At 43.5% G+C, this 1,153,433-nt stretch overlaps 1 protein-coding gene and 2 long non-coding RNA genes across 9 annotated transcripts; 1 reads left to right on the forward strand and 2 right to left on the reverse strand.

Moving 5' to 3' along the window:
- Positions 1–1,773: 1,773 nt before the first annotated feature.
- On the forward strand, positions 1,774–953,183 carry SLC4A10 (solute carrier family 4 member 10). Of its 7 annotated transcripts, XM_085645440.1 has the most exons (26): positions 92,831–93,146; positions 298,506–298,587; positions 380,436–380,582; positions 408,638–408,776; positions 446,676–446,836; positions 499,623–499,811; positions 540,053–540,147; positions 570,711–570,868; positions 575,691–575,778; positions 627,860–628,006; positions 641,971–642,071; positions 644,168–644,342; positions 644,670–644,803; positions 686,400–686,645; positions 692,288–692,393; positions 717,253–717,414; positions 777,199–777,312; positions 791,315–791,476; positions 798,057–798,308; positions 857,825–857,893; positions 863,200–863,373; positions 868,193–868,315; positions 930,227–930,294; positions 940,670–940,786; positions 945,829–945,866; positions 948,206–953,183. In XM_085645440.1, exons 1-25 carry the CDS (start codon positions 93,099–93,101, stop codon positions 945,839–945,841), a joined length of 3,270 nt encoding a protein of 1,089 aa, XP_085501566.1. In that variant the 5' UTR covers positions 92,831–93,098; the 3' UTR covers positions 945,842–945,866; positions 948,206–953,183. The 7 variants fall into 7 exon arrangements, with proteins under 7 accessions (XP_085501563.1, XP_085501562.1, XP_085501568.1 ...); XM_085645437.1 differs by lacking the exons at positions 92,831–93,146; positions 945,829–945,866 and adding an exon at positions 1,774–1,935; XM_085645436.1 differs by lacking the exon at positions 945,829–945,866 and having other exon boundaries at positions 92,830–93,146.
- LOC146861258 (uncharacterized) lies at positions 454,997–607,190 on the reverse strand. The gene is made up of 3 exons (XR_014978932.1): positions 607,079–607,190; positions 494,957–495,111; positions 454,997–457,895 (listed from the first exon to the last, which is right to left on the reverse strand). It is a non-coding gene; the product is annotated as an uncharacterized LOC146861258 (long non-coding RNA).
- A 133,373-nt stretch (positions 953,184–1,086,556) lies between the features above and the next one.
- On the reverse strand, positions 1,086,557–1,087,820 carry LOC146861259 (uncharacterized). The gene is made up of 4 exons (XR_014979238.1): positions 1,087,727–1,087,820; positions 1,087,304–1,087,381; positions 1,087,135–1,087,206; positions 1,086,557–1,087,043 (listed from the first exon to the last, which is right to left on the reverse strand). It is a non-coding gene; the product is annotated as an uncharacterized LOC146861259 (long non-coding RNA).
- Between the last annotated feature and the right edge of the window lie 65,613 nt (positions 1,087,821–1,153,433).

The following is a 1,153,433-nucleotide window of genomic DNA, read 5'->3' on the forward strand; positions in this document are numbered from 1 at the left end:
TATTTTATAAAAAATATTGATTGTTGGGAAGCTGTATGTTTAACTAGACCTTAACTTTAGCAGTGTTTGATGGAAGTGCACACAACTTCTCAGGTGCTGAGCATGTTTAGCTTCCTCTTTGTATTTTTAGATGTGGGCAGATTTGTGGGAGGGACACTCTCAATGTGGTGGTCTTTTGCTGATAACTATGGGTTGTATGATGTTACAACGCATTCCGTTGCAACGCATGCCTTTACCACGCATGCGTTACAACACGAATGCCATTCCCACGCATGACCTTTACCACGAATATTCCTTTACCACGCATACTTTTACAATTATTTTCGTTGTAAATTCATGCATGGTAAGGGCATACTCTTGGTAAAGGTTATTCCCCCACCCCTAAACCCTTCTTACAAATACCACTCCCCTGTCCTTAACCCTAAAACTGCACCCCTTCCTTTTTTTTATTCTAAAACTCCCCTTACCTCTCCACGTCGTCTCATCTGTCGTCTCTTCTCTATGATCTCCCGAGTTCACCTCGCACGTCGTAAAGAAGAAACGGAAGTGCGGTTTCCTCTAACAACGCGCCGATTGCCTCCACATCGCTACTTTATCAGGTGCGGTTTTTGAGGGGGGTGACCCCCCCAAGCCCCCTTTTCTGTTTGCATCCATTTTTGGGGGGGGGGAGACCCCCTAAGCCCCCTTTTTTAATTGTAACCCTTACCACACATGCCTTTACTACGTATCTCATAGTAAATGTATGCGTGGTAAAGGCTAGTCGTGTTAACCACGCATGTGTTGTAATGTATGCGTGGTTAAGGTTATGCGTGGAAACGGCTGCGTTGTAGTGGGCGTTTCCGATAACTATGGAACCAAATCCTCATGAAATTGGCCAGATATTCTGCATGTTTTTTCTTCTGTGGGTCTGGAAAGTTTCGGGTAGATCCAACAAGGTTGGCGGGAAATTTGATAGTAGTGGCACAACTTTTTCATGTGCTAAAAACGTTGATATTCTGTAATGAATCTGCATGAAATTTGGCAAGCTTTAAGCACGTTAACCCAAGTGCGGAACTTTTGTTTTTTGCACAGATCTGAAAATGGGGCAAAGATAAATGGGGTGGGGGCAGAGGGGCCCATAAATCGTTAATGTGCTAATAACTCTGATGCGGTTTTACAGATCCACTAAACACTTGGCAGATACTTATTACATGTAGCGTATTTGTGATACTGTCAGTTACATTCAAACCAATCAAGGGGGGGGGGGGGATACATGTAAAAGTAGCCATTTAATAATACCGCAAAAAAGTTTGTCTATTAAAATGTTTGCTTTTCTTGCTGTATAATTCAGTAAATGCTGTTCCTCCAAAGGCACATAATTAGTGCCCCTTCCACTCTGATATTTTCTAGAACAACATGTCTTGTATTTAGCGTCAGCAAGGACGCGCTGAGGCGCACATCTATTTCAGGGCCAGAGTCTCTTGAATAGACTCGGGAAGAACCGAGGACATATGTCTTGCTCTAAAGCAACACAACCATGCAAAGCCATCCTTCGAGGGGTTCGCCACAGGACTGCATGGCCCTGACATGCGTCTCCTAAGCAAGATGCGACAAGGCACGGCAGAGAATGCAGTGCGAGTCGTTAGCAAGACAGAGAGCGTCTGCTAGAGCACAGGGTTTATAACATGCGTGTATTAGGTCCCGGAGTGCCTGTCCCAGCTCGGCAGTGAGTGCTGGCCATGTGACTGGAACGAGTCTGAGAGTGGGACTGCCCCCTGCTTCAGGGATTCCTCATTCACAAGCTAAGCACCGCAGCTCAGCCGTGCCGCGCGGAAGCCACTGCGGAGAAGGGACACCCAGCGAAAGGTGCAGCCGACTCCAGGGAAGAGAGCGGTTCATCCCGAAAACATGGAGCTCAAGGAGCACGGAGCACAGATGGAGCCGCTGCTTCCCACGGTAGGACCTCTCAGATTATCAAGCAAGATGTCCTGCAAATCCTGTTAGACGATTAATCCCAACTAGGGTACGAAGGAGGCTCTCCTCGTGACAGAAGTGTTCTGTGTATGTGCCGAAGTAACGGGAGAAAGACACAATCTCTATTTTTTTTTATTCTGAGCCTTCGTGTTTCATTGTGTTACTGAAATAAAGGCCAGCGGCTGTCATTGGTTAGCGTGGGAGTTTTGTTTAATTATCAACTCACACGTACTAGGAACATACACACACTCACAGGCGGATTGATCCATTCTCGCAGACCCAGGGTGAGTTTTCTGATATTCGCATCCCGGTGACAGGATTTCTCACTTATGTAGCAGAGAAGCCTGTCGGCCGCCAGGCAGCTGATTCTAAGCAGCGGCTATCGGAAAGTGATTTGCCTTGACATTTTAAAGACAGGAAAATTGAGACAAAACATTGTGCTCGCCCGTCTGGTTATTGAAGTGGAGATGTCAGAGATCATTAGAGCTAATCTGTCGGGTTCTTCGCCCCCCCCCCCCCCCTCCGCTTTGCCTGGGCTATCCGTGTATATTTCTCCCCCGGCTGCATCCCTCTCTTCCGTCTCCTGCACTTATTGATAACGAAGTGAAAGTCGGTAAAATGCATTTGTGTGCCGCGGAGGTTAGAGCGTCTCCGCCGTGACGTCACAGACATAAACGTGATCTCCCTGAACTGCGCAGCTCATTGTACAGCAGACTGCGTCTCCTGCCCTTTGCCCCCATTAAGACAACAGTGGTCCTGGGGGATAGGATGTGTTTTTTAATTATAGATAACGATCTCATCCTCTACGAGTGACTCTCTCTCTGAATTGTCATACCGAAGCGCCAGTGAGCCTAAACTCCATCACATCAAAATAAAACAAACCAAAGGTCGTCGCTTGTGAAATAGTGTGAAATGCAGCGAACCGAACAATGGTAGAAACACATAACTGTTGTTTGCATATCGTGCACGCATGTACCCTTGGTGCAAATGGCACAGCACGTTACAATCACTATGTTAAATACTTTATTCCATGTAGCTGTTGCAAAAGTCATTCGAGGGATCGTCAGCAAAGCCGAGCATCCTTCCCTTGCTCTTTGGCTGCAGATCTTGTGGCATGCTCCAAATGGACCAATGGCAGTGCGTATTCATAAACACCTCATTTTTACCTCACCCTGCCTGAGCCATTCAATGGAATGAGTTAAGATTTCAAAAGTCTCCTTGTCACTACGAAGCGCACTAGATGTAATTGGGTTGATTGATGGTGTTCGGTATAAAACATTATAATTTTTTTTCTTATTGGTACTATTGACGTGGTTTTGCAGAGAGAACAGCTTGCACCCCAGGAGAAGCGCTGAGGAATCCGCATGTGCCCGCCGGCTCGGTTGCCTTAGCCTCTCGCATTCTTTCCTCGCTTAATATAGATTTAAAATGCACTTTGCATCACTGTTGCTGTGAAAATGAAGTGAGCACGGACGAAAAAGGGAGGGCTTTCCTTCTCAGGGAGTCACATTCTTTCCGTGATTATAAAGGTTTAGGATTAATGCTTAAAGTGCTGCTTAAACTGGGTTACAGACATGGATTCTGGAAGTTTGTAGGTGATCATGCATTTTAATGAATTATACAAAAACAGCTCTGCCTTATGACGCTTGAAAGCTCCCCCTATGGATACACCTTGGGTCTTATTACAATAACATAACATGAGTGTTTTCAAGTGCACGTTCAAACAGAAAGATATCTTGGTACTGAATAGCAAAAGTATATTGTGACTCAATTCAATGTATTCATTTTATCGACCTCGCAAGGATGAAATGCTGAGTGGGCCAGCCAGAATGTAAACATGTCACCATAAGATCAAACTGGTCCATCCAATTGTGGGTGCTTTCGTGCAATGAACCACCAAGCATACATTATGTTAGCACTACGGAATTAGCGTTGGTTCTGGACAATTTTGCATTGAATTTTTGTGGCTCATTAATATCCAAAAACCAACATTTGCAACAACTGACAGTGTACACAACATATTTTCCAGTTGACAATAAGAGCACATATCAGTTTAAGACTAATGCAAAATGTACTGTCCCTAGTGCAAAAATGCTCAGGAAAAGTGCGTCATACTGGAGAAATGTATGTGATGCAGAGACCACCTTGAGGTGCCCTACTACTCCTGACAGCGACTGAAACGCTCATGCACTGCAACCCTCGCACCTTCGTATGACCTTGGTGTCCATATTAGAAGCAACAATGGATACTCAGAGTGTATCTTGTTTTTAAGTTTGTGTTTTTTGCTTTTGCAGGCATCACATATGTGCATGGCATAGACTGTAGCATTCCGTAGGGTTATGTTGATGTGTGTGATGTTAGTTTTTACACTTTGTAAACCATTTAAAAGTCCTTTTTAGAACTTGTATGCAGGAGTAACTGTTCCCTTGTGAAGTGCCCAAATACTCTTCTGGGGCTTTTCCGTGCTGTAAAAATGGTCAATTAATAAATAAATATATCTGGCAAATTGACATCATTGTGCTATGGTTGATGTATATGGAGACATTTGTACATTTGTTTTTGTTTTATACAGACAGATTGCATGTAAAATTGAGTTCATTTATAGCAATAGGCAAAATAGACATGTAAAACTCTGCACACTGTCATAGGTCAACAGTTTTAAAGGGCTGTTATGCGGGACACAAGTCGCGGGCAGGCACATCTAGCCACTATTGTAACAGTGTGGACGCCGTCTACCCTTACAAGAGGTTGGGCCCCACAGAAATAGGTTGAATTTGTCCCGGTGTAGTTTTGTAATTTTCAGACACCGGACAATTTCAGCAGTGCCTGCAATTTGTCTGCTTTTGTTCCGAGAGCAAGGTGCAGGCAGGGAAGGGGCTTATGAGATTTCAGCTCATCCATAGCAAAAGCCAAATTTATGGGGTCATCGGGCCTCCTTTTGTTGGAGTATCCTGACTGGGAGCTATGGGAGCCTCACACTTAGATGCACTAAAGGAGAAACATAGGCTCAGAGCTTTTTATCACTTAAGCGAGACATGCGTTTGACTTTGTTCAGTCCCTGTGCATTTGCATGCACTGTAAGAATGTCAGGTGTGTTGGCCTGTCTTGGTATTTACACAAATACCAAATTAAATACCACTATTTTGACTTATTTCTTGTATAGCACTTTAGCACTACGCGTCCCAGTGCAGGGTGTCAGTGCGCTTTACATCACACGTACACTTTATACATTGACAATTAATCATACATGTGTAAATCAATGTACAGAATGTGTTACATAAGACAGTGAGGGTTACAAGGTGTAAGAGCCAGATGGCCTTCATAACTCACTGTGGTATAGTTGTAATGACACCTGCATTGTAAAGGATGTGTTGTAAAGGCATTATGATGTAATGCCTGCGTTGTAATGGATGATTCCCATAGTAGAAGGATTATAATTTATGAACTGCAAGTAACAAAAGGATCACTGTGTTAAAAGCAGTAACCCACTTATTCATTTACATAAAATAGAAATCTGTAATCTGCATGTTACATAATGTGCTTTGCTGGAGACATATTAACCCTCTATGTTACTCTGATTCAAATCTGGGCCTAGAGGAAACATAGATCTCTCCGGTAAATATGTTATCCTCCAGAGTGATCTTACAATATTATTATTCCCTGAGATTTGGCTAGCACGCAAAGATTTCTTCAGCAGGTGCTTTAACCCATAATATATTTCCAAATACAGACTTTGCAACCAATTAAGCTTAACAGATTTACTGCCTCATTCTCCTTGTTGCCAATTTCTTTGTGGAAGGTTTTAAAAAAATAAATGCTTGTTGAGGCCCAGATTTTGCTTTAGTGTTGGGTCAATTTCTTGGCACGACCCCAACGCAAAACCTCTTTTGTTAAAAATTGTAATGCGCTCAAATTTACTCATAATAGAACTGCTTAATATATGTGAGGTTTTAAGATCTGATGTCACTTCCTGGGAGGTCCTGGTTGTGATGCCAGATGCAATGTTACACACCTTGATGTCACGCACTGTAACTCCGGACAATGTCAGCAGCGCCTGCACATTGTCTGCTTTGGTTCTTGCAGCAAGGTGCAGGCGGGGAAGGCTCTTATCAGATTCCAGCTCGTCCATAACAATAGCCACATTTAGGGCCATCAAGCCTCCTTTTGTTGGAGCATCCTGGCTGGGAGCTATGGGAGCCTCACACTTAGATGCAATGGAGGGGATACAAAGGCTCGCAGCTTCTTATCACTTATGAGAAGCATGCATTTGACTTTGTTTAGTCCCTGAATACAAGAGATATGCATGCACTGTAAGAAGGACAGATGTGTTGGTCTATCCCATTGTTTACACAACTAACAATTTGAATATCACTATTTTATTTTATTTCTTTTATAGCACTTTAGCACTGCTCATCTCAATCCCGGGTGTGAGAGCACTTTACAGAACACGTACACATTATACATTGACAATAAATCATACATGTGTAAATCAATTAACAGAATGTGTTACATAAGACCGTGAGGGTTACAAGGTGTAAGAGCCAGATGGCCTTCATAGCTCACTGTGGTATAGTAGAAGGATTACAATTTCTGAACTGCAAGTAACAAAAGGATCTGTGTGTTAAAATCAGTAACTCACTTAACCATTTACATAAAATAAAAATCTGTTATCTGCGTGTTACAAAATGTGCTTTTCAGGTGCGTTATTTACCATCTATGCTACTTTGATTCAAAACTGGGACTAGACAAAACACAGATCTCTCCAGCAAATACGTTATCTTTCAGATTTATCTTACCATTACTATTATTCCCTGAGATTTAGCTGTCACACAAAGATTTCTTCAGCAGGTGCTTTAACCAAATAAGATAATTTCAAATACAGATTTTGCAACCCATTAAGCATAACAGATTTACTGCCAAATCCTCTTTGTTGCCAATCTATTTGTGGAAGTTTATTTTTTTTTTAAATGTGTCAGTGTTGCATCAATTTTTTGGCTCAACCTCAACTAAAAATCTCATTGTAATGCGCTCAAATGTACTCATGATATACCTTCTAAACATATGTGAAGTCTTAAGATCTGATGTCATTTCCTGGGTGGTCATGGTTGTGATGCCACTTCCTGTGATGCCAGGTGCGGTGTCACATACCTTGATCTCAAGCACTGTGATGTCATGCGCCATGACATCACTTGCATACTGCATAACTTGGTTAGTCCTCCCACTTATTTTTTAAGCTTTGCGCCTTGCCATTTTGTGCAAAGAAAAACAAAAAACATCTCTGTTTACTCACTTCTGCATCACTAACAAACACAAATAATAAACGTCCCGAATATTCCTCCCTTTGATGATGTCTGCTTGGGTTTTTGACTTGAGACCTGTTGCTATATCATTCACCAGAAGGCACTGTGAAGATCACTCTAAAATATTTTGCTTAGCTACAGATAAAATGATGCAGTTTATGAATATGGCAATTTGAAGAAAGATGCTTAATGTTCCAGAGTGGGTCCTGTTAAAGGAGCCTGAAAACATGAATAACATCATCAAACATCATACACATATGAGTTCTTTATAAATCCTATGCACATGGGTGTAAAATAAATTTTGTCAGTCAGTAACTTTATTTCGGCCACAAGGACCATAAAAGTACATCATTACAAAAAAATCACACCCGCGTTACGAAAAATAAAAGGCAAATGCACTCACAATCATGTATCTACAATCATTACAGATATAAAATAGTATCATTCCATTTCTTAAAATCAGTTAAAACGCTCGTCGAGTTGATTACAACCTGAAATTATCAGTATGGAAAGCAGTAAATGAAGTGGAAAACTGGGACGAAGATCCCTGTTAGCTAAACCCACGTATTGCCTATTAAATTAACATTTCATGGTACAACCCACAATTCATTTACACATTTACAATTGTTATATTTTCACAGACGTTTACATTTAAAAGTATGACTTCCCCGTCATATGTGGTGGTACCTTTTATTTCACCGATGTAAATGTTATAGTGTGCAAGATTCTAGTTTCTCCACTACGCATGCCCTTCTTCAGACAGTACCATCTGAAGAAGAAACTTGTCTCCTATGGAAGCTAATGCGTTACAGCATTTTTGGACACTTGTGATCGGTCAAATTTGAAGAATCTTTCAACAATAAATAAGCTGAATTAATTTCTCTGCTGGCACGTTGACACAGCATCTTTTGTGGTCCGTTAAACAAGTGTATCAATCCTGTTGTACTTATAATACAAACGTAGATGTCATTAAGTGTGTCTTGTGCATTAACACTACTGCTTGACGTCACTCTGTGCACTTTGCTTGAGAATGTGCACACTACTGACAGTTCTATGGCACACTAGCCTCACTAACTGATGTTCTGCTGATAACATATTGTAGAAATGGAAACTGCAAACCCATAGCAGGTTCAAGTGTACTTTGGAGTTCAAGGCTAGCCCTGCTATCTCTCATTCAGTTATTTTGATATGCTGCTTAGAGCCACTGCACTCATTGAAAGGAAGAGCTTGTGCCCTTATTAAAGGTTATTCATTCATGGGTGTGTCCTTGACGGTGTTTTCTTTGATAAAATGTTCCAATTTGTCATAGAATGATGTCTGTCGGTAGGCTCAAGTTTCTCAACTTCTGAATTAAATCACTTGTGCTCTGAGGCAGCCCCCAAGGCACTGTAGTTTCACACTCGCACATCATGTAAATGTGCAAGTGCAACCATGCGGTGGGGATACAGAAGGCGTTACACACCCGACACCATTCTCAGGGGCATATTATCAAGCACGGTGTTAGAATTATCGCCGCTTTAGCGGCAGAAAACTGCCGCTGAAGCGGCGATAATGGGCTTGATAATATGCTGCAGAGGATTCCAATAGAAGCCCATATTGACACCAGAACATGGGCTTCTATGGGAATTCTCTGCTGCATATTATCAAGCCCATTATCGCCACTTTAGCGGCAGAAAAAAAGCAGCGATAATTTTAATGCCGTTTCTTGATAATATGCCCCTCAGTTCTCAGTTGCAGAAGAAAGTCACGGCTCTCAGTGACAGATTTATCTACACTTTGTGCTGGTGGAAAGTCACACAAAGTAACATGAAGTTTTGCCAAGTCTTTGAAGATTATATTTTTTCAGCACAAAAGGTATTTTGCATTGGAATTGAGCTGTTTTCCCAGCACAGACAGAACTTTCCACTGCTTTGCACCACTTTACGTTAAAGAGGCATTACACGGGTGTAACTTGGGCAGGTTATCACAACCTACCATTCACAAAAAGCCTGATTTACCAGCATTGGCAAACAGGGCTTTGCATAAAAAATAACATCTCCTTGAAGCAGGTGCTAACTTGGAGAAATGGCTCTCTTTTTCCAAACATTTCACATAGTACATACGTGCTACACTATGCAGCGCATAGTGTAATGTTTAAAATGTGCCTAGGCATAGGATTTTGACTAGGAGGATCTATTTCCAGTACATATCTTATGCTAGACAGCACTCACACACCTCTGCACCATGGTACAAATGCTGTGCGTGGCAGTAGGCAGCTTGCTTGAACCCAGCACAGGGGATTAGAGCAGCAGCAGGACATTTTTTAATAAATATGGCTCTATGCTGCTTTCTTTCCCTTGTGCAACTCAGCAACTTTGGATTCCGATCTGCGTGGCACCGCTCAGTGTTTTCAGATTCCTCGGCTGAGCAAGCCAGCTCATATCAAAAATCCAAATAAAATAATCTTTTCGATGTCATAAAAACAATTTACAGTTTGTAGAAACAGCTGTGATGTTTTCATCCTAGACCTCAGACTTCTCCCCAATATTACAGCCACTTTATTACCCAGCGTCCATTTTACAGTATCAATAAAGCTTAATATTGCATAGCATGGCCTCACTGACTCTTGGGTTTGAGAGCTTGTACATTTAAATTGCTATTGGATGTAAATACAGATGGATTACCTATAGATTGTCCTCATTTGGTGCAATAAATTTGAAACATGCATATTTTCTTATTTGTTTTCAATTGCTATATTATATGAATTTGCTCATAGATGGATTGTGGGCAACCTCTAACAGTTTCTAAGTTGTATTTAATGCATACACTCATTAACAGGAACCTTTTTGCCTAGAGCTAAACTGACAGCAGTAAAATGTCTGAAAGTCAAACTGGCCATCAAAGAATCACTCACAGTTTAATAATCGCACATTTCTATTACTTCTCTGTTGTAATAGTGGTGCTTTTACATTAACTTGTGTACAGAAATGAAGTGCCCTCAAACCATAAATCATGCGATTATTTAGATGTGATTTATTATGTAAAAATGTGTTTTTTTATTAGACGTGAGGTAAAAACATTTTTAGAAATGCACGATGTGTTTTCTACTTCTAGTATAAAGATTGTATAGCTTTTCACCACATCGAGTAGTATTTGTGAAAGGGAACTCCTTTACTATGAAAACATTTACACGGTTGAGGCATGCTTGTGATAATGAAGAATTGTTTAGTCAAGCAATGACTCAAGTGAAATGAAAATGAAATACCAGTATTTGCGCAAACAATTACCCCTAAGGGTTTCAAGGCGCTGGGGGCCGTTGGGAAGATTAAGCGAGCTATTGCCCAGAGTCACATGGTGCTAGGCCATCTGCCGCCGGCCTTCGAACCGTGTGCCATACCTCTTCCACAAAGCTTCATATAGACAGAATGAAAGTTATGGACACATTGATGGACAGAACCACTTTTTGACTGATTGACTATCACTGGCATAGGGATTTCTGTTATGAAGATCATTTTCAATAAGTCAAGAATGGTAGCCTTTAGAGGAGATAATAAGGTATAAGGAACCAGTTGAGTAAGACCTTAATTTCTCTATATCAAATTAGTTTGAAATTTGTAGGTCCGCCTATGGTGCGTTCATGCTGAGCGTTTTGACAGTGGGATGAGATGCATGGGTCTTCAGTAGGATGGTGGGTCAATATTTTCTGAGAGGGGAGACCAGAAAAAGGTCAAAGATTCTGGAGAGATAAAGTATGTAATCTTGGAACGGAGTGTAATCAATATTGACTATACCTGAGCCTACCAAAATCACCTCAGTGTGAGATAATGAACTGCAATTGATCTCACTACTTGAAAGGTGTCTACTAGAATAAGGACTATGCATGATAGAACAGCCCCTTCTAAGAACTGGGGAACAGATCATTGTTATTATGGGCCTTTTATTTCAAAGGAGAGTCATATTATGGAAGCCACAGTCTTTCCTTTCTATGTAGTTACAGCTGCTGCCTGGAAGCAGCAGTGGGGTGTGTGGGGGGGTATCACTTAAAAAGAAAATCACTTACCTCCCGGCCAGCCAACTGGCCGGCAGCCGCAGCCTCTCCTGCGTCCTCTTCCTGGCTTCTTGTGAGAAACAGCAAGCACCAGGGCTCCCCCTCTTCCCCCAGCCAATCACAATGCTGCAATGCAGCATTGTGATTGGTCTGAGCGCCGTGACACGATGCTCAGACGGGGGCTGTAGGGTTGGCATGTTCTCCATGCAGGCTGTAATGCGGTCAGCATGGAGAACAGGAAAAGTGCCCATGACTGTTTTGGACAGCCCGAGAGGACCAACCAAACAGTCATTGTACACTTAGGAGGGTTGTACCACTTCTCCCCTGCTCTTCAGCCATGCCCCACCCCCTCACGCAAGCTGCCTCAGCAGCAGGACAAAATAAAATGATTATAATATTAGTTATTATCATTTTATTTTTGCCTTTCTTTTGCTGCTTCGAGGTAGTGGGACGATGCTCCTTCGTCTTAGCGGAGGAGACACCACTGTTTCTATCTTCTCCATAGGACCAGTATTAGGAGCTAAACAATGGACAAACTGATTCACTTTGTTGTGGCTGGGGGCCGGGGCTGGACTACGTACTCCAGTAGCCCTGAAGGAAGTGGGAGCATATTGTAGTGGCAGTCAGGCGCATTTAAGCTCCACTTTCTTCCCACAGCACAAGACGACTTTGTTGTGGCTGGGGGCCGGACTACGTTGCCCAGAAGCCCCAAAGGAGGCGGGGGTATACCGCAGCACATGTCGGGACATTAAAGTTCCACTTTCTTTCTGTAGTGTGGGATGCAAGTGGGACGTGCCCAGGTGCATGCCCAGGTGAAGACTGGGTCAAGAGTGGGCCCGTCGGCACCCATCTGTGGCCGGTCAAGGGTGAGCTGGGCCCAGTCTCTTGGGTCCAAGGCTTGCCATCTAGTACCATGGAGGCGGTTCCTTGACTTGATCATCCGTCAAATCTCCCTGGTTTACTCAGCACAGCACAACACCTTCTTCCTTTTCCTTTGTTCTTTATTCATGTTTGTTTGTAGTCCTTAAATGCCTAGGTGGACAATGGGTAAAAGGAAAAATACAGGGGAGAATGTTATTGCCTCCACTAATCCACCAGGTGGCATAATTTAGGATTTTTTCCTGGCATGTGCAGTTAATGTTGTTTCCAATGAGATCGAACTGGCTGAGAGATGATTTTCAAGGGATTTTGAGGGTGCCTCAGGTGGTCCACTTATTTCTCTAGCAGGTCCATCTATAGACCCCACAACTTTAGCCATCCCAAGTGCCCCGGGTCCACCCTTTGACATAGTTGTGTAACTGAATGCCGCTTCAGCTGTTGATGTATCCATCTGCAAATCTGATGCCTTGTCCCATAGTGACACTGAACCATGTGCTAAATGCAAATATAAAGCTAATCAAGGAGGCCACACAAAACCACAAAGCAGATGCAGGTGAAGTAACAGACACAGAGACTGTGAATCCATTTCCTTTGCTGCCTGGATTAGATCCATCCAAACCCATGAAAGAAAATGGCATATCTTTGCCTATCGACTGGGATGGTACCTTGTACCAATTTATGTCTTTGGTACATACAAATGTGTCACCCCCAGTGGATAAGATTTGCACCCTGGAACTCACAGTTAGCCAATTGGCATCATCTGTAAATTCCCCTTTAGGTCAACAAGCCCCGTTACAATCGCAGCCCACTAATATTGACTGCATTAATCCTTCCCCAATGGCTCCCACTGGGTACCTGGTCAGTGAAAGGCCCGGCCTGCTGCCTCGAGCACTTGGAAACCCCTGCTCCCCACGTCCAGGAGTAAGAGGAGTAATGGTGTCAGGGGGTAGAACGCAGGCCTTAGGGCTATGAATAGGGGGCACAAGCGGGGACTAGTACTCAGGAAAAGGTAAGTCCCGGGGCACGTAAACAAGGTGTCAATCAAGTGACAACATTGGTAATCCCAAAGAAAAGTCAATGTTCATCTCCAGTGTATTGATTCTTGTTTTAATTACTCAATCGAACAAACGAAAACCAGCCGACACGTGTTTCGTCGCAATTGGGAGTAATCCCGCGACTTCCTCAGGGCTGTTGAGTAGCGGTATTAGTCTTGGTGTGAGTGCTCTGCGGTGATAATTCCAACCCGGCTGGTGATGGAGTCTCAAGATGAGAGTGGCTGATAACGGAAATCAAAAACGTGATCTGTAGGTAACAGAGTAATCTTTGTATGAACGAGCTACCGGTGATAATTCCAACCCGGCTGCTGTTGTTCTGTTTATAAGTAAAAGGTCCAGGGAATATGACCAGTACAGTTATATCTACAGCGAGTAAGCTGTGGTATCACCTGGCAGTATCGATGGACATAAAAACACAAAGTTGGGTGTTCCTCGAATATCTGGTACACAAAGTGTAATCTGTGTTACTTCAGCGGATACGCTGAGGTTGTTCCCGACGTTGACGAGGAGCGCACAGGCACTGCCGGAGGCGTGCTGTGAGCCTCGGATGGCAAGGAGAGTCGTCCGTGTCTCTATCAGCGGGTGCGCTGTCGTGGTACACTGCCTTAGTGTGAGCGGATTTTCCCGGGTATCGAAGTACTCAGGAAAAGGCTTTTATTTCTCAGCTGCAGCCCCACTTTAATCTTCCTTCCGATTGCTGCCCTTATGTAGCCGTCTGGTGAAGAATCTCATGCACACCTTAAGAACAAAGTATGTCATTAGCTGTTGTGTCGTACGGAATTTAACTTATCTGTGAATGATGAAATTCTATTGGTAAGGAGGGTGGGCTGGGTGGGGCCTATGCCTAAAAGCATCAGAGGGCACTGTTTGGTTATCAATTGCAGAATGCCCTGGCTTAGCACAGAGGCTGATTAAAAGCAGGGCGAGAGCCTGCATGATTAAAAACTGTATTCGCCTTGTCCCCTTGGGCTTTTTCTATGAACATTTACAACCGAGACATAGGGTGAGCCATGAGCCCTTGCCCCCTAGGGCTGTTGTAGGTGATATGTTTTCAAGCCCTACCTCCAACAGATTCTTTCCCTTATCCACTCTGGATGGTATAGATTGACGGCCAACTTTGCTCGACAGAAACAGTGTTGCTCCGACCACTGGGATTGTAGTAATGCATGACATTGTCAGTCCCAAATCATCCTCTAATAAAGCTGTGCCTTCTCCTACTAACTCCCTATGTTCTGACACTGCCCTCACCTTCTTGAGTACGCTCCCTATTATCTAGTTGGGAAAGGGCCACCCCTTGATCCCACAGTAGCTCTGGGGTTGCATGGCCCGGTGATATTTTTCCCCCTGTCCTCTCACATCAAGGTAGTTTCTTGGAACATAGTGGGTTTAGTGTCTAAACCTTCACGCCCCAGTTGGGGCTTGTTTATAGATGTATTTGATATCTGTCTATTCCAAGACATATGGTCACTTGCCCAGCAATTTTGCGCTAGGTATGTTAACTTTTCTTTGCCTGCCATTACCTCAAGGAAGGGAAGGCGATCAGGGGGTTATCAATCTGAGTGAAGACCACCCTTTGCTGTATGATAAAGGAGACGGATGCGGGCAGTCCAGATATTCCATGTGTTTCCCTTTCCTTTCCTTCTGGCGAGGTGTACTATTTTTACAATGTGTATTGCAGGCCTGGGGGCAAAGATGCCAAACTGCAAGTAATTGATATGTTTGATAATCATTTGGCAGATTTGCACATGGATTCTTTTAAAATAGTAGCAGGTGATTTAATTGCAAATTTGAGCCTTTCTCCGAGGCGGATTGCATTAGCGACGAGGACTATGTCTGGGGTGTTCCTAGTCTTACACTCTCCCATGTCAAAAGGTCATCTGCTGTAGTGTTACAGCTTAATGCATTTACGCTCAGTGATGGCATTAGGGCGTGTAACAGGAGATCCAAATCTGACAAGGAGGAGAGTTACATGTTTAACCACCCCAGTGTTCTAGTCTAACTCTATTTTGCTGGGCATTAGGTAATGGCCAGCATTGGTTGACATGGCTGTTGTCCTTAGGCAAGATACCATCCATAATGCCCCGGGATTAACACTGAGACTCCTGGGTGACATTCTTCAGAAAACTCCTTATGAGCCTTTAGATAGAAAGTTGGTCTCCACCAACAATCAGCATAGACGTCAGTGGAGTGTGGTGGAAGAATCAGCAACAACCTTGGCAAAAGTGTTAGATCTTGTGTCTGTTAGCTTAGACACTCTGGTAGCTGAGAATGTGTTCCCCGACCATCCTGATTCTTTTTTAGTTTGTGTACAATCCACAATTCTATGAATTGTCTCCCTTGGAATTTATTCCTGAAAGAGTCTAAAGGCATCCCAAACAGAAAGAAAGAGGTGTCTTGGTACACAAAATCTTGTAGAGAAGTCAGACGTGCTCTGTCAGCATCCATTGAAGCTGGCTCCAGAGATGCCATTCAGGCTGCTAGGTTGCTTTACAAAACTACAATTCACAATGCAAGAAGAGCTTGGGAATGTACTAAAACGTGCTCAATGTTGACTGCCTCTAAAGGCAAGAACGACCAAACGTGTTGGCGTATCATCGCCAATGGTTACCTCGACAGTCATGCCCCGTTGGACAGCAATATTTCTGCTGCTGTTTGGGTTGAGCATTTCTCCAGCTGTACTCAGGAGATGTAGTACCGGATCTGTCAGAGGTTATGCCCATTGGTCAGGAGATCCAACGGGAGAGAGAGCAATTTTATTGATGTAGCTACTGATGAGCAACCCATTGAATTAGCAACACAAGGGGCTCACCATATATCTAGCGTCAGTGACAGCTCCTCCGCTAAGGCAGAGGGGGTGTCGCCCTACTGCTTTTAGCAGTGAAATAAAAGGAAAAATAAAATGAAAATGACTTGCATTATTATCATTTTATTTGTTCTTGCTGTGGCGTCTCGGCGGGCTGGGGCATATCTGCTCTGCTCTCAGAGCAGCGGGAGGAGTGGTGGGCACTATGTAAGTGTGCATGAATGTTTGACCGGCCCTCTCGGGCCAGCCAAACATTCATGCGCACTTTGCATGTTCTCCACACAAGCTGCATTGTAGTCTGCAGGAAGACATGCACAGGCTCCAATTCCTTGGCTGAGCGCCAAACCACGGAGTTCAGACCAATCACAATCCTTCATTGTAGAGTTGTGATTGGCTATGGGGACACTGGGAGTCCAGGTGGTTCCTGTTTCCACAGAAGAAGCCAGGAAGAGGACGGACGAGAAGTGGCGGTGGCCGGTCAGTCGGCCGTCCGGTAGGTAAGTGATTTTTTTTTTAATTCCCCTCCCTCTCTTCCCCTCTCCCTGCCCCACTGCTGCTTCCCGGGAGCAGCCGCCACTTTCTAGCATGGGAATCTTTAAAGCTCTAGATTTGATTACACTAAATAAGGCACAGGACTGGATAAAGTGCCTGGTGATATTTTTAGGTCATGTAGATAGTGCCTCTTTTATGTTCTGTTATTCAATGCGCCTATGCCAACCACATAGGCCGGGGAGGAGATTAACCCAATTTTCAAGAAGGGCTGTAGGTCTCTACCTTCCAATTACAGACCTATAATCCTCATTTACAGCTCGCAAAAGCTGTTTAGTCAGATAATTTTGAATAGCTTGAGCGAGTGGATGATCGAAATGAGCATTTTGACACCATTGCAAACTGGGTTCAGGGATGGTGCTGGAACAATGGACCAGGGTTTCGCCTACAGCTGTTGAACTGGAAATATGTAACCCTGGCGGTAGGTAGACTTTATGTAATGTTTGTGGACCTTCGGTCCGCTTTGGCCCTCATCCACAGAGAGTCCCAGTGGAAGGTGCTGGCTGTGATGGGGTACCTGCCTACCTCTTAAAAGTTATAATCAGATTACATTCTAACAATTACGCCCAGGTTAGATGCTGCTCTCAGGGCAAGCTAACGGATTCAATCCCTGTAAAACAGGGAGTAAGGCATGGGTGTGTGCTGGTCCCAACTATCTTTCTCCTTTAGATCAATTAATTGATTTCTCAGCTTGAGAAATGTGAGTGTGATGCTCCGTGTTTGGCTGGGGTTAAGATCCCAGCCTTACTGTTCACAGATTTCACACTTTTGCTATCTAAATCCCATATGGGAATCCGGAAGCTTCTGGATTGTTTTGGGTCATTCTGCAGGCAGCAGGGTTTGGAGATTAATCCTGGAAAGACGAAATACATGTTTTTTAATCCCTGTCCAACACCTCGCCCATGCCCGACTCTTAATGGTGTGGCTCTGGCGAGAGTCCAGGTGTTTGACTTTATGGAGGTCACGCATGCTGAACATTTTGTTTGGTCATCCCACACGTAGAAGTGTAGACTCAAACTAGAGCAATATTGTGGGGTATCCTGGGGGCGCAACGTGGCTCTTCCTTCTGCCCAACTACACCAGCTCTTGAGATCTATAATTGTTGCAACTTTGTATGGTGGAGAGTTGTGGGGAGTTCTTGACACTAGAGCCCTTGAGCAAACTGAAAAATTATTCATGAGGAGTTTAAACAATCTTCCTCCTAGTATCCCATTGGTCCACCTTCGACTAGATCATGCCCTTAGATGCATTAGTGATAAAGCGGGGCTAAAACCGCTGTTGTATTTGCAGACTCTGGGCATTCCATGAGCTCATGCTCTTTTCTAGGGCCCTAGAAGATGTATTGGGGCAATCTGGGGCCAGTAAGATTACCTGGCTGCAGTCTATTAAAGATCAATTGAGACAGATTGGGCTTGAGAATCTTTGGTCTTCCCCAGAAGATGCCATTTCAGTTTTGAAGTCAGACTGAAAGCCTAGTGGCACAACATTGACCATCAAACCATTTGGCACACTAGGGCTGGATCCCTAACTACCTACTTTTTGGAGTTTAAAGCTGAATATAATTTGGAAACCTTTATGGAAGAGATAGAACCCCCTTTTGAGAAGTCTTCATACATAAAATTGTGTATGGATACTCTGCCAATCCGCTCCTTTACTGCTTTATGGAAACGTGATGACCCTTACTCCAACAGGTTCTGCCCCAAGATGGTGGAAACGGCTAAGCATGTTTTATTTTTCTGCCCAACATATTAAGGTATTAGAAGGAAGTGGATTCTAACTGCTTGCCGTATCCTGGATTTCAGGAATTACAGGACTGTGCATCGAATTTGTCATTTGGTTCCTGATACACATGTGGAGGGGTAGGCGGAAACAGTTGCTTGCTTGATGGCTTGTGTTTTGTTGCTGTTGCAATTTACAATTCTAATCAGTGATTTTATCTTGTCATTGTTTTATTTGTACAGTTTGGGTTTTTATGTGATGCATTATGCTTGTATTGTTGGTTTATATGAATTGAAAATCACCTTGAAATTGTTTTAAATGATCTTATTAAATTTATTTATATGCATTTTAAAGGCCACTGAGCCTAAATAAAGTTTTTGATGATGTTGATTATTCATAAAGCAATGAATACTTATGACAAGTATGTAAATGTAAGTTCATCATTTGGGCGGCACTAGCCTTTTTAGCTTGGAGATGCACTGACCTATGAACATTTCCGTCCATCCTAATAAATGTTGGAAGATAAAGACAGAATTTGTTGCATTAAGAATAAATCAATTCACACCTTCTGATATACGTGTCACCAATTAGAAATGTATATAGGGTGGAACAGGGTAGAACACTATAAATACCAAGGAACTCCATAACCCCCGATTCATCTGAAGGATTGAAACATGAAGAGAGAACATTAGCACAGCTATCTATATTTCAGGCAAGGAATAGGTAGCATCAAGTCATAACAAATAGTTTGTGGTTAAGGAGAGTAGGCAGATTGTTTAATCAGGAGACTATTAACAGTTTATGCTTCAGTATTGCTGAACTTGACTAAAAGGTGGAAGTCCCTGACTAGGTACAACTTGTATTCCATTTACACACAATATGTCATTTACAAGAAATTTTGGCTATGGTTTCTCAATTGGACTGGTTTATGACTTTTAATGTCCGTGTGTGATACATCAAGACAAAATGGGTATATATCGACCTCATAATTTGGATCATAAATCTGTTTGTATGTTTTTTAACTTGAAAATTAATTAGTTATGGTAATGTCAGGCAGGGCTGACTCATCAAGGTTGGGGTATTTACTTTGGATTTAGTAAACTCTTGTAAGGAACGAACCAGTGATCAAGTCACTTTTAATCCTTCATGATGGCTTATTGAAACCTTCAGAGTCGTTCTAGCTGTCCTGGGTTGCAACTGATATTCGATTGGACATTTGGGAATATTGACACTGCAATAATTAACTGTCAGTTTCAAGACTGTTTCAAGACAAATAACAGGTAATTTATGACTGAAATTGGTAGATTTCCCAAATATGTTTAAAGCTACATGGCTTCAGTTGAATTGCATTTTGAATTCTCAATCGTTCCACGTTGTGAATGGAATTGTTCAGGGACCGATTCACAAAGACAAACTTACACTTCAGTGTAAGTTTATTCTTTTTCTGTATTCACAAATAAATAATTCAATAGTAACTTTCAGATGCAGAAACTCCACAGTCGGGGTGGAGGACTCCCCACATAAAAAGATGAGCCTGTTTTATCTTTTTATGTGCGCAGCTATCTTCAACTTTGCATTAATACTAAGGTACAATATAGCAACGCCATGCAGTGTAGCATGTGTTTGAAGATGTTGTGGTTTACCCATGTGAAGGGACTACATACAACTGTCAATGACATTTTTGTGTAGAAGCATCCCAAGCCTATTTCTAAAGGTTCTCTAATGGATCTCAAGGAAAAATGTTGGGTGTGGGGTTTACCAAGCATTTATCAATATACTGCAAACAATGCAAGATGTAATTTGCACTTACATAGGAAGTAGGAGGCAGGTTTTGCATCCGATTTTTGATTGTGCATTTTGCAGGAGGTATTGTACAATTTTGTTTAGGTGTATTAACAAAACATTCTTATTCAATCTTACGTTTGGCAAAACATTTTTTACATGGGTTATTTGAGTGTGGTAAAATGTATAAAGTATTTAGTTTTTCCTTCTGCTGGCATTATGACTCTATGAACTGTGTCACTGTCGTTCAGTATGTACTCTGTCCCAAAAATCATACTCTAAAAGTGCTTTTACCCAGTTGGGCTATTTATCATTCCTGTAAGAGCTTTGCAAGTTGTCACCGAAATTGCACCAATTGCACCAGTTGTGTGGAAGTGACATGTTATGTGTGGGCTGCAGTGTGTAGTTACAGTTGAACACATATCTGACAAAAGCGAATAGCCCTAGAGAGACCCATTGTGTTCTGGCTGGGCTACAGTTTAAAAAAATCATGTAAAAAAATCGAAAATTTGCATATTAGGTAGTTCAGTACTAAAGTGTCCCTTGTAAGCCCACGGTGTTTGGTGTTTGATATCTAAAAGTCACATTTTGCGGTTCTCTAGGACCTATACAGTTTGAGGTCAACCAAGCTGGAGTAGAGGTAAGGTAATTCAAGCAGACAGCAAAGGTTTCTGTTTCTGATTTTGTCTACCTTTGGAGCTCGAAGACCTGTGGTGGGACAAAGCAATAAGACGAAGATGGCAAGGGTTATGTGTAATCTCATACATCGTCATCAAGCTCGAACTGAAGTTTTAAGTTTTATCACATGATTTTGTAGCCACCAAGGTCACTTCACCATTGGGTTAGATTTTCCTTCTCCTGCTGATACAAGGTTTACTTTTGAATTTAGGGCTTTATTTATAATTTGATGAAGCACAAGCACTTATGTAAATCAGCATTGCCCCCGCCCGTCAAACTCACAGTTCCCCCATACTGTTAAGAGTTGAGTAAAGCATCAGGTTTAAGTCAGCAGAGACTGTGCTGCCTCCATCCCTGTCAACCACAGAATTGGTGACCCATCTGCCAAAGGATGCCAGATCACAGTGAATGTCCTCCTGCCCTAATTAGGACTGGTCAATGGTCACTCATTTACCTTACCCATGTTCCTCGTCTAATGCTTGGCTGATATGAGCAGGGAGAATCGCTTCTGCATACAAGGAGAAAACTTTGCATTTGCTGTGGAAAAACAAATGTCTAATGACCCCTGCATCATAGGAGGTTACTCCTATGTTGCGGCTGTCATTTTCTTTTATGTCGGGTACTTCCAGGCTTGTCCTGGCTGTGATGGACAGAAAGAAATGTATCAGACTACCCTCTCTATGTAGGGCTGGTAGCATGATGCCCTGGATCTGCTGGGCCCTAATTTATTTACCAATCAAAGTAAGTTTTCCAACAAGGGAGCCAGTAGGGGCACTGTCATCGGAAAGATGATGGTCCTGTCTGACTCAAATTAGAGCTGGCAGACCTAAAGTTTGATGGACAGGGTACTCCGTCTGACAAAATCTAAATCAGCCAATAAGTCCCAAATTTCTTCAACTGCTGATACTCCTGTAGTCCTTCTAGTCCCTCTAGTCCTTGTTCTGTCCAGAAGGCCTTTAGATGCGGTAGAAAATGGCAGACTGAATTTCACAGAGAGTGAAGTCGCATTTAAGGAGCTCTATGAAGTGGAGTGTCGTTTTCTTAGCTTAGAGTGCAGCACCCTGGGATTTAATGGGTGATTGCAAAACCTTCTCCCTTCTTTTGTGTGAGGCCCACATACTGGATACAGTAACCAGTGGAAACAAGGACATCTAGGATGTGTGAGTATGTAGAAGGGAGCCATAGTTCTATTACCAAGAACGAGGGTGGTGATGGGCTATGGGGCCTGTGCGGTCTTTAGCATGGATCACTGCAGTGTGTGCATTTATGAGCATGATTTTGTGTGTGTTTTTTATTTTGAGAGGTGTGATGATTAGTGGGATGCATATGAAGGTGGGTATATCTGTTAGCAGGGTGCAGTGAAAGTATTTGTGTGGTTTAGGTTTTCAGGTGATTGTGGAGACAGATAGGATAGGAAAGGTAGAAGATGAAGTTAAATACTGTGGGTCACATGCTTTTATTATTTCTACTAGAAGAGTGTTTGATGTGGATATTGAATATTGGTTAACTGGGGTATGAGCCCGATGAGCCAGAGGCAAGCAGCATCACAATACTATTCAGGGTAAGAAGCAGGTAAATCCTAAATTATTCTGTGCTCACCCTCTGGTCGCTTGGCACAGAGTAGTCAGGCTTAACTTAGAGACAATGTGTAAAGAATATGTCCAACACTTCAAGCAGTAAAACAGTGAAAACACCACACGAAAATATTCCAGACCAGGCTAGAAAAATAGAACTTAGTTTAATAAATAAAACAAAACCAAAATGACACAAACTCAATAGGTAGAACATACGGTATGAATGTTTACAGAATAAACTGTAAAATAGTGCTTAGAAGCAATAAGCGCTTACTTGTGATATCTATTTGCGCTGGACCAGGACACAGTAAAAAGTTCAGGCCAACTGCAATGGAGCATGGGCCGGATATGGAGACCCAGTAAGGCCCACTGAACAAAAGTACCTTGCTCCTGGCTGCGTCGACAATGAAGATGTGGGGTGCAGCTGTAGTGATGCATAAGTGTTGATCCATGCAACAGGGGCGCTGCACCAGTACTGATCTGCACAGCAGCAACCTTGCGTCGGTTCTAGTGAATAAAGAGCTGTGATGGGGAGATCTGTCGGCAATGTCGAGGATGCCATTGACGAAGATGTCGAAACCTTGTACAAAGGTGGTTTCGAAGGTGGTGCGTCGGGGACGATCCACACAATGGAGGTGATGTGCCAGTTCTGGTCAAGTAGCAGGAGTGATGCACTGGTCCCGATCCACGCAACAGGAGCCATGTGTCGGTTGTGATCCACGTAACAAAGGTGATGCGCCGGTTCTGATCCACGCAACAGTTGCAGTTCAACAGAGGATGCGTGGGCTTGGGTGAAGCAAGCACCTTACGTCTCACTTCCAAGGGTCCAGGACTGGAGTGGCACTACTTGGCAGGGCAGACTCACAGATGGGAGAGTCCAGGTGAAAAGCCAGTTAAGTTTGAAGTCTTTTATGTCCCTGATACATCACATCAGGAGGCCAGCCAGCTAGCCCTTGGAGTCACTCAGGGTTCCAGTGTTGAAGGTCCAGTCTGTCTCACCCAGGTAGGGGAAGAGCAGGCAGCAGGGCAGCACTGTAAGGCAGGAGTCCAGCAAAGCAGCAGTCCGGCAGAGTGGAAATACTTCAGCAGAACAGCAGTCCTACTTCCTGGCAGATTCTTCACAGGTTCAGAAGCTTACTTACTGAAGTGGTGGGGTCAGAGGTCCAGTATGTATACCCATTTGTGCCTTTGAATTGAGGGAGACTTGAAAGACATGTCTTTGAAGTGCACAGAGCTCCTTTCTTCCTGCTCTTCCTCCAGGTGCACTACAGGGGGTATGCAGCCCTTTGTGATTGGACAAGACACAGCCTATTCAGGTGTAAGTGAGGCTTGGTACAGCTCCTCCCTCCCATCCTGCCAGGATGGCCCATCAAGCCCCACCTAAGCTTTGTGTGGTAGTCTAGGGGAAATACGCAAAGCCCAGCTAACACCCTTCCCAGATGTGTATCAGAGAGATTCAGCAGGTACCAAATTGCTAAAGTAAGAAAATGCCAACTTTCTAAAAGTGGCATTTTCAGAATTGCAATTTAAAAACTGGCTACACCATATGCTGTGATTTTAAATTGTGATTCCAGAGATACGAAACCTGAAACGTCTAACTCTTTGCAATTGGGAATTAAACTTAAGTCATGTCATAACGTAATCCCGATGTTATCCAATGGGAGAGATAGGTCTTGCAGAAGTGAAAAACGACTTTGGGAGTGTTTCACTACCAGGACATGTAAACCTAAAAAGTACATGTCCTGCCTTTTAAATACATTGCACCCTGCCCTCTGGGTTGTCCAGGTCCTACCTTAGGGGTGACTTACATGTATAAAAAGGGATGTTTGGGCCTGGGAAAAGGTTTATTTTGTTAGGTCAACACATCAGCAGAAAACTGTACATACAGGCTCTGCTGTGGCTGGCTTGGGACATGGTTAAAGGGCTACTTCAGTGGGTGGCACAATCTGTGATGCAAGCCCACTAGTAGCATTTAATGTACAGGCCCTGGGTACTGCTGGGACCACTTTACTAGGGACTTATAAGTAAATTAAACATGACAATTGGTGATGAGCCAATGTTGCTATATTTGGGGGAGAGATCACAAGCACTTTAGCACTGTCTTTCAGTGATAAGGTGCACAGATTCTAAGGCCAGCAAAAACGAGGTCCGAAAAGTTCAGAAGGTAGGCAAAAACTTGGGGGGAAGACGACCCTAAGAATGTCAGGTTTAACAGGATACATCCAGCAGATGTAAAATATTGCAGGATACTGTGACAGTAATGAACTCTCAGATTGGTTCATTAACCTGCTTTAGTAAATGAATTTGCAAACATACTGTGAAATGCACCACAGGTGTGCCATTTTTATAAAGCCACCTTGGAGCGATTATACAGGTACTCCCATTGGAAAGAATTGACATGTTTGCTTTCAATGGTAGCTGATTTAAGGCTGATCTGCAACGCTCAAAATCTGTTTGAAATTAGGTCCATAATTACATTCAGCTCCCGTTTGTGATTAGATATTCATGTCATTTTGGACAACTAGCAGGTACTGTTGCAGCCGCACGAGATTTTCATGTACAGTCTGCTAGCAGTTTGTACCAACAGGAAAGACTTTCATACATTAAGTGAAGATTATGCACTATATTAGTGCTAATTAACAATAATAAAAAAAATAACATTTGCAAATCACCTAGTCCTTAGTCTCATGAATTATCATAAAGTTAATTAAACATCTTGATAGCATTATAGTATCATAATATGTGACTACCTAGAATGTAGATTGTAGGAAATACGCTTTATTCTGTGGGGTCACCTCAGATTGTTTGCCTTTCCTGAACCCTATTGTTGCTGGTTCTTGAACTATGTGCAGTTTATCTCTGCTAACCAGAAGAAAAGTGCCTGTGATCCCCATTTAAACATGGTTAAATTGGCTTACACCTGATTGGCATATTTAACTTGCCTGCAGGTCCCTAGTATATGCTGTAGAATAGTACACATGGCCTGGAAGTTAAATGCCACATGTGGATTGCAGCACCTATTTTACCACCCACTATAATGGCAGTACCAACACAGCTAAATACTTACCCTGTGTAGACTTACTGCTGTAGTGCAAAACCTGGAGTGCGTCCTGTCAAAATAACCCTTTTTGTCAGGTAAACATCTCCCTTTTAAATATAATCAATTCAGCCCGGTGTTAGTCTTGTAGCCCACAAGGCATGGAGAATCAAAAATGAGACAAGTTGAACGTTAATATTATCACAACCCTACATGACAAGGCCCTAAAGGCTATTTTAACTGTGAGAATACTAGCTGTCCTATGTAGAAGGGCAGAGCACAGATTAAAAATGCTAATACTGTATCTGAACAATGGGACCAGCTAGAAAGATAATTAAACAGCTATTTTAATAGTTATTAAACATGCAAATCAATGTTTAAGTGGGAATTTAATAAAAACATTTTTAAAGTTATTTTTTTCCCTGCCTGATGGTCCTAGAGACTAATTTACAATAACTCCCCAGCAATGTGCAGCCTGTCCTCAGCCAGTGAAGACTTATGGAAATGTGTGAAATTACTCCCAGGAGGACACAATAGCCTGATCTAAGTGGACAGAGATGACTTCTCTGAGCTGAATAGAGTATGCAAGTTGGAAGGAATAGGCATTCACTTGACACCACAATGTCAGATCCTGCCTGACAGGTCTGTTAAGCCACATGGAACACTATGATTCATTTGAAAGGGGGAGAACACAATGCCAGCACAATTCTTGTTTATGCCATGTGGTTCTTGAAGGACCCTGCTTTTGTTCTGCCAGACTTCTGTCTACGGGTTTGTTGTGGGTAATGTGCCTGCTTCAAACTAGATTTTGGCGTTAACTGTGGGAGGACACTAGTTATTACCATAGTGCATTCCCCTACACACCCTCAACCATTGGAGTTCAGCTTTAGTGTGGATAAAGGCTTTCCCTAGCTTCAAAATGCCCTGACACATGGTATTTGGGTCTGTTTGCAGTAAGACCTCCCTCATATGATAACATTGGAGTTACCTTATTACATTTAATAAGCTATATTTTCCTATTGGGAGCAGGTAGACAGGTTGATGGTAAAGTCCGATGTTTAGTCACAATTCTGAAAATGCCACTTTTAGAAAGTTGACATTTTCTTGTCCTAACCATTTGGTGCCTGCAGCCTGATCCTGAGTCACATGACTAGCTGTACCTGTCAGCTGGTCTTTGTGTATTGCTCTCAGACAGTGAGACAAAGGGAAGATAGATGTTGGCAGTATGTGCCACTCTGAGGGGGAGGAGCTGTCACCTACCTCACTTGCACTTCACAAATGAAATGTCTGAGAACTTTCACAAAGGTTTTGCCACTGGGCTTTTGTGACTCCAAACAGGCTGGGTCCAGGACAGGGAGGAAGCAAATGCCTGACACCTCAGGGAGGTGGAAATCTCTAGAAGCTTCCTCCATTTCAAAGGGGGCATCAAGTATAAATATTGGACCCTTAGACCCACATCTATAGTACACTCCTGCACTGAGTTTAGTACAGAAGATAAATGGTTGTGCTGCTTTGCTGCCAGAACAGCCACTCTGCCACCCTGCTATTCTGCTGCTCTGCGGCCTGCTGCCCTGCTTGCAGAGAAGGAAGATTACACCCTTGCACCCTACATCCCAGGCTGAAGTGACTCCAAGGGTCAGCCAGCTGACCTCTGCTTCTGAGCTACAGGAACATAAGAAGCTCCAGAGGCTCCCTGTAACTGTCCAGCCAACCTGTTGTCAGGACCCGCAGCAGGACTTGTCTGAGCTCTGCAGGCCCTTGTTGGAGTGAGTTCTGACCCCGAGTGGTGCCCCTCAGTTCCTGGACCATTAGAGTTGATTCAGTTGGGCTCCCATGAAGTTTTTTGGCCCTTTGCGAATGAGAATAGGAACGTTCGTCCCAAGAGCGTGCCACTCACAACAACCGCCAGTGCAAAGTTCCAGAAAAACGCCTCTTTCAGCTACAGTATCGATCGCCGCAGTAACCGCCATGAGATAGTCCAGCCATGACTGTTCTTGGCACCAACAGTGTCTTTGCGCTACAGCAATGACCATCGCTACGCTTGGCCAGCCCTTTACACTAATTCGATGGCCATCCTTGACATGACGGAACTCTTGGAGCTGGACTGAGAGGGTAACTCTTTCAGCGAGACTAACGTAGTCCCTGTATTTGACCCGGGCTCTAATGCGTTCGGCCTGACTTTTTTCTGTTTTCGCACGACCAGATAGCCAGAAGTGGCACTTTGTGCATTTAGGTGCTATTTTCACCTAAATCTTCAAAACTGCATATTTTTGAATCCTTTAATTGGATTTTGTTATTGATTTATTTATTGAATTTTACTCTGTTTTTTTTTTAAATTGGTGTGGGATTTTTCTTATGTTATGTTGTCCCTTTGTTACTGTTTGAAGTGCTGCATCAATACTTTATACATTTCCTCTCAATTAAGCCTGACTGCTTTTTGGCAAGCTACTAGAAGGCTGAGCACAGGATAATTTGAGGTGTGCTTGTGCCTCACCCTCACAAGGATTGTGATTGCTGCATGAATATGGGTTAAGCCCCCTCAACCAGTAACTCAGCGCCAGATGTACTAAGGTATCTGTTTGCTTGTCTTAAATAGCAACTCCGTAGGAATCGCTATTGAAGAAATTAAAAAGGATATGTACAAAATGTGCTACTCCCTAATAGCGATTCCTACAGATTAGGAATCGCTGTTAGGGTTTCGCAAATAGGATATGCCATTGCATTCCCGTCTTTGGGTAAAATAGGAAATGGTTTGCATTTCCTAAATTGCAATTTCCTAATAGGAAATTGCAATTTAAGAAAAGCAAAGCTAAGGATGCCTCTGGGCTTAAGGTCCACATTGGAGGCACCCCTAGTTTCCACATGTAAGTGCACATATGCCCTAGGGGCATATGTGCGCCTCATGTCACAACAAAAAAAATTATATTATGCATTTTATTATTTTGCACATGATTACCAAAAGCTTGAAGTCAATGGTAATTGCATTTCCTAAATGTTCAATTCACATTAGGAAATGCTTTGCACATGTGCTTTAGGAATTGCAAATAGGTCATCCCTATTTGCGATTCCTAAAACACTGTCACAATAAATTGCAACTGTTTTCGCCCCTTAGTCCCTCTCAAAAGGCCATTTAGCATTTCTTACCAGGCAGAAATAGCGATTTGGCCTGTCAGGAAATGCTAAATTGCTTCGTACATCTGGGCCTCAATTTCCTATAGGATTTTTACTGCGTTTGGTTTTGACTTACATATTGCCCTAAGTTACGCCTGTCTGCTCAGTGCCATAGCTATCAGGAGGTTGAACTCAGGTTAGTTTAGTGACTTTAAGTGCTCCTCCTGACAAGAGTTGTGATTATCTCTTGAGGTGGGCAATGTTAATCCTGTTTCCTAGTTACCCCATCTTCCATACTCCTTCTTGGTAAACATATTCATGCACAACAGTTACCCATAGATGTTAAGTTAATCATGTCACCCAATTGATGAGAACATCAAAGTCATTTCCAGGTAAACTTTGTGTCAGGGGTTTATAGACTCTGTCAAAGAGGGGATGGAGCTAACTTTGTGCCAAAAGCTGAAATCATTTACTAAGATATTGTGGATGGAGGTGAGCAACACGTATCATGAGGGTAGATAATTAGTCAATGACGTTATTGGCACGACCCAGTGGTCGGTAGCAGGTGGTGAATTTGACAATATTGCTGTGGAATAGTTTGAATGAGATCCAGAGACCCTTGCAGTGTTTGCTTTGAGTTAATGTCAAACACTTTGTTGACAGTGTTTTTCTGTGTAGTATGTCTATCACTCCCTATTTGCCTCTAAGACTGCATGTGAGAGAGTATGTTTCTGGAACTTGAGTACGTCTCTGCGTCTTAGTTTTTCAGGAAATTGTGTATGTCTACAGTATATGTCTCCAATAACCTTCTGTTAATGATACAGCATTTCAGCAGGAGAACATTTTTATATTGTTTGTATTGTTTTGTATCATTTGTGTGTGTGAATAAGTAATATTATTGTGCTTTCCAGGTGTATTGTAGTCAATTAGGCTCTGTGTCTACTTGGTGTCAATGATCATTGTTTTGTCAGTCATGTTTTTTTGTAATTTCATGAAGGAGCACTGTGAAGTAGTCTCTTCTTACTTTCTGTTTTTGCTACCATCGGCATGCTTTGTCTGGCTTTCTGCACTTTCCGGGCCTTAAAAGATCGAAACTGAAGTCACTAAAGCAGTGTTGCTCTTAGCATCTTTGGTCATTTTCACTAATGGCTGTGCCTGATGTCCTTGGTAAAGGCCTCTGGTGCTATGTGTCACCTGACCGGGAAGGATTTATCTGTCTATTTAGTATCTGTTGATCATGTGGTGCTTTATGCAGTAATATTGCATGCATATCATCCTTCTCATATTATAATTAAGGCTCCCTGTTTTCCGTTTTTAAGGATTTTTACAGATAAATACAGATAAGATACAGATAAATACAAACAGAAAACAATGTGTTTTCTGTGTACATCTATTTTTAAGAGTGGATAAATACAGAAAATTGTGCCTCTTTTAAGTGACTCTGGGGCATATTCTCATGAACTTGTGATAACCATCGCAAATGTAACTTAACGCAACTCTCAACATCGCAGTCTATCGCCGGAAAATTACGCCGTGTTAACTAAGTATTCACAACACGGCGGTACCATGCGATAGTCACCAGATAACGCGTCAAATGTGCGCGTTAAAATCAACGCCACGCCGCAAAAATGAGAAACACGACCGCAAAAAAAGCTGCGATGAGGCCAATCGCGATACAAAAAGCTTTGAAAACCAGCGGCAGGCCTGCAAATTTCAGGCATCTGGCGGGAAAATGCACTATAAAAGCTACAAAAACAACATACCAGAAACAATCCAAAGTGCGTAGCAACATGGATGCACCCTGACCGAGCGCAGAGGCTAACAGGAACCCCACAAGCCCCACAGACCACCAGCAAGGTACAACAGGGTCGGGGAAGGCCAGGGAGAAGAGGGAGAGGAAGACTGGGTGCAGTCCGCAGCAAAACTAGATCAGCGTCACGGAGGTAACAGAACACTACCATCAACTGACCCACAATTAGTCCACCGGGAATGCAGTTGGAGTGTCGAGGAGGCCAATGGAGGAGGCCAAACCAGGCACAAAGCTGCTGCCAACAGGAAGGCAGCAACAGCGCAGAAGGTGGGAGTCCTGTGCCACAGGAGGAGCTGGAAGAAACGGAGCCCACAGTCAACAGTGTGGTGACGGTGCACGGAGTGCGGACACAGCTCGGGAGGACCTGACACAACATCAACAGGTTGATTAAAGACCAGGGACTGGGGGAGCGGGGGGAGATGGGCACAATGGCACACATGCACAACGATGTGTAGCACACTGCACGCCCACAATGACCCTGGATCATGTGCCTCATCCCCGTGGCACACTGCAGCACACACACATAGCAATAACCACACATCCACATTGAAAACAATATGGTGCAATGTGCAACCCCGACACTGCAGAACAGAGGACACAACTGGCTCCGCACACGCACAGAAACAGGCCTACTACATCTGACAGAGCTGGAAACTGTGAAATGGAAATGTACACGTAAAACCTCACATCCGTCATGTAGTCCAAATGTACACTGTCTCACATCTAAATCCTGCAACTCCAAAACAGTCACAATGTACATTGTCATACAGTCTGCATGTAAACAAGAACAATGCGCCCAAATACTTGTCAACATAATGCCACATGCATCTCCCCTTCACATTGCAGAGCACAGAAGACCACACATCAGTGATGCTGGAGAGGACCACCACACCTTCGACACCGACGCCCGACAAGAGCCCATGGACATCCCATGCAACCCACCACCAGGACCAGGGCAGCCAAGCTACTTAGAGGAGAACCCAACCCCTGCAACAGACCACACAGCATGAAGCACCCGCAAGCACGGCTGGCTCACAACACTTCACCGACCCACACATGGCACCCCAATGCCAGGTGTCAGAACGCCAAAAGGAGGTGGCTGAACAGGTGCGGGTGTGGTTCAAAACCATGGAAGGCAAACTAGATCACATACGTGGGTGTCTATTACCCTTCAGGGACCACCTACACCCCATAAAGGAGATCCACACTGCCATAGAGACACATGCAGATGCACATTCCCAGTACAGAACCATGCCCAGGGGCACGCACACCCACGTTGGCTCTGTGTACGATGACCCAGTCCTGTTCCCTTACGAATTGAGTGGGTGACGACAAAGCTACATGTCCAAGCTCTAACCCGCTGCCTGCAGTGACATGTCTGCGTCCGCTGTACACAGCACAATGTAATGTCGTAGGGCCCAGGGCCCTCATGCATACAACAAAACCACAGGGACACATGCAGATATTATGTTGAACAGGCTATGGGCCCCTTTATTGGCAGGGCCACATGTACAGTGATGCCTGTGCTGGATGTGTGTGGGGTGAGTATAAGCCAGCCCGCACGGAGTGCTTGGTGCTGGCAACAACTTGAACAGTGGACACCAGTGCAATGGAAACAGAAAACACCTGCATTACAGAGTCAACTGCGGAGCAACATGGAGGGAGCCGGAGCAAGTACAGAGGTCACCCAACATACAAACAAAAGTGTCCGTGAGTTGCAGTGAACTGAGGTTGGGGCACTAGAGATGAGCGCACCCATGTGAAGAAAATGTCTAGGATTGTGTTCCTTCGGGTTATTCCTGATGCAGATGGAGTGGGGTGTGTTAGACCTGCATCAACGTCCCAGGCTTCCCACACTGCCTGAGGTGACATTGCTGCGCAACCACTCCACAGCACAAAACTCAATCAATAACGGTCCATGGGTTGCGGTGTACTGAGTCAGTGGCACCTGGAGTGCTGAACAGGGGATCAGTCAGATGATGGCATCCACAACAGGTCTGAGCAACTCCGTTAGTCTGCCAGTACTACTATTTTGACTCTGCAAGATGGTGGTTGGAGTTGGCCCTGGCGATGGTGGCGTGTGCCTCCTGCGGTGATGCGACATCCGGGCTGGTCAGGACATGATTTGATGTGTGAGCCCTGGTGGTCCGCAGTTGATTGCGGAGGCAGCGGACAGCGCAGGGCCACATGCACATGGCGTCGATGACCCCAAGACCACCGTCACAGAGGTCATTCAATATTCATTCAGACAGGGTCCCTGACTTGAGTTGCACAGAGTTTGTGGCCACAGATGCACAGCGGCCGGCACAGGCACACCGCAATGGGAGGATGACTTGCTGAGGTAGGGCTACGCAGACTGAGCGGGTCCTCGTCGAAGGTGAATGTGGTGGAGGGTTGCGGGGGACAGAGGAATGTGTCCTCCGGGGCATGATGCAGAGGGCAGAAGATATCTGGAAGCAGCAAATGGAGGAGTGGAAAGCGACAGCCTCGTTGCCACCACCAATTCGTTATCAGCTGCATGAGGATGAAAACTACCCCCAGTCCATGGACTCAGACGCCACCAATGTAGGACCAGAGAGTGTCCATGAATGTCGGGGAACAGACTTAGTGGCACCGGACCTGAGAGGGGATGCAGTCTGCGATGATGCCGGTACACTGTTATGAACTCCGGCATTGCCAAATCAAGACTCTGTGACCTACTGGACCGCAGTGTAGGCCGGAGGCAGCGGTCAGCAGTGGGCCACAGCCACGTGTCTTAGGCTCGTGATGCAGAGTTAGTGACATCAGGGCAGTTATCGGTAATGTTCGATCACCTCCGTAACGATGATCCTTTTTTCCTCCAAAATGCAATGCATCATCCTCTTACGCCTCTCCTTGCGTTCTATGATATGTACTCTGCCTTTGAATAATCGATGTTCAGTTCCAATTCTGTGACCTACTCAGGTGCAGCATAGGCCGAGAGCAGTAGTCCGCGTGGGCCCACAGAATCTTGTGGTTGAGATGTACTACTAAGACCTGGTGGCACCACAGCGAAGGGTGTATAGTGACATACACTCAACCATAATTAATGTGCTCTGCCATGGTGTAATCAAGACTTAGTTCCAAATGTGTGACCTACTTGTCCACTGTGCATGCCGGTGGAGTACATCAACAATAAAGGACTACTGTGGGCCTGTGTTGCGGAGGCTGTGATGGTCTGAGGTGGCTACCAAGGTCGCAGGCCTCTGGCTTAGAGATTGCACCAGCACGTGGTGGGCCCTCTTTGACACATGCTGGTGTCGGCAGGTGGGCATTGAGGCCTGGGTGTGCAGGGGCGGGCAGGACTGGTCCGGGGACCAGCATCCCGGGGTGCAGTAGGCAAAAAGGATCGCTGGCATCACCGCTCACGGCGTCAGCCACGTGGCGGGGTGAGATGCGCCGTCCTGGCAGAGACGTTGGGCATTCCAGAAGAGGACCACGCCCAGAGTTACGTGCCTTTTATTCACACTCCTACGCTGGCCTGGCGTATGCCGGGCCAGCCCACTCCACTCATGCTTATGAGGGGACGTCACAAGCTACACTTCCGCGATCTTCCCCACTGGCTGGGGTGACATGGTTGCGTCCACTGTCCACTACGCTCCAAACACCAGCGGTGTGTGTCGACTTGGATATGTGTGTGGTCTGCATACTGCAGTCTGGCCAGCACATCCACGCCACACTTGGCATTGCGTACAGTCTCATTCTTCAGTCACTTGTCTCCTTCGCACATGTCTGGTCCCCACCTCTTCCGACATTCTGCTATTGTGTGGCTGAGGTGCCATGCCGTTGATGGTTAATGTACATGGCTGGCCCAGGTTCCCATAGTGAGTTGTGCTGTCGTGTCTGGTGGGTGTGCATGTTGTATGTGAGCTTGTGACGTGAGCATTTCCTGTGTTGTGTGTTGCAGGATTGTGGAGTTGAGGTGTGTGGTGTGTGCATTTGGTATTGGCCAACGAGTAGTGCATTTCCATAGGTGGCATCCTGGTGGCGCAGGTTGATGATGGACTGTCAGAAGGTGTAGGAATCATGCATACTGCCTGGGTGGTTTGCGACGGCGTTGGTGGAGATTCCCCAGTGGTCCACTATTGTCTGCACATTGGTGGGAAATGTGCGCTTTCTGCTGCGCTTATTGTGTGCAGTGTTGCCAGGGGGCACTAGTAGGACATGTGTGCAGTCAATTGCCCCCTGATATGTGCGGGAAGCTAGCTGTGGCGTACATGCCTTGCTTGGTCTCTGGCTGTTCCTGCGCAATGTGTGGGAAGTATAGATAGTGGGATACCAAGCTGATGGTGTCATCCATGACCGTTGTGAGGGTCTTGGATTGGCCTGGCTGTGTGACTCCTCCGTCTCAGGCGGATGTTGGTTGGAGGGTAGCAGAGGCCAACACATGCAGCACGACCAGCAGCTTTGTCTGAGGTGGGCTGTTGGTTGTCCGCAGTGTTGGTACCATCAGCCTGTGGGCAATGGTGGTCAGGATTCGGAAGAGGGTTCTCCCTTTGAACATGTAGTGGGCAATGACATTCTCTGGAGTTGGGTCTGTGAGGTTGGTGCATTTTCACGGGTCGCTGTCTTTGTCTGCATTGCCTCAATGTTGGTCCGGGGGGGGAGGTGGGTGTCCAGGGGGTGGGGGTGGTCCTGGGGGTGGCGGCGGTGAGTGTTGGGGCCATCTTGGGTGTCCGGCCCGCATTTTCAGTGACTCCATGGCATCTGTTGTTCTTCAGGTGTGGGTCTGGGCTTGGCTCCCTTTTGTGGTGCAGGCTACCGTCCGACTTTACACGAGTTCAGAGCAGTTGTTAATTTCCTTCTGCTAACACGCCTTATGGCATGTTTCGTGGTCTTTCCGCCGATCTGGCTGGTCATTGAGAATGTTGCGGAGTGGTGTTGTCGCGGCAGGAACGCCTACTCTGAATCTCATTATCGATAGTTGCCAGGGTCATCTGTGGGGATGTTTTTTGTGGCTGCCATCGCGGATAAACTGGTGTTATGGGCTGTTAACACCAGCTTGTGAATGGGGCGATAAATTTATCACAACTTTGGCTGCGATAAAGTGCCGTTAACTTTGCGATAGCTCCTTGAGAATATGCCCCTCTATGTACTATCTTTCGTGAATTGAGCTGAGCAGACGGACAGCATGGGAAATTAAAAAGCAAAATAAGATTTCTTTAAACAATAGCATATGTCAACATACATTTGTGGTATTATGCAAACATTTACTGGATGTATTGTTACGTAATATATGACAGCTTGAATAGCTAAATCACGAAAGAGATCAAAGGATGAGTATGCGTCTATCAGTTAAATAAATATGGAAATGTACAGTTTTACAACTTCATTTATATACAAAATAAATATGGATAAATACAGATAAAATGGCAAAAAAAGAAACATGGATAAATAAAGACGTAAATGTTAAAAAAATAAATACCATAAAACCTGGAGCCCTAATTATAATCCAATCTCTGAGCTCTGGTCATATTACAAACCATTCAGTCTTTGACCATGTGGATAACAAGGCCCTTACCTTTGTAACCTTGCTCAGACCCAGTCACCTGCCTTGCAGACACCTGGCTTAATTGTTCTAACCCAAATGGATCAGTCTGACAACCTATTAAAACTTAAAAGCCTTAATAACAATTCATGACGATGCGTCAAGAAACAATTACGGTTTGTTATGTGAGTAATACAAACAAAATTAACATACACATGGTATGGGACCCAATCATATGACTTATTTTCTTTAAAGATTTGGCTGGTTTGAAAAGTAGGTTGTGTTATTTGTCCTTGGGACTCTCTAGCAACATTCGGATGTAAGTCATAAAAGAAGCTGGACCTCCTTAGAATTGTTTGAGCAGTGCAATCTAAATTATGTCTTAAGATATTTCTAAATAATCGCTGAGGATTTTGAAATTCTACGTTAAATTTTGAAAGATGAGAAAACGCTTCTTTCTGAAATAGATTAATTACTTCTTTGCCATAGTTGTGTGCAATTTCAGTTTGGGCTCCTACCAATTTGAGAAACTGAGGGAGTCTAGGTTGATCTTGAATCATATACATAGGTTTTGATGGATGGAGATGGAATGCATGGAGCACATGTCATTTAGCTGTGTTTATTTACCAAGAAATTGATTGTTGAGACCATTATAGCTGAAGAGCAAAACCCCGGTTGAATGCATAGTGTTTCTAAGGTATTACGACAGTTGACAACAATAAGAACTGTACCCTTCTTAATGTTTTATTACTTGTCTTGTTATCCACTTTAGTCTCAAGCTTTGAAAGAAAAGATAGACTCATGTTATGCTATCATTAAAGATTTTACATCAGGGTCACAACTTTATTATGTATTAGGGCAATGTGTTATTCTCTCTTGGCACCATTGACTCACTGTGCATCAGAAGAATAGATCATAAATGGCTCACCTTGTAATTCATAAACGGGTCGCCACACCACAGTTTTCTGGGATTCACAGACCTAAACACCACCACAACTTCCAGTACTCATACAAAAATCTCTGTCCTTTCTTTCCTACTTTTCTCATTCGACACCATCTTTTTTTGTAATCATATTGCCTCATTTTGCTGTTTATATCACATTTATGCTGATCACACACAAATATTCCACTCCTGTCCCACTCCTACATCAAACCTCCAGTCACATATTTCAGACACTGACTGCTATATAAAACCAGATGTCAGAACAATAAGCTGTTCCAAAATTGAAGTCCCATATTTCCCCTCTCTCTAACACCCATCCCTCCTAAAAACTCTGGATCTGATTTAGATCTTGACGTACTGGTTACTCCGTCACAACGATGATGGATACCCCATCCCCCAAAATATAAATCCCATAGGATAGTATGAGATTTATGTTCCGGTGGATGGGATATTGTTCACTGTTATGACAAGGTAACCCGTCTGCCGAAATCTAAATCAGGTCCTCTTTTCTATTTGCTTCAAACTCTCTGAACTTTGCTTCTTCAACCAGAGACCTAGAAGCTCCTTTTGACCTATTAGAGAAAACAGAAACCTTCATAACCAATGCAGCTACCACTGCATGTTTTCATTTAATCAAAATAGGCAAAATGCATTCACACATCCCATTCAAGTTGTCAAAATAGTTAGCAGTTCATTATTGTTCAGTAGGCTGGACATCCACAATTGACTTCCAGTATGCATCCTCCAAATCCACCTTCATCCTATTTACTGTTTGATAATATCATTAAATTCACCATCAGAAAGCTAAACAGCCTCCCAGGGCTGTAAATTAAAAAACAGGGATTTTTAAAAGCAAGTGAGATTTTTATAGAAATATATAAATTGTCTGGTCCCCAGTCACCTCTCTTACATTTTATCTCAACGCATACCGACCTGGAACCTAAGCCAGCTTTGTTACAGACAAACCATCTTGGGACCCCTCTAAAATCTGGTTACATTGTGAAATGTATTTGTCTAACACAAATGTGCGTTTTTTTCACACAGAAACAACGCGTGTGTCACCTGCTATGTCTCAAAAATATGCTAACGACTGTTCCATCCATATGTCTCTCTTAGCTGTCTATGTAAAATTGTTCTCATTGTTTCCCTTTATTTAGTGTGGAATTGAACGTAAGCAATATTTCATTCATTTTCAACACATCTGAAAGCATTTCTTTTTGACACTCCGATGTCTATTTAAAGCTGAAAAATGTTGCAAGATGCTGTGTAGTTCCACTAAGGTTGCCCTCGTAAAAATATGAAACAGGAAACTATGGACCATGTTTCCACGGAGTGTAGAATTTTCTTCATAAAGTATGATGAACTGCTCCTTGAAGACATGAGTCCTCAGCCCCTTTATAGCTCCTTTATTGTTTAGAGGGTAGGATGTCAAAAGTAATGTTCTGTGGGATGTTCCATATCCTCACTGCAAAGACTAAATAGGCTTTTGTTTGAAATGTTTATTTTACGTTTCTTATTTTTGTCCCAGTTAATTTTTTGTTCCTTGTTTTGTGATGTACAATGGAGATGGTAACCTTCTAGATCAGTTATGATGGTGGACTTTTTATGTAAGTGATGCGTGTCATAAGCCATGTAGAGCAAAGTTGAACAGGGTAACCTAATATGTAAAGCTGTAATGACCAACTGGGTGACCTTTGTGATAATGGTTTTGTAAAGAGGGATGGTTAGGACACATCTATTCAAAGAATAAAAAGTTTGTAAAAACAAAAGCATTATTTACATTAGACCACATATGCAGAAAAATAAGTTATAAAATGTTATGTAAAGAGTTGCACATAAGACATAGGCAGAGAAAAAACTGCGTTCAAATGTAAAAGTGACAACACGGTGCTAGTTATTATAAGAAACGCATATCCAGGGCAGAGTGATTAAAGATAGCCTAACAGCGACAAAGAAAATATACAAAGAAAGAAACGAATCAATAAAGCATGCTTATGGGAGTGAGTTAAAGTTATAATTTATTTTTCTGCATAGGGGGTCTAATTCCAGGTAAATTCTTACCGCAGGATGGGTTTAAGTGAGTAGTTTGCTTAGCTGCCTTTCTGAAAAGCTCGTTTTATCTTCATGAGAGAGTGCTTTCAACAGCTGTTCTTTGCAATGTTCAGCTAAAAATGAACGGTTGATTGGTCGTTAGCTGCTTTTTTATAAAGGTTTCATTGAATGCTCCACAGAGACGCCAATTGTTTTTCCCTCCTACGTCATTCAAAAGAATTCACTTATGGTAACAACAAGACTTTCCAAATGTAAAATGTGGCCACATTAATGTAGCTGTTAAGTTAGGCAAAGATAGCGGAAGTATTTCATACTTTTTAGGAGCAGTGAAATACTACCCCAAAATGATGAGAATGTCATCTCTCATAGGGGAGAGTAGTTGATATATGTCTTTAAAATGACCACCAGAGATTTACAGAATTTCACAGCTTCAGTCCTGAATTGCTGAACTGAAATGAAAGTATACAAATGTGTTCAACCATTACTGAGAAAAAACAGTATTGACAGATGTAGATATTCAAAGGTTAAATGTATGTATATATCAGGCATGCTCATAATAGACCGAAGGGCTCAGAACCATGGGATAGAAATTGTTTTTTTCCTGACCTCCTCTTTTCATCCATATAAGTAATATGTGCAAACAACTTCTCAGCAAATGCATGTATGTATATAAAGATTCCGAAGAAACGTGCTTTGTCATTTGGACTTGTCCTTACATTGATGTCTTTAGCAAATGTTGTGAGGGGATTATACCATTGTGCACCATACAAATAACTGAAATATGTTTATCTTCAAATCAAATACATTTGACTAATTCACTTCACTTATTTTTGTAAATATAAAATGTAATTTAAAATAAGTGTTTCCCAAAAAAGGATGGGAAAGTGGTGAAGATTTGACAAAGCGTCCCATTTTCCTCCTGTTTGTAGCTGTAATACACTCAGAAACCCTCAATTAGTGGTAAAAATGAAAAACTCATGAATAGATAATTCTGTACACAATACTGAATTCCCAGGTGGGTGGGAAGTAGAGGTCACACTCTTGATGAGAGCTGAGACTGAGCACCTGCACAAAATAAACAGAGACCCCTCATTTATCTTTGTCAAAAAACGTCAGACAATTCCTCCCAGAAAGTAATTTCAAAACACTTGATATAACTGGAAGCTGGCACTGCCCTGCTCCACTGCCTCACAGACACCACATAGGGCTCTCATGCCTCATCAAAGGCCTGAGGAAATATGATCCCATCGCCTCCACCCAGATGGAACTTCATCAATTGATCTTGCTGGATGGCACCGTCTTCAAAACCACCTGCATTATCTTTAGAGCCATAACAACTGACACCCCTGTCTGTCTGGCTGACAAGCTCGCCACTTCTGGTGGCTCATGGAACATCCACAAACAGAACAACAGCAGAATGGAAGCAAAGAAGTGAAAAAAAGAAAAAAAAGGCCTTCTTCATCTATTCACAGAGGATCTGAGACAACATCCCCATATCCATCAAGACTGCCCTTCGCCAATTTATGAAAAATCGAAAGACATGCCTGTTTAAAGAACACCGCACCATGACTCAGTAACAGTCCGCTTTCGCTCTTAGAAACCCTGCTACCCCGCCAATGACATGTTCCCTATATTTTTGCCTTTGACTTTGTACAGCGTTCAACAGCCTATCACCTATGTTTTCACAATACAAATAACACAGGTACATATCAGAGTAAACTAGTTCTCCTGTATTGTATCGTTGGCATAGATAAGTGGAACTTAACTTTTTGACTCCTGTGTACTCCCCTTAATCATTACTAGAAGCCAGGGACCCCCACTGAATCATTATTGGAATCCGTAGACCCTCACAGAGTCATTACTGGTAGCGGGGGAGACTGGCTTAAGCATTTTGGTTTTTTTTTCTATGAAACAATACACAAACCTTTTATTTATCAAACAAATATAAAAAGAAATCGACATTTAAATTTTGATGGGAAGTTTGGAGCCTTTCTAAATTTAATCTCGGCCCCTCATCTTCAATACTACATTCTGTTTGATGCATTTGACTGCTTTCACAAATCAATCTGAGGATACAAACTTTATTTTTAGCTACTCCAAACTCAATTGCTTCACATATGCAGAGCATTGTTGAATATTCACCTTTACATTTTGCTTCTTTATTTATATACACTTTACTAATATGTTAATATTATTACATTTTCTAAGCAGTCATGGATCCTTACAGCAGGCTTCGTGAACCCCAAAGTGTCCCCGGACCACAGGTTAATAACCACTGAGTAGCATATCACTCATTGGTACCATAAACCAATATCTGGCCCATGTCATCAAAGATGAGCTCTAGATGGTATGAGTCTTTGAAACCCAAAAAGTTACCAATTTGGGACCCCTCCCGCCTTCTCGTAATAGCAACACTTAAATTGTATTCATAGTAAGCCATTGAGATAGTTTTTCGTGAGACCCTGGGGCAAGCAGACGCTGGGTCGTACCACAATTCTGGTCTACCCAATGACTCGCAAGTATGCTTGATGTATCTTAGCCATGGGATTTGTATATTTTTGCAAAGACGCAGGATCTCTTTCAACTCAGTATGAGAATTAACTTTGTGTAATGCACTTAATTTCACAACAAGCATTGGCAATGGCAACTGATGTGATCTGGCTTTAAATAATGTTTTATGGTAATGTGACGCATTACCAGAAAACAGCAAGGGAACGAATATGTATTTTTGTGGAAGCAAAGAACTGTAGAATAATTTTGGTGTAGGTTAAAAGGTCAGGTGACAGTTGCACTTTCAACCCAGACCTAAACATCCATGTAGTTAATAATTGCCCTCCTCCAATCTGTGCTGCTGCCAAAGAAAAACAATATGTTAGAAGTTTCGGTAGGCACCCTGTTTAAGTAGGGGCCCTTCCTTCTACTCATGGTAAGGGAGTTACACACCCAAGATAACCCCTGCCCACTCCCTTGGTAACTTGGCACGAACAGTCAGGCCTATCTCAGAGGCAACGTGTAAAGCATTTGTTTATAAAACACACAGTGACAAGACTACAAATGTACACCACACCAGTTTCGAAAAATAGCCAATCTTTATCTAAACCAAAGAAGACCAAAATGACAAAAATCCATCATCCATAAGCATAGCTAGCACTTTTTAAAGGTTTAAGAAATTCTGTTCCTAGAACTCTATGCATGCGTTGATTTTAGCACAAAGCATATTTGATGTGTCAAAATCCAAGATGAGAAACAGCAATGCATCGATTCTTGAATACCAAGGGAATGGAGCCGTCAGTTCTGCTGCACGCAGGTGCTGCGCTGAATCCTTACAACAGGACCTTCCAAGTATACCCTGTCTAGTTGTGCCCTCAAAGATGAACATCATTCTCCTCCTGCTATTAGATTTTTTATACATAATTACACACTTCTCCCTTGCTGTCTAGCTAGGTTTGTGCTGTACAATACATGTATATGTAGGTAGCGAAATAGAAAGGACAGTATTATTAAAACAAACCTTATAACGTGATGGTATTGGGCCTGATTTGGGAAACAAAAGCAGCCCTGAAAAAAGGTCCAAGGCAGCCCCATCCTCTCTCTCTCTCTCTCTCTCTCTTTCCCTCTATCGCTCTCTCTCTTTACTTTCTTTCCTAAAGCACCACTGGGCAGCTGCAATTAACCAGGGTAGTAAGAGAAAGAAGGGCCAGCAGAAGCCCTACGCCTTCAAAAACAGCCCCCAAACCTCCATCCCACCAGAGAAATGCCCAATGGAAAACAATTGGCTCTCTGGCACTGAAGGTTATACATCTCTGACAGATCCTAATATCAATCTGGTAGCACAAAGCAATTTGAGGCCAGCATCATTGAAACAGGTGTGGCAAAGAGATTTGAAAGAAATGCCATTTTAAACAGACCACTAGTGGTAGAGGTCGGGTTACCTCAGCTCGAACCGCAACAGATGTAAAATATCCAGAGTTTCAAAGTTCGAAAGCAAAATGTTCATCTGAATTGGAGATAACAGAGGACAGTATATAAACAAAGCATATACCCCTGAACTTTACAGGCCATCCCAATGTAAGTTGGAAGGAAGAATAAGGACACTCCTTGTTCTCTTTCTGTTTAATAGTCTAGCTCTATGTCATGCATAGGTGCTATTGCCCAACTTGTGGAGGTACACAGGCTTAATAATTGCTCCTGATGCCAGTCCAGATGTAGTATATTTATTTCAGTTTAGCTCAGCACTGTGGGAACCACAATGAGGACCTTACTTTCTGAGACAGGAAAACTATTTGTCTTCTCACATGTGGGGACAATATACACCAAAGATTAGTCACAGAGTTCTCACTGGCCCTGAATAACTTCACTTGGGAAAAAAGCCTAAGATTCACCACTGTCAAAGGGGTAGCAGGTGATATGGGCACAAAAGGGGTCATCACTAAAATCCACTTATGTTACTTATCTGAAAAGCCATGCCTGAGGTCACCTCTTGGGAATGGCTAACCCTAGATTGTGAATAGAAATTTCCTTTAAGACAACTCATGTCACTATGAGTCTAAGAGCACTCCGTTGTCCCCAGACTCTCAGCCAATGGATAATTCTGAGTTGTGGCAAGCCTTAAAGAATTCCCAAATAAGTGCTCTCAGCCTTATGCTGGGGGCACCGTAGCTTAGGTACATACACTAGCCAGCCAGAAAGCCCATTTCTAACACACCCCTTTCCACCATTACCGCCTCCAAACCAAGGGGTTTCACCAGGATCTCCAACTCAACCCACTCAGTCTATGCCATGCAGATTATTTTTTTGGACCAGTGTCCTCTTGCCTGCCATATTTGCAGCACAAATAGTCTTTCCAATCCTTAAGTGGTGTCAGTGCTATTTGATGCAGCATCCTTCCTCGCGGGAGCAGGCACCTTCTGGTTCTGTGGCCTCATCACAGGACGACTTGCGTGCCTCTTACCAATTTCTTTGTTCTGGGGTTCTTGAAGCTTGTTCTCCAAGTTAGAAGCTTGAGAGCTCTTCTGGCAGTAATATAGCTACTACCAGTCACATGTCACAACTCAAATTTGGGGGGGAACAACCTTTACAACGCAACTTTTACAACGCACTACCTTTACAACGCATTTTTTACAACGCATAATCCATTACAACGCATGATATTACAACGCAGGACACTACAACGCATTTTTAAAAAATACCTTTACAACGCATTCCATTACAACGCATACTACCATTACAACGCATACCATTACAACGCATAATATTACACTATACTATCCAACACTTACACTACTGATGCACCCCCTGGAGTTAGAATAGTAATTTTTACCCCTATACTATCCAACACTTACACTACTGATGCACCCCCTGGAGTTAGAATAGTAATTTTTACCCCTATACTATCCAACACTTACACTACTGATGCACCCCCTGGAGTTAGAATAGTAATTTTTACCCCTATACTATCCAACACTTACCCTACTGATGCACCCCCTGGAGTTAGAATAGTAATTTTTACCCCTATACTATCCAACACTTACCCTACTGATGCACCCCCTGGAGTTAGAATAGTAATTTTTACCCCTATACTATCCAACACTTACCCTACTGATGCACCCCCTGGAGTTAGAATAGTAATTTTTACCCCTATACTATCCAACACTTACCCTACTGATGCACCCCCTGGAGTTAGAATAGTAATTTTTACCCCTATACTATCCAACACTTACCCTACTGATGCACCCCCTGGAGTTAGAATAGTAATTTTTACCCCTATACTATCCAACACTTACCCTACTGATGCACCCCCTGGAGTTAGAATAGTAATTTTTACCCCTATACTATCCAACACTTACCCTACTGATGCACCCCCTGGAGTTAGAATAGTAATTTTTACCCCTATACTATCCAACACTTTCCCTACTGTTGCACCCCCTGGAGTTAGAATAGTAATTTTTACCCCTACACTATCCAACACTTACCCTACTGTTGCACCCCCTGGAGTTAGAATAGTAATTTTTACCCCTACACTATCCAACACTTACCCTACTGTTGCACCCCCTGGAGTTAGAATAGTAATTTTTACCCCTATACTATCTAATACTTACCTTAAATGTAATTTAATATTATGCGTTGTAATGGTATGCGTTGTAAAGGTAGTATGCGTTGTAATGGTAGTGCGTTGTAAAGGTATTTTTTAAAAATGCGTTGTAGTGTCATGCGTTGTAATGTCATGCGTTGTAATGGATTATGCGTTGTAAAAAATGCGTTGTAAGTGCATGCGTTGTAATAGTGTGCGTTGTAACGTCATACATCCAAATTTGGGAATCAATAACAAGGACATACTCTGCTAGCAGGTCTGGCCATCCTTCTACCCTCCTTTCCATGACTAGGGTAATCAACCAAGCCACCTGGGTAAACTGGAGAGTAAACCACCCTCCTCTTCTCTCCCTTAATTCATGCCCTGAACTAATATTCACCGGACCTATTTTCTTGTTTGTAGACTTCTTTGGTGCTTCATAGGACTGCTATTATACCTTTTTCTGTGTTTGTTGTCTCTAAAATCTCATAATGTCCCTTCATTCATGCCCTGAACTAATATCCACCGGACCTATTTTCTTGTTTGTAGACTTCTCTGGGGCTTCATAGGACTGCTATTATACTTTTTTCTGTGTTTGTTGTCTCTAAAATCTCAAAATGTCCCTCTGTGTTTAAAAATGTTAGTGGCCTTTGATATTGATTTTACCTTTCATCCTAAACCCAGTTAGATTGCTTGGGGTTGTACCTATCCTGGTGGTGGCCTCCCCAGATGGCTTGCTTGAAAATTTTGCAATGTCCAATGTTCAGCTGCCCTACAAAGCTCCCTAAAATCAAAGCGCTTGGTCTCCACCAATTGTTGGAATGACTTGGCACCGTTGGTAGTGAAGTTACACATCATTTTAAACAGAAGATTTGTGGCTGAGGATGGTCAGCAGGCCTCAGACCACAGCAGACATCATATACCCGGAATTCCGAAAAGCAATAACAACTTTGGCATCACCATCGGCAGATAGACACACTTACAGCCAAAATATTTGTGGGTTTAAAAAATTACTTGGAATAGTGTTAAGTAAACAGTGATGTACATTAGCACATCATAGTAGGAACAACTAAATATTGTGGGCATGAAGTTCAACAAGCATTGACAAAGCCAATCAGTCTAGTCTTTCACATAGCTACAATAACTCAAGTGATTACTAGATGCCATTTTTGCATCAGAAGCAACAATGTGAAGTCTTTACCAAGACCGCAGCCCTTCGGAATTTTACCAGATGTCACTCTCAAGTCAAAAGCAAGTGCTTAACAGGATTGTCACAAAGCTGAAATAATTCATGTTGTTGCAAAATGTCCCTCTTGAGGAAGATGCATCTGCTTCAAATGTCCTTCACTAAGTTGAGGGGGAAGGTCTTCAACATAAAAGTGTACATATCCACTTTTGCTACTCTGATAAATTTGGATGCTAATATTGGTATAGTCGTTACCTGAGGTCCCTCTTGTATCAAATGCTAAATCTTCAAACTTTCTGCTTAGAGCAGCAGTTCCTTAAGGCCCTATGAAGTCAAATGCAAAAGCATTTATATTTTTTTGTGAAGGTGCAGTTTCACAAGTCATTACTGGGTGTCCCTCACAAGTCAAATGCAAAAGTATTGAGAGTTCTTAAATGAAGCTGTAGTTCCACTAGTCATTGCTAAGAGTCCTTATTGAGTCAGATGCAAAAGCATTGACATTTTTTCATGAAGCTGCAGTTCCACTAGTCGTTACTTGGTGTCTCTTAGAAGTCAAATGCATTGATAGCCTTTCGTGAAGATGCAGTTCCACAAGTCGTTACTCGTTGTCCTTCAAAAGACAAATGCTAAATCACTGAAATTCATACTTGAAGCTACAGTTCTACTACTGGTCCCTGGGTGATATCTCTAAATTTAAATGCAAATGCATTGATGTTCTTTCATAAATATGCAATTCCACAAGTCGTTACTAGGGGTCACTCAAAAGTCTAACGCATTGAAATTCATTCCTGAAGCTGCAATTTCCAAAAGTCATTACTAGGTGTCCCTTTCCAGTCAAATGCAGAAGCATTGAAATTCTTATATGAAGCTGCAGTTCCACTAGTCTTTATTGGGTGTCCTCATAAGTCAGTTGCAAAAGCATTGAAATATTTTCATGAAGATACAGTTCCACTTGTTGATAATAGAGGTGCTGCTCAAGTCAGAAGCAACTGCCTCAAATGACCTGCACCAGGATAAGGGGTGTGGCTTTAGTATATACATTTGCATACACACTTTTGCTATTTCAATCATTTGCTTTTGTTTTTCATAGAATTATTGCCAAAGCTGGTTCAAAATAATGAGTCAAAATTACAGATGTGAATACTTTTCCTAATTTCTTTTTAATTTTTTGATCACACCCTACTGCTTATTGGAATGTTTATTTACTGGTATGTACAAGTAAATGTATGTAGTTTATTTTGGCTGTTTATGGTTCGGTGGATTCAAGCTTTGTTCTTGAGTTGAGAGTGTTTTCTATATGCTGACAGTGCTGATACAACACTCCAAGGGGGGGAGATGTAGTTCCACAGGTCGTTACGAGCGGACTCTCTCAAGTGATTAAAATGTCAATTGCAAACCTCTAACTACTATAATGACTTGTGATCATTTTCATTAGTGTAAATAAACATACAGAAGCTGGTTTATAGTAAGGAAAGAACATTGCAATTTACAATAAACGTGTTCTAAGTTATTAAAATAGTTGATTTAACCCTACTCTACATAGGGGCTATTCGTTTGTGGGAAATGCACATTTTTAGCTATTTCTTACTTTGGGGAACTGTTTTTATGTGTATGTGTGCATATGCAAGTGAAAAATGTAGTCACTCAAGGTGAAAGCATCTAATTTCTGTAGCGCCTGAATCTGTTAATCTATGCCTTCTACTGGGGTGGGAGGGAGTATAATTTAAGTGACTTGTCAACAAACTAATGGAGAATGACTGTTAATTGGGAGCCCCTATATATGAATGCATTTTTGTGTAATGTTTTTTGGGAAAACATGAGGCTATCAACACAGCCAAGTCTGTTTTTAGTCCAGACATAAACATGACAACCATCAATATCAGTTGTAATGTGCGATAAGGACAGGGGCTCCCCTGGCATGAAGATGTGAAAACCCTGTATGCCCTACTTTCAAAAGTTTCACCACATGATCAAATATCTATAAAAACCAATAACGTTATTTGACATTCCATTCCAATTTTAAAATAACATTTAAGAATTTGTGATGAATACAGGTACACAAATAACTGCAGAACTGGGCCTAAAGTGTGTTTCTGTTTATGGCAAAAAATCATGTACTCGACCAAATTAATGTTTCTTTTATGGTTGCTGTCAATTTATCTTTTTCTCACTTTGTGATGAATTACTTTCACTTTTGTAAGTCGCCAAATTTGCAAGAGGCGATCATTGATAGACAAAGGGGGATATGCACAAGGAAGTGGAGGAGAGATGTGTTAGCCTTCCTGGCTTAATGTCTCTCTCATCCACTTCTGAAACGCAAGGCTGCACCATATTTACAAGAATGTGGTGCAGCCTTGGATTTCCCCCTGTGATGGCGCTAAGTTTAGCACCTTAGCACCAACGCAGGCGCCCTTGCACCAGAGTGCAAGGGTGTCTGCGTGCGGGGGTGGATCTTCTATGTGTAGGAAGGTGTCCCTTCCCGCACATAAACAATTTTAGAAATGCCATCCTGTCACTTTTATGCATGCTGCTTCATGTACCACACATGAAAGTGACAAAATGGCATTTTTTAGAAAGTTTGTTTATATGCAGGACGGTACACCTTCCTACACATAAACAAACAATGGCATTTTTCTTTTTCCATGTGTGCTGCACAAGACATCACTCATGGAAAAAGCAAAAACGAGGAGAAATACTGCATTTCTCCTCGTTTCGCCATCTTAAGACCAGTTTTTACCTGGTTCTTTATTTTGGCGCTGCCTCCTATGTACGCCGTCCTTGTACATAGGAGGCAGCGTTAAATGGAATGGGTGTTACGGGGGAATGACCACCGCAACACCCATTGCCGACCCCTTTCACGCTAACCATAGCGTGAAAGGGATCCTTATGTACAAGGCAACGTTAAGCCACACTGCCTTGTACATAAGGCCCAGCCCCTATCGCCACCACAAGGTCAATATAGGTGACGTTGTGTTGGTGATAGGAGCTTGTACATATGCCCCAAAGTGTTTTGGACTACTAACTCAACCCCTCTCTCTTCATTAGCAATATCTCAGTAATACATGTAAATTTCGTGCTAAGTGACAGATTGATGGTTAAACACATCACTGAACTATCTCTTTGCTATAGGGTGCATAGTGTCACATGCAAATGGTAAAGGTAATAGTGTATAGGACAAATACCGAGTGATATATCATTACATATTGAAAGAATGTAAGCTCGTATGCCATGGCCTGAGCTTGGCTTGTTCATTAACTCACTGTGCAACATATGGATGACCTGGAGTTTATCTGCTATCCAGCATCTACCGGTGTGTGTCCTCTCAAAAGGTAGAGCAATGTTCACTTAATGTATGGCCTACTGTTGTCAAAGAGTAGAATCTTCTTTATATTTCATAGACAGCCAACATCATTTTAATTGTAGATATACTTCAAAGGAAAAATTGGGGTCAACTTTGGTTGAGCTTTAAAAGCAATATTAATTAATGCTAGATGTTGTTTCCTGCCTTTAACAACCCTGCACATTAATATAATGGCATTCAAAACAATGTATTAATATAATGACTTTATAATACCTTCTGCAATCTCGTAATCCCTTGAGAAATACACATGGAAATGTAATCAAATAATACTCTTTTTGTAATCCTCGTGTTGTGTTACCAGGAAGGCATTTTCTCTGCTGGACACCTAATTGGTATTTGCTAGCGCTTTTTTATGTGTAATTGTAAATCTTCATTTGTTGACACAGCATTGTGTGATCATGTGCAAGTTATTCCACGTGCACCTATACCATGATGACCTGTTTTTTGGGTTTGACATAGTGGTGTTTGCACAAATCATGGTACAACAGAGCATGTATGAAAAAGGGTCTGAGGTGGTTGGTTGTTAGAATTGCTTTGTGGTTGGATGATAGCGAGCTAAGCAAATGTCCTGGTTTAGGAATGAGATTTTAATTTCTTGTTTTATTCTAATTAGTTCAATGAAAGTGGAACAAAACTGCAGCACAAAGAATGCATTAGGCTATCACACAAGTGTCCAGGTTTGGAAATAGTGTCTGCAATGACCTGGGAGGAGGCGTCCCAACTCGACATAACAGTGATGTAAATTGAGGTGCATGCAGTCTGGACTTATAATGAAGGGGAATGCAATCACACAAGCATAGCTATGGAGGGCCACATTGGGCCTTTCACAGCACTTCTGTTCTAAAAGGAAGGTATTTTTAGATGTAGATACACATGTGAATTTGGGGTTTGTCAAGCTTAAACTTGGTCACAAATCTGGGAACAAAGAAAGTAGACAGCCAAGGATTCCTGACTTCACCTGTGTTTATCAAGATGAAGGGGCAGATTTACAAACATTTCATGCGATGCAGCAAAGCAACCAACATTTCTGTGCCACGTTGTTCCAAAGCGGAAGAGCAAAACAGGAACATATCTGTTAAGAAATTGTGCTGGTTCCCTCTCGCTCTCTGCTGTCATGATTTTGGCTGTCTTGTGCCACCCACCCACTGGCACCATAGTGCAAGGGTGGGTGTGTGATGTCTAACATAGGTGTTGTAATGGAAGGTTACCCAACCAGTACAAAATAATATGCTTAGACATAGTTTAATATTTTTCCAAGTTTTTATATGTGCTTTACAATATAGCAAATATGCAAAGTTGGAAAACTGTGGAGAATACAAAACTTTTTTCCAGCGTTATGCCTGCCTTTCTTGAGGAGATGTATTACTTTTATTCAAATTCCTGTCTACCAGGGTTAGTAAAGAGTGATTTACATCTAAACCTTTGCGCCACATGGAAAGTCAATCCCAATACAAAACTTTTGTGCCTGTTTGATTCACTTTTGTTACTCAACACCCCGCACAAGCTGTTATTAAATGTAACCCTAAGTTTTACTTTGTACTCCAATTCCTAGCAGCCAGATACCCTATTTATGAAATGGTGAATATCAGTCTGCGCAGTATCAACTGCCCAGGGGGAAGAGTTTTCTGCACTGTCATCAGGGTTGCCATGTGTCCTGCGTTGGATCATGTGAAACCTGAAATACCTGAGCATAGTCCCTTCACTGCTAGTCCTAAAACCCGTCCTCAGAGAATGAACGTGGTTGTGTCCCAGTCACAGCACTGTGTGTCAGGAGGAACACTTTCCCCTCTGTTAAGTAGACCCACATTTTTCACCTTTTTAAAATGTAAACTTTGATAGCTTCACTGTATGTGATGCTGGCAAAGTTCAAAACTGTAGTAGTCTTTCTATTGTACATATTAATGAGCTGTTCAGAACTTACTATGTCACCGCCATGGAAATGGAATGTGATGGTTTGAACTCTCAGGGGCAGTTGTCAGTTGTCCCTGGAAGCTGTGGAGATGGACAGTCAATAGATCAGTTGTTCTCACACTTACCTGCCTCTGTGTGATTACCACAAATTTGGCGACGAGTTGGACTGTCCCTCTCTCCACCCATGTGCGCTGCCTGTGCTGTGTTCGAGTTTCCATTCTTCACATTTCCTGGATTGGATTGCTTTGTTTCCACCTGTCTGCTGTTGGTTTCCAGCTGGCATCTTGCATCTGTTTTGCTGGTTGATGCTGTGGAAGTGTTTGTGGTGTTTCCTTCTTCTGGAGAAACCTGAGTCTCTACTCTAAAGTTTTCTGAAGACTTGTTCCTGTTCTGCGTTCCGCCACTCTACATCTTTGTGCCTATCCTGCACATTTTGTACACCATATCCACTTCGTAGTAGAGTTCTTGCAGTGTTTTGGTACCAAGCTGCTACAACCGTAAGTTAGCTGCCTGCTCTATGTGCCGTGTGACGTCTTGCCTACCGTGGTTTTCAACAGTCGTTTTGCTGAGCTGGAGACTTGTTTGCTAGCCTGCTGTGTGCCGAATGATGAAGCAAAGGAATCTTACAATGGTATCGGTGATTCTGTCGAACGCGTTGTCATCTCTGGGCACTCACCCCCTCAGGTCACAGAAGCGTCATGAAGCGCAAAGTCTACGCATGGTTGATGTGCTTGAACGCGCATCACTTTAAAGGATCGGCATTTCTTCAAACTCCCACACGGGTCACAGCAGCATCAGAAAGCGCCAAGGTTACTTATGGGTGATCCGTTGGTACGCGTAACAATTTGGGAGCGTACAACACGGAGGTGAGAAGTGTGCTCTGTCTTTAGGTTACGCCTTGCTGATTTGCTCGATTGCGCATCGCGTTGGAGCGTACAATATGAAGGTGAGAAGTGTGCTCTGTGTTCATTGGGAGTGCACTTCATCATTTACGTCTTCATTTTTCATTTTTCTGATGAGGAGTGCGAGTATAACATTAACAGTGTCTATTGGGAGTGTTCTTCTTCTTCATCTGTTACGTCTTTGCATCTCTCATTTTCGCATGTGAGGAGTGCAAGTGCTATACGAACATCTACCTAGGTTTTCACCTAGCAACTTTGCAGTGAGTTCCACATTTGCTAAGCATATTTCTGGATGCCTATTCCCTCAGTGTGATTTCAGAACGCCATGCAGTTAACAACGTTGCAGTGAGTTCCATGTTTGTAAAGCATATTTCTGGATTACCATTGCTTCAGTGTGTTTTCAGAACGCTATGCAGTTTCATGGTGAAGCACATCTCAAGATTTAACATTTTCTTTTGACTGCCAGTTTATTTCTTTATTTTTTTTAAAAGAGGAATTACAGTTTAGCAGTATTATCAACATTTATTTTTGGTTGAAAGTCTAACCCATCAGGAAAAGATTACTATTTAGTTAATGCTGTTATAGCCATACTTTATTGTTATAACCTGTAGTAGTGTCTTAACCTATTTTACTCAACAGAACTAAGTTAACTATTTATTTGATTTTTTTTCTGTGTTATTCTCTTACTAAGACTGGGCCAAGATGCAAAATGTATAACCCACCCCCTCCTTTATTACAGCTTCCAGGTGATCCGCCAATCAGGTGGAAGATATGGTACAGGGCTTTTGAGAAATATTTAGGGGTCATGGGGGGTACCAGGTTTAGTGCGGAGATAAAAAAATTATTTTAGAGCACATCTAGGGTTTGAGGGACAAGCTGTCCTAGAACACTTACCTCCTCTTGATGTTGTTGAAGGTGAAGAGGAGTTGAATGTATTTGATCAGACAGTGAAAATGTTAGAAAAGCAATTAGAAAGTAGTCTGGCGGTAGCCAGACACAAGTTCTTTACAAGAGTACAAGACATTGATGAGAGTATTGTATCTTGTGTTGCGGCATTACACATTCTGCCTCTTCATCTCAACTCATTCTGGATCGAAATGTAGTTCACTATATAGACAAGAAAGTTCAAGAAAATGTGTTAACTTTAAAAAACCCTTCTCTACAGGAAACAATCACTATTGTCAAGAGTATAGAATTGTCCCAAAAAGCCTCGAAGGAGCTTAAACCTGGGAAAAATATGGTGAATGTAGTCAAAGAGCGTAAAGTTCAAGGGGATAAACTTCAAGTAGAAAGAGACAAATCACACATTGAACAAAAAGGGGGTAGGTATGCTCCTTTTAGATCTGAGAGAAAAGTAGGGTTTTCAAAAAATATTTGTACTAAATGTTTCCTTCTCATTTTCCTACTTCACAGGTTTGTCCCGCTAAAAATGCTTCTTGTCGGAAGTGTGGTAGACAAGGACACTTTGCAAAGGTGTGCAGTTCCAAAAGTAGGGTCAATGTGGTTTACTCTGAGGAGGATAAGGATGATCCTGTGAGTGAGATTGTGAGTTCCTTAACTGACTTTGTGGTGGTTGTCAAAGATGATTCAGAAAATTGTGTTGATCCAGTTGTCGAAGTCTTGGTTGATGGAAAACCCTTACAATTATTGGTGGATTCTGGTGCACACATGAATATGCTTACAGAAGAATTGTTTGAGGGTGTTTGGGGAGAAAAACACCTCAATCCAACGGACAGAAGTCCTGTTTCTTATGAGGGAAGGAGAATTGAGTTGAAGTTTTTTTTTTAAACTAGTCTTATTTTCAAGGACAGACACATCAATGGGAAGGTCTACGTGGCCAAGAAAGGCCTTAACATACTTGGGTGGTACCATCAAGGTTTGTTTGGCATGACTCCTAGACCTGGTACCACTGAACAAGTCTCAGTGGTTGATGACATCCCTCGTGGTGAAAGTTTGAGTATGTGGTTCAATACATTTCCAAGTGTTTTTGCTGATACCTTGGAGTGTGTTGAAGGTTTTAAACATCTTATCAAAGTTAAGGAGCAAGTTATGCCTGTCAAACACAAGCTACGTAATGTACCTTTTAGTATCAGGGATGATTTGTTGAGTGAGCTTAAAAGAATGTGTGAATCGGGTGTCATCGAACCAATCGAGTCCTCTCATTGGTTGTCTCCCTTGGTAGTCGCTCATAAGAAGAATGGCAGTCTTAGGGTGTGCATTGACTTATTCAGATTAAACAAAGAAATCTGGGTAACCTCCCATCCCCTTCCTTGCATTGATGATATTTTATCAAAATTTGAAGGAGCCAGATTTTTTTCAAAAATCGATCTTGACTCTGCCTACCATCAGGTGGAATTGGATCCAGGGTGTTAACATCTTAATTCTTTTGTCTCTCCTGTGGGGACTTTTCAGTTCAGAAGGATGCCTTTTGGGCTAGCCTCGGCAGCCTCGGTATTTCAATGTGTCATGAGAAAGTCTTGGAGGATGTCTCCGAAACTGTTGTTTTCCAAGATGACATATTGGTTGCAGGAAAGTGCAGGGAATCTCATGACAAAAATCTTGCAATTGTTTTGGAGAGATTACGAGAAAGAGGGATTGTTGCTAATAAACTCAAATGTGTTTTTGGGGTGGAAACAATTGAGTATCTGGGTCATCGAATTTCTGGTGACGGTATTGTACCTAGAGAAGGTCTCAACGAGGCTATTGTGAAAGCTCTGTGTCCCTCTTCAATAGACCAGATTTCATCATTTCTGGGTGTGTGTGAGTTTTACACAAAGTTTATTTCTAATTTCGCGGCGAAAACTGCACATATGCGAAACGTACTGAAAAGAAAAGTCACTTTCATCTGGGATAAATATTGTCAGGATGAGTTTACTAACATTAAGAAAGAACTAGGATCCTGCAAAATACTTGCGCCTTTTGATCCTCATTACCATTGTACTGTGTGTGTGGATGCCAGTTTGGATGGCTTGGGTGAAATTATTTCTCAGATCAAGCAGGGGAAGGAACACACCATTGGGTTTGCCTCACGTGCATTACGTCCCAGTGAAAATAATTACTCTGTAATTGAGCGAGAGTTGCTGGCATGCTGTTCGGCTGTCAAAAGATTTAAATGTTTTCTTTGGGGAAAGACTTTCAAATTATTAACTGATCATAAACCACTTATCCCCATCCTCAATGGCAAACTTTTAAGGATCATACTCCGAGAATTGCAAGGTTAAGTTCAAAATTGCTACAATATGATTTTGAAGTTGCGCATATCCCTGGCAGGAAAAAACACAAGGGCAGATTTTCTTTCAAGATCACCTTTACCTTTGGGAAAACAGGATCTGTGTGATGACGATGCTGATGAAGAATGTCTTATTGCTGCTGTGGATGTATGCAGTCAGGGATGTTTTACTGAACTTGAGTGGTTTTGTGCCATGGAATCGGATGCTGTACTAAAGGCTTCATAGTGTCAGGTTGGCCCAAAGAAAAGCACTTGGATAGTGAGCTTCACCCTTTCGCCAAAATTGCTGACTAACTTTCTTTGGAGGGTGGTGAGATGGTCATGTGGGGGAATACGTTTATTCCTCCTGAGTCTTTGAGGTCTCGCATCGTCGACTTTGGCCATGCGGGTCATCTTGGACAAACTAGCACCAAACGAAGGATCCGATCTGTCTACTGGTGGCCTTCCATGGATCACCTAGTCAGTGATGTTTGTGGAGGGGTGTGTGACTTGTACCCGTGACAAAATCATCAAGGTTGAAGTTCCCCCCTTACAAGAGGTTGATATACCCAATGCTCCTTGGTTGAAGTTAGCCATATATTTTGATGGTCCTTTCAAAGTTATGCCCAGTAAATACAAATTTGCTTTGGTTGTTGCAGACTATTTCAGCAAGTGGTGGGAGGTTCAATTCATGTCTGAGCCAAATCTACAGGAAGTTATTACATTTTTGCAGTGTCTTTTTTCCAGAGATGGTTTCCCAAAGGAGATTGTATCTGATAATGGGGTGCAATTTACCTCCAAGGAGATGTCTGTATTCTTAAGTCAATCTGGGATTTGACATCGTCATGTTGTTCTCTATCACCCACAAGCCAATGGTTTTATTGAGTGCACGAACCGTATTTTAGTGGAGAGTATTCAGTGGGCTGTTTCTTCTAAGTTTGATATCAAGGAAGCTGTTCAAAGTATGTTGTGGGCTCATCGCACCACTCCCAGTCCCATCACAGGTTCCAGCGCTTTTGTTTTGCTTCGTAGAAGGGAGGCCTCTTTTCATATGTGCCCTGTGTACATGAAAAAGTGGGCCACACAGTTTTCTGTCTGGAAATACTCAAACTGTGATCAAGACTCAAGTCCATCCCGTCGTTCATGATGTGGGTGAATTTAAGTCTAGCATTCATGTAGGAGATTGGGTAAGAATTAAATCTCCTATCAATGTGGCAAAAGCACTGTCAAAATATGGTCCTCCTGTTAAAGTGGATGCCACTTCACGCTTTACTGTGAGGGTCAATGGGAGGAATTGCTGGAATTTGTCAAGAATCTACAAAGTTCCCTGGAGAGTCGTGTTGCAGTTGGGTCTAGAGTCTTGAAGTGATCCAGATCGGGTTCAACAAGGTCAGCTGCAAATGTCTCCCAAGTTGTCTCTGGAGTATGTTACTCCTCGCAAGGGTGGAAGGAGAATTCTCCCTCCTAAACGTCTAGATCTATAGTCTTTTACATTTCCTTGCTCTTCCCTCATATTCGATTTTGCATTCTCAGTTCGGCTCTACTTACTCCTTTTTATTTTTTTTTCCTTTTTCTGTTCTTGTTTTATGGAAAGAAAGGAGATGTTGTAGTAGTCTTTCTATTGTACATATTAATGAGCTGTTCAGAACTTACTATGTCACCGCCATGGAAATGGAATGTGATGGTTTGAACTCCGAGGGGCAGTTGTCAGTTGTGCCTGGAAGCTGTGGAGATGGACAGTCAATAAATCAGTTGTTCTTACACTTACCTGCCTCCGTGTGATTACTACAAAAACATTGGATGAAAGTGAAACCTTTTGCCTACACACCTTTACATACCCATAATATAAAGCCTAAAATGGTCTAGCATTCACTTTTATCTTCAAGCTAACTCTCATGCTATCCTAAAGACACCCAGTTACAAAAACTCAGTTTGAACTTTCATCAGCTGTAAAGCCTCTTATACACCTTGTTTGACATTGCACCTATGTCGTGCTTTTCCCCTGTCTTTTTTGCTTCTGACCGCCTGTTTTTGACTGTGTGCTGCATTTTGTTTTTACTAGTTTTAAGACTCTGGGCATTTTACCACTGCTGTCCAGTGCTAAAGTGCAAGTGCTCCCTGTGTAAATTGTGGACCTCATTTACAAGGATTTTGGGCCAATGGGCGTCACTTTTTTGATGCACCGCTGGTGCAGTGTGCCTACCCATACTTGCAAGGCCTCGTAATGTTACCCTGCATGGGACTGACACTCTGCTGGTTGCTTTATTGTGCTGGCCTGCTGCTTGCTGCTTCTGTCCATGGAGCGAAAGGACTGGCCTTTGCTTTCAACATCCAGCTTTCCAAGGTTCTCCAAGGTCTTGTGCAATCTTGCCTCCAAATTAAGAAATCTTAAGGTTATCAAAATTTAATCTGCAGCCCCTGAACTCCTCTGCTGGGAGTTCTGATCTGCCAAGTGGTGCCAATTCCAGTTCTGGGCCATTGGAGGTAGTTTTGCTGCTAAGAAGCAAGACAATCCATTCATCGACTGTCAGAGCCTGCTGTTCCAATGCAGCACAGCCGTGCGGTTTCAAAATCAACGCATTGCCTCTCTGCAGCTGAAGAATTGATGCAGTGCCTGCCATGCGGCTGAAAGATTGCCTCAACCTAAGTCCCAAGCACTGTGTCACCGACATCTGTGGAGCACGCTCTGACTCCGATGTGGGCCCTGCTGTGCAGCTGAAGAAATCAAAGCATCACCTGCTTCTCAGCTGGGAAATCGATGCAGCACCTGTTCTGCCGCATTGACCCAGCATGTTTGGATTTTCAATGCATCGTCTCTGTGCGACAAGTTCCTCATCGATGTTTCCCCACAGAAAGTAACCAAGGCTGCTTGTCAGGAGATTGACGCATCACCTCCCCTGGCAGTAAGGAACCAATGCATCACCTCCCCTGCGCTGCAGTAAGGAACCAATGCATCACCTCCCCTGGCAGTGAGGACCCACTGCATCACCTCCCCCTGGGAGTAAGGAACTGATGCATTGGTTTGCTTTTTTGGCGACCCACCTCCCCTACACCTGTTTTCATTTTGGATTTTGACACTTCCTAAGTACTTTGTCTTAAAAGTGATGCATTCATAGTTTCTCATGGACTGAACTCTTTTGAACCTTTTTGAAGTGATAGCTTCACTTGTGTGTGTTGCAGTTTTGTCATTTTGGTCTTGTTTTATTCAGATAAATATTGGCTATTTTTCTATACTGGTGTGGTGTACTTTTGTAGTTTTTTCACTGTGTTACTGTGTGTGTCTGTACAAAAGCTTTACGCATTGCCTCTGAGATAAGCCTGAGCTCATGTCAAGCTACTCATGGGGTGATCAGGGGTTATCTTAGCTGTGCAATCCCCTTACCCTGACTAGTGTGGGTCTCTATTCGGGCAGGGTGCAAACCACTGCCAACTAGAGACCTCCATTTCTAACATACCTACCAACTGAAATGTACATTTACAAAGAAAAAAACGCAAGGTCTGGCTGGAAAAAACAATTTAAAATTAGCAGCAAGTTGCTGGACGGCATTACATTGGAATTGCATTTATATAGTACTCACTACTTCTGATGAGGTGAGTAGCAAGTATAGAGATTCATTTACAGGTCTCATTATGTCCAGGTACCCACAAAAGAGGAGCTTTTTCATTCTGTCTAAGCCCAAATTATAGACATTTAAGCTGCGCAAAACACATTTTGGATTAGATGTACTAAGACACATTTGCAAAAGGTGGTCGCAATTTGAACACCAAATGTTTGCGAATCCTATGGTATTTTGTGAACCAATCTATGTACTAATAGGTTAGTTCACAAAAAAGAAATCACAGGGACTTGCATTTCAACCTACCTCATGAATGCTAATTAGGTAAGTCACAAATTGTGATCCACAAATATTTGCTGTCGTCACAATATATAGCCCTGCTGAGGCCATCAGACCACTATGTGTGATTGCTTTTAAATAACATCATATTTGTTTCCAATACACGCGGTTCTCTTTAAATGTAAACTGACAGTGTTTTTTTGAAAAAGGAAACATTTTGAAAACTAGATTTTAAGTGTAGTCAGTGGTCCAATGCTTCTCTGGCTACTCATTTGAGAATAGTCACCACTATCTTGCAACAGTGAATAAATCTGACTGTTTTGCCACCATATTTCAATGGCATACTATAAGGAATTTTTATTTAGATTAGAAGCTCTAAACGCTCCCCTTCGAAATAGAGATTCCCTAACGATTTTCTAAATCTTTCTGGCGATTCAGTAAAATGCTACCAAATTACTCAATGGTTTTAGCACATTTCTTTGACACAAATCTTGCAATTTATCCTTTTTTAGGGTTTGCCACTAGAAAATGTGTTCGTGCATCTGGCCCTTTATATCTAAAGCTTGTGTATCACTTTTCAACATTTCAAGAACATACACAAATACACAAGCTTGTATGTCAATGTGGTGCTGTTGTGTGCGGACAGCATTTTGCCATTTGTTTTTTATGCTCACATTAAGCCCATGTTAAAATAATGTCCAAATACCGGCTTCTAAATCAGAAAATAAGAAATGCTGACCTATGTTAACCAACTTTTTCAGTAGTTTTCCTTTTGTCCAAGAGCTGCCATAGCTGGAAGAAGCTGGCGGCAAGGGGATAAGAGCTGGAATCTCCTACCTCCACACCCTGCAGCCCAACATACTCACAGTTTGTTTTATTGTTTTTGGCTTTCCCAACTCTGGTTCCATGTAAGATATCTAAGTCCATGTTTATTATGTGGCAATACCAAGGGGCTTATTTACAAGCCTCTTGCGTCATTTTTGCGTCACTTTTCCCATGTTAAAAGTGACGCAAAAGTGGCGCAAACGGCTTGTAAATCTGCCCCCAAGTATATATGCCAATGTACACTAATATTAGCCTTCCATATAGGACACAATGCAAACAGGGTATGTAGTCTAGTGTAATATCGATTCGAACCCAGTTTATCAATCTCTCATTTAAAAAAAATGAAGTTAAATCTACAACATTTCTGTTATTTGCTTTGACAATTTCATGGGGCTATACGAAGCTGGTGCAAACCTCATCAAACTATTTCAACATCTTATAAACTATTTCATTTGCGACCTGCATATAAATATTAACCCTCTGGACTATATTACATGAATAACAAATCTACGACCTTCGTGTTACAAGCATGCTCAAAGTCAGACACATTGGAACTTCTGAACTGTTTTGCGATGATCAGGCCTGTTACCAGAGATGGCACGCTGATCACTGAAACAATGCAATATCCACCAAAGTTATATTAGCTTTATTATACTCTTAGATTCACTGGATACACAACAGTCTCTGCAGCTGGTGCCCTAACCCCACAAGATAGATTAAAATCCAGAATACATGTCACCATTTAAGCAAGCCAGAACACCGTACTATTAAATTGGACCTACAAGCAGTTTGTACAAATGTGGATGCAGCAAAATAACCCATCATTGACTTTGCTCCTTGTGCCATTCCTGCCCCCATGTGTCGTCAGGCTCAAAGTCCTGCCTTGCCTCCACCATCAGATTACGAATTCCCCGAGTATTTTTTTCCATTTCTTGTACTAGATAGTTATACAGTGTAATAGGAAATAGATCAATGGAGAATTCCATTGTTAAAGACCAGCAGGTGGAGCTAAGTTCAGGATGATGGTGTCAAAATGATGCAATGCAAAGTAGTTGCTCCAGCCTGCCTCTCTTTCTTGTCACTCCCTTCTGCCCTTCCCTCTTTCCCAAATCCTTCCCGACTGCCTGGTCTCTCCCTCCATCTTCATTCTTCTTTCCTCGGACGTGTCCCCAGATTTCAGGTCTATCTCTTTCCATCACAAGTCATATACGATTTTTTTCTTTAATTATCTATCCTTTTTACCTCGTAGCTCGCTATCTGCCCTTCAGGTTGCTAATCCATTTTATTAAAATGTAAAATTAAAATAGTTAAAGAGACGTATGCAATTTTAACGTGCAAGATATTTTGTACTGACACAAAAGTAAAATGTGCAATATTTTAGTACCTAGTTATATCTATTGGCGCAAGGCTCACATTGTTAGAGCAAGCTTCAATATTTTAGCAGCAAAGCTGAATGTGCTGAGACGTGCACAACATGCTTGATAGTTGACCTTACCGTGACATGTTTTGTTTAAGCTTCACACTACACTGAATTAAATAATTTACTTGATTAATAATAATGTTTTGAAATGATTTGCTGGAAACACTTTATAATTGAATAGAATGACTTAATATTATTTTACACCATAAATACAATGCATGAATAGAACATGTTAATAGTTTAACCTATTTCTTTTACAATTTATAATAAAGAAATGTGGTGCTCGGCAAATGTTTCCTTTTCACATGTCTATTGTTTCGCATAACATACATTTTATTTCATTTGAAGGTTAGAACATGTTCACATCCATGGGAAAGGAGGTCTAAGAATTGAAAGGCCTCATATGTAAGTCTAGCTATAAGATTTGTTTAATATTTTAAGGTAATTCTTTGTAAGCCTAGTAAGAAGGAATGTGAGAAAGAAGGGGACAAGATGGTTTTCAAGACTTGAAAGCCCATTGGTTGGAAAAAAGGAAAAGCTGTAGAACGATTTACAACATTACTTTCAGCTATTCATAATAATGCTTATTCCTAGAGTAGGGTAACACTACACACTTTTCCCCTGATTTCTTTCCAGACCCCACTACTGAGACGCTTTATGCTCTTCTTGTTACAAATTGCCCTCTTTGAAGTTAAATGCTAACGACTTTATACTGATAGCTGGATGCAGATTTGCAACTCTACCTGACCTGTTTGCTGATTATAGTCACTGCTGCTTCTGCATGATTATTTTGCTTTTGTGAACCTCTCTTTATGAGAAATATTCAACTGATATTGATTGATTGATTGATTTTGAGTTTCATGCTCACTCTCACTCTTGACTCTTGAACTTGAACACTAACTGGGTTCCTGCAAACACCCATCTTCGACCCATTCTTTAGAATAGGGATTTCTTTCCTTTATGGAGCACGCTGTATTATTTACTTGACTGGTTTTAACCTATATCTTTTACTAACAGTTCTGTAATTAGATAGTTATACAGTGAAATAGGAAATAGATCAATGGAGAATTCCATTTTTAAAGACCAGCAGGTGGAGCTATGCTCTGGATGATGGTGTCAAAATGATGCAATGCAATGTAGTTGTTGCAGCCTGCCCCTCTTTCTAGTTACTCCCTTCTGCCATCCCCTCTCTTAATGAGAACTGTTGATGTCTTTTTGACTAATTGAATAAAATCCTTAGCATATAATCAACAACTCTCTGTATTGCCTGAACTTTGAAGTAGTATTGTGATCGTTGATTTTGTGACGTATGCCTCCTGATCTTCTCATGCATGACGGCAAAGGTCTGTTGCAGAGAAGTGAGATGAAACTCACACGAGTAACAGAAGTGGGGATTTACCCTGTTTTGGGGTGAGAAAGAGGCATTATAAACTGTTTTGTTAAAGTTGATTCTTGTTCCAGTAACATTCTCAACCCTGTACTCTGCCCTTTTAATCTCTTTCTAAATGGTGCCACTCATTACACTCGGTTTCCTCTTTCAGGAAAAAGTCCTTTCAGCATTAGCTTTGAGGAAAGCGTTGTGTTCTATCAGATGGTCTACAGGACTCTGGACTCTGTAGTCTGTCTTTTCTTTACCAGGCACAGCCGATGGTTACCTGGGGCAGGAGGTGCAGAGAATCTGAGTAGATGGGGCTGCATGAGCAGCAGTAGCAGAGTTGGAAGGGTACCCCCTTTTTCTTTTAGCTGCTCCTGTGATAAACTTTGCCATTTGCACACCAACACCACCTACACATCCTTCCAGGAACAAGGGTGTTGCAGATGAAAAGCTTAATGATGTGAGGAATGCAAGCTAGCCTACAATTCAGATAAACTGCATTAGGATCTAATATTATTCATAATCGAATATGACCCCATCTTTAAATCTCTGTGAAACATTATCTTTCTATGTGTCTGATGAGAAAAAAGTTGTAAGCTGTAAAGTTATAATGCAGCAATATAGCACATCAGAAAAAAACAGTTTCTGAGAATAGAACATGTCTTGCAGTATAGTCAGATGCCCAAACACATAGTATCTGATTCAAAGAAAATGGTACTGTGAGAAAGTGGCTTTTTGTGTGGTCACCCCCATTGTGTGCTGTTTGGTATGGTTGGTTTTTTAACTCTGCAAATAGGGGCAACTAATGTCCAGGCCCAAATGCATGTCGTCTGACCCCTAACACATGGTAAAATTGGCTAATCCCCAATTTACATATTAATCTTCACAGTAAGGTCATAATATATAGTGCAATAAGATATTGCAGTGGCATGGTAAGTCAAGTGTCGTATGTGGATTACAGCACTTATTTTGCTATCCACAAAATTGACAAAGAAAACATGGCTCAGGCCAACTTGTGGAAGCTTATTGCTGCAGCTTTTAAACATGCAGGCAAACCTTTCAAAATAACCCTTTGATAGGAATGAATATACTTTTAGATATACAACAAGTCAATCCTTAGTAGGCATTGTAGCCCAGAGTGACTAACCCTCAAAAGCTATTTTCACTGTGAGGGGCTGTAGCTGTTCTATGAGAAAAAACTAAAGCTCAGAATAAATCTATAACTCTGCTATCTTTGGTTTAGGGCAAGCGACTGTAATAATTCAACCACATTTTTAATGTTTATTAAAATTCGAATTCAGTGGTGCAGTAGGATTTTTGAATAAATATTTAGGAAAAGTACATTTCAAAAAGTTAGCCTTTGTACACCTGAGCCTACAGTAAGCTGATTAGCATTACCCTGACAGCAGCTATCAGAGCTCACCTTTAAAGAAGCATACATGAACTGCACCTACAGCAGAAAAGAGGGCTTAGGCCTTTTGGCAAGGAGGTCTGGGTGTGGAGTGTTTGACTCTTTCAGCTCAGGAGTGACAGTTAGGGAGGGCTCAGGAACTTTATTTACTTGAAAGATAGCAGGGTGATGCCTGGATATTCATAGATAAATGTAAAAGAAGACCTGGGGAAGAGAACTGCGTGTTCCTAATGTACACTGGAGCCAGCATGTCATGGGGGAGCAAATACCAGCACTAATTTGGTATCATTGAAGAGGGGACTGCTCATTTAACTAAGCACATCCCTGGCTGGCACACCTACCAATTTCAAGGGTAGAAATTCTGTGACATCTTGAACTTTATTTAGAATGCAAACCTGTGCTATAGTTTTCATTACTCATCAGAACACTCTCTGAAGCTCTCAAAAGAGCAGAAGAAGTCTGTTTGTGCTGTTTGAGACCTGTGTGGAGACCTGAAGGGCTGGGCTTGCACCCACTTGTACTCACGACTACGAAGTGAACTTCAAGGAACAGTTGACTTTTACTGGAAGTGCCAGGCTGACTAGTAGCAACTGGCCCTGGACTGCACCATTCTGGTAGCCTCTGCTGGAGTGAGTCCTGGTCCCTGAGTGCTTTCCCTGAGGTCATCAGAGACTTAGAAGTGACCAAGAGGAGCTGCTTCAGAAACTCTGAAATTTGGGACTTAGAAAATATTTAAAAGTTCAAGAACTCAGCGTGACCTTGTGCCAACAGTAGCCGATTTTGAGATAACTTCGCTGGATACGGCTTCAGACTTGCCCTGCTGGATTTTGAACTCTATCAAAAAATACTACTAAGGTAGAAATCTTTTCTTTTTTTTGTCCTCATCTCACTAATAAGCTTCTACGGATCTTACAAAGCCAATGTATCGATCTGTGTGCCCTTCAGCTTACCGCACTTGCTTAGGTCGCCCAGACCGGCCCCCTTTGATAGGGGCTTGGTGTTTTCATAGGACTGATTATATTAATCTCAAGTTGCGGCCCCAGCTCATAAGGGCCTGCCAGATGTTTATCGAACTTTCCCCTACTCTATCCTGGTCTAAGCGAGCCATAGCAAGTGTGGCTTTAAGCCAATCCTCACTCTTCGGGGGTAGAGTATCTTTCACTTCTGACAGATCTCTCCCCGGGCAAGTAGTACCAAGTATAACAATAACCCACTGTGGGTCTGTGATGCATTCTGGCAGAACAAATCATCATCACCAAAAAACACTAATGACAGGTTGACTTTGATGTTAACTTTAAAAATGCCACAGAGAGTATCACCAACCCTCTTCCAAAAAGTTCTTAATTCAGGACACTCAAAGAAGATATGAAGATCGTTGGCATTGGGGGTCATGCATCTGGGGCATTTTGGGATAGGTAGTGGGGCGAACTTGGCTATCTTGGCTGGCATATAGTAAAGTCTGTTGATGACAAAAAAATGGTTCTTTTTTAGACTTGCTGGTTTAATGAATTTGGATAATAATTTCAGGGAAGGCTCGAACAGGGCATCTATAGAGGGTTCAAGAGGGGATTGATTCCAAACCGAGGATTGTGGTGGGATTTCCAGGTCTTCAGCTTCTAAAATGTTATTACACCACATTGATATCTCTTTCTTAATTGGGAGTACTGACTGAAGAGAATGCTCCATTTCCCAATTTCCTCTTACATCTCCCTTTTCTGCATCAAAACAGGAAACAAGTTGTAAATACTTGAACCTGGAAAACCCTGTGCCGATCTTTGCCCTTAGCAACTCCCAAGGGTAAATCCCCTCTGCATCTAACAGGTCAGACCAGATGTTTATGCCCGCTCTCTTAATGGGTACAGCCAAGCTATCCCTGAGACATAAAGATGTTCTGGGGGAATCCCAAATGGGTGCAAATCCACATTTCTAAGGCTGCCCTAAGGTAGAAATCTTGACCGGGCAAAGGCACAAAAAAATCCCCTTGATGCAAGGACTTTGGTAGGTGTAAAATTTGAATTCATCCCTCCCAGAGCTTCTTGTGCCAAAACCAATGGCACCTGCAGAATCTCATCAAGTAGCTATCTGCATATGAGAGAACTTTCCTGAGTATAGCCAGCAACATTGCACCTCTGGAGAATTTAAACTTTTATTTCAGAGACTAAGCCAGAAGGCAAAATTTTTAGGTAGGTTGAATGTACTTAGAGTATCCAACACCCACACCATCGTGGTTGGCCTGAAATCATGCATAGAACCCAGTCAGCCTAAAGTAGTAACAACTGTTTAGCTGTTTCATTTTTTCTTGCCATTTTTTGTCTTAATTCATATCTCTAGTTCCCCATAATGTATTTCTGTTGTTTTGGTGTCATTTTACTCATCGCATTGTTCTCTGTTTTCATTGTGTTGGGTTTTGACTTTTAACTGCTTTGTTGCTTCTTAATATTTCACACATTTTCCTAAATTAAGCCTGTTTGCTCTGTGCCACAGCTACTATGGGTTTGAGCCCAGTTTAGATTTTTTGAAACAGGGTTTTATCCTGACAATTTGGTGGTCTTTTTCTATGTAGTGAACTCACAATCAGCCAATTAATAACCCTCTTTCTTACAGGCAACATACTATTTCCCTATTCTGCTTTCCATCTCACACAAGCGCACAACCAGAGTGCAAATTACTAGAATGCGGTATTGATATCTCTCTCCCACTGACTATCACACTCGTTCATCCTCACTGACCCATGCAGCTTTGTCACCTACTCCCTCACATATGACCACATTCTCAGGCAATGTCCCTCATGGAGTACCCTTCACAAGAACATGTCAGAGTGCTACGGTACTTCCACCTGCGTGTATTGTCACGGACAAGTACCATCCTCCTAACCCAACACAACAAACATTGTCACCTACCAGCCAGATAGAAGACAATGTACATTCTGGTTTCTCTGGTTTGAGAACTGTGCACTCTGCCTGTGGGGTCTTTATTAGGGAGACCTGGCCAACTGTTCATCTCCAAATACAACGTGCACCATTCCAGCTACTGGCAGTAAATCATATGCATTTATATGTGTAAGTATGTGTTTCCTGTATATCACAGACCTGCCCAAAGCCATTGGAGTACTGTGCAGGGTCAAAGGTAAGGATGCAGTCTGTAATGGGGATATCCAAACACTTACTTTGGGAGCAGACAAGAGAAGACAAGATAGTGCCACCACAACATCAATAAACAGCATTCAGGATAATAAAGGGAAAACAGAGAGGTTAGGCATAGAGAAATGACTACTGTAAAGAGCAGTAGAAAGGAAGGACAGGCTACAGGTGGATGCCATGGATCACCTGGAGAGACAGAAGTCAGGAAAGGTTCAGAACCCATGTAGGTTACAGAGCAGAGTCAACTTTTGAGAAGGATGCTGACAGCCCAGAGAATGAGACGAAGCTGGGACATTAGGAAAGAGGCATGGACAATAATAGGAAAGAGGCAACACAATGAGAACAAGAGACGTACATCCACAGTATAGCCTAATATAGTTTCTGCTAAGAGAGTCTGAAATTAGTGAGCTTTTTGATTATGAGCAGACAGCAAACATTATTCCTACCCCTATAAACCAGCCAGGGCTGACTTTAGCAGTAGCAGTATCTGGTGGGACAACCAATTTCAGTGCCCCTGTGACCTCCTTCTCCATGGATTTCCTCACTGCCACCCTCAAAGAGTGCCCCTCCTCTCCCCATGGCCTCTCTATCACATGCATGTCATTTGTTTTATAGTGCTACTCATCCCAGTGTGAGGTGTCAGAGCACTCTACATCACACACATTATACAGAGACGTTGAATCATACGTGTGTAAATCCGTCTATAGGAAATGTTCCATAGTACAATGAGGGTTAGAAGGTGTAGGAATCACATTTCATCCATATTAGTAGCCAGTACATTTTAGGAGTTTTTGGTCTGGAGAAGCACAAACTCAGGGTTCAAAACATACCACAGTGGTTGGCTTAACTTTACTGATAATAAAATATTTCTACCCTACTAATAAAAATGTATTTCTACCCTAACTAATGTTTTGAGCAACATTAGGATAATAAAAGACTGGGAAAAAACAACATTTACTAACCCATACCATGCAGTTTGCATGCAGCTCTTTGATGACAGTTCATAGGTCATTGTGCTACATTAGGATAGTAACATATAATCTGTGAGTAAAGATCTCTCTGACAAAAGCAGTAACCCACTGAGCTTTCCACATAAAATAGAGTTCTACGCTCTGCATAGTACATATTTTTTCTCTGCACTGCTTTATAATGACACAAAACAGCCACTAGACAAAACTCTGATCTCTCTCCCGCAGGAACATTAATCACCAGAGGTATCTTGATATTGTATTGTTGCCTGAAATCTGCTGGACACACATGGAACTCTGCAGCAGGTGGTTTTAAATATGTACATTATGCATATAATTTCCAAACTCATCGCCCCCGAGGTCAGCGGCAGGTGTGGCTGCACCACCCCAAAGCCAGCCCTGAATCTAGCTCACCAACCTCACCCAGTCAGTAAATGTTTGGTGAGGTAGTTGGTTTCTGAGAGCAAACTACAGAGAAATGTGCAGGTGATCAGATGAATATTCACCAAAGTTATCTTGACATATTTATTGTTCCCTGAAAACTGCTGGACACACAGGGAACTCTGCAGCAGGTGGTTTTAAAGCTGTAAATTATCTATATTATTTCCAAACACAGAGCCCACCTAGATCAGTGCCACCCAAAAGCCAGTCCTGGATCCAGCTCACCAACCTCACACAGTCCGTAAATGACCGGCGAGGTAGTTGGTTTCTGAGATCAAACTACGGAGAAATGTGCAAGCAATCAGCACCTATACTTCGGTGGTGCATAAATGGGTGCTGCACTACAGGGCTCTGATATGCGCCACTTGCTCTACGTTTCCCTGGGTATACGTGTCAGAGCTCCCATGTTAGTTAGTTCCATGCATCAGTAGCTCACCCAGCCCAGGTGTTTTCTTTTCATTCTGGGACTTGTAGCCCCAGTTTTATAATGGATAAATCAGGGCTACAAATCCAATAATGTAATGGACTTAGTGATCTACTTCCGATTCGATCTGGGAAACTCAAGAGCTCCATTTTGTTTTTCTACTGCCTTTCTCTTGACAATCCCATGCTCGGGTTGTCAACAAACTGTTCACTTTGTCCATGATCCACTACAGGGCCTTCCAGGCATCTGATTCCTGCATGTTTTTAATCAAAAAAGATGTGGCAAGCGGTGTGAACCATACAATATGCACTGACCTTTAAAAGCAAGTCACATATAAAAATAAATATATAAAGTAACAAGTAAATAACAATAATGTGAAGTTTGTGATTGCTCGTGTTAATAGTGTTCTCAGTCACACAGCTGCAAATGCACAGACATTTGCAAATCATGACTGTCTGAAGTTGTTCTCCACTTGCAATACACACCTGTTTGTTCGGTAGACACAAACAACTTGTAGTTCAGATAATGCAATGATACAGTTTCACTGTGGCGTAGCTTAAATAGTGGTTACAATTAACTGGCATAAATGAAACAAACATTGGGGCAGATTTCCAAAGAAATAGTGCAATGCAGCGCAGCAATTAAAGTTCTGTGCTGCAGTGCCCTGAGGGAAGAGAGCAGCACCGATGCATATTTACTAAATATGGCCTTCTGCTGCAGTCATCCTCTGCACTGGCACTCTTTTGGGCGGCCTGGTGCCACACACCAAAGATCAAAGGTGTGTGTGTGTGTGCTGTCTGGTAAAGGATTTTTGCACTGGAAGGGTGCCCTTCAGTACAAACTCCTATGCTTAGACATTTTTGTTAACATTTCCCTGTACTGTAACATGAGTGTATCACATTCTGTTGTCACTTATTGTGTTCTTTTTCTATGGAAAAAAAAGAACAATAAAACAAACAAGCATTGGCATAGCCAATAGGTCTCGCCTTTGGGACCTTATAAGTGTTTAGCCATGCAACAGTTGCATAACTAAACACTTATAAGGTCCCAAAAGCGAGACCTATTGGCTATGCCAAGCGGCCGCAAAAGTGAAAGTGATCGCGATCAAACATCAAAGCGAAAGTGAAAGTAATCGCGGTAAAAGAGGCGCGCGCGAACGCGCACATGCACTGTAGCTCTAGGCTGGCCTGGTAGCACTTTTTGGAGCACTCTCAATAAGTCTCGCCAGACCAGCGCATGCGCTGGGTCAGGCGAGACCTAAAAACCTTTCCCACATTGGATGAGTTCCACACAGGCAATCTTTGAAATTTTAGGAGAAATTAAAACATTTCTCTGAGTTTGCTCAAGCAAGTATTATGTTTGGACAATCTTTTGTAGATCTGGATTTCTGTCAAAAACCATGGAGTGAAACATAGGAACATCCAAGAATAACCCGTGGAAAGCCCCTTTGACACAATCGTGCATAAAGCTCTAATTGTGCTACAGAAAGTGCAGGTTTCCAGTGAAGAAAAGGTTTTGAGCTGGAAAGTAAATTTTGATCAAGGCTTTCCACTGCTTTGCATCATTCTGAGGTGGTGCAAAGTATTGATAAATCTGCCCCATTGTGTTTGCTTACCATAAGACATTAAAACTGGACGTATTGCCTTTATCAATGCTTCTAGCGTTTGTTGCTATGGAGTTAGGGAATGGGCAAGATCCTGTCGCAGGCAAAGAAAGAAAATTGATTTCCTCAAAGCTTTTAAATGACTGTGAGTGCTGCACAACCAAAGAAAATTACGTTTTCTGACAGCTTGATGATATGTTATAGGAGAGAAGTGAGAAAAACGACAATTTAAGTATGAAATGTCCTCCCACGACTTTCTGATTGTACCTCAGCTTGATGCAATCAGTCTTGGATATTTGGATTTTGGGAGAAATTAATCAAAGTTAGGAATCACCTTTTGATGAATTAAGAGTTCAAAGTCTTTGAAAAGTTAAGAGTCTACTTATTGATTTCTTTAGCAATGCTACTCTGGAGCTCTGTGAAAGATGCAAACATAAATCTCAACATTTCTCTCTGATTCATGTGCTCTTTGTGTTTGCTCAGTAATATAATATGGGTTGGTATCTGGCTGGTTTCATGTATTTCTTTACCTGCTCTTCGCAGTTTCCCCATTAATACAAAAAGACTGGCAATCATGCTGTTTTGGGTACTTAGCTTCTGGGCAAATGGATTCAGGATGCATGTCCACTTAATCTACACCCCCTTTGGTGACAAAATCAAAGTTTAAGGTACAGAGTGATGTCAATGTCTGTTCCGTTCTTGACCTCTTCTTGCAGAATCACTCTTTAGACCCATTTCGAGTTCCCCTTTATCTTCATATGGCGAGGCCGGGCACGAGGTAACAAACTCAGGGGGTATCTCTCTGTAAAATAATGGAGATTAAAAGTTATTTCCCCTGAAATCGGGCATAGCATGCGGAATGAGTAATAATGGGCCTGTTTCTGCATGTTTTCAGCACGTTTTCCCCTATCTAGGTAAAATAACAGGCCCGAATCCACAACCATTTACATTTTGTAGGTGGTACATTTTACTCTCGTTTTTCTTTTTAGAAGGGAGATTGAAATGGGCCTGAGGGTGACAGGTGGTAACAATTCTAATGCAGGGGTCGGATACCTTGGGAAACGTATACAGGCACATGTATCAAGGTAGGATTTTGCGAGTCCTGAATTGCGATAATTAAGGAATCTCAATTAAGGACTCGCAAAAGCCTATGCATGTAGGAATCACTATAAAAATAGTGATTCCTACACATTCCTGATTTGCGGCTCAAAAATTGAGAGTCGCAAATAAGGAATGGCTTCCCATTCATTCCTATGGGTCTACAGGCCCATAGGAATGAATGGCAAATTGTGCATGCAATTTCAGGGTGCAAGGGTGTCAAAAGGACACCCTGTTGCACCCTTGAAATTGATTTGTGCACATATGTTGCGCGCACACATGCCCTTGTGTGCAACATGAATCAAATGGACAAAAGTGCATTTTTCAAAGTTTTTGCAAATTACCATGAAGTTCAACTTCATGGTAATTTGCACCCCCTATTAGCGAAATCGCTATTCTCAAGTGTTTCTTGCATTGCATTTAAGGAATCGCAAATTGCTATTTTTGAAAGTGCGAGTGGTAAGTTGCATCACAAAAGCTAATTTTGCGATCGCAAACGGCCGATTTTTGGGATTCGCACCGTTTGCAATCGCAAATAGCTTTGATGCATGTGCCTGTTAGTTCCCCAAAGCAGTATCCCCAGTACTGCTCTGGCCACCTCGTAATAGGATCCTTAGTAGCTGACAAAACAATTCAGTCTCCATGTCCACCTACTCATTACCCTCTTTGGAATAATTCAATATTCATATTCCATCCTGGGCCTTTTTGATTATGACCTCACATAGACCTCACATAGACAAAAGTTCAATTCAGTACCCTGATATCTTTCATTAACATTCGACAATTCGAACTATGCGCATTAGTGCAGCTAAAGCAAACATGCACTGAAGGGCTCTGAATGCACTGCTTCTTTAACTGAAAGCCAAGTACCAAAATCCTGGTCCCTGACATTTATGGAGCCTGTTAGCAACACGTCCACTTCCTTTCATAGTCATGCTTTCAAACAATTCATCCTGGCATTTGGCTACAAAATGGAAAAACAACTTAAATGCATCTTGGCATTTTTCAAGAAGATGTAATAAAGCAAATGCCACAAAGGTTACTTCGAATTCTTTTGTTGTGCTAAACGGACATTTTGTGTTTATGATGGGTCATCATTGTATTATTGCTTCCAAGAAAATCAAATGAGTTTTGGAATTTGACAGCTGGATGGTGAAAACATGAAACAGTTTTATATTTCTTTCACTTTGCTGGACTGTCCACAGTTTTTATTTTTTTGTTTATTATTGATTCGATGCAATAAATCATTGCGGTGATGCAAAGGGATTTATTGCGCAGAGATGCACTTTAAAAATAGGGCATTATCATCAGCCTAAAGGCTAATACATGGCTCACATAACTGTAATAGTACTCTCTGTATAAATAGCCCTTTTTTCCTATCTTTGTCAGTGGGTCACCAATGAAAACAACAAATGGTCCACTTCCAGATGTGCTGTTACAGTTAGTTGTATAGTGTTGTTTATTTTATTAGACATTTTGTACTACATAGTATTAGACAGGAAGACATACATATAGCATATATCGGTGGGTCCTACCCTCTGATCCCGCAATATAGTGCAAAGTCCCAAGGCAAAATGATCTAAAAATTCCCTCCACAAACAAACAAGCACTGACAAGTTCAAAAGGTATGGCTTGTTATTTATGATGTATGAAGTAATTGAAGGTTGTACAATATATTTCTGTTGCAATGGAATTATAAATATACGCTCACTTTAGAATATACATATTACTAAGGAGCTGTACAAATTTTGAGTGGAATTGAAAGCAAATGAAGCTCTGGTTTCAAATTAGGTATTACTTAGGTTTCAATTTGCCTGATTAAATTTTGCAAATGTTGTAATTGTGAAGTAGCTCCAAAGTGGTGAAGTAGAAAAAGTTGTGAAACATTATTACTGACATGTGAAATGTGTTAGACAGTTTTGGTTTTTACTTATTTTTCAAAGCATTTTGAAGTATCATCAAGAGTTGAAGTTGATGGACCTGGAATTTTAATTTGTTTAGTATAAATGCATTGAGGTAGAGAGTTGTTGCAAGAGTGTTGCTATTTGCTCGTTGTATAATATTGTGAAATAAATTGGACGTTTTTCTAAAATGTTATGCTTGGTGATATTTAGTTTATAAAATGTTGTGTGAATATTAGCTTTTGTTATAGTGAAAAAAAACATTATGATGTGAAAAGTACAGGATTAGTATGTATGCATTTTGGTAGTTCAACCTCAGCGGTTAATAATTTCCAAGATAGAGCCATTGAAAATTACCATTTCAGAATTAAGAGGTAACTGCTGGTGGCATCATCATTAATGTTATTAATATAACTTGCCCTTGCTTTATAAAGCTTTCACCTCAGGGAAAGGGAAGATACATTAATTTCAGACTTGGAGGTAAGTTAGGTATGGTAGGTAAAATTGGTAGATAAGTGACTTTCATAGGTTAGTTATTGTATGCTATGTGTGGTTGGTGGGTAAGATATAGTGGCTGGTAGGTATCATAAGAAGAATTGATAGGAATGGTAGATAGGTATGATAACCTCGGTATTTTAGGTTGAGTGTGGAAGGTAGGACAGATAGGTATGGTAGTTCTTGCAGGAATTATAGGTTGCTTAGTTAAGATATGTTATGTTTTGTACAGAGGTATGGTAGGTATGATGGGTTAGGTATGATATGCATGGTAGGTTGCGTAAGGATAGATCAGGTATAGTTGGTTAGGTGAGGTAGGCTAGTTATGGTAGGTTATATATAGTATGGTATATATTAGCATCTGTATCTAATCTTTGAAGGCCTGTGCTGTAATTTTTTTCTAACCTTCTTGCTTATATAGCACTGTTAAGTAAAAGCACAAGCATGTTCTGTCATTAATATTAGCCATCACATTTATTTTGCATATTGATGAATATTCTTTATTACTTGATTATGGAAATTTTCTGTCTGCTCCTTACAATGCACAGGATGAAATATAAAAATCAGGTCATGTACAAGAAGAAAATGAATGGTTTATTGATAACATTTTGTGTATGTTCTTTTTATTAACAATAATAGACCAGCTTCGGCAAAGCCAGTGGGTTTGCATGTTGGTAGAGGAAGTGTTTGGTAACAAATGAACACAGACAGTGTCGTGTGCTACAATACAGAAGTTAAGAGCATGCCTATATCCTAACAGACAGCATTAGCACTGTAAAGCTCTATAGTCATAAAAGAGCATACACAGGATAATATTGCATAATAGACACTTTTGACAAAAGGCCACAATTTTTGTTCAATCTATCATAAAGCATATATGTGTGTGCATTGTTACTTTATGATCAAAGGAAAGCTTTAAATCCAAAAGCGTACTCATGACAGCTGAGTAAAACAAATAAATGTGCAATTGTGATTAGTGAATAGCACTTTGTATATAAAATAGTCTAAAGTATCCACACAGCAAGCTCTTCTTGTCCAAAAATCCGTAGAACACCAATTAAAATGTTGTGTAAGCTAAGAACATAAATATTGGAGCACACAGTGCCTCTAGCATTACAGAAAGACTCCTGGATTCCCATCAACAACCTCTAATGGGAACCCAAATGGGACAAGGTAAATGTATGCAAAATGACGTAGCCTTCATCGGCTGTCTATCAACGCACTGGTAATCTAGGAAACTATATAAATACTCATGGCTGAAGGAGGCAGACTGAAAGCCCACTCTTTCATGGGTAGTCCTTAGTTTTGGAAGTATGAAAGACAGGCAGTCTTCTTGGCAGCTAAAGCTATCTGTATCAAGACTTAAAAACAATGCAGCTACCCAGTATGCCCAAATCTTTTGCACAGACTTTGCACCAGTGCACATTTATCCTAAGATGGAGCCCATGAAAAGGAGTTTTTCTTCCTTGCTAAGTTTCTGTATTTTACTTAAATAAGACATGAGGAGATGCTTCTCAGGGACGTTTGGTGAATTGAATGTGCCCTTACTCCTGCCAACCCTGCATTATAAGGAGCTGTTAAGTACTTACTGTGTCATTAGACCTTTGACACAAAAGCATGCAGTGTCTGTCCACAGTCTTGTATTGGAGCACTCACATCGAATTCAAATGGTACACCAGCTGGTGAATATGTTGCGGGTTTAGCACAACGTTTAATATTGTATTGTCCTGTGCGAAGAAATGTTCTGGGTAGGGCCAGACTGGGGAACCAAAGTAGCCCCAGCATAAATGCTCAGTCCAGCCCTGCTCTCTTTGTCCCCTCGTGCAACCTCTCTCTTTCCTTCCATCCATTCTGCCTCCTCTCTTCTCACTCTCTGATGCCTGCTGCAGTAAACCTCGGGGAGTTTGGGAAAGTGGCAGAGGCACCAGGAGCTTTCAAAACTGACCTCCAATGGCTCACGCCAAAAAGTGGGCCTCCCATGTCTCACTGGTGATATTACAACTAATCGAGGACAGGGGATGTCCTAAGGACCTCATGTCTTTAACAGCCGACCAAAAGCCATTCCTGTTGTTTAGCGTAACGGCGCATACAAGATTGTCCCAGCGCTCTTTAACTAGTTCCTCCTTTCTTAGCACGATGACTGCCGTACAGCGTTGTCTAAATGATTTAAAAGCAGCCTGATCTCTGGGATGTTTTGCAAGTGCCCTACGAAGATCTCTGTTAGCTGCAGAGCAGTCGCTATTGAACCATCTATGGCCAGAATATGTTTCCTTAATGGGCCTAGATGACATATGTTTGATACCCTCACATAATTGCGTGAAGGCACCGACTACTACGGAATTATGTTCTTTAAAAGACAAACAAGTGTCCATTAGAACCGAATATTCTCTTACCATCTTGCCAAATAAGACTGTATTATCAATGCCATGCCAGACCAATCTAAGATTATCAGTAGAGGGAAACAGATCCCTTGCACCACACTCTTTACCGTATATTGGCCTGGGGGCAAGTCTCAGAGTTAAGTTAATTGGGTTATGTTCTCATACACCATGGGGATAACCTCAGCTTTTAGCAGACAATCTTCTAATGAGGGGGATATAAACACATAATCGATTGTGGAGGCACTGCCCCAGCCTCTATATGTTGGTATAATAGATACTGCGGTGATCTCCATTACATCATAAGAGGTTGTTGGTGCATAAATAGTCTGTTAATTCAACCCCGCTATTGCATAGTGGTGCCTTACTAGTAGAATGGCTAGCTATATAACTTCCGCTGGATACATGTGCATTAAAATCTCCCCCTAGACAGATCCCTACAAAACTATCAAAACTCTTTGGATTCTGTATGGTAGAAATAAATGTAAACAAATTAATAAAATTCATATTTGGTACATTCTGAAAATCGTTATTAGAAAAATTAATTAAACAAATAGAAATCCCTCTTTTATAAATAATAGCCTGAAATGTATCATTATTAGTGTCAAGGACCCTTAAACTGCCACCTGCAGAGATATTTACCCAGATTGAGAGGCCACCGGACGGGCGGCCTGAGTTTGGGATAGGAACAACAATATTATAACACTCAAACCCCTCAAAAAATAAATCCAGTGTAACCCATCTCTCCTGAAACATTAAGATGTCCTGTTTTTGGACTAGTTCTAACCAGTCTGGTAGATTTAATTTGGATGCCAGACCAGCGGCATTCCAGCTTAGTATTTTTAAGCTGGGATCAGTGGCGGGCACAATTGGGATACAAGGTCCACAAGATAGAGACTCATTTGGTAGAGAAATGGGCTCAGGTAATACAGCACAGATTCCTCAAAAGTGTTCACATCAAAGTTCACCAACTTTGGCATGCACATAGAAACTACACATCCTAAGACTACCTTTAAAGTGGTTGAATTTACCTCATCCTTTTTAGACAAAAACACTTTAACCTTGTTCAAGGCTTCGCTGAGGCGAGGGAGCGTGCAAAACAATGAAGTCACAGCCAGGGAGTTTGCGAAAAATGTAACGTGCTTTGCTCCAAAAATATTACTTATGAACGTCCAGCTGTTTCGGGTTTTAACATACCAAAATGATTTAAGTATTAAATAAAAAGCTGATATTACATCCACTTCTTTAACAATCTCAAACACACGCAACTAAGTCAAGACCATCAGGCCTTTTATGTTGGGCTGGATCCATTGCAGGCTGTTTTAAGGCACAGGGCCACAGTTGAGGTCTGCGCTGCTTTCTTCAGCTCCCCCAGGTGAACTGCTGGATGGACAGTGGGTGCTTTAGGAGAGATAGTAGGCAGAGAGAGTGGAAAGACAAAAAGAGGAAAAGGTGAGCAGAGGAAGGGAGCGAGGGCTGGTTTGAACATTTTTGCCAGTGCTATTTTTGGTTCCCATTCCGGCCCTGGTCAAAACGCTCACTTTAATCAATGTAAATTTCAACAAAAGGATATAGATTTTTTAAACTATCGGATATTTTATTAGGCATAGTAGTTTTAAAAAAATACAATCTCCCCATTAATTTGTGCACTATTGGCACAGCATCATCTTTACTAGAGTTAACTAGACAAGTACACAATGATGGAACATAAAGAAAGTGATATTCTTTCATGAATAATATGCAATTGCATGCATTTGCAGTCCACTTCGGCAGTTTGCTGTTTCCGCCATCTCCGTTGGAGTTATTTGCGGCCATTCCCGGTCCTGCGAGGGGGACCAATTACAATTCCCATCTGCCCTAGCGGCGAGGTTGCCACCAACGGCCCTGGGAAGCGCCAGGAGGCGCTTAATAAGATGCCAGGAGTCCCGCAGTGCAGGGCGCGCTCGGGCATGCCCTGGCTGTTCCCCGGGAAAACCCGGGCCAAGGGTGAGCCCGTTTGCGCCCGTCAGCCACTGGATGAGACTGGGCTGGGCCACCCCTCTTTCGCCTGCTAATTGATTATCCCCATCGAGGTGAGTGCGCATATATTATGTTTTATCCTTGTGCACTCAACATGGGGAAGCAATGGGGGTTACCCCCACAGTGGCCTGCTACATTTAGTATTGCCAATATGCTGGAAAGGGCCATCAGCAATGTGGCCAACAAGATCGAACTAACTGAGAGATGCCTTTCCCTTGGTACTTGGGCTTCCCTGACTGGCCCAACGATAGGGCCAAATTGTGCTATTCCCTTCCCTCCTTGCAACTTGATGGGCATTAACTCGAATGTGCCCTTGCCAAATGGTCCTAACACTAATATTGAGGTCTCCCTCGTTGAGTCAAGTGATGGTGTAAATACAGTAGTACCGCCATAAAAACCCGGTCCCCTCTACAACCTCTGTAGGTTCTGAGGCAGCTCTTGGGGTGAAACATAAGAGAAAGCCCACAAAACCTATCAGCGCCAAGAGGAAACAAGCTACTCGCCCAAGCTTATCTTGTACTGTATTGAGCTCATGGATACATGCTTCTCCCTCCTCCAAGACTCCTGAAGGTCCTGTGCACACTACAAATAAGGAACTTAGTCGCTCTATTGGCACCCAGACTGATATTGGTTCTCTCTTTTCTGAGTGCTGTAATCAAGGGGAATCTTTTATCAATCTTGTTGCGGACACTGTGTATGGACGTATTAGAGACATATTGGACAACAATTTTGCTATTCTGAGGAAACGCCTGGATCATTTAGACATGCTTGGTGTTAATTTAAGTTCTCAGATTAATTCCATCAAGCCTGTTAAGCTTGGGAGGGCAGACCCGAATGTACCAATGAATAATGCCCATACCTCTAACACTGATATTCTGACTAGCGCACCAATATCCACCACATCTACCGGTTCTTGTGTGACTTGCAACAAAGTGAAGGAATGTTTTATACCAGCGTCCTGTAGGGCCCAAAATAATACTTCTGATATTGGTGGTGTTGACAGTCTGTCGGCTAAAAATTCGCATTTGGCCAGCAATCTTCCTAGTGCCTCTATTAGCGCTCTGGCCAGCGTTATTTCTGGGGGCGGCAAATCATGTGAGGGTGATTCAGACTCCGTGTGCACCCTAAACCCTAAGTGTAGTAAGGACACACTGAATTTACCACTGGAAGCCTGTCCTTACGTTGTGGTCTTGGCAGGTGTACCTCCCCTTAAAGCAAACCAAGCTGAAACCTGGGACCGATTACGCAATAAAACTATTGACTGGCTGTCTAAACACAAACGGTTTAGGGCGTCATTTATTAATAACATCATTATGACACTTAGAGTTGGTTGGGTGGGACAGTCTCCAAAGAACATCGAGGGAGACTGTATAGTCATTAATTTCCTTAACCCGTCTTTGGTTAAATCTATAGTAATCGCTCAGGAGACCGACCCCAACATCCCAACACACATTTGGGCTTTGCCCCTGGGCTATTTCTATAAGCCATTCTTGGGGGCTCAAAATACTGACTCTCCTCCCCTTCCTATGCATAATAGGTTCTTGCCATTGTCTGATCTGGAAAATCAGGATTGACTGCCTCGCTCGTTATGATTGCCGGCCACGCGGAGCTTGGGAATAATATGGTGACGGTGCCTAGAAGGCACCACCATAAATATTATGATTGGGGGTTTCACAGGCCTTTCCATGGCGGATTAGCCGCCATGAAAAGGCTGGTGGGAAATTGCTTTGGGCCCCGGGAGGTTGGGGGGCTGCACTTGGGGAGTACCTAGGTACCCCCCCTTCATTGCCATGCACAAGGTGGCAGGCACTGCGCGGTGCCTGCCACATTGTGCATGGCAATGCACAACATGCCTCTTTGGCATTGCGGCAGGTGCTGCTTACAGCAACACCTGCCGCAATGTCAAAGATGCGGAATGTGACCGCCAGGGTGGCGGTCGCATCCTAATTAGTGGTACAGGACCGCCGCATCGCTGGCAGCTGGTCTTAGCACCGCTAGGGTGGCGGGCGGACTAAAGTCCCCCCGCCATCCTAATGGGCCCCTAAGTGTTCAGCAACAACATGGGAATCAAATCTTGATAATTCACCACTTTGAAGAAATAGCATTACAAAGCAGAACTCTACTTTCACCGTTCTTATAGCATAACGCTGGGAAGCATCCAATTGCCCTGCCTGCCCTCACTTACCATGGGGCTCCAGGTTTGTATGGAATGAAGTGGAAGGGTGAATGCTGATCTGCCACCTCAGATTTCACAGAATCAAATTAGATTATTGGATTTTAGATGGTGACTTGTTCTCTTGACCCTCTTCCCTCACATCCCTCCAGTAACCACATGCCAGAGGGATGTTTTGGAATTGCAGTTGCTTCTATAGTGCCACGATCTGCCATCTCCTCTGCATCCTGCAAGTGCAGAGATATAGGGGATGGTAAACTTCAGCTTTGCTCTGCAGCGGCTCTCTGTGACATAGCAGCTGCTGAACTTGGTGCTTATACCTGACCCTGCTCTCAATGCTAGACCAGGAACAGTGGAGTTCAGGGGCATGAAGTGGAGCGGAAGGCGGTGTAGCACTGCAGGGTGCCAAATATTTATGAAATATATGGGAGAAGAAAGGAGGAGGGACTACTTTGGGAGCTATAGGGGAGGGTGATCATGTGAAAGTTTCTTTTAATTTTTTTTTTTTAATATAAGTAGTGGGTGTGGAGGGAGAACATCTAGAGGGAGTTACAACTGGTGGGATGGGCAGCAGGGGCTGTATTACACAAAGTGTCCTGGGGGCTTAAGGGCCATGTGTGCACGCTTTGTGTGTCCAAAGGGCATGGGTGTGTGGCCTCATGTAAATGAAGGAATCTCTTCGCCTCTGTGCCTTGGTCATATTATTGACATGGGCGCAAAGGCAAAGAAGTCACCAGAAAGTACACTGAGAGTGCACCACAAACAGCAGATGTTAATGTAAATGTTAGTACAACCCCTGAGTAAAGCCCTCTGGAGGGGACAGATGGGGTTCCATGAACCCCCCAGGCATTCCCATGCCAGAGGATGCAGTCACTCACTGCACCCACCTACGGATGTATCTATATCTCCTCTCTAGGCGGCTGCTGCCCTCACAGTGAAATATGGAGCAGCTGATTAAAGCAGCTACCCAGTATTTCACTGAATGCACTGCTGCCAGGGCTGCCCTGAGCTCACGGCTGCCATATGGGCATCTCATTCATTGTAAAATTCGGCTCACTGTTCATGTTTGCGCCGAGAGCACCTGCTTAAAGGTGTGCCGTGGGCAAACATGAACAGTGCACCTGATACATAATATAGGCCCTGATATATTTAGTGAGGGTGATATATTTAGTGAGGGATGGAAGAACTGAACCATGTGGGTGAAGGTGGCAAAAGACCCCTTAGCTCTTTTATAAATGTACTGTGGGGATGGACAGGTAGGTCCTGCAAGGGTAAGAGTAGTGGTATCCAGAGGAAACAATATTTTATAAGAGGATGCTTTTTGACAGAGTAACTCATAATTCATATCAACCTCCACAGCTAAACATCATTGTTGGACCCAGCACTCTCTGCAGGGTCACACCCAAAACTTTTTGCCTTCATCCCTCCTGTTTTCTGAACTCATTTTTGTTGCCTTTTAGGACTCTGTGCAAATTAACACTGCTAACCGGTGCTAAAGTACATGTGCTTTTTCTCCTTTAAAAATGGTGAAATCGATTTACACCCAATTGGCACATTTAATTTACTCATAAGTCCCTAGTCAAGTGGTACAACATTTACCTAGGGCCTGCAAATTAAATGCTACTAGTGTTCCTGAAGCACTCATTGTTCCACTCCCTTAAATAGCCCTTTAAACATGTCTCAGGCCTGCCATTGCTGCCTGTGTGTGGAGTTTTAAACTGCCAATTCATTATGACCTGGTAAAATAAATCTCTTGACAGGCCTGAATCTTCCTTTTTCATACATATGTCACTCCTAGGGTAGAACCTAAACAACCCGTAGGACTGGGTGCATTATATTTAATAAGTTGATACATGTACTCTTAAGTTTTACATATCTCGATAATGAAAAACTCTCAAATTCATGTTTTCAATAATGCAAGGCCTACCTCTCCAATAGGATAACATTGGGTTACCTTATCAAATTTAATAAGTGATATCTTTTGTGTGGACACAAGAAGAAATCTCATGTTTGGTGTCTGAGGAATTGTAATTATTTAAATGCATTGTTAATGATAAAGTCACATTTTACGTCATAAATCTGAAAATGGTACTTTTAAAACGTTTGCCCTTTCTTCTCCTAATCATTTGGTGTCCGTAGCCTGTGTCTGGTGTCACATGCCTAGGTTTAGTTGGCAGTTGGTCTTTGTGCATTCTTCCTAGACTGTACCACAGTAGAGGGTCAGAATGTTGGCAGGATAAGCCATCCTGGTTTGATATGGGGCAAAGTTGTCACCTACCACACGTGCACTTCAAAGATACTGACACCGCTGACACACAAAGGACTTCACAATAGCCTATTTTGACCCCAGACACTCTGGAACCGGTGCAGGGAGGCAAGAAATTCCAGATACCTGCATAGGAGGAAAAACTTCAGTAGCTTGTCCCAATTCAAATGTGGCACAAGGTATACAAATGGGACCCACAGACCCACTCTTCAGTACACTCTTTGAGCTGTGGATTCAACTGAAGAATGTCTGCCTTGCTTCCCTGCTACTGGAGGCTTGCTTTGCTGTTTGAGAATGAACACTGGGCCCCTGGACCCCTTTATCCCAGGCTGAAGTGACTCCAAGCATCAACTGGCTGACATTCTGTTATGAGCTACAGGGACACAACAAGTTCCACAGTCCTTTATTCAAGTGCCCAACTGACCTGCTATAGTGAACCTACAAATTGACCTGTCTGAGCCCTGTTGGCCTCAGAGTGAGTTCCTGATCCCCAAGTGGTGCCTCCAGGTTCTCTACCCTTGGTGTGACATCAGCTGAGCTTCCTCTAAAAGAAAAGCAGAATTCCAGAAGTTTTGAGGCTCTTTGTGACAGTTAATGAGCCTGATCGTGCCAAGATCTTGCTGGCCGTGCCTACCGCCAACACAAAGCTCCATTGAACCTGACTCTTCACACTACAGTGACTGCCATCAATGACCAGCAATGCAAGATCTGTACTTCAAGCTACAGCATCGATAGACTGTGGTGATGGCCAGCGCACATCTTAAGCAATGACTGTTTGTGACACCCAACAGTATCTTTGCGCTACAGCAATGACCATGCCCGACACCTGGCCTGCTCTTAGCACTACAGCAACAACCATCCACAACTGTCTCCCTGCTCCTTGTGGCCTCCTTCACCGTGAACTGGACTCTTAGCGCTGGACTTTAAAAGGTAACATTTTCAGTTAGACTAACCAGGTCCCTGTATCTGACCCATGCTCCATCATGGATGGCCTGAACTTGTGACTTTCACCTAGTCTCACTTGGCCAAATAACCATGGTCGCGCTTTGTGCTTTTAGGTTCTTTGTTTACCTTAAATCTTTGAAAATGTATTTCTCTGGTTCTACTTGGTTTGATTTTTGCCATTTTTGAATCACATAATTTATTAAATGTTACTCTATTTTTCTGAATTGGTCTGGGACTTTACTCGTATTCTGTTTTCACACGTTAAACCTGTCAGCCTTGGGGTAATCGTCCCTCAAACTTTGTTCCTGTTCACCTTCTCTTTTTGCTGATTCTTTTTATTGGACTTAGGACTCGGAGCCCTTTTTCACTGCTGACCAGTGCTAAAGTGCATGTCCTTCTCCCCTAAACATGATAACATTGGTTGGTCCACAATTGGCACATTTAATTTACTTGTAATTCCCTAGTACAGTGCACTGCATGTGCCCAGGGTCTGTAAATTACATGCTGCCAGTGGGCCTTCTGCACTGATTGTGCCACCCGCACAAGTAGCACTTTAAAACAGCTTTAGGACACCCCCGCGCCGCACGGCCACCAGCTGCTGCGTGCGCCCCCCGCCTGCCTCGCTGACCCTGCCTGCCGCCGGCTGACCACGCCCCCTGCCGCCGAGCGGCGTGGTCTCCTGCGGTCGGGGCATCTGTTCCTGTGATCGCAGCTCTGTTGCCTTTTCAGGCTTCTGTGCCCCGTGATTCTCCTGCTGTGTGCCCCATTGTTTCTACTGTTTTAGTGTTTTCTTCGCCTGTCCCCCTGTACTTTCTCCCCTCTGCTGCCCCGGTAACCTCCCGCCCCGCTCCCCGCTTCCCGCCTCCGTTGCTTTGCCACGCCCCCTTTTCTTTCTGTGCCCTCCCCGCTCCCGCCTCCCAGCTGCTCCTCCCTCCCTCGCACTTCGCCATAAATGGCGACCTTGCGAACGCGCAGCGGTCACGCGCAGCGGGCGCGCCGATTGCGCGCCTGGACCGCGCCCAGTGCCAGACCCCCTGGCCCTCGCAGTCCCCAGCCCACCCGCCAGACGTACGACGCCGGCACCCTCAACGCACTCAACACCGGCCGACTCCCGGAATGCTACCGAGCCACCCCGAAACGCACCCACGGAACCTTCAGCTGCCGCTCCTGCGAGTTCACCTGCATCCGGACCTGCACTACACCCGCACCCACCAAGACCAAGACGAGCAACAACTGCAGCCACCTGAAGTGCATCCTGCTCAACACCCGCTCCGTCCACAGACACGCCGTCGAGCTCTGGAACCTGCTCGACACCACTTCACCAGACGTCGCCTTCCTCACGGAAACCTGGATGAACGCCTCCTCAGCGCCCGACATCGCCATCACCATCCCAGACGGCTACAAGATCATCCGAAGGGACCGCATCAACCAGACCGGAGGAGGCATCGCCATCATCCACAGGAACACCATCCGCATCACGACCAACGCCGATGACACCCTGACAACCGCCAAACACCTTCACTTCCAGGTCCACATCAACCCCAAGACCACCCTCAGAGGCACCCTCATCTACAGACCCCCGGGACAACGCACACAATTCAGTGAAGACATCGCCGACTTCATCAGCCCGCATGCCCTCCTCTCCGCTGACTACATCCTCCTCGGGGACCTCAACTTCCACCTGGAGAACAACAACGACCGCAACACCACCACCCTGCTGGACAACCTCGCTAACCTCGGTCTCAAGCAGCTGGTGACCACCCCCACCCACTACGCCGGACACACACTCGACCCCGTCTTCTCATCCAGCAAGGACATCGCCTTCAGCCATGCCACCGGACTCCACTGGACGGACCACAGCTGCGTCCACTTCAGCTTCAGAAGGACCACGACCCACCACCACCAACAACAGGCTGCACGCAGAAGCTGGAACAAGATCACAGCCGACCAGCTCGCGACCTCCCTGAGCAAGAACCCACCCACCAGCGCAACGAACCCCAGCCAAGCGGCCACCAACCTCACGAAGTGGATCAGCGACTGCGCTGATGACCTCGCCCCCCTGAGGACCCCGCCCAGCAGACCCGGCAGCAAGAAAGCCCCATGGTTCACCGAAGAACTCAAGAGCTCCAAGAAGAACTGCCGAGCCCTCGAGAGGACCTGGCGCAGAGACCCAACACCGGAAAACATGACGGCCCTCAAGCTCGCCACCCGAAAACACCACCAACTCATCCACGCAACCAAGAAAACTGCATTCAAGGAACGACTGGACAACAACGCACACAACAGCAAGGAACTCTTCAACATCGTTAAAGAGCTCTCCAACCCCAACGCCGGAAACAACGACATCACCCCTTCGCAACACCTCTGCAACTCCCTCGCCTCCTACTTCCACAACAAGATCGCAGACATACACAACAGCTTCAGCACTCAACCGACGCATGCCACGACTGAACCAGCGCCCCCCACCGCCACCCTCCACGCCTGGACCCAGATCAGCACCGAAGACACCGTCCGCACAATGAACTCCATCCACTCCGGATCTCCGACCGACCCGTGCCCTCACCACGTCTTCAACAAGGCCGATGCTGTCATCGCACCCCACCTGCGGGACATCATCAACACCTCCTTCGACACCGCTACCTTCCCGGAGAGCTGGAAGCACGCCGAACTCAACGCTCTACTAAAGAAGCCATCAGCCGACCCCACCGACCTCAAAAACTACCGCCCCATCTCGCTGCTCCCGTTCCCTGCACAAGTCATCGAGAAGACCGTCAACAAGCAGTTGGCCGCCTTCCTCGAGACGAACGGATCCCTAGACCTCTCACAGTCTGGCTTCCGGGCCACCACAGCACCGAGACCGCCCTGATCGCAGCCACCGATGACATCCGAGCCCTGCTTGACAACGGAGAAACAGCAGCCCTCATCCTCCTAGACCTCTCCGCGGCCTTCGACACTGTCTGCCACCGCACACTTGTGCAGCGACTCCGCAACGTCGGAATTCAGGAGAAGGCACTGGAGTGGATCATCTCCTTCCTCGCCGGAAGGACACAGAGAGTTCGCCTCCCCCCGTTCAGATCTGAAGCCACCGAAGTCATCTGCGGCGTTCCTCAAGGCTCCTCGCTCAGTCCAACCCTCTTCAACGTCTACATGAGCCCCCTCGCAGACATCGCACGCCAGCACAACCTCAACATCATCTCCTACGCCGACAACACCCAGCTGATCCTCTCCCTCACCAACGACCCCGCCACCGCCAGAGCCAACCTCCACGAAGGGATGAAAGAGGTAGCCGAATGGATGAAGAACAGTCGCCTGAAACTGAACTCGGACAAGACGGATGTCCTCATCCTGGGATCCTCACCCTCCGCCTGGGACGACTCCTGGTGGTCCCCCGCCCTAGGCAGCGCACCCAAACCAACAGACCACGCACGCAACCTAGGCTTCATCCTGGACTCCTCCCTCTCCATGACCAGACAAGTCAACGCCGTCTCCTCGTCGTGCTTCAACATCCTGCGCATGCTACGAAAGATCTTCCGGTGGATCCCCACCGAGACCAGGAAGACGGTCACCCAGGCCCTCGTCACCAGCCGTCTGGACTACGGCAACTCCCTCTATGCAGGAACCACCGCCAAACTCCAGAAGAGACTACAGCGGATCCAGAACGCCTCAGCACGACTCATCCTGGACATCCCCCGTCGCAGCCACATCTCCGAACACCTGAGAGACCTGCACTGGCTCCCGGTCAACAAGAGAATCACCTTCCGTCTCCTCACCCACGCTCACAAAGCCCTACACAACCAAGGACCAGGATACCTCAACAGCCGCCTCAACTTCTACGCTCCCAAACGCCAGCTTCGATCGACCGCCCACGCCCTCGCCACCGTCCCCCGAATCCGAAGAGCCACCACAGGGGGACGGTCCTTCTCCTACCTCGCCGCCAAGACATGGAACTCCCTCCCGACCCACCTCCGCCTGACCCAGGACCACCTCACCTTCAGGAAGCAGCTCAAGACCTGGCTGTTCGAGCAGTAGCGGACCACCCTCCCCTAGCGCCTTGAGACCCTCTGGGTGAGTAGTGCGCTATATAAATGCAATGATTGATTGATTGATTGAAACATATCTCAGGCCTGACACTGCAGAGCCTGTGTGTGCAGTTTACACTGCCTTGCCAAATTTACATTTAAAATATCTTGTGAAGCCTTAAACACCCCTTTTTTTACATACAAGCCACCCTAAGGTAGCCCTAGGTAGCCCATAGGCAGTTTCGTAGCTAGGGGTGGGGTGTGGGGGCGATCCACCTTGGTCTGCACTTTTTTGGGGGCCGTGGTGAGTGCAAGGTAAGTTTTCTCTCCCATGTTATTGTCTGTGGCCTATCCCCTCTCACCTCCAACGGCCATCTCTGGGTGGCAAACTCTGGGATCGGCACAGGCGCAAAGGCTCTAGCTACGCCACTGCCCATAGTGCAGGGTGCTGTGTAACTAAAAGGTAGGATATGCACTTTTAAGTTTTGCATATCCTGGTAGTGAAAAACACATACATTCGTTTTTCACTACTGTAAGGCCTACTCATCTCATAGGTTAACATTGAGAATTCCATATTACACTTTTAAGCTGTAATTCCTGATTGAGAAGGAGTAGCTCTGTCCTGTTTCATTTCATTGGAAGGATATTGATGAATCCTTTAGAAGATTGGTATTTCTCTTCTCTTTAAGCTCTGTGTGCCTGCAGCCTGTTTCCAATACACATATGGTGTGGGGGACAACTTGACTTTGTGCATTCCCTCTAGACAGCCACACACAAAGGAAGGTTAGTTGTGCCTGACTGCCCATCTGTATCTTGATGGCTCACCCTGGGCAGGATAGGAGGGAGAAGCTGACACACCTAAATGGGCAGTGTTCTGTCCCCACACAAAGGACTGATTACCCCCCTGTAGTGATTCTATAGCAAGGACTAGGATGAAAGGACCTCTGTGTACTTTAAAGACCCCTCTTTGAAGTCACCCCGACTACTATGGCACAAAAAGACATACGTACTGGGTCTCTGACACCACCAAATCAGACATTTCAGGACCTGTAAAGAAACTCTGGCAGAAAGAAAGACTGCTGTGCTGGTACAAGGACTGCCACTCTGATGGACTGCTGCTCTGGAAGAACTGTTTCCGGTGTGCTGCCCTATGACTCTACTGACTAAGTATTTGACTCTGTTTGAACCCAGAATGATCTCCAAGGGCTTGTTGGCTTGCCTTCTGTTTTTGAGACTCAGGGATATCAAAGTTGCACAACCTCCTTGTGTGCCTAGTCCATTTGAAGTGGACTCAGGTGCGTACTTCGGTCGAACTGAAGCATCTCCTGTCTGTGGGAAGCAGAACCGATGCATTGTCGCTGTTGTGGGAGCAGAATTGGTGCATCACACTGAGAACTGCTGCATCACTTCCAGAACAACTGCTTTGTAACCAACTAATTGTCACCACTGCGTGAGAAGATTGACGCATCGCCCCTTCAGCATGAAGTAACTCGGCGCATCTCCTTTGGAACCACCACACTTGGAACTGATGTTTCGCTCAACGGAGCTGATGCATCGCCGCAGTTGAGTGGAGAACTCCTGCGCAACACCCCATGGGGATCATCAACGCATCTGGTGCAGTGACAAGGATTAAGGTATTTTGCTCTGCGTGGGTCCAGTAGCCAGCCTCTTGTAAGAAATTAAAGTACCAGTTTTAAGCATGGAGTTAACATTTTAAAGACGTTGGGCCTTTCTTAGGAATAATCTACAGTTACCGCAATCACACTCTAATAAGAGGCAGTCTAAGTTTTGGCCCATTCACGGATATCCAGCCTCCTCGTATACTTTAAGTCCTTCCTCTAAACTTAAATGTGGCATGCTCTATTCTTAGGTCAGGCCACATTTATGTCAATAAGGCCTCCTTTGGTTCTGTCTTTGTACTTTTTGGAACATTTGTGTTTATCTGATTCCTCTTGTCCTCAACCAGGGTTCAATTATTCATGATTCGTTGTATTTCCAGCTTTTGCTTTACCAAATGACCCTCTGATTTATCTTGAAATTCAGGTGGCTTTGAGCATTCTCTTTCTTGAATAGACATAGTACATAGGCTGTTCTGCCTTCCCGAGTACCACTTATGGCTATTTTAGTTGGATCTATTTGGATAATGCTAGACTGGGTGCCTGGCCTGGACTAATTATCATGTGTTGAAATCAGATGATCTGTGTTGGATGTGCTATTTGCAACTTGTGATTGATTGTCTTGATTTAGTCTTAGATTTAAAGGCTGTATTGAATGTCTGTATGGTTTGCTTCTCCTCAGATGCTTCCAACATTCTAGTCAGCTCTACCCTCTCTTTTTGGAGAATCCAAATACAATGGCTTCAAGGTCCTCTCATCTCTAATTCCTTGCCTCTTATCAACCAAACAATAGCATGATTCTCCTCTCCAGTGGGAAAACTCTTGTTGAGTTTTTCCTAGCTAAATGTCTTCATTTTTGTTCCCACTGGGACTACGGGGGGAGTTTTATGTGAGAGGGTCTGGCCGAGTACTGTAAGGACTGGCTAACAGCTTCTTTGCTCCTGTCTGCTCGCAAGAACTTGTGGGTGAAGATACTCTTGGCATGTGGGAGGTTTTGTTTGTTAACCATGGGATTGTCTCCTTGGGAACAACAAGTGACAAAGCTGTTCCTAAAGGGAATGGGAAAGGATGTACCATGTATGAAGATATCTGTTATGGATATTGGAGCCCTCACACAGCCATCGGGATATTGTGAATCACATACCCTTCAGGATGTAATGTAACATCATCGGGCTGCTCCTACGTCGAGTCGGCTGGTGCAATACCCGACGGGCTCTTGTTTAGAGAGCACTCTTGTGGAGATCTTCTATATTCAAGATAGCCGGTTGTTCAACTGAAAAAAGTGGGGCTTGGTGATAGTGTAGATGAATGTTAAAAAGGGGAGGGAGTACTATCTCAACAGTTTTATTACGATGTCTCCTCACCTGATTAAAAACATGAGGTGAAGTGATAGTAACTCAGGTCTATGTTCTGGGTTATCTACACTGCCTCGTCATGGTCAACATGTTTCTCACTATAACTGAGCTGTACTCAAGTGATTCGTCAGGACCTAGAAATTCTATCTACAGGTCTATCCAAGAAGATTATGTGATAGACAACAAGCGTTTATGTGTATAACTGGTATTGTTACCTGCGGCTCGGTCTACCGGTATGGAAAATGGGAGACCAAAATCGTTAAAAAACGCTCATTCGCAAAACAGTTATCGGACATGGTGCGGGTGGAACGTGCATTTACAGTCAAAGTGCACATTCTGTGTAGGGAGGGGGAGGGGAATTAAAAACACACAAAAAACCACGTGAAGTGATCACTCTTGAGAGAGTTACAACAGCAGTAGTTGAACTTACCCTATCTACTCCATAGGATAAACCACTGCAGTCCCTGGTAGGCTTGCGCAAGGAGTTCCTTGCGTTCTGTATTGGTGTATGGGGGCAGTATTTAAACCGGCTATCTTGGATATAGAAGATCTCCACAAGAGTGCTCTCTAAACAAGAGCCCGTCGGGTATTGCACCAGCCGACTCGACGTAGGAGCAGCCCGATGATGTTACATTACATCCTGAAGGGTATGTGATTCACAATATCCCGATGGCTGTGTGAGGGCTCCAATATCCATAACAGATATCTTCATACATGGTACATCCTTTCCCATTCCCTTTAGGAACAGCTTTGTCACTTGTTGTTTACATACTTTGGGCACACTTAGCTGGACCTTACCAAAAGCCCTTTTGGCCCCCCTCCCTTCTTGTTGATTTATTGTCTCCTTGGGGCCAGGTTGTTTGCTCCTGGCTGCTGGCAGAACCTGGAAGGTGAAGGTCCTCTTGACATGTGGGAGGTTTTGAGTGTTGACCTTGATATTGGCTCCTTGGGGCCAGGATGCTTTCTGCTTCCGCTCAGCGTGGTCATTTCTGAGTGTGCATGTATCGTCTATGACCAGAGTTGGTTTTGGCCACCTAAGTCTTCCAACTGCTGTTGTTCCAGCTTTCACCTTTGGTACTCACACCTTTACAGGGCTCGTGGACCATTCAACAGGACATTGGGAGGTTGAACTAAAGGTCCCTCCTATGTTGCGCTCACACTCCTCTGTCTCACCAAGGCTCGCATTGAATTCTAGTAATAATGCTGTTTGTATATTCTGCACTAGGTTTCATTATATATATATTTGGTGTAAGCCTTTTCAGTGGACCGGGGCAGTCAATACCAGTAGTATTGTGTCATGTGAATGCCGTACGTTTGACAGTGTGTTGCTAGGTGTGGTAGCCGCTGAAGACGAATTAAACAATCAGCAAATACATGTTCCCCTGACCTGCTGACATTTGTTTGAGTACACTTTAACAAAAAGATAAACCGCACTTCAACAAGCCTCGTCATGGCTCATTGTCGTGCTGAATTCTTCCGGAGATCTCTTTGGGTGCTGTAGCATTTGCCGCAGCCCTACTTCCAGCGCCACTGCCAAAGACACAACTCCCAACCCCGTGTTCCTTCCAACGCCTCCGTGTGCACGACTAGTGTGGCGTGGGTTGGCACTTCCGCCTCCCTTTTCGTGGAAACAGCTCACACGCAAAGAGGTAGCGGGGCTTGCGGTGCGTAAGGCAGACCGCGCGCGAGCCATTTATTGGATTAAGGCTCCGCCTGTGAAGTTATCCAATTTAATTGGTTTGAGGAGGGGTCCCTGCGCGCACCTCATCTGGCTACTTGCCGAATATGTCCCTATCCTGCGTGGACCACTTCTCTGAGGGAGTCATCACATGAGTGGGCTGGGGGCGCAAGTGATCACATCCTGCTCCGGAGCTACCTGACGTGAATACTGAGCAGTCTCGGCACACTGGAGGCAGCGCGGGCACAGGCAAGGCGAGAAGGTGCGCGCCGAGGGGCTGCCGGTTCCTTATCGACATGGATTTAAAGGACCAAGGCGCGCAGATGCAGCCGCTGCTGAATCCGGTAAGAGCGTCACAAGGAGTGAGTGTGCTGCTGTGCGCTTGTAGTGGCCATGCAGGCTGCAATGAGAGAGGTGATATCGCTATAGCAGCCATTCCTCCGTATGTCCGTGGTACGTGCATTTTTACAAAACGTGCACGGTGGCTGCAGCAATGGGAACTGATAATAAACAATGCGATGCTCTCTAATAATAAACGAATATGAGATAATAGAAGAACAACGCAACCACAAAGACGATGCTGGCTGTGACTGTGTGACAAAGGAAGCTCTGAACGCGCTCCACATGTCTGCTCTGATGCGGCGTGACATTGAATGTGGATGTGAGAGGATGGGGCCGGCGGAGTGCAATGCCGAAAGCAGTGTGGTTGCAGTGTGGTTGCAGGGAGGCTGCCCTCGCGCTCTGTCCGGATGACTCTCACGATGTGAGGCGCTGCTGCTATTGGTGCGCACTGCGGATGAGCGATTTTTCTTTTCTCCAGACGTTTTCTGTCTCAGAGATGCTCTTTCGGCACCTGACTTTGGCTGTTAGTAGGCAGGCTTGGGGAAAGGGGTGGGCCCCCCCTAAACCTTTTATTTGCTGCAGCTTGGGGGAGGGGGTGCCCCCCCAAACCTTTCATTTGCTGCTGAAAGGCAGAGGAACCCATCCACCTCTACACAGGCTCCTCTATGCTAGGATACGTACAGCTATTTAGGGGGACAGGGCTTCGAGCGCCGTTCTTTGTCTCTGTGACGTCCCGAAGGGGCGTGTCTTTTCCAAGTATTTCTGCGTGCGCTACCGACCCACGACAATGATTGCGAATTACCGCGTATATTGCTGCTTTCCCTGCTGTTCGACATTAAGGAGTGTGTGTGGGGCTGACAATATTTCTCCTTTTCTCTCCTACTGTTAGGCTGTCAGGGAAGCTTGTGAGTGGTGGAGTATTTTGGAGCCATTCTTCATCTTATGTGTACCATGTACACGTCGGGTGGGAGTAGGGGGGCTTCCTCCAGCCATGAATCCTTTCATGTGTGATTATGGAAGCATTTGGAGGGGGATGCTTCGGCGCAGCCAATGACATCTCTCGAAATAGCGCGTCCGGTTGAAAGGAAAGGGTATTCGGGTGGCGGCGCGCACATCTGGAAGTGCACAGATACCTGCATTTTTCTCATTCGGCTCTTTAGTTCAACCCCTTTTCACTGCATTTCCAATAACTTTCAACTGGCATTGTTCGCTCTTCTCTCTTTATTCTAATTTCCCTGAGTCCCCTCTTCCATCCGAAGGCCTTATTACGAGTTGGTATTTTCTATTCCAGGTCCTACCTTACTCCAAGGGTAATGAAAACTGAGATATGGTGTATGCCATGTGGTGTACCACGTTCGCCACTTCCGACAGGGCGGTAACGGAGTAGGGCCATTTGTACATCTCCATTCTGAGGTGCACAAACTCGAAAGGTGTGGTTTTTGCCCGTATGCATTTCTCCTGGTTTTACTTGGAGAGAAATTGTGTGGAAAAACCTCTGGGAATGGCAAATACCGCCAAAGCCCAGACTCCACATTGAGGTACAAACAGGAGTTTTTGCGTAAATGGATATTACCGTGACAAGTGGAATGAGTGCACGAGTCATCTGCCACTGCACACGTCTGTTCCTACATTCTCTCCCATCCCTCTCCAAAGGTACCTTTGTATCCGTCCTCTCTTCCTCCATATCTAACTATCCCTTTCTTTCTTTGTGACTTCTCCATTTAACCATCTCTCCCCTATGCCTGCACGCTTTCCCTTTTCATGCACCCTTGCTATATTCCCTTCCAGCTTCACCTCTCTCTTAGAGCGTGTACAACGAGGAAGTCACAGTACTTTACCACCCACATCACCACCCCATCCCCAAGATGAGTGAGAGACATACTCCAATGGTCTGTTATCACCATGACGTAGCTGCTTAATCAAGCAAAACACCATTAGCAAAGGAAGTGTCAGTCATAAAGTGCTAGATATAAACACAAGGAAACAAGGAAGACCAAACACAGATATAAACCAAAATAAATTTATTCAAGATTCCTCAGTCCAGTGATAAACAGTTCACAAATGTATTTTAGTCAGCAGATTCTTTTCATATGCCTCCTTCGCAGGGACAGGCACCGGACGCCCACAATTGTCATTCCCCTCCAAGGGTTCTTGGACAAATAATGTAATCAACATTCATTTATACAAGCTTTCACCTCTGACTAGGCGAGGTATTAAAGTACACAGAATTAGCTACTTAGCATACATAGGCATAGCATACAACTCCAGGGCACCGCATACTGCACCGTCCCTGCAGAGTACCTATAGCCTGACAGGCCTCCAATCAAAGCCCTCATTCATAATCAACTACAGGCAACCCTGGATAGGGCTGAAAGGTCCAGGACCACCAGCAGGTCAGGCCCCCCTGCAGCCAACCCCATGCCCAACAATATCACTACCCCATCAAGGAGTTAATGCTAGCCAATCAGTCCAATTTCTAAGGTAGAACCCTTCTCCTCTGCTCAAATATCCACCACCGGGTGATGAGGTCACTGGCAAACTGCCCTCTCCCATCCACCCTGCATTTCTTGCCTATAGCCCCCCGAATCGCTCGCAGGAAGACTCACTGTAATAGATCAGTGCTAACACGAGATATAAGTCGGGAGTGCCTGACTCCCTTGGAGGACTTGCCAGTACCCCCGCATGAATTACGAGGATAATTAGAGAATCGTTGACACCCAGCATTTCACGACTTATGCAGGTGACCTAAAGAGGTACTCCAAACATGGGCCGAAATGTCCACAACTAGGCATTTAACACCTGTAGCCGCTTGTTCACCCTCAATCATGGATCAGCAAACTGCTCACTTGTTTTATTAATAAATGAAAGACTTCTTCCGACTCCCTTACAACCATGACTGGTTTTGGACCTCCTCAGCAGTAGACTCATGAACTGTGCACGGCTGACTCGGCCCGTGGGAGCCCTATCTCCCAAGGCTACAGACCCAATCCCATTTCGAAAATGGACACTGCTGCAGAAAGGTGGCTCGCCCTTGCTTCCAGATCACCTCCTAAGATGGGTCCAGTATTGAGAAGCTCAACCACTGAGATCAGTCATGGTCCTGCCCCATGTGTTGCGCCGAATCCTGCTGATAGCCCCCTTTGCAGCAGCTCAGGGCCTTTGCAGGACTATTACGCTGTCATGGACCCTGCACTGCAGAACCCTTCCAATGAAAACCGATTTCCACCTGTAGTAATGCATAACCGATCACTAGGACTGCTATCGGTATCAGTAGTGGCACCCCTATAAGAGAGGGGCTCTATCTGTTTTGAACCCCCACCCATCTGGGTTAGGACTCCATACTGAAAATAACTTGTCTGATGCAACCTAACGCACTGTGTTATGGCAAATGTTTTACCAATATTTGTGCCGCATATGAAGCTTGCCTGAACCAAGTAGGAAGTCTAGCATATAAGCAGTAAACTTCCCATGGACTAGCCTTGCAAGAGTTCCTTATAGTGGGAAGCAAGCTGCCCCATGTCAGGGTCTGTATTACTCCCCTCTTGGATTTTCCCAGAAACCATGCTCCAACCATCACAATAACTAATAATCATGCCCCATTTAAAGACTTCACTACATTGCCGCCTATTGATTGCTTATTAGGTCCCAGTACACCAGTTCGTGGCATAACGCATCCCATTCACAGCTTTCCCAATCGTCAGGCCAAATTGTTGCATTCCACATACCTTGCGGCCTTTGTCCTGAACCCCCAGGTAATTATCTGCTTCATCTCCGCACTCCCATCGGCAAACTTTATTGCGTGGCACCTCACAACATCCTGGAGAAAATGAACACAACAAAGGTTACTAGCCCCCTTCCACCCGAACATGTTATGTTATGTTTGCAAGGGCTTATAAAGTGCACAGCTACTCTGCTGAGTATCCCGGCGCTGAGACAAGAAAGATACAGAGGCCAAAAGGGAGAAAGGGGGGACATCAAACCCAGGGTGCGGGGTCATTATCCCGCTTGTTGGAACGACCATAGCCTGAAGTCCCACTCAGCACAGCTTCGGCGCAGGCCGCGCAGCGCAGCGCTGGTGGTATTCCCAGAGTACGTCTGGGTTCCTGCCCTAGCCCGAAGGTGCTGTGTCACGGTTGCGTCATACCTAGATCCTTAGGCATTAGCAATAGGGATCTGCCGCGACAGGCACTCTGTAGGAACAGTGTCATGTACTAGTATATCCATGCTCAACCAAGGCTTCTCCCCTGGGCCGAAAAATAAACCCTGATGACCCGCTGATCATCTTCATTCGGCAAACAAAAGCACAGCGTCAGAATCAGCACAAAACCGTGTTTAAGCATGTTTTATGCTCTTTGCTACGAGTGCCCACGTCGAGGATGGTCCCACACACAACACTCGCCACCATCTCCGGGCTCACCTTGCGCTCTTTGCTTGGGATGCGGCTCCCGCCGCACAGCCACAGCCTCTGGAGATGCTGACTGTCGTGTGTCTGTGGGACGAAGAGGGAGCGCTCGGGCATCGCGCCTCCTTAACGGCCCTGCTGCTTCCTTCGGAACCCCTGGATGACGTTACACTCGTCGTGGTAAGAAGAGCCACCGAAGACCCCCTGGTGAGCTCCAGGTCGTGGCGCAACTAATGGCGTCCCTCTGCTATGGGCAGGGTGCACCAGCTCATTCTCATTCACACTTCATTCGTGCTTCACCGCTGTCACTCAAGGGAGACCGGCGGGTATCACTTCCGAACCGCATTTCGGACCATGTTCTGAGAATCGTCCCAGATGTTTCCCGGGCAGTATAGTGGCAAGAACTACAGATGTTCTACAGCTTGTAAGGAGGTGGAAGGAGCTAAAGCATTTTTTCATAACACCTTCCTACACCACGATGCCTCACTTAAAGCATTCCTTTTGTCAAAGTTGTGTCACGACCAGGCACAGTTGTTGCCAGTAGAGGGCATGCCAGACATCCCTCCCGATTCAGCAGCCTGCAAGATGCAAATTTATTTGCCGCATAGTAATATGAGTTTATCATTAGCCTTGCTTCCATACAGTTTGTGTCACCTGAAGGCCATATTGTAACAGGAACATCATTCACTAAAATGTGATGAGCATATTAAACACAGCTTATCATATCATTTACCCCTTGAGATATTTAGGCAGAATCGTAGCACGAGGCTTGATGGGCATGCCTCACCAAGTGCTTTAACTAGGAAACAATAAGTGCAGGTACTCATTAAAAGAGAGGCGTGGCAAGTGAACGGGGTTAGGGGCGGGGCTAAGGGCAAGGCATGATGATTCTAAATGACTTCTATATCAGATGCAGCTCATACCAAAACACACGAGAAATGCGTTTATGTGAACAAAACAGGCTAACTCGTTGCTCAAAATGAAAACCAAATAAGATGATATGTTAACATTTCCTTGTTTTGTAATATTTGCAGCTTCTTAATGCCATACTGTTATTTTTTGTTGTTTGGCACAATAGTATATATTCGCAATCATGCACACAATCACAAAGAAAGGAGGAGACATGTACACATAAAGCATTACAAACATTTCCTTTAAAAAATCTCCTAAGAGTGTCCAGATTCTCCCTCTCTTTCTCTCAATTATCTCTCACAGAAAAACAGACACAAACAAGCAGGCAAACAAAAAGACATATGCAGACATTCACACAAAATTCTCAGGTGGGATTAAAGCTATTTAAACCACTTACCTACCATGGCTTTCTTAATTACCGCTGTCAGTGGGCTGCCTCGATTCCTGTGTTTGCACAAATGCACACAACAGTGTGCACATGGCCTAAATGGACCCTCCACAGTCAAACACAGTGTGATGGTGAACTAGTTCAGCAGCGGCTCAGTCCAGGGCCTCATGAGTGGTTTGGCTGTCAGAGACAGGTTCCAACCGCAGCAACTTAGTGCTCACCAGCGCTAGCAGACAATAAACCTACCTTTCTTGATTACCAATACTTTCTTGGCAGTAGAGAAGTGCTGGTACTCAGAGTGATAAAAATAAGAATTACTAGCCGATTTAAAAGCACTGCCTGTATCTCTGCAGTTTGTGCCTTTGCACAAGCTGTTATATTAAAATGCAATCTGTTAGGGGCATACAATGTGACACAAACCCTTATTGTGGCATTTCTCCGTGTTGTCAATAGTTCAGAGGGCAGAGTTTGAAAAACAAGATGCAAGTATATCGAAGGACAGTAGGGGACTATCACTGACTATGTCCCTCATAATTCTGCCCCCTATTTACCAACCCTCTACCAATTTGTAGGTCTTTGAGTAAAGTATGCCCTTTTCCAGCATTGGTTTGCGCCCATCTGGTTCTATCCCTCCCTTCTCCACTACTTCATTGTGAACCTTTGTGCCCCATTTCTTCTTCATTACTTCGCCAACACTCTTTCTCTGGAACTCTTTCTTTCACTTCTCTCTCCTGCCATTTCTGCTCTTATCAGTAGGCTATTTGATCTAGTTAACACTTATGGGGCCATATGCATCAAAGCATTTCTTGAATTGGCAAACGGCCAAGTCACAGAATCGGCCATTTGCAAATGCAAAAAAATGCCATTCTGATGCAGCAAACCTCATTTTGCGATTCGGTAACCTGTTATCGAACCGCAAAATGGGTTTGCAATTTGCTATAAGGAAGGGGCTTGTTTAGGGCGTCCCTTCCTAATACTGAATCGCATCGGTATGCATGAAAGTTTTGCTTCCAAAATGCGATTGCAAAACATTTGTGTTTCACCACCTACTTCTAGTAGGTGGTAACCAATTTGCAAATGAGATGGGGGCCCCAAGGCACCCCTTCCCCTTTGTGAATGTCTGTAAATGCATTTTTTAAGAGCAGGCAGTGGTCCCACGGACCACTGCCTGCTCTTTGAAAATGAAAGGGAAAGTTTTCATTTTCTCTTTTGTAAGGTAGTCCGTTTTCCTTTAAGAAAAACGGGCTGCTTTACAACAAAAAAATTGCATTATTTAAAAGCAATCACGGACATGGTGGTCTGCTGACCCCAGCAGGCCACCATCCCTCGTGATTTTTGCGATTCCTATCAGGTCGCAAATTGCGACCTCCCTCATTAATATTCATGAGGTAGGTCATTTGCGATCCCCTAAGAATTGCCGAAAGTGTTAAACACACTTTCATGCATTCCATTTTGTGATTTTCTAATTGTGAATCGCAAGAATTCGCAATCAGGAAATTGCAAAATGGATTGTTGATGCATCTGGCCCATGGTGACTTATGTTTTCTCTATGTCACTGTGCCTCTCTTCTAGACTGTTGCAGCCCTTCTTTTTTCTCAGTCCAATCTATTTCTTGACTCCCTAACTTTCCAAACACATTACCTCTCACTTAACTCTTTGTCACTGTAGATTCCTCCTTCCGCCACATTTTACTTTTTGTTTCTCACTCAGTCCCACTTAACTCTATTTTTTCTCTCCTTTCGCCTCTACCTCAATCTCTTCTCCTCTCTCTCTTCCACTTTCTCTTTCTCACCCTTATGATTCTCACATCTGATCCAAGGGGTGAAGGAACAGGGAACAATCAGCTTTCCCTTGCATGGAAGTGCGACAAATGTGGGAAGTGCCTGCCTTCCCAATTTAATAGTGGCGAACAGAAGGGCCATGATAGCTCATGGTCTCACTGTCCTGAACCATGTGTAGGAGTGGCAGAGTTCCAAGGGGCATATTAGTAAGGGCTGGCGATATAATTATCGCCGCTTTAGTGTCCGTTTTTGGGCGAAAAGCGGCGATAATTATATCGCAATATCATCAAGGACACGCTAGCGCGTGTTTCCTTGATGTAAAGCCCCTTTTTTCACAGCCTCGCCTCGCATCGCTAATGGGATGCAAAGAAGGCGGGGCAGTGAAAACAACACATGTTAATATCGTGAAGGCAGCTTCGCGATATTAACAAGGAGGTGCAGCGATAAAAAAAATCGCGCTAGCTCAGCCTTAACTCAGGAATTTAACGTCTTTTAAATTCCTGACTAAGGCATACTTTTAATGGGATATGGATTATGCTGATAGACCACAGGGTCCTATCAGCAATGTTATCGCTGTTTTCAATGGTACATTGCTGGAAAACCAGCGATGTTCCATTGAAAACACCGCTATCGCTGAAATATTATCGCCATAGCGCTATGCATTATCATGGCGATAATATTCAGCGATAGCCGGTGATAATATTTCTATCACTAAGTACGGCCAGCGATAATTATCGCTGGCCGTTGATAATATGCCCACAAGTGCGGTTGGGAACTCTAAGGTCTGGCCATTTCCGCAAGGATTGTTGCTGGTCAGGGACTTGAAACCACGCAGAGCCTGCTGCTTGCATTATGTCAGAGTATTTATTGTACTGCTTCTGCATAGATTCTGGATGCTGCAATGATGCTAGATGGCAAGAGACTAGAGAAGCAGTGGTGATGGCGATGACCTCCTCCTGCCAGCCTCCCTATACTCCCAGGGTACAGGCCTGCCATACACGATTGGCCGCTGATGCCACCAAAAATGTGGCAAGGTGAGCAGAACGTGCGAGGTGGCAGAGTTCGAGATTTGCAGAGCTGGGGTGCCGTAGAGTTGCGAGTGCAGTTGTAGCACAAGCAGCTGGTGCTCCCCGGCCTGCTGAGGGAGAAAATGCATTTGTTACAGCTCAGTGAGTGGTTGGCCATACCTATGTGTGTAGCAAGGGCAGGCCTTCAATGGACTGCAGAGGTGCTACCTAGTGCAATTGTGCTACTCCTGCTCCAGAGCATCCCTGCATTAGACCCGTGGAGGACCATGAAGGTTTGATAAACCCCATTTCAGTGTGGTGCATCTGGAGAGAAGCAGGCACTGGACCGCTGCTACAAATGTGATAACCTTCGCCCAGGTCAAATTATGGCGGGCCTATGATCTAGTCACGGGAGATTTGGTAAGGAGGGTCTTATTTGGCGGGAATAAGGAAAGATCTGCTCAGCCGAAGCTGCACAAACCAGTCACTATGGAGATTTTGGAAAAGGAAATAAAATAATTACCTCTTTTCTGTCCCCATAATTTTGAAACTAAAGTGTTTATTTTGCTGATGCTTTGGATGTTCTTCAACACTTTCAGAGTTTCCGGATTAGTTGGCGCAAGGGCAGCTGAGGGACTTGGCCATGATGACATTTTTCGCGAAGGTGGGAGACTGAGAATAAGACTGCATGCATCCAAAATGGACCAAAGAGCAAGAGGTAGATGGAACTGCTTGTGGGCTAGTGATAAGGAACAGATTTCGGCTGAAACCATCTATGAAGCATTAACATCAACACATCTGTAGTTACTCTCAAACAATTGTTAAGATATTGTTTGTTTGTTCTGTGATATCAAAACAAAGTAAAAAATACCATCCACCTGAATGTTTGGAGTTCTGAATGAATTCTTGTGTGTTTGACTACATTGCAGAATTAATAAATGCTCTGTACATTAGGGTGTACAATTAGGCACATCAATGGACTTAGATCAGTACAGTTAGGGGCAGATTTATAAGCCCTGTGCGTCACTTTTGCGCCGCCGTTGCATCACTTCTGTGACGAAGCGGCGGCGCAAAGCCAGCGCCATGCTGCGGCAGATTTACAACGTGACGCATCTAGGGAGATGTGTCACGTTGTAAAGCTTGCGCCACATGTGGGTGTACCTTCACAGGGGGGGGCCGTTCCGGTGCAGGAACGCCTCCGAAAAGTGGCTGAGTGAAATCTACAAGATTTCACTCAGTCACTTTTCCGGCCATGCTGCGTCAAATCCCTGCGCCTGCTTGAAGCAGGCGAAGGGATTGACGCAGCATCTTAGGGATGGGGCACCCCCGAGCCTTGCTGGAGCTGCGTCGCACTTGCGATGCAACTCCAGCAATGCGCCACATTTCCGACTGGAGATGAGTCACGCATCTGCCCATCCGAGTGCCACGGTGCGCCGCATTGTAAATGCGGCGCATCAGTGGTGGCGCACGGGTGGGCAGATGTGTCGCAACTCGTCTTGTGCATCTCTGCTGATTAGCAGAGATGCGGCAGAAGTCATAAATCTGCCCCTTAATGTCTTACGTACACAAGGAGTGCTCCGCTATTTTCTTATTTTGTTTGTGCCTGGGCTGGGAACTTTGTTTTTCTGGTCTAAATACACACATGGTGGCAACTGGTGTGTTATAGTGTTTAGAGCACCGTTGGTGGTCTATCTTTTACTGCTTTAAGGACAGGGATGTGCAACTGATGAGTCAATGCTGCCTTCTTGTAATAAGGTAGGGAACTGATTGACCCATTAAAGAATGGCAGAAATTCCTCATCTGTCCAGGCAAGAGAGGAAATGAAATATTTTGTCATGAAAATGGTTCACGGGTTACACCATTAAATGTTCTGGCAGTTATGAGGTTGGCACTCAACACGTTGAGTTTAAGAGTAGAATTTTTTGGTACTCATTCTTCCAGAATAGGAGCTGTGATGGAGGCATCAAGGTTGGGTTTTTCTTTGCAGAACATCAAGAGAATTGTGAGATGGAGCTCCAGGTGTTGCAAGAGATATGTCAGGAAATAAAGCAAATAGAAGTTAATGCGTTTTTTGCAAGTTGACCATATTTGCTTACTGTTTCTACTATTTTATTTTCTCTATTTCGGTTTGTGTTTGGGGTCTGGACACTGGAAAAGCAGTTACGTGGCTTCTAGGGCATTCATTTGTAAAATGGGCAGCACAGTATGCAGATCAGCAAATCTATGCTCAATCATTGGGACATCCAAGTACAAAGCATGATATTTTGTGATGGGAAAGGAGTGGTATGACAGGGTGACACTTATTTTCTCTAATGCAGAACCTTTTTCGATTGGGGGGGTGCCAACATGTTTCTTATACATTTGGGAGAAAATTATCTTGTCAGGCTGTCAGATTTGACCTTGTTGAAACAAATGAAGGAGGATTTGCTGTTGATCAAAATCATGCGGTCAGTTACCAGCATTACATGGACCGAGTTTGTTCCAAAAAAACATTGGAAGGGAGCATTAAACGGACTGCTATGGATGAGGCTTGGCAGAAGTTGAATGGCGCTATGAAGATTTTCTGTATGGGGAAGGTGAAAAAGAAAATTATATTTTTATAGTGGACGGAGTGTGGCTGGCCTGTGCTGACTACCTGCTGCTGTGTGACACCCTAAAGTGTACTATCCAAGGGCTTGTTGAGCTTGCCCCCTGTTCTTTTGGAGGTCTCAGAGACATCAAAGATCTCCTAAGAGAGACTGACACTGTCTACCTGTGACACCTGAAGCGCAGTGCCCTCTCAAATACCCACATCATCTGCTGGATTCCAACTGGTAGTGCGAAGTTGGCATGGAATTAAGAATTGTGCTTGGAGACCTGATTGCCTTTTGTGGAGCCCCAAAGTCTGGCTCGCATCTAAGGAGCGTGGCCCCTGCATCATGGGACCATAGCATGCATAAGCTTCTCTTTGATGGTAAGTGGACTCACCGGTTGCGGGACCCAGCGTGAACCGCTTCATCGATCGTGCAGCATCTCTCTCGTGCGACACGCCGACTGCATTCTCATTGCGTACGGCACAGATTCCCAGGTAGCAACCCTTGGAGGTGGGGGCGTTACCATAGTAGTGCCTCATTCTACCTCGTGAGGCATTGCTGAACTTGTGCCTGTGTGTGTGACCAGAAGTGTCTGGTGCAACCAATATCGACATGCATCGGACGTTGTGCCTTCTTTCCAGGGAGGTACGGAATTTGCAACTCTTCATTGTGTGCGTGAACGGAGCTGTCTGGTTCAACCAAAATCGATGTTCGCCAGATGTTGTGCCTCATTTCCAAGCAGGAACAGATTTTGCAACTGTTCATTGTGTGTGACCGGAACGGTCTGGTGTAACCCATTTCATCGCACACCCAACGTTAGGCCGGGATTTCCTGGGTGTGACTCTGATCAACGTGTCCCTGACGGGGTGCCTCCTCCTTTGAAGAGTTCCCCTTGCTTCATTCTCCATTCATCTGCTGCTTCCTTACTTGGGCCTCAGCAAGGAGGACCAACTGCCATCTCCTCACCGGTCTTTCCCAATGACACCATATCGCCAGGTAATACTGCCTGGTTTGGGCCTAGGTGGTGAGAGTGATGGCTGGGCTGGAGGAACGCTTCTGAGAATGATCAGAAGTGTGTAAAGAGACTGTGTGACCCCCTGTACTTCACAGAACTGGGCTGTTGCTGGAAGGCCCTTGCAGATCCCTTTGGTGTGACTAACTATTGGCCACGGCCCGTTTCTGCTCTGAATCATGTGGGTGAACTTCTCGAGTGGCTGCCAAAACCCTATTGCCAACTGCCTCCTAGTTGACCTTACTGCCTACCCCCACCTGCTTTTCGTAGGGCACTGACTTAGAGCAACATCAGCCACATGTGGTCTAGTGCCAGGGGGGAATGGGGTGTCTCCAATCCAGTGTTTAGGATAGTCGGGGTGAGTTGGAGGACGGAGGGAGGCTTGGGGCCACGGGGTCTGCAGTGTGTAATTGATTGACCTGCTCGGTATCAGTTGCACCTCATCAGGGTGCTGAGTGCATATGTGTGTAAGCGTTTCCGTACAGACTTGTCTGATATCCATTGCACCTCGTCATGGTGTGGAGTAAGTGTGTGGGATCGACAGTGGGAAACCGCCTGTGATTCACCACACTGGACGGCGGTTTGCTAAATAAGTTGATTTCTTGCCAAAAGAGCATTACGTATGACATTGTTTTTTCCCCGCACGGCCTCGGCCCGCGGTGCTGCTAAAAAAGTGATATATTTCTGTGTATGTACATATTTCTGATATTGTTGTGACCCTAACTGGGTTGTATTGAACTATAATAATTGCTAGGGTGGGCATGGGGTGAACAACGTGTTGCACCACATAAGGGTTCTGGGGGGGGGGGTTTAGAATAGGATCTTGCCCAAGTGTGCATATTGCTGATTTTATTTGATCATGATTGGGCTTAGTCCTGCTAGTAATAATTCTAAGTGTGAATTATGGTAAAAAATACATGATGTTTATGTTGTGTTGATTATTGTGTGTGCTGAATACAAACGTTATTTACATACATCACATGTGAAGTCTCTTTTGCGACGCTCAAGGTATCTTTCATGAGAGGTGCTGTGCCAATGCTTACACATTGCCTCTGTGGTAAGCCTAACTGCTCAGTGCCAAGCTACCCAAGGGTGACCGCAGTGGTGGTCCCAAAGAAGTAAAAAAACGAGTTCCTGGTGAAGGTGAAGCGTTAGCGGCAATCCACGCAGTCGAGGAATGCTTCAGCGTTTAACCACTTTATGATGCAGGCGCTGTGTCGATGTCGAGCCGCGATGTCTGTCTTTGTAAATCGATGCTGTCCGTTGAGGCGATGCTGTCAATTGGCTCCTGCGTCGAAGGGCAATGCATCAGTTCCGATCTGTGCAAAGTCATCACCGCGTCGATTTTGATGATTCTGGACAGCAGAAATCACCTTTCAAGGGCTCAGAACTGCATTGGCACTAGTTGGCCGGGCAGGGCTCATAGATGGCAGAGTCCAGGGGCTGTTGCAGGGTTGAAGGAATTCTTTGAGAGCCTTGAGAATTTCGGAACAGGGGACCAGTCTACAAGCCCTTGGAGTCACTCTGGGCTCAAGTGAGATGGGTCCTGTCCTTGACCTTGGGAGGACAGAGATCAGTAGGCAGCAGGACAGCTCAACAAAGCAGAAAGCAGTTCCTTCAGGGCAGCAGTCAGACAGAGTGCCAATCTTTGTAGCACAGAGTCCTTACTCCTGGAAGAGTTCTTCACACATCCAGTGGTGTACTGTTTTGTTACTTATACCCAAACGTGCCTTTGAAGTGAGGGTGACTTCAAGCAGGCCCTTGAAGTGCACAGGTCCCCTTTCATCCCAACCCCATCTGACAGTCTATCTGTGGGTGGTAATCAGCCCTTTGCGTGGGAAACAATACACTGCCTATTCAAGTGTCAGCTCCCCCTCCCTCTTCTTGCTCATGAAGAGCTATTAGAATGTACATGAATGCAGAGGAGTTCTCTGTCACACCCTTTCTAGATGGAATCCACAAAGTGTAGCTGTCACCCATCCCACACGTGTATTGAAGACAGACTGTATGGCACACAGAGCAGTAAGAGCAAGTAATACTCCACTTTCTAAAAGTGGCATTTTCAAAGCAGTAATGTTAAATCCAACTTTACCAGAAAGGAGCATTTATCATTCCCATTCAAAATATATGAAACATGATGCAGCTTCACCTTTCTAATCAGAAATTACATCTTAAAAGTGCTTTAAGGATTTCCCAATGCTAGCCTATGGAAGGAGTAGTCCGTACATTAGTTAAAAATGAATTTTGCTGTTTGTCACTACCAGGACATGTAAAACTTAAAAGTATTTGTCTTACCTTTTAGTTACACAGCACCCTTTCCTTAGGGCTATCTAGGGCCTACATTAGGGGTGACGTATGTGTAAAATAGGGGAGTTTAAGGCTTGGCAAGTGGTTTAAAATGCCAAGTCAAAATGGCAGTAAACTGCACACACAGGCCTTTTTTAATTTATTTTTTTAAATGTGTTTTATTGAATTTTCATTCCAACAATATACAGTCTGATGCAGGAGTCAAAGGTGCACATCAGTCTACTGATCATCAGTTAGCGTGAAATAGTAACCCATCAATTCTTCCGCACCCCAGAAAAGGGAGCAGGTATAAAGGCCCTCCAGTTCAGATCGCATTATATACATACACTAATCATGATACCGGACCAAATAAGGGTTCATCACTGGTTTTTACCCTAAAGACTCGATTGTGACACTAGATCCATGTATAATGACAGAAAACAAACAAAACCACCCCCTACCTCCCTCCTATCCCACCCGTATCCCCCGGTGCGTCCTATTCTGTAGCTATTCAGTCAAAGTCTGTACAACACTTGTACCAATATTGTGCAACATTAGCTTTTGAGGACCAGTGTTGTCCATCGCTCCCTCAGATGTCTACATTATCAATCCTACGCGAACCACCGCCAAGTCAGTAGCATACATTGAACTCAAGGTGAAACCATTTGTATACCCAGTGATGAGATTTCAGCTGAGTCTGCCCCTGGTGCTTGCAGCAGCCCTACTAGCGCCTCCCAGGCCCTGGTAGCCTCCATTACTTTATCTCCTTGGGCTCGCCTTGCAAGTTGAAACCTGACTGTGCTTCCGCTCGTTGCCCATTTAATCATTTCCGTTTTCCATCTCTGGACACTGGGGCCTCGTGCGGCCTTCCAGTGCGCCGTGATATCCCTCTTGGCCAACAATAACCCCAAATCTAAAAACGTGCTCGTTACTTTCCTCTTGGGCGTGTGAGGGAACCAGTGAAGCAAACAGGTGCCCATATCAGGCATTATCTGATGTTCTGTAACCTCACAAAGCAACGTAACTACATCCTCCCTATGCCCCGGAGAAACCTTTGGCTATGTGCACTGTGTTTCCGCATGGGGGGGATTGGGCCGCTCTATCTGAGTGGGAGACTTTGGGAATACAAGTGCTAGGATACTTATATGAAGATGGCACCCTCCTCCCCTTCCAGGCCTTACAGGACAGATATAGCCTCCCTTGCTGGGATTTCTTGCTTCACTGGGCTCTGGTTTCAGCAATACAATGACACTGGCGGGAGGGGTTACTGCACACACAGGCCTTGCAATGACGGGCCTAAGACATGTTTGAAAGGCTACTTGTGTCGGCAGCACAACTAGTGCTGCAGGCCCAATAGGAGCATTTAAATTGAAGGACCTGGGTATATGGTAAACCACTTTTCAAATAAGCTAAATATGCCAATCATGTATGCAAAAATGTCACCATGTTTAGGGGGGAAACACATGTACTTTAGCACTTCTCAGCAGTGGTAAAGAGCCCAGTCCTAAGGCCAAGGTTTTTATTGATGTCCTATACCCCTAGAAGCCCTCCACTGTTCACCTGTGCAAGACACAGCAAAACATTTGTGAGTGGGTTTTTACCACTGCACTAGGAGCATTCATGTTTATAACAGAAGAATAGCCTTGGACAGAACCATTTGTTGAAATTCCAGCATGCACCTGTGTTGAACAGTTTTCCCCTCCCCCTGTGCAGGGGCGATAAAGAAAGGGCCTATATGTATAGGTAAATCCCTGTGCATGTGATTTGTTGCTGGCGGATGTGTGGATGACATCAACTGAAGTCATTTCTCTGAAACAACATCTCCCCAAGGCTTGTCTGGATTTAGATGAAGCCTTACCCTGAATTCTTCATCATATCTCAACCATGCATATCTACAAAAGTGCATCTGATCTTTGTGAATTATGTCCATATATTTGAATAAAGTAACTGCTCTGTCACCATGTTTCTCACAGTAAATACTGGCAAAATCAAAAAGGCTGATGTCCAATTATCAACTGTGATTGGCACCCTTAGCCTCCTTGCCAATTCCCACTCCTCTTTGTCAGAACCTTCCTAAGCCTGAATGTCTCTGTGGAGTAACTTAAAAACATCTATATATTCATGTTTTCAAGTTCATGTTTTTGTTTTGTCCAAAATGTGTCCCTAGGACCATAGCCAAACTTATATATGGCAACTTTTTTGTATGGTTCGAGCCCTCCTTCTCATCTGCTTTCTTATCTCCACCATTTTCTGTATCTGTTTTGTCATTACGTTGTATATCCTTCTCACACCAAGATACCTCCATTATTTTCTTTGGCCCAACTGTTTGGTCCTCCTTCGTTTTGTCTTATCACCTTATCACATTATCACCCATCCATATTAAGTACATGACCACCAACCCCCACTGAGTTTGTCATAACTTTAACAGGTTCTTCTCTGTTGACATTCCAAACCAACCACCAATAACCCCTACCTTTTGGCAGTTTCTTTCTTTGCTCTGAAGCAATGTCAAGGAGTCACTTACTTCTTTGCTCGCTGACCAGCTCCCTTGTGCCATTCCTCTCCCACCATCCACCCTTGACTTCTGAAATGGACCAAATCTGCCTCCTTCCACCATTAAACTTTGAGTCCCTTCATTCAGCGTCTTCTGCCTCACCTCTCCTTGTTCATCACCAAATTCTTGCAATTCACCTTCCTCCCATTCATCACTGTCATCCTCATAATCCAGTTCCAGCACATCATCTACCTCCCTACCACTCTCTCCACTACCTCCTGATATCACTTCGTCTCCTACACCACCATCATCATATAACCTCCACTCTCTCATCAATATAGGAGGCCGTGTGGCACCTTGCTCCCCCATAGCAGGGACAGCCATCACAGACTCGTGCTGTGCTTTGGACCAACGTCCAGGAGCCGTATTGCGCTCCATTGGTCTCTGCATACTTTTGTCAGACCTACCCACCGGTGTCTGACTTGTCTTATCCCCCAGGCTGCTCAAACCCGAGAGGTCTCCATTGCCAGTGGTTCCTCGTGCTGTAGCAGCTCCTATATTTCCTATCTATCCTTCCTCATGTGGTATCCAATCCCAACTTTTTGTTCAAATCTGTTTTTATTTATTTTTGCTTGCATTACATATCCTTGAAAGGCAACGTAACACATCAAGAACCATCTGTACATTACTCCGTCTATTCATGGTATAAGCATATCATTCAATTTGAGTGTTAAGCCGGATATACATGACTATACCCCCACAGGTGTTGGATCAGGGCTAGTCCTCTCAAGCTGCCCACGGCACGGAGAATGAGAGTTACAGTACAGTAATTGCATGGTCTCATCAGCATGTGTTACAGAGTCTCTCCCGATCTTGCAACAGATACAATTGAACAGTTGTTGTGATCAGAACTATCAAAACTAAACAAACCATGGCAGCATTAACCGGCATCAGTGCAATCGTACCATCCCATGCCCCCCCACCAACCCCTTCGTCCCATCTCCTGACACCAGCCTGACAGAAATTTCCCCTCTATTGGCTGCGGCTATGCCCACCTTGAGCGTTAAGTGGAATATGGCGAGTACCTGATGTTACTACTAACTGTTGGCATGTTATCAAGTCTCCACTGCGTGTTCACATCGAATTTCCGCAGGCTGCCCCCCCCCCAGACTGTCCACCCCGGTCTGTCACAGGGTCTGGAGCAATGCCCCCCACTGGGTAGCTATGGGCTCCTTTCTTAGTCCCATCGTTTCTTCCCTTACTAGGGTAAGTTCTTCTGCTTTGGCCCAAGCTGAAAGCGAGTATCTCCATGCATATATGTGTGGTGGATCACGCGCCTTCCACCGCTTAGTGAGAAGGCGCTTGACAACCACCAATCCCTGGTCAAGGAACCTGGATGCGACTTTTGTTGCCGGGGCTCTGTGGAATTGATGTAGGAGGTAAGCAGGCCATTCAAAGGGGATGTTGCGTCCTGTGCATGTATGCAACCGCTCACTGACTGCCCTCCAATAGGTGTGCAGCCCGGGACAGTCCCAGAGCATATGTATCAATCCTGCATCGGGCTCCGAGCAACGCGGACATACCGCATCCTCGCGGTGGAAGTAGCTGTTAATCACCTCAGGGGTGAGATATGGTCTGTGGACTATAAACAGCTGTATCTGTCGAAATCGCACATTTCTGGGTACGCGGACTGGGCTCTTCAGCGCTTTTTCCCATTCCCTATCTTCCAATCGGCGCCCCAGATCTGTCACCCACTTGTGTCGGAGTCTAGGCTGATCTCTGCATGTGTTCAGAGTGACGCCGCGAACCAGCGGATTAAATGCTGGCCTGTCCCATAACATGAAGGTACTGTATGGTAAAGTGTTGGCTCGGTTCTGTAGTCATGTCCCCCCATTTAGCAGTTAGTGTCGTGATCAACGACCTATGTCTCAGGAATTGCCCTGACGATAGCCCTGTGTTCTCAGCTAGGGATTCAAATGGTATAATTGTCCTGGTACAGATCTCCCAATGTCTGCACATCCGCTGCATGCCAATCCCGGAGCTCTGTACGGGTTAGTACTCCAGGTGCAGTCTGTGGTATCCAAACCCAATGACCCTTTGGCTGATCAATCTTCAACCTACCTGTATCCATCTGTAAGCATCTGGCCCCTGGCAAAGATGGATCAGGATGTATCCTGCTGCATGTTTTTCTCTTTCCTGCTTGTGACATAATTCTCTCCACATTGCCTCCAAATCGGTCAAGCACACAGCCTGTCCTTTGTGTGGTTCACCGCAATTACCTTGTTGTGTCCATGAGGAATCAGAGCTGGTAAATCCTTATTCTCTAAATTTACATGGACTTTGCTATAGGTAACTATGTTTCCCAACATTCCACCCTCAAAAGCCTCATAGTTTCCTGAAAAAAACAACTTGTTCAATACTCAGCATGACCTGCTGCCTAGCAGACATTATGGCATCATTATGAAGCTCCCCACCCGCAGGGTCACCCACCTTCTCAATGCTCCCCAAGCAGCTCCCCAACTTGCAGACTGACTTACGTGATGCTGCTGTTCTGGTGTTCCCGCCTCACCTCCACTTAACTCTGCCCTTCTTCTAAATTCCTGCAGTTGTGTTCATGCTGCAGGTGCAGCCATGGATTCCATGCTCATTTGTGTCCCACACCATTCCTCAGACCAGGTAAGGTCTTTGAGGGAATAAAAAGCTCCACACTCCCACCATCCAGCCTAACACACTTATTGACACACTTAAAATGACTTCTGCCCCTTGGAGGTGAGCATGCCACAATGGCGGCAGCCACCCCGCTTGCTGCCAGTCTTTTGGGCTGAACCCTGCCTATCCAAGCTTGCTGAAGAACACTAGGTCTTATAAGGTCGAACCTCCCAGCTGCACACAACATTCACAAGGCTTCCCTATTGCCACCTCCGCGGAATCCATTTTCAAATATAATACTTCACCCTAACCAAACTGCTACATTTTTTCACTTCAACTAAACTCATCTGTCCACTGGCAAAATGGGGTCTGCAATTTTGTAATAACGGCTTCCTCATCACTACCCTTATTTATCTTCTCCTAGCTAGCCCCGCCCACTGCTTTCACAGCATTATGGATCTGACATCACCTAACCATGCCCCCACGGCCCCATTCCACGTATGATCTCCTACAGTGTGGGGCTGACAAATATTTCTGCAAGGGCTGGTTTTTGTTCCAGTCCGGGCTGACTGTAAGGCTAGGTTTCTCTTGGCTCACAAGAGTGCCTCGGTCTGCTAAGAAGACTCTGCTTGTGTTCAGCAAGCTTCGCACATTTACGCAGCATTTTAAGTTTCAGACAGATGTAGTCCTCTGGCGACTAAAACAAAAGAGTTCTCTGTCTGAAATTAAACACTCCAAGAGAGTGGACCGTGAGAAATGGAAGGGCTAACTGTTTTTTTTATAAACAAAGGTTTATTGGAAACTAGCGGTATTGCGTCACTATTTTCCTAGTGTGAGGACTGGTGTTGCTCTCTGTATCTTTGGACATTTAATATATTTACTTTGTTCTCCACAATGCTGAGAAATACCATCCCACATAACAAGTGAGATAACTGGTCTCCATTCAGCGTGCATCTGGGCGTCAGAAGTCCCAATGGGGTCCTATTTTATGTTTTGTTACAGCGGATCAGGTCTGTCGCACTGAACATATTTGTAATCTCTGGTTTGTTTCGCCAGGGGTGTCAGCCATCCTCGTTTTCTTACCTTTCTTTCCTAGGTGGAGAAATATTTTTTTAAATATAATTTTATTTTCGTTCTCGGGTGCAGATTTTCTTTTTTTGTGTCATGGGATAGAAATGCACAGCCTTTATTTGCAAATTCACAGAATCAGGATTGATTAGCTCACAGAAAGGCAAAAACCCTTAGGTGCCGATCACGATCCGGTAAAAAATGTCCCCGTACGACTCGTATCGGGTCTTTTTACCGTACGAATCGTACAAGTGCCGTACGAACTGGCAATCACGATTCGCATGGTAAAAAGTCCATACGAACCGCACTGGGAATATTTCCCCACACGTCCTCGGGTCGGAAAATGTGTCCGACACGTCCTCGTACGATTCACCGTACAAACGTGAAAGGTGAAGTCCGACCGGGGAATCACGATCCATCCCGGGCGTCCGAATGTACAACCGTATGGTGAAAAGACCGTCCGCACCGAACTCCCATAACAACCATGGAGACGTCCAAACAGGTGCCCGGTACGTGCCGTACCCCCCCCCAGCCCCCGTAGGTACGCACCGACCCCCCCCCCAGCCCCCGTAGGTACGCGCCGACCCCCCCCCCCAGCCCCCGTAGGTACGCGCCGACCCCCCCCCAGCCCCCGTAGGTACGCGCCGACCCCCCCCAGCCCCCGTAGGTACGCGCTGACCCCCCCCAGCCCCCGTAGGTACGCGCCGACCCCCCCCAGCCCCCGTAGGTACACGCCGACCCCCCCTGTGTGTACACCCGTGTACGGTGCGTACCCCCCGTGTACGTTCGAGTCGAACCCCCCCGTGTACGTTCGAGTCGAACCCCCCCCGTGTATGTACGGTGCGTACCCCCGTGTACGTTCGAGTCGTACCCCCACCCGTGTACGTTCGAGTCGAACCCCCCCGTGTATGTACGGTGCGTACCCCCCCGTGTACGTTCGAGTCGTACCCCCACCCGTGTACGTTCGAGTCGAACCCCCTGTGTACGTTCAAGTCGAACCCCCCGTGTACGTTCTAGTCGAACCCCCCCGTGTACGTTCGAGTCGTACCCCCACCCGTGTATGTACGCGCTGGGGGTACGCACCGTACATACACGGGTGGGGGTACGACTCGAACGTACATGGGGGGGTTCGACTCGAACGTACACGGGGGGGTTCGACTCGAACGTACACGGGTGGGGGTACGACTCGAACGTACACGGGGGGGTACGCACCGTACATACATGGGGGGGTACGCACCGTACATACACGGGTGGGGGTTCGACTCGAACGTACACGGGTGGGGGTTCGACTCGAACGTACACGGGGGGGTTCGACTCGAACGTACACGGGTGGGGGTACGACTCGAACGTACACGGGGGGGTACGCACCGTACATACATGGGGGGGTACGCACCGTACATACACGGGTGGGGGTTCGACTCGAACGTACACGGGTGGGGGTTCGACTCGAACGTACACGGGGGGGTTCGACTCGAACGTACACGGGTGGGGGTACGACTCGAACGTACACGGGGGGTACGCACCGTACATACATGGGGGGGTACGCACCGTACATACACGGGTGGGGGTACGACTCGAACGTACACGGGGGGGTTCGACTCGAACGTACACGGGGGGGTTCGACTCGAACGTACACGGGTGGGGGTATGACTCGAACGTACACGGGGGGGTACGCACCGTACATACACGGGTGGGGGTTCGACTCGAACGTACACGGGTGGGGGTTCGACTCGAACGTACACGGGGGGGTTCGACTCGAACGTACACGGGTGGGGGTACGACTCGAACGTACACGGGGGGTACGCACCGTACATACACGGGGGGGTACGCACCGTACATACACGGGTGGGGGTACGACTCGAACGTACACGGGGGGGTACGCACCGTACACGGGTGTACACACAGGGGGGGTCGGCGCGTACCTACGGGGGCTGGGGGGGGTCGGCGCGTACCTACGGGGGCTGGGGGGTGGGTCGGCGCGTACCTACGGGGGCTGGGGGGGGGTCGGCGCGTACCTACGGGGGCTGGGGGGGGGTCGGCGCGTACCTACGGGGGCTGGGGGGGGGGGTCGGCGCGTACCTACGGGGGCTGGGGGGGGGTCGGCGCGTACCTAAGGGGGCTGGGGGGGGGTACGGTGCGTACCGGGCCACCTACTCTGGTCGATTCGCGCCGTACTTCACTTTTGCGGCACTTTTTGGGTGCCGTGAAAATATTGCCGTCCGGACTGCTGTCGGTTCGAATCGTAATTCCTGGTTCGTGAAACGCTGCCTGAAAGCGTCCCGACGTCACGTCGCAGCATTCCCGGATCACATTCGTATGTATATTTTCGTCGGTCGGTGTTTTTTACGATTCGTACGGAAATGGTGTTTCCGTGCGAATCGTAATTCCATGTTTGTAAAGTTTTACGACCGGGTACGAGTCGGACAGGGAATTCGCTCCGACCGACGGTTCGTACGCGGTTTTTACCGGATCGTAATCGGCACCATAGTCCCACAGAATGCTGCTGTTCACCTTTTTGTCATTTGAATTTTCCTTCAAAAAAAGTCTCTGCCTTTCTAAATATGTGTTTCTCACTCAGTTTCTGTGGATCACTAGTGCAGCTATATATACACTTAGGGCGAAGAGCGGGAAGAGAACAACAACCATGTTAGCATACCCTCAAAAAATGAAACCTACCGATGACCATTATGGAGGAAAGGAACAGGGAAGAGCTGCAGCCCCATCTTAATAATTTGAAATTGACTTCAGCAGATCATTTTAATCGAATTTCTTTTATAAAAAAATAGACACAGAAATACTTCAATTGTCATGTTTTATACTCACGTCTCTCATGGATATATATATTTTTTTTTTTAGAAAGACTGGTGAAGTGTACTTATAAATATATTTATTAAATGTCCTTTAATTTATTAGCAAATTCATACCAATATTATGTTTATTAATTCAAAATGTATCTATGTCCTTAAATTCATATGGACACCTTGAGCTTGCTTGACTTTCCCACTTCCTATGAAACAGCTGAACTGACAAGAATCCTTGACCACTTGAAAGAAAGGATATAATATCAGTAATGGCCCTGCCTTGAATTTGGCCCTTTGTCTTCAACCAAAGCCAAACTTATTAGGATCAGCACTTCTTAATCCTAATTAAAAGAATCTTGTGTGGTGTCCGCTGGCACTTTTGGCTGCTTTCATTACTTTTCAACATTGAACAGATAATCATCTCCAGTTCCAACTCCCAGAAAGTTACACACCGATCAACATCTGACTGAAAGATGGATCTTACTAGCAACACAGTTATGGGGAGAGTTATTTTTTTTTCTTCAATGCATAAAGCAATTACATTTCGAGCAGGAAAGAGAAAGCAGCACTGGCGCATATTTATTAAAAAAGACCTACCACTGCTCAATACCCCCGCTGCACTGCTGCACAAACAGACTGCCTTGTGCCACGCACAACCTTTGCACCACGGTGCAGAAGTGTGAGTGTGATGTCTAGCATAGTATTTGTGCAAAAAATATATCCCTCCAGTACAAAATCCGATGCCTGGACACATACACTACATACACTGGCAGTGTGCAATGCACTGAAACAAACATGCAATGTGTGACATGTTTATAGAAAAACAAAGTTTTGTCTAAGTGTCTGCTTTAGGGAGGCGTTTTTTTTAATACAAAGGTTTGTTCTACCAATCTTAGCAGATCAGGCTTTGTGTCAAAAACTATGTATGTTTGCACTGAGCTGACCAAGTTACACTCATCTAACATCCACCATGATGTTTAGTGGAGCAAATCAGCACAGAACACATTTCCAGCGCTAAATACCTTTTGCCCTGGAAAGTAAATACTCTTTCAAAATTTGTACCACTTTGCATCACTTTGAGTTTCTTTGTGCCAGCATGAATCGTTAGTGAATCTTCGCCTCTTACGCCATAAAACATAATGGTCGGATTTCTTGAATTATTCTCGGTTACAGGTAATCACATTGGACTGCGTTAGTCCATCATTCTTCAGCACGTTTGTGCCATTCTAGACAGGGACCATCCATGTGCAATTCAGTCTTCACTCAACTTGCAGGTGACGGTCCAGATCCAACTGCCAAGTCCTCTCTTAAGTGGAACACATGTAACTCATGTCTCCTTGGTGGTCTCCATCACAAGTGTCTGACGGTACAGTTCGGTTCAGCTCGTTTTGGACCCAGTCCTTTGCAAAACACTCCTACTTGGGGATTTTTATGCAGGATAATACAGTCAAGAATGTCCAATTCAAGAGTATTTGGGATAAGCCCCCTCACCATCTCAGAAGGTTCAATTGAGAATGCTCTTTCAACCCACACTTTTCAAAATCAGTAATCCTCCAAACTCTGACAGTGAGCACAGATAATCAAGATCTTCATACTTACCCTGCTTTGCAAGCCTGGCCTAACTCAGATCCAGGAGGGTGGAAGACCAATTGCAGAAGCAAAACATTTATGGTAAAGGTCCCCAGCCCTTGGCATGCTTTCAGCGCTCACCTAAAAGCAATGATCAGTTATCTCTTGTTTAAGAAGACCCTAACAATTGTCAAAGGCATTTGTTTCTCAACCCAGCTAACCAAAACCACCCAGCTACATCAGCCACTCGTTGTACGACATTCCATCAGATCCTGATGGGAACCGATATCCAGAACAATAACCTGATAAGCATTATTCTGCCACTCCTAGGCAAAATGACACTTGCCAGCACATGCAGTATTCAGCTGCTACCCTAAATGTTGTGATGCTGGTACAAGCAGGCGCACGGCCACACAAAACAAATAAATAATGTAGCAGTAAGTGGATCTGATATTAGGTAATGAAAGATGTAGACATTCCCTCTATGAACAAGCACTACCATAACCAATAGGTTTGGCCATTTACAAAGCTGCAGTACTGCAAGTTGCCGCTAGATGTGCCCATTGAGTGAGATGCAAATGCTGGAAAAGTCATTCGAAAAGCTACTGTCCCACATGTTGTTAGTAGAGTCAGATGCAACTGCAGAAAAAGTGTTTCACAAAAGTGCAGTACTCAACTAGATGTCCCTCTAAAATGGTTGTATGACATAATTTCGACAGACAGAAAATCGACCTACAAATATAGCGCAACAAAAATATCGATGTCAAGAATATCGACATCCTATCTACAACATGGTAAGTACAAAAATATCGAAAATTAAATATCGATAGCGTAGGGGTACAAATTACTATTCCCACTCCAGTAAGTGAAACAGTAGGTAAAGCACTGGATAGCGTAGGGGTAAAAATTACTATTCCAACTCCAAAGAGTGCAACAGTAGGGAAAGCGTTGGATAGCGTAGGGGTAAAAATTACTATTCCAACTCCAAAGAGTGCAACAGTAGGGAAAGCGTTGGATAGCGTAGGGGTAAAAATTACTATTCCAACTCCAGAGAGTGCAACAGTAGGGAAAGCGTTGGATAGCGTAGGGGTCCAAATTACTATTCCCACTCCAGTAAGTGAAACAGTAGGGAAAGCGCTGGATAGCGTAGGGGTAAAAATTACTATTCCAACTCCAAAGAGTGCAACACTATGGAAAGCGTTGGATAGCGTAGGGGTAAAAATTACTATTCCAACTCCAGAGAGTGCAATAGTACGGAAAGCATTGGATAGCGTAAGGGTAAAAATTACTATTCCCACTCCAGAGAGTGTAACAGTAGGGAAAGTGTTGGATAGCGTAGGGAAAAGAATTACTATTCCAACTCCAGAGAGTGCAATAGTAGGGAAAACGTTGGATAGCGTAGGAGTTAAAATTACTATTCCCACTCCAGTGAGTCCAACAGTAGGGAAAGCGTTGGATAGCGTAGGGGTAAAAATTACTATTCCCACTCCAGAGAGTGCAACAGTAGTGAAAACGATTGGATAGCGTAGGGGTACAAATTACTATTCCCACTCCAGTAAGTGAAACAGTAGGAAAAGCGCTGGATAGCGTAGGGGTAAAAATTACTATTCCAACTCCAGAGAGTGCAACAGTAGGAAAAGCGGTGGATAGCGTAGGGGTAAAAATTACTATTCCAACTCCAGAGAGTGCAACAGTAGGGAAAGCGTTGGATAGCGTAGGGGTACAAATTACTATTCCCACTCCAGTAAGTGAAACAGTAGGGAAAGCGCTGGATAGCGTGGGGGTAAAAATTACTATTCCAACTCCAAAGAGTGCAACAGTAGGGAAACGTTGGATAGCGTAGGGGTAAAAATTACTATTCCAACTCCAGAGAGTGCAATAGTAGGGAAAGCGTTGGATAGCGTAAGGGTAAAAATTACTATTCCCACTCCAGTGAGTCCAACAGAAGGGAAAGCGTTGGATAGCGTAGGAGTAAAAATTACTATTCCCACTCCAGAGAGTGCAACAGTAGTGAAAACGCTGGATAGCGTAGGGGTACAAATTACTATTCCCACTCCAGTAAGTGAAACAGAAGGGAAAGCGCTGGATAGCGTAGGGTTAAAAATTACTATTCCAACTCCAGATAGTAAAACAGTTGGGAAAGCACTGGATAGCATAGGGATTCTATAAACATAATAACCAAATAAATAATTAGTTATAAAAAAATAGCATATTAATAATTAATTTACAAAATATGTATTATTAAATACCAATTATTTAAAATTAATATTTATATAAATAACTTTAAATTACATCCCACACTATTCCCCCTTTAACACACAACACACTACACATACAAAATACACAATACATTTAAATATCAGTTTATCTATTATTTACAATTAATAATACATTCTTTATAATTAATATACTTATTATTTACAAATGTATACATATTAACTACCAAATTACAATTATTCACAAATTAATTATTAATTAACAATACATTAATTAGCAATAACAACAAATAACATGGAATAATAAGTTATTTATATTTACTATATTTAACGTACTAATAACAATTAAATACCAATTAATAATTAATTAACAATTAATTATTATTAATTACAAATAAATAAAAATTATCAGTAATTATTTGAATTTAATTACATCTCACCCTATTCCCCTATAAACCCACAACCCACTACACATAAAAATTCACATAATTAATGTAATCATCAATTAATCACTTAATAAAATTAAATCACCAATTAATTAGTAATTAACAATTAATTAATTAACAATACCAATAAATAAATATTAATATTAAACTAATTACAACTTATATAATTAACCAATTAATTTACAATTAATAATTAATTAACAATTAATTAATCAATTAATATATTTAATTAACAATTAGTAATTAATTAACAATTAATTAATCATAAATACCAATTAAACAATACATATTAATTAATTAATTATAATAAATTACTTCCCACCCTATTCCCCTATAAACCCACAACCCGCTCAGATACTAAAACGCTAAATTATATTTTAAATAATTATTAATCTCTAAACATTTATTTTTAAATGTATTAAAATACATTACAATAATCTTTAACATACTAATAAAATACATATTAAAATACATTACACTAATAAAATATCGATATTCTTGGCATCGAAATTTTTGATTACGATATTACTTACATCTATATTAATGACTTCGATATTATTAACTTCGATAATACTTACCTTGGGGTCGATATTCTGTCCATCGATATTCTTGACTTCGATATTCTTTACCTACGATATTTACAACTCGATATACTTGTAGTTCGAAATTAAAAACTCGATATTTAGACTGCTCACCCTCTAAAATATGATACAGGTGCTTCCCAGACTCCCCTGCAGTTACTTAAGCTTTCATTTAAGTTCCTCAAGGTGTCCTCCACTGCTCCCTAAATTTCAAGCTATAAGAGAATTATGACGACAACAGACCATTAAATTGCTTTTGTGACTGAAGGTGGGAAGGAACAAGGCACAGAACCCCAAAGAGAGTGAGTGTCTTGAACAGGTTTCTTAGAAATTCAACTTCTCAACATAAATAATATTGGTGCTTGTTTTCTATAAGCTTAACACAAATGGCAGTGCTGGCTTATGATGGTGTCTTCAAGTGCATCTCTTTTATGTTATGGAAGAAGGCGAAGACAACCTAATATAAACAGGCATCATTTGTCGCTGCCAAACAGAAATCTCATTTGTTATGCAAACTAAATATTGCAAGGCATTTCTTCAAACAGCTCTTTAGTTATCAGTGTGTTTGCAACTATAACAGGTAAAAAGCAAAGTGAGAGAGAGGTGTTCCCTTTGAGCCATACGCAAGCATACAAGGTACCAGGCTGCCTTTTTAGGCTGTGATCAAAGGTTCTAGAAGGTCCCATCAGTGAGAGCCTGTGTTTTCAACATATGAATTTACATATTTACTTTTGCTACTCTCCTGACCCATTGCTCCATGCTGTATGATGTGTTGCGGGAAGCAAAACGTGAATGACTCTTGAACACACCAATGGAATTAGAGGGATGATCAATGGCACCTTTATGTTTATAAAGCTGCCAGCCATGGTCCGTGCAGATAAGAGCGGTGAAGCGGTGGGGCCGGGTAAGGGGGGAATTCGACGGACGATGCAGAGGGAAGATTAATTATTTATTTAATTTTCCCTCAGCCCCCTTACCGGGCCCACCGCCCCACCGCTGTTACCTGCACAAACCGCGGCTGAAAGATGCCTTAAGTACAGTCCGAAAAATGCCTCTTGTTTTCTTATTACAGATTAGTCTGGCATCACTATTCATCGTTAATAAAAAATGGCTTTGCTACTCTGCTGTAATAAGTTATTATAATTTAGTTGTGACATCATAAAGCTTGCTACCAAAGCCAGCAGACATTTCGAAAGGCCAAAGACCAGTTTGCAACTGCTATGCAAGCAAAGCAGGCTCTTTAGGCCTATTTCGTTTTTTTTTTCTAAACACTTTAGCCTAAAAATTCATGTTCAATGGATGATGAGGAACCATTTAAGGCATCACATTTTTATGAAGCTGCTGGAGATTGTAAAAACAAAACAATATAATTTTTCTAATTTGTGGGTCATGTATTATCAGGAATAAAGTACCCCAACTATACGTAGAGATGATATTGTATGTCAACCATTGAGTTTTGCTTCAAACATTTACTCTGTTCCAATATACCTTTCCTTACTCGATAGCGTGATAAGCCAAGGTATCTTTAAGTACAATGATTTATGAACCCAGAGTGAATGTTCTATTAATCTTTGATAGGGAACAAGTATAAATAGGCATGTGAAGTTAATTCTAAGGTCCCATTTCTGGTTGCTAAAACAGATAACAGTGCATGTCTATTGTTATGTGATGTCATTTCAACACATTGTGCTGTTAAAGACATACTGATTGCCCAACCTTGCATAAAACAAGAAGAAAGTATCTGCATTCAGTGCTGGTAACTGCATGGTGAGAGGTACACATTGAGAATATTGCAATGGTGTCCATAATCCATTTCTTTATTTTTTGTAATCCTTTATTTTCTCTGCTTTCTTTTCTACAAATGCATCAACAAGAGTCTTGAAGTTAGAAGAAAGATCTTTAACTTTTTATTGCCATTGCAGTTATTATTAAAAGGCAAGCCTTATGAGGTGTAATTGCAAATGTGAACAAATATTAGCACTTTAAAGAGAGGGAAGAAAGACTTCTCCAAGTACGAAAAGGCAATCACATTAGCTCCCACCGGCTATCTTCTTACAAGTGATGATCTAAACTTTGTTGTTTTAACTACTGAACTTAAGAAGTTCATTTTAATGATATGGTTCCTGCTGTAAGTATTCAGACTAATTTTGTTTAAAGTAACTTTGGACAAAGTGTTGTTTGTGATGATGTGAGCCTTAGATCGAGTTCTGATTTGTATAGTGAAGTATTTTACTGGGCCCACTTCACAAGTAGGGGTAGGGGAAATTGCAAATGTGTGTGACTCACAAATATGTAAGAAACATTGTGAGCTTTGCAGCTTTAACAGAGATTTGTGGCAGTGGAAGCCATAACTGCCATTTGCGAGTGGCAACAGGTGAAGCAACTGGCAGCAGTTAGTATCTGTCCTCTGTCCACTTACATACCCACAATGCGGCAGTGTTGTTAAGCACACTGTTGCAAAGTGGATTATCAGTAGTGATAAGTTGTGACTTACCATTAGTAATAAGGCAACAAACACAATAAAAGGGTCAGTCAAGGTCTCAATAAAGTATTCCCTTGGTTAGCCCTTGGTAGCTGCCAATGAGCAGGCAGGCGTAATTTACGAGACAGTGTAAAGCATTTTAAAGCACCAATACATTAAGTAAAACACAACACACAATAACAATTCAACCCCAATTTATAAAAATATATTATGTTTTTATAAACAAATAGACACCAAAATGACAAAATTCCATTGCAGGGAACCGGAGATATGAATTGCTAAAGAATAAACACTTTCTAATGCTTAAAAACAAATAGCATCACTTTGGGACATATGGTCGCGCTTGACTGGGGCAAAGTCAAAGTTTGAGGCGGACCTCAATGGAGCCCTGGTCATATACACTGAGCGAGAGGTCTCAATCAAAATTTTACCTTCACACTTAGAAACTTTTCTGGAGAATTTTTCTCTCGACGCCAAGCAGTCCCATGCAGCAGGCCGATTTCAATGAAATGTCGTCGAATTTCTGCTCTGCGTGGCCCCAGTCTAATCCGGGAAGTCTGGAGCACCCGAACTTTCAGTAGATTGCACCTGAAATCCAGGGCGTGTCACAGTTGAAGGTAGCCAGTTTGACTCTAAACGACAAGTCGGTCACCTTATGGAGCTTTTTACCAAAAATGCTCCAAACTTCTGGAACTTCTTCCTGAAGTTGCTCTTGAGGGTTCACATTTTCCGAAACACAAATACAAGGGTCTGTAATCTCCTAGATGGTCCGTGGGATGTCTGAACTACAATTCCCACACTGCACCTGGCCAAATCCCATAATGTCCACTGGACGCACTCCAGGATGGGGACTCTTGGGGGAGATGATGCAGTTGGGCTCTTTTAACCTGTAGCTTGCAAGGAGTCCACTCCTTAATACTTCTTGAAGCAAGGCCAAGTCCATAGGACTTTAGTACCAGATTGTGCAGCGTGTAATCCTTCAGAATGCAGTCCTTTGCGTGCAGCTCCAGATTCCAGCAAGTCAGTTCTTCTTCTTGTACTTTTAGGCAGCAGATCTGAGGAGCTATGCAGCTCTCCCATATTTATAGATAGTTTCTGCAACAAGCAGGGGGGCAACCCTGACAAATGGCATGCAGGGGGCGCCCAGGTGTATGACCACTTCCTCCAAAGTGTGACATATTCTTGTCCCAAAAAGCACTATTCTTTCAAAATCCAACATGGAGAATTCTTCTTTAGGGTTTGATCTGGCTAAGCCAACCCACTGGTGTGGCAAACTTTTACTAAAACACCCCTTCCAACCCTCTCACTAATCTAGTTACAGGGTCTCCTGTGTGGTTGTGGCGGCACGATGTGAGGGTCATTCTATGTTGTCCTTAAGTGTCATTCTCGCTTTGAAAACCAGTTTGGCAACCCCTCACACCTCCCTACCATCTGCTCTGCAGCTTGTACTTCTCTACCCACTGCAAACTGATTGTTTCTCCAGCAGGGCTTTTCACACCTCATTAGAGCAGCCTGGGCAGAGGCTGGTCAATCATGAGAGAGCAGTCGAAAGGCTGGATTTTGACTCATTGAAAAAAAAGTTTAATAACTTATGTTCTGTCATAGTTATTATGAATCTAACAGTGGCAAGTTTTTGGATTTATCTTAACTAATAATTTGATATCTTGAAGTATATTTTGACATTGCTCCTATAAATATTTATACTTAAATAAAATAAACTATTACAATGTTAGCATATGGAGCCACTTACTACGATGGGGAAAAACAAAATTGACAGTGTTTCCTTCACCAGGCCTTATAAAACATCTTTTATTATGTCCCTGCTTATAGTTACAAGGCAGTCTACCCATGGGGCACCTAGGGGAGACCTTAGGTGAGTAATATGTAAAAATAAGGTAGATGAATACATTGGAAGTACTTTTAAATCCAAAGCCAAATTGGCATATAATTTCAATTTAAAAGCAGATTGCAAGGCAGGGATGGCTTTTAAAAAACAACAGCAGGCACCGCAGTAGTGCACACTCCAGTGCAGTAAATCTACTGGGCCTCTAAACATCCCTGCCCGATTATATACTAGGGACTTATAGGTAATTCAAATCCCCCTTGTCTTATTATATACTAAGGATTTACAGGGGTCTGTCATTGCCAACTGTAATCATACCAAATTACCATGTAATTTGTATACAGAGCAGAGGACCTGAGTCTGGTTAGCGGATCCCAGTGCATAGTCAGAATCATAAAACCAGCATCTACTAGTACAAATGGGGGTAAAATGTGGGGTAGACACTGCAAACAGGTCTTGAGTTCCCACACACACCCTGCCTACTCTGTTCTTGGTTGACCTTCTGACTTGCACAGGACTCTAGATCTGCATCCCCTCACTTGCCCCCACCCTATACAATCACTGTTGTCTCCTGATCAGTATGATACCACTCTCTCCACCACCAGAGCTGCCCCATATTCAGAATGCCTTCCGCCTACACAATCTCCGGAGATATCCGCTGCTTGTCAGTCCCCTACTGACCTGCATGGCCACTGGACTTCATATGGCAGTTGGTCCTTCCCTGGAGCAAACATGCTGATTTAAAATTGATCGCAAAATTCATGACTTTTCCAGACTATACTGGTGAAAATAAACCCATACCCACCTCTAATTACATCAATACCTATGTGTGTCCCATCTGTAGAAGGATATTGGTTGTGCCTATGTATGGTTTGAATTTAAACCAATGTATTTATTTCATGAAAATGCATAAATAAACTACTTACACATGTAATAATTCATCACTGTTACTGCATGTATTCCAAGAAAAATATACTAGTGCACTCCTTACTTCGCATATTTTCCAAGTGACCGAAGTTAGGAAAGTTGAGAAGTTTCACGTTTTTCTTTAGTGTGACGTTTTGTGGAAAAATGTTTTCCTAAGATGCTGCCATTCCAACACGCATCTTAGAATGGACTTTGAATCAGTTCCCTTCAAAGATAGCATTATTTGGGAGATTATTTTTCAGCCATTGGCTTGAGACATCGTCAATCACACCTCAGACTACAATTTCTCTTTCACTGTCATTATATTGGCTGTTGGCACTTGAGTGTTTGCACTCGAATGCATGAGGGACTATATTCCATCTAAAGTACCCTCAAGCATTGCACATTTAGCCACTGCAAATTGCATTTTTGAATGCTTTGTTATGGTTTGACTGTAAAAAGGCTGTCAGTTTATCACATTGGGCAGCCATCTTCAGGTCAGGCCCTTCGATATGACTAACAAAATATGTTATGTGGTATGTGCATGAGATGTGCATATGTTGATATGGGACTATTTGCTCACATCCACCAATACCAGACTACCATCAATACCACCATAACCATTAGTGCTTCTCATTTAAGCATCTATTCCACCTCTGAAACATCTAATTCCACAATCAATACCACCATCATCAATGCCACATCACTGCAAATGATATCACCATCATCACCACCAGTGTTTACACCAATGACACCACCAATATTATCACTATCAAGAATGCCAAACAATTGCTAATACCACCAATACCACTACCAATAACACACCACCACAAACACCAATGTCACCACCATTAAGACCACCACTTCAATGATCTCTGCCATCAACACCACAACCAACAATACCACTACCTCCACTACCACCCCAAGGCCACAGTGAAAATCAACAAAAAGAACACCAATATCACCTCCAATACCACCACTAATACCATTACAAGGAATACCACTCTATTCAATACCACCACCAATAACACCACCATCGACACCTCAGCAGTTTCATTGTTATTGGCAATACCATCATCTGTACCAACAACGATAAAACCAATATCACTATTGCCATACTACCAACACTACTAGTACCACAACCACCACCAGAACTACCCACAAACACTAATACCACTGACAAAATACCAGTAACACCTCAAATGCCATCACAAGTACAACACAGCCTCCACCACTAACATCAACTCTGCCATTTGTGCCAAACACCAATGCTGCTATCATCAATATCACCACCAGCAATACCACAACAATCAATACCATTACCACCAACGCCACTGCCAATATCACACAATCACCACTATCAGTCACACCAGTATGAATACAACTACCAAGAACACACTCACATCAGTGTACGAATATCACCACCAATACCACATACAACCAGAACCATCACCAAAAACATGACATATACAATATCAATACGGCCACCCAAACCAATACAATCACTACCACCACCAGTACCACACCACCAAAAATACAACATGCTACCTGCCAATATCAATAACAACAATACCACTGACTGTAACATATTATCACCACCAACACCAACAATGCTACCATCACTAAAATCAATATCACCACAATGAAAACCACCATGACCAGACACTAACAATACGAGCCCCACCACCAATAGCACCAAAATCACTATAAATACCAAAGCCAATAACGCCATCACCACAAATGCCATATCCAGCACCATCACTATAATTTCCACTACTAATTCCACCACATCAACAACATTTCCAGTGCCTCTGCAGCAATGATACAACCATCGAGAAAATCTATTCAAGAAACAGAAAAGAAGCAGCGCCCACTTGCGCTCATGATAATTTCACAGCGCGGACAATTATCGCAAACAGCATTTTTTCTAACCCACTTCACTGCTTGCGTAGCTCCGCGTAGCACAGCAGAGTTTTTTTTGCAAACTCCACCCAGGCTTATTTAAAACCCTCTTTAATGGTAAAGTTGGATTTTAAGTCACAGTTCTGAAAGTGCCAGTCACAGAAAGTTGGCGTTTTCTTATCCTAAATATTTGGTGCCTGCAGCATGTATCCTGGGTGACATGACTAGGTGTAACTGGCAGTTTCTCTTTGTGTATTGCTCGCAGACAGTGAGACAAAGTGTAAATAGGTGTTGGCAGGATGGACCACTCTGACTTAACGAAGGGGCACAGCTGTCACCTTTCACACTTCACATCAGAAAGGCTCTGCCCAGCACACTCACAAAAGGGTTTGGAACCGGTTTTTATGCCCCTAGACCAGCTGAGGAGGAAGGAAACTTCAAACACCCACCTCTGGGAGTGAACACTTCTAAAAACGTATCCTACTTCAAAGTGGACACCAAGTTGAAATAAAGGATCTCAGAGCCCCAATTCCTTAGTACATATCCGGACCTGTGGAAGACTCAGAAGAAGGGCTGCTGTATTACTTTGTTGCAAGAAGGACTGCCACTTTGCTTCGCTACTGTGCTTCCCTGCAGCCTTCTTGCATCAGTGAGAATGATGGACCCAAGATCACCAGATTAACTCCAGGGGCTAATTGACTGGCCTCCTGTTCAGAGCCTCTGGCACAGAACAGGCTCCAACAACCTTAAACCCAGGACCTGCACTCTGCTGGCCGGCTGTGAGCTCTGCCTTTCCAAGTGTTACCACCTCAGTCCTGGAGCCTTGGAAGCGGGCCTGAAGATGCTCTGCCAACCCATCTGTGGCCCCAGTAGAACAACGCAGTGCGACACATCACCTCTCAAGACTCTGCATTGGAACCACTGTGTGATGCATCCCAAACTCAGGACTTCGTATTGCAGTCTGCAGATCCTCAGAGCCACTATTGCACGATACATCTCCACGCAGAACACATCGTCACCAGAGCTCCTCTGAACCACTGCTGCATGACATATCCCCACGCAAGGACCTCACACCACCACTTCTGCTCCTGGGAACTGATATTGCACGATGCATCTCTATGCAAGGGCCTTGCATCACCTCTGCTGGTGATGCATCCTTGACTCAGGACTTCGAATTGCTCCACAACCAGGATTTAAGGTACCTTGCTCAGCAGTTCAAACGTGGTCCAGTAGCTGGCACATGCTCTACCATGGTTAGCCTGAACGTGAGACTTTGTACTGCTCCGGATCAACCAGATAACCACAGTTGGCACTTTGTGCTTTTTACAGCTACACTCTCTTAATGCTTTAAGATTGCAAATCTCCGGTTCTACTGATTGGATTTTTGTTGTTTTGGTCTTAAATTATTTATCAAAGTTTGCTCTCCTTTTTTAAGTTGATCTTGTATTTTTCCTGTGCTGTGTTTTCATGTTATTTCTGTTTGACGTGCTGCATAAAACTTTACACATTGCCTCCAAGTTAAGTCTGAATGTTTGTGTCAAGCTACCCGAGGGTTAAGCGCAGGTTCATTTGGGGTTAGTTTGTGACTTTACCCTGACAAGGATTGTGTTTGCTGGTTGAGTTGGGATCTGCCCCCCTGTACCAGTAACCCAATTTCTTACTCTTCATGGAAATGGAACTAGATGAGGCAGGTGAGGATATTTTGTCTTTGCAGAGACTATTGCTGGTTTCAGGCTGCTAGCACAACCTGCCTGGTCTCTTTATGCTTTGTCTAACTACACAATTTTCCTTTGTGGTTCAAGAGGATTGAAGGCAGATGACTGGTCCACTCTTTCCCACAACAAAAATCTCTGCTTCTTTGTCATCCGGAGGAGGTAAGGTTACGCTATAGTAAAATACATGTTGGCTAAGTGACTGTGTTATACACTGAAAAATACATCAATAGAAACACGTCTCATCATACTTCTGGCCTGGTGCCAATAACAATTTAGAAGGTCAGGACACTGACGAATTCTCTCATTTCCTATCTGAGAGTAAGAAGCCTGAATCAATATTTAACTGATCTTGCCTTTAAGGTTGGAAAAGTAACTTCTTGAGTTAACCCTGGTTTCTCTGCTTGCTTGTTGCCAATGTAAATGAAGGCCCCCAATATAATTGTAGCTGTGAATACAGAAGCATGAGAGGGCATCCAGAGGCAGCTCTGGTAATTCTTATACATTTGAAAGTTCCTCTACCTCATTGTGTGAGAGGTGTAAGAACGTCAGACTGAAGCACGAAGGCTGTCCTGCCTCACACACTGTGCTAAACGTCCCTGGGCACAGAGGAGATCCTAAAGCTGAAGAACTTAGGACCTGATTTAGATCCCGGCAGATTTGGTACTCCGTCACAAATGTATTAAATATGCCACAGGATATAATACACTTGTATAAGGCGGAGTGGATATCCATCACAATTGTGATGGAGTATCCCATCCTCCAAGATCTAAATCAGGCCTGTAGACACTTTTTTGAAAGTTATAGATGTTCCCTATTTGGCATCTGAAGTGTCAGCGTACAGATTTGAAAGTCTACAACATTGCCACCTTGAACTGCCAACCATCTGCCATTTTTCTAGGAATTCATAAGGAATCACTATTTGAAAGAGCGTATTCAGGGCGTCCATTCCAACCAGGGAATCCTTATGGTATGTATTAATGTTTTACCACCGAATTTCAGCCACAAAACAGTAATACTTTACCACGCCCACAAAAGAGGTGGCAAGCCATTCGCAAACAGGAAGGGTTCCCCAAGGGACTCCTTCCCCTTTGAGAATGTCCCAAAAATATTTTAAGAGTTGCCAGTGGTCTAACAAACCACTGCCTTTTCTTAAACAATTAAAGTCACACTTTTCATTTTTATTTTTAAACACATCCTGTTTTCCGCTAAGGAAAATGGGTTGCATTTAAAAAGAAAAAGATTGCTTTTTCTAAAAGCAGTCACAGACATGGTGGTCCGCTGACCTTGGCAGGCCATCACCATTGAGATGGCACCGATTCCTAGTGGGTCGCAAATATTCTAGACAGCCAGGCTGCAGTCACAGTGGGAAAAAGAACCAGTTTGGGCCCAGTCAGGTGGGAGGAGAGATAATCTAAATAGGGGCAAATAGGACCAACCAAAGAGCAGAAGACGGGCTCGTCTGGTTGCAGAAGGGTTAAACAGGGGCTCTTTGTGAATTTTACAGTAAGGCAAAGAAGAAGCGCTGCAAAAAGAGAAAATAGTTCTCATTGGTTGGCAGGATTTCTCCAATCACTGACTAGTTAGCAGGATGAATCTGGCACATCAACCATCACCCATTTAGGACATACCTGGGCCTAGGAGTACACCACCTGAAGAAGAAGGCCCTACTGAAAGAAAGAATAGTCCTGCAGGAAGATGAGGACTCACTCAAGGACTCCTGACTCCTGCTGGCACCAAGCATTTGCAATGCTTTATCATTGTTGGCTTCCTTTTTGCCTGTTTCAGGGACACAAAAAGCAGAAGGACTTCCAACTTTAAGAGTGTCCATCTGACTGAGTGGAGTGGAGCCTGCAGGAGACCTGGATGACGAGAGATGTGATGTCTGTGAAGTTGCCCTGAGGACCTAGGACTTCAGGAATGACCAGGAGGAATGTTTCCAACCCTTTAAAAAAGTTGGGACATAGTCATGTTTTCCACCTCCAGAGGACTGGAACAAGGCTTTGAGGGTTGCCCAGGGACATTATATCCAAGGTGGGCAGTAAAACCAAGTTCATCCTGCTTGGAGCTTTTTGTCATGCTCAAAACTGGATCAATGAGAACTCATAGTGAAGATATGTAGCCTCTTGGAGCACCTCCCAGATACAGCTTCCAGCCTTGCCCTACCGTACTGTTTTAAACCGTGGCCTAGGATGAGGTGGCAAAAATTAACCAAACTGCAAAGTGATCTCAGCAGCTGTGAATTTCATGTTTGTCCAGCTCGTAGCTTTTGGTGTTAAAACCAATAGCTTCAGCAAGAGTGACTTTTTTAACATAGCCAACATTGAGGGACCCTGACTGGCCACAGCTTTGGACCAGGACACTTGAAGATTTTGACCGCCATTTCAAAGAGTAAGTCCAAAGGTAAACACTTGAACAGGGATGATTTATCAAGCTAGAAGGGGTACCACACTTTCCAGGTAATAAACCCATCCCTTACAGCACCTAAAACTCTGACAATTATTTCATCGGCAAGGATTCTGGAGTTCAACTGCCTAACTATTTACAGTGCATTGTTTAAAAATGTTTAGTTTTTAGCAGTCAGTTATATAAGATGTAGAAAATGAATGATGTCAACTTTATGTCATAGTGACAAAATGAATATTAAACCGGCTGGTAAAATGCAGGTCTGCTTTATCTGGAGTCTAATATTTCTAGACGACACAAACTCTAATTCGTAATTTTATATGCAATAAAGTGGGTGCTGATTGATAACTGGATAAATATAATTGTTAGAAATGGAATTCCTGGTTTGCTCAGATATGCACCCAGGCCAGGCGGAACCCCCACTCTTATCAGTGTAAGCTAGCTGCACATTAAAAGATAACCTGTGCTCATCCTCTTGTAGCTTTCCACAGAGCAGCCAGGATCATCTAAAGAGGTAATGTGTAAAGTATTTGTGCAACACACACAAATTAACACAATTAATACACTGCAAAAAGACTCCACGCAGGTTTGGAAAAATAGAGAATATTTAACCGAGCAAAATGTGACCAAAAGAAGTCCAGATATGAATTTTTAAAGATTAAATTCAAAAATAGTGCTTAGAAGTCACTGGCTGTCAAAATGTTACTTGAGGTCGCGAGGGACTGGTGCAAATCTAAAGTTCAGGCTGACCACAATAGAGGGCAGGCCAATTACAGAACCCACGCAGGGCCAACTGAGAAAGTACCTTGTATGGAGGAAAGCGTTGAGGCTGAGGGCCTGATGCATCGATCTTTTCTACAGAGTTGGGTCACTATGTCATAGTTGAGCAATTCATTGTAGTCAAGCATCACAGAGCAGTGTCATCGGCCCGTTCAGGCTCGAAACATGTTGACCGAATATTGGGGACTGTATACACATAATAGTTATATCTTTTCCCCACTAATTAACCCCCTTTTTTATCCATACCAACTAGGACCGAGAATAAAACTTTAGCTCACTAGCTAGGTATTTTTAACAGCACTTTCACCACTCCACGAACACAGCAATACATATTTCTTCACAAAAAAAGTGCTTCTACGTAGTTCTGCAAGTTGCAGCACGCCCCAAGCAGCAGCTGTATGGAATGGCCCCAATGATGAAGCATGTCACCTAGGGGCAACCCTGGGTGAGTGAGGGGACTCAAGAAAATAATTTTCTTTTCTTTGGACAATGGTCTTGTTTTTTTGCGCATTCAGCGGAATCCCCATTCCCTTGGTTGGGTTTTTTGGATCTGACATTTACAGATTTTTTGTGAACAACCGGAATGTTCTAATAGCCTTATAGCCTTATAGTACTCTGCAGCTGGGATATACTGGCATTAAAGTCCCTTGGGCTCAAGCTTTAAACACTGAAGCAGGCCTTTAATGGTCGGTATAGCCTGCTACAGCTGGCTATAAGACTATATTAGTACATTGGAATGCAAAGAGGTTCATGACAATGGAGTGAAGCAAGGCCGGCTGGTATTGACCCTTGTCTTCTACTCCAATATTTCACTGTTTGCCTTTGTGTTTCTCCTTTGTCTTTTTTACATTAGAACATTATAACCTCAATGGGCGGAAAGTTCTAACAGCCTTCTAGCCCATTCTGCCTCAGGCTATATTGTTTGCTAAATGCCCTCTCCCGTGGCTTGGACCTATAACTTCAGGTCTTTAACAACCGGTGTAGCCTTTTTCAGAGGGCTATAAAGCTGTATTAATGACAATAACAACAACAGCAACAGCAACATTAATGACAACTGATCACTGATAATAATGCTGCTGGTAGCAGTAATAGCAGAAAAAATGAACCAAGGAAAGTTATGTTTCATGCAGGATCTAGAATTGTTCTCTTCCTAAGTTTATGTGTGGTGCACTTTTGTTTCAGACAAAGGAGAGTGTTCGATATAGTTCGATTAGTGATAGTAGCAGTAGAAGTAGTAGTAATGTTAATAGTAGTAGAAATACTACTACTACTATAGTAGTAAGATGATTGTTTCGTAGCATTTTACTAAACAGCTTGATGTAATAGAGTGTAACATTTAACAAAATAAAAGATGACTACTCGTGTTGCTGCGTCCAGATGTGGGTTTATTCTTAGTAACCAGGAATTAATGTACAGGATACAAGCAAGAATGTAATTCAGTAAAGGCCCCACGGGGAGCAGCTGCCCTGCTGCTTAGCCTCAGATATAACTGACAATAGAATCAAACATACACAAAAGGAGCTCTAGGTGACATCACAGATACAGGCTGAGCAGCAGAGAACAAGACACTAAAGAAGGACAGAGAGGGATGAAAAGCAGTATGTAACACAGAGATATCTAGTGATGGCTTCAACAAACCAACATGAGGGACTTGGTAGGTATGTGAGAATAGTAAAAAGCAAACATCGTTTCTCAAGATGATACCAGCTAAATTAAGACCATGCCTTCACTTGAAGGCATGGCCATCGATATGCTAGAAAAATGATTTACATTGATGAAATTGAAGTTGTGAATGTCAGTCAAAATAATGTAATTTCAGTACAGCATGTGTTGTTCCGGAACATGACCTTGAGCAAATGGCTCAAATGATTTTTTGATGACATTTAAGACTAAATTTATCATTATATAAACTTATATTTTCTGTCAAAAAGAAACACTGATCACATGATTATTAATAACCTAGTATCAGTTGTACAGTTGCAGGAGTTTAATACTGTGTATTCAGTTTCCAGAACATTCCTTCTCCATCATTGCAGTTATTCTTACAAGGATTAAGACATGACGATATTAAATGATCTAAAAAGACAAACAGTATAAAGATTGGCATATATACTTTAACACTATTTATATTGTCTCCATTGGGGATATTGAGAAGTATGTTATTTTCAGGAATTAAAAAATCAAATGTACCCTAATTTTCGGACAGCTCTTTATATCTTACTTTAATGTAGATGTGCAGACAATTAATTTTTTCCTTATTTCAGGTACTCGATTTATTAACACATTCATGACAGTTGCAGGAGATTGGCGATTGAAATGGCAAGGGGAAGAGTCAGATGACAAAAAAATAAGCTTACATTTTTCATTCTATCAAATTATGACTAATGCAAAATGTAGGTGCACTGAGGACAGGGGGATTATACTGTAGCACAAACTCAGAGAGTTTACAAAGAAGGAAATCAGTAGCTAGTGGCTTGCAAATTATTCTCTCTGGGATCTCCTCCCTTCCCGGGCAAACGTCTTCCCTTACCTCCCTGTGTTTTGGGCATCTGCACGGCTGCATTCTGGGGAGGGAAGGTTGGGGGGCAGCGGAAAACAGACAGTGGCATGCAGTTCAGCAGAGAGAGACACTCCTGTACCCACAGCCTTTTGCAAGAAGAAAAGTACTAAAATAATAAATACATAAAATACATAGCGAGAGAAGTCTCTATGGGCGCTGAAGTCAAATATGATGAGAGGGGTATAAGAATCAATGTTCGGATAGGCAAAGGAGAGGCCCATTAGATGTTAGGGAGGGGGTGTGAAGTGCAAGGTTTTGACAGATAGTTTGTGCCTGTCCGGAATGCTCCACCAGCAGGGCCGTACTGGGAAGTGAGACCGGCCCTGGCAAACTGCTTGGCCGGCCCCCCTGGGTGTGCTGAGGGGGTGCAGCCGAGCTGTTTGCAAAGGCCGGTTTCGGACGATTTTGTTACAGGGGGCTGTTATTGACGGCCACCGGTGGCAAAAACAGCTACCCAGGGGCCAAAAACCGGCCCCAGGCACCGGGGAAATGACTGGTGCCCGCTACAGCTAGTCCGGCCCTGTCCACCAGAGCTGATAAGCCTTTGCAGTTCCAGGCAGAGGATGCCTTTAGGCTAGTTGGAACTGTTGGGCGGGCAGGTAGGTGCATAGGTTTTGTCCAAAGGCCGAAGCTGAGTGGTGAGGGGCTGTCCGAGATTGGCAAGCCGAGCGAGTTGCTTTGATGAGAATAGATTTCTTTTTCTCTTGATACAAGATAATAAATTGCTTTAGTTGCCATTATGGGCACTTTCGTTTGGTGTTGGCACACCTTTTAATGTTAGCAATGAACAACCATTAGTCACCACACCGTTGAGCAATACTGTTCATTGTTAATATTATATTTTTTGGGTCAGACACTAAATGGCGACAAGTCATTTTCAGTCAATTGGGAATCAAACTCATTTTTAGAACTGTGAGTTATTCGTGCAGTTAAGATAAGAGCACAGTCTGTGCCACCGAAGTGAATTGGAAAGTGTCTTTAGTCAGTGAAGCTCCTCCCACACTAATCAGAGTAATTTTGGGGCATTACTGCTACACACTGGCATAAAGCACATGCTAAAACCCGGAGAGCTCTTGACACAATGCCATAGGGCCATCACATTCACAAACTCAAGAAAACATAAATACAGGGGGAACGTTTCAGTATAAAATCAGTCCTTATAAAAACTTTTTAACACATAAGGCCTGATTTTCAAAAGAATTTGTAAAACGACATCCTTAGGTTTTCACCTACGTGTTAAGATGGATTCCTAGTGAGGCGAGCAGCGAATCAACATAGCAGACGCATTACGGAAGAGTATTGATAAGAGGCGGAGTCCCCGTGCATTGTTGAAGAGACGCCATTAATAGAGATTGCCCTCAATATGATTCAAAATTATTTACAGCGAATACTTCAATACAATGACACGTTCGAATGTAAAGCATATGTATGTAGTAAAATGAGACGAGACAAACTGAGTTATGCTCGTAATGTAATGTAAATTCCCGAAATATTAATTCATTTTCTCCTACGAGACCACAAATCATAAAAACACAATAGATTTGAAATCTTAGCAAATGCATAGCGAGCGTCTGGTGTTTTGTTAAATCTGGGTAGAAAATGTATTTGATTTCCGCTTGGAACACATGCAATGCTGCACATTACATCCTCTAAAAGAAACACCCACCTAACGAGTTGCCTGCTGAAAAAATAATGTTATTGCGTCGGTGCTGTTCTTGTGAAATGTTGTCGACGTTTAAAAATTGACTTGTAGGTGGAAACTGAGGTGCTTGTTATAGCAGAGGGATTTGGTATTTTCTGAACGGCACAGAATGTTCTATTAGTTTTGAACTTTTTGCGGTAGTTAAAAAGCGTTTTTTGTTTCTTTCTCTATAAAGGCCTCTCTTAACCTTTCTGTGGGGAACAAATATTGCGCGCACAGCTTGGCACCTGCGAATTTTGACATTCCCTTCTAAAGTGTCACGGCCAAAGCCCCTCGCTGCGCCCTAGGATTTCTAATCTGCGATTAAGGATAGGGCAAGAATTTACGTTAACCTTGCACGGACCGATTTTTAATATCAGCAATGTTGTAACAACTTGTCTCACTGCCGAGGTCTTTCGCGTCAGCGTTATTTCATGTTTCTGTGCACGCAAGGCCGAGATCCCTGTTTATCACAGCATGCTCATGAGATCTTTCTAAGGCCAGAATGAACTTCAATCACAGCAATAGATTCGCGCAATAAACAGACCCCACCGTGTCTTAAGCGTAAAAGGCCATTTATTAGGACCAGGCTGCACAACAATAAACAATAACCAAACATTCCCTGAATAACAACTTCCCCACAACACTCTATACTCCTTCACTCCTTTCACCCACTCCACACTCCCCTTTTACACCACTCCATGCCCCTGCCGTTCTTCACCATTCCACAAACCTCCTTGCATCCTCTCCGCTCTCATCGGCCATTTCACTCATGCCTTCATTACCCCCACCTCTTTCACTCTTCCCCCCCCGAGGGATGGGTGTGCCCGCTAATGACTCCCCCCACCCCTCCAAAGTACCGCCAACCAAGTAGCCCCTTTTAGGGCGGATACCTGCCCCACCCCCTAGGCTGGGACCACGCAGACACCTCCCCCCCGCTCACACATCCCTGCGACACCAGATTGCCTCATTCCAGAGCTTGCTGACCACATCCCTCATTTCCATCATGTAGTACGCGTTCCCCATTCTGGAAAGATGCACCCCGTCATCCCTAAAAAGTAGAGGTTCCTCCAGTCGCAGTCCCGGGTGACTGATCACCTTAATGTCCTGTTCCCCACAAAAAACGCGCATTGCTCTGTTAAGTTTCCGTCTCGCCTTTTCAATTGCCCCATGCTTAACAGCGCCTCTCCAGATTCTCCTCGGAACAAATTCAGTCCAGGTAATGCAAGTCCCTGCCAGCCTGTGCTTCAGTACCTCCAAGTCTCTTTGCATCAGCTGTAAGAGCGCCAAACCCGACAGCCGAACCAAATCATTCTCCCCCAAATGGACGATCAACAGATCCGGGCAACCCTTCTGTGGGACCATCTTCGCGAGCCAGGGCAGTAGTGCCCCCCATCGCATTCCCCCTTTGCCACACCAGTGCACCTCGTGATGTTGTCCTTTGAGTCCCAGGTTACGGCCGTACACCTGTTGCTCCGCCTATTTCGACGCCCAGTGCACAAAGGAATGCCCCACAATCCATGTGACCGTCTTGGCCCCAGGTCCTCCCACGCAACCTAAGGGAGAAACAGATGTTAGATACACACAGAAAAGAAGCCACTCCCATCCCCCACAGTCTCCATCTCTCCGCAACCAGCCCTATCACTTCCTCACATACCGCTCACAGCACCGCGACCTCCATCTCCCGATCTGCCGAATCCTATCCCAGGACCACCCCAACTGGGCCGCCGCCGTTGCTGCCCCAATCTGAAACGAGTGAGTTCCAAACCCCGCCGGCTCCAAACCCAAACGCACCAATGCCATGCACAGCACTGCCAACAACTGCCCCGCCGTCACCCGTGCCCCTGACCTGTGACAGAAAATCTCCCCTTGCCCTACCTGTGTAGCCAGTACAAATGACCTCCATTCCGCCACCGGGCATACACTCCCATCACCATTCTCATTCAACCACGCCCACTTGCCCCGTCCCAACTGATCTGTCTTGGACCGCCCCAGCCAAATGCCCAGTCGCCCCGCATCCAATCTGATCTCCTCATACCTCCGCCCCTTCCCCGCACCCGTGCCTAACAATTCCGACACCCGAAACGCCCCAAAAAACATCCAAATCATACACAAGCAAAAGATCCGAACCTCAAACTCCTCATAACAACAGAGCGGTAACGCCGCAACCAACCGGACCAACACCTCAAACGTTATGGCCTCCCTCGGAACAGTCCCCCCCGCTCTCTCCCTGCTCCAACCCCGTAGCACCCTACTCACAATTACGCTCTTTGTAGGGTCAAAACCAAAAAACAAACAACAATTAAATGACACTCCTGCCAAATTCCCTGAAATGGTTGCAGCCAACAACCCCTTGTCCATGCAGTGCAATACAAACTGTAACACTCCTCGCTCCACTGTCGCCTGTTCCCCAGAGGCAGCATCCCTGCTCCAGCCCAAAAAAGCTCCAAACTCCGCCCACGCCAGTCTGTAGGTCCGCCTGGTGGTAGCAGCAACAGAATTCTCCACTAGGCCTACCACCCTCACTTCCCCAGGGCCCAAATGCCATCCGGCAGCCCCGTCTTGCACTGATCCGCTCCAGGTGCCAATCGCCGGAATCGCTGCCACTGCGAACGAGACAAAGCATCCGCAATGTCATTATTCGCCCCCGGAACATGCTTGGCTCGAAAAATCACATTCAGACGCAAACACTTCAGCATGAAACTTCCCAACAAACGCAACACCCTCAGGTCCCTTGCCCTCTGTCGGTTGACCAACTCGACCACCGTCATGTTGTCCACATGGAACAACACCGCCCTGTTCTGAAACTCGGGACCCCACACTTCAAGAGCCACCAACAAAGGAAAGAATTCCAAAAACGCAATGCTCCTCCCCTGCTTCATCCAGTGATCCGACCAGGTCTCTGCGCACCACCTCCCATCCCAGAAAATGCCAAAACCAGCCGCCCCAGCCGCATCAGAGTAAATTTGGATTTGTCAAACCGTTCTGTCCTCCGCAAAGTCCAAAGACACCCCATAGAAATCCATCAAGAACAACAGCCATGTCCGCAGATCCGCCCTCACTCCCATGGAGATCCTGACCCTGTGGTGTGGAAGCACTGCCCCCGACATGGCCATGCCGAGCCGCCTGCAGAACGTCCATCCCGCCCTGACCACCCTGCACGCGAAGTTCAAGAACCCCAACAGCCGCTGCACCGCCCTCAACGCGATCCTCTTCTCACCAATCGCCCATTGGAGACACTCCTGAATTTCCACCACCTTTGCGGCTGGGAGGCTCGCTGTCCACTGAATGGAATCCAGCTCAATGCCCAAGAATGTCAACACGCAACACGGCCCACTCGTCTTTTCAGGTGCCAAAGGGACCCCAAATTGCCTCGCCAACTCCTGGAAACCCATCAGAGCCCTGCCACAGTCCCCCGAACGCGCCCTCCCGAGGAACAGGAAATCGTCCAGATAGTGCGTGACATCCCGATGCCTACTCAGTTGCGTAAATGCCCACTGCAGGAAAGTGCTAAACATTTCGAACAGTGCGCATGAAATCGCACACCCCATGGGCAGGACTTTGTCCACGAAGATGGCCCCCCCGAACTGCATTCCGAGGAGCACAAAATCCGCAGGGTGTATAGGCAGCAGGCGGAAAGCCGAGTTCACATCACATTTTGCCAATTCCGCCCCCGGCCCACACACCCGCACAAGGCGGATCGCATCATCCACTGACGCATAAAGCACCCGTGAATCCTCCTCCGCGATGAAATCGTTCACAGACTGTCCCTCTGGCCATGAAAGATGATGAATCATGCGAAACTCACCCTCCTCCTTTTTCGGCACCACCCCCAACGGAGAAATAATCAAATCCTCCATCGGCCAGGCATAAAAGGGGCCGGCAATCCTCCCTTGCTCCACTTCTTTCAAAAGTTTGGCCGCAACCACCCCCGGCAATTCCTTCGCTGATCTGAGATTGTCGGCCCATCTCCGTGATCTGGGACCTTGATAACCGACCCGAAAACCTTCCGTAAAGCCCCACTGAATCTTCAAGGCGGCCTCCCTGTCCGGGTAAAGGGAGAGCCACGGGGCCATCTCCTCCACCTTAACCAGTGTAGGAGCCCTTCTGTCCAGCCTGTCCCCTACCCTTGGAATTCCTCCATTGTTCAGAAGGAGTGGTGAGCGTAAAACATTGCGTAAGGGGTGCTTCCCCCCGCACTTAGAACACTCGTGCTTGAACTTGCACGGATACCTGGAACAATATCCCCGATTGTAGCTCCAACAGGCCCCAGTATTGTAAGTGCCGGGCTTGCTGGCCTGTCCTGCGCCCCCTGTACTTGTTGCGTTCCCTCCCGCCCCACTGTGAGCGGGACGCGACTGAAAAGACCGGTACGTTACTGGCAAACCACTAGCCGTGTGCGTCGATGCTGAGGAATGCGTTGACGCCATCCATTGCATCCATAATTCCTGGTCCACCTCACCCCAATGCTTCTTGGGGTTCGCGCTAACCCGCGCCCTGAACTCCTCATCATAACTCAGCCAGGCGAAACCCCCAAACTGCATTTGAGCCTTCCTAATTATGTCCATATACTTCCATAATGCGATCGCCCTGTCGGGATGTTTCTCGCAATATATGCTTGCATAAATAAGAAAAGCCGAGGTCCAATTCTCCATGGTCACGGGTACCCTCGGCCGCCTAGTCAGCTCCCACTCCTCCTCCTTTGAGCCCTCCTTGGCCTGCACCTCCCTATGCAACAATTTAAACACGTCCACGTATTCGTGTTTCCAGATCTGACCCCTAATCTTCTCGGACAGATGCGACCCCAAGGGCATAGCCAAACCCATGTAGGGCAGGTTTTTGGGGAGCTTAACCCCTGACTTGTCCCCCTTGTCTCCAGGCCCGTCATCCTTCTCCGTCTGCACCCCCGCCGAAGTTACCGCCTTGCCCTCGACCGATGTGTCCCTTTTCGCGAGCCCGCCCTTCGGAGCCTCCCCAACTTCCCTCACTGAACCCTCTCCCACCCCAATCTACCTACAAGCCTTCTTCCTCCCACCTTTTGGGCCACCATCCCACACAGACCACCAAGCCTGCTCACCTGCCAATGTCGTATGTCGCTCGCTGGGCCGTCCTCCGGAAGGGGCCGCTCATCATGTCACTGCCGTCTCTTTGTCCACCGGTCTCTGGGGCACCTGTAACACACCAACCTCTCTGTTGTCCTTGCCCGCGCCCGTCCGGTCACAGTTATCCCTCACCTCCCCGTCCTCAAGCTCCTCACTCTCCTCACCATAATCCAACTCCACCTCTGCCTCCACACCTTTCGGCATCCACAACACCTCTCTCACCGCACTCTTCACACCCTTGCCACTAACAGTGCCAGACACCCGTGACCCTGCCACCCCCGCCTCCGTAGCCCGCTCCCGCACCGGAGGGATGGCCGCTGCGGACCGCCCTACTGCTTCGTGACGGCGACATGGGGCCGTCTTGCGCCCCACCGTACTCCCCCGGACTCTGCCGACAGCTGCCGGCTTGGTTCCCCCCTACCCCTCAGGCCGCTCGAACCTGAGTGGGCCCGGCACCATCGGGCCTCAAAGCCGTCCCGGCCGAACCTGTCTGCCCCCGTGACCCCCTGACACTCCCCCCCACCCGCGACCTAACCCTCTCCGCTCTCAGCAACTCCTCTTGCTCCGCCTACCTCTCTTCTTCGGACGTGGGCCCCTCGACTTCCCTTTCCCACACCGCCCCCACCCTCCCCACGCTCAGGTCCGCCCGCCGCGCTGCGGCCACTTGCGCCAAAATGCGCTGCTCCCGGAGCCTGTCCTCCCACGTCCCAGCGCCCCAACCCGGGAGCGGAGGGGGGGCGGGAGCCCAGAAACCCCCCTCCAGGCGGCCCAAAACCAGACTGTGTAGGCACCACCTGCGTCAAAACACCTCCGGACGGTCCCGAGACAGCCCCTCCTCCCTGGCCCACCGCCCCAGTCCCTGCCAAACAGGGGGTAGAGGCCCGAGACCCCCACGACAGATCAAGAGGCCCATCATCCGCTGCCCCCATGACCCCCCTGCCCCCGCGCCAACCACCGCGCACTCTACGCCCCCGGGAGCCACCACATCTCCCCCTCCCAAAACCGCCACCGCCTCCGCCTCCCCGCCCTCCCCAGCAACCAGCAGAGCATCCCCGGGCCCCATAGTCCCCATGGCCGCCGCCCCTTCCAACACACCAGCCTGACCGACTGCCAAAAATGCTCCCGATGGCAGCTCCTCCGCGGCCGGAGCAGCAGACACGCCCCCTTCAGCCCCGAGGGTATGAAATTCCAGCGGGGGGAAATTCAAATGCGGAGGCAGGCTCCTATGCCGGCCTCCGCGCGCCTGCCACGAGCACCGAGTGCCCCGCACCCTCCCGCATAGACCTGACTGAGACGGTGGTGGCGGCGGCAGCGGCTCCTCCTGATATGCCATTACCGCCGCCGCCACCCCCACCGACGCCGCCCGCGGGGCCCGCTCAAAGCCCACCCACGCCTCCCCTAGCACACCGGGCCGGAGGAGATCCTCCCACCCGGCATGCCCCAAGACCAGCAAAGCCCGCCTCACCTCCTCCGCGATCTCCATCCCGCCGCTTCCTCCGTGTGCCGCTCGCTCCGCAATTCCCGTCCGCACCGACCCGACGCCACTCCCAACCGCCGGACACGACGATCACCGGACCAGGCCCTAGCCCTTCCCTACGTCCCAGCACTCTACCCCTCCTTCGCTAGACCCTCCTGATGGTGCCGAGCGCAGGAAGAGGAAGTCGCCTTCCTCCCCTGCGCTCTTATACCCACCCCCTAACTCCACCCCTTGACCCTACCTGGTCCTCCCCTGCGCGAATGACCCCGGGGGAAGACTAGTCTGCGACTTTGCTTCCCCCGGGGCCCGGCATTCTCAGGTGCACAGAGCAAAGACCTGGTGGGTGTAAATTAATCAATGTAGAGATACCTGATGTGTGATGTCACTTTGATATTTTTCTGGAATTTACAGAAAGTCACAGCCGTACCCTTGGAGGGCACCACATGGTAGACTGTCTTTGTCATTGGTGGACACTTAATATTCATTTTCCAAAGATTAGAGGAAACCTAGGTACTTCCTTCCCGTAGTCCAAGTAAATGAAGTCTTGACAGCTATGATGCCGAACCACATCCAATTTAGAAGATGGAGTTTTCTGGTTCAACAGCTCAAAAATATATAGGTAGTTCCACCGAAGCCAAATCTTCAGGTACATTTCAAGCTACGTCTATGTTTGCTGAGGTCACATTCAACGTCTCAGTTTTGTGGGCCTCTCCTAAGAGGATATTGTAGTTTTCATCACTATTAGCAGTGTTTTAAATGGTCAGTACTCACAGGTACTGAGTACCGTCACTTAGAGAGAATGAACGTTTTTATTTTTGATTGAGACCTCTACAGAGATCAACAAAAAACAAAGAAATTAATACAGATTCAGTACTTTATCTTTCATTCTATGAACAATTTACAAAACAGCTTTTAAAATGAATTTAAGAAGGTTTGGAAAAAATGTATACAAGTTATGACACACAAATTCATCAGGTAGTAATCTTAAAAAATCAAATACATCTCTGACAGTAAATATATTGTATCTAAAACATATAGGTTTTAAAAAACGTCGTCTGGTTTCTGCCAATAATTTATTTGGGCAAATATCTAACACATGGGTTATATCTTGAACTCCTTAACTGCATAATTCGCATAAGCTTGTCTTATCACCAGAGTTACTCCAAGACTTTGTGTAAGCTTTTACAGGTGGAATCCCAAGCGCCGCATAATAATGCCAACACATCTCCCCCCCCACACCCCTAAGAGTACCAAAACTTCTCCATTACCATGACCAGTACCGGTACCCACTGCATCACGTCAGCATTTCAGACTACAAATAGTCATCATGTGAGCATGTATCACATTTCTACACTGTGGCGCATGCTCACATGATGGCCAAACTGGTAGTGACTTGCCACGACAGAGTAAAGTGTGATGTCACCGGCCAGGTAGCTGTTTGGCAGAAAGAAAGGGAAGCCCTTTAAAACGCACAATTTGCTCTGGCCTTCCCTTTCTTCTTTACCAGCACCGGCAGCAGGACGGAAAACAGAGGGCCATAAAATTAAGATGAGGCAGCAAAAAAGAGCCCCTGCAAGAAGCAGGTTTGCCACCAGCGCCAGCAAGATTGACAAACCTAGTAAGGAACATTTTGCAACTCCTAAATAGGTTAGTGCCATGCACTGCCCCTGCCACAAGCACCCCTAAAAGGGAAAGGATGTGGCATAACTGCCAGAGCTGTCAACTTTATGTCATATAACTGGTACTCATATAAAGCACTTTAATTACTTTGGGTCGAGCTCGCGTTTTTATAACACTGCAAAAAAGTACTGTACAGCACCAACCCTGACACCTCTATTTAATTTTTATTGATGCTGTACCAAACTGTATTTAGGTCTCCCCTAGCGTTGCAGCGTGAATGCGCTGCCATCGCTTTGCGAGGCATGCAGTATACACTATAGTGTGGAAGCTTTGTGGAAGATCCGCCCACTCTCCGGCCCATCTTCTTCATTGGCTTAGGTTTTAAATGCTGCCTTCCAATTGGTTTTAAGCTTGTTAGTCCCTCCTCATAACAGCCATGTCAGTCATTTGTGTCCTTCCAAGGCTACTGGCCCCGTCACAACACAGACTACTTTCTTCCTGTGCCCCCCCTCCCGCAGTCCGATGCCTTCTCACCATAGCCCCCTCATGCCTTGTCGCCCGCACGCATTGCTATTTGCAATGCAATAGATCTCGCGTAAATGCGAGTCCTATTGCATTGCCAATGCTTGTTGGTATTACTCTAATCTGTTTCATGCAGTGCTTTAGGGTCACGACATTATATAACCTACCCTGTAGATAAGACAATATCCGCGGTTCAACAATTAGACGAAAGAAAATGTATGCTCTCCGGCTTTCCCTTATTCGCCGCGCCAATGTCAGTGCCGACAGAGCCCACAAGAGGGCAGCAGAGCTCCATACAAAATGACTTTGCAGCAATTTATTTTCAAGACAATCAAAATGTCCATTTCAGAACCATCATTTCAATGTACGCTGCAGAATATGAAAATTCTCCATTTCCATACATGTGGGCTAAGTAAAATTCAGCAATGCAAAACACTTCAGAACTGATTTCAGACATTTTCAATTGTGCGCCCCAGGGAGTTTTGTCCTCTTATTCCGATCACGATATTGCTTCAAGAGGAAAGGTTTATCCATTCGGTAAAAAGAGCGGCTTAAGTGTTTTTTACACTGGAAAATAAACATCCGGGATTTAATTTTTAAAAAAAACGAGATTTAAGTACTTGAACATTCCTTGCTGAGTACGAACGTGTCCCCTACCTCTCCTGGCCTAACCAGTCTCCTGTATGTGACAATCTCTTGGGGCTCCCAAACATTTCCCAGGTCACAGCGCGGGCAAGAAGATGTGCTCTGGCTGAGGAAGAGAGGCTCTGCTGCAGGGTGAACCGTGCACAGCTTGTTCTAAAACCCACGGCATAGCAAATATGCAGTAAGTATGTTTTAAAAATGACTTAAAAGGTTTCTCTTTGCTACAGAGTACATGCAGTTCTCTTAGTTTATTGACTCGTTCAAGTAAGTGAATTGTGTAGCTGTGGTGCGCCAGACCCCTGGACTGCTCACTTCACTGGTGTTACATTTTGAAATAATACAGCCTGCTGTGACCGCTGTGTGTATCTCCCAGCCTCTTCTGAGGCTTGCCCAGCACCATGCTGTCATGACACTGCTAACTGTGCCAGCCGGAGTCCGCGAGTCAGCTGACTCTAATTAATGTACATTATAGGCCCGAGGCAGCTGGGCTCTGTGTTAGGGCCTCTAACACCCTGTTAGGTGGTTCTGCAGTATAAACGCAAGTCCTTGCTCCTTTTAGTGTTAATTCTTAGCGGAGCCATGTGACCTGCTTTCTAGCTGTCCGTTTTTTTAATTTTTTTCCTAGTGGTGACACCTGAGGCTAATATTAGTAGTTACTTCACACGTCTTACTTTCCTGCTTACAGCATTCGCTTATGAATAAGGTGGCCCCTGCAGGGACAGGTTTACCGACTTAGTTCACCCCACTCCAAGTGAAAAACCTTTTCCCATCACATACATTTTTTGCACGGCCTCGCCTTGGACAACAAACACCACCTGGTAAAAGTGATTTGTTTTATTCTCCTTGTTTTACCATGCTCCTTTTCTTTTATTTTTGTCTAATTGGCATTGCTTCTGCCTTTTTATTCTTATTAGTCAATACATTATGCCAACCAAAATTCACAAGTTTATTATATGATCAGCGTTGTACAAGAGAAGCAATAAAATAACAATAGAATAAAACACATACCTCCTATCACTTTTATGAAATATTTAAGTAAACAAGACTCGGTGTCAAGAGCTGAAGTATGGGCATGGTCTTCAATGCTATGTCATTTGAAGTGATGCTCGCCCTATTTCATATCTGCTATGGTTTCAGATTGCTATGTATGATATTTTGATAATTTCGTGGTAATTAGACTCAGCCACCTCATGAATTTGCAACAGTTTTAAGCTCAAATGGGTCAAATTTATGATATTTATGTTTACCTCATCTTTTATTGGTTGATTTTGCTGGCGAGAAAAGTGTCACTCATAGTGGTTCTAACGGCACTCATAATTACACAGAAATTATGAAAATGTCACACATAGAAATCTAAAACCTTGGCAGCTATGCTCTCGGGTAATTTCCACGTTTTCTGCCTCGTACCTCAGCCGCTCGGTGTTTCTCCCACCCGGACACCGGAGCAGTAAACCCCAAGCCCTGCAGTACACAAGAAACTTCACTTCCATTACAGTCCATTAAAGGAACAAGTTGGTCAGAGCACAAGCCCAAAGCACTTCCACACATGGGGTGCGGGAGCCTGCGAGTGGAATGTGAATAGGAAGGCACTGCGCCACAGTGGGATGAGTGCTGTGTGCATCGTCGAAGAAAAAGTATTTTCCAGATGCGTCAGTGCTTAATTTGTCAAATAATGAGAACCGGTGCCCAAAGCTGTGCTCGGAAGCCCTATTAAATAAATGTTGGCTGGCCGAATACCAGGGCTCTCTAGAATTGAAACCACCCCAGGCCTCTTTAATCCAGTGCCTGACACCCTTGGCTCGTTTATTCCTCTTGCTGGTTCCTGCTGTCTCCCTTTGTGACGGTACGTAAGTCTTTCTCATCCTCCTTCTTTCCCCTTTGTGTGTTTAGGTCGAGCCTTCGAGAACTCTTGTATATACTTTACTATATACTTATTATATACTTATATGTGTATGTGCTATGTGGTTTCTGGAGATCAGCCCTAGGACGTGTCTGCTTCGGCTTAAGGACTTTTTTTTTCTTTTCAACTGCCTTTACTTGTCTTGATAGAAAACGACCAGCAGAGGTCAGTAAAATACCAGAATCACTTTAGTATGCTCTAGATTCCAGTCTATAGAAATTGTCTTCCACGAGCACCCGAAGACAAAAATATTTTTTTCAAATCTTGTATATCCAGTGATAGGACCACCGAAGGCCCTGATTTTATATTAAAAACAGAGCTTTGGACTATACCATTTCCCGCTGAAAGGCACTATTTCTCTCCATGTGTTCCCATACTTGGCGTGTCACGCAGTATGGTGCTTACTCTCCCTCCATTTTAAAGAACAGTAGATGTTCAGTACCCAGGCTAATGTGCTGCATAGCTAAATACATATAGGTTCCCAAAGGCGAGACCGATTGCATTGCAAATGCTTGTTTTAACATGCAGTCGAATACCAAATCGTTATACAAGAGCTCAGTCAAAGCCAATGACAGACTCACTTGTTTTTGCAGCTACACCTCCCAGAGTTGATAAACAAGTTATAGAAGCATTTGACAAGTGTGCGTTCCTCAGCTTTGAAGCATGTCCTACTGATACAACGGTGTGTGTAATGCATCAGGCTACTGGCCTCAGTTTGTTAAGCAGCTCACTTATGAACTGAAGTAATAAATGTCACATCTCCCTAGGACCGAGTGGATGGTGTTGCGGCACTGTTCTAAGTCTTTCAGTAAGGATACAGAGGGTTGACCGGCAGAGGCAACACAGGCCCCAGAGGTACCATGGTGCAGAGGTGCAGTACACTGAGGGCACATAGGCAGATTTGCCAGACAGTAGAGATGCAGTGCACTGAGGGCGCAGAAGCAGAGATGTCAGAGGGTAGAGAAGCAGTGCACTGAGGGTGCAGAAGCATTCAAATGTGATTCATGTGCCATTTGTGCAGAGCCAATCTTCATATAGGCAACATTTGAAAGAGAATGTTAATAGTATACTTAATAAATGCAAGGGCACCAACAATACGTTACTGATTAAAGCAATTAGTCATCATGCACACCCAAAAAAATCTTGAGCCCTTTAAATGTTTGTCATTAGCCCCACCCTTGGTCCTGCCTCTAGCCTGCGTCCTTGCCATGCCCCTCAGGCCCTAGCTCATTTTGATAGGTACCTGCACTTTTTTCCCATTTAAATCACTGTCTATTAGGAACCTTGGTGTCTATCTGCCACTACGTATATTAGTTGAGAAAAGGAGATTCAGTAGTTTTCATCACCATTAGCAACGTTGGCATGTGTGTTCTGTTATGATAAGTGCAAATTGCCAAAGCATCTCACAATATAGTAAATCAAAAACTCTTTATTTTATTTGCCAGGGCCATAAAAGCATAATTCATCACAGAGCGACATGCACAATAAAACAATTAAAAATACAACGATTTTCCATAAAATTAAATAGGAATATGTCTATATACAGTTATAAATGGATACTAATAAACAAGACATATCATTAAAAGTGGAGTATTGAAAAAAAAGTAACCGAAAGGACACAAATAAGACAAACTGAGAGTTAAGTCATTAGACAGGTGATTGACCTAAGTCATTCTTGCGTAGCATCCACCTTGCACTCAAAACCTTTGCAACAGAGATGACCAGTGTTATAGGAGAGACTGATCTGAGAATACGGAGGGCATCCTGTAGATTCCGTGCGCCTAGTGATCTACATATCGGTGCCAGCCATTTATGCCGGGTAGATGAAACATAACGTGTGGAAAACTTCCATTTGATGGTCACACGAAGGACGAATGCTACCTCCTTCACCCTTCCAACCTGCTGTGAATGACTTAAGCGGTAGGGTACCTATACGAAACTGGAAATAAAGTTTCCTATGCAATGGGACTGTTACTACCGTTACTACGTCCCAGAATAGCTCACGCCCCTTCCGTATCTTTATGTCCCTTAGTCGCTTGTCAGCTTAGCAGTTGCGGACTTCCGAACGACCATATCAACTACAAGCCACCAGCATTTCATTTTGAACTTGTTTATATACATTACTACTGGTGTCTGTTTGTACCATTAGAGAATAATTGACCAGCCGCAGGTTAGAGGTCTGTACATTGTGGTTCCAGTGTAAATTGCCTTGCTCATATCTCCAGGTTTAGTTAGTTTGAAACAAGCTCCCGGTTCTTTAGATAGAATTACACTGCCAGCCCTAAGAAGACAGATTTCCGCTGCTCTAGTTAGGCGACTGCATAATTTGTTATCAAATAAGACTGAGTATAGTTACATAGCTCACACAGACCACTAATTTGGTGGGTACAACAAAAATGTTCTCCCTATGTTTAAAAAAGGAAAGACAATTATTCTGCTATCACTGTCCACACTATTGCTTTGATGTCAAGACAAAGAGCTGGCTGGCTTACCATTCACTTTAGCCCTGTCATACAATGTAACCTGTGCACATTCACAGAGGTTGTCAAATTCAGCAAACACCTTGAGCAAAACGTGTGGCTTTCTACTTGGCTGCAGATCTGCTATTTGTGCACACAACCTTCCACATTGTCCACTTACATAAGGCAGAGCCAGTCAATGAGGACTGTGGCTTTTGGTGAATGTGGGTTCTGTGGCATACTTCCAATAGGTGAACAGTTCACAATAAGTTATTTTATACTAAAATCAATTGAGAATTTCCACATATCATATAGGATGGAATTCCATTTCTTGAGTTGTGTGTGCTTGTGTTGTGAAATGCTACTAATCATGTTAAATCTCTTCTGTAGCAGCCTATTGTGGACTCACAATGCAGTCCTTCAATGCCTCCTTACAGTGAGCATAGCAGATCTCTAAGGGCACTCATCTCCCTACAGTTGCAAATGTTTCCTCACACACAAGCAGCATTACAGACAGCAAGACTGAAGATCTGAAAATTAACAAACTCAAATCTGTGCCTACTGAATATATATATTTTATATTCACTGAAAAAAAACAAAGGTTACAGGGATGTTATAGTTAGGCTCAGGTTTAACTTGTGCAAAACCAGTAAAATTTAGTAGTTATTGTTAGCTCAGCTAACTCTAACTTGTGCCCCCGCAATGCACTGCTTATGATCTCATAAATTATATCACTCATGACATTGTCAGTGACAGCACTCATGACATCACAGGTGACATCTCAAATGACATCACTGATGACATCATCCAGTGACTGTGAGTGTTTTAAAAAAAGTTTATGAGTGTTAAATAAATATATATGTGTATATATATCTATATATATATATATATCCATCTTGTCAGTTTCACTTAACCTCTGCCTCTTTATCCGGTGAGCCAGCAGCGGGGTAGCGAACCCCTAATATACCACCAATTCTGTCCACAACGGCAGACGTTCCGTTCACGCCGCCACAAAAAGAAAGTGCCGCGGCTCCATATCACCAATGTGATTTATTTGCAAAGAGTAAGCAACAGCAACAGCCTGATGCGTTTCGGAGCCAAGCGCCCCTTTATCACGGTAGGGTTTACAAGTTACTTCCTAATTCTTATAGTGAACTCGTCATGTGATATGTGCCCTTAATAGAAATAGAAAACATCCTTTTTTCTTCTTATTTTACAATCATCAATCGTAAAAAGACCCACATTTTGGAGAGACATTCATTCCTAATGTCTTATCCCAAATTCTATTCAACAATTAATCCAAAATCAATTAATTTGGAAAGTGGGAAACTTATATCACATTCATCAATACAATTTAGCTCCAGTGTGCATTACTTGTTATAACATTTGTGATAGTTGGAATGACCCATAGTAATATTTTCTGTCTAATTCAGTTTGGTGGTTATATGAAACAGTAAGAGATTTTTGTTAACAAAATGTGAAACAAAGTTCAGTACAATTCAGCCCAAGTGGGCAAATACAGGACAAAAATGTTTTACAATTATACCCCAGTGTGGATGTCCTTAATGTAGCCACCTACCAAAAAATCAATTCTGCCCAAGTGGGCCTTGTATAATACAGTATTATACGCAAACCACACAATTTTCCACTCTTCAATTAATATTATGCTATCCTAATTACAAGAACAAAAGGGAAAATAACAATCCTACTGTACAACAGTAGTCCAATATATTAGCTCTCCTGCGTCTTCATGATATCTTCAAATCAGCTGCAAAAAATTAACAAAGGACAATAATTAAAATAAAATATGCAGTTACATATTTCAATTAAAATCATCTGAACCAAAACATCATGCTCTAGAAGAGGGGACTGTTTACCAATTTAATCCTGATCAGCCTAAATGAACCGCCAATTCCTCATTGAGGTTAAGGCCTACAGGGTAAAGAGTATTGTATCTAATAATCGTTTTTGATTCAAGTTTTCTCAACTCTGAAGTTCTATTGCCACCTCTTTCCCTGATTGGAATGCTGTCTAATACACAGAATTTAAGTAAGTTACCATTTTGGTTATGGGAAGTCTTAAAGTGTCTCGCAACTGGATAATTTTTATCATCATTGCGAATCGCCTGCATATGTTCCAATATTTGCTTTTTTGCCTTATGGATGGTGCTTCCAATATAGAACTTATTGCACGGGCATCTAAGAGCATAAATGGCAAATTCAGTGTTGCATGAGATATGTTTTAGAATTTGATGGCCTGGTTATTTTTCAGATAGTTTGACTGTTTTACAGTTTTCACTAAATTTACAGGCCTTGCAGTTTCTACGTTTAAGAAGCCCTTGATGTCACTAGTTTTCTTTTCTGGAGTTACCAGACAGTGTGTCAGTGTATCCTTCAAAGATCATGCTTTTCAAAAGGCAATAGCTGGACTTTCTCCAATAGGTTTAATTAGATCTGAATCTGTTTTTAATATTTCTCAGTATTTTTTAAGGCTTTGCTTCACTTCCCACGATTGGTTTTTAAAAGATGTAATAAACCTTATTTGTTTATCATTAACATTCTGTGGCTTGGTTTTGGGTATAAGGAGATCATTACGTTTCAATTTATCAACCCTAATACTTGCTTGTTGGATATTATTTTTAGATTATCCTCTTTCAACAAATCTTTCTACCATAGCTCTTTTTACTTTCTGGAACCCCTCCTCTGTGCTGCAATTCCTTTTTGTACAGAGTAGCTCACCATAAGGAATACTCCTGATTAAGTTAGTCGGGTGGCAGCTGTTGGCGTGCAACAGACTATTGCCTGCTGTTTCTTTGCGAAACAGTTTGCCTGTAAGTCTGCCTTCAACCACCTCCAGTTTCAGATCCACAGTATCTACAAGCATCGATACCTAAATCGTGTGGAATGCAGGTATCGATACATAGATGACATCTTTTGTATCTGGAGCGGCACTTGTGAACAAGCCCATGAATATGTTGGTCTACTCAATGATAATTAATTAAATTTGTAATTTAGTAGCAATATTGATAATACCAAGATTGAATTTCTGGATCTGAAACTGGAGGTGGTTGAGTGAGTGGATGTGTGAATTGATCTATGAGTCAGTGAGTAGCTGTTTAAGTACTGGTATGGGTGTGTGATTGGGTTTGAGAATGGTAGTGTGGAAGTTGGAGTGGGTGTGTGAAAGGTTATATAGGGGTGTGAGCAGGTGCATCAGAGATTCTGTGGATGATGCCATCAGTGATGTCACTGACCATGTCATGAGTGATGTAATATGTGATGTCATAAACATTGCATTGCCGGGGCAAGGGTTATAGTTAGCTAAGCTGATACAAAGCACATCCAAGCGTGACATAAAACAGTATTGATTACCTGATTACTAGTTTAAAAACCACGAGACAATGCTTTGTCACAAAACCTGTGGCCCATCACAAACTTTCCCATTAAAGGCATTGATATTATTTGACATTTAGCATTAGTGTTGTAGGTATTTTATGGTTAAAAACACACATATAACTGTTCTCTAAGTGTCTTTCCTGAAAGCTTTCACTCATGCAAAAGATGGAAATAAAATATTTGAATTGGAACATTTTATGCAGTCCAGCATTAAAAATAATTCCTTAGCCCTCCTAATGATATTCATTTGGGGTACAAGACTAGCGTGGCATAGGTTTCTAAATGGTTCCCGATCTCTTGTCTAGTGTGGTGCTTTTTTAATGCTGTTGAGCTTGATAATTCTGCGGCACCTTGGTATAGTCTTTGTTAGATCGCACTTTTCTGATGAGGTAAAGGAATATGATAATATACTTGAGTCTGAACAGGCATCGGCGTGGTTGGTGAAAATCTAAGCTGTGCAAGTGCGGTATCCATATCTTTACTATAAAGTCTTTTACTTGTGAATAATGTATGTTGTTCGTTATGAAAATGTTGAAGCCTAGTGTGTTCAATTAAGATTTAACCAATGACTTCTTTGTGCAACACATTTCCGAAGCTGAGCTGTATTCTCATTTTAAAAGGAATTTGTCAGTGGCTGTTTACTTTCAATGTTGTATTTTTATATTGTTAAAATTGTAAAATGATACATCTCAATTTCAATTGGTTTTCCTATTGACCATTTGCTGCATGCGCACAGAAGACTGGCTTATGTTTATATCGTTTCCACAACAGACACTCTCGCTCCCGAACAGATTCCTCTATACAGAAAGTGTTAAATGTGCAGTTTACAGCTACTAACATTATTTATTTGTAGTAGACATCGCACTTATGTTTTATTTTTCAGATTTACTGTAGCTGTATTGCCATCTCACAGTGGCAGCTACTAGGTACAGAATGTTGTGGTGTAGCTCAACTAATCTTTACAATGCTGCTCTATGTGCTGTACATTTTCTCTGTTGAATGAAGATGTGCATGGGTCCTGCAATGCTGTACCTGTCTGTGTTTCTGAAAGCTGGAATAGCCTTATTCTACAAAAGCCAGAATATTGCCTTTATTTAGACAGCGTGATGGCCTTGAAAGTATTGGAGCACTTTATTTGAGCACCAGGTACATTACACAACAACAAATGTATTGTTTTGGTAGGCATGGGGAGATTAGGTGATTTGCCCAGAATCACAGGATGTTAAGCCTACGCTGAGACTCGAACCAGGTTCCTTAGCTCCAAAGTTGGCAGCTCTGGCCATTACACCAGGTCTTACCCATTACACTTTTATTCTAAGCCTTGCTTTCTTCAGCTGTCTGACTGAGGGCACTTTAAGAACATCATGCAGAGGTGTAGCAAGGATGCATGTGCCTACTGGGGGAGGGGTCCATTTCTAAACTTGTGCTGACCTCCAACACTTGTTATACTTGTTAGCACAGTCTGGGCATAGGTCGCAGCTCATTAGTACTGGTTTGTTAGACCTGGTACCATTGGCGTGAGTCTCCCTTCCATTTTTTACTGATTACCTCCTCTGTTTTTGATATGTTTTGCTGGTTTAGATGCTTTGACCACTACTATTCAGTGCCACAGTGCAAGTGCTCCCTATGTTAAATTGATGTATTGATTAGTGACTCCATGATTGGGTTATTTGATTTACTTGTCAGACCCTAGTATAGTGCACCATGTGTGCCCAGGGCTTGTAAATCAAATACTGCTGGTGGGCTTGCAGCACTGGCTGTGCCACCCACAGAAGCAGCTTGTACAGTGTGTCTCCGGCCTGCCATTACAGAGGTTATGTGCAGTCATGTACTGCCATACTGACTTGGTAAGTGCACCCACTTACCAGTCCCTAAACCTTCCCTTTTCTTCATATCAGACACCCCTAAGGTAGGCCCAAGGGCAGGGTGCATTGTAAGTATAAGGTAGGACATGCCCTGGTGTGTGTGGCATGTCCTAATAGTGAATTACAGCCATTTTTGTTTTTCACTATTGCAAGGCTACCAGTCCCCATAGGCCAGAATGGGCAGTTTGATTATAACACCTTATAATCCTAACTGACCCAGGGAACATAGTAGAAATTCGAGTTTAGTATGCCTGTGCTCAGAATGATAAAATACATCTTTTAGTAAAGTTGGTTTTAACATTCTGTGTTTGAAAATACCACTTTTAGAAAGTAGGTATTTTCTTACCTAACCATCCAGCCTGCCTCTGCTAGCTTGTGTATTGTGTGTCTGGTTTTGTGAGTGACAGGGGCTGGGGGATTCCAGGAGACAGGGTGTGTCAGCACAGGGCTGAATAGACCTATCTGCATGTAGAGAGGTGGGAGGAGTCGCACCTGGGTCTGAATAGGGCTGTGCCTGCCTTTCACAATGCTGGCTCCACCTCCTTTGGTGCGTCTGATATCCCTGGCCCACACTGTCAAAGGAAAGAAGGAGTCCTGTAAACTAAGTGCTCCAGGACTGCACAGAACAGGTTTGGACTAGGTACAGGCCCCTCTGCCTTCAGAGGACAAAGTATTTAGTAGTATAAATATGGGGACCCAGACCACAAGACTTTAGATCACTTTTGGAACACCAAGACAAACCTCTGCCAAGGAGAAGAACCAAGGAAGCTGTGGGAGTTGGGCTGCCCCCCTGCCAGTGTGCTGTGTTGCTGGGTTCGTCTACAGTGGTGTCTTCAGTGCCAAGGAGAGGAAAAGGAACTTTCAAAGAACTTTCATCATCTTGCAGAATATTACTCCAAGGGCTTGAACTTGTGCTTGCGTCCTGCTCAAGTGTCAGGGACAAAAGACTTCACCACCAGCTCCCCTCTGAATTTCCTTGCTGGGAAATCAGTCTGCAGAAGCCTGTGTGTCGCTGGGAGCTGGAAGCGTGACTCAACGAGAAGAAGCATGTCGCAGTCACAGCTGTTTCCGTCGCATCACCGGAGATGCGTGTCGCAGCCGCAGAGGTCGCCATCGCCTTCGTCAAAGCTGTTATCCAATGCATCACCGGAGAAGCGTGTTGCACGGCTCCAAAGTTACAGAGTTCGCTGCACGGCCGCCGGGCGTGCACGCATCATCTTCACGTCATCGAATCAAGGGCACCATCTTATCGCATTGCACCGGATTGTCGCATTGCATCGAGGCGCCATCTGGTCGCATCATATCCGGAACCCAGTACGAGAATCAACGCATCACCTCCCCTCCGGTAAGGACCAAGACGCATCCCCTACTCTGCGCAAGCATTGAGGTGTGACGCATCATCTCCCCCGAAGTAAGGAACTGACGCATCTCCATCCCTGCGAACCTTTTGTTTCTTTTGCGTTACGCATCCAGGTACTTTTGTGAGAACTTTGTCGCATTTATCATCAACTTGAACTAAGTGACTTCTACCATCTTTAAGTCTATTTTATGTACAGTATTGTGGATTTTTGCCGTTTGTGGTCTTGTGTTAAGTCTATATAAAGAATACTTATTTTTATAAAACCTGTGTGGTGTCCATCTGTATTGTTTTCACTGTATTACTGTATGTGTTCACAAATGCTTAACACACTGCCTCTGAAATAAGCCTGTCTTCTCGTGCCAAGCTACCAAGGGGGTGAGCAGGGGTTATCCAGTAGTGTAATCCCCTTTCCCTGATTTAGAAGCAAGGGTCCCTATTTGGTCAAAGTTACCTACCTCTGCCAATTAGAGACACCCAGTTCTAACATGGTTCAACACCCAAATATAGCAATAAGCACAGAAAGGTGACCAGTCAACGTTGGCAAAGGGCATTCCACTGCGCTGCAAAACATGTCACTGTGTTTTCAGAAACTTTTAAACTGTTTGGGCTAGAATTATTTTTCATTTTCAATCTGCAGGTTAAGTGGCAAATGCGGCAAATCCATAGTTTTGTGAAATCGTCGTTACTTCACATAATGCCTTTCTCAATAAACAAGTCATAACACTTTTTCAAAGTTACCGTGACTTATTTTGCACAACTGCTCACCAATCTAAAAGTTTAAAACAAAAAAAAGTATTAGTAATCACATAGGTGAAACCTAATGCATTTACAAATGCTTGTTTAAGAAGTAGGTACGTTTGCAGAGTGGTGGTGAAAGGGGGCTGGGCCTCCAACCAGCTCTTAGGAATCCCACTGTGCAGGACTGTGAGATACCAGGAGAGCTTCTTGTCCCCCAAGGTCCCTCAGGAGTAATGTGGACTTAATCCCCCAACCAGTAGTGCACCACAAGCCGCTTTTCCAGAGCGGTGGAGAAAGGTGGAGAAAGGGGGAAGGTGGCTTCCAAAGACCTCTCAGCAATCCTGCTGTGTTGCCCATGAGTGAATAACAGATGGCTATAATTCAGGTTCCCTTACTGCCTGACTTTCATTTCACTCAAATGCAAGCCATAGGTCTTGCCAGTAGGTCTTGCCTTTTCATAGAGTTACACAACCTTTTGGCATTTACAGTACATGTTAAGCAAAAGGGAAAGAAAAAAATGCGTGTTGCCCATGCAGAACAGTGTCTGGCAAAGTAAAAACACTGACAAGGTTTACATGTGCATGAGTTCTCATGTATGGGTCATGCTGCTGCAGCCATTTTTTCCTTTTTTATTAACTAATTAAGTCTCTAAGATGGTGGATGACAATTTTAGATCAGTAAATTAAAATAAAAAGAATGTGCACAAAAGTGCATTAAGAAAAATGAGCGGTCTGGTTGCAGATTGCAGCTGCAAGTCCCTCTAAGAAAAAACAAGCATTTGCAATGCAATCGGTCTATCATTTGAAAGTTTCAGTTGTTGGCATTGTAAATTATATAGTTTTTTATATATGTTTAGTTGTTTGTAGTGCAGTGGATGTATGTTGTTTGTAGTGGAATTATGTGGTTTGAACTTGGATTGTTAGTTGCTGAATTGTGTGGGATTGAATTGTGTAGTCTATTTGTGTATTGTAAATATGTTGTATGGTGAATAGATAGGGGTGGAAGCTATAGAATAGATTGAAAGTAAGAATGAGAGGGAAAAGTAGTTTGTGTATGAAGTGGTGAATGAAGTGCAGATAAAGTAGTATAAACAGTGTGTGTGAAAGAGAGATAGAAGGGGAGAGAATATTAAAGATGTATAAAGAGGCTGTGGTTGTGTATGTAGAACATAGTGAAAGAAGAGGAGGCAAATGCGTGTTTGTTGTTATTTTTTGAAAAAATATGGTATTGAAAGTGTGCCGAACTATATGAAGTGAATTAATATGATAAATGCTGGATTAGTGTGTGAAAGTGAGACAGTGGTGTGAGAGAGAACGAGAGAGAGAGAGTTGTGGGACGGTGATTTGGGGGGAGGTGTGAGGTTGAGCTATACCAAGTACGAGGTTCTAAAGGTTCAGTCCACCTCAAGTGTCACAAAACTCTGCCCATCATTGGTGCCTTTGGCATGCCTTGGCATGTTTTAGGAGAAAGTTGTGTATGCTGTAGTTAGTCCTATTCAGTTATGAGGGTAACAAATCAAATATATTATTTTGGTAGTGGATTATTACATCAAGTAAACAGAAGAGGAAGTTAAAGAACAGATCATGGAAACAAGCACTGGGAGACCCTGAGAATGAATTCTGTGTCCAAAGAAAAATAGGAGACACAAGTGAAAATATTGCAAAGTTTTCTGAACCACGTCACATAGTGATGGATTTTAGAATCAGGTTCACTGCCAGCTGAGGCTGTTTTGCCTGATATTTACCTGATGGTATTATTCACAAGGATTACATTTAGGGGCCGATTCCAATCCGGGTCGGAAAGCACTCCGACCGAGCCGGATCCGGAGTGTTTTCTGACTGAGCCGGAGTCCTGCAGTCCGACAGAGAGAGTACGATGCAGTCGTATGCTGTCGGACTCGGTTCGGTCGGACTTCCATAGAAGTCAAAGGAAGTCAGTCGTACGACGCGTACATGGACTCCCATTGACTGAATGGGTACATCGCGGACAAGTGCACCCCCTACAGTGAGTACACGTCAGTGCCATCCGGACCGTACATGCCTGTGTTAGGGAGACCCACAGTTCTCCCCCTGTGTCTGAGTCGTAGGGCTGCGGGTGACAGGGGTCTGACGCGGACCCCCAAAGGCAACCACCCGAACGATTTGTGGGCCGGACACTCCGGCTCGCACAGGCTGTCCGACGCATGCATCGTACTTGCTCGGTCGTGAATCGCATCCATTGCACGCCACGGTTAGCTTCCGACCGAGACGTTCGGAACGGCTTGGACCCGGAAACGAGTCGGTCGGTGAATTTCATGTAGCTTGCATCGTACTTGCTCGCTCGTACAGCTGTACGAGTCGGGCGGAAAACACACGTATGGCGCGTAGTTTTTCCAGCCAGATCGCGTTCGGTGCCCTTCACACCCGGATCGGAATCGGCCCCTTAATAGTAGTTCCTGTTCTGGTTAGATGGCAACTTAAATAAAGACAAAAGAGTAGCAGGCGGTGTACTGTTGGAATGGGAAAGTAAATGAAACGCACCTGCTGCTTGAAATGCTTTGCATTCCACGCGTGAAGTGAATGTAGTCAGGTGCCATGGTATGTGCACTGAATTACAGCATGGCACGCATCTGTAGATGCAATGCGCATAGATGAAATAACAGTAAAAAGTGGAAATTTATTTATATAAAAAGAAAGGTGTGGCGGTATGCTGGGTGAAATAAATAATTAAATACCGTTCAGTTGTATCTATTAGGTGAATGAATTGTTATGTCATCTGTGCGCATTGCATCTACAGATGCATGCCATGCTGTAACTATGTGCACATACATTGGGAAATAAATACTATCTCTTATCAGCGCCCAGACAACAAAGACAGAGCTCAGTAGGTAAGTGTAGTACTATTTTTGTGTCGTTATTCTGTAGGTTGCATTTAATATTATAGCACTACTTGTAGGAACACGTCATCCTAACAGGGCTTCAAAGGATTAGACATAGACAACAGGAATGCATTCCTCGGACGCATTTTCAAACTTTTCTCCCTTTTAAAAACAAAAAACGCATGTTTTTAGGACAAGCTGATGAGGATTTTTGTTAACAAGTGACAAGAAAGATGTCGGCTTTTTTGGCCGAGTGCTGTGAAATTGTTAGGGCTGAGTTAAAGGGGTTGGTTCTGAGGGGTGTTTTTTGCAGGCAAGCCTTACAGGCGCCTTATTTATTAAATAACAGGGCACTTCAATTACTGCTCGATGCTATTTGGGAGGTGGGAGGGGTGTTCTTCATTATTTAGTATGCACATTTAAAAAACAAGAGAGGCTTGTTGTCAAAGGAAAAAAAGTTGTTCTTACAGGATGCCTACTCACAGCGTGCCGCTTCTTATGCCCTGCAAGACTAAACACCAGCAATGGTTTACTGAAAGACAACATATGGTCGCTCTTTTAGATTAACAACATAGGCGTACGTGAACAATGGCGGCCGCAGCTCCTCCCGCTGCACTTAAATTGAAGCTAAAAAATGCACTGTGCGCCCGTGGTAATCTAAAAGAGCGATTTTGTGGAGGTCTCACTCTAGCAGTAGAAAAAGACACCAGAATCGTCATGTGATGCAAAATTAAACAAACACGAACAAAAAGCATACAAGCGCCTTATTAGATAAGTAACTAAAAGGCCACGGCATCACTGCTTGATGATGTTTGGGAGGTGGGAGTTTTTTGGGTTTTTTTTTGCAGGCAAGCATTATGGGTGCCTTATTAATTAAATAATAGGGCACGGCAAATACTGCTCGATGCTATTTGGGAGGTGGGAGGGGTGTTCTTCATTATTTAGTATGCACATTTAAAAAACAAGCACTCGCACAGCGTCATACAGGCGTTTGGGGCAGCAGACACAGATGCTGAGACTTGGAGAGTGATACTAGGAACGAGGCCTTTTGATATTAGGACAAACATGCAGTGGGACAGGGAGACAGGCGTACTTTGGCAGGGAGACAGGCGTACTTTGGCAGGGGGACACGACCACTGGGACAGGGAGACAGGCGTACTTTGGCAGGGGGACACGACCACTGGGACAGGGAGACAGGCGTACTTTGACAGGGGGACACAACCACTGGGGCAGGGAGACAGGCGTACTTTGGCAGGGGGACACGACCACTGGGACAGGGAGACAGGCGTACTTTGGCAGGGAGAACACTTGGAATCAAAGACAAGATTATTGCCACTGGCGCTTAGAGACACGAACATTGGGACAGAGAGACAGAAACACGATCACTGGGATAGGGGGACAAGCTCATGCACACTGGGAAAGGGAGACACGAATACGACCACTGGGACAGGGAGACACGTGAACTTTGGCAGGGAGAACACTGGGAATGGAAGACAAGATCATTGCCACTGGAGCTCAGAGACACGAACATTGGGACAGGTAGACAGAAACATGGCCACTGGGACAGAGAGACACGCTCATGCACACTGGGACAGGGAGACACGATTACGACCACTGGGACAGGGAGACACGTGTACTTTGGCAGGGAGAACACTAGGAATGGAAGACAAGATCATAGCCACTGGAGCTCCGAGACACGAACAGTAGTAATGGAGACCCCAACCCCATCGACCCCCGAGATTTACGCTTGTAATAGTGTCAACTGACACGCACAGAAGTAAGTTACACGCACCCTTCTACTCCTCCGTAGTGCACCGACATGGCGATCCTCCAGCTGCTGCGGGTGGTGGTGAACGCAGATCATGTGACACACAAGCTGGGTCCATCCAGGGAGGGACGGGAACCCGGAACCAGGCAAGGATGGATGTCCAGGAAAACTACAGCACCACACCGACACAGAAGAAGGACTAGCTGGCACAAAAGAGGCTCCCTGCTGCTGACAAAGGACTAAGATCAGAGTCTCAGCTGCTCACAGCACTTTGGGATGGATAGCACACTGTTGTCAATACTAGCTGGGACAGCAACACGAGGAGTTCCGCGGCTGGAATCCTTGATAAGTGTGGTGGGGATCGGCCGATGGGGTGTCCGTGACTTTCCCCTCCAAAGTTACTGTATACGCCCCCTCCTCCCCTAAAAGTACAATAATAAAGCAAAGTGAACCAACCGCCTTTGAACAGCAGGATGGGCATGTCCCCGCCCCAGACCTCTCTTGCTCTGCCAGGGTACCTCTCCGCAGCTGCCATGACTTGCTCATCCTGAATATGCAACGCAGCCAATGAACGGGCCTGTGATTCCCCTTCAACTCTCCACGATCACTGGTACCGCTGCCGCTGGGAGCTTCAAATTAAATGACAATGCGCATGCGTGCAATGACACGCATGCGCACTAAAAAACACCAGAATAGTATTGAAGACAAAGTGTAGAATGCGCTTACATAGCATGATGGGCATGCGCACACACGCGGTGGGGAGCGCTTATAGACGGGAAGCTGGAAACGACGGAACACTGGCCAGGAACAAAGCACGTTATCACGTGCACGTCAGAAGAAAGTGCGGGGAGTAAAGGGGCCAGTAGCCTTGGACGGATACAAATGATGATATAATTGTCATGAGGAGGGACTAACAAGCCTTAAAGCAATTGGAAGCCAGCATTTACTGACCTAAGCCAATGACAAAGATGGGCGGAAAGTGGGCAGAGCTTCCCCCACTATAGTGTATACAGCATCTCTCATCTAGACAGCACATGCGTTGCCTAGGCGAGACCTAAAAAGTAGTCACTCATGCCCTTCAGTGCAAGTGCACCTTTGGAAGCCGAAAGATGCACCCTAACATGTAGATGCATCTTAACGGATAATAGCAGTTAGGGTGACACAATCTTTCACTTTTCAACTGCCCCCAAGCCCCCCCCACTCCTCCCCCCCGGTTCGATGAACCGTCACCTCTCTGGACACCTTCAAGTCTAAGCTTGAACCTTCTCTTTCAAAGCTATTTGTTGTGAGATCCTGTATGATAGCATCGAGGGTTAAAAAAGACCTTTACTCTCGCTGCAAGATGCTGATATTATAGAGGCTTGCTCTACAGACATTTCAAAGTGGGTCACAAAAGAGTTTGTTAAAATAAAAATGCAGAAAATTTCATTGTATCTTTTAAAAGTCTTAATTCAGTTTTACTCGGGGGCTCCTGTAATTATGTGGCAGTTCAGAACCACAATTATGTAATCGTTCACTGAAATCTGCTGCATGCAAAATACTAATCACTTGGCATAATATGTGAGAAAAGATATATTTTATGGTGTTATCAAGCCATTTCATTATTTTAACATACTTGCATATTTTATGATAAATGCTTCCCAAAACTTAAGAAAATAGGACGGTTTTAAAGAAGGTCCTATGCGTCAATTGAGCGTGTAGCATGCAACTTATTCACTAGCATAATTAAAATAAGATGCAGTTTTTATTCTGACCTTCCCAGGTTTATTTTGCAGCCTACATCCTGGATGCAGGAGTGGACATTTTGTGCCCATGCTGTAGAGTTGCTGAAAGCTTCACTTTATAAGAGATTGTCCTGCATTTTCTTTGTCACATACTTCTAATTTGAGAACATTGCGATGTGAACTTGGATTCACTTCAATGCTGAAACAAATGAGAAGATAATTGATGTCAGTCCCGTATTGGACAACTTGTCAATGTATTTTGATTTTTCTTGGTATCCGTGCTAAACTGTTTTTATAAATGCGTTTTTAAAAATGGATTGTTCTCTCTCACCCTCCTATGTTTTATCACAGTGTTTTTATGTTTTATATATCTTTTTATTGGCTTTTAAGCAAAGAACAATAGCAAAATACAGTGCCGTAGACGAAAGGATTTTGATATATCAGTGAGTAGTCAACTAGTGCACACATTATCAAGAATAATTTCTTCTGCATCATCCAGTCATAGGTAGTAATGTTTGGAAGTGATCCCACCATGGTCTCCAAATCTTGGGTATTTCCGGTGGTATACACTTCCTTTATAAACCGAGTCTTCCATTTTGGCACAATAATCAATGCCCGATGACACTCTGTGAGTAGGGGGAGACCTCCTTTGACCATCAATATTGTGAAGTATCTCTTTTTGAGCTGACTAAATCTATTGCCACCAATGTGCCAGCCACGCTAGGGCCATCCTACCTGTCCATTACCCCCAGTAGCGACAACTTCAGTGTTTTTTATGGCTGAAAACAAAACATTACACTCCCCCTTCTATACCTCAGTGCTCCATGAGCTGCTTTAGGGATTGTAACACTTTATTGAGAGACTCTCTATTACATTCTAAAAATCTGGTAGGCAACCACTTCAGAGTATCAAGAGAAGCCTTACATTTCTTCAAAGTTTTTTCCACTGTAGCCTTCATATGAGCTACATAAATGTTCTGCTGACCTTCCCTACATTGCTCCTCCTGTAAACAGTCTGCCTCTTCACATTGAAAGCACTTCACATTGTTACTGTCCTCTTTGTCCACTTTGCAGAGAGCCACTTTGGCATAGTTGTTTTCTTTTAAGACACACATCTTATGCCAGTTTTGAGGATATTCACACTCTGGTTGTTAGTTAAGGACTCAACCTTGCTCTCTGATCTAAAATTCTTCGAGCCCAAGATGAATTGTGCAATTTAGTGATCTTTGGCTAACAAAAAGGGCATGGGTTGCACTACATTTTTTCATGTGCTGGTAAAAATGCTTTATTTTCCCTTGTGTTCTCTTAATGAAACAGTGCTAGGGTGGTAATGACCTGACACCAAAACCTTTTTAGAAGAGTGAATAGGAATCCTTTTCATGTCCTGATTCTGTTCTGTGGGATTTCTTCTATGAAATCTCTTGGTGTCAGTCCTTTCACTTGGAACGTCCATATACATTTCTTAATTCCTGTGTCTTTAGCTTTGTTCCAGTTATTTGTGAATTTTTTTGAGCATTTAAAAAGCTCAACTTACATAACATGCTTAGGAATGCAGCATTTGTATGCAGGTGAAATGGGTAAAATAGTTAGTACCAAAAAAAAAAGAGGAATGCAGTTATGTAGTGCTGAAGTAAAGGTCTGTGGTGTTGATTAGAACTAGTTAGTCCAGATGAGGTGTATCTTCCTTTTCCAGTAGAAAGAAAGTGGGTGATGCTCTTAAAACTGACACCCACTGAGAAGTTGCGCTCTTTTAAACGTTGTATTTAATGCTGTTACTCCAGACATGTTGGCATTTGACTGGAGTGTATCTGGGTCCCCAGTTTGAGGATATGTGAACTGGCCAAAAACGGGCACTATGCTGCAAGTCTGATTCTAAGAACAATTCTCTTTGCTATAAGCTATGTGTGCTATGTCCAAACTGTAATGCAGAGCAGAAAACGTTTTGACATATTCAATGTCAAAGAACCAGCAGTCAGTAGAGTCGGTATGTGAAGCTGAATAATGTACCGCCATGAGGTATTTCATGTCAGTCGTCATTAAAACTTGTTTGTGTTCAAAGATTTGATGCCAAAATTGCCTAACCCATGGCCCTCATATGTCCAAAGAAATGAGCAAATTCTTATGAGCTTTGCATGTGCTATGGGAAAATGGTTAAATATGACATTTGTGGCTTACTTTGAATAAAACAACTTTTCTTGTTTCATCCAAAACTAGACACTTAATTTGAATATACCTACACGCTGTATGGAAAGTTGCATTAGGACATGTGGAATTAATTCTGTAACTTAATGGGCTAGGATTATATGTCATTTTGTCTCCAGAATTTGTACTATACTTGGATCAGTTGTTGCCCTATCTGTGGTTCAGTATAACTAGATTTAAATTTATGTATGACTGAGGTCATCTCCATTGTAACCCCGTTTTCATAGATTGACAGCATTTCTGTCTGTTTCATACTGCACACAGCATACAACAGTTATGACATATGCAGAGAAACTCCCCTTCCACCATGTTTTTTGATGAGAATTTAGGCTCTGGCCAGCTTCTTTGAGGAGAAGGTTAGTTCCATTTTCCTTACCTTCTCTCATTCCTCCCCTTCCCCCTCCCCTGTGGCATTTCCCAGCAATACTCCTCCCATCTTTTCATCTTTCGACACCATCAATCAGGAACACATTCAACATCTGGTAGCCAGCACCAAATCTGGATCCCCCCTCGACCCATGCCCCCCTGCTATCCTGAATCTTATCCCAGCAGCAATTTCTCCCGTGTTGTCTACTATCTGTAATGCCATGTTCTCAACAGGCATCTACCCATCGGTTTGGAAGGAGGCTATTATTAAGCCTCTCTTAAAAAAGCCAACTCTGGACCCTCTTCTCCCCGCCAGTTATAGACCTATTGCCTGTCTCCCCTTCCCAGCCAAGATTTTCGAAAAAACAATGAACATCCAGCTTTCGAAATTCATCAATGACAACGATCTACTTGACGACACCCAGTTTGGTTTCAGACAGGGACACGGAACGGAGACAGCACTGCTTAAGGCTGCAGACGAAATCAGAGCAACGATGGACAAGGGTGGAGCCGCGGTCCTAATACTTCTGGACCTCTCCGCTGCATTTGACACGGTCGATCATGTCACTCTGATCGACCGTGTCTCGGCTTTAGGAATAAGAGGCAAGGCCAAAGATCTCATTGCTTCATTCTTGGCCAACCGCCCTCAGACAGTCAAGATGGGTAATTTCACCTCCCAGACCTTTTCCCTCCCATGCGGAGTCCCACAGGGCTCCTCGCTAAGTCCGACGCTTTTTAATATCTATGTATCGGACTTGGCGAGGGTGATAAAATCGTATGGAATTGCCCTTACAACGTACGCCGATGATACTCAACTAGTATTATCGGTGCACAATAATGGAACATCGGTCGCAGCCAACTTCCAAGAGGGAATGAAGGCGATAAGCTCCTGGATGTCATCAAATTGCCTCAAATTAAACTCTGATAAAACTGAGGTGATGACATTCGGGAGCTTGCAGCCGGCATGGTCCCCGCAGTGGTGGCCAACTCAGCTGGGTCCTCCCCCCCGACCGGTAGTCAAGGTCCGCAATTTGGGAGTCATTTTTGACAATAAGTTGACTTTCCTCCATCACGCCAACGCTGTGGTATCAGCTGCCTTTTATACCCTAAAAATAATAAAAAAACTACTTCCTTACTTACCACAGTCCGCGGCCAAAACACTTATCAGCACCTTAGTGTTCTCAAGAACAGATTATTGTAACTCCCTTTTTCTGAACGCTCAGGAAAGGGTACTCAATAAACTCCAGACGGTGCAAAACGCCGCGGCCAGAACCCTACTACACATCCCTAAATTCACCTCCACGTCTCCTTACATCAAAGAGCTACACTGGCTCCCTATTAGGAGCCGAATTAAATTTAAGGCTTTGTGTATAGCCTACAAAACTCTGAACAACCCCGGACCACAGTTCCTAAAAAAAGCCCTCTGCCCAGCGGAACAACCCCGGACCTTACGATCGTCCTCAGCCTACTTGTTGAAAGTCCCACGGACAAGAAAGGCCTGCTGGGGAGATAAATGTTTTACTACCGCTACTGCCAAGCTGTGGAATACACTACCACTCCACATCAAAATGGCCCCTACGCTGCTCAAGTTCAGAAAGAGCCTTAAAACATGGCTGTTCTCTGCCTAATTCCCTCCTCATCGCAAGAAGTGTGTTCTGTAATCGATAGCGCCGAGACACCCTTACGGGTAGTTGCGCGCTTTAAAAATTGCATTAAATAAATAAATAAATAAATAAACATGTCATTTGTAATACTGATTTCAGCAGATCACTGGTTTAAGTCTTTCTTAGGTATGGCCTAGGCATCGCATGTGCTGTCTCTTCAAGATATGCTGTATCTACCCTGTGGGCTTATAGCCCGCACATCGCTTTGTATTTGTTGCTTTGTATGTCCTTCACAAAGGCTTACTTCTCTGTGGCCAATGCTTGTTATATGTCCCTCCTTTTTGTGTCTCAACCCCTCCCAGGGAGCTTGTCCTGATTACCTATAGTCTTGTCCTTTTGTGCATGTCGGTTTGTTTAAGCGCACACTTTTTTCATCAAGGATTGCTGTAGTGCTAATAAACTTAAAGGAAAAAAGCTTTGTTATATTGCATTCTAACTGGCGGTGATGCATGACTGGATCGCGGCTCTCAGTGTGGGAGCGCTGTGTGCCCGCTGATGCCCTCATGCTCTGTAGACCGATTGACCCATTTCACTTCTTTATTCCTTCCATTTAATATACACAACAATGGCAACTATCCAAAACAATTCGGACTCATTCTACCCAAATATACCCACGTAGAATCTACACCAATCTACATCACTCCACAGTAAAAAAATCTACACCACACCACGCAAATGACACATAATAAGTAACAATATAAAACACCACAAGCCACACTTAACACAATGCAAAGAATACAAAAAACAATACAGCATACTGCTTTTTACATACTAAAGATAATCAGATTATAACAGCCCTTTAAACACACATTTCATTAAAAAAAAATTACATCCAAAATACATTACTTAATCAGCAAAACATTAAAAACCTATTTTATAAACACACACAACCTACACTTACTATCCACACAACTAATGTAGAACAGAGAAAACAAAAATAGAAGGCCCGTAAACGCAAGAACTATTGCCTTTGCCAATACTTGTTTTGAGGTCTTGGGCCACTACTGGCACCTCTATTACTTTCTCCAGCTCCTGGAGAACGAAAATGGGAGGGGAAAAATGGGAGGGGTAAGCAGGGCCGACTCTAGGGCGGTGCGTTCGGTGCCACCGCACCGGGCGCTGACTTGGGGTGGGGGCGTCATTGTCTCAAGCATATTATTCATTTTAAAAGCACCTGCTGCCCTGTCCTGGCCTCCAGCAATTTTCAGCCATCAATTAAAGTGTCAAGATAACTCCAATGATTAATCGTCTTCTTGGAAAGAGACCTGAGGTTTGTATAGTGAAAGTTTTAACTCGTCCTTAATAACGCAGGGGGTTAAAATACTTGCTGCTAAGAACGTGTACTATATGCAGATTACAAAGTGCAATAATAGGTCATTGGGTTATTGCTTCTGTAAGAGAGCCCTTTTTGTTACTTGTCGTTTATAAGACAAAATCGTAATATAGAACATTAAGTTATTAACTGTCATCAAAGAGCTACATGCAAACTGCAAGGTATATATTTAGAGCTATGAGGTTTTTTTGCCCAGTCTTTCTTTATCCCAATCTTGCCAAAAAGGTTCATTTGGGTAGAAAACAATTCTTATTATTGAAGAGAACTGCTAATAATATTATGTTACGTTTTAAGTTCTGAATTTGCGCTTTTCCAGAATATAGACTCTAAAACTATATTGCCTACCGGTATCATTGACATGTCACTCCTACACTACACCTTGTAGTCCTGTCTGATGTAACATTTCCTATGCACTGATTTACACACATATGATTGTCTCGTTGTAGTGTGTGTGATGTTAAGTGCTCGGACACCTTAAGCTGATATGAGTGGTGCTATAAAACTAAATAAAAACGAGAGACAGTGGTTATGGAGACCTGAGGGGCACTGTTAAAGGGTGCTAGTCGGGGAATCCGTGGCATAGGTGGTCATTTGGGGGGGGGGGGGTGCCAACAAACATTGTCGCACAGGGCGCCACCAATGTTAAAGCAGGCCCTGGGGGAAAGTGTGGGGTGGCTTCACGGGGGTGAGAGAGAGTGAGAAATAGAATGGAATGGCTGGATGGGAGAGGGAGAGAGTAGGAAGGAAACGGAATGGTTTCAACATTTTTTTCTGGGTTGCTTTTGATCTCTAGTCCATCCCTATAAGCACAGCTGCCACGATGATGTTAGGAAATCGACCACACAATTGGGAAGAACTGACTGGTAAATTGTGAGAAAAAACAGAAATGTCGATAACGCAAAAAACGCCTCGTGGGGGATAGTAGGCGCTCTATAATTGTAATTTGAACAAATGAACGTATGGTGCTCCTTTCAGATCCCGCATTTGTAAAAGACACGCTCATCCTCTGTAATGGCTTGCTCGTCCTTGATTTTTTTTGTATTCCACTTTAATTCAAGAAGAGAACTCTGCTGACCTCTAGAGGCTAACATATACATTCAAAATGCCGCCCTGTTTCGCAGGACGCCAATATTTGAGAATCTATTTTGTTTGCTTTTTCTTGAAAATGTATTGAATTCAAAGTATAAGGTAGTGTACCTTGTCGCGCTGACCAGCATAGCATTTACCGCCTCTCTTTTGCAATTTTGGAGACGTTCCCCAAAATTCGAGTCTGTAAGTAGATAAAGTCCTGGGTGAGCTTTACCTTGCTGACAAAGTATTCGTGTTTATGGAGAAAAGAAAAGGCACATAAATATAGATATTGCTTGATCAAACATAAAAAAGTAGCCTGTATTGCAAAGAACACAGGATCATTGTTTCAGAGTTGTTTGATTTGTGTTTTTATGGAATGTCAAAGTGGTCTGGGAATACAGTACACTGAATTAAAATGCCTACGTCAATTTTTATGTAAATGCAGCACTCACATAACTAACTTGAAGAGTACTCTTAACTTAGACCAGTGGTTAATCTGAGGTGATGGTTGCAGTTGGGGCCCATCCGCATTCATTTTGGAGACCGGAATTTATTGTTCCTCATCATGCTTTGACTCAGAGCAAGAAAAAGAAAAATACAAATAGGGTAAAGACGGAGAAAGAGAAGTGCTGAGAAACAGTGACAACGAAAGAAAGCAAAGAATAAAAAGATCTCAAAACAGTGGGATAATGTGGTAGGGAAAAGGGTCAAATGTACAATATTTTGACCTTCTAGCTGCGCTACTCTACATCAAAAGAAAAGGGCAGGAATGTGCCATATCTGCAAGATACTGCTCATTCCTGTCATTTCGCCAGCGCTGGTGCACAAACTGCAGCAATGCGCCAACGCAGGCACCCTTGCACCATGGCGTCCGCATTGTTGGTATGATTGTTTTTGTGCAGGAAGCGACACATTCCTACGCAGAAACAATCAAAGGAGGTATTTTCCTTGTTCCATGTGTGCTGCAGAATGCAGCAGATGTGGAAAGTGGAAAAATTTAGTAGAAATGTAAACATTTCTCTTCATTATGCCTGCTTTGGGAAGGCGTTAGTTTTGGCACTGCCACAAATTTTCTCTATGTTGTAAATCTGGGGCAGTGTCAAAAACCATGGGTGTTGCGTGGAAACACACACAGCAACACCCACGTAGAGTAAGGCCTTGCCTTACTCCATATTTACGAGCCATGAAAAGCCACACATGGTGGCTTTCCATGGCCTTGTAAATATGGGCCGGCACACTGCGCCTCTGGAGTGTCACAAAAGTGACCCTTTGGCAGCGTAAAAGTGCTGCAGGGGCATTGTATATTTGCCCTTGTGTGTGCTGGATTTAGGAGGCATGAGGTGGAAACAAAACACTGCGCCGTTGGTATTCGGCACCCTGACATTAGATAGGGACCGCCATGAGCTTCTGAACATCCTATAGGCTCTCTTGCACTTATTGTTTTACAAATTAAACACTGATTAACCCAACCATATGTTTGAATTCGATTTTCACAGTGTCTCTGTGAAATATGAAATATGCACTTCTGCAACGATGCAATTGTCCTTTGCCTTAGAATCCAGTCTGGATATTGGGAAATGACATTTCATGAATTGGTTTCAAATACACTTAGAAACAAAATCTTATCAAAATCATCTACCCTAGTTTAAAGCTATACCCGCCCTATTTTTCAAGATATTTAGGCTTAAGTGATGTAACTCTATAGTTTGTGTATGAATGCCTACACCCTCAAAATTTACCCTTCCACTCGCATACTTTTTAGGTCTCGCCTGACCCAGCGCATGCGCTGGTCTGGCGAGACTTATTGAGAGGGCTCCAAAAAGTGCTACCAGGCCAGCCTAGAGCTACAGTGCATGTGCGCAGGAGCGCGCACCGTGCTTTACCGCAATTACTTTCACTTTCGGCTGCTTTGATGTTTGATCGTGATCGCGATCACTTTCGCCGCCGCACGGCCGCTCTGCATAGCCAATAGGTCTCGCTTTTGGGACCTTACAAGTATTTAGTTATGCAACTGTTGCATGGCTAAACACTTATAAGGTCCCAAAGGCGAGACCTATTGGCTATGCCAATGCTTGTTTAAATGTTGCTCTTCTATTGCAGAGTACTGTTGCTCTACTTACAATTGTTTGGGCAACAGTTAGTCTTAGAGTTAGAAAATCAGAGACAGAGGTACTCAAAATAATTGCCAAATTCAACATTCAAGCCAACAATTGAAAAATAGGAATTTAAACAATTATTGGCCGAACGTTTATTTTTTTAAAATTGAGGCTAAGACATCTGGCCCTGCAGGTCTTTTCAAATCTATTTAGGTGCTCTCCAGGACATTACATAGCATTACTCCCATTTAATCATTGCTGAATCTTCCACAAGCAAAACAACTGAGCTTGTTTCCACGTCCAACTTGGGTAGGTTAACACTAGCAGCCCACAGGGCTCCAACTAGAAAATTAATATAAAAGAAGCAGTGACAGAGAACACACCCCAGTTGTTCCTTCTGTGTCACAAGGTAACTATAGGTTGCATCACCTGCAATCTTCGAGTGCACCTTGCCATTGCTATCTGATGTTATGCTTTTACTCCAGCCAATACTTCAAAAGCCCATGACCCAGTTCCTCAGTGGTCCATTTGAGCCATCTGAGCCATCTGGTCAGATAAAAAGACATACACCTTTTCAGCCTTTAATGCCGTTTGTGGCGTTGGGGGGATCACATGACCTGTGGCCAATCACACGCCTTGCAAGCATTCTGCTGTGCATAGGGGTGGGTTAGCCAGCCATGTGGGGGTTCGGAGCAGGGTCTCGCCACAGGCTGGGGTTTGGCATAGTTCATGTTATACTCAGTGGTTTTGGGCTGTGTAAGATGCATCGAAGCCAGTCAGAATCCATCGTTCCAAATAAGATGAATATAATACACTTGCTCGATGACCTGTGCTCACCGTCTGGTAGCTTGGCACCGAGCAGTCAGGACTATCCCCAGGGCTCAAGCATAAAGTACTGGCACAAAAACCCTCCCTCACAACACACTGCGTATGCTGCAAAATGACTCCACACCGTATGTATAAAAACACTTGTCTTTGTATTACACACACACATTGAAATCAAAACGAGGTACACATTGTATATACACTCGACAGTTATATGCAATTGTCAAACTTCTCTATCAAAATCAAAACGGGACACATATTGTATATACACTTTACCGTTATATGCAATTGTAAGACTTTCCTATTGCAGAAAGGTCAAACAGTCATCAGTCTGTGACTATGTCTCGTGCCCAGCCCCACAGTCTTTCAACTCCACCAGCCAACAATACATGGTGTCCCGGCTGGCACCCTGTTTACTAGACAGTCAGAACCACCTAATACAGAAAGAAACAGTTTTGTCCATCCGGATTAGACCCTCAAGGCCCGACTGCTCATGCCCAAGTGCTGGATTGCTATCCCCCCCGCATAGAAAAAAAGTTGTGACCCAGGAAGCTGGGGCACTTCCAAGTCTTGTGAAATGTTTTCCCCTCAATCAGAGGTGTGACCTGCCGACAGTCAGCTGCAGATGCCCACAAGGCACACAAAACCCCTCAGGTCTCGTCTCGGTGTGTTCCAAATCAAAGCACCCTGTGGTGTGGGTCCTGGAAGAGGGAGCCAACAACCTTGGACAGAGGCCGCAATGTCAAGCACTGTAGTTCTCTCAATCTGGAGGCCGAAGACAGTCTCAGCTCCTGACTCAGGTTCCCCCAATACCCCTTGGACACCACACGCTTTAGAATGCAAATCCCCTGGTTGCAAGCATGGGTCCCTCAGACTCTGCAAGCTTTCCCTGCACTCCACCAACCCCTCATGGCCCGGCACCTCAGATGGCTGCTGATCTTGCGCACACACTCCTCTTGCCCAGCGAGATGATGGTGTATGTCAGGACTGTCCTTGTCCCAACCACGATCACTTCCACCTGTCTCCGCTGCACCTATTGTGGTCCTTACAATCTTGTGGAGACAGTGAGATCCTTTGTGTCCCTGGGATCTTGTAGATAGGAGGCCAGATCACTGGCCCTTGGAGACCCTTGCCACAACAGCTGGCATTTAGCTGCAGGCTAGCAATGTCCAAGTGATAGTTCCCTACTTAGAGCACGACAAGCTCCAAGTCACCACAGGTCTGTGGATAGTCCATCTGCTGTTTTTCCAGCCCTAATGATTCCTTCTGTTAATGTCCCAGTATCGAACCAGCGTAGTATGGTTCCAAATCCAAAAGTGTCTCTACTTTTGAAGGCAGAAAGCCCCAGTAGTGATACCCACCATGGCCTTTGAAGATACGATCAGTTCAAAAGGCCACTGTTGAAATGCACGGGCTCTCTCTAAATTTTGTCGTTTCTGCCATCCTACCCCAGGAGGTTTTATCTCAATCTTTAGTGAGGCCAAGTACATGGCTCTTGGAATGCAGGTGCCATGTTCACACCCACGTAAATGATCCCAGAAATATCTCTTTGAGTCAGAGATATGCAGTTTCCTGTGAACCCTTCATTTACGGCCCTCTATCAGGAATGCATAGATGTAGCTGCGCCTTTAGCACCCAGTTGTGAATTAGGAGACAGGCCACGAAGCACACTGAGCCCTGAGCATCGAAATGCTTACTTTCTCAAAGTCACAGTTCCAGCACCGTAATGTCGAACCCTCTCCCACTACCCAAGAGGATTCACCATTACGAAGTCATCGATACCAAACACTATACTGTTACTATTCTGCCTGTATGAAATATTGACAGCCTTTCCCTGCACCCCCTCATGCTAATCCAATGCGAGAAGCAGGCCCCATTGTACAGAACACACTATCTGTGTCATTCACGACTCTTGCAGGTAACACATACATACACCTGCCTAACCTGTTCCCAGCACCACACCTTGTCTCCAGGGAGAACACCTAGATAGCAGGAGACATGCAGAACCTTGGCACATAACTTTTTAAAATGCCAAACGGAGTAATAGTAACCCATGCACACAGGCCCCACCTGTGGCACGATCAATGAGCTACCTGTGTGGATGGCACAACCAGTGCGGCAGGCCCACGGAGGTGCATTTGAGATACATGCCCCTGGTATAGGTATTGCCCCAAGACAATTGACTTACATCTAACTCAAATCAGCTAATCATATATACACCGATCCACATTATGTATATCACGAGCACATTGCTTTCACACTGCACAGCAGTGCCAAACACGCTCAAGTTCTAAGGCTAGCAAAACAAGGTCAAAACTTGAGGTCGCAGCCAAAAAGGTTAGGGGTAATCATGCCAACTAAGGTGTGGTAGTTATAGTAATTAAATCTTACTTTACATTAAAAAACTAGAAATTCACTGAAAAAAACAAAGGTGAAAGTGACAATATAGTTATGTAAAAATGTCAATCAAAACATAAAATTTGAAACTAAAACAACGATAATATTCACCAGTTAGAGTTAACCCAACTAAGTATAACTTGTGTCCTTGCCATGCACTGCTTATGACTTCACATATTGCGACACTCATGACATGTTCTATGACATAGTTGATGACATCTCTAATAAGAACTGAAATTACATCATTGATGAGATTACTGTGCATGGTGAGGGTGAAAGTTATAGTGACCCGAGTTAACTAAAGAGATTTACATTATGACATGGCAATTATTCAGATAATTATGTATGGGTTGAGAACAAATCCACATTCAGGAAGTAGGAGCTAAAATTGATGTTACAAATCTTCACCAAAGTCATGTCAAATTCTCAGCTTCATCTCTAGCCACTGAACTCTGACTAATAAATCATACCTGTGCCAGAGTCATCGTGTGGTGCCGATACTGTAATAGTGGTGTTTGAAATTATTTTGAAATTGTGTTTGAACACTGAAAGAGTTTATGAGCCATGTTTTTACTTCACTTGAAATGAGGAATTTTTCCTTTTCTCCTGCATCTGGTCACTGACAATTGAGCACATGTTTTTAGGTTTTTAAGTGATCCTGTGTTCATCATTTTTTCATCAGGAGTGCTGATAGTGCTGATAAACTTCCAACCTGGACAGTAAATTGTCCATAAAAGCACAAACAGAAAGTGTGGTTTCCCTGTTTATCTATAAAGACAGTACTGGAATGACTACCATTGAATCAAAATCAAATTATATTATACGTAAAGGTTTGAATCCAGAAAAATCTTTCTCTGAAAAATCACAATATAAAATCCTCAGTTCCCTGAACGGTGTTGTGGTGCACAAACACCACAGCACTGGAAGAGGTAATGGGCAATTTGAATTGCATGTATGTGATATGTATACAGCTCAATTCAAGCCTAGAGGAAGCAAAGCACTATACACAGAGGGGTAGCTGGTTTCTAAGAGAGAAAGCGGACTTTTATTGTATCATGGTGTATTGTACTTGAAAGATGTGCTCAGGAGGTCTCGATTGATAAGGGGATGCGTACATGGAGAAGGTCTGTTGCCTTGTATTGTTGTGATTGTACTTCATATCCTGTCTGATTGCATCCTGGTGTGCTGGTGCTGAAAGGCACCGGAAACGGTGAGCTTGTCAGCCAGATATTTAGGGCCTGGTCATGAGGTCTTTGAAAGTGATGCAGGTGTGTTTGAGAAAGGTGCAGACCAGGAGTTCCTTCAGACAACATAAAAATTACTTGCAAGGGTATATTCTCTGCCCCATAAGGGCAAAACATGCAGAATTTGGTTTGTTAGTTATTAATTCTACTCATTTCCAAGTGAAAAACATTCATTAGGAGGTAGGTATCACCCCGCTAAAATACCACACCCGAAGGTGAGGGTATTTATTGGGTGTGATAACTAACTCATCTAGGGCAGCGGTGGCCGGCACAAGTAAGCGCAGTGGGTGGTGGATCAGGGTTGGGGCAGGGCAGGGTGGGTGCGGGCGAAGTCGACAGATGACGGAATAGGTATAATTAAATAAATAATACCTATTCTGTCGACTTCCCCCACCCTGCCGCGCCCCACTCCACCTCTCTTACCTGTGCCTGCCGCAGCTGATCTAGGAGTCAATGTCTTTATAGATGTTGTACCTCTCCTTTATCTGAACTACTTGGAATTGGACCTAAGAATTCTATTCCACACAATCACAGTTTTCTCACTTTCTTTAACATTGCAAACTCCAGATAAGTAATTGCTCCTTTTGTCTGGAAAGTAACTTCTGTTGTATATTGCCAGCATGGACCAGAGGTTGATTTAGAGTTCTGATAGCACAGAAGGTCACTGGAAGGTAGATTATTAGCGAACAGGTGAATACCATTAGAGACAGTAGGTTTATGGACTGGGATTGTCAGCTTTAATGCAGTTCATAAACACTCTGTGCTCTTGAGGTACTTCGAGAATCAACCAACAGACCTTAGACTTTTTGATAAGCCTTTAAACCTTGTTGCCAAGCTTTTGTGAGATTTTCAAGTAGAAAAGACAATTATAAGTCATATCCTGGATCATTTATTGGTAGTAATTAGCTCACAGGGCATCTACTTTCACATTAAATTGGCTGTTAAGCCATATTTTTAACTTTAAATCCTCTTTTTATGTGAAAGTATAAGTTTACTCATGTCAAAGTAATGTCACATATCATACCTCGGATAGATAATGTTGCAACTGAAGTTGCACAAGCATAACCTGCAGGAGGTTAAACTTAGGCCTTGGTGAAATTTAAATTACGTCGACATAATTCACATAATTTCAGAAAACTTTACATTATGCTAGCTACATGAAATTCCTGAAATTAGTGCATTACGCCAATTTGCAAAACTATGCACTAAACTTTAACAGTGAATGGCGCAATTTGCAGTGCAAATTTACAGCAAACGCACAGAAACATCAGAGCACAAGCTGCTGTTGTTCCAGCGAATTTCTTTAAATGCATCCATTCTAGCACCAAAATCTGAAGTAAGGATGCATTTTGCACTAAAATGCAGCATGGACTGACAGATTTCCATTTTGTGTAATTATTGGTAACTTCATGTAATTTTGCCACCATTTTGTGTTATTTTGCAAAAGCAAATTACGAGAATTTAGTTAAGACCTAATTAAGTAGATTCATTCAATCACTCCAAAAGTTGAGGGAATTAATGCCAGCTAATTTTCAAATGATTACAACTGCTATTAGTATCACTGAATGATTCAATCTAAGTATGTGTGTCATATGCAAATAGTGACCTTCTAAATGTGTTGGTATCCTTACAAGAAGTAGCCTTTAAAATCTGATTAATGCAACCCTAATATTATTATTTTAATTATTATGACTATCGAATTAGAATATTATATAACTGCATGAGTAACGAGAAAATTAGAAATATGGGTGAGAGATGTGTTTTGCTGAGCTTCGGTGCGTTTTCGCTAGCACATATTGCCAGCAACGGAAACTCTTGGCAAATGTTTCCTGAGCCTCAAGATCTCCCAGATGGTAATTAATTACAATAAAGGCAGCGTGAATCAGACATTCGTTAACCAACTTTTCTATTCCAATTAAATGACACCAGAAAAACCTCTGCTTTGTTTTCATTAAGCGGAGATCACCTATAACATCTTCAGGGGTGATTTTAATGTGGAGAGAGACAGTGTGTGCGTGTGTGTGTGGTGGTTGTACGTGTTTGGCATTAGTGGTCCATCATAGACTGCTGGTCCTGTCCAACCGTGGGCCATTAGTTCAGTAAATTAACAAATGTTGAGATGGAAGAAGTATTATTATATATCCTGTGCAATGTGGTGACAACTAGATCCTTGATAATCCCAAGGAATTTAGAAAATGGTTACCTATCAGACAATGACGCTATACAAATACAATACAGAAGGCAAAAACACATTCAACAGATTTGCCAAGGAGAACAAGTATTGGTAGCAGGTTCACTTCTTTTGAGTTTGCATGTGACATGTATCCACACCAATCCAAAATTCTTTGTACACAAAATCAAAAGTAATACTAAAGGTACAGAATAGGTCAATGTCTATCCATCGGCTCAGCAGTCAGAGGTCAGCTACTGCAAACTGCTAGCTCTGAGTCTGTTACCTTGTTGAATGATTACTTAGATTCATTATTGCTGAGAGAGAATTCAAGAGCATTCAGGATCTGGGGAGGAAGGCGTGTTCTCATTTGCAGCTCTATTTTGTTGAAGGTAGTAGTGATATCTGAGGAGGCAGTGGCTCATTATGCTACTTGATTCTGGCCATCAAAACGTTTCTATAGATGTGTATTGCTTCTCCTCTTAAACAGTTTCCATGTCTTCTATATAATGTATTAGAATATACTCCATTCTGTCAGCAGGGACGTTCACAGAACCTACAGTGGGTAAAGCCAAGCCTCTCTGCCAGCTCGGCATTGGTATTTATTTTTATCGTTATGGGTGGGCTGTAGATTATGCTCTTCACTTGATATAATGAGGGGGAGTAGACATGTGCCACGTGGCTTTCATCCTTGCGGTTGGTAAGCTATTCCCATTTCCTGCTTCCCATTTCCTCCACAGACACCTGTTATTTGTGTGTTATATACTTTCTATCTAGAAACTAAACAACCTGTTGCACTGCAGTGTGGAGCGGAACCTGTGATGCTCCTCTGTTATTCTTATATGTGCATTGCTTTCAAGTGAGCAGCTAACATCTCGATCAGGGTTGTCCAGGACGGCTGGACCCATGCCTGGTATTTGAACTTTTACTTACCTACAATAAATCTAAATGGGGTTCATTCATGTAGCCAATGACTTTCCCCTAAAATCTGGACAAAAACTAGCCTTCCTTTGACCTCTGCTGGACATGTGAGTTCTAGCTGAATGTTCGCTGGATAGATGATTTAAAGCACTGCACGTACCACCAGATATGCTCAAAGTCTGAAAATAGGCTCTCTCTCTCTGTCCCACCCTATAATGTTTGTGAATGGTGCTGTGTTGTGCCAGGTAGCGAAAGCAGGGTGCTGTATGGGGCATGGCCAGGAAGACCACGAAATTAACAGTCTTTTTTGCTAAGTTTTTAACATGTACACTTGATTTGCCTCAAACCTCTCATGTGTCGGCCTTCCATCTGAAATGGGCCCATGAGTTCAAAGAGTTTAACTAACTGAAACTGTCTATAAGACCATACATAAACAAGGCCATTGATGGAAATAAGCAATGGAATATAAAGCTTTTGGTGTAAGGAAGTAATTACTGTAGACACGTTTGTGGTTGAGATATGACAGCTGATTTGTTACTTCATAAATTCTGGTAACTCTTCATACTGGTGGCTTTCTCTCCTACATTTGTATATTGGAGGTGTCCATTAGTCTGCTCTTGACACAATTAACTGTTGGAAGGTTGAAATCATCATTCAATTTGTGGTTGCTTTTGTTCCTCTTTGAGTGGGAACCTGGCTTGGCAGTTCAGTTCGAAAAGTTTTTATTGGATTAGGATCATGGCTGATTTGCATATAGCTTGTAGGAACTTGGGTTACTGGTTGAGAGTGTGCACTGCTACTCAGGCAGCAACCACAATTCTTGTCCGAGTGAAATACAAGTAAACTCCAAATCAACCTGTGCTCAACCCTTTTGGAAGCTTGGCACAAAGCAGTAATGATTAACTTAGAGGCCATTTTTTAAGTATTTATACAGGTGTTCAAACTGCATCAAATTGAAAACACAACACAAGACAAATCCCACACCAATTTAGAAAAATAGAGTAACATTTAATACATTATTTGACACAAAAATGAGAAATATCCAATCAGTAGAACCAGAGATATGCAATTGTAATGATTTAGGTAAAAATAGTGCCTAAAAGACAGAGCATCAACTGTTGTTATCTGGTCATGCCAGACAAGGACAAAGTCACAAGTTCCGGTGGGATGCATTAGAGCACAGCTCGGAAACAGGGGCCAAGTTTGGCCCGCTAAACAAAGTACCTTAAATCCTAGTTTTGGAGCCTTGCGAGATGCTGCGTCAGAGATGCATCAAGCAGAGCATTCACTGACAGAATATCAACACCTAAAATATCCCCATACCAAAATATTGTGTTATAAATATTGATGTAAAAAATGTCTACATACTTTATTTATAATGATAAGTACGAAAAAATAAAAAAAATCAGTCATTAATTTAGTTGTACAAAATATCGTTTTTATGTATATATAAAATAAAATATTGAATATTATATATATTAAATAGTAACATTAATTAAAACAAATTAGATTTAATATACATCTTAACAAATATCACAAATAAACGTAATTTAAAGAAGTTAAACACAAATATAATAATTCATATATATATAAATATATATACATATATTTACTCTCTAAGTTATTAAACTGATCATTTTAATGTATTTTATAATTTAGAAATGATATAAAAATTTAACAAATAAATGTATGTAAAATGCATATGCCAATAACAAAATCTATTAAAAAACTAACCATTCTAATTAAATTGAAACATTCAATTATTTAAAAATCTTTATGTACAGTAAAGATTATTTTTCATATTACAAATAATATTTAGAAATATTATAATTTAAAATAAACAAAACATAAAAATATAAATAGTAACAATACAAAATCAATTATAACATTTAATACACATACTATTCCCACTACAAATTAAACAACACTATGCAAACTATTAAAGTAAATATATTAAAAAAATAACTCTCCCACTTAGTGCAGCACATAAATATTAAGACTGGATAAAAATAAAATTTACTATTCCCACTCCAGTCAGTTCAAAATTAAAAACAATATATCATCAACAAAATACATTTAAAAAACAAAAAAAGTAAACATATAAATGTATTCAATATCAACAATTCTAAAAATAAACATAATATAATGTTTAAAACATATCACAAATACCTACAAATATGATATAAAATAAAATAAATCTCATACAAATAAATATTTTTATTTAGAAATGATTTATTAACAAAAACATTGTGATAAGGAGATCAGTCAACTAGCCCTTGGAGTGACTTTGATGGTCCAGGGCTCAAGATACAGTGCCAGTCCTTCTCACTCAGGCTTCTGGTCAGTAGGGCAGAGTAGCAGCCCTCCTTGCAGCAGTTTTTCTGACTATTCCGTAGCGTGTTTCACTGCTAGAGGTGTTTGGCATTTCCTTCCTCACTGCCCTGGACCCTGCTTGTCCAGGGTGCAAAACACTAGTGTGAAGACCTTTGTGAGTGTGTGGAGGCAGACAACTCTGCCCCCCTATCAAGTCAGAGAAGGCTCACTTGTGGTAGTAATACGTAAAGACCAACTTCCATCTGCATCTAGTCATGTGACCCAGTATGCAGGCTGCAGGCACCAAAAGGTTAGGACAAGACAATGCCACCGTCTTAAAAGTAGCATTTTCAGAATTGTGACTTAATATCTGACTTTACAATTCAAGAGGGTTTTAAATTACAGTTCTTTAGACACCAAACTCAGCCCTCCAACCCGTTCCCAATTGAAAGTTTTTTTCAAATATTTCTTTATTTGTTTTTCTGAAAGTCAAAAACGATCTCTAGATTCTCAATTGAAAGTTATCACGTATTAAATGGAATACGGTAACAAAATGCCATACAATGGGAGAGGCAGCTCTCGAGTAGTGAAAAATGACTGTAAGAGTTTTTCAATCCCTGGGCAGGTAAAAGTTAAAAGTTCATGTCCAACTTTTTAAATACACTGCACCCTGCCATATGGGCTGTTTAGGACCTACCCTATGGCTGACTTATATGTATTAAAAAGGAAGGTTTTGGTCTTGCAAAATGTTTATTTTGCCAGGTTGAAATGGCAAATCAAACTGCATATGCAGACTGCAAAGACAGGCCTGAGACTTGTTTGAAGGGCTACTTAGGTTTGTGGTTGCTGTAGGCCCATTAATAGCATTTAATTTACAGGCCCTGAGTACATGTAGTACCACTTCACTAGGGACATAAACAAGCCAATGGGAGTGCACCCATTTCACCATGTTTAGAGGAATGAGTACAACCACTTTAGCAGTTTTTAGCAGTGGTATAATGCACAGAGTATGAAGGCCAACAAAAACGAATTCAGCAAAATCAGGAAGCGTAAGGCAAAACGTTTGGGGGAAGACCACTCTAAGGCTGACAGGTCTAACATAGTTGGTCTCTGTCTGGATTGGCTTAGTGGACAAGAAATGATTAACTGGAATGTGGCCCAAGTTTTTGCCAGTGGCTGAGATAATTTGCAAGCGCTCAACCCATCACCTTTGAATTTATCTCAAATAATTATGTCAGGGCAAATGAGAACAGTTTCATGACCCTGTACTCATTCTCACTCTATTTTCAAATGGTAATTGAACCATTCACTTAATCACAAGGATCTACATATCATGTAAATGCATGCACTCATTAAGATTGCTACGGTTTGCTATTATCCATAGCTCAAAATAGTTTTATGTAGTTCAAGGCTTAGTGATCAATTTAATTAAATATGGGGTGCTATAGTTAAAGTGACTAAGTCTAGTTGTAACAAAGCCGAACACAAAATTGAAAGATATAACTGGATGGTGTGTCAGACATTTATATAGATCCAAATAAGCAAGAAAGCTGTTACACCTGACATCCTTTGGTTGGTCTTCCCCAAACATTTTGTCTGCTTGCCTCACCTTTTTGCTGATTTCTTTTTGTGTGCCTTAGGACTCTGAGCACTTTACCACTTCTAACCAGTGCTAAAGTGCATGTGCGTCTCCCCTAAAACTTGGTAACATTGACTCATCCACAACTGACATATTTGATTTACTTAAAAGTCACTATTAAAGTGCACTACATGTGCCCAGGGCCTAGAAATAAAATGCTACTTGTGGGCCTGCAGCACTGATTGTGCCACCCGTAACAGTAGCACTTTAAACATGTCTCAGTCCTGCCACTGCAGAGCCTGTATGTGCAGTTTTACTGCCATGTAAAGGCTAGGCAAAACCCCTTGCCTAGCCTTCAGCTCTTCTTTTATTACATATATGTCACCCCTAAGGTAGACCCTGGGTAGGTCATAGGGCAAGGCAGGAAATGTACTGTTAAGCTTTGCATGTCCTGCAAGTGAAAAAAACTAAAATTTGTTTTTCACTATTGTGAGGATTACCCCTCTCATAGGTTAACATTGGGAATTCCTTATTACACTTATAAGCTGTAATTCCTGATCAAGAAGGAGTAGCTCTATCATGTTTCATATAATTGGAATGGTAATGATAAATCCTCTTTGCATGCAAAGTTGAATCCATCATCACTATTTTAGAAATGCCACTTTTAGAAAGATTCTCAAAATAAACAGGGCAACCCAATATTACCCCAGGGAACTGGGTAAGCCAAATGCAAACAACACAATGTTCCTGCAGGAATTATTTATAGATTTATTTTGTGTTGGTCATTCGATCCAACTTTAATATCAATAATTGCAAATAAAGACAAGAAAGCAGAAGCATAAAAAATATATTGATATATTGCAGAGAGCCAAATAAATCAATCAATGACAGAGTTGCCTCCAAATACAAGATCATCCATGAACATAATTTAAATGGCTTAAATCCAGGGATGTTTGAGAGGCGTAGACTCCTTTTAACTTGTACAGGTCCATAACTCCACAAACCATATTATAAGTCCATTTTTATCCAGAATCTTAAGGACTCATTAGCAATATAACGCTAAATGTAAGGTTAAAGAGGAGGAACCGTCGACGTTTTAGTCTCAAGAGGTCACGAGGTCAGCAAGACTATCATCAGGACTCAGTGTTGAAAAAGTAATCAAATCTAAATGAATACGAATGAATACAAATATAAACAAGTACACCATAAGTAAAACAGAAACACATTGTGCACCGCTTCACTTTTAGAAAGATCACATTTCTCTGCTCCTAGCTCTGTGTGGCTGCAGTCTGTCCCCAATACAAGTCTGGTGTGGGTGACAGCTGGGTTATGTGCATTCCCTCTAGACAGCTAAACACAAAGGGAACTTAGGTGTGACTGATGGGCAATCCATATCCTAATGGGTCATTCTGGGCAGGATGGGAGGGAAGAGCTGACACTTACACCTGAATGGGCTGTGTCCTGTCCCCACACAATGCAGTGCTTCACCCTCTGTAGTGAGTCTGGAGCCAGAGCTGGGAGCGAGGATCTCTGTGCAATTCAAAACCCCTCTTTGGAGTCTCCTCCACTTCAAAGGTACAACTGGGTATAAGTACTGAGTCGCTGACCCTGTCAAAACAGTACACCACTGGATCTGGGATGAACTCTGCCAAGAAGAAGTACTGCTATGCTGCTACAAGGACTCCCACTCGGCTGAATTGCTGCTCTGGAAGAACTGCTTTCTTGCTGTGCTGACCTGCTGCTCTCCTTGCCTGGGGAACAAGAACTGAACCTGCAACCTCCATCTTGAACCCAGGATCCCAGATTGGCTCAAAGGACTGCTCTGTTGGCCTCCTGATCTGAGCCTCAGGGTTATAATAGGATCTCCACAGCCCCAAGACCCATTTTAAACAAGCTCCTGACCCCAAGAGGAGTCTCCCAGGTCCTGGGTCCTTGAAAGTGTTTTTTTGGCTCCTGAAATCAATCTCTTGGACTCTTGGTGAATAAGCCCTTTCACTCCAGAACCAGGTCACTTACACGAAGGATCAGGGCAAGTTCATTGCCACGCATGACTGTGAGGCTGTAGCCTTAACATTCCACGGCTCTTCCTACCCCACGGACCACTGCCAGTTACACTCTTCTTGCTCCCACTGCAATTTTCCACCACAAACAGGACTCTTAGCACAATTTTGGAGGAGGTAAAACTTCAGCGGGATTTACCTGGAACTGTATTCGACCCACGCTTCATTGCCGCTGGCCTAAACTTCACTGTGAATATGCCCCTCAATTCCAATGAAAATCTCAGCAGAGAATACTCTTCCAAAGGCTATCCCAGAAAATAACAATTCCCTCTTAGAAAATTAGAAACATCATCAGTAGATGTGGTAAACCTTTAAAACTTATTTCCAGCTAAGCTATAAAATCCACAAGACCATATGAAATTCAGGAAAGTAAATACCTTATTTTTCATGAGCGAAGTGACCACCACAAAGCTCAACAATATCTCAGTTTAGAAAAAAACACTCCTCTCAAAAGTACTCCATGATAGACACAGTAGCAAAGTCAGTTCTAAGATATGTTACACAAACATCTACAAGAGTACCCTATGAAAGTGGACCCTAATCAGTGCAGACCTTGGGCTAGACTTTACTTGTTATCCTAATAATACCTGTCCTGGCTCACTGTAACCAGGGCAAACCTAAGGTTGATTCTCTGCCACGATAGTAGACCAATAGAACATTCACATCATGGAAGCCTACAACCAGGAAGAGCTGTATTACACATTGGTAGACCTGTTCATTTTAATAATTGTATTGTATTTACTACAATGATTCGTAGTCCATCATTGCAGGTCCTGCACTTGTCCCTTCTAACCTCCCAGATAGATATTTGACAGCATTTTAAACTCTCCCTTTACGAACAAAATATAGATGCATACCATATCGAAACACAAAAATATCGGAAAATAAATATTGCTCCCAAAAATATTGCCTTCCTATGCTTAACTAATAAAACCACAAACCTTGAGAACAGAAAAAATCATTGTTAAAAATATCGATTTTTACTTATATCGAAACCGCAAATATCGGGAATAAGATATTGTCACCTTTAAATATACTTAAAATATGGAAAAAAATATCGATTCACACAATATTGAATACAGTAATATCGCCAAAATGTTCATAATTATCATTACTGAATATACAAAAACAGTTTCTACATAAACAATTAAATAAAATAAACATAAAATATTTTATACACATGTTGGAATTAAAAAATAAATATATTACATCCCCAAAATATTTACAAATCACTCCTACAAAATATATAACTATATTCATAACAGTATAACAAAAAATATTTTCCATTAACTGTAAACATTTTAAAACACAACTTCAGTCTTAATATATATATTAATGAATAGAATTATACTCAAGAATATAAAACTATATATCAATACTATACTATAATTTTGAACAAAATTCAAACTAAAACTAAACTGCCCAATACAATCAAACTATAAACAACTTGACCTTGGTCAACCTCACCCAAGGGCTTTATCATCATCAGAGGAAGAAGTTCTCAAATTAGGACTCACCTTTTGCCCTAATAATATGTTTGAATATACTAAGACGAGGATTGACCTCTTAAAATTTGTCCGCAAGTTGAAACTCAATAAATATTTCAAAACCAAACCAACGACTAAGATTAAAAAAAGATCTATCATACTACCAGTAACCAATATTGTTACTGAATGAGATTTGTCAGTATTGGAAACACTGGAAAACTCACATAGAGAAGAAACTGATGAAATTGAGGACATTATAGACATTGCACAAAGATCAGAAAATGTGGGAATTGAACAACAGACTGAAGAAAGTTCTTTCAAACAAGCCTCACAAGTTATTCCGCAGTTGACCTATGATGCTATCGATGTGTTTTCAGAGGCAGTCAATAATGATTTGCTTAAAACAAGAATTAAAAAACATCATAAGAGAGGAACTATGAATATTACGAAGGACCAACAACATGCTTTAAAGAATCATGAAAAGGATAGCACATTGGTATGTACGCTTTCTAACAAAGGCGGAAATTTTGTCCTCCAGACAAAGGAACAATACTGCAATGAAGCTAAGAGACATTTAGCGGACAGTAAAAACTGTGAAAGATCCAGTAAAGAGAAATACAATGAAAGTATTAAGCAAAACCATATATTAATAAAGAAATGGTATGACAAAATCATGTTGGGGACAGAGGAATATTTATTTTTGAGAAATTTAAATCCAATTATACCATCATTTTATCATATTCCAAAACTCAATGTCCTCCGGGTAAGCCTATAATAGCATGCCAAGGGAGTCTCACAGAACACTTGTCTATGTTTATTGATTATTTTCTGTTTCAGGCAGTGTCACAGTTGAAGTCTTATGTGAAGGACACTAAATTTTTTATTAAAATTGCATTGAGGTTTTGGAATGGGATCCATCATATCGACTGGTTGCATTAGATATAACCAGTCTATATACATATATAGGACACTCCAGTGGTCTGAAGGCTATTCAATACTACAAAAAAATAAATGCCCATTGAAATATGCAGAACACAATGTGATGCTGCTAGAATTTACGGAATTCTGTGAGACCAATAATATTTTCCTCTTTCAGGAGGATTATTATAAGCAGATATCAGGAACTGCGATGGGCACTTGCTTCGCTCCCAGCTATGTGAACTTGTCCGTTGGCTGGTGGGAGGAGCAGGTGCCCAGGTCGCATCAGGGAGTTCATGGATCAGAGGAGGTCATTACCTGGAACAGGTACATTGATGACCCGTTCCTGGTTTGGAAAGGGTCAACTGAGTCAGCCTATGAATATATTGCAAGTCTGAATGACAATACTTTGAATCTACACTTTTCGGGAGAGGTCAGTTCAATGGCAGTGAACTACCTTGACCTGAAGGTGTTCATTCAGGATTGTAAAATCAACACTGCCCTACACAGAAAGCCTACGGCTGGGAATTCGACACTTCATGCATCTAGTAGTCACCCTTCTAAACAAGTACAAAGCATTCTATATGGAGAATTTTTGATTCTAAAAAGGAATTGCACGAGGAATTGTGACTTTGAACAGGCAGCACAGGATTGTGGTGCCAGATTTAAAAATAGAGGCTATGATGGGTCACTTTTGGAAAGAACACTGAAAAGGGTACAGCAGATCCCTAGACATAATCTTTTAGGTGACAACACCAGGTGCAAAACCAAAAAAGGTGTAAACAAAAAAGATCTGAATGAAAATAAATTTAGGATGATTACTACCTACACGGATGAAGCTGTGACTTTGAAAAGAATCCTCAAAAGAAATTGGCACATTTTAAAAAATGATGCAACCATTGGCAAAGATATACCCATAGGACCATTAGTGACTTTCAGAAAGGTCAGGGCAATTAAGGACATGCTTGTTCACAGTCACCAAGCAAGAGATTTGCCTAAGGAGGGTACTCTCAAAGAAATGAGGGGGTTCTTTCCATGCGGCAAGTGTAAGGCCTGTAAAACAAGTAAAAGAGTCTTGGGCTACACAGCTACACAATACCAGAAACTAAAATCAGAACAGATATTACCAAGTTTATGACCTGCAATACGGCGTATGTAGTTTATTGCTTAATATGTCCGTGCGGGATATGGTATGTGGGAAGTACCATTCACCCGGTAAAAACTCGTGTTCTTGAACATATGCGGGCAATTGCAAAACAAGATCAAGCATACCCAGTTGCCAGGCATTTTGCAACTGTGCCTAATAGCAAAAAGGTTCTGTTGTCGTTTTTTGGTCCGGATCATGTCCCAGTCAACATCAGAGGGGGGGACTGAACCTTATGGCTGCGCAGATTTGAGTCTCATTTTATCATTGATCTCCAGACAAAAGCTCAGAAAGGTTATAATAGTGGGGAGGAGCTGGCGGTTCATTTGGGGGACTATCCGATACACGGCTGAATAGTGATGCTTGCAACATGTCCACTTATGAATTGTTAGGCATGGTCGAAATTGTTTTATTGAACATTGGATTATAGACAACATTTGGAGCTGCATGTCGACAAATGATGCTAGCAAATGGTTGGTGGCTCTTGTATAAATTTAAATATGCACATGAAAGTCCGATACATTGCGCAAATTATAAGCATATTCAATATTTAACTGATACACGGTATGATGAAATTATGTCCCGTGCAAGCATTACAATGTTTGGTACAGTAAGCTAATATAAAGCAGTAATTATGCTGCTAATAATTTTATAAGTATTATGTTGTCTGTAAAACATATGTACAGTCATGATATTTATCCATTTAAAGATGGCGCTTGCATATTGAAAGTGAGAACATTTTTCCTCTTGCCATGTCTATGAATTTTAAAAGTTTTTTAATTGAAACAACTTTAAAAATGGCTGCCTCCGTCGTGCTAGTAACACCGACGAAGGCGGATGCCGAAACGCGTTTGTTGTTGCTGAAAATAAAATAAAAACTTTACGCAAATTGCCCCGTGAGTGCTGGCTGTGTTCCAAGTGAAGGCAGGAGGAACTTTGAGCTTTGATTTGTTACACGGAATGCCACAGTGTTGCCGGCACCCGCCCGCAAGTGCTCCTGTTTCATAGCGTAGAAAGGAGCTTCGATATATTTATCTATATATAAATTCACTTAAAAAACCATAGGTTTCACACATGTTATAGTTAGGTGGACATTTCACTCGTAAAAAACCAATGAAATTCCCCCGTTATAGTTAGTTCAGATAACTATAACTCGCGCGCCCGCAATCCACTGCTCATGACGTCACATATTACATCACTCATGATGTGGTCAGTGGCATCACTCATGACATCACTGATGACATCACCCTTTTGATAGAGTGGCGTTCGCGCGAGTTATAGTTATCTGAACTAACTATAACGGGGGAATTTCATTGGTTTTTTACGAGAGAAATGTCCACATAACTATAACATGTGTGAAACCTATGGTTTTTTAAGTGAATTTGCAAGGTTTTTTAAATGCTAATTCCTAACTATAACGTGTGTGAAACCTATGGTTTTTTCAGTGAATTTGTACGGTTTTTTAAACGCTAAGTTATGTATTTATTATTATATTTTTTATATATTTATTTTACAATAAACTACGTATTAAAACATTTTTTTTTTTAAATGGTTTTTCACCATGCGCGCACCCCGCGATTATTTAAAAAAAAAAAAATGTTTTTTTCTGCCTTCGTGGTCCTTCAGGGACCCCCTGACAAAGGCCAGGGGGTCAGGAACTCTCTACCCTGCCCCCTTTTCATGTTCGCCACCTTCCTTTTTCACTCTCGCACTCAAAACAAACAAAATGGCGGCCGACACTTCCTGATTTCGACCGATTCGAATGCTGACATGTAACCACCAATCAGAATTATGCTCGCGCACGTTAGGGTGTGCGCACGGTGCGCGGCTATAGTTATTTATGTACTTTAAATGCAAGTTTCTCAGGAACTACTGAACAGATTGACTCCATATATGCAAAAGGCACATCCCTGACCTGAGGACTACCTCTTTGCCAAATTTCAAGTAATTCTGTTCAGCCGTTCGGGCTGTACCTTCGACTAAAGGTCCTATGGGAAAATGCATGGGGAAAACGCGTTTTGGGACCCCCCTTTTTTCTCGGCCCCCACTTGACGAATCCCCCAAGACATTTTCAGGGTAGGAGCTGAGCGGAGCGCCCCATTAGTTTTGAAAATTTCGCGAGGATTCGTCAACCGGCGCCAAAGTTATTCAAAATAGAATTTTGAGATTTCCTATGGAAACACGGTCCTAACTATAACTATCTACTGGCGACCGCCAGTAGATAATATAGATAGATAGATAGATAGATAGATAGATAGATAGATAGATAGATAGATAGATAGATAGATAGATAGATAGATAGATAGATAGATAGATAGATAGTTAGATAGATAGATAGATAGATAGATAGATAGATAGATAGATAGATAGATAGATAGATAGATAGATAGATAGATAGATAGATAGATAGATAGATAGATAGATGTGTGTTTTATTATTAATTATGGTACACTGTGTTTGTATATATATGTATATATTTATATAAACGCAAACACATGTATATGTATATATAAGAGTTTGTGTGGTCATATAAATATATATTTATATAATTTGTATGAACTATTTGTGGAATTTATTTCATGTACATTAAATTAAATTTAGATATTAAAATATTTAACATTTACTACTTTAAAGTCTATTTACATAAAGAAATTGATATTCGTGTATATTTTTGACAATATTAATGTCTATAATACTGTTTTTCTGATGTTTTTGAACTTACTATTATTGGGTTGATTACAAAGTCAGGAGGACTTGCGTCCGACCGACACCGCTGCGGATTGGAGCCGGTCGACCATAGGTTGGCGGTTCCAACCGCACAATTTGGATGCTACTGGAAACATACATTTTTCAATGGAAGCTTGTGAGGCTGGTGGAAAAGGCCTGCAGCACAAGCTGCTATTGAAAAATTGATGTTTGTAAACATCCTAGCACCATGTGGCATGCCCCATAGAAGAGGCCGACGAGGGATGAGGGCCCTGCTAGGGGACCCCAAAGTCACTCTCTGACAGCCTTTCCATGTCGGTAAGGCCAGCATGGAAAGGCTGTCAGAAAGTCACATCATAATCCTGACAGCGGAGCCGAGGCTGGCTTTACCATCATTATGGGACTGTGGTTTTTCCGATGCTTTGCTGGGCTCTTTGAGCCCGTCAGAATAGCAGCGGACGATCCCTCTGCCTGATGTCTCCACCCAACACATCGTAATGCGGGGGCAGACCGCAGGGGCAGATGTCGGGCAGCACGTAACCAACAGTCAGTCATGTTTTGGTAAAAGATATTTTTGACACAATTTTTGTGTCAAACAGTATTCTTTACCTCGATATTGTGTCAGTGATCTGGAACTTCACTTCCCTTGCCAGGCTACATTATGTTTAACACCAGATACATAATATACAAGGGGGTCACGACTGAAAGTGTTGTCTAACTGAATGACAAGCTCATCAACTCCGATCACTCTCAACACACCCGCAGCCAAGACACAATCAGACTGGAGACAAAGAAGTGAAAAAGAGAAAAAATAAGGTGGAGGAGATCTCTCTATGGTATGGTAAAGGGGAAAGTTAAAAAATATATTACATTTGAAAAAAATGTGTAGAAATATTTTCAGTGACATAATTATGTATATTCATTTCATATATTTGTTTTAAATAAATAAAACAGTTTTAAAATAGTAACAGCATTAATAACTTAACTCAAATTTAAATATAATTATTTTGAACATATAAATTAAATATACTTTTTTAATATTTTTTGGTCTCAATTATAAAAAATTGCATCAAAAGTAAGAAATATATATATTATTGTGTAATAATACTTTTTAAAAGTGATGGTTAGAATTAATTTGAACTAATTTAATTAAACATAATAGAAATAATGCATACATTCTTACAATTAAAAAAAGGTTATACAAGTATGTCAAAATAATATATTCTGGAATTTCTCATTAAATTACTTGTATATATATTTTAAACTATTTTAGATCATTTTGTCATTATTAGCATTGTTTCATTTGGGGTTTTATTTTAAGCCCCTCACCTCTATTATTATCTATGGGAGGGTGTTGCAGTTGTTGACCATGTGTGGCACATGACTAACTCCAGCGCTCAACTGGAGAACATTTGCAACATTTTAGGTCATTTTTGATATCATAACATTAGAAGTGCAGTTTGTGAATAGGAATCGGCTTACTCTATTGTGGGTGCATACACATTTCTCCCTAAACCCCTCCTTAACCCTTTCCTAACCCTTCTTTACTGTTCTCTTAACCCCTGCCTTTTAGTAGTAAGTATTCCTCATTTTCCAGCCACTGTTGTGTGTCCCTCCTATATTTGCTACTAAAATGTATACTTACATTTGTGGAGACACCACCTCGGAGGTGGAGATTTCCACCCAGAAAATGATAGGAGAAGCAGAGATGCAGGTTTGTGAATATCATTTAATAGTGGATTAGTAGTGCTATTGTAGTACTACTCATTGTACTACAAAATGTAGATTTTGAATAGGCCCCAAAGCTCTAGTAAGGCTTTGTGATGCTTTGCCTGCAAATAATAACATGAAAAGCAATGGCGTGATATAATTTATAAACCACGGATCACATTGATAGATCTTTGAAAACAGGACCATATATACATTTATATATCATCATATTTAAGTGTTTATACTTTGTAAGGTGGAATTCAGAAAGCACCAAGCATGACAAACTGACTGCTTCAGGGCATCTGAAGACTACTCACTGACAAAGGAAATGAGGGGAAGAGAAAGTGAAGCAGTACTGTAGCACAACTTGAAAACTGGATTATGGTGTGAAGTTGTAACTGTTTTCCTACATTTAAGAAGATTTTGTTCATGATAAACGTCAAGGGCAACATGGTATCATAAGGACCTGCTTCTCACTGATTTACTGAAACAAGAAAAGGTGTTTGCTTGTATGCTTACAAACCTCTGCTAAGTGACTGGGACACACTCCAGTACCAATCAGTTTCCAGTTGTATTGCTCGCTGTATCACTCAAGACTCGGACCAACCACATGCAAATCAGTGTTGGGCTTGGCCTAACAGGAACACTGTTACCCGAACTGCCAGGTCCCTGTACCTTCTGAACGGGAACACATGCAACCCTAGCCTGGTGTGCAAAAAAGATGGAATGGAATGTGACCTTGAAAATGTACCAGAGGCTGAGTTTAACCCAAGCATTCCACATATGAATTTGATTTTTTCCCATTTTTATAGTTTAGATTTTATACTTTTACAGAGATATGATGTGACTTTAAATCTTCTTCGAGGCAGAGGAGGTCTGTGGAGATTTGAGGATTGGTTTGGATCCTATCTTAGGCGATCAGGTGCATTGTTCCAGACTGCCATGTACATATAGCATAAGGACTAGATATTACTTCTTGTTCAGCTCGCAACAGGTGCAATGAATTCTTAATTTCTGGCATGTCCAACATAGGTCTGACAGGGTCAGGTGCATGCTAGAATTTTGGATACCACCCTACAATATATTTGTACACAATGTATGTAAATGGAACTGCATTTCCTCAGTTGTTGGTTATTCTGAAAATCAGGAATGGGTGTTATATTATGTGTTTTGTATAATGCACAACTCACCTGGGAGGGTATCCTATCACTGAAGCAGGGGCTGTGTGGGCTGAACCAGGGTCAAGCTAGGTGAAGAGCCAGGTCCGGACGCGGCCCGTCAAGACCTAAGTTCCCCACCACCGCTGTGTAGCAACTGCGTTCAAGTAGATTTTTTTTGATCAGCCATATCAGATGCTTTTTGATATAAAATCCTTATCTCGTCACATCTGATTATTTTTGATGTGTGAATATGCTAATGTGCGTCAGTTTATTTGCAATTCATTTATTTTGTTGTGTGGAGGCTGTTGTCACGTGGCTGATCCATCCCTCCCCCCACCCCCCTTTGCTGGCCAGAGATTAAAGAGAAATCCATAGAGGCAGCGATAGATTTTGCTGCGCCTGAAGCCGAGGGCTGGGGGATTCAGCTGCTTTGTGCACGGATGAGGCAGAGCCACTTTAAGCAGTGAGCTTAGCGTCTCCCGGCAGCATTAGTGCTGCTCCAGCATGGAAGCTGTGCCAGTATGTGGATTTGGTACCACTGCAAAGAGCTTACGTTTATTTTACTAACATTAAAACATTTGGACGTCGACTTCAAAAGCCCCTGATGGACAGGCCTGGACTGATGTGTTTAACAGACCGGAAGATGCGGAGAGATACGTGCCTTTAAGGTGTATTTTTTCTGCAAAAAAATCCAACCCTGTGTGGTTTGTGGCAAGAGAAGGGTCATGACCATTGAAACCAGCGAGCTATTCCAGCACTTCGTGTACCAGGTAAACTTCCGGGCATTGTACTGTGTCTAACTCCGGCTTTGTTTATTAATCTGTCTGTCCGTATGTGCATGTCTTTAAGCTTTTAAGTGTAATCGGAGCCGGTGACAACAAACCCAGCGACACCACAGCCGTGACCATCTTTGATTTCTTTATTTATGGGGTGTGTTTTGGGCAAAAGGGAACAGATCATTTATTGTGAGAGACGTCTTCGATTTGTCGAGATGCCTAGATGTGATAGAAAATATGGAGGTCTACAAATACAATAGTGAAAAGTACTCTGAAGATTGCATATTCATTGTTTTTATTTTAAATAGTCACATATTCTTATTAAACATGGCAAGAAGGGCTTTAAGTGGTCCTTTTTTCAAGTGTTAGATTTTCCCTTTTAGTTCCTATCAGCTTTCGTTACTATCCTAATTAAACCGTGGCAAATTCATTGTTTTATTATAGGCTCTCTTTCAAAGAATACAGGACGTCTGTGTCCTAGCCAGGTTTAATGTTCATAGTGCTAGGTTAGGTCTTGCGTTATTTACAAATATTTGTTTGTAGGTAGGAGAATGAACGTTGCTGTGCCCTTTTGCTGTGAACATGTTACTACACAGATTATGCCAACATTGCTAACACCGTGGAAAGTATAAGAAAAGGCAACTAAACATTCAGTGTGATAAAATATTCTGTATACATGAAAAGGAATAACATACCATCGGAGTGAATGTCATAAATGAAGAGGGTGAAATTAGGATTTTCACGTCATTCTAGCCTAAGGATGGATCTTTTTTTAAATTTAAGACTACTATGAGCCTGATTTTAGAATTTGCCAGATCATGGATTGTCCGTCACAAACGTATACCGTCCGACATATTATCAGTGCATTATATCCATGGCTTTTGGAATTATGAGGAATGGTAGGGCCACATTATGCATCAAGGTTGAGTAAATTATATGGCAAGAAAAAGCAAATTATGCGGTGTAATGCCGCACATTTTGTAATAGTATTACCTCATTATTTTTGCCTTGTAACACTTGTTAACACTGTCCGGTCATTAGTACCAGTTGAATATACAAATACAGCAATAAGCAACACAAAGGAGACGCATTAACGTTTGCAAAAGGCCTTCCACTGCACAGCAACATGTGCTGCTGCATTTTAGTACCTTCTGAACTGTTTGAGCTACCAACACATTTTTCTGTTAAATCTGCATATTATGCAGCAGATGATGGATTATGTGGAAAATGCGGCAAATCCATAACTAAGCGATGAATGCCGTGCTCTCTCAAACACATAATTCCATTGGCCCTGATTATATCCTAATGCATTCATAATATGGTGGATGGATATTAGCCTCGTTTGTAACAATGTACTCATCAGACACGAACTCAAAGTCAGGCCCGCAGACATTTAACAATGTATACACTTGATGAAATGAGTAACAGTACCAGCCCATTAACTAGATTGCATGCTACGGCAATTTGCTGTATGGCATGGAAACCATCCGTTCAGACAATGCCAACACAACTATCAACACCCAATCAGGAGCTATAGCAGTGCCACAAGGCATTCAATAACTCAGTGGTTAGTTACTGGGGTTGCATAGGGGCATATTGAACTGGAACTTTAAGACTCAAATTACATAAATGAAGTCAGAGAAGGGACTCGCCGCAAATGCATCAGTGACTTTAATAATTCAGAACTGCTCAGGATGACTTCAAAGTCCTCAATATCCTAGAAGGCGTTGTATTTTAGGGTTTCATTCTTGCTATTATTTAGCACAAATTGAAGCGCAATTGGCCATTAAACTGACATTGGCATTCGGTTGGTATGATTTGCTTTTACCACAAAATATATTCAATAGATTACTTTTCAAAGTCCTTAAAACATTCATTATTTTTTTACTATCCACTGCCTTTAAAATGCTATTTGGGTAAATGAAGGCCTTGCAAAAGTTCTAATAATTCATTTTAATTTGGCAAACAGTGACACATGGTGAATTCGCTATATCGGTTTTGGCTAGATGTATTTTGTACAATGGGTTTCTTAGATCCTGTGGCCAGAAAAAAACCAATGCACTTTATTCACTAAAAACATGTACATTTCCTGTTCTGGCCTTCTTCTGGTCAGGATGCCGTCAATAGCAAAATAATCAATGGTCTGATGTATGCCAAGTTCAGTCTTGGCTCTTACAGCTGGAACATGTGTACTCACTAGCATTTTCCCAGGGGCACAAAGTATGGTCTGTAGTGTCCCCAAGGGCCGCATTGATGCCAGCACGGGTGGAGTGTTTTTTATTTTAGGGGCGAGGTTTAGGTGGTCAAAAGGGAAGAAAGTAATGTTCTGGTCAGTGAGTTATTATTATGAGTGCTGCATTCCATACTGTCCTCCAAATGAAGCCCCTAGTCTCTAGTAAGTCGTAGATTTGACAATACTGTATTATGTAGTCTCTGAATCGCTATCCCTTTACCGCACCTTGAGGTAAGCCTTGAGAGAGTCAAGTGTAAAACAGAGTTAGCTTGATTATTGCACTGGAAAGAAATAGAATTACACAATGTGAAACCAAAAACATAGTAGCAATCTTGGCTTTCCCACTTGTCTAACTTGTGTGATCCTAAGCAGATTTCTAATGTAATGTTTCCTCCTTTATCTTTATTACGACATATAAGAGCACCTTGAAATACATGAGTTCAGGATATATGCTGTACAAAACCTTCATAATTGTTTGATTTAATAAACTTTAATGTTGTACATGGGTACTAACAACCAAGGCCACCCACAGGGTGCCATATGACAACATAATTAACTATTGGAATTGTTATCTGGGTTGGAATATGCATGACTAGTTCTACATTCCTTTTTTTAAACTATCAGTTAAAAAAAATCTTCTGAATGCACTGATATATTCTGATGTACTGCGGTGAAAAACTTGTACATGTTAATAAAATACACCTTTTGAATTCTGAAGAAATTGCATTATAATTCTGCACATTTGTTTCAAGATTTCTATAAAAAAAATAGTGTATTCTTCTAATTAAGTGGTCAAGGGCACCGTATTTGCTTCTTCTCTTTTACTTCGGTTAACGTGTAAATAAACGTTTACCAATTTATTTAATATCTTTCGGAATGTTAGTGCTGTCTCAAGTAAACAGCAGTTCAGTGCAGTCCTTTAGATGAGGACCACATGTGAAGGTCAGGAGGGCCGCATGTGGCCCCCGGGCCGTATTGTGAGTATCACTGAATACACAGCTGTAATTATGTTACTTCCACTCCAGTGCATTAGAGCGGAACTAACACCGACCAATGGGTAACATTAATACACCAGTGCCAACGAAAATGTACCAATCTATATAATATTTTTTTAAATGCTGTGCAATGTGTTAGTGCTTAAGAGGGTCCCACCTCTAAAGTAGTTTGCCATCCTGGCTACTATTTTCATCTTAAAACAGGTAAAAATAAAACTTGGAAATATAAAACTGAAAGCAAAAAAAATACAAGATGAAAACCCTTGCAAAGAATTTTAATGCTGTAGGTGGTATTCCTAAATATTTTAAAGCAAACAGAGGTAGAATTACTGTGGTAAAAAGAAACACAGAGGAATCTAGACAAACGTTTATTGTAGTACAATTTCCTGCTCCTTACAGACCCCCCAAAACACGCTCGATTGCCCTGTATTTTTCTCACAGAATTGTGGCAATCCTAGGGCTGAATATCCATCAATAAAAGCAGAATTGGACGCTTCACTAACAGCAAGAGAGGACAGCACATCTTTCGCCGAATGTAGGTCAGTTCAGTGGCCCGGGCTCTGGTTTCACTTTAATTGACCCGGAGCTGTCCAGCGTATTCTGCATACTGAAACCCACTGTAATTTCAATGTTTCCCTCATCTGCTTATCCAGCTTACATGCTTCATAATAGGAAAGGCTGGCATATTCCTAAGCTTGATTGGTTTTAAAACAGTCTCAATATACCTTTCATTGGCCACGGAACCTGCCTAATCTGTTGGTATTTGCTTCCCGCATGTTGCTGTATTAGTCCCTGGGAGTACATTATGTTTCCTGGCATTTATCAGACATTCCTGCTTGTGATGGATTGCATGTTGCTAGATTCTGACGCTGCACCCAATATGCATCAACGAAGCAGTGTGTGGAGCAATTATTAATGCACCAGCACAGAATATCGAACACTAAATGCATAACTGTAATTCTAATTTGTTCTGTTTATATCTTTATGATATGGTTGTGGAGAAAGAAAGGAATATGACGTACACATTTTGAGTTGAGGGAACTATACATAATTTTTAAGTACATTTTCTGTTGTGCATTTCCTTAATTTTGCCCTGATCTGGGCTCAGTTTGTTGTCTGTTGACACCATCCTTTGCTAAGCGCTTGCTTCGCACCCTTCAATCCCTCCAAAACTAGTAAAATACAGTTTAACTGGTAATCACAGGGTGTCTTGGATACTCCTTTGAGATGGGGTGAGTCACAAACGACTGTTTTCTGGATCAATAAAGTTTTGAAGAATTTTCTTAGATGGGCCCATGTTCGTATGTGACATTACATGATGTTGAACTACAAATTCCTTAAGAATCTTTGGTGTGCTACTAACTAGAGTGCGTATTAAACTACCTACTGCTCCCTCGGTTTTGTTCATAGGGTTGGGATACCGCACAGAAGTATCACCCAGTTATAAAGTTTAAAGTTCGATGGATTTGCTCTTCTTTTCCTGAAAAAAGGACAGTGTTTACTTCAGCTCATCCTAGCAACTTTATCGCTGCTTATAAATTAACTTCTGCTTGCATAAAATTGGGACTTCCACTCGTTCCTTGTTGTTTTATGTAGAGATATATTCAATCCCATATTTTTGTTTTACCTTAATCTCACACAGGAGACCATATTCTCTCACCAAAGTCGTCATTTCTTCAAATGCAGATTCCAAGTTTGATGTTAGCACTGCCAAATTGATTGCAAATATGTAATACTGTTTAGGTGCATTCTGCAGCACGCATGGAAAGAGGGAAATGCCTCTCAGGGTTCGTTTAGTGCAGGAGATGCCCCTTCCTGCACAAAAGTAATCCTGCCTACAACGCAGGCCCCTTTGCACCATAACGCAAGGGGCCTGCATTGGCGCTAGGCAGTAAAAAATGCACCAGCAATAGGACAGAAAAGGCATGCACCATATAATGTTTTATACAGCGCATTCCTGCACTTTCACACAGCTTAGCGCAGCAAGGCAGCTTGCTGGGTTGTGCTGTGCTGCATGAAAGATTGATAAATCTGACCCTTAGTCTTATAGCGAAAAATCTTTACACCTGGATTTTATAAACATACCTGCCTTCGTGATGTACATTTTATTTTTATTGTTGTCCACCCAAGAGGGATTTCTGGAATAAGTCTTTAATCTTAATCACCCTTTTCAACCTTCTTTTTAATTTTTACAAGCTCTCCAAAGTCTTTGGGATTCAGTCACCATGGTTATTTTTTCAAAATAGTCTCTGGAATTCCCTCTAATTTGTTGGTTGTATTTAAGCTGATTTCTCTCAAGAATGCCATGCTTGAGTGTTTCTAAACAATGTTATTTTATGGAAATACATTTAAAAAAATGGCTTTGTGTTGGTTTAATACTTTTCATAAGATAGTACAAAATATTGTATAGGAGCGCTGAGGTGCAGAGATAGCCAGGATAGGGCATGACCAGAACATTGAGATCTGATGGGCAACTACTAGATGGTTGAAAAGCCACACAGGCTGCATGTGTGGCACGTAGTTGGTGCAAAAGATTCAATTTATAGAGTGTAACAGCTGTTGTGCTGTCTGGCCAGAGAGATACATTTATAAGTCAGGAGATAATGTTTGAGGCATTTCTCTATCTCAACTTGATTTACCATAGTATGTGGTATAAATGTGGTATACATTTTTTTTTTTTTAAATATTCCTGTGATTGGTGAGAGCATGAAAAACATGAGTGCTGGGGCAAAATGGAGGACAGTAAAGGAAAGAAAGAAACCTGAGCAGTAAGGCAACACTATTATTGAAAGACTGGCAGTAGCATATCATTTTTAAATGGCAACATACACGATGGGGGTTGGGATACATGTCAATTCTGACAAACATGCCAACTGAATTAATCATGATAGCTATAACCTGTTTTAAAGAATGTGTCATACATTAGACGCTCCTGCTGCAGCTCTACCAAAATAGAAAAGCAAATGAAGTTGCTCCAGCCTTTGGCTAACAATGTACTGTCACTGCCATTAAGTTACCTACTCTGGTGGAGGTTGTAACAACATAGGGACAGTAGTGCATTCACTATTTGCAAATGTGTAATTGCACTCAATTCGTGGATAAACTAGCTACTCTCACAGGCGTCCTTAAAATTTGCTGGATGAATAGAAAGCAACATCAAGACAAGGTCATACCTGAGAAGTTGAATAAGGAGTTCCCATCCTGGTGGTAAATGCTGGACAATTTAGCAATGAAGAGATAAACTAAGAGGTAAATTGATGTGGGAGGAGAAACCATCTATAAAACCCATCTAATTGCCCCCGTTATCTATAAAGTGCTTTCATTTAAGTTGTGCTTGCTTCTACCCAAAATATAAACCATATACAATCTATTGATCTTCAGTAATTTAAATGTCTACCCACATTCAAAATAATTCAAAATAGGTAAAAGAATCTTAGGTTACTGATGGACTTGGCCCTCTCTGTCGGGTCACCCCAAATGCTTTGCCTTCACTCCTCCTATTCCACTGAATTCGTTTTTGTTGGCTTTAGGACTTTGTGCACTTTGCAACTGCTAACCAGTGATAACATGCTTGTGCTTTCTTCTTTAAATATTGTAGAATGGGCTTACACCTAATCAGAACATTTAATTTGCTTACAAATCCCTAGTAAAGTGGCTCTGTACCCAGGGACTTAAATTACATCCTACCAGGGGGCCTACAGCACTTATTGTGACACCCACTTCAGTAGCCTTGTAAAACATGCCTTAGGTCTACCATTGGAACCTGTAGATCGATTGTAAAGTGCCATTTTAAGCTGACAAATAATCCTTTTGCCAGGCCTAAACCTTGCTAAGACACACCTAGTGTAGGCCCTACATAGCCCACAGGCCAGGGTTAAGTGGATTTAAAAAGGTGTATATGTACTTTTAAGTTTTACATATCTTGGTAGTGAAACCTCCCTAAACATGGTTTTTACTGCTGTGAGGCCTACAACATTAGGTTATCAGAAACTTACATTTAGTAAGTGATAATGTTTGTTTGGGAGCAGTTAGAAATATCATGTTTGGTGTCTAAGGAATTGCAACTTAAAACTATCTTTAATGGCAAATTAGAATTTTAAGTAACAATTCTGAAATTGCCACTTTTAGAAAGCTGCAATTTTCTTGTCTTAACCTTTTAGTGCTTTCTGCCTGTTTCCTGCGTCACATAACTAGGTGTAATTGAGAGTCAGCCGTGATGCTTTCCTCCGAGACAGCCACTTATTAGGGAGGATGGGTGCTGTCGGGAGTGTTCATCCTGACTTAATTGGAGGGGTGGGGCTTTCACCTACCACAGGTACACTTCAAGGACACTGCCTCCTTTGAACTTCACACTAGACATTTGTGAATCCAGACCCAGTGGAGCCAGGGCAGGGAGGCAGGAAGTTCCAGACACCTTTGTGGGGGGGGGGGGGGTGGGCTCCAGATGTTTCTTCCACTTCAAAGGAGGCACCAGGTGAAAAGCTAGGACTCTCCCACCCACTCTTCAGTACACTCCTGGGCCTGTGGACACGACACAATAAGTACTGCCCTGGAGGCAGCGGACTGTCCTGCTGCCTGAGGCCTTCACTGATGTCTGAGAAATTAGGGGCTTACTGTATAGTTTGGTGAACAGTGTAAAATGGGACAGAGTACACTGCTTGCCAAACCCTTGGTCTGCCCATTTTTCTCAAGTGTTTTTTTCAACACAGCCCCTGTTGGCTCAATTTTTGAAATACTCTTCAATGGAGTGGGTGATGTAGAAAGAAGGACATTACACCACCCTCCCTATCAATGGTGGACGGTGTAATGTCTTTTTTCCCTGTCTATCTCTGCCAAGTAAAACCTGGTGGTGAGGGAAAGGAAGTACAAAATAATAATGCCCACACCCTAGGAGATTACTGTGAGGGTTTTAGATCATTAGTTTGTTCTTGAAAATCAAATCAATTGAACACATTTGCTTTATGGCCACCACAAACTGATAGCGGCCATCCACCTAACATTTCCTACAGTGAAAGGAAATGCTGTGACAACAGTTCCTTTCAATGTACAGGGATGACCCCCAGCGCAAGTGGTGATCTCTTAATTTGGCAGAGCGCGTCCGTTAGGGTGGCAGGGATAATGTCCTCCTCCACCTTGAAAGACTGTACCCCATCTGCCAAACCTTAAATCAGGCTCCAAATCATTATAAAGCACGCTGACACTGCTACAAAGCATCTCCTAAGATTTTGCATCCATTACTCATATTTTTGATCTCTCTTAAATTATTAACTTTCCTATTTGTTTAACTTATGGTGTATGCAGGAACTCTTGAACTTGGACACTATCAATGACTACACTTATTTTTAAATTAAAGCTGAAATAATAGGTAGGAATTGCTTGTCACATGGGATATTTATTTCTCTGTCAATTTGTGTGTGCGTCTCAGCAGCTAAATTTATTATTTGCCAATGTCCAAGTTGTTATGGAAAGGAATTTACTCACCCTTAATTTTCATAGTTATAAAGTAATATGTGCTACTGCAGGATAAAGTGAATTGCAACATTCTGATTTTTTAAAATATGGGAAATGGCTTGGGAGTATGAGAGATAATACTTGGGGCCTTATTACGATATCGGGTGGACTTGTGTCGCCCAACACCATCATGGATGCAGGTCCGACCAACCTCCAGTCGGCAGTCCTGATCACTGAATTATGATGCGACCACACATGGTGTGGTCACAAGTTCCTTTTTCTGTATGGGAGCTTGTGCTGCGGTCAGAAACCAGCCGCAGCACAAGCTCCCATACAGAAAAGGGCATATGTGTTCATCCCTGCACCATGTGGCAGGCACCTCAAGGTGCCAGTCACACTGTGCAGGGATCAACAGGGGGGGCCATAAGTGCTCCCTCAGCCCAAACCGGAGGCCGCAGGAAGAAGGGGATCCTGCCAAAGGCCCCCAAACTGGCTTTCTGATAGGCTTTCCATGTCAGAAATCCCGGCATGAAAAGCCTGTCAGAAACCGAGCATCTTAATCTGTATGGCATAAAACGCTGTCCATAGGGATTACGTGCCAGTTCTGACTGGCAGACAGCCTCCATTGTAATGAGGCTGTCAGTTTTGAAACAGCGATGATGCTCTGAAAGACTCCGAACTCCGTTCGTAGTGTTTCCGAGCCTCCTTGTAATCGGTCCCTTGGTGGTAATGGGGGACTTTACTTTACACCTGACTAATATAGAAAATAGTGTCAGAGAAAAAAGTTGATTGGGTAATATCTGGTCAATTTCTTTCCGAAGTATTCTACTTCATTGTATTGAATCATTGAGTAACAATTTCCTGACTTTCAATAAGCTGAAGAGTTGAGAGCCTGCAGTGGCTGTTTTAATCCAAACAATCCAATGACCTACTATCATAGTTCTGTGGGACTCTTGACTACCTTCAACTACATATATTGTAGTCACTCCTAAGCTTTTCAAAACATTTGAAGTCACACCTTGGTTAGGCAGTTAGAATTTAGTTTCTCTTGGGATATTTGCTGTGGTGACAGTGGAACTCATAGTAATACAATTTTCAGATAAGCACTGGTATGTCAATGTTGACCCAGGCTTCAGGAGGCTGTGGATTTTCATGAGCAAAACATTATCTTAGCCTTAATGATGGATCCTAAAGTAGTCCAGTATAGAATCCCTCAACTTTATGGCTGTTTTATTTGTGACAAGTCAGTCTTTGATTTTGTGGAAAAAGTTGGAGCAAAGACAATGTACGCCTTGTAGCTATTTCACAGTAATGTGTTGGTAAAGGTGGTGTCAGAAACCCTTTCAGAGGGCCACAGGGCACGCAGGGGCTACCAGGCCCAACCATGGTGATTAAGGTCTTTTAATCCTGGTGTCCCAGAGCCTGACCTACTATGGATCATGAACAACTGGGCCAAGTATCCCTTCTGACTCTCAGTGGTAGTTGTGGACGAGCAGTTAAAGCCTCCCTCGGGGGATTGGAGAGAGTGTAGAATCTGGTAGGTGAACATGACTTATAACTCTAAGTGAATACAGTACGAACAATGGGCCCAATTCACAAAGAGCCTTCACAGTCGTGGTGGAGGCTCTTCATTTGTGGCGGGATATCCGCACTGCAGTTCTCATTGCGGAGATTCCACCACAAGTGTGGAGCCTCTGCCATGACTGTAGAGGCTCTTTGCAAATCGGGCCCAATAAATCAAAGTGCAGTGAAAAACATGCTTTTAAATGATATAGAAGAATATTATTTCTAACCCTACATATGCAAAGGAATAACAATACTCATATGCAATAACACATTCCTCTTGAGGTCATGGCTTTAGTAGTTGTCAGGTAAATTCCTACCCCACCCTCTATCTTGTAACATGTTTGGGGTTTAATTCCTATTCACCGGTGGCGTATCCAGGGAATGCATGCTACTTGGCCATATTCAAGAGTTCTCCTTTGACTTTTTGGTTCTTTAGTGCTACAGTACAATTAGCAGCACGCTCCCCCGGGGCCCCACAGTCCCTGTGCCGGTCTTACCTGCTCTGGCAGTATGGAAGTGATCAGCGGTGCAAGATCACCCTCACTCTGGGTGATCTTGACCCCAGATCCTGTTCGCCAAAGACAGGCTGTGTGCAGTTTATGTGGCAGCATACAGCAGGCACAGGCTTTCTCCTTTGAGCCGTGCTGCAGGCTCATCCAGCAACCGGAGCTGCTCTTGCTCAGCCACAACTAGGTAAGTCACTGCTCCCCTCACAGACGGTGTGGGTAACTTTCTGGCTTCCGAAGTTCTGGTGAGGTTGTGACATCTTTGGCAGTGTCCTGTGATCCTCGGTGATGTAGTAAGGTGCAGTTGGCAGACTTTACCCTCCAGTCACAGCAGTAATCTCCTCATCTGGGCCACGACCCAAACATTTGCCACAGGAGTACTGGCAGCTCTTCCTGGCAAACAGGGTTGATATCTTACTCACAAATGGGTGCAGACCCTTACAGTGCAGTCACCTTCATTGCGGCAGCCCCTCATGGCCTATGGGGTCATCGATCTTGGTGGACACAAGTCTCACGCTCTTGGTCCAAGCAAGTTCACTGGTTGGCCACTTTGGCCTACGGAGACACAGTGGTGCATGGTGCTGGCCTGGCACTTCCTGCACAGCACTCTTCAAATGGTTGAGATCACTGTAGCCCTCTCCTGGCATAGGGCCTCACCAAACAGTTCCTGTACATGGGCAATGACCCGATTGGTGTGCAGCTGTTATCTTCACCCCTTGCTCTTGGAGTCATCTCCGTAGGGCTCTCCACTGTACCTCGCTTCCTCCAAATCTCTCCCCACTTTCACAGGGTACACTAGTCTTGGCAAGCTAGCAGGCACCGTTAGTCCAAGCTCCAGGCAGGTGATCTTGGTTTTTCCTGGGTGATGTCCCCTTACCCAGCAGGGAAACTAGCAGGCGTTGACCCCCAGTTCTGGTCACAGCCTGAAGTCTTGCAGGGCTTCCCCTTTTCTTGCAGCCCATCTGGTTGCTTGGAAGATGACCAAATTTGGGGTCTCAACCTCCCGTTCGTATAGTCCATTTCCAGACACCATAACGTAACTTAGAGTCTGAGTTTTTGAAGTTTAATGTTAGGGTCCTGCTTCTTTTGAAGTGGACACTTCTCTTTTCCTTCTTCCCTCAATAAAAGGCTGTCTGTCAAAGCAGGCATGACTCCGAAACTTATTATCCAGCAACACAATTCATGGGAGTGACCAGAGTTCACACATGGAAGTCTACCACAGAGATATGTGCATCAAAAGGGTAATCCGAGATTCCTGGTCCTACTCTTTATTTTTCCCTTATCAGCACCATCTCCCTTCCTGAAGGAGTTATTCCTCCTTTCCTCCAGTGTGTGCACCATCCATCTCACAGGAATGTACAAATCTGTCTGGGGGTATTCCTCTCTCCTCATGTGTCTTCACCAGCTAGGACTCCCAAATGGAACCCAGTGTCCTCCACGTAATGTACCATTGCAGGCACACGTACTGTCCAGCTCTGCTACCTCCATGAATTGTACCATTACAAATACAGATGTATTCAGCACACATTCAGTCTGCACGCACTGCTCAGCACTGAAGCTTTTATATACTGTGCCAGGGTGTGTTATTTCCAGACACACATTCTGCCAGCACACACACGCACCATATGCATGCTGCAAAACACTTCACCCTTCATGTATTGCACTTCATGTAAGTACAGGTGCACACAGCACATACTTTCATTGTGCATGCACTGCACAGCACTACATTTTTCATGCCATGCATTCCTCGCAGGCATACATACATTCAGAACATGTACTAATCCCACATGCACTACACAGAACTGCTCTATCTCTGTACTGTACCCTTCTCAAGCACATATACATCTACCTGATGTAAGCCAAGGGCGAGTTAAGCACACAGCAGTGGAACATTAAAAAAGGTAAGTGAGCCTGTAGGCCTTACTCCAGTGACACAAGGTAAAAAGGTCCTAGTGATCACTACATGGAATGCTGCCACCACCGGGCTCATGTTAAACTCCTGGTTTAGGCAGTAGCCTTCCACTGCGATGAGGGTAGTGCTATGGGCACCCCTGCTGGTCCAACAAGACCACAATCCATGAGACAGGGCTATGTCATCGCGCACAAACATGTTCCATGTTCACCTATGAGAAAGAAATCAGCATTAGGGAGCCAGACAACAGTGCATTGGGCACTCTGGCCAGGGGTACACACCTTTAACTACACACAGTACTTTTCCATATCAAAAGGTGGTGTAGCATAGAACATGCAACAGTGATCAAAAAATTCACACTAACAGAAGCCTGGAACAGGGGCATGCCCATGCTCCTACTTTTTAGCCTACATATCTCTGACTTGCAGGGCCACATGTACAGTCTATCATCTCACCCCACCTGTATGGGGATGTTGGACAATCAAGATTAGAACAAATATTGACAATATTGTTTTTTTGCCCACATTTTCGACATTAGTTGCACTCATCGAAGTACAATGAGTGGGATTCCAGTAAAGACATTACAGCTCATCCACTCCAGGATTGTCTTTGCATTATGGTACTCTTAGTGTTTCTGCTGTTAGATTTTCATGACTAAAAATGCAGAATGCAATGCAAATAGTTTTGGGATGGATATGTGTTGGACCTGGCCTTTTTTCCACGGTCTCTCTTAGATTTTTGTCTTTTGTTGCTGAACCCATTTTGTTGGCATTAGGACTCTATCTATGCACTTTCTCCCTGCTAACCAGTGGTAATGTCCTGGTACTATTTCCTTCAAACATGGTAAAATGGGCATCTACGTGATTGCAAGTCCCTAGTAAACGATTCTACATGTACCGAGGGCATGTAAATTAAATACTACGAGTGGCCATACAGCACTTCTTTTACCAGCCACTAAAGAAGCCTTTTAAAACATGTCTCAAGCCTGCAACTACAGCTTGTAGTGCAGTTTTAAACTGCCATTTTGACCTGGCAAAATAAACCTTTTACCTGGCTAAACCTATCTTTTTAAAACATATAAGCCACCTCTAGGTTAGGCCCTAAAGGTTCATCGGGCAGGGTGCATTGTATTTAAAAAGCAGGACTTGGGTTTAAGTTTTACATGCCCTAGCAGTGAAACATCCTAATGTTATTATTCACTGGTGTAAGGCCTAACTCACCCATTGACTTACACCGGGTTACCTTATTACATTTAATAAGCGGTAAATTTAGATTGTGAGCAGATGGAGATATGGTGTTTACACTCAAAAGAATTCTAATTTAAAGTACTCTTTACAGGTAAAGTCAGATTTAAGTCACAATTCTGAAAGTGCCACTTTTAGAAAGCTGGTATTTTCTTGTGTCAACCATTTGTGACTTGTGCCATTTTCCTGGGTTACATCACTGTGAATGGCTCTGCTGTTGGGTTTGTGTATCCCTTTCAGACAGTGACACAAATGGTGCTTAGATGGGGACAGGATGGGCCATCCTGGCAAAATGACTAGGAGGCGCTGCATCAAGCCCCACTTGCACTTCAAAAGACTCTTCATTCACACTCGCACACAAAGGAATCGGACACCAGGTTTGCCCTTTCGTTTGTCACCTCAGTCCTCTAGGAGCCTTGACAAGGGAAGAACATTTCCCGAAACAGATGTGGGGGTAGGACGGGTTGTCCCCCCACACACAACGGCCGGCACCAGGTATACATATTGGACCTCCAGAGTCACTCATGGAGACACACCTGGACCTGTGGATGTTGCAGAAGAAGGACTGCCGTGTTCCCCAGAAGACTGTCCTGCTGCTTGAAGCCTTCCTTGCTTCCCAGAGGACTATTGTGCTGCTGAGGACTGTCTTGACCCAAGAGGGCTGCCCTGCTGCTTTAGGACTGTCCTACCCTCTGAGAAGGAAGACTGTCCTGCTGCCTTCATCCCAGGCTACCAGAGTGACTTCATGGGTCAGGTGGCTGACCAGTGGCCTTAGCTACAGGGACACAACAAGTTCCAAAGGTCTCCATGCAACTTTTCAGCTGACCTGCTACATTTGACCTGCCTGGAGCTGCAAATGGACATGCCTAAGCCCTGCTGGTGCCATGAAAAGTCCTCAACCATTGGCTGGCATCAGTTGAGCTCCTCCTGTGAAGAAAGTTGAAATACTGGTGTTTTTTAGGCTCTTCGTGACCACTAATGAGCCTATTTACACTGAGACTCATGACAACCGTCAACATGAAGCTAAGGTAAACCCGACACTTCACTCTACAGCGACCACCAGAGACAACCAGCAATGCAAGATCGGTGTGACGTCATGGAGAGTTCTTATTTTCTTTCTTTTTTCTTTCCTGTCTGCAGATGGATTGTTTATTGCCATCAAGTTCTTGATAATACCATTGTGCTGAAGTCCTTGGCTTTCACTTGAATGCTTTAATTGGTGTGTGGATGTTCATATAGTTTTTCTAAAAAATGGTTGAAGTTGTTTAGAATGGTGATTGTTTTGGACATGGAGTTGTGAGAGAAGGGTTTATGCATTTGGTTGGAGAAGTCTTTTAAAGATTTTAAGGATTGTTCTTCTATTTTGTTTTCATTTTGGTTTATTGGTAGAATGCTGAGCAGGGATATAGGTATGGCAAAGTATTCGGTCCAGTAACGGGGGGATTGCGTTGGGTTGTTGGGGATGTTGAGAAGACAAGGTTGAAGATGTGGCATGTGGAGTGTGTTGGTTGTGTGCATGCTGTACCACATCAAATGTATTGATGAATTTGAAGGGGGAACAACCTTTACAACGCAACTTTTACAACGCACTACCATTACAACGAAACTGTTACAACGCAAATGCATTGACAACGCATGCCATTACAACGCAAGTCTTTACATCGACTTGCACTAGATGGCGTGCTAACATTAAAAATAGTGTACTTTACTATCCAAACACCTTCCCTACTGTTACGTGGACTGGAGTTAGAATAGTAAATTATACTTTTTTAATGTTAGCACGCCATCTAGTGCAAGTCGATGTAAAGACTTGCGTTGTAAAGACTTGCGTTGTCACTGCATTTGCGTTGTAAAAATTTCGTTGTAACAGCATGCGTTGTAAAAGCATGCGTTGTAACATCATACATCCAATTTGAAGACGCAGTCTCTTGGTTTTTTTTAGCTTGTTTTGTCTGGCAGATTGAATTCACCCAAAAGGGTAGTGTGGCCATGTCAGATGTCGAACGCGGTGAGAAAAAATGAAAATTCATCAAAAAAGTACTTGCCCTGCCTGGGAGTAAGTAGCATGTCAGCAGATCCTTGGAGATGAGTGTTACTTACCTGAAATGCAAGAGCAGGAGAACTTATAGATGACAGTGAGACCTCCTCCCTTCGTATGTACACTGTCCACACAGTATATGCTGTGGGAAGAGGAATGTTGTGGCTGTGCAAGGATGTTAGGCTACATCTTCTTTCTTTGATGAAGGGGCTGTCAAGCTTGTGATGGGCGTTTAGATCTGTGATGTCTGGCGCACTGGGTGCCTGGGCGGAGCTCGTGGAGTTTCACTCTGTGGAATTCCGTGGAGTTGCCGACAGACTCCTTCGAAATCTGGGGAGTTAATATTGCTCAGCAACCCCTAAGAAAGGCAAACATTGAAATAGGCACTTGCTATTACAGTAAATGTCTGCACAAATGCATTGAAACAACAAGGCAAAGCCCAAAGCTGCTGGTTTATGGTGAAATCTCTCGTAATAATAAAGCTAGTCAGATTCAAAGTGAAAGCATGATTCAGAAAATGAGTCATCTTGGCAATTCAACAGTGGTTGCTGAGGGCGCTGCTTTCATTTTGGGACCGTAGGAGATGGTAGCCAGGGTGTGTATCTGAGGAGGGCTTGCTTGTGAGGGTGTTGATAAATTGTGCACGCTGAGGAAGAAGTGCAAGAGGTAAAGTGAGAAGTGTTATTCCCCTCCATGCTGGCTGCCAGTAGCAGGGGTGAGGAAGAGGGAGCTCATGATGTTTGCCTCACACTTTGTCCCATCCCAGTACCAAAAGAGTCTGAAAGCAAATACTCCAGATGGCTCCACAGCACTGTGCTGCCAAAAAAGAGACTGAATTAGAAAACAATCATTTGGTGAAACATATCGGGGCTCCCCACAAGGGTGTTGGTTCAAGCTAAGAGACAACAGATTTGGGACAGTAATAAGCTGGCTGTCTGTGAGGGTGGGTAGGGGTAAGGAGTGGACAGGGAGTGGTGAGTGCCTAGAAGCAAATAGCAGAGAGAGTATGGGGTTCTTAGCTGTATGAGCTGGGGCGCTGTCGGTCAGCTCTTGCGACCTGCACCCTGCACCCTGCTCCTCTTGGTCTGAAGCGGCCAGACCTCTCTGCCCTAAACTTGGGTTCTGCTCGTGAAAAAGTGCCCGGAGGTGGTAGAAATGGCTGCACAATCTGATGCATTTTCATCAAAACATTTTCTTTTAAACATCACACTTTGGATGCTCATAAATATATCCATATTGCAGAGGCTGTCTCAGAGTTGTATGGTCTGAATTAAAATTAGGCCTTGATAACAGCATGCAAACTAAATATGATGGGTGATAGCTTGCCGAGTAAAGGAAAACATTCTATAAATTACTACTTCAGAACTCCAGTCAGCTTTAGTGGGACATTGTTCATCTGCAAATGCATACACTATAGCATCCACGCCCCACCACTTATTTCTATTTTGCATCTCTGCTTTGTGCACATTTATGTTTCAAAAAGAAATACGTAGCACTTGTTTGATAGACACATTAGGGCCCTCGTCATCAATCCGCACAGCAAAGCTTAGCATAAAATTATAAATTTACCAACCTTCAGGTGCATATTCATTCCATGGCATCCATGCAAAATAGAGAGGGGCAGGGAAGCCTGAAACACGGCAATGAAGTTCCTGAGCCAACCTCCCCAACGACGATGCCACCTCCCCACCAACAGCAGCGGAAACTAGGGTGAGAAACTGACCATCCCAATCTGTGCAAGTCAACCAGTGTGAGGGACAGGACGTCATCCACACAGCTGCCAAGATCAGGCACTAATTGATCAGGATAATTTTTTAATATGTTATACGTGGACACTGGTAAACTCCACCACATGCCTTTAGCGCGTAGTTTTTGTTGAACGCTGTACTCCAAGTGGAGTGCGTAGTGTCAAAACTCCTCAATCTCCCCCAGCAGAACAGAGTTTACTGTCCACACCTACTGCAAAGCAAGGGTTAGTGAGCATGAGTCACAATACATGTTCAGCACTTTGATGGCGTATGGTAGGTAATGGGATGTGCACGAAATTGGGCCTATGTGTTGGGTGAATGCTATGTGAGCGTCTATGACGTCTAGATCTGGGTCTGGTTGTTAAGATTGTCACTATGGGTGCTGGGTAATGCATATATTTTATCTTACTGTAAAGACGATCCAACACATATTTCTTCTTTTATCTCCTTTATTCACATCGCATCCCCACCTCGTATCAACCCTCCTGTCCTCTTTCCCTCATCTCACTCTTTCCCCTACATTCCATATGATGGCACCCGTACATAACTGACATTCCACCCTTCAGAACTCTACATCATCCTCCCCTTATGATGAATAACTAAATAACTAAATATGGTTAAAACTTAAAATCTAAATTCAGTCACAATGTCTGGTAGATTGTCAACCACATACCATTTCAACTGGAAAGATAAATATGTAAAAAGAAAAATGACTGAAGCATGTAACACATTACTTATTACTAATTGAAATGGTCGCACACCTCCATCCACACTAGTTCTTTGCACTTTCTTCACTGAGGTTTGTTGATTTTACACACATTTCCAAAGCTCCACATAATTTCATTTCTCAAAACCACCACATTGCGCTTCCCTTTTTTGATTTTAAGAGGATCAGGATACTTACTCTCACCCTTCCGAACAATTCCTCCCTACCTTACAACCACCCAATCTCCTTCCTTCATCCACAAACTCTTCACATTCCATTTTGTGTTTTAATACTCCTTTGCCTTGTATTGAAGACCACTGACCCTTTCACCTCAGTCAGCCCACACATCTTTTGTTCTATTCAACCAGACAGGGCACTCTTTCCTTCATGGCCCTCTCCCTGTCAGAGACACAAACAGGGAAACACCAGCCACAGAATGGATAGTCATTCTATGTGCCCACACCATTTTCCTCAATTCCTTCATCCATGGTAGACGATTAGCTAATGAGAGCTGTACGTTTTCCATAACCAATCGATTCACCCTCTCCACCAATCCATTAGCTTGTGGTCTGAACATAGCCACCTTCTCATAAATGATTCCCATCTTGGAAAGGTAGTCAGTCATTTCTCTGGAAACATACAGAGACTATAGTCTTAGGAATCCCTTCCTCCATGAAAGTCTTCTCCTAAAATTCAATGATGTTGGCAGTATTTACTTGCTCCAAGGTTTCCACAACAAACCACTTGGCGTGATAGTCAATTATATCAATTGATAGCTAATCTTTTCCATGGTCTTATGAGAAAGTCTACACATTCTAGAGGAGGTTGTCTCACAACTTTAGTTTTGTCACTAAGTGCACACACATGACACATTCTCTCCACTTCCACGATATCTCCATCCATTCTAGGCCAGCAGTACGACAGTTGTGTCTTTCTCTTGGTCATATTTCATCCCAGATGCCCTTCATGTGCAACAGCAAATATTCAGTTCCGAATGCCAGTAGGAGGAACAATCTGATTCCTCCTCAGTACTCTTCCCTCATTAAGACTCAACTCATTTCTCACCTTGTAAAATTCCATCAGTTCCCTATTCATCAAATCCTCCTCACTCCACCCCCGAACAACTTTATTCTCAACATCACTCATTGCAGAATCCTTTTTCCTGGCTTAATCTCATTCAACACCACCTACTTCCGTCTCTCCTTTTCAATTGCCACCGATCTCCTCACACTTCTCCTCTACTTCTTCCCTCCCAGACAGCCTGTACACGCAGTCCATTATAACATCCCTACGACCCCTTACATATTCAACTTCAAAATTGTAATCAAACACTGAAAACATCTACTTCGAAATGCGTCGCGTAACATTACCTTCCAATCCTCTCCATCCTTTAAATAAAAAAGTTAGTGGCATGCCCCACACATAAAATCTAAAATGCTTGATTTCCTACAAGCAGGCCAGGGCTTCTCTCTCAATCACCAAATATGAAGATTCTGCACCTCTCTGTCTCCTAGATGCAAAGCCAATCAAGCGCTCGTCACCATTCACGACTTGCATCAATACTGCAGCCACTCATACACCACTAGCATCAGTAGCGATGTACGTTTTCCCAGATACCTCAAAATGCCCCAAGTTGGCAATTGTGCTATGGTTTTTTTATCTCATCAAAGTACTTCCTCACTCACCATTCCACACAAACACTACAAGCTTTTTCATGATTGATCTTAACGGTTCAACAATTTCTGCAAAGTTTTTGATATACTTGGAGCAGTATTCTGTCAGTCCAAGAAATGACTTCAGTTCATTTTTGTTAGATGGCTCCAGTGTTTTCGCAACCACTTTCACTATGCTTTCATTTGGCTTAATTCCTTTGCCACTTATTTCATGTTCTAAGTGCGTCACCTCTTTCCTCTTCAACTGACATTTTTCTTTCTTTATTGTGAAGCTTGTTTCCCTAACCTTTCCACCACCATTCCGAAAGCTCTGTCAGTTTCTTTCTCATCCTTCTCCACTATGAGTAAGTCTTCTTGAAAGCACAAGACCTACTCCATGTTACCAATTATATTCTTCATTACCCATTGGGTAAAATGGCCTAAATGGAATTCTCCTATATTGAAATGCCCCGAATGGTGTTACAAAAAATGTCAAATGCCTAGACTCTTCTTGTAGGTTCCCTTGGTTGTATGCAGCCAACATACCTGTTGTACTACGCTCTCAAGCGATCTTGCAGCAATTTAGTAGACAGTTGAAGACCTGGCTATTTTTACAATAGGTAACTGAGCAATACCAAAGGTATGACGTTGGACTGATGGCCATCCTTGTTTTGATCTGCTCAGCGCTAAGACACCTTTGGGTATTGCGCACTCTACAAAACTATTTCAGTCATTCATATGCAATACACTAAACATGGATCCGCCCACCATAAAAGCAATCATTTCTAAAATATTGGGAAGCTGTTGTCTGTCTAACCATATGTTTTTGTTTAAGTCTAGTAGACCAATGAAAGCTGAATCTTCCCCCCTTCCTTTGGTGCCACAGGAGCTAGCAGTTCAGGTGCCTCAATTGGCTCAATTATTCCTTGTTCTAACAACTTATCCAACTCCTTGCGTAGTGGCTTCTTCATCATATTAGGGACATTCCTCACCTCATGCACACTTGGTTTGGCCCCTTTCTTCAGTATTATTTTGTGAGAATATCTCGTCAGTAGCCCTAATTCGTCAGTGAACACTTTCAGATACCTTGACATTATGTCACTCTCACTATTAGTTATTGCTTCCACAGTCGCCTTTGTTTCAATTACCATCACTGGTTCCTTAGCATTAGGAATTATGATGATATTCCGATCGCTTTGATGACGCCAACTTAAAACATTTGACCCATAATTGGACAAATAAACTCACCCATGAGCACCCTCTGACTTGAATTTGATAGTCACCAATCCCATTCCCAAAATTTAAATTCTTTTGCCCACAAATCCAACTGCTTTGATGTCAGACTTTTCAATGATGCATTCCTGTTAGTATCTAGTTGGCAATAGTTTGCACCTTAGTCCTAGTAGGGACCCTTCTTCCTAGTCAGGGTAATGAGGGATACACTTCTGAAATAACCCCTGCTCACCCCCTTGGTAGCGTGGCACAAGCAGACAGGCTTATCTCAGAGGCAGTGTTGAAAGCATTTGTGTACACATACAGTGATTAAGTGAAAACACTACAAATGGACACCACACCAGTTTAGAAAAATAAGTAATCTTTAGCTAAACCAAACAAGTCCAAAATTACAAAAATCCACAATACAGTAATCAAAATATGATTTTTTTAAAGGTAGAAACAGTTCTGTCCATAGAAAACTATTTTCAACACAAAGTACCTTCGATGCGTCACAATCACAAACAAAAACATCCGCAGGGAAGAGGATGCGTCGGTTCCTTACACCCAGGGTAGGTGATTCATTGGCTCCTTACTTTAGGGGAGGTAATGCGTCGGTTCCTTCCTGCCACGCAAGGGAGGTTATGCGTTGGTCCCTTACTGTGTAGGGAGGTGATGCATTGGTTTCTTACTGCAGCGCTGGCATTCTTGTAGACTTGGCGCCCCGGTGCGATGTGTGGAGATCGGGGCGTTGGTTCTCGATGTGGTGGAGGCAACAGGGCTGCGTTGGTTTCTTCAGCTGCAATACCACGATGCGTTGGTTTTTGCAGCTGCAGAACAGGGCCTGAGTTGGAATCGGTGCAGTGATCTCGGACTTCATAGATCGTAAACTCGATGCAGCGCGCGGCAATTTCTCGAGCCACGGGAAGGCACTGCGTCGGTTTCTTTGGCGATGCGTTAGAAACAGGTGTGGATGCATTGCGTTTCTCTTAGTTGTATTACTTTTCCAGCTCCCAACAGAAGGAACAGCCACCAGAAGCCAAACACAGTCCCAGGCACCTCTTGGCAGGTCAGAACTCCCAGCAAGTAAGTTATGGGGAGCTGGGGGGGGGAAGACTTTGCATCCCTGAGACTTCAAAACAGGAGACAAGCTCTACTTCAAGCCGTTGGAGATCTTCCTCAAGCAGGAGACAAAGCACACAGCAAAGTCTTTATCCTCTCCTTGGCAGAAACAGCCGTTGCAGGTCAACCCCAGACAGCACACAGTAAAGGGACAGTACTTCTCCTTCAGTTTTCCCAGCTCTTTTCCTTGGCAGATTTTCCTCTTGAATTCCAGAAGTAATCTATAAGTCTGGGGTCTGGGACCCACTTTTTTATAGCACAAATTCCTTTGATCTCTGGTGGTTGAGAAGCTCTTTGCCCAGCCAAAACCTGTTCTGTCCTCTCTGGTGTAGCTTCCCGGCAGCAGGTTGAGACAGCATTGTCCAAGGCAGACCAGGCCCATTCCGGTGTGAGAGAAATCTCCTCCACCCTACTCTGAATGCAGCCCAGGTCTATATCATGGCATGCCACACACATAATGGCAAGTCCTATCTTTCACATACACTGCACCCTGCCCACAGGGCTACCTTGGGCCTACCTTAGGGGTGACTCACATGTAAAAAAAGGGAAGGTTAGGGCCCGGCAAGTGGGTGCACTTGCCAGGTCGACATGGCAGTACTAGACTGCACACAGACACTGCAATGGCAGGCCTGAGACCCTTTTGCCAGGCTGCAAGCACACTATCAGCATTTGGTTTACATGCCCTGGGCACACACAGTGCACTGTACTAGGGACTTAACAGTAAACAAAACAGCCAATTATGGAAACCTTAATCCATGACAACAGTTTACAGAGGGAGCACTTGCACTTTGACACTGAACAGCAGTAGCAAAGTGCCCACAGCATCTAGACCAGCAAAAACAATGCCCAACATGCAGTAAAAACACAGGAGGCAAAGGCAAAAATACAGAGGAGACTCACGCCAAGGCTGCCAGGTCCAACAATTCCCATTTAACCATATTCCTTCATATGTATTTTTAGATAGAAGGGTATAAAGGCTTCCTGAGTCCACAAGCACTTTCAATGGCTTATTATCGATAGTGAACAGACAATGTGGGGTTTCTAATCTGTCAGCACTTTCAGTTTTTACCCTCTGTTCCACTTGCCCTGATAACTTTCCATCATTCACATACTTGGTAGGTTATCACACTCTTCATCTACGGTCAAAACTATCTCTTGGACACTTTCTCTGTTATCATCGATGTCCTGGCTGTTTTCTTGTACTTTCCTCTCTCGTACATTCATTCTACACACCTTAGCAAGGTATCCTCTCCTTCCACAATTTCTGCAAATCATGTTTCTAGCAGCACACATCATGCTAGATGCTATATGGCCCAGTATCCCCACAAAGGAAACACTTTATTTCTTTGGTAGTTTCATCGTGCCATTTCACACCTTCAGTAAAGGTGTCTTAGTTCTGTTTTCAGACACCGCTCTTATTATCTACTGCTTTTCATACATTTTCACCTTCAGTTTACTATCCTTTACTACCTCACTAATCACATTATTTTGGCCACGATTACCATCCTCCATCTCTTTTATTCACAACGCCATGTGTTCCATACTCTTGGCTATCTGTAAAATCTCCTCTAAGGTGTTTTCTTTCATCAAAAGCTTTTCCTTCACACTTTTACTGCTACTAGTGCACCTCACTATTTGGTCCCTGATCAGTGAGTCAGTTAATTGCTCAAAACAACAAGATATTGCCAACCCCTCAAAGTGGCCACATAGGATGCAACATCCTCATCAATTCTTTGCATTCTGGAGAAAAACTTGTGCCGTTCCAGAACCACATTTGTCTTAAGCATGAAATGTAAGTCTAACATCTGCGGTGACATTTCATAAACATTGCAAGGCTGCCCATTACCAAGGATAATTCTGGAAGATCTTCATATAATCTCCTTCCTTCAAAACCCAAGTGATGCAATACCACTAGCTAAAATATACGTTAAAACAATTTCTTCCATTGCTTCCAGGTTACTGAAGGTTCGCCAGGAGTGGGCAAGAATGGTGGGACAAAACAAAACTAAGTTATTAGGCCCCATTTACTTTCCAGCTATTGATACAAGGGTTTAACCTTTGGAAAGACAATATTGGATTAAAATCTATTTGGGGAACAAAAGACTGGCAAGTTGGAGGTAATGCAGCTTTGTTTAGAGCATGTCTACTACCAAGATAAACGATTTTCCCGAACAAAACTATACAACAAACATCCTGCCTGGAATTTGTCAAGATAAAAGATCTGAATACACCGAATATTTCCACATTTTGAAATTCGGCAACAATTTGCAGACTACATAGAGGAAAAAGCTCAACAGCATGCTAAGGAATGGCACATAAAATTCTTCAAATTCCAGTCCTGATGGGTGGCTAGTGACCATTAGATACTAATGGTTGCTATTCACATTTTTTGAACAACACAAAGGGTTTTAGATTAAACAGGCCAGACCCACGTTACGTGCAGACACAACACTCGATGTGGTAACAACGTACAGTGTGGAAAAGTTATGCCTTCAATGGTTATGACTTTCCACGTTAGAGGAGGAGAAAGGTCAGTTGTCTCTCTATTCAGATGACATAGATTTACAAGATGTTTGTTAGGTCCTAGAAAGCCATGTCGTAAATGCTTTTTATATGCTGTGTACAACGAGCTGTGGGAGATGTCACTGCAGGAAGCTGCTGAGCTGATACGTGAGGTTGACAGAGAGAATTTATAAAAGGCTCTAGCAGTAGTTGACAATGGTATGACTACTTTATCCACTTGAATTTATTCTCTAAGTAACATTGTGTCAATGGCTTTTGACATCAAGCAGCGTGACATGTCCCTCTTACAACATGGACAAAGTCAGCATGCATCTATCATTCAATTAAGCTGAACTTTACAAACTCTGAGGAATGGTTGCATGCCCTTAAAGCATTTGAACATAATTGATTTATTCCTGCCATACAATTTAGCACAAGAGCAGAAATTAATGGCAAAGAAGGACGCAACGTACACAATGTTAACATAGTACATGTAGAGAAATTACCATTTACTGTGGCGAAAAGACCATCAGCTGATAATTAATGGATTTATTTCTCTGCCAATTTCAACATTCCACTTTAAGTCCTGTTAAAAACACTTTCAGTTGGGCAGGTGTTAGATATGGGATCTCTGGTTGGCTAAGGCTTGCGCCAAAGCCAGGCAGAGACCACCACTCTAGTCAGGGCAAGGAAGTTACATGCTAACGATAACCCTCTGCTTACCCCCTTGGTAGCTTGGCACAAGCAGTCAGGCTTATCCCAGAGGCAATGTGTAAAGCGGTTGCGCGCGCACACAACAACAACACCCCAGGCACACCACAAAAGGGACTCCACACAAGGTTATATATAAAAATAGCCTTTGTATTATAATAAACACTTTAGATCCTAATCACACAATGTATACTGTGCCAATTGGCACTAGGCAGTATTTACAGGGGACTATTTACACACGACAGGGCCAATGGGGCCACTGTCATAACCATCACAAATCACCAATTGTAAATGAAGCACAACTAGTAAATGTATAGCACAATCAGTAACTACTGGCACAAGAATGACTTCAGCATTAACATCAACACATTATGCACTCTCATTATCTCAGTATCATAGCATGACATTTACGTTAGGAATCACATTAGCATAACCACACTATGCATAAATCACATTGGTCTTAGGCATCACATAAATGACATGGGGCAATAAATCACCTTAGGCCCCAAACCTTATTAGCATAAACGTGTTACACTTTAGGGATCATATTAAGGCCTTGCGCCCTACCACAAAAATTGGACCCCCAGGCCAACTGGCCTTCTCCAGGGCTCAAATGCCCTATGTCCAGAAATGTCAGAGCTCTATTGGACCGTCTACTGGCCCTCCCACCACCAATGCAGTCAACCAATAAAAGGGCCCAGTTCCACAAGCCTAAACGTGGCAGCTGCCCACTAAGTGCTGGGTAGCTGTGAAAATGAGCACAGGCACCGAGGTGCCCCCTGAGCCCCTCTCTGGGACTCTAACTGAAAGACGAATGCCCCAAAGTGTTGCAGCTGCCTGCGCTCTCACAGGACAGCTGGGGAAGCCACAAAACAGGCACTGGCACTACCAGTGCCTCGTGAGCCCCACCTTGGGATCCTGGAAACAATATTGCCGCCACGGTGCAGTGGCCCGCAACTGCGGTGCCACTGTGAAGATTAGCAGACTCTGGCCAGTTGGAGCCCCCCCCGGGGAATCTAAAAATAAACTGTGCCCCCCAACGTTGGAGTCCCGTCCGGGGCTCAGAAATAACCCAGAAAATGGCCAAAGCGTTGCAGCGGCCCGCGACTGCGGTGCTGCTGTGAAGATTACCCCCAACACTGGCACTTAGGATCACTCACCGGTCTCTTCGCGTCGCTCTCCTCAGTGCATGGGAGCCCCGCTGCCTTCACCGATAACAACTGCAGCCTTGCTTCACCTGGTCCCCCTCCTCGGGGCTGGGACTTCATTATGTAGCCCGCGAGGCTCCGGACCACTTCCACCGGGACACGCGGCCCCGCCCACAACCAGGCAGCTTCCGGGCCGCGGCGGTGATTTCCACAGCAGAGATGTGGGGTGGGCACCCGCTCTCTATTTCTCCAAAACCGCGGAGTGGGCACCCGCTAATTAGCACAAATGCGGGGTGGGCACCCGCTTCACTCTCCTCCCTCGGGGGAATCCCCACATCAGGATTTCCTCGGGGAAACCTGCAGCTTTGCGCTGCGGAGCCCTCGTGATCCTGTTCCTCTGGGTCAGTTTGAAAGAAAGTGCTCACAAGGCGCTAGAAACAGCACAAGCTCCAGCAGTGGCCCCACAAAGGCCAGAATAAGGAGTCCTTGGTGTGGGGGGGCCACAGCAGAGCGCAACCAGGCAGGCCAGCACGCAGGGACCCCCGGAAGCAGCAGCTGGGTCCCGCGACGGTTCCTCCTGGCAGATGTCCCCCCCAAAGTAAGAACAAGCACAGCAGAACAAATTCATGGGGTCACAGCCCCTTCTTTTATACACCCCTTTCCTTTGTGACACAGCACAGGGCTGGGGGAAAAACCAGATGCAACTGGTTTGCGGGAGCTTTGGAGCACTTTGTTGTGCTCAGCTCTTCTCTCCTTTGTCAGGTGGGGGCTAGGTGCTCAGACGCACCACAGGGGGCGAAGCCAGCATTGTGGAGGGAAGGCACATCCCTATTCAGGTCCCAAGTGAAACTCCTCCCTCCCATCTAGATGCAGATCTCTCTATTCAGCCTGTGCTGACGCACCCTGTCTCCTGGAATTTCCCAGCCCTCTCAGCTCCTGTCAATCACAAGTCAGACATGCACTCCACATCAGGCAGGCAGACACACAGCACACAGAAATGCCAACTTCTAAAAGTGGCACTTCTCCACTAGTCACAATAAATCTGTGCACACCATTGCGCAGCATTTATTCTCACGAGTACGCACATACTAAACTAGACCCTACACTCCTCTCACATCAGGAATTACCATGGACACACATATCCCCCATGCATTCCTATGGGAAGGCAGGCCAATCTCACCACATGCACTCAGCGCACGCATGCACTTTACACTGGGCCACAGTGCTAAAGTGCGCAGAGGCCAAAAACCACCAACACTACACAGGGAAAAGGATAAGAGACAGGCAAAAAGTTTAGGGGTGAACCTACCAAAAGTCCAACAGCAGACATGAAGCGTTAGGGTAGAGATTTGTACATGAGACATGGGTCCTACTATTCGATTACAGGTGTAGGAATGGCGATAATGAAGTTTTTCTTAGCGGTACAGACCTGTCAGCATTCAGGTTACTTTCCAATGAGAGCTATTTGATGTTGAATGACAAAGATTGCTGTGGGATGTAGCCAGGAGTGTCTGTTTCCAGGGTCGTGACCTGTTGTACAAATGTGCTTTTTCCACTGGCTCATACAGTTAGAGGGGTGATGGTCTGACCTTTAATTCCTATTTTTGATGTGAACTTTGATAGTCTGAGCAGACTGTAAGCCTTACTGTTTCGGGAGGAAGTTTCTTTAACATCCGCAAAAGAGACGTTTGATCTGCAAGTTCCAAGATCTTCTTCTGAAATTCAATAGCTTCTACATACTAACCTCCCACAACCCTTCAGAGAACTTGTACACCGCATATTTAATGCTTCAAATACTGTGGGAGTAGTGCATTTTTTCAAAGCAATTGGGCCTGGGTTTGTTAGCACTTTCCAGGCTGTCTTTGGAGTTATTCCGTCATTCAAACAGTACTTGGTTTCCATTGTCTTTTGAGGCATAGCACTTGTTCTATTGCTGATTGTCCCGATGTTGTTTTTTTTTTGCTGCTCCGCAATAAATGTTCCTCCACACGGGAAAATGGGAATGGCACTGCCACATATGCTAATGTGTTGTGAACGCATGATGCAGTATTTTGACACACCCTTACTTCAGCAACTGAATGACGACTGGTCCTTCTCCTTTCGACCTGTATGGTTACATTATTTACAGCCTGTATTCCACTCTTTGCTGTGCACTTTTGAGTGTGCCTTGGATACATGACTTGGAATGCATTTGGTCCAATCTAAAAATGTGGAATTGCTGATGGGTCCTTTAAAAAATCTATGTGCAAAAATGGCCCCGTGAGTGCTGCACGATTTCCATTGCTCCAAAATGCATATAATGAGCCTTCTCTGGATGCCTCGGCTTCTGGGTTTTCAGATCCTGGCTCACCCACAGCGGATGCATTATGGGCTGTCACACCTTCAGCTGCTGCTGATTGTGTTGGCTACAACCCTGTTTGTTCTTTGGAACTTGTGATTGGAGTGCCAATGGAAACATCATCTGTGGAAGCTCGAAACATTATTGTTTCTACTGACTGTCAGAAAACTTAAAAGTTCATGCATTTTTGAGAACTTTTTAATTTGGTAACTTTTTAGTACAAACTTGATTTTTTTCATACAGATAATACTTGCATGTTTTTAAACTCGTTTTAATGCAATTTGGCATTCTTTATGCTTAGTTATTAAGGTGACTTTTTAGACTTTTAGGTTTCATGAGCAATTTAAACTTTGATTTTAGCATATTTATAGGTTTCATATGAAGCTTTTTAGTCACCTTACAGACAAGGGTAGGGTGTCATGAAGTTAATAGGCCCTGTACACAAACACTTTTATTTTTACATGTTCACATTTAAAGTTCAGATCTTTTTAAACTATGACTTTTAGCACACATTTGCTTGTGTGCCCGTCTGAGATAGTGTGCTCAGAAGAGGTTTGATTATAAATAAATTTCTTCGTAGGCACATTATCATAGCTTAGACCATTTTGGGCCATATGTACAAACACATTTTCCCATAGGCACAGAATGGGTAAAAACCTTTGATACATTTAACCCTTTGTCCAACGACCGGGTACACTGCGCATATTGGCCTTGTTTGTTGTTGTCTGTTCAGCGACAACTCTGGGTGGGCAGCACCAACATTGACAGCCAGACCAGAGCTCAGGCATGGAATGAAGGGGTCTAGTTTTATCATTTAAACTGTACCAAGCCTCTGTTCAGCAGAGTAGCATTTTGATGGATTGTCATGGTCGCCCCATGCTTGAATTCTAGCCCAGTTGAATCCCATCACTATCCTGAGAGGTACAGTGGCCTGCTCTACTGCAAGACTGGTTACCAGGTGACACACACACAAAGGTAAATGTGGAGTTAAATTACACTACAAGTCTCTGGCAGAATCACATCCACCCTTTGCTCTCTAGGATAGGCAGTGCTAGGTAGGAGTACAATTATCGGTATACATATAATCAATGCAACAATTATAATGGTTGCATTATTCATCTACTTCACCATTCTTGTAGGTCTGGTTACTATGCTTTGTTTTCTTCTACTTATAACTGCAGTACAAGCATTTCACACAAGAATCCAATTGCTTTATTAAATGTTTGAAATGGAAATCAATGTATTTCTTGTGTCTCCCTTTGGGCATCCCTGAGTTAGCAATGAAAGGTTAAAACTGTTTCCATAATTTCCTTTGGAGAATTAAGGTTGTAATGTTCTGAGGTTGCAGGCACCATTGGGTACCCTGTAAAATATATGGGTCCAGATGGCGCACTCTGAGCTAGTCAGGCAGTAGGTCACCATAGTCTGATGTTATGCGAGAACTCCTTTCCCATCGTTTTGACCTTTATGTTGCCCAAACACACTGTCTTACTAAATTAATAAGAACCAAACAACACTTTTATTCGAAACCAAAATAAGAGTTTTGGAATGCTAATAGTTTAGGATGTCTGATTATTGTATGTACTCACTGACAAAGTATATACATTTTTGGTCAGAATTATTTTACCCACAATTTTTCATTAATGGTCGCTGTATCCTGAAACTGTATGTATACTTTGAACAAATACAATACATCATTCAGAACCTTGAAATAGGAGGTCTGATGATGGTTACCGTCTACAAGCATTGACCAAACCAATAGGTTTGATTTTATTTTATGTGAAGCCTGACAATGTAAGTTATTAAATCTTTTGGGCCTGCCTCATAAGGTGTGTGGGCAAGTGGTGTTATCCAGTGATTTATGTGGAACCTCACCCTGAATTACCAGTAGAAAGGCCCACTTACTCACCAAAAAAGGATTTAGAATAGAAACAGAGGTGTGGGAGTGATAATTGGTTCATGTCTCTAATAAAGTTTGTTGCACTAATTACAGGTTCTTTAAAACTTCATTAATGGCAAAACGGGCAACAACTGAGTGCAAAGAACATTTTCTCTGTGTATCAGGTATGCATTTGTAAAATGGAGTAGGCTGAAAGTTAAAATACCCGCCCTTGGAACCAAAACTCTAATGACGCCTAGCAAGCGAAGCAAGTGAGCCTCAAACTTTATAGAGGAGTCCCCTTTTCTCTTAAATCCAAGCATCCATATATTCTTCCTTTCATCCTTCCATCTCCCCATTGTAATCAATGATTTCACCTTTACATTTTGCCATATATTCATTCTTTCAAATGTCATTTAATCTTTCACCGTTCCATTCATCCATTGGCCATTTCATCCAATCTTACGCTCACACACCCATCATCTATGCATGCCCCTATATATCATCCATTCACCCATACATCAATCATTTGACTTACCCATCCATCAATAAAGCCTTTTCATCCATCAATTTATCCTTTTTTCCATCCATTCATCTTCCATCCATCCTCTCAGACTCCCATGTACTTCCATTCATGCTCCCAGATTTCCATTTACTATGCAGTACATCCATCCATCCTCTTAGATTTCCATTTACACTGCCTTCCTTACACCCCCACCCATTCATGCCCACATATTTACATTTCTTCTGCTCACCCACCCATCCATCCTCTCAGATTTCTATTTATTCTGCTGCCCTTTCACCTTCTGAAACATCCAGCCATCCTCTCCAGTTTCCATTTACTCTTCCATCCTCTCACCCACCCATCCATCCATTACTCATCTCATATTTCTATTCACTCTGCTGTACTTCCATCCATCCAGGCAGATTTCCATTCACTCTACCATCCTTTCACTCACTCATCCATCCATCCTCTTAGATGTCCATTTACTCTGCCATCTTTTCACCCTACCATCCATCAATCCTCTCATATTTTCATTTACTTTGCCATCCTTTCACCTAAATTCACCCATTCTCCATCCATCCATCCACTAGGTTTTTCATTCCCTCTGCCATCCTTTCATTCACCCATCTACCCATCATCTCACCCAATCATTCACTCAATCATACACCCACTCATTCACCCACAAATCCTCTCACCCACTCATCCAACCATCTTTTACTCACTCATCCCCAACCTTTCATGCACTCATCCGTTCACCAACCCATCCATACATCCTTTTACCCAGCCATGCTTTCAAGGATCCATACATCCTTTTACCAACCCTTACTTTCACTCACCTATCCATCCTTTCTCTCAACCCATCCTGTAATTCACCCATCCATCCTTTTACACCCATCCTTACACCCACTCAGCCATCCATCCATCCATCCATTCATTCACCCACCCATCCTTTCACCCATTCATTCATCCTTTCACCCACTCACTCATCCATCCTTTCATCCCTGCATTCTTTCACCTACTCATTCATACATATTTTCACTCACTCATACATCCACTTGTCCATCCTTCTTTCCCTTGTCTATACACCCATCCTTTTTTCCACTTAGGGGCCAATTCCGATGTCGTTAGAAAACTGTCCCGAACAAATCGGTTCCGGACTAGTTTCCAAATGAATCGGTCCTGTAAGTCCAAATGACCGATTACGATGACTCCCAGCATTGTTCAGTTGGACTCGCACTGACTTCAATGGGAGCCTGTGTCCCGAAAGCAAACACAGGCTCCCATTGATGAAAGGGGTGGTTGGGGAAAACCTTGCACCCTGTGTCGGGCACCCCATGGTGCCTACCACGTTGTATATGGTTAGGAAGAGGGGTCCTGTGGGTACCCCCGCGGGCCACATTCGTACGCCTCCGGGTGAAGGGGGGCCCGCAACGGGCCCCCAAAGTCAGATTCCGGCAGCTGTTTTGTTTCGGGCAAACCGAATCGGAACGCCTGTCCAAATCGGTCATCGTAATCGCTCATCCGGAAACTGTGTCCTTAGAGCTGTACGATTCGGCTCTGAAAGACTCGGGCTGTCCAGATGTCTTTCGAAACCGATTTGTTCCTCTCGAACGGTTTCCGAGCATCGTAATAGGTTGTTGAGAAAACTGTACGGTTCGGTAGGAAGCAAGGGTTCCGAATCGGATTTGACAATACCGATTCCCATCCGGAGCCCTTCCGAACGACATCAGAATCGGCCCCTTAGTGTTAATTATGAGCTTTTATCTGCCAAGCTGTGGATAATAGAGGCCCTAAAAAACACCATTGCTGTTGCTGCTAAAGCGGGGGTGGATTGGGTGGGTTCACAACCCCCCTGCTTTTGTACCTGGTTATTCCTAATATACCTTGTGTACAAAAGATTGTGAAGTAATGAGTGCAAGCAATAGCTTTTGTTTGTATGCATTAAAATTCCCTAGTGTAAAGGATTGCATTGGCAGTTACCACCAAGAAGCACCTTGCTAAAGAGCCCATGCAAACAGAGAAGTGAGCAAATTTTATTCCCAGCTTCAGACTAATGCTAGTGCACCAACTACTGCATCATGTGTTTACACCTATTTTATCATCAGCGCCTGGGTCAAAATGGCCTAACAGATCTAAGTACAGATAGATGTTAAGGTTAATCAATGTATAAAAACACATCTTGGGCTCAAGATGGTGCACTGCCAGTTTGAGAATTCCGGGATTCACCATTTGTTAAGTGGTGAGTGAGTTTGCAACTCAGGAAATGAATCAAAAGGAATATCATGATCTCAGGCGTTGGGAAGGCGTGTGATTTCCAAATGTACAACAGCGTGAAAGAGCTCGCTCCATGGTGTGCTGCAGAGTCTCCAGTTTGGGAGAGGCTATCCGCACAGCAGTGCTTGCTGACTGTCAGTGCATTGCCATTCTTCTGGCACAGCCCAGTTACACCTGCAATGGAGAGGAATCATTGCAAACAACCATGGCTGGAGGTAGGTAGGTGGTCCCACCGCCATCTTAATCAGGCCCTTAGTCCCTGGTGGAGGCAGTGCTTCTGCCAGGTCTAACGTGGTTACTAAGCATAGGTTATGGAACTTAGAGCTAGGTGACACTGCTAATAGTTATTTGTTATCAGTATCTATTTATCTTTTGTCTTTCACTGTAATCAAAAAACATAACATTACCACAATGCAAGAGCACACCTGCAGACCAACGTGTTCCAATTAGTAGGCACATGGACTGACTGAATGGGCCCAGAGGTCTCCAGCCTCCGTCAATCTTAATGTAACTACTTCCACACGCAGAGGCCATTAAATGAGCGAGCAGAGCGAGCCCTGGAGGCTATGGTGCTATTTATGATTGGACACCAATGTACGCATTCTTCCGGATACTTATTGTTCATCCGGTAAATATGGGTAGCACAGGATACGGTTGCACATTTCTTCCGTCTTCCAATGTATGCACTTTTGCGTGGGGCATAATCCCCCGCATGCACACTCAGAATGAACACTGCTTCCTACTATTTTACTTAGGGAAAACGGTGGAGGAAAAAAGCATTGTTTAAACTTGGTTTAATCCCAGCTGGGGTGAAAACATGAGCATGGGTAAGAAAAATGGGATTAGTGCTGCATGAATAATGAGGGGGGCTTTCTCATTGCAGCAGGTAGGACAGGCACGCTTAGCTGCCACACACAATCTTACATCAGCAGCTAAACGTCGAGCAAGACTCCATAATACTCCCACTATAGCATTCTGTTATATAAAGAGGCTACAATAAAAAAAAAGCATTGGCATTGCCAATTATTGTTGAGTGAGGGGAGGGTGAACCTGCAGCGGCTCCAGTGGGGACCAGTGTTCTAAGAACGTGTTATACCTAGGGGCAATGCAGCCAAAAGAAATAGATGCACACGCGTCCTTTTGAGATAAAATGCCAACATGCATCAGCAGAAAGCAAAACATGTTCAGACAGGCTTGACGTGTCCACGCGAAAAGTATTTAAATGGAACAATTTGCGAGAACATTTTTATCTAAATAGCAGCATAGATTGTTAGGTGGAGTCAGGCATGCAGGCGGCAAAGCCAGAACAAAATGTGCACCCCTTTTATACCATGGTTTATTCCCGGGGTGCAGGACACGCCAGCCCGTGATATAGGAGGGGAAACAAACGCATTATGCAAATACCCTATAAGGTTCTGTAATTAATACAAAGATATTGGGTAAAAGAATAGCAATTTCTCTTTTAAAAGGGTAATTCATTATTAATAATTCTCGAGCCATACCCACTATTTCAAAGGCAACCTTGCTAACTGTTTCTTGATTGCTTTTCGTTTTAAGTGTGCCTATTAATTAACAGTCTTGTGAAATATATGCCTGAAGATGATCTTGCTTTATGGATTTGCATCTTCTGTGTTGCTTCAATAAAAAAAATGCAAGTTATAGAAATGGAGCAAAAATACAGCACATGGGGTATAACTTAATGTATACAAAACTGTATACAACAATATACACAACTTTGCGTTAGTGAGTCACCTGCCCATACCAAAGACATATGGTGAGCGAATGAAGTATAATTCTTTAAGACTGCAAGATGTTCATTTAAAAAAAAAAAAAATAATAATGATTTACTATTTTGACAAGGCACAAAATGCATCTTCGGGCTCACTGACTCCAAAATAGCTACTGATTCCTATAGCACTTTCACCTCCCAAAGCTTAGACTTCAGGACAAACCTGTTTCCAGAATGATGTCATTGTATGTGTCTGTGCTTTCCATCAGTACCACTAGCATCATATAGAAATGTCATGTTGGGCCTTTCATCTGCATGTGAGAACTCACTTATCTGTGTTACAATGTTACAAATTAGTAAGTGTAGCTGCACACACGTTTTCGTATATATGTTAATGGTTATTTTAGGAAAACAAATGGCGTGCTCAAGCACTTCATGTGTGCCCTCCATAAGTCCATAAAGGTCTGGATAATCATCCCTGGATGCCCCGATCGCTACTTGTGTGCCTTTTAGCAACTGGTGTGTTCATGGTCTGAGTATGTTTGTACCATTGGCTCACTAAGGTTTCATTCTAATACCCAGATGTTCAACAACATTTTAGTGGCATAATTACTTATGCAATAAACACAGAAGAGTATCTAGCCAGTATACCGAATTGTTAATCATCATAAAGATTTATATAATCCAGAAAATGCGAATATGGTGTTCGGTGGTCACAGCGAATTTATTGTGAAAATAACAATAATAATGTCTGTTGGTGTTTAACGATAAAAAGCACATGACTATGATTTAGAGAGATGTAAAGGCTGAGTACAAAGTTACGGTTACACAGTAAAGTCTCTTAGCTGCACGTGTTTCCCCATCAACACAGACGTGGTAAAACCCCCTGATACATCTGGCCCTAAGTTTGTCGAAGATGTCTCAACATTATGGATCAGTTACAAGGTCATCCTCAGGACAACATCAAGTGTGAGGGCACCTTAGTACTAGTGTCTGGGCTTTGCTATGAATCAAGGGGAAATTAGCAAGACCAGGCTGGTAAAAGTACCAGTTGTGTACAGAAGGGATAAAACAATCACCTTAGCTTTAGGAGAACTGCCTTGGGCATCCCTGGACAGTGACAGTTTGTGCTGTCAAGACGATGTCTTTGCCAGCGGCTGACAGTTACTCTGATGCAATCTATTGTGATGTTAAACCAAGTACAAGGCATGTTTGGTTGCCCTTGTTCCTAATACCATAATGTATGCATAGCTCAATCACTGGTGCTCCATCAGTCTTGAGGACCTGCTTCAGCTGCCAACTGCACGGGTCTGCAGGTTCAGTGTTCTGTTTGCCCAATGACTGAGGCAAAGAGGGACAAAATGAAGATATTGGTCACCTCGGACCTCAGTTCCTATATCTGGCATACATACAGAGAGTCAGTGCTGTAGTATCAGTGGTAAGCTACTACTTGACTATTGAAAGGGAAAAAACCTTGAAGCACATCAATAGCTGATCCCCATTTGTGGAGGCTTCAGAATGCAAGTTCACATCATCTCTCAGCAAAATGGTAAGTGGAGCATCTTTCCTTTACTTGACATGAATCCCACAGTCTTCATAGTGAAATATGGTACTTACAATATTTAGTTAATATGTGAAGTTATCTATAATTCAGTAGGGAATATTTCTGAACTACTCAATTTACCAATTTTACTTATAGTTATTTTTTAAGTTTAAAAAAGCTTTATTGAATATGATAAACATTAAACATAGTAAAACTTCCGTACAAGAAAAATATAGCATTGAACGAAGATTGAAATGGTATTGAGAAAAATCATGTATATATAACTATCCCAAAAAGGGAAATATAAACTATACCTAGGACAAAGAGCTTTTAAGATTTTTTGATTTTAAAGGAGGAAAGGAAAGAGAAGAAGAAGAGAGAGAACATGAAAGAAGAGGGGAGAGAGAGAAAGAGAAAAGAAAGAGAAGGCAACAGACTAAGTAAATGGATAAATCACTAAAAGATGGAAGTTACTGATTTAGAAAGAAGAAAGATAATTGTGAGAGAAAAAAAGAGCTAAAATATGGAATAGTAAGAGGAGAGAGAAAAAAATTCAGATAACATGTCTGGAGAGAAAATTGGTTAAGGGTAACCATAAAAGGTCCTTTTTGATTAGTAAAGGTACAGAGGTGGCAAAAGCATGGTCAAGTCTATGATGGTGACATAGCAGGTTCCACCAGGCAGTATATGAAATATTTGAGGTGTCCTTCCAATTAGTTCCAATAATCTGAAAAGAAATAGCAATATATAAATCTATAAACTTGCGTACATTACATGAAATGTTCCAAAGAGGAACATTTCATGTAATGTACATTTCAAGACATGTACAAGTTCAAAGGGGAAATTAGTGTTTAAAATATCATTAAATTTGGACCAGATGTGAGACCATAGGGATTTAACTGATGGGCAGTGAAAAAACATATGAAGGAGGTCACTATCAACGTGCGGGCATGACCAACATTTCTTGGAGTCAAGCAGTTTAAATTTATGGAGATCGGAAGGGGTGAGAAAAAGTCTATTGTAAAAAAAAATAACATCTGTGTAGTGCTTGCAGAACGGGAAGCAGTATGTATTTTTGACCATATAGAATCCCAAACCTGAAAAGAGAACTCCTGAGCTAGGTCCCTCTCCCATAAGAGTTCTGTTTTAGACTTAGATCTTTCAAAAAATGGGTGGGATAGTAATTTGTAGATAGCAGCAGCTTTGAGGGGAATGGAGAAGTCTGGTGGAGGGACAAGGGATGGAGTGTTGGTGGATGAAGGATTGTATTGAGAAAAAATTAAGGCTAGTGTGTTTGACAATAAGAGGTATTGGGAGGAGTGTGCATTTGAAATATGAAAGGAGTCACAAATGTCTGCAAATTCCCTCAGGGAATTGTCTTTGAGTAAATGGTTGTAAGTGATAATACCTTTACCAATTAATTCCTTCCAAAATAGCGCTTTATTATTGACTTATACTAGCTTATTATACCATATCGGGGTTTGATGATAGGAGTCAATATGTGAGGTGAAAAAACGAGACAGTGAATGGGTAATTGTTTTGGAGAACTTGAGTATGGGAGTAACAAAGCGCTTTGGGGGTTGGGATAAGCGAGTAGCTGTAAGAAATGAAAAGGGCGAAATTTGTGCACGCTCAATTGAGTTCCATGCTGTTGAAGGAGGACAGGAATAAATCGATAAGAAAGGCCTGATTGGTTTTAACGTAAAAGCTGAATGATAACTGGTAAGATTTTGAAAGTTTACCCCACCAAGGTCTTTGGGTTGTTGAAGACGGGAAAGAGAAATCCTAGGTTTGCGATTATTCCATAAAAATTTTATTAAGATGCGGTTAATAGTTCTGAAGAAAAAAAGCGGGAGAGAGATGGGAAGCATTGAAATATAAAAGTTGACTATGGGGAGAAGCATCATTTTAATAGAAGCAAGTCTACCCCACCAGGAAAGGAAAAGAGGGGACCAGCTTCCAATAAGTGTGGATAACTTTTTCAGTATGTCTGCGTGGTTAACCTTGATAGTTTCTCTGATTGTGCTTGTATAAAGTACACCTAGACATTTGATGCTGGTAGGATCCCATTCAAAACCGGAACCACGAAAAATATAAGAGAGGCAACATTTATTTAAAGGTAAAACCTCTGATTTATCAATATTTGAGACAAGAGAATATTCTTGTAGTAGGGAGAAAAGAGCAGGTAAAGAGGTAGAAGGATTAGAAATATATAGTAAAATATCATCAGCGTAAGTGGTATACTTAATGTCAATGTTCTGAAATTTAAAGCCAGTATAAGATGATGAACGCTTAATTTTTTCCAAAAAAGGTTCTAGAGCAAGAATAAAAAGAAGAGGGGAGAGGGGACAGCCTTATCTGGTGCCCCTGTGGAGAGAAAAATAATTATATTGAGAACCATTAACCCAAATGGAGGTAGAAGGGGCTGAGTATAACAGTTGGATATGTTGAATAATGTGGGGACTAAAACCGTGCCATCTCAATGCTCCATACATGAAATCCCAGCTAACCCTATCAAAGGCTTTTTCAGCGTCTAAAGTGATAGCTGCAATTGGAGACTCCAATTTGAAAGCAAGGTGGATGATGTTGAGTAAAGTTCTCGAGTTGTCAGTGATTGATCTGCCCTTGACAAACCCAGATTGATAGATATTGATGAGGTTAGGTATAACTTTGTTAATGCGAATGACAAGAATTTTAGCATAGATTTTACAATCAGTGTTGATTAAGGAGATAGGCCTATAATTTTTGCAAAGTGAGGGATCCTTATCTTTTTTAGGAATCAAGCATAACATTGCCTGAGTAAAGGTTCCATCAGAGCGCCCCTTATTGAGAAAATAATTAATCAGTGAAAGTAAATGGGTTATTAGGATTTGTTTAAAATGAAGATAAAATCTAACAGTGAAGCCATCTGGACCAGGTGTTTTATCTTTGGGTAGTTGAGTGATGACATTAATTATTTCTTTGTCAGTGATATGAGCATCTAGGGAAGTAAGATTTATAGAGTGGTCAGAGGATTTGGGAATAGTTTGAAAGAAAGAATCAATCTGTGCTGAAGAAGGAATGGACTCTGGAGTATATAGAGAAGAGTAATATTGGGCGAAACACTTATTGTTATTTTTAATTTCTATACATATCTAAAATCCAATACTTTATACTGCAATGCCACAATAACTTTAAGATGGTCATATAATGATTTTGTTTTTAGAAGTTCTAACCCTGTCACTTCACAGGAATTTTCACCTTCACTTAACATTGCCTTAAGTATTTTCATGGAACTTCGGGGCATATTATCAAAGACGGAGTTAAAATTATCACCGCTTTAGCGGCAGGAAACTGCCGCTAAAGTGGCGATAATGGGCTTGATAATATGCCGCAGAGAATTCCAATAGAAGCCCATGTTCACACCAGAACATGGTTTTAACGCCGTCCTTGATAATATGCCCCTTCATTTTTTGGATCTAGATTGAAATAGCTTTAGCTTTGTGATAGACCTAATGTCACCAATTATTTAAAAAAGTGCAATGAGAAAGTGTATAGAGGGAGGTGTGGGTTTTCAATCAGCTTCCTTCTGCAGTGCACTTATTTTTTTATGGCTTGCCATTGTTTGAATCAGCTGTTGATAAACCTCATGGCATTTTGTGGATAGTCACATTATCCAAAATGTGTACCCATTAAGGCTTGGTGATAGGACATCCACAGTCATTTTGTTGGATTGCAGCTCGGACTTGGTGAGTAGCTTGTAGGTGAGATTTAATGTGTGTTCTTAGGTATTTTTACTTTGCATATATGATGATATTTTAATTTCTGATTTCTAGATGTTTCCTTAGGGAAATGTTAGCTGACGGTATAACGTTAGCCTGCCATAGAGATACATTTTTTCTCTCTAATAACCTGCGTGCATTTTATCTTACAGTCAAGAGAAAATGTTGGATTTCAGACTTTTTTGTTCACAAGTTAAAATTGTGCACGTTTAAAGGTTTTCTTAAAGATGCACCAAAAATTTAGGTTGTAGAGATCCGGGCTCTCTTGTTGAAACTGTTCACCTTTGAGACTTTGATTTTCAACCTCTGCTGTGATGTGGGAACCCTGTCACTTCATAGGATTTTTCACCTTCTTTTAGCATTGCCTTAAGTGTGTTCACAGAACTTCGGGGCATATTATCAAGCCAGGCGATAAAATTATTGCCGCTTTAGCGGCAGAAAACTGCAGCTAAAACAGCGATAATGGGCTTGATAATATGCTCTATGGAATTCCAATTGAAGACCATGTTAGATGTGAAGGACGTCTAACATGGGCTGCAATTGGAATTCCATAGAGCATATTATCAAGCCCATTATCGCCGTTTTAGCTGCAGTTTTCTGCCGCTAAAGCGGCGATAATTTTATCGCCTGGCTTGATAATATGCCCCTTCATTTTTAGGTCTAGATTGAAATAGCTTTAGCTGTGTGATAGATCTAATGTCACCAATTATTCAAAAAAAGTGGAATTAGAAAGTGTATCGTGGTTTTTCAATTAGCTTCCTTCTGCATTACACTTAATTTTGTATGGTTTGCCTTTGTTAGAATCAGATGTTGATAAATCTCATGGAATTTTGTGGAAAGTCACATTATCCAAAATGTGTACCCACTAAGTCTTGGTGATAGGACATCCAACAGTCGTTTAGTTGGATTGCAGCTCCGACTTGGTGAGTAGCTTGTAGGTGAGATTTAATGTCTGTTCTTTATTAAATTTACTTTATATACATAATTATATTTTAATTTCTGGATTTTCCCTTTAGGGCTAACGTTTGCCTACCATAAAGAGAAATTACGTTAGCCTGCCATAGAGAGAAATCTTTATTCTCTAATAATCTGTGTGCATTTTACCTCACTGTCTAGACAAAATGTTAGATTTCAGACTTTCTTGTTCACAAGTCAAAGTTGTACACATATAATGCTTTTCTTAAAGATGCAACAAAACTACAGGCTGTAGAGATCTGTGCTCTCTTGTTAAACCCCCCAGGTTTTTCACCTTTGAGACTTTGATTTTCAACTTCTGCTGTGATGTGGAAATCCAGTGTGGATTTTCACACCTTGTAATACTCTGTCTAAAACAACTTTGAGCTGAAACCTCCAGCTTCTACCTTTTAAAATAAGGCCTACATGCTGCTGAGGCAAGAGGTTCCAGCAGTGTGCATGTGACATGCTTACTTATGGGCATGCAAGTGAAGGTTGCACAAGGAAGCCTCTAGTCAAGATTGGCATGGCATATTCACAGAGGGAGCACTGTAATAGATTTGCTTTAATTTAACACGGGACTTACAGCAACAACACAATTCCTCTTAGGGAAACTGTGTAGTATGTAGTCTATTACTTTCCACTATGCACACTTTATGCTTTCACTGTAACTTTCGATTTGAAAATGATAACAGGATCAGGGTTGTTGTATAATGTTTAGTTTCCTGGGCCAGGAATCCATATCTCAGCGAATTGTTTAATGTGCTGGTAAAGCCAAATACTCTCAGCCAACCCAAAACAAAATTTGCCCTTTATGTTGCCTAGATGAGGAATGTAAATAGTGTGCTGCCCCACCTGGCAGACAAAAGGTTCCAGTAGACATTAAGCCCATTCCAACGGGATGAAGAGGCTCCTTCCAGAGGTCCATGAGGCTGGCAGGGCAGTCCTTCTTCGGCCCTTCCTCTTCCAGAGATGATCTGAGTATTAGGGTGCCAAGGGTTCCATATTTATACCCAGTAAGTGCCCTAGGGAATGATGTGGGCATTAGCCAATAAGCTACCAGGTTTCTCCCCCCGTGATGATTCTGGCTATGTGTGGGATGTAGAACAACACCCAGAGTGCACTATTCTGCCCACTCTCAAGATGTTTCAACCCTTCCTTGAGTTGTGTGGCTACCAGTAGGCAACACACCCATGGAAAAAATGGTTTGGCAACTAGTTTCCCCTCTCTGTTCCCCTCCATAAGCCCGTCTACCTGAAGAAAGGGACAGCCCTACTCGAAGGTGATCACCATTTGCCCACCAAATGCTGCTTCCCCTTTGAAGAATGCCTTGTGGGAGGGCACCCTGTTTGACTTCCTGCAAGTTGTAGGCAACACCTCCCTCTATGGCAGGCCTCTATTGTTTCTGAGTCATGGAGTCCTTCACACTATTCCCCAGGAGGGCAGATGGTGATCACATTGAACTGAGCATTCTTTGAAAGTTCTCCTGCAATTAGTCCTACCTTTATTTTGTTCTATTGAAACTGCTTCCTTTGAGTTACATGGGTGATATGAAAGAAGTGTTTGCAGTTACCCCTGAAGAAGGGCTCAAGTAGCCCGAAATGCATTGGGTTTTAATAAACACTGCTTTGGATGAATCACGCATCTGTTTTTGTTCTTTATGGAGGTTCGGGTGGGCACATTGGAGCATGGGAAACTTTTGGAAACAGCGTGAAACCCAGCGTATGGATGAGACAAGATGAGAAGTGACTTAAAATTGGAAAAAAAACTTTGAGTACATGGATTAAATATGGATTATTCTGTAACGAATGGTATACTAATTTTCGAGTTGTGCAACAGGGTTTGGGGTGTAATCATACCCCAAATTCCTTTTTTGGTTTAAGAATATATGCCACTGGGGCAAGGCATTCAACCAGTTAGCACGCAAACCTGATCAACATTTGAGGACGAACACGGACCAACTTTGAACTAATTGGTGTGCATCCCATCATTTGTTAAAAAAAACCTTTTGCCAAGCTAAAACCTTTCTTTTTAATACATATATGTCACCCCTAGGATAGGACAGCCCAGAGGGAGGGTGCAGTGTATTTAGAAAAGTTGGATGTGTACTTTTAAGTTTTACATGTTCTGGTAGTGAAGACCCTTAAATTTGTTTTTCACTCCTTCAAGGCCTACCTCTCCCATAGGATAGAATTTGGGTCTGTTTGGACCCTAAGAGAATGCCGGGACTAACAATGAAGGTCTGTACGGGGTGTAAAACAACCCTCCCAGAGCTAGATATCACATATCCAGCCAGGAAACCCTTTAGGATGAGTTTGAATAAAAAGGTTATTCCAGCCTTTAATTGCGTTCTTTTAAACGCACGCTCTTTGGTGAAACACAGTATTGAATGTGCATCTTTAATAGAGGGTAACAATGTTCAAATAGCTTTCATAACAGAAACATGGACTGATGAGGCCTCCGGCCCTGATCTTGTGAAAGCAATCCCTCCTGGATTTTTATGTTACACAGCTAATAGACCTCTAAAAAAAGGTGGAGGACTGGCAGTTATTTATCATAGCTCCATCAAAGCTAGTTTTGATGTAATGTTTAATCCTTTGTTTGAAGCATTATCCTTTTCGCTCAGTCTCTCTGATCACTTCATGTTCAAGGGAACTCTAGTGTATATACCGCCGGGTCCTAGGAATCCGTTCTTAGCTGAGGTCGGCACACTTTTGGAAGCTGGTTTGACCCTTGACTCGTATACTATATTGAGAGATTTTAATTTTTACCTAGAGGACGGGGCAGATAAAGATACGCTAAATCTTTTAGATCTTATGAATAGTGCCGAGTTAAAGCAACTAGTGAAGGGACCTACACATTTAGCTGGGCACACGTTAGATGGGATTTTTTCAATTGCTCTATCTCTCTCTGTCTTAAACATTTCACCCCTACCCTGGTCTGATCACGCTGCAATTATGTTTGAATTGATCATTCAGGGAGGTCGGGGTGGGGACCCCCTCTCTAGGAAATCAAAGGAGATTAGAACTTGCAATAGCGTAGGAGAGAAAGAACTCACTGAGATACTACGTTGGACCCAGGATTCTCTACCCTTGGAGGTATTGATCCTCCTTGATCTCTCCGGGGCCTTTGACACGGTCCACCATGGGGTTCTGATGGATCATTTATGGGGCTGCGGAGTGAGAGATAAAGCTTGGTCTCTCCTTAAATCTTTCCTCTCTGATAGAAGCCAGACTGTCTCACTAGGTGAGTTTGTTTCCAAACCTTTTACTCTTCCTTGTGGAGTGCCTCAGGGGTCTTCCCCGAGCCCAACGCTTTTTAATGTTTATGTCTCCTCTCTGGCCCCATTCATTGAATGTTTCGGCTTTGGTCTAACATCTTACGCCGATGACACTCAAATCGTCATCTCTCTGCAACCAGGTCAGGAAGAGGCAACGGGTGAGAGGCTTCACGATTGCATGGGGGCAGTGGGAGATTGGATGCTGCACAATTGTTTAAAATGGAATGCTGGCAAAACAGAAGAGATTCGGTTCGGGAATAATGTTAATCTTTGGACCCCTGGTTGGTGGCCTGAGGCCATGGGTATTCTCCCTGCACCCTCCAGGAAAGTTAAGAATTTGGGGGTGGTGCTGGATGAACACCTTGATATGCATGATCAAGTAAACACCGTGGTCTCTGCCACCTCGTATACTCTCAGGACCTTGAGGAAATTTCTGCCCCTGTTGCCGGCAGATCACAAGCATACAGTGGTCTCGGCCCTGATTATGTCAAGACTTGATTACTGCAACAGCCTTTACTTAAACATTCATGAACACAGCGTTCAAAAACTTCAGATGCTCCAGAACGCAGCAGCCAGGTTGCTTACGGGGATTCCACAATTCGCTTCCATCTCCAGTACAATCAAAAAACTACACTGGCTGCCAGTAAAAAAACGAATACTTTTTAAATCTCTGTGTTTGGTTTTTCAAGCGCTCCATGATATAGGTCCACTCCATTTGATGCGACAATTTCAATGGTATGTGCCTTGAAAATCTTTACGCTCATTTGGAGCTAAATTCACTGTTGTGCCCACCTCTAAGAGAGTCAGATGGGGAGGCAGAAGCTTTTCCGTTGGGGCAGCTAAGGCCTGGAACAAACTTCCTGTTGGCTTAAGAAACTGTAATGACTTATTTATTTTCAGGAAGGCGCTAAAAACATGGTTGTTCTAACTCTCTTAGTTTTAACTTTAGGAGGACTGTAGCAAGCGCCGGGACACCTTCGGGTAGCTGCGCGCTATATAAGTTTTCTTAACATAACAACATAACATAACATTTCAAAAGCTGTCATCTCCAAATGGGAACAGGTAACACATCTATGGTTTTTGCCTTTTGAATTGCAATGGAAAATCCTAACTTCTGGTGAAATCGGATATTAAATTACAATTTTGAAAATGCTACTTTTCAGGCCCACCCCTGTTTTTTTGTAAACTTTTAGAAAGTTGGCATTTTCTGCTTTACCCATTTGGTGCCAGCAAAATGTCTCTGGGTCACATGACTAGGTGTAGTTGACAGTTGGGCTTTGTGTATTCCTTCCAGACAGCTAAACACAATGGGGAGCTTAGGTGTGCCTGGATGGGCTATCACTGGCAGGATGGGAGATAGTAGCTGGGCCCAGCACTACTTACACTTGAATGGGCTGTGTCCTCTCTCCACACAAGGGGCTGCATAACCCCTGTTGTTAGTCTGGAGCCAGGGCCGGGAAGGCAGGGTATCTTCACACTTAAAGGCCTGCCTCTAGATCTTCTCCCCACCTCAAAGGCATAACTGGGTATAAATACAGGACCCCTAACACCACCACTTCAGTACACTTTTGGACCTGTGGATACTCTGCCAGGAAGAAGGACTGATGTGCTGCCACTTTGACAGACTGCTGTCCTGCTGTGCTGGCCTGCTGCCCTCTTGCCTAGATGAGAAGGACTGGACCTGCACCTCTTAATTCAGAGCCCAGAGTGACTCCAAGGGCTAGTTGGCTGGCCTCATTATCTGAAGTCTCAGGGACACAACAGGCTTTCCACAACCTTGCACCTGCAACTGGACACTGCCATCAGTGAATCTACCATGCCAAGAGGTGCCACCCCACTACTGGACACTTGGAAGTGGGACTAAGGTGCTATGTCAGCCTCTGTGTATCCGATCCAGCGGAACTGATGCATCAGATCTGCTGACCCTTGCAAACCTGAGCTAAACTGACTCATCGCCGCTGCTGCATGTATTGGACCTGTCACAAAGACCCGCATTGCCTCCGTAGCCTCATTGGAACCGCCACTGGGCAATGCATTCTCAGTGCAGGCCCTCACATCCCTTGTTCAGAGCAGCCTTGACGATGAAGCTGGACTCAGCATCACAGCCTCACAGCTCCTCCGAATGACCGATCACCCCGACTGCATGCTGCATTCCCTATGCTGGAATCCATATCACATTTCCCTCTCGACAAGATCCTCGATGACAATGCAGGCGCTTGCATCGCAGCCTTGCTGCACCTCAGAACAAATGCATCGCCTCAGCTGAGCGACGCATCTTTGAACCTGATCCTCGGAATGCTCCGCAAACCATGATTAAGGTACTTTGTTCAGCCGGCCTAACTGGGTCCCTGTAGCCAGCCTGCGGTCCTCTGTGGTCAGCCTAAACTTGTGACTATTTCCTGGTCCAGCGGGACCAGATATCCACAGTTGGCACTTTTCTGCTTTTTGATGCTATTTTCTCTAAAATCTTTAAAATTGCATATCTCCTGTTTTACTGGTTGGATGTTTGTCGTTTTGGTATTGTTTTTTAAAAGTACTCCACATTTCTAAATTGATGTGGGGTCCTTTTTGTGTGTTTTTTTACTTTATAAGTGTTTGAAGTATTGCACAAATACTTTACGAATTGCCTCTATTTTAAGCCTGACTGCAATATGTCAAGCTACGAGAGGGTTGAGCACAGGTTAATTTAGGGTTGGCTTGTACTTCGGCCTGACAAGGACTGTGGTTGCTGCTTGACCAGGGCTCACACCCCAGTCAACCAACAGCTCAATTGTTCACATTTATATTGTTAAGGGAAGTGGATCTTTGTGATTGGTTTAAATTGCAAAGTGAAATTAGAAGATTAAAACTGCTCTTCCAGACTACAGTGGCATGCTGGGAGCAGTTTTGTACACTCAAGGTGGAGCAATCAGTATTGCAGCTCTGGGTGGACACTCTAACCTACATGCCCTGCATACCCTTAGTACCATATACTAGGTTCTTATAAGTAAGTTAGATTATGCCAATTGGGGGTAGCCAATTTAACATTCATTTTGTAAGGGCTTAGATTAATGGCACTGAGGTCTGGTTAGCAGGCCTCGTGCTCTCTCAGGGTTGAAAAACCAGCAGCTAGTCGTCCAAATGGAGGCAAAAAGTGGTGGGGCATGCAAAATACCTGTTTCCTCACAGCACCAATACAGGTATGCCACTCCGCATAGTTGCCTACCATTCATGGTAGAAATATATGGTGAACACATGGTAACAAAGTGGCTGTTGTTCACTGAGGATGGGAGGATGCATTTCACACTAAAACATGGCACAAAATGTCAGATTTGCATTTCATTAAATCTTGTGAATTATGCAAAATTCACACACCCTTAATTTTACATATGAACACACACCCTTAATCATAAACAGTCTGAATGATAAACAATAACTTTTGCATTTGTTTCATCTTCACAACATTTTGCCGGAAGCAATATTAGTAAACAGAAGCACATATATAAGCTTTTTGTGCTGTGCAGTGTTTTGTAAGCACTCTGGCCAACAACCTATATGGATTCTCCTCAGTGGCCCTGACTATGAGTGTGCCAGAGGGTTAGGTGCTATGTATCGGACCCAATAAAATCCCCATCCCTGAGGTTCAGAATGTATTGGGTGCAACAAATAGGACCTACTTTGGGGACTAACATAGATTATGGTAGTAACAGAACTAAAATCCTCATGCCACAGGATAAATCGTAATGTAGAACCCTTTAGAATCCTGGCAGGTTTGTTCTACTGAAATTTAAGGAAGGGTGAGGTATTTAACTGGCTGTGGCAAATACCAACAACTTCTGATGCCTGCTCAAACAGAGGTTTGTGCAAGGTTCAGAAATCATGGATCCACTCACTATCAGGGCCTTAAGGCCTGAGCTAGAGTTTGATGGACAAAGTGAGTACAATCTGTTAAGGTGGCAGGGGACATTACTCCGGCCACACTGACAGACTACCATCTTCCAGATTGAGAGATTACTGCTGGCCTAGCGGTGTTCTTTGTACCTTGATAGGAATTGTTATAATAGCATTATCTGAATAGCTACAAAATGTCTGGTGGATAGCCTCAGTTTGATTTGATAGCCATTCACCAAACTTCACAAGAGTTTTTGGTTTTCAATAACAAGCTCCAAAATTAAGAGTTTGATATTGAAAAACAAATAACTGAAAAGCCCACACTGAGGCAGCCTTTTCTCTCGTTATTTGTTTTTTTCTGTTCCTAAGAGACAGGCTTAACCTGAAGGTGATAGACAAACAAGAAAGGACATCAAACAATCGACCCTAAATAGGGAAGGCCGTGTAATGCCTTTCCTTCGAAGTCCATAACCCGTCGGGCCATCGGAGGAAGGTTTCCATCGATGGGACCATCAGTGCATCCTTTGACAAAAAAAATGGTTATTCTCCCAAACCTAAACTCAGACAGACCATCAGTTTCGCCAGAAGGTGCTACTTCACATTTGTGACAGAGCACCCTGTCCCAAACTCTAAATCCACTCCTTAGGTTTGAAACTTTCACGTAGAGAATTAATTATTGAATTGGTCTTAAAATGCGTTTCTCTATTTATCAAGCCCCAATCAATGCTAGTAATCAAGAATAAAAACCCTAAATCAAAATGCAGTGTATTAGAAATATTGCTGCAGTGAGTTTTGATTCCTGTTGCCTAGTTTGGGCTGAGCAACGATTGACCTGTGTCAGCAGTGCTATAGAGCGCTCTCAACACAGGAACTCCATGTGTGATAAACTCAGAAGGCTGTTCAAAGGGGACTATTATTGTAAACAGATTTACCTGAAAGGCCAGCCAAATCCCACTCCAGATGCGTGTGTGCAGCAGGAGAACATAATCTGACTGGAAACAGCGTAAGTAGGCATTTGATTGACATGTAGGCATAACAATCATAGAAATATATAAAGTGAGATAAGACTCTGTGGCTTGTTTTACCTCACGGATGATTTCCCACACAATAATTGGGGTTTTCAAAGGCCTTATTGCTAGCATGCACAGTTAGCTGAAACCCAAATCTATCTTACTTCACACTGATTTCGCTTTGAACATTGAAGCAGGTGTCTCAACAAAGCAGCTGCGTGTATTAGCAATTGAAAACAGGCACATTTAGCAAAAATGTATCTTCGTTATATCTAAAGCTTGTTTATTTATTTCTACCCCCACACAGAGATTTGTTTCTTGATGGGGCAGAAAAGAATACATCAGAGTTTAGACTGAGAACACCTGTTTGGCTGTGTTTCACACCGCATTACCATCCCCACTTAGACACCGCATGTCATAAAAAAATCTTGTTTCATTTTTTTTGGAGACATGCACATCCCCTACATTGATCCCATGAATTTGACAAATAGCTCTATTTGGAAGCAACTCCGCAATAACTGTCTTTGAAATACATGTATTTTTTATTAAAAGCATGGTGATAAGTACAAGACAATAGGGGAAGCATGATGGGGCTGCGTGCCGCTAAGCAACCGGAAGTGAAGAAGGAAAGCCCGGCAAAATAGCAAGAAAAGAAGGGGACCCCATGATGGAGGACCTAGCACAGGCACACATATCACTCGACACTAGCAAAAGCACTCCATTCACCCTGTGCTCACAAAGGATGCGTATAGACACACTTCCTGTGGCGGGTACCAATAAAAAATGTGGTGAAGCACGATGGCCCAAACTCTCAAGTTCTACTCCCGCCAGTGTTCCAGTTCTATCCCCGATCGTGTCCACGAGCAGGAAAGGAAAGGGAAGCACTCCCCTACTGCTCGTGGAATGCAATTCCAACCAATCCAGGAGCTGCTCACATGATGACAGCAGCTCTAGGATCGGCAGGGGCAGGCTAACCCAGCACTCATTTTGAGGCTGGGGGCCTGTGCCACCAATGCCATGGTTATTTCACAGCCAAGGCATTGCTGAGTCTACACTGCCCATGTTGGGCTGGCCGTAGCAAGAGAGCCAGCCAACCTGACATTTGCACTGCAGGGGCAGCTGTAATCCTACAATGCAGGATTCAGCCCGCCCGCTGCCCTCACATTTGCATGAGCTGATAGATAACAGAAATAAAAGGACATGGCAATAAAATAGCACTGCCATGCCATTTTAATTATTTGTGCTTGCCTGCTATGCTGCAGCAGGTGGGGCGACGCTCCTACACTTCTAACCCTTTGCATTTACAAATATGCTGTTCACTTTGCAGTCCCTCAGACGCACATCCTGCCTGGCAATTACTCACACAGGATCTTCTGTCGCCTAGGACTCACCCAAGCACACAGATCCTAAGTTACTCACACAGGCTCACTGGCCCCCCTGTCTATCCCACATCAACACGGTCACATTGCAGACTATGTGTTCACTGTGGATAAGGGAGAATGCAACCAGCAATGCAGTGTTCAGCAGATGAATGTGGTGAGGGGTCCACCATCCAGAGCCAAAGAGCTGAAAGGATGAGGCAGTTGCCAGCATGAGCTGTGGGTGGTGGACTGTCAGTGTGCCTCCTGAGATCAGCCTTCTGCAGGGGGTTAAGGGGTCCTATGGACCCCCTGACATCTCCTTGCCGGCGGGTGCAGTTACTGAATTCACCTGCCTGCAAGGGGATCTCTATTCTCCTTTAAAAGTACAGGTGGATTGCTGCCTGCACAGTGAAACATGGAGCGGCTTAAAAGCAGCTGCTCAATCTTTCATGTGTATGTGCTGCTCCAAGGACACCCCGAGTTCGTGGCTGCCCCAGGGGCAGCGCATTGCCTGGGGGCAGCGCATTCTCCAAAATGCAGCACATTTTCCTTCATTGCGCCGAGCGTACCTTTTTAAAGGGACGCCCGGAGCAATGAAGGAAAATGCGCCACATGTATAATGCGGCCCTAGCTCTCCTTGTGCCTTCATCAGCTCATTATAACAAGCATGATCTTGTTACTCTAGCTCGTATATACAACCAAAGCTCCCGATGACATCCTCCCAATAGGAGTGTCTCCCCCTAGACACTGAGTCTGACTTGCTTAGTGAGGCTTGGATATTACTTTTCAATAAGCAGGTAGAGAATGGGTTTCACTCCTGTCCCTTACACAATGGTGGTGTGAGACTGGAGTGTACCAGAAACAATTTGTGCCTGACCGGGTTCACCAGATTGCACTATATCTATGCTTTCACTACATTACCTTGCCAGTGAAATCCCATTGCTTCTTTATCTACAGTTTACATTTTCCATCTTCCATAAAGCTTCAGATTCAAAGAAAGACCTTTTTATTTTTTCTCCTCTGCAAACCTACATAGGAGGTTGTCAAGAGAGACAGCACAAAGATGAGGACCAATAACCAATTGAAGGGACTGGTGAGCTAAGACGTGCATGAGGCAGCTCAAGCTGTAGAGTACTTGCATGCTTAGTTAATAACAGTAGTGTCTAGTTGCTATTAGAGAAGGGATCCTACGGCATTTCTACAACACTGCAGAATCACATGATAGCCTAAGAGCATGTAGCTTGCTTGTGTATTCATTCCTACCACTTGTGCGCTGAATTGCCTGTCACCGCAGCCATGATAAGTGAGGGAAAACCCCTCTAGAGCTAATAGGCATGCAGCAAGCACTTTTTTCAAGAGCAAGTACACGATCTCACATAGGGGCATATTATCAAGGACGGCGTTAAAAATGATCGCCGGTTTAGCGGCAGAAAACTGCCGCTAAAGCAGCGATAATGGGCTTGATAATATGCCCTTGAGAATTCCCATAGAAGCCCATGTCCTGGTGTCAACATGGGCTTCTATTGGAATTCTCCAGGGCATAATATCAAGCCCATTATCGCCGGTTTAGCGGCGGTTTTCTGCCGCTAAACTGGTGATAATTGTAACGCCGTCCTTGATAATATGCCCCCAAATGCTCTGCTCAAGGTAAACAATCTCTGGGTTAAGCCAACACCCTTTTTTCAGTAGTGCTTCTTAAAGGTATTTTTTCTGTTGATTAGATAAGGACTGATGATAACTGCTGCCAAGTCAATCTTAAAAGGTAGTTTGCAGGAAGGACCGCGCAATGCCTCTGGTAATACTGAATCTGGCTAAAAGTTGGTGCGTTTCGGAAGAAGAGGGAATAAGTAAATGGTTCATTGCATTTTTTTGTTTGGCCAATTTCTATGTAGATGTTTTCAAGAAGACTTTATGTTAATACTTACTCATGTTTTAGTTGTGTTTGAAGTGTGTTTTAGATCTTCCTATGTGGGGTCTCTTGTTTATGTTGAAGCCTGTAGGCTTAGTTTAATAATTTTAATAAGTATTATTGTAGGAGGTATATCTTTACTTGATATTGAGAACATCGGGCAAATTGTGAGATTATAACTTTTTTATTGTGCAACAGTCAAAGGTGATGTGATTTGTGAGGGGGTTAATATGGTTTTCTATATTAGGGGCTGCAGGCATACAGATTTTCACCTGGTAATGTGTAGACAGTGTGAATTGACAAGAACTTTTAGGCTAGCTGCTCCTTGCGATAAATTCTTATGTACTTGATTTGCACATTGGTTAATGCGCAAGGTCTCCTTTAGGATGGGTTTCAATTTATTGATTCCAATTTCATTTTATATCTATTCTTAATGTTATATGTATCATTTTGTTATGAGTGCTTCAGAAACCATGTCCTGTTTTTTTAAGCAAAGGCACTGTTTGGACATTGACGCATTGACTATTATTGTTGCAAGTCTGCTTAATAACTGGTTTTGAGCACAAGGCATATGCCCATTTCCGCCTCGGATTGCTTCTTCTTGCTATCCCCAAAATCAAATCCTAAAATTCATAGTTTGTCCTCCCTCACCATGACCCGACAGATCACTCCATCGCCTCCACCTGCTTCTACACCCTCCGCATTCTCTGCAAGACCTTCAATGGATCCCCTCAAGGCCAGAAAGACTGTCACCCACACACTCATAACAAGCAGACTGGACTACAGAAACACCCTCTATGCTGGAATCAACAAATCCCTACTACACAAACTCCAGGCCATCCGGAACACAGTGGCCAGACTCGTCCTTGGCATTCCACAGCATGAGCACATCACCCAACACCTGCAAGACCTCCACTGGCTCACCATCGAGAAGAGAGTAACCTTCAAGCTACTCACCCACGCCTACAAATCACTCCACAACAGTGGACCCAAATATCTCAACGAAAGAGTCTCCTTCCACGTACCCAAAAGAAACTTCCCCTTTGCCGCCCTAGCAGAAACCCCGTGGATCTGCAGGGCCAGAGCAGGTGGAAGAGCCTTCTCCTACATCGCAGCCATAGCTTAGAACGAGCACCCAGTCAACATCAGACGCTCCTCCACTCTGCACACCTTCAGGTGGAGCCTTAAGACCTGGGTCTTCGGCTGAACTGGAGCTGCACCCCCCCCCAAAGCGCCTTGAGACCCTCACGGGTGAGTAGCGCGCTTTAAACCCCGTGATTGATTGATTGATTGACTTCATCTTCGGACTTCTTTTTTTATAAAACTCTCCTTTGAAGATGCAGTTAATCTATGCTAATTTCGACTTGTCAGCAAAGGCTCCTACTCTCACCTATGAAACTGTCGTCAGCCAAAATGTTGCTTCAATATGGTATTTTGTTCTAGGACAGTTGGCAATAGATTTAAAATCACCCTACTACTACCAAATATGTCCCCAATGAAAACCTCGACCTACAGGTTTTGCCAATACGTTTTTATTCTAATGTAAACATCTTAGTTCATGTATAGGGGAGACCTTATGATTGTCACTTCCACAGCCCTGCAAGTGAGATGCAGTAGCAAATAAATGGAAAAGTCCCTTGAAAGAGCCTCTTTTCACCTTAACTACTAAGACCTGCATTGAGACCTTAACTGTAGTGGCAGGAGTAGGTTAGCTTTAGAGTGGGCACTGCATTTATGAAAGCAAACACAGATTGCTTTAGCGATTCGTAAGCATGTGAACTGGAAAGCAGCACACCCTTTCAGACTTGTCGCAGAAATTATAATATTTTGCAAAATAGAGGAAGACAACTTGCTGTTCTGCACTGTGTCAAATGGAGAATGCAGGTATGTGCAATATTTATTTACAAATAGCGCATTCCTGCTCTCTCTATGTGCTGGCACACTTGTGAGTGCCAAACACCAACACAGGCACCCTTGTGCCATGGAGCAAGGATGCCTGCATTACAGGCAGGATTATTTTTGTGCTGAAGGGGGCTCTGAGGCATTTTCCTCTTTATATGTCCACTCCAGAATGCGGCACACATAGAAAGGGAAAAAATGAGGAGACCTTGTTACACCTCAATAGAGAAGGTGTAGTATTTTGACTCATTCCCAGGTCTACTGTTGTTAGTAAATCTGAGAACGCACCAAAATCCATGGGTGGATGATGCCTGGAACACCCAAGCTTCACCCATGGAACGCCTCTCAGGGCAGAGTAACGCAAGGTAACGACTTGCACTGCCTTGTGTTGCATAGTAAATCTGACTTAAGGGCTTCCGTTGCCTTGCGTGACGCAACAGTGATGCAAGCCCGTAGTAAATCTGGGCCTGGGTTTCAAGTCAAGATAGAGAATTTGAAGCCTTGGTATAAAAAAGTAACATATTCCCATCGGAGCCTAGTGTGATGCAGAATCTAAAAAAGAAAACTGTATATTGAACGAGAGATGCGGAGAACAGTCAGGCTTTCCGTGAAGTCGGCATCAAGCACTCGGTGTTCTAATTATCAAGACAGACTTCTTGGAAATGTATTTCGGAACAAAGAGTACTGTGCCAGAGAGATGCGCTGTGCATGCGGCCGGGGACAACATGCGTCGTGTCCTTGCCGCTCGAGAGCAGCAAAAATATTAGGCAAGCCTTTCATGTATCTAGTGTGATGGTGTGTAGAAAATACATTATTGCAATTAGCAGTTTGAAAGGTGTGTGTTTTTCAAGGGTCTTCTTGGTTCTGAAATTGTTTCGTTATTAAACGCGTTTTCATCCAAAGAAAATGGAATTGACTATTCATGTCTTGTACACATTAGATTTGCAATGAAAGCTTCGATTTTTCATCCTTTCGTGCATAAATGAGTCATCAAGTGTTTTTCTTTTTTCTATCTCCAGAAAAAAAATGCTCCTTCTGTTTTTCTGTTTTAAGTAAAATGGTAATTCTTAAAAAGGCAGGCAAGGGAATTGTAAGAGCGGCAAAAACTGTAAAAATAAGAAAGGCAGGACAGAAAGCGCGCGCACGGATCCCTGCATTGAAAGGATTGAGGATTAGCCAGCTTTAGCAAAGCCAATAGATCTAGCCTGTTTCTGATTTATTTATAGTTTGATATGAGTGACTGTAATAATGGAAACTCACAAACAGGCACCCAACCACTTGTCCTGTGGCATGCTGTGTGAAGCACAGGATTTTAGTATACAAGTCTTAAGCCACTCCCTAATTACATAGCCAGACATCATTGAAAGGACTCCTAGTCATGCTTCTTTGGCCACTCCACTTTTAGAGAGCTCTCCCACTGAAAACACTGAGACCTGCCATATACAAACTGACTTCAGAAGACGCAAACACTATATTCACAATTGCTAAACACATATGTACTTACTGTGTGCCTCCTTCTCCCTCGCCTCCTCTCCAGCTTCAACTCTCATTTGAGAGGCTGCACTTGCAGTTCTAATTGCAGCTTTAACTCCTGAAAAGAACCCTTACCTCAGCAATGGGTCCTGCCCGTACATCCCCACCAGATGCCCCCTTCCCTGGATCTTAATGTGAGGTGTCTTCCCCGTAATCGTTAGTGCTGCTCCCATTGTCAATGTAAAAGCAGAGAAGGACGAACCTGTGGCTGCCTCTGTCCCCAGGAACTGCTACTGCCAAAATATTTACAGCTGGTGAGTGCTCACCGTGAGCTGCAAAGTGATGGTGTGTACGCTGAGGCCTGGAGAAGAGCAGCAGATGGGTGTTCACACTGAAGGGCCAGCAAAACAACAAGTCTGTGTCATAGTGTGCACTGGTACCAGAGACCGTCCACCTGATTGCACAGCATAGTCAGTGAAACTCCTTCGAAGGGGATGGTAGGCCTTACACATGTAGTTTCTCTTTTCTTTTTACCTTTACCCTTTGTAATTTTGATTTTGTGATGGAATTTGTTTTTGCTGGGTTTTGTACTCTGGGCACTTTGCCACTGCTGATCAGTGCTAAAGTGCAAGTGCTCACTGTGTAAATTGTGATTATGATTGCTTATCCATGATTGGCATATTTGCTTTCATTGGTAAGTCCCTAGTAAAGTGCACTATGTATGCCCAGGGCCTGTATATCAAATGCTACTAGTGGGCTTTCAGCACTGATTGTTCTACCCACACAAGTAGCCTTTTTTCAAATGCGATTCGGACCTGCCACTGCATTGGCAAAGTGCCCAAAACATCTAAGACAGCAAAAACAAAATCCAGCATAGCATAAAAAATACAGGAGGTAGAGGACAAAAGTAAGGGGAAACCACGCCAAGGATGCCAAGCTTAACAGTAGCCCTGTAAACTTGTCTCTGATTAGCCATTGCAGTCTCCGAGTGCAGTTTTATACTGCCATGTCGACCTGGCAAGTGCAACCACTTGCCAGGCTCAACCCTTGTCTTTTACTACATGTAAGGCACTCCTGGGATAGACCCAAGGTACCCGCATGGGCAGGGTGCAGTGTATGTGAAAGGTAGGACATATACTGGTGTGTTTTACATGTCCTGATAGAGAAATACAGCCAATTTTGTTTTCCACTATTGCAAAGGCTATCTCTCCCTTAGGTTATCATTGGAGCTTTGGAACATCTTACAAGTGTAACTTTCCACTGGGAAGAGATAGAGAATTGGAGATTGGGCTCCCTGAGTTCAGAATTCAAAAATACATCGATTAGTGAAGTTGGTTTTTAAACTGTGTGTTTGAAAATGCCACTTTTAGAAACTGGGCATTTTCTTGCTTTACCATCCTCTGCCTCTGCCTTCTGTGGAATCGACATTTGATTTAGACTAACAGCTGGGTTTTTTGTCCATTCACTCTAGACAGTCACACAAAGTGAGCTGGGGTGCGCCCTGCATATCCTGATGGTCCATCACCAGGCTGATGGGCCTTCCTGGGCTAGAGTGGTAGGAAAAGTTGTCACTGACACCTGAATAGGGCTGTACCTGGCCACCCACCTGTAGTGTGTCTCGAGCTAAGGCAGGATCTTGTCAATCAATCAATCAATCAATCAAACATTTGTAGAGCGTGCTACTCACCCGTGAGGGTCTCAAGGCGCTGAGCGGAGGGGGGAGCAGCTACTGGTCGAACAGCCAGGTCTTGAGACGTCTCCTGAAGGTCAGCAGGTCCTCGGTCTGCCGGAGGTGGATGGGGAGGGTGTTCCATGTCTTGGCGGCAAGGTGGGAGAATGATCTTCCGGCGGTCGTTCGGCGGGTGTGTGGGACGGTGGCGAGTGCGAGGTCGGTGGTGCGAAGCTGGCAGTTCGGGGTGTAGAAGGACAGTCGTTTGTTGAGGTATGCTGGTCCGGCGTTGTGGAGTGCTTTGTGAGCATGGGTGAGGACCTTGAAGGTGATCCTCTTGTTGACCGGGAGCCAATGCAGATCTCTCAGGTGGGTGGTGATGAGGCTGTGGCGAGGGAGTCCGAGGATGAGGCATGCAGAGGCATTTTGTATGTGTTGCAGTCTCTTCTGGAGTGTGGCCGTGGTTCCTGCATAGAGGGTGTTGTCGTAGTCTAGCCTGCTGCTGACGAGTGCTTGGGTGACCGTTCTTCTGTTTTCGGTGAGGATCCATCTGTAGATCTTGCGGAGCATGAGGAGGGTGTTGAAGCAGGAGGATGAAACTGTGTTGACTTACTGGGTCATAGAGAGCGTTGAGTCCAGGATGACTCCCAGGTTGTGTGAGTGGTTGGTGGGTGTCGGGGCAGCTCCCAGCATGGCCGGCCACCAGGAGTCATCCCATGCGGAGGGGGTGGAGCCATGGATGAGGACCTCCGTCTTGTCCGAGTTCAGTTTCAGCCGGCTAGTCTACATCCACTCTTTTGGACAACAAAGGCTCTCCTTTGAAGTATGCCTACTTCAGAGGCCAAAAGGGGTATAAATATTGGACCTGTAACTCTACATTTTGAGAACACTACTAGATTGAGGACTCTGCCAAGAAGAAAAGCTGAATAGCTGTTATGAGGAGCATTGCCCCTTTGCTGTGTGTTGCTTTGCTGGGTTGGCGTGCAATTTCTGCTTCTGTCCGTGGGCAGTGAAATAACTGGCCTTTGCTTTTGAATCCTGCTTTTCCAAGTTTATCCAAGGGCTTCTCTGTGTTTAACTCCTGTTCAAAGTGTCAGGGCCATCAAAGACTTCACCTGAAGCATCACCGAACTCCACTGCTGAGAGTTCTGACCTCCCAAGTGGTGCCAAATCCAGTTTGGTACCCTTGGAGGCAGTTCCTGCTGCAAAAGACTGCCATATCAATGCATTCCCCTTCCAGCACCTGTTTTTCTGAAGCAGCATTGCCGTATGGGAGAAATTTCCACACACAGCCACCGAGCAAACCGAAGAATTCAACACATTGTCTGTTTGTGGCCTGAAGAACAGCCACAGCCTGAATCCAACGCACCATATCTCTGAAGCCCAATACCACCGTACGGACTCCGATGCAGGCATTGCTGTGTGGCTGGAAGAATCAACGCATCACCGGTCTGATTCAACACAGCGCCTGTTTGCCGCCACTGCATTGACCCTCAGCACGTCAGGATTTCCACACATCTCACCTGTGCACCTAGTTTCCTACCACATCATCCGCAGACCAGAACCATCTTCGGATTTTGATGCATGGCTTCCCCTTACAGTCCGGAACTGATGAAATACTTTTCCAGCGTGCTGCAGAACTGACGCATCCCTTCCCCAGGGACTCAGGAACCAAAACATCACTGTGTTTTCTGACTCTCCCCTACTCTGCTGCTGTTTTTCCTTTTGGATTTTGACGCATCAAAGGTACTTTGTGTAAAATCATTGCATCCATAGAGTTCAATGGACAGAATTGTTGAAACCTTTAACCTTTAAAAGTGATATCTTGAGTTATGTTTGTTGGATTTTTGTCATATTGGTCTTGTTTGTCTTAGATAAAGTTAGTTGACTTTTCTAATCGGATGTGGTGTCCATTTGTAGTGTTTTCACTATGTTACTGTATGTTCTATGTACAAATGATTTATACCTTGCTTCTGAGATAAGCCTGACTGCATGGGCCAAGCTATAACGAGGGTGAGTAGGGGTCATCTTGGGTGTGTAACTCCCTTACCCTGACTTGAAGGAAGGGTCCCTACTTGGACAGTGGGCAGGTTCAAAGCTCTCCTTTTTAGGGTGATCACACAAGGTCTATCGAAAGCTGTGCGGTCAAACCAGACCTAAAAATAACATACTTCCACATAATGCTAAAAACAGTATCTCCCTCTATCAAAAGGCAGACATTTCACTCTGAGACCTCTGCACTTTGTGTAGTAAAATATTTGAGGCTATTATCATAAAATTGCATTCTGCTTTTTATGTGCCTTTTGATGCTGGACGTCTAGCGTGTAGTGCGGATCTCTTTGAAAAAATTACAGTGTAGTTTTTTTAGGAAAAACTTTTAAACAAAAAAACAAACATTATGAACAGAGTCTTTATTTGAATATATAAGATTCTGTGTCCAGGTTGCGCTTGTGTTTGCTGGTGGTAAGCACCAAAACACATTTTTGGGGGACTTCTATTTATTTTTGATCTTTAGACTTTGGCTAACAGCAAGAGAGAAGAAGGCAAAAAAGAGAGAACAAAGCGGGAGGGCAAAATAAGAAGACAGTGACTAACAGGAAATGGGGTGTTTGAAATTGGGTTACTGGTTGAGGGGGGCGAAACCCTATCCAAGCAGCAACTACAATCTCTGTCAGAGTGAAACACAAGCAATTCTCAATTTAACTTGTGCTTAACCCTCTGGTACCTTGGCAACAATCAGTCAGGATTAACTTAGGTTCAATGTGTAAAGTATTTATGCAGCACCTCAAAGAGTAATTGTTAGATGTGGCATTTCTTGGCGTGGTTACTCATGACGTTTTGCCTCTACCTCCTCTATTTTGATGCTGTGATGGATTGCGTTTTACTGGCTTAGATGCTTTGGGCACTTTGCCACTGCTGATCAGTGTCAAAGTGCAAGTGCTCCCTGTATAAAGTGCTATGGTAATTGGTTGTCCATAATTGGTATGTTTGCCTTACTAGTAAAGTCCCTAGTGAAGTGCACTATGTGTGCCAGGGCTGGTAATGCAAATGCTACTAGTGGGGCTGCAGCACTAATTGTGCCACCCACACAAGTAGCCCTAAAGAGAGAGCTCAGGCCTGCCACTGCAGTGCCTGCGCGCAGTTTGCTAACTGCCATGTTGTCCTAACAAGTGCACCCACTTGCCAGGCCTTACCCTTCCCTTTCCATGCACATCAGACACCCCTATGGTAGGCCTAAGGTACCCCCCTAGGCAGGGTGCAGTGTCTGTGAAAGGTAGGACATGTACTGAGATGCGTACCATGTCCTAACAGTGAAATACTCTCCATTTCGTTTTTCACTGTTGCAAGGCCATCTTGCCCATAGGACAGAATGAGGAAGGCTGTGTAATATGTTTCCAGCCTATCTTCCCATAGGCGTAAGATGGAGAGGTGAAGTTTAGAGTGCCTGAACTCACAATTTAATATCACATATTTTTGTGACGGTGGTTTTTGAATTGTTTGTTTAGAAATCAGGCTTTTAGAAGTGGCTGTTTTTCTTGTTCTAACAATTCTGTGTGTCTCTGCCTGGCTGTGGTTTGACCCCCTGTATTTGAATGTGAAAGGATCTGGGAAATGTCTTGACCCAGGGAAGGAGTAGGTGAGACAGCAACAGGCTGACCTGCATCTGGATTGTAGGGGGGAGGAGTAGCCCCTGGAGGTGAAGAGGCCTGGGCTGCCACCATAAAACAATGACTCCACCTCCTGCTGAGTGTTTGAGAAACCAGACCCCCACTATCAGAGGAAGAAAGTGCCAATGGCAGGAAGACTCCCGGAACTGATTTATACAGGGGTCAGTGCCCCCCTGAACACAAAGACTTCAAAGACATTTAGGGGTATAACTATGAGAGCTGAAACCCCTGAACGTTGGACTGATCAAGATTGAAAAGGATTGAAACTACTTCGTGGTCAAGAGGAACTTCTGCCGAGGAAGAACAGCTGAAGAGACTGAAGAAAAGGACTGCCCTTTGCTGGGGCTGGTCTGCAGTTTGCCGATTTAACTAAGGAGAGACTAAGGGACTTTGCTGTGTGCTGTGTCCCCCTGCTTGAAAGGACTTTGCTCTGTGCTGTGTCCCAAAGTACCTTGTCCCCAAGGGCCCAAGGAGAGCTGGCTCCCTGTTGTGGAAACTCAGAAATATCAAAGTTTCCAAGTGTGTCTCAGCGGCGCTGTGTGCTTGTGCTTTTTGCAGCCTGAGATCTCCGTAAGCATTGCCCCGGGACTGTGTGACCCAAAACCCAACCAAGTCTCAGCTACGCTTTGTGCGTGTGCGTGTGCAGCCTGAGACTGCCGTGGGAGTCCGTGGTGCTAGTGGGAAACTGCCCCATGACTGCAGTGCCCTGCAGCGTGATTCATCGTCCCCGCTGCTGTGTAGCTGTTGTGGCCTGAACCGTCATCGTAATGGGGGCTGAGAATCAAGATCGCCGCTGCCGGCCTGAGCCGCAAAGTGCTGAAGGATTTCGTAAAGCTAAGGAAGTTGTGAGGTAATCATGATCGTTGTTCGCAAGAGGAATCTGCCCAAGATCGTCATCGACGGAAAAGGCAATGCCGTAAACTGTCCTGCTACAGCGTCATCTCCATCGGAGCTGCGTTGACATCGGAAGTGCCCAACAGGACATCCAACGAGCGGGGAGAGAGAGAGAGCGAGGCAGCGCATCCCCCGGTAAGGCTTCGGGAGCCGCAAGCTTTTGTGGCCTGGGGAGGCGCAGGAGGAGTACCGGAGTGCACCCGTCTCTCTCCCGCTGCATCGCGTTAGATGTGTGGAGTCCTCGAGCGGCCCGGACCTGCCCAGCAGTATTGGGGCAGCCCTCGGAAGTTCAGGACTGTTGTCTGTGGTTGGGGCCTTGTGGCGCCCGAGCTAATCGCATAAATTGGCCTGGTGTTATTCCTGCATTATGAACTGCCTTACTACTTGCATTAGGGATTGTATTATTCCTGCATTACGAACTGCTGTATTACTTGCATTGAGGATTGTGTTATTCCTGTATGACGAACTGCCTGATTGCGTGCATTGAGGATTTAATTATTCTCGCATTACGAACTGCCTTATTACTTGCATTAAGGAGTGCGTTATACTTGCATTACAAACTGCCATATTACTTGCATTGAGGATTGCATTATTCTTGCATGATGAACTGCCTGATTACGTGCATTGAGGATTGAATTATTCTCACATTACGAACTGCCTAATTACTTGCATTAAGGAGTGCGTTATACTTGCATTACGATCTGCCTGATTACGTGCATTGAGGATTGCATTATTCTTGCATTAAGAACTGCCTGATTACGTGCATTAAGGATTGCATTATTCTAGCATTACGAACTGCCTGATTACTTGCATTGAGGATGGCATTATTCTTGCATTACGAACTGCATTAGTCTGACGATACGAACTGCATTACGAACTGCATAGCATTGCATTAGGACTGCATTTGAACATTGTGAACTGCTCATTAATACCGCAAAAACCTACAAGTGTTTGTTGGCTTAATAACCGGCAAAGTGAAATATTACGAATACGCATATGTTGGACTTTTATCTTGTGGTCTTACCCTATTTTTCTTCTTGATAAAGATACCGCTATTTTCATACATCAGTGTGGTGTCCATTTGTGGTGTTATCACTGTGTCACTGGGAGCGTGGTTGCAAATACTTTACACATTGCCTTGAAGATAAGCCTGTCCGCTCGTGCCAAGCTACCAGGGGGTGAGCAGGGGTTATCAAAGAGGGTGTTCCTCCTTTCCCTGACAAGAAGCAAGGGTCCCTATTTGGACTAAGGAAACTGCCTCAGCCAACTAGAGACCCCCAGTTCTAACAGTAATAAATTGAAAACACAACATGAGAAAAATCTCACACCAATTAAAAAAAATAGATTCAATTTAATAAATTATTTTGCAAATTATTACCGGAAAAATACAGTTTCAAAATATTTAGAAAAATAGTGCCTGGAAGCACAAAGTGCCAACTCTGGTTATCTGGAAGCGCCGGACCAGGACTAAGTCACAAGTTCTGCCTGACCATGATGAAGTGTGGGCTGGATTCCGGGACTACGTTAGGCACGCTAAACAAAAGTACCTTCATTCCTGGATGTGGAGTATTGCAAAACCCTGTGTCAAGAATGTGTCCTTCAGCTTCTTATCTGAGGAGCTGTGAGGCTGCAATGAAAGATTCTGTGCTTTGGTCGAGGATGCCATTAACAAGGGAATTGTGATGCGAAGTCCTGTGTCAGAGATGCATTGTACTCTGCTGGTTCCAAGGAGGCTGGGGGCTCCAATGTCAGGGATGCATTGCTCTGCAACGATTCTGATGTGGCTGTGAGGAGATGCGATACATCGTGACTCCAAGGGTTCGTTGGCTGGCCTCCTATATGAACAATAAGGATATAACAAGTTCCAGAGACCTTGCACGCTGGCCTCTACAGGAGTGAATCGACTTACAAAAAGTTAGCTCAGTCTGAAATATCTTCACTGGACTTCACTGCTGTTTACAGTGACAGGCTCCTCATCAATGACAACAACCATCTAGGCCTTAATTGTTCTCTTTTTAATGATCAAAAGTAGATGCTAGATGTATGAATCCAAGATTTATAGCTACACATCCAGTAATGTGTGGTTCAAGTACTGTTGCTGTGCAATAAGGCCTTTCTTGAAACCAGATTGCACTACAACTGGGGTTCCTTTCTCCTCGGTCCAACCTTGGATGAGCCTACAGTAAATACTCCAAGTGCTTAAATAATGAGTGAGTACGTTGAATTGGCAATGTCCATCAGGGTTGCCGCTTTCACCCTGTTTAAAAACCATAACAAATAAATGGTGGCATCAATATTGAGAGTGTAAGGTCAAAAGTCTCTAAAGCTGTGCCCACGTCATGTGTCACGAGTCTCCTGACAAGTGCTCTATGTGATATTGGTGGGCTTGTCACTAACATAGGAGTAGACTCTGTTGCTTAGTTGGGGCCTACCCAAGTAGTACTTATTTTTAACATGGTTTACTACTGTCCCATGATCGGAACACTACTAAAATATGGTAGTAACTAATTAGATCAGTGAGGTACAGGCTTTTGTTTTACTTCAACCCCAGTGAGGATACTGACTAATTCAGACAGTGTGTCATTACTTAATCCCTCATTTCCCATAATTTTTTGAGGTTTCTATTGGCACATTAAGGTAACAAAAGGCAGGGTATGCTTGTGCCCCCTTACATTGTGACTTTTAACTTGCAGGGTGCTCTGAAGGATCACTGGAAGGCAAAGTTGTCTATCTTTCTTCTCTTTGCATTTTCCCCTGTGCTGGTCCCCAACTTTCTCTCTTTCTCCAGAATAATTGTAAGTCCAAATGAATTGTCTGGCTTAAATCATCATAAGTGAATAAGGACATTATGTTGCACTGGGCTCAATCTAAGCCAGTTCAAATCAGGTTATAGTGCAACATGGCCATAGCAACATTGGAACAATGAATGTGTTTTGAAAGTGAGGCCAAGGTACATCCTCTCGCGGAGTACCAAAAAGGAGTTGGTGTTGTATTAGGATCACTCTGAAAAAGATTTTCTTAGGACCAAAACTATATGTTTGATGTGAGGGACACCTAATACACCCCTCTATACATCTGTTTCTTGTTTTTAATTGTACCCCTACCCTTGCTTTATTAAATATCAGAGGTGTTGGTTAGGAGGCAATTTTAGATCACTTTTTGATTGGATCCCACAGAGTTTCACCGAACAGGGAGACTGCCTCCTGGTGGAGATATAAAAAAAGACCCGATGATGGCACTACCTGCCATTAGTACATCGATGGCTAAGAACATACCACTGACCGAAAATGGCTGTTGAGGGTCCATGAGAGTTTTCTTCAACGTGATTCTAGTAAGACACCCACTACTTTTTGATACTTTTATTAAAAAAAAAAAAGCCATGGAACTGAGAAAAAAACCCTGCTACTCCTGTTTCTGAAGGGGCCGGAAATAGACCAATTGGCATGGAGATCACTTGTCTTTTGGGTTAGAGACCGATTTCAGCACAAGCATCTTTCCCTAATGAGTCTCTGAGCTACCAAGATCAAGAACATAAGGAATCTATTCAGCTTGGCCTATAAGCTCCTTCATGTGCAGCTGATTCATCCTATATATGAGTAAGAACCTGTAAGCAACAAATGATCATGTGACACCTATGTACCTGTCCACCACATTACCAAATGTCTTCAAGCAACCTTTGAATGTAATTGGCACATGTGCCTATACCCTGAGTTGTTGCATTTCTTTAGTGGAGCTATAATGAGAATCGCATGTCCATCACTCAGCAGCAATCCACAGATGATCACGTGAGACGTATGCCTGTGCACTGCATTGCAGCATTTCTTCAAGTACTTATTGATTACGAGAGGCCTATGTAATTGCACCCGGAACTGCTACTTTTCTTCAAGGAACTGATAGTTGTGGCAAGGTCCATTTCCCGCTTCCTGTACTACCACATTTCTTCAAGAGTTGGGCTATACTGAGGCCTGCTTGCCTCCATCTTGCATTGCCCTGGAGCCCATGTGAACACATGAACTGCACCTTCCTTTAGCAAGTCGAGGATCCTTCTCTTCGGTGCCCCAATCAGCTCACCTCGAGGAAGGAGCTTGTGGAAAAGTCCTGCCACTGCTTTTTCTTCCCTAGATCCCAGACTATTTCTACCATCTCCATGAGAGCAGCAGGCACAGAGCAGTGCAGCGAGTAACCAGAGTGCAAACCCTTGTAAGCTGTTCCTACCAGAACCATTGGGTGCTGAATCAGTACTTCACTGTGCTTTACAAACACTTACAGACACTGCACTTGGCTTTCAGAGTTGGATTTAGCCATGTTATTTTATTCCTCGTCCCATTTGCTTGGATTTAAGGCACAATAAGACTCGTGTCATGCACTGTCACAAGAGAATATGAATAATTTCAACATTCTGAAAGTTACTGAGCATATATTCCTAACATTAATAACACTATTCCATCTTTAACAAAAAGAATAACATTGCTTCGACAGAGTGGACCAGCTTTTGGACTAAATTTAGAAATCAGTTGCATTCTTGGCTTCTGTCACACTCATGTCATAAAGACTTGATGGCAACAGCAATTAACTTGAGGGCCACAGAAAGAGAGATTTGGCATTTGTTAGTAGAACATTTTACAATATTCATTTAAGTATTTTGTAAAGTGGTAAACTGTACATTTGCAATTTATGCACGAGTTTTTATTAAAATGTCCCAGATATGCGACCAAAAGTAGTTGAACAGCTCACAGGATTTACGTTGGTGCTAAAGTCTTCGTTGTTAATGTTACCCAACTCAGACGTTTTTTTTTTTACGTGCTTCAGGGCCCTGTGTGCTTAAGTGTCTACTGGTAATTTTAAGCATCGCAACGGTTCTTGTTTCATGTGCATCAAAGTAGCCATCATCATGCTGTCATTGGGAGTGGATCTGCCCGCCAATCGTTTTTCATTGTGTTCAACCGTTTGTGGTTTATCAGTGGCCAGATGTTAAGAGAGTTGGTTTACCTGTGCTGTATCATTCAAGTCTAATTGCTGGTTAATAGAGTAATTGTCCCATTGCCTACAAGACCTTACTCTTCTTGAGACCTCCATATGGCACAGAATCATGATTATTTGTGGTCAGAAGTGCAAGCCCTACTTTTGGCTCATTCTAAAGGGGCCTCAATGGAGAATCCGTGCCCATTCTTTCTGTCGTTGTCTTTATTTAGACTTAGTGGCAGGAACTTCAGCCTACATTAGTGTGCAAAACACTCCCTAATCATTGCTGATCCTTGTGTTTGTGACAGGACCCAATCTCTGTTTCAACCCTCTGAAGCTGTGGAGGCCCCAAAGAATGCCAATTCAAGAGTCATGCAAGTAAAAGAAATGCGTGCGTGGAAAAAGGCTCCCCCTGTTGAATGTTGCTGCGCCCAATAGGCAATAAAGGGGTAGGGACATTTTGAACCTAGCTCTGAGGGATGCACAATGAGAGGCAGCATCACCAGCGAGTCTTACAGTTCAAAAGAGTGCTTAATTTGATAGATGCGGTTGATGCTGAGCCCTAGAAATGAGTGTTGCCGGCAGTGGCGGCTGGTTACATTGCAAAGTGGTGAGGCATAAGCACATACCTGAATCTGAACCGAGCAAAGCACAACTCTACCAAGGACGGTCCTGGGGGCGAGGGTGGCAGCTGGGGCCAAACACACTGCCTCGGAGGCTGTATTTTTAAAAGGCAATTCTTAAGGGATACTTGATAAATTAAGATGTATAGAGGTCTATTTTTCTAGTTAGGTGGCATGCACTTGGCCAACTGCTAGTGCATGTGTCACTTTAAGCAGATTTGTGTAATGCATTTAGGAGTCCATCATGGTTTCAGATGCAGGATAATTAATACTAAGAAAATGTAACAGAAAATTAAGTTTAGATTGTTTTTTTTTAAATGGGCCCATTTGACTAAAAATTGGTCTGCATGATAAGTGTGCATAACCATACATACATCGAAGTGCAAGCCGAGAGCGAGGTCACATGGAAGGCAACAGAAGCACATATCACGCAGTGGATACTATAAAACAATATGCAACAAGAATACAAGATGTACGAAAAAAAAAAACTGTGATGCATTTTAGGTCATGTAATGCCATGGTGTGCAGAAGATAAATAAAACTATAAGTATATGCAACAACAATGCTGTAACCAGTAAAGTTAACAGTTTTCAGAAGTGATAGGACTTCCCAAAATCCACCTTTATACTATTCCTGCAATCTCAGAGCAATACAGAAACATCTCAACACACAGAAAATGCGTCAATATGTAGGTAGGAGACAAGCCTACAGCCACCACAGCATTATCTAGTCTTCTACAGCATAACAGACTAGTGGGCACTGCTCACTGAGAAGCCACATAATCATCTGCACTCCATGGGAAACAAATCATATCAATCCAGTGCCAGCATGGAAGGGTCTCTGCCGTGAACATTTTCAATTGCACCAAATGAGTAATACCTTAGTCCTAAAACATTGTACATCGAATTCACAGAGTAATCTAGCAAACGTGAAACTTCCTTTTTTAGAAATAAATTGTTGCAAACCTTTCCGTTTATTGATTTCTCCCTCCTACATGTTCTTCACTCCACGAAACTGCTGTTGGCAAATGAAGTCTCCTAACCTCTGAGGCAAAATCACTTGCTTTTGCATTTCAAAACGATTTTACTTTAATGACAGTAAATATATTTTTTAAAGAAGGAAGAAACAAAAAGGGCAGGGGGCGGAGCCCTGGTGCCCTTATGTAGGAACCGCCTCTGCGGGGCAGTGCTGATTCTGACACTGTGGAAGGGACTCCTTAACCTGGCATTAGCGGAAGCTTCTGTTCCTGACAATGCGGTGAGGGTGATCAGGCCTGGAGGGAGGTCGGAGTGCTGAGCCTGAGAACCACAGAGAGTGTTTTCTGAAATGATCACCAGAAGGAGAAGGTGTGAATTGTACAGTTGTTGAATTGAGTGTCTTTTGTCAAATCATCTATGTGAACTGATCACTGTCGTTAAATGAGAAGACTCTTATTGTCAAATTTCACAGCACTGCTGCACCTCCATGTTCCTCAGCCAACAGGGAGTATTTTCAAGTTGCGGTACAAGGACATCCCTCTCAGCAATGGGAGACCAGTTAATCGTTTGCCGACTGTTTAGTGTGGGTGTTGTGAGGGCACGTTTGCAGCAGTGCTATCCAAGCGACCCTCCAGTTGGCACATGGGTCCTTCATCTCAATATGTCTGACAGTACACCTTGATCAACACACACCCAAAAATGCACCCTAACATGCATGAGAGGACAGTTCAATAGAGTAAAATGAAGTTAGAATCTTAAGCCTGTTAAAGAAATGCAGGTAAACATTTTAATAAGGCTGTCTACGGTCATCAAGACATGTCTGCAGTGCTCAATTTGAGCTGGTGGATGTAGGTGGGGACCATCAGCTGCCATTTTTGGGGACCTGCCCTTGTGTTTTATCAACCGATTTTGATCCAAAGCAAGAGATAGAAAAACACAAAAGAAGGAAAGAAGAAGGACGAGAACATCGAAAAACAATGATAAAGGCAGAAATTGGGGTGAAAAAGAATCTACAGGAGTGAGATAAATGACCAGGTAGTGTTTATTGGTGGATTAGAGAGGCATGAGGTGGAATCAAGACTCCGCATCCTTGATTTTCAGCACTCCGACCTTTGATAGAGGCAGGTGCAGGTTTCTGAGCAAACTTTGGGCCAGTGGAGGCTTGTAATCCCTGAAAGTGGTGAAGCATAATACGTGCCACAGGTTCACCTCATTGTTTTTCAAAATTTCCCTTGGATGCCACATTGAACCCACACACATCATCAGTTTCTCACTCACAAACATGCTAGCATACACACACGAACGTTCACAATTACTGACCCTCGCTCACAATTACTTGTGTACAAGGGTTCAGATTTGAACTCCTATAGAGCAGGTGTTCTGTTTTATTAGCATGCAGTTGCACCAGAGCCCATGGGCCTTGGTGCAACTAAACCTGTTGCACCATTGATAGAGACACCTCTAAACTCACTCCCACTCCATCTCTCTCACACTCTCCTGTTCACTCACTCATTCTAACTCCCTAACACTGCTTTATTCACTCCCTTGCTTTCCCTTCTTCATACTCACTCTTACTCACTCATTGATTCTCGCTCACTCTCAATCCCTTTAAACTAAAACTCTGACTCAATCTCATCCTCTCTCAATCACTCACACGTGACTTTCACTCACACATGCAGAAACAACACTGACATATATATTTTACTTGCCTTTCTTCCTTGTCTGGCAACTAAGAGTCTCTGTGGCAGCAAGATCCTGCCACCATAATGCCTAACAAGAGCCAGACAAGACAGGAAATTAGGTTTCAGAAGAAGAGCCATCTCAAGCCCTCTCCCAGCTTCTTGATAGGACTGGAAGCATAATCCTATCAGAAGCTAGAACAGTACTGGGGGTCCTGCCCCTGCTGCTCCTGCCCCTGCTGTTCTATGTGGCTCCTCATTGGCCTCAGGGATGTACTGATGTGTGCGCTCAGCCGCATTTCAAAACATACACTGGGTGCCTGAGGCATGCGCAATATGTCTGCTAAATAAAATGGATGATGCTTGTGTGGGGGGTTCATAGTTGAACAACGCCCCCGAAGACATGCCCAATCCACCTACAGAGAGTTGGGTTTTTAAACAAGCTCACTCGCCTCCCCCCCTGTCATTTTGGAGCCTGGTGGTGAGGCCTAGAGGGCTGACCTGCACACTGCTTTGCTCATGTAAAAACAAAACTTTAGTGTAATAGTGTAATTTAGCAGCGAGAACGCTGCTAAATTACACTATTACATTTACAAGCCTAATAATTTAACTTAGGAGTGGCTCACAATTGGCAGGGCTATGCCCTGAACTCCTGAAGAGGAACCGCCCCAGCTTTGGGCCCTGCCATTCAGGATCTGACTGGGAGCTTAATGAACGGTTCCACCAAACTCCCGGGCCCTTATTATTTTATAAGTTTTGCATTGGAAAACTGCAACATTTTACCCATAGCTCCATTAAAGACGAATTCAGTCTAAACAGAAGGCATTTGCGAGGCACCGGATACAACCGGCTCTGTAACATAGCTTGCAACAAGACCAGCCTGTTGTTTTCTGAACAACAAACACACTCTTTAAAAATAAATCCTAAATGGCATGTGGTTTGTGTCCCTGTGGCGTAGCATTTTTCAGAACTGCTTTAGCGTCCAGCCCTTGGCATTTCTGCCGCTGTACTTTTTTTTTTTTACTGTGGCTACTTAGCGTGGCAGGATGTCTGAAGCAGTGGGGTGCACCTATTGTGTGCTTTAGAATTTCATCTGTAAAATGCTGTAATGGGATTTTTTAGTAAACAACTCAATACCAGGCAAATGAATAGACACGAAAAGTCACTTGTAGATATATAAAGAATGTACATTTCTGCGGTGCTAACAGATTTTCCCACTAAAATCAACTTTACAGAATCTCGGCCTAAATCACCACTGCACCTTGAATGGTCATATTCGACATTTTTCTTTCAATTTTTTTTCTCTGTAATCACTTATGCTGCCTTTCATGTGCACCCTTTTGTTGTCAATATGGTACGTACTCTATCTCTTGCACTGACAACCAATGAAATAGGCAATATTGGTTGACTGAATATTTTATTCCAAAACACATCTTTACATATGTGCATTTCCCAAATGTATCCCTATTGGACAGACCTCATACTTTAGTCTCACCATGGACAGATGCTTTCTTAGACCGAGATGGAAAACTTCATAATACTCAAAGGAACAGCTTGCTCACGACTCCTCCATCATGCGAACTGCAAAGATGACGGCGTGTGTGCTAAAATAGCAATCTATAACCTGTCTTCTCACTGTATTATCAGCCCTCCCTTGAGATGCTGTTTCTGTTTTAAAAGGATAGACTTTTCTTCTTTCAATTTTCCTTAGCGGCAGGGTGTTTGCTTGTTGTCTGCTGTTATTTGCAGGCACTTGGGCAGTATTTTTCAATCCACTGGCTAGGAAGTGCAGCATTGGTTAGGAAAACAATCCAGACCACCTGACGTGTTAAGGCTAGAGCAGGGTTAAGTGACAGGTGCCCTCTTTGGTACTGCTGAAGCGGCGGGGCCGGGTGGGGGGGGATTTCGACAGACAACGACGACCAGTGGAGTAGGAACGGGGTGCGGTGGGTGTGGGCCGCCCTGGGTATCAAAACTGAATGGGGAGACAAAATTGCAAAAATATGTGGTTTTGCCATTTTGTGAAGCCGGGGGTGACAAGAAATTTTCCGCACCGGGTGCCACCTAACCTTGCTACGCCACTGACGACGAGCGAAAATTAATTATTTATTTAATTTTCCCTCGTGGTCGCCTGTCAAGTCCCCCCCAACCCGGCCCACCACTCTTACCTGCACGGGCCGCGGCTGCTGAAGTCTTTACAACTAAGCGTCAGTGTATATGGCCTGGTACTCCCCCAAGTCCCCTCTTTACCTTTGGTACCCACAGTCCTTGTCCAGATGAGGTCTCCCTCCCTCCTTCAAGGCAAATATTGAGACCACACCAATTTTTGGAATTTTTGGATTAGGGGGTGTAACCCCCCGGCCGTATTTATTACAAAATTAAAAAACATTATTTATTAACATTATGTACAATTACGCAGAAAGGCCAAATACATTGTTAGACAGATGATGTCACATGGCTGTCCTTAACTTCTAATACACACGACACTCCTACCGTAGATCTAACAATGCATATATTCACTTTATGCGTGTCCCCTCTAGAGCCTACGGCACGGTCAATGACTGGCAGCCTCCAGATCCCAGCAAACTAGCAAACTACGCGAAATTACTTCGCCGGAGTTGGCTTGCGCAGGGGGTACAGCTTATTGGACGGATACTTTCCCCCGGACCCCCCCCCCCTGCGCCCTGTGCCTTAAACTCCATAACGGGGGCTGCAGAAATTCTGCATACTTGCGCCCTGATGCACATGCGCGTGCGGGGGTGGCCACAGGCCCACTGGAAAGAATGACTCCCCCGGCCCCCACACCCCGACACCCTACCTACCGGCTGTCACTGCCCCTGGAGGTACATGGTTCTGACCGCTAAGGACCGAAGACTATGCTTACCAATCATGACCTTACCGCCTGACCGGAGACACACACAACTAAATACGACATTATTACGTGAAATCAAATAACATGTACTGCCATCTATTTAAACGTTATATTTCAATCACATAACTCTGTATTAACCAATCCTGTACTTGACAAGCTTACTAATAGTGACACTTTTATTATTATAAATTCACCAAGACATCATGTTTTCCTTAACTATCTCCTGAGATACCTGTAATAAAAGGAAAAGAGCCAAGCAAATGCATTACTGCCAAACACATTTAAAGTGTACCTAATCATCAATTTATATTAATTCTATCTTCTGAGATACCTGCAACAAAAGTAAACGAACAAAGCAAATACATTACTGACAAACTCATTTATGATGTACCAAATCATCAAATATCCATTACTCCCATCTCCTGCGATACCTGCAATAAAATCAAAAGAACCAAACAAATACATTGCTGATAAACTCTATTAAATGTACCCAATCATCAAGTTTGCATTAATGCTATCTCCGGAGAATACCTGCAAGGAAAATTTTAAATAGAACAAAACCAAAATATATTCCTGACCAACACAATTAAATTGCCTGCTTTAGGGGATGGTGGGTGGGGAAAATACATTACGGGCCACTGGTGGCCCGGGTGCTGTGCCCGTGGGGAGAGCAGAACAAGAGACTGTTCTGCTCCCCACACCCCCTATTAAAGAAGGGGGGGGCACGGACCAGGCCGGTCTAAACCGGCCGGATCCCCACGCTGGATGCCCGCGTGAACCGGAAGCACTAAAGTGCTTCCGGTTCACGCCCCGCTGACACACCCCTATTGGATGCATAATGGGGAGGTGGGAGTGCTCCCACCTCCTCCTTTCCCCCGTGGACCGGTCCGACCGCCATAATGGCGGCGCACGCTAATTAGCGCTCGTCCTTGTCCAGGACATGTGTTTGGTCTGAGATAAAGCGTCGGTATTTTTTTCTTTTGTGTAACTGTTAGTGGGTCTTTGTGTTCCTTAGACAGTCCTATCAGAAGCTTCGTGATGAAATGCAAAATTCAATGAAATTGAGTTTATCAACGATTTACCCCTGCAATAATTGTGCCCATTCAAACTGAAACACCAGTAATAAATGTGCTGAGGGGATCTTATGTATCCCAAACCAATTAAAGGAAAATTAAAAGATTATGGAGAGTTTCAGGACGAATGACTGGTACTAGATCAGCTACTGCTGCATGGTAAAATATTATATATAAAAGTATCGACAAGCATACATATCATGTCCCTAAACATCATTTACAAAAATATTGTGGAGGAAGATTTTTTATTATTGACTCCAGTGGAGATATATTTTGAAGATGATGTTGAGGAAACAATATTCAGTAAATGATATTCTGATAAATGCCATCAGCTACACTGATAAGAAATGGAAATGATACAGTGATCAGACCACTAGTAGATTCATCATTCCACATCATGAATTTCGGAGGTTAGAATGGAGTTTATATGTGTACAACCCTGTGTGTCCCTATTGATAATCCCCTAAACAAAAAAATACAGGGGCAGATTTACAAGCCCGTTGCGCCACTTTTCCCATGTTAAAAGTGACGCAAAAGTGGCGCAAGGGGCTTGTAAATCTGCCCCACAGTCTCTTACTCGGGAGTCTGAATCGTTGACCCATGAAAGTCAAATCCAAGCCAGATTTTCAGGATATCCACATTGAGGGGCTTTTTTATGAGCCCCTTGCAATGTAGGTGTGTCACGTTTTGTGATGCACCGACGGCGCAACCTGCTGCGTGAAATTTACAAGCACACATAAAGCCACCCTGCGTGGCTTTACGTGTGCTCGTAAATCTCACCCCATTTAATGCAACACGTTGGGTGTTAGGGGCATGACATGGGTGTTGTTGCGGGTGTTACCACTCCACACCCATGTCCACTGATGCATTTTCAGATTTACAGGCAATCGTAAATCTGGAAATGCATCAGGATTTTACGACCCCCCTAGAGGTGGTGTAGCGAGGTGCAACGAGGAGAAATGTTTTCATTTCTCCTTGTTTTTTCCTCTTTCAATGCATGCTGCATTCTACAGCACGCATTTGAAGAGGAAATCACCTCAAGTGGTTGTTTTTGTGCAGGAAGGTGCCCCAAAAACAATTCCCCCATGACACAGGCATCCTTGCACCATGGTGCAAGGGTGCCTGCGCCGGCGCATGCTGGCAGTTTGCGTGCCAGCACAGGGAAAGGCAACATGGTGCTGTACATATGTTGCATACCTGTGCCTAGAAACTAAAGCAGCTTGGCGCAGCAAAAGAACTGGCGGCACAGATCTGCTTTAGTTTCCCATAAATAAGCCCCTGAATATATTCACATAAAATAGGTAAAAAATGTAAATCATGTACATGTTCTATTGTCGTCCATAGAATCCATGGTGGATAAAACCCTCTTATGGAAATGTTGAACTCTGTCTTCATGCATTGTCTGTGTGAAGTACACACAATGACAAAAAAAGGCCTGCACGCTGAATCAACACTAAAATGTGATTGACCGTCATGTTGAGAGCACTCTAAATCAGAATATCTGTGTTTGCATTTCAGATCGATTTTTGTTCCGTTCACAATCCACATTGTCAATCACTAGTAAAAAAAATCAGATCATGCAGCACTCTGTTTCTTTGAACAGCATCAACAGGTCCAGCAGAGAACAGATTTTCAGCTTCACTCTATGGTAAATTACCCTGCATTACTTCCCAATTATGAACGGGAATTTTGTTTAACCCTTACAGAAAATATCCAGTATAGATTGTACTTAACACGCCTTTGATTAGGCTTATTAAATTTCCTCTTAGGGCCTAATTACGAGTCTGGCGGTTTGAGGACCGCCAGGCTCACGGGGGTGCGGTGGTGGTGGTCCAGCCACAGCCGCACTGGCAGTCCGAACGCCATATTACAACTTTGGTGGTTGGACCGCCATCGCACCTCCGCAGCTGCCAGGGAACCGCCATTCCCTGGTGGTGGTGCAGCGGTCAGGGCCTCAGTCATATGCTGCTGCTGCCACTGCGGCACTGCCAGGCATATACGAGTTTCAGGACCGCCAGCGGTGTCACGGACATCTTTCCTCCATGAAAAGGCTGGCGGTCCTGAGACAAAGGGGGCATAGGGCCCCCTGTTGCCCATCTGCATGGGGATACGTGCAGTGGGACACAACATGTGCCCCTATGTGTGCATGCACCCCAGTTTCCGCATGGCATGAACTTTACAGTCCATGCCGTGCAGGACATTTTTGGCATTCCTATTGCGGTGTCCATTTTCAGAGGCATCGCCGTGGGGATACCCAAAAAATCCCGCCAGACACGAGGAAACACATAATCTGGCCAGTAGTGGGCACACGTGTTTGGTGGTGCGGGACTGGGCTGCTGGCATGGAGGTCTGCTTCTACACCACTAAACTCGTAATCAGGCCCATAGCCTTTCCTGAACAGAGACCGTGGTTCCATTACCTCCCAAATTGCACTTGTGATAATTGCTCCAAGCAAAGTACAACCCACTTTATGCTTTTTTGCACTTTATATTGAACATGGCATATATGCTTTCTAGCCCAGGTCTTCATTCTGCAAATATTAGAATGGATAAGAAGGGTATTCTATATTTACAGCACTTAGGATCGGCAGAAGCCTACCATGCATTAATCAGTTTTATTAGATGTTCGTTAAATACGAGAAAACAATTTAAATTCTTTAAAATTGTGATCGTTTTGTGATTGCTGTTGTTACTTCATTCAGTTGCTCATTGAACAGGTCTTAGTATTGCGTGAATGTTTTAACTGTTTATGTGTTATAACTATTCATGAACCATTGATTAGGTTCTATGTATTCTTTGTGCATCACACATGAAACATTATACCAATTTCTTTATTTGTTGCTTATTATTTATGAACGTAATGCTAATGTAGAGATTTGGTTTTTTGTGTGCTTTTATGTTGAGTTTGCCGAATAGAGTTTTATTGACTTGAATTGACTTGAGTACTGCTGCCTCTGCCATTTGTTGTGGCAACACCACTACAACCTCTGGGGAAACTAGGCATCAGGACACATACACCACAGGACTGCTGCAGAGCACGCCACAATATTAATATCCCTTCGCCCAGTCCATCGTGGTCTTTGTCATTGTGTATTACATAATGCATTGTTACCCAATGTGTGGCTCTGAAGCACTGCAGCTTCACACATGGAGATATTACAGTACATGCATGTGTGGATAGGGAGGGTCTTGGATTGTCTGGCCTAAATATTTAGTGACTTATGTCATTTGCTGCCTGGCAAGAGATGATGGAATTGAGAATTGGATTGCAGACAGAATGTAGCAACACAGAGTAGCAGATACATTTGGTAGAAATGGCATAGAGAGACAATAGGCAGGTTGCAATACCATAGCAATGGGGGAGCAGTGTACAATCTGTTAGCATTTGAGTTTGAGTTTGGGTTGTGGCCAATGCATTTAGAGTTGTTCCCCAATCATGGTGCAGCAAATAGTGGCCTAGCTAGGTTGAGGAGTGTACAGGCTTTGAGGATCCCTATAGAGGATGGATCTGCATGTGTGCAACACTGCGGAGTAGGGGCTGTGTGCATATCTAGGTACCGTGAGGGGTGGCTATTCCTGAACATCAGTTGTGGTGCAGCAAGCAACATATGCAGTTAAGAGACAGGAAGGAACATTCAGATACATACGCATTTGGTTAACTAAAGTTCAGATTTATTTGACCAAGGACTTGTCACAGTGAGTGATTGAAAACTTTCAAACCAATTAAGGCACTGAACTACAGACATGTCTTTGTGGTTGGGTGCAGAAAAGGAGAAGGTCTCAGTGCAGAAAAAAGGAAAGCAAGAAGCCATAAATCAGCCAATCATGGATGTTATTAAGGCATTATCAAGTTGTTTGGAGGCTGCTAACTAGATGCTTGAGATCACTAAAGCTATTGGCAAACGTGTGCTGTGGACAAGTAAGCCAGTAGTAAATCCCAAATGAGTGTACAGAATGCACCCAGTTGTGATATTAAGCAGTTCTCTGGATGCACCTAGATGTAGAAAACAGAGAAACAAACAATTCACAAAGTGTATATATATGCTGTACCAAGTTGAAGAGCACAAACTTTCATAGATAACTCAGTTGCAAGGAAGGGAAGGAGGGATGGTGGTAACAGACCAAGATATATGTATTATCTGGTGTGGGCAGACAGAATCCTTGACAGACTCACAATACAGAATTTGTTCTGGCATATCTCAAAGGAGTGGTGTTGGGTTAAGAAAATAAATAAATACACAGAGAATAGGATACTGTACAAGGATGTGCTTGAGGGGAATGATTGACAAGGCTAAGGTGTAGTATGGAGAATAGTACGTGGATTACCAAAGAGGATTATGTGGGGTAGAGGCGAGCAATGGGTTCGGACAGTAGGTCCTTCCTTTCTCTAGAATTGACATTTGTGGAACACTTCACAGGTTGGCAAATACAACATTGCAAGGCTAGGAGTCGCCCCAAAAGTCCCTAAGGCTCCCAGAATTATGTAGGTGTCACACAGTAGAACATGCTTCAAGTTACAACATGGTGCAACAAAATAATGATTTTGAAAAGTTACTGTTGCATGCTGTGCAACTGACCACTAAAATGCACAGGGGTACAATAGCACAGGCCAGAGCATATACTAGATCAGGGGTCTCCAACGAGTAGCTCAGGAGCTACTGGTAGCTCGCCAGTACCCTCAAGGTAGCTCCCAGAGGTGAAGTAATTCCTAGTATCTCATTCAGAGAGTCTATGCGGAGACTCTAAGCATATTAAAAAAGGCAGCACTGCTCATCTGATGATCTTTAGCCAACCAGCCTACAGCAGGGACTCATCTTAACAATCAAACACACACTGTGTCGGCCTACTGAGTCTGCCACATGGCCACCTTTATCCAGTCTCGGCAATGTGGTAGTCCCCTGCTTTATCAATTTCACCATGTGTGTGAACAGTGGGTTATAAATGAAGAGTGGTAGTGGTAGTCTGAGCAGTAATCAGTGTTGACCTACTAAAGTGTGGGACTGCAGGAGTCCGAGTGAAAATGTTTCAGTTGGGTGCACGAGCAGCCAAGGGCTGAGGAAAGCTATAATCCTGAGCAGAGAAAATTAATCATCTGCATTTATTTATGTGTGCGTCCATTATAAACACTATTGCTTCCTGTAAGCTACACGTGGTGTCAAGAACTACCAAATGGGTTTGTCTGTGGCACAATTGTGTCAGTTCATGGCATAATAGTACCAATGACATAATTGTGGCCATCCTGAACTATTTTGGGTATTTTTGGTCTAGGTATGGTATACTGGCAGCCATCAGTGACATATTAACAGCATGACTGCACTCAATTTAGGTGTCCCTGAAATAATTGTGGCTGCGCCTTGCATAATAATGGCCATGACTAATAATATGGTGGTCATCCTGGTCCTCATGGTGTCCAGCCTTGGCACAATTGTATACTGGTGGGCATTATTGGCATTATACAGTCGTCCTCGGTGCTATGGTGCCATGGCTTATGACTAATACCGGAGCATTCCAAGCAGGCTGTCCATGTGAGGCATTTGCACGGGTGAGTGTTCAATTGAAATAACAAGCTGATGTTTGGGGGCCCTGTTTTTCCTAAAAATGAAAATGTGTATTTTAAAGGCATTTTTTTCAAACAAAAATTTTCTTCAGGAAAATGTAGTTTGTTTGCCCAAAATGGAAAGTGGTGATAGAAAAATCTGAGCATTTTCAGAAATTGATATGCTGAAGAAGACAAGTTGCAATTCCAAATACATTCAAAGTTGATACTTGAAAGATAAGTCAAGCTGAATTGAGGAGACTTACTGCTGTGGTTATGTCCTTTGTGCCACAAGGCATGTGAAGATTTGAATGTTACTTTATCAGTCAGGTGGGGGCATTTAATATTGATAAATGTTTCCCTAGCATTTCTTCTGGTACTATCACCTGGAATACTTGGGTGGCACTATGATAATCCTGCTTAGGATGGTCATAGTATAATGTTTACATGTGCTGGCAATATTTTACAGTGATACAATTTGCTAGTAGCTCGACAGGACTTTCCTTGAGCTGAAGTAGCTCTCAAAACAGAAAAGGTTGGAGACCCCTGTACTAGATTAAATATTTTCCTCTTAGAAAACCAACAAATAAGGCACATCTTGGGTCACCTGATATCAAAAACCTCAGCTGAAGTTCGAAAGTGGTTGCTTGTAAGTTTCCAGACAAGAAGGAAACGGACAAGAAATTGACTTTTCATCAATGAAAGGTAATGACAAAATAATCTAAAAACTATACTTTGGGCTGTCCAGTAATCCCAAATGATTTCAATGCATAAACAGGTGGCAAAGGACAGAACATACATCAAGTTAGAATTTATTGCAATACACTTGAGGTTTGACAAATACTTCCAGGATATGCAAGTAGCATATTCCAAAGTACAAGGCAAGTAATCACAATTGATTTTTACCATGAGTTAATGCGATGGCCGCTAGGCTGCAAAGAGAGCTCCCACCAGATTTCTTGCCAAATTTAGTCAGTATAATGTTTGCCCCAAGTCACTAGAGGCCTGATTTAGCTTTTGCAACATCAAGAAGGTGATGGATGGAATGCTTGAATTCATCTCAGCCACTGGCAATCGCTTAAGGCCGCATGCCAATCCATTGTTGTTTACCCACCATGCCAACTCAAGTTTGGACCCAGCTATATGCAAATCAGTCCTGACCCAGCTCCAATGGGAACAATCCTGCCCAAACTGCCAAGTCAGGTCCTTCCTGAACCAGAACACAAGCAACTTAGGACCAATGTACCCAGATAAGGACTCATCAGCTAGGTATAGCTTGATTCTAGTGGGACAGTGAGCATGAGACCCATGTCTGGGCATACCCGTCACACTTAAGGCATGAAATGAGTTAGAGTTTGGCAGACAGCACACTCTGTTGAAAACACAAGAGATTACTCTGTTTGCCAAACCCAAGGACCCTGAAAAAAAAACAATGGATGGAATGCTAGTTACATTAAAAAGTAAGCAAAACATATAATTGTCAAGTGACACTTTTCTGAGGACCAAAGATAATGGGTAAGATTAACCACTGATGCATATCTGACCTAAAGTGTACCTAAATTAGCTGGCCTCAAGCTCTTTTGTTCTGTGGCATGGCTCTGTAAGTGACTTAGGGCCTTATTTAGAGTTTGAATTACAGGGCACTCTGCCACAAACGTGGCAGAGTTCCCGCTCTGCCAAACCCTAGGCCTGCCGCCTCCTTTAGAGACAGGTGAACACTAAGTTTTCCGTATTCGTATCCTCTGTTCGCTCCATTGGTAGAGAGCTTTCTGCAGTGGCCCGCCAGAGTGCAAGCCTTCGGAAGAAGGACATTATTCCACCTGTCTTATTTATGCTGGATGGTGCAATGGGCCTGATTTAAACCTTGATGGACGGTACTCCGTCAGTCGGGATGGTGGAGGACATTACCTCTGTCATTGTGACAGAGTACCCGCTGTCAAATTTGCAGATGACTGCCAGCACAGCGTTCATCTCTGTACATGGAACAGAACCCTCTTGTCTGTACATTGAAAGAAACTGCAATCGTGGAAGTTCCTTTCAATTTACAAAGGTTTGGTGGACAGTTTCACATCAGTTTTGATGGCCAGTCCTCAAACTTTTCCAAAGATTTTGTTTTTCAGAAACAAAGTCTCAAAGTGGGAGTTTGTTTTTGAAAAACTAATGACCTCCACATCCTAGTATTTTTCTCTCAAGGTTTGGGGTCATTATATATTTTTTTCTCCTTCACTGGCAGGTTATTCCTGGCAGACAACACCATCTGCCTGTAAATAAGGTAGGCGGTGCAATGTCCTTCCTCCAAGGGCAACTACTCTGTCGGGCCATCGGAGAAATCTTTCTGTCAATGGAACCCACAGGGGTTTAATCTACAGAAAATGTAAGGCCCTCCCATTTTTAAATGAAGCAGGTGGCCCTAGGGTTCGACAGACAGGGCATACTGTTACATTTGCAATGGACTACCCTTTCTGCCAAACTCTATATCAGCCCTAAACATTGACCCAAATTTACCTATATACATTATTTGAGAGCAACAAGAATAGAAGTCACCCTTTACCTTCAAATGCTAATATTTTAAGAGCCATTGTAATCACCTTAATTGAGGGGGCTGTCCCTGGTGTTGTTATGGAAAGTACATAGACTTTGTAATCTCAAGTAATGCAAATGTTGCTTACTTCTCATAGTTGAATTAACAGAATTGAAATGTTGCCCAAACCTGTAAAGGTTTTGGGCTAATAACAGGTATTTCTGCTTGCTTGTACGTTCTATATTGATAAATGAATCTCCACATTTTCTAAAAAGGGCGCAGTGGCATCAGCTGGTTCTTTAACACCGGTTTTACCCATTTTGCTTTCAAAATGACACAACATACCATTTATTAAACAATAGAGTAGTTGAACTTGCTATTAATACTTGTCACTTGGAAGCTGCAAATCCACAATACATTTTATGTTCTTATTCCATTCCAATCAAGATCCTCACTTGTGGTGCACTCTTGTCAACTGTTAAAAAATCATATTTTGAGACCATCTTTGTGAAGGGGACATAAACAGCACTCTTCTTGTTGGTGATATAACACACTTTCAAACTCTTTAGACATTGGTGATACCTTACTTCTCTCCTCCTAAATGTTCCTTAGTTTTTCACAAGGCTCAAAAATGGAATCCCCAATTGATGATACCCAACATATCCCAAAGTTGGGTGATGTTTCTATGTCTTCTGTTTTTATTCGATCCCCCTATTGATTAAAATAACATAAACAATAATTTATCAAAGTGTTGCGAACCACACATATTTTTAAAGTTTCAGAGGAATGTAGTCGACTAGTCCTCCTGGCACCGCCATAAGTCAGGCGCGTGTGGTATGTAGGGGTGGGTGCAATTCACAGAGTTTCATTCCATGGATTTCCACAAAGTTACATGAAAGCTCCACGAGATTCTGCAGAGTTCCGCAAATGGGTGGAATTTGGCACAGCACACTGCTCATGCTGATTTTTATTGCTGGGAGCTTGTTCCATGCTGAAAAATCAGCGCAAACGGTACCAGAAGGAACTGCTTCTCAAGTTGATTTTGCTGCTGCTCAACTAGATTTTCTACTCCAGCTGTAGCTTTCTGACCGCGAACAGTCGTGACTACCCATGTTTGGGAAATCTCACCGGGTGCCCTCATAGCGATTGACATTCTCAGTAGGTGATGTCAAATCTTGTTTGTGTGCCATCTTACCATGGGTGAGCCGTGCAAGAGAAAAGAAACCACCATGCTGAGGGTTGGTAGAATTTGGCCAGAAGTCCGCTAGCGACCAATACTCTGCCAACTCCGCCGGCAGAGCGAAATTTATCATACACCCCTTGTTGTGTGTTGCATTCGGGATTTATGACCAATGTACTATTTACTGCTCACAGAATACTGGTTGCAATCTGCAATCAGTATATTTGCATCCAATAAATAATTTTTTGGAACGTACACATATACACAATGTACTGATTCAAAATGGGTTGCAATCCGATCTGCCTCATTAATATTTATGAGGTTGGTCCCAGAATGGAGGTCGTCACAGGGATGATGGCCTGCGGAGTCAGTAGACTAATATGTCTTTGATTGCCTTTCAATAAAGTAACCATTTTAGGTCTTGCCTGTAACAATGCATGTGCTAGCACATACCCTCTCACTTGTGAGAGAAATTGTTTTGTACGAGGGTCTTGCAGCCCGCCCATTGCTTCCCATACCTAGGCTTTATTGTTACTCTCATTTGCTACCTACTAAAGTGTGCCGGCTACACTTCCTCTTCTTTCATCTTAAGCATAGACCAAGTACTGATTTCTTCCTCTCGGTTAGGATCCTTCCACTGCTGGCGCTGTGATTGAGGTACTATTTTTGTCTCTATATAGCACGTTCATCCATGTTGCTTCTCCTCTCCCATTCCTCCACCTCCTCTTGTCCATGATGCTTCTTCCCTCCCATCCCCCAGATTCCCATTTTCTGTTTTGCTTCTTCCCTCCCATTGCGCACTGGGGTGGGTGGGTACCGGAGGGAAAGGGTGGGCTGGAACCCTTTCCCTCCGGCACCCACCCTCCCACTGTGCATGTTTTCTCTTTCCTCCCTGGTGTATGTGCTGCCTCCCACCCCACCTGCCATAGGAGCAAGAAATTACTATCATGCAGCCAGCACTGGCTGTGTTTTAGCGCTGCTTTTTTTAGCATCCTGATCCTGTGTCATAGCTCTTTTTTTAAATAACTTTTAGCCATACAGCACAGCACCCACACTGCTCTACAACATTGGTAAAAGATATTGGCAAATCCATAGCTCCCCCATAGGTGAGAACTAATAGCTTTGCGAGTGCTTGATTTTAAATGCAGACCATTTTCCTTAAAGGAATCAGGGTTGTGTTTAATACGAAAAGTTTGCTTTTTTATTTGAGATTAGCGGGGCACTGCCTACTCCCCAACATGCTTTGTTTCACTTCACTAAATGGGCTCCTTGACTTTTATGAATGAATTACCACCCAAAATTGGGCAGGGAAGGTCAGTAAAATGTCCCTGATTTGCAATAGGATATCGGCTGCAAAATACTGATACACGTGATACCGATTTGGTATCTGGAAAAAATGCCTACAATACGCCCCTCCCAAATACCAAATCGGTATCTATTCAGAATCCCACTTTAGGAATTGGAAAACTTTTTCTGACTTCTAAAATGGGATTCGTACACAGCAGAAAGCATTTTAATTGCCCAAATGCTGAATTGAAGCATTCACAACTGTTAAAATACGTTATACATCTGGGCCATTGTTTAGCCAAAGTGTGCCTCCAGCATATGCTTCAAATTCGTAGCAATGTATAGCAAAATATAGATATACAGAGTATTAGTGTGCCCACATGTGCCTACTACTCTACCATCAATTCTTTGGCTCAGACCACATCAGCTTTGCTTAGTTCTAAAAGTAGAATTGATGATATCCTGCTGTACTTGATATTTGTCTCTTAATCTGCACTGGATAGCAGGCTGAAGGGGGAATGTGCTCATGTCAGTGAGATTTGACTTAGAAACATACCCCCGGCCTTTGACAGGACAATTCCTTAATTTGTTTCTGTGTGGAGGCCGAAAGCCAGTAAAGAAATCATGTTATTATTTGGCCTCAACCATTTAGGATGCAAAGTTTTACAATAAGGCAAGGAACACTGCTAGGATTGTAAGGGCTCCAGGAAAAATACCAGTTTACCAATTGGGGTGTTCCTCCTATTTTGAGAAAGACAGTGATTTATTTTGCCACCATTTCATAAAGCCAAGACTAGCACCACCAAGTGGCGTCCAAAAGCTGCTACTTTACCTTTGCCTTAAGGAAACATCCAACTGTGGTCTCTGGCTCATTATGGAAAGAAAGAAGAGTATCTTATGGAACTTTCCATTGGTGTGTGTTTACTTCCCATAAATATATAAATGCAGAAATGCAAGTACTAAAATGTGCCAAAGTATTAACGTTCTACAACCTTGTCATCTCCCACAGCCCAACCGCCCATGCTAAGCCCAAAGTAAAAAGATACATTTATAGCCTATCCTTTTTTAATACCATATAAGTACATTGCCATTATATATGTTGGTAAAAGGGTATCCTTTGAATGAGTATGTGGAAGAGTCTGTAGATGGTATTTCGATGAGGTAAGCAGGGCCGGACTGGGAACAGCAACCAGCCCTCGCAGGTTGCTGCTTGACCGGACCTGGGAACGAGGGGGGGAGGGTGTGCTAGCAACAAGCACTGCTCCTGCTTTTCTTACAGGGGCACGATATTGAAGCACTGCTGCAAAACCAGCCTCCAGTAAGAAAAGCGACCCCCGCAGGCACAAAACCGGCCCCCATCCCTCCGACCCATCGGGGAAATGCCGGTGCCCGCTATGGCCTGTCTGGCCCTGGAGATAAGTGAGGTTATGCTCCATGGCAAGCTGATCCCACTGAGGAAAATATTTATAAAGTTGAAGAAAGTTGTTCGCTTGCTCAGAGCATTGCTCTTCAGTTTTCAAGTGCACGATTAACCGAGACTGTATAAGTGCCAGAAGAATCTCTCTGAGCAGTGAGTAAAGAGGGATCCAGGCTAATACTTTCACACTGTGTCCAGTAATATGACCTATTATAGTTAATAAACAGAGGAGGATGAAGGAAAGCCAAGAGTGGAGGTCAGTCAAGGATACCAGGCAGCATGCCAGGCAGTTTACCCGCCAAGCCATTCCAGTATTCAAGGTAGCTTATTAAATGTAATATGGGAGAGTTAGGCCTTGCAATAGTGAAAACAATTATAGGAGTTTTTCACTACCAGAACATGTAAAAGGTAAAGGTACTTGTCCAACTTATTAAATACACTGCACCCTGCCCAATGGGCTATTTAGGGCCTACACTAGGAGTGACTTACAGGGATAAAAAGGAAGGTTTAGGACAGGCAAAATATTTATTTTCCTACAATAAAATGGCATTTTAAGACTGCACACACAGGCTGCAATTGCAGGCCTGAGAGATGTTAAAAAGGCTACTATATACAAAAAAGTGAGGGATGGACTGATTGATTTAATCTCAGCCACTGGTAATTGCTCAGGGCTGCATGCCAATGCATTGTTATTTTACACACTATGTCATCTCAGCTGAAACCCAGCTGCATGCAAATCAGTCTTCACCCTGCTCCAGTCGGAACAGTCCAGTCCAAACTGCCAAGCCAGGCCCTCCCTGAACCGGAACACAACCAACACATAGTTAAAGGCTCATCAGCCATGTACAGCTTGGTTCCAGTGAGACAGTGTGCATGGGACCCATGCTTGGGCATACTCGGTGATACACTAAAGTATACAAAAAGTGAAGGATGGTATGCTTGAATTAACCATTGGGAATTCCGTGGGGCTGCATCCCAATCCATCGTTATTTTGCACACCATGGCAACTCAGTTTGGACCCAGCTACATGCAAAACACGTTTCAACCACGCTCCAATCGGACCAGTCCAGCCTAGTCCGACTGGTCCAAGATGGGAGCAGCTTAGTCCGCTGGGAGCTCCCCGGGCTAGGAATCGCAGTTCAGAGTAAATCCATGGAAAAGCCTCACCCCCATCAAGCTGGAAATGCTATTACCTTGGAGTGTGGTTCGATGGCCAAACGCTCTCCAAAAGAACTTGGGGTGCATTCAAAGACCAAGTCTGCATCAATCGGGTATGCCATCCGTCACCTCAACCACAATTAGAAAATATCTTGGATAACCGCCTATAAATAACCCCCTATAATCAGTAATTCACTCAAAATGTCTCCCTTCCATTAAAAAGCGGCTTGATGGCATTTACAGATAAACTAGTCAGACAGAACATAATCTAATTAGGAAAACTTTTCATTTGACTAATTCTACCACTTAGATCCACATAAGACTAGAATTTAATTTGCAGCAGCAATCATTAAAACTTAGGCTTCTTTATTTAGTTAGCGGCCACACAAAGCGGAATGCGAGGGAACTTCTTTGAACCCTTTCATTTGGTATGGCCTCTCAGCAAGTCAGTCAAGATGTGCCCTATGGTCAGACTAGTTTAATAATGCACTGAGCACGCTACAATTGCAAACCCTTAGGAATCTACTAACAATGTTGCGAATTTTAAATCTGTGCCTAAGAGAAAGAAAAAATGTTATCTTTCGTAAGAGACTCCGAGGTCCTTAGATCCAAGAAATATTCAGTTTAAAGAGTGGGAAACTTCTGTGAAAACTCACCGCCATATTATCTTTCAGCCTCTATGTTAAAAATAATCAGATGTCATTTTATTCCCATATACTTTTTAGGTGTCCCAAGAATGGAGTTCAGACACTCCTGTCCAGCATTGCTGCTTGTGTGGTTACAAACAGGAATCACTAACCCATGTACTTTGCTTTTGTCCTAAAATTTTGCAGAAAAACGAAATTGGCTCAGACCACTTTTTATTGAAAAGGGATGTCAGGAGGTGAAAGAGGTCTTGAGAAATATCAAACTTATTTAGGCAAATTCATGAATGCGGCTGTGTAATGTTTGTGAACTAATGATGAAAGGTGTCTACAGCATGCTGTTTTAACATGATTGTGACCTTGCATTTTAACCTCCCTCTTAAGAATTATTGGCCCTTCTGATTTTAAGGGCCTGAGTACGACCCTGGCGGTCCATGAAGTGTTGTAATTTTCTGGCAGTCCGACCACCCGCATACCTAGTGGTCGGACTGCTGGATTACAAGCAGGGATGGGGGAACTGTGTCAAGACTGCCACCACCACCACCATTCTTGCGGCAGTGGCAGGAGAGGCAGAGGTGGACAATGGATGCTCCTGTACTGTTGACCACATCAAGACCTGCCTTTCCACTAACCTTTTCATGGTAGTGATACTGCCATGAAATACACGTCAGAAACGCAGGTAATGAGCCCAAAAAAGGGCTCTAGGGCAAAAAAGCCCAAGAGTAATGTGGCTGGTGCAGTGTTGTGCCCTCCAATGCCAACAATGTCAATGGGCACACATTTTTACATGCACAACATGGTTCATGGAAACAGTGGGCCTGACTGGTTGGAGGCACCAGCATGGCTGGCATTGGCTTCCGACTCTTTTTCAGAGTCGAAGCTTGCCACTGCCATGACTGCGCCGCCCACACACTGCCAGCCCCCCCCCCCCCCCCGGGAACATCATTATGCGGCAGTCTGGGTGCCACTAGCATTGTATCGACCGCTGACACTTCGAGCTGACAGTGTGTCTGCCAAACTCAGAATTGGCCCCGGAGTCTTTGAAAGACTTTATATTTCTTGAAAAATATTGCATGGTTTTGATTAATTGACAATAAGTTGAGGAACTTGTCTAGCAGTTGGGTCTGTGAGGCGTTAGATATTTTTGGACAGTCATCACTTCAAGTGACTGCGGATCTGTGGAAGATGCTGGAAAGTCTGGTGTTTGAGTTTGTGGGAGATGCTTTACGGATGGGGATAACTGCATTGGAAGATGTGAAGCAGCTGTACTGTAGGCTGATGGAGAATGTGTGAGAGTTGGAATGTGATGGATTAAAGGAGGAAGCTCAATTAAGTCTTCAAAGCACTGAATGATGGACGGTCAGGGGTCATATCAGATGAGCATTCAGAGCAGAGAAGAAAATATATGTACTTTGGTGTGGAGCTTGTAAGGCCCTGAATGGTACAACTGCTTAAATCTAACCCCAGAATTCGGAACCTGCTTGAGTGTGACAAATACACCAGCGCTTGTTCGAATAAGAGGTTGTTATTCAATTGAAAAATGAACACTTACTGTCACAGCTTGCACAGCACCAAAGCTTCCTTGTATATGGTATGCGCATTTTAGCTGGTGTCAGGGCTGGAGGTGTTTTTGTGCATCATCCCCATGCTGGTACTATAAATGTTGTACTCTACTGCAGGTTATTTACACAACTGGTGCAGCCCTGACCTGGCCCCCCTAAATATGACTGGGAAAGAATGACAAGGTGAACATGAAATCATGGGGCAGGCCACTTATATTTGTTTAGACACCGAACACCACAAACTGTTGCTCCAAGTGATAGAATCTTCTCATCAAGAGAGCCAAACCTCACCAGTATGGTAGAAGAATATTGGAACCAAAATATTGTCTGAAAGAAATGTATTGTCATAAGTATTGTGTACAAAAGACTTACTCCATTGGCGTAATAACAGAAAATCTATACCCAATTAGATAATACTTTTAGAAAAGATATGTCGGACCTGTTAAGATATTTCTGTCAAATGATGTTTCTTCCATTGCTATTCTGACATCTAATCATCTAGCCACAAAATAATCCTCCCACCATCGAGGCTCCAGGCAAAGGCAGTTCCACTGGAACTGGAACAGTGACTGGTTGTCATGGTGAATGTGAGCAATGTCCAGTCTGTGATTTCAATTCACATCTTTGGTAGGAGGAACGAAAGTATCTTCAGTGCGAAAACCAGCTCAAATAATCTGCAGCTGACTGACTACTGTACTAGGGAAAGCACATTCTACTGTGCTTTGCTTCGGGTGAACAACTGTTACAGCACTGATTAGCTGGGCAAAAAACATTGTATTTTACTATGCTTTGGAAAATCATCTCATGCATTGTTCTGCAACTGACAGATGACAACATCATTTCAATAATTATATTCATGTCAGCATATTAAAATATTTACCTACAAATGTTTTAGTAACAGGTTTAAATCTCAACCTCCACCTCTCATATCTTTTCTAAGGGCAGATCTCCATACATGGTTTTCTACTTAGGGGTCGATTCCGATCTGGGTCGGAAAGCTCTCCAACCGAGCCGGATCCGGAGTGTTTTCTGACCGAGCCGGACCCCTGCAATCCGACCGAGAGAGTTCGATGCGGCCGCATGCTGCCAGACTCGTTTCGGTCGGGCTCCCATAGAAGTCAATGGGAGCCGGTCGTACGACGCGTACATGCTCTCCCATTGACTGAATGGGTATGTCTCAGACAAGGGCCCCCTCTACAGTGGGTACACGTCGGTGCCATCCGCACCATACATGCCTGTGCTGGGGAGACTCTTGGGTCTCCCCCTGTGTCCGAGTTGTAAGGCTGCGTGTGATGGGGGTCTTACGCAGACCCCCAATGGCAGCTTCGCGGACATTTTGCAAGCCAGAAACTTCGGCTCGATCCGGCTGTCCGACGCGTACATCGTACTCGCTCGGTTGTGAAACGTCTCTATTGCGTGGTGTGAATCGTGTCCGTATGAGTCAGTTGGAGCGGCTCGGATCAGAAAACGGTTCGGTCAGAACAAACACGTTGGTCGTGAAACATGTGTTGGACCAGTACCTTTTTCCCACCGGATCACGTTCGGAGCCCTTCCAAGCGAGATCAGAATCGACCCCTTAGTAGAAAATGTGGAAAGGACAAGGGGGAGTGCTGGGAAAATTGGGAACTACCATACAAAGGTAGGGGTTTAGGGAGGAGGAAAGAGAAGTATAGGGATGGGTAACGAGGGGCTTAGGGAGGGACATGCAAATAAAAACATCCACCTCCAAAGACTAAGATCATTTGTATTTAAAGACTGCACTTCTCACGCCTCATGGTACAAACTCAGAGAATCTGCTTACCACCCTTCACTTCTGTACCCAATAGCACCATCTGCGGCATCCCTCAAGGTTCATCCCTCAGCCACACCCTGTTCAACACTTAAATGATGCCCCTGGCCAATATCGTCAGAACCAATGGCCTCAACATCCCATCCTATGCTGACGACACTCAGCTCATCATCTTGCTCTAAGAAGACCCCTCCACCACTAGAACCAACTTCCACAATTCCATGATGAGTGTTGCCGACTGAATGAACACCAACTGCTTTAAGATCAAGACGGACAAGACAGAAGTGCTTATTTTTGGAAACACCACCTCCTTGTTGAACGGCACCAGGTGGCGCTCTGAACTTGGACCTACACCCACACCGACAACTCCCGCTACCTTACCATCATCCTGGACAGCTAACTTGCCTTAAAATGCCAGATAAATGCAGTCTCCTCTGCCTGCTTTGACACCCTCTGCATGCTCCAAAAAATCTTCAGATGGCTCCCTGCCAGCACCAGGAAAGCTGCAACACAGAGGACTTCGAAGGATTCCAAACTCTGTGACCCAAGTCTCTCCATATCACCCGTGGACCCAGGGACAACCAAACAGATGCACCCATCGACCACACCTAAACCAGAGCATCCTTTGAGCATCTTTTGCCTGTATCCTAGCATAAGGACCACTCCATTGATGTCTATGACGGTCATCCTGTAAAGTCTGGAACTTGTCTTAAAAACACTCTGTTGCCCAGGTAACTGTCCCACATTTCCTCTCTGGCCCCCTAGACCTTTTTCCTGTTGGATTTGGTCACCGAACCCAGGCTTTAGTACCCGCACTAACTCTTTCAAACTTTTGAAAAGTTTACAAATATTTTGTTGACCAATGCTTGGATGCGATTGCATTTGAAGTGATAAAAACATCTAAAATCTGCGTATCCGGAACCCTCCGATGGATTTTGATGATCACGCTCTCTAAAAATTCATAAAAAATACACCCTACTTTATATACATTGTTGTGTCTCTTTCTAGTTGGTGCTGTTAATTGCTCTACACTAAGGTCCTTTGTCAAGCGTTACTGCTCTCAGCCACAGCTACCCAGGGTTGAGCTAAGGTTTAATAAATGAGACTGACTGGACACAAGACGATATTTGCAAGTGTACACCATGCTAAGGCCCCACAGCCATATCATGCAGTACGTAAAAATCCTCACAATAATTACCTGAAAGCTTATTCCACAACTCACAAATCTGTTCTTTCATGATACAGGAACCACCTTGAAATATTGCAACAGCTTTGAAAATAATTAGCAGAAATGTAGTCCTATCCTATCAGTTGCCAAACTGTGCCAATACCTACTTCAAACACAGCAAGAGGAAAACCTCCTTAAAGACTATGGGCACGCTTAGCAATGTGAGCATGTCTTACTCCACTATATTCAGTAGTAAGTCAAACCTATGCTAGGACTAATACACATCTACTCATGTAAACATTTCTGTGATGGGACTCTAAGGGCACATCATCATTAATTCTTCATTCACCATCGGAACAAAAAGATGAACTGTATGCAGGGAAACTGCTTTAGAGGGCAGTGTATATCATCAGTTATTTTACCAAAAATACAGCCAGAAAGTGTTTTTACTGGCGGTACCACTAAGGCAAACAATCAACATTTTTTTTCTCCAAATGATGTCCTCTACTTACTAACATCCTGTGTTATTTATCAACAACACATATTTCAGTATTTAGGCAGAATACCAGAAACACAAATATCGTGGAATGATATATCATGTAAAAAATATGGAGGACAAAAATATTGTAAAGGTAAGTTTCTATAGGTAAGTATAGTTTTACTATGTATAACTCCACATATATGTGCCTTGACGATTTATATCATCAAGGCATGTGGATGTGGAGTTAAGAAAGGTAAATCTATACTTACCTATTTTCACTTACCTTCTCGATATTTTGGTCCGCGATATTTTTGACGCGTTATTCTGTCCACATGATATTTGGGATTCTGTCAGTGATTTCATGTTCCCATGTCTTTGTGTTTACTTTATTTTTATTGAATATGAGTGTTGAAGAAAGGTAAATGTGGCCATTGAAGAAATGACTCTGGACCGATACATAATACCTTCTCAAAGCGTAAGGTACTCTCATAAGCAGCAATGCAAATAATAGTAGGTGTTCTGAAAATCTACACCCATGAGAAGATGTGCCCAACAAGGTATGATAACTAGCAGCTTGCAAAGTTGCAATGATTTTCTCTAACAATATTCTGATAATTCTACTAAATACTACAATTACTGCCTTCAGTTTGCAGAGTTTTCAGAATTTTCATAGTTTGCAGAGTTTAAGTTGTTTTGAGAAAAAAGTTGCCAACTTCCCTTCAGTTTCAAATTTGATAGGAAAACTATGTTAGAGTTAACAAGTAAGAAAATGGCACATACATTTTCAGCACCAACTATCAGTTGCGAGGTAATATTTTATTTTATTTATTTAATCTGCAAGGGAAAACTAAGCAAGTGCATTGATCAGCAAAGGCTGGCACTTTTAAAAGTGGTGAGGCATGTGCAGCATGTAAAAGTCAAATCATTTTCTAAAATACAGACATGTATAAATTTGTATTGCAGAGGTGATCTGGGCACATTCTATTTATAGGTAAGTTTTATATATATTGAATGTGCACCAATCACCTTTGCAATACAAATTTAAAAGTAATTAAAATAAATAAACATAAAGAAAAATATCCTTACCTTGATGAGCTGATCCTCCGGACTTGCGCTGCCAGACAAAGATGTGCGTACGGTGCAATAGCATCCCAGCCAATCCAAGTACTGCTGTCAAGATGCATTTAGTACCAAACAGCATACGAGCAGTGCCTGGGTTGGCTGGGTCAGGGAAGCAGAACGCTCTGCGGGAGACTGATGGGGCTGTGTCGAAGTTCTTCCAGCTCTCACATAGCACTGATTATAGAAGCCAAAAGTGTGCATGTCAGGCTGGCTGCAGCAAAAACACGGCCAATCTGACATGTGCATCAACACAGCCTCATTCTATCCTCTCCACTTTTCTCTTGAGCTCCGTCCCTTTCCTACAGGAACCAAATGCATCAGGATATGGACAAAGCCTCAGTCATTCCTCCCCACATTTCTCCGTAGCTCCGCCCCTACCCTACAGGAACAAAATGCATCAGGATATGGAGTCTGTCTGGGTGTAGTAGTTTACAGTTGGGAGTCAGCACCCCCAGGCTCCTATGGATGAGCCGACCCTGGCATAGACGAAGGGAAAGCAGAAAAATCCATAGATTAAAGGCAGACCATTAAACAGAAACTATGCAAGACTACATTTGCAAGATCAAGCATTTACATGTGCCTAATGATAACCAGGCTTTATTAAAGCTTGCTAGGCATCCCCTGAGTGTATCAAACCCTTCTTTATTTTTTGCCTTAAGTTTTACGACTCCATGGAAAAATATTTTTGGGTCAAGTGGAGCTAGCAAAATATTTTTATGATATCTAAACGGCAGGGTGCAGCAATATAAATATTGATCTACATAACTTTTGTCAGCTGCATTTGGCATTCCAGAGCAGGGAACAATTTTTGATTTTAGGGAATATTATTTTACAAAGGACTTACTTGCAGGGCTTCTTGTCTATTTGATTTTATAAAAATGAACCTTGTGTATAAAGACATTTTACCATAAAAGTATTGAATAAAGACCTGTGGTTTGATCTCACAGAACAAGAATTTTCATATTGTCAGTTTGTTTGAAGAGTGAGATACTTACATTTAATATTTAAACAAAATAAGTATAAGTCAAAAGTAGATTCAAATTTGAGAAAACATGAGAGGGGATTTGGAGTGCTTGGTATGTGCAACATCATAAAGGTACTTTGTTTTGTAATTGTTTTACTGTCAAATGCAGGTGATTGCTGGGATAGCTTATGACAGGTATTATCAAAAGTAGCTGTTCATACAACTTTCAATAAAATATCTTTAAGAAATGGAGTTGTTGATTGGGGGTTGAAACCCTACTCAAGCAGCAACCACAATACTTGTGTGGCTGAAGGACAAGCCCTAAATGAACCTGTACTGTACTCTCTGGTAGCTTGGCACAGAACAGTCAGGCTTAACTTCAGGACGATGATTAAAGTGTTTGTGCAACATTTCAAACAGTAATAAAGTGAAAACATCACACAAAAAGAATTAGAAAAATAGAGTAATTTTAATGAATAAAACAAGACTTGAATAACAAAAATCCAATCAGTAGAACTGGAGATATGCAATTTTAAAGATTTAAATGAAAATAATGCCAAAAAACACAATGCACCAACTGTGGTTATCTGGTTGTACTGGCCCAGGAGAAAGTCACAAGCTCAGGCCGACCATAAAGAAGTGCGGGCCAGCTACAAGGACCCAGTTAGGCCCACTGAGCAAAGCACTTTAAATCCCGGTTTGCAGAGTGTTGCAAGGGTCTGCGCCAAAGATGCATCACACAGCAGAAGTGATGCTTCAGTTAAGACTTCTGAGGTGCTGTGATGCGAGGTTCTGGATTGTTGTCGAGGATCCATCGGCGAGGCCTTTGGATACAAAGTCCGATGCAGAGGATGTATTACATAGTTGGGGTGAGGTGTCGCTTCAGATGAGGTGTGAGACTGCGATGGGGTGTCCGTCGTTATAACTGCTGTTGATGAGGGCTTCAAGGGCCTACTCCTGGGATGCTTCGCACATCAGCGGTTCGGCAGCGGCTAGGTAGGTGATAAGGGTCTTTACGAAGGGTCCAACCCATGCAGCAGCGGTGATACATTGGTTCTGCTTGGGACTGTGCTGCACAGCAGAGAGATATGTTGGTTCTTCTGGCTCCAAAGAGGCTGACGGAGCACCTTAGGCTCACATCCAAGGGTCCAGGATTTGGGTGGCACCACTTGGCAGAGTAGAGTCACAGAAGGCAGAGACCAGGTGCTGGGTTCGTGGTTATTGAAGCCTTGTCCCTGAGGCTCATGTCAGGAGGCCAGCCACTTGCTCTTGGTTCACTTGGGGTCCTGGGTTTAACAGATGCAGGTCACATCCTTCTCACCCAGGCAAGAAGGTAGCAGGTCAGCACAACAGGGCATCAGTCCTTCAAAGCAGCAGTCCAGCATGGCAGTCCTTTCAGCAGCAAAACAGGTTTTCTTCCTGGCAGAGTATCTACAGGTCCAGAAGTGTACTAAGGAGTTGGGGCCTGAGGTCCAATACTTATATCCAGTTCTGCCTTTGTAGTGGGAGAAGCTTCTAGAGGTTCCCCTTTGAAATGCACAGGTGTTCTGCCTTCCCTATCCTGGTTCCAGACTAACTACAGGGGGTACACAGCCCTATGTGTGGAGGCAGGACACAACCTATTCAAGTGTAAATAGGGCTGTGCTCAGCTCCTCCCTTCCATCCTGCCAGTTGTGGCCCATCCCGGAACACCTAAGCTCTACATTGTGTGTGACTGTTTAGGAGGAATACACAACTTTCAACTACACCCTGGCTTGTGACCCAGAGACAGGCTGCAGGCACCAAATGGCTAAAAGGGGCATTTACATAATTGTACCTTAAAATCTGACTTCACCGTACGGTAGGATTTTTAATTAAAATTCCACTAAAGACACCAAACATGAATGCATCACCTGTTCCCATTTGGAAGTTACAGCTTATTACATGCAATAATGTAACTCCAATGTTATCCTATGGGAAAGGTAGGCCTTGCTGTAGGGAAGATCGAATGTAAGAGTTTTTCACTACCAGAACATGCAAAAACAACAAAGTACATGTCCAACATTTTAAATACACTGCACCTTGCCCTCTGGGCTGTCCAGCACCTGCCCTAGGTGTGACTTATATGTATTAAAAATGATGGTTTGGGTCTGGCAAAAGGTTTATTTTGCCAGGTCAAAATGGCGGTATAAAACTGCACACATAGGCTGCAATGACAGGCATGAGGCATATTTGAAAGGCTACTCAAGTGGGTGGCATAATCAGTGCTGCAGGCCCACAAGTAGAATTTAATTTACAGGCCCTGAGTACATGCGGTACCACTTTACTGGGGACTTATAAGTAAAGGTAATATGACAATTGGGTGTAAGCTAATGATACCATATTTTTTAAGGAGGGACCAGATGTACTTTAGCTCTAGTTACCAGCGGTAAGGTGTGCAGAGTCCTAAGGCCAGCAAAAACGAGATCAGCAAAAAGTGGAGGAGGGAGGCAAAATGTTTGGGGGAAGACCACCCTAAGGGGTTCTAACAGTGTCTAACTTTGAAAAGAGAGCGAATAATGAGTATTCAGGTGATTCCTGGGTAAAAAATGACAGTCTCTTATTTGCATGTTCAGAAATCATTTTATGTGTTGTGCTGTCATTCAGGGGTCATGCTTTATGCATTTGTGAGATCTTACTAATAGGTATGATTTTCTTTCAATTTGCTCATGTATATGACTGACCTGGGGAATTGTACTATATCATGAAGACGCTGTTATTAAATTCTCTGTCCTTCCTCCGTCTTTCAAACAGAATCCATGTCCTGCGGAAATACCTGTCAACCTGTGCATTACAATTCTTTCTACCTTTAACAACCATGTAGGTCATATGCATTCCAGTAAGCAAGTAACAAAAAACCTTTAACTTTATAAAGCAATTATCTTTGTGAATTCATATTTGTTTTATCTTTGCTCTAAAAACAAACAGGTTTTTAGGTCTGCCTAGGCAGTACTCTAGGAACAGCTTGCAGTAATGCACTGACAAATACAATGCTGGTTCTTTGCTCACTACGCAAGCATTTGTAATGCACTTGGTATTGCATTACTGAAAGTATGAGCTATTGGTGTTTATTATTTGCAACGCCAATACCTCAAACTATCAGTAATGCGAGACCTATTGCATTGCAAATGCTTGTTTTAATATAATGTTTCATTATCCTAGGGCACTACAAAACAAAAACAGAGTTATCTTCTAAAGATACCATTTGCACTCCCAAGATTAATGTACTGGGGCTTTTTGTAGAGTTTGGTGGACAGGATATTTCGTTACAAATGTGGGGAATGTCTTGTCCACCGAATTACATGTGAATTATACCCTATAGTACTCAGTGGTGTAATGAAACTTGTGGGGGCCCCCCTTCAAGGTTCATGGAGGGACACGCCTCCGGACTCAACCAGGAGCTCTCAGGCCAGGGTACTGTGCTAAGGGGGATCTATGTTACGCCACTGATGTTACTTGCAATACTGCATACGGGCTATCCATCTTGCTTTTTACATAGTATCTGGTCGCCAAACTCTAAATAAGGTCCCTAATATTAACCATGGGTATTTATCATAATTTGAATTAATCTCACGTAGATCACTTTTAATGGGCTAATGAAAGTGCGTGCAATTTCCTGTTTTAATTACACATGCATCATCCCCTTTTCTTGGTCTCTTGTGAGAGTAATGTAGAGCAGAAATGTCTTGCAATAACAGGAAGTAGAAAACGAAAGATCTGCAAAATAATGTATTCTTACGGACAGCTGGTGAAAGTGGTGATCACTCCTCAAAAACATTGCCAAAATGCTAATTTTAATATGAATGGCCCACCTTGCATAGAAAAGACAATAATATTTAATTGTTTCAAGACTTTTATGTGCTACACAGTAAAAAAAACTGTCTGTCATGGCCCTCCCCAACTTTCCAAGGCTTTCATAAATTCTAATCCTTCCTTTCTGAACTAGGAACAAGGATATCAGACACCTTACAACCACTTTTTATTGAGAAGGTCTGTGGTCCAGCTCTATTAACATTGTCTTCCATAGTGAAGCACAGAATCTACTTGGGTATTGACCAACTTCCTTGGTTTTTTCAAGTATAAAATATGTTTCAACAACTAGATTTAATTTCATTTTTGATATTCAACTGACACTATTTATCGGCATGACTCCACGTTAGTCCCTAATTATGAAAAGAGATGAATAGTTGAATCCAAATTAGATTTCATAATAAAGTCACATTTTAGCATTAAATATTGGGATAATTAAAATGACGTGGGAAGAGAGTACCCTGACTAATTGTACCCCTTGCAGATTGCCTCTGTAATGCCTTGAGCATTGCTAGTGGGATAATGCCTTAGACAATGGCAATTTACCCCTCCTGCCTTTGTTACATTTTGCTATCATGACCAGACAATTGAATCAAAAATTTGCTTTCTTCTATTTTGTCCTGTTAGAAGTGTCTTCAAACACTATAATTATTCCCTTTTTTCAAAAAATGTAAAAAACAGTTTAAACAAAAAGAAATGGAACTATATCTACTTATATTGTTACATAACAGTGTCTTTGCTGTCACAAAATGTACATTTTCCAAGTGGCAGCATAACTATAACTTTCTTCAAGTACAGTAATATCTTGTTTTATCTGAAAAGCAGCCAATGCTGATTTTCAGATGATTTACTGCATTGACATTATGACCTTACCTGATAGGGAGAGTGGTGAACTAGATCAACATTGTGTACCTTACTGCATCGTAATATCCCATTTCACATCTGCCATGTTCTTTACTGTTCTGTTTAAAGAATATTTTCATCAGAATTTGTACAACATTGAGTAACATACATGCCTAATGCTTCATATGACATTTTAGTTTTTGAATATGTGACTAATTTTTTCAACTTTTCATTTTTTTTTAATCTACTGTGATTAAATGGATGTTTTCTGCATTGAGATGTGTTTTCTCAATTTCGTTTAACCCAAATTAGAACATTGGAATGTTGGGAGCTCCATTGTAGACAATGGAGTGCTCCCTGCTTCTACGGGCGGTAAAGGCCCGTAGAGCAACATTCCAATGTTTTACAAAAGCCTCTCGAACCTCGAGGGGATTTAAATCCCCTCGAGCTTCGAGAAGCCTTTGTTTAATTTGTTAGAACATTCTGCCCTCTAGTGACAGAATGTTCTAATAGCCTTATAGCCCTTCGTAGCAGGGCTATACCGCTATTAAAGTCCCGCTGCCTTGTTAAAGTCCCTCGCCTTCGGCTCGGGCCTTTAACACTGCAGCGGGCCTTTAATAGCCGGTATAGCCCGCTACGGCGGGCTATAAGGCTATAGTAAATCATGATATACATTTTAAATAAAAGGTAAGATATGTAGAAACTTTTCTGAAAAATTAACTGTCTCTGACTCTGTTCTTCAAATCATGAAGTTTATTCTATTTCAAATTATGCCAAATGTAAACTTAGAGACCAACAAGATGTTTGTGAAACATGAAGTCATGCAAGGATTAATTTTCTTTTATGAAATAATGCAATCCTAATGATCTGTTTTAATATTGCAGAGAAACGATGAAGAGGCTGTTGTGGACAGAGGAGGGACTCGCTCTCTTCTGAAAACAAACTTTGAGAAGGAAGACTTGGAAGGTGAGGGTACCAGATGGTCAGCTGTATATTATGAGAGCCTTACTTTTCAATTCATCCGGAAGGCCTGGAAGAAAATATGTTTTGATGAAACTAGCTATATAACTTGCATTTTGCAATTTTTCTCTTTCATTTGTCCTACGTTCCACTATGTAATTTTATATTCTCAGTACTTCTCAAAAGCTATTTTGGAGTAAAGTAGTGCTGCTTTACAGTCTCCAAAATGCAATCCATAACATCTTTGACCAGTGAACTCTGCCTACATCTCTCTTCTCTTTTCTGTACAGAGATCTCCACCATTATGAAAAAGATATAGGCACAAGACAAGAGTGGATGGGGAGAAAATGGGGAGTAATTTCTACAAAATATTTGAGGTTAAGGGAAATTAAAGTAGGGATTTAGGAGGTGCCATGTTAATACAAAAATACATCCACATAAGATTAAGACTACTGCAAGTCCAGAAAATAACTTTGAAATCTGCAACAGTAGTAGCATTGACAAGGTAAAAGTAACATTTACTCCATCCCGGCCTTGCAGTAAATCCAGCAACACACATGGCCAACCACTGGTACTGCAACACATTTCCATAGAAATCAAGGGAGGCTGAGAACAACACTATCACATAGAGAAACTTAACACAACTTAAAATAATATTTTAAATAAAACTATATTTACATTAATTTTGCATTTATTAAGAATTCTTTTTTTTAAGTTAAAGCATTCTAAGAGCCTGATTACTAATGGCTCAGGTCACATGCAATAACTATTGGACCCGATAAAAATCCAACACTGGGGTGTTCGGTATTAATCGGATGTTAATAATGATAGCATATTCTGAGATTTCTGGGGGAAAACCTGCAGATGTTTTCGTTTTCCACAAAGTAGCATAACGGACACAGAAAATAAATGATTAAACAAATAGTTCAGTTCCAAGCATTTGTCTCCATAGCTGTACCAAGGTTAGGATTCATTTATATAGGGCATACCCCAATGCACAAGAGTGCCAGACAGCTCTGCAGTGAAGTGGTAGGGATTGGGCTTTGTGTCTCACCAACTAAACAGCCGTGGCCCATGCAGGTAAGAGCAGTGGGGCGGTGGGGCCTGGTGGGGGGGATTTTGATGGACGATGGTGAGGGGAAATTCATTATTTAATTCTTTTTACCTTGTCATTATCTATCAAAATCTCTCGCCCACCGCTCTTGCCTGCATGGGCCACGGCTGCAACTCAACACATTTTGGCCTCTGCACTTCATTTCAAAATGGGCATCTTTGACTTTTGGGCAAAAAAAAAATATGCATCCCTATGGTAGTCTGCAAACCTGTCCATAGTATGACTTTGATGGCATATGGCATAGTTAGACATTGTTAAAAGCTTTCTTCTGAACATCCTGCAGTTCACAAAGGATCCCTGTTGGATCCTTGTGAAAAGGTTGTGAACATAGTTCAATCTGGAGTCAATTTGTTTGCAACCATTTTACTGAATAGTTAATTATCTTGAAAGTATGTGTTACTCTACAACCAAATCTCCCTTCTTATTTGAAAAGAACTGGACTCTCGTATATATGGAAGGTCAGAAGTGCAAAAAAGTTGTTTTAAATGTTTCCTAATAGGAATTGACATGAATTTTGCACATAATGCAATGTTGAATGATTGCATTAGGAATTGATGTTATACTGTATTACTGAAAAGGACCACAAGGATGCTAGTAGGAGGGAACACCCTGGCGCTAACTACATACTTTACAATTAAAAATGTAACCTTAATTATTATTTAAAGCTACATTTGCAGCAATGCAATTTATCAAAGTGCATACACTTATTGACTTGTGCTTTAAATGTGGTGTTACTGTGAGATTCCCAACATTGTTGAAATAGAAGGACTAAAGGGATTAGGCTTCCAGTGCACTATATACAAACTTTAAAACCAATCGCCACGTGCCAAGGTTGAGCATGGAAGAATTTATTAGATTTCTGGGGTAGGAATTAGGCCATGTCCTCTGGTGCGTAACACCAGACGGGGATTGTGCGCATCTTTCTAGTGTCTTCCGTGCATAATTGTCGAGTTAATGCATATTTTGCTGACAGCAGAGCTGGGAAACAAAAATAAATAATTATTGTCCTGTGTTTCCGAGCTCTGCTTACAGCAAAACATGCACAAATGCTGAGATGTTACAAGTTAATGTATGCACTGAAGAAGCCCTAAAGAAACACACAGACGTCTTCTGCACTTGCATAGAAAACAGCATCATGATATGACCCCTGGACTTGAAACTCTAAACACGCCTCTTCATTTCCAGACACTTTCTTCCGGCCTGTATTCTATTTCATTGTTGCAGGATGTGTGTCACGAACGATGCCACATTATTTTGCAGTTGTGCATTGTATAAGTGTAACATAACAGAACAGAACAGACCATCCCTTAGATTTCCTGCTTGTTTGTAATGCCATTTTATTTAGGAGATTATTCTTGTGCACAGGTTAATTTGTACCTGTCAACGTCAAATTATGGTATTAGCAAATGTTAAAATGGAGAGAAAACCCACTAACACTCTCTCATCAGATGCCTGCCACACAGCACAGTTTCCCGCAGGGAGCTAATGATGAAAACCCAGAATTCGAATGATTCACCTGAAGCCGAACTCATTCACACACACTTTCAGGCCCCGCATTACAGCTGAAGTGCCATTAGAGCATTAGAATAACGGATTGACGGTGCTTTCTGCTCTTTCCCAGCCTTGTTATTGGCTGGCAAATCTAGCATTATTATCTTTAATCAGAGGACCAGATGCATACTCTTGAAAACGCAGCTCTGAGGACTGGCAGATGTTTCAGGTTAATGACGAGCACATAATCTCCCACATGTTTTGCTTTTCTCTATTCATGCTAGTTCACTGCGTGCAGTGAGGAGCCATGTTGTGGCCAACATACAAACACACATTCTCTTTCTTGGAAAACATGTTGATACATATTTATCTAACTAATATCTATCTCATAAAAACAGCTGTTGAATCCACAGTGGTTCCAACCTCAGGCCAGAATCTGCACATTTGGCTCAGTTATTCTAAGGCGTTATTTACAGTAGATCTGTTCATTTACATAACATATGAGCATCCACTCGTTTTGCAATGAAGGGTCAATATCCGTCATAAGGCATCTTTTCATTTAGAATGGATACTATAGGAAGACTAGTGTCTCTATTGCGGCCTTATACCCTTTTGCTTCTGCTGACCCTACAATTTACACTCAGCTAGGGTTTGGCACAAGTTGGGGATTTTCAGTAGAGATACATATTCGGTTTCAATTTTAGACAACTCAGAATTATTACTGATGTCTCTGCTGCCACTGAGGCTGTATCCCACAACACCCTATTGGCTTGCTATTTTAATATCAGGATGAGAGTGTGTGCCTTAGAGTCAATTGTCTTACAAATATCCAATGGTTACATTTTCTTAATGGCAAAAACCCTCTGGTGAGGCATTGCACAGGATTCCTCATGGCTCTTTGCTTAGTCTGACTTTGTTGACTATTGTGTGGTCAAGCACTCAGATTATTAGATCATTTGAATTTACTAAGATGTCCTATGTAGTTAATCACTTGAATGTGGAGGATGAGTCATTTGCATTACTTCTGGAATGCAGAGGATGAGAACATCTCACCCATCTCATTCAATGAGAAAATCCATCTGGTGTGAGCATCAGGAGGATTTTGTTTATTTTGGAAAAATGATATTGGGATAGCTGAGAAGAGCTCCACTCACAATTTTATTTTTCTTTAATCAGTGAAATGCGCAGCCATAGGCACCAAATGGTTTCACTTTGATCGGTGTTTGGAGACATATCTCAGCATTCCAGAGCACTGATCAAACTGGGAGAGGTAGCGCTGTAAAGAGGACAATTTCCCATTTCCAGCAGTACATCTCTGTAGGGGGATCCCTGCTTCAGAACCTCAGGACACTGCAGAACCACAATTCCCCAAGCAGGGTCACACCCATTAGATACCAGTGAGGTGGGTAGTGGGCCCCCAAGCATGAGCAACTCCCCCACCCCCCCAAACAAAGTAACACTCTTTCTCCAGAAACAAAGGGAACGTCTTTGTGCCCTCATCCCCTGGGGTGATTGAAATAGTTACTCCAAGCAACTCACAGGAGACAGAAAGTCCACTAGATACCAGAGAGAAAATAAAAAGAAGAGGTGGGGTTGGTGTTGGACTACCCTGGCAATAGGCTGTGCCCCAACCCCAAAAAAAGTCTACCTGCTACTATTGGGGTAGCAGATTGGAGGGTGATCCCAAATGTGCCTCCACTGGGTCAGAAAGTCTAATAGGCAAAAAAGAAAAATGGTCCAAAAGAAGAAGGGGTGGAGCAGCATTCCCAGGGAATAGCCCATGATGGTTCCAGCAGTCTTTCAGCCCCATTTGGCAGATAAATTGGGGGGGGAGGGGTTACTGTGAGTGGCTACATTGTCATTCATTTTGTAATATTTAACAAATTGCCATTCCAAGATGGTTGCAACGAATGTGCACACATTCAGAGCAGCCATCTTGGACTAGCTTTATTAAAATAAAACACAAAACATTCAGTGATGGGCTGCCATGCACACACACATCCATGATGACCACTCTTTCAAATTCTACTATTTAACGAAATGATGTTCCAAGATGGCCACTGAGATGCACGCACGCAGCGGTTGTTTAGGATAATAACAGACAGTGCAAATACAACAAACAGTGGCAAAGCTAAAATGTTTCTCAACCAAGACGTATTGGCTTTGCCAATGCTTGTTAGGTATGGGTTGACTGCATTCTTTGAGTGCACTTCAGGTTTGCACCCCTCAACCTGTGCTTTTTTTATTTAGTATTGAATTAAAACTTTGTCAATCAAATCTTGGCTCAGCCAATCATGATACTGTTGGCTCTAAAATGTATATTTCTGTCTTCAAGTACGTACCTTCACTGAACTGCATGAGAGGCTACTTTCCAAATATATGCATCTCAGTATGCTTTTGTATACTCTCTCCAGTTTGACCTAATCTTTACTTCTGCTACCCAGCATCAGTCACTCTGCCCTCCCTCTCCTTGCTTGCTCCTCTTTCCTTTCCTGCTATCCCTCTTGTTCACCCCTTGAATGTTCCTGTTTTCCCCACTCACTGTGCACTCTCATTCTTCCGTCTTCCCTCATGTGAGCCCCAAAAACCCTACCTCATGTTATCACGTTTTCTTCCAGCCTGCTTTATACTCCAGTGTCTTCTCATTATTGCTGCCACGACTGGGTATTTTTCAGTTCCCTAAAACGAAATATAGTCTATATTGAAGGCTCCTTTGTCTTGAAAATTATCCTCTCTTTGTTAATATGTTGAAAGTTAGGTGTCAAGTTAACGTTATTCTTGGTCCTTCGTATTTAGGTCGCAGAAACTAAGGAACCTCTTAGGTGATCCAGCGCCTGGATACCCCAGGATGTCATCCAGGCGCTTGACCTTATTTGACATAGAAACAAAAGCTGGACTGTATAATAAAAAAGGGGGCAGGATGGCTCTACTTTGTGGAAAGCAGCTTTACCTCTATTTGCAGTGTCCCTTGCCTGGCACTTCCTAATGGTGAATTTAAATGACAAAGTAGAGGTCAATAAAACAATTCTGTCAACGAGTAAGACAATTATGATTTGAAATACTAATTGTTTTAATTCATTGTCTCAAATCATTCCAGAGAAAAGCAAATTCTGTATCGCCTGTGTTAGATATAGGGATAAAACTTCCAATTCTTAAGATATCCAAGCTAATATCCCATGGAAACAAAAAATGCCAACATGTGTTTCGTGACTGTAAGAATATGTTGTTGCTTTCTCAAGGCTTAATAGTGAATTATAATAGGAAGCCTTATTCTCTCATGATCTATGACATTAATCAGCATACAAATCAATATTTTTTTAGGATCCACGCTCAATTCGAACATGTTCGATGGAGTGGCGCCATAAACCCATCCAAGGATACTGTGCATGGTAGCTTGGACAGTATTGAAGACATGGGTGTCTTCAATATAGACCCCAGATGAATTTTTGTCTGGCTTTAATGGCATTACGATGCATGCTTTGGCACATCACACTCAGACTATTAGCTGTGACAGTGCTTGCTACAAACAGCTTTCTTTCATTGGTAATCGGAAACCTGATATAGTACTAATTCAGGACACTCATTCGACCAAACATGAATATGATAAATTGAATATAGAATGGGTGGGTTGGATTTTCTTTGTGTGCCTTGTGAAGCTGAATGACCTAGCACATGCCACGATACTTAGTTATAGAAAAAAAGGTGTAGCGATTCTTTTCCATAGACACTTGCCGTACCGGCTGCATCAAACCTGGGTGGACCCAAACTGTAGATACATCTTTGTCCAATTACAAGTGAGGGAGACGATCGTCTTTGTGGGGTTGGTGTATGCCCCTAAATTGGCCAGTTTAATGAGGTCCTCCGGAAAACCAAGGTGGTGATTAGGGGAGATTGTAATTTTACCCTGGACCCAATTATCAATAGGTCAGGTCCCTAGACCCAAGACATAACATGTACCCAGGTTTTTTATGAGACTTCATCTCTGACTTTGCTCTAGTGGCCCTAGTGGATCCCTGGAGATTGATGCGCCCCGAGAAAGGGACTACAAAGTTACTTCTTGTGTAGAAGGGCAAATACAAAGAGTGATTATTTCCTATCAACGTCAAATGCACTGCAACATGTGCTGGATGACCTAATGATACCCAGGACTGTGGTTGAGCGGCAGTTTCGGATCACTTTTTCAGTCTTCTCAAGAAGTCTGGTTGTGGTCTCATGCATGGCCACAGGTCCCAAGACACCGTCATTCCCAGGTTCTTTTATGGTATAACTCAGAGATTAGATTTGGAAAGGAGGTTGTCAGTTGGAGTGTATGGAAGATTAAAATGTATTCTGTGGTGGACTTGCTCAAGTCTTTCTTGGGCCACTGATGTAGCTCTGGAGCTATATCCAGCTGATGCAGACCCTAAACGGTGTGCTAGGGGTGGCCCCCTATGTGCTGGTGCCTTCTTGCATTCAGGCATACATGTACCTGTGGAAGAACTTTGGGGGCATTATATCAGGTATATAGTCACTTCTCATTGAACATGTCTTCTTTAGCTCCACTGCGACAGATATATGATTATGTCAGTAGACTCATCTTCAAATGCAGTGCGAAATTGAGACCTGAGGGCTGGATGAGCATGACAATTGATTGAGAGAATAAAATACAGTTTTTTAAAATTTTACACCATTGGCACTACCCCACCAAACAGTGTCACCATTCTTGATGGTGGCGATATTTGAAGGACAGTGGAGATATAGTACATCTGTTATGGGAATGTGAAAAGCTAACTGTTTATGGAAACAGCTTTGGGACAAGCTTCAGAGATAATTTGACACGATGCTAGGCTTTAATGCTAGGGTAGCAATTCTACATCTCTCAAGACCACACAGAATTTAAATAAGTTAGAAAGCAAATCAGTGAGTATTGTTTACTCAAAGAACCAATCTTGGCCAAAATAAAGGACTAGGTTTAATAGCTGGAAAGCAAGCGGGGGCTTGAGGAACTTCAAGAAGGCCGCCAGGGTGTCTCTTCCTAGTTCGCATACCAGTGTTGCTAATTTGAAGGCAAGAAACAAATGTACAGAGTCCTTTGCTTATGAGCTGTGCACTTCATCTAAGGGAATTCACCAGTGAGCAGCCTTTCATTGTCTCACCGCGAAAAGTTAGTCAGGGTAGTGGCATCGAGAACTCGGGGATCGTTGTAGTTTTGCTGCATTGTTCCCCATTGCTAAGGTATGTTGTGATTCAGCGTTTTGATATAAGTAGTGTCTCTATTTCTGAGCCTGCCTGTTCTGGAAGAGTGAGGGTAGCATCTCTGTTTCGAGGCAGTGACCAGTCAAGGAGAAGTGTTTCCTTTGAAAGTGAAAGTTAAGCGTCCTTCTGCATAACAGTTTTGACACCAAGTAATCTGTCAACAATGGATTGGTGTGTAGCTAAATTGACTACAGACTTATTGACTTTTGAGAATATTAGAGAAGCGCTAATTCTCTATCCACATTATCACTGAATTTAGCGCCTAGTGATAGACAAACGTTTGCGCTGACGTGACTTTAAATAAAATATTAAAATATAGAAAACAGTTAAAAAATAGATAATCTGAGAAGAGTTCCAACTGAAGAACAAAGAGAAAACTTACCTGAACATATCAAAGGAGTTCTCTTCTTTCTCTTCATGGTTCCAGCTTCTCCGTGGCACATGCAAGTACAAACTAAGAAAAAGAGACAAGTTGTATATTGATATGGGTTAAAGGAAGTGGATGGGAAATTGAACATTGAGGATCAGGAGGGAGTGTTACAATTTAGTAAGAAAGATTTAAAAACGGTTTTGATTGATAAAGGATGGCTGATAGAGATAACAAAGAGTGTTTTAAATTGACTCTGTTGATGTACCTTTCAGGTCCCATACAACCAAGTGTCCAAAGCTACCTTACCCTAGGATCGAACATCCAACATAGATTTTATCTCACAAGATTGTGAATAGACACAACCACTTCTTGGTGGTTTTTCCAAAGATGGGTTTTCGTTCTCAAACCTTACCCAAATGCCCATGCGATGGCAAGTCCAATCAGTCCACAATGCATGTTATACTCTTTTGTAACTTTCAAAGGGACCTGAGGAATCAAATATTGTGACCACTGTTTTCAAAAGATAACATTATTTATCATAAAGATGCTTTACATTTTATCTGTAATCTTGTTAATGTGAACATATGCTACTGAGTCTCTGTTTATGTTTCCTATGCCATCCAAAGAAGGAAACAGCTGCTATGCCTGAATGTTTTAAGATACAAAAATCAATAGCCAAATATACTATGCTCTTAATAGTGCTAATATGTTTCAATTAACTATCTACTATCAATTGCTTCTGATAACGTCTTTATATTTGTTGGCTATTGAGTGGATGCCTAGCCAGGAATCTGGGGTTCCGTGTCTTGTGCATTTAACTTGTTCATGCTATGAGATCATCTTGTACAAGTTTTGAATGTGAATGTATTTATCAAGATTTTTGTACATTCTATCTGTGCAATCATTTTATGCATATTTTAATCTGAATAAAGATGTATTAATTGAATTTATGTGTTTGTAAGAGAACAATTCTTGTTAAGTCTAAATGTGTATGTTAGAAATGGGGTTTCTGGTTGTCTAGAGTATGCACCCACGCCAGGCAGAACCCACCACTCTAGTCAGGGCAAGTAAGTTACACACCACAGACAGCTTGTGCTCACCCTCTGGTAGCTCGATGCAGAGCAGGCAGGCTTATCATCAGAGGCAATGTGTAAGTGCTTGCTCAACACACTCACACTAATGACATAATAAATACACCACAAAAGAGACTCCACACGTTATATAAAATATATTATACATAAACCAAAGACCAAAACATAAAACTGTGATTACCTTGCCAACTGGGAAATTCTAAAACATCACAATGAGGGCAATCAGAGCAAGATTTATATGTTGCAAACACCATGAAATAGCACTATTATGCACCGTATGCAGTCACCCTATATGGTACTTGTAACCCTAAACAAGGCAAGGCTAATATCAGATCATTAAAAGCAGCAGCAAAAACACATGGATCAGCACAATGAAAATGTTCATGCGATCCTGTCAATTTAAGCATCAAAAAGCAATAAGCATTATTATATCAGGACATGAAATGTGCTGTAACCTTCTTGAATGAAAACGCAGGATCATAGTGACACCATAGGGCACAGTGCACTGGTGCTCATATGAAACTTTGTACAGTAACTCCAGAATATCATATAGGGCACAGAAGCGGCTGTGCTCCTTCTATAGGGAATGCGGTAGTTGTGCTTTCACTTGATTAATGCAGTGTTGTCCTCTGTCGAGGACTCAGCCAGAAAGCAGGGAAGAGAAAAAGATGTCCCCAGAGCGAGTCCCAACGGGAGACATGCACAATGCCAGGAGCAGTGGGAAGGCCACGAGGATTCCCCTAGTAAGGAGCAGCCGGAGGCAGCTTCCTGTGAGCAGGCGGTACAGCTGCCAGTCACCCCAAGTGGCTCGTCACAGCCCGGGTGCCTTTAAGGTCTTCCTTTGACCGGGACACCGGCTGCTATGATGGGAGCTATGTCGGAGGGTACAGGAGTGAACAGCATGGTCCCTGCACCCCAGCACCTTCAGGAATAGATGCAGCAACGGGAGGTGAGGCGCACAACAGTCCAGCACAACAACAAAGACTGGAATGGGGCACGCACATCGACATGCTAGCAACCTCGCTCGCAAGACTGGAATCCTCAGTTGGAGAGCGGCAGTCAGGGCATTCACTGTGGCAGATACACTTCCCTCACAGCATCTGCTCTTCACAATGGCCCAGTAGGAAATGCCCAACACGCACGCAATCCTGGGCATGAGGGAGTCCTCAAAATTATCCTAATACATATAATAATATAATTTTGGGGACGGACTAGTCAACAGAGAACACATTTTTGTATGTGTTTTTTAGTGTACTAATTTCGCTTTAGTTCCGAATCTGTACATTCAATGTTTTTTGCAAACTTTACACCTATATGTTAGCAAGTGGGATACACTAGTGAGAGGGGTTCTCTATATCTAAATGAGAAGTAAAGTAACATCTCCAACAGTTGTTGGCATTGAGAGGTACAGAATTTTACATAGCCTCCTTAAAATAGTGGATGCATCCATGGCATTAGGTTTCCCCATGTTTTGTTTTTCTACTTTGAATGATGCCTCCCCTACTCACCTCAACAGGATCTTTTTCGATATACACTTTCTATAAGTGGCATTTCGAAAATAGTAATAAAAAACCCACCTACACCAGTAAGCATGAATTATCACTACTATTCCAAAAATACCAAACATGGTGATGCTACTCCTTTCAGATCAGGAGTTACCACATAAACAAATATAAGGGAATTGTAAGTGCTAGTCTATGAGAGGAGTAGGCCTCACAGAAGTGAGAAACAAAATAGGGTGTGTGTCACTACCAGGATATGCCACTCAATAAAGGCACATGTCCTACCTTTCACTTACATAGCACCCTGCCCATACAGCTACCTAGGGCCTACCTTAAGGGTGATCTCTATATAGTAAAAGGGGAGTTTAAGGCTTAGCACTGCTAACTACTGCTAAAGTGCTTGTGCTTCTCCCCTGAAACATGATGACATTGGGGTATACGTGAGTGGTACATTTTTTATACTGGTAAGTCCCTTGTAAGTGGTAGTCCATATACCCAGAACATGCACTTCAAATGCTACTTGTTGGCCTGCTGCACTCATTGTGCCACCCACAGAAGTAGCCTTTCAAACATTTCTCAGGCCTGCCAATGCAGTGCCTCTGTATGCAGCTTACTGCCACTTCAGCTTGGCATTTAAAACTACTTGCCTAGCCTTAAACTCCCCTTTTATTAATATATATGTCACCCCAAGGTATGCCTAAGTAACCCTAAATGCAGATTGCTATATAAGTAAGAGGTAGGACATGTACCTTTATGTTTTGCATGTCCTGGTAGTGACAAACAGTCTATTTCATGTTTCACTACTATGAGGCCTACTCCTTTCATAGGCTAGCATTGGGAATTCCTCATTATATATTTAAGCTGTAATTCCTGATCAGAGAGGAGTAGCTTTTTCATGTTTAATTTGGTTGGAGTGGTATTTATTAATCCTATTTAACAGTGAGGTTGGATATAACTGTACCATTTTAGAAATGCCACTTTTAGGAAGTGGATCATTCTCTGCACTAACTGCGGTGTGTGCCTGGCATCCTGTCTCCAATACACGTCTGAGTGGCAGCTACACTTTGTGCATTCCCTCTAGACAGCCACAAACATAGAAAGGGCTGGGTATGATTGAGAACTCATCTGCATTCATCATTATTCTGATAGCCTGCCTGGGCAGGAAGGGGCAGAGATGTCTCACACTTACTTCTGAATAGGCTGTGTCTGGTCCTTACACAAAGCACTGATTTACCCCTAAGCTTAGTCTGGCAGACATGACTGGGTTGAAAGGGATCCTTGTGCACTTCAGAGGGTTGCTTTGAAGTCACCACAACATCAAAGGCAGTTTTGGGTATAAGTACTGGGTCTCTGACCAGATCTAATAAAATGCTTTTGGACCTGTAACCAGACATCACTGGCTCTATATCTGAACATTGTCAAAAGGACTGTTGTGCTACCATGAGGGACTGCCACTTTGCTAATTGCTTTGCTGTATTGGCCCGCTGCTTGTTAAGCTGCAGTAGGGACTGACACTTTACTACCTGCCTTATTGTGCGTGTTGGCCTGCTGCCTGCAACCCCTGCATTTGTGCTTTAAATGGTCTCCCCTGTTCCCAAAGTCTCAGCGCCATCAAAGATTTCATTTCTCTGCTTTACGTATTTCTCTTGCTGCAAAAGCCGTCCTGCAAGAACCATAGAGCTCCTAGACCTCCGCTCTGGAGAAGGGAAGGACTTTGTCCCCTGAGATGGAGCGCTACACTTTGCCAACACCCGGCGCTACCTCAAGTCCTGTGACCTGCAAAATTCAGCACCAAGTGCTGGCTACATCCACCGCTGCTGAACCAAAACGCAGAACTACGGGAAGCCCTCCTGATACATTACCATAGCAACCAAGCTTCCCCTTGATGACACGACCGTGCTGCACACCTGCAGGTAGAAATCAGCATGACCCCGTCATCCACTCCAAACTGCCAAGGAAAATCCAGCACGGCCCGGTGCTGCACCACTTTCTTGAGACAGAGGGTCCCCAGTGACACGAGAACCGCTCCGACTACAAAAAGTACTGTGCCCGGGGTCATGACCCACGAGGTTCTCTGGGATCTCACAACCCACACGGTGGCTCGTGGTTGCTCATCCTTGTCTGTTTGCGCCTAACTATTTTGCTGCATACTGGTCCTTCGGGACCTGTGGATAGTTTCTATTTTCGGAGTCTGTGTCCACACGGTACAGAGCCTGTACCTGCCAGGATCCCTGTTTAATCATTTCGGTCTGGTAAGACTAAAATGAAGGCAGCAATCATGAGTGCTTCTTTCCAGCCCTCCCCGTGAACATTACCGTAAACTTCCTAAAGAAAGCAAATGCATTTCCAGCATGGTATTTTCCCTGCCTACTTTTGAAACATTATAACATGAGAACCACTGAGTGAACCGCTATCGTTTTGATCTTGTTTTCGTGTATAATTTGAAGTGTCCAACATGTTTTTATTGTTCTGGTCTTGTTTTGAACCTAATACAAATATCTATTTTCATAAAACCTTTGTGGAGTCTTTTTTCGGTGTATTCATTGAGTTATTGTGTGTGTGTTGCACAAATACTTTACACATTGCCTCTGTTGATAAGCCTTCCTGCTTTGCTCCAAGCTACCAGAGGGTGAGCACAGGTTATATTCCTAATGAATGTAGACTGCCCTGACTAGAGTGGAGGGTTCTGCCTGGCTTGGGTATTTACATTAGCCAACCAAAAACCGGATTTCTAACATAGGGATACTGTGTTTTTGGAAGCTAATGATGGTCCTTACATATAGATAATGGTTAATGGATATACATGACATAGTGCAGTTTGAAAAACTGATTTAAAGAGAGAATCGTAGAGTGACGCTTTTTAAAGAGGCGTGGGGACACATTTTGAAAGTGCAGACCGGCGAGGGGGGATGAAGGGCATCAACCTTTTCAGTTGCTGATGGTGATTTTCCTTTTTTTCCTCTTGGATAAAGAGTGGGCTTTGAAGGTGAGCCAGGTGGTTCGAGAGCAAAATATGCGAATTGATGAATCCGTAAGGAGATGACACTGAGGATGTATAGATCTCATGCTCTCCATGTGGTGTTTTGATTTTTATGTTCGGCCTTTGCCGGTGACTCTTTTAGTTTGTTAAGCCATGTCGGAAAATATTAATCTTGTAACACGTCCCCATACCTGGGGGCAGATTTATGAGCCCCATGCGCCACTTTTGCGTCACTTTCCCCATGTTAAAAGTGACGCAAAAGTGGCGCAAGGGGCTCATAAATCTGCCCCCTGGTGTGTAGAAGCCAATTACCCATTGCATCAATATCGGTCTCACTGTGGGTTTGGGCGGTGATTGAGTGTTTTTTACTTTGCAAGTTTCTATCGATGTAATGATTGTTTGCATACGATCAGTAAAGAAATCTTTTAAAAAAAGACTATCATGTGTATGCCATGACTTCAGTAGCCCTTCCTCACTTTGGGGCAGATTTATGAGCCCCTTGCGCCACTTTTGCGTCACTTTTAACATGGGAAAAGTGACGCAAAAGTGGCGCAAAGGGCTCATAAATCTGCCCCTTTGTCTCAATGCATTATCGCAATAGTAATTATTCCTGCTCTAATCATTTCCTGGCATGTTAATTTGCAGTTACAAATGTTATAGCACTTTTACTAATATAAGCAACTCCACTACAGCATTTTAATTTAAATAAACAACACATCTCAACCACGAGGGTTATTGCTTCATGGATAATTAAGCATTGCAACTCTGTAAAGCTGGTTAATCACCTTCAAAAAGCACAGAATACATAGCTGTGCATTTTAGTAAATTCTCAGCAGGGCCCACATAATGACATTCTTTAGAGATTATATTTGCTTCCAATGGAGACTCTAATTAAATTGAAAATCCTGGGCACAATGCACAGAATTGTTTTTGTAATGCTCCGGGCCTCATAAAACACGCCGAAGGGGATGTTATTTCACACACCTAGATTCCGATCCTCAGCTCTGTCACACTTACAACCTACCACCAGAGCGAGAAAATCTAGAGGCGGATGTTCAATGGTTCGGTTCTCCACGGGTCCACATTCTTGAATAAATTGGTCGAACAACATATTCCTCTTAAAACGAATTCGTTTCTCCTCTGTCTCCTCTGCTCTCACTGCCAATAGACAAGATGGAATCTGCAGCACTGTGGTAGCCCACCCTTACACAAAAGCCAATAAACCACAACAAATAGGCGAAGATACACTGAATTTTCACAAAAACGGTAGGTTGCATATGTATCTGCTATCCAGTCTTTTAAGAAGTGGCCCCGTCCCTACATTCTTGTCTTACTTAGACAGATTGCTAGCGTTCACGCACTCACACGGCGCTCAGTTTGTTTTTTGTATAGTAATGATTTACAATAATGGCCAGATCGGTAATTGTATGGAGGAGAAGAAAATGTTCGGTAATCAGGTTCATGCACATGCTTACCACAATGCCCGGCTAGAGACAGCTCTCGTAATTATGTGAGACGCAGCAGTGAGTCCGGAGCTTCAAAGAGGCCCGTAGGTGTATGGAGCCTAGCTGAGACACTCACTGTCTAGGTCAGATTTGTGGTGAGTAACCTGTTTCCGTGGATCTGAGACGTATCTTGAGTTTGTCCGTTTGCTATGCATAGAGTAATGGAAGAGATGAAGGAAACACGGTGTTGGTCACCACGAACCACAAGTGGGCATCACTAGATCTGGCAGGTGGAGCCCGGTATCATGTACAGGTGCAAAAACAGTGTGCTCTCTCCAGGGAAGACGAAACAGTCTGAATAGGCACCTGCTATAGATAAAGGGTACCCATGATGGCTGGAGCAGCAGTTCAAAGCACTACTCTGTCTCTCTCTGTAAATGGGCCCTGTCTTGCTGTGGAGGAAGATAGGGCATCCCATGTTCAACTACAGTCGGATCACTTTGATATCCCTTAAACCTAACATGCCTCCTCCCAAAGCCGGTCATGGGGTGCACTACTAACACAAGGGTACACATTTCACTTTGCATAGATGAAATAGGACCTTCTGCACAATTAGTTCTGCAGTATGGACAGCCTAGTCATCTGTGGCCCCTTGTGTAATATATAAGTGCCACAAAAAGGGGGTGCAATCAGGTATATTGTAGAAATGTCATGTTAATGAAAGTAATGACTAAGTCTTATCAGGAAAACATATATTTACGTAGGAGTGACAACAGAACTGCATAAGAGTTTAAAGTGCATACACCATTACTATCATGAAAGTATCTGCGTTGATAACCTTGACATGATTTATGTACAATCTGGAAAGTGGCTATGTACACAGTTTCCTTTAAATCACTTGCGTTTTTATGTGGTAAGCAAAGATTCACTGTGTTCCTTGCGCACATTTGTAGACTTGACACAGCTTCAATTTTTAGGCAAAGGAGACATGTATGCCTTTATCAGAGATTATTTCAGTTCCCTTTAAAGTATATGTATGTTCGACCCAGATTCAATTTATGTCGGATTTAGAGCATTGGTTATGTCCAGAATTGAGGTTAGATGTTGTGTGCAGAGTGTTGACCCAGGTTGTAAATTGGAGGTTGAGACTTACCAGGCATAACGTGCACTTCACGCATAGATACTCTCTTCCAAAGATGGCATCTGAGAAGTTGTGTCAGATGAAATTTAAAATGAATGCAGATCACTGATCAGTGCCACTAGAAATGAATAGGGAATCCTTTAGGTGGTACCGCTCACAAAATAGGTTGCTGGTTAGTTGAGTCACTAAACATGCTTAGTACTGAAATAGGGAACCATGGAAGTAAATTCATTCCCAATCCAATGATATGGGTGCAGTATATGTGGACCCTGTTTACTCAAAGGGATCCTAGAATACTTATATCGGCTTTAAGATGTGGTAAAGGAGCTGATGGCTTTGAAGTGTAACATTGCCTCACTTATACTGTAATATATATACATTGACGAACAGCACAACTATTTTAAAGTGACAAATTACGCAAATGATTGAGTTAGTTACCACTTAGTCCAGAAAAGAAAAAACTGGATGATGCATTTATTCAGTCTCTCTTCATATAAGCCTTGTGATAGAGGATTCATGATGTTTGCCCACTCAGAGTAATAGTTATGATAAAAGGTCCCAGGTAACTCACACACTACATGGTAAGTTAACACCCTTTTGTGTTATGGGGTTGAAAAGGTATCATAGTCAAATTAACTTGGGTGCCAGGACACAGGTAGTAAGTATGTCTGTTGACAAGTAATGGTAATTTCAATTGAAAATGTGTTGTCGGTATTTGTAGTATGCTACTACACCATGCATTGTCCATTCTACGCCACTGTACTCTACTCCATTCCATTCTATGCCACTCCACTCTACAACACTCCAACCTACACTACTCTACTTTACTCCACTATATGCCACTCCACTTCACACCAGACAATTTTACAGCACTCCACTCTACAACAGTTCTTTCCACTTATGACACTACTCCACTCTATGACACTCCACTCTATGACACTCTACTCCACTCTACTCCATTCAACTCTGCGGCATTTCACCCTAAGACACTGTACGCTATAATACTCCATTCTACAACACTCTCCTCCACTATACTCAACTCCACTCTATGTAACTCAATGCCCCCCTACTCTATGACACTCCACTCCAATCTATGACCTTCTACTCTACAGCATTCTGCTCTACACCACTTCACTCTACACCACTCCATTCTATGCCGCTCCACTTTATGCCACTCTACCCTACAGCATTCTAGTTTTTTCCACTCTATGACACTCCACGTTACACCCCTCCACTCTGTCACTCCACTCTATGACACTCTACTCCATTCCAGTCTAAAACACTCTACTCCACTGTATGCCCCTCCACCCTCCACCACTCAATACTACTCCACTCTACGCTACTCCACTCTACTCTATGTCTCTCCACTCTATGACACTTCACTCTATTCCACTCTATGTCACACCATTCTATGCCACTCTACACCACTCTACTCTACTTTATTCCACGCTATACTACTTTATGCCACTCCACTCTATGATGCTCCACTCTAGAGCACTCTAATCCACTCCACGCCATTACACTCAATTACACTCTTTGACCAGTCACTCCACAACACTCAAATGAATGACACTCCAAGCCACTCCACTCTATGCCACTCAACGACACTCCACTCTATGGCACTCCACTCCAGTCCACTCTCTTATATGCTACTAACTTTTAGTCATGCTGAACGGCAGCCACGCTGGTGTACAACATGGGCAATGGTGGCGGTGCCTACAAGGCACTGCCATAGGGATTACGATGTACCTTTCCGCCTGCCTTTTCATGGTGGTTAACCTGTCTTGTGGGACCTCCTCAACACCCTCTCGCCCGATGTCACCTTCCTCGCAGAGATCTGGACCAACACTAGCTCCGCACCCGACATCACAACCGCCATGCCCGATGGGTACAAGAGCCTGAAGAAAGACCGTTCAAACACCCTGGAGGTTGACTCTCCATGGGACACAAAAACTCCCTCTGACTCACAATGGCAAGCACAAACTAATCTTTGCCTCCCCCCCCCTTGGAACACCTCCATTTCCAGATCGCGATCAACCCCAGAACGACTCTACGCACATCTCTCGCCTGCAGACCTCACATAACTCGTGCACCGTTCACGAATACCATGCACACCTCATCATGCCCCACGCCCTCACCTCCACGGACTACGCACTTCTTGGGGACCTGGATTTCCTCCTATACAAACTCAGCGACCTCAACTCCACCACCCTCCTGGACAACCTCGCCAACATCTGACTGAAGCAGCCCGTCACCGCCCCTATCCAAAAGGCAGGACACACCCTCAACCCCAACTTCGCAGGAAGAAACAGCATTTGCTTCAGCCACCCCATGCAACCCCTCTGGACGGACCACCACTGCGTCCACTACTCCTCCTCGAAACCCACCGCACACAAACCTATTCAACGCCTGACACAGAAACTGGAGCAAGATCACCGAAGAGCACCTTAACTCCTCCCTAAGCCACATTCAAACAGTACAGATAACAGTTAGGACATACAATTTAAAAAAAATCTTACAGATTCTGTGAAAAAAAACAGGGGCTACCGGGATGTCATAGTTAGCAAATAGCATTAAAAAAACTTAGACATTCACTGAAAAAACAAAGGTTACAGGAATGTTATAGTTAGGCTCAGATTTCACTCGTACAAAACCAGTGAAATTCAGCAATATAGTTACTGAGCGAACTCTAACTTGCACCCCCGCAATACACTGCTTATGACCTCACATATTACAGCACTCATGGCAAGTGACATCACTGATGGCATCTCAAAGGACATCAATAATTACATCATCCACAGAACACTCATGCACCCACTAACACCCCTATACAACCTCTCATACACCCACTCACACACCAAGACAACCATTCACATACCCATTCACTGATCCATACAGGTACTCAACCACTCACTCACCCGCTGGCTGCCAATTTGAGTCACTCACCCATGTTAGAATGTATATTGGCTCGTAATTATATGTCTTAATGAAATGCTACACTTTACTGTGTGTCACAGCCTCAGAAACTGCACTTGTAGCAAAGAACAGGCACTGCTCCCTAAAATAAAATACAAACGGTTATGGCTGTGCAGAGAGCAGGGTGTTACGTTATGGTAAAAGAGGATCCTAAAGCGAAACAAATTTGGGTTCAGCCAATGTCAGCTGAAGTTCAAATAGTCAACACTTCAAGAATATAGAGCAGCAAATAATGGTTCATGGTTTATAATAATATTATGAACACCTAGTGACTTTGGAAGTGATAAACAGAGCCAACAATTAGCAGATGATCTGAAGCCATTGGCTCCTAAATATATTCCTTTTGCGTTGAAAGTAAATTGAATGCAGAAGAAATATAGCTGCCGGGAGATAAAAAGAGGAAAACTTTGATCATTAAGCATACTTTGGATTCAGGACAGAAAAAATAGGAAAAATAAACAAAGCTTCACAGCTAGGGATAATAAATAATAAATCATCTAGGTTTTTGACAAACATATTTCCCTCACACTTTAAAAATACCTCTTTGATCTTTTCTTCACAAGCAATCATCTGTTAGTTTTCTATCATCACAAACACACGTATGGTGTTTATTTCAGAAAGGTAAATTTGTTCTGAGGTGAAATTAATTAAACCAAAAACTAGAAATGCAGCAATTAAAAGGATTTTTTGATGGTTCGATATCAACGGCTCTTTTCTCTAACCTCTTGCGAGGGCAGTAAACCGATGTAGGGTAACTGATCCTTCTACAACCATTTTAGGTTTGGGTTGGAGACACATTTATCTTGGTCACCTGCCTCATGTGATCAAGGTGTAAAAATTAAAAACCCACCACAGAATTCAGCAATGAGTCAGCCCGTGTCATCTACTCGCCTTCTTGCATTGAGAAAGATGGCACAATGACGGCAGGTGTACCAATACATTTTATTTCTTTGCCATTGCTTTTTTCCTTACACTTTTTATACTTTAAAAAATATACTGATGGTTGTTTAAGCTATATTTCAGTTCACAGAAACTCAAAGTCAGTAGTACCTTTTCTTTGTTCCAATAGAATTCATATTGTCAGGTGGGGTTCCTTAAAATTAAAAGAGTTTCTAATACCTCTTTCAAGTACACCACCATGCTACAAAGCACCCACAGTGTTCTAATAAAATTATATACAATGTTTAATTTTATTTAGTTTTTTTATTGCAAGAATATGACCACCACGTTTGACAAAGCCAAACCTGGTGGCTTTGCCGTTAGAGGCAGGGAGCAATTTTGTTCTGGATACTTTCCAAAGTCACTAGGGGGCTTTATTGCACTAGCAAAGGAATATCATCTTTCATTGGGTCCTTGAGGACGCAGCAGAATTAGGAATACCAATATTGTATGATCTTACTTGGTAGTGAATGTGTTATTCTTAACTGTGTTTGTGCACTAGCTAGAACTTACATCACATTATGCTTCATAACTCAGACAATAAGCATGTAGTCATTCATGCCTAGTCTCATTTGTATTTCTACCAGGGAGATCGGATTAGAAGGGAACCAGACCCTGTTCAACATGAAATGTGGGAGCACAGGTTTGGCTAAAACATGGGGTCAGGCCAATGAACACTTTTTATAAAAATCAAGCAAAAAAGGGTTCCCTGTACAAAAGTACACGAAATTCACTCTAAACCCCGATCATGCACAGTAGGGCTTAATTAGCACCAACCTTTCAGAGAATAAAGTACTAATCCTTATAAGTAAACAGCACTGAAACATCAAAACACTGAAAATGTCACATTTCTTGGGAGGTATGCCACTGGGTTAACGTACCCCATGTTGGAAATGTGACTTTAATGATTAGATAGTTCAGGAGAAAGGATGCCCTTTTAGGAAGCACTTCTTCTGAGCTATTAACATTTCAGCCTTTGAACTCCACGTGAAGAATCTCTTGGGAGTTTGCTGATAAATGGCTTGGCTAAAAAAGACAGATATAATGGCAACATCCAAGGGAACCTCTGTGTTAAGATTTGCAGGAGTGGAAATCATTGTGCTGTGTAGCCATGACAGGAAACCGAAAACACACCCATGTGTTCCAATGCTGTATTTTTTCTAATAGTGGTAGCAACAAAATCAGCTGGAAGGCATGCACTAAGGACTCTTGACAATGATATGATAGAGAGTTCATACGCCCGTCTCAACCAGAGGGAATTTACAGGTAAATATTAGTAGCAGCACATTCTGCTATGGTGCCAGTAAGCCACTATAGGAATACTCCACATATTAGACATCTAAATCCACAGTTATGGGCACAGGTAGTATTGCACTGACAAAGGTAAAGCTGGCCTTCTCCCTGCCCAGAAGAGAAACTGCATGTAAAGAAAGGATATTGGACATATGTACTAACCACTTGTGTGGTCTCAAGTGTTCCAATATGAGTTTGCAACTTAAAAAAATTGTTTTCCTATATACAAACCAAATTTATGAGACAACAAAGTTTCACTGATTGCCATAATGGATTTGTGACTGGATATCAAAAAGTAATTTGGAAGGAGTGCTTTGTGGGCGTCCCTTCCAATTAGTGATTCACTGCCATCAATGTTTTGCTACCAGAACACCAGTCGCAAGAAGTTGAAAATGTGCCAATCCCCATTGGGGTGGTGACCTATTTACAAAAGGGAATGGGGTTCCATTTAGGTCCCTTCCTCTTTGTAAATTGGGGTGCAAGTTTTAGGAGGAATAGGAAGTGGTCTAGGGGACTACTGCTAAATCTTACTCAAATGTTTGACAAACAAAAGCTTTTTTTTTCATCAAAAATCTCAGGGATGGTGGTCTCCTGACCCTAACCGGATTGTGGGCAATCACAATGAGTTTCAATTTGCAAATGGCCTAATGAATATTCAGTAGGTAAGTCTGACTGCGACCCACTTTGAATTAGAATTTTGTAACATGACCTAGAAGTATGTATGTTGCTTCACAAAATAAAGATACTATCCGCAATAAGATTGATCAAAATTTTTTACCACTTTTTATGAGCACTATCTTGATACATCTGGCCCTTTGTTTTCTCTCTTTATGTACAAATTGCCCCAGGAATCAGAAATAATAGGGTAATTTACAACTGGGCCAGTACACACCTATATATCATGCCAGCTATTTATCAATTCCAACGAAGAAGGAGGTATGGGTTCAAAACAATACCAATTATTTCTCACATCTTCCATAGGTCTTGCTAATACTACACTTATCTCCAGTAGTTCTGCCTGTGTTTTTTAAGTTAAAGAAGGGTGTTTAGCTCCCCTCTTAAGTAAAAAAAAAAATCAATATCCATCTAGTTTTAAAGCACAATGGAAATATTTTGGTATTAGCTCACAAGACAAGTGCACATCTATTTTCAGCACAAACTGGTTTTCACAAGGAAATATTGCCAGGTTTCATGGAATTACTAGACCAGAGGAAAACAGAGGAAAATCAGTAAACTCCAGTGACTACTTGCCAGCCAATGATCAGGATCTATACTACACTCCATTCACATAATATAAACATAACACACCCCTAATATGTAGCACACTGTATATCAATACAACTGAATTCTTTCTCCAACAGAGAACATTACAAACATCCAATCATGTGGATTGGTAGGTCTTTAATACATGGATTTAGGAAAAACAAGAAACAGAAGGAAATCCATGAAAGGGGGAATTTTATTTTTATTTGAAGATCGGAAAAGTCAGTTGTCTTTCTTAAAAGAGAGGTGTTGCCGGAAGAAAGAAAAATATGACATAACTTCTTTTGGCAACATAGTACAAATTTTAATAAAGCAAGCGGAAGTTCAGACAACTCTGTAGAACTGGAATCTGAGCTTCAGCTTACAATGGACGGCCAGTTTCTTTTATACATTTTTGAGAGTAAACACTTATTGTATATGTAAAATCAATAGCACATCTGCTAAAGCACATTTTATAAAAAGTAATGCTTTCTACAAAAAGCTAATCACGTGCCTATGAAATGCGATATATGTACATGTGTTATTTTGATTACACCTCTACACTACCGCTTGTGCTACCGGTTGTCCTTGACTTGTCTCTTTGAAATTTAGCAATGCTTTACTCCCTACATCTCCACTGCTCTACAAGGCCTAATCTACCACCCATTCTGTGCCTCCGTGCTACCTTTTCTACATATGTTCTCAGATATGTGTTCTCACAATGCAGGCCTGTGTATGTCTTCTTTGTTTTGTGGAATTATGTCTATTCTACTTTAGCTCGTCTCTACTTCCCTCCCCCAGGACCTAACTCCATTTTGTGCTGCTTTTCTATTATTTAATTGCTGATAGCTTAGGCCTGTATTTCTCTTTCAATATGCACACCTGCACATAACTTTTTGCTGATGCTTGCATTGACATGAGCAGGCCTTCTTCATTTTCTACATTTATTATAACAGAGGAATCTATTTTACAGGTATAGACTAATTCAGGGAATGCAGATTAGGGCTCTTATTACACATAGGTTGCACTTTTAAATAGGTGCAGAGAATGCACTGCCCTCAAAGCAGCCACAAACTCCTGTTTCCCTAGGGGTGGTGCATTCAAGTAAAAGATGGAGTGGCTGCTTCAAAGCCGCTTCGTGTTTCACTGTGCAGGCGGCAATCTGCCTGCACTTTGAGGAGGGACTAGAGATCCCTTTGCAGGGGGGTGAAGCAAGTGACATCACTCACCTGTAAGGGAAAGTCTGGTGGTCCATGGGACCCCTTTTCCTCCATCCAGAGGGATTCCATCAGTGGGCCAACTGACAGCGCACCACCTTTTTTTGGCACACTTTTAGTGAACCTTCTAACAGCTTCATTGCGCCTGTATCCATATTATGGCATGGGCACAGAAGCAAAGAGATCCCCTCATTTGCATGGGGCCACACCCTCATGCAAGTGAGGGCATGCCCTCTTGAGATAGAGCTGGCAGTGCACATGAGCCAGTACTATTAGTATTACAGAAGGGGCTGCAAAAGCGTCTGCGTCCCTTTCTGTAATACCAAAGTGCCCTGGGGTGCACAAAGAGGGAGCATATGTCTGTTTTCCTTCCAGGGCACTTTCTGTAATACGGCCCCAGGTGTTAATTGGACTACTCTCTTAGCTTCATAAAGAGATACATCAAACAACATTTCATGTGGAATTTGTAATACTAATTTCCTTTATTAATCAAATCTTTCCTTGTCCTTGCAACTTATAGTTCATTCATGTGTAGGAGCCGTCAACCGTGATTATGCAAAACTACACACATTTTGGTCTATGCATTAGTTTATATGACAAAGTCATTGAAAGGCATCGAATGACATGGCTATGATATAAATTCCATTGAACAGGCCATTTCTTGTTTGCTTTGTCTGAGAAGTCTGGAAAAAAATTGGCGAAATATTAACATGTTAAATTAGATCTGTTAAATTTCATGTAAAATAGTATGCAAATGGTCTAATATGATTACTATGTAGTTGACACTAAGAATAGAATATACAGCACACAGATTGCATCCAGTGGGCTCTGCTGTCAAGTGAGAGGGTGTAGGATGCTGCCAATGATCATGCCACATAAAAGGAGCCTGCTGTCAATAAGGGTGACTGGAATAAAGCAGCAGGGTGAACCAAATTATACAGTGGAGTTGACTAAATTATGAGGCAATAAAAGTCAAATTATGCAACATAAAGGCTCACATTTTGTGATAGTATTGCTTCTTATTTTATCATTTTTACACATGTTAAAACTGTCAGGTCGTGGGTTTCACCTTACCAGTACCAGTGTGACACCTAAATATAATAATAAGCAATGGAAAGGTGATTAGTCAACCTTGGCATAGGCCTTCCCCCTGGGTGGCATCATGTGTCTCGATGAATTTAGCTTTTGATCCGTTTGAGCTAAAAAAAAAAAACTTTTTATGAGAATCTGTATGTTAGGCAGCGGGTGCTGGATTATGTGGCAAATGTTGCAAATCCATAACAATGCAAATAATGCCACTGCGGCAAAACTGCAAAATTCCCATGGCCCTGGGCCAAATGCAGTGTAAACTTGGGAGTACTTGAAATGGGCATTTAACATGGCTGAATATCAATGCCTGTGCCCAAAGGTCACTGTGTATTACCAAAGCACATCTGCAGTGAGTACTGCAGTCAAGATGAGTAGACACAAGGTGTGACCTTCAGCCAAGCTATTCCAATAGACTGAAGCTCGGTACAACAGGCTCTAGCAGTCTATGTGCTAGGTGCATGGCATGGTTAAATGCTTGTGCCGAAGGCTTTTGCTTGTGATGAATGTTACATACTGTGATCTCTGGGTGTTGCGTTTGATGTAGGTCATACACAGGGAGCATTGTGGCCAATGAGATAGTGTTGAGGGCATGGCTGCTGGAGGGGCTCTAGAACCAGGGTCTGATGCAAGAAGCAAAAATTCTCTGTGCCGTAGTTTCTAAGGGTACATGAACAGGAGACAAATTGTATCTGAAGGCCATCACCTGCCTTCAAAGCTGCATTAATTGACTACAGGTCTTGCACTTCAGACTCTCTTGCCAACAGAATTGGCACAAGCCATTGGCAAGAGAGATAGGTCATGCAAAGTTTGCTCTGAAGATACATTAAATTGGCATAAGATATGACAACTCATAGCAGGGTCTAGTCACTGGCGATGGTCTGCAGTCCCAATGTGATCATTCCCTTTAGTGTAAACACCCTCTGTTCATGACCTTAGGTACTGCTCATCAGGCTTGAACACAGAATACTCTATTCATACCCCAGATACAGCAGGTTTGAACCCCAACTTTGTTCTTCATCTCCAAGAAGCTACTGTTGACTGTGCTCTAATGGTTCTGGTCACATGACATGGGAGCGGTGAACAACCTTTACAACGCAACTATTACAACGCACTACACTTACAACGAAATTTTTACAACGCAACATCCACTACAACGCATTCCATTACATCGCATGACACTACAACACATGTTTAAAAACTACCTTTACAACGCATTCCATTACATCGCATACTACCTTTACAACGCATACCATTACAACGCAATCCAACACTTACCCTACTGTTGCACCCCCTGGAGTTAGAATAGTAATTTTTACCCCTATACTATCCAATACTTACCTTAAATGCAATTTAATATTATGCGTTGTAATGGTATGCGTTGTAAAGGTAGTATGCGATGTAATGGAATGCGTTGTAAAGGTAGTTTTTAAACATGCGTTGTAGTGTCATGCTATGTAATGGAATGCGTTGTAGTGGATGTTGCGTTGTAAAAAATGCGTTGTAAGTGCATGCGTTGTAAAAGTGTGCGTTGTAACGACATACATCCCATGGGAGCCTTACATCCCATTACCATTTCCTTCGACTGATGTATAGTGGCCCTGGATGCAAGCTTTGTTTTGGCCATGAGCTCTGCTGATTCTATTTATCCACAGATCCTACTGCAACTTCAACCCTACACAATCAGGGACTGGTTGCAGTAAATGACCTGCAGCTATGCTCAATTTCCACTGTACACAGTCTCTTAAAGTCTCTATGCACAGTTCTTGGCCATGCACAGTGTGCTCGGAGTGCAGGGCGTGACCTATGAACCTGTTGTCTGCCCAACATCTATGCCTCCATATCCTGCTTATATTGGGCTTCAGCAATGTGCAATATACTTTATGTATAGAGAATGGCCTCTAGCAATGTATTTTATGTATAGGGAATGGTCTCTAGCCATACCTTGTGTCCAGTCTCATGCCTCTTGATCGCACTGTATATGACTTTTGACAATGTAGAAGGTTTTTACTCATTTACTCTTCATAAAACAGGGAAGGTAAACTTGTGGCAGATATATCTTAAACAAAAATGTTAATAACGTAGTTTCTTGTTTATAATAGAGTGTGGGACCCCTATGGCCCCTAACGGGCTCTGTAGTCTAGTGACATAAGGGATTGCGTGTGGTTAGGAAAATTCATGACACGGTATGTGTCAGTTAGAGGTTACACTATGAGAAATAAAGATGTGTTGAATACCTAGCTCTGTGTGTGGCATATTTCATTCACATGCTTCCAGGCTGGGGAGGACACTAGAACTGCCAAACAGATAGGGGATAGGCAAGAGACTGCTCTCCCAGAGAGTTTGTGGAGGTTCATAAACTGCTCATGTGTGAGACGTGTGCCTCAGTCGATGTGAAGAGTCAACTGTTGGTGTATGTGGACTCAAAGTCCAGTTAATACATGACCTTCGAAGAAAGTGAACGACTCACAGAATGCTTCATTTATCGTCTGTCAGGAAGTTGCTAATACGACTGAGAAAAGAACTGTAACGCCACAACTTAACACAGAGCTGTCATTCATACAGTGTGGACACATAAAAGGCAGTATCAACCAGGCACAGAAAGCGCAACAAGCAGTGACAGACAGGTGAAAGAAAACGCTGCAAGCATTAGTAGATCAGCACAAAGAAGCACTAAGAGGCAGAGATCAACCGGGTGTAAGGAAGCGCGAAGAAACACCAAGGAGGGTGCACCTCAGATATAAGAACTGGGTATCTACTTACCCTACACATAAATTAAAGATAGTTACCCAACCTCAGCGCCAGGTGCAGAATCCCAAGCGTAAGCATGTAGGTTGGGCTTACAAGGCCATCCAGTCCTTCTAAACCAACAAAAGAGATCATGAGCGGCGGTTGGAATAGTGCAATTTTTCAGCTCCTCCATGGCTGCCAAAGAGTGCACCTGATACGGCATTGCTACTTTCCTAAAACCACCATCCATTTTTGATGTTGCCAAGAAGCAGACTATTGTCACTAGATCGACCGTCTAGATTTAATCTTTCGGTGATTTCATTGATGCGCTCATAGAAGCAGATGACAAAAAGATAATCAAATATCTTAAAAACTTGGCAGGTGACAGAGTGAAAGAAGTGATTAAGAAAATACCAAGGGGCTCATTTGCAAGGAACTGATGCATCAGAATGGATACGTCAGTTTCCTTGCGCCAGCGCCAAATGTCTTTGTGCCACCATGCATGCGCTGTATTTACAATACAGTGCTCCATGGCACAAGGATTAACAGATGCGTCAGAAATTCTGACGCATCTGTTGGCACAAACGTGACGCATTGCTGGAGCTCCTCATAAAGGTAATGCACCTCCAGAACTGCACCAATCAAAAACCCCTGCGTCATTCCTTACGCCTGGTCTTAGCAGGCGTAGGGATTTTGACGCAGTGAAGGCGTAGAGTTTCACTGCATCAGTTTTATATGGATTTTTGCATGGGAACGTTCACCCTGCTAACATTATACCTGATGCAGGTATAATGTGACGCAGGGCTCTACAATGTGATGCATCTCCCTGGATGCATCATGTTGTAAATGGGCCGCAATGTGGCACATTATTTACGCCACTGCCTCTGCATCACAAAATGCGACGCAACAGCAGCACAAAAGTGTCGCGAGGGGCTTGTAAATCTGCCTCTAAGAGGCAAAAAAACTTCATATCTTCAAATTAAAGAAGTGATGAACAATAAATTCAATTTGATGCAGAATGTACGAAAGGTACCTTTTCAATCAGGAGAGACAGAGAAATGGTGAAATGATGGATGAATTTGTTGAGACTTTAAATGCTCATCAAACATTGTAAGTTCAACAAATTCAATAACAAGGAAGTCATTCATTTCAGAGTCATAGATGGTTGCTTCTCTGATTCTTTCAGATGTCGAATGCTGAGAGAGACGCTCAGTGTGGAGTGTATGCTCTTGGCAGCCAGAGCTGAAGAACATGCTGACAAACAATCCACTGACATGGAGGCCAGAGGAGCCCAGAGTGAATCGTAGTTGAGTATGAAAAGCAAGAAAAAACACAAGGTAGAATGTCACAAAGTAATGTCTCCTAGAAAAAAGAAGTTGTATTTTTATGTGGATGTTCCATGCCACATGAAGGTAAATATCTCGCCATTGGGCAGATATGTAATGGCTGCAGAAAAGACCATTTGTAACAGTTTGCAAAGCGAGAAAAAAAGTGAGTACATCGCGGCATGAAGACAAAATGGCTTCAGTGCTACACTTCATGAAGACAAAATGGCTGCCAGAGAGTTCTAGAACTGTTCCAGTTTCATCCACTGACGTAAACAGCAAAATCAGTTGGGGCAAGTAGGAACTGAAAAAGGCTGATTGTTATCTAATTCTTCATCAAGAGGTTCTCCGCCCTTCACTGTTGAGCAACAGTGAAGAAGATGGGTGTGTGATGTCAATGCTGACTACTGAAAGATGTGCACATGTAGTCTTGACTTCCTGCAAGGAAGAATACAAGTTGAAAAGTGAAATCACAAAATTCCCTTGGACACTGTCCCAAAATAAAACTGAAGGTCAGTAGATGCCATACACCATTCATTATAGACAGTGGTACGCCGATAAACATCATGCCACCCAAAAAGTACAAAGAACTGTCTCTGGTACCCCGTCTCACACCATCGAAAACAAAAGTATGCACATGGGAAGTCTCAACACCATTGCAAAGTCAAGGTTCATTCATAGCAACTATGACACATAAAAAGACAAAGGTGAAAGCCTCAATTCATGTCCTTCAGGGTACTTCGTCTAGTGCCTGTCTACTCAGTTTCAGCACTGCTGCTGACATGGGACTCATTTCTGTGAATTACAATGTCAATGACCATCACAAAATAGTGAATCAGTTTCTATCCATAGTTTCATGGATTCGGAAAACTTAGGATCATGAAAGTGCAGCTCCGTATTAATGAGGACATTTATCCTGTTGCCCAACAACATTGTTCAATTTCCTTTCATCTTGATGAGGTTGTTGAAAAAGAAACAGAGACTTTGCTAAAACATGATATTATTAAGCACGCTACTGATCCAACACCATGGTTGTCGCCGATAGTGGTGGTAACTAAAAAGGACAGTGGAGGGTCTGTGTGAATTTGTATTGACATGTATCAAGGAAACTAGGCAATCGAAAAAGAACAACATCCAGGTGCCCACATTGCCAATATGATAACCCAGTTGAACAGTGTCAAAGTCTTTTTGCGTATTGATCTGAACAAAGTATATCATCAGCTTGATTTGGAAGAAAATTCTAGGTACATTACTAACTTTTCAAATCATGATGGTGTATTCAAATGCAAAAGATTGAGTTTCGGAATGTCTCCAGCTACCAAACTTTTCCAAGATGTCATTTGTCACATTATAAAGCCTGTCACGCATGCTTTCAATTACAGTGATGATATACTAGTATTTTGAGCCACCCAAAAAGAAAATGATAGAGCCCTTACAGAAGTGTGCTGCTGATGCAGGTCTCAGGTTGAATGTTGAAAAGTGTGAGTTTCACAAAATAAAACTGAAATTCTTTGAGAACATTTTCTCGTGGGGGGGGGGGGGATGACTCCAGATCCAGCCAACATTCAGACTTTGTCATCTACTCTCATCTAACTATGCTGCATTCTTTTCTTGATATGGCCAGCTACTGTTCCAAATACATCAGTGAATCTGCTACTGTGATTGCCCCATTGAGAGAGTTAACAAAATGGAATGTTTCATTTCAGTGGTCACAGAGGTGTGATCAAAGTTTCAAGACGTTTAAACATGCAATTGAAAATGCTATTGAAATGGCTTACTTTGATTGAAAATTGATAAGAAAGATTGTTTTGGATACCATTCCAGTGGTTTTGGACATGATTCTTACCCAACATAGTGGACATGTAAATGCAAAAAAATGCATTGATATGGCCAGCTACTGTTCCAGGTACATCGGTGACTCTGCTACTGTGATTGCCCCATTGAGAGACTTCACAAAATGGAATGTTTCATTTCAGTGGTCACAGAGGTGTGATCAAAGTTTCAAGACGTTTAAACATGCAATTGAAAATGCTACTAAAATGGCTTACTTTGATCGAAAATTGTTAAGGAAGTTTGTTTTGGATACCAGTCCAATGGTTTTGGGCGGGATTCTTGCCCAAATTAGTGGACATGTAAATGCACAAAGGTGCTTTGTAGTCTTTGCTAGCTGAAGTTTGTCACAGACTGAACAAGCTTACTCTCAACCTTAGAAAGAAAGCCTAGTTGTTGTGTGGGCTTGTAAACAATTTCCCGTGTGTCTGTATAGGAAACATTTTATGTTTGTTACTGATCACCAAGCACTGCTCACTTTGTTTGGCAATCCAAAGGCCAAGATATCCCTTTTCATTGAGAGGTGGGGGCTGGGACTGCAAGACTATGACTACACAAATCCACACCCAACAGGAATAGATCAAAACCCTGCTGACTACTTTTTTTGAGTTATCATACAGTGTCACAGTACCCCTTCTAAAGGGGCTAAGGCCTACGTTAAGTTCATTGCGAGGTCCAGCATACCTGCAGCTGTGTATGTGGAGCAAATAAGAGCTGCTACCAATGCAGCCAGGAATATGTTCATCCTCAAAGACATTAGTATGCATCCATCCTGGAGAACAGATGCTCGATCTCTTGATAACAACAGTGAATATCAGAAATTCAAGAATGTGTGTGATGAACTGTCAGTCACACAAGAAGGGATTATCTTGCGTGGGTTGAGAATTGTTATTCCTGAAAGTCTACGACAGCAAGTCATTAAAGTGGCACATGAGGGATATCGTGGAATTGTCACCACAAAGAGAGCCCTCCTTGAACACGTTTGGTTCCAACATCTAGCTCTATAGTGACTTGAGTTCAAGTCAGTTCTTCATTCTACTCTTCGTGTCTAGAGATCTACCTCTCATTCTACAACCAGATCAAGCGCGTTCACCCTGATGTTCAGGAGAGCAATGGGTATCAAGCTGCCCCAGTGGACCACTGAAAGAATGATTGATACCAAGAAAATTCGATTTTCTGATTCATCTCACAAGTTCAGAATGAAGACTTATGCTGACAAGCATCAATGTGCTCAGGACATTATGTTTCAGAAAGGGGATCGTGTCCTTGTCAGGCAGAGGTGAAAACACAAATCTGATGCTTTTATTTGATGCAGATCCCTTGCAAGATGTGACTAGTATGGGACGCATGGTGACTGCTCACTATCTTGAAAAGTCCATTATGAGGGATTCCTCACCTTTCAAGCACCTGTCTCGGAGTCTGTTGGCTCCAGCGATCCAAAGTGAGACTTTGTGAGCAGAGGGCCAGGAGAACACCAGGACTGAATCAGTGTCTAAATCACCAGTGCCTGCTGCGGTTGTTTCTCCTGTGTTTCCTGAGCCTCAAACAACGAGATCTGGAAGAGTGGTTTGAGCGCCTCGATGACTCATTGAGGGACTATGATGTATTTATGGCTTTTTTGTTTGTGCTTTTTAGTTAACAAAAGGGGCAATGTAGTGTCCTGTGTATTACGGAGCAAGTACCCCTATGGTCCCTAACGGACTCCATTATCTAGTGACGTAAGTGATTGGGTGTGGTTAAAAATTCATGATGCAATACGTGTTAGTTAACGGTTAAACTCTGAGAAATAAAGACGTGTAATACCGATCTCCGTGTGTGGCGTGGTTTATTCACATGCTACCGGGATGAGGAGAATGCTACTAAGACTTGTTCTGAGGGTTTGCAAGGCTGTTCCCTAGATAAAGTTGACATTTTTTTTTTTTTTTTTTTTTTTTTTTTTTAAAAACCTTTATTTGTGCATATTAAAAGAACAAATACGGGCCTACAACCATCAGGCCGGCCACAAAACGGTTAAGCACTGAGACAAACATTACATCCCCTGTGCATCAATGGTCAAGATTAGCAACGACTCAGGAGTTATACACTGGAGAGATCCTTGACACCAGGGGAAGGAGAAGTAAAGGTTAATTTTAAGGTTTTCAAAATAATTTTATCGAGGAAAAAAGTCAGTAGAGGATAGAACCAAGGAGATTCGAGTCCGCAAGATGGCTTCATCACACAGGAGAGCAGCAGCATCATTAGAAACGGCCATAGAAAATCTCAGACAGTGAGGCGTTGCAGTTATATAACAGGATAGTCACATGAGTAAATACGCACCCCTCCAAAGCCGCCCCCACTCAATCCACCCCACACCCGGACCCCGAATCGGAAACAAGGATAGCGCAGAGACATAGAAGAAAAAGGCCCATAGAACTAAAAAGAAACAGTTAATTACCCCCCCACCCTACACCAATGCGGAGGCTACGGCCTGCCCCCCCCCAGCATAGTGCCTGTCGCCCAATGAACCCGAAATATGGACAAGAGAGAAAGTAGGAATAAAGGAAAGAAAATAAGAAAACAAAGAAGAAAGCGGGGAGGAGCCCACGTAACCTCGGAGCGCCCGAAACCACCGGCCAACTACGTCTCCACACACTGAGAACCCACTACACCCAAAGGCGGTCGTGTGAAGATAACGTGTCACAACAATATAAGGAAGGCAGACAAATCGCGACGAGTGCGCACAACCTATGCAGACAGTTCCAGTCCCAGTCCAGCCCATCCGTGAAACCATGGTGATAGAAAGCAATCTAGCCCTGGCCCGATCGCGGGCGTAAGATTAGACTAGCCCCCACATGAAGGCCCCGCAGCCCGTGCAAACAAAGACAATATGGCCGCTTGGGAGAAGATGGAGAAGTAGAGTCACAAAATGGCCGCCGATCATCTATTGAGGTCCCCTTGTGCACCATATAAAATCCAGACCTGGCCTGTAAAGTACAGGAGTTCCACATAAAAGAAGCCGTAGGCCACCGTGAACAGTTCCTCGAGGACGTCAGGTGTCGCTCAGCTGGATACTCTTGCGGGCGCGGTGAGGCAGGCAACAACAAAGCAGGCAGCAATGAACGGGGAAACAAAGTGTCCACAATTGAGCAGGAGATCGATTGATCCTGGGTGCCGGGAAAGCCAGATGCAGACACCAGTGCAGCACGGTTATACCCAGTCGTTGCGTCCCCGCAAGAGGACAGAAGCACTGGCAGACCCACGTCTTGTTGAGAACAAACGGGGCGCTCACGACCCGCAGCCGACAGTATGGAGTCGAACCGCTCACTCAGCGTTTGCAAGCCAACACACAATTGCAGACGAAAGTCCCGCAGGGCAGCCAGAACGGAACCGCATGTCAGCGGAAGCTGCGCCCCCACATCGGCAGCAATCCGGGACGGCACTGTGGAGCTGGAGTCTGGTAGAGGGAGGGCGAAGCAGGCAGCGGGCGAGACCGGAGCATCACCCCCCAGCAGCGAGCAGGCAATCAACGCCATGTTTTACCGCTGAACGGTACAGTGGCCAGGGGGGGGGTCGTAACAAGGAGGCAATTCCCCGCAGGTCTGCGCCGCAACAGGTGAAAGCCAACAGTCGCTTCCCCTCTCTCGGACTCTCTTTGCAGCCGACTAGGCAATAGAAGAAGGGGGTCTGCAGCCTTCCACAGCGCGGGCCACAGAGCGGGGCAGGAGACCCGCCACACCGGGGCTTACCCTATAGCTCCAGCCCGTCAGGTGAAAGGTGAAGGAGGTGTCCGGGCGTCTCTCCCCCGGCTCGTCTGGCGACAGTCCGTGGTGTGAGGCGGGATCGGGGCCGCGGGGCTCTGATTTGCGCCGGGGATCCAGTGACTGCGGAGCTTCCAGGGGGCCGACCAAGGCCACAATGGAGCAGGGGTCCAGCGCGGAGAACAAAGGCACCAAGAGCTCCGGCATCCGGGCGGGCTCAGACTCCGGGAAAGCGGCGGCGCGGTCAGCGCGTCGTCGCGCACGTTGCACCTCGAAAATCGGCGAGGATAGGAATCAGGATGATAGTCCGAGGCCAAGGGCCGGCGGAGCCGGGCGCTCAAGCGTCTGCTCCGGTCGCCATCTTGGCTCCTCCCCTCGATAAAGTGGACATTTAATTGGTATCATCTTACAACTATTTGGTACTGCAGATGCACTAACAAGCAGCTATCACTAAATATCATCAAGTACACCTGAAAAACAGAGTTGCAGCTACAAGAAAACTAAAAAAAACTTCAATCAAGTGAACTTAAACTGTCTCACGAGCCAATTCTGACAATCGTAAGAGCTAAACGTCTTCCATTGTTAGTCAAAGAACTGATTTTTGCTTAACCAAATAATACGAAAAAATGTCTCCACCTAGCTCATTGCTCTGCATTCAGAACCCTGCTTAGGTCTGCACAGTCATCCTCACAGACATACATTCAATCGGATATTCAAATCTGGCGACACACATTGGCCTCTGAGGACCAATGTATACATCTGTCCTTTATAGTTCATTCTTCTGCTTCAGGCTCTTAAAACGTCACATTTGGGGAAGTGTTGTCTGGAGCTAGGAAGCCTGCTAATACATGGTTACCCTTTTGCTGCATCTTCCCTACTAAACTTGGGAATGGGGGATGATTGGCTCAATGATGACTCATATTAGCCATTTTAAGCATATGTATGGTCAAATGGGATATAGAGGTCGTTTCATCTTGATTTTTTTGAGCTCTCTTTGTTGAGTCTGACATGTTTGGAAATTATAATTGATATTTGTATGAATCAATGTTGGCCATGATCAGATGCAAATATGCCCAATTTTGTTGTTGTTGTTGTTTTAACATAATTTAGGAAATATCATAATCAAATCTCCTTTGACAGTGAAGTATTTCTTAGAGACAACATACAGGTACATTTAACTGAAGAGTATATAGATTCACCCAATGTTTATAAATATTTAAGAGTTTCTAGGCTCCAGGATGTGTCCACAATATTAACACGGAGAAAGGGCTTAAACTCTTCCTGGCAAGTCAAAGGCTGCATGCCATGTTAGAATATTACGTTTTTTTAATGTCAATAAAGTGGGCATTTGGTAGGCTGCATTTATTACCCGTTTGCCCATTTTTCTGCTTGACTCAAGATAGTATTTGTGGCCACACCTTTTAAGAACATTAAGTTTATTGTAGTCAAGATTCCATTATTTTAAGGAATGTAACTAAAGGATTAGAAAATTTAAATTGTTCAATTTGATTTAATATGAATGGTTTCCTTTTACCGTTTTGCGATGATGGTTTTATCTGCAATGTAGGATGTTTTTTAAAGGAGTACCTTACAAAATGCAGTAAAACAGATCCAGATTTTTGCTTCTTGAATACTGTTGAAAAAAAGAACAGAAACATATTTTCCGAATTACATATATTGCCAAATGATACAATGTTTTCTTTGTTTTTAATTGGGGTACTGTGGGCAGCCCTTGTGGTCTCAGAACTCGCTGTCTACAGAGTTCAGATGAATTTCATATGAAGCCGGGTTATAGCATGGTGGCCAGGTGAAGGGTGGAATGAGAAGCAACCTTATGCTTATACCAAAGTCTAAAGTAATGCTGGGGTGTCTGCCTGGGCACAAACCATGACTGGAGGCCACACCCTGCACACTGCCCCTACATGCCATGGGGCCATGAGAACTAGGTGCAGGAGGCAATGCTGGATGTTCAAAAGACTGCTACACACTGTGGAAGCAGCTCCTGCTTAGTAGGTTGTAGGCGGCATAGCACACGGCACAGGGCACAGCCAGTCATAAAACACGAAGTGCAAATCCTGTTATGTATGGTAAAAGCTGCCGACAAATGGAACTGGGAGCACACCATTTGCCCATAGTTTGGAGAGCATTGTCAAAGGCACTGTGCAGTGATTTAGAGTGGTGTCAGGTTAGGCAGTGGACATAGCCCCCTTCCATGCCCAATAACCAGACTCCACTGCATTTAAGTGTACTCTGAGATCAGCAGGTTCCAGGGGACTGACAGAATATTGGAAATAAAAACGTATTTAAAAATAGAGTGGCAAAGCGTGTCATTAAGCCAAAAAAGCTAACAACATGCTCTGTCACTTTAAAAATGCAGGGTTGCACCATATTTACAAGAATATGGCGCAGCCTTGCATTTCCCCCTCGGCTGGTGCAGAATTTAGCAGCCTAGCACCAAAGCAGGTGCCCTTGCACCATAGTGCAAGGGTGTCTGCATTGAGGGGAAGATTATTTATGTGCAGGAAGGTGTCCCTTAAACTTCTAAGTGTGCTGCTTAATGCAGCGCACATAAAAGTTACAAAGTGTCATTTTAAAAAAAAGATTGTTTATGGGCAGGAAGGGTCACCTTCCTACACATAAACAATCAATGGCCTTTTGTTGTTTCGATGTGTGCTGCACAACGCGACACACATGAAAACAGCAAAAACGAGGAGAATTAAAGGATTTCTCCTCATTTCGCCTGTCTTAATTTTGGTACTGCCTCCTATTAATGCTGCCCGTGTAAATAGGGGGTAGCGTCAAAATGAATGGGTGTTGCGGTGGAACGCCCACCGCAACACCTATTACCCTCCCCTTTCCTCCTAAGTACAGCATGAAAGGGGGCCTTATTTACAAGGCAGCATTAAGCCACATTAAGTGTCTTATCGCTGCCTTGTAAACAAGGTAAAGCACATATTGCTACAGGAACGTCACTAACAGTGACAATCCTGTGGTGATAGGGGCTTGTAAATATGCCCCATAGTGTGCACAAAATATTGTAACAAACATTTTGCGAACCGGAATATCAAGAATGTAAGTTCAAATAGGTAACTCAATCTACGTAACTTGAAGATATATACATTGTCAAGGTACATGTAAGCGGGGTGACATATAGTAAAACTTTGCTTACCAACAGAAACTTACCTTCACAATATTTTTGTCCTCGATTTTCTTAACACAATATTTTGTTTCACAATATTTTTGTTTCTGATATTCTGTTAAAACAGCTCCGTGGGCATAGTGATAGGCCCAGGGTTGTGATCTTAGATCAAAGCCTGATTCCCATTGCAAAACGCCCTATGCAGTGCTTGCTTGCATTAAAACGTATTTCATTACAAAACCCCACTAATTCACTTAAAGTCGTTGTTAAAGGCAACTTATAGGTAAATACTCGGAAGACGTAGTGTTTGTACACAATCATCATAGACATACCCCATAATTAATATTTTAATGAATATACTTGGAGCTGATTTCAGGCTGATTGAGGGAACTTGTGGAGAAGTGTGGCTCAATGTTTAGAGCAGCAGACCCTGATGCAGAGATCTAGCCTGGGACCAGGGTTCAATTCCCCGCCTCGGTGGGTCTTGGGCTCAAAAATTCCACGGACCTGATAATTCTCGCCTCGGTGCCTATTCCAATCATGGAGTCCCACTCTGCAACTCTGGGCAATAGCTTGCTTAATCTCCACAACGGCCCCCACAACGCTAAGGATGCCTGGCCTCCACCTTGGGGGTGCCCAGGAGTGGACACCTCACAGGGAAAGCCAGGATGGGTTCCACAGCGGTATTCGTACAAGCGCCTTGAGACCCTTGCGGGTGAGTAGTGCGCTATACAAGTATCAAATTTACAATTTTACATTTAACTTGTGCTGCTGACTTTGTTCCTGGCCTGCAGAATGATGTAACAGCTTATGTTGGCCATCAGAAAATGGAAGTCGGCATACAGGAGATTCTTAGTTGCCATGAAATCTCTTGTTGACATTAAAGTGTATGGCATTATAATGTTGTTGTCTAACATAAATCTTAACTGCTAAATACGGTTTACAAAATGATTGCCCATTATCATTAGTTATACACAATATTTATGTCGTACAATATTTATGACACCAATATTCTTACTTAGAACCCAATTTAAACTGACAATTCTCTTTAGTGTATTTATCTTGAACGAGATCAACAGGGTCCACTACTTCAACTTCTTGAGGTATCTCATTATTTGAATCCCCCAACTCCATGTGGAGAGGGAAATTGGAAGATTACCATCCAGTCTCCAATTCCTGTTAGGGAACCAAACAATCTGCATTTTCTTCAAGAGATCATTTTGTCATGAGAATATCTTTCAAAGCGAAGCCACTGATGGGTAAAATGACAGTTAACAAGATTAAAAAAGTATAGGGAGAGAAAAGAATTACTTTGTACTAGTCTGCTAACATGTGTGTGTGTGTGTGTGAATGACAGAGAGAGAATGGAGATTCAAATGAACTACATTTTCCTGAATCATACCTTAGTTTAATGATTACTATATAGTGTTCATCTCTTAGAAAGTTCTCCTTTAAGAATATTTTTTGCCACATTGTTAATGAACTTGATTTCAAAAGGCTGAACAATGTACAGAAGCTCACTATCATGGCATCCTTTGCTTACTCAAATTTCATATATATAGAATCTGCATATTTTAAAATAAAATGACTAGCTTTAATTCTGTAGAATTCATGTGTGATGGATGGTGGAGATAAACCTTCATGTTGCTTGTAAGCATGATGTAGGAAAGTGGGTCATTAAGAAAGTGGGTTATTAGTTCTGAAGGATGGGAGTCCTTCACAAGTAATGTCTGTAACCTTCCTTTTAGTGGGAAACAAATACCCCATTGTAGTGCTTGAATCTCTAAGGTTAGTTAAGCAGAGCAGTACACGTCCTACTTAGGGGAGTTTGTGTGCTAGTAACTCCAGCTCTCTGGTACGCAACAAAAGCACTCAATAAATCATCATCCTCTTTGCTTTTTGTTATAAAAAGGAACAAGTACTTCTACTGTATACACACTGCTAAATACTATGCATTAATTACAAGTATATACAATCAGGTAGAAGGAAATACTTTTGGTGACACCCCTAGTGGGTCTTGAACTCTATAACCGCAACACCCAACTATACTATACGCAACATCACAATATAAAAGGTTGTAATAATCAATGAGCCAGGCCTATGGGCTTTGTTAGGGTGTCACCACATTAGTAAATGTAAAATATATGTTCCAACTCACCATTCGAATCAATGGGGTCAGTATTACAATTCAATACATGTAATAACTCACTATGTAATTCAATGAAAATAGAACAATATTCAGTAGTATTCATTATAATAAAAGACTTTGCATTGTCAATCGCTACCATTCTCAATGAAGCATTAAAGTGAATAAAATCTTTCCAAGAATCTGATTTCTACTTTTACTGTGCTGTTACTGCAGCTTAAGGACCAATCACTTACAGTTCCCAAACACCACAGCCTATGAGCAAAAAGTGCCAGGAGTGCTTTGAACTATAGAAAGCCTCTCTCGAGGTCAGGGATTCAATCATCTGGGCCCTTAGAGTTACTTTTGGGAAACATTCCTTGGGTGGCCTCCTGCAGCTCCCTACAACACCTGAAAAACTGTTTGTGATGCCCCTGCCCCACAGAAGAGGAAATATGCAAATTGAAGCAGTGGCCTTTCAGATTTCCCAAAAATGCTTTCACATATCATCTGCGCCCTTGCGGCTCTCTTTTCCATTATTATTGGTACCACAGTCCCTTTCTGGGCACCCACATGTCAGATTTTATTTTGTTGGGGCAGCACAGGGAGCCAACTCCCACAATGTTCAGATGGCTTCTTCCTCAGCACCCGTTCTCTGTTCTCATGAGCGGTGATAACATCTGAGTGGGCTGTGGGCTGTGTAGCTAGGTGACTCCCACTACGCCCAGACATATGAACGGGGAGCAGGGAAACAGGCACCCAGAAGTGTGGGAGTGTCCTGAGATGATGTGGTACCCTGGGACAGATGACTATTGGGGCAGTGTCCCTGGGGCTAAAATTAACCTGGGGAGGGGATCCCATGCATGTGTCCTCCCCATGTAAATTAAATAGAGAGTGATTAGCTGAACCCTGGAGACTTGGCCCTTCCCAGGGCAAGTCTGAATGACAAGGTGGAGCGTTACACATGCTCAGTCACCTTGGGGGACTGAGCTTTAAAGAATCACATCACCTTCCCCATAGGTCCGATTAGAACATTATTGGGCTAATTGTGCTTCCAGTGGTAAACCTTACCAACCAGGAGCATTTTCTTAATTTACATTTTTATCGGGTAGTCCAGTTTTACAGCTTCCTTGACAGACTTATCCTCTGCCTGGGCTCCTACTGCTCTCTCTTGCTTGGGGGGGTGCCACTAGCCCTGAAGACACCCATCCAAGCCAGCCAGAGTTAAAGTTCTTCAGACAATCCTTCCAGTTGCATCAGGTGTTTGCTCGTTGCAGCTAGGCTTTCTTATGCCGTCATCACTCCCATAGCCAGTGTCCTCTCAGAAATCTCTTCCTTCTGGGGGCGTGGCTTGGACGGCAGCAGTAATGGCTGCCTGATCCCATCGCTCAGCATACAGAGGAGCGATTAAAGTGGAAACCTCACGTCTTTGGCGGCGAAAACCACAGCGGACACCAGATCTCACATCATAAAACAATGAGGAACAAAGTGTGACAAGAAGGGCTCACACCGATCACTCAATCTGTCTGAATCCTAAAGAGATGTGAGCGGGACCCCGGCCAACTCGTTCCTCAGAAAATGGCAGCAATCGGAAAGTTTGGGATACAGTAAGGAACACTGCAAATCAAGGCTGCGCTGTCTCACACTAACTCGAATTGGAGCACTCGCTGACTTGAAGGTGGGTGACCAGTAACAGCGACGCTCGCTTGATTACAATAACTTAATCGGAGAAGCCAGACAACATACTATCAGAATGACTGCCTGACCCTGCAATGGCGCGTTGAGCTGATCGCAATGTGCATCTATGTGCCCTCACACCGCAGCAACTATGAGCGATCCCAGCGATTCCAAAGCGGTCCCATAGTGCAGCGCTTACACGCTTGAGTACAATAACATAATCGGAGATGCCAAACAACGTGCGTTCAGGCCAACTGCCTGACCCTGCAATGACATGTCATACCCTCACACCGCAGCACATATGAGCGATCCCGGTAACTCCAAAGCGGACCCATAGAGCAGCGCTTACACAAGCCCATTCTAGCAGATGACATGATTACCGCAGTCTCTTTTATCTACTCAACGCAACAGCACGAGGTAGAGCAAAAATCATTTCCCAAAATGGCGGATTAGTAGAGCGGGAGGGAGGAGAAGATCGCGCTAAAGCTCACAGCGGGCATAACGAGCCTTCAGGCTTTTTTGCTGAGATGCGCGAAAACCCTCTCTAGACAGGGTTACAAAGTGGAGCTACAATAGTGTATTACAAGTGGAGTAAATAGCGATTGCTAAGGGGTCTGAACCAAGTCTGGGATCTAAGCCAAAATGTAGTGTTGAACCAGAACTGCGACATTGGGTCATAAAGTGGAGCTACTATAGTGGAATACAAGAATATAGTGGAGTAATTGCGATTGCAGAGGGGACTGAGCCAGGTCTAAGAACTGAACCAGATTAAGGTGTAGAGCCAGTACTGAGATGTTGAGCTGGGCTAAGGGTTTGGTCTCCACATAGGCAGGTTACAGGCAGTTTACAGGCTGTTTACAGGCTGCCTCTCTCCTGTATTCATGGAAATAGTGTTTATACAAAAGGACTTTTTACACATAACTCTTCGCCAAGGTGACGGCGATATCTGATCAAAACCAAACAAAAGAGGCGCTACATGCTACACGCTACAAGCTACGACCCACACGCCACACGCTACATCCTGCAAGCAAACACAAGTAAATGCAAGAGGCGCATTTGGGAAAACGCTACACATTATACGTTACACGATTTGCCCTGCACGTAACTCCAACGCTAGCAAAAGGCGCTTTTAGAACAGTGAAATTGCAGTGACTTACCAAAACCAAAAATTACAACATACAATAGTGTTGCCAGTGCGGCCAGCGTTGCTAGTATTGCCACTATTGCCAGCACTGCCTCAATTGCCAGTAGTTCCGCTTCTCTAACACATCACAACACAACACTGTGATAACTCCTAAATCTCATCTAATAATAGCGCCACGTCTCCACAGATCAACCACTAAACCTCAGCACATATCAACCACATCATCTAAGTCGGCCCAGGACCCCTTCAATCAGCACAAGATGGCTGACAAAGAACCCAGAGCCTCTAACAAAAAGCCAAAAGCAGAACCAGCTATCTCGGACTCACCAATCAAAGCCAAATCTGATCTGAATAGCACAATGGACATGATATTAAAAAAACAGGTACATGACCTGTCACAATCCACTAAACAAAATCCCGACTCCATGCAGCTGGAACTCACTGCCATCCGGGCAGACATGAACACAATGAACTCAAAAATCAACGACGCAGAACAAAGAATAAGCGACGTCGAAGATGTGGCTGCCCAGGCCGGTAAAGAAATTAAACACCTCCGGGACACCACAAGTGAGCTTAAAAGACACTTCGCTGAGTTGGAAGACCGGAATAGAAGAGGCAACATACGCATTTTCGTAATTCAAGAGGGATCAGAGGATACTGCGTGCTCCTGCCTGACTTTTCTGGAATCTTGGATACCCATGCTCACCGGGATAAAATTTCACCATGGCTTGCAACTGGACGGAGCACATAGGATTCCGACGTTCAACTCCTCAAACAGAAAAGGTAATCGTCCCATGATATGCAAACCATTACGTTACCAACATACGGAGGCCATCCTAACCTTCGCCAGGAAAAACCATAAAATATCATGGGAAGTGTCTTGGACTTCCGGGTCAGGCATGGAAGGAAGACGACGTGAGGGGGCGGCACGAGTGCACGAGCACTCGGAGCAATTAGTTAAGGAATAAAGACGGGGTTAAACAGGTCCTTTAGTGTCGTGTATAATTTAGCGTGCGCATCGCTTAACTGGCGACGAGGGTGGGATGCTAAGACACCCCCCTCCAACTGCACATGACTAGAAGAGCACCCAGACAACAAGAGAAGGCGCGCTCCAAAGAAACAGGCAAACACTGCAAATCAGCTCAGCCCTGCAGAGCCACAAGGAGTGTCAGGAGGGACAGTGAAGATCGCAGAATATCACCATGTCCACTCGACCTGACTCCACGCAGAATGCAACACCCGGTCCGGCCTCAGCCGCATCACAAGGGCCCATATTAATGGGGGTATTGTTCCTGCACCCCCCCGAACCTCTGATATTGACGTCAGGAAACAGTATGGGCCCCAAGTGGAAAACTGGAAAGAAGATTTTGAAGACTTTATGAAAGGCTCAAGAGTAGATGATCCTGAACATCAACTTATAGCGCTAAACAATTTAGTGGGCAAAGACATTTGACAGCTAATCAAAGAATTGCCCCCAGCAGATACTGCATCATATGCCGACGTGAAGGACGCTCTGGACAGAAAATTTCTCCATAAACGCAACCTAGACTATGAACGCTACACCTTCAATCTCGCGTCCCAAGAATGCGATGAATCAATGGGCGATTTCATCTCACGACTAAAGCGTCTGGCACGATATTGCGAGTTCGACAACTTTAACACTGAGGACACACTTCGCTTATGCATCATCGAAGGATGCCAATCCGAATCACTGCGACGTCGACTCCTTAAAAAACACTACTCGCTTGACGACATTGAAGAACTCACACGCATAAATGACCAAGCCGAAGAGCACGCAAAGAAAATGGAAGCAAGGAAGACAGAAAAGTGGGAACAAGCTCTCCGAGTTCAATCCCAGACGGACACAAGACGTTGGCCGGATCATCGGAGGCCTGACAAACCTACGCGCTTGTCCCACGATGGGACCAGAAGCAGAACAACCAGGAAACAACCGCCGCACTGCTACCGATGTGGCCTGGAATATCCACACACTGGCAAGTGCCCAGCCATGGGCCAACAATGCCATAGATGTGGGAGAGATAATCACTTCGAAGCTATGTGCCAAACCAGGCGTAAAGAAACTAGGCCAGTCAGACGAAGTGCAGGGACACGTCACCATGCGAGGACAGTGCACGGAAGAAGAGACCGATCAACCAGCTCCTCCAGGTCCAGCACCCAGTCCCAGGCATCGTATCGTTCCCACAGGTTGACATCAAGAGAATCGTCCGCACTTACTCCCATATCGCAGGACAGTGACAAATATGTATGCATAGTGGCCGACCCAGACCGGCTGAAGAAATACCCCCGACTAGATATTCGAATGGGAAACTACTCTGCCAAGTTTGTTCTGGACACGGGAGCGTCACTGAACTATATCTGCACAACGGAATATGAAAAGATGTGCCCGAAACCGAAGCTGGAACCAGCTGCAGTGCGTGTCTACACCTGGATGTCCAAGGAACCATTGCCATGACTAGGACGTTTTTCCACAATGCTAACCTACAAGAACAGATCAATTCAAGCTCAAATTTATGTCATAGAAGGCCCTGAAGCGGCTGACTGCCTACTCAGCTTACCCACAGCAGAACGGCTAAGGCTGGTAGAGATCCTATTCAAAGTGGATGACTCGCCTGACATGATCAACAAATTCCCAAAGTTGTTCTCAGGCCTAGGAAAGTTAGCCAACGTCAAAGTCAAATTACACATCAATGAGCAAGTCACGCCAGTGGCCCAGCACCACAGGAAAGTACCATTTCACCTCCGGCAATCGGTCGATGATGAGCTTCATCATAGAACGATCATCTGGACCCACCCCCTGGGTGTCACCAGTGGTAGTAGTGCCCAAACGAGGGCATGAAAACAAAGTACGCCTGTGCGTGGACATGCGCGCCCAAATACAGCCATAGAGCGGGAAAGACATCCTGGACCTCATATTAGCGACATGATTACCCGCCTGAACCGAGCAACAGTCTTTTCAAAATTAGATCTCAACAAAGGATACCACCAGCTCGAACTCCATGAGTAATCGAGATACATTACCAAATTCAACACTCATCAAGGACTCTTCAGATATAAATTCCTCAACTTTTGATTCTCGTCAGCGGCGGAAATCTTTCAAGAAGCCGTTCGGCGGGTGATCCACCTTATTCGCAACTCATTTAACTACAGTGATGACATACTTGTATTTGGCACGACACGTGAAGAACACGACAAAGCCTTAGCTTGTGTGTGCCATGCCCTTCTAAGTGCCAATCTCACACTCAACAGAGACAAGTGTGAATTTCACAAGTCAACCCTCAAGTTCTAAGGCCACATCTTCTCTAAAGATGGCATGGGACCAGACCCAGACAAGGTCGCTGACACACCGCAACCCGGCGATGTCAGTGACGTTCGGTCATTCCTGGGCATGGCCAGTTATTGCGCCAGATACATTAAAGACTATGCAACCATCAGTTACCTACTGCGAGAACTAACAAGACAGGGTCAACCCTTTCACTGGTCAAAGGCATTTGAACATGCTTTCAATAAGATCAAAGGCACGGTGAGATCTACCGCCCATTTGGCCTACTTCAACCCCAAAAGGAAAACAGAAGTCACAGTCAAGTCACAGTTGACGCCAGTCCCATGGGTCTGGGTGCCATTCTTGCCCAGTATGATGACGAAGGAGACCAGCGTCACATCATAGCCTATTCCAGCTGCAGCCTCACCGACATGGAGAAAGCATATTCGCAACCGGAGAAGGAAAGCCTAGCTGTTGTGTGGGCGTGCGAACATTTCCACTTGTTCGTCTACGGGAAGCACTTCACCCTTATTACTGACCATCAGGCTCTAATTACTATCTTCGGCAACCCGCGAGCGAAGATGCCACCAAGGATTGAAAGGAGGGGGATCCCCCTGCAGGACTACACCTACACCATTATCCACAAACCGGGAAAGGCAGAAAATCCAGCGGACTACATTTCACGCCATCCTCAGACATTGACACAGACACGCATTTCGCTGGCTGAGGAATATCTTCACTTTGTTATTGATCAAGCGCGCCCACCTGCCGTTCCACTAGACGCTATTATTGAAGCCACTGCCAAGGATGCCACACTCCAAGATGTTATGCAGCGCATCCGAGCAGACTCATGGAGACATCTGGAGACTTCCCAAGTCATCATTGATATCAACATGCAAGAACTCTCATCCTTCAAACACGTCAAGGATGACCTCACGATCAGTGCAGATGGATTGCTACTGAGGGATAGGAGGATTGTCATTCATCAGCAACTACGACAAGGGACCATCAATCTAGCCCACGAAGGCCACAGAGGTGTAGTGGCCACAAAGAAGGCACTGAGAGAGAGAGTGTGGTTCCCGTCTCTTGACCAGATGGTAGAGGCCATGCTTCAAGACTGCCCGCAATGCCAAATAGTGGGGCGAGAAGAACCACACACCCCATTGCAAATGTCTGATCTCTCGGACGGCGTATGGCAACAAACAGCCGTCGATTTCTTCTGCCCACTAAAATCTAGGAAATATGTCATCGTTGTCATGGACGAATATTCTCGCTTTCCCATTGCACACCAACTACCGTCCACAAGAACATCTGCAGTCATACCCGTCCTTGACGAAATATTCGCAGCATGGGGGATTCCACAGACAGTAAAAACGGACAATGGACCACCTTTCAACGGACATGAGTTTACAGAATTCGCAGACCACCTGAACTTTAGACACCGGAGAATCACCCCCCTTTGGCCTCAAGCCAATGGGATGGTTGAGCGCTTCATGGCCACCCTGAAGAAAACAATACAACAAGCGGAACTGTCCCAGCGGGACATACAACCGGCGCTCAATGAAGTACTGAGAGCCTACCGCACAACACCACACAGTACCACTAACCGGTGCCCTGCTACCCTGATGCTTGGGAGAACTCTGCGCACCAGGATTACGACGTTGGACGCAGTCATACACTCCAGACTCCCGACCACAGATCATGAGACATTAATGAACATTGATAGAGACAAGAAAGCAAAGATGAAAGATTCCGCTGAAAATCGGCGTCATGCAAAGACATCCAACATCCAAGAAGCAGACTGGGTACTAGTGAAGCAGAAACAGAGAACTAAAGCCGACAGCCGATATCATGCTCACCCGCTGCCAGTAGTGAAGAAAAAAGGAACCATGATCACAGCAGCCACCACAACGAAGAGAACCACGAGAAACGTCTCACATTTCAAGAAGTGCAATCCAGCAGCATACCGTCGAGAAGAGGAAATGGACAGAGACACAGACACCACAGACCCAGAAGCAGACAGTCTTGAAGAACGTTTTCATGCAATTAACATGGATGAACCCGAGGAACAGAGACCTCCCCGCCGGCTGCAGAGGATCACGCGAAGGCTGGTCCGACTCATTGAAGAACTTTAAAAACATCGAACCAAGGTAAATGACAATTCACAAAAGGGGGAGATGTTGCGTTGCCATGCCTGACCGAGTCCTGGACTTCCGGGTCAGGCATGGCAGGAAGACGACGGGAGGGGGCAGCGCGAGTGAGCACGCACTCGGAGCAAGTAGTTAAGGAATAAAGATGGGTTTAAACAGCTCCTGCATCCGATTTTCTCAGGGATGGGGAATGGGGGGGAGGGGAAGAGGGGGGAGGAGGGACAGAGGGTAAAAGTATTTGTGGTTGTTTTTCTTTTGTCATATGTAACTACTTCCGATACATGGTCAGTGACAGGGAACTTATGGGCAATGATGTTAAACACCATTTTCAAGTTACCCTCAGTATACCTCTAAAAGTCCACAATGCCGCTTTTAAGGGTAGAGGTGCACACCTATTCTATAGGCTGTCCCATCTCCACAGTGAACACTACATCTGCCGATGACTAAGGCTAAAGATATTGCAGAAGACCTTAATATAGTCTCCCTAAATGTAAAAGGTCTTAATCACCCAGTTAAGCATAGGAAAATCTTCTACCAAGACTAAGGGTGACATCATACTTCTCCAGGAAACAAAACTCTCAGAGGAGGATGTAGGCTTTATTAAACACAACTGGATCTCTAATATCTCCTGCTCACCTGCAGACCATAAGAAAAAAGGAGTTATTACCCTAACAGCCAGAAAATCCAATATCACCGCTATCTCACACACACATGATGATGATGAAGGGAGGATGTTAGTCACACACCTAAAGAGAGGGGATGATTCCATTCATGTTCTCAACATATATGGCCCTAACTCCGATGAGCCCAACTTCTGAGAAAAGATTTCTACCACAATTGAGAGCTTTCCTTAAGATGACCTCATCATAGTAGGTGGTGACTTCAATCTACCTTTAGACCCCATTATTGACCGTCAATCCAAATGTAGATACCAGCCCACACGTTCACACGAGGTTCTCAACAAAATCTGTTCCAAGTTTAATCTTAAAGACTCATGGCGCCTTCAGCACCCAGATACAAGGGATTATACATTTTATTCAGCCCGCACAATTCCTATACCAGGATTGACTACATTTTAATCGCAGGTGCATTTACACACCTTATAGACCAAATGGATATACCCCCTAAAATAGTATCAGACCACTCTTGCATTAACATCAAACTAGCAGGTACTCACTCCAGTCTTCCTCCTAAAAGGTGACGTTTTAGTTATGAAGTACTCTCTGACCCAATAGACAAAGAAAAGATCGAATCTGCTATTTAGGGCTATATTAGCCATAATGATCTCCCAGGCACAGTCACATTATGGGATGCGCTAAAGGCGACTATCAGGAGGGTCATCAATGGAATTAAAGCAAGGATCAATAAAAAGCTAAATTCAGAACTAGATCATTTAGAAAAAGAAATTAAATTCCTAGAATCATCTCATATCGAGGAGTTAGACAACAAAGACATCCTAGACCAACCCGTTAGGAAAAAATATGAATATAACAAAATTGTGAGCAAGTGAGCGGGAGTGTGGATCAACAAATTCAAGGCACTCAAGCTCTGTGAGGGGAATAGAGTTGGTAAACTATTAGCTTCGCACCTCAAACACAAGCAGAGGCAGTTCACTATCTCCTCGATTAAAGACTCCAATAATAATATCCAAACAAAACAAAAGGAGATCCTGTGCACCTTCCACTCTTTCTATGAGGACCTATACAAAAGTAAACAAACAGTAAACTCGGAAGAATGTACCAGTTACCTAGACTCATTAAACCTGCCGAGGCTGTCTGAGTCAGAGAATGCGGAACTAGGGAAACCCATCTCTGGAAAGGAATTGACTAACTCTATCAGATCTCTTAAAAACAACAAAGCCCCAGGCCCAGACGGCTTCACAGCCTCCTTTTATAAGGCGTTCAGTGGGTCCCTTCAACCTACCTTATTAAATGTATTCAATACCATAGATACAGAGGGACGCACATCGAAATCAATGAAAGAAGCCAATATTATTGTAACACCAAAGGAAGGGAAGGACCCTCTTTTACTCAAAAGCTATAGACCAATTTCATTAATCAATGTGGACTGTAAATTGTATGCAAAAATCCTAGCCACAAGACTGAATGAGATTCTCCCCGAATTAATCAGTAACTCCCAGGTTGGCTTCCTCAGACACCGAATGTCTAATGATAACACTAGATTATTGTGCCACATACTTGAGCAGGCAAAGTCGATATCCGTTCCCTCTATCGCCATCACCCAAGACGCTGAAAAAGCGTTTGACAGGGTGTCGTGGTCATTCTTGAGACACTGTATGTCGTCCTTTAATCTAGGGGGTTCGTTCATAGCCATGGTCTTGGCGATGTATTCGGATCCTACCACCTGAATAGCAATCAATGGAGCCTTCTCGGACACCTTCATATTAGAGTAAGGTACCAGACAGGGTTGCCCTCTATCCCCCTCCCTATTTCCCCTAGCCCTGGAACCACTCATTCAGGACATTAAGCGCAGTATCGAGATAACAGGAGTAAACTTTGGGGACTCTTCAGTCAAACTAGCCGCGTATGCGGACGATATTCTCATAGTCACAGAGGAACCAAGATCGTCCATTAAGACCCTGATGCACACAATAGAAGTTTATTCAACCCACTCTGGGTATAAGTTAAACTGGGACAAATCCGAAGTTAAGCCCCTGAACATCCACTGCACCCGAGAGGTACTGGGAGACTCGGGCCTTACATGGCAACCAGGATTGATCAAGTATCTGGGGATAGAATTCAGTAGCAACATCTTAGAGTCACTCCATCGCAATGAAGCTAAGACCCTCGAGAAAATCAAAACTCTCCTCGAGGCATGGTCCCCAAGATTCATCACTTGGTGGGGCAGGGTTGAGACAATCAAGATTATGATTACCCCACTAGTGAACTATTAAATAACCATGCTTCCCCTAATACTGTCAAAGGACTTTCACCACAAATTAGACACCCTGATCTCAAAATTTTTAGGGAAAGGGAAAAGGGACAGAATTGGTCTGAAAAAACTCAGATTAGACAAATCCATGGGGGGAGTCAATTTAGCAGACTTTAAACTTTACCAGACAGCATTCCTAGCAAAACAGGGTTTGTATTGTCTCGTTCCATTGGAGGAATATACTCCAGTCTGGCTTCAAATTGAAAAATCATTACTTAATAACCTTGCCCCAGCAACCCTTCTAACCTCAAACTTCACCAAAGTCACTTGTTCAAAATCCAAATTTAAAAACACAAGATCTGCATTACTGAAAGTGAATAAACAATTAGACGCCAGCATCCAAAGATCCAATCTTGACTCCCTTTGGGATAACCATAACATGTTATACAAAGGAAATACACTGCACAAGGAAACCTGGATTGATAGAGGCATCTTTTTCCCATACCAACTGTTCAACTCAGGGTACCCCTTAACTTTAAAAAAAAGTACAGGCTAGATATAACATAGACCCCCTGGAGTTTTATAACTTCTTAAAAATCAAAGCAGCACTGACAAAAGCTAACCTTTTGCCATTACTACCTTCCCTGCCACAATAAGTGGCGCGAATACATATATTAGGGCATCAGGTTTCTTGGATCTACAAATTAATCCGCCCACAGCAATCTACCCTCAATAAGAGGCTGGTATCCTTCTGGGAGTCACACTCCGCCCCCCCCCCCCAATCTCTGAGGCTGACTGGTTCAAAACTTGGAGTCTGTCTCAAGGAATAAAATATCACCAGCCCTTTCCCAGACAAAGTTTTGGCTTCTACATAAAGCCTACTGGACACCAGCCCGGCTACATTTACAAAAGATTCGTGAAGACCCAAAATGCTGGAATTGTAATGAAGAGATGGGAGACCTAGCCCATCTATTACTTTTCTGCAAGTGTGTTGTACCGTTCTGGGACAGTGTTTTTGGCTTCATATCGAATCTATTCACATGCTCCCTCGAAAGGGAAGTATCCACGCTAACATTTGGCTTCCTCAGGGTAAATTCACTGAATGACAAAGATAGAGCGCTTCTGACCTGCTCCTGACGGCAGCGGTTAAGATCATACTAAACAATTGGAAAGACACACGAAAAGCGTCTTACAAGTGCTGGTTGAACTGGATCTCCAATCTATGGGGAGCCGACAACATTGCCCTCCAGAACTTACCATGGAAACCACCCCTCAGACACATGTGGGATAGCCTAGATCTATACTTTAAATCACATAAACCACCATGAATTACTTTTCTGGGAAGTGTCACACACATTCCACACAAATAAGATGCCCTCATTCTGATCATTGTACTTAAAAAGCTATAAGTACCACAATGCATACCTGGTGCCATCTCTGTACTTGTTTTATTTTCCTTAAATAGTTTATGTTTTTGCTCAATAATGTATTCCAGATGTTAGTTAAGGTGGCTCCCACAGCCCTACATATATTTTAACATATGTCTGTCTCTTTACCCAGAGTGTTTTATCTAGACTTTCATGACGACACCTTAAACTCAATCATTTCTGCATAATGTCTGCACTGAATTCAATTTGGTTACTTTCTTTTCTTTTTATGTCCTATTATTTGTGTTTATTGTGTATTATTGTATGATTTGTTTTGTTTAAAAACAACCAATAAAGATTTTTGAAATTAAAGAAATCTCTTCCTTCTGAAGGGTGACCAGGTGTTCCAGATTTCCCAGGATAGTCACGGTTTTTCACCAGCTGTCCTTGCAGATTTCAACAAATTTGGCTATTGTTCCCAGAGGGGGTCGAATGAAAGAGTGGAAGGCACATTTTTGTGTGTTGCTAAGCAGGACAAGTTATCTACTTTTTATCAGAAACCTATTCAATTAACAGGTATTATCCTGGGTTTAAAAATTCAATGTATTATATTCACTTAGTGCATCATTCTCTGGGTTTCCATCTGGATAAGCTCTGTCATTTAAGTCATTCTGTGTCCCTCTACTGATGTACCATTGTACTCCTTCTTTTTGTGTGATATGTCCTGGTTTTTGGTGTTCAAAATCTGGTCACCCTATCCTTGGGCAGAGGTTGTTAAGTGGGGGTGACCAATCCTAGGGTGCCACGTCATCATTCCACCCCTATCCCAATTCTCCTGCACAAAATTAGAGGACTATTCAACATAGCGACTTCAAGTGGTCCATGAAAAGACCTTCCCTGGGAACAACTGTTCGCCACCAACTGACACAGCTGCCTCATCCCTTCCCAACAAAACTTCAAAGAGGAGGTGCTCCTGTGGTTTGCTCAAGAGATCTTGCCTTCCTTCTGTGTTTCTGTGGGCTTGAGCTTTCCCATCCCAGGTGTAGTGTAAACAGTAAATTAACAGATGCAGATTTTCCCTCACTCCTTCCTTTCTCAGGAACTGATTCAAGCACTGTTAATCACTTTATTGTGTGAAGAGCCTTTGCTGCTCCTGCTGACCAGCAGAGTAATTAACTTGGTCCAGTGGGGGTGGAGGTGGGGGGGGGGGGGGGAGCAGGCAGAGGATTGGAACATGATTATGGCTGAGTCAAGGAAAATTGAAATTTCTTAAAGTGCCATAAGGAGTGTAGCAATGACAAAAGTGACTGTAAATCTATTCCCAAAATGTACCTTTAGATTGGTAACTCACTGAAACCTATAGGCCTAAATGGGGTAAAACCTGCAATGTGTAACTGAGGTAAGAACCACCGACTTTCAGAAAGCACTATAGACCTATACTATGAATGTCCAGTTATATTATAAGGCCTATTCTGGGTCAACACCAATCCTTAAAGGGTCTTTTTGGGCAGGCTACCTGTGTGCAAAGTCCAGGCAGTACAAGATGGTCGACTCACATGCACAGCCAGCACATATTCACACACAGTTGTTCCTACATGTTCACATATAAACAGCCCAGAGCCTCTTACCATAAATGTGAAGCTGAGGACTTTATCTAAAAAAGGCGAACACTGGTGGTTAGAATTCCCAGTCTATTTCCACAAGATTTACAATGAGTGAGACGCAGGTGGTGAGATTCACATACAAGGAGTTCCAAAACTGGATAGTCAAAAGCTAAACATCCAGGGAGATTAAATGGGTGGAATACACTTTGCAACACTTGAAAGCTTCTTTCTTCAAAGCAGCTTCCTCCCTGTCAGTAAATTCCTGCATCTGGGGAGTATTTCTGCCTGCTTGCATCTTCTTGAGTTTTTATGGCAGATGATGTGCGCATGCTGAGCTCTCCATGGAATTATTTTTCATGTGCTTCATTGCCCTCAGTAATTTGACCTTTCTCAGTGATTGACAAAGCAATATTAACAATATATGAGGACTTAACTATCTATTATGACATTACACAGATTGAATAGCACATTTTAATAATATATTCTGCTACAAAATAAGACAATTTGCATCTTCGAGCAGTAATATTTATTCTGAGGGTGTCTACATATACAGAAACCATTGGAAATTGTACTTTTTCATTATCTTCAGAAGTAGGCAGAATTTCTTTTTTTTAAAGGTGTTTCTCTTTTTCTTTCATCTTAGCATCTGTGGCATTAGTGCACCGTCTACACTTATCAATAATATATTTAACAAATATTTTTCAAGTGGACCAACATGTGAAGTCTGGCACAATAAATCATGGGTAGGGGTATGTACAGTTTTACTACACGCATGTGCTTAGATATCAAATATCAGATTTATTACAGAATATAGTTTCATTCTTTTCCTATGAGCAGGTGTTTTGGCAGTTTTTTCCCTGGAAACTGGCAATATTTTCTTGAAGTGTTAATTGGTGCTGAAAATGTATCTCTGAGGAAAACGGTCAGAGATATCTTCATGACCTAGAGATACTACTTGTAGTATTTGTGAGAATCATTGGAAATTCACAGTAGAGCAACTTCGTAACTATTCACCTTTCTAATCATAAGCCATATTGCAAACTATGGCTCTGCGCCAATAATTAGGACAGTATGTCTTCAAATTTATTGCACCTAAACACATTAGCCTTTCAGACCTTGTTTTACAGTCCCTCCTAGAGCAATGAATGCTTCTGTAGAAAACGTTTTTTTTATGTATCCTGTAAGTGAAGCTCTTCCATTTATAGGACGTTGTATACTCCTGTTCCTACAGATTCAGCGTCAAATGTGCCCCGAAGGCACTGCTGTACCAGCAGATAGATAGTCAGCTTGTACCCAAGACACACTTGTGTCCTTGTAGATGCTGGGTCAGAGTGTGTTTTAAACACACTAAGATTTAGAGAGGCAGAAGAAGAGTAAGCAGAGAGAAAAAACAAGGGCGATAGATAAGGCACAAGCACAGAGAGGGGTAGGAAGAGACAGAGACAGACAGAGAGCGATAGAGGCAAAAAGAGAACATTTATAAAATTATGATAGATAGATAGATAGATAGATAGATAGATAGATAGATAGATAGATAGATAGATAGATAGATAGATAGATAGATAGATAGATAGATAGATAGATAGATAGATTTTCTCTCTGTAACTGTATTACCCTATCTCTCTCTGTCTATCTTTGCCTTTCTCTCTTTCCTTGTCTTTCTGTATTTCCCTGTCAGTCCCAGTCTCCCTCTTTCTATTGCAGTGCTTCCTTAATCTTTCTATACCTTTCTCTCTTTTTCCTCTTGTCCTTCACCCTGTATTTATCTTTGTCGCTATCTTTCACTCTCCCCATCTCTCTCCGTCTCTACTGTCTTTCTCTGTCTCTCCTGGTATTTCTGTTTATCCCGTCTTTTGCTCTATGTCGCAATCCTGTCATTTTCTGCCTCACACTGTACTTTAGTTTGTCTTCCACTCGTATATACCCATCGCTCTCTATAAATATCAGTATATCACTAATCTTTCTGTGTCTCACACTGCCTTTGACTTTCCTTTGTCTGCAGTCTTGCTTTATTTCCATCTCCCATGCTTCTTCCTATCTCACTATCTTTTTAAGTTGTTATTTGTCTTTATCTCTTTCTACTTTCTTTCACTTCTTCTAACTGGATCTCTCCACGGCTTTCACCATCTCTTGCTGCCTTTCTTTGTCCCTTTCTGTCTAGCTCTTTCCACTTCTCTTTCACCTTATCTCTCCCTCTTTCTTTCTCTGACGCTCCCTTTCTAGCCTTGTCATTCTCACTCTCTAACCCTGACCTTGTTGCCTGACTCTCCCTGGTTCTATTCTCCCCATTCCTCTATCCATCTATGACTTTGTCACTGCTTATCATTTTCTTTCTCTCCCTTGTACTCTCTCTCCCTCTGTAGCTTCCTCTCCGGCCCAGTAGCATGTGAATGAATTACACCCCACAAGGAGCTCAGTATTACATGTCATTATTTTTGAGAGTTTAACAGATAAAAGGCAGGTACTCCATCATACATTTTATTAACATTACCCAATCACTTATATCACTAGACTATGGACTCCATTTGGGACCATAGGGCTTGATAATGAACCAGACACTACACCTATCCCTTTCTATTATAAAATAACAGATATACACAGGAGAAACAACCGCATAGGGTTCCTGGTCCTCTGATGATAAAGTCTCACTCTGTATGTCTGGAGCCAACAGACACCAAGGCAAGTACTTGAAATGTGAGGATTCCCTCGTAATGGACTTTCCAGGATGGTGCATCACAACTTGCAATGGATTAGTCTTGAATGGAGCATCAGATTTGCATTTTCTCTTCTGCCTGACAAGGACAAGATCCCCTTTCTGAAACGTAATGTCCCAAGCACACCGATGCTTGTCAGCTTAAGTCTTTATTCTGGACTTGTGAGATGAATCAGTGAGTCGATTGTTCTTGGCATCAATAGTTTTTTCAGTTGTCCACTAGGGCAGCTTGGTACCCATGGCACTCCCGAACATCAGGGTGGCCCGGCTTTTTTCAGTTGTAGAATGAGGGGTGGATCTGTAGGCATAAAGAGTAGAATGAAGAACTGATTTGATGTCAAGTCCCTCTAGTGCAGTGCGCTGGACAGCCTTCTTTAGATTGCTCATAAAACGTTGAACAACGCCATTAGTCTGTGGCCATGGAGGTATGCTTTTCTGATGCCTGATATTCAATTGAGTACGAAAGTCTTTAAATTCCAAACCATTGAATGGCAGGCCATTTTCAGATTTTAGAATAGACGGAACACCCCAATCGACAAATATGCCTTCTAGTCTTTCAGATACTCAATTATTAGTGATTGACGGAAGGTCTTCCACTACAGGAAACCAATCCTTTTTATCTATGATTTCCATGAGGTAATGGCCATTTTCAAGGCGTCCAAAGAACTCATTTGCAATCTTCTCTCAGATGTGTTTTGGAAGATCCCACATGTTCAAAGGTTGCTCTGTTGTTTTGGGAGATAAACAGTTCCACAAATGACAAACCTGGAGCTCTCACTCAACTCGCTCATCAAGATGAGGGAAACAAACATGGTCACAGAGGGCTCACTTTTTGCCGATGTTTCCATGATGTCCCTCATGTGCCACTTCAATGACTTGCAAAACTAAATGACTTGCTGTTGTAGACTTTCAGGAATATCAATTCCCAACTCTCTCACGATAACCCCTTCTTGTATAACTGACAGTTCATCATGCACAATCTTAAATTTCCGATATTCACTGTTGTTATTAAGAGGTCGAGCATATGTTCTCCAGGATTGATGCATAACAATGTATTTGAGGATGAGCATATTCCAATCCCCATTGGTAGCATCACCTATTTGCTCCACAGACACTTCTGCAGGAGTGCTGGATCTTGCAATGTAGTTAATGTAGACCTCAGCCATTTTATAAGAGGTACCATGACACTATATGTGCACTCAAGAAAAATAGTCAGCAAGGTTTTGATCTTTTCCCAGCTGGTGTACATTGCTGTAGTCATACTCTTGCAGTCACGGCCCCACCTCTCAATGCAAGGGGCATCTTGGTGTTTGGATTACCAAAACTAGTGAGCAGTGCTTGGTGATCAGTAACAAGCGTAAAATGTTTACTATACAGAAACACATGATAGTGTTTGGAAGCCCACACAACAGCTAGGCTTTCTTTCTCAGGTTGCAAGTAAGCTCGTTCAGTCTGTGACAGACTTAGGCTAGTATAACATACAATATGCTTTTGTGCATTTGCATGTCCAGTATGTTGGGCAAGAATCACACCCAATCCTACTGGGCTGGCATCTACAACAATCTCTGTATGCAATTTAGGATCAAAGTAGGCCATTTCAGCAGCATTTTCTATAGCATGTTTAATCATCTTGAAATCTTGATCTCACTCCAGTGACCACTGAAATTAAACATTCAGTTTCATTAACTCTCTCAAATGGACACTCACAGTGGCAAAGGCACAGATGTACCTGGACCCGTTACTGGCCATACCAAGAAAATATGGCATAATGGTTACATCTGGTGGAGGGGAAGTAGATGACAAAGCATGAACGTTGGCTGGATCTGGAGTCATTCACCCCTCCGGGAAATTAGCCCAAATAATTAGTTGTATTTTGTGAAACTTGCACTTTTCAGCATTTAATGTGAGACCTGCATCATCAAGTAGATGGTGCAATTGTGTAAGGGCTCTAGCATGATCTTTACGTGTGGCTGCAAATACTAGCATATCATCACTGTCATTAAAAGCATGTGTGAAATGCTGTATAATGTAATGAAAGATCTTTTTTTTTTTTTTTAAAGTTCGGCAACTGAAGACACTCCCAAACTCAATCTTTTGCATCTGAACAAACCAACATGAGTTGAAAATGTAGTAATATGCCTGCAATTTTCTTCCAATTCAAGCTGATGATATCCTTTGTTCAGATTAAAGTGCAAAGAGACTTTAGCACCGTTTAACTCGGTTATCATATCAGCAATGTACTGACCTGGATATTGATCTCCTTCGATTGTCTTGTTAACTTGATGCATGTGTCAACACAAATTAACTCAGACCCTCCACTGTCCTTTAGGTACCACCTGGTGTGGGACTAGTAGAACGCTCAATAATATCATGTTTGAGCACAGTCTCAAATTATTTTTCAACAGTCTCTCGTAGATGAAAGGAAATTCAAAAATGTTGTTGAGCAACAGGACGATTGTCCTCATTAATATGGAGCTGCACTTTCATAGTCTTAAGTTTACCCAATCCATGAAACAAGAACAAAAACAGTTTCACTATGTTGTGATGAGCATTATTATTGTAATTTACAGAAATTAGTCTCTTGTCAGCAACAGTGTTGAAACTGAGTAGACAGGCACTTGATGAAGTGCCCTAAAGCACATGAATTGGGGCTTGCACCTTTGTCTTTTTATGTTTTATAGTCGCCATGACTTTGACTTTACAATGGCGTTGAGGCTGCCCCCATGTATACTTTGGTTTTTGATGGTGTGAGATGTGGCACCGGAGACAGTTCATTGTACTTTTTGGCTGCTATGGTGTTTATCAACTCTCCACTGACTATAATGAACTGTATATAGCACCAATTGGCCTTCTGTTTGTTTTTGGGGCAATGTCCAAAGGAAATTCGTGATTTTACTTGGCGATCCATTTTCAGCTTGTAATCTTCTGTGCAGGAAGCCAAACCTTTATGTGCACATCTTTAAGTAATCAGCATTGACATCACATACCCATTGCCTTCACAGTTGCTCGACAGTGACGTTGAAGAACCTCTTGATGAAGAATTTTATGACAATTGGTCTTTTTCAATTTCTACTTGTCTCAACTCATGTTGTCGTTTACTTCCGTGGGTGTGACTGGAATGCTTCTGGCAGCCATTTTGTCTTTAAAACTTGACACACTCACTTTTTCTCTTGCTTTGCAAACTGTTACAAAATTGTTCTTTTTCCCTCATCCCATACATATCTGTTTAATGGTGGGACATCTACCTTCATGTGGAAAGGAAAATCCACATCGAAAATACAGCTTTTTTCGCTTCTTAGACATCACATTGCAGTCTTTTATCTTGTGTTTTTTCTTGCTTTTCATACTCAATGCCAATTCACTCTGGGCTCCTCCTGCCTCCACGTCAGTGTCTTGTTTGCTGGCATGTTCTTCAGCTTTAGTCGTCATGAGCACATGTTCTAAGCTGAGCATCTCTCTCAGCATTCGGCGAATGAAGGAATCGGACAGTTAGCCATCTATGACTCTTAGATGAATGGCTTCTTAGTCATTGAATTTGTTGAACTTACAGTGCTTGATGAGCATTCCAAGTCTTTCAACAAACTCATCCATCGTTTTACCATCTCTCTGTCTCTCCTGACTGAAAATGTACCTTTCATAATCAGCATTCTGCATCAGATTAAACTCGATATTCAATGCCACCATGACATATTGTGTCCACCTGTGCTATCTTCTTTATCACTTCTTTTATTTCTTCTCCTGCTAAGTTCTTAAGATATTTAATGATCTTTTTGCCTTTGGTGATTCTAGTACATTATGAAATCATCAAAAGTTTTGATTCAAGCTGTCCATCGAGTGCCAAGACTCTGCTTTATGGCGGTCTCAAATGAAGATGGCGATTTTAAGAAAACTGTGGCATCATGCTTTGTGCCTGTTTCCTGCAGCTGCTGCTAGGAATATGTGCTGTTCAGGCCACACTTGAACTTCAGTGTCTTCTGGCCCGCTGACTAGTGCTCAGCCCATCGTGTCCAACCGATGGTGGCAAAACACCATCTTCTTCTTTGGCTGTGTGTATCAGTTTTGTCTCTTGCTTTTGATCTACACCACAACCTTTTGCATGGTACCATGTTTTCACTGCCTTTATTGTTCCTTTGCTTTTATCTACTTTCTCTCACAGCGTTCTCTTGCACCTGGCTGTTGCCACTTGTTGCACTCTCTATACCTGGTTGATACTGCCTTTGACGTTTCTGCATTGTCTGTATGATGGCTATGTGTGAAGTTGTGGTGTCGCACTTCTTATCTCAGTCATATTAGCAATTTTCTGACCAACAATAAAGTCAACATTCTGTCGGCCTTTCACTTTCATTGAAAGCCTCATACTGACTGGAGTTGCGATTCGGCTCGAAATATGTCAAGTGTCAATTCTGCACTTCGACTGAGGCTCACGTGGCATGCACAAGCAGTTTTCTGGACCTCGGCAAACTCACTGGGAGAGAACTCTCAACTCTTTGGCTTACAGGGTGTATGTATCCCCAATCTTGTCGCCACCTGTAGTGTCTTCCCCAGCCTGGTAGCATGTGAATGAATTACTCCACACACGGAGCTTGGTACTCCACTTTGTTATATCTCTGAGTGTAACTGTTAAATGCCAAGTACTGCGTCATTCATTTTATTAACCACACCCAATTACTTGCGTCACTAGACTCTGGAGTCCTTTGGAGACCATAGGAGTCCCACAGTCTATAATACACAAAACACTACACTATATACCTGTGGTCTCTCTTGGTCCCCTGCCCTGAGCTGTTCTTAATGTCGTGGACAAAGTACTACAGAAATGTATGTTTCCTGAGTGCTCTGTTGTGTTACTTGTAGGCTGTAAAAACCCTCAGCTCTGAAATGCTGTGAATAACTTGGGCCTTGGCACAGTGAAGCTTTGGGTATTTTTTTTTTATATGTAGATTTAAATTTTTGCTGTGAAATGCTGCCAACAACACCAAGTAACTTTTCAACATTGTTAAGGAATGCTCCAACCCAATTGCCAGTGAAAACAATATCACACCCTCATAGGAACTGTGTGACAAACTTGCTGACTTCTTCCATGACAAGATCGTAAACATATATAGAAACTTCGAACCCCAACCTACAACTATGGACTTCCTCAACAGACCCGCCACCAGCGCAGCCAACACGATCCACAGACTGACCACCTGGAACTTCCTCTCCACCCAGGACACCACTTCCACCATGAAATCCATCCACTCAGGAGCTCCCATGGTCCCATGCTCACACCGTATCTTCAATCTCGGATACCAAAAGATTGGCCAGGAATTCACCACCCTGCTCAACACCTCCATCACCACCGCAACATTTCCTGATGCCTGGAAACATGCCGAAGTCAGACCTTTACTCAAAAAACCCTCTGCTGACCTCAGCAAACTCAAAAACTACTACCCAACCGCCCTGCTTTGATTCCCAGCTAAAGTAATGGGAAAGATCATCAACAAGCAACTCATGACACACCTGGAGTTATACCAGCTACTCAACACCTCCTAATCCAGCTTCCACAGCACTGAGACCGTCCTGATTGCAGCCACCTCATGCATCTGAGCCCTACTTGACCGAGGAGAAACGGCAGCCCTGATCCTCCTCAATCTCTCTGCAGCCTTCAACACCATATCCCACCACAAACCGATCGAACAACACCACATAGGCATACAAGGGGATGCACTCAGATGGATCGCCTCCTTCCTCACCAGAAGAACCCAGAGGATGCAAGTCCTACTTTTCATCTACAAACCCAAGAACATACCTGTGGTGTTCCCCAGTGCTCATCCCTCAGCCCCACGCGTGTCAGTGCATACACAACCCCACTGGCCAACATCATCAGATCCCACAGTCTCAACATCATTTCCTATGCTGACAATACCCCCTCTCACTCACTGACGACCCCACCACCACAAAAAACAACGCTCACAGATGCATGACAGGCATTGCAAACTGGATGAAGAACAACTGCCTGCAACTGAGCAACAACAGCAACACATGGACTGACTCCTGGTGGTCATCAGACTTAGGACTCACACCCACTGCCTCTGACCATGCTTGAAACCTGGGAATCATCATTGACAACAAGTTCACCATGAAATCACATATCAACGCTGTCTCCTCCACCTGCTCCCTCACTTTGCGCATGCTAGGTACGATCCTCAAGTGGCTACCCCTGCAGAGGAGAGGCCCCATAACACAGATCCTCCTCACTAACTGAACTATGGCAATGCTCTCTACGTGGGAACTGCCACACACCACCTACAAAGACTTTATATCTCATAAAACGTCTCAGCCATACTCATCCTCGACCTTCCCAGAAGTAACCACATCACACCCCACCTCGGGGCAACTCCATTGACTCCCTGTATAGAAGAGATGTCAATTCAAACTACTGATACATGTACATAAGGCTCTACACAACCAAGGGCCCGCCTACCATAGTCACAGCCTGAACTTCCACCAACCGCTGAGAAGCCTATGCTCTGACTCCCTTGAACTTGCCCACACTCCCCGCATCTACTGAAGCAGAAGTTGAGGTCGCTCATTTTCCCACATCTCAGCGAAGACCTGGAACAGCCTGCCCACATAACTCCAGACCAGACCATAACCTCACTTCCAGAATCCAGGAGGGCCCTCAAGACCTGGCTGTTTTAATGAGCCTCTGGGACCTTCTAGCACATGAATACCAATATCGGGGGATTAATCGAGGTTTATAAATCCTGATTGTTTGAATGCTGTGAATTGTTCAGCTAGTTTGTTTTGATGATGCCTGTATTTGTGTCACATCCAGTGGCAAGTGTTTGGTGGTACTTGAGAGGGCGATTGTGTTTTTGGGTGCCACATCCTTTACATCGCATGCCATTACAATGCAGCCATTACATCGCATGTCACTACAACGCATGTCATTACAATGCATGTCACTACAACGCATACCATTACAACGCATCGTTTTTACCCCTACACTATCCAACACTTACCCTACTGTTGCACTCACTAGAGTGGGAATAGTAATTTTTACCCCTGCGCTATCCAACACTTACCCCACTGTTGCACTCACTGGAGTGGGAATAGTAATTTTTACCCCAACACTATCCAACACTTACCCGACTGTTGCACTCACTGGAGTGGAGTGGGAATAGTAATTTTTGAGCCTACACTATCCAACACTTACCTTATATGCAATGTAATAGTATGCGTTGTAATGTTATGTGTTGTAATGGTATAATGCGATGTAATGGAATGCGTTATAAATGTAGTTTCTAAAAATGCGTGATGGTATTCGATGTAAAATCATGCGTTGTAATGGACGTTTCGATGTAAAAACTGCGTTGTAAAGGCCTGCATTGTAAATGTATGCGTTGTAACATCATACATTCATCACAGATACGCCTCATACTGCCATTTGTTAGTAGAAAGGTACCTGAGGCCCCTTTCCATTGGTCTATACCAGGCAGAGAATAATGCCACCTTTGAGGGGTTTTCTTGTACCTTTCTCTTTAAATAAAGCAGCACTAATTTTTCTACATAGGGCATCATTATTTTGCCGCATGGTCAGACCGCCGAACACTATTGTGGCGGTCAGGAGACCGACTACTACATTAAAATGTGACTACCATGATGGTGGTAGAAAACCGCTGCATACCACGGCGGTCTGTGCTGCAGCCCTTGAAAAGGACCACAGTACAAGCCACTGTGGTATGGAGCACCTCCTGCACCTGCATGGAATTGTGTAGGGGCATCACATGTGCCCCCAGGACCACTTTACTGTGGGCCACAAGGGATGGGGGGATCCTGTTTAGGGCCCCCAAAAGCTGTTTCTGACAGCCTTATCATGGTGGTCTATTCGACATGAAAGGGCTGTTGGAAAAGTATATCGTAATCGCGACAGAGGTGCCTGCCTCAGCACCACCTCTTGTTGGGACTACGATTCCAAACGCCACCCGGTTGGTATCTGAGATCTTGGCAGAGGCAGTGGTCTTCCCTCCGACAGCTTGTGGTTCAACTGCCAGTATTGTAATCCGGCGATCAGACCGAAGGGCTGTCGGTAGGTTGGACTGCCACCGACTGCCTGTCAGTGGCAGTCTGACCGACTTCGAAATCAGCCCCACAGTCTTTATTTGAAAAAACTTCGGAAAAGTCTTCTCCTACAGTTTAGCAGTCATTTTGTCTGTCCCTCAACCTCAGGTGTTTGTTGAAGGGATGATAAGAAAAAAAATCCCACTGTTCACTATGAATAGGAGGGATGAGTATGATTGGTGTACTCTGACAGCTCCTACTCAGGCTGGCCTTTGGAGGTAGGTTTGCATCGATGGAGCCAACGAGGCTACACCTACAAAAAGCTATCATTCTCTCTATCTCTGAATAAAGTGGGCAGACCATTAGTTTGGCGTGTAGTACCCTGTCCGCCAAACTCAAAATCACGCTCAAAGTCTATAGTCCTGATTGGTTCATCAGAAACCGTTATATCCAATGCCATATGACTGTTGAGTTCATTCTAAAGACATGAGAAAGGCAGTAGGCCTCTCCCAGTCATTACAAAAACCCTATATTAAAACTAATAACTTTAAGGATGGATTTTATTACATTATGTACAACCTATAAATAGCTATTTTGTTACATGGAAGCTCACAGATAACCAAGTAAGTAGCGGTTTGATGTTGGTGAATCATAGGAAAAACCACAGGTGTAGAACATTTGCACTGTAGGAATCCTTTTTAGGCCTTCTTAAGAAGAGTTTGCATATTATTTAATCAATTGAGATTTTGTACATATTTGACATTTTTCTTTTAAATATGCCTAATGCTTTCCTTGCAGGACAGTTTATGCTCAATACAGTAGGCCTGAGTTACTTATTGTGATAGGCCACTGATAAAGGCTATAGGACTGGTTGGTTCATTGGGAAAATGTATGTCAGTTGTCATTGGTCGGATCTGTTTCTTTTTAAATGGTTTGAAACAGGCAGTAGGCCTGACATCTTTATTATGGGAAGCATACAATAATGCCAATGTGGATTTAAGGGTGCTGTGGTATCTCTGTGTGTTAAAGCCTTTAGGAAGGTTTTTTTTTATTAACATACACCCTTATGCATCAAGCCAAAATCCAGTCGGTAAAATACCGATTCCTTATTAGCTCCCGGTATTAAGTAAAAAATACCCAATCCCAATGCATCAACCCAAAAGCAGAAATCGGTATTTAAGGAATCCTTAAATAGCGATTCTTTAAATAGGGATTCCTTAAATACCGATTCCTTAAATAGCGATTGCATTTAAGGAATCCCAAAGTGAGATTCCTTAAATGCAATGCATCAAAGTTAAAAAATTAGCGATTTCGCTAATAAGGGGAGCAAATTACCATGAAGATGAACTGCATGGTAATTTGCAAAAACTTTGAAAAATGCACTTTTGTGCATTTTTCAAAGTGTCATGTTGCGCACACACATGCCCTTAGAGCATGTGTGTGTGCAACATATGTGCACATATCATTTTCAGGGGTGCAACAGGGTGTCCTTTTGACACCCTGGCACCCTTGAAAGTGCTCCAGCTATTAGCGATTCGGTAATACCGAATCGCTAATACAGAATGGCTTTACATTCATTCCTATGGGCCTCCAAGCCCATAGGAATGAATGGGTAGGTATTCCTTATTACCGATTCGGTATTACCGATTCGGTAATAAGGAATGTTAAGGAATCGCTATTTGAATAGCGATTCCTACATGCATAGCCTTTTGCTATTCCTTATTAGCGATTCCTTATTTTTCGCTAATAAGGAATCGCAAATGCTAATGTTGATGCATATGCCCCATAGAATCTAACAGATTGCCATGGTAGGTAGGTGTTTTCTTGTTGGTTACCCCCCCTTGAAAAGCCCTGGGAAATAAAAGATTGGCACTGTGATGGTCGTTATTAGGCTCCCTTAGAAGGAGTTGAATATTTGCTTGCCATCTGTAATTTTGTGCATTTTGTATTTTTATGCTGTTTTGCTTGTGGTTGCTTTGTGGAAAAACAAATACTAAATATTATATGCCTGAGTCGTTTATGGTGGGGAGCCAGTGATAAACAACATAGGCCTGCTCATGGCCATCTGATAAAGCAGGAATGTAAAGGACTGAACCAAAGGAGGTACGTAATTGCCTTATGGGCAGTGAGGTTTTTTTAGCAGGCGTAACTGCCAGATCAGTGGTACGTGCAAGCTGCGTAGAATGCTTAATTAGCTAAATCCAAAGAGCGCTAAAAGTAAAAAACCCTTTATTCTCAATCTTGCTAAAACATTAACACCCTATGTGCTTACAACTCCCTATGGTCTACGGTTGGAATACCTCCATTACCATAGAGAGAATAGACTAAGTGCCTCATTTAAACCTTGACAGAGGGGAGGCCCTCTCTGCCAAACTCTCCATCAGCCCACATGGTTTACAAATGGATGGACTTTCAGTATCTCAAGATATTGACCAAGATAGAGCAATAGCAGACCTATGGATGGCCCAACCTAGTGCCAACCGTCCGAGTTTAAACACTTTGACTGTACTCCTAATTTAGAGTGAGCAGTGGAGTGGAAAGTTTTCACTGTTCATCAATACTGGGTAAAACCTGGTGTTAAGGGACAGTGAAAATGTTTAAATGACACCCAAAACATTGGAGACGTCATTAGTTTTTCATTTTTCAAAAACAAACTCAGGCTTTGAGCAGCACATATGACCTCTGAGTTAAAGCTACTACTTTGGTTTCCTATCCAGAAGAGCTCTGAATGCAAAGGGTCCCAATTATCTTTCCTGTATGACTGTTTCTTGTCACCCATTACATTGTTTATGCTCAGCGGATGTGCTTTCTTTTTCCTTCACCCAAAGTCATGTAATGATATACCTCTCTTTATAAGATTAGAGCGGAAGTTCTTACAGTTTAAACAGAAGTTTAAGACTTCGTTTTCATGCAGGTCTATTTTTCCTTTCTTTTCAAATTTTTAGGCTAATACTGTCAGGGTTGCGTTTAGTGACAGGACACCCTTTTATTGAGCATTAGCATGCATTACCGATTTTTATAAAATAACATACATATAATGACAGAGGTAGGACGGATTAGTCCTCTTCAGCAACTGATCTGTTTGAGTGTCATTCATATTCTCACATGAGAAAATAGGTCATCCTATTTCTACCATCTGTTCTGTTGCCCTTTGTGGAGCAGCACCACATGTTCATATCTGCTTGAAAAGGAGTGATTTTCAGTGTCAGGGCTTGTGTGTTAGTTCTTTAGTGTCCCAAAAGCTTCTTTATAGCTGACGTTTCATTTATTTTCTTGTATTTTTTCTATTTTACAGTGCACAGCAGTTTTCCGGACAGTGCTACCAAGCTACCATCTTGCCTCTCTTTTTAATCTACAATGCACCAAAGCCCAAGCAATAACTGCTTCTACTCCTATTGACAAAATTAGAATGATATTGTCCATATCTTTTCATTGTTTTTCTCTAACGAAATGCCCAATATGTGATTAATTTGGCGCCATATTGGAATTTTAAAACAATGGTACATTATGCACAATACTATTCTAATATCGCCACCTACTGCTATGTTCAGCTTTCTTTACTTATTTTCATTGCAAGCATATTCCCACACATTGAGGTGGTGGCATTTTTTCCTTTTTGTTCTAGTTATTCTTTAAATTGTTATTGATATGGCTGTCAAGTTTGTGTGTGTATTAATGTGGATTGGTGAGTGGGTGAATGAAATGATCAGTCAGTGGGTGGATAAGTGGATGAATGGATGCACGATAATTGACAAAGTACATGTATAAGTGTAGGAAATGAAATTAATTTTTGGGGTTAGAACCTTCCCAACTCAAGGAATAATCCCAACTCCTGTCAAGCTGCACTTTAAAGTCACTAAATTGACCTCAGCTTAACCCTCTGAAACCAATGACACAGAGCAATGTGTGAAGTATTTATGCAATACCAAGCAACATAAAATCAATAAAATCCCAAAATAAATTAGGAAAAAATAGTAAACTGTAATAAATAAAATTACACCAAATATAGTGCCAAAAAGCGTTAAGCCTCAATGATAGTCTATGGTTGCAGTTGACCTAGACATAATTTCATGCAGACCGCGATGGAGCGTGGGTTGAATAAAGCAAGCGGGTTTGTCATCGTCAAATATTTTACCTTTGGATGTACTTTCTTTAAGTCTCAGCTTTTCGGGGTTTATGCAGCTCCTCTGGGTCACCTTTAAAGCTTCCAGGACTTCAAGGGAAATACGTAGGAGTCAGGACTCGTGCAGAGGGCACTAGCAAAGTCCCATGCAAGTTCCAGTTGCCACTGGCCAGCGGGGAATTGTAGGGATAGGTGCCTTGCAGTATATTATGAAACTGTCAACCAGATAATAATGATGACAATGATGATGAAAGCAATCTACAGCGTGCACTGCTACTTCATGGAGTGTCCCAGCACGAGAAGCATAGTTCAGAAAAAGAAAAACAGAGTTAATCCTGCACAAAAAGTCAGGTTTTAAGCTTTTCTTAAAACATTGCAGCATCGTTCAGTGTGCGCAACTCAAGAGGAAGCTGATTCCAAGCAACTGAGTCCAGATACATGAGGGACCTTCTCCCGGTTCTTACACGCTGAATTCTGGGGATCCCTGGCAGAAAATTGTTGACAGATCTTAGCTTTCTGAGAGGATGGTAGAATCCAAATGTGGCTCTGATGTAAGAAGCCCCAGATTGATACAGGGCACCATGCACTAGAGCAAAAGCCTTAAATTCAACTCTCTTCCTGATGGGCAGCCAGTGTAGGGACCGCAGGTAGGGTCGTGTACATTTAACAAAGAGCGGGTGACTGTATTTCAGACCACTTTGAGCCTGTCCAGCAGGTATTCTCGCAGCCCAAAGTAAAAGGTATGGCCGTAGTCGATTCTGGAAGTAATCACATCCTGAGTGACCAATTTTTTATCTGTAAAGGACAGAAATGGAAGAAATGTATTTAGGGCCCATATGATGCCAAAACAGGTCCCTACCAACACTTTAACTTGCGGCTTAAAAGACAGGTTGTTGTCAAATTGTAGCCACAGATGTTTAGCTATGCCACTCTGGGGTCCTGGGGGAGGAACACTGTCAGGCCATAATGTCCGACAGAAACCTGGAGGGATGTTTCCAAAGAAGAGAATTTATGTTTTCTCTTCATTGCATTTGAGGATGATAGTCAGTAGAAGACAGCTTTAAGTAGGTTTTAATGTGTGTGCCCATCAGCTCCTCTCCTTTGCCCCATGAGAATAGCAGTAACATATCGTCTGCATAGGAGAGCACTATGGCTCCCAGGTATTCTGCTAATTGGGCCAGAGGGGTAGGGTAGATGTTACAGAGGGTGGGGCTCAGGGCGGCAGAATCCTGAGGGACTCCCACAGACAATTCGCAAGAAATGGTGCAACAGGGGTGGAGCTAAACTTATTGGCTCCTGTTTGACAGAAAAGATGCTTGCCAGTGGCACATTTATTCCTGGCACTAGCTAGTGGGTGGACCGTGATCCCTAAGCACTCCCTAACCAATGGATTAAAACTTCCTGGGAACAACCCCATCTACGTTTTCAATAGTTCTTGTTTGTTTTGCTGCAAACAGGCCAAAAATGCCATTTATCAGGGCATTTGTCAGATGATGAAATTTTTCGACAACACTAAACTTGGGCTTTGGAGGGTATGGGTGTATAGGGGAGTGCACTATGATAATCGCTGGAGTCTTCCCACACATAACACTAAAATCCAATTTGAAGCAGGCACTGTACCCACAACAAACCCAGAGACAGACATCTGGTAGGACAAAAGCAGGGTTCTCAGCTACCAGACAGAGGATACAGAAGAATTAACCTGACCCTTTCAAGTGTGCCAAAGTGTTACATGTGGCTCAACAGACCTGTCAGGCAGGATTTGACACTGTGGTGTAAAAGCGGATTGTGCAAAACTTGCATAATTTGCTTTCAAGTAATTACTTCGACAAAAAGTGTGTGAACTTACTTGCAATGCAAATCTGTCATTTGACACTATATTTTAGCGCAAAATGAGTCCTTACGTCAATTTCTGGCACAAGGATACATTTAACAAAATCACTGCGAACAACAGCTACTCATGTTCTGTTGCTCATGTGAATTTTCAGTCAATTTTAACTGCAAATGGTATGTTTCACTGTAATTTTGTTATAGTAAATGGTGAGTAATTATGCAAAGTGGTACATTGCTATAATTTGGGAAATTTTACATAACAGGCGTAGCCCGTAATTCCTAAAATCATGGCGGCATAGTTTAAATTTCACTCAGACCTAGTGTCAATAGAATGTCCAAAGCCCTCACGCTGCATATTTCATTGAGCTCAGGGGAGTCATCTCTGCCCATTCAAGTCAGCATATTGCATGCTCCTGAGAGGAATTTCAAACCTCGTTCCAGGCAGAGCTCAGGCTGGGAATTACTGAGGAGTTCATTCATTCAAAAACTTTATTGCAATTGTTTAAAATCATAAAAGAACAGTCTTAATATCACAATTTTCATAATAAATACATATTCCAGTCAATTTGAAGGTACTAATGTCAGTGTATAATAATGAAATAACAATGTGGTTTGGCAGTATGCTAGCCACGCTTGATACCAAGATATCAGTGGATAATATTGCTAGTTAATTTCCTGCGAATTAACCACATTGAAAACAAAAACTTGGAGACTGAAACCACAATAGGTCGGTTTGTGTCGCTTCTCAGAATCCTAAAAAATCAAGGTAGCTCCTAACGCCCAGATTTAAGCATAACTGTATAATCCATTTTTTCCGGATACCAGCATAAGCCGGACAAAAAAGCACAACATGAATCATGGATTCCTGTTCAATTGAACAACCAGGGCATGCATGATGTAATCCAACCGCCCATCGATCAGTAAATGAATATAAGGGGAGGGTTCCGTATCTGAACTGTACATATAGCTTCTTTGCTAAGGTTGGCTGGATAATATCAAGTTCAGGTACAAAGGCATAATATGGCTTAACATCAAGGAAAGCATCAGTCAAACTTGATGGTTTAGCCGAGCTGTAAGCTTTCATTAAAAAATAATCTTTGAGTATTGTGGCAAGATATTTCTTGGTAATGCCTGAGATTGAATCCTCTGGATTGTCCCAGAGGTGTGCAAGACCAATCTGATTAAGTATCTGCCTAACATACTGGAGCCAGGGGATCTTATCGGCTCCTAGTATACCCAGGATTACTTTCAGTTCGTCTCTATAGCATGCCAACTCGGTTGTGCTCCAAATCCTCCTCCAATACATCAAAGGCTTTGAAGCAGCAACCTCTGAAATGGGGCGAATATTTAGATCCAACCTCAATGGCATGAGCGGAGTATTATTTGGAAGGGTTAAGAGTTTCCTAATAAAATTGTTTTCGGTACTGACCATATCATTTGTAGGAGTATGGCCCCATAGTTCAGCCCCATAGAGTGTCGAGGACCAGGATTGCACAGTGTAAATTTCGAGGGGGGCACTTATGATTTTTAAGCTACATTTTTTATGAACTTTAAGGATGCCCCCTATGGCCTGGTTGAGTTTTAGGTTTGCTTTAAGCTTTTGATGGGACCATCCCATTTTATCATTCAAGGTCAGACCTAGGTACTCAAAAGTAGAAACCCGATCCAAAGGGATACCTTCCATCATGGGGTGTGGATAGTTGGAAGGTTTTACGTTAAAGGCCATATATTTTGTTTTATCTATGTTGACCACCAGATTCCTTTTGTTGCAGAAGTTGGTAAACTGGTTCAACACCCGCTGCATGCCCATCGGCGATTTTGACAACAGCAAGGTGTCGTCTGCAAACATAAGTGCAGGATATCTTCGAGAGGCCAATTTTGGGGCATCAATGTCTACAGTTTCCAAAAGTTCATCAATGAGCCCGTTGAGAAAAAGTGAAAATAGAGTTGGGGCAAGGACACAGCCCTGGCGCACACCCTTCTCTACTGGAAAAGGGCCGGTCAGGTGACCATGTTTCCCATAGCGAACTCTGGCATATGTCCCTTCGTGGAGAATCTTCAACTGGTAGCATAGATAAGGTGGAACCCCCATAGCTAGCAATAAATTCCAAAGCTGATTGCGGTCCACCATGTCAAATGCAGATTTCAAATCCACGAAGGTCAGATATAGACTGCCCCCCTCTAATACAACGTGTTTCCAGTAGAGGATCTGGAGCCTAAATAGTTGGTCCATAGTTGATATTTTGGACCTAAATCCCGCTTGAAGTGGGGTTAAGATGTTATTCTCCTCAATCCAATTCTGCAACCGTTGCAGGAGAAGTCTCGAATACATTTTCTGGCTCACATCTATAAGGCTTATAGGCCTATAGTTACCCGGGTCGAGGGGGGATCCCTTTTTAAAAATTGGGATAATTTCCGCACCCAACCAGGTAGGTGGAACCGGTAAGCCCAGTAGAATAGCATTGAAGAGAATTAGGAAGTAGGGTGCCCAAACTGTTCTTTCATCTCTATAAAGGTCCCCAGGAATCCTATCTAGCCCAGGGGCTTTATTTGGTTGAAGATTGTCCAGTGCCAAATCCACTTCCATTATCGTCCATGGAGGAGCATCCCAGGATGGATCCAGAGTCATTAAAATTGCAGGGGGATCATCTCTCCTAGTTGTGTTATTGGAGTAGAGTTTTTTGAAATGCGATGCCCATGCATCTTCGGAAACATTGGGGTCAATCGTGGTTTTACCTTCCGATTTCCCAGTGTGAACAAGGTTCCAAAAGGACCTTGAATCTTTTACCATAAGGGCTGTTCTAATAGCAACCCATCTTCCCTCTTCCCACTCAGATTTGGCACTAAGGATTATCTTTCTATAGGCCCTCCTTACTTCCAGAATATGTTGGCGATTGCCTGCCTTGATGGCCTGTAATAGTTGCTGTTTAACTACCCTACAGCCCTTTGTGAACCACGGGCGTGCACCTACGCGTGTTGCCACACACCTGTGCAAGGTGCTGCAGCCCCATGGGCGGAGCTGCACAGCGCCGTTTGGCAAAGTTCCTAAATCTGACATACTGCTGGAGGTAGACTACACACAAGCCAATGTGGCACGACATGTGACCTTGTTGGTCCCTTCCACCTGCTCAGTGTCAGCAGAGCACACAGTCGGCGCAGTCCGGTGGGAAGCTCCATGCAGATCCCATGGGCTGTGAGTCGTGTCCCCTGACACTGGGCAATGAGCAGACGCCAAACATCACATGACTCGACCAGCAAGGCAAGGTGGGCTGAGACCATTGCCAGCCATAAGGATATGTGTACATGTTTGCCACCCCATTCCATGCACCTCGACATGTTCCCATTCTGCCTGTAAGTGTATTCAGCATTTGTCTGCCTGTTGGGGCCCACCACTTGCCCGTACTGACAGGCACATGCTAAAAACGCCTACGCAACTTCACCAGTGTACAACTGTGATGAGTGGTGACTAGTTTGACAAATTGTGTGTATCAATGAGCATTGTCCATACACAGGGAGGGACAGACTACCTGTGGTACGTATGTGGTGAATCCCTATTGGCAGCTCCACCTCTGTGAGCCACACATTGTGTTTGGGATACTTGCTGGTAGACCTGTGCCCTTACGTGTCTTCAGCAATATGATTATGGTGTTGATTTGTGGATCGATATGATCCATTGAAGCAGACCGTGTACACACTGATGTGTGTGAGTACGTCATGGGAAGAGGAGTTCCGTAGCCACATGCAATGGGGGACACTACTTCAGGCGGGCTACCGATTTTGACATTGACACACACAGCCCTATGTGATACATGGATGTGGGGCTACGTTGGGGATGCAAGATTGTTGTGCATGTGCAATGAGGCCACAGCTAGTTCACACCTTCACAGTAATCCAATTGGCCATGTGGGTCAGGATCAAACTTGCGCATTGCTGACATTTACCAGGGTGTACCTCTTAGTGCAATCAACGTCCCTACATTCATCCATACTTGTTCACGTGGGTGAACATAGACATGACACATCTGTGTGATTTGTAATTTTTTATTCACATTCTGGGGAGTCTCTGAGATGGAGGGGTACATGTCCAGTTCAAGCCAACATTAAGTGGTTGCCCAGTGGTGGGCCAACCAGAGTCCTTGGGGGAATGCAAAGTTGATCTGAAGAGGAAGAGTACAGTCCTCAGCCGGATTGCTGTGTCATTGGTACAAGGGCAAATATGGCAGTCCATGTAGGGGTCCTGGGGAATGTCGCAGAGTGTTCCAGGGGACAGGTGGATGCATTGTACCAGGGCATGATGCCTGGGGCTGAACCATGCAGGGACTGGCCATGTGATGGGTACGGTTGCTACTGCCTCCTTCCTCACAAAGTTATTGCACTCCACATCTTACTCCTCTGAGACGTCTTCTGTGTCCAGTGTGTCAGGTGTGTGTGGTGGTGTTATGGCTGCATCACTGTGGGTCACTGACACATCAGGGTGCGAAGGTGTAAGGGCTGTATCACTGTGAGCCACTGACACATCAGAGGGCGGAGATGTGTTTGCCGAAGTTCCTGCAGCAGTCTTCTGGTACAGGCTGGTGTTCAGCCGTGACAGCCCTACTCCCAGCCTGCATCCGCTCCATGGTCTCCATTGTCCTCCGCATCTATGCCAACTCTGTGCTGTCATCGCTGGAGCCTGTCTGACTAGGCACTTCCTGTATCCGAGTGATGGCCCCAGCGAGGTCAACCAAGGATTGTCGGGGAGCATGGTGCAGACAGTGGGTGCCCGTTAGGGACTTTATGTGGGCCCTGATGGGACTCAGACACCCACCTATGGCATCAAATTTGGCTGCCATGAGGTCGAAACCCACCCGCAGCTGGTCAGCCAACTCATCCTGGCACGCTAACACACGGGGTTGGAATTCAAAGTGTTGGTCATGGGGGTCCTGTGGACCAGCCGTAGTGGTGTGTGCTTCCTGCTGTGTGGGCTGTGCAGGAGGTGGGGTCACCTCGATGCAACTGGGCTGCAGTGCTCCTGGGGGTGGGGTGCTGAGGCTGTCCACGAGCCGTTGGAGGGTGTCTGAGCAGAAGTGCAGAGTGGCCTCTTCATCATCACTGTAGAGATGTGTGGTCTGCTTTGTAGGCGGTGTTGATTGTCCGTCTGCAATGCAAAGGGGAGATTCAGGTTAACAGTGTGTTGCATGTATGATGCCCATTGTACATTTTTACATACAGACTGCATGACAATGTACATTGTGACTGTTTTGGAGGAGCTGCCTATTTGATGGGAGACAGTGGACATTTCGACTACATGATGGATGTGAGGTTGTACTCGTACATCATCATCTCACAGTGTCATACAAAGCCAGATGTGATTGGCCAGTTTCTACGCAGGAGCCGCAACAGTTGTGTCCTCTGTCCTGTGGTGTAAGTGATGCACTTTGTACCACATTGTCGTCATTGTTGATGTGCTGTGCTTGCTATGTGTGTGTGCTGCATTGTTGGCGAGTCGGCCCTGCAGCTCTGATTTGGCGGCATCTCATCCCTATGAGTCGATGTGCCTTTGACTTGTGTGCTTTTCGGATGCTGTGATGTTTGTGGCTTGGGTCATTTGTGCTGTTGGACATATTTTTGTACTCTTGTTCATTGTTTGTCTGCAGATGTGTTTTTGACGTCATGGGTTGTAGGTGCACGTGGATGTGTCAGAGTGTGACCTGCTCCTTTACAGATGTGGTCCACACTCAGCCAGCTCTAAGTCATCTCGTGCACCATGTCATGTATTGTGACTGCAGCCATGCTATCTGCCATGCAATGTCAGTTGCATAGTCCGTGTGGCTCACAGAGCCGCAGCTTTTCTTGCTTCAGCACATGTGCATGTGTAGGTTGTGGCATTGGTGATATGGAGGGGGCCCATTTGTGCACATTGTGGACGGGGGCCTACTTGGTGTTTCTATGAGTGCTGCAGTGTGCCAAGGTTATCATGGACATGTTCCACACTCATTGTGGGTGTTCAGTGTGCTGGGCATGATTGTACATGTGTGCCATTGTGCCCAACTCCATCCGTCACCCCAGGCCCTGGTTATTACTCACCCTGTTGCTGTTGGGTCAGGTCAGATCGTGCTGTGTCCAGACCCCCAACTCCTTGCACCGTCTCCGCACTGATGACTGTAGCCACCATTTCTTCCAGCTCATCAAGCTCCTCCTGTGGCGCAGGAGTCCCACCTCCAGTCGCCTTTGCTGCCTTCCTGTTGGCAGCAAGTTTCTCCCTGGTTAGGCTGTGCACTTCATGCCAGCGCCTCTTGACCTCCTCCATTGACCTCCTCGACACTCCGACTGCATTCACGTTGGTGACGATGGACTGCCATATTTCTGTTTGTGTTGCTAATGGCACAGTGGAGGTGACGAACAGTTGTTGGTAGTGTTCTGTGACCTCCGTGACGATGTACTGGTCTTCTTGCGGACTGAACACCGTCTTCCTCTTCTCCTTGCCCTTCCAGGAGCACGGAGTTCCTGGCTGGTCCTCCATGGGGCTTGTGGGGTTCGGGTTGTGCTCTGCACTCAGTCCGGGTGCATCCAGGGTGCTACGCAGTTTGATTGGGTTTTGGTGTGTTTTTTTAAAGTTCTTTTATAGTGCATTTTTCCGCATGACGCATGGGATTGGCAGGCTTGTGGCTGCTTTTCGCAGATTTTTTTTATCGCGCTTGGCCTCATCGTAGCTATTTTTGCTTTGTTTTTTTCCCATTTTTGCGGCCTCGCATTGACTTCATCGCGGACAATTGATGCGTTATCGTGGGACTATCGCATGGTGCCACCGGCTTGGGAATGCCGCGTTATGAAGGTTTTATTTTCCCGCAATGGACTGCGATGTGGTGAGTTGCGATAAGCTACTCTTGCGGTAGTTATCACACATTCTTGAGAATATGCCCCTATGTGTATGGTCCTTTGTGGATTAGTTAAATATGGAAAAGCACAATTGGTTTTTGGGGGTAGGGAGCAGTCAGGAGCATTTACCTTGAGCCTTATGGCTTCCTGAGGAAGAGATGTATCTATGTTCTAATGCTATCAAGCCTTCTACAAGCTCATGATTTCGCTAACTTCAGCACAATATTTTACAATCATTTTGCGCTTGGTTTGCATCACAAGAGTGACACAAACCAGCACAAAATGTTATTTTAGCAATTTACATTCCATTGCAAGCGTCAAGGGAGCATTCCGTGGTTGGTACATGGGTATTCCCATGTAACCACCCATGCATGGTTTTAACACAAAACCCTATCTACTAACAATAATAGACAGGGTTTTGTGTCAAGAATTAACGCCACTTAAAAGCAGGCGTTAAAAGAAGAAGGGGCATATTATCAAGGGCAATATCGCCGCTTTACCTGCACTTTTTGCCGCTACAGCGGCGATATTTTTATCGCCCTATTAGCAAGCTGTCGCTAACATCTGTTAGCAACATTTAACTGGCAATAGCGCCCGTTTATTTGCCGCTTTGCATGTCAGCGATGAATATCGCTAATGACATGCAAAGTATCGTTCCCTTACATCTCTCCATGGAAATCTGCGCTGACATGGCAGCGCAATATTAGCAAGCCTCGAGCAAACCCGCCAAGCGATAAAATAAACCGTGCTAACCGCGGTTATCGCGGGTTTGCAACGCCTGCTTTGAAACTGACTTAGCCATACTTATCATGGCAGGTGGATTGTACGGCTGAGGCAACAGGGCATATTAGCAAGAAAACGCGATAAATATCGCATTTCCCGATTTGCGCAAAACTGTTTGACGCCACTATCGTAGGATTTGATCGCCGTGGACATATGCGTTGATAATAATGCGATATCTCGGCGATTGAATCCTGCGATATGTGGCGTTTAAGAGAATCGCGCAAAGCAGGAAATGCGATATTTATCGCGTTTCCTTGATAATATGCCCCGAAATGTTTTCATTATTCCTTTCTTTTAGAAACAGTTTTAGTAATGCTTGATGTATGTCAATGAAGATCGAGTTTCATTAGATTTATCTGCTTTTTACACTGGTGGAAAATAATGTTCGCCTATTATTTTTGTATTCACTGGAGCCGCTTTTGGTGTGGACATACTGTAAATGTAAATAAAGAACTTGAACTACAGCTTTGTGAACTGAATTGTGTCTGTGGTGGGAACGAGGACCCATCAAAGGGTCAGAGAATGGATAGTGAGCCTTCACTGTTAAAAGGAGGGACAGGACGTGCCTAGGCAATATGGAGTCTATCAGCACCATCTCGCCAAGCATGCAGGTCCAACACCACAAATGGCAACTGTGAAGACGTACTCCAACCGCCAGAGAGAAAGACAGGGTTTCCTCTGAGACCTCTCGGACCATTTCCATAGACTTTCACAGTTGTATCAGCGGTAGAAATGTTTCACTGCTATTCGAGACTATTTCTGGAGAGTTGCTTTCTTTACCTGTGTTGTGAAACTACATCAGTGAAGTTATGCTCGCGTTTCTTCAACCCACAGTTTGCAGTAATTACCCAGCTGAATTTAGCATCGTTCTATGCGTCAAGGAACGCAGAATATCCCGTGTGACAGACACCATGGCCAGGAAACATAACATCTAAAGATAGCATTCTGCAAAGGATCCTCGTGTTTAACATAATGAGAGTGTTCTGTTCTTGTGAGTGTGTGTAGATAAAACCTTGCTTTTTTGGTACCCTTTTCATTAGAAACATTGGGGCATATTTACAAGGGGCATATCTCCGCTTTTTTGGCTTTTAAAGCCAAAAAAGCGGAGATAAAAATATCGCCGTATTTACAAGAGGGTGCTAACATACATTAGCGCATGTTAGCACCCTTTTTTTCCGACGCCTCCCTTTGCATATTTAATGAGATGCAAAGTGGGCGTCACTGGGCAGTACAACCTTGTAAATATCGCTGCTGTGCACATTGCGAAATTTAGAAGGTGGCCCACGCATTTTAGCACACGTTGGTTTTGGGCGAAAACCAATGTTTTCACCAAAAACTAACATCTGCTAAAATCATGACTAACCCATACCTAACATGGGGGGTGGATTCTTGTGTTACGATCACATGGTCGTATCAACAAGCATATTGCCGTTTTGCAGGGAACATCGAGCGCAAGCATGGCGATAAATTCCAGAGATAGACTGCGATAAATATAAAAGCGCTAGGTGCGCTTTGCGATATTTATCGCCATCTGTTGTAAATATGCCCCATTGTTCTTTGAGTATATAAGGCAATACTTCTCTCCAATCGATACCTCAGGCACATTAAATAACCAACCAGTACTGCTAAAGCGACGTTTCAGGTGCGAATCATGGGTACATTTGATTTATTCTTATTTCAATAACATTCTTTGTGAATGCTGCATCCTATTACGAGGTGTATATGATTATCACGTGTGTAAGTTATTTTCGAGGCCTAATCAAGACTTCGGTCACAGTGCTAAAATAGGTGCAAAGTGCATACGCCTCAGTGCAAGTTGTGTTCGATGGTTGTTTTGTGCTCTCACTTTTAACCTTCAAAGCTCTACGAATAATGAAAAGATAAATACGCTGCTGAGCCGAGTCGACCACTGGTTGGCAGTGTAGAGGATGTGATACAGGGGCCCCCCAATTTATCGGCCAGTGCGCCCAGGCATCTTTCTCAAAGGGGGACTCTGAAGTAGACATGTGTTACCTTTTTGACATTTAATAAAGTTTGTTGCCTGGCTAAAAGCCTCAAACTCCTGAAATAGCCAGAACATTCTGGACCTTTGGGATCCATGTATCCCTTATTCTAATAGTTCTGTCTGTTGTTAGCATAGTGGGGAAACAAAGGAATTCAGCAGTGATTCATGCCTCACAGCAAAATTAAAAATGATGTAAACAGAAGAAGCTTGGAAATCAGTTATATGTGTCACATGCTGTGTTCGGTGTGAATGGTACGATAGCACAGTGTAAAATTCGGCCGTGTGTGTTCCTGGGGTGTGAGATTCTGCTTTGTGTTAAGGGAGGCAGAATCCATGATCTATAGGGCTTCCTGGACTGAAATGAGGTTACCAAGAAGTGAAAAAAGTCAGTGACCTCTAGCCAAAAACTAGAGGGGTTATCTTAGCTGTATGACTCCCTTACCCAGACTAGAGTGAGGGTCCCTACTTGGATAGGGTACAAACCACTGCCAACTAGAGACCCAATTTCTAACATTGATGGTCAGTGGTGAGGATAGGACTTATGTTTGTACTTTGCATACAGTGATTGGTGTACACTACCTCCATATGGCAGACCATTACACAACCACATACTGTTTTTGACTGTTCTCTTCTTTCCAACTCCTGAGTTTTATCCACAATAATGTCTCAGTCTGGTGAGCCATCAATTTTACTTGTGGACTTGGAGTTTAAGGTGGAGCAGTTGGAAACCTATAGGAAAAGTATCTGCTGGGATCTGAAGTGTTCTTTCAAAGGCCTCACTAAAAAGGGGGAGCTGTAAAAGGATCTGCGGGCTTGGTTGGCAGCAAGACAGGCTGGTGAGCCTACAGAGAATGAGGGTAATGAAGTGGAGGTGTGATGGCTGCAATTCCTAATGAGTCGCAAATTGCGACCTACCCCATTAATATGCATGAGATAAATCTATTTGTTATCCACTAGGACTCACCAATGAAACTCAAAAGAGTTTCATACATTAGGAATATTGATTTCCTAATTATGATTCGCAGAGATTCACAATGAGAACATCATTATTCCTAATGTTTGTACAGCTGGCCTTATGTGTACTAAGGTCTGAATTTTGAAAGCTCAAACCTGTCAAAAAAAGGGAAAAGTACAGGAAACAGAACCTACAAATTTTGTGGCATAAAGCACCAAAACCCACATCTTTTACTCCATTGTGAAGGGCTCAACTTGTAATAGGCGGTACATCTGTTTTAATGATTAAGTTAAGAATTGCATGCATCCTTGTAGGCAGTTTGTCGTATTCTTGATATTCAAACTTTTAACTCATTTTTGTTGCCTTTTGTATTAAGAATCTGCATTGCAGTCAGTTAATAACTTGTATTGCACTCCCTAGGTCATCGGACGTTATTCATTGGAGTGCATGTTCCTCTTGGTGGAAGGAAAAGTCACCGGCGTCATAGGCATCGTGGGCACAAGCATCGAAAGAAAGACAAAGAGCCAAATTCAGGATTCGATGATGGACGAGAGTCTCCTACATATGGTAAGGCTAAGCACATAGGTAAACTAAACATTATTTCTTCTGCTGACGTCAGTCGTCACTCAATATTCTCTGTTTTAACAGACTTATAAAAGTCAGATGGTGAAAATAAACTATGTCCAGTGTATAAAATGGGTGTTCCAGACAAAGGTATTCTCCATATACAAAGATGAATGGCTCTCTGGTTTCCTAGGTCCATGTAGTCCTGTTTTTTCTGTACCTTTGTTGACTTGCAGTCCTGTTTATCAATCTGAAAATCAAGTCTACAAATTCAAGAGTTCAAATTATAATCCTCGACTGGATGAGCTAATGGCGCCTGGAGCAGGGAAACGTGAGAGCTCTGAAAATAAATGGAAATCTTTCTTGTCTGAAAGGATTTGTCACAATAAAAAATATCAATGAACTTTTATGAATGACTTTCAGGTTAGAAAACAATATTGTACTAGTTCAATGTTGTAAGATTGAGGGGATACTTGCTAATGGTTGTGTGCGCTCTTGCGTGGCTCTGGGCAATTTCGTGCTAGCATGCAGACTTTTATATTAGTAAATAAATTACCACAATGCTTTTTGTCGTTTTGCACCGCATTGCTCCATGGGGGAGGCCATACAGAACCTTAAAACCCCAGTTCTAAACGACATTGACTTTAGCAAGCAGAAAATACAATTTTCGGACTGGCCGATCGACCCAGGACTGCAACTTCAATGTGCCTCCCATGGAGAAGCATTGGGCCGGCTCACAGAGATGCCAGGACGATTATGGTATCGCCCAGAAGATTCAAAAGGAGCCAGAGCTTGTACTAACATGCCGTGCATGTAAACATGAGCGCACAAGCGAAAAATAATGAGACAAAAGATTAACATCTCGCTTCAGCCTCTAAGGCATTACCTCTGAAGCCAACTATAGGCCAAAGGATGAGGCCACCCTGACAGCGGGTGGGGGATGAGAGCACAGCAATAATACAAATAGACCAATATTGGCAGATTATGGTGCTGTCTCTGGAAGGAGATGCTGCTTTCTGGAACACACACCTTGCAAACAAGTGTTAACTTTTACTTTTTATATGACCACAGTTTCAGTGCTATTAAATCAAGTATTTACATTTATACATTCCACAAAATTGCATACATTCTTCGAGGCATTTTAAGTAAAATTGTTCGGTTTTTGGAAGTTTTTGAGTTTTTTGGGCAATTTGGAGGTCTAGGGCCACATGTACAAACATTAGGAAATTACTATTCCTAATGTAGGAAACTCATTGGGTTTCATTTAGGGATTGCTTGTGGACTGCAAATCGACCTACCTCATGAATATTAATGAGGTAGGTCGCAGTTTGCAACCCACTAACAATCATGGCCATCACAGGGATGAAAGCCTGCTGAGGTCAGTGTCTGTGATGTCTTTTTAATAAAGCAATCTTTTTTTTTTTTTACCAACCCGTTTTCCTTGAAACAAAAAAGGGTTGCATTTAAAAAGAAAAAATTAAACCTTGAAGTTTCATTTTTTAAGAGTAGGAAGTGGTCAGTGGGACCACTGCCTGTTGTTAAAAATATTATTATTTACATCCTTAACCCCTTCGCCGCGGCACGAATTTTCGAATTTTGCCGCGGCACTGGGGGGGTTCGGGGTGAGCGCGGCGCCGCCATGCTCGTGATGGAACCACTCCGTCATGAGCCACGGGCGCGCTGTGCTCATGGCGGAGTGGTTCCGTCACGACTCCGCCCACTTGCATTATTCGCCCGCACAGGCGGGGAATCAGCGCCGCGTGGGCGGAGCGGCCGCAACGGCCGCAGCATGACGGAACCACTCCGTCATGAGCACACGGCGCCCGTGGCTCATGACGGAGTGGTTCCGTCATGAGCAGGCAAGGGGTTAAAGGGGAAGAGGTCCCTTGGGGACTCCTCCCCTTTGCGAATGGGTTACCCCCAGTTTTAAACTGATGCTAAAGTATTAATGTTTTGCGACTGGAATTCGGTTTCAAAACAGTAATACATACTGTACCGATTTGGTATTTGGAAGAGATGCCCTAAACACGCCCCTTCCAAATACTGAATCGCAAATGCAAAATGCGATTTGGGGGCAGAAGTACAAATATTTCATTTTGCGAGTCCCTATTTGCGATTTTTTGTGACTTGTAATTAACAACTCCCAAAATGAAATATACTAATGTGTCTCAGACAAATTAGCGAGTCCCAAATGGGTCGCACGAGATCTGCCTCATCAATATTCATGAGACAGGTCGCAATTTGCGACCCATTGGGAATGGGCATTACCACAGGGATGGTGGCCTGCTGGGGAAAGCAGACCACCATGTCTGTGCTTCCTTTTAGATAAAGCAACTTCTTTTTTTAAATGCAGGCCATTTTTTTTCAAGGAAAATTAGATGCATTTCAAAAAGAAAAGTGAAATTCTTCTGTTTCCTTTTTGAAGGGTAGACAGAGGTCCCAAGGACCAATTCCTGCTCATTAAAAAATGTTTTAGCATGCATTCACAAAGGGGAAGGGGTCCCCTGGGAATCACTTCCTGTTTGTGAGGGCGTTAGCACCAAGTTAAAATTGGTGTTGAAAAGTAAATGTTTTGAGACCGCATTTCAGTTGCAAAACATTCGTACATAGGACTGTGAGTCGCTATTTGGAAAGAATGCCCTGGAGAAAAAAAAAATGCCGTAACACACCCCTACCTAATACCGAATCGCGAACCCATTTTGCTATTTGGTCATAGGTTATCAAATCACAAAATAGGGGTTTGTACGTAGGAAAATAAAAAAAATTTGTGAATCGGGCAGTTTGTGATAAACAAAAAGCTTCGTACATGTGGCTCTATTTCACGAGGAAGTGTCCACTGTGTTGCATTCAATTTAACATTCCTTTGACCCATTTTAGAACTGTAACATTTTGAGAAATCTCTTGCTAAGGATGGCAATCATGTACTGGCTAGTGGAATGTGCAGAGGAGCTGCAACCTGTGTATTTGGTAGAATGCTTTTACATTTTAATCACATAGTACAATAAATGTAGAGTTGATGAAGGCAAGAAGCTTCGTTAATGTGCCTGCTGCATAGTTCTTCTTGTAAACTAAAGGCCACACATTCCAACCTCACTATGATATTTCGGAGCCAGAGCTTCTCGCAAACATCTTTATGTACCTTACAGTATTTATGTGTAATTTCGGCTTTTTACCATTCTTTGTCTGCAAAATTGTGCAGATTTGAATATGAGAATAATAGTTTGTTTTTCATATTTCATGGTTGCATATAAGTATTTGGCATACTACCTGCACTACAACTCTTCAAAAGAGGAAATAATGTCATACAAAAACAAACTTTAAGAAGAAAAAGAAAGCATATACACCTTAGCAAAGTTAATTTTGAGTGAGGACTGTTTCCTAAAGAGTAGCAGGTATTAACAGATATGTGAGGGGCTCTGAACACTTTGCCTTCTTAGCTGCGAATATATAAAAAATCAGGGCTAGCTTTCCATTACATTAAAATATTGTTCAGTCCCACACTCCACCCTCTCAAAAAGCAAAGTAGTATTCATGGATAAGACGGTATCAAAAGCTCTCCCGCACCTTCAAAGAAAGTACATTTAGGCTTTGTGAGTTAAAATATCGACAGGTCCCCAGTAGTAAAACATCACCGAACCATCAGCAGAGTTTTTTTACAAGTAAACAGCTCCAGGGGAAAGTTGTATAAAGCAAAAACAAGCATTTTAAAGTTAATGGGGAACAACACACACGTTTCTGGAGCGCTGCTGACACCAGAACCCAGAACACAGATATTCACCCAAGATTCTGAGCTTCCTGACCATACTACCAACTTTTCTAACTTCCTGGAGGGACCACAAACCAGCCTGTGACTGTAAGCCCCATCGCCAATCTATATCTAAATGTCTTCTGGGCTCTCCCAGCTAAGGACCTCACCCCCAGATAAAAAACACACAGTAAGTGACACAGAATGAAAATAATATACATTGTCCCTCGAGTTTCCGCATAGCCAAACCAATTCTCCAAGCACAAACAGGACCCAACTGCATCTGACAGTGAACCAGCTCAGACCCTCAGAGCTTCGAGTGAGGGAAGTCTGCTTCCTCTGCAAAGGTGGACATCATGCATTTGCAAAGTCAATAGCACTCTACTTTGCGACCTATTGCCTCTGCCAATGCTTTCAGTTCATTCTGTACATCATACTGAATAATAATAGAAAAAGTCATCATTTGCGCATATGCATTTGTATGAAGTGGGTGCCCTTTTTCTTTTCACATCAAAAATGGACTGGTAACATAGCACAAAATCATTTATTTGGTTTAGCAGTAAATTTAAGAAAAAGATTACAGGGGTGAGAACAACTGAAAAGTGGGTGAAAAGAGGTGAAAACGTAGGAAACAAAAAACAGAAAAGATAGAGATTGGAGGAGAACGCACGTGAGAAAGAGTGCTGACACAAGGACTATGTGCTATGATTTTGTTATATGCCAAGAAAATGGAAAAAATAGCATTAATACCCATGTCTATTGTATATGCAAGCAGAGAGCGTTGAAGTAAACTTTAACTCATCTAACAATTAGTGCCTTCATGGTGCCACAGACACCAGAATTAAACGCTATGATAATATGCATCATGCAAATGAAACAAACCGAATGAACGGTGTGCATGAGGGGCCGTAAACAGTAATGAATGGAGGCGACTGCAACGATGAGGAAGCAACCACGGGGGGAGGCAGTGATGTGCATGTACAGGCCAGGTGGCTTAATTCATTTTAAAGAACAAGTAAATCCCCTAATCACCATGTGCTTAGCAAAACAAAATATACAAATGAATGTAACATTGTTTAATGTGTCTCTGCATCGAAATAAATAAATAATAACACAATGCAGAAACCAAAAGTTTAAGCAAATGCCACTGTCGTTACAGAGACAGCCTCCCTCTGGGTGGAGGATGTAGTATCATTTGGAGAACAGGAAACTCAAGTGATAAAGGCCCGCTGATGAAGCTATCCACCAGATCACGCTAGCAGAGATAAACACACACTGCAAGCCATGACGGCGTGGTTGAGGGTCTCAAGAACACTCTTCTTAGAGACTCTGGCATAAAATACATAAGTGGTTCATTCCCCCCTTCCCCATTTGTTTAGTGGTTCATCAAATAATCATGCATCATCCAAGACTGTCTTTCAAAAGAGTAATTTGAATAGGATCTTTAGCTCTGCAAACATTGGAAGTAACTGCTCTTGGGTAATAGTCCTAGACTTGGCATTTCTTGGTGCATCCTCTTAATTTAAGGATGTTGACCACAAAAGGGAATGATTGCTAATTATCTGATATGGAAAATTATTTATTTTATTAGCAATGTTTACATATTGTTTCATTCTGGTAATTATAGAATATTGTAGCCTGAATGGACAATTTCAAAAGGTTCATGAGGGCTTAGACAACAAGGGAAGGGATAGGTGGATTTAAACCGAGGGAGCGGTGATATCTTATGCGGTATCAGACCAAGTGAAGGTCCTTATTCTAGGAGTCAGGGTGGTGCTGATTCCATTTCAGCCACCTTGGCAGTGTGAAAAGTTTGCTATAGTGGTGGGGGGTTTTCTACTTGCGCAGCAGTCTCTGCCATGGAAGCAGCCATCTCATAATTTAAAGTTCATAGCAAAAATTCTGCCATGGCCATATTGAAATTTACCTCAGCAACTGTGAGTACTCGCAATGCACAACCAAAGGAGTGACACATTGCCAGTAAACAAATTGAAATCCTTAGGTTTGACATAGCAAGGCTTTTCCCCCAGCCTTGTGTTCAAAATAGTTTATTAAATTTTTTAGTAAGCAAAGACAAATCAAAAAATAGTACAATAAAAGTACCAATAAGAAATATATGAGGATTATCCATATTAATAAAGTTTGACAGGTACAATATAATATCATATAATGTTACAGAAAATTAAAAAGGGAGGGAGAAGAAACAATTATACATATGTCATCAATAATCCTAAATAGAACTACTAATAAGTAGAAATATGTGTGAATATCAATAAAAAAATAAAAAGATTTAAAAAAACGTAATATATGAAAATACATTCTAAGAAGATAAATATTTATCAATAGGTTTCCAGAACACATGAAAATAATTACAATAATGAATAATACCATTTAAGGATAAATGAGCTCCTCTTCTAGTAAAAATAACCCATGACCACCAACTATGAACAGATAATAACCAAACGTCTTACCAACATGAGGTAATAGATTTTAAGGCTGCTGATAATAAAAAATTAAAAAGCTTACATTCTAAGTCAGTTAATTTATAAGAAAGAACAACAGATTTACAAATGATCAAGTTATACTTTAAATCATCATGAATAGTAAGTATTTTCTTTATAACTTCCCAAACTTCAGTCCAACATTTCCAAAATAGAGGGACAATCAAAAAGCATATGTCTTAATGAACCAGTATGTAAATGACAATGCCAACAATTTGAAGTCGGGAGAAGTTTAGCTTTAAACAAATTCAATGGAGACCATAAACAATTATATAAAATATATGAGTTTGTTTGATGAAGTGAAACAGGCACCCATCCTGAAATACCATTAAGCCAAATAGTTTTCCAGTTTTCATCAGGTAAATATAAAGAAAGCTCATTATTCCGTATTAATATTGTCCCCTTTAAATGTAATCATTTTTTTATACAGTATTGAAACAGCATGAAGCAAGGTAGAAAGGGTTTGGCTATAGATTGATAAATCTGATTTAGCATTAGAAGGAATAACATTGGGAAAAGAATCTAAAATAGAATTGCATAGAAGTTCATATTTGAGTAAATCAGAGAAAGGTAAATTAAATCTCTCTTTTAGGACATCAAAAGAGATAAAAGCATTGTTACAACAAATATCTTTAAGGTAAAAAATACCAGCTTTAATCCATGAATGCCAATATCTAACATTTTTAGTAAGTTTTATATTAGAGTTATACCATAGAGACATATCTTCAGTAATGGATATAGGTGATCGAAAAATTAAATCAAAATCACGAAATATAAATTTAGTGGATTTCAAAATAACAGATTTGTTAACAAATATTGATTTATTGGACATAGTTAATAAAGAAGGTAGGGGGAGTGGATCTATCAAACGTTTTTCGATAGAAAGCCATGTAGGAAGCTTAATCAAATGAGAATGATTAAACCAAAGAGAACTTTGCTTTAATATAAAAGCTTTATGATAACAAAAAAAAATCTGGTATACCAAAACCACCATTACATTTAGACAATTTTAATTTTTGATAACAAATACGAGGTGCCTTATTGTACCAAAGAAATTTAGTAAAAAGCTGATCTATATCTTTATAAAACCTCATAGGAAATTGGACAGGGATCATAGCTAAGGAGAAGTTTTTTTTGGGAGCTATAGTAATTTTAATTGATTCTAATTTCCCCCACCATGAAAGATGAAGAGAAGACCATTTGGATAGTTTATCCTTAATGTAACTTAAAATAGCTTCGCAATTTAATGATACAGTAAATTTTATAGAGGAGGAAAACAAAATGCCTAAGTATTTAAGTTTCTCTCTTTGCCAAATTAAATCTTTCATGGGAAACATGTCTGGATTGCAATGAATGTTAATAGGAAAGGATTCTGTTTTATTAGTGTTTAACTTATAGCCAGAAAGTAGAGAATAAAATGAAATAATCTCAAATAAAGGAGGAAGTGAGGAAATAAGATTACTTATAAATAACAATACATCATCAGCATATGCTAACGTTTTTACATTAACCTCTTTAATTGTTATACCAGTAATATCATTACATTTCCTAATTGAAATAAGCAAAGGTTCAATTACAAGAAGGAATAGGAGTGGGGAAAGGGGGCAACCTTGTCTGGTACCTCTGAAAAGAGAAAAAAGGTTAGAAGTTTAGCCATTAATAAATAAACGAGCTGTAGGACTAGAATAAAGTGCAGATATCATATGAAGAAATATGTCACCAAAGTTAAAGTACAAAATAAAAACTGCCAATGGACTTTATCAAAGGCTTTTTTAGCATCTAATGCTAAAACTCCTATTGGTAAAGATAATTTGGACCCTTGTTCTATAACATGTAATAATGTTCTAGTATTATTGGCGGAATATCTATTTCTCATAAATCCGGATTGATCTGGATGAATGATAGAATCTAATACAGAGGTTAACCTAGTTGCAAGTATTTTAGCATAGAACTTACAATCTTGATTTAATAAGGAAATGGGATGGTAATTTGAAACCAGTGTAGGGTCTTTATTAGGTTTAGGCAATACAACAATTAACGCTTCAGTAAAAGAACCTGAAATAGTCCCTGATGAGCTAAAAAAAGTAAATAATTTAAATAAATGAGGGATACGTTGTAATTGAAATTCTTTGTAAAATTTTGCTGGAATGCCATCCGGACCAGGAGATTTTTTTTGTTTAAGAGATTTAATTGCTAACCGAATTTCATCTTCAGTAATGGGTAAATCCAATTTATTTTTATCTAAAAGAGAAATTTTAGGTAATCCACATGTAGATAAAAAGGAATCAATTAGAGAAGAATCGTCAAAATTAGGTTTATTATATAAAGTAGTGTAATAATTTAAAAATTCATTAACAATATCATTTTGCGAAATGGCAATTTCCCATTGGGACCATGAATCGAATTTATTTGGGATATTTTGAATATGTAGATAGTAGATAGTTAGCTAGAAGCCTTCCGGATCTATTAGCATTAAAACACAATTTGGCTTTAGAATTGGAAAATTGAATACCAGCTCTTCTACTAAGAATAGAATTAAATTCATATTGAAGGTTTTGTAATTTTAATCTATATTGGGGGTCATTAGAGGAAATAAAGAGCCTTTCAAATTTTGCAATTTGTTTTTTCCAAATCTTTAACTTTTGGATTAAAAATTGTATTGTCATGTGCCATGAGAGAAATAGAGGCACCTCTAATATAAGCTTTACATGCATCCCATCTATTCACCATGGAAGTAGAACCATCTGGATTGAGATGGAAATAATCTTGAGTAGTTTCCAATATTTTAAATGTATTTTGTTCATTAAGAACAATATCAGTATTCATTCTCCATCTGGATTGTGATTTAAAATTAGAGTTAAATTGTAAAACAAAAGAAATTAAAGCATGATCTGATATGTCAATATTACCAATGGTAGGAGTAATTGCACAATTAATTAATTGTCTAGAAATTAGTAAATAGTCAAGTCTCGAATGTGAGTTATGCGGATGAGAGAAAAAGGTAAACATTTTTTCCGTAGGGAAATATAATCGCCCAATATCAATTAATTTGGTAGTTTTAAGGAAAGATTTAAAAGTAAAAAAAGCTTTTGGAGGACAAAATTTAGTGAGAGATGTTCTATCCAATAAAGGATCAGATATAACGTTAAAGTCTCCTCCTATTATAAGAGGAACGTTACTTAATTTGAGAACTTCTGTAGTTAAATTAGACCAAAACATAGGATCATCAGCAGTTGGACCATAAATATTAATCAAAAACATAATTGAATCAAAGATTTTAATTTTGACTATGTCAAATCGACCTTCTGAATCTGAAGGTTTACTTAAGGTTTGACAATGCAATCATTTAGAAAAAAGAATAGCAACACCATTTTTCCGACCTTTTGCAGGAGAAGAGACAATAGTATCAACCCATTTTTTTCATATAGTCTAGTATTTTATCTTCAATATGTGTTTCCTGAAGAAAACAAATATCTGCCTTACAACTTCTTAAATAGTCTAAAATCTTTGTGCGCTTTACCGGATGTCTTAAAACTTTTACATTTAAAGAAGTTATTTTAATAGTATGAACATTAGCCATAATAGAAAAGATAAGAAATTAAAATATTTAAGAAGAGGAGAAAATATTGGAGAAAAGTAAAGAAAATAGTAGCTCTAAAACAGTATGATAGGAAAAGAAGGGAAAGGAAAAAAGACAAACAAACATAAAGAAGACATTCACAAATAAACATTAATAACAGATCTAAAACGCACACGCGCTTTACAAGCATGACCGACCCGTTGGAACCCAGCATTACAAGGACTGTAACATTAGTCAGAAATACATATTAAAACAGTATTCAAGTAGCAGAATCATGCGTATCCATAGAATGCTGTTAATGTTGATCCAGGAATATTTTTAAATCTTCTGGCCGTTGGAAGGACTTATAAAAATTATCTTTCCAGATTTGCATCGTTGAAGGATCAAAAAGGCCATATTTGAATCCAAGACTTCTTAGTTGAGGATGCATGTCAGAAAATTCTTTACGAATCCGAACAGTTTCCTTGGCAAAAGCTTGGCGAATAAAGATTTTATTGCCATTAACCATTAAGGATGGAATTTCGCATGCTGCTTTCCTGATCAAGACCAAATGGTGATGACGTAGGACTTTAAAAATCATTTGTCTCGGTTTAGTATGATGAGGATTGCGATGGGATGGAATCCTATGTGCCGTATCAATTTCAAATTTCTCTGAAAATTTAATATTTAAAAGACCAGAAATCAAATTCTCCAAATATAATCTGCAATTAGGACCTTCAACATCCTCTGGTAAATTAAAAATACGCCGGTTGTATTGCCTATTGCGATTTTCCATATCCAGAAGATGAGCTAACAGAGGAGAAATTTTGCCACAAGGGGCGCAAAGGCATTGATTTGAACTTTGTTATCCTAAATTTTAATGGAATTACCAGAAACTTTCATTGACATACTGGACATATCTTTACGTAAGTTTTTAATCTCTGACGCAGTGGTGTCTGTGTTGGTTCGCAGCGTATGAATTTCATCCAGAATTAATGTCAAAGAAGGCTCACTAGATTCCACCACTTTAGATTTTACAGGAGGAGGAGAAACCTGTTGCTTCCTCTTATTATTAGAATTTTGCGCATTTTTAACCTCCATTTTCACACTAGAAAAATTGCCAGGAGTAAATAAATGTAATGTAGAGAGAGATCAAATAAATGCAGCCAAAATGCAGCAAGGAAAATCCAGGTGCAGCAGCTAAGACTGACTGTCAGAGTGGTTAGGCCAACACCAGGCCTTTTCCTGAATGTATGCTCTGCCCCCCTGACAGAAAATCTGGGCAGTACCTCAAGCAGAGCTCTCAGCAGAAGCAGGAGGATGAAAACCACCACCACTGACATTGAAAGGTCGAGGACCACAGCACAAAAGCAAGCTTCACAGAACTGCCAGGGTAATTTTTGATATATTCCGACTGTAATTCGTCGGTAAGAACTGGCTCCTCGTCACGGAGCTCACCAGGAGGCGGCTATTTTGTGCTCACACGCTCGCACGTCTCCGCTTTTCTCCCAGCCTAACAGGGTCACATGAAAGCATGTACTAAGAAATTCATAAAGCATTATATAGCTTTCATTCTTAATGTTAAAGACACAGGAAGTGAAGGCTAGCCCACAATAAATTTGATTTTGACAGTACCAACAAATGACGCACCTGAGGACCATGGCCTGAAGGCCGAGCCACATGAGGTTCCAATAATGACTTGTCTACCTTCTGTTTAAGGACAGTTTAATGCAGAGGTGGAAAAAGAGATATTTTATCTTTTTTATGGCGGATATCCTGTTATTGTTGCCACTAAATGAGATCCTTAGTTCTTTCCTAATGGATAGAAGTGTGCAGCCAGTGGCATAAGAGAGGTAGTTTATTCCAGATAATTTGTATATAGCAAGAGAAGGATTATTTAACTGTTTCTTTCTTTTTTTGCATCTGGGAAATCCTGTTCTTTCAGGTTTATGATGTTTGTGGAGTGACTGTGAGCACACATTTTCAATCTGTATGGTCCTTGTAGAAGGGCTTATAAATGAGACTTGCTAGAAATCCCCACTAGAGATTCATAATTTTACACATTACAATACTAGATTACCTAACTCCATATTGAGCCATATTCTGCCGTTGTGGTGCTGCTTGGTTATTGCAAATAGGATGTTTGAGTGAAAGTCAGTAATTGTAAGCCCTTATGACAAGGAAGAGAAATTAAGCAATTGGTAAAAGATACGTGCTAGCATGGTTGTGTTTTCCCTAGACACAATATAACCGTATAGTGTAAGGAGTGTGCTGACAGAAACTAGGACTCTGTGCTGTGATGATTACCTTTATTTATTCAGAACAATTTCTGAGCAAAGCGTTCATGACAATATTTTCATTAAAACAGTGGGACCTCTTGAAGTCCTTTGGCTGAATATTCAACATTAAATTTAAAATGGTTGCAATTATTCACTTGGGTGTACAGAAATGAAAATGCAATTTTTTCTTTAGGCTAGCTAGCCACAATCGACTGGCCACTCAGTAACAAAGCTAGATCTGCCGCTCAATCTCCCTCTATTGATTGTGCACTCTGCAAAATCATGCTTAAGCTATGTTAAGCGTTATAACTCACCTGCTTACTCAAGCTTTCAAAATGTATCAGTTTTGAGCTTTTCTGTGCAAGAAAGCACATTGGCAAAATCCAGTGCTGTGTATGCATCTGTATTGAAAAGGATCTTCCAACTACCATAATTGAATCATAGAAGGTGCATCCCAACTCACTTTTTAATCAGAAAAACATTGGACATATGGTGGTAGAAAACGTTTTATTGCACATCAAATAGCTGTTAAATAAAATCTTTCTCCTCACTCTTCTTGGACCTTCCAAAGGCCGAGATGATCTATTGTTTCTGCCAGTAGTTCACCATTTTCAACATCAAACAATACAAATGATTCCTCTCCTTTCTTGGTAAACAGCCACCGAATGATAAATCCAGGACTGTGCACTTTCTACTCATGAACTAAACAAATGACAGTCAAAACCTGTAGACAAAAAAATGTGATCCATCCTACTCTATTCAACCGCAGATCAAGGATAGTTTCGCATACATTCTTGCACTTTATTTATTTAGGTTTTTCGAAAGGCAAAAGCATGTGACTGAAGCAACTTCATGGTGTTGTTGACTGTTGAACATAGATTTTGAGGGAAACTATCCCAGCCCCTTTGTCCGCTCCATAGTACCAGCTAGGAGGAAATGGGGTGTGCAGAACCGGGGTTCAATAATAAATGTGTTGTGTTCTTATTTACTGTGTCCCTGTGAGAGGACTGAGTAGTTCTTGAAACATCTTGCAATGTGGAAAAGTCTCTTTGAAGAGACTAGTTTTCACTTTGTCTTGAACTCTGCCAAACTTGTGAGGGTACAGAGGACTGAGCACAGTGAATTCCAGATTTGCATATCCAACACCTATATCGGCCTCTTGTTAAGGATGTATACATGATTTTAATTTCACAAGTAGGCTCTACTCTTTTGCCAGCAGGGATTTGCAAAGCATGTGGGGGATGTCAGGAGAGCAGATTGTGAGTGAGTTTCTGCTCTCCCAAGCTGAAGGATTTGGGCAGAGGCTGGGTGCAACTATTGTCTTCATACCCTAAAGCTCCACAAGGAAAACAAGACGTGACCTCTCTATGCCTGAAATTCACACGCCCAAAGATTTTGGACCTGATAATTCTGATCCGAGCACACCGGGAAAGATGTAGTGCTTGGAGTGGTCCCCTTGGGAATGAAGCTCCAAGCAACTTTTAATGAGACCCTTGATGTTTGATCATCTACCTAAGAGGACACATTAGTGATGAGACTAATCTACTGAGAGGATTTTCTGAAGAGTTGTCTGCTTTCTTTAGTGTCCATCCTCAGAGAAGCTTTTCTGTTGTACTATCTAACATGTACCATTTATTCTAGCCTGCCAGACTCCTGCTGTGCCCATTATTTTCTCCAGTTCACGTGAGCTCATCCCAAGTACTGGAAGTAAAGAGGAGCTCTCCCTCTGAAGTTCTAGTGGGCTGGAACAGTCCTGTGGACACGTGTGTCAGACAAGGTGGCACTTCTACCTTCATGAAGAGAAAACATTCATATCACCCACACTTAGTGATTCTGATGTTTCCTTTTGAGGTTTGTGTAACCCATGCAAGGCATATTTTCTTTTCCCAAGGACACAGCTAAAAGGTAATGGTAGCAATGGGGTTTCTACTTGTCAGAGTATTCACCCTGTACAAGCAGGAACCACCACTGTAGTCAGAGTAGGCTATACACACACTAAATATAACCTGTTCTCTCCCTCTGGTAGCTTTGCACAGAGCAGTCAGGCTTATCTAAAGAAGCAATGTGTAAAATATTTGTGCAACACACACACACAGTATCACAATGAAAACACCACAAAAAGATTCCCCACAGGTTTAGAAAAATAGACAATAATTGTATGAGTAAAACAAGACTAAAAAAACAAAATCAAATAAGGCAAACCGAAGTTCTGAATTTTTAAAGATCAATTCAAAATCGATTGCTTAGAGTCAAATAGTGCTTAGGAGTTACTTGAGGTCACTCTGGACCACGATAAATCCAAAGTTCATACTCACCATGATGGAGGGCAAGCTGGCTACAGAACTCATTATAAAAGAAACAGTGGTCCTTGGAAAGAGAGAGAATATGCACTTAAGATAAATATAGTACAGAATCGAAACTATATTGTATTTTGGGATGTCCAGCCGGACAACCCTATTTAATTCTGAGATGAAAGAATAACAATTACAATGACATACTAATGGTGGGACACAGTCCTGTATCCTATGGGGAAAAAATGAAGAGACAATACAAATAAAACAATTACATACATAGGGGCATTTCAGGCAAGACGTAATGAGCTTTGTTACAAATCCAATGTAAAAGCTTTTAGAGTAACAGCAATTGCACTTTTTTAACACACTGGCTTAATGTGCAAGTTGTTAACATGGGTCGACGACGTTTCGATCCTGTCTAGAATAATAGGATCATCATCAGGACAAGAATAGTTTGCTAGCCTGAGCATAAGAAATTGCCTGTGAAGATAAAAGGAAAAGAATAGATATGAAGGAAGAAGAGAGATTGAGTTTTAGAAACAAGTAGGCATGCCGAACAAAAAGCATGCGACCGGTGGTAAGGAAGCGCCACGAGCGGGGTGCTAGGAAAGAATATAATGACCTGTGCTATGATACCGTATGAACAGAAGGAATATCATGCAGACGATAGAGTGCGTGTGGGATTCAACGCACTATAAGGGGGCATAAAGTGACTAGAATTGGGCCAGCGGCATGCTTGGGGGGCCGGCATCTATGTCGAAATCGATGGAAAAGTGGGAGTAATGCGTGGAGTGAGGTATGATCAAGAGTGATGTGGGATCATTTTAGCAATTAATTATGAGTGCATGGAGCGAGGAGAGAGAGTGATCGCAATTTGTGTATAGAACGCGAGTGCTGCGGCAAGTCAGTGAGAGCTGTGGAGCAGTCAAAAATTACCAAGGGTATCTCAGCAACTGGTCGCAGGGGCAGCGCCAGGTGGCCGGCTGAAGGAGACAGGGCTCATAGGTGGGCAAGGTCAGGGATAACCGACCTGGTATAAATTAAAATGGAGAAGAAAATTAAAACCTTTATAAGAAGATGGAGTAGGAAGGAATACGGAGGGCATGAGGGAAAGGGTACCTGTGTAATGGCAGGTCGGGAGTTCCTGACCTAGGGTGGAGAGTCCAAGGGTTCGAAAAGGGCACACTGGTAGTGCCGGACTACGAAGACAAGCCGCGGAACAAATCCATGATAGGTAATCCACTCGAGGTTAAGCGGCGGGGCAACCGGGCTGAAATTGGCCGGGAGTACCGGTCCGAGGGTAGGGAATTCCGCCGATTAATTGTGGCAGGGTGACAATGCACTGAGGGGAAAAGAGAAAGAAAATTATGCGGAATGGCGGGCGGGATAAGGGGGGGGGGGGTGGTTGGGAAACTAAAACATAGCGGCCGCTTACCTCATGAACTGCCTGGGACCTCCGGAGAATTGGAGTGACAGGGAAGCCGGGCGGTGCAAGGGTATTTGAGGGAACGGAAGTACGTTCGGAGTGGCAGCGTGGGAATGTAGCGCCATCTTGCAATGGGTACTGACAACAGAGAGGAGGGACTGGGGAGTGCACAGTGCAATCGATGTGAGGATGCCGAAAGGGGCGCCATTTTGGAACAGAGTGTATAGCGAGTTGAGTCGATAGGTGCTGTGCATTAAGATAGACTATGACTACCGAAAGTAGGGAGGAATGTAAGAATAAAGAGTACAGAAATGAATGTGAATAAGATATAAACTGGACATCTATGAATGCAGTCCAATTTGAAGTAGAAACTGTACATCAATCAATACATTGTAATTAAGGTATTTAGCCGAAACAGACAATGGAGAGGATAAAAACGAATTATAGTAATTACATGAGAAAATACCATGGGCTAAACATCAAATAGGGTTTTCTACGATTTGAGCAAAATTTGCGATGATATTTGGAACCAAGAAAGCAATGGCAACACAGACTTAAGGGTTCACAGTACAAAGACCAAGTAAAAGGACATACCGAGGGGAAACCCTTATGGAAATAAAGGTGGTCCATACAGTCACAGTATGAAAGAGAAACTAAACACGGGTTCTGCAAGAACGGAGGAGCCAGACATGGCCCCTGTAGTGTGAAGGAAATTATTGTCAAAGTACAATAGATGGTTTAAATGAGATTAGTCCAGTCTTCAACGCGATTCAGGCCATCCCTGATGCTATTGATGAGGATAATGATTTTTAATTCCTCCTTGTTCAAGATTTTGCTGATGTCACCGCCTCTTGGCGGTTGTTTGATAGTTTTGATCACTGTCCATTTGAATTGATCTTCTTTGTGTCCCATTTCCACAAAATGTTCAACCATTGGAGCATTAAGAGTTCTGCATCGTATTCTACTCCTGTGTTGGCCGATGCGCAGTTTGACCTTTTGGGTGGTCTGGCCTACGTACACTTTGTCGCAAGGACATGATATCAAGTAAATGACATTGCTAGTATTGCAATTCGAAAACGTTTTCAATTTGATAGATACATTGTTAAATACAAAATTAGTACCTTCAATGGTTGCGCTGCATACATTACAATTCCCACATTTTACATGTCCAATCAGTGGCTTACGTCCCCACAGTTCGTCCAAAGTGGACATGGATCGGGGAGAGGGGAGGGGAGCTCGCACAAGATGATCTTTCAGGTTGCGGTTCTTTCGAAGGCAAATAAGGGGCGTTCAAGTGAGAGAATGCCTGCATTGATCACTGGCCAGTGATGTAGGATAGATTTGCGGATAGGGTTTGAGGCAGGGGAAAAGGTGGTCACGCAAACAATGCGGTTGGATTTGTTTTTTTCTTTGGGGGATAAGAGGACTTCCCTTGGGCAGTACCAAGCTCTTTTTTGCGCATTCCTCACTAATCTTTTTGGGTAGCCACGTGCTTTGAGTTTGTTGGTAAGGATGAGTGCTTCAGCGAAGTAATCTTCCTTTTCAAAGCAGTTGCGTCTAATGCGCAAGAATTGGGAGTAAGGAAGAGAGTCTCTAAGGGCTCTGGGGTGATTGCTCTCATACCGGAGTAAGGTGTTCCTTTCTGTGCTTTTCCTATAAAGTTTGGTAAGTAATTCTCCATTGGAGTGATATATAGTGAGGTCTAGAAAGGGAATGTGTGACCTGTGGTGTGTATTGGTGAAGGTGAGACCAGAGCAGTTATTGTTCAGCCAATGGGCAAATTGGGAAAGGGTGGTTTAATCTTGGTTCCAAATTAAGAAAATATCATCTATGTAGCGACGCCATAGGATGATAGCCGGGAGGAAAGGGTTAGTGGTGGAGAGGATTGTCCTTACTTCCAGAACTCATGCAGGTTGTGCTGAAAAAGTACCTGGGATGGAGCAAGCCTCGACATCGAGACTCGATGAGCCGGTTCTAATCCGCGCAGGCGATGAAGGCTTCGTCGATGAACCCCTCTACGATGCAGACACAGTGGCGTCGTTGCCCTCTACGATGCAGACACAGTGGCGTCGTTGAGCCACTCTGTCTGCCGAGCAGTCCATTGAAGCGATATCTTCAATCGGCTCCTTTATCAGTTCCAATTGACAAAAAGTCATCACTGCATCAATTTGGATTGCTCTGGACAGTAGAAATCCCCGATCAATGGCCCAGGATTGGATTAGTACTACTTGGCAGGGCAGGACTCACAGATAGCAGAGTTCAGGTGCTGCTGTAAAGTTAAAGGAAGTCGTTGATGGCCCTGAGACTTCTGAAAAGAGGCAAGCCAGCAAGCCCTTGGAGTCACTCTGGGTTCAAGTGAAATGGTCCAGTCCTGGTCCTCAGCAGGGCAGAGATCAGCAGGCAGCAGGGCAGCATAGCAAAGCAGAAAAGCAGTTCCTTCAGAACAAGTAGTTAAGCAGAGTGGCAATCCTTGTGGCAGAGTAATCTTTACTCTTGGCAGAGTTCTTCACAGGTCTAGTAGTGTACTGTCTTGAGAGGGTCAGAGCCTCAGTACTTATACCCAGTTGTGCCTTTGAAGTATGGTTTGAAATCAGCCCTTTGCGTGGGGAACAGGACACTGCCTAGGTGTAAGTGCCAGCTCCCCCTCTTTTCTCCTGCCCACGAACACTTATCAGAACGCAGATTAATGCAGATGAATTCTCTGTCACACCCACCCTTCCTGTGTTTCTGGCTGTCCTTAGAGAATGCACAAAGTGTAGCTGTCACCCACCCCAGATGTGTATTGGAGACAAGCTGCAAAGCACACAGAGCAGTAAGAGCAGAGAAATGTCAACTTTCTAAAATTGGCATTTCTAAAACAGTAAGGATAAATCTAACTTTTCCAATAAAGATGAATATTCATTGCCAATTCAAAGATATGAAACATGATGCAGTTACTCCTTTCTAATCCAGAATTTCAATTTATAAGTATATCACTCAATGCTAGTCTATGAGAGGAGTAGGCCTCACAGTAGTGAAAAATGAATTTGGATGTTTGCCACTACCAAGACATGTAAAACTTAAAAGCACATGTCCTGTCTTTTAGATACACAGAAATCTGCCCTTAGCACTACCTAGGGCCTACGTTACCCATGATTTATGTGTAATAAAAGGGGAATTTAAGGCTTAGCAAGTGACTTTAATTGCTAAGTCGAAGTGGCAATATACTGCACACACAGGCCTTGCAAGGGCCAGACTGAGACAGACTTGAAAAGCTACTTTTGTGGGCTGCACAACCAGTGCTGCACTCCCACTAGTAGCATTTAGATTACATGGGAATATGGTATACCACTTTACAAGGGACCTATAATTAAACAAATATGCCAAATGTGTATACACCAATGTTACCATTTTTAGGGTAGAAACACATACACATTAGTACTGGATAGCAGCGGTAAAGTGAGTGGAGTCCCACGGAAAACAAAAAGATATAGCAATAAGAGGAGGTAAGCAGGCAAAACATTTGGGGGAACACCATCCTGAGGATGACAGGTCCAACGGGTTGTTTATTTCCAGTTGGTTATACAATACAGAGCCTGTGCTGGTGTCACAATACTTTTAGATTGCTTTTCCATAACGTAAAGCTTCATGAGACAGAAGGATGAAGAAACAAAGAAACTAAGAAAAGGAGAACCAGTGGTTAACCCAGCTGGGGCCCACTGCCTGCTCCCAGCAACAGGCCTCATCTTGCACAACACTCACCAAGGTCACTCCCCTCCAGCAATCAGCAAGATGTTCATGAAAAGAAAGGAGGCCATCATTGGCGCCGGTGTTGACACTCCTAAATGGATCCAAATACCTATATAAGTACTCTAGCTACAATAACCATTCTTTTGGCCAACCTCAAAGCAGGAATGACCCTCTAGCATGAGCTGGATAAGGCTGGCCTAAAGGACAATGATATATAAAAAAACAGGACCAATATTGTATGCCCACAAGAAGCAAGGTAATAATACTATAATCCAACACTAGTCCCATGGGACTCATTTATGTTGAGTCTCAGTCTTACTGTCAAAGCAATGAGGGTAAAGAGAAATAAATTGATCAATTAAAGGAGTGCAAGACAATGAACAATTAGGTTTTGAGAAACACCTTATTGTTCTCAATTGATTGGATGCAATTATTTAAATATCCTTATTATTAATGCCTAATAGTTAGTCATCGTGATGTCTTTATTTCATTCTTCACAGTTAATCTAGAGACCTGTTGGACTTGGCCCTTGCCAACCAGAAATACCATTTCTAACAAGACCAATCATTCTGGTTTTTTTATTGTCTCCTGTAGCACTTACCTTTTGTAGTGTTGGATTGGGTTTACAAGCCTGGCTGCAGCTATGAGTTCCATTGACATGTGCAGCTCCTAGCACTACTTCACTATAGTCAATAATTCAAACATGTAAAGCTCCTACCTGTAGCGTCCTCCCCAGCCCGAGTACTCACTAATGATTACGTCACACACGGAGCTTAGTACAACATGTCTTTATTCTTCTGCATGTAACCACAAACTTAACATTCCAACCCTGCATTCACTTCAGTATGCTCTAATGCTAACATCACAGTTCTACAGAGTCCATCAGGAGCCACAAGGGTTCTGTCATTACAAACTCACACAACACTAGATCTCCCCATCTCTTAAATACAAATATATACAAAATCATAGCTATTCAATGAGTTTTCGTTGCACTCTGAACACACGTCTCAACTGTGTCTTCGGAAACAGGGGACAGGCAATAGAAGTGTCCATGACCGGCGTTGAAGATTTAAAAACATCAGCAGTCAGGGGGTCTTCACTTTTCCTTCCAGACCCAGTCTCTACATTGACATCAGTGCCTGATGAGCGATTAGCCACATGTTGGAAATCCAAGGAATCTTGCATAATGGATGTTCCAGAGTGTTAGGAAGTCACCTTGTGTCCTTTGCTGGTCTCAACATGAAATGGTTCAGCACCAAAAGCAGCATTAGATATTCATTTTCTCTGCTGATGAACGAACACACCTCTAGTGGACATAATGTCTTTGCATGTCGATGCTCGTCTTCATAGGCCTTCATTTTACTCTTACTATCTAAGTTATTCATGCAGGTTTGATCCTCAGTGTTTGATCATTTGTTGGTCCATTGAGGTAACTTGGTCATTCTGGCTCTCCCAGACAATAGGGTTGAAGGGCTTTCACTTGTGGTTGTGTGAGGGGTCAAACAGTAAGCTTAAAGAGTCGAATTTAAGACAGTTCAGCTTTTCTAGTACAGCATGTTGGCCAACTTTCTCAAGAGTATTCATGAAACGTTCAACAAGGCCATTGGCGTGTGGCCAGAGACGTGTGCTCTTCTGATGCTTCACATTAAAATGACTGAGAAAGTCTCTGAATTCTCAACTGTTGAAAAGTGGACCATCGTCAGACTTTAGGATCGAAGGAATAGCCCATTTCACAAAGATGCTATCTAATTTCTCAATGACTCATTCTTGAGTCATAGATGAGAGATGTTCTATGAATGGAAATAAAAGTATTCATCAACGATCACCATGGGTGATGGCTGTTGCCAAGAGGATCGAAGAAGCCAACAAGATCACCATCAGGTGATGGCCATTGCCAAGAAGATCAAAGAAGCCAAAAGCATTGTTTCCCATGCATGCGTTTGCATCTCTGACATGTTTAAGGTGTGTTGAGTGGTTTTCAGTGACACGCAGTTGCATAGACAGGCTTTCAATTCTCTTTCTACTCTCTCTTCAAGGTATGGACATCAGACTCGGTCTCAGAGAGCTCGTTTGGTGACAACAATTCCATGATGTCCTTCATGGGCCACTTCTACTATCTGTTGTCACAGACTCTCTGGAATTACAGTTCTTGAACCTCTTAGAATAATATCTTCCTGAGTAACGGACAGTTCATCTTTGGCATTTTGAAATTTCTGGTATTTATTGATGTGGGTAAGAGGGCGAGACTGCTGGTACCAAGATTGATGTGTAATAATGTCCTTCAGTTTTAGCATGTCACTATCTTGAGTCGTGGCAGTGACAATTTGTTCCAACGAAATAGCCGCTGGGGTGCTAGATTTGATAATTAAATTTATGTAGCCATTGGCCATCTTATTATGGGTGCCAGGGTACTCTAGAAGCTCTTGTGAGAAGTGGTCAGCAGGTTTCTGATCTTTCCCTGGATGATGCACAATGATGTAGTTGTATTCTTGTAATTGCAGACCCCATCATTCAATGCGAGGAGGCATTTTTGCCTTTGGGTTGCCAAAGATAATCAACAATGCTTGATGGTCTTCATAAACGTGAACCCATAGCAGAATACTTGGAAAAGTTCACAAGCCCACACCACTGTTAAGCTTTCTTTCTCAGGTTGTGAATCAGCAAATTCAGATTTGGGACAAACTTCGACTTGCATTTGCAACAATACGTCTTTGAGCATTTGGGTGTCTGCTGTGCAAGGTGCCTAACGCAATAGGGCTAACATCAACAACAACCACAGTATGAAGCTTTGGATCAAAGTATGCCATTTCAGTAGCGTTCTCAATAGCTTGTTTGATTTTCTGGAAGCATTTCTTGCATTCATGTGACCAAAGAAAAAAAAAATATTTTTTTTGTCAAGTCTCTTAATGGCATTGGCAAAGTCTTGAATGTATCTAGAGCAGAAGCTGGCCATTCCCAGGATTGAACATAGCATGGAAACATCTTGTGGGGGACAGCAGTAGCTGGATTGGGTGCCATGCCCCCATCAGAAAAGATATGGCCAAAGAATTTTAACTTTTTATTATGGAACACACATGTCTTGACATTCAGCGAGCAAATGACACACTTGTTTGAGAGCTTTGTCGTGCTCCTTGTATGTAGCTCGGAAAACCAATATATCCTTAATATAATTTAATGCATTCATGATAGGCTGATGACATTTCCCCTCAGATGCGTACAGCTCCTTCACTGTCCTTTTTGGGTACTACCACTATGGGAGAAACCCATGGAGTTGGATCAGTGGAAGCTTAATGATATTGTGTTTGAGTAAGGATTCTAGTTCTTTTTCAACAGTTTCCTGTAAGTGAAAGGCAATTTGTCTGTGTCTTTAAGCAATAGAACAGATGTCCTCAATAATGTGCAATTTTTACTTTCATAGTCTTGAGTTTTCCCAATCCAACCCGACTTTCCTTGGGCTGCTATTTTTCCTCACATGCGGCAAGTGCAACATGCACACGTTTCTCTGAGGTAAACATCGACATGGCACAACCATCTTCTTCACTTTCACTTGACGTTGATGTGGAAGAACTGTTTGAAGAAGATTTAGATGTCTACCTTCTTCATTTGGTGTTGATTTTCCTCAGTTGATGTGGTCACTTGACCTTATGGACGTGCGTCAAATGTCACCTCTGAAACATTTGGGCAGCCATTTTGTGTTCATGCCGTGACACACTTACTTTTTCCTTCGCCTTGCAAACCATTACAAAAGGGTTCTCCTTTCCACAGCTTTTGCAGATTTGCCTAATGTTGGGACATTTACCTTCATATGGAAATGAAAATCCACGCCTGAAGTACAGATTCTTTGAATTATTCACTGTGCGTCCCTCGACCTTTTTCTTTGGCTTATTTTTCACATTTATGACTGACTCACTCTGGTCATTTCCAGTCTCCAGTCAGCAGCTGGTCCATCAGCACACTCTTCTGCTCTGGCTGCCATGAGAACTCGCTCCGGGCTAAGAGTTTCTCTCAGCATTCGTCAGCATTCGTCATCTGAACAAATCTGACAAACATCCGTCAATCACTCTGAAGAGAATAGCATCATTAAATTAATTGAACTTACAGTGTTTGATGAGCGTATCTAGTTTCTCAATGAATTTGTCAATGGCCTCACCAGCTTTCTGTTGTTCTTGACTGAAGATGTACTTTTCATAATCTACATTTGGCATTGGATTGGACTTAAGTTTCAAGGCTGCTTTGATTTGACTGCATGTCATTTCCTCAGCTCGCAACATATTCTTTATGCCTTCCTTTGCACCTTCAACAGCAAGATTCTTAAGGCACTTGATAACCTTTTTGTTATCTGATTCTTCTATTGCATCAATGAAATAGCAAATGTCTCTATCCAGGCAGTCTATCTGTCACCAATATGACACCATTGACGTATCAAATGGTGGTTTCAAGAAGGCGGCTACATTGTAACCATTTACTGGATTGGCTGATAATAAGGGTGGAGTTTTCTCAACCTGCATTATGCATACCATCTCTAAGCCCCTGAAATTGTGCTGCCTTCTGGGTCATCTTGGACATTCCAGGGACCATGGGAGCCCTTTGCTTTCAGGAGGTCTTAGGAGTTCTGAACCTCCACCCGGCAGCTTTGGTGGTGCACCACTTTGGGTATGGACTGCTCCGCAAGCACAACCCTGGGTGCTTCATCTGGGGCCACTTTCCCCAGCACTGTGGCACAATGACTCTCTTTGCTCAGTTCTGGTAAGCAGATGACTGTTTTTTTTGTATTTGAATTTCGCTGCTTGTAAGCATCTCTTTGTATTGTCCGACACACTCTGCCAATGATGTGTAGACTTTTCAGTGAAACTTTTGTTATCCTCAATTGCTTTACACAAACTGGGGCTGTGCTTGTGTAAAGCAATTGAGGATAACAAAAGTTTCACTGAAAAGTCTACACATCTTTGGCAGAGTGTGTCGGACAATACAAAGAGACGCTTACAAGCAGCAACATTCAAATACACACAATTGATGGACGGAATGCAGAACACATGAAAACATTCACCCCCAGTCAAGAGACCTGGGTTAAATCCATCAATCTTTTGCTCACGCCATGCCACCCCATTTTAGACCTGGCCATATGCAAATCAGTCTTAACCCTGAGCTTCATGGGAACAGTCCAGCCCGAACTGCCAAGCCAGGTCCTCCCTGGGCCGGAAACAAGCATCCTAGGACTGGTTTCAGGGTTTCACTCCTCATCAGCCAGGATAGTTTGATTCCAGTGGCACAGTGAGCCCGGGACCCATGTCTGGGCCTACCTGGCGCACTTAGGGAAAGAAAGCAAAAGACACACAATTGATGACTCCGCACATGTCAATTCCTCACTTGGATGGAGGCACGCGTGGCATGCACAAGCAGTTTGCTGGACCACGGCAAACACTCTGGGAGAACACTGTTGATCTTCAGGTTACTTATCCCCTATCTCGTTGGCAGTTTTAGCGTCCTCCCCAGTCCAGGTACTCGCTAATGACTATGGCACACATGGAACTTAGTATAAAACACCTTTTTTCTTCTGCATGTAACCAAAAACTCAGCATTCTAAACCTGCATTCACTTCACTAAGCTCTAATGCTTACATCACATTTCTATGGAGTCCAACAGGAGCCACAAGGGTTCCTTCTTTACAAACTCACACAACACTACATTACCAAGTGTGGGTATTATGCATTTGAAGGCAGGGTTTTGAAAAGAAACACACACGTTTGTGGAAATTCATAAATTTGTCCTCAATCCGTTCTGATCCTGGAAATATTCCTCACTGACTCCTGTCAAGGCTAGTACATTGTTTTGGAGGCTATGAATAGGAAGAGGAACCTCCATTTGTAGATGGGGACTGTTAGACCTGTCAGCCCTAGGGTGGTCTTCCCTTCAAGCTTTTCCCTTCCTCCTCTATTTTTCTGACTTCGTTTTTGTTGGCATTAGGACTCTGAGCACTTTACCACTGTGAACCAGTGTTAGAGTGCATGTGCTCCCACCTCTAAATATGGGTATATTGGTTCATAATCATTTGGATTATTTAACTGACTTATAAGTCCCTAGTAAAGTGCACTACATGTGCCCAAGGACTGTAAATTAAATGTGACTAGTGGTCCTACAGCACTGATTGTATCACCCACTTAAGTAACCATTTAAACGTTGCTCGGGCCTGCCAATGCCGAACCTGTGTGTGCATTTTAAACTGCCATTTCGACCTGGCAAAATAAACCTTTTGCCAGGCCCAACCTTCTTTTTTAATGCATATACGTCACCCCTAAAGTAGGCCCTGGATAGCTCAGAAGGCAGGTTGCAATGTTTTAAAAAACAGAACATGCACTTTTAAGCTTTACATGATCTGGTAGTGAAAAACTCCTAAATCCATTTTCACTAGAGCAAGGCCTATATCTCCAATGGGATAACATTGGGATTACCATATTACATTTTATAAGCGTCATTTCAAGATTGCTGTCTCCTAAAACCTAATCTAAATTCCTAGTTCATGGTGAAGTCAAATTCAAAATTACAATTCTGAAAATGTTACTTTTAGAAAGTTGGCATTATCTTGCCTTAGCCTTTTGGTGCCTGCAACCTATCTCTGGTCACATGACTACGAGTAGTTGGCAGTTGGGCTTTCTGTATTCCTTCTACACAGACACACACAATGGGAGCTTAGGGGGGACTTAATGGGCCATCACTGACAGAATGTGAAGGAGGATCTGGACTCAGTCCCACTTGCACCTTAATGGATGTATTTTGTCCCCAAACAAAGGGCTGCATGCCCATTGGAGTTAGTCTGGAGTCAGGACTGGTAGGGCAGGGTATCTGTGCACTTCAAAGGCCTGCCTCTAGAAGTTTCTCCCTCAATTTAAAGGCAGAAACTGTGTATAAAATAAGAACCATAGACACCACCACTTCAGTACACTTCTGGATCTCTGAATACTCTGCTAGCTGTGCTTCTGGAGGACTGCCACTCTGTGGACTGCACTCTGCTGGACTCCCGCTTTGCTGATCTGATGCCTGTTGCCCTCTTGCCTGGATGAGAAGAACTGGACCTATATCTCTTGACCCCAGAACCGAGAGTGACTCCAATGGCTAGTTGGCTGACCTCCTGATCTGAAGCGACAGGGACATAACATGCTTCCAACCCTTGCACACTATGCCATCTGTGAGAGTACCAGTCAAAGTGGTGCCAGCCTAGGCCTGGACCCTTGGAATTGGGCCTAAGGTGCTCGCCAGTGAAAGGGAAGTATCTTCTCTGCTGAGCGATGCATCCACGAGCAGAAACCTGCTCATCTCCTGAGCTGAACAGCACATCCCCTAACAGAACTGATGCATCGTCACTGCTACATGTGTTGGAATTGTTGTAAAGGACTCGCTTCGCTGTTGCATCCACATCATGGAACTGATGCATCTCCTTTGGAACCGCCTGTGCATGATGCTTTTTCCCACACTGATCCTCACATCTCTCATCGACAGCAGCCTCGATGATGATCCCAAGACTCCACATCACAGCTCATCAGAATTGATGCATCTCCTCAGCTGCGCAAGGCCTCCGGATTTCACATTGCAAGTCCAGCTGACGGGATCCTCGACGTCAATGCAACAGAACCTCGCATTGCAGCCTCCCTGCATCTTGGAACCGATGCATGACCTCGGCTGCGCAACATATCTTTGACTCGGATCCATGCAATGCACCACAACAAGGATTTAATGTACTCTGTTAAGTGAGCCTAACTAGATCCCTGTAGCTGGCCTGCACTCCCTCGTTGTCGGCCTCAACTTGTGACTTTGTCCCAGTCCAGTGTAAACAGATATCCCCACTAGTGGGTTGTGGTTTTTGGCTCTATTTCTCACTATAAACTTTAAAATTCAATAACTTCAGTTCTAATCATTGGAGTTTTTCCATATTAGTTTTGTTTTATTTATCAAACTAAGTTTTATTTTTTAACCTGTCGTAGTATTCTTTTTGTGTGTTTTTTTCATTGATTTACTCTTTCAAGTGTGCACAAATACTTCATACATTGCCTCTCAGTTAAGCCTGTTTGCTTTGTGACAAGATACCAGAGGGAGAGCACATGTTAATTTAGGGTTTGTCTGTACCTTACCCTGACTAGGATTCTGATTGCTGCTTGACCAGGGTTCACACCCCAGTCAACCAGTAACCCAATTTCAAAAAGAGATGATGTTTGCTCATCTCATAGAGGAAAAAAAATTGAAAAGTTCATTTGCACTTATGCCATAGCATTTTCTCTTGCACAGTGCAGATTGTACAATTGTGCAAGTGAAACTAAATGTTCTTAAACCTTTTCCAGCAGAAACTGCCAGAAGTTTCAAGCAATCCTCTTGGATAGGCTTGTAGATTCATGGAATTCTCCCAAATGAAACGGTAAACCTGTGGCTAAAGCAGTATAACTAGTTTGAGAATCAGGACGATCATGTTGAAATGTTTTTGCAATGTACATGCTGGTGTACAAATAAAATTGACCAACTTGCTTGCCTTCCAACAGACACACCATCCCAGCGTGTTCAATTTATTCTGGGGACAGAAGATGATGATGAAGAACACATCCCTCATGACCTATTTACAGAGCTTGATGAAATTTGTTTACGTGAAGGAGAGGATGCTGAGTGGAGAGAAACAGCCAGGTGAGAATGGCCTTTAGAAAGTTGATTATTAATGCATCTTTCAACAAATAGTGATTTATCAATCAATGATTCTGTGATTTTTAAGTCCATAATCCCAGTAGGACCAGGGCTTGCTGGATTTATATTTAGTTGATTAATATACAGTTATATGGTGCACTCTATATATATCACAAATTACTGAAGATGAGGAAGGAGAGCCTAAAGTAGTCCAGCACCCTAGCTCTCAAGAACAAGTATGTGGACCCGACCCACACCACTTGCACTTGTGGCTAAATTGTTTCCTCGTTTGTGGGAAGTAACAGTTAGGCTTTTGCTTTTAACCTTACCAGGGGGACCCATGAATAAATGTCACCCTTAGGGTACCTCTATGGTTTCATCCACTCCACACACTTGCACCCACCATCACAGCGTTTTCACTTTAAAAGATCTCTGCCAAAGAACCCTTTTGCAGGGCCTGTGGGGTATTGCAGTGCCAACCCCATTAGGAGCAAAAATGCCCAATGATGAAGCATGACACCCTCACAGGTGTGTGAGGACATAACTTCCTAATAAGTAAGCCTCCCCTCTCCCCCCCCCAAATATCTTTTTGTATTTTCCTACCTGTATTTTGTCATCTCTTTAGGAAAAGCTACCCTCCTGTGTACTACGCACTATATATATCTACATGTCTAGGAGCTGTGATCTTGTTTGTTACAAAAAAGTGAAAAAATGTCTGATGATTGTTGGAAAGACTTCATGCGAGTAGATAACATTTTAGTTAAGCCTGCACTCTCTTATGCAATGTTTCATGTGTTTAGCTCACATCAATTTTCCAGTCAGGATTTCTGAATTTGGGAACTGCTTATCTGAAGTAGAATCAGGTGTCAGGGGAACTGAGCCCTAATTCTGGGTATGTTATTACTGATTGTTGTGCTTTGATGATTGACTTTTGACTGGAGATTATCTGTGTGAATGTTATCTGTGCTTATACTTGGAGAACACTCTAGTGCCTGCCAGAACTACAGAGAGTCTGTGACATCATCTCGAAATGTTGGAGCTGGGACTGGCTGAATGTTGTGTACGAAGCAGTGGATGACAGGTGGGATTTAGCTATAGATTGAGATGAAGCTGTTAATATGATCCCCTGAAGAACCCTCTTTCACAGTGATCACAGGGTACAGGTTTATTCTTACAAACCCACATGTTATTCTCCTCATCTTAGTTTTGAGAAGATTCTCCAGCTCCTCAATTAATTACGTGTATTCCGTAGGGCTAACCCTTATGTAGGTGTGGCATAGCAAAGTGAAAAGTGGATCCTGTTAGCACAGGATAATAAGTGAAGCAGAAGGTTAGTATATTTAGTAACATTAAGAAAGGTTTATTCCTATGAATCATGTTTTTCAGTCCTCATCTCAAATTCAGTTTCAATATTACGTATTGTTTTGCAAAATTTGTCTTTACCTTGATAACTGACTAAAGTTTATTAATCTAACTGACAAGCCAGCAGGTAGGCTTAAATTATTGCAAGAATGTGTGATGAGCTATGTGTGTCCCTTTGGAAAGCTAGTGCCACTGAATATCAATGTGCATGGATGATAAGAACCAAAATTAGGATTAAAGGTTGCTGTGCAAAGGGAGGAGTGAAGAGTTTACTACATTGAGGACATACATCAAGAAGTTAATCATTAAAAATCAAAGTCTCTCAGTTTCTCTCAGTTTTATATTGGAATTATGGTAAAGCAGTGTCCAACTTCAGAACAGGAAATTTAGTGCATAGGATCCCTAGTCCTTATTAAACATAGCTTTCACTGTAAAGAAGGAAGCTCAGTAAGGATTTAGGTAAATAAAACCAAGTAAAACCAGACCTGTTATGCAACTGTAATGAGGAGGGTCTGTAAAAACAGAGAAAGGAACATTTATCTTGGTATAAATTCACACACTGGTGTTATTCACTATTCAAAATTAGACTCATGTTTTTTTACCATATGGTTACTCGGCGTAATCATTTTCACAGATGCTCTATGACAATGAAGCGGTTGACAAAGGTCTGTGGAGGTGAAGAAACTACCAACATCATTTATCTCTGCATAATTGAGCTGGTAATTTCATCTCAAATCAAATGTGTTATTCCCTGGGGGTTGAACAGTCATTTACTATTGCCAATAGTCTTTGATCTACAAGCCTACAAGCATGATATGCAAGATTCCCCTTATTGATGAAAGGTCCCAGCTAACAAAGAATAAAATATCCATGAGAGATTCAACTGACATTTAACAACTCTCTAGTTTTTGTAAATGATGACAAAATTAGTTATGTGTACATAGTTTCAGCTGTCAAAAAATAGAGTGCTATACATCCAAATATAGGAAGTGTACAGCTGTTGGGAGGGGATTGTCAAGGTGGTTTTATGAGCATACACCATTGTCCTGGAGTACCCTAATTTAAATTTCTACTATGTTTTTGATTTTCTAGCCTCAACATGCATGCTAAACATCTGTACACACAGAGAGTTCTGGACTCTGTGATCTGGTGAGGGACACGATCTGTGTCCCCTTATTAAGAGGGACTACTGTTCCCTTGGCTCTCATGTGCATGGCAATTGTGACAGCATGTGTTTTAATGGTTCTTGCAGAGCAGTCTTTTTCCCTGTTATCAGCACTAGGTGAGTTTCCAACCAGTCTCATCTCTCTCTGAAGTTCAACGTAAGCCTTACATGGTCGGATCCCCTGTTAATTCCTGTATGCCAGGGTATTGTATGCATGTGCCATAGGTATATGTATGTTTGTGTAGGAGCAATATGTCCACTGTTGGACTGTTAATCAGTGGAATTCATCTGGCACTGCCATGGTAAGCATGCATTACAAAATGGAGGTTAGAGGTAGCATTCCAGACTAGAACTGTGTATAGCTAGTATTGTTGAGGTATTTGTGTAGCAAAAACTCATAACTGTAAGTGGCTAGAGAAATGGCATATGTCTAAAATACCCCATTTCTGTGTCATGCCTTTTGTTCCATCCTGAAGCTATATCATTAGATTAGATGGAGAGTGTGGGAGTCTGGAGACAGTGATCCCCTCAGAAGTGTGGGGTTAGCTTTTCTCAGGGCCTGGCTCCTTTGCCTACTCAGAGGTGCTGCTTACAAAAGGCTGATAGTATCAGAGGTGAGGGGGTCTCTCACTTTTTCCTTGAGTTATGAGTTTGATAAAGTGGAAAACCCCATTGTCACCTTGTGCTGCCTGCCATCATCTGTAGAAAAGTGTTTTTCTTGGAAGCAGAGGGATTTAAATAGTCAAGAAATTTCCTTCAACTGGTTCTAGAACAGCACTTGTGGAAAAAGAAAAACCATGCCTAAGAAACGAGAGTCAGACATGAACTGAAAGTGATAGTAAATGCTCCAGGACCTCTCTACCAGAAAACCTTTGAGATCCAGCTACAGAAACCTTTGAGATCCAGTGCTTATGTACTTGACAGGTAGCCTCTGAGTTGAGGATAGATCAACTGAAAAAGTCAGCAATTACTTAAAGAAGACGGTGTGGGTCCGTGATGGTAAAGGTGCCTGGCCTGGCCCGTTGAGAGAGGGGTAATGGAGTTGTGTGTCAGAATATTGTGCTAAATTAATATAGTAGCAAAAATATCGATATCCATTGGTAAATATGGTACATAGAGATTTACTATTTTTAACTGCACATTAATGTATCTTGAATATATTGTAAAGGTAAACATAGGTGGGGTAAGAATTGCAAACATATTTGTGTTCCATACTGGTTGCTGGAGTTATCTTAGCAGGAGGCGTCTGTACAGAAGATGAAGCTTGCAGTAGTTGTCTGACAAATCAGCTGCTGAATGGAGCAGACTGACCCACTAAAGAAATTGCCAGCTCACACCAAGAGTGTGCCATCTGCTGCATAGAGCTGTGGTGAGCCCTCTGCAGCTGCAGGTTGTGTCCCCGTTGACTCTCATTGAGTCTTGCCACATTCTTGGTCTCCTTCCTGGCCTGGGAGCAATCAGAGTGGTGGCTGGCATGAAATAGCAGAAGACAACTCTAGCCTGATTAAAACGATTGGAGAGAGGCTCACTGTGTCTCCTCCTCAAGTGGTGCTACACAGAGAAATCCGCAACCACATCTGACGGTTGTGGCTGAGAACTGAACTGAACTGTGCTCAAGAAGCACATGAAGCCTAAAGGATTGAAGGAGCTGTGGTGTCTGCAGTTGCTGCTGTGACCTGACTGTGCTTGAACTGGTCTGTTCACCCTGTCAACCTGTATTGGGACCATAGAGCACAGGCTACTGCGATGGATACTCACTTGAACTCCCATGGACTTGATCGAAGATCTGTGAGGGGCTGGGAATTTTTACTTGAGCCTCAGCCTGATTGTCATTCGTGACCATGTTCAGTTCTAGTAGCATGAGGCATATGTACCCTCAGGAGTGGATCCAAAGAAACTTCTCCAAATTAAACTGGACAGCTAGGGGATCTCCAAGGGTTAACTCTACGGAAAAGGTTTGAAGTGATATAAAGGGACCTGAAATAAGGCAAGTCAATTATTACTCATGGGACAGTGTGAGACTATGCTCTAACTAATTTCCTTCATTCCAGTCCACCAGACTTTTTGAGTGAATCATCTGAACCAACATGCCCTAACGCTATAAACCTGAATCCTTGGCTGCAACTTCAAAGAAATGGTAATAAATAACTCTTCAGAAGACAAAAATGCTGCCATAAATTCAAAGTGAATGAGTCAAAATAGGAAAAAGCATGAAAGAGGTTCAAATAAGAAAGGAACAAAAACCAAGGGAAATCTCCTATTGGAAGAAGGATGAGAAGGGAGGAACTATCACAAGCTCAGTACAAAATTGTAAATGCAAAATCAGTCAAGGCAGGAAATCTGGAGCAACTAGAGCAATCCCATCAAATTAAGTGTCATACTGAAGAAGTTGCTGAGCCACATCCCTTCTTTGGCTACTATCTAACATGGATAGTTGTAAAGTATTTACCTCAAAGTAGAGGTCTCTCTTCACTATGTGCTTTTTTATAGCCCTTTTCCTGTGACCTGCTCTATAAAGACAAAGCTTAATTTACAGCAACTTCCAGCTTCTTGCATTGTGTCTGGATTGGCAGAAGCTCCTTCTTGTATGGACTGCAGCTCCCCTGACTCTATGGGACTGTTATATGGAGATGGCGATAATCTGCTGAAGCTAACTCTTTCCCTGTGACTAGGCTATGTGCACTGGGTGAAATAGAGTGGGAAATTTGGTGGTAGGATAAGTGCATCAGCTCTCAATCCTAACTGACCACTCCTCTGCGCAGCCTCCTTGGTAAAGCACCTGGCACCCGTAGGATGACTTGAACGGGAAGATGGAGACCTCATGATTGAAGTCCTGCTGCAGCTCTCAAGGACAAACCTTATCCTTAATGCTAAGAAAGCCACTAAGTCAGAACACATGTACTAAAGACTGTCCTACCGGCCCCAAAAACAGGAAGCTCTTCATTCTTCATGCTGGGAGCCTGCACCTATGCAAGCTACTAAGCTTACCTATGAAGACACATAAGTAGGCTCAGTGTCCCTGATACAATTGTTGTGCTATATTGAGACTTTGGTGCAATAAGGTACTTTGCCTCGCTATGTGACAAAGCACTGACTTCATTCCTTTACTGAACAGTATTTTGTTGATTATGTTGAGTATGTCCAGGGCTGGTCACCTCGCTTCCTTGAGAGTCAAGCACTACATGTGAGTACTTTGTGCTCAGTTATCAGTGTTCAAAATAGGTTGGCCCTGGGACATCAGTCCTCACTTGATGTCCAGTAACCCACTGTGGGGTGGGACTCCAGAACTGGCTCTGACCAGATAACACTGACTGTTTTGTATAAGTATGTTATGAAGGCATATCTCTGCCTATTGTCCTTTAATTTCAATCCTGTAGCTAGTCTGACAGAGTGAGGATACTACAGTTTATACTAGTATCATGTTATGGTAAAAATAGCTAATCATTTGTTTTTTAGTAAATCATCCTGGTATCCAATTGAACTTTGAGGCGCTACATATCTTTTATAGCATATCACTGAGCAATTCAAGAGAGAGAACAGCATTATATGGATAAAGTAAAAACAAAGGGAAAGCTCTCAAATTGAATGTGTTATTGTGTGCTTCATGGTGCCTAGAAAACAGGATTTGAGTCAATTGAGGGTGGGGCGCTTGACATATAATGGTCACATATTAAATATTTTAACAGTTTTGGACTTGGTTACAGCCAGGCTGCTTGCCTGAAATTTGAGGATTTAAGTGAGCAGGTATGTGAATATCCTTAAAACCTAGGATGAACCACTTTGTTTTTTCTGACCACAGAACATCAGACAGTAATTACATGTTATTGCCCTATGAGCACACAAGGCAGAAGGTGTTAACTACTGTCAATCTACTGCTTCAACATTATGGACCAAAGACAAGCTGCATAATGAGGAGAGGGGCAATTCAGAGAGAGTAGATCACGAAAGCAGGTGGGTCATAAGTCTGTTAGTGCCCATCCGGCTAAGGCCATCCAGCAAGAGCTCTTTAGCAAACCATCTGCCTATGTCTGTTTCTTCCCAAATGCAATAATCCTAGAATATAAGCAAAAATGGTAATTAGTGCCAGCATTTTGTGCATTTTGATTGAATGAACCAATCTCTGCATTGCTTACATGGTGTAGTGGCTTTTATGGATAAGACATAAACAGTTGAGGCTCATCCTTTCTACAACATTTACATCTGGCATCAGAAAATGAGTCTTATTTCAAGGCATTTTACAAGGCACCATTGCAGAGTTTTAAATAGAAATAAATAAAACATTCACTTTGGAATGGAAAGACAAGTGACCTTTTGTCTGGAAAGTAAAGTATACAGAGCAGAATGAGGAGGCTTGACATTTTATCTTGATGACTATTAATGATCGCCATCAGTGCCTAAGAATGTGTGAGATTGTGTATGGACGAGATAATAATACGTTGGAGTTAAATATACATACTCATAAGTTTCATTCAGACTCAAGGCCTGTGTTTCCTAGCTGTAAATAGAGTGGATTAAATTTTGTATTCATTTTCTAATTGTTTTTGCAATAAATAGATTTTATTAATGTATATTTATTTCTTGATTTTCTTTTGTACTGGTTCTTTTACTTGGTAGTTTTTATTTATACTCCCTAAAATATTTTGGGTGAATAAGATACCTGTCTTGATGGGTTACAACATGAGTAGTCCATTTGCACGTGTAGCAATGCAATGCAATTATTCATTGTTTCTCAAACAACAATTGCTTGCATTGCAGTCCCAGGCAGGGAACTCTTTAATGTCCACTCCTCTATAAATGGAGGGACGAGCGACACTTTGGCCTACGTGTCAGACGTAGGTGGGCTGTCTGCTGTCACTCCCTGTGTTTCATCTCTTCTTGATAGGGACAAATCACGTTGGAGACCAGGAGCTCAAATTCCTCCAGCAGGACAATGCTGAATATTGCAGCTAGGCAGGGCTCCACAAGGTCATATACCTTCAGTACAAGATCCAGGTGAAATATATTTCTTCACAGCAAAAAACCTCAAGTGGAACAATCCTGGAAATCTTACCGACCAAGGTTGCACCTTTTTTTGGTAGCCTGAGCATCTTATCATAGTCCCATGAGAAATCACCAAAAGCATCATTCAATATCACCAGAGATGTCCCACCAGCCTGCCAGGACAATGGAGGTTCAGGCCTCTGAATTCTTGGCAGGGGACTGTCCACCACATTTTGAGTTACCGGTCATCTGCATGACATTTTTTTCAGTGTGCCTGTCAGTGCAGTGTATGCCCATGAAGGCAGAGAAGAATGACACACTCAGCATTCTTTCTGAAAACCTATAAAAAATGGCAAACTCAGTAATACTTCTGAAAAATTGTTTCTGTATTATGGGGAAAAAAACTTCCATATCGGGATCTTGTTTCAGGAGAAAGATGAACATGAAGTTCTCTTGCTGATCTTCAAAACCATTGATTGTTTTCCCTTCCTGGGTCTGCCATACCTTGTCTTGTGTAGCCAGGGAGGAAAAAATAGTGACCTAAATCGGGCAAGGCAACAGTTACTGTTATCTCGCAATCCAGTGATAGAGTGATTGCCAGAATAAGGGTTTCTGTGCACACAGCTGGTTGAACCTCCACTAGAGGAACCCTAGTGGCTCCTGAAAGGGGGAACCAGAAGGCTGGCAGAAAGGGCATATGCCGTTTATCTGCCCCAAGCGCTAAAATACTTCCTAAGTGCCATTTTTATGCTGGTGGTGGAAACCGTCCCCCTAATCACTGCTGCAGGTTCCAGACTTCCAGAGGAGGACCCTATGATTGAGGTCTCACTCCAACAGGAGCTCCTGTAGGGTTGTAGTCTAGTCACAACTTGTCAACTGGCTCCTCACACACAGAAGCCCTTCTTTGGTAATTTCTGTCCCTAAGGTTAACAGAAGGCTAACCAGTTGGCTGTTTGAGATCACATCCTCTCTCTCATTACAAGTAGAGAGGAGTACAGGCCTTAATTCTTCCTTTATCATGCCCAGAAAGAACATATGTCTTTAGTTTCAATACTAAGTTTGCTTATGTTAAGAGGAAATGGTGGAGGACAGCCAATTTTATACTTTTGTACTAATCTTTTGACTAGTGATGACTAACAACCTCCAGTCAAATCCCAAAATAATTTTCACAGTTCTGCCTGTCATCCTTTTCAGCAATTCCTACTTGCTGAAACAATCTCAGAGTGCCCTACCCTGGGGTTTTTCAAGATGTTAGGATCCCCATCCTTCTGTCCAGAGCTTCCAAACCATCTCGAAGGGGTTACTTATTAGAATGAGGATCCTTACAGGACAAATCTCCCGTGACTTTTTCTGGAAATGAATCCTCTCTGTTAGACCTGTCAGCCTTTGGCTGGTATTCCCTCAAATATTTGCCTTCGCTCCTCCGGTTTGCTGAATTTGTTTTTGTTGGCCGCATGACTGTGCACTTTACGAGTGCTAAATTACTTGTACTCTCTCCTTTAAACTTGTTGAAAGTGGCTTACACCCAATTGGCATGTTTAATTTACTTGTAAATCCCTAGTAAAGTGGTACTTCAGGGACCCAGGAGCTGTAAATAAATTCTGCTGGTAGACTTGCGGCACTGATTATGCCACCCACTTATGTAGCCTTTTAAAATATGACCCAGGCCTGCCTTCACAACCTGTCTGTTTTGTCTTAAACTGCAATGTTTGTCCCGGCAAAACTAAATTATTGTCAGGTCTAAACCTTCTTTTTGAATACATATAAGTCACCCCTAGGTTAAGCCCTAAAAGCTGATAGGGCATAGTACATTATATTAAAAAATTTGGACATGTGCTTTTAGGTTTTACATGTCCTGATAGTTAAAAACTCTCAAATGTGCTTTTTATCATTGCAAGGCCTACCTCTCCCAAAGGATAACATTGGGTTACCTTATTACATTAATTAAGAGATAACTTTTGAATGAGAGCAGGTAGGAAACCCATGTTTCCTACCTAGGAAACTCATGTTTGAGTTTATGGTAAAGGCAGACTTTAAGGCCCTGATTAGGATAGCTGGCAGTCAGACCGCTGCCTGCTATCACGGTGGTCAGAAGACCGGCTGACGAGCAGGAGGAGGTCCGACTGCCCAATTATGATGTGACCCCCAAAGTGCTCCTTTACACGGCAGCTTGTGCTTTGGCACAGGAAAACAGCTTTAGCAGAAGACGGCATGTAAAGGAGTACTCCCTGCACATTCATGCACCAGGTACCATGCACCATGTGGTGCATGGCACACGGTACATAGAGGTGCGTGATGGCACTTTACAGTGGCCCACGACAGACGGGGGCCCTGTTTGGGGCCCACACAATCTGTTTCCAAAAGCCTTTTCATGGTGATCTAGGAACTTTTTATGGCAGTCTTTCTGACATGAAAAGGCTGTCGGAAAGGGATAGCGTAATTCCTACATCTGTGCCTGCCTTTGCACCGCCTCCATACAGGATTACGATTCTGACCATTGCCCCGATACGATCACTGATCCTGTTGGAGGTGGTGGACTTCTCCCCGACTGCCTAGGGTCTGACCGCCAGGATTCTAATCCTCCAGTCAGCCCAAAGGGCAGTTGGCAGTCTGACCACCACCAACAGCCTGTCGGTGTGTGGTCCGACGAGCATCAAAATCAACCCCTAAGTCACAATTCTGAAAAAGCCACTTTTAGAAAGTTGGCATTTTCTTGTCTCAACCATTAGGTGCCTGTGTCACATGACTAGGTGTTGTTAGCAGCTGGTCTTTGTATATTCCTCCCAGAGAATATCCTAATAGAGGGTCTGGTGTTGGCAGGATGGGCCATCCTGGCTTGATGGGGGGTGGACCTGTCACCTACCACAATTGCACTTCAAAGACACTGGCCCAGCACACTCACAAAGGACCTCTCGTCAGCTTATTGTCAATAATTCAATCAGTGGATTTATATAACACAACTATAATCACCCAAAAGGGTATCCAGGCACTTGAGGGTCATGATGGATCAGGTGACTCAATCCAACAGTCAGGTCTTAAGTGCTCCCCAAAATTCCAGTAGAGAGGTGGGCATCCGTAGCTGCAGAGGGAGGTCATTCCAGGTTTTCTCTGCAAGCTAGGAGAAGCAGTGTCCTCCGCTGTTGCTTTGGTGGATGCGAGGGGTGTGGGTGATTGAGAAGAAGGCGGAGCGTATTTGTCTGGTAAGATGATGGATGTTCAGGTGGTGTTTGATGTAGGCTGGTCCTAGGCTTTTCAGTGCTTTGTAGGCTTGGATCATCAGCTTGAATTGGCATCTCTTTTGTTGAGGGAGCAAGTGGAGTTTTCTGAGTTGGAGTGATTTGGGCCTGTCTTGGAAGGTCAAGAATGAGAGGGCGGCGGAGTTCTGTATGGTCTGGATTCTGCAGAAGGTGTGTGGTAATTTAGCATAGAGTGCTTTGCTCTAATTTATTTGGCTGCTGATCAAGCCTGAGTGATGGTACATCTGGTGTTCAGGGGGGCCACTTGAAGACTGTTTATAACATATGAATTGTGAGAAGGCAGACAGAGGAGACTGTGTTGATCTGGGACTTTATGGTCAGTTTCCTTTCAAAGAATATGCTGAGGTTTCTGGAGTGGCTGTTCGGTTTGGGTGATGGTCCTAGTTTTGAAGGCCACCAGGAGTCGTTCCAAGGGGTGGTTTTGTCGCAGGTGATCATCACTTCTGTTTTGTCCATTTTGAGCTTTAGACAGTTGTCCTTCATCCAGTTGGCAGGCTCTTCATGCATCTATGTGTAGTGTTGTGTCAGTCAGCAATAATGGAACCCTTTTGACTCCTGATGGACCCCGTAGAACAGTGACGTAAGTAAAATTAATGCAAAATTAGAATGTTGAGTTGATGGATACATGCAGATTAACAAAGACATGTAATACTAAGCTCCATGTGTGGCGTAGTCATTGGTGGGTTCCCAGGCTAGGTGTACTTAGCATTTGACCTTTGTGTATTCCTCCCAAACAGTATCATAATAGGGGGTGTGGTGGTGGCAGAATGGGCCATCCTGGCTTGATAGGTTGGGTGGTGGACCTGTCATCTATGACAATTGCACTTCAAAGGCACTGGCCGAGCATACTCAAAAAGGACATCACACTAGTCGATTGGGCCCCCAGAGAAACAGGGAACAGGACAGGAAGGTAGGAAATTCCAGTGGGAAAACTCCAGAAGCCTCTTCCACTTTATAGAGGTCACCAGGTAAACAAATAGGACCTTCAGACGCCTCCTCTGTACACTGCTAGGCAAGTGGTTAATTCAGAAGAAGGACGCTCTGCTGCCCTGTGGCTTGATGCCTGTCATGCTTGCTGAGAAGGAACACTGGACCTGCTCCCTTCTTCCCAGGCTGATTGACTCCAAGGGTCAGCTGTTCTGAGCTACACAGACATAAAAAGCTCCAGAGACCTCTGAGCATCTGCCTAGTTGACCTTCTCCCTCACCCTGCAACTTGACGTGCAACTGCCACTGCTCAAGCCCTGCTAACCTCTTCAAGATTGAGTATCTGATCCTCAAGAGTTGCCTCTGCAGTTCCTGGGCCCTTGAATGGCATCAGAAGGCCCTCTACAGAATAAAAAATGGGAAATCCTGAAGTTTCGAACTCTTTGAGACAGTGGCCAGGCCCATTTGTGGCAAGGTCCTGGCTCCCATGCTGACTGCCAACACAAAGCTATGGTGAACCAGACTCTTCGCACTACAAAGCCCGCCAGCGACGACCGGCAACACGAGATCTGCACTTTGCACTACAGCATCGACAGCTCGCGGTGACCGCTAATGTGAATCTCCAGCAACGACCGTCCTCGATGCTTGACAGGATGTTCATGGCTCAGCTAAGACCGTTTGTGATGCCCGCCCTGCTCTTTGTGCTACAGTGATGACCATTTGCTCTTTGTAGACTCCTCTACAGTGAACAGAACTCTTTGTGCTGGACTTTCGAAGGTTACTTTTTCAGCAGCTAACCTGGTCCCTTATCCGGTCCACACTCCATCACTGTCGGACTGAATTTGTGACTTTCACCTGGTCTCACATGACCAGATTACCACAAGTGGCGCTTTGCACTTTTAGGTGCTATTTACCTGAAATCTTTATAATTACATATCTTTGGTTCTCCTGATTGAATTTTTATCGTTTTGGTGTCAAATAATTTATTATATTTGTGCCTATTGTTCTAAATTGCTGTATGATTTTTCTTTTGTTGTGTTATCATTTTATTCCTGTTTGAGTGCTGCATAAATACTTTACTCATTGCCTCTAAGTTAAGCCTAACTGCTTTTGTGGCAAGCTACCAGATGGTTAATCACAGGTTAATTCAGTGACATTTTGCGGGTCACCCTAAAAACAACCCAATGCCTCACACTCTCTGAATAGGAGAAAAGGCAGGATCTCTGGGAAGGATCCTTGTTCTGAAGCCTTCCTAGCCTTACAAGGTCCTGTTTAGTTTAAACATTGAAAAGAGTAGGAATGAACCTGGTCCTTTGTGATGACACCTGTCTTACTGTTCGCTTCCATATCCCATATTCTAGGGTATGTAGCCAGCCAGAAGTGCCTTTTCAACTGTTTCAGGGCAGAAAGGTAAGGAAGGTCTTAAGAAAGGTTTAATTAATCACTGTCAAGAGAGAAAAGGCCAGCATATCTGAATAAATTAATGCTACAGCTCCCAGGCACCAGAAAGTGTTTTTTAATCTTACCGTTTTACAACATTTAGCAACCATCTATTATCACCACTGACTGCATTGTTGCTAATTATTAAATACACAGTAGGAATTCACCTTATAGAATTTTTCTGGCCCTCATTGCAGAATGTGATTTTGAATTACAAGTAGGATTTCTCCATGGGAAAAGCCATGGTAGTCTTTAGAGTGAAAATAGCACTTGTTAGACAGTGACTGTAGCAGGATGCTCTTCTTGGTATTTATTTAGAATGCCCCACTTTTATTAAGCTTGTTTCATTGGGGTCCACAAGGCACAGCTAGGGGTGGCTTAGCTAATGTCCGAAAGTGATGTTTGTAACATACCAAAATGCTTTCTATTGACATGTGTTGCTATGTTGTTTCAGAATGAAGTCATTCAGGCTACAAAGGTAATCTGGAAGCTACTCTTTTGCAGTCAGCCATGTGGGTGGTGTGAATGTACATTTGAAACCTCATGTAAACTTTACTTTTAAGCCCCTGGTAAATATCCTGTTACTCAGGTCTAAGCACACCAAATGGGGGTCAGCTAACTTTGCACAAGGTTTATGAGTCAGAGGACATGTGCCGGGAGACTAACTGACAGGCTTACAGTATGTATATCTGGTATATAAAGATGCAACACATTTGGGATGACCACACAGAAAGGTGAACATTTTACATGCCTTCCCCCTGCTACATTAGAAATATTGCCAACAACAATCAGCCTCTCCATGCCCTGGTGACAGTGCAGTAGCCCTGCTCCACTATAGGAGAAGATACACTTTAGTTCTGTTCCAAATCCACGAGTGTCTACAACTCAGCTGAGGGAGTAAATAAAATATAACGAGTTTCTGTAGGGGTGTCGAGAATGTCGAGGCCTGTGTTGAAAAACAGAAATAGGGGCAAAAAATAATAAGAATGAAAATTGGTACAAAAGTGCCAGGAAATTGGTCCTCAAAGCCGTATCCAAATTTGCATTGCATTTTCATTTGTCTGACCCTGCCCTTGTACTGTTGATGGACTCCCATCTTTGTAAACTGAGCTTGCAAATACACAAAACTTACAAATATCACACGTGCTTGTACCACACACTTGTCAAACACACTTTTATGAAGCAAGTGTACACTAAGCATACATTAATATTTTTGCATAAATTTAGCCTCCATCCAGAAACAACTTTACGGATTAGCCAAATATGTTCTAGGATCATCTTTTCATGCAAAGGATTCAGGCAGCCGCATGTGAACACACACAAACAACATTTAACTGCTTCTATCATGCTCAGTCAACAACTAATTAATCAGTATCACAGCTTGCTATGAACATTATGTCTCACATCCTGAGTGGTTCATCTGGATAGTTCCTTGCATGATTCTTTTCTTGAGAAAAATATTGTTTTGCAAATCACAGACTTGCAGTTTTCCATTGGTGATTCACACAGGACAGACAGGTGGTATTGCTTTGCACTGAATTTGTGAGCAGAAAAAAAACGATATTGTTGGTTTCCATTCTTAACTGAAACACCTCTCTTTTGAGACAGAATATTCAAAGAGCAACAATGATTTTTTAGAGGTAAACGCATTCGGGATGGGAAGCGAACTATATTTTCTTAATTACGTGGTACTGTCTGTGATGTAAAACAGAAAGAAAGAAAGAAATCGAGAAAGGAGACTGAAAAGGAGAAAGAGAAATAGATTGAAAGCGAAAGAGAAAGACAGCAAATACTGAGAGAGAGGGAAACAGAGAGAGAGAGAAATTGATGCTCTGCCATCCTAGGTCCTGATTAGGAGTGGGAACAGTGTTAGGAGTGATGATTAACACACCCGGTAAAATCTGACAGGGATGAGTTCAGAGTTACTGGATAGGTTTAACAATTACCACCTATAACACGTTTTGGCCTCAAAATGAGGTATACCGTGGATTATGGTGTTTAGGGTAACTACATTGTTCAGTCTCAATCCAGTAATCCTGAATTTACAGGCATTTTTCACTCTTTATATTTGTATAGGTTTGACCCGCTGAAATGCAATGAGGGATGCTATTTTTATCACACCTGATAATTACAGGCAACACTTATTACTTGAGATCCCTGAGTGAGCAGGTGTTTGAGCAGGGATTGCAATTTACTGGTCCACTCGCAATGAGGGCTAAATTGTTAGAAGATTTGTGTTTCTTATAAGAATGAACCATCTCACGAATGCAAGCCTGGCACGATGCTCTCTGACATTCCATCTTTCCATGGAAACGAGAGCAGAATGCGTGCTTTTCAGTTTTTTTTATTTCTGAATATTATGAGTTCCGACAACCTATCTTCCAGTTATTTTATTTGATGTGACATGACTAAGAATCCATAGACATTTTCAAGTCGTCGACAAATCCTGGAATTCAGTGGTTAAATAATCCAGTGGAGAAGTCTCAAATGTTTGTTTTTACAAAATATAAATACACAGTTCAAAGGCAATGGTTCACTAAGAAAGCGCTCAGAAACTCAAGGAAGTTCAAGGTTTTTTCATTCCTTTTTCAAGAAGTTGAAATGAATCACTATCTTTTCCAGCACAAATATGTGTTCTTTAGAATGAGAAGATATGGGTACTGTTGTATGGTACAGTTGTATGGAATAGTTGTATGTCACACAGTGACTAATAAGACATCTCCTTCTCCTAATTCCATGTTTTGTTTGTAAATTGGACCCAGTCTTGGTCACAGTCACGGTCTGTGAAAGCAATTTATTTCTATATTTTATGATTCTAAATCAACCCCCCCCCTCCCAGTCTTCTTATCACTTCAGAGTGTTTCTACGTGAGGGACGACTGCAGTGGTAGTTTGTGTTGTATGAGTTCAGGCACTGAGGATAATGGCCTGGCTGTTGAGTAAAGGCCTCCCTCGGTGGGGCAAGTGAGAACTAAGGCTGACCACCGAGGAGTTCAATGCCAAAATCTAGTCAAAAGATGGCTAAACGATGAACAGTCATTTTCACGTGTGCAGTAGATAGAACATATCTTTTCAGGCCGTATAGATGGAGCATTTTTATTTAATTGAAGAAGATAAGATAGGCTAGGGTGTAGAGTGTCAACTCAGTACCTAACGAATGTTTTAATCAATGCAAAACCATCTACCTTCAATAAATCAGTCAGTGTGTGGCCTGATGTACAAAGATCAGGCCGCAAAATACAGATTTTTAAGAACCAACTTATTAGTTTATTGCCTGGTTCTTAAAATCTTTGTAGGTCGCAAAAATACTGGTCTTAATTTGCACTCAATAAAGATTTTTAAGAAGCAGTCTATGGACTAATAAGTTGATTCTTAAAAATCTGAATCGCACACGGTCCCAAGTAGTGGTCTATGGAACAAACCTTTTTTTTTTTTACATTCACACAAGGGAAGGGTTCCAAAAGGGTCTTCTTCACTTGTGTGAATGCATTACCATGTTCTTTGAAGTGTAGGTTAATTTTCACTGATTTGTGACTGGATTTCAGTCACACAATTGTGATATGTCATACAGGTTTGGTATTTGGGAGAGAAGCCTACAACACACTTGTTCCAGAAATCATACCGGTGTCCATTAGGAAAACACGTTTTAGGGGTCAGAAAAGTTTCCTACTAGAGAATTAGTTCATAGGAAAGGCATTTTAGCACTTGCAAATGCCTAATTGAATAATTTGTGACTGTTAAAATACTTAAAACATCTGGCCCTCGGTTTTAAACACATATAGCAATAGAGAGCTTCAGTGAGCCCCGTCTGGAGTCTCAAAAGGTATGGCACTAGGAGTATATATCTGGAAAGGATGAAGTTTTGATGAATAGTTGGGTCTCATTCTCATACCAGTGGATGGACACTCATTTATCCTTGAATACCAAGCTCAGACGATCCTGATAAAAATGAAATAGAGTAGCACTAAAAATATAGCCTTAAAATTCACTACAAAACATTAGTGCTTCATATGAAATGTGTTCAACAATCTTGACCAGTTAATAATATTTGGAAAAGGAAGTGGGGGGATATTATCAAGCACCGCATTAAAATTATCGCCGCTTTAGCGGCAGAAAACTGCCGCTAAAGCGGCGACAATGGGCTTGATAATATGCCGCACAGAATTGCAATAGAAGCCCATGTTGACACCAGAACATGGGCTTCTATGGGAATTCTCAAGGGCATAATATTAAGTCCATTATCGCCGCTTTAGCTGCAGTTTTCTGCCACTAAAGGGGCGATAATGTTAACGCTGTTTCTTGATAATATGCCCCGTGGTGAGCCAGAGCTAGACTGGGTCTGTAGGAAGGCTTGCTTATGCTAGGGTAATCTCACTTAATTTCAGTATTTCATTTGTGAAATGCGCAAAGTCCATGCTGTTTTGCATATTACAAAGGTTTGCTAGAGTTTTCCTCACAGGAGATTAATTTGAGTAGAAAATGTCCTGCCAAGAGACATTTTTTCCTCAAACTCATCTCCTGCTGGCACATACATTGTGTGACTTTTTGTGTATTGGATACTTTTGTGGAAAAATGTTTATTAAGATTCCCCAAAAATTTATTTTGCACAATTTGACAATAACATGTATTTTGTAAAAATAACATTTTGCACAGCCGTACTCAAGATCTGGCCACGGACTGGGCTCATGTGGACCTCCAGGGTTTGAATCAGTGTGGTCAATTGTATTGCAGGTCAAAGAAAGGTGCAGAATAAAATAAATGTCATCCAACAGGTGTACATTTGATGTTTCACTGCTTTATCTTGCAAAACAGCCTGACTGGTCTCTCATCAACTTTATTCTTCATTGGTGTAGTTGACCACTCAATTAGAGACACTTCTCTTGTGTGCTTTCCCTACCTCACGCATTATGAAGATGGCTCAGCATTTGGGGAGAAGACACATGGCTGGGTTAATTCTCTTCAGGATTGGAGTGTGAGGGCCATTTGTTTTACAATTCATGGACTATTTTGTGGGTAAGGCTTGTGTTGATCAAGGAGAGGAATAGGTGGAAATTGGTCTTGGTGGAGCTTGCTGAATTTGAAGACAGATGAAAATGTTGGAGTAGTGAGAGGAGGGGTGATGTAGGCGTTGATTTTATGGAATGCGATTCTGGCTATGTTGGTAAGTAAGACAATTTGGTCTTGTACGAAGTTGTATTTGGTGGTGAGTATGACTAGTTTATAAGACTTTGTTAAAGCTTTTAGGCTGGTGCCTGCAATGAGAGATAAATAGATGCACTATGCAGGTTAGGTATTCCCTAATAGTGTCTCAAGGAGACATAATTTTTAAAGTATAGTTAGCTTTGTATAGCCCATTGATGTTCTGTTGAAGTGGGGCCTGGGAGTCAATTACTGCACAGATGTGATTGTTGTCAACATTAAATGAGAAGTTAATGTCTGTGTGTAGATGGATAAAAAGTTTGGGAAGGAGATCTTCATGTGCATTTCGTAGAATGTGCCTAGATGTTCTCTTAGGTTTAGAAAATGGAAGTGTGGAGTAGGAGGAAATAAAAAAGGGAAAATAAACAGTTTTTCTTTGGGGGGAGACCATTAACGCAAAGTTATCAATGATGAGGTTTAGGATTCTGTGCTTGTTGTTAGAGCTGGACAAAGGTGTGGAAATTGAAGGGATTCTCATATGAGATGACTGATTTTCTTTTGGGGTTGGCCCAATTGATATATTAAACTGCCAAGAAATATACTTTGGAAGACATCAGAAGGCTGAGCAAGATAGAATCAGTCATAAGAGGGAGAAGGCATGATGGCGGCTGCTTATTACGCCGCGTTAGCTGCCCTTCATGGCTCCAGTCTCATTTTGAAGACTGAAGGAGGAGAGAATCCTGGTGGCCCTTTAAATTAAGAAATACAGTATGTTGGGACTAACATATATTGTAAAGAAAGTTGGACAGCGGTACCTAAATGGGAAATTGGAAGTGGCTAACCCCAGCGGGTCGAGAGAGGCCGTGTTGCTGTTGCTGCAATTTTCTGGTGGCATGCTCGGCCATTTCAGTTGATGACTAAAGGAATGGTTTGGTTGTAAAATGCCCCCGAAATAAAAAAAAAACAGTGAAGGAACGAGCTGAAGCATCGGCATCGGCTATTCAGGTCCTGAAGACAGCAGCTGGGCAGAAGACGGAGGAAGCTGCTGTCTCTGCAGCAGAGAAAGGTGATGCTGGGGTAGGCAGGTATGACCGGAAACTTGTGCCGCAGAAATAGGAGGATTCGCTGTCTAGTGTGGAACCTCCGAGGAAGAAGCAACTGTTGATACCTGAGATCTTCATGGGAAGGGCTTTCGGACTCCCTGCTGTCTCAGAAAAAGCGAAGTGAGGAAGCTAGAGCATGTGGTAGGTGGCTTGAATCACATATGAACATCACCCGGCAGTTAAAGTGGGATTATTCTGCCACATTCCAAGGTACTCCACAAGGGGGGTGTTGCAGTAAATCCTGGTGTGGCAGATACTCCCACTATCGAGCTCATCTATTCTACACTAAAGCAGAAGCAAGGGAGTCCCAACTTGAGAATAAGAGAGCTCACTTAGCCACAAAGAAACTACAAGGGGCAATGCAAAAAGTTTACAAAATCTGCTCTGAAATGACTGAGTGAATTACTGCAGTGGAACAACGGAAAGAGGTATTGGAGGCCGCCGTCGGGACATTGGAAAAACAGCATTACATTCAGGAGTTCAAATTGGCAGAAATTATGTGGGAACTGGAGGACATTGAAAACCGCCACTGTAGAAACAATTTAAGAATTTTAGGTTTAGTTGAAAACGTAGAGGGGAATGATATCAGGTCAATCATGTTGGGCTTGCTGAAGGGGGCCTTCCCTGATTTAGCTCATTGAGATTGAGAGTCAAAGGTCCAACAAGTTCACAGTTAGTTTTCCTTTAATGTGAAAGAAAAATCAGCAATCCCAGCAGACTGAGAAGCCTAGAGCAATCTTGATGTGGTATGGCAATTTTATCTTACACCAGGCAATGTTTGACAAAGCAAGGCCGGAGATGAGGCCGTCACTTGATGGCCATACATTTTTGTGTCCGCCCAGACTTCTGTCACGTGACAGTTGAAAGAAGATGGTTCTTACGACAATTGTTCTTTCCCTTTAAGGGATTAGGTTGTGAAGTATTCTTGATGAATCCTGCCCACCTCAAGGTTATTTTTAAGGGAATGGCTCAGACATTTATGTTAGAGATAAAAGAATAAGAATTCTTAAAATAAATCTCTGGTTGGGCTGGGCAGGAGTGAGAATATGGAGGGGCATTTGGACTACGGTGTATATCAACTATTATATTTTGTAATAAAATGGCTGTTATTGGGCGTTCAACTTCATGAGTTAGGGAGGCGTCAGCTAGATTTTGGATATTTTTAGAGAGGGAGGTTTAAAACGCTTGCTTGCGCTTACGAATATGGTTAGCTGTTCGAAAGAAAGTGGGAATCGGTCGTCTTAACTTTTATACAACGCTGCAAAAAAGAAAAACATTTTAACGGAAATCCTTTGGGACTCTTACATCAGATGCTTCAAAGAGCGGGGTCAGTTTATTCTTGAAGATTTTGTAGGAGACAGCGGTATGAAAACGTTTGAAGCAATTAATAGTAATTTTGTTTTGGAGCATCACAAATTCTCCAAATATTTGCAGATAAAGGACTTCTTAGGGAAGAAATGAGGGGGTTTAAGTGGGTTCTCCAAGGTTGAATTAATAGATGTAATCATTGAGCAGAAGCCGTCAATTGGTGTTTTATATAGGATGTTGAATAGCCGGATGGTGGATGGCATAGATAAACACACTAGACGATGGCAGGAGTTGTTGCAGATAGAAAATGGGAAAAGTGCACAATCATTAGGCCGTCTCATTCACTTCCAATTTGCAAGCCCAGCATTTTAAAACTTGGTTTAATCTCTATATTACTTTGGGGACAATTATAAAATGGGTAGGGGTATCTGGTACGCACTGTCCTCGCTGTCAGTCCTAAGGGCAGATTTGATGCATATGTTTGGAAGCTGCCCTTGTTTTGATGGATTGAAAAAGACATCAGTGAATGTTTGGAGATGAAACTGGGTTTGCAGATTGAGGTCACTCCTCAACTGATTTTATTATGGGTTCATAAGGGAGAATTCTCCCATACTCAATCTTTTATATTCCGTGCAATGGCAGGATTAAAGCTATGGATAGCTACATAGTGGTTAGATCTTGTCCTCCCTTGTGTTATTAATGGATGGCTTGACTTATATCTATGTACCATATAGAAAACGCAGGGTATGCTCAGAAAGGTAGATTGGCCAAAAAAAAGGCTTACGAGCCAGGGCACCTGTGAGGAAATGGATCTCAGCATTGTCAGAGGGGGAAGGTGCAAGGAACTGTGGTAATGGTGGCACGTAGTACTGGATTTAATAAAAAGAGTGGTGCAATATTCTGATAATAGGAAGTTATGCACAGCAGCATTTTATAATGGATAATAGTAATGATTATGTAATGAATTCTCAATTACTGTGGAATATAACGTGTTTTATGCTGATTAATTTATGTTTATTGTATTATGATGAATTTCTCTGCTTGAATGGGGCAGATGGGTTGGGGCTTGAGTTTGTATAAAAAATGATAATACAAATATGTTTAAAAAATAGAATCAGTTATAAGATCAGTGGGGATTGATGTGAGGTTGAGCAGCTGTAGAGGTGGATTGTGGGGCGTGGGGTAAAATGAGTGAGACTTTGAGGCATTAGAAAGAAGAGAACCAAATAATAGGAAGCTGTTTACAGTTGAAAGAATCTTTGAAGGTTATATTGATGCCATCAACCTGGTTCATTTGCATGTCTTCATATATAATGATACAACCTTGCAGTATGAGGGTGTCATTCGTATTTTGGGAGCGAGCATTTAGAAAAGATTCAACAGTTCCATAATGATTGTACCTGATGATGCAGGAGTGGGGTGCATTAACTGACCTGATAATAAAATGGCTGTTATTGGGCGTTCAATTTCATGAGTTAGGGAGGCGTCAGCTAGATTTTGGATATTTTAAGAGAGTGAGGTTTAAAACGCTTGCTTGCGCCTACAAATATGGTTAGCTGTTCGAAAGAAAGTGGGAATCGGTTGTCTTACCTTTTATACACCGCTGCAAAAAAGAAAAACATTTTAACAGAAATCCTTTGGGACTCTTACATCAGATGCTTCAAAGAGCGGGGTCAGTTTATTCTTGAAGATTTTGTAGGAGACAGCGGTATGAAAACGTTTGAAGCAATTAATAGTAATTTTGTTTTGGAGCATCACAAATTCTCCAAATATTTACAGATAAAGGACTTCTTAGGGAAGAAATGAGGGGGTTTAAGTGGGTTCTCCAAGGTTGAATTAATAGATGTAATCATTGAGCAGAAGCCGTCAATTGGTGTTTTATAAAGGATGTTGAATAGCCGGATGGTGGATGCTATAGGTAAACACACTAGACGATGGCAGGAGTTGTTGCAGATAGAAAATGGGAAAAGTGCACAATCATTAGGCCGTCTCATTCACTTCCAATTTGCAAGCCCAGCATTTTAAAACTTGGTTTCATCTCTATATTACTTTGGGGACAATTATAAAATGGGTAGGGGTATCTGGTACGCACTGTCCTCGCTGTCAGTCCTAAGGGCAGATTTGATACATATGTTTGGAAGCTGCCCTTGTTTTGATGGATTGAAAAAGACATCAGTGAATGTTTGGAGATGAAACTGGGTTTGCAGATTGAGGTCACTCCTCAACTGATTTTATTATGGGTTCATAAGGGAGAATTCTCCCATACTCAATCTTTTATATTCCGTGCAATGGCAGGATTAAAGCTATGGATAGCTACATAGTGGTTAGATATTGTCCTCCCTTGTGTTATTATTGAATGGCTTGACTTATATCTATGTACCATATAGAAAACGCAGAGTATGCTCAGAAAGGTAGATTGGCCAAAAAAAAGGCTTACGAGCCAGGGCACCTGTGAGGAAATGGATCTCAGCATTGTCAGAGGGGGAAGGTGCAAGGAACTGTGGTAATGGTGACACGTAGTACTGGATTTAATAAAAGGAGTGGTGCAATATTCTGATAATAGGAAGTTATGCACAGCAGCATTTTATAATGGATAATAGTAATGATTATGTAATGAATTCTCAATTACTGTGGAATATAACGTGTTTTATGGTGACTAATTTATGTTTATTGTATTATGATGAATTTCTCTGCTTGAGTGGGGCAGATGGGTTGGGGCTTGGGTTTGTATAAAAAATGATAATACAAATATATTTAAAAAATAGAATCAGTTATAAGATCATTGGGGATTGATGTGAGGTTGAGCAGCTGTAGAGGTGGATTGTGGGGCGTGGGGTAAAATGAGTGAGACTTTGAGGCATTAGTAAGAAGAGAAACAGATAATGGGAAGCTGTTTACAGTTGAAAGAATCTTTGAAGGTTATATTGATGCCATCAACCTGGTTCATTTGCATGTCTTCATATATAATGATACAACCTTGCAGTATGAGGGTGTCATTCGTATTGTGGGAGCGAGCATTTAGAAAAAAATTCAACAGTTCCATAATGATTGTACCTGATGATGCAGGAGTGGGGTGCATTAACTGACCTGATGTTAAGGAGCATGCAACAGAGAGATGTATTTGTGAGTGGTGTAGGAGAAAGGGAGCTGGCCTTGTGACATGATTGTTCCACTTGCTGCATATGCAAAGCTTACCTGTAGCCAAACTATCCACTATTTAGTTTTAACTTCAAGAACTATGCAAATGCAGCGTGTATGTGCCTTTGCCAAACCTTATCACTTTAATCTTTAGAAGGCTGAGAGTCAAAAGTAACTGTTTAAATAGATTGTCTATGCGAGGCTGGGCTCTCTGTGGGCTCACAGTTCTCCTAGAGGGAGAAAATTTAAGGTGCCCAGTTACCAATGTTAAAAATAACAAGTCCACAACAGAAAGATTGCCTCACCTAAGCCGTCTTGACCCTGTGGGTAGATGTCAGTGAGCAGTCTTGGCTTAATTCAAGGAAAGTGTTTTGCTGGGATTTAAGTAGATATTAGAAAGTGGTCTGGTGAAGTGTGGATCCCCCTGGTATGGTGCTGTCTCACTCTCCTCCTTTTTCCCTGTGTAAAGTACAAGATAGAAGGAGACAGACACATTACTTACCTGCCAGTGGAGTGCCAGGCTGGTGGGAGAGACAGAAGGTAATGCTGTTCAGGAGTCTGATGTGTGATCCACTGTCTATACTCAGTTGCACAGGAGGCAGGAACGCTCACATCAGATAACGTACGGCCATGCGGTGCATCAAATTAACAACAAAAGCACAGAAACAGTGTAATTTTACTAGCAAGTGATCACATCAAAGGTTTTTAGACAAAGTGCAGGGGTGGCTCGCTGTGGGAGTGCTGCGGGGCGGCAAGGTGGGGCGGAGGAGGGGCAGGGTGGGGGTAGTGGAGTCCGACATACGACGGACAGGAGTAAGGTAAGTAATTTTTAATAAATAAAACAATGTACAGTACGTGCGCTGCATCACCAAGTTGGAGATGCAGCGTGTGCAAGGTACATTGTTTTATTTATTTAATTACTTACCTTACTTCTGTCCATCGTATGTCAGACTCCACTACCCCACCACCCTGCCCCTCCCCCTCCCCCGTCTCACCCCACCACCCCACAGCACTCCCACGGCGAGCCACCACTGGGCAAAGGACTGCTTGACAAGCCACTGGCCCTTTCTAAAATCTGCATATTTTTGTTTGGTGCTCTGTGAGGACAGAAAGCATCCATATCATTTCAAGAGTGTTGGGGGTCTGCCTGCAGCAGTGGCAGGCAATTAGTGACCTGTGGAGAGGCTGAGATCTATTTAAACTGTTCCCATGGTGGAGCTTGGGTGTTGTCAAGGGAGTGCTGTGCCTATTATGTTTTAAGGTCTTGAGAGGTTACTTAGCAACCTGCTGTATGAAACAGAAACATGTACTTTCACTGCAATATTCGTCGTTGTAAACTGTTGATGTTCATTGCTATGAAATGTGGCAGTGGAAGGCTCAGTTATGCTGAAGTGTTAATTTTTCATTCCCATTGAAGTGGTGATAAAGGAAATACATATGGATTTTTACTATTTGGTGACTAATGTGATACTCTTTGTGGCTAAGACAATAGGCTTATGCTATAACACGTGTTCCTAAATATTAAATCCTGTAGCCCTCCTGACTTATTAGGTGTTCCACCTGCCATTTTGTGAATATTTGTCATTTTGTGCTCAGAATTTACTTGTATGTGTTTAGTCTTCTTTTTGGTCTGTATGTGAGTGTCAGAGCATATGAAGTGAAAGTCCTTATTTGATAGAGTTGAGACCCATTAACCTCTGATTGGCTTGGGGTCTCCTGATTGGTGGGGTCAGTAAGTTAAAACACAGTTATTACAGTTCCAATAAAGTGTAACCTTCCTGTCATAGATGTGTGATAACACAAGAACTTAATATCTCAGTATACAAAACATGTATTTATAATTTAAACACAAAACTTAACAAAAAATCCTAAACCAGACCAGAGGTAAAATCTTAGTCACAAAATGCAACCGTTAATCATCAAGGAGAACACCATTTCATGGAGAACCTGGGAATGTGAAAGGAAAACAGTAATCACAATCAATAGTTGTGCTAATGACCAGCTCGAATCAATAACCCAAATGAAAGGTAAAATCATCCAATTGAGAATTTTAGTCCTAGAATTGTTCTGCAAAATTGATGGAATAAATTGCTGGGAGACGGACATTGCTGCAAAGCACGTATCTGTAGAACATCAGAAGGGGGGCTTGCTACAAAAAGCAAAAGGAAACAATCACACCCCAGCAGTTGTAAAAAGATGCTTGTGCCAGGTTGATAAGGATGGTGTTTATAGGCTCCATCTAAAAAGATATAGTCCTAATGGCAATAACGGAAACCTTAATCAATCCAATAGTATAGGAGGGAGCAGCCCAATATTCTTAATCCAAATGTTCTTGTTGAAAGCTGATTTGAGTTTAATCAGGTGCCCCCCGAATTTAAAGGGGAAATGGGTAGTATGTTTCTGTCAATAGATACAACAGTACATAAAGGCAAGGAGCTTTATCTGATCAGTGTACCTAGAATGTCCCAGGGAGTTAGGGAATGTTCTTACTCCCTAAAGAATAAAGTGATCCATTGGATCAGAAATTCTAATAATTGCCATTTAGTGATAAGATCTGATCTCACATTTGTTAAGCGTCATTCTCTACATAATGAGGCATAAAATTGTATCACTTTAAGATTGGGCAGAGGTGAATTAGTAGAGGGGTTGGTGGGCCTTGATTTACATACCATTCCGCTAAACGGTTCGAGAACTCAATTTAAGTTTAATTCACCATTTGCAAGACAACAATCCATCCTGCTTGATTTAAGGGCATGGAGGTCTGCATTTATGTGCCACTGTTGTCTATGATGAGTGTATGCCAGGAACTACAAGGGAGTGCCAAACCACGGAAAACCTGGGATCTGGTGCTAACAACATATCCAAAGGGGGGTACCAAGGTAGTAACAATTATTCACCATGGAAGGATACCTCATTCTTTTCTCAAATTCAATTGGTATCCTAAAATGTGGCAGGACTGAAGACTAAATTAGGTAATCCAGAATGGGGGCATTTTATAGACCAATTACATGCATGCATATTTCAGGAAACATGGTCAGTAGTACCAATATACCAATCGGGTTATCTAAATTAGAAGCAAAGAAGCAAGACCCCCTGTAGCAAATCGCCCATCAGGTGGATTAACAATATTGATAAATACAAAAAACTGTAAAAGCCAGTGCCTAGATACGTGGTTGCTCAAATCTTGGACCTACTCATCTCCTTCCCTGCTGGATCTTTTATCAAATTCTTTAATGTATCGAATCAAAGTGGCAAGCAGAATCACCCTTTATACATACTCTGGATGTCCATCTCGACCAGAGCAATGCCAGCTGTCACTTACTTATTGCAGGCAATTTTAATGTGACCCGTGAATCAGTAAACATTATTCAGGCCTTCATGAATGAGAAAGAAGTTGAGTGGGGCATTCCTGAAATATCAGCACCATCCCTAAAAAAAGAGACTTCGGCATTGGGTCTTCAGTCCTGCGATTACCACTCCATGTCAGACCAGCAAGCTCCACGCATATTTGAACGTTCAATGACCACTAGAAAAATAGATTATATATTACTAGATCTACGTATATGGTTCAGTATGAAAGACATGGCTGTAATAAATAGAAGTGATAGTGAGCATAATGCCCTTTCTCTAACATTGAGGACCACACAGCGTATTGACCATTCTGCAGCAAACATTACATCTGAGCTAACAATATTCTGTTCTAATAACAGAAAACATGCCAATTCACCCTCTTCTTGTCAATATCTACTCTAAAGTTACTGATGCCCTCAAACCCTATGTGAATATCCCTGAAAACGAGATCCCAATAACAAATATCTATGATAGCCTATTTGATTCCCTCTGGGGATGTTTTTATAAAAACATGACGATCCAGCATTTAAGGTCAAGAGAGACACTGTGGTACTATAACTGCTCTAGATAAGCTAAACTAAAACTATTTGTGTCAATTTAAAATGGCAACAGAGAAGCTATAGTCATAGGTAAAAAATAGTATAATCTGGTCTAGAAAGTAAGTAGAGTTGGGAGGAAGCACTGTGGTGTAACTTGGTTAATGCTGCTAAAATTGAGAAGAGGGGTTATTTTGGTACATGCATACACCTGGTACCCACAAAACAATGAGGAACAAAAGGGGTCATTAGGATGGCGGGCTGATTGCCACCGCCGGCCTGGCGGTGGCGATCCACCCGCCATCCCACCCTGATTTACCCCCAGCCATATTATTATGGCGGGGGTATTGCGGCTGATGCAAAGTGCGTCTACCGCTTTTCCACCAGTTGGCAATTGGTCCAATTTCCGGCTGGGCAGAGCTGGGGCACAATATGGTGGCTGTGCCTAGAAGGCACTGCCATCCATATTATGATGCCTGGTTTCAAAGGCTGATTGGGATGTGTTTGGGGGCCCGTTGCGGGCCCCCAGGTGGGTGGGGGTGCACTTGGGGGGTACCCATAGTACCCCTCTGCAGTTCCATACACAAGGTGGTGGGCACCGTGCAGTGCCTGCCACGATGTGCATGGGAACGCACAACATGTTAATTTGGCATTGCGGCAGGTGCTGCTGTAAGCAGCACCCACCACAATGTCAAATATGCGGAATGCAACCGCCAGGATGTCGGTTGCATCCTAATCAGCGGTGCGGGACTGCCGCACATCTGGCGGCCGGTCCCAGCATCGCAAGGATGGCGGGCGGACTTCAGTCTGCCCGCCATCCTAATGGGCCCCAAAGAGTTTTATATCCAACTCCAAATATGGTCACAATATCTTGAGGATTTATATGTATCGCTAGATTGGGCAGTGATCTAAACTGAAGATAGAGTTTAGGTGATCGCCCAGGTTAACGTAGACTTTAGTCCTCCAGTGTACTTCTTCATGGAGGAGACAGTGGATGCTATTGAGACTTTGAAAGCCGGTGAAGCTCCTGGGATGGATAGACTCTAGGGGGATCTCTATCAATCCAAGCCTGTCCTCTGGGACCCATTGTAAATGTATTATCGAACACAATTGCTGGTAGTGCTGAGATACCCATGACATGGAGAGGGGCTGAGATTGTCCTGATTCATAAGGAAGGGGACAGGGATAACCCAGCGAACTATAGACTAATCAACATGGTAATGTTCTAAAGATCTTCAGCAGGCATCAATTGGCCAAAGTCAAAGATTGGATGGAGGAAATGCAAGTTCTATGCCAACCTAAAGCAGGGCTCAGACCCCATATAGGCACTTGAGACCAGGTTTTTAATTTTATCTTAATTCTCTGGATAACAGTCACTCTAAACAAGGACCATTTGTATGTAGTATCTGTCAATCTAAGAGCAGCATTTGATCTGGTACCACAAGCTTATCTATAGGTAGTACTAAGGAATCGGAAACTGCCAACAAAATTACTTGATGTGATAATACGTCTAAAAAGTAACAACTATGCCCAAGTTAGCTGGGGTAGGAAGGGCAAACTAACACACCAAATCAAATTTGAGAGAGGTGCCTGCAAGGGCTGTGTGTTCACCTTCACCCTATTAACATTATATATAAATGGGATGACTCTCCCAAGTAGTCAGGTCAGAAAGTTTCTGCCCTTTTCTTTGCGGACGACACTCAAGTAATCTTGAAAACTCCTATGAGACTTCAACTACTGCTGCACAGATTTTATGTCATCTGCAAACACTAGGGTCCAGAAATAAATGCCAGCAAAATAAAATGTATGGTTTTTTCATCCACACAGACTCATTGGGGGGGAGATGACGTTAGGGTGCACTGAGCTAGCCCAAGTTAACAATTTTGACTACTTGCGGTTGAAAAATTCTCATTCTTGGCTACCACAGATAAATAAAAATCAAATGACACTGCAGCACACAGCCTTTGAAATATTAAAAATGCAAAAAAACTTTCAGAGCTCATCTGATATCACCAGTACTAGAGAGTTATCATGCAAAAGTTCTGGGGGCTGTTTTAAATGGAGCAGGCGTTTGGGTCCACTGCAATCTCACAAATCTGGTTAAAGTAGAACATAAGTTTATAAGACCACTTCTTAATATCTCCCAAAGTGCTCAACTAACATTGCTACACATTATGTTACGTTACAATGCACATTGTGGTGGTCAAGCAGGAGCTGTATGGGCCAAGCCAGGGTTGTGGCTATGTGAAGAGCTAGGTCTTCAGTTCCTTATGAAATTCACAAACTGATGAGAAGCTCTGATGTGCAGGGTCAGGTCGTTCTGGACTTTAGGAGGGAGGTATGAGAAAGCACGACTAACGTATCTTGTTCTGTGTATGAGGTAGAAGTTCAGTAGAGCAGAGGTGCTGGTAGGTTTGTAGGAGTTTATGCCGTCATTGAGGTACATGGGCCAATATTGTGTAAGGTTTTGTATATGTGCATGAGAAGTTGGAAGTATGCTTTTTTTTGGACTGGGTGCATGTAGAGCTCTTTGAGCTGTAGGGTGAAGTAGATGTGGGGTGCAAGGTTAAGGTGAGCCTAGTCACAGAGTTTGGATGGTATGGAGTCTTGTTGAGTTAGTAGAGCATTAATTCTAGCATAGGGTGTGTTGTTGTAGTCCAGCTTGCTCTTGATGAGGTATTGGTTGATGATTTTTAGATAGTTGGCGGGGAGTCGTTTGAGGATCTTCTTGAGTATCTTGGGTGTATGGACGCAGGAGATGGAGACAGTATTCACTTGGTCGATTTTGATCAGATGGTTGTTGATAACTATTCTGAGGTTCTTTGCATAGGCAGTGTAGACCCAATTTTGACAGACCACATGATGAAGTCCCAGAGTGAGGTATTTTTGTTGAAGATTACTACTTCCTCCTTGTTTGTGTTGAGCGTGAGGCAGTCCGTTTTCATCCATCTGGTAACTTCAATCATGATGGCAGAAAAATTGTTCCAGTGTTTCACATCTTGTGGGAAAGAGTGTTGTATAAGCTGGGTGTCATCAGCATAGGAAATGGTGTTGTTTCTTTGGGTGAAGATGATGCTGGTGTTTGGCTTCATGTAAGTGTTGAACAGAGTGGGGCTGAATGAAGATCCATGTGAAACTGCGCAGATGAGGTTGACGGCAACTGAGGAGAAAGGGGCTAGGCTGACCATCTAGGTGCGGATTGTCAAGAAGAAACAAATCCAGCAGAGTTTGGGTTCTTGGATACTAGCTTCATTCAGTCATTTGCTAAGGATGGGGTGCGAGATGAAGACATTGGTTGTACTTCATGAAAGGCAGGTGTTAGAGGTATATCCAAGAAGATTGAATGAGAAGTTTCTTGGTTTTAAACGTGACCAGGAATTTAAACAGTTAATGGATTGAATTGAGATGCCTTAAAAGAAGTTAGGCATCAAATTATACTAGTGAACTACTTTTGTAGTACATAGCGAGCACCTACTAGAACTTTGCACCTTTACCCAACATGCATATTGTGCCTAGAAACTGTAGCTCATTTACTGTTTTTCTCCACAATTTACCAAAGGTTAAGAAAGACCTGGATAATACCACTCTGTCACACTTTTGCTACCAGGCATTAGGCAGTGGTACTTAGAATTCTAAGATGAGACAATAGTGAGCTGATCAAATTTGCTGTGTTCTGATATCTACATTTTGCCTGGTGTGTAAGACAAAGAGCAATTGTTTTAACATGGGGTTTTGACGTTTTGAGGGAAAGAAATGTGATAATGCTTCTAATTTGTTGCTGATGAATTTGTTATAATGTACTGACTGTATTGTATCTGTTTATGTGAAAGAATGAATGAATTAATTAATTAATTATTATTGGAATTTGGAAAGCGCATGGCTACTGATAGAGTGCCCCAGCTGTGGGTCTGATGCATAGGGTGGGGTGCATTTTAATCTTTGAACAGATGTGTTTTCAAATGTTTGCGGAAGGTTTTCATGTCAGAGAGACACCTAAGGACAACTGGGAGTTCATTCCAATATTTGGTTGTTAGATCTGAACAGGCAGAGCTGCCCCATTTATTTCTTCTGACAAAAGAAGTACATAGCAGATGGGCTGACTGAGACCTCAAGAGTCTAATAGGGCAGTGGGGTGGTCAGTTTGATCTTAACATTTTTAAGACCGGTCCTATAGAAGGATGCATGTGGTATAGTCAACCCATTGAAAATTACTCTCTTTTTTAGAGTAGCGGAATATTGGGGTAGGCTTAGGTAAATTGAACAAAAGGCAAACCTCCATGTTTTATACCCTTTGAAATCTCTGTATGAGGTAGTCTGGTATGCTTAGATATAGATTATTAGCGCAATTGAGTCTAGACAGGATCAGCGCTTGTACCACGGTTTCCTGGGCTCCCCAAGGCAGAAATTGAAAGAATTTCCTTTACAACCTAGGAATCCAGTATGAGGTTTTTATCACAGCTGAGTTCTGGTTTATGTATATGTTTGATGGAGGTTTTCCCCAAAATAAGCATTAATTTAAGAGGAGTTCTGCATGAAATATGGTAATAATGATATAGAAACGAAATCAGAACTCCTGGCTAAACATAATATAGATGCAATGTTTGTGAAGCTAAAAATACACCTGGAACAAAAGAAGCACAGAGCCAACACAGTAGAGGTATGTCCCCTTACAATAGAGGCCCAAAGTTTCCCAAGGGCTTTTATTTTCCAAAGCTTAAGGTTAGCAGAAATCAATAAGATGATGAAAGGGAAAGGAGAATAAACAATCTTCCATCCAAATTAAGTTGCTCAGATGGGAATCTGTGAATTTTCTTCAGACAAGCTTTCAACAGAGAGAGCAGGATGAAGAAATAAATATTTGCAAAAAATTACATGTAACTCTAATGCAGGTGCATCAGCAACATTTCTTACGTTTTTTACATTTACTGAGTCGGTTTAATGTGACCTATGGATTATGCCTGCTGAGTCTGCAAATAATGTCAATAAAATGTCACTAAAGCTTACATTCATTAAAACAAATAAACACAAAGTGACCTCCTTTGGCCCGAACAGTTGAATTTAATTGAGTTGCAGAAGCCAATGGGCAAAACCCTGTATAAACTACACATTACACTGACAACAGCCATGGCTCCAGCTGAAAGGATGGGAGGGGACTCCTGGAACTTGAGGCTTCAACAGCAGGGTGGGAAGTTCCTAACAGCAGCAAGAGTAGTTCCTGTTTCTGGAAGCAACTCAGCAAGTGTTTTTGTTCCTCTTTTGGGTCATTTGAATGTGTTTGTATGTTAGCTGTATTATGTAATCAATTAGAAAATATTTATTACGTTGTCTGGAGTGTGTTTGCTTATGGTGATCATATATTCTTGTACTTAGTATGATTACTTACAAAACCCAATTTATGTTCCACGGGTTCACTCCACAGGAGGTGTAAATTCTACCTGTTGGTCAGCCAGATAGGAATGTATTTTGAGCCAAACCTGCTATAAGTTGTGCACACAGCTTAGCACATTTATAAGGAAACGCCCTAATCCTAGTAGCTCACTGTTGAAAAGTGGATTATTAGTAGTGATAAGTAGTGATTTACCACTAGTAACAAGGCCACAAACACAATAAAAGTGTCATTCAAGGCCTCAATAATTTATTCCCTTGCTGAAACCTTGGTAGCTGGCAACGAGCAGGCAGGAGTAACTTAGGAGACAGGGATGTAAAGAATTTAAAACAACAATATATTAAATAAGTAAGACACAAAACACAATAAAAATCCAACTCTTTATAAAAATGTATTATATTGTTAGGAACAAATAGGCACCGAAATGGCAAAAATCCAAGGTAGGAAACCGGGATATGGATTTTTAAAGAATAAAGGCTTTCTAGTGCTAAAAACATATTGCGCCACGTTGGAATATCTGGTTGAGCCTGACAGGGACAAAGTCAAAGTTTGAGGCCGACCTCACACCAACACACTGCAACCCTCATCCTTCTAGACCTCTCCGCAGCCTTCGACACCGTCTCACATCGCACGCTCGCAGACAGACATCACCACGCAGGGATACAAGGAGCCGCCCTCAACTGGATCCAATCCTTTCTCTCCGACAGAACCCAGAGGTTTTCTGTCCGAACCCCCCCGATATCAACTGCGGAGTACCCCAAGGATCAATGCTCAGCCCCACGCTCTTTCACATCTACAAGGCCCTTCTTGCTCCCATCGTCAGACAGCATGGGCTCAGGCATAGTATCATACACCGACGACACCCAGCTCATCCTCTCACTCACGAAGAATCCCGATGACACCAGACTCCACTTCCATGAAGGACGTCGCAACCTGGATGAAAGACAGGTGCCTGAAACTAAACTCAGAAAAGACCAAGGTCCTCATCGTGGGACCCTGCACCTCTGCCTGGGACAACACCTGGTGACCCTCAGCCCACTGGAACCCACCCACCCCTACAGACCACTCTCGAAACCTCTGCATCATCCTCGACTCCTTCCTCTCCATGAACCGCCAGATCAACGCTGTCGCCTACACCAGTTTCTACTGCCTGCGCATCCTCCACAAGACTTTCAAATGGATCCCCCGCAACTACAGAAGGACCGTCACCCACACACTCATAGCCAGCAGACTGGATTACGGCAACGCCCGATACGCCGGAAGACAACAGAACTCTTCTACACAAACTCCAAACCATCCAGAACGCCGCAGCCAGACTCGTACTCGGGACACCACATCACAAACAATTGACCCAACAGCTACGAGACCTCCACTGGCTCCCTGTCGAGAAGCGGGTCACCTTCAAACTCCTCACACACGCCTACAAATCCCTCTACAATACCGTACCCAAATACCTCAACGAGAGTCTCCTTCCACGTACCCAGGAGGATCCTCCGCTCCGCCGACCTCGCCCTGGCTGAGGTCTCCCGCATCCGCAGAAACAAAGCAGGCCTACATCGCTGCCAAGACCTGGAATGAGCTCCTTGGGAACATCAGATGCTTCCCGACACTGCACCCATTCAGGAAGAACCTCAAGACCTGGCTCTTCAACTTATCCAGAGCTGCTCCCCTCCCCTCTCTCCCCCAGCGCCTTGAGACCCTCACGGGTGAGTAGCGCACTTTGCAAACCCCCTGATTGATTGATTGATTGATTGACCACGATGGAGCCCTGGTCGGATACACAAAGCAGGTGGCCTCTGTCAAAACTTTACCTTTACAGTCATTTTTCTGGAGGAGCTTTGTCCCTCAACATCAAGCAAGGCACTTCGGCATGCCTGATTTAGTGATGGTTTGCCGACTTGACTTTCTGCGAGGCCCGGGTCAAATCCTGGAATTATAAAGCTCTGGAGCTTTCAGCAGGACAAACCTGAAATCTAGGCCGGGTTGTGGTTGAATGCAGCCAGCTTGACTCACAGCGTCTGGTTAGTCAAACTCATGGAGCTTTTTCCCAAAGTTGCTCCAGATTTCTCCAAAAGTTCTGGAGGTCCTTCCAGAAGGCCCTCTTGTAATTTAAGTGTGCAAGCCACCAATCCAAAGGTCTGGAGTCTCCAAGATGGTCTCTGAGATGTCTGGACTACAATTCCCACAACACTCCTGTCTAAGTCCACGGGAGGCACTCCAGGATGGGGATTCTTGGTGAAGATGATGCAGACGGGCTCTGTTAACCTGCAGCATGCAGAGAGTCCATTCCTTAGCCTTTTAGAATCAGGCAAAGTACTTCTGGTGTTGACTCCCACAGTGTGCAGCAGGTGCAGCTCTGGTGAGTGCAGTCCTCTTGGTGCAGGCCAGGGAGTACGCAGGGCATTCCTTCTCCTGCTTGTCTCTTCAGGCAGCAGACCTGAGGAGCTATGATGCTCTCCCATAAGTATCCATGGTTTCTGGGCATCAAGCAGGGGGCACCCCTTACCAATGGGAGCACAAAATGAGGGGGCACTGCAAACAGGCCCTGATTCTCACATGCATCAATTACAGTCTTCCTCTGCCACTTTAACTACAGTGTGGCCTGTATCATTTCCCATGCAATTTGATTTGGAGCTCCACAGTTCACACTATTTCCACTATAGGTCACACTGTTACTTCCCCTGAAGATGATGTTGAAGTTTGGCTTCATGTCTCCTCCTTGCTGCATCAAATTAAGCACAGTGCCACCCACAGTGGCTTAAACTTATATCCTTGGGACCAACACTTCTTTTCAACACCTAGAGACACGCCAAATGATACAGCGTGCTATATATTTGCAGCAATTATATAATAATAAAGATAATATTGTTAACAACAGCAGAAATATAGTATTATTATCATCATCATTTGAACTTGTGAGCCTTCCTGTGTGTAACGCTTGAGCCGGGATGCACCAGATGGGTTTTTGCATTTCGATTGAAATCAACAAGACAAGAAGAGGTGGACCTTCCTTTTCTTACCTGACCACCAAACTCTGCAATTCCTTTTTGCCAACCCTACACTTTGCACCCGCTGAATCAACCTTTCGCAAGTTGTTAAAAACATAGGTGTTTGATAAGTGGGCTCCCTGTTACTGTTCAGACTAATCTCTCAGCACAACTCAGAGCCACTAGCTCTCTTCAGAGGCAGCGAGTGCTTTATACATTTTATTGTATTGTTTTGTATACATTTAACCTTGATACAGTTGGGTCGGCGATCTGTTTGCTTGGGTGTTTAAAATAAATATTTTTTTACTGTTAATATGGAAATGTACCCTTTCAACTTTATCGCCTCAAAATGTCTTCAGATTCAGATTCAGGAGTATGTTATTTAAATGCTTATATCCGCCAAGAAAGTTGTTCACAGGTCCCGCGACAAAGGAGATGATTCCATTAATCTTTAAAAGCTATTTGGCACACTGACATATGGGACCTCTATTTACCATTTGCTAGTGAACCCTTCAAAAAAGCAGTTGCATTCAATTTGAGTTTTCTTGATAAGGGATGGTAAACAAAGATGAATTTAAGCAAAAAGTGAAGCATGTTACAGAGGCAATCTCAGGCCAAACTTACCACGCCTACTTCATGTTTGTGTAGCATTAGTTGACTGTAACAGTAAGTTAGGTGGACAAGAATGATCTCTTCTGCCCAGTCCGCCTTTACAATCTGCAATACATATAAACTACTGTAGACAAATCACAGAACAGATCACTAGAACCTTAACCAGCACCAAAATTCATTCCAATTAGATTCCCAAGTCAGGAAGAGTGGAAGCGGGTATAGGGGCGTTGGATGTCATGCAAAGACGATTGGTTTTGTACTTATAATTAAGTGACAAAAAGATGGTCATTAAGAAAAACTCGACTCTTAGTTATTCCCAATGCCCACCTTCAAGGAAGAAATACCTATGGGTGTATTGTGAGTAAGAAGCCTGTAGTTCCCCAGTCAGATATGGTATTTCAGAACAGAGTAGGTCTTGGAAGATGTATGTGCCTGTGGCATGCCAGTGTCTGTGAACTCCAGTAGGCAGGATGTAAACAATGTGATGCCGACAAATTTTGCATTATTGAAATCGAGGAGGAATACATGGCCAACTCTAAACAGCATGGAACATACTATTTATTTGTGTTACCAGGGTATTGTTGTCAGAATATTATCTGACATAACTATTGTGTCCTAAATATTCTTGAAAACAAATCCCCCAGTTGGAGTTAATATTAGAAAATCTACTCCAAATAGAATATTTATAAATTATATTTATGACACAATATTTATGGTCGACAATAATTTTTCCAAACGAAAGCTGGCTTTCGTTAATTTGTTCTGCTGTCAAAACATCTAAAATTATACACGATTATCAATGCTTGGTGTTTTTATTAATGAAAATATTTTTTATAAAGATTTTTATTTACCTTGCTGTGACATCAACTCAAGTGTTCTTTGTGATACACTGTATTTATCCTAAGCATTTTGATTGTATGATGTTAGTGAATGATGTACATTTGAAATCATTAAAGATTTGGCAATAAAGAAAGGATAAGCAAAAAACTAAAGTATATGGGCATTAGATACGGCTTTTACAGATATTAGATGGGTGAGTATTAGGGGCTCCAACATTACCAACTCAGTGTTTTCAGTAAAATGTTCACCCTAGTTGCTAGAAAAAAAAGCGTTGTTTATGTTTTGGACATAGAGATTGCAATTTTGCTCGCTTATAAACATAGGATGAAATAATTTATTTTTCAATTTATATACAATGTAAATATTTTTTCAGATGGTTAAAATTTGAAGAAGATGTTGAAGATGGAGGAGAGAGATGGAGCAAGCCCTATGTTGCCACCTTATCGCTCCATAGCTTGTTTGAGCTGAGAAGTTGTATTCTGAATGGCACTGTTCTGCTGGACATGAGGGCAAATACTTTGGAAGATATTGCAGGTAATCCTGCCAGTTTTACATTTAAACCATGGTATCCTGAAATGTATGAATTATTTCTAAACTTTTTACTGCCCATTAAAGTTTTTCTTGCGGCACTTGTGCATCCATTTGATATAGCTATGGGTTTAAAAATACTATTATTGTAAGCTTACATCCAAGCCAATAATATAACTGACTGAGAAACTTAAACATTGTCTGGTTCATGTTTGAAAAGTGATAAGTTATTTGCTTGCTGAATCCCACAATAAAGGCTTCAGAGGTTGGGAGCATCTTTCATTGTTTAGGGTTGATATTGCCGATGTATCTAGCAGTGTCATAAGATTTAGGGCCTGATTTAGATGTTGCCAGTCCTGGGACCACCGTCACTTATTGGCGGTGCGACCGCCCACATACATGGTGGTCTGACGCCTGATTATGATGCGGGTGGTCAGACCACCATCTTACTGACTCCAGAACACCATCACCACCAGGTTCTGAGCTCCTGCAGCAGTGGGGGAGAGTGGCAGTCAATGGAGGTGGTGCTGACATAGGCACCGCCATCAGGATTACAATCTCCCTCTCCGTTGACCTTTCCATGGCAGGGACACCGCCATGAAAAGGTTGATAGAAGGCAGGTTTTGGAGTGCAAACATGTCTCCAGGGCAAGTGTGCCCTGGATACATGTTCCTGGTGCTGCGCTGTGTGTGCCCCCATGGCTTGGGCACGTTGGCGTGCACTGTTTCTCCTGCAGGCCATGCTGCAGGGAAATTGACTTCCTCAGCATGGCCGGCATTGGCTGCTGCCCTTTACTAGCACTGAAGCATTTCGCCGCCATGACTGCACTGCAGGCACACCACCAGCCCCACGGTGATATTTTATTATGGCGGTCGGGAAGCCGCCTGCTTGCTGCTTGCTGCTTTCCTGACCGCTGCAACTGTGGGCTGGTGGTGTGCCTGCCAACATCAAATGAGGCCCTAAAAACGGTGACTCTGCAACCATATCCCTTTAAAGATGATTCTGTACATAGGCGGCTTACTATTTGTATGCTCAAGAAAACGTAAAGAAAAGACATTATTTGCTTTTTGCCTTTTTAATTTTTCTACTTTGATGAATGTTCAAAATGAATTAACCTACTGCCTTGTATGTATTCAACAAATTGTGCTTTTAATAGGCACTGATTATCTTATCAGAAAACCTTCAGCAAGCTACCTCTCAACGAATTAAGGCATATATTTACTAAAGGCTGCTTGGGTCCTCACACAACCCAAAGCCAACATGTGGGTCCTTACAATGGTAAGTAAATTGACAATATCTTTGGCACTGCATTGCGCAACCATCCACACAACACTAAGGGGCTTATTATGAGTATGGCAGTCCACAGACTGCCAAGCTCATGGTAGCGATCCACCCCCAGCCGCACTGGCGGTCTGTCCACCATATTATGAGTGTGGTAGTTGACTGCCACAAGACCACCAATTTCAAGGATCCCGCAGCACCGGTGGTCTGGAAATGGTCATAAATATGCTGGCAGTGCTTTGCCGGCACAGCCGAGCAAATTCCGATTAGAATGTCCACCGCCCATTTCATGGCAGTGAGCCTGCCATGAAAAGGGTGGCTGACATGCAAGAAAGGGGGCCCTAATAGGGCCCATAGCTGCTTCTGAACCTGGGGGTGCATACAGAGGGTCACATGTTGTGCCCCCCTGGAATTGCACTCCCCGAGCCTGTAAAGTGTGGCATGCACAACATGGTGCATGTAACACTGTGCAGGAACGTACTGCAGATGCTTTCACAGCAGTGGTCTGGTGTTAAGGCTCTCCTATGACAGACCTCCACTGTGAGATCGCCACAGCACCGCACGTCCACAATGGATTGCACTTGTAATACAGGGGGCGGGGCGCTACGGGCTTGGCGGTACTACTGTTGGCACGGCGGTGGTGGGCCAACAGGAGGACCGCCAAACTTGTAATAAGGCCCTTAGTAAATGTGTATCTAAAAGACATAAAAGCACATTTGGCCTGATTCACAAAAGTAAACTTACACATTTTGGTACGTTTACAATTTTTTGGTCTTCAGAAGCTACAAGTTAATTGTAAGTTTATGATTGCTGAGACTCCTCAGTTGGGGAGATGTGCATGTCCTATATTTGTATTTGCTGAGTTCTTCACCCAGAGTGCGCATCTCCTCCGTTGTAAACTTACTATTAACTTGTAGTTGTGAATACCAAAAAAAGCTAAGCTTACACAAAAGCGTAAGTTTACCTTTGTGAATCAAGCCCATTATAGTCTTCACCTGGAGGGAATAAAGGCCTACCTGCATCAAGTTTCAAGCAACCTAATTAGGATTCTTCATTTGTCAACATACTCTCATTGTCATCATCACTAACGCCTTGTTGAAAATCCAGCATCCTGATTTTGTTTTACTGATATTTTTGCCCTTATATTTTCAATTGCATCTTAGAGTGCATGCTTTTACTTTAACTTAGTATGTCTGAGGTCTGCACTATGGACTCTGAGTTTGTACTACACACTGAAAACTACACATTGGTTAAGATTGTGATATCAAAATCCTTAAACTTGTCTGTGTCCAGAACCTAATTGGAGTTCTGCCAGATAGGTACTATTTAATATTTGCTGCATAGTCTAGGTACATATACACATTTTTCATTCCATATACCCTCAACATGCCCGCATCAATTCATAGATCTCTTGGTCATATTTATATGCTGTTTGAATAAACCTATTTTCTGGTGAAGTCAGAAGTGGAATACCCTTTCCTTTTTCTAGGGACAGCCAGTTGTTGCAACCAACACAGTGGGTTTACTTGACGCTTAGTGGTGGACATCTCCATTAAAAAGCTATGAACATGCACATTTTGGGTTTGAATCAATTAGAGTGTGAGTCACCAACAGAGTTTGGCCTATTATTGCAGCATCCTATTTGGCCTCTACCCATATTGAGAGATAGAAAGATTTAGTTGTAATTATTCTAAATGCTGCATGATCCTGGCAGTTTTATCTCCATGGCAACGTCTCGTGTGAGACAGTTGACCAGGAGAACGGGAAGACCAGCAGCTGGGGTTGGTGGCTTTCGACTTTGAGATATTAAAGACACTGAAACTTACTGGTTTGTAAGTCTTTACAACACTTGCGACGAGTTGAACTTGCAGGGGACAAGTCTGCCACCAACTCTCCCCTTTTGCTGAACCCACGCAGCTGTTTCATTTTTCAGCTCGGCTGAAGTCGTCTGCGAGTGAAGTACTTGCCTCCTGTTATTCCACTGTCATCACTGAAGCATGGCCTGATGCTCCCGATTCTGTGACTTTTCTGATGGTTTTGGCCGATTTTTCTGTGATTTACCAGCTTTCCAATGATTCCTGCTTACATGCACTGCTGACGTGCACTGCTGACGTCTCAAGCCCTTAGCGTCATCGCGTCAATACGCACGCACGCTGCGTAATGTGCGTGCCACCATTTTGACTTTCTATCTCCTTGGTAACAGTGCATCGGGAGAATTCTTACCGCAACGGAGTCATTTCCCTCATTTTAGTGGTTTTTCTTCACCATCGGTCAGCGGATTTTCCAAACTTATCAAGCTGGCACAGGTATTTATTATTGTGGATCTGACATAACCTGCCTGCACGTTCTCCTTGCGTGATGTTACACGCTGATTGACTTTATGCTTTGGATCTCTTCCTGCTTCATTGTTTTACATATTGACTTTCATTTGCATACTTTCAATTGCTTGCATTCCCAATCATTCTCTGTGACTGAGCTTTCGTCTTATCTATATTTTTGAATTGGGAAGTTATTTTTTATTATTCATTGTGCATTTGTAATTGAAATCCTGACTGATCCATTTTTATATTCACTTACTTTTATCTCAAAATTACCGCCATGGCGACCACTTCTATGAACCAACCTCCTCCATTTCTCTGTGAGAAAGGTGAACCTCTTTTACCATGGAAGAGGTGGAAAAATTGCTATTTGATTCCTACTTAGTAGCCATTGGAGGTGAAAAGTTTTCGGCTCATAGAAAGCAAGCCATTCTCCTTCACAACCTCAGAATAGAGGGGCGCAACATTTATGAAAGTATTGAGGTGCTTCCTGTGGGTGAAGGTGATGGTTAACCATCTGATGTTTTTGAAATGTCCATAAAAATGCTGGAAATGTATTTTGGACCTTGCATCAATGTAGTTTTGGAAAGGCACACATTTTTTATGAGATTCCAAGAACCCAATGAGAAAGTGGGGAACTACATAGCATCTCTAAAGACACTTGCACGCACTTGTGAATTTGGTGACCTCACTGACTCGCCGATATGTGATCAGCTGGTCAGGTGCACCAACAGTCCTAAAGTGCAGGAGAAGCTCTTCTCTCAAAGAAGCTCTAGCCATCGGAGAGGGAGTGGAAAACACTTCTGGTTGGGTCAAAGAGATGAAAGCCCATAAAGCCATTCCTGACGATATTCAAACCCCCAGCAGCATTCATGAACTGGTGCAGAGGGAGACTCCTCATGATTTCGTTGATAATGTCTCCAAAGTTGTACGTGGAACCAAGACCAAACCTTCCACTGATTTTTCTAAGACCAAGCCTTCCAATGACTTTTCCAAGATGAAGTGTTACAGGTGTGGGAGCTACAATCATTCATCTAATTACCCTCAGTGCTATGCTAGGAATACTACCTGCCACAAGTGTGGAATTAAGGGCCACTATGCTAGAGTATGCAGGTCTGGTGCCAGAGTACACACTGTGGATAATGCGTACGAGAGTGTTGACTCTAATATCACCTCTAAAACCACCATGTTAAGTGTCAGAAATGATGGCATGGTGGATGCAGACCTTATCAGTATGCCAGAATGTGAGGTGGTGATTGGAGATAAGTTATTTGTGGTCCTAGCAGACTCAGGATCTCCTTTTACTATGTTGGGCAATGAATTCTGGGGCAAAACTTTTCTCAGACACAACTGCTTGCCCCGGACATTACCCCAGTCAGCTATGGTGGTTCACTTATTGATGTCATAGGATTCGCCAGCATGAAGATTCATTTCAAGGGCATGGAGACCATTGGTAAGATTTATGTTGGCAAGCGTGGTGACAACCTTCTTGGGTGAAGGCACCAGAGAGACTTGGGAATAATTCTAAATCCAAATGCTTGCTATCCATCAGAGCAAATTATGTTGGTGGACCATTCTTCAACCTCTAATGTATGTTTTGAGGAATTTCCTCAAATGTTTTCTGATGATTTAGGTTTGCTCAAGGACTTTGAACACGGAATTGTTCTTAAGCAGAATGCACTACCTGTAGTGCATAAGGTTAGAAAGGTCCCCAACATGATGTTAGAACCACTAAGGAGTGAACTTAAGGGACCGATGACCCTTGGCATAATTGAGGAGATCGAATCCTCGAATGGTTGGCCCCAGTCGTTTTGGCCCCTAAGGATGGAGGGAGGAGTATTAGGATGTGCGTTGATTTGAGAAGTCTTAACAAGTCTATTGTCAACTGCTTCCTAATATATCTGAGTCGATCAGCATGCTTGGTGGTGCCAAGGTCTTCAGTGTATTAGACTTGTCTTCTGCCTACCACCAAGTACCCCTCCATCCAGAGTCAAAACATCTTACAACCTTTGTGACACCTCTGGGGGCTTACAGATTCATCAGAATGCCTTTTGGTTTAGCCTCTGCAGCTGCCTGCTTTCAGCGTATCATGAAGATGGTCTTGGGAGACGTTTGTAATATCATGTTCTTCCAAGACGACATCTTAATTTATGGGAAGGATGACGTTGAACATGACTGTGTTTTAAGGACTGTTCTTTGTAAGTTGGCTGACAAAGGATTAACTGTGAATCGACAAAAGTGTGTCTTCTGTCACTTACTTGGGACATGTTATATCTGGAGAAGGCATCCATCCGAAGCTTGATCTGGCTAAAAGTATTGTTGATGCTCCTGCCCCTATCGACAAAGAACAGGTGAGGTCTTTCCTTGGACTTGCCGAGTTCTACTCCAAGTTTATTCAAGGGTACGCTTCCACTGTTGAACCTATTAGAGCACTTTTGAGGAAAGGAACACATTTTGCCTGATCACCAGAATGTGCTGGAGCTTTCGATGCAGTCAAGCATGCAATAGGCAAGATGCCCACCCTTGGTCACTTTGATTACAAAAAGAAAACTATTCTGACAACTGTTGCCAGCCTCTGTGGCCTTCAGGGTGTACTTTCTCAAGTCGAAGATGGTAACGAGAAAGTTGTTGCATTTGCATCTAGAGCATTGAAGAAGCCTGAGCAGCAGTATTCGTGCATTGAAAGGGAGACTCTGGCTATTGTATGGGCTGTTAAACATTTTAAGTTTTATTTGTGGGGCATTCCCTTCTTGGTAAGATCTGATCATCGCCCTTTGGTTCATGTATTCTCTTTTGGAGAGATCGAGAGACATACTCCAAGGCTCAAACGTTGGAGCGAAGGGTTGGAAGAATTTAACTTTCAGGTGCAGTATCTCCCTGGTTCTGCTAACAAAGCTGCGGATTGCTTAGCAAGACTGCCAATTGAGGGTAGTGGTGATATACTTGATTCTGACTCTGTTAATGTTTGTTGGGTCAAGGAGCCTGCTATCCAAGAACTAGAGTGGGAAGAAGACTTGCTGGTGGATCCACTGCTTCCTGTGACAACACGTTTTGTCATTGAAAGTTGGCCTGGCAACAAGAATTTAGACTCTGTTGTAGGGCCTTGCTGGTCCATTAGAAATGAACTTACTCTTTGTCAGGGTCAACTTATGCGTGGTGAGAGAGTTGTTCCCTCTGATGCCCTTAAGCCTAAACTCATAAATCTTGCTCTCGAAAGACATTAAGGTAGGAACCTCACTGAATCACGTCTCCGAGAAAGATATTGGTGGCAAAAGATGGACAGTCAGGTTGAAAAGGTGGTTAGGGAGTGCTGTCAATGTGCTTCCAATGACAAATCTCATAACACCAGTACTGCCCCACTGTCACCTGTTGAGGTTGCGCAAGAACCCTGGGTCAAGCTTGGGTTGGATCTCATGGGGCCTTTTGAGTTGCTGTGTCCCTCAGAGAGGTTTGTGATTATGTTAGTGGATTACTCATCTAAGTGGGTTTCCTCCAAGTGTGTTAGCTCAGTCAATACCAGGGGGGTTATTGATTTTCTCAAGGATGAATTTGCTAGTGAGGGCATCCCCAGGTTCATCATTACGGATAATGGTGTGCAATTCGTCTCTCAGGAGATGCAAGATTTTTTGAGAGAATACAGCATCGTCCATCAGAGGACTGCTCTCTATGCACCTCAAGCTAATAGACTTGCGGAGCGCATGAACAGAGTAGTTAAGGGGTGTGTACAGAGAGCTGTTAAAATGAAGGTCTCACGCAAGTGTGTTTTAAGAGAGACGTGGTGGGCACATCGCACTGCCATCAATGCTATATTGCAAATGTCTCCTTTCCAGATACTTTGTGGTAGGGTTGCTTTGTCCAAACTCAATCCAGGGTGGCTACCACTCATTGAGTATGCTGTTTTGGATAAGGAGGAGGTGGGTGTCAGGATCAAATCTTACCAAAATAGATAGAAGGAGAGGTTCGACTTTAAAAAATCGACAAAAACCACAACATGGAAGGTTGGAGAGTGGGTGCTTGTCAAGAGACCGCGTTGGCATAGGAAGGGTGTTACTGAATTCATGAGCCCTTTTGTGATTACTTATGTATATAAGAATGTTGTCAAAGTTCAAAATGGTGGTAAGTGGAGCATGTCTCGCCTGGTGAAGTTCCAGGGTGACAAGTCCAACTTTCCCTCATGTCAGGATGGTACGCCAGATCCTTATTGATACCAACGCCCAATCCTCTTATCCAACTTACATATATGCAATATATGAGGCTCCGACAAAGTTAGACTTGAATAACCCAAATACTGGTTGACCGTGTTGATGTATCCAAATAATTATTCCAAGGGCCACACTTACCACTGGCCCGCAATCTTAAGTCAAATAAGGAGCAGTTGGCAACGTGGAAGGTTCAAGCGTTTATTGGCCACCACAGAACTCTATATAGAGGAGCCTCGTCGATCCTCACCCATCAGGTGCACCGAGGAAGACTGCTGGCTCCTTGACAGTAACACACTTTTATACATTATCAGTTCAGCATACAAAACCTTATACGTGGAAAAGTACCAGTTAGTCCTGGCGCCCCTAATGAGCTCATGCCTATATCCAGTTTCGGTTACACATACAAAGGGGTTACTATCTTTACAGAGAAGGTCGACGGGGTGACTCCCTTCTCGTCCCAGGTCTAGAGGAATTTGCTTGATACTCCCTTTTAGCAGATGTGACCTTGCTTCTCAGCAATTCAGCCTGTCTCCTAACAAATGTATGAAAGGGGAAGCAGATGGTGGGTGGAAGAGACCATGTGATTCCTAAACGAGAGAGTCACAATCCGAAATGGAGGCTGCTCTGTTCTCGGCCCTTTCTGTCGTATTAAGCATAACGGGAATTTCGGACCCTTGAATACACTATAACTAATCATACTATCATTAGATATACTGCGCTAATCATACCATATCAACTTGAACACCTCAGAACGGCCCCTTTAGCGCAGCATAGCTAATGACGGAGTCAATCTTCAAAAATACCCTCATCGATCTGCATTAATTCATGCATCTCCTTCTGAGCCCGCTGGGTATCTATCCTGGTTTGGTTGGGCTTGGGCCTAGGGATAGATCGTCGAACCTGAGTAGCACAATATGCACGGCAAGCGGGCCCGCACTGGAGACAAAGGCAGCAAGTGAAAATGAACCCTACTACTCCCAAAAGAATCATGAATAATTTCCATCCCCAGTCAGTCACCAGATCCCAAAACCACCCGGACAGGGACCAAGTACCAGTCTCGGTGTGAATTTCAGAAGCTAGCCGATGCAGTTTCTGAATGGCTAAATGGACGGAAGGGGCGGAGTCAGGTATATATACGCAACAGGAACTGCCGATGACTCTACAAGCTCCTCCACGATCGGCCAGGATGACATCTAAAACAAGACGATTTTGAAGGGTCACAAGCCGGGTCGCCTGGAGCTCCACCGTGATATTAGTCAATATCCCTGCGGTAGTATTAACCACCCCTTCCACTACTCTGGATAGCCTCCGAATTTCTTTACTAGTGAGGATGGGCCCCCATATGGGCAATACCCCTTTCATAATATCAACAAAGTGTTGAGCCGGAGTGTCAGTCTGGTCAGTGGCATCATTACTAGTGGCTCTAGCTCCCAGACTCCGCCGACTTAAGGAATGGGACCTATGATAATCAGAAGGGGCTATGTAAACCGGTGGGTAAAGGAAGGATAAGTAACATCTACACGCCCATCCTCTGGGTAGCCAAGTGTATGCGTTTTCACCGCACACAAAATAAACATTGGGAGGGGTGAGTGTTGGGGGACTGCTGAACGTCTGTAGTCTATAAGTGTAATTGCATCTGCTATAACCCACAAATAAATGTCCAGTACCCTGCACGCAGAAGGAGGAGGATGTATTCAGCACCGGGACCGGAATGATTTTGTCATCTGAAACATTTCGCTCCTGAAAATATTTGAAATACTCAGTAAAGTTAAAAGTCACGAAATCCAATACTTCATCCCTCAACCAGGTGTCATTTTCATGATCAGTGTACACGTTCATGCAGGCAGTAGGATCAAGGGTACCATCAGTTCCCTCAGCATTAGGAGTAAAACCCTGGTGTTTCTCTATATAGTCTAGAATTAAGGCATAATCCTTCTCTGAGAACCGACGTTCATCTATAGTGTAGTGTTCATACAGCATGGATAACATTTTGAACCAGGCTTCGCAACTACCTAAATAAGATAAGGGCATTGATATAAACAAATCTTGCTTATGCATCACTGACGGGAGGAGACCACAGACCCAACAATCAGTAACATTTGTGGAACTATGAGTCTGGTGCAGCATCTCAATGAAGGCATTATGTACATACGTCTGTCGGTGCCTTTCCTTATGAGGGGCAAAGGTCTGGAAATGATGCTCCTTAGGAGCAGGAGTAGACACTATCAAGGTGTGTACAGGATGGCGGAACTCTAGATATATAAACAGTCCCAAGCACAATACAAATGATACAATCAATATAGAAATGAAAACAATTTTAACACGCAAACTCCATGAGGAGAACATTGGCAGATGCGGGGGAATGGTACGAGGTACTATGGGACGCCCTTCTTCAGGGACAAAACGAGCAAAAGGGTACATTTCTCACTAAAAGTCCAATATAATCTCGGGAAAAAGGGGTCTATAAGCAGTCCGACCTGCCGGAGAGTGCTTCTTTCCTGTGTCCGTATAGAGCCTCACAGGCAGACTCCTATTGTTCAGGAAAACAAAAAGTAAAAAGATAAAAACTTCTCGCGTGGGGGTCACACTTGACGCGACCCGTGCCAAAAGGGAACTCCACCTGGGCCCCACCAACTGATCTATGTCTCTATCTTCGTTCTGAACAGAGCTTCACTTAAAGTTCCATGCTCTCAACGAGTTCAGTCCAGTGTTCCAACAATCCTCAGGTCTTTTGCTGGAGCCTCCAACTTCACTCACCGAGGCTGGACCTGGGATTCTTTATTTCCGGGGTCGCAGGTGATATCTGTCCCGACCAGGGGTTTCAGGATTAACAAACAAAGTAGGCACAGTGGGGTCAGACAAGGAGCTGGGCTCCCGACCAGATACTTTGCTTTGGGCAATTGAGTGGCCACAAAGAGGTGATTCCAAACTCACAGCACTCTCCCCTCACCCGTCAACCTATTTGCGGGTGTCCAGGGAAAGTGACTCTTCAGTACGGGGCTCGCCTTGAGATGGCAGGCCTTCCTCCTGGTCGAGCTGCTCCCTTGGCAATGGGAGGGGAACTCGCTTAAGATGGGAGATATGGATCCAGTGCTGCTTCCCTTCGACTTTCACCGCCGTTTGCGTAGCCAGGAGCACCTGGTACGGCTGGGACCAGCGCGGATCCAAACTCGACTTCCGTTGGTAGTTCCGGACCAAGACCCACTGTCCAGGTTCTACGCTGTGTCCAGGACCCTCCGGCAGGGGCTGCAGTACGGCAGATATCTGTTGATGAATGAAACGAAGATCTTTAGTCAAAGCATACAAATAGTCAGTCAACATAGGATGGTCAATGTCCCTGAAAGATTTGGGCCGGGGCACTCCCCACACGTTGGCAGGTCTGCCAAAGATTACTTCATAAGGGGAGATACCGCTCCGTGAATGAGGAGTAGTTCTCACAGACAACAGGGCCAGGGGCAGGAGATCAGGCCATTTTAATCCTGTCGTGTCCTGAAGTTTAGCCAGTTTCAACTTCAGAATCCCATTATATTTCTCAACCAGGCCCGCTGACTGAGGATGTCGGGCTGCGTGAAACTTCTGTTGGATAGACAGACCTTTGCATACATACTTAACTAAATTAGCATTAAAGTGTGTCCCATTGTCACTCCAAATCACCCGTGGCAACCCATATCGAGGGAAAAACTCTTTTACCAGAGCTTTCGCAGTTGCCAGGGCGGTATTTTCTTTTGTGGGATACGCCTCCACCCATTTACTGAAAGTACAAATCACCACTAGCACGTATTTCAGATTATTAACTCGCTCCAGCTGTATGTAATCCATTTGGAGCACTTCAAAAGGCAGAGTGGGTGGCGCAAAATTACCCTTTAGGATGGGAATACTACCCCCGGGATTATGTTGGAGACAAATTATGCAATGCTGGACCAAGCTCCTAGCTGTCTTGTGAATATTAACATTATACCAGACAGGATCCAATGTTGCACAGATGCCCTGAACTCCTACATGCGAAGGTCCGTGTGCCATGGATACTACCGCATTTACAAATGCGTTTGGCAGCAACCATCTACACTTTTCTGATAAGTCAGTCCAACACCCATTCTCATCAAGCCTCCCCACCTGTTCTTGCCAATATTTCAGCTCTTCCGGGGTCACTTCCTTTTGTAGCTCTTTCACACTATCTATGGTGTTGTTAAAAACCCCTGTTTCTATCATTCTTGTTACTACAAACATGGAAGTGGTGTCAGACTGGGCTGTTTCCTTGGCGATTCTATCCGCAAAGAAATTTCCCCTCCCCACATCATCAACTATAGCCTTGTGTGCACTGCATTTAACTATGGCCAAGGTCTTAGGCAATGTTAATGCGGCTAGTAATCGTTCAACTAATGGTCCATTCTTTATTTTCTCGCCATGAGATGTCAAGAATCCTCTTTCCGCCCATAACCTCCCGAAGCTATGTGCTACACCGAACGCGTACTGGCTGTCGGTGTAGACATTTAGCCTCAAGCCTTTCCCCAACTCACAGGCCCTGAATAATGCAACCAATTCGGCCGCCTGGGCCGACCGGTATGGTATCTTTGCTGCCTCAACTACCGTTTGCAGGGTAGTGATCGCATAAGCCGCAGCTGTCGTACCATCAGGTAATTTGAAACATGACCCATCAACGTACAATTCTCCTTGGGCATCAGATAATGGGGTGTCAGTTAGATCTATCCGGCCCTTTGTTTCTTCTTCAGTTCGAAAGATACAGTCATGTATGTCTTGTTCACCGTCTCCCAAAGGGAGGGGTAACAACATGGCAGGGTTCAAATTAACACATCTTTTGATCGTTATATGAGGTGCAAACAGGGTCAATATGTACCCTGTAAGACGCACACTAGTTAAGTGCTGCGTCTGTGTCCTGTTCAATAATACGTCCACAGCATGAGGCACCATCACTGTCAGATCTGTATTCAGGACTAGCCCTTCCGATTGTCTGATTGCTATTGCCACTGCCGCTGTAGCCCTCAGACAACTGGGAAGTGCTCTGGCGACATTATCCAAAACCGCCGAGAAATATGCACAAGGCCTTTGCTTACCACCAAAGTCCTGTGTCAACACTGAAAGAGAACAACCGTCCACCTCATGCACGTAGAGCACAAAAGGCTTCCGGTAATCGGGGGTGCCAAGCACAGGAGCAGAGCAAAGAGCAGTTTTCAGAGCGGCAAAAGCGGCCTGGCATTCAACAGTCCAAGGTAAAGGTTCATGCACATCCTTCGTTGTTAAATACAGGAAAGGTTTAGTCAGGAGGAAATAGTTAGCAATCCATTGGCGACAGTAGGAAGTTATACCAAGCAAAGCGCGGACATCACGTTGCGTGCGAGGGACAGGCATGTTGGTTATGGTTGCAATGCGTTCAGAAGTCAACCGTCTTCCCTCCTTCGACAGGAGATGACCGAGATAGGTCACCTCCGGTCGACAATATTGAAATTTAGAAAGCGACACCTTGTTACCATGAGTAGCCAAATGCTGTAGCAGGGCAACCGTGGCATTGCGCCAGCCATGTTCTGTATCAGAGGCCACAAGGAGGTCATCGACATACTGCAATAGTACATTACCTGACGGCAATTGTAAAGTATCCAATACTCTTTTTAGTGCTTGACTGTAGATACTAGGACTTTCGGTATACCCCTGGGGGGCGCGACAAAACCTGAAGCTGCGGCCTCCCAATGAGAAACCAAAAAAATGTCTACTATCTGGATGAATGGGAATACTAAAGAAAGCATTCTTCAAATCAATCACCGAGAAAAAAGTCGCTGTGGGAGGAATCATGGTTAAAATGGAATTAATATCTGGTACCACAGGATATTGGGGCACCACGATTTTGTTAATCTCTCGCAAATCAATCACAAATCGATAGGTATCAGCATAATCAGGGGACTGGGGTGCGGGAGCTCGTTTAAGAATCGGAAGAATAGGGCTGTTACAGATATTGGAGGCCGTTTCCTCCACCACCCCCGTCTTAATCAAATCAGAAATAATGGCCAGTAAAGCGCGTTCTCCCTCGGGGGCTATTTTGTACTGTGGGATCCTCGGCAATTTGGCATTCTGTTTCAGAGTGATAGACACCGGGGGAATTTGTAAGAACCCTACATCAGTGTCTCCCAGGGCCCAAAGATCCCTCGGGAGTTTTGCAAGCTCAGGGGGCAGGGAGTCCGTTTTTGAAAAACATTGAATGGAGGGGATAGAGGTATTCCTAATGGTCAGGTAAACTCCATCGGGGGAGCAATAGATACGGGCATGCAGTCTTTTTAATATATCCATACCTAGAAGATTTTCCCCACACTGGGAGGTGAGGAGGAAAGGCAAATCTATCGTTACTGGTCCCAGAGTAAGGGAAAGTGGCTTAGAAATGGGGCTTACCACCGGAGTTCCAGAGAACCCTACGGACACATTATTCTGGCCAGACAGAGCGGCCCCCGGGACCAGGGCGCATGAAACAGAACTGTTCACAGCCCCTGTGTCAACTAAAAACTTACCTGATGCATCCAATAATTGTGCATGGACATAAGGTCCAGCTTGATCTATCGGGATTGACACATGCCCCTTACTCTGTCTTTGGCTGTCCTATGCTTGAGAATATCCGGAGCCTTCGTCCGTCACACATCCTTCATTATAGTATTGTTTACCTTGGTTTTGATCAAAATAATTCTGACTATTCTCACCTCGGGCTGACTGTTCCTGTCTCGTGTATCCACCTCGGTGCCCACTCATCCTTCCCCGTCCACGACCCCTTGAAGCACTATTCTGCTCATACAACAACGGGCACTGGGCTCGCCAATGCACCTCCTCCTTACAGAAGGCACATTGATTTATGCCTAAATCTGTTCGTCCAACCGTTTGCGTGGGTCCCGCCCCTCTTGGAACGAAATTCTGCAACCCTCTTCCTCTTCCTCTACCCCTCTCTACTTGCTGCAGTAACACTCGTGTTTTCAAGTCTTTTTCGACTTCTTTTCTGTATTATCCTTGCTCTCATTTTCCCGATGCTCATAATACTGGGCCATGCTTAATATTGTGGAAGGCGTGGTGGTCGTCCAGGTGCTCTCAGCGGCCTGTAACCGGGCCGATACCTCAGGTAGCAGATTTATTACGAATCTATTAACAAATAAACGCACACCCCCTTCCGTGGCCAGGTCCTGTCCGCTGAAATCAATGAATACCCCCTCAAACCTCGTGAAAAAATCGGATACACTTTCATCCTTCTTTTGCTTACAAGCCGTCAGTTTATCCCAATCTACTTTCCGGGGTGGGATCAATGAATGCATATAGGTTATTATTTTCTCAGGTAAGGTCAGTATCTCAGATCGGGGCTTGTTCCCCGGCTTACGATCTCTATCCCAGTCTCTCAGTTGGTCCCATGTCCCACCAAATTCCGTAACATGGTCCTGGTCATGTACCTGGCGCCCAATATCCACCGGTACCAATAAAGCAAAGAATAATTCAATATCTGCCAGCGTCATCACTGCTGATGAGGCGGCCTCGGTCAGTTCTTTGTAATATGCAGTGGGGTTCTTTCTAGGATCTGGCAACTGGCTTTTTAGGGACAATACCTCACTACGTTTCCAGGGGGTATAGACCCATTGTTCCTGGAACCGGGCGTCCACTCTCGGACGGGTGACGACACCAAGGGCATCCACCACTTCGGTAACCTCAGGATGGTAGATAGGGTGTACTTCTCGCATAGGGAACTGGGAGAGTCCGGCGGGAATGGCAGGCTGCAAACGAGTTCTATAAGAAACCAAAGTCTGCACCTTCCCATACACTTCTTCCGGCGTCAATTGAGATTTGTGAATCTGATCATGGATATCATACAATATAGCCGGAGCTCTCCCTCCTTGGTGTACCTGTTCCCATAAAGAAATAAGACGGTTGGCCATATGTTCCAGGGCATGCTGCTGCATTACCGGTTCATAGTCTCTCATAGTATTCCAAATATCGGAAAGAGTATATATAGAATGCCGCATCCATTGGGACGCTTGTGTGGCAATAGTTTCCCTTTCTTCCGTCCCCAAGGCAGAACGAGTGAACAACCTCCTACTTGTTAGACCCCGGTTAGACTGGCCGGATGTATTGGAGTAGTTACAGCTGTTACCGGCGTCGTACTGGCGGAGGAGGAGGGCAGAACAGAAGGGGAAGACATTGACCCCGGCGACAGCTGAGGGGTCCCAGCTGCAGCTGCCGTCAATAAATTAGGTAGAATGGCCATAACTTCAGACACAGATGTCGACAATCAGGAGAGGTCCGACATGGGTGGGGAAATAGGAGTGGCCGGAGGAGCCGAAGCCGAGGCCCCCAGAGACATATTCGGGACCGGGGCCGAGGCCCCTGTCACTTCCGGATACACTCTCTGCGGTACATAAGGGGGCGGTGGCCTGGTGTCTAACAAGTCCTCTATTTCATCTTCCGCATTCGGGCGGGTCACATAGCTCTTATCAACTTTTAATCTAAATTCACGATTCATGCAGTCCAATCCTTTTTCTACTCTGTCTCGATCATAGGCCATAGCCTTCTGAGTTATATTCTGCCCTGCCTTGGCTCTAGCTACTTTCTCTTCCCTCATTCGCCGTTGTTTGGCCTCCTTCTGCCATGCAATCAGAGCGTCGAACATGGCCTGCCTACTTCGCCTGGAAAACAGTTGTTCCTGTAGGAACGCAATTTTCTTCTCATCAAATGAACCCGTCTTGGGCCATCGTAACTCCTCATTACCCTTAGTGTACTTATGCCACAGAGTGCAGAACAATAAGGGAGAGATCCCATGTTTGACATACATAAAATGGCTAGGACTGCCCTCCGGCGGGGCGGGTTGGCTCTCAGCTAATCTGGAGTCACTTGTTCGGCAGCAGCAGCCAAAACAATTCAGTTTGCTAAAACAAGACATTTTGGTTAGTTTTCAGACACGTACACACAAACAACAATCAACATGAATCATACACAACATATAATCGGTATCGAAGAACCAAGCCCGTCGACTCTGGTTCACAGTTCAGACACCAAACTGCACGCGGGATTCCCGCCACCCTTCTGGCTCACCGCTAAGACCAGCCCCCCAACGAGATCTAGCCCCGTCAGGAGTATGCCTTGTGGCTACCCAGTCTAGGTCGCAGGTCTTCCCACGTGCAATCCGTCTATATTCCTTCGGCACGCCGTTTTAGTCAAAATCAATCAAAAGGTACGTACTTCGAATCAAAAACACTGTAATGCTAAACCGATCGAGCAAGGCACCACTCTCCGGTGCGCGCCTTCAAATCAATGCACCGCTGTCCAGCGCGAGCTTCAAACAAATGCAGCCAGTGTTCAAATCCAAAAATGCATCGTTCTCAACGAATGCTCTCAAATCAATCAAATAGCGCACCGTCTCCAACGCGTGCTTCAACAAAATAATGCACCGTTTACAACGCGTGCTTCAAATCAAATCAATCTATACTCACCGGGTGCACCCAGATACGAATGTTCATTCTCCGCTGCCAACTTCTCCCGACCAAATCAGTCCATTTCTGGGTTAAGCCCGTAGGACCCCGGTGAAGGGTGACTAGCAGCAGGGGACGTCCCAAAAAGCCGCGCAGAGTGGAAGAAATCCTCAAGCTCCTCTCCGGCCAACCGGTCAGGACGCCCCCAATCCCACCACCCAAATACGGGGGGGATGACCCTGTCACGGGGTCCCTTCATGTTCGCCAACTGATGTATCCAAATAATTATTCCAAGGGCCTCACTTACCACTGGCCCGCAATCTTAAGTCAAATAAGGAGCAGTTGGCAACGTGGAAGGTTCAAGCGTTTATTGGCCACCACAGAACTCTATATAGAGGAGCCTCGTCGATTCTCACCCATCAGGTGCGCCGAGGAAGACTGCTGGCTCCTTGACAGTAACACACTTTTATACATTATCAGTTCAGCATACAAAACCTTATACGTGGAAAAGTACCAGTTAGTCCTGGCGCCCCTAATGAGCTCATGCCTATATCCAGTTTCGGTTACACATACAAAGGGGTTACTATCTTTACAGAGAAGGTCGACGGGGTGACTCCCTTCTCGTCCCAGGTCTAGAGGAATTTGCTTGATACTCCCTTTTAGCAGATGTGACCTTGCTTCTCAGCAATTCAGCCTGTCTCCTAACAAATGTATGAAAGGGGAAGCAGATGGTGGGCGGAAGAGACCATGTGATTCCTAAACGAGAGAGTCACAATCCGAAATGGAGGCTGTTCTGTTCTCGGCCCTTTCTGTCGTATTAAGCATAACGGGAATTTCGGACCCTTGAATACACTATAACTATTCATACTATCATTAGATATACTGCGCTAATCATACCATATCAACTTGAACACCTCAGTGTCTGTGGAGCCAGTATTTTTTTAAATCAACAACAGAAGAGGAAGGGTAATAACACGACTAGTCCCCTCAAGGGAAAGGCTACAAACCAACGAAGTCAGTGTAGTGTCAACAAGGCACTTACCATCCAAGAGGCACGGGTCTCCAGGTTCGGAACCTGACCAATATGTTATTGGGAGGAACACAGACCTAAGGAGGTAATACAAGTTATGTATGAAAGCCCTCACTCACCAACCTGGTTGGTGACATGCTTCATCATCGGGCTCCACTGGGTATGGCCGAATGCCATCCCAGTGTGCTGCAAAGCCAGGTTACTGCGGAGCGGGGTTTTGTGAGGTGACAGTGAATTTAAAATTCCCAATTGAGTCAAAAAGATAATTTAATAATTTTGCTAATTGGAAAGAATTAAAAAGGAGTGAGGGTCAAAAAAATAACAGACCGGGTTCACTCCATGGCGGTCAACATGTTTCTGCCTTCATGTGTGTTCAACAGGCTTTCATCAGGACCAGAGTGGAAGTGTGGGAGCCCCGGTGGTATGAACGCGCTAAGGTTCACCCTACCGTAGGCTGCTGTGTGAAAAAAATATATATACACAGTGCAAAATCCGCCAAGTAATATCGTGGTGGAGAGAAACGAGTTTATTCTATAATAAGAAAAGACATACAAACACAAGACAAAACATAAAAGAATTGTAAATGTGCGTGGTCAGTTCGTTATAAAGCGCCACAGCTACAGGCTCGAACATAGTGCATGGATGGGGCTGTGCCAGTAATAAGTACCTCAGGTGCAAAAGTTGTGCTGACCGTGCACCTAGGATTAGCCAGATACTGGTGTCAGGGAAGTAAAAAGGACATACCAACTGTAACACGTCTAATGTCATCGACCTAATCACTTGCCCCTGTGGTCTACGTTATGTAGGGATGACTACTAGAAAAGTGAAACTCCGTATTTGCGAACATCGGAGCAATATTAGGTGTAAACGAGTCACTTCCAAACTAAGTGAACATTTCCTGTCTGCCACCATACCACTAATGACCAAATTATCTTTTTGACTCAATTGGGAATTTTAAATTCACTGTCACCTCACAAAACCCCGCTCCGCAGTAACCTGCCGTTGCAGCACACTGGGATGGCATTCGGCCATACCCAGTGGAGCCCGATGATGAAGCATGTCACCAACCAGGTTGGTGAGTGAGGGCTTTCATACATAACTTGTATTACCTCCTTAGGTCTGTGTTCCTCCCAATAACATATTGGTCAGGTTCCGAACCTGGAGACCCGTGCCTCTTGGATGGTAAGTGCCTTGTTGACACTACACTGACTTCGTTGGTTTGTAGCCAGTATTTTTTTGCCATTTACAAAATTCAAAGGACCTTACTGCATTCCTTCCAACTTAAAAAAAATATTTTGTTACTTGATTGGCCCTAGTAAAATTTATTATTTTTGCTGCGTTAAAATGCTCAAGTTAATTTTCAGGACTTATTGGAGCCTTGATTATCAAACCTGGGACAGATCACAAACAATATATATGTATAATTCTTTAATTTACCAGTAGTTGAAATGTTGCATTAGAGTTCTGGCAACGCGGTTAGTGACAGTCATTTAATCAGTTCCCTGGCCTACGAGACAGATTTAAAAAAAAAAATTCATCTGTCTTCAGGTAACATATGCTTGGTCTTCTATGTCCTAGCCTTCTACATTAGGCTAGAAGGTGCAGTCTGCTTCATCACACTGAACGTGGACATGGTCTTCAGGGATTTGTCATGAAATTATCTCTTCAAATTTATGTTCTAAACTAATCTTTAGGAGTACCTTCATTGCTTTATTCCATGGTCTCTTCTTCTGCCCTTAGAATTCCATACTTGCAAATGGTTTTGCTACATCCCTAATTAATGTGTACTTTTGTACTATTTTTTCACTTTAATATTTTGGAGATTATTTTACTAAAGAAATACAGAGCATAGTAATCTGTGGCATTGATGAATGCCATCTTTTATGGTTGACCATGATTTTCCTTTCATGGTGGGTCCATGAAGTGGTCAAAAGGACAGTTGTACCTCATATTTTCTATCACTTTGTCCTACTCAGTGTGTATGCAACATAGTGTCATCTCCTCCAAGCTTGACTTTGTGATTCCTTTTTTTTTTTTCCAATATTTTTATTGGATTTTCATCATATTAAGCACAGCAGCATACAGAAATAATACTATAGAAAGCAAACAGACATCTGAGATATATACATAATAACAAACGGGTAACACAGAGATTATACCGACAAACAAGAAGAATAAGAAGAAGAAAAAGAAAAGAAAATATTTCCTGACTATAAAGTTAACACCCACATTAATCATGCAACAAAAAAGAGAAAAGGAAAAAAAGAAAGAAAAAAAACGAAGGGTTGATTCCCCAACATATGGGAGAGAGAGCAAAGCTTAAAACATTACTACTTCTCCTTCCAGCTTTAAATGGGTTCCCATATGCGTTTCCCAAGTGTTCTCCCCCTTTTGCCCTTCCTCGCATAAATCCCCTTCTCAAGATTATACATGGAGAGCAACCTAGCAAACCATTGTTAAAAAGTTGATGGCACTTTGCCCAGCCATGCCTTTGCAATACAAATACGCACTACTGACATGGCCATAAATAGAAAATATTGTGTAGGACATTGCCTATCGTCGCCATTTACCCCTAGTATTATTAAAGAAGGTGTAAGAGAGATCTTAATTCCTAGGGTTCTATCAAGGAAGGATTCTACAGCACTCCACAAAAGCTGTTACTGGGGACAAGATGCGAAGATGTGAACTATTTCTGCATCTGAGCTATCACATCGCGGACATCTAGTGCCCGTTGTTCCTCCCCACTGTGCTATCCTTGCAGTTGTATAGTACAAAGAATAGAATGTTTTATATTGCTGGGCCTGTAGCCCTGCAGAGCACAAGATAGTCCGTCCTAACTCTAATGAATCTTGGAAACAGTCTTGATCTATCCCAAGCTTGTCTGCCCACTTGTTCCCATATTTTCCAAGATCACCCTCTTTCATCGCAGACAGCTCGGCATAGAACCTTCATATGGTACCATCTGTACCACCCTTAATAACATTCATTATTTTATTTTTACCAAAGCCAGTAGGCCCACCCTGTTTATTTGTTAAGAAACTCCAAATTTGTAGGTACTTAAAAAAATTCCTTCTGTCGATACCATAAACCCCCTGTATATCGGAGAACTGGTAGATTCCATTAGACCCCATCAAGTCACCCGATTTGCGGACTCCCCGTCGTCCCCATTCTGCCATTACTGAATCTGCAAATATTTCCACCGGAAGGGTTGGATTCCTAGCTAACCAAGTATAGGCATTAAACCTACCAAGTCCACTTTTTTTCCAAAACGACGCCCATACCTTATAAGCAGCCATCAAGGTCTTGAACCTGGTTCTATTAAAATAGCTAGGATCAGTATATTTTAGGAAGCACTTCTCTGCCTCCCCGCCAATCAATACAGAGTATATATCTATAGATCCTAGTTTAACCTGCGGATCATAAGTGTTCCCCCCCTAACAAACCACCCATATACTGCAGGGCTGCCGCCCAATAATACATCTTAAAATCAGGGACGGGCCAACCTCCCCTAAACCTAGGTAAATACATAAAACCTAAAGCCCTCCTGGTTTTCCCATGTGCCTAAATAAATCTGTTGATCAAATGTTCCAGTGCCGTAAACCATTTAGCCTCAAATGCAAGTGGGATTGCCCTAAAAAGATAAAGAAACTTGGGCAAAAGAATAATTTTTACTATGTTACACCGCCCTACTAAGGAGAGATGAAGATTATGCATTCTATCCAGATCTTTTTTAGTTTTAGATATTTATAGGCTTGATGTTCCTATCCACAGTCTTGTCCAAATCAGCCGAAATGGTGATCCCTAGATATACAGCGGAGTCAATTACTCGTGTGTCATTCTTAATTATCAGTGTATTAGGCCCGTTTAACGCATATCCTGACATCTGACCAAATACAAGAGCTTCTGACTCCACTACAGCTATGGCGTTTGCAGGTGATGGGGTCACTATAGCAACGTCATCTGCATACGCTAAGGTTTTAAATTCTAGACCTTGAACCTTTATAGGTGGAATCCTGCCATTTGCTTCCAGCTTACGAATTAATGGATCAATATATATCGCGAATAGTAACGGCGAACATGGGCACCCCTGACGAGTGCCGCGCTTAATTTGCAAGGGCGCTGTATATCCTCCATTAACTCTAAGTCGGGCTGTAGGAGCTTTATACAGAGCCTGAATTGCCTTAATGAATTCCCCCAATACCACACCACTTCAAAGCCATCCAGAGGTAGTCCCAGGAGACCCGATCAAATGCCTTTCCAGCGTCCAACAACATGACCGCCATGGGATCTCCTGAGACTTCAGTGGCATCGAAAAGAGTGATAACCCAGCGAACATGCTGCATGGTACCTCTCCCCGGAATAAAACCATGCTGAGTAGGACTAACCAGTTTACCTATGACCTTACAAAGCCTAAGAGCCATGGCCTTGGAGAACATTTTTGCGTCAGAGTTCATGAGAGTTATTGGTCTATAAGACCCTGGTTCTGTAGGTGATTTACCTTTTTTTAAAATGACTACTATGCCAGCGCCTGCCCAGGAGCTTGGAACAGAAATTCCTGATTGACCCTGCAGTACTGTATCAATCAAATCAAAGCTGATTGCCTCCTGGAAAACTTTATAAAACTCGATGGGGATCTGGTCGGGACCCACAGCTTTACCTGATGGGAGACTGTTCAAGGCCGTAAAAATCTCTTCAGGAGCCAAGGGTGCATCGAGTGCCTCCCTATCTCCCTCGGAAAGCAATGGAGCAGAGATATACCTAAGATACCCTTGGATTTCCGATAGGTCTTTTGGCTGTTCTTCATTATACAACATAGCATAAAATTGCCTAAAAACCTCTCAGATCCCATCCGAATCAATGACTATCCCCCCCTTCCATCTGAGATCCCCTTAACTTCTCCTAAGGCCGCTTTCTGTCTTGTGCGTACCGCTAAAGTATGCCCAACACGCTCTCTTAGTTCATGGCATTGCTCCTTTCTTGCCAGAAAAGTGGCAGCCGCTTTGCTTGCTATAATCTCCTCTGGTTCAACCTTTGCCCATTTGACTTTGAGCAGCGCCTGATCCAGAGGTGCCCCCGAAATAATTGCTGAATTCAATTCCTTCTCTGCATAAGCGACTGCTTTGGACAGCTTCTTAGATCTTAACTCGTCCTTCTTTTTGTCTATATAAGCTAAAGCTCAGCGTCTCCCCGCGAATACCCGCCTTAAAAGCATCCCAAGTTACCCCTGAAGAAGTGCTACCTGTATTGATATCCCAATAGCCTACAATCCAATCCTTCATATGTTGGACATATCTTTCATCTTTCAATAATCCTCTCTCAAAAGTCCATATCCGCTCGCACCTAGCCGCCCTTGTAACTTCTAATGTTAAAACTATCGGGTTTTGGTCAGAAATGATCCGAGGTAATTTCTCGATCTGGCATCTTGACAGCAGGCAGTTTGATATGAAGAAATAGTCAAGCCTAACACAGACCTTATGTGGAGCGGAATAGTAAGTGCTGCCAAGGTAATTGGGCTTCATACATGCCCATACATCTGTTAAAGAATTATTCCGAGCCAGGCTAACAATTGCTCGACATGTTCTTTTCTTACGACCCACGTAACGATGTCCTGCTTCCGTGCCCAACCTCCCATCCCATTTATATTGAAATCTCCACAGAGGATAACAGGTACAGGCCATGAAGCTAACTCTAGATCTAAAAATTCAAATATATCCAGATCATCCTCAGTTGATCCATAAACTGATCCTAAAGTAACCGTTTCATCATTTATCATACATTCCACCAAGGCCCATCTGCCCCATTGATCTTCCATTTTTCTCTTAACTATGACATAATTTCTTCTAGAGAGTATAGCAACCCCTCTAGTCTTGACCCCTGTTTCGTATATGCAATCAAATGAAACCCCAGCTGCTTCAATAAGTGCCCTCTTGTCCCCTCTATATGCGTCTCTTGCAGGCATACGAAATCCAGCCGCATTGCTCTTAAAATTGCTTAAACTCGCTGTCTTTTAAGATGGTCATTCAGCCCACATACATTAACCGAGGCAATCCGTATGCTCATTAAAACGCATCAAATAACTGTCCCAACCAGTTATCCACTAAATCAGTACTCAAATTCCTCTTCTTCCTTTCTGAATTCCCTATTTCTTTATTTTTAATCAGTTTGCTACACCTCCTGTGTCCACCTACAAATCTCTGATACTGAGCTGTGCTGTACCCTGTGCGCCCTCGAACCTCCCCTGAGCCCCACCCACCCCCCAGAGCCATGACCTATGTGTGACAGCTTAAGCCCGCAGCTAAGTCGCAACCCCCCTCCCCTTATGTCCACCCTTTGTGTGCCCCTTAATCTCCAATGCCGAACTCCTGATTAACCATGATACCCCACAGGACCCCACCCTTATCCCCCCCTCTGCTCCTTCAACCCTGCCAAATAAAGTTGAGCCTTAATTTCAGAAAAAAACATTCTAACTTGCCCCTTGACTATTACTTTAAGCCGTGCTGGATACAGTAAATAGGCCCCACAACCAAGTCCCTGAAACGGAGCTGTCGTTTGTCTTAGCCTCCATCTCCTTTCCACAGTGGCGTGGCAAAAATCTGGGAGGGCAAAAAATGCAGTACCATCAAACGCCCGTCTGGCATCAGGCTTTGCCTTGTCCATGATTTCCTGCCTGTTAGATCTGGGGGTCTCTAGTTGGCAGGGTAGGTTCCACTGTCCAAGTAGGGACCCTTGCTTCTAGTCAGGGAAAGGGGGATACACTGTTAAGATAACCCCTGCTCACCCTCTAGGTAGCTTGGCCTGAGCAGTCTAGGCTATCAAAGGCAATGTGTAAAGTATTTGTACCAACACTCACAGTAACACAGTGAAAACACCACAGATTTACTCCACACCAGTTTTAGAAAAATAATGTATCTTTACTAAAAACTTCACAAGACCAAATACTACAGACAAACCAACATATAATTCAAAAGGTTACTTTAAAGATAGTTCAAGAGTTTGCAGAAAGTACTCCAGGATGTCAAAATCAGTGTCCTGCACAGTGCGACTCTCAATGCACAAAATGCGACACTCTCGTGCCCAACAGTACCTGTAGTTGCGATAAGGTTCCCAAAAGCTATAACAAGGAAGATGGCAAAGGCGATGCGATGCTCCTGAGATCCTGGGGAGGCTTTGCAGCAGCCCTGCTTCACGCAGCAGAGGTGGATGCGCCGGCTCCGATCTGTAGGGGGAGGATGCGATACCTTTGGCTTTCGTTGCGTAGGTTTCTTGGGGGGGAAGCTTCACGCACAGGTTCGATGCGACACTCTTCAATGTGGTGCGATGCGTGGCGCAGCGTTGCCTTCCGGCGCCGCAACTCTCGATGCGCCACGGAACGGGACTCTGCGTCGACGCACGCAGCGACTGGAGACTTTTCACGCACCGGCAGTGGTGCGGCCCGCAAACTGGTTCTGCGACGACCCTCGCAGCGTCAGGAATCTTCTCGCACCGGGACGATGCTCGACGCACTCGGCGATGCGGGGACCCTGCGTGTTGCGATGGTGCCGCGATGAAATTTTCCTCGCACTCTCGTCTTGCGACACGCAATCGGATGATGCGTTGGGTACCAGTCACTCTTGTTCACGCTTCTGCTTCCCAGCTCCCAAACACAGCAAAACGACCTCCTGAGGCCCCAAGACTGGGCAAGCACTCCAAGGCAGGTCAGAACTCTCTCAGCAGAGTTCCAGGGGAGCTGGTGGTGAAGTCCTTTTGTTCCTGGGACTTCTTAACAGGGAGCCAGCTCTTCTCAGGCCCTTGGAGATCAGAATCAAAAGAAGGGGACACAGCAAAGTCCTTCCCCTCTCCTTGGCAGCAAAGCAAAACAGCAACCAGGCAGTCTTCTCCTCTTCAGTCCTTTTCAGCTTTCTCCTTGGCAGAGGTTTCTTCTTAGTTCCAAAGTGATCTAAAGTTTTAGGTGTCTGGGGTCCTCTTCTTATACCCCTCCAAGCCTTTGTCTCTCTTTGTTCCAGTGGGGGGATTCCCCTGCTCAAACCGGTTCCTGGGGGTGCTCTGCTCTGGAGCACCTGGTTCCTTTCAGAGTGAGGGGCAGGGTCGTTAGACGCTCAGCAGGAGGTGGAGCCTTCTTTGTGCCGGCAGAGTCCTCAGCCTGGCCAGCAGGGGGTGGAGCCAGCTTTGTGTTTGTCAGGGGCAGCCCTATTCAGACCCAGGGACTACTCCTCCCACCCATCTAAAGCAGATCTCCCTATTCACCCTGCTGCTGACTCATCCAGGCTCCTGGAGCCACCTAGCACATCACCTGACACCAGTCAGCCAACCAGCACACAGGCACACAGGAAGGTTAAACAGGAGAATAGCTACTTTCTAAAAAGTGCTATTCTCACACAGTGAATTTAAAAACCATCTTGCTAAAAAGATGTATAATTAAATTCTGAACACAGAGATACCAAACTTGGATTTTCTATCTTGCCCTTATGGGAAGATAGGCGTGTAAACAGCCTTCCCCATTCTATCCTATGGGCAAGATAGCCTCTCAGCAGTGAAAAACGAAAATGGCTGTAATTCACTACCAGGGCATGTTACACACCTCAGTACATGCCCTACCTCTCAGATACACTGCACCCAGCCCAGGGGGGTACCTAGGGCCACCATAGGGATGCCTTACATGTACAGAAAGGGAAGGATAAGGCCTGGTCAGTGGGTGCACTAGCCAGGTCGACATGGCAGTCCTGGACTGCACATAGGCACTGCAAGCAGGCCTAAGACATCATTTTAGCGCTACTCCTGTGGGTGGCACAATCAGTGCTGCAGCCCACTAGTAGCATTTGAATCACCAGCCCTGGCACACGCAGTGCACTTTACTAGGGGCTAACAGGTGAAACAAATATACCAATCATGGATAACCAATCAATACAACAATTTACCAAGGGAGCACTTGCACTTTGACACTGATCAGCAGTGGCAAAGTGCCCAAAGCATCTAAACCAGCAAAATCGAAATCCAGCATAGCATCAAAAATACAGGAGGTAGAGGCAAAAAGTCAGGGGTAGCCACGCCAAAGATGCCAGGTCTAACACGTGTCCCCTCCAGCTGAAAGTGGGGAGAACTACCCACCCTCTTGGGAGTTCTCATCGCTAAGGCGGAAAAACCTGGACAGACCATCAGCGTTGGCGTGTTCTGTACCGGGGCGGTGTTCCACCGTAAAGTCCATCCCCTGTAGGGAAATGGACCACCTCAACAGCTTAGGATTCTCACCCCTCATCTGCATCAACCATCTGAGGGGCCTGTGGTCCGTCTGAACACGGAAGTGAGTCCCAAACAAGTAGGGCCTCAGCTTCTTCAGCGCCCAGACCACAGCAAAAGCTTCCCTTTCAATCGCACTCCACCTCTGTTCCCTGGGAAGTAGCCTCCTACTAATGAAAGCTACAGGTTGGTCCAAGTCCTCATCATTTAGTTGTGAGAGCACCGCTCCCACTCCATGCTCAGAAGCGTCTGTCTGCACTATGAACTCCTTGGAGAAGTCAGGCGCCTTTAGTACAGGTGCTGTACACATGGCCTCCTTCAGGGCCTCAAAAGCTTCTTGGCAGGCACTGGTCCAAATCACTTTCTTCGGTAACTTCTTGGAAGTTAGTTCTGTCAAGGGAGCAACAATGGTGCCATACCCCTTGACAAAACGGCGATAGTACCCGGTGAGTCCTAAGAAGGCTCTCACCGCTGTCTGGGTTTTGGGGGGTTCCCAAGCCCGGATGGTATCTATCTTGGCTTGTAGGGGCGCCACCTGGCCGCTTCCTACCTGGTGTCCCAAATACACCACCGAACCCTGCCCTATCTGGCACTTACTGGCCTTGATAGTGAGGCCTGCACTATGCAGAGCCTTCAACACTGCGCAGAGGTGTTGCAAGTGTTCTTCCCAAGTGGAACTGAACACAGCAATGTCATCCAGATATGCGGCGCTGAATTGCTCCAGCCCGGACAGTACCTGGTTGACCAGTCTCTGGAATGTGGCAGGGGCGTTCTTCAACCCAAAGGGCATGACACGGAACTGGAAGTGCCCCTCTGGAGTTGAAAACGCAGACCTCTCCTTGGCCCCATCAGTTAAGGCAATCTGCCAGTACCCAGAAGTTAAGTCAAACGTACTGAGGTAGTTGGCAGCTCCCAACCGATCCACGAGCTCATCAGCTCTGGGGATGGGGTGTGCGTCAGTCTTCGTGACCGCATTGAGCCCACGGTAGTCCACACAAAACCTAAGTTCTGGAGTGGCACCTGGCGCAGCAGCTTTCGGTACAAGTACCACTGGGCTAGCCCAGGGGCTGCTGGAGGGCTCAATCACCCCTAGCTCCAACATCTTAGAAACCTCATTCTTGATGCTGGCCCTGACCTTGTCAGCCACCCGGTAAAACTTCTGTTTCACAGGCATGCTATCTCCCGTGTCCACGTCATGGACACACCAGTTGGTGATACCGGGGGTCAGGGAGAACAGAGATGCAAACTGACCCAGCACATGGCGACAGTCCCTCTGCTGTTCTGGGGTCAGGGTGGGCGAGAGGACCACTCCATCCACTGACCCATCTTGCTCCTTAGCTGCCAGGAGGTCAGGAAGAGGATCGCTATTCTCCTCCATCCCTGCATCTGTAGCCAGTAGCATTGTTATTTCAGACCTCTCAAAATGGGGTTTGAGGCGGTTCATGTGTAGGACCCTCATGGGGTTCCTGGGAGATCGCAAGTTGACCAGGTAGGTCACCTCACTCTTGCGCTCCACCACCTCATATGGCCCAGTCCACTTGTCCTGGAGCGCGCAAGGCTCCACTGGCGCCATCACCCACACCATCTGCCCAGGTTGAAATTCCATCAGAGTGGTATGCTGGTCATACCACCTCTTCATCTCATCCTGGCTGGCTTCCAGGTTCGCCTGAGCGAGGGCCCGGAAGCGCTGTGTCTGGTTGCGGATGGCCAGCACATAGCTGAACACATCCTGAGGGGTTTTCCCCGGGGATTTCTCCCAACCCTCCTTCACCAGACTGAGAGGTCCTCTAACAGGGTGCCCGTACAAAAGCTCAAAGGGACTGAACCCTAGAGACTTTTGTGGTACCTCCCTGTAGGCAAATAATAGGCATGGCAAAAAGACGTCCCACTTCCGTCTCATGGGCTCTGTCAGCCCCATGATCATGCCTTTCAGGGTCCGGTTGAACCTTTCAACCAACCCATTTCCTTGAGGGTGGTAAGGAGTGGTGAACTTATAAGTTACACCACACTCCTCCCACAGAGACTTCATATACCTGGAGATGAAGTTGGTACCCCGGTCAGATACCACCTCTTTGGGGAAACCCACACGGGAAAAGATCCCCATCAACGCACGGCCCACCACCGGGGCTGTTGTTGTCCTGAGAGGGATAGCCTCCGGGTACCGGGTGGCATGATCCACCAGGACCAGGATGAACCTGTTGCCTAAGGCGGTCCTGGGGTCCAGTGGCCCCACAATATCTATTCCCACCCGCTCGAAAGGGGGGCTCACTACCGGAAAAGGCTGGAGAGGGCCTTTGCATTTTCCTCCAGCCTTGCCACTTGCCTGGCAAGTCTGGCATGATTTACAAAAGGAAGCGATGTCCGTCTTCATCCCGGGCCAGTAAAAGTGGGTGGCAAGCCTTTGTCGGGTCTTGTCCTGCCCGAGATGTCCTGCAAGCGGCACGTCGTGAGCCAGACCCAGTAGGAAGTCTCTGAACCCTGCGGGTACCACCAGGGTACGTGATCCACTGGGCTCAGCAAACCTAGGCTCACTGTACAACAAGTCATTCTCCCAGTAGAGAAAAAAGTTCTTCGGATCAGCACCTGCTGCCTGGTCTGCAGCCTGGTGCCGCAGACCTTCAAGAGTAGGGCATGTCTTCTGCGCACGGCAGAACTCCTCTCTGGAGGGACCACCCTCTTGCTGCCAATGGGTCAGCTCAGGTATGTCTCCCAGCTCAGCGACCTGTTCCCCTGTAGGCTCCAGGGCATCCCCCGTAGGTTCTGCTCCTTCCTGGACCGTGAGAACAGCGGGGGTGGACGCACCACGCCCCTTGCCCTTCCTCTTTCTGGCAGGGACCTGGGCCACTGTTTCAGGCTCCAGGTCTGCTTCACAACCCTGTCTGGCTGCCATGGACCGGGTGGTCACACAGACCCACTCAGGCAAACCCAACATCTCCAAATGAGCCTGGCGTTCCACCTCCTTCCACGGGGAACTCTCCAGGTCATTACCTAGCAGACAGTCTACTGGCATGGATGGACTCACAACAACTTTGAGAGGACCTGAGACCCCCCCCCACTCAAAGGGAACATGTGCTACCTTGCAAAGGCGCACAGAGTTGTCAGCTGACACTACTGGGTGAAGTACGTCTGGAATGATCAGCTCCTCAGGGACCCACTGACACCTGACCGTAGTCACACTGGCTCCAGTGTCCCTGAGAGCCTCCACCCTCCTCCCATTGATGGTCACCCACTGCCTGTACTTCTTAGTGTTATCAGGGACAGGGGTTTCCTGGACCATCTCTGTGTCTCCTAAAGAGACAAGGGACATAACTGCTAAACCCTCCAAATCACTAGAAATTAAATCCCCCCCAAAAGCTACACTAGCTATACCCGGTGTTGGAGCACCAGTGGGTGCCTGGGATTTCTTGGGACACACAGGAGACTTGTGACCCAATTCCTGACAGTGATAACACTTAATGGGACCCTTGTTATCCGACCTGCCCTTAGGGGGCCAGGTTGGTTTGGGTTTTGACTTGGGGGGCTGGGACTGGTTACCCTGGGAACTATTTTGGGGCCCTTGTGAGAACTCCTTTTGGTTACCCTTGTCCCCCCCACTCATCTGCTCGGGACCCTGCCCACCTTTGGCAATGGTACCCACAATTCCTCTGTGGACCCTGGTACTGGTCCAGCGGTCCGCCTCCTTAGCAAGCTCAATGGGGTCCGTCAACTTGCTATCTAAAAGATGCTGGCGCAGCTCTGGAACACATAGACTACTCAAGTGCTCCCAACTAATTAAATGTAACAACCCCTTATAATCAGTTACCTTGCTGCCCTTCATCCAACCTTCCAGTGCCCGCGAGTACAGATTCACACACTCCATCCAAGTCTCAGACTCTTTCTTCTTGGAATTTCTAAACTGCAGTCTATACTGCTCTGGAGTAAGTCCATACCTGAGACATAGGGCCTCCTTCATATTGGGATAGGTCATGGCACCTGCTAATTCTAAGGGCTCTAGAGCACTCCTCCCAGAAGCCTCAAAATGTTTCCACAGGCCCGCCCCCCAATGCTGTTCAGGCACACCATTCATTCTTAATGCTATCTCATACGATGTAAATCAGGCATAGATATCTTCACTCCTATTGTAATTCTGTACTAAATCTTTGGGGATATATACTTTACCCCCCTGCACTGGCTGTGCGCTGCCACCATTTGAACCGGACTCCACCTGCTTGGCCTTGATGTCCAGTTCTCTCATGCTCACTTCATGAGCCAGAAGCAATTTCTTCTCCTCCAAGGCACGGGCATTCTTGCTCTCCTCCGCCGCCTTGTCTACTTCTGATTGCTTCATTTTCATTTTCATAATTTCCAATTCATGGTTTCTCACCCTTTGATTCTCCTCCAACTCCTCTGGAGTGAGCCCCCTACTGGAATGGGAGCTGCCAGCCCTTGAGACTGGTCTGCCCACAGGCAGATCTTGGGGAACAAAACCATCCTCTTCATTTGCATCACTTTCCTCTTGGGCCTCCCACCAGGCCTTCAGGACTCTTTGTAGCACATCCTTTCTAGCTCCGCTTTTAAAAGAGCAACCACGGTCTTTGCAGAATTGCTTGAGATCTTCAACTTTGTATGAATATAAATCCGCAATGGAAAACTCCAATTCTGCCCTCTCACTTGTTGCCACCTGAGACATGATGCTCTTGAAGAGTTACTCGAAAATAGAATCAAAAATAATACAGTATGTGGTTGTCTATTGGTCTGCACTCCTAGTGATGTACACCAATTACTGTGGGTCAAGTACAAATACAAGTTCAATCCTCACCGCTGACCACCAATGTTAGATCTGGGGGTCTCTAGTTGGCAGGGTAGGTTCCACTGTCCAAGTAGGGACCCTTGCTTCTAGTCAGGGAAAGGGGGATACACTGTTAAGATAACCCCTGCTCACCCTCTAGGTAGCTTGGCCTGAGCAGTCTAGGCTATCAAAGGCAATGTGTAAAGTATTTGTACCAACACTCACAGTAACACAGTGAAAACACCACAGATTTACTCCACACCAGTTTTAGAAAAATAATGTATCTTTACTAAAAACTTCACAAGACCAAATACTACAGACAAACCAACATATAATTCAAAAGGTTACTTTAAAGATAGTTCAAGAGTTTGCAGAACGTACTCCAGGATGTCAAAATCAGTGTCCTGCACAGTGCGACTCTCAATGCACAAAATGCGACACTCTCGTGCCCAACAGTACCTGTAGTTGCGATAAGGTTCCCAAAAGCTATAACAAGGAAGATGGCAAAGGCGATGCGATGCTCCTGAGATCCTGGGGAGGCTTTGCAGCAGCCCTGCTTCACGCAGCAGAGGTGGATGCGCCGGCTCCGATCTGTAGGGGGAGGATGCGATACCTTTGGCTTTCGTTGCGTAGGTTTCTTGGGGGGAAGCTTCACGCACAGGTTCGATGCGACACTCTTCAATGTGGTGCGATGCGTGGCGCAGCGTTGCCTTCCGGCGCCGCAACTCTCGATGCGCCACGGAACGGGACTCTGCGTCGACGCACGCAGCGACTGGAGACTTTTCACGCACCGGCAGTGGTGCGGCCCGCAAACTGGTTCTGCGACGACCCTCGCAGCGTCAGGAATCTTCTCGCACCGGGACGATGCTCGACGCACTCGGCGATGCGGGGACCCTGCGTGTTGCGATGGTGCCGCGATGAAATTTTCCTCGCACTCTCGTCTTGCGACACGCAATCGGATGATGCATTGGGTACCAGTCACTCTTGTTCACGCTTCTGCTTCCCAGCTCCCAAACACAGCAAAACGACCTCCTGAGGCCCCAAGACTGGGCAAGCACTCCAAGGCAGGTCAGAACTCTCTCAGCAGAGTTCCAGGGGAGCTGGTGGTGAAGTCCTTTTGTTCCTGGGACTTCTTAACAGGGAGCCAGCTCTTCTCAGGCCCTTGGAGATCAGAATCAAAAGAAGGGGACACAGCAAAGTCCTTCCCCTCTCCTTGGCAGCAGAGCAAAACAGCAAGCAGGCAGTCTTCTCCTCTTCAGTCCTTTTCAGCTTTCTCCTTGGCAGAGGTTTCTTCTTAGTTCCAAAGTGATCTAAAGTTTTAGGTGTCTGGGGTCCTCTTCTTATACCCCTCCAAGCCTTTGTCTCTCTTTGTTCCAGTGGGGGGATTCCCCTGCTCAAACCGGTTCCTGGGGGTGCTCTGCTCTGGAGCACCTGGTTCCTTTCAGAGTGAGGGGCAGGGTCGTTAGACACTCAGCAGGAGGTGGAGCCTTCTTTGTGCCAGCAGAGGCAGAGTCCTCAGCCTGGCCAGCAGGGGGTGGAGCCAGCTTTGTGTTTGTCAGGGGCAGCCCTATTCAGACCCAGGGACTACTCCTCCCACCCATCTAAAGCAGATCTCCCTATTCACCCTGCTGCTGACTCATCCAGGCTCCTGGAGCCACCTAGCACATCACCTGACACCAGTCAGCCAACCAGCACACAGGCACACAGGAAGGTTAAACAGGAGAATAGCTACTTTCTAAAAAGTGCTATTCTCACACAGTGAATTTAAAAACCATCTTGCTAAAAAGATGTATAATTAAATTCTGAACACAGAGATACCAAACTTGGATTTTCTATCTTGCCCTTATGGGAAGATAGGCGTGTAAACAGCCTTCCCCATTCTATCCTATGGGCAAGATAGCCTCTCAGCAGTGAAAAACGAAAATGGCTGTAATTCACTACCAGGGCATGTTACACACCTCAGTACATGCCCTACCTCTCAGATACACTGCACCCAGCCCAGGGGGGTACCTAGGGCCACCATAGGGATGCCTTACATGTACAGAAAGGGAAGGATAAGGCCTGGTCAGTGGGTGCACTAGCCAGGTCGACATGGCAGTCCTGGACTGCACATAGGCACTGCAAGCAGGCCTAAGACATCATTTTAGCGCTACTCCTGTGGGTGGCACAATCAGTGCTGCAGCCCACTAGTAGCATTTGAATCACCAGCCCTGGCACACGCAGTGCACTTTACTAGGGGCTAACAGGTGAAACAAATATACCAATCATGGATAACCAATCAATACAACAATTTACCAAGGGAGCACTTGCACTTTGACACTGATCAGCAGTGGCAAAGTGCCCAAAGCATCTAAACCAGCAAAATCGAAATCCAGCATAGCATCAAAAATACAGGAGGTAGAGGCAAAAAGTCAGGGGTAGCCACGCCAAAGATGCCAGGTCTAACACTGCCTAAGAAGGTAGTTGCCAACATATACGAGGATTGCCCTAGGTCTGTCAGCTTGAGATGCCCCTTGCCCTTTCCTTTGGGTCAGGGGGAACCGGTGTGCTCGCTGCACCTCCTTCTCCCAGTTCCACGAAGCCATCTCAGAAAAGGCCCCCTTCAGGAGGGTGATAACAAAAGACCTGACATCCTGACCTTCAATCCCTTCAGCCACCCCCAGTAGCCTGATGTTATTCCGCCTCTGGCGGTTCTCAAAATCCTCGAGCTTCCATTGAACATCCTCCACCACCTTCTCTTGTGCCTCTTTGAATGTCTGCCACTTGCTAACATCATCCTGTAGTCTTCCCGTTCTTTCCTCCACATGGGTAACTCTATCCGCCATGTCCTTATATAATTTATTCATCTTTCTGAGAGAGCCCTGTATTTTCTTTGTTGCCTGCTTTGCTCTCCGGCTCTCAGACCTGGCTTCTCCCTGCATTTGTTTCAAAGAAGTATAGAGAAGATCCATTGAGGGAGTCTGTGGTGGGCTACTCGGGTTATTCTGTCCCGCTTGCGCGCTTGTTACACTGTCTTCCTGATATAGCTGAAATGTGGCTGAGTAGTCCCAAAGAAGTTTTCTAGCAGCATCCATGTTTGACGGACTCACAGTCGATTTAGATTTTGATTTAGGCCTGTTTTTCTGATGAGTGGTCCTATGGACAGTGGGTGCCCTCTGCAACGATGAATTTCCGCTGAATCTGAATCACCAGATAGACTACCCGAGAGAGAGAGAGAGAGAGAGAGAGAGAGAGGAGTCTGTGTCATCATTGAGAGAAAAAAAACAATCCCCCATCAGGTGGAGCCAGTGATTGCTTTAGAGTGGATCTGCTTGTATCTGCTTTGGGATTGCCACGCCTAGAGTTACTGGAGGGATTACTGGAGAGATTACTGCCTGGGTACTAGGTTTAACACTAGCGGGATCATTCTCGCCTCCCGCCGCCTCCCCAGCAATATCCAGCTCAGAGCCCCAAGCATTACTCTTCGTGTTGTTTGTAACCAAACTACTGAGAACAGGGCTTCCTACCTCCAGACTCTGTGTGTCCTGTGCTCGCGGTCTGCCTGTTCCATCCGTGATCTCACCGCTCGGCTTCCTTTGTCTGTCGGAAGGCCCGGCTTTAGACTGCAACATTGTATCATCGCATAGCAGAGTTTCAAGATTTCCGGCGCTCTCGGCTGTAGAAGCTACTGCGGGCTCTGCAGACATCGCGGAGAAGGACTCAAACAAGGTAGGTTGCCACAGCGTGTTTTCCCTGGATTTGTTGCCGCCATCCTGTCCAGTCTTAGTAGTTTTCCGAGTTGTGTCGCCAGTTATCATATCCTTATTGCCACCATTGAGAGCGCTACTGCCGCTGCCAGTATCCTCCACATCATCTGGTTTCTTAGAGACCACTCTCAGAGGCTGTCCAGTACCTCACAGGGACGCAACCGATGCCATCGCATCCTTCTGCGTGTCCTTAGAATCGATAGCATCCTTCTGTTCCTTCTGCTCCTTCTGCTGTTTGGCTACCCTCGGCGCCATTCTGCAGTCGGCACTCCTTCGGCGATAGAGCAACCTCAATTCACGGACAAACCTGCGGGGTACAAAAGTCAGCAACGGAGCGACCTGACAAAGCCAGCACCGCAACAGTTCGTGTTCCAGCACCCAGACAGGCAATCGTTCCAAACAAATGGATACAAGCAGCATCCTTACGTCCCCGCTTAGATCAAAGGAGGGGGCGGAGCGATCTGCGGCCATCTTGCCTCGCCTAGCAAAAGCCTTGACTTTGTGATTCCAATGTTTTTTTACACAGAAACATAAAACCTTGCATAATCCTAAAACAAATTTACATCTTCTAAACTCAAGGATTATCTTAACAACACTTGCGTCCAATCCTATCATGACTCTTGGGCTATGAATAAGCCCAAATAATGATACAGTCTAGCACGGAGAGATTCACTCCGAAATAGCTGGTCAAATGTACTCTTTCTTTCTACCATCCATTCGCAAACATCTCCTAGCTCTGCAATTGCGATCCTTTTTGCTACCAGGGAATCATTGTTACAATTTGAATACTTTTTTTTTTTTTAATTTTCAAAAAACCTTTATTCAGCATGACCATATAGCAAAAATAACACAGCCCCATGCCTACAACCATCAAGTGGCCGGCGGCTCGGTATAAGTGGGAGTTGAGTGTTGAACACAGCTGCCTGCCTACAACCCTCCAGGGGCCGGCTGCGGCATAGGAAACATCAACATTCAGCATGCCATCCCGAAGGACTATAACATATCTAAGCACGGAGTAATGTGCATCCAGTACCCTTTTCCGCAGCGACCCATACCAGCTGTACATATGCGGATTTCAGACATGCATAAGGGCAGTCCTCTCTGCCATCCCCTTATATTGTTCAGAAGAGTTGCTACCCGAGATCCACCCCGGTAGAGAACCAAGGAAGTGAGGGGGGAGTTCCATCCCCGCTGCCCTGCGGCATTAGTCCCCTCCTGCTCCCTCCAGTAGGCCGCAGCAGTATAATTATTGGCGTGACAAGCTGAGGCGAACTTGACTGGGAGATTACGTTATATCTGTGGGTGTGACAGCAAATATGCTTGAAGGGGACCCCAGATGTCAGTCGGCCTGGACGCGGAAGGCAGGAGCTCTGCATAACGAAGCAGAGTGTCCTGACAGTGCACCATGTCGCTAATCCAATCCTTAAATTTAGGGGCTCTGCCCCTCCCCCATCTACATGCTATTAGTCTCTTGGCCATGAGAAAGGCGACTGTGGCAAATCTACGTGCCGGCTTCTTAATAGTTTTTGTGTAGCCTAGGAGCGCCTGCGCCGGAGAGGGTGACAACGGGGTGTCTATCATCTCTGAAATGCCGGAGTACACTTGTTGCCAATAGTCGGCTATTTCTCGGCATCCCCAAGCCATGTGAAGGAAGCCTGCCGCTGGGACGCGGCAACGCCAGCAGAGATCCTCCTCCCGGAGGCCCACCCTGTGCATGTGCGCTGGAGTGCAATAGAGTCTGTGTAGGAATTTATAATGAATCACCCTGAACCTGCTACTGGAGGATATTTGTTCAGTTTGTAGGCAGCAATAGCTTCAGAGCTCATCACCTATGGGCAGACCCAATTCTTCCTCCCATTTGGCTCGTGCCCTGCAGGGTAGGGAAGCTGGTGTAGTGCGTAATGAGTGGTATAGGGTAGAGACTGCGTGCGCCGGAGTGACCGCCTTCAGTAGCCGATGGAGGGGCTCGAGAATGGGTGGTTCACCAGGAAATTCCCCTGTCACTGCTCGGATTCCGCTACGAAGCCGAATATAGAGGAATGTATCCATGGAAGTAGGGGCAGTGTTGGCGAACATGTGTGTCTGGGAGCGGAATAGTCCATCCTGATAAAGATCACCCCACTTCTCTATGTGGAATTTGGCCATAAAGTTTTTAAACAATTGTTCCTGCAAAAGGGGCAGCAAGGGGTGATACGCCAGGGGAAGTAATGGAGAGTAAAGCATTGTCGTGTGGGTTAGTTTCGTGATGTATCGCCACGCTAGAATGGAACTGGAAATCGTGGTACGGTATGTCGTTCGTGTCTCTGGCGTACTAAATATCGCTCCCTCCAGTGGGATAGGATCCGCCAACCAATGTTCCACCGCCGTCTGTGGTAGAAAGGGGGTGGGGCGGATCCAATGGTGAACGTAATGGGCTTGCGCGCTATGGTAGTACATTTCAAAATCTGGCAAGTCAAAGCCCCCCTGCGCAAAGGGACGTGTCACGGTCTCCCAGCTGAGACGAGGCTTCTTCCCTCCCCAGACCAGTCGGATAAGCTCAGAACGCAGGAGTTGAAAGAAGGATCTGCCTGGGTAAAATGGGATATTCAGGAATAGATAAAGGAGCTTGGGGAGAACCACCATCTTGATGAGGGAGGCTCGTCCCGCAAAAGAGAGGGGCAGCGTGATCCATCTTGACACGCAGGCTTGAATATGGTCAAACGTGCGGCCATAGTTCAGTCGCATCAGCTCCTCACGATCATGAGAAAGAAGTATGCCCAAATAGCGAACCTCATCCCTTTCCCATCGTAGGGGGTAGTCCATGTGGAACGGGTGAGCAGCCGTGGTTAGTTGGAAGACAGTGGAGTTTCCCCAGTTGATGTGGATGCCAGACATGCCCGCAAAGCGAATAAACTCCCGAAGGATGGGGTTGAGGTTAGCAGCGGGATCACGGATGTACAGGGTTATGTCATCCGCATATAAGGATATGAGCACCTCTCGTTGGAGACATTGTAGGGCCCTGTCCCGGTGGTGTTGCCGGAGCCGGGCAGCCAGCGGCTCCATCGCCATCGCGAAAAGCAACGGAGATAGGGGGCACCCTTGACGGGTTCCCCGCGACACCACGAAAGCCTCCGAAATCCGTCCATTCACCACTACCCTAGCGATCGGCCGATCATAGAGAATATTAATCCAGCGCGTGAAGCCTAGGGGCAGTCCCATGTTGCGCAAAATACAATGAAGATAGTCCCATTCCAGGGAGTCAAAGGCCTTGGTGGCGTCCAGAAAGACTGCCACCAGTGGTAAGTTAGGGTCCACATTATGCATAATGGAGAAAAGCGTCCGGAGATTATTGGAAGTGGCCCTACCAGGGACGAATCCCGCCTGATCCGATAGCACCAGCCCTCCCAGTAACAACTGTAGACGGTTAGCTAGCACTTTGGTTAAAATTTTGGCATCACAGTTAATGAGCGAGAGAGGGCGGTAAGAAACGCAGGATTGGGGTGGTTGCCCAGGTTTTAATAGTGAGGTGATCAGCGCCTCCTGCATAGAGGGAGGGAGCGCGCCAGACTCGTGCGCCTCCATAAAGACCTCTCGAAGTACCGGAGCCAGGATATCTATATATGCCTTATAAAAATCCATGGGCAACCCGTCCAGACCGGGGGCCTTGCCGGGTGCCATCTGGTTGATCGCATCTCTAACCTCGTCTACGCCTATCGGTTCTGCTAAAAACTCCCTCTGATGGTCTGAGAGCCATCCCAGGGTAAGCTCCCTCAAGTAGTCGTCCATGTCTAGCGCGCCGACCCTAGTAGTGGAATATAATGTAGAATAGTGGTCAGTGAAGGCCGCCAGAAGTGATTGTGTGTCACGTATAGGGACTCCGTCCTCCCCGTCCAGCTCCATTACGAAGTTAGAGCCGCGCTGTGGGCGGACCGCCCCCGCCAAGTACCTACCGGGTCGCTCCCCCTCCCCGTACATCCGGGCTCTGAAGTACTTGCCTCAGAAGTTGACCTCTCTTTCGGCAGTGGCGGTGTAATCTGACAACGCCTCGCGGTATTGCGCCTGTTTAGCTGTGTTGACGGCATAATCTGGGCTGGTCTCCAGAGTGTGAAGGGTGGACTCCAATGTACGTAGTGTGTCGCGTAAGGCCCGCAGTACCCCTGAACTCTTAGAGATGCAGAACCCGCGTATCGTGACTTTTAAGGCTTCCCAAATGGTGGACACCTGATCCACCGATCCCTTGTTACGAGACAGGAAGTCCTCTAGTTCGTGGCCTAGTTCGGTACGGAAAAGGTCATCTAGTAGGGTGTTGGGTTGGAGTCGCCATGTCGGGGGTCTACCCATTAAGTCAGGTAAGCGAAATTTTGCCAGCACCGGGGAGTGGTCAGAGAATGTGCGGCCTACATGTTGCACCGCGACCATGGAGGGGACCAATGCCTTATTTACCATGATGTAATCCAGTCTGGCCCATGTGGCATAGGCAGTGTTCCAATGTGTGCCTTCCCTGGAAGTCGGGTGTGAATGACGCCATGTATCTACCACGTCCTGAGTGTCACAAATGTCCCTAAGATATTTGTGTGTGTTAGTATAATGGTGTACAGATGGGTTAGATCTATCCCAAGCAGGGTCTAACACAGCGTTGAAATCACCTCCCCAGATGAGGTGCGCAGAACCCACTTCGCGAATCTTGTTCCAGAGAGCAATGAAGCTGCTCGGGTCATCACAGTTGGGACCGTAGGAGCAGGCCAGGGTAATGGTTTCAATACCTATCCTACCCCATGCTATACAGTATCTGCCCTCCCGGTCCGCGGCGGCGCCAAGGGGGACATAAGGAATACCTCTTTTCACGAGAATAGCAGTGCCTCTCGCATATGACGAGTACGGCGCATGAATCAAGTGTGCAGCCCATCTAGCAGCAAAGGTGCCTCTGCGCAGGGGGTCTATGTGGGTCTCCTGCAGGAACACAACCTGGGCATTCAATCTATCTAATGCACCTAAGATCCGCCTGCGCTTTCTCGGGTCACCTAGTCCCCTGACATTCCAGGTGATAGCAGTGAGCAACCCCCCCCCCCCCTTCAGCTCATCACTCGTAGCGTGGGTCAGATCCGCGGGCAAGAGAGACACAAGTAAGTAAACCCATCCGGCAGCAATACCTCAGGTATAGGTGATTAGCAATGGTGGCATACTGTGCTACAACAAAAAGTATATGTGCAATGCTCATGCTGATAAAAAACAACTTCAAAACATGCCCTAGAAATCCCACCCACCCACCCACTCCGACATCCCAATCATGTCGGGCATCACCCCCACCCTGTACAATCCCATAACGTCCTGTCATTTAATTATCGGGGAACACCCAAATGGGGAACACTAGGGGTCCAGACCCGCCATCCCACTCCCCCAATATTTCACCCGCTATCGCCCGGAGTCAAGATCCAGCAGAAACGCGGGAGGGGGAGGTTGGCGCCAGGGCTCAATCAGGTTTACAAAACAGCATTGAGGAACCATCTAGAACTGCAGGGCCTGACATGTGGTAGCTCTACAATCAAGGGCAAAAGCGCAGCGGAGAATATGTATCCATAATAAAAAAACCTGCATAGCAGAAGGAGAAACAGGCGGAGGCAGAGCAGAGCCACAGCAGAACAGTGTCATCAATGAGACATAATGGCCACTAAAAACCTCAAATCAGTCAAGAGCAGAAGTGGGCGATCGGGATCTCGCCCTCTCTGTGGGGGAGCGAGCTGGATCAGGAGATTTTTTGTGGTCCCTGAGGAACAGTTCAACCTGGGATGGATCCTGAAAGATATAGGGCTTGCCACGATGGAGCACCCGCAACCGAGCAGGATATAGCATGGAGTATTGGAGACCATGTTGCATCAGTCGCTTCTTGACTTGTCAAAATTTACGACGTGCATCCTGCACTGACTGTGTAAAGTCCGGAAAAAAGGATAACGTGGTATTTTCAAAAAGGACTGGTTGACGTTCCCTGGCAAGTCGTAGCAATGTGTCCCGATCCCTATAATTCAAGAAACGGATGATTACAGGTCTCGGAGGCGCCCAAGGTGCGGTGGGCTCGTTCCACCACCAGTTGTGGAGAGAAGGCATCTGCGCCAAAGAGGTCAGAGAGGAGTTTTTCAATGAAAAGTTCCATTTTGCCCACGGAGCTATTTTCCACAAAACCAAGAAGGCGCACGTTGTTGCGGCGCGATCTCGCCTCTAAATCCTCGTTTTTGTCGGCGATTACCTTCAGCAGTATCTCCATCTGTGAAACTCTGGACGTGGCGACCGATGCCCCATCCTCGAGCCCCGAAATCCGCTGTTCCGCCTCTTTGACCCGCTCCTCCTGCCGATCCAGTCTGTGTACTACGGAGTCCAGGCGGCGAGACATATCGTCGATCTTGGAATCAATGGAGGTGAGGCTGGATTGCATATTCAGGAGGATCGCTTTCCAGTCCACTTCCTCTGCGTCTCCACCAGCGAAATCGCCTTCCTCCGGCGGTGGGGCCCGGGGTTTTTTGCTTTTTTGGGTTTCAAATGGGAGCCGGGATTGTTTAGCGTCCGTTTTCCCCATCTCGGCGATTATCGACCTGGTTCCCACGCTTGGTAGCAACCACAGGGCAGTCACGCCGCCACAGCCAGTGTCCCGAGGTGTGCAGCAATATGAGGACAGGGCCGTACCCTGGACGCTCTCCGGGAATCCCTTAGGCCAGTAGAAAGGAAGGGGTTTACAGATTCTTTAAAGTGGGGAAGGCACCCGGTACCCGCCAGGGGAGAGGCACCGATCCCTCAGTAGCAGCTCCAGTCAGGCACCCCTCGCAGCCACAGCTCGCCAATGGCACAGAACTCACTCCGGAGCTCTCGGCGGTCCTGCCCCGGTCAGCCCCCCGCGGGGGTTCGGCCGGGCCACTTCTCAGTCCGCGGGGACACCACACCTCGCAGATCCGCGCGTGCAGCAACAGGAGGCACAGGCAAACGGCAGGTCGGGCCCCGTGGCCGGGGGGGGGGGTCCAGCAATCGAGATTCCACACCCCCGCCGCACCCAAAGCCGCCTCGACAACGATGGAGTCTCCCCTCGCCGGCCCCCAGAGCCGAGACCAGTCCCACGTCAGCAGCGCCACGGCCGAGAGCCTCCGATGCGGCCCCAGCTCGCCCCCGCCTTACCAGTGCACCGGGCGGTCGTCGATGACCGGAGGGAGTCACTTCAGTTGCGCCGGGCACCGGTCTCCTCCCGCAGACACGATCCTCGGCCCAGCATGTACGTTGGATCCTCGGTGCAGCGTGTGTTCGGCAGCCGACCTTCGCGCTCCAGCTCCGCAGCAGCAGCGACCGCCGGTATCGTCGGCGCTCGTCTCCGCTAATCCGCTGGGCAGAATGGCTCCCAAGTTGGCATGGACGTTCTCTGGCCGTTGCCCAACAGTTAGAGCAGGTCAAAGTTGTGGTCCTCAAGTGTAGGATGGACTAATGAAGCATTTGAGCGCCTGGACGGCGAGAGCCTCACGAATGTGCGGCCATGTTGGTCTAGCGCCCTCTAGCACCCCTACAATTTGAATACTTCTTGTCGATCAGCATATCTAGGTCCCTGTTCGTTGCTTCCTGGCAAAATGTTTCATCCTATTCATGGTCACACAGTCATTTGGATAGATTAGACTTCATGTTTATCCTATACTAGGATAAACAATCTTGCTTTAATTTATTTGTATATCGTCTTTATAAACAATTTACAGATCAATACAACAAATAATATTGTAAAATATATACATATTATAGTGTAAACGTTTTTAAAAGTGTTGATTGAAATTTTCATAAATCATGCTAATAACGTACCTTTACTAGGATTTTACATTTTCCAGGTAATAACAACAGAAGCATCAGTTTCTCACATGCTAATGGAGATCGTAGCACAGAGGGGATATGGGATCCCCACGTGTCTGAAATTAGAATTCAGAGTGTTATTCCACATGTGAGGCCCAAATCACAAACTGCATTTTCTAGGACATAAGGTAGTACTACAGTAGTAGTACTCACTTTCTACAAAATGAAAATCACAAACATATGGTGGATATCTCCACCTCAATCTCCTCTCTTCTGTGCAGCGATCACAGCCCCCGGTGGGGGAGTACTCTGCACACATAAGTGTACGATTTTGCAGTAAATGTGAGGGACCAAGGAGAGTGGCGGGAATATAGGGAATAATTACTCAAAAATGAATGGCATTAATGGAACATTGAAGAGGGGTTTTGGAGGGACCTGCTAAAACAAAGCTCACATCCACAAAATACATTTCTAAAGTTACTACAGGTCTAATGGTGTCAAAATAGGTTGATAGGTAATTCTGACTGTTTAAATCTGATCTAATCATGTTTTCTGTTCTTTTAACATTCATTTGATGTTTACCCAAGTGCCACTTTCATTGTTTTTCTGGCATAAAAAAATAAGGGCATATTTTCCATAACTGTTTTCAGATGGCTGCTTTTAGGATACAGATCAATGAAGAACATTACTATTGAACTTCTGCCAATCTCCAAGGAATGAGTACAAGTTAAATCGTTTTTTTGTGTGTTGAATTTTTTATTGGCATTTTATATATACTACATAAATGACTTAAAGCAATAGCTAACATTAGATACATCATTTTTTACAGTTCAATTGTGGACAAGCGATCAACAATTTCGAATCTTCCAGATCCTGTTTGTAAATCATATTCTTTCCTTGTGTGTCTGTGGTAAAGTTTTACACAGCGTTCACTTCTCTGTTTTATATGGCCCGCGTATGCAAATAGCAAGCAGTACATTGTAATTATTACTGTGCTTCAGCGCGACTCAAGATGAATGTGCATTTCAAAGACACTAATAGAAATAAGGCTGTGTAGAAAATTATAGCTTCTGTGGCGCAGAAAGAATAGAATAGATTGCAATGTGCTTATAAAAAGACATGCCAGCGTCCCTGATAAGGCTTACTTTCACATGTTAACTGCCAGATGTTAGCCACAATGTATACTTTCTTTATACCATTCAGTGTCATGTTAAGGATTCTGGGGCTCCCTGGCAAAATATATTTTGGGGTTGTGCAGAAAACAATTGAATTCTATTACCCATTTATTGCTAATTCAGGCCCGTATGATGCTAAACAATGTTAAATGACATGTTAAACTTTAACAGGGTCACAAAATATAGTTGTAATATGTATTGCAGAGACCACAAAATCCCTAAAACGATATTGCGTACAGAGACAGTCAGTGTTAGCTGTAGGGAGGTCGAGAGGTTTAGATGGAGAATTAGACAGAGGTCTAATAGGGAGCAGGTTCGCTTTTCAAGGTGGCCCTTTCTTAAGGTGAGGCTTTGGGCAGTTGCCTATTTCACACGTGCTTTAAAGTGTGACTCTGATACCATTGTACAGTCTGATAGCCCCCTACTTTAAGATCCATACTTTTAAACTTATTGATTTTGATAGTGTAGAGTAAATTTTAATTTAATGTTATGGCGGGCACATTTTATAGGCTGCATTGATTGCTAGTGTGACATCATGGAGGAGTAGCTGTATGTTGTGGAGATGTGCAGCTGTAATATGACCTATGAGGAAACATTTGGGCTTCATGAGGTCCAGATAAAATGTTTGCTTGTATTGTGGCAACCTGGTATGTATGTCAATGTTTAAAGAGTTATGTGAGGCAGATAGGGTGAAGTTCATATAGCTTTTTTTCTTTGTGTGCGATAGAAGAATATTCGCTTGATTGATGAGTTATCCCCTGCTTGTTAGCCTTGAGGTTCAACCGGAAGTTGTAAGCTACTAGCACAGTATTTGAATCAATTGAGTCAAGACTAAAAGTAGTGTAGGTACACTCAGGAAAATCCACAGAAATTACAGGGCATTACAGCAGAAGGTTGTGGGTTCTACCCTGAAGCAATGAGAGTCCACCCTTGGAAAACCAGAGACACCACAAGATACCTCAGGAGAGGACCTATTGAATTCATTCAGAAGCTGTGGACGTACAGCCCACCATTGTGGGTAAAACCATAGTCCTTTGAAAGGACTGTAGTAAGATTAGGAGAGGGACATGGAGGGACAGGGGCATGAAAAATATTAAGAAGAGGAGAAAATGGCAGGGGTTCGGGTCATAGTTTCTTACCAGACCCAAACCAGGGGAAGTTACCCTTAGCCTGCTCCTGGACATGGGATAAACACCCTGAGAAGAAAGGTGAAATTGGAAAGTGAAGGTAGTCATGTGCCAGTACTGTGCAAAACATTTTGCATGGTTGTTGGTGTGTGTCGACGATAGGCACCGGGGCACCCAATTATAATAATGCAGGCCCCAAGGGATGACATGCGGCCCCTTAACAGGCCCCCGGGTTGCAGTCCCTGGGGCCTGTTAAGGTTCGAGTAGGGGGCGGTTTAGCCCCCTCCACTTTTTTAGCATATTTTTCCCAAGGGGATGTGGCACTTGGAACCTATTAAGGTTCAGGGAGTGGGGGACACATGCACCCTCCCCTTATTATTTGGCCTCAGGGGTGGGGTCCCCAGGCCTTTTTAAGGCTCGAGGAGGGGAGCTGCATGCCCCCTCCCCTTAATTATGTTGTGACCCCGTAGATGGTGTCCCCAGGGCCTAATAAGGCTCAGGGAGCGTTTCCGCATGGCCCACTTCCCCTTTTTTAATTGTTTTTTGTTCAGGGTATGGGGTCCTCAGGGCCTAATAAGGCCAAGGTAGAGGGGCACGTAGCTCACCTCCCCTTGGAAATACCACATGGCCCCGTGGAAGAGGGTCCCCAGGCCCTATGATGGCACGGGGAGAATGGCCGTACTGCAGGATCCTGTGGTGAGATCAAGACGCTGTGGATGGCAACTCACCTGTGATCTCTTCTGCATTTTAGGTAAAACATTTGCTGGATGAGATACAACTTGGATATTCCATAGCACAAATTAGCATAAGTTGGTATCAGTGATATTTATGTTAATTTAGGAAATGCTGATTCCGGTATCATCCAAGGGATAGAAAGTATGAATTGTGAAGGAAATGCAGAAAGGGTAAAAGGCAATAAGGCATATTAGCAATCAAACAAGTGCTCTAGATTTAGGGCCAGATGTATGACCATTGATGTTTGCAACTCCCAAATTGCATTAAATTGAGAGTCGCAATTTGCAAGTCGCAAACATCAATGTACAACAGTCTCAGAGACTCTGTTTGCGATTCCCAATGGGATCACAAACTGCATGCCTCATGCATATTAATGAGGCTGTCGCAATTTGTGACCCCATTGGGAATGGCTGGCCCTCCCAGGAATGGTGGCCTGCTGGGGTCAGCAGGCCACCATTTCTGGGACTGCTTTGTTAATAAAGCAGTTGTTTTTAAATGCAGCCCGTTTTCCTTAAAGGAAAACGGGCTGCATTTAAAAAAAGAAAAGAAATAAAACGTTTTTTTTCTTCCTATTTTAAGGGCAGGTAGTGGTCCCTGGGACCACTGCCTGCCCTTAAAAAATGTTTGCCCACTGATTCACAAAGGGGACGGGGTCCCCTGGGGACCCCTTCCGTTTTGCAAATGGTTTACCACCCTCTTGAAAGTACTGAATCATTCATGGTCCATGTTTGAAAATGTGGCAGATTTGGTGACATCACAGTCTCTGCACTCATCAATAACCAGTTTCTTATTGCAGTTTTATATAAATTGGTGCAAAATGTATTTTAATAGACAGCATTTGGAAAGACAGATTAATGTGCATCTGCTCCTGGCTTGTGATGCGAAGGAGGGTTGTCATTTCGCCCCTCAAAGCAAATGAGAAGAAAGAAAAAAAGATATGACTGAAGCAGCATTTTTCAAGCTTGTGAAGTAGGAAACATTATTTTAGGAGAAAAACAGGGAACAATATATATGTTGAAAGGAAAGGTAAGCATCTGGGTGGTGGGTTTTCGTGTTTTTCAATGCCCTGAAAGGGTTCATGGCATACGCCAATATGTCAAACTATAGGTATTCTCAAATGAAACAATGCAAAGACAAACACAGCTGGGAGGCGTTGTTTACTGTTATCGTGTTAAAGAAGGCCAAACTCAACTTCAGTGACCATAAGAGCTGCGCGCCAATTTCCCAGCTTCCTGTAGTCGGTTTAGGAACACGGTCCTCCAGAACAAAGCCACACACCTACCAATCAGATTTTTGTAGAGATGTGGTAGAGATGCAGCAACCACGCTGTGTTTCATCTAGAAGTCATTCTTCTCTCTTTACACAGGGCAGTCACAATGGGGGCCTCAGAGGACATTATGCTTCAGGCTCCACACTTTCCAGGGCCCGGCACTCCATCTGCAAAATGTATATATAGTTTTTTAATTTACAAGAAAGCCCTCCATGTTCATTAATGAGGCAGTTTCTGTGGCCAGATGACTAGATCCTATATTTTATCGTTTTTTAGGTATATAATTTTAACATTTAGAAACAGATACTCCTTATTGCACATGGCCAAAATGGAAGAAGCGTCCAGAGGACCCTGTGTTATGTTTGGCACTAGGCCTCACACTGACAAGCTTGTCTGTAACTCATTTATTGATAAATCTGACTCTATCATGGATAATCCATGCTTCGTTCACTGTTCAGCTTGCTTCATTAACTGTTAAGCAATCTCTAGTTAATCCTCAGCCTTCTTTGAGTTACTCAACCCACCTCACCTTCTTAAACACTATTTCCGTCATTCTGTGTTTGTGATGCAATGAAATGAGAAGCTGTGATTTTTATGGATTGCAGAAGTGAGTTTAATTAATTTTGTTGTGTGAGGCAAAGGATATGAACTGAAGAGTTTGGTCTGCGATAGACAAGGACAGCCAGTAATGTGCATGTGGGCTTTCAGAGGTGATAGAGGGGGTAATACTTGGATTACTTGCTGGTAATCTCCATTCCTGTGAGTTCTAATCTTCCTCGTCACAATTCGTAAATCATGAGCTGTGCTCGTCACACAGACCGAAGTTCCTATCTAATACCTCCGTACCCTTCTCATTTTCTTTTACTGCAAATCTGGACTTGCATGTCCCAAGATCTAAGCCTCCTGATTGGACAGCTTAAAAGGGGGTCGACTGATCTCACTTCCTGTCATTTTCTCCAGTTTAAGAGAAACGGTGGTTGACTAGACTAAAGGCTAGGCTAAAAAAGAAGAGAGGACAGGCGGAAATTAAAGACTGTAATGAGGAAAACTATAACTAAGAGTAATGCAGATTGCCAGTAAGTAATCAGAGCTCTATCTCTGTCTGTTTTCCTCATCCTGGTCCCTACACCAATAGGACGTGTCTAAACCTACGATGTGATGTGAAGTCTTTACTGCAAAACGAAAGAATTTGAGAAACCACCAAAATGCAGCAGATGAAGTTGAAATTTTTCTTCTGAACACTACTCTCAACCCTACCAGTAAGAGCTGTTCCTGAGTATAAGCTAGAGAGATTGCTAATTGGACCCATGAATCAGGGTAGATTCGAACCGCCAGGCCAGGTCCTCCATGAAACGGAACACAAGCAACCTAGGACTGGTTTCACCCTGATTAGGGCTCACATGCTCGGTATAGCTTGGTGCCAGTGACACAGGGTGCACAGACCTACATCTGGGCATACCCATCCCACCTGGGGCAACACATTGAAGTATACAAGAAGTGATGGATGGAATGCTTGAATTAACCTCCGCCATTGGTGATTACTGTGGGCCACATCCCAGTACATCGTTATTCTGCTAACTGTGACATCTTAATTTGGATCCAAGTGTACAAATGGTGGTGCAAAATATCCTTGCATCGACGCATATTTATGCAATGTGGCCCAAGAGTGTTGGAAACAAATCTAGGAGGAATTTTTGTCAAATATTCCTACTCTCAACACATGTTCAGCACACTCACACACTAATGTCTCTTTTTTAATTGTGTTTATATACGCCCCATATTTATTTGCCAGTACCCCCATAAGTGAGTTGTACTTGTTGCAAGCTGCAGGCCTATCTTAAGAAGAGGATATAATTGTTAATAAAAACTCTTTTTCCGAAATTCCATGTACAGGCCTTTAGTAAGTCAGTGGCCAGTTGAATCCGGGCAGCAGTGACCCAATTTAATTGTATGAGCATCAATTTCAAAATTAATTCACAATATATAGAATTATAGATGTGTAACTGTGAACAGCTGATGTTTTTCACTGAGCTTTTTTGAGTGATATCAAATAGACGATAAGAGCAAAGTTCGAGTTGTCTATGATGTCATTCAGAACCACGAGGTGAAAAACATTACTGTTATTCACATTTTAACCACTTGTAATTATATTTTGCATATGCCTCTCAAATCTCTACTTCTGCATGTATACAGGGGTAAAGAAGTAATGGGGGAGAGGAAATAAACATTCAAAACATGTTAAAGAAATATTCTGGCCAAGCGACCCTCTAACTATATCTACCTCTCACAAATCTCCAAATATTAAAAGAAAATACCTGTCCACCTTCCACCCACCACCACCCTCTGCAAAAGCATTCACCCCAAACTGAACAAGCATTGGCATAGCTAATAGGTCTCACCGTTGGGACCTTATAAGTGCTTAGCCATGCAACAGTTGCATAACTAAATACTTATAGGTCCCAAAAGCGAGACCTATTGGCTAAGCCGAGCGGCCGTGCGGCCACGAAAGTGATCGCAATCAAACATCAAAGCGGCCGTGTGTCCGCGAAATTGAAAGTAATCGCTGTCAAGCGCGGCGCGCGCGCCCGTGCACATGCACTGTAGCTCTAGGCTGGCCTGGTAGCACTTTTTGGAGCCCTCTCAATAAGTCTCGCCAGACCAGCGCATGCGCTGGGTCAGGCGAGACCTAAAAACAGGACCTGGTGCCCTGCCATTCTCCCACCTCCACCACATTCTGTGTCAGCCCACAACCTCCTATCCCTAAGCTGCACTCTCTGATGTTATCATACTGAGAGTGGAGAGCCAACAGCAAGCTCTCACAGGGGTCTCTAAAAGCCTCCTGTGATTATGGGTTAATTTCTCCCGCCAGTGTGGGACTGTAGAGACCCACTCTGATAGGGAAAAAGGTGGTTGGAGCAGGAACAGAGCTGCCCAGGTTCTCCTGTTTTCTTTGTGCTTGTAGAGAACCTGGGCCTGTGGGAGAAGATGCAAAAGATTGCCAACCACTATTCCACTGCTGCACTAGGAGCTCTGGAAACCTGGGTGCCCAGCACAACAAAGAGGAAGCGAGCGCCTTTCCTAGTGATGTCACAACAGCAGTTAACTGCTTTGGTTTACTATTGCTGTGAAGTCACTACAGCGAACAACCGGATTCTGATCCAGTTGCTCACAATAAAGGCTTCCCTTCAAACCTATATGCAACAAATACATTTGTCCATTTGCCCAATGCAATTGGCACTGATGGGATGTAAAACCTTTAGGGCATGTATGTAAAAGAAACCATTCAATGATGGTTGATACCATGAGATATTTGTGTCCGATTTACTAGCTTTTTCATAAAGCCGTTGGGCCTTATTATGGGCACGTTTCACAAAAGCATTTTTGAGGGTGTAGTACAACAGGAGTACTTATTTACATACTCTTATATGCCTTCGAAAACCAGCAACAGATTGGTGCATGTTTATCTCCCCACTATTTCCATTATATTCCCATTTTAGATATTTTGGGGCCAGCTCCCAAAGGCATGTAAAGGCCTGTGAAAGAGTAGTACAAGAGTGCAACTGGAAGCACTCCCAAGTACTTTGTGAAAAGGCCTCTTAGAATATTAAGAGGAATGAAAATCATCTAATATCTGTAGGGTACTCCATGGAATAGAATCCACGGCCAAATATCCTCCACGATGGGGATAATTTTGTAACGGATACTCAGCCGGTGGATTCAAACCCCATTTAGAACAGAGCTTTATGAAATTCATATAAATTTGCTTTCATGTAAATACACAACATTTCTGCAAAATTACGTAAAATGATACATTATGCAAAATGCATATCAGCAATTTTAGAACAAATTGCATTCTTGCATACGTTGTTTACTGCAAAGATGTATTTCACCCCAAAAAAAGTGTACAAAGCAAAAGCAATGCAAATAACAGTCGCTCACATTCTATTGTTCCTGTGTGTCTTAAATTTGGACTTTAATTACATAGATTGCTGTGATGACATAATTTTGAGTAATTTGCTTAACAAGCATAACCTGTAATTCCGAAACCTAGGTGAATTATGATTCTGTAATGTAGGGGCATATTATCAAGAAACGGAGTTAAAATTATCGTCGCTTTAGCGGCAGAAAACTGCCGCTAAAGCAGCGATAATGGGCTTGATAATATGCCCTTGAGAATTTCCATAGAAGCCCATGTTCTGGTGTCAACATGGGCTTCTATGGGAATTCTCACGGGCATATTATCAAGCCCATTATCGCCGTTTTAGCGGCAGTTTTCTGCCGCTAAAGCGGCGATAATTTTAACGCCGTGCTTGATAATATGCCCCATAGAGTTTTCTCTGGAAATTAAACGATTTATATTTCTCTCCAAATTTTGAATACGGCATATTGTCATTGTGGCTGGAAGAAAAGGTTTTAGTTATATGTTTTCTATTTTTTGTTCCTCATTGTGCTCAGTTTAAGAAAACTGTTAAACTTGTTATTCCATCTGAAAATGTTGGCACATGTGCCTGTTTGTTATGTCTCCTGGGCTTCTCAAAATAGATTTGGGATTGTAGTCCGTTTGGACGTCATTAGCGTTTTCATTCTTCTCGCTTCAACAGATGTTGTTTTGACAAACAATAGAAGAAATGTATTCAGAAACATGTGTGTTTTTTCAATTGTTTGTGTTTTTCAACAGACATGATTCTAGATCAGCAAGTGACCTCTGGGCACCTCAATGAAGACGTTCGTCAGAGAGTACATGAAGCATTAATGAAACAGCACCACCACCAAAATCAGAAAAAATTAAGCAACCGAATTCCAATAGTACGTTCTTTTGCTGATATTGGAAAAAAGCAGTCTGAACCTCACTCCATGGACAAAAATGGTAAACATATACCTTATTATCTGGTGACACAAATCTGTGAGCAAGACACAAGTTCTCGTCAATAGTGCAAAATGGCTTGTATAATAATAATTGATGACTTGTATAATAATAATTGGCTATGTTAAACTCCCAAGTTATGAGTGGCTACCTGCTAGTGATCAGGTAAGTATTGCAATACCATATTACATATGTCATAATATCACTGGTGTCTCCAGGCACAAGTAAATGAGCTCAAACCTGGTTGAATTTGTTCCTCCAAAAAACACCCAGAATGCAGCACACATGGAAAGAGGAAAAAACGAGGAGTAATAAATATATTTCTCATTGTTACACCTCACCTCAGGAGGCATACAGATTTTACGCTTCCCCAGGTTTACATCACTTTGTCAATCTAGGGAAGCGTCAAATTCCATGGGTGTTGCATGGGAAAACTCAATGTAACACCCATAGAATGCCCCCCGGGCGCAGAGTTAGGGGACACAGCGATTTGCGCTGTGTCTCCCTAATCATGATTTATGAGGCCACTCAAAGCCATGCAGGGTGGTTTTGTCTGGCTTAGTAAGTCCTTATGAGAACCCTGCATCACACATGTACCACTTTACGTAGTACAAAGTGACACAGGGCTCTCATAAATATGCCCCATGGTTCAGAAATTATTTAATTCTGAAATTAGCTCTATTCTGATATCTCACCATGCTCCTGTTTTGACTGCCTTGGATATTCCAACAACCCATAATAAAAGCTCTAGATGGAAATGTAACAGTTGATAAAAACTTTATTGTGAGCTGTGAAAGCTTTGGTAAAGATGTTTTTAACCCCTTGAATGTCCATGACGAGCTGGACTCGTCATGGCACACAGTTCTCATGTGCCCATGACAAATCCAGCTCGCCATGAGGCATCCCCTGGGAAATTCCTCTGGTGCGGGCACCAGAGGGAATCCCTTTTAACCAAAATAGCCTCGGGAGCTGGGGAAGAGCTTCCCCAGCTCCCGAGCCCCCCTCCCCCTGGTTTCCCTGAAATGACGATCGGCGCGCACGTCGCGCTGATGTCATTTCAGTGAAACCGAAATTGAAATGAGCCAAGAGGCTATCTCAGCCCCCTGAGCACGTAGAAAGACGGGCGAGGTATTGTTGGAAAGGGGAGAATCTCCCCTTTCCAACGGTACCCCTCCCCAGTGGATCCCTGCTTGGGGATCGCCACAGGAAGGCGATCCCCAAGCAGGGATCCACCCACTAGACACCAGGGAGGGGGGAGTGGCCTCTTGGGCAAGGGCCTTTGCTCCCCCCAGTTTATTTTGGCAACATTTAGTCTTTTTGCCCCCTTCCCGGGGGGGCAGATGGGGGCAGTAGCTCCCAATCTGCCCTCCCGGAAGGGCAAAAAGCCCACTAGGCACCAGGGAATTTTTTTAAAGTAAAAATAGGGGTGGGGGCTGCCCAAAACGAGAAGGCCCATGCCCCCACCCCACCCCCCCCCATTATTACAGTCTTTCTGCCCCTAATCTGCCCCCTTGGGGGGCAGAAAGCCCACTAAACACCAGGGATTTGTTTTTAGGTTTTTTTAGGGTGGGGGCTGCCACCATTACAGCCTTTCTGCCCGGGGCAGATGGGGTATTGGCCCCTAATCTGCCCCTTCGGGGGCGGAAAGCCCACTAGACACCAGGGATTTTTTTAGAAGCTAAAAATAAGGGTGGGTGCTGCCCAAAACGGGCATGCCCATTCCCCCACCCTCCCAATCATTACAGTATTTCTGCCTCCCCGGGGGGCAGATGAGGCATTGATTTTTTTCGCGCAATTTTATTTAGGGTGGTGGATTTTTTTTTGGGTGGAGTGAAGTTTTTTGTAGGGTGGAGGCTGCTCGAAACGGGCATGCCAATGCCCCCACCCCTGCCACCATTACAGCCTTTCTGCCACCCCTGGGGGGCAGAAGCCCCCAATCTGCCCCCCGGGGGGGCAGAAAACCCACTAAATGCCAGGGATCTTATTTTGCACAATTTGTTTTAGGGTGGGGGCTGCCCAAAATGAGCATGCCAATGCTGCCAACCCCCACCACCATTACAGCCTTTCTGCCCCCCCGGGGGGCAGATGGGGACAGTAGCACCCAATCTGCTCCCGGGGGAGGGCAGAAAGCCCACTTGACGTGAGGGATTTTTTTTGCGCATTTTCTTTTAGGGTGGGGGCTGCCCAAAATGGCCACCCAAATGCCCCCACCCTCCTGCCACCATTGCAGCCTTTCTGCCCCCCCAGGGGGCAGATGGGGGCAGCAGCCCCCAATCTGCCCCCCCAGAGGGGCAGAAAGCCGACTATCCACCAGGGATTTTTTTTGCGCAATTGTTTTTAGGGTGTGGGCTGCCCGAAATGGGCACGCCAATGCCCCCACCCTCCCCCCCACAAAAATGACAGTCTTTCTACCCCCCAGGAGACAGATGGGAGCTGTAGCCCCCAATCTGGCCCCCTCTGGGGGGGCACAGAAAGCCCACTAGAAACCATGGATTTTTTTGTTTTATTAGTGTAGGGGTAGGGGCTCCCCAAAATGGGCATGACAATACCCCCAACCCACCCGCAGAGAAATTCCAGTCTTTCTGCCCCCCCGGGAGGGCAGATGGTGGCAGTGGCCCCTGATGGGGGCAGAAATCCCACTAGGCGCCTGCGAGTACGCAGGCTTTTTTATGCGTGGGGCTGGGGGCTGCCCAAAACGGTCATACCAATGCCCCACCCCCACAAAAAATAGCCACAGTCTTTTTGCCCCTTTAGGGGCATATCGGGATGAAACCCCCTTCCCCGATTCCCCCCCAGGGCGGCAGAAAGCCCACTGGGCTCCGACTTTTTTTTAGCAATGTACCTACTTGTGGATTTTGGGCCCTAGCACAGTTGGCACGTAGGGAAACCTAGCAAACCTGTACATTTTTTAAAACTAGACACCGAGGGGAATCCAGGATGGGGTGACTTGACTGGCTCTCACCAGGTTCTGTTACCTAGAATCCATTCTTAGGCCTCCCACACGAGTGAGGTACTGTTTTTATCGGGAGACCTGGGGGAACGCTGGGTGGTAGGAAATTTGTGTCAGCCGGGTGATGCCACAACTTTCCCACACAAAAATGTGTGAAAAATTAGATTTTTTCAGCTAAATTTGAGGTTTGCAGGGCATTCTGGGTAAGGAAACGTTAGGGGATCCATGCAAGCCATACCTCCCTGGAATCCCCCGGTTGTCTAGTTTTCAGACATGTGTGGGTTTGGTAGGTTTCCCTAGGTGGCCGCTGAGCACCGGGCCAAAAACCCAGGTGACCCCCCTTGCAAAACCAGGTCGTTTTGAGGTAGGCAATTTTGATGTCGCCTCAATACGTTTTGGGCCCCTGCCTGTCGCGGATACTTGGGCCTCCCACACGAGTGAGGCACTGTTTTTATCGGGAGACCCGGGGGAACGCTGGGTGGTAGGAAATTTGTGTCAGCCCGGTGATGCCACAACTTTTCCACACAAAAATTTGTGAAAAAGGTGATTTTTTTCAGCTAACTTTGAGGTTTGCAGGGCATTCTGGGTCAGCAAACGTTAGGGGATCCACGCAAGCCATACCTCCCTGGAATCCCCCGGGTGTCTAGTTTTCATAAATGTGTGGGTTTGGTAGGTTTCCCTAGGTGGCCGTCGAGCACCGGGCCAAAAAACCAAGTGACCCCCCTTGCAAAACCAGGTCATTTTGAGATAGGCAATTTTCATGTCGCCTCACTACGTCGTGGGCCCTTGCCTGTCGCGGGTACTTGGGCCTCCCACATGAGTGAGGCACCATTTTTATCGGGAGACCCGGGGGAACGCTGGGTGGTAGGAAATTTGTGTCAGCCCGGTGATGCCACAACTTTCCCACACAAAAATGTGTGAAAAAGGTGATTTTTTCAGCTAACTTTGAAGTTTGCAGGGCATTCTGGGTAAGGAAACGTTGGGGGATCCACGCAAGCCATACCTCCCTGGAATCCCCTGCATGTCTAGTTTTCAGAAATGTGTGGGTTTGGTAGGTTTCCCTAGGTGCCGGCAGAGCTAGGGTTCAAAAACTACAACTAGGCACTTTGCCAAAAAAAGTTCACTGCGAAATTGAAGTGTGTCCACGATGCGTTTTGCGCCGTTTCCTGTCGCGGGCACTAGGTCGACCCACACAAGTGAGGTACCATTTTTCTCTGAAGACTTTGGGGAACACGGGGTGGGTGGAAATTTGTGGATCCACGCAGATTCCAGAACTTTCCATGACAGAAATATGGGGAAAGTTTTTTTTTCTTTGGCAATTTGTTAGGTTTGCTAGGGATTCTGGGTAACAGAACCTGGTGGGAGGCAGTCAAGTCACCCAATCCTGGATTCCGCTGGATGTCTAGTTTCCAAAAATGTATAGGTTTGCTAGGTTTCCCTAGGTGCTGGCAGAGCTATGGTTCAAAAATTACAGCTAGGCACTTTGCCAAAAAAGGGTCATTTTTCACTGCGAAATTGAGGTGTGTCCATGTTACGTTTTGTGCCGTTTCCTGTCGCGGGCACTAGGCTGACCCACACAAGTGAGATACCATTTTTCTTGAAAGACTTTGGGGAACGCAGGGTGGGTGGAATTTTGTGGATCCATGCAGATTCCAGAACTTTCCACAACAGAAATGTGGGGGGAAAGTGGGGTTTTGGCAATGTTTTAGGTTTGAAAGGGATTCTGGGTAACATAACCTGGTGGAAGGCAGTCAAGTCACCCAATCCTGGATTTCCCTGGGTGTCTAGTTTTAAAAAATGTATAGGTTTGCTAGGTTTCCCTAGGTGCCGGCAGAGCTATGGTTAAAAAACTACAGCTAGGCACTTTGACCAAAAAAGGGTCATTTTTCACAGCGAAATTGAGGTGTGTCCACGTTGTGTTTTGCGCCGTTTCCTGTCGCGGGCACTAGGCCGACCCACACAAGTGAGGAACCATTTTTCTCGGAAGACTTTGGGGAATGCGGGGAGGGTGGAAATTTGTGGATCCACGCAGATTCCAGAACTTTCCACCACAGAAATGTGGGGAAAATGTGGTTTTTTTGGCAGTTTTTTAGGTTTGCAAGGGATTTTGGGTAACAGAACCTAGCTGGAGGCAGTCAAGTCACCCCATCCTGGATTCCCCTAGGTGTCTGGTTTAAAAAAATGTATAGGTTTGCTAGGTTTCCCTAGGTGCCGGCAGAGCTATGGTTCCAAAACTACAGCTAGGCACTTTGCCAAAAAAGGGTCATTTTTCACAGCGAAATTGAGGTGTGTCCATGTTATGTTTTGCGCCGTTTACTGTCGCGGGCACTAGGTTGACCCACACAACTGAGGTACCATTTTTCTAGGAAGACTCTGGGAAATGCGGGGTGGGTGGAAATTTGTGGATCCACGCAGATTCCAGAACTTTCCACCACAGAAATGTGGGGAAAATGTGTTTTTTTGGCAGTTTTTTAGGTTTGCAAGGGATTTTGGGTAACAGAACCTAGCTGGAGGCAGTCAAGTCACCCCATCCTGGATTCCCCTAGGTGTCTGGTTTAAAAAATTTTATAGGTTTGCTAGGTTTCCCTAGGTGCCGGCAGAGCTATGGTTAAAAAACTACAGCTAGGCACTTTGCCAAAAAAGGGTCATTTTTCACAGCGAAATTGAGGTGTGTCCATGTTATGTTTTGCGCCGTTTACTGTCGCGGGCACTAGGCTGACCCATGCAACTGAGGTACCATTTTTCTAGGAAGACTCTGGGGAATGCGGGGTGGGTGGAAATTTGTGGATCCACGTAGATTCCAGAACTTTCCACCACAGAAATGTGTAGAAAATATGTTTTTTTGGCAATTTTTTAGGTTTGCAAGGGATTCTGGGTAACAGAACCTGGTGGGAGGCAGTCAATTCACATCATCCTGGATTCCCCTGGGTGTCTAGTTTTCAAAAATGTATAGGTTTGCTAGGTTTCCCTAGGTGCTGGCAGAGCTATTGTTCAAAAACTACAGCTAGGCACTTTGCCAAAAAAGGGTCATTTTTCACAGCGAAATTGAGGTGTGTCCATGTTATGTTTTGCGCCGATTACCGTCGCGGGCACTAGGTTGACCCACACAACTGAGGTACCATTTTTCTAGGAAGACTCTGGGAAATGCGGGGTGGCTGGAAATTTGTGGATCCACGCAGATTCCAGAACTTTCCACCACAGAAATGTGGAGAAAATATGTTTTTTTTGCAATTTATTAGGTTTGCAAGGGATTCTGGGTAACAGAACCTGGTGCGAGGCAGTCAATTCACCCCATCCTGGATTCCCCTGGGTGTCTAGTTTTCAAAAATGTATAGGTTTGCTAGGTTTCCCTAGGTGCCGGCAGAGCTATGGTTCAAAAACTACAGCTAGGCACTGTGCCAAAAAAGGGTCATTTTTCACTGCGAAATTGAGGTGTGTCCATGTTACGTTTTGCGCCGTTTCCTGTCGCGGGCACTAGGCCGACCCACACAAGTGAGGTACCATTTTTCTAGAAAGACTCTGGGGAATGCGGGGTGGGTGGAAATTTGTGGATCAACGCAGATTCCAGAACTTTCCACCACAGAAATGTGGGGAAAGTGTGGTTTTTTTTGGCAGTTTTTTAGGTTTGCAAGGGATTTTGGGTAACAGAACCTAGCTGGAGGCAGTCAAGTCACCCCATCCTGGATTCCCCTAGGTGTCTGGTTTAAAAAAATGTATAGGTTTGCTAGGTTTCCCTAGGTACCGGCAGAGCTATGGTTAAAAAACTACAGCTAGGCACTTTGCCAAAAAAGGGTCATTTTTCACAGCGAAATTGAGGTGTGTCCATGTCATGTTTTGCGCCGTTTACTGTCGCGGGCACTAGGCTGACCCACGCAACTGAGGTACCATTTTTCTAGGAAGACTCTGGGGAATGCGGGGTGGGTGGAAATTTGTGGATCCACGCAGATTCCAGAACCAAGCACCAGGCCCCGATAAAATTCCCGGTGACTTGCTAAAGCATGATGTAGGAATTTGGGGACCCTACATTAATTTCTTATGTAATTCCATAGCGGCTGGGACACCAATTCCTGAATCTTGGAAAGGGGCTGAAATCGTTACAATTTTTAAGAAAGGGGATCGTTATGATCCAGCCAACTACCGCCCTATAAGTTTAATAGATCTTTTACAAAAAACTTTTGCCAGACATATTTTAAACAGACTTTTAATGTGGATAAAAGGGGCACAGATTTTATCTAAATACCAAGCAGGATTTAGGTTGAAAACCAGCACGGTGGATCAAGTATTTAGATTCATGTGTATTTGCTGGAAATATATTAATATAAGAAAGGGAAGTTTGTATGTAGCATTCATTGATCTAAGGGCTGCATTTGACCTTGTACCCCGTAAATTATTATGGTCCACCCTTAAAGATATGGCAGTTCCCAGTGAGTTACTTAAGGAAAAAATTAGACTCCACACAGGAAATTATGCTAGAGTTAGATGGGGCAAGGGAGGAGAAATTTCAAAGGATATCCCTGTGGGTCGGGGCGTCCTCCAAGGGTGTGTGCTGGCGCCCACACTCTTCTCTCTATATGTCAACAATATACCTAACTATCTAAAAGATTGTAAACATGACTCCCCGAAATTAGGAGACGAGGTGATCACCGCATTGCTTTTTGCTGATGACACAATCCTCATCTCGCAAACCCCGTAAGGCTTACAAAACCTAGTAAACACTTTTAACAACTATTGTGTGGAGAAGGGGTTAGAAGTAAACTCATCTAAAACAAAATATATGTCCATAAATCCTCAGAAATCCTTTAGAAAGAATTTGGCCTTAAATAATCAGAAATTGGAATATGTGGAGAGTTTTAATTACCTGGGCATTATGCTGGATAGTATGCCTCATTGGAAAGGGCAATTTGAAAAAAGTAAATTAACTTTGAAACAAAATCTAATGCCCATCCTAAAGGTGCACGGCAGTAGTCAATCTAAAGCAATTACGCCGGCACTAGAATTATTCAAAGCAAAGGCCCAATCGGCAGCACTATACGGCGCCGAGGTCTGGGGTTACTCCTGCAACAACACTTTTAGGAAGGAAGAGAATAGCTTCATACGCAGGCTACTTAAATACCACTAAGAACACCGATAACTCCAGTGTTCATGGATATTAACCTTAAAAGGACTGACCATCAAGCCACATTAAGGCCACTACTCTATTGGATTAGACTATGGACAACCCCTGAGCTGAGTGACTACAAGAATGGACTGCTAGAAATAATTAGGATTGATGAATATAAAAATATTCCCTGGATAAAACATATTTCCAAGTGGTTTAGAAAGCTTGGGTTCTCCCATTTTTGGGAAAACCCCCAGAACATGTTACCAATCTCAAAAAAACTTTTGAAATCTGCTTTTTGGGTATACGTAAAGAATGAAGTATCCTCTAGCTCCACACTAGGTATACTGACGCAGAAATTCTTGTCCATTAAGGATACTCCTGTATTCAAACAATTTATGGACGAGATAAGACCACCATTAGCCAAAACACTGTATTTACAATTCAGATATGGGGTCCTGCAGATTTCTGCAAATACTAATAGTTGGAGGGGCAATGAAGATGATAGAGGATTGTGTACCCTTTGCTCACAAGAAGCAAAAGAAAACGATGCTCACGTACTGTTTTTCTGCCCAGTTTATAAAAAGCCAAGGGATCGATGGATTAAACCCTTGTGTAAAAACATGGGGTTTAGGCTTTTCAAAGAGGCAGAACGTACACTTAAGTCAAATACTTCACAACCAATAGTGTTCAGCTTAAGTAGATTCCTATTCAATGTATATCTTATAAGGAATCAGAAAGGATGTAAGCTATAATATTTAAAGGCTGGCTATACAACCTTCTTGCTCGGTTAGACACCATGAATTTTATTTCCTTCCCCTTTCTTAAATATATTATAATAACCTTTTAAATATTATCTGGCTTTTAACTAATTTATATTGTTTTTAGCATAGCTGTGATAGAATTTATTGTGATTGATCTCCACACTTATTGCCTGGAATCTGGACTGTATTGTACATGTTTTTAATATCTATGTATGTTGCTTTTATGACAAATAAGTCGAAATAAAGCTGATTGATTGATTGATTGATTGATTGATTGATTGATTCCAGAACTTTCCACCACAGAAATGTGGGGAAAGTGTGGTTTTTTTTGGCAGTTTTTTAGGTTTGCAAGGGATTTTGGGTAACAGAACCTAGCTGGAGGCAGTCAAGTCACCCTATCCTGGATTCCCCTAGGTATCTGGTTTAAAAAAATGTATAGGTTTGCTAGGTTTCCCTAGGTGCCGGCAGAGCTATGGTTCAAAAACTACAGCTAGGCACTTTGCCAAAAAAGGGTCATTTTTTACAGCGAAATGGAGGTGTGTCCATGTTATGTTTTGCGCCGTTTCCTGTCGTGGGCACTAGGCCGACCCACACAAGTGAGGTACCATTTTTCTCGGAAGACTCTGGGGAATTCTGGGTGGGTGGAAATTTGTGGATCCACGTAGATTCCAGAACTTTCCACCACAGAAATGTGGGGAAAATGTTTTTTTTTTTGTCAATGTTTTAGGTTTGCAAGGTATTTTGGGTAACAGAATCTAGCGGGAGGCAGTCAAGTCACCCCATCCTGGATTCCTCTGGGTGTCTAGTTTTAAAAAATTTATAGGTTTGCTAGGTTTCCCTAGGTGCTGGCAGAGCTAGGGTTAAAAAACTACAGCTAGGCACTTTGCTAAAAAAGGGTAATTTTTCATTGTGAAAATGTGGTGTGTTCACGTTGGGTTTTGAGCCATTTTCTGTCGTGAGCACTATGCCTACCCATACAAGTGAGGTACCATTTTTCTCGGAAGACTTTGGGGAATGCGGGGTGGGTGGAAATTTGTGGATCCACGCAGATTCCAGAACTTTCCACCACAGAAATGTGCGGAAAATGTGTTTTTTTGGGCAATGTTTTGGGTTTGCAAGAGATTTTGGGTAACAGAACCTAGCTGGAGGCAGTCAAATCACCACATCCTGGATTCCCCTGGGTGTCTAGTTTTAAAAAATGTATAGGTCTGCTAGGTTTACCTAGGTGCCGGCAGAGCTAGGGTTAAAAAACTACACCTAGGCACTTTGCTTAAAAAGGGTAATTTTTCATTGTGAAAATTTGGTGTGTTCACATTGGGTTTTGAGACATTTCCTGTCGTGGGCACTATGCTTACCCATACAAGTGAGGTACCATTTTTATCAGGAGACTTAGGGTAATTCAGATTTGTAAAGGAACTGTTATTACCTATTGACTTTCGATGCATTTCTGCCTTCCAAATGAAAGACATTGTGTAAAAAAGAAGTCATTTTAAAAAATGACTGATAATTCTCATGCTAGTATGAGTATTCCCAATTTCGGAAATGTGCAAATATCTACTGTTTCTAAACTCTATATTTTGTTCCCATTTCAGAAATACATAGGTGTCTTTAATACCGATTTTTCCATGTACACATTTTTACAGAATAATTACTATATACCCGGTACATAATAAAAAAACATTCCAAGTTGCTGCTCAGTTTTTGGCTCTGGGTTCGTCGGGTTCTTGGTGAACCTACAAGTCCTATATATCCCCACAACCAGTAATGTCCAGCGGATGTAACGTTATATTGCTTTCAAAGAGCTGTCATAATTAGAAGAAGTTACAGGTGAAAACATTGAAACAAAAGGCTGTTTTTTTCAACTAATTTTCAATTTATCCTATATTTAACTGTTCGTTTCTATAAAGAAACCTTGATGGATCTACACAAATGAACCCTTGCTGAATTCAGAATTTTATCTACTTCTCTAAAATGTATAGCTTTCCAGGATCCATTATTGCTTTTGAACCCATTTCTACCATTAACTGGACGGAGGTTGAAAGCACAGAAAATAGCAAAATTGGCTATGTCCCAGAAAAATGCCAAAACTGTGTAAAAAATGTTGGGTTTCTGACAAAAGTCTGATAGCCCCTAAAAACTGGGACAATGGTGATTTCAGCCCCACAAACACTTTTTTGATAACATTTGCAGGGAAAAACCCAGATGCTTTCATTTGCAGCCCGTTTTTCCCATTTATCCCCCAAAAAACAAATTTTTGCTGTATTTTGGCTCATTTCTGTGACCCCTCCAGGGGAATCCACAAACCCTGAGTACCTTTTGAATCCCCATGATGTTGTAAGAAAAGGACGCAAATTTGGCGTGGATACCTTATGTGGTCAAAAAGTTACAGGGGCCTCAGAATGCACTACCCCAAATAGCCAAAAAAAGGCGTGGCACAGGAGGGGGAAAAGGCCTGGCAGCGAAGGGGTTAAATTAAATACAACAAAGGGGTACACAATCCAATAGATCTCCTTGAATAGGAAAAGGTAGGAAAAATCATCAGACAAATCAAATAAAATGAAAGCATTGGAACACTTTTATTATACCTCCAGAAATAACAAAGATATTCTTCATGAGTTGATTGAAACTAAAATACAATTTAATAAATCCTCAACCAAAAACACGTGGTCACCATGTCCAAGTAAACTCTAGTTATTATAATGGCAAAATAGATCAGGGTCCTTGCTAGCACATGACCTAAAGTTTAAAAAAGAAATATCAGTAGTCAAATCTATTACAAAGGACTCAGGTGAAAATCATTTCAGGAATTCCAAGATTGCTTTTTGTTTTGCAAACCTCACAATCTTTGCTCTCCTGAAAACTCCTCTTCATAGGAATCCATAGCTGCCTACTTTTACAAGTTATAAAAAGTCTTGGAAATATAGATCTATCTTGAGAATAGACTGAAGATTGAACATTTTTCAATGCCCTTAAACACGTCCCTACAAAAAAGCTCCTGACCCAGATGGTTTTACAATTGAGTTTTATTTACGCATTTCCAAAAATATAATCCCTATGCTTTCAAAAATAAATATTAATTTTTCTTCCTTGAATATGTCAGATGGTTCCTTTGCAGAGTCACTGTCGAAACTCATTCCCAAAAATTAGAGGATCCATCACTATTGACCAATCTCTGAACATAAATTGGAAACCTTTTGCAAAAACACTGGCATTGAGCTTTGAATTTTTTATTAACACATCTTATTGTAATGTAACAAATACGATTAATTAAAGGATGTAATATGGCTGACAACTCCAGAACCTTTCTAAATCATATTAATAAGGCATCTGAGATGGAACATTCCATTTCTGCAATTACCCTAGATGCTGAAAAGGATTTTGACTGAGTTGATTAGCAATTTCTTATGAAACCATTACAGTGGAATGGTTTTAGCCCTAAATGTTGGGAGCTTGTGTCATTGATATATTCTTCCCCTAAGACATGGGGGGGCATGGCTGACACAGTGAGGAGGCTCCAGAAACCACACCCCGGCCGATTTGATTCTGCAGCTTCTAAAACATTCTGCTGAGGGCTGTCCAGAGTCACAAGAGCGCCCGCCTGCTCTTGGCCTTGACCCACGAATTGCTTGGACCACCACCCAGGAGAGGCAATGCGCTGGGACCTTAGGAGTGGGGTGAAGTGCAGCAGGATGGTAGATGTGCCTGGGTAGCGCCCTAGCCCCTGAAGCCTCGACAGTGGGCCTTTCTACAGGGAGAATGTGCCGGGAAGCTATCTACCCCCCAGGTAGGACCTCAGAAGTGTTTAGACCCTAAAACAGGACAGGGATTCCCCCACTTCCTGGGAAAGCCAGGCTAAACAGACTGGTGCAGACCCTAAGATGGACAAAACTAAAAACACAGGACCTACCATGCCCTACCTGTACACCCTGGGAGAAACAGTGGCACTGGAGGTGCCTTTAGAGACTCAGTGACGTCCACACAACTTACCTGCTCTGCCACATCTACCCATGGCACATTGGATTTTATCCAGGCTGAAATGCTGTACTCGTGAGCCACCCTTGAACAAAAAATAGACACCATAGCTTTCAAAATGTAGGTGTTCCTTTGGTTTTTGCTTTGTTCGCCATAAGTTGGCAGGGTATGCTCAGACGTGAGTCCCTTGCTCACTTTGCCACTGGATTCAAGCAAGCCTGGCTGAAGACGGCTGAAATGCCAGAAACCGGTCCTAGGAAGCTTGTTCCCGGTCCAGGGAAGACATGGCTTGGCAGTTCGGGCTGGACTGTTCCCATGAGGCACAGGGTCAAACTGATTTGCATATGGCCATGTCTGAACTGGGGTGGCAGAGTGGGCTAAAGAACGGTGATGGATTAAACCCAGATCAGTTGACTGGGGGGAGTGCTTGCAATGTTCAACACTCCGTCCATCATTTCCTTTGGTTTTTGCTTTGTTTGCCATAAGTTGGCAGGGTATGCTCAGACGTGAGTCCCTTGCTCAGTTTGCCACTGGATTCAAGCAAGCCTGGCTGAAGACGGCTGAAATGCCAGAAACCGGTCCTAGGAAGCTTGTTTCCGGTCCAGGGAAGACATGGCTTGGCAGTTCGGGCTGGACTGTTCCCATGAGGCACAGGGTCAGACTGATTTGCATATGGCCATGTCTGAACTGGGGTGGCAGAGTGGGCTAAAGAACGGTGTTGGATTAAACCCAGATCAGTTGACTGGGGGTGAGTGTTTGCAATGTTCAACACTCCGTCCATCATTTCCTTTGGTTTTTGCGGTGTTCAGGAGAGATCAGTGAACGTTCCTCAAGAAGGTTCAACAACACAAACTGACCCTACAAGAGCTAACCCCTGTAACAGAGGGCCACATTATATTTCTAGATGAACTGGTGTCCTGCATCCAGCTCCTTGAGACCCATGCTGAGGATGCAGAGGGCAGGGCAAGGCAAGAAACCATGCGAGTTGTTGGTCTCCCAGAGGGCAAGGAGAAAAACAATGTAACAAAATTGCTGGAGACTTGGCTCCAAACAACGATCACCCGGTGGGGGAGGAACTCTCTGGAATGTACGCAGTGGTGTAGGCCCTCTGCATGCTGGCTAGACGCCTTCACCAGCGATCAGCACTGCAACCTCTGGTAGCCAAATGATTACATTTTCATGACCAAGACCATATCCTGGAGAAAGTCAGGTCCATAAACCCAATCACAACAGGCTCTTAAAGACTTATTCTCTTCTCAGACTATACACTGGTGGTCCAACATCATATAGCCTTCTTCCTCAGTGTCAGAATGGAGCTTAATAAACGTAATCCTCAAGTACACACGCCTTTCCCACTAATGGCTGCGCTTGGTGGTGGAGGACCACACTCATTTGTTCAAAGACATTACCGTAGCATGGGCCTGGCTGAACAACAGGATACACTGATGCCCAGCTTCTTCGCAATGTGCGGGCCGCTGCCATTGTGCCCATGGAGACAGCAAAGAGTGGTAATTATTCCTACTGCAGACAAGGCCTTTAGAGGGTGGCCCTGAGTTCAGCAGCGACCTTCCATCCGACATCGACTTCATCTCTGGATGGGGTCCCCAGGATCTTTTGTCTGACTGAGACATGTCACTGGACCCATGGGAGAGGCCATGGTTGATGTCACAGATTAACTAATCTAGCTGCTGTAACAGGCTTAGACACCATTGGCACCCTGAAAGCCTCCCCATAGGACACAGCAGACATGGACCCCTCTCTCACATGGAAGAGTGATAATGGAGGTTTCGTTAGCAGGATCTAGATCGCACATTAATCATTACCTCCTGCTAGACCAGTGGCCCTATTTCACTACTGTGATTTACCTCCAGTGGCAAATGGTTCTCCCCCCAAGTGCCTGCCAACATACTGAATACAGCGGACACTGTAGCAGTTTACTCATATGGGCCACTGGCCTCTGTTCTCTAAGTTCTACATTCTTTGGGGTGTTTTCAATGTAATGTAGTTTAAGAGACTCCTACCATCAAACCCACACTGGAGTGCTCTGGGGGTTCTGAGACTTCCCTTACCTTCTCCTCAACATCGGGGACTGTCTCCCCCTGTATCTAACTCTGAACCCTATCTATAACATGGATCATCAGGGGACTGGAGACAGGTACCAAGTGTCACAAAATTAAGTCCCAATTTAGATGTAGTGGGGCCCATGTGGTTCTCCTACTGGGTCTCACAGCCTATCCGAATCCTGATACCATCCCGGAAGTTCTGACCTTACCTCAGTTAAAGCGTGATCACCAACAGACCTTAGAAGGTCCGATCACAGAGCAAGACATAAAGGAAGCAATTAAAATATTCCTGAGAGGCTATCCTAGGCTTGGATGGGCTACCACTTGAATTATATGCTACAGGTGAATCCTCCTTAATACTGCACCTCCTACAGGTGTACCACAAGGCATTGGAGTGTGGCTCCCTCCCGCCCTCCCAATGTGAGGCCGTTGTGGTTTCCATTTCAAAACCTAGACATGAGCTGGACCTCCCTTCTTCTTACTGCCCGATCTCTCTTCTATCCGTTGATTATAAAATCCTCAACAAAACTTACACGACCTGCATCCAGACTAACTTACCAACCCTGGTCCACCTGGACTAAAATGGTTTTATCTCACAGGACAATACTTTGCTGAACATGTGACATATTTTGCGGTCAAGGAACTAGCATCTTCAGACTGGCACAATGCGGCCTGCCTTTCATTAGACCTGGAACAGGCTGTTGACTCTTCATACTGGGTATACACATTCTGGGCACTTTACAGGTTTGGCTATGGCCCCCAAATGCTTGGCTGAATTAAATTCCTCCATATATACTCCACCGTCAGGGTCTGGGCAGGCCAATGCAAATCAGAGTCCTATCTGGTGGACAGAGGTATCAGACAGGGATGCCCTCTAACGCCATTGCTCTCTGTTTTGGTCCTGGTGCCACTGTTCTCCTATCTCCTCACTTGTACCACTTTAAGGGTTCACAATAGACAGCTGAGTTTTTACTCGCCACCCCTTTGAATTCTGAGAGATGGCTGGCATTCATACTCACTGGGAACTCTTCTCCAATGGGACACATTCAAAACCTCAAGGACCTTTGTGACCTCCCTGGGGATGCTTTATTTACATAGAGGGCCCTCAAGACGACATTACAGCAACAATGGGAGATCAAGGGACCAGAACCCACCCAAAACCCTTTGTTACAGGCCTAACACTCGGTGAGTCATGGCAGAAGTCTGGTGATGTAGCTATATTGGGTACTTGCGAGAGACCCGCTGACTGCATTTACCAACATACAATCTGCCTGGGATGATTCGCTGGGACAAGCCCAGTAAGATACCCTGTAATTCCAGTAGCCGCTGGTGACTTTTCAAAGTGGTGGGGCGTAAATATTGGGACAAAGGAGCGAGTAAAGCAAGCATGCCAAACGGATATAAAGATGGTTCAGCGTTGTTCTGCCCCGAGAAAACTGGGTGGGGCTACCATGCTGGGTACTCAGGGTTCTCTGTAGCAGATGCCTTAAGCACATTAAATGTTTTAAAATGCACTCCGTGTGTTGCAACTTAAGTAATTCGGAACAGAATTGCTATCACATTAGCCCAGGTTATGGAGTAGACCAGTGCTCTGTCAGTGAAGTCCACTTCACCCCACTCTGGGCTGATCCCACAAACTCCTCTGCCAGTCCACCTTAATCCGGACACTGATCCCTGCACTTTTCTAAAAGCACACGTCTAGCCACATGAAGAAATTCAGTTCTGAGTGTATGCTATAGAAGAACCTACCCTGTTGTTTAATATAGGCGTTCAATACATATTTTGTTTTCAATTTGTGCGATGTTTTACAGGGCATTTCCTCGCCCATTTACATTCTGAATGTCTTAATGGCTCAGCTCTCCTTTTCATTTTCCTGGTTTGTTCATATCTGTTAAATAGCCCCTATGTTGGAGTCACTGCATTCTCTAGGTACACCCACTACAGAAATGCAAGGGGTGTGAACAGGACCCGCAGGAGAGCTCTTTAAAGTTGATAAACATTAAGACTATCTCAGCAGCTGCGCCAGCGTGCAGGAGAAGGGTGGAAAGCCTTCCTCAGCGTGCTGCAGCCACAAACGTGCATTAAGTGTAAAGGGGTGTACAGTTGTGGTGGTGGGACAGCTCTTAGGGGTCCCTGCTCCGTACCAATCAGAGAATCTACACTTAAATAAATCCAGGCAAATGAAGCAATGACTGGGCACAATAGGATTTTAAAGCTGCTCTGGCTCGCAGTCACGGCCGGCATGACGGGCATGTGGGGGGAGAGGGGGTGGAAATGGGGTCGTCCCGGAGGGGGATGGGGGGAGGCGGGAGAGGTTTGTTTAATTAAAAAAATATATAAAATAAAACTTAACTTACCGTCCTGCGCCGCTGCCACCTCAGCTTCTGGATGGGTCCGACTCCCAACTCCCGCCCTCCTGCCTTTTCCAATTGAATTCCTGCATCGTCATCAGCCAGGAAAGGTAGCCTCCCTCCCTCCCCTCCACCAATCCCAACGCTGCAATGGCAGCGTTGTGATTGGTGAGGCGCAGCGGAGTGCGCCCCACCCGGGCCATTTTCTTTATGTAGGCCTCTACATAGAGGAAAAAGGAGAGTGGGCGGTCCTGCTCGAGGGCAGGGGTGGAGTGGCTTGCCCACTGTTGTGCATACTGACTGTTTAGTCAGCCCCAGGGCCGACCAAACAGTCAGTACGCACAACAGTGGGCAAGCCACTCCCCCCTGCCCTCAAGCAGGACAGCCCACCCCCAACCAGGCACTTCTGCTTTCTCGCCGTGCGAGAAGGCAGAAACATAAAAAGGAAATGGTAGTTATTACCATTTATGTTTCTGCCTTCTCGCACTGTGAGAAAGCAGCGGGGCAACGCCTCTGGGTAATTCCACTTTTAATACATTAAATTCTGTATCCTGCACAGGGCAAACTTGTCTCCCAGCACTTGCATGGGTTCTAACCCCTTGTCCCAGTTGAATGCCCTCACAGTAAAACAAGTTTTGCAGATGCAGTACACATGTTCTGGGTGTCAAGAGTACTGGGGAATTACTGGGACACAGTATTGTCAAATATATCCCAGGCAACAGTAAGGGATCAACAAGACAAAGCACAACAATCTCTCCTCAGTCTGTTCCCACACCCCAAAACCAAAAAAGCAATAACTTACTTTATGGACCTTGCTCTACTGCTAGCAAAACAGGCTGTGCTGATGAAGTGGAAATTGCCGCAACGCCCATCTTTACCGTACTGGTGGGTGGAGGTAACCAGGTGGGTGCTGGGAAGCGAACCACAATACCCCCTTTCCTCACACTGGGACATGTCCCTCCAAGATTTCTCAACCCACCATAGCAATGATACCTGACCACTCTAGACAGCCACTACCACAACAAACATTCACCCACTGTGGTCCAGGTGGGCAGACAACACCACAGTCTACCAACCCCCCACTTCCGCATTAAATTGGCCCCTGCATACCAAACACACAAATATGTCCCCAGAAAAGTGGATTACATGATTGCCCTTTATAGTGGCGAGAGTCTCTGGGGGAGGGAAAAGGGTATAGTTGAGTTTAGAAACTGTTGTTATTCTCCTCTGACTCTCTCATGATACTCAAATAGTAAAAAGACAATCTCGGAGGGCATCCCAGAACACAAGCCTGTCATGTTGTGCTTTGAGAATTGCTGGATGAACCTTTCTGTATCTTCCCCAAAAAGTATTGTCAAATGGACATATGCTAGATGTGCAAAATTGTATTTCCTTACGTTTGTAACGATGCCTGGAGAGATTGTCAATTAAAATATATTTAAAATAAATATTCAATCCTTAAGTTATCTGTCCTAGCTAATGGAGTTTAGTCTCCATATTTTTCTTTAAAAAGGGTACTAGAGGGGCCTGCTGTCTATCCCCTCTACTTTTTATTCCAATGCTTGACCTTTTCTGATTCAGATGGAAATTTAGTGGCATTTGGGGCTTGATAGTTAGGGATCTAAATATTAAATTTATGTTGAATGCTGATGATATTATTTTGTTTACATCTAAGCCTGAGCAATCCATAGCTGTGATTTTGGAGCATAAAATATACTCTGTGGTTTCTGGTTATAAAATGAATGTGGATAAGCCTGAGGTTATGCCGCTTAATACATTTAGTTTTAAAGACCCCTTTGTTGCATCCAGTTCATCCTGGAATCCAATTAAGATTAAATGCCTGGGGATTTGGTACTGCATTTCTATTAGAGATACTTTACAAGTTAATATATAAGAAGGCATTTTAAGGCTAAACATTCAACATTGAAATGGTCCATTTTACTTTTGTTCTCGTGGGATTGCCTAGACACAATCAAAATGATGAGTCACAAGAGCGCCCGCCTGCTCTTGGCCTTGACCCACGGATTGCTTGGACCACCACCCAGGAGAGGCAATGCGCTGGGACCTTAGGAGTGGGGTGAAGTGCAGCAGGATGGTAGATGTGCCTGGGTAGCGCCCTAGCCCCTGAAGCCTCGACAGTGGGCCTTTCTACAGGGAGAATGTGCCGGGAAGCTATCTACCCCCCAGGTAGGACCTCAGAAGTGTTTAGACCCTAAAACAGGACAGGGATTCCCCCACTTCCTGGGAAAGCCAGGCTAAACAGACTGGTGCAGACCCTAAGATGGACAAAACTAAAAACACAGGACCTACCATGCCCTACCTGTACACCCTGGGAGAAACAGTGGCACTGGAGGTGCCTTTAGAGACTCAGTGACGTCCACACAACTTACCTGCTCTGCCACATCTACCCATGGCACATTGGATTTTATCCAGGCTGAAATGCTGTACTCGTGAGCCACCCTTGAACAAAAAATAGACACCATAGCTTTCAAAATGTAGGTGTTCCTTTGGTTTTTGCTTTGTTCGCCATAAGTTGGCAGGGTATGCTCAGACATGAGTCCCTTGCTCACTTTGCCACTGGATTCAAGCAAGCCTGGCTGAAGACGGCTGAAATGCCAGAAACCGGTCCTAGGAAGCTTGTTCCCGGTCCAGGGAAGACATGGCTTGGCAGTTCGGGCTGGACTGTTCCCATGAGGCACAGGGTCAAACTGATTTGCATATGGCCATGTCTGAACTGGGGTGGCAGAGTGGGCTAAAGAACGGTGATGGATTAAACCCAGATCAGTTGACTGGGGGGAGTGCTTGCAATGTTCAACACTCCGTCCATCATTTCCTTTGGTTTTTGCTTTGTTTGCCATAAGTTGGCAGGGTATGCTCAGACGTGAGTCCCTTGCTCAGTTTGCCACTGGATTCAAGCAAGCCTGGCTGAAGACGGCTGAAATGCCAGAAACCGGTCCTAGGAAGCTTGTTTCCGGTCCAGGGAAGACATGGCTTGGCAGTTCGGGCTGGACTGTTCCCATGAGGCACAGGGTCAGACTGATTTGCATATGGCCATGTCTGAACTGGGGTGGCAGAGTGGGCTAAAGAACGGTGATGGATTAAACCCAGATCAGTTGACTGGGGGTGAGTGTTTGCAATGTTCAACACTCCGTCCATCATTTCCTTTGGTTTTTGCGGTGTTCAGGAGAGATCAGTGAACGTTCCTCAAGAAGGTTCAACAACACAAACTGACCCTACAAGAGCTAACCCCTGTAACAGAGGGCCACATTATATTTCTAGATGAACTGGTGTCCTGCATCCAGCTCCTTGAGACCCATGCTGAGGATGCAGAGGGCAGGGCAAGGCAAGAAACCATGCGAGTTGTTGGTCTCCCAGAGGGCAAGGAGAAAAACAATGTAACAAAATTGCTGGAGACTTGGCTCCAAACAACGATCACCCGGTGGGGGAGGAACTCTCTGGAATGTACGCAGTGGTGTAGGCCCTCTGCATGCTGGCTAGACGCCTTCACCAGCGATCAGCACTGCAACCTCTGGTAGCCAAATGATTACATTTTCATGACCAAGACCATATCCTGGAGAAAGTCAGGTCCATAAACCCAATCACAACAGGCTCTTAAAGACTTATTCTCTTCTCAGACTATACACTGGTGGTCCAACATCATATAGCCTTCTTCCTCAGTGTCAGAATGGAGCTTAATAAACGTAATCCTCAAGTACACACGCCTTTCCCACTAATGGCTGCGCTTGGTGGTGGAGGACCACACTCATTTGTTCAAAGACATTACCGTAGCATGGGCCTGGCTGAACAACAGGATACACTGATGCCCAGCTTCTTCGCAATGTGCGGGCCGCTGCCATTGTGCCCATGGAGACAGCAAAGAGTGGTAATTATTCCTACTGCAGACAAGGCCTTTAGAGGGTGGCCCTGAGTTCAGCAGCGACCTTCCATCCGACATCGACTTCATCTCTGGATGGGGTCCCCAGGATCTTTTGTCTGACTGAGACATGTCACTGGACCCATGGGAGAGGCCATGGTTGATGTCACAGATTAACTAATCTAGCTGCTGTAACAGGCTTAGACACCATTGGCACCCTGAAAGCCTCCCCATAGGACACAGCAGACATGGACCCCTCTCTCACATGGAAGAGTGATAATGGAGGTTTCGTTAGCAGGATCTAGATCGCACATTAATCATTACCTCCTGCTAGACCAGTGGCCCTATTTCACTACTGTGATTTACCTCCAGTGGCAAATGGTTCTCCCCCCAAGTGCCTGCCAACATACTGAATACAGCGGACACTGTAGCAGTTTACTCATATGGGCCACTGGCCTCTGTTCTCTAAGTTCTACATTCTTTGGGGTGTTTTCAATGTAATGTAGTTTAAGAGACTCCTACCATCAAACCCACACTGGAGTGCTCTGGGGGTTCTGAGACTTCCCTTACCTTCTCCTCAACATCGGGGACTGTCTCCCCCTGTATCTAACTCTGAACCCTATCTATAACATGGATCATCAGGGGACTGGAGACAGGTACCAAGTGTCACAAAATTAAGTCCCAATTTAGATGTAGTGGGGCCCATGTGGTTCTCCTACTGGGTCTCACAGCCTATCCGAATCCTGATACCATCCCGGAAGTTCTGACCTTACCTCAGTTAAAGCGTGATCACCAACAGACCTTAGAAGGTCCGATCACAGAGCAAGACATAAAGGAAGCAATTAAAATATTCCTGAGAGGCTATCCTAGGCTTGGATGGGCTACCACTTGAATTATATGCTACAGGTGAATCCTCCTTAATACTGCACCTCCTACAGGTGTACCACAAGGCATTGGAGTGTGGCTCCCTCCCGCCCTCCCAATGTGAGGCCGTTGTGGTTTCCATTTCAAAACCTAGACATGAGCTGGACCTCCCTTCTTCTTACTGCCCGATCTCTCTTCTATCCGTTGATTATAAAATCCTCAACAAAACTTACACGACCTGCATCCAGACTAACTTACCAACCCTGGTCCACCTGGACTAAAATGGTTTTATCTCACAGGACAATACTTTGCTGAACATGTGACATATTTTGCGGTCAAGGAACTAGCATCTTCAGACTGGCACAATGCGGCCTGCCTTTCATTAGACCTGGAACAGGCTGTTGACTCTTCATACTGGGTATACACATTCTGGGCACTTTACAGGTTTGGCTATGGCCCCCAAATGCTTGGCTGAATTAAATTCCTCCATATATACTCCACCGTCAGGGTCTGGGCAGGCCAATGCAAATCAGAGTCCTATCTGGTGGACAGAGGTATCAGACAGGGATGCCCTCTAACGCCATTGCTCTCTGTTTTGGTCCTGGTGCCACTGTTCTCCTATCTCCTCACTTGTACCACTTTAAGGGTTCACAATAGACAGCTGAGTTTTTACTCGCCACCCCTTTGAATTCTGAGAGATGGCTGGCATTCATACTCACTGGGAACTCTTCTCCAATGGGACACATTCAAAACCTCAAGGACCTTTGTGACCTCCCTGGGGATGCTTTATTTACATAGAGGGCCCTCAAGACGACATTACAGCAACAATGGGAGATCAAGGGACCAGAACCCACCCAAAACCCTTTGTTACAGGCCTAACACTCGGTGAGTCATGGCAGAAGTCTGGTGATGTAGCTATATTGGGTACTTGCGAGAGACCCGCTGACTGCATTTACCAACATACAATCTGCCTGGGATGATTCGCTGGGACAAGCCCAGTAAGATACCCTGTAATTCCAGTAGCCGCTGGTGACTTTTCAAAGTGGTGGGGCGTAAATATTGGGACAAAGGAGCGAGTAAAGCAAGCATGCCAAACGGATATAAAGATGGTTCAGCGTTGTTCTGCCCCGAGAAAACTGGGTGGGGCTACCATGCTGGGTACTCAGGGTTCTCTGTAGCAGATGCCTTAAGCACATTAAATGTTTTAAAATGCACTCCGTGTGTTGCAACTTAAGTAATTCTGAACAGAATTGCTATCACATTAGCCCAGGTTATGGAGTAGACCAGTGCTCTGTCAGTGAAGTCCACTTCACCCCACTCTGGGCTGATCCCACAAACTCCTCTGCCAGTCCACCTTAATCCGGACACTGATCCCTGCACTTTTCTAAAAGCACACGTCTAGCCACATGAAGAAATTCAGTTCTGAGTGTATGCTATAGAAGAACCTACCCTGTTGTTTAATATAGGCGTTCAATACATATTTTGTTTTCAATTTGTGCGATGTTTTACAGGGCATTTCCTCGCCCATTTACATTCTGAATGTCTTAATGGCTCAGCTCTCCTTTTCATTTTCCTGGTTTGTTCATATCTGTTAAATAGCCCCTATGTTGGAGTCACTGCATTCTCTAGGTACACCCACTACAGAAATGCAAGGGGTGTGAACAGGACCCGCAGGAGAGCTCTTTAAAGTTGATAAACATTAAGACTATCTCAGCAGCTGCGCCAGCGTGCAGGAGAAGGGTGGAAAGCCTTCCTCAGCGTGCTGCAGCCACAAACGTGCATTAAGTGTAAAGGGGTGTACAGTTGTGGTGGTGGGACAGCTCTTAGGGGTCCCTGCTCCGTACCAATCAGAGAATCTACACTTAAATAAATCCAGGCAAATGAAGCAATGACTGGGCACAATAGGATTTTAAAGCTGCTCTGGCTCGCAGTCACGGCCGGCATGACGGGCATGTGGGGGGAGAGGGGGTGGAAATGGGGTCGTCCCGGAGGGGGATGGGGGGAGGCGGGAGAGGTTTGTTTAATTAAAAAAATATATAAAATAAAACTTAACTTACCGTCCTGCGCCGCTGCCACCTCAGCTTCTGGATGGGTCCGACTCCCAACTCCCGCCCTCCTGCCTTTTCCAATTGAATTCCTGCATCGTCATCAGCCAGGAAAGGTAGCCTCCCTCCCTCCCCTCCACCAATCCCAACGCTGCAATGGCAGCGTTGTGATTGGTGAGGCGCAGCGGAGTGCGCCCCACCCGGGCCATTTTCTTTATGTAGGCCTCTACATAGAGGAAAAAGGAGAGTGGGCGGTCCTGCTCGAGGGCAGGGGTGGAGTGGCTTGCCCACTGTTGTGCATACTGACTGTTTAGTCAGCCCCAGGGCCGACCAAACAGTCAGTACGCACAACAGTGGGCAAGCCACTCCCCCCTGCCCTCAAGCAGGACAGCCCACCCCCAACCAGGCACTTCTGCTTTCTCGCCGTGCGAGAAGGCAGAAACATAAAAAGGAAATGGTAGTTATTACCATTTATGTTTCTGCCTTCTCGCACTGTGAGAAAGCAGCGGGGCAACGCCTCTGGGTAATTCCACTTTTAATACATTAAATTCTGTATCCTGCACAGGGCAAACTTGTCTCCCAGCACTTGCATGGGTTCTAACCCCTTGTCCCAGTTGAATGCCCTCACAGTAAAACAAGTTTTGCAGATGCAGTACACATGTTCTGGGTGTCAAGAGTACTGGGGAATTACTGGGACACAGTATTGTCAAATATATCCCAGGCAACAGTAAGGGATCAACAAGACAAAGCACAACAATCTCTCCTCAGTCTGTTCCCACACCCCAAAACCAAAAAAGCAATAACTTACTTTATGGACCTTGCTCTACTGCTAGCAAAACAGGCTGTGCTGATGAAGTGGAAATTGCCGCAACGCCCATCTTTACCGTACTGGTGGGTGGAGGTAACCAGGTGGGTGCTGGGAAGCGAACCACAATACCCCCTTTCCTCACACTGGGACATGTCCCTCCAAGATTTCTCAACCCACCATAGCAATGATACCTGACCACTCTAGACAGCCACTACCACAACAAACATTCACCCACTGTGGTCCAGGTGGGCAGACAACACCACAGTCTACCAACCCCCCACTTCCGCATTAAATTGGCCCCTGCATACCAAACACACAAATATGTCCCCAGAAAAGTGGATTACATGATTGCCCTTTATAGTGGCGAGAGTCTCTGGGGGAGGGAAAAGGGTATAGTTGAGTTTAGAAACTGTTGTTATTCTCCTCTGACTCTCTCATGATACTCAAATAGTAAAAAGACAATCTCGGAGGGCATCCCAGAACACAAGCCTGTCATGTTGTGCTTTGAGAATTGCTGGATGAACCTTTCTGTATCTTCCCCAAAAAGTATTGTCAAATGGACATATGCTAGATGTGCAAAATTGTATTTCCTTACGTTTGTAACGATGCCTGGAGAGATTGTCAATTAAAATATATTTAAAATAAATATTCAATCCTTAAGTTATCTGTCCTAGCTAATGGAGTTTAGTCTCCATATTTTTCTTTAAAAAGGGTACTAGAGGGGCCTGCTGTCTATCCCCTCTACTTTTTATTCCAATGCTTGACCTTTTCTGATTCAGATGGAAATTTAGTGGCATTTGGGGCTTGATAGTTAGGGATCTAAATATTAAATTTATGTTGAATGCTGATGATATTATTTTGTTTACATCTAAGCCTGAGCAATCCATAGCTGTGATTTTGGAGCATAAAATATACTCTGTGGTTTCTGGTTATAAAATGAATGTGGATAAGCCTGAGGTTATGCCGCTTAATACATTTAGTTTTAAAGACCCCTTTGTTGCATCCAGTTCATCCTGGAATCCAATTAAGATTAAATGCCTGGGGATTTGGTACTGCATTTCTATTAGAGATACTTTACAAGTTAATATATAAGAAGGCATTTTAAGGCTAAACATTCAACATTGAAATGGTCCATTTTACTTTTGTTCTCGTGGGATTGCCTAGACACAATCAAAATGATGATTCTTCTGGGCATAAATTACTTCCTTATGATGCTGCCTAGCAAAATCTATGAAAATGGTTTTAATCAAATCGATAGTATACCCTCCAGCAATTTATAGAAAAGGAAAGGAATTAGGATATTATTGCACAAATTGAAACTACCAAAATCTAATGGAGGGGTTAATTCTACAGACTTTATTAATTATCATAAAACTTTTGGCATTAAACAAATGATAGGATTTGTAGCAGACACATCCATTTTCAAAGCTATGCTCTGGTATACATTGGAACCTTCTTTATTCTTTCCATTTATTTACAAAATATATTATTTTTATTTCAAATCCTTCAAAAGTTTGGCTTCCTCCAATGGTTACAAACTCTGGCTTCCTGTTGAGTCCCATATTTTGTTTCCAAACTATCTCTAATGGGTCAATTTCTTTGAAGCCTTATTTGGTACAACAAATGCGTTAAAAATAAAGGTATATTTATCTTCTGGAAAAATTGGTTAAAGAAGGGTTTCTTTGCTGTTTCATAGTTTCAGAAGACCAAATGATTCCTTTGCTTGAACTCTCAGTTGACTATAAACTATTTAAAATGTATTACTGGCATTAATATTTTAACTTGGTTGATTAACGCTTCTAGCTCTGCCAGTTTAATCAAATATAATAACCATTTATTTTAAACTATCCTTACTAAAACTTCCATTATATATTGGTTGATTAGAAACACACTGTTAAAAGGAACTGGTCTAACATTGAGATTTTATGGGAATGAGATCTGCGGTTGGTTACTCTCCTTTTTTGAAGGTTCTGTGCTAATATATTCCAATGCACACTCTAGCACTCCAACTCAAGCTCTATTTTTCTTTCATAATAGATTATATTACTTCCCAGCTTAAAATAAAAACTGTCAATGGAGGTATATGATGGAGATGTGATTCTAATGTGGGTTCCTACGTCCATTTGTACAAAATTCATAAAATCTGGGTAGCAGCAAGGCAAAAATTAACTTTGATAAACAATGATTAATCTTTTTTATCAATGGACAAATTGTTTGTAGGAGGTCTACATTATTCCTGTTCTCATAACATTCTACTCTGCAAAATTGTGGATCTTCTATTGGCAATTACTATACAAGTTATAACTTCTACTTGGAAATCTAAAAATCAAATCTCTGTACAAACTTTGGTGGAACCTGGTATGCCAAATTCACTGATTAGATAGACACAAACCTCATTCAGTAAAATTAGCAATGACACAGTTTTGGCTACCTGGAACTGTTTTTTTTTCATCCAACTATGCCGATAAGAACCATCATGATGTACATATCATTTACTTTTGCTTGTATTAGTTTGAATGAAAATGTATACATTGTATTACTTACTATTTTTGTCTCATAAGGTGAATTACACAATTTCTCTCTTTTATTTTATTTTATTTTCTACTCAAATCTTTGTAAAATCATTTGCCCATCCTTCTCCTTCTCTGTTAAATCCTATTTGTGTATTATTACAAATGATATATTATTGTGATACATTTTCTGTGTTGGCCTTCCCCAAAGTAACATCCTCATTGGGAAAATATGTCTTTGATTATTAAAAGCTCTCTATCATAAATTGTATAGTTTAATTCAGTTAATGTAAGTCTATGAGGAATTAGAAGGGTGGAAGGCTAAATCAGTCAGTAAAACCAGGACCAGAGGCAGTCTTTTCTTTCTCAATTCAATTGTTCCGTTTCTTAAACTTTCTCAGCCACTACTGACATAGTTTGGTGTATGTGAGGGATGAGAGCATTGGAGGTTTAACATCACCTGCTTCTTTGGAAGAATTATTGCACTTCTGCAAATCTCGTTCTCTGAGTTTAGCTCAGGTCGGTCTTTCACTGTGTTCACCTTGTCTTCTTCCATTCTAATGCAATCTTCAGAGATTCTAAATCCTAATGAAACAAAGGACACTTTAAATTGACACTTCCCTAGTTTTGCATATAGTGAATTAATATAGAGTCTCTTCAAAACGTCCTCCACGTTTTTTGCAGGTATTTTGGAGAATTCTATGTTGTTGTCCAAATAAATCACCTCAAACTGCATCTTAGATGTACCGGAACACATAATTTGCCAAAATTGTGAAGGAGCAGTAATGTTTTGTAGGCCAGAGGGCATTACCAGATACTTAGGGGCAGATTTACAAGCCTCTTGTGCCACTTTAGCGTAACTTGTCCCATGTCAAAAGTGACGCAAAAGTGGCGCAAGGGGCTTGTAAATCTGCCCCTTAATATTTTAATAACGTGTCATGAAAGACATTTTCAGGATATTTCCTTCTCAAATTCTTACACATTATATGCTTCTCTAAGGTCTGGTTTTGTGAAATCTTTGACTGCCTTCATTTTATCTAACTTGACAGAAAGTAGCTGTAATCAATAATGATTTTGGAAGATAATAGCATTCAATTCCCTGTATTCAACACAGTGTCTATTCTCTCCATTACATTAAGGAACAAAGAATATAAGGGCACATGCATGGGAAGTTGAGTGCCTAATAAAAACCTTCTGTAAATTGTAAAATCCAAGTTCTTTCGCCATATGACATCTTCTTTATGGATAGATTTTCTCATGTGTAATAGAAGCTCATTATATGATAACAATTATGTAATCTTAATTATGATGTGGCAGTAATTAATCTACCCCAGTTTTACTGAACACATCAATAAAATCTCTACAATTTAAAAGAACCTGAAGGATTTCTTCAGCTGGTACAATAGAGAGAAAAGCTACAGATTGGTGTAAGGTCGTTCGGAGTTGAGATAAGCAATATTCTTTATGAATGTTATGAATTGAATAATTGCTTATGATCAATTTATCTGAGAGGTATATAATCAAAGACACAAATTCCAAAGCAGAATAGAAAGGAATGGGGTCTCAAGTAAATCAAAGCTAAAGGCTTCCATATGTCACCGCCTCATATTTAAAAATCAAAGGCGTGTCTTCCATCAATTCCCATAGTGTTCCATGACCTCATGTTTACTTGAATGATAATCTGTATGCTTCTTTAAATAGTGTTATTCATAAAACATCCATAGCCCTGGCACATTACAGGTACCATTTACGGTGGCTAACATGATGATGGGCCAAAAATGTGTTTTCTTTGGGGACAGTACCTGAAATGTCCCTAGGTGCTAACCCTGGATTGCCCTTCAGGGTCAGGCCTTGTCATTTTCCAGCAGCTGTGGACATTGCCCAACATAATGTCCTTCGTTTTCACAGAACATATAGACCTCTTCTTTTCTCCTGCACTTGCTCTCTTCCTGCATTAAAGAATGCCTCAAATTATCTATTTGCATATGCCCTACTCTTCCAGTGTTCCTCCTCCCTTTTTTTCCCTGAAGGAGCTGGCATTCTAGAGTTACTCAAATGTTTACCTATCCTGCAAATTTGATCCTGAGCTTCAATTTGTAATGCAAGATTATTAGAAAATGTGGTCTCTAGTTGGCAGTGGTTTGCACCCTGTCTAAGTAGGGACCCTCACTCTAATTAGGGTAAGAGAGTCACACAACTAAGATAAAACTTGCACACCCACTTGGTAGTTTGGCACGAGCAGTCAGGCTTATCTCAGAGGCAATGTGTAAAGCATTTGTACATACACACACAAACACAGTGAAAACACTACAAAATGAATCCACACCAGTTTAGAAACATAGCCAATATGTATCTGAATCAAACAAGACCTAAAATCACACAAATCCAGCATACACAGGTAAAGACATCACCTTTCAAAGCTTTAAATAAGTTCAGTCCATAGACATTTATGGATGCATTTCTTTTAGCACAAAGTACCTTGGATGCATCAAAATACAAAGACGAAACAGGCGCAGGGGAGGTGAGGTGTCAGAAAAGCAAAGTGATGCATCTGTTCCTTACTTCCAGGGGAGATGATGTGCTGGATCCCTACTGCCATGGGAGGTGGTGCATTAGGTCTATACTGCTACACAGGGGAGGTGATGCATCGGTTCCTTACTGTCAGGGGAGGTGATGTATCGGTCCCTTACTGAAAAGGGAGGTGGTGTGTGGTTCTCCGGACATGCAGGCTTGGTTCCTTACTGCGGATGATGTCAAGGAAGACCCATTGTTTAGGGATGATAAGTCGAAAATGCAAAAAAAAACATTTTCCAAATATTCTCTTTATACTTCAGTGCTCCCTCATGTTCTCATTGACCATTTGTGTTTGGTTATGTTTGAAACTAACTGAATCTTCAATTATATTCTTTTTGTATCTGATATTTATAGAGTTGCTTCCCCTCCCAACTGATTTATGTTATTTCCATGTAGTTTTGAAATATCAACTAACTTTTTGACACTCAGGATTGTTTTTATATTTGTTTTACCGTCATCTCACTATCTTTTTCTGAAATCAGATTCTAAGCTTTTACTTTTCTTCTTCATACAAAATATAATACTACATTTCTCCAGATTATTTTACTTATGCTTTTTCTCAGAACAAAATAATGTTTCAGTAAGGATATATTATCTCACATCACAGTGATTACTCTATTTTTATCCTAAAAGGTCATAGCGATTCATAACCTCTTAGACTACTATCTTCCTTGGTACTCTGCTTGTTCAAACCATAAATCTGCAAACCAAACAACATCACTGATTTCATTTTTGTTAGCTACTGAACATGTGTAATGCTTAAATATCTCTGAATTTGAGAGATGGTCAATTCATAATCCAAATTCCAGTAGTAAGAACAGAACCTGCTTCGAATCTGCAAGAAGTGGAATATCAAAAAAACAAAAAATTGCTGTCAGTCTTCTCTTTCATTTATTACTCTTATTTTATTCCAATATAAGTAATGGCTTTACTTTCAATAACTCTTGTATGCTTGTATGTATTTGTGTTCACATAGCATCAAATAAGCCGGTGGAGGAGCTAGCAGCTGAACACAGTGCATTATTCAATGTGTTAGGAGATGACACAAGATGATATACATCAAGTGAGGGTTTAACTCTAAATAACACAATTATGTATTCCCATTTGACATTCGCATAGTTATCTACCAGTAGATGAAAGGCTTTGTCTACAATCATTCGATCGACAGTGAGAATCTTCCACTGGGATTCAAAACTAGAATCTCGGGTTCCAAAGTAAAAGACTTGGACACTAGACAACATCTTCTTTCAATCTTCTTCTTGCAAAACTTGTAACTCCGACAAATACTTATGATTCCTTCAATTATCTTATACGGTGCCCATGATAAATATCCTTCCTGTCTGTGATTATTTAGTGGCATACTGCATGCCTGGCTGAGCCTTTAACTGAAGAACCCTATATTTCCTTTTTTGTGATTGAATTGTAAACTAATTTTCTTCAATTTTTTAACTATGACATTCAACATGGATTAATAGCTAGCCAATATATTCTGGATGAAAACAATCGCTCTGACATTTGATGTTTATTTTTAAAATATTATTTACGAATTTCCACCGAAGTTCTTTATTTCATACCATTTTGTGCCAGGGTGCATTTTGTATTGTCTACCTGATGCTTCTTAACTTTCCACAACATTGTAATTTCCTTCCCCTCAGTACATCGAATGCATGAGTGCATATTTGTTCTTCTTCCAGTTTCCCATTAAGGAATTTTGACCCCCCCACAAAGAATAGTTGTAATCCCCACTTTATCAATAACAAGACTGTTGAGTTTGTTGGTATGGATTCTTTTACAACAAAAGAGGTTATGATTTTTAAGAGCAATTCGGAATTATTATGTGTCTGAGTCTGCTGTATGAGGGTAATCCTACATTTGCCCTACTGCTTTAGTATGCGTGTAAGACATTGACATCTAGTTAAGGTTTATCCCCAGGGTTTCTACATTGTTTAGATAGTCATTTTGTATATTGCGTTTATTTATTTTGGGAAAAAGAAGATGAGTAGTTCCTCATACATACAAGTTGGCAATTCCACAATGCCTAATAATATTTAATTAATTGATTACATAATTAGACATATTTGCATACAGCAAACCAAGTCACATGAATAACGCAGGTATGAGGGCTCTCTCATCTACATAACATCATTCAATAACAACACACGAATACACTATCTAATCCACAAACGTTGCACGATCACATTGACTCGGAAAAGGCATAGGGATGTTCCAATAAATTTGGAGCAGGATGTACTGAGGAGCACAGGGTTCTCCTGCACTAACACGGAATTACTCACCAGTTGACAAGACAGTTTAGTCTGTGGTTATGAGAGTGCAGTCATTTTCTGTACCACCAAACTCTTTGAGTTAATTGATGGATATAGACGCTTGAGATTATACATCCCACATGAAGTGGGTGTGATAGTTGAAAGACACCATCCTGAGTAGACCCCTCAAATACTTTGGGGTCGAAACGTCGACAATACCCCCCCAATTGTTTGACATCTACAACTAGTAAGGAGGGATTGCAAATTTATTGGAATTTCTGTATGCCATTCTGAGCCATGTGACTGTACAACCATTGGGGATTATATAGTGTCTTTTTGTGTTAATTGTTGTAAATATGATCACCATGTGAGCACTGCTTCATCTTCACTACACATTCACATATTTCGCACCATTATGTATATGTATGAATACAATATATGTATGATGGAAATGCACTATTGTTGTCCAGCACTGTGTTTTTCTGTAGCAATGTTTCCATTCAATAAAGCTGATATTGAATGATGTTAAGTAGATGAGTAGGCCCTTATACCTACTGATGAGCATTCTACTTTTGAATGAGTCCCACAGGACATTTTGTGCAGGTTTACATACATATTTACCTGTGTCCCTTGGGCATATGAGGTTGTCCTTGTTATAGATATAAAGATAAACAATAACAGCAGTAGAGTGGATATAGTTACATGTAATAGGGCCCATGTGAAAAAGTGAGGATTTCGGAGTGAATGGACGTTTGTGATTTAGTCTGAGATCTTCAGGAAGACTAAGGGCCTCATTATGATGTCGCTCATACCATTGAGGTTTGGAACTGCCTGACCTCAGGTCGGCGGTTTCGACCTCACGATAAGGCTTTGACAGCCCATAGGGCGGTCACAAACATGATTTTTTCAATGGAAGCTTGTGTGGCGGGTAGAAAAGGCTTGCAGCACAAGCTTCCATTGAAAATTAGATGTGTGTAAAGATCCATGAACTGTGTTGCAGGCATGATGCGGTGCCAGCCACACGGCGCAGGGATGTTTAGGGGGCACAGGCCCCATAGCGGAGGGCCGAGGGGAGAAGGTGGCCCTTCTAGAGGCACTAAAGTCAATTTCCTACAGCCATTCCATGTCGGGAAGGCCAATATGTAAAGGCTGTCGGAAAATGATATCATAATCCCGACAGTGGAGCTGAGGCTGGCTCTGCCATCATTAAGGGATTATGTGCATTTCCACATCTCTGACGGGCTTACACACCAGCAGCTGGTCCCTCCGCCCGATGCTTCCACCCGCTTCATCATAATGCGGCAGGCTGACCGCAGGGGCTTATGTTGGACAGATCGCAACCGACGGTCGGTCTGTTGCAGTCCGCCCGACATCATAATTGGGCCTTTAATGATAGATAGAAGATTTGTTTCAATGTTTTTGTGTGTGTGTTGTTTTTTCTTTGTATATTTAAAGAGCAATTCAGATTTGCATTTGATATTTTTCTCCCTCCTGTGATATAGTTTGACTTGTTATCTAGTTAAAACTAGGTGTAAGACTTTTTGCTTTCTTAGCACCTTTTATAAGTCAGTTTGCCTCATGTAGCTTTCTGGCTTTGACTTACGGAATTGGTGCAGCCACAACTGGGTACTGGAAGTGCAGTCCCAAAGTGGGGACATATTGCCAGTATCCTTATAATAAGTGTCTGTACGCCTGGAAGTAATCATGCAGCACATCAAGGGTACTTTTATTCCAGGCGAGACTACAATGATTTACATTGTGTTCTTGCACTGATTATGTAACACTGAAAAGGAGCAATCCTCAATTAGGCAGCAATTCTAATACCATTTGTGGCAGCATCTACACAATCATCGTGATGTTCATTATTTGGAGAGGATGCTTTCTCCCTCCCTATCAGTAGGGTTGGAGAATGCAGAAGAGTTTTTCCAGTTTTCCTTCCATTTTTAGAAAGCGTCCTAATGCCTCCCTGCTCTGAATTAACCCAATAGCCTTATAGATTGCAATAATCTATTTCTGTGTACAACAGTTTCATTCCTTCTCTCATCATGTTCATTATATGGTCATGTGATGTTTATCTAAATGAATGTTTAGTACTTCTCTTGTTTTTCTAGCTATAGTTACATGAGGGTATGTAGTGTATGTCCTATTTTATGTTTTACTAAGACAAAACAAAAAGATTCCTTTTGATTTCAAGTGACATCAGTTCAGTATTATGACACTTAGCAAAGTGATGTCACATTGCAAAGCTTATACAACAAGATTTGTGGGGAAAGGGAAAGAATTCACGATTGTGAGGAAAGCATGTATATATTTTAAACAAATTGTAAAACATAACAGAATACTCACAATTAAATATAATATACAATGGAGATGAAGATGTTAGCATGGATGCTATTTTCAAAAGCCCTACTCATATTTTAAAGCAATAAGCTAAAATTAGTTGAACAAGGAATTTTATATCAATACGATTATGTGTTACTGTTGAGACCTACCTTTACTAACACAACATTATAGGGGTAGTCCCCATTACCCAAAGATTCTGCTGTTTTTCCTGATTAAATTGCAAAATGTAGACATCCTGCCTATACTGAATCGTTTTAAAAACAGCACCGATAGGTAAATGAGGGATTCAATGGCAAGCTACGTTGAATATACCTTGATATGAACATAGCTAGAATAAACAAGAAAAGTAGAAGGCCTCTCTTAAGATTTTTACTTGAGCACTTTTCTGTCTTTGTGGGATTCTTGTGTCCCAGTTTTAATATATAGTATAATGTAGTGTTCATGGTTACAAAAGTTGTCATTCACTTTTATCTTTCTTTATTTTACTCTATGTTTGTTGTGTATGTCTCTAACAGGCTCATCTCATCTCTGTACTCCCTCATCTCCTACCCTTTGGGCTCTCTAAAACTTCATTGAAGTTTGCAGAGGTAGTGTAAACATTGATCCTCCTTGGGCTTCAGGTTAATGGAAATGCATGTGGATGTATGTCTTTATCCTCATGTCCTTACAGTGTGTACGATTCTGCTGTCAATTCAGTTAAAAAGCCTGCATTTATTTTAAAACTTTTAATAAGATGACTGTATATTTCTTATTAACAGCATGGACAATAAATTGCATAACTATTTCACAGCTGTACATGTAACGGTTTTATGTCTGAACATAGATTACAAATCATATCATCCTACAAAATGTATTAAAGTAATCAAACCAACTACATCAATATCATAAATATATATATATATATATAAACTATATATATATATTTTTTTTTTGGGGGGGGGGAACTCGTCTGACGTTTCAATTGCTTGAAAAAGACAAGAGCAGACCCGATATTGTGCTGGTTATTTTACTTAGCAATCACCATGTCGCTATATATATATATATATATATATATATATATATATATATATATATATATATATATATATATAAAATATTAGTATTCTAAGCTCCACAGCTACATAAGTTGAAGATATAGATACTGTCAGCATTCATAGATATGGAGCTAAGAATAGTAAATCAATACACATCGTTATACATTTCCCTTCATGATTTTGTGGTACTTGGTATTCTGAGTACAACATCCGTGTAGGACGAAATTTAAATCCCAATATTCTGGTAAATTACTCATATAAGATATGCTATTGTTGTTAAATGAGCAGAATGAATGTCTAAAAATGGTCATAATGAAAAATGCACTTCGTCTCTTCCAGTCGGCCAAAATAAATCTCTTGTTCTATTCAGATCTGTTTGATAAAATACCTGGAAAGAATCCCCCTTCTCTCATACTCTGGCGAAAGGTCAACTCTTAAAAAAGGAAATTGCAATTATTATTAATATTATTGTTATTATTATGATATACAATGAGATGAACAGATATGGTGGATTAAGGTGTAGCAGACTATGTTGATGACGTTTATGTTCTTTGATGAATTCCACTCAATGAGATATTAAACAATGGTTGAGGGTACTCATATTTAGATGAACATACCAAATTAACTCTCTACTTATGTGATGAAGGTAGCACACTTTAAATATTGTAGTAAATATCAGTAGTTGATACTGTTATCCAGCCCATACAATAGAACTATAGAGAAATGATTAATTCAATTTTCAGTTGGAGATATAACACATCACACCTTTTTATTTAGTGTAGCTAGACGTTGTTATTTTTCATTCTTGAGCCTGACAAACAGACCACGTAGGTGAGACTGGTTATTTAAATCACCTATATTTTGAATCTGCTCCCTTGAGTTCACAAACAACATGCATCCTGTAGCCTCACTTATACATGCAGACGTACCCCAATCTCTACAACTGTGATGTTGTTTCTGAATAAATGTTCTAGTGATATTACCATGTGTTTTTCAAAGAAGATTGTTAGGATCTTTCACAACGTGTGTTACTGAGATTATTTTAGTGTGACCCCTTAAAGAGAATGATGTCAATAGGAACAGTGCAGCATCCACATCACAATTAGGTGCATACTTAAAGCAAATATTTGTGTGGCCATAAAACAGAATGCTTTGCAAGCTACAGTGGCTCACCAGAAATCCATAAACAGTGCAAAATTGTTTTATATATTTTTGTGTTTGGCTGAGCCAATTTGAGTTATTAGTTTGTCCTATGAAGTCTTTATTATGTGAAGGCTAAACTTGTCTGTTCCTGTACTGTCTTGAAAAAATTGCCTACCGACCTACATGTAGTATAAAATAATGTCAATATTACACATATGATACAAAACAAAACATTGGTGATGAAATGCACGCACAATACAAATCAGGTACAAGAAAATTGAAGAAAAAAAATTGAATCAACATATCCCAGAGACATGAGTTAGCACTGCCAGAAATTGTCTAGGCTCAGGCATACAGAAAAATAGCAAATGATCTTTCTGACAATAGAGTGATGTTATTGAGCAGCACTTCAGAAGAAGCTTTTTATATCTTTATAGACATTTGCAAAGGAAAATTAACTTATTGAATGTCAGTCCTCCACAAAAATATCAGAGTATCCTTGGACTCTTCACCATTTATCATTCACGGAGGTGGTATAATTCCAAGATGAATATTGCATTGTTCACTCCTGGATTATATGAAAGGAATTATTTTTCCTGGATAATCTGTGGAACTCTTCTATAGATGTCAGCAAATGACTTCCACAGATAAAATTATAACAGAATACTGACAATAATGTTTAATAAAGGAATGCCCTATGGGTATGATCTCTTTTGTCACACTGGTCTGTGGAATAGGAGAACCTTTAGTCATGGGAGTATTAGTGCAGGCTTCAGACACTAACAGATGCTCTAAATCCATAATTATTACAATTATCTGTCTTGTCGTAAAGAAGGTCAGAGTTATGAATACAATGATATGCTATGGTTTAATTGCTTTTTAGTAAATGAGGAAACAGTTAGGATGACTCAACAAAACCATGCATTTCCTATCTTTTCACTTGCTTTGCCCTCCTTCCACCACCCACACAATGGCCCTCTAATAGTACCTGCATACAATGAGCAGTGAGTGATGTGTAAGGATGTGGGCATGCTAGTTGCCTTGGAAGGGGAAATATATGGTAATTGGGCCCAGTATTCATTGGTCTGCGTGATATTTGTTATTGCAGTGGATATGATTTGCAATCCCTGCTGTCTAGTGGTGCATTTTATGCCTATTTCTAACAACATATCATAATAGCCAGCTTAGGTTTATTCAGTGATTTGTTTAGTAGAGGCAAGTATACTAATTTTCTACAGAAACCATATTGTTGCAAACATGATAACAGAAAACAGCTGTGCCAGAAAATATATTTTGGAAAGGAAAGACATTCATGTGAAGATGGCAGATCCATGCTTGGGGACTCTTATTATACTAGACATAATAAAAGATAACATCATGATATACATATTATAACATAACGTAAAATAACATAACATAACAAAACATACCATAACATAACATGACATTTTGAGCTAGGGATTTAGATTTTAGATATGTGAATTTAACTGTAAGGATTTAATTGAGATGGGGTTTAATTGTAGACATTTGTAATAATGTATTGCACTTAAAAGACTCATCTATTACCAGCACTTACATATAGAAAAGGCATAACAAAATTTACAAGGATCTGCTAAAGAACAATTATTTACAACCACAACGAAGAGTTAAAAGGAATGAAACATAAGTTAGTAATAGCTGCAGTCAACAAATAACAGCGTGCTATTTTTTAAGCACAGCCAGATCATAGCAACAAAATTCTGAATTTCGGAACTAGTAGTCTCATTAATAAATAGTACCTGACTTATTTATGAAAAGCAGAATTCTCACTAAATAATCCTAATGTTAGAGGTCGTCAGAAGCAGTAAACATGTTATCGGCAGAAGCAAATAGTTTTTATAATTTTAACTATGTAGTAGGTTCCAGAATGAACGGACCAGAACCATAAATGCCTTCCCACCTGTCTTCTTCTTGCAGTAAGTAATGCGGTATGTAGGAGACATGTTTGGAACTTTTATGGAGATGTCTCATTGGGAAACAGTCTTCCATTTTTCCTGCATATATAAATGGTTTTTCAATCATGGTCCTTTGTGAAAAATAGAGTTTTGATGGGGTCCTTTGGGCAAATGGGTGGCAGTGGAAGATGAGGGTACATGTCAAGGCCTACAGACCCCTATTATCAACCAGACCGTAGCATTCCTTTTTAGGTAGGATCTGATTAACTGCTATCGGCGAGGATACCCAATTGTTAGACTCTAAAATAATCTAAGGTATAGGAGGTAAAATAATTAACTACATGTGCTTTTCAAGTTTGAGATACATTAAAGCGTTATCTTTTTGGAGTTTTACCAAATTTATATGAGTGACAATCAGGTCTATGAGAGATACAGCCTCACAGCAATGCTGTGCTCCATGTCTTGAACCATGCCGCTGTTACTATGGGCATGGGTCACCTTCCTGCAGATCAGGCAGGCTTTATTGTCTTTGCCATCAGGATTTACAGTGTGTGTCGGCTCCTCCTTAATGGCAGAGGAGCGACACCCCACAGGTCAAAGCCAGCATATGGAAAGAAAACAATGCTATTATAGTTTTTTTTCCCTGTGAGTGAGTCTGTCGAGTTTGCGGTGGTTAGGGTGGGGCAGGGCCATCCTTAATGGAGAGCAAAAGGCAGGAGGAGTGGTGGGCAATGTAAGTGCGCATGTAGGTTTGGCCGGCCATCTTAGGAGGACCAAACCGACATGCGTACTTAGATATCTCCAACCCAGCTGTGTTGCACAGCTGGGTGTAGAAAAGGCACAGGCTCCCTGTGTCTTAGCGAGCGTCAGACCAGCCCGCTCAGAGCAATCCCGGTGCTTCTCTCATGCTTGGTTAGGCAGGTGAGCAATGTCTAGATTGGGTGGGGAGCCTGTATAAAAACCAAGAAGCTGTGAAGGAGCACCAATGCAGCATCCGGCAGTGGAGGCTGTAGCGGAAGTGGCAGGTAAGTGCTTTTGTTTAATTATCTCCTGCGCTGCCCCACCACTCTTTATTGGCAGTAACCGCTGCTGGTTACAGTGCGGTTTTTGATTTATTTTGGTTGTTGTAGCAGAAAGAATCTCACCGACTGAAGTAGACGTGCTTTCCAAGACGAGCTAAATGACAAATAAGAACCCTAGATATTTTACTAAGTCTAATAAAAAAGGAGACAATATGACTGAAATCAGCCAACTCTTAAGTCATCCCGCTGGATTTAATGGCCCCAAACTACCATCAGTTTTTTTTCTAATCACTGTTTAAAGTTAGTGCCTATATTGTTGTATTTTGCCAATAAACAACTCTGAAAACGCTTGTCATCTTCAATCCGAGTCTGCCTAATCTGCTAATCAGGTGAATAGCTTTCATATCAGCACATTGCAGGAAGACAGTGGCATTCTTGGATATCTTATATATTTTTCCACTTAGCACACAAAAAATGTCACTGAGTCAAAGATGCTTTACATCTGCCATTTTTGTTCTTATGTACATGTATTGCCAAAGTGAAGATAGTCTTCATTGACTTATTATTCTTCTATCCGAATTCTTATGCCACACATGTATGTTGTCTCTAAAGTAGTAATATTTTTGTTTAGCAGGTGGTCAAATTGTGTCACCACAGTCCGCCCCAGCCTTCATTGAAACGAAAACGGATGTCAGCAGGGAAAACAGTACAGTGGACATTGGCAAGGTAAGACCTGCAGTGGAAGTTTTGAACTGACTTCATTTTTAAGTTTCAGATCTGTAGCCCTTACAAGCCAGTTCCTTATGAAAAGCTGTCAGATCTTGAGATGTTATTAGAGGATTAGTACGTTTTGCCCAGCATTGCTAAAAGAACGCAGAGCTAGTTAACAAAGAGAATGGAACATACTGGGTGTTCGTACCTGCCGGCAGGCTATCAACTTGAAAGGAAGCGCAGGAATCACCAGGCAAGTAATCTTCCTTTATTTAGCTGCGAAGTACACGACCGGTCAGAGCAGTCACCAACACTAACTGCCTGACTGACCATTCCACATGTCACCATGACCACAGTTTCTGTGGTAGAATTGTGGCATGTGTTTCAGCAATAAAGAAACAGGACCCAACACATCTCTTCCCTTACAATAACAAAAAAGCAAAAGAAAAGAAAACAGTAAAAGAATTAACATAAAATTAAATATAGTTAAAAACAAATATGACGCATCAAAATTCAACATAGTCCTTGAGCCAAACAGGAGGTCTACTTTCTCTTGCAACAGGATTGGAACTGGGTTTGGCTTGAATGGTGGAACTGAAACCACTTTGAGTAGTGGACGTGATGTTATGGTCAGTAACGAGTCTGCTTTGACAACCTCTCCATGTTCCACCACTTGCCATCACTTAATTTGACAGAACTCCCTCTCAAAGCAATGATCTGCATCGAACACGAAAACTTGGAATGACCTTTGACAACAAAACCAGGAAGTTTCACTTTAACCCAATCCCCGGCTTTGAAAACAGCTTGTTACCTTCCCTTGATTGGCTCACTGGTGATATACTTGCTCTGAGCTTTGTCTCAATTGGCTTTCACCATTTTTGGCTTGAGATTGGAAGCATTCAAATTTCGTATCAAAGGTCTAATTAATTTGGTGGAAGCCAATCTACCCTTCAATAGTGCAAAGGGAGATACTTTAGTAATAGCATTAGGAGTAGTACGCAAAGCCCAGAATAGATCCACCAATTCCTTTTTCCAATCCAATCCATTTGCCACGGACAATTGAATGCTGTCTTTTATGACTCTGTTGCAGCGTTCCACTAGGCCATTACTGCAGGGATGATATAACGAAGTAGTGATGTGTTTGATGGCCCAATGGAACAAAAATCCTTGAAATTCTTTAGACATGAATTGAACCCCGTTGTCAGTGATGAGTTCAATTGGAGCACCCTCTCTCAAAAATAAAGATTGGAGAAAATCCATAACTTCTTCAGTGTTAACAGACCTCACATATTTCACTTCAGGCCACCTAGAACCATAATTCACAAACACTAAACCATACCTATTCTGTTCATCTAAAACATACATGGACCCAATCATGTCTAATCCTAATTTGAACCAGGGTTTGTTAGGAGCAGGAACAGCCTCAATAGGACTGGGAAACGTAACTTGAGTTTTGTCTCTAATGGCACAAGCAGTTCAGTCTCTGACAAAATGCTCAACTGCACGATCCATCCCAGGCCACCAAAAAACCTATCTAATTATTTTTTTCATGGCTCTCGTGACCACATGACCCTCGTGGGCCAAAACCAAAACCTTGTTCTGTAAAGAAATAGGTACAACCAACAAATGGGGAGGGGATGTGGTCCGTCGGCTAGACTGCCGACTTTGGTGCTGGAAACCAGGGTTCGAGCCTAGGGGTGGCGTCCACATCCTGTGATTCTGGGCAAACCACTTAATCTCCCCATGCCTGAATGTGTAATGTAAATACGGTGCTCGTGTAAAGCATTCCAATACCTTCGGGTCGAGTTCGTGCTATATAAATAAGCAGCAAAAAAACAAAAACAAAAATCCATTCTTCTCAAAATGCCCGAATGCAAAACATGGAAAACATGTTTGAATGAATTCACTTGACCATCCTTAGGTATCCAAACATTACCTAACATTGCAATAACCTGTTGCATGGATTCATCCTCTTGAACTGCCAACTTCCACTCTTGCTCAGAAATGCAATTGAAACCAGAATCCCTCAAAGAAGCCACAATACAAAAATTATCATCCAACTCCTCCTCAACCTGCCCCTTAGAAAGAGGTAACCTGGATAAGCAATCTGCAAAAATGTTTTTCACACCAGGAATGTATTTCAAATGAAAATGGAATTCCATAAATCTGTAATGCCACTTGGTAATCCGGGGAGTGGCATTAATGCCTCCTTTAGTAGAAAACAAATTAACCAAAGGCTTATGGTCCATATAGATAGCAAACTCATAACCCCATAAATATTGTCTAAAATGATCCACACCCCACCAACAGGCAAAGGCCTCACTCTTAACGACTGACTGTTGTTGCCATTCACACCAATTTTACAAAAAAGTCGCCTGACACTTACAGGTTGAATCTTTAAGACAGCAGCATAATTTAGTGAATCATTGGTATTGAGAGAGTGATGTGCAACAGACAAAAATTCATCGACATGAGTGCTAGATAACATCATAATCCCATCCTCGTCGGCAGTGAAAGTAAGCGCAGGAATCACCAGGTAAGTAATCTTCCTTTATTTAGATGTGAAGTACACGACCGGTCAGAGCAGTCACCAACACTAACTGCCTGACTGACCATTCCACATGTCAGCATGACAACGGGTTCTGTGGTAGAATGGTGGCATGTGTTTCAGCATTAAAGAATCTGTACCCAACACATCACCTCTCTGATCCCTAACTACACAGTTCTGAATATCTCCTTGACCAGGTTTGTCTCCATTGCAGCCAATAAGTTCAGCCGGGGGTGATTTAAACCCCAGTTTCCTGTAACCCTGGCCTAGCAAAACTAGTTCTCTCATACTATTTTCACTTTACTGACATCTTATGCTGTTATAACTAAAAAACACCTTGCCAATTTCACCCACAAGGCAGGGGGTGTAAAAAACTGTTTCCTGTAACCCTGGCCTAGGATACTTTAAGTTTGTGTTTAAGAGCCGACTACCTCTAAAAACAAGGGGGCAGATTTATGTTGCACTTGCGCCACTTTTGCGCTGCCGTTGCGTCACTTTTGTGACGCAGCAGCGGCGCAAATCCTGCGCCATGGTGCGGGGTATTTACAACGTGACGCATCTGGGAGATGCGTCACGTTGTAAAGCCCTGCGCCACATGTAGGCGTTCCAGGGCAGGTGGGGGCGTGCCGGCGCAGGAACGCCTCCTAAAAGTGGCTGAGTGAAATCTACAAGATTTCACTCAGTCACTTTTGAGCCCATGCTGCGTCAAAACCCTGCGCCTGCTTGAAGCAGGCGTAAGGATTGACGCAGCATTGTGCAGATAGGGCCCCCCAGAGCATTGCTGGAGCTGCGTCGCGCTTGCGACGCAACTTCAGCAATGCGCCACTTTTACGGCACAGATGCGTCACGCATCTGTGCCGTTTTTGCCCCATGGTGCGCCGCATTATAAATGCGGCGCATCCATGGTGGCGCAGCTGTGGCGCATAATAATTGGCGCATCCCTGCTGATATGCAGGGATGTGCCAGTTAACATAAATCTGCCCCAAGTTGTTTTATAGAATTATGCTGCTACAACTAAGATCACCCTGCTGCTTTCACCTACAATTGAATGACGTGATAGTCTAGGCTGCACTATAGCACTTGCACTTTAATAAAACATAATGCGGACCTCCTCTTAGTCTGTTTTTTTTACAGTAGACTACCTGTTAAAACTAGCCCTTTTATAGTATCCACACCTTACTAAACTCATGTGCTACTATAATTCAGGATCTCCCTGGTGTTTTTATTTATAACTGAATATTGTGATAAACTAGGCTACACTATAGTAATTTACACTTTACTGAAATTACATGCTGTTATCATTTAGAACCTCCTTGCTGTTTACTTGAATTGAATCCATGCCAGACTAGGCTGCCATTATATTTCACTTACAACTTTATCTTTCTCCTGCATCCTCCAGAGCATTTTTAGATCTCTTTTTATAACTGTGAATAACAATAGCCTTCGTTTTAAGAATGTTGTTTTATCCGTGCTGCTGTAACCAAGGAATAACCAGTTACTACTCCTTAATACTGGCTAAAACAAACTCGATCAAATGGAATTACAAATCAATTGCCCTAACGCTCTTGCACTGTACAGACATCTTGTGCTACTGTTTTCACCCAGAATTAAACATGTTTACATTTAATTTTGTGTTCCTTGTAGGAATTTGGTTATGCTTTTTTCTAACTGTTGTTCTCATATTGTAAAGGTTAGTGACTAACCATAACAAATAAAGTATTATTAAAGATTAGTCCGTTTTGTTTCTTTTTTTACCAGTTTATTCAGTGATGCATTTATTTATTTATTCAATACTATGTTTGGTTGTAATTCTTTTAAATCTGTAAAGTGTGTTTTAATTTTTATTGCATCATAATAATGTGCGGTTTATATTATTCTGTTATGCTGGTTTCATGACTGTCATTGAGAACTTAAATAACAGTATTTGAAGGTTGACTTGATTATGTTGTAAATGTGAAGGTTCATAAGTGTTTTTAGGGCGAACAATTTATCTGCACTCCGACTTTGGCAGAAATTCCTGTATTGTAGGTTCAGGAAAATTTGAGTATCTTGTTCCAGTTTGAAGTTACACTTATAAGCCTATCTATAATTCGCAAATGTTTTCACATATTTCCTTTGGTTTCGTGTGCAAGTTTATTTAAAGACACAAGGAGCGGTTCAGCCAATGGACCATCACAAAGAGACCAAAAGAGGGAGTTAGCAACATCAAAACAGGAAATTAGCATCTGGTCTGGGAAAAAGTAGAAATATGTTCTCTTACACTTACAAAATTTCATTTTTTCAGAAGTGAAGGGTTATCAAACCTAACACGAGCATTACCTAAATATTTCTAAAAGTCATTTTGTACTATGCACATTTCAGTCTGTTGTGTGCTTTACATAACCTACCCACATGCTGCTTCTTCACAAAAACATTATTTAGACATACAAATGGAATAACACCCATATAAAATCAATTGCGGACCGAAATGTATGGAATTTAAGGATGTGCTCTTTACACCTTCCAACTGCATTGCATTAGATAATGGTAAATTAGGCAGGACGAATTAAAAAAACGTGTGTCCTGTTGACGTACCTTGGAACATTCCATCATCATGTGATAGCTAGAGCGTTCGCATTTTATTGCAGATAAGCATGCCCAAGACGTCCAGGACAATATCCTGTTCTTGTATGCCCTCAGTGGGACAGCCTGCGCCAGGATACAGGATACAGTACAACCAGGATGCCATCCTGATGCAGTATATGGAACAATAATTGGTCCATGCTTCCCTGGAACATAAACAGCTGTTTGGGAGATATGTTACCTTTTCATTTCATCGCATCCTGTACATCAGGGGTCTTTATATCACAGCTAGGTTTTCAGGCTTTTACTTTGCAGGTATTTAAACATTTAGACAAAATAATTTAATTGAAAACAAATCACATTTAAATGAAATTTATAAACTAAACTTAATTAAAAAAGAATGATTTAATATTTATGTGTGTGTTTTTAACATATAATTCAATAAATGGATGTATGGTTTTAAGTTCTATACATTTTTAAGGGTTAGTAAGGGTTTTTAGGATTCAGGAATTGGTGGTGCATAAGGGTATTAAGTATTTTTAGAGTTCAGGGATTGGTAATCTTTAGGGTAGTAAGGAGTTTATTAGGGTTAAGGGTTGTGCAGTGTTTAGAGTAGGCTTGTGCAGAACTTCAATTACGTTGGAGTAATCAGAGTAATTTTGAGTTACTGTTTGAAGTGTAATTACCGATAATTACGCGATTCCTTCCCCTTGCATAATTTAATTAGTAGGAGAAAATCCTATGGGGGTAACACATTTAGCAAGCGCCCACTCGCGTACACTATTTATGTCCTTCTGCATTTAACACTGTGTCTTAGCACAAAATGCATTTTACGGTGGGAAAATAGCACTAAATGTCTAGAGTAATTTGGGGCAAACTTCTACCCCAACAGCACATTTAACGTGTGGAAGCGGCTGTCCACACCTAGTTTAGTGGTAGTAGAGATATTTTAGGGCTTGGGAGATGCATAGTGTTTAGGGATAGAAATACGTTTTTTGGTTTCAGCAAAGGGAGTGTGTAGTGGTAGAAAAAAGTTTTGAGGATTCAGGGATAAGTAGGGATAGTAAAGAGTTTTAGTGTTCAGAGATGGGTAGTGTGTGTAGTAGTAGTAAGAGGCTTCTAGGGTTAAGGGATGTAGTGTATGGGGTAGTAAGGAATGTTTAGGGTTCAAGGATCAGTAATCTATTGAGGTAGTAAGTTTTTTGGGGGCCTTAGGGATGGGTTATGTAAAATTAATTTATATTAAATAAAATAATTACAAATTAAGAATGAAAATTCAATTAAATTCAATTAAATTGATACAATTTAAGTTAACTCAAATTGCATTTTAAGTAGTGTTATTATGTTATTTTAAACATGTAATGCTTTACATTTAAATAATTAATTTTTAGTCCATTGTAGCATATATGTATGTATTTATGTAAGCATAGCTGTGGGAGTGGGGCATACAAATATTACATACATATTACTTACATATCTGCAAAGTAAATGCACTCCTTATGTAACTTGCTTTGATGTAAAGATATTCCCAGTGTACTTACCGCGCAGTAATGGCTCCCTGTGTAACAGCATGTGAAGTGATATTTATTTAGGATGGGAGAAGGGAAGGTGCAGAGGAATGGGTTTCCTAAAGAGGGCAAGGATAAGGTGAGTAGCTCAATTAATCAATCAACTAAACCGGATTTGTAGAGTGTGACTAATCACCAGCGAGGGTATTGAGGCGATGAGAGCGTAGTTCCACAGATCAGTCGAACAGACAGGTCTTGAGTCCTTTTCTTAATTACAGAAGAGAGGAGGAGGTCTGCAGGTGAAGGGGAAGTCGTTCCAGGATTTCGCTTTGAATTAGGAGAAGGATCGCCCTCCTCTGATGCTCTGGTGGAGACGGGGGTGCAAGGGGGAGAGGGTGGCCGAGTGCAGGTGTCTTGAGAATTGGTGGAACTTCAAGCAGTGGTTGGTGTATGCTGGTCCTTGATTGTGAAGGACTTTGTAGGTGTGGTCAGCATTTTGAATTGGCTTCACTTCTGAAAGAGAAGCCAGTGGAGCTTCCTGAGGTGGGGGGTGAGGTGGGTCCATTTAGGGAGGTCGAGGATTAGTCTGGCGACTGAGTTCTGATTGGTCTGCACTCTCTTCAGGAGGTGTGTGGGGATTCCTACATGAAGTGAATTGCCTAGTCCAGTCGGCTTATGACCAGAGCCTGAGTGATGGTTTGTCTGGGGTTGCCAGGGAGCCATTTGAAGATCTTATGGAGCATGTGAAGTGTTAGGAATCAGGCGGAGGAGAAAGTATTGATCTGGTTTTTCATGGTGAGTTTGGAGTCCAGGATGGTTGGGAGTGTGTTCTGCAGAGTTGGGTGCTGGTCCAAGTTCTGTAGGCCACCAGAAGTCGTTCCATGGGGAGGTATTGTTCCTGAAGATCAGCACTTCCATCTTGTCTGTATTGAGATTTAGGCAGTTGTTTTTCATCCAGTCAGCAGAAACCGTCATGCACCTGTGGAAGATGACCTTCATGGTGGCAGGGTCTTCAGATAGTGAGAGGGTCAGCTGTGTGTCGTCTACGTAGGATCTGATGTTCATTCCATGGGATCTGACGATGTTGACTAAGGGGGTCATGTAGAGGTTGAACAGTGTGGGGTTGAGGGACGAGCCTTGAGGGATGCCGCAAATTATGTCCTTGGGTTCTGAGGTGAAAGGAGGTAAGTGGGTTCTTTAGGTATTTCCTGGGAGGAAGGAGACAAACCATTTTAGGGTGTTTCCTTAGATTCTGATGTGATTCAGCCTCATGATAAGGTGGGGGTCGAATGCTGTTGAGAGTTCTAGGAGTATCGAGTCAATATAACTTTATTTCGGAGAAAATCTCCATAAAAGGTACATAAAATTGAACAATTATAGTACTGTTAAAATGTTTGAAAAGAACCATACATGAAAAGGATTAAAAGATAATTGAGATGTTTAAAAACATTTAGGACCAGACATCTATATGGGCACTCATTACAAACACATAAGATTTGAGGCAGTACAAATAAATCAAGTAAGCATTTTCAAGTACCGTCTCCTTATTTGCCAGAAAGCCCCCAGAAATTTGGCCACAGCAAACACAATGTGGGGAGCCATTTCACTCTTCAAAATTCTAAAGGCTTCATTACACCTAGTAAAACCCAAATTCCTACAAATGGGGACAATCCATTTTCTCCGCACCTCGCTGTAGACCGGACAGAAGAATATGATATGCAATTCAGTTTCATCACTTATTCTGCAGGCCGGGCAAATGATGGGGGCGGACTCAATCCAGTGGCTAGTAAATGCACGGATTGGCAGGGACCCATGCCTTCATTGCAAGAACAACTTCCTTATTTGTACCGGGTATATATTATCCAAGGCTGATTCCAGGCTGTAAACATTTTTTATACAAATAAATTGCTCCGTAAGTGTCCCAGACGTTTTGGAAGGGAGCAATGCAGGCGCCTTGGAATCATAATAGATTTTAGTGAGGGCCTTTTTTGGGAGCCTTGGGCAAGCTTCGAGAGGATCATTCCATAAGGTATCAAGGCCTAAGCCCATCAAACTACTCCTCACAAACCTAAGCCAGCTAATATTCCCCGAATTCGGAAGGCTGAGGACTTCCTGCAAGCCCTGCCTGTAGTGGATCAATTCGGGCACCGTCCACAATCTGCGCCAGTAGATGAGAGGACGGAGCGCCAGATCTTCTTCCAGGGGTCTAATACCTAGATCAAGTCTTAATGGCACTAGGGGTGTGCTTGGGGGGAGGACTACTAAGCACCTAAGGAACCTGTTCTCCTCCTTTGTCAGACAAGACAGAACTTTATGGCCCCATAATTCACTGCCATAAGTAACGGCTCCTCTGGCTTGGGCCCTATAGATGTGGAGTGGAGGACCTATGGGTTTGAGAGTTGACCTATTCTTCCCCATCAACCTCAGTATCCCACCCGCGTGTTGAACTAGTTTTAGCTTAGCTTTCTCCTGGTGCGGACCCCACCCCATTTTTTCGTTAAGGGTTACACCAAGATATTCGAAGGTGTAAACCCTTTCTAGCGTATTATTTCCAATGCAAGGAATGCAGTGGAATCTAGTCGGGGGGTTGAAGGCCATAAATTTGGTCTTCATGGTGTTAATCTCCAGTCCGTGCTCTCTACAGAAGTCCACAAAGCCGTCCAAAACACGCTGGATTCCCATCGGTGACTTGGAGAGGAGGAGGGTATCATCCGCAAACATAATTGCCGGAACCCTCCTCCCTGCCAGCTTGGGGACGTCAGAATTAGGGATCCCATTGAGGTGGTCAATGACCCCGTTGACAAAGAGGCAGAACAGGGTCGGTGCGAGTACGCACCCCTGTCTTACCCCTCTGCCAACGGGAAACTTGTTAGATAGAGCGCCCTGCTTACCACACCTCACTTGGGCCTAGGTGTTGGTATGAAGTCGGATGATCATCGACAGTAAGGCGCTCGGTACCCCCATTCTGGCCAGCACTTCCCACAGCTTACCTCGTGGAACCAGGTCAAAGGCCGCCCTCAGGTCCACAAACACAGTATAGAGGCTGCCACCCTCCAACTGTATTGTTTTCCAGTATATGAGGGAAAGCCTAAAGACCTGGTCCACGGTAGAAACCTTTTGTCTAAACCCCGCCTGGAGAGGGCTCAAGATTTCCCTATCTTCGATCCAATCCGAAAGGCGATCCAACAGAAGCCTCGCGAAAAGCGTCTGAGGGACGTCTATCAGGCTGATCGGTCTGTAGTTGGCCGGAAGCAGAGGTGAACCCCTTTTGAATATGGGGACAATCTCTGCCCCCAGCCAGGTAGAGGGAACCGGCATACCGTGGACGATGGCATTGAAGAGTACAAGGAAGTAGGGGGCCCAGATTCTGACCTCATGTTTTAGGAGGTCTCCTGGGATCTTATCAAGACCTGGCGCTTTTCCCGAGGAAAGGTGAGCGATCGCCATTTCCAGATCCTTTAGGGTAAAATCTTCCAACATGGGAGAATTGCCACTGGTTAAGGACGCAATCTCTCCAACCTCGGTTCCCAGGTGATCCAGACCTGCTACACTGTAAAGGGAAGAAAAGTGTTCCTCCCACAGTGCGGGCGCAATATTAGCCTCAATAGTCAGAGCAGGCTCGACTGAGCCATATTTCACTATTTGCCAGAACTTCCTAGAGTCTCTGACTTTGAGAGCTGTTGCCATTTCTGACCAGTTCTCCCAGTCCCAATCTATTTTAGCGTTTTGGAGGAGCAACTTATATGCAGCCCGCCTCTCCGTAATAGCCGATTGTGTCTCCCTATTTTTAAGTGCCTGGAGGAGGTCTGCCTTGGCTTTCCTGCAGCTAGCATTGAACCAAGATGCTTTTTCCCTTCTCACTTTACTCTGCCGAACCACTGGGTTCAGTACCTCGGCGAGATTTTTACACAGGGACAGATGAATATCCCCCAAGGTACAACAACCATCGGGCGAAGGCAGTTGAGGGAGGAGCCTATCCACCTTCTCGAGGGCTGGGACCACTAACTTATAAATCGCCTGAATGCGATTTGGTTTTTCCAGAAGTTTTTCCCACCTTATTCTTCTCCTGTTACTAGATATAGTTAAGCTTGCCGCCACTGCTTTGTTTTCTAGCACAGCAGGGTAGAGGAATCCATCGGCTGCTAGGGAGAGGGACAGGCCATTATGGTCGCTATCCGGCCTAGGGACTATTTTAAATTCTTTAACTAGTTTCCAGTCCTGTAATCTAGTTAGTATGTAGTCTATCCGGGACTCGTGGCCTAGTCTGTTAAAAGTTGGTCGCGGTGGTATGTCACCTTTGAACCTGCCATTGCAAGCTCTGAGTGAGTTTTCAAGGGTTATAGATGTTAGTTGGGATACAAGTGGTGAACATGCCCTGACCGGGGGGCCCGCAATAATTGGAATGTCCCAGAGATCGTCCTCCTCACTGCTGACCCCGTCTAAATATGCCGGGAGTGGTTCATACTGGATGTTAAAATCGCCTCCGACAAGGAGTGTTGCTGAACTAGAGACAGAATCAAGAAAAATAGCCAGATCCTCCATTGTCCTTGAGGTGCCCGCTACTCCAACCGGTCTTGAATATACGTTTACCAGTGTTAGACCCATCCCAGTGGGCCAACACAAGGCCACGCATAGAATATCCAAGGAGTTTGTTTCTACAATTTCTGCCTTACAACCCAGATGAGAACCCACCCATATTGACAGGCCGCCAGACGGACGTCCCTTCCCACCCCATGTGGCTAGAACATTAAAAGTTGCAAACCCAGCATAACAATGGTTCTCTCTGGCCCATGTCTCCTGGAACATACATATATCATAATTTTTGATGAAGTCTTCCCATTCGCAGCAATCTAGTTTGTTGGGTAGCCCCGCTATGTTCCAGGAAAGGATTTCTAGAAGCCTCGGATCCTTATCTGTGCTAGTGGCAATCTCAGCGGGAATAGTTTGATCTGACCCGGGGGGGGGGCGACTCCTCAGTGGTAGAGTGTTCACTGTCTGGGATAGCCCGTGACATGGGGACCTTCCTTGATAAGCACCCTCCAACCCCTGTTGTCCTCTCAGCCCCAGAGAGTGGGCAGACAGTAAGCTCCCCTTTGGAATAATACCGTCAATCCACAGCATCAAGACAGTCAAATCTGTTAAAGTGAGTAAAGTAAGTAAATGGGACCCCATTCGGACCCAGGGTTGGTTGGTTCCATCTATTTATACCCCAGGGACCCCCGTGGGGGAGGACTCTTCTCCCTTGGTGCAACTTTCTCGGGCCCACCCATGTCCAACCCTCATCGCCTTCCCCCGCAGACCGCTCTAATCTGTTAGGGTAGAAGGCCGATAAGGGAAGTGTCTGTATGGTGGTATGTGGGGAGCCCCCGACCCAATTACAGATGTAAGCAACTGTTCTAGGGTCTCTAAAATTAACCAGAACGCAGTCCCCTGAGCCCCTTTTAACTGACTCACCTACCCACGGAACCCGCCTTGCCAGAATGACCTCATTGTGCATACCCGGGGGAAGGGGCCTGAATTTATTAAGCCAATCTATGGTCTTATTTTTAATAGAAGTGGCAGTCTCATTGGAGCCCTCAGCAAGCTCAGGGACACCAGTGAGGACTACCACATAGGGAGCGGCACCTGGAGGTAGATGTGGTGGTCTCCTGGCGAGGTTAGAATCAGGGATCTTCATTATAGGTTGCATAGTTTGCTCCCTGGGATATGGATTAGGTCCCTTTGTCAGATTTACCGGGGGATTAGATTCCTGCGGCTGAGTAACAGGTGTTACTGTCCCAGGGATTTTACTGATAGTGTCCCCCCTGGGAGGTATAGGCGGGGGGAGTAGTGGGGAAGGGTTTGGAATACCTCGTGGTGTGTAGTTGCTTGGGACTGAGTTGTTGGAACCAGATGTGATTGGTAGGGTAGTGGCTGAACTAAGTGGATTCATTAGATGGATAGATGATGTTGCGGGAGCTAAATCTCCCCTTGCTACACACTTCAAGCAGGAACCACTGCTGTTTTGCGGTACCTTCAGCTTCCCTACACCCTTTGCCAGATCTTTCATTAAATCCTCTAATCTAGTCAGCCTCCCCACTTCTTTCCCTAGCCCACGGGTAGAACCCGTAAGGGTTTGCTGAATAGTGTTTATACCTTCCTCAATATCACTTAGTCTGACCTCTAGCCGTGTTAATCTGGCTTCAAGGAGGTCCATTAAGGATTCTGTGACGAAGCTCAGATCTCTATCCCCCAGTTGCATTTCCCCGTTAGAGTTGGAAATTGCGGAGGGACTACTTGACAGTAGGGGGGTAGCTTCTGCCCTCAGATTGGTGTTATATACCTGAGGATTCCTCCCTTGACCCTTAATTATGTTCCGTGTAAATTGAATTTTATCATGCTTTGGGATTTTGGATTTTTGGGGTTTTTCCCCCCTCAAACCCCCTGTGCATTGTTTCCTTTTCTTAATTGCACCTTCGCGTTGACCTTGCTCAAGGGTCTTATACCTAAGTACAGGGCCTTGCGGAGGTTGGGTAGAGGGGACAAAAAAGGGGCTTTGGGAATCACCTTGGGTGTCGGGGATAGCAATGTTGGTTAGGGGTTGTGCATCTACAGCAAACCCTATTAGTGGAGGTGTTGAACTCAGATCGCTGGAATTCTCCAAAGGACTCTGCTGAATAGGTGATATAGCCCTAGCAATAGCCCCCAGAGAGGAGCGTTTCGATGCAGCTAGGCCCTGCGAAAGTCTCCTCTCAAGTGTGGTAATTTCTTTATCTAGTACAGAATTGGCCCTTATAATAAAATTATCCATAGTCCCCAAAGTGGAAAGTGTTTGAGCTCCACACCTTGCGGCAGTGCTCCTAGTTTCCCTTACAGCCATGGCCAGCTGTTCGTGACAAAGTGATATAATAAACAGAGCTCAAACCTATCCCCTGGCAAGTCCTTTGTCTGGAGTAAAGCAGTGAAGAAGGGTCCGATCAATTCTCAGGCAGGTTGCGGTGTGTCTGCTCTAAACACCAATGGCTATTGGATATAACCTTTAACACAGAGCACTCACCCAGAGGGATGTCCAGTCCTGTCTCTTACTGTCTCGAACGGCCCGCTCTTTGCCCGGTCTTCGCCCCGGATATCGTCCCGCACGCGTCCCGCTATCGCGTGAGGACAGTGGTATGGTAATAAAGACGAAGTAGGGGGCGGAGATAGGGGAGGAGTCAGGAAGAGGGCCAGGTGCAGCCAATGTGCAGCGCGCACAGCTCCCTGGTCCTCGCAGTCCTGAATGCGGTAGTAGCGGATGTCAAACTCTCCCCTACGGCAGCTGTGAGCAGGCAACAGGGCGTCCTATGCAGCGATGGCAATGGCAGAGGCAGGCTTCAAAGTCCCGTGGCCAGGCGTCAATCCTCGAGCGGCTCCCGCGAAGCGGGGGCCGCGAGTCATGATAAAGACCAGGGGGAGGAGTCAGGAAGAGGGCCAGGTGCAGCCAATGTGCAGCGCGCACAGCTCCCTGGTCCTCGCAGTCCTGAATGCGGTAGTAGCAGATGTCAAACTCTCCCCTACGGCAGCTGTGAGCAGGCAACAGGGCGTCCTATGCAGCGATGGCAATGGCAGAGGCAGGCTCCAAAGTCCCGTGGCCAGGCGTCAATCCTCGAGCGGCTCCCGCGAAGCGGGGGCCGCGAGTCGTGATAAAGACCAGGGGGAGGAGTCAGGAAGAGGGCCAGGTGCAGCCAATGTGCAGCGCGCACAGCTCCCTGGTCCTCGCAGTCCTGAATGCGGTAGTAGCAGATGTCAAACTCTCCCCTACGGCAGCTGTGAGCAGGCAACAGGGCGTCCTATGCAGCGATGGCAATGGAAGAGGCAGGCTTCAAAGTCCCGTGGCCAGGCATCAATCCTCGAGCGGCTCCCGCGAAGCGGGGGCCGCGAGTCGTGATAAAGACCAGGGGGAGGAGTCAGGAAGAGGGCCAGGTGCAGCCAATGTGCAGCGCGCACAGCTCCCTGGTCCTCGCAGTCCTGAATGCGGTAGTAGCAGATGTCAAACTCTCCCCTACGGCAGCTGTGAGCAGGCAACAGGGCGTCCTATGCAGCGATGGCAATGGCAGAGGCAGGCTTCAAAGTCCCGTGGCCAGGCGTCAATCCTCGAGCGGCTCCCGCGAAGCGGGGGCCGCGAGTCGTGATAAAGACCAGGGGGAGGAGTCAGGAAGAGGGCCAGGTGCAGCCAATGTGCAGCGCGCACAGCTCCCTGGTCCTCAAAGTCCTGAATGCGGTAGTAGCAGATGTCAAACTCTCCCCTACGGCAGCTGTGAGCAGGCAACAGGGCGTCCTATGCAGCGATGGCAATGGCAGAGGCAGGCTTCAAAGTCCCGTGGCCAGGCGTCAATCCTCGAGCGGCTCCCGCGAAGCGGGGGCCGCGAGTCGTGATAAAGACCAGGGGGAGGAGTCAGGAAGAGGGCCAGGTGCAGCCAATGTGCAGCGCGCACAGCTCCCTGGTCCTCGCAGTCCTGAATGCGGTAGTAGCAGATGTCAAACTCTCCCCTACGGCAGCTGTGAGCAGGCAACAGGGCGTCCTATGCAGCGATGGCAATGGCAGAGGCAGGCTCCAAAGTCCCGTGGCCAGGCGTCAATCTTCGAGCGGCTCCCGCGAAGCGGGGGCCGCGAGTCGTGATAAAGACCAGGGGGAGGAGTCAGGAAGAGGGCCAGGTGCAGCCAATGTGCAGCGCGCACAGCTCCCTGGTCCTCGCAGTCCTGAATGCGGTAGTAGCAGATGTCAAACTCTCCCCTACGGCAGCTGTGAGCAGGCAACAGGGCGTCCTATGCAGCGATGGCAATGGCAGAGGCAGGCTCCAAAGTCCCGTGGCCAAGTGTCAATCCTCGAGCGGCCACTGATTGTCCCCGATCGAGGATGGTTCTGATGTAATCAGTGGCAGCAATCAGGTCAGTCTCGGTGCAGTCGTTTGTGCGGAATCTGATCTGGTAGGAGTTGGATGTTGATGGTCTTTTTGAGTACCTTGGGAGGAAAGCAGAGCACAGAGATAGAGCAGTAGTTCTTGAGTTCATTGGGGTCGGCAGAAGGTTTCTTGAGGGAGGGGTTTTAACTTCTGTGTGTTTCCATAATTTAGGGAAGGAGGTGTAGGTTATGGATGAGTTGAAAACGGTGATGGACAGAGATCATGATGGCTGTGATGTTCCGTGTGGTGAACTGGACCCAGGCACTGAGCAGGAGATTGGGTGGCATCTGTGGGAGCGTGGAGGCTTAGGGTGTCAGCAGCATTGGGTTGGGGTTTAAAGTTTTTGTAGATGTTGGAGATCTTGTCATTAGAGACGTCCGCCTGGAAGTCACAGAGTTCCTGAAAAGGGGTTATCGTGCTTTTGGTAGCTGAGGGGTTGGAGAACTCTCTCATGATGTTGAAGAGTTCCTTGCTGTAGTTGAGGCTCTTTTCGGTGCCGTTACCTAGGGTGTTCCTTTTTGTTATTTTCACAAGTAGGAGGTACTGGTTGTCGGACGACTTGAAGGTGGCTCGGCCTATAGGCTCCTTGCTGATGTATCATTTCCTTTCTAGTTGTTTGAAGTTGCGTTTCACTATTCTCTGTTTTGGGGTGTAAAAAAATGGCTTGTTTAGAGGGTCTCCTGAGTTTGGTGTGCTTAATTGGGTCAACTCTGTTGGCGCAGTCAGTGATCCAGGCAGAGAAATTCTTGATAGCCTGTTCAAGGTAGGGTGCAGTGTTAGGGTGGGAGGTGCTGAGGTCTTCAGTCTACTGACTTTCAGATACTTTGTTCCAGCTTTGGTGTGAGGTGCTGGGAGGCTTGGAAGTGGTGCTGGGGGATCCTGTAATGGTGATATAGATGATGGCGTGTTCTGTCCAGGTGAGCTAGGTGACATGCCTGCATTTGACTCTGTCGCTGGTCATGAAGTCAGGGTCGAGCATGTGTTCTGCGTGGTGTGTAGAGTCAGTGACTACTTGGGTAAAGTCGATGTTGTTCATGCTTTCTAGGAGGTTGGTGGTGTTGGTGTCGCTGAGGTCGTCAAAGTAAATATTCAGGTCGCTGAGGAAGATGTAGTGTTTGGAGTCGAGGGCAAGTAGGGGGATGAATTCAAGGATGGTGTCACAGAAACAGGTGTGGACCTGGAGGTCTGTAGGTGAGGGTGCTTCTGATTGTAATCTTGCTGTCGATTTGGAGCTGGAAGTTGATGTGCTCCATGATTGGGGTGGTAGTCTGCAGTGGTGGTGCAGTGGATGGTTTCTCTATGGATGATGGCAATTCCACCTGCGTTTGTTGGCATATTATCTTGTATCTGGCTGGTGTAGGTCAGCAGGAATCACGGGGGCGCTGTAGGGTTGATGCAAGTTTTGGTGGGGAAGATTGCAGTAAAATAGTCCCATGCTGAACGTGGAGTGGTGCTGCAGCAGTTGTTGCTGAGGAGTCCGGGATCCAGTGCTCGGTGCTTGGTGGCAGAGTATTTGCGGGTGGTGGGAGAGCTCGGGCATAACAAGGTAACAGACTATGGTGTGCGAGAGGGCAATATGCATTCAGGTGGCATGGCCTTTGAGTAGGCATAAGCAGTCTTTGGGTAGGTTTGGTTAAGTGAGCGAGAGGCCATGGAAATTAGGTAAGAGTCGCAGGTATAATCAATGGACGTGGTTGGTGGTTGTCTAGTGAAGCATTGTACTGAGCTGCTCTTTACTCTTTAGAGTTATAAGACGTGAGCCCTCATAACTTCACCATTCATTGATATTCTGATGCTTTTCATCCTGTGTTTTAGTAGGTCGTGTAGTAGGTCGTGTCGGTTTTCATGCTCGCTCATATCACTTGTCCATTCTCATTTTCTGGATGCCCTTAAAAGGAACACTGAAGCATTGTGACGCAGTTACCTATATCCTTTTTTATTTTTCTGTATGGCAAATAACATATCTCTGTACTAATTGCTCGACTGTGCTTCCAGCTGAGTGACTCACAGCTTCCCGAAGATGCTAAGCAAATGTTTATGTGGCAGAACCAACATGTCGACAAATTTCCTTCAAGATTTAATTGTTGACAGCTTTCAAATTGCTGCATTTGTATTAAGTTAAAAAATGAGTTGTAGCAATTAATTAAAACAGCCAGTTTAGAGCGCTACGGATTTCCGGGTTCATGCAGCGCTATATTATTTTAAAACAGTAAACAAAAACTTCCAAAATAAGTTTAGAGTGCTGTTAATTTCCCCATATTGCCTTCTTCAGTAATGACTGAACACAAACGGCAGTGCGTTACCAGCTAGCACAACAGTGCTGCAGGAGTTGATGCTGCAAAATGGCCCTGTAATTAATACATGGTGAGTCATCTTCTCCAATTCCATGACCCGTTAAGACGAGAGTGAAAGATGGTTTCTTGCATCACCTTCAGAAAGGAAAAAAAGGAGTCAAACTTCACTTTAGTGGATTCAAACAAATGCAATGGAAACGTGCGGTACATCCTATAAGTCTAACATCGAGGACAGTATGGGAAAAGACAAGGTCAAAGGGTATGTGAATCCTTCCCTTAGCCACTAAGGGGCAGATTTACAAGAAAGTGACGCATCTGTACAGATGCGTCACTTTCCCTGCGCCACCCTTAGAAACCCTTGTGCCACCATAGATGCGCCGTATTTATAATACGGCGCACTATGGCGCAAGGATTGACAGATGCGTCAGAAATTCTGACGCATCTGTTGGCGGAAAAGTCACGCATTTGCTGGAGTCGTGTCACAAGCACGCCGCAACTCCAGCAATGCGTGTTGAGGCCTATTCCCACTACACTGCGTCACTACTTACGCCTGCTTGAAGCAGGTGTAAGGTTTTGACGTAGTGGCGTCCTAAAAGTAGTTGCGTGAAATCTTGTAGATTTCACTGAGTCACTTTTACGAGGCCTTCCTTCGTGGGACCGCCCACCCTGCATACATTATACCTGACGCAGGTATAATGTGAAGCAGGGCTTTACAATGTGACGCATCTCCCTAGATGCGTCACGTTGTAAATTGGCCACATTGTTTGCGCCGCTATTGGGTCAAAAAAGTGACGCAACTGCAGCGCAAAAGTCACGCAAGGGGCTTGTAAATCTGCCCCTAAATACTGAAGTATTGGGTAATTTGCAAGTTAAAAGATGTGGGATTACAGTTCAATCCCAAGGGTGCCATCGGATTTTGGCAGCGCGGTGGTCCTGCGATACTCGAGGTTTACTTGTTTCATTTAAAGGTTTTGGAAGGTGCCAGGGGGACAACAGGGTCTGTATTGTGAATACGGTGCACTTTCCCTGTTTGCGCCAAGGCGCACATTTCAAAAGGTGCGCCAGGCACAAACAGGGACGGTGCATCATATTATAAATAATGTACTGCCCCCAGGGCAGGAGCAAACTCTGGGTGAAGCACGGAGCAGCTGTTTAAAAATGCTCCGTCTTTCACAGCGCAGGTGGCAACCCGCCTGCACTTTCAAGTGGGAGGAGTGATCCCCTTGCAGACGGGTGCAGTGAGTGACTGAACTTGCCTGCAGGGGCATGTTTGAAGAGTGTCCATGGAACCCCATTTCTCCCCTCCAGAGGGCTCCCTTTAGGAGGCTCACTGAAAATGTGCTTCCTAAAGGCATGTTTGCCTCTGCGTCTGAGTCCATAATCCGTTGTGGGCACAAAGGCAAAGTTATTACCTCATTTGCATGAGGCCACGCCTCCATGCAAATGAAGGAACACCCCCTTACCATAGCACTGGTTCAACATGTGCACCAGTGCTATACATATCACACAATTTATAATAATGCCCCAGGTCACAATAATTGTCATGCCTCCTGATTTAGGGTGGATCAAACTTCACTAAACTTCACCAGTTTTCAAGATCGTCCAAGGCGAGAGAAATCCATCACTGGTCTGCAGGTGCAAAGAGAAAAATTCTCGCATGCGAAGTACCACTGATTGTTTTACACAATACAACTCAAACTAGGGGAGTGTGTGTTAGGCTGAAATCCCCAGTGAGGCACAAATATTATGGCGTCCACTACATATTTCACTGAGCCTATAGTGGAGCCTCTGATGCAGAGGTTATATTGTAGCCCAGGCCTCAGCTGAATATACGGGCCGACCTTATAATTGTCATATATATGGAAGAATGGATGAATACAGTGTCTGTGGCTGACAATTGATATCATATGGTTACTCACATGATCCCGTTGATACCATATTATGTTTTCCGATGTGCACTTTTTGCATACACCACTTAGGAAAAAATAGAAATTATCTTTGATATACACACAACACTCTTTCCCCAAAAGTACACTAACTCTGCCTTTTGCCGCTACAATACAATCTAGACTAAATGATTTTGTAAGGCTACCATATGAATTTGAATGTGTTCTTCTGTTTATTTCTCACTAGCATCTGTATGCTATTTTAGGCTGCATCAAAAATCAATGATAACTGTTTTATAGCTTTTAGAGCCCCATATACCCCTAACAGAGGTATCACTAGTTTAAGATATATGTTCCCTTTCAGCATAACTTGCCTAGCACATTACGTATTTTCCCTTTGGGCAGGGTTCCCTCCCGTCGATCTCCAGAAATCACACTGCCCAAAAGACAAGGGGGCAGATTTATGTTGCATTTGCGCCACTTTTGCGCCGCCGTTGCGTCACTTTTGTGACGCAGCAGCAGCGCAAATCCTGCGCCATGGTGCGGGGTATTTACAACGTGACGCATCTGGGAGATGCGTCACGTTGTAAAGCCCTGCGCCACATGTAGGCGTTCCAGGGCAGGTGGGGGCGTTCAGGCGCAGGAACGCCTCCTAAAAGTGGCTGAGTGAAATCTACAAGATTTCACTCAGTCACTTTTAGGCCCATGCTGCGTCAAAACCCTGCGCCTGCTTGAAGCAGGCGTAAGGATTGACGCAGCATTGTACAGATAGGGCCCCCCAGAACATTGCTGGAGCTGCGTCGCGCTTGCGACGCAACTCCAGCAATGCGCCACTTTTACGGCACAGATGCGTCACACATCTGTGCCATTTTTGCCCCATGGTGCGCCACATTATAAATGCGGCGCATCCATGGTGGCGCAGCTGTGGCGCAAAATAATTGGCGCATCCCTGCTGATATGCAGGGATGCACCAGTTAACATAAATCTGCCCCTATGTCTTCTCCACTTTGGGGGTAACCATCTGTGTGCTTGATTGCCACACAAATATTATATTCCCCAAGGCAATGACCATCCTGATTCCATTAATTACTGAAGCTGATTTTGACTAGTGGGGTTACAGTGTCAAACATGCCTCCATTGTCCTGTTCTGTTTGTCAGACTTGGACCTGGATGACTGTCCCATTTGTAGTACTGTTAAAAATCAATAATAAGCCAATGATATTGTGACAATTAGATTGCCCTACAAATGTTCCTCCTATTGCTCAAATACAAAATATTCCTTTTGGTTGTGACTGCATTAAAGTATGTGGACGAAACTCAGTAATATTGGTATTGGACCACCAATTTCCTTGTATCCATGCAATAGATTCTTCTCCTTGTGTTGTTTATGCCGTGCCATGGTATTTCTACACTTCTCCTTGACTCACAGCAATATGGCAGCACACCTAGCAATAAGTGCCATTCTGCTGCTGCCCATACTCCTGTAGCATCCATAGGAAAGTATTACCAGACGATAATGTTTGAATTCAGCAGGCGCAAGTCTATAAAGAGGAAAATACACAGCATTAGATTTGCCATGAGGAAACACTGCTATTTTCCACTGGTTCTAGTGCTACAATTTACCCCTTCTGACGGTCTTTCTCACTCCCCAGGGGCAGAACATGACCTTCTATCCCAGTTTACACCATATCTCGGCACTATATATTTTAATATCTCCAGAGAGCTGCCTGGCTCGCTCGCTTAGATTGACTAGCTTGAGCAATTTGGAATCCCAACCTAACATTAAAACATCTACACCTAAAAGATAACTTTTATCTCACATTAGGCTGTGGGCTTTTTAGAAAAACATGGGTCTTATAGAACTTGAAATTCTGATCTCTTATTCGTCCTAAACGTGGCAACATTTTGTACAAAACTAAATATCTTATTGCTATGGAGCTCACTAGAAAATTCAAAATGCAATCTAATTGACATCTCAATGTGCTGAATATTCAAGTCTTCTCGGGCAAATCTTACTCATATGCAGCTAACCTGTTTGACAGCAAAAAACTAGTAGCATTTCTTGTGATGCTTTACTGGTCCTAATCTGAGGAATTATTTTATTATTTTAAGCAAATATGTGTAATGATCTCTCCACATTGTTACATTTTACACCATCCCAAAAGAACCAGCTTTATGAAAAGATCTAAAGTTGTTTAACACAAACCACATAAAAACTGAATGTTTTTATCATTACGTCTTTCTAAAATTGTGTCTGATAGAATTGTTGTCCCTCATTCTTCTGTATGAAATACACCATAACATTTTGGAAACAGATCAATGTTTGAGATCTTTATGTAAAGATCTCTGCTTTGTTCAAATTTGCACCCTTTTCTTTAACAGTGTTCCTTTGTATTTCAAATTATTATAATAGGTGAAAATGTAAAAACCTGCATTTGATATGTGCCCAGATGTCATTGTTCTACTTGAGAACAAATATTATGCAATTTGTTTTGTTATACTATAAATGCACACTTCAAAAAAAGCATATATGTGTATTTAGGCACAGCACTTTTAGGTACTGATAATGTTTTGTGTCATTGATTTCAGGGTTTTGTGTAAATTCTTGGAGTAGTTCTGCTTTGCTGTGAATGTTTCCTCACCCCGCATTCTGCACCCAGCTGGACCTGCTTATCTTTTCACACATCTGCTTAGGTCCCCTGTTCCACCCATGACATTGTGTTATTTTGCTGCATGCCATCCACACACCCTCTCCTTTTTCATGTGAAATTGTCAATCTGCTCTGGAATAACCCTGCAAATACCCAGTCAATCACTGATCTTAAATCCTATGAATAGTATCACATATCCCTTTTTCTAAGAATTCACTGATATACCAGTCTTCATGGTACAAAGCCAGAGGCCACACCCTACTCACCACCCCTTCATCTCTCTACACTCTCCAATACTGACACTATACAGTTCTATTCACTACTTCTCCTGCGACCCACTCTATGTACTGGACACCCTCCATTGAAGATACATCATTGCTGATGCTGTTAATGTGGACTCCTATAATACATGTATAAGAAAATACTGCTTTTTTGCATGATCCCTTCATTTTTTGGACTGATGCTGCTTGTTTTTTGGCTCTGTGCACTTGCACTCTGCTATCTAGTCTCCAGTGCATGTGCTCTGACCTCTAGGCTGTACTTCTAATTGGCAAATTTACCTTACCTATACATCCCTCATATATGGTACAAAGTGTACCAAAGACAAATAAGTTAAATGTCTCTAGTGGACTGCAGCACATATTGTGCCATCAATAAAGCGACAATGCAAAACATGGCTACAGGCCTGCCACCAGTAAACTAAAGAAGATCTAAACCGCAAATTAGATAAGCAAAAAAGATCTTTTGACAGGCCTACCCTCTTTACACATATTAATAAGTAACCCATAAGTAGGCCTTAAATGCCCACAGGAAAGGGTGCAGGATATTTAAAAGCCAGGCTTGTAAAAGCTAGTGGTTAAACATGTCCTTCAGTGACAATGCCCTAAAAGCTATTTTCACTGTAGCAGGGTTAGCTGTTCCCTTGGATAGCATTTAAATATTTTACAAAAGGTACTTTTCAAAAGTCACCTTTAACCTGCCTAAGGCCTCTAGACGCCCACTTGCTTCCAAATGTCACCTTGGAGCTAAATAACTTCTTGATGTGGTCTAAATTGTTTCCCAGAGCATGGGAGGAATGTTGTTCCCTTTACAGGATGACCATCTGGGCTGTTCCCAGGGACTTAATTACCTTCAAAGGATGCCAACCACGTACCTGGCAGGCTGTTCCCAGGAACTTAATTACCTTCAAAGGATGTCAACCTTGTACTTGGCAGATGTAGCTTACACCTGGGCGTGCCTTCCTTCTGTTGTCCTAGCCAACCAGGCCCTAATCCCAGCAGGAGAGGAGCTGCCACCTAGAACCAGTTTTGTGTGACCACAGAGGAGGGGTTGCTTATTTTCCCGGCGGCACGTTTAGAGTGGGCACAGGAGCTCTGCACAATGGAAGAAAGGTTCTGCTGTGTTGGATATAGGTAGAGAGGGGCACTCTGGGATTACTTGCAGTAGTGCACACAGAAACTGCTGCAAAAGTAGGTAGGCTATCCCTGGGAACTTGCATTCACACTCGAGCATAGGTGTATCCGCCGACGCTGACCTTCAGGGACCATTTTCATTGGGGGAACACGCCTGGTAGGTGTAGCAGTGTGCGACCAATCTGGTTTAACTTTATATTCAGGCTCCCTTGAGCCGGTGGAGTCGACGGACTCATGGTTACGCACCTGCGCGCTACGAGAGGTACTAGACCTGATAACGATTTTAGCAGCTTACACAGCAACCCCACATATTTTCCTACTCCCTGCTGACGAGAGGCAACTACCTCGAAACACGTGTCCAGGGATGGCACACGCCACGCATACTTGCATTCACACTCGAGCATAGGTGTATCCGCCGACACTGACCTTCAGGGACCATTTTCATTGGGGGAACACGCCTGGTAGGTGTAGCAGTGTGCAACCAATCTGGTTTAACTTTATATTCAGGCTCCCTTGAGCCGGTGGAGTCGACGGACTCATGGTTACGCACCTGCGCTCTACGAGAGGTACTAGACCTGATAACGATTTTAGCAGCTTACACAGCAACCCCACACATTTTCCTACTCCCTGCTGACGAGAGGCAACTACCTCGAAACACGTGTCCAGGGATGGCACACGCCACGCATACTTGCATTCACACTCGAGCATAGGTGTATCCGCCGACGCTGACCTTCAGGGACCATTTTCATTGGGGGAACACGCCTGGTAGGTGTAGCAGTGTGCGACCAATCTGGTTTAACTTTATATTCAGGCTCCCTTGAGCCGGTGGAGTCGACGGACTCATGGTTACGCACCTGCGCGCTACGAGAGGTACTAGACCTGATAACGATTTTAGCAGCTTACACAGCAACCCCACACATTTTCCTACTCCCTGCTGACGAGAGGCAACTACCTCGAAACACGTGTCCAGGGATGGCACACGCCACGCATACTTGCATTCACACTCGAGCATAGGTGTATCCGCCGACGCTGACCTTCAGGGACCATTTTCATTGGGGGAACACGCCTGGTAGGTGTAGCAGTGTGCGACCAATCTGGTTTAACTTTATCCCTGGGAACTGTTTCCCAATTGGTTAAGGAGGAGTCATGAGTCACCCCCTATCACAAGCTAGTGCCAAGATTAAATGTACCACCCCTGGGTATCTTCCTCAGAACACAACTGGACCTATGGAAGACAGAAAAGGACTACAACTGCTGTTGAGACATGTGAGGAGAACTTTAAAAGCTGGACCAACCTGCTCCAATTTGTACCCAGGACAAATAAGTGGGCTCCCAGAGTCAGTTGGCTGATCTCCTAATAAGCTTCAGGGACATAACTGATGCAAGAAGCCCACCTTCCTTGACAGAGCCAAGTTGGCCAGCTTCAGCTGGAGCTACCCTGAGCCATTCTGGTGGCTTCTGTTGGAGAGAGCCCTGACCTCCAAATGATTTTCCTGAGGATCTGGAACCCTTGGCGTGTGACAGAGAGTACTCCTTCTGTCTAACTTCAAAACATTTCTACAAACATTTTGCCAAGAGAACCATCGAGGGAGAGGGACCAACCTAGCAGCCAGTCCACCAAAGGTGCATTGCCAGGAACCCATCAAACCAAGACCACTTCAACTGCATACCTTTGCTCTCTTGACTATGCTATCGACGAGGAACTTATTGATACCTACAGGATACAGGAAATAGAACTTCTCTTTTTCCGCCTAAGCCAGTGGTTCTGCGGAGGCTCCATTCTGATACTGGGTTCTGTCGATGCCAAACCCCCTTCTCTCAGTGCCAGCTTACTGGCTGCATTCTTAGAGGCTGTTGATGACCCAGACGAACCTGGTCCTTATATCCAACTCATGCTCCACTGTGGTCAGTCTAAAAACCTACCCTTGTTCGGTTGTACTGCGAACAGTTACCCATGGTTGTCTCTTAGCACTTTTTAGAACTATTTTTATTAAAAAATTGAAAAATCACATCTCTTCTATGATTTCTAGCATTTTAGTGCCCTTTTGTTCGTTAAAATATTCTCTATTTTTTTTAATCGAAGTAGGATTTTTATTGTGTTGGATCTTTAACTTTTTAACTGTTTTTGGCATTCCTAAATGCTTTACACATTTTTCTTAGGTAAGCCTGAATGCTCTGAGGCATACTACCAGAGGTTGAGCTCAGGTTTAAATTACTGAAACCTTAACTGGACCTAGCAAGACTAGGAATACCATGACTACTGGAGGACTTCTGTCTTCCCCACTTAATAATTCACTTTCTCACAACATGGAGACATCTTCCCTAAAGATGCTTAGAACTCCTTGGGGAAAGCTCATTGCCCAGCCCACTTTTATACACCATAGCTCCTTGTTGAGTCTAGGTTTTCATAAGCACGGTGATTCATTTCTGGGGTCACAGACATAGCAGTAAAGACCTGATCTGCTACTCTGTCTCCTTTAAGTTAGCCACTCGAAGAGTAACAAAACAAAACTCAGATCTACTTCTCTTCTTCTCTGAAGTGCCTAAATTTTTCACTGATATCAGATGATTAGTACACATGCTATGACTTAGCTGCCTAAGGGCCAATTTGGCAAATCCATACACACCTACAGATTTGGAAACAGAAAAATCAAATAGGGACAACCTTCACATCTATAATTAAGTATAGAAACAGAAAGGCAAAGGTGGCGTGGTGCCATAGGATGCAAAAATATTGTTTTCCACATTACACTTTCTTTTTTTATTTACCCTATGTATTACATTGGGAAATGGCTCCTACGTTTTTCTCAAATGTAGAATTAACATGTAAAACCTACTCCAGTTTAAGAAACAATATCTCAGTTAAACAAAACAAGTCTTCCTATTAATTTTGGCTCTCACATTCTTGTCAATTATATTTTTCTTACGTTCCATCATCAGATATAACCAATATAAATTCAATCGGCAAACCAATGTTTAATATGTTAATTGTTGGACTTGGCCTCTCTGCAGGGCTAACCCCAAACGTTTTGCCATTACCCTCCACTTTTTGCTGAAATTCTTTTTCTGTTGTCTCCAGGGCTCTGTACACTTTACCAGTGCCAACCAGCTCTAAAGTGTTGGTTCTCTCTCCTTTAAACATGGCCAAAATGGCTTACCACCTGATTATCACACTTAATTGACTCATAGGTCCATTGTAGAGTGGTACACCATATATCCAGGACCTGTAAATTAAATGCTAGTAGTGGGCCAGCAGCACCTATTGTGCTACTCACAGTAGCCTCTTAAAACATGTCCCAGGCCTACCATTGCAGCCTGAATGCAGTTTTAAACTGCCACTTCGACTTGGTTACATAACCACCTATCTAAGCCTTAAGCTCTCCTTTTATTGCCTATAGTCATCCTTAAGGTAGGACCTGGAGAGCCCACAGGTCAGGGTACATTGTATTCAAAAGACTGGACATGTACCTTTATGTTTTACATGTCCTGGTAGTAAAAAACTCCTACATTCATTTTTATTCCTCTGAAGCCTACATTTCCCATAGTATAACATTGAGTTGCCACATTACATTTATTAAGTGCTAACTTTTAAAAGGGAACGGGTGAGCATTTCTTGTTTGTTGTCTGAGAAATTGCAATAAAAAAATCCTCTATAATGGTACAGTCATATTTAAGTTACAATTTTGAAAATGCCACTTTTAGAAAGTGCCCTGACTATTTGGTTTCTGCAGCCTGTCCTAGGTCACATTACCGGGTGTAGTTGGAAGTTAGACTTTGTTTATTCCTCGTAGACAGCCACTGAATAGAATGATTAGGTGTTGAGGGATGGGCCATCAATTGGCAGGATGGGGGGGCAGAGCTGGGCACAGCCAAACTTGCAACTGAATAGGCTGTGCTCTGCCTTTGCACAAAGGACTTGTCAGCTCTGCATTATTCATGCAGGTGGCTTTGAGCCAGGGAATGGGAGTCAGGAAACTTCAAGCACTTCAAAGGGCATCCTCTGGAATTTTCTACTTAAAAGAAAGCACCAGGTATAAAAATAGAACCCTGATACCCACTCTTCAGTCCACTTTCTGGACCTGCGGAAAGTGTCTCAGAGTACTGCTGGCTGCTGTGGTCGATGTGTACACCACAAGACTACTTTGCCGTATTTGGAAGCCCTGATGTTCTGTCTAGGGCCTACTTTAAACCATCAAAGTCCAGCCTTGAGCCCTGTTTTACTGCTGAACCATGGACTCCAAAGGCTAGTTGGCTGGCATTCTGACAAGAGCCTCAAGGACAAAAATGGCTTCAACCATCTTGAACCAGCACCTGGAGCTAGTCTGAGTGAGTTCTAATGCACCAAGAGGTGCCCCTCCAGCCCTAGGCCCTTGGTGGCAGGGCCCCCGTCCCTCCGCGTCCTCTGCTATGAGGACTGGGGGGCACGTTGCTGCCCCACAAACACAAATGCTCCATGTGGCAGGCTCCATGAGGTGCCTGGTACATGGTGCAGGGATGTTTGAAAACATGCTTTTTGGCATTGGGGCTTCTGCTGCAGCTCTTTTCCGTGCAGCATCACAAGCCTCAATAAAGAGGCATCCTAATTTGGCATCCTGGACCTCTGACTACCTGTCAGCCGGTCCCTTTTCCACAATGATGCCGGTCGGAAGTGAGTCTGACCAGCATCGTAATCAGACTCTAGTTTTTACCTCAGATTTTTAAAATTCATAACCCTGCTTCTCTTGATTGGATCTTTGTCATTTTGGTGTCAAATAATTTATTATCTCTTCATCGAAATTGGTGTGGGAGTTTTGTTGATTTCTGTTTGTGTGCTGCATTAAATATCATACATATTGCCTCTCAGTTAAGCCTAACTGCTAATGGGCCAAGATACCAAAGAGTTAAGCACAGGTCAATTTAGTGACTTTTGTGGTTCACCCTGACATGGATTGTGCTGTCACTTGGGCAGGTTTCACACCCTATTCAAACAAAAGCTCAATTAATTTCTAACATTAATAATTCATATATAAGGTTTAAATATAATTCTACATTAGTTTGCTACTTTTTGAAAATGTCTACCGATCTCTAGGCTGGATTGGCATTGACTGAACTTTCACATTATTGCAAATTCTTAGCTGTATTGAAATTGTTATCTTTAGTTCAAATACCCTGCCCGTATATGTTTAAAAATGTTTCGGTAACCTATCAACACATGAACAACACCAGGAAATCACTCATATTTTGTGTATTACCACAGTTCTAATATCCAATAAAGACATGCATGGTACTGAGGTTTACATAATCAGATATTGTGAACTTGTTTACATATGATTCAATAATTCAGTTGAAATTTTTGGTGTTAAATGTCTTGTGATTAACAAACGCATAGATCACAATCTCAAAACTTAAGGCATGTAAATTGATCATTAGAACTTGACGTCAGTACAGAATTTTATCTTTCAAAAGACAAATACACATGTTAGAATATATTTCACATATCCTTCAAGGACTTTTGTTAGTGCGCTCTCATGTATCACAGCCTCAAGAAAGTATCTAATATCTAATCCATTAGCAAAAGTAAAAGAAAAAATTGCAGGGAAAGATCCCCAAATTAACTACCATTCTATAAAGAAAAGCATGATTCAAAGGGCAAATTCTCATCAGGTTTTTATTATTGTAAAAAATTGAATGCAGTACCATCTTGAGAAATGTTGCATATGAACAGTTTCTATTGAAAAGGAAAATATATACCATACCAAACTCCCTCCCAACCATCACAGTCATAGAGGTGATAGACAAGTTCTGTATTCAGATCCCTTATGACTAATATTAGAACCTATGGGCCTCATTTTGGTGTTGGTGGGACTGCCACTGACCGTCGGTGGTGGTCCCACAGATATCCAAGCCATCCATCCGACTGCTGCATTGCGATGCAGATGGTCAGACCGCAGCGGTCTGGGGGGCAGACTTCTGCCTCCAACAGGCTCAAGGAGACCCTCAGGGCAGTGCTCGGACAGTAATCTCTACAATGGAGTTGGTGCCTGCAGGCACTGCCATAGGGATTGGCATGTCCAATTCCCACAGCCTTTTCATGACAGTCCCACCGCCATGAAAAGACTGTCGTAAAGGGACTTTCAGGGTCCCAAGCAGGGCTCCTGTCCCCCATGGGCCACTGCTAAGTGGCTAAGGGGGCACATGTGGTGCCACCCCAAACATCCATGCATCATGGATGTTTGAAAATGCCTGTTTTTACTGCAGCTTCTTCTGTAAACTTTTTCCTGGGATGCAACCCAAGCAGCACAAAAAAAGCACATTCTGACCGCCCTGCTGGCTTTCCAATCATAATCGGGCAGGTAGGACCGCCGACTCATTGCACGCGGCGATGGCAGTTTGATGCTCTTCCGACCACCATCGTAATGAGGGCCTATAATATAAAAGCCGCAAGTGCCAATGCAAGGCAGACAAATGGCAATATGCGTGACCGTATGACATTATTTTTTAATGTCATCAGCTCACAGACTTTTTATTGATGTACAATATTACAACAAATAGAGACGTGATATTTGTACCTACACTTAAAGAATACACTCTCATTTTCTAAATCAATTATTATCTCTAACGTGCATGACACTGCTTTATGTTTAACCAGTGGTGTTCTATATGGATTTTGGGGGAATATTAAGAAAGAAAAAATTATATCAATCAATGGAATGGATGTGATAAAAGGGTTGCGTTGCATAGAGGTTGAAAATTCATGAACATGTAGCATGGAACGAAAGAAAACAAAGTAAAACTGACTTTATTTTAATCTTTCACTTTAGGTGGATCTACATTTTATGAAAAAGATTCCTCCGGGTGCAGAAGCTTCAAATATCTTGGTTGGTGAACTTGAATTCCTCGATCGTGCTGTTGTTGCTTTTGTTAGATTATCCCCTGCAGTGCTGATTTCAGGACTCACTGAAGTTCCTCTTCCTACAAGGTATGTGTTAATACTACGGGCAATGGGTCCAATAGAGTTCTGGAATGATACTTCAGCATTAAATTGTGAATAGATTTGTGTGGAAATCATGAAAGGATGACCAATGGAAGCATCCCAAGGACCAACAGAATTCTGTCACTTTCTGTTTCAAAAGAAAACACTCTAGAACAGAGGTTTTTAGACTGTGGGGAGCGCCTCTCTGGCGGTCCGTGGCTGTGTTATCAGGGGGGGGCTCAAATGGTTCAGTTAGTATTTGTAAATTAAGAGGGCCTAAAAGCGCAACTTTATTTGTCTCGTTTACAGGCCATTTCATGTGCATGCAGCATTGGAATTGTATATACAAGTATGGCAACTGTGACCCTGAGCGCAGTAGTGGTGGGTTCAGAAAGGTTGCTAAAAAGAACAAAATATTCTACAAGTATTTTGTTGCTTTTTTCAACTCCAGACCACTGCATATACCTAATGCAGACATCTTAAATGAACAGAAATGCAAATTAAACTAATTGGTGTGAGATTCACTCTCCCACGTTATGAAACCTCAATTCTTTAATGCAATCCCTCCAGAAGTGTGTGAGATCAGAGAGAGTTACAGAGTTGAATCCTGGTTCAGAATAGTGACTTGTGCATTTATAGTGCTATGATGCTCCAGCCTCTAACAGAAAGTACTGTGAAAATATACCATTATTTAAAAATTGTATTACACACAGCATGAGCAGGGGCACTGGAATTATGTATCAGTGGAGGACCAAATTATGCAGTAGGGTTGACTAAATTATGCAACATGAAAAGGCAAATTATGCAGAGTAATACGCCACCTTTGGTGATAGTGTTACTTAATGTTTTTACATTGTCATACATAGTATCACGGCCTGGACCCAAACCTAATGTGTACCAGTTAGGCACCCAAACACACCAATAAGCAATTGATAGATGACTAGTAATCCTTTGCAAAGGGCCATGATTTAGTACATTTTGATGCGTTTAAACTAAAAATAATCTATTTATCCTCAGTTTTTGCAGATGATGTGGCAAATGTGAAAAATTCTAAATTATGCAAAAAAATGCCCCAGCTTCAGGATCACATGTTTCTGTGGCTCTAAATATAATATAGGCTGACAAAAATTGCCCCTATTACTATGCCGCTTGGAGTTTTCTCTGACTGACACCATCTCGGTGTGGGGCCCGACTGACCATAAGTGGGCATTTCCGAACTCTGGATTGTGATGCGACCTCACATGGTGCGGTCACAAACTCCCATTTTTGTATGGGAGCTTGTGCGGCGGGCAGAAACTGCCCGCAGCACACGCTCCCATAAAGAAATGTGAGTTTGTGTAATTTCCTGCACTGTGTGACAGGCACCTCATGGTGCCTGCCACACGGTGTAGGCATCTTCAGGGGGGCACCATAGGTGCTCCCCAGGCCCACAACCATAGGCTGCAGAGGGATGGGGGCACTGCTAGTGGCCCCAAAGGCACCTTCCGACATGGAAAGGCTGTTGGAAACCGACATCACAATCCTGACGGCTGAAACACCGTATGTAAGGGATTATCATAGTTATTTGACCACTCGACGGGCCCCTTGAGCCTGTTGAAACCGAGTCAGATTGACAGGCCGGTTTACACTCTGACCGCCGACATTGAAATTCAGAGGTTGGTCTGTAAACCAACCATATCGGTCGGTAAGCCTCTGACGAGCAGTCGGAGGCTTACCGACCAACATCGTAAGGAGGCCCAAAATGTTTTACTGTTTCGGATTAAACAAGAATACATTTTAGTAATAGGTAATCAGATTGTGCCTAGTGCAAAATGTGTTTAAGTCCATTAAGATGACACTTTTTCACTAGTGAATCAGTTGCAGTGGCACTTGGGCTCAGAATGTTTGAAAACTAATTTACCTTTACAGCATGTGGGCTGAGGTCACCCTTGCTGCAAAGAGATGGGCAACATGTGGGAGCCCCTATTTTCTGAAAGGAACAGAGAAGAGAGCCTTTTTCAAGATTTGAGTGATTTTCAGGCTTGGGAAGGAAGGAATCCACCCCCTGCAAGCAGCTCTGCCCTTTCTGCAGCCCCAAGTTGTGTCAGAGTTTTGGAGGGGGCCGAATTTTAAAACATTTACCTTAGGGGGCTCAGTGCGAAAAGGTTTGAAAACCTTTGATGCAAAACAAAATCTTGATGTATTTATAAAGATTTACTCTATTTTTCTAAATTGGTATGGGATTTTTCTTGTGTTGTGTTTACACTTAATTTCTGTTTGAAGTGTTGCACAAATACTTTACAGATTTCCTCTAACTTAAGCCTATCTGCTCTGTGCCAACCTACCAGGAGGCACAGGCTAATTTGGGATTTGGTTGTGCCTCACTCTGATGAGGAATGAGGTTCCTGCTTGAGTAGGGTATCACCCCCTACAGTAGCCCAAATCCGTACAGCTTGCATTTATTGTCAAAAAATAAACAAACTATTTTGAGACTGGTCTTTCTAGAAACAAATTAGGTGGCCCCTCACATGCAAAACATTATGAAGAGACCAATAGTCCCCTATCAAATTAAAAATGAATGCACTCTGGATCAATCCAGCCTTCAAGCAGGTCTCCTACAAAATAGTGATTTCAAACATAGCTAATCCAGTCATTCCCATTCCAAAATGCAGTTCCTTCTCCTCCATAATCTCATCACACTCCAATAGATGATATTCCACCAGACCTATAAAAAAATTCACTTTAATTACATATGTTTATAAGTACACTGGCAGAATAAGTAGAAACAGAGGAATCCTCTTCCTGGACTGGTGAACAACCCTACATTCAAAAGCAAATATCCATTTGTTATCACACTTACTAATTTCCCTGTCCCTAGTCCAGGCAAGGCAACAACTAATATTACAAAATAGTATACCATAAAGAAGAAAAAAGGCAAAACACCGTATCCCACTTGTCCATCCTAGTTGTGGAACAGAAACAGGAGCTCAACTTCATCATTGGCTTTTGTCATTGTGGTTCTGAAAAATGCCCTTGCTGATGCAAAGATTGAATCTTTGTTTCTTAATATTGTTTTAAACCTTTAGTCTGCCAGAGAATCACATTGCAGCATCAGAACCTGCTATCTAACGAAATATAATGAAGTTGTCCAGTGTCTATCACCTGGGCCCTTGGAAATTTCAGAATTGACCTTGTATGAAAACCAGTCCTCCTGGATCGATTATATTATTGTGCTTTGCAGAAAACATGTTCCATGATACCTGAACTCGGAAGTGACCAGGTGTGGACAAATTCTCTATAGGAAACATGCAAACCACATGCTGTAAATCTTTTGAATCTTATTCTTCTGTCAATGTGGAAATATGCAGCTGCGGAACTTTCTAAATTTTTCCACGTTGAAAGGCTAGCTTTCATTTCCAATATTTCTGTTGTGATTGTGCGGTGGAGGGTGATTGTCCAGTAGTGTAGCTGCTTCACATTTTTTAGCCTTTCCATTATTGAAAAAGTTTTAAAAAACTGAAAGAAGAACTGTCAGAAGTATTACACACAAAAATAACTCCAGTGTCTCTGATAGTGTTTTCAGCCTTTTGGTTCCAGTGGAGATTTGCAGTAATAACCCTCAGAAACAGTTTTTAGACTGAATATTACCAAACCTAGTAATGAACGTTCCCAATATTTCAGAATTGCCCAGTAGTAAAGTTTATACTGGTTTGCCATTTTTACTCAATGTTTTCTATATCAGGCCTAACACTTGATTCACTACTTCTCCTTTAGGGTACTCACTTTGTTTACTTGAGTATTTGATTCCATTAATTTAGCCAACAGTTCTGTCTGCTCCTCAGCCCTAGTTGAATGTGTGGAAAGATCATCATCAACTCTAGCTCTCAGAAATTTGCCATTGATCTATGGTTCTTCTGATTACTTTCTAAACCACAGCACCCTATTTTATGTATTGTTGCCAAAGTTTGATAGCTATAGCCAAAAGAATTGAAGGAACCAAAAGGAGTAGAGTGGAGCAGGGCAAAGAGTGCCGGTTAGCTGAAACCACGAGGAGCTTCTAGCCACTCCTCTCTGATCAGTCCATTCCACTGTCACATTTTTCCCGTGGTATGAATGTTTTGGGTGCTCCAGTAAAAAAACATTGGCTTGATTTTATTTTGGAAGGCCTTTGTTCTGAACCCAGCCTTGTATTTCATGACTCTACTTACCTTGAATTACGTATACAGACCACCAACATGTTTCAGTCCCGTTACACTTGAAAATTCCCCATGATTCAAAACCCTCATGATAATATTGAAGTTAAATGGTAGCAGAGATCCAGTAAGAATCAATGCACATATGGAGAAATGCTCCAACGAAAACACTACTGCTTGATTTTGGAGGCATACAAAGTGAACTTGCATCTAAATTGAGAACAAATTGCTCTTACCTCAAGTGTGCAGCTCCTACCATTTTGGTGTTCATGCTGCAAATGCTTGGAATTAAGTATGTGCTTGTCTGCTGAATGAACATTTTGAATACTGAGAGATCTCCTCTGGCACACTCATGAGGCTCTGACAATGAATGCACTTATTCCATGTAAGCTAAAAGAGTAATCCTGGCTTCATTGTATATGTGATGTGGGAAAAGAAGGAAACGAGAGTGATATGCTTCTGTATCAAGGGTGAAATTGCTTCCACACGGTCGTTAAGTTTGAAGTGTTACCAATTTTATTTTTAAAGAATATCAAATGTGATAAAAGCATAAAAGCTGTATTCACTTACTACCTATGCATTGGTATATGTGAAAAGAACATACTGGGGTGAACCTTTTTTGCATTTAATGTGCATTTCTAAATCTCTATTTGCAGATTTATGTTTATTCTTCTGGGACCACTTGGGAAAGGTCAACAATATCATGAGATTGGAAGATCCATGGCCACACTAATGACAGATGAGGTACAATACCAACAATTGCTCTTTTCTTTGTGATATCTGAATTGTTTATCATATTAGTTATACCTGTTTTCAAGATTATGTTATATAGTGCAGATACTTATCTTATCAATCCTAGAAAACATTTACGTTGTTTATGATGCTATAATCAAATATATCATATTCAGCTTGAAGGAAGAGAAGATGTGCACATTTCCTGCCTACAGTGCCACCAAGCTCGGATCAAGTCAATTTGTTTTTGCCATTAGCTGGTTTATGTCTCCCACGGCTTGTCCATGAACAGTGCTGACCTTCAGGGCTTGAGGGAAAGAGGTGTTAGGGGTGACCAATTGCTTAGCTGGGATAATCCAGTGCTTGTATGACAAAGACTCCCCAAAATTCAAAACAGTGCTTTTCTTTATAATGCAAGTTATTTGCTTTTATGCAACATGCACCCTGAACTGATGTGACGGTGAAGGAAAAGGAGGCGGCACTCTGAAAAAAGTAATTACCTAGGATCACACAATGTAGAAGCTGGGATTGAAGCAAGACTTCCAGGTTTCACACTGTACAATTAAGCCACTACATTGTTTTCTCATTCTCCCATTTTAGACCTACGTGTCATCCTTTGTGTTTAATGTTTTGAGGCACAAAATCAGTGCACTGTATTAACCCCTTGAGTGCCCCGCCCATTCCCCCTCCTGTGCCGGCCCTTTCATTAGCGGGCGGGGTCCATGACGAGATAGTCTCGTCATGGGCACAGCGCAACCGCGCTCCATGACGAGACTATCTCGTCATGGGCACAGAAGGGTTTAAATACATCCAGGCTATGCATGTTTCACAACAATCAATTATAGAATTGTATGGGGATGTTGATGTTTTAATGCAGAAGCTAAAAAGGAAGCCAGAGCACCCAACTTTGATTCGGCTGATAAAAGCTCTTTATTCATTGCCATTCATTCTTTAAATAATTCTTCTACCCACTATACACCCATCCAACCATTCTTCACCATTTTTGAAAGGTGAAAGTATTATGTGGTATGGAAGAGGTGCCTTACCACGTAATACAAACACAATACATAAAGATGGATCCTGGGTACTCTCTCAGTACACCTTCTCTCAGTCCTGGTAGTGTAGCAAAGAGCAGACAGGATACTTAGAGGAAACTTTTTTAAGCATTTCATATCAGCAACAGGGACGATAAGTATTTGGCACAACTTCAACATCAATCTATAAAAATAGCCCTGATTTTTATCTATTGTAGACAATAAAATGAAATCAATACATACAATATAACCGGAATTATCAATTTTAAAGCATTAAATAAATCAAAGTACTTTGCAATATGAAAACTTTAACTTTGCAGTCAATGGGAAAAACACATATATGTAAACGGTTACTTAGAGGGTGGGTTTAACGGAACCCACTTAGAGTTAAGGTCATGTGAGTCCCTAGACCAGTTCACAACAGCTAGCTCAGGGTAGCGGGGTACAAAGGAGCACTTTAGCTATCAAATAGAGCTGTGAATCAGGTTCGCGGTATTAGGATAGTTACCTTAGTAAAAAGGCACTTGCGGAGCGAGTTGAGCAAAACCCTGGACCAGAAGTCTCCAGGCAGATCCGATCTACCTAGCTCAGCGGACACATGTGCAGAGGTGCTCTTGGGTATCCGTGGTGCTGAACTGGATCTGCAGCAACTGGTGCTGGCAAGCAACCAAGAGAGGGTGAAAACAAATGCTGGATCTTTACAATAGAGCCACTGGGGTGTTTGATTGCATTGGCACTGTGATCTCTCCTCTTGAACTGTCAAATGAAGCAGGTAGTAGTCTGAGTGTGGAGGAGTGTGGCTCAATGGTTAGAGCGGTAGACCCTGAAGCAGAGTTCTGGCCAGGGAACTGACAGCGCTAAGGATGCCTGGCTTCACCCTAGGAGTGCCCAGGAGTGGACACTTCACAGGGAAAACCAGGAGGGGTTCCACAGCGGTATGAGTTTCAGCGCCAGGAAACCACATAGGCGACACTGCAAGGTGGCTGTCTGGTGACAGTGCGCTCTATAAGTACCTTGACATTTACATTTGAGTGACCACCATCAAACTATGGCACTGGCAAACGCAGCCATAGAGACTTGGGAAATTGCCTTACAGAGGGCCTGGGTAGCAACGTAGACATTTGAGGCCTTGCTGAGGGTCAAAGTCACAGCTCCTTGAAGATGGCTTACCACTTTTCTTTGAGCCCAGCAGACAGTCCTTCAGTGGTCGTATAAGTGTAGTTTGGGCCTGCTGACTGCAGGGGACTAGTACCTCTAGTCCTAGAGAGTTGTAGTGAAATCTGTAGGTTGCACAGAGGTTCAACTTCCTTTTGGAAGCAGTGTCTGGTCCTGGGCAAGTCATAGTCCAGCGGCTGCAGGGCAGCTGTCATAGGTACAGTAATTCGCATCTTTCCTTTTGTGCAGTCCGACTCTTGTGTAGGCACAAGTCTCTTCTTGTTTCACATCAAATACAAGGTTCTGGTGTCTGGGTTTAGTGGGTGTTAGTTGGTGTGAGGACTAAGCCAATGGGCATCTAGTCCTGCGGCTAATCTGCCCCAGTAGTGACCACATCATGTGGGTGAATGTCTCTTAAACTACTCAGAACCTGATTAAAAGCCTAAAATCAAGATAACCAAAACCATCCTTGACTGTACACCTCAGCTGCAACACCCTAGAGGTGTGGTCAGCCTTGTGGAGGTGAATGCCTCATGCCTAGCTAATTTCCTGCCTACCCGCAAAAAACAATTCCTGGGGAGGGGAAGACTTTGTTCTCAAGTGGGGGACAAGTTCCTTTGTCCAGTGGCACCAGTGAAGCTTTTGAGGCTCACCTCCGCACCAGTCTAAACACTAGCTATCCTGTGTAGGCCACGATGTCACCTTCTGCTCACGCAGGTCTTTGTCTCTGATATCTTGGAGCAACACACACTCCTCAGCATGAGGTCAGACTTCTGTCTTGGTGACAAACCTTCAAAAAATGCCACCACGGCATGAGAACACTGGGTTAACTTGGTGGACACTGACTAAAGGGCCACCTAGGTACATGCTGGTTAAAGCTTGACACCACCATTGTGTCGGGGGATAAAAAGCATGGTGTTTGGCACCAACCACGAATCGAATCGGCCAGGCCATTATGAAGCTAAACATTAAGGTAATACCCACATGTCAGCCCATGTTATCCTATGAACCGCGGGTCACTTGCAGTAGAATTATGTTTAGAATGCTACGGCAGGGTAATATATGCTTGCGCATATATTCCCACAAACATAATATAACGAACCCTGCCTCCTGGGATAAAGGCGGCCTCCCTTAGGGGTGACAGACATATATTAAATGAGGTAAGGTGATCCTGTCACACATGGTGTGTGCAGCGTCGAACACAAGCAGGCAAGCTGCTCGTGCTAGGCTGACATGGCAGACCTGCGGACTTCGGGTTTACTCGGGTCACTCAGAGTGGCATAATAACTGCTGTAGGCCTGCTTCCCCTTTTACATCCCTGCCCTGGGTACTGGTGGTACAATATACTAGGGTTTTACAGGGGTGTAAAAGTAGTTTCCAATTGGGTATACCAATTTACATTTACAGTTTAAAGGAAAGAACACTGCTGCTGGGCCTGTTTAGGAGGACCCAGCACACACTCAGATCAATTATCACTGTACCTAGCAGTTCGAAATGGGGCAAAATGTGGGTGGGGCATCTGCAAGCTGCCAAGTTTACCACAGCAATGCAGCCATGTCTCTCATTGCACTCCACCCATTGAATGATTTGACGAGATTTGATAAAGCAAAATATGTTGTAAAATGCACCATATTTTATTTCAATACCTTCTTGTGGGGAGACAATCCCCAAGTCCCACTTGCAATGGGCAGGTTAGCTTTCTGCTCTGTCTGTTGCTACGTGCATTATGAGGGTTTGTCTGACAAAATCGGTTCTCTGACAAAATATTGTACTAAAATATATAACGGAAAAGAAATTTTGTGTCAAAAATATTATTTCCATTAACATCTTGTTCTCATACTTATAATAGGAAAGACAAAAATATTGTGACAAATATATTAAGGAAAAGAATATCATTCAAAATAGGGTGAGAAATAGAGCAGGGTGATATTTTAATTATAACAGAGTCATCAAAGTAACCTCGGAAATTTAACATTTTACTTTTGTGCCACGAAATTACAGAAAATTACACGATTACTCCTGTGTGAGTAATTTGGAATCATTTGGGGCAAACATGCCTACTCAAGAGCACAGAAACAGAGCACAGGCAGCTGCTGTTCTTGTTCTGTAGCCTTTACTGCTATTTTATTGGTGCAAAATGCACCCCCAGGTTCATTTTGGAACAAGAGTGAATTTTACACTATGAATATAGCGCTAAATGCAGGGCTATGCTTCTCGTGTATTTCTGCATAATCTCAACAATTTTTCTGTAATTTCACGTCATTACGCTATAGCAGATCATGCAAGTTACGCCTACCCAGTTGATCAGTTGCCAAGCAATTCACTTTTGTTATGCTGCACCCGTTACTAAGTGTTAGTTTGCTGTTTTATATTTAAATCGTTGGTGTGCTCCCCCAGCATCCATGCTCCAGATTGTTCCTTCGAGAGCTTTGTGCAATGATATATATATAATTATAAAAATACATCTAAGAAATAATTCAACTAATATACTACATAAAAAAAATAAACATTCAATATTAAATAGCAGTCTAAAATACTTTAAATATAGGTAAACACACATTACATAAAGTTTTTAACTTACAAATTATAATTTTACTATTCCCACTCCATACTATAAAACAGTAAGATAAGTGTTGGACATCAGGGGAGTATAAGAAATTGAGTTATAGATAGAGGAAGGTGAAACACAAAAGTCTCTAAAATTACCATCGTTTAAGTCTCTAGTAGCTTTGCACCAAAGCAGTCAGGCTTAACTGAAACACACTGTGTTAAATATTTATGCAGCACTCAAACAGTAATTAAGTGGAAACTCAACACAAGGAAAATCCCACACCAATTTAGAAAAATAGTGAACATTTTAATAAATAAAATAACACAGGAATTAATTAAGTCCAATTAGTAGAACTGAAGTTATGATTTTTTGACATTTTTGTGAAGAAATTAAGTCTAAAAGATTAAAGCATCAACCACGGGTATGTGGCTGTGCGAGACAGGGGAAAAGTCAAAAGTTAAGGCCGACTGCGATAGAGCACAGTTTACATACATGATGTGGTTCTGGCCTGGTTTCAAATTACCTATGAACTACGAGAGAATTTTGAAGAAAATTCCAGGAGAAGGTAGAGTTCAGCGGGGCAAGACAGCAGGCTGTGTTCAAGCAGATGTCGTTTCGGGACAGCACTGGATGAGGTCTTGGTGAAGTCGTCGATGATGGTGGGAGAAAGCTCCAAGAGGGAGAAGCAGGATTTTCAGGCTGAGGACATTGTTGTCATTGATGGGGAGCCGGTCGCTGTGGAGGCAAGTGAAGATTTTTACCTTTGGACTTAGACAACCTTTGCAAAGTTGAAAACCTCCAGTGGGATGAATCTGCAAGCCTTAGCCAGAGAGGGCTCCACTTGGCCAGATATTGTTGCTTGGAGGTCCAGCTGAACAGGATTTACTGCTGTGCAAAAGAACGTAGAGAGCTTCCCCGAAGTCAGGCTGCCGGGCGATGCATCTTTGGTAGATCAGCTGGCAAGTAGGTCCCAGTGTTCTGTCTGTTGTTCCTGCACTTTTTGATTAGAATGTTTCTCTGTCTTAACTTTTAGTGTTAGGCAGGAGCAGCACCTCTAACACCACTGCCATAGGTCCAGGACTAGGGAAACACCTCTTGGTGGTTTAGAACTCACTCCAGCAGTGGCCAGGTGCATGAATCAAGGTCTCTGTAGCTTGTTATGTCTCTGTAGTGAACACAGGAGGCCAACCAACTAACCCTTGGAGTCAATCTGGTATTCCTGGATTCAATGTAAATGGCCTTATCTCTTTCTATCAGCAAGGCAGGCCTCAAGCAGCAGGGCAGTCCTCTGAAGAATAAGGCAGGCCTTAAGCAGCAGTTCAGTCCTCTGGTAGAAGCAGGGCTGTCCTCTGAGGTACAAGGCAGGCCTCAAGCAGCAGAACAGTCCACTGGAGTATGAGGCAGTCCTTTTGAAGTCTTCCACAGGTCCTGGAATCTTCTGAAGAGGTGATCCAGGAGGTCCAACATTTATACCTGCTGCCAGCCTTAGAAGTGGGGTTATATCCTGGCTATTCCACATCTGATTCTGGAAAGTTCTTCCCTTCACCTCCCAAGGCTCCAAGAAGTCTGGGGTAAAAAAAGACTGGTGTCGGGATCGTTTGTGTGTATGCTGGAGGCAGCCCTTTGTAATGTAAGAGGCAGCATTAGTTTCCCTTTGTCTCACTGTCTGGGAGTAATATACATACAAAGGCCAACTGCCAGGAGATTCAAAGCCATGTAACCTAGGAATAGGCAACATGCACAAAATGGTTAGGGCAGTAAAATGACAACTTTCTAAAAGTGGCCTTTTCAGAATTGTGACTTAAAATTAGGCCTGGGCCAAAATTCCGTTCCGTTCGCGGAAATTGCGATAATTTGGCATTTTCGCGTTCTGCGGAAAGCGCGAAAATGTCAAAATTTCCGCATTCCGCAGCTTAGCGATAATTTGTTTCTTGCTCGCGCTGTAAAATAATACATTCTCGCATGCGCGCGATTGCCTTACCTGAATCCCCGCGTTCGCCGACAAGTTTTCCCGATCCGGTCGCGTTCTCCACGAGATGTTGGATTGTTGGTAGCCATTTGTGCTGTCTCGCGACAGTTCGCGCCCGCAGTATCGTCATGCGTCGCGCGATCACGTCTTTCTTCTCGTGATCATGCACCGCGAGACAAGTGAAAACTAGATGGCCGCGCCCGCGAGCAACCGCATGGGTAAGTTGGCGAGCCGCGACCAAGCAGAAAATACCGCGAACGGGCGGGAAAAAAACTTCTGCATCTTTGCGATATTTCCGCGTGTTTGCGGAGATTTTTAACATTTTCGCGATAATTCCGCCCACCCCTACTTAAAATCAAACCTCCTATCACTCCCTATCGTCCAAAGAGGAATCTGCGATCGCTTAACCTTAACCTCGCAGTTGTTCCCAAAGTCAGGCGGACAAGAAGCGGAGGAAGATCCTTTAACTATAATGTGGCGAAACTGTGGAACACTCTACCCTTACACCTCCGCTCTGAAACGCATATCATACCATTTAGGAAGCTTTTAAAAACCTGGCTATTCCATCAAATAGCTCCTTAAATCTTATCCGTTCTCTATACAGCTGTTAGCGTCGGGATGCCCGAGGGTAGCCATGCGCTCTACAAGTGTTTTATTATTATTATTCTTCTTATTATTATTATTATTATACCTGTTACCAGTCAAACGTTAGAACTTACTAAATGTAAAAGGTAACCCAATGTTATTCTTTGGGAGAGGTATGCCTTACAGGAGTGAAAATGCGCTTTTCACTACCATAACATGTAAAACCTAAAAATACATGTCCTACGTTTGAAATACAATACAGCGTGCTCTAGTGTCCTACCCTAGGGATGTCTTCTATGTTTTGAAAAGGATATTCAGATTGGCAGATTTAAAACTACACTACAGGCTTCAATGGCAGGCCTGAGACATGTTTTAAAGTACTTCATAAATGGCTTGCACTATGAGTGGTGCAGGCCCACTGGTAGCATTTAATGTACATGCCCTGGGAACATGTAGTAGAACAAGCTAGGGACTTTGAACTAACTTTTAACATGCCAATCAGGTGTAAGTCAATAGTAGCATGTTTTAAGGCGAGAGCACAAGCAACTTAGTATTGTTTGCAGTAGTAAAAATGACTGCCAAGAAAAACAAAATCCAGAAAACAGGAGGGTGGAAGGTAACATGTTTGGGGAAAGACAACATCAAAGATGACAGGTCTAACAGAGGGGTTATATTTACTATTCCCACTCCGATCTAAACAACAGTAGGGACAGTGTTGGAAAAGTGTTGGACTTTGTAGGGGTTAGAGTCTTTATTTCCACCTCAGTCTAAGCAACAGTAGGGAAAGTGCTGGACCCTTGAGAGGTTAGATTTGCGATTCTCACTCCAGTGTAAGCAACAGTAGGGCAAGTGTTGGTCTCTGGAGGGGTGAGATTTACTGTTCTCACTCCAGTCTATGCAACACTGTACGTGTTGGACCCCGAAAGGGTTAGATTTACTATTCCCACTTCAATCTAAGCAGCAGTACAGAAAGTATTGGACTGTGGAGAGGTTTGTCTTAAGCTCCGGTTACGAGTTTGGCAGTCCACTGGACAGCCAATCCTGTGGTGGAGGTGCGGTGGCTGTCTGGGCCCGCGCACCAGGGTTCGACCGCCGTATTACAACTAGTGCGGTTGGACTGCCATGGGACCACCGCAACCACCAGGGTTCACTTTTCATGGTGGTGAGCCCGCCATGAAAAATGTGTGGCACTGAGGAAACAAAGGGGGTCCTAAAAGGCCCCTTCTTACCATAAAGCATGGAATGCATGCAGGGTGGCACTTTGGCGCTCCCATTGCGGTGCCTTTTTAACAGGTACCACGTAATAACTAGTAATCTGGTGGGCGGCGAGGTTTGATGGTGTGGGAGCTGGACGGTAGAGTGGTGGCCAGCTTCCACATTGCCAAACTCAAAATCAGGCCCCTAGTATTCTCACTCCAGCTTAAGCAACCTTTGGGAAAGTGTTGGACTGCGGAGGGGTCAGATTTACTATTCACACTTCAGTTTAAACATCAGTAGGAAAAGTGTTGGAATCTGGAGGGGTTAGATTTACTAATGCCACTACAATGCCCCCTGTTACCTCAGGGCCATGGAATGTATGCAGGGTGGCACTTTGGCACTCCCATTGTGATGCCTTTTTAACAGGTACTGCTGTGGGAATGCCAAAGGACCGCCTGCTAGACCAAGAAATAACACGTAATCTGGTGGGTGGCGAGGTTTGACGGTGTGGGAGATGGGCAGACGTGGGTCCCTTGCTTACGTTGCCACTGGATTCAAGCTAGCCTGGTTGATGAGGGCTGTTAGCCAGAAACCGGTCCCAGGATGATTGTTCCCGGTCCAGGGAAGACATGTCTTGGCAGTTCGGGCTGGACTGTTCCCATGAGGCACAGGGTCACAAGTGATTTGCATATAGCTGTGTCTGGACTGGGGTAGCGAAGTGAGCTAAAGAATGATGAAGGATTCAACCCAGATCTGTGACTGGGGTTGAGTGTCTGAAAAGTTTCAGTGCTCCGTCTATCGTCTCCTTGTGTGGACGTTGTAGGGACACCACATAACATTGCTCTTCTCAATCCCTGTACAAAGCATGTATATAAGTCAAAACAATTATATTGTAAATAAAAAATACACAATGTCTGGTACTAAAAATAAATGACAAAATATATGATAAAACAATTAATACAATGTACTTCCCTACCCCAAAAAATTAAACAGCAAGAAAAGCAATTACATAATAAATAGAAAGCGTATTTAAAAATGTTAATTTAACAAAATAAATGAATAAAAAATACTTTCCACAAACATTATTATTGAAAACACTTAACACTAAATTATTAAGTAAAACAAATAATGTATGTAATATTTCCAGCATTAAAAAAGATACACAAATATCAGCAATAAATCAATTAAATAATAACAATTAATTAAAAAATAATATAATTTCAATGCCTTCCCGCCCTATTCCCATAGAAAACTAACAACCTGCTACTAATATATTCATTACTAAGAAAAATGTACACATTTAATCATACTGGAAGTTTTAAAAATACATTAACAGAACAATTCCAAAATAAAACAATGTACATAATTAATCGTACATTACATATATTGATTAGTAATGAAAAAGTGATAAACACATCAATAACATTATTTGCACTTTAATTAGCTTTCAACCATATTCCCCTACAAACCCAACAACCCACTATTAAAATATTAATGACCGACAAAAAGAAAACATTTAAATACACAGTGCAACTTTAAAAATAAAAAAATAATTCAACAATTGGAAAATAAAACAATTTAAATAATTAATAATCAATTTCATTACATAAAAAATAATTCACAATTTATTAACATTAATATGAAATTATAAGAAATGTTAAAAACTTCCCACCCTATTCCTCAGCAAAAACCAACTACCTTAGTCAAAATGTAAATATTCAAATATATATTACAAATAATTTAAACCTAATATTTAAAATGACTATTAAACAAATAAACAACTTAAATAATTATTAGTCAATTAAAGATGTATTTGACAATAAAAAATAAACAATTCAAATATATTGATTATTACCTAAATGAATTCCTGCCCTAGTCCCCTACAAGCTCACCAACCTGCTACTTCATTATAAATTAAACATTTTAAATTACAAACTTTAGTACAAATAATGATACTAACAATATTAGCACCAAAATTAATATGTTCATGAATATACATTAAATGAAACAAAAAGTAACATTTAGCATACCTATATTTAAATAGACGGTGTTAAATACAATATTAACTTTCAAAGCAACATTAAATAACAAAAATTATATTGTTAGCACACAATATTTTAGTATTAACGCGCAGCGGTTACGCGCAGCGGGATCGCCTGATGAGCGCCGGAGGAGCGCCAGAAAAAAGCCCGTTTGCGCCCGTTCGCGCACGATCGAGCCTCGGGCCTGGATGTTCCGGGCAGGTAAGAGTATACTCTCGCACTGAGTTACTAGGGTATAAGGGAACGACCTCTCCCCGATGTTTACATTCGTTAGACTTGACGAAAGGCCACCATGCATGTAATCGGTGCCCTTTCTTCACGTCGGAACAGGTATCCGACGAAAATATACCGTCGGAAAACCTGAGGATGGCTTTACTTAATTGCCGATCCCTGCCTGGACACAAGGAGGAAATCTCACTCCTAATTACTTTTAGTGACCTTGATGTCCTGTTTCTGGTGGAGACCTGGCTGGGAGAACACTCTGCCCCAGATCTGGTAGAGGCACTACCCTTAGGATACAGAGTACAGCATAAAGACCGACCAGGAAGAATAGGGGGAGGGATCGCAATCATTTACAGGGAGAACATAAGTTGCCGTCTACAGAATACGAATATCCAGGGATGTGAGAGCACTCATTTTACTCTCCACCCCTCAGATGAGAGCTCACTAACAGGGCTTCTGATCTATCGACCACCAGGCCCTCTTGGCTCATTCCAGGAAAGCCTGTTGGAGGCAGTGATAGGAGGGGTCTGTACGGCCACGAATTTCCTGCTATTGGGAGATCTTAACATCCACTTTAACAAGCCAGAGGATAGATCAGCGAAAGATCTAGAAAATGACCTAGAGAGTTATTACCTCAATTTGAGGGTGCGGAGCTCCACGCACAAGTCAGGAAACACCCTTGACCCCATTTTCACTAATGTTGAGACCATAAAGGTCTCGGAGCCTTATCGTGTCCCTTGGTCGGATCACTCGGTGATTCCTTTCCACTGGAAAATACCCAGAACGAGTACTTCTACTTCCTCAGATAGAGTGTTAATAAGACCGTGGTCCAAACTTGATGTGGACAACTGGAGGGGACTATTAGAAGACAGCAAGCCTCTGGATAACTCCAATGTGGAGGTGGCTGCTAACAACTTTAATCAATGGATTACCCAATCCTTGGACAAACTTATTCCTAAAAAACCCTCAACTATCAGGAAGGGAGAGTTGAAACACCCATGGTTCACCTCAGAATTAAGGCTGCTAAAACAAGAATGTAAAAGGGCAGAACGTCATTGGAGGAAGGACTTTAGTACTGACAGGAAACTCAGTTATAAAATCCTACTGAAGAAATATAAAAATGCTCTTATCGCTACTAAAACGGCCTTCTTTGCAAACAAGATTGAATCCGCCGCCAATGCCCCTAGGGAAATGTTTAAGATCGTGAAGCTCCTTAATAAAATCCCGGATCCTCCTGTAATAGCAGGTGAGCTGAATACAAGATGTGAGGACATGGCAAACTATTTCCAGACCAAAATAGATAAGATTCTGGAGACGATTCCGGTAGTAGATTCTACTGTATGCCACTCGGTTCCTCCTTGGGAGGAAAGAAGGGAATGTCCAACACTCTCAGAGTTTGCCCCCCTTACGGAAGAGCTTCTTCCCTCTCTGATGGGGAGCATAAAAAGTGGATCGCCACGAGATCCAGCTCCTATGAAAATTCTCAATCAGGCACTCCCTGCCATTAGTGAACCGGTAACCAAGATGGTTAACGCCTCTCTGGATTTGGCTACGGTTCCCAAGGTATGGAAAGTGGCCATGGTCAGATCTCTAATTAAAAAACCGAACCTCGACCCCGAAGACTTAGCAAATTATCGCCCGGTATCTTTGTTACCTGGGATGGGGAAGTTAATTGAGAAACTGACAAACATCCAATTAGCGGCATTTCTGGAGAAGCATAATCTCCTCCATCCATCCCAGACAGGATTCAGAAGGGGACAAGGCACTGAAACAGCATTGTTGAAGGTGGTGGAAGAGGCCAGAAGGATTTTGGACGCAGGTGGCAGCGCTGCCATTATCCTTCTGGACCTCAGCGCCGCCTTCGACACAGTTAACCACCATCTGCTGCTGACTCGACTCCGGAATCTTGGGATAACCGGAAAAGCCTGGAAGTGGCTTAGATCCTTTCTGGAGGATAGATACTACCAGGTGTTTGAGGGCAATAGCTGTTCTCGCCTGCTACCGTTACAGTGTGGGGTACCACAGGGTTCATCCCTCAGCCCCACACTGTTTAACGTATACATGGCCCCGTTAGCAGAACTGGTTGCCCCGTTTGGCATCCAGCTAATAAGTTATGCTGACGACACCCAGCTGGTGTTTTCTCTGCAACAAATAGAGTCCCCGCCGAACAACCTGGCAAATTGTCTGGAGACGGTGGTAAATTGGATGAATCTGTCTCAATTGAGACTCAATGGAGGAAAAACGGAGCTGATGCTCTTAGGCAGACAGGATATTCCCGACCATCTTGCCTGGCCTACTAGTATGGGCGCTATACCATCACCTAAGACAGAAATAAAGAGCCTAGGCTTTTGGCTTGATAATGTTTTATCTTTTGAGAATCAAGCCAGAAAGACATCTGCAGTCTGTCATGGGATACTGAAATCCCTACGCAAAATCTTGCCCCAACTTCCTGAAACAGCAAGGAAGACCGTAGTCCAGGCGTTGGTCTTATCACGAATTGATTACGGGAATGCTATATATCTTGGGGCCCCAACTTCCACTTTTAAAACCTTGCAAGTGGCCCAGAATTATGCTGCTAGGATCTTGACGGGCACTAGTAGATATATGTCGGCGAAGCCAGCCTTGAGATCGCTCCACTGGCTCCCGGTGAAGGAGCGGGTGCGATTTAAATCGCTCTGCATTACACATAAGATCCTACATAGAGAAGGTCCTTCCATATTGGAAAACATGATAAGTCCTTATAGGCCCCAACGTAAGCTTAGATCGAGCGAACATAATCTGGCAATTATCCCGAGGATAAAACGAGCCCGCTCAGGCGGCCGACTCTTCTCTCTGCAAGCAGCAAAAGAATGGAATTCCCTCCCGGATTATTTGAGACTGGAACCTACCTTCCTTAAGTTTAGGAAGCAACTTAAAACATTTTTATTCCCCAGAATTTAATGCGGTAAAACAATGTGATGTGAATTAACCCTAGGCTCACTTTGTACCAAAAGCGCTGGGATGCTTACGGGTAGCCATGCGCTATACAAGTGATTTTACAATACAATACAATACAATTTCTGACATAGCATTTATATATCATGATATAAAACACTAAATATTTAGCCCAACACCATTTAAATAATAGTAAATTAGCTAACATTTCTAAATCATCTATTTTGGAACAAATATATGCCAGCCTGTTAGTTGCGATTCAAGCATTATAGTTAATCAAACAGTAAACAAAAGCTGATTGAACAGCAATAAATGAGATGGAGGACTACTAGCTTCATGGTCTTCCTCAACCACAATGGTTGATATTAAAGGAGACATCATGGTGCTATAAAAGAAAAAAGTAATTGCTAACTGTACTTAAATCATGTTGTAAACCAATGAACAAACCAAGAGTAACACTAATCAGAATGCTTGAAATGATGTGATGAGTCCCTGTGTAGCTGTTATCTTCATCTATGTTTGTGGATCCATATGGTATCAGCCGTCAATAATACATTGTTCATGAATGCCAATAATATAAAGGAACTGTATTGCTCATAAGAACATTTGCAGTAGTTTCACAAATGTTCTAAAATATGGAAGCATCACAAAAGTTTTCAAGGGGCAAGATGGGAAACAAGATTGGTGAAACTTTTGAAAGACAATGTCTTCAGGAAAACTCATACCTTCACACTCAGCAACGTTGGAGCGCTCAATAAAGGGAACAATGTTGTAATTTATAATATAAGTTGCCCCAAGTCTGAAATACATCAAGTGGTAGAAAAGATCCAGTCATAACTTGGGATTGTAACAGAGCACTAAAAACTTGCGAAAGACATCAAAGCATATGATAAAAGGGTAACTTATTCATGCCTTAGTGACGATTACTACGAACAGGATTCACAGGGATTTTTCACCAATTGCAATAGGCAGGGGCCACAAAGGTTTGCTACCTTCTCTACATCATCAATTGGAAGTAGATCAGAAAGTGATTGGGAAAGGCCAAGCACCAGTGCCATCAACCGACTATACCAAGGACATACCAAGACACACACGGAGCATCCTCGTTGTCTTCTTTTTTAGGGGATCCTTCTTGTACCATCAGAGATCCTGGCCAATGGACCAACCGGGACCCCAGTTGGGAGAGACCCATGAGATGGAACCGAGGCATGAACAACCAGCGAGGGAACTCACGTGTTCAATTTCAGCACCAAGAGAATCATGGCGAAATCCAGAGGAGACAACAGACATACCGTTGGTAACCGCTCCAGCCACTCCAATTGAAGGGGTTATCACACCAATTGAATCTACCCAGAAAGACCCGGTTATCAATATCTCAGACCACACCCTCACGATGGCTGAACATGAAGTTCTATCGAAAGGCTTATCATTTATCCCCACAACTTCTCCGAATACATTTAACATAAAACTGGAATTGCAACAGTTCTTTCAAAAAATACGTTTAAAATACTTTTTGTGAAAAACGATCAGTGGACTAAGAAAACAGAGGCCACAGAGTTCCGCCCTGCTTCCACATTCACACCAGCATCATTACAGAAATCAAAGGACAATTGAACTGTGTGGAAAGCTACCAAAGAATCAACAGGGACCCAACACAGGAGATTTAAAAACTCATCAAGGATCTCACCAGTAAAGGCTTGGCAGAAGGCTACCTCACAGACCCTGAATATCGCTTCTTGAATAAAGCCAATCCCAGGATACCAACGATATATACCATCCCAAAAATTCATAAAGATTTACAGCACCCACCAGGAAGACCAATCGTTTCAGGATGTGGCTCGATCCTGGAGCCACTTAACCAATTCATAGACAGTTTCTTACAACCCAGTGTAATTGAGACACGTTCATTTCTCAGGGATACCACACGTACCATTCAACGTGTGGAAAATCAACCATTTGAACAAACAAAGAAATACATGGCTATGCTGGACGTCTCCTCCCTATACACAAGTATACCACAGGACGAAGCCATTGAGGTGCTGGGGAGGGTACTTGCAAAACGCCCACAACCGTGCTAGATTCCAACAGATTTCCTCTTGCAACTAGTACATACTGCAATGACAAAGAATTACTTTATGTTCCAGGACACATTCTACTATCAGTGTAAGGGTGTGGCTATGGGGGCTGGGTTCGCCCCAAGTCTAGCTAACCTATACATGGACCACCATGAGGATCTGAACATCTACAGTCACTCGAATCCCTTCCAGGATAACATAGCATTATGGAAGTAGTACATAGATGACGTGCTGATGATTTGGACAGGCACCGAGGATCTCCTGACCCAATTCAAGACATGGCTGAATGGACGCTCACCTGACATACAATTCACCATGTCCTACAGTAATGACACTATAAGCTTCCTGGACCTCACATTGGAAATTGAGGAAGAGAAAATCGTGACGAACCTATATAAAAAAGCATCTGATCGCAATACCCTCTTGAAGTATGACTCATACCACCCCAGAAATCTGAGAGACAATTTGCCTTATGGCCAATTTTTTAGATGAAAACGTAACTGCTCCAGACGATGTGTCTACTTCAAGGAAACAGATATCTGATCTCCAAATTAAGGGACAGGGGATACCCCAAAGGGTTGCTACACAGATCTCGGAAGAGAGCATGGTATCGTCCATGAGAAACCTTACTGGAAATTCAACCCAAGAATGACAAAATGGAAAAACTGGTATGTGTCACGACATTTGGCACAAGGAGCCATGAAATCAAAAAGATTATCAAAAAATATTGGAACCTTATGGGGACAGAAATCAACATAAGTCAAGAGCCTTTGTTCGCTTTCAAACGAGCCAAAAACATTAAAGATTTTGTAGTTAGTTCATTTCTAAAAACACATAATATGCCGGACATCAGACAACAACTGAATCTACCACCTGTTGTAGGACACCATAAATACAGTCATTGCAAAGCCTGTCAAATTGCCCGAGTGGGGACTATATTTGCCCACCATAACCGAACCTACCATCTCACACAATTTAGATGTTGCAGTCACGCTAGTCTACGCAGTTGCACAGGCCCCAACACAAAAGTCATTCCTGGACCGTGTATTAATGCATTGAGAACATTGGACAGTATTATATTACGATTGTTGCTCCTCTGTAATTGTATATATATATGTATAGCACATTTTCCACACATCACCACGAAGTCACTTTTTGCACTTTAATCACTTTATCATCTTACTTTGTATTGTTTTATTGACAGCCATGTTCAGTAATTCATGTACAATACAAAACACTTTGTTGGACTAAAAAATAATTGTCCTTGTGGTGTGTAATAGTAGTACAGTTTGGTTCTCCTGTAGGGACATTGAACCCTGCATAACAATCAGTTACTTAACAAAAATCAAATGTTGTGGATTCAGTGATTTTACTTGTACAAAGCAATTGACACCTTTCCGACAGAACCACTTTGTTATATATCAATGAGCACTAAATAAAGCAGACTGACTCCATCTGGTGCCCTCTGGTGAAAGGAGTGTTTAACTGCCAGGCATAAGGATGCTGTCTATCTTAACCCTAAAAGACAACTTGTTTGTCTTTGAATGTGCAGGACTAAAGGCCTTGGGGCAGATTTATGACATCTGGCGCATCTCTGCTAATCAGCAGAGATGCGCCAGAAGAGTTGCGACGCATCTGCCCACCCGTGCGCCACCATTGATGCGCCGCATTTACAATGCGGCACACCGTGGCACTCGGATGGGCAGATGCGTGACGCATCTCCTGTCGGAAAGGCGGCGCATTGCTGGAGTTGCGTCGCAAGCGCGACGCAGCTCCAGCAAGGCTCGGGGGTGCCCTATCATTACAATGCTGCGTCAATCCTTACGCCTGCTTCAAGCAGGCGCAGGGTTTTGACGCAGCATGGGCTCAAAAGTGACTGAGTGAAATCTTGTAGATTTCACTCAGCCACTTTTAGGAGGCGTTCTTACGATGGAACGCACCCCCCTGCACAGGTACGCCTACTGCTGGCGCAGGGCTTTACAACGTGACGCATCTCCCAGATGCGTCACATTGTAAATCCCCGCAGCATGGCGCAGGATTTGCGCCGCCGCTGCATCACAAAAGTGACGCAACGGCGCCGTAAATGAGGCGCAAGGGGCTCATAAATCTGCCCCTATATTTACAGTTTGGGAAAGACAATACTCCATCACAATGTGGTGAATGCATCGTCCACTGCATTAAAAGTACATTATAGCCTATGGCACTTGCAACATAGCGGGCAGGATATCCCCCATGTCTTAATAGACTATCCAAAACCCTAAATAAGGCCCTAAATTCCAATTTAGATTACCTTGAGTGGATTAGCTTTGTAACTGAAGCACTTCAGGTTTACTGTTGCTTTCAGAAAATCTGCCTAGCCACCTGTCCACCATATAGGGTTTTGTTGATTGAGCTATGTTATGTAACCATAGAAGTAAAGTATATGTTAATATTATGGAGAAAAAATATAACCTCTTGAACAAATGAACAAAAGGTCAAGGTATCACTTGGGATTTATAAGATTAGGCTCAACAATTCCAGAAATAATGTTTTAATTCTATTTATTTATGCATTTATTTTAAGCTTGTGACCAGTCACCTACTCATTGATTTAAGGGATGCTAGATCTAAAGATAACAGCCGGAGAGCCCTTACCTAGTAGGCAGATGACAACTTGGGCATCATGGAAATACATACAGAACTTAAACCTAAAGGAGTGGATGAGACTGTCTGGAGACGTAACAAAAAATGTATGAATAAGTCATGTACAAGACTGAGCCTAGCTAAACACTTTAGTGTTACAGTTTCTATTCATACACATTAAAATATTACATAGAAGTCAATTAATCAATAAATCAAACAATCAATTGGTGGTTGTAGAGTGCGGCTATTCACCTGTGAGGGTATCCAGGTGGTGCTGCCATCAATCAAGGAGCCAGGTCTTGGGTCCCTTTCTGAATTCTGGGAGGTAGGAGGCTGTTCGGAGGTGGAGGGGGAGATCGTTCCAGGACTTGGTGGTGATGTAGGAGAAGGAGCATCCTCTGCTGTAGCTTTAGCGGATGTGGGGATATGTGAGTGAGGGCAAGGGAGGCAGAGCACAGGTGTCTGAAAGGTTGGCGGTGGTTCAGGCGGGGTTGATGAATGCTGGTCCTTGGTCATGGGGGGCCTTGTAGGCGTGTGTCGGCATCTTGTGCTGGCATCTTTTCTGGATGGTTAGCCAGTGGAGATTCCTGAGGTGGGAGGTGATGTGGGTCTGTTTGGGTCTGTTTGGGGAGGTTGAGGATGAGTCTGGTCGCTGAGTTCTGTACCATCTGAAGTTGAGTGGTGAGTCCTGCTTAGAGCACGTTGCTGTAGTCAAGTCGGCTGGAGACAAGGGTCCGGATGACTGGTCTAGATGGGGAGCCATCTGAAGAACTTTTAGAGCATGTGCAGGGTATAGAAGCAGGTGGAGTGGATTTCATGGTGAGTTTGTTGTCCAGAATTATGGCAAGTTTGCAAGCGTAGTCTGTCGGTGTGTGTGTGGGTCTGAGTTTGACAGGCCACCAGGTGCTATCCCATGGTGGAGATATTGTAAAGATCAGTACTTCAATCTTGTCCCTCTTGAGCTTTAGCCAGTTGGTCTTCATCCAGTTGGCAAAGGTAGTCATCCAGTTGTGGAAGCTGATCCTGGTGGTAGCGGGGTCCTCTGAGAGCAAGAGGATGTGCTATGTGTCATCTGTGTAGGAAAAAATGTTAAGGTCGTGGGTTCTGACAATGTCGGCCAGAGGCATCATATAGGTTTTGAACAGGGTGGGGCTGAGGAATGAACCTTGAAGGATGTCATAGATGATGCTTTTGGGTTCCGCATGATGGGAGGTAGGAAGATTCTCTGGGTTCATCCAGTGGGAAAGGATGTGATTCATTTGAGGGTGTCATCCCGTATTCATAAGTGGCATAGACTCTTTATGAGATTGTGGTGAGATACGGTGTCGAACACTGCTGAGAGAATGAAGAGGATCAGGGTTCCTGTGTTTCTTTGGTTGTGGAAGGTTTGATGTCATCGATGGCAGTGATCAGGGCGGTCTCAGTGCTGTGGTGGTGCAGAAGCCGGTTGGGGAGGTGTCAAATAGGTTGTTGTTTTCCAGGTGTTCCGTGAGTTGTCAGTTGATGGCCTTCTTGAGGACTTTGGCAGGGAAAGAGAGCAGAGTATTGATCAGTAGTTTTTGTGTTTCTTTGGAATTGGCAATGGGTTTCTTGAGGAGGGGGTCTGATTTCTGCATGTTTCTATTGATCGCGAATAGTGGCTGAGGTGATGTATTTGTTGATAATGGAAGTAAGTTTGTCACTGATTCCTTTGCTCCTGAGGTTGAAGAAGTGGGTGCTCAAAGGTGGGTGGAGTTCATGATGGCCGTGGTGCTCAGTGAGGTGAGCAGAGGGTTTTAGGAGGCGTCAGTCATCGTGGAGAGGCTGTTGAGGTTGGTGGGTTTGGGATCGAAGTTGCTGTTGATAGTGGATATCTTATCGTAGAAGTAGTCTGCCTGAATATTGCAGAGTTCTTGTAATGGGAGGATTGTGCTCTTGGTGGCTGATGGTCAGGAGAACTCTCTGATGATGATGAAGAGTTCTTTATTGTGATTGGAGGTGGCTTCAATGCGGTCTGCAGGGTGCATTATTTCGTGTCTTTCAGCCATTGATAGTACTTGTTGACGGCTGATTTGAAGGTAGCTCGGTCTGTGGGATCTTTGGTGGTGCAACATTGTCTCTCTAGACGTTTGGAGTGCTTGATGAGGGCGACTCTGTTGACACATTTGGTGATCCAGGTGGAGAAGTTCTCAATGGCCTGTGCGATGGTGGTTGCGGGTTCTGGATGTTACAGCTGTGGTGTGAGGACATGGGGTCCTGATGGTGGTGCATGGTGCTCCTGTGAAAGTAAAGTGGATGATGGTGTGGTCGGTGACATGGCTGTACTTGACCCTGTCGCTGGCCGTGAAGACTGGTTCGAGCGTGTGTCCTGCACTGTGTGTGAGGTCTGTGATCAGTTGGGTGAGGATGATATTGCTAATAGCTTTCCAGGAGGTTGGAGGTGTTAGTGTCTTCGAGGTTGTGGAAGTTGAGATCGCCAAGGAAGATGTCGTGTTTAAAGTTGATGGCGAATCGGGAGTTGAAATATTACAGATTCTAAGCAGCCTGCAATATAATATTTCATCGAAGCTAAAATAAGGTCTGTGCCCTCTGTATGAGCTAATCTTCTGGAAGAAAGAACTGGTTGACTTTGGTAAATACTGTAGACAGATCTAGAATAGCTAGGGCTCCATCAATTCCCCATCCACCTCCTCCCTTACATCATCTAAAGTGGCAGTAAACACTGATTGGGTGCTATGATTACCTCAAAAGCTCACAGAAGTTATGAAAATGATGAGCCACAGGCAGGGAAGAGGGTTATAGGGTGAAAACTGTAAAATTATAAACAGTTTCAAACTTACTTTCTACAACTCTGTAAATGACAGACAAATGATTCTAAAACTGGTAAACCCTACGGACATAGGAACATCAAAACGTAATACCTGCCTCATAGCAGTATATCAATGAATGATGTGGAGTGACCTCAAGCTGAATGCTCCAAAAAATGTAATACTGACCTGTGCTGACTGGAAAAGCTATGACCCTCTATCCTTATGGTCAGATGAACTGTACACCTGACAAAAAATAGCCACAAACATGAAAAATTGCAGAATTTGCTTTGACTTAACACTTTCCGTGAATACTCAATTGTACAGGTTGTCCCAATCAACCTTCTACACAATGAAAACACTTAGACACACCTTGAATACCCTCAAACAATTGAAGCAACATGACTAATCCTCTCAAAACTTGACTGTGCGAACAGACTACACTGCACACCACTCTCAAATATCAAAAGAACACAAAGAATCCAAATTTATATGTAAATATTGAACTCACATTTCACAGGTGTGCATGCTCTATACTGACTCCTACTAGCAAGATCCTCTTTCAATCTAAGGGCAAAGGACCAAAACCTGGGTCCAGACAGAAGAAAACAATTGCAGAACATTCCAAATCCAGAAACCCATGTTCAAGATTGTCATCATGCTTAACTGTTGATGGCACCTAATTAGATTTTCAAGCAGCAAATGTTTGCACTCTCTACTTGTTAAGATCAGAGCCACTGAGAATCACATAGAATTCACAGAGATGGCTAAGTCCTGGTAGTCCCATTGTGATTCAACAAACAGATCAACACTTTCTCAATTTCGGGCTACAGACAAATGCCCTCCAAGACACTATAAGATCAAGGAAGTGGTAAATCATGTGATTACCTTAAGAAACAACCCTTAATATCAGGAAGGACCACATTCCCCTAGAAACTCACCACTCATGCAACTTTCTCACGCAAACACATACCTGCATGATCAATGCAAAGCCTAATGATTGTCCAATCTTCAACGATCAAAAGGCAAACCTAAACAACCCATTAGCAAACATATCACATAACTCATTATGCAATACTAAAAAACAAGTACAAAGTCAAACAATTCCAATAATGTCCAATATCTATTTAAAAAGGTACAGACTGTATCCACACTATGAGCCAAACAGAACAACCTAAGGCAAAACAAATTATATCACCTACCCATACTTAATCAAATTTGAGTCTATCTTTCTACTCTTTCTGCTTACTCAGATTCCACCCTACCCCAACATTCCAGAAAATCCTGCAAGAACATGATCTGATTCATAGCTAGAGAGATTATCCTCTCTCTTGTCTTTCTATTTGAATAATCCTCTCCTTACACTCAATCTTCTGCATGTCTTGGTGCCTCTTAGTTTACCTTCCCTCCTCTTCATGTGCCAGCCTCTGTACTCCCTTCTAAACTTCGGTAAACCTATCATACCCCTCCTTGCAAATCATAAACTCTCCTTCTGTATAATAATTCCTGCAATACCAAAATATTATCAACCAGTGTACACATTTTGTACCAGTAAATCACAATTTCTCATTCTTTTCCAGTCAGACTTCTTGCTTTCTCACAATATCTAATCACCTTCACTCCATTTACTCACCACTCTTTTTTTCCAATTCCATTAACTCAACCGAATAATTATACTGAACTCCTAGCAACTTAATACTTCACCACTTCAAAATGGAAGAAATTCTTCACTTTCCTTAAAGCACAAGACTAACCCAATAACGAACAATATCTAATCATCACTGGATTCATCACTAACTATGTGCTTTGGAGTAGTGTAGTACTCACCATAATCTGCTTTAATACCTCAGCAGGGGTAGCAAGCACTATATAAGTTTGGTTATAATACAATTCAACCTTCTGGAACAATCATGGCTTTAATTTGGGGGGTGTGAAATTTGCATAATTTGCTTATGCATATTTACACAAAATGTTAGTAAAATTTTGCAAATGGTGTAATGGCATGATTTTGGCAATTTTGCATAACAAGCATAATGCCCTATTCTGAAATTACTGAATTACCCCGTTCTGATTTCAATTTCAGCCAGGCATAGTTTTATTAAGAATACTGTTGAATATTCATGGAAATGTGATTAACTGGGGTAGTCTCGATATTTTGCGCCTTGAAATCGCTTCAAGAGGAGCTATTAAAATGGGCTTACATTCTGATCTGTGGGACTTGTTTGTTACCTAGACTCAGAAGAGTAGATGGAAAATATAATAACGCCCACTTTGAACTATAGGAGTGTCACAGAGTGAATGAAGCATGTTAAACCGATCATTGCAAGAACATTTCCAAGATTGTTCTTCTATGGAAATTTTACTTTCTTTCCTGATTTTTTTCTCCTTTCTACTTTCAACTTTTTTCATCTTTTCATTTTTCTTTCTATCCTTCCAACCTACTGTTGAACCTGGCCCTTTTTGCAGGGTTATCTCCAAACATTTTGATTTCTTCCTCCAATTCTTCTGACCTTTTTGTTGGCTTTACAGCTCTGGGCACTTTACCACTCCTAATCCGTGCTTAAGTGCATTTGCTCTCTCCCCCAAAAACTTGGTATGATTGGCTTACACCTGTTTGGCATATTTAATTTACTTATAAGTCATCTGTAAAGTGGTATCCCATATACCCAGGGCCTGTAAATTAAATGCCACTAGTGGGCCTGCAGAGCTGATTGCGCCACCCACAGAAAAAGCCTTTCAAACCTGTCTCAGGCCTACCACTGTGGGGCCTGCATGCGCAGTTTACTGCCCCATTGCCTTGCCTTTTAAAAGTACTTATCAATGCTAAAACTCCCCTTTTACTACATATTGATCACCCCTAAGGAAGGCCAAAGGTAGCCTTATGAGCAGGATGCTGTGTGAGTGAAAGGTAGGACATGTGTCTTGATTGTGTGGCATGTTCTGGTAGTGACAAACAGCCTGTTTACTTTCTCACTGCTTTGAGGCCTACTTCTCTCAAAGGCTAGCATTGAGAATTCCCTTATAGGTACTTTAGTGGTCATTTCTGATCTGCAGGGAGTAGTGTGAGCATGTTTGGTAGCTTCTGAATGGTAGTGAGAAATCCAGCTTACTGGTTTAGTTGGATTTTACATTACTGGTTTGGAAGCGCCACTTTTAAAAAGTGGGCATTTTTCTGTGCTTATGACTCTAGTGTTTTGCATGCTGGCTCCAATCCACTTCTATGGCATAATGGCAGCTACACTCTGTGCATACTTTTCAAACAGCCATCACACAGGAGGGGCTGGTTGCATCTGCAAAAGTATAGTCTTCCTAGGCTGGCAAGGGAGAGGACTTTCACACCTTACATGTCAATAGGCTGTGTCATGCCCTCACACAAAGGGCTGATTTACCCCTTACTGATGTCTGGAGCCAGGGCTGGGTTGAAAGGAGTTGTGTTACACTTGAAAGTTTTTCTTTGAACCTGCCCCTAGAAACAAAAACATTTTGGAGTACAAGTACAGGGGCTCTGACCCCCTGTTTTCTTGAGCACTTTTGGAAGTGGGATGTAACCTCTGTCAAAAGGACTGCTGTGCTGTTTAAAGGACTCATCTGCTCTGCTCTTCTGCTGTTGCCCTGCTGCCTGCTACTGTCTGAGTGTCCTAAAGGACTCACTGGACTGCGTTGGTGTGTTTGTGTACTTCCAACTGCACCCTGACTCTGTTTTGCCAAGAGGATTGTTGAACTGCTGGGAGGTACCGTCCATTTGTTATGACTGCCTTATGCGCTGGCCTCCAGCCTTGCTCTTGTGACCAAGTGCTCTCCAGCGAATGGGTGGTTGGTCCCCCAAGTAGGTGCCTGCACCTACATATGTTCTGTGATTCGACAGAAAGGGTTGAATCCTCGATAGAGGTTCCTGATTCCCATTAGAACTTGCTGAATGGAGGAAACAGCTATATTACCGTATCACCCATAGTAGGCACCCAGGTGTCCATGAGCTCTACGTTTCAGGCATGAATTGTCTTGCTTTAGATAAGGTTCCCAAAATCTACCATAACTCTGTTGGGAGAAGTGCAGTAGCTATGTGGCCTGTGTTTTCATGGTAATATGCATTATGATTCATATCTTTTTACTTGTTAATCTGCTGCATTGCGTGCCCTGACACTATGATGCATACCATTTTAGTTCTTATTTATTCAGGATAAGGAGGGACATTACAGGATCTGCATGGCATGCACAGTGCTTATGATACATGGTGATTCATATGTTTTCTGCTATAACCTTCATGTTTTTATTTCATAAACTGCTGCATTCCTTGCCCTGATGTTAGGAGGTATATTATTTGAATTCTTATATTACCAGAATAATGAGTACTGACTCAGGATGGGCTTCAGATGCATCATATTTATGATTAATGCTTTGATTCCATAACCTGCTGCATTTCATGCCCTGATGTGAGGGTGTAAGTCATATGGCCTTGTATTATCAGGTTAATGAGTATCAACTCTGGAGTTGCTTAGTATGCACTGTCTTTCATGATTATGTAATTTTGGTCTATGTTATATGCACAATATATACTGTATTGTTTTATGGAACCTTGTGTGCAGTCTCGTTTGTGGTGCATTCATTGTATTTCTTAGGGTGTGTTTTGCACAAATGCTTTACACATTGCCTCTGAGGATAAGCCTGACTGCTCTGTGCCAAGCTACCGTAGGTGAGCACAGGTCATCTTTGGTGTGTAACTTACTTGTCATGACTAGAGAGGTCGGTTCTGCCTGGCTTAGGTGCGTACCCTAGCCAACCAGGAACCCCATTTCTAATAACCTGCATACCCCATCTTTCTTTTTCCTTCCCTTTTTTCTTTCCCACTTTGCTATTTGTTTGTCCTTCCTTTTTTGCACTCTTGCTTAATTTGCCCATCACTTACATTTTCTTTGCAATTTTCATCAAGCTTCTGTCTTGTGACCACCTCTGGAGTAGTAGTTAAAAGTTAAGAATAGCCAGAAAATTCAAGTTAATCTGTCCATCTAACACCCCTGCTCAAGTTGATATTGTGGGTGCATCACTTCTCTCCTGCCCAGGCTACATAATAGTGAATAGTGGTCTATGGTGAGTGAACAAGGTGGGCAAAGATCCCTTTCACACAGGAAGGCAGACATGAACTACTATTACCAGAAGAAGTAATGAACTAACACGCCTACCACTAAACTAGCATATTCCTAGCCAACGTTGTGGGCATTTAAATGCCTTATTAAGTAGTGTTCAGCAAAGTGTTCACCCTTATAAAGCATATACAGTGCTATCCCTCTGCTGTGATATGGGTTAGTAGGATGAGACCAAGGAGCAGATTTACTATTGCTTCACACAGGCACCACATTGCACTACTTTTCATTTACTAAATCACACAAAGCGACACCAATTGGCCTCGCATTGTTTAGTAAATGTCAAAAAGGATTTTGTGTCGGGACTACACCACATAAGTGATGCAGCCCCGTCATAGTATATCTGGGCTCAAGTATCAGGAACGCAAGCATCAGGCAATGCATACACCCTTGAAGTAATAAGGGCAGTTAGATTTTGTCATAAAAGTCAGCAGTGGGCCTCAAGGTTGGAGTTCTTCGATATACAAAATGCAAAACCCTTTCATTCACTGAACAGACATGATGTTGTAGTCAAGCAGATTCAATCAAAACACACCTTGCTAGCAGCCGTGGTCGGTAGTAGGAGTAACTGCAGGGCGGTGACGTGGGGAGGGGGAGGGGCAGGGTGGGGGGTAGTAAACTATGGATTACGGAGGTTTACAGGTAAATTAACATATAAATTAATAAAACGAATTTCGTTGCGTGCACTGCATCGCATTTGGGGATGCAGTGCACGCAACGACCGCGGCTGCTTGCTAGTTGGAGCCGTTTTGAGAGAAGCTGATTCTAGAGCAGTTTAATCAAGGAAATTTTCCAGGATAACAATTTTTGGCTTTTATTGTTTGGATCAAAGGCCCATTTTTAGAAGAGTAGAGTTAGTGTACGAATTTAGGATTGGACTACTTTGGGAAGTTAGGAATTCAAGCTTAGCTGTACGGATGTATATAAAAGCTTCTTCTTGCAAAAATGCAATATTTAAAGATCAGTGAAGAGCTGGTCTACAGTTGTGAAAAATAACCCATAACAAATCTTGCCATGCTCTTGTCCTGACCGAACCACTTGAAACATGGCAAGTATCTTTTTACTGTAAAAATCAAAAGAGGAAAGGAAGAGGGACATGGATGTCACTGCATAGTTCTGTTTTTTACAAGAATGCTATTCCCAACTAATAATGGAAGTTGAAAAGGCCATGAGGAATTTATAGAAGGGTAGGGGGTTGCCTCGCCATGTAATAGAAAGAGCAAAAGTTCAAATGATAGTTCTAAATAAAAGTATGGAGGACTATGAAGGCACAAGGGCTGGGAGATAACACGGAGCAGGTCGCTTCGTGTTCTTTCTGGGCAGCATGCTATCAAGCACTTTGGGGCATATTTACAAGAAAGTGCTGACGCGTGTCGTTAAGGCAAGAAGGCTAACGATACGCTTCATCACTTAAAAATGCAGGGCTGCACCTTATTTACTAGGATATGGTACAGCCCTGCATTTTCCCCAGTGCTGGCGCTAAATTAAGCTGCCTAGCGCCAATGCAGGCACGCTTGCACTATGATGCAAGAGTGCTTGTTTTGAGGGAAAGATTGTTTATGTTCAGGAAGGTCCCTATTCCTGCACATAAACAATCTTTAAATGCTGTTTTGTAACTTCTATGTGTGCTGCTTAATGCAGCACACAAAGAAGTTGCAATTCTGCATTTTTGTTTTGAATGATTGTTTATGTGCAGGAAGGTCTCCTTCCTGTTTATGTGCAGGAAGGGGGACCTTCCTGCACATCAACACTCATGGGCGTTTTGCTGTTTATATGTGTGCTGCTTAAGGCAGTACACATAGAAACAGCAATAACGAGGAGAAATAAAGCATTTCTTCTTGTTTTGCCTGTTTAAGAACAGGTTTTCCCTGGTCTTAATTTTGACGGTGCCTACTATTTACGCTGCTCTTGTAAATAAGGGGCAGCCTCTAAATCAATGGTTGTTGTGGTGGAACGCCCACCACACCACCTATTGTCCGCCTATTTCATGCTAAGTGTAGAGTGAAAGGGGGCCTTATGAACAAGGCAGTGTTAAGGCTTAATGCTGCCTTGTAAATAAGACAAGGCTCCAATCGCCATCACAATGTCACTAAACTGACGTTGTGCTGGCCATAGGGGCTTGTAAGTATTCCCCCTTGTGTCTCACCCACACTTGTGCACAGTGCCAATAAGTGAAATCTGGACTTTTAAAAGTTGCATAGTTTCAACTAAGGTTGCCACCTTTGATTATCCTGCCTTTCTTACAAAGCTACCTGACTCCAGCTGTTGATTTTGTTGATTGCTTTTCCAACTGCTGTCGGTCCCATTTTTCAATCATTCAACTGTTTCCTCCCTTGTTCACGTTACCATCTCGATTACTGAGCCTTATGTCATTATCTCCCTTTTTTGTTTAAACACACTGTGCTCTGCTACCCCTCTGACTAGGTTCTTATGTTCTCTTTTTTCATGTTACTTTGTTATATTATGTTATGTTCTATTTTTAAGTGCAAATAAGATGATCCTCTTGGGTGCTAATCATAAACACAAAAATTAAAACCTCAAACCTGAAGTTACCAAGATAAGCTACATATGAATGAAAGGGCTACTTATAAAAAATCAGGCTCTCAGAAGTTTCTTAACCATACTCCAGTTGAATTCCAACCTCAAGCTGTTAGGCAATGAGTTCCAAAGCTTAGATGCAACATTAGGGAAAGACTCATCACCATAAATCAATGATATCACTTTGGGAACTGCAAGGATGAGTTGGTCTGAGGAACCTAATGCACAGGTTGTATAAATGCAGAATAAACATCAACTGTTGCATGGCTAAACACTTATAAGGTCCCAAAGGCGATACCTATTGGCTATGCCAATGCTTGTTATATTTATGTTTGTGTTATTGTTTCATATGGTTGAGGATATTATTACTTAGGTAGGGTGCACTGCATATATGGCTCAGAGATTTGTGGATATAGGAAAAACTCCATTCATCCAAATCACCGAGAACAACTCTTTACGGCGGCTAATGCACTTGGGCTGAGGAACACCGATGGACGCTTTGAGAGCCGATCTAGGTATTGAAAATAGAAAGGGAAATAAAAAAAAAAGATAGAGGAATATATTGCCTTAGAACTGGTCAAGTACTGTAACAGGTTGAATGAGGAGCTTGTCTCATATAGATCCACATTACTGTACATAATGTGCCCATTTGAGATATTACATAGAGAAACACACTTCTGCTGCTAATTCGGTGCTATACTATGTTGTGTGTCTGATGGGTTAATATTAAGGCAAAGCACTGCGTACATGCACTTGATGCTCACAAAATGAACATCACTTAACAATCTTCCTTACCACCTCGCCAAGCATCATTTGAGTCAGAGTATTATAACGGGCTGGATTAGTGTTCAGCTGAAGACAGCTAATATGATATTCTACTATAATATTTCTCGCCAACACAATTATCTATAATTGTTAAACCACTGAACTAAAAATAACTTTTGTATTTTTTGTATTTGTGATCTTAGAGCCAATTGTGACTTTTTAAATGTAAATAGTGTGTTTTGAACGGAGTTGATCAATTGCTAGGGCCTACTATTACTGAGAATAATAAAATTTCAATTTCAAAATGCCCATCCAAACAGATCTCTCCACTTTCCTCTCCCTATACCCATGCCAGCACAGGACCAAAACCATGCACAAAATATCATATTTTACAACCCAGTGCAGTAACCAGCTTAGCAAACTATATCGAATGAAATACCGTAAAGGGACCTGCAGAGCTTCTCAAAGCTATCAGCATACTGAAAACCATTAAACTGTGCATCAGTTTCTCACACTGCATTCCTTTACATGATAAATGCACCTTCGTGCTCATGATGCACGATGGGAGACATTTCCTGCATAGGATCAAAACAAAAACAACATCCTTGCAACCATACACACCACACGGTGTAGTGTGCTACCAATGTAAGCAAGAGCTTCAGATCTCGAAACACTTTATAAATAAAACTATACGAGCCAAATGGGACAAATGCTAGTTTAGCACCATTGCCATCATCTTCTCGCCACCCCACACAAAAAGGAAGTTTGGTTCTGAATTCTCCCCTGCCAAATACCAAGCCGATGGGTTGGATTAACTTAAGCTAAATAAGGGATCAAACCAAGATGTTTAATGCATGAGCAAAGTGGGCTCTGGCCCAGGACTCCAGGCTTTCGAGGGGCCCCCTTATAGAGCTAGAGTCTGACCCTGATAATCTTGAATAATTGTTAAACAGATTGTTTTAAATATCGTTTTCCTTTAATGTATTATGATGTAAATGATGTGTTAGGGTCAATTACTGACATCATGTAGAAAATGTTTCATCCATAAAAAAGTATCTTTTAGATCAAAACAGGACCTCACATATGAGAAATGAGAGGGTGTCACTGAAATTATTTGCAATAATATTATTGAACTTCTGTGTTACAATATTGAAATCACCCGTCCCTGAATATGAAATGCCAACACATTTAGAATTTGGACGATTGTGTCTGTGCACTAGACCTGGCCAAAGAGGATATGAAAAGAGTTAAAACTGGACCATAAAATCAAAGCTGTTCCGAACAGAGGGCCCCCACAATACGTTTGGCCCACGGACCCCAAAATTCTTAAGACTTCCCCTAGGATCAAATTCTAAAACATATGTCCAAGGACACCGTCACTTGAGGAAGCAGAATGACGGGGACTAGGGAAAATACGGACATAGGGTGGGTGCTACAGTGCGCGAAATTAGTTTTAACTAAAGGACAAATACAATTTGCAATAAGGGCAACACAAACTGCACCAACATAAACTAGTTTAAACTACACCATATGACTATTTGCCAGAACACGGATATTTAAGCGGGAGTCGTAGCTTCAACAAAAAGAAGTCGTTAACTACTCAACCAAGTACATCCCAATGGGCTATTTCCACTACCGATCTTTAAATAATGATCAAACAGGCTGCATGCCAGCGTTATGGTGGGTGCAGAGGCGCTCACCTGCGTGGTTCAAAGGGCAGCACAACTCGGTAGGTGAGAGTCGAACTACACTCACCACACTTGTAGCGCCTCGATGGGCGAGGTCACTGGCCTGAAGTAAGTGAAAGACCATGAATCGCACCCAGTGAACTAGAGAGGGGACACAGGTGATAGGCTATAGATGCAGATAGTGGCCGCGTGGCTTTCAGCGGTGGGTCGTGCTATAGGAGCTGCTTAGGAAATGGGAGCGCTCTAGGAGGGACACGCTACAGCTCATCAGCCCCTATCCGGTTCAGTGTGGGTAACATGAGCTTTTCAAGTGCCTAAAGCCCAGATCGAGCTCACTACGCTGGAAAGAAAGTCACCAAATACAACCTCAGATTGTATGCAACACGACAAGCCACTGATGAAGAACAGAGACGTGCAGCAGCTGAATATTGTATCACATGCTTATTAATTCATTGGTGTCTCACAGCCAATGAACAGCTGCCAAAACGTACCAAACCAATCACAGACTACTGTATACTCTTTTCAACTCCGCAGCCAATAAGCAACTGAGAAACAAATCCCAAAGCCAATCTCTTTACAAAAGTTCTCCAAACCAATCCAAGATCACCACATTATTTCTCAGCAAGGATATATATTGCTTTCAACCTGGCTTTATTTGGAGCGCCAGGTTCTGCAACTGTGTTCTCAATTATATTTATAGCCTAAAAATACAATAAACTAAAGAATCCTAACGAAAAATAGATTCCTGTCTTAAATAGCATATTGGACAGTGCAAGTTCTGGGGGCGGCAGATTGGGATGTGCAGACGCACCGGCTACCTCAGGAGGCAAGCTGATTTGGAGAGTGGCTGCAAGCGAAGGTTGGTATGGACCGTGGTTAGCACCCGAAGGAAGGAGTAGAGACCCAAACTGATCTGAATGGAGAATAAATTAGTATGAAGTGAGGAAGTGACTCGATTTACCATACAAACCAGTATTTAGATCAGAGATGATTGATATTTAAAAAAAATCTGGGTTAATTACAATACCCGCAACACATTAGCACAGTTGACTCATTATGGGCTCAAGATATAATAATTGAGTGATTTAGTATGAAGTCACGGCCTGTCAAACCTTTGTGCGACCATATCAATCCGCCATGTAAATAAACATTGAATAAGAACGGCGGTTGGGGTTACAGATAGGCAAGTGAAGATAAGGAAGTTGTAGACAAGTAGTGTCCTCGTCCTGGCCCATTAACACCATTCCATCCAACATCTTACCAACCACACACTAAAGGGCGCTATGAAAACATGCAAACCGGAGAGCTTGTCAGGCTCGTCAGCAGTATCAAGCGCTATAAAATTCTGCGACACATGCCATGAGGTTTCCATTGTCAAATAGTAGAGTAGTGAGAGAGAGAGAGACAAAAAAGCTACAGGTAAAGAGTGGCCCAGACTATGTGGTCTGGACAGGTCACACAGGCTGACGTGGCAAACTAAGTAGAGTTCATGTCCTGGTATATATCGAGGAAGTGAAACAAAATAACATAACGAGTGGAGAGAAACAGAATTTAATGAATGCATTTTTGGTAACCTAGTTCTCCAAGTTCTACATTAAAAAAAATCGGCATAAAAAGGCACACACTGACAGGTATTGCTCTTTCTGGAGTTTAGCGTTAATCTAAAATTATTTGTATAAATTTCACGCACGAGGACTTAAAAAACAAGCGCGTGCGCACCTCGTGCTGAAAGGAGGCAGCAGGGGGAGGGGAGAGAGGAGGGTGCCTGCGCCTGATTCCCTTGCGGGAGCGGGCAGGAACCATATGAAAACTTGGCTTTTTTCCCAATAAATGTTGTTGCATGAGCACTTTCAGTCATTCCCGGTTTCTTTGTCTTGGTTGCTAGCGCCATGAGACCTTTGGTGAATTGTGCGCTATACAAAAATCTCTGACATTGACATTGACATTGACATTGTAAATAACATATGGTTTGAAAGCTCGCTCCCGCAAGGGAATCGCCAGACGTGCACGCGTTGCCATTGGAAGCAATGCAAGGCGTGCACGTTTTTGCCAGCAAAGCTGTGCCGATGGCTAAAGGTCCTGCATGCGCACTGCATAGGCGAGACCTAAAAATGGGGTAGAGCTGTTTCATAAAACTGTCTTGACAAAAGCCTTCAGAGGAGACAGATGCATGACTTCCTCCAAGTAAGCAGTTAACTGAGCATGTTTTTCTTGGCATGAACGTTTCTAGGCAGGAGTCTGGGTGAACAGGAATTAAATCAATAATAAAGTGACTGTTGCTAAAATAAAATATTTTCTGAGGAAATATTTTCGTGAATATTTGTACTTTTCTCTGAAAATAAATGTGAAAGAGTTACTGTGAGGGCTGATGGCGAACTGCAGATTTGTTATGATATAAAATACGTTCCATAGAATAACCCTTTCTTAGCCTCCCTATTTCTACATTTGCTGGCATTATCGGGTGTAGCAAAGGAGTCCCTTTGCTCAGTGGTGCAATCTCTCCTCCATCTTTTTGTCCCTGATGAAATGCCAGTTTTCAATACTCAATCTCGGTGGTAAACCTGCTTTTTGCCATGGTTCTGATTGACACTTGAGACATCTTTCTTCTCCAAGGGGAATATTGAAAATGGTACCTTTGTGTTAGGATCATTTCCAGCAGAATCAAAATCTAGATTAGAAAAGTATTTTCTGTTTGCCGAAGCAGGCGTTTTAAGGTCAAAGCTTTTCCCATTTTGTACAGGATGATTGACTAAAAGTCTCTGTCATTTTCATTTCCCGGAATAGCACAGAAGAAAGGCACCTGAAATGATCGGTCAAGGGGGATGGGATTGGTTCCCAACTGTGATTTTGTGGCTAGAGTTTGGAATCAAGTCAAGGAGACGTCCAGTTGGCATGGAGGCCTGAAACTGAGCACTTCGCGGTAAAAACCTCTAATTCATTTAAAACAATACTGGGGGCTCCTGCTGCAGACTCTTGCCCCCTGCTTCTATGTGGCATACAGATGGCGGAAGATTAATAAGAGGTTGAATGTCAATTCATTTATGGTGCAGGACAAAGCTAATGTTTCACTACTGATGCCTAGAAGAGAGAGGTGCTGTTTAAAAGGCACAAATGGCCTCTTTCCAATGGAACCACTCTCTAGTGCATGGGTACTCACAAACTTTCTGTCGGGGCCACAATTACAGTGTGGTTTGTGGCCGAGGGCCACACTGGTAGGGGTCAGTGGGGCAGGGTCAGTGGGGGCGGTGCTAGAGTAAAAAAAATTATTGGACAATGCGACAATGCTGTATTTCAAAAGCAGATGTAACTTACAAAGAGCATATTTTGATAATACATTTTTATTGGCAGACAATAACAATCTTAGGAGGCATTGCATAGCTTCATATACACTTTGACCCCAATTACTTTTGGCCCACCCTTAACCCCGCAATAGCCGGCAATGTCTTGCTAACGGAATGGCGGAAAGGTAAGGACCAAAAACTGAAGAAAGCCAAGAGGACTCCAAGAGTTTACTTTTTATTCCTGGAGCAAACTCCATGACCGCTGAGGCCGGTCTGAGAGGGCCCCCCAGATTTTCTTCCCCTTCTGCCTGGCCTTCCTCCCTTTACGCTCTTATAGTGCGCACTCTAAGAAACGCCCTTGCCATTGCTGGAAGGACGGGGGATAGCGATCTAGCCATGCTAAAGCAATACAAATATGACACCCTGCCATGGTGATGAAGACCATCCCTCTTTCACTGTTTACTTCATCCTTTCTCCCTGATATGTGTAAGGGTTTCTTTTTGTCAATAGTAATGCTGTATGTCACATATCAATGTCACTTACTGCATCTTCATCTATGATATGCTATCATATAAGGATAGCTTTAAATACATAACAAATCATTGTTACCATGCATTGAAGTATTTTGTTCTTTAAGTTTTTAGAAATTAGCAAAATGACAGGTGACTTTTTTGTTGGCTGCAGATCCAGTGCCATAGCATTAGGGGTGGGCGGAATTTGCGAAATCTACTTTCGCAAATTATCTCGAAAATGTTTAAAATTATCGCAAACAAGCGGAAATATCGCGAAGATGCAGAAGTTTTTTTCCCGCATGTTCGCGAGATTTTCTGCATGGTTGCGGGTCGCCAACTTACCCATCTGGTTGCTCGCGGGCGCGGCCATCTTGTTTTGAGTTGTCTCGCGGTGCATGATCGCGAGAAGAAAGACGTGATCGCGCGACGCATGACGTCACTGCGGGCGCGAACTGCGCAAATGGCTAAAAACAATACAACATCTCATCGAGAACGCGACCGGATCAAGAAAACTTGTCGGCGAACGCAGGGATTCAGGTAAGGCGATCGCGCGCGCGCCAGAATGTATTATTTTACAGCGCGAGCAAGAAACAAATTATCGCCAAGCTGCGGAAAGCGGAAATTTTGACATTTTCGCGCTCTCCGCGGAACGCGAAAATGTCAAATTATCGCAATTGCCGCGAACGGAACGAAATTTTAGCCCAGGCCTACATAGCATCCTACAAGGCGGACACCTTCATATCCACGCTACTACACTGCCATCACACACCCTGGACATACTACCCATAGGCACTATCAGTGTAGCTGACTGTTCTGATCCTTTTTGTGGGCTCGCTATAGACGGCTTCAGAAGTCTTTCACAGCTTTGCATACATTATTACATAGAGGGGGCTTTGGTTCAGCCCCCTGCTCATGATTGCAAGGCTTCTTGTCCATTCCATTGCCAGATCCCGATTTTATGTCTTTTCTCTCTATTCTTGTGCTGGTCCCACTCCTAGAGGAATTTGGCTTTACCCTGATTGAATGAGTTGTTTCCCTGAAATGCTGATATCACCGAACAACTTTTCTTTTATTTCTTTGCCATTTGTGTTTACCACTCCAGAGAAGTGCATGTCCTCCTCTTTCCCCTATATTTCCCTCTTTATTTAGCTTTGCCCTTTTCTAGCTCATGCTCTTCCCCTTGCTTCACCCCTACAGTTATCTCTTGTTGTTTCCTACCCCTTGCACAAAGTACTGACTTCACAAAGTACTGACGTCAGTCTCTCTCTCTCTCTATCTCTCTCTATCTCTCTCTCTCTCTCTCTCTCTCTCTCTCTCTCTCTCTCTCAGAGTCTCTCTCTCTCTCAGAGTCTCTGTCTGTCTCTCTCTCTATCTCTCTCAGTTTCTCTCTCAGTCTCTCTCTCTCAGTCTCTCTCTCTCTCTCTCACACACAGTCTCACTCTTCCAGTCTCTCTCACTCTCTCTCACAGTCTCTCTCAGTCTCTCACAGTATCTCTCTCACAGTCTCTCTCTCTCACAGTCTCTCACTCTCTCACAGTCTGTCTCTCACAGTCTCTCTCTCACAGTCTCTCTAACTCTCACAGTCTCCCACTCTATCTGTCTCTCTCTCTCTCTCTCTCTCTCTCTGTCTCTCTCACTCTCTCTTAGTCTCTCTTACTCTCTCTCACAGTCTCTCACTCTCTCTTACAATCTCTCTCACAGTCTCTCAGTCTCTCTCACAGTCTCTCTCACTCTCACAGTCTCTCACTTTCACAGTCTATCTCTCTCACAGTCTCTCTCTCAGTCTCTCTCTCTCACAGTCTCTCTCTCTAAGTCTCTCTCTCACAGTTTCTCTCACAGTCTCTCTCTCACACAGTCTCCCTCTCTCCCACAGTCTCTCTCAGTCTCTCTCTCTCTCTCTCTCACACACAGTCTGTCTCTCTCAGACATTCTCTCTCTCACAGTCTCTCTCTCAGTCTCTCTTTCAGTCTCTCTCTCAGTCTCTCTCACAGTCTCTCCCAGTCTCTCTCTCTCACACAGTCTCTCTCACACAGTCTCTCTCTTTCACATTCTCTCTCTCAGTCTCTCCCTCTCTCACACAGCCTCTCTCTCACACAGTCTCTCTTTCTCTCACACACAGTCTGTCTCTCTCTCTCACACAAAGTCTCTCTCTTTCACAGTCTCTCTCTCTCTCTCACAGTCTCTCTCCCTCACAGTCTCTCTGTCTCACTTTCTCACACAGTCTCTCTCTCTCACAGTCTCACTCTCACAGTCTCTCTCTCTCTCTCTTACTCACTCTCTCTACCTCTCTCTCTCTACCTCTCTCTCTCTAAATCTCTCTCTCTCTCTACCTCGCTCTTTTCCTCTCTCTCTACCTCTCTACCTTTCCACTCTCTCTCTCCACTCTCTTCTGTCACTCGTAATATTGGGTGCAATTTTGAAAACATCCAGTCTTGGGAAGGCTGGACGGTTTCAAAACTGCACCGTCCTAATTTTGTGGTGAAATCGTGAAAAGCTGGGGGGCCATGGGTACATTACCTGCAAGGTCCACAGGCCGCCAAGAAAGGTCTGCCGGGCCGTACTATGAGTACCACGGCTATAGTGGATCCCCCTTTGGGAATCTCTGCAGAAGTGTAGTTCCCAAGCTCATTTGCTAGCTACCAGGGATGGTTTGAAGGGATAGAGCAGCCAGCCCTCTAGCATGGCCAAGTGTTCCCCCTGAACAATGCGCAGTCATTCTTTATCACCCTGGGTTTATCAGATTCTAGGACTTTTTTCCCAAACATTGGGACGTACTCCCACCTTTTAATGCCTCAATAGTGTTTCAAGCAGAAAAACACTACACACTAGGGCTTTTTTTAAAAGGAAAAGGGCATGATGGGATTCGACCTAAGATGGCATTGAGCTGTACAAATACCCCTAAAGGCTTCAACAGTCAGGGACATCTTAAGGAGTTGGGGGCCCTGGGCCAAAAGTATTTTGGGGGCCCCTGTTCTGAACAGCTCTGAATTTATGATCCAGTTTCAGCTCTTTCTTGACATCTTTGGCCAGGTCACTGATAGTGCACAGACACACTGGTTACATTCTAAATGTTTATAGCTTATATTCAGGGAAAGTGATGTGTCTTTTCAATGTTGTAACACAGCAGCAGCTCACTAACATTACTGCAAATAATTTCTGTGACACCCTCCCATTTATCATAAGTGAGGTGCGGTTTAGATCTAAAATAACTTTTTTATGGCTGCTGCATGAATCTTAAACAAAACATGTTGCTACAAAATGTCTGTAATAGCCGCTCACATTAAAAATAAAAGGACAACGGCATTTAGCACAGTATGTTTATTCAAATCCATCAGGGCCAGACGCTCTAAAAAACAGAACTGGCTCTATCAGGGGGTCCCCTGAAAGGCTGGGGCCCCTGGCCAGAGCCCACTTTACCCATGCCTTAAAACGTCTCTGTCAACAGTCTTGTTGCCTCCTGGGATGCAAATTGGGAGATTTGCTAACCGGTTTACCCCCAATCTGCTCCCAGTTGAGGGTGGCAGAAATCCCACTGGATGCCATGAATAGTTTTTGTAATAAGATAAATGGGGTACGGGCGGCCCTTCCTCCCCGGAATTATGTAGCCATCCGTAGGGCAAGTAAGAAAACATTTGAAAACGATTGGAAGCAATTTAGGCCTGGGTGGCAAAAAAACTGTCTGGCACCCTAGTGTTAGGGTTGCAAATCAGTGCCAGGAAGGGCAGCCCCACACCCAATCTGTTTCTCACTGCAATCTGCCCATCCATGGATCTGAAAGCTTACCAGGAAATGAAAAATAAAAGAGAATGGGGAGGGATGTGGGCTTGTCTTGGAATCGATCTTCACTCCTGGGCACCAAACAATATCTCTGTCCCCAGAGGGAGGCAGAATAGGGATTTACCACCTCTCAGCCAGGCAATATAGCCAACCGACAAACAAAGAACTTTCAATTTGCTTTCATTGGTATGGTGAATGACTGCACTATGTGGGCGCTAGATCGACCGGCAAACAGTGCACCCTACCAACAATGGGCATTTCTGAAACCAACTAATCTTGAGGAATCCAGGGTGGCATAGCTTGCATGGATCCTTCATGTTTTCTTACCAAGAATGTCCTGAGAAAATCAAAGTATGGGTCTATTAATTCCATGTTTATGTGCCAAAACATTCTATCACTTCCAGCCTATGGCAAACGATTCCACCTTACTACAAACACTTCTCATTGAAACACTCAGTCTCATACATACATGGACCTAACACACAGCACAGTAATAGACAAAAACTATAACCATGTGAAGAACTCACAGCATTATATTGACTTCACATGGTCCAAATTTTGACCAATTGCTGTTGTGAGTGACAGATCCACCAACACAATTGGGAGTACTATTTTTATTGGGAGAAGTGTGGGAGTGTTTTGTTGATTCCCACAGATTCCAGAACGTTTCCCATAGAAATGTAGGAAATATATTTGATTTTAGACAAGGTGTTTTGTTTGCCTTGTATTCTGTTTCAGAAAATGTTGTGAGATCCATGCAAGTCACACCACCCTAGACCTCCATGAGTTTCTGCTTTTCTGAAATGTTTGGAGTTTGTACACTTTCCTGGGTGCTGGCAGGGCCCTGGCCCAAATAGTGTGCCTACCCACATTGCAAAAAAGAGAAAAATTTAGATGTTTTCTTGTTTCATCTTGTGGCCTCTCCTGTCGTGGGTGAAATTCCCACCTCAAAAGTGGGGTATTTTTTATCAAAGGACATATGAAAATACTAGGTGGTAGGACGTTTGTGGCTCTCTGTGGATTCCAGAACGATTCCCTCAGAGAAATGTGAGAAAAATCTCAGATTTTTGTCAAAGTTTAATGTTTGCATGGATTCCGGGTAAGAACATTTAGTGGAATCCACAATATTTACACTAATCTGGGCTCCCTCAGGTGTCTAATTAATTTTCAAAAATGTCCGGGATTAGTAGGTTTTACTGGCTACCAACTGAGTCCAATCCCAAATTACATAGCTACCCATATCACCAAAACAAGAGTATTTGAAAGAAAAATACTTGAAATTTCCTTATTGTGTTTTTAGGCCTTCCATATAGTAGGTGATAGTCCCACCTACATAAGTGCAGTTCTGTTTTTATCAGAAGTGTGGAAGCACAGAACAGCAGAACATTTGTTATTATCAATGAAATCCCTGCTCATTTTTGGCTTCCAAATGTACACCAGTGTGCAAGAAAGACACGTTTTGAAAAGTGCTCTTTGATTCACATGATAATATGGTAACACCCAAATTCAAAGCTGTATAATTAACCACTATTCCCAAACTTACTATCCAAGGCACATTTAAAAAAAATGCATAGATTTCCTTCATATCCATTTTCATTAACTTAATTTCACCATACGAATTGATGCATGGTCACTACACAATGACAAATTATAAGGTGCAGCTTTGTTGATGGGTCTCTGTATTGGAGGGCATATTTTTGGACAACCAACAATGGTTGCCAATTACGATACAGCCCGTAAAGGCTCTGACCTGTGGTCGGAGCCTTTAGGGCCACATCGTAATGGGCCAGTCAGTTTCCGACCGCCTCATTATGTTGGAGGTGGTCGTAAAGTAAACTTGCCGGTCATTCCGTCTGGCTCCAGAAGCCGGCAAGTATTCTCAAGGGCGGATTTTTCCGCCCTTGATATTACGATCACGGTTTCCAACATCGTTTCCATGCCGGTCTGTCCGACATGGAAACCATGTCGGAAAGTGTGTTTGGGGGCCCACAGCAGGGCCCCCTTTGGTGCCCCCCTGTTGATCACTGCATCTTGTGACAGGCACCTTGAGATGCCTGCCACGGGGGTGCAGGAATGAGCAACACCTCCCATTTCACTATGGGAGCATGCATTACAGCCGGTTTACGGCCCTAATGCATGCTCTTATAGTGAAATATAGGAATGCCATCGAACAGTGTTTGGTTGCATCCTAATGAGGCGGTCGAGGCTACTGAACGGGTGTCGATCGGTCCCTTGACCAAGTCTGGCGGAAGTGATGCTTCCTGACATCATAATAACCTCCTATATATATCCCTGAAGTCAGAAGCATCTTACGGAGGTAATGGCGTATCTCTTTTGTAAATCAGCCATCAGGAAGGCACATGGACCGTTTTTATCTGTTTCAAAGTTTTCCTATTTATTGTCATTAGTTTTGGATTTCGATGGTTATGGTTAGTGTCTTTGGGAAAACCATCAGCACTCCACTTGAATTACCTGTCTCTGAATTCAAAACTTTTCCCACTCTTTAAAAATATATGGGTTTCTAAGACTACCCATAAGTATAAAACCTGTCACCACCAGTAACTGCAAGTAGATAGAAACTACAAGAATAAAAAATGACTGCCACTTGCCAAATTGCAACAATTCTAACTGTGCTTGTACATGAAAGCTGGGAAATGAAAATGTAAATAAAGAAAATAAATATTTTCTTGCACAGAATATTTTTCACATTTTAAAAATTGCTATATTGCGGCAATTTTCTCAGTTTCTTTTAGGGGAAGCTACAAAACATAAGGCCCTTCATAACCCTCAACATGTTGGAAAAGGAGTGTAAATTTGGCATGGATACCTTTTGTGGGAAAGAGTAATGAAGGCTTAATCACTCACTGCCCCTCAAATGAAAAAAGTGCTCTGCATTGGTTTGGTGGGGATGAGAGGGAAGTTGCAGCAATTAGCGGGTTTAATGTTATGACGTATTTAGGGTTTTGTTTTTTAATTGCCTCGTCATCCACTGAGGGAAAGCTCATGGGCAGGCTCTCTTGCCCCTTTACCATCTTAGTCGAATTTTTGCAACTCTTTTGCAGTTCCAGCTCCAATCGGCCACATTGCAGAAGCAGGGAGCTTTGCATCACATAGGTCTTGCTCTTCTGTCTGGGATCGTGGTAATCTCCTTGCCCCATATTCTTTGGAATCACTAAATAGCCATCAAGAAAGGTTACATTTATATGTCATGCTGCAGCTCATATAAAGTATTGTGGCAGCCAGTTTCACAAGCTGTCTTTGTTCTTATCACGGTCTCTGATGCCTTTCCTACCGTAGATGTTTCTATTCTATTGGAACTTGTTTGATCAGGCTCCGTGTCCAGAGGATAGTTATTTCATGGATCAAAAACGTTTTGAGTGACAGGATAGTGTTAGTATTGTCCTCCAGGAGAACCCAGATCTTTTACTTCTTTCAAACTCCAGTTAACAAAAGGATGCACACTGGTTGAAGAGCCTTCTCTATAGCCAGAGCTTGCCTGTGGACAGCAATGCCCCTGCATTTAGGTAAGGAAGAAAATGTAATCATATTCAGAAAATACCTGAATTCCTGACTATATCCTCACTAACTGATTTTTCCTATTGTGTATCTGCCTACTATGTTGCACTGTGTGTGACCCCTTACTGCACCTTAATGCCTTAGGGTGAGATGCTGTGTCCTTTTTAAAAACCAAATGCAAATATGAGAATGCCCTGCAAACATAATGACAATGCCCAAAAAAGCCCAATTTTCTCTCATTTTACCTAAGACATGAAAACAGTGATTGAACTACAGGTCAGCTAGGACCCAGAAAAACCTACCAACCCTATACATTTCTGAAATCAAATGACCCAGGGAAATCCAGGATTGTGTGATTTTCCATGGACTTCACCAATTTTTATATCCTGAATCCCTTGCAAATGGCAAAGTGTAGGTGAAAAAAACAACATTTCCTCATGTCTGATAGACAATTCCCAAACTTGTAGACATCAAAATTATGTGGTAATGAAATGATGTGTGGTAATGAAAACGGTACCACACATTTTTGTAGATATAGATACCGGACAGAAATGGTTCAAAATTAGAACTACAAAAGGTCAATATAAGTATCAATGTGTTTGTGATATGGTTTTAGTGTTGGTCTGTTCAGGTCCCATTTACGAAGCTCATTGGCACATGGGAGAGACCGTTTTCTTAAACGGAAATGTCTTAATGTTGAGTAGTAAGATTTTCACCTTTGGCTGTAATGTTCTACATTTTCTTTTACATACATTTGGAAAACTTGCATATTTTTCCTATACTTTAACACTCAAGGTTCCCCTGGATGCCTAGTTTTTAGAAATTATCAGGGTTTGTAGATTTCTTTTGGTATGTGTTGACCCAGAGTGCAAATACTATAGTCATCCCCACTGGAAAGCCAGAGAACAATTAGTATATTTTCAGACATAGATTTCCCAGGGTATTCTGAGCAAGAAAACCTAAGGGATTCCACCAATGGCACACCATAATTCCCCTGATATTTAATTTTGAGAAAAAAGCTTAAGTTTTGCTGTTTTTCTCTGGCTGACTCCAGGCCCAAATACTGCACCCATCCCATTTGAAAGTGTGAGGAAAGTAGGTATTTTTAGAAAAAAATAATGTTTGTGGGATATTTTGGGTATGAAAACATGCTGGTATCCACACATCACATTAACCTGAATTTCTCACGGCGTCTAGTTTTGTTTTCAAATTTTTTCCCCACGTCGTTAAGTGAGATCCCAGCCCTAAATCAGCCCCCAGAGGACAGAAAATCTGCCTAGAGCACAGGTGTGTGGGGGAAGCCTGACGCAACATTAGGCCGGCACTCTAAACCATCCTTTAAAAAAAGCAATTTCCTGGTGCATAGTGGTCTATCTGCCTCACTTGAGCAGATTGACTGAGGTAAGCCCCAATGTGTCCCACGCAGGCAAAAAGATTGTCTGGGACCTTTGGACTTGGGATGCCCGGATGAAAGAATTAGCCAGCACCACATCCCATACATGTTTTCACATTTTGTTTCCTTGGTGGAGCCTTCTTGGGACTGGGTGGTGATGTGCAGCCTAAATGCAAGGACTGGCTGAGACTCTACTACATTTGTTTTAAAAATAAGCTTTCCTGTAATCCCTTGCCTTCTTTGGAATTCACAGACTGGGGGTAAACACCCCATTTTGCATCCCGACGAGGGGTGAGGGATACAAAAGACTCTCTTTGGGTTGAGGAAGTGGATGATGGGTGGATGCCTCGATGGGTCAACCCCTGCACCCATTCTTTTTTTAAATCTTTCCCTGGTGGTTAGTGGGCTTTCATGCCCTACCTTCCCCCGCCATGGCCAAGTCGGTTGCTGGATAAACCCCTGAATATGCTCTCTCCATGGTGGTGGTGGAAAGAGTGTGTGTGAACAGGAATAAAGGAGAGAGCATAGAACCAAGCCAGGGTCTCATATGATACCATCCCTGGTGGTTTAAGGGTCTAACTTTCTGCTCAGGAATTGCCCTCCTGTGGTGACCCTTGAGCAGGAATACAGTAAAGAGAGGCAGCATTGGAAAGAGGAGAATTTTCCTTTCCAAGGCTAGCTTTTCATACAAATCAGTGGAGGTTCCAGCATAGCTCATTGATCATGATTTTAAAATATAAAGCCTTAGACTTCAAGGGAAGCTCCTGATTTACAGTCAGAGGTGGGAACCAGAATCAGAAACCCCAGATGATTGCTTACATGTGACATACTTGTCCACAGATTGTGCTGGAGATAGGTAGGTCAAATCCATAGCACACATGAGATTAAACCACTTCTTTAAATCTCAAATACATCACCGAACACATCTACTACACACCAAACTATATTCAACATCCTATCAATCATGGACACTGAATGGGCTTCATGAATTCAATGTACATTTGAGAATTGCATAGCCATTGGTATGAAGCAGTATATAAATGTTACAATCAATATCCATATATTGTCTTGGGCTGTAGGTATATTTTTGTGTGATATATTAAGGTGGCTATGTTTGTGGATGTGTCATTGTGCCATCTATTCCCATAGTATGTTATTTGAGATCTATAGCTGTAATACAGATGAACATACTAAGCTATATGTTTTACTTGATTATCACAAGTTTGTTTTTAACCTCTGGCAAATAGTTGGGCAAATTTGCTTTTATTTTAGTTTTTAGTTTTTTGTCCTCATATGTTTGATCAGTATAAAAAATGGAGAAAGAAGAGATTACCAACTTATTTTCCTTACTGCTCAGACAGAGTGATACCCGCTCTCTCCACTTAGGAGGGGATGGTAACCACCACGGGATCCTTCTCTTCAAGGAAGGCTTTACTCTTTTCTACTATATTACAGGTTCTTACTTCGATTCTCTTTCTAGGTTCACCAATCCGACTTGGCTATTCGCCTAGATTTTTGAGAACGTCCTGTATTTACTGATGCTTAATCATTTGATTAATAGTAATAATTTTTAAGAGATTAAATAAAAAAAAATTTTTTAAAAAGCAGTACCCATATTTATGTAACGGGCCCCAATGTTACTTTAATAAGATTCAGAGAGTACGTTTTTTAGAATAAGTCAATTCCCAAGAGTATTAAGAAAACGTACGAAGAGGAAGAAGAGAATTAATTATAACGAAGGGCAAACCCTCTCGACCCAGTTATCCCATATACACCAGTGCTTCGTTCTCTTATTGGAGCGTATTGCTCTGTCCGTTTTAGCTATTCTGTGGATCGAATTTATCCATTCAGATTCTAAAGATGAAATAGGTAAGATCCACTTAATACATAGCTCTTTACGTGCTAATAGGATTCAAATGAATATAAGGGCCTTAAGATGTTTAGGTATGTTGCTAGCATATTCCTCTTCCGGTATCACCCCAAATATTACCAGTGCCAGACTCACCTTCACTTCTTGACCCACCATTTCTGACAAGATTTTGCCCATTTTCTGCCAAAAGATTTGGTTGGAGGGACACCACCGGAACATATGCGTTTCATCTGCATTGGATTCACAGCACTTTTGGCAATTCCTCACCGTTTGCAGGCCGATTTTTGCCAATCTTCTGGGCGTCCAGTAGGCCTTATGAATAGTATAAAGGTGGTTTCTCTTTAAAGGCGCAGATTTCACACAATACCACGAAAGAGATGTAGATACTTGCCATAGTGCTTCTAAATCATACTCCGGTAGTTCCCTCCTCCACGTCTCCACATGCCATGTACTAGCGCCTTTTAAAGATTGAACCAATAACCAGTACCATGTCGAGACCTCTTTCTGCAATCCAGGACGCAGTGCTATTTTAGCCTCATGTAGATCGTTTTGTTTCCCGCCCTGTCTCAGAGTCTTTGCTCAGCTTAGTAACTGGCAGTATTTAAAGCGTGAGACTGCACCTTCTGTGATCTCTTGAAAGTCTTTCCAAGATTTTAACTGGGTCCCTTCCAATAGCTGGCCCCATCTGCAAATTCCCTTTTCCCTTATCTGGGTTGCTAAAGGATCTTGCAAACAAGCGGGGGTTCCTGGAGATCTCCATATTGGCGCATTGTGGCTATAATATGGAATCTGTAACATCTTCCTGATTTAATACGACAGTTTACAGGCCCAATAAAGAGACTTTAGCCTGATTTTTTACAAAATATTTGGGGTCCCTGAACTTATAGAGAAAGTGGTTAGATAAATCTGGTGGACTGTATGTCAAGGCGCGAAACATAGGGGTGATATTGTTGGATTCCTTTAGTATCTGTCTAAAGATTTTCAGATGAAAGGCTCTCTGGTATTGAAGGAGATCTGGGCTTGCTTTGACCCCATTTTCCTTTTTTTCCCTACATTTCCTCCATGCAATCCTAGGTCTTTTCTTCCCCCAGATAAAAATGGAGAAGGCTCCTTGTACTTTTTTAATCTATTCAGTTTTAAATTCCAATGGAATTGTATTAAAAATAAATGTGTATTTGGGTAAAATAGACATCTTTAACAAATTTGATTTGCCCAGAAAAGATAAGGGTAAAGACTCCCACTGCTGCAGTTGTTTCTTGACTTTTAAAGTGACTGAGTCAAAATTCACCTTTGCCAAAGTTTCCAAATTTTGAACCACCTCAATCCCTAAATATCTGATCTTGTTTTTAATGAGCTTACTCTGGGAACTGGTATTCCACTGCATGATCTCTGTTTTAGAGGGGTTTATCGCGTATCCTGACAATTTACCCAAATTATCTAGAGTTTCCCAAATAACAGATATTACAGGATCAAGATGTGTTGTGAAGATCATTAAGTCATCGGCGTAAAGCCTTATCTTTTTTTCCCAGTCATTACATGTAAATAGATGTATATTTTCACTTGCTCTTAACTTAATGGCCAGTGGCTCAATGTATATGTTAAACAAAATAGGAGAAAGTGGGCAGCCCTGTCTGGACCCTCTTCTTATTTGTACTTTTTCAGAAAGGGGTCCATTTACTAATATCCAGGCCATAGGACCTCTATACAGAGCCTTAATTGCTGATCCGAATACTTCCCCCAAATAAAAGCGCTGAATTACTTCATAAAGGAAGGGCCAGCTGACCCTGTCGAAAGCTTTCGCAGCGTCGCAGGTTATTATAGATAAGGGTCTTTCTTATTCTATAGCAAGATCTACTGCTCCAATTGGCTCATGGGTTAAATCCTCTAAGTGCCTCCTCTTCATAAATCCCTTCTGATCGCTATGGATAATTGAACCAACCATTCGCTCCAACCTTTTATTCAGAATCTGTGTGTTTATTTTGTAATCACTGTTGAGCAGTGATATGGGCCTATATGATTCACATACTTTGGGGATTTTGTTAGGTTTAAGAATGATAATTATGGTTAACAAATCCCAGGACGGGGGGGTATCTTGTTTTAGAGTGTATACTGAGCTAAAAGATCCAGAAAAATCGGGACTAGCTCTTCCCTCAGCAAGACATCCAACTCATTGGGGATTGCATCAGGGCCAGCGGCCTTGCCCTTTTTCAGGTTCTTAATAGAGCCGTGAACCTCTTCTAACGTTATAGGGGCCGATAGTTCTTCTCTACTTTCATTACTCATCAGCGGGAGTTAAATGTCACTAAAAAAGCAGCTGTCTGTTCTTTATTTTGAATTAAGTCCTCTGTATAGAGTTCCTGAAAGAACCGAACAAATTCCTGCTCTATGGCTCTGTTCTCAGTGATGACATCAGCCGTAGCTTGATTTTTCAGGTCCTTGATATTATTCCTGGTTCGATCTGTTTTGGCCTTCCAGGCCAAAAGCTTGCCACTGCCCTCCCCGTATTCGTAATTGACTAGTCTGCTCGCTTCCCATCTCTTTTTCACCCTGAGTTCTAAGTAATCTGCTAGATTTGTCTTGGCCTTGACTAAGTCTGCTTCTATCAGAGGTTTTATATTAGCATCCAAAGTTTGGGTTAGATTTCCTTGAATTTCTTTCATCTGATATTCTAAAGAAGTATCTTTCTTCCTTTTCTTGTTTGCCATAGCATTTTGGTAAATGAGGATACCTCTGAGGTATGCTTTATACGTGTCCCAAACCTTATTTATGGGGGCCGTATCAAGATTAAAAAGCAAAAACTATTTTGTTAGTTTTGTCACATTCACGACTATTAAAGGCTCACAAAGAAGAGATCGATTTAATGTCCAGCGCTGCTCTTGTGGTTTGCTATGCACCTTCAACTGTAACAAAATAGCAGAGTGGTTTGATAGGTGTTCCGGTATATGGGCAATCTTCTTGACGGAATTACTGATAGTGCTAGATGTCAAGAAAAAATCGATCCTAGATCGATGTCCATATTTTTTATTATAAATTTGTAAAATTTCCTATAGAATTACTTGACGCTCCCCCCCCCCCCCTCTCCTGCGCCTTCTAAGCTCCAAATGTCTACTAGGCCAAGATCCTGAATTATCGATTTCAGATCAGTTCTCATTTTCGAAGTTGAGGCATTAAGTTTTTTTGAGGTCGTGTCTTTGTCTAAATGGAGAATAACATTAAAGTCGCCTCCTATAATGATTATATCATTAATTTCGAGTAATTGAAGCATTAAAGTACGAAGAGGGAGAGGGTCGTCCAGGTTAGGGCCGTAATATGATACAAAAATTAACCATGTGCTCTGAACTCTTGCCCTAACAATCACCAACCTGCCTTGAGGGTCAACTTTAACTTCGGCTATAGTACATTGAGCCGATTTTTTAAATATTATAGCAACTCCTTTTACTGTAACTGTTTGCGATGTAAAAAAACAGTGCTCTACCATGTTTGTGATTTAAGAATATCAAGCCATTCCTATTTTAACAAATGAGATTCTTGAATAAATATAACATCAGCCTCCCTCAACTTCAAATATTCCAGTATTTTGTTCCTCCTTGGAGTCACTTTCAGGCCATTCACATTCCATGATAAGACTCTTAAATTGTTAATATTATCTGACCCAGCTATCATATATTAAAAGAGGCCTTCTTGCTATATCTTGACTGTAGCATATAATATTCGACTCTCCCAACCATGTGGTAACCCATATAATCTAAGATAAATAAAATAAGAAAGAAAAACCACATCAACTGGATCAAACATTGTTGGACATTTTTTTAAAATTTTTCTCCCATATGCTCCCCCACCCAATGTGTCTTAAATACTTCTCTACATTTTTACAAGTGACCCACCCCTCCCTCCCTGGGGAACCCTCCCTGTTATCATGAGGTATATTTACACCTCCTATGAACTCTTTCACCCCTTGATGAGATGACTATTTTATACTATAAGGACTGTGCCCTGATCTGTTCAATAAAGGTTTTTAAATCTTCTGGGTCTCGAAAAGTATGCATTTTATTATTCCTCATGACCTTCAATGTGGTGGGGAAACATATATTTTCCATTGTGCCTAAATCTCTTAGGTCTTTAATGTGTTTCACTAGTTCCCACTGTCTACCTAAGGTTTCTCGTGAGACATCTGATCGGATACGAAAGGACCAATCATCCTTTTTGTATGTTCCTGCTTTTAAAGCGACTGTGAGAATGGTTTCTTTTAATGAGTATGTTTTAAAATTAACCAAGATTATCCTCACTGTTTTCCTTCCAGGGCGCGCCACAAAAGGATCACGGTGTACTCTCTGCACATCTTGTTCTAAAATATCAGAATCTAAGTTTGGCATGTGCTCTTTCAGAAGGGTGATCACATACGTCTTAATATCACCTCCTTCCTTTCCCTCTTGAACATTTAAAATTCTGATATTGTTTCTTCTAGCGTTATTTTCTAAGGACTCCAGCTTATCTCTAAGGTCTCTTTCATTTTTCTTGAGTTTCAGAATCTCTTCTTGGTTTAAAGCCACTTTGAATGGAATCTCATTTTGTTTCGTTTCCATCACCCCTACCCTATCTACTAAGCTGTTAATTTTTTTCTCCATAGTCTCACAATATCCTTTTATTTTTTGTTGATTAAGCTCAGAGGTTGCAAACCTCTCTCTCAGCTCTGTTAGCATTGCCGCCATGATATTTTCAAGCTCTGCCGAGTTCGATTCTTTGCTAACTGGCGAGAGAGTGGCCATAGATGTTAATTGCTCAGAAGCAATTAAAGGGTTATGATTATCGATGTCGTCCACTGGGGAGGAACTGTCATTTTCTTCCATACAGAGCAGAGGGTCATACTTATTTTTTACTGGAAACTGTTTTGAGGTAGGCTCCTTAAGACTGCAAGCCATCCTGGCTTTTGGATGTATATTCTCTGGGTGAGATTCTGCAAGTGAAGTACAAGTCTCTGCCGTAACTGTTGTAACCCGTTCTTTTACTTTAAAATATGAGCGGAGTGAGGGGGTAACTTTGATATTTCCTGGTTTCTTCCTTAACTGTTTCTTTATGCTTGACTGAGGATTAGTGGCTTCTGCCCCCTTAGTGCTCAAGTTTACCACTTTCAGTTGATTTACACAGGGGACTGTCTGTTTTATTTGATGTGGTTGAGCTGGTTGACTAAGAGGAAGTGTGGCTGTTATTTGAGCATTAGTGTCTGTTTTTTTAAATGAGGAGCTCTCCAGATCTTCTTTCCTCCACACCCCTCTATTTCGTAAAGTATACTGGTTTATTTCCTCCTCTGCCTTTAGATCACTGTTCTGCTTCCCTTTTTTCCCTTTAACTGCACAGGGGATTGCTATCGGTTCAGGGCTCACCTCCAGGTCATGACACTCTTCCTGTGGTACTCTCCCCCTCCTCCTTACCGCATTCGTATGTGGGGGTTTCCCGGCATCCCTTCGTACACACAGAGTGATTTTCTCTGTTTTGCAAGGAATTTCAGGGCTGGCAGAGCAAACAGAGGGCCCCCTGCTGCCTCCTCGCGGGAAGCCGATTCTTCCCGCGGCGGCTCCAGCTGAGCCGCACCGCCGCCTCAGCCCAGACTTCTCCCAGTGCAGTGAGCTCAGGCTGCCAGGAACCACCGCCTGGAACCACCAACTGCCAACAGAGAATCGCGGTGAAAAGAAAGCGAAAACTCCCAAGAAAGCAGGTCCTCCAAGAGCCCAGACGGGCCACCAAGTGATCACGAACAAAAAGTCTTGCTTCAACGGGCACCGTTAGCGCAAATCATGCCATGCCTTCCCATCAGGGTTTCGAGAGCTCGTGACCGCGTCTACCTCGCAGCCACCATGTTCCCCGAATGACCACAGCCATGTAAATGGGCAAATTTGCTTTGTCATTTTTCTATGACTCTGACACTGTTCCCTAACCTTGTTCAAATGGAACCAGTGTTTTCAAACTGCAAAGAAAATGAGGGAGTAGCATTAGCAGAGTTACACTATTTGGTTTTCACTATTATGAAAAGGCAATGGGTTAAAAAATGCACAAACATGAAAAATGTGCATGCTTGTAATAAATTCATCGAGAATGAATGAAGTAATAATGCATATGATTAGCAGATAGCTAATGAAATATCTATGTAATAATCACTGTTCCAACATTCTTCAATTTTGAGGAGTACCTACATCATTTATGTGTTGATAATATGGATTGGCAGTAATTAGTTATTTGGAGTTCACTCTAAGTAATAATGCAAATGATTAGCAGGTAGCTAATTAAATACCTATGATAAAATCACTGTTCCTACATTCTTCAAATTTGAGGAGTACCTATATTATGTATGTGTTGATGATATGGATTGACTGTATTTAGTTATTTGAAGTTCACTCTCTTTTCAATGTACCTCACTAACATTTCTATAACTTTGATTTGTTCCCACAGGTTTTCCATGATGTCGCATATAAATCTAAAGACCGCAATGACATTGTTTCAGGGATAGATGAATTTCTTGATCAGGTTACTGTTCTACCTCCTGGTGAATGGGATCCATCAATCAGAATAGAGCCTCCCAAAAATGTGCCGTCTCAGGTACTGTAGATACAATTGAAAATGTTGGGCAATGTGGACATAAATATGAACCAAACAATCACAAAGCTTTTTTTCTTACAGTGATAATTTTTTATGTGACCATTTGATGCTCTTACTGATTTCTGGTGGGATTCTGGCATCTATAACCGATGTTATAACATTTATCATATTTTTTGCAAATGAGCAATGCAACATTTTTAATTTTCTGAAGAGTGAAATTCTTTTTCGTTATGTTTCTTTGTTCTGGAAATGTGTTAATGCTGTGAACCTGTGTAGGACATTGTATTTATAATGAGACACCAGAAATAAAATACTTTTACATTTAATGGCACTTTACACAAACATAAAAAACCTTAAATACACATTTGCTGAAAGGTATTTAAATGCTGACAGTAACATTAATCACACTCCACATGTGTTAACCTGGGGACTGGGTTCTACAGCATTAGCCACACTAAGTACCTGATTCCGATGTCGTTCGGAAGGACTACGAATTGGATTTGGCTTTCATGGATCGGATCTGCAGCCCTTGTTAACTACCAAGTCATACACAGGTCCGAACGACCAAGTAGAATGCGAAGATCACGTATGTGCTGACCGAATCGTTTCCGGGACTCGAACCAGTCCGTACAATTCGTTTGTAGTCAGTCGAATCGTGATACGATATGGAGCCGAATTCCGATGAGCGAGTATGATGCACGATTCGGACAGCAAGACAAAACCGCTGTCGGAAGCGTACTTCAGGCCCTCCGAATCTGTCACGGGGGTGTGCTCAGGGGTCCCCATGATCCAGGCATGCACAGTGTGGTGGGCACCATGGGGTGCCTGCCACAGGGTGTAGGCTTTTCCCCACCCACACCTTTTTGCTATGGCAGCCTGTGTACGCGCCTGTACACAAGATCCCCTAGAGTTCAATGGGAGTCCGAGCGAACCGAGTCCATAAGCATATGGCTGCATCGTACTCACTCGTTCGGACCCCCGGAGCACATTTCGCTCGGAAAGCCCTCCAGATCCGAGTCGGCTTTCCTAGTGAGATCGGAATCAGCTCCTAAATGTGTTGGGTCTGAATCTTTAATATCGATGTCAGAACATTGATGGTACTTACCATCAAAGTTATAATATTGTGAGTACCATGCTAAGTTTTATTGAGGTATAATGCTTTTCTTTTTTTAACAATAATATTGAATTAATAAATATCGAATATTTTAACATTGTTGTTATATGTCAATTTTATAATTTTTGCTAATATGTGAAATGTTTTATCTCTTAGGGCCCGATTCCGATGTCAGACGGACCGGCATCCGTCCGACATCGGTCAGGAACTGTAATCAACCAACTTCCTGTCGTCGGTTACAGACCTGCAAGTAGGATCAGTCGCAATCCTATGCTTAACAATGGGAGCATGCATTCCGAATGGAATGCATGCTCGCATTGTTAACTGCAGAGGTGTAGTTCATCCCTGCATCCTGTGGCAGGTACCTCAAGGTGCCCGCCACTGGGTGCAGGGATCAACAGTGGGGCAACATAGGTGCCCCCTACGCCACCATTCGGCAGCCCCACACCCATGGGGGCCCTATAGGGGGCCCCCAACGACAGTTTCCCATAGCCTTTTTGTACCGGAAAGACCGGCACAAAAAGGCAGTGGGAAACTGCCATCGTACTCCCTCGCCAGAAAGAGGTGGCCAGGGGAGTACTGAAGGGATTCCGGATGGCGGACGGGCTCTCTGAGCCTATCGTAAGCCATCCGTAAAACCGAGTCGGATTCCTTTCCAAGCGAGCCCATCAGAATCGTTCGGTCGGAACGGAATCTGAACAGCACGTTCCGATGCGGGCAGGAGGGCTCCGACCAACGATCGGAGGCCTTCCTTCCGACATCGGAATTGGGCCCTTATTGTTGAACTTTTCAATTTTTGATTTTAACTGTAATGATTTTTGAGCTGTTGGATTTTAAAGGGGAATTGGGGGGACAGTGTTTTAAAATAATTTTACCAATATTTTTATTTTAATCTTAAACATGATTACTTATGTTTTATACTTTTTATTACATTTAAAAAAATATTTATGGTTAAGTTTACTGTTAATTATTTTTCAGGAATATATTTCTCATTGAATGTTGTATTAATTAATTAATTTATGTATTTATATATAGATATATTAAATACATAATTTAAAAAAATATATATTTATATGAGATGGTCTTTGTTTTGGATTTTATTGGGGTTTTGTGCCGGCAACATTTTGATTTAAAAAACTATATATATTTATTTGTTTAAAATATTTTTGTGATTATTAGTTGTTTGGTTAATTTTTTAAATAAACACTTGTGAATTTAATTATTATTCAAATGTTAATTTAGATGTCAGATATTAATGTATTTAATGAATTCTTTTTTCATAGTCGAATCGTGTCGCGCATGGAGCCGAATTTCAACAAGCGAGTACGATGCACGGTTTGGACAGCCCCTTTGCCTCGGTCTCAGCGAGACAAATCGGCTGTCGGAAGCATACTTTGGGGGGCCATAGCAGGGCCCCCTACACCCAGGGGCCTCCAAATCTGTCACGGGGGTGTGCACATGGGTCCCCCCGATTCAGGCATGCACAGTGTGGCACGCACCATGAGGTGCCCGCCACAGAGTGTATGCTTTTCCCCACCCACAAGAGACGAGGAAAATCCACCTCCCGGTTAGATTTTTCAACACCGGTGGTCAATGTGGGTGGTTGCAGATAGTCACGACTGCTCGCTTTGAGAAACCTTCTGTTCGCGTAAAGAAAGCTGCTGCTCGAGTACAAAATCTACTCAAGTGGCAAGAAAAGAATCAGCACCCTCTTGCACTGCGCATGGTGCCATTTGCGCTGATTTTACAGTGTGGGATAAAAACTCAGTGCTGCAAATCAATGCGAGCGGCATGACCAAATGCACTCCACCACTTGTGGGATGCCGCATAGTACGACAGAGGTTTCTGGTCACTTCACAGAGTTTTGCGTAGCAGAACTCCCCAAACTCCACCCAGTCCTATATTTAATTTGGAGAGGGCATATTATTTCAGACTTTCCCCCGTGGTACTTAGTTTGAAGATGGAATAGAAAGTATGACTCCCCAGAGTCCAATTCTTTCCTCAGCATTGCTTTGTTTGGTGTGTCAATAGTACATTTCCCTCTTCCCTGGCACCCTTTCCCGAGTCTAACGCTATCCCCAGTGTTGCTTAGTTTGGGGTGGGACTACTAAGGGCTCGATTCTGATTTCGCTACGACGACTCGGATCCAGAGGGCTTTTTAGCAAATCGTGCTGAGTGAGTCCGACCGAATGATTACAATGCACCCGTATGGTGATGGACTCAGTCTACTTGGACTCTCATTGAACTCAATGGGAGCCTGTATACCGGACACGTACAGAGGCTCCCATAGCAAAAAGGGGTGGGTGGGGAAAAGCATACACCCTGTGGCGGCCACCACATGGTTTAAAAAAACTTTGAGAAGTTCATCAATTTTACTTTCATTCTCAGGTCAACTGAGTTTTATAGAAATATTTTCATTTTTTACATTGATTTATGTTTTGTAAACAAAATATTTATTCAAGGCATTATGGTATTTTAATTTACATGATATTTGCTTAAAGATTAATTACACTATAATTTTCTTTTCATTGTATAAACTATACTTTAAGCAGTATTGCAATTTTTTACAATTTAAAATATTGTTTTATTAAATACAACTATAATTGTATTAAGATATATCATCTTTTGGTTTTCGATATTAGTGTTATTGTTTATGTTCAATTTGAAAGGCAATAATATTGCAATTTATGTTTTTGCTTTAGATTTTTTTACTTTTGATAATTTTCTAGGACAATATTTTGGGAATATTTTTGTTGCTTTAAATATAAGTATAGGGGTATCTATTTCATGCTGTCAAGATTTTCACTTTAATATTACTGTATGTTGATGTTTTTGTTTTCAATATTCAGTAGTACAATCATTTGCTAAGCTTGCAGGTCCACTTAGTCACGAAGTACTTTCCAGCAATTTTGATCTACATGACCTACAAAATTGCTTTATAGAAAATCTTGCAATTAGTGCATAGAAAGAACTATTGAAGAAGCATGCAGAACTGTACAACCCACTAAAGAAATGCATTTAAATATGTAGTTCCTGTGGAAGTACTTTGAAAAAATGAAACTGGGTTTGCTAAATGACTTAACATTCTAAATCCATTTATAAACTGAAACAGCTATATATGATAAAACCTTGGTTTGGACTATGCCCTTATCTAAATATGTTATGTCACCTTCCTGAAATTATCGAATTAATAATGTAATTAAAACATTCTCTAGGAGAAATATAAGACGGAACAGGTCTCTATAGCAGCTTGCTGCCTAATCTTATTCTTTGACTACCTCAAGCGTCACTTCTTGTCACAGCAAGTTACTTGCTGTCCCTCTACTTTCATTCTTCTCTCGCCCTTCTATCATCACTTTTCTTCCAATGCAGGATTTCTGGTAAATATCAGTGTGAATTTCCAATCTTTCAATAATCAGTGTTCTAATTCAGACTGTAATCAGAAGGTGAATATGTCCAAATCCACAAAACACGCTATATGCAACACTACTATAAATAAATAATTATACAGTAAGATAATTATTGTAGCTTACACATTTGTGAATAAATGCCATTATTATGGAAATCATTCATTTTTATTCTCTTTTACTTGAACAGCCTCACCAAACATAGCCAATATCATTATAAACGTGTTTGTTTGCACACAAAGGATGTCAGACGAATGTCCTACAAAGGTTAACATCTAGGGTGTTAAAGCAATGCACATGCCTGGAAACTGAAATCCTACAATTTCTGTAGAAAACTCTAAATATGGGATGAAATCCTTTGGCTGAATAACCTACACTATAATATCATGGTGAAGTAAATGTATCCATACGATTATACTCTTTATATAGAGTTTTCTCCAGAAACTAGAAAAATGTCACTTCCCTCCAAACTCTAAATGATGGCCATAGTATCTAAGTAACTAATTTATTTTGCACAATTAATTAAAATAATTGCAATAATCACATTGACACAACACGATTTGATAGATTAAGTAGAAGCCATGCTAACTAGTTAGAAAGCTCATTCAACGTTGCTTTCAGAATAACACTAAAGTAAAAAGAACTTCCACTGCAAACATTGCCATAGTGCCCTATAGATATACTACTGTGTCTATTTCATGCAAACAGGGTATTTTCATTGAGGGTCAAATCATATTTTAGTTAATATGTATAGGTAAAAAACGGTAAAATCACACAGGAGGCGAGGTTAAAATAATTAATGGAAGCTATATTAAAAACTGTAGTAAAAGTCATCAATTAAAATTAACTTTCTGAATAGAGCAAACTACAATCAAGTTAAAATGTATTAATCAAGACACGCTAAAATCACACTAAAGACATGATTTCAGTGATTCCTAGCAGAAATCCTATGCACATTAGTATCTCTCATTTTCATCCCTGAAGGAAAGCAGAATGAAAAAAATTAAAGCTTACTCACCAGCCAGTTAAAACCCCCAAAATAAGAGGCCCACAAATGAGGCCCATAGTTAGCACAAGATTTCAAAGACATATACAACAAGTGAGTTAATATAAAACATTAATGTTACATCTTTCCATTAGTGAGCCATCATCAGTTCTCAGTCCCTGCACCTCCATCCAAAAATACTATAGGCTGAGATTAATTCAAGCAGTCTACACATCACACTTTTATCTGCCTCAGTGAGATTCCCCAACTGCGAAGGTGTGCCCATACGAGGCGCTCTTGCTCTCTTTGATATTGGACTCAAACTGCAGGTTACTGAAGAGGTCTGTTCCTCTTGTAGCAGGACCAAGGGTGGCGTGCATCTGGCTGTCTCCTGTCTGGGGTAGTCTGATGGGAAGAAAACAATGCACTGGAGTGCGGCCTGAGTAGTTACCAGTAGCTCTGAGTAATTCGGGCATTTAATCCATCACTTTTTTCACTACAAGGCACTAAGCACAAAGGGTGTGCCTAGACATAGGTCACTTGATCACTGTGCCAAAAGACTCAAGATGCAGGCTGCTGGCAAGGCCCAGGGACTCCTAAACTACTCTGCCTTGCTATTGAAGAAGGGTGAATGCTAATTTGCATATAGCTGGTTCCTGTTTGAGGTGCCTTGGTGGGCAAAAAACAATCTACTGGAATGCAGCATAGAGTAATTTAAATGTGGCTGAGATTAGTTTAAGCAGTCCTTCCAACACTTTTTTTTATTTTCCTACACTCAAGAATGGCAGTCTATTTTAAAAGGTTCATCATGTTTTTTTATTGTACAGCAGACAAGCAAGAAGTATGTCCAGAGCCGTCTTCTCACCATTATTTTCAAATGGGCTGAGCTGTCCCTTATTTTCATAATAATCACATCACTGGCTTGGGATGGCTCACATTTTTGCTGGCTCTAACCTAACGCCATGAATTGCCAATGAAACGGGGGCTATATTGTGATTGTGTTTAAATATAATACTTATATTTACAGTTCCCCAATGATGTAAAATGCATTCTCTAATCCAAAAACGCTCCTATTCACTCTTAAAATAAATCCCATCCAGGTTAGCTCAGGAGTCTTCATGTACCATCCACCTGATCCCAGAAATGCTTCCAAATGTCTTCTGTTAGGAGATCCTAATATCCATTTAGAGAATAAAAATAATAACTAGTCAACATATCTTTTGGACACCTTACTCACGTTAGGGTTTTAAAAACTTTGAACATAACCAAAACACGTTGAAGTCCTTTCTTTTATGATGTTGTCTCAAGGTATTTAGCTCTCATTCGTGTCCTCTGTGACACTCTTGTATTGAACAGCATTTTAACGAATTCAGACATTACCATATTTTTACTTTGGTAAAATGAAAGCAGGAAAATAATTTTCACTACTTCTACAGAATTTAGAAGATGCATCAGTGAGGGCAAGAGTCAGTGCCTGAATAGTCTATGCCTTAGAAGTAGAACAATTGGATATATATTTTTTATAGTGTATCTTTTGCGCAGTTGTAGCACATGGGTTCCTCCCAATTAATCACAGAGATCTTTTGTTTTTGACTACCCAGTTGTGGACATTTACTGTGAGTGAGGCTCACTGAGTCTCACTCACTGTAAATTCTGTGGAAATGGACTGCTACTGCCAGTGTCTGCCTTTTAAGATAAGGCATGTTGCTGTACTTCTCGGGTAAAATGCTTTGGGCTGGTTCCAAGGAAACATGTCCGCTCACAGACGTTCATACATATGGGAGCTGAGCATGTAAATCTACCGTCAAGCTCAGCCATGTACCTGTGCACAAATAGCCTGCCTCAGAAGGGACACTTTAGGGATTGGTGCTGACCTGGTGTAGGCCTATAATGATTACTGAAATGCATGTGTGCTTTACTGATTTACACATTATGAGCAAAATCTGTCCCACAGCAGTTTCATACTTCTTAGTCCTAGAAATACTAGTCACTTCTCTCTCCTAGGGTAAAAATATAACTCGAGCGCAAACCCAAAATCTCTTTTGTGATATTTTTACTCCTTAAGGTACTTTGAGAATTGTCATATCTCCCTGGTTCATCCCATAATCAAATTCCAGGACTTTGTCCCCCCAGATTTGGCCAAGAAGCAAAATCAACGGCCATTTAAGTAGGACTTGTCAAACCTTCATGAGTTGGTAGTATCTATACATTTGATCTTAGTTGTAGGAATGGATTTAATATAAGTATTTAAGTTTTCAAAGGAGATAATTACCTTCAGTGGTGGGTAATCCTCAATTAGCAGGTGATCTGTAATCAAACCCAGGTTTGCTTTTACAACTTTCTCTAATAAAGAAGGGATATCTGTCGCCCTTGATCTAAGTCTGAGGCCCTTATCCTTACTGGCCAGATTAACAACTCCTTTCAGCACAGCAGATTGATGTCTTATTGGCCAGTTAGAAAACACTTCAATAGAGTTATGGTCACTGTAAGCACTGGTGACAGTACTCCGCCGTGGCTCCAAACAAGGCCAAATCGCTTGATAAGAAAACATAGGGCCAGATTCACAAAGATAAACCTAGTGGTTTGGTCTAAACCTAGACAAAACGTCTAAGCTTACGACTTAGGAAATTCACAAAGGGCATTTACAAGTACTAACTTTATGTATGCCCTGGGTGCGGACATAAAGATAGTACTCGTAAAGGCTCTTTGTGACTTCCCAAAGTCATAAACCTAGAAGTTTGGTCTAAGTTTATACCAAACTTCTAATTTTCCCTTTGTGAATCTGGCTCATAGTCTAAAGTGCCTTATCCCCACTCTATAAAGGTCAGAATATGTCGTTCTTGGTTTCCCCCTTTGTCCGCCAAGTTACAGAGATTCATAGCCAACAGATACTTTCAAAGTAATTATCCTCAATTATCAGCCAAATGACTGGACACAACTGGGGCTGCCACCATAAAGGGTTGGATAGAACATCAAACGGACAGAGTTTGGCATTAAATTCCCAACATATTATCACTAAGAACCTATCTCATATGCATTCATCTCTAACTGTCAGAATTTCAATGGCAATCAACAGAACCTTAATATGGTAGCCATGTTTAACCAACGTATCATAAACATGGATCAGAAAGTAATTAAAACAACTGGATTGAACAATCCACAAAAACCTGAATTCCTGAATGGTTACATGATATGAGGCTAATGGCAAATAGCCTGGACATCCATACCATGATTGCGAGCCACACCCCGAGGTCTTCCCCCAACAGAATAGGTAGCTGGGATGATAAAAGATTCATACCCATCCCAACGTAACTCCCCGTTACACAAGCTTACTGCAACATTACACTGTTATATATATTAAGACAGCTACGTCAGTTTGAATATTCCAGTTTGAAGCTCAGTACAGGATATTAGGGACATCTGATGGACAGGAAATGGGCCCACATCACAGACTTTTCCTCCATGCTGGTAAATCTGTGTCAATATTTGCATCACCCCCCACCAATTTCTTACCATCAGACCCCACTCAATCCTGTTCCTTCATGCCTTATAGGGCACTGAATCTGATAGAGGTAGGTAGAATTGAAGTCAGTGCTATGGCCTCAGGAACCTCATGCCTAGGAGGTAACCCCCCCCCCAACAGACTGAAACACGGCAAAATGACGATAAAAAACAACCTAGTGGTAGGGCAGTTATACGGTTGTTCCTAAGGAGGCTACTCACATGATGAGAGTGCAGCAGAATTAGGCACTCAGCCAGAGCCAGATTCCTGAAGTTAATAACCACACAGTCCTCAGTCAACTGCTTACATGATGGACCAAGCCATCCCACCCTTCTAACTAATAAAATATTATTGTATTCCACATAGCCAGAGTTCATGTTTTTGTAGAGCCAATGCTCATTTTATTTTTTAAATTGGCCAAGACAACAACATATTGACTGAATTCAGGAGGGAGATTAAAACAAGTGGATTAGCAAATGAGGTACTTAAGCCACGTGGCATATTGCTTACATTAAATGCTGATTCTAAGCTCATAATTATTTCTGCTAAAGGGGCAATATTGGCTTGGATTAAATCCTTAAGTTTATCAAATAGTTGGTCCCATATTGCAGAACAAACACAACAGGCTGGCCCAGATGAAACACTGGCCAACAGATCCTTGGGCCCCTTTCGCTTCAGTTTTGGATTTGTTGTCAGTATCCTTGTCCTTAAAGCACCCAATGGTCCTTATATGCCATTTCCCTTTGGTGGATGGGCCTTCGTCCGGTGATCGATTAAAAGCCTGAGGAAGCTTTTGTAGTACTTGGAAATAAACAACACTTTAAAAAAAAAAACTGCATTTAGCTGTACCTTCAGCCTACTTAACAGATAATGCAAACACTTTAGATGGGCCTCTAGCAGCTTCAGAATAAGAGGCAGACAGTTCACTGGGAGAAGGATCACCTTGCTCCAGAGATAATCATCTCTCCTCCAAGTCAATTTCTTTTGCAATAACTCCTACCGCTCTGGCCAAAAATGAGTCAAGTGTGGTACCAGAATGTGAGTATGGGGGTCCTATTCTCTTGTCTCTGGCATTTTCTGCTTCCCCATCTTAACCACTCTGGTGCCGAAAAATTGTCACTGGCATGTAAAAAAAAGCAAAAGGGAGGGGACAATGATGTTTCAAAATGTTCTGGTGACTAATAGTGTTTAAGATTTACCAAATAAAGAGAGTGGGCCCAGCCCAACCTTTAACAGACAGTGATGGGCGAAGAAGGGCACGGTCTCGGTCAAATCTAGGCTCAAGCATGCACCCAGGAGTGTCTGGCGAGACCCGCAGGAGTTCGTCTGTGCTATGTAGTACAACAACCAGCTGAGCTCCTCCTCTTGGGCATGCAGGCTGTGGCAGGGCAATATGGGACTTGCAGTCCCCTCCGGGTATGTTGGCATATCCTGTGCCCGAGGGAGCCTTTCTGCACTATGTAGTACAACAACCAGCTGGTCATCTCCTCTCGGCCGTGCAGGCTGTTGCAGGGCAATATGGGGCTTGTAGTACCCTCCAGGCATGTTGGCGTTCCTGCCCCCGTGTGAGTCCTTCAGCTCTATGTAGCACAACAATCAGCTGGGCTCCTCCTCTCGGGCTGTGAAGACTGTGGCAGGGTAATATGGGACTTGCAGTCCTGTCCAGGCGTGTTTTAAATTTAACAACAAAACAAGACCAAATTACAAAAATCCAAAGAGTAGAACTGGTGTTAAGAATTTTTAAAGACTGAACAGTAAAATTGCGCTTAGAAGCATAGAGCTAGGTTATATGTTGCAACCACGCACTCCCCAACCACGCATGCCTGAACAATGTGGTCTTAACAACGACCAAGTCTTAACCACTCATGCCTTTACCATGCATGCCTTTGCAACAAATTTAGTTGTAATGGCATATTTGGTAACTGCATGTGAGTGCCCTGAATGCAACCCCAGGCCTAAATGCACCCAGCCCCCCCGCCCTGAATCCTAAAAGCGGACCCCAGCCCTAAATACAAACCTCAGCCCAGCCCTGAAAACACACCAGCCTCCTAGCGCCCTGAGCCCTAAAACCCGGCCCCCAGCCTTTCTAATTGACCCTGACCCCTCCCCTGCCATGAGCCCTAAAACCTTCACTATATCCCCAGCTGTAAAAGGTACCCTCTCCCCCATCCCGAAGCCCTAAAACAGGGCCCTGCATACTACCCAGCCCTCCACCCTGAGCCCTAAAACCGGCCACCCCGCCTTTAAAGTACCCAGACCATCCGCCCTGAGTGCTAAAACTCTTAAATGTTCCCCAACATAATTAATAAAAGATTTTAAAAAGTTCCCCGGCATAAATAATTACAAAATAAAACTCACTAAGCCGTTCTTCATCCAGGAAAGAAGTCAACTCCTACTTACAGCCCCGTTTGACCCTCCGCCCACGTCTAAAGCACTAACTACCACTAACCATCTAAACCACGCATTTGCGTGTAAAAGCCATATGCGTTGTTTAGACATGCATGGTTCTGCCTGTGTTGTTTAGCCACGCATTGTATAGGCTGTATGGTTTAGGCTGTTTCCCATGAAGCATTAACTGGAGAGATCTGGTTGAGCTGGACTGGATCAAACCCAAAAGTTCAGGCCGACAGCAATGTAGCAGTGGTTGGATATAGTTCCAGATTAGTCCAGCTGAAGTTTTATCTACTCAGGTTTTGTGCGAAGCATCCTGTTTCCTGAGGATAAGTTTGCCAGGTGCAAGGAGCAGCATGCAAAGAGCAGGACAGGTGTTGCAAATGGACGGGCTGCAACCTTGCGGTGAGAATAGACAATGCTTACTCTGCGAAGATAAGAAATTGCTGCAGCTTGCACTGATTCTCTGTGTAAGTGGTGCGGTTCCAGAGGAAATTGGCCCATTCATGAAGAGCTTAAAAGCTTGACTTTAAGAGCTTAAAAACCACTTCTAAGGGCCCAGGACACAAAAAGAACCTCTTGCATGTCAGGAGCACAGTGTAATTGAGTCCAGGAGCTGTGGAAGCCTGTTATGTTCCTCAGGCTCAGATCAGGAGGCCATCAAACTAGCCCTTTGAGTCCCTCTGGGGTCCTGGTTTTAAGAGTTCCAGGTTTAGTTCTTACCCGCCCAGGAAAGAGGGCAGCATGTCGGCATAACAAGTCAGCAGATCATTCAGAATAGGAGTCCAGCAGTGGTAATCCTTTCAGCAGCACAGCAGTCGTTCTTCCTGGCAGAGTAGCCACAGGCCGAGAGGTATACTGAAGTGTGGTGCCTGAGGTCCAGTACTTATACCCAGTTGTGCCTTTAACGTGGGGGAAAACTTCAAAGACATGCCTTTGAAGTGCACAGAGGTCCACCCTTCCTGGCCGAGCTCCAGACTCACTACTGGGTGATATGAGGCCCTTTGTCTGGGGACAGGACATATCCTACTTAGGTGTAAGTGAGACTGGGTCCAGCTCCTCCCTCCAATCCTTCCAGGATGGCCCATCAAGTCACACTTAAGCTCTCATTGTTTGTGGCTGTGTAGGGGGAACACACAAAGCCTAACGGTCAATCACCTCAGACATGTGATCAGAGACAGACAGCAGAGCAGGCATCAAATGACTAAAGTAAGAACATTTCAACTCTCTAAAAGTGGCATTTTAAGAATTGCAAATTAAAATTCGACTTCACCATAAGTGTGGATTTTACATTGTGATTCCAGAGACACCAAATCTGAAAAGTCCATATCTTCACAATTCGGAATTACACATATAAAATGTAATAAGGTAATCATAATGTTATCCTATGGGAGAGATAGGCCTTACAGTAGTGAAAAACGAATTTTGGAGTTTTTCACTACCAAGGACATGTACAACTTAAAAGTACATGCCCTGCTTCTTAAATACATTGTACCCTGCCCTCTGGGCTGTCCAAAGCCGACCCACGGTGTGACTTACAAATTAAAAAGGAAGGTTTAGGGTTGACAAAAGGTTTATTATGCCAGGTCAAAATGACAGTGTAAACTGCACACACAGGATCTGCAATGGCATGCCTGAGACATGGCTAGAGGGCTACTTAAGTGGGTGGCACAAGCAGTGCTGCAGGCCCACTAGCAGCATTAAAGGCCCTGGGCACATGTAGTGCACTTTTCTAGGGACTTCTAAGTAAATTAAATATGCTAATTGTGTATGAGCCAGTATTACCATGTTTAGAAAAGAAGAGAGAGCACCTGTACTTTAGCACTGGTTTGCAGTGGTAAAGTGCTCAGATTCCTAAGGCCAACATAAACGAGGTCAGAAAAAGTAGTGGTGTAAAGTTTGGGAGTGACCCTGCAGTGAAAGCCATTTTCGAAAACTAGTAACATACTTTCTTACAGCTATCATTACATGTAGAAAATATTTCAGCTCCCAAACACACATACCAAATGTGGAACTACAAATAGGAGAGTTGTTCTTTAAACTTACAAATTCAGTACTAAGCTCCTCCAATTCTGAGATCCCAAAGTGCGTGAATTAAGCAATGTAATATGCATCCAAGGTTGTAAGAGCTAAAATTAGCAATCGTGAATGTCCTAACACCAACCTTGTATTGCACTGAGGGAGCAAGCATGTGCAACTCTATTCAGGGTTTTACAAGAGTGGGGCATTATTGGGAATATTTATGCAAGTTATGCATGTGCCTATGCAAAGATTGTAGGCTATTCCCTGGGGCTGTTTCTTAAGGCTATATGAGGTAAGCATTTCCCACCCAGTCCAGCCATGAAACAGCCACCACCCTACAGTTTTTCTCCTCCGTACAGTCCATTAATGTTTGCATCACTTTCAAGGATGTAAGAATATGACTTCAAAAGTTCTAGTTTTGGTACCATCTCATATGTCTTACTTTCACACTTCATTGATGAAAAGATATATGTATTGTATAATTTATCATTTAAAAATATGCTTTCAATAATTGTATGTCATTTTCATTAAAATATTCCTTAGGAAAAACGAAAGACTCCAGGCGTGCCAAATGGCACAGCAACTCATGGAGAGTGTGAAGAACATGAAGGCCACAGCGGACCAGAGCTACAGAGAACTGGAAGGTTAGTGGCACTAAAATCCAAATGTTTGATAAAGAAGCAAAAGTAAATCTAAATCAGTTCATCCAACTTTTTCTGTCATACCAATGTCCTTACAAAAAAAGGTCATTGTAATTCTGAAAACAATGAGAGCATTAGGGAGTCCAGTGACACATAGAGGGGCCGATTCCGATCCTGGAAAAATTTTCCCCGTACGAATCGTATCTGGAGTTTTTTCCGACCGAATCGTACAAGTCCCGTACAAACGGGCAAGTACGATTCGTATGGGAAAAAGTCCATACGAATCGCATTGGGAAAATTCCCCCACACGTCCTCGGGTCTGGAAAAGTCTCCGACACGTCCCCGGACATTTTTACGTACAAATGGTAAAACTGAAGTCCGAATGCGCAAGTACGATCCGTCCCATCCGTCCGATTGTACAACTGTATGGAAAAAAGACCGTCCAGAGCGAACTCCCATACCAACCATGGAGATGTCCAAACAGGTGCCCGGTACGCGCTGAACACCCCCCCAGCCCCCCCGTGTGTATGTGCCGTAGTCCCAGCCCCCCCGTGTGTATGCGCCGTACCCCCAGCCCCCCGCGTATGTACGGAGCGTACCCCCAGCACCCCGTCTGTACGGAGCGTGCCCCCAGCACCCCGTATGTACGGAGCGTACCACCACCACCATATGTGCAGTGCGGACCCCCAGTGCTACGTGCTGGGGGTCCGCACTGTACATACGTGGGTGGGGGTAGGCTCTGTACATACGGGGGTGGGGGTACGCTCCGTACATACGGGGTGCTGGGTGTACGCTCCGTACATACGGGGTGCTGGGGGTACGCTCCGTACATACGGGGTGCTGGGGGTACGCTCCGTACATACGGGGGGCGGGGGGGTACGGCGCGTACCGGGCCCCCTAATCAGCTCTCATCACCGCGTACTTAGCTTTTCCGGCACTTTTTGGGTGCCGTAAAAATTTTCCCATCCGGACTGCAGTCGGTACGAATCGTACTTGCTGGTACGTAAAAACATGCCTAACTCCATCCGGACGTCACGTCCGCGGTGTCCCGGATCACATTCGGATGTATTTTACTGTCGGTCGGTGTTTTTTCCGACTCGTACGGAAATGGTGTTTCCGTACGAATCGTACTTGCAAGTTTGTATGGTTTTTTTCCCGGGTATGAGTCGGACGGAGAAAACGCTCCGACCGACGGTTTGTACCCGGTTTTTCCAGGATCGGAATCGGCCCCAGAATGTTACCTTTCCAAACTCATGACTAAAGTAGAAGCTCACTTTTTTGTCAGGGTGTGGAAAAATGGTCATAGGCAAATTGAGATGCAAACCATGGAATGCACAGTAGAATCTGCTCGCTCATACTGGATGATGAAAAGGGCCCTACAAGTTAAAGGATGTAGGTGAGACCAAAGATCTACCAGAAAGAAGGACGTACAGAAAGAGCAATCGGTCATAAAGAATCAAATAAATAACTGTAGTTAAAAATCTGAGAAAACCCTACAGACTACCCTTAGGGCATGCTCTATATGTTACACTTTACCATTCCATAATCATGAAAAGACCTGCTTAAGATTCATTGCTGTTTCTCTCAAAATAGTGCCTATTAAATTTAGGTTACTAAATTGACTCTTCTCAGACACATACAATCAATAAGCACATTAATTAAATGCCACTGAAGGTGGTATTCCAGTCAGAATATGAAGGTATGCAATATTCCTGACAATTGTCTGTTGAAAAATAATAGGAAGTTGAAGGATCATATTGAATATTCTTAGGTCTGTTGATTAAAGCGAAAAATGATAAGGGTCTGACAGGATTCCAAACAGCAATCTCAGATTAGTTATCTTGTCTGCCCCCAACATGAGACTAACACTAGAGTCAAAACCAAAGTATCTAAATAAACATACATTAATTCAAATGTGCAATGATGTTTAAAATGAAAGATCTTCACTTGTATACTTACATGAGAAAGATAACTTAGGAATTTAAATGGCTGTAAATTTCCAATGGTCTGTGAACCAGTGGTTTTGGCAATCTTGTAGGCAAATTGATATTCTGCTACTCATACCGAGAATTGATGTATTTGCATTGTTTCCTTCTCAGGTTATTTGGAGGACTGGTCATGGATGTGAAAAGAAAAGCCCCATACTTCTGGAGTGACTTTAAAGATGCTTTCAGTTTACAGTGTTTGGCCTCCTTTCTGTTTCTCTACTGTGCTTGCATGTCTCCAGTTATCACATTTGGAGGCTTACTCGGAGAGGCAACTGAAGGTCGTATAGTATGTGTTATAGCTTTACGTGCATTTCAAAATATAGACATTTTGTATTTTTCTTTTTGAACTAGATACTGGGTTTTACAGCATGAATGAAGACATGAAGGTCCCAAATCACAAGGGTAAAATTAGACCTGAAGGTCTTAGGTCTAAAGTTAGAATTAAGGTCTAAGTTTACCTTTGTGAATTAGGCCCTAAGATAGTAACATGGTTACCGATTAATGTGCAATAATAAGTAAATAATGTAATTGTTCAAATGAAACTCAGTACAGTTTGACACTGTCTATCCTAAAGAGAGAAATGAAAACATTCAACCGTTCTTTCCCACCGCAGAGTGCGATAGAATCTCTGTTCGGAGCCTCCATGACGGGAATCGCCTACTGTCTGTTTGGAGGACAACCTTTAACCATTCTGGGGAGCACGGGACCAGTGCTGGTGTTTGAAAAGATTTTATTCAAATTTTGCAAGTAAGTTAAAATAATTTCTGCATTTAGATTGTAAATGGTTTGAATCTGGCCGAAACAAAAGAACGGATGTGATGTTACACATTTTAAGGTAGAAAGGCAGTTTTATTTATTGCGCTTTTTGTTATGCAGAATCAATTACAGAACACAAGGTCAGAGCAGGTCCAGTGTTTTATTTTTTTATACATATAGGTGCTCCACAAGTGCTTTTAATCCTGGCTTACTAAGTTACAGATTGTGTAATTGAGATGCTTAAAGCACACCAATGTGTGTTAATCACTTTCAAACACAGTTGCTACAGCAATTGTTCTGCGGTAAATTATATCAAAGAGTGCCATGGAGACGTTCTCTGTTTGACTATGCATTAACAATTCATAATCTTCAGGTTGTTTGATTGTGGTGCTGAAATAAATACTAAGGGGTCAGAAAAATTAATATATAGTCAATGAATTTGTATTCCATTCTTGCCTAAGATGTTTTTCAAATACATATGCATCTGGTGATTGGGAACAATTCATTTATTTCAGATTTACATTTATCCCTGGTAGAGTGGAAAATGGGGATTAAAATACATGGTTTACTAGCATCAGGGCTAACCTCTGCCTCCAACTTTTTAATGCCATAGATCTTTGCCTTGTTTTAGAGAAGAATAAAGCACTGCATCATGTAAATTATTGTCACAATCAATGATCTAATTGTTAGTCAATAATGAGAGTTGGTAAAGGTTTAAAGGGTTTTATTAATAAAATCTTTTTAGTAGATTATCTTTATTGCAAATCAGTTGTTAATTCAGATTAATCTCTATAGTCAATAAATGACAGAAATATAAAAATCAATATTGGTTAATCAATACATATAATAAATTCATCAAAAAGGGTGTTCCATAAAGTAAAGAACCCCCATTCTGAGAATCAGGGAAAATGAAATTAGTAAAAACCCATAAAGAGTTCTAGTCCGAGAGAGTGAGAAAAAGCATAACGCTCCAGCATTTAAATCAGCTCAATAGATCAAAAATATTGAAGTAATGTGACATAAAGTCTAGGTCAGAGAATAATGAAAAAGTGTGGAAAGAGTGGGCATATCCTACTCGAGGAACACACACTATTATATACTACACATTTGGTGAATCTTTGCAATATGTTGCTCTTCTCGTCTCACTTCAGCCATCAGCGTCCGATGCTCTCCTGGAAGCAGGATCACTACTTATCTTCTCACACCAATACAATAGTTTTCAGCCGCAACGCTACATTTGTAGCTATTTTATAACAACTACGGATTTAAGTGTGGTTTGCCTTGCTTTCTTTCCCACATATACTCTACTCTTTAGGTCTCGCATAGGCCAGCGCATGCACTGCCTCTACGAGGCATCAAGTAGTCAGCATTAGGGGTGAAACTCCACCCATTGTGTTTTTATTTGTGTTTTAGCTTGCCATTGGTTAAATCTGACATTGCTCTTTTTATGTAGCTCAATGATTGGCTGGTGGTCCCAAACGTCACTTCCGTTCTGCTTCCGTTTTGCAGGAAGCAGCACCGACCAACTACAGTTTAGTTCCACAGCTGGCTGTTATCTATTCATTTAGGGACTACTTGTTTTTTAATCCGCTTTCACTTTCAAACCAGGGACAATGGCGGCCGTCGTCATGACTGTGCACCCGCCCTCGCCTACGGTAACTCCTCTTCCTCCTTCTGACACTGCTTTGCTTCATGTGTAGCTTCTCCCCTTCACGCGCTCAGCATGCCATGCCCTCTTTCACTTTCAAAGCAGGGACAATGGCGGCCATCGTCATGACTGTGCACTAGCCCTTGCTCTCTCTCCTATGGTAACTCCCCTTCTTCCTTCTGAAACTGCTTTGCTTCAAGAGTAGCTTCTCCCCTTCACACGCTCAGAATGCCATGTCCGCTTTCACTTTCAAATCAGGAACAATGGCGGCCGTCGTCATGACTGTGCACCCGCCCTCGCCTACGGTAACTCCCCTTCTTCCTTCTGAAAAGGCTTCCCGCCCCATGCCAAGCCTTTCATTTGCATTTCTTAACTGCACCACAGTAGCTATTAAGGTTGCTTTTCGTGCGCGCAGTTACTTTCTGTCGTTACTGCTTCCGCCCTCCCAGGTCAAAGGCAGCGTTTCCCTTGTGCATGTTTGTACACTCACTGAACACAGAACATCTGTCATCACAAAACTTATTACAATAGCACTGTTTATATAAATGGTAAATAGCCGGGGTTAATGTACAGGTTGCGGAATCTTTTGTTACAACTTTTGACTCCCTCATGCAGGTACGTCCATGCAATGAACACTGAACTTGTGTCAAGTGAAAGCAGTTTTGGCATTAATCACTTAATGTGCTATTGTTGGTTTGGTTTTGTTTTAACAAATTATCCTCCTTTTTCATTGACCCTAAAACTAAAATTAATTCCGATCAGACGTTCCGGTACATTTTAATGAAATCATGGCACACGCACTATCCAGTACAACACACAAAATGCACTGTATTTAACAGAGTGCCAACTCAATTACGGTACGCTGCATCAGTTTGGATTCTGGAGTTTGCTTACAGTACATAACCCTCCCCCGGTATTTATCCTTGTTTAATGTAACTGGCACTCCTGTAAAGCACTTCAATACCTTCGGGTCGTGTTTGTGCTATATAAAACTGGGGAAAAAAATACCAATACCACCCGCCTTTTCCCAGCGCATATCACCAGACACCACATAGCTCCGCCCCTTGCACGCTCGCTTTTATAGTACTTAATATAATAGCTCTCTTGATGTCAGTCTTATCTCCTCCCTAATCGTTTCCAAACTTAGCAATGCTGTGTGTGTAAGTAGACTGTTGCCCTGTGTTAACAGAAATGTCAGAGAGGAAGACAGTTCTTTGCTTCTGTCACTGGAGTTCATGGCACTTTCTCGGAGTGGGTAGCTGGCTGCTATACTGATAAGCTTTTAATCACAATAACCACAACTGTGAACTATGTAATACTGACCCCCTTCCCTACTCATGGCGTGCCTTTTATTTGCATTTATTAACTGGGCCGTTGGTCGCTTGTACATTTTTTGGGGTTGTTTGCTGAATATACTGACCTCAGTCACAATACCTTTTTAGCAGGGCTGCTGGTGTGTGGCAGTCACGGGGTGACCATGGCCCCGCAGTGAGGGGAAGTGGGCTCGGTATGTATTAGATGGCGCTGCAGGCCAGGAGTCAGTGTGGAGTGCACAATATACCAAACACTACCTAACTGCTAGACGGGGCACTACTTCCTGAACGCTGCTCCCGGGCCTCTGATTTTGCTGCCTGGCTCAGGGTGTGGTGGCACAGCTGTGGAGCTGCAGTCCGTGCTGGCAGCAGCTGGTCTGTTATGTTTTTTTCTTTGTATTCTGCACTGATAAACTGCACAAAAACTTCATAGTTTGGGGAGACTTTTTCATTTAAATTCTCTCTGTTGAAAATTCCATTGTTTTAAATGGTTAGCAGGTTCTACGAGGTTTAGATCATAATCGTTATCTTCTAGCTTAGCAAAGTCCTGCATTTTGCAGTTACCTACTTATACAAACGTCTATGTTGCTGTGGCTACTGAGCTCTGCTTCCATGTGCCCATATTGGAACCGTAAAGTAAAATGTTGTCAAATGCGTCATTGTGCTTATGTGCATTCGAATATATATGTCACAATCCTTCCCATCCGTCACAACTCCTGTGCATCCGTCACAACTCCTTTGCATCCGTCACAATTCCTTCAATTCCATATGCACACACAGCAGCAATCTTGGAATGTTGAGAAGGGGCAGTGGGACGCTCATGTGTGCCTGATTGTCATGATACAATTTTGGGTAAACGAAAGGCATGGGAAAAATAAATATGGAATTTACCAGGTTGCCACTGTTTTCGTGGCAATTGCGCAATACGTTCCAAACAGCTTGCAAGGGAAAACATTTTTATATCTACAGCAGTGTTTCAACAGATTTATTTCTCTAAAGCTTGTGCGAAATGTGTTCAGCGGTTTACTTACTGTAGTATGCTATAATGTGCACATTTGTTTCGGGAAATCATATAACTTTCTACTAATTTATGGAAACTTTACACATGTTTGTAAACCGTGTGTTCCTACTCTTTTCTCATATGTAGCTACGCTAACAGCGAACGTGTCCCAGTCATGCACCTTTGAGATCCATAATAAAATGCCCTAAAACCCAAAGGAATTACCCCAAAAATGCCTACATTAGTTGCCACGAGTCACACATTTACACAACTTTAATGAGCACATTACATAACTATTAGCTTAGACTACATATATTTATACCATGTTCATATTTTGTTAACTGTGCCACTGCTTGCATGCTGTTATTCATTGCCACAAAACACATCTGTGCAGTGACATTTAAATGTGCTTGAGAAAAAAACACTGTTGTTTATTCCAGCACTTTCCCTCACTACGGTGCAGTCAGTCTTTAAAGTGCAGGGTCTAAGCGTGGCCTGATAGACGGGAGGGAATGATATCACAACGACCATGTTCATCACCGGTGCAGGATCCCCTCTTTTCTTTTTCTTTTCGGGGGCGGGGGGAGAGAGGTGGATCTGTCCTTTCCTTCATGTGTTGCCACTGTTTTGTTCCTTTTCTAGATAGATGTACCTATGCAATCCAGACATCTCTCCGGGTTTAGACAGTGAATCTGTGTAACTTTAATTCGTAAATAAATCCCATGCTGACGGCCAATTTAGTTGTAGGCACACAGCTGTGTCCTGTCGCAGGATTGTCTTTCAAAACAAATAAAAGATTTGTTCCATAAAGTACAGGGTCTCTCACTGGCTTTTGCTCTTTTGCGCACACACACTTTTTTTCTATAATGCACATTCTTTTATGTCTCCTCACTCTCTCTCATGCACACTTATCTCTCTGTTTATGGCTATCTCACACATATACACATACAAACAAACTTAATTCTGTACAAATTGCAATACTAAGTTCTTTCTGTCTAGCAAATACAAAACACACATAAGATCAAGATTAAACAGGCATTTGCAATTCATTAGGTCTCACAATACTGAAAGTTTGACCTATTTTGCGTTGCAAATTATAATGCAACCCCAACAGCTCAAACTTTCAGTACTGCGAGACCTACAATGCAATAGGTCTCGCATTTGCGAATGTTTGAGCTATAGGCATAGCAAATGACAATGCCTTTTATTTATGTGTTTTGAAAACCTGTAATATGATGCGTAAACCCAAATTCTTTACGGGAAGCAAGGCTGGCAGTATCTGCGTCTCTTTTACCGCCAGCCTTTCTTCTGTTAAGCATAGACTACAGTTACTGCCAGCCTTGCTTGTCGTAAGAAACATCTATAAGTACAAAGTGCGTGTTTACACAATACTTGCAGGTTTTCAAAACACATAAATAAAACGCATTGTCATTTACAATGCCAAAGGCTCAAACTCTCGCAAATGCGAGACCTATTGCATTGCAAATGCTTGTTTACCTTTTACAATCAACTCTTTAGACAATAGTCCATGTACAAGTCGAAACATTTATATTAATGATAAAGGAAACATTTTACAATATCATCATTGAAATGGAAAACAAACTAGAAGGTTAGAAAGTCCCCATTCTAAGTTCTGTGTTTCAATGAAATAACTCTTCATTAGCCTTTTAAACAACTAAAGCAATCATGTGCTAACTATAAACTTTGTATGGGAAGAAACATTTTATGGAAATACTTGAAACTGTATATGTAACTTGTTAATTATTACAAAAACATGATCATGGAGAGTTCAAGATTCAATTTATAATGCATGTTTAATACTTTCTATTTAAGGTTGCTTTCAAGCAGTACTCAAAGAGTGCCGCTTTAATAATTTCTGAGGCCCAGGACAAATATATGAAAACAACCAACAATTTTATGCATTCTAAGTATATTGTTTTTGTCAAAGTTGCATGTCAGCTCTACATGTTTAATTTATTTAAAAAAATGATTATTTCTTGTTCTTGTTAATTATAAAACATTCCTTTAGAGCTAAATACATTAAAAATAATTTCATTTAAGAAATTACCACAGTGCAAATGTAAATGAAGCCGTGGTTCACTATGAAAATAGAATAATTTCACACTAAAGGTTTCATGGAGCAGGTACCAGTGTAATTCTTGCACTCTGATGCGATCAGCCTCTCCCTTTGGAGAGTGATGGATTACCAAAGCCCTTATACCTCACAGGGAGAGGTTTCAAAAATCTGTGCACCACTTTTATATTAATGCTGTGAGAAATAAACATGAGGACCCCCCCATGACCTAGAGCAAATGCTGGGATGGACAGCTGCATTGGACAGCAGAACTCCATCGTGAAGGAACTCTCCAACCCCAGCTCCAACAACATCCCGCCATCGCAAGCCCTGTGCAACTCCCTCGCCACCTTCTTTCACCGCAAGATCACCGACATCCATGACAGCTTTAACCCCCGGACAACCCCTATGGGCCTCGACACGCCGGACCCACCGCACCCCACCAACCACGACTCCCTAACAACCTGGACCAACGTGAGCATCGAGGACACAATCAAGACCATGGGCACAATCCACTCCGGATCCCCGTCCGATCCTCTCCCACACCACATCTTCCACAAAGCCGGCAAGTCCATCGCATCCCACCTGCTCAACATCATCAACCTCTCCTTCGAGACCGCTACCTTCCCTGAGAACTGGAAGCACCCCGAGATCAACGCTCTACCGAAGGAACCCCAGGCGGATCCGAGCGACCTCAAGAACTTCCGGCCCATCTCCCTGCTTCCGTTCCCAGCAAATGTCATCGAAAAGATAGTTAACATCCAGCTCTCCCGTCACCTCGAAGACAACAACATCCTGGACCCCTCCCAATAAGGATTCTGCAGCAACCACAGCACCGAGACCGCCCTCATCGCCGCCACAGACGACATCAGGATCCTACTAGACAACTGCGAGACGGTGGCCCTCATCCTCCTGGATCTCTCTGCCACCTTCAACACCGTCTGCCACCGCACACTACGCACGGGCCTCCACAACGCAGGGATCCGTGACAAGGCCTTGGACTGGACCACCTCCTTCCTCACTGGCAGAACTCAGAAAGTCCACCTCTCCCCGTTCCGATCCGAAGCCTCCGAGATCATCTGCGGCGTCCCACAAGGATCCTCCCTCAGCCCGACGCTGTTCAGAGTCTACATGGCACCACTAGCACGCATCGTCTGACAGCACGACCTCAACATAATCTCCTATGCTGACAACACGCAGCTGATCCTCTCCCTCACCAAGGACCCTCTCACCTCCAAATCCAACCTCCACCAGGGAATGAAGGCCGTCGCCGACTGGATGAAAGAAAGCCGTCTTAAGCTGAACTCAGACAAGACGGAGATCCTCATCCTCAGGCCCAACCCCTCAGCGTGGGACGACTCCTGGTGGCCTGCATCACTGGGGACACCCCCGGCCCCTACCAACCACGCAAGCAACCTGGGAGTCATCCTCGACTCAAAACTCACCATGACCAAACAAGTCAATGCAGTCTCCTCCACCTGCTTCAACACCCTCCGCATTCTCCGCAAGATCTACAGATGGATCCCGACAAACACGAGGAAAACAGTCACCCAGGCCCTAGTCAGCAGCAGACTCGACTACGGAAATGCCCTCTACGCCGGAGTCTTGTCCAAGCTCATCAACAGACTGCAAAGAATCCAGAACGCATCTGCATGCTTAATCCTCGACATCCCACGCCGCGACCACATCACCCCCCACCTGAGGAACCTGCACTGGCTCCCCATCGACAGAAGAATCTCCTTCAAGCTCCTGGTCCACACACACAAGGCACTCCACAAAATCGGCCCAGCCTATCTCAATAGTCGACTCTCCTTCTACGTACCCAACAGGAAACTCCGCTCCGCTGATCTCGCACTGGCAACGGTCCCACGCATCCGCAGAGCCACATCCGGAGGCAGGTCCTTCTCCCACCGCGCCGCCAAGACCTGGAACACCCTCCCCCTCAACCTACGACAAACCTAAGACTTGCTGACCTTCAGAAGACGAATCAAGACCTGGCTCTTTGACCAGTAGCAGCAGCACCCCCCCTCCCGACTCCTCCCCCCTCAGCGCCTTGAAACCCTCATGGGTAAGTAGTGCGCTTTACAAATGATTTGATTGATTGATTGATTGATTGATTGATTGATTGATTGATTGATTGATTGATCCCGGTAGAAACGTGAATGAAATGCATGATTGTTTTTTATTACTTTTACGAAATCTATACCAGCGCTTCACCTTTAGTTATGAAACACCAAATAATGGTCTCTGTATCCATCTTCTACTCAAAATTATGTATTTGAGTGCATGCTAAATTATAGTGTTCATTAGACCTCAAAATATATATCTATAGTTAAAAAAAACACCGTAACATAATATTAATTTACTCTTTATTTAAAAAATTCTAGGTGCAGGAATTGTATTTATAGTTTTATCAAAATAGCATGTTATATGATCTTTTGTTGCTTAACAGGGTCACACTTAAAGCCCTACAACATTTAGGAACATACCCCCTATACAAAACACACTGAGCAAGCACATCGAATGGGCCCTCTCACTGCAAAGAAGGTTTCAGCGTCGGCTTCCCCCATGATATTTTTGAAAAAATATTGGAACACTTGTATATCTGTCAGCATATTTTTCATTATATTCTGGTAAGCCATTACTTTTTCATGCTAAATGATGATCTTACAATTCAGCATGATAGCCCCTCAATAAGGGAACAAGGGGTGCACAGATATATGTATGGAGAACACAAACAAACATGTCAAATACAAAAGCAAGAATTTAAACATATTGCATTTCTTCTTAATATAAAACACCATAACCAAAGCGACTTAAAATCACTCAGACTCAACAACTGTGCAAAAGTTCAAGGGAAAAAATGTGTAAGACAGTATGTGATAATGAAATGATTTCCATTTACTGAGTCTTGCAAACAGTTTTGAAATAAAACATTCTATCAACAATGCAACAGTGATGCCTTTAGAATTGTGGGCACCTTCTTTTATTAAACAGTTAATATGTGTTGCAGTAATTTGCTTCTCAACGTGGTTATGTGGGCACAGGCTATGACATATGTTCAGACTGCATTTACTGATATTGCAGTTGTCGGGCTTGCACAAATCATGACGTTGATTGACATCGTATTCACCCGTTCCAAAACAGTAAAATATGATAGCAGCATGCTATTCATTTCTTACATACCTCACACGTAGAATTTTGTTTTCCAAAATTAGAATGTAGTTCCTCATTTTCAGAAGCATGATAACAATACTGGGATAATTCATCTAGATCTGCAATGATGGCCTCATACTCTTCAACAATAATAATTTTCACTGTTTTCCACTTGCTGCTAAATCAGGAAATTTACAATATATGATTTCAGTCAATTCACTTGCTTATTACAGCTCAGGAAGTGTTACTTCTACCACTTTCAAAGATCATATCAGCCTCCTAATACAGATGGTTTCTAAAATGGATATTTGTTTATGTTGTGTTACATTTAACATGTAGGCGATCTGGAACATCAGCAATGTGAATTATTTTAATGTCTTCAAGATGAATGTTATATAACAGCACTTCCTGGGAACATTCAGGGTCAAAGGTCATATTATGTCAATTCCTATCATATTAGTGAGGTCAAAGGGTGTGGGGTGTCACTTTTGCAATGCCTGACGTATCATTTTGGTGAATTGACTTCCATGGTGTAGCCTACCTCTAGTAAAGAAGGAACATCACTAACCATTGAGAAGGTCTAAAATATCTGGGTCTCCCTCCAGTGGAGCAATAATGGTGATTCTAATGGATTTTGAACTGCAGGAATGAATTTGGAAGAAGGTTGTGGCACTGAAGGCTGGACTCTTATTTGAAAACAACAGGATAATTTTTTTCCCAGATATTATTGCAGGGACCAAAGGGAGAAGGATATTTTAAGGAAGACACAAATAAACTATTGCCATTGGATGTATTAACAATGATGTGGAATCTGGCTAAGCTGAGAGCATCCAGAGAGGTTAAAACCGTCTTCATCTCAGACCTCAAGGCCTTTCTTGTATGTGTAGGATAAAGCATGAGATGGGGCGTGGCTTGGAGCATCAAGATGGTTATCCATCAACATTGGGACACCTCCTCCGTGTCCAGAAGTGCTTCTTAATGCCCGGTACCTGCCTGCTGTGATGCCTGCCTGTGGCTAGGTGCAGATGCCCTGTCTGCCTACCATTTCATGATGGCCTAAACAAGCTGGATGCTGCCTCATCGCTGGGCTCCGGTGGGCACCCAAAGATGGGATCCCATCATCATCCATCGAGCGGAGCTACCACCTGGAGGTCCCAGCCGCTACCTGCTCAGGAGATTGCTCCCCGCCTCCAATCGTGTTCCTGCACCCCTATCTATGGGCCTACACTCGCCGTGGCATAGGCCCTTGCAGCCGGTCAGTCCCCTTGTGAGACGCCACTAGCCTTACCCTGGGGGAGGTCGGGCTTCCTTCTGACCTCTTTTTGGCCTGGGGTCCTGCTCCTTGCCCGATCTGGAAGCCGCTTGCGTCCCTACCTGGCCAGCGTTTTTGCTCCTGAATGGCTGCACAAACAGTGGCACCACACCAACGCACCTTTTCACTGTGACTGATGCATGTCTACGACCTACCCACCTGCAACCCACTAAATGTACAAAGCTCTAAGCCTTCTAGACGTGAAAGCTGGGCCTAGTTTCGTGAACCGGCCCAGCTCATGTTGTCCCTCTGGTCATGCCTCATCTCAGCTGAGGCCCTGCAAGGTTCATTCATCTCACCACAGAACTTGCAAGTCTCCTGGCTCATCAGCTGTATTCATCTCCTTGAAATGGATGGGTTGCACTATTCCCTAGGGCTCGGCTTCTCGTGCTGAGACAGTTTTGTAGCAAGCATGCCAGGTCCCTTGCTGAAGGAGTGTTGTGCGGCCACATCCCCCTCATCGACATGGGCAACGATAAACCCAGACCCATATGGACAGTTTACCACCGGACGTGGTGCAGTCAGAATGGGGGCGCCTGTGCTGAAAAGGGATCCTTGTCACGTGTACAGTGGAGCTACATTGCCATGCTGAACCGATCTAGATGCAATAACGCATGTGAGGTTGGCATTTCAGAGGGCAGCGAACTGCAACAAGTTGCTGAATACTTTGAAACTTGGATCAAATCCAGAAAGCCTATGGACCAATTGTTCCCCTGGTTCGAAATAGAGAGGGCACACAGGGTGCTAACTCCTAAACCGCCCCTGGAAGCACCTCCCAGGCAGATGATTGCCTGATTTTTTAACTTCAGGGATAGAGACGCAATCTTGAGAGAGGCCTGCTCCTGCCCTGACCTCTGCTATGGTGACACCAAGGTTCTCCTCTTTCCTGACTACACCAGGGAGGTTTAGTAGCAAAGTCTTTCTTACCTGCTGGTCAAACAGAAGCTCTGGGATCTTGGCCAGCAGTATCGCCTTCTTTTACAGGCCAAGCTCCGAATGGTCCACAGAAACAAGTTGCACTTTTTAATACCCCGGAGTCTGTCTGGACGTGGCTCATAGAGGAGCGCCCGCTGCATGGACGTGGCGGGGCCTCCCTGTGTGGGGATGGACCCGTTGAACCAGATTGGACAGCAGTTGCATCTAAACGCTCCGTCCATCATCCCCTTTGGTATCGCTTTGCATCTAAACCATGACATTTTCATACTCACTAATGAAAAAGACAAAACATCAAAAGACCCAAATCTTCCTCAATGCCCCCGCAAACACAAGATCAGTTTCCATCCTTGATGCACTCCCTCCGGACCTCCGATGCAGGGGGCACCAGATGAGGGCCTTCTGGCTGCAACTTCTTCGATTCCTGACGAGCTACTGACAGACACTGACTTATCCCAGAGCCCTGTCTTGTGACTCTTCAGCTGCTATTTGTTACAAGGCACGGAGGCAACCATTCCTAAAACGTGATAACTGTGTTCTCCTGATGGCCATCACAAATCCTGCACTAAGGAGGGGTCCACCCCTCTATTCCCGTTTTCAAGCTGTTTTGTATTTCAGTTTTTTTTTTCAGGGTGACTGATGCTTCTGGAGTGGAATTATGGGGTAGGAGGGTTGTTGTGGTGGGGACTCAGTAATGTGTAGTTTTTATTGAAACTTTTGATCTGTTCATCTATTTGTTTGTTTTTTATTGCACTCAGGAACACACCTATTTAATATTTCATGTAGTATAGGTGGGAAACATGGCCCCTTGCGAAACACTATGGAGGCATACTTTGGCTGCCTTTTGAGGCAGAGTGTGACACTCTCGCACATCCTGCCCATGCGAAAGTTTCTTAACTCGGGTCTGGAATCCCTATGAGTTCTGTCCTGGAACATTAACAGACTTCTAGATCGTGTGAAACCCACCGCAGTTTTAGGGTTCACACACTGATAACTCCCTGATGCTTCAGGAGACCCATCTTGTGGGTTACCGCTGCCTCTTTCTAGTGTGTAGAGGCTATGACAGAGCTCAGGCTTTGCTCTGGGTTCCCGGGAGCGGCAATCTTATTGAGTCACTCCTTCCCTGACTGTAGCCCCAGAAATCAGAGAACCCCATGGCTATTTCAGTGTGATCACGGCACAGCAAGGTTCAAACTGTCAAACTAGTATGAGTTTACGCATCCCCAGCAGCTCTAGACGCCTTTCTCCCATCTAAGATCCTCCTAGATCTTCCGCAGGTACTGACACTGATAGATGGTGACTTCAATGCAGTTCCTGTCCCAGATTTCGATGCCACTGGTTCCCCTCTCTGCAACCTGACATGCCAGGGCTTATCATCTCTCTGACTGAGCTACCGCCCTTGGTCTCGCGGATGTGTGGAGGGTATGGAACCCTTGACAATGCCAAATTACACATCTCTCTCCAGTGCACCATACCCATTCCCACAAAGATCTAGTCTTCTTGCAAGCCCTTGTTGTTGTGCCATATCACATGCTCAGATCCTTCCCCACGGTAAATCGGATCTGTTTCTTCACCTCAGCTCCCCCAGGGATGGCCCACACCCTAAACGGTATCGTCAAGATAAAACTTGTGTCCAGGCCCTTGGAACTGAGTTGCAATGCTATTTTCAATGTAACAAAGCTTCAGTCAGCACTGTTGGCATTCTCCGAGCTGCCAGTAAGGTGACCATAATTGGATATGCCAAGGGGTGAATCCTCACGCAGGATCTAGCCCACTCCCTCCATATCACTCAACTGGAGGCCTGTGCCCTCAGTTTGGAAGAAAGACAGTAGGAAGACCTTCATGGCAAAGTCCCCCTGGCAACTGAACCTGTTGCATGAGAAAATCTGTCTCCAATCCCCAGAGGCTAATAAGCACCTATGGCGTGCCATGATGGCCAGGGTCTATGGGTGGGGGGATCGAAATGGGAAGCTGATATACTGATTGGCCTCTCATCCGCAGGCGAACAGAATTGTGCCGAAAATCACTGATGAACTCAGTAATACAATACTCTCCCAGAGACAGCACAAACATTTACCCATTACAATAACTGCCTGTGTGCAGCGTCCCCTCAGGCAGACTCGGATTCTGCCTCCCAGTTTCTTAATGACGTGGCCCTTCGTTGCCTGTAAATACACGAGGCTCGGATACTAAATAAGCCCCTCACAGCTGAGGAGGTTGGGGTGGCTCTCTCTATGGTTGCCTCCAGAAAGAATCCTGTCTCTAATGCATTCCTTGTGGAGTACTACATAACATTTCGGAACTCCCCAACTTCTTGCTCTCTACAATGAATTAGCACAGAAGGGTGCCTCCCTTCCGGACATAGATGCTGCTACAATAGTGGTAATCCTGAAAAAGCAGCCCACTCGGCCATCTGCACTGACTATTATTCATTTCCCGCATCAACAGTGAGGTCAAGATTTTTGCCACAATTCTGGCCACCCACCTGGTGCAGGTCCTCTACACACTCATACACCCAGATCAATTAGGCTTTATGCTGGCCCGTAATACAAGGCATTGTCTCTGGCACCTTCACAGGGCCCTAGCTCGCTGTTGTCTCCTTCCATCCAGCCTGGCCATGTTTCTAATTGATTTTGAGAAGGTATTTGATGTGGTGGACTTGAGATACTTGGGGCACATGCTGAGTTGTGCTGGATCGGGCCCCGCTTCCATGAACTCATCCGGGTGCAGTACTCTAATCACACAGCATGGGTACAGGTTATTGGTGTACTCTCCAATGTCTTTTCTATTGAAAGGGGGGCTAGGCAGGGATTCTTCCTATGTCCTCTTCCTTTTGCACTGGCGATCGAATCATTGGCGTGCATCCTTTATAGTGATGCTCAGGGGCGCGGATGGAGGTTGTACAAGGGACATGATGACCGCATAGCCCTCTAAACAGATGATATTCTTCTTTACCTTGCAGACCATGCAGTGACTGGACCTTGCTGCCTCCACATCCTTCAGTGTACACCTCTAAATCAGCGTTGGTGCATCTGGCTCTGACCCAAGAATGTTCTATACACTGTCTCAGTTTTAAATACCTCGGTGTCTGGGTGGCACTTCACCTCAACCTCGGGCCTTTGACGCGGAAGGCTAAAGATCTTGACAAATGGAAATCCCTTCCATTGAATGTGTTGGCCTGATAGCCTTATAAAAGATAATGATCCTGCTATGATTTCATTATGTCTTTCAGAATCTCCCGAGATTTAAACCACAGACAGGGTTCCGTACCCTGGATGGGCTTGCAGCCTCCTTTCTATGGCACAGGTCCAGACCTCGTCTCGACATTGCCCATTGCCACTGTGCCCCATACTATGGAGGCATAGGAATAGCCAATTCATATCTATATTACCTTGCCTCCAAACTCCAGGTGATACATGACTGGTTCAATGGTGTTGGTCAGATCCCGCTTACTAACTGGAATTATCACTTTTGGGGTTCCCTCAAATTTTGGCAATGCTTTATGAATCTGCTATCCCCCACTCCCCTGCCTCAGTGACCATAGTGGTTTACCTCATCTGGAGTGCTGAACTCTGCCAAACTCATTGGGACACAACACTTATGCAGCAAACAACCCTCAGGCACAGCACCTGGTTGCATGAGGTAGCAGTGCTACAAAGATTCAGAAGACAGGACCTCATTGGCATCTTGAGTGATGTGTGGTCAGGGTCACACATACAGTTCCTATGATTCCTAAGATACCTATGCACTTGCCTCCACACAATTTTACAAATACCTCCAACCGTTACATGCACTCCACACGCATGTATTTCAGACTGACCATCTCCCTATGGGAGGGCTGGCTGGGTCCCCTTGAGGACGATGATTGGCGGGATGCAATGATGGCACCTAGGACCATTACTATCTCCTCCAGGAGGTGCCTGATTCAGACATATTATCCATATTGTGCCTACCGTACTTGGACTGGGTTGCATCGGGTGGGTATCCTTCCTGAACCGACCTGTCCCAGCTGTGGGCCTGCTCCCGCTGACCACCACATGGTTTGGTTGTGCCACAGGATTGAGGAGTTTTGGACGCAGTGGTGGGGAAACTAACTGAAGTGCTGGGTTGGGAGTTCACCCTTTCACCTTTAGTGCTCTTGATGGAGGTCCTCAAGGGCTGCATGGGCTCAAGGGGAGATTGGGTGTTCTTGTGTACAGCCCTCATGGTGGAAAACGGGACATTACTCCATGCTGGGAGAACCCTACTCCTTCCACTCTCTTGCAATAGAGGCGCGGGGTGGATGGTGTGCGCAACAGGAGCGACCTGTCTAGAATGCCCAGAGATGCCCCTTGAAGCGCGGTCGAGCACAGGGGAAGTCACTTTGGCAATTAGCTTATGGCCACACCTATTAATATGTGTGTTGATGTGTTGCCTCTGAACTATGATATCATACAACCTTTTTGGCCTGAACCACTTTCTGTAGTAATAATTGTGTGTCTTGATGTACCATCTGTGCAAAAATTCAATAAAGTCTGTTTATAAATAAAAAAGCATAAGACGGTGGGTAACAGATGAGCCCTGAGCAATATTGTCCGTTGCAAACTCAATGTTAGCTAATATTCATTTTTTGCATTGGCAATGGTTGCTTTAGTTGCCTTGTGGCTATCTTCTAAGTTTTTAAAAGAGCTAATGGATGATTAATGTATTGTGATTATGCCAGCAGCTAAGGGTAGGGCTATTGTGGTTATCACTAATGTGGACTTCAATTCTGAATGCCTTCAATTACTACATTATAGGTAGAAGTCTTTAGCCATACAAAGGGATTTTACTACTTGACTCATGAGTCAGATTATGAAACTAGTGAAAGCAGGCTTGGGCAATCAATGGATTCCAAGCAGGAAGGGTATTTTCTGATTACGGAATATCTAATAACCCCATATTTTTTAATTCTTCCAAAACACAAGAATACAATACCTCCACCATGTAGACCATTGGGACAGGTATTGGCTCCTTACTTTCTCTTTTTGTGGATTGCTTGCTCACACCCATAGTAGAAACAATGCCTTCTTATTTACAAGATATTAAAACAATCCTGAATATGTTAAAAGACATTAGATTTGACATGGTCAAGCATTTGCTGATCATATTAGATGTAGATGATAGAAAGGAACAGTGGTCTCAGGGAGGCCTCACTGGTCCTCGTGTTAATCTTCAGTTAAAATTGAGGAGTTCTAGTTGTGAGGTCGATGGCGTATCGATCTTGTTAAATAAAGATCATCATCAGGACTGTGGTGTGAGCAGTAGAATCTAGAAGGAGAAAAATTGGAGTAACCAAGTGTCCCATGCAAGAGGACAAAGCGAAGGATGCACAATCTGGTAATTACAGCATGAGAGGGCGATCAATACAGTATTGTTGCATAGGCTTCAGCAATATGCCTTTGTCTTCCATCTTCATCACCGATTATGTATTGAGTCCCTTGATGGTTGTTGCCCCACTTGCTTTACTCATGCACAACAGGAATTCAGTTCCGCCTTCTCAATTTTTTCATAAACCACAATTGCCACCCTCTTGCACCACCATGATTAAGCCATATGCAATGATTGCCCTCTCATTTTAACTGAATAGATTGGAGTTCAATAGTTTGTTGTCAATGTGATGTAAAGCTTTTAATGTCACCAAGCACCTTTTCACTTCAAGCACTTGCACTTTTTTCGTGTGAGCACCAGAACTATAACTGTTGCATGTCTGATTGACACTCCATTTATGCCACTAATAAATGTGATGTCACTTCGTACCTTGTGTCCCTGCATACATTACTTAATGAGTCCCTCCTGGACTCCCTTTGAAAGTGCTTCTGTAGATTAATACGGCACCAAGTAATAGTAGCCCAGGCTGCACGAGGACCGGTGAGGCCTCCCTGAGACCACTGTTCCTTTCTATCAATTATACCACCCCAGGTCCTACCACGGGGGTACCCCTGTTTTTGACTTATATCCAGATTAGATGTAGAGGCACTCTAAATAAGTATTCCTTAGAAAGAAACCTTGGCAGTAGTACAAGGTTCACAAGATGTGGTACCACGGGATCGCATGACCCCCATGGAGTTAATTGTGAGGTGGGCCACTGTGGCAATGGAAGAGATTTTTTTCAGAGTGAATAGTTCTCCAAGTGACCAGAACTTCTATACACTGGCAATATTCCCTATCAATCATGAGTAACAACATGGAAATGTTACTTTGATGACATTTTCGAGTTATGGGAAGGCACAGAAGGGGAGACACTGGAATTCATTTCCTGGTTGAATAGAGGCGACCTCCATCTTAAATTTACACATTTCATTGAGTAGAAATAGCTGCCATTTTTGGATCTTATGATCACAGCAGAGGATGTTTTTTTGAAGATGGAGAACTACAGAAAATCAACAGATAGAAATTTCCTTCTACATTATAGCATCTTCCATCCTCATGCTTTATAATAAAATCTGCCTATGGGTCACTTCTTAAGCCTTAGACAAAATGGTTCGTATATGGAAACATGATGCCCTTGTTGAGATCCTGTCAAAACAACTAGAGACTAGAAGTTATCCACCAGGGATGATAGACTGTGTCTAAAAACATCTAAAGAATAACAACCAGGAGGCATTGTTGAAGACATATGATGAACCAACCTCTGATTGGCTTGTTTGTGTACCCACTTTAAATGACCTATCTACTAATAACAAACAGGTCATTAATAGACATTAGCACATTTAGAACTGTGGAACTGTAGAGTTGGATAAACCATTGTTAGCCCATAAACATAACAGAAGTCTCTTTGATTGCTTAATACACACCAGGTCACATGAGAGAAAGACAACTGAGGCGATGGTGCAGCTAGGAAGAATTACAGGACTCAAACCTGTGGGAATTGTAATTATTGCCAACTAAACAAACAAACATGCTAGTTTTGGGTTTCAAATCTCCTTGGGAATTAAGAAATTTGAGAGAATGCAACAACATGGGAGTCATATATATGATTACATGCCACTGCGGACAGAGATTTATCATGACTTTGAGAAAGATATAGATTAAAATTCAAGAACACCCCAGCAGCAATAAATTTAAGACATTGACCACTAAGCTGATTGCACACTTTCTCACAATGAGACATCAGAATACAGATATACAATGGGCAGTGATCGAGAATACCCCTTCCTGAACCCACCTATTCATGATACTTTATGCTTGAAAGAACAGAGGTGGATTTTCATGTTAAGTACATGTGAGAAGAGCTTGAATGTTAAGATCAAATAGCTGTCCTTGAGCCTTTAAAAATTGATCATAACCTTGACTAATGTTTGACAATTGTCGATCAGCTGGCTGTGATTAGGGTTAAATCACTTAAATTATTTCATGCTGATAAGTACAGGCTGTAATGAAGGATGTTACTGTTTTCACAGACCTTAGGAAGGTTCTACATCTAGTGTATGCTTTGAAGACTAGATGATGACATTTAAACAAGTGACATAAGTACAACTACCTTACATAAAGTATAAAGTACTTTGAAAAAGTGGAAAAGTTTGGTTTAGGGCAATCCATGAATTTGCATTGCTAACAGTCACTGTCTCTGTTATAAATGCGGGCAAGCTGTAATCTATGGGAAACTACATTTCATGATGTGCATATGCATTACTGGTAGTCCCTGGTCCCTTTAAACAGTTAACAAACTACAGTCTAACAGATACAACATATCCGGGCATACATAGCCCTCACATGCACAGAGACAGACCGTAATCCATGGGACACTACACTTCCTGGCATTCAGGCATTTCTGCAGTTCAGATGCAGAGATCTGTGTGATAGCCACTTCCATCTTATCACTCTCTACAACAGTTTCTTCTATATATAATGGCGCCCCACATACACTGGCTTTTATGCATGCCCAGATGGGTGATACAAGAGGAAGGGACAACATCAAAAGACGGAGAGCACCCATTCAATTGGAATCTAGGTCACATCATTAGATAATTGGGTACTTGAGGTTACCGAGATACGGAGATTGAGAGTGCTAATTTATTTGTTGGTGGTGGTTTTTATTTCAGGCTTTGCCGCTCTTGTGTATTACTCTTTGATCACTTAAATAGAACCTCCACATGGTTGGCAATGTAGTCTTCTTCACCCCTGAGTCTATATGTTCTCTGCACTAGAAGTCAGATACCTATCAGGATTTTCCCCATATATTCTTTGCTAATCACTCAATAAGAACTCCTATGTGGTTGACAATTCAGTTTACTTTACCCCTGAGTCTTATACATTCCAGGCTAGAATTGAGATATGTATCAGGATTTGCCTTGTATATGTGCCAAGCGTTTGCAGTTCATGGTATATTCAAGTTTTGTGTATATGTCATTTGCAGTGTCCTTCTCACCATTTTCTCATAGACAGTAACGTAGAAAGGGCAAACTACAGATAAAGCCATTTTTGGGCATGCCGCCACATCTATGATGGATCTATGCATACACATGGGTGTGTGTATATAATTATAGTGATCTCACATTGTGATGCATGTGGATCACTGACAAAATATCGAGAAGGAGAATATCGAACTATCAAAATATAGAAGAAAAAATATAGAATGCCAAAATATCGAATGCCTATCTCCAAACAGGTAAGTACAAAAATATAGAATCCAAAATATCGTTGTAAAAAATATAGTTAGTCAAAATATCGAATTTTTTAAATGTCTTAAAAGTAATGTAAAATTAATGAAATAATACATATAATTAACTGAAACATACTTTAAAATACTTAAATAACTTTAACATAAATAAATAATTAATGTAAGTAAAAAAATAATAATAATACATATATTAACGTAATATTAATTAAAAATATTCAATATTTTTTGCGTAGGATAGCGGGCGGGTAAAATTTACTATTACCACTCCAGTAAGTGCAATAGTAGGGAAAGCGTTGGATAGCGGGAGGGTAAAAATTGCTATTCCCACTCCAGAGAGTGTAACAGTAGGGAAAGCGTTGGATAGTGGGAGGATAAAAATTACTATTCCCACTCCAGAGAGTGCAATAAAAGGGAAAGCATTGGATAGCGTAGGGGTAAATAAACATTACTATACCCACTCCAGTGAGTGCAACAGTAGGGAAAGCGTTGGATAGCGGGAGGATAAAAATTACTATTCCCACTCCAAAGAGTGCAACAGTAGGGAACGCGTTGGATAGCGTACGGGTAAAAATTACTATTTCCACTCCAGAGAGTGCAACAGTAGGGAAAGCGTTGGATAGCAGGAGGGTAAAATTTACTATTCCCACTCCAGTGAGTGCAACTGTAGGGAAAGCGTTGGATAGCATAGGGGTAAAAATTACTATTTCCACTCCAAAGAGTGCAACAGTAGGGAAAGCGTTGGATAGCGTAGGGGTAAAAATTATTATACCCACTCCAGTGAGTGCAATAGTAGGGAAAACGTTGGATAGCGTAGGGGTAAAAATTACTATTCCCACTCCAGTGAGTGCAATAGTAGGGAAAGCGTTGGATAGCGTAGGGGTAAAAATTACTATTCCCACTCCAAAGAGTGCAACAGTAGCGAAAGCGTTGGATAGCATAGGGGTAAAAATTACTATTCCCACTCCAAAGAGTGCAACAGTAGGGAAAGCGTTGGATAGCGTAGGGGTAAAAATGATTATTCCCACTCCAGTGAGTGCAATAGTAGGGAAAGCGTTGGATAGCGTAGGGGAAACATTACTATTCCCACTCCAGTGAGTGCAATAGTAGGGAAAACAATAATTTAATATTTTATTAAAAATAAATTAATTATTAATACCAAAAAAAGTATCAAAATTAATCACCAATTAAACAATATTTAATAATTAATTAATTACCAATACATTTTTTTTAATTAATTACCTATTAATAATTAATTACTAGCCAATTCATTTTCAATACCAAAAAGTAATAAATACAATTTATACCAATTAATAATTAATTAATAATAAATTAATTATCAATATACAAAAAGTATTTCTATCATTAATTATTTACAATTAAATTACTTCCCACCATATTCCCCTATAAACCCACAACCCGCTACAAATAATAAATTAATACAATTAACATAATTATCAATTAAACAATTAATACCAATTAATTACCAATTAATACAAATTAATTACCAATTAATAAAAATTATTTAAAAATTAATAATTAATCAACAACCAATTAATTTTCAATACCAATTAATAATTACCTCATAATAATTACATTACTTCCCACCCTATTCCCCTATAAACCCACAACCCGCTACAGAAGTAAAACGCAAAATTAAATTAAAAATATAATAATTCCTAAAATTTATTATTTAATGTACTGTAATTAAATTACTTCCCACCCTAATCCCCTATAAACCCACAACACGCTACGGAATTAAATTACACAAAAATTAAATAACATAAAATTCATTACTTTAAAAATATTCAAACATACATTACAAAATTAATACATACTTTTAACACATATACTAACACTTAAAACACTATTAAAAAATTCGATATTTTTAACAACTATATTATGACTGTAGATATTACTTACTTCTATATTATTTAAATCGATATTTCTTACCTGATTTTCGATATTCTTCACCACTATATTTTGGCAATTCGATATTCTGTCCATTCTATATTAAAAACTCAATATTCTGTCCTGTCGATATTTTTAATTCGATATTATGTCTGTTTACCGATGCATGTACAAGGAAGTGATGCATACACACCAAGTGGCATAAGTGAGTGTCTAACCAGGATATAATTTTTATGATGCTATGACAATATGATTTGAGACTTTTGGACTAATGTGTGTTGTCTGATTTACAGCAATGTCACAACCAGTAAGCGCAGGTCTGGACGATGGTCAAGTATAATCTTTTCTTTAGTGTCACCCAATTGGGCCACATTGGTATTGAATATAATCTGCCATGTAGGTTCTGACGAAATCTCAACTGCACCTTTTTTAGGGCAATACATAGAGCTGAAACATGTTGACCTTTTCAGGGTGAATTATCCCCCTGAATGTAATATATGTTTTTGGGGACAACAATAAAGGAGGACCATGTAGATACTAAATAAAATGGCTCTCAAAGATGAGCCATGTGACACCGCATAGGTAAGAATTGAGGTGGCCGAGGATAAAGTTGCTATCCAGACTGCCTGCCCTCTATTCTCCAGGAAAAAAACAAATCCAGTCAAGTGCCTGGCACCCGACACCGACGTCCATGAAACATTTCTAGAGAGTAAGATGAGGCACATTATCAAAAAGTGGCAATAGATCTAATAGCACTTACCAACCTGGGTTTTCACCCACTGATCCAAATAAAAGGATTAAGTCAGTGGTCAGACCATGTTACAACCTGTGGCTACTAGACCAGTATAGAGAAGTTGGAGAATTTAAGGGCAATAATATGACCAGCTTGATGTGTCAGGAAGAAACTACTTGGACTAAATTGAGTGATGCTAGCTTTTCAAAGAATGAGCAGGTTTGCTATTGGGATCGCTGATGTGTAGATTTAAATGTCCAAATACCATGAAATTGGCATACAGAATACCCAGGTGCACCAATACCTCCCTGTGTGAGCTGATAAACTCCACAGAGTATACTGCAGGGCAGGTATTAAAGCTACTGTCAGTGACAGCTGTGAGACACCGAGATACAAAAGCCCAATCTACCCACGCACCTAAGTCGCGCCTATTGGACAGTGGTGCAATGAAAGCCATTCTTAAAAGCAATGGCAACCATATCTCCTTTCCTTCCTGCTTCATCTAGATACACAAAAGAGTGTACAGTAGGAACTGCTACCTCGATGCCTGGATGTGAGGGCTTGCTCATTCATCCAGGTTTCTGTGATAAAGAGGATCTCAATCTCAGAGTTCGTGCGGACATTATAAATATAAAGGGCGTGCTTATGTAGCGAAGACCCATTAACTAGAGCTGCCTTGATGTAAGGAGAAACCAACTGTGACTCTATAGACCTCGGAGAGGTCCCATCCCCCACAGCTTTAGTGGCGCTCAGGTACAGATGTTCAATTATCACAGATGTGTGACAGTGCCTACAAAGAAAAGCCCACAACAGTAATCGACAGATAACTTACATGGGCACTCCATAGTTGGTCTGATTCCACTTAGCTTCCAGGCAGAGTAGCAGCATAAATACGCATAATTGAGACAGCTATGGAAAGTATGGCTGGCACTGGCCACAGTGTTTAGTAGTATCTTTGGCCAACTAGAGCACAAACAATCAACAAATGGTGTCTCTAGTCGGCTTAAAGGAGAAGAAATGACCACCCTACATAAAGTTCACTCTGCAAATAAACAAGTAGACCAGAGAGCCACTGATTCTAATTATGCCCCCACAGTAAAATAAGAGGCAAGAAAACCTCCTAAAAGGGTGAAGTTCAATATTACTGGCCTGTGTCATTAAAAGTGTGACTAAAGTGCAGGTGCAATGCACTAAATAGTACCAAAGAGAGGAAAATTAATCAAACTGATCTTATGACTAAAACAACTGGTAAAATTGACTATAAAACAGCTAAAAGTTACCGCCATCCTTGGCATGTATGTGCCGTGGTACTCCTTTTAATTGGTGAAGTATGCTGATGAATACATATCTACTGTGCAACCCTCCCATGCGTGAACTGTAACAAAACACTGCAGTGAAATTATAAATATATAAATTATGTGTGTTATGATTGTTCATGATGTTAAAATATCAAGTTTCTATTATCAACCTACAATAATATTGCATCCTGAATATCCACTACCAACGTATCTTCTGGGTAAGTGTAGACTGCACATCTATGTACCGCCTCTCTATCTCAATACGGTACATAAACGTGCAGTTAAGAACTGTAAATCTATTATTACCCTTCTATATTTAAATTGATTATATGTTGGTAGTCGAAATTTTGGACATGATATTATTGTAGATGTATAAGTAAAACCCAATAATGTGGTAGAAAACCATTTGTTAATAAGAAGGCTCTGACAGTGCTGTCTCAAGTTATAGTAATGTAGAAAAGGCAAACTACCCTAAGCTGTGAAGTTCATATCATCCCATCTTTCTCCTAAATGCAGATAGCAAAATATACTCTAAATTGTTATGTGCACACTTGACACCTTTACTTTGGAAATTATTTTAGAGTAGCAGCATGTGCTCACCCATACCAACATATTTTTATTAAAATGTTATATAAAAATGCTATACATGGCACCCTTCCCCAAATTGCGCTGCATCTTCCCTCATCCTCCCCACCTGAAGTTCCGTTCTCTGATCTCCACTGAAGCAAAGAGCTGTCACTTTGGTCTGTGAGAGAGCAGGTAAGTGCAGAATGGAATCCACTTGCTGATGGTAAAATGCAAAGGCTGGGATTTGTCCCTCTCTTTGAGTTGTAGTGACCCGAGAGGCAGAAAAAGGCAGGAGATAGTGAAGGTCAACAATTGCTATTCCTCCACTTTGCTCTGGTCTCTTGAGACCTGGGAGAGGTTGGGAACCAATGGGGAAGTGGGAACCTCCCTTGATGATGCCACAGTAGTAGAAACACAACTTTTGTTTTTCCGTTGTGAAGACGTAGCAGTAAATAATTGGATTTAGAAGCCGGTTTTCAGGCTCCTGACTCTCCAGGACAGCCTTTTAACAACATACAGAATTATAGATGGGTAACTGTGAATAAGCAGCATGTTTTTCCAATGAGGGGTTCTGAAAGACTTTGAGAGCAGAAAACCAACAGCAGCTCTGCAAAAGCCTCTTATTAGCGATGTTGTATTGCCCTGTCACCGTGATTCTGCAGACTCATGCTGAAAGGAGAAAAGGCGGTCAGTGCTGCTGATCTCTGGAGACCCACGAAGGATGGAAGGAGGGTGAAACAGCCAAACACCATTCTGCCATTGAATTCAGGTCTCTGGAGACCAAGGCGGGGTGACAGAAGAAAGGGGAAGTGGGTACTTTCTCTGGTGAATCGTTACAGTTGGTAAACACTTTGGTTACCCACAGTTGTTAAGTCAGTGCAGTGCATAACGGATCATTCACAATGGACTCTTCAAATGAAAGCTAAATAAAACAAAAGGATTCCACTCCCTTGACCTGCATTGCTTATGTTAAGTGATCTAAACGTTGTTTTCAACCCATTCTTCTCCTTGTAGCCAATATTTGCATTTCCTCACAGCAGTGAATAGCAAAGGATTTTGCCATTATGCACACATCATCCTCTGAATAAGATGCTGGAAGTGTATCAGTTACAATGTTGCATAATGTGGCAGCAGCCTTGTTACCTTCTAGTTTGCCTGGTGACGTGCACTGCTTGACAGAGACGCTACTGAAATTGCTCTTGAAGCACAAATATGGGTTGTTAGAAATGGGGGGCTTCTTTACCAGCCCCTTGTGCTGCCAGTGTGTCACTTTTTTTGATGAACAAGCAGCGCAGTAAGCCTGCCCATATTTACAAGGCCACAAATAGCCCCCCTGCATGGCTTTTCATGGGCTTTTATATATGGCCCCCTTTCATGCATTACTCTGCGTGAAAGGGGTATTCCACGTGTGCTGCTGCGGGTGTTCCCACACATTGTATGCATTACCATGGTCTCACTCATGTAGGGATGGATGCCATGATCATATTCTTTCGCCAAACATGTCTTATTAGGTTGAAGTTGCTACAGCCCAGCCACACCAGGAGCAGTGCCATGACCTAAATCCCAGAGACTAAGTGGTGGTGAAGAAACACATACAGAAGTCTTGCTTTAAGCCTCGTTGGCATGGGCCATGCTAAGTCATACTAGTGATTACAACAGCTGTGAAGTGCGGAGGTCTCCCCAATTGGATGCATGCCGCCCATATTCGCAGGGTTCCATGTCACCTTGATGAAAATTATAGCACCTCACCCAGAAGAGCCAGTGGTGGTCGTGAGATCACGGGCGCAGGATAGTCAAGCTGTAGAGAAAAAGTCAGAAACTGAAATAGCACTTGATCAGCATTTGGAGGGTTCTGAAGAGTAGAACGGCGGAACTAGTGAAGGAGAAGCTAATCTTGTAGTCATGACAGGGATAGACTCGTACCTTATCAAAGGGTGTAGTGCTAGAGAACCGCGAGGTGCAGCAGAAGAACATTGGCCAAGAATGTAGGAAAGGGGGAGACTGGTCCCATGAGCAGAAAGTGATCTCCCAGATATCCCGGAGTGTATGGAGGATTCAGACTTGAGTGAAGGAGGAGAAGAGACATCGCTCAGGAGGTTTAAATGAGCAAGAGTGCCCTGTCAGAGGTACTTATCCCCTGAATGGACTTACTTTCTTGCAAATGACAGAGAGAACATGTTCTGGGAATTTTAGCATCAATGTGAAAGTTCAACTAAAACTACTGGAATTTGATCTTCAGCTTGATCTAACCTTTGAACTTAGATGTGGCTGAATTTTCCCTTTTGAATAAAATGAGTTTCCTATCGTAGTTAATGTTCTGAAGCATTTCATATTGGGACTCATAGTGAGTGAAAAAGAACTGTTTATTATTAAAGACATTGCATAGACCTTATAGGGAAGAATGAAGAGTACCAAGGCTCAAGAGAACCAAAGGACCTTTTAGGTTTTTAGGAGAACAGGGAGGAGGGCTAAAAACATTTAAGAAGATTTTTATACACATTTTGTTGCATATCATTTGAAATTTGGTTTTGCTGTTTGCACAGGTGGAAGCTGACGGAGAAGTCTCTGCAGCTGCTATGTTCTATCCAAGATTTAGATTCCAACAAAGTAATGGAAGCCAATCCAAATACTAGTGGTGTAGATACATCATAGTAGGCACACTAATGGCTTTAGATGTAGTATCAGTTACAGTGCTTATGGGGTTATATTCACTTGCATATAGCTCAGTGGAATCTAAGTCTACTGTTGCACCGACCACGCCACAGTCTTCTGATAGTAACATGCCGTTCTGGGGGGTTAAGAAATTACACACAGATGTATCAAAAGAGGATTACACCTTGAAAGTTTATTTTAGACTGCTTTATGAGTATATAGCTATGATGAATACTGGGAGTGTTTACCTTTGTACTCTGTTGCTCTCTTCTGCTTCAGAGGGAATTACCTACCAAAATCTCCCTCTGACATTTGGTATTTCTTGTAGTCTCCTATTAAGTATATTTTAAGGAGAAGGCAGTTTTCAATATTTTTTTTCAAATTATAGCGTAGTTTTCCACAAGTCCCCCTTATCAAACATTTAAGTAAGAATCCTTAGTTTAAAGGTGCAGAGATTGCAGTCAAATATTTTGTATCTCTTAAATCTCTAGACACTGTGTATAAACACATGGAGAGACCTAAAATCTCAAACAGAAACAGATCAAAATCTTGAAAGTCACAAGTGGAGTGGTGAAGAAATGGAACATCAGGGAAAAGGAAATGTACCCGCCTTAGTTTGGTATTGGAAACATAAGGGAAAGTTGTAATACATGTTAATCAGAGTTACATAGATCTGTTGTTTCTAGAGGAGAGCAAGTGTGGACATACTTTTGAAGCAAGAGGGAAAAATTCTTGTTTCCTGGAGGTACAGGATACTTTTGTTTGATTCCTGGAGTCAATTTTATTTGTGGACAAAATGCATAGTTCAAATTACCACATGAATGGCATAGTACCTATTATACTGACATATTTTCCCCAAAGATTTATCATGTGGAACATTTGAATGATCCTGATGAAATGAGAAATCCAGAACCAAAAGGTATAAGTGCAGCAGAAGTAGTAGGACATATTTTTGGTCTAGAATCCCGTGTGTAGGAGTAATTTGAAATGACTTGAAAATTAGAAACCTGTCTACAATAGTGGACAAATTGTCTGCTAGAACCGCAAATTCCTTGTTGTTTGTAAATGCTGAGATGATTGCGATAAGGTCATTGAGAATCAACTTGCGTTAGACCTTTTGCTCACAAATGAGGGCAGAGTCTGTCAGATATTGAAAGTTTAGCAATACTGTATTTATATCCCTTACAAAAGTAAGGACCTAGAGAAATATATTAAGAATATATGAAGGGGTTGGCGACAGATTTGAAAGAATTTTGGAAGAACCAGGGGCTTGGGAAGCTATTGGAAATTAGTTTGCTTCGATAGGTTGGTGGTTTGGAAGCTTGGGAAGTGAAATTATGGGCACCATTTTGAAACATCTTTTGATAATTGCCCTTTGTGTGAAATTCCTATATTTGATCTTTAGGGATATCAGCATCCGCAAGTGAGACAGGGAGTGAAGAGAAAGAGAGCAGACGTGGAGTTAGAAGATGGTCAGAGTAGATATTATAAGACATGAAGTGTCTAGAAAAGTCTAGACGGGGACTCAACACCATGAGGTTTTGATTGGTCTACTATGATAATGATTTGATTGTAATCTGTAATAGCTTGATCGACATCAGAGGAGGGATTAGAGTACCATAATTTTGGCTCCATCCTTTTATGTTTGGCTAGGCCATATATATATTTAGATTTGGCCTTGTGTACTCTTGTGGCACAATAATACTAATGTGATAAGGTGCACTAAAGTGTGTGTTTTCACATATACATGTGTGCATATTAACGTTTTTCCTTTCCAAAAACATCTGGACTGCTGATATTAATTTTCTATAGGTTTAGATTGTACGATGGTGCGCCAAAATGCATCTAATGCCATGCATTCACCAGGGATTAGTGAGAATGAATCATATGTGTGTTTAATGCTTTCTTTATAAATTGCGCCTAGTTTTCGTTTTTGCTTAGAATTACATGTATTTGTTATTATGCCACATATATGAATACAGCAAAAACCAAAGGAAATGATGGACGGAGTGTTGAACATTGCAAGCACTCACCCCCAGTCAACTGATCTGGGTTTAATCCATCACCGTTCTTTAGCCCACTCTGCCACCACAGTTCAGACATGGCCATATGCAAATCAGTCTGACCCTGTGCCTCATGGGAACAGTCCAGCCCGAACTGCCAAGCCATGTCTTCCCTGGACCAGAAACAAGCTTCCTAGGACCGGTTTCTGGCATTTCAGCCGTCTTCAGCCAGGCTTGCTTGAATCCAGTGGCAAAGTGAGCAAGGGACTCACGTCTGAGCATACCCTGCCAACTTATGGCGAACAAAGCAAAAACCAAAGGAAATGATGGACGGAGTGTTGAACATTGCAAGCACTCACCCCCAGTCAACTGATCGGGGTTTAATCCATCACCGTTCTTTAGCCCACTCTGCCACCCCAGTTTAGACATGGCCATATGCAAATCAGTCTGACCCTGTGCCTCATGGGAACAGTCCAGCCCGAACTGCCAAGCCATGTCTTCCCTGGACCGGAAACAAGCTACCTAGGACCGGTTTCTGGCATTTCAGCCGTCTTCAGCCAGGCTTGCTTGAATCCAGTGGCAAAGTGAGCAAGAGACTCACGTCTGAGCATACCCTGCCAACTTATGGCGAACAAAGCAAAAACCAAAGGAAATGATGGACGGAGTGTTGAACATTGCAAGCACTCACCCCCAGTCAACTGATCTGGGTTTAATCCATAACCGTTCTTTAGCCCACTCTGCTACCCCAGTTCAGACATGGCCATATGCAAATCAGTCTGACCCTGTGCCTCATGGGAACAGTCCAGCCCTAACTGCCAAGCCATGTTTTCCCTGGACCGGAAAAAAGCTTCCTAGGACCGGTTTCTAGCATTTCGCCCGTCTTCAGCCAGGCTTGCTTGAATCCAGTGGTCAAAGTGAACAAGGGGCTCACGTCTGAGCATACCCTGCCAACTTATGGCGAACAAAGCAAAAACCAAAGGAATTGATGGACGGAGTGTTGAACATTGCAAGCACTCACCCCCAGTCAACTGATCTGGGTTTAATCCATCACCGTTCTTTAGCCCACTCTGCCACCCCAGTTTAGACATGGCCATATGCAAATCAGTCTGGCAGTTGTTTTCTGCATGTTTTTCTCCTCTGCATGTGCAGACTACAGGCATTCATTAGTTAATGAAAAAGCACATTGTATTTCAGAGATAGTGAGGCAAGGAAGAACTGGCAAGATCAAATGATTTTAATGAAGAACAAAGGGAATGTTACCAGTTGGTACTATCAGACAAAGGGAGGAACCAAGGATGCTTTGGAAGCAGAGACTGGAATATGGGAGTAGTCTTCATGGTGCCAAGTTCTTTTCTGGGAACTGGAAAAAAAATATGATGTGTATGAGGTCATGTTTTCTTTAATGCTCTTAGCCATTGTAATTAGTGAACCCACCTTAGGTTTAATCAAATTCTCTTTAGACTTGGAGAGATACAGACCTCTCTTGTTATCTCTGATTGTGTGGCTTGAAGCTATATATGACGTTTTGCCTATAGAACTTCTACAGAGGTTCTGATGCTGACAACGTTCTTGCTACCTTAATTCAAAAGGGTTTTCCCTATCCATAGGTTATTTAGGGTTTATTATATGCTGCAAATCTTTTCCATGTATGTAGAGAAGGATCGAAACCATTCAACGAGTCATCAAATTATTTTCCTTATTTTTTGGATGGCCACTACTGAGATCCTTATATGTTCTTTGCTGTTGAGGACCAATATTGTAAGACGCTTTGGTCTCCTTCTGGTAGTTTTGGTCTTTTATACCATCTTTTTGAGATTAGTCTGGCTTTGAGTTTGTAATGAACCTTTTTAATGTCATGTTCCTGACTCAGACATTTATAGTGTGGTCCTAATGATCACACTGTGCCTTTAGATTTAAATTGTTGTTAACTCCTCTTCCCCTCAGGCTACTACAAAGGTCTATTGACCAGAGTTGAAGTGGGAGAAACAGCTCAGAAGGTTTTCATAGTTGATTTTAGAGACGCTTTTCACCCATTCAACAAAAACACATGGTTCAATTACTATTGGCAAGCATGAAAAACCCTGGATGGATAGGTTTCTAGTTGCTAAGATATCTAAGTATTTATAATCTTGTTAACCAATATTGCATAAGTAACCCAATATATGTTTGTATGAGTTCTGTTCATTTTAGGTTTTATACTGTTAATGTCCCCTTTGCCTTATATGTTTTCATCTGATATGTACGATATTCTCATTGGACAGGATATCTTTGCTAATATTTGTTGTCAATTTACTTGTTCTAGTTCTTTATAAAATTCAATGAAATACTTTGACTAGAGTTGAATTGGGGGAAACAGCCCAGAGTGTTCTCATAGTTGATGTTAGAGACATATTTCACCCATTCAACAGAAACACATTGCTCAATTACTATTGTCAAGCATTGAAAACCCTGGATAAACAGGTTTCTAGTTGCTAAAATATGCTTTCATCTGATGTGTATGATATTCTCATTGGACAGCATATTTTTGCTAATATTTGTTGTCAATTTACTTGTTCTTGTTCTTTATAAAATTCAATTAAATACTTTGACCAAACAAAAAATGCTACCACCAAAACACTGTGGACGTTCAAATAAATAGTACCCCTAAGGCCATCATTATGAGTGGGTGGGAATGTCCCATTATTTCCCAGCTCAGGAATTACTATTTCCGGGGGTCGCTGTAATTTCGTAGGCTGGAAAATCATCAGGATTAGAACATTTTGGGGCATACCATGCAGGAATCTGTGACTCTATGTCAACTCTTGCATTTTTTCTTCCAGTGTTTCATCCAGAGGTTTTGACTGCTTTTATCATACGAAACACAACTCATGATTCTGGTGGGCACAGTTACTCCCCACAACCAGCCTACAGGAATTGCAAGGCCACTCATAAAGAGGTTTAATGGCTCCTTCACTGTGTCAAACAAACAGACTGACCGTCCCAATATACTTAATTTAGATTGTGACCCATTTATGTTTCATTTATGTTTCAAGCCAGACTGAATGGATATGCCAATGCTTGTTTATCAATGTCACCAAAAGTGGCATTTCAGTAGGCAAAAAGATGCATACTATCAGTTTAAAGGTGCTTAATAACAGTTTTGCAGGCATTCAATGATAGAACTAGGGGGAAGAGAACTACTAGTTATTTTGTCTATTGCCTTGATGAAAAGACTGAGACCTCATAATGTATGAATGATTTACATAAGCTGCAGGAGGAAGGCATTTTAGCAGAAGTGTACTCCCTGAGCTATGTGTCATACGTGAAACAAGAATGAGGGTAGAGATATCCCGAAAAACGTAATGAAACAGAAGTAGTGATATAGTTGCAGATCTTGGATTGCACTGATAGCATGAAAATTACAATCGTGACAAAGTTTATGAAATTTGTGATTCCTTTTTTAATTGCCACAAACATCTCTTCAAATACATGTTGCGGTGGAGAAAAGCACTAAATGTACATTGTACACATTAGATATGTCACATAATTCCGGGAGATTGTTTCCTCAGCAAAACAAGATAATTCATTTAAAGATGTGGTATACTTCTTTGTCGACTAAAATGCTGCAAATTAACGCTTTGCATGTTTTTTTCGCAAAATAAATTAAACATCCTCAAATTCTGCTCACTTCTGTTGTTGAAATAAAAAAAATACAGCTAAGCAGAAGAAAAATATATAGATTTAATTCGCCACAATTAATATAAATCATTTACTTAATCGAATTAAAACATTATCATGCATATACATAAGTTCAAACTTTATTACATATTAAAATATCAACAGTATTCAGTGCAAAACTGGAAGCAAAGGGAGCCCCAAAGTGTGAGTCAAAACCTCAAGAATAGACATAAAATCCACATTCTTGTTGTGGTCTATCTTTCTTACAGTAAAACTGAAAGCAGAGTGAAACATTAAAACTAATTACAGAATAAATTATAAAACACGGAAGGATTAAAATCTATGCTTCCGCTGTGCCATCAACCATGGAATTTGTAATAATAAAATTAAGGACCAATCCTCCCATAAATGATCATAGGGGTCACACAGGTTATTTGTTCTAATAAAATTAAGACCCAATCTGCCCATAATTGACTGAAGACGGCCACACAGTTTCTGAAAATCAATGTTTTAGAAAGAATACCCCAGTAATTTAACCCTCACTGCAACATTCATGAGGTTAAGTTTCATCCTCAATGTCTAAGGTACTTGTTATGTCAGCAAACATTTAAAAAATCTTGATGTTAATTGCGTGGAGTCTCCTTTTAAACCGGCTTCCAATGCCTTGTTACAAGAACGGATGTTGAGGATTCTAAATATCAGCCTTACCCATAATTGTTTATGCAAAGAGAGCTTTCCACAAATATTCACAAAATAGGTTTGTGAGTCTGTGGGGTAATTTCATAAGCAACTTGCAGACTATGCGAAGCAGAATAATTATTTCTGTGACAAATGTACAGGAGAACAAAATAGAATAATAATTTTACTTTCAGAAGTGACAATGCACATATTTGTCCAGCTATTGAAGCAGAATAACAATGTACTTCATTAGAGGAAGCAGTGGCACAGCTAGAACTTTAAGTTCAAAAGTAAGTTTATTGGAAGAGGTCAGAATGACAATATAAAAGATAATAAAAAACAACAAAGCATTTTGTACATGAGGAGAAAATTCAGAAACAAAATATTATGAGTGTACAATAAGGTAGTACATCTTAAAGAAGAGAAAAGAGAGCAAGTGTATGCAAGGTAATCAGTGCAAAGAAAGAAAAATTATTATTTATATACAAATGATAATACAAACTATATGATAACTAATTGCTGTAACACCAACTTGAGGAAAGTAAAGGAGGTTTAGGGACTTTTTGCTGGATTGGATAGAGAAAGAACGTTTAGCAATAGAATTGAGAAACAATGTAATGGGTAACCATAATTTTAAACGTTTCGTTGCCAGGTGAATGGGATATACAAAAGTGGTATCTAATCTATGGTTATAGCACACAGCGTACCACCAAGCCTGAAATGACAATTTGGAAAAATCTTTCAAATTTTGGGTTATTTGCTGGAAAGCCACTGCTATCGACAAATCTATAATGTTTGTAATAGAGTTGGATTTCACCCAAATTGGGGACGAGCTCCCTAAAACAATATGAGAAATAGAAAAAGGATTATTGGAACCAAAAATTAAATTGATTTGGGTCCAGACCTTACCCCAAAAAGTATGAACAAGTGGACATGTAAATAATAGGTGATGTAAGTCTGCGTGAGGGCAAAGACACGTCCAACAAGTATCTGGGAGTGCAGCGTATCTTGTATTCAGAGAAATTGGAGAAAGTAAAAGTCTGTTATAAACCAAAAAAGTGTCTGAGTGGTGTTAAGTGCGCTAGAAGATGTTCTAATTTTAGTCCATATCTTATTCTATAATGCCATGGGCCAGCAAACCTCTAAATCGTGTTCCCACGATAATTCCACCTTAGTTTTTTCTCGAGGTATGGCTGGAGTTTGTAGGTAGTTGTAAATGACAGAAGCTTTGGGATTAAGACGTAAGAGAGTATGCACATTTTTAGTACATGAGGAATATGCAGGAGCATTGAATGAGTCTAATAATATGTATTTATCACAAGCGTCTAAAATGGCCTGTTTCAACAGGATATATTTAGGGAGATAAGATTTGGGTAAATCAAAAAGTCTACTAGCTTGCGAAAAAGGCATGATCTCCTATGTATGTATAATTGATGTATCCATATTAGACCTTTGTTCCTCCAAGGTTTCCAATATAAGGGTTTATCACGAATCAAAATCAGGTTGTTGTGCCATATTGTGGAGTTGAAGAAGGAGAGCCAATCCATAGGTCTCAATGGGATTTTGGGACTTAAAATTTTTGATGTAGGTTTAAGTAGGGGAGTAGACGCAGATAGTGGTTTACGGGAAAAGGATAAATATTCTTGGAAAGAAAAAGGGGATATGAAAGACCGTTCAAGTTCAGCCCAGAGGGGGGATTGTATGGTGGAATCCACTAACCATCTAGATGCCTGGCGAAGTAAAAAAGATTTGTGATATATAGGAAAATTAGGAAAATGAACACCACCCTCCGACTTTGGACGGATAAATTTTGATAAAGCCAAACGAGTCTTTTTATTGCTCCATAAAAAAGAGGATAATATAGAATTAATTTTTGTAAAAATTTTGGGGGAAATAGAAACTGGAATGTTAGTAATTGTAAAGAGGACTCTAGGGGACATCATCATTTTTATAGTATCTAGTCAGCCCCACCAAGACAAATACAAAGGGTGCCATCTGGTGGAGGGGGAAGATAATTTCTGTAGACATTTTTCCATACAACGGGAAACTGTGCCTGAAATAGAGGGGGAAAAATGTAAACCTAAATATTTAATTTGCTGGGGACTCCATGCAAAACCGGAGACAAGAAAGTCTTCTTTGAAAGTATATTTTGTTAAGGGTAAGGTTTCACATGTGTCTCTATTTAGTTTATAACCAGACACAGCTGCAAAGGAATCAACCTCTTGTAAGAATGCGGGTAGCGAGGTTTGAGGGTGTGAAATAAAAAGTAAAACATCATCCGCATAGGCTGCCATTTTAAACTTGGTATCTTTGAATTCAAATCCACATATATCATTGTTTTGACAAATTCGTAAAAGAAAAGCCTCCAGGGCTAAACTAAAAAGGAAAGGAGATAACGGGCAACCCTGTCTGACACCCCTACCTAACTTAAAATAAGAAGATGTATGTCCATTTGCACACACAGCTGCGCGTGGGTTGGAGTATAGAATTGATATTAAAGAAATAATTTTGGGACCAAACCATTTAAGTGTGTAAAAAAGATAAGGCTATTCTACTCTATCAAACGCCTTTTCAGCGTCAAGGGCAATTGCTGCTAGGGAATATGGGAGGTGAGGTGACTTGGACAAAACATAAGCAAATAAACAAGTATTATCTGAGAGAAGATGACCTTTTACAAAACCCGATTGTTCTCTTCTCAACAGATCTGGCAAATATGATTCTAGGCATAAAGCCAAAGCTTTTGAAAAAATCTTATAATCGATATTAATAAGAGAAACGGGCTGATAATTTTTGCAATATTGGGGATCTTTACATTTCTTAGGAATAAGGCAAATTAAGGCATCTGCAAAAGAGCCAAGAGGTTTGACTGAGTGTAAAAAGGAATTTAAAAGATTGTGCAACTTGGGGATTAACAGGTGAGTAAAATGCAAGAAAAACTCAACAGTAAAACTACCAGTCCTGGGGCCTTGTCCCTCTTAAGTGTTTGAAGTGCATCAATGAGTTCTTTTTGTGACAAATCTGATTCCAAAAGTGTAAGATCTGGTGGAGTATCAAAGGGTTGCTGAATATCGGCAAAATATTTAGAAATATGATGTTCCAAAGAAGGAGTTTCTGAGGCATACAAAGTTTTATAAAATTGGAGAAATTCATTTAGAATATCAGTGTCTTTAGATTTCAATATGTTATGATCATCCAAAATGGACTCTATATTAAGTTTATTATGCTTAACTTTCATATAGTTAGCTAGCACCTTCCCCACTTTGTTCTGACCTCCATAACATTTTGCGCTAGATTTTAATTAATACTTTGAAGCATTATCTGTCGACGTCTTATTGAACTGAAATTTAACTTCGAAGAATAATAAGAATACTCCAATCTCTTTATCTTGTCAAGGAGATTGTTTGTTAGATCTTTGGATTTTTTGTGTTTGCTGGAGACATAGCGAATAATGAAATCTCTGGCTGCTGCCTTAAAAGCGTCCCAAATCACATGAGGAGGCAGAGTATCAGAAAAAGAAACAAAGGAGGATGTAAATACAGGGTCTAAAAGTAAGGCATTATTAAAGCGCCATTTTGGTCAGATATCAGGATAGAACCAATATCTGCTGCCATCAGCGATTTGGAAAAGTTGTGTGAAATAAAAAAATACTCTATACGGGATTGGGTATGATGGGCTGGGGAGTAATATGTATATTCTCTGAGAGTGGGATTACAAAGGCGGCAAGCGTCTATGAGTTTATGTTGTTTGATAGCTTGAATGAAAAGTTTGTGTGCTTTATGGGGGACGAAGGAAATCTGGGAGTTGCGATCTAAAAAGGGATCAAAGAATTGATTACAATCACCTGTAAGAATGACATTTCATCCATATAAAGTGACATTTTCTGAGCTAGGGATGACCAGAAAGAGGAATCCCCAGTAGTGGGCGCATATATGTTAAGTAAAGAGACTGGAGCATTCCCTAACAACAATTTAGTGAACAACCATCTACCCCCTTCATCAGAGCATTGTGAGAGCAATTTAACAGGGAGTGATTTACGACAGAGAGTCAAGACTCCATTTCACTTGCCATCCCCTGGTGAATAAAAAACTTCACCCACCCAGCCTCTTTTTAGTTTTAATCATTCTTCTGCAGATAAATGGGATTCTTGTAAACAAGCTATATCAGCTCCTAGTTTAGCTAAATGCGTCAATACTCTCTGCCATTTAATAGGTGAGTGTAAACCCTTGACATTCCAAGAAATAGGTTTTAAGAACATAAGACTAGCATAGAAATAAAAATAGGGCACCAATCAAGGCAAATTACTAAAGAATGAAATGCATACCCAATAACTGACCAATTACATGTAAGACTCTTCAAAACGAAGGGAAAGAAAAAAAGGGAGAGAAAGAAATGCTTGCAAGGATGTAAAGCAAAATAGATTAAAGAGAAGTAAAGTAAGATAAGAATCTGAGTAATGAAAGAGTAGATTAAGAACGGTAGACAAAGAAGCAAGCTAGAAAAAAGACGCCGAAAAAAATAGGAAATGAAAAACTTAGGTAGATAAGTGTTATGCAACAAGAAAAAGGAAGGAAAAGAAATTTTGAAAATGGAAAAGACAAAAAAGAGAAAAGATAAAAAAAACTCATGTGGAAGCAAAAAAGACAAAGAAAAAGGTACAACATAGCTAATTCAAAAGACATCACAGAAGAGTGGGGGGAGCCACGAGGAACGAATGATGGGTCCACCCCCAACGAGACGAGCATGAGAACAAGCCACAGTAATTCAAGAAATTTGAGGGTGTATGATAAATGCGTATATCAAAGGACCTGTAAGGAAGAGGGGGAATAAAAAAAACAACAATAATTATCATTACGAAGGAAAAAGACAACATAATATAAATGTGCTATCGTAACAAGTGCGAACAAAACAAATGGTCCAAAAAGACCGATAAATATTATAAATAAGAATATTAGATATTAAAGTCTACAAATACTAAACATAGAAGAGATTTCACTGTAATAAACAAGAGAACCAAATAACATCTTCATGGTGTTATAAGTGACTTGGCAGAGACAAGGATGAAGGAAAGGTCAAATCATGCATTATTCGCCCATAGAGCCGATCACTAGAACAAACCACAACATATTACTAAGATAGAAGTATAACCAATCAAACAACTGGAGAAGATGAAACACCAGAAAAGTCCATAGAAACAGTCTTGGGGAAGTTGATGAAACTTTTCAATTTGACGGGATCATCATAGGCCGTCGTTTGGTTATTATATGTAACCTTGAAAAGGCAGGAGTGAAAGAGGCCGTATCTAGCGCCCATCTCACGTAAGGCTGGTCTCATGTTCAAAAATTCCTTGCGCCTATTTGCTGTGATCTTGGCATAGTCTTGAGCAAAAAATAATGTAGATCCAGACCATGAAATATGTTTAATAGACCTGGCAGCTGAAAGCACCTTGAGAAGGTCTGTGGATTCTAAAAAATACATGATAACCCCTCTTGGTCTCCGTGAGGAGGTGGTATCTGTGAGCTGTTGACGAAGTCTATGAGCTCGTTGGATGTTTAGCAAAGTCCCTTCAGGTAGGTGCAATATTTTAGGAAGGAAGGATTTGAAAAAAGATATGGGATCTGACCCTTCTGAGCCCTCCGGCAAATCGTAAATGCGGAGATTATTTCTTCTATTGCAGTTTTCCAATTCCTCGACTTGTTGCTGCAAAGAGGAAACTTGGGATTGAAGTACTGTGACTTTCTCCTGGGTGTGGTTAAGTGAAGAGATATTTTGGTCTACCGTTGTGAGATGATCATTTATCTGAGACCAGGTTTCCGTCAGAAATTGCAGTTTCGTAGAAGTATCTTCCATAAAGGGGCGAAGCGCCCGTATCTCTTCCAACAGCATAGCCAAAGACACAGGGGAAGAGGTTTTTGTCGGAGAAGGCTGGTCCTTTTTCAGTCTTTTGAAAGTAACTTTGCCAGCCAAAGAAGTGCCTGTGGTCAAAGGAGATGCTGTCTTGGAGACAGGCGTCAACGACTCCTCCATCTTTGAAAATTCAGAGAAGATTCTAGAGTTTTTGATGAACGTATGAGTAACGTGTGGCAAAGAGGATCCCAACTTTTTGAGTCTTCCCATATGGTATGTCTGCAATCTAGATGAGAACAGAACTATCCCCAATGAATATGTATGGTTGACTGAGATCTCTCTCACCGTTGGTGGATTATGTAATACAGCTTATAATGAATAGTAAAAGCTATCTTGATAATGTCTGTGAGTTCTCATATGAAAAAAAATACAAACAGTCATCAAGATTAGGGCTCTGGCAACCTCATTGGTGATAGCTGAGTGTCAGGAGCTATGTCAAATAAGCAGACATAGTAAAAAACGTCATCACCAATTAGAGAAAAATGAGATGACTATGAAGAGAATCTCATGTAGAAAATACCTCAGAAAGATGAAGATCCATTAAGATGTTCCATAAGCTGAACGCCACAAAATTCCTGAATTTGAGCATTTAAAAGGAAGAGAAAAAGAGTAAAAAGTCATTATGTGTCAGAACGCGTGCCATTTCCTCACCGGGATTTCCCCTCAGGAGGAATGCTGCAGAAGTAAGATGGCGGCTGCAGTTCGCATTGATCCAGCGTTGGATGTAAAAAGGAGAATTCTGTGAAATGCAGGTCCAGACAAGTTTCAGGAAACGGAGTGTGCACGTCAGCACATCTTCCGACGTCCGAAACTGCTTGCCTTTTGGGAGGGTAACACCGCAGAATGTGGCTATCGCGGCCGGTGTTGCCGAGCGCTACATGAACGCCGCCATTCAAGTAGGGTGCTTAGCCACGCCCCCCTCAGCTAGAACTTTAGCCGCCCTAGGCGGCCTGCATGTAAGAGGGGGTGTGCTGGCGGATTCTTGCAAGGGCTGCAGGGAAGGTGGGGATGGCGATTCAAATGTGTCTGCCACCCTGTGGTTGTATATTTTTATGAACAATGTAGCATGTGCATTTACGTACTTTAAAGTATTGGGCCCAGCAGTTGTCCTCTGTCTAGGAAACCCATCTCTGTTCAGCCTATCATATTTAAAGTTGTCGGGTCATAATCTTTCATACACTTTATGATGGGAGCAACTTCTGGAAAAAAACGACAACCAATCCTATATTTGGTCAGCACTTTTTGTATATTTTTCAAAGAAACAAACGCAAAGCGGTAATGTTTGGAAAATAAATTAATATCCGTGATGTTCTGTGAGTTTTCTTCTTGTGCATGAGGGACATTTGAGCATTTTTCCTATCCAGGACCACCACACCATGCATAGCACTCCTGGGTAGAAAAAAAGACGGTGAACATGGTGTCAGACAGGCCTCCCTACTTCGGGCACCATTTCCACACCTTTCACCCAAGAGAGTATCCTGACGAGTTTTTCCCCAACAGTGAAGATAATGGTGATCGCAGCTAGAAAGCTCACCGTCCCTCACACTCTAAACCACGCAGGGATGCAAGAGGTTGGTGGACTCAAACTACCTTTTGTTTTTCATTCATTTCTAAATCAAGCCCCAAATGTCATTATTAAAGCCAGGCAAACACGCAGCATTAGCATTCAATGACAACTTGAAAAAAGTGAGCTCAATAGAGTTTTTGGTGTTCAGATTAAACAGACAAGTGTGAAGAAAGAATAGGCCTGCTTCTTCTTATCTACCTTTTTCATGAATTATCTCTCAGTTTCAGCATTGTCTGATTGTAACCTCTAGGCTCCAATGAAAATGCTTCACACTCATCTCTGCACCAGACATGTCTTAAAAGCCAATAGCTTCAGTAAAGGTAATGTTTTCTTTTTCATTTCCAAGACTCCTTCATACTGCATGTTATCACTCAAGACACCAAGCCTCATTATGTATATTATACTTGTAATCTTATTGAGGCCCTGCTACCTGTAGAGACTGACTTGGAAACATAATTTGCTGAGTTCTGATAAATGACAAAATGCTCTACTTTTATTGTGTTTATGCAAATATCATAAATGTTCTCATATATTTGTTTTCAGAGATTATGATCTCTCGTACCTTTCCTTGAGAGCCAGCATTGGACTGTGGACAGCTATCCTCTGCCTTATCCTTGTTGCTACAGATGCAAGTTCGCTCGTCTGTTATATAACAAGGTTCACAGAAGAAGCCTTTGCCTCCCTCATCTGCATAATATTTATCTATGAAGCCATAGAGAAGCTGTTTCATCTCGGTGAGACATATCCAATAAACATGCACAATAATTTGGAACAACTAACACAATATTCGTAAGTGAAATGCTTTTTATCTGTTTCCACCATTCAGGATTTAATGTTGGTACATACATGAAATGTTTATGGTGTAAACCAAATTATTTTAAAGTGATTTTCAATCGATTAGGTTCATAACAAATAGCACAATTGTATTGTTTAGTATTTTGTATTGTAGTAGCAATTGCATTGGACCTTATACTCTTTATAAGGCTGCATTCACTTAGCTGGGGAATGGTAGGATGCTGCTCCATTCATTGTGCTTGTTAGTTCAATTTGAGTTTATATGGTGGCCTTGATGGGAAGAGATTTGGTGCTGTACATGATTAAAGGGATGCACCTATCTTGCTGCTGCAAACAGGTTTGGGGTCTCATGTGGTAAATTGTATTGTCATAATTTATCACTGGAAGAATTCTGGAGAGGGTCAGGGGGTCCGTTGAGGGGTGAGGTTGCTGTATAACGTTGTGATTTTTTCTGCAAAAGAGGATTGAGAGGTTGTTACACAGATCTTGTAATGGGCTGGTGTTGCCAGTGGCAGCTGTAAGTGTGGTGACAGTTGCGTAGATTTCTCTGCAGCCTTTAGAGCTGGTGTTAAGTCATTTGACTAGGGCCTTCTGTTTAGTTTCTCAGGTAAGCTGTTGGTACCCTCTCTAGGTGGCTTTGAAAGAGTCTTTTTCTGCATTCCCTTTGTTGGTTCTCCATTTCTGTTCCTGTTGTTTGCAGTGACTTTTGGTCACTCTGAGGTCTTCATTATATCAGCTAGCTTATATTCTAGTCTATGCTTCATGGATTCTTTGATGGGGGGCAGGGTGTCGGTGCAGTTGGTGATCCACTTGTTGAAGTTGGGTGCCAGGAGGCCTGTGTGCTCCAGTTTGTTCTCGAGGAGGGTGTCCAATCCACTTCTGTTAGGTTGTTCCAGTGTCAGTGTGCTGGGCCCGCTATGGGGTTTATTCTGTGATGATGAATGCTGATTGTGAAATTGACGTTGTCGTGGTCTGTCCAGGTGATGTGTCTTGGTGTGTTGATCATGTTGAAGAATGTGAAGATGGGATTGTGGATGTTTCTAGTGATGTGAGTGGCTCCATGACTTGTTGGATTAGTCCCAGGTTTTTGAGGTTGTCAAGAAGGCTGGCTGAGTTGGGTTAGGTCCAGCCTTCTAGAAGGAAATTGAGGTCTCCTAGAGCGATGAAAGCACTGGAATCGAGGATAAGGGGAACAATAAAGTCCAAAATGTTGCTTGCAAATTTGGCTTGTAGGCCTGGGGACAGTAGACTAGGATTCCACACGGGGTGAACTTTGCTGTGAATTGCAGTTTAAAGTTGAGGTGTTCCTTGTAGTTTGTTTCAGCTTGAGCTGAAGTGGTGAGGATGAAGGTGTCTTTGTAGACGATGGCGATTCACTCCCCAGGCTTGTTTAGTCAGCTTTGCCAGGTGAACTTCTACCCAGCAAGAATGGTGTTAGCTATGTCTGACATTGAGGCTGTGGTCAGCCATGCTTCACTGAGGAAGAGGGGGTTCAGACGGCGACGTCCAGCAGGTCCCAGATCGCTGTGGCTTACTTGCTGAGTGATAGATATGCATGATACTGTTGTGTGAAGGGTGTAGGAGTGTTTGCTTGGATGTGTGTGAGTGTGTGTAGGGCTGAGTGTGGATGTTATGGGTATTACCTGGGTTGGAATTATAGGAGCAGTGGTGCAGGTGAAGTGGCAGAGGGAGCAGGTGAAAACACCGTCCTTGTTGTGTGGTGCCCCAGCAGAGGGTGGTGGGAAATCTGGGGTTCAAGGCGCTAACGAGAGCAGCGAGATAGTGAAGGGTTGAAGGATTACCACGGTTTCGGGTGCTGGGTGTCAAACTTCCCATTCCATTCCCCTACAAACCCAACAATCCGATACTAACTTAAAACTTGTAAACACATTATACTTTAAAAAAATGAAACAAGCATTAGAATAATTCTAATATATAAAAATAATATTCACAGAAAATTGTATTTAATGCAACTATAATTAAAGTAAATATTATTAAATAAAATGATGTTTAAAAAATATAGCATGTACCTAAAAATAGATATTCTTACCTTCTATAGTCTGTCCTACAATATTTTTAAGATGTTGATATTTTTGACACAATATTGTTGCATCACAATATTTATAAATAGTATTTTGGTCATTCATTCGCCTATGAGTATATTCAAGTGCTGGTTAGAATAAAAACTATTTTAAGATGCAGTGACTATGATTTGAGGAATTATAATGGGCACATGTTTGGTCTCACTCTTGTTTTGCCTTATGTGAGAACCTTTCCCTGATGTCCGAGCATAGTCAGTCGGTACTGGCCTCATTGATGACAATTAAGGTTGTGTACCAGTGGTGCCCCGATGCCAAAGCACTGCTGAATTCAAAATTAATAACCGTATGCTCCATTCGGCATTTTGACACTCTCAAGTTAACTGGATGAAACTCAGGACACTCAAGGAGGTGATGTGAAGATAGACACTTGGAACACAGTAACCACAACAAACTCACTCACTAAGGCCACCTTTCTCTTAGCACAGTCACAATATGAACCTAACTGCAGTGAGATGCCTGCCCTCCTCTTGAACAGCATGCCCAGTCTACCACCTGCAGTCACCGGCAAACAAGCGGCTTCAAAGGCAGGTCAGCCTTTCACCTTAGAAGTCTGAAATGGCTTCTGAATCACTAGGAAAAGGGGGTGGGATAGGGAAGCTGTCTCCTTACTTATGACTTGCTAGGCGATGTTTATCATTGGCCCGCTGCTGCATCTGTGATCATAAGCCATAGATAGAACACAAATTTCTGAAAAGGAGTGGTATCCATTTATAAAGGGGTACCGTTTGCGAGGGACCGCTTACGCAAAGAGAACAAACCTGCAGCCTCAGAGGTAGCAAACAGCGATCCAGGGGAAATCTGCATGTCACCCCCAATGATTTTTGATCTTTTTTTATCATTTGCAGCCTTTTCCCTCTGAGAAATAGAGGTTTCAATTATGCCATTTTGCTATTGTGAATGACGGGGTGGCATATTTTCTGCAAATTCCTGGGAAAGGCCATTTTGCCAAGTGCCAGATTGGTACCTCTGATACAGTAGAAAAAAATGATTAGATCACATTGCAACTCTGTGCCAAACCAGTTACTGATTCGTGATCCATTTCTTTGTAAATCTGGCCCGTAATTTTGTTAGGAAAACATGCAAGTTTAACTTAAAAGCAACTGTAATCAGTCACTCTCTATATTAGTCACAGTAACTGAATACTTTCATTAAGCATACATCAACTGCAGAGACATATCTTTTTTATCTTGTTGGCTTGCTTGCTGGCTGGTCTGCTTAGTATCCTTAAGCGAACTGGAAACTTTATACATTGTGCAGTTCAGTCTACATAGTTATAGTCCCAAAGCAGGCCCCTGGAAATAACTCATGCACACAAAACCTCTTTGGGCGGGGGAAATACAACGTGAGGCATCCTCCATCACCGTCCCGAGAGCCCGCGATTGACAGGGCCCCCCTCCCGCTTTGGCCTGATGACTGCGGGGAACCCTGCCCCCGCTCCTAGACCTCCGCGGGTGTGGTGAATGGGTCTTGGGTTCCCCCAGAAGAGAGCACGGAGCCGGGGAACGCCGGGGAGTGCCACTGCAATGCAGGAGGACATTTCCTGCTCAGCTGGTGAGGCGGGATAACGAGCATGACGGCCAACACTGCCGGGGAGCGGCGGGAGGCATCTGACCCCGGGCTACCGGTCTATGAATAGGGTTTGGCATCGCTTCGGGGATTTGCCTGACCCTGTCATGGCAGCCGGCACGGTGCTGATCCAGAGAGCTTACGAGGGGGTCTTTGAGGCACTGCCCCCCCGGTGGATCGATCTGCCTCGATGCAGCAGAGATGTGCCCAAGTGCCCCAGCAACCATCTGAAGAGGCACACACTGTGGTGGGCGCCCTGGGTCTAGCCGCGGGGATTATTAGTGTAATCGTGGGCACCATCCTGATCATCAAGGGGATGAGGAATGGGGCTGGACTGAGAAGAGGAGGCTGCTGATGGCGCGAGTGCAGATAGCTGACACTAGAAGAAAAAAAAAAACACCTGAGTGCCTTCTTGCAATTTCCTTCAGACCTTCAACCTGTTCTTCCTTACGCGAATCAAACAAATGTAGCTCTTTGTAAATAAGGTGATTTGCTTCAGCTGGGTCTATATGTTATTAATAAAACACTCTGCTTGGGTAAAAGGTGAATGGTCTGCAAGGGCCAGGAGGACTGCAGAGGGTCTAGGAGTGAAGGAGACGAGAGACGTCTTGTGTGAATTCCCTGTGCATGTCTAACCGAATATGGGGATCAGCTAAGTGCCCTTGGCGAGCTTTAAATAATCAACTCACTACCCAATCACAGCAACAGAGTATGCAAGAAAAGAGTGAGCCTGAGCCTCCCCCACGAACTACATTTTACACGAACTCATAAGCGCAAAGAGACCGATCAACAATGGCCAATGTCCGGTGGAGCTGCCTAGACAGCTATAGAGGAGATCGACTCTGGGTCTCCCCCATGGCCGTCACCTACCCAGCCGGACCTTGGACATAGTTCTGCTCGTCTCTACCCCTACCTCGGATCCCTTACCTCACCCCTCTTCCTCCCATGCCACATTCGCCTTGTATCATGTACCAATGTAACATTGCTGTTTGTTTGTCTTTTTTGAGTATGTATTGCCATCCTTATGTAAAGCGCTCTGATACCTCTGGGTCTAGACAGCGCTATATAAAACTTCTCAAATAAATAACAAAAGAAGCAAGTCTCCCAACTATTTCAGACTTTATGTAGCTGGACATCTGCTGAAACATTGAGCCCCCTCCATCAAGTAACAGAGAAGGGACCAGATGATGTGGCTTTAGGACCTATTTGGACTTTGGAGGCAAGGATACTCTATCACATATGTGGCGCATGCTTCGTCCACTGTATTATACAATTTAATTATAACCTAGGGCACTTGTAATTTGGCGGACGGGATATCTGTCACAATTTGTGACGTTTTCCATCCTCTCAACTCTAAGTAAGGCCCTTAAACAGTGAGTCTAACTCTGAGGGTAGTCTCTTTTGTCTAGCTCTTAGATACTCTCTCACAACCACACCTGCCTCCAGGCTCCTCAGAACAATTACACTTTTCCTTTCAGTCTGCTTTATTGTCTCCACAAGCTCACAACCAGCCAATCAGAAAATTCCTTCTTAAGGAAACGAACATATTCCCCCTCCATGCCTTTCTTAATTTACACATTCGGGAAAGAGTTTGACACACCTTAATTCTCGAAGCCCACATAAAAATGACAAAAGGTTTCCTTGGCCATAAAATGAGCACTATTATCACACTATATTAGTATAACACTATTGGGTATTCTTGTTAGATATACCTGAAACAAACACTACATACATACAGTAAGTATGACAATATCTGGTGAAGACTTTAGTTTGGTGCATGATTTATATAGAAATGCAAATAGAGAATAACAAGAAACTATAAAAAGAGAGTAATGTTTTAAAACATTCTAAGAAAATTCAGCTACGAAAATGGCATGTGCAATTCATAAAGTTATTATTTCAAAGGAGGCATCTTTGGGAGGTGAATGTAATTGATGAATGATGTAAACACACCCTTTTTATTCTTAGATGCAGCTGTGTGGAGCCAGGTAACCCAAGCAATAAGACCTTGAAGGCATGGCAGGAAGAGAACATCACAGTATCTGACATACAATGGGACAACTTAACTGTGTCAGTAAGTACATTCCTTCAATCAAATAGTAATTCATTTACAAAGTATGTATGACGTTTTGAATGACTAGGTAACTAAGGTGCGTTTGAAATATTATCCGTTCTAGGTAGTTATCATTGCCACAGGAAAGAATATGCCGAATCTTTTATTCATTATTGTTTTTAAGATTTTATTTCAAAAGAAGCAATATAAATTGATGAAGATTAGGTGATCTAGGGTCGGTTCTGTAGACAAATAACAAACACTTATAGCAACTGAAAAAAATGTAACCATACCTTGTGGCAAACTTAAGACAGCAGCAGGTTTTGAGATTCCAATTGCAGCTGTTTTCCCAGTAGACTACACCTTGCAGAGCACAGGATGCGTGGGAAACCGTTAAGATCCTTATTTTAAATCCAATAGTTTTTTTCATTATGCGACAGGAACCATTGCCACACATATTACAATTAAATAGGTATTGTAGCAGCACCTTAAATTGAGAAAGCGGCATGATACCTTTGAATGAGAGACAGGCGGTGCAGAAAATGGAAGAGTGATGAAGGGCGTTATTGTCATTGGTGCTGCGGGAAGAGCGGCACCGGGGACCAGAGGTGGTTGGTTTCCTGGCCTTGTTTGCTGTGGGTACTACAACTCATTCTGTTGTGCCCTTTGGGATCAGTGTAGGCATTGTGCCATTGATTTGATCCATGATTCCTCTCTGGAGGTTTAGATAATAGCCTTCTGAGGGAAGAGGTGTGTGGTTTGCCTGCATTATACTATCAAGGCTGGCCCCGCATCTGACATGAAGTGCATGCACAGTACCCTGCAGGCTGCAGCATCTCATCACTGAAGTGAGCTGCATAGTAATTGGTCGATAAGTAGGAAGGTCTTCAATGGAGCAGAAGTCAATTAATTGCAAAAACAGATCACTTACCAACATTCGGGGCCCAAAACTTAATGTGGAAACTCCACACCAACTAGGCTGCTGCCAGTTCCGCATTTTGCAATATTCATGAAAATTAAGAAGGTAGGAGGTTAATTATGACCCTATGTGACTGGCTTTGAATGCAGGGATGGTGGCCGACAAGGGAGAGCAGACCACCATCCCTGCAGCTACATTCACACAGTGAAAACCTTTTGAAGCAACCAGTGTCCCTGTCATGCTCTAATCAGTTGTTTCTTGCTGCAATTGCATGGTTATCATGGTAGGGGTAGTTCCTCATTGGCCAGGTGGTCACAAGGGGTGGGATCCCTTGTGACTACCTGGCCAACGAGGAACTACGCCTACCATGATAACTATTGAATTTCCTTCTGGGAGGAACACGGGTCTATAAAAATCAAGCTCTTAATTGCTTCTTTTGATTTAGAGATTGCTACAATTGCCGCCACAAAGAATTGATACATTTCATGGAGACACACAAACCAAATGAGGGTGGCCTCTGTATGCTTTTTCGGACTCACAATAGGGGTTTAATACATCACGAAACATTGTTTTGAATTTGGAAACACTAAGCTTTTTTTTCAAATCACACTATTTGTGACTGCTAAAGTGTTTCATGGATCTGTATGTAGAGTTAGTGGATTTTCCACTTGATACAAGAGAACTTTGAGAGCTCATCTGACCATTCACTCGACAGTATGTCCTCTAGTAGGGGAGCTGTGGGCAGCAGTTAAGGGCAGGTGACATGAACTAGTTAAGACTAAGAGAGCAGTTTTATGGTATGCAGATGTTGTCCACTGGTCTTACCTCCTACATCAAGCACACTTGTGTGGGAGAAAAGCAACTTGCATGAAGCCGTGCATTACTGCACAAACGTGCAGCTGAAGATTCTCAGAGTACTGTAGGGCAGGAGGCAGGGCAGTGTCATGAGGCTACCGCTGGGGTGAGCAGGTACTGTAGGGCAGGAGGCAGGACAGTGTCATGAGGCTACCGCTGGGGTGAGCAGCTGGCCAGATGAGCACAGCTAATTTTCTTACATTCGTATGAGGACGTATCTGTTTCAGTACACTTCAAAAAGGAAGAACACTCTATATGTCTCTCTTTAAAAAGGATATGTTTTCACTGACTCCTCGGGTTAATATTTTGTAAACTAATTATGGATATAAGAGAAAAGCTACATGAATGCATGCAACATTCTTCACAGCTTGCACTAGACTAGACTGGCACTTGTTTTGTTGAATAAGAGCAGCATTTCCCAAATTATGGATTTAGACCCATTGGTGGGTTGGTAGCTAATTTTTGGTTGGTTGCAAAAGTCCTCAGAAATCATGGGGCAGATTTCGACACTTGCAGGCAATTTACGTGACGCATCTAGGGAGATGCATCACGTTGTAAAGCACTGCGTCACATTATACCTGCGTCAGGTATAATGTATGCAGGGTGGGCGTTCCCACGCAGTAAAGCCTCATAAAAGTGACTCTACAAGATTTCACTGCGTCACTTCTAGGACAACACTGCATTCTGCGATGCTGCGAGCGCAAAGTAAATGCTTTTATTTATTTATTACTTTACTCTCCACTTTCCTGTCGAATGTCACACTCCACTACCTCCCCCCACCCAGCCCCGCCCCCGCCCAGCTCACCGCCCACAACATTACTTGTGCGAGCCGCCACTGCCAAAGAAAGTCCATCGGCCTCAAAAATCTTATGTTCCACCAGATTGTGCATGATCGTGCCATGCTCAAATCCTTGACAATGCAGACAGTTGCCCCATGTGCCAGACAGCAGGGGTCATTATTGTAGGCCGCAGAGGTTTTTCTTTCCAGTAAAAAATCACCCTGTCTCATATACATTTAACCTAGGTGCATAGCAAACGTTCATCATTCTAAAAATTGGGTCGTTGTTCTATAAAGTTTGGGAAGCTATGCTTTAAAGAATATCATTTGCGTTGAAAGTGATACAAATATAATTTTCCCCAAAAATATGGCTTCTTAGAGGGTGGGAGATTTTCCAAGTATTACGTACTGCAGAAATTTGTTGTTCCTTCATTGGACTTTCCAATTGCTATATTTTGGTGGAAAACCAGAATGTTTTTGCTTTTGTTGTGCACAATAGAGATTTTTTGCCTGGATTTTCAGAATTAATCTCAGCCACTGTGGTCTCTTTAATTAGTCTCAGCCACCTCGGTCTTCACTCCGGTTCATCATTTTTGTAGCTCACTTGCACCATTACAGAGAGGGTAGAATATTTTGTAAACCAGATTTAGCATCTTCAAAAATGCAAGCCCATCCTCAACTCCTAGGCCGCAGCCCTTTAGAGCAAAAACAAGAAATCCTGCACCATTTTCAGCTTTTTTGGCCTTCATCGGTGGGGTGCAGCTTAGGTTGCATGGCACAGTGAAGTCAGGGATCCACATGTTAGCATACCATCCTTGCTTAGAGACACACATTTAAACAGCACAATATGTGAAGGGTGTACTCAGGCAACATTCAAGTGTATCTTTTTTAGGTCATCTGTGCCTTTACAAACAGGGTCCAACAATATGCAAATCAGTCTTGGAATTTTCAAATGGCAGACATTTCAGCAGGGATAGGAAACATTCATAACAATTATTTTTGAGGCATTTTGAAGTCTAGTGTGCTTGGGAGCTGATGCCTTTGTAGTTGACATGCTATTGATGGAACACGTACGAGCAACGACTGTGTCCTAACCTAAACATTATGGTTACAAGCACAATGAGGTTAAATATATCTCTAGAGACCTGTTTTCCTTTGACAGAATACCCTGTAACCTCAGGGAGTATCCAGTTTCACCTAACTTCCAATTCTGTCCTATGTGCAATTCTAGTGCTCCTAATAAAGCCATTGTGCGCAAATACTAAAAATCACCAGCTTTTCCCACTAAGGAGTCGATTCCGATACGGAGCCCATGTTTCCGACCGACTCGTTCCCGGTTCCGAACGACCAAGGACGATGCCTAGAAACCGTTAGGGCTGACCAAATCGGTTCCGAAAGACATTCGGACAGGTTGAGCCTTTCCGAAGCCGATTCGTACAGCTCTATGGACTTGGTTTCCGAACGAGCGAGTACAATGACCGATTCGGACAGCCTCTCTGTTCGGTTTGCCCGGAATTAAATGGCTGTTGGAATTGTTCTTCGGGGGTCTGTAGAAGGCCCCCCCTTCACCTGGGGTCCTCTGAATAGGGCCTGTGGGAGTACCCATGGGTCCCCTCCTCCCAACCATGCAGAGTGTGGCAGGCACCATTGGGTGGAAATCTAATACCATACACAAACCGCATCAATTATTACAGTCTGTGTGAATGAAAACTCCTATGTATCTATGTGTTTCCCTAAACTAGTGTGCTGTGGAGAGCTACTGATAGTAAAGCAAACAGAACAGAAAAAATGTGAAAGGCCGGCAGTGCCTCACGGAAGTAGCCCCAACGAGGTTGTGTAGACAGGTACTCGCCTACTACCTCACGTTATCATCATAGGCTGCTGCCGCCAAAACAGAAAAGAAGGAGTGCTGGAAACCTCATGCTAATCCTAATAACTAGTGTCTAAAAAGAAAATCATATAGTGACGTGTATCTATAATTGTAGAAAAAAAAGGGGGAAGTGTCGACCCAACAGCAGGAAGACTGAGTCTGATCAGGACCCAAGTCACTCCGATTAAAACCGAGCAGTACTACACTGGCTATGTGAAACTTTATTCTATGCTGTGTAGCTGCTCATTAAAACCAACATGTTTCGTTGCCCAATTAAATTTAGCGGCAACTTCTTCAGGGCTAGGGTCGACTGGCCTCTCTGCGTCGCTAGTTCAGACCAGCGATGTGTCTATCAGCACCTGGGGGAAACACAATTAAAAACACACACTCAGTTTAACACCCATATAATTAATATGGGTCCTTCACAAGTACATGAGAGCGATTGCTCATACAATACGGTGCCTGCAACACAACTGACGTTCATATTTACCATCAAGGATGATGTCTGTCAGCATACCTGAACCTTTGGTATGTGTAGATGTATGTCATATCATAAAAACCTGGACTGCTTGCCCAGCGGCTGCGAAACCACGTTTCTAGGAAGGCACAAAGATACATACAGTAGTTAAACATTACAATTTGGACTATACAGTCCCATCTACTCATGTATCAATTGTCCACTCTATTGAGGAAAACCAATTATTTCAATACTCCAAGGATACACAAGTGAAGCCAGCGTTACGGTATTACCCCGGGTTGTATTATCAATTCAGTGCATAATCAGTATCATTTCATGTCCTTAAGTATGATAACGGCTAACGGCGCTGCTCTACGTGTGTTGATAGTGCTTAGACTACCTTGCTATTAGATAGACGAGACCCCACCATTACCAAGCGGTCCTTCGGTTATGTCTTGCCGCCATCTGGCTCAGGATAAGGGCTACATCCCTCAATGATGTCTCCGGGTCATGCCTGATCGATGTATCCACCCATTGTGATCTTACCTCGTCAGCCTGCTCGTCCGGACGTGGCTCATCCTGCATCACGGACGGGAAGGCTACTTCCTGTTTAAATGCATCTCGCGCGCTGTTATACGCGCATGCGCAGTTGTTTGCTGAAGGAGATGGCAGCCATATTGTGTAAACCGCCCGCACTTCCTACACTACACCTGGTGTCTCCCTGGTTATATCTAAGATCAGGAGTAGTTTAATCTTGACATCCCAGACTGATGTTTACAAAGACTGGGAGCGCCGCTTCAAAAAATGATGAACTGAAAAGATTAATTAAATTTAAATGTGCATCATCTTCAGTCATATGTGTCTATACTATGAGGGCTGCTAAGATGGGGTTAAAATGGCGTTATAATACCCGGGAATGACAAGCCTCGTCTTTTGCGCCCGTCTGCTCATGTATAAACCTCTGGCATGTATACTACAACTAAAAAGTTGTTCTATGTAAGCGTAAGCATGAGCCATGTGTGGGTCTACAGATTGGGACTATCTACTGTGGGCTGGTCAAAGAATGTTTAGATGCTAGAAAGGCCCTCTACCACGTATCTCTGCCCATCTGCTCTAATATTGGCCCCCGGCATTCATGTTGCAGTGAAGGAAATAGAGGAACTATTCCCACACCAAGGTCATGGGTGTCCTGCCTTACTGTGCCACCTTACCCCACTCAATGAAATCATTAAGGCCCTGTTGGTCTGCTTTCTCTTGGTAAATCCAACGAGCCTCCTTAGTTGATAACCTGGCTTCCATGTTATAGGTGTCACCAAACACTCGCTCCAGTACCACCCAACGTATATCTCTGGGGTTATGTCCGGCCACCAGGAAGTGCTGGACCAACTTCGTGGTCAGTTTGCCCACCCTGATGGTACTCAGGTGTTCCTGTACTCTGATCTTTACTTTGCGTGTGGTGAGACCGATTTACTGCAGACCACAGGGACATGTCAGTCTATAGATGACATTATTCGTGTTGCAGTTACTGAATGTGTTCAAGTGCCAGGTCTTGCCACCTACCAACGTGACACTTTTAGTTGGGGTGGTGAGTTCGCACACTGTACATCCGCCGCATTGGTAGTGTCCGGACGGGATGCCAGTGTCTTTGTTCTTATGCTGGGGTCGTGAGTGCACTAAGCGGTCACGTAAATTAGTGGACCGCTTAAAGGCAAATCGTGGTTGTGGCATCATCATGGTCGGAGTATTCAACAAGGGCCAATGTTTCCTGATCACCTGTCTAACTTTGGTGGACAAGGGACCAAAGGTTGTGACCACCGGAATACAATCCCCTTTGGTTTTAGGTGTTCTTTCCAAGAGAGCAGCTCTGGGAGTGTTCAAGGCTCGTTTCCGTGCTTGTTTAAATCCAAGTATGTGACTTGGATTTAGACATTAGGGCGGAAAATCATAAACTTGTCACTAATGTCCATCAAAAACCTACTGACAAGAATTCCCTGCTGCACTACAGATCCTACCACCCCAGGGCCCTGAGAGATAATCTGCCCGTGGGACAGTTCTTGCGGTATCGCAAGAACTGTTCTTCCACAGAGGAATTTGTTACACAAGCTAAAGCCCTGTCTTGCAAATTGGAGGAACGATCATACCCCACGAAGATAATCAAGCAAACAAGCACGGAAACAAGATGTCCACCAAAGTTAGACAGGTGATCAGGAAACATTGGCCCTTCTTGAATACTCCGACCATGATGATGCCACAACCACGATTTGCCTTTAAGCGGTCCACTAATTTACGTGACCGCTTAGTGCACTCACGACCCCAGCATAAGAACAATGACACTGGCAACCCGTCCGGACACTACCAATGCGGCGGATGTACAGTGTGCGAACTCACCACCCCAACTAAAAGTGTCACGTTGGTAGGTGGCAAGACCTGGCACTTGAACACATTCAGTAACTGCAACACGAATAATGTCATCTATAGACTGACATGTCCCTGTGGTCTGCAGTACATCGGTCTCACCACACGCAAAGTAAAGATCAGAGTACAGGAACACCTGAGTACCATCAGGGTGGGCAAACTGACCACGAAGTTGGTCCAGCACTTCCTGGTGGCCGGACATAACCCCAGAGATATACGTTGGGTGGTACTGGAGCGAGTGTTTGGTGACACCTATAACATGGAAGCCAGGTTATCAACTAAGGAGGCTCGTTGGATTTACCAAGAGAAAGCAGACCAACAGGGCCTTAATGATTTCATTGAGTGGGGTAAGGTGGCACAGTAAGGCAGGACACCCATGACCTTGGTGTGGGAATAGTTCCTCTATTTCCTTCACTGCAACATGAATGCCGGGGGCCAATATTAGAGCAGATGGGCAGAGATACGTGGTAGAGGGCCTTTCTAGCATCTAAACATTCTTTGACCAGCCCACAGTAGATAGTCCCAATCTGTAGACCCACACATGGATCATGCTTACGCTTACATAGAACAACTTTTTAGTTGTAGTATACATGCCAGAGGTTTATACATGAGCAGACGGGCGCAAAAGACGAGGCTTGTCATTCCCGGGTATTATAACGCCATTTTAACCCCATCTTAGCAGCCCTCATAGTATAGACACATATGACTGAAGATGATGCACATTTAAATTTAATTAATCTTTTCAGTTCATCATTTTTTGAAGCGGCGCTCCCAGTCTTTGTAAACATCAGTCTGGGATGTCAAGATTAAACTACTCCTGATCTTAGATATAACCAGGGAGACACCAGGTGTAGTGTAGGAAGTGCGGGCGGTTTACACAATATGGCCGCCATCTCCTTCAGCAATCAACTGCGCATGCGCGTATAACAGCGCGTGAGATGCATTTAAACAGGAAGTAGCCTTCCCGTCCGTGATGCAGGATGAGCCACGTCCGGACGAGCAGGCTGACGAGGTAAGATCACAATGGGTGGATACATCGATCAGGCATGACCCGGAGACATCATTGAGGGATGTAGCCCTTATCCTGAGCCAGATGGCGGCAAGACATAACCGAAGGACCGCTTGGTAATGGTGGGGTCTCGTCTATCTAATAGCAAGGTAGTCTAAGCACTATCAACACACGTAGAGCAGCGCCGTTAGCCGTTATCATACTTAAGGACATGAAATGATACTGATTATGCACTGAATTGATAATACAACCCGGGGTAATACCGTAACGCTGGCTTCACTTGTGTATCCTTGGAGTATTGAAATAATTGGTTTTCCTCAATAGAGTGGACAATTGATACATGAGTAGATGGGACTGTATAGTCCAAATTGTAATGTTTAACTACTGTATGTATCTTTGTGCCTTCCTAGAAACGTGGTTTCGCAGCCGCTGGGCAAGCAGTCCAGGTTTTTATGATATGACATACATCTACACATACCAAAGGTTCAGGTATGCTGACAGACATCATCCTTGATGGTAAATATGAACGTCAGTTGTGTTGCAGGCACCGTATTGTATGAGCAATCGCTCTCATGTACTTGTGAAGGACCCATATTAATTATATGGGTGTTAAACTGAGTGTGTGTTTTTAATTGTGTTTCCCCCAGGTGCTGATAGACACATCGCTGGTCTGAACTAGCGACGCAGAGAGGCCAGTCGACCCTAGCCCTGAAGAAGTTGCCGCTAAACTTAATTGGGCAACGAAACATGTTGGTTTTAATGAGCAGCTACACAGCATAGAATAAAGTTTCACATAGCCAGTGTAGTACTGCTCGGTTTTAATCGGAGTGACTTGGGTCCTGATCAGACTCAGTCTTCCTGCTGTTGGGTCGACACTTCCCCCTTTTTTTTCTACAATTATAGATACACGTCACTATATGATTTTCTTTTTAGACACTAGTTATTAGGATTAGCATGAGGTTTCCAGCACTCCTTCTTTTCTGTTTTGGCGGCAGCAGCCTATGATGATAACGTGAGGTAGTAGGCGAGTACCTGTCTACACAACCTTGTTGGGGCTACTTCCGTGAGTCACTGCCGGCCTTTCACATTTTTTCTGTTCTGTTTGCTTTACTATCAGTAGCTCTCCACAGCACACTAGTTTAGGGAAACACATAGATACATAGGAGTTTTCATTCACACAGACTGTAATAATTGATGCGGTTTGTGTATGGTATTAGATTTCCACTTATGTGGCAGAAACACAAGAGGTTCGAGTGAGACAGGGGCATTAATAATTGGATGCTTATAGTGCAAGTAAATATAATAATATAAACTTCTTTCTCGGGGTAGGTCTCTTTTTGATATATGGTTATGAGAGGGGGGCGACCTGCCCTTTGACCCCCTTGGCTCCCTTTTGTTGAGAGGCACCATTGGGTGCCTGCCACAGGGTGCACGTTTTTACCCAGCCACCCCTTTCTTCAATGGGAGCCTGTGTTCATGTTTGGAACACAGGCTCCTATTGAAGTCAATGGTAGTCCGACCGAATCTGATCAGGATGCATATCCATGCATCGTACTCGTTCGGTCGGACTCCCCCGATCCGTGTCGTATGGAAAGCATTTGGTCGGCATGCGTTCCAAACAAGATCGGAATCAGGCCCTAAGGGTGGAACTGAGTTTTCAGCATAACAAATTTTTACTGATATTAATAAATCTGAGAGTTTGTAATGGTGGTAGTGAGAACAGTATGTAAAGTGGTGCCTATTTCCAGACATGTGCAGGTAGTGTAGCAGGGGAGTATAAGAAGCTGATTCCAGGAGAAGTAGGAAGAAATATAAGTAGTGATGAATATCCAGGGAGGGTGATGAGATGCAGTGGTGGTGCTTAATAGTGCTATAAAACAATGAGGATAGGTTGGGCTCTGGTTGGTAGGTACGGTAGAAACGTGCTAAGAGTGTGATGAGTGGGAGTCAGCAAGGAGGACAGCAGAAGGGCATTACGTTTTACCTGATATTACAAGACATCATTGAACTTGGCTTTAAGAAAGCTGGCACTGTGTATTGGGTGCATACGTGAAGGTGGTGATGTGTTTTACTCAGCATTTTTTTTTACTTGCTTTCCTTGGGCCACTCCTTATTTCTTGTGTTGTCACACCCATATTTGAACAGTGGTTTCCCATTCTTTTGTTACAACAATGTGAAATTCCTGCTTTTTCTCATGTGTTTGTGCATTACGTATATATCTGCATACATTGCAGCAGTAGAAAACCAAGCGTAGCCCCACTCTCTGCTACCCCTATTCTTTCCACCTTATTTCCTTGCACCGGAACTGACAAATGGGTTGCTTTCCTCATATATGTAACAAAACTGCTTTTGAATCCTGTTCTCTTTATTTTTCACTGTACTCTTGAGCATGGTAATGTGCTGCACTCTAAAAAACTATGCATTAAACATATAATACAGCACAAATTATATGAGAAAAGGATTTCTACATAATAAAGCACTAAATATGTGCCCGTTACTTTAACTATTTTAGGATAAAATTCAATAGGTTCACAAAAGATCTGAGGAATCCTGCATGTGCTGTTTTGATTTATACTCACAGCAGGGCACCATCTCAGTAGGATAAGCAGTACACCTTTCTAGCTACCAGAAGCCCTTTCAGAGGGCCACAAGGCAAGCAGGAGACACTGGGCACACCATGTGGGAAAGGGGGTTTCAGCCTTTTAATACTGATGTCCGAGGCCTAACATACCATGCATCCTCAGCAACAAGGCCAAGTACCCCTTCAGCACTGGATTCCAAGTGGTACAGCGGGTCGAGAATTCCATGTCTTCTTGGGAGGGGATGTGTATGGGGGGGGGTGTACACTGGCTCAAACTCAATGTGCATTCAATAGCAGCAATTGTAAGACATTGGGTTGTTGGTTGACTGTGGTATAAGCCCTGGCCAAACAGCGACCACAATCCTTGTCAGGGTAAGGCACAAGCAAACCCCAATTAGCCTATGCTCACCCACTTTGTAGCTTGCCACAAAGCAGTCATCCTGAACTTAGAAGCAATTGGTAAAGTATTTGTACACACTTCAAACAGTGAAAACACACCACAGATTAAACCCACTACAGTCTCAGAAAAATACAGTAAGTTTTAATAAAATGACAACAATTAAATTAGTATAACTGGAGATATTGAATTTTTAAGTTTTTTTGTGAAAATAGCACCCAAAAGCACAAAGCTCTACTGGGGATATATGGTTGCCCAGGACTGACAAAAAGTCACAAGTTCAGACCAGACCGGCTGCGGGGACCCAGTTAAGCGTGCTTAAATCCTGGTTGCGGTGCATTGTGTGGATCCGTGTTGAAGATGCGCTGCTCAGCTGAAGATATTCAACAGTTCCAAAATGCAGTGTGACTGTGGTGCAAGTTCCTATTGCATCGTCGTTGAGGGTTCCATCAATGGGGCTTGTGATGTAAAGTTCAGCACCCAGGATGTGGCGTGCAGCTGGTGATGTGTCAATTTAGAGGAGCTGTGATGCGGAGTCCGGATTCCTCGTCAAGAGTGCTGTCGACTAGAGATGTGAGGACCTGGGCTGTGGAAGTACCGCGCCGGTGAGGCAATACGTCGGTTATGATGACTTGTGCGGCTACAATGCGGGTCTTTTGCAATGGCTTCAATCTACTCAGCGGTGGCGATGCATTGTTTCTGCTCAGGGATGTACCGCTCAGCTGAAGAGATATGTCAGTTTAGCTGGCAAGTACCTTAGGTCCACTTCCAGAGGTCCAGGACTGGGGTGGTACCACTTGGTAGGGTAGACTCACAGATGGCAGAGTCCATGTGCAGGAGAGATGCAGGTCCAGTCCTTCTCATTCAGTGAAGAGGGCAGCATCAGATCAGCACAGCAAAGCAGGAGTCGAGCAGAGTGCAGTCCCGCAGAATGTCAGTCCTTCAGCAGCACAGCAGTCCTTCCTGGAAGAGTATCCACAGGTCCAGAAGTGTACTGAAGTGGGGGCGTCTGTGGTCCTTCTTTAATATCTTTAATATGCAGTTGTGCCTTTGAAGTGGCAAAATGCTTCTCGAAGCATGCCTTTGAAGTGAACAGATGCCCTGCCTTCCTTAGCTCCAGACTAACTAAAGGGGATATACAGCCCATTATGTGGGGGCATGACACAGCCTATTCAGTTGTAAGTGTGGTTGAGCTCAGCTCCTCCCCCATCCTACCAGTGATGACCCACTCAGTTACACCTGCGCTCTCATTGTGTGTGGCTGTTTATGAGGAATACACAAAGGCCAACTACACCCAGTCATGTGACCAGAGAAAGGCAGGAGGCAACAAATGCCAACTTTCTAAAAATGGCATTTTCAGAATTACAATTTAAAATCCGACTTCACCAGCAGTTCGGATTTTAAATTTATATTCCAGAGACACCAAACCAGTTATAGCTTCCCATTTTGAAATGACACTGATAAAATGTAATAGGGTAATCCCAATGTTAACCAATGAGAGAGATTGTCCTTGCCCTAGTGAAAAACAAATTTGAGAGATTTTCACTATCAGGACATGTAAAACTTAAAAGTACAAGTCCTCTTTTTTAAAGACATTTCATCCTGCCCTCTGGGCTGTCCAGGGCCTACCGTAGGGGTGACTTATATATAAAAGGAAGGTTTGGGCTTGGCAAAAGGTATATTGTGCCATGTTGAAATTGCAGTTTAACTTCATGCACAGGCTCTGCAATGGCAGGGATGAGAAATGTTTAAAGGGCTACTTAAGTGGGTGGCACAATCAGTGCTGGAGGCCCACTGCTAGCATTTAAATTACAAGCTCTGTACACAGTTAGTGCACTCTATTAAGGACTTATAAGTAAATTGAATATACCAATTGAGTATGAGCCAATATTACCATGTTTATAGGAGAGAGCACACGCATTTAGCACTGGTTATCCGTTGTAAATGCTCAGAGTCCTAAGGCCAGCAAAAACTAGTTCAAGAAAATGGAGGAGGAATGCAAAAAGTTGTGGTGAAGACCACCCTAACCAAGGCTGACATGTCTAATAGCTATAAATAACTGTGCAGTCAAATACTGTCTTTTATGAGAAAAGTAGTTTTTATATATGAACACAAAGTGAAATATGGCATACACAAACAATGCACACAGTTCCCTGAAGTCAGGGCTCTAGTATTCAATGAGCAGGCTCTTGAGTTCCATGTCCCTCTCATTAGCTGTAGCGATTATTCCCCATTCATTATAAGTGACATTCAGGTTAAGCTCCAGTCCTACCCGCACCAGCAGGGATTGGACAACCGGAATCTCTGAGTGTGTCTCACTCGTGGGCTCAGAGGTTGCAGTGGCTACCTTTGGTGAGTAACAATTGCAGCTCTGCAGTGGCAGCAGCTGGGTATCCTCAGTGGTCCTCAGGTGTAATGATAAGTTCCCTTCGTTTCCTCTTACAGATGGGGTGGATGGAAGTCAACATTTTTTGAGGGTTCTCAGTGAGGGCACATGCCCATATGGGTAACCAGAGTGTCCTCTCTATCGCCGATGGTATCAACAAGGCTGCAATCCTTGTCTTTTTCATGAGCCCCCTATGGCGTACAGGGTCACCACTCCTACTCTACACTTGAGCAACGGCTCAATCAGCATGACAGCAAGTTCCACTTCTTGGCAGCTCTCTTTGGCATACAGGGTTGCTGACTCTCCAGCCGTATCAGGGCAATGGTCTGATCGGCATGGCTAAATTCGCAGAGACCCTGTCTGGCATACGGGGTCGCTGACTTATATACCACACATGGGCAACGTCTCTAACGACATGGTTAACTTCACAGCAACACCCTCTGACATATGGGGTTCCTAATTTACTCTGCACATGGGCAATAGCTTGATCGGCACGGTTAAATTCACGGTGGCCCCTCTGGCATATGAAGTCACTGACTTTCCCACCACACACAGGCAACGGCCCAGTTGGCACAGCACTCTTCTCCTCATGCCTCACTACAGGGATCCATACACCAGGATCCCCCACTGGACTGTCCTCCCTCCAGGAATCTCCTCTTCCTAATAGGGCTCACTGGTCTTGGCAAGCAGCCAGGTGCTGGAATTCCAGGGGCCAGTGATCTTGAATTTTTCCTCGGTGATGTCACCTCAACTAGCTGAGAGACCTTGACCCCCAGTCCAGGTCACAGGCAGAAGTCTTCCATGGATTCTCCTCCTCGCACAGCCCGACTGGCTGCTTGGCAGTTGACAATTTTGGGGGCCTTGACCTCGCCTTCTTATAATCCATTTCAAGACACCAAATGTAATTTAATCTCTGAGTCTTTCATGTTTTTGTTTGGGGTCTGCATTCAATTGAAGTGCCCTCTCTCCTCTACCCTGCTCTTCCTCCAGAAAGCACTCAGTTACAACAGAAGTGACTCAAAATCTAGTAGCCTCAAAACACAGGCCATGGGAGAGCCTAGAGGTTCACACCTGGATTTCAATCATGGTGATATGTGTTTCAAAAGGTTACACCAGTGCCCCAGCCCTACTTTTTATGATTTTATTATCAACTCCATCTCTTTCCTGAGATTTGTCCATGCCCCTTTCCAGTTACCTCTTTTTGAATAAAACAGCACCCTATGAAGTGTACTGAAGAACCTGGCTCTTCTTTCTCCAGAGTATGTCCCCCATGCAGCTCATTGGAATGTAGCAAGCCAGAAATCTGTCTCAGATTCCTCTATCTCTTCTTGCTCCTCCAGCTAGCCCTGGGTCTCCCAAAATGGAGACCAGAATTTGCATGTATTGTATAATTCACAGACACACATATCCATAAAGCACAACACTCAGCATTACATATTAACTTGATGTAGGCCAAGGTTCAGTTAAGCAGAAAGCAAAAAGGTAAAAAGGGTCTGTTTGTTCCTACTGATCACTACACTGTATTCTGCCACCACGCGCTCATTCTACTTAACTCCTGGCAAAGGCAGTAGCCTTTCATCGCTATGAGGCTACTGCTTTGGCTACCTCTTCCATCCAACAAGACCGTAATCCGTAAGACAGGTCTATATTATGGACCACACGCATGAGCCGTGTTCACCCATGGCAACAAATATCAGGACCAGGGATCGGGGCATCCTTGCAGCTGGGGCACTCAGGGCGAAATTATAAATCAGTCACCATCCATCCCAACACAAGCACTGACAGAATGGTTACATATCCACTGGATATATTTCTGTTTATTTTTATCAGCTGTACTGATGTAGAATCTCAAAGCTATGTTCTATAAACATAATTGGGGAATGTATCACAGAATGTTTGCAGAGACCTCCTTAAGCCAACCAGGCATTAGTTCAGCCTGCCTAAAATGGCAGAAGGTTTAGCCTGTTCATTTCTTGCATATCTTGTTTAGAAAAAGTTCCTCTCAGTTTGTGCATTCATGCAGTTGTTCCTATATTGTTTATATAATTAATTTGGAGTTTCAAAATATTGGACATGTAACCCTTTGGTTAGAGTGCAATGGAACTCGGTACAGTGACCAATCTGAAAAAGCAATGAAGGAGGAGACTGCATCCGATCAGTTAGCTGGGAGCCAGAAGATGTTGTTCCTCGATTGCAACCCATAAAACTTCAGAAGGTTGACTTGGAAAGCAAGTCTAAACAGTGCAGTTTTCAAGAGTTTCCTAAAGCACACACAAAATGACTCTGATCTCACTAAAGGGCTCATGGCATTCCGTAGTTTCAGGCAATGTACTACAGTGAACCTCATCTTTGTCTCATCTAGTTGAAACTCCATTGTTGGATCAGGTGAGCATCCAATGAGCGGATGTTTCAGATGAAATGTAGCCTTGTGGTAGGTTTTGCAAGTATTTTGTGTCTTTTCTTTATGGGCTCTGTTGACATTTCAAAGAATCTAGAATATGATCCCTGATTCAGAAGGCAGCCAGTAAGTTACTTTGAAAGCAGGCTTAATATGACCCTGCTTGTGTAGGTTGAAGTGGACTGGTACTGAATGTAATTTCATTCTTTATTAATGTTTAGACACCGTCTTTAAAACATACAGTCCTTAAAAACAATTAATAAATGTATATAATTACACTGTATGAATACCAATTCATCATACTACAGTAAAAGCCCCAAACCCCTACTATTTACACTATAAGACACTAATCCAAACACTTTTTAAGAAACTTAGCCAGTGTGCAAGCCACATCAAAGAATTCCATCTTTAAGAGAAGTTCTAGTGCATCATTTGGACAATTGATATTATATATTTTAGAAAGAGGTTTTAAAATCAAGCAATGTGGCTTATAAAAATGACGACAATCAATTAAAACATGAACACTGAGGTTATAAAATGGCAGTCCACGTGTGCAGTTATTCTCTTGATCTAAAAGGTCTTCAAGTTTCTCAGCTCTCACATAACGCACATTTAATCCTGCCAGGAACTTTAATAGTAGTAATCATAACCAGGCATCTGGGAATGCAGATAAATACGGAAACACATTCATATTTTCCCATAAATCTAACATGTATTTTGCAGAGGGTTTGTTCCTTACATATTTCAAGTCCGCCAATCTAGATTCTTTTTTACAGGCTGTTTTTAATTCTGCTTTAGAGTTTGAGGCTTCAGCTATTTTTAATTCTAGTTTTAAGGTTCCTGCAAAGTCTTCCAATCTTTTCATTACCTTCCTTGCCCACAGTAATTCACTTCTTTCTATTTCAGTGGCACAGCAGGCGGATATCTTCGGAGTATTTGGGACCAATAATTCATCCCAAAAACGCAGAGTTGATTTATAAGCTAGGAAGTTTCAGGCTTGCAATTTTGCTTCGAATCTTATTGCCTGTGACATTGCGCCATTGGGGATGGCCAACAGTTTTTTCAGACTTTTGCTTTCACACCTATACCAGCTTCCCTCCATACTAATGGCTAACAGCTTAGCCCCATAGAGGCATTGCGTGGGGACCATTGCGTTATAAGCGGTTAAGAGGGGAGACCAGGAGGGGCCGCCATAAGTCATTTTAAAGCAGACAAGTCCCCCTGTCATAGCTAATGCCCTTGACTCCACTGATTCTTTATGTAAGGTCCAACTCAGCTGACTGGTAAATGTCATGTCCAGATACTTGTAGGAGGACACAACCTCTACTCTACTATTTCCTAACTGCCATTTATACGGTTTACTTTTTTTCCCAAACATGATTATCTTTGTTTTCCCCATGTTTATCTTCAATTTATTAGCCTTGCAATAATAATTAAACTTTTTTAACTTCCTCTGCAGGCCTACTTGTGTCACGTCCAGAATTGCCTAATCATCTGCATAGAGTAGACATGATACATGTCTTCCCCCCATTTTCAGGGAGAATGAATGTGTCGCTGCCAACTCTCCCGGTAGATCAGCTAAAAATAGGGAGAACAATGTGGGAGCCAGGACACAGCCCTGCCTTAATCCATTTCCCAAGGGAATCTTCTCAGAGAGGGCCCCGTCTAAGTTGGTAGGTTAAGGTGCATCCTGGCAGTCTGGTTTTGTACTCTTTATAGCCTGACAATGAGCATTTTGGGTAGAAGTGTATATGATATTGCAGTAATCCAAACTGGATAATGAGGGCTTTGGTTCATTCCATCCAGTGGTCGTTTATGAATAAAGGGAGTTTCTTTTGGATTTGGGAGAGTTGAAAATGAACACCTCTCACAAATCACTGTTTTGGCTTGTTAACTGAACAACTCTTCTGAGTTTTCCCAGGAACTGACTTGTGGACTGGTAGAAGGAGTGGGCCCTAATACCTGTACCCTTACTAAAGGGAAGTATGAAGGACTCACTTCCTACTGTTCTGATGATCGTATTCCTAGTTCCATTCATTCAGTGGACTATGTTGCCAAGTAAGAGGTGATACTGATAATATTTTTTCGGTTGTTCAATCTGAAATGAAATTGGGTACAGTTGGAAGCTTTCATGCTACTCCATAGCAGGTTGTGCAAAGGAGCACAGTACTTTAGATGGAACGAAAAAAGCAAAATCTTTCCCATGGAAAATACTTTTGGGTATTGTATGAAATTGGTTCCACCCATTTCATACCCCTGGACTTTTCAGTTCTTGACTACCAAGTTTTGAACTTTTACTTTGAGTCTTAATAAATTAGTCTCAGTCACAATGACATTTGTGGAAATTGACTGAGAGTGCTAACCACCAGCATGCTCCTTCTAAGATAAGGCAACTGCTGCACAGCTAGGGTTAGAGGCTCTGGACTGGTCACATGCGAACATGTGATCACACATGTGTTCAAATGTGTGCCAGCTGACCATGTGAGACTAAATGCCCAGAATGTGAGCACAGGTAGTGTATCGCAACAGAGACCCTCAGGGATTGGTGCTGACTTGGTGTAGGGCTTATAATGTGAGTGGGGATTCATCAGTGTACATCTGTAATGCTAGATAGACCAGCCAGGTATCAATTCTTGATTAAACATGTACCCCAAGTGCAGATCTAGAGTTACTTTTGTGATAACTATACTACTTACGGCACTTGGATAATTCTCATATTTCCTTGGATCAGCATATGATCAGGTTCCGGGCTTTCACTCTCCCTCCCTAACTGGGCCAAGTTGATTACTCTGCTGGTGAGCAGGAGGATGAAAGGTCACCCCACCACACACAATAAATCCATTCATCAGTGCTTGGCCTAGTTCGAGGGAAAGGGAGGGATGGTGAGGAAATGTAAATGTGCTAAGTAACTCTTCACACTGCACCTGGTCTTGGCAAACCCAAGCCCCTTGGAAACTAAGGAGGGAGGCCATACCTCTGGAGCCAAACACAGGAGATGCTCCTCTTTGAAGTTTTGGTTGGAAGGGATCAGGCAGTTGTAATAGTTGGGGCTGAGGCTCCCAGGGTTGTTCCACAGATCACTTCAGGCTACCATGATTTTTGCTCAGACATGGTTTTACTGTCATACCAGAGCATGATTCCTCATGAGACGTACATTACTGAAAGGGTTTTGCAAACCCTGTTGGATTACACGAAATGCCAAACACAGGAGATGCTCCTCTTTGAAGTTTTGGTTGGAAGGGATCAGGCAGTTGTAAAAGTTGGGGCTGAGGCTCCCAGGGTTGTTCCACAGATCACTTCAGGCTACCATGATTTTTGCTCAGACATGGTTTTACTGTCATACCAGAGCATGATTCCTCATGAGACGTACATTACTGAAAGGGTTTTGCAAACCCTGTTGGATTACACGAAATGCATGATGCATTAAATGCCTTCGGGACACCAGGGACCCTTTTTGGTAAAGATACAAAATAGAAAGGCAGAGGAGCTGGGCTTCCAAACACCACTGATTTGCCTCTCTCTGATCTCTACTCACCGTCTGTATTTCAGAGCCCCTGAGAGAGGAGGCGGGCAGGTCAGAATTCTTCTCCCCTTTTCAAGGGACCTGAAATTTCCCTTGGGCCAAAGGGATCATTGATAGAGAAACTGTAAAATAGAGATTTTAGCAGGGGTGGCAGAGGTAGCCAAGGCTTGGTCCTCTTGCCATTAACACCATCTACATTACAGCTCGCCACGTTAGCAGGTCAGAGGAATTACGTCCTATCCTATACCATATGGGAGCTGAGACCCTCAAACTACAAGGAAGTTGTTTATTTTCTATTACCTGAGGGTTTAGAGAACCCCAACTCAGCTATCTTACACATCACTCTGTTAAAATGAGACCACATGTGTGGATTGTCATATCACAATGGAGAGAAACAAATACAAAGTGCATGTATGCACTGAAAAAAATTAAGCACAGTTTTTCATTAGAAATTTGGCCCTGGATGTGCATTCCTATTCCAATACACTTTTGAAAACTAGATACCCAGCAGAATCTGTGTCTTGTATGCTCCACTCAAACTGTCATTACTAGGAATGCACAAAATCTTGCTTTCGCAAAATCTGCCTGGTAAAAACAGGGCGAAATTGGTCTGTTCAATGGGAAAGGGCTCAACCTGAAAGCATATGAAGTCAATGTGATATTCGAATAGTGGATGTTGGCTGCATTCAGGCTCGTGGTTGGCAGATACCCAGGTCACCCTACCAACTACTGTGGCATTTCTGAAATCCACTGTTGGCGGAGAGTCGCTTCAACCACATCACTCCCACTCTCAAGAAACTCAGCTGCCTACCAATGGTGGCAACATCTATATTCATAACTGCTTGCATAACCCACAAAGCTCTCTACACGGAAAAATGTCTTCCTCGCAAATAAACTATCAAGAGCTGATCAAAAGAGATCTCTTTGAAGCTCTTTAAAGCTCTAACAGTCTACTCCTGAAACCTTGCACCCTCTCCTTCCCTGGGAATGCTCGCTGCTTAGGGATCTACCTGACAATCAATCATTCCCTCACTTCAGGAAGAAGCTGAAACTTTGTCTCTTCAATAAATATCTAACCTCCCCAACCATCTGACTTACCTGTAGCTCCCACCCCACACTCTCCAAATAAATCTGAGCATCACTACCTCAGGGACAAACTGTGACTCTACTCTCCCTGCCTTCACAATCAACATACCGTCCCTACCTCAGAACTATGTCGTCCATTTATCCTACATTTCACTGTTCATCGTAGATCTCTTTATACACTTTTGCTATGCATTTTTACTCCATATGTAACTTGTGTAATTGCTGCTGTGCCAACTCGGTAAAGCGCTATTCATATATCTACTGTTCTACCTCTAATCTATATTGTACACATATCCTACTGTCTATCAAATACTTCTTATACATACTGTCACTATGTATTTTTATATACTCCATATGTAACTTGTGTAATTACTGCTGTACCAACTCAGTAAAGCGCGCTGATACCTTCAGGTCAAGTTTGCATTATAGAAAACTCGATAAATAAATAAAATAGAACATTGATTCCAGAGAAGTATAGATTGTGTGGACCCTATCACTTCTTCAGCAGTCAAAGAACACTCTTAAAATGTCAAAAAATAGCTAAACACACAACTGGAATATGCAGCCAAAAGCAAACAGCCTTTGCAACACATTTCTGAAGGAAAGAAACCTCAATGAAATACCACACGTTCATGGTAATGGACTTTGAAAGCATAAGGGAAAATGAATCTTAAACACAGAGATTGAAAGAAGAGCAAATAATGATAAACTAAAGCTAAGCCTTGATAACCTAAAAAAATGTGGCTTAATGTCGCTTTGTAAATATGGTACCCTTTCACGCAAGTCTCTGTGTGAAACGGGCGTGCACTGGACGTTGCTGAGGGTGTTCCACCGCAACACCCATTGCTTTTTTATGCTGCCCAGATTTACAAGAATCTGTAAATCTGAGGCAGTACCAAAAACTAACACCATACAGGATCAGGCGTTAGAATGGCGCAATGAGAGAAAAGACTTTTATTTCTCCTCATCTTTGATTTTTCTATGTGTGCTGCATTCTGCAGTACTCATAGAAAGAACAAAATGCCAGTAGTGATTGTTTATTAGTAGGAAGGTGTGCCTTCCTGCACATAAACATTCATTAAATAATGACGATCTGCTACTTCTGTGTAAGCTGCAGAATACAGCACACATAGAAGTAACAAATCACCATAATTGATTGTTTATGTGTAGGAAGGGACACCTTCCTGCACATAAACAATCATTCTCTGTAATGCAGGCACCCTTGCACTATGGCGCTAGGCAGTCTGTGTTGGTGCTAGGCAGCTGGGTAATGCAGCCTGGTGGGGCACATGCAAAGTGCGCATTAACTGTTTGGCCGCCCAAGAGGGCCGGCCAAACAGTTCATGCACACTTAGGGAGTGCAAACCACACCTCCCCTCCTCTAGCAAGCCCCACCCCGCCACTGACTGCAAGAGGAAAAATAAAATGATAATAACGATACGTTATTATCATTTTATTTGTCCTTTTGAGCAGTGGGCTGACGCTCCTCCGCCTTAGCAGAGAAGCCGCCACTGGTTACCAGACATTGGGTCACACAAAAATGTGCTGTAACAAGAGTGCATTCTCTGTATTCATGTGTGCATTCACGTTATTGAGTGATGACAATTGTGCTTGTGTATCACTTTAATAAATGCCCAAATAAACGCAAAAACCCCAAACAAACAAAAAAGAGATATGACATACATAGTGTGAGATAGGGAAACATGCTTTTATTTCAAATATACTCAGAAGATCTGTTTAGGAGTTTGAAAAACAGAAAAATGCATTTACATTTTATTCTTCTCGGTTTTCAAATACAGACTGTTTCACTAAAGCATTATATAGCAACTTCATAAAAAGTTTTTTTTTTAAAAACAGAATCAATCAATTATTTATTTACAATAATGTTTGTTTTGCAGGCCTATCTCAGCCATTTCACTAGACTTGGAAAAATCATTCAGACATCAGATATAAGTGCATCTAAAAGCAAAATACTTGTGCTTTTAAGATTATCCTAACGACTAACTACCCCAACAGAAAAAAGATCCTGAGACCCTCTGTAAAATAAAGTTTTATCAAAACTGAGAAGAAACGGTTGTAAGACATGAAATCTGTTTTCAACACAAATAAGTTGAAAGCCTGCGTGCTCTGAAGATACATTTAAATGCTATTTTAATCCCTTGCAGTCAGTACTGATGAAAACAGTAAGAATATACAGCACACACTTTAAAATAATGCTACCTATTTTGTAAACTTCTGAAACACACTTCGAATAGGTAAACTAAATCATTTTAAAATGGGAAATACAGTATTTGACTTGAAAACTAATAGCATAAGGACATTTTCCATGGAGGTTATCTCTGGAGGTTAACAGACTGTTCTTAACAGCTTCCCAGGAAGTGGCATCATCCAGGACATGCGAAAAGTGAGCCCCCCTCCCACACACACAAATCTGTGTGGTGGAAGTGAATACATATATCAAGCTCAAGTTTATTGTAATCCCCATTCAAATTAAGGTTGCCTGTGTGATTGACCAACAAAACACATTGTAAGTAATGAGCATGTACATTACTTGCACATGTGTGTTGAGCACAAAGGTCAGTATGTGATGGCTAGAAACTGTTAGATTTTTTAACAGAAAGAACAATTTTATTCTTGCAGACCAATTTGTTGTGTCTGGAAACCAAATATTATGTATGTCTACCAGTAGATTATGCATGCAAATAAATGAGTATTAGTGTTGGTAAACACGTGAACCAGCAGACATGGGAACCAATACATCGTGCGGTACACATGTTGTCTGATCTATATGTACACTGCTGCTGTTTTTGTACAGTAAATACATTTTGAGGGTGAACCAATACATTAAAAATGTAAACCAGTATTTTACAGGTGTGAAACAGTGTGTGTTATGCTGTCCACAACGATATGCCAATGAGTTAGCATGTTGTTAGGGCAAACCAATAGATTATGCCTACAAACCAACACCTTGTGTGCACATGATTGTGCTATGAATGTCCATCCTCATCTAGTTTAAATACACTGCTCCACTAAATTGACACAGTAGGGTGCTTCTACTATTGATTAAGACTGGTATACTGGGAATGTAAGCAGATACGATGTATTTAAAAACTGCACACTTTCAACCAGATGCTCACACAAAGCAATTTATTTGCTTACAGTGGAGTAACATAGGACTCTGCAGCCCCTGCCTTGGAGCTTGGCCCCGCAGTCTGGGGCCAAGCTCCAAGGGCCCTTTGAGCACATTACCCTGACCTGAGATATCCTGATTAAGACCGGAGGGTGGCGCCTCCATGTACCATTCAGGGGGGCCCCCTCAAGTTTTGTTACGCCACTGTATGTGTATCAATAGGTTGCCTAGAAATTGACCAACATATTGATACCAGAGACCAATGTTGGTGTATGCAAACCAGCATAGCACAATCAAAGCAATATAATCTGTGTAAATAAGTCTAGAATTCATGAAGGTGCATCAAATATGCTTGATACATTAACCAATGTAATTGCTATGCTAGTGACCGTGATTGATATATGTGTCACATACCTGAAATTTAAATGCTGGCCTGTCTTTCCTCTTTTTATGGGCTAATCACAAAAGTAACCTACAACTGTGAGGTTCACTTTTACACTTTTGAGGAATATTGCTTCTTTTGGATATTCACAATTTACGAGTTACTCAGAATTGTAGACTTACATGTCTCCACCCTAAAATTAGGGGATGAAGTCAAGTTTAAGAGTGTAAGTCATTGCAGCCTAAAAGGAGCAATAGTAAGCCCACAATTACACGTGGCCAACCACTGACACTGCAATACCCTCCCATAGAAAATAATGAAGGTAGAGACTTAAAATAGCACCCCATAGAAAATGTTGTTTCCGGATCCAAGCACAAACAAATAATTTTTACTGCACTGCACATTTCCAAACATTAAAATGAAATGATTAGCAGGCCCCTTATTATCTATCAGAAATTAGGCTTCATATACATTTTAACAATATTCAGGTGGAAAAGTAGATTGAGAAAGGAATTGAACTGGTTTAGAACCTTTTTACATGCTGCTAAGTGGTGGCAATAAAGGATTTATTGCATAATGTTGGCCTCCGTGTCGTGCCATAAAATTAGTATTTCAGGGATATTATAAAGTTTTGCAACTTCAATGTCTAGTTTTTGTACTTTGTAGATTCATATTTTCATGTTTTCTTTTGCAGGAGTGCACACAGTTTCATGGAGACTATATAGGAAGAGCATGTGGTCATCATGGTCCCTACGTCCCAGATGTGCTTTTTTGGTCATCAATTCTCTTCTTTGCCACGGTTATAATGTCAGCAACATTGAAGGAGTTCAAGACCAGCAGATATTTTCCAACAAAAGTAACTATACATATTTACTATTTCATCAAACACACAGTTCTCTGTATTATAACAACAAATGCCCATGTTCAATATATGATACATTAATAAAAACACTTTAATTTGAGAATGTTTAATACAGTGTTATACGTCATGATGAATGAACGTATTTTATATTCTTTACCACCATTTCATTTATTTACTTATGCGTTTCGCTCATTTACATGCTTATGCTTTAGCTGCAAAGCCAATAAGAACTGCATTTCTGAGGAAGAAAGTTGCCAATAAAACTTGTCAAAACAGAATGGTCTCAAAGTAGATTAAAGCACTGAATTAGACCTGCTTTGCAACTAAGAAAACTATTTGCCCCAAACTATCACTTAGTAGGAACCTCTTAGATCCTGAACGAAACACTTAGGGCTAGATGTACAAAAGTTAGGAATAGTGATTTCCTAATTGCGATTTCTTGTGAATTTCAATTAGTAGATCACTATTCTTAATGTATTAAATTCTTTTGAGTTTCATTAGCAATTCATAGTGGGTCACAAAGAGACCTACCTCATGAATATTAATGAGGTACAGTGGCGGCTCCCCCATTGGGGGCGTTGCCTCACTGCTTTCTCGCAGTGCGAGAAGGCAGAAACATAAATGTTAATAACTACCAGTTTATGTTTCTGCTTCTCACACTGTGAGAAAGTAGAAGTGCCTGGTTGGGGGTGGGCGGTCCTGCTCGAGGGCAGGGGGGGAGTGGCTTGCTTACTGTTGTTGGTACTGACTGTTTGGTCGGCCCTGGGGCCGACCAAACAGTCAGCACCCACAAGAGTGGGCAAGCCACTCCACCCTGCCCTCGAGCAGGTCCGCCCACTTTCCCTTTTTCTCTGTGTAGGCTGCTGCATGCAGCAGCCTTCATAGAGAAAAGGGCCCGGCTGGGGCGCTCTCCGCTGCACCTCACCAATCACAACGCTGCCATTGCAGCATTGTGATTGGCGGAGGGTAGGGACGGAGGCTGCCTTGATGACGAGTTAATAGAGCTTGAGGAATTCGAAAACGCAGGACGGCAGGTCCATCCAGAAGCAGAGGTGATGCATGACGGTAAGTTTTATTTGATATATTTTTAATTAAACCCCTCCCGCCTCCCCCAAACCCACCCGCAACGACCCCATTTCCACCCCACCCGCCCGTCATGCTGGCCGCGACTGCAGTGGGATATTGACTGATATTTCCATTTTCGTCTTGGGCTTAGCGGCCTTAATGGAAACAGTAGCCTCCCCCCTCATTCTATTTTTTTCAGAGCATTCCTTTGTGGGTAACAAGAGCTGCGTGGCAGGTGCGAAGGGACAATAACTGCCGAAAGTAGAGGTTGCCAGAAGCTAAGGTGAGAGTTGCAGGACAGGCAATGTGGGCAGGAGATGCGAGGCAGGGGTTTTGTATCAGGAGTTACCGTGGGGCAGGAGCCGTGGGCAGGAGCTGTAGTACCGAAGCTTGGGTGACATGAACTTTGGGTGCAGGACGTAGTAGGTTAGGGACAGGCGTAGCGGGGCAGGAGACGTGGAGCTGGGACTGAGTTACAGAAGGTGTGCAGCAGGTGTTAAGAGACAGGAGCGTCCTAACGAGATATGTTGGCAGAAGTTGTGGTCCTTGAGATGCATGTAGGTGCCATGGGGCAGTGACTGCATGGCAAGAGTCATGCGACAGGAATGGTGGGCACATGCATTTGGGGCAGGAACCGTAGTACAGGAATCTAGGTATGAGAGGGTGAGTGACAGTGTCTGCACGACAGGATCAGGAACAAAGGGGCTTGACTTGTGGCAGGTAGCGCATTGTATTTTAAAATATATATAGCGCTTACTATGCCTCGGTGGGCTGCTGAAGTGCATGCCTTGGCAGATAATCCGCTACACCCTATAGGGTGTGATTGGAACTGGTACTGAGAGGTATTGGGAGTAGAAGCATGGAGCACGACGAGCTGGGGGCAGGAGATATGTGGCAAAAGCTGGGAAGACATTTCCAACGAGTGCTGTATGTTGGGGCTACATAAAAAGTGCTTGGAATGGGCACTGGGCGGCAAGAGCTGAGTGTTGGCCACAATATCTGTAGCTGTGTGTAGGCGCTGGGCAACGCTAGCTGTGTGTTGACGCTGGGTGTCAAGAGTTGTGTGTTGGCAACGGATGACAAGAGGTGCGTGATGCCGCTGGGTGCCAAGAGTGGTGTGTTTGAGCTAGGTGACAAGGACTTTGTGTATGCGCTGGGTGAGAAAAGCTACGGGGCAGAAGACGTGTATGTGCTCGGCGGCGAGCACGGAGCTGGACGATATTTGATTACGGCTTGATTCGGCGATAATAGGACTTCGAAGGCATTAGATGATAAATTGTCATTGCCGGTGCGGGCATTCCGAGGGAGTCCGATGGCCAGTTATTGTAAGAGAAAGGGGCCTGGCTCTCTAAATATGGACACGCTGTATTTAGTGATGCAGGTACATTCTAGCAGAAGCTACAGTGGGCGGTACAAAGGGCTTTCGGCAAAACACATCGCATTAATGTGGTAGGCGCCATGGCGAAATCACAAAGAGGGTCTCTCTAGGACAGAAATGAACAAGCGTTGCTAAGGACATTGGGTTACTTTCCGGAAGAAAGAAGGGAGAAGAAATTACATGTTACATCGAGCATAGAGACGGATGGAAAACATTTGTTGAGGGAAGGTAGCCTCACCACTTTCAAATGTCACCAGCCACCACTGATGAGGTAGGTCGCAATTTGTGACCCACTATGATTCGCTGCTGTCACAGGGATGGTGGCCTGCTGGGGTCAGCAGACTACCATGTTATTAAATGCAACCCGTTTTCTTTGAAGGGAAAACTAGTGTGTTTAAAAAGAAAAAATTGTAACTTTTAAGTTTTATTTCTTAAGAGTAGGCTGTGGTCTGTTTATGCAGTGGTCTGTGAGACCACTGCCTGCTCCTAAAATATACTTTGGTAACCATTCTCAAAGGGGAAATGGTCCCCGGAGAACCTCTTCCTATTCGCATATGAGTGTCCACCATTTCTCAAATGGCAGTAAATTGTGAATGTTTTGCAACCGCATTACGGTTGTAAAGCATACATACATTCCATTTCAATTCGGTATTAGGAAGGGAGGCCCTCAACATGCCCCTTCAAAATACCGAATTGTAAAACCCAAATTGCGATTTAGTCACAAGTTACCAAACTGCATTTGGGCTTTGTACATCCCAAAAAACAATGCAAATCAGGCCGTTTGCGACCACAAAAATGCTTTATTCATCTAGCCCATAGTGACGCAATGTATCTGGGTGCAGTCAGTAGGTGCCCTCACTTGAGGCAATTAGTAACAAGGCACAAAACTGAAAATGTACACTGCATGTACTGACCTCTTGTACGTGTTGGACTGAAAGGGCACTGAGGCTGAAAGTGGAGAAGTCAGTAGCCTCAATAAGGCAAAATAACAACTCAATCAATCAATCAATCATTGTACTTGTAGAGCGCACTACCTACCCGTGAGGGTCTCAAGGCGCTGAGGGAGGGGGTGCTGCTACTGCTCGAAGAGCCAGGTCTTGAGGAGTCTTCTGAAGGTGAGCAGGTCTTGGGTCTGTCAAAGGTGGGTAGGGAGGGTGTTACAGGTTTTGGCGGTGAGAAAGGAGAAGGATCTGCCGCCGGAGGTCGTTCGTTGGATGCGGAGGACAGCGGCGAGGGCGAGGCTGGCGGAGCGGAGCTGGAGGGTGGGGGTGTAGAAACTGAGTCTGCTGTTGAGGTAGGCTGGTCCAGTGTTGTGGAGTGCTTTGTGTGCGTGGGTGAGGAGCTTGAAGGTGATCCTCTTGTTGACGGGGAGCCAGTGTAGGTATCTCAGGTGGGGGGTGATGTGGCTGCGGCGAGGGACGTTGAGGATCAGTCGGGCGGAGGTGTTCTGGATGCGTTGCAGTCGTCGGTGGTGTTTGGCCGGGATTCCTGCATAGAGTGCGTTGCCATAGTCCAGCCTGCTGCTGACGAGGGCCTGTGTCACCGTTCTTCTTGTTTCGGTAGGGATCCACTTGTAGATCCTGCGGAGCATTCAGAGGGTGCTGTAGCAGGAGGCGGAGACGGTGTTGACCTGCTTCGACATGGAGAGGGAGGAGTCGAGGATGATTCCTAGGTTGCGTGCGTGGTTGGTGGGTGTTGGTGCTGTTCCCAGCGTGGTCGGCCACCAGGTGTCGTCCCAGGCTGAGGGGGTGGGTCCGAGGATGAGAACCTCCGTCTTGTCCGAGTTCAGTTTTAGTCGGCTGCTCCTCATCCATTCGGCGATGGCTTTCATTCCCTCGTGGAGGTTGTTTTTGGCAGTGTGCAGGTCCTTGGTGAGGGAGAGGATGAGCTGGGTGTCGTCGGCATAGGAGATGATGTTGAGATCGTGCTGGCGGGTGACGTGTGCGAGGGGGGCCATGTAGATGTGAACAGCGTCGAGCTGAGGGATGATCCTTGGGCTATGCCGCAGATGATGTCGGTGGCTTCGGATCGGAAGGGTGGGAGGCGGATGCTCTGGGTTCTGCCGGAGAGGAAGGACGTGGTCCAGTCCAGGGCCTTCTCTTGAATTCCAGCTTTTTGGAGGCGTGTCTTTAGTGTGCAGTGGCAGAAGGTGTCGAAGGCGGCTGACAGGTCCAGGAGGATGAGGGCTGATGTTTCGCTGTTGTCTAGTTGGAGCCTGATGTCGTCTGTGGCAACAATGAGGACCGTCTCAGTGCTGTGGTTTCTTCTGAATCCAGACTGGGACGGGTCTAGGATGTTGTTGTCACCGAGGTAGCTGGACAGTTGCGTGTTGACGATTTTCTCGATGACCTTCGCCGGGAACGGGAGTAGGGAGATGGGCCGGAAGTTCTTGAGGTCCTCGGGGTCCGCCTTGGGCTTCTTGAGAAGGGCATTGATTTCGGCGTGCTTTCAGCTTTCCGTGAATGTAGCTGTCTCGAAGGAGGTGTTGATAACCTTCCGTAGTTGGGGTGCGATGGTTGCGTCTGCTTTGTTGAATATGTGGTGTGGGCAGGGGTCTGACGGTGATCCTGAGTGAATGGAGTTCATGACCTTGCGTGTCTCGTCGTCGTTGACGTTGGTCCAGGAGGTCAGGCCATTGATGCGGGTGGTGTTCGTAGGGCCGGTGGGCTTTGGCGTTGTCGGGGCGGTCGTGGTGTTGAAGCTTTCGTGGATGTCAGCGATCTTGCGGTGGAAGAAGGCGGCCAGCGAGTCGCACAGTTCTTGTGAGGGCAGGATGTCGTTGGCATTGGCGCTGGGGTTGGAGAGTTCCTTCACAATGCTGAAGAGCTCTTCACTGTTGTGTGCATTGTTGTCCAGGTGGGCCACTGCTTACGATTCTTCCACTTCGATGAATACAAGTACTTCTTGTGTGCAAAGTAATTCATTAATGTTAGATGGAGAGTTCCATGTTATCTTTTGTAGATGGTAGACATTTTGAATCTCTTGAATGTTCAGAAATTGGCCAGAGTGGAGCTCAACCTACACAAACATGAAAACGACAATGCTAACTATAAGAAACTAGGCTATTGGTTGAGGGAGGTGAAAACTTAACTTAAAGGCAATGTGTAAAGTATTTATGCAGTACACAAGGAGTAATAGAGTGAAAATCCCCCAAAACTCCCAAACCAAGTAAAATACATAGAGACTATCTTAATATTTAAAATGACACCAAAATTAATTCTATCCAATCAGTAGACCCTGAGTTATGAACTTTTAAAGTTTTTAGTGAAATCTAGTGCCCAAAAGATCAAAATGCCAACCGCCGGTATCTGGTCGCTCAAAACCAGGGCAAAGGTTAAGGCTGACCACGATGAAGCACGGATCGACTCCCCCACATCTGGTTCTGAAAGGTTCTTCCCTTCCCTTGCCAAGTCTCCAAGAAGTCTGGGTTGACAAAGGACTAGTGTCAAGTTCCTGTGTGTGTGCTGATGGCAAGCCCTGTGAAGTGTAAGTATCAACACCTAGTACCATTTTGCTTCACTTCATGGGAGAAATACACAAAGCCCAAAAGCAGAGCCAATCACATGACTCATTCAAGTGACCCAGGACACTGGCAGAAGGCATAAATTGTAAAGTCAGGAACATGTAGGACCATATACTAGGTACTTATATGTAAATGTAATGAGGCCAGTCAGGTAAACTGCAGAGTCCTAATGCCACCAAAAACAAAATCAGAAAACAGGAGTGGTGAAGGCATAATGTTTGGGGGGAGACCAAGCCAAGAATGTCAGGTCTAACACTAACCACAAGGTGAAGAGGAGGTAAAAGGTTGCTTGAGACACATGAGCAATTTCCCATGAAGCATGGCCTTGCCCTAATCTACTGACTAGAAGGTTTTTAGGTTTTGCTTGGTTAAGAATATTCAGTTACTTTGGGCTGTGGGAAAGAGACAATGTTGCATGTAACTCTGGGATTCAGAGTTGCTCTATGGTCTGAAAGCACACATAGCAAAGAGAAAATGGCCGGAAAGTGGCCAAGGGATGGTACCCCAAAAAGAAAATAGCAACACACTGAAAGAACACCCATCACAAATAAAATGTAGAGCCTGACAAATGTATACTTCAAGAAACACACCAAGTATGGTGAGAACAATGCCAGATGAGATCCAGAAGATCTCCACACCAATGTTATTCATCTGTACCCAAAACGACAGCAGATATAGGCATACTCCTTCGCAAATAGCTTGGCTTTCAGGTACAAGATTCACGTACCTACAGGAAGCAGACATGGTTCTTATTGAATGGCATGTTGCAGGGGGAGTGGTCTTTTTGGCATCCATTTATGTCACCATTCAGACCAGGAGAGATCCCTTAAAGAATTAGTGGACAACATGTTGTTCAATTCTACAGGTCCTATAATAATAGGGGGACAAATGAACTTGATTAATTGTGCATCCATTGAAAAATCACAGAACAGATGCATAGGCTCAGTAGCTATCTCAGGAGAGGGGAGGGAATGGCTACAGGACTTGCCACCCATTTACTGCAGGACGCTCTCATTTCTCAAGGGCATATCAGGGGCTTATGCAAATCTAGATCATTTACTCATATGCAAGCGGCAATTAAATCTGATTGTGGAAGCAGAGCATGAATTGATCATGGACTTATAGGCAGGGGAGAATACAATTGAAGCGAGGAGACCAATAGACACTGCTCCTCTTAGACCCAGAGGTATGCACAAACATCAGAGCATGTATTAAAGATTCCATAGTAAACAGTAACTAGGTGAAGGGCACATGGTAGTAGTATGGGATGCTTTGAAAGCTATAGTTAGCGGACATTCCACAGCTAAGACATCGCGACTAGAAAGACCAAGAGCCAAAATCGCAAGCAGTGAAAGTTCCACACAAGACTACATACTCAGAAATGGTGTGGTGTAAAGGCTTTGCTTTAAAAGGGTAACTGCAAGCCCTGGAAATGAGTAGAGCATATTAATTAATGACCTATCTCAATGTTGAGTATCATTACAAAGGTTATGAGCCAGGTGGTTGCTAAATTGCAAGTTAAATAAAAGCCTAAAGCTACATAGGTGAGGAAGGAACGTTATCTCTGTATGCTTCAGTAGAGAGAAAGATAACTTTAGAAGTCTTCATACCTTTTCTACAACTTGTCCACCATTGACAGTGCTGCCAGAGATGGCAGGCATGTGCTTACCAAAGGTCAAAGAAGTTGATAGAAATGTATTACAATCTCCAACTAAAGGCTATCTCCTACTAACCACAGAATGTATTTAGGGGCATATTCACAAGGACTTATCTCTGATTTATCTCCACCTTAACACAACAAAGTGGAGACAAATTTAACACCCCATTCACAAGCAGGTGCAAACCGCAGACATTGCCAGTATTCCCGTGATAACTGCCCCAAAATCTAACTCCACGGCGGACACCACCAACTAACTCTAATGAGATGCAGAGTAGGCATACACGTGTAAAAACACACAAAAAAACAACAACACCACTTTCACAACGAACTGCCAGAACTGCGAAGTGAACCAAAAACTGGCGATAAGCCGCAGTGGCCGCAGGTATTTAACACCTGCCTGAAGCAGGTGTAAAGATGGACGCCTACCTGCAGTAGGCAACAGATCCCCACACAAAGCTATACCCTAAGAACAAACGATGCCATGGAGCTACTCATCATGCAGCTCAGAGCCCCAACAGGCCCACAACACCCAAAACCCCCTGGACCGCCACCGTCCCCAGGACCCAGACCCGCATCCCCCCCAGACCACCAGAGAGGCAGCGTAGAGTAAGACAGCGGACCTACCGAAAATGCACCGCTCTCACAGACCTAACCCCGGCGGAAGTCATTGCCCACTACAGGTTCAAAAGGACAACCATTCTCCGCTTCATGACACACATCGCCCACAGGCTGACGGTCCCAACACAGCGGAGGACCAACATCCCTCCACAGACTAATCTGCTGGCTGTGCTGCACCTGTTGGCCTCTGGTACCTTCCAACCAACAACTGCCAGAGTCTGAGGAGTCTCACAGCCTGCCCCATCAAAGTTTATCACACCTGCCCTGGATGCCATCCTCAGCTTCATACCTCAGTACCTTCACTTCCCCAACAGCGCGCAGGAAGAGCTGGAGACAAAGCAAGGCTTCTACGCCATAGCCGGATTCCCAGCCGTGTTGGGGGCAATTGACTGCACACATGTTCTACTTGTGCCCCCTGCGGATACTGCACACCACTACCGCAACAGAAAGCACACGCATTCCATCAATGTGCAGGCAATAGTGGACCACCGGGGACTCTTCACCAGTGTCATCGCAAATTACTCAGGCAGTGTGCACGATTCCTTCATCTTCCGACAGTCCATCATTAACCATCGCTTCCAGGATGGCACATATGGAACTGGACTGCTTGTTGGTAAGTACCAAATCAACACACCACACATCCCACAGCCAAGAACGCACAAAGCACATCAGTGGGGATGCACACGTGACCAAGCCACATTCGACATGCCAGACTACACGACAACCTACCAGACACGACTGCACCACTCCATGGTCATCGGGGCTACTCCCTGAAGGTTGGCTTACACTCACCCCGCACACAGCCAGCACAGGCATCTCTGAGTTGGTGGGCCTGCCATCACATCCTGCCGAACCATGTATTGACTCTTTTCTCCCTGCACTGTCACAGGTGATCAAGGATATGCACTCTGCCCTTGGATGATGACACCTCTCCGAGAGCCGAACACACCCACGCAGAGGCAGTGCAATGCGGCCCAGATACGCACCAGGGGCATCATTGAGCGCACATTTGGCGCGTTGAAGTCATGTTTCAGGTGCCTGGACAGCACAGGTGGGAAGCTCCAGTACAGCCCGGACGTCGTGTGCAAGATGATTGATGCATTTTGTGTGTTGCACAACATCTGTGTTTGCACCAGGGCCCCATGGATCCCAATACCAGAGGTACCGAACAACGATGATGGTGATGGGGCAGGTGGACCACATCCCACTGCAGCTGCAGCAGGAATGGCCCATAGGAACTACATCATTGACACCTACTTCTCATGAGCACGTCACATTGTGTCGGTCCTTGGCAATCATGGGACTGTAGTAGATGTCCAATTGCACTGCATGTGTGAATTAAACATTTTTACATGTTGACATTTGGAATTGTGCATTGTCATGTTACATATCCCTGGGGTTACGGATGTGATTTGCTTGGTTGTGCACATTTGCCGGTCCAGGTGTGTCCTGTGTTCAGTTGTGGAGGGGTTGCTGTTTGTACCGGGATGTTGCCAATGTCGAGGTGCACTTCTGCTTATGTGCGTATGCTGCACGGTGGGTGTGTTGCTCCAGCGGATCAGATTTATCTGCCACTGGTCTCTTTCAAGCGGTGTGCCTGTCGGTTCTGTCCTTCCACAGTGCTTGGATGTTGTGGTGTGCAAGTTGTCCATTGCAGTTGGCCAGGGTGCATCCGTGGTACTCCGCTATTGCTGCCCTCGCGCTGCTTATCCCTGCTTTCCTCATTGCGGAAGGGCTCCTCGCAGGTTTTCTGGTGTTGTGGTTTGTGTTTTTATCTCCATCGGGGTGGTTGTATCACGGACATTGTCCACGTTATCTGGTGGCTATCGCATGCTACCGCCTTGTTGTGAATTCCACGTTGACACAGGGTTATTTTCCCGCGATGGGCTGCGATATCGAAAGTTGCATTACGCTACTCTTGCAGTAGTTATCACACGTTCTTGTGAATATACCCCTCAGTCTTTCAGGGCCCCAGGGCAGGAGAGCATTGGATGGTAAACTATCTTCCAAAATGTTAGCAAAATATTAGGAAAGAGGATATGTCTCTGTCTGACTTTGTATGCATGCCCAGACAGGTTTACAAAGGGGAAGTGATGTGGGATAACACTAAGCAGATTATACACATTTCGGACAAGGCTCAGAAGAACAACAAAGAGCTAATCCTCATGTCTTTATATCTTTAGCCGATGTTCAACAGGGTGGATTTAGCACTCCTGTAGAAGTCTTGAAAAAGGCCGAATTTGGTTGGGAACTATTGGGATGACTGTTTGTTAATTATCAAGCACCGGAGCTCTGTGCATGGGTCAATGGGAGGCTCATGGGGAAGACTGACATGAGAAAGTGAGCAAGACAAATAGGTCAGTTTGTTCCCCTGTTGTTTGTCCTGGTCCCTTCTCTGTCCTCTCTAACACCACTGGTTTGCCCCACAATCATTGGCAATAGTGTTGGCACATACCATTATATGCAACATACATTGCATAATGGATAATTCAACTTCTGTTAAGTGGCCATGCCAAGAGGTAGAAATCCATCTGGCTACATACTCTCCACTCATTTTTTTAATTTTATTTTGTAGTGGCTTAGCCCGGGTATTTAAGTCTATTTATATGGTGGTGGCTAGTATAATTTATAATACCATGTCTAAGAATTTCTTCAAATTACAGGTGCTAAAAGTAAGTCTTCTTCATTCTATTGTTGACTCCCTTTCCCTAACACCTTCTCCTTCCTCTCCATTCCACCCTTCATCCTGAGCTGTTCGAAGGAGGGACTCTTGCGTGTTTATGATTTAGTAGCATCCTTTTAGGCCCCAGTGTTCTGAAGCTACCCCCAATTTCCGTCTTTAATTTCTCAGGTACTTTGCTGCCAGTGAGATGGGAACTTTGAGACAGATGAGATCGTTTGGGGCACACCTTATGAGCTTTGCCTCCCTCTCTTTCCTCACCAGTTCTTTGACTATGAGGTAAGGTGATGCCCTAATTATAGACTCTAGAAGCTTAAATAGTGGGAAAAAGTCACTTAGGGCCAGATGTTCGTAGCTTTTTGTTTCTGATTTCAAAATAGCAAATCTTTGTGATTCGCAATTTGGAAATCGCAAACAACTATGTACAACAGTGTGTTTTGCACTGTTTGCGATTCAAAGTGGGTCGCAATTCGCCAACCTCATTAAAATTCATGAGGTAGGTTGCAAATTTGCGACCCATTGGGAATCAATAATAACACAGGGATTGTGACCTGCTGGGGGCAGCAGACCACCATGTCTGCGTTTGCTTTTTAACTAAAGCAATTTTGTTTTTTTTTAAATCACAAAAACCCAGGATTGAAAAAAAAATCAATGTTGACATTGTACTTCTTGGTAGCTGTCAAATTACTTCGGCAGTCTACCAATATTTTATGGTGTCGATTGGAGCATTTTAGACCAATAATATAATTCTGAACATTCTTGATCTCTAGGGTATATATGGGTTACGTTTCAAGAGGTACTCTGCTTTTGGATTATCGGGAAAAATATTTTCTTCAAACACATCAATGGTTGAGATGTTCCCATCCGGGATCCCTGCATCAATAGGGAAAATGTTATCCTCACATACAGTGATAATAGTACATTTTGAAATTCATACAAAGTACAACACAAATTATGGACTGATTAAGACACCATTAAACAGAAAGGCCACTGGAGCACTTCAATTGTTCATGCTAACTAGTCACTGTTCTGTAAGTATGGAGACAGACATGTTCTTATCTTGGCTTGAGTGGTTTACATCTACGTCACACTTTTCTGTCCCCTGCTTTATCTCTTGATGTACATATAATGCCCACCTAGTGGCCTGTAGAAATGGTTGGCTAAAACACAAGTAGTTCTTATCTTTAAAGGAGAGCACTCCATTTTCTTTGCCTTCTCCAGATTTAGGAAATCACATATTTTGCCAATAATGGCCATTTTCACATCCGGACTACTTACCTAACCACTGACCTGGTATTGAAACAAAGAACCCTCCTCATTCTTCTGCAGATCCCCATTGTGCATGTTGGATTCTTTTTTTAAAAGCCTCAAAAGCCTTGCGACCACATTACACTCTCATTCAATTCCAGGTGCTGTGCAACTGGATACACACATTTAAATACATAGGGAGTAATCATTCAATATAGGTGATACTCACGTGACCTTTTTCTTTCTTGACTGTTCTCAAAACCTCTGAGAGGGGTTCAGGTTCCCATAATCTTCCTCAGGTGATCCGTCCTACTTGTATAGAGGTATGCCTACCTTTTGATACTGCCCACCCCTTTGTGAGTAGGATTGATGATCATGGCGGATGTGTTTGGGCCTCCATCTACAAACCAGACCCTGTTTGGTCAGTGTTCTCAGTACAAAGCTCTCTCGGCGCATACTGGCACAGAATAGTGTACACGTGAATGTGGCAGACTGGCACAGAATCATGTACATTCGAATACGTTTGTAAACTCTGCCTTATCTTGGGATGTGTCTGTTATCTCATGTTGCAGTTTGTCATTTAGGCCAAGTTCTACCGTGCTGCCAGGACATGGTTCAGAATATCACAGTGTGGGTTTGTAGTTTATAAAAACATATCTGCAGCATGACGTGCTATCTGGTGAATGACTGGGATTGGCATTGGTCATCTCTGCACTGCAGGGACCTCTTCCTGTATATGAACTGTACCTCATGCATGTATATTTGACTCATGCAATTCTCTTCTTTGAGTTGCAGCTAAAAATTGTTTTATTTGATTGTTGCACTTGCTGAATACGCAGGTCATTTTCCTTCCTGGTCACTTTTCTTTCCTTTTTTTTTCATTAGCGTGTGCGATCAGTCAGGCCCTAAGGTTTGACCACACGTCAGTGTCTGTTCATGCACCTGCATTTTGAGAACTTTGCATCCTCTAACCTGCATTTTGTAACTGTAGACTTGTGTCATACATTTGTTCCTAGCATATTTTGTTTTTTCTCTGAGCGCACATCTCTCTCATTAAGCAATGTTTTCTAACCTTTTTGCCTTTTGTAATGCTTCTTCGGGCCTCCGTGCAGCCACCTCTATGTCCTTTGCATTCAGCATGGACGATTCATTCGGATATTTCACAAACTTCTGGTGTATTTATGATTTTTGCTTGTCATATCGAGCTGCAGTTATTTTACACATGCAAGCTCTTCATTCTGGTTCTCAAGGTGACTTTGTATACTGCTCAGTGCATCTTAATTCCTGTGTAATTCATCGCGCTTCCTGCAGATTAGTCCTTGCCTTTAAAATAATTTTTCTTTTCAAATTCAGCCACCCCGGAGATCAAGTAACATGCCAAAGTAATTCGCATTTTCGTTTGCAGCTCGGTTTCCTCAGTTGCCACAATTTGCCTAGCTAAACTATTCGAGATTTTGGATGCAAATGTTATTAGTTAATTAATTCTACACAGGGGAACTGATAACTTATGATCCCAGGGTATATTAAATTGTGCAAAAAAGCGCGCTGATGTATTAATGCAAAAATGTCACTTTTATTTTAACTGCATGTATATCTTGCTGCTCCTTCCCTCGGTTGCATCCTGTATTTCAAATATTCTCTCTGTTTCCTTTACCTACTTTCAAATTTTCACCACAGGTAGCTTTATTGATCTGCCTCTTTTCGATTTTTACTATGTCAAAGGGGGTAGATAGGGCCTAACTAAAGTAACACAACATCATACCTGGCTGCCACTTATACTGATGTTATCTACTTGAACAGGCTAGAAAATACCTGATTTCATTGTCCCTGGTTATTTCGTCAACCATTATTCCACATTTTTCATTTCTACTTTTATCATATGTGTCAGAAACAGAGAAAACACTTTTTGTTTCAAACAATATACAACAAAACTCTAACTTATAAAACATGACTAGGCCATACAAGACAAAAATAAATCAGTGAAGAGTACATCACAGTGTTAAGCCAGTCAATGATTTCATGAATGCAGCACTCCTACTAGTGATTTATATGAACGCTTTAAACAGTCCTTTTTAAGGTTGCTGCCCATTGGGAACAAACTATTCTGCAACTAAGGTTTAGAGATTACAATCATTCCCTTAGAGCTGATCCTACTTTTATGGCTATGTTTCCTCAATGGTTGAAGATGCCGACGCGTTTCAAGCCCCAATAATATTCATGGGGTTCTCTTCAGGGCTCTGACTGGTACAATCTAAAAAGTGAACAAATAGTAATCTTTTGTGAATAATTTCACACCCCTTCTCGATGTATTCTATTTAAATTTTCATAAATGCTAAACGGTACCTGTTTTATCTTGCATCTATTCCTTTACTTATAGATCAAGCGCACTTCTTCGTAATCATTTTGAATTTAAAAATGAGTCCATTGACCATCCGGTCAGTGGTCTGAAAGCAATAAAAATGCCTTTAAGTATCTCATTACAGAACTGTTTGTGAGCATTCACGATGAATGTGGGAACATCTCATTTTGTTCAGACCATCGTCACCTTGGTCTCCAGCTTCTTATCCTTTTTGAAAGCCTTGAGACTGAATAGGGATCCGCTCTTGATTTACGGTTCTATTTCCACTCGAGGACAAACCAGGGCCAAACTTGGATTATTGGCTCGTTTTGGAAAAACTAGTTTTGATTAAGGGAAATCAGAGGTAGTAAACTTACTTTTTGGCCGTAATGACAACAGCATTCTGGGAGTTATAGTAAATGTGTCCAAGAGGGAGTTTATGCCCTGGATACTTCTGTCATCTCATTCAGGCAGCTGATAGCGCTATTGAATTTTAGTATTAGATAAGCCTCCTTGTGTAACAGGCCCGCATCCATGTCGCCCCCTCGTGGATTTGGATTAGTTACGAAAAGAACAGTCCATTTTAATTCTTTCTCACTATGTTTTTTTTCAATAAAGTGACTCACCATTGGGGAAGCCACCACCTTTGTTTTAATCCTCGAGCGGTGCTGCACGGCGCGTTGGTTAACTTGCTGGTTGGTCTTACCAATATACATTTTTGGACATGGGCATATGATGGCGTACACAATATTTTTTGTTTTACAATTAGAAAAATCTTTGTGGATCCATTTCTGAATGGAGTGTGTAAATTCAAAACCCTCAATTGTAGATTCACAAACTGAACAATTGCCACACTTGCGGTGACCTTCAATGGGTTTAGATTCCATTGAGCACTTATGTCTTTTTTTTTTATTGGGCGATTCAATCTCTGCCCGCACTATTGGCCAATGCTGGCATTCTTTTTCAGCGCAAATAATGTTCGCTGTAAGGGTTATTCCAAATTTTGAAGGAGATTCCAGTTCTTCAGCATGATTTGACAAAATGTATTAGTGTGTGGACCGTAAGTCGAGACACAAACCAATTTGTCCATAGGCTGTTTAGTCTTCTTCATCAAAAGATCCTCTCGTGGTGTATACCACGCTCTTTTGATTGCATGTTTGATTCGTTTTCACGGGTATCCCCTATCTTTAAGTTGATTGTAGAAGGCTGTAGCATGAATTTCAAAATCTTCTTTATTCTCTTTTTTTTTAAATAAAATTATTTTTTTAATGAGTAGAGCATTGAGAGCATAAACATAACACTAACAAGTGAGCAAACATTAAGACTATTCGACACAAAAACGATAGCTTCTTCTTTCCAAGTTAAAAGGAATGACACAGGAAATTCTTTTTAAAACACGGCCGTCGCAAGTATCTAGAATAAGTAAATTGACTGATAATTGTAAAATATCAAAGTGCAAAAAGTGCAATGAGAAAATGCAAGTGCTAGTGCAAAAGATGCTAAATTGCAACACTAAAGTAATCAAGTACTAAACAACGTATATTTATAATTTCTCCAGACATTATCAGAGTGGTAAAACAACTGTCAGATTCTAAATTTCAGGTAGTATTATCCCTCTCTCGGGTTTTTCAAATTGCTTAAAAACTTCATGTTCTTATTGAATTTTCTGGATGCTCCCACCCATCCTCGCATAAGCTTTTGCAAAAGCCTGCGTCCTTTTAATTTTGTTCAATCATTTGTCGTAAGTGGGAATATTCCTAGATTTCCAATTTTAGAGGATTAAAGAACGGGCTACCAAGCAAGAAATAGAGAGGGAATTTGCCACCGCTTCCGTTAAAATCGTTCTATCTCTACAAATTCCAAACAGGGCAGCCTCGGCCTCTGGCACTATACTCTTCACAAATGCCCGGTTTAGATTCGAGAAGATTGCCTCCCAAAAAGACCACAACCTAGGACATATAAAAAGATATGGAGCCAGCCCCCTTCTCCATCCGCCTGGCATTGAAAACACCTATTTTCGGCATCCGGATACCTTTTCTTGAGTGCTTCCGGAGTAAGGTAGGCCAGCCATCGGGATAGGAAAGCCATTCTTTTAAAATTGGCTGCTCTCAGCAACTTACTTCCTCGATGACATAAAGTTTCCCATTCATTAATGGTAAAAGTACATTGTGTTTCACGGACCACTCTTTCCAAATGGTTCTCTATCAATAGGAGTTGGCCCTGATTATGTAACAGACTATACCAATTTCCTACGCCACTTACTTTAGCCCCGAAAAGAGCAATCACAAGTTTATTTGGTGTATCAAGAATACCAAATACATTTGTTATGAAATGAACAATTTGTAAATATTCGAAAAAGGCAGGTTTCCACTGATTCACATCCCTTAGCAGCCCCTCTTGCCAGGAGATCGCCTTATTCTTAATTGAAAAATATCTTAGCTACCCTAGCCCGCAACCTTCCCAGTTACTCAAATGTTCCGAACAAATTTGGAGGCGAAGAAATTTACATTCCCTCAATTTCAAGTATTGTAGCCCAGAGGAACCCGTCATTTTAAAAAAAGACTGAAGTCTAAAAGAATAGTCCTTCAATGTCTTATATCTTGTTTTTTTGGGAGTTTGGAGGTTTTTAAAAATATTGAAATTTGACAGCCGGTTTCCTTTACTATTTTGTCAACAAAGAAGTTATATCTGGCGCTATTAGATCCCAATAAACCCGCTAGTAGATCCAAAAAAGCAGCATCGTAGTAAGTTCTTAAGTGAGGTAAAGCCAGACCTCCTTGTTCTATCGTTAATTGTAATGATGTTCGCTTATCCCTTGGGACTATTTTCCCCCAGACGAACTGTCTAATCAGGATTTCCATTTCTTTAAAAAAAAAACATATTTATTTTAATAGGAACATTAATAAATAGAAAAATGAGTAACTGAAGTGTGGACATCTTAATAAGTGATACCTGTCCCGCCAAAGTCAAAGGGAGTAGAAGCCACTGTTCTAATAATAATATTTTTTCTTGCGTTCTTACATAATTTAATTTATATAGCTGTTGATATTGGTCGGACACAAAGATCCCCAAATATCTAATTGGGTCTGGCTTTGTGGCTTGTGCCCTCAGACAAGGTGGGAGGAAGTTTATATCTGCATTCAATTCAATTCAATTCAATAGTTCTTTATTCGGTGGTTAAAAACCATCATAAAAGAGTACACATATATACAATTAAAATAGTATTAAATCATTATACAAGAACATTGACTGAATCTGTCTACATAAAAATAATTCATTGTTCACAGTGATTCCGCCTTTATAGCTTAATCAGTAGGATGGGTGGGGAATCCTACAGAGTTCACGAATGGTTCTGGCATTTGGTTACCCTTAATCTTAGTGCAAATTTCAAAAAACTTATAACAGAACACAGTGTTAACGGGTCACTAGCCCTTTGTAAAAAAATCAGTGCCTCTTTGGCTCGCGTGAACCTGGCCTTTTTTAAAATTTCCTTTAAAAATCTTCGTCTTGGTACTGCATATAGGGGACATAGGAGTACAAAATGAAGGATGTCCTGCGGAGACCTATTGTCGCAGCCGCAGGCACCCTTCTGCTCAATTGAGTGACTAAAACCAGCTGGATCGGCTAACAGATGTGGTAAAAAATTGAGCCTAAAACGTGACATTAAGAACCTTTCTTGCGCGTTATACATTACACAAAGATACGGTTCAATCCCTTCAGTGGTTTCAAGCCTGCTGTAAGCACTCACTGATGATTTGACCCCTTCCACTGTGGTTCTAACAGATGCTCTTTGGTCCAGGAAAATTCTCTTGAGATTAAACTTATCCTGTGGGGTGATCGCTGAAGGGTTTGAATAAAACTCCTTGCAGCCCATGTTATTCAGGCTAGTTTTAACATAATTAAGCCAAGGGATATTCAGGCTTTTATCTCTGCCAAGGCAATCTTTTAGTATCTGCCTACTCAACGCGGCATCCGGGTTTGTCCAAGTTTTGAGCCAGGCCAGAATTGGTCTAAATTTAATTAGATCCTCTAAGTAGGGTCTTCCTAATTCTCTGTGAGCTATGACAGCTGGGGTGCAATTAGGGACTTTCAATGTTGAACGAAAAAATGTATTTTCCTCCCTTTGCAATGAGTCAAGATTTATAAAACCCCACACTTCTGAGCCGTACATGGCTTTGGAGCAACACATTGAGCCATAAAGGTTCATTGTTTGTTCCGGGCACCATCGGCCAACTCTCCTCCCGTAACCAGCTATAGCCCCAGTTGATGCCACCAGTTTGCCACACCTTTCCTGTACCAGAGGAGCGAATTTCAGTGACTCGTCAAAGAGCACGCCTAAGTATGCGAAAGATTGCACCCTTTCTAGAGTGTGATTACCAATTCTATATGGGAAGCTGGTACGAGGTTTATGACCTGCTGTCATTACATAAGATTTTTTTAGGTTGACAGACAGATCTAGCCCATCCATGAATTTGACAAACCCATCAATTAAAATCTGCAAACTTTTAGGGGTTCGCGCCAAGAGAACCGCGTCATCTGCGTACAGCAGCACCGGAATGTTGCGTGTCCCCACCCTTGGGAAATCTGTTTTTAAGTTGGTCAGGGACTGTTCTAAATTTTTAATATATACCGAAAATAAGAAAGGGGCTAATATGCAGCCCTGCTTCACACCGCTAGTGCATCTAAAGGAGTCGGTCAACCCCCCTTCCTTATTGTAACGTACTCTGGCAGAGGTCTCTCTATGCAATTCCCTCAGAGTACAGATTATACCTGGGTCAATTCCCAGGTGGTTCATCATCGCCCAAAGCTTGTTCCTGTTAACATGGTCGAATGCAGCAGCCAAGTCTATAAACCCCAAATAAATGGCTTCTTTGCTGCATTCAAAACTAGAACTTCAGTTTTGTTTGAATTTATTTTATAGACCCCAATTAATTTAAATGTATTAAATTCACTCAACACCACTTCCAAATTATCATTGTTGGGCTGCAAATATAAAATAAGGTCATCCACAAAAAGTTTCAGTTTGGCAATACCCAAAATTGGTGACTTAATAGCAGCATTATTACGCATTCTAATAACTAAAGGTTATATAAAAAAATAAAAAGCAATGGGGAGAGCGGGCAACCTTATCTTGTCCCCCGATTTATTTTTACCGTGCCTGCCCGTTTCGTATTAATTACCGCCTGAGCCCCCTTATAAATATTACTTAGCATGGAAATAACCTGAGGGGGGAAACCAAATTGGCCAAGGGAGAGAAATAAAGTGTTCCAGTTCACCAAGTGAAATGCTTTCTCCGAATCGACCATCATAATACAGGCAGGGATAGAGTTGGTGTTACAATAATCCAAAGCCTGTAATAAAAATTCTGTATTAGCTGCCATGGATCTTCCTGCTATAAAACCAGCCTGATCTTTATGAATTATTTCCTGTTTGGCAAATAAAAAACGCTCAGCCCACACATTCCTTAAAATCTTGTGATCTGAATTGAGGAGGCCTATAAGAATTAACATCCTACGGGTTTTTATGTTTTTTTACGAAGCACACAACAATTGCCTCCTTGAAAAACAAGGGGACCTGGCCACCGTTTTTGATGTAATTAAATCGTTTTTTCATGGTTGGAATTAGTTCTTTTGAAAAGGTCTTATAAAATTCTGTTGGGAACCCATCTTCCCCACACGCTTTAGCCCCGGCCGTTGATTTAAAGGATGTTAAGATCTCAGCAGTTTCTAAATATGATTTTAACTGGTTAATCCGAAAATCGGATAATCTGGGAATGTTTACGTTGTCAAAGTACTCCTGTATAGACTCCTCCCCCACCAGGTACTCAGTGGTGTAACGTTGCTGGAAGTGTTCTAAAAAAATCTGTGGAATCTCTTCACTATTGGTTACTTCTGCTCCGGTCTTGGTGTTCGTCACCTTTGAAACTAAGGCTGCTTCTTGTTTAATTCTTGTAGAGTTAGCCAGCAGTTTGCTGACCATCTGGCTGTCCTCATAGACCTTTTGTTGGCAGGACCAGGAACTGCTGATCTCTTCTAAGACAAAGAAGTCTCTCAGGGCCTTTCTAGCCTTATCCAATTGATGTGGCCGTGACCAGATCTGCTGAGCATGAGCCCTCTCCACAGTCCCCTGCAGTTCAGCTATTTTGAGCCGCCGAGCCAAAGATTGGGCAGCCGAAAAGGAGATTATTTGTCCACAAGCTGCTGCCTTGAACCCCCCATACCGCGAAGGATCCAGCCGTTTCATCATTGATCCTAAAATATTCGGAGATCCATGCTCTAAAATTCTCCACCCATTCTTGATGCTGGAGAAGGAGGCGATCCAGCTGCCACCTGGGTCGCTCTCTTCTCCTCCCACCAAGTTCAAGCTCGAGCCCTATATACGCATGATCAGAGAAGGGGTTGCTCACAATAGCTGCCTTTAAGACCAGCAGGGATCTAGATGTTAGGAAAAAATCAATTTGGGAAGCAGTCTGAAAGCGGTGCGAATGGCAAGTGAAGGTGTTTTTTTCGGTATTTATATTCCGCCAGGGATCTATTAATTGATAATCATGCCTGATAACCTCAAAGATTCTTTTAGTGTTTGGTTTCAATAGTTTTTTGTTTTTGTTTTTGTTTGAGTTGTCCTTCTTTAGGTCCTGTATATAATTAAAATCTCCACCGATAATGATCTGCCCAGGGGCCCCCCTCAAAAGCTCGTTGATTTTGACCAGCCCTGAGGCATCATCCGTGACAGGACCATAGTAATTTATAAAATTTAAGGTCCTCCCCTTCAACTTTGCTACTACCCATAATCACCTCCTCTGTGCATCCTTTCAAATTTGTTCAAATTCCCATGACAAGTTTGAAAAGAAGAGCCTTCACAGGTTTCTTGTATTTAGTGTAGATTTATTCATATCACAGCATCCCAGCAAATACAGCTTCAACAACTCAGTCTTCCTTGTACTAACCGCTCCCCACTAGAATCTTCCCTCATTTGCATTCTACTCGTAGCTAGGTGACCAACTGGTGACATCAGCACTAGATATCTCTACATATCTCCCTTTTTTGCAACAAATAATATTGAAACACATAAATAGATAAGTAATGATTATACACAACATTTGTCAAACAGAATTCTATCTTTAGGTGGCACACAATACACTTCTTAAGTTCTTTACTAAAATTCTCATTTACATATCTAAAATACATTACAATTAACATGACATGACTAACCATCTTACTGGTAACCTTTTGGCATCTTTATGGTTGACACACTTTACAAATATTTCCTAAACTCCAAGTCGTACCATCTTCTAAGTCGACAACATTGGATCTCACACTTTTAACTTGAAAGGGTCCAAGATATTTACTTTCCCCTTTTCGGACCCACTCATTTTTCCGCACTACAACCCAATCTCCTCTTTGGACACACACTCGTTTTACACCCTTCCTATAATCATATGTCCCTTTCATTTTTTCTTGATTCCCTTGCACTTTTTTTGATATTTCCTCACGGTCAACCCATATTTTTTCCTTCCTACATAACCATACAGGACACTCTTTCTTCCCAGGCTCCCTTCCTTTAAGTGACACAAAAGGAGCCACTCCTGTACCAGAATGGGGAGTAATTCTGTGCATCCACACCATCTTTCTCAATTCTTCTTTCCACGATAATCCATTAGCCAGTGATAACTGTATGTTATCCATAATTATTCGGTTAGTTCTTTCCACTAAACCATTCGCTTGTGGTCTGAATAAAGCTACTCTCTCATGCACAATTCCCAACTTATTTAAATAGTCCACCATCTCTCTTGATGTGAACTGCACTCCATTGTCAGTCACAATACTCCCTGGTAATCCCTCTTCCAGGAAAACCTTCTCAAGAAACCTTATGACATTACCCGTACTGATTTCTCCCATAGTCTGGATCGTAAACCATTTGGAATGATAATCTACTAGAACTAGGATAAACCTATCCCTCATTCCTAATTTATTAATCGGACCAATAAAATCCATGGACAGTTTCTCCCAAGGTTTTGTTGGAAACTTGGTACATTCTAAAGGAGGTTGACGTACAATTTTTGATTTGTCACTATTCTGGCAAAACTGACAATCTTTTACTAAAGCCTCGACATCACTATCAATTCCCGGCCACCAGAATGATTCTCTAATCCTTCTTTTAGACATTCCTTGACCTGGGTGACCCTCATGAATTATTTCCAAAATCTGCTTCCTTACTTCCTTCGGAGGTATGATCTGCCACCTTCTCATAATGTTATCACCACAAAGACTTAATTCTTCTTTAACTTTGAAAAACTCTGTCAAATCAAGATCCTTGCAATCATCCAAATGCCAACCCCTAACAATTCTCGTCTTCACCTTTTCCAACACTGAATCATTCTTCATAGCTTTCTCCCAATCTTCAGACAACAAAGCACACACTCCTACATTACTACAGATATCTCCATTTATATCACCACACACTTCCTCAGAATTCTCCTCCAAAGGCATTCTCGACAAACAATCTGCAACCAAATTTTTCTCCCCCTTGACATATTCCACATCATAATTAAATTCCATAACAGATAGTAACCATCTAGAAATCCTCGGTGTTACACTTCCTTCCAATCCTTTTCCCCCTTTAAAGATGTACAGTAAGGGCTTATGGTCAGTTCGGACTTTGAATGGGAGACCCCATAAATAAAATTTGAAGTGGCACATAGCCCAGCAACACGCTAAGGCTTCCCTCTCTATTACGGAATATGACCTTTCTGCACCTTGCAATCTCCTACTTGCAAACCCAACAATTTTTTCCTCGCCTTTAATTACTTGCGACAACACTGCACCAATGCCAACACCACTAGCATCTGTGGTTAAAATCGTTCTCCCACCAACCTCGAACCGTCCTAATGTGGGTGCCACAGAAATTTTCTTTTTTATAAGTTCAAAGCTTGTTTTGCACTTCTCTGACCACTCAAACGGGACACCCTTCTTCATAACTTCCCTTAAGGCCTCAACAGTCTCTGCAAAATTACTTACATATTTTGAACAATACTCTGCAAGTCCTAAGAACGATCTTAGTTCATCTTTACTCTTTGGTTCTGGTGCTAAAGTTACAGCCTTAACAATGTTTTTCTTTGGTTTTATGCCTTTTGCACTTATTTCATGCCCCAAATAGTCAACTACATTCTTTTTCAACTGACACTTCTCTTTTTTTATGGTCAAATTATGTTTCTCAAGTCTCCTCATCACCTCTTCAAATATCCTATCATGATCAGAATGATTTTCTCCAGCAATCAAGATGTCATCTTGAAAGCACCAGACCTTCCTCATGTCCCCAAAAATACTTTTCATAGCCCTCTGAAAAACAGCTGACGCCGATGCTAGTCCAAACGGCATCCTTTTGTATCTAAATGCACCTAAAGGCGTGGCAAACGAAGTCAAATGTCTAGATCCTTCATGCAAACTAATTTGATGGTACGCTGCCGACATATCTAAAACACTAAAAACTTGTCCCTTCCCCATAGTTGATAGCATCTCAGATATATTAGGTAGAGGTTCTCTATCCACCCAAATGTTCTTGTTTAGATCGCGCAAGTCAATACAAAGGCGAATCTTTTTACCATCCTTTGGCGCGATTACAATTGGAGCCAACCATTCAGAGGCCTCTATCGGCTCAATAATTCCTTGATTCAATAAATTGTCAATTTCTTGGCGTAGAGGTTCTAACATTAAATTGGGTACATTCCTTACTTTGTGGACAACAGCCTTTGCATTGTCTTTTAAAATAATCTTGTGTGAAAATCCCTTTAATAATCCTAATTTGGAAGAAAACACATTAGGATATTTGTCAAATAGTCTCTCATTATCGGATATATCTTGCACATTTGCTTTTTCTAGGACCATAACAGGTTCTTTGGCATTAGGGTCAATGACAATATTCAAATCTTTTTGATGTCTCCATCCCAAGAGGTCTGACCCAAAGTCTGTAATATAGATCCTACCCTTGACCGCCTCACTTTTGAATCTTAAAGTCATCCAGCACACTCCTAGAATTTCTATCCTTTTCCCAGCATATCCTACTGCACGGATATCAGATTTACCCATTGTTGGACTGTGGCCCTTAGGCCAATTTCTCTCAAAGGAATTTTTTGACAGAAGAGTATACAAACTCCCTGAATCAGCTAATAATTTAACTTCTTTCCCATCAAGTGTGACATTACAATGTGGCTTTTCCAACTTATCTGTACTTTCCATTTTCACATCAGATTGAGACAATTCCTTGATGTCATTTACCTGAGGTTCTTCATGAATAACATCAACCATTAGAAAAATATCATCAACATACTCACAGACATCTTCTACTTCTTGGACTCTATTTTTACCAATACCCTTCGTTCTACACATCTTAGAGAAATGTCCCCTCTTACCACAATTTCTGCACAATGTCCCTCTTGCAGCGCAGTTAAAACTAGTAGCTATATGCCCTGGAGCACCACATCTGAAGCATTTAATTTCTCTTGGTTGATAACTTGTCCTAGACGATTGGAATGGTAACAGCTTATCGTCAGAATTTTTCTTCGCATCAGTTTTGTTGTCACCTTTTTTCTCAATAAGCTCTACTTTTTCTTGTTTGAAGCTATTAAGAGGTTTATCCATTTCTTTTATCCAAATGTCTGTATGTTCCATTGCCTTTGCAATCCCAATCGTTTCATCTAAATTATATTCTTTTGTTAACAACTTTTCCCTTATCTTTTTGTTATTTACACATCGTACTAATTGATCTCTAATTAAAGAATCGTTTAACTGTTCAAATTTACATGTTACTGCTAACCCTCTCATGGTAGACACATACGATTTTATATCTTCACCGTCTTTCTGGTTCCTGGTGAAAAATTTATGACGTTCAAGTACAACATTTGTTTTTGGTTTAAAGTGAAATTCTAACATTTGTAGGGACATATCGTATATATTAGTAGGTTGGCCATCTCCCATACCTAAAGATATTTCTGGAATTTCTTCATAAATTCTTCTACCCTCTACTCCTAAATGATGCAAAAGAATTGCTTGTCGTCTAACAGGACCATATTTGTCTCCCCCAATGGCTAAAAGGTAGGTTATAAATAATTTTTTCCATTGTAACCATGGTATTGATGGCTCTCCTGGAGACACTAAAAAAGGAGGTGGAGATGACATGGATTGATCTGACATATTCTCTGTAAAGGAATAGGTTAATTTTAAAATAAAAATCTAAAATAATGAATTAAAATAATAACTTGAATGGTGAATTATTGAAGTATTATTATTGTTATTGATGTCTGCAATCCTGATTTCAGATCTTCCAAGTTGTTTTATGAAGTGGCTTGAAGATTGTGAAGATTGGTCCTTTTCCAGTGTTTATTACAATAGTCCTTTTTTAGTGTTACTTGTTCTGGCACTCTGTATTGTTTGGAGCATAGAGAAGGCAACTGTTCAGGGAAGGTAATCAATCCTTTCTTCTTGTTATAGAACTAGTCATTTATTACTTCTTCCCCCTTGTAGATAAAGCGTTTAAATGCCTTTCTCTTTTTTTAGCTTGAAAACACGAGCTTGCTAGCACATGCGTTAATGTTGATTCAAAGCGGGGACTCGAGTCTGAGGTGTCGAGCGTGAGGCAACGCGCATCATTCAGCTCGTGAAGTCGATTACTTAGCTCGTGAAGCCGAGCGTGAACAGCATCGTTTGTTTAAATGGCTCGAGCAGCATCGTTTGTTTAAATGGCTCGAGCAGCTAAACGCGAGACGAAATGGACGCGTAATTGAAAGTAAATACTTGAGCCGGTTAAGTGCTTCTGATGACACGTCTGGTATTTGTTTAGTAATTGACAATTCCGATCTTGTTCAAGACGCGCTCCAAATACCTATTACATCCCGGCACTTTTCAAAAGATGAAAAAGCTTTTAAACATACGCGCTCATCGTTTCAATAAATGTCAGCATGCCTTTGAAATTTAAACGTTGTTAAATCACTAAAATAGCAACACTCTTCATACGCGACAGCAGTGCTAGAGTTCACTTGAAACAAAGCAACAGATCAAGTCTTTAAATAGATTAAAGTTGTGTTGATGTTGGCTTGTGCTAGAGAATATGAAATTCAGCACCATTGAGGCATTACCAAACACTTATAGTTACTCAACGTTATAGTCTTGAGAAATAGGGTACTCACAGAGATGAGTGTTAAGTTTTCTTGCCTATATCGTGCTCTAATGCCTTTATCTTCTTTGCCTTTATCTTCTATGGTCCTATGTCCTTATCTTCCTTTATCTTCTTTTAATAATCCAAGGATGGGATGCTGTTTCTGCTTCCTTGCGCAGACCACTCGTCGCCATGAAAAGAAGAGCCTTCACAGGTTTCTTGTATTTAGTGTAGATTTATTCATATCACAGCATCCCAGCAAATACAGCTTCAACAACTCAGTCTTCCTTGTACTAACCGCTCCCCACTAGAATCTTCCCTCATTTGCATTCTACTCGTAGCTAGGTGACCAACTGGTGACATCAGCACTAGATATCTCTACAAAGTTCTTAGACAAATAAATAGCAACCCCTCTCATAGCTAGGCCTGCTGACACGAAAAAGGCGTATGAAAAAGCTCAGGGTAAATATAGTTTGGGAGAATTCGTTTTTAAATGTCTCCTGAAAAAACAGGACATGGGGATTAAACGAGGTGAGCCACCTAATGAGTGCACCATATTTCTGTTTGTTAAGCATTCCATTGGCATTGACTGACAGGATCTTGCATTTACCAGCGATTTCTGTTTCTATTTCTAGGATAAATTTCTAGTTTGCTCAAAAACAAATATCTGTATATACCACAGTCTGCACCTTTTGCTGCTGCTCTTTTTCCAATTGCTAGTCCCCCCCGTGAACCCACCCCCTCAAAAGAGAAGAACCCCCCACAGAAATGTGGAAAGAACCCCACTAGCCACGCTAGCCACATTTCACCCCACCCTACTAACCTCATAGGTATCTTGGTGCTATACCCTTGGTGATCCCGCTTCCCCCAGCAAATAAAAAGCTCAAACTTTCTTTAATATTAGGTCAGGCTCTAGATCCAGCTGAAATTTCTTTCAATAGCCCCTTCACCTCTTCCAAATTTGAAAATAGATGGAACTTCCCCTTAACCAAAACCCGCAGCTTAGACTGTTGTGCTATAGATGCTTGGGCACTTTGGGCTTTAAATAGACAAAGCATCTTTACAAATTCTTTTAGTCTACGCGCTGCCACAACTGTCATGTCGGAAAATATTCGGCATTTAGAGGTTTCATTTACAACAAACTGTCTCTGCTGAATCGCCTTAATTAAAATACGCTCCTTAACGCGAAATTCTGCAAAATTCTGCAAAATTGTTTGTGGTATCGTTGAGTTTGGGACTCGATGTGCCCTTGTAATGGTTAAGTCTCCTTCAAACTCGGGAAGAACTTTTTGTTTGATAAACATATTGACCCATTGAAGTGTCTGGGTCCCTTCAATTCCTTCGGGGACCCCCACTATACGAAGGTTCGACCTCCAAGAATGGTTCTTGTGTTCCTCTAACTTATTTTCTCAAACGCTTTTGTTTTTAGCGGCTTCGTTCACCTTCCCGTGCATCTCATTCATTTGGTCTTCCAGCAGTGATATTCTGCTTTCAGCTTCCTGCAATTTGATAGGGAAACATGCCTTTGCTTCTTTAATTTTGCCTAACCATTGATGTAAAGAGGCAATCTTGAGTTTTTGTGATTTTTTCATTTCCCTAACCTCTTCCAGAATAAGGTTCAACATTTATGTCCATCTGATGCGTAAAGGGTGCTTCTTCCCTACTGCTACCGTTGATTTGTGATGCCATCCCGTCGTGGCTCAAATTCTCAGTGAATGAGTTTTCCATTTTCAGTGAGGTGTCACCTGGCGGTATCCCCCATACTGGAGGCAGAGATTTAGACTGAGACTGAGATCGAAGTAGAAACTGGGATTGGGCTGGGTCCTGTAGTGGTGGAGAATATTGTGCCTCTCTTTCTGGCGTCCTATTGCCTTGCAGCGGAAGTATAAGTAGCTGGGTCGGGTTACGAGCACTCTTTTCGGCTAAAGTTGATGATTCTGAAGGGACCTCTGTGTTTTGGTTCTGGTCTTGATCCTGGACTATTGGGGTTTTTTTAGGAGGTGGAGATGGAGCCTATCCAGGCAACTGGGCACATTGTGATATCAACAGTCCTGTACAAGACCTGCCGATGAATCGCCTGTGGTCTCCGGTAGCTCTTTTGATGCTTTTGTAGTTGATCTGGGAGGAGGAGGAAGTAGACACGCCTTTTTCAGAAAAAGAGGAAAGGCCTTTGCACCTTTTAACTTCTTTTTATGAACATCAACTATTGAGGTGTCTTGTAGCTTAGCTGATGATGCTGGAACCTCCATCGAGTTAGGTGCCTCTATAATACCATCTTCTACCGATTCCTAGGATAGAGAGGGAGGCATCTCTTCTTCAGAACTTTCAAAGCTGACGTCAGTGCCGTGGAGAATGGTGCTATATTCCTTTCTAGCTATTTGTGCCATTTTCTTTGCCTGGGCTAAGGTGGTTTTGGCTTTCAGCCCTGCTGCTGAGTCAACTTTGGCAACTGCGTTGGAATGTTTGAATGTTTGAGGTGTCTACCCATTTTTTTCCACTTTCTCTTTTTTTTTTTTTTTCCGGCCCTCTTGTTACCCCTCCAATCTGTCCGAGTGTCTCCTAACAGCACCCACTGTTCCCAGGTTTCAATATAATGTTCAGGGGGCTAAACACATATACTTATGCTCATCAAATCAAATATCTCCAACCTGCTTCTACTTTCCACCTTTAACTGCTCCATACCTTTTGGCCTCAATGCCTCTTCAGCTCATGTGCATACAGCCAGAAGCACAGCCCAGTCCTTTTCCAAAGTTCCGGTGTCCTCTCTCACAGGAAAAGGGAAAAGCGTCTATAAGCGTCTTTAAGGCAATAAAGCCAGCAGGTCCGTGATGAAAAAAAGTTTCTCCTTTTTCTCAATAGTTGTCCATATGGTAAATTATTTTTCAAGTTTCGCAGGTGAAAACTCTTATAGTGGAGTATCGTACACTTATCTGTCGGTTTCCTGTGTAGAGTGGTCACTAATTAATTTTCGTAAGGTCTAACATCAACATCAAGAAAACTTACATTTGTCTTACTTTCAGTGATACTGAATTGAATGTCCTTGTGTCTGGAGTTTAACCATCCATGAAACATTCCAAGATCTTCTTCTGATCCACTCCAAAGATACCAGATGTCATCAATATAATGATACACCTGTATCAGATGATCTTGAAAAGGGTTGCCATTGACAATAAATCTGTCTTCAAATCTAGCCATGTAAAGTATCGCCATCTCTGGGGCAAAAGGACAACCCATCACAGTCCCCTTTGTTTGAATGTAGAATGTATCCTCCAACTTGAAGTCGTTTTTCTTGAGTGCTATTTCTGCTAGTTGTACTATAAAATATGTTTGCACTGATGGGGGCATGTTCTAGTCTCCATATAAAATTCTATGACTTGTCTTGGGGAATCTGTGTGTACAACGAGACCATGTTGAAGGACACCATCCATTGTTGTGAGTGTTTAAATTGTTGGCCTTCTATTTTGTTAATGAAGTCTGTTCTATCTCTCAAATGAGGGGACGTCTTGTAAAAATGGGTTTAAAAAAATGTCCACATACTTTGTCTTGGGAAATCTGTGTGTACAACGAGACCATGTCGAAGGACACCATCCATTGTTGTGAGTGGTTGAATTGTTGACCTTCTATTTTGTTAATGAAGTCTGTTCTATCTCTCAAATATGAAGGGACGTCTTGCAAAAATGGTTTAAAATATGTCCTCATACTTTGAAATTGGTTCCATTAGGAAATCACATCCCAATACAATTGGTCTTCCTGGTGGCTCAATGAGCCGCTTTTGAATTTTAGGTAAAAAGTACCATGTGGGGTCCTCCTTGATTTGTCGGTACCACACAGGGTTGTGAACTTGACTTGTTCTCTCCGCTAGATACATTTCTTATGGCCAAACAACTAGTGCACCACCTTTATCGGTTGACTTAATGACAATCGAGTCATCTTTCTTTAGATCTTGAATGGCTTTTTGTTGCTGTGATGTTATTTTTCTTGAAATTCTTTTTGCATGTTGGATTGATGAAAGAACCACTTGTTCAAAAGCTGTAATTTCTTTAGGACTAGTGAGTGGTGGAGGAACAAATTTTGATTTATTGGCTAACCCTGAAGGTTCACTAGAAATGGTGCTTTCGTTTCCCAGGGAAAAAACCTTTTAATCTGATTTTACAGAAGAACTCAATAGCTTCAATCTTTAGTCGTGTGAAATCAGTGCATTTACTTGGTACAAACCTAAGTCCCAACTCCAAAACGGATTCTTCTTCTTTAGTCAGTTTTTTGTAGGATAGATTGACGATGGACATTGGTGTTATGTTTTGTAAAACCGGCGTCTTGTTGTCATTTCCCATGGCTGCTGAAGTGTACCCTGTTTTTTTGCTGGCCTTTGTCTAAAAAATAATTTTGTCTTTGCTGGCTTCTATTAGACGAGCCTTCCCCATGATCAGAAACCCCAATTGAATCTGATGACGACGACTCAGATACGGTTAGAAATCTGTTTTTTTGTCTTCCTTGGTAGTCAGACAACACTCTGCGTGAGTCAACTTTCATATAAAAGTCGTCCTTTAAATAAGGGTAAACTGTCTCTGTATTGAATGTTTTTTTTCTTTCGCAAATTTTGCCAATTTGAAATTAATAGTATTGTCCTTGAATGTGAGTATTTCTTTTTCAATTTTTTCAAGCAGGGCCTTTGCCTCCATGGCAGTGTGGTTATCCCTAATTGCCTGAATCTGTTTTTCCAATTCATTCGCTTCTTTTTTGAAAATCCTTTGAGCTGTCTCAATAGTGTGCACCATCAAGTCCCGGCTACATTTTGTGCTAATAAACCTAAATTCTTACTTGTATTCCGGATCTTCGCTTGCAGGCCCCAGGGGATAGTTCCTGCTTTCAGAGGCTCTAATAAAAATAACCCATGTAATTCAGTCCTTATATGTTTCTTACTTAGAAGAATACGCTTTTCTGATTTACTTTGCTGTTCGGCTGAGGTACTCAGTGTGATTGTGGAAAAAAATGAGGGGGTGGAAATTAAATTCTGTATAGGTTCCTCAGTAAATGAAAGTGTATCCATTTCTGACACTTTACTCACAGGGTAACAGGTGGATGAACCTGACCCAAGGTACCCTACAATTGGATATATTCATATTTTATATCAGATAAATACCCTCGCGGGTAACAACCCGCTCTTAGAATTATATTATGTCAAAGAGGGTAGGCCCAAATATTCGCAGCTAGATAGGGTCTAATTAAAGTAAGACAACATCATACCTGGCTTCCACTTATACTGCTGCTATCTACTTGAACAGACTAGAACCAATACCTGATTTCATTGGTCCTGGTTAATCACTCAACCATTATTCCACATTTTTCATTTTTTCTTTTATCATATGTGTCAGAGCAATGATTTTTGGCAGGTCAATAACATTGTTTCCCCAGCGTGGAACGACATGACACTACACATAAGAGTCTCCTCCTCACTTCTTGAATTCCGCAAGAATCTGAAGACCTAGCTTTTCAAGTAGTTCTGCTAGGTCCTAGATGTGGCTTGAGTGACATATGCTCAACGCCAGGATACCCGCCTGGGTGATTGTGTGCGCCAGAAATCTACATAACATAACATAATCCCTTCACCCAATATGTAAAAAGAAAAATAGGGAAGGTTTTGTACTTAAACCCCATTGGTTGCTTTTAGGAATGCTGTGTGAATCGCCACTTACAAAGTCATACACACACAGGATCTGAATTCAACATGAGTGTTTTTATCTTTCCTAACTGATGATGTCAGTTAACACTCAAAAACACAGGAAACGTGGCTTTAGACTTCTCCTGTACACATGTTCTGCTTCTTTTGTCAGCTAGGGGGGCATGAAAAAAAGAAGACACCCACCCACCCTTTAATTTCAACAGATTCTTGACTCTGGATCATTTCCAACAACAACTGTGCACTTTATGGAATACCCACATTCTATAATTGTATCATATGGCAAAGTTAAAAAAATATAAAGGCAATCAGACCACATTACAAAGTTAGTGCTTTTCAAAAAACATCTGAGGAGACACGCGCGATTCAAGATGGCGACTCACCGCTGAATCTCCGGCGCACCCGTTCTAATGATGATGTTTTCATGCCAATTTTGACAAGAGAATTTATTTCCTGTAATCGTCGACCCTTACCTGCTAATGGTGTGGTGCTTTTTGCAGGTTAATGGTGGCGCTGACTGATTTTGGACTTCCCTGGCTCCCAGCTTTTCTTCACTGAGGCTTACTTCAGCTTTGTCTTCAGAGTTCCTATCAGGGAGGGAAAGTTTGTGTCTGGAAAGGGCGCGGCTTCGGCCTTGAAATCCTCCCACTGCTGGTTTTAGCTGCTGCACCTGGATATTTCATTCACTACTACACTGGTTTGGCATATTTATCGACATTTCTGCTTTTAATTTACCATTTTAAATATATTTATACTATTTTTTTTAATATGGAAAGCAAAGCTTCAACTTCGTCAACAGATAAGCGTAAGCAGACATTACCTCCTCCACCTGTTAAGTCAAAAATGGTAGATGCATCGGAACCCTCGCTTATTACTATTTTAGAGGAATTGCAGGCTGTTAGATCAAATATAGATAGTATTGCCATGGAAATGTAAAATATATGAAAAGATATGGCTAGTCTTTCAATGAAGGTTGTGGATAGTGAGATTAAAATAAATGATGCTATAACAAAAACAGATAAGCTAATGCCACTTGTCGCAAAAATTCCTTCCATCAGTCCTAGATTGCTTGAGTTAGAAAATAGAAATAGGCAATATAACTTGCGCATTTTTAATTTGCCTGAAGATGTAGAAGGGAATGACTGTAGACGCTACCCTGAGAACCTATTGCCTAGTTTGTTAAACTTGAAGTTTTCAGAAAATTTGGAGATTGATAAAGCTCATTCTGTTCCATCGCATCGTAAAACTGGCCCAACTAAATCTCGTCAAGGCATTTTTAAGGTTCTTCGCCATCACAATCTCATCCTTATTCAGAAAGCAGCTCAAGAAATTCCCTCTCTCCTGGTTAATGGCACTAAAATCTTCATTCATCAAGATTTTTCGAAGGGCACTGTTGCCATTCGACAAGATTTTGTAGATTTGAGACCACGACTGAAATACTCAGGCTTCAAATATGGACTCTTTGATCAATCCACCATGCATATCTGGAAAGACGACATTTCCAAATCCTTTCACCGTCCGGAAGACCTTGAAGCTTTTCTTGATAATCACTTTCCTTTCCCAATGGATACACATGACTCGTCAGTGTGAAAATGTTTTGACTGTATTATAGCTTGTTATCTTAATTGTTCAAATGGGAGTTCATGTGTGGCCCCTATTTTAGGTTTTTACTATTCCTGTAACTCTGTTTGATATTCTTCTTAGTACGGTGTACCTCTCTCTCCTCAGTTTTTTCTCTTACATGCACGTCAGTGTCTCATCAATATCTATGTATGTTCATCATATATATATATATATATATATATTACCTACTGGCAGTCGCCAGTAGGTAGTTATAGTTAGGACCTATTTTCCATAGGAAATCCGCAACATTCTATTTGGAATAACGTTGGTGCCGATTGACGAATCTTCGCGAAATTTTCCACACGTTTGGCCAGCTCCGGTCCACTCCTATCCTGAAAATTTCACGGTGATTTGTCAAGCGGGTGCCGAGAAAAAGGGGGGTCCCAAAACGCATTTTCCCCATGCATTTTCCCATAGGACCTGTTGACGCAGCTACAGCCCGAACTGCTGAACGGAATTATACCAAATTTGGCAACGAGATAGTCCTCAGTTCAGACTTGTGGTGCCTTTTGCTTAAATGGTGTAAATCCGTTCAGTAGTTCCTGAGAAAATTAGAGTTAAAAAGATAGATATGTCTGGGCGGAGCCTAACCACACATCTCATCGTGAGATCTGATTGGCTGTCAGAACTTCATCCAAGAAGTGTTGGCAGCCATCTTGGGACCAATATACATGATAGCACCTCATTAAAAAGCATTGCAGTTAATAGAAGGTTTTAAGACTTTAGCTACATTATAAATCATTTGTTGATGGTACTCATATTAGGAATTGTGGTGTGTTCTAAGGTGATTTTACCATGTGAAAAAGCCTTCTGCTGTGATATCATGAATCATGTTTGAGAGAAAACTATTTTCTCATGCTTTTCCCACTGAGGTTTGGAAGGTGATCTATAAGCTAAACTGAAAGCATATTTTCTGTAAATTCACATTATCTTTCTCAGTCATGTGAGAATGAAGTCTGACATTCTCAGTAAAACATGTACATCCAACAAGGGCAGAGACTGTCAGTTGATTCCTTTGTGTTCTACTGCAGCTTCCCATAGTGTTCTAAAGAACAACTCAAGCGCTAACAGTCCTACTTATGACAAACGTATTGCACACCTGAAGCTATCTTGATTGGAATAAAGTGGTAACTCTTAAAACATTTAATTTAAAAAGGAACAAAATGAGGGGGTTCATTTTGCCATAGAAAGTATGATTAGTGCTGCAGAAAGAAAAATTAGGGCACATTTTGAGTGACTTCTCAAATCCTCTTCTATTTCATTAAAAAAAATTGACATGCAGACTGAAACATGCACTTTCAATACCAGCAGCAGACTTCCCTGGTGAGCAGTAGCTTTACTACAGTGATCTAACAAGCAACTAGAGTGCTAACATTCAGAATTTATGGCAAATGTGTGACACATCTAAATGCCTTCTTGATGGTATCAAAGTAAAAAACTGAAAGTATAGCCCAATGACAGAATGTCCCAGAGTGTTCTAACGAACAACTAGAGCGCTTACTGTCTTACTTATGACAAAAGTATGGCACACCTGAAGCCATCTTGATTGGAATAAAGTGGTAACACTTAAAACATTTAAATTACAAAGGAACAAAATGAGGGGGTTCATTTTGCCATAGAAATTATGATTAGTGCCGCAGAAAGAAAAATTAGGGCACATTTTGACTTTTTAAATCCTCTTCTATTTCATAAGAAAATTCTGACATGCAGACTGAAACATGCACTTTGAATACCACCAGCAGACTTCCCTGGTTAGCAGTAGCTTTACTACAGTGATCTAATGAGCAACTAGAGTGCTAACATTCAGAATTTATGGAAAATGTGTGACACATCTGAATGCCTTCTTGATGGAACCAACGTAAACAACTGAAAGTATTTCCTACTGAGGAGACTGCAGTAAATGAGGAAATTAGGAAACTTCATAACAAATAAATCTCCAAGATGGCCACCAGAGACAAAAGAACCCAAATGTAGACCAAATATCACCCAGATGTAGCCCAAGACAGAATGTCCCAGAGTGTTCTAACGAACAACTAGAGCGCTAACAGTCTTACTTATGACAAAAGTATGGCACACCTGAAGCCATCTTGATTGGAATAAAGTGGTAACACTTAAAACATTTAATTTAAAAAGGAACACAATGAGGGGGGTCATTTTGCCATAGAAATTATGATTAGTGCTGGAGAAAGAAAAATTAGGGCACATTTTGAGTAACTTCTCAAATCCTCTTCTATTTCATTAAACAATTCTGATATGCAGACTGAAGCATGCACTTTTAATACCAGCAGCAAACTTCCGTGGTGAGCACTAGCTTTACTACAGTGATCTAATGAGCAACTAGAGTGCTAACATTCAGAATTTATGGCAAATGTGTGACATATCTGAATACCTTCTTGATGGAATCAAAGTAAAAAACTGAAAGCATTTCCTACTGAGGAGACTGCAGTAAATGAGGAAATTAGGAAACTTCATAACAAATAAATCTCCCAAGATGGCCACCAGAGACAAAAGAGCCCAAATGCAGCACAAATATCACCCAGATGTAGCCCACATGTTGCCCAATGACAGAAGTGTGCAAAACACTTTTTTTTGTGTATTTGCAGTTTTATATAGTGCAGACTTGTCAGGTATTGGAGTGCTTTACATGAGCATTGGTTACGTCACACAAGATCAAATTAATTTTGGTTGTAGACATGGGGAGATTAAGTGATTTGACCAGAATCACAGAATGTTGAGCTGAACAGAAACTCCAACCTGGTTCCCCAGTTGCACAGTCTGCAGCTCTGGAAGTAACACCACATCCTCTCCCCTAAGTGCAACATTTACTCAAGTGGTCAACTGGATAAAAAACATAAAGATTATAAATAATTTAAAAGTTCTTTGTCGCTATTTGAAAACTCAGGAAATATGTCCTCATTTTAGTTTTTTAGAGCAATAACCATAATTTTGATGCAAATAAGACCCTCTCATATATGAAATTTCTAAAGGAAATGCTCTAGGTATTACAGTTTTGATTACATCAAGACGACGTCAGGCGTTCCACACTTTTGTAATAAATATAGAATGTTAGCAATCTAGTTGTTCATTGGGATACTGTTGAGAGGCAGAGGCCAGGGGCACAGACTCTGAAAATTGAAGGCAGGTAGGAGAGTGCAGAGGCAACAATTTGACCACACTGGGAAGGCAGGAAGGGCAGTGGCAGCACAACAGACTATGGAGGGCAGTGGAAAGGGGGGCAGGGGCAACAAACCAACAATACAGGACTGGCAAGGGAGGCTGTGGCAATATAATAGAGCATTGTGGGGTGAAGGAAGAGGCAGTGGTAGTACAACCATACATGCCAACAGACCCGTTTCAGCCAGGAAACGTCCAATGTTTTTAAGCTCAAATGGGCTTTATTTGATCTGTCTCCTGTCTACAATCTCCTCTTTTTCAATGTAACTCAAAGGGGAAAATCAGTATCCCAGTTTTTTTTCCAGATCTCCCTCTTACCAAGTTCAAAATGTTCGCAAGTATGGTACATTGGATCATGGTAGGCAGGAGGAATTGGGGTAGGGACATGGACTCGGATAACAGAGGAGAGGAGGGACATGGAGAGGTGCACCAAACTGACCCTACAGGGCAGGCATCAGGGTTTGCAGCAGCACAATACACCACACAGGGCATGCGGGACGGGAGTGCAGCACAACAATCCATAGAAAGCAATAGGGAGGGGACAGGACCATGCACATGGACAACAGAGAACAGAGGGGAAAGAGGCAATGGTAGCTAGCTGACCATAATGGACAGACAGGAGAGAAATCTGCAGCATAACAGACCATAAAGGGCAGGAGGGACGGATCAGGGGCATTACAATGGAACAGACAAGCCAGGAGGGAGGGAATAGGGGTCTGCACATGGAAACAGAGGGCTGGGGGCAAGGGGGCAGGGCAGGAGCAGCAAGATGACCATGGAGGTCAGGCAGGATTGGCACTAGAAACAAGACACACCATGGAGAGCAACAGTGAGACTATGATGGCATACACACAGACCATGGAGAGAAGGTGGGAGGGGGTCAGGGGCAGCTAGCTGACCACACAGGGAAGATGGGAGGTGCCATGGCAGCACAGAAGACCATGCATGGCAAGCGGGAGTGTTAGTGGCAGCACAATGGCTATGATGGGCAAGAAGGGGGGTGCAGGACCATGCACAAAGGACCATGTAGGATAGAAGAGAGGACCAGGACCTGGGCACAGACAAGAGAGTTCAGGGGAAGGGGCCTCACAACAGACCGCATGGGGCAGGCAGGAGGAGCAGTTGCAGCACAACAGACCAGGGAGGGTGGAAGGGTGTGGCAGTAAAATGGACCATGGATGACAGAAGGAAGGGGATAGGGGCATTGCATGTGGACAGGCAGGGTGGAGGTGGCAGGGACAGGTTACAGTCATCTGACAATGCTAGGCAGGTGGGAGGGTAGTGGCAGCTCAACAGAACACTCAGAGTAGATAGGAGTGGCAGGTCCATGGAACATGGTGGGCAAAAAGGATGGAGCAGGGGCATGCACAAAGACATCGGAGGGCAGAGGGAAGGAGAATAGGGGCAGCAAGCTAAGCACAGAGGCTAAGCAGCAGGTCTATGATGGGCCATAGAATTGGGCAATGGAGGGCAGGAGGAGTGGACTGGTACATCATGCTAAATGGAGGGCAGTGGCAGCACATCAGACCATGCATGGCAGGAGGGAGGAGGCTAGTCCATGGATTCAGACAACAGAGGATAGGGAGGAGGTGGATGGGGCAGCAAGCTAAAAGTTCAGAGAAGGTGGGTATTAGGAACTTTATTGTTTTTAAAATGTGTGTCTGTGCGAACTACTTAAAATATGAACAAGTATGCAGCATAATTTCACTTTTATTCAGGAAGAAGAGGACATTTGTGACTGTGATTCCGGGCTCACTTGGCAGAAACACCCCCTGACCCTCCACCCCCATCGCAAAATATAATGCCCGTGAAAAGGGTAGGTGGACGCAGTGTTATATAGAACATAGTCCTGAGAGCACGATTGAAAATGAAAACTAGATATAGTATAAACTATGCACCAAAAAGTGTGATATAAGATGAATCGGGCGTGAAATATAATATGCAATGCATTGTGCGCAATGACAAATTCATTGGAGAGCGCGAGATAGCACAGGCACTAGTGCGTGCTATGCGCTATGCGCCTTGGAGTGTGATATGCACAGGGCAGTGTTGTGTAACCTAACTAGTCTCTAAAGTTGTAATATAAAACATGTGCTGGGGAGTGTAACGTTGCATATGCACTGTGACAAAGATATGGATGCCAGATTGTAATATGTATGGCATAGAGCTGTGCGTTATAACATAGGCATCGGGAAAGGCACATTAGATGGGGCAATATAACCCGTGTGAAGGCAAGTGTGGCATGACATATTCACGGGGTGGTGTTACAGTGCACATGGGCTAGAGAGTGTCATAGCATATGCACTAGCTGGTGGAATACAACACAGAGGTGTGTGGCACTCGGCGGGCACTGGTGGGTGTAACACAGCATTGGGCTCAGCCAGGAGCACGCTGTGACTCTCAAGTGAGGTTCGTCTCCTTTCCAGAGAGTAAAATAAAAAGTATTACACATCCGGCGGTGGATGTGTGTTTAATCAACCATGAGGGGGGTTTCTTGCATAGTCTGGACGAATTTTTGTCGAATCCCCTTTGAATGGCTTGGTGTGCGTGTGTATTAAATGTGCCCGTCGATAGCTACCCATGTTTGTATACATAAATAACAAGGGTGTCTACTTGGAGAGTACCCACCGGCGGGGGCACCGGGATTAGGCACGGTAGGGCGTCAGACACGTCAGAGCTTCACTAGGGGTGTAAATACATTCCACATGGATTCATTGTATGCATAGTCGCCTTTTAATGAATATCACGCAAATCGTCATGGTGATAGGTACATACGTTTGTCCAGCATGTCCTAGGTGTTTCTATAAATCAATTTAAAAAAAAATAATAAAAAACAAAGGCCGGCCCCGGGGCTTGGGGTCCCCGGGGCCATAAGTGGCCTGAGGAGGGGGGCAACGCAGCCCCCCTCCTAAAGAATAATAAAAAAAAAGGCCATGACCCGGGAGTTGGGGTCCCCGGGGCCGATTAAGTCCTTGGGAGGGGGGCCACGCGGCCCCCTTCCAAATTTTTTTTTTTGCAACAAAACAAATTAGGGTGCAGGCCCTGGGGGATGGTGTCGCCAGGGACAATAAATTAGAAAAAGATGGGGGGCCACACAGCCCTCCTTCTTAAAAAAATAAAATAAGTAAAAGACAGGCATCGCGCCGGAGGCCACGCCCCCTCCTTGCAGCATTCTGCAAACGCGCCCCCTGGCCCGTTGTAAGTTGGGGAATTAATTCCCCTTCAATACTGAGGGTCCCTGAGGGCCAACTAGCCCAACAGGTATCTCCAGTATGCGCCAGGGAGCTGCGTTGCAGACAGGTGTTCTGAGACCACGCACCTTTTTACACCTCTATGCAACGCAGCTCTGTGGTGCTTACTGGAGGTACCTGGTGGGCTAGTTTGACCCTAGGGACCCTTAGGATTCAAGGGGACTTAATCTCTCAACTTATAACGGCCCCAGGGCGCGTTTACACAGTGGTGAAGAGAGGGGACGAAGCCTGGGGTGATGTGTGCAAACATGCCCTGTGGCGTGTTTCAAGTTATGGAAATAATTCCCTTTCAATCCTGAGGGACCCTGGGGGCCAACTAGCCTACCAGGTGCATCTAGTAAGCACCACTGCTCTGCTTTGCAGAGAGGTGGTGCAGGCCGTGCCCCTTTTTACACCTCTCTGCAATGGCGCTTACTGGACGTACCTAGTGGGCTATTTTGCCCCTAGGGACCCTCAGGATTCAAGGGGACTTAATCTACCAACTTAAAACAGCCACAGGGCGTGTTTATACAGTGGGGAAGGGCGGGGACGGGGCCTGAGGTGACGTGTGCAAACACGCCCTATGGCGCGTTTTAAGTTGTGGAAAAAATTCCCATTCAATCCTGAGGGCCCCTGGGGGCTAACTAGCCCACCAGGTGCTTCCAGTAAGCGCCACTGAGCTGCGTTGCAGAGAGGTGGTCCAGGCCGTGCCACTTTTTACACCTCTCTGCAACGCAGCTATGTGGCGCTTACTGGAGGTACCTAGTGGGCTTGTTGGACCCTAGGGACCCTCAGCATTCAAATGAACTTAATCTTCCAACTAAAAACGGCCACAGGGCGTGTTTACACAGTGGTGAAGGGAGGGGACGGGGCCTGAGTTAACGTGTGCAAACACGCTCTGTGGTGCGTTTTCAGTTGGGGAAATAATTCCCCTTCAATCCTGAGGGAACCTGGGGGCCAACTAGCCCACCAGGTGCTTCCAGTAAGCACCACTGCACTGCGTTGCAGAGAGGTGGTCTAGGCCGTGCCCCTTTTTACATCTCTCTGCAATGCAGCTCTGTGGCGCTTACTGGAGGTACCTAGTGGTCTAGTTGGACCCTAGGGACCCTCAGGATTCAAGGGGACTTACTCTCCCAACTTAAAATGGCCACAGGGCGTGTTAACACAGTGGGGAAGGGAGGGGATGGGGCCTGAGGTGACGTGTGCAAACACGCCCTGGGGCGCATTTTAAGAGGTAGTTTTACTCCCCTGCTCTATTATATACTAGGGGCTTACAGAGGAGGTCATGCTAATCACAGGGGGACCCCAACGCATAGTGTTCCCTAGTGTATGTAGGTGTTTTCACTGTATTCTGAGTGTCTTTTAACATAGCACTGGCTCTAAGACTGGTTAGTCAGACTCAGTTACCACCAGTATCCGTCTGAAAAAGTTGAGGGTACAGGATGATTCTGCAACAAGGCTTCTTTCTGCTCTTCTGCACGTTATCCTTCTTCCTGCACTTTTCTTCGTCTTTGAGTACTTCTGTTGCTTCTTTCTGCATTTCTTTTTTTTCTTTCTGTGCGTTTTTTCTTCTTTCTTCACATGTCCTATCTCTGTAGGCATAGTTAGAAATTAGCATTTAAAAAACCTTACAAATTCACTGAAAAAACCATAGGTTTCAGGTGCGTTATAGTTAGCTGGACTTTTCACTCGTACAAAACCATTGAAATTTCCCCGTTATAGTTAGTTCAGCTAACTATAACTCGCGCACCCGCAATGCACTGCTGATGACGTCACATATTACATCACTCATGACATGGTCAGTGACATCACTCATGACATCACTGATGACATCTCAAATGACATCACTGATGACATCACTGATGACATCATCCTTGTGATAGAGTGGCAGACCTCCTCTCCCCCAATCTAACCTTTGATACACACATTCAAAAATAGAAACTAAAATGTTCAAAACAATGGACATACCAATACCAGTTACAACAACCTTTTCAGTAATTCTAAGATGCACATACACATCCACTCATTCACCAACAGTCCTATACAGTCACTCATACATGTACTCACTCATCATATGTACTCATACACCTATACATCCTGTTACACAACGCCACTCATCTATAGAGTTACTCACACACATAGTCACTCATGCTAATAAAGAATCAAACATCCATTTACTTGCATATACAGTTATACACACACCACCACACTTACTTCTACAGAAACTTACACATACTTAGTCTTTTAAACAATCACTTATAGAAACACATACTTATTCATACAGGAACTCTTCCAATCTCTCACTCTCACATATACTCACTTATATACACCAATAGTCACATATACTAGTTTAAAACATATGTAGTTACTCTATTGAGACAGTCATTCACTCACTAACACACCCATGCACACACTCATCCACCCATACAGTCCTGCACACGTGCTGTCTTCAACACATACAAACAGTGAGTCACTCATTCATGCACCTATGCACTACGTAATACCCCCACCGAACCATACAGACACTCAGACACTCATACTGATACTCAAAAAAACAACTAATAACCTATATAGACACTCATGTAGCTACTCACCAACCCATGCAAGCACATATACACAAAGTGAGAAACTGATACAGATATTTACATATTTAAACATTACTCACTAAGCCATGTATTCACTCAGATACACTTAATCAGTCAGTTATACAATCAATTTTTCAAAAACAAATCATCCATTTAGACACTTATATACCCATTTATTCTTCCATTGACCTTGAGATATACATATATAAAACATATTTAATTTTCAGAAAAACACACATTCACTGGATGATGTCATCAGTGATGTCATTTGAGATGTCATCAGTGATGTCATGAGTGATATCACTGACCATGTCATGAGTGATGTAATATGTGACGTCATCAGCAGTGCATTAGCTGAACTAACTATAACGGGGGAATTTCAATGGTTTTGTACGAGTGAAAAGTCCAGCTAACCATAACGCCCCTGAAACCTATGGTTTTTTCAGTGAATTTCTAAGGTTTTTTAAATGCTAATTCCTAACTATAACGTGCCTGAAACCTATGGTTTTTTCAGTGAATATATATATAATTCAAAAAGAGTTTTTTGTTTTGCCAATAACTTTGGCGTCGTTTGACGAATCTTCGCGAACTTTTTAGAACTAATGGCCCGCTCCGGTCAGCTCCTGTGTTTAAAGTTTCAGGCTGATTCGTCAAGTAGGTGCCTAGATAAAAGGGGGGGTCCCAAAACACGTTTTCTCCATGTTAATTTCCAAAGGAACTTTAAACATGGCTACAGCCTGAACTGCTGAATGGAATTACACCAAATTTGGCAAAAAGGTAGGTCTTGGTCCAATAGGCGACCTTTTTTAAATGGTGTAAATCCATTCAGTAGTTCCTGAGAATTTTTTTTTTTTAAACTTTCGATATCTGAGCAACGAGGAGGAGTCGTGACTCCTCCCGAGCACAAGCTTCACTCTGATTGACTGCCAACACTCCAGACCAGGAAGTGATGGCAGCCATCTTGTGACTCACTAACCGAGTCATAAGAAAAGCGTAAAAAAAAAAGGTGAAAAACAAGAAAAGGGGGCAGGGTACAAACAACCTGACACCCTACACCTGCTGAGGGGGTCCCACAAGGACCCCCAGGGCCAAAAAAAACATTTTTTTTAAAAACAATCATCCGAGTTCAAGCTGGGTGAGCAAATATGGACGATATATATTTTTTTAAATGAAGCGCCCGTGTGGGCCAGGTCCCGGAGGCAATGCGTAATTAATTTGTGGGAGCCCGCGGCGGCCGCTGCAGCCCTGGGGACTGCTACCTCCCCGGGCTTTAAAAATACGTGCATGGGGGGTCCCAACCACCCCCCCCCCCCGTGCTGCCCCAGGGACTGCCACCTCCCTGGGGCTTATTCAATTGTATGTGGCAGCACGCAGCCCCCCCGCAGCCCCGGGGACCGCCACCGCCCCGTGGCTCTGAAAGAGGCAGGAGGGGTGCAAAAAGAAGGAAGAGAAGAGCAGAAAGAAGCAAGAGAATTGTTGAAAGAAGCAACAGAGGTGTAGAAAGAAGCAAGAGAAATGCAGAAAGAGACAAGTAAGGTGCAGAAAGAAGCAAGAGCAGTGCAGAAGGAACCAACAGTGGGCAAAAAGAGGCAACAGAGGTGCAGAAAAAGATAGGAGGGATGCACAAAGAGTCAAGAGAGGTACAGAAAGAGGCTGGAGGGGTGCAGAAAGAAGGAAGAGAAGTGCAGAAAGAGGCAAGAGAATTGCTGAAAGAAGCAACAGAGGTGTAGAAAGAAACAAGAGAAGTACAGAAAGAGTCTAGTGAGTTCAGAAAAAAGCAAGAGCAGTGCAGAAAGAACCAACAGAGGTGCAGAAAGAGGCCCGAAGGGTGCAGAAAGAGCAAGAGAAGTGCAGAAACAAGCAGGAAAGGTGCAGAAACTGGGAGCAGGAGTGCAGAAAGAGGCAAGAGAGGTGCAGAAAGAAAAAAGAGGGGTGCAGAAAGGGGCAAGAGAGCTGCAAAGAAAAGCAACAAAGGTGCTGAAAGAGGCAGGTGAGGTACAGAAAGAAGCAAGAGAGTTTCAGAAAGAGGCAATAGAAGTGCAGAAAGAAACAACAGAGGTGCAGAATGAGGCAAGAGGGGTGCAGAAAGAGGAGATAGAAGTGCAGAAAGAAGCAAAAGAGGTGCAAAAGGAGGCAAGAGGGATGCAGAAAGAAGGAAGAGTAGTGCATAAAGAAGCAACAGAGATGCTGAAAGAGGCATGAAGGGTCCAGAAAGAGGCATGAGAAGTGCAGAAAGAAGCAACAGAGGTATGGAAAGAGGCAAGAGTGGTGCAGAAAGAGGGAAGAGAGGTATAGAAAGAGGCAAGAGAGTTGCACAAATAGGGAAGAGGGGTGCAGAAAGAGGCAGGAGGGGTGCAGAAAGAAGCAACAGAGTGGCCGAAAAAAGCAAGAGAGGTGCAGAAAGAAGCAAGTGAAGTGCAGAAAGAGGCAACAGAGGTGCAGGAAGACGCAAGAGAGGTGCAGAAAGAAGCAAGAGAAATGCAGAAAGAGGCAAGAGAATTGCTGAAAGAAGCAACAGAGGTTTAGAAAGAAGCAAGAAAAGTGCAGAAAGAGGCAAGTGAGGTGCAGAAAGAGGCCGGAGGGGTGCAGAAAGAAGGAAGAGAAGTGCAGAAAGAGGCAAAAGAATTGCTGAAAGAAGCAACAGAGGTGTAGAAAGAAACAAGAGAAGTACAGAAAGACTCTAGTGAGTTCAGAAAAAAGCAAGAGCAGTGCAGAAAGAACCAACAGAGGTGCAGAAAGAGGCCCGAAGGGTGCAGAAAGAGCAAGAGAAGTGCAGAAACAAGCAGGAAAGGTGCAGAAACTGGGAACAGGAGTGCGGAAAGAGGCAAGAGAGGTGCAGAAAGAAAAAAGAGGGGTACAGAAAGGGGCAAGAGAGCTGCAAAGAAAAGCAACAAAGGTGCTGAAAGAGGCAGGTGAGGTACAGAAAGAAGCAAGAGAGGTTCAGAAAGAGGCAATAGAAGTGCAGAAAGAAACAACAGAGGTGCAGAAAGAGGCAAGAGGGGTGCAGAAATAGGAGATAGAAGTGCAGAAAGAAGCAAAAGAGGTGCAAAAGGAGGCAAGAGGGATGCAGAAAGAAGGAAGAGTAGTGCATAAAGAAGCAACAGAGATGCTGAAAGAGGTATGAAGGGTCCAGAAAGAGGCATGAGAAGTGCAGAAAGAAGCAACAGAGGTACGGAAAGAGGCAAGAGTGGTGCAGAAAGAGGGAAGAGAGGTATAGAAAGAGGCAAGAGAGTTGCACAAATAGGGAAGAGGGGTGCAGAAAGAGGCAGGAGGGGTGCAGAAAGAAGCAACAGAGTGGCCGAAAAAAGCAAGAGAGGTGCAGAAAGAAGCAAGTGAAGTGCAGAAAGAGGCAACAGAGGTGCAGGAAGACGCAAGAGAGGTGCAGAAAGAAGCAAGAGAAATGCAGAAAGAGGCAAGAGAATTGCTGAAAGAAGCAACAGAGGTTTAGAAAGAAGCAAGAAAAGTGCAGAAAGAGGCAAGTGAGGTGCAGAAAGAAGCAAGAGTAGTGCCGAAAGAACCAACAGAGTTGCAAAAAAATGCAAGAGGGGTGCAGAAAGAGGTAGGAGAGGTGCACAAAGAGGCAAGAGAGGTACAGAAAGAGGCAGTAGGGGTGCAAAAAGAAGGAAGAGAAGTACAGAAAGAGGCAAGAGAATTGCTGAAAGAAGCAACAGAAGTGTAGCAAGAAGCAAGAGAAGTGCAGAAAGAGGCAAGTGAGGTGCAGAAAGAAACAAGAGCAGTGAAGAAAGAACCAACAGAGATGCAAAAAGAGGCAATAGGGGGGCTGAAAGAGGCAAGCGATCTGCAGAAAAAAGAAACAGGTGCTGGAAGAGGCAAGTGAGGTGCAGAAAGAAGCAAGAGAGGTGCAGAAAGAAGGAAGAGAAGCACAGAAAGAAGTAACAGGTGCAGAAAGACGCAAAAAGGTAGGAGGGGGTGCACAAAGTGGCAAGAGTGGTACAGAAAGAGACAGGAGGGGTGTAGAAAGAAGTGAGAAAAGTGCAGAAAGAGGCAAGAGAATTGCTGAAAGAAGCAACAGAGGTGTAGAAAGAAGTAAGAGAAGTGCAGAAAGAGGCATGTGAGGTGCAGAAAGAAGCAAGAGCTGTGCAGAAAGAACCAGCAGAGGTGTTGAAAGAGGAATGTGAGGTGCAGAAAGAGGAAAGAGATCTGCAGAAAAAAGCAACAGAGGTGCTGAAAGAGGCAAATGAGGCACAGAAAGAAGCAAGAGGGGTATACAAAGAAGGAAGAGAAGTACAGAAAGAAGTAACAGAGGGGCAGAAAGAGGCAAAAAGGGTACAGAAAGACCTAAGAGGGATAAAGAAAAAGGCAAGAGAGGAGCAGAAAAGAGGGAAGAAGGGTGCAGAAAGAGGCAAAAGGGGTACAGAAAGAAGCAAATGAGGTGCAGAAAGAGGCAACAGACATGCAGAAAGAGGGTAGGGAGGTGCAGAAAGTAGAAGAGATTTACAGAAAGAAGCAAGAGAAGTGCAGAAAAAGAAAGAAATGTGCAGAAAGAAGCAACAGAAATGCAGAAAGAAGCAAGAGAGGCGCAGAAGAAAGCAAGAGTGCCTTGCACACCATTAGTACCAATTTAACACCCACATTTAGCAATAAGTAACAGGTGACCATTCTAGGTTTGCAAACGGCCTTCCACCACGCTGTAACACTTGTTACTGCATTTTTCTTAACGTTTGAGCCGTTTGAGGTAGAAACAAGGCTTTTTTTGTTCAAATCTGCAGATTAGGGAGCAGATGATGAATTATGTGGCTAATGCAGAAAATGAATAATTATGCGAAAGTCGGTGCTGCCAAACAGTAGCATAATTCCAGTGGCCCTGCTCATACCTCTGACAAGGTCGAGAAGTGTTCCTCAGTGATTCCTTCTTTTTTTGTCTCACTGAGTTCATAGTTGAGCTTCTATGGAAATGAGCAAGACTAAACCTGAGGTTAGCACTCCACAACACAGACTACCATACCACATAATTAGTCTCCATAACAAATAATCCCACTCTACATAATTCCTATATCACATACTTTCTATCCACATAATTTCACTGCACAACATACCTAGGGGCCAGGTTTCTGTCTCTGCTCAGTGATCCAGCCCACCCGCCCTGGTCCGACTCGGTAGCCAATACCGTTGAGCGGAGGGCGGGTGGACAAGAGCAAGACACGCCCACTAACCCCGGAACAGGTGAGCGGTTAGCGCTCTAACAGCTTTTCACTCAGGCTATTTAGGCGGCGAGGAGGCCTGGACGATTGCGGTAAGGGGAGGACAGTGGCAGTGTTCCCCCGACCCCGCTTGGTGTCAGGTAATTTCTCAGAGCGGAGCGTTTTTGAGCAATTGGCAATTGGAGCGTTTTGAGCAATTGGCATAAGCATTGTGTCACTGTGAACTAGGAACTGAGTATTTTAACATCACTTGCGGCGAATTTTAAATCAATTTTAAAACACTGCACTTTGAAGCATTTAACTTCACATCCTGCGGTTATTGTTTGCACAATTAATTGCCTACCTGCTATCTAATCTGTTAGCACTCTGACGATTCTACCGCTACTGTAGGGGTTCTAGGGGCCAGGTTTCTGTCTCTGCTCAGTGATCCAGCCCACCCGCCCTGGTCCGACTCGGTAGCCAATACCGTTGAGCGGAGGGCGGGTGGACAAGAGCAAGACACGCCCACTAACCCCGGAACAGGTGAGCGGTTAGCGCTCTAACAGCTTTTCACTCAGGCTATTTAGCCCCTCGTCGGCCAAAGCGCGCAGCGGTTGCGCGCAGAGGGGCGCCATTGACAGCGCCGAAGACAAGCCAAAGACCTGCCCGTCTGCGCCCGTCCGCGACTGGACGGGGCCATGGGGACTGCGAGAACCCACACACAAAGGCGTCCATCGGTGAGGTACACTTATAGCTCACATGTATTAAAGGGATGCAACGTACAATCATTAAATAGTGGCAGGGTAAACGAACACCTTGAGGTAGATGGGCTTTTGCCAAGCAAACAACGGCGCACTGAGAGCACCATTGTTACACAAGATCCGCCCGATATGGATTGTTCTATTTTCGTCGACCCCGATATTAGTGGGGTTTCAGGAAACAACCATACTCTTTCTGGGAAGAAAAACATCCTGTGCAACATTAGGTCGCTCCCGAAACACAGTGCTGAAGTTTGGGACCTAATCTCTTCCAAACAACCAGATTTATGCTACCTCACAGAAACGTGGTTGAAACCACATTCCACTCCTGCCATAACCTTGGGAGTCCCTAGTGACTATAAAATAGTGAGGCTGGATCGCCCCACTAAAATTGGTGGGGGGATTGCAATTGTACATAAACAGGAAATTGGTATATCGGTTTTAGATGAAATAAGTTCCCCAGAAATTGAATTAATAATTTTTAAAATAATACTGCCATCTAATGACACTCAAAGGGGTGCATTAGTATATCGACCCCCTGGATCGTACAATAATTTCTCTAGCTTATTGATTGAGCTACTTGCCCCATATGTCAATAGTGACAGCGAGTTTATTTTAGTCGGAGACTTTAATGTACACTGTGATAAGTCGGATTGTTGTGAGGCCCAATCCCTACTTCTTGACCTGTCCTCATTGGGCCTTATGAAACGCAACTCTGGGCCCACACATCAGGCAGGCCATACCCTTGACCTGGTATTTTCTAATTTTATGCTGGTCTCTTGTCCACCAGCAAGGCAGGTCAACTGGACAGACCACTATGTTGTGGAATTCCTTACTCCCCACCCGAAACGCATCTCTTCTCGAACTAAACAGTTACCGAGGACACGTAGACAGTGGCACAAAATTACCAATACCACTTTTAAAAATAATTTTTATTGTCCACCTTCTGTTCCTAATGAAAATATTGATACGGCCGTGAAAAATTGTGAAAAAGCTATTGTGGATACTATTGACAAGATTGCCCCTTTTAAACAATTTAAACCCAGACTCACAAATAAACAAGAAATTTGGTTTACTGATCACCTTAGAACGTTAAAATTGCATGCCAGGAAACTTGAAAAGAGATGGAGAACCTCTCACTTGATCGAGGACAAAAATAAATATTGGGACTCACTATCTATATACCACAAAGCCATTCGTGTTGCCCGCAAGACTCACATTGCATCGCAAATCACAGCTGCAGGAAACTCTTCAAGGATTTTGTACCAAGTTCTACAATCCTTTGTTAAACCTGCAGCTTGTGAATCTTCGGACCTTGCATCCCAACAGCTGTGTGACGACATCTCTTGCTTTTTTACGAATAAGATAGATACTATCTACGACAAAATAGTTTGCACCAATAACAAACTGACCACAGATATGGCACCCTTGGGAATAGATGCTGACCCCAATCTGAATAAATTTATGTTAAGCTTTTTTCCACCCATTTCTTTACAAGAGACATCTGCACTAGTATCACGGATTAAAAGTGGTAGCCCTGACGATATCATCCCAGCCAGGATTATGCCTGTCCTGACTGACGAGTTGTGCCCCATGATCCAAAGGTTGGTGAATCTCTCTCTGGGCTCAGGCACTGTCCCAAGAGAGTGGAAACGTGCTCTTATCAGGCCTATTAGGAAGAATACTACTATCCCATGGTCCGATCTAACAAATCTCAGGCCCATATCCCTTTTACCATTCTTAGGGAAACTGATCGAAAAATATGTTAATGGTCATCTGTCCAATCATATCGAACTTGTTGGCGGCCTGGACTATTCACAATCAGGGTTCAGGCCGAAACACAGCACAGAGTCTACCTTGCTGTCTGTTACAGACGACTTACATATGTATCAGGACAAGGGTTTCTCAGTAATCCTAGTTCTTTTAGATCTTTCAGCAGCGTTCGACACCGTGTCCCATACCATTCTTATTGACCGGTTGTCGAACGCTGGTATTGAGGATAAAGCCCTTGATTGGCTAAAGAGCTTCCTATCAGGGCGCTCCCAGAGAGTGATCATGGACACGTACCGATCAGCGGAGGTGGAGATATCGAAAGGGGTGCCACAGGGCTCTTGTCTAAGCCCTACCTTATTTAACATCTACGTGGCACCCCTGGCAAGAGTGATGCGCAGCTATGGATTCATTCCAGTATCCTATGCTGATGACACGCAGCTCCTCTTCCCTTTCAAGACCATGTCCGCAGAAATTAAAAACTCCTTTTCTGCGGGCATGAAGGCGGTGGCTAATTGGATGTCTTCCAACTTCCTGCAATGCAATGTCAGTAAGACGGAACTAATGCTGTTTGGAGAAGCCAAACTATTGTGGACCCCTGATTGGTGGCCCCCCGATTTGGGAGTAGCCCCAGAACCCAAACAGGTTGTGAAGAGTTTAGGGATTCGGATGGATCAAGACTTGTCATTTGGACAGCATGCTAACCATACTGCTGGAATTTGTTTCCATACGATTGGCCTGCTACGCAGAGTCTTTCCCTTACTACCGAACTCTTTCAGACGAACTCTGGTCCAGACATTGGTTCTGAGTCGAATTGACTACTGCAATGGCCTGTTGCTTTTTGCCAACGAAAATGTGCTGGCCAAGCTTCAGGTCATTCAAAACACCGCGGCTCGTCTTGTCCTTAATGTTCCTCCAAGAACTGCGTCCAAACCTCTTCTGGAGAAACTGCACTGGCTCTCCATTCGCCAGAGATCTAAGTTCAAGTTATGCTGCTTGATCCATAAATGTTTAAATGGACAAGGACCTATTTATCTTCAGAACAAATTTGTTCCTTATGTTCCAAGTCGTTCACTTAGGTCCAGTAACTGTCTTCTTCTGGTGATTCCCCGTGCAAAGAAATCTAGACACGGTGGTAAAGCGTTATCTATCGTAGGCCCTACCCTATGGAATAGACTTCCTCTTCATCTGAGACAGTGCAAAGAACATCTCACTTTCAGGAAACTCCTGAAGACTGTGTTGTTCAGAAACGAGATCTAGCTCCTATTATTCCTCTGTTTCTACCGGCTCCAGAAAGCGCAGAGATACTCCAGTTGGAGTCGATTCTAGCGCTATACAAACCCACAAATAAATAAATAAATAAATAAATACCACATAATTCCACTACACACAACGTACATCCATTCCACTTCAAAAAACATTAGTAAGAAACTTTTACATTTACAACGCCAATAGCTCAAACTCTCGCATATTCAAAACCTATTACATTGCAAACACTTATTTAACTAGTAGTCGTGGTTGCAGAGTGGTGGAGAAAGTGTTCTGGGCCTCCAACCAGCGCTCAGGAATTCTGCTGTGTAGGATTTACAGGAGGTACCAGAAGGTCTTCTTGGCCCTAAAGTCCCTCAGGAGTAAAGTGAACTTCATCCCCATCCCGTAGTCTGCCAGGTGGCACATTGGCAGAGTGGTGGAGAAAGAGGGCGTGGCCTCCAAAGACATCTTAGCAGTCCTACAGTGTAGGGCTTACTGGAGGTAACAAGAGGGGTACTTGGCCTCAAGGACATCCTTGGGGGCAACTACCGCTCCTATTACCTCCAGTAAGTACCACACAGCAGGATTGCTAAATTCTCATACCCCCTTTGCCATCACTCTGCAAACGTGCTACCTGTCGCACTCTTGGATGGGGATTGAAGTCCTCTTCACTGCTGGGGGTCCTTTAGGGACCAACTAGCCTACCTCTTACCTCCAGTAAGCCCCACACAGTGGGATTGCGGAGAGGTGGACACAGGCCACGCCCCCTTTCTCCACCTTTACAAATGCGCCCCTGGCTCGTTCTAAGTTGGGGGATGAAGTCCACTTGTGTCCTGAGGTCCTCAGGACACAAGAAGACCTCATCGCTCCACCAGCAGTGCGCCAAGAGGCGTGTTTGCAGAGTGGTGTAAAAAGGGGCATGGCCTCGGACCACCTCACCGCAATCCAGCTGTGTGGCGTTTACTGGAGGTACCTGGTGGGCTAGTTGGCCCCCAGGGACCCTAGTATTCTAGGGGACTTAATACCTCAACATAGAAACGCACCAGGGGGGCGCGCTTGCAGAGTCATGCAGGGAGGGTGCAGGGCCTCTGGCGAGTTGCCGGTTTCTTTTTATTTATTTTTTATTTTATGGGTTGGGGCCGCATGGCCCCGCTTCCCTGGGCCACTTTTGGCCCCGGGGACCCCATCCCCGAGGCCTGGCAGCCTTTTTTTTTATGTTGTAGAGGGGGGCTGCGTGGTCCCCCTCCAGAGGCCAAATATGGCCCGCGGGACCCCATCTCCAGGGGCGTGGCCAGCCTTCTTTTTTATGTTTTTTTAGGAGGGGGCCGCGTGGCTCTCTCCTCAGGCCAATTATGGCCCCAGGGACCCCATCCCCTGGGGCCGGACTTTCAGTTTTTAAAATTTTTATGTAGTCTAATTACAGGGGAGGGGCCCACGCCTGAGCCACTGCTGTCCCGGGTACCCTATACCCCGGGGCCTGGCCTCATCGTTGGGGACTGTGGGGGGAGCCCCAATTCCCCCAGGGTTCCAGCCGGCTCCCTGCCTACTGCAGGAGCCTGCATTGCTTTAGCACAAGGGGAGCTGCTGACATGCAGCTCCCCTTGTGCAAAAGCAATCTGCTTTGGTTTTTGGAAGCAAGAGCAGGTTTCCTGCTCTCGCGTCCAAAAACCAAAGTAGGGTTTGCTATGGCAGGGCGGGAGCACGGGAGCTGTGCTCCCACCCTGTCGTGGCAAACAGCAATGTCCTGGGGGTGGGCACCCCGGGACATTGTAGGAGCCGGCCCTGGGGGGTGGCGGTCCCCAGGGCCATCAAGGGCTCCAGGAGGGGGGCCGCACTGCTCCACTCCCAACTGTTTAAAGCCCCAAGGAGGTAAATATTCAAATGCGGGGATCCGTTGCGGACCCCCGCATTTGAATATTTAGTGCCCCCGGGAGGTGGTGGTCCCCAGGGCAGTGTGGGGGGCCTGCGAGGCCCCCCATCCAATTTTAACAAAACTCCAGGCAGGTGGCTGTCCCCAGGTCTTGGGGGGCCCGGTGGTGGTCCTTGGGGCTGTGGGGGCACATACCACCGCACATACATTATGAAGCCCCGGGAGGTGGCGGTCCCCGGGGCTGTGGGGACCTCCACACCTTAATTTAGAATTGCCCCAGGACCTGGCCCACCTAGGGGCTTTTTAACAAACGAAGCACAGGAGACCGCGCTTCTTTTTTTCTAATAATTTCTGCTGGATTCGCGCACCCAGCGTGAATTTGGCCGAAATTATTTAAAAAAATGCTTTTTTTGGGCCTGGGGGTCCTTGTGGCAGCCCTAGGGGGTCAGGGTGTTTCTATCCTGCCCCCTTTTCTTTTCCTTTTTCTTGTGACTCGTTTTTTTTGGCTAGCTTTTGGAATGCAGCACTTTCACAAAAAAAATCTCTAAATCATTGGAAGCGAATGTTGACTACTAATATTTCAGGGAGGTTTCCTGTATCAGTATCTCAAACTAATGCTTTTATTTTATTTTAATGTTTATGGACTCCAAATAAATTATATAAGGCTAAACTTGTTGAATCCCCAATTTGATGGCATTGCAAATGTTATGAGGGTACTTTAAAGCATGCTCTTTTTGAGTGTGCAGTAAAAGTTCAATTTTGGAGGTATGTTTTGGGATATTATTGTTACAATACTTCCTATCACTGAGGCCCGCACTTATAGCATGCTTATTTGCAAATCTCATGTATTATCTTCTATCTCATTGGAGTCCCATTTTAAACTTTTTGATCTTCTTATTTCTCTCACTATTAAATCTATCACTTCTAAGTGGAAGTCAGCTGTGGCAGCATCAGTCTAGGGTTGGAGGTCTTATATTAATTTTGTTAGATCGTCGCCCAGTTGTCTTATAAGGGAACGTGTAGAAATACATTTTCATTTCAACAGTTATGGAGACCAAGTGATGACTACATAAATACTTACCTATACAGTGTTTATTAATTCCATTTCTTACTTTATAGTCATTGCTGTATGTCTATTGCTTTGGGAAGTAGTCTCTGTTTGTTCCGTATTCACTCCTTGTTTTTTTATTGCTTCTATGACAATTGTAAACATTTGGTATATATATATATATCTCTTATATGCCAATGTTTTTGAATTAAGTATCGATTTGTTATATATACCAACACTGTATCATTCTTTTGCTTTGTTTTTCGTTTGCCAAAACCCAATAAAATATTTTGAACCAAAAAATAAATGTCTTCTGCTTTAATTTCTAAGTAACTATCCTAATCCGCTCTTCTTCAAATACATTATCACCTCAAAATGTCCTTGATCCTTAGAATGAATTATACTAACTTTGAATCCCACAGGAAGTGAGCTATGGAGAATGCTAAACAAATAAAGGCAAGTCTTCTTTTTAACAGTTACTGTGAATATATCTTAAAGTCATCTAACCCAAATGGAATCCAAATATCACATGGTTTATTAAAAACAAATAAAAGATTTATTTTGACATTCCACTTCTTTGTCTGCAGTTTTGGTTGCTTTGGGAGTGAAAGCTGAGTCTTTTTAATTTTAAAGCTGAGTCTTTTTTTTAAATATTTTAGCCTGTGATTGCTGTGTACTTTTAAAGCTTTTAAATATTGTTTCTTTGAGAGGCAGTTACCTGGGGATAATTGTGTGCCTTTGCTCCTTCCTTCCTTCCCGCCCCGGTCCGACGCGGTAACTAGTACCGTTGCGCGGAGGGTGGAGAATGTCAGGGCAAGGCACTTCCGGTGACAGCCAGGCAGAGGGGAGGCTTAAAAAAGCATTCTCTGGTGCCCGCGCAGCGCACGCGCGCAGTGGGCGCGCCGCCGGCGCGCAGTGGGCGCGCCGCCGGCGCGCCAAGGGCGCGCCTCAGGCAAGCCCGTCTGTGCCCGTCCGCGGCCGTACGAGGCCCGGGGCCAGTCCCCCTGGTGGTTTTAGTAGGGCACTATATTATAATAGTCAGGATCTTCTTGCTCTTCGCCCCAAAACTGCCAAAACTTGCACTCACTCTATGCATGCCTCATTAGAGCCTGCAACCACTGTTCCTTTAAATTTAACTCTACGCTTGAGGGAAAGGTGGGTTCACCTACTCTAACCTGCGGTCTCTTGAACTGCCGCTCTCTCAGGAAACACTGACTAGAGATCTATGACCTCCTGATTGATAATCAGGTCGATATCATGTTTCTCACTGAAACCTGGTTGGACGAGGACTCTGCTCCAGAGCTCCTCGAAGCACTACCAGTTGGGTATTCTATCAATTGTATTGATAGGGACTCTGGTAGGGGAGGTGGCGTGGCTATAATTTTTAAGCACGACATCCAGTGCCAACTTGAGTCTATCGCCATTACTGACTGTGAGGTCGGCCTATTCACTATTACGATTGATAGCAAGTGTATTGTGAAAGGACTCCTGGTATACAGGCCTCCGGGGTATCCACCCCGGTTTGTATCAAGTTTGGTTGACTACCTTACCCAACCTGCACTGTGCTATAGCAAGCTCATTGTGCTAGGTGATCTTAATTTACATCTGGAAGATGCCGGTTGCACAATGGCACAATCTCTGTGCCAGGGACTAGCGACACTTCAATTACAACTCAGTGTTACGTGCTCCACCCATCAGAAGGGCCATTTGCTTGACCCTATCTTTACCAACTGGAAGGAGGTTGTAGTCGGTACCCCCCTACCTTTGATCTGGACGGACCGCTACTTAGTCCCTTTCGTGCTGCGGACCCCCATGTCGAAGGTGCAAGAGCACTCGAATGAGGGTATAGCCTGCCGGAAATGGGCTAGCTTTTCCCCGGACAAGTTTAAGAGTGCCCTCCTGATGGGGGGTCCGCCTGGGGGTGAGGACGCTGATAGTGCCTGTCTTGAACTGGATGGGAGGATAGAAGAAGCTCTTAACAAGACTGCCCCCTGGTCGTGGAAAACACTAACCAGAACCAAAAAATCTGCCCCATGGTTCAATAATGTACTGAGAATGGCTAAGGCAGATTGTAAACGCGTTGAAAGACTATGGAGGAAGGACTTCTCTGTGCAAGGGAGGAAAGAGTATAAAACATCGCTGAAAGCCTATCATAGGCTTATCAGGAAAACCAAGGCTGAATACTACCTTGAAAGAATCAGGTCTGCGGAAAACTCCACTAGAGAATTATTTAGGGTCTATAAAGAGATCTCCTCTCTGGACTCTATAGCAGCGCCTGCTGAAGGCTCAGCCGAACGCTGTAACCAAATAGCAGAATTCTTCTCCGAGAAGGTACTAACGATCTACTCCTGTTTCCCTGATGTGGTCCTGGCTGACCAAGACATATGGGCTAGATCACGCCATGTAAGTGTAGCTGAGGAGGAGAGGCTTGAGAACTTTTTCACTCCCCCCCCCCCGAAATTCTGATAAATATTTGTCGGAGTGTAAAGTCAGGGTCTCCTAAAGACCAGGCCTCCCTGAGAAGACTTGAGAGGTGCTTAGAAGCGCTGGAACCCTTCATCAGGCATCTCCTGGAGGTCTCATTTGAGACCAGCACAGTCCCTAGCTGCTGGAAGGAGGCAGTTGTTCTCCCCCTCCCAAAAAAAACGCACCTAGGCCTTGAACGCCTAGATAATCTGCGGCCCATCTCTCTTCTTCCCTATTTTGCCAAGATCGCAGAGAAAGTGGTCAACCAGCAGCTTACGGCTCATATTGGGAAATACCATCTTTTACATCCCACCCAGTCGGGCTTCCGTGCTTGTCATTCGACGGAGTCCGCCCTTCTCCTGGCCACTGAGACCCTTCGGCAATTTGTGGACGCAGGTCATACTGTGGCCCTGATCCTGCTTGATCTCAGTGCGGCCTTTGACACGGTGGCCCACAAGATATTGGTTGATCGTCCGAAGAAGGGAGGTGTGTCTGGGAGGGCCTTGGGCTGGCTCACCTCTTTCTTGAACACCCGTAGCTTTCAGGTGAGGCAGGGTAAGTTCTACTCGAAAGTGATGGCACTGCAGCAGGGGGTCCCTCAGGGCTCAATCCTAAGCCCCACCCTTTTTAATCTTTATGTGGCTCCCTTGGCTGAGATTGCTGAAGGTTTTGGGATTGGAGTGGTATCCTATGCCGATGACACTCAGTTGGTTGTGTCCCTGACTCAGGATCAACAATCGGCAGCTCCCAACTTTGTGGCGTGCCTCCAAGAACTTGCAGCCTGGATGGACATAAACTGCTTAAAACTTAACGGCAATAAGACCGAGGTGCTGGCGGTGGGAAAAGCTCCTTCTGTCTGGTCGTCTGCGTGGTGGCCGCAGGATTTGGGCCCTACTCCTGTTCCCTGTGCTCAGGCAAAAAACCTTGGGGTCTGGATAGACACCCACCTCTCGTTTTATTATCATACCAGACGGGTTGCGGGCACATGTTACGGAGTTCTAAAAGGACTTAGGAAAACTCTGGACATATTGCCCGCTGCGGCCAGGAAGACCATGATTCATGCACTTGTGACCTCCGGTCTTGATTATGGGAATGCCCTCTTTTTGGGTGCTACAGAAAGGTGCATACAGAGACTCCAATGCATGCAGAACACAGCGGCCCGTCTAGTCCTGAAACGTCCAAGGACAGCACCCTCTAAACCGGCTCTTACTTCCTTACACTGGCTCCCTATCGGGGAACGAGCTCGTTTTAAGGCACTAGGTGTATGCCACCGCATTATGCATGGGACCTCTCCAGTCTATCTGCGGAACCTTCTTACCCCCTACACTCCCAACCGCCGCCTCATGTCTGAGGGGCTGGGTTTAGTTTGTATCCCGATGGTGAAGAGAGCCAGGATGGGGGGCCGTTCTTTTTGGTTTTTGGCAGCCCAATCCTGGAACAAACTGCCAGTATGCCTCCGATTGGAACCCATTGAAGGCATTTTTAGGAAGAAATTAAAGACTCTCCTGTTCCCTCCTGAATAGACCTCAGTACCTGCTCTTGCTGCCTCATCGCAGCGCGGGGACACACTGTTCTAAGTGTAACCATGCGCTTTATAAGTTCGTTAACATAACAGATATGGTCCAAACCCGTAACTTGCAAATCGCACTGGTTTTTCAGTTTATAATTGTAAACGTAACTTGTCTTTACTGTGTTTTTTCTAATGCATTTGTGATGTTTTTGAAATGTATGTTAAGGTGCTACAATCAAACCTAACTGCAACTGCACTTTAAACTTTATTTTATTTCAGTGAATATTTATGAGATACAGGTAATATGGTCCTACATTGCTTTCGAGATGTTCTGGCACTACAAACACAAAGTTTGAGTCATCTGCCAACTCACCAGAAGCCGGAGATGGCAATATAAGACCATATTACATAAGGTACACCATATACATTTTTAGTCTGCATCATTTAGCTTGAGAAAGGTGTTTGCAAAATAAGGAACTCTTTATTGAAAAGTGTATGTGTTATATTGAGCAATGCTGTTTGATTTTCAGTTGTAGAAAGAACAAGAGGTCATTATGTAGTCTGTAGAATTTTACATTTTAGAAAATGCATTTTTCTTTGTGAAAAACCCTTTCTGTCTGTAGGATGGAGAGATTGTTGAAGCTGTTCTCTGCAAGGTGCAGTAATAAGATATGAAAATTAGAATTGTTAGGTTTTGTTTAGCTTTCATTAACAGAAGTCTAATTAAACAATTAATCATAAAAAAGCTTTGTAAATTGGTGAGCATATGTGAATGTGTGTGTGTGTATGTTTTAATGTAAAATAATTAGTGTAATGTATATGTATATATTTCTTAACAGTAACATAAACCTATGCATAGTAGTTCTGAAAAACTTATTTTCAGAAATTGTTATTTTTTACTTTCTTGTAATAGCTAAAATGTAGGGCTTTACACAGAAGCAAATGACTATTTTAATACCTATAGCAGCAAAAACACTTCTGATGTCACTTGTTTCAACTCCTTTTACAATTTCAGGTACGTTCCATCATCAGTGACTTTGCTGTTTTCCTAACTATCATGAGTATGGTTTTAATAGACTATGCCATTGGCATCCCATCACCAAAGCTACAAGTTCCAAATGTGTTTAAGGTAAATAAAGTATATTTTCCATTTTGATATATAATTAAATTAAAACTGATGTGCATCATATTTCATTCAATGCTATATCTATGGGACAAGATCAAAGAAATAGTTCAATAACTCCAATACTGCAACAGAGAAACATGAAGCAAAACATTTAGCAGCACTCAACCCAATTGGTAATTTATTGCATTTTTATAAAAGATCAGGGAATCTGTAGCAATGCTCATAAATGGGTCACCTATAGAGGAGAACCCCAAGCTTATGCCTTAAGTACAAGTGCCCGGAAGGGTTATATAAAATGTTATCACTGTTGAAAAGTGGGTTATTAGTAGTGGTAAATATGCATCCACCACTGGCAATAAGGCCACTGCCACAGTCTAGGGCTCAGATTAGTTCAAAGAAAATTATTCCCATGCTCAATCATTGGTAACTTGGCTGCGAGCAGGCAGACTTAACTTAAGAGAAAGGTATGTACAGCATTTAAAAACACCTTTTTAGTGAATAATTAAGACAAAACACATAATAAAAATTCAACACCAATTTATAAACATAGGAAATATTTTTATTTTTAAAATGACACCAAAATGAAAAAAATCCAACGTAGGGAACCAAAGAAATGAATTTGTAAATATTTAGCACTATATAGCAGATAGAAACCTATAGTGCCTATTGGAATATCTGGTTGCGCTAGACCGGGAGAAAGTCAAAGTTTCAGGCTGACCATGATGTAGTCCTGCCCTCACGATAGGCCTCAGTCAAAGGTTTACCTTTGGACCTAGAAATATTTTGGGAGCTTTTTCTGCCGGGCTCCCTCAATACTCTTCACCAGTCCTGGTTCGGTGAGGATTTGACGGCTTGCTTTCCAGAGAGCTCGCAGTCAAACTCTGGAAGTCAGACCTCCAAAGATCTTCTGCTGGACGAACCAGCATGGTAGGCCCGCTTGTGGTTGAAGGTTGCCTGCATGGCTCTCGCGTTTGAGCCGGTCACCTTCTGGAGCTTTTTCCAAAGTTGCTTCAAAGTTCTCCACGCTTCTGGAACTTCTTCTTGAAGTTCCTCTGGGGGTCCGAAAGTTTCCAAAACACAATTAAAGGGTCTGGAATCTCCAAGATTGTCCTTGAAAGTTTGGAACTTCAGTTCCCACCATCCACTTGGATAAAACCCTTACAAATCCACTGGACGCACTCCAGGCTGGGGATTCTATTAAGGTCTATTAAGTTAACCTATAGCTTGCAGGGAGTCCACTCTTTATTCCTCTTGAAGCAAGTTAGGTCCACAATGCTGTATTTCCAGAGTGTGAGGCAGGTGCAGTCAGTCAGAGTGCAGGGCCTGGATGGTGCAAATCAAACTTCCAGCATGGACCCTTCTTCTTTTCTTAGTTTCAAGCAGCAGATAGGAGAGGATCTGCTCCTCTCAGATACTCATTCAGTGTTCTCTGGGGTCAATCGGGAGAGCACTCCTGGCCAATGAGGTGCAGGGCAACACCCTAGAACGTGACCAATTCCTCCAAGTGTTGCATAACGGTCTTCCAGAAAGCACTATTCCTCTAAAATTCAATATGGCTAAAGTCTCAGCAGAAGACCAAGAACTAGTTACACCAATCTTCAGTATGGCTCATTTCCATAGCTCTCCTCCACCTGGCATCTGAAAATTCCTTCCTTAAGCCTGCCATATGACGGGGTTCCGAGGGGGTAGATAGACCTGGCCTTCTCTGCCTGTCCCATTTTTCCTTCAAAGCTCATGCTTTATGACCCCTTCCACCTGCTGTGGCATTCCTGTGTAGCAGAGCCATCTCCTACCAGACAGCCTCTCCTTATCACTTCATCAAAGCAGCCTGGCTAATCCTCTTAACTCTGACCAATCAGGGGAGACCACAGGAAGGCCACATTTTGGCTTATGGACAAGAAAGCCTTATAACTTATTTTCTGTATATTTCAGCATACATTCAACAATAGCATATTGCTGGATTTATCAATGTCATTCTCCAAAGTCCTTGAGTGATATTTTGTGATGTCCTAGCTATAGTTACTCATTAATAAACTATTGCCATGTCAACCTATGTAACTGGGGATCTACAATGGGGAAAATGAAATATCCAATTTCTCCATCACCAGGGCCTGTAAATCCTCTTTTAGAAGGACCCTGCTTTTAGCTTCATAACCCTCCACCCATGGGACACCTAGGGGAGACCTTAGGGTTTCTTAAGATGCAAAAATAATGTAGATCCTCACTCCACAATGGTCCTTGCACAAAAGTCAATTTTGGGAAGCACTTTACTGCAAGGGGGTAAGTGAAATGTGGAATTTCTCTACCCGTAGGGCATATAAAATCTCTTTTATAAGGGTCCTCCTTATAATTACATAACCCCCACCCCAGGGTCAACCAGGGGAGACCCCTGGGGTGCCTAATATGCTAAGAAATATTGTGTATCAATTTTTAAGTGCCCCTACCACCAAAGTCGCTTTTGAGCACAATTTACATTTAAAAGCAGTGCTGGAACACAGGGCTGCTTTTAAAATGACCTCAGGCCCTCAGCTGTGCACACATGCAAGTGCAGAAAGGGCTGCTGGCCTCTAAACTGCCATGCCCTACTATATACTGGGGACTTAAGGGTAGTTTTACTCCCCGGGACATATCATGTACTAGGGACTTATAAGGTAGGTCATGCCAATTATAAGTGTACCCTAATATATAGTATACCTTATGTATGCGTTTCCACCGTATGTTCAACATAACACTGACCCTGTGCCTGCCCAGCAGAACCCAGGGCACTCCTAGAGTCTGAAGACCAGCATCTAAGGGTCTAAAATATGTCAAAAATTGGGGGGACAATGCAAACAGGTCCTGGTTTCCAACAATCACGCACAGTAAAATCCAACAACCTGAGGTTCAGAATGTTCTGGGTGCTATAGTTATCACAAATTACAAGTTTCCCCATCCCAATTGGGAATAACATGCCAAGTTTGGGTCTTGGCGTCGGCTCAATATCCTGTGATTCTGGGCAAACTACTTTTTTTGTGTGCCTTAAAACCAATAATGATTGTGTCCTTGTGTAATGTAACTGGTGCTCATTAAAGCATTCCAGTACTTTTGGGTCAAGTTTGTGCTACATAAAAAAAAATGCATTGACAGGTGCAGCCACATAGATGGAGAAATATTTTCTATCAGCATAACTGGTTAATTATGGGCATCTAGAAGCAAGGCATTGGGTACTTGATTCATGACTGACATATGCCCTTTCAACCCTCCCTAACTCTCCAGGGTGTCCTGGTAGAGCAGTCAAGACATAGCTCAAAGGAGCTGGTGGTGAGGTTGAGTCACATATATTACAAAACAGTTATCATGGTCACACTAAAGATTGAATATCAATCTTGAGTTGTTATTATGTCTGAAAAGAACATTTTAGTAACATCTTCAAAAAGTAGAACATTAATAATTGAAATACCAAGAAACCAATAACATGTCAATGAAGAAATACAGTTGCAACATTGGGCACTGACATTACATAATGAATAAGCTGTTTGGGATCACTTATTCATCACAAACACTATACTTTTCATATTTTTTTTAAAAATGAGGAGTATCAAGAACATTTTCATTAATCACAGTACTTGCTAATATTCAGTTCATGATCACTATCAAAGAATAATCACTAAGAAAATTAGACTAAACACATAGGAACTAATTCACAAAACAAAATATGAGTAGTTCAGCAGGAACCCATGTATGGAGTCCTCAAGAGAGGGACAAAGAGCGGATTAAACAGGTCCAGCACTCAAGTTCCTAAGTGACCAATCTAGCACAAAGAAAGATGCAGTTCCACACGGAAGGGGAAAGAGAGGAAGGAGAGCGCTTTCAGGTAGATCTGACAAATCGACCAGAAGGATCCGAGGGGGATCAAAGTGATCAAATCTGAATGCCATCACACACCCAAAAGGGTGTCATGCTTCCTCAAAGAGTGCTCCTCATTGGGCCGGCACTGCAATGGTCAACAGGTCCCTCAGTGGGGGCTCTTTAGTGCAGACTTTTGATTTTATCCATGCGATGAGTGCAGGTGAGGTAGTATACATGTGTGGACTGGTGCACAGGTGATTTAAAAAAGTCTAAAGTGTACCAGGGGGAGATTTATTAAAGTTGTAGTCCCCTTAACACAGTAAAAACAGGAGAGCTGTCTTTGGTATTAATCTACCTACAGGTCAGCAGAGGAAGGAAGGCCATGTGTCAGTAACCGCATGGTCCCCTTTTTTTGGCATCTAGACGTGATCCTCTGCCCTACCTATGCGGCATTGTGAACTCTACTGTAGGGTTGGATAGTGCTTTTCCTGCACTGTAGCAGGTAAAGTAGAACTATTTTGGACTGGATACCTTTCCTCATCTACCCTGGTTCCAATTAGCTGTAGTCTAGCTATATTTCCCTGAACCTGAAGAAATGTAACGGAAAAGTTGACCTCTTTTCACTCTTGTTAAAGCTATCTTGGTATATTTGGTCACTGCTCTATATAAAACTGCAAAACAACAAAAATATTAAGTGTTTTGCACACTTTGATGTGTGTGTGTGTATATATATATATATTACAAAGGTTACGGGGACGTTATAGTTACGCTCTGATTTTATTTGTACAAAACCATAGAAATTCAGCAGCTATAGTTACTTTACCTAACTATAACTTACAACCCCATAATGCACTGCTTATGACCTCACATAATATATCACTCATGACATGGTAACTAACATCACATCTGAAATGGCATCACTGATGACATCACTCATGATATCATCCAGTGACTGTAAGTGCTTTCCAACAATTTATCTGTGCTAAACATATATACTAAGCTACTACAAAAGTTTAATTAGTATACTAAGTGTACTACTAATGAGTGATACTACTTTTAATATATAATATGTGAGTGGCTGTGTGTATTCGTGTGTGAGTGGGTGTCTGAACGGCTATATGCATGTGTGAGTGGGTGTGTGAGTGGATGTATAGGTGTAGAAGTGGGTGTGTGTGGGTGAGTGGCTGTGTGAGTGGCTGTATTGGTGAGTCAGTGGGTGTGTCAGTGGCTGTATTGGTGTATGAGTGACTGTATGAGTGAGATAGTGGCTGTGTGAATGGCTGTATGAATGAGTGAATGTGTGTGCAAGTGTGCTGTGTGGGTGAGTGAGTGGCTGTTTGAGTTGGAGTTTGTTTAAGTCATTTGGTGTGTGAGTGGCTGTATTATAGAGTTTGTGTCTGCATGAATGGCTGTATGGATGAGTGACTGGATGTGTGAATACTTGTATGGGTGTGTGAATGGGTATGTAAGTGTTTGTGTGGGTGTGTCAGTGTGTGAGTGAATGTGCAATTGGTTGTATGGGTGAGTGAGTGGCTGTGTTGAGAGGCTGTATGGGTGAGTGAGTGGGTGTGTGAGAGGCCATACGGGTTAATAATTTGGTTTGTAGTAACTGTATGTTTGATTGTGTGGCTATATGAGTAGCTGTATGGGTGAGTGACTAGTTGTATGAGTAGCTGTATGGGTGAGTAAGTGACTGCATGAGTGGCTGTATGAGTCAGTGGGTGTTTCAATCGCTCAATGAATGAGTAAGTAGATGTATGAGTACTTGAATGTGTATCTGACTGTTTGACTGGGTGTCTGAGTGGGTGTACGAGATGGTTTTATGGGTGTGTGAGTGGGTGTGTGAGTGAGTGGTTCTGTGGATGATATCAGCAGTGATGTCATGTGAGATGTCATCAGTGATGCCATTGACTATGTTATGATTGATATAATATGTGAGTCCTCGAAGCAGAGCCACTTGTTATTAAGCATAATTGACGTGGTGTGAGACTCGGCAGATGGTTGAGTAGACACATAACAATATGCTTTAGAGCCTTCAGATCCAACGCATAGATTGATACTGCGATTGATGGTTAAAACATAAGGCCTAAGTAATTCATTATGATTTATGCACCATATTAGCAGAATGACTCTACAATGATCCTGATGAATGCCCTGAACATCTTCGTCACCTGGGCAGAAACATGTTGATCTTTGGTTAGGGTATATTTTTGCAACCCTACATTCACTTGCATTTTAATGTACTACTACCTAGGCAGGAAGAATAAAGTAGATGCCCCTAGAGAGACAGTCTTTTAAACACTCTTTATTATTATTTTCGCACTCTGCCCCTCCTTACCATATCGAGTTGGTAGAACCAACAAGTGCTTTGCACTGCCGCTCCTTCCCTTTGGGGTAAAGTCGTAGCCCACATGGGGTACCTTGCGGTCCCCGTGTGTTGGAGGAACCCAATGATGAAGCATGTCACCCTCGGGTGAGTGAGGGTTTTCGTCCATAACAATTGTTATGCCCAACCCAGACTAGTGTAGACTAGTGTACCATTAGTTATCATTCTGCACTTCGCTACCCTATATTTAGTGTGAGTTTTATTTAGGTCATAAACAGTGCCTTGCAGGGGCATAAGCTATTGTTAGCTCAGGCAGCTATAACTGCTGAATTTCTATGGTTTTGTATGGGTAAAATCTGCCAAAATAGATTGTGAGTACTAACTGCCACTGCCTGTCTGTTAAACTAAGGTCAATTGCAGCAGAGCTTGGGTAAGAGAATTTGGGTTGGGTGGACATGAATATATGCGTAACCTCATCGAATATTGATGAACCCATTCAGGTCATCTGTATAAAAGTTGGCAATTTAGACATTATCCCTCTAATACTCAAAATTATCAATGCATCACCCGAAGAAGACACATTCCCTTCATCACTAAAATGTGGTCAGATTGTAGCCCTACTGAACAAAACCTAAACTTGAACCTCTGGACTTTTAAAGTTTCAGAACAGTATCCAAATTACCCTTTATGGGAACAAACTATTGTAAGAACATGAATCATTAGTTGGATGGATTTGAGCCCTTCCCAAAAAATAAGTCAAAAGGAGGTTCAACACAGAAGTTCAATAAAAAAACCTTTTCTCCATTCCTGATAGCCAGCCATGCCACAGGTCAAAAAGGCTTAATGTAAGGAAAAGTGTATGAAGTACGTAACAGTACCACAGCAATTAAAATGTCAAAACACAATATAGTTAAAATCCCTCAACCGATGTCTAGAAAAAGGGACTAATTTGATTTGAAAAAAATATAAATAAGGCTGAAATCCAATAAGGAGAACTGGAGATGTATTTTTTTCTTATATTTTAGAGCAAAACGTATGAACAAAAAAAGAAGCAGTAGGAAGTTGATGTTCTTGGTTGATCTGGACCTATTCGCAATTTCATGCCAATCACGATAAAGTGGAGGTCGCATATACCAAATGGGTCTTCACAGTCACAGCTTTCACTTTCTGACTTAGACTCTGAAATGCAAGTCAAAGTCCTCCATTGGAGCAAGGTTGAAGGATATATCCATCAAAGTCATATAAAAGTTGGGTAGCTAATGGATGAGGTCTGGCTGAAGCCACTGCCTTTGGCAGCAAAAGTTCTAAGCTAGACAACCAACATTTTCAGCCTACCGAACTCCTTTCATTGGTCAGATACTTTTTGCTCTTTCAATCGATCAAGATTTATTCCTTCGGACTTAGGGCCAGATTTAGGGTTTAGCAGATGGAGTGCAGGCAGACAAGGGAGGTTGAAGAATTTACGTCCGAAACCCTGCCTTTACTCATACTGTCAAATTCTGAGATGTCTGCCAGGCCTGCGGACAATTCCAATTATTAGCAGGAACAGCCATCACAATGGTTCCTGTCAGTGTAGGAAAGGCTTGACGGTGTCTCTCTGTCAAACATGACCATCCGTTTAAAATAATTTCCATAATGTTTTAGTTTGCAAAAACAAACTACCAGAACTCATGACCCCCTACATCATGGAATTTTCTTTCCATATTGTGGGGGTCATTTTTCTCTCCTTATTTCTCCTCAATGCCTGAATATGATTGGGGGTTGATGGGCATTAAAAAAAAAACTAAAGCCATATACTCTCTCTCGTGCTGTGTGAGGAAGGTTAATGCTGATGGAGTACATTTCACTAAATCAGCCTTAACTAGGTGGTCCTACTACCTCCAAGTAGGCATTAAGACCAAAAGTTGGATGCAGAATGTACTCAAATTCTTTCAGCAGGGCAAACCAGGAAGCAGTATTTCGCAAAGTCCCCTTGAAATTAGATACCTTTGACACCAGATCTAGCTGAAGTTTTTCACATCTTGGAAGTCCAACAATTTTCTAACTCTCAAGTTTCAGATTCTTTAGAGTAGTTCCTCTTCATCTCTGCTAAGAGTCCCAGGACCTTAGGGACAGCACTCAGAGACCACCCTCTTAATATTTAAATGTAGGGTTCCTTCCTACCAAAAAGGTTTGTCTGCAGGTTTAAAAGTTGCAGCAGTCATGCTTCACATATAGTCCCCAAGCCATGTTTTTCCTTGTCAGCCTAGTGGATGCCACAATAGGTTCTGCAGTCCACAGGTGACATTTGACTTACCATGCTATTGGTGTATTTTACTACACCATATGCTAATCCACCAATTATTTTGCCACTTGAGGATTATCCAATTTTACCGTAGTTTAGTGCTCAGTTCACATATGCTGCGGAATGGACAACAATAACCCATTGTAAGAGTTTAAAAAGCAGTAATATTAGTCACCAAATAAAAGCATTGACCTTGCAAAAAGTGGCATTTTCTAACAACCATTGGAAAAGCTTATATAATCCTGGCACATATCCATTTAAAAGATTCTGACCAGATTCTGAACAAACAGCAGCAAGGAACCAGCAACTATAGCAATTATAGCAATACTTGACAACATACTCAACACCATTGACAGAGGCCACTCATTCCTCATTCACCTGGGATTACTATTTGATACTGTAAAACATGAAAGTGTTCTTGCCATTTTAGCTGAATGGGAATTAAAGGAAAGTGTCAAAATTGTTCTCCTTCCTATCACCAAGATATCAATTTGTGCAAATGAAATCATTCAGATCTCCCACTTTTACACAGAAACGTGGGGTACTCCTAGGTTCTACATTATCCATCTAAGGGCACAATCATTCATCAGTATTCAGATACACCCAACCTTACTTAAAAATCTCCAACGCATTGAACATAGAAATCTAAAATACTTCCAGGTAAAAATAACAGACTGAATGAACGTGTTAAATTAAGCACAAATAAAAGATAATTCTGATTACTATATTAAAGCGACCCAACTCCCGAAGCACAATTGTGGTCTCACGTACACTCCTCTCTAGTTATCTTCCTCACAGTAGCAGAATTACAGGGATTTGTCATCAACCAGAACGTAACTATGTATGCATGTGGTATTTCTATAGCATGACCCTAGACAAAGAGCAGTGCAGTACTACATATCTCAACTAGTCAAAACAGCCTCATACCAACTCTTCCTCAAGAAGCTCAAGCCTACAAACCCACTAGCTGACTTCAGCAAAGTGTCACTATGATGGTGACATTGCTATCTTACCTAAACTCCCCAAAGCCTCCATAGCAACTCTCAAAACCATTTTATAAGCTGTGCCGTAACCGGTTAAATGAGCAAAAGATCTGACTGTAAAATACTCTTTTTAAGAGACCCCCTCTGACTGCCACTTGATACTAGAGTATACTACAAAATAGTATCCCTGTTGCGAGAGGTGCTTCAACATGGTTTGCCTTTTAGCTAAAAGCAAATTCCACCAAAGGTCAGAGAAACACCAGCGGTAATTCAACACTTGATAGCCTCAAGATAAAAAAAAAAAACCTCTTAACCAAGCCTTTTCCTGTCAGACTCCCAAAATGCAGATTATCCTTCCCTGAAGAACTTAAACCACAAGCCTACTGTAGACCACTTATTCAAACTCTATCTGAAACCAGATAATTATTCTCTATTGCACATGTCACTTGTTCACTTCTACTTGTAGTTATACATATGCTCTTCTACATCTCTAGGCATTGCCTCTCTATCTTGTTAGCTAATCCTTTGCAATCTTTTGTTTTATGTGAGGGTTTCCACTGTCCATATAGTAAAGCCACACTATATAAATACCGCAGTAATGTAAAAGGATAAGGTATCTGCGTCAGTTGTGGGCCATCCTGTGACTTGTTTCCTGAGGGGTTCAGAAGGACCATCTTCTTTTCATTCAATTATATCAGTGAACATTTGTAATGAAACTGGCATGGCCTAGGGGTGGGCAAAATATTTAGTTCCACTGATGGAATTGGTGGAACTTTGGTGACTCAATGTTACTCGTGTAAAACAGAGTTCGGGTCAAAATCCACCAATTGCTTAGTGGCAGAATTTTTTCCCAGACGTGGCTCCAGAACGGTAAGTTGGGGAGATTTAGTGCCCCATATAACAATTTCCGGTTGCTAGAAGGACATCTGGCATTCCTGGTCAGAAGGTTGCCGCTTGAGTTAGAAAATCTACTCGAACGGCAGCAAAATCAACTCGAGGAGCTGCGCCCTCTGGCACACCATGTGGTGCAGGTTGCGCTGATTTTTCAGTGTGGAAAGCGCTCCTAGCACTGAATTACAGTGTGACTTGCCTATTTCTGCCTGTTTAAGGAACTCTGTGAAATCTCACTGAGGTTTTATGTAACTCCACGGATTTCCACTGAGTCAAATTCCACAAGTTTCGCCCACCTCTAGTATGCTCCTGATCAAAGCAATTCTCTGTACTGTGTGCTGCTGGATAGCACATCTCATTTTGAAGTATTTGATATATAAGCAAGCGATCATGAAACTGCATTGTGCTTAGACACATGCCTGCCTGCAGTTAGTGCTTCAAGTGTCTGTCTGTAAGTTTCTCTGATTTTGGCCTGCATGGTAAAAGTGTGATCATTTTGCTTTTTTGAAGTTATACATGTTGGCAGCTGCCCCCTGCCTCATTCTTGTATTATTTTTTGATGCAGACTTCTGTTTTTCACTGCTAGTGGAGCTGTGTTTACTAGTGATGCTTTCCTTTAATCATTACTACCTGTTGCATCTCTGGGGCCTGTAAGACAGGGAGAATTGGTGAGAACTGTTGCTGGATGTGAAACAAAAGAATTGTTCAAGGATACTGCCCTGGAATGTGTTTGATTCCTGCAGCTTCCTAAAATCACTGTTGATACTGCAGTTCAGGGGCTCACAGTCTTGGCATTTTGTAAGGATGTGCAAAATTTGTGTAATCTGCTTTTGCGCAGTTATGCAAAATAATATAACATTGCACATAATTACATGAAATAAAACAGAGCAAAAAACACAATTGACCCAAATAACAGCTGCTCACATTCTGATTGTGCATATTGTTCCCACGTTATAATGCTAGAATTTTGCCATGAACGGCAGTATGGCATATTGACATCAAGCAAAATTCCACAAATTATGCAAATTATGCCTTGGTGATTTAAATTCCACCTGGCCTAGTATTTTGGCAAGCTGTCTTTGTGCAATGCTTTCATTGTTTGTCCTATGTTGCAAATGAGGCATATGTTGGCTCATGTTGACAGCTACAATATAGTTTGATATTGCTTTTACTTTGTTGCCTGGTTTGCTGCTCAATATTTTCAGCTCTTTACATTGGTTTCTGTGTAGCAAAGATTAACAGATGGACTTGTGTACAGCCATTTGGCATCCTCAGTTGGCTGATACTGAACATGACTTTGAATTGAATGACCCTGTTGTTAGTCCAAGGAAAGACCAATCACTCTTTTATTTTATTTGTTTTTTACATTGGAAGATGAATATAACGGTATGCCAATATGTGTGTGTGGGATCTTTGGCAACTTGGTGTAGTCCTAGTGACCATAGCATTCTAGTTTTGTTTTGACACAGGATGAGGAGCTCCGATCACGAACCATAGTTTGTAATACGCCTGTGCTATGAGTCTTTAGTTTTTTATGGTGTAACTGAGTATGAATTCTAAGACTGCTATTAAGAAGTGTTATCTAGCAAAGAACTGGCATTATAGCACTGTGTTGATGTCTTGGGCATTAGTCAGGAAATGAATAGTAAATATTTTTTGAAAGGCAGCATAGTCTATAGGCACAAAGGAATTCAGACGGAATTTTGATAAGAATGCCATGCCCCCACCACTGAGGTGAACAATTCTGTACATTGTCAGAATGGCGTAGTTCTTTGGAAATCAACATGTCCTTAGATTAAGTAAAGCCAATATTTATTCACCTAGGTTAATGAGATCCTGATGCTATAAGATGATGCATCTGGTTCCATTGTCTGGATTGGCTGATTGGGTTATGGTTTTTGAAGTTTGCTCTCTGGGTATTCATTGAGGGACAGATGTTCTAACATTTGTATCATGGTTGCACCACGTTTGGGGCACATTCATGATGCAAAATGTTAGTAGATATTTAAAAAGCCATGCAAGGGCTGATTTGCAACACCTTGTGTCACTTTGTAAAAACATTTAACACAATGCAGCGGCTTCTGGAAGGCTTCCATGGGCGAAACATGGGAGTTCTGATGCATCAACCCATGGGTTTCACGCAATCCCAGATTAAACCTGGGATTGTGTTAAATCGCTATGCCTACTAAAGGATGGCAAAACAAGGAGGAAAATACTTTTTCCCCTCATTATTTCCTCTTTCTATGTATGCTGCAATCTGCAGCACACATAGAAAGAGGAAAATGCCTTGAGAGATTGTTTTTGTTCAGGAAGGCATCCCTTCCTGCACATAAACTATCCTCCTTTTAATACAGGCCCACTTGCACCATGGTGAAAGGGGGTCTGCATCGTTATTAGGCTGCCTGAAGTGTTCCAGAAATATGCCAGAGCAGATGTGTGCCATATCTTAGTAGATGTGGAGCATTTCTGCATGCTCCCTTTCACGCAATGCTTTTAGTGGACATAATTTTCCTCTGTGTGGTGTCAGTAACTGCATTGGGGAACTGACCATACCCACTACTTATTCCAGGCAGAGGCTTCCGATTACACTTTGTGCCAATTATATCTTGGTTGGATCTGTCACAGAGATTTGTTTTCTTCTTGTTAAGAGTCTTCGAACTTGGCCTGAATGGCCATTGAGGCACACTGGTGTTTTCTCATTGGCCTTCAGTTAGGGGGCTGCTTCAGGACAAGATGGACTCTCATCACCCAATGATTTCCACATGGTCCTACTCGTGTTGTGGTCTCCTGCAAAGGGGCTGATTGAACATTTTTGTCAGGGTGTATAATTGTTGCATTATGCATAAAGACTTGGATATGTTGATTGTTAAGACCATGCAGCATATCCAGTACTTTTTGCTGTGAATCTTTAATGTGCATCCTGATAGTTAGATTTATCTCCCCTGGGATGAGTGTTGGACAGGAGGTAAGGACTTTTATCATCCTGACAAGAAAAAATAAATAAGTACATTTATAAAGAAGTTTCCGGTCTTAAGACTATATTAAACCAGGTATGTGGGCAAAATGTATGAATGGTTTTGCCCAGAATTAAGTCAGACATAAGACTGTCCTTTACCAACTTATGGAAATCATAACACTGTTGGCCTGATTTACAATGGGGTTTACTGACATAAGACAGGCTTAAAATTGGCTTTCAGGACCTAAGCCAGTTCGAAGATTTTTTACACTAAGTAAAAATCCTTCATGAAGCAGACCCTCTTAAGTGGCTTAATACAATCTAAAGAATATCTTAAATTTGAATCTCTCATTTGCGATTGACCCCATAATTCGGTATATGTTTTGTCAGTAACATTATATGATTCCTTTGGCATTCGTGTTTTCATTATTTCAAGAAACACAGAATAACTATTTCTGTAGTTACACGAACATAAAGTTTGCAATCATCAGGAATACATTTCCAGAAAACAAAAGCCCTGTATTAGCATTTGGCATTCACAGACTGCTATTTGTCTTTTATTTGCACCATAGAAAACGTGTCACTCTTTGTTTCAATAATCGAGTATTTTTACAAAGCATTGTACTTCTTGCATTATTTGTTCTCTTAAATTATATGTTCATATTTAAGTATTTACAGAGAACATTTGTTGATAAACTTTTTCAAAAGTAATTGAAACAATATGATGTGTTTTATAGCCAACCAGAGATGATCGTGGATGGATTATCAGTCCCTTGGGGCGCAATCCATGGTGGACAATGATAGTAGCTTTTATTCCTGCATTACTTTGCACTATTCTCATATTTATGGATCAGCAAATTACTGCCGTCATTATTAACAGAAAGGAACATAAACTTAAGGTAAGTTTCTTTGACAATGAATTATATTTTCGTTTTTTTGTTTGTTTTCTTTTTATTCTCTGGGTTTGTGAGTTAAAAGTCAGGAAGAGCACTAAAATGCTAAGTCATAGTCAATGAAAACGGTGTGCAGAACGTCACCTTATTGCCAACATTAATGTTAGGTGATTTTTTGTTTGAGATAATTGCTAGCCAGATAAACTTAGCGTGAGAGCTGATTGGTTATGCAAAGGATTTTAAAGAATAAAGCAAAAACGCTATCTACCTTCATGTTATCTGCCAAATGTCCAAGCTCTAGATACAGGAGGATTAAAGGTGGGACTACGTTGTAAATACTTACCTTAAAAATATTCAGTTTATTCTAATAATAAACATAATTAAAGCAGAATACTGAGTACAAAAATATTATATTATAAAAATATTGTGAGAAAAAAACAGAGTGTTCATAATATCCACTTTCTTAAACCTCTAAAAGTATCATCATCCAAAATATTGGAAAACAGACAATCTTGGAAACAAAAATATAGGCAACAAAATATTGAGAACACAATATTACACATGTAAAACAAAATAAATATCAATACTCAACATATCAAAAACTATAACGTCGTTATAAATTAGAGAGGAAATATTTACAACACTGAAAATAAAAAACAAAAACCCAAAATAAATATTACTTATCCAAAAAATATATAATATTTGCAACTTATGACAAAAATAGAACTTAGTGTCTTCCAAATACGGTAATGCTTAAAAAAATATATTAACTACAACTTTAACAGTTAACAAATAGGAAAACAAATCTAATTAAAAAGAGTATACATACAGTACATACCAAGCACACAAAGTGCTGCACAGCTAGACCACAGCAAAGGAGACCCTCACCCTATTACCTTGGAGCCACACTCTCCGTGAGAAAAGTAACGGCATCCTGAAAAAGTAAGTTTACTAACTATGTACAACTAAAGAATCATAGTAAAAACTAAACACATTTTAAAACATTGTAAATAAAATAAATGCATATTTGTTTTTCAAATATTCCTAATAAAGAGATACAAGTGTGAACTCTCAAAAGCCAACTTCAAAAAACATGAAACAGCTGTAAAGTAACACACAGACCAAGAAAAGCAATGCAAGTATAAAATGCAAAGTACCTCTTAACCTTATGTGCCTACACATTTTTGGTAATTAAATACATATTTCTCATAGCATTCTCTGATTCTAAAATGTCCAATATAGTAACATACACACCTTCATTGAACTGGACCCCCTATTAACATGTTGGAAATCTATACAGTAAACAATGAACTGTCTATGGAAGAACCTATTGGATATGCACTACATCCTACATTAAAATCTGCTGTGTTCTAGCAAATACTAGTAATGACACTGATGAAAACGTGAAAGAACACAATCATTTACTTAACTTAGTTGAAGTACACATTTGTAATAGAGTTCAGCAAGAGTTGAAAGATGCAAACGCAAGCTGATTAGCAGCAACAGAAACAATTTAAAAAGGCTTTATTTCTCATGTTCCTGAGAAGAAATGAGACAATTACTATCCATACCAAATTTAAATAGACTAATACATAGAACCAGAAGAACTAAAAGATAAGCCACAAGAGACCCAAGAAGATTTGTGGAGATAGATATTCTTGACCATAAAAAAAATAACTCACACAAGAAAATTAGTTGTTTGCTACATATATATATATATATACAAACCATCACAAAATCAGGGGCCTCCCCTCTCAGATTAGAATTGAACGAATCTGGCATTGTCTTCACTGGGACTAAAAGTTTTTGATGATTTTGTGTTTATGTTTTATGCTGCTTATCCCGTTTTGATTTATTGACCCTATGCTACGTGTTGTAATTTGTTCCATTGGTCTCCTCTTTTGGCTCAATAAAAAAAAAAAAAAAAAAATACACTACCTGGTCAACGGTTGACACATTAAATCTTGTTAATTGTTTTTACCCACTATTCATGGGCAACTTCAAAACAATAATAAACCGCCATTTTTGGCACCATTACTCCGAAAACAAAGCACCACAACTCAAGAATTGATAATAGCTATAAAAGAGAAAACTAACAACTACTAACCACAAAAAAGTAGTTATGAATGTATTAACAGACAGTGAATAAAACAGGCCTTAAAATAAATACTCAAATGTCAACCAAAGAATGATATTTCCTTTTCAATCAGGTAAAATGAAGACATCTCCAAAACTCCTCATTAGGTAGAGATTACTTTACCAATACTCAATTTGCCTTTGAAATGAAAAAAATATATTTCCCTGGCATATGTACTCCCAACAGAAATTACAAAACATTATGAGCTACTACTAGAATCATCATTCTATCAAGCAAATAAAGAAATGCTAATATCCTTCTTAGGCTACGTCGAAGATAATTATGTCGGACACATGAAACGTTCAGGGCAAAGACGCCAACCCAAGTTCCATATATTATGATAAAATGCATATAACAGTACACAATCTCAGGAAGTCAAAACTACAAATGCCGTGGAAAGGTGGCATAACTCTTTCCAAGGCACTCTTGACAAGAGCCACTGTATCCGGTACAAATTTTTAAAACATTTTCAAAAAGGAGCATCACGAATTATGCCAAAGATAAGCTCCAGAACAACATTTATGCTCTAAACTCTCTGAGCAAATTTACCAGATGGATGAGAAGTTACCTAACAAGGTCCTACGCCTTTCAAACAACCACGGGCTACAATACCTTGAAACAATTGCTGTAACAAAATTATGACTTCCTCCCCAACATCCACATAGAAACACCATACTAAGCACATTAACAAATCAACCTATACAAACCTCTAATAGTTTGAAAAATAAATAAAACTATTGTTTTGTGATTCTGAAAATGGTTACACAATTAAAACAGAACTACAAAATAAAAATCAGAATGATAAGAAATACATTTTGAAAAAAATATAATCCTATATAATTCAAAATTAAACACACAACATAATGTTAAATTGTATCAAACATAGTTTTCCTATTTACGTAAATAACAAATATGTTAAAATTGTGTTCTAAATTGTTTTACTTACTAAACCATGATTAAAAACGACTTGCCTACATGGGTAAATATATATTTATGACTAATAAAAAATGCACACTTAAAAGAAATTGGTATAATTTTCTGCTTGTGCTTCAAATGTCCTCAGCGGATCTTCTTTTGAATGTTATAACTACTTATTTAGTTTTAAAATTAGAAATATATTAAAATTCTATGTTCTTTTTCAACATTAAAGTATATTTTCATTAATTACACATTAAAAATAATTAACTAACCTCTAGCTTTCTTTTTTAGACCATAACAAATTAGTACTGTTATTTTAAGTATTTTGCCACCAACTCCAAGGTAAAGTAAACACACACACACACACACACACACATATAAATATACAATGAATTTTAATGTTTAAAAATAATATCACATTTTAATATATATATATTCTAAGATAATGTAGTGTTAAAGCTAAAATGCTGCTTTAGCAACACAATTCACATCTAGTTAGATTCAACACATTAAATATTTTGACTCCAAACCCACACTCATTATGAAAAGTGTTTAATTTCTGAGAGCTAAGATTTACTTTGCTAGCTTTAAATTCATTACTATTGGGGAAACATTTTAAAGTGTAAATTTACTATTTTAACTCCAAACCAAATATCATTGGGGGAAGTATTTTATTTTACAGAAGAGATTTTTACTATTCTGACTCTAACTCTACCATTGTGGAAATGTCTTGGCTTTGGGTGATGCAGAATGACTATTCTAACTCCTTGCCCACACCAATTTGGAATCGTTTAATTTTGGGGGATGTACAATTCTAGCTACTACTCAGTACTTGTTAGGGATAGTGTTAAACTTTAGGGGTGCAAATTTACTATTCTAACTCTGAACCCTGATCCATTCACAAACTTGTTTGACTTGGGTGAGTTGAGATTTACTATTGTAACTCCAACCCAGATACCATTGGAGAAAGTTTTTAATTTTGGGGATTTCAGATTTACTATTCTAACTCCAGCCCACCACTCATTATCGATAGTGCTTAGCTTTGAAGAGTGCATATTCACTATTTTATCTCCAAATCCTCACCTAATGGGGAAAATGTTTAATTTTGGAAAGTTTAGGTTTATTAGTCTGTCTGCAATCCAGATACCATAGGGGAAAGCCTTTAATTTTAGGGAGTATAGATTTACTATTCTAACTCGAATGTAAAATACCCATTGTGAACAATATTTAGTTTTGGGGTGTGTAGATTTAATTTTCTAAATACAACCACGCACCAATTTGGGAAGTGCACACTTACTATTCGAACTCCACACCCTCACCCATTAATAAAAGTGTTTGGTTTTGCGCAAATTTACTGTTTGAACATCAGCTCTACTACTATTACTGGAATTATGTATAACTCGAGGATATAGTGACTTACTATTCTAGCTCCAAACCCACATCCATTGGAGATTTTGAGGCTATCATATTTATTACTTTAACCAATCCTACTACCACTGTCGAAAGTGTTATATTTGGGAAGTTGTAGATTAACTATTCTAATTTCAAAGCCATACCCACTGGGAAATGTCTTTATTTTGGGGATTGCAGATTTACTATTGTAATTCCAACCCAAAACCCATTAGGGAAGGATCTTAACTTTAGGGAGTACTGCTTGCTATTGTAACTCTAAACCCAAACACAGTGGGAAAGTGTTTCATTTTGAAGAGATTAGGCCATTGTGGCAGTCCATCCAACATCTGATGCTGCAGTCTGACCACCGCATAATGATGGGGACCGACCGACGTCTCCGACAGGCTCAAGGAGTCCCTTGGAGCGTCCATCGCAGAGTAATCCTTACAATAGGGCAATGCCTGTGGAGGCATCACCGTAGGGATTACAATGTCCCTGTTCCCTCTGCCTTTACATGGCGGTCCGACTGCAATGTAAAGGCAGACGGAATTGGACTTTGGGGGCCCCAGCAGGGCCCCTGTCCCCTGTGGGCCTACGCTATGGGGCGAGGGGTGCACATGTGGTGCCCCCCCAAACCTCCATGCACTGTGTTCCAGGCACCACATGGTGCCTGGCACACGGTGAATTGATGTTTGTAAACATGCCTTTTCAATTTTTGCTTGTGCTGATGCTCTTTACCGGCATGTAGCACAAGCCACTATTGAAAAAGGCATGTATTCAACCTTCTTCACAGCGATCACATTGTAATAAGGCGGTTGGAGCTCATCCAACCACGATCATAATGAGGCCCTGTTTTTTAAAAACACTGGCCACCTTATTCCCCGATAAACACAGTAGTTAATTATAAATAAAAACAATAAATATCAATACAACCAAGCAAAAATAAATTAATAACATATTTAAAAAGAAAAACATATTAAAATATTTACAAAACTAAACACTAATACATAAAAAACCTAAAATAAGGGAAAATAAATACTCCAATAAAGATAACACCAAAAAGCATTACAAATAAAAACTAAACTAAAACAACAACAAAACACTTTGTATATGATACTAAAGTAAACATTATTATAAATAGCAATATGTTTTGCAAATTTAAGAAATTCTTACCTTCAATATTATATCTCACAGTGTTCTGGATACTGAAATTTTATAGAAATTATGGTATTGTCTTGAATGGATATTAAGATGGAACACCTTTGCAGGAGATTGCAGCCCTTGAACTCTGTATTGTTGATAAAACAATTTACAATACACATCCAGAGTATACACTTCATTTTTGTCAAGATGCAAGCAGAATTTATTTATAGGGAGATATCTGATGAACAGTATCAGTTTCACATTAGTTTTAACTTAAAATTTTAAAACTGTTTTGGAGTACGTAGTCTACTCCAGTAGGACTATTAACTTGCTGCAAAATGAAATTTACAAACCTCTCCTTGACATTTAAGCCTTCACCTCTCCTATTTCTTCTGCCAAGTGTGCAGAGATCTACACACAAGTAGGTAAATATTTTTGTAGTAAATGTGGGAGGCACTAGGGAGAGTGACTGAAAATAAGGACTAATTACTAGAAAATTAGTGAGGTAAAGAACATTGAAGTACGGGTTTAGAGAGGGCACAGGCAAATGCAAACCCCATCCACAAACAAGTATTGCATGTGCTATTCACAAAGTATTCTTGCAATTCTACTACTGCTCCAATAGTTACAAAACAGGCACAAATGTACTCCAGCTAAGCCTTGGAATATTTCAAGTGTCAAACGTGGTCAATCATTGGTACTGCATCCCACTACCTTTGAAAACAATGGAGGCAGCAAATAGCATGAGAGAATAATAGGTCAATCAAAGAACACATTGATTTAAGGTATCACTAAGGACATGAAATAGTGCCAGACAGCCATGTTTTGTGATCCCTTCCCAAGTCTAAATTAGGAATAAGCGCCTGATTACAACTTTGGTGGTGCAGATTTTTACAAACTTAGATAATAACATTTTGAAGATATAATTACACTGTAAATTTACTAAGAAGAGTTTGTTGATACTTTGCGTTTCTTTGTCTTATCATGTCTTTACAGAAAGGATGTGGCTATCACCTTGATCTGTTGATGGTTGCATTAATGCTTGGAGTGTGTTCCATCATGGGCTTACCATGGTTTGTTGCTGCCACTGTGCTCTCCATCACCCATGTAAATAGTCTGAAGTTGGAATCTGAGTGTTCTGCACCAGGAGAACAACCAAAATTTCTTGGTATTCGGGAACAACGGGTTACAGGTCTCATGATTTTCATTCTCATGGGCTCTTCTGTTTTCATGACAAGAGTGCTTCAGGTAAGATCAAATTGGATTATCGGAAATACATTTAAAATATTTTGTAGAAAGAATGTACTGAATGATTTTATTCGGTATACTGTACTCCATGGCCTGTTGTTTCAGCTTCTAATGATATGGTTCACCAATTGTTATTAAGTGTAATTATGGCAAAGGGTACAATGCAGAGAAGCAAATTTAGAGTTTGATTTCAGGGGCATGCCTGTTGATAGTGCAGAAAGTGCAGTGGCATTGCCAATAGTAAAACAATGTATGTGGGGCCCTTTTCACTCACTTTCCTCATCACCAATAAGCATAGCTCATCAACAGTACTTTCTTTTAGGGTAATTTGAGTTGACACGGGGTCCATGGTAGCAAAGCAGTGGTGGACAATTTAAATTAATTAGACAGTCAGCCTTTCTGACATGTTGACAGTGAATGAGGATGTTTAAGTCCACAGAAAAACAGTGAAATCTTGAAATCGGTGCGGTTCAAAGGATCAGTGTCTTTTACGTCCTTCGCTTCAAAATATTGTGCATTGGTCAATATAAATGTTAATGAGCGATTTGATTATATTTGAAGAGTGAGGGTATTGATTCAAAGAACAGTTACAATGGCTAACAATGTAATGTAGTGGAATTTTAGTGAAATTATTTCTATGTGACTTTTCAAAAGATTATGACCTAATTAATAGGTTTGTTAGTGTTTTGCACCAATTCAAAGGACTGACACTGAGGTTTGGGGCTATGTGAGTCCCAAAGGGTAGGGGCCCAAGGCAAATCAGAAAACCTTTGCAAGACAATATTTAAAGTCAGAACTGTGAAAGTTTATTCAAAATTAAGAAACATTACAGAAAGAAAAAGATAGTTAATCAGTTCAAATCAACATGAATATAGTTCATTAATCAAGCGAAAAAGGTCTAAGTAAAAGCCAAATGACCATCTGACATGGGGACTGCTCAGTAGAAAGCAAGAAAAAGCCATCTAAAATATCTAATTACAAAATCGGTAGGAGGATCTACATGAAGTCTGCCTCTGGTAAACAGGAAAAAAGCTCTGACGGTGAAAAGCACACTCATGACATGGCTGAGAAATTAGGAATTAATGACAACAGCCAAGAGATTTTAATACAGATATGATGCATTAACTGTAACACTGATAGTAATGCCTTCAGAATGCATAATTAATTCTTCATCTTAATCTAAAAGAAAAAGAATGGTACTAAGGGCCTCTTTAAAATGTCAGGCAGTCAGAGCGCTGGCTGCTATTGCGGCACTCGAAAGACCACCCGACAAGCATGCATCGATCCGACTGCCATATTTTGATTTGACCGCCAGGCGGGGGCATGCTGCGACCTTGGAAAAGGGCCGCAGCACATGGTGCCGCCTTGCAGCACTTCCTGCACGTCAATGCATTGTGTGCCACGCACCATGTTGTGCATGGCACATGGTGCATGGAGATAAGTGGAAGCACTATTTGTGCCCCCAGGGACACTTTTCAATGGTCTACAATGGCCGGGGGCCCTGTTAATTGCCCACAATCCCTTTCCGACAACCTTTTCATGGCGGGGTTCCCACCATCGGACAGGGATATTGCAATCCTGATGGTGGTGCCTGCCTCCACACAGCATCATTTCTGGGACGCTCCTCTGACCGCTGCACCGTCGGGATCCATGACTCTGGTGGAGGCAGTAGTGTTGCGTCCAAAATCTGTGGTTCCGATTGCCACTATCATAATGAGGCCCTAAATCTTTTGATGTATCAGCAGAAAGTGGAAAAATCCTTGATTTGTTGCAAGGGTGTGTGTACATTTAGGACATAGCATTTTGAAAAGATACAAAAGAAATTATATTTAATTTCAACACAACAACACAAAGTAGATTCTATTTCAGTTTTTTTTCTGTTTATGCAAAAGAACACCAACAGGCCTTTTAAACATGAAGAAGGTAACTGTATTTTTTTCGCATTTGCTGGAGCCCAGTCATGTCAACTCAAGGCGTAGCTATTCTAACTAAAAATAACAACTAATGAAACATTATTTTAATTAATAAATCTGTTCTAACACCTTTAAAGCCTATTCTGAGATCTTGACCACATTTCTGTTTAAGGGTAGGGCATTCATAGACAGATCAGTAGTTTTACTATCTGGAAACTAAGGGTTAGTTAGAGATGAAAGTCGAAAGGAAGACATTCTTGGTATCCTTTTGTCAAGACATTTGAATCGTTATCATTAATTTTCAACATTCTAGGCATGACATTCTAAAACTCTAGCAAATACCTACAGGAACTGACACAAGAGAAGCACATGCATTCATCAACAAGTGTAGACAGAACACTTCTCCCTCTGTACATACTAACAAAGAGATAACTGTTCTGTTGTTTAAAAGCAATAAAGAAACCAAAATGATATAAACAAATAGATGATCAACTAATCATACTAAACATTATAGCATTATAGAAGACTACAAATGGAGCTAAACATTGATTGGCACTCCACATTCATAATTTCATATAATATTGCAAATTAATACAAAAGATGAGGCTGAAACAGCGGTTGAAACATAACTCACTTATTGACAAAATCTTCCAGATAGCTTGGACGTTTGTGTATTCTGACACTCCTTCTCTGTCCAACATTTTTGTCCCTCACGTAATCAGGAATAACAAGTGTATCATTTTTGTAAATGTTATTATAATCATAGCCGTGACATAACAGCACTTGACTTCGGTTTGACAACCACAACCTGATTCAAATGGCAACCCCCTTCCATCCTCTGTTTTTAAGTCATTCTTGAATAACTTAATAAACTTATGTACTTTTGTGAACTTCAACCATTGCTAACAACAATCAGATGCTCTGATTTTGACCAAATCACCCTTCTTTACCAAAATGCTTTTCACGCTCTGCCTTTCATCATAATAGCACTCACAAGCTGATTACAAGTTAGGCTGTCCACCTCCACAGGCCCGCCACAACTGCCGGGGATCATGGATCCTGTGGCGGTTTGCAGTGGTGAGGGACCCTAATATGCTGGGGGTGTCTCTGCAGCACTGCCGACCTTATTAGGAGTTTCCTCACCACCACGGTTTTCATGGTGGTGAGGCGGCCATGAAAACTGTAGCAGTAAGGAAACTAAGGGGGCCCTACAGGGCCTCCTGTTTCCTTAGGGCCATTGTGTGCCGGCAGGGGGGCACATGTTATGCCACCCTGTGTGCATCACCCCCTTTCCTGCACAGCATGGACTGCACAGTCCATGAGGTGCAGGAATGGCCTTTGGCGCTCCCATTCCAGTGTATTTTTAATGGGCACTGCTGTGGGACCGCCAAAGCACCACCCGCCGGACACGATGAAACTTGTAATCTGGTGGGTGGTGTCAGTTCGGCTTTGGCGGTGTAGGAGCAGGGCGCTGGCATGGCGACCCACTCCCACGCCTCCAAAGTCTTAATTAGGCCCATACTCTTCCCTTGAAGAGCAATATTTTTTCCCTCCACTCAATCAGTCCATTATATTTCGCACATTTATTCCCTAAACCATCCAAGTTGGCCAGAGAAAAGTAGTCAGAAATCAACTTCAAAAGTTCAAAAATAATGTTTCCAGTAAAATAATGAGGAGTCATTCTGAAAGCTTTCAGTCTTTCTTGTAATGCACCCCCTTCCAATCTATTCCATTACCTCTAGCAAGTTGAACACTTTCTTTTAAAATTTGGTTCAACCATTCCATAGCACCATTAGTTTCTGGGTGATAAATAAACATTTTCTTGTGTAAAACACCACATTCTTTATTGAACTGCTCAAATTTAGTTGAACAAAATTAAAGTTCGGTGTCAGAAAGTATAGAATTAGCGAAACCTTCTCTCTTGAAAACTTCCCTTACGAAATGCAAAATACTTGATAAAGAAATATCACTTATACAAGTCACCTCAACCCATCTAGAATATAGATCTAGCAAACCTATAAGAAAAAGTGTACGATGTTCACCTTTCAAAGGTCCTACTATGTCTATCGAAACGTCATACTATGGATGACTCAGTAGAACATGAGACATAATAATATTTAGTCAGTATTATTGCATTCAATGCACTCATGAACTGTACGTTCAGACTCATTGTTCTTTTCAGGATACCAGAAATTGGATCTAAACCTCTCTTTTGTTGTTATTATCCCCATATGACCTTCATGAGCCATATAAATAACTCTGCATCTGAGAGGTTCAGGAGGAATACATCTGGCACCCCTCAATAACATTCCATTATCAACAGCAAGTTCATCCTTCATCAGAGACCACAACTTATCACGGGTGTAGAATTTCCCTCTTCTAACCAAAACACAACATTATTTAACTCCATATCATTTCTCAACTCTGTCCTCCATTCATCCTCTGTTGTAATTCCGTAAGTTACTTCACACACACTTATTTCTTCTTAAAATACGTCATCATGGCCATTATCAAACTCTATATTCTCTTTCACAGGTTCAACTAAATGAGACAATCAGTGGGCTGTTTTTTATTCCTTAGGTAAATATTCAACTGTGAAATTAAAATCTTGCAAAGAGATAACCCATCTTCCTATTTTTGAGGATATTAAGTCTAATCATTTCCTCATTAAAACTTCTCTCAGAGGTTTATGATCCATGCAAGCCTTACCTGGACATATCCCATACCAGATTTCAAAATGTTTTCAAAGACCAAAAAATGGCCAAAGCCTCTCTCTCGATTTCTGAGTAATTTACTTATGCACCCTTTAAACAGTGAGAAGCACAAGTTATCAATTGTTCCTCACCTTCCCTCCTCTGTATTAGAACAGCACCCAGGCTCTTCGAACTAGAATCACTGACTCCAGTAGTCTCATCACCAGGTTCAAAAGCTTGTAAATTAGGAGTCACGTCAGATCATCCTTAAGAGCAACACATTCTCTTAAACACTCTTTATTCCATTCAAATTCCACTGTCTTGTTCAACAACTTCATTAAAGAAACAGACTTCTTCACATACCCTTTGATAAATGTATTATAATATTTCACAATTCAAAAGAAAGAAACCAACTCTGCTTGTTGCATGTTTCTTTCAAATTAATGATGGTGTCAACTAGATCCTTCTTAGGTGTTACTCCTGGTCTAGCAGTGTTATGTCCAAGATAGTTAGCCTCAGACACCCTAAACCTGTACTTGTCTTTTCTTAAGGTCAGACCTGCCTTCGACAATTTGTTCAACACAGCAAGAACCCTGAGCTCATGTCAATCCTTATTTTCACCATAAATAAGAGGGTCATCTTGATAGCAACGTACATCCATGTAATAAATTTGACATCATCCCTTTGAAAAATAGAAGCAGCAGATATGAGTCCAAAGGGCATTCTTTTGCATTTAAAAGCTCCTATGGGCATGATAAACACTGTTAACTCCTGTGTATCACCATCTAGTTCAAGTTGGTCATACACTGACACTAGATCAATAGTCATAAAATATCTAGCACTTGAGAGTCATGACCATTTCATCTATATTATGCAGAGGAAGCTTATCTACTACAACTAATCGATAATGTGCCCTTACATCACAGTACAAATGTATATATCTCCAATAGATTTTTTAGCATCTGCAATAGGAGCTAACCACTTTGTGTTTTCAACAGTTTCAATTACCTCTAAATCAACAATTTTTTGCAATTCTTTGTTCACATTCTCTTGCATGCGTAATGAGTCGCTTTAGCTACCAGTAGAATAGCATCTCTCTTTATTCTGATATGAATTTTGTCTCCTGTCACGCAACCTAAATGATCATCAAACAATTTACTAAATTCTTGTTCGAAGCCAGAGCAATGGTTAGAGATTACCTGAATCAGTACATGTGGATTGGCAATGGGATCAAGTTTGACCCTTAATAATCTTTGATGAGGCCAACCTATCAGACATAGGGCCTGATTTAGATTTCAGCAGATGGGTGCACCGTCACAATAGTGACAGATATCCCGTCTGCCAAAATATAAATCCCAAATTATCCTAAGGGATATATATTTTGGCGGATGGGATATCCGTCACCAACATGACGGTGTAACCCATCTGCCGAAATCTAAATCAGGCCATAAACTTTCTCAAAGGTGATATGGTTGCGCATAACCAACTGTGGAACAATATAACCCAGTGCCTATGTCCAATTTACTTAACACATTACTCATTTGTTGTTTTAGATACTATAGTCAAATGAGAACAGGAGTCAAACTTCATCATCACATCACTTTGATTAATTCTCTTTATCTCACTTGGACGACTACCATATGAACTGTTACTCACTTCATCTATTTGAAAAATAAGTTATTGGTTTATTTCCTTTACCTCTTTAGCCATATTTTTTCTGTGTTGAGACTATAGCAGCATTTACCAAAATGACATTTCCTTCCACAGGCATTGCGGATGGAATGGAATGCAACGCAATGACTAGCATTCTCTTTATGGCCATCTGTAAACTTCTTAGAGAGAGGAGGTGGGGGACTAGGAGTTGGATTGGAGGTCCAGTGCCCGTGCTCCTTGGTTTATGTCACAAAGAATTATTAGGGCTACTGTTCCTAAAGAGAAAGAGGAGATATCGACAGGTTGTGCAGTACTCGGGCATATGCACGGTGGCAGTCAGCAGGACTGTTTCATGTTGCCCTCACACATGTGACATCTGTACACTTCTCCTGAAAACTTAGTTTTCCGATCGTCGAACCACACGTTATTCTGCTCAACCACAGTAACATTTTCTTCCAACTTAGTTTCCTTGGATACCAAATTATTCACCAAACTGAATTCCTTGACACAAATCACCATGTGTTCCATCCACATTTGCATTAACAATAATATTTTCTAGAGGGGGCTCATACTTAAGCCAGAGTTCTTCCCTCATCTCATCATTGCAACATTTTAATACAAATTGATCCCAAATTCTTTCTTTGAACACTGCCCCAAATGTATATGCTGATGCAAGTTCCCTTAAACTGGTAATGTAGACCTCAACCATTTCCTCTTGCCCCTATGCTCTTAATCCAAAGGTATATCTTTCCATTATAGTGCTAGTATGCAGAAGATAATATCTTTTAAAATGCATGTCACATACTCATTCAGATTTCTTTCTTTGCCAGCACGAACATCTTGTAATGTCTCTAAAACTTCCTGTCTTTCTCCACCTAGACAGTGTAAAAGAAGAGAGTACTTAACGCTCAGCCCTTAGATTAGTCCATCAAACTCTTGCATAATTCACAAACATTTTCTTCCACTTGCTCCACTTTACAACAGGTTCACTCTGGCTGTTGCCAAAAAACTATGCAAACGCCTACATCGCTTATGACGGAAAGATTATAACTTTGCCAGTCAGCCTTACCATTAAAAAAACGCTCAAACAGTACCACAAGATTATTAGAAGCACTCATAGAGAATTTTATATCTAGAAAATTGAAAGTTCTACTAAATAATCGAAGGAATTATTTTCCATTCTGAACTCTCTATCATTTTAGGAACCCGTCTCCACCATGGGAACACCTTCCAATGAAAGCTGCTATAAAATTGTTGCCTTCTTTGCAACTAAAATGGCAAAGATTTATGAAATGTTTCCACCTCAGGCCAAGAATTGTGGTGGCTTAATAGCCACTATAGAAGATACGGTCAATGAGAGCTGTCTTGTGCATTTTACTACTCCCTCCTTAAACGAGCTACAAGGACTCCTTATGCAAATTAAATAAGGATCACCGCTCAACCTAGCCCTGCCCAGAATCCTGATTCAAGGCATGATTTCTATTCTCCCCCTTCTTTGACAGCTGATCTCAATGTCACTTTAATTGGGACAAGTACCACAGAAATGGAAGCATGCACTATGCACCCCCTTCATAAGAAACGTACGGTTGATCCTATGCTTCTAGAAAATCTTAGGCCCATCTCACTCCTACTCTTCTTTGCCAAAACACCTAATAAGCAACTCTCGAGTTTCATCAAATCCAACAATCTGCTACATCCTTCTCAATCGGGATTTAGGGCATCACACTCCACTGAGTCAGCATTACTGTTAGCTACAGAAACCTTGAGGCACTGTGCAGATGGAGGTCAAACTGCAGCTTTGATATTGCTGGACCTTAGCGCAACCTTTGGCACCGTATCCCATAGCCTACTGATTCATAGGCTTGAGGAGTGCAGGTTGGAGGCAGTGATTTATGGTGGCTAGCCTCATTCCTACAAGACCGGTCTTTTCAAGCTGCCCAAAGACCTTTTGTGTCAGAAACTCTACCACTAACACAAGGAGTACCTCCGGGCTCAATTCTGAGCCCTACCCTCTTTAACATATACATCTACCCCTAGAAGAGATCATTGAGAGACACAATTTGAAACTAGTTCGCATGTCGATGACACTCAGTTAATTGTGACACTCTCCCAGACAGGAGAAGAGTCAGCAAAGCAGTTTATATCCTGCCTGGTGGAATTGGCCTCATGGATGGCTAATAGTTGTTTTAAGTTTAATGCTAATAAAACTGAGATCTCATCGCTGGTAAATCCCCTTCCATCTGGACTTAGGCTTGGTTGCCTGATGCTCTGGGCCAGACTCCTGCCCCCAAATCCAAAGTTAAAAATATGGGTGTATGGTTCGACTCCAAATTGTCTCATGAGAATCAGATTAGCAGTGTGGCAGAGAAATGTTTTGGAACCCTCAAAACCTTGAGAAAGACCCTGGACCTACTTACGAAAACCATAATACATGCGCTGGTAACCTCACAGTTAGATTATTGTAATGTTTTATACCTTGGTAGCACATTTGGTTCTAAATCTTCCCAGAAGGGCATCAATATCTGCTGCCCTTGCTTCCCTCCACTGGCTCGCACTAGAGAAAATATTTACCTTCAAAGCCATGTGTTTTTGCTACAAGGCCCAAATATTTGCGCACAATGATACAATTCTATCTTCCTTCACGCAATCTGAGATCCACGGAGGCCAACCCAGTGTCGGTACCCTGTGTCTTTAGGGCTTGGCTAGGGGCTCGATCCTTCTCCTATCTGGAAGCCAATGTCTGGCACTCCTTACGGGTCCATCTGAGAGTGGAATCACCTGAAATAATGTTCCAGAACAGATTTAGAACTTGGATGTTCAGTTCACCTTAGCTTGTTGGGGTGAACATCTGCTCTCCGTAGTATTTCTGCTGCAGTTTAGGTAGGTCAGGCCCTACCGCGGCGACACACCGTATGGTGTAATCAGGTTCTTAAGCAATCGCTTTATTATTATGAGACCAACATGCCGAAAATTCAGAAAATGTTTCTTTGAAAGACATTTCCAATGCTTTCTTGAAAATATTGCACCTTGACTAGAAGACAGCCAACACCTATTCAGAGATTGAGTTTCATCACACTGCTGTGCAAATCAAAATCTTGCTGTAAATAAACCTGATACTCAAATACTAGCATCTAAGTGTTGTGTAGATCATTTTACTAATGATGAAGGGTCCCAATTAAAAAACATGTCTGTAGTATGGGAAAATGGTACAATCTCCAGAAATTAGTTTGGGAAGAAATACACTTCAAAATGGCCACCAACATCAAAACACATCCATTTTTACAGCTTGTTTTCTTCACTTGCGCTGACGTGACTGAGCTTCATTTTCTGGAGGAATTTGGACTTATTGTGCCAGTCTTTCAATGATGGAACAAAAATGCATTTCACAGCAACAGAAAGCAGAAGGCCTCGTGTGGAAAAGTAGAAACCTCCCAAAACAACTTAAATTCAGTGCATCGGCCCCAGTATACTCCTCATCTTCTGAGCAAAACTCAGATGCGCACAAGGACTTCTTGACACCATATGCCATAAACACTCATCCAAACTTAAATTAGGTGAGAAACCTAACTTAACTCTGACCGTTGGGGTGTGGATAGGAGTCAAAACTTCACTTTAATCCTCATCACCAGAGAAATTAAGTTAAACTGCGATGCCACGATTAAAAAAACGATGTAAATCGGGTACATGAAGCGGAGAGGAAGTCGGGACAGCTCCTGGCCTGGTGGGTTCACGCTGAGAGTAATCTGGTTGGCAGTGGTGAGTTAGACCATGTGACCTGGAAGGGAGGTGACTGCTCCACGGTTATCGCTGCAGCGGTGATGAGACTTGCTTATTTGAGTGAGGGCGTTGTGCAGTGACGGCTGGGTATGTCACACGCTGCTTATTGTATGAAATCTGGCATTTTAATTTTAAAACTGAATAACTGCTACTTCCTATTTGCTCTGTGGTTTCAGTAAAGAATTGTTTTAGAAACATTTTACAATTTTTGAGGGCACTTTTTTACCGGGGCAGCTAATCTGGTCGGCAGTGGTGAGTTAGACCACGTAACCAGGAAGGGAGGTGACTGCTCCAGAGTTAACAGAGTAGCGGTGAGTAGACGTGCTTATTTGAGTGAGGGAGCTGCGCAGTGATGGCTGGGTATGTCACCCGCTGCTTATTGTATGAAATCTGGCATTTTAATTTTAAAACTGAATCACTGCTACTTCCTATTTGCACTCTGGTTTTAGTATAGAATTGTTTTAGAAACTTTTTTACAATTTTTTAGGGCACTTTTTTACCGGGGCAGCTAATCTGGTCGGCAGTGGTGAGTTAGACCACGTGACCCGGAAGGGGGATGACCGCTCCATAGTTAGCACTCTAGCAGTGATGAGATTCGCTTATTTAAGCGGGATCACTTTGCGCCCATGTGTGGTGAGCACCAGGGGCCAGGACCTCTAGTTCTTTCCACTAAGCTCTTACTCAGTATAACAAAATGGAACTGTTAAGCTTACACTCTTTTCTGCATAGAGCATGCAAAGCCTCCCTTAATGTAGGTCTGGGCATATCACACTGTAGTCAATGCTGATTTTCATTTCAGATTCCCACCACGCTGACCACTACATTGTGTCCTGGCTCTAGGCTCTACACTCCTGTTAAATTGTTGTCATTGAACTGTAGACCAATGACCAAGCGTAGTCTTAAACAACATGACTTCCTGAAAGATCAGATTCCTGATGCCATTTTCCTAATGGACTAGAATTCTAACAAGGGTTCAAGTTAACACAATACATGCATCAAATTTTAAACAAAAAATCAAAAAAACCTAAAGAAAAATTTATAATATGAAAAAAATGGAAAATGATACCAATGAAGACTCAGAAAAGGGAAAAGGTAAAAGAAAAAGGAGAAAAAAGACAAAAAAAACCTGTTTAAATATATACAATTCATAGAAAAAGTTTTATTAACAATGATAAATAACTAAGTCTTAAAACATACAAGACAAAAGGCGCTCAACACAATACATAAACAAAGACCTATAAAAAGTGCAATGTGCAAACAGACAGGTGGCTGAAAAAAAAAGGTTTACAAAAATCAGAAGTTCAGGAAAAAACTGAAATAACACAAAGCAAACAATGCGTCCTCTTCAATTGCGGCCACATATGTGCGTTGACGGCATTTCGACCATAGTGAAACTAAAAGGTCATCATCAGAACAAACGGTAATTATATGCGCTTCCATACCAGTTTCAATAAAACATCTAAAAACTAAAATATATAAACATGGGTATCAGACAGTCAAGGGTTATATTACAGCAAGAAATGAGAGACAAAATCCATCTCTATTTAGAAAAAGGAGAGAAGAAACAAAAGATAATGCACCTGGAAATGACTATCACCACCAAGAGGAAGGGGAGAAAAGACCCTTAAACCATCTTAAGAACCTATATGTGTGAAAATAATAGATTAATGTGCTAAAATGTCCCATAACTCCAAAACAAGGAGATGTAATAGTTGATTCACCTATTGTTAAAGTGAACCCAACCGAAGGTGGAACGATTGTATGGAGTCCACCCGGAAAATGACTCTGTAGAATGAAGCTATGTAACCAAAAAAGGGATGAACAACTATTAGTGGCCCTATCCACCTATGACTTGTCTGTTTACACATTGCACTGTTTATAGGTCTTTGTTTGTGTAGTGTGTTGAGCGCCTTTTGTCTTATATGTTTTAAGATTGAATTATTTATCATTGTTAATAAAACTTTTGCTATGAATTGTATATATTTAAACATGGGTTTTCTCTTTTTTCTCCTTTTTCGCTTTCCTTTTTCCTTTTCTGTGTCTTATTTTGGTACAATTTTCCATATTATAATGTTTTCTCTAGGTATTTTGATTTTTTGTTTAAAATTTGATGCACGTATTGTGTTAACTTGAAACCTTGTTAGGATTCTAGTATTGTTTGTCTCTGGTTCAGGTTTTCAGGGCTGCCACTGTTGTTGATAACATTTTCCTAATGGAGACATGGCTTTATAAGGACTCCTCTCCCGACATAGTACAGGCTATCCTGCAAGGTGTTTCTATTGTCAGGTAAGCTAGGCTTGCTAAAAGAGTGCCAGAATTGCAATTATTTTTAAGTACAAGTTTTAAAGCTCCTTTTATGAGCTTGCTATTAAGGGCTGGAAACTCACCTTCTTTTCTCTCATGTTTTCTGACAACTTTGCAGTATGAGGAGTGCTTGTCTTTGGCCCTCCGGGGTTGCTCACGAATTTCTCCACTCTTCTCACGGGATACATTGTCTCCATTAGCAATGCGCTACGCTAACCTGTTAGTATTAGGTGATTTTAATGATCATCTAGACGATACCTGCTGTCCTGCTGTTACAACTCTTGTTGAGGATTTGGAGAGTCTCCAGCTCTCGCAGCGCATCTTTGAACTTATGCATAAGCTGGGACATACACTTGCCCCTGTATTCACTAATATGGCCTGTGGTGAAGCCCTGCCCCCTATATGGCGTGGTCAGATCACCTGACAATCCTAATTATTGCCTCTGATACTAGGATATGAGGGAACTCTGTACCTCATATCACAAAATCATTCAAAAAGGGTCCTAGGGAAAATGTTTAAATACCAAACAGAATTTAATCCCCGACCTTAGCCTCAACAAACACAAGAAAAACTGTTAGTCTGAAAAAATATATGTTAAACTCTAACAACAACTGGTCAAACTGAATTAGTTAGGGAAATCCTTATAAAAAGGATAGAATCACATCACCCACCGGAGTGGCATGCTTCATCATTTGGGATTCCACTGGGTTGCAAACCCTAGTGAATCTGTACGCTACAACCTTCTCAACTATCAAAGGGAGCTAGCAGATATTTCAGGGAGTCGCATAAGATGGAAATCGCAATAGTCCCTAGATGAGTTGCCTTAGAATTAAGTTTTGGGGTGATGGTTGCAGTGCAAGTGACTAAAATGTGTTTGAAGAAGGTGATTTTTTAAAAATTGGCTACTACGATACTGAAATTTTAATAGGCGCTATCCTAGTATCAAACCTAAAAACAGTGTGTATACAGTTTTAAACAAATAACTGTAAAAAGGCCACAAGGGTGGCAGGTCTACATGTTTCAGCCTGAGGATGCTATGATCTTGGCTTTCATCAGGACCTTAAGAAAGGAAACGCTACTGCAAATCATGTGCTATATGTGCAAAGCAGGTAAGATCACAAACAAAAACGGTTGGTTCAATACAACCTGTATTACTCCTATGCGTATAAAGTAGAGGTGACTGTCACAGGAGTATTGGATGCAATCCTGAAAAAGAAAATCCTCCTAAAAACTTTTAATATATTGTTGTTGTTAGAGAAAAACGTAATATAGGCAATGCCTTGGTGATGTCTGATACTTCATCTATGTATCATTTACCCACTGGTATAAATTATCAACCACATTTTTAAACAATTTATTGCACTTACCCGGCTTCATGCGGGTGTGCTCCTCACCTCACCTGGCATCCGCTCAGGAAGTGAGGCACCGCTCTGTATTAAGCTACAAACATAAAACCACGTTTAGAGTCCAAAGGTACTCTGAAAACTGGCTACCTTATTATATTAAATTTCTGCCATGCAATATGGTGACCACAGCTAAATCACAGGAAGCACCTATATGCAATGTAAAATCATCGAAGTCCCAGTGTGGGGCTGAAAAATTATATTCTACTCAGCAGCTGAAGCAGCCTGTCATGAGGTATCACATAGAGTCATTTCTTGAAAATTTTGCCACTATGCAACTAATTCGTCTACATCAAACCCTAACCACACCACACACAAATCGTAGGGTAATGTATATATATTGATCATTATGCTTGCATGCATACAACTAGATACTGCCTCGGTGTGCCACGTAACCTTGATGAAAATATACACGCCAAACAAAGTTTTACCTGACAACTAAAATGAAAAACGAGCATTATAACAAAGGCATAGCACTACAATCAAAACAAAACTCAAATGGATGCGAGCCGAGCCAGAGCTTGCCAGTAGTCAATTTAGAATGACTGCTCCTGTGAGTGATGCCCTGACCTGTCCGTAATTGTGGTTTAAATGGAAGCGGCCACTCACCGTCTTCACCGTTTCCTGTTTCGTGTTACCGCCAGCAAACCCCTTCTACGCATATGCGCGGCGCAGACATAGAGAGTAATCACACTAGCCGGTCGTGCTCGGGCGCATCATGGGGAATGTAGTTCTCTATTGTCCTAATGATATTGACTGTGATTCAAAGAGATCTATATTGGCTGTTTAAAGCCAATAGTACGCACTGTTCCCATGATTAAGAGACAACACGCTAATGGTATAGTGTCCTCTGCTATGGCTATCATCACTTCACAGACGAAACCATTTCAACTCGAATGTCGAGCAATACACCAAAATTAATGCTGATACACCCAGTGCTAGAAAGCTACAGACTAGCAACGAGGCTACAACATATATAACAAATAAACCTCTCACATTGTATGAATACATAGACTATGACATGTATAAACAAAATGTTTTTGTTCATTATGGTGATAGTTGACAAGTGTCACAGTGTCAACATCATCAAGGATGTTGACATTCAAAGGTCAAAGTACAGTATCAATATGACATTATAGGTCAAATGGTTTGTATGTAGGGAGCATCCAACTCCACTCTCTCCTGTAGTGTTACCTATGGTATTCTCTATTATGCTTTATAAAGTCACCCACGGTATTTCATCGTTCAACCCCTGGATGTAGCTCTTAAGTGTGAAAATCAATTTTTGTTCTTTGATAAAGAGGAACTTGGTGATGTCACTCACATGAGATGGTATAAATGGGTGTTCTAAAACCTTCCATCTCAATTCCTCTGCCTTATGTTTATGTGTCAGGAAATGATTTGTTGGCCTTGTGGCCTGCGTATTGCACCTAATAGTGCTCTTATGTTAATTTATGCGCAGTTTAACCATGCGTGTCGTCATTCCTACATACTGAAGCAAGCACGGGCACGTGATCAAATAGAATACTCTTTCTGTATTGCAATTTGTATGTTTTTTGAGAACCCAAGGTCTACTGGTCCCAATATCTATTGTTTTGGTTTGTTGTGTTTGAGGACAGGCGGTGCAAGACCCGCAGGGAAAATGTCCTTGTACAGCGGGCATGTCCCATAGGGTACTCACAGTGCCTGAGGGTGTGTTCCTTGGCCTAGTGTGGACTAGACTGACCCAGAGACTGGATCCTCTTTTGAATGAAAAAAGTGGAGCTGGAATACTTTCATTCCCTACACTGAGGAGCCGCCAGTGTTTACGTACACTTCTTTGTACTGTGTTTGAAAGAGTACTAAAGGTGTTGACGAAGGTCAGTCTTGTTAGAGGAGGCTTCTCCATCTGTGGTTTAAGAAGGGCATCGCGATTGTTATTGGAGGCTCGTTTCCAGGCCTGCTTTACCAATCGCTTAGGGTATTGGCGGTCTTTCAGTTGTTCTAACAGCGCTTTGGCATGAAGTTGGAAATTATCCTTATCTGAACAATTCCTGCGAATGCGCAGGAATTGTCCTACTGGCAAATTTTCTCGAAGAGCCTTGGGGTGATGACTTTCAAAGGTCAACAATGAGTTTTTTGCCATAGGCTTATGGTACAGGTCACTGCCTGGTCTACCTTGTGAAGGGCAGATGGAGATGTCAAGAAATGGCAGACTTTCTTTATTGTACTCCATAGTAAACTTCAAGTAACGGTTTTTAGTGTTAAGCCATGTATTAAACTCTAAGATCATGGCAGCTGTCCCTCGCCAGACAACAAAGATATCGTCTATATATCTTTTCCACAGCAAAATCCGATTCCGGAATGGATTGCTGTGGTCAAGGATACATTCTTGCTCGAACAAATGGACGTACAGATTAGCCAGGCTAGGCGCAAAAATGCTGCTCTTTGATGTACCAGAGACTTGAAGATAAATAGTGTCTTCAAATCTAAAAAAGTTTTCAGTCATGGCCAATCTAGCGCACTCCATAATGAAGTGCACTGGCGTGATGGTATCTAGATCTCTTGCAGCCAGTAAACATCTCACCGCTTCAAAAGTCTCCTCTTGTGGAATACAGGTGTACAAGGATTCGGCATCTAGACTGACCAAAAAGTCAGTTTCTACGTCAAACTCAATGTCTGATAATAATCTCAGGACATCTTTTGTGTCCTGAAGATAGGCAGGCATTTCTCTGACCAGTGGTCGTAAAAAAGGATCAACGAAGGTCGATAAGGGCTCTATCAAAAATCCGATTGGCCGCACTCTACTAGTGCTATCAGCGTGTTGCCCCAAAGAATTGTGGTCCATGAAGTAGCGTCGGTGGGTACGCCTATGCCAAAAGTTTAAAATGAAAGTGAGTGTTGCCTTAGCCATCCCTGGACACGTGTTTCGAGGTAGTTGCCTCTCGTCAGCAGGGAGTAGGTATGTGTTTGGGGTTGCTGCGTAGGCTGCCAAAAAATATTCTCAGGTAAAGTACCACTCAAGGCACGCAGGTGCGTAGCCATGGGCTCGTCAGCCCCACCGGCTCAAGGGAGCCTGAATATAAACAAAAATCCGATTGGCCGCACTCTGCTAGTCCTATCAGCGTGTTGCCCCAAAGAATTGTGGTCCATGAAGTAGCGTCGGCGGGTACGCCTATGCCAAAAGTTTAAAATGAAAGTGAGTGTCGCGTTAGCCATCCCTGGACACATGTTTCGAGGTAGTTGCCTCTCGTCAGCAGGGAGTAGGTATGTGTGTGGGGTTGCTGCATAGGCTGCCACCTGTTTTAATTACATTTTGGCAGTCCACGCGGCACCCCTTTACACTGACCTGCTCCCTGCTGACGAGAGGCAACTACCTCGAAACACGTGTCCAGGGATGGCTAATGCAACACATACTTTTCTACATACATCGTGGCATAGGCGTACTCGCCACTACATCTACCACAGTTCCTTGGGGCAACTTGCTGGTGTGACGAGCAGAGTGCGGCCAACTTTTGAATCATTTATTACGGCTCCCTTGAGCCAATGGGCTGACGAGACTTGGACCTGCACCTGCGCGCCATGAGAGGTACTTCACCTGTTTTAATTACATTTTGGCAGTCCACGTGGCACCCCTTTACACTGACCTGCTCCCTGCTGATGAGAGGCAACTACCTCGAAACACGTGTCCAGGGATGGCTAATGCAACACATTCTTTTCTACATACATCGTAGCATAGGCGTACTCGCCGTCGCCACTACATCTACCACAGTTCCTTGGGGCAACTTGCTGGTGTGACGAGCAGAGTGCGACCAACTTTTGAATCAAGGGCTCTATCAAAGACCCTATCCCTGAAATGATGGGACGTCCAGGGGGAGGTCTTTGGGTCTTATGAATTTTCGACAATACGTAGAAATAAGGCATTACCGGATGGTTAGTAATCAGGAAACCTGCTTCTTGTGGTGTTATCTATCCTTCTGTTTTTGCCTCTTCTACTAAGGTCCCAATTTCCATTGTGAGTCTTGGTGTTGGATCTATAGCAAGTGGACAATATGCAGTAAGCTGTCTGAGACATTCAGTGCGGTACGTATCACCCCATATGGGCACGGAATTGGTCAAAGGTGACCCCCGAGAGGCTTAATCAGGCCGTCTGTAACAACAACACAAACTGCGATGGCTGTGTTCGACAAAGCCAGTAGGCAATTTGATGACTATTTCAGGGGTGCCTTAGATCAGATTGCTTCTATCACTAAGATGGTCGTCCACCGAAGTAAACCATCTGCAGCATGGTTCGCTGCTGAACTTTTGGTTCTGAAAGAGGAATGCAAAAAGCTTGAATGCCTCTGGCAGAAATCTTATGACCAATGTAACAGAGACAATGAAAGCCTATCAAATGACCATCTATCAGGCACGTAGAGAATATTATGCTAAGCAAATCTCCGCTTCCAAGAACTCGTCATGTGTCATTTTTCAGATTATCAAATCTCTCACCTCACTTACGGCGGTAGCACCTTCCTCATGACCCACGGTGGAGAGCTGTGACGCTTTTGCCTCCTTCTTCTCTGAAAAGTTGGGAGATCTCTACTCTTCTTTCTCATCAGAAGTGAAAAACCAGCCACAACTAGAGATGTGGTTTGACCCGACAGATGATAGAATTGAGCTTCATCATTTCTGTCCTGGTCAAATAAGGAATTCACAGACCCCTGCTCCACTGTTAAATTGGGGTACCCAGTTGACCTCATTTCTCCCTCAATCTTGGAGCAGGGCTGTGAAACCATCCACCGGGCCCTATGTGAACTTATTAATCTGTCCTCTGGATTTTTCCCCCAGCAACTGAAGCATGCCTTGCTGATTCTTCTTTTGAAAAGACCTCTTCATGATCCTTCTAAACAGGAAAATGACTGGCCTATATCATAGCTTCCACTTTTCTCTAAAATAACTGAGAAACATGTAAATAAGCAGCTGTCCAGCTATTTGGAGGATAATAAGGTGCTGCATGAGACCCATCCAGTTTTTCCCCTTGTGTAGCACTGAATCTGCATTGCTGCTGGATTCCAAATCAGTCAGTCGGATTTTGAATGAGGAAGAAACTGAGGCCATCTTGATGCTGGGCCTTAGCACTGCCTTTGATAGGGTATCACAGAATACTCTGTTAAAGAGGCTTTGGTCCTGTGGAATCGGTGACAATGTACTGTGCTGGTTGTTCTCTTTCCTCTCAGGATGCGCCTTTCAGGCTTCTCAGAAACATTTTAGGTCCACAGTTCGCCCTCTGCAGCAGGGAGTTCCTCAGGGCTCCTTACTTAGCCCAACTCTCTTTAATGTATATGTGCGCCGGTAGCAGAGGTTGTGGAGCGACATTGGCTCTGTATTATTTCCTATGCTGATGACACACAAATCATCATCACCATGTCACAGAATAGCACCACTGTGGTCTCCTCTCTGTGTGATTGTCTATCAGAAGTTTCTACATGAATGGAATTTAAAGCTGGGAAGGTGGAGGTTGCGGTCCTAGGTAAGTAAATTGACATTTGGTCCAGTGCCTGGTGGCCTGATGACATAGGTCCTCTACCGAACCCCAAGGCCAAGGTTGAAAACCTAGGCATCTGGTTTAATGTCAAATTATCTTTGGAACCTCAGATCACAAGTTATGTCCAGGCTCGATTATTGCAACATCCTGTATCTGGTGGCATCCCAGGCCCAGTTAAACAGACTTCAACGGGTCCAGAACTCAGTGGCTCGAGTATTGCTCATGCTTCCAAGGTGGGTCTTTGTCAGATACATGCTGTGGAAACTACATCGGCTTCAAATAAAGCATAGGGTTCTTTTTAAAGCACTCTATTACTGCTTTAAGGCTGTCTTCTCCCAGGGTCCTCACATTCTTCACAGGATGGTGAAACCTTATGTGCCCATTAGAAATCTGAGATCAGCAGTAGCTAAGCAGGCCATTGTTTTGAGATTCAAACGTGTCAGAGCAGGAGGCAGACTGTTTGGCTTTTTAGCTTCTACTGCATGGAATACCCTTCACATGGAAATTCAGCTAGCCACATCTAAACCTCTTTTTAGGAAGAAGCTAAAGACCTGGCTTTTTGGCCTAAAGTGAACTTTTTCTCAGTTTAGGTTCCCCTTACCTGCACTGTATCAGCACCGTAGCGCTGGGACAATCCAGTGGAGTAGCCATGCGCTTTATAAATGTTATTATTATTCTTTCAAGGGGTACCCCTCTCATCCAGTGTCATCAGGAGGAATGGTCATCTTCCTTCCAAAACATATTAATGAGGCATTCAGGTCTTATTCAATCAATCAGTGGTTTCTATAGCACGGCTACTCACCTGTGAGGGTCTCCAGGCGCTGAGGGGAGGGGGGCTGCTGATCCATCTGGGCGCTGGGGTTCAGGCAAAAAGATAGGCTTCCCGACAACACTGGATTCCTTCTTGGAGGGACTCTCATTTTGGTTTCTCCCATAGGCGGAACAAGAACCACTAGGTGCTCCAGTATCAGACGTGAATGTTTGAAATGCTGTCAAAATATGGCAATAGGTAAAATGCCTGGTGCAAATGGACTCCCCTTGTAGCTTTACAAGGTGTTCATGTGCGAACTGGCCCCTAAGTTGGCATAAATGTAGGCAGAGGCTTACAACATCGATATCTTCCCTGCAACGATGAGGGTGCCATTGGTGGTGTCCCTACCCAAATCTGCCTCACAGGATGTGGCACCCTCAGACTTCTGTCCCCTCTCTATGCTGAATTCTGACTCCAAATTACTCAGTTACATATTAGAGTACCGGTTGTTACCCCATATGCAGGCCCTAATACATGGAGACCAAAACGGCTTCATACCAACCCATAATACCTCTCACAATCTCCGTAGACTTTATCCGATCCTCTATGCCCATGACCAGCTACCTGACCCCGCTGCAGTGATTGTGTCAGTGGACCTTGAGAAGGCCTTTGACACAGTTCGTAGGGAATACTTGTAGGCTACTATGTATCGCATGGGACACGGTGCTAACTGGGTAAGATGGATCAGACTACTCTACACCCACCCAATGGCTAGGGTTAAAACAGGATGCACAATTTCGGAAGCCTATGTAATATTTAGGGGCACTAGACAGGGTTGCCCCTGTCGCCCCTCTTATTTGCCCTGGCCGTGGAGCCACTGGCAGAAAGGTTCCGAATGAAGGGAATAGATTGAGGCATTATGCTACATGGCTCAGTTCATGTTATTTGACTATTTGCAGATGATCTGCTTATTTACCTCTGGAACGGGTGAATGATATTCCCTGGGCTCTGCGGCTCCTTGATGAACTTGGAAGGCGTAAACCTGAGTAAAACATGTGGTTTTCCAGTGGTTGCTGGATCGGGCTGCTCTACTTCTTGCCCACCTGACATACTTTGGGCTCTATGAACCTTTAAATACTTAAGGCATCCAGGTCTTCCACAACCTGGAGGATCTCCGAGAAGGAAACCAGGAGGAGACCATCCTGTCCCTGAAATCCTGTGTCGCCTTTTAGCGCACCCTCAAGCTACCAACTATGGCATGTATTGCACTCTTTAAAATGGTCATATTCTTTACTTTCCCATTAACCTCCCAGTGAAAATTTCGGTGGCCTGATTTCGAAGCCATGAAGCACTCCTCTGGGAATTGATTTGGAATGGTGGATGTCAGAGGGTTGCATTAGCTACCCTCTGCCGCTCCCTCACTTGAGGGTGGCCTGGGAGTACCAGACTTTGAATTGTAATTTCTCGCAGCTCAACTTCAGTGGATTACAAAATGGCTTGATGGAGTAAGCTTATCGGATCTCGGTCAGATGGCTACTGAACCCAACCTGGGCCTCCTGCTGGCAAAGTTGTTGTGCCTGGCACTACAGATACCCCTCCCAGGTATCCTTTTGTCTACTGCCCTGGCCTACAGTCAACATAGGCTGCGGCGTACAAGTACGGTGACCCCTTACAACTTATGCTCCTGAACTCCTGTCGGTGGGCCTCCCTCACTGTGACCTGCTGACTTTCTTCACTGCAGGGCAAATGGACTCCTGGATGGAGGCGGGGTTGGGGACCCTGGAAGACTGCTTTCATATAGATTTCTTATTGCCCTTTAGAGACCTAGTGGAACAGACATGTCTGCCAATGGGACAATTTCTTAACTACAAAGCGCTTACACATGCCTTATATGACCAGTGGGGAAATGCGGGAGTGGAACCTCCCACACCTGCAGTCCTTTAGTTACCTCTGATGCTGGGAATGGGCACTTGCCTCGTCTTGTGATTTATAAGGCTCTAATTCGGCTGGTTAAGAAACCTTTGGATTATCTTTGTGGTTGCTGGGCAATTGACTTGGGCCGGGACATGACAGACACTGAATAGGGGAGGGTGCTTGCATATCTTCAGAAAGTCTCTCGCAACACATGTCTTAAATATATACATTTCAGTTACACTCACAGGACATACCTTATGCCTCATAGGAATAACTCTATCTATGGCAGGGAGCCTAGAGGTTGCCCTTGTTGCGCGACACTGGATGCTGACTTTGAACAAATGCAATAGAAACAATTGATGGACGGAAAGCATCATTCACCACCACAGTTTGGACCCAGCCTTGTGCAAATCAGTCTTGACACTGTTCCCAATAAGCTGCGCATGCGCGCACACACACCGAAGTCACCCCAAGCGCGCAGTGTGCTGTATTTCGCGCGCACACACAGCACATCCCGTGAGACCGTTCGCGCCGCAGCTTTCAAACCGCGTGCGGTGCGAAAAACAGTCATTTCCTGGTTGCGGGAGATTAAAAGAACACGAGGGAGTGGCAGGTAAGTGTCTCCCTTATGGCTCTGGGGTTAGGGAGGGCTTGCGTTCACAAGCAAATGGCCATTGCACTCGCTGCATTCCTTTTCTTACAGTGCACAGCTGCGGGGCTGCTTGTGGACCTTTGAGTTAGTATTCATGTTAATTACAGCGCACATGGGCGCTGCAACTAACATACATACTAACTCAAAGGCCCAAAATCAGCCCCGCAGCTGTGCACTGTAAAGAAAAGAAAAACAGAGTCTCAAACACGACGTGTGCTTAGCACACATTGTGTTTGAGACTGCTTTTCTTCTCTTAAATGTGGACAGCTGCTGGGCTGATTGTGACCCTTTGAGATAGTATTCCTGTGAATTGCAGCGTACACGGGCTGCAATTAACATGAATACTAACTCAATCATCCCCAAAGATGTGCACTGTTAAGAAAAAAACAAGCATTTGCAATGCACTAGGTCTGGAATTTGTGAAAGTTAGATCTATTGTCATTGTAAATGACAATATTTTTTACTTATGTTTTTTTCTGCAGTGGAGTTATTATAAGAAAAAATGTGCATTTCATCCAATGGTGTTTATGTAAAGAGATTTAACACTAAATATGGAACGACTGTGTTTCTTATCAATCTGCACTTTGCCATTTTGGATGGTGTTAGCATGCACATACCAGCAATCAGCTATGCCTAGCTCTCTACCTGTGGTTACAGAGAAACATATAAATAGCACATTTGGTTCTCCAATGCAATCATAAACAAGAGCTTCATCTTTGCCACTGCAGCATAAATCATTTTCTAACCATAAGAGAAGGCTTTCACTCGGGTACCTCACTGCAGACTGCCTGATAGAAGGAGCTGAATACAGAGATTCGCAGTATATTAATTCTCAGCACAGGTATACCTCTTCTTCGGTTGTGAATATTGCTAACAAGTAGACACTTTTCATGCTGTGGCTCATATGCCCGTGCTTCTTCCACACGCTCCAGAATGCAGTGTACACACAATCTGCATTTGTTACATCAAGCATTGGTTGAGCGTGTGATTAATAATAAAGTGTCCTGGCACTGTTAACTGCTTAAAACATTATTTCTTTATATAGATATGGATTTAATAGTTTCATGAAGGTCAGATGCTTATTAGTGACACCTAATTGTATCGGCAAGTCGTAAAGCATCTTTGATGCTCGATAGGGGATGAAACACTACCATGTCTCATTCTCTTATTAGTTGCATTCCACATTTGTGTGTGAGCCCCCACCCCCTTAGTTGTACTTACCGGCCACCACTGGTGATAGGTGCGTTCTATTTACTGTGGCACGATTGAGAGAACCAAAGTTCCCACACAAGTATCCCAAGAGCCAACAAAGTGTAACAAGCATCTTAACCAAAGTCCACAGTGTGGGGAAAAAAGCACAGATTGACAAATGCAGCGCACATCACATTAATGAAGAACGTTACAAAAAAATCACCCTTTATCTACTTTCTGCAGGAGAAATGAGTCATATGACATGTTTACTAGAAACGACAGACAACTACCAATAGGCAACCGCACCAAAAGTTATCAATTATATTGCAACATGCAGAATTCTCAGAGAGCATCTATGCAGCAGAACTTAGGCACAGGAAAAAAAACATAACAACCCTAGCAGTCCCTTTATGACTCAGCAAACTGCTGCCCTCCGAGATGCAGCGAAGTTGGCACAGTACCGCTTTCCACGCGTATCATCCTATGTCACACCAAAGCGGTCATCCCAACATGGAAGGATATATCTTTTGTGTTTAGCTACCGAGGAACAGGAACATATAATATTTACTGCATGGAGTCAGGCTCACAGATTACAATAAACATGGCAATGAACGGCCTCAGAAAATATTATTCTTTGGCACCTACTTGCTCCGAGGGTTCTTAAGCCTGAGGGTAGCAAATGGAGCCCGTGCTTGCGTGACACAAAGAAAGGAGATTCTAAATGACACTGCTCCAAAGAGCACATGCTGCATGACACAGGGGAAGCCAAGTGATCTTTCATCTCCGTTTTTGTTTTTTTCTCTTTTTCAAAATCCTCCATTAAAAGTTTGGATGCTTATGTGTTGGGTAAAGTCCCCTTCCAACCTGAGCACTCACGTCTGGTAGAAGAGTAGCAGAGGAAAAAGAGTTTGCTCGAACAACAGATAACAAATGCCAGCGTAAGAAAACTGTACTTGGCCGGTGCTCCTCAACTATAAATGGAACTGAGCTATCGGCCTGCCCAATGAGTACAAAGGCAGCAATGCTGAGCGACGCTGGATTGAACCGATCGTAAACTGCAGGCGGGACTACAGTCATTTTATTTAAATCCAAAAGGTCTTGCAGACAGCGCATGCGCGCTGTAGGCTTGACCTAAAAACAGAGTCTCAAACACGACGTGTGCTTTCGCACATGCCGTGTTTGAGACTCTGCTTTTCTTAATTGTGCACAGCTGCGGGACTGATTGTGACCCTTTGAGATAGTATTCCTGTGAATTGCAGCATGCACAGGCGCTGCAACTTACCCACCCTGGCTCTGAATCCTGGGAAATAGTTGGTACATTCCCAAGAATCACCACGAAAGGCTTGATTGATAGTGGATGGAATTCCAGCATCCAGTTCTGAAGTATGTCAGGTGGAAAGACGATTACTGTACGGAATTAAACTAGAAGATGAAGTACCAGAAAAAAGCCCACAAGATGAACTCAAATGACCCGGGAAGGTATGTGTAATGTTTGCATGCAAAATTTCAAGGCAGCTGGTGGTAGTCTTTTCAACAGGGGTTAATCTCTCAAAAAGAGTGTCCAGGGAAGATTTGACAGAAATTTCTAATGCTTGTGCAGGAGTTAACAAAATCCTAGTGCTGGCTGCTAGGATTTTGGTTAATTTGCCCTTTCTTGTAACAGGCCTGCGTGGCTTAACAGCGGCTTTGGTAGCTTGAGTGAGTCCTTCCAGGTAGGGCTAGTTCATGTAACTGGAAAGGGATCAAAACATTTCATATGTTTAAGTGGAGGATCCATGAAAGAACCAGATAGGTAAATTGAGTTAATTACATCTGAATTCATCTAGATGCACCCATTAATGGTTCCACCAGAAATGGCCGTGGGGCCCTTAGTGGTAGAAGGGGCAAAACAAGAGGAGCTTGCAGTATCTCCAACGGCATGGTTACAAGATCCTATTCTTTGTTCAACTGAAGTTATATCTTTGTTGAGTGCACCCATGATGCTAGTCAAGTAGTTTAAAATTGATGAACTGGGCTTACCTTGCACTTTGAGAGGTGTCAGTTTACTCTGGCCTATTATGAGTGCTGATGGAGGAGCAAAGATCCAAGAGAGGAGGCCCAGTCTATCCGTTGATGGTCCCAGATGGACCCACTCTTGCGCCAGGCACGCACCAGAGTGCATCTCACGCGGCAGTAATTGGAGGGCACTTTGTGCACATTGGTTGCCACTCCTCCCAGGCTGACAACTGCTGGAGGATGTAGTCCCACCACAGCTGCGGCCAGGAATCAAGTATGTTCCCCTCACACTGCGAGATACAGAATCTGCAGACACCCGCGCTAAAGAAACTGGATGGCACCGTTAGCATCTTGGTTGCCACACCTACCGGGCTGAGGACTGCTGGGGGTTTGGTCTCACCTCAGATGCAGCCTGGAATCAAGTCTGTGGCACCCACGCTGAGGTAATCCGAGTCTAGGAACACCTGCCTGGGCTAAGGTCCTGTGCTAAGGTCATAGTCCCACCCCAGCTGTGGCCCCTAAACTATGGGAAACAGAGTCTGCGGACACCCCACACACATCTGCGCTTATTGGGCTCTGAGAAAGGATATTTTCCTTTGAGCCAGAGTTCTTAACTCTCAACTTCAAGGCCTAGGATCTTTATTTGAGCTCTAGAGGGGCAAAACTGATTTTAGTCCTTCTGGCTCAGATACCACAAAAATATTATTTATAAAGTTACTTTTCTAAGCAAGAAAAATCTTTGAAGTATTTTTGCCTGGTGAGATAGAAAATGGAGATTGGAATGTGAGCTATGCCTGTTCAGCAATGCCTGCACACTGCAATAGCATTCGGATTTTACTTCATTGTGAGAGCACACTAATAGTGGTAGTGAGCTGATTAACTGTGCATGTTGTGGAATCTGGAGGGTGTCATCACGGAGTTTTGCTAGTATGAGAATTTAGCAGTTGCACTGGGACATTAGAGAGCTGATTACATATTTTCCTTGTGGTCTGAAATTTATTTTTTCATGAAAATAAACTTTCGTATCTGCAGCAAATCGTATACACCACTTTTTTACTCTAACCTCAAAATGTAGTTCACCATGTCCCAAGGGCCCACCAGGCACACTTTAGGCGTGCCTTATGAATATATGAAAATAAGATTTTCTTACATGGAAATAACTTTTGCCTACCATGTGCCAATGAAATGCCTTTAAACTGCAGCCCTTCCAAAGCACTTGACAGACATATTTCTGTCCTATATGTGGGTGGTGTAAATGCGCACTGCAGGTAACCTGACATTTAACTTACACGACATAGACACATTTTCTGCCATTGACTTACTAGACAGTTAAAAAGTCCAAATGGATGACACCAATTTTGCAATACCGTTTTTATTACAGAGCGTGCACAGTGTGGCACTTATTAGCAGTGCCCCATGGCTTAAATTCAGAGCAATATGGAGGTAGACATCTATAATGCAGATATGAACTTAACCAGTTCCGAAATGTTCCATCAATTAGACTCTTTACTAATCTTGACAGTAGTATCTTGTGAATAACCGTGTCAAAACCGTCTGACAGATCAAGTAGTTTCAGACCGCCCTTTGCCCTCTATCCACTGTCATCTGGAGTCCGTCCATTGCTAGAACCAATGCTGACTCTCTACTATATGCTGGCCTAAAGTCAATTTGCTCCTCTTCTAGGAAATTTTGATCTTGCGTTGACAATCTTCTACTTACGGATCATTCCAGAATTTTCACAGGAAAGGTAGTAGAGATATTCATCTAAAATTACTAAGCACCGCAGGGTCCTCTGTGGGCTTTTTTAATAGGAGTTACTATTGCTTATTGGTCTGATTCCAATGATTGATTACAAATCTGTAATAGCGGTGAAATTAGCTCCTCAGCCATGTTCTTCCATAGTCTAGGTGGTAATGGATCTACCTGAGAGCCTAATGAGGTAGACAGTGGCTATTGCTCTTAAGTTTCTTCTGTCATTCGGTCAAAAGACTCTAGCTTGTTGGGTTGACTAATTGAAATATCAGCCGTACTGAGACCATTCAGCACTGACTGATCTGAACTTGGAAAACTATTTCTAGTTTTCAATAGGCCTTCTTTAAAACCATGATCTATCATTGGGAGAGAATTATTAATAGCCCCTAGTTTCTTTTTAATCTTGTCCTCAAAGAACACAGCTAGATCATTACAAAGTGCTTGAGAAGGTTTACACATACTAATACACTCTGGATTTGTCAGTCCGTGCATGATTTCAAATGTCTTTTTTTAACATTTTTACGGCTTCTAGAATTACTGTAGTGTAGTAATTCGCGTATCCCTTGCGTACATCTTTTTTTAATTCATTTATGGTGTTCTTTAATAATTGTTTATCCTCTTCTAGGTAGAATTTGCACCATTTCCTTTCTAACATTTGCATGATTTTTTTTACTTTTAACAGTTCTTTGTGCAAAGGTGCTGGAGGCCTTTGATGGTTTTTGCTATTTTTGATGGGTATTTCCTTATCTAGTGTCTCTACGATCTTATTGTATATGGAGTCATAGTTCCCATCCACTGTTTTCAAGGTATCAAAACATATTATCAGGTTGAAAACATTCCCTTGTTTTAGTATAGTTTCTGCCAAGCTCTGCGTCTCCTCGCCTTGGCAAAGTCCTTATTCTGGGTTTGCAGTTCTTTTTCCTTTATATGAAAAGCCACCAATGCATGGTCAGTTCAACACAAGGGAGTAATAGCCTCAACCAAAATGAGATCTTCTGGTGAGAAAATAAGATCTAATGTATGTCGTCCCCGATGTGTTGGCCCTTGAATTAGTTGTTGCAGCCCCAATATTTCACAGGATCCTTGCAATTCTCTAAAAGATTGTGACGTTTCCCTCTCTGCACACATATTAAAGTCCCCCAGAATGAAGAAGTTTTAATGTGTAAGGGCCATATATGAAACAAGCTATATGATTGTAGTTAAGAACCTACCAAGCCTGGTGTGTGGTAACGTAAGATTCAAGAGAATATGCAACTAGATCCTTCTTTTAACATAAAGGCCATTAATTGTGGCCCTACCAGTTCATCTAGGTATAACATGGCAATATTTAAACTTTCTTTCAAAATTACAGCCACTCACCCCCCTTTCCTGGCCTCCCGTCATCTAAGTAAAACTTTATAGCCCGGAAGACAAGCCCAGCCAAAATCTATAGCTGAGTCTCGCGAGGCCCATGTTTCTGTCGAAAATAGTGCATCCCATTCATTAGTTTCTAACATCATATTGCTCTCCAGGGAGTGTTTTATCAGCAATTCTGCACTGATCAACCACTGGTTTGGGGTATTGTTTAATCTTGTTATTTGTTTTGATGTTCTGAGCTCTAGACCAAAAGAAATGCACCGTACATGCACGAATGGGGTGGAATTGGGGGGTGAGGCACAGGATGGTCTTTAGGGACTATGTCCAAAACGCTAGATAACCCAGTGCAACTCCGGGCTTGGACCAGAAATGTAAACGGTCTGGGAAATAAAATCAAATTCATGCTTGTCCTACAGCACATTAAGAGGCACGCCCCAGATGTCATAATGATGCAGGAGACATACCTTAGAGGAAACAAATATAATGCACTGGATCGCTTTGGGTATAAGCTATTGGCACATTCAGGGTATACATCTGACGCCAGGGGAGTGGGGATATTGATACGGATTTCGTGCCCGCTCATCATAGAAGGGGTCTGGCCTGAGAAACTGGCTGCTGTGTGTCTGTGGCAGGGAAAGGAGAGGAAGAAAAGCATCAACTTCTGCTCATTTTACGCACCACAGAGGCTTCAGAAGATAGTTTTCCCACTGATTAGCAAAATTCTCATAGGGTTCCCAGTGGGCACTCTCCTAGTTGAGGGCGACGCAGTTCTGCACCCGGAGCTGAATCGCTCAAGTACACCAATAGGGCAGGGGGGTGAAAGGCTCATCTTTGGTTTTCAAACCGCTCTGGGGTTGGTAGACATTTGGCGAACGCGGTACCCCCACCAGCAACAGTACACATCCTATTCAGCGGGCCACAGCTCGCTCTCTAGGATAGTTTTCCTATTCACACAGAGTGATAGGGTGGGAGAATTTCTTGCACCTTTACATATGACCAGAGGCGTCTCCCATCATTCCCCGGTGGGAGTCACAATCCAGGGTCCACATGCTAATAAGGGTGCATTCCCGAAGATAGATCCATGGCGATCCAGTGCTGAGAGACAAACTTCGGGAGGGCACTGACTTGTACTTTCAAGAGAATGCTGAAATGGTTGACTCACACCAAACAATCTGGGAGGCCTACAAAGCGGTGGTAAGGGGGCAAGCTTAGGCACTTATATGGGGCCAAAAGAAAGAGGAGGCAAGGCTCATGAAGTCCTTAGAGCAGGAAGTTCTCCGGCTCGAGGAGGTGGCTACAGCGCGAAGAGATGCAGACTTGCGCCATGCTTTGGCCCTGCGTCAATATGAATTGAGAGCAGCAGCCGGAGGTGCGGCATGGGCACACACCTTGGCAGTCCAAAATTACCTATACGATGTTGGAGACAAGGCATCCAGGCTACTAACCTGGCTTGAGAAGCGGGATAGATAGCGGCCGTGGGTGGCATGTATCAAAGATAAGGATGATGTGCTCCAAGCATCCAGTGTAGAAATTGCGGAGGTGTTTGCTTCATATTATGAGGGTATTTATTCATCAGTGAGCAAGAGATCTGAAAGTGACTAATTAGTTACTGAGAGATTTCACATTGCCAGTAGTGCAAGCTGAGACCTGTGAGGCCTTAGAGGCTGAGATAACAGAGGAAGAGTTGTCAATGGCATGGGATCCTTAAAAGTAGGAAAGGTGATAGGCACCAGTGGCCTCCCAGGTGAGCTGTACAATGGTCTAGCTTCCAGAATAGTGCCACCACTATGTAATATGTTACTAGAGGTTCAGGGAGAGGGACAATTGCCAGCCGATCAGTGAGTGGCCACTATTGTGGTGATACACAAGTCAGGAAGGCCCCCAGATCAATGCAACTCATGCAGGCCAATTTCCCTCCTCAATGTCGAGGTAAAGGTGTTAGCGAAAACCTTGGGAAATAGGTTGATACCGGTTATCACCAAACTAATTAATAGGGATCAATCTGGCTTCATGCCTAGCAGAAGAAGCCGACATAACCTGCTTCGATTGTATGGAGTGCTGCACACAATAAGAGACCCGTTAGGTCAGCAAATAGCTCTGATGGCGCTGGAGTCCGACGCCACCATAGCCTTTGATAGTATTGAATGGTCCTATCTGTTTGCAGTAATGACTAGGCTGGGCTTTGGCCCAAATTTTTGTAAATGGGTGAGATTGCTCTATCAAAACCCGCTGGCTCAAGTGAGAGTTAATGTTGTGTTGTCACGGCAATTCCCCTTGCGGAGGGGCACAAGGCAGGGCTGCCCTCTGCCTCCCTTATTATTTGCTTTGGCTTTGGAACCACAGGTGCACTGGATTAGGAAGGACCCTATGATATGGAGCATTGAGTCACCAGGGGGATGGGAAGACCGCATATGTGGATGATATTTTGCTGTACCTCGTGAGGCCTTATTATTCTATCGCCAGTGTACTCCATATTTTTGACCTATTTGGGAGTTATTCGGGATACACTATAAATTGGACAAAGTCAGTGGTGTTCCCGCTGTCGCCCCTCCCCCCCTCCGAGATTGCCAGTGAAGTGTGCAGCACCCATAGCCACGGTGGAGTTTTAAATACTTGGGTATCCAGATTGTTCGGAACCAACAGTTGTTTCTTAAAATGAATCTTGCCCCCCAGCTGGAGAGACTCCATGTGAATGTGCAAAACTGGCGTGCCCTGCCATTGACCCTGGCGGGCAGAGCGGCTCTGTTGAAGATGATGGCCCTACCGCGCCTGCTGTACATTCTGCACCACTCCCTGTCCAGTCCCACCTACTGTTTTTAAACAGATTGCCCAAGATACCCGGGAATTACTATGGCAGGCAGGTACACCAAGAATAGCACTCCATAAGCTGCACAGAGGGGTATATGATGGTGGCCTGGCTGTACCGGATTTGCAGCTCTACTATTGGGCATCACAATTATTAGTGGTAAGCGATTGGGTCTACAGGAATAGAGATAAGCCAGCATACAGGGTAGATAGGGATGCTATGCCAGCAGGCAATTGTGAGCCGCTGCTGTATGTGCAAAAACATGACCTGAACTGGCCCCCGCACACAGCTGTGGTTGTGGCATGCTGGAGGGAGGCAAATTGGGCATTGGGTTGCAGAACAAACTGACCAGCAGGACCTCGCTGAGGTCAGGCGATGGGTTAAAAGAGGTGGGAGCACTACAAGGTTTTACAGGCTGGAAGAATATAGGAATAGAGCGGCTAGGAGATATGTGGAGGGGAGGGGCTCCATTTCCACTTGAGCATCTACAATAAGAGCTTGACCTGGCTGAAACCCAGAGGTTTCATAACTTGAGGCTTATGCATGCACTACTTACACACTTGCAATGCAGCACATCCCTTACGGACCATTCCCCCCTAGAGGACAGAATACTTACTGACCCCATCCCTGAAAAAGCAATCTCAACAATTTACCGGAAGCTTGCCAGAGCTGTTGACAACTCTAAAGGCCGTTGGACCGACTACCTGGGTAATATGGAGGATGAGGAGTGGCTGAAGGCACTCCAGGGCCCAAGGGAGATAGCAATACAGGTACGGTTTCGACTGGTCCAGCTTAGGATATTACATCGTTCCTACTACCCTTCAACAATCTTAAATAAGATTGGAAGGGCACCTCCCTTCACATTCTGTGGGAATGCCCAATGATTGCACAGTTTTGGCACAGTGTCACAGCAATAATGGCCAGAGTAGTGGGAACTGACATGCCACTAGACGCAAAATGGCTTCTGCTTATAATTAAGGGTGAGGTAGACTTGCCCAGATATGCCAACATCTGGCTCATGCTAGCAGTGGGAGCCGCGAAGCGCAACATTGCCAAGGGATGGGGTGTCACTCCCTCATTCAGTCATGGAGTGGGAGAAGAACTTAGACTGGTGTCTGAGGGTGGAGGAAACGGTCTATAAAAGCAGAGGGTGTGCCAAGAAATGGGAGAAATGGGACTGGGCACAGTGGCATGCCTATAGGGGGTCATTGGAGGGCCATGAAGACAGTGAAGGGGCTCTGAATGACCGTAGTGAGGTGATCACCTAATTGTATATCTATTCCACAGGTGTGGGCCATTAACAGGAATGAGGCTGGGTACCCCTTTGTATATGATGTCTCTCACCATACTAGATCCCCTGTTCTTCTAAACTACAATCTGTGAATGTCATTGTGAGAAGTTGGCCTTATATATGTGGCCACTAGTTATAGTGGGCACCTTGTATCAGTCCAAACAACCCCTCATTGGTTATAGGTTAAAGACAACCTTTATTGAAAGCTATCCTAGTGGTAGCTATGGAGAGCAGCCTTCAGGCTAAGTCTTGAAGGAATGTAAAGCAACTTGTTTTACCAGTCTATAATCTCTTGAGTCGCCTAAATGAAAGATATCCACATCATAAAATATATGTATTTATTACTAAACACACCCTCCTAGTCTCTTTATGAGACTAGAGGTCAAAACACATAAGTTACACTTCAATAATCACAGTAAAATAGCACAAATACACGTCAGGCCCTAGGGGCGAGCCAAACCATATACTAAAATAGTGGTATAAGAACCACAACTTAACTAGACACAAGGCCTAGAGCCTGTAGAATCACTGGGACCCCAAGGAACCACCCAAGGTAATGACACAGGGGACCCACGGGGCCGTGTGCAGTATGTGAACACAGCCAAGAGCTCCCGTTAGCTTCTATGAGGAAAGTCGCGGTTAGATTTTTAAAGATTAGGGACAGTTAGAAATGAGTCAGGACCAAACCCTTTTGGACTTAGGAAGTTCTAGGGCTAACACCCAAGGGAGCACCGGAGTGCTCATGTTACCTCACCCAGGGAAGCCGGGTGCATAGGTGTCTTTTGGTGTCGGTCGCATCGTCGATTTCAATGGGAGCTGGCGAAGAAGTGCTGCTGCCGTGAAGATGCGAAGTGTCCGAAGAGATCCAAGCCTGGAGCAAAGATGAGAAGAACCTGAAAGCAGAGGGGACAGAGTCTGGGTCACTAGCCAGTGGCCAGGAAGGCGATGAGCAGATGCCCACCGTTGTCGGGTGATTTCAGGTGAAAGAGGTGAAGCTTGACTCTTCAGTCACAAGGACCAGGAGGTGTCGAGGACAACCAGGAGCTGGATTCAAGCTGTCCCATAAAGGATGCCGAGTGCTGCAGCATCGGTGCCCGGATTGGACACAACAAGCCATGGCAACAGCAACCCACGCAGAAACGAGAAAGATGTTTCGGTGCAGACCAGCAAGGTCTGTGGGACTCACCACTTGGTAGGGAGTCGGGGCCCATCTGGAGCAACCAGGAAAGCCCAAGGAAATACAAAGTTATTGTAGTGATCAAGTCCACGCTGGTTGAGTTGATTCAGAGAGGTTTTATTGAAGATAGTTACAAGATCACAGGGAGTCCATAAGTAGATGAGATAGAGATCAGAGTAAGACCCCACCAGGAGCAGCCAGCAGGCAGCTCAGCCCAGTCAACTGTGACTCATTTGATTGACAACATTCCAAACCATGTCATTACTGTAGGATTCTACAGGCAGGGCATGCATAACCATGAAGTCAGAATATAACATACCCTCTTTTCTCCCAAATAAACGAAAGAACAACCAAGACAGAAACAGGAAGAAGAAACCAGAAAGAGGAAAAACAGAAGAAATGAATGGAAAGAAAAGGAAAGGGGAGAGCGAGCGAGAATAGAGCATATCAAAGTAAAGAGAAGAATGAAGCAAAGAAAATAGGCACAACCCATCCTCCCTTTTACAAAGAAAAGGAAGAACAAGGGAACAAGTTACAATAACAAAAAAACAACTTCGTCAATGTCAAGACAGTATATGGATCATGACCAAAGAATCTTTGAACAGCATGTGAAGAACGTTAACAACAATATACCAATATAATGCATAAATGTGCTAAAGGGAGTAAGACCCAAAAGGTGAAAACAGACTGTAATGTGAAAATAACTAATGAACAATGGACTCCAAAAGAGAACTTCAGGTCCTTGAACTCACAATGTAAAACCAAGAAAATCATGGTACAACTGAAACACAATACAGAGCTAGAGTAGAGAAGCAAGAAGCATGCAAAAAAAAACTCTTGATGGAGAACCTTTACATAGAAAGTACAAACAGGATAGTGAAATGGACACTTGGTGTATACCTAAAGTCCATGGACAAAAGTGATAAAGACAGACCGGTGATCCCACGCCGGTGAGCGACTACTCACCCGAGCTTTAGAAAACACAAGGCACCCTAGTATAAGGGACAAGACATAAACATGCCAAACGTACCCCAGTATCTATATGGCGCATATAAGCATTTGAGCAGAAACAGTGGAAAACATAGTTCACTATAAAAAATATTACAAATATGCATGAGGACTTTGCGAAGATGATATAAACACTATACCACCCCACACAATACACTTCTTATACAAAGGTTAAGATAATACTGAATAGACAGAATACTCGGTTGCTGTCTTTCAATCACCTATTTACTAAATAAGACATGTACGTGTGACTTTTCCTATCTTATTAACCAATACAAACTGTCAATCACCTTAAAAAACATCACCTTAAGTAAAACAAGAACATGCATAGTAGTGAATGTATACATCATGTAATGTAATGTCCAAGTTAGGACGCACCTCGACTGGAGGTCATATGTTACGTACAGGATGAAAGGCAAAAACCTAACTAACACACCTCCGGAGAGGTCAAGCAATTGTGCATAGTGGATGTACACATAATGTACTATGAGACAAAATATTAATCAAACCATGAACCTTGTGTGAAAGTCTGTTAAGCTGCACATGCACCGATGACGAATCACCCAGGATAGAAACCCAGACGTTGTGCACAAACACCACGGAGGCAAGATAAGCTCTGTATCGCTGAGTGCGAGATAATGTGCGTGGTAGAGAGGCACGAGGAGTTTTAAAAAAAAACAGCGGTTGAACTCCCATGTAGCCTCGCTAAAAATCAAATACTTAAAACGTAATAGAAAATGTATTTCCCTTGTAACAATTGAACGCACAATACTCGGTTGAATACACAATATCCATCAGGCTTCTAAGTCTAGACGAGCACTTCACTCGACAAGGAACACAAAATCAAGCAGACAATCAAAAACAAATGCCAAGAATGCTTGAAATAAGGAAATAACCTCTGCATATGATGAAAACTAGTTGACTTGTACACACATGAGCAAACATACTTCTTCGCCAGACAGTGTGTCAGATTAATTGATTCATGCACAAATAAACAGATGGGACTGACGCCCATAACGTACACTCTGCGTGGAGCAAATTGGACTGTAAACTGTACACCCAAAACATATCTCTAGTGACAGTAAAACACATGAGTTGCAAAGGGACATTGACCTATGCATAGTCGCCTTGAGTGTAAAAAAATAGGAAATAAAATCAGAACAAAACCTAGCGTTAATACCCCTATGGTATGGGTGAGAACCCATATTTTTAATTACACCCATGCATAGCTCCCTGGAGAGAGGTAGAACAATGTTGTGCACCAAAAGGGGTCAAACACACCCTATGTAGGATAAATGTATTAAGCCCAAATGCTCTGTGAAGGAAATAAAAAAACGGGTGATAAACGGGTGCACACTGTGCACTAAACTAATGAGATAAAACCCAATAAACACACCACATTAAAATATTTGTGCACAGTTGTGAAGAGACTAAACTCTAACACCCAACAACGGGTAAAGACAATAAATGTTGTGCACTGTTGAGAAGAACGACACACCTCATGTAAAGGTCAAATGTTGTACACTGCAGTGATGGGACTGTGACCCATACTACTCACCTCTAGTGGAGGTCATTTGTTGTGCACTAAATGGAATGTGCCCCAATTGAAACACCTCCTGTAGAGGCAAACATGTTGTGCGCTACATAATGTTACAATTTGAAAATACTTCAGGCTTGCGTAAGTCAAAAGATAACATTGCCGCCAACGTACCTGTGACTTCGTGAGAGAAAATGGTCCCACTGAGCATGTACAAGTAAAACATTCGAATGTCAACAAATTGCACCATAAACGAAATATAATGTAACAGTCACAGGAGTGCCTGTCACGGGGATAGAAACAAACATACCCAAGCAATGAGGTGTTGACGCAGAATATAACCGCACATAGACACACCCTGAAGAGAGGAACATTAGTAAGTGTACGGGTAGGAACCCGCAAATTGATTAATGCGAAAGGACAGTAACCTCTGCATAGACGCACCTTGTAGACAGGTACATTAGAAAGCGCACGGGTAGGAACCCGCAAATTGATTAATGCGAAATGACTGCAAACTCTGCATAGACGCACCTTGAAGACAGCTACATTAGAAAGCGTACAGGTAGGAACCCGCACTGCTGCAAAAAGACTGTAACCTTTACAACTGTAAAGAGAACATGCATAAATACATTACTAGAGTGTCCAACATGAAGAACGATACCAACGTTCGTATGACATGTCAGAGAAACACACACACAACTTGAAGAAAAAAAAACACAGTCTTTCAAAACCAGGAACATAACTGATGCCATGTGTGGTCAAAGTCATCTTGTAAATAATATGAAACGTCTCCAAACTAATTTAGCCACTAGATGGCAGCGAAATTCTGGCAAAGAAAACAGAAGAACATAGCTGCGCAAAAACAAAGTTCAGTCCACAATTTCGAACGTTAGCACATTCCACTTGAATAAACAAGGATAAAATGAGTCACTGATAATGTTGAAGTGCTGTTTCAATCAGGATCTAAAACGTGGTTGGCAGAGCAAAGCAGATACATTTTGTGTAATCATCCTGCAACCCAAATATGATAACACGCAGGAGTCACCAAGTGTTAAAGCAGAAACAGTACCTGTAGCGAAGGAACTGCAAAAGCTGCAACGATAAAACTTTATAAACACGGACAACGTGGTTGGCTCCAAAACATGGTTGATATCTTCGCCGATGTACACTGGTGTTGGGACAAACCCAAAATGGCAGCACGCTGTGTCACGCACTGCAGGGTGGCTTACGGCACTGGCGTGCTTTAAAAATTGCCAAGCAGCAGCAGTAATGAAGAGGAATCGTCATAGAGGCAGTTCCTTGGAAACTGAGAGACCAGCTGAAGTAAGACCACGCGACCAAGGCTCGAGGTGAGAAGTGCCTCGCGGCGTGTTTAAATGTTGCAAAGACAACGGCAATAACTGAAATGAGTGCTAAAGCGCTTTGAAAATGCCTATATTTAATTTTTAAACGAAAACACGAGCAGGCATAAAAAGAAAAAATCTGACCTGTAATTAGATGGCACTACACACTATCGCCGACTGTGTTATTAGAGGCAAAACACAGATCACCAAAGTGCTCGCACCAATTGGAGAAAATACAGGCAGCCACGGTAGATTGCGCTTGCTCCCATACGCTGTCAGTGACCATAAATCTCAGCTTCAAAAAAAAAATGACTCTCCAGATACATGTGGAAACGAGTCAAAGCTTCAGCGTGAAACAAAGACAGCTTGCCTTAGTGCGATATAACCAGATTTCTGTTGAATGGCAGCAGCTGTACGTTGTAAGCCAAATTAGACCACATAAACAAACATAGTACAGTGCATATCTCTAACGATAGAGTTGACTTAACAATGTAGGATGCCCACTTTCCTCTGGCACTGCCCAAAACAATTCTAACAGCTTCTTGACCGAGCGTAGGTTGCGTTACACCACACTAAGTATGCGTAGGTTGAGTTACACCACACTAAGTATGCGAAACGAACTCTTCAGGTGGTGTACAGGTTCACAGTCCCAAAGTAGGAGGACTCAGTAGCAGTAGCAGGGAAAAAAACACATTTTCAAAGTAGTACGTTGAATAAATAAGATCACTTGAAGCTGCAGCAATTATAGAAAGCGCAGGATTGCAGAGAAGTACAGGATACTTGAATGACTATGGGAAGCGCAGGATTGTACAGAAGTGCAGGATATTTGAATGGAACAGATATCCAGATAGAAGACAAACCATGGTTGGCACACACATGAAAAAAAAACACACTTCATCACCAGACAGTGTAGACGTTGATGTGTGGCACTGAAAAGGGTAAACCAGGCTTCCCCTCACTGAAGGCACAGCACAGAATACAGGTGGTGGCAAGCTTGAAGACTTGAAGAGTGTCAGGTTTCCCCTCACTGAAGGCACAGCATAAGGCGCAGACGTTGGCAGGCAGACATTGGTAGGCTTACCCTGGCTGAAGGCACAGCACAAAGCGTAGGCTTTAGTAAGTAGGCTTACCCTCACTGAAGGCACAGCACAGAACAACTGGCAGACTGCTGTGGGCGACCGATGGGAGGTCACTGGTGGGGTCAAGGATGCCAGTTGAAAGTAGATGCTTAGCTTGAGAAGCTGTAGAGTCTGTACTTGAATTATCTTGAGGTTTGAAGAGATGATAGATGAGGGTTCTTTTTAAGATCGTCGCCAAAAATTGTAGTGATCAAGTCCACGCTGGTTGAGTTGATTCAGAGAGGTTTTATTGAAGATAGTTACAAGATCACAGGGAGTCCATAAGTAGATGAGATAGAGATCAGAGTAAGACCCCACCAGGAGCAGCCAGCAGGCAGCTCAGCCCAGTCAACTGTGACTCATTTGATTGACAACATTCCAAACCATGTCATTACTGTAGGATTCTACAGGCAGGGCATGCATAACCATGAAGTCAGAATATAACAGTTACCCCCTCAGGGACCCACCAGTCAACGGACCAGGGATCGCGAAGGGACCTCAAGACGAAACACAAAATGGCAGCCCACGGGTCACCCAGAATGACCAGGCCAATAATCTTCAGTGGATTCAGTGCTCGAGGTGGGGGCTACAAGTCAGCCCAAGCATGATTTCAGGAGACGTCGAGAAGTCAATAGCACTTGCAAAAGTGCACCGTGGCCAGCTGTTCGGGTTCTACGATACTCACAAGGGCTGCGGGTCTCAGCTTTGCTGGGGACTTGGGTCGGCCTCTGAGATGTCTGCAAATCCTCTTCCTGGGCTGCAAATACTTCAGAGTCCGGTGGGAGCTTCGATGAGGCAGATCAGCAAATTGCTTCGTTGGTGCCTGCCAAGCAGGAGAGTCACTCCTTGACCCCAAGGGAGATTTCTTCAGTCCTCTGGTCTTGAGCAGGATTCAGCTTCAGAGTTTCGTCCAGGGTAACCTAAAGTCCTAAGGACTGGGGTCCCATACTTATACTAAGGTAGGGGGTTGGACATCCTCTGGGGACCCACCTATGGGAGGGTTTGGAAAGAGGGGTGGCTACACCCATTTCCTTTGTCCAGTTTCAAGCCAGAGCAGGTGCTGTAAGCCCCTGAACTGGTTTGAGCTGGACTATGCACAGGGACACCAAATGTGCCCCCAGTGCAGGACTTCAAAGCACTCAGAGAGTGCTCCCACCCAGCCCCAATACATATAAGCCTGTCTGGGAGGTGGTTACACCTCCCTGTGACAGGAAACCTATTGTCCAGGCCTCCCCTGCTGGAGTTTCGGTCAGCAGTAGGAGGCCAGACCCGTGTCTTTGGCTGCAGCATCCATTTTGTGATGCCAGGGTTCAATTAAGTTTCTACCGGGTATACAAGTGCTGTCATGTCTCTCCCTCTAGAAGGGTGGGATCATACTCCCACACCAGTTACTGGTGTGGGGGTATGATTCCAAGGTGTTTGACACCAAGCACGACATGTTTTCGTTCAGCCAGTCCAAAGTTAGCATTTACCGTTTGGTTATAATGCACTTAAGAGTATGTGGTCAGGCTGTACTACTGACAACCCAGGAGAAGAGATTCCAAAGGCTGCAGAGGGGCTCAGCTCATGCCTGGGCACCCCTCCACATATAACCAAGAACCCTGCCTTCTGGATTGATAATGCCTCCCATAGGGGTGACTGATAGGTTTGTATGTGCAGTATATGGTGAGATATAGTGAACCTATATCTCAGTAAGGGGTGCATGCACCACCTTACTCAGGCTGCAGTCGCAGACCTGTGGTGTAATTTTGGATGGCTTTCCAGGGGTGGCATAATACATGCTTCAACCCCTGGTAGGCCTCTGGGGTACCTATGCCCTGGGTACATAGTATACCATATACTAGGAACTTTTAAGGGCACCTCAGATCCAATCTGTAATGTACCTAAAGTACATGGAATCATGTTAGAGAGGAAGCAGCCAGGCTGGGGCCCTGAATAGCAGGCTCCCAGCCAGACTAAAGTCGAAAAACAGCGAAACACCAGCAAAAAGTGGGGGTAAACATGTGAAGCAGATCCTACTCTCCTACACAACCTCCCCCCCCCAAACGCAGGGACATTAAACTAACCTTGACCAGTTGAGTCTTCATCTTCTAAGTGGAAATATCTGGAGAGTCCATCTGCATTGCCATGGTTACTCCCAGGTCTATGCTCCACTGTATAGTCCATCCCCTGTAGGGAAATGGACCACCTGAGCAATTTGGGATTTTCACGCTTCATCTGTTTTAGCCATAAGAGGGGCTTATGGTCTGCCTGAACAATAAAGTGAGTACCAAATAAGTATGGCCTTAACTTCTTCAGAGCCCAAACCACAGCAAAGGCATCCCTCTCAAAGGCTGACCAACGTTTCTCTCTGGGGGTCAACCTTCTGCTTCTGAAAGCTACTGGTTGATCCTGACATTCATCATTCAACTGTGACAGTACAGCCCCTACCCCCAACTCAGATGCATCTGTTAGGACAATGAACTTTTTGGAGTAGTCAGGACTTTGCAGAATGTGAGCAGTGCACATGGCCTGCTTCAGGTCATCAAATGCCTTTTGACAGCTAGCTGTCCACTGAACTTTTTTTGGAATTTCTTAGAGGTTAAGTCATTTGGGGATGTCACTATTGATCACGATTGACAAATCTTCTATAGTACCCAGTCAGGCCTAAGAAGGCTCTCACCTGAGACTGGGTAGTTGTAGGGGTGAGCGGAATTTGCGTAGTCGCGTTACGCAAATCTCCGCGAAATGGTTTAAAATCTCCGCAAACACGCAGAAATTCCTCGAACACGTGGAATTGCTTGTTCGCGATGCTTTTTTCCTGTTCGCAACCGCTGTTTGCGTGCTCAGGGGGAAATATCTCGAGAACACGCATTTTGAGATCGCGAACAAGCAAAAATTCCGCGAAGCCGCGGAAAGCAGAATTTTGGGCAATTCCGCGTTCTCCGCGGAACGCGAAATTACCTAAATTCCGCAAATTCCACGAACGGAACGGAATTTGCCGCCCAGGCCTAGGTAGTTGGAGCAACCCAGTCCATTATGGTCTGGATTTTGCTCTGTGATGGTTGAACCTGGCCTCCACCTAAAAGGTGGCCCAGGTACAAACCTGACTCTGCCATATCTGGCACTTAGTAGCCTTGATAGTTAGGCCTGCTTTTTGCAGGGCCTCTAAAACATTCCTCAGGTGGACCAGGTGATCCTCCCAGGTGGAGCTATAGACAGCAATATCATCTAGATATGCTGCACTATAGTCTTCCAGGCCTGTAAGGACTTGATTCACCAACCTTTGGAAAGTGGCAGGTGCATTCTTCAAACCAAAGAGCATTACCACAAATTGATAATGCTCACTAGGGGTAGAAAATGCTATCTTTGGCTTTGCATCATCAGCTAGTCTGATCTGCCAGTAGCCAGCTGTCAAGTCAAATGTGATTAGAAACTTGGCTGAGGCCAAAGTATCTATCAGCTCATCTGCCCTGGGGATGGGATGGGCATCATTCCTAGTGACTGCATTGAGACCCCTATAGTCTTCACAAAACCTCATCTCTCTCTTCCCATCTGTGGTGTGAGGTTTAGGTACCAGGACTACTGGACTAGCCCAAGGGTTAACTGAGAGTTCAATAACTCCCAAATCCAACATCTTTTGGACTTCTGTCCTTATACAGTCCCTGACATGGTCAGGTTGCCTGTAGATCTTATTCTTCACATGCAGACTGTCCCCAGTGTCCACTTCATGAGTGCACCAGGTGGTCTGACTTGGAGCCAGAGAAAACATATGTCTGAACTGGCTGAGAAGTTTTCTGCAGTCGGTTTGCTGCTGGGCAGTGAGGCTGCCTGCCAAGGCTACACCATCAACTGACCCATCATCAGGGTTCTGACAAAGCAGGTCAGGGAGTGGGTCACTCTCTTCCTCCTGTCCTTCATCAGTAGCCATGAGCAAGTCCATGTCTACCCTGTCAACATATGGTTTCAGTCTGTTGACATGAAGTACCCTGTGGGGACTCCTAGGGATTCCAAGGTCTACCAAGAAGGTGACCTCCCCTTTCTGTTCAACAATTTTATGGGGGTCACTCCATTTGTCCTGGAGGGCTGCTGGGGCCACAGGTTCCAACACCCACACTTTCTGTCCTGGCCGGTAGACAGTCAGTACAGCCTTTTGGTCATGCCAGGCTTTTTGTAATTCCTGGCTAGCCTCAAGGTTTTTGATTGCCTTTTTCATATACTCAGCCATCCTGGAGCGGAGACCAAGTACAAAGTCCACTATGTCCTGTTTGGGGGGCTTGAGAAGTAACTCCCATCCTTCCTTAACCAGACACAATGGACTCCTGACCGGGTGACCAAACAAAAGTTTGAAAGGGCTGTAGCCAACCCCTTTTTTGAGGCACCTCCCTGTATGCAAATAAAAGGCAGGGCAAGAGTATGTCCCATCTTCGCCTAAGCTTTTCTGGGAGTCCTTTAATCATGCCCTTTAAGGTTTTGTTGAACCTTTCAACTAAACCATTGCATTGTGGGTGATAGGGTGTGGTGAACTTGTAGTTCACTCCACACTCCTTCCACATAGCAATCAAGTAACTAGACATGAAGTTTGCATCCCTGTCAGACACTACCTCCTTAGGAAAGCCTACTCTCGAGAATACACTCAAGAGAGCTCTTGCCACCACAGGTGCTGTAGTGGTCCTTGGGGGAATTGCTTCTGGGTACCTGACGGCATGATCCACCACCACCAGTATAAACCTGTGCCCAGATGGTGTCTGATGATCCATGAGACCAACAATGTCAATCCCCACCCTCTCAAAGGGAACCCCCACCACAGGTAGTGGTATCAGGGGGGCCTTTGTGGTTCTACCTGCCTTGCCACTGGCTTGGCAGGTCACAAAGGAGCGACAAAACTCCTTGGTGTCTTCAGACGTGGGGCCAGTGAAAGTGAGGGACAATTATATCCCAAGTCTTGTTCTGGCCCAGGTGTCCTGCTAGGGGAATATCATGGGCTACTCTCAGTAGGAAGCCCCTAAACTTCAGAGGTATAACCAACCTCCTGAATGCACCATGCTTGGGGTCTCTACCCTCTGAATAAAGGAGTCCATCATCCCAATAAACATTATGGGTGCCACTAGCATTCCCAGCAGCCTCATCAGCAGCTTGCTTTCTGAGGGGTTCAAGAGAGAGGCAGGTTTTCTGCTCCTGGCTCAGATCAGACCTGGAAGGGCTGCCTGTCCCCAAGAATTCAACCTGGTCAGGTTCAAGCTCCTCTGGGACAGTTCCTTCTTCAGGCTCAAGATCATCTCCCTGAGGAGACTGATCAGCATTCTGAGTCAGGTGGGAAGGCACTGCCTTAACCCTACTGCTCCTCCTCTTGGGAGGCACCTGGTCCATTATTCCAGATGCCAGGGCCTGTCCAGTTTTAGACATTTTGGCATGTGACCTAGTCACAGCAAAGACATGAGTAGGGATCCCTAACATTTCTGCATGAGTCCTGAGCTCCACTTCAGCCCAAGCTGAACTCTCTAGATCATTGCCAAGCAAGCACTGTACTGGTAGGTCTGCACTTACCACAACCTTCTTAAGGTTAGTTACCCCTCCCCAGGAGAAGTTAACTACTGCCAGAGAATGGTCTGTTCTGACATTGCTAGTATTGGTCACGTTCACCAAGTATTATCTGCCCAGGATCCTCAAGATCTTTTGTCACCATCGGGACACTTGCTCCTGTGTCCCTGAATGGCAAAGCCTCTATTCCATTCACTAAAGGCTGTTGTCTGTATTTGCCCAGATTACTGGGGCTCACAAAGGGGGACATATCCATGCCCCCATTATAGACTAGAACAGCCTGAGTTGGAACTCTGACTAGGCCAGAGTCCATCTCAGAACCCAGGGTCGACCCTACTACACCCTTATTCTGGACATTACCACCACCAATTGTAGCTGTACTAGGGGGAACAGTTGACTTAGGGGCAATGGTGGCTGGAGTAGATTCTTTGGACTGGGTGCAATCACTGGTCCAGTGAGTCCAGTGAGTTTTCTGTTTACAAAGTTTGCACCATGGTTTCCCTCGTTAGACTGTGAATCCCCACCTGAAGATTTTTGGGGGCCTTGTGAAGACTTCTAGTCTTTACCCTTCTCCCCACCCTTATCAGAGTTTTTAGGATCTTGCTTCTTCGGTTCACCATCTTGGTTCTGTACCTTCTGCCTCACCCTGGTTCTTCTGACCCACGTGTCTGCCTTCTTTCCCAATTCTTGGGGAGAGGTCAGATCTGAGTCTACCGGGTACTGGTGCAACAACTGATTTTGACAATTATTAAGGATCTGCTCCCTCATAATTAAATTGTACAATCCTTGATAGTCATGCACTTTACTGCCAAGTAACAACCTTCCAGAGCCATAGTAGCACAATCTACAAAGTCTACCCAGTCCTGAGTCTGTGCCTTTTGGGTATCCCTGAACTTTAACCTGTATTGCTCAGTGGTTAGGCCAAACCCATTAATTAAGGCACTCTTCAGGCTGTTGTAATCATCTGACTCCTCCTCTCCAGCAGTGAGGAGTTTGTCTCTACCTTTGTCTGCAAAGGAGAGCCATAAGATTGCTGCCCACTGCTCCTGGGGGACCCTTTGTACTTTACAGGCCCTTTCTAGTGCAGTTATTCATTTGTGGATGCCATCCCCACTCTGGTAGGGAGGGACAATCTTATTCAGATTTCTTTGGGCATGAGACCTTTCCCTATCTCTAGGGATGCTTCTGCCACCATGGGACTCTAGTCCCATCTTTTATCTAGCTCTGTAGAGCTCTAGAGCCTCCCTCTCTAGGGCTACCTGCTTTCTTCTGATTTCAAGCTGAGCTTCCTCATACTTAAGCAGTCTCTCCTTTCTCTCCTGAGAGGTTTCCCTCCTATGAGAGGAGATTGAGGTCCCTACTGGTGAGTTAGAATGATTAGACTCCCTGGAGGAAGATCTTGACCTTCTAGGCCCACCACCAACTCTCCCAGGAGGGACAAAGAGGGGTCCATTTTGGTCCTCTCCATCACTGTCTATGGGAATTGGATTTTCCAGGTCCAGATCATTGTTATCTGTCTGCCTAGCCTCAGAGGTCAGGTCATGGGGAGTTACACCCCTAGGCCTTTCCACAGGTGCTGTCCCACCCACTCTACCTAACCCTTAGGATCCCAAAGATCTGCTAAGGTAATCCAGCCTGAGTACCTCTATGAGATGCTGGGTGGTTGGACTTGTGCCTGTCTTCAGTTTCCTAGTTTTACATTATGCTCTCAGTTCCATGAATGGGAGTCTATCATACTGGGAATATTGAAGCCCATTGGCTTCCGGCAAGGACCTATTGGTTCCTGTCCTTGAAGACATTACTTGTGTGGTGTGGTGTATTGCACTACCTACTCTAGTGTGGCCTACTAAACTCTCTTGAATTGTAGAAAGGGTGTTCTAGCCCTTAACACACAACTCTAAGTTCAGTAGAAATTACTGTATTCCAAAGCTGGTATTATATGTACTTAGGGTACCTTTAGTGGTTTTCAGTTAGTTACTCAATTGAGATTATCTGGTAAAACAATAGCAAGCTGGAATCCCACACGCTGCACACCAATGTGAGAAGTTGGCCTGATATATGCTGTCCACTAGTTATAGTGGGCACCTTGTATCAGTCCAAACAAACCCTTATTGGTTATAGGTTAAAGACAACCTTTATTGAAAGCTATCCTAGTGGTAGCTATGGAGAGCAACCTTCAGGCTAAGTCTTGAAGGAATGTAAAGCAGCTTGTTTTACCAGTCTATAATCTCTTGAGTCACTAAATGAAAGATATCCACACCAGCTATAAATATAAAATATATGGGCCCGATTAACAGAACTAACTTAAGACAAAATCCTAAACTTACTACTTTTGGTATTCACAGAAGTTAGGATTTTGTCTTAAGTTTGTCTTAAGACAAACTTAAGTCAGACTTAAGTCAGACTTAAGTCAGACTTAAGTCAGACTTAAGACAGACTTAAGACAAACTTAAGACAGACTTAAGACAGACTTATGACAGACTTCTGTGAATACCAAAAGTAGTAAGTTTAGGATTTTGTCTTAAGTTAGTTCTGTGAATCGGCCCCTATGTATTTATTACTAAACACACCCTCTTAGTCTCTTTATGAGATTAGAGGTCAAAACACATAAGTTACACTTCAATGATCACAGTAAAATAGAACAAATACACGTCAGGCCCTAGGGGCGAGCCAAACCATATACTAAAATAGTGGTATAAGAACCACAACTTAACTAGACATAAGGCCTAGAGCCTGTAGAATCACTGGAACCCCAAGGAACCACCCAAGGTAGTGACACAGGGGACCCACGGGGGCCGTGTGCAGTATGTGAACACAGCCGTGAGCTCCCGTTAGCTTCTATGGGGAAAGTCGCGGTTAGGTTTTTAAAGATTAGGGACACTTAGAAATGAGTCAGGACCAAACCCTTTTCGACTTAGGAAGTTCTAGGGCTAACACCCGTGGGACCACCAGAGTACTCGTGTTACCTCACCCAGGGAAGCTGGGTGCATAGGTGTCTTTTGGTGTCGGGTCACGTCGTCAATTTCAATGGGAGCTGGCGAAGAAGTGCTGCTGCCGTGAAGATGCGAAGTGTCCGAAGAGATCCAAGCCTGGATCAAAGATGAAAAGAACCTGAAAGCAGAGGGGACAGAGTCTGGGTCACTAGCCAGTGACCAGGAAGGCGATGAGCAGATGCCCACCGATGTCGGGTGGTTTCAGGTGAAATAGGTGAAGCTTGACTCTTCAGCCACGAGGACCAGGAGGTGTAGAGGATGACCAGGAGCTGGATTCGAGCTGTCCCACAAAGGATGTCGAGTGCTGCAGTGTCGGTCCCTGGATTGGACACAACAAGCCTTGGCAACAGCAAACCACGCAGAAACGAGAAAGATGCTTCGGTGCAGACTAGCAAGGTCTGTGGGACTCACCACTTGGTAGAGAGTTGGGCATGTCTGGAGCAAACAGGAAAGCCCAAGGAAATACAAAGTAACCCCGTCAGGGACCCACCAGTCAATGGACCAGGGATCACGAAGGGACCTCGAAACAAAACACAAAATGGCAGCCCACGGGTCACTCGGAATGACCAGGCCAACAATCTTCAGTGGATTCAGTGCTCGAAGTGGGGGCTATAAGTCAGCCCAAGCACAACTTCAGAAGATGTTGAGAAGTCAATGCACTTGCAAAAGTGCACTGTGGCCAGGAGTTCCGGTTCCACGCTACTCACGAGGGCTGCGGGTCTCAGCTTTGCTGGGAACTCGGGTCGGCCTATTAGATGTCTGGAAATCCTCTTCCTGGGCTGCAAATACTTCGGAGTCTGGCGGGAACTTCGATGATGTAGGCTGGCAGATTGCTTCGTTAGTGCCTGTCAAGCAGGGGAGTCACTCCTTGACCCCAAGGGAGATTTCTTCAGTCCTCTGGTCTTGAGCAGAGCGTCAAAGGTTCAGGATTTGGCTTCAGAGTTTCGTCCAGGGTAATCTAAAGTCCTAAGGACTGGGGTCCCATACTTATACTAAGGTAGGGGGTTGGACATACTCTGGGGAACAACCTATGGGAGGGTTTGGAAAGAGGGGTGGCTACACCCATTTCCTTAGTCCAGTTTCGCACCAGAGCTGGGGCTGAAAGCCCCTGAACCGGTTTGAGCTGGACTATGCACAGAGACACCAAATGTGCCCCCAGTGCAGGACTTCAAAGCACTCAGTGAGTGCTCCCACCCAGCCCCAATACACATAAGCCTATCCGGGAGGTGGTTACACCTCCCTGTGACAGGAAACCTATTGTCCAGGCCTCCCCTGCTGGAGTTTCGGTCAGCAGCAGGAGGCCAGACCCGTGTCTGTGGCAGCAGCATCCATTTTGTGATGCCAGGGCTCTATTAAGTTTCTACCGGGTATACCAGTGCTGTCATGTCTCTCCCTCTAGAAGGGTGGGATCATACTCCCACACCAGTTACTGGTGTGGGGGTATGATTCCAAGGTGTTTGACACCAAACATGGCATGTTTCCGTGCAGCCAGTCCAAAGTTAGCATTTACCATTTGATTATAATTCACTTAAGAGTATATGGTCAGGCTGCACTACTGACAACCCTGGAGAAAGATTCCGAAGGCTGCAGAGGGGCTCAGCTCATGCCTGGGTTCCCCCTCACATATAACCAAGCACCCTGCCTTCATGATTGATAAGGCCTGCCATAGGGGTGACTGATAGGTGTTATTTTGGGTGGCTTTCCAGGGGTGGGATAATACATGCTTCAACCCCTGGTAGGCCTCTGGGGTACCTATGCCATGGGTACATAGTATACCATATACTAGGGACTTATAAGGGCACCTCAGATTCAATCTGTAATGTACCTAAAGTACATGGAATAATGTTAGAGAGGAAGCAGCTAGGCTGGGGCCCTGAATAACAGGGTCCCAGCCAGACTAAAGTCGAAAAACAGTGAAACACCAGCAAAAAGTGGGGGTAAACATGTGAAGCAGATCCTACTCTCCTACAGTCATCATGACTCAGATGTGCATGCCTTTTGTATAAATCATTGTATTGTCTATGGAGCTTGTTTAATAAACAGAATAAAATTAAAAAAAAGACTGATTTGCATATGGCTGGGTCCAAACTGGAATGGCGAGCAAAAAAACGAAGGATTTAGGCCCAGATCTCTGTACTGGGGTGAATGTATGACATTGTTCTGCATTCTGTGCATTAATTGTTCTTTTTGACTTTGAACAAATGATATGGGGTCACCCTGAGATCGCAGGATAATGAGGGATGTAATGTTGTGACTTAATAAGACCCTGTCTAGGTCACTCACTAAAGCACCTGCAGTTTGCTTATTGGGCCTCTTCCATAGGCCGAGCCCCAAGAAGGGGGGGAAAAGATTAGTGGACTTGGCCCTGTCTCTAGCCAAGTGACGAGTGGCCACGGTTTGGATTTTGCCCCGGGAACCTAACCTGGAATCATGGGTGACTGATGTTACTTGCTGGACATGGGCTGAGGAAAGGGCAAGGGAGAGGGAGGAACCAAGGAGTGTCCATCACAGACCTATTGCACCTCTCTGGCGGGAAGTGGTAGATGAATGGGAATCCCCTGGGGCTGCCGTTGACTCTGTTGAGGGCAGACTGTGGGGTCAAGTCTTGGTAGCAAAAATGAGCTGGACCCTGATTGGGAATGAGGGTGCGCAGACTCTGGAGCCGTACACAAGATGGTCTGCTCTTCCAGGGCCCTCCCACTTCTCTGAAACTAATATTACTTACACATTTTATCACTAGACTAAAGCATGCATGGAAATGGGTATAGTTCATAACTAAAATGTTAACTATTATTATCTTATGGCATCTAGACCTCCTGAAAGCGTAACCTAACCCCATCCCTTGTGTGAGAGTGTTTGCTCCTGTTTGCACAGCGTGGGCTAATAAATGTAAACCCAGGATATTCATTCAGTATTAATATTGTGCTGAACTGCTATAATCTTTGAAATGTCAACAAGCAAAAGCGCTAACAATATTATAGTCATTAATGTCAGAATCAATGGTCAGATGTGACAAATTTTCAGAAGCCTGTCTCTCACTTCCCCTAGGTAAAGGTGATGCCTTCTCGTAGCCACTATACTCTCACATGATAAAAATAAATGTAAAAGAAGATGGTGTCTTTTAGTAGTTGAAGACAATGCCCTAAGGCAGACATCATCAGCACAGAACTGAGACAGGTCTGACAATTTAGACCTCTAGTGGAACAAGAAAAATGATCCAAAATGTAAGATTCTAAAGAAAAAAGCCCAAAAAATAGAGAACTTGGGGGCGATGAAGCTGTCAAAACAATACTCTGTGTTGCGACACAGAGTGGTGCTGTAGTTGCATTCTTATATTTTCTACACATGAAACAGGAAGTTTCCAGCAGGAAATGAGGCTGCTATCTTAGATTGGTTTCTATAACCTAAAAAATATAGGAAGGCATCCAGGAGGCTGCTTCCAAGAGCAGCACCAGGCTGCTCTGGAAGTTGCAGCTTGTCCAGCAGCAGACCCACCGGAGGGACTCCGAAGACAACCAGAGGAGTCCCAACCGCCAGGGAGCAGCAATGAAGCCCAGCCCTAAGGAGTAGCAAAGGGGAGCCAGCGCACCTGAGGAGTTGGCGACAGCTGCTGGAAGTGTGGGCACCAGTCCGGGGACTGTCCTTCTGTTCCAGGAACAAAGCAGCGCCACCAACTCTGGGAAGCTGTAAATTAGGCATAGGTGAGGTTGGAGTTGTTGAGAGGCCTGTGATAGATGTTTATCATCGAGAGTGGCCTTTGTGACCCAAGGTCGCATGTGTCCTTAGTAGGTTTTAGGATCATCAAAACCAGGGCTCCTCTCATGAAATTGGATGGTCTGTGCCTATTGCATGCTTCCTCATAAACCCCCAAGAGCTTGCCTGTGATGTCTGTTTGGAACCTACAGTAATTTTCTGACAGGAGGCCTTCTGAGCCCGGTGTTTTACGAGCTGGCATGCTCTCAGGTACCATATGTAGCTCTTCTTTATTTAGCGGTTGATCTAGCTCAGCCACCATATCCTGCATGAGTGTGAGCAGTCTAATATTTTCAAGATAATTAGATATCGGGCTGTCTCCTGACTGGCATACAAAGTCTTGAGGTAATATAACAGTGCATTAATATGTTCTCCTGTGTGTTGATCAGCAAGCCGTCTAATCCTGTCAGCAATAGTACATAGGGAGTGGGGCATTCTCTCTTTAATAGCCATGCCAACCACCTTTTGTGTTTGTCCCCCTCTGTGTGTAGCCTCGGTCTATAATATTTCAGTTCCAGTCTGACTATGGGATTCCTTATGTCGTCCACATCTCGTTGTGCCTTGACCACATCGTCTCCCTCTACCGTATTGTCTAACAGTCATTTCTGAAGTATCGGTAATCTGTCCTGTGTTGTCTTCAGCTCATGTTGTAATTGTCTCTTTCTTTCATATAGTGTACTCGGACATTCCCCTCTAATTAGCACCTTCAAAGCACCCCATTAATTTGCTGTAGTAGCCACAGAGGTCAAAATCCAGTACATGTAAGTAGAAATTGCTGCCCCAATACTCATCGTAAACCCCAGGTCCTGTAGGGTCTGGGATGAAAGGCGCCTCATAGTGACGACATTCCCTCTCCTGGGTGTCTCTAATATGTTAGACGAAGAGGTGTTTGATCCAAAACTCATCTGGAGAGATATTGTGGTGGGTCTATTCTTGTAGCTAGTTCTGAGGTGACCAAAAATCTATCCAGGGAACTATATGTATTGTGTGCTGCAGATCAAAATGAGTACTCTCTGACCTTGGTGTGCTGTTCACACCACATATCTACACAGTGGAGGTTAGTCATCACCATCTCCAATGCTACTGCCATATTTGACATGGGGCGCTGTCTTGGAGGGTTTCTATTACGTTCCTCATCAAGTATAAAGTTGTAGTCTCCCCCCCATATTAGTGGCAGATCAGCCGTGGGGGAAACCGCATTCTGTAATGCATAGGAATGGGACTTAATGTCACTGGTTGGTGCATAGGTGTTTAAGAAATTAATGTCTGTTACATCCAAAATTCCCTGGACCAGCACAAAGCACTCGTCTATATCTGCATGTGAATATCTATGATGAAAGGGGGCCCCCGGGACCAACCATAATACCACCCCCGGAGTAGGTGGATTAAGTGTATACTCGTCCACTCCATTCTTTCGGGGCTTTTGCACTTCGTCATCCATGAGATGCATTTCCTGTAAAAACACAATATCTATGGAATTACGTTAAAAAAATGTGTGGTCCCTATATCTCTTCGTGCATCGGTTGAGGTAGCGAACATTCCATGTAGGAATTTGTACCTTCTTTTGTTAGCATAGTAAACCATACAGTATTTGAATACCTCCCTTCTTCCTTCCTGGGAAACAATACAACAACATTCAACCTTGTGTGTCCCCATTTATCTCAGCCCCAGTCAGTCTACAAGTAAATTGCAAATTAACTATTAAAACTGAATATTATCGCTTACAAAAATGTGCAGGTAATTATGACGTCTGAGAGGACTCCGTCCGCAATAGGAAGCAGAACACACCTCACATGCGTCACCTCCTCAGCTGTGTATAGAAAGGGTTCTCTGTCCAACAGTGACAAGTCTGTCAGCCTGATTCAGTGCTGTCCCCCAGACCCCAATCTTATTGGTGTCTATGGGACATATTCATGTAGGAGTCGCACCATACTTGCACCATGCAACGGGGTGCAAGAGGGATGCAACTCTTGAGATTGATTTATCAAGCCACGCAAGGCCACCTTGTGTGGCTTGATAAATCTAGAGTAATGCAATCACTGTATTGTGTTACTCTGCCCCAGGGAGGTGTCCCATGGGTGGAGTGTGGGGTTCCCACGCATCCACCCAAGGATTTTGATGCGTTCCCAGATTTACGAACAATTGTAAACCTGGGAATGTGTCAAAATGCTGCGCCTCCCCATGGGGAGGTATAACCAGGAGAAATATCTTATTCTGCAGCACACATTGAAAGAGGAAAATGCCTCAAGGGATTGTTTTAGTACAGGAAGGTGTCCCTTCCTGCACACAAACAATCCTGCTTAGAACGCAGGCACTCTTGCACCATTGTGTGAGGGTGTCTGCATTGGAAGTAGGTAGCCAAAAAGACGCCAGCACAAGGAAACGACAAGAATGTGTTGTATTATGTTAAATACAGTGCATTCTTGCCCTCTCACATAGTGCAGCAAGGTGGCATACTGCACTGTGCTACATGAAAGCTACATAAATATGCCCCTACATGTTATGAGTGACAATGAGATTCCATATTTTATGTAGATCACTTCAGACTGGAGCAACCACAGAAGCTTAGCAGGCTAGGCCCCCTCTTTCCTCGTCATGCCATCTCAGTTGCCCAGTGTTCTTCCAATTTCCTAGTCACAGTGTGAGTGTCAGGGCTAAGAGCCCCCCGTTTCAAGTTTGCCATTTCTTTCATGGTGTCTGTTGTAGGCTATCATGCCCAGAGAGCTCATCAGTCATGATGTTGATCTTGCAGGTCCTGGTTTGTCTCAGTTCCTCAGGCCGCTCTGGGCCTGCCAGGTTATGAGTACCATACTCTGCAACCACCACTCTCCTCTCAGTGCAAACAAGCTCCAGTGCTCAGGGGTCCTCTCCATGCTCGGGCACAGCCAATTCCCACAGAAAACCTCCAGCCAATCACAGACATCTTCTGGAGCAGTGAAAAAGTGTGCCCTTCCCTAGTGCAGCACGCAGAGTTTTGCAGAATACAACAGCATATATTGTAGTCTCATCTCCTGGAGTTTCTGTTTGATGGCAATATACAACTTATGTTTGTCTTAAACCATTTGTGTATAGTCCGAAAAGAGTCTGGTTGTGCAGTCATCATGCATGAGGTCTCCCGCCTGTCATTTCCTTCTGAGGATGCTGTCCCTGTTAAGGTAATTTAGGACTTTTTCATTTATCGTTCTAGGCGGTGCCCCCGGCGGTGGGCGCAGTACCAGGGCCCTATGAGTCCTCGAGATCGCAAACCTTGGGGACAGGTCCTCCAGGCATAGAGTGTTTTAAATCTAAGTCTCAATGAACAGCTCAGGTTTCCTTATCTCCATGCACTCTGGGAGGCCAATAAAGCTTAAGCTACGGTGGCGGGACTGCCCTCTGCATCATCGAGTCATGCTTCTAGTCTCTGGACTGCAATGATGCATGTGCCGAGCCTGAACCCAAACTCTGACATGACCACATTTATTTCCTTCACCTTTGTTTCCAGTTATGTGGTTCTCTCACTTATTTTGCTTGTCTTCATGCAGTATGGTCACCTGCACCAATACCATGTCTATTTTAATTTCCAGTGCTTGTCTTGTTTGGTTGATGACTTGTAGAATCTGGGCCCCCATGGGCACCAGGGTCAGGTCTGTAGTCGCCCCATCTCCACCATTGTCATCGCTCCAGTGCAAAGATTTCGCTCATCTATCATATTGATCGATCTTAGTCTGCTGAGAGACCCTGGATATCCTATCTTTGTCCATTTGGGACCTTTTCAATGTGCCCCAGCAGGCGATAGACTCACGTCTCTCAAGTGCCCATGAATTCTCAAGTCAGCTCACCAGGGAGAGTTCACTCCATTTCCTGCTTTGGTTCTCCATGTGTCTGGGTTTCATATACCTATAGCAACAAGGTGAAGTGCTCTCCAGCACTCACCATGGTGGACCTTCTGTGGCCAGTTTGCTCTGCAACAGTTCTCAGAGAGCTGTGCTGAAGTCCTCCATTTACACAGTAGTCCACCCTGCCTCTAGGTGATCCTCTGTCCATAGGTGTTCTTTACAAGGTACCATACATCTTAGCCATTTCCACGAATCGGCTATGGACTGTGCCTGGTGTTCCCAAGCCCCATTCTAAAGCTCCCTTTAGGGATTCCTCTGCTTCAGGTCCCTCCCAGGACTCAGCGCGATCTTACGCAGACTGTTAGCACACCTCTGCCCATGCAGACCGGTAGCACATCTCTGCCCAAGCTAGACACCGGATCCGCTCTCTGGTATCCACAGCATCTCAAGGTCGCCGGGCAACCTGTACCTCTTTGCAGGGCTTCTGGGTGGCATCTCTGTTCCTGTCTTCTTCTTCCAGCGGGCCGAGGGCTGCAGAGCTGGTCACGCCCCCTCTTTTCGCTTGGCGAGGGCCCCTTCTCTCAGGCGTCCCATGTCAGGGACTTGCAGCAGCACTAGCCAGCCCAAGTAGTCATTGTCTCACGCCTCACACTGGTTTCCTTTGCCCCTCAAAGAATCGGAGGTCCGGTCACAAAGGTCGGTGGATGGCTCAGAGGGGGGAGGGGCAACAGTACTGCGTCAAATCCAGCAGGCCACATCCACCAGGCCCGGCGCAGGAGCCATCTGCCAGTATTTTGGCCAGCGTGGGCCTGGTTAGCGCCACCAAGCTCTTCGGCATGCCCCTCGCCAGTGCTCTGCTTTGTTTTTGGGTAGATTCCTCTGTTATCACTCAGGATTCTGTAGGATTTCGGAAGGGGGCCAGGAGCCAACAACTAACGTGACCTGTTGGCCTTCTCGCCAGACCACACCCCATCTAAAAATGGCCAGTCATTATCTGTAACCATTTGTCTGTCTTGATGTTAGCATCTATGACTCTATTAATTTACATTTTTGTCTGAAATTGTGTTTATGGAAGGGTGTTACTACTAGCAACATCATAAACACAATTTGGATGGCCAAAACAAAGGGGCATATCATCAAGACAGGCGATAAAATTATCGTCGCTTTAGCGGCAGAAAACTGCCGCTAAAATGGCGATAATGGGCTTGATAATATGCTCTATGAAATTCCAATTGAAGCCCATGTTAGATGTGAAGGACATCTAACGTAAGCTTCAGTTGGAATTCCTTAGAGTATATTATCAAGCCCATTATCGCCGTATTAGCGGCGGTTTTCTGCCGCCAAAGCGGCGATAATTTTTTTGCCTGTCTTGATAATATGCCCCATAGTTCTTAAAGAACCTCTGCTTAACTCCTGGTAGCTCTGGCACAAGCAGAAGGTAATTCCCAGCGAAATGTGTGTCAAATGCTACCATTGCCAACAATTGTAAAATAAAGAATACAATATAAAAGCATTCCTAAACCAAACTTCGCTGGGATTTCTTCTCTTTTTTCCCTTATTTTCCTTAGTTTCAAGGTATTGTATACTCATTCCATTAATCAATGGACTATTTTCAGCTGAAATCGTAATCTCTATAAAGTAGTGTGGCATGAGCACCATTAATTTATTCAACCCAATGCCTTATCCACCTTTTTAGGCACTTTTTGGTATTTCACAGTCTCGAAGTCGGTTGCTTTGTCCCCGACCTAAACGATTGAGAGTCACCCGCATAGGGACAAAAGAGAAGAAATCCCGGCCAATAAATGCACTAGCGATTTAAACTTAAAGGAAGTGATTGACCACCCAATCGTTGGGGCGATATTCGTTCAGTTTATATAATAAACTGGAAAGAGAACAACATTTTTTTTGTTTTTTTAAAGTCTGTCCTGAAGAAGATGGAGTCAATCAACCTAAGTCCACTGAAACGCTGTGTCGACAACTTGTTTTTATTTTATTGTTTTATGATATCTTGCAATTGTTGTTTATGTTTTCTCTTTGTAGATTCACAGTTTGAGGTACCAACTGAATATTGCTGTCCATTATCACATATGTACTAGAAATAAAGTGTTGCGAGACATTTTGTCTATAATGTAAAATTAAGCTGGAGTAGAGTGAAATTGGGTTGAAGAAAAAGGATTATCAGGCATATATCTGGATAACATAAAAACTCATGTAGAAAATTTTATGAATTGTGTTTTTTTAAAATAGAGTTTATTGTTGTACTTGAAATAATTTGTAATAAAGGAGGAGATACTTTTTACTAAAAATAAGGCTCAAAGTTTGGGTTGATTGTTTGCAAGTGTGTGCAAAGTATGATGTGGTAAGAGTAAATGAAAAATTGAAAGTCACAAAGGGGACAACATTTTGTTATTGGTTATTTTAACCCAGTTCCCTTTGTTTAGAAGGGTTGCCCTGAAATGTGTTTTTTAGTAGTCTATTCAGTTTCCATTGTGGACCCATGGGCCACCTGCCCTAATTTAAATCGGGCCCTAAATTTTAATTTTCTACAACTGCAAGAAAAGTTCTTTCTGGCCCAGCCCTTAAGCAAGATACTTCTCAGGGTAAGGTAGGCGTACGATCTGTCTCCAGTGAGGGATCTTGCGGGTCCAGTCCTCTGTGGCCAGCTGAACTCTCTTGAAGTCAGAAGTCCTTCTGCATTTTGTGCCCCTGGAACCAGCAAACAGTTGGTTAACCTCTTGACCACTGAATATCAGTTCCAGTTTCTGAAGTTTGGTTTTCTCTCCTGCTGGGGTTGGAGTGAACGATTCTAGTACGGCCCTGTGAATGAATGGGAGAATATCCTGTCAGCCCCATTTTGAATAAGCAAGTCAAACAGGAAGTGTTAAGGGTGCTCTTTAGTGTGCCAGCTGTCCTGCACCCTTCCCAGCCGACTAATCCCTGCTAAGTAGGCAGACGTTAACACAACCCTGTTCTTCCTGGGCTGAAATGTAGGCTATTGTCATCTGAGCCAGGGTCCTTACCTTTCCCAGACTAGGATGTCTATTGCAGCTCTGGAGGTGTGATGAGTGGCAGAACTGGTTTCAAGACATGTCTGGCTTTGACAGCCTGAAGTATATTTGTATAAATGTAATTTTTCACTAAAAGTATCAACAATCTTATTTCACCACTAAATTGGATTTTGACAATTGTGGAAAATCCTTTGAATTATGTTCGGTCAATTTCCAATGCAATTATGGAAAGTGATGCTTCTTCCAGCCATATATTTTTGTCATACATGCGGATGGCGTAGGTACACACTGCAGGTGGCAAACAATATTTAACTTTTATGGCGCAGGTGGATTTACTGTGACATTTACTGTGGCCTTACATGTACGTTAAATAATACAAATAGGGTAATCCTATGGAAAGCATATGTTTTAGTGGGAAAGCTCTGGCGCAGTTCTATAATTTAACAGTGGTATAGCGAACTCGTACAGCCAGCAAACCCTGCTCTGGAAAAAAGGGAGATAGTGACACAAATTATGTAGTTCCTTTATTATTGCTAATGGTTTTATCTTCTAATGCTTACATACCCTGAATATTTTTCTTCTGACTGTGTCTGTCTTGTTTCACAATCATTACGTTTTGTCTCAATGTTTGCTCAATGTTTGATTTTAGATTGCATCATGTTATATTTGTGTAAGCCATACTGGATTAACTACTTTAGCTCTTGCTGTATTTTTCTACCCCCTTTTTTTCTCTCATTTCACTCTCTTCACGCTCCACTCCCCGTTCCTGCCTCGTGTAACTTGCTCTCCTAAACACTACGGGGCAGATTTACAAGCATCTATGGTGGCACAAGGGTTTCTAAGGGTGGCGCAGGTAAAGTGATGCATCTGTACACCACATGAAGGACCCATAAGATTTAAGGCCAGATAAGGTAGACAATGTTTTAGAGTCGAATAAGAGAGATAACGTATAAGTATATGTTCGTGTGGTACAGCAATGATAACCCAATCATTGCAGAAAAGGAGTAAACTTTCGCCATGTAAGTTAATTTTGATACCATTCATCATTTATAAGTTCTAATTACCAAAAGTGCCTTTATTGTGTTTGCAGCAGCACCCAGCAATATGAAATACCATTTTAGTAGTCCTATTTTGATGTGTAGGAATTTCTTGTTTTTAGGACAGTTTTTGTTGTGTAAAAGTTGTTGTAATACAACACAGCATATAAAATCCGCTCATGAAGTGCTATGGAATTAAAAATATTGTTCTTTTCAGAGCTGATTGTTATTTTTGTTTCCTTTCACATAGTTTATTCCGATGCCAGTTCTTTATGGGGTATTTTTATATATGGGTGCCTCGTCACTAAAAGGAATCCAGGTAATATATTTTGATAAAACAGTACATTTCCAATGTAAATGTTATTAAAAAAATGCTATGTTGCCAGATTTATACCGACAAGTAAGATGTTTCACAATAAGTTTCTTTGCATAGTAAATAAAATTGTTCTTGTTGTTACTAGTCATTTAGCGCTTCAAAGTATAGATTTGGTACTTTAAGAGCTATTTGTTTGGACTATCTACACACATAAATTATTTTTCTGAAATGTAAATCTGAAGACATTATTGATTATTCTTTTTTATGAAAATGCTTGCATTCCGTTTCCAAGATCTGTATTTCCTGGAAAGCACTAGCTGTTGATATTTTGCTTTCCAGTGCTGTCAATATAGCAAAACAGCGCATTCTTCCAAATTAAAATAGTAGGTCAATGAAAATAGCACACCTGGGGGCAGATCTACAAGAAAGTGTTGCAGCGCAGCACCGCAAGCCCTTTGGCTGCGCCACGCTGCTGCACTTTCAGAGCACAGGAATGCGACATATCTACAATGATATGTCGCATTCCTGTGCTCTCCCCTGTGCTGGCGTACAAACAGCTGCTATGCGCCGGCGCAGGCACCCTTGCACCATGGTGCAAGGATGCCTGCGCCATGGGGAGATTGTTTTTGTGCAGAAAGGGGCACCTTCCTGCACAAAAACAATCACTGCAGGCATTTTCCTCTTTCAATGCGTGCTGTAGAATGCAGCACACATTGAAAGAGGAAAAAACGAGGAGAAATGAAATCATTTCTCCTTGTTGCGCCTGTCTACGCCACATCAAGGGTGGTGTAGCAAACTGACGCATTTCCAGGTTTACGATTTCTCGTAAATTTAGAAATGTGTCTGGTTCCATGGGTGTTGCATGGGAACACCCACGCAAAGTGCGGAATGTGAAGGGGCCACATTTACAAGGACAGGAAAAGCCACACAGGGTGTGTTGGAAACGGCCCTTTTTGCAGGGTTATCCCCAAACTTTTTGCTTCTTCCTCCTTTATTTTTTCTGACCCGTGGTTGTTGGCAATAGGACCCTGGGCACTTTACCACTGCTAATCAGTGCTAAAGTGCATATGCTCTCTGTATAAATTGTTATATTGATTGGTTATCCATGATTGGCATATTTGTCTCACCTGTTAGCCCCTAGTAAAGTGCACTGAGTGTACCCAGGGCTGGTGATTCAAATGCTACTAGTGGGCTGCAGCACTGATTGTGCCACCCACAGGAGTAGCGCTAAAATGATGTCTTAGGCCTGCTTGCAGTGCCTATGTGCAGTCCAGGACTGCCATGTCGACCTGGCCAGTGCACCCACTGACCAGGCCTTTTCCTTCCCTTTCTGTACATGTCAGGCATCCCTATGGTGGCCCTAGGTACCCCCCTGGGCTGGGTGCAGTGTATCTGAAAGGTAGGACATGTACTGAGGTGTGTAACATGCCCTGGTAGTGAATTACAGCCATTTTCATTTTTCACTGCTGAGAGGCTATCTTGCCCATAGGATAGAATGGGGAAGGCTGTTACATGCCTATCTTCCCATGAGGGCAAGATGGAAAATCCAAGTTTGGTATCTTTGTGTTCAGAATTTAATTCTACATCTTTTTAGCAAGATGGTTTTTAAATTCACTGTGTGAGAATAGCACTTTTTAGAAAGTAGCTATTCTCCTGTTTAACCTTCCTGTGTGCCTGTGTGCTGGTTGGCTGACTGGTGTCATGTGATGGGCTAGGTGGCTCCAGGAGCCTGGATGAGTCAGCAGCAGGGTGAATAGGGAGATCTGCTTTAGATGGGTGGGAGGAGTAGTCCCTGGGTTTGAATAGGGCTGTCCCTGCCAAACACAATGCTGGCTCCACCCCCTGCTGGCCAGGCTGAGGACTCTGCCTCTGCTGGCACAAAGAAGGCTCCACCTCCTGCTGAGCGTCTAACGACCCTGCCCCTCACTCTGAAAGGAACCAGGTGCTCCAGGGCAGAGCACACCCAGGAACCGGTTTGAGCAGGGGAATCCCCCCACTGAAACACAGAGAGACAAAGACTTGGAGGGGTATAAGAAGAGGACCCCAGACACCTAAACTTTAGATCACTTTGGAACTAAGAAGAAACCTCTGCCAAGGAGAAAGCTGAAAAGGACTGAAGAGGAGAAGACTGCCTGCTTGCTGTTTTGCTTTGCTGCCAAGGAGAGGGGAAGGACTTTGCTGTGTCCCCTTCTTTTGATTCTGATCTCCAAGGGCCTGAGAAGAGCTGGCTCCCTGTTAAGAAGTCCCAGGAACAAAAGGACTTCACCACCAGCTCCCCTGGAACTCTGCTGAGAGAGTTCTGACCTGCCTTGGAGTGCTTGCCCAGTCTTGGGGCCTCAGGAGGTCGTTTTTGCTGTGTTTGGGAGCTGGGAAGCAGAAGCGTGAAAAAGAGTAACTGGTACCCAACGCATCATCCGATTGCGTGTCGCAAGAAAGAGAGTGCGAGGAAAATTTCATCGCGGCACCATCGCAACACGCAGGGTCCCCGCATCGCCGAGTGCCTCGAGCATCGTCCCGAAGCGTGAAGATTCCTGACATTGCGAGGGTCGTCGCAGAACCAGTTTGCGAGCCGCACCACTGCCGGTGCGTGAAAGTCTCCAGTCATCGGGTGCGTCGACGCAGAGTCCCGTTCCGTGGCGCATCGAGAGTTGCGGCGCCGGAAGGCAGCGCTGCGCCACGCATCGCACCACATCGAAGAGTGTCGCATCGAACCTGTGCGTGAAGCTTCCCCCCAAGAAACCTACGCAACGAAAGCCAAAGTCATCGCATCCTCCCCTTACAGATCGGAGCCGGCGCATCCACCTCTGCTGCGTGAAGCAGGGCTGCTGCAAAGCCTCCCCAGGATCTCAGGAGTATCGCATCGCCTTTGCCATCTTCCTTGTTATAGCTTTTGGGAACCTTATCGCAACTACAGGTACTGTTGGGCACGAGAGTGTCGCATGTTGTGCATTGAGAGTCGCATTGTGCAGGACACTGATTTTGATATCCTGGAGTACTTTCTGCAAACTCTTGAACTATTTCTAAAGTAGCCTTTTTAATTCTATGTTGGTTTTTCTGTAATATTTGGTCTTGTGAAGTTTTTAGTAAAGATACCTTATTTTTCTAAAACTGGTGTGGAGTAAATCTGTGGTGTTTTCACTGTGTTACTGTGAGTGTTGGTACAAATACTTTACACATTGCCTTTGATAGCCTAGACTGCTCAGGCCAAGCTACCTAGAGGGTGAGCAGGGGTTATCTTAACAGTGTATCCCCCTTTCCCTGACTAGAAGCAAGGGTCCCTACTTGGACAGTGGTACCTACCCTGCCAACTAGAGACCCCCAGATCTAACAGGGTGGCTTTTCCTGTCCTTGTAAATACGGGGCAGAGAAATGCGCTGCCAGTGCGTCACAAAAAGTGACGTACTGGCAGCGCAAGGGGCTTGTAAATCTGCTCCCTGGGACTGAATTCATATATACTGCATTGGCCACTCACTGCGGCTGCTGCGCCATATGCAAATTAATGCACTGGCTGCAGCCCCGTGCATTGCGCCCTACTATGGTAAATGTGCTTTTCAGAGTGCAGATGTCATCTCACATCTAAACTCTGAACAGCGCATCAATGAAAGGCAGAGAGGTAATTTCACATGCAGCCAGAGACACTGCATCAGTTTCAAGAAGGGTAAGGATCTACCCCACAGGTGAGTGCAGTGTGTTAGCGTAACTGTCCGCATGGGGCCAACAGGGGTAGTGGGAGTCCTTCAAACCACCCCCAATGATGATCTTCATGCAAGTGCCTTCTGGGGTGCACTGATTGTGCACCTCCTAATGTGACACGGTCGGTGTGCTTCCTGACATCTCTTTTGCCTCTGCTCCAGCATCTTGTAATATAGCGTGGGCAAAAAGAAAAAGTGTTCCTTTAATTGCATGGGGCCACACACCCATGTAAATTAAGGAGCACTCCATTTTGATCGCACCAGCACAAAATGTGTGTGTGTGCACTTTTGCATTAAGGCCCCTGGCCGTTTATATGAACTGACCAGGAGTCACTCCATGAATGACGCTCTACCTGAATTCTTTTGACCACAATGAGTGTGAACCATTTGTCTTTTGATATAGTATTGTTAGAAATGGGGGCTCTGGTTGGCTAGGGTACACACCTAAGACAGGCAGAACCGGCCACTCTAGTCAGGGTAAGGGAGTTACACACACAAGATAACCCCTGCTCACCCTCTTGGTAGCTTGGCAGAGCAGTCAGGCTTATCCCAGATGCAATGTGTAAAGCGTTCAATTGCCGTGCGCCAGGCACACACCTTAGCGCCATAGTAATACAGTGCATGCCTGAGTCTAGCATAGGTTTTGTACAGAGAGGGTAATCCTTCTTGTACAAAATACTATGCCTAAACAAGTTCAAACACTTGTCCCACTTTGTATGCGTGCTGCACAGTACACATGCAAACTAGGAAAAGAAAGGAGAAATACAAATATTTCTCCTCTTAACGCCTTAACTTTTGTTGCTAAACCCTGTCTACAATTGTTTGTATATAGGGTTTTGCGTCAAAAGGCATAGGTGGTTGCATGGGAACGCCCATGTACCACCCATGTAACTACCCCTTGGCGCTTATTATTGCAAAGCAATGGTTTGCACTGCTTGCGTTACTTGTAGGTACTTTCCAAAGCAAAACAAGTTTTGCGCTGGGAAGTAAATTGGTAAAAAATCATTTTGTGCTGGTTAGAATCACTTTTGTGACGCTAACCCAGCGCAAAATGTTCGAAAATCTACCCCATAGTTCTTTAAATTGAGAGGCGGAGAACAATATTTGTATATCCCTATTCCAGTTCTCCTGCTCCAGTGTGGCTATCAAAACGACAACATTGATTCTGATGCAGAAACTAAAAATGACAAGTGTCCAGAGCTTAATTTGTGCCCCGAATTTCTGGTGATCTGCGCCCGCAGTTAGTTGTCAACTCCGACACGTATGGCAGTCTGCCACGTAGTGGCGCTGTTTGTCTGATTTAAAGATAGGCTCAACAAAAGTTGGTTATTAATTCATTATGCATTAAAAATGCATAATGACTGCCACTCAAGCCATTCTTACAGCTGTGGGGGCCTGGAATAGTCTGAATTGTCATAATGGTTTGTAATTGTGTTGGTGCTATCATGTGGCAGTGCTGGCAGGGGCAACAGGTGGTGCAAGCTGCAGTAGCCAATGCCAAGGGCCCTAGCACTTATTCTTTTCGCAAATTAAGCACTACAGGTGTAGGTGGGTCTTACATTAAGCAATATGTATGTGTAAAAGTCTGCTTTTATGCGTCACATTTTCTACTTCCAGCTGTATGACAGGATCAGGCTCTTCTGGATGCCTGCAAAGCACCAGCCAGATCTTATTTACCTGCGTCACGTTCCTCTCCGCAAAGTCCACCTCTTCACTGTCATTCAGCTCAGTTGCCTTGTGCTCCTGTGGGTGATAAAGACATCACGAGCGGCTATTGTATTTCCAATGATGGTAAGAAAATCAAGTTTCTTTCCTCGCTCATTGTCAGTCCTGATGTCCATTTCACAAAAATGGAAAGTTTATAATTGTTTTACATTATAGCTAAACACGTAAGCTTGGTCCTTTATGGACAGCATGATGTAACTGCTGTCAAATGCTACTGTTGTGGGGCCTTTTTTTTAGCTTTACAAAAAGTGAATTTTTCTGTGAATTACCCTTGTTTATATCATACATTTGGCAATGTATCCCTTCACAGAATATACACCACCGATTTATTACATTTTTGTATGGACTCTTTCCTGTCATAGGCTTACAATGTTTCAAAATGGCGCTGAGCTTACCATTGGGTAAGATATTGAAGACCTTCATAGGAGATCTTTCCATTTTAAAATGCTTCGAGATCCTAGGCTTTGCCAGACTTTAAGCATCATATAACACTAATCTATACTGGAAACTCACATTTAACATCTATTTTAAAGGTACCCTCATGAGTGATGTCCATGATGGAAACCTCAGAAACTTGAAGTCATCTTCCATTATCTCAAAAATGCCAGGAGATTAGTTGAGGTGGAGCTAGTCTGCCATCAACGCCCTATAGTTGCATATGGTCGTATGTCAAAATATCGAGGTCAAATATCAGCCATGGGTATCCACTCCACAATATCAACTATCAACTTATGATTAAGTTAAGCAACCATAAAGAAGTATAGATTCACTATTCTGAACTCCACACCTACTTACCTTGATAATAAGTTGTCAATCAATATTCTAGAGTTGATATATGTGTAGGTCAAAATCAAAATGTTGATATTCTGGCAGAACTTCTATGTTTTGAGCTCATCAAACTGATCCCAGGAAATTAAGAAATGTGGTATTTCCTCGACCACATTCAGACTTCTAACTGAGGTCAATCTGTTCCCACAAGTTGAACTAAAGCATATTCAATCCAACTACAATTTCACTGTTCATATATGTAAAATGACTATAGTGTATTTGGCCTGCCAAAACAAGGTTTAGTGATATTTTGTGACCATTCTTGATCGCTATTTTCTCTGATACAAACATGGGTATAGAAATGTGAAACATGGGATGAGTCTCAAACTAGCCCTACATATGCAAACGTAATCTGGGAAAGCTTGGGAGTAGGATTCAATGTGTGTGGGGACACTCTGACATCCATTTGGCAACATAACTAATGTAAAATATACTTTTGCTGTATTTGCATCCACTTCTAAATTTCTGAATATAAATAGCTACACATACACTCAAGTTGGCATACTCAGGGGCATACTTAGTATTCTAGCATGCACAAGGGTGCAGCACTCAATCCTTTGCTATTCCACACCACTAGGTACTTAAAAAGTTAAATACATAAATTTGTCTTTACAGCCCAACCACTCACTAATCACAAATCTTTCTCTAACCCATGATATCATCTTCCTGCGTCACAATCAGTCACAATTGTGCATCATGTAAATCCGACAGTTAAACAAACTCAGCATAGATACATTTGATGATCACCACAAAATAGCCGTCAAGCACTTCAGGCACAGAAGTCATGCTAGAAAATATTTATCAAAATACAGCATGCACATTGCATACATTGACCTCCATCAATTTGAAAAAAACCTAAACAGAGATCATGGTCAACAAAAAACAGTATATATAATAAAGTGCATTAGTAATTGTTGTGGATAGACATCCTTCTCAACTAATAAAGTCCCATATCCTTTTAGGTCGAGTCAAAGGATTCAGTCCTTTAAACCTGAGCTCAACCACTAGTAGCTAGTACACAGAGCAGATAGGTCAGATACTTTTTCCACATTCAGAGCTCAGAATCGTCCACCGGGAAAGGTTCTAGGCTGTATCTGACATGAGTTCTACAAGGTCAGATACCCTCTCACCAAGAACCCACTACAATGGATTTCCTTCTGCAAAAAATCTCCTTGCAAAGAAACCTGTTACTTCAGCACAACAAAGTCGCACCTTGGTTGGATTGGCTTGGCTAGGTGGTCCCTGTTCTCAGGAGGTCTGGAAGCCATAAAATTCTCAACTTTTCAGAGTTATAAGAAGAAGTCCAGTTAGATGAAGCCAAGGGTCCCAGGACCTGACAGAACTGTACTTGACAGTCATAGCTCACTCCTGCAGAGATCAACCGCAAGGCCCATTCCAGGTCTATTTGCTACTAGTCAGCTGGGTTCATTAGGAAATAGTCATCTTGCACCTTGTTGTGTCCCTACAGCCACACTGGAGGTAAACCAACTGACCCTTTAAATCCACTTCTTTGTATAGGGTGTAAATGGGAGCATGCCCTCCCTTTCAGGTCCACCCAGGTCTCAAACTGTAAGTCCAGTCTTCTAGCCAGTGAGTGAGGGGGACTCCGGGATTCTCTCTAACAAGTGAGAATAAGGGTCCCAGAGTCAACCCTTCCCATGTTTTCAGCACATCCTGTTTGCCTTAAAGCTGAAATGCCAGAAACCGGTCCTAGGAAGCTTGTTTCCGGTCCAGGAAAGGCATGGCTTGGCAGTTCGGGCTAGACTGTTCCCATGAGGCACAGGGTCAGACTGGTTTGCATATGGCCATGTCTGAACTGGGGTGGCAGAGTGGGCTAAAGAATGGTGATGGATCAAACCCAGATCTGTTGACTGGGTGTGAGTGTTTGATTGGTTCTGATGCTCCGTCCATCACCACCCCCTTTTGTACCGCTTTGTTCGCCATAAGACCAAATCCATTATTTTTGCTCTTGGAGCACTTTTCACATCTCATTAAGGGGAAGCACTTGCAGGGGCCTGCTGCTGACAGACTAATATAACTGCCTATTGGAGGTAGATTCACGCACAGTATAACTTTTTAAAAGTTAGTTTTCCTAAATAATTCTTAAAAATCTGAAGTCAGCGGTGGATTTAAAATTTCATAAATATTAAAAATAGTGGTAAATCATTTCTGTAAATCATCTCAAATTAGAGGTAGCAGAATTATTATTTTAGCTGAACTTTAGTTTTACTCATAGGACAGCTTCAGCCATCCACAGTGAAAATAGCTTTTGAGGGCTATTCTCTGTAGGTGCATGCTAACACTAAATATCTTCATGTACTACTTTTAAATACTAGACACCCTACCTTGTGGGCTGCAAAGCCTTTCCAATTCCAAAAAGATTATCTTAACAGGCTTATAGGTTTAAAATCTACAGGAGTCACGCTACACAAGCAGGCCTGAAGCCAAGTTTTCTTTGGCAGTTTAGTGGATGTCACAGCATGTGCTATAGTCTCCAGGTGACAGTTAACTATTCTATGCCACTGATGTATTTCCTGCACCAAATAATATGCCCTTGATAGGAAGTTAAGTATGCAAATTGGGAGTCAACCAATTTTACCATGTTTTAGGGATCGCAGCAAATACACTGGGAACTGGACAGCAGTTTATAAACTATCAAGATCAGTCCAAAGCAGTTCATAAACTAGCAAGATCAAGTAGAAAGAAAATGGAGGTGATGACAGAAAAATAGGCACTATCTCACACAGGCAATATCAGAAGCATTTTCAACTGTATACAGATGATGCCAACATCCTCATATGCCTGGGGTTTACTCAGGTAACTGAAATGAGCAATACCAATTGCCATAGTATAGGAGGCATATGTTTGCCAAATTCTGGTGTGGTTTCTTGCATGCACAGTAATATTGCTGTTGGTTAAGGGAATTAACAATGGTGATGGTATGTCATAATTAGTACAATTTGTTTTCGCCAGGTTTCCGAAAACACTTATGGAAAGACACTAAAGTGTGCAAAATCAGACAGCCAGACTTTGCATATATTTCCAAAGATTAGATCACTCAACATTCACACAAATTCACTTTCTTGGTTCTAGGTAGATTAAAGAATTAAATTTAAGATCCATGTGCCTGTATTATGCAGGGAAAATATCACTACAATATGAAGGATTCTTCATTCAGCCATCTTGAACCAGATAAAAAAAAATGTTGTTCAACAGTTTAAAGGGCTGTCCAGATAAACTCAAAGGTACATTGTAAAATGCTTATTTTGGTGATTGTTAGTGATGCATTTCTGGGTAAAGGAAAACTTTTTAATTCACAGGATGCCACATTTAAAGCTTGGGTGTAGGTCTCTGGCATTTCAGCGACCCAGGCACTGGAATGCCCTGAACCCTAACCAGCTGTGATTTAGGAAACTTCTGCAAATTGACCAGCACAAGCTGGCAATCAACTAAGAACCAGACCACAGAAAGATTAGATCAAATTATTCCAGAAAGGAGATCATTGTGGCATACAGTAAAACTGTAAAATGTTTCACCTAGTCCCCTTTCATGACTGCAATTTTAGTGCTTGTAATGAGGGCACAATGCTGATCATGCTTTGCAAAAATGTAATAAAATATTGTAATAAAAATCCCTAATGTCATGTGCCTATTACCAAGTGTCTTATTCGGGGACATTTGTACAAAGCGATGGTAACAAACCTCTTTGGTAAAAATATTTTAAATATGAATCTCTTCAATTCAACTAAACTGTTATTTTCAAATTTTACAGAAGTACCACAATATAGTTATTTATAGTTATTTATTAATTTGCATATTTACTTTATTGTGTGTGCATGCCACATCTAAATACGTTAGGGTTTTCTTTTTTCACATCACTGTAGCTTCAGCACCTACATGTGTCCAAGGGGAATATATCTCTTGCAGTTGCATACAGTAGTATCTTTGGATCATCTACAACTGCACTGAAGCAATGTATCAAAAATGCTGTGTTTGAAAAATGTTCATTGGTCATAACCAGTTTCGTTACTTTATTGTGTTCTGAATACTTTTCCTAGGTTTTAGCATTGGTCTTTGTAAGAAAACTTATGGATTTATTTTTTACCAAACGGGAACTAAGCTGGTTAGATGATTTGATGCCTGAAAGTAAGAAAAAGAAATTGGAAGATCTAGAAAAAGAGGTAAGACTCATCACAAGATTTGAATTTCATAAGATTAAATTAGGGTGCTTCGTAAATGAGAAATTAATTGCCTTGAGAAGTTTTGATCGAAAGAAATTTCCATAAAACAACATTTATCAATACACAATGAAATCTAAACAAAGGACATGACATTTTAATTAACTAGATGGAGACTTGAATAATTTGCAATCACTTTTATCTGCCAAACAACACAATAAGTATACAAACTTTTGGATACAACTAGAAGCTATATTTTATATGAATCCATTTGCGTTCATGTGGTTAACAAAGGCATTAATAAGTGTGGTTAATAAGACATTTGCCTGTTTTTGCTGGTGACACATATTAAGGTAGTGACCATCTTGTACCTTCTTTCAGGAGATTATTTAAAAGTTTTTTTAGTTGCTTTCAAGGCTGTGATTTGTTATACTTTCATCGAAAAAAGGTTTTAAAAAATGGGTTTGTATTGCCTGGGGTTAAGTTGCACTGCGTGGAAGCCTGACAGGTTTGTCTATAAACAAATAGTATCTTTACACTATAACATACACAGTTCACTTTATTCCTTGAATTTGTTCCAGAGATTCCAGCTAAATGTCCAACCCATTCTAGTCTCTCTTTTCCTGGGTACCCCTTTCCTTCATGTCAGGGCTGCAAAGCGTTAACAGTGCTATCTGTATTAATGGGATCGGCTGCAGCCATTTGGACAACATTTCCCTTTCTTCACCTATCACCAACCGCTCCTTCTATTTTCTCAAGCCTGTGGCAGATCATGAAAGTACACAAAAAGACTAGCAATGGCAATACCTCTTCCCATTTCATGGCCCAGAGCTACAAGCATTTGCTCTCAGAATCAGACTAGCTGCCACTGCCTGACGAAAATATTCCCCAAACTTTGCCAGGTCTGATAGGTCTAACCCACTTATTTTACCCCGAGACGGAAACACCCAACCTGGTTCGCTGTAACGTTTCTCAGGGTTCCATATAGAGGTGAAAGAATTTCTGAATTTATCTCTGTTCTGCCTTCTCACTGAGTTATTTAATGTTTTTAAGAAAAGATGCCAAAAAATAGCACCAGGTAAGTCAAAACATGCTAACCAAAGATAGATGTTGTGGCGATTACATTTTAAAAGATGAAAGAAGCAACAGAGTAAAATTTTTGCTGAGTCCTTTTATCCCCAGCTCTTTGGCATTCCATCTGTACATCTTGCCAGCAGAAGTATACTTTTCACCATTCATCTAGTCTTTAGAATCTAAAACCAGATGTTTCATGGAGGCTGTGATCAGGGCTTTGATCCACAATACAAAGACCCCCGAATGTTGATTCTTTCTTCTGGACTTAGACTTGGATCCCAGAAGAGGATGGAGAGTTCTCTCCATACTCATACTCTTCTGGAGACAGTTCTTTACGTTGTGACCCATATTCAAATATGTGATCTGAAATGTACAACCATTGAGTCCATCTTGATGCAGAATCTGAGCTATTCAGAAATCTTTTCTTACGTGTTATGGCAAGAGTTGTATACATTTAACCAACTTCAGGAATGCAGGGAAAGCATTCAAGATACCCTTGATAGGTGAGCTTTCTGTCGGGGGCTTGGGTTCATACCAACAGGACCCACTTCAATGGTCTACAGATACAGATTCAGCAGAGCCTCTTCTTAATGGTGTTATTTCAAGAGAAGCAGAGGCTATTGTTCCAGAGTGTTTAAAGGTGGCTTTGCCACAACCATTTCCTCGTCAGGGGTCATATATGTAACAGTCACAGATGAGAGCATACATTCTTCCCCATCTTTCACACATCTTTTTGCACACTAGGCTAATATGCATCTAATGTTAACTACTACCGACAAGGCATTATAGGTTTGTGATCTTTAACTGGACCATCATTAAAGAGATGAGTGGTTCTACAGGCAGGTTGCCACTGTGGTTACTGGCTAGTAGAAGGACTGCACCACAGCACTCTTGAAAAAGTGTTGCTTGGTTTTTTAAGGGTCTGAAATTTGCAAAACATAACAAGCCTTGGGAAACATAGTATGGGATGAGTACAGAAACATTTTAAAGAAAGCTTTTTTTCATAGTGTGGTTTAGACTGGCATATTAAATCACATTGCACATTCTTCTACGGCTTTTGTCTATAGAACAACTCTCATTCAAGTGCCTCTCAAAACATCTTTATAACCATGAATTGAACACACAGCAAGATGTCTGAAATGTTGATAATCTGGGGAAACTTTAGTTTCTTATCATCTTATGAACCCACCACATTTTAAAAAATAAATCTAAATGTTGAATTTGCTATTTTGAGCTGGCAGATTAGAGCACATTCTTCAATAGACTTTCTCCCTCATACAAAGAAAAACATAAACTCAGGTATGTGTTTGGGGGTGTTTGTGTGTAAATAAATGAGGGATGTGTAATGTTTATACCAAGCAAACATCTGGCCTGACTCACAAACAGCATTTTGGAATATTTAAAGTCGAACTGCAGTTGTGCTCCAGTAGTTCAACTTCACATGCTTAAAATGCAATTCACAAACCTACGGCCAGAAATCTCAACCTCTGACTCTCCTGTCTTCTCTCTGTGGATCTCTGCCCTTGTGGTGAAGGGCTCCTCACACGAGGGTATACATTGAAATAATAAATATGGGAGGGACAATGGGTTGTGGTGGCAAAATCAGGAATAATTATTGCCAAATTAAAAGGTTTCTGGAAAATTAAGGAGGTGTGTAGGGAGAGACATGCTAATGAAACAGCTACCCATACAGACAACTGTGATTCACAAAGTACATTTCTAATTCTACTACAACCCCTAATAGTGTCCAATCAGGCACAAATGCATTCCAGCCCAGCCTGAGAGTAAGACAGGCACCACATGTGGAAAAACACTAGTAGTGCAAGACACTTGCATAGAAACAATGGAGGCATGTTATAACATCAATAACCCACAGGAAATAATGTAAAGAAAAAAATATTATATATATGTGTGTGTGTGTGCATATTAAAAAGCATTACTGGTACTCTAGAAAATATATGTTTCAAAATGTTTTGGACAAATGCTCAGAACAGTTAAATGAAGAAAAACGCAGATGTGTTTCGATTGAGATTCAGTCTTAGCCACGACAAATAAAGTCACAGTTCTACTATTGCCTCGTTGCAGATAAGGAAACACAGCTCAGAGGTATTCTCCTTCAAGATAAAACAAAGGGCCATATGTACAATGAAGTGGCGGAGAAAGGCGTTAGCCTTTCTGGCCTGATGCCTCTCTCCACCACTTCTGATACACAAGGCTGCACCATATTTACAAGAATGGTGCAGCCTTGCGTTTCCCCCTGTGATGGCAACTTAGCGCCAACGCAGGCCCCCTTGCACCATATTGCAAGGGTGTCTGCGTGCAGGGGAGGATTGTTTATGTGTAGGAAGGTGCCCCTTCCTGCACAAAACAATCCTAAAATGCCATTCTGTCACTTTCATGTGTGCTGCTTCATGCAGCACACATGAAAGTGACAAAATGGCATTTTTTTTAAAGATTGTTTATGTACAGGAATGGACACCTACGTGAAATACTTGCAAATATTATGATTTTATACAAAAATTCTACTTGCAAGGACCTTTCCAAACTTTGTAGTTGTTAAAATATGGCCACCGTTTGCAACAAAAATTCTTAGCATCGTCTTTTACCCCTCGCATAAGCATATGTACATTTGATCCACATATATTGTTCCCAGAAAACATCTGTATAGGAAACAGAAATACAATGAAGATGCTCTTCCATGCGTAGAAGTCTTGAGAAGGGTGGAGTGTGGAGGCAGGTGATAATTTTCCTCCTTAGTGTTATTATGAGGGAGACTGGATAAAAACTTAAAACAAACCAGGCGTTAACACAGGGAAAGTGGTGTGCCTTTATTTAATCCTGCTTTCCAGAACTATATGCTAATTGTTATGTGCTACCTTTGCTAAAGGCATGTTTGTCTTTTCTTCTACCAATGAAGCTGTCTCTGAAAACTCTGGGGTCTGATTTGCCAAATCTGTACGGCCTTGATCATAACATAAACATTCATGTCACAAATTCTGCTTGGAAATATTGGACTGGGTCTTTATTATATCAAACCTGGAAGGGTGCAATTATTGTGCATAAAATCTAAGACTAATGAGTTCCTGAACATTAAATTAGAAGCATGCCTATACCACATTACAAAGAATAAAAACATTTGCTCTAAGGAGGTCATCACACTTGTTTGACTGGGAACCCAAAGCAACCCTGGCAATTTTCTCAGACAAGCCCCAGCCTGGCCCCGGGAGGCTGGAAAGGCTTGCTTGCTGCTTTTGTTACTTGAGTCCAATATGGGAACACCGCTGCAAAACCGGCTCCCACTAACAAAACCGGAACCCCACTGCTGCAAAACCAGCCCACCCTTCTAGACTCCTGGGAAAATGCCTGATGCATGGTATGGCCAGTCTGGCCCTGTTTACTACCTCTGCCTCAAAACTGCGGTCTGCCTTAAGTTCAAGCATGCCTTAATTTCATGTTTTACCAGAGTTTAAACACTCCATGGTAAAAGTTTTAGGCCCAGATTATCAAAAGTGTCACTCAACCTAGCGCAGCAACTTTGGTTGATGCGCTACGTTGCATTACAAGGACAGAGTGGAAAAGCCTAGATATGGCACTATTCTGCTCTGTCTTTAGCGCTGAAATGCAATCATTCAGCTGAGCACCACGCACACATCTTTGCATCATAGTGCAAGGGTGTCTGCACAAAATACTATGATTAGACTCACTTTAAAACTTTTCCCACTTCAGAAGTGTGCATTTCTCCTTTTAAACACATGCTTCAAAGTGGCATTATTTTTGGGTGCAAAACCCTGTCTTCTATTGTTAGTAGATAGAGCTTTGCATCAAAAATCATGTGTGGCTGAGTGGCAGCCCTGTTTTGCTTTATTTTGAGTGTGGTTTCCAGCACAAAACAAGTTTTGCACTGGAAAGTAAATAAGAAAACATTTTGCGCAGGTTTGCGTGACATAGCCCCAGTACGAAATGCTTGCTAACCTAGGCCTCAGTGTCTTAAATGTCAAATGTCAAGGTTTACTAAGGATTTGGGTCTCCACTAAGTGAAGGAAAGTGACACAAATCGACACATTGGTATGTACATTCCACAACCAAATATTTTACCCCCAAAAGGTGGCTTTTTCTCGTGTACCTCTTTTGTGTTGCTTTCCGTTAAGGGGCAATAATGCTGTGTTACTCGGATGGGTCAGTGCAAACATCCATAACGTTTGACACAAAGTCAGATCTACTGAGATTGCCAAAATGGGCTTTGTGTCAAAATCACCTCGCAGGCTTTAACAAGCGAAATTGTTTTCATTCCTTAAAAAAATATTGCATTACATGTGTGCTAAAGTGCCCAGTACACCTCCACTGGGTGGGGTCCTTCATTATTATTATTATTATTATTATCAGCGTTTATATAGCACAACTAACACCCTACGGGTACCCTGGCGCTAGGATACGATTGCCTGTCTAAGCATAAATACCAGTGGAAGAGCACTTACTGAAGTGAAAATTAGCAAGATGTAGAAAGGCCGACTTGAGGATACAGCCAGGTTTTTACCCTTTTCCTAAAATACAGGAGATCGTCTATTTGTCTAATATCTGGCGGAAGTTTATTCCAGAGGCGCGGGCCTGCCGTACTAAAGGCCCTACCTCCTGATTTAGTTTTCCTGACTCTGGGCATCTTCACCAGGTTGGCCGATGCGGAACGAAGCATTCGAGAGGGTACATACCAAGCAAATTAGTCCTGCAGTGATTTGGGTCCGCAACCATGCAGGGCTTTGAACACAATGCATAATGCCTTAAAATATATCCTCTGTGAGATTGGAAGCCAGTGCAACTCTAAGAGTGCCTGGGAGGCGGAAGAGCGGCATGATCTCATCAATGCCAGCTTGGCCGCCATGGTCAGTATTCGCTGTAATCTCTCAATCAGATACTTCGGTGATTCCAACAGCAGAGCATTACAGTAGTCCAGTCTACTGAGAATAGTGCTTCTGACTATCAGTGTTCGAGCCTGTGTTGAGAACATTGGGAACATTTTTCAGAAGGCTCTAATCAAGGCAAAGCAGCACCCAGTTACTTTGTTAACATGATTTTCAAGTGTCAGTTTATTATCAAACATGACTCCCAGATTACGTACCGAGTTGCTGGGAACCAATGGAGTAATAGTGGGGGTAGGCCAGAAGTCAGGCGGGAGTATAGGGATAATTCTAACTATTTCACAGTGTAGGATTTCTGTCTTGTCAGAATTAAATTGAAGAGAATTCTCCCTAAGCCAAAATGTTGTGTCCTGCAGACAAGCATGGAAATCTTCTAGGGATACAGATTGCTCACCCTCTAGGGACAAGATAAGCTGGGTGTCGTCCGCATAATTTACTAAATTAATATTATGAGCCCTTATAACAGCAAGTAGAGGGCTCATATATATATATATTAAATAATATGGGACTAATCGTCGATCCTTGTGGGAAACCGTGCAAGATATTGGAAAACTTGGAGCAAAAAGGGGGAGGGCTATTGCCTGTTGTCAATTAGATAGATATGATTGAAACCACTTTAAGGCAGTGCCCACAACCCCCACCTCTTGAAGCCTGGACAGAAGAATCCCATGGTTTACTGTGTCGAATGCTGCAGGCAGGTCAAGAAGAATCAGTATAGCTGACTGCCCCCTGTCTGCACGCATACGTAAATCATCCATAACGGTCACCAGGGCAGTCTCTGTACCATGGCCTTGGGCGAAATCCGAATTGCACCTTGTCCAGGATGTTATTTGTTTCTAAAAACTGGGAAAGATTTGTTTCTAAAAACTGGGAAAGTGCTTTACTAACTACTCGTTCCAAGATTTTAACTGGGTAGGGTAGGAGTGAAATAGGTCTGTCATTTTTCGGACACCCTGGGTCAAGTGATGCCTTTTTCAGGAGGGACGTTACCATCGCCTGTTTCCAGCAAATTGGCACAGAACCACTGGTCAGTGATTGATTGCAAATTTCCCGTAGTGCCGGAAAAAGTTCAGGGGCCAGCTCCTTCCAGATTTTATGTGGTAACGGATCCAGAGGGAAGCCTGATGATACCCCCATGGCCATTTTATATAATTCTTCCACAGAAAGTGTGTTAAAAGGATCTAGGGAGTGAAAGTTGTCCACCCCTGCCCGTTTTACAGGCGTTGATTCCTTGGGCGTATTATCCGATTTAAATCCATCAATGATATTACTAATCTTATCCTCAAAGAAGGTTGCCAGGCTGTCACATAGTTCCTGACTAGGCACAATTTCATTCTTTGAGCAATCTGGATTGATCAGATTGTCTACTATCCTGAAGACACTTCGAGTACTATTTTGTTCTTTCAGAATAGAGTCTGCAAAGATCTCTGTTTTTGCTACAAGAATTAATTTTTTTATACTCCGCCATTGCCATTTTCCAGGAAATTTTTTCCTCATCTGCATATTCCCTATGCCATTTCCTTTCCGCTTGCCTACAGCACAGCTTCAGGTTTCTCAGTTTTTCATTAAACCATGGGGCTGACGGTTTACCTAATTTTTTATGACTTTTAATCGGAGCAACTTGATCCAGCCTATTAGTTATTTGTTCGCAGTATGTTACATAGTTCTCTTCCACCTGCTTATTTACATCACAGGACTCATTCGGCAGAAATATTGAGGATACCGTTGCCTTTTTTAGGAGACCCTTCCAGTCCCTGCTTTGGAAGTTCCTGACTTTCTTAGCGGTCGGTTTATTCATCCTGGGGTTATATAACTGAAAAACAATCAGGTGATGGTCCGACCAACACACCGGTAGGAGAGCAATTGTTCTCATTGTTTGTTCTTCAGAGAACACTCGTTCCAAAGTGTGTCCCCCCTTGTGTGTGGGTCTCATAACCCATTGTTGCAAATTTAGATTTCCACAAGATTGAATAAGATTATGATACCCTGAATCCATAGCTTCATAGCTTATCTATTTGTAGTCATATGAATTTGTACAGGAAGAATATGCTTCCAGAAGAAACCTAGGCTAGACAGAGCACACACAACTCTGTGCTATGGTGTAAAATCATGCATCATTCAAGGCAGTCTATTTAGAATGCCTGTGCACTGCATAACAACAATAGCAGTATGGAAGCTTCTATATAAAAAGAAATGTGGAACAACTGAGTTGTACCGAAGTAACACTCTCTTTTATAGATTGATAGAGGATGTGCAGAGTATCTGTCCTCACTCCAGGAGTATATGCAGAGGAGACCTGATGGCACTGCATAATGGCGGCAAATCTGGAATCTGCTGACAGCCATGTGTGAGACATATTGTATCTTATGCTAGAATGGTGAAATGAGCCCAGAAGCACCAACACTATAAAAACCAATATACTGAATATAGGGTCAACTTCCTCACTCACACCAGAACTGTTGATGTTAAAATATTAGCTTTGTGAGAAAATTGATTATTAGTTGGGGTGGATTGTAGTTCACCACAAGTAATATTGTTAATATTTTTGTTAGGTCCTATAAAGGTTTCAGTCATTTAAACCTGAGCTCAACCCCTTGTAGCTTTGGCACAGAGCAGACAGGTGTAACTTAAGAAATGGGTAAAGCATTTAGGAGTACCAAAACAGTTAAAAAGTTGAAAATATAATAAAAATCCTGCTTAAATGTATAACAAAGAGAACATTTTAATGAACAAAATGACACCAAAACAACAAAATTCCAACTCGAGGACTCACAGATCTGATTTATTTAAAGTCTTAAAAAAAAATAGCATCAAAAAGTGCAAAGCATCAGCCGCGGACAATAGGTCGCCCTAAACCGGGACAGAGGTAAAGTTTGAGGCTGACCGTGATGGAACTCAGGTTGTATACGAGGCCCAGGTAGGCCTACTCAAAGAACTACCTTCAGCTTAGAAAATGTCTGAGAAGGTACATTCCTCAGTGAGCCAAGGCAGGAAGCTGGATCAGAAGGCGGGTTGTTGATGACGGGGTGCTGCAGAACGAGATCTCTGAGCTAAAATATTCAAGAGTTCACATCCATGAATTAGTCAATGTTGATCGGATGCTGCTTGGGTTCCGGTTCAGTGAAGATTGATACCTTTAGACTTAGACTCTGTTCTCAAAGTCTGATTCCTTTAAAGGGGCAAAGCTGCAGGTTGTAGCCAAATTGGGTTCAATATTGCCAGAGACCGGTTGGCGTTGGGCCCTCTGAATCAGATTTGCTGCAGCAGAGAAGAATGTAGTGGGTGCGACAGTGACATCAGGCCTATCAGCAATGCAGCCTTGGAAGATGGGCTTGGCAGGTTGGTCCTGGTCTTCTGTCAGTTCTCCAGGCAAAAATCATGGAAAACATTATAAAGTCCTTGGTTTTAGGGTTAGGCGGGAGGAATACATTCTGATACCAACCAAGGAATCCTAGATCGCCAGAATTTCACTTGAGGATTCACAACTCACTCCACAGAAGCCACCAGCAAAGTCCAGTGTAGATCTAGTTGAAACTGGTCTTCTTGCAACTTTTATGTCCTTGTAACTTCACAGGAGGTCAGTCAACTAACCCTTGTAGTCTACTTCTTTGTACAAGTGGGAGCAGGTCCAGCCCTTAGGGTTCTCCTCACAGGTCACAACAGGAGGTGCAGTCCTTCTTCTGTCATCCACTGGTCCAATAGTGTTGTGTAGAAAGCACCCAGGAGCTAGCCTGTGGGTGGGGGTGACTCTTGGGCTCTACCTAACCAATAAGCAAAGAGTTCATAAAGATAACCCTACCCACTTTTGCAGCAGTTACTGTGTGCCCTAATGCAAAAAAGACTAAAGTGCCCCTCTCTAACTAAATCCAACATGGCGGACTCTTTCCTTCCTTGTGCATAGCTCCTATTCCCATCCTCAAAGTGTGGCCGTGGAAATGATAAAACCCTCCTCTATAGTCACTCAAAACCAGTTCTGGGAGCCGCTCTTCTGCCACTGTTATTGATGCTTGGATGGCTAGTTACACATAAGGAAGGTAGGCCCAAGTGTGAGCTGCGTCTGATAGTTACAGGGTAGGCATTCTTTGAAGATATGCAAGGGACTGGGCCTGTCAGTGGAAGGCCAACTTCTTCCCACACCCAACACCTTTGTCTCAGTTCTGGGAGCTAATATCAATTCAAGGAGCTGCCCATCTCCCTGATGAAAGTGGAAGCTCAGGCAGATGGGCTTGTAGAGGCTTTGGGCAGGCAAAAGGTAACTTTTAAAAAATATATTTTAAAGAATATGTGTTGCAAATCTGAGTTTATTAATGAATCAGATGTCTAATAAATATATTATTAAGTCCAAGAATGAACTGATTATCTGGTTTCTAGGTGTAGATAATATTATTTACTTTAAATAATGTATTGCAATGCAATAGCTAATCTGGCTACTGTGAAAATTCCTTTCAGGACATTGTCACTGTAAGGAGATGTTTAACCTAAACCTTTTTCTGTCCTACTTTCATTCAACCTTCCAAATGGGCATTTAAGGTCTATTTAGGGTTGTTCTATTAATATTTAAAAGGAGTGTTTAGGCCTGTAAAAAAGTATTATTTTCACAGGTCGAATTTACAGTTTAAACCGCAACAGCCAGATTACTGGCGGTAGGCATGCAGTCATACTTCCCATTGTCAATTTAGTGGTGGCACAAAATGTGCTTCAGTCCACTAGGGCCATTTAATGTACATGTCCTGGGTATACTTTGCACCATACACTAGTGACTTAGAGGTAAGGTAAATATGGCAAATAGATGCATACCAATTTGACATGTTTTTGGGGGTCAGAACACTCACATTGCATTGCAGCCTTTTACTCCTGATGTGCTGGGACCCAACCGTCTATGGGTCCTGAGTAACTGGGGTAAGTACTAACCCTTTAGCACTTGACTCTCAGTGGTAGTGCGTGCCAAGCAGTTAAAGGCTCTTCAGGGTAAGGCAAGGTATGTTAGAGCTCATAACTCAAAATAACTACTATGACCCCCATTAAGATGATTGTCCAGTCCAATACTGATCTTCTGTGTAAAAGGCAGTATTTATTATTCATACTAAACATAGGGGCATATTTACAAGCCCCTATCACCACCACAACGTCACTTTCAGTGACTTTGTGATGGAGATAGGGGTTTCGCCTTATTCACAAGGCAGCGTTAAGCCACCTAATGTGGCTTAACGCTTCCTTGTAATTAAGGCACCCTTTCACACTGTATTTAGCATGTAAGGGGCGTGCAATGGGTGTGGTGGTGGGCGGTCCACCAGCAACACCCATTGATTTTGACACTGCCACCTATTTACAAGGCTATCATAAATAGGAGGCAGCGTCAAACTTAGGACCAGGGTAAACCTGGTCTTAAACAGGCAAAACGAGGAGAAATGTTTTGTTCCTCTCGCTTTTGCTGTTTCCATATGAGCTGCGATGTGCAGCACACATAGAAACAGCAAATTGCCATTGATTATTTATGTGTGGGAAGTCACCCTTCCTGCACATAAACAATCCCAAAAAAAAGAAATGACATTTTGCATGAAGCAGCACACATAAAAGTTACGAAACGTCAAGGTCTCCCTTCCTGCACATAAACACATTTCCCCTCAACGCAGACACCCTTGCTCTATGGTGCAAGGGTGCCTGCGTTGGTGCTAGGCAGCTGAGTTTAGCACCAGTGCAGAGTGAAATGCAGGGCTGCACCATATTTACAATATGGTGCAGCCCTGCATTTCTGAAGTGGCAGAGTGCGGCGTTAAGCCAGGAAGGCTAATGCTGCACTCCGTCACTTCATTGTAAATATGCCCCATAGTACACTAAATAATCCACACAGGTAGTCTCTCAAGACTAGCACACCTGCACTTGTAAGGGTAGTGCTACGCCCTGATCGGTCCTCTCATTCCCCCCTCCTCCTCGGTATATTAGTCATCCCTAGAAGATTTTAGGAGGTGACCCCAGGTGCTGTCCAAGCTAGCAATGTGTGTCTAGCTTTTGGCCGTTTCGAGCTCTCCGGATGGTAAACTGTTAAGCTCGAGCAAGTCTCACCTGCCCCTTGTGGCCCCTCTTCCACCATACCCCATCTTTGGCCTTCAGAAGAGCTGGAATGCTTCTCTTCCTCAAACTCCACAACAAGCACCTCACCCTTCTCCCAGTCAGCTGGGCCAGAGCACTGAGACAGCTGAGATGGTTGCAGACAGCGAAAGTTTCTGGGTGCTGCAGTGTTGTAATTGAAGATTCCTTCTTGGTAAAAAGGAGTCAGGTAGCCACATCACATGGATTAACATGTGATAGGTTTATTTAAAAGGTTGCAGGTTACTTAATAGAAAACCCCACCAGGTGAAGCATCCTCCCTGCACAGTCCACTCTCTCTGTCTATCCTTCAGTCACTCACCAACATTCTATGACATCATACACTGGCTGAGAAGGGCAAGGAAACAGGGACGCTGTGCACAGAGTGTATTACAACCAAAGCAGATTATACACACCTCTTTCCCTTAGAATATAATAAAAATACAACAGAACTAATAAAGATACAAACAAAACCGGAAGAGACTCTAGCTTTGATAAGCCCAATAAATTTACGCAACTAATAAAAATGCAAATAGAACTATAAGAGACTCAAGTTTTGCTAAGCAATATAAATTATTCACACAGTGGTCACATCCAACACTATCCATACGAGACCAAACGCATTGCCATATACAGGTCACACAGAACCCATCTGAACAAAGCCTCTAGCTTACGCAATAACATGGGCACAATATTTCCACTTCAGCGGCACACATACAATCCACATACCTTCCACTGCATACTTTTGCAGGACGAAGGACACATACTCCACATACTTTCTACTGCACTCTCTTGCAGGACCATACATGTGTTCAACACATACTCTGTACTGCCAGCCAGTCAGACACAGGACTAGGGATGTGCATCATACATTTTACCTCTAATGCACACTTTTGGCAGGACCCGGAAAATAAACTACACACTCACACTCTACTGCACACTCTTTGAGTTTAAAGAGGATTTTATTGAAGAACAAAAAAGTTCCAGTACAGTAATAATATACATTTGTAGGAAAGAATACATTGTAAGACATTTCAGAAAAATAAAAAGGAGTAGAGAGAGAAAGAGAGAGAGAAGAAAAGAAGAAAAGAAAAAGGGATATCATCAGAAACATATTACAACAATATATAATAAATAAATGGCAGAATAAAGAAAAAATACAACTTCATAATACAGGAATTAATACTTCAAAAAGAGATAGAACAAATTGGCAAACTTCATACATTAATAATATCAGAATTATTAATAATAACAAGAAGATCAAGGAGGTTTAGATACTTCCTCCCTGCAAGGATTATGTAAAGGAAGGGGTTGGGCAGACAAGTTCAGAAAGGAGGTAATGGGTAACCATAATAAGTCCCTTTTAATCGCAAGGGAAATAGGGTGAACATAAGCTCTATCTAGTCTATGGTTATAGCAAACCCCATACCACCAGGCTTGATAAGAAATAAGGGAGGTATCCTTCCAAGCTTTTGTGATCTGTTGAAATGCCACCGCAAGAAGGAGATCAACAATGGAGGTATTAACACTGGAGGAGGACCATATTTGTGAAAGACTACCAAGAAAAATATGAGAGAGAGAAAAGGGGAAATTGGTGGAATAAATGGAATTAATTTGTTGCCATACTTTGCACCAGAAAAGGTGAACAGCAGGACAAGTAAACAACATATGTTTAAGATCAGCCACTAAAGCCGAACAGGACCAACAGATAGACGGGATGGAAGAGTCAATGTGATGTAGTTTGTATGGGGTGATTAAAAGTCTATTGTATATAAAAAATAGAGTTTGAGTTATATTTGCCGCTCTAGACGATTTCCTTATTTTGATCCAAATGTTATCCCAGGTAGTAAGAAGAAAACAGTCATCTAAATCTGATTCCCAAGCACACTCCACAGCAGACTTCACTCGATGAGCAGACGAATCTCGCAATTTTTTGTAAATTTGAGAAGCAGATGGGGAAGAATGTAAAAATGGTAAGGAAATGAGAGAAGAATTATATTGAATGGAAGTACCCGTAAGAGCATCAAAAGTAGCTTGAGCCGCCGTTCTTAATATAATATATTTGGGATAAGAAGAGAGGGGGAGAGAGAAACGGTCTTGAAGAACAGAAAAGGGGATAATAGAACCATCATGAAAAAGCTGATGAGTCCATTTAAGACCAAGAGATAACCAGTCATTCCAAAAAATAGATCTATTTTTAATTTTGATAAAAGAATTATACCAAATAGGAGATTGTAAAAAACGAGCACGGTCATCCAGGTTGAGCAAAATAATAGGTTGAAAGGTCTTGCGAACATGTTGAAGGATGGGAAGAGAACATTTCTTTGGAGCTTGCGACAATGAAACAAACTCTTCAAACGCAAAGGGATAAAAAAAGGAAGTTTCAACGTCTACCCACAAAGGACGAGAAGAGGGATCAGGAATATGATCAGAAAGGAAAGAGGTAGAGTGAGTGAGAAAAAAGAAAGGAAGTATGATATGAGGAAAAGTCAGGAAAATTAACACCACCTAAATGTTTAGGAGATTTAAGTTTAGAAAAAGACATTCTGGCAGTTTTGTTTTGTCATAAAAATTTAGATAATATGGAATAAATATTCTTGTAATAGAATTTGGGAATGTGAACTGGAAGATTCGACAAGAGAAATAAGACTAACAGTACCAACATCATCTTGATAGAATCTAATCTACCCCACCAAGATAAGAACAAGGGATGCCATTGTTTCGTAGAGGCAGTAAGAGCTATTAGTAAATTTTTAAAGTTCAAAGCCACAGTATCCTTAATAGAAGGTGTAAATCAAAGACCAAGATATTTGATTTTGTTTGGGCTCCAGTTGAAGGAAGAAGCTAAGAAATCAGCATGGAAACAGAATTTATTGAGAGGAAGGATTTCGCATTTGTCTACATTAAGCTTATAGCCAGACACTGATGCATAGTTCGAAACCTCTAATAAAAATGATGGGAGAGACGTATGAGGGTTCGAGATAAATAAAAGAATATCATCTGCGTACGCAGAGATCTTTAACTGTGTAGAACCATAAGGGAAACCAGAAATATCAACGTTCATACGAATCTTAGTTAAGAAGGGTTCTAATGCTAAAATAAATAGGAGCGGAGAAAGCGGACAACCCTGCCGAACACCACGAAGAAGAGGAAAGGAGGAAGAGACAAGGCCATTGGCCAAAATAAAGGACCTAGGAGAAGAGTAAAGCATTGAGACATATGAAAGAAACTTAGGGCTAAAACCGAACCAAGAAAGGGAAGAAAAAATAAATTGCCAGTTGACTCTATCAAAAGCTTTCTCAGCGTCCAGTGCAATAGCTGCCAATGACGTCTTATGAGAATGAGATTTACTTAAGACATTAAAGAAAAGACGGGTATTATCAGATAGGTGACGTCCTTTGATAAAACCACATTGTTCTTTGACGATTAATTGTGGAAGAATTTTTTCTAAACGAAGTGCAAGGATCTTAGCAAAAATGTTGTAATCTAGATTAATTAAGGAAATGGGCCTATAATTCTTACAAAAGGTGTGATCTTTACCATCCTTGGGGAGAAGACAAATAAGTGCTTCCTGAAAGGTACCCTCAGATTTTTGAGATGCTATAAAGGATGAGAATAGTTGATGAATTCTTGGAAGAAGTAGGGAGGAAAAATGGGAATAAAATTCTATAGTAAACCCATCGGGGCCAGGGGCCTTACCCCTCTTTAGAACTTGGATAGCCTCCAGAATATCTTTATGCATGATATCAGCTTCTAAAGGGGAGAAATCAACCTCCGAAGAGGAAGGTGGAGCAAAGGAGGATAAATATCGAGTAATTTCAGACAAGACAGGAGAGGACTCAGGAGTATATAAACGTTGATAAAAATCCGTGAATTCAGCTAAAATATCCTCGTCTTTATGAACCACAACATTAGAGGAAGTAACAATGGATTCAATTTTAGTACGCTCCTTCTTAACTTTGAGGTATCTAGCTAAAAGATTACCGGCCTTATTTTGTGCGGTGTAGTATTTGGCACTAGACTTAAGTAAAAATAAATTGGCAGAGTCAGTAGAACTTTTATTAAAGGAAAGCTTAGCCTTAATAAGATCATCTAGGTCAGATTGTTTCTTAGAGAGGTAAAAGGAGTGTTCTAATTGTTTAATTTGTGCGTTAAGCAAATGAATAGATTGAGAGGCTTTACGACGGTTACGGGCAACAAATGTAATAATGAAATCTCTAGAAGCGGCTTTAAAGGTATCCCAAATAAGAGAAGGGGTTAACTGAGGCGAGTCATTGTCCTCAAAAAATGAAGAGGCAAACTCCATAAAAGCTGGTGTAAACTGTGGATCCAATAAAAGAGAGTTATTAAACCTCCATCTCCTAGTGCCTTTCACGGGGGGGAGTAAATCCAGACTTAAAGAGACTGGAGCGTGATCAGAAATTAAGATAGAACCTATGTCCGAGTGAGTAATGAGTTGAGTGAGGGCTTTGGAAATGAAAATATAATCTAATCGGGATTGGGAAGAGTGAGGAGGTGAGTAAAAAGTGTATTCTCTAAGGGTAGGGTGGCAAAGCCTCCAAGAATCAACAAGAGCTCTTTGGGAAATAGTGGAGGTAAACAAAGAATGCATGTGAGAGGGGGAGAACCTAGAATCAGATCTTCTGTCTAAAAAGGGGTCTATAACCATATTACAATCACCACCCAAAATCAGATAATCATCAGTGTATTGCATGAGCAGGGAAAGAACATGGGGCCAAAAGACTTTATCCGGAACAGTGGGAGCATAGATATTGAGAATGGTCAGAGGAATTTTATTAATCAACAGAGAGACTGCTACCCACCTACCATCTGAATCATTATCTTGTTTGACAAGATGAACATCTAGCCTCTTATGGCATAAAATAGCGACACCATTGCGCTTCCCAGACCCAGGAGAGGCAAAAACATGACCAACCCAATTACGACGTAACTTAGGAATTTCAGTATCTTTAACATGAATTTCTTGTAATAAAACAATATCCCCTTTTAAATTTGCTACATGAGACAAAACTCTTTGGCGTTTAATAGGTGAACCAAGACCTTTAACATTCCAAGATAAAATATTCATCTACAGATAAGGGAGAAAATGCAAATAAAAAGAAAACAGAAAAGCATGAATAGTTAAAAACTGGATAGTAATCATTACATTAGTAAGAGAAGGAAAAACAGAACATTGCGGGGAGAAGAAATAGTACCAAATACAAAAAAAGAAAAGAAGATACATAATTTAGTGAATACAACAGAAGAACCGCCATAAACACATTGTATTGAAAAGGCAAGAAAATCAAAGAGTACAGAGAGAAAACGAAATTGAAACATGTGAAGAGAATGGGAATAAACGGGTGAAAAAGAGAGGTAAAAAATAGATTGAAGTAAATGGTTAAAAAGAAAGAGGTAAAGAAAAAGAAAAGACCAAGAAGTAAGAGTAAAGAGAAAAGGAGTGAAACAACAGTAGCAAAAGAAGATATGAGAAGTAAAAGAAGAAAATAGAATAAAGAGAAGAGAACAACAAAGCAAAATAAACCAATTCCATAAACATTAGAGCACAATAGCAAAAGACATACCACAGGAAAACAAGAAAGGATGAGGGTGTTGGAACCACATCAGGGAAATGGGACGCCGAACGGGAAACCGCAGGGCAACAACGACAGGGAGGACGTCATCCAGGAAAACTGAAGAGGATAACATACAGGGGCCCAAATATCCAAAACTAAAGAGAAAAAGACAAAACACATATATTAACAATGTAGAACATTAGAGCCAAATACAGTAAAACAGCAAACAGTCTACATGAGGAAAACAGAACAATTACAGTCTGGAAACATCCATAGAATCATGACGACAAGTATTCAAAAATTGTTGAAGAACAGCCGGGTCTTCATAAGATGTAGTCTTGTTGTTATACGTCACTTTAAAAAGGCATGGATGAAAAAGGCCATATCTAGCATTAAGACTCCGAAGAGCAGGTCTCATTTCCAGGAACCTTTTCCGACGATCTGCAGTCACTTTGGCATAGTCCTGAGTAAAAAATAGATTGGAGCCATGCCAAGAAATCTTTCCTTTTTGCTTGGCAGCTTGGAGTACCTTGAGCAGGTCAGTATATTCCAGAAAATATAAGATAGTACCTCTAGGTCTCGCTGAGGAGGAGGAGGAAGCAGACATCCGGCCCAAACGGTGAGCGCGTTGAATGTTCAAAGGAGGAGATTCAGGAAGACCAAGAAGAGAAGGTAAAAATGACTGGAAAAATGAGATTGGATTAGAACCTTCAAGACCTTCAACCAAACCATAAATACGCAGGTTATTGCGCCTGTTGCGGTTTTCCAATTGTTCAACTTGTTGCTTAAGATGATCAATTTCTGTATGTAAAATGGGGACTTGATGCATGGTCTCCTCAGACGCGTCAACTCTTTGTTCAAGGACCACAACTCTCTGGATGGTGTGAGACCAATTGTCTTCAAGGCTTTGTAAGCGCAAATTAGTTTCTTCCATATAAGGCTTCAGAGCACGAATTTCATCAAGGAGAAGTTCGATAGAGACTGAAGAGGGTGGATTAGTAGGAGAAGGAGGATTAATTTTTACCCGTTTGCCAGAAGGCGAAGCCGCTGGTAGCTTGGAGAGTTGTTTGGGGCGAGTATCCGCCGAGGAGGAGGCCTTAGGGTCAGAGGATTCCGGGGGAGCTTCATCCATATTATCTCGTGGGACATTAAAAGGGTTGTTATCAGCCAGTGGCGGGGAGATAGCTTGGTGAGCCCCACTACGGGCACCACTACGAGCACCACGCGGCATTGCCATGAAGAGAAAGAAGACAAAGTCCCTTTTGGTGATGGTAGAGAAGGTCACAAGGAAAGACGGTTCGGATAGCAATAATTGTCAAAATTAGAGGAATTCCGCAAAAAAGCGTTGAAATGAAGAAAAAAGAGTCTGCAGGAGGTACTCCAATAACTGTCACAAAGAAGACCAGGAAACTACAACGCAGTTGAGGAAAAGCCTTTGTTCATATGTTATAGTAGAAATCCTGTAGCGAATGGCACTGATAATAAGGCAACGAATGCGTCAGGAAAATATCATCACAGAAAACAAAATGGCGGCCGCTGTTCTGACTGACTGCATTTTACGATATAAAATCAGCTTAACGGCATGGAAACTCTCCGCGAATCATCACAGCGGTAACTGAGGTATTCCGACGATTGAAATGTCGGTTTCCGCGGTCCGATACAGAGGAAAAGAAGCCTGGAGACTCCCCGCTGCCTACGCTGCCGCGGAGCTCCCGAAAGCAGCGGCCATCACCAACGGCTCCGAAGCCACGCCCCTCTACTGCACACTCTTGCAGAACTAGGGACTTAAATGGCACAAGGCTTCTAACGTATGCATGCAAAACATGGAGTAAGCCATAACCATTAACTTCTCCCAAGACTTTTTCTTGCAACAAGCATAAAGCACTTTTTTCCTGACCACTCCACTCAAAAACAGAAATAGAATGAGCAAAAATGTAAAATACAACTAACATCCATATGTAAAATTTCAGCATGGCGTTAAAAAATATTCTCTAGCAGCAAACCCAAAGTCCTCCTCTCTGATGAGAGACATCTCACCCGAACACTCATGTAGTACACTGACTGTAGATCCAAAACTACACAGTACTGCTAGAAACTCATGTGGAAATCCTTTCTCTTTTCTGAATGTTTGCTTAACTGGTCACTGTCCCAATTTTCCATTAGTAAAGAATCACAGCTGCGCAAGGAAGAGTCACTAAACACACCAGACAACAAAACTCTACACCTTACCCCACAAAAATATTCACAGTCCAATTGTAGAGTTCACCATGACTCAGGGCAAGCGTCACTTATGTGGTCCATGTAAATGCGGCCCTGCTCTATCTTGTTGAGCACTTCACAACAGCTCCATTTTATTTTCTCCACTTCAAAAGTGCATCATTCTGATACCTAACTCACCGCCAAGCACTTCCTAATTTTGTCACCAGCCGTCACATCAGAGTCTGTGTTTCAGCCTCCTTACTGTGACATTAGCCGTACGCACCGTCGGCTGTAAGCGCGTACCACACATGCGCTTCACTCTACGTGCTACACTTGCGCCGTGGAAAGAAAAGCAATTATCTCCGTCAGGATCTCTGGCCACATCACATGCTAGCCTTGCAGGCCTTACCAACTGCTGTACTCGATTATCTTGCTTGGAATCCCAGGCGGCAGTTCACAGGCTTTTCAAATGCTGCAACAATACTCGCACTCCTAAGGAATGTAAATGGGGTAAGAGTCAAAAATAGAGAAATACGGCATACGTAAATTCCACAACTTACTCAACTCTGTGTAAAAATTCGGCTCAGTAGGTCTCGTTCAAAAAGAGTGACTGCTTGTCAGTACTCTCCAGTCTATAAGATCTCAGCTCACATTTGATACCAGTTTAAACCCATTAAACTCCAATATTGACACTGGTTAGATGATCATCTTTGTTCACCTGTGTACATTCAGAGTTGAGCCGGCCACACTCTTACACTTCCAGTCTATGGGTTCGTTATACACAGGCTGTCTGTCAGAAAATACACTGGTGGGGTTCAGGGTGTCTTTTTCTCTCTTCTTAAGTCTTCAATCTACCTTCTCTTCTTTGTTTCATTGGTTCCTCTAACATGTAGATTCACTTGCCAGTTGTAGCCAGTGTTGAAATTGAAGATTCCTTCTTGGTAAGTAGGAGTCAGGTAGCCAGTTCAGGTGGATTAACAGATTATAGGTTTATTGTAGAGGTTGCAGGTTGCGTAATATAAAACCCCACCAGAAGAAGCATCCTCCCTGCTCAGCCCACTCTCTCTAACTGTCCATCCTTCAGTCACTCACCAACATTCTGTAACATCATACACTGGCTGAGCAGGGCAAGGAAACAGGGAGGCTGTGCACAGAATGCATTACAACCATATCAGATCATAACAAGCAGCTCCTTCTTCTTCCTGGTTCCTGCCAGTAAGCCGGAGAAGCAGCGGCACTCCTGCTGGTGGCTTCTGGACTTGTTTCTGATTTCCTCCTCTGATAGTAGGAACTCCACCTACACGGTGAGGCCCGCAATGGTCTTCATGGCTCCCTTCTGCCATAAAGGGGTCACAGATAGGGGTGACAGTCCCAATCATGTCAGATTCTCTGGGTGACAGCCCCAACAGTCTGAGTGGCCCGCTTCTGGCATACAGGGATGACAGTCATGGGTGACCACCTACAGTCACAGGTGTAATATTCAAGCTCGATACGGGCATGTAGAGTCACAGGAAAATATGTTTGTGGAACAAAGAAGCTTTATTTCTGAAGACAGCATAAACACCTCAGCCACAGTTGTCGACCAGCACGCTCTCTCAAACACTCCACGCAGGAAGCTTCACATAGAATCTTCGGTGCGGTGACATTCGAAAGCCTGTCACCAGGGGAGCAAACCATTACCATGTACATGGGAGGGGGTGGGTGAAATAAACAGTGCAAACCCAGAAGCAGAAGATACCACACATCCCCCTCCTTTACACATTTAAAGAACAACAATGAAAATAGGGAGCAGGTGGATGATGGCTAAATCTACTTGCCCACATAGTGTTCTAAATACTTTGGGCGTAAAACCTTGCTGCAACTTTTCCTAGGAAAAGAGTTGGCCTGCCTGGTACACCCCAGCTCAGGTGACTTGGCACTACTTTGAACTATACTTTCAGTTTCCAAAAGGTCATTGGTGTCCACAGTGGGAGCAGTGGACACCACCCTCCCCAGGTTCCAAATCTTCCCTTCTTGTGTTTTTATAGCATTTCTGAACAACTTCACAATTCTGGTAGGCTCAGTAAACTCGAACCAATTTGCCCTACCTGAGGGTGCTTTAATTTTGACCATATCCCCCTCTTGAAAACTCATGTTTTCTACTGCATGTAACTTGTCAAACCTGGCTTTTCTCTTGGTCATAGCCTTTCGTTCTCTGCCTCGCCACTGTGCCTCTTTTGAATGACCTGTCCAACCTTTGTACCACTTCCTCCACCCTGGTACTAACCTTGAGTTGGGTTTTCTAGCTTTGAGTAATTTGAAAGGTGTAATGCCTGTGGATTGATGGGGGGTAAGTCTGTAAGCTTCTAGACATTTCAATACCTCGTCCTTACAGCACAACCCACCTGCCCCCGCTAGTTGGATACCCTCTTTGAGGGTCTTGTTAAACCGTTCAACCATCCCATTGGTCTTTGGATGATATAGTGCACATAGCTTGTGCTTTATCCCATTGCACTCTAGGAATTCCCTCATTTCTTTTGAGCAGGGTTGCACTCCATTGTCTGTCAGCAAGCTACTAGGCAAACTTTCCCTGATAAACACTTCTAATAGGAAGTCTATAACAGTGCTTGTGGTGATTTCAGACACAAATTTTCACTGGGCAACTGGAGTCGAGATCTATGAGTACCAGTACATAAGGTGTGCGATATTCCCCTGTCAAAGGACCCAATATGTCAAAAGCCACATCCGCCCACGGGCCAACAGGAAGAGACCTACAGTGCATAGGAGGCGTGTGTTTTTTTAGGACCTTGTCACTTGTGGAGCATTGTTAGACCTGTCAGCCCTTTGGGTGGTCCCTCCTCATCATTATTTATTTTGTCCCACTTTTGCCTCAAACCCTGTTTGAATTTTTCCTTTTTGGGAACCACCAGACTTTTTCGTGTTGCTGCAGATTCAGGGAGCCATTTTACCTACCCCTGAAACTTCTGTCTGAGGGCCTGAAGCACAAAATGGTGGCCACCTGTGACATCACCAGCATCCACTGGAACCTACCAGCACCTTCCAGAACATTCCAGAACCCTGTGACAGTTGGAGGCGGTTTGGAATGTTGGGGAGTTAAGAGAGAGTGTTGGCAGTTGGAGCTGGCAGTTGGCACCTGACTGGTGAAGAGAGAGGAGCACCACAGTGAAGGAGGAAGGAGTGAAGCAGCAGGGGTGGAAACTTGTGCCTGGAGTGGGGTCCATAAACCCACCCTTGATACTTGTCCCTACTGATGGATCCCAGCCTATAGCCCTGTGTGGGAAGAAGACAGAAAAACTCATCCTAAGGACCTGGACAGCAGGAACAGGCCTTAGAAGCAGAACGCAGCAAGATCCTGACCTGGAAACTGATTTCCCTGGAATCCGGCGTCGAGTAGCCTAAGACCTGGAGCCCGAGGTGGAGAAGCGGCGCTGACTGAAGTAGCAGACGTCGTACCCGGAGCCGCCTGAGGTCGTGAGAGGGCGCCGACGGAGGTCGTGAGGAATTCCAGAGGTCGAGGAGGAAGTGAACCGAGGTCGAGCGAGCGGCGTCATCGGAGGAGTGAAGTCCGCCCTCCGGAGTCGTCGGAGACCGAGGTAGAGGTGAACCGGAGGTCGGGAGTGAGGATTGCACTCCGGAGTCGCCCGGAACCTGAGAGGAGGAGCACCGGAGGTCGGGGGTGAGGATCGCACCCCGGAGTCGCCGGAAGTCGACATCGAGGCCAGGCCGGCCGACGTCATCGGAGCCGAGAGCGCCATCGGACCGGAGCCGCCCGAAGTCGACACCGAGTAGAGACTGCCCGACGCCGTCGAATCGGAGGTCGAGATTGAACCGAGGCCGCCGACATCGGACCGGAACCGCCTACCGGCGTCGTCAAAGAACTGACATTGTGCCGAGGCCGCCGAGACCGAACCGGAACCGCCTCACGGCGTCGACACGACTCCAGCGGCGTCGGAACATCAGAAAAAGGGCAGTAAGTGGAGTAGAGGGCGCCTAAGGCCCTGTGGAGACCTGAGAGACTGCTCTAAGGGGCTAGGGAGGTGCTGAAACCAACCTGACTGTGCCTGGGGTGAACTGGGACTAACCTAGAGAGGTGGTGTGGAGAGAGAAAGCCAGGGCACTGGTATTCCCCCCTTTGATCTACCTCAGTTTAGGCCTCAGCCTTGTCTCAGCCAGGGAGTAGCCCCCCTCAAGCCTTCCACAACCCTACAATCTGTGCCTGGGCCAAATCAGCCCTTAGGAATTGAAATGTCAACTGATTACATGAGTGTTGCTGTATACTTTTAATTATTTATTGGGGGTACTGTATTTATTGAGTTTTTACCTATTTATTGCTTCACTATATTTATAGGTCCACAGGACTTGATGGTGTACAATATTTATTGGTACATTATTTATTGCCTCAGAATATTTAATTGCCTGTATTACCTGCACTGATATTTATGTCCCTTGTATTTATGATCACCCCTATTTATTGAATCTTCAGATAATATTTATTTAACCTGCACTATTTAAAATTGTATATTGTGATTGACCTGTTTATTTTTCCAATCAGCAACTAAGAGAAAAAGATAAAGAAGAATATTTTCATAATTTTTACGGTGTAGAGTCGTTTTTGGAACGGATGCACGCATGGTTATTGTCTGGGTATGTTGTATGCTTAGCACGGAGCCTGATTCCTGACCACTCGAGCCAAGCTACCACAGTGTGTTCGGGGAGTCCATCACCACCCTGCGGAGTGGGAGTGGGCTGTTTCCAACATAAATTGGTGTTCAGTGGTGGGATAGAGCTGTGCCTACGTATACTCAACAATAACTGTGGGTAGTCCATAGGCCTACACCGGGAGTTTTCTCAAAAGCGGCCTTCCTAATTGTGGGTTTTTGTTTTTTCCAAATTTACTCTGGTGGTGGGAGGAGGTATTATTAAAGGTACCCCCCTGCATAGTTACTGCACAAAACCTGTCCTCTAACCTGAGTGGGCAAGATGGAGTTTGTACTAGAAAATCTAGAAACGTACACTGTGGCCCAACTCAGGGAGTTTTGCCAGCGGGAGGGGGTGTACTGTCCCCCAGGAGCAAAGAAGGGTGCACTCCAAACCAGCTTAAGGGCTTGGGGGGAGGCACGCCGAGAAAGCAAGGCTGAGGAGGAAGACAGGGATGGAGAGCCTGACCCCGAGGGGGCTGAGATGTACCAACCTGAGGTGGGGAACCTGTCAGCAGGGCCCAGAACCATTTCTAGGAAGGGCAGCAGTGCCTCTAGCGGTGGCTTGTCTGAAGTGGAGCTAACAGACCGGAGGGAGAAAAGACAGCTCACATGGGACTTAGCAAGGCTGGAAAAGGAGAAGGAGGAGCAGAGGATGGCCCATGAATTACGACTGAAAGAAATAGATCTTCAGATCTTGAGAATCGGGGCACAACCTGTTCCTAATGGTGGCAGCCAAACCCAAGAGGTCACCAGGGAATCCAAACCTTACCTGCCAAAGGACATAGTGGCTAGCTATGGAGTGGGCGACGATATCGCCAAGTGGCTAGCGGCCTATGAGGTCTCACTGAGGGCCCATGGGGTTCCGGAGAAGTACTGGGGAGGGGGATTGTATAAGTACATGCCTCCAGCTGGTAGGGATGCTTTATTGGCCCTCGAGGAGGATGAGCAGACCCACTACCCCACCATGAAACTGGCGCTCATCAGAAAGTTTGGACTAACACCTGAAAAGTACAGACAGAAGTTCAGGGGTAGTCACAAGCTGGGCACGCAGAATTGGGTGGACTTCCTGGACTATGCGAAGAAGGCAATGGAAGGTTGGATTCAGGGCAGTGAAGTGAGGAACTACGAGGAGTTGTTTGACCTAGTACTGAAGGAACACCTGCTCGAGAAATGTTTCCCTGAACTGCGGCAACACCTGGTGGATAGCAAGCTGACCAGTCCCCGGAAGCTTGCTGAGGAGGCGGACATTTGGGCTAGTACCCGGGTGTCCACAAGGGGGACTGGAGGGGATACGCAAAAGGCCGGACAGGGCGCCCCCCAGAAAAAAGAGGGAGGGGAAAAGAAAAAGGAGTTCTCCAAAGGCCCCCAAAATAACTTCCAAGGGAAGGGAACAGGATTCACCTCTAAGGCTAACCCACCCAGAAACCCTAATCCTGGCCAGAGTCAGCAGCCAAGGGTTGTCCATTGCTATGAGTGCGGTGGCGTTGGACACTATAAAGGAGATCCGAAGTGCTTGAAACGACCACCCCCTCCCACTGGAGGAAAGACCCCCGGAGTAGCTAGTGTAGTGCTCGGGGAGGAGATGCCCTTAACTAAGGGAAGGGAGTGGGCGGGTGTCACTTTAGTGTCCCTGGGAGAACGGGAGATGGTTCCTAAGATCCAGGTGCCCGCAAATACCGCAAAGTATGGGCAGTGGGTCACCATCAACGGCCAAAGAGGGGAGGCTCTGAGAGACACAGGAGCCAGTATGACTATGGTGCGTAGTCAACTGGTGTCTCCAGAGCAGGTAATTCCCGATGTACTCCACCCAGCCGCGATGGCTGACGGCAGAACAGGTCACTATCCCGTGGCCGAGGTTCCCTTTGAATGGGGGGGGGTTGCAGGTTCACTTCGAGTTGCCGTAAGCCCTGCCGTGCCAGTCGATTGTCTGCTGGGCAATGACATGGAGCACAACGCTTGGAAGGAGGTGGAATACCGGACTCATACCGAGATGCTGGGTACACCTGACTGGGCCTGTGTTAGCACAAGGTCCGCGACTACCCGAAGAGGGAGTTCATTTCGGCTGGAGCCTGGAACAAAGGCCCAGCCAGCTGCCAGTCAAGGGAAGAACCGAGGACAGGAGGAGCCTGCCTCGGCGTCTCCACCCCGTAGGACGGATAGGCCACCGGAGGTGGTGGACCAGGAGTCTGCGGAGGGGGACGTTACCAACCTGGAGGACCTACCCATCCCGGCCGAGTGGCACGTGGAGGGAGGCCCGTCCAGGGAGGAATTCTGCCAGGGCCAGAGGGAGTGCCCTACCCTTGAGGGGCTGAGGCGACAGGCCGAAGCCCAGGCAGCAGGGAACGTTGAAGGGAACTACAGTGTTTACTGGGAGGATGGCCTCCTCTACAGTGAACCCAAGGCACCCCTACACGGATCGTCACGAGCCTTGGTAGTTCCTCAACGTTATCGAGCCTTCCTTCGGGAGTTGGCTCACGGGATACCATTGGCAGGACACTTGGGGCAAGACAAGACCTTCGCCCGTCTTGTCCCACACTTTTATTGGCCTCAGATGAAAGTGTCGTCCGATACCTACTGCCGGACATGTGTGTCTTGCCAAGCCAGTGGGAAAACAGGGGTGAAGCTGAAAGCTCCCCTGGAACCACTTCCTGTCGTTAGCACCCCCTTTGAAAGGGTGGGCATCGACATTGTGGGTCCGTTAGATCCACCGACTACAGCTGGTCACAGGTTTATCCTGGTTCTGGTGGATCATGCCACACGGTACCCAGAGGCAATACCTCTGAGGACCATAACAGCACCTGTTGTGGCAAGGGCCCTGATGGGAATCTTTACCCGAGTGGGTTTTCCCAAGGAAGTTGTGTCCGACAGGGGGACCAACTTCATGTCAGCGTATATGCGGGCAATGTGGAAGGAGTGTGGAGTGACATACCGGTTCACAACTCCTTACCACCCCCAGACCAATGGTCTGGTGGAAAGGTTTAACAAAACCTTGAAGGGCATGATCAGAAGTCTGCCTGAAAGCCTGCGGAGGAAATGGGACGTCCTCCTACCCTGTTTACTTTTTTCCTACAGGGAAGTGCCACAGAAGGGAGTGGGCTTCAGCCCCTTCGAGCTTCTGTATGGGCACCCTGTACGTGGACCTCTCAACCTGGTGAGAGACGGATGGGAAAGAACTCCCAGAAAGCTTCCCCAGGATGTGGTGAGCTACATGCTGGCCTTCCGGAGCCAAATGGCTAAGTTGTGGAAGCAAGCTTCTGACAACTTGGAAGCCAGCCAAGCAGTAAGGAAGGCGTGGTATGACCACAATGCTCACCCGGTGGAGTTGGAGCCTGGCCAGAAGGTGTGGGTGATCGAACCAGGAGAGCTTAGCGCCCTCCAGGATCGCTGGTCAGGACCCTTTGAGGTGTTGGAGAGGAAGGGTAAGGCTACCTACTTGGTGGACCTGAAGACCCCTCGTCAGCCCCTGCGGGTGCTGCATGCCAACCGCCTCAAACCCCACCACGAGAGGCCCGAAGTCATCTTGATGATGGTGACTGACGGAGGAGAGGACGTGGAAAGCGAGCCTCTCCCTGATCTGTTTGCGTCTCAAGAAAAGGATGGGTCGGTGGAGGGAGTGATTCTCTCCCCATCTCTAACTCCTGAACAGCAGGAGGACTGTCGCCAGGTCCTGGGGCAGTACTCTTCGTTGTTCTCCCTTGTCCCGGGTAGGACTCACCTGTGCGTCCATGACGTGGACACAGGAGACAGCCCACCTGTGAAGTCCAAGATCTACCGGATGTCAGACAAGGTGAAGGCCAGCATTCATAGTGAAGTCACTAAGATGCTGGAGCTAGGAGTGATTGAACCTTCTAGCAGCCCCTGGTCTAGTCCGGTGGTGTTAGTACCGAAAGCTGCACCACCGGGTGCCCAACCAGAACTGAGGTTCTGTGTGGACTACCGGGGACTGAATTCAGTGACAAGAACTGATGCTCATCCGATCCCTAGGGCGGATGAATTGATTGACCGGCTGGGAGCTGCCCAATATCTAAGTACCTTTGACCTTACTTCAGGGTACTGGCAGATCTCGTTGACTGATGGAGCAAGGGAAAGGTCAGCCTTCTCCACGCCCAATGGCCACTACCAGTTCTGTGTGATGCCCTTTGGGCTCAAGAACGCACCTGCCACGTTTCAGCGCCTGGTAAACCAGATCCTCACCGGAATGGAGAGTTTCTCTGCTGCTTATCTGGATGACATAGCCGTCTTCAGTAACAGCTGGGAGGATCACTTGCGTCACCTGCAAGCTGTTCTCCAGGCCCTGAGACAAGCTGGATTGACGATCAAGGCCAGCAAGTGCCAGATCGGGCAGGGGTCGGTAGTGTACCTTGGACACTTGGTGGGTAGGGGAGCGGTGCAACCCCTCCAGGCGAAGATCGAGGCCATCATGGCCTGGGAACCCCCCAAGACACAGACTGAGGTCCGAGCATTTTTGGGCCTCACGGGATACTACCGCCGCTTCGTGAAGGGGTACGGTACCATCGTAACCCCCCTCACGGAGCTAACGTCCAGGAAACAACCTCGACGGGTAGTCTGGACGGAGGCTTGTCAGCAAGCCTTTGAGAGATTGAAGAAAGCCATGTGCGAGGCCCCGGTCTTAAGGGCCCCAGACTTTTCCAAGAAGTTCATTGTCCAGACAGATGCATCAGAACATGGCATTGGGGCAGTGTTATCGCAACTCAACGAAGAGGGTCTGGATCAACCCGTGGTCTTCCTATCCCGGAGACTACTTCCCAGGGAACAGAAGTGGAGTGCAATAGAGCGTGAAGCCTTTGCAGTGGTATGGGCTCTGAAGAAGTTGCGGCCATACCTGTTTGGCTCGCACTTCCTGGTTCAGACCGACCACAGACCCCTTCGTTGGCTGATGCAGATGAAGGGGGAGAATCCCAAGTTGTTGAGGTGGTCTATTTCCCTACAGGGGATGGACTTTCAGGTGGAACATCGGCCTGGAGTGGACCACGCCAATGCAGACGGTCTCTCAAGGTATTTCCGCCTTAGTGATGAGAACTCCCAAGGGGTTGGGTAGCTCTCCCCACTTTCAGCTGGGGGGGACGCGTGTTAGACCTGTCAGCCCTTTGGGTGGTCCCTCCTCATCATTATTTATTTTGTCCCACTTTTGCCTCAAACCCTGTTTGAATTTTTCCTTTTTGGGAACCACCAGACTTTTTCGTGTTGCTGCAGATTCAGGGAGCCATTTTACCTACCCCTGAAACTTCTGTCTGAGGGCCTGAAGCACAAAATGGTGGCCACCTGTGACATCACCAGCATCCACTGGAACCTACCAGCACCTTCCAGAACATTCCAGAACCCTGTGACAGTTGGAGGCGGTTTGGAATGTTGGGGAGTTAAGAGAGAGTGTTGGCAGTTGGAGCTGGCAGTTGGCACCTGACTGGTGAAGAGAGAGGAGCACCACAGTGAAGGAGGAAGGAGTGAAGCAGCAGGGGTGGAAACTTGTGCCTGGAGTGGGGTCCATAAACCCACCCTTGATACTTGTCCCTACTGATGGATCCCAGCCTATAGCCCTGTGTGGGAAGAAGACAGAAAAACTCATCCTAAGGACCTGGACAGCAGGAACAGGCCTTAGAAGCAGAACGCAGCAAGATCCTGACCTGGAAACTGATTTCCCTGGAATCCGGCGTCGAGTAGCCTAAGACCTGGAGCCCGAGGTGGAGAAGCGGCGCTGACTGAAGTAGCAGACGTCGTACCCGGAGCCGCCTGAGGTCGTGAGAGGGCGCCGACGGAGGTCGTGAGGAATTCCAGAGGTCGAGGAGGAAGTGAACCGAGGTCGAGCGAGCGGCGTCATCGGAGGAGTGAAGTCCGCCCTCCGGAGTCGTCGGAGACCGAGGTAGAGGTGAACCGGAGGTCGGGAGTGAGGATTGCACTCCGGAGTCGCCCGGAACCTGAGAGGAGGAGCACCGGAGGTCGGGGGTGAGGATCGCACCCCGGAGTCGCCGGAAGTCGACATCGAGGCCAGGCCGGCCGACGTCATCGGAGCCGAGAGCGCCATCGGACCGGAGCCGCCCGAAGTCGACACCGAGTAGAGACTGCCCGACGCCGTCGAATCGGAGGTCGAGATTGAACCGAGGCCGCCGACATCGGACCGGAACCGCCTACCGGCGTCGTCAAAGAACTGACATTGTGCCGAGGCCGCCGAGACCGAACCGGAACCGCCTCACGGCGTCGACACGACTCCAGCGGCGTCGGAACATCAGAAAAAGGGCAGTAAGTGGAGTAGAGGGCGCCTAAGGCCCTGTGGAGACCTGAGAGACTGCTCTAAGGGGCTAGGGAGGTGCTGAAACCAACCTGACTGTGCCTGGGGTGAACTGGGACTAACCTAGAGAGGTGGTGTGGAGAGAGAAAGCCAGGGCACTGGTATTCCCCCCTTTGATCTACCTCAGTTTAGGCCTCAGCCTTGTCTCAGCCAGGGAGTAGCCCCCCTCAAGCCTTCCACAACCCTACAAGCTGTGCCTGGGCCAAATCAGCCCTTAGGAATTGAAATGTCAACTGATTACATGAGTGTTGCTGTATACTTTTAATTATTTATTGGGGGTACTGTATTTATTGAGTTTTTACCTATTTATTGCTTCACTATATTTATAGGTCCACAGGACTTGATGGTGTACAATATTTATTGGTACAGTATTTATTGCCTCAGAATATTTAATTGCCTGTATTACCTGCACTGATATTTATGTCCCTTGTATTTATGATCACCCCTATTTATTGAATCTTCAGATAATATTTATTTAACCTGCACTATTTAAAATTGTATATTGTGATTGACCTGTTTATTTTTCCAATCAGCAACTAAGAGAAAAAGATAAAGAAGAATATTTTCATAATTTTTACGGTGTAGAGTCGTTTTTGGAACGGATGCACGCATGGTTATTGTCTGGGTATGTTGTATGCTTAGCACGGAGCCTGATTCCTGACCACTCGAGCCAAGCTACCACAGTGTGTTCGGGGAGTCCATCACCACCCTGCGGAGTGGGAGTGGGCTGTTTCCAACAAGCATGATACACAGTCTCTTATTTTCCTTTCGATTTCCCGATCCATGCTGGGCCACCAATAGTCTATACACAACCTCCGTTTGGTTTTGGTAACTCCCAGGTGCCCCTCGTGGGCCAAGTTGACCAAGCTTTCTCTCAAAGTTTCGGGAGGGACTAACCTTGTACCCCTGAAAAGACAATCGTCAGTGATGGATAGTTCATCTCTGACCATCCAGAACGGTCTAAGTGTCTCTTCCCGCTTGTCTTGGTCCGTCCAAACTCCCGTAGTCTTTTCACACACCTTCTGCAGGAGCACGTCAGCTCTCAAAGCTTCCTTCCAACATTCTTCCTCTACGGCTCCTTGAGTGATAACACACACATTCTCCACCTGCATCTCCTTGTCTGCCTCATCTTCCTCCGCACCGTCAACTGCTTCATCACTTACTTCTCTCACCAGGCGAGAGATACAGTCCGCTGCGAAGTTCCTCACCTCGGGTACGTATTCTACTTCAAACGTGTATTCTTGAAGACTCACAACCCACCGCCTGATTCTGCTTGAGATGGAGTCTAGACCCTTCTTCGTGAATACTTCGAGGAGAGGCTTATGGTCGGTCCTCAGGTTGAACTTCATTCCCCACACAAAGTCTCTGAATGTATTAACGACCCAATGAACCACCAAAGCCTCTTTCTCGATAACCGAATAGTTGACCTCTGCCTTGCGTAGCGAGCGTGAAGCAAACGCTATTGTTTCCTCTCCACCTTCTCCTACTTGCATCAGAACTGCTCTTAAGCCCTTGGAGCTGGCGTCCATGGTTATGACAGTTTTCCTGCCGGGCACCACGGATTTGAGGTTGGGTGCTTCAGCCAAGGCCTTCTTGGGCTATTCAAACTCCTTCTGGCACGCCTCACTCCAGTCGAATGTTATCCCTTTCCTTAGCAGGTTGCGGATGGTATATGTGTGTCTGGCAAAGTTCTGAACAAATTTGCTGTAGAATTTCACCATGCCCATGAAGGATTTGATTTTATCTTTGCTTTTAGGCGTGAGGTTAAGAATGGTGTTTTGCAGATCTGTCTTAGGGCGAATGCCCTCCGTTGACACCTTGTGCCCCAGGAACTCTATCTAAGCGCACCCGATCTTGCACGTTTCTCTCTTTACCGTGAGACCTTGTTTTTGGAATTTCTTAAGCACCTGTCTGAGCCGGAGATGTGTTGCGTACCATCCTCCCCGAAGATCAGAACATCATCCTGATAGCATAAAACCCCAGGTATGCCCTTTAGGTTGCTCATAATCCTTTGAAAAACCGCTGCAGCAAGTCCAAACGGCATGCGCTTCAACTTGTAGGCCCCCATAGGCATGATGAACGCTGTGAGGTTAGATCAAGTGTTGTGAATACCTTTGCCCCCGCTAACCTGCTCATCATTTGTGAAATGTTCAGCAGAGGGTATTTGTCAACTATAACTTCCCTATTAAGTGCTCATAGATCAATGCACAGACGCACCGTGCCATCACCCTTCTTGGCTGCAACAATTGGTGCCAACCACTCCGTGGCTTCGCTTGGAGTTTTCTTTGAGTCTTGTTTTGTGTTTATAGTGTTTGAGGCATCCCAGCTGCTCGGTAAAGAGTTCCCTAAATTCTTCCTCTATTCCCTCCAGTGTTTTTCCCACCTCTTGTACCAATATCTGAGGGTTCTTGTTGGGATTGAGGTAAATGCCTGAATCCTTTTGGGCTTGCCAACCTAGTATGTTGTCCCCCTTCTTGGATACATATATCTTTGTGACTGCGATTCTGTCTTTGTAGCCTACAGTGCCCTAGAAGTAACCCTTCATCTGTATGGGTTGCCCACCATAGCCTCCCGGTCGTACATCCATTCTCTGCAGTGACAAGTTTCCCTTTGACACCTTCTCAAAATCTTCTGCAGATATGATTGTAAGTTTAGAACACAAATCGAACATAGCTTCAACTCTTGTCTCCTCTACGGCTATGAAATCTTTAGGATTGCTCACTGTCTCTCGCTGAATCTGTCATACAATTTCATCACAGACACGGGTGGTGTCTTCTCTGTTGTTTTTCCTGTAATTTGCATTACTTCTGCAACATTGTCTAAAATGACCCTTCCTACAACACTTATTAAATGTCACTTTAAGTGCGGGGCACTCCCTGTTATTCGCGAATGTCCAGGTCTGCCACACCTGTAACAACTTCCTTTGAAACTCCAACTACCCTTATTCTCCTTCTGTTCCTTTTTTTGACCATTGACTGCCAACACGTTCTCACTCCCTACAGAGACTTCATTAACTTTGGCCTTCACTTCACAATCCTGTTTGATTTCGCTCACACACTGCATCATGTGTTCTACCTGTTTAGCTACAATAAGCACCTCCCCAAGGGGCGGGTCATCTTTTAACCACAACTCTTCACGTATACGCTCAATCTTACACGTCAAGAGAAATTGATCATGTATCCGTTCCACACACGCTCCACCAAACTTGCATGTGGCAGCTAGTTTTCGCAACTCTGAAACACATTTCTCTACCGGTTCACCGTCCTTTTGCCCTCTTTTTCCAAAATGGTATCGTTCCATAATCGTGCTAATTTTTGGCAGGAAGTGGATGTCTAGTTTTTCACACTAATTCATACTCATTCAGTCCTCTTGCGTCGTTTACATTCAAATCAGGGAGATGTTCTAGAACTTCTTGACCTTCAGCTCCTAGGTAGTGTAAGAATAATGCTACTTTCCTTTTTAAACCTATATTAGGACCACAAACTACTGCATAGTTTGTAAAACTTTTTTCCACTTGTTCCATTTTAGAGCAGGTTCCCCTGGTGTTGCCAAGAAGAATGGTGGAGGCGTAACATTCTGCATAGTATATGTAAATAGTTAAACTCTTCTACCATTCAATTATGGTGAAACTACTTCCTTTTTTGTACAATGACACCCATAAATGCTGTGCCAGTCAGCGTGACCGGCCAGGACTTACTCCACACAACAGTTTTCTTAAAGATGTTGAGGGAAGATAATCCGAGTATTGGTATTGTCTTTAAAGCACAGAGTCCCGCTAAGTGTGGTGTCTCCCTTCACTGCAGAGAATGAAATGGACCGGTAGTAGAAAAGCTCAATGTCAGAAATAAAAGACCTGCCAGTGCTGGGTAAGTTGCGCAACCAGCAGACGGTTTCCCTGAGGAGAAGAGAGACCAATCGGTGACAGGTCCAATGAGATATCCGTAAGGCTAAAGAAAAATACAGACAATCTCGCAACAGCAGTGGGCTCTACAGCATTTATTCACAACCCCGCAGACCACAGACCACCTCGAAACGGCAGAAGGCTCAGAAGAATTACAGAAAGCACCACAGCTCACAGGCGGCTTCGCACAGCAGGAGGCTATTAATTATTCTCTCACAGCACCGCTGCCCACAGACAGCCTCGCAACAGCAGGGGGCTCTTCTGTATTTCTCACGGCTCTGCAGCCTTCCCATAAAGTACGAAACTAAATTCCACGCGTGTTGAGGTCACATTCCGCGGTCCCTTGAATCTTCCTGTGCCCGTCCTCAGTCGCCAGTGTAATATTCAAGCTCGATGCGGGCATGTAGAGTCACAGGAAACGATGTTTGTGGGACAAAGAAACTTTATTTCTTAAGAAGGCATAAATACCTCAGCCACAGCTGTCGACCAGCACGCTCTCTCAAACACTCCACGCAGGGAACTTCACATAGAATCTTCGGTGCTGTGACATTCTAAAGCCTGTCACCAGGGGAACAAACCATTACCATGTACATGGGAGTGGGTGGGTGAAATAAACAGTGCAACCCCAGAAGCGGAAGATACCACAACAGGCTACAGGCAAAGCAGTCTCAGTGGCAGTGGGCTAGGGCCCAAATAGTCCCAGAGGCTCCCTCCTGGACAAGTGTTTCTTGGCTCCTCAGTAATTGCCTCTCACCAAGATAGGAGACTAGCAGACCTTGGCCCTCAGTCCTGGTTCCAGCAGCAAGAAGTCTTGGTGATCTTCTCTTTCTTGAGAAGAGAGTGCTGTTCAACAAAGTATGCTACTCATGCACCCAACTTTATAGTACAAATCCAGAAACATATGTGATTTAGTGTCCAGTCTTTGACATTTGTGTTGGGGGTGTCAGCTCATTTGAAGTGTTTTCTCTTCTGCAATGGCCTTTGTTGAAGGGACAGTCTTCAGGTATGTCTCCAGTTCTGAGTGACCCACAGCACTGGCCAAGGAAGTAACCGGGGATTGCACCTGGCTGAAGGCCTCCACTGGAATATTCCCTATAAAAGTTCCAAAGAATCAGCCTTCCTCTCTATCAAGATTCCCTAGTTGTGCCAGCCTCACCAGTCCCACCATCTCCCTGGCAATGAGCCCAGGCCCTATTGACCAGTAACTGTTTGTTTTCCCTTCAGTGTGTTTGTTCCACCCTAGCCCTCAGGAATGTCAGCAACACACATCTTCTCGTGGGATGCAGTCCTCACTTCTCGGACATCTTCAGGCCAGAGTTTCCAAAATGGAACCCACAAGCCTCCACGTTATGTACCATCAACAGGCATACATGCGAACTCAGCACACCCATGCACACATTGAACAGTTTCCTGCACTTTATGCAATCCATGGAGGCCAAGGCTGAGTTAAATATAGAGCAACAAAACTTTACACAAGTGGGCCACTACATTGCAGTCCAGCGACACAAGTCACATTGCTGATTCTACAGAACACAAAATACGTATGCTGCTACTTCCGTGCTTGTGTAAATTAATTCCAGGTAAGGGCAGTATCCTTCTCAAGGGTAGCGATAAATACACCCCTCAATGTCTAAGCAGGCTGCATTACCGCGAGACAGGTCTAGGTCATGGCGCATGCGCACAATCCTTGTTCGCATGTGACAGAATATAACTATCAGCGATTCAGATATTGATGGAGCTGGGATACTTCCATCACCATGCAGGGTACTTTTCCATCCCAACACTATTATTATTGTTATTATTATTATTATTGAATTACAATATAGCGCATAACTACCCCTAGGGGTTCCCAATCACTGTAGCAGCAGGTAGGGTAACTTAGACATGAGAGCTAAAATAGCCAAGTGCAGCTTCGCAGGATTTAAGGGAACGTGTTCCAAAGTTTGGGACCCAGGACAGATAAGGAACATCCACCCATCTGAGTGCATCTGAATCTGGGGACAGTATAAAGGGAAAAATAGCTTGAATAAAGAGTGTGGGTAAGGTGGCAGGGAACTACCAGTTTGTCAGGTGCCGAGGGCCAGAACATGAGCTAATTTTATGCATGAAGCAAAGTGTTTTGAAATTGATTTGCTTGTCCATTGTGGGCCAGTGAAGGCTGTGGAGGAGGCCAGACACAGAGGAGTGTTTGGGAAGCAGATGGCAGCGTTCTGGACCACTTGGATGTGTCTTATCATAGACTTATCTACCCCTAGATGCATAAATCTAGCCTTCATAGAATCTTGTCCTGGATGACTGTCCTTTGGGCAAAAAAAGGAAGCATCCCAGGATCTTTTTGAGTTATTTCATAATGGCTAAAAATGTGGAGGCTACTTTAGCCACGTGTGGTTTCATGGAGAGGGAGGAGTCCAACCAGAGGTCAATGTTTTTCACCTTGTGGGTAGGTTCATGGTTGTGCCAACGTCTCAACCCAGTCTTTCCACAATAAGAGCCTTGGACTTACCAATATTCTGTGGACTTCTCACACTCCTCCAATCTCTGCTACTACGATACCTGGCCACCTGAAAGTGATTCTTGGAAGTCTGCTATCGCTACTCAGCCCAGGGATGTTGGTAATTATTTTTGTAGACACAACAAACTCAAAGAATGTGAAAAGGATTGGGCGTCACTCTGAAGAGGCTCCAAGCAATACATATTGGTAATAATCATCACTGCCAGACCTCAACTTGGAAACTGAAGAGCATTTTATATATGAAGCATCAAGTGTCTCAGGCATTGAGAGGAGTATAATGAACATCCACATCAATTGCACTGTGGTGATTGCAGGCCTATCAAATACACTTTAGAACATCCAAAGAGATTTAAAACTCCATCCGAAGCAGGGAACCCGTGACAGCTTATCAGGTCCCCTGGAACTCACACAAATACACCTGAAACACCAATTAGGTCTCCCTTCCAATATAAGTCTGTAACCAAATCAAAATCAAAATGTGCAAGTTCCCATCCCCATAAAATTAGTACACCTTCAACACTTGGGAGCTTTAAACCAAAAATTAGTGTCACATTCCCTTCTTCAATGTGGAGAAAATGTTCTCCAACGTGGAAAATCGCACCCTTCCGGCACTCCGCTGTTGTGTTGAAAATAATAAATCCTTAGATCAAGGTGTTGGCCACCTGCGAGCATCTGCACTTAATTTTCTATTTCTAATATCACGTGGGTTACTAGCTTTATTTCCGGAGTCTATCGGGTCCACAACTGTTTGCAGCCATTTGGAAAACAGCATCCCATACTCTGTTCTTTTCTTTAAAGAATGACAGATATACCCCCTGTGGAAGGGCATGGCCCAAAATGCATCGGGGTTTGCTGTGAAAATTAAAAGTGCAGTTGTTCACACTAAGTAATGTGAAGCTAACATTACAGTTCATGTAATATGAAGATGAAGCCAATGAAAATGTGAATAAGAATAAATAATGAATTTGGCCAACAACTTGATCTAAGGATTTATTATTTTCAACACAACAGCGGAGTGCCGGAAGGGTGCGATTGTCCACGTTGAAGAATGTTTTCCCCACATTGATACTACACACCTCAGGATCAGGAGGTGATACCCACTGACACCCTTACCATTCGGAAAATAGGAACGACTTAACTAAAATAGGGTACACCAGGAGTGTGATTGCTATTTTCATTTTGAGCAATTTATTTTAATTTTTTAAGAGGTTTTATATAGCGCTGGCTCCACCCGAGCATATCAGAGCGCTTTACATAGAAATTACGATAGTATATGGAATACAAAACATTGGTATCAACTGCAGCGTTCAGACATGGTGAACATTAGATAACACATTGAGTAATATAGCTTGAATATAATAAAAAAGCAAAAACGTAGCTATTTGGGGGAAATGCTTAAGCGGAGTAGTTACAAGTTATTAAACAGTGTAGGGGAGGTAGGCTCATTTTTAGTGCATAAGGAAAGGTTAGGCGAATGGGCAGATGGGGGATGGGACGTGTTCAAAAAGGGGAGGAAGGGGGAAGAGAAAGTTGGAGATGGGTAGGGAAGGGGGTGAAAAGATGATGTTGACACAGCAGGGGTGAGGGGAGGGGGAAGGCAGGAGTTTAAAGGGAGATTATAGCCATTCTGATAAGGCAGGATTAAGAACCCCAATATTTGTGGAGCAGGTGCATTTTAAGGTCTTTTTTTAAACTGACGTATGAAGGGATAAGTCGTAGATCTTTAGAGAGTGCATTCCAGATGCTGGGAGCCTTACCAGAGAAGGAGCAAGATTGCGCAGCTTTCTTTTTTAACAGAGTGGGGACGAGGAGGAGAGAGTTGGTGCTTCTCATCGGTCGGGCACTGCCTGCTTTATTGAGTTTGTTTGAGAGGTAGAGCGGGGTCTTTTGAGGAAGGGCTTTGTATGTAATGCAGACAATTTTATAGGAGGATCTGACTTCAATAGGAAGCCATTTAAGGGTCTTAAGCGCAGGCGGGATTTGGTCAGATCGTTTGTAGTCAGTTGTAAGCCTGGCCTCTAGGTTGAGAATAGATTTGAGAGGGGAAAGATGAACTTTGGGAGATTCGGCGAATAAGGCGTTGCCATAGTCAATTTTCGAGAGGACTAGCGATTGGACAACAGATTTGAAATCCTCAGCTGGAATGAAAGGCTTAATTTTTTTGAGATGGTGGAGCGTGAAAAGTGCTCCTTTAGCCGAATTTTTTATATGGGCATTGAGCGATAACTTATTGTCAGTAGTGATGCCAAGGGATTTTACTGATTTGGATAGGGAGAGTTGGCAGTTTAGGGCGTTAAGGTCGGTGATCCATGTTTGTATGGGCAGTGGGTTATTTTTAGGAGAGAAAAGAATGATTTCAGTTTTGCTTGGATTAAGTTTGAGATTATTGGAGTAGAACCATGTTTGTATATCAGTCAGGGCGGTGTTTAGTTGCAGGACATCTGCATAGGATTTAATTTTATGGTACAGTTGGGTATCGTCGGCATAAAGGAGATAATTAATACAGGCTTGTTTGAGTATGAGGGTAAGGGGTTCCATAAATAGGTTGAAGAGAGCGGGAGAGAGGATAGATCCTTGGGGGATACCAAGGGAGATAGGAGTGAGATTAGAGAGGCAGTTTTGGATTTTAATTTGCTGTTTTCTGTGTTGGAAATATGAGGTGAACCATTTTAGGACAGTGCCATTAAGGGCGAAATGACATTTAAGTGTATTAAGTAAGGATGAATGGTTGACCGTGTCAAAGGCCGCAGAGAGATCTAGGAGAATGAGTACACAGGTCTCGTCATTTTCCAGGTTGTGGTGGATGTCATCAACTATATTTAGTAATGCAGTTTCAGTGCTGCAGCCTTTACGGAAGCTGGATTGTAGAGGGTCAAGTAGGTTGGAAGGGCTTTTGAAAGAATGGGGAAGTTTGAGATGGGGCAGAGGTTATTTGGGTCGTTAGGGTTGGCCGTAGGGTTTTTAGGGATGAGCGTGATTTGTCCGAGTTGGAGGGAGACTGGGACGCACCCAGAGGAGAGGGAGGAGTTGATGATATTGGTCCAAAAAAGGACAATGACGTGCTTAAGATCTTAGATGAGGGTAGACGGGAGGGGGTCTTTTGTGTGAGAGGACGGTTTTAATTTGGACAAGATGTTAAAGACTTCAAGTTCGGAAACGGAGTGGAAATTCCGCCAGGAGGCGTCGTTTTTGAGCTGTGTGTTGTCGGGGTCGTTTTCAGCAGGGGTTGTGGAAGGTTGGTGCAGGGAGGAGGCAGGGGGTCGGATCAGAGGGGAGGGTGTAGACGTAGAGCCAAGGGTGCATTGGGGGTTAGCAGGGGTCAGAGTTAGGGTGAAGGATTGGTCAATTTTGACGATTTTTTCAGAGAAAAAATTAGCAATTTATTCACATTTGTTATTGGTGGCCGTCAGGTTGGGGGGGCAGGGGAGGTTTAGTTTCTAACAATTTTGAACAGTTCTCTGGGTCTAGTTTTGGCCCGGGCGAGTTGTGCATGAAAGAAGGATGCCTTTTCCGAGAAAATGTGTGTCTTGTACGTAGATCCAGCAGTTCGAAGGAGGACGAGATTGGAGGGGGAAGGGTGTTGTCTCTAGGTTCTTTCAGCCAGTCTTTTTTTTTTTTTTTTTTTTTTTAAACCGTTTATTACAGGTCTTAAGAGTATACAAGTATGGGCCCACAACCTTCCGGCCGGCCGCTAGCAATAGTAGGAACACACAACATATATACATGGAACACGTGGTATTACAGGAGGAGCGTTTCTCAATAGATAACAATGTCGAAAAACCACATCATCCAGGCCCCATTATGCGGTTTCATTTTAAATTAAGAACAACAAGAAAACCACACCCACAAAAGGCAACCCACAATCGAAAATAGCAGCATGTGCTCCCCTAGAGGGGGGATCCCAACTATCCATAGAAGTCTAAAGAGGGGGAAGAGAGCAGAGCGAGGACTGGGGGAACCCAATGCCCGGCAGCAGGGGAACGAGTCGGCTAGGGGGATGGGGCTGGCGAGATATCAGGCAGCAACGGTGGTGCACAGATACCCCCGCGGTAGGCGTTCCAGGGGCCCCATACTTTCACCCATGTCCCAGGCTTACCCCTCGCCACATACACCACCTTTTCTCGAAACATGCACCAGTCCATGTGTTCTTTCCAGGCCGAGACCGTCGGGGGCCTCTGGGATCCCCACAGTTGAGCAATATCACGCTTGGCTACCATATATCCCAGAGTCACCCACCACGTCTGCGGCGCTGAGTAATCAGTCGGTTCCCACACATTCAACAGGCATCTTCTCGCTTCAGGCAACAGCGCCACCTGCGTAACCAGACGCAGCACCTCATGTACACCACGCCAGAACCCCTCTACCTCCGGGCACTCCCACAAAATATGCATAAAGGTCCCCAAAGCACCACACCCACGCTTACATAACCCATCTCCGGCATATCCCATACGCAGAAGCTTTGGCCCCGTCATGTAGACCCGGTGGAGTATCTTGAGCTGGACGAAGCGAAGGCGAGCCGGTATGGCCACCTCCTTCGGGGAGGCCACCGCGGAGGTCCAGTCCTCGTCGTCCAGCTCCAACCCGTCGGCAACCCAAGCCGCACGAAGGGCGGTCAACAGGCCCGAGCGGTCATTTATCAGCTTTTTATATATAAGTGAGATCGTGCTGTCCGGGACATGCCCATCCAGCACTCTATCTTCCAGGGGGGAATATTCCGGGATGGAGGCAACATCCATGAAGACGGAATCCAGCGCATGACGGACCTGCAAATACCGGAAGTATTCACTGCCCTGCAACTGAAATTCCGTCTGCAGCATATCGAACGTCTTAAATCCTCCCCTCGTCCAAAGATCCCCCACTTTACTGATACCTATCATGTCCCACTTCTCGAAGCCCTTAGAGGTCCACAGGGAACCTAACCGCTCAGACGCGTATAGTGGTGATGCCCGGGTCAAACGGTCCTTCCACCCCATAGCTGCATTGGCCGCGTGCCAGACTTGCACCATGACACGCGTGGGGCCCGTCAGACGAGCGTCGGGCGCGCTAGAGTAGAGCGCTCGATTGTAGTCGCCACCTGGCAGGAGCATCTTGTCCATTTCAAAAGCCGGGTTTAAGGCGGGCCCGTAGAGGCCATGGTTAATGGCAGCGAGCTGGGAGGCCCAATAGTACCGTTTAATATCCGGGAGGGCAATCCCCCCGTCAAACCATGGGAGCGTCAGCTTAGCCAGAGCAATGCGCGGCCTCCCGTCCCAGAACAGGCGGCGTTGCAGACTCTCCACCTCGCGGAAGTAGCGCGCCGGGACCAAGTCCATAGTGTTCTGCAAAGCGTACAGAAAACGCGGCAGAGACATCATCTTGAACAATGCTGCCCGGCCGAGCGGCGAAAGCGGCAGGCGCCGCCAGCGTGCGACATCTACCCGCAAACGCTGGAGGGGGGGAAGCAGATTCCGTTCATACCGGGCCTCCGGGTCCAGAGTAATGAAGACACCCAGGTACCGAAATCCCTGCGGGGCGATCTGGATCGAACAGCCCCGCGGGAGGATAGGACCCTCCCCAGAGAGAACATACACACACGATTTAGCCCAATTGATGACGAGACCAGAGTTACGACCAAACGAGTGTAAAACATCAACTAGGACTATAAGTGATTTGCGTGGGGAGGCTAGGTACAGAAGGATGTCATCAGCGTATAGGGATACGCGATCCTCATACTCAGGGGTCCAACGGAGACCTCGGATGGAAGGCTCCCACCGCAGCCACTCCGCCAGGGGCTCCAAGGCAAGCGCAAAAAGAAGCGGCGACAGGGGGCAGCCCTGCCGCGTGCCCCGGCCCAGCTCGAACGGGGCCGATACTCTTCCGTTCACGACCACCTGTGCCAATGGGCCCGCATACAGCAATTTGACCCAACTGATGAATCCTGGGCCAAACCCGAACTTAGCAAGCATCGCCCAGATGTAGGGCCACTCAAGCGTATCAAACGCCATGGTGGCGTCTAAGGACGCCAGAATGGCCGGTTCCCGTATGAATGGGACACGCGCAAGCACCCCATGCAAACGCCGAAGATTAAGGGCTGTATTGCGATGGGGAATGAAGCCAGACTGGTCCTGATGAACCAGATCTCCCACCACACCGACCAGCCGATTGGCGAGTACCTTAGCGAGAATTTTAGGCTCCGCATTCAGTAGTGAGATAGGCCGATAAGAAGTAACCCGATCTCGAGGTCTCCCCTCCTTGTGGATCACCACGATTGTAGCCAGACGCTGGTCAAGCGGGAGGGAGCCCTCTGAGTGGGCCGCAAGGAACATTGCGCGGAGGTGAGGCGCCAATGTATCCGGTCGCAGCTTGTACAGCTCGATAGGGATACCATTCGGGCCCATGGCCTTGCCAGAAGCGACCGAGCGTATGGCGAGGGCAATTTCGTCGGAGGTGGGAGCGGCGTCCAGCAACACCCTGTCCTCCCCGGACAGGGAAGGCAGTGCGATATCTCTGAGCAGGGCACGGAAATCCTCTTCCGAGCAAGAAGAGACCGGGGAATACACCTCGCGGAAATACTCCGCGAAGCAGGAGACAATTTCTTCTGGTTCAGTTACACACACACCATTCGTTTTCTCAATCAGTGGGACCACACGATTCGCTCTTTCCTTTTTATCCAACCACGCTATCAGTTTACCAGCCTTATCACCCACATCATACAGCCGCCCCTGTTGCTCTCTACTAAGGCCCCTGGCCGCCTCCGTAACGAGGGCCCTATACGCCGCCTGCTTGAGCTGGAGGACATGTAGTGCCGCGTCCGTCACCCCATCTTCTAGATTACCCTCCAGCTCCGCTATTTCAGCCTCCACCCGGGTCACCTCTTCCCGCTCACGCCTCCGGGCGTGGGAAATAAGGGATAGGGCCTCCCCTCTAAGTACTGTTTTGAAGGCCTCCCACAGGGAGATAGCTGAAGGCACTGACCCCACGTTCTCCTCAAAATAGCGCTGGAGGGATTCAATCAAGTCAGCGCGAATGGTGGGGTCGCGCAGGTACCAGGAGTTAATTGGGACCACCCTGCTCTCAGCCCTCGGAAAGACATCAACATGCAACAATAGCGGGGAGTGGTCCGAGATACCCCGTGCCAAATGGCGCACCTCCCCCACCCTCCCGACATGGGCCGCCGGGACAAGGACATAATCAAGCCGTGAGAGACTACCATGGGCCCCCGAATGGAAAGTGTATTGCAACTGTGTGGGATGTTTTAAGCGCCAGCAGTCCACCAATCCCAGTGTATCCAAGAGGCCGGATAGCCACGCCTGTGCCCGGGGGAGGTCCCTAGGGGGGTGACGATCCACAGTTCCAGAAACCACCGCGTTGAAATCCCCCCCCACCACCAGAAGCCCCCCCGGAAGGCCAAGGAGGAGGCGCCCCAGATCTGCAAAGGTGGTCGACTGCAACCCCGGTGGGGCGTACACTGACACAAAGACAACCACTTTGCCCTCCATTCTCCCCACCAAGACAGTGTAACGTCCCCTGTCATCATGGAGCACCTCATCAATTTCTAACGGGAGCGAGTTCTTTACCATGATACCCACACCCCTCGAGCCCGACGTGAAGCCCGAGTGGGCCACAAGGCGGTAACCACGCCGATTCATGGCGCAGAAGGAATTGCCAATAAGGTGTGTCTCCTGCAGGAAGACCACATCAGGCGAGAGTCGCTTCAGATACTGTAGGACCACACCTCGTTTGATCCTGTCCCCCAGTCCATTAACGTTCCAAGACAACAAAGTCAATTCCCTACCCCCCATCATACACAAAGACCATCATTCGTCCCCCCGAGAGCACAGTAGAGCCTACACAAAAAAAGGGTTGCCTTGTGAGAATAACAAACAACGCCCCATCCCTACCCACCCACCCCAACAAAACTCCCCCCTCCCTGCACCCCTGCATGAGCCCAGACAGCCCCCCCAATGTGCAGTGTGCCTGTCACCCCATAGATAGTTAAACTAACTAGACCCCCAGAGGAGGAGGGAGAACCCCCAAGAGACCCCACACAACCTCCATAGGAGGGGAAATTAAACAATCCGACGTATAGTCAAAAAGTGGCATCATTTTTGTCCCGAGCGAGGCCTAATATTAGTCCCTCAGTGTTGATCCGGCGAGCCCTCTCCCCCGGCCGCTCCCCCCCCGCCACCCCGATCCCGATCTCCAGACAGAGTATCCAGCCAGTCCCCGGCCGCTTCGGGACGTTCAAAAAAGTGTGTGCGACCTTCCACCTCCACTCGCAGCTTAGCGGGGAAGAGCATGGCGTACTTGATGTTTAGGTCCCGAAGACGGCGCTTGACACCAAGGAAGCTCAGTCTCTGTTTCTGGACCGCAGGGGTGAAATCAGGATAAAAATTAATATCCATATTATCAAGTCTAAGCGGTCCCTGTAGTCTGGAGGATTGCAGGATAGCGTCTCTGTCCCGAAAATTAAAAATCCGGGCGATGAGAGGTCTCGGAGCGGCTCCGACCTTAGGCCGTCCCCCGGGAACCCTGTGGGCTCTCTCCACAGCAAAGAATTTACTCAGCCCCCGTGGCTGGAGATGGTTGACGATCAGGTCTTCCACGAAAAGGTCCGCCGCCGCTTCCTCACGTCCCTCAGGCACCCCGATGATACGGATGTTGTTACGCCGGGCCCGACTCTCGGAGTCCTCCAGGCGACGATCCATTAGCGCACTCGCCCGAGCAAGTCGGCGCACCTCCGTTTGCAGGGCCGCCACATCTGTCGTAAGGCCCGATGCGGTGTGGGCCAAAGAATCAACTCGGTCGTTGGTCTTGGAGAGATCGGCCCTTATCAGGCCAACATCTACGAGGACCGAGTCGATCTTCTGCGCCAGTGTGTCAAAACGCTGGCCCACAGAGGCCTTCATCTCGGCGATGGCGCCCATGACATCCCGCAGAGTCAGATCCGTGGGCAGATCGGGGGCATCAGTAGGGCCCTCAGGGGACTTGCGGGGCACCTCAGGAGATCCCTTCTGGAGGGTATAGCGATCCATGCTGTTGGACTGTTGGGCTGCGCCACGCCGGGTCGATTTTACCTTTGCCCGATCGCCATCTTGTTTCGTGGCCATGGTCCCAGTCTCCCGATCGCACCAGCCACGTCGTGATGGGCAGGCAAGCCGGTCCACGGGCTCCGGGGGGGTGCCACCCCAGATCTGCAGGGCGGATCACAGCCGGCGGGCAGGCGGGGTCCCCCAGAGATGCCACACCAACACACAAAGCCCCGTGACCCAACCTCGCATAGACAGCCAGGAGGGTACAAAAGCGAAAGTGAAAGTGCGGGTTCCGCGAGCCACCAAGCCCTGCCCGCCGCTGTTATTCACTTCGTCACTGGATCGCCCCACAACGCAAATCCGGGGTTCGGCTAGGAGAAGGCCGCAAACCTCGATCGGTGGTAAAGTCGGTGTCCGAGGTCCGATTTGGAAGCGGAAAACGGGCGCCACCTCAGCTCGGGCTCACCAACACAGTCCCCTCATCTGGGACAGGATATGTTCAGGATAGTGATAGGAGGTCGCGGAGGTCCTCGGGAGCCTCGCACCTACGCGGCCATCTTGGTTGCGCGCTAGGCTCCTCCCCCCTTTCAGCCAGTCTTAGTGTTCGTCTTTCATTGTTGAGATCTGAGTTAAACCAAGATTTGGAAGGGATATTTGTTTGAGTTTTTAGTTTGGGTGGTGCCAGTTGATCTAGAACCTCGGTGATAGTTTTATTATAGTGCTCGGTGAGTTTGTTTGCATTGAGAAAGAGAGGGGTGCAACGAAGCTGAGTTTGGAGTTTGACCTTCAGAACACCTGGGAGAAGAAGATTGAGTTTTCTGCTTAATAGTTTGGTTTCGTTGTTTTTAGATGGGGCGGGCGGGGCTAAGGGGGAGATCGTGAACATTATGAGGTGGTGGCCAGACCAGTCGATAGGGAGGATGTTTGATAGGGATGCCAAGTCATTGTTTGCAATGATGATGCCAAGAGTAGCTCCTTTAGAGTGGGTTGGGGAATGGCAGAGTTTCTTGAGATCGCTGATCTCAAGAAGGTTGTTGAGGAGTTTAACGGTGTGGTCCTCGGGCACGTTCCAGTGAAGGTTTAGGTCACCTAGGAAGAGATCTTTAGAGCTAGACAGTGAAGATTGGGTAAGAAGGTCAGATAGTTCCTCAGCGCGGGGAAGGGGTTCCCCCAGAGGGAGATAGATGTTGTGTAGTCGAATTGGGGGTTCACCTTGAAACTTGAGCTCCGCTTCTAGGTATTCAAAGGTTTCGAAGTCTGTGTTTTTTACTAGGGAGAGTTGGAGTTCGTTTTTAAAGATTATTGCTAATCCACCTCCTATTCTCTTTGGTCTGTCTTTTCTGATGATAGAGTAATGAAATACATTCCCTTCTTCGACAGCATGATTCTGAGACAACTTTATCAAAGCTCCAAACATGTTTGAAATGATCCTCAAGACCAGAGAATTTAGGCTGTATCTCTCCTGAAAATGTATGAATATACCAACATTTAGATAACTGAAATGCCGTACTTTTCATTTGGAGGCAGGCTATACTTTACATTTTAAACCTTGATTGTTACAGCACTGATACACTGACCACAGTCTACAATTCAACATTCTATCATGATGTTTCACAAATGCCCTTAAACTAAAAGACACTAACATAGAAGCTCCTACTTCTATTTGGACTGATTTAGCAGAGAACTAGCCTGAAGCTGGAACTGAAATTCTAGAATGATATCTTAGAACTCTCTGGAAACTGGAAGACCACAGACAATCCTACTAGCCAGAGATATTAACCTGTAGGTGTATGGATCTGGCATAATGTCAGCCATAGATTAATTAAAAAACATAAATGCCCTGGAGGCCCAAATAGTCAATCTGCCTATGAACACTGTTCATATATCAGTCAGTTGAAATACCTTATTTTTGATTGTGCAAGCATGAATAGCCATTATCATTACATATAATTACATATAATACAAGCAGTTAGTCATCTCTTAGCCAAATGTTTAGGAGCAATCAGCTTGCTATCTTAATGCCACCTGATCTTGGTACATCTTTTAAAGAATGATTGAAAACCTCAACTACCTCTTTACTGCTTCAAGGAAAAAGTAAAGGGATCACAGGCTATTCCCGTTGCACCCCCTTTTTTCCTGGCAAAGATTCTTTGAACAGCAACACACAACCTTATTTACTGCACTTCTGCGATCAACCCGGTCAATCCCCATCTAACCTTGGTGAAGTGTCCAGCATTAGGATCATCAGCAAGACCTGAGGAACTTTAATTTTGCAAGTGAGTGAAGAGTAGGTGGGGGGTATTACCAAAAGCATACCGTAGATCCACCAAAGCTACTTACAAAGATACTTCTCTGAGTGTAACATATTTGTCTATAAGAAGGGAAAACCTGAACAATCTGATCAATTCTGCACATTTTTCCTAAATCCAACCAGACAGTGTGATCAAATGTTATTTTCATATGGACAGATTTCAAGTCTTCTGAGGCTCAGTTGCCCCACAGTCTTCAGGTTGCAATCAATTTAAGTAATCAGGTGATAGCTCCTTCAGTCAGTACTATATGCTTTTTTTTATTAATGGGATCCATCACAGTCTCTAGCCGGAAAGGGGGAATTGGAGCTATTTTTCATAATTACATTAGCTAATGAACAATTATAATGACTCTAGAAGCACTATTCAAACTAGTAAAGGCACACAAAAAAGTGTTTTCCACAATTTTTGTCTCCATTAAGGTACTCAAAATCTTGGCTAGTGTGCACATTGTCTATTTTTCACAATCAACAACCTACGAAACAAGCATTGGCAATGCCAATCGGTCTCGCCATTAGGATCTCATATGTATTTAGCTATGCAGCACATTAGCGTGGGTGCTGAATCACTTTCGCACTAGAAGTCAGGGTTGGTGAGTATCAATAAGGAAGGCGCTTTTTGAGAATATCAGATTTTTTGGGGGGGGGCTTCTTGGGTACTCCTCGGACTCTGCCCACACCTGTCAGTTTACTTTAAAACAAGCATTTGCAATGCAATACGACTCGCATTTACGCGGGACGTATTGCATTAAATATGTGAGTGTGGGCGTGAAAGAAGGCAGAATCGGGAGTGGGAGTGGTGGGGTGAGGGGTTGGTGAAAAATCACGGAATGCATAAGGGGGCGGGTGGGACTGAAGGAAAAAAATAATGTTGAGTACAGGGGCCAATAGCTGAATTTTCTTTTGTGAGCAAGTCTGCTCTCACAGACTAAAAGGTAGCATCATGCCCTTTTTTTACATATTGGACTTAAACATTGAACAGGTACAACGGTGTTCGTGATGTTTAGGTCTGTTCTTCCATTTCCACCTTTAGGCGTTTTCAGTGTAGACTGAGTCAAGACAGAAGTCCCTTCTTCATGCTCTGCTGATATTTTAGAGATGGATTCCCAGTGCATCAAATCCTCCTGCTTGCCATGAAGTCTAATTAGCTGTCTTTTCCTCAAGACATCTGCAGACAATGTTAGCATTCATTTAGATGTGAATCTGGCTGACATACAATGTAGATTATGAAGACTGTTTTATGCAGTTTTTTACAGCTACATGTGGGGCATTTCACAAAAGGCATAAGCATTGTGGAAAACAGAAAAATATTTTCTGTTGGGAAATGAAGAAAAACACTTCCAGTCACTATAGATGTTGAGTGAATCACAAAACCAAATGGTTTTAGGTGAAACCAATGCGAGGACAATGTTCAGGAAAGTTTTTAAAGAAACCAGAATAATGAACGGAGGCAGGTATCACTGATACTGCTCATGAGATGCTAGTGTAGTGTATTTTCATAAAGGAGCAGTGTCGATTTTCCATTCCAGAGGCTGTAGCCTATATACTAACATAGATTGTGTTTTTCCTGTTTACCTTTTAGAAAGAGTTTTACTTGTGATTTATTTAATGCGAGCTAGGTCTGGGTTATCACTGAAAAGCCTATTTTTTTATGTGCTTATAACTTTGGCACCATCTCACAAATGTGCATGCAAGTTTCTATTAAAAGGTGAAAGTGGCTATCTTTTGTTATGTCACATTTTGCATAGATCTGTATTGAAGATGAAAAAATTGATACAAAAAAATAGCATTTACCATTTGAACACCCACAAGACAATTGCTCTTCACTATAGCAACAAAACAAAAAAACGTTGGATGGGATTTCACCAAACTTGACACAAAAGTTTACCTTTACTCACACGAAAGCCTTTGCTTGGTTTGGTGAAAGTCTGTTAGTAGGTTTTGAGAAATTAGTGCTATACAACATTCAGGAGGGCTCAATTACAGTGATATCTTGACCAACAGGTTGTGGACAGTTCGCTGACAGAAATTAAGGAAAAAAATAAACTAGTCTAACTGGATCTGGGAGCTCTTCCCTCCCTTTTTCATTTTCCAGATAATAGACCCATATAACTGTTCATGTACCCAAATGCACGAACTAGCTGGCTGATACCCAAAGATTTCTTTTGCACACGCCATTACACGACTTTGGGCATGATCCCTGCATTCTGGAAAACAAAATAAAAGGGCTCATAAGGGCGTAAAGTCAGCAGAACCTAACCTGTTTTTTTTATACGCTGTTGCCGGCCCTCGCCGATCTCGCTGTTAGGAGCACTCCCACGCTGAGTTTCACACGGGACACAGGAAGAAGAAAGTGGCTCCCTTGAACCTGGAACTGCTACCCGTGTAAATAGCAAAGACGGACACTTGAGCACTGTAAACTCTAATCTGGTAAAACTGTGGCCATTTTGAAATAATTGTAATTTAGACGCGGTAAAAGGTTTAGAAAAATAAGATCACTTAACAGAGGCTTACAAAGAAATTAAAATAAGCGCAAAGATTCACAAAATTATACAATTCTTCAATTACAGATAGCATGGAAGGTAGCGAAAGCCATGTATTGAGATGTTATGCATATATATTATTTCTGGAGAGTGACCAGCTTTTTGGTGCTGGGAACCAGGGTTCGAGCCTCGGGGTAGTGTCCACATCCTGTGATGGGCAAATCACATAATCTCCCTGTACCTGAATGTGCCCTTATGTAACGTAACAGGAGCTCATGTAAAGCGCTTCAATACCTTCAGGTAGAGTTCGCGCTATAGAAATCTGTATAAAAAAAAAAACACCGTGCCAGCCTGCCTCAAGCGCTCCTCCCGAGCAGCCCTACCTGCCGATCACATAATCTCCCCATGCCTGAATGTGCCCTTGTGTAACGTAACCGGAGCTCATGTAAAGCGCTCCAATACCTTCAGGTACAGATCGCGCTATAGAAATCTGCAATAAAAAAACACTGTGCCAGCCTGCCTCAAGTGCTCCTCCCGAGCAGCCCTGCCTGCCGATCACATAATCTCCCCGTGCCTGAATGTGCCCTTGAGTAACGTACCTGGAGCTCATGTAAAGTGCTCCAATATCTTCAGGTAGAGTTCGCGCTATAGAAATCTGCATTAAAAATAACACCGTGCCAGCCTGCCTCAAGCGCCTCTCCCGAGCAGCCCTGCCTGCCGATCACATAATCTCCCCGTGCCTGAATGTGCCCATTTGTAACGTAACCGGAGCTCATGTAAAGCGCTCCAATACCTTCAGGTTGAGTTTGCGCTATAGAAATCTGCATTAAAAAAAACACCGTGCCAGCCTGCCTCAAGCGCTCCTCCCGAGCAGCCCTGCCTGCCGATCACATAATCTTCCCGTGCCTGAATGTGCCCTTGTGTAACGTAACCGGGCTCATGTAAAACGCTCCAATACCTTCAGTTAGAGTTTGCGCTTTAGAAATCTGCATAAAAACTAAAACACCGTGCAAGCCTGCCTCAAGCGCTCCTCCCGAGCAGCCCTGCCTGCCGATCACATAATCTCCCCACGCCTGAATGTGCCCTTGTGTAGCGTAACCGGAGCTCTCATGTAAAGTGATCCAATACCTTCAGGCAGAGTTCGCGCTATAGAAATCTGCATATAAAAAAAAGCACCGTGCCAGCCTGCCTCAAGCGCTCCTCCCGAGCAGCTCTGCCTGCCAATCACATAATCTCCCCGTGCCTGAATATGCCCTTGTGTAACGTAACCGGAGCTCATGTAAAGCGCTCCAATACCTTCAGGTAGAGTTCGTGCCACATCAATCTGCATTAAAAAAAAACACCGTGCCAGCCTGCCTCAAGCGCTCCTTCCGGGCAACCCTGCCTGCCAATCACATAATCTCCTTGTGCCTGAATGTGCCCTTCTGTAACTTAACCGGAGCTCATGTAAAGCGCTCCAATACCTTCAGGTAGAGTTTGCGCAATAGAAATCTGCATTAAAAAAAACACTGTGCCAGCCTGCCTCAAGCGCTCCTCCCAAGCAGCCCTGCCTGCCGATCACATAATCTGCCCGTGCCTGAATGTGCCCTTGTGTAACGTAACCGGAGCTCATTTAAAGCGCTCCAATCCCTTCAGGTCGAGTTCGCGCTATGTAATCTGCGTAAAAAAAAAAAAAACACCGTGCCAGCCTGCCTCAAGCACTCCTCCCGAGCAGCCCTGCCTCCGATCACATAATCTCCCCGTGCCTGAATGTGCCCTTGTGTAACGTAACCGGAGCTCATGTAAAACGCTCCAATACCTTCAGGTAGAGTTTGAGCTATAGAAATCTGCATTAAAAAAAACACTGTGCCAGCCTGCCTCAAGCGCTCCTCCCGAGCAGCCCTGCCTGCCGATCACATAATCTCCCCGTGCCTGAATGTGCCCTTGTGTAACGTAACCAGAGCTCATATAAAGCGCTCCAATACCTTCAGGTAGAGTTCGCGCTATAGAAATCTGCATTAAAAAAATAAAAATGTGCCAGCCTGCCTCAAGCGCTCCTCCCGAGCAGCCCTGCCTGCTGATCACATAATCTCCCCGTGCCTGAATGTGCGCTTGTGTAACGTAACCGGAGCTCATGTAAAGCGCTCCAATACCTTCAGGTGGAGTTCGCGCTATGTAATCTGCATAAAAAGAAAAAACACCATGCCAGCCTGCCTCAAGCGCTCCTCCTGAGCAGCCCTGCCTGCCGGATCACCTGACCTCAGAGAGGAGTGCTGGCTGCGTGTCTCCTGCTGTTGCGGACGAGGATCACATGCCGACAACCACAATTGGCACTCATAAATATCAGTGCAGCTGAAAAAATATGTGTGTCTGTACACGATCGCCAGAAGTTTGCACTTGAGCAACATCTCATGCTTGGCTTTAACAAGTCACATTAAATAAAAACTCAACACACGCACCTCCTACTTCCCCAGCTCCTTCTGCATTAAAAAAAATACACTGTGTCAGCCTGCCTCAATCTCTCCTCCCGAGCAGCCCTGCCTGCCGATCACATAATCTCCCCGTGCCTGAATATGCCCTTGTGTAACGTAACCGGAGCTCATGTAAAGCGCTCCAATACCTTCAGGTAGTGTTTGCGCTATAGAAATCTGCATTAAAAAAAACCACTGTGCCAGCCTGCCTCAAGCGCTCCTCCCAAGCAGCCCTGTCTGCCGGTCACATAATCTGCCCGTGCCTGAATGTGCCCTTGTGTAATGTAACCGGAGCTCATGCAATACGCTCCAATCCCTTCAGGTAGAGTTTGTGCTATAGAAATCTGCATTAAAAAAAACCACTGTGCCAGCCTGCCTGCCGATCACATAATCTCCCCATGCCTGATTGTGCCCTAGTGTAATGTAACCGGAGCTCATGTAAAGCGCTCCAATACCTTCAGGTAGAGTTCACGCTATAGAAATCTGCATTAAAAAAAAAACACTGTGCCAGCCTGCCTCAAGCGCTCCTCCCGAGCAGCCCTGCCTGCCGATCACATAATCTCCCCGTGCCTGAATGTGCCCTTTTGTAACGTAACCGGAGCTCATGTAAAGCCTCCAATACCTTCAGGTAGAGTTTGCGAAACACCGTACCACCCTGCCTGCCGATCACATAATCTCCCCGTGCCTGAATGTGCCCTTGTGTAACGTAACCAGAGCTCATATAAAGCGCTCCAATACCTTCAGGTAGAGTTTGCGCTATAAAAATCCGCATTAAAAAAAAACACCATGCCAGCCTGCCTCAAGCGCTCCTCCTGAGCAGCACTGCCTGACGCATCACCTGACCTCAGAGAGGAGCGCTGGCTGCATGTCTGCTGCTGCAGACGAGGATCACACACCGACAACCACAATTGGCCCTCATAAACATCAGTGCAGCTGAAAAAATATGTGTGTCTGCACACGATCGCCAGAAGTTTGCACTCGATCAACATCACACGCTTGGCTTAAACAAGTCACATTAAATAAAAACTCAACAGACGCACCCCCTACTTCCCCAGCTCCTTCTTACACAATGTACTGCCTTCGCCCATCCCATTCCTCCTCCACAGTCCTTCATTCACCTACTCATCCTACTAAGAAATATACATGTAACACCACTCCCTCTACCACCCGCTGCCATTTCACATGATGTCCTGAGCCCCGATTTTTTCCCCCTTTCCCCTCTGCACCTCTGCAAACACTGATGCAGCATGATCAGAGCCAAACCTCTGACTGCAACTTCCACCTCTGCTGTCCAGGCTCGGACGCATGCCAGGTCCAGCACCTCGCCATGCATGGTGGAAAGCTCCTCTGCCCAGGACCACTCAATGTGCTCCGGTGAGCACAGTCCTGCACAAGCACACTGCACCTCCAGCTGGTCGCGGGCAGGCAGACAGGCTCCGCTCACACACACGATTCGCCTACCTCATAAGAACAAGTGTGCGTACATATCACCAAGTAATAACAATAACCAGCACGCACTTTTTTTCTAACTTTAACACTGAGCGTGCTGTCCTTTATGCGGGCGCTGTGCTCAGTGTTAAAGTGAAAAAAAACAAAAACGGAGCACGGTGTCCCTAAAGTGGATGCCCGCGAAAACACAAATAAATAAGCAAGAGGCAGAGGCAGACTTTTGGCGTGCATGCGTACGTTGTATAGCATCGCGCGAATGCAAGAGTCTAGGTCAGGCAAAATAAAGTGCGAAGGCAGCCAGCCAATCAGAGGGGCAAAAAATCATTTAAAAATGCAATAGGACTCGTATTTACACGAGTCCTATTGCGTTGTAAATAAAACTACGGTTGTCCAAGAAGGCAGGAACAGGAGTGGGTGGGAGGGTTGTATTGGGCAGAGAAGTGACGGACTGCGGGAGGGAACTGGGGAGGCAGGGAACAAAACAGTTTTAAAAGTAAAGGGGCCGATAGAAATGGAAGGAGAAAAATGACGACATGGCCGTCAGGAGGCGGGATTAAGTTGAGGAAAACAAATCAGATTGAAGCATTTAGGAATTCGACCAATCAAAAAGATAGGTGGAAAGTGGGTGGAGCTTCCCCCACTATACTCGATACAGCATCTCTCAACGAGACAGCGCATGCGCTGCCTAGGCGAGACCTAAAAAGGAAAAGCTCAGCACCAGGTTCCGCAAAGACATCAATAATGTTAGCACATACCTCTGAAAAATGTATGTGATTCCTGGTTTCTGATATGTGGATTAATCATAAATGCCTTCTTATAATTTGTTAAAGCCTAAAATCTACATGTATTATTTAACCCCTCATCAGAGGTACTAATTGCTGTATAAATTCAATTGCAATATGATACCATACACCGCACCAATATCTAGCTGCTTCCATGACATATATCAACTGGCTGTACTCCCAGACCAATTGTCTTACATTTAGGAAAAATGTATACAATTTTGTCTTTTGTCTCACGTCTTCAACATACCCAAATCGGAATGCTATCAACAGTTTAAATTTAGCATGCTTGCATTCTTTGTTGTAGGAATAATCTTGGTGACCCCTTTCATGGAGCTTTGTTAAGTAAGAATTAGGGCCACATGCATCAAAAGAAAAACCCGTCGCAAACGGGCAGATTCTCAGAATCTGCCCCTTTGTGACCGGTATTTTTGCATTTGGTATGCATCATCCCAAATGCAAAAATCGCAATTTAAGCAATCTCTAAATTGCGATTACTTAAATTGCGATTGCATTTAAGGAATCGCGAATTGAGATTCCTTAAATGCAATGCATTAAAGTAAAAAATTTAGCGATTTCGCTAATTGGAGTCGCTAATTACCATCAATTTGTACTTGATGGTAATTTGCAAAAACTTTGAAAAATGCACTAAAGTGCATTTTTCAAAGTGCCATTTTACACACACACATGTCCTTGGGGCATGTGTGTGTGTGCAACATGTACTCATATGCAGCTTTCAGGGGTGCAACAGGGTATCCTTTTGGAACCCTTGCACCCCTGGATTTGCATGTGCAGTTTGCGAGTACCTATTGGGTACTCGAAAATTGCGAATGCAATTCCCATTCATTGGTATGGGCCTCTAGGCCCATAGTAATGAATGGGAAGACATTCCTTAATTGCGACTTGCAATTTGCGAGTCGCAATTAAGGAATGTTTAGAGCTCGCTATTTTTTTGCGATTTCTACATGCATAGGCTTTTGCGATTCCTTAATTGCGATTCCTTAATCGCAATTAAGGAATCGCAAAAGCCTACCTTGATGCATGTGCCCCTTAGACATTAATGAAAATGCGTTCACCCAACAAATTGTGGCTGGATATAAACTGGGCTGGTTGCCTAGTGTTATCATAAAATAAGTCTGAATTAAGTGCCAATTTATAAAGCACTGGGATAATGTTATCTAAGGTATTATCTGGCAGTACTTATCTGCTATTAGAACTCTGTTATATTGCACCTGCTGCACATTCTGGCACTTCAGCCCTAAGGACTTTGCCTTGCTTCAAGAAATATTAAGGAGTGGACTCCCCAAAAGCTACAGGTTAACAGAGCCCCCCTGCATCATATCCACCAAGTACCCATCCTGTCAATTGCACCTTTTAAGGATTTAGTCAGGTACATTGTGGGAATTGTAGTCTCAACATTCCAAGGACCATCTCAGAGCTTCTAAACCTTTGGGTTGGTATTTTGGACACTTCGAACCCACAAGAGGAACTTCAGGAAGAACTTCCAGAAGTTTGGTGAAGTTTGGAGCAACCTTTGTAAAATGCTTCATACGTTTATCAGGTGCATTGTGGGAGCTGTTGTCCCAGACCCCAAGAGGCAAACCAGAACATCTGAACGCTGGGCTGATGCTTTGGTCCACTTTCCTGCATCGAGAAACACTTTTGGAAGTAAGTGTAAAGAACCCTTGACTTTGTCCCGGACCAGTACAAGTTTTTTTTAGCCCTTTGAGTGCTATTTGCTTTCAAGTGCTAGTTTAACTTTTATTCTTTAAACGTTCATATCTTTGGCTCCCTACATTGGATTTTTTTTTGCTTAGGTGTCTATTTGTTGATTAAAATATAACATATGTTTATAGCGTGTTGTTGGATTTTTATTGTGTATTGTTTCTTATTTATTTAAGGTATTGGTGTCTTTAAATACTTTACACACCTTTCTCCTAAGTTAATCCTGCCTGTGCATTGCCAGCTACCAAGGGTTGAGCAAGGAAATAATTTATTGAGACCTTGACTGACCCTTTTATTTTGTTTGTGGCCTTATTACTATTGGTAAGTCACTACCAATAACTCACTTTCCAAAACCAGGCATATTCCAATGTGCAGAGGTCAACATGTGTATTGCGAAGTGCTAAAGTGTTAAATGTGAAAGTCAACTTGTAAAAAACAGCCATTTGTCAACAATAGAATGTAAATCTTTTAGTACAGAGCTACTGCAAATGTTTTGCCAGAATTTGAATTGGATCTTTATTAGCTTCTTCCATTAGTTCAGCATTCCAAATGAAGAAAATTGGAAAAAGTTAGGCAGCAAGGGCTTTTGACCTTACATCCTTGGCGTTGTATTCCCCAAAATGTTTTGCCTTCAATCCTCCTGTTTGCTGAATTTGTTTTTCTTGGCTAAAGTGTTTGTGCTCTCTCCCTAAAACATGGTTAAATTGCATAACACTTAGCTGGCACATTTATTTTACTTGTAAGCCCCTAGTAAATGGTACTACTTGTACCTAGGGCCTGTAAATTAAATGCTACAAGTGGGCCTGCAGGACTCATTGTGCCACCCACCAAAGTAGCCTTTCAAAACATATTGTAGGCCTGCCACTGCAGCCTGCAGCGCAGTTTTAAGCTGCAATTTTGACCTGGCAAAATACACTTTTTGCCAGCCTTTTTAATACATATACGTTACCCATAAGGTTGGTCCTACAGGTTTATAAGTCAGGTTGCATTGTATGTAAAAAGTAGAAAATGTGTGATGACGTTTTGCAAGTCCTAGTAATGAAAAACTCCTAAAGTTGTTTTCCACCACTGTAAGACCTATCTCTCTCATTGAATGACACGAGGGTACCTTATTTCCTTTAATAAGTGACAATATTTGATTGAGAGCAGATAGAGATAATGGTACTTACAGTAAATTACATTGTAATTTAAATTCCTCTTTAATGGTAATTTTGCATTTTAAGTCACAATTCTGAAAATGCCACTTTTAGAAAGTTGGTAATGTTGTCAACATGGGATATATTTAAATGTGTATTTAAGTAGTCAATTTACATTCGAAAATGTATATTGCTTAAACAAATTATATTGTGTTCAAAAAGATTACACAAGGGGTTTAAAAAGTAAAAGGGCATTGATGACAGGAATAGTAGGTTCTTAACATTGACATTTCACTAGTCATCAGTACTCAAAAGCCCATTTCCCACACGTAAACAAAGTAAGGACTATCCTAGACATAGGAATGAAGTCTCCTTGATTCAATCTTATTTAAAGGAAAATGGGGTAAGGCATCGACGTTTTGGTCTTCGCTAAGATGAAGCTATGAGACCATCATCAGGACAAGATGTTTCTGAAGATCCAAGACCCATAGATACAATATTGAGGGAACTTGTGCAGGAGTGACAACCGCAGTTGGATTGCAGAATCTGAAATGACAAACTAATTTCCTATCCAGACATTCTTGTCTTAATCTGTGTCGCTAGCGTGTAAGCAGCGCTAGGCTATTGGGTAAAGAAACCTTGAGAAAATGCACAGTGGATGGAGGCTTACTGGTTTGCCTTTAACGCCGCGTTTGGGTTAATCAGTGTCACAGTTCAAAAGAAGCAGTGGCTGCGGTTACAATCGGCATGCTTACCACATTACCTGACGCTTACCTAGCCAGGCCTTGCATCATGCATAAAGCACTTTTTTCCTACAGTTACAGCAGGCATCACAAAAACACTAAAATCAATCTTCTCAAAGTAAATTACCCTTGGACCATTGGAAAATATGGTGATTTGCTCACCTTCTGACTAAGCCATTGACAAACACACACAACCTGGCTCACTAGTGACCATTTTCTTTCTGAATTGTATCCAAATCCTATGAAAAGAGGCAACCAATCAACTCAATGAATATAAATCACCCCCAAGATGCCAGCTTCTGGCCTGCAGAAGAAGCATAAACTGTGCTTGCAAACTGTCAAAAATAACTCGCTAGCTCCCTAGGGAAAGCCAGTACATAGTTGCTGATCCTTTTTGATACTTCAGCTTCCCACAATAGATCATGCTGTTCCTCTGGTGTCAAGAATAGCCTTAGATTGGTTGCACATCTTCCCCAATCATTCCCCAAAGAAAGGTGAACTAGTTCCCCCCAAAAAATAATCATGCACCTTTGGAGTTCAATATGTATAGGCCCCCATTGTCCCACTTTTGAATGATATATCAATTGCAGTTTCAAATGTGCAACTGTGACATACAAATCTATATCTGCTGAAGAATGAACTACAGAGACGGAGATGTCATACTTTGTTGCATTGCAATAGTCGACTGTGGAGATCTCCATGGTCAGGTTAGAATGATCATTTCCATGTCTTCCAACAGGGCCAGCATAGATTGAAAAACATATTACTAAAAGTGTTTATTGTGACATAATTCAACTGTGGAAAAGTTGACATATAGTGTAGCTTCAAGACCAGCCCCCAGTTTGTGAGCATTTAGAGAAGGTGTAGTTGACAGGCAGACTCTAAAAGTTGCATAGTTCCAGTAGGAAAATCTTAGTTTGAACACGTTAAGAAAGAGACAGTTATGGTGCAATCAATTGGTGAATACTTATACAGCTTTCTATTTCAAACTGTGTATCACACTGGAAACCCTGAGCCTCTTTAGGAGATGTCCATTTTGTAAGAAGGTAAAATCATACCTCATATTGTCTACATGCAGAAATTACGAGGTGCAGTTTTGTCAACCTATTCCAAGTTCCATTTCTTGGGTTGTGGTAGCCAGGTTCTAAGTTATGAAATATTGTAGATTTCCAAAAGACAAATTCTGCCATGTATGATCTGGTGAAATTTGTGTGGGAAAAAATTGCTCAATTTTAATAGATAACTTGATATTTACCGTAGACATAATCTTTTCAGTTGGGTAGGATAGGCCAGATAGTTGATCAAAGTTTTACAGCTCTTCCAGCTCCACATTGGGCTTCGTAAGAAGTGAAGTAACTACAGGATTTTTAAACGGTCGGACATCACCAAATTGAATTGGAATGAGGGAATGATGAGCATGGTAATGAGCTGCTTGAATCCTAGTTGAAAGAGTTTGATGACCTTTGAGTTAGAGACATGATGGTGTGAGTCTGTGAACTTTAGCGTGTTGATAAATAAATCATTGTATTGTGAGGTAAATGTACATCAAACTAAGGAGATGCAGCCATATTGAATAACTGTGAATGCCAAGTTCTAAGCACTTTGGACTAGTAGTCCAGAAGGTCTACTCGAACAAAGATCCTGGTTGCTTGCAAAAACATGCACCCCCAGCAAGGCATGACGTTATAAAGGTATTTTGGCATTAAAGGAAAGGAGCATTTTTTTACCCCTCTGCCCTTTTTATCTTCCAGACCTGCTGCAAAAGTCTACCGAACTCAGGGACTGATTGACAGAGGTAACTTACACTTTTGAGTGCGTTTACTACTTTTTGGCTATTCACAAAACATGAGTGTATATTTACTACAAAAGTGTAACTTACACTTGGACTTTGTCAATAGCCAAATACTCAGAGGTGTACCTTACTCACAAGTGTATAGCTCAGGCCCTTCAATTTGGCTGAGACATGTAAGTTGCATTTTTGGAGTAAATTTACACTTGGATTTTGTGAATAGCCTATATTTACCAAAAACAATGGAGATTACTAAAAAGTGTAAGTTATCGTTGTGACTCAGGCTCTCTGTGTTGAACTATCATTCAACGTGTACCTGATCTGCCTTTGAACATCATAAACACAACATCACAGAACTGGCTAAACCATGTCGCAGACTTTAGAGTACCTTTAATGGAGCCTGAGGGCAGGTCCCCACCATGTTGACTTCAGGAAATGTCTGAATACAGAGCTGTTCAGGCTGCCATTTATGTTAATGGTAGTGACCGAACAATACTCTACAGAGGGTCAAAACTCTGACATGATTGGAATCTAAGTGCCTATGTTACCATACGGGCTATGAATGAAGTGAAACTCTTGGTGCTCTACAATATCTGATAAAAAATATAAACATAAATTAATACTTAAATACGTATAATCTGGTTCTATTTGTGTTTGTGTCAGGAATCTAGATACAAGCTTCTGTGAAATAAAAGACGCGGCTTACAGGTGTATATTTGAAATACATTATTACAATATATCAGTTTCTCACACCTGTTTTCTCTTGTATTAGGAAGAGCAAAGTATCCTAGCCATGGAAGATGAAGCAATAGTGCACTTGCCTCTGGAAGGGCATTGCAGGTAAAAAGCAAATAGTGCATGCCATAGCATATTGATGTATAGTGCCTTGAAAGAGATGCCGTAAGTGATGGATGTAAGATATTTTTCTAGCACTGAAACTGACATCTTTGAGACTGATGCCAAAATAGAGGATGTTGAGCACTTACCCATGACTTTGATGTGCTTAGATCTGCAACGCTTTATACCCACAGTTACTTTAGATTTCTGTCAATGATTTCTGGGGACTGTCACAGACTTTTCCAACAAGATACTTGAGACTGCTGTGAAATATCTATTTTAGCTGGGCCTATGAAATATCAAGGTTCATGCATGTATATTGCCTTCTTTTGGCTTTCTGCTTTCAATAATCGAGTTGTTTTAAATGTGCTTTATTCAAGAATGAAAAACAGTTAACTAGTAAAATTTTATTTGTGCTGTCAGAGATTTATTTTTTAGCAAACACATCCTTCAATATGTTAATAATAGTGTTGCAGTTACTGTCCAATAATTTCATAGCATGCCTTTAACAATATGAATGTGTAGGCATAACACTTCCAGTGGCCATTAGAGCAGATACCAAGTACTGCAATAACTATCTTGTCCCCCCGTTCCTAGATTATCTTCCCCTAAGAGCAAACCCCACCCTTTTCCCTGAATGAAGGAGTATTCTGAAACATGTACCCATCTCCAGGCATGAGTTACAAAGAAATACAGGACACTCCATGGAATCAGCTGCTTAGTAAGGAGTATATCAAAGAGGTCACATATTTCCCTTTTACTATTAGCTGAGCTTGGGAATTGTACAACACCTACAAGAGGCAGGTAACTCACAATGTGGAAAAAGATGTGTAAAGAGTTCCCGGACATGATATAGGATGATTTTCTGCCGGTGCTAGAAAAAAACTTTAAGTCTAGGTGACAGAGGAGCCTAGCGCTGAAAGAGATCATATACAAGGACCCTGGCACGGATGGGTTGCACCTCAGGTGTCTGGCTACAAATCCACACATGTCTGTCATCAAAGTGTAGCAATGGATGAATCAAAATGGGGGAGCATGCTTTATCACTGCTTAAGGCATCAAAGAGCCAGATGACGGCCAAAGCTGAGTGGATCTGTGCAGAGTTGGAGAACCACAAACATAGTCTATAGTTAGACACAAGTTTCAGCCAAAGGTTAACAAGCTGCTACAGTGTATGGTGGATGTGTCAGTAGAGGCTGACTAGCCAAAGATAAAACCAATCTACAGCATAACCCCAGGATTCAATAATGGTGGTGTCACTGTATTACCGACACCCCATCTGATGAATCTGTGTTAAATGTCATTGAAGCACTTGAAGGCTTACCAAGACACATTCAGGGAAAAATAAGGACTATGCTAGGCTTAACTGAACCTGGCACTTATCAAACAGAGGAGGTGATCTCTGTCATTGGCAAGAGACTATAATTTCCAAATTGCTGATGCACCAGTCCATGGTCCATACAAGAACAATGAAAAGAGGGTAGAAGTGCCCCAATAAAATCAAGTCTTAAGGTTTATGTCAAGATGCATTTCCTGGAAAGAACTAGTAAGGAGTTCCCAGAAATTGTCATCAATGGTTGTGGAGTATGCTTCGTCAGATGTTCCTATTGACTGAGAGCCAGGGCTTAGCTTGGAAAGACATATTTTTAGGAATGTTTAATAACTTTTATCATTGGTACACGAAGAAGCTGATAACATTCTTACCACAACAGCACTCCAGCACTCCATTAATCCTCCTACTTTATATTGCCTTTGCTATAATAGAAGACCCAGGGTCCGATTTCAAGTTTGGCCGAAAAGGTACTCTGTCCCAATGGTGATGGAGTACTAAAGGTCTGCCCACTTCATTTAGAGTCTGTGGAAATTCAGTACGTCAACGGCGGAGACTGCCTCATCTCCACCACTAACATACATCTGCGATGACCCAACATATCAATGACCGTCACAGGTTATGCCATTGGTACGCCCATCCCTATTTTGAATGGGCATACAAATGGTAAGTTTTCCATGTGACTACCCTAAAGCTGTGTCAAACCAACTCTTACAGTAAGGGAACTTTACATCCACATTTGCAGATGTTTGATGTGGAAGAAGCTCGACAAGCTGTCTTCCTCCACTGAATTCTATGAAGCAGTTTCCATTCAGTATGAGGAAACCACAGCAGCCCTAACTGAACTGATAGTGAACAAGAGGCAGAGAAGCCAGTCAAAGGAAATATTAGTCAATTGTGTAAGTGTTTGGGGAAGGTTAGTTGCATGTTCCAAGAAGACTGTGTGGGAAGGCTGCAACACATAATTCCTACATCCAACCAGTGTCCACTTTGGTGGTAGGATCTAGCCAGGTGAAAGGCCACAAGGAAAGAAAGCCAGAGCTAAAAACAACATATCCTGGTTTTACAGTCTCTTGGTGTGAGAGTGAATTATGCTTTTCGGTACTGACACATAACCTTTCAGGGTGAAGGGCAGACTTCTGCAGTAGCTTCATTGTAATCATATGGAAAGTGCAACTGAATCCCTGTGAGGAAATTCACCATTGTTTGATGTTCCAAATATTTTATTTACTATTGAGACATGACAAACTCTGATTTAGGGAGGTTAGAGAAATTAGAGCAATATCTTCTGATGCTCAATGTAGATTTTAAAAAAAAGAATGGTTACTCACTTTCACTGGCATGTTTCATCATCAGGCAAACACCATTAATTAAAGTGTCACTAGGTGAATCAATTCTCTCTGCAATTTTGTACTTTAGCCATTTCTTCCCATTTTCCCTACCCAACTTAGAACTCTCAAGGGAGCCTACGACAGACACAAATTAACAGTCGTAGTGAGATGGTGCCTGAGAATGAAGCATGGCACTGGAAGTGGGTGTGGGTATCAATCTTATTCTGGAAAATCTCCTCTGAGGAGTTGAGCATCATGAAGATTAGCTGGGCCAGTGCAAACGGCACCTCTGGGCCAGAAATTGCCTCACCAGTGCCCATCTTGGGGATCTCTCAGATCAGAGCAGGCAAATCCTGGGCCTTTCGTTTTCCCACTGTGGTTGGCCTCCATCTCCTACCCCTTGATTTTCTACAGGGCCTCTATACCTAATAATCTCAGAAACCAGAGTTTACAGGGCGCCCTGGGTGTGACAGTAACCTCATTTCCTATGACCCTCTGGAAATGATTCCTAACACTCTCAGGTATCACCAATTTGCCTTCTGAGTCCACCTCACAGCTATGGGAAACTAGTGTAATCTTCCCCCAAAGTTACACTAGTCACCTCTATGGAGTGCCCATTAGTGTTAAGCACCCTCTTGCAGCATGAGGAATCTACCTTTTGGCGCCCTAACTGCAGGCAGTTAAAACACCTAACCCTCTCAAAGGGTTCCTATCCCCATGGGTTCCCACTCCCCTGCTTTTCCGAAGTGGTTTGGGACTCTTTCCCCTTGTCAGATATTTCTTTTTGAGTCTTGTAGCTCCCCTCCTTTCCCTGTTGAAGGATGGTTTAATCCATCTAGTGATCACCTCCCCCCCAGTGATCTTATGGGCACCCTTGTGCATACGTTTACATCAGCTGCCCTTACAAGCTTTCTGGGATCAGTCAGATTAGAGTACACTAGATGTTGGTGTGACTCTAAGGAACAGGCACCCATAGTAATCAAATTGCAAAGCCCATCATTAGTTTTTTTATGTGTTGACCTTTACCCGGCCTTTCAGTGCTTTCAAAGAGATATCTATAAAATCTGCTGAAGTTTGCTGCAACTCTTTGTGGATGTCCCAGAAATTCTTTCGGCACTCTTCAGGTGTGAGACAATACTTCTGCACTAGTGCATTTTTCATGTGTGTGAGTCATCTACCTCCTCCTTTAAAGTCAGGAGTGTATCCCTCCACAATGTAGGCAACAACCCCACAACAATTCTCCCTAGTGCTGCTTGTCCACCCTGTGCATCCCCTTTTTCATCCCCCACCACAAAGCAAGACACCACAGATCATATTTATGAGCCTCTTACTTCGCCGTAGCATCACTTTTTGTGATGGCACGATGATGCTGACCACCAAATCATATTTATGAGGCCATGGAAAGCTACTTTGCATGTCTTTGAATGGCGTCATAAATATGGAGTAAGGCAACACAACGCAATTCACTGTATTGTCTTACTCTGTGCTAGGGAGGTGCTCCATGGGCATTGCGCCAATGGAGTTTGACGCATCCCTGATTTACAAAACCATGTAAACCTGGGGATGCGCCAAAACCTTACGCCTCCCCAGGGGAAGAGCAAAGAGGAGAAATAACTTTATTTCTCCTTGTTTTCTGCAGCACACATAGAAAGAGGAAAAAGCCTCCCAGGGTTGTTTTTGTGCTGCAAGGTACCACTTCCTGCACAATAACAATCCTGCATGCAATGCAGGCATCCTTACACAATTGTGCAAGGGTGCCTGTGTTGGCACTATCCTGCCAAAATGGCGCCAGTGCAGGGGGAAAGGACAGGAATGTGCCATTTGTCATAAATACGATGCATGTTATGTTATGTCATTTAAATTTATAGGTCCCACAGCTAACCCGAGGGGTTTGCCGGCACCGGCCTGGTAGGTACAGAACATGAAAAGGAAATTACAGATTAAAAAGCCATGTTTTCAAACTTCTGCGAAACCTCCCATAAACGGATTCCTCTCGTAGAGAAATCAGGAGTTTCATAGGGAAGGTCCTAGGTAAGAGAAGGACCGACCGCACATACGAGTGAGTTGGATTCTGGGGATTATGAATTCAGACTGCAGCAGAACGCAGAGGATGTGGAGGTAGATAAAGTTGAGCTAAAGATTGCAAATATTGTGGAGCCAAACCAATTTTGATTTTGAACACGTAGCTTACTGCAGAGCCAAACCAGTTTTGATTTTTAACACGTAGCTTAGGGCTTTAAATTGATTCGGTTCTCCACCTTTAGCCAGTGAAAATCACGGAGAAAGCCAGAGATTGATACAGTCTTCGGAACATGACAAAGCAGCCTGGCAGCCGCAATTTGTACCACCTGCAGTCTTTGTATCATAGCTTTGTTAGAGCCCAAATAAAGAACATTACCGCAGTCCAGCCTGGAAGTAACCAGGGCATGGACTACTGTTCTCTGAGCAGAGAGGGGTCTCATCCACAGAATTTTCTTTAACCACTTTAAAATGATGAAACAAGTTGAAGCCACCTTTGTGACTTGTTGTCTTATTGAAGAATGGTTGTCAATGATGATACCCAGATTACGAACCTGATATACAGGCCGAGGTAAGGCACCCCTTTCCAGGGGCCAAGGTTGGGGACCCCAAAGATCTTGTTGTTTCCCTAGGATCATGACTTCAGGATTGTCTCCCAATAAGTTTGAGAAAATTATTTTGCATCCAAGACACAATTTTCCTTAGACCAGACTTAAGAGCAGATGATTCAGATTCCTTAGATGAAGAGAGGGAAAAGATTATCTGCGTGTCATCAGCATAGGAAAATAGGGACAACCCAACCTCTTCGGCAAGTTCTGCCAGAGGGCAAACATAGATATTAAACAACAAAGGACTCAGCACAGAGCCTTGGGGCACACAATAGGGTTCCAAATGGATTTAGAGCTGGCAGTGGAAGAAAAAACCTGAAACGTATGGTTAGTTAGTAAATAATGGAGCCACTGTAGGGCTAAGCCCTCAAGACCCAAGGACTGCAAGGCTCTCAGCAGAACAGTGTGAGACACTGTATCAAATGTGGTACTAAGGTCAAGTAAAATGAGGGCCACCGTGTCACCTTGGTCCAGTCGGTGCCGCAGCATTTTGCTGACACCTAGTAGGTAGATTCAGTGGAAACTCCAGCTCCAAAACCTGATTGGGAGGTATGAAGAAAGTTCTAAGGCTCAACAAAGGAGGTCAAATGGGAGTTAACAGGTTTTTCAAGAATTTTGGAAAAGGCCGGGAGCAACGAGATAGGACGGAAATTCGAAGGCTTAGTTGGGTCAGCGTTGGCTTTCTTTAGAAGAGGGAGTACCATGGCATGTTTCCACTCTGGAGGAACAAAACCCTTCTGTAAGGAGGCGTTGAGAAGATACATAATTAACGCACGTATAGGGGACTCAAGCTGTTTCATCACTGAGATAAGAAGTAAATCACAAGGGGAACCAATTTGATGCTGGTTGAAAGAGCTCACTTCCAGTAGAGACGAAGCTTCCAGCTTGTTGATGAATTTAATATTACTATGGGTCTCCAACATCCTGACACTGGTCGCATTAGAGGTGGTGTCAGTCAGGTGTGAGGTATTTAGCAGATTGTCACTGGACAGAGCAGAATATATTTTTTCCACTTTGTCCACAAAGTAGTGGGCAAGATCCTCACATTCCATTTCATTAAGGACAAGACGGGTAGTCTGAGTTTCAGACCTGGATAGTTCTTTAACCACCTTGAACAGAGTCTTAGAACACTTCTGAGCTTGAGAGATTTTAAGACAACATACTCAGCTTGAGCTGTTTTATAGAGAGTATGGTAATCCCTTATGACCTTTTTTATAGACCAATTTGGCATCAGGCAAGTAGTGTTTCCTCCATTGTCTTTCTAGAGTTTTACATTCAGCTTTTTCATTCTTGAGCCCCTCAGTAAACCAAGGGGCTGGAGGCCGATGATTACTAAACCATTTGTTGGATAGACAGAGGCAGGTATATACTGCTTGTAAAATCCAACTTTGGATAGCGCCAAGATCTGCAGTTGCAATTTGTTTGAAAGCTGGTCTGCTGTCAGCTAGAGAATTGTTCAAAGCTCCAACATCGAGCTTTGCCCAATTTCTGCCTTTCGTCTTCGGTCCTGTCAGGGCTACCAGGGGGTAGGGGAGCAACTTTCATAAAAAAAGTAACACAAAATGGTCCGACCAGCACAAGGGGAGAGCAGGGGGGCAACAAAGATCAGACAAATTCAAAAAAATGGGATCAAGCAGGTAACCTGCTACATGGGTACGACCTGAATTATGAAGTTGGATATTCATTGCTTCCAGGTCAGCAATGAATGCTGCACTTTTAATGCACACAGGGTCATCTAGGTGAAGATTCAGATCACCCAGAGTGATAAAGTTGGCTGCATTCAGAAAATGAGGGGTTATTAGGTCGGGGAAGGACAATGCCCACAGTCCGGCTGGGCCAGGGGGACGATAAACTAATATACCTATTCCTGCCCTTTACTTTGACACAGGGCAGCACAGCAAGGAGATTTGCTGTGCTGCCGTGCACCAAAACCCAAATAATTATGCCCCTACATCTTGTAACAGGTAAGGGTGGCTGGTTCCTCTGTAGACACCTCCCCATTGCTGCCATCATCTTTGTGGGACTGGCAATGTCCCAACGGGCTCTCTTCTGTTGAAGAAATAGCCTCTTCTCTTCTAGCGCTAGCCTTTTCTCCTCCAGTGCATGAGACACATGTTGCTCCTACAAGTTCAGAGCAGCCAGCTGCAGCCTCAACACCCTCTCAGCCTTACTGTTTGCCAGTTTCAGCTTGTGAGTTTCCCCTATGCCAGAGACATACTGTGAGAAGCCACACTGCTCCCAGCCCTAAACAACACAGGTGTCCCAAAAAGACCAAGGGTGCAACAATTGGACTAAAAATTGTAATTGCAAAAACAAAAATGTACTCAAAACCATGTGACGATAAAAGAAAATTGCTTTTAATTTAGTTTAGGGATATTTAATGTTAACTTTTGGAACTGAGTTGTACTACCACACACAAGTTCTGAATCCCATTGTAGAATATCAATGTAAGAAAGTGACTTATGGTTGGGGTGGATGGTAGCCCACCACAATTAATGAATTCACTAACCTGTTAGGCGCAGACAAAGCTTTCAGTAATTTAAATTTAGCTCACTCACTAGTAGCTATTGCACAGAGCAGACATGATTAACTTAGAGAAAATGGGTAAAGCATTTAGGCACAGAACAGACAGGCTTTATTCAGAGAAAATGTGTAAAGCAGATAAAAGTACCAAAACAGTTAAAAAGTCAAAAGCACAACACAATACAAATCCCAATCCAATTTATACAAAAACAGTGTAAACATTATTAATAAACAAAATGACACCAAAACATCAAAAATCCAATAGGAGGAAACAGAAATATAATATTTTTTAAATGATTTAAGAAAAAAAGCTATTGGGGAAAAAGTAAGGCGCCTAACAGTAGCGATTTCAGGCCGACCGTGAAAGAGCATGGGCCAGACACGCCAGGAAGGGTTTGTCCCATCTTAGTACTTAGTCTCTGCAATGGAAGTCAAAATTACTCAGCGGCGCAAGTTGTACAGGGCATCTAATGAATTTCCTCTTGAAGCCAGATAGCCATCGCACGAGGATCCTTGCAGTCATTGGCTTTGGTAGGTAAACCTTTGAGTGGGAAAAGTTCAAATTTCACGGTAGGTCACCTTGGCAGACTAATACTTTTTGGCCTTCTCCCTGCACAAAACAACAGGAGCTCAAAATAGATTAAAAAGAACAACATGAGATGCTCCCTACCCACTTTTTCAACAGTTCCTGTTGCCAACTCCAAACAATCCTACAAACCCTTTCTCCCTTGTACCGAGCCTGTGTGCCTGCACTGAGTTGTGCCCTGGGAAATTAGTAGCCCCCTCCTTTGTGATCACTCAAAACTGTTTCTGAGGTTAGTTTCCCTCCTACTGAGTTTGGGGACAGCCTGGCTGGCAGACAAAGGTCTGCCTTCCCTTGGTCTCACAGTACATTTAGTAATCAAAGTACAGATTCTTTACACTTTATTGAAGTTCCTGGGTCTGCCCTAACACCTGCGTACACCCTAGCAATTGTATCTACTGTGTGAACACTTTTCACATCTCAATAAGATAAAGCACTGATAGGGCAGCTGCTAGCAGGCTAGTGCAAATTCCATGAGCTTCAGGCAAGGAAAGGGTAACTTTCTAAAAGTTAGTTTTCCTATATATTTTTTAACAATATAACTTCACCATTTTTATTAAGTATTAAAAATAGTGGCTGAACTGGTTTTTTTTAGCTTGCTCAAACCTGAGATGGCAGAATTAATATTTTCATCTGTGCTCTAGTTTCCCTCATAGATCAGCCAGAACATTCAACAGTGAAAACAGCTTTAGGAAGCTTGTCACTGCAGGGACATTGTAACATTACATTTCTACATTTTTTAAATATCATGGACCCTACCTTGTAGGCTACACGACTTAAATATGGGTGATGAAGTACTATTTAAAATGACATGTTTTTAGCTTACAAAAAGTGTAATTTTGACAGGTCAGAATGCATGCAGTCAGACTACACTAGTAGGCCTGAAGTCATGTTTTCCCTGTGACACTCCTGATTGCACGATACGTACTTCAGTCGAGAGGTGATTTTAAACTTGCATGCCATGGGTGTAGTTTCTACATCATATCCTATACTCTTAGCAATAAATACACTAATCAAATATTAGCATATTTTTACTTGTTTTAGGGATCAGAGATTAAGCATTGGATAGCAGTACCCTAGTGGGCAGAGTCCAAGAACAGCAATAGATTTGAGAAAAAATTAGGGTTACCGTGCAAAACATGGCATTATCTCACCGTGTTAATCAGATGCTCTTCTGTCCAAGATCATACATGTTAAGTTCCACTAATAAGAGGCATATTTTCAAAAATTCGATGAGCAACAAAATAATATCACATTTTCACAGCATTACCAATTTGTATGGAATCTGTCAACTGTACCTTGTATTTAATTATGAATGTTTTCAAGTGTTTTTGCTTTTATTATTTTTAAATAGGTCGATTTCCATATCTTTCAGTTGAACCAATAGTGAATTTGAATTCAAGAACTGTTTTCCAACTTTCAGAATTTATCAAGTGTAACCTGTAAATAGCAAAGTAATAAGATCATGCTTCTACAACAATGTAGTTGTTACATTTTTTAATAATAAAGTGTAGTACTGAACATGGTATTGCATTGAGTATGAAAATGAGTGGTACCTCAATTCCCTATGATGTCAATACTAGAGAGGAGTAGAACATTGGAATGTTGCGTGCTGCATTGAAGATAATGGAGTGGCTCAGAGCTAATAATGGCTGGTACAGGCCTTCTGCTCCAACACTGATATGCTTGTCTTTGTGTTTCTCCCATTGTTTTCCTAAATTCTACTTTCAGTGGGTAGAATGTTCTAATAGACTTTTAGTCCTTCTGCTTCGGGCTATGCTGGTTGCAGCTAATCCTTATAACTAGGGTTCATGCCATTTAGTTACCAGTTTAGTTCTTGACAGAGGGCTAAAAGCATGCACAACATTATGTTTCATTTGTCAGTGACTGGCTTTCCAAACCTGTGACTTGTTGAACTGTAATCATTTACTGACAATTTAGTCTAGTATTCATTGTATGTGTCGTGTCTATCATTCTTACCTAGAGATGATCCATCTGTAATAAACATTTCTGATGAAGTGGCAAAAACCTCTGTGTGGAAGACTCTGCTCATAACCGCAGAAAATTCAAAGAATAAGGAGTCGAGCTTTCCTTCAAAAAGGTTTTGATTTTTATCTTATTAGTAATAGCTGATTAGCACATATTGATTTCTATTGATATCGTTATAATTAATGACAAAATATACATATACGTGATTTGTTTTATAATCACTTCCTTGCTACCACAGCTTCCTCACAAGACTATTTTTAATTTTGAGATCACTTAACAAGTGAAAAGCAAACACACAAATTCTTATATGTCATTTTCAAAACAGAAATTTAAAGTTTAGAAATTCAAGAGGCATGCAGTATTATTTAATTTAATTAGTTATTTAAAACACAGACAGTAGTAGATCTTCGCTGAGACCATCAAATATCAAATTAGAGCATTAAACCATATCTTTTCGATAAGGCATAGAATTAATACAGAGTATTGGGTTACGTTTAGCTGAGTGCTTGTCTATGACACAATTTATGCTGTTACGTATCTAGGCACTTGACAGCATAGCGCTAGAAAAAACAAAACAATTCATTTATTGTCAGTGCTATTGCAGTGGATATAGTTATCCATAATACCTTTGTTGTTAGAATATATTCTAAAGGCCCCCCTTCCTACTTGCACGTATGGATTTTCACTTATTGTTTTACTCTTATCAGCCAAGAATGTCATGGACACCAGCAGCCAAAATCCTTAGCAAAATGTATTAGTAGGTTGCGTATAATTTAGAGCATGGGTGAAACTAAGTCCAGAATTATTGGGATTGGATTCATGCCAGATTTTTAAGATAATTAGTGACTATGTAAATTGGGTCCATTTATATTCATTGTATGTAAATTAATTATATCTGTATATCCGGCCCTCCTCAACCTGCTGTGGAGACACCTGCATTGAAGAGAGCAGGATGCCTTTGGTTGACTCAGAATGTCAAATGTGTCCATTAGGAAAACACATTCCTACTAAAAGTAGCCAGTCGTTTTAAAACCACTTTTAACTGTGCTGTACAAATAACCTAGTTGTAAAAAGTATGCATGTATAGCTACTTGGTTATTAAAAATGAAACAATGATTAGGTATCCTGAAATTATTACATTTATACATAGTTTTAAAAAATAGGATATCAAACCAGAAAAAGACTGAAAAATACAGCATATCTCATCCCTTTTTTCCTAAGTTTTTATACTCGTAAAAGTGAAAGCTTTCAATATCATGCGAACCAGGTTAGAAATAGATGTTTGGAACATTTTCTTGAGTTGTAATGCAACAGTGCAAATCATATACAGAAATAAATATAATTTAAAGAATGCTTTGGATAAAATTCTCTATAAAACTATGTAAATATTCTAATAAGTAATGTCAGTTATTTTGACCTACAAAACCTCTTTATCAGTTGAGCAAAGTCTGAATTGGCTGAAGAAGTATCTGCTCTTTTAAGAGGCCGTGCATGTCTGATCTTGAATTTAAAAAAAATATTTTCTACCAGTGTAGTGTATTCCTATCTGAAAAATGATTCCTCACTGACACTAAGGATCAAGGAAACCACTTTTTAATACCTCACAGATTGCAGATGCCAATTACATAGCACAAGGAAACAATTCTCCTAATAATTATGAGCATGAGTGCTCTTCAGTGTGATTTTACCCTACTGCCCAAATGTAACCCCTTGCCTCCTGTTTTCAGTTAAATGCCTTTTGTTAAAATAAGTACAAATGAATAAATACCCTGGCATAAACCATATATGCAGATGTGTAGTGTATAATATTATGTCACCATTGATGAGGACAAGGAATTACCCATGAAGACTATTGTGATGTAGTATCTTGGAATATCTTGTTATTTGCAGCAGGAGTGAATCCTGATTACATTTAATAAAAAATGTTTTTGATGTAGTCACTGCCAAAGTATAGTCTGCAATGTAATGACTGACAAAGAACTGCCTGCAATATAAATGTACTGCACCATGAGGGCATCAAAGGGAAGATGGCAAGAAATAAATGATCAGTGCAGCTGAATAGAATCACTGAGCTCTCATGACATTTCCGCTGTGCCACAGAAATGTGTTCTAAATCCTTTTAATTGACTCTAAGAAAGTGTAACTCTCCCACAAATAAAATCAGATATATTCAGCTGGTTAAATCGGAACAATCCCATCTATAGTGCTCATACTCTTGGCCTTATGGTTTATTGTACGTCCATCAGCCTGTGCTGCAAAGTGAACTGCATTACTTGTTTGTGGCTGTTTACAGCTGTAGGTGAGTGGCTTCTAGTTGGTGACTGCGTTGGAATTTGAGGTCCCTTGTTTTACACCGGATATAGAATGGCTGCAGGTATATTATTGTTTCCACAGCATACCTTCTAATATGTCTTTACACTGCAGGGTGTGAGGGACTAGTATTTTAAGAACAAAATGAAGGCGATGTGATATTGAAGTTTGGATTGGGTCTAGATGTGACATCCTATCTCTGAAATGAAACAGGAATAGGATAGGTCTGGTTTACTGTATGAGTGGCCAACCCATTCCTTTGCCATAGCTCTTGTTCATGTCCATTGTGGTAATTGATTCATTGATCACAATGCTTTTATGTGGATGTTTTAAAGGGTGGCACCAAGCTTCTTTACTGGCATATGATTTTTGATAGCCAAGTATATTCAGGGGCAAGCCATAGGATAGGCTTCATGGTATTGTGGATGTGCAAGTATCATATGGTCTGTGGTTGGGAGTGGGTTGGTAGATGATTCTCTTGTTCTCCTGGTCGAGCTCAAACTTTTGCTTGAGCATCTCATGTTTTTTTTTTGTCTTTTCGAGTCTATGTTGTTGTGTGCCTTGAATCACTACGAGATGTTACTTCAATATTTTTGTTTGTATATAGTTGATTACTTGCTGAATGTGTGCTATTTTCCGTTTTGTGAACAGACACATCTTCTTAGAAAAATGGAACATTCATTTTCGTATTTCTATGTTAAGTTGTTGAGTGTGGCACAATGTGAGTTTTGAGAACAGACTAATCCAGGCTTAGAATTCACTGCCATATTTTAAATGTGACGTCCAGCTACCATCCTGGAAGATTGATTTGGTTCAGAGCACAGTTTATGTTACAGTAGCTGACATATGGCACATGATTCTACTATCATGTTTTCTGCACAGTGTAAGTTTGTACCTGTGTCCTTTGTATTTTGTCATTTGAAATTTGTTATTTTTTTTTGGTAACATGTATCATGCTAGTGTGGCAATGCCCAACATTGTGTGGATAGATGTTTAATTACTAACTTATTCGGCAGCAGTGTTTTTGAATGTGTAGTCATGTCTGTAAGTACTGAGAATGTATTTATGTGATTTTCACATGTATATTTCAATTACATTTACCTCCTGCTCTTTGCTTGGTTGGTGCAAAGCAGCTTTTACTTAGGAAACTGTTTGATAGAGGTAATCTTTGTCATTATTGGACTTTTTCAGACACAAATTTTCAGCCTGCGTGATCAGGCCTTTTGACTTTCATTTTAGCCAATAAGATCTTGCTGCGGCTAAAGTAAACCATTTTTCTCAACTATTAAACAAGCCTAATGCTGACATACTGAGAGTTGTGTAATTGCATGGTCTTCTACAAACTTCCATCCATGTTATAGGTAAAGGAGAGACCCCCATTAGCAAGACCGAAACTTGTGTAGGTTTGCTTGTGTTCCCATCTAGAGGGGTACTGACGCTGCAGTTCAGGCTAGAATGTGCCTGTTGTATGAGGGCTATGTGAGTCACATATGGCTGGTTCCTACTTTGAGTGGCAAGTTGGTCCAAAAAAGGATGGGAATGAAGCCCCAACAAATTGGCTATTGCTGAGACTTTTTCAAAGTTTCTGAGGCACATTGTTACAGGACTATTTGGAGGACAGTGGCATGCTCAATGGGCATCAATCTCGAATATCATGAGGTAATGGCACTCTCCCACTGCTGCTGGGCGTCAAGGGGTAAATAACTCTTTTCATGTGTGAGGACAAGCTTCAGCTCTAATCCTTTAACACCGGTTCCCACCCTAAGAATCTGCTGTCGTTTGCACAAGCAATGTTCACTTTACATTTTCCTCTGCCATGTATAAATATGCATTGATTGACAAAAATAACTGTCATAGATTGTGACACAGGAATCATGCAGTTTTGTGGACACTGCAATTTCTGAAAAGTTAGGGATCCCTTGGATTGGCCATGTAGTTTACCAACTACTGTACAATTTGCAGATTTTAACAACAATTGTTGTTTTTAAATCAGATAGACCAAAACGTACTAAAACAGCAGCACAAGGGGTACCACTCACTGGCAAACATTGACAAAAGTTAGTTGGCATATCATCTTTCAGTTGCTTATTGATGTTTTTATGTATTTAGGTTTTTAGGTATTAAACTTATTCTGTTCCATATAGTAGACATACGAGTTAAAACGAAAAAATGAAATTATAATTCTGCCACAGAATGTGCCACATAATTTGCCTTATCTTCAGATAGAGTTTATTAAACCCTGCTGCATAATTGGGTTTTCCATTTCTGCATAATTCCAGTGGCCCTCTTTATTACATCAAATGTTGCTCAGCCTGAAAGTAGGAATTAAATCCATATTTAATTCTGGATGCAAGAAACAAGATAAAATGCTAGTAACAAAATATCAAAGTTAGCCCATTGTCACCCAAAAAATAAATATGATCCATGGGCCCACCACCTTTCTCTTTGAAGACTACCTGATATTTTGGAAAATGGGACATTCTTAACTCACAGCTTATATTACCACTTGTCCATTCTGTTAATTCTAGGCAACGTTAGTCAGAGCAATATATTCTTCTAACTGAAGAGGTTTCTAATGTCCTTGTAAACCCTTAACTGTTGTTTTTGTTCCCTTTGGTTCATTTTTGCTTAACCTGTATGCAATGCTGTTTGGTTAATCTGGGAGTTTTTACCCCATACAAACTGCTGAAGTGACTGGAGATTGTTTACAAAAAAATGAAACTTAGGGAAATGAACAGTGTTTAGGTATTTCTGTAATTGTAGATTGACATTCTTCCAAATATCCGTACAGTTGATTTTAATAACATTTTACTTAATTGTCTCATATTACATTTCCACCATTAGCTCCCCTTCCTAATCAATGTAGAAGCTGGTTCCCAAAGGTAAGATCACCCTTTCCCTGTAAGTCCTCATTGATTGCACCTTGTTTTCAAGTATTTCCACTTCGGGATGACAAAGTCCATGACAGACCACAGATAAAGATTGATCCTATGTCTGCCTTCAAAATGAAGGAAACAGCTGTTACCAAATTTTTGTTCCTGCTTCTTGAATAATGTGTTGTTATACAACTTGGCGAACTAATTGCCTTTCTGAATATGGAAATACCATCAAGTTTATAACGTAGTGGTTGTACTGTTCTTGCGCATTACAGGTCCAGGCAAATTATATGCACAAGGGTGGTCTGCACTGGTGTGGTAAACCAGAGAGTTTATCAATGTTATTAAGAAATTATACCAATCATCTAATCTGAGATTCAGGCGGTGGAGCATGTTCAATGAAGGTGGACATTGCTATTATGTATTAGTAAGTCAGATGAGAAGTAGTAATTAATTCCAAATGTTATGATCATTTATAGAATAGATTGTAAACAAAATTATGAAATTACTACAAACACTGTACATTCACACTAATTGAAGTTCAACATAAATGATCTAAATTAATGACTTCTCCTCCGGTTTACCTCAGTCTCATTATTTAATGTTCACATCATACAGTCACTGAATCTCAGGCATAGCATGAATATTTATTTCATATACAGAAAATTTGTATTTGATACCCTGTATGTATAGGCTACAAGTGATGCTCATGCAACCGTCGCTAACATAAAATTATTACTAAATTAGGATTAAAATAGCATGCATACAATGTGGTCTTAAAATGTCCTCCCAAATTGGAATGCTGCTTTCTGTCTGTGCTGTATTGCTTTCTTTTAACAGCAGGCAAAAAAAAAGTCATTGCAACTGCGACATGCAAGTATGCCCGTTTTTTGGCTGTGCTCTTGGCCAAGAGCTGGTGGAGGTCAAACTCCAGTAAAGTTTGTTATATTTGATTGTTTTCCAAATATGATTGCATGCTCGTAATCATTGTCCTAGACTGATACTGCATTCCTGTCAGGAGTCTCTGACAGGCATCTGGGACAATGCCTAGACAAAATAGGGGTACATATCAAATGATTGTCCACATACTTGCTGTGTACTTTATATTTGCATGTGCGTGGACTGATTTGCCACATACAAATTATATCACCCTATACAGACTTAATGTGTTGAGATCCAACATCAAAGTGGATCTATTTAGCGTCTCACTAATTTAAGGGGAATTAACTTTAGTTTGAAAGTTGGGCTGTTGTTTCTTTGCCACCACATTATGTATCACAGTCAGAAAGCAAGTGTTTTCTAAAAAATGGGACTGTACACAGAGGATAAGAATGGGTAAAGACTCATGCATGCATTTTGCTTGTACAAACACAGTTTCCTTGTTGAAGTGCAGAGATCATTTGTAGAAGAACATATGTCACTGAATCACTAAGCTCAAGTTTTGGTGCTTAAGTAGTCCAAGCCTAGCTGCTGTTTTTCTCATGAAAGTAACTAACTCATCCCCAAACTTTTTCAATTATATAGTTTATCTTTCCCCTTCTGGTCCTTTTGTGCTAGTTCAAAATTGATGCATATTTGGTTCCTACTGTTTCAAGGCTTATATCTAGGATAAGGCAAGACAAGAGTGCCAGACTGACCTTACATTCATCAAAAGTCCCTGTACAAAAGGCAGTAGGTAATGGTGAGGCGAGGTCAAATGGCAGGTTGCCTGCACCTGAAACCATATTAGCAACATTATAGGGGTGAAAGCCTTTAAACACATCTACCAAATTAAATGTGAACCACAGTTAATAAGGAACTTTATTTGCAGCTTGCCTTATTCAAGGACGAGATGCTTCTCTGTGGCATTCTTTGGGGGCTACTTAAGTGTAGGCGTATATTTAGCACATATAGAGAGCACATGCGCTGAAAACTTTGTGTAAACAGATTGATTTAGCATAGTTCCATGTCACTGAACAGACATCATATGTCCTGGCTCTTTGAAAAATGACTGCTATGGCTAGTCTGAAGAGAGTGATGAAATATTCAACCTGACCTCTTGTTAGTAACATTCAGAATGTCAGTAGGTCACAAATGCACATATCAAGTCTTTATTTTTGATTTAAAAGCTATGTCATGGCCAAAATACTTGCAGAACCTCTTGCTCATATCAGCCATCTGTGTGCATGAAAGATCTAACTTGTTGGTCAAAGGCAAGGAAAATATCATAATGCAGTTTTTCACCCAGAATTGTAGCTATCACTAATACTGAATGCTGCATGAAGGCGCATTGTAGCACTGTCACACCTTCAACATTACCGATGTTACACTGCAATGTTTCACGTTATTTTATTATTCCTTTTTAGCATTGAAAACGAAAGAGAGAAGCAAGCACCCCCAGGAAAAAAAATTGACAGAGAGACTTGTCTGTAAATTATTTGAGATATGTTTGAATGGCAACATGAAGAGTTTATGAATTAACAGTGTTTTGATACAGTCTTTTTAGACAATATCAACAGTGCAATATTTACATTATTCCACCATGTAGAAAGAATATTCTTCAGAAAATATCTACTGTATTTAATCTATTTACGGAAAGTTTTGGTTCCATTGATAAATGTTGCAATGAGTTTGCAAGACCTAATTCATTATTCATTCATGTGAGTATATAAAGAGAAGTCTGTTTTCTAGAACTATAGCTTGCATATTTGTATTTGCTTTATCTGTGTGCTCTTGGCAATAGATTCACTCTGCGTTCATAGTTTCAAATTCTATTTTTAGCATAGCAATGTGGAACCATTTCCAGGCACACAAAAAAACCTTTGAAAAATGTAAAATAAACACAGTCTTAATTGATTTAATCAATATTATTTTTTTAAAATTTGTATGAAACTGGAACTTATAAAGCCTCGCACACAAAGTATGCACACAACCGCCACACACAATCACCAGCGTTAACTAAATAATGTTACAAGAGCTGATAGAAATGTGAGCTGCGGTTGAAAGATAGTGAATGCTCTCAGTTCTATACATGGAGCAGATACTCATCAACAGCTTCACTGCATCAAGGAATATGTATTTTTCTTTCTGATATATGCACTGATTATAAAGATGCAGCTAGTGTACCTTTAAGGATGATGACTTCATATTTATTATCTTTGTAAAAAAAACTGCTACATAAGGTAAAAATGTAAGATAATAGTATTCATGATCGGTATACTTACTCGAATATGTAAGATTTGTAATTGTACCTCTTAGTGTTGCTGTCAATGATAGTTGCCTATGAAATACATGTGTACAAAAATTACATTTTAGATAATGAAATACTGGCCAAATGTAGTATGTCTATAGCAGTCTCTTTGGACCAAATTTTTACTTTCTGGTTAGGAAATGAACTATAGCTATCTTCTGCATTCAATTTAGTTTGTTTACACCAATAATTTGTAACTACTATTAAGATTTCTAATAGCCTTAGGGCATTTTCAGTTATTTCTACAACTTGACAGTGTGTAAACTACTGATGTTAGTAGTGGTAAGCTTCAAGTATGAACACAAATTATCTTTGCCAAAAAAGTGCTAACAGAAAAATGTTTTTTCGATAATTTGGAAGATTCGGGGTGTATACTTACCATTTCAATCTAATCACACTCATAAATATAAAGGTTGCGTGTGGATCGATGTGAGAATGCTGTTAAAATTGTTCCTCCCTTCGATATCCATGAAAATACTTTATCAGTCCTCTAGCAAAAACGAAATCAAGACTTTTTCTTTGACGAACAGTGGCTCACTTACTATATTGCTGTCAGCCTCATACTGCTGGATATTGACTCCTCATTTTGCACACAGAGAGGGCAGCAGACGCCTTTGCCTTTCAACCTACCAAAACTGACAGAAACATGTGCCAGTTCTATTCTGGAAAGAAACGTGAGTTGAACATTTGCACCTACTTGGCCCATGCTTTGCTCACTCATTCCTTATGACTCTGCTGACACTTTTATCAGTGTAGCATTTTGTTTACACTGTGGCACTTACCACTGGAAGCATAGCCACTTAAAACCCATCAGGTGGTGTTTGCTTTCCATCTCACAATTAAAGAGGTAAGCTTCTTGTAAGACCCTTTGTACTAAACTGATTTGGGTCCTTTCCATCAGCATGACAGCCTGCTGCTCTTTTTTACATCATGTAAACACTTTACCCAGGATCTACAATTTCATAGTAGGAGAATATTGTAATATGCACCAAAAGTTTGAAGTTCCAGATTTATTGTGAACTCTTTACAGAGGCAAATTAGACAAGAGACAGATTACAGGATTTTATCCCGTCCGGCAACATACAGCAGTCATGATAATATCATAAAGCCTTTATTAACATTTATGATACAATGAAACATTGGAACCCATGAGTAATCAGCTATACCACTATGTTACCAGGCAACCAATGTCAGCAGTAAGCCTCCTGAGTTTAGCATGCACTACCACGCATATCAGTATATTTTGTTTAATCATTTTATCCTGAAACATAAGCTTTTCACGTTCATCAGTACAGACAGCATTCCATCAAATATATGCTCTTCATTTTGCATAAATGTGCCCTATTTCCCTAAACAAAAGGTTGCCAATTACACAATTTTAATGCCATGTTTATCCTGAAATACCAGCCTTTAAATTTTAGTAAATGCATGTTTAGGATTGATAACTGCTTGCTATTTTCATCAAGTGTGCCGATGCCAGGTATGGACAGAATACGTCTTTCATACTCATTGGTCATCAGGAATGGCAGGGATTCCTACTACTCTTATGCCAGGGTATGTCAGGAATATGTCAGCAATGTCCACAGTGTGTTAGAGACTTGCACCATTGTACCCAAACTAACATTATACCATGGACTGCAACACTTTCGTCAAGAATTCCCACAATTAGAGGGTATCAGGAACAAATAATATCGGGGTCACCATTAAACCAGGGATAGGCAGAATTATGGCAACACTCTCAATAATGTGCCAGGGATGAGTCCTATTAAACAAGAGCCAATCTTATGCTAAAGACTGCCACAATTACATCAACAATTTGTCAAGGGTGGGCACCTTATATCATGTCCTCACAATTTCTAAATAAACTTACCTCCCAGGCACATCTTTGCTCTTCCATCCACAGCCTTGTGGTATATACCTCATCTCACCTTTCAAGAAATAATATTAAATATTCCAGTTTTCTAGGTCTGTACAATAAAAATTGGTCATTTAAGCAAATCACAACTTCAGCCTACAATCAACCTATCAAGCACAGATATTTAATAGCATGTTATCCACACATTCTTCTAAGGATTCCACATTATAATAGACTCTATACACTACTGTAGTTTCACTGGGGGATTTTAGGTCATACAGTAACTCACAGTGATATTCCAAATGACATGTAGGGTAATGACACTGTTGTATGTGTCTGGCTAGCATAACCAACACCGCTATCAACTGTGACTTTTTCCACATTAGCTCTTGGAAACTTTTGCCATCATCACTCCTCTCTCAATCTTTCCAGTTATAACAACTATAATTCCAGCTTTGTTGGTGTTTCTGTGGCTCCCAGGCTATCTGGGCATGCCTGCAGGCAGGGGTATAACTCTGTCAGTTTCTCAGCTGCAAAAATAACCCATGCTTTACACACTTTTTATGTCTTCTTCTGCATGTGGTCAAGTACACAGATTTTAAATCTGCTTATTATAGCAGCTACAGCCATACTTTGCCAAATTACACAAATGAACATTAATACATCTGTACAAAATGTAATGAATCACATGGTTAATGGCCCACATTATTATAGATGTGCTGACACATCTAGCACACACCTTTTAATTAGAAATATCAGACTCTCTGAATTCCACATCCAGCAGAGATCTGTACTCTTAGTGAAAGAACTGAAGGAATGTAGACTGAGCATCTGCCTCTGTACAATTGCTGTCAGTTTAAGCAGTGCTTCTTGTAAAAATATTTAGTGAACAATGCTACCAGGAATTATGCCATCTCTACTTCAGATCATACCAAGTGCCAAATCCAAAGCTAAAATATAGAAAAGTAGACTAAAGTGTGCCATGCTGTTCAACCTATATTTTGTACTAACTTGTCTTCTGATTGTGCTTTAATAAGCTCTGCCTCTTCATCATATTAAAGGTGTATTTGTATCTTTGATCAGTAGTTAAACTCTTAAGTCAGGCAATGCTAAGTGACTATCCGAAAGGTATATTTATGTCAATCATTTACTCCTGGAAGGCAGGCCAAAGTCACATAGTAAAACAACTATTACAACTAAATAAGGAAGATCACGTGTTATTTCCAAGCAAAGAAAGAGTAACCACTGCACAATAAAAGGCGCACCAGGATATTTTGTGTCTTTATTATCCATCTGGATTTTGGGAGAATGGTTAAATTTACACTATTGAAACCTAATCTTCCTCACTTTGTGTGTAGTATGTGCCTCTTGTATCATGTAATATAACTTTAATACTACAAGTCAACAAATTATTCAGTGTGCAAATGAAATGACATTCATATCATCTAGTGACATCACAAATGTTGATAAGTGGAAGAAACAGCAGGCATTCCTTTCCAACACAGATCTAATTTATGACGTATTCTGTCACTTATTCTAAGACCCAATTCTGCATCTAGTGAATTCAGAACACCCTGCTACTTTTCTAGGAAGTGACTGTCAATATTTTGGTTGGTAATTAATGAATGACAAGCATAGAGAGTTTAAAAATATATCAAATATGAAACCACCAGCTATTACTAAGACAACTTACAATGGATAATTTTTCAAAATGTTATCAAATTAGTACAAATTAGGTTGTTCTTTGAAGTTCATTTCAAACGCAGTATTACGAGTTTTAAAAGTCCTGCTGGAGAAACAAAATAGTTTTTGTGTACTTTATATATTGTAACATTCCATTTGTTTACTAGACTAGAATAAAACAACATATATGGGATCCTGAGATATTTTTATAGGTTTGCAATATTATGTTCCGAATAATCACAAGATCTTAGAGCTCCAAGAAGTATGTGTTGAAGTATTAATTAAACTCATGTTCTTCAGTATTTTAAAGTATTTATTTTTCACTGTCAATCTGTTCACAAAAATAAAAATGCTATTCTTCTGGTAATCCCGACTGTTTGAAATTAGGTAAAATGTGAAGCAATTTCAGTGTTATCTCTCACTGACTTCTAATTTCAGACTCCAGACAAAACCACTTTTTCTTGTATGTAATTTATTACAAATGTTTAAGTAACCTGTAAATGTTAATAGAATATTGTCTTTTTTCACAGAAATGTTGTGTGCAAATAAATATTTATCCTAGCAGATGTGGTCATTTATTTGTTTGATTTATGCCTTTATACAGTGAGAGGAATATGTGTACAGCTAGTACACCAAAATTGTGTTAAGGCTTCAAAATGTATCAAGGATTAGCAATCATTCAATAGTTTTGATGAAAATCATTCCATATGTTGAGTATCATTGAAAATCATTCCTTTTGTTGAGTTGAATATGTTGAGTCTTTTTGTTTCTTTTGGGAGCAGGGCCCCTCCGTGTTATTTCTTCCTACTCTTCATTAATATTTCTAACGAGTATTTATTTGATAAGTACATCTCATTATCTTTAAAGAAAGGTACAGGGATGGACTGAGCTGAGAGAGTGAGTAGGTGAACGTGGCAGTCATACTGTGCTGTAATACAGAAATGTTAGAATGACTCATGTACAACTCTCAATTATTCCAGTTTGTAATTCAGTTAAAATTCAGCATTGGGTGCATCGCCCTTAGACTGCAGTGTTAAATTCAATGCAGTTATAATTAAGCATTGGTTGCATTTCTATTAAAGTGATGTACAGTTGGAATGCCTTGTAGTTAGGCTGCAGTACTATACAACCAAGGCTTGTGTCCTGTCACTACCTGGCCTGGACCACTCAATTCGCGAAAACAAACAAGTAGCCAGATAGGAAATTGCAAGGAAATCTTGAATAAACCTAGACCATCAATTCTAGGTATACATGATTTAATTCACATTCAATTCAATAATTCATCACATTTTTTTAAAGCAAATAATTCATCATGACAAAGAGAAACACATATCATCAAGACAAAAAGAAGTAAACCGAAAAGTTGTATGTAACCTCAATACATTCAGAATTGCATAAAATATAAAAACAAATCACAAGACCTGAACAGTGACGGCAAAATGACATAAATATACAAAAATATATACAATCAAAACACCATTTATATTCTCATTAATCTCCTATACATTGAAGAGAACCAGTCCATGTGTGGAAAACAGAAGAATAAACCACAGGCGAACATCTATAGATTAACAAAATCTTGCCTGTGTAATAGGCTGAAGCTGAATAAACAGTCTCAAAGGTCATATCACAACTAGGGGTTGAAGTCTTTTACTATTTCCCTTGCGTTGCCCAAACGTCACTAGTAGCCTTCAGCCATCATGCCAACGCGTTTCAAACCCTACACAATTCTCGGGTTATACTCAGGGCGTGGACTGGAGATGTCTGTTTGAAAAAAATATAATAAATGAGAAAGGTGTTGTCATTGTCATTGAACAATACTCCCTACAAGGGATGCAAGTTTACAGCTGTATTAAAGCAGAATGAAATACCTGCTGATATAGGTGAATCCCAGACTTTATATTACGGTGAATAAACCAGCCAAAAACGATGTCAAACAAGCTGCAAAAACGAATACAGCTTGTGAGTGTTAATAAAGATTTTCAATAAAGATTTCAATCAACAGTACTTGTGACTAACGAAGCCAGGACTAACATATACCTTGAAAAGTGGTATATTTGTACCCAATGTGGAGCTTCACGGAGTCCTCGTAATAGAATAATGGAAGACTTCAGGGCGGGCAGAATCCTATTAAAAAAGACTTGTGTCACCTTAGCGGTATCAAACGAAATGTGAAAACACTTCAGCGATATATATAGGCTCTATCGCGCAACCTGTGCGTTTAACCGTTCATCAATAACCCAACGTGCAACTACGCACAAAGTGAAACAGAGAGTACGCACTTGAAAAATAAATTAACGGCCCGCATTAAGTGCGTACTGTTCGGGTGCACTTCCCGACTTTAGATTGAGATGGGACTTGCCTGGCATTTACTCTGAAGAATTCAATAGTTAGTTCTCAAAACTGCTCCATATGTCTGCGTTCCTTCCATCGAATGGCTGGACGGTCAAACGGGGTTCACATGACAGTAATACATAAAGATTACAAACTGTGGACTGGATTATTAGCTCAAGTGCATGCTGGGAACCGTAGTCCCCTTTACAGATTACCAATTTCAGAGAGATCATTAAGATCACGAATGGCGGAATCAAACTTCATGATTAGGAACGCTTCCTTTTGGGACAGCTGAAGGGATGGATCCCCACCCCTATTGGATGATTTTATTAATGCTAACATTGTCCATTTAAAATTATTTTGAGTGTGATTCAATGCAACAAAGTGATTCACCAGGGGAGCAGAAGAGATTCTATTCTTCACTCTCGATCGATGTTGGATTATCCGGTGCCGCACTTCTTGACTGGTTTTACCAATGTATACCTTGTTACAAGGACAGATAATTCCATATACAACATTTTTGGATATGCAATTGGTAAAGTCATTGTGGCGCCAATATATTTCGCCATCGCTGAAAAGTGTTCCTTCAATGGTTGTGCTACATACTGAACATGTCCCACATTTATGATGATCTTGAACAGGCTGGAGAGAAAAAAGGGTACTTTGTTGCTTTTTTCTTGTATTGCAACCAGAAGCGGTGCTGGTAATCTGTTGGCCAATATTCCGGTTCTTTTTTAAGGGGGGGCCTATATCCAGAATTGCGCCCTCCACCAAATGCCAACTGTTGCGAATGATCTTTTTGACCGGCTGGGTAGGTGGGCCAAACGTAGAGACGCACACCATGCGTTGTGTGGGTGATTTAGATTTTTTAGTCAACAAATGTTCCCTGGGCGTCCAACGGGCTCTTTTCAATGAATGTCTGAGCAGTTTGCGAGGATAGCCTCTCTCCTTTAGTTTATTATATAGGGTTTCCGCTTGTAAATCAAAATCCTATTCTGGAACAGTTTCTCCTCACTCTGAGGAACTGACCGTATGGGAGATTATTTTTGAGACTCCTTGGATGGTAACTGCGGAAATGTAAGGCATTGTTCTTATCTGTGGGCTTGGTATCTAAGGTCGATATAAGGCCATCTGGAGTGACTTTAACCTCAACATCCAAGAAAGACATGTTCCTGGAATCATTATTCAGCCATTCATGGAACTCTTTGAGCAGTGGTACTGATCCATCCCAGATGCACCACACGTCATCGATATACCTAAGTCATTGCTTAATGTGGGTGCCATATGGGTTGTTCTGGTATACAAATCTTTCTTCATATTGGGCCATATACAACACAGCCATTTCCGGCGCAAAGGGACAGCCCATGGCTGTACCTTTCACTTGCATGAAGAATTCATCTTCAAACTTAAAAAAAGTACGTCGGAGTGCCAATGACGTCAGTTTAAGGATCCAATCTGTGGGGACCCAGTGAGGTCTGGGTCTTCCTTCTAAATAGACTTCCATTGCATCCAAACTATCCTGTTGATGAATTTTTAGTATAAAGTGATGAAACATCCATCGTAACTAACACCTGGATATCGGGATGAAACAGAAATCCTTCCACCTTGTTGATGAATTCCATGGTGTCACGAAGATAGGAACGTACTTGTGGTAAAAATGGTTTTAGGAACACGTCCACATACTTGGACAGTGGTTCTAAGATTGAATCACACCCTGACACTATCGGTCGGCCGGTGGTGTAGAAGCATTCTTATGCACTTTAGGTAAAAAATAAAGATGCGGTGTACAGAGATATTTCTTCACTAGATACTCTGCCTCTTTTGGGCCAAGAATTCCTTGTTCTCTGGCTTCTGAAACAATCAAGGTTACTTCTCGACTGATGGTGTTTGAGGGATCCTGTGCAATTTGACGATACCAATGTTGGTTATATACATGGCTTCTGCCTTCAGCTACATATGCTTCTTTGGACCACAGCACCACCGCCCCACCTTTGTCCGCCAGCCTAATAATAGCAGATTGTTGATTCCGTAGAGATTTAATGGCTTCTTTGTGGGAATGCGACAAATTTTGTGTGATAAATGGTTGCTTCTTTTCCAATCAATTGATTGATGATAACACTGTATGTTCAAAGGAAATGATATCCCTTGGGATACTCTGAGGTGGTGGACAAAAATTAGATCGATTACGAAATCCAGATACCTCAAGTTGTGTTTGACTTTCTTTGTCTCGAAAAAAAGCCCTCAATTGAATTTTTCGGAACAGTTCCATGACTTCCATTTTTACCCTGGTGAAGTCCATGCTGACCCCAGGGACATAAGATAGACCCAATTCAAGCACTTCCATTTCTTCTTTTGAGAAGGATCTATTTGTCAGGTTAATGATTGAAGATTTGTTTATGACTTGTAATGTTGCCCCCGGGTTGTCATTTCCCATTGTTGGGGTCTGAATCTGCCGGGCCATTGCTGCTGGCCTCGTTCTAAAAAAGGCTTCCTCTTTTGTTGCCTATTAGATGGACCTTCACCCTTGTAGTTAGGCTGCAGCAGTGGGTGTATTGCTAATGGAGTGCAGCATTAGTCGAGGTATGATCAAAGGGAATTGTTAGAGAGAGTGTATTTCAATTACAGTTTTGCATGCAAACCAAGAAGATACCAATGCTTGGTGTATAACAGCTGTATTCTACGGCTGCAGCATTGGGTGTAGAGCAAATATAAATATGGTTTGAGCCGGCAAGCTTCTAGGAGGCAGCAGTGACAATGCGCAAATTCTAGGGTTCACGGAAGTGGCACATTGATGGTATTCTAGGTTGCCCTTCATAGCAAGGACGGGGGAATCTTCAACAAACCAGGGTCAGCATATGCCTGCTCAGCTCCCATGCACTGTGAGCAGCTGCAAAGGGGATCATTGGAACATTCACACAGGCTGTGGTGCCAAGTAGGAAGAGGTAGACAGAAGGTGTTGGGCACCTTGTGATAGCATATGGGAGCTGGGTATCCAAGCGCAAGGCTTCCTTTGTAAGACATTGTTAGAATTTGGGCTGTAGGTTGACTTGGGTATGAGCCCAAGTCAAAGAGCAACCACAATCCTAGTCAGGGTAAGAAGCAGGTAAACTCTAAACTAACCTGTGCTCACCCTCTGGTACCTTGGCACAGAGCAGTCATGTTTAACTTAGAGGCAATGTGTAAAGTATTTGTGCAACACTTCAAACAGTAAAACAGTGAAAACCCTATGCAAAAAGATTCTACACCAGGAAAGAAGGGTCCAGGACTGGGGTAACACCACTTGGCAGGGCAGACTCACTAATGACAGAGTCCATGTGCAGAAGCATGTAGGTTGGAAGTCTTTTTTGTCCCTGAAACTTCAGATCAGGAAGTCAGACAGCTAGACCTTGGAGTCACTCTGGGTTCAAGTGATGCAGGTTGAGTCCTGCTCAGCCGCGCAGGGGAACAGCAGGAAGCAGGGCAGCACAGCAAGGCAGGAGTCCAGTTAAGCAACAGTTCAGCAGAGTGGCAGTCCTTTAGCAGCACCGCAGTCCTTCTTCCTGGCACAGTCTTCACAGGTCGAAAAGTGTACTGAAGTGGTGGTATCGGAGGTCCAGTACTTATACCCAGTTGGGCTTTTGGAGAGAGGGATACTTCAAAGACAGGTACTTGAAGTGTACAGAGGTTCTCGCTTCCTGCCCTGGTTCCCGATTTACAATACCGGGGTATGCAGCCCTTAGTTTTGGGACAGAACACAGCCTATTCAGGTGTAAATGAGGCATGGACCAGTTGCTCCTTCCCATTCTGCCAAGATGGCCCATCAAGTCACACCTAAACTCCAATTGTCTGTAGCTGTCTATGGGGAATACACAAAGCCTAGCTGTCACCCTCCCCAGACGTATTTCAGAGACAGGCAGTAGCCACCTAAAGTTTTTAAAAATGCCAACTTTCGAAAAGTGGCATTTTCAGATCTGCAAATTGAAATCCGACTTCACCATAAGTTGTGATTTTAAATTGTGATTCCAGAGACACCAAACTTGAGAAGTCCATCTTTTCATATTTGGGAATTACACTTAAAACATGTAATAAGTTAATCCAAATGTTAGCCGATTGGAGAGATAGGCCTTGCAGTAGTGGAAAACAAATGTCAGAGTTTTTCACTACTAAGACATGTAAAATGTTAAAGTACATGTCCTGACTTTTAAATACATTGCACCCCACCGTCTGGGTTGTCCGGGGCTTACTTTAGTGGTGACCTATATAAAAAGGGATGGCTTGGGCCAGGCAAAAGGTTTACCTTGCCAAGTCAAAATGACAATGTACATTGCACACACAGGCTCTGCAATGGCAGACTCATAATAGGTGTTGCTGGCTCACTAGTTGCATTTAATTTACAGGCCCTGGGCACATCTAGTGCGCTTTGCTTGGGACTTATAAAGAAACTAAATATGCCAATTCGGGATGAACCAATATTATCATGTTTCGGGGAGAGAGCACAAGCACCTTAGTACTGGTTAGCAGTGATAAAGTGCACAGAGTCCCAAAGACAGCAGAAACGAGGTCAGAAAAGTGGAGGAGATATGGAAAACATTAGGAGGAAGACCACCCTGAGACTGTCAGTTCTAGCAGACACATTCTGCGTTGCAATTAGAAGAGAAATCCTGAAGTGAACCTATTCAATAATGTACCGATAAACACTCAACTACTCACCCCATGCATCCAAAAATTAACTCTACATTGTATTCGACCTGTCGACAATTCTTCTGGTCATTCACCATCTATCCATCCATGCACTCATTCACTCACCATTTCATTGATCCATCTGTGTGCTCGCCCATTCACCAACCATCCCTGCATTCACACACTCATCTAGACATCCACCTATTAGCCCACTCACTCATCAATGCACACACTCAGCCATTAATACCCTCAGATTCTCACTCTGCATTCCATAATTTCCAAAACATGTTCACTCATTCTCACATTCACCCAGTCACACACAAAAACCCACCAATGATAATGCTCCAAATTATTTTAAAAAAGTAATGCTTTATTATTTTATAAATGCTTGTCTTAATTACAGGTTCTGCTAATCAAACAGTTCAGCATGGATAATGATGGTCGTAAATACTGTAAAGGTGTAGTTTAAGCAATGGCACTCAGTGAACAAAAAGAACATAATTTTCTTTTCTGGAAATTTGCCGACGCAAAATATCAACCACATATTAAGCAAAATGTTGCTTGAGTTATACCAAACAGAAAACAGGAACTTGAGATAAAAGTAATAGCATGCTTCGTGTTAACATCTGTCGTTCGTCACTTCTTTGTTCCTGGTGCCAATTTTGCAAATATTGCTGCAGAGCATCTGCTTTCCAGAAACAACCTTGCCCCAAGTGAAAAATCCGACTGCACCCCTTAAAATATTAATATATTGGTGTATTGATGTATAGTAAAGCATCAGACAACAGTCTATTTTTTATAATTCAGTTTTAGTAACATGGTAGGAAGTGTGTTTCAGTTCACATTTTAAAACAATTCAGTAATTGCAGACACAATTTCAAATCATCATAAAAGAATCTGTACTGGTCAGGAGCTTTAAAGGGGATATGGAATACGTGACCACCCTTAATTCCACAGAGGAAACAAATACAGCAATTCCAGGTTTCCTCCAGGGGGTTCTCCGAGGAATACAATATCAAAAAAAGGGTCAAAATGGTCCATTTTAGATCACACCTTTAATAAAAAGTGGTTGAAAATCCATTGGTTTGAAGGGACGTTTCAAATATTTGAATTCTTTCATGGTGTAGCAAGCAAGCCATACCCTCTCCAGGGCTGTTGAGGATTCATATTCTCCAAGCATACTTTGAAAAAACGAAGCCCGACTGAATTTTATTTCTCTGCACACATTCCCTAAAACTATCCATGAAACAAATGACATTAAAGGCAGTTCAAACAAATGTGTATGTAATTTCAATTGCTTGTAATTTTTTCAAGAAGCGTATAGCTACATTCTATTTCCATCCCACTGTTTCCAGGTAGATTCTCAGTTCTATTTTATGAATGACAATCTCCTTGATTGATCAAGGTGGAAAGTTTTAAAGTTGGACAGGACAAATCTGATGCTCAGTGTCTTACTATGGCACAAAAGCGAGTCAGCAGTGGCTAACCTATGAATTGTGCAGGAGGTATATCCAGTACTAGGGGGCATATTAACAAGGTGCGGCGATAATATTATCAACGCTTTAGAGCCCGTTTTCGGACGAAAAGTGGCAATAATATTATCGCATTATCAACAAGGACACGCTAGCTCTTGTATCCTTGCATTAGCGCCCCTTGTCAGCCTCCCATCGCATCGCTAATGAGATGCAAAGGAGGCGTGCCTGACCAGACTCCCTTGGTTAAATATCACTAATCCAGCTTCCTCAAATTACCAACGAGGGTTAGCGATATTTAAAATCACGTTAAGTATGCCTTAACGCAGGAATTTAATGTCTGTTAAATTCCTGACTAAGGCATACCTAACATTGGGGGTGGATTGTGTGGCTAAGACCACAGGCCCTATCACCAAGGATATCGCTGTTTTCCATGGAACATCGCTGGAAAACCAGCGATGTTCCATGGAAAACATCGCTATCACTGGACAAGTTATCGCCATTGCGCTATGCGTTGTTAATACAGCGCTAGCATGGCAATAATTATCTGCGATAACCGGCTATAAAATTCCTCACGCTAAGGGCGGCCAGCAATATTTATCGCTGCCGCTTGTTGATATGCCCCCAAGTTCTTTGTGTAGACTTCTGTACAGGGGACAGCTGTGTAAGATGTGTGTTTTACTGTATAGAACAGAGGTCACATGTTGGTATATCTGGCATTCTAACATTTCAACCCTTGGGTGTGCCTGGTTTGATTAGGCGCTAGGCAAAGCAAAATTGTGCTAATTGGGTGGTGTGGTTACCAAGAGAATGATGGATTTAACCCAGATCCTTGTGACTGGGGGTGAATGTTTGCAATGTCCAGCATTCCGTCCATCAATTGTTTCTTTTGCCTATGTCGCCCTAAGTGGGAAGGGTATGCCCAGACGTGGGCCCCCGTGCTCACTACACCACTGGATTCAAGCTAGCCCGGCTGATAAAGGGTGATGCCCTGAAACCTGTCCCAGGATGCTTGTTTCCGGTCCAGAGAGCACCTGGATTGGCAGTTCGGGCTGGACTGTTCCCACAAGGAACAGGGTCAAGACTGATTTGCATATGGCTGGGTCCAAACTGGGGTGGTGTGGTGAGAAAAAGAATGATGGATTTAACCCAGATCCTTGTGACTGGGGGTGAATGTTTGCAATGTCCAGCATTCTGTCCATCAATTGTTTCTTTTGCATATGTCGCCCTAAGTGGGAAGGGTATGCCCGGACATTGGTCCTGTGCTCACTACACCACTAGATTCAAGTCAGCCTGGCTGATGAAGGGTGATGCCCTGAAACCGGTCCCAGGATGCTTGTTTACGGTCCAGGGTGGACATGGCTTGGCAGTTCGGACTGGACTGTTCCACAAGGAACAGGGTGAAGACTGATTTGCATCTGGCTGGGTCCAAACTGGGGTGGTGTGGTGAGCAAAAGAATGATGGATTTAACCCGGATTGTTGTGACTGGGGGTGAATGTTTGCAATGTCCAGCATTCCGTCCATCATCAGCAGTGGCTAACCTATGATTTGTACAGGAGGTATATCCAGTACCATGTTCTTTGTGTAGACCTCTGCACAGGGGACAGCTGTGTAAGATGTGTGTTTTACTGTGAAGAACAGAGGTTACATGTTGGTATATCTGGCATTATAACATTTCAACCCTTAGGTGTGCCTGGTTTGATTGGGCGCTAGGCAAAGCAAAATTGTGCTAATTTAGTAGACAGGTCTTTGTATTAAAACTTGTGATTATAGCCCTGGCCCGCTCCAGACAAGGGGCGTTACATGAGACACAAACACTACCTATGGTTACTATAGGCATCACCATTTTTAAATATGTCTGACCACATTTTACCTTATCCTCAGCTGAGATTTCACTTCATAGCAAGGGCCTATCTTTTATCCTCACTGAAAGAACTGATTTCTTCAAACGGAACTGCAATTTTTCATAAATCTCTGCATGCATTATTTTTAAATAAATATATGCATACAATAAGCAACATCACGGGTTTATGTTCAAAATCTACATTTTGTCCACCTAATTCAATGATAAACACTGAGATTCACGGCTTGGAAAACATGGTTTTAAGGGATCTGGCTGAATTACGAGCAGAAAGAACCCTTGTCCCCGTGATATAATTCTTGAAGAAAACAAAAACCTCTTGCCGACTTAAAAAGGAATAACTAAATTGTGATTAATCCTTTTGAAAAAGGCAGGGGCATTGGTATTCTGAACGATATTGATTGCAACACTGACATTCGTCATCAAGTTACTAATACATCTCATTAAACTAAACTCAAGATTCAAATCATTACATTTGAAACAAAAGAGGAAGGACTTTTGTGCAAGTTGGAGTACCAGTTCTTAACAAAAAGACATCTAGAACTTTGGTCTTTCATACTCAGACACATACTTGCGGGTGTAGCTGTGCTGGAACTGGTTGGAAAATACTTAGGGGCATATCAACAAGGGCTTTATCTCTGCTTTTTTGGCTTTAAAAGTAAAAAAAGCAGGGATAAAACTAGCACCCTATCAACAACAGGGTGCTAACATGCAAATTGGCATGTTAGCACCCTTTTACCCTACGGTTCCCCTTGCATCTCTAATGAGATGCAAAGGAGGCGTTCCAGAGTAAAATAATAGGAGAAATGTCGCTAAGCGACATTTCTCCTATTATCAAGAATATCGCTAACCCTGTTAGAGACAAAAAAAGCAGCGCTAACCTCGGTTAACGCTGCTTTTTTACGTCTGGTATTTTTCTGACTTAGCCATGATATCCTATGGAAGGAGGATATCATGGCTAAATTTGTCTGTCCCTATCAACAATCTAACGTGAGATTATCGCTGGGTTTCCAGCGATAATCTCACGTTAGCCACTTAGCGTGAGGATTTTTATCGCTATTGAGATAAGCGTTGCTAATAGCACGCTATCTCAGCGATAAAAATCCACGCTAGCCGGCGATAATTATCCTAGCGCTAAGTCCGCCTAGCGATAATTATCGCCGGTTGTTGTTGATATGCCCCTTAGATTTCTTCAGCCATGACTTTGTACCCTTGACAAGAACATAGGGGCATATTATCAAGCCAGGCGATAAAATTATCGCCGCTTTAGCGGCAGAAAACTGCCGCTAAGGCGGCGATAATATTATCGCCTGTCTTGATAATATGCCCCATAGATAGTGATAGCTCTTACTTCTACACCGTCATTGAAGATTTCCTTTTGATCCCTGTGAGAAAGTGCCAATTTTTGCGTGTACACCCCATTTTTTGGGACTGATGCTGCTGTTTTCTTTACCTCACTGGGACCATGCAGGGCTGGAGAGGCAAAAGCAGCCCTGGCAAATTTTGTCAAACCAACCTCCTCACTGCATTGACGTAGTGCAGAGGGAAGAGTGAGACCATGGCCACTGCATGGTAGGTTTGAGGGGTTTGTCACTCATTTGTTTTAATACTTGCATTTTGCAACACATGATTCCTTATATACAGCCATTTTTCGCATCTCTATTCCCCCTCGCTACTCCTTCTTTCTGCCAGCGCATTATTTCTCTAAATCCTTCACCTCCTATTCTCTAACTATAACATGTCCATGATTACCCCCTGGCTCCTCCTTTATTATACTGCCTGCTTACTTTCTCTGTTCTTCTTCCTCCCTTGTTATTACTTCATTCATTCATACTTCAATCTTGCTCTCCCCCTTTTTTCTCTACCCATCTCATTTCCGCTCCTGAGTAATCCTCTCTGAGCCTTTGCTTCTTTCATCTATTTTCTTCTCCTTTCTTTTTTGCCCCTTTTCTTGCTTCCTTCCCTCTCTTATTTCACCCTTCTGCACTTCCTTCGTACCCCCCTCTCACTCCACCTCCTCTCTGTCTTCCTTCTACCCGTTCCTGTTCTCTCGTCTGTTTCAGTGCACAGGTCACTGGGTGTGATTTGGCTGAGTGAGAGGTGTGGCGCCTTCTTTTGCCTTTGATTGGAGGAAATTAAGGACTAACAAACACGTTGGTGCCGAGTTCACTTTAATGCTCACTTGGCTTATTTAGAGAGCAGAGTTCTCACAGTCAAAGCAGTGAACGCAAGGCTTCACATTTCAAACAGTTTTTTTGCTTTAATGTAAAATCATGCAGGATGGTCTCTTTACCCCAGTGACGTAACAACACCCACTCTCCAGACCCAGTCAGGAGCTTTGGAGCTTTAGGGCCTGGGGCCTCCACCCAGGCACAGTGCCGGAGGGGCCCCCTCGTGCTACCCTCCCCCTCCCCCCCCCCCCCCCCAACACGGGGCCTTTGTTATGCCACGTCTTTATCCGTACCTTCCAAAAGCAATATTTTCCTCCGTGAATGCGTGAGGACCGACCTCAAACTGAAACTAGGTGGCAAGCTTCGCCTTTGGAGCTTCTTATTGGCTGGGTACTATGCTGATTGGCTGCAGGAGCTGCCCAGTGCAGTCCGTCTCAGCGAGCTCCACATGGCTGCTCTGTGGCTTGTGTTTTCATTGCACTGGCTGCCGGAATTACTCTGTCCTGACCAAGCTTTTAGTGAGAGTGGCCCCAATAGGCGAACATCGCTTTCATTTAAATTTTTAATGTTTAAACATCAAGATTCGAAATCCATTATAAAAGGCAGATTTCTGATGTCTTTAAATTTACCTCACAAGTACTTTTATTTAGCTTTATTGTTTTCTTATCGTTATTAATATCAAGCATACATGTAGTCTTGTTACTGATGTACCTCTTGAAAGTGACAAGAACTGACTGTGGCTAGAATCGCCACTGTGTTTCTAATATTTGAGCATGGATGGATCCTCATTTTTGTTGATTCTTCATTCTGATCCACTCAGATCTGGTCCCAAGGCCCACTGACTATTCACCCTATGCTACTACTCAGATTCCCAAAGGGGAAGTTGTCCAAAGGGGACACCTACCCCTTTTTGAGTCAGTAACTACCTCAACTTGCGAAACAGTAACTGACCAATGGGTTGCAAATGCAAACCATTGATACATAAGTTATCAAATCACAATTTGAATGAATGTCAATAACACATATTTCAAAATAGTGTTAGTAAATCTGTAAATATTTTTTTGCAGTTGCAAATCCTGTATTTTGCAGAATTAGAGGGCTAGCAGTGCAAACCCCATTGTTCATCTGGCGTGACATAGAAACTAAGTGGGACATGTGTTCTGATTAAGTATAGAAACTTTGATAGTGTCATAATTTTTATAATGCTGATACCACCTACTACAAGGATATAGTTAAATTTTTTCTATCAGCTGCTCATAGTTTAGTCTAAGGGGCCGATTCCGATCTCGTAAGGAAGGCCTCCAAAACAGATTTGTAAAGAGCAAATCCGATTCGGAGCCTATCGTTCCGTCTGAATCATATCGACTCAGTCTCATTGAGACGAAACGGCGGTCGGATTCGGACTTCGGGTGGCCATAGCAGGCCCCCTTTCACCCGGAGCCCTCCAATTCGGTCACGGAGGGGTGCGCATGGGTCCCCACGATTCTAGCATGCACAGTGTGGTGGGCAACATGGAGTGCCGGCCACAGGGTGTACGCTTTTCACCGCCCACCCCTTTTTTGCTATGGGAGCCTGTGTGCGCATTGGTACACAAGCTCCCATTGAGTGCTATGGGAGTCCGAGCGTGCTGAGTCCGTAACACTGCAGTTGCATTGTACTCGCTTGGTCAGACAGCACGCATTCAAGTCTGTTGCAAAGCATTCCCGATCCAAGTCGTTTGTAATGCTTTCCCACCGAGATCGGAATCCGGCCCTTAATATATTATGTGGTTTAGTGGTTGAGGATACGCCCAGATGCTCTGCTTTCTTCACAACTCTTGGGCCAATTGATTGTTTCTTTCCAGCAATATTATCCCTGAATTAACCTTATTAATTTATACCCTTCCAATGATCCAAATTTAGCCAACAGGCACTCAGTAAATTATATTGTCTCCTCCAAGTCTGTTGTATGTAATGCTATATCACTGGCATAATATTAACTTATTGGGAAACCCACTTTTGGATGTAACCTCTGCATATGCATTCTTAGTGAAGGGTTTCATTACATAGAATATGCTGTGAATATGCTGTAGGGGAGAGTAGACAAACTTACCTCGTATCCCCTGAATTGCAATGGCTAAATACAGGGTGCCATTAATCAATATCGTTGCATTGGTGCCTGCATGGTGACCTGTATATTTTGAGTCTTGCCATGGAAGGTGTAGCATGCGTTCATTCTTCACATTACCCCATCATGAACTGTCACAATAGCATTTCTAGCACTCACGCGGTTATCGTGGCATGCGGAGGATTTTTTGTTCCGGCAACCAGACATCAATCATCAAATATATTATTTGGTAAATTGTTAAACAAATGAAATCAACAACATAAATAGTACGATCTATATCTAATTGCAGGACGCTAATATTATCTAACCCTGAATCAGTGGTGTTATGGTAGAACACCTTCCCAACCGGAGGATCTTGATTTAAGCTTTTATCAATCTCAGTCATATGTAGTGTCTATTCTACATACTGCAACATTTACAGCAATAATTTGATCATCGTTTCAAGAGAGATAAGAAATCGACATTGTTCAATTGTGGCCCCGCTTCCTGGCGAAGGCACTTTCTCATGCCGAAACGCGCGTCGAACATAACAGTCTATTATCATTGTGCCACATTGTTTATCCAGAATGAAGAAAATCAAATATCAATTCTGTATATCATTATTGTCTCGGTTCAAAGTTATCATGGTTTTTATTGTGTGTTGATCACTAAATGTATGAATGAATATACGACTGAATTAGTATGAATGGGGTGGTGTTTTAGTATGAAATTATTCCTTAGTATTTAATTGATTATTAATAAAACATTTTTGATACTTTATATACAAAAAATAGATATTGTTGGTTCTCATTTGTTTTTCATCAATCTGTCTAGTTCAATATCAAAATTATGTGATGTTTGTATAATTGTTGCCTTAAGTTTTCCCACTTGACACAATAGCATTTCAAACACCTTTTCTGCACTAGCACTATGAATGCCATTGACTTGATTTTTTCTTAAGCTCCAAGATGGCCGCATTGTAGCAAAGCTATAAAAATGGCTACTTCACTGTATATAAAGTTCTCCTCGAAAATGCTGATGTACAGATTTGCCAAGCTGGGGGCACAGGCCGCCTCCATGTGGACTCCCCTGGTTTGTTGGTGAAGCGTCCCCTCAAATTAAAAGAAATTCTACCCAAGAAAGATGTCTAGGCTTTGCATGATAAAGTCACAGTGCTGGTTTTCGCCTAGCCTCACCAGTGTCATTCTTCCTGATTGCTGCTTTCCTCAGCACCCTGATGAAGGTGGTCCATATTTCGGTTTTCCACCGAAACGAACCGGCACAACTACAGCCTGGATTGAAACCAGGATGAATGATTACAGATAATGCAGAGAATCACAAGTGTGCCAAAAGGATGTATATAATGAAGTCTAGAAATTGTTAATTATACTTAAACTACTGGATAATCAGCTTTTCCATAGTAAACAATTAGGCAACTAACTTAATTACAATACTATGTCACTGTTGAGCTGACCACATTGCTTTATTTTTAATGTGTTTTGCTATGAATGAGATTGAGTGAATGGCGTTTGATAGATCACAGTGTGTATGAGATTTTTTTAGTATATGTGGAGTGATGGGTGTCCTGTAATGCAATTATTCTGCATGTACACGTTCTCAATAGTGTTCAGTTTAGGAATTGAGCTTATGGTCTACATCCTTGTGAAATGAATCACGTTTTTGGTAATCTGTAAAATATACAAATGGAAACAGTACATAGAAATATTGTTTTCTGCACTAAATGTTTTTTTAGAATGTCTGACCTATGAATCTTTATCATTGAAAGAAATTAGTAGAGTCATACCTAAATAAAATTGAGTGAGATTGGCAAACATGTTTTCTTAGAATTTCTCATTTTCCCACCCTGGTATTGTCTTCTCCTTATTAATTTTCAAGGGCCCTCTTTTGTCTTGTAGACCATTCCCGACAAAGACTTGTCTTATGCAAATTAGTTTTGGTTCCTGCTTCAATAGGAATAGTCCAGCCCATAATGCCAGACCGGGTCTTCTCCAGATGGAAATGTAAGCAATCCCAGACCAGCTTTGACCAACTTAGTCTCATCAGTAAGGTACAGCTCGAGTCCAATGGCACAGTGAGCATGGAATCTAGTATTGGGCATAACCGCAGACCAATGGCATCTTCTACAAAAAACAACAACATGATATAACGAATGCTTGAATTAATCTAGGCAGCTGTCAATCTATCTGGGCCAGTTGTAGGTTGCTTGTGTCCTGGCTCAGGGAGGACCTGGCCCGGTAGTTTGGGCTGGACTGTTTCTACCTACATGAGCAGGTTCTAGACTGATTTGCATATGGCAGAGTCCAAACTGAGGTGGCCTGGTGCAGAAAATAACAACGGGCTATGATGTGGCTCAGATTTATTACCAGTGACTGACATTAATTCAAGCATTCCACCCACCACTTTTTTGTATACTTGAGTTTGACACCCTAAGTGCGATGGGTATGCCCAGACATGGGCCCTTTGCTCAGTGTGCCACTGGACCAAACGCATACCCAAATGAAAAGCCCCTTTCAAGGCAATACATGTATTGGGTTGCTTGTGTTCTGGTTCAGTGTGGACCCGATCTGACTGTTCAGGCTGGTCTGTTCCTACTGAAAGGGGGTCAAATTTGATTTGCAAACGGCTGGGTCCAAACTGGGGTGAATTGGTGCAGAAAACAACAACAAGCTATGATGCGGTCTGAGTAATTGCCAATGGTTGACATTATTTCAAGCATTCCATCCATCACTTTTTTGTACAATACAAAAACAAAAGAATACATTCCCTTATGCACACAATACACATATAGCACATGCCACTTTTCATGCAATCATCAAACAAACAGCAGACTTGATCTTTTAGATGGACTACTGTGCATCCTTATTATACAATATACCACTCTAGCAACTTGAGGCATTCTAGATTTGCAACCAGCTAGACAATGTACTACAATTTGTCCATGTAAAATTTGATAAAGGGCAAAGTTCTTCCACTCACTCTCCAGGTTTCAAACACACACCTCAAAAACACAATTAGAAGTGTTTAATCCTTTGAACCAGTTGGAGTTTTTCATAAACACGTTAATGAACAGACCCATCATTACACACGCCTATTTGTTGACAAACCATCTCTGGTGCCTCTCTGCTTACGTAGAGTCAAAGCAAAATCAGACTGGACATAAACATGTGTACAAACGGGAAAAGACAGCATGTATTTCCCATCTATGCATTCAGGAGCTGAAAGAACATCCCTCGCCTCTTTAAACCTGCACCTGTACTGCATGATGATGCAGTAAGTGTTCACAAGCTTGATTTCTCTGAAATTCATGTGTACTCGGCTGCTTTGTCTAGGATTCTATTATACAAATGCCACCTACATACAAACAAACTAAACACTTCATCACAATGACTACAGTCAACAAGAAACCCTTGTACCACGTTAAATTGCACTCCTGAGATTGCCAATAACACTTCAAGATGATGCTAATGGCAGAACTTTGCTATACAAATGCTGACAACATAACATAAACCCTGTCAATGATGTAACCTGTGTCTACCAATGACAGCCTCTACATCACAATTTTCCTACACCCTGAAAACACGACTGGTAGCTTTCAGTAACAGAAAACGAAATATTGCACTTCATAATTTCCAACAGAAATAGAGGGTTCTCCGTGAAGATAGACTGGAAGAATAAACTGTCAAGACGGCTAAAGACCTTCGTAAAGTAGTTATGTAAATAAGTGTTGTCCTAGTTAAAAATTCTCGTATATACGCAAGTTCTAGTTGATTCATCATAGGTATATGGTCTTTGTTTTGGCAGTCTAAAAATGTGAGGATTTACTTTGTCGTCCGCATTTCTATAGCTTATGTTTTCACGTGCTAACACAATGGAGGTTAAGATCATTGCATTCCTTTAAACCTTACCCCTGAATAACAAAGTTTCTACTCGTTGGTACTTCCATTCCAACTCCACATCGAGATCTGGCACACAGTACGGGCAGTGACCGGGACCCCCTGGATCCTAATCACCAGTGTGAAATGCAGAGACTCCCTGCACCACAACAAACACCAATATCTCAATTTCATGCACTAAGGAGCAAGCTCACGCTAACGCGTGAAAACTTGCTTTAGCGTAGGAATTCCTAACGCCCAGCTTTGCATCTCTAATGAGATGCAAAGTGGGCATTCCTGACATGACATGACAGAAGACATTTCTCCTATCATCAAGCCCCACGCTATGAAGCATAGTGGCAAGAAAAGTAGCGATAACCCCTGTTATCACTACTTTCCTTACGCCTGCTTCAGGACTGACTTAGCCATGATATCCTATGGAAGGTGGATATCATGGCTAAGTTTGTGAGTCCCTATCATCAAGCCAACGCCACATTGCGTGAGATTATCGCTGGGTTTCCAGCGATAATCTCACTTTAGGCAGTTAGCGTGAGGATTTTTATCGCTTTTGAGATAAGCGTTGCTAATAGCATGCTGTCTCACCAATAAAAATCCACGCTAGCCGGCGATAATTATCCTAGCGCTAAGTGCGCTTAGCGATAATTATCGCCGGTTGTTACTGATATGCCCCATAGTGAGAGAGGCACAAACGCAGCTCTGCATTCTTTGCAAGGCCTGTTTAATCCCGCCAAATGAACGGTCCAGAATTGTACAAACATTAGTAATGTCCAGCCTAAACTATGGTCATTGGATAATGAATGAGTCGTAACAATTATACTCAATCCGATACAAGCAATGCAGCTGCACACAGCAGCCTGTGACCAAAGACACTTCACAAATGGTGGTGTGAACCCTATCGATATCCCTCAACCTGGTCTTTTTGTTCAGCGGGCTGCCCAAACCGTAAGACGACCTGTCCAGATTTCTGTCCACACAGATATAGTGGGTTTTGTCCAGCTAATTTATCTTCAAATGTTCACTATGACAAAAGGTTTACTTTGCATAAAACGGCAAAAATCCCAAAATCCAATAGGCACTTCAGCAACCCTATATCCCCCATGCCCCAAAAAGTGGAACTCCCTTTAATTCAAGTTGCTCCAAGCCACTACTTCAGACTACATTGCATGTTGTGGTCTTATCATCATTGCTGGTCAGAATCAGACTTTAACGTGTGTAAAAAAACCGCAGTGCTTGCTGCGGGATGCATTCCGATAGATCTTATTGTGTATGGCTACGCTGTCCTGGTCTGTGCATCTCCGCCGTGGCAAGTTCATCTAGATCTCTCTTAGCAACAAGCAGACTATCCTGGTTTATTATGATGCTACGTCAGTCACCCAGCAGACAAACAGGGGCTGCTAAGAAGCAAAAACTGAGGCCACCTAGAATTAACTTTAATGAGAGAGTGGCTTCATTATTCAACACTTATATTGTCGGGAGTTGTGAGGGTATCTATCAGGAAGGAAGGTGGGGTTGAAATAACATCCTGCCAACAGTGCAGTCAGTGACTGCTGGGGCTGACATGCACTAGTTAATGGGCAGACTGCTCGCCTGCTGCGTTACACCTATTCAGTTCTTCATAAACTTTAATCTTCATTCAATTTTTCTTGACCATCATCCATATAATTTTCCTCTTCACTTAACTTGCCAAAGCGAGAGAGACAATTTGCTAGATTGTTTCTTACACCAGGTATGTATTCCACCACATAATCAAATTCCAGCAATGAAGTCACCCATCTTCTAATCCTCGCTGATATTGAATTTAAATCCTTTCTCTTAAAAACCTGGTTAATGATCAGCTCCGATTGTAACATTAGTACCCCTAACAAAATTCTGAAACCTCCTCATAGACAGTATATTGCAAGAGCATCACTTTCTATGTCTGAGTAATTCATTTCCTACAGACTATGCGAAGCACACATAATCAAATGTTCTACACCCAGTTTCTTTTGTAATCATACTGTACCTAAATGTTTAGCACTGGCATCAGTCACCATGATAGTCTCTTCTCCAGGCACAAATGTCTGTAAGCAAGGCATACAATAAGATCATTCTTGACAGTAGCAGTCTCCCTATCACACTTTTCACTCCAAATAAAATCAACCTTCTATCCCAGTAAAGCTCTAAAGTGTACCAAGTTTTCTGCCAAATTTCTAACAAACGTACTGTAAAATTCAGCCATGCCCAAGATACAAAGTAGTTTCTCTTTTTTTGCCATACTTTTCAACTCTAGACCTTTTTTTCAGTCTGGTCCAAGAGCTAGAGATGTGGTGACCAAGACAACTGACTCAAAATTTACACTTCTCCCTTTTTAACGTCATACCTGCTTGTGACAATCTTTCCTGTATTGGTAAAGATTAACTAGTCATCCTGATAGCCTCTAGCTCCTTTTATGTGAATATGTTTTTGTCCTGCATATATATAGAACAACGTTTTTTGGTACATTTTACTTGCTTGCATAGTAATCAAGATACCTAGGTTGTCAAGGCCGTCGATTCTCCACAGAGGCAGAAGAAGCTTATTCCCAATTCCTTCCTCTCAGAACACACTGCGTTAGGCAGCTGCTCTAAGCAGGGGGAAAGGGGAGTGGACAGAGAAGAGAAAGACACTCGAGCTGGACCTGAATTCCCTTGTCTTCTGTTTTCCTGTCTTCTGGGATTCCTAATGCACTTAAAGGGAAAGAAGCATTCAAATACACATAACAGTTCTACTCATTACTAATCTAATCACTTCTTGTCTATCCTACCAGGTATGGCTGGAGTATAGGCTCCTCTTCTGTATTGAGGTCTCTCAGTTCCTACTGGCCTGGAACTGCAGCTTCCTATCACACATGGAAGACACTACATTAGTATCACAACACTACTTTCTACCTTTCTTCTACTAACTGGGAAATGGACGTCTCCTACCTAACTGGTAGCTAGACCTATCTCATATGGTTCTCATCAAAGGTTCAGGATACTTGTCTAATTGAATGAAGTCTCTCACGAAGTCTCTCTTCCTGAAGTCTGGTACAGTTCACGTTGAAATAGCGAAGATAAATGGCTTCGGGGAGGTACGCGCAAGAAGGATCAAGGAACGATAGAATGGAAGGAAAGGAAAGGGAAGAACGCTAGGAAGGAAGGGTACAGAGGCAAACGTGCTTCTCCAAAGTTGCAGTCTCCTTAGCGCTGTAGCAGGATAAATTCTTGGCTTACTTGACTGTGAATGTTCTCGGGCTCACCAGCTTAGTACTCTCGAATCTCCTGGAAGGCTTCAACAAATGGCCTCTCACAATGCGAATTAGTAATGTCCCAAATATGAATTGGGCACTTGAACACCACACACTTGAATGGGAAATAATTCCCTCTGTGAAATTATATCTTTGAATAAGCGCCGCTTCCACTAATTGCTTAAAAGGAAGCGCGCTTCGAATTTGGACTTCTCTACCTCAGGTTCAAATTGAAGTGCGCAGTTGAGCGCGCTCGCGAGCCGCATCATTCCGAAAAGCCTTCAAGACTAGAACGTCACTTTCGGAGGCTCTGATGCTTTGTGGGCAATGCGGCGGCCATCTTGAAATGGTCTTTTTCACCGGGTTAACATTAAACCAATAATTTACAGTAGCAGGTTTAATTATTACTCTATGTCTTTTGGGATAACACTGCCCTATGGTAAGGGCACTCACCAGGTTCCTGACAGTACCCCCTCTCAATGACCGATTTATCGGTCTAGGTTTGAGAGGATTTTGCAAATGAAAGCGTTTAATTAATTGGGAAGCATGCACGTTTAAGGCCGGTTCCCAAGATCTCTCTTCAGGTCCATACCCCTTCCAGTCCACCAAATAATATAGTTTCCCTCGAATCCTTCTTGAATCTAAGATTTCTTTGACTTCATATTCTGTTTGTCCTTTGATTCTCACTGGAGGGGGAGGGGTACCCATGCGAAGATGGGAGACTGCTGGCTTAAGGAGGGATACATGGAATACACGGTGAATCTTTAATTGTGAGGGCAATTTTAGCTTAACTGTCACTGGCCCTAACACCTGTTCTATTGGGAAGGGACCAATATACCGTGGTTGAAATTTTCTATTCCCCTTCAAACGCAGGTGGCGAGAGGATAACCACACTGAATCTCCCACCTGATACTGAGGGGCCTTCTTTCTGTGTTTATCTGCTTGTCGCTTATAACTCTCCTTAGCCTTTAGAATATTGGACTCTGCAGATTTGTGAGCTCGGGATAGTTCTTTCAAATACTGATCAGCTGCAGGAACCTCAAACTCTTCTCCACAACTGAAGGGATTCAGATGTCTTCCAAAATTGAGGTAAAATGGAGTGAACCCAGTGGAGACATTCTTCGCATTGTTGTGAGCGAATTCTGCCATCCACAGCAGGTCTGACCACTCACCATCCCGAGCCAAAAGGAACAGGCGAAGGTATTGTTCCAACTCTTGATTTACTCGTTCCATTTGACCATCTGTCTCGGGATGATAACTGGTAGAATGCCTGACTTCTACCCCTAATCCCAGCATGAAGGCCTTCCAGAATCAAGAGACAAACTGAGGACCCCTGTCAGAAATCAAGATCTTAGGCACCCCATGAATCTTAACTATGTGTTCACTGAAAAGTTTGGCTATTTCTCTAGCTGTGGGAACCTCTTTTATAGGAATGAAGTGACTCATTTTAGTAAAGGTGTCCACTACAACTAAAACGGTATCATAACCCCTGCTTACTGGAAGGTCTACGATTAAATCTAATGTGACTGTGTGCCAGGGTTCTGTGGGAGTAGGTAGGGGTTGTAAAAATCCTTGGGGCGCTTGCCTACTGGTTCTCCCTCGAGCACAGATGTCACAAGATTCCACATAACGTTTTACATGAGCTTTCATATCTGGCCACCAGAAGTATCGTTGGACTAAGTCAATAGTCTTGACCATGCCTTTATGCCCTGCTAATGGTTGATTATGACAGTCTTTCAAAGCTTGTTCTTGGATTGCTCTGGTTGGCAAATATAACGCACCTCGATGGTAAGGCAAAGAGTTGACAATCTCTCGGTCTGTTTCTTGATTTGCCCATTCTGACATTTCCTCAATAGTCATTTGTCTTCCAATTTCTTCCTTATAGTTCGTGAAACTAAGAGTGCATACAATCTTGGATTCAGGAATAATTGGGCGTGGTTCCACCGGATGTTCTGTGGCCTCTGTTTGAATTCGGGACAGAGCGTCCGCTTTGCCATTCTTACTGCCTGGGTGATAAGTAATCACGAAATCAAAGTCGGCAAAGTAAAGGGACCAACGTAGTTGACGGGGAGTCAAGGTTCTGGCTGATTTCAAAAACTGAAGGTTTTTATGATCCGTGAAAACTGTGACCGTATGCTGGGCTCCTAATAAATAATGCCTCCATTCCACAAACGCATCCTTTACTGCTAGCAGTGCTTTCTCCGCAATAGTGTAATTCTGCTCTGCTGCATTCAACTTTCTGGACCTGAAAGCTACTGGATGTAGTTGTCCCGTAGATCGGTGTCGCTGAGACAGGATTCCACCTATGGCTTGGTCTGAGGCATCCGCTTCCACAAAGAAAGGTTCAGAAGGATCTGCATGAAGGAGAATTGGGGCCGATGTAAAACTGGTTTTGAGATAGACAAAGGCCTGTTCAGCCTCTACTGTCCATTGACATTTTTCCCCTTTTTTTAACAATCTTGTGATGGGGAGAATCTTTTGAGAAAAACCTTGAATGAATCGACGATAAAAATTGGCAAACCCTAAAAATCGCTGTACCTCCTTGACATCTGTGGGGGATGGCCATTCGACCACAGCCTGCACCTTCCTTGTGTCCATGGTGATTCCGTCTGGTGACAGTACAAACCCCAAAAACTCTACAGTGCGAACACTGAACGCACACTTCTCTAATTTTACATAGAGCTGATGTTGTCGGAGTCTTTCGAGGACCAACTTCACATGCCTCACATGTTCTTGTGGGTTCTTAGAAAAAATCAAAATGTCGTCCAAATAGATCACCGCTACCTTATCCAACAAATCTCCCATGGCATCATTAATAAAATCTTGAAAGGCTGCGGGAGCATTGCACAGCCCGAAGGGCATCACCTGATATTCGAAGAGCCCGTACTTGGTTCTGAAGGCAGTCTTCCACTCATGACCCTCCTTCATTCGGATAAGATGGTAAGCTCCCCGAAGATCTAATTTCGTGAATATCTGAGCCTCTTTGATCTGATCCAAAAGGACGGAAATCAAAGGTAACGGATAGCGGTTTTTAATCGTTGCTCTGTTGATTGCTCGATAATCGATGCAAGTCCTCAAAGACCCTTCTTTCTTTGGAATGAAAAACAATGGAGAGGAGACCGGGGACTGGGATGGTCTAATGAACCCGTTAGCTAAGTAACGATCCAAATAATCCTTCAAATACAGGTTCTCGGCCTCTGATAATGCGTAAATCCGACTGCAGGGCAAAATGGCTCCGGGTTCAAGGTCAATGGCGCAATCATAAGACCGATGGGGGGGCAATCGTTCCGCTTCACATTCACTGAACACATCTCCAAATTCCTTGTATTCATCCGGAACAAGTATAGACTCGACAACCCCAATGGAATCTCCCCCGTAAGACAACAAGGTGGCTGTGGAAGGTTCTAGATTCTTCTCGTCTGAAGAGAAACAATGTTCAGAACAAAACAAAGAAGTCATCTCAACAGTCCGATTCTCCCAGTCAATAGTCGGATTGTGTGTGGTGACTCACGGAATACCCAGAATGATCTGAAACTGTGGGGCATCAATCAGGTTAAACTGAAGATATTCTCGATGTCCATTTGATTGGACCAATTCTAACAACTCAGTGTGATGGGTGATGGGACCCGATGAAAGATTGGTCCCATCTACGGCTCGAACCAACTCCTTCTTTTCCTTTAACATCGCTTGGATTCCCATCCTCTTCGCGTACTTGATGTCACAGAAGTTCCCAGTAGCTCCGGAGTCAATCATGATGGCTACTCCTGTGATTTCTTGTTCATGGAACTTCAACGTCATCTGTAGGATCAAATGTGGTGCTTGAGTTTGAAGGGTGTTCATTATACAATGAGATTCTGGAACCTTCTTCTCACATTTCGCCATCTGAGCGGCTCCTCCTACAGATGGTTTTGAGAGTTTCCCGACACAACAGGTTTAGGTCTCTTTGGGCACTCTTTCACGAAATGTCCAGCTGCTCCACAGTACATACATAACTTCTTTGCTCTCCTCGACTCCTTTTCTTCTTTACTTAAGGGACCCCTCACCGTTCCTATCTGCATTGGTTCACTCTCTGATGTGGATCCATTAGTTTTACTCCCTTCAACTCTAGGTCTATCAAAACGTGAAAAATTCCATTTAAAATCTCTAGACTTCTTTTCTCCTTTTCTCTCCGCACAGCGAAAATCGATTTCTAACACTAAATCTACTAATTCTGTAAAATCAGTAGGTCGGTTTGGAATCTGTGCAAGCGTGTCCTTTATCTCATCCCGTAAGCCTCTGTAAAACAGTGCAGCCCTCTTCTCTGGTGGCCAATTAGTTTCCACTAACAGTTTGTTAAATTGCGTTAAGTACGTGAGGAGATCTTTGGATCCCTGACGCAGTTCCAAAAGTTCATTGTCAGTGGCCTGGGAAATTCTTCTCCTGTCAAAAATACGAAGAAACTCAGTCTTGAAGCGATCAAAATCATATAAAAAAGGATCATCTCGGGAAACCAGAGGCATAGCCCAATTGGCGGCATCCCCACTAAGATAAGACAAAATGAAAGCCACCCGGGATTGAGCGTCTGGAAATAGGGTTGAGCGACACATGAAATGAAGGGAACATTGTGTGAGGAACAATTGGGCCTTTTGAGGATCCCCGCTAAACCTTTCGGGTGGTGCTAAAGGAATAAGGGGGGAAACCGAATGAACAACTTGGGCCACTGTTCGGGGGTTAGTTTCTGGCAAGGAACCCTTTAAATCTGCTACGGAAGGAGGAGAGTCTGAGGACATCATCTCACTATCTCTTTGGGATAGCATCATTGTTTCCTGCCGTGAAGCTACCATTTCTTGTTTAAGACTCTTATTCTCAGTGCTAAGATGTCCTACATCCCGCTGAATTCTCTCTAACATGTCCCCTAACGCCTTCAAACTAAAACCCTCTGCCATTCTGCCTGGGTGGAGTGAAGTCGTGGGCACTTCAATCTGTCAAGGCCGTCGATTCTCCACAGAGGCAGAAGAAGCTTATTCCCAATTCCTTCCTCTCAGAACACACTGCGTTAAGCAGCTGCTCTAAGCAGGGGGAAAGGGGAGTGGACAGAGAAGAGAAAGACACTCGAGCTGGACCTGAATTCCCTTGTCTTCTGTTTTTCTGTCTTCTGGGATTCCTAATGCACATAAGGGGAAAGAAGCATTCAAAAACACATAACAGTTCTGCTCATTACTAATCTAATCACTTCTTGTCTATCCTACCAGGTATGGCTGGAGTATAGGCTCCTCTGCTGTATTGAGGTCTCTCAGTTCCTACTGGCCTGGAACTGCAGCTTCCTATCACACATGGAAGACACTACATTAGTATCACAACACTACTTTCTACCTTTCTTCTACTAACTGGGAAATGGACGTCTTCTACCTAACTGGTAGCTAGACCTATCTCATATGGTTCCCATCAATGGTTCAGGATACTTGTCTAATTGAATGAAGTCTCTCACGAAGTCTCTCTTCCTGAAGTATGGTACAGTTCACGTTGAAATAGCGAAGATAAATGGCTTCATGGAGGTACGCGCAAGAAGGATCAAGGAAGGATAGAATGGAAGGAAAGGAAAGGAAAGAACGCTAGGAAGGAAGGGTACAGAGGCAAACGCGCTTCTCCAAAGTTGCAGTCTCCTTAGCGCTGTAGCAGGATAAATTCTTGGCTTACTTGACTGTGAAGGTTCTCGGGCTCACCAGCTTAGTACTCTCGAAACTCCTGGAAGGCTTCAACAACTGGCCTCTCACAATGCGAATTAGTAATGTCCCAAATATGAATTGGACACTTGAACACCGCACACTTGAATGGGAAATAATTCCCTCTGTGAAATTATATCTTTGAATAAGCGCCGCTTCCACTAATTGCTTAAAAGGAAGCGCGCTTCGAATTCGGACTTCTCTACCTCAGGTTCAAATTGAAGTGCGCAGTTGAGCGCGCTCGCGAGCCGCATCATTCCGAAAAGCCTTCAAGACTAGAACGTCACTTTCGGAGGCTCTGATGCTTTGTGGGCAACGCGGCGGCCATCTTGAAATGGTCTTTTTCACCGGGTTAACATTAAACCAATAATTTACAGTAGCAGGTTTAATTACTACTCTATGTCAGTTGGGATAACACTGTCCTATGGTAAGGGCACTCACCAGGTTCCTGACATAGGTCTTCCGATAGAAGACCTTTGACATTACCCTTTAGAATACTGAGGCTACCAAAATTGGGGTAATGAACAATGTCAAAACTTGAGAAGCCTCGACTAATTCTCTTTAATGGCAGGCAAACATTAAATATATGGGCAAAAACAATTTTGACCCAGCTAGCGTTGTAATAATTTCCTCAATCTTAGGTAAGAGAAACTTATCCACAACTACTTCTCGATTAAGATCTCTCAAATCAATATACTCCCGATGTCTCCTTCTACATTTTGAGCTATAACATGAGGCAACCATTCTGTTTCTTCTACATCTTCATTTACACTGAATTTCAACATTCTTTCCAATTCATCTTTGACACTTTCTTGTATACTAATTGGAACTCTCCTTACTTTGCCCACTACAGGGGTGGCATTTTGTTTTAATTTGATGCAATGTTTATACCATACCAAACATCCCATTTGATCCTTAAACAGATGTTTGAAATAATCTTCAAATTCACCACTTGATATTTGAGGCACATTTCTCTGAACCTGTGGGCAGGCTTTTGGGTCTAGCTTAACTCCAAGCAGTTTCTGATGTGGGCATCCAATCAGATTGTCCACCTTGAATGAAACATAGACTTTACTTTCACAACTGTGAGACCCTAACTCCAAGTGTGCATTAAAATATCCAATCATATTGATTACAACACAACCATACCCTCCAGCATGTACATCCATATTCAACAATTGTACCCATACTTTGAAATTATTACTAAACACATCTTTAGAAACAATGGTGAAGTGTGAACATCTATCAAATCTCATTAAAACGTCCTGTCTATTGATCACGACCCTCTCAGAAGGATGAGCTTGAGTGCATTTCCCTTTCTTCTCTTCAACAACAGAATTACATACATTATCAAATTGAAATATGACTTCTTGAGTGAACCCCTTTAACGTTATCCTTCTTTAAACTGCTTCTGCAGCACGTCCAAAAATGACACTTCCTCCCACAAATATTGCAGTTAGAATGCAAAGCAGGACAGTCACTTGCATTTGCTCTATGTCAAAACCATCCACATCTAACGCAGGTACCTTTGAATTTCAACACTTTAACACTAACTTTACCTTTCTTTTTCAATCTAACTAACGTCTTCTTCAACTTTGACTTTTGACTTGGATGTTTTCTAATACAACTCAGATCAGCAACACATTTGACCATATAGTGTACTCTCTTCGCAATGTTAATCACTCCTTCGAGGTGTGTCTCATCTTTCATCATGACTCCTCTCTAATCTTAAATCCCACAATTACAAACTGATCCCTCATTCTTTTTCTACTATGCCACCAAATGTACATGTTGCAGCTAATTTCCTTAAACTGGTTATATAGTCTTCAACCGATTCATAATTCCCTTGTTCTCTTAAATCAAAGTGATACCTTTCCATGATAGCACCTATTCATGGAAGATAGTGACGATCCAGTTTTAACATATAAACCTCGTACTCATTGAGGCTCCTTGTTTCCTAAGCAGTTAGTTCTGGTAAATGTTCTAGCATTTCATGCCCTTACCCTCCCAAACAACATAAAAAAATGAATACTTTCTTTCCACAATCAAATTTGTGCCACATATCCGTACAAAGTTTATGAATATTTTTTCCAGTTTATTGGAGGGTTTCCTGAACTGGTCAAAGAAAATTGAATGGGCAGTACATTTACATCATTACTACCTAAGCATATGCACACCCCAACGATAGCCAACAATCTGGTCCAAATGTAACACAGAAAAACTGTGTGTCTTACCAAGTGTTCCTGTCACTGATGAGGCAGGCAAATCCTGCATTCACAACGTGTTGACTTCTTATCAAGTGTACTTATTACTGGCAGATAAGCATTTGACTTTTCCGGTGCTCTATGTACTTCAATATTTTAACCACTTCCTAATCAAAGCTAGCTGTTTAATTAAAAAACTACACCAAAGTAATTGTTTTTTCTGAAACAACTAGGGCAGACCCCTCTGTTGTGGGTTCAATATACAAAAAATCACTCTATTCCTCAACTGAAATTCATTTATACGCAAATCATTCTTCTCCTAAAATGGCAGGCAATTCCACAAACTGCAATTTTTTACAGCCGTTCAACATTATTTCATTGTACCACTGAAACAAGTGGACAACAAAGTCTTTTGATGTTTGTATTTTTCAGGGGGTTGCCTGTTTTCTCTTTGTGTCTCAGTCATATTTGTGGGTGTTCCTCCGCTAATCATCACAATCCCCGCTTCGTTGCAATGCTCCTCACTTCTTCACCATGGGCGATACTTCTCTCTGTTTGCTAAGTACAATACTTCTCCTCTGGATGTATGGTGATTTTCTAGTAATTGATGCATTATGAACACCCATGGCAGTGTCTGCTCCAAGTTATAACTGTCTAACAATTCAAACCTTAATATTCTGTCCCAACATTCTAAGTTAAATAGAACCTGAACTTCAAGAATCCAATCTACTCAAATACAGAACATCACATGCTAATCTCAGCTGTGTTAGACATCAAACAGAGCTATGTCAGGAGCCAGCACTATATATATTTTGATTGGCAAAGTGTGGTAGCACTGGCCCTTCCCTGAGGCCAGACTTTGTAATGGTTTCATTACCTTTGCCAGAGTGGGTATCTCTTTTAAGTTGCAACCCTGGGAGCTGACCGGTCAAGAAGTGTATAGCCATCTAAATATTCAGGTCCCAACGTAGAGTTTGGGAAAGATGGTACTCAATGGCAACAGAGTATCCCCCCTGGCAAATGGTTAGTCTGCCTGCTGAAGGAAGTGACCCGATTAGGGTCACCCGGGTCACTTGCAACCACCTCTCAGCCTTCCAAACAAATAAAGAGTCGGTCAGACAGTAGAGAATACAAACCAAAGTGATTTATTAGTCATACACTCGAGCGGAGTCCAGTCTGACCAGCCTCCTTGGATTGCTGCAGAGGGACTAACCCCCGCCAACATGGTAATACATGATATACATATCCAATACCCCTGAGGTCATTCCCAGACTGGAATTTTCCAATTAGTAGCTGGTGAACAAAGGAGACATAGAGGGATGACCTACAATCCTATGACCGGGTACATGCTATCTCAGTTTCAAGGTTACTCTGTCCATGAGCGCCACACTAAGGTTGGGAGCAGGCCTATCTAACGGTAAAAGGTATGCAATGAAAACACAGTCTATTCATTAGTGCAGCGAAGCTCAACCTTGGAGAAATAGAAAGAAATATCGAGGCTGGTTTTTGACAGGGCAGCCAGAATGAGACAGAAATTTAGTTTCGATCATGGTACAAAATGGTGGCTAAATACAAACTGGTGCCGCAAATCCTAACTTAAATCATACAATGCAAGGAGAAGTCAACCAAAAACATTTTCCAGTACAACACACCCTCCTTTTAGCATTTGCTAACACATTTTGCTACTGTATAAAAACCAATAGCTCCTTGCATATCATGAACACTACTGCTCTATGTTAATACACACATTATCAATATTCACAAATGCCTTCGTCTATTGACATTAGGTCTTGGATATCCTGAATCATCATGACTGTTGTCTTAGGGTCATGTACTGGAATCTTTGGTTTGGGTGACAGTGTTAGTACACAGTAAGCACAGCAAGCAGGAAGACAAGGTATGCACAAGCAACAGGTGAAAATTATACCAGCAATTGCAAGTGTAGGAAGATAAGAATTTTCCAACCCCAGGATGCAATTAGATCCCAGAACCATCCATAAAGAATCCGTGTACCATTTTCTTGGTGGATGTCAGATGCGAGTTTATGCAACTTCTGGTTGGCAGCATATACATTAGGGGCATGGTCTGGGATGTATACACAACAACTACTGCCAATGACGCAACAGGCCCCTCCACGGTCAGACAGGATGACGTCTAACACCATCCTGTTTTGTAAAGCTATGAGCCTCGTAGCCTGAAACTCAGCTGTAATATTTGTCAAAATCCTTGCTGTGAAATTAATGACCCCTTCCACAACTCTTGAGTCGACAAATGTAAAGGCTATTGAACATAGGGCCCCAGAAGGGTATGATACCCTTCATTACCCGTGGAGTGGTGTGGCTCACTGGTTAGAGGCAGCAGACCCGGAAGCAGAGGACGGCCCGGGACCAGGGTTCAATTCCCAACGCGGCAGGGTCGTGGACCAGGGCCAGCGGACTCGATAATTCTCGCCTCGGTGCCTACTCTAACCAGGGATCACACTCGGCAACTCTGGGCATTAGCTTGCCTCATCTCCACAACGGCCCCCCACATTCGCCGGGGATGCCTGGTTTCACCTTGGAGATACCCAGGAGGGACCATCTCACAGGGATAACCAGGATGGGTTCCCCAGCGGTCTACAGCGCCAGGACGTCTCAGGGCAGCAGTGCGCTTTACAAGACGCATACATTTACATTACATCTGTAAACTGCTGCAGAATGGTGTCTGTCTGATCTACATCTTCTAACTCTGGGCAAGAGTGTACTCCTATGCCACTATCAATGGTCCTTACTTTAATTGGACGGTGCTATATACACTGGGGGAAGAAGGAAGGATAGGTAACAGGTACCTGACCATCCCCTAGGAAGCCAAGCATAAGCTTGAGACTCACAAACAATGTATTCATTATGTAGTGAGAGCAAAGGCGGACTACTAGTCGTACTCAGCTTATATGTGTTATTGCAATTACTCTCTCCCACTTCCATCTTTCCTATACCCTGGACACAAAACCCAGCTGTCATGTTAACTGCTGACACCGGCATCGCCTCATCCTTAGTAATATTGCGTATCTTGAAGGATCAGAAATATTCAGTGGCATTAAACCCTTGAGAATCCAACATTTCATTTTGAAGCCATGTTTCGTTCTTTACCTTCTCATATATATTCATACAAGCTGTTGGGGACAATGTGCTTAGGGTCCCTTGCCCTTCTGACCTTGTGGGAGTAAACCCCTGGTGGAAACATATACATAGATATGTTTCCACCAGGGGTTTACTCCCACAGCTTGTATGAATATATATGAGAAGGTAAAGAACGAAACATGGCTTCAAAATGAAATGTTGGATTTTCAGCTGGGTTTTGTGTCCAGGGTATAGGAAAGGTGGAAGTGGGAGAGAGTAATTGCAATTACACATATAAGCTGGGGGCACTGCAGCATTTAGTACCTCATCGTTCTTGGCTTCAGTTGGATCCAGGTGAGTTGGGCATCTGAAAAGGGGACAAACCGTTGGACCTACTCCCACTCTGGTTCCCTGACTCCTTCAGAGACCCATTGGTCGTGGGGTAGGAGTAGAGGCACTCTGCGGCAGTGTTGGGTATGAATCCAGTTCTTTCGGCCGCTGACCTTCACAGCAGTGCGGGTGGCTAGGAGCACCTGGACCGGCCCCTTCCACCTCAGCTCCAAACTTCCTTTCCTCAGAAACGAACGAGGACAAAATCTCTGGGCCGAATATCATGCCCTGGCCCCTCGGGTACTTGTGGAAGTGCGTCTTGGATCTGTTGGTGAATAGAACGGAGACTTTTAGTTAACTTATACAGATAGTCCACTAACAGAGGTTCTTTAATTTCTGAAAAACTACGAGGTCGCAGGACGCCCCAAACATTAGCTAGGTGCCCAAACACGACCTCTAGGGTCACACTCCTGTCCTAGACGGAGCAGTGGCTCTTATAGACAAAAGGGCTAATGGTAAAGCGGCTGGCCACTGCAACCCCGTGCTCTCCTAAATCTTTGCTAATATCAGTTTGAGAGTACCATTGTACTTCTCAACCAAGCCTGCTAACTGGGGGTGATGTGTGGCATGACATTTCTGTCGGATATGCAGTCCCTCACACACTAGTTGGATAACTTTCACATAGTAGTGACTTCCATTGTCACTCCAAATCAAACGGGGCAAGCCGAAGCGAGGAAATAACTCCTCGAGGAGCACCTTTGCAGTCGCTATGGCTGTGTTTTCTTTGGTGGGGTAAGCCTCAACCCATTTACTGAATGCACAAACTACCACTAACACATATTTTAAATGATTGGCTCGATCCATCTCGATGTAGTCCATTTGGAGGACCTCAAAAGGGAAAATGGGAGGTGCAAAATTACCAGGTGGTGTAGGGGTACCTTTCCCAGGGTTACACATCATGCACACCATACAATATTTGACCAAATGGGTGTCTGTCTTTGGGATATTTTCATTGTGCCATACAGGATCTAACAATTTACAGATACATTTGACACTGATATGGGGTGGCCCGTCCGGCATAGTGACTATGGGGAGAACGTATGCATCTGGTAACATCCATCTCTGTTTCCCTGACTTATCCGTCCAACACCCTTCCTCATACAAACATGCTGTGCTTTCCTGCCATACTGCTAACTCCTTGATCGTTGCCTCACTCTGAATCTCCTTGACATTTTCCAGCGTATCTTCAAACATAGTAACTTCGGGCACCCACCTAGCTGGACCTGCTACAAACATCCTTTTCATCTTCATTTGGGCTGTCTCCTTAGCTATCTTATCGCTAATTTCTTGGGGAGTATCAGGGCCGACAAAAGCCTATGTATAAGAGGGCCATTTTGTATCTTCATTCCATGAAAAGTGAGAAACCCCCTCTCTGCCCAGAGTCGCTCAAAATTATTGGCCACTCCAAAAGCGTACTGGCTGTCAGTATAAATATTGACAGGCAGTCCCTCACTCAACTTGCAAGCTTGGATAAGGTCAGTGAGCTCTGCAGCTTGGGCCGACTGGTAGGGAACTCCTGACATCTCAACTACCGTGTGTAGCGTTGTGAATGCTAATGCAGCTGTTGTAGTGCCATCTGGTAGCTTAAAACAAGAGCCATCAACAAATAGCTCCCCTTGGGGGTCAGATAAGGGAACATCAGTCAGGTCTACCCGTCTCTTCGTCTCTTCCTCCGTCCAAAAAATACAATCATGTATATCAATTTCCTCACACTCAGAAGGGAGGGGTAGCAATGTGGCAGGGTTTAGAGTGGCACAAATTTTTTTTTAAACAAATTTTATTCATCAAATGACACATATAGAGCAGGGCTCTATAACCAAGAGACATCTGCACAAGACCAATACAGATGAAAGAAACCATATGAAACCCCCCCACCCAACAGCCCCCCTCCCACCGTCCCACTAACAGCCTCCTAAAAAATAGCCTAGCCTTGGCTTTTGCACCACAACCACCGGCTACAATACACATAAATGCAAGAAACTACAGCTTACACCAGCAGGGTAACATTAAACTGGATGGAGGGGCGCAGTCGTGGCGGCCGGCTCCAGCAGCAAGCCCCGATAATCTGCCCACCGCTTCCAAACTTTAAAATGCTTCTTCAGGCACCCTCTTGCAGTGAAGATAGGAAGCTCCAAGGCCATACAGAAGTCCCGTCCCTTCTTCCATACCAACACCGAGGGTCCATGCCCTAGCAATGTTTCTCTTCACCAGAGTGAACCCCAGCAACATAAGATGGCGTTAATATATATTGCCCCCAATCCCATCCATGACATGCAAAAGCATGAACTTCTGGGACTGGGGCAAGTCCCAAACCAGCCCCTCAGAGAGGCAGGTCACACCCCCCTCCAGAACCGTGACAAAGAGAGACAGTGCCAGATCGTGTGCATTAGGGTCCCCTCTTCTCGCTCGCATCTAAGGCATACCGGGGAGGCCACCAGTCCCGCCCTCCATAACCAGACCCACGTAAAGTAGACACGATGAAGATATTTAAACTGAACAAGGCGTAGGTGTACCGCTATGGCCGCCCCCTGCGGGGAGGCCATGACCTCCGTCCAGTCTTCCTCATCTAGCAGGCTAACATCCCCCTCCCAGGCCCCTCTAAGCTTCTGCAATGTGGGGGAGCTGGGGACTGGTAGATCTTAGATATTTTGTGGTCCTGAAGGTCCCCCATAATTACCTTTGCTTCTATCGGGCTGAACTCCGCCAGTGAATCCAGGCCCTCCAAACTAGGGGAGAGGGCATGTCGAAACTGGAGGTATTTGTAAAATTGGGTTTTAGGCATTTGAAACTCTTTTTGTAGTTCTTGAAAGGTATTCAGGATTAGCCCCCACATGACGTCCCCCAGGGTAGAGATATCGATATTGTCCCATTCGCGAAACCCTGACAAAGTAGCTAGTTGTGGCAGTCGACCATTGTTCCATAAGGGGGTTTCCCCTTGTCAGCGTGTTCCACCATCCCATCCTCCGTAAGGCCTGTCACCAAATTTGGAAAACTACCTGTGTCGCTGACGGCAGAGATATACGTACTGGTGCAGAGTATAGAATCGTGTGTAGGGAGAGATCCCCCATAAGACTCCGCTCTACAGCATAGGCAGGGTCATCTCTACCCCCATACCACCACTTATTTAAGACAAGCAAATGTGAGGCCATATAGGATAGTATGTCGGAGGTCGCCAGACCTCCACAATACATAGAGAGGAAGCATGTCTGTAAAGCAACTCTTACCGCACCCCCTGCCCATAAACATTAACCCAAAGCTGCATTAACCTGCCTGAACCATCTAGGGGGAACCGGGTAGGGGTGATTCTGTAGCTGGTACAGTAAACGGGGGAGCGAGACCATCTTGAAAAGGGCCGATCGACCATACATAGACAACGGCATGTGAGACCATGTCTTGAGATCCTTCCGGACACATACCCACACCGGGGCCAAGTTCCTTTCCCATGCCACAGTGGGTGAGTCCAACAGGAATACCCCAAGATACTTCATCCTGCCGGTAACAACTCAAACCGACGAGGCCTAGGTGCCCAAACCCAGTGTGTCCCCAAGAAGCCATAAAGTAGATTTGCTGGGGTTCAAATAGAGACCCAATGATTCCCCAAAAATCTGCATAATACGCAGCAGCTGCGGCCCCGTCCGATCAACGTCCATGAGAAAAAATAAAACTTCATCGGCATATAGTGCAATACAATCCGAAAATTCGAGCGTCCATTCGAAGCCGGTCACCTCCGCATCCATGCGTAGCCAGTCGGCCAAAGGTTCAACCGCCGGTGCAAACAAGTAGGGAGACAGCGGGCAGCCTTGCCAGGTACCCTGTCTATGAGAAAAGGTGGAGAAAATAGAGCCAGCGACATGTACCGATGCAGTAATATCAGTGTAGAGTAGGGACAGGTAGGACAAAAAGCGCAGTCCAAGATTTAATCTACATAACAGCGCGAATAGGAATACCCAACTAAGGGAATCAAATGCCCTGTCCATATCTGCCAGCCAGAGCGCTGCCCGGTCACTACGCCCCCGAATGGCCACAACAGCTACCTATGCACAGCGAATATTATGTTGGGTCGCCCTCTGGGGCATGAACCCAGCTTGGTCGGGGTGCACCAAGGTGGTAATGTGGGACCGCAAATGGTTGGCCAGTGCCTTGGCTAAGATTTTAGCTTCTACATTCAGGAGCGAGATGGGACGATACGAAGCATGCTGGTATGGGGGTCTGCCAGGTTTATGGAACATCACCACCTCCGCATGTCTCCAATGCAGAGGAAGACAACCCCGCTCACGGGACTCCTCCACCACTTTAAGGTAATGGGGTCCAAGTTGCAGAAAAAAATTCCTAAAGAACTCACAGGGAAACTTGTTTGGCCCCGGAGCCTTACCCGAGTTAAGGTCTCCCAGGGCTGCACCTAATTCCTCCTCCGTCAGCGGGAGATCAAGCTCCACACTCGCTTCATCGGACAGAGCCCGAGGCGGGAGGTCATCCAGGAGCCGGCCTTTCACGTCTTCATAAAGACATTCTCTGGGGGCATATAGCTCCGTGAAATATGTAGACAAGCTTTCAGAAATATCAAAGGAGTCTGTGAGAGGCCGTCCATTCGGGCCTACTATACCGGAGAGGGTCTGGGAATGGAACATCTCCTGACAGAGTCGGTGAAGCATCTTGCTAGATTTATCCCCCCATTGGTAGACCCTGCTGTGCATTGCCAGCCAGGTAAGGCAGGCCTCATCCATAAGAAGGGCTGCATAGTTCTGTTGCGCAAGTAGCAGCTGTTGCCGTATTTGGTTCCCCCCAAGACCTTGATTACGAAGATCGAGATCTACAATATTAGCCTCCGCTTGAAGCAGAGTCTCCCTCCGAGTCCTACGGGCTGCCGCGCGAAAAGAGATGTCTACAGCCCGCAGGGAGGGCTTCATTGCCTCCCACAGAGGTTTTGTCTCAGAAACCGAACCCACATTAAGCGTCAAGTATTTATCAAGCGTGCTCTCCAGGCACTCCCTGTAGTCTGAGTCCTGGAGATTCCACGTCGAGAGGCGCCAGCGACAGGGCCGATGTGCCCAGCCCATCTGTACCGTAAGAGTAATCGGCGAGTGATCAGAAAGACCCCTCGGAAGAATATCCGCCTCCACCACCCTAGCCGCAACCACCTGAGGTACAAACAGATAGTCGAGACGAGATTAGGAATTGTGGACCACAGAGAGATATGTATATCCCTGAGCCTTACCATGCATCCGGCGCCAGGGGTACACCCAATCGAGCCCAGACACTAACGAGGAGAGTTTCGGAGCTTGGCAAGCAACCGCACCCTCCCCGGGCCTCCAACGATCCCAGGCCACATCCAGCACGTCGTTCCAGTCGCCCCCTATCACGGACAGGCCATCCGGCATATCCGCCCATAATGACATAAGCCGCTCTACTAGGCCCCATGAAAGCGGAGGAGGGGCATAGACACAGCCCAGCACCACTGGTTCCTCCCTGACCTTGCCCTGCAGAAACAGATATATCATCCCTGGGTGTCCGCCCACATCTTAATACATGTGTAGAGGACTCGGCGATGAATCAAAATCGCCACCCCCAGTGACCCCCGCACAAACCCAGAATGGAACACCTGAGCGTAACCATAACGCTGGAGGCAGAGTGCCTTCGAGCCCATAAGATGTGTTTCCTGTAGCATGAGTATGTCAGCATGGGCCCTTAGCCTGTTGGAGAGTAGCCCCTTGCTTGATTTTATCTAGTACCCCCTGACATTCCAGCTTACGACTTTGAGAGTCCCGGGAGATACCCGGGCGTCATTAGGTGGGTCGGCCATGGAGGACCCTAATGGGATATGCTGGTGCAAGAGAAAGTATGTGGTGCGAGCATAGAGACCTAACAATACTGTAGCGAAGTGCGACTTGTTGACAGGAACATAAACAACCCAACAACACCCCCCACCCTATACTTCAAGAACGATGAAGCATCTGTCGCGGTGGGTGCTGCCCGCGGACCCCAACGGGGAGTCCCGACACACCTTGACCAATGGATCTCCAAATTACAGCCCAAAATCGTCAGGCACCCTCTCCACTGGAAAGCCCAACAGAGAAGCCGGCCCTCACTTGAACTCCTCCGATCCAAGCAGCAATGTCTAAGTTACAAAGGACTACGAACTCGCCTTCCAATTAGGAGGCCGGTGTAGTCTGCCGGGAGGCCGATCCGGCCTGGGGCGATGCACTGCAGGAGCGGGAGCGACGGCTGGATCTGGAACGTCTGCCATCTTTAAGCTTCGATTGAGGCTGCTTACGAGCTGCCTCACTGGAGGAAGAGTCTGATTTCCGCCGAAGTTGCATATGAGGACGCAGCCGTACCGTCTCATCTGTCCACTGAAGCACTTCCTCCGGCGAGTCGAAGAAATGTGTCCTGGATTGGTACACCACCCGCAACAGGGCCAGATACAGCAGAGCGTATGAGAGTTTAAGATCACAAAGTTGTGCCTTGGCCGCCAAAAAGGACTGTCTCCGTTGTTGGACCAGCTTCGTGTAGTCAGGAAAGATCAATATGCGTGCATTATCACATAGCAAAGGTTCCTTGGCTCTGGCCTGCTTAGAAATTACATCTCAATCATTGTAGTTCAGCAACTTTGCATTGACTGGCCTCGTACGGGCTCCAGGTGGAGTCTTCTGCATAAGAGCCCTATGAGTATGCTCTACCATGAAGCAGCGGGACAGGGACTCTGGGGAAGCCAGCACTCCAGCCATTGAGTAAGGAACTGCTCCATATCCCACCCTCATACCCCTCCGGGAAACCAACAAAGGTTGTTACGCCTGGCCCGACCCTCTGCGTCCGCCACGCGTGTCGCAAGGCCCCGCTGGGTTGTCCCAAGGGTGGCCACCCACTTCTGCAGAATGTCAACTTTGTCCTCCACTCCAGAGATCCGCGTTTCAGTCTCCGTGATGCGGGCCACAGCGTTCCGCAGGTCTTGTCGGAGGAGCATGACATCAGATCCGACCGCCCCGATTTTAGCATCAAGGACATCTCTGGACTGCATGATAGCGGCCATGAGTGCAGCATTGTTCGGTATGTCTGACACAGCCCCCTGCGCCCCTCCAGGCGCCGCAGCAGTGGCCCAAGGGCCGGTATATTTGTCGAGCTTTCTCTGTTTGACCAAGCCACCACTCATTTTGCCCCTCGTCATAGTGTCCACTGTGCCCTCCTATTCCCAGGCCACCCAGCACCAACTCGCCTGGCCGCTGTGCCCGAGGACCACAGGCCCGCCTGCATATGGGGGAGAGTGTCACACTCCTGTGCATGTACCTGTCCTACTCAATCCCCCATGTACAAGGATAGTAAGGCAAAGAAGGGCCCCTGAGCTGTAGATCTAAGTCCCGCGCGGCCTGACCTGGCCGCTGAGCGCGGAAACCCAGCAGGCCACGAGGAGGAAGTGACGAGCTTAGGGTGCCCCAGGAGTCGACCAGGAGCAGGCAGACTGGTGTCAAAGGTGATTACCCACGGTAGAGGTGCCGCCCTGCCGCATCCAGGTCCCCCCACCATCTCAAACATAATGATGGCCGCTGCTAGCAGGGTTCAAGGACCAGGAGCTGGGGGGTCACCAAAGCTCTCCCCAGGGCCTCCTGTAGTGTCCACCTCCTAACTTCAGGAAACACGGCAACAGCCAAGGACCGCCACCAACACCAGCGGTCTCACAAGCTGCCCAAACCACTGCCTTGCACAAACTGATATGGCTGCCGGAGTGAGAGCACAGCGCCACCGAGCGAGAGCGAGGCCGAGGGCAGCCTTCCAGGCGTCCGGTGTCTCAGGGACACGAACCCAACCCCCATCTCAGGGCAGCCGGGCGGTGTCCGGGCATGGTACACAGCCCCTCCCTCGTTCAGCGCCCTCCGCGGCCTGATGAGACCACTGACCGCTCAGGTCTGTGTCCCCCTGCGGCCCGAGAAAGTCGCCGACAGCTTTGCCACCATTCCAGCAGGAGAACGGGGGAGGGGGTGCAGCCTTGCGCTAAACTCACGCCATTAATTCCCAGAGGTCGCAGCCACCGCCCGGCACCCTCACCTTACGAGCCACCGCTGTAAGCACACAGCCACTGGCTTAGCAGACCATCCGGTGCCCTAGGTATGTCGGTCCTCGTGCGCCAGCCACTGCTGCAGACTGCGGCTCCCCACCCTGAGGTGCGGGGCTACAATGGGCACAGATCGCAGCCCCCAAGTGCGCCCCACAAGGGACACGATCCAAATATGAGAAACGGATGGGAGGCTGGACAGAGCTCACCTAGCATACATCCACCATCTTGGCTGCCAGGCCACGCCCCCAGAATGGCACATATTTTAATTGTGACATGTGGTGCAAAGAGTGTCAATTCATAACCGGTCAGACGTGCACTGGTGAGATGCAGTGTCTTGGTTTTATTCAAAAGTGTATCCACAGCATGGGGTACCATGACTGTGAGGTTGGTATCAAGTAGAAGCCCAGCCAATTGCCTCATAGAGATGGCCACTGCCGTAACCGCTCTTAGACAGCTCAGGGGGCTCTTGCGACAGGGTCAAGAAGAGCAGAAAAATAAGCACACAGCCGTTGCTTACCTCCAAAGGCCTGTATTAAGACAGAAAGCACACAACCGGCCGTCTTGTGTACGTACAGCACGAACGGCTTCATATAGTCAGGCGTACCAAGCAAAGGTGCAGAGCAAAGTGCAACTTTTAATTTCTCAAAAGACTGCTGACATTCAGGCATCAGGGCAGGGGTTCATGCACGTCTTTAGTTGTTAGTGCCAGCAAAGGCTTGGTTAGTAATGAAAAATTAGGGATCCACTGTCGACAGTAGGAAGTAATGCCAATAAAAGTGCGCACATCCCTTTGAGTTTTAGGGATAGGCATTTTAACAATGTTGCTGATGCGCTCAGTTGTCAATCTCCTACCCTCCTTTGACAGTAGGTGACCTAAATAGGTGATCTCCTGGTGACAATATTGAAATGTAGAAAGGGACACTTTATGTTCATGGTGAGCCAAATGCAGCAACACTTTAACCGTACTGTCTTTGCATCCCTTTTCAGTGTCAGAAGCAATGAAAATATCATCCACATATTGAAGCAATGCATTACCTGAGGGAAGTGTGAGGGAGTCCAATTGAGCTTTCAAGGCTTGGCTATATATACTAGGGGTCTCAGTATAGGATGAGGAGCTCAACAGAATCTAAAGTTTCTGCCAGCTAGGGTAAAACCGAATAAGTGCCTGCTGTTGGGATATATCGGGATACTAAAGAATGCATTCTTCAAATCAATGACAGAAAAGTATTTAGCAGAGAAAGGAATCATTGTCAGAAGGGTAGTAGTGTCAGGGACCACCGTGAACTGTGGAACCACTATTTTATTAACTTCGTGCAAGGGAATCACAAAACGATAAGCATCTGGATGATCATAAGCAGATCCTGATGGTGCCCTCTAACAAATGGGAAGAATGAGGCTATTACACATTTTCAGTCCTCTCTTCGACATCCCCTGACTGAATCAAGTCTTGTATAATTTGCAACAAGGCTTGATCCCTGCTTGTGATAGTGTGTACTGAGGAATACGAGGCAAAACGGCATGGTATTTAACTTTAATGGAAACTGGGGGAATCTGCAATAGCCCTACGTCCGTATCACCAGTTGCCCACAACGAGGTGAGCCAGAGTGTATTTATTCGTAGGGAACAGCATACCGGGTTGATGCGGTGCTGAGCTAACGCCGGACGCGCAAGCAATTAAGGTGGGTTCTGCATCATGAGGACAGGGCCCCTCGGAACCCTACAATAATGGGCACTTTTAAGTAGCTGGAATTATGAGCAGTGGATTTGGGGTTACAGAGTGTAAGACGGGAGGGTTTGCAACACACCCAGAAGTTTCCTTCCCAAACCTTTTTTTAAAGTATAACTATGAGGGCTACAGTAGCGAAGAAGCAGCTTCCCACTACAGTTACAATTTGAGATGTAATGACACACTGCGATCAGGGGACAGCTGCGAGAGAGGGGGGTGCCATAGATACCAGCAGCGTGAGGTGTAAAGCGGAAGGATAGACGCATATTGAATTACGTAATGTCGTAGTCTATAAAACAGGCTTGTGATTCATGGTTATGTGTTACAGGCTCACAGTAGGAGCCAATCCGAAGAGCCCAGAACGAGTGCAGTCTAACGCATACAAGAGCTCCAGGGTAAAGGTATACCCACGCTGGGTAAAATCCCGGTAAATGACATGGCCTACACGCTACAAGGGAAAGAGTACACTTTTTTAACTTTACCCGATGCCAATTAATGTTGCTATGTGTTGGTGTTTGACTCTTTATCCTTTGTCTCTTACAGCAGTTTTTATCAAAAGATAGGCGGAAATGCAGGGCTGAGAAAAAACCCCACGCCCTGAAGAAATTGCTGTGAGTGTACCCAAAGGCAATGAAACATGTCGGCATTTTAAATAGAAGTAGACACACAGCATGGAATAAAATTGTAAGCCAGTGTGTTCTAGTTCACTTTTATATATAAGTAGTGGGGTTTCTTAGGTGCACATAATTTGGCACTTTATTTCTCTTTACACACATCTTAGCACTCTTTAGGTCGCTATCCATTTCTCCTCCCTTACACACAATTTGTTTTCGGAACGAGGGTAGCTGATGATGAGACCTTGAGGTAGCAGGCGAGTACCTTCCTGCTTAAACCTCCCTGGTGGTGCTACCGTGAGGCTCCCTCGCTCCTTTTCCACACTTTTTCACCACTATTGGGTGTTTAGAGACATACAATTGGGTTTATTGAGACTATTGTACCTCGTATGAATTTCTTCTTCTTTTCTTTTTTAAAATAGGTGAAACCATACCCATAAGTAGCATAGATGGTGTGACCACATGCTGTATAAATTGTCTTAAGTATATGACCACGGGTATAGAGGTTTGAACGGTTTTTCACCTTGGGAACAGGTCTCTTGTTGTATAGAAACGTTTGAGTGGGGGATGACCTGTTCTCTGCCCCTATAGCTCCAATTAGTGTTGTGGAATCTGCAATAGCCCTACGTCCGTATCACCAGTTGCCCACAACGTGGGCGGCACATCCTTAAATTCAGCAGGGAGGGGCGCATCTTTGGAAAGACACTGCTTAGAGCTGACCACATACGGACCTATTGTCATGTAAACACCTTCCAGGGAACAATAAATGGTCACATGGAACTTCTTTAACAAATCTAAGCCCATCAAATTCTCTCTGCAATTAGAGGTCAACAAAAATGGCGAATCCACAGTAAAAGGAGCAATAGTCAATGTGAGAGGTTTGTAAATGGGGCTTACAACCGGTACACCTGAAAATCCTACCGAAACATTATTATGGCCAGACAGAGTTGCCCCGGGGACCAGTGAATGGGAAATAGAGCTATTCATAGCACCTGTATCCACCAAAAATTCCTTAGCTGAGCCATGCAAATCTGCAGTAACGTAAGGACCGCGCTGATCTACAGGTATCTGAACTGGTCCCTCACTCTGTCCCTGGCTGTCCTTGCTGTGAGACATTTCTGTCACGTCGTCCAGATCATAATCTTCATGATAATATTGGCCACCCCTGTTGTCATCAAAGTATTTACTATCGGAATGATCCTGTGAGGCGGCAGCATGCGGGGCCCTGTCCTGTCTGCCAGCTTCACCACCCCGTCCACAAGAACCTCGTCCTCTAGGGACAGCGACTTTCTGTAACAACACTGGACATTCGCTACACCAGTGTCCCTCCTCTTTACAATATGTACACTGATTCGGCCCTACAGGCGTAGTATTCCGGCTGGTCCGAGGCAGCTGGCGGGCTGTACTAGCACGTCTTCTACCATTTCCCTGAGAAGCCTGCTGCAACAACAATTTTGTCTTCAATTCCTTGTGCTTTGTCTCCACCTTCTCCTAATTTTCCCTGTGTTCATAATACTGTGCCATACTCAATATTACAGAAGCGGAGGAGGTAGTCCAGGTGCTCTCCAAAGCCTGCAACCGTGTCGCGATCTCAGAAAGCAGGATCATAACAAATCTGTTTACAAACAATAGTACACCTCTCTCCACCGACAAGTCCTTTCTGCTAAAATCCCTATTATATTTCATATCGGTGCCCTAATATAGGTCCTGGGAACATCGTACACTTTCCTACATCAGCTCCTGTTATTTCATATGAACAAGCCTTATAAGGACATAACTCCAAATAAGGACAGAATGCCTTATAGGGACATCATGCCTTATAAGGACTGTAGCCATTTATGGACTAAACCTTTCACCTAGTCCATGCCGAGGGTGGGTTTTTCACAATCGATATTGCTAAGACGTCATATTTAGCACATATGAATAATCGATGAGTACACTCTCCAGGAGGCATACTTCACCACTCCCATCGCCGCACAAAGTTTAATCCCCAAGGTCGTCCTCATACTGAACAATGGGTAACACACGTACATAGACAGTATAAATACAGCACCTCTTGCTATCAGAAGGCAGGAGGGAACCGAGACTTCAAGACCGACACACTGACCAGAGATGCTGCAGCTCCCGCATGCCATCGCTCCAGCTGACAGTGGTCTGACGATCCCTTGCGGGGTGTCCAGCTCAAGTCCAGGATGAAGTCCCACACTCTCACTATTCAGGTATGGGTGTTTGACTCAATCCTAATGGGATTCTTGGCTCATAGGCTATTAGACTTAGGCTCTGTAGCACCTACTCACATGCTAGGTACACTTAGGTACATCTAGTTAGGCATCTTAGGAGTAGGTATTTTATTTTTATAAATGCATTTCATATTCATGTATATGTTCATAACTATTGCAAAATGGTAGAACAATGCTATTCCTTTGTATTGACTGTACTGCTGGTTCTATATCTCTGCTACTGTGTTACAGTTGTAACAGCGCACTTATTCTACATGAGAAGAACTCCAGTACAATAAATTCTTATTGTAAAAACGCTCGACTGTTTCTTCTCTGTATCTCTCTGAGAGCAAAACAAGCAAGCACGAGTGACTGGGTGAAAAGTAGTATATTGTTTCCACGAGTCTGAGGTTATTGTGTTCTGAGGTTGCCAAAAACTAATCTCTCTGATAGCAGGAGATTCTAGTGGCACTGCGAGCTAGCTAATGCATATGATAGGGCAACATAAGCGGCGGGGTGCACTAAGTCAGTCTGCCACCAGACCCACAGTATATGTTATCCATAAACAGCGTAGGTCCTGCATGACAGGGTACCATTAGGACTACACTACATGGCGCCCAACGTGGTATATTGATGGCGCATTTACTCAACAGTGGAATCTGAGTAGCCCAGTCGTGCTTCTTCTCAGAGACCCTACTTACAAAACCCAGAGACGTCTGGAGTAAGTGGGCAAAAAACTCCGCCACAGCTGAGTAGGCGAGATGTCCTGTGTATTGGCTGTTGGTTAATCAAGCTTGAAAGGACAATATTCCCAAAATTGTGCATAAAACCTTTGCATAAAAACCTTTACATAACTTCCTTATACAATAATTCTGTGTCTTAAACGCGATGGCGGACGAGGAAGGAGTTTTAAACCAAGGACCTAATCAGACTGGTGAGTTTGATGCAGATGCAATAGAAATTGCACCCAAAGTAAGACAAACTTTAACAGTAAAACTACTAAAACATGGGTTACAACCCAGAGGAGGTGTAGTAATATGTGTGATAAAGGCACACGAAGATTTCAAAACAGAGGTATTCTACTCATGGGTTATATTCCCAGCAGCCGATGCTGTAACAAAAACTTTTCCTTATTACAAACATGATGAAATTCCAGCGGTCTACACTCCTTTTGAGGAGACTGAGATTCCGCGTACTTTCCAGGAACACATTTTCTGGTTTAATGGTGCTCTACCCCACATAAAAACAAGACCAAGGCTTGGTCCTTTAGGGATTCCAGGAGCAACATGGCCGATATTAGCGACCTATGCACCACATCCAGACATTGAAACAATGCCACAGGATGAACTATTAGTTCAACACAAAGAGTTGATAAAACTCTACAGAAACATGACACACTTTGTCTTGAGGACTCTAGCGGTCCAACCTACAGTAAGTACACCTACTGCAGCTCCTACACAGAGCTCAGGTACTAAAATTACTCCACAAACATTACACGCGGTAATGGGCAAAGTGCCCAAAAAACGTGAACAAATTCCTTTCTGGGTAGCTCATAAAATAACCCAGTTAGAAGCAGTATTCCCAAATACCACACCATTTGAAAAACACAAAATGTTAACAATCTGTTTGCCCATGGGGATTACTCCACAGTTAGAGGACTGCATCCTCTTGGGGTACAGTCTTAGCTGCCATATATACCAGAACTCATGGTATTCCTTCATTAGCAGTAGTACCAGATGTATTAAGACAAATGCAAAACGACTATGGAGCAGAACCTGCCCTGAACTTAGGGATGAAGTTGTTAAACAACTATGTCCGGGTATCAGCAATAATACTAGCTAACATTAAAGGGGAAGCAGCATCAGTGGCTATCTGCCAAAGCCTAAGGGAGTTCTTTCCATTAGAACATGAGAATGAACTACCCAAAATAATTGACACTGCGTATGCAGAATTAGGCAGGGATAGTTTTGGGGGAAATCCTTTAAAACCTCAACTAGAGGGCAGTCCTGAGAAGGAAACATTTAAACAGGCATCTACTTCTTCTAAAAAGAAGTGGGATACTAAAAAATAAAACTTTAAAGATAAGAGATCTCAGTCCCGACGTAGGTCTCCTCAACAGGAGCACTCTGAAAAGAGATACAACCTCAGGAATAGGGATAATATTAGTAAACCTGACAGGTATCAGGATACTGATACACGTTCCTCTCGTTCCTTTCAGGGCTCGAAGAAAGGCTCCGAAAGAGAAGGACGGTCAGAACACAGAGAGGAGCGCACACAGTCCAGAGACGCGCTCAAGACTTTACTTCTAAAAAAGAAGATAAGCAAAACCCAAAACCTCAATTTAAGAAAAAGAATTCTGAGGACAGAACTTCTGAACGGGGATTGGTCTCTGACAATGCTAGACAGTGCGGCAGAAGTAACAATAGCTTGCCTGAACCGAAGGAATTTCTGGTGACAATGGAGTTGAATGATTACATCATAGTGGAAACACCAGACACCAGGGTTAGCGTCCCACATAAGTTATTTGAAATAACACTCTGGATGGAGGGGACAAGCCCTGGAAAGTAAAAGGTCTTTTTTGGAAGAACTTATCATCTGCTTATGACATCCTGTTAGCAGAACAGGATTGGCCACCTGCATTCGTAATAGAGTGCCCTAGGGGAGAAAATATCATTTTCCTGCATTTTCCAACCATGTTCCCGTTCACCTTAAACATACATATGCACAAGAGTGGGCAGTAGCCCAAGCCCCATTGTACAAAAATCATGCAAGGTGGGATGAGAACTAAACCTACCACGTGATGCCATTAAAAGTTTCACCTAATGCTCAGAGGCAATACCCAATAAAGCAAGAAGCTAAAAAACAGGTCAGGGAGATCTTAGATCAACTTGAATACCAAGGGGTCATTGAAAAATGTACCTCTCCAATGAACAATCCTTTGTTTCCTGTAGCTAAACCTGACAATACATATTGTATAGTTTTAGATTACAGACATTTAAACTCATGCACAAAGACATTTGCTGTCCAAATTGCACACAGTGCTGCATTAATGAATAACATTAAGCGCAAAAAATTCAAAAACCACACTTGATATCTCAAATGGATTTTTCTACCAAAATATAGCGCCTGAAAGCAGGTATCTAACAGCCTTCAGTGCATTAGGGTCAAATCGACGATTTTGTCGACTCGCCCAAGGGTACATAATAGCCCCGGGGTATTTTCTGCAAGAGTAACAGAGTAACTTCAAAAAGTTGATGAAGAAGCGTTGTCCTATGTGGATGATATTTATCTGATAGATGACGACTTAGAGAGGCACTTAACCAGGGTAAGCACCATTATTATGGGATTTGCCACAGAGGGCTACAAATTCAACTTTAAAAAATCAAAAATAGCCCACCTCAATGTCCTATTTTTGGGATATGAGCTGTCAACTGAAGGCAAAAGTCTGGAAGATAACTTTTTAGAAAAGTGTGTGCTACTCCAGCCTCCAAAATCATTGAAAAATTTACAATCAATAAAGGATTACTAAATTTCGGCAGAACATACATTTTAGATTACGCACAGAGGGGAAAACCTTTCTATGAATTAATCAATCCCAACTTTTCAGTCAGAGATTGGACACAAGAACATACTAATATTCTTTGTTTACTCCAGGAAGACATGATTGCTTCCAAACACTTCCAAACACGCGTAAATGTGTGCCACTTGGTGATCCGAATAATTGCGGGTCAAAGCGGGTACACTTATTTGACCTTCAATAAAGGAGAAACTGTACCAATCGCATACAAATCACACCTGTACACAAATGCAGAAATACGTTTCACTTCAACAGAAAAAATCCTGATAGCTGTTCAGACTGCTGTAGCAAAAGAAAGAGCACTGGCTCAGGGAAACGCATTATTGTCATAACTCCGGTACCGGCTTTAGAAGTTGTTACAAAATCCAGCATCCCGAATGCGAAAGGGTCACATCCAAGATGGATACAATGGGCTAATTCTCTTACTGCAGCAGATGTTGAATACAGATTTGATCAAAGTTTAAAAACACAATAATTCCTGCAATATGAACAAGAATATCCTCTACCAAATTAAATCTTGCCTATTGACCAGTATGAATATATTATTTACACTGACGAATCAACTCAACCGGTGATAGGAAGTAAGCAGCAATATTTTTCAGCATTTGCAATCGTTCAAGGTTGCATGCGTGATGGCAAGTTCCATCCTAGCTGCACAAAGACGCAATCTCTAGGAGACTACACGGCTCAGTTGGCAGAATTAAAAGCACTGATACTGGCACTTGTAAATACGGATCACGAATTCCCCACACTAATCATGTGTGATTCTTTTTACTGTGTACAGTTGTACAATGAGTACTTACAGCATTGGGAACAAAGCGTTCTGCTGATGCTCAAACTGTTATAAAAGATTTTACGAGTCTTTATCGGTAATTACGCAGTTAGCACGTTACACTCTGACAGCGGCCCTGCGTTTAGCTCTTGGGCTTACAAAGAGGCCATGGAAGGAATGGGTGTAGCACTGCGGTTCTCATCTCCGTATCATCCTGAGGGAAATTCTGTTGTGGAGAGAAAAAAACAAGACTTAAAGCAATCTTTAACAGCCAGGGTATTAGGCAAGGGCGGTAGATAGGTCACACACCATTATGGTGTACAGCGGGCATTCAATAACTAGCCAAGAAGCTCTCTAGGGGGTGTCACTCCATATGAGGTCCTCTTTGGGACATGAATGTGGGTACCTGATCTTGATTGTGAAGGCGCAGTGGTGGATGAAAAACCATTTGACATCCATGATCATTTGGCTGTTTTACAGGATCTAAAAGAATCCAGGACAAAACAAAGCAATGTCCAGCTAAAGCAGACCACCACTGAGGAAGTCAAGGTAGTCACGGCAAGACCTGTCTGGATCCCAAAAATCTGGGAACTGGTCAGAGAGAAAATTGCGGACAAAAAGGAATTTGGACCCTATTACAGAAAACCTGTACCAATTCTTGCAGTACACGGAACAAGATCTGTGCTGCTCCCGCCTCTTGCCGGAAAAAAGGAGAAAAGATTTGTCTCAATTGACTTAATCAAACCACACTATGTGGCTGATACGAAACAGTAGGCCCAGTGGACTCCGATGTAGCAGACGTCCTCTTCTAGATACAATCCAAGAAGTTCAAACAGAAAGACTCATCACGTTTGAAGAGCCATCTGCAAGGAATTAAGAACTAAGCAACAATGCTATGGAACTTGTTCCACTTGAACCAGACATTCAAATTCTTAATGAAAAACGGAATAATTCACAAGTTGCAATTAGACCTAATACAGACGTCCACATCAACATGCCTCGTCAAGAGGAAAATAACATTTTAACTAATCCTGATGCAATTCCAACAATTGATCGAACTGCTTCTGGCTATTTCATTAACTTTTCTCTGGATCCAAGCAAGCCGGAAACTACCCCAGACAAAACATCATTCAAGCAAGAATTAAAGAACTTTCTTCTCTTTCTTCAAAAGACACACCTGGTATCACCTTGGATTGAACTCTGGGTAATTTCTGGGATAATGCTTTTTCTTTTATGGCTAGGTTTATTATTGACTTTTAGTATGCCTATTAATGGACATTATCTTCAACAAGATTCCACAGCCCGAAAGATCAACATCCTCCTGAAGCCACACACATCGTCATATCGTGAACGAAAAGACTTGTCATCAGTGAACATTACAGCAGGTCTTATACCCGATGGTATAGTATGGGACAAGGTTGATTTCAACATTTTCGGCCTGGTCGAACTTTTAAAAATTAATCATGTATTCAAAATATCTTTGAGTGATATCATTACCTCCAGTACATTTTCTGATGATTGGGACACTGAAACAGTTAATAACATGTTGTCTGATTTAGAGAAAACTGCTGCATTTTCTAATAATGAAATGTTAGAGGGTTCTTCAGACTATGACAAATTGTACTGTTATCAACATTTTGGTCATCATTTCCTGCACAAATCCATTTCACCTAGGAATGTATTTGAGTACCATCAGTGGGAACATTGCCCAACACCACCAAAAACTAGTTCACAAGTGTTTGCAAATAAATGTGCATACTTTTCAGGATTTAACACAACAGATCCAGCCTCATTTTATTATAAGGTTGCACCAACATCAGCACAGAAAATTATGTTGACAAACACCAAACAGATTTACTCTGCTTCCTTTTTGGCCCAATTGTCTGAACAGGGTTTCCACCCATGGAAAGACAAAATTGACTCAAAATCAATTTGGGGTTCGGGGAACTGTCAAGTCCAGGGTACAGAGGCACTATTTAGAGCATGCCTCATTCCACAGCAGATGATCTTTTTAAATGATACTGTGCAAAAGACATCCTGTCTTGAAATAGCCAAGATAAAGGACCTGAACACTCCAAGGTTACCTACACTAACACAGGGGTGGCAGAATTCTTCTACGAAGGAGGGGCTACAGTTGATGACATACTACAGTACAATAGATCAGACCCATACTGGAAGGAGTGGGTGGTTTGGCCCTTAGACACAAACACATGTCATAAACGGTTCCTGAACATCACCAAGGGACTCAGTATGCATAGGCCAGATCCACGATATGTACAGAGAGAACATCCAGGGGAAGTGACATCCTACAGTGTTGGAAAGTTGTGCCTAGATTGGCTAGAAACCTCAAAATAACAGAAGTGAAACAACACTTATCTTTACTCTCACAAGACATGGATCTTAAGGACCTTTTACTAGGACCCTGGAAACAACGTCAAAAACGTTTCATACATGCAGGCATTTATGCTGCCTATAATGAAATCTGGACGATTTCCCAACAAGAAGCCGCAGAGAGAATACGGGAAATAGACCGTATAAACTTAGAAAAAGCTTTTGCTGGGGTGGATAATGTGTTAACTACTTTCACCTCCAGAGTATATTCATTGGGCAACATTGTATCTTCTGCTATTGACATACTCAAACAGGATTTAGCCATATTATAACACGGCCAATCACAGTTACCTTCTATTATGTTATTCAGCTGGACGCTAAAATCTTTGCGAGCAGACCTTGTGCCTTGGCATTTTATAAACAGTAAGTCCCTGTTTTCAGAGTACAATCTAACTGATACACAGATTGAAATGGCACAAAGGGGAGCTAAATATACAATGCTGCAAATTGAAAAGCTGGACAGACTACCATTTACAGTAGCTGAATTACCATCAACTGAGTGGCTAATCCATGGCCAAATCAATCTCCTGGTCACTACATTTCAGTTTCAATATTGCCTTGAGCAAAGGCAGGCAGACAGATATGAAAAATTGGGTAAAGAATACATTAAGAAATTCTGGGATTTACCATATAGATTTCGATCTCGGAGTGGGGATCGAGAACTGTTTCTTAGTGGTACCAACTGCATGAACGCTTTTAGCAGTTCTCTCATATGCCAAGATATCGTTTTGCACGGAGCCTGTAATGGTTCAGTTTCAGATCTTTCTTGCCACATGAAAGGTACACCAGCTGCCGTAATATCGCCAGTGTTCGAGTTACTTTCGAATGTGAGTTACTTGATTCTGAACGATCAAGGTTGTTGTGGCATGCTTCCAGGCGTTGCATATCTGGTCACCGTGAACACCAGGGTTACTTGCTGTATGCAAGTATTGTTTCTTCCAACAATTACAGTCAGGGAGGTGCTTGTATGGCCTTCACTGAATGTTTCGTTGATACAGTTTGATGCTTTGAGCAGAATGAAATCCATGCTTTTACACAAAACCGTGCCACTGACCTCCACTCGAGAAACCTTTCAACCTCAAGTTGCAAGGACCTCGACCGAGATACAGGCGCTAATTCGAACAAACTGCCCTCACATTTCGTAGAAATGGTGGGATGTATCTTTAATGTGTCACATACGAGTGGCATTATATGGTGGGATGTATCTTTAATATGTCAGAAACTAGTGGCATTATACACCTATTTAAGACCATAGGGTCCGGATTCCTTAGCACTTTCCAGACTATCCTCGGAGTTATTCCTAACTTAATACACACCGTGTTTGGAAGTATTTTTGGGGGTCTACCTCTGATACTGCTCACTGTAGCTGGAATCCTGATTATCGTCTACCTGCTGCGCAATGGACGGACCATCCGCCAGCGAGATTGCGAAGGCTCTCCTGGAAAGACATTATCCGTGAGCGCATGGTACAGCATCCCGGTGCACCTCGCCTACGAGAACTAAGTGCTTCTTGGTTCTTATCCTTCAGACCAGTCTTTGAGGACTGTATCGTACCTGTCTTCCGATGCCTATTCTGCGGAGGCGAATACAAGTTGGATATCTGTCTGAAACCTGTGACGGAGACGCCAGCGGACTTAGACTCCAGGCTGGAATTTTTGTGATCCCATGCATGACTCTTTCCCCAGCGTATTCCCATCTTGACGCATGCCTTCCTTGAGGAACCACAGGTGCCTTTTACGACTAAATTAAATTTCAGCTCCAGTATTAACACCAAGGCAATGGTGACACATGGTTGTGGGGAGTGCTCCATCCTGCTGAGCTGTGGGACAAGGGTGCCTGGTGGGAGTTGTAGTGCTGGCCTCTCACACACAAACACCCCTCTCTGTAACCTCCTTGTAAGGTAGATTGAGGCACTACTACAGGTACACCCCGAGGGTCACAGCCTGTGAATTGGCTACCTACCTGTAAGTTTGGGGAGAGCCATGCAAAGGCTAACACATGGTTGTGGGTGTGGGGAGTGCTCCATCCTGCTGAGCTGTGGGAAAATGGTGCCTGGTGGGAGTTGTAGTGTCGGCTTTCTACCCACAAACACTCCTCACTGTTAAGATGGCTACCTACCCGTAAGGTTATGGAGAGCAATGCAATGGCTGACACATGGTTCTGGGTGTGGGAGTGCTCCATCCTGCTGAGCTGTGGGACAAGGATGCCTGGTAGGAGTTGTAGTGCTTGCTTCCCACCCACAAACACCCCTCCCTGTTAAGATGGCTACCTACCTGTAAGTTTGGGGAGAGCAATGCAATGGATGACACATGGTTGTGGGGAGTGTTCTATCTTGCTGAGCTGGGGGACAAGGGGGCCTGGTGGGAGTTGTAGTGCTGGCTTCCCACCTACAAACACCCCTCCCTGTTAAGATGGCTACCTACCTGTAAGTTTGGGGGGCGCAATGCAATGGCTGACACATGGTTGTGGGTAGTGCTCTATCCTGCTGAGCTGTGGGACAAGGGTGCCTGGTGGGAGTTGTAGTGCTGGCCTCCCACCCACAAACACCCCTCCCTGTTAAGATGGCTACCTACCTGTAAGTTTGGGGAGAGCAATTCAATGGCTGACACATGGTTGTGCGTGTGGGAGGTGCTCCATCCTGCTGAGCTGTGGGACAAGGGTGCCTGGTGGGAGTTGTATTGCTGGCTTCCCACCCACAAACACCCCTCCCTGATAAGATGGCTACCTACCTGTAAGTTTGGGGAAAGCAATGCAATAGCTGACACATGGTTGTGGGTATGGGGAGTGCTCCATCCTGCTGAACTGTGGGACAAGGGTGCCTGGTGGGAGTTGTAGTGCTGGCCTCCCACCCACAAACACCCCTCCCTGTTAAGATGGCTACCTACCTGTAAGTTTGGGGAGAGCAATGCAATGGCTGACACATGGTTGTGAGTGTGAGGGTTGCTCCATCCTGCTGAGCTGTGGGATAATGGTGCCTGGTGGGAGTCTTAGTGCTGGCTGCCCACCCACAAACACCCCTCCCTGTTAAGATGGCTACCTACCCGTAAGTTTGTGGAGAACAATGCAATGGCTGACACATGGTTGTGGGTGTGGGGTGTGTTACATCATGCTGAGCTGTGGGACAAGAGTGCCCGGTGGTAGTTGTAGTAGTGGCTGTCCCCCACAAACACTCCTCCCTGTTAAGATGGCTACCTCCCTTTAAGTTTGGGAAGAGCAAAGGAATGGCTGACACATAGTTGTGGGTGTGGGGAGTGCTCCATCCTGATGAGCTGTGGGACAAGGGTGCCTGGTGGGAGTTGTAGTGCTGGCTTCCCACCCATAAACACCCCTCCTTGTTAAGATGGTTACCTACCTGTAAGTTTGGGGAGAGCAATGCAATGGCTGACACAAGGGTGTGGGAGTGGGGAGTGCTCCATCCTGCTGAGCTGTGGGACAATGGTGCCTGGTGGGAGTTGTAGTGCTGGCTTTCTACCCACAAACACCCCTCACTGTTAACCTAAGTAGTGCCACGGGCCGATCTAATCGGCCATATGTTAAAAGCGAAAGTGCTCAGGCCGATCAGATCGGCCCAGGAGCTGACACTCATTTGGGAAGGGTTTATTTCCTGTTATGCCTTTTAAAACTGGAAGCTAACCTCTAATTGCACTCAAGGACATCTCCCTCTTTCTTCGCAATAGCTGTATTTTTCCATATTCTGTCCGAATTGCAGCTATTTCGGTTTGTAAACGTTGCGGCGAAATCATGTTTACAGAATAGAAGAATCCAGTCTGCTGAAAGCTGCACAGGTCGTTCTCCACCATTAGAGGGCGCAGATAGCTCAGAGACATTGCTCTAATCTGCCGTCAGCCCCAGAGACAGTACAGCCAGTGTGGACACGTGACTTGACTGAATCGTTTTGGGTTTGAACTGCAGACACCCTGCGCAGGTACGGCTCATTTATTTCCTAAATAAAACATTCACTTCACGTTTGAATCTTGGGTGATGACATGTGTGTTCGCCTTCGTTTTTCATTCCGCCAAATACTTTCACCCTTACTCCCATTTCTGTTATTATTATGTGGTCAGTCCGCTGCTCCATGAGTACAGCTGCCTTTTTCCCAATTGTTTCTGCCTCCGGCTACGTAAGTAAAATTCAAACCATAGAGCCTTTTTCTGTGTTTGGGCTGTTAGAACAATTTTGCTAAGTTCCAACTAACCTGCTGCCTTCCAAGCCAGTAGCACTGCGCCATGGTTCTTTCAAAAGGCACAGGCCCGCGCCTCCCCTCTGAATTGATTCTAACAGCCCACACACAGAACAAGCATTTACAATGCAATGGTCTTGCCTTTTGCATAAGTTGGAGCTATTGGTATTGTAAATGAAAACAGATAAATAAATGGCATAGTCATTTACAATGCCAATAGCTTTAGCTCTCGCAAAGGCCAGACCTATTGCATTTATACACACACACACAAACAAACACACCGAGCCCCGCACACACAATCCTTTGGTGAATATGTCGTGTTGGAAGGGGTCCACAGGGGGCACAGAGGCGGGGAAACGAGTGGGACAGAGGGCAGAAGGGCACAGAAAAACGAGAGGAACAGAGGGCAGAAAGGCACAAAAAACGAGTGGCACGGAGGGCAGAAGGGCACAAAAAAACGACTGGAACAGAGGGCACAAACAACGAGAGGAGCAGAGGGCAGAAAGGCACAAAAAAAAAAGAGGGAAACGAGTGGAACAGAGGACAGAAAGGCACAAAAAAAGAGTGGAAAACGAGTGGCACAGAGGGCAGAAAGGCACAAAAACGAGTGGCACAGAGGGCAGAAGGGCACAAAAACGAGTGGCACAGAGGGCAGAAGGGCACAAAAGACGAGAGGAGCAGAGGGCAGAAAGGCACAAAAAAAAGAGGGAAACGAGTGCAACAGAGGACAGAAAGGCACAAAAAAAAGAGTGGAAAACGAGTGGAACAGAGGACAGAAAGGCACAAAAAAAGAGTGGAAAACGAGTGGCACAGAGGGCAGAAAGGCACAAAAACGAGTGGCACAGAGGGCAGAAGGGCACACAAGACGAGAGGAGCAGAGGGCAGAAAGGCACAAAAAAACGAGTGAAACAGAGGGCAGAAGGGCACAAAAACGAGAGGAGCAGAGGGCAGAAAGGCACAAAAAAACGAGTGGAACAGAGGGCAGAAGGGCACAAAAACGAGAGGAGCAGAGGGCAGAAAGGAATAAAAAAAGAGGGAAAACGAGTGGAACAGAGGACAGAAAGGCACAAAAAAAGAGGGACACACGAGTGGCACAGAGGGCAGAAAGGCACAAAAACGAGTGGCACAGAGGGCAGAAGGGCACAAAAGAGCCACACACCGAGCCACACACACACAATCCTTTGGTGAATATGTAGTGTTGGAAGGGGTCCACAGCGGCGGGGAAACCAGTGGGACAGAGGGCAAAAGGGGCACAAAAGGGGAAAAAAACAAGGGGCACAGAAAAAACGAGAGGAACAGAGGGCAGAAAGGCACAAAACACGAGGGAAAAAACGAGTGGCACAGAGGGCAGAAGGGCACAAAAAACGAGTGGAACAGAGGGCAGAAAAAACGAGAGGAGCAGAGGGCAGAAAGGCACAAAACAAGAGGGAAACGAGTGGAACAGAGGACAGAAAGGCACAAAAAAAGAGGGGAAAACGAGTGGCACAGAGGGCAGAAAGGCACAAAAACGAGTGGCGCAGAAGGGCACAAAAGACGAGAGGAGCAGAGGGCAGAAAGGCACAAAACAAGAGGGAAACGAGTGGAACAGAGGACAGAAAGGCACAAAAAAAAAAAGAGGGAAAAATGAGTGGAACAGAGGGCAGAAAGGCACAAAAACGAGTGGCGCAGAAGGGCACAAAAGACGAGAGGCGCAGAGGGCAGAAAGGCACAAATAACCTGCCTCGGTGAGGAATCTAGCTGGGCATGCGGGGGATGGTCTTCTCGTTCTCCGGATGAAGCTGAAGCGCCAGTTACAGGACATGCAACCGGACCCCTAGTCCGCGGCCCTGTAGAAAACAGCGCGTGCAAGAGATGCCATGAGCGAAAGACTCGCCACGGCGTGCGCGCAACACTCCCGCAGGTAGTGGGCGGGGCGCCTGTCCTGCAGGAGTCCGAGTCTGGGCGTCACTTATTCTACGCCTCACTTCCTATTCCTGTCCTGGGAGGCTCGCAGGGACTAGAAGTTACCTGGAGTTTCATTGATACTAGAGGCCATTGGACTGAGAGCCCCGCCGGGTGGGAGCCGCTGGCACTGAGGGCCGGAGAGCTGCTGAGCTTCTGCTGCACTTGGCGGACGGAGTGAGCGCCTCAGAGTGAGTCCTGCTCTCATTAACCAGTTACACCTTGTTCTGTACTGCTTCTGAGATTGGGGAGGAGAGTTAGGGGGGCGGCAGGTGATCTGTGGGGGGACGATGACGGGTGTGAGTTGGGGTTGGAAGGGTCAGGGGTGTAAGAAAGTAAAAAGCCACATTTGAAGTTCAGGTCAAACTTTCGAAGAACTTTTTACAAGACAAAGTCAAGTGAAACTCCTTGGAGTGACTCGCGCACAATGAGAGACAACTTCTGACTGGAAAGAGAGATTCGTCTGCTGGAGAAGCCAGGGCAGGGGAGCACAGTATGTTTGGGGGGGGGGTGCAATAAGCAGCAGGAAGGTCCTTCTTTTTTGGGGGTGCGGCTAACAGTTGGGGAAAGGAGTGAGCAGGGGGGGGCGGCGGCGGTGGCGAGGTGTGTGCGCGCACGTTAGGCGCGTGCGTGTGTCTGTGTGTGCGGCTGCGCAAGCGCGTCCACAGACCCCGACCCCAATCGCTGGGCGTGCCCCGGTCTGTCTCCCTTGAGAGGCATCTCGGCGACAATAGGTCTCGAGAGCGAGACCTAAAAAGGCTCCATGGTTTGAAATTTACTTATGAATGTAGTTTTATTGAACACGTAGCACCAAAGCTCCAGCCCGGAGAGAAAACAATTGGAAATCAGGCAGATGCACACACGGAGCAGGGGACTGACTGAATAATAGTGTCACTGAGCCTGCTACCATTGCACGAGATGTCTGCACAGTGAGTCCGACTACCGCACTACATGTAGCACTGAATAGGCATGACTCAAGCACAAGTGACAGCAACGCATCTACTACTGAGACATTACAGCCGAGGTCCGTGTTTTTTATGTTGGGGCCTCACAGCCTTTGACTTGACTGCTTTCTGGCAGCAAGGAGGATCCAGGGGGCAATGTGGGTGAAGACTGCTCTGAATAAATAACATTAATGCTTTAATTATTCTAAGTTGCCTGTAGCGCTAAGAACTGTGCAGTCACGCAGTCTGACTCTGCTCAGTTTTTTGCTGCCTGCCTTTGACCCACTTTAGTTCTACGACTTTCTAGTTTCTATTTGCTCAAATGGGTGTAATTTTTGATATTATTTATATTTACCTCTTCTAAATTGCTTCATGTTGTCATGAGAATTCATAGTCACTGACCTGAAACCTTGGCTGCTATGTATTATAGTTTCGTCCATTCCGTTCTCTCGTACCCCAGCAGTGGCAGTAGGTCATGTAAGCATGGCCCCAATGAAAATAGCATGAGCAGGCAAGTTCCAGAGTTGTATTGAAGTCTAATACATTTGCAGCAGGGGTGGAGGTAGTAATGTGCTTATGGGGCAGCAAAAAATACAGTAATCAGGGGTTGCATCATGAATGAAGCAGGATACACCATACTTTCATTACCTTGAATCATGCTGGCCGGTATTTTTAAAATATTTGTGCTAAAATTCGAGCATCAAAGTGTGCAGTGAATATATTATAAAATATGAAAGGATCAAGCAGCGAAAATGAGGACGGTGATGCATGCATGTGACGCAAGTAATTTTTCATGCACTAATGGGTACATTTCAGTAGGTCGTGCTTTTGCATTCTGACCTCTTCAAACTGAAGATATACTTTGCTATGATTTAATTTTAGTGGTTGTGCAATTAACTTGGCCTGTCTTACCTGACAAGCTTATCAGTAAGAACGATTTATGAGTAAAGATCTCTCTCATGAAATGAAAACACAATTTTCTGCTTCCTAACTGGTATTTCCTATAAAGCAGCTTTACAAAAGAAAGGCTCAAGGTTGAAAGCTGTGGTTTCACACTTTTCTAAGTTGTGCCATGTACATGTTTTTGCAGCCTTCAACGGTATGCAACTTGAACACATAGGGAGACAACTAGTTTAAATATTTCATGCAGGATGGATGGAAGGACAAATGCATATGTTTTCAATACTGTGGCCGCGATTTTTAATAGGCTTCAGACTACTTTTGTCGGAAAGAGCTGTACGTTTTTGGTGAATTTAGGTGGTATGTAAGGAGCAGGCACAGTGACATGGTGGACAAGGTTTGAGGGAGAGAGGTGGGCTGGGTAATTACCAGCAGCAATTAAATATGCTTCAGACTGTCAGAGTCTTGCACCCAGTCATACCAGTTGAGGGATGAAAAAGGCACATGATGCTCAGCCAGTTTCTGAGAAAGCACTTTATGTGTCTATCTCCCTGATGTCACAAGCTGTTATCATTTAGCAGCTCCAAGGGATCTGCTCGTACAAAATATCATGACAAGACCAGTGTGGCTACAGACACCTCGCTCCTATTACCCACTACCTATCATATGAATATGGACATAGGTAGTTGTATGTGAGTTTTTTTTTACTGTGTTAGATGTTATTGTTTTATATCGCATTCATACTACTTTTTTTTGCTGACTAGACACCTAATGCATGCAAAGACACACTAGTATTTACAAACCGAGGCCCAACTGCAGACCACGAAAGCAACTGGCCTCTGTTTACTCTTGAGAAGCTTGGATTCCTAGCCATTTGCAAAAATAGATGCAAGCAACATTTTAATGCACTATTACATATTTAAAATTTGCAAAAGGGCAGCTGGATTTTCCTGCTGCATATTTTCAAATTACGTTTAGCAGTATTATGTTTTTACTTGTGTCAGGCTGGACCTGCACTTTCTCCAGGTTTTCGCAAATGTATTATTGTGGTAGTCGTGCATTTTTGCAAAAATGAAATATCCTCACAGACTAAAATTTGCAGACCTTGTTGGGTTGGAAGGAGCTATGTATTCACAAGGCTGTGTTGTGCAAGAAGGGTTTGGTTAAAAGGTTGGTGGTTTTATCACTCAGGTGAGTTTTTGTGATCTTGAGACTCGCCCCATCAACCTCTTCCTGCCCTTATGCTGAAACAAGCAGAAAGAAGGAGGTGATTCCCATTACAAATAGCACGGTACATACATTGTGAGAGTATTTGAGTATTCATAAGTGTTGCTTTATATGTACTGGTTTGTGATATGTTAGACTGGGTGTTGCTCTCTGTGGATATGTATGTGGATGTCTGTGGTGTTGGTGTCTGAGGTCTTGGTCTTTGTTCTTTTGGGTGTATGAGTGTATCTCTGGGTGTATCGTAGGGTCTTCAGGGCGATTGGGGTGCTATTTAGCTGTTTAGGGTGTGTGGTGTGAATGTTTGTTCCTGGCTGGTGAGTGTGTTAGTAGGTGTTTGTGGGGATTTGTAATAGTATCTTGAATGTTGTGAGCTGGTACAGATTGAATGCTTGGCGATGTTTTGTGAATGAAGAAATGACATTTTCATAAACCATGACAGAGTAATTACAAAAAGTGTTTATAAAAGAGTAATCCATACTTGGTCCACACACCAGAATGCAAGAGCACGTTCAATCAACTTTCATATCTTCTCCCACCCCTTAAGACTTTCAAAAATACACATTTGGTCAGTTCCCGTCAAAGAACCCTGGTCTACACAGCTCATATATCATAAAGAAACAGCAGCATGATAAAACAAATATCATCAAAATTATTATTATTTTTTTTAACATACTTTATTAATTTTCAAGAACAACAAATCATATTTCAGAAGCATACAAAATATCAGTGCCAAAATCCTCAATAGATGGACAATGTTAACAGCATTTATACTTAAGAAGGGGTCTTTAGTAAGATATACATTAGCACCTCCAGTAGTAAATCCCGTAAAGACAACTGGACACTCTATGTACACATCTCTATTGTCAGAGGGACCCAATGCTAACAAAAGGGCTAAGAAAATATTGTCACCCACCCACCTCCTTTATGATGATAACTGCCATGTCCCATCCCCTCCCTAGTCCAGAGTCGGTACTGTATTAACATAGGTTGTAGGTTGGCAGGCCCATTAAGTTCCGCCCAACAGATATCTTTGTCAAACTTTTTAGGCTTTCGTGTATATGGCATTAATTGGGTATACACAGGGCCTGTTAATTTTACCAAGTCTCAGTGTAGTGAAAGTTCGATGGCAATAAACCGCACTAACATTGCATTCCATCTCAACAAAATGGGGTTCTTACGTAGTCCTCTATTTTCCTCTAGTTTGATCTCCATACTTTCGGTTCGGCCCCATCTAACAACCTCATTATGCCATCCCAACATTGTTGGGAGCAATGAAGATTTCCAGCACAACGTGATGGACCAAATTGCTAAGATCAATACTAGATCATCAAATCGGGCCTGCGCCTACTGTTTCGTACATTTTGTACATAATCCCAAAATACAATAGTCAAGAGTATCACTCCCACCACCGGAGCCACTTCATTCAGTATTTTTAGTATATTTGCCCAAACGTGTACTAAGCGTGCACATGTCCACATCATATGTAGCAAATCCGCCTCTCGTGTATGGCAACGAGGGCACAAATCTGTTGTGTCTGGGAACATTTTGTGTAGTATTTGTAGGGTCAAATAGGCTCTGTGTACCATAATGTATTGAATAAGTTTAAATTTGGGATTGCGAGATACCTTATTAGGGTATTCTAGTATATTCCCCCATTCCTTATCTGTTATTTTACGGCCCATATCCACAGTCCCTTGTCTCAAAGTGGCTAATGAGGTTGCTGCGTGCGTTTGTATACCCCTGTAGAGCCACCTGGTTAAGTGTCTCCCCTTACCCATTAGGTATTGCATGTGTACTAACTCGTGGATTGGGGGCTCTTTTCCATCTGGAGCCTAAGTTTTTTTATATATCTGCTAATGCTAGCATGAAGGAAATATAAGGAGTTGGGAACTTACATACGTATCATGGCTCAGTAACATACTATCTGCAAACAGCATCCCTACTGTACTTACTCCCTCATCAGACCATTTGGATATGCACCTTGTAGTAACCATCCTGGACGGTGTGGGGAGCCCCAGCAGTGGGATGTTAGGGGTGTAAGGTAGTATCCCATTAGTGTAATGGAGTGCTTTTTTTCCAGTAAATTAATGTCACTTGTGATAATTGAGGTGCTATTACCGGGATCTACTTGTAATAACAGGGTATGGAACATTCCTTTTTCCCAGGTTCATTGTGACACACCTATCTCCTGCAGGTGGTGTCCTGCAATCCAGTAAGAAAGCCATTGCAGTTGGCTTGCATAACAATATGCTTTGAAATCCGGAACTCCTAGGCCCCCCCAGTCCGCGTCAAGCTGGACTTTTGCTAGTCCTACTCTCCTACGTCCTTTGCCTAAAATCAATTCCACCAAGAGTGTATCTAGTTCTTTAAAGACGTGTGCAGGTATTACTGTTGGTAAATTAGTAAAAAAGTAAAGTAGTCTAGGAAGCATGACCATTTTTGAAATGGCCACTCTTCCTGCCATAGAGGTCCAGAACGCTACTTCCCAGCTGTCCATCCCTCCCCGACCCCTACTTAATGGCGGCCGCTGACTCTTGTCAGTGAAATTGCTCTTCCACCCTCGTAGCTCCACCATTGAGTGAGCCCTCTCCCAGCCCCTGCTCTCTCCAGTGTGAGGGTTCGAGGCCCTCCTCACCCACAGGTTCACCTGCGCCTCATCCCTGGTGGTCCAGACAAAGTGTTAAATTCTCAGTAAATGAAGACAATATTCTTCTTTTCATGTCTCCCACTTTCCGCTACATTTTCCACTTGTTTTACTCGTTGGTGACTCTGCCAAATCGTGACCGAACCCACGCACTCAGCAAGACACACCCTCGACCCCCTCTTCACAACAGGAAACTCCATCACCTTCAGCCACACCACCAAACTCCCATGGACTGACCACCGATGCGTCCACTTCACCTTCAGAACACCCACCATCCACAGACACCAGCACCTGCTCCCACGAAGAAAGTGGACCAGAATCACCGCCTCACTTAGCAACTCCACCCCAACCACAGATTCTCACAACAACTTCAGAGCCACTAACAACGCCCACCACCAACTCATCAGAAAAACGAGGAAAAAAGCGATTGAAGACGAAATCTCCACACACAATGGCAAAGAACTCTTCAATATCATCAAGGAGTTCGCCCAACCCACCAGCGAGTCGACTGACATCCCTCCATCACAAGACCACTGTGACAAACTCAGCACCTTCTTTCACCACAAAGTCAAGAGCATCTACGACAACTTCGGCGAAGACAACCAACACACGCAACCCCCACCAACCACCCCAACACCCTGAAGCCAACGATTGACAGCTGGACAGCCCTCACCACTGAAGACACACTGAAGACGATGAAGGCAATCCACTCCGGGGCCCCCGCGGACTCCTGCCCCCACCACATCTTCAACCGAGCCGCCGACACCATCGCACCCATGCTCCGCAACACCATCAACCGCTCCCTGGCGACCGTCATGTTCCCTGACAACTGGTAACACGCCAAAGTAAACCCCCTCTTGAAGAAACCCTTGGCGGACATCACCGACATCAAAAACTACAGACCCATCTCCCTGCTCCCATTCCCTGTGAAAGTTATTGAGAAAGCCATCAACAGCCAACTCGCCACATTCATCGATGAGCACAACATCCTTGACTCCTCCCAATCCAGCTTCAGGAAAAACCACAGCACAGAAACCACCCTCCTTGCCGCAACAGACGACATCCGCACCCTACTGGACAAAGGAGAAACAGTAGCCCTCATCTTCCTCGACCTCTCAGCGGCATTCGACACAGTCTCCCACTGCCCCCTAATACGTAGACTTCACAACGCAGGGATCCAGAGCAAGGCCCTCGAATGGATCAGCTCCTTCCTCTCCGGCAGAACGCAGCAGGTCATACTCCCCCTTTCCTCTCGGACCCTACAACAACCACCAGCGGAGTCCCTCAGGGGTCCTCCCTCAGCCCTACGCTCTTCAACGTCTACATGGCCCCGCTCGCCCCCATCGTCAGAACCTATGGACTCAACATAGTGTCATACGCAGACAACACCCAACTCATCCTCTCCCTATTCAACGAACCCAACACTGCCAGACACAACTTTCGAGAAGGCATGGAAGCTGTTGCAAAATGGATGAAAAACAGCTGCCTACAACTAAACTCCGACAAGACAGAAGTACTCATCATGGGCCCAAACCCCAACGCCTGGAACGACACATGGTGGCCCCCTGCCCTCAGAAACCCACCCAACCCCATGGACCACACACGCAACTTGGGAATCATCCTGGACTCTGTGTTCAAAATGAACCGCCAGATCAACTCAGTCTCTTCCTCCTGCTTCCACACCCTCCACCTCCTATGTTAGACCTTCAAATGGATCCCCCTCGAACACAGAAAGACCGTCACTCACGCCCTGATCACCAGCAGACTCGACTACGGTAACGCACTCAACGCCGGAATAAACAAAAACCTCACCGCAAGCTACAGAACATCCAGAATGCCACCGCAAGACTGGTCCTCAACCTGCCAAGACACTGCCACATCTCCCAGCACCTGCGCACACTCCACTGGCTCCCCATTGAGGCAAGAGTCACCTTCAAGATGCTCACCCACGCACACAAGACCCTCCACGACACCAGACCAGCATACCTGAACAGCCGACTCAAATTCCACGTACCCCAAAGGACCCTACGATCAGCCCAGCTCTCCTATCCCATGGTCCCATGCACCAGAAAAACAAGATCGGGAGGCCACTCTTTCTCCTTCCACTCGGCCAAAGCCTGGAATGCCCTTCCACTCCAACTCAGACAGACAACATTGTTTCCCATTTTCGTCCTAAAACATTGTGCATTAGTATTCATCCCTAAAATATTTTGCATTAATATTTGTCTGCTGGTTGCTTTTAAAATGTACCATATAAACCCGTGGAAAGTCAGTCACGTTTGATGTGGGGGTGAGAGAGGGTGACCAATGTCTTTTTGGAAGTGATATGATTGCCCTTGGTTTAGCACTACATGGTTTCACTAATACCAACCATGTTCTGCATGAGACTTTCTGATGGGATGCTCTGCCTCTGAAAATGCTACTTACAATCCAACTCTGCATAGTAGGAGGGCGAGTATCAAATAAATGGATGGGTGCGATTTGGGGATTTGTGACTAATAGTATTTATTCATTTTCTTCACATGGTGGAAACTTTACTCATGAGAACACTTTGATGGTGTCTGCGATGAAGGTGAAGAAGATGAACAATCACGTCACGCTGGAAAGACTGTTGGATGTTGCCAAAGAAACATCATTCAGGTAAGTCGGTGACTAGAAGGTATACCAAATCTGTGGACCTCCTGGGAAGCATCTTGGTATACGCTCTAGGAATCCGGATCTAGTTTTTACTCTTTCAACAAGAGGAGCATAGGGTCAGGTTATAGACATATTCTTTTTTCCCTCCTAGGTGGACCAGGAACTTCAACAATAGTCAACTACACTTTTAGCTTAAGGACAGCTTGCAGGTTTATGGCAGCTTGCCTTGAGCTAATGCCCTCACTGAGGTGTTTTTGCTGCCAGCAGAGCCACAGCACCACTTTGTACAGTTGGTTCAAGGCAACCTGCCTCTCGTTTTGCATCTCCTCGCTCTGCCATCAATGTTTAGAACAGGGACAGGTTGTAGGCACACTCTCTCTCTTTTTCCCTGTTTAGGTGGACCAGAACTTCGACAACCGTCAACTAGACATGTTTAACCTAGGGACAGCTTGTAGGTACATGCTTTGCAGCTTGCCTTGAGCTAATGCCCTCACTGAAGTGCGTTTATTGGCAGCAGAGCCACAGCACCAATTTGTACAGTTGGTTCAAGGCAACCTAGCTCCTGTTTTGTGTCTCCTGGCTCTGCCATGAATGTTTAGAACAGGGACAGGTTGTAGGCACACTCTCTCTCTTTTTCCCTGTTTAGGTGGACCAGAACTTCGACAACCGTCAACTAGACATGTTTAGCCGAGGGACAGCTTGTAGGTACATGCTTTGCAGCTTGCCTTGAGCTAATGCCCTCACTGAGGTGAGTTTATTGGCAGCAGAGCCACAGCACCACTTTGTACAGTTGGTTCAAGGCAACCTGTCTCTCGTTTTGTATCACCTGGCTCTGCCATGAATGTTTAGAACAGGGACAGGTTGTAGGCACACTCTCTCTCTTTTTCCCCTTCTAGGTGGACCAGAACTTCAACAACCGTCAACTAGACATGTTTAGCCTAGGGACAGCTTGTAGGTACATGCTTTGCAGTTTGCCTTGAGCTAATGCCCTCACTGAGGTGCGTTTGCTGCCAGCAGAGCCACAGCACCACTTTGTACAGTTGGTTCAAGGCAACCTGCCTCTCGTTTTGTATCACCTGGCTCTGCCATGAATGTTTAGAACAGGGACAGGTTGTAGGCACACTCTCTCTCTTTTTCCCCTTCTAGGTGGATCAGGCATTTCTACAACCATAAACAACACATGTTTAGCCTAGGGTCAGCTTGTAGGTACATGCATTGAAGTTTGCCTTGAGCTAATGCCCTCATTGAGGTGTGTTTGCTGCCAGCAGCAGAGCCACAGCACCACTTTGTACAGTTTGTTCAAGGCAACCTCGCTCTTGTTTTGTATCTCTTCGCTCTCCCATGAATGTTTAGAACAGGGACAGGTTGTAGGCACACTCTCTCTCTTTTTCCCCGTTTAGGTGGACCAGAACTTCAACAACCGTCAACTACACAGGTTTAGCCTAGGGACAGCTTGTAGGTCCATGCTTTGCAGCTTTCCTTGAGGTAATGCCCTCACTGAGGTGCGTTTGCTGCCAGCAGAGCCACAGAACCACTTAGTACAGTTGGTTCAAGGCAACCTCGCTCTTGTTATGTGTCTCCTGACTCTGCCAAGAATGTTATTTTTTTAACATATCTTTATTGCCAGTTTACAACATACATTCCAATCATATATTCATAGCACTCAGCTTTTAAATGCATTAAAGATTTTCTCACCAGTCGGCCTTTTCAGGTCTTTTCCCCATCTTCTAGCTCTAAGACCCATGCGTCTCTGTATGGGGTACCACAGGGCTCGATCCTTAGCCCAGTGCTATTTAATCTCTATGTTAACCCGCTAGCTACAATTGCCGAAGAAGCTGGGTTGTCTATCTTTTCTTATGCGGATAACACCCAGCTAATCTTCTCCTTATCCTCCAACGAGCTATCTAGAGTGAGAGTACAAAAAGACAAGGTGGAGCTGCAGGAGAGGTGAATTGGAGGTACAAGCAAATATGGCGTGTGCTAAAAGAGACTGGTTTGAAAGTTGAGTTACAAGTGGAAAGTAGGTCGTGAAGGGAGACGTGTTTGAACAAGATCGCCTGACAGAGTGGGATCTAGTGGAGTAGAGAGTCAATCATGATTCTGTGCTTTGAGTTAGTGCGCTCAGCTTCACCTGACCTAAATAAACACGATCCTGGCACAAGTACTTTTTGAGCTCTGTTCTGCAACCCTCAGAAGATATGGAAAACCTGAAGCAATTGTGAAAAGATTTTTTGGTGACGTGTTGTGTTAGGGATGCTTGATAGGTATTTTTGGGGACACTATAGCTACCTTTGCTTGATTCTTATCTGGATATGGCTGACAATGCTTTCAACTCAGCTTCGCATGCCACATCACCTCACCACATCACATCACCTGCGACAGCCTCTGAAGGCTGTCGCAGGTGATAAGGCCACCTGTGAACTCTTATGTACCTGAAGCAAACTACTATACCAATCGGTCCAGGGTGATGTTCAATCTGTCTGTGGACGTTTTTGGTGGGAATTGTGACATGTTGCCTGGTGTGGGTGCTTTTTGACACCTGGAGGGAGTTGCATACCTGACTGCTATATTGGATGATATTAAGCAAATTAGAGAGGGGGGGGGGTGAATAACCTGTCTAAAACCTGGGCATTTAACAATATTGCAAAGAAAGGGTTCTCTGTAGGGATAAATCAAGCAATTCATTTGTCAACAATATTCAACTTGTAGGTATGTCTAAAGCAGTGGGATCTATGGGTGTCTGTTCACATTGGTGTTTGATTGTAGGCATAAGTGAATGGCCCAATGAAAAGGTGTCATCCTCAATCATACTTTGTGTCATTTTGGAAAGTTGGGAAAGTCCTAGAAAAAAATAAAGATGCCTTTAAGTTCTGTGTTTAACTTGTCACCTCTGCAAGTGCTTCAAAGACAGAGGTCAAATGTCTGGCTATCTCTTCTGACAAATTGCTGCAGAATTGGTGTTTATATTTCTTTCTCTGACTGCAAAGTGAAAGGAGTTTTCAAAGTGAATTATGTGAAAAAGTGTAGGAAGCTGGCTCCATATGTGATATTGCCACTAGGTGATAACATGCAGAGAGTCCAAGGGGTCTCCAAGTGTACGGGGCTCAATGTTGAACCCAAAATGTTCTATTAGTGGTAGTGTTAGCAAGCAGCATTAGGCCTAACACAGAGGACTGTAAAACATGTATTGCACAACCGTGATCAATAAAGGACATATGACTCAAAAAGAAGATCCACAACAATTTTAGAAAATATACTTTGTTTGTATTTTATTTTAAGACTAAGATCTTCACAATCAGGTAAGTACGTTTATAAATAAAAATACTTTTCACTTTCATAAGTTGACAGACTATTTTCAGAACAGTTCAATATCCCATGGTGAAAACAATATAGCAGTAAAACAGGTAAGTACCACATTTGCAGTTTCAGTCTTCGGGACCAAAGGTCAGCTAGGGCAAAGGGTAAGGAGAGTACCAAAACTGCACCACCAGTGGCACAGGGGCGGCTGGGTGCAGAGGTCAAAGTTGGAGGTTGGTCCAATGCTTTCCAATGGAGACTGGGAGTGCCTAGAGCCACACTGCTTGCAGATAAGTAGATCAGTTGCCGGTTCCAAGCTTTGGGGGTTAGCTCAAGCACAGGGGACTTCAAAGCAGAACCAAACATACACCACAAGGGGCGTAGGGGTTGCCAAGTGCAGGGTGCCAATTAAACGCCAGGCGCCCATTGCTTCTCAATGGAGTTTCTTCTTTTGACAAACAGTTTACAGGTGTGGTACTGGAGGTTGCAGGCGAGAGACCAATGATAGCAGAGTTAAGTAGAGGTGTAGGGGGTCATAGGGGCAGGAAGGATCCAGTCGTAATGCATTAATGACATTGAAAGACTTAGAAAAGTGTAATTAGAGGTCAAAGGTCAACAGACATGATCCCCCGACACCAATTAAACCAATAAAAACGCAAGTATTTATCAAGACAATTACAATAATGCAACACTAGTAACAAATGATCCAAGGGTAATGCAATAACGACCTTGATACACCTAAACAAGTATAAATAGAGGTCAAAGGTCAAAAAGCATAACCTCCTCCAACACAGTAACTAAGGAGGATGTAGGTACTCATACTTACAATTCCAATAATGCCTCACTTGTAATAAATGATCTAACAGTAATGGATTAATGACCATGAAACACTTAGAACAGTGGAAATAGAGGTCAAAGGTCAAATTACATGACCCCCTCCCACCAATTTAATGAACAAAAATGTAAGTACTTATCATTACAATTCAAACACTGCAACACTTGTAAACAATGGTCTCACCATAATGGAATAAACACCTTAAAACACCTACAATGATGGCAAATAGAGGTCAAAGGTCAAATATTGTGACATCTACAATAATTTGAAGAAGGAAAAAAATAGTACTTTGCATGTTGAGTCCAATAATGCCCCACTTGTTGAAATTGATCCAAGGGTAACAGAATAAAGAGAAAAAAGGTTAAAAAAATGTGTATTTAGGGGTCAAAGGTCACGTTTTTTTCACCTCTTATAAAATTTGACTAGTTGACCTGTGAGACCAGACAATGACCTTTCCGAAGATACCTCACTTTGCAAAAACAATTTCACTGTTACAAAGATATATCCTTTGTACACTTCCAGGAGCTACCATTTAGGGTCAAAGGTCAAGGACTGTGACCTTCAGGAGTTATATGCATGAAATCATATGCCAACTATTCACAAAATATGCATCACTAGTGTGCATAAAAGTCAGAAAATACATTTTGAGGTGTTGAACATGTGTCCAATAACAAGACTAAGATCATTATATGAAAAACATCAACAGACGAAACAACATGTCGGCCATTTTGTAGCATGTAAAGTGCTGTGAAAGGCAGCAAAAATATGTATTTTTATATATTTACTAACAGTAGTCTCTGAAACATCCATTTTACTTCTGTGAACCAATTCTGCTAGGCTTATATAAGTTTAGATTCTGCACAACAATAGAAAAACATGAAAAATGTATGTGCCTTATATCTATGTCATTGTATGACAAAGAGCCATAAAAAACACAAAAACAAAATTAAAATCAAAATCTGTCCTATTACCAGGTGAGCAAACAGACTAATAAATATTTCTGCGTATCTGCTTTTGGAAAACACTATTTTTGTTATTACCCTACCAACGCGGTCATTTACTCTTATCATTTTCACAGTCACCTGGCGGCCATCTTGAATTGTGTCATGTGACTTCAGGGTGTTTTATAAATGTAAGTTTTATATATAAAATAATAGCACAAGAAGTACTGAAACCAAAAATATATAGTTTCCCAACATTATAATCATAATTACACAAACTACAGCATGTTGAAGCAAAGCACTCCAAAAAGTCATTAAATGGCTTGGCACTGAAGGATTTTCAATGGGCACTTATATGGTTAAGATGGCTACCTACCCATAAGTTTGTGGAGAGCAATGCAATGGCTGACACGTGGGTGTAGGTGTGGGGAGTGTTCCATCCTGCTGAGCTGTGGGACAAAGGTGCCTGGTGGGAGTTGTAGGGCTGGCTTCCCACCCACAAACCTCTCCCTGTTGAAATGGCTACCTACCAGTATGTTTGGGGAGAGCAATGCAATGGCTGACACATGGTTGTGGGTGTGGGGAGCGCTCCATCCTGCTGAGCTGTGGGTTAAGGGTGCGTGGTAGGAGTTGTAGTGCTGGCTTCCCACCCACAAACACCCCTCCCTGGTAAGATGGCTACCTACCTGTTAGGTGAAGGTGAGCAATGGAATGGCTGCCACTTGGTTCTGGGTGGGGGAATGCTCCATCTTGCTCAGCTGTGGGACAAGGGTGCCTGGTGGGAGTTGTGGTGCTGGCTGCCTGTACACATGGCCCCATGGAAATATTGCTATTGGGATGATTCAGAGGAAGGGAATGTTAGATCTGTGAGACATGTGTTGGGAAGAGTGTATTGTACGTAAGTGCATTTAGGTCTGGGAAGTGTAGCTTTCTAGTTGTGCAAGACAGTACATAGCAGTGTAATGTGAGACATTTGTTGGTACTTACCAGCCTCCTCTCCCCTGGGTATTCCTGTGAGACTCTCTGGATGCAACGAGGCAAGCACGTTCTCCTCCCATTCAGTGAATGTTAGTGGTGGAATGGGAGGGCCAACGCCAGTCCTCTGAGCCAACTCATGGTTCTTGTTGGCACGCTCTTTCACCCTATTCTTGAGGTCATGCCACCTCCTCCTGATGTCCTTCAGGGTGTGCTGGGTGGTCCCTACTGCATTGATTTTGTTGACTATCCTTGCCCACATTTGATTTCTTGTGGCTATTGGTGTCTGTTGGACCACGCTTCCAAAGAAATGTGGTTCTACTCTGATTACCTCATCTACCATCACTGACAACTCATTGTCAGTGATTTGGGCATCTTCTTCTGTGACATTGTGTGTGATGTGCAAATGGGTGTAAAGTGCAGGTATGAAGGTGATGGTGGTGGTGATGTGTGTGGTATGTGATGGTGTGATGTGTGCTGATTTGCCTCTCCTTTGTGCTGTGGGGTTGGTCCCTTCAGTTGTGGAGTTGTGCAAATGATTCTGGGTAGGGACAGGGCTGGTTTTATACTCAGCTATGTGGGTGGGTCAAAATGTAGTATTCATGTCAAGTGTGTTGTGTGGGTTGACCTGGGATTTGTATTTTTTACTTGCCATGGGGATGTGTCATTGGGGTGTGATGGGTGTTTTTTGAGGCTGATCCAGATGTATAGCCACACTTGGCAGCCTTGTTGTGCGTTTGCTTTCAACCACCAATACTCCTCCGGCGCGACCGCGGCAGTCGGAATGCAACAGTCTTTACTCCGGCTATCCCAATCATTATTTATTGCGATTTTGGCGTCGGAAACAACTGATTGTTGCACCGCCATCGTATCGTAATTTCACGTGCAGTCATTCTACTGGTCAAACAGCGGTTGTGGGTCTTTCCGCAGCAAATCCGACCACCGTGGACGGATTTTTCTGGCGGTTCATCCTAATCTGTCCTCCGGATTTCATGCGGTACATGCGGACGGTTAATTTCAGCTACCACGACGGTCGGAATGGTTTTCCAACCACCATCCTATTCGACCCCTTTATTCAGTTTTACAGATAAAAACCATAAAAGTCATACAAACATTAATAAAAACTTCACCAAAATACAAGATCACAATATAGTACATTCAGGGTAATCTAATTCATCTGGTAAAAATTTGTGAGACCCGATGCCAAGATTAGTCACAGCTTGACCTAAGCCTAACAGCAACCCGTAAAAAATTAAGCATATACAAAATGGTGTCATTGGAGAAGAGTTGTAAAAAAATAAAAGGTAGATTGACTCTCCTAAAACAAGCCTTTTTAAGAATGGGGATAATAAATACCTTTCTGGGAGCAGCATAACAACGACAGAACATTATAAAGAGCATCATGTTCTGTGGAGACTGACCGTTGCAGCCACGGGGCATGAGGCACTGCCATCTATGTGCACCGCATGGTTGTGCCAGGAGATAAGGAAAAAGATAAATCCAAAATCTAGTCAATGAAAAGTGATCATGAATGCTTTTAAGCCCTAAAAGATATGGTTCGGTGGTTGGTACAGTTTTTAACACAATGTACCTACGCACGCTGGGCTAACAGAGCTCTATTTCCTCTCTGTCACAACAGCTTCTTCTACTAAAGCTCTCTTTGGTCCAGGCAAAGTACCTCTTGCATATAAGATCGTGTTTAACAAATAGTTCTGCCCTACCTAGCCTAGAAAGGCCGCCTGCTCTTATATACTGGAGCCATTGGATGCACGTAGCATGGTCAAGAGAGAGATAATCTCTTAAAACGGCTTTACTAAGTGCGTTTTCTTGCTTAGCCCAGATCTTTAACCACAATGCTAGTGGGCGAAAAGCCAGTTCGTCTGAGAGAAAGGGCATCCCCAACTCTTCATGCACAACGTAGGACGGGGTACTTTGCGGTAAAGAAAGGGCACGTCTCAGAAAGGAATTTTCAGCAATTAGCAGGCCCCCCAACCCAAAGTGACCCCATATCTAACTCTCATATCTGACCTTTAAAATGCATTTCACTTTATAAATCTTTAAAAGGGCTCCTAATGGTCCCCCCCCCCCCCACTCTGGAAGCAAAGTTAAAAACAGCTGCAGTCGCTTTAGCTAGGTCCCCTTTCTTACGAGTGAGCAAGGGGCACCAGCTCAGGGTATTGTCAAACACTACTCCCAGATAGCAGAAGATGTTTGTTTTAGGTATTGACAAGGTTCCTAACGGATTTGGTGTTATTAACTGTCAGATCCAAATTCTCCATAAATTGTATAAAGGAGTTCAACAGGAGTTGTAAACCCCTGGCTGTCCTCACCATGAGAACAGCATTGTCTGCGTATAGGAGAATCAGCAGGCTACGCTTACCAACCTGGGGTCAGTCAGCTTTTATGTCCAAGAGGGCCTTCTCCAGGGAATTAATGTATATGTTAAAAAGGAAGGGGGCTAGTATGCACCCCTGGTGCAACCCTATCTTGATGCCAAATTGCGGGTCATTTTGAGGTCTTTCGAATAACGGACAACCACTTTTGAGTCTCTATTAAGGTCCTTAAGTCGATATCCCTGTCAATGTCAATAGATGACATCAAATGCCACAGCTTTGATCTGTTTACACAGTCGAACGCTGAGGACAGGCCAATAAAGGCTAGGTGGATAGACCTAGAACGGGCCACAGTGCACTTATTCAGCACCATATACAAATGTAAACATTGGTCCGCCTTGGAACGACCTGGGCGGAAACCATATTGTACCTCGGCTAACATGTTGTATTCCTCTGCCCAGGATACAAGTCTATTCATTACCATACGACCACCACCTTCACCACAGAATCCAAAAGAGAAATGGGGCTGTAGCAAAGAGTACTGTCCCGATCCCCGTTTTTGAGGACCGGGACTATGGTTGATAAGGCCCAAGAGTCTGGGCGGCCAACCTGGACTGATGCGTTGATGACAGCTGTAAGTCCAGGTACCCAGGGTTCCACATGTGCGATGTAAAGATCTGGATGGATCCCGTCTGGGCCAGGGGCCTTATTTTTAGACAGTCCCATGATGCCTGCTCTTACCTCTTGTGTTGTAAAAACGAGCCCCACCTTGCCACCTCCCTTTCCTGCCCTTCAGTCAACAAGGTGTCCAACTAGGAGATACCCTCAAAATGGTTTATAAAATCGTAGTCTGTGATGCGGGCATCCAGTAAGTTGCTAATGTCTCCAGCTAAAAAGGGACCATTGATAATGTCCCAGAACTTTGACCTATTGCTCAATGTGCTGGCCTCTACTAGATCGATCCAGGCCTCCTTCTTCAAGGCGGACTTGCGGTTTGCTAGAGCAGCCTTGTGGGCTCTCTGGAGGCCTTTGACAGCCACCTGGTCTCGAGGCTTGACTCCCAAGGCCTGTTTCAATTTCCTGGATGCCTGGGAACAAACCGAGTTAAACCATCTCAGTCCTGCGCGCTTGCAGCACGCGCTTGGGGCCCATAGTAACTTCCCTATGGCACTGGACATACGTCCGAATGCTTCAATGATATTGTATGCACTGTCCTCACTATCATAACAGATAGCAATCTCTGTGTGGCGCTATGTTAAAAGGGACTCATGAAGTTGGTCTGGGACAATTTGCCCCCACTTTAGTCTCCTCCATTTTTTCACCACTTTTAAAGGAACTCTCGACCCCTCTTAATATGTTTGTATACTCAAGACCATCCTGTTGAGACACAAATCATTATTGTGGTCGCTATGCATACTCCCCTTAACTGAAAAATTGGTGATCAGGTAATAAAAAGGTGTAGAAACAAAGATAAAATCAATAATGGTCTCACACCCTCTCCCGATAGAAGTAGGGCTGATGTTGATTTTCCCCAGGGGCAGCTTATTCATGACGGATGTTAAATCAAGTTCTGGCAATATAGTATTAAGTGCAGTACCCTGATGTGTGTGTTCCATATGTAAGCCTGCTTGTCGCGCACAGCCCCAGCTTTCACTCCTCCCTGCCTAATATCTCCACACATGTGGATATTAAAATCCCCTGTTAAAAGAGTGTTTTGGTAACTCTGCCCTCTCGTATTAATATTCCTGAGTTAAGACCCCGCCGTGTTATATTACATTCTTCCGAGTGTACAACTCCCGCATTGTAAAAATTTACCAGCAGGAGCTTACTCTTTCCACTGGATATTAACATCACGTGTAGAGTGGAGGAGGCATGAAGCGGTGTGGCAGAAAGATCCTGAACTACTACTGAAACGTGGCTCGTCCTAGACCAGATGGGGTAACTGGCTCAAAGAAGGATTTATAGCCTTCCAAGTGTTAACTACTCTCTACAGCCCAAGTTTCCTGGAGACAAATCACATTAAAGTGTTTAACTAGGTGTAACCATTCTGGGTCCTCCATCTGACTTGCAAGCCCTGTAATGTTCCAGATACCTGATCTGGGGCCTGAGCTTTCGCTGGGGTGTAGGTGAATCGACATCCTGAAAACCAGCACACCGTCACTAAATGAACGTCTGCCCATGACAAATAAAATTGGTTTCAAGGGGGTGCTGTTGGGAAGTGAAACTAGCTCTCTATAAAATTTATGTTCAGACTTGGAAATGTCGTCAGTGTTATTGAAGCCCCAAAGCTCCGCACCATATAAGGCCAAGCTCACTGCTTTGCTCTCATAGACTGCCAGGGCAGGGGCTACCGGTTTGCTCAGTGATAAGCTCTGTGCTTTCCTAATGGCTTCTGCCGCACGCTTGTGGTTTAAAAGCATTTTATCTAGGTGGTGTCTCCAGTTCATCTTGTCAGAAAGTCGAACCCCCAGATAGTCAAAGGTTTTTACTCTCTCTAACTGGTTTCCATCCAAGGTGGGACAAGATCTAGAGTGTTTGCGAGAGCTAAAAACCATAAACTTTGTTTTTGAAGTATTTATCGTGAGTCCTCGAAAAGTGCATAAAAGATTAAATCGATCTAATAACTTCTGGAGACCAGCTGGAGTCTTGGAGATAAGCAATGTGTCATCGGCAAATAAGAGGGTCGCGATTTTTTCTCCTGCCAAGGTGGGTGCGTCTGCAGGATCTTTCCCCAAAAAATCAACCACCCCATTCATATACAATGAGAATAGGGTGGGAGCCATGACGCACCCTCGGCGGACCCCCCTACTGACGATGATCCTGTCAGTGACTTGACCCTGGGCTCCCCATCTTACACGGGCATAATTGTCCTCGTGTAAGGAAATCAACAGATTCAAAACTTGTGGCGGTGTGCCCATTTCTGCCAAGACTGACCACAGGGACCCCCTAGGAACCAGATCGAACGCAGTCTTGAGATCAATAAAGGCAAGATATAAGCTGCCCCTACCAATCACTACCACTTTCCAGTAAAGGAGCAATAACCGAAACACCTGGTAAATGGTTCCAGTGTTCCTTCGAAACCCAGCTTGGTATTGGGAAATGATATCGCCGTTGTCAATCCAGTCCTGAATCCTGTGAAGGAGAACCCTGCCAACCACCTTTTGGATGGCATCTATCAAGCTAATAGGCCTGTAGTTGGCAGGGTCTTCCTTGTCCCCCTTTTTATATATGGGGACAACTTCAGCTCCTTTCCAAGAGTCTGGGACCGGTGCGCCCTTAGCAATTAGGTTAAGCAAGAGGGAGATATATTTGGCCCACCTAACTGGGTCTGAACGCAGTAGGTCCCCCGGAATACCATCCGGTCCAGCAGCTTTAGCGGGAACAATACAATTGATTGCAACTATGGTTTCTGTGATGTTAAAAGGTATGACAACATCAAAAATATCTTATGTTCTATTTTGTCTTTATTGGAAAAAACTGTGCTAAGTTATCACCATGTATTGGAAATAATGTCTGCAATTATGTTTGAAGTGCAGAATGCAAACAAGATTGGCCTCTCAAAGCTAAAATCAGCAGTGAATTCCTTTAAGGATAATTCTGTGAAACATAAGTCCAAGATGATTGTGCCCTTAGGAGGGTCTAGAGATGCTTCTGTTCGAGCTGGTATACCACTTTATCAGTTGCCTCCCCCAGGAAACATTTCCAACTTTGAAAATGAAGGCCTTTGCTTAAATATGTTGTTTGGGGATTCGAACATGTGCTCCTCTCTAGGTAAAGCTAAGTTAGAGATTTTTCCAATGTTTAAAAGGGAAAAAAGGCACAGAAAAATCTGGTAAAGGAAATTGACCAGTTCTGCAGTCAGGCACTTAGAGGGGGGGAGGGTGGCAGCCAGCAATTGCTGGCATCTTGACTGCCCTACATTATAATGTGCCTGTGTCCAGGGGTGTACCGAGTAATGTTATGAAGGAGGGCTAGGTGGATAATTCTAGAAGAAGTCAAAAGGGTATGACTAAGAAAGGAAAAATAAAAGAATTAGAATATTTCATAAATGTAAAATAAAAAGATTGCATTTCCCCAGGGATATTGATACACAGATACCAAAGGAGGGTGGGGGCTTATCGAAACTCCGTCTTGAAGGTAATGTTCTGGATGCTCCCACAATGCCAAATTAGGATCCTAACGGGGTCGAGGTGAGATCTGGATTAGCGCCCCCACACTTCAGGGAGTCTCAATTCTATTATCTAGTGATTTGTCAGAGCCTCCTGGGGCAGAAGGGGGAACAAGAACTTTGCTCCAGCCGGAGTTGGGGCACAGGGAAGTTAGTAATCTGGATAGGCGGACTAGAGAGGTAAATCTCCATCTCTGAGGGTCAATTAAGGGCTACATGGTATCGAACTCATTGAGTGTAAGAAGTACAGATGCTCGCACCGTTGAAGTGCTTGTCTCACACCCTCATTCTTGGCTTAACCATGGAGAAAACTTTTCACCCGAGGGATAGGGTTCCTTTATGGTTTTCCCCGATAGGCCTCCAGCAATGGACCTGTGGAGTGCAGAACACTTTGTCCTCTGTTCTGGATTTTCTCTGGCTATTTGACAATGAATCTCCTCCGGTAAATTGAAGTTCTATCCTTAGTTCTTTCTCGGAGATTGATGCCTTAAAGCTGGTGAAAAGTAGGGATATTACTAATGTGATGATTTATTCATTAGACCCATTTCCTTATTCCAGAGTCACCCTTTGCTCCCCAGTTATAGCAAACTTAGGGGCATATTATCAAGCCAGGCGATAAAATTATTGCCGCTTTAGCGGCAGAAAACTGCCGCTAAAACTGCGATAATGGGCTTGATAATATGCTCTATGGAATTCCAATTGAAGCCCATGTTAGATGTGAAGGACATCTAACATGGGCTTCAATTGGAATTCCGTAGAGCATATTATCAAGCCCATTATCGCCGTTTTAGCGGCAGTTTTTTGCCGCTAAAGCGGCGATAATTTTATCGCCCGGCTTGATAATATGCCCCTTAGTCATGTAGAATTGCAAGTATTTTCTTAAGCGAGGGATTGAAGTTGTACCTGTTACTGAGCATTGGGAATCATCGATTCAACTCTATAATGGCCCTAGGGTATTTAAGTCAGTGGTGAATGAAGCAGTGGAGCCTGTCTATGATTATATACATGGGAACCCCAAAGACATTGTCATCACACTAGGTCAAGGGGGTCGAGTAATTAACATGGCGACCGGTCCCATAACCTTTCCCTGAGTTATCGATTTGAAGGAATATCTTGTCCAGTGGAGCTGAGTGGCTGGCGCCTTGAACATCTCTTCATCTAGGAGCAATGAACCCTTGTGGTAGCCTGTGTGGGTTATTTTTTACATGGAATATGTCTGGTTTGGGCCAAATAAGGAAATATTACATTTTCTGACATCTCTGAATCGCCTAATTATGTGTCTACAAGAAAATGCAGTGGGTATTTTGTACTCTCTTGTAATGCCAGATGTTCTGAAAGGGGTCAGGCTAGTGGGGGTGGATGGCAATTCTGCTTAAGAACACAATTACCATGTGTTCTATATACATCCCTCAAACCTGTGTTTATCTTTGAAGCTTTGAAGCTGGCCTGCCTGGGAGTTAATGGCTGTTCGTCTTACTTTCGACAAGAATACATGTATATTCGAACTGGAAAACCATTTGATCATTTGCTGAGCTCACATTTTTCCTTTGTTTGTTACAATGCCATCAGGGAAGAATGTCCCTGGGTTATAATCAAGGATGACTTAAACAGCATAGTATCAAATTCCATCTCTGCAGCTTATGCCAATGTTAACAAAGAAGAGATTTGGTCCATTCTGGAGAGTCTGTCCCCAGATAAAATTAGAATGGACAAACGTGGGTTTTCTTCTTCTTGAGACTGTTGGAAGATTTGATTTGATTATACTAAATGGGAGAGCTCCAGTGGGTGAAGCTGCTTCATACACCTTTCCTGCCCCCTCCACTTAGAGTTTACTCGATTATGTGGAAGTTTATTTTAAAATGTTTGGGGTCTGTGAGAAACTCACTGTTCTTGCTTTGAAAGGAGCAATCATAGTATAGTGGGTACATCTGTGGCTTTTAACTTCCAGGTGTTGCACTTTGGGAACCCCCGCCTGGTTCCCACAGGTTTTAATAAGTCGTATGGATGTTCCTTTTGGACAACAAAGAATACGCTTGCTGCTGGTCTCAAAATGAAGGGAGTTTGTTATGATCCGGTGGGACATGTTTCTGGTAATCCTATTCTTTTCTTGGAGTCCCACATGGAAAAGTTTCTAATCCTGTGTACATTTTCAATAAAAATATTAAATCTCTTTGGGTCGACAGTGTGAAATTGACCATTTAAAGAGATTAAGGAGCCATCACAAACTAGTAGAAAGTAGAAGAGAGCATGATTCTAAATGGATCAATTTAGGAGAGGCTATAAGGGCTAAAGATAATAGGAAGTACGGGCATTCTATGGGCCGAATACTGTGATTCTAGCTTGAAGTTGCAGGCAATCCAGATTTCTGAAAATGCTTGGATGGACTATATTTCCCAGCTGTATGCAAATAATTCCAAGTCAGCCTTTTCCGTAACTCTTTGTGTGGACAAGGCATCATTTTTGGAGTATGGTGCACCCTCAGAGGAGGAGATAGTGGTGTTCCCATCACAGTTATTGAAATGGTGGCTGCTGCTTGGGGATCCTTTCTAGCCCCGTTGTTTAATCACTGTTATCAATCTAGGAAAATCCCCCAGTCCTGGAAGGGGAGTGTTATTGTCCCAATGTATGAAAAAGTCCCTAAATCGTCCCCAGGCAAGTCTTAGACAGATACTCGGCTGGACGCTTTTGGAAAATTACTTGCCAAGAGCTTACTCTGTCATTTACAGCAGTGGGCTCAAGATCCACGCATCATATTCCCAGAACAATCTGGTTTTAAGAAAACTCACAGCACACTGGACAATATTGCGGTCCTCCAGACGGTTGTTGAAAAATAAGCCTTTTTTTTTAGATATATCAGTATATACAGCGTTCATTGAATTCTCCACAGTGTTTGATCAAGTGGATCGCCAAACGCTGTGGAGGCAGCTTCTTCTTCTTGGTGTTCTGCATCACCTTTTTGGCCTTTTGGACCTTATTAAGGAGTTACATGTGGATACTTGGTCCCAAGTACTGATGGGAGGGGCGCAGGTTTTATCCTGCAAGTTCAAAACCTATAATGGTCTCAAGTAAAGTTGCCTGTTGGCTCCCCTTTTGTTTTCCCTGTATATCTTTGACCTTCCAGGTACCTTAAACCAAGTGAGGGCCGACCCCCACCCCCCCCAGAATTGGCATGATGTTCACTGACTCCTTATTATATGCCGATGATGTAGCTATTTTGGGCATAACTCCTATTGGCTTGCAGCAAAGTCTAGAAGCTTTGTCTAAAAGTAGGGTTTTGATCTTCTGTAACAATGGGATACGATGAAGGAGGAGCTTCCAATGGTTTTTGAGTACTGAAAGACTTGAAATAGTGGACTAATACCTTTACCTTGGAAACTTTTTCTCCAACAATAGGAGGGATGTTGATCATCTGAAGCTCTGTCTGAGCAGGGCCCTCTTTCATGCTTATGCCCTGCACAGGTTTTAAAAAATATGTGGGAGATGCCACTTTGGGCATGTCTTGTCTGTTTACAGGGCTAAAGAAACCCTCTTCTTTGAGTTATGCCTGTGAGGTTCTGGACATGAGTTACTGGCACTCCTTTGAAGCGACTGAAGGTACAATTTTCTGACAAATTAGTAGTTTGAGCACTTTGGCAGCCACTCATGTAGTGCACCTGGAGTTTGGTTGAGTTTCACCGTATGCCATTTCCTTGGCGGCTGTTTTGAGGTGAGGAAACTCCCTCTTAGGTGGGGAGGAGAGTACACTAAGGGGCATATTCTCAAGGACCTATCACCGAGTTATCGGCACATTAGCACAGCCAAAGTCACGATAAATGTATCGCCCTATTCACAAGCTGGTGCTAACAGCAGATAACACCAGTTTACCTGCGATAGCTACCGGCCGCAAAAGACATCGCCCTGATGACCCTGGCATCTAACGCTAATGAGATGCAGAGTAGGCGTTCCCGAGCGAAAAGCCACGACAACACCACTCCGCAACATTCTCAACGACCAGCCAGATCTGCGATAAGATCACAAAACATGCGATAAAGCGCATTAGCAGCAGGAAATTAACACCTGCTCTGACCTGGTGCAAAGCCGGATGACAACCTGCAGCATAAAGGGAGCCCAGCCCACAGCCACACCTGAAGAACAACAGATGCCATGGAGCTACTCATCATGCAGATCGGAGTCCCAAAAGGGCCACAACACCCACCGCCACCACCCCAGGATGGCCACCACCCCAGGACCAACCCCCCGCCCCCCTCCCAGACCACCACAGAGGCAGCGCAGACAAAGACAGCGGACCTTCAGGAAACGCACCAGCCTCACAGACTTAACACCAGAGTATGTCATTGCCCACTACAGGCTCATAAGGACAACCATCCTCCGCATCATCAACATCATTGCGCACAGGCTGATGGTACCAACACAGCGGACAACCACCATCCCTCCGCAGACAAAGCTGCTGGCTGCGCTGCACCTGTTGGTCTCTGGGACCTTCCAACCAACAACCGCCAGAGTCAGAGGAGTCTCACAGCCAGCCCTATCCAAGTTCTTCAAACCTGTCCTGGATGCCATCATCAGCTTGGTGCCCCAGTACCTATACTTCCCACACACTGCGCAGGAACAGCTGGAGACCAAACAAGGCTTTTACGCCATAGCTGGCTTCCCGCACGTGTTGGGGGCAATTGACTGCACACATGCCCTACTTGTGCCCCCTGCCGACACTGCACACAATTACTGCAACAGAAAGCACACTCATTCCATCAATGTGCAGGCAATATGGACCACCGCGGGCTCTTCACCAATGTCGTCACTAACTACCCAGGCAGTGTGCATGACTCATATAGCTTCTGATAGTCCATCATCAACTGGCGCTTCCAGGATGGCACTTACGGAAATGCAGTGCTCATTGGTAAGTACCAAATGAACACACCACACACCTCCAATCCACAATCATGCAACTCACAACTCTGGCAATGCACACGTTACAAACCCACATACAACATGCCTAACAACATGCCCACCCACCAGATACGACAGCAAAACTTACTTACTGTGGCAACCTGGGCTAGCCATGTACATGAGCCACCAACATCGTGGCATATCAGCCACACACCAGTGGAATGTGGAGGTAGGTGCATGTTGAAGTCCTGTTTTGGGTGCCTTGATGTCACAGGTGGAAGGCTCCTGTACAGCCCAGACATCATGTGCAAGATATTCGTTCCATGTTGTGTGTTGCACAACATACGTGTTCGCAGCAAAGCACCATGGATACCAGTTCCGGAGGCATCGGACGATGATGATGATGAAGATGAGGCAGGTGGACCACACCCCACTGCATCCACAGCAGAAATAGCTCGCAGGGACACCATCATTGCACATTTCTTTAGATGAGCACGTCACATTGTGACAGTACTTGGCAATCACAGTATGACCACAGGCACAGCATGTGCAAATAAATGCATTCCAAAATGACATTCCCTAAGTGCATATCACTCATCTGTACAGGCACATCACTCAGACAAGTGTGAGTGCGACATGTGTTGATAACGATTTTATGATGTGTTCATGGATGGTGGGTGTGTCACCTCTGTGCAGAGAGACTGTTTGTGGTGTCACATATTCGAACTGCCAGTTCTGTGTGTCACAGTTAGCAGGGTATCCCACTCTTCGGCGTTTCACATGTGTCCAAGATCATTCCATTTTGGATGCCATTTGTCACCTACAGGTGACAACAGGGCTCCTTTTGGGGTCAGTTATGTACCACCATGATGCAGGGATACCCCTGTGACTCAAGTCCCACAACATGGGCAACATGTACGTAAGCGGGAGTTACTGCCCCTACATTCGGCCACGCTGTCATAATTGATTGATCATGGGCATGACACGTCTGTGTGCAGGAGGGTTGCTTGTCCCTCTGCAATGTGAAGGGGAGTTGCAGTTTTACTGTGTGTTCCATGGATGTGTCTGCATTGGCGCAGTTTACATGCTGACTGCATGTCAATGTACATAGTGACTGTCAGGAGATGCCTATGTGATGCGGGACAATGGTCATTTGGTCTACGTCACAGATGTGGGGTTGTGCTCGTACATTGTCATCTCACCATTTTTGTACTCTGCTTTTATGGTGCATTTTCCCGCATGACGCATCGGCATTGCAGGCCTATCGCTGATTTATGTATCGCGATTGGCCTCATCGCTACTATTTTCATGTTGGTGTTTTGCATTTTTGCGGATTCGCATTGATTTTAGCGCTGACATTTGCCGCGTTATCGTGAGCGTATCGCACGGTACCGCCGGCTTGGGAATACCACGTTACCACCGTGTTATTTTCCCGCGGTAGACTGCGATGTGCAAAGTTGCGTTAAGATAATTTTGCGATGATTATCACACGTTCTTGAGAATATCCCCCTAAGGGTAACTTTGAGGGTCGAAATGTTATCCCTGTTGAAAGACAGGTCCGCATTTTTTAGGTCTTTTGAGCTAGCCAATTAAATGTTTGGGCTTAACTTGAAGATCGATTCTTTTAAGCCCAAATCCACACTGAAGATTCTTATAAATGGCTGAGTGTCCAAAATGAGTTTGGCCAGAGAAATTGCCCTAAGCCAGTCAAATCTGCATAATCTGGTGGTGTGTGGGAGGACTGTGGGAAATAAACCTCAGCCTTATTTAGCATGGAATTTGCCCCCATGTTATCAGAAGGTAGGTCCTATTGCTGCGATAAAAAAGAAATTACAGGCATTCAGGACAAAATCCCCCAAAAGAATAGAAGATGAGTGATGTGCTAGCTATATATCCAGGATCTTAATCACATACTGTTTGTGTTCCCGGTGTTGCAGAATGTTCAACATTATTTTTTAAGGCCTATGTTTATTAAATTCAACATCCACTCTGCCTCAAAGCCGGTAAAAATATTTTGCCCCCCCCCCCCCGAATGAAATGATTTGTAATAAGATTTACCAATTTTTATATGCTTTTTTTAATACTTATTGGGCTTTTGTTGCTAGTCCTTGACCTGTGACATTGTTACATTCTGAATCTATGTATGTAGGCAGCTATCTTGTATGCAGCTATCTTTTAGGATTGTACTAATAAGATGGTCTTATGTACTACATGTCCTTTGATATTTCACCTTGGATGTTGCATTGTATAAGTGTTCGAATATGAAGTAATTGAACAAGCACTTTATATGCATTATGTACCTCCGCAGAGTTTGGAAATAAGTGAGCATAATATGACTTTAATATGATGTGAATTTAAAAATGATGCTGTACGGGGCTATGCATTCTGTCATTTTATAAATGATGGCTATTGTTGCATGCTGCTATTGTTTAAGGTTGTATTTATATGAGCGGTTTCTGCATTTTTTGCACTTTGCATATTACACCACACTTGTGGCACTTTACAGAGGTTTGAAAGCAGTTATTGAATACGTTTTTACATGCCTTATTTGGTTCTGTATGTTTGGCAATAAGTGAGCTAAAAACGCTTTCATGTGTCATGAATATGATGCTTTATGGTGCCACATAAACACGATATTAGGGATAAAGGGGAGTGACCTTCAGAGAAATGGGTGGGATGGGCGTAAAAGGGTGGTTGAGGAAGTTTCCTTAAAAAAAAGTAGCTTTTTGTTTCTCTAGTTCCACAGAAGCTTTAGCACTTGCATAGCATTGTGTCATTTAAAATTGCCTTTACTTCAACCTTGTTATTATTATTTATATTTATATGGCGCACAAATCACCCCCAAAGGGATCTCTCGGCGCCAGTGGAGGCAGGCTTCGGATACCCAAGCAACTCAGTTAAATAACCAGGTCTTTAGTTGCTTCTTGAAGATGGTTAGATGAGGGCACGAGCGCAGATCTATAGGCAACAGATTCCAGTGTTTGGGTGCCAGATAGGAAAAGGCACGCCCTCCCATCTTCACTTTTCTGATTCTCGGCATTTGGAGAAGCTTTTGGCCGCTAGATCTTAAACGACGAGCTGGAGAGTACCATACCAGCTTATTTGTAAGATATGCAGGACCCTGTCTGACACGTGCCTTGAAAGCTAGGCACAAACGTTTAAAGAGAGCCCTCTTTCTAATCGGCAGCCAATGCAGTTCTCTCAATAGCGGTAAGGATGGAGTGAGTGGAGGTTTATTCAAGGCAAGGCGAGCCGCTGTGTTTTGCACGACTTGTAACCTCGACAACAAACCCTCCCTCACCCCCACTAGGAGGGCATTCCCATAATCCAGTCTACTGACTAGCAGTGACTGGATCAAAACCCTTCTAGAAGAGAGAGGAACCCACGGAAAGACCTTCTTCAAGGTACGCATCAGGCCAAAACATTTGCCTGATAAGATTTTAACATGTTGTTCCATGGATAAATTATTGTCTATTGCAATACCCAGATTATTTACCCATTTTTTAGGGGAAGGGGGTGATCCAAGTTTTTCCGGCCACCATTCATCCGTCCACAGTTCCTCTGCTTTACCAAACAGTAGGATCTCCGTCTTGTTGGAATTAAGTTGGAGGAAGTTGTTTTTCATCCATATGGAGATTTTAATCATACAGCTGTTAAATCTGTCTCTGGTCACCAAGTGGTCCTTTTCTATGGGGATTAACACCTGAGTGTCGTCTGCATAGGAGATGGTTTGGAAACCACAGGATTTTACAATGGTAGCCAGGGATGCCACATAGATGTTAAACAACGTGGGGCTTAAGATGGAACCCTGAGGCACCGCCTTATCCACAACTGTGTTCTGAGAGGCAAAAGGGTCTAACTGCACACATTGGAATCTGTCCGATAGAGAACTCCGCAGCCACTCCCATGCCCCTCCAATGACACCTATCTCTCGCAGTCTATTCAACAGAATTCTGTGTGAGATGGTGTCAAAGCAGCTGACAGATCAAGTAGGACCAGCACAGCCGGAGTCCTTTCATCCAATAGGAGCCTGATGGTATCTGTTACCTCCACCAGTGCGGACTCCATGCTGTAACCAGCACGGAAACCCGACTGCGAGGGATCTAAAAGGCCGTGCCAATCCAAATGATCTGAAAGTTGGCGATTGATCAAAGTTTCCATAACTTTCGAGCAGCCTGGGAGGAGCGAGATAGGTCTGTAATTCTGCAGATCGGCACGGTCTAATGATGGTTTCTTAGGCAGGGGTTTAATGAAGGCCTTTTTCCAGCTAGCCGGAAAAGACGATGTAGCTAAGGACAGATTACAAACTTCCGTTATAGGGTTTACTAGCTCCATTGCTAAGTCCGACAGCACATAGGGGGGGATATATTGGACGGGGAGCCTGACTTAATGCCTTTCAGTAATGGTAACACCTGTTCCCTGGTGATGGTTGCGAAAGTCTCAAGTCTCACCGAAAAAGAGGTATCAGTGTATTGACTTTCTTCCCAATTATCTGGTAATGGCTTAAAGGAGTCATATATGATGTCTATTTTGTTTTTAAAATGTGTCGCAAGCTTATCGCAGAATTCCTGTGTGGGAGGACAGGAAGAGTTGGTTACGCTAGGGGCCGTGAATTCCTTAAGAATCCTAAAGAGATCTTTAGAGGAACCCTTTGCCCCCTCTATGCGAGTGGCCAGGAATGATCTTCTTGCAATATTGCAATTGTTGAGATACATCCTATGAACAATGTTATAGGCAAATCTATCAGACTCCGCTTTTGTTTTCCTCCATTTTCGTTCCTTGACCCTACAGGCAGCCTTCTGCGTCTTTAAACTGTCCGAATACCAAGGGGCTGGGCATTTTTTATCATATATTGTAGCTGATTTGCTCGGGTGATCTTGTCAAAAGTCCTTATGACCTCTGACTCTAATTTGACAAAGGCTATATTGATGTCCTGGCACTCATTGAGCAGGGGAGGAGAAAATATTGTACTAAACCTCTTGTCAAAGGAGACTGTTCCTGAAAGTACTGACATAATATTGACATCCCCCAAACTGCCTTCAACATTGGAACAATGACCTTTCTACATGTGTACGAGGTCACTTTCTGCCCAGTAGTGTCTACACCTGCTATCACACAGGCAATAGTACAAGTCACATACATGGCTGTCCATTTGCCGAGATGCGAGGAACTGCCACTGTAATTTGACCCTCAGTAGCATGACAAGTGTAAGAAATTCGGTTACTGGTTGAGGAGGGAGAAACTCTTCTCAAGCAAAAACCACATGCCTTGTTAGGATGAAGTCATAAGCAAACCCCAAATTAACCTGTGCTCAGCCCTCTGGTAGCCTGGCACAGAGCTGTCAGGCTTAACTTAGAGGAAATGTGTAAAGTATTTATGCAGCACTTCAAACAATAATAAAGTGAAAACACAACACAAGAACAAACCCACACTAATTTAGAAACATAGAGTAAATTAAAATAAAATAAATCAAGACCAAAACAACAAAAATCCAAACAGTAGGACTGGAGATATGCAATTTTAAAAATAACATTTAAAATAGAGCCAAAAAGCACAAAGCACCAACTGTGTTTATCTGATTGTGCTAGCCCAGGACAAAGTTGCAAATTCAGGTCGACCCCGATGGAGCGTGGGCCTGCTACAGAGACCCACTTAGGCCTGCTGAACAAGAGTGCTAAGGCAGAGCCTTTGTGATGTGCAAGTGTGGTGGGTGATAGCTCCTCCCCCTCATTAACTCAGTGTGTCCAATTCTACCAACTCCTATCTTCTCTTTGTCTCACTACCTGGGAACAAAACACAAAGACCAACTGCCAGCTACACCTAGTCATGTGACGCACTGTCAGGCTGCAGGCACCGAATAGTTAGGACAAGAAAATGCACATTTTCTAAAAGTGGCATTTTCAGAATCGTGATTAAAAATCCGACCCTCCTCTCCCGTTCCAAAGTCGACAGCTCTAGCTGTTAAGCCACATCTCCTCTCGGATCCTTAGTTATATATTGTATTTTGTAGTGTAACGCAGGCCCCTGCAGATCCTGCATTGCAAGGGGGGCAACCCTTTCAGGGACCCCCTAAATGAATATCTCTGAGACAAAGGAGACTGGGGGAGGGGGGTACTCCATGCATTCTGCAAAGGACCGCTGTCAACTTGTTTTACGCCACTGGTTGTAATATAACATTAAGCAGAAAGTCTCTTGTGCGCACATAAATAAATACAAGGCCTAACAGCGTTCACAAGATAAGAATCTCATAGGACTGCAGGGAAATCTAGTGAATTCTAACTGCTGTTAAAAACATAGATGTAGTATTCCCACATTTGACCAAAGTGAGCATCGATGACTGATATTGAAAAGCCGACAGGGCTCATTCGGTTTCCTGGTCCTCTATTGCCACCTAGCTTTCATTTGAAGCAAATACAACTGTAAACCTCCATGCACTCAGCTTGGCAGTAAAACAAGCTTATTCACTTCAAAGGAGAAAGAAGGTGCTTTGTTTTATAGTGCGTCTGTTTTAGTAATTAGGACGGTTAATCTGGAGCAGGTGTCTTCCAACATTTTACATAAATGTATAAAAACGCATTGATCATTTAGTGATAACTTGCATGGCTATTTTGAATACCTATAATTTGTTACAAACTCGTTACAAAGAAGCGTAAATAGTGTTCAGTAGTCACCTGGAAGGAAGTCGATGAGACAGCAGTGGAATTTATCAACCATGGACCTCCTAGCAGCTGCCATCAGAGCACAACTGTGACCCACAAGTATATGCTCATTTCTAAAATCACCCTGTTTGCAAGGAACAATTCTTGTAACCTAGACCAAAGCCATTAGTCACAGTAAAACTAATCTGGTAAAATATTTTGAGGCTACATCAGGCAACGAGTTTACACTATAATTCTCTGGCAGATTTTGGGATGCTTTTCAATAATGGTTACTGTGAGAAAGTGAATGATTAGTTTGGGGTGGATGGTAGTCCAACTCATTATTCTTGTTAGGTTCAGTAAAGGATTCAATATTTTCAACCTGAACTCAGCCCGTGACAGTTATGGCACAGAACAGAAAGGGTTAATTTATAAAAATGGGCAAAGAATTTAGAAATACCAAAATAGTTAAAAGTCAAAATAAAATATAATAAAAATCGCACTCCAATTTATAAAAACAGAGAATATTTTAATGAACAAAATAACAGTAAAATTACACAAATTCTATAAAGAGAACAAGAGATATGAATGTTTAAACTTTCAACTAAAAATAGCAGCAGAAAGCACAAAGGGCAAACTATGGAAACTAGTTGCACTAGACCAGGACAAGTTTAGGTTTAAGGGAAACTGAAATGGGGTGCATGTCAGATACAAGGACCAGGTATGTCCTGGTGGAAAAGTTACCTCCTGAGATTGACCGCCTTCATTGGAGGCGGGAAGTGGACTGCCATTGAGTGAAGATGCTTCTGCCACTGAGAAGAAACCTCAGAAAACCATTGGTTTAGGCAGGAAATCTCCAATGTGAGAAGTTGGAGTTTTCTTATCCTGGAGTTCTTCGGTTTTGATTGGGTCCTCATCAATGGTGGCGGTGAGAGAGTTGTGACGTGGAGTTGATGTGGCTCAAATGTCAACAGATTCCGATGTCGAGCAGAGAACATAGTGGGGGCTACAGCAAATCAGGCCTGCTAGTGATCCACCCTTTGTGGATCATCTCGAAGGTTGGTACGGGTCCCTTGATAGTTCTCCAAGCAAAAAAGATTTTAGAAAATTTCAAAGTTCCCCGTTTTTTATGGTTAGCAGAAGGTGTACCCTCTGACTTTAGGAGCGGTACTTAGGGTCAGGACTCACTCCACAGAGGCCACCAACAGAGGCTAGTGCAGGTCCAGTGGAAACTGGTCAGTTGAGCCCTTCAGGGATTGTGGACATCTTGTAGCTTTTGTGCCCCTGTAGCTTAACAGAAGGTCAGTCATCTGCTCTTGGAGTCTACTTCTTTTTTCTCAGTACAAGTGGGAGCAGGACCAGCCATTGAGATACTCCGCTCAGGTCTCAGCAACAGGTGCAGTCCTTCTTCTGTCTTCCTTGGGTCCAGTAGCGTTTTTTTTTCTGTTTTCTTTTTTTGAGAAAATGTATTATGCATTTGCGCAAATTTACAAACAGATTGCTCACAGGTTAAAGCTGATATTAACATGTTTCTCCACACAGACTGATCCACTTGAAGATACATAAAATCAATTACATTAAATTTACATTGCGTCATGTAACATCTTATCATGTTTCAATCACTGACGTCCATTTCTGACTCTTCTGGAGGTGGTGCACAGATATTCCCCCTGAAATTGTTCCACTTTCCCCACACCCGCTTCCATTTCTTCGGGCACCCCCTGTGCATATATACTGCCTTCCCTGCCACCATTGCCCCGTCCATATCATTACACCTGTCATGATATGTGGGGGTCGCATGCGTTCCCCAATGTTTTGCGATATTGCATTTTGCAAACATCATACCTAATGCCCAGTCTTGAGCTATGTGGTTAAGATCCGTAGGCTCCCAGATATTAAGGATACATCTCTTGGGCTCTGGCGTTACCATGACCCCGCTAACTTGAGAGATGGTATGCATAAGTGATCCCCAGTATGTCACGATCTTTGGGCATTCCCACAGTGCATGAAGGAAAGTGCCGACCCCCCGCACTGCCTTAGGCAAAGTGGGTCAGTAGCGTTCTCCATCTTATGTATCATTAGCCTCGTGTAGTAGATTCGGTGAAGTATTTTTAATTGCACCAGCTTCAATTTGGAGGGTATCGCCACCTACCGAGGGGACGCAAGTGCCTCCTGCCAATTCGTCTCATCCAGCTCACCTATATCAGCTTGCCATTTTTCTCTGAGAGTTTGTGTGGGGTCTGGTTGGTTATTAATAATTTTATGGTTGGTCAGGGAAATGGCTTTCTTGTCCATCTATTCTGTTAGGAGCCTGGCCTCCAACGGGGAGGCCTCGTTGAGTACGGTACCCGAGGGGAGGGCCGTTATAAGAGCATGTTTGATCTGAGTGCAGCGGAAAATTCCGGTAGGTGCCATTTCATACTTATCTTGGAGCTCCCCCTTGCACCAGAAATCTCCTATTCTTGAGATCCCTTTTAGGTCCTACTGTTTGAAGCCCTTGCTACTGCTAAGTCTACCCAGCCTTTGGGCTTCCCAGAGCGGAGTTAGTTGTGTTATGATTCCATCCCAGCCAAGTTTTTTGTGTACTGTATACCATATGTACACCATGTGTGCAGTGGGCCCCATAAGGGTGCTTTTCCGAGACTTATTATAGAGCGCCCTCATGACTCCACCCTCTCCCAGCACATGCCTATCCATACAGAACACAGGCTCTGTCTGAGGTGTGTGCATCCACAATCAATTGGGAGGCCCAATATTATGCTTTTGGAAGTGTGATCCCACCATCATACCACCCCCTGACCAATTTATGCATGGCTATACGGGCTGGTTTTCTGTCCCATAGGAGGTTGCTTACTTCTGCTTCAATTGCTTTGAAGTATGTTCTGTAGGGCGTAGTGGAATCTAGGGAGAGCCATGATCTTATAGAGTGTTGCTCTTCCCAATAGTGTCAAAGGTAGGGATTGCCAATGTTTGGTATCACGGCGGAGTCTTTTTAAGGGTTCCATAAGGTTTTATTCCATCAAGTCCGTGGGGCGCAATGTGATATGAAGTCCCAGATATTTAAAACTCCCCTCCACGACCTGCATCATACAGCCCGCCGGGAGCCGCGGTAGGGCGCCACTCAGCATGTAAAGAAGAGATTCGGCCCAATTAATAGTATAGCTGGAGAATATACCATTTACCTCACATATATCTAGAAGTCTGGAGAGCGAGCGCCTGGGAGATGCCATGTAGGGCAGGATATCATCAGCATAGAGGGAGATGCGGTCCTCCCAGCCCGCCCCCCAACGAAGCCCACGTATGACAGGGCCACTTCTGATCCAGGCCGCCAGTGGCTCCAGCACCATGGCGAATAGAAGCGGTGACAAAGGGCAGCCTTGTCGTGTGCCACGTCCGAGAGAAAAGTCTGCCGCGATTCGGCCATTGGCTATTCCAAGTGCCAGAGGCTTAGTGTATAATAACTGGACCAGGCACAAAACTTGGGGCTGAAGTCTATAAGCCTAAGAACGGCGAAGACGAAAGGCCACTCTACCATATCGAAGGCCAAACGAGCGTCCAGGGATAGAATGACAGCGTCCTCCTGGATGGTGTGCACCCGGGCCATTACGCCATGTAGGCGTCTCAAATTGAGAGCCGTATTCCAGCCGGGCATGAAACCGGACTTGTCCGAATGTACTAATTTTGTGATGTGGGGTTGTAATCTAGCGGCCAATGTTTTATCAAGTATTTTAGCCTCTGCATTAAGCAGTGATATTGTCCGGTAGGATGTACATTCATGCGCCGGCTTACCCGACTTGTGTATAGCAACCACAGTCGCCAATTGCTGGTCTCTGGGGAGTTTTCCTGCTTCTAGGCCAGCGTCAAACATGTTAATCATATGAGGTGTGAGTTTATCTGCTGCTTTTTTGTATAATTCAATTGGTATGCCATTGGGCCCCACCACTTTCCCCGATTGGATGTTGCCTATGGCCAACGCCTGTTCTTCAGCTGTTAAGTCCGCCTCCAATGCCTGAGTGTCATCCGGAGTCAGCTTGGGCATTTGAATATCTTTGAGGAATGCTAGAGCTTCTTCCAGGGTGGCCGTAGCTGCTGGAGTGTCTACCTGTTCGTAGTGGAGGCCAGGGTATTAGCTATCCGCAGGGGGTCTGTTATAGTGCCCCCGGTAGACAATTGTAGTTGTGCCACCCAGCGGCTGGCTCTTTCTCGCTTATCCAGCGAGATCAAGAGCTTACCATCTTTGTCCCCAACCTCATACACCCTATGCTGTGTGGCTATGAGTTTGGCTTTTGCGTATTCCCACATGTATTCTCTATATTCCTGTCTTTTCAGATGCAAGTTGTGTATATTTGTGCCATTGGGGTTCCGGGAATGTGTGGCCTCGGCCTGTTTTACTTCCTGTTCTAAGGTCTCTACCTGTTTTGTTTTTCTTTTTTATGCCCCACAATTAGTAAAATTGCTTGGCCCCATAGTACTGTCTTGTATGCTTCCCATAATGTCCTCAGTGAAGCTACTGAGCATTAGTTTTCCTGGAAATACTGTTGTGTGGTTTTAGTTAGACCCTTCCAGATCCCGGGGTTCTTAAGAAAACCAAGGTATATTGGGAATGTTCAACGTCGGCCTGGGATATGTGACACATATTGGACAAAGACCGGGGAGTGATCGGAAATACCTCTAGGTAAGTGCGTTACTCAATCTAGCTTCCCACACCCGTCAGCCTCTGTAAGTATGTAGTCTGTTCTTGAGAGGCTATTGTCGCAGGCATATTGGTCTAATTTTGTTTGGTGTGTGCCTCGCTGGCCCCTTCCCCCATCGCTGCAGTCGGCCTCCGAGTGTCACGTAGTATGGCAGAGGGTAGGAGGTGGTACTCACCACTGCCTGTCGGTGCGATGGTCAGCCACAAGCGGCCTTTCGGGTTCCTCACCTCAAACCAATCGTTCCACTGCTGCTACTGGGGGATGTTAGGTGAGGGCGTTGTACTCGGTGCCACCACACGACCTGGATCTCTGCTCGGGGAGACGTGTTTTCAGCCACCTCTAGGGAACGCTCCAGGGCCCAGGTACAGCAGGGTCTATCCTCATGTTATGGTGCCTCCGTTAGATGCTGGTGTACACTCCTCCGCAGGAGCTCAGTAGCGGAGCACAAGCCCAATTGTATGTAGTGTTCCCCGGGGGGGGGGGAGAAGAGGGAGCTCCCAGTCTGTGAAATGTGCCCGCAATATTCAGGTGCCGGGGGATCTTTGGGGAAGCCTAGCTCACTGGCCTGCAGTTGAGTTGGTCCTATGGGGAGTGCCCGTGTGTTGCACCTGTCTCCGGGGACCACCGTGTCTCTTTTGTCGCCCTCTCAGAGCAGGCCACATGGGGGTATGCGCATACAGGATGGTGAGTGCGCTTCGGGCACTACAAGTACTGTGCCCCTTTATTGGAGTGGAGGAGGATCTTTCTCCATGATGCACCTGGTTGGGACCTGGTCGTGGCTGATCTGTGCTCCTCACGGGGGGGTGGTCCCGAGAACCCGCTCCGGACCGCTCCGCAGTTGGCGAGATTGGGCGGTCTCTCATGTACAATGGGTTGTCACTGACCTTTATGTCTGCCGATATGGCACCGCCGCGGGCCGCCTCCAGGCTCGTCTCTCCGCTCTGGCCACACTGCGTTCACTCCTCGCGGCAGCAGCTGTGTTCGTTTTTCCAGTGAATCTGCAAAACCCCTCTGGCACGTTGTCCGCTGTCTGCCTTCATCGGCTGGCCTCTGCTGCTGACAACAGTCGAACCCGGCACGAAACCACTGCCCCCACTCCGCCGGGCAGTGGCCGTACTCGAGGTCCCGGCTGCCGGGGAGGACGCAGGCCATGTCTCTATGCTTCGACGTAGGCTCGCCGGATTCCACTTTTGAGGGTCTATGGGAGCCACTTCTGATGGCCGAACACTTCCGACGTGTTACCTGCTACTTTGCAGGCAGGTGCTTCAACGGATTAGTAGACGGATCTGCGGGGATGTCGGGCGGGTCACGGAGCCTCTCTAGGCAGCGGCCATTTCCTCAGGCTGCTAGCCACGCCTCCCTGGTCCAGTAGTGTTTTGAAGAAAGTGTCCATGGGACCCATATTTGTGCCTGGCACTTGCCTGTGGGTGAGGGTGACTACTGGCCCCTCCTTAACCAATAGGGAAAAAGTTCCCAGGTGGAACTCTACTCACTTCTGCAGACAGACATTCCTGTTTGCGTGGCAGGATACAATCCCTACTCAAAAACAACATGGCATAAGATTTCTTCCCTTGTGCTGAATTACCTGTGCTCACCCAGAGGTGTGGCTATGGAAATGGGCAAAAACTCCATCGGGTCACTCTGAACCAGTTCTGGGGCAGCTCCCCTTCCACTGGGTTTTCAGCCATCATCACTAGGCAGACAGCAGGGAGGCAGGCCTAATTGTGACATTCTAGTTCCAGTGACAGGCATCCTTTGAATCTCAGGAAGGTGCTGCACATAACCCCCAGGCCATCCTGCCAAAGGCAGAAAGGCATGTCTCCACACCCAAAGATCTGTCCACCGCCTGGGAGCAATTCACATCTCACTCCAGGGGAGACATCAGAGGACCAGGTGACAAGTGGAGACTGGCAGAAAAAACTTTTGCTGTTGGTCAGAAACAGATAACTTTCTGAAAGTGTCTGTTCCTTAATAATTATATAATATCCACGTTTACCACCAAGATGCTTTTAAATTAATATTAAAAAGAGTCCTTGAACCATTTTTATAGCTATTCCCAAACTGAATTTAGCACGTATTACCTGGAATAGTGTAAACTAGTTTTAGCCTGGGATAGAGCAAGGCATGCCACAGCGAAAAATGACTTTAGATGTTTTTCACTGCCAGGGCATGGAAAACATTGAACATACTTGCCCAACTTTTAAATACCATGTACCCTGGCCCATGAACATTTCTTGGCCTACATTAGGGGTGACTTATAAGTATTAAAAAGGAAGGTTTAGGTCTCTCAAACAGTTCATTTTGACAGGTCAATATGGCAGTTTTAAAATTGTACCATCAAGCTGCTGTGACCAGCATGGAGACAAGTTTTACCTTGTCACTTTAGAGGTGGCACAATATGTTCTGAGGTCCAATAGTGACATTTACCTTACATGCCCTGGGTACCTGGAGTAACATGTATTAGGGACTTATAGGTAAGATATACGTGCCAACTAAGAGTGTAAACAATTACAACATTTTTTAGGGGTCAGAGCACATGCACTGGGGCCTGGAAAGCAAAGTCAAAAAACAGCAAAATTCAGTCCAAAATAAAAATTGGAGTGATCATGCAAAAGTCGGCATTTTCCTACACAATCTTTTCTATTTAGATTTGGGTTTAAAAAGTCACAACGCATTAAAAAGGTAAAGTACAATAAATTGGAAGATTCTCCTCTTCATTACAGAAAGTATGGTTTTTAATACCATCAGCAGCAATTTATCATTTCTGACTGCCAACAGCGACACTAATTAATCAAGCATTGACAAAACCAATAGGTATGACTGAATAGAGGGATAACAGAGCTGGCAGAAAAAAACATTGTTACTGCTTTCCAATGTTAACATGGAACAGTTTTTTGAATTTCAAACAGTCACAACTCTGCAACCATAAGAGGTCGTAAATGCAAGTACAGATTCCAGACAGTTTTAAGTATCTGGCCGACTGAGTTCAAGTAAATATAAAAAGGCATGCATTTTACTGTAAAATCATTCACATCTGCCAATTGTATACAAAAATCACTAAAGGCTGAAGTGATAATTGTTTAATTCAATGAATGACACTACAAGAAACAGGCAGAATACAGATAGTTATTAGTCACTTGTGGTGCAAGTGTTCAACGGGAAACAAAACAGTCCATGGGGAATGTATTTAGGCTGAGAGCAACACTTTTTGGTCTTTATAAGAAGAGGGCCTAAAACTAATATACGTCCTCACCAGAAACACACCTATGGAGATACTGTACTACATAACAGACCTTACCCGATAACATGGAAAAGACTGGGGAGAAAAACAACCGAAGTCGACCACAACCCACCATATGTCAGTAAGTAATAGCACCACAGTCACAATTGTGCTTGAATTTTCCCACTGTCTTAAGTAGCATCATTCATTAGGTGGTGGAAACCTTAATGCATCTGCACTGGGCATATGTGTGTATGGCCCCACATGGTAATACATAAACGATGCGCACCCTGAATATCAACACCAGAATATTCATGGGACACGATATCGAGGACAAAATATCAAAAATAAAATATTGACAGGCAAGTAAAGCTAGATTTTCAATACCTTGGATATATCTTAAAGGTGTGTGGATGTGGACTTAGGAATAGTAAATCTACACTTCTCTATGTAGACTTACTTTTCGATAATTTGTTGCTCAATATTCTCTCATTAATTCTTTGCGGGTCAATATTCAATAGTACAACTACCTGGGCAGTACGAAATAAGGATTTTTCTTTTTTTATACCTCAGATGCCAAATCACGCTTGGGACCATAGATGTCACACACATCCCTTTTGTCCACCAAGTGCAAAACCCCATTAGTACATGAATTCATGTTCATACACAGCATGAATGTTCACTGAAAACCAAATATATTTAAAAGATGCTTATATACGAATAGTATATTTATGCATTATTCCAATGTTTCCAAAAACTGCAGGTTGCCACAGTAGTTTGAGTTAGGAAGCTTTAAGCAGTCATTAAAAGCCAGAGGTCTGCGTTGAGTTATGCACTGGTTTTGAAGCACATTGCAAGATAAACTGAACTGCACTTTGTTGCCCCTGTTGTGATATGTATGCCCAATGCATGCACAATGTCCAACCAATCCTCATCTAGTCCTAAGCACACATTTTTTTACTACTGATATGGGGCCGTATTACACAAAGTCCCTGGGGTTTGCAACGTGCATTTGCGCCCGCTTTGCGTACCTCTAGGGCGCTTTGGTATTACATAGGCGCTGCAGACGCTTGTGCAGCTCCCTCTGTAATACGGATAGCACTGGCGGACATAAATCGCATGAGCTATCTTCAGGGGGTGCTCCCTCATTTGCATGGGAACGTGCTCCATGCGAATGAAGGAATCCCTTGGCTTTTGCACCCGAGAGATACGAGTTTGCAACGGTTAAAATGCAGCGTATGGACTCAAGTTGCACCTAGCTAAGACAGTGCTGCATTGTTTTTGGAAATGTCTGAAACCATGGGATTAAAGGAGTTTCCTGAATGTGCTGGGAAGACCACTAGATTGGATGAGTTGTCATTGTGCGTGGCAGTGTAGACTAGACAGAATATTTACAGTATCCCTTTTTCTGCAATGGATGGCCAATCAAAGGCAAGTGATGGGATGATATATTAATATTTTCTTCACAACTGTACCAGCCTACCTGCTGAGTGAAGAACATGTGTGAGCGAAATGCCTGCAAGTATAGCATTCCCAAACAATCTGGAGATGGCTATCGAATGTTCTAAGGTGGTTGGGGGAAATGAAAGTCGTAGATTTTCTTCAAGGTTTGAAGGTGAAACTAGCTACTTTAGCCACCTTGTTGATTTCAGGGATCAGTGCAAGCAAAGAGTCTAGTATGAACCATAAGGATTTTGCACAAGGAGAAGAGGAAGGAGAAAAACTCTCCAAACACAGAGGGCCTCATTTATGAAAGTGATGCATCGCTGCTTGAAAACAGCGATGAGTCACTTTTCATAGTGCCCTCCTTGCGACATGCTGGATGTGTCAAATTTACAGTATGACGCATCATGTCGCAAGGAGTTACTGATATGTCCGTGTTTCTGATGTATCTATAGGTGCAAAAATGACGCATTGCTGGAGTGTGTCACAAATGTGATGCAACTCCAGCAATGGATCATTTCACACGGGCAAGTCCCATTTCAAATGTGCCTGCATCAGTCTAACACCTGCTGTGAGGCAGGCGTAAGATATTGAAGCATTTGCGTCCTTGAAGTGGCGCAGTGAAATCTCATAGATTTCACTGCATCACTTCTATGAGGCTTACTTGCGTCGGAACGCCCACCCTGTATACATTATAACTGGCGCAGGTATAATGTGGCGCAGGGTTTACAAAGTGATGCATCTCCCTAGATGCGTCACTTTGTAAATATGACGCAACATTGCACATTTTTACGCCGCTGCTGCGTCACAAAAAGTGATGCACCGGCAGCGCAAAAGTGATGCAAGGGCTCATAAATAAGCCCCGGAGAGTTCAGTGACTAGGGGTTTGACTACACATTTGAAACTGTATCTGGCCTCAGTAGCCAAAGTACATTAGGCTCACCCAGAATGAAGGGGCTGAGGCTCTCCTGCTTGAATTGGAGTAAGATGCCTTGGTGCTTTGTTCATGTTTTTTCCAAACACCCTTGCATGAAAAAGTATTTAAAAAGAAAAGAGGGTAATAGTCAGTGTGGTGACTGTAAAATACCAGTGGTCATGGCATGCAAGCTAGAAATATTTAATCGAGTGCTAAACATGAAATGCATTTCAAAATTCTAATATTAGGACACTACTTTTGTCAGTTGTAGTGCCATAACGTCATCACTGTTCATGGGACATCATCCTTCAAAGTCAGCGAGGAGCAGGGGTTTTGGGTGTTATTCCAAGAGTTTGCCATTCCTCTGATGATTCTGGTCCCTGGTGGCTCTTGGTGAAATCCCATAGAAGAATTCTGAAAAACTACTTTAATTTTGTGCACCTTTCCGAGAGGAAAGGTTCTGATCATTCGCTTCCTCTCGAGGTGACATCTCTCTTTTGAACTACTGAATATTAACACATTCTCTGTGACAGTATCATTACTTGGGGTGATGTTTGCTATTTTGCCTTATCTTTGTGTCAAAATGAGAGGCTAAAGCTTGAAACAAAAGGAACTTACTGTTCTGCTGCTGGCCTTCACTAGCATCAGGTGACCAGTTTGGATCTCAGATGGCCATGCCACCCTCAACTTTCTACTCTATGCTCTCTTCTACATCCGGTGGGTCAAGGATGATTTTACCATGCGGCTTTACAGCAGCAAAGTTACTGGGGGACAACTCTTCTTTCAAGATGTGAGATGTACTAATACTCCCTTAAGAACTTTACTATCCATAAACATGTACTGCCCTCTCTCATACAGCTTACTTTCTTTACAGTATGCCCTCTACATTTGCCAGAGGCTGGCAAAAAGTGATCATTGTAGGTATCACCTACAGTTGCCTTCCTGCAAGCAAGTCCTTGTTTCTCTTGATTTCTTCTAAAAATCCGCAAATGGCTAACATTTTCTCATTCTAAGGAAGGTGTGCCACAGCTCTACTTTTGCCACACAATCTCCATTTCTGGATACTGGGGAAACACTTTTATTATGACTAGAAGATGGCACTCATTTGGAGAGTTACATAAATCAGCAAGGGCCTTTTCTTTGACCACTTGGTGCTGTGTTCTTCCAATGGTGCTGGTTGCTCAACTTGTCCACTTGTAAATCAATTTGTGAATCAGCTTCTGTGAAGGAGCACTTCTATAGCTACACATAGTTTATGGTGAATGTTCAAGAGTGTTTGTAAGTCCCATCTGGTTGATATGAGGGTGAAATACTTCCTGTGTGAAGCCAAATCCCACTCAATGTATAATTTAAAGAATAGGTAACAATCTGACTTGCAGACAGCTGCGCTGTCAAGTCAGACTACAAAGTGTGGTTTCTTATTTGCATGGAGACGTGTCTGATACAAATATGAAAATAGTATTTGCCCTCTACCTGTTTCCATTGTAGGAGCATTTTCAGGGTCAAACATGTCTAAAGAAAACTCTCACCACCCATAAGCTGATGTGTATTTAATATGTCCGAGAGAAGCAAAACTGGAACAGAGAGTACGAAATTTGGATATTCGTTGTGATGGATGAGAGGCCTTCACAAGTAAAAGATAGGTCCACAGTTGTCTCCTTCCTGGGAACCAAATACCCCATTGTAGCACTTTACTCTCTCAGGGTAGTGAGCAGTGCAGTCCAAGAAATACACAAGGGTGTAGGTGGGGGCTAGTGATCTCTATCTGCAGTCACTCAACAACACTCAATACATTACTATTCAGTCAATGCTTTTATAAATAAATAAAAAGAAAATGTACATTTATTACAAACTCACTACTAACTACTATGCATTAAATTACAAATATATGCACCAGGTAGAGGGAAGGACGTTTTGTGACATCCTCAAATTACATTTTTCCCATAGTGGGTTATGAGCTCCCCATAATACCCATACTTCCCACATATACCATATGCAACATCACAATGTAAGAGGTGTCATTTTAAATATTGAAGGTCGTTAGACTTGGCGTCTTTGGCATGGTTTCCCCTGACTTTTTGCCTCTACTTACTGTATTTTTTATGCTGTATTTCATTTTTGCTGGCTTAGATGCTTTGGGCACTTTGCCACTGCTGATCAGTGTCAAAGTGCATGTGCTCCCTGTGTAAATTGTTATTATGATTGGGTCTCCCCGAATGGCAAATTTGATTTACAAGCAGGGCCCTAGTAAAGTGCACTAAGTGTGCCAGGGCTAGTAAATCAAATGCTACTAGTGGACCTGCAGCACTGGTTTTAACATTCACATGAGTAGCCCTGTAAAGATGTCTCAGGCCTGCCACTTCAGTGCCTGTGCGAGTTTGTTAACTGCCATGTTGACCTGGCAAGTGCATCCCCTTGCCAGGCCCTAACCTTCCCTTTTCTCACATGCCAGACACCCCCAAGGTAGGCCCCAGGTACCCCTGTGGGCAGGGTGCTGTGTATGTGAAAGGTAGGACATGCCCTGGTGTGTGTGGCATGTCCTGATAGTGAAATACAGCCAAATTCGTTTTTTACTGTTGCAAGGTTATCTTTTCCCATAGCATAGAATTGGGAGTTTGCTTATAACATTTTATAATTATAACTACCCCTGGGAACAAGATCGGAAAATAAAGTTTGATATTCCTGAACTTAGAATGTTAAGATGCATCTTTTAGTGAGGGTGCTTTTTGCATTCTGTGTTTGAAAATCCCACTTTTAGAAAGTGGGTATATTCTTGGCTAACCATCCAGTGTGCCTCTGCTAGGATGTGGATTGAGTATCTGGGTTTGGGGTGTCAGGGGCTCGGGAGGAGCAGTGGCTTCTGAGAGCATGATTAGTCAGGTCTGGGCTGAATAGACCGGGGCTGAATTTAGAGTAGGGGGAGGAGATTCCCTTTCACCTGAATGGGCCTGGTCTGCCTTCCACAATGCTGTCTCCACCTCCTGCCGGGCAGCTGTACCAGAGAGGACAGAACTGGTTTTGGCTGGGCACAGACACTCTCTGCCTTCAGAGAACAAAGACATTTACTGTATAAAAAGAGGGGCTCAGACCCCAACCTTTGCCAAGGAGAAGAGCTGGAGAAACTGAGGAGAAGTATTGCCCTTGCTGTGTGTCTGGGGTTGGCCTGCAGTTGCTGTTTCCACCAAGGAAAGGAGAAGGACTTAGCTGTGTGCTGTGTCTCCTGCTTGAGGAAAGCCTCCAAAGGCTTGAGTAGAGCTTGCCTCCTGGTTTGAAGTCTCAGGAACACAAAGACTTCACCCCCAGCTCCCCTGAACTTCCTTGCTGGGAGTTCTGACCTGGCAAGAAGTGCCTGTGACTGTGTGGGGCCTCTGGAGGCTGATTCTGCTGCTGGAAGCTGGAAAGCAACACAACAACAAGAAAATTGATGCATCGCTCTTCTTGCAACAGTTTTTCTGACGCAACGCCGTGGTGTGAGAAGAATCTCCCCACACAGTCGTGCCGCTGCTGAAACCGATGCAGCATCTTTTGCCGCTGTAAGAATCAACGCATTGAGGGATCATGGTTAAAGAAATTGATGCAACGCCGCTCAACGCCGCTGGATCTTTTGTCGACACATCCTGGATTTCCAAGTAATGTCTCTGTGTGGCAAGTTTTCCCCGACACAATCGACAAATCGTTTCCCTCTACAGACCGTACCCGACGCACCACTCCCCTGTGCCCAGTGAAACTGTTGCATCGCATCCACGAAGGTCTCAGGAATCAACGCATCTATTTTTCGACGCTTTCCATCACTGCCGCTGTTTGGCTTGGGGAAATTTGTAGTAACGACAGGTACTTTGAAAGAAATCACGCATCCATAGCTTTCTATGGACTCAGTTGCTAAAACATTTTTAAAATAATTTTTCTTAATACTTGTTTGTTGGATCTTTGTCGTTTTGGTCTTGTTAGGTTTAGATAAAGATACTTTATTTTTCTAAACTGGTGTGGTGCCCATTTGTGGTGTTATCACTGTATTACTGTGCGTTTTGAGTACAAATACTTTACACATTGCCTTTGGGATAAGCCTGTCTGCTCGTGCCAAGCTACCAAGGGGGTGAGCAGGGGTTATCTAAACTGTGTATCCCCCTTTCCCTGACTAGAAGCAAGGGTGCCTATTTGGAAAACGGTACCTACCTCTGCCAACTAGAGGCCCCCATTTCTAACATAGGCCTACTTACTGTGCCAAAGGGTCCCACATAAATATATAAGGCAGGCCTATTTAATAAGAACCATAATTACATGTTAAGATTCATCATCAAAACTAAATAAAAATCAAGTTCTTCATTGTTAACTTTTTGTTGTTGTTACTGATTGACTTGGGTATGAGTCCTGGTCAAACAGCAACCACAATTGTAGTCAGGGTAAGGGGCAGACAACCCCTAAATTGCTCACCCTCTGGTAGCACAGAGCAGTCAGTCTTACCGTAGAGTCATTGTGTAAAGTATTTGTGCAGCACTTCGAACTGTAAAACAGTGATAACACCTCACAAAAAAGATCTCACACCAGGTTAGAAGAATAGAACTTAGTTTAATAAATAAAACAAGACCAAAAATTATAAAAATCCAAACATTAGAACTGGCATTATGGATTTTTAAAGAATAAACTATATAATATTCCCTAGACACAGAAAGCACCAACCGCGGCTAAATGGTCATGCTAGACCGGGTCAAAGTCAAAAGTTCAGGCCTACCACAATGGAGCGCTGGTCGAATATAGATTAGTCCCACTGAAGTTTTACCTTCTCAAGGTTTTGTGCGAAGATTCTGGTTCATGGGAAAGAAGTATGCTGGGAGCAAAGAGAGTGTCACTGGCGATGGTTGACAGGGCACAAAGAGCAGGTCAGGCGTTGCGGACGGACAAGCTGGCACCTTGCTGTGGCAATCCACATGGGCAAATAACACTTGCTGTGTGAAGAGATGAATTTGCGATGGTTCAGGCTGATTTCCCAAGCAGCACGGGTCTGGTGCAAAGGGGCCCATTCATGGTTGTAAAGAGCCCATAAGCTTGCGTTTAAGAGCTCGAGAACAACACCAAGGGCCCAGGACTTAGAGGGGTCTCTTGGTGGCCATGAACTCATTGAAGACAGGTCCAGGAGCTGTGTGGAGAGCCTGTTATGTCCCTAGCCCTTTGAGTTACTCTGCAATCCTGGGTCCAAGATGGGTTCCAGGTTCACTTCTTCCTCCCCAGGCAAGAGGGCAGCAGGTCAGCACAACAAGGCAGCAGTTCCTTCAGCATGGCAGTCCAGATAAGTGGCTGTCTTTTCAGCAACACTGCGGCCCTTCTTCCTGTCAGAGTACCTACATGTCCAGAAGTGTACTGAAGTGTTGGTGTCTGAGGTCCAATAATTATACTCAGTGGTGCCTTTGAAGTGGGCGGAGACATCAAAGACTTGCCTTTGAAGTGTACAGGTGTCCTCCCTTTCTGACTTCACCATAAGTTAGGATTTTAAATTTGGATTCCAGAAACACCAATCCTGAATCAGGTATATCTTACCATTTGGAATTTACACTCATAAAGTGTATTAAAGTAACCCCGATGTTATTCTATGAGAGATATAGGCCTCACAGTAATGAAAACCACATTTAAGAGTTTTTCATTACCACAACATGTAAAACATAAAAGTGCATGTCCTGCCTGTTAAATACATTGCGCCCTGCCCTCTGGGTTGTCCACAGCCTACCTTAGGGTGACTTATATGCATAAAAAGGGAAGGTTTGGGCCTGACAAAAGGAATATGAATATTTTGCCAGATCAAAATGGCAGTGTAAACTGCACACACAGGCCCTGCAATGGCAGGCCTGAGACATGTATAACGGGCTACTCACATGGGTGGCACAATCTGTGCTGCAGACACACTAGGAGCATCTAATTTAAAGATGGCCCTGGGCACATGTAGTGCACTTTACTAGGGACTTATAAATAAATTAAATATGACAATTGAGCATGAGCCAATATTACCATGTTTAGGGGAATAAACAATTTAGCATTATTTAACAGTTGCAAAGTGTGCAGAATCCTAATACCAGCAAAAACGAGGTCAGAAAAGTAGAAAACACCAAAAAGTTGGGGGGGGGAAGACTATCCTAATGCTGTCAGGTCAAACATTCAGTATTAATATAAGCAGTCCAATGGCCATCAATAATCATGTTAATGAGGCATTTTAAATAAACCATTGCATGATACCATACAAAGTGTGTAAACCTTTCTATAACCATTCCAAGGCACATAAATGAAGCCACAGAACCAAACACTCTGGGTTCCTAGGCTCCCAAACTGCAGAGCAAAAGCTCCAACCCTGTCCCTGTCATGAGAGCAATTCACACCTCAGTAAAGGGGAGCCATCCAGCAGACTGGGGACAGTTGAATACTTACAGAAAGGCTGCTAGAGGCTTTAGGCTTAAAATGGTAACTTTTTGAAAAAGCGCCTTTTTCTTAACAGTTAGACAAAACTCAATTTTATCTTTAGGTTGTATTTTGAATAACACTTAAAAAGACTCCTTAAAATATTTCTCTCGCTTCTACCAATCCAAATTCAGCATTTATTTAATGTAACAATATAGACCAGTGTTCCCTCACGGAACTGCTAGCCTTTCTACAGTCAAAAAATCTTTTGGGGCTATTTCACTTTAATGTAATGGGTAACATTAACTTTTACACGTCCTACTTTTAAAAACTATGCAACCTGCTTACTTAAGGGTGACATATTGATATTTGAAAGGAAGGCTTCAGAATGCGTCAGGGATGCCCCCTTTCCCTTTTGCTATTCTTTTGACTCTCAAACCTCTGGCCGCTGCGTTCAATGCTTCAGAAGAGTTCTGAGGCATTCCCCGGCTGACGGCCAAATGAAACTCTTGCAGATGCTGTCACCAAGACAGGAATCTGACTGCCTGCCAGGAGATGCAAACTCTCCCAGGCGTCAGAAACAATGGCCTGGACAGGAAGGGGGACACACCTCCCTCTCTGACAGGATAGCTAACGAAGTGGCACATTAAGACTGTGAGCTTCAAAGCTTACACCGACTGTGATATGCAACCAGGCTGCCTCCCAAAGGCGGAACCAGCCAGGCCCTGCCTCCAGGCACAATTGCACCTGGGCAGGTGGACCAATTATGCAGTCAGAAGGTGTACACCCTCAGAATGCTGGCCACACCTCTTGGGTGAGCAAGCTGGTCTGTACACCTAAGGAAGGTTTCTGCCATTTTTAAAAGTGGCAGAATAGACGGTTATGAGTAGAAAAGGTGACAAACACACCCAGGACAATTCAGGGGCAGATGAGCCGCTGGGGCTAGTAGCCCTTTGGCCACTTGCACCCAAACCTCTAATGCCCCTAAATCTAAGATTTGAGGGGCACCTCTGGCACCAGAACCTCAGTTCTGATTAGAATTGCAACAGAGAACACAGAAGAAGTCTGAGTCTACGACAACAGGATGTGCACAACCCAAAGGTGCAATTCTATGCACTTGTGGCAACTATCCTGAAACTGCATGACTGCAGCTTTCCCCTGACCAAAGATGGTTCCCCAGACAGAGGGAGAGCCAAAGGCAGCTCCAGACTCCCTTGGAATAGTGACACTAGTCCCCTGCAATCAGCAGGTAAAAACAACATACCGGAACCAAAGAATTGCTGGCCAACTAGCCTCTGACAAATAACCCAAAAGTAGATGGTCCAATGCATTGTGAGAAATGTAGTCCTGACCTCCAACAAGTTCCAGACAGCTACCCTTTTCCCCCAGGCCTCTGGACGTAAAAATAAACTGCTTGCTGACCTTACGGCTGCCAAGGCTTGTTCGTGGGTAGTCCAGCAACACCTTTACTTGAAGCGGCAATCCAAGAGACCTCCACAACGCCTTCATCCGACCACAGTAGTGGCCTTGTTGTTGACCTTGTACACTTGTTTCCTCATTAGCATCATGTAAGCAGTAAAAGCAGCTCCCCAAGGCCTCAGCACCAAGGACAGCTAGGACTCTGCACCTGGGGTTCTCGAGCCAGGTAAAGTTGAACTGACTGTCATGGCTTAGTCCTGGGACCCATGACACCGTAACCAGTTCCACGCAACGCGGCCTGCAACTGACTGCAATGCGAAAGTTTTGCAGTGTTGATTTGCACTGATTTATTTTTGCTTCCCAAATTCAAATATAGAATTCCGGCTATACTTATCTAATTTACTTCATTTTTGTAAAAGTATGCTTTACTTTTATAAATTGGTGTTGGATTTCTTTCATGTCAGGTCAATTACTTATCATCCATGTTGGTACTCTGAAATGTTTAACCCATTCCTCTAGTAAAGCCTGACTGCTCTTTGCCACTCTACCAGGACTGAGCTAAGGATTTAATATTGTGAATCCAACCACCATCTGTGGGGTATTGTGAGAGTATTACATAGTGAAGCCTAGGCAGCATCACTACATAATTCTCCATCTTCCTACACTCTCAAACGTCAAAGCTAGTGGAGTACCATCGTCAGAAAAATGATGGTTTACCAGACTTTGAATGGACCGGGTGGACCAAAGGGTTGGCAGACATGTTTGTGATGGAAAATCCAGTGCGCCAAACTCTAAATTGGGCCAACAGTGTCCATTGGCATACATATACCTGATCTACTCCCAATGACTTCTCTATTCACAATATGTTCCAGGCAAGAGGCTATCAGGCTGTCAGCAAGGGTTGGAAAAGGAAGAGAAACTTGAGGCTGAACAATGATAACAATCATACATGCCCAGAAGTACATGTTGAGATTCACTTTGAGGAACCCAGTGTATTCTGATGTTTATCTCACAAATTCTTTTTAAAAAGACGGCTCTGAAGTCGGGTGGTAGCAACCAACCAGAAAAGTTCTCCTTTAAGAAGAAATTGGGATATGGATATGGATTAAAAAACAGAGTTATTGCTCTGTAGATACAGAACAAATCGAGGATCAAGTGGTATTTGGAAATGGTATATAGTGGAAAATAAAAATAAAATGATCATAACAAGAAGTTTTTATCATTTTATTTTCCTTAGCAACTCTGGGCAGGGCAGGGCTAGCTGAGGGGGTAGGAGTGGTTTGCACTCCCCCCCTACATGCGCAGGACGCATTGACCAGCACTCTAGGGCCGGCCAAACACTCATGCATAGTTGGCATGTTCTCTATTGGCCTGTGTTGCACAGCCCTGTGTAGAACATGCCCAGCCTCCCCAGGCTCTGCCTGATGGCCAAACAAGCCGCTCAGATCAATCACAACGCTGCTGCTGCAGTGTTGTGATTGGTTGGCAGAGTCCAGAAGCCTGGGTGCTTTCAGTGCAGGCTTCAGGCAGCAGCCTTGAATAAGACAAGAAGATGGAGGAGAGGCGTGCAGAAAAGCAGGTAAGGTTTTTTTTTTCATCTTTTCATACCTCCCCTCAACCCCACCACCCCTGTTCAGAGGCAGTCGCCACTATACAAAACACATAAAGATACATTCTAATAAAGGCAACAGGCCAGGCAACAATATGGACAGAAAGGTTGAGTAACATTTAGGTGATTCCTCCAGTATGACAGGGATGAGGAGCCCAGCGAGCACCGGGAAATGCCCATGAGCTCCGAAGAAGAAATCAAGCACACAAAAGTAATCCCAAAGAGATTGACAGAATTAGGCATTTAAGATTGGGTGCGCCAAAGGAGAAGAATACTAATAACTCAAACAGGAAGGGAGGAGGGGAAATAATAACTGTGTAAGGCGTGAAGCTGGTGTAAGATAGGATTGGAAGAGACAAGCCGGCACAACACGTATTTGTTGCCAGGCACCATCTCCGAGGTCCTATATCTCCCTATGCCTGTGCTTCCCATGTTTTTCCAAACCTGAAGATGAATAATATTTGTTTCTGTGATAGGTGTGCCTCAGGTACCAAGTGCCCTTCTTCCACACCCCATGTCTAGCTAAGTTATAATGCTAATTACGATGTGATGTCTAACCTTAGGTTTTCCCATGTGTCTGAACTTGAGAGCACAAGGAAGCCCTTCACAATGAGCCCAGCCATAATCTTGCAGAGTCCAGCTAACACGTCAGATCTCAGGGCATATTACTAACGTCAATGCTCAGAGAAAGTAAGAAAGTGTTAATCTCTCTTTTGATCTACACATCCCTCAAGTCCAGCTCAGTGACTTACGCGTATCAAAGAAAATATTGACCCTCAGGCCCATTCTGAGGGGCTCTAATATTCTGCAGTAGAGTTCCCTACATAAAAAAATCTAGTTTTGGGGGTTTCCGTCCATCTGGAAATATTTCCTGGTGTGTGGGGAGCAAGTTTCCCTTCCTTCCTGCATCCTTGAAGTGATTGGCTTTCGATTCCACTTGGTCGATTCAGACCCAAGGGAGTTTAAGCTTTAAAAGTGACAATGAGGTGTTAGGTGCAGGGGGGCAACTAAGGAAGTATAAGTAGCCTTTTGCTGAACAATATGGCTATGGGTCATTAACTTAAACCTACAAATGTTAAAACCTGAATAAAAAATATAGTTAATCAGATTCTAATGTTGCCATTATTTTGTAGCACTGAATTACTAATAAACTGCAAGTGTGAGGTTTTTCTAGTAGAAGGAAGCATTTTAAGCTTTCTATCCATGCCACACTTTAAATAAGGCCTTTGTAACCTGTGCCAACACATGTTTTAAATACCAAGTAACTTTTTTAGATACAAAAAATGTCAACTTTCTTTTTGGGCCTTGATCTTATGTTTTTAACTTTACTCAACCGCACAAAACTCTTAACTACTATAACAATTGAATTACTAAAGTAAAGTTAAAGGGGCAGATTTACAAGAAAGTGCTGCATCGTGGCACCGCAAGCCCTTTGGCTGCGCCACACTGTGGCACTTTCAAAGCACAGGAATGCAACATATTTATAATAAAATGTTGCATTCCTATGCTCCCCCCTGAGCACAAACAGCTGCCATGCGCCGGCGAGGCACCCTTGCACCATGATGCAAGTATGCCTGAGTGATGTGGAGATTGTTTTTGTGCAGGAAGGGGAAACTTCCTGCACAAATCAATCACTACAGGCATTTACCTCTTTCAATGCGTGCTGTCGAATGCAGAACTCATTGCAAGAGGAAAAAACGAGGAGAAATGAAAACATTTCTCCAAGTTGTGCCTCGCCCCTAGGGGTGGCGTAGCATTCTAACGCATTTCCAGGTTTACAATAACTCGTAAATCTGGAAATGTGTCAGGTTCTATAGGTATTACGTGGGATCACCCACAGCAACACCCATGGAATGTCCCTTTCACGCAAAGTGTTGCGTCTAAAGGGGCCCTATTTACAAAGACAGGAAAAGTCACGCAGGGTGGTTTTTCGTGTCCTTGTAAATATGGGGCAGTGAAATGTGCCGCCGGTGCGTCACGAAAAGTGCCGCACTGGTGGCGGGAGGGTCTTGTAAATCTGCCCCAAGGTATTTTTAAAAGAACATTTATTTTTTATCATTTTATAGGAGGACATATTGTAAATCTGATTAGCATGCCCCAGCTGCACCACAAATTAAATATTAGCGAGACACCATTATTTACTACCGTGAAATATGTCAACATCGACTCACATGGCAACACTGAAAATATTCAAACCTACACAAGGGATTTTTCTTTTTGCCTACTTAATATGTGTCCTCCTGCCTTAAACTATTTAGGGGAAACATATAGACAAGTTGAATTTTTGTGAATTTATTGGCTTTCCAGTATAGGTGTCTCAAGGTGTTGCAGCTTTACTCCTGGTGATATTCAATCAAGAGCAGCCGTACATTTTTTAAAAAAATTATTTTACGGTATCCTGTTACAAATAGTTTTTTTAAAAACAACGATCTTTCAATTGAGATATTTCATACAGGATTTAAATGAGAGAAATTCATCAGACTTAAATCCATATCCAATATATACAACCGATCTTCCAAATTAAAAACATTCCATAAGTAAAATTATATCCATCATATCAATAATTCATAAAGTGCATAACATAATTTCGAACAATGTCCTTCCCTATCCTCTTCACTTAATAATGTACTTCTGAATAAACATTGTTTAACTTCTCAATCCAAGACCGAAGCGGTTTGGGTGATCTGAAGGGCAGTTATTATAGAACGTGCCTATAACATCGCAATGAACCACCAGATGCAAACAACTTTTAGAAGGATTCCCAAATGATTAGTGCAACCGAGAGGAATCAATTTCACACCCAGTATAAGTTAAAGCCTATTAGAAACCTGCATGCATCTCAGAACCCCTCCCAAAATACTGTTAGTCAGTTACATTCCCAAATCATGTGAGCCCAGATACCAGATTCCTTATATCTAGGGCACTGATTTGGGGACATCCGAATTTCACTTATACAATAGTGAAGTGCACCATCACCTGGTCATACAATCGCATTCTTCAGAAATTGGGACCTCTCAACTCTTTAAAATTGAGTTGGGAGGATTCCAGCCATTCCTCACCTACTAAATTCACATTTGTTTCTTTTTGCCACCTACTCTGAATAGATCAGAACTGGTCTTCAAAATTGTTCTGCTTAGCCTGAGGCAACCAAGCCCACTGGCACAGCTTTCTTTGTTCACTGAAGGGACTAGATAAAACATGGACTATTTCCTTTCTAGGTTAAAATTGTAGCAGTTGATATTTATTCAAAACAGAAACGATTTGAAATTAGAGATATTTATTCTGGTCATTTTTGATAGAAATGTAGCCTAGACCACCTCCCACATGACTAAGTTATTGTTAACTAACCAATCTCCTACTTTCCCAAGATTACATTTTTCCCATCTAATTGCTTCTTTTCCCTATGCAACTTGGCATATACTTTTAAGATGGGTTTCTACATGAATCTTAGGAATCTTTATCCATTTAAATATTTTTTTCTGTTTCTGCTTGAAGGCGACTAGCATGCCATACTGCACCAATTTACGAGTCTTAAATGCGAGGATTTGGAAGTCTGGTAAGGGAAGTTTCCAATTCTCATTGCATCTATAAAATGACCTAAATGTATTAGATTTGTAATACCTAGCATTTTTAGCAAATAAACTATGGCAAATTCAATTTCTGTGAGCTAATCCTGGGATTACGTTTATTCCAGATAAATGTGCTCATAGGTGAGTTTAACTTTTGAAAAAATACATTAGATAATGAGCATGGAATAGATGTAAAGAGAAAATTAAAAAAGGGCAAAATCTGCATTTTTGCCATTGCAACTCTACAAAAGATAGCGATTGGTAGTTTACTCCGCCTAGCCAACATACTTTTAATCTTAAAAATGAAATGGAAATAATTTAACTTGTAAATGTCCTCATAATTCCCTGAAACCTTAATTCCTAGATATATAACCATTTTTTAGGTCTCGCCTACTCAGCGCATATGAGCTACATAGGAGGGGACCTCTTGTAACCGATCAGCTTTTCTCCCCAAAAACGTGCATGCTTTGCATTGCTTTCTATTGCAAGGCGAGCACGATTGGTGATTCCCTTGTGGGAGCGAGCGGTGCCATCTGTTAACAATTATCGCGCTCGTCCGCAAGGTAAACGCTGCTGCATCCCTGCTCTCGGCCGCACTCCCCCACCCATCCTTCCACTTGTTCTCATAGCACAGGACACCCTCGTGTCTTTTGCTTAATATGATAGGCTCGCAATGGCGCCCGCACGTCTTCTTTTTTAAATTAACGGCTCGCTAACTTGCACCGCTCATTAAACATGTTAATTTCCCTCCCCAAAAAAATATTTTTTCTTTGCAGCACGGCACGCTTTTAGAATAGCATCCACGTGCCTTCAAAACCAGCGTAAGCAACCTTGCTTTTTGTTCGAGTGCTTGTTTTGAAACGTGTGGTTTTTTTTCACAACACAGGACAAATGTAATGGCTCCCTTGTGTTTTCTGCTTAAAATGCGAATCTCGCAATGGCACCCACAGGATGGAGCCCACGTGCACGCGGCTTCAAAGAAGCCCTCCCCCTCAAATGCTTATCACTTGTTGTTGGAGGCGTGTGGGGACAACAGAGTGCTTTCGAAAGGGATGCCAATCACACGGTAACTTATTTTTTTTTATTAATGTATAGAGGTCACCAGTAGGGACGACTGCTCTGTTTAAATTATGTGGTGTTCAAGCCCTAGATGTGGAAACGCCAGAGCTTGCCGCTCTCCACCACTGCTCCCACCTGAATAATTGCCTCCAGTCCCTCGTTCATGTAGCGTTCAATTTTACGGAGTTAGGTGGTAGTCTAGAGCTTCCCATGCATTACAGCTTATGGCTAATAGATTTTTTTAAATAAATAATAGTGGGTTTGAAAGAGTTAGGGGCATGTTTAGGTCCATCTTTTTTATCTGTTGTCGTGTTGTGTTTACTATTCTCCACAAGCGCCGGGACGCCACTTTGCTGCGGCAGCCGTGCGCTATATAAAAGCATATAACATAACATAACATAACATAACATGTTCTTCAGTGAGCTGTGCAATTAGTGCATTGATGGGTTAGTTTGTGTGACGTTTTACCCGTTTTTTTATTGTTTTTCATTTCATATTGGTTGAAAAGGTGGACAGGGGCCAGTAGATAATGGGAAATGTCTGTTTGTGAATTCACGAATAATGTTCTTCAACATTACTTTGAGGGGCGGGGGGTGATTCACAGCTATACACAGCCATGCAGGTAACTTCCGGCCGCAGCTAAAACAGTCCATAAGCTTTACATTAGCCGCACCCATCAGTTAGTTGGGCATGTAGTGCATGCAATGCCCCTCTATACCCACCTTCATTGTGCGAAGCACCCATCCAGTCCTCATAATTCGCCTCTGTCCCAGCCTACAGTCTGTACTGCCATCAAAGTACTGAAACCTTAACAGAGCTCAAGCAATGCACCTCTATGCTCACTTTCCTCGTGCAGGTGCCCATGGAGTCCTTCTAATGCACATCTGTCCAGACCTGCAGTATTCACTAATTTTCCAGTCCTGAGTCACCCGCAGATATACTGAGACATTTGAAGTACTCTGACAAACCACTTTCTCCACTGTGTACAACTATAACCTCTCTCAGTGCACCTCCACTCAACAAGCATTGGCATAGCCAATAGGTCTTGCTTTTGGGACCTTATAAGTATTTAGTTATGCAGCACAATAGCCTTGGTGCAACAACATCAACTGTTGCACGGCTAAACACTTATAAGGTCCCAAAGGTGAGACCTATTGGCTAGGCCGGTGCTGGTTATGATATACTGCCAGTAAGTATTAGGCCAAAGAGTTAACGCCAGTGTTGAAAAGTAACCTGCAAATATTCCAAATTATCGAAAACATTCTTTTCGGCAGAAGAAATAGCATCAGGTCATCAGCATACAGTTTGAGTTTCGACACCCCACCTACCTCGAGTCACTGCCTTCACTTTTTCATTCTCCTTCAGTAAACAGGCCAATGGCTCTAACAAGAAAGCAAAGAAAGAAGGGGAAACAGAGCACCCCTGCATAGTACCCCTATGTTGAGAGCCACTCGGCCTCTACCATACAATGTAGTACACTGTACATGCATCCCCCACCCCTTGAGGCGGGCTCGACTCGGGGGTATAAATAAAGTTACGGAAGACCGCTCGGGGTCTTTCCGGTTAAGCAATATACCATGTACCTGTGGTCCTTGCAACTAGTGCTCCATGCACGTGTGGCCTTCACCAGGTCACCACACTGGCTACGAGGCCAGAAGTCCCGCTGCGTGCCCTCGGCGATCTGCCGCTGTTGCCGCTGCGTCAGCGGAGCCCACCCGCGACGCTCCACACTGCCGGCGATCCTCCGGCGTCTGGCTGCGCTTCCCGACGGAGGCACCCCAGCTGTCCTGTTTCCCCTGCCCGCGTGTCTCCCCCGCCGGAGACACGCTCCAGAGGCAGGGCGCAGCCTCACCGGCATCCCTCAGAGAGCGCGTGCACACTGTGATGACTCCGCCAGCCACCGCTGCGTGAGCCCAGCGTCCTCACCGGCTGAAGCCTGCCTCGCCCCACGTGGCTGCCAGAGCACCCGCTGGTGTCTGGGAGAGCGGGGGCATCGCGTCCCAGCGCACGGAGAGGAGCACCGGACCGGCAGCCAAGATGCCTCAGCGCGCATGTGCTGCTCCTACACCCAACAAGCATTGGCTACAGCAAGATCCTCTCCATCAAGCATTGGACACTGCAAGGTCCCCGTTGGCTACGGCCGGATCCATTCGCTTGCTGGTTGTCACCGGCGGTGATGTGAGTGTGCCACCTTCTCCCTGCCTGCCGCCAGGAGCCAAATGCTTCAGGGATTCGGGACAGCCTACATCGGAGTGAGTACGCTGAGTGCGCGCACCAGGCTGTCTGTTGCTACCCACACGCACGTGCGCCACGTGCTCTCCCAGCCCCGCCGATCCTCACGGGCGTAGCACTCGGTGCACCAGAGTGTCCCGCCACCAAGCATGAGCACCCCGCCACAAGCTGGCGCCAATGCCCGCGGAGGAGGGGGAAGGGCAAACGAGCCACGACCACATCACACCACGGTCAACCCACTGCCGCCCTTCAGCAAAATGGCGGATCCAGCCACCGCGGCCCCCCGATGGCGAGCGTGGGTAGGCCAGCTCAACAACTATTTCACGGGGACCCGTGAAACGGACGGCACCGTGAAGCGCTCCCTGCTAATTTTCTATGAGGGACCAGAGATTTATGATCTATTCGAGACTCTCCCAAACACAGGTACCACGGATAATGACAACGCGGCAGTCGCGGCTCTCAATCAACATTTTGACCCGCAACTCAACCCGGACTTTGAGAAGTTCAAATTCCGACGCTCCTTACAATTGGAGGATGAATCAGTCGACATGTTTCATGCGCGTCTGAAGAGGCTCACGGCCACATGCGGATTCGCCGACCAGAGAGAGGAGATCAGAAGCCAGATCATACTGGGCTGCAAATCGACACTGCTCAGGAAGCTCATACTGCGTCAGCCCGGCATCACGCTGGACCAGATTCTAGTGCTAGCTAGGTCACATGAACTCTCTGACGTCAGGGCGGAGGAGATGGCCGCAGCTCTCCACAAACCACCTCCGGCGCAAAGCAGCGCACGGGCCCCTCAAGTCAAGGAGGAACGCGTCAACATGATCCGAAGGCAACCAACGTCCGCACCAGTCAGGGCAAAACCGCCACCTGGAGGACCCTGCGGGAATTGCGGGGAAGATCATCCTCCCACAGCCACGTGCGGAGCTAAGGGGCGAGAGTGTTCCCGGTGTGGAAAATTGAATCACTACGCCAAGGTGTGCCGCAGTGGTCAATCACGGTTTGCCCCAAGAAGACCGAGAGGGGTCACACAAAGAGTCCGGCAATTAACGATAGCTGACCCGGACGACTCGAAAGGGGCTGCAACGCACCACCAGAATCTCGACCTAGAAGACGAAGACGACGAGGTATACTATGTCTCTTTCGTTGGACAATCGGGAAGCCGGCGCAGGCCGCCGCCCATGTGCTCAGTCAGGATATTGGGTACCGATCTCCAGGCACTCATTGACACCGGGGCAACGGTGAACGTCATGAACTCCCAACAATTTGAAGCACTGGCGCACCAACCCGCCCTGTTACCGACCAAAGCAAGAATATACGCATATGGAGGCGTCGAACCCCTTCCTTTAAGAGGTACCTTTGAGACGACGGTCATCAGCGGTCCTCTCACCACAACGGCCAGGTTCCACGTAACGGAAGGAAGGAAGGGCACCCTCCTGAGCTGCCACACAGCGGAGGACTTGGGGCTGGTGTTTTTCACGAACGAAGTACATGAAGCGCACGCCGAAGACATCATGCAGGAGTTTCCCGAACTCTTCACAGGGCTAGAAAAGTTGAAGGGAAAACAGTTTCGGCTCCACATAGACCCCACGGTCAAATCAATAGCCCTATATCACCGCAGGGTACCGTACAACTTGAGGCCCCAGGTTGAAGCGGAGTTGGAAAAACTCGAAGCGCTGGACGTCATTGAGAAGGTCACTGGTCCCACACCCTGGGTGTCTCCGCTAGTGGTCGCTCCTCAGCCAAAGCAACCGGGAGCGATTCGACTGTGCATCGATATGAGGCTACCCAAGGCTGCTGTCAAGAGAGAACGCCATGTAACACCAACCATGGACGACATCGTAGCGGACCTTAATGGCGCTAAATGATTTCAAAACTGGACCTCAACGCAGGGTACCACCAGCTGGAGCTAGAACCAAACAGCAGGTACATTACGACCTTCGCTACACATGTGGGCCTTAGAAGATACAAGCGGCTCAGCTTTGGCGTGTCTTCGGCGGCGGAGGTATTTCAGAACGCTATTAAGGAAACGCTGTCAGGCCTGACAGGAGTAATCAACCTGAGCGATGATATCTTGGTATTCTCGTGTACACTCGAAGACCATCATGCCCAGTTGAGAGCAACACTCCAACGGCTCAGAGACCATGGCCTAACACTACACAAGGAGAAGTGCGTGTTCTATCAAGAATCCATCGACTTCTTTGGCTATACGTTCACGCGAGAAGGCCTCAAAGTAGATCCGAAGAAGGCGCTTGCCCTGCGGTCTGCCAGCATCCCCAAGTCACCCACCAAAGTGAGGAGTTTCCTCGGGATGGCAACGTACTGCGGCAGGTTCATCCCGAACCTAGCTGCCCTGTCTGAACCCCTTCGCGTCCTAACACGCAGTGACCAGCCCTGGCTATGGACGGTGGAAGCCAACGCAGCGTTCGCGAAGATCAAGGCGGCGTTACAGGACAACACCGTCATGGCGTACTTCCGCCTCGGAAGGCTGACTGAACTCGTTGTGGATGCAAGCCCGGTGGGTCTTGGAGCAGTACTGTTACAAGAACACAAAGGAGGGACGTGGAAACCAGTTGCCTATGCCAGTCGTGCGCTCTCTGACACAGAGACGAGGTACGCACAAATTGAACGAGAAGCCTTGGCCATAAAGTGGGCATGCCAACATTTTCATTTATACTTGTTTGGGCAAGATTTCAACGTGATCACAGACCACAAACCCCTAGTCCCACTGTTTGGGGGCACCACACGGCTAGCAACGCCCGCATTGAACGATGGGCAGTACAGCTGCAGCAGTACAGATTCACGGTGCCTTTCCGCCCAGGGGCCCACAACCCTGAGGACTACTTGTCCCGTCGCCCGGAGGACCTTCCCCCAGCATGCGTCCCCACGGATGTCAGATACTCCAACGCGTATGTGCAGATGATAGTCCGAGATGCTTGCCCGGATGCGGTGACCCTGGAAGAAGTTGGCCAAGCCACGGACAATGACAAGACCTTGACCAAAGTCAAGAAAGCCCTGGCATCTCACGACTGGAAGAGGTTCCTGGAAGGAAATAAAGCGCTCATGGAGGAAGAAAAGCACGCGCAGCAACAGCTGTGGCAAGTTCGTCATGAGCTAAGCATAGGGGAGTGTGGCGCAGTCCTGAGAGGCCACCTCCTAGTCGTCCCTAGAGCACTGCAAGGCCACTTCCTGCAACTGGCACACGAAGGCCATCAGGGTATGGCGAAAACCAAGGCACGACTCAGGAACAAAGTCTGGTTTCCAACCATGGATACAAAGGTAGAAGAGCTAGTACGGAGATGCCGAGCGTGCACGATCACAGGGGGCGACCCACCATCGGCGCCCATCCTCACCGAAGAACCGTGTCATCACCCGTGGTCCAATGTGAGTGTGGATTTCGGCAGTTTTCCGGATGGGAGACAAATGCTAGTACTTGTGGATGCTTACACGAAGTTTCCTGTGGTGGAGATAGTGGAGTCCACGTCGTTCCAACACATACGGATGGCTCTGGAAAAGATGTTCGCCATGCTAGGGAACCACAAAGAAATCCGATCTGACACAACGGGCCGCCCTTCCAAGGCCAGGAATTCAGAGAATACTTGGCAAAGCGAGCGATCAAACACAGGCGGATAACTCCTCTGTGGCCACAGGCGAATGGGGACGTCGAGAGGCTGATGTGCACTCTGAATAGAGCCCTGCGTATCGCCGTAGAACAAGGACAGGAGGTGGAGATAGCCTTAACAAAGTTTCTTGACGCCTATCGACACACGCCTCACTGCACGACAAAATGCGCCCCAGCCCATCTCCTCTTCAAAGAAGCCCCGCGAGATGGGATACCGACCGACCCGTCCTGGAGCCCACCAGCACACGATGATGAGGCAGTGCAAGACCGAAGGGAGAAGACAAACAACAAGGCCAGTGAATATCGGAGAGCTAGAGAAAATCACCTAGTAGCGGGAGACAGGGTGGTAGTGAAAGATCGACACCCTGGATGGAAATTCCGTACACTCTTCGAACCGGAGGTGTGGACAGGGCTAGCAACAAAAGGAACTATGATCACGGCAGGGAGAGGAGACGTGAGAGTGACAAGGAATGCCTCGTATTTCAAGAAGGTTCAGGGGACACTAGCAGGAGAACAGGACAGCGAAGAAACAGGAACGGAGTGCGACGAGTCCCCTGACTGGTCGCCTGCGCTGGAGAGGGGATCTCCAAGGAGAAGTGAAGGCGGACAACAGGGCGAACCAAAGCAAAACGCAGGCAGTCACCAGGAAAGCCGAGCCTATAGAGAAGAACCCGTCTCCCGGAGCCTGGAGGACAGAGGTGGCTCCAGCAGAGGAGCAGGCTCCCGTTTGCGAGGTAACCCGGCTCCGAGCCAAAGACTCAGAGACTTTATGTGCCCCTCGCCCTAAGCGGAGAGCGCTGATGTGTTGGCATTATCTAAAATGTTGGAGGGATGTAGAGAGCCACTCGGCCTCTACCATACAATGTAGTACACTGTACATGCATCCCCCACCCCTTGAGGCGGGCTCGCCTCGGGGGTATAAATAAAGTTACGGAAGACCGCTCGGGGTCTTTCCAGTTAAGCAATATACCGTGTACCTGTGGTCCTTGCAACTAGTGCTCCCTGCACGTGTGGCCTTCACCAGGTCACCATACCCTAGTGGTCTTAACTGGTTCCAAGACTCTCACAGCCATTGTCCGTGACTTCTGCCGCCGCCCCCCCTCCCGTGTGTGCCTTTTTGCCCGCCCACCCGCAGTCCTGTTTCCAATGCAATAGGTATCGCGTAAATGCGTCACGCACACTACTTAATTCAGTGCATCAACAGGTTCAGCCTAGCGCAAGCGCATTCCTGCTGGTAGTGTGTAGGCTGAACGGTGTGGCTACGGATGCGGACCTTTCTATAATTACTGTACTCGCAATGCGATTGATCGGTGCAATAAATCACCGGCTGCACGGGCGAGATACAGCTCTCCCCCTAGACCACGCTGTGGCCCCTGCTCTTCTGACAAATGAAACGCGCAAGCTGCCGGCGGGCCCAGTCCTTCAAAATGGATTTCTCTCCAAGGGTGGATATGTTATGGCTGCACTGCAGGGATACATAACCGGGAAATGAAACATATTGACAGGAAGTCAATGAGTTGTATAGTGGTTTGAACCAATACATGTGCTGCGCGAGCTTTATAGACCCTGTCGAGACCGCCCTCAGGGACATGATCTCCAGAGTTGTTAAAAATATGTCCTTCTTTCCACTTCAACAAATTCAACTTGCTCCCCGGCTTATAGAGCGCCGATGGAAATACAGAAACAGGGAGAGAGCTTGCACTATGTTTCATCAGGTGGCATACATGAAGGATGTGTTTTTCATGACTTTTTCCTCTTTCTACCCGCCGTCATCTGTGGGGAGAGTGCTGAGGCGGTCTGATCATGAACGTGTGCGGTGTCTCAGCCCAGAGTGCCTCTTTTTATGCAAATGGGGTGTCCGAAGCGCTTTCTTTTAACCCGGAACTTCTCAGCGCCAAACATGAGCCGCTGACAGCACAGTTTCAAAACAGTGAGCATGAGTTGCCTCTTTCTAACATTATCGTACCGGCAGCTCACGCAGTAACTCAGGCAAACTACAAGGTAAAATAAACACGATTTAGAGAGTGCAGTTGTTAAAAAACAAACACTCAGCTATACCCAGGAAAAGACAACAACTGCTCACAGTTTACACACTGTGAAGCCTGCAGCTCATGTGCTAACTCGAGCAGTTTTCATGGTAAATATATGCATTTTATAAGTGCAGTTGCATATCATATGGCAACAATGGGGCGACCCTGTGTTCCTCAGAACCTGGGTATGTATATAGTAGGCTACAATGGTTCTGTTGGGGAGAACTCAATTGCTTTGTAGAGGATGAATTTGAAAAGAAACACGAGAACTTCCTTGATACCTATTAAATAAGTATGAAAAGTGTAGCATATACTTTGTTTAAATCATAAAAAGCATATCAAATGATATTGAAATGAATATTAACCTCATCGCTGCTCATGACGGAACCACTCCGTCATGAGCCACGGGCGCCGTGTGCTCATGACGGAGTGGTTCCGTCATGCTGCGGCCGTTGGCGGCCGCTCCGCCCACGCGGCGCTGATTCCCCGCCTGTGCGGGCGATTAGCGCGAGTGGGCGGAGTCGTGACGGAACCACTCCGTCATGAGCACAGCTCGCCCGTGACTCATGACGGAGTGGTTCCGTCATGAGCATGGCGGCGCCGTGCTGCCCCCAAACCCCCCCAGCGCCGCGGCGGAATTCGTGCCGCGGCGAAGGGGTTAAATTAAGTTGGAACACAGATCAAAGCAAAACAACTACTCGTATATGCTTGCTCAAGAATTTTTTCTTTAATATCAATTAAAGCTTTAATCAATATTTACAAGTAATCAGAGGACTGTCAATACAGGAAATATTGAAAAAAGTGACATATGGTACAGTGACATTAAGTGATCAGTGATATTGGTGCAGAGCGTATATAAAAGGTGAGATTATGTACAATCATGTGCAGAGGGAACTAGAATGCGGTCAGCACAATGGTAGTTAACAACTCTGGTAAGCAGCAGGTTTGCTTATCAATTTTTAACCCAGAGAATTGACAGAGCTGAACCATATATATTCGTTGTTGTTTCGACCCTGACAAAACGTTATTGGAATGTCATGGCGGTTCTTCTTCAGGACAAGTGGGAGTGTTGACAGCCCAAAGAGTGGGATGACTTGATGTGGCGTCCCTTCTGTGTGGAAGCCGTCAATGGATCTGGACGCATCAGATAAGCTCCTGGAGTGGAGATTGCTTTATAGAGTGAAAACCCCAACACGATGTGGTGATTAATTCCAGAACGTGGAGGACACAAAATGAATGCAGTCCATCAAAAGGGCCAGGCAACAATCCTGAATAGGAGCGCTCGGATCACCAATGCGCGGCTGCAAACATGAGCTGCTGACAGCACAGTTTCGAAACAGTGAGCAGGAGTTGCCTCTTTCTAATTTTATCGTACCAACAGCTCACGCAGTAACTCAGGGAAACTACAAGGTAAAATAAACATGATTTAGAGAGTGCAGTTGTTTAAAAACAATCACTCAGCCATACCCAGGAAAAGACAACAACTGCTCACAGTTTACACACTGTGAAGTCTGCAGCTCATGTGCTAACTCGAGCAGTTTTATGGTAAATATATACATTTCATGTAGTGCAGTTGCATATAAGCAAGCTCTCTGCTCTTCTCTATTCCCTTGTATAGGCCCTGAGTTGCTGTGATAGCCTAATGTTTCTCTGATTTTAGTTTTAGCACGTCACTGTTTGAGATCCTGTGCAGAAACGTTCAGTGAGCAGAATTATGATTCTTGGATTTTTTGTTGTGTATTTTCTCTGTGTTTCTCTAATCTGCTGACCTTTTTATTGCATCTTGAATTTAAAAAATAATTACGTTGACAGATGTCAAAAGAAGGCAAAAAAAGCATTGGTACTGACATTGGCAGATGATTGATACTCGGACTGTGTTGAGTGTCTAATCAGTAAATCTAATTCTGCAATGCTTCCTAGGGAGACTGAATTTATATTGCACTTCTCAATGCAGTGCTATGATGTGACTATTAGTGTCAAAGCTTACAAGTTAAAGAACAGTAGATGTTGCGGCACCTAGGATAATAAGCTGCATGGTTAAATACTTCTAGGATCCCAAAGGCTAGACCTATTGGCAATGCCAATGCTTGTTTGTTTGTGAAAACCCTTCAGTGTCCCTTACGAATTGTTGATTTGAACTAACGATAATTATCCTTGCAAAGCCCAAATGTCTGAACTGACTAAGAATACCTAGAAAGCTCACAGCGGTAAAGTAGAAATGCTTCCTGATCCCTCCTGCTCAGAAGACTTTTTGCAGTCACAAAGAAGTGGCATTGAGTAAACAAAATGCCAATTCAAATACATTAACCCTTATTTATGAAGGGCTATAGCCGCCGTTGAGTCACTTTTTTGTGATGCTGCGGCGGCGTAATCAAACATTGCGCCCTATTTACAGAGTGACACATCTAGGCAGATCAGAGGCGTGACGATAATTGAGGGGGCCCCCCTGCAAGGTACATGGAGGGACCCCCTCCAGACTCTATCAGGAGCTGCCCGGCCGAAGTGCAGTGCTGAGGGGGGCCCCTGGAGCTTAAGGGCCCCCCCCCACACTGGGGGCCTGTGTTACGCCCCTGAGGCAGATGCGTCACTTAATATAGCCCTGCGCTACATTATACCTGCATCTGGTATAATGTATGCACAGTGGGCATTCCCCCATAAAAAAAGTCTTTATGTAGAAGTGATGCAGTGAAATCTATGAGATTTCACTGTGCCACTTCTGTGACTTCACTGTGTCAAATCCTTACGCATGTTTTAAGCAGGCATAAGGACTGACGCAGGGCCTTTCACACTCGCCCCAGGAGTAATGAGACATTGCTGGAGTTGAGTCTGTTTCCTTACACACTCCAGTAATGGTCATTACTGCGCCAACAGACACGTCAGGATTCCTGACGTATCTGTTAAATCCTTGCAACATGGAGCGTCCTAGTGTAAATACGGCGCATCCATGGTGTCACAAGGAGGGCACAAGGAAAAGTGTTACATCACTGTTTTCAAACAGCGATGCTCCACTTCTCATAAATGAGGCCCATAGTATTTTCTTTGCACTCCTTCTGTGCTAGTTCCTGCAAGCAACATTTTCTGTGCATTTATGGAACTGTGACCAGGAACAACAAAACTTAACAAGCGAAGTTTGATGAGCGAAAAAAAAGAAGGGGCTACTCACAAGTAAGTACAACTGGTGCACTAATGGCCCTTCATTACCGGCTGTTGAGTACATTCGTTGGCATGATCAAAGAGGATTAACATAAAACAGAAGGTGTGAGGAGGCCTCTTTCCAGGACGAGTGCTGCTAATGAAGGAATGACGAGATGTTTTTGGGAAGTGCTGTGGGAATGTACTTTCCCCTTCCAGCAAGAGGGAAGTTCACGTAACTCCATGGGGCACTTCCTAACAAACAATCAGGACTAGGTAGGTCCTGAAACTTAAATGTCACTTCAAAGATCTGGATTTTTGTTTGGAGTTGTTATCGATTCACAGTGTTTGTGACAAGTCACCATCACTAGTTTTGAAGATGACGTTAGTGCGATGGTGGGTTCAAGATCAATGTCCACAGATACTCTGGGGCAGATTTATGAGCCCCTTGCGCCACTTTTGCGTCACTTTTAACATGGGAAAAGTGACGCAAAAGTGGCGCAAGGGGCTCATAAATCTGCCCCCTCTGTAATTTCAGCCGAGGTGTCGGTTGTATTTCTGGTTCCTTTTCATCTCATTCAGGGTGTTCTTGGCTCAGAGTGCTCCCTGGAGTCCCGCACCTCTGCTCTGCTGCCGCCTGTTTTTAGGTCTCGCCTGACCCAGCACATGCGCTGGTCTGGCGAGACTTATTGAGAGGGCTCCAACAAGTGCTACCAGGCCAGCCTAGAGCTACAGTGCATATGCGCGGGCGCGCTGCGGCCGCACGGCTGCTTTGATGTTTGAATCACTTTCACTTTCGCGGCCGCACGGGCCCTTTGCATAGCCAATAGGTCTCGCTTTTGGGACCTTATAAGTATTTAGTTATGCAACTGTTGCATAGCTAAACACTTATAAGGTTCCAAAGGCGAGACCTATTGGCTATGCCAATGCTTGTTTTGTCTGCTGTTCATGGCACCTACAGCCTCGTTGATGGCATGTGTCACTCAGACGTGTTGACCTGGAGTTCCTGGGTTAGCACGGATTTCCCATGACTCGGGATGTCAAGCTTTATTCACACGGTTATGTAATCCACAAGGCGCTTCACCTTTGCTGCATATCGGGTTGAAATCGCGTATTCAGCTTAATCCTATTTTGTTGCCATCTCCTATTCCTTCCAATCTTTTAATGTCGAGCTGAGCGGATCTTTTGATAATGTTTTAACTATGTAAGGTTTTACTATTCCACCTCACCATTTATCTTAAATTGAGGGAATGACCCCTATAAGCCTTTTCTGAGGTTTGTTTGCACCCAGTCCTTTCGTTCCCTATAGCGACTTTTTTTTATATGTATTTCTTTCTTACTTTCCATTATCAACTTTGAGGCTCCGGTTTACATGTAGCATGTAATTCTATAGCTGCACATATCACAGTTACGAGTTTTGCATAAGCACTGCACCCACCACTAAAAATGCTCTCAGATTTAAAAACCTTCCAAAACTTTCAAGGGGAAAATGCCCAATTAATAACCCAGGTGTCTTTGTTAACACTTTCATGGATCGAGGAAAATAAGGCAGCATTCAAGACAAGAGTAATGTTCCCTCCCGTTTGGAACGTCATTAAATATTGTTTCTTTCCCCCCTGCGCGTCTGTGGAGAAGCAGAGTTGGTTTCTCAGACCAGTGAATCTGTCAGGTTCTTCGACTACATACACTACATGAAACAGCAACAGACGTGTACGAATAATCCTCCACTTCGCCACGAGATGGCACTGCCAGATCATACAGTGAAGCATTACATAATGTAAAAATGTAAAATATCCCATATAATGAATGTCCCCATCTTTTCTGTAGTGGTATAATCTTTATTCATATGTGTTCATATATGTGTTTTCGACCACAATATACACGTCAACCTACTTGTTCTCTGATGGGGTGCAGCCAGATGTTTAAGAGGGTGATTGCATTTTAGTGAAGGGAGAAACATTATTTTGGCAGATGGTGAAGATTTGCAAGGAGGGTGACCTCGCAGAAGCCTATTAAGGCAGGATCGGCAAATATCATTAAAAATAGGGCGACGCCCGCCAAATTCGGCTTAGTGGACAGGTAGGCCTCAAACGCTTACCATGAGTGTGGAATGGTGAGACATCTTACTGGTGAAGAATGAGCCGATACAATGACAGGACATTACGTATAAGTGTATCGGAGAGACTTTTGTTCATATGAACAATAGATTAATAAAACATTTTCCAAAGTTTTCAACGTTCATCTCGTGCACACACTTTTTCGGCTTCCAAGTAAAGAGGTTCTTACCTTATAAATTGCTGTCCCTGATAATATTGATTGTTTGATTGGAAATACATTGGGTGTCGTAATATATTTGCATCGATATATTTTCAAATATACAGCTGCTGATGCAGGGCCAAGGGCCAGTGGCTGTCGCTGAGGTGAGCCAGCACCGAAGGCGCCCCAGTAATACCTCGAGGATACCCTTAAATATAGGGAGGATTCAGCTAAAATTCCCTAATATGGGCATGTCAGAGTGAGTAGTGTAAGTGGTACTCCATGTGCAAGGACCCCAACATAGATGGGGGCAGCAGGGCAGGTTGGTGTGGAGGGTTATTGAGGTATGGGACACCGAGCGCCTGTTGTGACAGAGCGGAAGAGGTTCTGGGACAGAAAAGGGGATGCATGCACTGCCAAGGACACGAGGGCGAGAAGTTCAAGTGGCAAAATGGGCAGTTCGTGCAGGATGAAACTCAGGAGCTGGTTCACAAAGGTAATTTACGGTTTTTGAATAAATTACACTTTTAAGTAAGTTTACTACTTTTTGCTATTCACAAAATCTTAGGGGCATATTCTCAAGGACCTATCGCCGAGTTAGCAGCACTTTATCGCAGCCAAAGGGGTGATATATTCATTGCACTATTCACAAGCTGGTGCTAACAGCCGATATCACCAGTTTTCCGGTGATAGCAGCCACAAAAATCATCGCCACTGATGACACCGGCAACTAATGCTAATGAGATTCAGGGTAGGCGTTCCCATGCAAAAAGCCGCGACAACACCACTTCGCAACATTCTCAACGACCAGCCAGATCGGCGATAAGTTCACAAAACAAGCGTTAAGGCGCGTTAGCTCGGACCTGGTGTTAAGTCGGATGACACCCTGCACCATAAAGGGAGCCCAGCCCAGAGCCACACCTGAAGAACAACAGATGCCATGGTGCTACTCATCATGCAGCTCGGAGCCCCAAGAGGGCCACAACACCCACCGCCACCACCCCCAGGCCTGCCACCACCCCCCGGACCTCTCCGCCCCACCCCCCGGACCACCACAGAGGCAGAGCAGACAAAGACAGCGGACCTTCAGAAAACGCACCAGCCTCACAGACTTAACACCAGGGGATGTCATGGCCCACTACAGGCTAAAAAGGACAACCATCCTACGCATCCTGACCATCATTGCCCACAGGCTGACGGTACCAACACAGCGGAAAACCAACATCCCTCCGCAGACAAAGCTGCTGGCTGTGCTGCACATGTTGGCCTCTAGGACCTTCCAACCAACAACTGCCAGAGTCAGAGGAGTCTCACAGCCAGACTATCCAAGTTCCTCACACCTGTCTTGGATGCCATCATCAGCTTGGTACCCCAGTACCTTCACTTCCCACACACTGCGGAGGAACTGCTGGAAACCAAGCAAAGCTTCTACACCATAGCTGCCTTCCCACATGTGTTGGGGGCAATCGCCTGCACACATGTACTCCTCGTCAACCCTGCCGTCACTGCACACAATTACCGCAACAGGATGCACACGCATTCCATCAATTTGCAGGCAATATTGGACCACCGTGGACTCTTCACTATTGTCGTCGCCCACTACCCAGGCAGTGTGCATGATTCCTTTGTCTTCTGACAGTCTATCATCAACCAGCACTTTGAGGCTGGCACCTATGTCAATGCTGTACTCGTTAGTAAGTACAAAATGAACACACCACACACCTCAACTCCACAATCATGCAACTCACAACTCTGGGAATGCACATGTTACAAAATCACACACAACATGACAAACAACATGCCCACCTACCAGACATGACAGCACAACTCACAGTGGTGACCTGGGCAAGCAATGTACACAAGTCATTAACGGCATGGCACCTCAGCCACACAATAGCAGGATGTGGGGAGAGGTGGGAACCATGCATGTGCGAAGGAGGCAAGTGACCCATGAATGAGAATGTACACAATGCCAAGTGTGGCGTGGATGCGCTGGCCAGACTGCAGTATGCAGACCACATACATGCCCATGTCGACATATACAGCTGGTGTTTGGAGTGTAGTGAACAGTGGACGCAACCATGTTACCCCAGGCAGTGGGGAAGAGCGCGGAAAGTAGCTCATTTCATCCCCCCCTGTGAGCATGAGCGGAGTGGGCTGGCCCGGCGTACACCAGGCCAGCGTAAGGGTGTGAATAAAAAGCCCGTAGCTCTGGGCGTGGTCTCTTCCGGATTAGCCAATGTGTCTGCCAGGGTGGCACCTCCCAGCATGCCATGAGGCCGACGCCATTAGCGGCGGTGCCTGCAATCATGTGCGCCTGCTGCACCCCAGGCCGCAGGTCCCCAGACCCGTCTTGTCCGCCCCTGCGCAACCAAGCCACACCGCTCACCTTCCGACACCTGTGTGTATCAAAGAGGGCCCACCACGTGCCTGTGCAAGCTCCAAGCCCGAGGCCCGTGACCTTGGCAGCCTCCTCAGACCATCGCTGTCCTCCCCGAGACAAGGCCCGGGCTCAAGTAGGTCACACATTTTGAACTGAGTCTTGATTATGCAATGGCAGAGTACACACTTTATGGCTTATTTGATATCACTGTACTCCCTTCGATGTGGTGCCACCAACTCTGTGCATAGCATCCGAACGACACCTGTCTGTGGTCCCTTGCTGACTACTGCCTTTGGCCTACACTGCGGTTGAGTAGGTCACACATTTGGAACTGAGTCTTGATATCTGCAAGGCAGAGTTCATATCACTGTACGCAAGGAGAGGAGTAAGAGGAAGACTTGGTTCAGTCCGGAGGAAAAAAGGATCCTCGTTACGGAGGTGATCGAACACTACCAACGACTGCTCTGGTGACACTAACTCTGTGCATCGCAAGCCGACACGTGGCTGTGGGCCCATGCTGACCGCTGCCTCCAGCCTACACTGCGGTCCTGTAGGTCACACACTTGGAACTGAGTCTTGATTTGTCCATTGCAGAGTTTACATCATTGTACAGGCATCATCGCAGACTGCATCCCCTTCCAGCTCTGGTGCCACTGATGCTGTGCCCCGAAAGTCATGGACACTTTCTGGTTGGACTTTGGTGGCATCTGAGTATATGACCTGGGGGTTGTCTTCATCATCATGTAGCTGATACTGACTTGCTGTTGAGAATGAGTCTGTAGTATTCACCTCCTCCATATTGCCTGTTTCTGCTTGGTACTGCCCTCTGCATCATACACTGGAAGAACAGCTACCACTGTCCCCCGAAACACTCAGTGACATTCACCTTGGACATCGACGAGGAGCCGGTCAGCTCTCGTGGCCCGACGTCAGTGCACCGCAAGTCACCGTCCCTTGCGGGTGTGTCTGTGCCAGCCACACTGCATCCGGGGCCACTAACTCTGCAGCTCAAATCATGGACCCTGGCTGATAAAATATTGGATGGCCTCTGGGTCGATGGCCTGGGGGTCCCCAACACCAGGTGTCTGTGGCCCTGCACTGGCTACTACCACCGGCCTCAACTGTGGTCCACCAGATTTCACACATCAAATCGAATCCTGACCTGCCCGAACGACGCATCACCGCAAGAGGCAGACGCCACCACCACCAGATACACATCCAACCGACAACTGCCAGAATCGGAAGAGTCCCACAGCCAGACTACCAGAGTTGCTCACACCTGTCGTGGATGCCATCATCAGCCTGATACCCTGCTCAGCTTTTCATGACCCACTGACTCAGTGCACCACAACTCATGGGCCCTTTCTGATTGAGTATTGTGCTGTGGACATCTCACGCAGCAATGTCACCTCAGGCAGTAGGAAGACCTGGGACGAAGTTGAGGCAGATGTAACACAGCCCACTGCATCTGCAGCAGGAATATCCCAAAGGGACACAACCCTAGACAATCACTTAACATGAGCACGCTCGGCTCTGGTGCCCCAGCATCAATGCACTTCGACTCACGGACTCTTCTGATTGCATATTGGGTGACCTCTGTACTTGCTGCGACTACCACCATGATGCTTCGCAGTTGTTTGTGTCATGTTGGTGTTTTTGTTTCTGCTTAAATAGTGATCACTGTTCAAGTTGTTGGCAGCAGCAACCATTCCATGAGGGCTGGCTTACACTAACCCTACACCCATCCAGCACAGGTGTCACTGTACATGTGACCCTGGCAATAAAAGGGGCCGGGCGCACGTACCCGTGGCCAGTTCCGCAAACTATCTAAATGTGTCCGTGTGGCCATTATGTATGCATGAGGGACACCGGGGCGCTGGGCGTGGTTAAGTTATGGCCTTGCCAAGACAGTAACTAATGCGCATGTCTCCGTTGTGGTGTCGGCGCCACCCGTCACGCAATGGACAATGTTGCAATGTATCATGCCCCCGGAGTGCGGGCTCGGCCGAAGGGATAAATGAGGGAGCGCAAGCCCGCTCGGGGTCCGTGATCATACATGCCAACTGTTGTGTGTCGCCATTACCGCGGCATAAGCCAAAGGTCTACCCTCAACCGCATCGCGAGTTCAGCCAGCCATGCACTTTACATCTGTTTCCGCCCTGTCCTTACCATAGACCTACACACATGTGGCCGCCCACCTTCAACGCACAACATCACAGCGTTGCAGTCAGGCTTGTGGACATGCGCAGACAGGCATGAAAATGGTGTGCCGTAGGAGTGCAAGTGATGCAACCACGCTGGGCACAGTAGTAAATAGGCTCGGGGGAGGGAGGAGCAGCAGTGAGGCTACGTAATACACATTGATGCCGCTCATTTGCTACAAGCAGCACATGTCAAACAGGAATCACTAAGCCACACATATCACACACCAACGAACCAGTGAGCCTGCCAACACATCATGCAGAACCAACTATTGACTCATGTCTCTCTGCACTGTCACAGGTGATCAAGGATATGCACTCTGCCCTTGGATGATGACACCCCTCCGAGCCCCGAACACACAGGCCCAGAGGCAGTACAATGCGGCGCACAAACGCACCAGTGCATCGTGGAATGCACATTTGGCGTGTTGAAGTCACGTTTCAGGTGCCTGGACATCACAGGTGGAAGGCTCCTGTACAGCCCAGACATCGTGTGCAAGATGATAATTGCATGATGTGTGTTGCACAACAAATGTATATGCACCAATGCCCCATGGCTACAAGTAACAATTAGAAAGGGTTTGGCCCCTAATCAGTAAGGCCAGACCAATATACAATTAACCAACAAAGAAGCTGCCAATACTGATGCTCAATCAAACTTCACATTTATACCAACAACCAGACGACCAAAACACTTTGGATGGGGGAAATTTGAATTTTTTATTTTTCTTTATCAAATATCTTTAAGACATATTTTATTTGTTATCTTTTATGTTGAAAAAACATTTGTTTTTGGAAATTTCAACAATACACATGAAATATAATTTAGACATACACTGAAGACACAACAACACTTAACACAAGGACAAACAAATGTAATACATCCTCAATCAAATTCTCTGTTCAATAAACCATTAATCTATACAGCTCACGTTCTATACAAATTTTTGATCTTCCAGTTTATCTCTATAATCTGTACCTATGCTACTTAATTATGTATCACACATTTTTTTATTTTTTTATTCAGAGGTAAATTTCCAAATGGGGGACCAACTGTGCTCACTTTAAATTTTTATCCTTATAAACCTATTTAATAGTGAGCATCATGCGGTTTACTTGTCTTAACGGGCACCTATTTGGTTAGACAAACAAACAGTCGACGCAATTCGAACCCTTGGGACATAAATGTCAGGTTCTCCTCAGGACGTAGAACATCAAGCTAAAAAACAAAACAAAAAATAAACATTCTTACTGTCAGAAACGTACAGACATCCAACTTCTATTACTCAAAATAAATCACCTTCTTTTACCTCAATCGTGTCTTTTGAATGAATACCAATCTCCTTGTTCACCAGCCGGTGAACCAAGTGAAAGAATGCAGCCTTTGAAAAAAAACGAGTTCAAACAAATTGTTACTATTAAAGGCATTTCGAGATTATAGATCTGTGGTCAGCCAAAGAAAGTTTTAACAGTGCTTACTTTTTTGGGGGTTGAACCCGTTCTGCCTTCACATATTCGTTTTTCTTGTTCTTATTCTTAGTCAAATCCCAAAGTGATCTGTTGGTTGAAACACCATATGTCCATGTGCTCGCTTTAAAATTTGTTATAAAAAACATAACAGTAAGTGATTTTAAAAACTACATAAACAGTGCAATCCGTTCTTGAGTGTTGTTCGTGCTCTGCCCTATCCTTGGGGGCAGCAATTCGTTATCGCTCACAATTTGCTAATTTGGAACTTGCCACACACTCATGCGAGCTAACGTCTAGACGGCCGTGTAACGAAAAAAGTGCTGTGCAATGTTTATCTTAATTCCCATCCCTACATTGCATTCCCTTGCCCAGGTTGCGATGATTTTTGCTGTATGTGATGGATATATTAAATACTGTACGATCCAAACTTACTTCTCTATTTTTTAGCTGCTCCTCGGAGTGCTTTATGCGGTAGCGTCTTCTACCGTGGCAGTACTTCCGGGTCAGTCATAGGGCATTGCTTCCGGGGTCTGTATTTCAACATGTTCTCATTGAGAAGTGAGAAAACTTTATAGATACATAGCGATGAAACGGTGTGGTTCCCGTTTTTTTAGAATCAGGGAGTACGTATGTTTGTCTCTAAAAAGCGTATCAAGAGGCAAGTCTAAAAAATAAAGATTTATGCAATTGTGATTTTTAAGAGCACAACAGATAACCATTCCTTATAGGAACATGAATATTCTAATTAAAAATGGAGCAACTCAAAATTCACACTATTGTGAAATTGGTGTGTATCAAACATAATTTAACTGTTGAAGATGGAAACTAATTAAACAGTCCAAATTTAGTTCTTGTATCCACCATGTAACCAAGGGATATGTGGTGTCGCTGGGGGCATGTGCAGTGGGCCCCCACTGGGTGTGTGCAGAGCGTGCGCTTCAAATAAGACACGGGACACCGGTGTTGCGTACTCTCCGTCTCTGCAGCCGTGGCGCTTCTGCCTACGTGCCTGCGTGACGTCACATTTATTGGGGCTCAAATGACGTGCCCTGACGTGCACGCCAACGCGTGTCACGTCAGGGGAACTATCGCGACACTACATTCCTCCCCAACAAACAAAACAACAAAATAACCTAACCCCAGATCCGTGACAGCATTCTAAGGTAGGGACAGTAGGTCCCATAGTGTCCCGCACCGCTGCCTTCGGCATCTATAGTCTGACATTGCAACAAACACAAATTTAAACAGTCTTACTTGACGTAGTCTCGTAGCCGCCTGGAGGGCGCGGGGTGCGGCCGCAGATCATATCGCACTCCACCACGGTCCACCACAGCATCCGGACTTCCACTCCCGGAGTCGCCATCTGCGCCGCTCTCTCCGGTCTCAGGCACGCCGGCTGCTTCAGGTGGCAAGTTCTCTGGCTGGCACTGCCTGGTGTCAAGTCTGTGATCTGTGGACTCCGCTCCTCCACTCGCCTGACTCTCGGGCTCCACCAGTGTCTCATCTCGCGGCATGTCCATCCTAGCCCTGTCCTGGCATCGTTCCTCCACCCCGGAGGGCACTGGGACTTTCTTGAAGTATGAGACATTTCTTGTGATCTTCTCGGCCCCTTTTCGGGCTGTCACGCACGTGCCTCTGACTTTCTCCACAGTCCAGGGCTGAGGCTCAAAATTCAGGCGAAACTTGCCCCCTGGCACCCGATTGCGGATCAGTACATTGTCACCTGGGGCTAGTGGTGAGGACACCGCCCGCCGGCGGGCGTCGGCGTGAGCAAACGCTTCCCGTCGCCGCGCATCAATGGCACTGTCGTTGGGAGTTTCGGGTTTCCATTCGGGGTGATGCGGTATTGAGTCTGTGACAACCCGCCCCATCAGCAGGTGCGCCGGGGCTACTCCTGTAATTGAGTGGGGCGTTTGGCGGTAGCTGCGGAGAAATGTGAAAATGGCAAGTTCTACTGACTGGCTCTTGTCATGGGCAATCCGTATAACTTTATTGAGTGTCCTCATGAAGCGCTCAGCTTCGCCGTTCGCTTGAGGCCATCGGGGGGTGATTCGTCGGTGATGGATCCCAAGAGTCTGTAGGTACGCCGCGAAGTCTTGACTCTGAAAGGGTGACCCATTATCAGTTCTGATTTCCTTGACGATTCCGTGTGTTGCCATGATTTTTTCGAGCTTCGGGATTACTTCCTGAGCGCTCAGGACCGTCAATATTTCCACTTCCGGGTACTTGGAGTGATCATCTATGGCCACCAAGGTGTGCCGCCCGTCGGGCAGGCTGCCAAAATCGACACTGATCTTGGACCAGGGCCTCCTCGGGCGAGGCTCCATCACTACGGGGGCTGGTCGGGGCACCTCTCCGGTTAACTGGCACGCTTGGCATTCTCGAACGGTGGCCTCCACAATTTCGTCCATGAGAGGGAACCACACCTTGGTTCGGAGCCTGGACTTAGTCTTGACCATACCTTGGTGACCGACGTGAGCCAGATCCACCACTCTCTGGGTGAGGGCCGTCGGTATGACCAGCCGGTGGCCTCTCAGCAAACACCCTGTATCGTCCTCCGTCAGTTCCGTTCTCACATGGTGCAGGCTCTCCATTATCTGTTTCGCCTGAGGCGTTAGGCTCTTCCATTCCTCTCTGGCACGGGCCCAGCCGTTGTCTCGGACTGCCGCTCTTGCTCTTTGGAGGCACTCGTCTTCACTGGTGGCCTGAGACAGGCTAGCCATGGACACAGGCCGGGGACATGACCGCGCCGTGATGTACCGGACATACTCTTCTGTTTCTGCCGCCTCCTTCATTTCTTTTGGAGTGGCTGTGCGGGGGTGGCGAGATAGGTAGTCCGCCGGATTCCGCGCACCCGGCTGATACTCGATCTTGCAGTTATAGTCTTGTAATTGCAGCATCCACTTTTCGATTCGCGGTGGTGGCTTAGTGGAGGTGCCGGCAAACAGGGATATCAAAGGCTTGTGATCCGTGGTCACAACAAAGGGTTTGCCATAGACATACAGGTGGAAATGACGACACCCCCAATGAATGGCGATTGCCTCTTTTTCTATTTGGGAGTATCTCTGCTCCGTCTCAGTGAGGGACCGGCTGGCGAACGCCACTGGGGTCCATTCCTCGGCACTTGACTTCCTCTGCAGCAGGACCGCGCCCAGCCCAACTGGGCCGGCATCGACAGCGATCTGTGTCAGCTTGGCCGGATCGAAGAAGGCCAGCGTCGTGGCTTCCGAGAGTGCCTGTTTGACTTCCTCGAAGGCTCGGCTCTGGTCACTGTTCCATGTCCAGGGAGTTGACTCCTTCGTAAGTTCTCTCAGTGGCGCCGTGAGGTTCGCCAGATCCTTGATGAACCTGCCACAATAGTTCACCATGCCTAGAAAGCTCCTCACCTCCGTGACATTGGCAGGGGCAGCTGCCTCCTTGATGTCCTTGACCTTGTCCGGATCCGGGTTGACGCCATCGGCCGAGAAGGTATAGCCGAAGAACTGGATCTTCCGGCACAGGAATTCGCACTTCTCTCGATGTAGTGTGAGACCGGCGTCTCGTATCCGTCGTAGCACCTGCACTAGCCGCTCGTTGTGTTCCGCTACGGTCGTGGCATGGACCATGATGTCGTCACTGACGTTGATCGCTCCGGGGATCCCTGCGATCAGTTCCTGTATCACGTTCTGGAACACCTCCGCAGCGCTCGACACCCCGAAGCTCAGCCTCGTGTAACGCCTCAGACCTACATGGGTGGAGAACGTGGTTATGTTCCGGGATGCTTCGTCTAGGACTAATTGGTGATACCCCGATCGTAAGTCCAGCTTTGAGAACCACTTGGCGCCGGCCATTTCCCCCACGATGTCATCGATGGTCGGGGTGATGTGTCGCTCCCTTTTGATGGCAGCGTTGGGGAGCCTCATGTCCACGCATATTCTGACTGCGCCTGGCTGCTTGGGTTTCTTCGCCACGACAATTGGCGACACCCACGGGGTCGGTCCGGATACCTTCTCGATGATCCCCGCTGCCTCTAGCTTCTTCAATTCCGCTTCCACCAGTGGCCTGAGGTGGAACGCTATGCGGCGGTGCCGGAGGGCTACTGGCTGGACAGTGGGATCGATATGCAGGTGGACTTCTTTTCCCCGGAACTTGCCTATCCCTTGAAAGATGTCCTCGAACTCCTCTAGGGTGTGGTGTACTGACTCTTGGTGTACTCCGAACGCGAACGTCACCACTCCCAGATCTTCTGCCGCCCGACAGCCCAGGAGCATGCCTTGTCCGTCCTCGGTGACGTAAACATTCGACGTGATGGACCTCGTCCCATGGGATATCACCGTTCTGAACTTTCCTCGTACCTTTAACGGTTCTTCCTGTCCATAGGCGAACACTGTGATGGTCGAGGGCTGGAGCGCGGGCTGTGGGCGCATGGATTTGTGCATCGCGGCAGCCATGATATTGATGCTGGCCCCCGTGTCTACCACGGTCGTGACTTCTTGTGACCCTACTCGGATGCTGCATTGCGGCAGTCTTCTGGTCCGGCGGGCCGCCGTGCCTATCATGTGTACCCGGTGTATGACTTTTTCCTCCTCGTCATCGTCGTCCATGTCGCTGGCCCCCGGACCTCCTTCCTCGACCGTGTTCACGGCTTGGCGAGGCCTTCGGAAACCCTTCGAGCGGCACACTTTCTCAAAGTGGTTAAAACGTCCACACCCTCTGCACTTGGTCCCTCGCGCTGGGCACTCCGACGGGGTGTGGGGCGAGCCACCGCAGTACCCACAGGACTTTGGTTGTTCTTGAGTCGCCGGGCCCGGCTTTCGTCGGGGCCACTTCTGTTTAGGCTTGACTGCCACCGCGTTGACCGGCTCGGTCTTTACTGGCACTTGCAGGGCCGCCTCCATGTGCGCAGCGCGCGCCTTGGACAGTTCCTTCGTTCGGCCCATCGTCAGGATATCAGCTAGGGGCTTACCGGACTCCTCCAAGATCCTCTCCCTCAGCTTGACGGACGCACAGCCCTGTATTATCTGGCCTCTTATCTCCTCCGTCTCGTCTCGAAACCCGCAGGTGGCCGCCAAGTTCTTTAGACGAGCATAGAATTTATCGAGGGACTCCTCCGGCAACTGGCGCGCCTGGCGAAATATGAAGCGTTCATAGTCGCGGTTTGCCATTGGCTCGAAGTGTTCATTGAGCGCCGCTATTAGCGTCGTGTGCGTCTTGGGGGTGGCTTCCGCAAGCGTCTTCACTATATTGTGGATCTCCTTCCCACCTAGGTGAATTATCATTGCGCGCTTTTGATCCCTGTGGACCTTCGTGGCTTCGAAAAAGATGCGCACTCTGTCCTCCCAGTCTCTCCATCGGGCCGCAACCGTCGATGGGGGCCCCTCGACAGAGAACGGCTCTATTGGTGGAATCGTTGCCATGTTGCACACGCGCGGCTTGCGGTGTTGAACAGAGCCTCCTTCTCCCGTGTGTGCTAGTGCTGGGCGAGACCTTTGGGCACGTGCGCTCTAGCGCTGGGCGAGACCTTCCACCGCTGGGCGAGACCTTCGGGCACGTGCGCCCTAGCGCTGGGCGAGACCTTCTCCACCCCAGGACAATGAGGGCCTCCACGTGGGCTGCGGGACCTTTCCCCCTTGCGCAGTGGCAGATTCCTCCGGAGGGGGGGCTCCAGGACAGCAGGGACCGTGATCGCAGGCCCCAACAGGCTCAGGGCACGTGGTCCAGCCTTCCAGGCAGCTGCGGGCCCAGGCGGCACACTTCGACACCGGGGGCAGGGCACGACAGGCGCTGCACGCTCTCCAGGCCCGGGGGGGCGGGGCACTTGAGGTCACCGAAGCGCGCTGGGGCGCCGACGCCAGAGACGGCCCCAGCGCAAGGCAGCAATCACTACGGAGCACTCCGGTGCTTCCGCGCACGTGTCAGGCAGACCCGGGAGGCAGGGACAGTAACGCGCTCCGGCGGGGCACGAGCACCGCGAGCGAGGAGCGCTGACGGCCGCCTCACCTACCGGACGCGCTGAGCTGGAGCGGGGGCACGCCCACTCTCGTCGCCAGTTTGTGGTGTCGCTGGGGGCATGTGCAGTGGGCCCCCACTGGGTGTGTGCAGAGCGTGCGCTTCAAATAAGACACGGGACACCGGTGTTGCGTACTCTCCGTCTCTGCAGCCGTGGCGCTTCTGCCTACGTGCCTGCGTGACGTCACATTTATTGGGGCTCAAATGACGTGCCCTGACGTGCACGCCAACGCGTGTCACGTCAGGGGAACTATCGCGACACTACAGGGATATGTCCTATGATAAATTGTCCAAGGCACAACGATGTGACTTTAAATCAGAAAAAGCAGCAGGGATTGCACGGTGCTTACAGATTATGTATTTCAGTTTGTTCATTCAACCCATTTATGGCTGTTTTAAATTTGATGATCAAAAATGCATCTGGTTGGTTCAGTTTACGCTCTAAGTCACCTCCTCGCTCCCCTAACTCAATTGAAAATATCACTGTCCATCTCAAATCTGTTTTGAGGTGGTTTTTTAAAAGTCAGTGAGTAACAAGGGGAGCTGTCACTATGTGTTTACGTATTCGAGACTTGTGTTGACATATTCTTTGTCGTACCTCTTGATTAGTCTTCCCGATATAAAGTTTGTCACACGGGCAGACTACACCATATACAGCGTTTTTTGTTTTACAGTTTGTGAAGGAGTCATGCTTCCAATTAATTGTTCCATGAGAAAATAAATTGCCTTCCATCGTTTGGCTGCAACATACACATGTCCCACATATTCGATGTCCTTTAATAGGTGGTGGTCTCAGAAAGCCACGCATATCTAATCCTGGTGATTATTTTTGGAAAGAAGCTTTCACCAATTGATTTCTTAAGCTGCTTTCTTTTTTGAAGGCAAATAAGGGTCATTTGAAAGTGTTGTCCCAATTCGAGATAATATGCCAATTTTGAGTCATAATTTTCGTATATTCATTGGATTTGGGACAGAAGGTGGATACACAAACCAATTGGTCAAATTTTTATTTTTTTTCTTCTTCAATAACTCTTCACGTGATGTCCACCATGCCCTATTCATTGATCTCTTCAAAAGTCTTTTGGGGTACCCACGATCCTTTAATTTGCAAATCAGATTCGCTGCATGTTTCTGGAATTCCTCTTTGTCTGTTCAATTGCGTTGAATCCTTAAAAACTGGACATAAGGGAGGTTTTCCCTTAGTCACCGAGGATGATACGTATACTTTCCCATCCAAAAATGTGATGCTTTGATTATCTTGATGGATACTAAATTTAATATCCGGTGTGCGCTCCTTTAGCCAATTGTAAAACATAAATAATGTTTCTTTGGTACCAGTCCAGACAAAAAATATGTCATCAATATAACGGACCCATCTTGAAATCTGTTGGAAGGATGGGTTATTATTGAATACAAATTTTTCTTCGTATTTGGCCATATAAAGTACAGCAAATTCATGAGCGAAGGGACAGCTGTAATGAAGTAGGGGAGTCCAAGTTATGATAAAGCAGGCAGTATATTTATTAAGTATAGAGGAGTACAAAAGACCTCATCCAGCATCAAAGTTCTCCAGCTGCTCCTTTAACCGCTGCTTACAAAACTCCACTCATATGATGCAGGTTCCACATTCTAACAGCGTAACCTGGTAACCAGAATAACATTCATGTGCACGATGGTAAATGAAAACCATTACCACAACATTCTAATGCAGGGAAATAAGTGAGAACATCACATCACCTCCCTCTTAATAACAGAAACAACAGAAACATAATAACAACAAGATAAAAAAAATTAAAAAAAACAAAGATAACGAAAATATAACGGTACAATAAAACCCAAACTATCACTAATCTTGATATCTTGCAGGTTTTCTAATAAGTCTATGTGGCCTACCAGGAGTCAAGACAGCGTTCCCCTTTAATACAACAAAAGGTTGAGAGTCTGCTCCTTGACACTTAACAACTCTGTTAAGGTTCCACACCCTATGATCATTGGTGCGAATAGCACTGTTAAACACTTTAATCACTTTAAAGGGTATGCTGAACTTTGAGCCTGCTTTGCCTAAGCGGGGAGATTTTATTTTTACCCAATCACCTACAGATACTACAGTTTTTTTAACCGTTTTCCTTACATCAAACCAACACTTCCTCTTTTCCTTGACCATTCTCTCCCTACCTTTCCAATCACCAGTAGCCATTGCATATTTGTCAACCGACATTCTCTTTTCACAAACCCAAGAGGGACATACCTCTGTGGAAGGAATCCTTTTCTTAAACAACTGGAAAGGGGACACCCCCGTAGTCGAGTTCGGAGTGAGTCTGCATTCTCTCACTTTTTTTTAAAGGAAGATTCCCAATCAGCACCAGAAGCAACAGACTGCTGTAGAGCTTCTTTAAAAACGTTCACATATCTCTCAACAACCCCGTTGCTCTCTGGGTGGTAAAGAGCTGCCCTCTTGTGCTTAATTCCTCTCTCACGCAAAAACTCTTCCACTATGGAAGAAGTAAACTGCACCCCATTGTCTGATAAAAGAGACTTGGGGAAGCCTTCCCTTTCAAAAAGGGAGTATAAGAATTCAATCACCACAGAAGAAACTCTAGATTTCACAACCTTAATCTCTGGCCAACAGGAATACATGTCCATACACACTAGAATGTAAGCATCCCTAGACCTTAACTTGATTGGCCCCATAATGTCTATGGCTACATCCATCGATGGACCCTCCGATTCTTCTCTTAATACCATGGGTTGAGTTCTACATTTCAATATCTTGTCAGAACATACACACTCATGGCAACTACAAACTTCTCTTTCAATCCAGACGTCCATGCCCGGCCACCAATATGCTTCCCTCAACCTTTCTTTTGTTTTACCAATCCCCATATGACTCACATGAGCATGGTTTAGCAATTTTGACCATAAAAAATTTGAAGGAATCAGCCTGGTTCCCCTCAAGAGTATACCATCCACCACTGCAGGTTCATCCTTGACTTGCCAAAAGCCTAACAATGTCTGATCACATTCTTTCTTATCACACCAGCCATTCACCACCATCTGTACCACTTTCTTTAAAACACAGTCCTTCTCCAGAGCGCTCCTCCATTCATCCTCAGAAATAACACCTTCACTAATAAGACAGACATCCACACCATCATCTAAGTCATCACCACCAAAATAATCACCCTCCGGAGTTTCTTCATTGAAACCAGCCAACCTGGACAAGCAATCTGCCAAAATATTACTAACACCTGGTAAATATGAAACACAAAAATTAAACTCCTGCAAGGCAACCACCCATTTACGAATACGGTGTGAAACAAAATCAATACCTTTCTTCTCAAATAGTTCCTTCAGAGGTTTGTGATCTGTTAAGACTTCAAAATTAGCTCCCCAGAGAAACTTTCTTAACTTCCGGATGGCCCAATAAATGGCCAAAGCCTCTCTCTCCACTACCGAATAATTACATTCAGCACCTCTTAAAGGTCTTGACATAAACAACACCACTTTCTCATATCCTTCAGGTTTGTGAAACAAAACCACCCCTAAACCTTTGGAACTGGCATCTGTCATTAAATAAGATTTATACTTCGCATCAAAACTGCTGAGATCTTGAGCTTCGTTGAGACATGTTTTTAAATGATTAAATTCTTTCTCACAGTCCTTGGACCAAGTGAACTCACAACCTTTCTTTAGGAGTTCCCTAAGATGGCTTGTTGAACTAGCGAAATTAGGAACAAACTTATGATAGAACTCTGCCATTCCCAAGAACTTCACTAGTTATTCCTTGTTTTCAGGAGTGTTGAGTTTTGAAATAGACTCTGCCAGAGCAGGTTTAGGTTTGATTCCATTCGAAGATACGTGATGCCCTAAATATTAATTTCAGATACATCGAACTTGCATTTGTCTGCTCGCAAAGTTAATCCTGCATCACTCATTTTCCTCAAGACAGAACATAATCTGTGATCATGCTCCCTAGAGTTGGATCCAAATACCAAGACATCATCTTGGTAAATTTTCACTCCTTTGACACCTTCAAGAATGTGGTCCATAACTCTTTGGAACACAGAGGCCACCGAAATCAGGCCAAATGGCATTCTCAAAAACTTAAAGGTGCCAAAGGGAGTTATGAAAGCGGTTAAATCTTGAGAAGAAGGGTGTAGTCTCACTTGGTGGTAGGCCGAGGTCAAATCCAGCGACGAAAAATGTTTGGCACCACCGAGAGAGCATAACATCTCACTGATGTTCGGAAGAGGATAATGATCCACAACTACCGCCTTATTTAGCTCTCTAAGGTCCACACAAAGCCTGGCCTCTCCATTGGCTTTGCGGGCCATAACTATGGGAGAAAGCCATTCAGTGGCTTCAACTTCCTCTATAATATTATTTGCTTTAAGTTTATCAAGTTCAAGTTTCATCTTGTCCCTCATAGCAAAAGGAACTCCTCTAACCTTTGATGCTTTAGCTTGACATCCTGAAATGATTTTGATCTGATGCATATAGTTCTTGAGGCAACCTAGTTTTTTTTTAAAAACGTGTGGAAAACGGTTGACCCAAGAACTTGCATCTTTCCCGACTTGATTGACAGCGGGTAAATCTCCCAGGCAGACTGAAGGTGTTCGGTTGGGATCTAAGAAAACATGTAGATCCCGTTGGTGAAACCAACTTAGCAAAGAGTCACCTTTCATGGATACGTAGATTTTACCTGGAACCACCCTATTCTTATAATCAATTGTACCCCAGAAACAACCCAACAGATGTATAACCTCACCACCATATCCTCTAGGACGTATGTCAGGTTTTGATAAGACAATCTTTTTTGAAAGGAATTGATCATAAAAAGTTTTAGGTATCAAGGTGATTTTTGCCCCAGAATCAAAAAGCATCTTTACAGGAACATCATTAATCATAACCTCATCAGTCGGAGCACCGCCCTCTGATTTTTTGACTTGACAAATGTTAACCTCTTCAATGCTATCCTCAAATAGGTCCACTTCCTTCACATTTCTTTGACTTTTACCAGATCTGCAGCATCTGGTAAAATGTCCTTTACGTCCGCAAGAAGTGCAAGATGCTTTCCACCCAGTTCAATCCTTGAAATTTGCCTTGTGACCTGCATTCCCACATCTATAGCACTTGCCAGAAAAATATTTCATGGAACTAGGTTGAAAAGCAACGTTATTTTTTAAATATTTTGACGTGCTGGGTTGAGCTGGAGCTTGAATAATATTCTTGTCCATATCCTTCTTGTCCATATCATCCTCGTCGCCAAATGTAATGAAGTAGGGGACTCAAAGTTAAGATAAAGCAGGCAGTATATTTATTAAGTATAGAGACCTCATCCAGCATCGAAGTTCTCCAGCTGCTCCTTTAACCGCTGCTTACAACAGCCCATCGCTGTACCTTTCACTTGGCAAAAAAAGGTGTCATCGAATTTGAAATAATTGCGTTTAAGGAAAATTTTGGCCAAATTCACAATGAAGCTGGTTGGTACCTGTTCAGGTTTTGGTCTTAAATCCAAATATGCCTCAATTGCCTCTAGTCCATCCTGCTGGGGAATTTCGGTGTAAAGAGACAGCACATCAAATGTAACTAATATCTGTGATGTCTCTGTAATATCCGTGTCTTTGATCTCATTCAAAAAGTGCATTGTATCTCTAAGATATGAAGGAACTTCCTCCAGAAAGGTTTTGGTCGTCTGGTTGTTGGTATAACTGTGAAGTTTGATTGAACATCAGTATTGGCAGCTTCTGTGTTGGTTAATTGTATATTGGTCCGGCCTTACTGATTAGGGGCCAAACCCTTTCTTGTTGTTACAAGTAAAGAACGGGCGCACGCCCGCGAGGTTCTATTTATACACACCAAAAGTGGGGGTGTGTATGTAGGAAGCAAAGCGAATTATTGAGAGTTAAGGTGTTGGTGTTTTGGCTTGTTTTGGTTATCTGGCATGATGGAACAGGACGCATACTCATACTCTGAAGACCACATTTAAAGGTTAATAAATACTCCAGCTCTTTTTTCTTAAATCTCATTAAGCACTACCGCAAAGTAACTTAATGAAACAGACAAATGAATGCGGCTAAAGAAAAAACAAATAAGAACAGAACTACAGGGACACTTCCTTTTATAACATCTAAAGGCGGGAATAATTCCCGGAGGATTACAGATACATAATATTCCAGTGATTTTTACAGAGGACCCCATTTATAAGAAGGGGTACAGCTGTATAGGCACCAACTGCAGCAGGGATCTAATAGTGCTCACAGTGGAAACGGCACAAAATCTCTCACAAGAACAACTAAGGGAAATAGCAGCATTAGAGCAAGAAATAAATAAAAATCAATCTCTAACGGATGCAAAAACATTGATTGAAAAAGTCAATAAAGAGATTTTGGAATTCAAGGATTTTTTAATCAATCAAAAACCTTCCAAATTTGAGAAAGATAAAAAACACTTTTCATTAGAAAGTGTATATCCATATTTACAACCGGATTTTTATTGACGACCAGACTCAAGGAGGTTCTTACCAGAATTTTCAGCAAGGTCTATACGAAATTTTATTTCATTCTCAGACACGTCTTCTTCATCAACGGGAGAATCAGATATTGCAGAGGAAAGCGGGAATCAGAATAGACAAGGCAGAAATCAACAACAACAGCAACAACAACTGCCTTTTTTAGGACGAGGCCAACAAAGAGTTAGGGCCTGCACTCGGTTTGTCAACCAGCCATGGGAAATGAAGATGCAACGCCAATACTACAAAACCTAGATGCATCACCCATCTTCAATTTAACAGACAGGCAGATTTCCCAAATGGAAACTAAGGTTCTGACAAAAGGACTATTGTTTGTTCCAACAAAAAGCATGGATTTTGTTAAATTAAAACAGAAACTGTGGAGTTCTGCAGAAAAGTGAAACGTAAAGCCTTTTTTCTTCAAAATGACTATCAAAGTAATCCAGAAATAACAGGATTAAGGAACAAATCTGATTTTTGTCCCCCTATAAACAAAATACCTATAGAGATATTATGTTTTGAACAAACGGTATTATCTGCAATTAATTCAATGGAAAAAAGAACACGATTTGTTAAACACAATATATCTAAGGATGAAAGGAACACCATCAAAAATCTTCAAAATGACCGCTCAATAATTATTAAACCTGCAGACAAGGGCGGGGCGATTGTGATCTGGTCCCCTGCTGAATATAAAAAAAGAGGCTTTAAGACAACTTGCCAACACAGAGCAGTATAGGAAACTCCCTGGAGATCCAATAAAAGAAATTCAAGGTGAAATCCTCACACTCGTCGAACATGGAGTGGATTGTGGTTTTCTAGGACCGAAGGAATCAAAATTTCCAGTTAAAGAACACCCCCGAACCCTGGTTTTATATTTACTCCCCAAAATACATGAGGATGGCAAACACCCGCCGGGACGACCAATTGTTTTGGGTTGCGATTCGGTTTTAGAACTGGTCGCAAAATAGGTCGATCACGTCCTGAAACCCTTTTTGGAGGAAGTTCCATCATATCTTAGAGATGCAATGCACTTTTTGAATGAGATCAAAGACACAGGGCCCGATTCACAGAACTAACTTAAGACAAAATCCTAAACTTACTACCATTTTGGTATTCACAGAAGGCACTTACTCATTTTGGTATTCACAGAAGACACTTACTCACTTCGGTATTCACAGAAGTTAGGAGTCCTAACTTTAGGACTCCTAAATGTCTTCTGTGAATACCGAAAGTCTTAAAATTTGGATTTTTCTCAGTTTAGTAGTAGTATAGTTAGGACTCCTAACTTTAGGACTCCTAAATGCCTTCTGTGTATGTCTAAATTATATTTCATGTGTATTGTTAAAATTTCCCAAAAACAAATGTTTTTTCATCATAAGAGATAGCAAATAAGATATGTCTTAAAGATATGTGATAAAGAAAAATAAAAAAATCAAATTTCCCCCATCCAGTGTTTTGGTCGTCTGGTTGTTGGTAGAAATGTGAAGTTTGATTGAGCTTCAGTATTGGCAGCTCCCATGGCTACAAGTGCCAGATGCACCAGACGATGATGAGGAAGATGAGGCATGTGGATCACACCCCACTTTAGCTGCAGCAGGAATAGCCGGTAGGAACACCATCATTGACATTTTTTTCACATGAGTACGTCAAATTGTCACAGTCCTTAGCAGACATGGGACAGTACAAAATGAGCACAGGCACAGCATTGCAAATAAATTCTTTCATACTCACATTCCCTGAGTGCATGTCACTCCTGTGTACAGGCACATCACTCTGACAAGTGTAAGTGCAACATGTAGTGCTAACAATTTCAACAATTTGTGATAGGGTTTGGGGGTGTTACCTCTGTACAGAGAGGCTGTTTGGGGTGTCACGTATTCAAAATGCCATTTATGTGTGTCAGGGATAGTACTGAATCCCACACATCAGCGTCTCACATGTGTCCCACTTAATTGCATATAGGCTGTCATTTGTGACCTACAATTGACAACAGGGCTTCTTTTGGTGTCAGATTTGTACCACCATGATGCAGGGATGCACCCTGTGACTCAAGTCCCACAACATGTGCAACATGGACGTAAGGGGGAATCACTGCCCCTACATTCGTACATGCTTTCATACTTGAGTAATCATTTACATGACATGTGTGTATTGGAAGGTATTATTCACGAACAGTGGAGTGTTTCAGCTGTCTTACTACTAGGCCATGCAGACAACACTTTACAATGTTGCCCTGTGGAGGGCCAGTCAGAGTCCTATGGGGATTGACAAGTTACTGGGAAGGGAAAGAGTCCAATCCGCAGGCTGATTGCTGTGTCATTGTTTTGGTAACGAAATGTGGCAGTCCCTGTCGTGGTGCAAGGTTAGTGTGGCTGGGTGTATCGGAAACAGTGGAAGGTGTTATTATAGGGCACGATGCAGAGTGCAGAACCAAGCATTGAGAAGCCATATGGCGAAGATGAATGCTACTGCTTCCTACTTACCACTGAGGCAGATTCATCCTCATCTTCGGCCTCTGGCATTTCATGTGCTTCACATGTGGGTGGTGGTGTTTGGTCTGCAGCAGTGTGTGACACTGACACATCAGGAGATGTGGATGTAGAAGTAGCAGCAGCATTCATCTGCGCAATGTCTTGTGGCATCACTCCCATGATGAGGATCTGCAGGGCATGGAAGATCCCATCTACAGCTTTCTCGTGTGCAGCCGTGGTAGCCATTCTTTGTGCCTGCATCTGCTCCATGTTCTCCATGACCCGTCTCATCATGTTTCCCAAATCACGGATGACATCACTGTAGCCACTCTGACTGGACAGTTGTTGTCATCTCCGAATCATGACTCCAGCCATGCCAGCCATGGATTGTTGGTGTGCATGGGGCAGACTGAGTGTGACCGTTAGGGAGTGTAAGTGGTCCCTGATGGGACTTAGACACCCATCTATGGCATCCACTTTGGCTGCCATGAGTTGGAACCCCAGCCGCACCTGTTCAGGCAGCCCTTTCTGGCAGTCTAACACACAGTGTTGGAACGCCATGTGTTCTTCGGTGAGGTGCTGGGAGCCAGACTTGGTGGTGGGTGTTTCCTGCTGTGTGGTCTGTGCAGGGGTTGGGCTCACCTCGATGGTGCTGGGCTGACCTGCTACTGGAGGTAGGGTGCGGAGGGTGTCCATGAACTGTTGGAGTTCATCCAGGTTGATGTTCTGGTGGTCGCCTCCATCATCACTGACGTGATGTAGGGTCTGCTCTGCAGGAGGTGTTGATTGTCCCCCTGCAATGTAAAGGGGAGATGCAGTTTCACACTGTGTTCCATGTATGTTGATGCATTGGCGAAGTTTACATACAGACTGCATGACAATGTACATTGTGATTGTTTGTGGTGAGTTTCCTATTTGATGCGGGACAGTGGATATTTGTACGACATCAGGGATGTGAGGTTGTACTCGTACCTTGTCATCTCACAGTTTCCTGCTATGCCAGGAGTGATTGGCCATTTTGTACACCCATGCGGCACCAGTTGTGTCCTATGTACTGTTGTGAAAGTGTTGCAGTTTGTACCACATTGTTGTCAATGTTGAGGTGCTCTTATTCTTATGTGTGTGCGCAGCATTGTGGGTGAGTCACCACTGCAGCTCTGATTTTGTTGCCCCTTATCCCTTTCAGGTGGTGTACCTTTGCCGTCTATGCCTCTACAGTGCTGAGGTGTACCGGACTTGGTTGTTTAGGGCTGTTGGTCGAATTGTGACTCTTGGGCATGGTTTGTCCGCAGATGTGTTGTTGACGTCAGGGGTTGTTTGTGCACGTGTAATGTAATGTAATGTGAACTTATATAGCGCGGCTACCACTCCAAGGAGTATCTTGGAGCTAATCCAACCAGATGAAGTAGTTGGCAGAGGAGGACACATTCACGCTAAACGCTAAATATCTACACCATTGCTGAGCAAGCTGCATCAGTAAGGGAAAAAACCCATGTTTTTAGAACCCTCCTAAACTGAGTTTCCTGAGACAAGGATCGTATAGAAAGAGGAAGCTTATTCCAGGCCTTAGCCCCCAATACAAAAAGAGATTTACCACCTTTTGTGGCTAGCTTGAATCTGGGGGTTGTGAGCAAGTTAAGACCCGCAGATCTTAAGCACCGTGCCGGATGGTAACGTCTAAAACCATTGCATAGATATTTAGGACCTTGGTGATGGAAAGCCCTAAAAGTGAGTAAGAGGATCTTAAAAAAAATCCTTTTACCAATTGGAAGCCAATGAAGCGCATTCAATGCTGCTGAAGCTGATGACTTACGGGGCCAGCGTAGTACTAAACGGGCCGCAGCATGTTGGACCATTTGCAGTCTGTGGAGAACTAATTTGTTAGCTCCAGCATATAAACTATTACAATAGTCCAACCTGGAGGTAATTAAAGCAACTGCGACCGTTTTCCTAGCTGGCAAAGGAAGAAGATCAAAAAACTTCCTTAAAGCTTTTATTATGTGGAAGCATGAACCAGCTACAGCAAGCGCTTGTTGTTTAAAGGATAATTGGCAGTCAAACTTAATGCCCAGATTTCGGGCAGAGGTAATGGTCTTAGGAGGGGCTTCTGCATCATCAGGCCAACAAGTAATCGGGGAAAACAAATTTTGCTTTCCGAATGGGATGATTTCAGTTTTGCCAGCATTGCATTTAAGGTGATTATCAGTCATCCAATTAAATGTTGCTGCTAGGCACTCTTTAAGATTTTTCTCGGTACCCGACCGCTCACTATCTAGAACTAGGATAAGCTGAGTATCGTCAGCATACGAAATTGTACTGATCTGAAAGCTTGAGATCAGTTTTACCAGGGGAACCATGTACAGATTAAAAAGTAACGAACTTAAACTTGATCCCTGGGGAACTCCAGACCTGAGGGCCTTGGCCTCAGATTGGAAACCACCTAGCACTGTAGTTTGGCGTCTGTCTGTAAGGAAATTTCTAAGCCAAGCCAGAACCATCCCGCCTACTCCTGCGGCAGCCAGCCGGTTCACGAGGATGTTATGTGAAACCGTATCAAAGGCTGCCGACAGGTCGAGTAGGATTAAAACAGCCTTCTTTCCCTGGTCCATGGCCATGCGAAGGGTCTCTACTGTAAACAGCAGGGCAGACTCGGTAGAGTGATTTGACCGGAACCCAGACTGATTTGGATGCAAGATATTGTTTTCTTCCAGGAAGCTCGTAAGTTGGTAGTTCACGAACTTCTCAGTCATTTTGGATAATGCCGGGAGCAGGGAAATCGGTCGTAAGTTGGAAAGGGTGGTCGGGTCAGCTAATGCCTTTTTATGAAGAGGCTTGACAGCAGCAAGTTTCCAATCATTTGGAACGTCAGCCGTGGCTAAAGATGAATTGATAATCCCATTAATAATGGGGTTAATTGCTATTGCTAAGGTGTGTAAGACCGAAGGAGGGCATGGATCAAAAGGAGATCCAGATTTGCATGCAAGAATAACTTTAAGGGAATCTTCCAAGGAAACATGAGAGAATGTTTCCAAGCCGGTTAAGCACTTCTCCCTTTCTGTTTCTTCAACAGTTCCTGAGGTAGGGGATATTGGAGGAAAGGTCCTGACAATATCGAATATTTTGTTCTCAATATAATCTGATATTTCATCACAGAGTTTTTGGGATGGCGGAATTTCCTGTAAAAGAACTGAGGGATTCATAAAATCCTTGACTATTTTAAAGAGTTCTTTTTCTTTTTTCCCTTGAGCTGCCATAGAAATGGCCTGTAGGTAATGGGCTTTCTTAGCTAACTTTATACCTGCATGGTATTTTCTTCTAGCCCGTTTATAAGTGTCGATAGCAGAAACTTCATATTGCCTGCGCCATCTCCGTTCCAGTACTCTTAACTCTGTCAATTCTAATCTCAAGGCAGGTGAGAACCAGGGGGCCCTCCTTTTAGTTGTACTGGAACTCGAAGTCTGAAATTTGATAGGATCTAATCGATGGCCTGCCGTAGTTATCCAATCACAGAAACTATGATTCTCTGTAGATGTGTTGCCTGTTGTCATCGGTACACTAGATATAAGAGATTCAATCACATCAGGTCTTCGGGATAATTTCTTCCAATTAGGTTTGCGTGTTAAATTGGGAATAGTTATGTTATTTGTACTAGGTATCATAGTTCTATGATTTGATAAAATATGAAAAGGTATAAAAAAATGGTCGGACCAGATCTGGGGACAAGGTGACTTCACGGCAATCCTGGTAGAATTAGAACAAATGCAGTCCAAAGTGTGACCTCCTGAATGTGTATGTTCATGGGTCAAAAGAGTAAGTCCCAGGACGTTAATAATCTCCATGAGACAGTCGACTCCTGGGGCTATAGGAGAATCAAGGTGCAGGTTTAGATCTCCCAAGATCGTAAAGTTGGAAAATCTAAGCACTAAGTCACTTAGCACATCTCCCACACTTTCCAGAAACTCCTTCAAGGGGCCCGGAGGGCGATAGATTAATACACCAGAAAAGGTGAATGACTCGTGAATGACCAGAGAAAAAGCTAGCGCTTCGGCTCCTTTAATATCTACCAGTTCGTAAGAAGAACATTTTAAGGAGTTGCGATGGATAATAGCAATGCCCCCTCCCCGTTGTTCAAGTCTGTCTAAACGCTGAATAGAATAGTCCTGCGGTAAGGCTATGGCTAAATCGGGATTACACCACGGCTTAAGCCAGGTTTCTGTAACCAAAAGCCAATCAAGCATATTGTCCGTGATCAGATCATATATATTCTGAGCGTTTTTGCAGAGCGAACGGGCATTTATGAGGCCACTTCGTATTACCATGGGATTAGCAACTGTTTTAATGATCGGGTCACGAGTGTCCACAGCGTCATAATGCTCACTGCCGTCAGGATTAGGCATGTTATCGGTAGCCAGGTCCTTACGACACGAGAGGCAGGGTACAGAGCATGACGGAACGACCGTAGTCCACATATCTATACACGCAGCGATATAACAAGTAACTTACGCAGGGTCTCCCGTCTCCGTGCCTCCTTAGCGCTGACGGGCGCAGACGGGCAAGACTCTGGCCCGACTCAGGCACGAGTCAGGCACTACCGCTGCGCGTTACCGCTGCGCGACCAGATAAGAGGGTCAAATAGTATCTCCCCTCCCGTCCGCCTGAGCACTAGAACGCTCAGTGCAATGGCGCCACGAAACTATTCAGGTACCCCCAAGATGGCGGCGAAAAACGAATACTCCGCAAATACAGTCCGCTAAAACAGCGGTGATGACACAATTTATAGTGCAAGAATGTGGGCGGAATGAAATGCAGCTAAAACCAGGGTAAGAACAAATTAACTAACTAAAATACAAAAAACGGGTAATGATTTAAAAAGGCTAATAAACACCTGTGCAAGCACGCGTAAGCGCTAGCAAGTACAAAGCGCCGCGATCGTGAGTCCAGCTATCCCTTAGGGCACGGTGATTAATGGTCAGCTTAAATAGTATCTCCCCTCCCGTCCGCCTGAGCACTAGAACGCTCAGTGCAATGGCGCCACGAAACTATTCAGGTACCCCCAAGATGGCGGCGAAAACCGAATACTCCGCAAATACAGTCCTCTAAAACAGCGGTGAGGACACGATTTATAGTGCAAGAATGTGGGCGGAATGAAATGCAGCTAAAACCAGGGTAAGAACAAATTAACTAACTAAAATACAAAAAACGGGTAATGATTTAAAAAGGCGAATAAACACCTGTGCAAGCACGCGTAAGCGCTAGCAAGTACAAAGCGCCGCGATCGTGAGTCCAGCTGTCCCGTGGATGTGTCAGAGTGTGACCCGCTCCTTTCCAGATGTGGTCCACACTCAGCCACCTCAATGTCGTGACGTGCACAATGTCATGATGATTGGCCTGCAGCCATGCTGTTCGTCATGTAGTGTCACTTGCATTGTCAGTGTGGCTCACAAATGGGCATCTTGCTGGGTTTCGCACGTGTGCATGTGTTGGTGGTGAGATTTGTGATGTGTGGTGTGGGACCCCTTTGGGGACATGGGGAATATGGGGCCTACTTGGTGTTTGTGTGTGTGCTGCGGTGTGCCACGGGTATCATGGACATGGTCCAGGGTCATTGTGGGTGTGCAGTGTGCTCTACTTACTTGTGCATGTGTGCCATTGTGCCCATCTCCCCCGTCCCCCAAGTCCATGGTCGGTACTCACCCTGTTGATGTTGTGTCAGGTCATGTTGAGCAGTGTCCGGATCCCCAACTCCTGGCACCGTGTCCCGACTGATGATTGTGGCCACCATTTTCTCCATGTCATCCATCTCCTGGTGTGCCGCTGTACCCCCACCTCCAATGAGCGTTGCTGCTTTCATGTTGGCATCGAGTTTCTTCTTGGTTTTGGCCTTCACATCATTCCAGCACCTCCTCTTCCATTGTTCTTCTCAATGCTGCAACTGCATTCACATGGTCCAAGATAGTCTGCCATATTTGCGTCATCGTTGCCAATGACACGTTTGCGGTGCCGAACAGTTGTTAGTAGTGTTCTATCACTGCCGTAACGCTGATCCTGTTTTCCTGCGGACTGAACCGTGTCTTCCTCTTCCTCTTCTCCTTGGCCTTCCCCGACCCTGAGGTTCCTTGCTGGTGGTCTGTGGGGCTTGTGGGGTTCGTGTTGTCCTCTGCACTTAGTCCGGGTGCATCCACTGTGCTCCGCAGTTTATTTTTTTGGGCCTTTTTTTTTTCTTTTATAGTGCATTTTCCCGCTTGATACATGGGAATTGCAGGCCTGTCGCTGGTTATTGCTGATTTTCGTAACACGATTGGCCACATCGCAACTTTTTTCGCGTTCGTGTTTCGCGGTTTTCCTATGTCGCATTAGTTTTAAGGCGGTCATTCGGCGCGTTATTGTGAGACTATCGCATGGTGCCGCCATGTTGAGAATGCAATGTTAACACAGTGTTATTTTCCTGCAAAGTACAAAGTTGTGTTAAGCAAATTTTGCGATAATTAACACATGTTCTTGAGAATATCCCCCTTAGTGTGTTACTACTAAAAACCAGTAGTAAGTCCATCACCACATATGATTCAGGAGACCCCCCTAACGTAAAGTATAGGGGAAAAAAAATTTGACTCAAAAATAAATATTACAAATATTTTAACATTAAATATAATTGTACATTCATTCCATATGTGTATTTTAAATGTAGAACAAAAAATGCTATAGTACTATTAACTTAGTTTTAAAAGGAATCTTTAATTGATGGGAATGTGTTAAATTTAATTTATTTTTCTGAAGTTTAAATTAAAAAATAAATTCCCACTCAAAGAAAAGAAAATGTTTTTTTTATTATGCATTAATAATTATAAAAAGCTATTGTGAGAAAAGTAAATTATTAGTTGGAGTGGTTGTGAGACCTCACAAATGTTATTATTCCACATCAGGTCCTGTTAGGTTACTTCATATTAAACCATAGCTCAGTCCTGAGGAGCTGTGACACAGAGCATTCAGGCTTAAGCTAAAGGAAACAAGCGTAAAGCATTTATCAGTACCGAAACACTCAATAAGTAAGGAACACGACACAATAAAAAATCCACTCCAATTTATAAAAAAAATAGGATATGTTTTCTATTATCAAATGATATTGATTTTCTTACAAACAAGGAAACACTACTGAAGCAAAAGTAAAAGTATGTCACATATTTGCATTCAGTCAGCCGGGATGAGAATGTGATAGAAAAGCATCGGATAGAGGGCGCTGGGAATGCTCCCTCACCCCCTAGGGTACAAGTATATTGTAGTAGGCACACCATCTTCCCCAAATCTTCTCATGCTTGTGTGGGGATGCCACACAAGCGGAGTCTGGATGGATTTCCAATTCTTAGCAATATCCCTTTCTTCCATGGTGGGGAGTAGTCAACCGACCATCTGATTACCTTAGAGTCGAAACAATTGTTGCCCAGTATGGCAATAATTGGGCAGTCTCAGGCCGTGTAAAAGAAGCCACACTATGCTGTTGCACATCTGGAGGAGAAGGCCCCTGTGTGCATCTCCATCGCTGCAAGGTGCTGGAGGTTAGTGTAGGGATTTCAGCGCTATAAGGCGAAGGCAGGAGGAGATAACCAGCTCTCTTGGAGCTATCTTCACATCCCACCAGTCGCTCTCATCCAAAGGACCCAAGCAGTCTTCCCACTGCTCCCTGAGAGCACAAATGGTTTTTAAATAGTTGAGATAGCTCCCCGGCTGAACAGGCAAGAGGTGATTCAATGTTTTAAGGGGTTGTATTCCAGTAAGTTGGTTACATTTGTCGGTAAGCCATCAATGCATGCCACAGTTACAGGTATTTGTAATATTGGGATTTATGGAGCATGAAGTCAGCCTGCAGTTCCGTGAAGGTTTGCATCTGCAAGCCAGACCACACGTCTCCTAAATTTAAAATGCCTATAGGGTTCCAGCAGCTCAAACCTTTCAACTGGGTAGTGTGCCGAAGCCGAGTGCCCTGCCACGGGGGGTTTCCTGTGTGGGTCTACGTCCCATCAGGACCACTTAATGGCAGCGCGCCAGCATTGGAGTGGGACTTTCATCACCTTAGGGAGCCAGGTTCAGGCGCCAGCCCCATATAACTATCCATCGATGTGTGGGTGGCTCAGCATAGACACTTCAAGACGGAAGGCAGTGTCTCCAAAGAGCCAGTTATTAGTCACCAAGAGCTGAGAACCCCAGTAGTCGAGATGTGGGTCAGCCATTCCCATTCCTCTGTCATATGTGGATTGTACACATTTCTGGAATTAATTGAGAGCACCATGAGCCCGTTAAGTACCAGCGTTTAGGTGCCACATTGGCTAGAGTCCTTTGTTGGCCATACCGAAGTACACCAAGATCTGGGTGTAGTCAGATATTCCTTCTCAGGAGAATAGTAACCTGTGTGGTAGTGCGGGGCGCCGGCTGTATATTCCCGGGCTCTGTGGTATGCGTCCCTGGGCACTGGTCTGCCATCTCATATCCCCAATGGCCATTGTAGCCTGATCATTACCCCTATCTGTTGTGCAGGCCTGGGTGGTACTGCCCCTCTGGGGTTCAAGTGCTGTCAGTGTTGCTCTGAGGATCACCACCCGTGCTGCTTGGTAGCCATTTTGAGTTGCCACTTCCACTGAAACTCCCAGGATTTCTTGTCGAAGGAGCTCCCAGAGGGTATGTCAGCGGTCACCTCAGACATGTGATTCACCTTGGGCTTGATAGGCGGAGAGGGGCAACGGCCACCAGCAGCAAGATGGGCCAAGATGTAGCACCGGGCTATGAAGCTCGTCAGAAAGTGTCTGCCATGTTGACCAGTCAGACCAGGCCCCCAAAAACAGGATATATTTGTACCTTCAAAATCTGATAAGGGAACCAGAGTAGTGATTTTTGAAAGGTTTCCAGCAAATGATTGCACTATTGAATATCCATACCAAGAATATTGTGGCATACTAATAATAAGAACAGAATATAGAGGGACAAAATGCTGAAAGGTACGTGCATATAGGAAAGTATAGATTCACTATTCCTAATTCCATATCTATGTGCCATGAAATGTATGCACTGAGTAGTTACATATATGAGGAGTTAGGTATAGAAAATCAAGACTGACTTACCTGTTGATATTTTATTTTCAGTATTCTGTCCTCAATATTCTGTTCCATCGACATTGTTGAATCGATATTCAGAGGGCATACCTCAATAAATTATTGCAATTCACTTAAAAAGTGTTGTAAATCACTGATTTTCACTGGTAGTGGTAGTCTATCACCATTAAACGTGAGGGTCAGGAGCAAAGTAAAAGTTTTAAGCTCACTCTTAGAAACATTTTTGGTTCTTTTTCTTATCAATGGGCTGGTGTGCAGGGTCCTCTGCAGCTTGAATCCAGCATTGGTTTTTAACATTGACGGGCATGCAAAGTCCAGCAGTCCAGTGGGAAGCCTTGGTTCTTGACGGAGTTTGAGTATGCGCAGGTAATGTATGAATCTCTGATTTTGTGTACAAAAACATTATCTTTTAGCTGAGGCCCACAAGTTGCAGTTCTGGTGTGGAGATCGAGTACACTTAGCACCATCAAACTGTCCAGTACCTGAGGAGCACCTCTTGGTGTATAGGATTTGATCTCAAAGGCTGCATCAGAGGAGTCCAAGGTAAGTCCACTGGCAAATGGTCAGCTGGGAACTTTGCAGGTGCAGAATTTCTTTAGCTTTTAAGTCCCTGAAGCCTAACAGGAGGCTTGCCAATAAGCTCTTGGAGTTCATTCACTGGTCCTTGGCACGAGTGGGAACAGGTCTAGCCCTGAGGGGCCTCTTGTCATGAAACCCTTCTCTTTCTGATGTCCTGTCTTGGTTCAGGAGGTGCAGTCTTTCTTGACGTAGCCTTCCTTTCTGGGATCCACAGGTTCAGCAGTTGCAGTCCTTCTTCTATCCCTTTTGAGTTCAGTAGTGTTCTGAGGCCGATAGCTAGAGTTGCCACTTTTATCCCAATTTTAAGTTTGTGAGTGAGAAGGATGGGACAAAAGTGACACGGGGATGCTAACTACTCTTACATCATTCCCGGGGGATTGGCATGAAACAATCCCACAGTGCATCTCTCTGGCCAAACCCAAGATGTGAGGACCTTTCCTGCCTTGTTCAGAGCTACGAGCACATCTCCAAGGACCGTCCAGATTAATGAGGTACCCCTCCTGGAAAACTGGCTCTGCAATGGGTTTTCCGCCTCTGGAAGAGATGCTCGGTTGTCTACCTACACAAGGGATAGGGCATGCTACAGTGTTACCCACATTTGCCTATCGGAGTTGAATGCCCCTCTGAAGCTGGACCATCAGTAGCCACTGCCCCCTGGCATCATGTCAGAGGAGGTCACACCTCCTCAAACCAGCAGGCCTTTTTTTCCACGTTCCTGGAAGCACCTCACAACACCTGACTGGAGGGAAGTGCACTGTCTCAGTTGACAACTGTTGTAGTTAATCAGAAACGGCTAATAAAACGTTCAAACAATAGTGTGGTGACTTTCTAAAGTCACGTTTGAATTAAAAGTTACTTTAAATAGGACTTCAGCAATAAGTAAGGTTTAATGTAAAAATAATTTGATACCGCAATATACTATATTTGGTGATCCCAGATGGAAGTTAGCACTTAGAGCTTGGGCTAGTGTAAGCCCATGTTAGACAATGGGACTACTAGTATTGCTGCAGTAAAAATGACTAGTGCGGGTTTTCACTGTCAGGGCATGCAAATTACAGATGGAACCTGCCCCTTTATTTTATATCCTGCACCCTACCTTATGGACTTACAAAACTGCCTTAAGGGTAGCCTATAAATGTTAAAAAAGAAGGTTTGTACTTGGCAAAAGGGGAATTTTGCCATGATGAGTTAGCAATTTAAAAGCTGTCCGAGCAGGCTGCAGTGGCAAATCTAGGTCTATATTTTCACTTTGTCACTGCAGTGAGCTCACAATAAGTGGTACAGTCCACTGGTAACATTTAACTTACAAGCCCTAGATGCCTGGACTACCATTTCCTAGGGTCATTTAAGTAAGTTAAATATGCCAATCAGATATGAGTCAATTGCATACATCTTTTTAGGGGTCAGATACATGATGAACCGAGGCCTTGTCAGTAGGGCCCAGTCCACTTCGGAGGCAAAAAAACGTCAGTATCAGTCTAAAAATTAGAGGCGGGGCTGATCATACACAAAGAGACCTTTCCTTGCAGTTATGTAAAGAATTAATTTAAATGAAATTATTGTTACAATAATTTTAAAATTCATTAAATTAGGGGTGGGTGGAATTTTGAATTCTGCCAGCGGAATTGGCAGAATTTAGTAATTTCAAGATACGCTTGTAACACGGAATTACTCATAAATTCCGCCGCTCTGCCGGTCGATTTAATCAGCACTCGTGCTTTTCAAAGTGTGCTCGTCAGCTCCATAGACAGCAGCATGGCAGCTGGAGGGAGCCAGTACCATTAAGATGGTGGCACTGTGTCGAATACATGCATCCATTTTTACTTTCTAAACCCCCTGCACAAGTGTCTGAGCCGGTGGTGCTGTACTACTGGAGCAAAGCAAAAACCAAAGGAAATGATGGACGGAGTGTTGAACATTGTAAGCACTCACCCCCAGTCAACTGATCTGGGTTTAATCCATCACCGTTCTTTAGCCCACTCTGCCACCCCAGTTCAGACATGGCCATATGCAAATCAGTCTGACCCTGTGCCTCATGGGAACAGTCCAGCCCGAACTGCCAAGCCATGTCTTCCCTGGACCGGAAACAAGCTTCCTAGGACAGGTTTCTGGCATTTCAGCCGTCTTCAGCCAGGCTTGCTTGAATCCAGTGGCAAAGTGAGCAAGGGACTCACGTCTGAGCATACCCTGCCAACTTATGGCGAACAAAGCAAAACCAAAGGAAATGATGGACGGAGTGTTGAATATTGCAAGCACTCACCCCCAGTCAACTGATCTGGGTTTAATCCACCACCGTTCTTTAGCCCACTCTGCCATCCCAGTTCAGACATGGCCATATGCAAATCAGTCTGACCCTGTGCCTTATGGGAACAATCCACCCGAACTGCCAAGCCATGTCTTCCCTGGCCCGGAAACAAGCTTCCTAGGACCGGTTTCTGGCATTTCAGCCGTCTTCAGCCAGCCTTGCTTGAATCCAGTGGCAAAGTGAGCAAGGGACTCATGTCTGAGCAAACCCTGCCAACTTATGGCGAACAAAGCAAAACCAAAGGAAATGATGGACGGAGTGTTGAACATTGCAAGCACTCACCCCCACTGAAGACGGCTGAAATGCCAGAAACCGGTCCTAGGAAGCTTGTTTCCGGTCCAGGGAAGGCATGGCTTGGCAGTTCGGGCTGGACTGTTCCCATGAGGCACAGGGTCAGACTGATTTGCATATGGCCATGTCTGAACTGGGGTGGCAGAGTGGGCTAAAGAACGGTGATGGATCAAACTCGGATCTGTTGACTGGGTGTGAGTGTTTGATTGGTTCTGATGTTCCGTCCATCACCACCCCCTTTTGTACCGCTTTGTTCGCCATAAGTTGGCAGGTATGCTCAGATGTGAGTGCCTTGCTCACTTTGCCACTGGATTCAAGCAAGCCTGGCTGAAGACGGCTGAAATGCCAGAAACCGGTCCTAGGAAGCTTGTTTCCGGTCCAGGGAAGGCATGGCTTGGCAGTTCGGGCTGGACTGTTCCCATCAGGCACAGGGTCAGACTGATTTGCATATGGTCATGTCTGAACTGGGGTGGCAGAGTGGGCTAAAGAACGGTGATGGATCAAACTCGGATCTGTTGACTGGGTGTGAGTGTTTGATTGGTTCTGATGCTCCGTCCATCACCACTCCCTTTTGAACCTCTTTGTTCGCCATAAGTAGGCAGGGTATGCTCAGACGTGAGTCCCTTGCTCACTTTGCCACTGGATTCAAGCAAGCCTGGCTGAAGACGGCTGAAATGCCAGAAACCGGTCCTAGGAAGCTTGTTTCCGGTCCAGGGAAGGCATGGCTTGGCAGTTCGGGCTGGACTGTTCCCATGAGGCACAGGGTCAGACTGATTTACATATGGCCATGTCTGAACTGGGGTTGCAGAGTGGGCTAAAGAACGGTGATGGATCAAACTCGGATCTGTTGACTGGGTGTGAGTGTTTGATTGGTTCTGATGCTCCGTCCATCACCACCCCCTTTTGTACCGCTTTGTTCGCCATAAGTTGGCAGGGTATGCTCAGACGTGAGTCCCTTGCTCACTTTGCGACTGGATTCAAGCAAGCCTGGCTGAAGACGGCTGAAATGCCAGAAACCGGTCCTAGGAAGCTTGTTTCCGGTCCAGGGAAGGGATGGCTTGGCAGTTCGGGCTGGACTGTTCCCATGAGGCACAGGGTCAGACTGATTTGCATATGGCCATGTCTGAACTGGGGTGGCAGAGTGGGCTAAAGAACGGTGATGGATCAAACTCGGATCCGTTGACTGGGTGTGAGTGTTTGATTGGTTCTGATGCTCCGTGCATCACCACCCCCTTTTGTACTACTGGAGCAGGCAGCTGTGGCAACAATTTACCGGCCAATATCATTGGAATCTGGTGTTCGTTAGGATCCATTTGAAGAATCTGTAGAGCATTTGAAGTGTGTGGAAGCAGAAGGGGGTGACTGCATTGACTTGTCATTTCATGCTGTTGTGGATGATAAAGAGGTTGCATGTGTGGTTGATCGCTGTGGGTCCGAGTTCTGCAGGCAAACAGCTGTGGTGCCATGAGGAGGTGTTCTTCCTGAAGTTCAGTACTGCAGTTTTGTCAGAGTTGAGTTGGAGACATTTGCCTCTCCATTCAGCTACGTTGGTCATGGCTTTGCTGAAGTTTGTTTTGGCATTGGAGGGGTCCTCAGTGAGCGAGAGGATCAGTTCAATATCATCTGCGTAGGAGATTATGTAGAGTCTGTGGGATCTGATGACATCTGTGAAAAGGGTCATGTTGATGTTAACACGGTGGGTCTGAATGATGATCCTTGTGGTTTGCCGCAAATAATGTCTTTGGGTGCGGAGATAAAAGGAGGCAGTCAGATGCTCTGTGTGCGTTCGGTGCATCCTAACCCTAACACATAATTTATACCATTGTTAAATAAATATACACATTTAAAAATGCTAACTTATGTCGGTGGTTATCAGTGTTTGTACTCACAGTAGCGTGTGTTAATGCTCCGGTATGCAGCTGCGTACAGATGGGCCCAGCCTGGACAACTTGTGTGAGAAATTTGCACAGAAAGGAATGACGCGAATGTTAAGAATATAAATGAGTATTAAAATGTTATTAAACTGTGTGTGGAGTAATGCATGCAAATTCGGTTTAAAGACAGTCTACCCAGACAAGGCGTCCAGGTGTTTCTGCTGAGAGCAGTTACATTACTGGGGGACATACACACAAACTGACATGTTCTGCAAGGTATTCCCCCTGAAGCAGCTGTCTGCTGCCCATGAGAACTGTTGATCCCTGCCCTTGATTTACACCATGCAGCACATAACATATACATATTAGTTCATAGTTTTCTTTTAGTTATTTGTGTATGGCATATCCCGCAAACATCCCACTCAGTAGATGGCACAGATTATATGAAGAAATGTTTGAGTGACAAAATGAAAATAGGAGGAGCTGAAAAGAGGTAGGTCTACGAGTACCCCAGTTTAATTCAATGAAGCTTTATTGTCATGACGCGCAGGTTTTCTGGTGCTACCAATGCTTTACTTGTATTCAAGTAATGCAAGTTTTGCACATGAGCTTGTGAAGTCTATGGTGAGGACAAAAAGTGAACCGGTATTCTTTTTTTTTTGCTAAATGTTTGTTTTTTCCAAGGATATGGATCTTGCTGATATGCATCTTTCTGGGCTAACCATTTTACTCAAAAACTACAATTTATCCAGATTGTGCAAAGCCAGAAGCAGCCAATGAAATTGGTTTAGCGCCTCACTAGGGGTAGTGAGTGCTACTTAAATGCAATAATACACCACAAATACACATGACCCACGTTTTGTACCACTAATAGCCGATTCTCTGCAGTGTTGGAGGATGGAGTCATAGGCCCTTTTTAATTTAAAAGTCCCTTATGTAACAACTCTTATTTGAGTGCCGGTCATTTGCATTTTAAATATCTGCTTTTTAAGGTGCGCTGTAACTTGACACCAGCACCTGGTAAACCCCTCACGCAGTGAGCCTTTAATGTGGCTTAAGGGGGAGGGTAATAGGACAAATCCCCTCTTGAGTAGGTTTGGGTTGGAGCAATAAAGCCACAATTACAGTATCAGCTTCTCCCTGAAACAAAGCACCTTCCCATTTGACAGCAATTACTGCTCAAGATGGGAAAGCTGTTAGGCCTTGTCGTGATGACAAGCGCCTTGACGTGATTGGCTGTGGGAAACTTCACAGTGCAGCTTATTTGCCCCTTCATCCAGGGTCACCAGAGAGCAGACAACATACCTCAAACACTGCTTTGAAATCTGAAGGAGCACAACACCATCACAGCAGAAGGAATTCTTTGGAAGACTGCCTCTATGCTGCTTCTACATAAAAGTTCCGATTTCCAATAAAAATTGTAGATAAAAATAAAGTTTTATATTCATGTCATTTATTTGGTGCTTTATTATAGTATGACCCAGCCACATATGTACCAGGGTCGGGCTAAAGAAATCTGTGGATTTCGCTGAGTTGTTCGGTAACTCTGCGGAATTCCGAGGAGTGAAACTCCGGAAGTTCCATTCAGGCCAATTAAGAATACAGTTTTCAAAATATTTTATAATTAAATAATAAATATATACTATTTTTCTATATTTTCATCATTCAATCATATGTATTTATATTTTTAGCTATTTTAATAATTTAATTTAATTCAGCATTATCTCCTCTGGGGTTTTATTTTAATTCCCTACCACCATCATTTTCTACAGGGATGGTGTTGCAGTACCAGTGTTTGGCCATGTGTGATGCTGGACTTACTTCTGTTTTTTTCAGTTTTTTCAGTAGTAACTTACACTCACATTTTGTGAATAGCCAGAAGTAGTAAACTTATACAAAAGTGCAAAAATGTGCTACTTTTGTGAATCAGGTCCTCAGTTGATAGTTTTATCAAGAGTGGAAGGCAAATTAGCAGGTGTTGCTCAGGACTAATTTGTTGACAAGGTATTCAGCAGTGTGGAAGGGAAGGGATTTTTTTCAGATATTTGACAGTGAGAAGCTGGTGGTAGCAGTGGAGGTGGTGAAAGATACAAGCCTTCTACTACCACTGAATGGCACTCTAATGTTCCTGTTTCAAACAGAACATGTGAGAGAGTCAGGGAAGAAGTTGATGTGGTCGTCGGAGTAGCAGCTTGGAGGATGTTGAGAAGGAATGTTTCAACCATGGAGGAGTTAAGCATGATGAAGAGTTGAGAGCTGGTAGGAAGTCAGGGATTCTGGATTGTCGGTGGGGGGGGGTGAATGATGGGAAAGTGAAGATCAGTGTGTCATCAACAACCAAGTGATGAGAGAATAAAAAGTTTTGTATTGCCAAGGAAGCGAGTATAGAGTGATAAAAATAAATGGCCGTAACGAGCCTTGAGGACTGCCCCTGGTAAGGGTGCTGTCTGGGAGTGTAAGGTGCAATCTGGGAGCCAGAGAAGTGGCATCTAGAATGGCAAGAGAATACCAATTTAGCTTTAAGCTGATTTTTCCACGGGAGATAGGAGTAACTTGCTTGATGGGATGGTTGGCCTCATTAAGTGTTCCTGACAAGTTGCTGAAGTTAAGAATAGTGATGTGGTGAGGAAGTATATATTTATTTGAGGTTGTTCTCGATAGAGTGGGGATGATTGAATCCAGGTTTTGGGTTATAAGAAACAGGATGAGATAATTTCACACTAGAACACTGGCCTTGGTAAGAAGTATTTCAACTGTTTCTATGAATTTTTACAGCAAAGGATGCTTGTTTCCGGTCCAGGGCAGTTCGTTCTGGACTGTTCCCATGAGGAACAGGGTCATGACTGATTTGTATATGGCTGGGTCTGAACTTGGTTGGCTAAGTGAGCTAAAGAATGATGATGAATTTAACCCAGATCTGTGACTTGGGGTGATTGTATGAAAAGTTTCAGCGTTCCATCCATCATCACCTTGTGTTTGCTTTGTTCGCCCTAAGTTGGCAGGGTATGCCCAGACAAGGGTCCCTTGCTCACTTTGCCACTGGATTCAAGCTAGCCTGGCTGAGGAGGGGTAACACCCCAAAACCGGTCCCAGGATGCTTGTTTCCTATCCAGGCAAGACTTGGCTTGGCAGTTCAGGCTGGACTGTTTCCATGAGGAACAGGGTCAAGACTGATTTGCATATGGCTGGGTTTGAACCGGGGTGGTGAAGTGAGCTAAAGAATGATGATGATTCAACCCAGATCTGTGATTGGGAGTGAGTGTCTGAAAAGGTTCGCAGCTACGTCCATCATCTCCTTGTGTTTGCACTACTATAGCACTCCACAGTAACTACCACAATTATTAGCATAAAAGAAAAGGCTGAAAGTAAATAACAGTGGAAACTTCAACAACAAAAAAACAGTGACCTACACTTCCATTTTTTCCATTGGGCACCTAAATCCAGTATAAATACACTGTCTTAACATAGTCACCACTGCTAGGCCTTATCGCTAGATTTAGCTCCCATTTCCTCATAAAGGCATATGTATTCAACAACAGAAAAAATGTGATGGAAGGAATTCTGCAAAGTTGGCTAAACCACAGGCAATTACTCTGGGTAGCATTCAAACCCATTGTTTTTCACCAACTGTGTTTGTTCACAGCTGTCAGTAGACATTATTGACAGGCCCTTCGTCCTTGCTGGACTTTTGGATGTTTAAAACATTATAATTACATTTTTACTCTGGCAAACCAAATTTACTGGGGTTTTACATACAGACCTTTGATTTACTATAATTATCCGTGATTAAGAAATTTGTATTTTTTGCAGACTATATGATTAACGATAATGTTAACTTTGATGCGAAGTATGCATTTTTTGTAAACAAATACATTATTTTAAAAAGCTTATAAGAAGGAGGTCATTATACGCATTATTCTGATTGATTAATGTATTTATTTCTAAGGGTTTAAAAAAAAATATGTATACACCCAGTATAATTCTCAGGAAATAAGTTAACTTGTATGTTGAATGAAAAAATTCAGATTAACCGATAATTTTACAGAGTCCTTTTCCAGACAACAGTCCATGAGTGGATGGTAAATGTGTGGTCCTCAGGGAGATAAGGAGAATAGTCCGGATTTTCTCATTAGCAAAGTACATTTTGCCCATCTTGGAGCTAAGTTCTTGAATATTGTTCTGAACCAGGCCAGATGAGCGGCCCCCTCCTGAAGGACTCTGAAGTGGTGTAAGTGTCAACAGGGGTGGTGACAAGCGGCTTTGTGGCCGACAGTGTCCTGCCTTTTGTGAAGTTGCAAGTGGGAGATATTTCCAGGACCAAGGTGACAGTAGATGGTACTTGACATAAAAAGCAGCAACTAAATCAGACACTGGTGTAGTCAATCTTATGAGGTCATCCTTCACCATAATAGAATGTACAAACGGAACACAGTTGATGCGCCAGGGTCCCCTGGGTGTCAACTTGAGACCTCAGGAGATACTGCACCCATCAGACCTAAACTCATAAAGGTCACATTCCTGATGGCACACTCAGCCTTACTCCTCAAAACAGGCCTTGCCCCAACCTTCTCTAAACTGTCCTGCGTCCTTGACAAGGTGGCGACAGATGTAGTGTGTCATGGCACGCAGTCAACAGATGTAATGGCTGTGGTTGGCACAGGAGCTAGGGCATGTGTGGCCACAGTTGTCAGGGGAGTGGAGGTGCTAGCGGCACTGATGTAGGTAATGAGAATAGGATTCTGATGGGTGTATCTTATGTCCTTGGGAGAAAGAGAGGCATAGAACACTGTCAACACAAACCAGGCTATCCTTGAAAATCATTCTCATCTGAAGAAATGCTTCGTCCACTGGAAGCTTGGGATCTTGTATCCTTGGGCAGAGTGGACAGTGTCATTGAGGCTAATGACTGGGATCTTGCTGCATCATCTTAAAGAAAATATTAAATAAAATATATTAACTTTTTAGAAGTTTTAGTTGTCATCACATAAATGGCTATGGTATGGTAGTGAACATTTGCCTTTCATTGATGTTTATGATGTTTATCACAAATTTTCCCCACCCTACTGATGGAATTGAGCAGCCTGATTCTTTACAAATAAATATGCCTAAGAAATATTGAGTTGCCTATTGATACATAGTCAAGTAAAGGAATTTGGCAGTTTATAGGGCAGGGCTGCTCTAGTCGGCCTCAGCCATGCAACCTAGAGACGTTTGGTTCACCTGTCCCAGGGCCCGTCCTACTACGCATTAGCACACTGTGCCAAGTGCGATCCCTCAAGCACTTGACTGCCAGTATTGGTAATTGTGATCAATTCTAGGCTTCCCGGGGACTTTAGAGTAAACATAAAGTACACTCAAATCAGGCCACAATGCAGTATAAGAAATAATTCAATTTCACTAAAACACTTTATTTTCTATGTTAATGTTTTATAAAATACCCAAACTAAACATAGTTTCTGTAAGTGCGAGGCTTAAACAGTATTTGGACAAAATATCAAGCACACAAAGATAATGGGCTGCATTGAGTGACAGGGAGGGAGCCGGAAAGCGCCAAATCTACATAGGGTGTGTCTGTGAGTCTAGCATCGTTTTTGTACAGGAAGGGTATCTTTCCTGTACAAAATACTATGCTTAGGCAAGTGAAAACACTTTTCCTGTTTTGTATGTGTGTTGCACAGTGCAGCTCACATGCAAAGTTGGAAAAGCATGGAGAAAGAAAACATTTCTCCATATAAAGCCTGCTTTTCAGCAGCGTTAATTTTTGTAGCTAAATCCTTTCTACTGATGTTTTAGAATAACGGCCAGTGTCAAAAAGCATGGGTGGTGGGGAGTCACGCACTCTGTGACCCAAGATGGCCACCGACTAACGGAGCTCTGCGCCGCATCGGCTATCAAGTACCCGATTTCGGCGCTTCCAACGCTGTTTTTGGCATTTTAATGCCTCTGGTTCTGTAAGATGAGTTTCTTGTAGAAAAAACAGATTGGGGTTAGCAGGCAAGAGTGATAATATTCTCTGTCTTTTGATTGGATTAATAAAACCTTTCACATTCCAAGAAATTACTCTGAATATAGAATGTTAACAATATATAAAGAACAATAAGTTCAACATTAAAACATTTTAGTAAGAAAAACAAAAGGAAAGGGAGAGGAAGATGAAAGAACTGCAATGGTAGTGAGGAATAAGGAAGAACTATAGCGAATAGAGATGACGAAGATTCCTTTGAAAGAAAAAGAAAAAAGACATTTAAGAATAGAGAGGAAAAGGGGAAAAAAGTAAGAAGAAGAAGAGACAGTACAAGTCAAAAATCCGACTGTGATACATACCTGTACAAGTGGACACGAGGAGAAGGTAAGAGGTGGCAACGGACAACAGAGACGACACAGCCAACAAAGGACAAGGCACCTCACCAGAACATCAAGGAAACTTGCTCAGTGGTGGGAGAGGAGGCAGGAACAGTAAGGAGTTCAGAGGACCTGTTATAAGACTCAAAAGGTTAGGTAAACGATGGACAATGAAACTAAATAACATAAATCAATAAGTGAAGATTCCAAAGAGATAACTAGAGTCAAGTATTCAGGGGAGAACCAGCAATCTCAATTGAAGAAGGCCAATGAGAATGGATACATTTCCGAAGAACAGCGGGATCCTCAAATGTAGAAGTTTTATTCATAAAGGTGACTTTAAACAAGCATTGGTGGAATAGGCCATATCGAGCAAAGGCAGCCTCCCACAGCGTTGGTATTCCAATTCAGGAATACATCAAAGGATGTATTCCTGAATCGGAATACTAATGCTGTGGGAGGCTGCCTTTGATGTTGCCTGCAACCTGAAAATGAGCTTCTTTCTCCTCAGGTGACTCTTTGGGGCTTTGTAGCTGCCATTTTGTTTTTCTCCCCTATATGGTTTTACTTCAACTTTTCTTATATATATTCCTAACAATTTTTGGGTGATAACTACTGTGCAGTATCCTTATATCGGAAGATCTCACTAAATGCTTCAACATTAGACTTTGTCCTTAAACTTTGCGCCAAATATTCCTTTTTCCTGCTCTACATACTGTCTCTTCATTTGTGGCAGCGCTGTTCATGGGTAGGAGCAAGAAGTTGCTTCATTCCTCCAAAAAGCTTAAATCTAGCGACGTAGTGCTTTCTTCTACTTCCATGACAACTATTATTACTCCTCCTCATTCTTCTGAGGAATTTCCTCTAACAACATTCTCACGTTCTTCAGTTCTTTCGGCCATAGAATCCAAAACCCAATTACCATTGTCTACTGTCAAACAACTCAAACAGGATCCTCCCTCTCCTCCTAAACCTGCCTCTCCTGTTTCACTGGCTATTGTTCTGGAGGAGATTCGAGCTCTCAGATCATTTATTGAGGATACTAACTCTCGTTTGCAAGCGATGGACAATAAATGGTCAGCCATGCATTCTCGTCTTACTGTGGTAGAACAACAGATCAGCGACGTACAGGATTCATCCTCCAGAATTTCATGTTTGGAACGGGAGGTCCTGCAACTAAGAAGAGCTTCTGAAGATCTTGAAAATAGAAATCGCTGTAACAACCTTCGCCTATATGGTCTTCCTGAGGGTCTTGAGGTTGATGACCCGATATCGTACTTCACCTCTTTTCTTCCACAGCTTTTGAATCTTCCTGCTACCACCAAATTAAAATATCTAACGAGCATCACCTGGGCCCATGCTTATCTTCCTCTTCTGCTACATACAAACCTCGTGGAGTGATACTTCTATTTCTGCAATTCACTGATCTTCTACAGGTTCTCAACGCAGCTAAAGCCATGAAGCAATTAAACTGGCTGGGCACCAAACTCTTTATCTCTCAGGATGTTTCCTCGCTCACCGCCAAAGGACGCAAAGAATTCCTGGATGTTCGCCCCGCTCTTCGATCTTTGGGTGCTCGATATGGCCTACTCCACCAATGCTTGTTTAAAGTCACCTTCATGAATAAAACTTCTACATTTGAGGATCCCGCTGTTCTTCAGAAATGTATCCATTCTCATTGGCCTTCTTCGATTGAGATTGCTGGTTCTCCCCTGAATACTTGACTCTAGTTATCTCTTTGGAATCTTCACTTATTGATGCATGTTATTTAGTTTCATTGTCCATTGTTTACCTAACCTTTTGAGTCTTATTACAGGTCCTCTGAACTCCTTACTGTTCCTGCCTCCTCTCCCACCACTGAGCAAGTTTCCTTGATGTTCTGGTGAGGTGCGTTGTCCTTTGTTGGCTTTTTGACTTGTACTGTCTCTTCTTCTTCTTACTTTTTTTCCCCTTTTCCTCTCTATTCTTAAATGTATTTTTCTTTTTCTTTCACAGGAATCTTCGTCATCTCTATTCACTATAGTTCTTCCTTATTCCTCACTACCATTGCAGTTCTTTCATCTTCCTCTCCCTTTCCTTTTGTTTTTCTTACTAAAAATGTTTAATGTTGAACGTATTGTTCTTTATATATTGTTAACATTCTATATTCAGAGTAATTTCTTGGAATGTGAAAGGTTTTATTAATCCAATCAAAAGACAGAGAATATTATCACTCTTGCCTGCTAACCCCAATCTGTTTTTTCTACAAGAAACTCATCTTACAGAACCAGAGGCATTAAAATTGAAAAAAGGTTGGGTTGGTTTGGTTTTGGTTTCTCCCACCTCATTAAAAAAAATGGTGTTATAATTTTGTGTCACAAAAAAATTGAAATGTAAGGTTGTATCAGAGGAAAGGGATACAGAGGGGAGATGGTTGTTAGCTAAACTACTTATTAATAATATTTCTTTGACTGTATTTAATGTTTATGACCCTACTCAACCGGATTACTCTTTTTGGCCTATGGTTACACAAAAATGTATTCAGCTTAGAGATGATCTCTTCATGGAGGTGAATGCAATCACTTTGTCGATCCTTTTATTGCCCGCCAGTCCCAGGTACGCTTCATTCCTCATAAATCTCATAAACAATGTATAGATTCTATTTCCCAAATACACCTTGTAGATGCTTGGAGACTTTCTCACCCTGATGCTATTGACTTTTCATTATTTTCTCCTCCTCACAATTCTTTATCTCGTCTAGACTATATTTTCCCTCTCTCAATCTTTATCTCAATCTCTTATCTCTTCTCCTATTGAACCTATTGTCATTTCTGATCACGCTTCGATTGTGACTGACTTTGATTTGCTCCCTCCTCATCCCAAGTCCTCCCGTTGGCGTTTTTATAATTCCCTATTGCATGATCCTCTTTTCTCATCCTCTTTTCCTTCCTTCGCTGAAGAATTGTTTGAGCTGAACAGTGCCCCTACTACCCCTCTTCATATAATTTGGGACTCTTTTAAAGACACTGGTAGGGGTTTTATTATAGACTTTGTCTAAAAAAAAGAAAAGTTTTCTTTATAACAACACAAAAATGCACTAGCAAATATTAAAGCCCTTGAACACAAGTTTTACACCTCCTCGTCTGATTGTACTCTACAAGATCTCATCCGCGCCAAACTGAACTTTATTAAAATTTCCATGGATAATGCCTCATCCATACTTCTCCAAAGTAGTGCTATATATTACAGAGGACGTAAGAAAATCCGGCAAACATTTGGCTAATTTCCTTAAATCCCAGAAAGACCATACTTTAATTAACTCTACTTACTGCTCAGATGGAAATCTTATTCATAAAGATCAGGACATTCTTAAAGAATTTAGGTCAGTCTATCAAGAATTGTATAACCCAGAATCCCCTCCTTCTAATCCTCTTATTCTCTCTTATCACAACAATATTCCTGCCCCCTCTAATAGTCATCTTAATTTATCTACACTTGAAATGGATCTATCCCTTAAAGAGATTTCCAATGCCCTAACAGTTCTAAAGAAAAGCAAAACACCCGGACCCAATGGCTTTTCAGTCGAATTTTATTTACATTTTTCTAATTTATTACTCCCTAAGATCTTTTTTTCCTTTCGGGCCAGACTTACGGTACGTTCCAAGAAGCTGCGATTTGTTTGATACATAAAGAAGGCCAAGATCCCAGGATTTGTAAAAATTATCGTCCCATATCCTTGGTTAATGCAGATTACAAAATATTTGCTAAATTACTCGCTTTACATTTAGAACCCCTTATGCCTCATTTGGTTGGTAAGGAACAGTGTGGATTTGTTAAGGATAGATTAACCTCAGATAACTCTCATCTTTTTCTTAATGTCTTAAATAAGATTCCTTCTCTATCCACCTCACCAGCAGCAATTTCCGTTGATGCTGAAAAAGCATTTGATAGGGTAGATTGGCCGTTTTTATTTGAATCTTTGAAGTGGCATGGCTTCGGGCCCAAGATAATTTCTCTTATTTCCTTATTATATTTTGCCCCTAAAGTCTCAGTGCTAGTTAATGGTTGTATATCTTCCTACTTTCCTTTACAACGTGGTGTTCATAAAGGCTGTCCTCTTTCCCCTCTTTTATTTATCCTAGCCCTTGAACCCTTTTTATCATCAATCCGTAATAACGATTCTATATCCGGTTTTTCTTATGGTGATCGCTATTTAAAAGTTTCTGCAGATGCAGATGACATTTTACTTTTTATTTCCAATCCTGATGTAGCAATCCCTCCCTTAATGCATGAATTCTCTTAATTTTCCCTGGTTTCTGGTTACAAGATTAATTCAGATAAAATAGAAATTCTCCCTCTCATGATACTATGTTTTCAACACTCCTTTTCTTCCACTGGATTCTCTTGGAACAGATCTAAAATTAAATACTTAGGAATTTGGTTCTCCAATTCCATTTCTTCTTCGGTTAAATTGAATATGGTTGCGGCCTTATCTCGTATTGATAAATTATTTTCCTCCTGGAATCCCCTCTTTCTAGACTGAATCAAGATGATGATCACTCCCATTTTACTTTATACTTTATCCATGCTTCCTATTCATATTCCTTCTTCTTATTTTAAGAAAATTGACTCTCACCTTTCTAAATTGCTTTGGAACAATTAAAAAGCTAGAATATCCTTATCTCTTCTTCGTAAGACAAAATCCAATGGGGGTGTTAATTTCCCTGACTTCCGTACTTATCATAAAGCCTTTTGCCTCCGCCAAGCCTCCAAGTGGCTTCTATCTGATCCCTTTCTTTTTACACCTTTATGGTTGACTATTGAACGTTCTTTCATAGAAAAAGGTAAAAGTAAAGAAGTTCTGACCTTTTCAGCCAAATCTCCTCTTTCCTCCTTCCCTTTGTTTAGACATACTTGTTCTTTATTGAAACCTTTCAATCAATCAAAGATCGTTTCCAAGTAATCTTTTTTATGTTCACCACTATGGCATAATTACCTCATTACTATTAACAATAGAACAATTTTTGGAACTCCTGGAGACGAAAAGGAATAACTTGGGTTAATGACCTATTTGATGGTTTGACTTCCTGCCCTTTTCCTTTTTTCCAGTCTAAATTTCACTGTCCTCGCTCCTTCTTGCAGAAATTCTCTACTTTAATGGCAGTAATTCTTGACACCTTCTATTCTCTTCCTTCAACTTCCTCTTCCTTAGGAGAAAACCCTCTTCTTAAGATTCTGATTACTCTTCCTAAGGCCTCCTTGATTTATAAACACATTGTTTCTCCTAATCCAGATCGCCCTAAGAGTAAGGTAGAACTAGTCTGGGAACTAGATCTGGGATGTGAATGGAGCATTAATTACTGGGACAAATTCTGGTCCCGTTCTCTAAAAAAATTCTAGATCTGCCTCTGTCACTCATTCTATGTTCTTTCTCTGTCATAGGCTTTATTTCACCCCTTCTTCTATAGCTACTTTCTCACACTCTACGGACACAATTTGTTGGACTTGTTACTCTCCCAAAGCTGACCTCATGCACCTACCTTTTCTTTGTACTCCTGTTATTTGTTTTTGGAGGAAAATTTGGTCCCACAGCTCTCTCATTTTTCACATTCACACTCCCTTTTCTAATCTGATCCTTTTCTTTGGAAGCTTACTAGACTCTATGAAGTTACCTAATCATGCACTTGGTCTTTTCGACCTTATGTTGGCTTTAGCCTTTCAACAAATATCACTTAATTGGAAAAATCTGAAAAAACTTTCGTCCAGCACTGGTGGAATAATTTGTCATTTTCATCCACTAGATATTGCTTTTGCCTCCTCTTGTAAACCAATGATTAATAGAGATCTATTTTGGATGCCACTTACTTCATATTTAGATAAAAATGTAATTGCAAAAAAATCTTAAACCACCATAATTGCATTTTTTGTCTGTTCTTTCATCTCTCTAATTGCTTGTTGGCTTATTGTATTTTCTAGTTTCTAATAAGTTTACTTCTAACATTCATTTGAAATTCTACCTTAGATATATTTCTCAGTTGTAAGAGTATTATTATTATTTTTTTCCTCTCCCCCCCTTCTTTTTTTTCCGTTTATTTCCTCTAAAAACATAAATAGCTTTCTTTTTGCTTGTATTGCTAGCTGTAATCTGTATTCCACTTATTATGTCTTTGGTTTGTACTTTGCTGGTATTTTGTATCTCTCGATAATACTTAATAAAGCTTTTTAAACACAAAAAAGCATGGGTGGTAGCATGGGTACACCTGTGTACCATCCACGTAACGGCCCCTTGAGGCAAAGTACTGCAAAGCAGCGTTTTTTTATGCTTTGTGTTACTTTTCCATACCCACCAATGCAAATACCAATTGGCGTTGGTTTGTGAATCCCAAAAAGGTTTAGTATTGATTTAGCATTACAATAATAATGCTAACCGGATGCTAAACCTTTGAGAATCTGAGCCTAAGTTTTTAATATCGAGAGACAGAAATAACGGAAATAAAATAGCAGTATGAACAGTAGGTGTTGTTGGTGAGTAGATTTTGAGCAGGTCTATGCTGATGGAACATCTGACATTGGAAACCCTTTTCGACCCTGCTGTACTCTATCATAAGGGTCCCTGTGTCAGATCACAACTCTATACGGAAAGCGGATATACACCATGCCAACACTGATGGAGTGGTGTCTGCTGACGGAGTATTGGGGAACTGATGACGGAGGGTTGAAGGACAATTGACGAACTTTCCTTCACCAAGACCGATGACGGTCCGCCAGACCAGACTCTATATCTATATCTGGCAGACATAAAATGCCTGCCTGACAGACGGATCAGTCCCACCATGAAGATGTCAAACGCAAGATCAGGCCCAATACCAATAACGGTATAAGTTATTTGTATACATTATTTGTAGGAAGCATTAAAAAAACATACATTTTGATTTAATACTATAAAAGAAAAGAAAAATCTTTGATGTGATTAGATTTTTTTGAAGTGGTTGTTAATTTTAAATTCTATTTTCTGGCAGACGTATGTAGTGTATAGATGCTGTTATAAAATCACCTTATACTACATATACACATATCAACTAGGCCTGGGTGAATGTAGATAATGCCAGCGTAATTAGTGTAATTTTCGGATTTTTGAGTTACGCTTCTTATGCATAAGTCCTGAAATTACACCACTTTGCATAGATATGCATCATTAGCAGCAAACGTTTACTGTGAATGGTGCGATTTATGATAAACAATTTACTGGGAACGCACAGGAGCAACAAATCTTGAGTGGCTTTTGTTCGTAGTGCTTTTATTTAATGCACCCTTACATAAAAAATTGATGTGAGGAAGCGTTTGCGCTCAAATATGGTGCAAAATCAAAATGACGGATCAGCATTTCAAGTAAATACATATAATGTTGCCGTAATTTCATTTAATTTCACAAAAGCAAATTATATGAGTGTCACACACCCTTAATATTAGCATGAACACAACATGACAACAAACCTTTAAAAACTCACATGACTTTAGTTTAGGTTTTATAATGTGATATTTTCAAGGATAGTTTGATTGAAATTTGGCAAATGCAAATATGTGAATGGTGCACTACTAAGTTTAATGTGTCATAACTAAGTTTAACGTGTGTTTGTTTGGGTGAGTTTTTAACAGGGTAGAGAAGTGATTTAGTATGAATTCTTTAATGTACCTGAGGTGTTGCCCACAACTCCGGCTACATAATACTCGTGAATTTGTTTGTGGTGGAGCTTGTGCTCCTTTTTTTTGTGGTGTGCGATCATATTTGTGAGGGTACTTACAGAGGTGCTCATGATGATGCTTGTGATGATTGAGGCAGGGGGTAGTGTCTATTGGCACTTCTTTGTTATTGCCTCCATCATCTTGACAATCAAGGCATGTTGCTTTATACTCTCTTCCTCCCAGCAATGATGTTCTTCTTGCATCTTTACCATGTCTAGGTAACATTCCACAAAATTATCCAAAGCACAGGTCTGCTTGTTCAAATCTGAGGGAGTCGCCCACACAGTGGACTGCTGTTGGAAAAACTGATATTCTCAGAGGACAGGACTTAGTGATGCTAAACACTATCTCGTATGTGTAGACATCTGACATGGACTTTAGATTATCCATCACAAAGATTGGCAGGCATCTGGGAGATGACTTAGAGAAGTCCAGAGATGCACCTGCATGGGAGGAGTGAGAAATTAACGTAATTTGCATTCAAGTAATTACATGAAATTTTGGGGAAATTATCCATAATTATGCAAAGCACAAGTCAATCAATTTGTTCTATATGTTAGCACAAAAAGCATTTCACAGTAAAAAACAAATAGTACAAAAAACACAATTGGTGTGTGCAATAGCCGCTCGTGTTTTGGCTCTTTGTATTATTCTCACGTCCTCCCATTAAAATTTGACAGCGAATGGTGCATAATTACACGACATGGCATAATGGTTTTATTCTGCACATTTCACATAACAAACACAAGGTAAGATTCCTGAACTTATGCAAATTATGCCAGCGTAAATTAAATATAGCCTTGGCCTTGTGTAGAGATGTCAACAACTTAGGTGCCTGTATTTTAAAGGCCTTGTGAATAACATGTGGCTGCTTACTTGTGGATGTTGACTAACAATCCTCAGGAGATTGTTGTCATGCCATGAGGTGGTCTTGTCTGATGATTTCTGTATGGGGTCAACAATGCCCTTTACCTCCTCCTCCTCCTCCTCCTCCACCATCTCCTGCTCTTCCTCCTCTGAAGTGCCAGCTGCTGAGAAGACTTGGAGAAGGTTTGGATTTTCATCTGGGGCTGACCACTGTCCTCCATTTGGGGATGGTGCAGCAACATTGTCATGGTCAGTGTCTCCAGTGCCTGCAAGAGGAAGATGATAAAAGTTAAAATACATAAATGAACATTTCTCCTCAATACTGCACTACATTTGTTTTACAATAGCCATTGGAAAAGAAGTCACACTTTAAGTTAGTGGCATGAAAGCATATTTAAACCCATAAAGATCGGGGTTGATCTATGCAAATAAAAAGAAACATATCTGCAATGGCAGCTCACCTGTTCCAGCAACAGATGCTTCCTATGTGTATGTATCCCTTGACTTGAGCTTCTGAAACAGTGTATGTGAAATGCTGGTGGTAGTAAGACATCCATATTCAGAGGCTAAGGAAAGATTATTGTGAAATACGAGCAAATAAATTATGAATAAAAGGATGGCAGTGGTCTTTGGCACAGATTATGTCAACGCACAGAGGTATTCATGAAAAGGAATCCTTAATCCACAACATATAAATAAATAGTAAATAAACAGACATTTGACACAAAATTCAAAAAATGATGAGAACATACATATGATGGGCTATAGTAGTGGGTGTCAAATGTTTATAGCCCTACCTGTTCTACTGATGGTAGAGGGCCGAATTGATGCTGGCAGGATGACCCAGACGTCTGGAGGAAAGACATTTTGTGACCATTACAATGCCAGGTGTTAGCATTAAGAAAGTGGCAAAGGATATCACATGTAATAATTGAATAAAATGGGAACATGGGTGGAAATCGGGTCATGGGGCAGTAGACTCACCTCTTCTGTCACACACTAAGAAAGAAATATGTTTGACTCAAACCCAAAACAGCAGATGTTGTAGCTACTAAAGATGGGCATAGCTTGCGCTATTTGCTGTAAAGTAATTACATAAAATTACAGCAAAATTATGCAAGATTACACAGAATTACATGAGGAGTGCAACCCTGCATTTAGTACTAGTTTATTACCGTAAAATGCACGCTCACACCCATAATGGTCCACAGGATGCATTTTGTGCTAAGAAAATAGCGCCAAATGTAATAGAACCAAAACTGCAGCAGCCAGCAGTCACTGGTGCTCCATTCCTGTGCTCTTGGGTAGGCATTTTTGGACACAATTATGCAAAATATTGCAAGCATGCTTAATCAAATAATATTTGGTAATTTTGCATCCAAAGAATAACGTGAATTTACCACAATTACTCAGAATACTCCAGCATAATTTACATTTTACCCAGGGCTAATAACTACTAGTCTCTGGCATCCGTCTGCTGTGTGTAGCCAGTTCCAGTTTTGGTGAATCACCGGGAGCAGAAGTAGAGGCGGTGGCCGGTATTGGATAGAATAACAGCACAGGCACAGAAGTGGAAGAGCGTACTTATGATAAATGACAATATAAGTTATAGATAATCAAATAAATTCATCAAAATTATACACCAAAAAAGCTGTAATATTCCAACAAACAAACATACAAATCTCCTATTGTGTGTTAGTGACAATGATAGCATAGATACATAGGTAAACACTGGAAGGCAGGCCCTGTGTGGTGCCCTGCCACAGCTGTAGCAAGTACAGTGACTGTGTGAGAGTAAGGAAATGCAAAAGGAAATTAATATAGATAGTAGTGTGATCAAAGGGCCTGTGTGTTAGAGCATGGGCATGAGAGATATGTGTGTGATGGCTGCTTAACAGTTTAGGGTGGGGGAAGGACTGAGTTGCCTGAATGGTGGTAAGATCATTTTGAGGGATATAGAAGGGGTTTAGGACTTATCTGGCCTTATGTTAGGGTTATCAGAAGCAGGTAGGCTATACAGTAGGTCGTAGTACATTGTGGAGAGCACAGAATACTTAATGGGGGTGAGACAGAGAAAAAATCCAGGTCTACCTCAAGGAAAAGCCTTTACCAAGTGAATTATGGAGACGTTCTCCTTTGCCTCCCCTCCTTCCATTTATCTTGAATGCCCCACACAGTGCATGCTCATCCCCAATGCATTTATAACAAATGTGATCTCCTGCCACAAGGCTGCACTCTCCACTTGACTTATGTTGTATGGAGGCAGAACTTGAAGTTGCTTGTAGTGCTTAACTACAAGGGCTGCCTCCTTCTCAGTGACACTCCTCTTCCTCTTGATGGCTGTGTCCTGCATCATGGAAGCTGGATAGGTTCATGTTGACTGCAGGGTCCTATAGTCCATGGGGAAAAGGGGAATGCCTGTGGTGTTGGCTGTATTCATGTGTTTTTAAGTGAATGAGTATCACGTTTGTGATTTAGGTCTAGAGTTAGTATTTGCCTCTTCCTTTCCATTTAGACGTTTTCACCTTTATAGCAGAAATGTCCATTGTTGGAAGGTGGGTTATTGCTGGTAGGGGTAAGTATGCACCTACCATTAGTAATAAGGCCACCAACACGATATAGGGTCCAGTAAAGGTCTCAGAAAATTAAACCCTTGCTCAACCCTTGGTAGCTGACAATGAACAATCAGGCCTAACTTAGGAGAAAGGAGTTTAAAGCATTTAAAAACACCAATACATCAAATAAGTAAGATGCAACAAAAAATAAAAATCCCACTCCAATTTGTAAAAATAGGAAATATTTTTATAAACAAACAGACATGAGAGCGACAAAAATCCAATGTCGGGAACCAGAGGCATGCATTTTAAAAGATTAACCACTTTATAGTGCTTAAAAACATATAACGCCACTCTGGGACATCTGGTAGCGCTTGACCATGACAAAGTCCAAGTTTGAGGCTGACCGTGATGGAGCCCTGGTAGCCCCGGTCAAAAGCAGGAGGAGCAGGAGGTCCCAGTCAAAATCTTACCTTCACATTTAGAAACTTTTTTGGAGCTTTTTCTCCCGACGTCGCTCAGCCCTCCACAGCAGGCTGGATTTGGAGAGGGTTCGCCAGCTTGACTTTCCGGTCAAATCCTGGAAGACTGGAGCTCCGGAGTTTTCAGCAGGACGGGTCGTGGTTGAAGGTCGTTGGCTTGACTCTCGAGGTCTGGTCGGTCACCTCATGGAGCTTTTTCACAAAAGTTCTCCAAAGTTCATAAGATGCTTCCTGAATGTCTCCTTGTAGGTTCAAAGTGTCCAAATCACCAATCCAAAGGAATCCAAAGGTCTGGAATCTCCTAGATGGTTTCTGGGATGTCTGGACCACAATGCACCTTATCAAATCCTTAAAAGTCCACTGGACACACTCCAGGATGGGGACTCTTGGTGGATATGGTGCAGGTGGGGTCTGTTAACCTGTAGCTTGCTGGGAGTCCACTCCTTAATCCTTCGTAAAGCAAGGTACAGTCCACAGGGCTGTAGAACCAGATTGCACAGCAGGCACAGTCATTCAGAGTGCAGGCTTTTGGGTGCAGATCCAGATTCCAGCAGGTCAATCCTTCTCCTTGTAGTTTCAGGCAGCAGATCCGGCAGAGACTATGTAGATTTTCAATGGGATGTTGGGCAACATCCAAAAAGCATGACAACTTCCTCCAAAGTGTGGCATCTTCTTGTCTCACAAAGCACTGCACTTTCAAAATCCAACATGGATGATTTTTCTCTAGAGGAGTAAGAGCTAGCTAAACCAACCCACAGTTTGGCTCATTTCCATTAGCTCTCCTCTCCTGACCTCTGCAAATTTCTGTTCTAAACCTGCCATTTGGCTGGGGCACAGGATGTGAGGGTAGGCACGCCTGGCATTCCTTACAGATCTGCTTTCTCTTTGACCTTAACCCCTTCTGCAGGCCCCATACTCTCCAGCTGAAGGGATCTCCCCATCAGATAATCTCTGCTCCTGCCAGGCCACTTATGACCTAATATAAGCAGCCTGGCTAAGCCTGTTAAGGCTGACCTATCAACAGAGACCACTAGAACCCGCTGTTTCCGCTTCTATTTGCACTGGTCCTGGAGCCACTGGCTGCCAGGATTAGAAGAGACCCTGTGGTCTGAGGTCCGAGGTGGAGGGAGGGATGGGAGGACCATATCTCCCTCTAAGCAGATGATGTTCTGGTGTATATAGCTTCCCCTGCACGATCCCTTCATGCACTGCTAAATATCTGTGAGGTGTTTGGGTCGGTGTCAGGATATTCGATTAATTGGGAGAAATCGGTGCTCTATATTCTACATGACTACCTCCCCGATTGCCTAGGGGATATATGGTCAAGATGGTATCAGGCAGCTTTAAATACCTTGGGATACACCTAACGTCTGACTCAGACGAATTCCAGGCGCTCAATCTTCAAGCACCGCTACAGAGACTAAGACGAGATATTAAGCACTGGAGTGCATTACCACTCACCTTCTTGGGCAAAGCAGCACTTTTTAAAATGATGGCTCTGCCTAAACTTTTATATGCCCTACACAACACACCCTATTGTGTTCACGACTCCTATTTTAAGGCAATAAACTCGGAAGTCACCAATCTCCTCTGGGATAACAAGCCGGCAAGAGTAGTCATGTGCAAACTGATCAAAGCTGGTATAACGGGGGCATTGCTTTACCCGATATCCAGGCATACTACAGGGCCTCCCTGCTGAAGGTAATCAATCAGTGGCTTCACATGCCTGACACTGACCCAGCATACCGCCTAGACAAGGTAACTCTGGGAACGGGGAGGAGTAAATAGAGTACTCTACAACAAGAGGAAAACAACGGGGCTCATAGGACCAACAGCGCACACACTTCATGTCTGGCACACAGTGACACAACACCTCGGATGGGCCTACAAACTCACGCAACATGCCCCACTATGGGACACTGGTAGGTTGGGTACCCTGGGAAAGAGCAAAGGGTTTCAGAAGTGGGACTTGATAGGGATCTCCCGGCTGGGGGATCTATGGAAAGAAGGAAAGGTGGTCACTTTTACTTACCTGCAGGAGCACTATGAAATGGCTCCTGGAGAAAAGTTTCACTTTATGCAGGTTAAGCATGCACTGGAGGTGGCGATTCCAGTTGCGGACATACTCCCTGAATCGTCCCCCTTAGAAGACCAACTACTGACTGATCACTTGCACAAGAAGGCGATCTCCCTTACTTACCGAAAGATTATTATTAATAATCAGACGGACCCCCTAACACGACTGGGATATCTGGTGGGCAGAGGTTGGAGACTTGGACGACACAGACTGGCAGGACGCGATCGCATCACCTAGAGAGGCAGCGATCTCCTAAAGGCTGCGTCTCATTCAATTAAAAATACTGCATAGGACCTACTACACAAGAGATAGGTAGAGCCTCAGACCCGCGCTGTATGCGCCAATGTGAAGAATTAGGCACATTTTACCATACTCTGTGGGAGTGTCCGGTGATCACATCATACTGGACAGCAGTAATGGATACCATCACAGAGGATAGAGAGAACACAGTCCCGCTTGCTCCCAAGTGCTGCCTATTAAACATATGTGAGCCAACGGACCTCAACCACGCAGATAGACAGTGGGCAACAATGGGGATGATGGTAGCTAAGCGGAATATTGCTCAGAAATGGGGGGCAACGCAAGCCCCAACCCTAACAGAGTGGTGCAGGGACATGGACATGATCATGGTGGCCGAAAAAGCTACATATATTCATAGAGGATGCCCCAAGAAATGGGAGAAGGTGTGGGGCAAATGGAATGTATATAGAGGCCATATATGTACCCCTCCTGTTGTAGACCATGGCTCAGACGATGAGGCACAATAGGCAAAGTGTACATCACTATATATGTTATTGTTTGATGAGATATTGTCAAAATAATCTCTCCTTTATGAGGAATGTACTGCAGATCATATGTTAAATACAATAAAATGTTTAAAAAAAAAAAAAAACAGAGACCACTAGAAGGCTGGATTTTGGCTCACAGAAGAGAAAGTTCCCTAATTTATGTTCTGCACTAGTTATGATGAATGGAACAGTGGCAAGTTGTTAGATTTATCAATATTTTAAGTCCTTGAATGATATAACTCATTTCCTAGCAATATTTATTACTAAATAAAATATTGCAATTTTAGCCTATGGAACCGGGTATCTGCAAGGGGGGAAATGAAATGGGCAGTTTTTTCCAAACCAGAGCATATAAAATATCTTTTATAAGGCCCCTGCTTATAGTTGCATGACCCCCCAGCTCTGAGATACCTGGAGGAGACTTTAGGGGTACCTAATATGTAAAAAAGGTAGATTATTACTTTTAAAGTGCCAATATCACCAAAGTCGAGTTTGCACATAATTTTACTTTTTAAAGACAGTCTGCAAGGCCAGGCTGACTTTAAAATGACAGCAGGCACAGAGCAGTGCACACGTGCGAGTGCAGGAAATCTGTCGGCCTCTAAACCTCCACATACTAGGGACTTAGAGGTAGTTTAAACCCCATGCCTTATAATATTCTCTGTACTTACAGGATCTGTCAATACCAATTGTAATTGTACCCTATTACATGTACCTTTTTACAAATAGCACGGGCCCTGGGCCTGGTTAGCAGAGCCCAAGGTACAGTCAGAGTCAGTTAACACCAGTATCATTCAGCAAAACAAATATAGGGGTGAACAGGGCAAAATGATGACTTTGTAACATCCACCTACATTGCCGAGAAACTCACTTCAACCGTGGAAAGCTCCACCAACCAGGAGGAACAGAAATTATGGTTGGTAGTAATATTACTGTCATAACTTCAGTTGTAGGAGGTTCTATATCCTCATTGGAAGGGGTAGAGGCAGGTAAGGCTTCATCTAGATGTAAATTTTCACTTGGAAATAATGAATATCAAAAAAGTAGTGCGCCACACGTATAGCAATATATCTACATGTGTTGCTCTACTAATGTAAGTTTGCCTTTGTAAATTTTGCCCTAAATATATTTCTAAGCTCTTGTACTATTGCCTAATGCTCCATTAATGGGCAAATAAGCGTGTGACTCATAAGTACTTTGACAAACATGCACATGTCATAGAGAAACAATGAAATACATCTATTTTATCAGGTTATGATGGCGGCTCCTAGATGTTTTCTTTATCACAAATTAGCAACTGGTTTATTACTTCAAAATTGTTCAAGACCCCGATGTGTGTTGTCTAACTTCCAGGGAATGGTGTCAAATTAGTAGGGCATTGTGAGAAGTTGGCCTGGCATATGCTGGTCACTATTTATAGTGGCCACCTTGCACCAGTCCAATTCGACTCTTAAGGTGATAGGTTTAAAAGACAACCTTTAAAGAAAGCTATCCTAGTGGTAGCTGTGGAGAGCAGCCTTCAGGCTAAGTCTTGAAGGAGTGTTAAGCATATTGTTTTACCATAGATAACCTCTTGAATGACCAAATGAAAGAGTAGTCCACACAGGTATATATATAAAATATATGTATTTATTCTAACAGAATCCCACAAGTCTCTTTATGAGGCTAGAGGTAAAGTTACAATTCAAACAAGCATTTATAGATACAATAAATAGCACTGGAATCACAGGGCCCCAGGGGGGGACCAAACCATATATTAAAAAAGTAGTATAAGAACCACGACAATTCTACAGACAATGCCTAGGGCATTTAGGATCGCTGGCCCCGTGAGAATCCACCCGAAGTGATGAGGAAGGGGACCCACGGGAGGCGCGTGCAGTGGTAATAGCTGCTGTCGGGATCTCTATTAAAGCCTATGGAGAATGTCGCGGTTTGATTTAAACAGATTAAAGACACTTCTAGCAGGAGTTCAAAGTTAAAAACTTAGAGTTAAGCTTTTGAGGAGCCCACTACCACGGGAGTACCGAGGTACCATTGTTACCTGCCCCAGGGAAGCCGGGTGCATAGGTCGTTTTCGATGTCGGGTCGCGGGCTGGTTTTCAATGGGAAAATGTACAAAACTGCTGCTAGCCAAAAGCATCGATGATGCTGTGAAGAATGAAGTTGTAGATCTTGTAGAGGAGAACCTGAAAGCAGAGGGGACAGAGTCTGGGTCACGGCACAGTGACCAGGGAGCTCAAGGAAAAGAGCCCTTCAATGTCAGGTGCTTCAAGTGGAAAAGGTGTAGCTTGGATCTGCAGCCACGGGCTCCGGGAGGCTTCAAGGAAGGCCAGCTTCTGGAGGGCGACTGTCCCACAAAGGGTGAGGGTCGCTGCAGTGTTAGTGTCCGGATTGGATCCACTAAGCCTTGGCAACCACAACCCAGGCAAGATAAACAAATCAGCTACTGGTGCAGACCCACGAGGTTTGAGCGAGGTCTCCTTCAAGGAGTCTGTAGAGCAGGCCTGGAGCAACCAGGGGAACTCTTAAAAGTAAAGATTGACCTCTGCTAGGGCCCACAACTTGAGAGACAAGGGACTGTGAGAGGCAGCAATTTGGAGTGCGTAAAAGGGTGCCCACGAGCCACCGGAGTGAACTAGGGCACTGATCTTTGGCACAGTTGCTGCTGAGAGGTTGGCTCAATAATGGGCCAAAGCACAACTTCCCCACTGGTCAGGGTCGTGTGCTATGCAAGAGCTGGCTGGTGTCCTGGGGTATTGGGGATCTCTGCACCCATGCGGTCCACGGTGCTCAGACTTGCTGGGCACGCTCACTGGTCTCTGGGATGCTATGAAATCCACCTCAAGGTTGAGAGGAGTCGTCGATGTCCGAAGGAGCAGCAAAGTTCCAACTGGGTCACTTGCAGTGTTTCAGGTGCCTGCCAAGCAGGGGGGTAACTCCTTTACCCCAAGGGAGATTTCTTCAGTCAGCTGGGCAGCAGCTCATCGAAGGTCAGGTCTGTGAAGTCCAAGATTAATCTGAGGCTCTGGGGACACAGTATTCACCTTTATCCAAGAGATTAGGGGAGGGTCCAGATCAGAGCCCACCAATGAGAGTTGAGGCGGGAAAGGGTGGCTACACCCTCTCCCCTTTGTGTGTTTCCCACCTGGGCGAGGGGCAGGATGCCGCTGAACCGGTTCCAGGCGGTGTATGCAGAATGTAGGCGCTGTAGCAGCCTACGTGCAACTCTGAATGGCATCCTATGGTGCACCCACCCAGTTCCAATCCACATAGCCTGTCTGGGAAGGTGCTGGCACCTCCCTGCAACAGGATCCCTATTGTCCAGCTGCCGAGGCTGGGGTTTTGCCCAGCAACAGGCAGCCAGAGTCGTGTGGGTGGCGAGTAGCATCCATTTTGTGATACGTGTGCACTTTTAAATTGGTGTCTAAATTCTGCCGCTTTTCCCATATCGCCCCTCTAGCAGGGGGGAATCATGCCCTCATGCCCATGACTGGACTGCGGGTATGATTCCTACATGTTTGACACCAAACACGATATGGTTCTGTGTAGCCATTCTCAAGTTATCACGCTATCACGATATACTTATAATGTGGTTAAGAGTATATGGTATGGCTACAATACAAACAGCCTTGCAATGGTTTTACGAAGGTTGCAGAGGGGCCCTACTCAGGTAGGGGTCCCCCCTCACACATATCTCAGCACCCTGCCTATTAAGTGGGATACAGGCTACCTATATCCCTGTAAGGGGTGCAAGCACCACCTTACCCAGACTACAGTAGTGGTCTGGTGGTGTCATTTGGTATGGCTGTCCCAGGGGTGGCACTATATGTGCTGCAGCCCCTGGTAGGCATCTGAGGTACCCATGCCCTGGGTACCTAGGGTACCATCTACAAGCGTCTGGTAGGTTGTCCTCAGTATCCAATTGGACGGTACCGAGGTTACTCACATCAGTTTTAGGGAGGAAGCAGATAGGCTGGGGTCCTGGATAGCAGGATCCCAGCCAGACTAGTCAAAAACCATCCAAACACCAGGCAAAAAGTTGGAGGCAACCATATAGTCAGATTCCACCTTCCTACATAACCCCCCCCCCCAAAAAAAAATGATTGGAAATAAGGCTAACCTTGTCCAGATAAGCCTTTATTTCCTGAGTGGCCATATAAGGAAGAACCTGCACTAGCATGGTTGCTCCCTGTCTCATGGTCCACTTGGGAAATCCTACCCCAAGGGGTTTTAGAGTTTCTCCAAAGACTAGGGAAATTACCTGTATTGGGTTTTGGTACAGAAGCAGGCTGGTGGGGTGTCTGAGTCTGGAAGTGAGGCCCTATTTGGGGTGGTCTCAACCTCCTCAGGTCACTGGTCACCATGGAAGCCTTTCTGTCCATGACTGTGTCATATCTGGCCCTAAGGGTCAACCTCTGGCTGCCTACAGCTGGGGGTTGGGTCCCTCTGGTTGGAATAGTGGAGGGCACTGGAAGGTTTGGGGCAACTATGCTCCAGGTTTCCCTGTGCCCAACAAAGTCCATCTGGGGGGTACCTGTACCTAGGGGTAAAGGTGATCCCTCAGTTTGTGGAGGAATGGTCACCTGGCTAGAACTACTCTGCTGGGTGTCCCTAATCTGCTGATGAGGGGGTTCCTCTGGACAGGGGCCCATTAAGGGTCCACTGACCTCCCTGACCTCTGCAGCCCTGGGCTGACTGAGGCAGGGTAGAGAACAGCAGGATACCTGCTCCAGACTGGGTACCACCTTGGAAGGATCCCCTGCCATCAGAGAGGTGGCCAGGCCAGGCCTGTCCATTTCTGGGGCAGTTACTTCACAAGGGGCAGGATCAGTTCCCTTAAGAAGCTGACCCTTACATTTAGTCTGGTGGGGGGAGGACTGTTCCTCACCCCCTATGCTCTCTGTCTGGGTGGAGTGATCCATAGTTTCAGGCTTCACTCCCTTTAATTCTTCCTGGGGTGGAGGTGTGGCCCTCAGGGTCCCATCCACTCTCTCAGGGATGCCTAACATTCTTAAATGGGCATTGTGGTCTACCTCAGCCCATGCTGAGATTTCCAGGTCATTCCCCAGTAGACAATCTACAGGTAAGGTTGGGGACACTGCCACTCTCTTTGGGCCAGTGACCCCTCCCCAGCTGAGATTTACCACTGCCATGGGATGATCTGTCCTAATTCCATCAATATTGGTCACCTGGTAGCTAAACTCAGGTAAAAGCTGTTCTAGGGGCACTAGTCTCTTTGTCACCATGGTGACACTAGCCCCTGTGTCCCTGTAGGCCACAGCCTTCTGACCATTGATAATGGGCTCTTGTCTGTACCTGCCTAAGATATTGGGACTCATGGTAAAGTTGGCAAACCCCATGCCACCATCACAGACTAGAGTTGCTTGTGTAGGGGAGATGGTTAGGCCAGAGTCCACCTGAGTTCCCCAAGAAAGTCCAACTAAGTTTTTGGGTGCACTCCCACCACCTGGGGGATTACTACTAGTAGTAACAGGAGGTGTTGGAACTGCAATGGGAGGAACATTTTCTGTATTGCCATTCTTGGGACAACTGGAGTCAGTTTTCCAGTGGCCAGGTTGTTTACACACATGGCAATATGGTTTCTTATTGGAAGAGGAAGGATTTTGGGACCCACCCCCAGAACTGGATTTTTGGGGCCCTTCAGAGGACTTTTCTGTTTTATCATCCCCACCTTTCTCTTTGGGCTTTGTGGAATCTTTCTTCTGGTCACCACCTTGGTTCTTGGGCCTGACCCATTTGTCTGCCTTCTTACCCAATTCTTGGGGAGAGGTCAGATCAGAGTCCACCAGTTACTGGTGTAAGAGTTGGTTTTGACAATTATTAAGAATCTGCTCCCTCATGATGAGATTGTACAATCCTTGATAATCATTTACTTTACTGCCATTTAACCAACCTTCCAGAGCCTTGGTAGCACAATCCACAAAGTCTACCCAATCTTGATTCTGTGCTTTTTGGGTGTCTCTGAACTTTAATCTATATTGATCAGTGGTTAAGCCAAACCCATCTATTAAAGCATCTCTCAAGATATAATAATCATCTGCATCCTCTTCTCTAACAGAGAGGAGCTTGTCTCTACCTTTGTCTGCAAAGGAGAGCCATAAGATTGCTGCCCACTGCTCTACTGGGACCCTCTGAACTTTACAGGCCCTCTCAAGTGTGGTGATCCATTTGTGGATATCATCCCCTGACTGATAGGGGGCACAATCTTATGCAGGTTCCTATTGTCAGGAGCTTTCTCTCTAACTCTAGGGGTATTACTGCCACCAGGGGTCTCTAGACCCCACTTTCTTGAAGCTTTCTGAAGCTCCAGGGATTCCCTGTTCAATGCTAACTGTTCTCTCCTGAGCTGTAGCTTAGCCTGCTCAAACTGGATCAGTCTGCATTTCCTCTCCTTGGAGGATTCTCTTCTCTGAGAAGAGGCAGAGGTCCCTTTGGATCTCTCAGAATGGTTGGATCCCTCTGAGGGGGATCTGTTCCTTCTGTTTGGATCCACCATTCTCCCTTTAGGGATGGAGAGAGTGCCTCTTGGGCCATCATCTCCATGTTGTGAATGGTTTTGTTCATCCAGGTCAAGTTCATCTTCCTCTTCCTGGTCCTCATCAGAGTCCAACCCTGGGGTGTTCTCTTCTGGGGGATGCCCACCCAACCTGTCTATCCCATCAGACACTAAAGTCTGCTTAAAGTCTGCTATGAGCAGGATTTCCCTGAGACGTTGAGTATTGGCACCTTTGTTTGTCTTAAGTTGCCTAGTGGTGCACATCTCCCTAAGCTCAGCAAAGGAGAGATTATCATATTTGTCGACTGGGACCCTATGGGGTCCTTCCAGAGCCTTATGGGCACCTGAACTTAAAGACATTTCTAGTGTAGTGGCACTGGTGTATCTACCTACACTAGGTGTGGCCTACTGAACCCTTTCTTGAGTTTAAGTCAAGGTGTGCTAACCACTCTACACACAACTCCTAAGTTCAGTAGAACTTATTATATTCTAAGCTTGAATTTATATGTACCTTTAGTACCAAGTGGCTTTCACTTCAGAAATTCAATTTGTTATCTGGTAAAACAATGGCAAGCTTGAATCCCACCGCTGCCACCAATGTGAGAAGTTGGCCTGGCATATGCTGGTCACTAGTTATAGTGGCCACCTTGCACCAGTCCAATTCGACTCTTAAGGTGATAGGTTTAAAAGACAACCTTTAAAGAAAGCTATCCTAGTGGTAGCTGTGGAGAGCAGCCTTCAGGCTACGTCTTGAAGGAGTGTTAAGCTTATTGTTTTACCATAGATAACCTCTTGAAAGACAAAATGAAAGAGTAGTCCCCACAGGTATATATATAAAATATATGTATTTATTCTAAACAGAATCCCACAAGTCTCTTTATGAGGCTAGAGGTAAAGTTACAATTCAAACAAGCATTTATAGATACAATAAATAGCACTGGAATCACAGGGCCCCAGGGGGGGACCAAACCATATATTTCAAAAGTGGTATAAGAACCACGACAAATCTACAGACAATGCCTAGGGCATTTAGGATCGCTGGCCCCGTGAGAATCCACCCCAGGTGATGAGGAAGGGGACCCACGGGAGGCGGTGCAGTGGTAATAGCTGCTGTCGGGATCTCTATTAAAGCCTATGGAGAATGTCGCGGTTTGATTTAAACAGATTAAAGACACTTATAGCAGGAGTTCAAAGTTAAAAACTTAGAGTTAAGCTTTTGAGGAGCCCACTACCACGGGAGTACTGAGGTACCACTGTTACCTGCCCCAGGGAAGCCGGGTGCATAGGTCGTTTTCGATGTCGGGTCGCCGGCTGGTTTTCAGTGGGAAAATGTACAAAACTGCTGCTAGCCAAAAGCATCGATGATGCTGTGAAGAATGAAGTTGTAGATCTTGTAGAGGAGAACCTGAAAGCAGAGGGGACAGAGTCTGGGTCACGGCACAGTGACGAGGTAGCTCAAGGAAAAGAGCCCTTCAATGTCGGGTGCTTCAAGTGGAAAAGGTGTAACTTGGATCTGCAGCCACGGGCTCCGGGAGGCTTCAAGGAAGGCCAGCTTCAGGAGGGCGACTGTCCCACAAAGGCTGAGGGTCGCTGCAGTGTTAGTGTCTGGATTGAATCCACTAAGCCTTGGCAACCGCAACCCATGCAAGATGAACAAATCAGCTACTGGTGCAGACCCACGAGGTCTGAGCGAGGTCTCCTTCAAGGAGACTATAGAGCAGGCCTGGAGCAACTAGGCGTACTCTTAAAAGTAAAGATTGACCTCCGCTAGGGCCCACAAGTTGAGAGACAAGGGACCGCGGGAGGCAGCAATTTGGAGTGTGTAAAAGGCTGCCCACTGGCCACTGGAGTGAGCTAGGGTGCTGATCTTTGGCACAGTTGCTGCTGAGAGGTTGGCTCAATAATGGGCCAAAGCACAACTTCCCCACTGGTCAGGGTCGTGTGCTATGCATGAGGTGACTGGTGTCCTGGGGTATTGGGGATCCCGGCACCCACGTGGTCCACGGTGCTCAGACTTGCTGGGCACGCTCACTGGCCTCTGGGATGCTAGGAAACCCACCTCAAGGTTGAGAGGAGTCGTCGATGTCTGAAGGAGCAGCAAAGTTCCAACTGGGTCACTGGCAGTGTTTCAGGTGCCTGCCAAGCAGGGGGGTAACTCCTTTACCCCAAGGGAGATTTCTTCAGTCAGCTGGGCAGCAGCTCGTCGAAGGTCAGGTCTGTGAAGTCCAAGATTAATCTGAGGAGCTGGGGACACAGTATTCACCTTTATCCAAGAGATTTGGGGAGGGTCCAGATCAGAGCCCACCAATGAGAGTTGAGGCGGGACCGGATGGCTACACCCTCTCCCCTTTGTGTGTTTCCCACCTGGGCGAGGGGCAGGATGCCCCTGAACCGGTTCCAGGCGGTGTATGCAGAATGTAGGCGCTGTAGCAGCCTACGTGCAACTCTGAAAGGCATCCTATGGTGCACCCACCCAGTTCCAATCCACATAGCCTGTCTGGGAAGGTGCTGGCACCTCCCTGCAACAGGATCCCTATTGTCCAGCTGCCGAGGCTGGGGTTTTGCCCAGCAACAGGCACCCAGAGTCGTGTGGGTGGCGAGTAGCATCCATTTTGTGATACGTGTGCACTTTTAAATTGGTGTCTAAATTGTGCTGCTTTTCCCATATCGCCCCTCTAGCAGGGGGGAATCATGCCCTCATGCCCATGACTGGACTGGGGGTATGATTCCTACATGTTTGACACCAAACACGATATGGTTCTGTGTAGCCATTCTCAAGTTATCACGCTATCACGATATACTTATAATGCGGTTAAGAGTATATGGTATGGCTACACTACAAACAACCCAGCAATGGTTTTACGAAGGTTGCAGAGGGGCCCTACTCAGGTAGAGGTCCCCCCTCACACATATCGCAGCACCCTGCCTTGTAGGATTAGCAAGGCCTGCTCTAGGGGTGACCTATGAGGATATATGTGTTGTATCAAGTGGGATACAGGCTACCTATATCCCTGTAAGGGGTGCAAGCACCACCTTACCCAGACTACAGTAGTGGTCTGGTGGTGTCATTTGGTATGGCTGTCCCAGGGGTGGCACAACATGTGCTGCAGCCCCTGGTAGGCCTCTGAGGTACCCATGCCCTGGGTACATAGGGTACCATCTACAAGGGTCTGGTAGGGTGTCCTCAGTATCCAATTGGAATGTACCAAGGGTACTCACATCAGTTTTAGGGAGGAAGCAGATAGGCTGGGGTCCTGGATAGCAGGATCCCAGCCAGACTAGTCAAAAACCATCCAAATACCAGGCAAAAAGTTGGGGGCAACCATATAGTCAGATTCCACCTTCCAACAGGCATCAATGATTCAGAAATGTCCTGTTCAGATAATATCAATTATCACATGTTGGAACAAGTGTAATCATGTGCTGCTTTCAAGTTCCCTTTGCTTGATCGTTCCTGACCTGAGTCAGGAGAATCTTGGTTGTATCTGCACCTGATATTTCAGAAGTACTTACATCTGCCAAGCGATTGGTCTTACTTTTAAAATCATCTTTGATCAAGTTCAGCATAACCTAGCTTCTTCAACATGCCATAATGACACGTTATAAAGAAACCTTGGGTTGACAACTTGATTTCTGTCAATTTTAGGTCAATCAATAACCTTTCCATCCAGTAAAATTATTGGAGGAAAAATTGTGTGACAACTGCAAGACAATGTGAAAGACAAATTACAACATTTTGAAAGGCAATCAGCTGATGGGCAATGGGACCAATGAACCCTTTATAACAAATATAATAATGTAATAGTTTGTCTCCTTAAATTAGCAAAATGCACACACCAGCTCTAATTCTCCTTGATCTTTTTACAGGCTCTGATACGGCAGATCATGAAGACTCAGAGAATTCATGAGAATCCCAAGCCCTGCCATAGAGTGGATCCAATAATTTCTTCTCATCTTGTAGTCAACTCCTCATGATCAAGTGAGGTGCATGAAGTCAAGCATTACATGTTGCATACTGTAGGGGCATCCATATCATCCATACTATTTAAAATATGCTTAATCCCTGGCTAGGTGCCAGGAATACTGCCTGACACAAGTCAGAGAAACATGCTTCCATCAGAATTACTTACTCGCAAGCCCAGCTATTTGAGAAACACCCCAAAGGTAAGCCCGCAGACTGCTCTATTATTTCCCTGGACAGTATAACACATCCTACATGTCCCAAGTGCCACACATTTAATCATCAGAATGACAGTCACTGTGGAGCGGTTACTCTGAGGGTGGGAGCTACTTTGGATATAACAGGCGCACTAATTAACGCCTGTTCGCTGATTAAACATATATATTAAGTTGTTGACCTTATTCAAAATCTGGTGGTTCTAGATTGCCTCCTTATCAAGGAAATTTGGACAACAGAAGACTCAGGCCTGGACTTAGTGGAAGCAGTCGTGGTAGGATACACTTTCTCTCGACTAGACCACCCCGGCGGATAGGCAGCAGTTTAGTCATAATTAGCAAGAAATGCCTGGACTGCACGTTTGAGCAGATACCAAATCTTCCGCACACGGCTTGGGAAGCAGCGCATTTTAGGTTAAAATCTCATGCTAGGTCCAGTTTCGTGGGCCTCCTGATCTACTGCCCACAAGGTCAACGGAACAAATTTCCTTACCACGTGGGGAAAGGTGCTGGCACTGCTCACCACGCACACTAATTTTACCATCCTAGTGGATTTCAACTTTGCTCAGGAGGACTCACTCCAACAAAGACAGTACCCTACTGTTGGAGATTTGGCCAATTTTGATTTTACTCAACTAGTTCCCACCTCAACCCATAGTGCGGGCCACACCCTGGATGGCATTTTCATCAACTCCACTGATATCCATGTTAAGGACACTCTCCCCCTTAGCTGGTCAGATCACCAGGTGGTGCTCTTCACACCTTTTCTCCCCCACCTGGCAATTAACTTGAAACAGCCACAAGAGGGGCCTCAAGTCTACAGAAGCAAGATTGTTACAGTTAGCTCTTAACATCTCAGCAGTAGGTGTAGACTTCTATTCAAACCATACGGCAGAAGCCATCGCTGGCTGGCTTGAGGCTGCCTTAGATATGGTAGGGTCCATGAAGGTCAAACATCCCAAGAGGAGTAAAGCGTCAGCTCCAGGGTACTCTGAAAAACTCAGAGAGCTGAGGCAGCAATGTCAAAGGAAGTTGCATAAGTGGCGCGGTAACCTAGGTTTGAATTAGAAGAACAAGCATAAAGCTTTATTAGCCACATATGAGCTTTTGATTTTTTTAGACCACATTCACTTATTGTATGATGAACATTTGGCCAGCCAACAACTAAACCAACAAACCTTTTAAAGTGGTTAATAGCTTTTTCAATCCTCCCACTAAGGAACAGACCAAATCCTTCCAATCTTTCTGTGATGACCTGGCAATTTCTTTTAGGGATACAATTCTCAATATATATTCAGACTTTAATTCCAGTGAGATCCATGAGGAGCTGAATATAGCTCAGGAGGTTTCCCCATCAGTCCCCTCACTGCTGGTTCTTCCGCTGACCACAGCACACCAGGTCAAATAGATTCTAATGAGTATCAAAATGGGTTCTCCTGCTGACCCACATCCTCCCAAAATTCTGCAGCTGACCCCTTATCCAATACCTGAGTTTTTAGAAAAATGTTTCAATCACATCCTAACATCTGAAGTATTCTCCAGGAACTGGAGGGAGGCTATTATAATTTCTCATCCAAAAAAGCCCAAAGTAGATCCTGACGATCTGAAGAACTTTCGTACAAGATCTCTGCTTCCTATCCAGCAAGAATTCTCAAGAAAAATCTGAATCAGAAGTTACTATATTTCTTCACCGAACATTACCTTCTGAACCCCTCTCAGAACGGCTTCAGGAGCGAACATAGCAGCTTATCGCTGCAACCGACTCTGTTAGAATGCAGGTCTGTCCTGGTCTTATTGGACCTGTGTGCAGCTTTCTACACTGTCTCGCCCACATGCATGGTCCAACGGCTGCAGCAAGTTGGGGTGGGTGCTACGACATTAGAATTGCTGCATTCTTCTCTTGTTGAAAGGCTTCAAATAGTGAGTTGTGGTGATTTCAGGGCCAAGGTCTTCAGCTTACCATGTGGGGTGCCGCAGGACTCCTCACCTAGCCACACACTTTTTAATTTCTATGTCCTGCCCTTAGCAGCCTTAGTGAGATTCTTTGGATTCCAGGTACAATCTTATGTCGACGACACACAAATAATTGTGTCCCTCACTGACAATCTATCTGAGACGGCTGTAAAATTCAAACATTGTATGGTTGGCGTCAGAGGCTGGATGAAGGATAACTTCCTCAAGCTAAACGCTGATAAGACTAAAGTCATGGTCTTCAGAGCCCAGCATTCTATCCGGTAGAGCTGTGGTGGCAGGAATCCTGTGGGCCCCTTCCTGCTCCCATGGAGTCAGCAAAGAACCTAGGGTTTCTCCTTGATAACTCCCTCAACTTCATTTTGCAGGTACACCATATCATCAACACCGGCATGTTCATTATTAAATCTCTTAGGAAGATCTTCCCTTTCATTCCTATTGAACTTCACAAATCAGTGGCTATTGCATTGATCACCTCACGTTTAGACTACTGTAATGGTCTTTATCTCATTATCAACAGCATTTACCTGAATAAGCTCTAGATGGCTCAAAACGCAGCTGCACGTCTCATACTGAATATACCTACATTGCTTTCAGTGAGAGAAGGCAGTCAAAATCTTTTCTGGCTTCCACCCAGGAAATTTGGTGATCTTTAAGGCAAATAGCACAGTATGCTTAGCTCTTCATCTCAAAGACCATTAGCCATTAGTTCATCCTTTCATTGGTATAGACCAACCAGGCACCCAAGATCAGTTTCTAGAAAGAAAGTTATTGTTCCTAAATTCAGAAAGGCTAGATAGGGCGCTCGCTCCTTTTCCATGCTATGGAACACTCTTCCTATCCACATTGTGAAGATCAATTCCTTCTCTTCATTCAGAAAACACTTAAAAACATGCCTTTTTCCTGGAGAACAGTTTCTTCTAGGCTTCTGTTAGTCAGCTATTCTTTTCTTTTTCCCTTTTTCCCTTTTTCCTCTTTTTTGAGGCAGGTCTTTACTTACTCATCCTATGCCGTGCTCTCTCCGATGGGGTTGTAGAATATTTTGGACTCAGGACCTTGATACCCAAGGAATTAGTGCACTATACAGTGTGAGTAAGTTGCAGACCAGGGTGCATCGTATTGTTGTAAATAAAACACTGACCGGGGTTTTGTAAAAGTCAAGGCGCAGTGCTGCCAAATTTGGCGCAGCTCCACGCTCCGACATTTCCTTGTAAGTATGTCCCACTGTTCGCTAATATTAACTTCTACTAAATACAACAATACACTAGAGTAAATTCATCAAATGTTTTCCTTGAGGGCACACAACTAATCCCAGCAACCAACAATAACCAACAATAGATAGATCAGCCTTTGAATTTGAGTTTTCAGAGCAGTGTAATGCCTGGTGTAAAGTGCTTCATTTGTTCATCAGGGATAATAAAATATATATTAATGCAAATATAATGCAATACAAAACAATTGTAATAAAATTTGGGGGGAAATCTAGGTTTAAGAATCTTGGCTGCTTGTAAAACATCCTTATCAGAAATGTCAACAGCCACGGATTCCATGTTCAAATGCAAAACCACAGGCAAATACTATTACCTCAGCCTCAAAACTGTCCCAGAAGTGCAGCTGCTGATACAACTCAACAGAATTACTCTTTCTCTCTTTAATTCTACCTAGATCATTCAACATCATCATCATCTTTATTTTGGCTCGAAGAAACATAAAAGCAGATCAGAACAAATACAATAATCACAGAAATACACAATAAAGTTGCAAGCTCAATTTGTTACAACACCTGGATCATTACTCTCTCCTAACTTACCGTTTTGATTGTAGTAGGAAACATCAAATCCCAAATATCTATGGTACAGAATAATATTACCACAGTATCAAGGGACACATTGTTGAAAGTTTAGTGCACAAAGGGAGTTGAGGATTTTATACCCTTAACTCCACATAAGTACCTTGAAGATACAGATATCACAAATTACCTATATGTAGAGTTAGATCTAGAAAATGTATAGAAACGTACCTTTTGATATTTTGGCCCTCAATATTGTGGTGATGATATTCTGTCCAGTCAACATTTGTTATTCAATATTCCCAGCCTGCGCCATAGTGATGATGACATATTCCTCTTAAACATTCGACTCCTCTAAGACAAGAAATGAATTGCTCTTTCTCTTCAACACTAATGTTTACTTTGCACCCCACTTACAGCTATATGAACCTTTAACTTCAAAAGTAAAGAAAGTTTTATCTCAGGTTTGTAAGAGCATGCAATGCTTCTTTAGACTGAAAATAGGAATATTTCGGTTCCTGAGACTTTCATTGTTATTTACTACATCAGACCCAATACTATGGCCATAGAATGATTTCTGGGAGCATTAATCAGAATTGTCCAAAGCCTTGTGAAGAGTGGAAGTTTGGGAAGTGCTTTCTCAATAACCCAGTGATTTGTAGATGGAAAGGGTGAACATAGTTTTAACCATCCAATGTTGGGGCGCTGTAGCTTTGATTTTTTAAGCAAGGAATTAAGGACAGGGTGTTTCAGGTGAGTTCCTATGGCTGAGTGATAAGCAGACGTAAAAGCCTATGATGCAAACAGTGGCCATTTTTCCACTTTCGAATTGTAGACCTCACAGCTGTTAGTGGAGAAATTGAATGATTTCAGTGTCTTACTGACATTAAAATCAGAGATTGACATAGGCTGAGGTTGTAGATGGGGTTAACATGACAATGCCCAGAGGGAAGTTGGAAATGAGAAATGCATTGCTGTAGTGAAGGTAATCAATTTATGTTTAGAAGTATTGTCAGGGATATTCACTAACCCTGGGCGTAGTTCGCAAAGTAGCGCTACGCGTAGCTACGCAAAGTGCACTTCGCACTATGCGAGCTACGCGTAGCACTTCGTGAACTGTGTAGTACCCTGTTCGCACTGTGCAAGATGCCATTTTCAATGATTGCACAGTGCGGACAAGCATCCGGCACTGTGCAATCATTGAAAACGGCATCTTGCACAGTGCGAGCTGTAGTTTTCTGCCGCTCGAGTAGATTTTTACTCGAGCGGCAGCTTTCTCAACACAAACTGGTAGTTTCTCATCGCGAGCAGTCTCGAGCATACGCGACCACTCGCAATGAGAAACCTGGCCTCCCCGCGTTGAGAATCTCGCCGGGAGGTTTATTTTACACGCTCGCGATCGCCAACTTGATGTTGCTGATTGCGAAAGAGGAAAAAGTCTCGCCGGGATGTCATTTTGCTTGCTCGCAGTCGCCAACTTGACGTTGAGGACCGCATGCAAGCAAAAAATGACCGCTGCACTACGCAACGCTACGATACGCGTGTTTGCACTGTGCTACGTGCAATTCGCGTAGTGCGAAGTAGCGCAAACTTCGCAAACTACGTGAGCGTAGCGTAGTGCTTTGCCCAGGCTTAATATTCACAATGCTTCCCTAAGGAAAACAGGATGGAATCTGTCACATTTGGGAGTGGTGACAACAGTTTGCTCAAGAAACTCAATGGTCATCAGTAGG

This window comes from Triturus cristatus, chromosome 3_1, assembly GCF_964204655.1.
Source record: "Triturus cristatus chromosome 3_1, aTriCri1.1, whole genome shotgun sequence".
NCBI classification, from domain to species: Eukaryota; Metazoa; Chordata; class Amphibia; order Caudata; family Salamandridae; genus Triturus; species Triturus cristatus.

Excerpts from the sequence above, each read along its gene's own strand:
- SLC4A10 (XM_085645437.1), top strand. The coding sequence starts at position 1,888 with ATGGAGCTCAAGGAGCACGGAGCACAGATGGAGCCGCTGCTTCCCACG. Across the intron at positions 499,812-540,052 it reads TCACTCCATGGACAAAAATG|CAGGTGGTCAAATTGTGTCA; the intron begins GTAAACATATAC and ends ATTTTTGTTTAG. Across the intron at positions 540,148-570,710 it reads GTACAGTGGACATTGGCAAG|GTGGATCTACATTTTATGAA; the intron begins GTAAGACCTGCA and ends CTTTCACTTTAG.